Source organism: Mesoplodon mirus (genome assembly GCF_964341445.2).
Source record: "Mesoplodon mirus genome assembly, chromosome: 9".
NCBI classification, from domain to species: domain Eukaryota; kingdom Metazoa; phylum Chordata; class Mammalia; order Artiodactyla; family Ziphiidae; genus Mesoplodon; species Mesoplodon mirus.
This window is the reverse complement of record NC_138985.1, coordinates 60,412,805-61,385,919: the sequence shown is the minus strand read 5'-3', so window position 1 is coordinate 61,385,919 and position 973,115 is coordinate 60,412,805. Positions and strand designations below refer to the sequence as shown.

Here is a 973,115-nt window from a genome sequence, read left to right as displayed (position 1 = left end):
CAACAAGAGAAGCTACTGCAGTGAGAAGCCCGTGCACCGCAACGAAGAGTAACCCCCACTTGCTGCAACTAGAGAAAGCCCCCACACAGCAGCAAAGACCCAACTCAGCCAAAAATAAATAAAAATTTTAAAAAATGAAACAAAGAAGGAACTTGTCTACTGAAAAAAAGGTATGGCTGTATTTTATTTAAAAGAGTTCGTATGAGAGGGGTATAAAGCAGATTTTTTTTTTTTTTTAGGCCAAGCTGTGCTGCATGTGGGATCTTAGGTCCCCAACCAGGGATTGAACCCATGCCCCCTGCATTGGGAGCGCAAAGTCTTAACCACTGGACTTCGAGGGAAGTCCCTAAAGTGGATATTCTTGATCAAAAGAGAAAATGAGCATTTTTTTGGTCCTTAAACAAGCTTATCTATCACTGCATAACAAATTTCTGCCAAATCGACAGCTTAAAACAACTTATTTTCTGTCACAGTTTTGTAAATTGACTGACTTCAGCTTGGTGATTCTCATTTTGGAGACTTTCATGCTTTTGCTCAGGTAGTTGATGGGGCTGAAGTCATCTGAAGGCTTGCCTTGGACATCCAAGATGGCTTCTTCACTCACATGATTTACGCTTTAACTGGGTAGGCTGGTCAGGCATCTGTCCCTTCCTATGGCCTCTCTACGAGCCTGGGTTGAGTTTTCTCACAGCATGGTGGTCTAAGGTAAATTTTAAGTGGCTACTTGTTTCCCCTATAACAAGAGTTCTAAGAGACTGAGGCAGAAGCTACAAGGCTTTTTTGTGATCCAGCCTTAGATATTACAAATCATCACCACTACTGTACTCTATTTGTTAAATGGGGCCAGCCCAGGAATCTTGAACAACAGTATGAATACTAGAAGGTATAATTCAAGGGAGACCATCTTTGGAGACCAGCTACCACAAGTGCTTTCTACAACATTTGACATAGAGCTAGTAAAGGTGCCCAAAAGAGCATCAAAAGAAGATGATGGGTTAAAAAAAGTGGAAAAAAATCAGGAATGATTCTTTAATCCTATGCAGCCAAGTGTGAATTTTCCAGTTAATTTTACGATCTTTAAGTAATCACTATAATTTGTCCTTCTGACTATATTCTCTTCTGCTACTTTGGGGAATTTAACTGTGTATTCAAACTGATACCAGACAATGAGAAAAGGACAGAACAAACACCTAGAAACTCCCAACTGAATGATACCAAAGGAAAGTCTGGCCCGTTGAAAGGCACATTTCTTTTTTAAGTACTAGGTATACATAACAACTTATCATAATATAATAGTAGGTATACTGAAAATGTCATAAAATTTTAGACCTTGAAAGCCAATCATTTTTTTTGGCCACACCATGTGGATTGCAGGATCATAGTTCCCTGACCAGGGATTGAACCCAGGCCATGGCAGTGAAAGCCCCAAGTCCTAACCACTGGACCACCAGGGAATTCCTGAGAGCCAATCTTTATTTCAAAGACACTCTAACTAAGGCCAAGAGTGGTTAAGCAACTTGCTAAAGGTTTACATAAGTCACTGAAGACATTCTAACTCCTAGTCCACAAATTTGCATGCAACATGCTGCCTTTTTCACTTACCCAGTAGTATTTGAACTAAAACCTTACTAACAAGACAACTGGACTTGACTATGGTTGCTCCTTATTAATTTTTAAGACTGCAAAGTGATACCTATGATGTATTAGAGAGTACAAAGTGGTGTACAGAGAGAGAAAAAAAGCCCAAGTTTATTCTAGACCAGCGATTCTCAAATTTGAGTAAAGTATGAACTCCTTTTAAAGAAAAAAGAAGGGGGAAAAACTCTCAATGTCCACATTGTTGACTTAAATTTCTCTTTTAAAAATTACATGATTACTTTCAAATATAAAACTTTGTGTAAATTTCTTATGATTAGAACATGTATGTAACTATGAAACCAAAACAAATGTGCAAGTTTGTTAAATAATATCTAACATATGTACTAGTTAATTGGTAGTAGGCACTTTACATACAGCAACTCATTTAAAACTCACGACAACTCTATTAGGTGGGCACTATTATACGCATTTAGTAGATGGGGAAATCAAGGCACAACTGGTCAGTGGGGATCTGGGTTTCACAAAACGTTCACAGACAACTGAGTATGAAGAATGATATTGTTGGACAGAAATTAAATTGCTGCTTGTAATGTGAGTGTGGTACTGACTGAAACTTTGTAGATCTTCTGGTTTAACATACTTAAAATGAGCTCTCAAAAAGCTACATGGACTTCCGGGGAAGATGGCGGAAGAGGAAGACGCGGAGATCACCTTCCTCCCCACAGATACACCAGAAATACAGCTACACGTGGAACAACTCCTACAGAACACCTACTGAACGGTGGCAGAAGACCTCAGACCTCCCAAAAGGCAAGAAACTCCCCACGTACCTGGGTAGGGCAAAAGAAAAAAGAATAAGCAGAGACAAAAGGATAGGGACGGGACCTGCACCTCTGGGAGGGAGCCGTGAAGGAGGAAAAGTTTCCACACAGTAGGAAGCCCCTTCGCGGGCGGAGACTGCGGGTGGCGGAGGGGGAAAGCTTCCGAGTCTCGGAGGAGAGCGCAGCAACAGGGGTACGGAAGGCAAGGCGGAGAGATTTCCGCACAGAGGATCGGTGCCGACCGGCACTTACCAGCCCGAGAGGCTTGTCTGCTCACCTGCCGGGGCGTGCGGGGCTGCGAGCTGAGGCTCGGGCTTCTGTCGGAGCGCAGGGAGAGGACGGGGGTTGGTGGCGTGAACACAGCCTGCAGGGGGTTAGTGTGCCACGGCGGGCCGGGAGGGAGTCCAGGGAAAAGTCTGGACCTGCCCAACAGGCAAGAGACTTTTTCTTCCCTCTTTGTTTCCTGGTGCGTGAGGAGAAGGGATTAAGAGCGCTGCTTAAAGGAGCTCCAGAGACGGGCGCGAGGCGCGGCTGAAAGCGCGAACCCCCGAGATGGGCGTGGAACGCTGGGGCTGCTGCTGCCGCCGCCAAGAGGCCTGTGTGCAAGCGCAGGTCACTGTCCACGCCCCCGTGCAGCACGTCACTGCTGGGGTCCCGGGAACCAGGGACGGCTTCCCTGAGAGAGCGCACGCCACGCCTCGGGCTGGTGCAACGTCACGCCGGCCTCTGCCACGGCAGGCTCGCCCCGCACTCCGTGCCCGACCCCCCCGCCCCGCGCCTGAGTGAGCCAGAGTCCACGAAGCGGCTGCTCCTTTAACCCTGTCCTGTCTGAGCGAAGAACAGACGCCCTCCGGCGACCTACACGGAGAGGCGCGGCCAAATCCAAAGCTGAGCCCCGGGAGCTGTGAGAACAAAGAAGAGAAAGGGAAATCTCTCCCAGCAGCCTCAGAAGCAGCGGATTAAAGCTCCACAATCAACTTGATGTACCCTGCATCTGTGGAATACATGAATAGACAACAAATCATCCCAAATTGAGGAGCCAGGAGTCAGTGCTATGCCTCTGAGGTGGGAGAGCCAACTTCAGGACACTGGTCCACAAGAGACCTCCCAGCTCCACAAAATATCAAACGGCGAAAATCTTCCAGAGATCTCCATCTCAACACCAGAACCCAGCTTCACTCAACGACCAGCAAGCTACAGTGCTGGACACCCTATGCCAAACAACTAGCAAGACAGGAACACAATGCCACCCATTAGCAGAGAGGCTACCTAAAATCATAAAAAGTCCACAGACACCCCAAAACACACCACCAGATGTGGACCTGCCCACCAGAAAGACAAGATCCAGCCTCATCCACCAGAACACAGGCACTAGTCCCCTCCACCAGGAAGCCTACACAACCCACTAAACCAACCTTAGCCACTGGGGACAGACACCAAAAACAACGGGAACTACGAACCTGCAGCCTGCAAAAAGGAGACCCCAAACACAGTAACATAAGCAAAATGAGAAGACAGAAAAACACACAGCAGGAGAAGGAGCAAGATAAAAACCCACCAGACCTAACAAATGAAGAGGTAATAGGCAGTCTACCTGAAAAAGAATTCAGAATAATGATAGTAAAGATGATCCAAGATTCTATTTCCAAGATACAAAATCTTGGAAATAGAATAGACAAAATGCAAGAAACAGTTAACAAGGACCTAGAAGAACTAAAGATGAATCAAGCATCGATTAAAAACACAATAAATGAAATGAAAAATACTCTAGATGGGATCAATAGCAGAATAACTGAGGCAGAAGAACGGATAAGTGAGGTGGAAGATAAAATAGTGGAAATAACTGATGCAGAGCAAAATAAAGAAAAAAGAATGAAAAGAACAGAGGACAGTCTCAGAGACCTCTGGGACAACATTAAATGCACCAACATTCGAATTATAGGGGTTCCAGAAGAAGAAGAGAAAAAGAAAGGGACTGAGAAAATATTTGAAGAGATTATAGTTGAAAACTTCCCTAATATGGGAAAGGAAATAGTTAATCAAGTCCAGGAGGCACAGAGAGTCCCATACAGAATAAATCCAAGGAGAAATATGCCAAGACACATATTAATCAAACTGTCAAAAATTAAACACAAAGAAATCATATTGAAAGCAGCAAGGCAAAAACAACAAATAACACACAAGGGAATCCCCATCAGGTTAACAGCTGATCTCTCAGCAGAAACTCTACAAGCCAGAAGGGAGTGGCAGGACATAATTAAAGTGATGAAGGAGAAAAACCTGCAACCAAGATTACTCTACCCAGCAAGGATCTCATTCAGATTTGATGGAGAAATTAAAACCTTTACAGACAAGCAAAAGCTGAGAGAGTTCAGCACCACCAAACCAGCTTTACAACAAATGCTAAAGGAACTTCTCTAGGCAAGAAACACAACAGAAGGAAAAGACCTACAATAACGAACCCAAAACAATTAAGAAAATGGGAATAGGAACATACATATCAATAATTACCTTAAATGTAAATGGACTAAATGCTCCCACCAAAAGACACAGATTGGCTGAATGGATACAAAAACAAGACCCATATATATGCTGTCTACAAGACACCCACTTGAGACCTAGAGACACATACAGACTGAAAGTAAGGGGATGAAAAAAGATATTGCATGCAAATGGAAACCAAAAGAAAGCTGGAGTAGCAAGTCTCATATCAGACAAAATAGACTTTAAAATAAAGACTAGTAGAAGAGACAAAGAAGGACACTACATAATGATCAAGGGATCGATCCAAGAAGAAGATATAACAATTGTAAATATTTATGCACCCAACATAGGAGCACCTCAATACATAAGGCAAATACTAACAGCCATATAAGGGGAAATCGACAGTAACACAATCATAGTAGGGGACTTTAACACCCCACTTTCACCAATGGACAGATCATCCAAAATGAAAATAAATAAGGAAACACAAGCTTTAAATGATACATTAAACAAGATGGACTTATTTGGTAACATTAAACAAGATGGACTTATTTGGTATTTATAGGACATTCCATCCAAAAACAACAAAATACACATTTTTCTCAAGTGCTCATGGAACATTCTCCAGGATGGATCATATCTTGGGTCACAAATCAAGCCTTGGTAAATTTAAGAAAATTGAAATTGTATCAAGTATCTTTTCCGACCACAATGCTATGAGACTAGATATCAATTACAGGAAAAGAGCTGTAAAAAATACAAACACATGGAGGCTAAACAATACACTACTTAATAATGAAGTGATCACTGAAGAAATCAAAAAGGAAATTAAAAAATACCTAGAAACAAATGACAATGGAGACACGATGACCCAAAACCTATGGGATGCAGCAAAAGCAGTTCTAAGAGGGAAGTTTATAGCAATACAATGCTACCTTAAGAAACAGGAAACATCTCGAATAAACAACCTAACCTTGCACCTAAGGCAATTAGAGAAAGAAGAACAAAAACATCCCAAAGTTAGCAGAAGGAAAGAAATCATAAAAATCAGATCAGAAATAAATGAAAAAGAAATGAATGAAACGACAGCAAAGATCAATGAAACTAAAAGCTGGTTCTTTGAGAAGATATACAAAATTGGTAAACCATTAGCCAGACTCATCAAGAAAAAAAGGGGGAAGACTCAAATCAACAGAATTAGAAATGAAAAAGGAGAAGCAACAACTGACACTGCAGAAATATAAAAGATCATGAGAGATTACTACAAGCAACTCTATGCCAATAAAATGGACAACCTGGAAGAAATGGACAAATTCTTAGAAATGCACAACCTGCCAAGACTGAATCAGGAAGAAATAGAAAATATGAACAGACCAATCACAAGCACTGAAATTGAAACTGTGATAAAAAAATCTTCCAACAAACAAAAGCCCAGGACCAGATGGCTTCACATGCGAATTCTATCAAGCATTTAGAGAAGAGCTAACACCTATCCTTCTGAAACTCTTCCAAAATATAGCAGAGGGAGGAACACTCCCAAACTCATTCTACGAGGCCACCATCACCTTGATACCAAAACCAGACAAGGATGTCACAAAGAAAGAAAACTACAAGCCAATATCACTGATGAACATAGATGCAAAAATCCTCAACAAAATACTAGCAAGCAGAATCCAACAGCACATTAAAAGGATCATACACCATGATCAAGTGGGGTTTATTCCAGGAATGTAAGAATTCTTCAATATATGCAAATCAATCAACGTGATACACCATATTAACAAATTGAAGGAGAAAAACCATATGATAATCTCAATAGATGCAGAGAAAGCTTTCGATAAAATTCAACACCCATTTATGATAAAAGCCCTGCAGAAAGTAGGCGTAGAGGGAACTTTCCTCAACATAATAAAGGCCATATATGACAAACCCACAGCCAGCATTGTCCTCAATGGTGAAAAACTGAAACCATTTCCACTAAGATCAGGAACAAGACAAGGTTGCCCACTCTCACCACTCTTATTCAACCTAGTTTTGGAAGTTTTAGCCACAGCAATCAGAGAAGAAAAGGAAATAAAAGGAATCCAAATCGGAAAAGAAGAAGTAAAGCTGTCACTGTTTGCAGATGATGTGATACTATACATAGAGAATCCTAAACATGCTACCAGAAAACTACTAGAGCTAATCAATGAATTTGGTAAAGTAGCAGGATACAAAATTAATGCACAGAAATCTCTGGCATTCCTATATACTAATGATGAAAAATCTGAAAGTGAAATCAAGGAAACACTCCCATTTACCACTGCAACAAAAAGAATAAAATATCTAGGAATAAACCTACCTAAGGAGACAAAAGACCTGTATGCAGAAAATTATAACAGACTGATGAAAGAAATTAAAGATGATACAAATAGATGGAGAGATGTACCATGTTCTTGGATTGGAAGAATCAATATTGTGAAAATGACTCTACGACCCAAAGCAATCTACAGATTCAATGCAATCCCTATCAAACTACCACTGGCATTTTTCACAGAACTAGAACAAAAAATTTCACAATTTGTATGGAAACACAAAAGACCCCGAATAGCCAAAGCAATCTTGAGAATGAAAAATGGAGCTGGAAGAATCAGGCTCCCTGACTTCAGACTATACTACAAAGCTACAGTAATCAAGACAGTATGGTACTGGCACAAAAACAGAAAGATAGATCAATGGAACACGATAGAAAGCCCAGAGATAAACCCACGCACATATGGTCACCTTATCTTTGATAAAGGAGGCAGGAATGTACAGTGGAGAAAGGGCAGTCTCTTCAATAAGTGGTGCTGGGAAAACTGGACAGGGACATGTAAAAGTATGAGATTAGATCACTCCCTAACACCATACACAAAAATAAGCTCAAAATGGATTAAAGACCTAAATGTAAGGCCAGACACTATCAAACTCTTAGAGGAAAACATAGGCAGAACACTCTATGACATAAATCACAGCAAGATCCTTTTTGACCCACCTCCTAGAGAAATGGAAATAAAAAAAAAAAATGAGACCTAATGAAACTTAAAAGCTTTTGCACAGCGAAGGAAACCATAAACAAGACCAAAAGACAACCCTCAGAATGGGAGAACATATTTGCAAATGAAGCAACTGACAAAGGATTAATCTCCAAAATTTATAAGCAGCTCATGCAGCTCAATAACAAAAAAACAACCCAATCCAAAAATGGGCAGAAGACCTAAATAGACATTTCTCCACAGAAGATATACAGACCGCCAACAAACACATGAAAGGATGCTCAACATCTTTACTCATTAGAGAAATGCAAATCAAAACTACAATGAGATATCATCTCACACCAGTCAGAATGGCCATCATCAAAAAATCTAGAAACAATAAATGCTGGAGAGGGTGTGGAAAAAAGGGAACACTCTTGCACTGCTGGTGGGAATGTGAATTGGTACAGCCACTATGGAGAACGGTATGGAGGTTCCTTAAAAAACTACAAATAGAACTACCATATGACCCAGCAATCCCACTACTGGGCATATACCCTGAGAAAACCATAATTCAAAAAGAGTCATGTACCAAAATGTTCATAGCAGCCCTATTTACAATAGCCCGGAGATGGAAACAACCTAAGTGTCCATCATCGGATGAATGGATAAAGAAGACGTGGCACATATATACAATGGAATATTACTCAGCCATAAAAAGAAACGAAATTGAGCTATTTGTAATGAGGTGGATAGACCTAGAGTCTGTCATACAGAGTGAAGTAAGTCAGAAAGAGAAAGACAAATACCGTATGCTAACACATATATATGGAATTTAAGAAGAAAAAAAATGTCATGAAGAACCTGGGGGTAAGACAGGAATAAAGACACAGACCTACTAGAGAATGGACTTGAGGATATGGAGAGGGGGAAGGGTAAGCTGGGACAAAGCGAAAGAGAGGCATGGACATATATACACTACCAAATGTAAGGTAGATAGCTAGTGGGAAGCAGCCGCATAGCACAGGGAGATCAGCTCGGTGCTTTGTGACTGCCTGAAGGGGTGGGATAGGGAGGGTGTGAGGGAGACGCAAGAGGGAGGGGATATGGGAACATATGTATATGTATAACTGATTCACTTTGTTATAAAGCAGAAACTAACACACCATTGTTAAGCAATTATACTCCAATAAAGATGTAAAAAAAAAAAAGATACATGCACCCCAATGTGCATAGCAGCATTATTTACAATTGCCAAGATATAGAAGTAACCAAAGTGTCCATTAACAGATGAATGGATAAAGAAGAAGTGGTATACACACACACACACACACACACACACACACACACACACACACACACTGGAATACTACTCAGTTATAAAAAGAATGAAGTTTTGCCATTCACAACAACATGGATGGACTTGGGGGGCATTATGCTAAGCAAAATAAGCCAGACAGAGAAAGACAAATACTGTATGATATCACCTATATGTGGAATCTAAAAAATACACAGACTGTTGAATGTAACAAAAAAGAAGCAGACTCACACATATAGAGAGCAAACTAGTGGTGATCAGTGGGGAGAAGGAAGGAAAGAGGGGCAATATAGGGGTAGGGGATTAAGAGGTACAAAATATTAGGTATAAAATAAGCTACAAGAATATACTGTACAGCACAGGGAATATAGCTGACATTTTATAATAATCACAAATGGAGTATAACCTTTAAAAATAGTGAACCACTATATTGTATACCTGTAATTTATGTAATAAAAAAAGTTTTAATTAAAATGAGCTGGATAGTGACTCATTTCTCCCATCCGTTTTTTTCTCTTCTGTCAACTGCTAAATATACCTTGGAAGAGCACAAATTAATGTTATTTGGTCTTCACTAGAAGCAAATGCCTTGTTAGAAACTAAGTCTATATTTGCTCACTCATTAAATTTTTTTAGACAATTCCTGATACTATTTTTTATTATTGAAATATAATTCACATACTATAAAGTTAACTCTTTTAAAGTGTACAATTCAGTAGTTTTTAGTATATTCACAACGTTGTGCAACCATCACCATTATCTAATTCCAGGATATTTTCATCATATCAAAAAGAAATCCCCTACCCATTAAGGAGTCATTCCCCATTCCCTTTTCCATCAGCCAGTAAATTAACAACTACTAATTTATTTTCTGTCTGTATGGATTTGCCTATTCTGGACATTTTATATAATGGAATCACAAAATATATGGGCTTTTGTGTCTAGCAGCTTTCAACTGAACTAATTTTTCAAGATTCATCTATGTTGTAGTCTGTATCAGTACTTCATTCATTTTTATAATAATATCTGAATAATATCCTATTATATGAATATACTACATTTCATTTGTACATTTATCAATTGATAAGACGTTTAGGTTGTTTCCACTTTTGAGCTATTATAAATAATACTGCAGTGAACATTTGAGTGCAAGATTTCCTAAGAACATGTTTTCAATTCTCTTGGGTATCTACCTAGGAGTGGAATTGTTAAACTATTTCAAAATAGGTGCACCATTTTACATTCCCATCGGCAATGTATGAGGATTCTAATTTCTCTACTTTCTCATCAACTCTTAATATTATAATACTGACTTTGATTATAGCCATATTAGTGGGTGTGAAGTGATACCTCTTGTGATTTTGATTTGCATTTCTCTAAGAACTAATGATGTTGAGCATCTTTCCATGTTCTTGTTGGTCATTTGCATATCTTCTTTGGAGAAATATGTATTCACATCATGTGTCCATTTTATAATTGGGTTATTTGTCTTTTTATTGTTCAGCTGTGAGTTCTCTCATTAGGCTTTGACAGGGTGATAGTGCTAGGTACCAATGCAATGATAAATGCAAAAAACATGGGTTCTGAAATTGCATACTTATACTCAGTTATAAAGTTGTCATCTATGAGATCCAGAATCAAATTTGCTTTTACTGAAATTTTGAAGCTTATCATTAAAAAATATACATTTTAAATGTTTAATAAAATACTGATATCAGAAATATTCCCTCCACTTAATATCACAGAGAGTAAATTTTTCAAAGAAGTTAAGGCAGTGTTAGTTACAATAGCAAAAGAATCAGAAAATGTATTATCCTAAAGCTGAGGGTTAAGAAAACAATTCTACACCAGTATTACGGACTACATAGCAACTAATAATTATAAGCATCTGGACTATGTTGATATATGGACATTCATTCATGAAACAACATTAGCTATGAAATATCTGTCTTATACAGATATACACTCATATACTCTAATAGATTTATAAATGTGTCTACATCATTTTATCTTCAGACAAAATCTATAAAATATATTCTTATAAATCTATTAAAATTTATTAATATATGTATACATGTTTGTATATAATTTTATGTTCAATCTATTTCAAACAGATTATATACATATACATTTATTAAAATCTGTGAATGTGCTTTGGCAACAAATGTAAGGTAATGTTAACAGAATTTTATGTTTATTGGATTCTTTGGTTTCAAAAAGCAGTGTTCCACAAAAATGGTTCTATTTTATTAATAGCATTGCTCACAGAGATTCAGTGCTAAAGAAAATTTGGGAATTTGTTGGGAAGGTGTTAAGTAAATGTATTTAGGTAGAAGTTCTCAGAGCCTTTAATCCACTAATATGCATTGTGAATCTCTAAAAGAAAGAGGTTCTTCATATTATTTACCTCAAAGTCTGTTATTTTCATCATGATTTACATTTATTTTACTTGTATAAACAAATTTGTATAAATCTCATTTGCACTTGTTTACTAATTTATCTTCTCCACCAAACTATAAATTCTAACAGGACAGTTAAGTATATCTCTCTTCTTCACCGTTGTTCCTAGTGCCTCAGCCAGGGCATACAGCAGGAGCTCAATAAATACTTTTCTAATGAATGTAGTACTTGGAGGAGCATCTTGAGGGACAAGGGCTTGAAGTTACACACTTTGGAAACTACGACTCTAAAGTTATTCAATTGTATAATAACTTCAAAGAAAAATTTGTGTTAAAACCTCTAGGCCAGCAGCAGAGTCAAGATGGCGGTGTGGGAAGACACGGAGTTGGCATTTCCCCACAATTAGAGTGCCTGCCGGCCAATGGTGGGAGACTCTGATGCCCAAGGACATGGGAGGAACATCCAGGTGAACCGGTAGGACATGGGGGGACTGAGGGGTGAGGAGTAGTGTAGGTCAGACAGGATCGGTGCCCCTGAGGCAGGGGAGATCAGGAGAGGCAGGCAGAAGGCACTCTCCAGGAAAAGCTGGAGAGGAGTGGAGGGTGATCGCCTGGCCCACTCGGGCCGGGGAGACTGCTGAGCTCCCAGGCTGGTCCCCTGCCCTCCAAAGCCCCCTCCAGGCCGAGTGGGTCCTGGGGGCATAGGAGGGAGGCCGGGGAGATCAGGAAAGGCAGGAGGGAGGAGGCATCTCAGAGGAGCGGGATAGGAGCAGAAGGCGTTTGCCCCGCCCACTCGAGCCCAGGAAGCCTGCTGGGCTCGCAGAGGAGGTCCCCCACCCTCTGAGACCAGGGGTGGGGGTCACGCCTGGGGCCCCTTCTGTTCCTTGAGCCTAAGCCCCACCTCCCACAGCCCAGAGGGCTGTTAAAGTCCTAAGCATAGGACTCGCCCACCGCCCAAACTTCACCCTTGCTTAGGCCCCACCCTCCTCAGCCAAGGCCATCCCCTCCTTTTTTTTCTTCTTTCTATTTTTTTTTTTCTTTTCCCTCCTCCTCTTTTTTACTATTGTGATACTGATGTATCTTCTGGTTGATGATTCATCTATATTTTTATTTTTATATTATTTCTAACATATCTGCCAATTTCCTAGTCTAATTTTATTTTTTACTTTGTTACTGTTCTTTTCTTTTTTTCTTTGCTGCCCCACGTGGCTTGTGGGATCTTGGTTCATCATCTGGGGGTCTGGTCGACGCTCCTGTGGTGGGAGCTCCAAGTCCGAACCACTGGACTAACAGAGAACCTCAGACCCCAGGGAATATTCATCGGAGTGAGGTCTCATGGAGTTCCTCATCTCAGCACCAAGACCCAGCTCTACCCAACAGCCTACAAACTCCAGTGTTGAAAGCCTCAGGCCAAACAACCAGTAAGACAGGAACACAATCCCACTCATTAAAAAAAAAAAAAAAATTAGATGGCAAAAAAAGTCACAAATGAAGGAGCAAGGTAAAAACCTACAAAACCAAATAAATGAAGAGGAAATAGGCAATCTACCTGAAAAAGAATTCAGAGTAATGACAGTAATGATTCAGAATATTGGAAATAGAATGAAGGCACGGATTGAGAAAACACAAGAAATGTTTAACAAATATCTAGAAGAACTAAAGAACAAACAGAGATGAACAACACAATAACTGAAATGAAAAATACACTAGAAGGAATCAATATGAGAATAACTGAGGCAGAAGAATGAATAAGTGAGCTGGGAGACAAAATGGTGGAAACAACTGCTGAGGAGCAGAAAAAAGAACAAAAAGAATTGAAGACAATCTCAGATACCTCTGGGACAACAATAAACGCACCAACATTCAAATTATAGGGGTTCCAGAAGAAGAAGGGAAAAAGAAAGGGACTGAGAAAGTATTTGAAGGGATTATAGTTGAAAACTTCCCTAACATGGAAAAGGAAATAGTCATCCAAGTCCAGGATGCACAGAGAGTCCCATATAGGATAAACCCTAGGAAAAACACACTAAGACACATATTAATCAAACTAACAAAAATTAAATTGAAAGAAAAAATATTAAAAGCAGCAAGGGAACAAAAAATAACATACAAAGGAATACCCATAAGGTTATCAGCTGATTTTTCAGTGGAAACTCTGTAGGCCAGAAGGGAGTGGCAGGATATACCTAAAGTGATGAAAGGGAAAAACCTACAACCAAGATTAGTCTACCCAGCAAGGATCTCATTCAGCTTCAATGCAGAAGTCAAAAGCTTTTCAGACAAGCAAAAGCTAAGAGAATTCAGCACCACCAAACCAGTGTTACAACAAATGCTAAAGAAATTGTCTAAGCGGGAAACACAAGAGAAGAAAAAGGCCCACAAAAACAAACCCAAAACGATTAAGAAAATGGTAATAGGAACATACATATTGATAATAACCTTGAATGTAAATGGATTAAATGCACCAACCAAAAGACACAGACTGGCTGAATGGATACATATGCCCTGAGAAAACCATAATTCAAAAAGAAACATGTACCACAATGTTCATTGCAGCACTATGTACAATAGTCAGGACATGGAAGCAACCTAAGTGTCCATCAACAGATGAATGGATAAAGAAGATGTGGCACACACATACAATGGAATATTACTCAGCCATAAAAAGAAATGAAATTGAGTTATTTGTAGTGAGGTGGATGGACCTAGAGTCTGTCATACAGAGTGAAGTAAGTCAGAAAGAGAAAGACAAATACTGTATACTAACACATATATATGGAATCTAAAAAAAAAAAATGGTACTGATGAACATAGTTGCAGGGCAGGAATAAAGAGGTAGCCATAGAGAATGGACTTGAGGACATGGGGTGGGAGGGGGGAGCTGGGGCAAAGTGAGAGTAGCATCGACATATATACACTACGGAACGTCAAATATTTGGCTGGTGGGAAGCAGCAGCATAGCACAAGGAGATAGGTAGGTGATTTGCGATGACCTAGAGGGGTGGGATAGGGAGGGTGAGAGGGAGGCTGAAGAGGGAGCGGATATGGGGACATGTGTATGCATATGGCTGATTCGCTTTGTTGTGCAACAGAAACTAACACAGTATTGTGAAGCAGTTATACTCCAATAAAGATCTATTTAAAAAAGTTAAAACCTCTAGGCCACTAGAGATCCATTTAATAAATTATTGCTGCACTTCAGTGGAATCCATTACTACTTCAGGGAACTAAAGAGATTTCTCAGAGAGCACGTCATGACCTGGAAAAATCTTGCAAAATCATTTTTATACTCTGAAACTCCAACTGAAAACTGTAGTAAAAATGATAGTAACCATGGAAGAAGTTGAAAGGAATCATGCTTTGCATGAATACTAACAATTTTGTGGAACACATTTGGTGACATGAGATTTTCCATCAAGGATGTCTTATTTTAATAGTTCAAGTAGGAAGAGCAGACATTCCTTCTGGAAATTGCAAATTATTGACTCATTGATTCTCTTTTAGGATAAGTGATTTCACATACAACTTGATTTTTTTTAATAGTCCATGTTTTGACAGTTATTAAAAATATATAAAATATATAGCTTTCCTACCTGTATTATACAATAATTTATAGTTTAGGTTAGTTTAAAAATGCTTTATTTTTTTAATAACCTCTTGTGAAATTGATATAATGCTATTGTATTTTTTAAGAACATGGGAAAGCTACTTTTCATCAACTACTAAGATTCATGAATTTCTTCCACTTGTCCTACAGAAGTGCTATAAAGATGCTAATTTCATTATTTCAGAGTAGTGTTGAAACAAAATAATAAAAATTGACATAAAGTTTAATTATTTTTTTCCACTTAGCAATGTGGAAAGAATTTTACCAGATGCCAATGCTGCCACATCATGACACGCCATTGAAAGGTAGCTTATGTTTAGACTTCAAACCTCGATAATATTTGTAGGGGGGGGAGGGGGCACATGTCAAGTCAAACAAAGAATGTATTTGCAAAGGTTAATCTCTCTATAGACTACAGAGGGGAAAGTGCAGTGTCCAACGATCAATCCAAGACCGACTTCAAGAGTTTTTTTCCTGGTTAATAAACCACAGGGAGAGATTTTTTTTAAACTTAAATTTGCTGAAATGGGGATTCACTAATGCATGCAAACAAATTCCCCAAATTTGAGAATCTTCAGTGAACTGATTTTATATTTGAGAATAAAGATCTCTTGCTTCTGCTTACATCTTCAGCGCAAAAAATAAAGGATACCTGACCATTTGGCAATCTGCAGGGAGAAAATCTACATACTCCCCAAACCAAAGGTGGCCTTACAGCTCAGGAATCCTCTGAACACTCAAGGCCATTGAGGCCCTGGCAGTTAAACTTCTTTCTCAGGAACCCAGGTATCCTGACCGCCAGGCCTAGCTGTCTTTTCTCCAACACCAAAGCTCGAGCGCCACCAGCTAGAGTAAAGGTCAAAGCTAAAAAACTACTATGAAGCCCGCCGGCTTCTCCTATCCCAGGGAGTTTTTAAATGTGGTTCACGAAAGGGCATTTCTGAACATTTTACTCCAAGGACACAGTCCAGCCAAAAGATGATTTGGGTGGGTAGAGGTGAGGGAAAGAACACGTACAGGATAAAAAGCGCAGTTTCTTGTAGACTTGTCAGGAACTGAGTGGGGAAGGGGGTGGGAGTGTAATAAAAAGCATAGAGTGGAAAGGCGACCACACAGCACTCACGCAGTGTTGGAGAAAAGTGGGCTCAACTGTTCTAGAGAGGCTTCAAAAGGAACCCTGGGGGAGCCCTACAGGGAGGCGTAGGCCAAGGGCGGATACGCGGCAGCTCCCAGAAGGTTTGGTGGTGGCGGGAGGCGGGGAGCGCGAAGCTGGAGCCGTGCCGCCCGGACTCCCCGCCCCTCTGCTGGCCCCTCTCGGCGCTCCGCGTCCTGCCGCGCTCGCCCCACGCCTGCCCCTCCCCCGCCCCGAGCTCTCCGACTCCTCCCCGGCTCCTCGGCACTCCCACCTCGCCCGCTAGGCCCTCCACTCGGCGTCCCGGGGCCCGCTCCGCGCTCTGCGCCCTCACTGAGCGCAGCACCTAGCGGCGCGTCCTGCGAGGCCGGCCTCCGCGCGCCGCCCTTCCTCCCGCCCTCTCTCCTCCTCCTCCCCTCCCCGGCCCTGCGCGATCCAGCTTGGGGAGGCGGGGAAGCTGCCCGAGCGCGACCGCCGCGGCAGCCAGTGTGCAGCCGCGGGGCTGGAGGCGCGGTTCCTAGGCCTTAGAGCCCGGCGAGGCCCCTGGAGAGTCGGCGCTGCTCGCGGAGAGCTGCGAGGCCCGCCCCTACGCGGCGCCGAGGGCGCGGAGGTGAGCGGGCTGGGGAGAGCTCTAGACGCGGTGGCGGGGGCGGAGTTGGGGGGCCAGATGCGGTCGGCGCCAAGCGCTGCATCCCTCTTCCCCTGGATTCCGCGCCGTCTGCGGCGTCCGCCTGAGCTGCTGGGGTCCTGGATCGCGGGGTACCTAGAGGCGGGGAGTGGGAAGGGTGTCTGTTCCACGGATCCCGCCCCCTACTTCCCCGAGCTCCCAGAAAGTCCTGAGGTTGGTTGGGCCCAGGAGAAAGGAGGCCAGGAGAGACATTGTCCCAGGTAGGATGTGCCCCAAAGGGAGAGGACGGGCAGGTTACCTTAGCCTCCCTGATAGTCTCCTTACCACTTTGGGTTCATGCGGGGCATTTCATTGAAGATCGGGCAGCGCTGCTTTTCGAAACCTAAGTATTTCTAGTAGTCATTTTGTTTATTACCCAGTGATGTGACCGTGGTGTGTTTAGGCCATTATGTGTTAGAAAGTAATTGGCCTCTTCTTTGAGTGTCCTAAATTATCTGAGCCCCGTATTCAGCCACAGCCAAAACTTGTTGAAAATTATGCCCCAAAAATCTTGCTCTTAAAATAGAGCAGGGAGATAAAGAGAATTTTTGTCGAGAGATTTCCATTTATTATCTTCCCCACCCCTTGGAGAAAGATTGATGTCAGTTTTTACTCCTCAGGCCGTACATTTTTTAGATGGAAAAACTTATTCCAGGCCATGGTTAATTATCACTCATTGCTGTGGGTGAAAATGCAAGTAGAATTCGAACTCCTGCCCGCCCCCCCACCCTCTTGACTTTGATTGGATTCTAGTCCTATTAACAGCCCTGATACTGGGAACCTTTTTAGTTCTCTCCAAACCAGTACCCCATCACACCCCATACACTTTTTTCACCTTTATTATTTCCTCGTCGTGTTGATCTCCATTTATTTTTTTCTTTCTTTAAGGCTGTATTTTTTTTTTTTTTACTCTACAGCTCTCTCTTGTTTCAAAGCTTAAAAGCTATCTACAGAAGAAAAACACCCGTCCTAGAGATTTTGCAGCATATTTAGAAACAATTGGAATGGCTGCAGTTTCTTTCTCTTAGCTTGTCAGTCACTGGGGGGTGGTGGTGGAGGGGTGAGGGAATGAGACAGTATTAATAATGATGAATTGAGCTAACTGTGCAGAAAGGAAATGAAAAACTGTATCCAGGTCACTTTTTATTGTACTAGTGACATGGAAAATAGACTTGAAGTGAATGAGCGTGATTATATTTTAATAGTGCAGTTTCAATAAAGGGCATTCAGGGCATCAGGAGATGCATTTATTCTGTCTGTGCTCAGCCAGTAACCATGACATTGACTTAACCATGACATTGACATATCACCTGCTTTCAGCCCACAAGCCTTCATCAACAAAATGAGGGATCTTATCTAGAGACCTATTACATCTCTTCTGGTCCTGACATTTTTGGATGCATTTGACAACAAAGAATATTTGTTGCATTCTTATGTATATACTATGTGCCAGGCACTGTGGAGGCAATGATGGACAAAACAAACATGGTTCTGCCCTCAAGGAGCTTATTTTCTGGTGGGGGAAATAGTAATGAGTAAAGAACAGTTACATAAGAAAGGAAACCTAACAGGGGCTCAAAACAGAACAAAACTGGCGTGAATCATTGTATTGAAGAGACATGATAGGATGTGCAGTGTTCACAGGATGAGAAAGTGATTGGTCTTTTCTACTTCAAGAAAAGGATGCTGTGGCTGGATCATAGGGAATAACAGTCATACAGGATGACATTGAAGATTTGTGCTGGGGGACTTTGCTGGTGGTCCAGTGGTTAAGACTCCGTGCTCCCAATGCACGGGGCCCAGATTAGATCCCTGGTCAGGGAACTAGATCCCGCATGCACGCCACAACTAAAGAGTCCGCAAGCCGCAACTTAAAAGGTCCCATATGCTGCAACGAAGATCTCCTGTGCCCCAAATAAGACCTGGCACAGCCTAAATAAATAAATAATAAATAAAATATTTTTTAAAAAGAGTTGTGCTAGGACTAGCTAGTTCATTCAGAGCCTTCAGGTCAGGTTCATTTAGGTCAAGAAGGTGACTGCAGTTCAAAATGCAACAGGGAGCCACTGATTTTTAAGGAGGTGAAAGACATCATCTGATTTACAATTTAGGATGATCTTAGCTGCTTCCTAGAGAATGGTTTGGAAAGAGGCAAAGGAGTAAGTAGAGAGACCATTAGAAAATGTTTGCAGAGTTCAGGTGAGAGATGAGAGAGACCTGGATTAAGCTGGTGTCACTGGAGAGGGATTTAAGAAATATTTTGGAAAACAGAAGTTGGTGTTGGATTTTTTTTTTTTTTTTTTTTTTTGCGGTACGCGGGCCTCTCACTGTTGTGGCCTCTCCCGTTGCGGAGCACAGGCTCTGGACGTGCAGGCTCAGCGGCTGTGGCTCACGGGCCCAGCCGCTCTGCAGCATGTGGGATCTTCCCGGACCGGGGCACGAACCCGTGTCCTCTGCATCAGCAGGCGGACTCTCAACCACTGCGCCACCAGGGAAGCCCTACATTTTCTTGATAACACATCCAAATCAGCAGGTTGTGAATGTCATCAGATCTCTGAGGACAGCCCTTTCAGAGTTACTGTTATCCAACAATTAATGCTCTAGATGTTTATATGTGAAACAAATTCTGTTCTGTTTTATAAAATTAATATAGCATAACAGCTGCCATTCAGCCAGAGGAATGTCAAGGAAACTCCTCTAAATTGAAAATCTTAGGATTTCATGTATCTGAGTGTAATGGAATTCTCTTAACTTGATAATATACTTTAAGATTTAAATGCATACATCAAGTCAAATGTCCATTCAAGAAAACTGTGACCTTGAAATTTCAAGGAACCCATATGCTACTTAAATCACACTGTTAGATGGAGCTCATAAAGTAGAAGTGTCACAGTGTTAAATAAAAGCTAGCAATTACCATTATTATATAGCTATAATTCTTGGAAACAAAAGAATTTTAGTGTTGGGAAGGAATGCAGACTCAAGTACAACTTTCTTGTTTTCCATTTAACAAAGGAAACTAAGATTCAGAAAACAAGGTGATTTCAGAAGCCTGGGCCTATTCTTTCTCCTCGACACCACATAAACAAAACTTTCTATAAATGTCATAGTCTTTTCAATTATCTAGTCTGTATTACCTGTGAATAAGATCAAAACAAAAGGTAGAGGAACTCTAGCGCCTTGCTAGTCCAAATGTGGCCCATGAACTAGGACCATGGGTATCACCTGGGGGCTTGGGAGAACTGCACACTCTCAAGCCCCCCCCCCAGACCTGGAGAATTAGAAAGTGCATTGTAGCAAGATCCCTAGATGATCATACCCACATTAAAGCTTGATAGTCTGTCCACCTGGAAATTCTCGTCTGCTCAGGTCAGCAGAACCTCTGATGCCTGGAGAACTGAGGAGAGGAGCCCCTCGTCAAGTGGAAAGAAGAGACACCCTCACTGGAACATTCTGAATTTTGAATGTTATGAACTAACAGGAACAAAGTATGCTGTGTGGTAGGATGACACATTTTAAGGAATGGCACTGCCCTTTCCAAAAAATGAAGAGAGGAAATTGCAAAATAGTGAGTGGACCTTCTGAGATAGCTCGGAGCCTGCGTGAGAAAGGGGAAAGGGCTGCATGCATATTCTACAGCTTCCAGCATTCAAGGGCAGCTGTTAGTCTCTTGCTAGGGTTATTTTTCATTATTACAAACAACAGTGTAAAAAGGAGTGTAACTGAGGATCAAAAAGCCACATCTGTTATCTCCAAATACCAAAATAAGTATGAGGTTGAATCCTAACTCTTTTAGTAGTGTTGTTTTTGATCTTGGCTACATATTAAAACACCTGAGGATCTCTTAAAAAATCCTGATACCCAGGCTGAACTCCAGACCAATTAAATAAAAATCTGGGTGGAGGGGTGGTGGTGACTAGGTATCACTATGTGGTAAAGCTCCTCAGGTCACTCCAGGGTGCAGCTGGGGCTGAGAACTGCTGCTTTAGAAGGTCATTCTCTGCTGTGGGAAGAGGCAGCTCTGAGACTGAGACTCTGCCTCTCCACTTAACCCAAGCACTGAGTGGGACCTTCTGGTACTCCCATAGCATCCAGCACAGTCAGCAAAACTGAAGTCACAATCTGCTGTGCGTATAAAAGCCAGTGGGGCTTTCGGGACGTTGTGGGAAGCAGGATTTTTTTTAAAGAGGCGTATACTCTTGGCAGGTTTTATTAAAATTTGAGTAATAACAGTTACTGCTAGTGGGAATATTCTAAAATTGGATTGTGGAGATGGTTACATAACTGTAAATACTGAAAATCATTAATTTATACATTTAAAATGGGTAAATTTCATGATATGTATATTTCACCTCAATAAAACTTATTTTTTAGTTGTTATATATGCTTCAATATTCATAATTTAATCATGTTGCTTGGATGGCCAGGAAGCCACTGCCTGTTTTGTATCATTGGAGTGTTAACATCTAGCTGCATGCCTGGTGGATAGGGCTCAGTAAGATATTGGATGGGGGAATGGTTGGGGATGGATGGGTGAGTATCATTATGACCTTTGGTTGTGGACTGATTTCTAAATTGATGTCAATCATCAGAGACCCCTAAAGTTCATAGCACCTAGTGGGCATTGGTGCCATTTGTAAACTGTTTATGGTATGGTATTGAAATTAGGGAAAGGGGTTTGTGTAGAGGCTAGAATAGCAGGCCCATCATAGAAGATTATTTGTTTATGAATAAGTTACTGCAATGTAGAAAAACTTGTATTTGCTAGCCAATAAATATAGGTGTCCTTATCTCAGAGTACCATCTGCAACAGGTTATAAGATGGGGAAATTATTTCAGCCATTATAAGACCTGCTACTCCCAGCTTCATTTTAGACATATCCCCTGGTCATGTTAAATTGCAGTGCTATGAAAGCCCAGGCATGCACAGGAGACATGGCTGTGCTTGACTTAGCAGGCTATATATACTATGAGGTGAATGGAAGGACGTGTATAGCTTCTTCTCTGGCCTAAACACAGAAGAAAAGTGGGTTGGTGGGGAGGTCTTGGGATGGTGTTGCTTTAATTTATTGAAGAAGATCCTAAAATTTTTTATTAACTGAAGTCCTTGAGTAATACATTTTAAAAATTGAATTTCTAGACTAACCTAAATTTAACCTTTTTTGTTGAACGCTTTTTTGTTGAAAATCTTCCTACCATGAATTAGACTGCTTTCTTACCCTAGCAATTGCAACATAATAAACATATAAAGTTTTGTTTTGATGATTTAGGACCTAGAAACATCATGAAATCATACCCATATAAACGTATATATTGAATACTTACTAAGCCTAGGAAATATCTTGGAAGTTACTTGTAATTTTGAATATCTCATTAAAATTCTGGTTATTTGAAAAGTCTGGAAGGCTTGGAGTTAGACTTTTGCTTTAATGATATTATATTTCTTTTCTGAAAATCTTTTGGTTCTATAAAACATTAACACAAAAAGACACTCAGATCCAGGTATGAAATATTAATGAATCATTTATAATTACCATAGTTTATAAACAGAATTTCAAAGAATAGGTCTGCATAGTTTTAATAAAATTACTATTTTGTAGTTTTTGGAAAATGATTTTTAAATGAGGATGCATACAGATTACCCAAAAGTTTCAGCTGAGGGAAAGAATTTAATAGTCTGACTTAAGTGGATTTTAATATTCAAATAGCGAATAGTGATTGGACTGCATTATATTAGGACAGTTATTCTCAAACTTTAATGTGCATCAGAATCACCTGGGGGCTTTTTATAATACAGATTGCTGGGCTCCACTCCCAGGGTTTCTGATTTAGGAGGTCTCAGGCGGGGCCTAAGAATTTACATTTCTAACAAGTTCCCAGGTGATTCTGATGCTGCTGTTTCAGGGACCATGTGTTAAGAAATCACATTCTAATTTTTCAAGCAGAATTGCAGCTTTGCTTCTGTCATTGTCTAAAGGACTTAAGAATTTCTTCCAAAAAATAAAAACCTAAAAAAAAAAACCCACCTCTTCCCTCAAAGAAATACTTTATTGTTATAAACAGTTGGGTTTTATATGTTTATTTAAATGCTGAGAATGTAGGGAATATCTTTTTGCAACCCAAAGATCATGATGGTAAGAATCAGAATTTAGTCACAGAAAATTAGATTGGGATATTTGATATTTCATCTGAGGATGAAGGAGACATCTCTAGCAGCAGGGAGTTTGTTCCAAGGTGCTTTTCTCCCCTCCCCAGAAATGTTTTCTCTCCAACAGGCTTAAGGAGCATTTTATGTAGAGAGTTTCCTAATGTCAGACCAGTAAAATAAAAAGGAGAGGGAGAGGATCTATATAGGACTGCCAACTCAAACAGCTGTTATCACTATCCTTTTATGAAAAAAGGACATTTTGACCAATAGTTAAGAGATACTCTCAAAGGACAATTTGTTAAATTGAATCATTTTATGAAAAACTCCCTATTGTATCCATATACTTTTTAATTGCTGTCGACCAATGATAGCTTCATATTTGGGAACCAGTGCCCTAGCACTTTTAAAGTAAGGTCACAGAAAGAGCCAAATTTAATGTTGGATCCTTATGGTTTTAAGCTAGAATGAACCTGTAGTGTACTGTCATGAACCTGGCTTGAAGACATTCTGTGTAATTTAGAGATTATTTCCCAAGTACAATTCATAAATATATAGAATGACTTGAGGTAAGGGAACACCATGTGATATTTTTCTCTCCCTGATTTTCTAGAATAACTATCATACAGTCTAGTTCTTAATTATATGCTGGTATGAGGGGTTTTTTTCTGCTTTTTATTCCAAGTACATACTGTCTCTTCCTAACTGGAATGTAAACTCCTTAAGTGTACGCACCATGCTTCTCTTCTTTATCTCTTATGTGCAAAGCACACAGTGGCCTGGATAAATTCACGCTGGATCACAGCAGAGTAGATCTGCCTTTAGATTATAGTTGCATCACTCCTTGTCAGTGGAAATGTACAATGTAAGGTGCTTATTACTCTTATTTTGTAAATAGGTAAACCTTTTTCAGCTATTGACATAATTCACTTCTTATAACCCCATTTTTTATGGATATCATGATTGTAAACTTCAGCTCAGCTGTTAATCAAGTGATCCAAAATGATGGCTTAGCAAATTGTAAAGTGATTGATGACGTTTTGCTCCAGTGTCTCAGCCCCCATAGTTTGTGGAGATGCATTTCTTTTAAGTCTGTGTACGGATGGGTTCCACAGGATATGGACATACTTCTCGGCGCTTTTTCCCTTCCCTCTTGAAGCAGTACACACCTTCACAGTGTTTGCAGAGCCCCCAAAAGAAAATGAGTTGCTATCTGGGGGTTCTCCAAGAGATACCCATCAACCAATCATGTTTTGTTTTGTAGTATTAATAAATTTAGGTCTTTGGTTGGTTTTGATCTAAAAATTGGATTTATTGTTGATGGATTGATTTGATTGATTGATTGATTGGTAGCTAGAATTCCTAACCTTATAGCTTTGGATTTACCTAAAACTATCCTAAGCTTGAACTATTTAGAGTTAGTATTTCTTTTGGAGAATAAAGTTAATGGGTGACATTTGGTGATCTAGACAGTTTTAAGGTTCCCCATACAATGTTTGCACTGCAATATTAGAATGAGCAGAGGTCAAAAGACTCGTATTTGAAGGCTTGTTGTGTTAACTACCAACTGTACTGTCTTTGATAAATTGCTAAGGTTCTATAAGCCTCTGTTTCCTCATCTTTAAGATGGGCATAATATGTACTTCACAGCCATCTGAGAATTAAATAAGGTAATATATGTGAAAATGTTGTGAACTATGAAATAGCACACAAGCATATGGTATTATTATATGCTTTCAGCAATACACAAATAATCCATCTCTCAGATCCATTAAAGGTTGTTTTTTTTTCCTCTCATGAATGCTTTTACATTCCTTAACACTGATGAAAAGAGTCTCATTTTTTAGGCCAACTTCTATTTGTAGGCACAGTCATACTATTAAAGGGTTCAGTTAGAACTTGCCATTAGAAATACAATGTGAATAAGGCCCAGACATGTTAGGACAGAGTCACTTATTAATATGTATAAAATACAGGGTATAATGAGGTACCCAGAGATGTCATTATTAGGCCCTAATGTATTTTAACCTATCCACATTCTGATGTGCAGAAGGGGTGTGAACTTGCTTTGTAAAATAAGCAGATAAGTGATACTGTTTTGTTTTTGTTTTTCATTTGAAAAGGTCTTGATCATCATGATTCTTATATTTAAAGATTTTGAAATTCTTACGTTTGGGGAGATGCTACAGTCTCTAATCAGAAGAACTTGGGACTGGGATATAGGAAACTTGGTTTCTGGTGTGTGAGTCTAGTTAACTCTTTTTACCCTTAGATAATGTATATGACTAGGGGTAGGTTGGTCAGTTCACCTTGAATTGTTTAATGAAATGAGCATTGATTTAATTACTTCTGATTCCTTTAACTGCTCCTGATTCTCCAAGTAGCCAACAATATCTCCAAGAAGATGTTGACAGTTTTGTACTACCCTGGTGCCTCTGACCCCCGCCTGCCTTTCAGGGTGTATGGGGTCACTCCAAGGGAAAAGAAATAATTATCACCCCTTATATCTTGTAAAGTATGAAATGAAACATGTAATAGTTTAAAAAATAGTGAGTTTTCTCCTTTCCCAAGATCCAAGTTAGACATTAAGATGACTAGGTAATGCTAAGGAGCAATGACATCACCAAAGAAGGAGAACACACTAATATGAACACAACCATCACTCTTCCGCCTTGCCCCCGCCCCCATATCTTTCTTAAATTCCTTACATGCACCCAGATGACACATACCTTAGCTAGACTGCCTGGGTTCTAATCCTGGTTCCTCTAGTTTTCTCTCTTGTGACCTTGTACAAATTATCTTCTGCATGTATCAGTTTTCTCATCTGCAAAATGGGCATGACAGTATTAGTACCTATCATAGGGTAGTTGTGGGGATTCACTCAGTTAATTTGTAAAGCACAGAGCTGGCACATAGTGTATGCTATATGAGTATTAGGTAATATTATTGTTACCTTTTTAAAGATTAATTTACTGATGTATTTGGAGTCATTGAACATCCTCCAGTTCTAGGGTAAAAAGTTGGATTTTCCTTGCTCCAGTAATTTCAAATTTCATTTAGTAAAAACCAAAAAAAATGTTTTTTAAAACATTCCACCTGTTCCTGTAAAATCCATTAAGTTCTCTAAAGTGATCCACATCTGCTGTTAGCATAAAAGAAATTGTGCATTGCAGATAAAATGGAAGAGTATTTTTTATCCAGACCCAACAGTGATGCTGATTCATGGTGATCTGCTTGGTATGCTTGAGCAAGTTACAACAAATATGACCCTGTAAGGTGTTAGTCACTCAGAAAAGAATTTGACAGATTTTTCCAGAAAAAATAACTGCATCATGCTGTATGTAACCAATGGAGGAAAAAAAAAAACGGGAAGAAAAAGATTTCATAAGTACTGTGTCCTTTAAGACCATCAACACATTATTAACCCCCTTTACACAGGGAAGCTATCTTTCTCTATGATAAGTTAATAGGACATAGGGTGAATGATAGAAGTCTATTGTATTTAATTAATTCTTTGTTATATTTTGATGCCTACTTTTCTGAAAATATTATTTAAGTGCAAGATTTCTTTCTTTAGTAGCTGGTTTAGCTTACTCTCATTTAGTAATAAAGTCCCTCACTAGCTACTGAGGTAGACCCCATCACAAATGACTGTAGACAGTTTGGGGTTATAAATAAGTTCTTGGTTTTTATTATTGTTTTTCTGTTTTCTGTTGTCTCGTGAGCTATGATGAACTGTCATAGTCCTTCTCTATCTTTAGTGGCATTTCTGACTTGCTGCCTCTGGTCTGCTGAGAAACTGGATAATCACACTTGTTAGAACTGTGTTTTTTAAAAAGTTCTCCCTTGCTGAAAACTTCAGTCTCTTTCCTTTTGCGCTCTAGAGGCTTGCTGTTCAAAGAGGGGCCCGTAGACCAGCAACATTGGCATCACCTTACTAGAAATGCAGAATCTTGGGCCTCACTCCAGACCTACTGAATCAGAAGCTGCATTATAACAAGATTCTCAGGTAATTTAAGTACGCATTAAAATTTGAGAAGCTCCACTTTAGCACATCAACTTTGTGACAGGTCATTTTTCTATTTCGAGATCCATTTTTAGCTTACAGATTGTGTCTTGCAATGTTCGAGGTTATATAGCTTGCCAAACTATTTTACCTCTAGAAACAAGGGATGTTGTTATAACATCTAGAAGTGTATTCATGTTGGGTAATAGGTAATTGATGAGCATTTTATTTTCTCTCCCCTAGGATATCCCTGGTGATCTTAGAAGAGCCCGTATCATGGAATCGATCTCTATGATGGGAAGCCCCAAGCGCCTTAGCGAAACGTTTTTGCCTAATGGCATAAATGGTATCAAAGATGCAAGGAAGGTCACTGTAGGTGTAATTGGAAGTGGGGATTTTGCTAAATCCCTGACCATTCGACTTATTAGATGTGGCTATCATGTGGTCATAGGAAGTAGAAATCCTAAGTTTGCTTCTGAATTTTTTCCTCATGTAGTAGATGTTACTCACCATGAAGATGCTCTAATAAAAACAAATATAATATTTGTTGCTATACATAGAGAACATTACACCTCCCTGTGGGACCTGAGACATCTGCTTGTGGGTAAAATCCTGATTGATGTGAGCAATAACATGAGGATAAACCAATACCCAGAATCCAATGCAGAATATTTGGCTTCATTATTCCCGGACTCCTTGATTGTGAAAGGATTTAATGTTATCTCAGCTTGGGCACTTCAGTTAGGACCAAAGGATGCCAGCCGACAAGTATGTATTTTTAAATTTTATTCTTAGTTAGACGGTATTTTGTACTTAAATAGTTAAAACAAATATCATATATTTAAAAACTGAATTTTGACACTCTCCAATGATTATCATTTTGAAAACTATGTATGAGCTCCTGAAGATTTGTGTCCTGACCTTGTAAGGGCACATTTCTATTTCCAAAGTGATGTGAAAAGCTGAGAAAATAACTGGAACTTTCCTATCATAATCAGCTAATTCAAGAAAAAGGCAAGGTTGGCAGTTGAATAATGGGCCATCTCCTTGCTTCCTCAAATATTAAAACAATCTCAATCATGTCTTTTTTCTTTCCCTCTCTCCCTCCCACCCATCCTTCCATCCTCCCTTCTTCCTTCCTTGAAGCTATTTGGTAAACAGTATCCCATCTTTGCACGAAATGCTATGTAGTATGATCCTCAAGAAGAATGCTTTAGAAGTACCTTTTATTTTACGTAGATTATTCATAGTATTTTAAATAGTACAGTTTGTTTTATTTTAAGGGTAGATTTTAATTTGTGTGGGGAAGGTAGAAGCAGATTGGATTTCTCAGGTTCTCCTTTAATCTATGAGTTCTGTTTAGTTCAGTTTGAGAATAAAGCAGATGGGGAGCTCCATCAATGCTTTTGTGGAATGGGAGCTTTTATAAGTAAACACATAAAATAGTGCACCGTAAAAATCTTTCAAAAGTGTGGTTATGCATTATAATGAAGCATGATGATAAAATACTTTTATTTTTGTCCATAAAGACAGTTGATTAGATGTCTTAGAAAATAAATTCAAGTATTACATGGCTGTATGCTGCATATCAGAGTCATGATAACCATTCATTTTCAAATGTTTAATTTGGAAGAATGTATACTTTCTTACTTTCCTGGAGAGTATTTCTGAACCCTTTTTTTCTTTTGCATATCAACCAAGGTTTGGCAATGGATACAAATCTAACAAATTAGAGATAAACCTGAATTTAATCCTTTGCCCACATTTGTGATAATTTTAATTATTCAACAAAAGAAATTGTAGAACAAGAGATTAAATTCAATGTGAGCTACAGAAAGAGTTTCATTTGTATTTTGTAGTCCTTGTGGCTTTATGAATGTTTGATTTATTCTTTTAGGTTCATTATAAAATTTTATAATTAGTAGTTTTTTTCCCAGTGAAGTAAAAATAGTTTAATCCACCACTGTCACACCTGTAATAAATTTGAGAATGCTTTTCCTTACTTCTTTGGTATATATTTCTCCACCTTCCCTGCTCCATTTTAGAAGTTCATGAACATTTGTATAATAGTATAGGCTTTGTCATTTATATGGTAAACGTTAGATAAAATTAATAATCCTAAGAGCTCTACATTTTCACCATTATGTAACTAGGTTTAGTAGGCAAGCATTTCAGTGTGGTCTGTTTCAGAGCCTTTATATAAACATCCTCAGGGATACATTTAGGAATTTGTTTTCCCTGAACATAGCTCAGAGATTTTATAGCAAAATTCTTCTAACTCTAATCCTGGCTCACTCCAGCCAGGAACTTGTGAACTTGGTGTTCAACAAATATTTGTGAATTCTCAACTACATTACAACATCTAAGAGGTTTTGGTAGTTTGAGAGCCCACCCTCACCCGCACTGATCACAATCCCATCTTAGAGTTCCTGTAGAGCTAACAGCTCTTAGAAAATGGCAGTTACTTTACTGTTTAAGTTAACTAAGCCTATTAATGCTATTTTTTCCCCACCAAATATATTATCCTCGTTTAAAGATGAAAGAATTTCATAATTCTGACCAATGAAATAATATACCTGAGATTATCCATGGTTTTGGTGAATTGGTTTCTAAGCCAAAAGTTAAATTTTATAAATAGTATAGCATCATGATATCATTTAGAGGTTTTAATTACAAATTCAACCATTCAGAATCCATGCTTATCTTTTCCCTTGCTGAATAGCCATAAAGGGCAATGCTTCAGTCCTAGAACTAAGTACTGTCCACCAAAGCCTGGAGAGCCAGCCCCACCCGGTTCCCTGCAGGAGTGAGAGAGCTGGACAGGGGAGGGGCATGGCCTGCAGCTCAAACTCCACCTAGACTGTTGGAGGGAAGACCTTACCTTGTCTGCTCAGAACCTGGTGATCCAGAAACCTTTCTCTCCTCCTGCCTCTCTTCCCCTGAGGACTTCTATTCCTAGGTTCAAGCTAGATTTTTCTGCATTTTCTTTTCATGTCATTGATGGTAGCAAGGACTTTGTTGTTTTTATGATACTATTTTAACCTATAAATAAATAGATTAATAAATTAATAAATGCTTTATCTCCTTAATTTTTTTGCATCACGCAGGGTCATCATAAGTGATGCTCTGTGGATTAAATGGAGCGTGTGATTGTTACCATTTTTATAAGCAATAATAGTAATGATGAGTCTTCTGTTTTTTCCATAGGTTTATATATGCAGCAACAATATTCAAGCTCGACAACAGGTTATTGAACTTGCCCGTCAGTTGAATTTCATCCCCGTTGACTTGGGATCATTATCATCAGCCAGGGAGATTGAAAATTTACCCCTGCGACTATTTACTCTCTGGAGAGGGCCAGTGGTGGTAGCCATAAGCCTGGCCACATTTTTCTTCCTTTATTCTTTTGTCAGAGATGTGATTTATCCATATATTAGAAACCAGCAGAGTGACTTTTACAAGATTCCTATTGAAATTGTGAATAAAACCTTGCCCATAGTTGCCATTACTTTGCTGTCCCTGGTGTACCTGGCAGGTCTCCTGGCAGCTGCTTATCAGCTTTATTATGGCACCAAGTATAGGAGATTTCCACCTTGGTTGGAGACCTGGTTGCAGTGTAGAAAACAGCTAGGATTACTAAGCTTTTTCTTCGCTTCCGTCCATGTTGCCTACAGCCTCTGCTTACCAATGAGAAGGTCAGAAAGATACTTGTTTCTCAACATGGCTTATCAGCAGGTATGGGACGTGCTTGATATTTATCTGATGCTAGTAAAATATGTGATTATTAGAATTTGTAAAACGTGAGATTTAAAACAGTGTAAAACTTTACATACCTTGTAATAGAAATTTTGGTATATTTAGGGAAGAGAAAGAATTGCTCTTTAAACAATGTTTCTGCACAAGAATTATGTGGCTAATTCAGAATCATTTAGAATAAGAGCTGCTACCATCCCTTTCTTTGCAGAATAAAAACAGAGAAGTGAAGAGTTGTTTTCTTTTTTTAATGTTACAATTGCAGTGATTACTTTCAGCATCAGTTAATTATTTTATAATTGTCCATGTTCCATGAAATAACAAGGCAGCTCTCAGTAAACATACACAATAAAATTAGAACTAGTGAAAATATAAAACAGAATAGGAAGTCAAGATCAGGAGACACACACAAGGTTTTTGTTATCATAAAGCAGGGAAGATACTGCTTCCTCAGGTGAACCTTTTCTAGCACTTAGCTCTTCAAGAAAATCTCTGGGAGAGCTTCACAGAAGGGGCTTGATGATGGAGTAGACTATGATTTTCCTCAGTAATTTCCATTCAGCAAATGTAAGGGCTTTCACTGAAGCTCTTTGATGTAGCATTTCTCAATGAAAGCCGAGGACCGTGTGTGTACTAAACAAATGTGTAAGAGCTTTTGCATTTTATAAGAAATCAAGGCATCATGGTCCAAGTATGTAGCATCCAGTACTTACACTTGTTTCAACAATAAAACCTAAAATAATTTGAAAAAAATTACTAGATTGATGTTCTTTAAGCCATTCTCTCTACAAATAACCACTTAAATGAATACTAAGGCTTTGATATCTACTCCACCAGCTTCCTCACCTCCTTCAAGTCTTCAATTTGTTGACACAAATAATCAATAAACAATCAATAATAAGAATAGAAGAGAGTTTTATTTGCGCCAAGCTGAAGACAACCTCTCAGTAGCTCTGAGGGGACTATTCTGAAGAGGCGGGGAAGGAGCCAGTGTGTATATGAATTTTTTGGCTAGGAAATAAGTGTAGTCAAACATACATCTTTGATAAAGAATTACTGCTAATCACAAAGAACAGATATCTCAAGTTAATGATTTTAGTGCTCTTCTATATATGGGAAGATGCAAGAATCTGGGGTCCTTGAAATTCTTCCTAAGATATGCATCTTAACTACCTAGGAGCCAATATTTCAAAGCACAGAAAGCCTCATCCTGTTTTTTTTCCCCCTGAATTCCCCTCAGGGCCTGCTGTCAACTGACAGTGGGTTGTGACTGAACCCTTTGTATAACTTGATGACGGGCAACATTCTTCTCTTTAATGGTAAAGCTGATATACAATGTATGTTTGACAGGCCGTAAAACAGGCTGTTCTAATTAGCATAAAGTTCAAGCCAAATCATGTATAAGCCAGAATGACTTCTCTGTACCTCAATATGTGAAGATTTCTTCCATCAAGTTCTTACCTCCTCAGCGAGGCCTTCATTTGGACACCAATTTACATTCTGCCACCTGCTTCTGACTCAACCCTGGTACTCTCAGCCCCTCTTACTTTACCTGCTCTTCTTTCTCTTTGTTCAATAGTATTTACCACCTTCTAAGACACTTTGTGTTCTTTGTTTATTTACTGTTCTCTGCCTTCTCTCATCATAATGTAAGTTCACAAGAGGAGGGATCTTTGTTTCGTTCACTGATATATGCCTAATGCCTGGAACTGTGCCTGACACGTTGTAGACACTCAAAAAACATACTCATGGAACAAAGGCATGAATTGGGAGGGCTTGTAGATAGATACAGGTTGTAATCTCCGGGTATACTGGGGTATGCTGTTATTCTGTATTGTTGTATAGACACCAAATGAGATAATAAGAGCCTTTATCCATGGAGAAGCTCTGTGGCTCTTTTCAGGATGTTGGTATGATTGCTTCAGGGAACTAGTGGCTAAGAAATAGCTTTTCTCTCTCTTTTTTTTTTTTCATTTCAAGTATGTTTGGTTACCTGGAATTGGACAAAAAGTTAAGGTGGTGTTAAGTTAGAATGTTTTCCATGAATAGATTACTTAAACCAAAGCTTTAACCCAAGGAATCCAAGCCTTGATTTATACTCTAATTATATTGTTTGCATGTAAATAGACAATTCTAAAAGTAGTCCCTATGCAGAATATGACATATTCAGAGTTAAACTCTGGCTTGATTATATGTGCATTATCAATGTAAGGGAAAGTACTGAATGAGGCAACTGGACAGTTGGAAAGTATATTAATGAGGCCATTCAAGTGGATAAGTATTTGCAATCCTTAGGGCTTTATCCTCAGGGAAATCTCAGCTTCCTGGGGAAAAGAAGGTAAGAAGAGGTAAATCAACATCTAAATAATCTTCATGTGAGAAAGGAAGGCACAGACATAGTTTAGAAATTCCCTGCCTGGATTCTAAATTGAACTAAGGCCAGAATCTACCCAAAATATTCAACCAAGTTTAAACTGACTTGTAAAAGCACCAGAAAACTAAGTCTAACTGTCAGTACTTCTTTTGTGTCCCTCTGGAACCAACCACTCAGTATTTCACGGTCTTGGGACTCCAGAGTCCCTGTCACCATGATGTATTGCAAATGTGATGACAGATTTACCCACCCTTCTCACATGTGGGTGAGGAAGGAGAGAATCTTAGTTCTCTTTTTGTTTAACTCTCCCTCTCTTTCCCTCACACCTGGAACAATACCATCCAGTAATAGGTTCTCCATAACAGTTTGTTAAATTGAATTAGTGCAACTCAAATATTCTATGTCCATATATGACATATTGTTAGGCCAAGAGTGAACTCTGTGCTGAATCAGTTAATATTCTACCAAACAAAGGAAATTCATGTTTGCTTTCTTGTTAGGTTCATGCAAATATTGAAAACTCTTGGAATGAGGAAGAAGTTTGGAGAAATGAAATGTATATTTCCTTTGGTATAATGAGCCTTGGCTTACTTTCCCTCCTGGCGGTCACCTCCATCCCTTCAGTGAGCAATGCTTTAAACTGGAGGGAATTCAGTTTCATTCAGGTATGTGGGGTTTGTTTGGTGAGGGACTGGGTGGCATAGATTTTTAATTCCAGTTAAGTACAGTTGGATTTTAAATATGCTGCTAATAAAAGAGTGCCCCTGGGACTGCTGTTCATGCATCTAGCTCATGGAATGTATGTCGCTAGAGGCCAGCTTAGCACTGTTCTGGTTTAGTAGGTGAAAGACCAGTACAGGACTTTACTGGAAAGCTTTGATAGCACTGCCTACTGTGTTACAGGTAAAGGTTATTTGAAAAAGAAAAAAAAAAAATAGTGGGGGATGAACGAGCTTAGATCAAGTTTAATACCAAAGTCAATTTATTATTGGGAAAATGAATGAAGACTTACTTTATATTTTGAGTCATCTTGATCTGTCTAGAAAAGTCTCATTCATTGTAATTCAAGTGGAGAGAAACTCAGTATGAATATTTTAAAGGAAATGTGTATACACACACAAACACAAGCGGTAGTTAATGGATTATGGCAAGCAACCAGCCTTATCATTCTTGTTAGTATATGTATTTGGTACATCAGTTGTATACATATGTATACGAGTGTCTACAAAGGGGTTTCAAGATAACGTTGTGTTCTTTGACAAGTTAAACATTCACTTACTCCAGTAATAGCTATTTAATACATTTGCATACTTTAAAAATATATAACTCAAACTGAGACCCTACCTAAATTACCATAAAATCAGTATTGGTTGTATCCAAATGGTTTATAGCACAATATGCAGATGAGTGTCATTTGGTGGTACACTAAATTTTGTTTGTTTTTAGTTTTGTTTTTTGCCTATTCACTTGAGTTTTTTTTTAAGTGATCTAAAAATCTCATTCAAATTAAGGGCATATCCCTTGTCTAAATTCATTTTTCCTTTTTGAGGGGAATAAAATGTGAATACTTTCCCAACTGCTGGTTTAATCACACCTGAAAAGAAATAGAAGGCCCACTGATAAAAGGTGCTAGATGGGTGCAAAGTATCATTATAAATTTAGATGAGTAATTGCAAGCAGAACAATTTTTTGCGAGAGTTGATCCTTCCCCAGTGAAGTTAGAAGTTACATTATTATGCCGATGTAGTACTACATTTTGTGTAACATAGACCATTTCTTAAATAAGCAATTAAATATAATGTAGGGAACCCAAAATGCTGAACTTTTTGATTTTAACCTGTGAACTGTTTAACAAAGTGCTCTTAATAATCTTATTTAATATGGTTGATAAAGCCATTTGAAATGCTTTTTATGTTACATATTAATACTGTAAGATTTTTCATATTTATCTTCAACTAGTATGTATGTGTGTGTATACTTATGAGAATGCTCTTCAGCATTTAATTTTATTATATACGTGTGTATATATGTATGTATACATGTATTATATACACACATACACACATTTAAAAAAAATAATATAGACAACTGGTAGAAATCTGGATAACTTTTATAAAGGAGTTTTCCAGTTTTTATCAGTATCCTTAAGGGAAACCCAGATGTTTTGACCAGTAATCCCACTATTAGAAATCAATTCTAAGGAAATAAACCAAAATAAAGAAAAGGGCTTAAAGTGACATTATAGTTGAGGAAAGTAGGAAACAGAGTAAATGATCAACAAAAAGGAATGCTTAGGTAAATTATAGCACATCCATTCAATAGAATATCATATAGCATTAAAGTCATGTTTTCATATTTAGTGACATGAGGCAAAGGTTCTGGATGTGATAAATAATCAGAATATTAGGCTATATGCAATACAGCCTTATTTGTATAAAAAAGTGCATATAAATATATAAGAAATATATGAAAATACTAAAATTGTTTAATGCAGTAGAGAACAAAGAGTAACTCAGTAATTTAAGATAAAATAGTATTATCAAAATATAAACTTGGTATATCTGGATGGGTTAATTTATGAGTTTGAATAATTTGCTTCTTATTTTGTTTCTTTTTCTTCCTCCCCTATCTCAAGTCTACACTTGGCTATGTTGCTCTGCTCATAAGTACTTTCCATGTTTTAATTTATGGATGGAAACGAGCTTTTGAAGAAGAGTACTACAGATTTTATACACCACCAAACTTTGTTCTTGCTCTTGTTTTGCCCTTAATTGTAATTCTGGGTAAGATCATTTTACTCCTTCCATGTGTAAGCCAAAAGCTAAAGAGAATTAAAAAAGGCTGGGAAAAGAGCCAATTTCTAGAAGAAGGTATTGGAGGAGCAGTTCCTCATCTCTCACCAGAGAGGGTTACAGTAATGTGATGATAAATGGTGCTCCCTGATGCCATACAAAGTTCTCCTCATGCCATTATTTTTATGACTTCCTTTATCTTCAGTTGCAAGTGCACTGTCAAACTGCTATGGGCTGATACCTCTTCAGTGAGATCTCAACTGAATTAGTGGTAGAATTTTCTTCAAATTTATTTTCACTAAGTCACATTTTGCCAATATGAGTTTTTATAGTCAACTTATTGTTGAAATGTAGGTATGTTTTGTTTTGTACAATCGTAAGGCTATTGTTATTTTAACAAACTTTATTCCATAATCAGGCAGAAATATTTGTAGTTAATAATATAGATACAACATAATGTTAAAAAACTTTGCACACCAGCAGAACTTTAAGTTTTTTTGTTTTTGTTTTTGTTTTTTTTTGCGGTACGCGGGCCTTTCACTGTTGTGGCCTCTCCTGTTGTGGAGCACAGGCTCCGGACGCGCAGGCTCAGCGGCCATGGCTCACGGGCCCAGCCGCTCCGTGGCATGTGGGATCTTCCCGGACCAGGGCACGAACCCGTGTCCGCTACGTCGGCAGGCGGACTCTCAACCACTGCGCCACCAGGGAAGCCCAGAACTTTAAGTTTTAATATAATTCAATAGATATATTTCTTTTCTGAAGCTTCAGTAAGGTTTTAATTATTATCTAGCTTAAGAAATAGAAATGCATAACCATGCATTATTTTTAAGAAAGGACACATTACATTAGCATCTAGGAAAGGGTGCATGGTTAAAATCCCTATATTTCTTTCATAAGATCGGGTTTGAAGAATGTAATCAGTTGTATGAACCAATGTGATTTATAAACAAACACAAGTTAAAGAGACAAACTGAACTTGAAATTATGTTTAAAATGCACTGGAGACATGAACTATATACTGATAATGTGTACCTCATGAAAGATTTTATTCTTTATCTTGTTACAGAGCAGTTTTATTTGCATATTAATATACTGATCAGGGAGAAGACAGTAACATCTGGCCTCCAAAACTGATATTTCTCACCTAGTACCAATCTTGGGAATCTTATAATTGTTTCTAGTTAGAGGGAGAGTGTTACGTTTACACACGAGGAGTTTTCAGCTGATCTATGCTGTTGCACCTTAGCCAGTCATACTCCAAATGGTACAGGATTTTACTGACATTCATGGATGGATTATAACCTGCCAGGCACTGTTCTAAGCACTTTACTTGTATTTTCCCATTCAGTACTTACAACAACCCCATGACAGAGGTAGTTATTTTCCTCATTTTACATATAAGGATACTGGAGCATAGAAAAGTTAAGTAATTTGTCCAAGGTCATGCAGTTAGTGAGTGGCAGAGCCAGCATTCAAGTCCAGGCAGTCATATTTCAGAGGCTACAGTTTTAGCCGCTAGGCTATATGGCCCCTGCCCCATCCCCATGCATACCAATCTAGATGCTTCCTCTTTGATATAAAGGCACTGACATTCTTTACAGTGTGTTGTGGTGTCAAAAGATATATGAAAGGGCTTCCCTGATGGCGCAGTGGTTGAGAGTCTGCCTGCCAATGCAGGGGACACGGGTTCGTGCCCCGGTCCAGGAAGATCCCACATGCCGCGGAGCGGCTAGGCCCATGAGCCATGGTCGCTGGGCCTGCGCATCTGGATCCTGTGCTCCACAACGGGAAAGGCCACAGCAGTGAGAGACCTGCATACTGCAAAAAAAAAAAAAAAAAAAAAAGATATATGAAAATATTAAAATCATAAATTTATCATTGCCTGTGGGATAATCCACACTTACCCTAGGAGAGGATCTTGCCTGGGACAGGACCCGGGAGATCCATGGCAGTCCATAGGCCTCCCTGTGCAGTGAGGGACTCCAGCAGATAGGACCACAGCAGTTTTAATGAATGGCTGAGGTCTTACGGAATCTTAAAAAGTCCCTGTAGAGTTGGTCATCTCTTTTTCTCTTCTTGAGAAGTCCTCCTGCCTGCTCAACCACTAATTAGGGAGCAGTTTGCAAGCATGAAGGATATTTAGATGAGCAGTTAATTATAAATGTACTCTGGAGACATAGAATCATACAGATTATTCATGAAAGTTTTCAGTGCTGACATTCCACATTAAAATTGCATTTTGTTCATACTTTGGTTAGAAAGCCCTATGTTTTTTTTCCGTTTGCTCTTTCCTTATTAAAATAGAAAGTTGCAGACAGATACAATTATGTGTATTCCTCTTCCTGAAATTATAACATTTTTAAACTTACCCAGTAAGGTTCTACTGAATCCAGCTGCCAAAGATAAATGGACTTTTACTTAGTGGAGGCTACCTTTCCCACCAATGGCTCCTTCCCTAGTACCACATCATGTCAGTTTGGTAAACTACTCATGATTCTCTGATGTCCTCTTCTTGCTGAATTTTAGTAGCTTGTACTTTTTACTTGAGCTTTTCTTTTTTCTTTATTTTAATTATATTCTTTCCCTCTTGGTAATCATTTACTTGTTAGTTCTCAGTAGGGATTCAGTTGGGTGATAACTTAAAGGTAAACACCTATAAACTATATAGTGGACTAGTGAAATTAAAAGCATATTTTTAATATTTTCTCGTTCCTATAGTTCTACACCCTTAAGCCCATACTTGCATCAGTTAACGTGAAAATACAATGAAATATTTTTAAAAGTTAGATGACTACTGAAGTATATTGTTGCATGTATATATTAATTAGCCAATAAGATAAATAAAATTATCACTATTACAGATAAGTGGGGCCTTTGAAAATATGAAAAAACAAAGTCTATGAAAATGTATATAAGATGTAACAGTTGTTTGAAATGGTGATATCTCCTTTTCAGTACTACAAAGAGGAAATAATTTTGAAGTTTTAGAATAAATATAATATATTCATTATAATTCTAAGTGTTTAAAAGCTTTTCTAAAAATGCAAAAAAATATTGACTTTTAACTGCTTTACTTAAATGACTTTTAATTGCTTTATTTTACTATTTCCTACCTGATTATTTTTCTTAATCATTATTTCTCATAATCATTCTTTAAAAATCATTACTCTGGCCTCAGAAGTAGGACTGAATTCTGCTCTTGCTAGATGTGAGAAAGTAGTGGGAACTTTAAAGTAGTGGGATTTTTTTGTTTCCTTAACTGTATTTTGAGAAGCACCCCTGAGAAAATTATAAGAATGTAGAAAATATACCTAGTTTTAATCCTATGAAAAATAATTAAGTAATTTTTTTCCTAAGAGGAAATTAATCATTGACTGAATCATGCTACCTAGCTTTTGTGTGCAGATTCCATGTCTCCTCTATTAAGAATATTTAAAATCATGTTTAAATAAGAATATATTCATGCTAGCATATATTTTTCAAAACATATGGAAATTAGCCTAGACTGTCTACATGTAGAGATTTTTATTTAAATTTTAAAATATTTTAAAGTATGAATAAATTATATTTATAGGTATTTATCAGAGAGAAATATTTTGTGCTACATATGGGATTGGTTAATGAACTCCAGTGTTAAACTACCTGATTAATTTCTTAAAATTAGCATAATCTTGGGTTGATTAAGGAATTTTACTTTTAAAATTAATTTGATAATAGTAACTTAATGTATATTAATCCTTACAGTCAACTTATGAAAATTATTTGTGTAAAAGGGCTTTTAAGAATATATCATATCCAATTTTTTTGTTTATCTCTTATGTGATATGTAAAAATCTTAATTCTTTTTAATTGCCTTTTGCCATTAAACTGTTTCATAATAAATTCTGTACAGAGAGGTTTCCCCTCCAAAAAAGTTTTATTTGTGAAAGTTAAAGATTCTTTTGTGATGTTTTAAATAAAGTACCATCAATGTAACTTATAAATATTTCTTTAGGAGTATTATGAACACTGAAACTGTGTCAGTCTATAAAATCTCTGTTTTTGTTTTTTTTTTTTGCGGTATGCGGGCCTCTCACTGTTGTGGCCTCTCCCGTTGCGGAGCACAGGCTCCGGATGCGCAGGCCCAGCGGCCATGGCTCACGGGCCCAGCCGCTCCGCGGCATATGGGATCCTCCCAGACCGGGGCACGAACCCGTATCCCCTGCATCGGCAGGCGGACTCTCAACCACTGCGCCACCAGGGAGGCCCAAATCTCTGTTTTGAAATAAGTATTTAAACAGCCTAAAATGTCGTGTTGAAATTATTTTGTAAATTCATGACTTAAAGCACACATAGTATAATAACCTGAGTCTAGTGTTAAGATTTATATTTGTGATGTGTTGTCATGAAAATGAGCTGCTCCACCCTCAGTTGTTCATAAGTCAGTAAAGCAAATTCTGGTACATCTTCAATATATGTAATTGCTCTAAATGAGTATATGTAATTGCTCTAAATGACACTGTAATAATTTTAGTGGAAACACAATTTGTTCATACCTTTGAACAGTGAATGTTATAGGGATGAATAGGTTCTTCAATTTTTTTTAAGTGCAAGAAAACTATCAAGTGCTAATATTCAGAGATTCTGTCAATATGATACCAAAAAACATTTAGTTCAGCTTAACACATGTACACACAGTAGTCCCCCCCTTACCATAGTTTCATTTTCTGTGATTTCAGTTACTCACAATCCGCCATGGTTTGAAAATATTAAATGGAAAATTCCAAAAATAAACAGTGAATAAATTTTAAATTGTGTGCCATTCTGAGTAGCTTGGTAAAATCTCGGGCATTCCTGCTCCATCCCGCCCACCCGGGAGGTGAATTATCCCTCTGTTCAGTGTATCCTTTCCCTTAGTCACTTAGTAGCTGTCTTGGTCATCAGATCGACTGTTGTATCACAGTGCTTGTAACCCTTATTTTACTTAATAATGGTCGCAGAGTACAAGAGTAGTGACGCTAGCAATTCAGATATGCCAAAGAGAAGCTGTAAAGTGCTTCCTCTAAATGAAAAGGTGAAAGTTTTTGACTTAATAAGAAAAAAAAATTGTATGCTGAGGTTGCTAAGATTTATGGTAAGAAAGATTCTTCTATCCATGAAATTATGAAGAAGGAAAAAGAAATTCAAGCTAGTTTTGCATTGGACCTCTTGCTGCAAAAGTTACAGCCAGAGTGTGTGACAAGTGCTTAATTAAGATGGAAAAGGCATTAAATCTGTACAATAAGATATTTTGAGAGAGAGCGAGACCACATTCACATAACTTTTACTACAGTATATCGTTATAATTTTTCTATTTTATTGTTAGTTATTGTTGTTAGTCTCTTACTGTGCCTAATTTATAAATTAAACTTTGTCACAGATACGTATGTATAGGAAAAAACTATAGGGTTTGGTACTATCTCTGGTTTCAGGCATCCACTAGGGGGTCTTGAAACATATACCCTGTGGATAAGGGGGGTGCAGACTACTGTACTCAGATTTTGTTAACTTTCCAAATCATTGGATTAACAATGTACAGTCATCCAAAATTAGGGCAGGCTATTTAGATTCTCCTAATGGCTAGATGGGCTAAATTAAATTACAAATGCAGGTTCTTTCTTTATGATTTCCAAATTGCCACCTCCAAGGAAGATTCTCTTAGGATTTTCTTTAAAGCTCTTTCATAGCTTTACAGATATCCAGCCTGAATGGGGACTGGAAGTTGTCTCTCAATGTTTAGTTACCCTACTTTAAATGCTGTTGCCCATCGCATTCCTCAACTGCCCTTGCCATTAGGTGTTCCTGTGTGACTGAGTGTTGGCCAGCGAGATGTAGGGGTACAAATGAGTGACTTCTTGGAAGTCTCTTCAAAGGAAAGCAGCATGTGTTCCTTTATCTTATTCCTCCATCTTCCTGCCGAACTGTGATATAACAGGATCCCTTGCAAATATTCAAGTAGACCAAGGCCTAAGGACGACATGTTAGAAACTAAAAAGATCTTGACTACTTCACTACTTCAACTGCCTTTTCCTGTATTTAAACCATTGTAAATTTGGGTTTCTTTTTATGAAATCAAAACTAATCCATTCTGGCCTTCAGTTCTTTATCACGATGCCGTTTAACACTGTTTGAATAAACTGGATTGCAATAATTCTTACCTTTAAAAGTTTTTAAAGGATAATGTGCAATTCACGTTAGAATTGATTTTCCATTGTTAATTAATTATACTCATTTTCCTGCCTTGACCTTTCATTGGGTATTTTGTATCTGCTTGGAAAATACTGTCTTCTTTATAACTGTGTAATAGATATTTGCTAAAGCTCTGTAATCTCTAAAATATCGTTATCAAATTTTATGCCATGTTTTTATATCATTCTCATAGACCTGCCTTATAAACATCTAAATAAAAAAGTACTGTTTAATGTGATTTAACTTCTTTTTTGAAATGTTATATACAAATGGATTTTTCTTTCTTACTGAATAATAATTCCAGTATTTGGTGGAAGCCATCTAATACTTTTCTGTTTCTTTTCAGAAGCATCCAGAAAGCAATTGCATGTAACAGTTTTGGGTTTGGGGGGAATTTTGTCTGTTTTTGCCAAAGTAGACATTTAGAAAAACATCCATCTAATGAGATGGTATTCTTAAAAGTATTTCATTTCACTAGCATTTATTAAGTGTCTTTTGTTTTTATTTATTTATTTTATTTTAATTTTGGCTGTGTTGGGTCTTCATTGCTGTGTGCGGGCTTTCTCTGGTTGCGGTGCGCAGGCTTCTCATTGTGGCGGCTTCTCTTGTTGTGGAGCACGGGCTCTAGGCGTGCAGGCTTCAGTAGTTGTGGCACACGGGCTCAGTAGTTGTGGCTCGCAGGCTCTAAAGCACAGGCTCAGTAGTTGCGGCGCCGGGCTTCATTGCTCCGCAGCATGTGGAATGTTCCCGGACCAGGGCTTGAACCCGTGTCCCCTGCATTGGCAGGTGGATTCTTAACCACTGCGCCACCAGGGAAGCCATATTAAGTATCTTTAAACCAGAACTGAACACAATATTCAAGCTATGTTCTGTAAGTTCCTGATAGCAGGAACTCTATCTGTCTTACAACTATATTCCTAGTGTCTTGTGCAACATGGTCCTACAGACACTAATGAGATAGTTTAATGAATGTTGCCTCATTTTTACAGAAAATTATGTTATTTATCACCCCACATCTGTGCAGCCATGCCTGCATCTTCCTGCACATGCCTCTCCCCATCACTGTCTCAACTTCTTGCTTTTCCTCCTGGCCAGTGGCCTGGAGCTGCCCTGTGGTCCCAGAGTGGAGCCACTGCTGTTGCTGCCACTGCCGGCGCCACTGCCGCCACCATCACCCCTGCCACACTGCTGTACTGAGGAAAAGAAACTGACCTTTGTGCCTGAGCACAGGATCTGTGGAGGCTATGGCTCCCCCTGCAGCTGCCTGGAAGTGCGTGGGTGTTAATGTCCTGAGAGTAGGGTTCAGGTAAAATACAGGATACTCAATCAAATTTGAATTGCAGAGAAACAGCAAATAACTTTTTTTAGTATAATTCTGTTACAAATATTGCATGGGACTTTTTTTTTCCCCTCTAAATCTGGCAACCCTACTTGGAGGGTGAATTTTGACCAAAGAGATGTGGCACGAGAGGAAGCTGGTAGATAAAGTATTCTCCCTTCATCTCCCCAAGATAGACTGTTCCAAAGTGCAGTGATCCATGAAAATATCCTAAAAGACTGAGCAATTAACCACTCTTGTTGAAAAGCTATGGCAGCTCAGTAACACCTATATTTGTACACCCTCCTCCACTGCCTGCCTCACTTCCATCTTTTCCTCCCTTCTGCTTCCCAGAGATAGTGCCCCCCAATGAACTGGCAGCAGGTGAATGTTTCTTGTTGTTTGTGGCAGGCTCTAGGAAACCTAGGCTAGCATAGTAATTTTGGTAGTGGATTCTTCAACTGGAAAATAAAACATGAAATAAATGATGGTTTTCACAAAGTCAGGCACAGGGCCCTGCAGACTCAAAATCCAGACTGGCTGAGAGGGTTGGGAAAGGGCCTTTAAAGAGGTAATTAAGGTAAAATGGGGTCATAGAGGTGGGCCCTAATCCAACATGACTGGTATCCTTATAAGAAGAGGAGATTAAGACACAGAGGGAAGACCATGTGATGACAAAGGGAGAAGCCAAGGAGAGAGGTCTCAGAATGAAACCAATCTTGGACACCTTGATCTTGGACTTCTAGCTTCCAGACTGTGAGGAAATAAAATTTCTGTTACATAAGCCACCCAGTTTGTGGTATTTGTTCCCACAGCCTTCAAAAACTAAAACACGGTTCATGGAATCAGAACAAGTCAAGTTAATTACATAACTTGAATAATTAATGTCACTGGAATAAGCTTGTCTGATTAGTCCTGCTCCACAATAAAGACTGTTCTCTCCTGGGGGTACTTCACTATAACATCCCACCATGTAAACACAATAAATAGTTTTTAGTTCTAAAAGCTCAAGAATATTTTCAGTTCATGGAACTATGAACTGGAACTATGTTGTGAAACTGAAGCTTTGATCAGATAAAAGCCGCTCTTTTAAAATTAATCTTATTTATTACCATTTATTTAGTTGCTTCACTAAACATGAATAGCTCCTGCAGCTTCCTATTTCAAAATCACTTGCAGAAAGTGACAGAGAGGCATGGACATATATACACTACCAAACGTAGAATAGATAGCTAGTGTGAAGCAGCCGCATAGCACAGGCAGATCAGCTTGGTGCTTTGTGACCACCTAGAGGGGGGGATAGGGAGGGTGGGAGGGAGGGAGACACAAGAGGGAAGAGATATGGGGACATATGTATATGTATAACTGATTCACTTTGTTATAAAGCAGAAATGAACACACCATTGTAAAGCAATTATACCCCAATAAAGATGTTAAAAAAATAATAACTTGCGGGCTTCCCTGGTGGCGCAGTGGTTGAGAGTCCGCCTGCGGATGCAGGGGACACGGGTTCATGCCCCAGTCTGGGAGGATCCCGTATGCCGGGGAGCGGCTGGGCCCGTGGGCCATGGCCGCTGAGCCTGCGCGTCCGGAGCCTGTGCTCCACAACGGGAGAAGCCGCAACGGTGAGAGCCCCGCGTATCGCAAAAACAAAACAAAACAAAACCTTGCAACTTGGATTATTAGTACACTTTTTTATTAGAATGGTTGACTTCAGGGGTGGCTGTTCTTTTGTTTTCTGTTCCAGGTACTAATTATCAAATTTACATTAATAATTCTGTTAGTAAGAGGTAATTATTTTTGTTTCTTTTTTATGCATTGTTTCTGCAACAATCAACCTCAAAGTTGTTTTTTTGTTTGTTTGTTTGTTTGCTGTAAGTGGGCCTCTCACTGCTGTGGCCTCTCCCGTTGCGGAGCACAGGCTCCGGACGCACAGGCTCAGCGGCCGTGGCCCATGGGCCCAGCCGCTCCCCAGCATGCGAGATCCTCCCAGACTGGGGCATGAACCCGTGTCCCCTGCATCGGCAGGCGGACTCTCAACCACTGTGCCACCAGGGAGGCCCTCAAAGATTTTTTAAAACACTAAAGTAGATTAAATTCCAGCTTTTATGTATTTCTTCTGTTACATAATTCCCCTACATCCAACCTAGTAAGACTATACTCTAATTACATTTCACATGTGCTATAAAATTTTTCTGTTTAAAACAAATTACTCTGACTCAGAAAGGAATAACATTTGCTTGAACATTTAGGACACCTAGCATTAGGTTAGCAACTACCAAATTCATATATGATCTAAAATAGTAATTAGAAACACTTTTTTTTTTTTTTTTTTGGCGGTACTTGGGCCTCACTGTTGTGGCCTCTCCCGTTGCAGAGCACAGGCTCCGGACGCGCAGGCTCAGCGGCCATGGCTCACGGGCCCAGCCGCTCCGCAGCATGTGGGATCCTCCCGGACCGGGGCACAAACCCGTGTTCCCTGCATCGGCAGGCGGACTCTCAACCACTGCACCACCAGGGAAGCCCCTAGAAACACTCTTAATTCATGCTACTGAATAATTATAATTGTACTAAATATTGCTAATTAGGCAGGGTGCAAACAAGTATCAGGAAAAAATCAGAAGAAGAATATTATTTCTTAACATTATGTTAAAAATATATTTAGTTTTCTTTGTTACTTTTAAAAGTAACAAAGTGGTGCACAGGTCAATAAATTACTAAAACTTGTAGTTGATCTTTAAGTCTACAGCAGCTTTTAAGAAATTGTAATTTGTAATTTAACAGAAATGTTAAATTCTGCTGAACCATTACCAGTTTGAAGCATTTCTATTCTCTGTGTATAATTCATCTCTCATACATTTCTCTACTATTAATTTATATTTTTGCTGAAATAATTTACCAATTCAATAGTTAGCCATTTTACCCCTACCTCCTTCTGTGTTGTGGTGTCGTAATGTCTCTTGTGCTCTTAACTTATAGCCTTCAAAAATCGATAGCAAAGAAGGATCAATGAATAATGATTAAACCTAAAACCATTAGCTAATTTAAACAGGTAAAGCTTTTAAAAAGCTTAAGCTTGGTGCATTTAACAAGAAGAAAAACAAATAAATACACTCAACATTATCATCAGTAAGAAAACAAAGGACATGGAAAATTCACAAATGGAATATTTAGTAAAAGCCAATTTTACAGTGACTGCCAAAACAATACTAATGAAAATATACAACACACACCAGAACAGTGCTTCTCAACTTTTAACGTGTATACTAATTACCTGGGAATCTTGTTAAAATGGAGATTCTAATTTAGTAGGTCCAGCACAGGGCCAGAACTTCCGTGTTCCTAACAAGTCCCTATGTAATAGCTGTGTAGGTAGTTCAAGGACCTCACTCTGAGTAGCAAGGACTTAGTGTGTACCTTACTCTGGGTAAACTTATGAAATGCTTTAATTTGGTTTCAAGTCAAATAAAAAAGTAATCCTTGAAATCTTTAATGAACGTTTATTGAGTACCTAGTATGATCTAGACCAGGAGGTCCCAGGTTGCCAGACCAGAAGCACCAGCATCACTCAGGAACTCGTTATACAGCTGACCCATGAACAACGTGGGGTTGGGGTGTCGACCCTGACTCCGTCAAAAATCCAGGTGTAACATTACAGTTGGCCCTCTGTATCCAAGGTTCCATATCTATGGATTAAACCCACCAGATTGTGTGGGACTGTAGTCTGTATTTATTGAAAAAAAACTGCGTATAAGTGGACCCCTGCAGTTCAAACCTGTACTCTTCCAGGGTCAACTGTAAATGCAAACCCATGAACCCCACCCGGACTTACTGAAGCAGACTCTGAAGGTGGGGCTCAGGAGTCTTTTAATTAGCTTTCCAGATGATTCTGGTGCATACTAAGTTTTGAGAAACACTACTCTAGACACTATGCTGAGGGCTTGGGATGTAAGCCTGGGTATGTGACTCTTCTTGCTTTAAAAAAATCTCAGTCTAGTAGGAAGTCTGCTGAGCCAGTAAACACCGGTCAAATATGCGGTCAGTACAAAACCAGAATGACAGACAAAGTGGCACCTAACATAGCAGAGCATGTAAAGAAGGTTTCCTAGAAAAGGTCACAGGAGCTGAGTCTTATAAGGAGTTAGACATCAGAAGACAGTCACATGTACAACATATGCAAAGGTAATGCAAGAGGAAGTTTGGCACCTGTGAAAAACTGCAAGTAATTCAGTCCAGACGGCTTGAGTGTGGGGTGTTTGAGGACTTCCATTCTGGCTGCTTTTCACCTGTCAAAAGATAAAACAAAAACCATTAGAGCTGATAAAAATTACAAAGTTAGATCTATTAACTTCCTGGTAAGGGAGCCCATTCTATGAAGAATTTCACTGATGGGGAAAAGTCAAAAGTTTTTAAGTGCTAGAAAGGGGGAGTTCATGGGAGTCATGTTAATTAAGGATGGGAAACTCGTGCTCTGGATATGGGACAGAATGAATCTATAGGTCGGTACACAGTTGGTTAAAATAAAACAAAAATCCTGTTGTTCATTCGTTGGGGAAATGTCTTTAGTCAAGTCCAGTGAGGAGAGTCTGACTTCTCAGGGCCATTGAGATTTATGGACCCTTATCAGCTTCAGTCTACTGCGCTGAATCACAAAAGTCAGTTGATATCTCCTAGGCAAGCTCCACTTTAAGTGGGAAATTTTCCTTGGCAATCCCTCCTCTTTGTCCTTCCTCATCTTGAGATGCCAGATGAGCACACAAAGGATAGCAAATCATCAGATTATCAGCTTTCCCACCACCATCTTAGGCTTGGGTGCTGTTCTCACAGGACTCCACTGTGTTTATCCAAGTGGTTTCAGTCTCCTCTTGATGTAGTATACTTGGAATGTACAACAGCAATTAAGGTTATGTTAATAATACACTTGACACACCCTTTGCACTTTCTCGGGTTAATAGCAACCTTAGACCTACTGAACTACTTCTAGGTGTAAGGCCTGAGAGGAGCTCTAAAAGCACCAATGAGTAGCTGTAAAGATAAAAAAACAAAAACAAAAAGAATGCTGAAGTCCGAGCTAGGGAGTTTCAAGAAAGGGTGAGTGGTCAATAGCGTAAAATACTACAGACAAGTACACCAAAATGAGGACAAGAAAGTGTCCACAAAATTTTACCACAAGTGTTGGTGACCTCAGTTAGGGCAGTTGAGGAAAGCCGAAGAATGAATAGAATTGAATAAATAGGGATTGGAAGTGCTCAGTACTCTTTCAAAGAAACTTGGTTTCTTTGGCTGTGATTCACATCAAGTGCTGCCAAGCCCAATCTAGGTTTTCCATTTCTTTTTATTTGTAGGGCTAGAAATGCCATTCAGATCATCTTGCTTATTATGTGCCAAGTACCACTTTACAAAACTATCATTTCATCGTGTCCTCTCACGGCAATCCTATTGATGAAAAAAGTGAAAAAATTATGAGAAAAATGGGGCTTCCAGGGGTTTACTTGCTCTAGATTCAATAATTTGACTCGAAAGCCTTCTAACATTGTGTACAATGCCTTGGTGGTTATTTAATTGTCTGGGAGAGCCACTAAAGTACATAAGAGATAAAAGGCTGGGGAATGTAGGTGACACTAGTCACTTCTCCGGGGTGAGATAAACTGCTTCAGCTTCCAACATTATCAGTTCATCATCCATCATTCCTGCATCCCACATCCAGCCCTCATCCCTCCACCCGCCCATGCTTGTTTCAAGAAGGCCCAGCGCAAACTACAAAGACTGAGACGCACATGTCGCCAAGGTAACACTCCACTGTTACATACCGAGGTCTTCCCCCGCTTTCCTTTGGTACGCAAGCAAACCCAGCCCCTCCAAGTTTAGAGGTTCAGATAAGAGTTTGGGGTAGTTTGGATCCTCGGGCTTCCGTAGGTGCTGGTACTTCAGCAGCCTCTGGCCCCGCCCCTAGCAACGCATTGGTTTGTTAACAACCTGCCGGCAAGCAGGCTGCTAGGTGCGCTGGTGGGCTGCCTCCGCGGGATGCGGGTGGCGTCGCGGTGGCCGAGTCCACGGCTGGACCCTCGGGACCTTTCGCGACTCTAGTGGCTCTCAGGTGGCTTTCACTTCTCGGTGACAGGGCCTCTTGCAGTCTCGCGGCTGCGGGCACAGTGTAGGACAGGAGGACACCCCCCATCCCTCACTCCGCCTCCACAGCCATGTCTACAGCGGAGGCTACGGCGACGGCCCAGGCCCGGCCACCCGGTAGCAAGATCAAGTCCAGCAGCCCTCGCCAAATCCCTGTAGTCGGGGTGGTGACGGAGGACGAGGAAGCGCAGGTATGGCCAGGTGTCTGTGCTTTGGAGGGTGTGAAGGCGGGGGCGGGGGTTGAGATCTGGGGGCGGAGATGATGCCTGGGGGCAGCAAGGGAGGAAACGGGGGCCCGAGGGGAAACCAAGGGAGCCCGGGGGACTGTGGTTCAAAGCTCAAAGCTGATCCCTTTGACAACTGCGCCGCCTGCGAGGGGAGTTGGCTGTCGTCGACCAACCTGTCTGGGAACTCGTGTCTCGAGGTCCTCCCGGAGCGTCCCAGTAAACTGAGTAGGCAAGGTTTGGCGGCTTTTCTTCGAAAAGTGTGATCCCACGAAGGGCCTGAGAGGGAGGGAAACATTCTTAGCGAAAACTTGGATTTGATAACCCCTTTGTTTGCGCTGGGCTTTTATATGTAGATCGCTGTTATCGTGTGATGTTCTTGATGTAGGGGTAAATCCTCCCGTGTTTAAATTTGCTGCTACCAAAACCTGCACCTGGAGGGGAGGAAAATACTATTAAAATTAGAAATTTAGCAACATTTTTATATGAAATTGGAAGCTGGTTAGGAGTGCGTCGGAGAGAATTGGGATCGAATAGAATTGATTTATTGTGCTTGTATTTGGTTTTTAGTTTACTCTTTGTCATACAAAACTAGTTCTTTCGAATTTCTGTTGAGAAATTTCACTTCAGAACCCTGGCTTGGATCTCCATTCGTAGCGAGGGTGTTTAGAAACTCCAAGGCGTTTGTTTCATACTGGGGTTCCATTGATCTTCCCCAGAGATCCATGATCAAGCCCTAAATTAACGTGAATTCTATGGAGGAAATTTGCTCTACCTCCTCACGCTGATGGCGTGGAGCTACTATGGGAATTCCTGCTGAGGCTTCACAAGTCTCAGGCTGCGTCAGGAACCTCGTCTCCTGCGTCCACATCCTGGAGGCTTGGAGAGTTCCTTAGGAGAGGCTAGTTGACTGGGGACTTCTATGGTGGGAGTAGGGTTGTGCTCTCTGAAGATGGCCAGACATTCAACCCACAGAGAAACAACACTTCTGCATGAGAAGGAGCAGGTGTTAGGGGAATTTACCTAATCGGGTTTGTGGAAGTATTCCAATCCAGGTGCAGATAATTTTGAGGAACAACAGCTGTCCCTTCACTCCCAAGGCTGCAAGGGGGCTCAACACTACTGCTGTTCTCCCAGGCATGGGGCAAAACTGACAAGTAGGTGAATTTGGTATCTGATGGCTGTCATTCTTCCTTTACTTGGTATTTAAAAAAAAGAAGGGATGGGGGTCTCAAGGTTATAGGAGGCAGGCAAGAGTGGGTTAAAAAGAAGAAGAAAAAAGGGGAAATACTTTTAACAGGCCATTGCCAAAGTAGTCTACAATGTATCAAATAATGCAGAACAAGTATACCTGTGTATATGTGTGTTTATTTTCTCCCTTCCCTTTCTTTTCCTCTTTCATTACTGCCTCTTCTTACAGGGCCTAGGTTTCTCCTCCAGGAAGAAATCGGTTTGTATTCATCAAAGTTCCTACCCTGTTAATAACTGCTTCTAGGGATATTAACATTTTTTATAGTACTGAAGAAAAAGGCAGTTTCTACCAAAAGAAATGAAATTGAAAAAAGACATCTTAGAGCTGGGAGAAATGGTCTCTTAGCTTTCCTGGGTTTTGTCTGTGGTTGTTTTTGCAAATGAGGACCCTAAGGCCCTGAGAAGTTAACCGAGAGTTACTCAGTTTCTTTACTGGGAGTGGAGTCTGGTGCTCTTTGCCACTTAAAATGATAACCTTTATAGATCTCTGCCTTGGAACTCTAAATGCTTCCAATCTTTTCAAACCTTTCTATATTTGCAGCCTCCTCCTCTTCCTACAGTGACAGTACAGTATATCCTAGTAGCTAAAAGTGAGACTGTGGAGTCTACCTCAACCCATTAAGCCAGCTTCATCACATGCTTGAGAAATCACAAATTGTTCACCCTTTATCTATTTCCTATTTATTTTAATGTTGTTCCTCTTATTATAAAGAATCAGAAGCCCTTTGGAGCAGTGATTATTCAAAATTTAATGTGCATTTGGAGCACCTGGGGAACTTATTAAACTATATAGATTCTGATTCTGTAGGTCTGGGTGGAGCCCTGGATTCTGCTTTTCTATCAGGTTTTCAGCTGATGCCATTGCTACTGGTTGAAGGACTCCATTTTCCACTCAGAGTAGCAACACTTAGTGTATCATAGCTGCAGTATGGTATGTACAGTGTGACGGTTTCACAGCAGCTAACTCCTGGAAAGCCATAGGAGATGGTTTTACATGGACTCAGATTATAAAACAAAGTAAACAATAACAACAACAATAAAAATTCCAACCCTCCCCCTGCCAGGTCAGATGATATGGTACCAAATGGGGCTTTAAAAGAACTACTTGCTCTCCTTTGCTGTCACCACAGTGCCTCAGTCAGTCCTGGATTACTGTCACATCCTTTGGGTTTCACCTCTTCCTCTCTTCCCACTCCATTCTCCATGAACACCACTTTACCATCCTCCTTGCTACCTCTGAGTCCCACCTGCTCTTTCTTTCAGGCTTCTGCAGTAGCTCCTTATTTTTTTATTATTATTATTTTTTTTGTGGTATGCAGGCCTCTCACTGTTGTGGCCTCTCCCGTTGCGGAGCACAGGCTCTGGACGCGCAGGCTCGGCGGCCATGGCTCACAGGCCCAGCCGCTCCGCGGCATGTGGGATCTTCCTGGACCGGGGCACGAACCTGTGTCCCCTGCATTGGCAGGCGGACTCTCAACCACTGCGCCACCAGGGAAGCCCAGTAGCTCCTTATTGCTTCCCTCACTTAATATCATTACATTGACCAGATCACTCAACTCTCTAAACCTGGTCCCTTTTCTGTAAAACAAGCCTGTACTAGATGAGTGTTCCCCAAACTTGGGTGACCATCACAGTCATCTGAGGAACTTTAAAAAAAAAAAACCTGTACATAGCTGGGTCCTTCCCTAGATTTACTTAATCATAATCCTTTAAGTGATTTTTAGCCTCAGAACCACTGAACTAGATGGTATCTAAGGTGTCTGCCATCCTCAAAGTGCCTCAGGTCCACTTCTTGTCCTGTTTGCAAGATTTCCCAATGTAGAGTCTGTACTTTATCTGTACCATGTACTCTGCTTAGTGCCACCTCCGTGAGGGCAGAAACCTTCTCTGTTGTTTTTCTCTGTAGTGGCCCCTATTATCCCCCAGTAGCACCCAGCACAACACCTGGTACACAGGAGGGGATATTAAATATGTATTGAATGAATGCCCTCCCCTCTTTTCTGAATTTAAATCTTACCCTACCTTCAGATCCTACCTCCAGATCCTACCTCTCCACCATAAAGTAACACCCCAATAGGACACACTTCCCATTCATTTTCACTCTCACAGACCTTCTTCTCATAAATGGGTGTAGTCCTTGGTCTGAGTCTCATAGTTTCTCACCTAATTATCGGTTGTTTTATGTTTGTTACTATTTCATTTGTCTTGTTTTGTCTCTCCCTCTCCTTAAGTGTAGAACATATATCTTAATACTTGCGTGTCCCTCCCCTCTCAACTCTGAGTTCAGAGTAGAAATTTAAGTCCTCATTAGTAGCTGATAAAGCCTTCTGTGTTCCAGCCACACTGGCCTCCTAGCATCTCCTCAACCATGCCAGGTGTACCCTGCCTAAGGGCCTCTGCACTTGCTATGCCCACTGCCTGGACGTTTTCCCCTTCTTATCCATGGCTTGTTCCCTTACCTCCTTCAAGACTTTGCTGAAATTTTACCCACTCTGTGAGTCTTTTGCCGACCACTGCTTAAGCATCCTAGCACTTTCTACTCCCGTTTCTCCAGAGCATTATCTTGCAATACACTATATAACTTATTGTCTCCCCCAAAGCACATCAATTCTTTATAAAAGCAGGAGATTTTGTTTGTTTATTCAATGCCATATCTTCAGCACTTAGAACAGTGACACAACGGAGGCACATAGTAATCTTTGTAGAATAAATATGATTGCGATTAGTTTGGTTTTTTTTTCACTTGCGTAGTATCATGGCTGAGCTTCCTTGCCCAAATTTGCTTTCCCTCTGAGAACCTGCACAATCTGCTAGTTGATGAAATATTCTGCCACTATCTGTAATACTGCCATGGACTATGTCCTTAAATTGCCTACCCCTGCTTTGGAGTAATTGCTGGAAGTAGCCTCTGTGGTCAGCTGAGAAGTCAGGCAGAGAATGAAGGTGCAAAGAACCAGTGTTTCTTCATCAGACAACCCTGCTAGCCCATATACTAGCTATGTGACCTTAACAAGTTAGCTATCAGGGCCTCAGTTTCAACAACAGGGATAATCTATCTTCATATGGTATATTTGAGGATTAATTAAGATATAAAGTACCAGACACATAAATGGACCACAATAAATGTTAGATCCTTTCCCTATAACTAAGTATCAAAGGAGCAGGACTTTCCGCCTTTGAAATGTTCCTTGGTAAAGTGGGAAAATAAGTTCATTCTATAACTTGACGTAAGTGGAGGTCTAGTTTTCTTCAAAGCAGTTTATTAAGCTTTTGATCTTAAAAGGTTTTGTTAAATGTTTTTACAATTTCTCCATAAACATCTTATGATGATAATAACAGCAATTATTTTTATTTTTACATCCGTATGTTCTCTCTTCTACACCCTGCCTGTGTGATCTCATTTGCCCAGACTGTTCCAGTTATTACTTTACGCCTGTGACTTAGAAATCTCTGCCCCAAATTTAACTCATCTCCAGCCTCAACACAAGCTTCTTCCTCCAGCATCCCTGCCTCAGCAAAGGGTGCCAACCACTTATGTAATTCCTCAAGCCTGTCCGTCCTCCTTACCTTTTCCTTCTCTTTCCCACAAAATCAAATCACTCATTAGGTCCTGCTGATTCTGCCTCCTTGATGCTTTTCATTCCATTCATTGTTGTGTATCCCGATTGCCACCTCCTTAGTCAAGGCCTGAAGTCACAGACTGGTCTCCCACCTCCAGTCTAGATCTTTCCAGTTCAGTCTCTACTCAGCAGACAGAATTATCTTTTTTATTGTTACATTCCTGGTTAAAACCTGTGGAAATCAATGAAGACCACCCTAGTGAGAATGAACAGGGGCTTGCTGTTCAGAGCTTGCTATAGAAAGAGAATCTGCCAGCATTGCTTACATTTAGCAGAGACTCCCAAGGCAGGCAGGGGAGCTTTACAGTGAATAAAAGGGAGGCTTCTGATTTGCTCTGGTTGGAGGTTGTTGCCTTGGGGAAGCTGGAAGTGAGCTAGCTAGAAGCAAGGCAACCTGTGTGATTGATTTGGGAAGCATACTTGTCTTTTTCTGGTTGGCTCTGAGTGACAAATTGGGGTAAAAAATAGGGAATCTGGAATCATTGACCAGATACTGACTTTTCTGAGCCAATTGCTCCAGAAGTTGTGGTTTGACTCCCCAGGTTGGCTGCTACAGAGGTTGTAGGACAGAATTCTGTTGCTAGATATAGTCTGGCCTTTGTCTCTTTTTATATCCAGTCTCTCAGACCATTCAATAGCTTCTGATGATCATTAGCATAGTATACAAGGCCCTCTGTAAAATGGGGTTAATAATAGTATCTACCTCATAGAATTCAGTTAGTAAATTCATTTAGTGCTTACAGCTGTACCTAGAAATAGACTTTGTCTAATAAGTTTTAGCTATCACCATTATTGTTATTATCATCATTATTATTATTCATGATTTGACCTCTACTTACCTTATCAGCATCATCTGTAGCTACTATCCTCTGAACTATCTTCTCCAACCTACTGAATGTCTCACCAGTCCTTAAATGCCATGTTTTCTCTCATCTCCGGGACTTCACACGTGCTACTTCCTTTGCTCCATCTCTCAACCCTTCAGTTCACCTCGCAAATCCTACTCAGTCTCACCTCTGCTTGAAGATCACTTCTTTCAGAAGCTGTCCCAGATTCCCATCCCTCCTCCCCATACCATTCTGTCCCCCTCTATATAGTTCCAGAGCACACCTCTCAGCATTCATGAAGCATTTTGTAGCATGTTATCTGTATTACCCACATCTCATGCCAGATTCATAGGTACTTGAAGTCAGGACAATGCGTTCCCCACACCTAGCACAGTTTCTGAAATGTGGAAGCTGCTTATAACTATTTATAGAAGGAGGAAAAGGCTAAGGGAGGGAGGGAGAGAGGGAGAAATCTTAAAAATATAATATGTGCCATGCAAGTAAAACACAGGGTAACATGAAGTAGTAATATAAGATAAATTTAGAGATAATACAAGATAAATCTATGCTTTAATCTTTGTTGTGGCCTCTCCCGCTGCGGAGCACAGGCTCCGAATGCGCAGGCTCGGCCATGGCTCACGGGCCCAGCCACTCCGCGGCATGTGGGATCTTCCCGGACCGGGGCATGAACCCGTGTCCCCTGCATCGGCAGGCGGACTCTCAACCACTGTGCCACCAGGGAAGCCCTATGTTTTAATCTTTATACACTCTTTCTTGGAAAAGTTATACCTGGCCATTTGGAGGAAAAAAATTCTGAAAATACATACAGGTATTAAAAAAAATTTTTTTTTTGCTCTGACATTTCATTTCAATATCTTTTCCAACCCTCAAAGCCAATATTGCAGGAAATCGGGAAATAAAAACTCACTATATATATTTATTTCTCTGAGAACACAGGAAGAAAAAGGACAACTGAGGTAGTGGCAGATGGCACTGTTAAGTCCCAAAACCTTAAAAGGCAAAATTCTAGTTATCAAAAAATTTTGTAACAGTAAATTTAATAATTTAAACAATTTAATAGTAAGATGTAACAATTTTTTTTTTTTTTTTTTTTTTTTTTTTTTTTTTTTTTTGCGGTACGCGGGCCTCTCACTGTTGTGGCCTCTCCCGTTGCGGAGCACAGGCTCCGGACGCGCAGGCTCAGCGGCCATGGCTCACGGGCCCAGCCGCTCCGCGGCATATGGGATCCTCCCGGACCGGGGCACGAACCCGTATCCCCTGCATCGGCAGGCGGACTCTCAACCACTGCGCCACCAGGGAGGCCCAAGATGTAACAATTTTAATGTTAATCATAATACCAAGGGTAAATAAGTATATAGTAAATCCTTTTTTTTTATACGGCAGGTTGTTATTAGTCATCAGTTTTATACAAATCAGTGTATACATGTCAATCCCAATCTCCCAATTCAGCACACCACCAACCCTACCCCACCGCAGTTTTCTCCCCTTGGTGTCCATACGTTTGTTCTCTACATCTGTGTCTAAACTTCTGCCCTGCAAAACAGTTTATCTGTACCATTTTTCTAGGTTCCACATACATGTGTTAATATACGATATTTGTTTTTCTCTTTCTGACTTACTTCACTCTGTATGACAGTCTCTAGATCCATCCATGTCTCAACAAATGACTCAACTTTGCTCCTTTTTATGGCTGAGTAATATTCCATTGTATATATGTACCAATTCTTCTTTATCCATTCGTCTGTCGATGGGCATTTAGGTTGTTTCCATGACCTGGCTATTGTAAATAGTGCTGCAATGAACATCAGGGTGCATGTGTCTTTTTGAATTGTGGTTTTCTCTGGGTATATGCCCAGTAGTGGGATTACTGGATCATATGGTAATTCTATTTTTAGCTTTTTAAGGAACCTCCATACTGTTCTCCATAGTGGCTGTATCGATTTACATTCCCACCAACAGTGCAAGAGGGTTCCCTTTTCTCCACACCCTCTCCAGCATTTGTTGTTTGTAGATTTTCTGATGATGCCCATTCTAACTGGGGTGAGGTGATACCTCATTGTAGTTTTGGTTTGCATTTCTCTAATAATTATTGATGTTGAGCAGCTTTTCATGTGCTTCTGGGCCATCTGTATGTCTTCTTTGGAGAAATGTCTATTTAGGTCTTCTGCCCAGTTTTGGATTGGGTTATTGTTTTTTTAATATCGAGCTGCATGAGCTGTTTATATATTTTGGAGATTAATCCTTTGTCCATTGATTCGTTTGCAAATATTTTCTCCCATTCTGAGGGTTGTCTTTTCGTCTTGTTTATAGTTTCCTTTGCTGTGCAAAAGCTTTGAAGTTTCATTAGGTCCCATTTGTTTATTTTTGTTTTTATTTCCATTACTCTAGGAGGTGGATCAAAGAAGATCTTGCCATGGTTTATGTCAAAGAGTGTTCTTCCTATGTTTGCCTCTAAGAGTTTTATAGTGTCCAGTCTTACATTTAGGTCTCTAATCCATTTTGAGTTTATTTTTGTGTATGGTGTTAAGGAGTGTTCTAATTTCATTCTTTTACATGTAGCTGTCCAGTTTTCCCAGCACCACTTATTGAAGAGACTGTCTTTTCTCCATTGTGTATCTTTGCCTCCTTTGTCATAGATTAGTTGACCATAGGTGTGTGGGTTTATCTCTGGGCTTTCTATCTTGTTCCATTGATCTGTGTTTCTATTTTTGTGCCACTACCATTTTGTCTTGATTATTGTAGCTTTCTAGTATAGTCTGAAGTCAGGGATTCTGATTCCTTCAGCTCCGTTTTTTTCCCTCAAGACTGCTTTGGCTATTCAGGGTCTTTTGTGTTTCCATACAAATTTTAAGATTTTTTGATCTAGTTCCATTAAAAATGCCACTGGTAATTTGATAGGGATTGCATTGAATCTGTAGATTGCTTTGGGGAGTATAGTCATTTTCACAGTATTGATTCTTCCAATCCAAGAACATGGTATATCTCTCCATCTGTTGGTATCCTCTTTAATTTCTTTCATCAGTGTCTTATAGCTTTCTGCATACAGGTCTTTTGTCTCCCTAGGTAGGTTTATTCCTAGGTATTTTATTCTTTTTGTTGTAATGGTAAATGGGAGTGTTTCCTTAATTTCTCTTTCAGATTTTTCATCATTAGTGTATAGGAATGCAAGAGATTTCTGTGCATTAATTTTGTATCCTGCAACTTTACCAAATACATTGATCAGCGCTAGTAGTTTTCTGGTGGCATCTTTAGGATTCTCTATGTATAGTATCATGTCATCTGCAAACAGTGACAGTTTTACTTCTTCTTTTCCAATTTAGATTCCTTTTATTTCTTTTTCTTCTCTGATTGCTGTGGCTAGGACTTCCAAAACTATGTTGAATAAGAGTGGTGAGAGTGGACATCCTTGTCTCGTTTCTGTTCTTAGAAGAAAGGCTTTCAGTTTTTCACCATTGAGAATGATATTTGCTGTGGGTTTGTCATATATGGCCTTTATTATTTTGAGGTAGGTTCCCTCTATGCCCACTTTCTGGAGAGTTTTTATCATAAATGGGTGTTGAATTTTGTCAAAAGCTTTTTCTGCATCTATTGAGATGATCATATGGATTTTATTCTTCAATTTGTTAATATGGTGTATCACATTGATTGATTTGCATATACTGAAGAATTCTTGCATCCCTGGGATCACTCCCACTTGATCATGGTGTATGATCCTTTTAATGTGTTGTTGGATTCTGTTTGCTAGTATTTTGTTGAGGATATTTGCATCTATATTCATCAGAGATATTGGTCTGTAATTTTCTTTTTTTGTAGTATCTTTGTCTGGTTTTGGTATCAGGATGATGGTGGCCTCATAGAATGAGTTTGGGAGTGTTCCTTCCTCTGCAATTTTTTGGAAGAGTTTGAGAAGGATGGGTGTTAGCTCTTCTCTAAATGTTTGATAGAATTCACCTGTGAAGCCGTCTGGTCCTGGACTTTTGTTTGTTGGAAGATTTTTAATCACAGTTTCAATTTCATTACTTGTGATTGGTCTGTTCATATTTTCTGTTTCTTCCTGGTTCAGTCTTGGAAGGTTATACCTTTCTAAGAATTTGTCCATTTCTTCCAAGTTGTCCATTTTATTGGCATAGAGTTGCTTGTAGTAGTCTCTTAGGATGCTTTGTATTTCTGTGGTGTCTGTTGTAACTTCTCCTTTTTCATTTCTAATTTTATTGATTTGAGTCCTCTACTTGTTTTTCTTGATGAGTCTGTCTAATGGTTTATCAAGTTTGTTTATCTTCTCAAAGAACCAGCTTTTAGTTTTATTGATCTTTGCTATTGTTTTCTTTGCTTCTATTTCATTTATTTCTGCTCTGATCTTTATTATTTCTTTCCTTCTGCTAACTTTGGGTTTTGTTTGTTCTTCTTTCTCTATTTCCGTTACGTGTAAGGTTAGATAGTTTATTTGAGATTTTTCTGTTTCTTGAGTTAGGCTTGTATAGCTATAAACTTCCCTCTTAGAACTGCTTTTGCTGCATCCCATAGGTTTTGGATCGTCGTGTTTTCATTGTCATTTGTCTCTAGGTATTTTTTTATTTCCTCTTTGATTTCTTCAGTGATCTCTTGGTTATTTAGTAACGTATTGTTTAGCCTCCATGTGTTTGTGTTTTTTATGTTTTTTTCCCTGTAATTCATTTCTCGTCTCATAGCGTTGTGGTCAGAAAAGATGCTTGATATGATTTCAATTTTCTTAAATTTACTGAGGCTTGATTTGTGACCCAAGATGTGATCTATCCTCTAGAATGTTCCGTGCGCACTTGAGAAGAAACTGTAATCTGCTGCTTTTGGATGGAGTGTCGTATAAATATCAATTAAATCTATCTGGTCTATTGTGTCATTTAAAGCTTCTGTTTCCTTATTTATTTTCATTTTGGTGATCTGTCCATTGGTGTAAGTGAGATGTTAAAGTCCCCCACTATTATTGTGTTACTGTCGATTTCCTCTTTTATAGCTGTTAGCAGTTGTCTTATGTATTGAGCTGCTCCTATGTTGGGTGCATTTATATTTATAATTGTTATATCTTCTTCTTGGATTGATCCCTTGATCATTATGTAGTGTTCTTCCTTGTCTCTTGTAATAATCTTTTTTTTTTTTTTTTTTCTTTTTGCGGTATGTGGGCCTCTCACTGTTGTGGCCTCTCCCGTTGCGGAGCACAGGCTCCGGATGCGCAGGCCCAGCGGCCATGGCTCACGGGCCCAGCCGCTCCGCGGCATATGGGATCCTCCCAGACCGGGGCACGAACCCGTATCCCCTGCATCGGCAAGCAGACTCTCAACCACTGCGCCACCAGGGAGGCCCAATAATCTTTATTTTAAAGTCTATTTTATCTGATATGAGTATAGCTACTCCAGCTTTTTTTAAATTTCCATTTGTATGGAATATCTTGTTCCATCCCCTCACTTTCAGTCTGTATGTGTCCCTAGGTCTGAAGTGGGTCTCTTTTAGATAGCATATATATGGGTCTTGTTTTTTTGGTAGGGTTAATTAATGAATTAATTAATTATTTTCACACACACACACACACACACACACACACACACACTGTATTTTATTTTTACATGAGATAAATAGACTGACACCAAGCATTGTAAATGGATGACCACAACAAAAGCAACAGTGATTGCAATTACCAAACACAAAACACACTCACACTATGTCATAATATTGTCATTCAGTCCAGTAATACTCCACTATAACAGCTCCTTTACTGTGAGTGAAAATTGATTTGTATATTTTTTGCCTCTGAGTCCTTGTGGGATTTTTTTTTATTCAAACAGAAAGTCACAAAAATTATAATCATCCTCATCAGTTCACTCAGTCCCATGTAATTAATTTTTTTTCATCTTGTTCTTTTGTTAGCACTTTTATGAGTTCATCAGTTTTCCATTAGAGTTCTGAAAATGCTTATTCATTCAGTTCAGCAGTACAGTCAGTTACCAGAAACCTGTACTTGTCAGTCTTTTCCATGAACTCCTTGAAGATGAAACCCTTCTATAGGAACATATTTGCAAAAGCATCAGAGTACACCCAGAACTGTCTGTAAATGACAAATGACTTTAAAATGACCACAGTTAAAGATTTGATGAAAGTTCATAATAATTCAATTGACAAGGAAACTTAGTTATTTCTGAGATATACATTTTAAAGTAATAACTAGAATTATGACATATAACATTATACCAGAACATATAAGATATTTAGAAATTTCATGTAATGTCTGAAACATTTATATTAACATATTTCCATGCAAATAACCCAATGAAAGTTTAGTATTAGTTGTTTTATTTGTTTGGTTGTTTGTTTATACTTCAGGTTCTTCTTAGTCATCAGTTTTATACACATCAGTGTATACATGTCAATCCTAATCACCCAATTCAGCACACCACCATCTGCACCCCACTGCAGTTTTCCCCACTTGGTGTCCATAGGTCCGTTCTCTACATCTGTGTCTCAACTTCTGCCCTGCAATGGGTCTTGTTTTTGTATCCACTCAGCAAGCCTGTGTCTCTTGGCTGGAGCATTTAATCCATTCACGTTTAAGGTAATTATCGATATGTATGTTCCTATGACCATTTTCTTAATTGTGTTGGGTTTGTTTTTTTAGGTCATTTTCTTCTCTTGTGTTTCCCACTTAGAGAAGTTCTTTTAGCATTTGTTGTAGAGCTGGTTTGGTGCTGCTGAATTCTCTTAGCTTTTGCTTTTCTGTAAAGCTTTTAATTTCTCCAACGAATCTGAATGAGATCCTTGCCGGGTAGTGTATTGTTGGTTGTAGGTTCTTCCCTTTCATCACTTTAAGTATATCATGCCACTCCCTTGTGGTTTGTAGAGTTTCTGCTGAGAAATCAGCTGTTAACCTTATGGGAGTTCCCTTGTATGTTATTTGTCATTTTTCCCTCGCTGCTTTCAATAATTTTTGTCTTTAATTTTTGCCAGTTTGATTACTATGTGTCTCGGCATATTTCTCCTTGGGTTTATCCTGTATGGGACTCGCTGTGCTTCCTGGACTTAGGTGGCTATTTCCTTTCCCATATTAGGGAAGTTTTCAACTATAATCTCTTCACATATTTTCTCGGGTCCTTTCTCTCTCTCTTCTCCTTCTGGGACCCCTATAATGCAGATGTTGTTGCCATTAATGTTGTCCCAGAGGTCTCCTAGGCTGTCTTCATTTATTTTCATTCTTTTTTCTTTAGTTGTTCTGCAGCAGTAAATTCCACCACTCTGTCTTCCAGGTCACTAATTCATTCTTCTGCCTCAGTTATTCTGCTATTGATTCCTTCTAGTGTAGTTTTCATTTCAGTTATTGTATTGTTCATCTCTGTTTGTTTGTTCTTTAATTCTTCTAGGTCTTTGTTAAACATTTCTTGCATCTTCTCGATCTTTGCCTCCATTCTTTTTCCGAAGTCCTGGATCATCTTCACTATCATTATTCTGAATTCTTTTTCTGGAATATTGCCTATCTCTACTTAATTCAGTTGTTTTTCTGGGGTTTCATCTTGTACCTTCATCTGGTACATAGCCCTCTGCCTTTTCATCTTGTCTATCTTTCTATGAATGTGGTTTTTGTTTCACAGGCTGCAGGATTGTAGTTCTTGCTTCTGCTGTCTGCCCTCTGGTGGATGAGGCTATCTAAGAGGCTTGTGCAAGTTTTCTGATGGGAGGGCCTGGTGGTGGGTAGAGCTGACTGTTGCTCTGGTGGGCAGAGCTCAGTAAAACTTTAATCCACTTGACTGTTGATGGGTGGGGCTGGGTTCCCTCCCTGTTGGTGTTTGGCCTGAGGCAACCCAACACTGGAGCCTACCTGGGCTCTTTTGTGGGGCTAATGACAGACTCTGGGAGGGCTCACGCCAAGGAGTACTTCCCAGAACTTCTGCTGCCTGTGTCCTTGTCCCCACGGTGAGCCACAGCCACCCCCTGCCTCTGTAGGAGACCATCCAACACTAGCAGGTAGGTCTGGGTCAGTCTCCCCTGGGGTCACTGCTCCTTCCCCTGGGTCCCGATGCGCACAATACTTTGTGCCCTCCAAGAGTGGAGTCTCTGTTTCCCCCAGTCCTGTCGAAGTCCTGCAGTCATTTCCCACTAGGCTTCAAAGTCTGATTCTTTAGGAATTCCTCCTCCCATTGCCAGACCCCCAGGTTGGGAAGCCTGACGTGGGGCTCTGAACTTTCACTACAGTGGGTGGACTTCTATGGTATAAGTGTTCTCCAGTCTGCGAGTCACCCACCCAGCAGTTATGGGAGTAAATCCTTTTTGATTGTTAATTTTTGAAGTAAAAATCATAGGGCTTCCCTGGTGGCACAGTGGTTGGGAGTCCACCTGCTGGTGCAGGGGACACAGGTTCCTGCCCCGGTCCAGGAGGATCCCATGTGCCGCGCGGCGGCTGGGCCCGTGGGCCATGGCCACTGAGCCTGCGCATCTGGAGCCTGTGCTCCACGATGGGAGAGGCCACAGTGGTGAGAGGCCCGTGTACCGCAAAAAAAAAAAAAAAAAAAAAAAATCATATTGAGTAAATAAACTCACTCAGATACTTATTCTGCAGACTTAATGTTAGAACGCTTAACTGAAAATTGTTTTTGAAAGACATTTCTTGAGATCAGAACATGTGAGTTTGTAATTGTGAAAGGAAAGAAAATTCTAGCCCTAAGAGGCAATGGAATAATGACTGTGTAGAAAGGTGACTATGTAGAAATATGGAACGGTATGTATTATAGATTTAAAAATCAGAATATACAGTAGTGTTAACACTAAGTGAAATTATGTAAGGTATTTATACATGTAAATAAAAACAAAATAAAATATTAAAATACATATATATAGCAGAAAATAATAAAAATAAAAATGTATTTTGATAAGAATAAGATTTTTTTCTTTTTGAATATTTTTTATATCATCATTACATCATCTTTTCAAACAGTTATTTTAAAGTAGAAATAAGTGTGAAAGCAGGAGAGATGGGAAGAAGGAAACAGAAGAGACTAGGATAGCTTAACCCATCTAATAGGAGTGAGCAGTATTGATATAACATTTGAATTAAAGAAAACGCCATGCAGCAAAGCATTAATCCCCAAGATAAATATAGCCAAAACTGCATTTAGAATTTGGACATTTCTGTACTATCATAAGTACTTAAACTTTGGATAACACCTTCTGTTTCCTTCCCCATTTACCTACAAATAACTTATATATGTTACACCCAGTGTTTGGTGCTGGGGATGCCAGAAAACAAAAGTCTTCCCTCAAAGTAAACTTTGGGATAGGGGATAAGGATGTAAACCATTTTAGAATAAGGTGACGGGAACTGTGATGAATATACATTCAAGGTTTTATGGGAGTACTCAGGAGGGACATTTGTTGTATCCTTTTTCCTCCCTTGGGGAGATGACACCTGAACTGTGTCTTGAAGGATCTGGGGAGGTTAACCAAGGAGACGGATAGGATTGTAACAACATAATCAAAACAGAGAAGGGGGTGAAAGGCATTAGTGGAGAGTCATTGAATGATTTAGATGTGTTGTGTTCAGATTTGAGTTTTACTGTTCTGACCAGAGGGTAGAACCATAAGGGTGCGAGACTAGAGGTGGGGAGAACAAACAGCAGGAAACCTTCAAAACTGAGTGAGAAATGAGAACTGAATAAATCATTAAGATGGAGTGGGCCAGATACTATAAAACTCTTAGAGGAAAACAGGCAGAACACTCTTTGACATAAATCACAGCAAGATCTTTCTCAATCCACTTCATAGAGTAATGAAAATAAAAAGAACAATAAACAAATAGGACCTAATTAAACTTAAAAGCTTTTGCACAGCAAAGGAAACAATAAACAAAATTAAAAAACAACCCTTAGAATGGGAGAAAATATTTGCAAACAAAGCAACTGACAAGGGATTAATCTCCAAAATACACAAACAACACATGCAGCTCAATATCAAAAAAAACAAACAACCCAATCATAAAGTGGGCAGAAGACCTAAATAGACATTTCTCCAAAGAATACCTACAGATGGCCAAAAAAAATATGAAAAGATGCTCAACATCACTAATTATTAGAGAAATGCAAATCAAAACTACAATGAGGTATCGCCTCACACTAGTCAGAATGGCCATCATCAAAAAATCTACAAACAGTAAATGCTGGAGAGGGTGTGGAGAAAAGGGAACCCTCCTACACTGTTGGTGGGAATGTAAATTGATACAGCCACTGTGGAGGGTCTTTAAAAAACTAAAAGTAGAGCTACCATTTGACCCAGCAATCCCACTCCTGGGCATATATCCAGAGAAAATCATAATATGAAAGGATGCATGCACCCCGATGTTCATTGCAGCACTATTTACAATAGCCAGGACATGGAAGCAACCTAAATGTCCATTGACAGAGGAATGGATAAAGAAGAAGTGGTACATATATATACAATGGAATATTACTAAGCCATGAAAGGAATGAAATAATTCCATTTGCAGAGACATGGATGGACCTAGAGATTGTCATACAGGGTGAAGTAAGTCAGAAAGAGAAAGACGAATATCATATGATATCGCTTATACTGTATGTGGAATATAGAAACATGGTGCAGATGAACTTATTTGCCAAGTAGAAATAGAGTCGCAGATGTAGAAAACAAACTTATGGTTACCAAGGGGGGAAGGGGGAGGGTGGGAGGAATTGGGAGATTGGGATTGACATATATACATGACTGTATATAAAATAACTAATGAGAACCTACTGTATAGCACAGGGAACTCTACTCAGTGCTCTGTGGTGACCTAAATGGGAAGGAAATCTAAAAAAGAGTGGATATATGTATATGTATAACTGATTCACTTTGTTGTAGAGCAGCAACTAACACAACATTGTAAAGCAACTATACTCCAATAAAAAGTTAAAAAAAAAAGATGGAGTGGGCTGAAGAAATATTTAAGATGTAAACTCTGTAGAACTTGGTAGTTCCTGTTTACTACTATGGGTGATGTAAGACTGCTGGGAGAGGGGATACCTGGTTCAGGAAGGCGATCGCCTACCTGTAGTTTAGAAGCTAGTCTTATGTATATATGCGTAGGCAAACTCAGTGTAATGTGTATGCATGAGATATGTAATATGTATAAATGAGATCGTTTTATTTTCCAAAGCATGGAAGTGCTATTATTTCAGATGCTCTCTTGGGCCTTTCGAGACTAAGAAATTTAAAGACATTAAGATTGTAAGATATGAGGGTGGGAGGTAGATGCAAGAGGGAGGAGATATGGGGATATATGTACAGCTGATTCACTTTGTTATAAAGCAGCAACTAACACACCATTGTAAAGCAATTATACTCCAATAAAGCTGTTAAAAAAATAATAATAATAAAGAAAAATAAAAAGCAAAAAAAAAGATTATAAGGTAATACTAGAATTCAAGAGGTTTGGGGAGGGGTTCACTCCAAAATTTATTTACTCCTGTAAGTCTCATCTGCTTTTCATTATCCCTTACTATCTTTTTGTCATAAGATATATATATATATATATATATATATATATATATATATATATATATATATATATATATTTTTTTTTTTTTAGATGTTGGGGGTAGGAGTTTATTAATTAATTAATTAATTTTTTGCTGTGTTGGGTCTTCATTTCTGTGCGAGGGCTTTCTCTAGTTGTGGCAAGCGGGGGCCACTCTTCATTGTGGTGCGCGGGCCTCTCACTATCGCGGCCTCTCTTGTTGCGGAGCACAGGCTCCAGACGCGCAGGCTCAGTAGTTGTGGCTCACGGGCCTAGTTGCTCCGCGGCATGTGGGACCGTCCCAGACCAGGGCTCGAACCCGTGTCCCCTGCATTAGCAGGCAGATTCTCAACCACTGCGCCACCAGGGAAGCCCTGTCATAAGATATTTTTAAGTTGCTAAGAGATAATGCCATATAAAAATAGTGTGTTTGATGTGATTTTTTGTTTCTCATGACATAGAATACTATGAGTTGTATTTTTTTTAGGGTGTTTTCAAGCCTATGGACCTAAATCATGTCATCAAACTCCTCGAAGAGACTGGTAAAGTAAGCTTTGAGAGAAAATTTCTCTATTTCACTTAGAAACTGTGATTTCCCTGAAAGGTAACATGTATTCCCCTAAATATGTCTCATTTCTCTCCTTTTGTTGAAAACATTTCAAATAGTATATGTCTCATCTTGAAGAACTATTTAAATTTAGTATGAATATATTTAACCTAGTAGGGAGGCTGGAAAAGAATAGATTTGATTACATGGGATGGACAAATCCATGGTGGATATAAACAGAAGAAATCATAAGAGTAAAGAAAGACTGATGTAGCCTCTGTTCATAGCTTATTACCAAGTAGGTTATGGGCACAAGGGTAGAAGAAGTGTGTCATGATGTAGTACTTAAAAATTTCCTGATAAGAAATCAGGATATGTACATACTCATATCCAGTCATAAGTAATTTATTTTGAGAGAACTCTTATACAGAATGTAATGGAAATAAAGATACAATACTCAAAATTGAGAGTTTAGGCATTGGGAGAAAGGATAATAAATGCATATGCATACATGTTTATATGACACTCTCCTGATGTTACCCAAGAATTGACTGAATGCCTAAAAAGCCAGTATACACTATAAAATTACTACAGGATGAAGATTGCATACTTTCAGTAAGTGGGAAATGGGCTGACCATGGTATAGCAGATCAAAACAATGTCCTGTGATTAGCAGGTGCAAAAATTTAGTCATTGTTTTAACATTTTTTAGTCTCTACATTTTTACATAGAAAGAAGAAAACACATTAAGAATAATGGCTTTATAAGAATAATTTATCTTTTGTTGGCTATGATTATTGTGAAAGTTATTTTTAATTGTGAATATATCTGCAGTTTTTAAAAAAGGAAACCCAACTACGTAGAGCTCCTACTAGCTGTTAAATAAGGGTAGGCAAAATATGTATGTATGTGTGTGTGTGTATGTATATATATGTGTTCATACATATGTATATATACACAGATATACATATATATATATATAATATATATATATATATATATATATATATATATATATATATGTGCCACAGTTTCTCACAAACAATTTAAGACGGTTAAAAGAACAGAAGTGATTCAGTCATGAAATTACATCAGTATACAGAGTTTTGTTTTGCTTTGTTTTGTTTTAATTGGCTGAAGCTGTTTAGTTTGAGCCACTACATTGGGTATATTTTAGAGGTTAAAAATACAATTTCTGGAGTCAGATTGTCAAATTTGACTTCTTACATCACCATTTATTAGCTGTGTGATTTGGGTAATTACGTAGTGTTTCAGCTTGAGTTTCCTATTCCAAAAAAGAAGGATAATAAAAGTACCTCCTAATAGGGTTATTTTGAAGATTAATGAAATGATATGTATGTACCTTGCCTAAATGGTACCTGGCATAGAAAAATGCTCAACATACTTCAGTATTGTTAATATTATTTCTGGAAACAATTACTGCTTTTATATTAACCTAGTTTTGATTCACAATTCCTTATTCAAATATAAATGGTAGTTTATTTTTACCTTCACTGTTTTATGAAACATTTTTAATGCTTACATTATAATATAGTAATTTAAGAATTACTTGATAACATGTCTACTTTCTTTTTACACTAAGGAAAAAATTTTAAATCTCAACAGAATTAATAATACAAAAGAACTAAAATAGATAATTTGTTTTAGGATGATTTAGAAGAAAAACAACTTAAATCTGTCAAGAAAATGGTGCAGTGTTATCAGAATGGACTTGTATCCTTTACTTATATGTGTATGTTTGTTTTGTTTATCCTGAAATAGGAGATTTTTTTTTTTTCGTGGTACGCACGCGCGGGCCTCTCACTGTCGTGGCCTCTCCCGTTGCGGAGCACAGGCTCCGGACGCACAGACTCAGCAGCCATGGCTCACGGGCCTAGCCACTCCACGGCATGTGGGATCTTCCCAGACCAGGGCACGAATCCGTGTCCCCTGCATTGGCAGGCGGACTCTCAACCACTGCGCCACCAGGGAAGCCCGAGAATTTTTCTTAGAAAACGCATTAGCTTCCTATTGTTGCTGTAACAAATTACCACAAACTTAGTGCCTCAAAACCACATAAATTTTTTGTTTTACAGTTCTGGAGGTCTCACTGGGCTAAAGGCAAGGTGTTGTTGGCAGGGCTGGTTCTTTCTGAAGGCTCTAGGGGAGAATCCATTTCCTTGCCTTTGCCAGCTTCTAGAGGCAGCCTGCATTCCTAGGCTTCCTGGGCCCTTCCTTGAAGTAGCATCACTCTCACCTCTACTTCTGTCATCATAGCTCCTTCTCTGACCCTCTCCTGCCTCTCCTTTCCTTATAAAGATCCTGTGATTACATTGGGCCTACTTGTATAACCTCAGATAACTTTCCCATGTCAAGGCTTTTAACGAAAGTCCCTTTGCCATGTAAGGAAGGTAACAGTCACAAGTTCTAGGGATTAGGACAGGCCATTATTCTGTTTAACACAGAAAATATCTAACATTTTGTGCTTTTTACAAAATTATATATATATATATATATTTTTTTTTTTTTTTTTTTTTTTTTTTCCGGTATGTGGGCCTCGCGCTGTTGTGGCCTCTCCCGTTGCGGAGCACAGGCTCCGGATGCGCAGGCTCAACGGCCATGGCTCACGGGCCCAGCCGCTCCGCGCCATGTGGGATCTTCCCAGACCGGGGCACGAACCCGTGTCCCCTGCATCGGCAGGCGGGCTCTCAACCACTGCGCCACCAGGGAAGCCCACAAAATTATATTTTTATCAGAGAATATAAATTTGAAGAAACAGTATAATGCAAAATTAACTGTGCAGATAGTGTCAGTTTTATAGACTCAGAGAGACAGTTTATGTAGTTAGCAGGGCCAAGTCAAAGTCTTGTTTCTACCAATTTACTTGAGTATTTGCACTGTTGATAAGCTTCTTAACTTTTCCACCCTTATAAAATAGGGATAACAGCCCCTCATGAGGTCGCTAGGAAGACTAGACGAGATAATGTATGAACAAGTTCTTGATAATCTGTAAAACATTCTATAAATATGTTATCCCCAATGAAGATACCACCCTGATCACAATATGTAGAAACCAGTGTGTCTCAAAACTATCTGTGATTAAGAACCAGTTTGCTGTTGGGGGCTGTTTCTTTTTTTTATCCTCTGCATATATATGCTATTGTAAAATGCAATGAAATTGTCACAGGAAACTCACTTTCTGCAGTTATTTTTCCACAGACTGGTAACACACAATTCCAGAACTGGAATGGTCCACAGACCACACTTAACAGTAGTATTGATCTAACTAATCTCTAACAGTTGTCCAGTCTGGCCCCAAGAAGACAGCAGTCTCTAATATTAGCTTGTTCCAAGATTTCAAAACGTCTTAAGCCTCCAATTCAGGGAAGTGGTGCCTTATAATTTTATCTCTTTTCTCACCTTATTTTAGCCTTGTTTTATATGGATTTGTTCAGTCAGTTACCTGAGGGCTTGTCGATATCAAGCATTGTTTACTGGTAGCCAAGAAAGTCTACTGGCAAGTGATTTCTTATCTTAACCCAATAACTCAACACCTCCATTATTTTTTCTTCTTCAGGCTACAGAGTTGGTGGCAAATGACTGTTTCTGAATGCCTTTAGTAGGCTGGTTTAGAGGTTATAACCACATAAAGCAAAGATAAGTTACAGAGGTATCTTGATCATTTCTCTAGGAAGTTAACAGGGGTTTGTATTTCTAATACATCCAGTTCTCCTATCTTTTTCTAAGAAGCTCCTAGAGACTAGAAATGATCAGATTCAATCAAGAAGTGCAAGTCACATTTATCATGTCCCCTTAACTGTATTAAAAAACAAAACAAAACAAAAAATGTGAAATTTGTTTATGTACCAACTGGGTTTTTTAAATAGGTAAAATAAAAGGTGCTTTTACCTGAAGATCTAGAGAGGGTATATTTTGCTTTCATAAACTAGTCTTAAATAAAATTTTCAACCAATTTAAACCTTAAAAACAAGACCACACACCTGAGTAATATTAATAAAATAACGCAGAAAAGTAAGGTAGGTTTGGGTTGCTTATTCCCGAGCAATATATGTTTTGTATGTGGGTGGAGATGAAGGATATAATTGAGCCATTAAGTTAGGTTTTTTTCAGTGTTATTACTCATTGCCAATAATAAGTTATTATTCAACTGAATATGTGGTGTAGTAGTTGGTAATCAAATTCTAAAGATGTGGTGAGAAGAGGAAAAAATATTTTGAGTAAGAGGTTACTGAGACAAAAATTAAATAATATTCCTTAAAAAAACATGGTTCTGTTTTCCTCTTTAGATTTCAAAATTGGTATAATTAAACCAGATTTAACAAAATAGATGGAATTCTATAGACTTTTCTTGACAGAAGTGCTGTAAAGAATATTTTAATAAAAATCTTAATTTTATTTCTTAACTAAAAATATTAAAGCCCCTAAGGGATTTAGCACAGATATTTAAAATTCTGAATCTGTGTGCAGGAAAAATTAAAAAACAGCCCCATTTTATAGAACCTGCCTATAATATCCTAAAATTATGTGGGTAAGTTTTTTTTAACTTTGTTTTATATTAGCATGCAGTATTTTCTGTTTTTTGTCTTACAAAAATATTATGCATTATGGTATAGCAAAGTGATACAGAACTCAGGACACTTCACTTGATCACTTGATTCCAGCAGCTGGTATCTCAAAGGTAGTACATTTTATTGTAGTCTGAGATTGCTGACCACAAGAGATTAAACTGTAAGTATATTCAAATGTTTTCTCATAATAAATTGCTCTCAAGTGAATGATAAATGTGAGATAAAAGAAAGAAATTATATTTTCAGAGAATCCTTGAGAAAATTTATGGACAATACTTAATAGTTTCTGCCTAGTTTTTTTTCTATCTCTCTAAGAAATTTGACTCTCAAAGACATGAGAGTCAAAATGTTTTATTTGATCTTCCAAATTTGAATAAAGAATGATTTATCACCAAATTATTTTTGGCATATTTTTTTCAAAATGTAAATTAGAGACCAGAATTATAAAATTTATATATTCCATCCTCTGTACTATTTTTTCTTCAACCATTTGGGGGAACTAGCCACATAGTGGCTAATCAAGATGTATATTAAAATATATGTTTTTGGTTTTCAATATAATATGGTAGAGGAAATTTCTTAAATAAGGAATAAACTTTTCTGACAATTTAACCTTCTAAACATTTCTACCAATTTACTTTTTAAATAGTGAGTTTCTTCTAATATATAAATAATAGTATTAGTAGGACTATGTATATGTGGTAGGTTTATCTCTCACTTTTAGTAGCAATAATATTTGCAATTTTGTAACTAACTACATTTAAGATTTTGTTATAGCAATAATATTTGCAATTTTGTAACTAACTACATTTAAGATTTTGTTATCTGAACAGATGTTCAAAAAAATTTATTGAATGCCCTTACCACACCTTACTTTTTAAGAGACCATGAAAAATAAAGACATAAATTATTGCTCTGATGCTCTCAAGAAACTGTAATGTACTAACTGGAAATTATTGTTATATTGATGTGAGATAATATTATGTAAAACACTTTCAGATTTTGAGGCTATGCAAGTCTTAGAACACCAGATTTGCAAGCATTACTTCAACATCAGTACTCCTACAGAGCTCCACCAAGAATTGGTTCTCTATGAAAGCTGTGACTGAATGTTTCATTGCATACTATGAGAAATCTTTTGAAATGCACTCTTCACTTTCCTTCATATTTCATAATTACTCATCATTTTTTTTTTTTTACTTTCCTAATTTCTATTTTCATCGTGCATTTTTCCACACCACACCCTCACTTGATTCTCTTTTCAGGACATTTTTGGGAGATAAAAACATTGAAAATTAAAAAATAAAATCAAACCCTTCTGTTTTGGCCTCTAAGTAATATGTTTCTCTCAGTGCATCAGAAGTATAATGCTTATTTTTTTTCATAACCTTTTTGGTGGAAAACTCTTCTGATGCTTTATCTTTTAGGTTGTTTCCTTTGGTTAAAAAGGAAAAAATTTGAGGACAAGAACAATTCGTTTTATAGTTCTTCAGTTTAGAGATTCAACAATGAGCTGGATATCAAGTAATTAAGTTATTTATTTCAAATGAAAAATTCTAACAAACACCAGAAATGAACCTCTATGGCATTTATAAAATATTCCTTTTCATAACTTGCCCTTGAAATATCTTTTAATTCTTGTTGACCTATATACATCCACATGTGACAGTTCCAAGTGCTGTTTTTCAACTATTTGGTTAATTTTTCTTGAAAACCATGAATTTAAAGTCCTATATATAAGATATATTAAATATCTTTAAATAGGATACAAAGTTCAAATTTTGAACTCCTGAAATAGTTTATATTTTTTGTTTAGGAAATGACTTTTCTCTCTCCTCTGACACTTAGACTAATGACCTAGGTTCGAGTGCCCTATCTTTTATGATTTGTGAATAAATTATTTTCAGATAACTTTGGTTATATTAGCTGTGAAATGTAATTCTAATATAATTAATATTTGTTAAATTCTTTAGTGTCTCAAAAAGTATATTTGTTATTTCATGGATGGTAACTGATCCAATTAATAAGGAAAAAGTCGCTGACCTTTAAGAACAAATAGAGCATTGATCTATTAACTGGAGTTTCAAAAACTTCAGAAAAAGCCCTTGAACAGCCTTTAAGTTATAGGTGAGACTAGATCTGTGATTTGTATCAGATTTTCCAATGTCTTCCTAATTTTAATAGTACAGGTATAATCTAGTATTATTTTGCCCTCAGAGAGAAAGAAGATTCTTAAGTTTTTTATTTATGTAGTGTTGCAAGATGGCTTTCTTAAACCTTGCCTTGTATGTCCATCTCTCTTCATTTTTATAAACCTATTTTATTTTGTTTTATTTTATTTTGGTCAACTGGTTAGAAACACAGAAATATTTTTGGTAGTTGTTAATTCTCCAGGGCTAAAGAAATAGGATATTTACCCTCATTTTAATCTTTAGAAATTTTCCTCTACTTTGCAAATGATGCTTCAATTAAGGACTTCATTACACATAACTCATATATTCTTCATTCTTATTGAAGCTTGCCATTTTTGAAAAAGAAAGTATCGGATGAAATAACATATGCTGAAGATACTGCTAATTCAATTGCACTTCTGGGTGAGTTGAGATGATAGGCCCTACTGACAAGAAGGAAATATCTCTTGCACAAAGTTTCACTAACGATACTTCTCCAAATCTAGGCTCTTTTCTTGTTGGGAATTAATCACAGTGTGCTTGGTGACGTTTTTTGTATTACCTTCTACTCAGGTGTTTCATGATACCAACAGGATTTTTTGTTCCTTAATTTTAAGGACTGGCAGATACTTCTTTGCACTTATTTGTCTTGATGTTATATATTTAGTTTGATGAAATGTTTGGTAACATTTTTTTTTTTGTAAATCAGAAGTATGTGTTCCTCTCAGTAATCACAAAAATATTTTCATCTTTGAACTCTAATTATTGCTTGAACCTAACTGATTGCTGGAATTGTTAGCAATTCTAACAATTTAGCAAGGGCCAAATTGTTCATTAAATAATTTAAAGTCTTAAATAAACTCATAAAATGGTGGGATATTAGGAGCTTTAGTATAATATACATAACAATGCCTGTGTTTTTGTATACAAAAATATGAAAAATATTATAAGCAGGTTTCATATTTAGGTTATTGCTCAGTTTTCTAGAGAAAGAAAATAATAAATTTTTAGAAATGAGATCAAACACTATAGCTCCTTGAATCAGCCCCTGAGACATAACAGCATGCTCCCAAAACAAATCCCACATTAAATTTATGCTTATTAATTTAGGTCTTTGTACAGGAGAAATAAAAGATACACAAATGGCCTAACAAATTAAAAATAAATATTTACTGAATAGTTATGTTCCCAGCGTTATACTCCATACTGAAAGATGAAAGAAACTAATATAAGTAAAAGGCATTTAAAATTTTTAACATAGATACTAACACTTTTATGTCTAAATAAATTTCATAATCTTCAACTGTAGATACTTTGGGAGGAATTATTATGGCCTAAAGTGGGTGAAGGTGTCAAGGAAATTAGAATAAACATGGAGAGTTAAGTAAGATGACCTTAAGGAGCAGGAAGACTAGAAACTAATGGGAAACTTTAATTCTGTGAATCTCTCATCAATGGAAATTTACAGTGAGAAGCCAACCTAGAAGAGGATATGATAGTATTAACAGATAAAAAGTGTAGGTTTGGTTGATAACATTTAAAAAATCTCTATTGCCCTTATTATTTTTAAATATGCATTTGTACAATAAATACATGGAGCTTTTTTACTGTGTCAGTCTACTCTTTGCTGAATGCCTGCCTACAGAACATATTACTGTCTCATTTGAGGGCAGTATGAACTCTTAGCTTAAAATGAACTCCTTTCACTGATTACTTACCATAAGTACTGCTGCTCTGTCCCTCATTTTTTTAATTGCTGGAACCATGAGTTTAAACTAAAATAATTGTTTGTAGTACAAAGTTTTGAACAAAGGCTATTCATTTTTAGTAACTTCCAGTTTCTACTATGTACTAGTAAATTATATTACTTTTTCTTCTAAATGATAGATATTTCCGACTTAAGAGCAGGATTCTGGAAACATATGAAGGAAAAAGTTGGTACTCTGCCCTGAGATTATAAAACAGGAAACTATGAGAGATGATCTAAACCTACAGGAACTAAAAGGGTGGTGAAGCAGATGAGAAACCTTAGAATTTCCCATAAACTTGAGCGTTTGGATACTTTTGTTGGAAATGTTTAGTTGTTCCTGTTGCCTAATGTTTTTCAAAACATAGTGAGTTTTCAACTTCAAAGGATGGGTCCAAAAAAATTAAGAGAATAATCTTGAACCTATCTTTTTTTTTTAAATGCTAGCTTTTGCTGATAGATTCTTCTCAAGCTAGGGTGAGCCTTTCCTACGTGCTCCCTCCTTCTGTCTGCTTGTTTCCCCACCCACTGGCTACCCCCAGAGATTAACATTATGCAAAGCCTAATGCAAAACACAAGTCTTCAAGGAACACCTAATTATCTCTTTCCCTCAGAGAATCCAAGCAGATCTGCTTCAGTCCTGAAGCTGATATTCCTGACTCCAGTTGTCCTCAGGGCCCCAGAGGACATTCTGGATCATTTCCAGAATCCTACTGATCATTTTCAGATTCTCTTAGGGATCATACTTGTAGGCCTTCACCAGAGCAGATACAATCCAGTTTGAAATGTAGGCTGACGCCAATTCAGAAGTAGTTTAGATATGACTGAAAAGGAATATTCCCTATCCTCCAACCGCACCACAATAACCTGAACATAAAACTATTACCTGCAGGGCAAAGACTGCCTAGAAACTCACTGTCTTCCAGTCTGTCAATAAACTGAGGGAGCAAAGCTCACTTGGAACTTCTCTAAGCAAAGGATGCATTATTAGAGGCAACAGATTACTGACTCTCTAGTTAGGGAGGAAAACTCTCAGCCCTTTTCTCATACTAACGCATTTAATTCTCACAGCAATCTTTAAAGTGGTAACTATTGTTATATCATTTTATAGATGAGAAAACTAAAAGACACAAGTTTATACAGGTAGTAAGTGGCAGAGCCAGGATTTAATCTTAGACAATCTAGTTCTAGCATTTATGCTGCTAATTACCATTCTTTTCTTCCTGGGAAGGAGAGACTGAGTTGATTGAGGGGCCAAGTGTTACAAGGATAGATATTCAGGGTGTTTTGTCCATGCATGCGCACGCACGTGTGTGTGTGTATAAAATTACATGATCCAGTTTGAATCTCTGATGATATTTTTAATCATGTTACTAACACTCTATGCTTAAAACTGCAAATAAACTTATGGCACTGTTATTGAATAGCATTCATTTATCTTTCTGGCAGGTGACTTAATGATAATACCAAGTTCTGAATTGAGGATACAAATTTGTAAGTGTATTATTGACTTTTATCATGCAGAACCACCAAAGAAGCATATTACAGGTAAAGTTTTCAATAGTCTTTCAGTAATAACTTATGTCTTTATAAAACAGAATAGTCTTTCTCATTTCTCTTTGAACTTGGAAAGACAGAGTGGGATCATAAATTCAACACATCGGGCTTCCCTGTTGACACAGTGGTTAAGAATCCACCTGCCTAGACAGGGGACGTGGGTTCGAGCCCTGATCTGGGAAGATCCCAGATCTAGGCCACAGCTACTGAGCCTGCGCTCTAGAGCCCGTGAGCCACAACTACTGAAGCCCACGCGCCTAGAGCCCATGCTCTGCAACAAGAGAAGCCACCACAGTGAGAAACCCATGCACTGCAACGAAGAGTAGCCCCCGCTCGCCACAACTAGAGAAAGCCCGCATGCATCAGTGAAGACCCAATGCAGCCAAAAATAAAAAATTAATTAATTAATTAATTAAATGTAAAAAAATAAATAAATGCAACACATCAAAACAGTTCTTTTGGTAGTCTCAAACTCTTCAGTCATTTTAAACAAAAAAATTTATGTATTTTTTTTCAACTTTAGATTTTTATTCTGATGCTAAATATAACAGAATTTTTAAAGTCATACCCAAGTTAGTTTAATTATAATTATTACTATTAATGTTATTTAATACTGTTGATAATATTATTATTTTCTAACATTTATAATTATTCATATTATCTGTCCCACCCAACTAGATGTTAAATTCCTAATGCTAATAACATTCTCTACCATGTTTGGAAAAAGAGTTCTGCATGTTACAGCTAAGGGATCATAATATATAATGATAAAATGAGTCACACTGAAATGGGTGGTATCAAGATAGAGGGCACTTGCAATGTAGAGGATATAATATTACTTAGGACATACTTCCTACCTTCATAGTTTCTGTAATTCATAATCAATCTAGGAAAGGAGAGAAGATATAAAATACATTTTTAAGTTATATGTTCCTTTAGATGGGTGGCAATAAGACTGGTAGAAAAGAAAGCTAACATGAATAGGGAAAAATGGGAGGACATCTGAAGTAGAGAAATGAGTAAAGAAATTATTAACTGTCAGATTTGAGCTATTGATGAGATAAACAGGAGGAAGTGTTTGGTAGATAGTAGACATTGGATACTAAAAGCAGAGACCAGAAATACAGGTTTGGAATTCACCCAAATAGAGATGAAAATTGAAACCATCTGGGTGCTTGAGTTTTCCAGGAGATAAAGCATGTAAGCAGAAAGGGACCAAGAACAGCAACATGGAGAGTGCCCATACTGAGATCTGGGGAAAAACAAAACAAAACAAAAAACAATCCAAAGAAACTGGCAATGAAGGAAGGTTCAGAGAGGAGGAGGAAAAGCTAAAGACTGCCATGTCTTGTGTGCCAGTGAATGAAATGTTTGATGAAGGAAGTAGTGGTCTCCGTGTCAAATACTGTATTGGCTTCTGTAATTGAGGAATGAAAACGCCAAATGATGTGATATCTGAAAAGTTGTAGTTCATTTCTGGCAGATCTATTGCCATAAAGTGGTCAGGGCAGATACAGGACTAAAGAATGAGAGGATTGTGAGAATAGAGGCAGTGAATGCAGACTTATATATTAAAATCAGATGAGGAAGAAAAAGAAGGAAAATGGAGAACAATTCAACTGGTAGCAAAATCAAAGAAGATATTTGGTTTTGTTATTATTTATAATTTTTAGGATAGGGAAAAATGAAGTTTTCCCCTATAGGCAGAGGAATAAGAAGCTAGTACATGGAAAATTGGAGGGTGAAATTCCCAAAGAAGGCATGAGAGGATGGAATTAAGAGCACAAGCTTAGGGTTAACCTAGGCAATATATACACAGTCTTTTTAAAATAGAAAGGGAGACAAATGATGTATAAGATATGACAGAGGAGTTAAGGTGCAGAGAAGTGAGGTTGATCTTAATTTGACCAGGCTGTGAAAATTGGGAATCTTAGGCAATGCTCTCACTAGCTGTCACACAGTTGATTTCAGGTGATGGGCATGGCTGGATAGCTGGGACTACAGCTGAAAAGTCCTCAGTAGAGGGCTTCCCTGGTGGCGCAGTGGTTGAGAGTCCGCCTGCTGACGTAGGGAACACGGGTTCGTGCCCCGGTCCGGGAGGATCCCACATGCTGCGGAGCGGTTGGGCCCATGAGCCATGGTCGCTGAGCCTGCGCGTCTGGAGCCTGTGCTCTGCAATGGGAAAGGCCACAGCAGTGAGAGGCCCACATACCGCAAAAAAAAAAAAAAAAAGTCCTCAGTAGAGCAATTGTAAGAGACATAGCGCTGGAGACAGGAATCAGGTCCATGAGCCTTAATCTTACTATATATCCTTCTGTAGAAATGTAAACTCAATAAATAAAGATACAGTAAGTATAAAGTACATTTTGGTTGGTCCATGCATATGACAGGCTATTATGCAAATAAAATCATGATTTGGGAAAATATAGAATGAGAAGAGGCTTACAATAAAATGTTTAGTGGCTGCAGTTGAATGTAAAATTCTGCATACCGTATATTGTTAAAGTTATATGCATACATTAAAAATATCAGTAAGAAATATACCAGATTTACAATAATATGTAACATAGTAGCTGCTTAATAGATATCTATTGATCAAAAATATATATATATACCAGAATGTTAAGGTTGTTCTCTCTGGATGGTGAAATTATGCAACTTGTGGTTTTCTCTTTATATTTTTTAAATGCCTAAAGTGAGTAGCTAGGGCCTTACCATAAAGAACCCATCACAGGAATGGACAGGGCCTTGTCCAGTGCTAAAGATCAAATTCAGAAAGACATGACAAACTGACAGACATCTCAGAACTATGGCAAAGTTAAAGAATCTAGTTGGTCTCAAAAGTCAAGAAGTCAGGGAGGTAGATAAGTATGTCACTAAGAGAGAAAATAGCTGTGTCTCACGTGAGCAGGTACCCTCTGCTATGTATTTAATCTCTCTAGTTGAGTGTAGTTGGTCAGGTACCTGTGCAGCTGTATCAAAGGAGAGGTGGTGTTTCTCACAGGCGATACAGCAGAAGGAAATTATTATAAGACATGTTGCCAAGAATCAAACTTCCCTAAAATACCATTATATTCACTAGCATTTATCAGAACAGCATTATATTTTCACCTTTTATTTCATCACCAAATTATGTAATTATGGTCCCTTGAAAGCACTAAAGTAATGTATTGACTTGAATAGTGAAAACATTTAGTATTTGTAATCATGCCATTTTCCTTTATGAAAAGGTATATCTAGAGAAAAGAAATATTGTTCTTTTTTAGAATTTAATATATGCCTCCAACTCTGCAGTTCTATTTCAAATGCTACACCAGGGATCAGCAAACTATGGACCCCAGGCCAAAATTGGCCCTCTGTAAATAAACTTTTATTGGAACACAGCCGTGCCCACTTATTTTTGTATGGTTTATGCCTGCTTTCATGCTATGGTAGCAGAGTTGAGTATTTGAGAGAGAAATCTTATAACCTGCAAAGCCTAAAATACTGATACCTGGCCTTTTATAGAAGTTTGCCAATCCCTATGCTATACCATTTTAACATGCCATACACTTTTTTAAAGTTTTTGTTGTTGCTGTTGTTTAATGTTTACTCATTCTTTTGTTTAATGTAGATGATTACTATGTGAAATAATTGTACATATTTATTCACTAATTGTTGTTAGGTTACCAGCAGGCTAGTTCATCATATAAGATTAAAATGGCTGAAGTTGGAGGATTGGCAAAAACAATGGTCCAGTCATTGGTGTTGGTTGAAAATCAACTTGTTGAGAAACTTTGGGTACTTAAAACTCTACAACATCTCTCAGCTTCTGGTTTGTATATTATTGTACATATTTGAACACTTCATTCTCAACTATTTTTGTTTTTATCTAGTAATGTCAAGACTGTACAGCATAAATAATTTTAAAATTTATTTTCAGAAGTTAATTGTACTTTAATGGTGAAAGCACAAGCAGCCAGTGGAATCTGTGCTCATCTCAATGACCCAGATCCCTCTAGACAGCTTCTATTTCGTTCATCTGAAATACTTTGGAACTTATTGGAAAAATCTTCAAAAGAAGAAATCATACAACAGCTTAGTAACTTGGAATGTTTGCTGTAAGTATATGTGGTTGGATAGGAATTTTTAATCTTAAAACGATAGCCAGTGACATAACTAAATTTTTTTTTAAATTTATGTTCAATTAGGCTTTTGATTCATGTAATGGCTATGTTTCAGGACATTTTTTTGTACCATGGTATAAATGCATCTGCACAATAACAAGTCTTTTTTTTTTTTTCTACGTGGAAGGCTTTTAAAGTAGCTTGTTAACAAAACTAAATTATGTCCTTGAGTATGTATAAAGTAAAATTAGATATTTAAAACAACTATTTCATTTGTTCATTCAGTAAACCTATTTTTGAGTACTTACTGTCTTCCAGATACTACAGTAAGCATTAGCAATAAAATATGAGTGAGCCTTTAAGTTACTTATTCATATATTCATCAAATAATTATTGTCTGCTCTGTGCCAAGTTCAGTACTAGGCTGTGGAAATACAACTGAAAACAATACAGAAATGGCCTCTGCTTTCATGGCACTTGCATTATGTTAAGAGAGAGAGACAAGTAAATAGGCAACTAAAAGAGAGCATACTAAATGTTATGAAAGAGATTACTGCAAGGTCCTTCATGTTCTCCCGAAGATGGTGGATCAGCACAGTTTTGTTTGCAAGCGACTGAACCCCCAACCCAACTGATTTAAACCGAATAGGAAATTTTATGGGCTCGTGTAACTACAAAGTCAAGGATAAAACTGGTTTCATGTGCAGCTGTATTCAAGCCTCAGCAAATATCAGGACTTGGGCCCTCTTCATCCCTCTGCACTATTTTCCACTGTGTTGGCTTTAGTCTCAAGATCCATATGGTAAGACCTACGAAGTCTAGCTTCACGTAATCACAACCCCAAACCAAGCAGAAGATAAGACTTGCTATTCCAAAAGCTCAAAGAAAATTCTTCTAATTGAGTCCCTGTTGACCCTTAGTGGTCTGGTGTTGGCCATATGCCCATTCAGAGTGAGTTACAGTGACAAAAAGAAGGAATGCTCGAACTCGCTTCCTTTTAGTTGAAGGCAGCTTTACAAGACCAAAAAGTGTGTAAAGAGTGAATGCCTAAATAAAAATAAGGGTACTATTATCACAAGAAGGGCAAGTGGCTCCTAGAAGATAAAGCAACAAATGCCCATTGTACAGGGAACCTGACCCAGACTTGGAGAGTTAATCAGCACTTCCTAATAAACCCTAATCTGGTATCTGAATGATAAATGTGACTTAGCAACACAAGAGTTCTGCATGCAGAGAGGATCCTAGACAGGGGAACAGAAGTGAAAGAAGAATTTAGCAAAATCAAAAAATTGAAAGAAATTCAATATAGTGAGAGCAAAAAGTACAGGGTAGAATAGTGAGAGATGAAGCTAACAGTGTTAGCAGGGACTGTAACATGAAAGGCCTGATAATGCTTGGTAGGGAGGTAGGACTTTATCCTAAGAACAAAGAAAAGCCTTTAAGTATCTGTAATTTTAAAAAGGAAAATTACGTCATTGAATCTTTATTTTAGAGCAGTCACTTTGACCACCATGTATAGATTGGACTGAGGGATTCTTATCTAGTCCCTCAGTGAACTAGAGGCAGATTTGTAAAGATAGAAAAGATTAGAAATATTTTGAAATGAGTAGTAAAATGTAAAAAGGGAGATTTTGTAGGTAGACACTTAGGTGGTATTTCCATAGAAATATGGCTTTAAAGATATGACTTCACTTTTTAGGGCTTTGAAGAAAGCATTTAAAAATCTGTTTACAAGAGGTCTTAGTCATTATGATCGTCAGCTTAGAAATGACATATTAGTGATCACAACAATTATATCTCAAAATCCTGGAGCACCAATGATTGTGAGTATGAATCAAATTGCATTTTAATTCTAATTGTGGAAGTGGTGGGTGTGGGGGGAGGAGGGAGTCCTGAACTATGTTGTTGTAATGCCAAGTTATATTGTAATGTCATTATGGTCACCAGTATACTTGCACTCTGCCAGTTCTTCTTTGCATCCCTTTGGAAGGTTGAGATCCTCCTCGCGTATTATAATTTACTCACAAATATAATTTACTCAGCTGGGCATAAGACCTAAATAGACATTTCTCCAAAGAAGACAAACAAACGGCCAATAGGCACATGAAAATATCCTCCTCATTGCTAATTATTAGAGAAATGCAAATCAAAACTACAATGAGGGGGCTTCTCTGGTGGCGCAGTGGTTGAGAGTCCGCCTGCTGATGCAGGGGACACGGGTTCGTGCCCTGGTCTGGGAGGATCCCACATGCCGCGGAGCGGCTGGGCCCGTGAGCCATGGCCGCTGAGCCTGCGCATCCGGAGCCTGTGCTTCGCAATGGGAGAGGCCACAACAGTGAGAGGCCCGCGTACCACAAAAAAAAAAAAAAAAAAAAAAAAAAAACTACAATGAGGTACCACCTCACACTGGTCAGAATGGCCATCATTAAAAAGTCTACAGAAAAACAGGGACTTCCCTGGTGGTCCAGTGGGTAAGGCTCCATGCTTCCAATACAGGGGGCCCAGGTTCAATTCCTGGTCGGGGGTCGGGGAACTAGATCCTGCATGCATGCCATGATGAAGAGTTTGCATGCCGCAACTAAGAGGTCTGCATGTCACAACTAAAAAGATCCCGCATGCCGCAACTAAAGATCCAGCATGCCCCAGTGAAGATCCCATGTACTGCAACTAAGACCCAGTGCAGCCAAGATAAATAAATATTTAAAAAAAAAAAAGTCTACAAAAAACAAATGCTGGAGGGGGTGTGGAGAAAAGGGAACCCTCCTACACTGTTGGTGGGAATGTAAATTGGTGCAGCCACTATGGAAAACAGTATGGAGGTTCCCTCAAAAAACTAAAAATAGAGTTGCCATATGCTCCAGCAATCCCACTTCTGGGCACATATCAGACAAAGCTATAATTTGAAAAGATACATGCACCCCTGTGTTCATAGCAGCACTATTTACAATAGCCAAGACATCGACAGATGAATGAATAAAGAAGATGTACATATATACAATGGAATACTACTCAGCCATAAAAAAGAATGAAATAATGCCATTTGCAGCAACATGGATGGACCTAGAGATTATCATACTAAGTCACACAGAGAAAGACAAATACCATATGATGTCACTTATATGTGGAATCTAAAAACAACACAAATGAGCATATCTATGAAACAGAAACACACTCACAGATATAGAGAACAGACTTATGGTTGCCGAGGGGGTAGGGGAGGGAAGGATTGGGAATTTGGGATTAGCAGATGCAAACTATTATATATAGGATGGATAAACAGCAAGGTCCTACTGTATAGCACAGGGAACGATATTCAGTATCTTATGATAAACCATAATGGAAAAAATATGAAAAAGAATATATATATGTATAACTGAATCACTTTGCTGTACAGCAGAAATTAACACAACATTGTAAATCAACTAGACTTCAATAAAATAAAAAAAAAAAAGTCATGGAATTTATACTGTGCAAATGGGGAAAACATCCTACCTAGCTTCCTAGTCAAGGTTGCAATGTGTAGGTGGGCCTATGTTTCTGTGGAAGCCCCTGGTCAGTCAATAAATTCTCATTAGCATCCTTGCAAACATTCAGGTGAATTCCATGAATGTGAGCCAATAGGAATAACATCTTCACATTTTAAAGAAACCATATGGATCTTAAAGTAATAGGAATATATAGTTGCAAACTCAAAAGCCCAAGGGTTGTCCCTATAAATTCTCCCTAATGTCCGAAGTCCAACTAGGATATCTCTGTCAGGAATGAGTTCCCTCATGCTGAAATGTTTTCTGGTCATTCTTCAGGGCTTTTCATGTTAAGTAGGAATTGTTTGTTGTCTCTTGACCAAACCTTTGACATATTTGAGAGTAGTTGGGGTCAGGGCGGGGAGCCAGGGGGTGTTTAAGAAGAAAAGCTGTTGAAAATAACTGTTTTCTTCCCTTCTTTCGTCCCTTGAAGGTATAGGTAATGAATTACATAAGTTACTTCTAGCAGTACGTTTTGGGTTCTTACCAAATTTTAAACAGTATCTTGTAAAATATTCATAGAATAATGTAATATATTTCTTAGAACCTACAGAAGTAAGTTTAATATTAAATAAATTACAAGTTTATCTGGCTATATGCTTTTATTTTCTTTCTTTCATCCCTTATTATTAGTGCTTTATGAACTCAGATGAATGACAAGGAGAGTCTGATAAAAAAATACCTACATATTAAGTAAATATGGGCATCTGTAACTTAATTTCCATATAATTAATTCATCCTTCTGTTTATTTTGTGTATTTATATTAGGAGTGTGGCTTTACCAGGGATTTGATATTATTTGCAACCTTTAATGAAGGTAAAAACCATAAAACTTTCAACTTATAATTAATGAGTCATACATCATTTCAGCTTTTATTTTACTCTGCCTTTTTTTTCCCCTCTCACAGTTAAAAGCCAAAATCCTTTGGTAAAAGGTCTTAAGTTTTCTAATTCCTACGAAGATTTTGAGTTGAAGAAATTGCTATTCAATATAATTGTGACCTTTTGTAAAGATTTATCTACTATACAGGTAAAAAGTAATCAAAATTAAAATTAAAATTGTCTCACTTTGTAGTATGACTTTTTAAAAGCCACGGCTGCAAATCTTTCATCAGCCCGTATATTTACCATAGAAGGTAACAAACTCGTATTCACTGGAATTTCACTTTTTCAAAATTTCTCTTATCTATTAATGAACAGTGAATTTACCTAAATTTAAACCACATAAACCAAGGAAAAGCAGGAGAACTGTGGTGATTTATTTATATATTTAGAGCTCCTGAATAAGAGAACATAAACTGAAAGAAAATCTATATAGGCCCACCCAGCCTAATAGTCTATCTTTGACCATAGTAATGAGGGATGATTTAATGCTGAAGGAAATTGCTCATCTCTATGCTGCCCATCTCAAACTGTATGAACCTGCTTTTTCTCCACACAAATCTAACCTCCTTATGTACATATTTTTATTACCCATGAATTATCTTAATACTTTATATCCTACATAAAGCATGGTGTAATTTGAAGAGCACTGGAAATGAATTTCACTTCTGTCTTATTGCCTACTAGCTGTATGGCCTTGGCAAAGTCACCTAAACTTTCTGAGGCTCAGTTCCTCCTTCTGTTGTGAGACTGAGATAAAGGCTTTGTAAACTATAAAGCAACAGAAAAAAATATACTACTTACTAACAATTCCATTAGTTTAGTTATTACTGCATTAATTGAAATTTCATTTTAGTCTTAAAACTCTTTCAAGTTCCAAGGGAGGATTCATTCTATCAATTTCATTAGTGATAATATAAACGTGATATAATATGGTGGTTAAGGCTTTAGTCAGGTGGAATCCAGTGCTGTCGCTTTCTAGCAATGTGATCTTGAATACATAGTTTAGTGTCTCTAAATTCCAGTTATCTCAACTTCAAAGTGGGGAAAACACCTATCTCATGGACTTATTATGAGGATTAAAAGAGCTAAAAACAATTTTTTTTGGTAAGGCCACTTTGAAGAATATACTAAAAAATGCTCAGAAAAAAATGTCTTTACAGTTATAACTTTATTATTCATATCAAAAACATATACTCCATAGAAGCTAAATGTATTTTCTGAAATGCAATATAGAAAATCATTCAATAGAATATGGTTTATTATTATAGTGGAGTATTATATAACTATTAAAATGACAGATACAAAGATAATAAAATTTACACTATAGTTTATGAACCAATTTTATTCGACAACAAAGTCAAATGGCACAAAGACTGATAAGCTTCTTGAAGCACTATGTGAGCAGTGGAATCAGCTATTTTTTTTCTGTCATATGTTTGTGTTTGTGGCTCAGTAATGGTAGTGATAATAAATACGTGTACTGTTATTTGCAGTTCACAGAGTATTTCAAAAAAATTATCCACTTACTACTTAGAGCAGTGCTAGAACCAATTGTTGTTCTTGTTTTCTCAGTTCTAAATCTTGTGCACTTTCCATGTGGAATAGTAGAAAATTTAGAAAAATTCATAGATTTATTGTGAAAAAATCTTTGTAGAATAATGCCAGATGAAAAGAAAATTGAATAGAATATAGCAATGGTGTGTTACTATCTTGTGAACCATAAATATACATCAATCAGAATCAGCTATAATATTAACTTGATTGTCATATTATAATAGCTTTGCATTTTTGTTTTATTTTTATTGACATCATGGATTCAGTACAGTTTTAAAATTCTTGGCGTGTAATTAACTATGGCTTGTGACCTGACTGGTATTCACTGGATAGAGTATTTGTATAAGTTCTGTTGCCTGTGCTTAAAAATAGCCATAGTCTATTATCATAACTTCAGACAAAATTGATTTCTTAAAGTATATATACAATTGAGTCTCTGAAATGTTTCCTTTAAGAAACAAAAGTAAGGAAGACAGAAATAACCACCAGTTTATTTGCTCTAAATTTTTGACTCTTGTGGTTTTATCATAAGTGGGAGGTAAATTGCATATATAAGCAGCATAGATTAAAAAAACTAATACTTATTTTATATTATTGTCATCCATAGAGTGTATATCCTAGAAAGGGGGATCATAGTGAAATGTTGTTATTAGTGAGTTTGCTTTTGGGTTTTTTAATTTTTGGTACTTAACATAGCTTGGAATCTTTAGGAAGAAAGTATTTTGAAATGATCATCAATAACACATCAAATTGGAAATCTTTTATTAAATTTTCTTATATTAAATAAAATTGTTTTAATTATGTTTCTAACAGTACTTTTTGCCCTTTCTCATAGCTATTAATTGATGGCAAAGTTATTTTGGCTTTGTTTACCTATGTTAAAAAGCCTGAGAAACACAAAATAGTTGAATGGTCTGCAGCACAGTATGAAGAATTACAACTGCATGCAATTGCCACTTTGTCATCAGTGGCTCCTTTTTTAATAGACGAGTACATGTTGTATCAGGGAAATGCTCACGTCCTTGCATTTTTAGAATGGTGTGACAGTGAAGGTAAGTGGCCTTTCAGATTCCTGTCAAAATTCTAATCTACATATCTCAACTGAATGGCAGTGTAGAAAAAGAAATACAATTAAAAGGAGAACTAACAATGTAGATCTGGCCTTCTGTGACCTTAATATGTTTAAATGGTGTTTTAAGGAAAAAAGCCTGAGATTTCATTTATAGTCAGACATTAGTAAATGTTAGCTATAGTTGATGCATACCTTTCAGCAAAATAAATCATTCATATAAACTGATTTAAATTTTTATATTATTAGGCCTATCCAATAATTATACTGTCCTGTAATATTTTAATTAGTCATTCAACAAATATTTATTGAATGCCTACTAGTAACCATATATTGTTTTAGCTACTAACGAAACATTTATGTTCAAAATAAATGAAGTCCATACCTTCATGGAGCTTCAGATCTAGATCTCTAGCCACATGTAGTCTGCCAAGTTAGAAGAGCCCTAATTTGTATGAATATTTCATTTCAATTCTCATAATTCTTAGAAGGGAAATAAGAAATACATTCTTTTTAAAAAAGAATTATAAGTAAGATACTGTATTCTTCTCTGGTAGTAACTTTGCTCTGGAAATAATTTTGTATGGTACATTTTCATTAGATCAAGAATAGCACTCATCCATGAGGAAGAAAAAATTATAGCTTATTTTTATTCTCTAGTTTTTAATATGCTGAGTTACTAAATTTAGTCATGTTAAATTACTGTGCATTAAATAAAACAATTCTCCTGTCTCTCCTTTATATTATTTATGTTTACAGAAGTCTATAAGGCAAAAAAAAGGAAATGCTGCCTAACAAGAAGAAGCCTGATAGCTAACAGTTATTGAGTACCTACTATGTGATAGGCCTTAACCCCCTCAGCAGTATTAAACCATTTAGGCCTCACAACAAATCTAGGAGTTATAGGTTCTATTATTAGCCCTGTTGGTCAGTGGGTAGAACTCAGTCAGAGAAGTAAAATAACTTGTTCCTTGCCACATAGTAAGTGATTTAATGCAGGCAGTCTAGCTCCAGAATCCACATTTCTAAACCTATACACACTACTGAGAACAGGATTTTGAACTTTTTTTTAGCATTAAACAAAAAGCTACTTCTAAAAGAACCTTTCAAAGAAAGCATATTATAACGAAGAAAGAGAACTTGCCTTGTTATTTATCAAGACTGACCATAAAGCTATTGTAATTAAAATTGTATGGTACTTGACCAGGCATAGACCAGTGGAATGGAATATATGGGAGGTTGGCATCATCAAAGATGATATTGCCAATCTATGAGAGAAGGATGGTGCTCAGGCAGTTCGCCCTCCCTGTGAAAAAATAAAAATTAGATCCTTTCAACTTGTTTAAAAAAGTCAATTGCAAAATGAATTAAAGCCCTAAATGCAAAAAGTTAAACTGTAAAAATCTTAGAAGAAAACATGGGAAATTATCTTTATGAATAACAGGGTAGAAACAGACTTTTTAAATAAGAGGAGCTTAAACTATAAAAAAGATTATTAAATGTATTAACTACTGTAAAACAGAAATATCTGTATGACAAAATCTGAATAAGATAACAATCTATAAATTGAGGGAAGACATTTACTCACCACTCTGACTGATAAATGATTAGAATTCAGCTTCATAAAGAACTCCTACATATCAAAAAGAAAATAACTGAGTAGAGAAGTAGGCAAACAATAGAGATTTCCAAGAAAATTCTTCAAAATTTTTGGAGAAAATCTCAAATTTTCAAAAAAAATTAAAAGACACTCAACCCACTGGTAATCAGAGAAATGTAATTGCTCTGCAAATTAAGATAACAATGAACTACCATTTCACATTTAATAGATTGGGAAAAATCTATTTCTTATAGAATGTATCCATATAACCACTTTGGGGAACAATTTGGCAACTTTAATAAAATTCCATGTGGGTATGTGATTCTGGTGTCACAGGTGAAACACTTCTCAGTGGGAACAAGAGGACATGAACTAGAATGTCCATTGTAGCAATTTGTACTAGTGAATGGATAAACTGTTACTTATAAACTGGATGTGGAAAGCAGTTAAAACTGAGTGATCTAGATCTACTTGTAACAATGTGAATAATTTTAAAAATACAACGAGTAACAGAAACAAGTTACCAAAGATACATACCATAATGATACATTTGAGTAAAATTTAAAAACACATATTTCTGTACTGGAAATAGAAAGAGGAGGGGGATGGAATCATATTTACTCCTCTAAAAAAAAAAACCTAAAGTATGACAAAATTTTAACATCTCTTTAAACTTATATAGATATAAAAGATGTCTAATCTAAATTTCTTGATGTAAACTAACTATTAATATTTCTCTACAGATTCCTTCTTTAGTCATGGGAACAGTTTTCATGGTACAGGTGGCCGTGGAAACAAGTTTGCCCAGATGCGTTACAGTTTAAGACTCTTGAGAGCCATGGTCTACCTTGAGCATGAGACCATAAACAAGGATCTTTGTGAAAAGAGAGCAATTCAGCAACTGATAGGTAAAAACATAACATGTTTGTGTCCTGATGAAAGTAGAATGTTTATAAATTAGAACTTTTGTTTGAAATGTTTTTCTACACATTTATTTTGTCCTATAGCTGACAAACTCCTGAATATTTTCTTGATTTTTGTTTCATACTGTTACTATAAATTAGTTTGTCTTTACTGAAACATCATGATCACTTATCCTTTAAACATTTGTTTACTTAATTCAGATACCGTTTCATTTAGGATTATCTTTATCTTTTTTTTTTTTTTTTAATGGGCTAGTGTTATATTTCACTCTTCTAGGAGTAAGATCACCACTTTTTGGCCAGGCCTTTTGGAGTCATTTTAAAAGAGGTTAACATTACATTTTCCAGTGCATTTGACATTACCAGAACACTGGTACGCTGCTGTATACAGAAATGTACATAGGTTTTCTGATGTGAAATATCAGGATATCCTTAATTTTCAGCTTAAAGTGTTGACTGTGCTAAGTCACTTTATCTCCAATATACATACATGCAAGCTCAGTGTAAAATTCAGAACCCCTAAGCAAAAGCTTTCTACCTTTTGTTATTTAAAAAATAAATAGTTCTCTGGCCCTAACCTTTCCTGACTTTGAGAAGTAAGAGCTATATTTGTCATATCCATGTTCAGTGACTGCCTCATGAGTAGGTGATATAATTTGCTGGATGTCAATTAATTACAAATGCTTACTCAAAAACTCTTCTACCTGTTCAGTGCCTTCTCTTCCATCATTAGTGGATTGGGGTGGTGCCCTCTAATAATAATACTAGTAAGCAAAATGAGGATATTGAAAAGGGGGCTAGGCAAAAACATTCACTCTCTTGATGAGCTTACTGGGGGATGACCAAACCTGAAAGTAGATTTTATCACTTCTGTGCACATTTCATGATACAGAACTCAGTGTGAAGGCCCCAGCCTAACTGGATGAATACAATTTTCCATATATCCAAGAAGAGGTCTTATTTATTTATTTATTTATTTTTTTTGCGGTATGTGGGCCTCTCACTGTTGTGGCCTCTCCCGTTGCGGAGCACAGGCCCTGGACGCGCAGGCTCAGCGGCCATGGCTCACGGGCCCAGCCGCTCCGCGGCATGTGGGACCTTCCCGGACCGGGGCACGAACCCGCATCCCCTGCATCGGCAGGCGGACTCCCAACCACTGCGCCACCAGGGAGGCCCCATATATCCAAGAAGAGGTCTTAATCTTACCTGGGTAGCAAGTGGGGAAGGGAAAGCAAATAGCAAGGGTTCTTTTCTTCTCAGGACCTTTCCCTTTAACTTGAAAGAAGCTGATCTTTATTATGTGAGTTCCTAGGGGCAGGAACCTTCTGTTACAGAGTCTAAGGAGGCTCTATAGTAGTAATAAGCTCAACAAATAGTAATTGCACTGTAAATGTAAATGTTTATACACCTGTTGTGTAGGCACTGGTGTCATAAACATGTATAGAACAGAACTCTCAGGACCTTGCCTTAATGAAAACAAAAGGAAAGATATATGTCATAGAAAGATAGCATGCATTATCCTGCACTGTTAGTAAGGCACCTAGTGAGTAATACAGAGAGTAAATGCCACAGGGTAGTTTTCAATGCTGGGCAATCTTAACAAGAATCTTTATGAGTTAGGGTGTGAGGGTAAGGCTGGTTTCAAGAAGGAAAAAAAGAGAGAGAGAGAGAGAGAGAGAGAGAGAGAGAGATGGTCTTTCAAGCAAGGGGACAGCATAAACAGAGACATGAAGCCAAAATATACATGATGATGTGTTCAGAGCTAGCTTAAGTGGAGTCAAAGTTTTATGAAGACAAATAATATGAGATAAAGTTAATTGTCTAGTCAGAGGCCAAGCTAGAAAGAGTTTTGAATGGCATACCATAATAGAGTTTGAACTTCATTCTCTTTAAGCATGGGGAGCTATTAGTGGTTTGGATTAGGGAAGTTATATGTGCAATGCTATTTTAGAAAGAGGAAATCTGAAAAATATATCCAATGGTTAGAATAGAGCAAGGAGAGGGTAAATGTAGGGAGTTAAAGGATACCGAAATATTAAGAAAATAATTCAGTATTAACATAACATTTATTACAGACAACAGGGAAAGTGACATCCCTGTACACAGGTAGCAAGAAGAGGAGATAATCTAGAAAGGAGAAGCAGATGCAAGGCCAGCCAGGTTGGATTCCTAGAAGGTGTCCTAATAAGGGAGCATAGGCCCTCTGTCCATGGCATGCCTCTGCCCTGGCCTCCAGCATGCTCACCTAACCTTCCTAGCCTCTGATCCTTCACCTACTGTAATTCATCCTAACAGGACCAAGAATTGTCCCTTCAGAGCCAACAGTGTAAATAGGCTGTGATTTCCATGGTCCTTTTACTTTGAAACATAGATCCACACCTTCCTGCTAATGCCAGTGATCCCTTAGTAACTGAGGAAAAATGACTTTTGTTCCTTATACAAAGCTTAAAGGAAAAGTCCTTTTTTTGAGGCAAAATTTTATTGTGAATGACATTCCATCAGTGTAAGTGGCTATTTTCAAGTCTTTTAAAATTTTGATTGGAAGGAGAGCTTTTAAAGAACATGGGAATATTGCTACCTAAGTTGTTGAAGATGCCTTCAAGTGGACATAAGGAGATGATGCAGAAAGAAGTAACAGGAATAGAAAACGTACTTAGGGATGTCTTCCACCTTTGCTTAAGATTTACCCTGTTAACCACAAGGACAAGAAGAGATGAGGCAAGCTATGATCAGGCATTTTGGTCATATATTTGCAAAGGCACGCATCTTTGCCTCATGAAACTGCATATTTACAAACAGTTTTGTTTGCTTGGTGAAGTATCAGGTTGTTAAGGGCTTCTTTTAATGACACGCCATTAATTATGTACTAGAAATTCTATATATATGGGGCTACTGATTGTATTGAGATCCCAATGAATCCATTTATCATCTTCTGTCTACAGCTTCTAGGAAAACATACAATGAAAATAGCCCTTTTTTTTTTCTTTTTTTTTTTTTTTTTTTGCGGTATGCGGGCCTCTCACTGTTGTGGCCTCTCCCGTTGCGGAGCACAGGCTCCGGACGCGCAGGCCCAGCGGCCATGGCTCACGGGCCCAGCCGCTCCACGGTATATGGGATCCTCCCAGACCGGGGCACGAACCCGTATCCCCTGCATCGGCAGGCGGACTCTCAACCACTGCGCCACCAGGGAGGCCCGAAAATAGCCCTTTTAAAAGTAGTTTTTCTAGTTGAAATTTTATAAGAAAGAATTTCAGAACAGTAATTGATCAAAATAGAAATACAGTGTTCAATAACTTTACATTCTTTAACTTTTTTCAAATCAGGAATCTTTAAAAATACAATAAGCAAGTATAATGATAAGGAAGAGGCCATTCTTTTGGAAATTCAATCTGATATTTTACTTATTTTATCTGGTCTCTGTGAACATCATATTCCTAGGAAGGTATGTATGCCTGTGAATCAAAGTTTTGTTCAGATCTCTCAATCACATAACACTATGAACTTTTTCTTAGTAAATGTCCATAAATGTTGGTTTTTTTTAACCTTACGAAGATTTAATATTCTTTTTTTAAGAGTATAATTACATACAGTAAAGTATATAGATCTTAAATATATAGTTTGATAGGTTTTGACAAATGTATACATCCACTTAACCAATATCACAATTAAAATACAGAATTTTTTTTTTTTTGGTACGCAGGGCTCTCACTGTTGTGGCCTCTCCCGTTGCGGAGCACAGGCTCCGGACGCGCAGGCTCAGCGGCCATGGCTTACGGGCCCAGCCGCTCTGCGGCATCCGGGATCTTCCCGGACCGGGGCACAAACCCGCGTCCCCTGCATCGGCAGGCGGACTCTCAACCACTGTGCCACCAGGGAAGCCCCAAATATAGAATATTTTTATCTCCCTGTAAAATTCTTTCATGCCGCTTAGCAGCCATGCCCCCACTTGCCTACGGGCAACCACTTTTCTGATTTCTATTCCCATAAATTAGTTTTGCCTATTTTATAACTTTATATGAATGGAATCACATAATTATTTACTCTATTAGTTCTGGTTTCTATCAGCCAGCACCATATTTCTGAAATATATCCATGTTGTTGCATGTATCAATAATTCATTCCTTTTTATTGCTGAATAGTATTGTATGAATACAACAAAATTTGTTTCTCTATTCCCTTATTGATAAACATTTAGGTTGATTCCATTTGGGACTACTATGTTTAAAGCTTTAATTAACATTCTTGTACTAGTCTTTTCGTGGACATAATGCTTTAACTTCTCTTGGATAAATACCTAGGAGTGCAACTAATGGATCATAAGATAGGTGTATGTTTTGAAGAAACTGGCAAATAGTTTTCCAGAGTGGCTGTACCATTATAAATGATGTTTTGGGTTTGAATTGGGTTCATACCTAAAATTAAAAGTTAGAAAAAGAGATTAATTCCCTTTGATCTTTTTAATGCCGTAGCAAACTCTGAGTCTCAGAGATTAATAACTTAAATAGCAAGACATAGATTATGAAGGTTTCAAGGTTCAATTATGAAGGTTTCAATAGAGTGATTGAGGGAGAGGCAAAAAAGAACAGTAAACACATACTTAGCTCCAAGCTTTGGTGGAACTTCTTATATTCTACCACCCTGCGCCTATGTTCTTCTGGAAAATACTCATAGTCTTGCTTACTGGGAACCAGAACTGAACGACAGGACAATAGGAAAGGTACTTGGTAATAGACAAATATTAATTGGTGAAAACATCACATAAATTATTAAAGGTTTTAACTGCTATTTATAAATTTATTTCTCTCGGGAACATTGGAAAATCTTCCATGATAGAATTTTAACCCCTTAAATTAGTTGTTGCTATCTAGTACTCATCTGACATGGTGTTAGATTACATTCATTACAATGTGGAAGAAAACCATGGGATAAGTCTTATGGTGTTTTTTTTTTAAAGAAAGAGAAAGGGAAAACATAAAGGGGCATTAAGCTGGCATGTTGATTGATATCCTCTCTAAAATGACTAGCTTTACAATAATTTGTCTTAAATTCCTGAGAACAAGTGAGTACAAATTTGAAAATAAAAATTGTATTACGGTACTATTTTCCTAAAAATGTTGTTGTATTTTTCTGGTAGAAAAAGTTTTAGGGGACTGGATGAAACGGGAAAGGAAAGGATTATTTATTTATTTCAAGAAATACTTTTAAATAAATCTCTTAGGAAATTTTTGGAACTGAAGGAGTGGATATAATTCTTCATGTAATGAAAACAGACCCCAAGAAGTTACAGAGTGGATTAGGCTATAATGTACTTCTTTTTAGTACATTGGACAGCATTTGGTGAGTATTACTGTACCCATGTTAGATAGAATCACAGTAAAAGAAACTTACCTCTTTTGGTAGCTATGTATGCCAATTTTCTTCCCTCAAAACTACAGCAGAAAGATAGCCTCTTTCTTTTCAGTAGTCCAGAAATGACACTATCCTTTGGAAAGTAGTCTTGTCCATCACTCAAATATAAAACCATTCTTGTATCTAAACTTAAATCCTTGTTTTTGTGATTTGAATGAGTTCCATTTTGCCGTGGCCTGGGAAAACACAAGCATCTACTATTACTCATACAGTATTCTTATTCTTGAAGACTGCTGAATTCCTCATTCATCTTATCTTAAAAAGTTGAAAACCAGTTGATTAGGTATTTCCTAATCAATATTGTTTCCCAAACATTTTAGCATTCCAAAGGGCAAATATATATAAATACACACACACACACACACACACACACACACACACACACATATACTACTTAACATTAATTTATGAAATTTTGTCTTGGGGAAAATTAGTTGAGTTTCCTATATCATTAACACAACACATTTCTTCTATTTGGGTGGAATTCATGAGAGCCACACTACAACACATTCGTTTAAAAACAAATAAACAAACAAACAAACAAACAAAAAATTCATGACTATAGACCAAATGGGCCTAACAGGTGTATGTAGAGCATTCTACCAATAACAGCAGAAAACATTTTTTTCAATCACTGTGATATTGTGATTTATAATTTAAAAATATGTATTTGGTCCATTTCTAGTACAGAGCTCCTAAAACTCTTATAATTTCTTAATTAATAAGAGCAATGGGAACATCTTTTGTTACAATATTTGGTCTTTTATCCTCAGTTCCTCTAATAGTTTCAGAGTAATAAAGATGAAAGTAGTATCTTTTGTTATTCATAACAAGCCCCTTTCAACTACATCTGAGGTTATGTTAATGACGTGATTTTTGGAAAGCCCCTAGATAACCGCAGGATGGGAGCCTGGTTGCCAGGGGAACTAACTATATGGTTAATTAAAGGGTTGTAACTTTCAGCTACACCCTCAACCTCCAGGGAGGGGAGAGAGGCTGAAAATTGAGTTTAACCATCAATGGCCACTGATTTCATCAATTACACCTACATAATGAAGCCTCCATAAAAATCCTAAACTATGAGATTGAGAGAGCTTCCAGGTTGGTGAACACTTGGAGGTGCTGAGAGAGGGCATGGAAGCTCCACGCCCCTTCCCCATATACCTTGCCTTGATCATCTCTTCCATCAGGCTGTTCCCAAGTTGGATCATTTTACAATAAACTAGTAATCTAGTAAGTAAACTATTTTCCTGAGATCTGTGAGCTACGCTATAGCTGGTTTATCAGAAGCACAGGTGACAACCTGGACTGGAATTTAAGGTTGGGGAAGGAAAGCAACACAGTCTTGTGGGACTGAACCCTTAACCTGTGAGATCTGATGCTAACCTAGGTAGATAGTTTCTGAATTGAACTGAATTGTCAGACACCCAGTTAATGTCCACTGAGAATTGAAGAATTGGTTTGTGTAGGAAAAACCTACACATTTGGTGGCCCTAAGTGAAGTATTTAGAGTAGTTTTGAGAGGAGACAGAGAGTTTTTTTTTCTTTTTTTTTTTTTTACGAACAAAAATGGAGCATTCTCTAGGGTAAATCACATGTAAGTTCATAAAACAAGTCTTGAGAAATTTAAGAAGACTGAAATCATTCCTTTCTGACCTCAACTGAATACAACTAGAAATCAATAACAAAAGGAAACCAGAAAAACTCACAAATGCATGGAAATCAAACAACACACTCTTGAACAACCATTGGGTCAAAGACAAAAATAAAAGGGAAATTAGAAAATTTCTCAAGAAAAACTAAAATGAAAACACAACATACCTAAACTTACGTGATACAGCAAAAGCAGCACTAAGAGGGAAGTTTATAGTGAAAAATCCCTATGTTTAAAAAGAAGAGTCAAACATCCTAACTTTACACCTCAAGGAACTATAAAACAGAACAAACCAAGCCCAAAGTTATCAGAACAAAGGAAATGATAACAATTACAGCAGAAATAAATGAAATAGAGAATAGAAAAACTCAACAAAACCAAGAGTTGCTTCTCTGAAGAGAAAACAAACCTTTTTTGAAAATTGACAAAACTTTAGCTAGACTAAGAGAAAAAGAGAGAAGACTGAAATAAAATTATAAATGAAAGAGAAGACATCACAACAGATAACACAGAAATAAAAAAGATCATAAGGGACCGTTATAAAGCATCTGCCAACAAATTGGAAAACATAGAAGAAATGGATAAATTCCTAGAAATATACAATGTACTGAGACTGAATCAAGAGGAAATAAAAAATCTGAACAGACAATAACAAAAAGGAGATTGAATCAGTAATCAAAAACCTCCCAGGCAAAAAAGCCCACGTCCAGAGAGTTTCACATGTGATTTTTACCAAAAATGTAAAGAAGAATTATTCTGAAAGGTAGGAGAATAGGGAACACTTCCAAACTCATTTTATGAGGCCAGCATCACCATAACACCAAAGCCAGACAAAGACATCATAAAAAAGAATTGGAAGTTCCTTGGTAGTCCAGGGGTTAGGACTCAGCACTTTCACTGCCATGGGCCTGGGTTCGATCCCTGGTCAGGGAACTAAGATCCTGCAAGCCACGCAGTGTGGCAAAAAAAAAAAGAGAGAGAGAGAGAACTACAGACCAATATCCCTGATGAACATGGAAGCAAAAATCCTCTAGAAAATATTAGTAAACTGAATTCAACAGTACATTAAAAGGATTATACACCATGACCAAGTGGAATGTATCCCTGGAAAGTAAGAATAGTTCAAGATATGCATATTAGTCAATGTGATATACCACATTAATGTGGTATATCACAAAAGGACAAAAATCACATAATTATCTCAATGTATACAGAAAAATCATTTGACAATTCAACACCCTTTCATGATAAAAACTCTCAATAAATTAGGTGGAGAAGGAATTTACCTCAACACAATAAAGGCTGTATATGAAAAGGCCACAGCTAATATCACACTGAATGGTGAAAAGCTGAAAGCTTTTTCTCTAAGATCTGTATAAGGCAAGGATGCCCACTCTCACCACTTCTACTCAATATAGTACTATAAGTCCTACCCAGAGCAGTTAGGCAAGAAAAAAAAAAAAGACATCCAAATCAGAAAGAAAAAGGTAAAATTATCTCTGCAGATGACATGATCTTATACGTAAAAAACACTAAAGACTCCACCAAAAAAATGTTAGAACTAATAAATGAATTCAGTAAATTTGCAGGATACAAAATTAACATCTAAAAATCAGTTGCATTTCTATACACCAATAATGAACTACTCCAAAAAAAGGAAATTAGGAAAACAATCACACTTGCAACTTCTAAGAATAAAATACTTAAAAATAAACATAACCAAGGGGTGAAAGACATAGTGGTACAGCCACTGTGGAAAACAGTATGGAGGTTCCTCAGAAAATGAAAGATAGAACTACCATATGATCCAGTAATCTCATTTCTGGGTATATACCCAGAAGAATTGAAATCAGGATCCTGAAGAGATAGCTGCACTCTTATGTTCACTGCAGCATTATTCACAATAGCAAAGATACAGAAACCACCCAAATGTCCATCAACAGATGAATGAATAAAGAAAATGTGGTATATACATACAATGGAATATTACTCAGCTTTAAAAGAGAAGGAAATCCTACCATTTGCAAGAACATGGATGGACTTAGAAGACATTATGCTAAGTGAAATAAGTCATTCACAGAAGGATATCTCTTATACATAATTTCTCTTATAAAAGGTATCTAAGGGCTTCCCTAGTGGCGCAGTGGTTGAGAGTCTGCCTGCTGATGTAGGGGACACGGGTTTGTGCCCCGGTCCGGGGAGATCCCACATGCCACGGAGCGGCTGGGCCCGTGAGCCGTGGCAGCTAAGCCTGTGCGTCTGGAGCCTGTGCTCCCAACGGGAGAGACCACAACAGTGAGAGGCCCGTGTACGACAAGAAAAAGAAAAAAAGCATCTAAAATAGTCAAAAGTGTAGAAGTAGATAACAGTATGTAGACAGTGGAATGATGGAGTGAGGGAGGCATGAGGTGTTATCGTTCACCGGGTATAATGTTATAGTCATACAAGATTAGTAAGTTCCAGAGATCTGCAGTACAACATTGCCCATAGATCTGCTCTATAATTTAGTGGCTATAGTTAAGGTAAGGTATTGTGTACTTAAACATTTGTTAAGTGCATAGATCTAGTATGTTCAGTGGTCTTACTACTAAAAAAAAAAAAAATCACAAAGGGATACAAGGAAACTTTTAGAGGTGATGAATATTTTTATTACCTGGATTGTGGTGATAGTAACACAAATATATACATATGTGCAAACTCACCAAATTATATATAATATATGCAGATTTAAAAATTCCAGTTATACTTCAGTAAACATGGGGTGGGGGGGAAATTCTGATGAATATTACTTTCCATAAGATGAAGTAACTAGATTTATCCCCTGCAAATTCTCTGTTTATATAGAGAGCTGGAATACTCAGCTGTCTTTCAGATACACATAAACAATGGGGCTAATCAACTATCTAGTTTCTTTTTTACTGCAGAGAAGAGAGGGATATAGTGATAAAATGATAACCTGATCTTAGGTTTCAACAGCAAAGTCTTATTGACCAAAGTGCTGTATTAAGCATAGTAAAAAATTTAGAGATGAATATTAATGAGTACCATCCTTACTATCTACCAATACATTGGGATTCAGTGGTTACTGCAGAAAATGACTTGATGTTTTATCCCTTTTTTATTTAATACCTCACAGTTATACTAAGATAAAGATAAATAGTTTTATTTATCTGTGTAAGTCCGATGTTTAATTAGTAACACTGGGCATCAGATCTTTTTCCTTTTCTTAGGAACTTAACTGAGAGGAGTTCTTTTTTTTTTTTTTTTTTTTTTTTTGCGGTACACGGGCCTCTCACTGTTGTGGCCTCTCCCATTGCGGAGCACATGCTCGGGACGCACAGGCTCAGCGGCCATGGCTCATGGGCCCAGCCGCTCCGCGGCATGTGGGATCTTCCCAGACCGGGGCACGAACCCATGTCCCCTGCATCGGCAGGCAGATTCTCAACCACTGTGCCACCAGGGAAGCCCTGAGAGGAGTTCTTGTCTATTCATTTGAATCATGAAAGGACTTTACATTTTGTCAAACACTTTTACTTCTGTTGAGATATCATATAGTATTTCTCCTTTATTCTGTTAATGTGGTCCACCACATTGTATTCCTTGAATAAGTCTGACCTGGTTATGGTGTATTATTTCTTTTTCTATGTTGTTGGATTCAATTAGCTAATATTTTTAGATTTTTTGGGGGGGTACCATGTAATGTGAGCTTAATTTTCCTTTTTATTAATGTTCCATGGATGGTTTTGGTATTTAGTTTATTTTGACCTCAGAAAACAGGAAATATTATTTCTAGAAAGAGTTTGTGTAAGATTGTTTTCATATCTTTCTTAAATAATTTGTGGAATTCACCGATTAAATCATCTGTGCCTGGAGTTCTCTTAGTAGAAATATTCTGAAGTATAGATTTCATTTCTTTAATATGTGTGTGTCTATTAAGGTTTTCTATTCTTGCATAGGTTCTGATGTCTTTTTCTAGGCACTCATTTATTTTGTCTAAATTTTCATATTTACTCTCATAAGGCTGTTTGTAATATCCTCTTAGGACTTTTAATGTCTGTAGGATACAAAGCGATGCTTTCTTTTCCTTTCTTGGTATTAATCATTTCTGCCTTCTCCCTCTAGCTTTTTTCTTGATGGGTTTCACCAGGAGTTGATCAATATTATTAGTCTTCTTAAAGAATCAATTTCTGTGCATTATTATTTCTATTTTATTTTGTTTTATATTTAATTAATTTCTGTGGGTTTTCTTTCTTTCATTCAATTTCACCTTTTCTATTTCTTTTGTTTTTCTGGAATTTAATTTTATTTTTATACACCAGTTCTTATTAGTCATCCATTTTATACACATCAGTGTATACATGTCAATCCCAATATACATCAGTGTATACATGTCAATCCCAATCACACCACCACCCCCAAGACCCCGCCACTGTCCCCCCTAAGTATCCATACATTTGTTCTCTACATCTGTGTCTCAATTTCTGTCCTGCAAACTGGTTCATATGTACCATTTTTCTAGGTTCAACATATATGTGTTAATAAATGATTTTTTTTCTCTTTCTGACTTACTTCACTCTGTATGACAGACTCTAGGTCCATCCACCTCACTACAAATTACTCAACTTTGTTCATTTTTATGGCTGAGTAATATTCCGTTGTCTATATGTACCACATCTTCTCTATCCATTCATCAGTCAATGGGCATTTAGGTTGCTTCCATGACCTGGCTATTGTAAATAGTGCGGCAATGAACATTGGGGTGCATGTGTCTTTTTGAATTATGGTTTTCTCTGGGTATATGCCCAGTAGTGGGATTGCTGAATCATATGGTAATTCTATTTTTAGCTTTTTAAGGAGCCTCCATACTGTTCTCCATAGTGGCTGTATCAACTTACATTCCCACCAACAGTGCAAGAGGGTTCCCTTTTCTCCACACCCTCTCCAGCATTTGTTGCTTGTAGATTTTCTGATGATGCTCATTCTAACTGGGGTGAGGTGATACCTCATTGTAGTTTTGATTTGCATTTCTCTAATAATTAGTGATGTTGAGCAGCTTTTCATGTGCTTCTTGGCCATCTGTATGTCTTCTTTGGAGAAATGTCTATTTAGATCTTCTGCCCAGTTTTGGATTGGGTTGTTTGTTTCTTTAATATTGAGCTGCATGAGCTGTTTATATACTTTGCAGATTAATCCTTTGTCCATTGATTCATTTGGAAATATTTTCTCCCATTCTGAGGGTTGTCTTTTCGTCTTGTTTATGGTTTCCTTTGCTGTGCAAAAGCTTTGAAGTTTCATTAGGTCCCATTTGTTTATTTTTGTTTTTATTTCCATTACTCTAGGAGATGGATCAAAAAAGATCTTGCTGTGATTTATGTCAAAGAGTGTTCTTCCTATGTTTGCCTCTAAGAGTTTTATAGTGTCCAGTCTTACATTTAGGTCTCTAATCCATTTTGAGTTTATTTTTGTGTATGGTGTTAAGGAGTGTTCCAATTTCATTCTTTTACATGTAGCTGTCCAGTTTTCCCAGCACCACTTATTGAAGAGACTGTCTTTTCTGCATTGTATATCCTTGCCTCCTTTGTCATAGATTAGTTGACCATAGGTGCGTGGGTTTACCTCTGGGCTTTCTATCTTGTTCCATTGATCTATGTGTCTGTTTTTGTGCCAGTACCATATTGTCTTGATTACTGTAGCTTTGTAGTACAGTCTGAAGTCAGGGAGTCTGATTCCTCCAGCTCTGTTTTTTCCCTCAAGACTGCTTTGGCTATTCAGGGTCTTTTGTGTTTCCATACAAATTTTAAGATTTTTTGTTCTAGTTCTGTAAAAAATACCATGGGTAATTTGATAGGGATTGCATTGAATCTGTAGATTGCTTTGGGGAGTATAGTGATTTTCACAATATTGATTCTTCCAATCCAAGAACATGGTATATCTCTCCATCTGTTGGTATCCTCTTTAATTTCTTTCATCAGTGTCTTATAGTTTTCTGCATACAGGTCTTTTGTCTCCCTAGGTAGGTTTATTCCTAGGTATTTTATTCTTTTTGTTGTAATGGTAAATGGGAGTGTTTCCTTAATTTCTCTTTCAGATTTTTCATCGTTAGTATATAGGAATGCAAGAGATTTCTGTGCATTAATTTTGTATCCTGCAACTTTACCAAATACATTGATTAGCTCTAGTAGTTTTCTGGTGGCATCTTTAGTATTCTCTATGTATAGAATCACGTCATCTGCAAACAGCAACAGTTTTACTTCTTCTTTTCCAATTTGGATTCCTTTTATTTCCTTTTATTCTCTGATTGCTGTGGCTAGGACTTCCAAAACTATGTTGAATAATAGTGGTGAGAGTGGACATCCTTGTCTTGTTCCTGATCTTAGAGGAAAGGCTTTCAGTTTTTCACCATTGAGAATGATGTTTGCTGTGAGTTTGTCATATATGGCCTTTATTATGTTGAGGTATGTTCCCTCTATGCCCACTTTCTGGAGAGTTTTTGTCATAAATCGATGTTGAATTTTGTCAAAAGCTTTTTCTGCATCTATTGAGATGATCATATGGATTTTATTCTTCAATTTGTTAATATGGTGTATCACATTGATTGATTTGCATATATTGAAGAATTCTTGCATCCCTGGGATAAATCCCACTTGATCATGGTGTATGATCCTTTTAATGTATTGTTGAATTCTGTTTGCTAGTATTTTGTTGAGGATTTTTGCATCTATATTCATCAGTGATATTAGTCTGTAATTTTCTTTTTTTGTAGTATCTTTGTCTGGTTTTGGTATCAGGGTGATGGTGGCCTCATAGAATGAGTTTGGGAGTGTTCCTTCCTCTGCAATTTTTTGGAAGAGTTTGAGAAGGATGGGTGTTAGCTCTTCTCTAAATGTTTGATAGAATTCACCTGTGAAGCCATCTGGTCTTGGACTTTTGTTTGTTGGAAGATTTTTAATCACAGTTTCAATTTCATTACTTGTGATTAGTCCATTCATATTTTCTACTTCTTCCTGGTTCAGTCTTGGAAGGTTATACCTTTCTAAGAATTTGTCCATTTCTTCCAGTTGTCCATTTTATTGGCATAGAGTTGCTTGTAGTAGTCTCTTAGGATGCTTTGTATTTCTGTGGTGTCTGTTGTAGCTTCTCCTTTTTCATTTCTAATTTTATTGATTTGAATCCTCTACCTGTTTTTCTGATGAGTCTAATGGTTTATCAATTTTGCTTATCTTCTCAAAGAACCAGCTTTTAGTTTTATTGATCTTTACTATTGTTTTCTTTGCTTCTATTTCATTTATTTCTGCTCTGATCTTTATGATTTCTTTCCTTCTGCTAACTTTGGGTTTTGTTTATTCTTCTTTCTCTAGTTCCTTTACATGTAAGGTTAGATTGTTTATTTGAGATTTTTCTTGTTTCTCGAGGTAGGCTTGTATAGCTATAAACTTCCTTCTTAGAACTGCTTTTGCTGAATCCCATAGGTTTTGGATCATCCTGTTTTCATTGTCATTTGTCTCTAGGTATTTTTTGATGTCCTCTTTTATTTCTTTAGTGATCTCTTGGTTATTTAGTAATGTGTTGTTTAGCCTCCATGTGTTTGTGTTTTTTACGTTTTTTTCCCTGTAATTGATTTCTAATTGTATAGTGTTGTGGTCAGAAAAGATGCTTGATATGATTTCAACTTCCTTAAATTTACTGAGGCTTGATTTGTGACCCAGGATGTGATCTATCCTGGAGAATGTTCCGTGCGCACTTGAGAAGAAAGTGTATTCTGCTGTTTTTGGATGGAATGTCCTATATCAATTAAATCTATCTGGTCTAATGTGTTATTTAAAGCTTCTGTTTCCTTATTTATTTTCATTTTGGATGATCTGTCCATTGGTGTAAGTGAGGTGTTAAAATCCCCCACTATTATTGTGTTACTGTCAATTTCCTCTTTTATAGCTGTTAGCAGTTGCCTTATGTATTGTGATGCTCCTGTGTTGGATGCATATATATTTATAATTGTTATATCTTCTTTTTGGATTGATCCCTTCACCATTATGTAGTGTCCTTCCTTGTCCCTTGTAACATTCTTTATTTTAAAGTGTATTTTTTCTGATATGAGTATTGCTACTCCAGCTTTCTTTTGATTTCTGTTTGCATGGAATATCTTTTTCCATCCCCTCACTTTCAGTCTGTATGTGTCCCTAAGTCTGAAGTGGGTCTCTTTTAGACAGCATATATATGGGTCTTGTTTTTGTATCCATTCAGCAAGCCTGTGTATTTTTGTTGGAGCATTTAATCCATTCATGTTTAAGGTTATTATTGATATGTATGTTCCTAATACCATTTTCTTAATCGTTTTGGGTGTGTTTTTGTAGGTCCTTTTCTTCTCTTGTGTCTCCCACTTAGAGAAGTTCTTTTAGCATTTGTTTTAGAGCTGGTTTGGTGGTGCTGAATTCTCTTGACTTTTGCTTGTCTGTAAAGCTTTTGATTTCTCCATCCAATCTGAATGAGATCCTTGCTGGGTAGAGTAATCTTGGTTGTAGGTTTTCCCTTTCATCACTTTAAATATGTCATGCCACTCCCTTCTGGCTTGTAGAGTTTCTGCTGAGAAATCAGCTGTTAACCTTATGGGAGTTCCCTTGTATGTTATTTTCATTTTTCCCTTGCTGCTTTCAATATTTTTTCTTTGTCTTTAATTTTTGCCAATTTGATTACTATGTGTCTCAGCGTGTTTCTCTTTGGGTTTATCCTGTATGGGACTCTCTGCACTTCCTGGACTTGGGTGGCTATTTCCTTTCCCATGTTAGGGAAGTTTTTGACTATAATCTCTTCACATATTTTCTCAGGTTCTTTCTCTCTCTCTTCTCCTTCTGGGACCCCTATAATGCGAATGTAGTTTCGTTTAATGTTGTCCCAGAGATCTCTTTCTTAGGCTGTCCTCATTTCTTTTCATTCTTTTTTCTTTATTCTGTTCCACAGCAGTGAATTCCACCATTCTGTCTTCCAGGTTAGTTATCCGTTCTTCTGCCTCAGTTATTCTGCTATTGATTCCTTCTAGTGTAGTCTTCATTTATTGTATTGTTCATCTCTGTTTGTTTGTTCTTTAATTCTTCTAGGTCTTTGTTATACATTTCTTGCATCTTCTCGATCTTTGTCTGTATTCTTTTTCCAAGGTCCTGGATCATCTTCACTATTATTATTCTGATTTCTTTTTCTGGAATGTTGCCTATCTCCACTTCATTTAGTTGTTTTTCTGGGGTTTTATCTTGTACCTTCATCTGGTACATAGCCCTCTGCCTTTTCATCTTGTCTATCTTTCTATGAATGTGGTTTTTGTTTCACAGGCTGCAGGATTGTAGTTCTTGCTTCTGCTGTCTGCCCTCTGGTGGATGAGGCTATCTAAGAGGCTTGTGCAAGTTTTCTGATGGGAGGGACTGGTGGTGGGTAGAGCTGGCTTTTGCTCTGGTGGGCAGAGCTCAGTAAAACTTTAATCTGCTTGTCTGCTGAAAGGGTGGGGCTGGGTCCCCTCCCTGTTCGTTATTTGGCCTGAGGCAACCCAACACTGGAGCCTACCCAGGCTCTTTGGTGGGGCTAGTGTCGGACTATGGGAGGGCTCACACCAAGGAGTACTTCCCAGAACTTCTGCTGCCAGTGTCCTTGTCCTCACGGTGAGACAGACCCACCCCCATCTCTGCAGGAGACCCCCCAGCAGTAGCAGGTAGGTCTGGTTCAGTCTCTATGGAGTCACTGCTCCTTCCCCTGGGTCCCGATGCGCAAACTATTTTGTGTGTGCCCTCCAAGAATGGAGTCTCTGTTTCCCCCAGTCCTGTCAAAGTCCTGCAGTCAAATCCTGCTAGCCTTCAAAGTCTGATTCTCTAGGAATTCATCCTCCCTTTTCTCAACCCCAGTTTCGGAAGCCTGATGTGGGGCTCAAAACCTTCACTCCAGTGGGTGGACTTCTGTGGAATAAGTGTTCTCCACTTTGTGGGTCACCCACCCAGCAGTTATGGGATTTGATTTTATTGTGATTGCACCCCTCCTACCATCTCATTGTGGCTTCTCCTTTGTCTTTGGATGTGGGGTATCTTTTTTGGTGAGTTCCAGTGTCTTCCTGTCAATGACTGTTCAGCAGTTAGTTGTTATTCCAGTGTTCTCACAAGAGGGAGTGAGAGCACATCCTTCTACTCTGCCATCTTGAACCAATCTCACCCTTTTCTATTTCTTGAGATAGATGCCAGGATCATTGATTTTCAACCTTTCTTCTGTTCTAATATATCCATCTAAGGCTGTAAATTCTCCTGTAATAATGGTTTTAGCTCCAGCTGAGCTTCCATATGTTCTATTTGTATTATCATTATGTTCAAACTATTTTCTAATTTTCAGTGTGATTTTCTTTTCAATCTTTGGGAATTTTAGAAGTATATTATTTAATTTCTGAACAGAGAAGGATGTCCTATTTTTTTCCCTTATTGTAATTGTTATGAATTAAAGAGGCAAAAGACAGCCCATGATAGGCATCAGAGAGTACTACTTCAAAAGTGGGAACAAAAAAAGTGTGATTCATACCCAGAGATGGTAAAACCTGGAAGCACCTGAGTGAGAGGGGCCAAGCTGATGGCCTTTATGCACCGACCCTCACACAACCACCGTCACAAAACAGCCAGCAGAAACAGGGTCTCTTTCTTTTTTGAAGAGGGATCCATGCTAAATAATTATCACATTATTACTGAATGATAGATAGATAGATACCCCGTTAAATAGGAAGGGTATACAGTTTGACCCCAGCAGGCTTGCAAGGCCTGGGAGGGCTAGAAGGAGATTAGGCTCTGTTTACCAACACCAACACCACCACCAGCCTGTTCAACCCATATCCATCCCCCACCCAGGAAAACAGTGAAAGTAGCCCTGACAGCAACTTCAGTTCCTCACTCCATATGAGCTGCACAGGCCTAAGCAGCAGGCACTTCAGCAAATAATATCATATGCAAAGAAAGGATGTAATTAAAAACAACAAATGTTTCCGGCATGCCAGCACTGTGAAAGATAGACAGTAAGTGAATAAAGCTTGAAGAAAAAGTTAATAGAGCAACAGAGGAGACCTTTAAGAATAATTAATATCAGGAAAGCAGAGGAGAATATTGCATCTACAGAAAAGAAATAGGCAGTTATGAAAAATAATTAAATGATATTAGTGTTTAAATAGTTGAAATTAAACTACACTGACAAAGTCTCTTCAAAGTTCTTCTTTTTTTTTTTTTTTTTGCGGTACACGGGCCTCTCACTGCTGTGGGCCCTCCCGTTGCGGAGCACAGGCTCCGGACGCGCAGGCTCAGCGGCCATGGCTCACGGGCCCAGCCGCTCCACAGCATGTGGGATCCTCCCCGACCGGGACACGAACCTGTGTCCCCTGCATCGGCAGGCGGACTCTCAACCACTGCGCCACCAGGGAAGCCCCAAAGTTCAATTTTTTAAGCAAAGAAATTAACTACTTGATTTAAGGAAATGACGAAAAAATATTCTTTGAAAAGATTTTTTAATAGGAATAAACTCACAAATTGAATTGAACAATAAAGCCTTGTTAAATGAATAACTTTCTTTTTACTTAAGGTGCTGCATTTGGGGATGTTACCCCTCAGAGGATTACTTTCTTGAAAAGGAAGGCATTTTTCTCCTTTTGGATTTAATGGCAGTAAGTATGATTATAACAATTGTGAAACAAAAAATAAATGTCTTTATTAACTCTTTCCAAACTGAGTATCACAGAACACTACTCTGTGATTAAATGTGCCCTCAAATAGTGTTCAAATGTTTGTTTTAAACAAAAATCCCTCCTGGAGTTTCATAGTATGCATTGGCATAGTAGAGTCTGAAAATTTCTCCAGTGAAGAAACCAGTTTACTTAGGTCAGTGTTCCCAAACACATGACAACAGAGAATTTGTTCTGTCTTGTTTTGTTTTTCCCCATGAAACTTTAAAGAAACAGCTAGATTATTTAAAAATCAGTAATCATTTATTAATAACTTCTCGCTTCTTCTCTTAGTATTAAAAGGGTCACCTTAGACAAAGGAGTTAAGACCAGCATTTTTTAAGAACTGTGTATAATTTGTAGGTAATGTGAAGAATCTAGTGTGTCATACACTGTTTCACAGAATGAGCAGAAGTGAGCATATTAAGCCTTCCAGGAAGGCAGCTGAGAAGAATGGCAAAGATCCTTACAGTAATCCCCTACTAGCCTCAATTCTAAGTGGGTCCATAGTTAAGATGATATGAAAGAAAAAGTATACTTTTGTTTCAGTAAAACTTTGGGAGATATTCTCATGCAGAGTTCTAGCTATGTCACTGCCTATGATTGCCACCATTCTTGATTTTATTAACAATAACAAACCTACTTTGACTTAGCAAAGATACTAAAGTTATCTGTGTCCTTTTAACTCTGAAAGAAAATTAGTTTACACTAGAGATGAGAGTGAACTCATTAGATATAAAACACTACAAGCAAAAAACAAGTAAATAATAATGATAATAATAAAAATAACCCACCTTGAATGAGTCATAACCAGAAACCCTTTGAAAGTTCAGAAAATTGAACATAATACAGAAGGACTTATGTAGTCCTAAATGACATACAGCTCACCGTGTTTCTCTGACTAGCGTACAAGTACGCCCAGAGGCACATGGTCAGTGTCAGGGATTCTCAAAGCTACAACATTAATTTGGCATATCGTCCTGGAATCTAGCTTCTACTTAAGATTTGGAAGCGAGGAATGATATTATGCATGTACATATTAAATAATTATATTTTATTTTAATATTATATGGAAGACATAAAAGACATTTCTTACTTGTGTCCACTCTCCTTCAACATCAGGGTTTCTTGGATGGAAAGGCATGAAGGCTGGTAGGAGAGGCCATATAACACAGTGGTTGTGATCACAGGCTGGAGTCAGTCTGACTGAGGCCTCTAATAGTTGTTAGCTGTGTAACTTTGAAAAATTATTTAACATCTCTGCCACCAATTTCTTCATCTATAAAACAGAGATAACATTATCTACCTTATGCATTGGTGGAAGGATTATGTGAGTGATTATGTGTGTGTGTACACATATACATGCATTAGTTAGAATAGTTCCTGACAGATATTTTTGTTGTGTTTTCTATTGTTATGAATGTAATTATTAGATTGCACTTAACATGGATTAAACCAACCAAGTTAACTACAAATTACAAATCTTCTTTAATGAAGTTCCTGTATAAACTTCAACCCTTGACATTTGCCTCTTTCTCCTGAAAGTGAAGTATCGGAGTAAAAAACTCATTTGATTGAGGATTCTGCTTAATACAATCTGCTAAAATATTTATTCAGTGTGAAATGGTAATTGCTAGTAAAGGTTAAATATCATTGAGAGTTTACTATGTGACAGGCAGTCTCATATAACTCATCATAATAACTCTCTAAAGCAGGTAATATTATTACCCTTTATTTAATGAAAGAGGAAACTGATAATGTTTGCAATTCAGACAACAGGTTACATGTTTCCTTTGCTATATTCTATTAGCAGTATACTGTAGGAGTTAATCAACCAAAAATATTTCACACAGAAACCATTACTGTGTGGAGGCCATTGCTCTGGTTGGACTTCTTTATACCTAAATTTTGGTTTGCTGAAAACTGTTTGTACGAAAACAGAGGAAATATGCTTAATAAGATAATTTTTCTTAAGTGCTTAAATACTCTTTTATGGATGCTGAGTTTCAAAATACAAAATTATACCTCATTTTGATTTATTTTCACATGTGACTGCCACTTGGAGTTACCATCAGTTGGTCTCTTAGTAACAATGAGGTTATAGCTAGGATGAGACAACTTTACAACTTTAATTAAGCAGGTAAACTGGAAAGATCCTATAATTACAGAGTCCTATGCATAGCACCATTTATCTTGCTCCACTTAAAATGAACATTTTCACTTATTTTGACAGTCTCTCTTTGTCCTACTCAGCTAAATCAATTACATTTTTGTTTATGACATATGTTTATGACTACATCAGAATTATATTGAATCTTTTTCCTTCTATTTTTTAAGAATCCCTAATGTTTGAAAATGGACTCATTACAATGGTATTTATTTTAATAGGAGATGGTCACAAATCATACTTAGAGTCTTAATTTTATAAGGCAGTCATTTAGAAGAAACCTACTGATTAATACAAACGTTTCTCCTTTCTTTTTTAAGACAATAATTCTAAATATTAATTGCAACATTTTTCTTTTTCTGTTTCCTTGCAAAAGTTGAACCAAAAAAAATTCTGTAATCTAATACTTGGAATAATGGTTGAATTTTGTGATAATCCCAAAACTGTGGCTCATGTCAATGCTTGGCGAGGGAAGAAGGATCAGACAGCTGCTAGTCTTTTAATTAAATTGTGGAGAAAGGAAGAAAAAGATCTAGGAGTAAAACGTGATAAACATGGGAAGATCGTTGGTAAGTGTATTTATAATTGTTTGTAGAAGCAATTAGATCCATATTTTTAAAAAGCAATCTTAGGAAAGTATGGGGACTTACACCATACTAAGTAAATTAGTAGCAGGTTCATATTTTTATAGAATATTTTCAGGAAATGGTATTTGATTATATTCTTTAAAATGAAAATAAAAAACTTAACAGTACTTCTTAAAGAACTTTCTTTGAGTTACCTGCTTTGGTCAGTATATTCAGTAATATTTCATTTACCAATAAAATTTGGGACATAAGTTGAGAGCTTGAGAACAATTTTTATTGTATTTTGTACATTTCTGTTGATTCATATTTATACAGTTTACTTTTTATATGAAAGAAGAAACTTTTAAATAAAAATAAATCAAATGTTCATAAATTTTAATTACTAGACTAAATTAATGAAGTTAATAGTACCAGAATTTATATTTCATTTATCTATTTTATAATGCTACATTATATTTTCTAAACCTCTTACAATTCTTATTATAGTTTCATCTGTTAGTATTGTTTATTTTTAAGTGAAAATACTTCCCCTTTAACTTCTGATGATTTCTATCTTCAATCCATTTTTATTGTTTCTAACTTTTGATCTATAACATCATAAAATAGTTTTTATATTTATAGCATAATATATAGAAACCAAAAGCAAATAGGAGATTACATCATTGTTAAACTGACAGTGTTCAATTTCTGGATCTCAAAATTAGAAAAGTTTTTTATGTGAAAGTTTCACTTTTAAGAAAGTAATTTTGTGAAATTTTTATATTTTACATAAATAGTTAAAAATGAAAGCTTTACGTTTTGCAACAGAATGGGGAAGAAATTATTGATTATTTATGCTTTTAAAGGAGTAACCATGTATCAGGCAGTATTGTACTCTTACAATATTTTTATATATTTTATGATGTCTAGACTAAAATCTTAAAATTAAGTATTAATTTACTACAGTTTTTATCTGTCCTTTCTATATTTTCATGATATCCAATGATTAGATACAAAGAAACCTCTTTTTACTAGTTTTCAAGAAGAGCAAAAAATCACACCACTGCCTGCTAACTGCCCAACCATTGCAGTTATGGATGTTGCTGAGAATATCAGAGCAAAAATTTATGCTGTGTTGGGCAAACTAGGTAAGAAGTTACTCGTCAAATTTACAAGAGCCTCTCTTTTTTGCTGAGCGTTGTAAATTGATTTCACTTTGGAGTCCATTTTTCATATATGATGAACAAAAGTCCCTTTATACAGATAAATGCATGTTCCATTGTTATCCCAATACACAGGCTACACCCTTAAGCTCTGGGTTTGGGGCCAGGCATCAGTATTTTTTAAGCTCCCCAGGTAATTCCAGAGTGCAGCCAGGATTAAAGGCAGTTAGTTTTAGATGGTTAGGCTTAAACACTAGAATTCTGATTGTGAATATTTCACTCTTCAGATTGTGAAAGTACAATATCATGGTCTGACCACAGCACAGAAAGTATTCCTCTTCTAATGACTAGATAAGGATGACCTGGCAGCTGTTTGTTATAGGAGGAAGCCAGAAGCTCACAGAAGTAACTTTTTCATAAATCAGGATGAAATCAAAAGCAATCATTTGCATTTGTTTTTATGATAAATATATGTCTTTTGGAATCACTTGCTCTGTTAAAGTAAATCTCTCTTTATAAACTTCGTTTAGATTTTGAAAATTTACCTGGCTTATCTGCTGAAGATTTTGTTACCCTCTGTATCATACATAGATACCTTGATTTTAAAGTGAGTACCTTCTTAACCTTGTTATTAAAATCTAGTATGGCAAAACATCAGTTGGGAAAGATCTATTTTTATTTGTGAGCAATCATCCATGTACTGTGTAGTTTTTATTTTTCATTTTACATCTGATACTATTCAAGGAACATACAATTAACTGATTGGGTATTTTCCATGGGATAAGATTTCATCCAACTATTAGTTTATAAAAGAAGATGGAAGTTACTGACATAGAAGCTTAACAGAATCTTTAAAATATAATTTCTTCTCTTTAGAGGGTATTAAGAGCTAGGGTATTAAGAGCTAGAATTGAATGAATTATTACTTATTGAAATAAATGATTTATACTTATTAAAGTATTTTATCATTACATTGTATGATGATCAAATATCAATTAAAGAGTTGCTTACTTTGCTGGTTATATACTTTTTGGTAAATAAATGCCTTTGAAATTTTAGGAAAGTCTTTCCAAGTAAACATTCTCTTCTACTAGTATTAGTACTATGTATTTGAATGCTGTAAATGAATAAACCTCTATAAAAAAGGAAAACAAGGCTGAATTTTATCCGTATTCTGGACGTATGCTTTTTCTCTAAATTTCAACATACTCAAGCACAGTAATTTCCAGATAACCCAGAATATGAGATGGAGCTACAGCATGATGAAACCAACATGTTAAGAGTTTTAGATTCAAGTATTACCTTAGCTGGAAAGTGAGGGACAAGGCCCTATTTCTCAGGGTGGCTGGGTACTAGAGTCCCAGGAATCCCCATATTCATTGTTCTACAAATTCAGCTTGACCTAGCCTTCAAACAGGGCTTTAAGAAGGAAAGCATCTGTACTTCAGGAGGATGAGACTAAAGCAACAACTTGTGCAGCTGTGAAAACAGTGTCTATAAAGGAGAGGGCAGTGATGATAGCAATAAACTATACTTAGGTAGTGGAACCTTACCCGTGAGTACCTATCATTGAAAAACATTAGGTAAATTACTTCTGAATACTCAAATGTAACTGTTGCCCCAAATCATTCTCAATGCACTTAACTTATTCCCAAGGAGTAAGTTAGGAAAAGCTGGTTCCGTTAAGTGTTAACTTTGGAACGATCACCCAAATAAATTTTAGGTTACGTAAAATTATAGTATTTATTTTTGGTTAATTTAACTTTTTAAAACTCTTTTAAACTTTGCTATAACAGATTGGAGAAATATGGAATGAAATATATGAAGAAATAAAATTAGAAAAGTTAAGACCAGTCACTACAGACAAAAAAATTTTGGAATCTATTATAACAGCATCAGAAAACATTGGAAAGATGGTTGCTTCTCTGCAAAGCGAGATGATTGAAAGCCAAGCACGCCAAGATGTGCAAAATGAACAAAAAGTATATACAAAAGTAAGCCACAGATGCCATTGAGGCACAAGAAAATAATTTCAATGTACAAACTAGTTGAAGTTATCCATAAGTTATATTTGCCTTACTTGTGAATGCTTCAGCACTTAGAGTTACCTTGTAATTTTCTTTTATAGTTACTTTCAGTGTCTTTGTATAGTTTTTAAAGAGAACATGGAGTTAATAGCTTGAAATTCAATTGCTATACTCAGTGCTGCTTTATGGCATTATAATTTGATTTCTACAGGCTTACATTTTAAAAGGTAGACACCTGAGACATTTCCACTTTTTGAAAGGTCAGAGTTCCAAAAATTGTGGTCTATTTAAATGTATACACTTAGCAAATTCTGACAAATGGTGTATCTCTGTGACTATATGTGTAACCTCATTGAGAAAGTTGGCCCTTGTCCCTCACTCTGTGATAGGCCCTTACTAGCATGCCAATCATAGGCACACCGACAAGCCTCTCCTCACCTCAGTGCCAAAATATATACTGTGAGCACTCTACAAATCTGGTCTCTGGCTTTAGCTAATCAGAAAAAGCCTGTCAGGAAAACATAAGCCATTTTCCCAAAGCTTAACACAGGTAAGAAACAACACATCAGAAGTTTTTGAGCAAACAGGTTAAGTGACTATTTAAGTGAACTTGTCCACAGATACAAAAATGATGTAGATTCTCCACTTCTGCTTGGTGATCTTTTATGACTAAAATTAAGTACTTAAAACACTTTAAGGTGATTTCCAAAGTGTTTTCTATTGCCTGATCATTTTACATCTACTATTAAATGTCTACATCTTCAGTCTAGTGGAACTTAGCATCCACCTATAAATTCTTAGATAACTCCCTGCTTAAAAGTTTTGTTTAGGAAGAATTTTTATTGCAAGGATGCTGCCCTTTAACCCATTCATTTGCTTTTAAGTGGTGTACCCCGTTAGAAGTTCTGCTCCTCATTAGTTCTATTGAATTGGCAGGATTCTGCTGTGTGGGCTAGCTATTACTGATTTGTTGGTTATCGTTGATTTGTTACCATGGCTCTGACCCAGTTTATTTTTTAGCAGTTGTTTAATTAAATACTCTTAGGTTCATAATTTAAACTTAATAGTCTATTATATACCAACCAAGGGCATGTGTCCTTGGATTATATATATATTTAGTGGAGAGCCTGTTGGGAACCATAGTCTTTGTCCTTTGTCAGTAGTTACCTCCCTAGACTGCATCACCACAACAAACTCAGCACTCTCACAAAATTGCTGTCTTGCTGAAGGTGTAAATTAGAAGCAGTTTTACCAATATAATCTTGCCTAAACTATTATCAGTGGCAGCAGAAAACTCTTTATTTTCTCCTGTGAATTTGCTCTTGGGTCATTTATGTAGCTTGTTCTGGGTTACACTCTGTCTTCACAAGTGATAATCATGTGAAACAATCAGTCTTGCTGAGAAGGATTATTGTTATTTTCATATTTTGTATTTTTATAGCAACAGTTTTGCATTACGTTTCATGGGAAGCAGTTCAAATCTTGGCCACATAGTGAGGGAAGGAGTTTTTTTCCATTTTAAGACTTTGGTTTTTTAAGTTGTTAAACTCTAACCCTTTTGCTAGTTGACCTTAAAATTTACATTGGCAAAAACTAGGTCTTCCTTCAAAATACAAGTATTCAAGCCCTTTGGTATCCTTTCATAGAAACTGGAACTCTTAATTATCTTTCTCATTTCAGGTACAAGCCACACACAAGCAAAGAGAATTGGCTAATAAATCATGGGAAAATTTCTTGGCTAGAACATCAAATGTTAAAACTTTAAAGGTAGGATTTTAAAAATATTACAATATCCGCAACAAACAGTCAACTCTGACAGACTTTTTCAGGGATAACAATTCATTCACCTTTTTCTGTTGATCTTTCTGTGGAATACCAACACTATTGATCCTCATTTGCAGTTTAGGGCGTTAACTGAAACTTTGCATTCTTCACGTTACAGAAGATACCACTCTGAGTTTCATTTGGCTTAGCAGTGGGAGGGAGCGAAGCAAGGATGGTGTTCCTGGTTTGCATAAAAGAGATGAGAGTTAGCCAGGAATAAGCAGGAGAAATGTGCTCCTACTTTCCATTCTAAGCCTTCTTATTTACTGATCCTTTCTGTAAGAAGCAGAGTGAAGGACACAAAAAACAACTGTCCATATTACTCTCTCCTTCAAGGATGCTTCCCCTCTGTGACCACCAAAAGAAACATTATATTAAAGCTTAAGTGGGAATTTGGGATAAACACCCCTTTGGGAAAATGTGATAACCTGCTTCAGCAATAAACTAGAAACTAATCTAAACAGTTTATAATGCTAATTGTTCACTTGAAATATGTAAGAAGCAGCATAGATTTCCAAAATCTCATTACTTTTTTTCCAACTTTTCCATTAATACTTGGGATACATTTTTATATAATGTTACAATTCTTCCTCTAGATATGAAATTGTTAAATGTTATAATAGCCCACGAAAATAGTGGAATCATATTAAAATAGCAAAACCAAAATTAAGAACAAGCTTATTCAAGGTACCATGTCTCCCCTTTGTCACTAAAAGTTCTTCCCAACTTTAAAATCAGCCCCCTCCATGCAGATAATTTGTTACCTTGAATTTAGCCTGTTCTAATGCCTCAACTATTGAGCTTGACTATAACTGCAGCAAATTATATAGTTTGCACTATTCTGAATGCTTGAAACATTTAAGTGTACTGAATTAGTATTTAATTTATGCAAAATAATTTGAAAACATGTATCATCTATTGTAAATTTAGTAGCTTATTCAATTATGCACAAAAAATTGAACCTGATTTCCTTAGGACCTGCTTTACCTTGGTCATATATTACCAGTACCTATGGAAATCTCAGTAACATTTTCAGGTGTTTTCTGCAATGTACAAAGTATATAACTTGTTAATAACTATTTTCTTAGCCTAAATGAGTAAATGAGTAAATGCTAGTGCTAACTAATAAAGCATAAAACAGACACAATTAAATATATTTTGTATACTTCATTGTAAGTACCATAGTAATGCTTTAATAGCAATTAATTTATTTTCTTTCTAATTTAAAAATCTTCAGAAAGCAAAAAGACTTCAAGAGAAAGGTATAGAATCCTCTAGATACAGTGAGCGTCCACCAAATGCAATATTTCACCGGACAGATATTAAAGGCCTTAACACAACAGTAAGATTTTTTTTCTCCATAACTTTTCTTAGTAGATATTAAATTTAATCCCCAAAGAATGTTATTTCTATGGGGTTTTGTCTCATATTTTTTCTTTTTGCTGTTCAAATATCAAATAGTTAAGGCATATTTATATCTACCCTTGCCTAGTTCTGGTTTAGACCAGACCCAGCCCTCCAGGATTCCCAAGAAATTGCTATAAACACTAGTCAAAATATACCTCTACATCTCTTTGACAGAAAGTGTGCAGTTCCTCCTTTCCCTGGCAAATAGATCCATGCCATATTCCAGTGTTCCTGGTGTCCTATTCTGGACATAATTTGGCCCTGATTGCAAAGGCTCCAAAGCCCTTATTTTTCCATTAGTCCATCCTGTCTCCTAGTTACTATGTACATTTTGTGTCTCTTCCAAAGTTAGCTGAAGGATGAATGGGTTTTCCTCTTCGTGAAAAATTTTGTAAGCGGACTCATAAATATTTACTTTTGCTTTTTTTAGGTGCCCTCTGGTGGGGTAGTAACAGTGGAAAGCACTCCTGCCCGATTAGTGGGAGGACCTCTGGCTGATACCGATATTGCTCTTAAAAAACTTCCTATTCGAGGAGGAGCCTTACAGAGGGTAAAAGCAGTAAAAACTGTGAATGAGCCAGAGAAGAGCATTCCCACATAAAATACTCTGGAGACTTTTTGAAATAAATTCTGCTTATAATTTTCTAGTTAAGTATCTGTATATATAAATGTAAAGCAAATATTTTAGAATAAATATTTTAGTAAAATACTATTAAAATAAAAGCACATATAATGTATTTTTATTGAAAATATCAACACATACTGTGAGAAGAGTTGTCATCAATTTCTTTCTAAAGATGACAATTCTCTTAACTGAAAATTGTAAAACATGTTGTATCAGTTGACTCTTTCAATTGATGTGAACTACTCCAACTGGCTTAAGCCAAAAAACAAAACAAAACTAAAACAAAAAAAACCAACTTTTACAGGCTCTGGGGCTATCAAATCTAGGACTAATTAAAACTACAGGCATTGTTGGATCTAGGAACTGAAACTCTGTGAGTAGGATCTTCTCCTTCCCTAACAGCTCCTGAATTATATTCTCCCAGGTTGATATCCAGCAGAAAAGAGTGCATGCCTATCTCTCAACAGTCTCTGCAACTGTCTCTGAATCTTGGGACCCCTGATTGGCCATATGCCCACTCCTGAACCATTCATCATGACTTTGGCCAGATCTGAGAACTGCCTACACTCAGAGACAGAAGGAAGCCAATCCCATCCAAAGCATATGGATGGAGTAGGGAATCAGGATATTATTAATATATGTTATTATAAGTATATATAAATACTGGGCAGCAAAGGCATTTGCAACAAATATGTTGGTCAAAGTAAAATAAGTTCTCTCTCCTATAAAAAGCAAATGTTATTCATAAGCTAAACAATAAAACTAAAATAAACATGTTTTAACTCTTAATATATAAATAAATTCTAATGCTACTTCTCTTCCTTAATGGGGAAGGAAAAGGGGGAGTAGGGAGAAACTCTTTTGGTGGTGGAGGTATCTTGCCAAATAGGAGGTAGATGTCTTAATGCTAGATGTAGAGCAAAGTGTCTGTGTCCCTGTACAGCATTATGCGGTTTCCACAGCCTGTCTCCATTTCCGTCAACCCCCTTCTCCACTCAGGAAGGTGCAAAATTGAGTTCATGTCCAGGGCTGGGAGAGACAAGAATCTGTTTTCTCAGAAAGGAAAATATACTGGAATTTGAGTCTAGATTCTAGGCCCATAGGGTGCACACTGCAGTGTACTGGTTAAATGTATAACAACCAGCTCTGAAAGGGGAAAAAACCCTTATTTTTAGTGTTTGCCAATCCCACTATGACCAATTTCAAGCTACCAACATGGTGCTACTGAATGCAGAGTTGGGAAGACACGCATAGAATCCACTTTCATTATCAGATAAAAGACGGCTCCAACACCCCACTGGGCCCACCTTCTCTTACTTTCTCCTCCCTCTTCCCCTCACTCCTCCTCCCACAATTCACATTCCTCCAGGAATTTTTCATTATTCTGTCTGTGAGGATAGTAGCATCTGCCATGAGAGGAGAAATTGCAATTGTTATTGTTCTAATTAGAATGAGTTACCAGCGGCCTCTCACCCTGGCCCAGCTGCCCATTCTCCTTGTGGCTCACAGGAGTACATAATGTGCATCAGCTTATCAGTGAGCTTTGTGCTCTCCTGAATCCCTTTCTCTATTACCACCACCCCCAAGAAGACAGTAGACAGCATAATTTGTTCCTCTTCTTCACAGGCAGCCCTAAGCACAAAGGTTCCATGTAAAGGGGAGTTACTGAGACACAAGGATGGATGTGGGTAGGAACATGCAACAATGAGATGCCCATACAAAAAGCAGATACACGTTCAGGTACATCTGAGATACACATAGAATCGAGATGAAGTGTCCATGGCTAAAAGCAATGTATGTTTACTCCATTTTGTAGACTATAAGTTCCTTCCTCAGACTCTAAGCTCCCTAAAAGACAAGATAGAAACCACATCTCATTCATTATTGTAACCAACACCTCAGTAAATAAACTATTGAATAAGTGTGATGGAGGCCTCAGCTCCTGGCAACCTTCCCCTCAACTTCTGCAAAGGCAGCAAAGTCCTGAGCTCAAAGGGAAGGTTCAGCCAACAAAATACTATACCAGGAATTCTAAACATGGACATGTTAAAGTAATTCAAATGTATGTGCTTCATAACAGTGATAGACTTTCTCTAAAATGAGGCATAAATACTATTACATTAATATAACCAGTGGGTAGAAATAGAATTGATATTTCTTGGCTGAACATTATTTTTTGTATGTAGTACAACTTGGTATCTCCAGATTGATTAGGACTGACTGCAGTCAAAATAATCTGTGAGTTCTGTAGAACTTCTCCCTGCTGTTGTAGATCTTACCCGTCAGGAAGAGGAAGGGTAAAATAGGGCAGGTTATTACCTAGCAGCCATTTAACAGAGGAAGAAATGTACACAGATGGAGGGTAGTAAGGTTGCTTAATTCAGACACTTGCACTTGGTAGACAGACAATACCCAAGTTCGCATATTACAATTCCAGCCACCCGGCAGTGAGCCAGTGAAATCAGTCCCTCTGTCTGACAGGGTCACTAATTCTAACACGTCTCCATCTCTCCTCACATCCTGGGCTCCCACCATACCACTTCTAAGCCCTAGGGGATTGGTGCCTCTCTCATCCAGCCTGGCTGAAAGGTGGACAGTGTATTTCCTTCCACTTAAATGCTTCAAGCATTCAGAATAATGCAAACTATATAATTTGCTGCAGTTATAGTCAAGCTCAATAGTTGAGGCACTAGAACAGGCTAAATTCGAGGTAACAATGAGTCAACTGATACAAAATTTCAGCTCCCAGACTTCTGCTAATAAACTAAATGAAAAGAAATTCAAGAAAATAAAAATGGAGTAGAGTGAGCACAGATGAAAGTGGCTTCAACACTCTTTGGTAATGAGATTTTTAACACATGAGGGAGGAGTTCATTCCATGATTAGACCCTGTGAGCCAGTGCTTGCTCATATTGGATGAAAACCAGTGAATAATTAGGTGAACAACTTTTGTTCATCTGGTCCTCAGTCTGCCTTCTGGAACACAGGAAAAAACTATAATGTTCACCCTCAGTCTTTCTGGGTCAAATATCCAGTTTATTTAATCATTCCAGACTATGAACCTGGCCAGCCCTTTCTGAAGTGCTACAGTTTGTGATTATTCCTCTATACTGAGACCAGCAGAACCGAGCAACAATTTACAGGTATAACAGGACACATGGAGGGTATAATGAAACTAGTCCCTCTCATTTTTACACACCTTCTGCCAACACAGCCTGAGCTTACATTAGTTTTATTGGCAACCATGTTTCATAATCGCTTGTATTTATTTTAATTTATGTAGATATTTCCTTTTCAAGGAGATGGAACATAACTCCCCATTCCCTAAAGTGTGGGTAATGCTTAGTGCCTCGCTTCCAAAGAATACAACATAGAAAGAGAAGGGAAAGTAACTTTACAGCCAAGAAACCTGGCAGATACTACCTCAGCCAGGGTTAAACGTCATCTGTGTTATGTCATGTTGACAGCATGTACCCTTGATAGGAAGTGCTGAGAACAGTGCTTTACTCCTGTAGTTTTCACCCCAAAAAACCTATAACCCCAGTCTAACCATGAGAAAAACATTAGGCAAAACCAAATTGAGGGACATTCTGCAATACAACTGACCAGCATCGGGAAGTGTCAAGGTCATCAAAAACATCTTCTTAGAGCCTAAGAAGACATGACAACTCATTGTAAGTGGTGTCCTGGATAGGATCCTGGAACAGAAAAAGGACATTAGGGGAAAAACTAGTGAAATTCATATAAAATATGAAGTTTAATTTAAAATGTATCAGTATTGGTTCATTAGTTATGACAAACATATGACTAACGTAAGATGTTAACAATAAGAAAAAATGGGTGAGGCATATACAAGAAGTCTTTGCACTAGCCTTGCAACTTTTCTGCAAACTTAAAAGTATTCTAAAGTAAAAAGTTTATTTAAAGAAAAAAAATTCTATAGGAAGTGCAGAGGAACTTTAAGCATAGATGCTCAATTTTTATCTATTGTATCACCTCATGAAGAAATATTTTGGGAGCAATATTAGATGTTTTGCTGTCTTTTTTCAGCTTTCAGTGCTCTGGAAAATAACTGGTTATAAGTTAAGCTATATGAGTTCAGCATAAACCCAAAGCTGCGAAACTGACTGAGTCTTTACCATAATACCACTGCAAGAATTGGTGGGTTTTGGGGTTTTTGTTTTTTGGATGATCTATCTGATCTAGTCTGATGATTTTGAATAGGGCAAAAGAGAAATACATATTGTTCCCCACTCAATGCTATGTTGGCTACAATTCCTCTTTCTTGGAAAAAAAACATATTTTGACATCATAAAAGTGCTTTTGAATTATATTATTTCCTGCTGCATCTTTGTCCCACAGCAATGACAACTCTGGGAGTCAAGGATTGTGTCTGGATTGCTCAACAGTGTACCTCCAAGCTCAATGAATTTTTTTGAATGAATAAATGATGAAAAAAGAATAAAATTTTCTATATACAAATGACATGATTTGGGCCCAAAACCGGGGGGATTTAACAGAACATTATATCTAAGTACCATCAAAAAAGGTTTAAGATGGGGACTTCCCTGGTGGCTCAGTGGTTAAGAATCCACCTGCCATCGCAGGGGACGTGGGTTCAAGCCTGGTCCACGAAGATCCCACATGCCACGGAGCAACTGAGCCCGTGCGCCACAACTACTGAGCCTGCACTCTAGAGCCCTCGTGCCACCACTAGTGAAGCCCGCGCGCCTAGAGCCTGTGCTCCGCAACAAGAGAAGCCACCGCAATGAGAAGCCCTCGCACTGCAATGAAGAGTAGCCCCCGCTCGCTGCAACTAGAGGAAGCACGCATGCGGCAACGAAGACCCAACACAGCCAAAAATAAATAAATAAATAAATTTATAAATAAATAAAATCAACTGCCTTTCTGCTTGTTATTCCTTTTTTTTAAATGAGGACTATAAAAATGAGAACATAAAACAAAATTTTAGGCCTTAATGCATAGAAAAATAATATATAGCTTGGTGATGAGATACATATATCAGAAGCCACACAGTACACTACATCAAGATTAAATATTACTTTTTAGGATAATACTGGCATTAGTTTTGGCACAGTTTTATAGTCAAAATTATGTATAAGATACCTGATAAAACTGGTTATAATTTTACTGCACTGATTGTTGTATTAAAAAATATGTTGTATTTGCATTTTAAGTGGTTTTTTCTTAAAAAAAAGAGGCTTTACAAAGATGCCTTCTAAATAAAAAATTATTGACAAAATACCCCAAAATATGGAAATGATAATTCAATAGCCCTAAAACAATTACATATCAACAAAAATACAATCTTCATCAATATTAAAGAATTAGAAATAATTTTGATAAATGCTACAGGAAATATTCGAGCTCGTACATACCGACACAGGGTTAAATTTTCAGGTTGGTGTCATCTTGCTTGAGGTATTTTCTGTGTTCTCTTAAATGTAGAACTCATGTTTTGTAAAATCCAGTCCTGCAAGGTTAGAGAGGAAAAATTGTTAACATTTGTTCTAATATGAACTCTTAAGATTCCCTCCCATTAAACAACCCTATTGAAAAAATTAATTTCAAAAGCCTAAATTACATGTTGATGTTTAAAATTTTTTTCAACAAATGTAATATGAATAATTACAGGGCTAAATGGCTTTCTTATGAACTACTCATGGGGAAAAAAATAAGATGATAATTTAATGATCTACAAAAATATATCATTCCAAGATCATTTAGTATCTAGTATTTGCACATCAGAGCTCCTGTGGTTTCTAAATAATATAAAATCAGTAAAAATGAAAATCAAAGCTGGTCATATTAGGAAAAAATATGGCAAATTTGCTAGTTTATTAGATAAACTTTAAAAATCAGAAAGATTAAATATTGAAGTTTTAAGAAAACTAAACTGCTATTCTCTTAATTACACATTTAAATTACCTCCTGTTATCTTCTGTGGAAAATTATACTTGGGAGGCATCACCTGTCTTCTGCCCATTCCATGGGATCTTGAAAGCAAGCAGTCTACATACATGTCCCAGAAATCCTGAGCTATGCTTAAGAAGACATTATAATGTCTAGGCCGCTGGGATTTTTGTAGGAACAACATGAAATTCCAGAAGGAATCCACAGTGTGCTCTATCTTGATTTCCTTGAGATCTATCAGTGTCAAAGAGCAAGCATTCCAGCACTGGAGATCAATGTCTTCCATGATCCCTGGGCTGTTGCTGGCAAGCACCCCCTTTTGTAATTCAAAATCCGCGTTAATCACATTTATCAGCATCATGCAGCCCAGCAGCAGGTAGAACCATCTTCTTGTGGCAAAATCCGTATTCTATACAGAAAAAGAAGACATATTTTTAACTTAAAATTATTCAGTTACTTGATGATCTGTTTAAACCTAAAAAATTATAACTACTTATGTATTTGGTTTTGATCAAACCTAAAAAAGTATAAATACTTATGTATTTGGTTGTGATCAAGCCAAATCTGCCTACTATGTATTTATTGGTTTTCCTCTAAGTTGCTGACTCTCAGACTTTCCTTCAAAAGGATATAATAACAGCTTTACCAACGTTCTGATAAACAGTCTTCAGGAGCCACTGAAATCCAACACATGTTTATGAAGTTGTGATAGATTCATTTCATCAAAGACCTTTGGAGCTGAAAGAAACTCTAAAAAGCATGTGTTCCAAACTTCTACTTTTACAGATTAGAAAAATTCTCAGTGATATGATTCTGCAAGTTCTCAGGTCTCCTGTCTCTCTATCCAAGACTCCTACCACAATACATTTCAACCAAGAGGATCAAAATGCAGCCCTTTCTACAGGTAACCATAAAAAAAGGTGTGTGTGGTTTTCTTTAAATTGACGTTTTCCAATCTATTAAGTGTTGGATGCTCAAGCACCATTTTAGGTTTCAAAGTTACTGATGAAATTTATTCATTGAAAAAATATTTATTATGCACTGATATCTGGTGGATCCCTGGCTTTTCTCAGGTTGTTCAGGAGCTGGTTAGAGAAGAGTAACATACATACACAAAGGAGCACGAAGACAATAAAAGTGATATAAGCCAATATGACATGGTGCCGCACCAAAAACATTCAGCAAAATCTAGGTATTTTCTCACGATTCTTTGCACAAGTTTCCCTGAAAACTGATTGCTCAGTAAATCGGCCTGAAGCATACAGGCGAAGTCAAGGTCTAAATTCGCTTTGAATGGCCCTACCATTCCAGGCTGGCATTGGCAATGTCCCTGACACAACCTTGACAGCCAGGTCGGAGGAGTGGAGCCGTGAGGACAGATCCGGAAGACAGTACTCACCTTCTTCCCCGTAAACCGCCGTCCTCCACTCCCCCCTAACCACCCCCCACCAAAAAAAGAAGTTAGGTTAAAGAGACAAACCCAACGAAACAAATTTAAACTTAGGTTGTTCGGGTCGATTCACGTTGTGGAAAATTGTGCAGGTTTCCCAAACAGAGCTGACAGTGGCCAGTTTACAATACAAAGGACTGAGTGAGACCAGAGAATTTTATTCCCCAAGAATTTCAGGTTACTCTCCGGACCAGTGCTCTCCTCCCGGGTCGGGTCACCTGGACGTAGATAGAGAGCCCGCGGGGAATGGTACCTCTCTCAGGCGGCGGAGGCGAGCGTCCGGGTGCGATGTCCTGCGTGCGCGGCGCTCCCTCGAGGGATGAGGGCGGCTCCTGACTCGAAGGGACAAGAGGTCTCTGAGCGGACTCCCACTCCCTGCCCAGCCGAACCCACCCCTGCAGGCTGGTGACTGGCGGAAGCGGTGCTCTGCGACCTGCCGCCAGCGCACCCCGGGCGCCCTGAACTCGCCCTAGGGAACCGTCTCGGCAGCACCGCGCTCCGGCGCCAAGCGGCTCAGGCTCCCCGGGAGCGGCGCTGCGGAATCTGCTGCCGCCGCTGGGGGCTCGAAGTCAGCCCTGCAGCCCGAACCACGCTCCCCTTCTAGAGACTGAGTGAGGGGGCGGAGTGTGTGGCCGCTCTCAAGGCCCCGCCCTCACCTTGCCCACCTCCCCAGTCCCGAGACCCAGAACAAGGACAGTGTAAAAAAGAGTAAAGTCACAAGAGTATCTCACTAATGAGGATAGATGAAAGATCCTAAACAAAATATTATCAAACCAAATTCAGCAGGATTTAGGAACATACACATCAGTATCAAGCTGGGATTATTCCAGGGATGCAAAGATCAGCATATGAAAATCAATTAGTGGATTCACCACAAAAACAAATTGAAGAGAGAAACCACTTGATTAAATGCAACACCCATTCAAGATAAAAAACAATAAAAAACCTCTTAGTAAACTAAGAATAGAAGGGATTTTTTTTAACCTCTTAAATGTTATCCACCAAAACCCTACAGCAAGCATCTTTCTATGGTAAATCATTAAAAGTATTCTCTTTTAGAGTCATGTACCAAAATGTTCATTGCAGCTCTATTTAGAATAGCCAGGACATGGAAGCAACCTAAGTGTCCATCAACAGATGAAAGATAAAGAAGATGTGGCACATATATACAATGGAATATTACTCAGCCATAAAAGAAACGAAATTGAGTTATTTGTAGTGAGGTGGATGGACCTAGAGTCTGTCATACAGAGTGAAGTCAGTCAGAAAGAGAAAAACAAATACCGTATGTTAACACATATATATGGAATCTAAAAAAAAAAAAAAAAGGTCCTGAAGAACCTAGGGGCAAGACGGGAATAAAGACACAGACCTACTAGAGAATAGACTTGAGGATATGGGGAGGGGAAGGGTAAGCTGTGACAAAGTGAGAGAGTGGCATGGACATATATACACTACCAAACGTAGAATAGATAGCTAGTGGGAAGCAGCCGCATAGCACAGGGAGATCAGCTTGGTGCTTTGTGACCACCCTAGAGGGGTGGGATAGGGAGGGTGGGAGGGAGGGAGACGCAAGAGGGAAGAGATATGGGGACATATGTATATGTATAACTGATTCATTTTGCTGTAAAGCAGAAACTAACACACCATTGTAAAAGCAATTATACTCCAATAAAGGTGTTAAAAATAAATAAATAAATAAATAAATATTCTCTTTTAAATTAATAACAAGGATTATCTTTGTTAACATTCAAAACAATACCCTCAAAGAAAGGTTAAAAAAAAAAAAGGAGGGAAGATAAGGATTAGAAAGGAAGAAACAGAACTTTTCAGTCTAGTGGGGAGGCAGCAAAGCTATTGGTTTGGCATGGAGCTTAGAGATCAACTGCCTGGATTTAAATCCTGCCTTCTAGGTTCAAATGAAAATTTGTGACTTTGGGCAGTTATTTAATCTCTTTGTGACTTAGTTTCCTTATCTGTAAAATGGGAATTAAAAAATAAACCTGGGGCTTCCCTGGTGGCGCAGTGGTTGAGAGTAAGCCTGCCGATGCAGGGGACACGGGTTCGTGCCGCAGTCCGGGAAGATCCCACATGCCGCGGAGTGGCTGGGCCCGTGAGCCGTGGCCACTACGCCTGCGCGTCCAGAGCCTGTGCTCCGCAACGGGAGAGGCTACAACAGTGAGAGGCCCGCGTATGGCACAAAATAAATAAATAAATAAATAATAATCCTGTTTCATAGGGATGTTGAGATAATTAAATAAATATTTGTGAAGTGTTTGGAATAGTGCCTACACATAGTAAGAATGCTATATATGTGTTTGTTTTTTAAAATAATAAATTATATCCACAGGCAAACTATTTAACAAGAGTTTTGTAAGGTTTTGTAAGGTGTCTGGATATAAGCTCAATCTAAAATATCCACTGCATCTCTATACCTGAGAAACAAACAATATAAATTAGAAAAGAGATGTTATTTATAATAACAAAAAATATAAGATATCTAGAAATAAATTCAATGAGGACATTAAATCCTTTATGGAGAATTTTTTTCTTGAAAGGCATTAAAGAAAATTTCAATAAAAAGAATGCTAATATGTGGTCTAAAGATATCTATCTTCCCAAAATAATATACAAATTTTCAACCAAAATCATACCAGGGTTAATGAAAAGTTATTCTAAAAGGTATATGGTAGAGCAAAGATCCAAAATAGCTAAGCTTTTCCTAAAGAACAACAAGGAAAGGAGACTCACTGGTAATTAAACAGGATGTCATTGGCTCAGGAAAAGAGAAATTAACCAACTGAGTAGATTAGAGAGCCTAAAAACAGACCTACACATTTATCGAGACTTATATGTGACAGAACCAGCACTGCAGATCTGTAAGGCAACAGTGTCTTTTTCACTAATTGAGGCTAAGACGATTGGTTATCCATACAGAGAAAAAAAAAAAAAAAAGTGGATTCCTGGGAATCCCCTGGAGGTCCAGTGGTTAGGACTCTGTGCTTTCACTGCCAGGGACTCAGATTCGATCCCTGGCTGGGGAACGAAGAACCTGGAAGTCCTGCAGTGTGGCCCCCAAAAAAGTGGATTCCTACCTCATACAGTCACAAAAATCAATCCCAAGTAGATTAAGAATTTAAATGTGAAAAGCAAAGCATTACAACTTTAAGAAGAAATTCAGAATATCTTTCTGATCTTGAGGTTGGCAAGCATTTCTTACACAAAATACAAGTAATGCTAAGCATAAAAGAAAAATTAATACATTTGACTACATTAAAATTAAATCTGTTAATCACAAGACACCATAAATAAAGAAAAAAGATAAGTATAATCTGGGAGAAGATATTTACAGCACATATAACCACAAATGGATTAGAATTAGGATCCAAGATATAAGAATCTTCCAAGGAGTCAACAAGAAAAAGACAAATACCACAACAGAAAACTAGGCAAAAGGCTTAGAGGGCCATTTCATAAATAAGGAAACATAAATAATGAATGATTGAATAAGTATATTCATAACCTCATTGCAAGCAAGGAAGTTCAAATAGTGAAAGACCATAATAAGATATGAACTCACACCCATCAGGTCGTCAAAAATTAAGAAGTCTAGCAAAATCAAGTGTTGGTGAGCATGTGAAGGGTATTAGTCAGGGTTATCTAGAGAAACATGGGCTAAATAAATAGAGAGAGAGAGAGAGAGAGAGAGAGAGAGAGAGAGAGACTGATTTAGTATAAGGAATTAGCTCACATGATTATGGAGGCTGGGAAGTCCCATGATCTGCTGTCTGCAAGCTGACCCAGGAAATCTGGTGGTGTAGTTCCAGTCTAAGTCCAAAGGCCTGAGAACCAGGAGAGCCAATGATGTAAACCCCAGTCCAAGTTAAAGAGAAGACCAACATCCCAGATCAACAGTCAGGCAGAGAGAGCAATGGGAGGGCCATCTTTGTTCAGTCTGCTAATTCAAATGCTAATCTCATCCAAAAGTACCATCACAGACATACCCAGAAATACTATTTAACCAAATATCTGGGCACTCCATGGCCCAGTCAAGTTGACATATATACTTAACCATCACATGAAACAACAGGGACTCTTACACAGTGCTAGGAGGAATGTAAATTGGTTCAATTAGTCTAGAGCACAAATTGGTACTATCTTGTGAGTCTGAACAAGCACACAATCTGCAATAAATCTTTTTACTCCCAGGAAAGATCTTGAAGAAACTCTTGTACATGGACACCAAGAGACATACACTATAATGGAATGTTCATAGTAGCACTCTTCATAAAAGCCAGAAACATGGAAACAATCATAATGACCTAATGGTTAACAGGAGAATAGATAAATTAACCATGGTACATTCACAAAATGAGATGTAATTCGGCAGTGAAAATGAATAGACTGCAGCTATATGCATTATAGATGAAAAAAGCAAATTGCAGAAGATACAATTTTTAAAATTTCAAAGACAAGCAAAATGAAACCACGTGTTCTGTATAAATACATATATATGATAATGTAATTTTAATGGTAAGGAAGTGATTAACACAAAATTCAGGAGAGTGGTTACGTTTGAGGGAATGAGATGTAGAAGAACGCACAGAGAGCTTCTATGGATGGTAAATTTACTAGTCTTTATGATTACAGTTGCCAACAAATATGTGTTAGGTATATTCTTTTCTACTGTCAAATAATGCATGTTAAAACTTCTAGGATAGTGACAAGACATATTTCAAATACATAAAGACAAAGCTTGGTGACTGGTCAGATTGATATGAGATGGAAAGAAAAGAGAACTAACATTTTTGGCATGCATGCTTATGGGGGTGACAGTGACAATATGAAAAATGGAAAGGAAGATTAGTGGGGAGGATAAATTTGATTCAGGATGTGTTGCATTAGATTTGATTCTGGATCTTCTGGAGTATCTAAAATTTAGCTAGAAATTTAAGTTGAAAGGTCTCTGTTTTGATAGAAAATTACTGCTGCTATGAGAGTATACATTGATAAAAGAAAGTTGAGATGAAGATGGAAGACTATGTCCAAATTTAGGGGTCCATGAACTGCAGATAGAATCAGTGAAGGAAGAAGAGATAGAACAATCAGCCTATACAAGCTCCAGGGCGGTATGATGTCACAGAACCAAAGGGAGGATGCTATGGTCTGAATGTTTGTGTCCTCCAAAAAATTTATATGTTGAAATTCTAATCCCCAAAGGTGAAGGTATTAGGAGGTAGAGCCTGTGGGAAGTGTTGAAGTCATGCAGGTGGAACCCTCCTGAATGCGATCAGTGCTTTATAAAAGAGGTTCCAGAGGGATCCCCAGCCCCTTTTACCATAATCTTAAATGATTATTAGAATGCTTATTATTTTTATTAGAACAACTCGTTTACAACATTTAAAAAAATCAAATTGTACGTATGCCACTGGCTCATTTGAGACTATCATGCTTATTATGCAAAATTCTCTAGTGCCTGAGTTTAATGGTTTGCTTATACTTTAATCTTAGCAGCCATGGGGAAGGCATTCTATCCACTCAGTGGCAGAACTAATAATAGTTTCTGTCAGTAATGACTTATGCATCAGGGTCATTTCACCTCAAGTTCATTTTAGCCGAACATTTAAAGGGGACGATTTACATTTCATGTTTCTTTTAATATCTGGTAACCAGAGCTGTAATAAATATTTCAGGCACTGATGGTGTTTTGTTCAAGAAAAATATTATGTTTTCTTATTTGTTTATAGTACCTAATGTTCCTCAGTATTTTGAGATGTTTTTATATCAACTTCCCATTTATTTTTATCTGCTGTTATCGTGTTCCCATGTAAATATGACAAGGAAAACAATTTGGGCTTGTGTTCACTAATAAAAAAAAATAAACCTTAGAAAATAAATAAACAGATTGGGCTCAGCATAATTCTGAGGTTGTAAAGATAATAATCCAAATGGTAGCAAATGTTATTAAGATTAAACTAAACACCTACTTAGTAACAACCTAATTTCTTCCTTCCTTCCTTCTTTCCTTCCTCCCTCTCCCTCTCCCTCCCGCTCCCTCTCTCCCTTTCTTTCTCTTTCTTTCTTTCCCCTGCCACGTGGCTTGTGGGATCTTAGTTCCCCGACCAGGGGTTGAACCCGGGCCCTTGGCAGAGAAAGCGCCGAGTCCTCCACTGGACCGCCGGGGAATTCCCATCCTAATTTCCTGATTAATTAATCATTACAGGTTAAATGACAATTATAGTTTTATTGATGGGGGTGGGGTAGAGGGAGGTTCAGTAGCAGGAAGGGAAACAAGACTGAAAGGGATAATTCTTACACCGTGTATTTCCTAACAATCACTGTCATAAGTGAGGGGTAGAAATAGGAGAAGGATTCTCAGTTTTGAGTTCAGAAAGATTATTAGGCTGGCAGCGTAGGGCACGGCCGCCTAGCAGGGCTATGTACCTCTGTCCACTGCGCGAGGGCAGGGGGAGACGGGGTGGGTGGGGCGGACGGAGACCCAGTCACTCTGCTGGTCCTGCCCAGCTCGAGAAAAGGGAATCTAATTCTCACAAAGGCGTGCTGCAAATGAGAGTTGAATAATGACCCATAGTATCTACCGGACCCCTAGAAGCTACTATCTGACAAACAGTTGCAAGATTCCTTCCCCACAGAATACAGTGAAATTCTTACAATCTCAGATCCTGACCTTTGGGTCCCAAATTTTAAATTGTCTCTTGGAAGATTTTGCTGGATATTACTCAGCTGGTCAATGAATTAACAGCTTTTTTCCCAGTTGAGTTTCTGAGTCTTTTATGAGTTTGCTTTTATTGTCCGTGGGAGGTGTTTTGTTTTGTTTTTCCACTCTGCTTCGCCGAGAGTATAGATTGAGGTATCTTGTGGTTTCCTTAATTAGCATAAAAACTCCTCCAAGGCAGCAAAGTCTCCAGTGCCATCCTATTCAAAATATTCCTGAGGCACCTACTCCGCACCCGACTGTCCCCTGTCACATTGCCGCTCGACATTTCCTCAGCGTTTCACTCCGCTTGCTTCTCAACAGACACCACCTTCTCCCTCCCCGGGGGGCACAGCAAAACGCATGCGCACGTTTCCGTAAGCGCGCGCGCCTTACGGCCGCTGAGGCTCTCCTGCGGCAGCGTGCGGATACAAAATAGCAGCTGCGGGTGGTGGTGACGTTAGAAGAGCGCGCCGCACTTCGGTGCGAGCAGCTTCCGCGGGAGTGAATGCTTGCCCATCGCGGACATGGTGAACTGCAGTCGGGTGTTGCTCAGAAAGGTCTGTGATTGGTGCCCCTCAGCCTGATGTCCGTCGCCTGGTGCCTCTAGCCCCACCTGAGGGCTCTGGTTCTCCTTCGCCTCCATCCCTCCCCACTGTTTTCTTCCTGGGGGCCTCTTTCCTGCTTCTTTTCTACCATAGTCCTCTCCTTTTCGCCCCTCAGGGAGTCGGGCTTGACCTGTAAGGGGTGAGAAGGGCGTGTCTAGTCTACCGGGCACGGTTAGGACGGTTGTTTGGAACAGAGTTTGAGATTTTTCAAGGGAATTGTGCGTACGTGGGATGAAGAGCTGGGGTAAATGCCTGCTGTTTATACATGCAATCCGGTGTATGTGAAGTGTAGGTTTGACTTTTTCTTTTGGCTCAAATAGTGTATTTTCCTTCTTTTAAGTAATAATATCCCTAACTTGTTTTTACATATTTTTTCATTGAGTGCATTGTTATTAAGAGCTTTCTAAAGACAACTTTTCATCAGTAAACGAAAATAGATAACTGACTTGCCTTCTTGCAAGAAACTAGGTCAGCTTTTGTGCAGTGCGGGTTTTAGAATCGTTTCTGCAAAAAATTTACAGTTGCTTTTCAAATTTAAAAAGCTCTTTAAGATCCTTACTAGCAATGTTTTTTGAAACCTGCCGTCATCAAGTTTGGGCATTACCTTATAACTAAGGACGAGATTGAGATATTACTTTTAAGTTTGAGTTCTAAATCTATGAACCTGATAAATCTAGAGCAGTAAAAAATGTGTCACATATTGAAAGGAACTTCAAAAACAGGAGGTTTCTTTTTGTCGGAGGAAAGGCATGGTTAGTAATACCATGGTTAGTAAAGTTTTATTTTATTCAACTCTCTATTTTCCAGAAAATAGGTGGTCAGAAGAAGAGAGACTTGTGAAGGATAGTACTTGGGCATATAGGATAACTAATCTGTAAGCTAAAAGAATGAACTACTGCATTTTTTGCTGGATATGTTATTAAATGCTAGTTGTGTAACTTTACTGCCATAACAGTCACTTCCAGTCATTGTTGTTTGCAAGGGGAATCTACCTCTTCACTTACCTGTGATGCATTTCTGATCTAGCTCTACCCAGCCAAAGCATAAGTTCGTCAGCCTCCAGAGAAAAATACTCTGGCTAGCCCTTAAGTTCACGTTTTGTATATTCCTTCCATCCTTACAATACTCTGTTTCATGACTATATTTGCATACTCAAATGAAAAGCTGTGCTTTGAATCTTTGCTGTGTAACTATCCACTGCAATCTCAAGTCTAGACCGATTTATCAGAATCAGCAAAGGAGCTTTTGATAAATGTGCTGGCTTACCCTATTCTCATTCCCTCCTCCAGAGTATCAGAATGGTCAGTGGAGTGTATGCATTTTTGAAAAAAGTTCCCAGATGTTTTCGATGCTTAAAACTATTCTAAATGATTAAAGACATGAAGATTATGAATTTAAGAAATTACTTTGTGAGGAATTTTGATAGCCATGGGGTTAAGGCATAGGATCTTACCTGCAAGAAGTTCTTGATTTAGTATGGGAAACAGAAATAAACCCTAAATACAGTGTATGATTTCTAGAGATCTAATAATAGAGATATAATCCAATTACTGAGAGCCCAGGAAAATCAATGGTAAGTGTTGGTTAAAGGAATTAAGAAAGACATCGGAAAATATGACATTCAGGTGGGTTTATGATAGAAAAGAACAAATGACATTGTAAGTAGATGAAAAAGCATGAGCAGAATGCCATGGAGAAGTGACAGTATATTGTGTAGCATAGAGCAAAGAGAGGAAGAGGATATAGGAGGGGTTGAAGGAATGGAAATGAAATGGGAAGGGTAGGTTAAGAGCTTTGAACATAGCACTGAGAATTTTAGACTCTATTTCATAAACAGCAAAAAAACATGAATGGTTTTTGAGTAAGGGAGAGAAACATGTTGAGAGATCAGATCCATTGTCAGAAATATCACTCAGGCAGTGAGACAGAGGATGTTTTGGGGAAGGAATGACTAGACGTTGAAAGACCAGTTGGGAGCTAATGTAATGATAAAGATACTAGGGTAGTTAGTTGTGCCAAAAAAGGAAAGATAGTAGGGCTTCGGGAAGAGAAGCAGGTATAGTCCAAGATCCCCATATGTGGTCTCAGTGAGTAGATAAACTATCGTTTCATTATTTGTGAGAACATTGGAGGAACAGAATTTACCTAGGGAAAAGTTTGGTTTTGTTATATAACATGTATTTAGGTGACTATTATCCTTTCAATACCTAAGAACAAGTTATATATTTGAGGGGTTTCAAATATAAGTTAAATACTGATCTCGTTCTCAGTTGCTTTAGACTATTAAGCTCACATCTGGTGGAGATGTCCAACTAACTGGGATAGAGAATATCTCACCTAGGTGATAGTTACTGGTACAAACTGAGATCACCCAGGGGAGAAAGTCTAGATTGAAAAGTGGGCCAGTGTCAGAGACCTTCAGGATTGGAAGGACAACAATTGATAGTGAAAAACAGGGTCTTAAGAGAGTTAATCTAATGGGAAAGTGAGGTCAGACAGGAGGTAAACTAAGAAAAGACAGTAAGTGTGGCATACGGAAAGCCTTTTTTTTTTTTTTTTAGGAGTTTTAGTGGCAACAAAGAACTAGAAAGGAGTTCAAAATTGGTAAGCACATGTGGTATACAAACGTCCTCTTTTCTTTTTAAGTATGGAGGCTTCATTGATAACCTGAGACTCTTCACCAGGGGAGGAAGTGGTGGAATGGGCTACCCTCGCTTAGGCGGAGAAGGTGGAAGAGGTGGTGACGTCTGGGTTGTAGCCCATAACAAAATGACTTTAAAACAACTTAAAGATAAATATCCTCAGAAACGGTTTGTGGCTGGAGAGGGAGCAAACAGTCGGTAAGTATTTAACTGAATGGCTTTGTATGAAATTAATTCCCTCCGGAAGAAGAAAAAAAAGTTGAGATAAAAATTTAATTGGTAATTTGAAGTAAATAATATCCTGGATTTGTAACTGAGCAAAAATCTACTATTTTTGTCTCTAGTAAATATAAAAGATAGGAACTATGGAATGTTTTGACGTTTTTAAACTTTTTATCCTTTTCTTCTCCCAGTGTCTGTTTATATTCTTTTATACTTCCTTTGTAGAACCAGAAAGTGATCTGAATCCCCACTGTTTTCTTCTAAAATTATCTTTGACAGTCTTTAGGAAACTTTCTGGAATCTTAACTGGCTACTCCACCCCACTACCACCCATAGTTCTGCCAGCATCTTGTAGGCAGTACTTAAAATTTAGAGCCTGTTTGCTGTTACATCTCTTGAATGTTTTCCTTTTGCCTCTGTTTTGATTTTCTCTCTGTGACAGCAAAATCTTCCCTTTATTTTTTGTTAATGTTTGCTATTTTCTGTGGACCGTATTATGTTGGCCTCAAAATATGAGAAGAATTTTTTCTTTCATTGTAAAGAAAACGAAGAAAAAATTCTTAAAGCTTCCATCAAAATGCAGTCTATGGTTCCTCAAGCCTCTGTCATTCTGTTGTTCCTTAGGAGGTGTTGGTATAAAAGTTAGGCTTTCTGTTCCTTTTTTCTTTCCCCTTCCCAAGGAAGTGTTTGGGTATATTTATTTGTCACAATCGTAGAGGGTGGAATGTGGCACTTGCTTGGCGGATGAGTGTAAGCAAAGGCTAGAGCCTGGATATAGGCTAAACACCCTGTAACGCAGGGTGAGGAATGCCCCCAACAGCAACAACAAATTATCCTGCCCCAAATATCCAGCAGCATCCTCTGCTGGTACAGGAATCCTTGGAGAAACCCCTTAAATTTCTTTTGAGCATTTTTGTTTATGAATAGTCTTTACAGGGCAAATTTTGAGAGCCCTATATTAGAATTCAGTAATCAAAGTTTTAAGATCAGAATGTTGTTGTGTTATTTTGATGTTACAGGTAGAAAATAACTGCAGTTTATATCCTAAAGTAAAATTTTTCATCATTTTATAATTTCTTTTGAAAATTAAGGTTGCTGTAATTCCAACCTTATTCTGTGTTTAGATAAGTGGTATGCTAAAGATGGTGTATAACGTTTAAATGTTAAGAAAGATTTAAATAGAACAGTTACTGCGATTGTGTGTTGGAATTTTTAGAGTGTAGAGGCTTAAATCTAAAGGATTAATAGGAGCCAACTGGATGAAGGGGAGGAAAAAGCATTACAGGAAAGATAACAACATGAACAAAGGCCCAGTGATAGAAGACAAATACCAGTATAAAACACTAAAAGAAGGTCAGTGTGGCTGGAATGCAGAAAACACAGAATGTAGAGGAAGATGAGACTAGAAAGATAGGTACAAGCCAGACCTTCATCATTTCTGAAATACTGCAGTATTCTCCAAATTGGTCTCCTTCTCCCATCTCAGTCATCACCTCCAATCCATTCTTTTTCCAATTATGTCTACAGTGCTTTTTCTGTAACACCAATTTATTAATGTCACTTGCATATTTAAAATCCTTCAATGTTCCCCATCAATCTAAAATAAGATTCAAACTCTCTAACATAGCATATCAGGCTCTTCGTGATCTGGACTACAGTGTCTTCCACCCCCCTTCTGCTATGCTTACGCTAGAAATAACTATTATTTCACCAAATACCTTGTTCCCTCCTAATCCAGGATGTGTGTGAGTGTTTTTTTGGTTTGTTTTTCTTTCTCTTTGCCAACACTTTCCTGCCTTGATTATCTGGCAAAATCTTATTCCCCTTCCGAGACTTGTTCTACCTGGAAATAACTACTATTAACCTTTTCATGACTTTTCTAAGACTTTTGTGTGTCTCTACCCAAATGTAATTAAATGTGTCTGTAAAATTGAGGGATACAAAAACAAGAGCACAAAATTTTGCAACCTTCTCTTTTAACTTGTTTTTCCATTCCAGAAAATAGTTACGCATGGCTGCATAGTCTTATAGTATTGGAAATAACATAAATTATTTTGTCATTCATCTATTTAGGTAATTATTGATTTTTTTTACTGTTATTGTCACAATGCAGTACACATCTTTGTGTGTATAATAGTTTACATGGTTGTTCAATTTTTTTTTTTTAGGATAAATTCCCAGAAGTGGAATTACTAGTTAGAAGCTTGTACCACTTTATTCTCTCTTGAATAGTTTAAGAATCGCCATATGAGCCTCCTATAAAGTACTCTCATTTCAGGTCATTTTTTAAAAAGCCTTGTTATTCACTGGATTTTCCAATTTTTTGTAGTTTATTCATGTTGCAACGATCTCTTCCTTTCAAACATACAATATTTTAGTTCATTATGAGTTAAAATGACTTTTGGTAGTTAGCTTGGTAACAAATCATTACTTAATATTATTTTTATTGAGATACAGTAGTCTAAAATGCAAATAAATAAATAGGGATAATTTTATTTTTTCTCCATTATTTGGCCATTTAACATCTACATTATAAGAATTGGTTACTGGTCTTTGTTTACCATTGTATTTGCTTGAAACATCAACCATTTAATCTAGCAGATTTTCTTTATGTTAATTTAGCTTTATTTTTTTATAGAGTTAGTGCACTGAAAGGCTCCAAAGGAAAAGACTGTGAAATTCCTGTACCTTTGGGTATTTCAATAACTGATGAAAATGGTAAAATTATAGGTAAGTGTATTGTAGATTCTAAGGTTGTGAAAAATGTGCACATTTTCTAAAATTGAGATCTGTGGGGAATAGCACCTCTTAAGTTTCAGGATTTTTTTTAAACGTTAAGTATTTTAGCTGCTAGTTTATAAAACAGCTTTTAAAAACATTATATAACAGTTCAGAATTAGCTGCTAGATTTAAAATTATTTTAAAGATGTAAGAGTATTTACTCGGTTTTAAAACAAATAACTAGCATTTTTTTTTTTTTTTTTTTTGCGGTATGCGGGCCTCTCACTGTCGTGGCCTCCCCCGTTGCGGAGCACAGGCTCCGGACGCGCAGGCCCAGCGGCCATGGCTCACGGGCCCAGCCGCTCCGCGGCATATGGGATCCTCCCAGACCGGGGCACGAACCCGTATCCCCTGCATCGGCAGGCGGACTCTCAACCACTGCGCCACCAGGGAGGCCCTAAAACAAATAACTAGCATTTTTTCAACCACTTGCAAAAGTGTTTTCTCAGGGTCAGATTTTTAATAGAAACTTGATGCTATCGTTTAGCCCTTTAGATTTGTAAACTGGAATTTCCTGGCATCTGTTTCTGAAAGAAAAATGTCATTAGTGGTTAGCTCCACTTACTAATCTTTGCTTTAAGTATCTTTATCTCTCTTTTTAAGGAGCACTCAATAAAGAGAAAGACAGAATTTTGGTAGCTGAAGGAGGTCTTGGTGGTAAATTACTTACAAATTTCTTACCATTGAAAGGCCAGAAACGAGTAATTCACCTTGATCTAAAACTTATAGCTGATATAGGCTTGGTGGGGTAAGTATCATTCATATTTTTATTTTTGTACTTTCAGAGAGATAGTTCATGAATAGGAAGTAAATATAAATGGTAATTTGGGGCCAGCATTATTTCTAGTTTATGGAATTTGTGTCTTGTTTGTGTACTTTAAGAATATGCTGCTTAAAAAAAAAGAATATGCTGCTAATATTGCCAACATAGAGTTTCATAGTCACTATTCATTTGTCAAAGATCATAGCAATTGAATAGGGCAGTGGAAATGTTAGAAAATAAATAAACACAGAAAAATCAATCAAATACAAAAGAATGTTACCAAGTGTTAAAGAATAAAATGAGAAATCCAAACAAGCCACATTTTAAAAAGTGTATAGAAGAAAATAAAAAGTAGGGGAAAAATGATCAAGATATTCTTACAAGTCTTTTTTTTGTTTTTTTTTAAATTTTTTAAACATTTGTTTCTCACAGTTGTTTTTTTTTAATAAATTTATTTATTGTATTTATTTATTTTTGGCTGCATTGGGTCTTCATTGCTGTGCTCGGGCTTTCTCTAGTTGCGTTGAGCAGGGGCTACTCTTCGTTGCGGTGCGCGGGGCTTCTCATTGAGGTGGCTTCTCTAGTTGCGGAGCACAGGCTCTAGGCGTGCGGGCTTCAGTAGTAAGATATTCTTACAAGTCTTGATAGAGGTATTGAAGTATCGTTAATCAGATGACTAAAGGCCGGTACAGATGGTCTCAACCATCAACTTTACACACTATTGAGCACTAAGCTGGATCTTGCTATGACCGTTTCCCTATCCTTCACTCTCTGTTTAGGAGCTCTCCATTCTCAGTGCTGCAGACCTTCCAATGTTGGCCTCTTCCACCAGCCTTCATTCTTTCATCAAACAATGCTACTTAGCTGTAGGGTTTGCAGTGCTGGCACATAAATGGAGGGAGATAGATAGCAAGATAGAAAGTAGATAAAGGAAGGGAAAACTTCAGCTTTGCATGTCTCCTCTCCCTCTCTGTCTTCCTCTCCCAAGTCCCACTATAGCATTACACAATAGTCAGATGGAAGGCCTCAGGAAAAGGGAGGGGAAACTGCCGCTGTTCTCCAGCTGCCAGTTCCATGCCTTGCTTTCCCATAACTTCTTTCTAAGCTCTTTTCATCTTCCTCTTCCTGCATCTCACTGCTTCCTTACCACACTCTTCACTCTGAATCCCTCACCTCTTTCCATGCCTGTTTAGGTCTTACCAGCAGTGGCTTAGAGTTCACAGAGGCCTCATTCCTGCTGAAATTGTAACAGAGAAAGGTGTGATCCTGGCATTTCAGCTTGCCATTCTCATTTAATATTTTCAATGAAACATAGTTATGAGGGTTATGAGTCATAGGTTCTGTAATACTATATATTTTTAGGAACATTATGGACTTAATAGGGTTTTGTGGATAAGACTGAGAATCCAGCCATTCCTTTTCTCATTTTGTAGGAAAATATGTTTCAGGTTCCATAGAGACACCTTTACAGCCTAAGAAGAACATAGCAAGGCTGAGTAGTGAATAAAAGTGGGATGGCGATGGGAGACTCAAGTGAGACTGTTTGGGTTAGAATCTCAAATCCTCTGGAGGCTGGCTGGATGGTCTTGGATACAGTCTCTCTAAGCCTTTTTTTTTTTTTTCTCATCTTTAATAGTGGATGGCAGTAGTTCTCACCTTAAAATGTTATTGCTGAGTAAGATATTGCATTTGCAGCATAATACATGCCTTGGATTTATGAATGCTCAATGAATGAATGGTAGCTGCTATTATCATCATTGCCAAGTTATTGGAGACCACATATAGTGATACACTAAGCTTTTCAGAAGTGGACTTGATATTAGTCAATAGCAAGCATTGTGATTCTAGAGCACAATGTTTAACATGTATGCTAGTGCTTTTAAATTAGGTAACTATTCTTAAAAAGTTGCTAATGTGAATACCAGCATAAGCAGATGTCCTTTTAGCCGGTTTCAGGAATGAACTGAACATTAGAAGAAAGGTATCATAAAATTAATACACTTGTACTGCTGTTTTCAAATCTGGTCTTTGCATAGGTTGGATTTCAGCCTCTAAAAAAGTCTCAGGTGTCTGTTCTTCACCTGGTAGCTTCCTTTTTCTTCTTGTATTTTGATCTCTTTGGAAATAGTTGCTTGCATTTTTCTGTGTTTAGTCATTGTTATGAAAATATGAGGATATTAGAAAGAAATAAGCAAGTCCAACTAATGATAATCATGGCAAAAATGATTGCAGTTTGCTTTTCAAAAAGTTACAAGAGCCTGAGTGTAACAGGATATAAGAAAATACTGTATTTCCAGGGGAAACGAGTTATTAAGAAATCTCACATAGTTTTATTCTAAATTTATTACAGAAATATTTTAATGAGAAAAATTGTTTAAAGATCTCCATTAAGAGCATATACATTTTTATAGAATTCCAAATTAATATTTGTAAAATATTACACCATTATTCCAAATGAAAATTTGGCAGAGTTTTGAAAGATCTTGATTTGAATGAAAATTGTGAAGACAAGGATCACGTCTGTCTTATTGATTGCTATATTTCTCCTGCCTAGTATATTGCCTGACCCAAGTCAGTGCTCAATAAATATTTGTTGGATAATTTTTTTTAATTGAGATATAATTGACATATAACATTGTATTAGTTTCAGGTGTACAGTGTAATGATTTGACATTTGTATATGTTGCAGAATGATGACCACCATAAATCTAGTTAACATCTGTCACCATGTATAGTTACAAATTTTTTTTCTTGTGATGAGAACTTTTAAGATTTACTCTCTTAGCAACTCTCAAATATACAATATTGTATTATTAACTATAATCACCATGCTGTACATTATATCCCTATGACATTTTTTTTACAACTAGATTTTTTTGGGGGGGGGGCCACACAATGTGGCTTGCGGGATCTTAGTTCCCCAAACAGGGATCGAACCCAAGCCCTCAGCAGTGGAAGTGCAAAGTCCTAACCACTGGCCTGCCAGGGAATTCCCCACAACTGGATTTTTTTTTTTACCTTTTTACTGCCTTTGCCCATTTTGTAATCCCCCCGCCCCCCACTGACACACACACACACACACACATACACACACATACATTTTCTGTATGCATTCATCCATTGATGGACACTTAGATTGCTTTCACATCTTGGTTATTGTAAATAATGCTGCAGTGAACATGAGGTGCATATATCTTTTTGAGTTAGTGTTTTTGGTTTTTATTTTTTTTGGATAAACATCCAGAAGTGTAATTGCTGGATCATATGGTAGTTCTATTTTCAATTTTTTGTGGAACCTCCATACTGTTTTCCATAGTGGCTGCACCAATTTACATTCCCATTGGTTGAATAAATTTAATGAAAATATCTGAATGAAATTTAGGAAATCATCTCTTAAGTGGCCCCCATTCCTAGTACTTTCTTTCATCCATTGTGGGCCTTTCTTGAGGGATATTTAGCAATAAAATCAAGGCCTTTAAAACAGCGATATAGGGCTTCCCTGGTGGCGCAGTGGTTGAGAGTCCGCCTGCCGATGCAGGGGACACGGGTTCGTGCCCCGGTCCGGGAAGATCCCACATGCCGCAGAGCGGCTGGGCCCATGAGCCATGGCCGCTGAGCCTGCGCGTCCGGAGCCTGTGCTCCGCAACGGGAGAGGCCACAGACAGTGAGAGGCCCGCGTACCGCAAAAAAAAAAAAAAAAAAAAAAAAAAAAAAAGCGATATAGTTTAATCTAGTATTTCCTTATCTAGAAATTTACCTCAGGAAAGAAATTAAAGGTATATGTAAGGTTCACTTCAGCGTTTAAAGTTTTTTTTAAAAAGCTTGACAAATTAGTGCTCATTTGCAGAAAGAAAAAAAGAGTTGAATGTTAATCGCACCATTTGATGTTAAGGTGACTTAACATTGGCGTATGTCTTTCTAGCTGTATGTGTATTTTTTGCAGAGTTATTTATAACAGTAAAAAATTTGAGACCACCTAAATGCCTAACAATAAGAAATTAGTTAAGTAAATTACACTACACCCTTGAAATGCATTCACCTTATATAATTCAGTTTAAAAGGAGACTGACCAACTGTGAATAGTCTTTCAGCAAAAAAAGGAATCAAAGCTGAATCTGATCAAGGCTTCACATCTACCAATTTATAGGAGCATGTTAAATGACGTCATGGGCATCAGCAGAAAAATCCAGACTATGGCAAAGAAACTACAGGACAAATGGCCCAGTTTCTTTAAAAATAAAATTGCAAAGGGGAAACAACCTGGAGAGGGAGCCTGTACCAAAAGAAATTTAAAAGGCACATCAACCAAATGTAACATGCAGACCTTTTTTGGGTCTCTGTTTAAAGAAACCAATTTTAGAAAAATTATTAAGAATGTATTAATATTTGTTTAAGCTAGGTGATGGCTAAATAGGATTCATTACTTTGCTAGTGAAATGTCCATATAAAATGTTTTTTTAAAAAAATCCACAAAATAAGAAATATTTTGTCAGTATTTAGCTAGAGATAGTGAATTGCAGGTATTTTTATTAGTTTCTTTATATTTTTCTATGATTTACAAGCTGTTTTTTTTAACATTATTTGATATACTGTCAATACTGAAGCATCTTTAGTGTTCACCATAAATTTATCTTTACCTTTTCTATAAGTATATTTTGTTCCTCAAGTTTTTCAAGATTATTTTAAATTTATAGTCTACTCTTTTTTTTTTTTTTTTTCTTTTTGCGGTACGCGGGCCTCTCACTGTTGTGGCCTCTCCCGTTGCGGAGCACAGGCTCCGGATGCACAGGCCCAGCGGCCATGGCTCACGGGCCCAGCCGCTCCGCGGCATATGGGATCCTCCCAGACCGGGGCACGAACCCGTATCCCCTGCATCGGCAGGCGGACTCTCAACCACTGCGCCACCAGGGAGGCCCTATAGTCTACTCTTAATCCCAGCAATATTCAAGAAGTCTGCTTCTTGAAATGTTAGGAATTCAGAGATAAGCAAGTATTTATAATGCTGATATTTGTTGTAATGTATAAATTTATTTTCTTGTTTCAGATTCCCAAATGCTGGAAAATCCTCTTTGCTAAGTAAGATTTCTCATGCAAAACCTGCAATTGCAGATTATGCATGTAAGTATAATTTGTTTTGTTTTTTTAATGTGTAGAGGTAAATTTTTAAAGACTAATCTTTCTTCGAATATGAAAAAAATGATAACTGGGTTAGCCTTAGTTTGAAAACTCTTGGCAGACAGAGTACATGTATTTCCCATTAACCTTTGAAACCTTTATAGCTCTCAGCAAAGTTCCTAGTACTGCTTATTAGACACTTTGTTGCATTTATTTGTCTATTGTATAATCATTATTCAGTTTAGTTAATGATTTTATGAACACCTACCCTTTATTAAACACTGTGATAAATGCCACAAAGGCAGAGATCAATTCTTTCATTCATTTAGCAAGTATTTATTTCTAGGAACTATCAATACAATAAGTTCTGGAGTTACAAAGACTGGTAAGCAGAAGTGAATACTTCTTTTGTTTTGATTTTTATTGAACTTACAGACAAGTGGGGGAAGGCACATATCTCACTAATGAATATAAGAGAATATAATATGGTTCTATGAAAGAGTGTAGGTGACTGCTTTAGATTTCTTTGGGGAAGTGTGATGGTGGGGCTGAGATATGAACAATAAATATGAGTTAATTGGTGACAGACAATGGAGGTGAGAGTCTTTCAGTCAAAGGAAATAGCATGTACACAAAGACTCTGTGGTGGCAGGGAGTAGATTTGTTTGTCTAGACAACATGTAGTAAGGGGAAGAGGGAATCAAGATGAGGCTAGAGATGCAGGTGGAGACCGGTGATATAGGCCATATAGGCTGTATTTGATCTCTGTGGCTTAAGAGCAGTTGATAGCTTTTTAACAAGGGAAAACAGCAGTTAGATTTGCTTTTCAAAAAAAGATCTGTTGGCGTGTAATGTAGAAAATGGATTGGTGTGGGATGTAAATGGATCTGGAAAGAACAGTTAGTAGAACTGGCTATTGCAGTAGCTGGATGAGATATAATGGAAGCTTAAGAGTAGTGAATGAATATGATAGGATCTTTGCCATCATTAAACAAAATGGCACAGAATGACATTAACATGGAAAATAAAATTAAACCATTCTAAAATTAATAAAGTAGAGTTAATTTTGTACTAATTGCTATAAATCACATGGCCAATATTTATTGTTACAATACAGGGGATTCTTGAGAAGGAAAGAAGAAAAGCAAAAAGTCCTAGGAAGGAGGCTAGGGCAGGATTGATGAAGCGTGAGGATAACTAAATGAGAAAGGACCATAGAGAGATTTCACCCACAGCCCAAGGGATAGAAACCTAAATTCTGCCTCCACCCTCAGCACCTTTACCATGCTCCTTAAAGTTTGAGACAGGGACTTTGAGGCCCACTAATTAGATTACACCTGTGCTTTCGAAGATTATAAAAATCTATATTTTGTCCTTTTCCAAGTATATCATAAATAGCAAAGATAATTATACCTTTAATTTCAACAGATGAGAACATAATCTGAATTAGGTTGTTCATAGAAACGAAATATTATTTATTTTATACATGGCGCTAAGACAATTTTGAGAGCATAAACCTTTATTCTAGCCTCAATTTATTATTGTTTTTCTTTTAGTTACAACATTAAAGCCTGAACTCGGAAAAATTATGTATAATGATTTCAAACAGGTGGGTATTTTTAAAATAAGACACTTGGTTAGTAATGAAAGTACTTGCCTTAGTGCTTAGATTTTATAATATTTGGCAGTTTCTGTGGTGTTAGGGGGAAAAAGTAGCAGGATTTTGTTTTTGATAAGTGAAATCATGATCAAATCAATTCTGCTGACCACTATCAGAGTAAAAATATTGTATAAGAATATAATTCCTTGTTCTTCTAAAGTTTGAGTCCAGTTTGTCGTTACAACATTGATTGTATCTTAATTGCCTTAATCAGTTTGTCCTCATTGCAAGTCCATATTTTACTGCCATATTTGATTATTGATTTTCATTTCCTAAAAACATTTTCTAAAGTTCATGGATGTACTTTTACTCCAACTTACTGTTTAAAAAAAATTTTTTTTAATTGAATGGGATCCTTGTCTTAACTAGCTATTAAAATGTATTTTTCCTTGCTACAGAAGAACTTTTGAATAATTAGAATAAAAACAAATTAAAAAGGAAAGTAACAAAATTTTACAAATATGTAATGTATGATCAGCAGGTGCATCCCTTGGTATTTACCCAAATAAACTGAAAACTTACGTCCACTCAAGGGCCCGCACACGGATGTTTGCAGCAGCTTTGTTCATAATTGCCAAAACTTGGAAACAACCAGGATGTCCTTCAGTAGGTGAATGGATAAATAAACTGTGTACATCTCAATAATGGAATGTCATTCAACACTAAAAAGAAATGAGCCATCAAGCCATGAAAGGACACAAAGGAACCTCCAATGCGTATTACTAAGTGAAAGAAGCCGATCTGTAAAGGCTACATACTGTATGATTTCAACTATATGTCATTCTGGAAAAAGGCAATACTATGGAAATAGCAGAAAGGTCAACGGTTGCCAAGGATTAGGAGGAAAGAAAGGTTTAATAGGCAGCACACAGGATTTTTAGGGCAGCGAAACTATTCTGTATGATACTAGGTACATGTCATACATTTGTCAAAACCCATGGAATGTGTAAAACCAAGGGTGAACCCTAATGTAAAGTATGGGCTTAAAGTGATGATGTATCAGTATACTTTCATATAATCCATTGACATAATTCAAAAGACATAGAAGATGTATATTTATAATAGTGGTATAACAGTAAAAAATTTTTTAAATTTCGACAATTATATAGAATGTTAAATAATTAAAATTATAAGTGCAGGATAATATGAATTTAGAGAACAATATTTAGAGGAAAAGACAACATTATTGGTAATTTTTAAGGGAAATCAGTAGAAAACCTCTGAAGAGAATTTCAAGACATGAGACCTACATGTACATTGCTTTGTCACATAGCTCCAGCTTTCTTTAAAACTGAAATTTTTAACCACACAGGCAGTATGTGTAGAGCAGTGTTTCTCATCCCTTACTGTACATCAGAATCATCTGGGTAGCTTAAGAACAACAATGATAAATGAAGCCTGGGCCCCAGTGATTTGAAACCAAACCCCTTGGGGATAGGGCTTGAGCATCTGTAGTTTAGAAAAGTTTCTTAGATAATTATGATGTGCAGTGAGGTTTGAAAACCACAAGTGTAGAATAATGGTTAGTAACTCTTATAACCTCTAAAAGGAGTATAGTAACACTATTTCCCTTACTTTTTAAGAGTGGTTAATAGTTCTGGTAGAATATGAACAATAAAGAAACAATGGTACCAAATAACCATTTACATATAGAATAAAAAACTTAAAACTACAGAGCTATACTAAGTCAATGTCTGCTGAATTAATATCCTTGTATACTTTTAAGAATTTAGAAAATTGAAATTCTTTGAAAAGTTCATAGTGAACAATATAATTTATGGAATTCTAAAGAGAATTTATGTGATTAGTAAATGTTAACCTAAGCCATAAAATTCTTAGATTGTTAAAGTAAAAAATGGGACTAATTTCTGATAACAAAGGACTTTGATTCTTAATACATTTATTTTGTTATAAAGGTATCTTGGCTTTATAGAGATGCAGTGGTAATCACAAATTAAGAACTGTTTATAATTGAAATAACATGAAAATTGTTAGATATAATTGTATTTGTGGTTTTCATATTTTTTTTATTATCATACCATTTAATTTTGTGTTAGATATCAATAGCTGATCTTCCTGGTTTAATAGAAGGAGCACACATGAACAAAGGAATGGGCCACAAATTCCTCAAGCATATAGAAAGAACTAAACAACTACTTTTTGTTGTAAGTCATATGCATATCAATGTAATGTTTAAATGAATGTGAGAACCAGTGAATTTAGTTTTCCTAGAATTTTTTTATAATAATATTTAAAGATAAAGTAGCAGCATATATTATTCCACTAAATCTATTTAGATAGGGGTCAGATACAGTTAGTAATCTTTATTTATAATATGGGGATGGAAGTGGCATTGTTTACTATGTCAGATGAAAGTTTGGCCATACTTGTCGGGTTTAATTCATTAAGATTTTCTATATACTACTAAATTATATAGGATCAATTTCCTACTTCATTTCTGGTGTTGAGTTATATATGAGATTGTCTGTATTGGTATAAATTGTTTAATCTGTACTAGTTTCTCATTAATGATTGTGGTTTTATCAGAATAATTATAATTATCTTAAAACATCAATTTCTCTCATTTCAAATTACTAAATTACCAGTAGAGTATAGGTTGAGAAATTATTTTTAGCTTGAGCGAGTAAAACATTTCAAAATAGAATTGTATAGCTGTTGTTCTTATGTTAAAAGCAATCTTTTTCCCTTTTTTTTTTTTTTAGGTTGATGTTTCTGGATTTCAGCTTTCTTCCCAAACTCAGTACAGAACTGCCTTTGAAACCATACTACTGCTTTCAAAAGTAGGTTTTCTGTTTTATATCTGGTCTAATATGTAGGCACATAGGACTGTATGGAATAACGTATTATAATTCGAATAAATATATAGTCTGCCTCTACTTTTTATTTTTATTTTATTTTATTTTTTTTTGCGGTATGCGGGCCTCTCACTGTTGTGGCCTCTCCCGTTGCGGAGCACAGGCTCCGGACGTGCAGGCTCAGCGGCCATGGCTCATGGGCCCAGCCGCTCCGCGGCATGTGGGATCTTCCTGGACTGGGGCACGAACCCGTGTCCCCTGTATCGGCAGGCGGACTCTCAACCACTGTGCCACCAGGGAAGCCCTGCCTCTACTTTTTAAAGCTTTGATGTTAATTAAAGAATTATCTAAACTTGCTGTCTCCAGTTTTGCGATATTCACCTGCTCCTCAAACTGTTGTAATCATTAAAACCTTCCTTGATTCCAAATCCCTGTTACATACTTCTCAGACTGTATCTTGCTTAACTTTTATTCCTACTTCTTAGACTATTTCTCAGTCTACTTTTTAGGTTCTCTGATACTCAGATATTTTGGTTATGTTTTAAATCAGCTGCCTATTGGACATCTTTGATTGGATGTCCCATTAACTTCTCAAATTTAATATGTATAGAACTGAACTTTTTTTTTTTTTTTTTTAATTCTCCAGCCTCCCCCAGAACTTTACTGAATATGTAAGCCAGAAACCTCGGTGGTAGTGATTCTATCTTTCTTACCACCTGTATCAAGCCCTGACTGTTTTATATCCTAAATTTCTCTGAAATGTAGCTACTTGTCTTCACCCACACTGTTATAATCATCAACCCCTCTTACTAGAATGTTCTAAGTCCCTCCAGCTTGTCTCCCTGCTTCCAGTCTTAGTTCTCTCCAGGCCATGTTTTATATGACAGCTACAGTGATCTTTGTTAAAGAACCAAGCAGATGTTTGTTCCCTGCTTAAAACACTTCAATGGGCTCCCATTGCTGTTAGGTTAAAGTCTAACATGGACATGGTTTACGAGGTCTGGCAAGGTTGGGTTCTTACCAAGCACTGTATTTCTATTTTTCTCCGCCCTCCCCCCACCCCTGGCCACGCCCCATACATTCTATATCCAGCCAGTGATTTCTCTCTAACACAACATGATGTTGTTTATCTTCAGGACTTTTATATCCTATTTCATTTGCTACTTTTTGCCTGTTATTGATAACACTGCTGTGAACATTTGTGTACAGGTTTTTGTGTGGATATGTTTTCATTTCTCTTGGGTATATACCTAGGAGTAGAATTGCTGGATAATATGATTATTCTATGTTTAACATTTTGGGGAACTGCCAAACTGTTTTCCAGAGTGACTGTAGCATTACACCATTTTACAATCTTACTAGCAATGTATGAAGGTTCCAATTTTTCCACATTAATGTCAACACTCATTATTGTCTTTTTATTTTAGCCTTCCTAGTAGGGATGAAGTGGTATTTCATTGTGGTTGTGATTTGCATTTCTTCAATGAGAAATGATGTTGAGAAATGTGACTAATGATGTTGAGCATCTTTTTATGTGCTCATTAGCCATTTGTATGTCTTTGGAGAAATATCTGTTCACATTCTTTGCCCATTTTTAAAATGGGTTGTCTTTTAATTGTTAAGTTGTAGGAGATCTTTATAATTTAAATACAAATCCCTTATCAGATATATGATTTGCAAATATTTTCTCCTATTCTTTCAGTTGTCTTTTCACTTTCTTTAGGTTGTCTCTTGAAGTACAGAATTTTAAATTTTAGTGAAGTCCCCTTTGTCTATTTTTTCTTTTGCTCATGCTTTTAGTGTCAAATATACAAAACCACTGCATAATCCATAGTCACAAACATTTACTTCTAAGCATATTTAACTTTTTCCAAGAATAATACAGGTATAGCATTAAGCTGTCACTATCTAGTTCTGAATTTTATTTATGTGCTTACTAGACATCCAGATATCTGTATTTGGCTCTAGGCACAAAATCACAATTGTCTCTAGGATGTCATGTGAGCTAAAATGTATTAACACATGACTTAACTAGTAAGCATTTTCTGCATTTCCTTTGTTAATTAGTTTTGTGGTTATTGGGACTTACTGCATTTCAGAGGTGAGAATGGGCCCTAGATTACCCAGGCCTATAAAGTAAAGAAAGACATTACCAAATAGGTCATTTATATAGATATTTTAATAAAATTATTTGGTTTTTCTCTTTGACTTAAAGGAGTTGGAGTTGTACAGAGAGGAACTTCAGACAAAACCTGCACTCCTGGCAGTTAATAAAATGGACTTGCCAGATGCCCAAGATAAATTCCATGTACTGATGAACCAACTCCAGAATCCTAAAGGTAAACCCATTCATTCATTTAGTGCCAATTTAATGAATACTTGCTATTTGCAGAGAGTGCTAGGTACTATAATCAGTGGAAAAGAAAACTGAAAGTTGCTACTCTTAAAAAAAAAGTATCTTTGAAGAAAGAACACATACCATATGAAACTTCTAAATAACACTGTAAAAAATAATACCCCATTTCAGAATGTGTGATATGGACAATAAGTTAGAGGAGACAGAAGGAAAGAAAGATTAATTTGAGCTGCAAATGTCAGGCCTCATGAAGAAGTAAAGCTTAAAGTGGGCTCTTAAAGAGTTAATGGGATTTGGATCAGAAGAGAATAAACTCAGCATCTACCTGTGAAGTCTGTTAACGTATTTCACCAGTTCTAGAACTTCATTCCCCTAGTACATCGTGAATTTTAAAACAGAGCTAATAGTTCTACAAAGAGGTATGTGTCTTTGCAGCGCCAGGTCTGTAGATCTCTGAGGAGTACGAATCTTCTAAAAAGAACTTGAGTCACTATGTATGTGGGCTACAGAATAATAGATGCTGTTACTCCAAAAGGATTTGTTTGAAATTTGTTCCTAAATGGACCATTATGTGTAAAGACATTTAAAGGGATTCTTCATAGTTTTGAGTATTGACCTTTGCAGAACACTCTGTATCCTACAGTGATGATGCTTTCATTTTTCTGAGTCTAGTAGAGGACCTTTTGCACAAATGAGGAAAGTAGGGTGGAAGGTAAGTAGTTAACATGTTTCTAAATAGACCTAATCTCTCTTTTTATCCTTGTGATAAAAACTGGGGAAACTAAATTATAATGTACTAGGACTATCAGGCAGCACCAGAAGATCCCCTCTCCCCTCTCAAAATCTACCCCACACCCCGTATAATTTACATATTGGGCTGTCCTTGAGTTAATAAGTTACTTTGGGATATAAATATTCTCTGGAATATTTATAAATAAACCTTTATTCCTTAATGTCATTTGCTTTATGAGGTCATTAGATCTATTTGCTGGCTGATCTTGCAGAAAAGCGAATTTTCAGAGGAGGTACCAGAAGGGAGGGTAATTCAGGAGCTTGTGGCTATTTTGGACCATCATAAAACAATGTAGTCCCCTCAGTGATAATTCCCTAGTTAGCCTCTCGGACTTCCTTGGGGGTAAATGGATCTCAGAATCCAAGCTCTGTGTTGGTTTGGCTAACCTCTTTTAGGCAGCCTTTCCAGTTCATGTCAGTGTTGATCCATCCCATCAGTATAGCATCCCTACTTCTGTTGCCTTGGTGGCAGGGAAAAAGGAAAAGTTATATAATGGCTGTCAGCCCCTGTGGGGTGATAGATTGGATTCATCTAAAATGATGAATTGAACTCCTTGAATTCTTTTCAATTTTAGTATGGCTCATAGCACCAGTGATGATAAGCCATTAGGACAATTAAAGGCCACCTGTGTACTGAAGCAAGCTAGAATAGTCCAAATCACAAATGATGTTATGTTATAGGAAAGTTCTTTCAGAAAATCTATGTTGTCTTACTTTATTGAGCTGCCCCAAAACAAAATTTATTGCTTCTGTAAGTAAATCATCTTCTGTGATTCATCTTTTACTTACACTTAATTTTGTTTAAAATATATTCATGCAACAGATATTTATTAAGTACCTGTCACGTGCCAAGAACCTTACCATTGTCACTAGTAAAAACCAAAGCTTCTGAGACATTATTAGAAAGAGAAGGAAAAAAGAAATTTAAAATGCTTAGTTTTCGGTTCACTGGTTCACAAGTCAAACCTCTAGCATAGTTTTGACTTACTTTCAAAGACAGTGAAAATCAGCCTAGTTTTATGTTCTTTGTTTCAGATTTTTTGCATTTATTTGAAAAAAGTATGATTCCAGAGAGGACCGTGGAGTTCCAACACATCATCCCCATCTCTGCAGTTACTGGAGAAGGAATTGATGAACTAAAGAACTGTATAAGGAAATCTCTGGATGAACACACCAACCAGGAAAATGATGCGTATCATAAGAAGCAGTTGCTTAATTTACGTATTTCCAATACAGTATCTTATAGTGAGCTACCATCAAAGAATGCTGTTACTAGTGGCAGAATAGATATAACTTAAATCTGTTAAAAGTGATATCGAAATTGCATTCATTTGGAAGCTTTTCCACAGACATTTTTTAGAAGGTTAGTTGTTACTAACCTGGTGTATATGCCATCATTCAAGAACCATACTTTTTAAAGATGTTTTGTACTTAAATCTATCAACAGTAAAAAAAAAAAGTAACTGAGGGTTAAAAATGACAGTTTATAATTTTATGGCCAATTCACCTATAATAAAATCCTATAATATTCCTGTACATATGTCTCTAGTGAGATCATTTTTTAAATTATATAAAGGATTCCTTATGAGCAGCTAGGTTTTGTTTGTTTGTCTTTAAGTCTGTCATGTACCTGGTTCTACTAAATATATAATAGTTCTCTTTTTTGGAAAACCTCAAACCCTAAATTTGAACATATTCAGTGATAAAGACCATTGATAATCAGTAGATAGATCTTTGCGATTTCAGCTTTTGGAAATTTTTCTTAAGTATAAGAGTATTTTTTTCTTGCTTTGGACACGCTGATGTATGTCTCATTTTATTGTGTCCTAGTCTGTTTCACTGTATACTTTCATATTTTAGTAAGGAGAATAAATAGGAAGTACAATATTAAACAGTATTATCCATCGTCAGTATATTCTCAGGAGATTATAATTTCTAAATTTCTGCCTGACTTTCAAAAATACTTACATATTATACATTTTCTCTTAATGCATTTTATTATAAAATATACATGTTAATTGTAAAATAAAATAAAATTTAAACAGTACAAAAGCATATAAAGTAAAGAAAAGTTCCCATCTTTCTGCATCAGGCTCTCCAGTTCTCACAGAAAACCACATGTTCTTGCAGAATTTTTTAATGCATATATCTTTTTGCCTAAATGAGTTCATTATATAAGACTTTCCAAGGTTTTTTTGTTTTTACAAAATAGTAGCAAGTTAATGAGCTGCTAAAAATTATTCTTCAGTGCTACTTTTAAGCTATTAGGAATTGTTCTGGAATTTAAGGCTAAGTGAAGCCTTAACATGTGGCTATAAGTATTAAATAAAAATGGCACTATCATTCTACTTAAATTTCTTCTGATATGACAATGTGAGTGACTTCTTTTATTTGTTCTGTTTTCTATTCCCCACTCCCACCTCCCATCCCAGTCCCCAGATCACTGGCTTTTCTTGTGTTTCTTTTCATTGCACAGCTATTTATTGAGTGTCTCCCCTGTGCCAGGCACTGTGCGGGGCGCTGCAAGTACAGTATTAAGGGGAATAGACAGGACCTGCTGCCCTCATGGATCTCACGTTCAACATCAGAAGCTGCAGGGGAATAGAGCACTTTACAGCAAAGGAGTAAGAGTGAGGAAAGCGTTTGGAATTTGAACATCTTTACTGATCATAGTGACCATGTTTCGTATTGGGTATGTTTTACATTTATAACTTGAGTGTCATTTTTCTCTTTTTCACTTCTGTTATTTCCTAAGTATGAACAAGTAGCAGTGTGATGACAGTTTGATCAGGCGAATTTCTGAAGTTCTGACATCATAATCTTATTTTTTGCTGTGGCAAAGGATAGTAGATGTGTGTTGAGGGATAAGAGGAATTGTAGCTTATTTGTTGTGTCTGTATTACCCAGGTGACTCCTCCACGACTAACTGAAACATTTTATGTAACTCACTAAAATGTTCCATTATTTGTATTTTCTTACCAAAAGTGTACTCTATGTACCTTTTTCTGATGGTTGATTTTTATTCTAAATGAAAGAAGAAAATCTGAATTCCTTTTTTATTTTATAAAAAATAAATTTTAAATCAAGATTTATTTTGAAATAAATATTTTAACTGCCATTTATTTTGTCCTTAATACTTATTTTTTTTTTATTTTTTTTTTTTTGCGGTACGCGAGCCTCTCACTGTTGTGGCCTCTCCCGTTGCGGAGCACAGGCTCCGGACGTGCAGGCTCAGCAGCCATGGCTCACGGGCCCAGCTGCTCCGCGGCATGTGGGATCTTCCCGGACTGGGGCACAAACCCATGTCCCCTGCATCGGCAGGTGCACTCTTAACCACTGCGCCACCAGGGAAGCCCCTTAATACTTCTTCGTTAAATAGTTTTGTTATAGTACTGAATCCTTAATTTGATCCTTAATTGTTATAGTACTGAATGGCCAGGGTATCAATACACTGTGTTTAACACATTTTTACCAAGTCCCAGTCATTCTTGCAGAGCTTGCTATTTCAGAGTCATTTACCATCATAAATTACAAATTTATGCTACCAGACACTGTCAAGTATTAAGTATACCATACTGTGAGGTTGGATCTGTGCTCTGAATATTTCACCTATGAAAAAAAAATTTCAGAAACCTATTGTTCTTTTTGTAATATATATCCATATTATTTATCATAGTGAAATGACCTTTTTGTAAAATAAATGTTTTCTTTTAAGTGGTAAACATATATTATATAATCAAGGGGAAAAATCTGCTTTCATAATGGGCAAAATTAGGTCAAGGGTATTTTATTTCAGGATTTATCCAGTTAGTCTTCCTGTAAAGTTATGTTTTCTTTTAGCTCAGTGTTCATTTGCTTTGTGAGGATAGAGGTCAGAGAAAGTTAATGAAAGCTACAGATTTGTTTTTCTTGCTAAAAATGTACACAAAGACGTGGAGTATTTTCCAAGTAGTTTCACAGGGTTTTTGCAAAGTTCAGATAAAATATTCAGTTAACAAAGTTAAGTTCCATCAAGAAATTTGTAATACCGTTAAGGTACATTAAAAATAATGTTTCAAAGCAACAGCATAGAAATATACTTACAAGTTATAGCTTAAAAAACAAAATGAAAATGAGGAATAATATAAATTGGTAAACTTTATACAAAAGACAATTTCAAAAATATGGCAACATTTTTTTTGAAGTCCAAATTGTTAAGTTGGATGGTAGGTACGTGAGTGTTTTGGGGTTTTTTTTTTAACCTTTTCGTGATCTAAAATATTTTATAATTACAAAAAAGTATTTGCCTTACAAAAGTTTATATACCTTGGGAATTAAGAGGTAAACATAGTTGACAAATATTGGCAGACAACATGTTACAATCTTTACTGCAGAGTTTAGTAATGAAAAATATCTGTTTTTTTTTCTTAAAGAGATATTTCAGGGAAGCGTTCTATTTATTTTCTGTTTTGTGATCGGAGGTAGCAAGTACAGGGAAAGTATCAGAGGACTCTTTTTAGCTTTGATTGAGTGTCACAAGCCAGCTGAAGGAAAAGCAAAATCAAATAGGTAATAGAAATGAGGAAAGGAGAAAGAAAAGTATGTATGTTGGAAAGTTGGAGTATTTCCTTGTGGATAACTTAGGAGTAAAATGTGGGCTCATTGCCTCAGTTGGATGAGAAGCCAGCGGCAATTTCAACTACCTTTTCTGACTATAACTAACCACTAATTTTAGGGTGTCCTAATTTAAAACAATTTTTTTCTGTTTCTCATTGTAAGACAGTTGCTTAATTAATAGTTGTTGGGTATTTGGAAGACTTCAAAGGAAGTAATCTCCTTTGTGTATATTATTAATGTGTTCATAATAGAAATGAAATCTTTTGGGGTACCCAGATACTAAGCTATGTGAAGCATAGGTGTTATCTGAATCATGTCCTTTCCTTTGAAATACTTGGAATTTGAAGAACAGGATATGCAATTTATATTACAACTAATTCTGGAGCAAATATAGCAAGGCAATTTTTTTCCTATTTATTTTGTAAACTCTGAGTGCATTGAAAGTTGAAAGCAAAGGACAAGAGCTTCCTTTGTTCATGGCACATATTTCAATATATTTTTCTGAAATTGTCAGTATCTTCTGACCAGTGCCTTCATTTTCTTATTTGTTGTTAAACATTGTTATTGGTATTATTTCTATATAAAAGGCTTTAGAAAGGCCATGGTGTAATATTCTTATATTAAGAAAAAGGATATGATTATAAAGCTAAAACATACCTTCAGTTTTATTTGTTTATGGTTTGCTACAAATTGAGGGAGATTGACAATAGCTTAAATCCAGAGCAGACATTGAGTAAAAGCTTATGGCTTTGGATGGATTTGAAGCATGGTTAAATGATAGAGTAAATAAAAGCCCCTGGTCAACCAAATCCTAATGGGGGGAAATAAGAGTACTGCATAATAATTGAGCATCAGCTTCAAAAACAAATCTTTCTGTGAACTGGTACTACTCCCAGGGTCAAGAGAAATAGTAAGAACAATACTGAGCACACATGGCCTTTCCTATAAAAATATGAACCAGAAAACTCACAAACTTAAAAGAGCCATTAATGTCATAATCCCAAATTTGTAACACATTCATCAAATGTTTAACATACAGGTTTCTCTTTAAAAATGGAGTATATGGGCTTCCCATAAAGCAGAAACTAACACACCATTGTAAAGCAATTATACTCCAATAAAGATGTTTAAAAAAAAATCCATACAAAAAATAGTCGTGGTGGGAGGAGGGGTAATAGGCATGGTAAAAGACAAAAGATTTAAAACACCTGCAAGCAATTCCAGGAAAAAGCCTTCAATTATTGTACTTTAAGCCAGTTCTGTTGTACAGTCCCATCCCCTCCCAGCTCCTTCCCCTCTTCACTAGTAACTTTATTAAAGATCAGGAACAAGTGCTGTCGTCCTACCTATGTTACAGTAGACGACACATTCCTAACAGTTTTTATTTTCAAGCAAGGGGGAGCTTGTTCTGTGTGCTGCAGCACGAGGAACTGAAAACAATAAACAGGTGCCCTTGCTCGCTCGCCTAACAGTTTGTTTGTTTGTTTGTTTGTTTGTCTGTTTTGCGGTATGCGGGCCTCTCACTGTTGTGGCCTCTCCCGCTGCGGAGCACAGGCTCCGGACGCGCAGGCCCAGCGGCCATGGCTCACGAGCCCAGCCACTCCGCGGCATGTGGGATCTTCCCAGACTGGTGCACGAACCTGTGTCCCCTGCATCGGCAGACGGACTCTCAACCACTGCGCCACCAGGGAATCCCAGTAGATGAAGTTTTGAGGGACATATTCAACCCACAATGCTTCCCTTCTTTCTTTCCACACTTCCCAACTAATAGTAAAAATTTACTTCCCAACTATACTTGCCAACTTCCCGATTATAATGTTATCTATTATTTTTATTTGACAGTCTCCTCTAAAAACAAGTTTATGGGTTTTTTCATTAATCTAAATTTGCTGAATTTCAGTCATGGAGTTGGAGAAATACTATGGTGAGATATGACTAACACATGGAAAAGGAAGAGTGTGTGCAAGTTAATTTACAATTTGAGGTTGAACTGTGTAGTTTACTATGTAGTTTAGAGGAGATACAAATATTCAGAGCAGCGGGGAGGTAGGTAAGATTTGAGTGAGCAAAGAGGATAGTATGAGGTCATTTCAAGTTCAGGAATAGCTTCAATGAGCAGTTAGATTTAAGTAAGATCTTAGAGGCAGAAATCCAAAAATAGGAAACTGTCCTGAGTCTGGAGAATTCTGAATAGTGACAGCCACCTTTTAGGAAGATCTACCACTTAACCACTTCTTGACTTTGGGCAAATTATTTAACCTTTCTGCATCTCAATTTCTTTGTCATTAATATGAGGTGATGGTGATTAAATTAGAGAGTCCATGAAAAAGTGCTTGGTATACAGTGTTATCTATTATTTTTTTAATTGATAATATATGTAAGGAAACTGTTAAAATATCTTTATGTGAAGAAGTGAAAGCAGCTGGTGGACAGTGAATTAATCAGATAAACTAGAAGAAAGGTAGAAATATTGATGTTTCCATATCCAAGGAAGAAAAGTTTAGGGAAAAAGGTGGTCTGAATTGTGTAATGTGGACCTGAAGCTGGTGGAAGAGAATTAGGACCAAAAAGAAGCCTTTGGATTCAAGCAGAAAGAGGTTATTAGTGACCGTAGTAGGCAGAATAATAGTCCCCTAAAGATATCCTCCTTCTCCTCTCTGGAATCTGAATATGCTCTGTTACAGAATTAAGGTTGCAAGTCAGATGACCATAAAATAGAAAAATTATCCTGGGTAGTACAGATGGGTCAATTTTAATCACAAGGGTTCTTAAAAGCTAGAAGAGGGAGGCAGAAGAATGTAAGATGAAGTGATCTAGATGTTGAAAGACTCAGCCGGTCATTGCTGGGTTTGAAGATGGAAGGGGGCCACAAGCTAAGGAATGAAGGTGTCCTCAGGAACTGGAGAAGTAGAAGGAAAAGGAGATTTCCCTGGAGCTTCCAGAAAAAAACACAGCTCTTGCTTCCAGAAAAAAACACAGCTGATACCTTGATTCTAGCCCAGGGAGACCCTGTCAGACTTCTGACCTCCAGAACTGTAAGATAATAAATTTGTGGTGTTTTAAGCCACTGAGTTTGTGGTAATTTGTTGAAGCAGCAATAGGAAACTAATAGATAACTAAATGAGAATCTTCGTAGAATTTTGGAGATGAACGGTATATTGCAGTGAACTTGGAAGCCAGGATTGTTAATTGCTCAAAGTCTTACGTAAAGTACTTCTGAGAATGGTATTCCAACATTCTAGTCCCACTAGGGCATGTAAGTATTTCATTTAATCTTTTCCGTACCAAAGGCAGGCTAACCATAGAGCTGAACTTGATCAATAAGTCTAAAAATAGGATTGTCTTCCCTTCCTTTTATAGCTTTAAAAAACATATTATCAACTACATATACATCTCAGCTAAAGTCTGCTAAAAAGGTAGTCATCAATGATGGGGAAATAAATTATAAAATGGTTTTGTACACAGTTATTTGATTCAATTCAGTTTTATAGATTAGAGAACTGAAGTTCACAGCAAAGAATCCTGTGTCATATCGTCATCATCCATCTGCTATTGCCAGAGCTGGCCTGGAGCCCAGAGCCTTATTGTACCCAGAAATCCTTTTAACACCCAATGCTGTCCCTCACATTGTTACATCTCTAGGTCTGGCTTTGGGATCGGATTGCTTCTGGCCTTAAATCACCTTACATCCTCTGAAGCAGTATGGAAGATGAGAAAGTGGTAGCAGTGCACAGATAGTAGCCTTTTTCATTACTAACACATAGTCCCGTTACTAGAGCAACACAAAAATGTCAAATGGAAATAGCAAATATGTAAAGTCCTTATTGTGTGATAGACACGTTTACTGTCTATGTATAGTAACTCATTTAATCCTCACCATAGTTTCTGATATAAATACATTATTATTACAGATGAGATCCTGAGCTACAAAGAGGTTATTTAACTTGCCCAAGGTCATACAGCGGCAGAGTGGGATAGGTGCCGGAGTCCAGCTCCAGCGAGTCCAGGGATACCCGAGGGATGGATAGCGTCGGCGAAGGAAATAATTCTATTACACTTGTTAAAGTATCAGCATTGCATGTTTCTCTTTCTCATGTCTTTATTCTTCATTCATCTTCTTCATTCTTCTTTATTGTTTACAATCACAGGTTTATATATTGTAGCTGATTACATTACCAGGTACGTGGCCAAACAATTTTAACACAATCAAACCTCAAAATGTTCTATAAAGATTTTTTAAAACAAATATCCCCTAGTTTCTAGATATCCTATTAAAATATTTCCCCAAGTTCCCATTAATCACAGGTTGTTTCTTAGTAACCAAGTCAAGCAGTTATATGATTATTTTAATTGTAAAAGTTGGAGCTACTTGTTCCTATTTTTCTTCTTGCATGGGCAACCTTTTACAATGGTTCCATGAAAATATTTACAATGTACCTGCATGCTCTTTCTCGTTGTTTCCTTTAACTGAGACAGTGTTTTCTCCCTATCCTGGCAACGAATTCTGCTCTAGTCATTTGTTTTTCTATAATTAATCTTCCTTTATAATAGAACCATAAATCTCCTATGTCGTCATCAGGAACTCTGGCCCATGGCCATAACTCCATACTAGAGGGTGTTTTTCATAAAAACATCCCCTTAGTTCCAGGCTCTTAATTCTTTACCTATTTCCCCGGGGGTTTAGTGGGTACTTCCCATTCTGTGGTAGTTTCAGGAGGGGGAGTCCTAGAGGAATTTTTCTTTCACGTGGAGCAACATCCCCCCAAAATTGCCCCTGTATGTAAGTTTATTATCATAAAACATAACAACGGAGCTGTAGTCCACCTTCCTGGCACGGCGCTGCCTTGCAGTTTCGCCTTCCGTTACTCATGACTTTGTCATGGTGCAATGGCTCCAGGATGGCTTCCGACAGATAGGGATGGATGCCATCCTTTACTTTCATTTAAAACTATGATACTTTTTCTCAAACTTTTTATTTTGAAAATGTTCAAAGGTACAGAGAATTTGAATAGTATAATGAACACTCGTATACTTACTCTCTCTAGATTTAACGATTATCAATATTTGCCACATTTACTTTATCTCCATTTATGTGTATGTATGATCATGACACTTCAGCATCTGCCCAGGGCAGGCCACCTCCAAATATGCCTCAATGGCATATTGATTGTTTTGAATTAAAGTTACTTGAGAAACAGCAGGTGGAAAAAAAATGATATAAAAACAAAAAACACTCTGACCCTCCCTCCCCCTTTCCCACTGAAAGTGGTAAATAAATCATTTAGTGGGAAATATTTACTTGGGTACCCAACTCAAAACTATTTTTAGTTTTGTTTCCTTTAACTGTTTTTTAGACCTATAACTCAAATCTGGACGGAACTGAAGGTGCTAGAGGAATGGTGGAGGTGGGAAGCGGAGCAGAGGGCGGGAGGTGGTCCCAGGATATTGCCTGGGACTGCCGGCCCAGTGGATTTTGGGAATTGTAGTCTTCCAGTCATCCAGGACGTTCTGATTTAGGGAACCTGACTACGAGTCCCAGAAGCCTCCGGTGTGGCTCACTGGGAACGCACTTCCTGGGACGCGGAGAGGGAGACGCTCTAAGAGGTTCCTCAGTGTGGGCGAGTAAAATGCTCTGGATGTGAGAAACAGGTAGGTCTGGTCAAGAATGTTACAATTTCTGGGTCTTTTGCATAAGTAGTTGAGGATTTTGTGTAAGGTTGCTTAAACGACGGGAGTCATTTAGCTTTGAAAAATGCTGACCACATTTGCGGACGTGACCACTGAATGAGGAGGTATTTGGTAGAGCTCTAAAAAATTATTTTGGACTCAGGAGTATGAAAATGTCTAGGTGTCTGGTCGGGGCAGCCAGGGGCTTGGGGCTTGCCTGGCCGGGTGTTCGGTGTGGAGCTGCAGGTTGCTATTTTTGAATCAGCAGCTCATGCTGGTTGTGTAATGATGACCTGCTCACTGTTCAACCCACTAGTGTTTCAGAGATGGGTTTTTCTGAGAGCGTTCATAGTCACTGTTGTGGTCTCTTTCCATTGGTTCTAACCTGGAAAGCTCTTTTTTTTTTTTTTTCCTCCTTTTTTCTGCTCCCTCTGGTGCTCCTGAGGACACAGCTCAAAGGGAGTGAGAGGAGGGTGGGGGGGGGAGGGGAGGCTTCTCTGGAAGCTTGATTTGTTTTCCTCTGAAGCCCAAGTTCTGTGTTACAGGCTTTGCAAGACGCTAGTCACGACATTAGAAAGCCAGACTTGGTGACCCCACTTAAAAATGATTGCTCAGAGGGCTTCCCTGGTGGCGCAGTGGTTGAGAGTCCGCCTGCCGATGTAGGGGACACGGGTTCGTGCCCCGGTCCGGGAAGATCCCACGTGCCGCGGAGCGGCTGGGCCCGCGAGCCATGGCCGCTGAGCCTGCGCGTCCGGAGCCTGTGCTCCACAACGGGAGAGGCCACAACAGTGAGAGGCCCGCGTACCGCAAAAAAAAAAAAAAAAAAAAAAAAAGACTGCTCAGAGGGCTTCCCTGGTGGCGCAGTGGTTGAGGATCTGTCTGCCAATGCAGGGGACACGGGTTCGAGCCCTGGTCTGGGAGGATCCCACATGCCGCGGAGCAACTAGGCCCGTGTGCCACAACTACTGAGCCTGCGCGTCTGGAGCCTGTGCTCCGCAACAAGAGAGGCCACGACAGTGAGAGGCCCGCGCACCGCGATGAAGAGGGGCCCCCGCTCGCCGCAACTAGAGAAAGCCCTCGCACAGAAACGAAGACCCACCACAGCCAAAAATAAATGAATAAATAAATTAATTAATTTTAAAAAAAGATTGCTCAGAGATCCTGTTGTGTATTTTCTATTGTAAAAATGATTTCACTTAACTTTGGAGTGAGCAGTTGTGCTTGAAACCAACCCAGACATACATCTGGAAAAGAGAAAAACAAAAACAAAAGCAAAACACCACCTGATTGAAATCACTTCTGTGCAGACTGTTGGGAACATCATTCTACTTAATGATCGTAGTAGGGCTAGTGATACAGCCTTAACCCAGGAAGTTTTCAGGTGTTTACAAGTTTTCCTTCTCATCCTCCTATTTGAGGTAAATAGTATTTGAAGAGGAAGTTGTTGATGCTTAAGAAAGATACATGGAAACGTTTAAATGGCAGGTTGAGCTATTGGTGGAGCAATAAACTCAAAAAACATTCTAGATGCAAATTTTAGGAGGCATAGTACAAATCAGCTTGGACTAGTTATGTTGTCAGTATCCTTTTAAAAGTATCCTTTTAAAAGGTATAAAAGAAACATCATGAATGTCTTTTATGCCAAGACAACTAATCATAAGTGTTTTATCGGCCCTCCATTCTTTCACTATAGTCATGAAAGGATCTAAAAAATTCATTAAATATTGATCATCTATTTCCAGGACAGTACAGTGACTTTTATCCTTATTTTTCCTATCTTCTCGAATCACAAAATGAGGGTTAATTTTTTCTTCTGTATCTCACATATAGATATTGTGTGAATTTAAGAATAAACTGCCTTTTTTTTTTTTTTTAACCCATTGACCACCTTTTTTTTTTTTTTGCGGTACGTGGGCCTTTGACTGTTGTGGCCTCTCATGTTGCGGAGCACAGGCTCCAGACGCGCAGGCTCAGCGGCCATGGCTCACGGGCCCAGCCGCTCCGCGGCACGTGGGATCTTCTCGGGCCGGGGCACGAACCCGTGTCCCCTGCGTCGGCAGGCGGACTCTCAACCACTGCGCCACCAGGGAAGCCCTGACCACCTTTTTTGGTTTAAGATTTCATTGATTGCAGATGATTGCTAATTATTTCTCCTAATGCCCTGTGAATTCAAATTGAGTTTTTAAACTAGTACCATATTAATCTGAAGTACTTTTCCTATTTCTTTAGGTCCAGATCATCTGTGCTGTGTGTTCAGATGTGCATATATTTCTTCTAAGTTGATTAAAGTTGTTTTAGAACTATCAAGTACCTCAAAGAGTAAGTACATTCCTTGATTATATCTCTTCCTTTTGCTACCATATATCAGATGACACTTTTTTCTCTTGTTTAACAAAATAAAGTTATAGGACAGACCGCCATTGCAAGTGTTATGTTGATGATCTACAGTTTCTAAGAAAACCCAAATTACGGTAGAAGGGACTGCTGGTGTTACTACCAAGGATTAATGTAGCTGCTATTACAGATGTGTTCTTATGTAGCTATTCCTTAGAATTGTTCCTGAGAAAATACAACAGTGGATCTGGTAATTCTTTAAGCTCTTAGCCACTATTCCTGCTCCAAACGTCTTTGAACTCTATTCCAAACCACAGGAAAGATATTCTTTTGAAAATATTTTTATTTGAAATATCTTTGATAACCTTTAATTGTGTACAAAAATTTATCCATCTACTTCTCTGCAAGTCATTGTGGAACAGTTAGATGACAAATGTGCAGTGGGTGTTTTGAACAGAGTTCTTGTCTGATTTGGTCAGTAACTACTCTCAAAGAGAATGCTCTCAGATAAACCTACAATAATCATTACAGACTTAAATTCCTGACCCTATTCTGCTTTACAAAGGGCTTTACTATTTATGATCTCACAGCTACCTTGGGGGACATTTGAGAAATTTGAGATGCAGAGGACATAGGTGACTTTCCCAGTTTGAAAATGGTAGTTTATGACTGGCATATGAGTCTTGAGTTGCCTGGGTTACAATACCAAGCTGCCTCCCAGATGGAAACAGCAAGCCGACACATCTGTATATACAACCCAGCTCAAGACTGTCAGCCAGCTAGTGTTCATGGGTGCTCCTCAGATTGTTAAACTGTGTTCTTAGCCTTGCACATTTGCTGCAGTCGCTAATAAGGGGTTTTCATATGGCAAAAAGATGTTTTTTTCCTCACTGGGAGAAATATTTTAAAGAGGAAATATAAATAAAAATATAATAAATTGTTTAACTTTGATAAGCAAGCATTAATTTGATATATGAACCAGTCTTAATGGCAAGGGGCGAATCCCGTATGTAACATACCTGTTAATTTGAAAACACGAGAATCAACAGAGCCATAATTGATCGAATCTCTAACCACTGTGGAAGTTAACCAGTGTCGCCAAACTTAGATATGTGTTTCTACAAGCATAGGCTGTATATAAATACCTGGGAATGGCCTCATCTTTCTTGGGAAGTTTCTGGGGGAAGAAAATGAACTTAACTTTTAAAAATGAGAGGCTTTGGCCAATAAAGAATGGAAAGCAGGGGCACATTCTAGAAGCAGTTTGAAGGCTTCAAAACAGAGTATGAATGAATGAAATGAGTGGAACTGATCCTAGAGCAAATTATTAACTTTCTGTGTCCTGACCATACTCACATGGACCTTCCATTTGTTTGTTCATTCATTCAACAAATAATTGAGTGCCTTCTGTGTGCCAGTGTTGGACACAGTGAATAAAACAGAAGGCTCTCTGTCCTCCTGAAATTTACAGTCTGGTGAGAAAGATAAACACTGAACAGGGAATATAAGCATAATCACTGCTACCAAAGAAAAAGTGCGAAGGTGCAGCCAGAGCGTGTAACTAGGGGCAGGGGGAAGGTGAAGGGTGGGGGAAGAGAGGGGGGGTTTAGGGTCAGACTCCCTGGAAACCAGAAAGATGAGTACAAGTTAGCTAAGCAAAGAATAGGATGGGATTAAGAAAGTTCTAGGAGGAAAAACAGCATGAGAAAAAGCCCTTAGCCAAATTGAAAAACAAAATTTGAGAAGTTAAAGGAAAAGCAGTATGGCCTCATAGACTGTAATATGTAAGGTGGGAGAATGACACAATAAGGAGATTGAGAATCTGGCAGGAACCAAATGGTGGGATTTAAAACTTTGGAAACTATGGGAAAGATTTAAAACTTTATTCTGAGGAAGCTATTCAATAGGAAGCTATTGAATGGTAAGAAATGTAGTGAAATGATCAGATTTGCATTTGACTTGCATTTGAAAAAATTATACCAGATTCAAAATTAATTGGTATAGCTCTAAGAGTCAGCATTATCTTTCAGTTTTAAATCACTAAACATATTCCTTTTCCCAACTATCCCTATAAAATTGTTACGTCATCCCTCTAGTGAGATATACTACTTACCATCAAATCATACATATGTGGAGTTAAGAACAGGGTATAAAAAGTAAAGCAGCTGGGCTTCCCTGGTGGCGCAGTGGTTGAGAGTCCACCTGCCGATGCAGAGGACATGGGTTCGTGCCCAGGTCCGGGAAGATCCCACATGCCACGGAGCGGCTAGGCCCGTGAGCCATGGCTGCTGAGCCTGCGCGTCCGGAGCCTGTGCTCTGCAACGGGAGAGGCCACAACAGTGAGATGCCCGCGTACCGCAAAAAAAAAAAAAAAAAAAAAAAGCAGCCAAAGAACGTTACAAAGAGCAAGGACATTAATTCCAGCACTGAGACTGAAATTTAGTTAAATAGAGGTTAATAGTATTTCCCTTCTGAAAAATGCCATGGTATACTTGTTGGCTCTCTAAAATAGGACTGTTAGTTAGTCTCTGGGATCTGAGCTAAGAATACTTCAGCAGACACAAATTCAGGGGACTGATATAACACTTGTATTGATTTGATGCAGGATAAATTTGAACATACTTGATAGTGAAATAGATATTGACTATTGACCCACCTCTGTTTATTAGTGTCATTTGATAGTCTGTAGGCTAAGAATACAGAAATTTATTTATCAATAACAAAGTAATTCATACTGATCTTTTTTCTCATTCCATTTGTGTTGTAGGAATCAGGGGTACAGGGCAGCTTGATTGAAGAAATCTCAATTACATTGATACTCCAAGTATTTGTCCTCTACCTCTGAAAGCAGGAAGGAATTGTGATTGGGTTAGGACTTTGCATGGGTTATCTGAAGGAGTTCTGAAGCTTTGAAAGAAACTGGGGGAACCTTTTTCTTACATCTTCACAACATTGATTAAATCTTCATTCTCTTTCATTGCTCAGTTTTTCTCTTAACACTGAATGATACATTTTTATGAACAGGTATCTTATTGGGTCACTTTGCTTAATACCTAACAATAATCACTTGATATGTAATAATCAGACATCTCTTTCATTATCAGCATTTTGAGTTCTTATAAAACAGCATATTCTTTCCCTCAGTCTGACTGTTAACACACTGGGGCAAGGTCCAGATCTTAATGGCCTCAGTGTCCCTCTAGGGCCTAACAGAGTGTTTTGCATGTGCTAGACACTCAGTAAATACCTGTTGAATGAATGATTGCTTAGTAATGGCTACTTCCTTGTCCAGTTCTATGTCATTAATAGCCTACCTTTGTGAGTTGCTGTGGCCTTGGGTCGGTGCCCAGTATTTATTTATTCAAATATTCCTAAAATGACTCTTGTGCCAGGCACTGTGCAAGTTACTTACAGTATACTAGGGGGACAGGCAAATGAGCAGAAACTAACAGGAAGCTGGATTCTAGAGACTGACAACAGTAGTGGCATTTTCCAGGGTAAACATCCTCAAACTTGCACCAGAGTTTCCATTGTTGGACTAAAGTGATTGGTTGGTTGCTAAAATTAAGCATTTAAAATTTGCAGGAAAAAAATAAATTAGGACCATAATTCCTTTGTTTGAAGTATTTTCATCCATAACATTTTCTTAAACAATTACTACTTTTGGTAATATTGATAGAAGACAACATGATAAACAAGTAGTAAACTAAGAACAGAGAAACTTAGAACTAGTTATGCTTAACTTGAGGACTTTAAAAAATGGTCACTTGTGCTTAAACTCTGATTTTTATATTGTACGCTTATATATGTGTGTGTGTGTATAGGTATGTACACATACGTATATGTTTTCTGCTAGTAAAATTATTCCTAGTTCATGTGATTGCATTAAATATATAGTAAAGTAAAATAGTCTGTTCTGTTGTCTCATAGGAGGCATGATGGAAGGCAGAGAAAATACATTTGAGTGGTGTTTGGAGAGTGAGTTTCAAACTCTTGAAGAAATAAAGCTGAATAATATACTGGTTCTTATAATTTGTCATATACAGAAAAAGAACATAGCCTTTTAATTTGAGATGAAAGGCCTGGCTACTTTTTTTCTTTTTTCTCATAATAGCATTAATAGAGATAGGTTGTCATTACTTCAGAAATCTTTGTGTTCATCTTATATGAGCAGTAATAGTAGACTAACCAATCATAGTATATTAGTATAATAACCAATAACCAATAGTTTAATAACCTGAAATGCATGCCCGTCATCTTGAAGTAGTCAGGAAGTAGATGAGTAGAATAATTTCAGGGACCGTTGTTCTCTCTTTTTCGTTTGAGTCTCATTGGAGAGGAGTCTATTTACGTTTTGTGATTTTCTGGTATGCCTGGTATATAGGAATGAGATGTTTGCTTTTTTTTTTATTTAACATTTATTCAACAGATGTTCTTTGAACTGCTCCAGAATGCCAAGCACTGAGCTGATCACTGAGTGCTAAGAAGTAGTTAATGCTTGTATCACACTTAGAAGGCGCCAGATGTAACTTTAAGCATTTGACATTATATTAACTCATTGAATACTTAGAAAACCCTGTGAGGTAGGCACAGTTAATTTTCCCATTTTACAGATGAGGAAAATGAGGCACACTGAAGTATTGTTGTTGACCCAAGGTGACTTTGGTCACTTGGCTAGTAAGTGAGTAATTGGGGATTGGAACCCAAGCAGTCTGGCTCAGAGTCTGCACTCAACCACTCTGCTGCCCTGTAGTGCTTCTTTCCCTACGCCTTTGTCTTTTATGCTGGTCTCATTTTACATTTGCGTGAGCATTTGAAGCCGAAGTTGTGTTGTTTGTAGTTGACGGTTGATGAGTGTTTGACCCTGTATATTTGAGTGTCTGACACATCAAAGTGCTTGATATGTGGTTGTTGAATGAGTGATTTTGGACAACAGAGAGAATTCCTGATGTGATGTTAAGAGAATCTGAAATTATTTTGGTTGTTCCTCTGATTCACTGTGTAGAAAAACACTCATGTGTGAAGACTTTAGTTGCTGTATGACCCAGGCAGTAGTAAGCAATCGTGTGTGTGTGCAGCTGTGCTCTGAGGTCACATGCATGTGTGCTTATATACATTCATATGGTACATGGAGAGGAGACAAGGGACAGAATTTCCCTGTTTGCATTGATGTCATTGGTTTGTGTTTCCCGTCAGCACCATGCTCTCCTATTGTCCCCTCATGATTTGTCCTCTTGTGTGTCACCCCCTAGTCTGACTGGCAGTACTGCACAAGCCTGCCTGCCATGGGCTGTCGGGATGTCCATGCAGCCACGGTCCTCTCCTTCCTGTGTGGAATCGCCTCGGTAGCAGGCCTCTTTGCGGGGACTCTGCTTCCCAACTGGAGAAAATTACGACTGATCACATTCAACAGAAATGAGAAGAACCTGACTGTTTACACAGGCCTGTGGGTGAAGTGTGCCCGGTACGACGGGGGCAATGACTGCCTGATGTATGACACTACTTGGTACTCATCAGTTGACCAGCTGGACCTGCGGGTCCTCCAGTTTGCCCTGCCCCTCAGCATCCTGATTGCAACGGGGGCCCTGCTGCTCTGCCTGATTGGAATGTGTAACACCGCCTTCAGGTCCTCGGTGCCCAACATCAAACTGGCCAAGTGTCTGGTCAATAGTGCCGGCTGCCATCTGGTGGCCGGGCTGCTGTTTTTCCTGGCAGGTACTGTGAGCCTCTCCCCATCCATCTGGGTCATCTTTTATAACATCCATCTGAACAGGAAGTTCGAGCCAGTCTTTATGTTTGACTATGCAGTGTATGTCACTATTGCTAGTGCTGGGGGCTTGTTTACGACTTCCCTTCTACTGCTTATTTGGTACTGTGCATGCAAATCTTTGCCTTCTCCTTTCTGGCAACCGCTGTACTCCCATCCTCCCACTATGCATACATATTCACAGCCCTATTCAGCACGCTCCCGCCTCTCTGCTATAGAAATCGACATTCCAGTAGTTTCACACACCACCTAGTGGGGAAATAGTTGCTAAAGAAAACTTGTAGCCTCACATTTCCCTTGTGCAAGGAGCTATTTTGGACCTATATACCTTTTCCTTTGATCAGTCAGTGAAGCCAAATTAGTATGTCTTAGTAAGATGAAGTGCTGCTAGTTTTTATGAAAAGTACAATATTTAAATATGAATCATTCCTTTTATCTTCTTATGCTAGAAGGATTTTTAACCTCCAGGTTGATATCTGACCAGTTATTTCGGTGGAAAGGACCTGTGTCTCAATTGAGGTGATTTAGAGCAACATAGTAAAAAATGATTGCTAAGAGAAGCTCTTATAAGCGATCCTTATGAGTATTTCAGATTGTGTATTGTCCTTTTGCTATAATACTTTAAATTGGGAAAAAAGGGCAATTTCAAATTCAAAATTTTTTTTCAGGTAAGGGTAATATTTTAACAGTAGCCAGTCTACCAGCTTAGGCTGTAACTTTTCTTACTTCTTTCTCGGGGTGAAATATATTGAATAGAGTTCGGTATTTTGAAGATGACTTTCTTTTGTGAGTTCTTATCTTCTACCTCATGCCTGTGTTTAAAAATAAAATGTATTTTAAGTAATGTCAGAGAGAATAAGCCTAACATTTAAAATATCTATTAGTATGGATAACATTTAACATAATTTTAAAAGTTAATAGTTCTATAAGTTGTATTATTAAAGTCAAAGTGTGCCATGTGATGGATTGGTGCTTCTTCTGAGGCAGAAAAACTTTCCTCCAGATATCATCCACCAAGTGGTACTCATGCCCACATATAATCTCTTAGTGACTAAGAGAAAGAAATAAAGAGGCCCGAGTGGTTACTTCTCCTTTAGACAGTGGTAGGGGACGAGCATCTGTTCTTCAGTGACAACATCAGAGATTCATTCTGGTGACTGCCTTTTGGGTGATGGGTGAAGTGAGGCATGACTTCACCATGACCACATTCACCCTTGATTCAGTTCCTGCCCCCCTCACTAATTATTTCCTTGAGGATATATCTTTGCCCAATACTTTACTAGGTGCTATAGAGGATACATGCAAAGTATGAGGTCTGGTCCCATCTACTAAGAAATTTTAATTAAATAGAGAAGATCAAACTGTTATCTGACAATTAGGGAACAGTCTGACTTCAGTGACAGCTGGTCTTCACTTCTCAATCATTGATCTAGGGATATATTTCATCCAGAGACATGGCTTTCTGGCAGACAGGCTTATTGTACAATACCAGCAATATTTAGAACCCAGAAATTCAGTTTGTTGGATCCTTTAGAGCACCTACATTAGCCTAGACACTGTAATAACATGATATCAGATTCATAAGAATGGATGGGCAAAAGTGGTAAAGATTAAATTGTTCCCTTTTCACCTCTGAAAGTATGATGATGTATTAAAGAGGGAGGAATATTTAAAATCTCTCTTCTAATGGGGTAACATTTAGAGGAAACCATGTTAACACCGAGATGAATGCTTAGAAATTCAGGGATATTGGGTGTTTACCCTTATGAATTTGAGCTGTTTATTTGATGTAATTTGCTACACATTAGTACTGTGTTCATGGGGATTTTGTTCTATTACCCATTACAAAATTCACAGACAGCTAGTTGCATGGTTAACAGATTATTGTGCCTCTTTTGCAAATCTGAGTATGCTTCTGGTACTTCTGTGGATGTAAATGGTACTTTTGTTTCTAATTACAAACACTAGTTTATGTATATAGCAAGTAAATACAGTTGTATAATTTTTAAGTGCCATCCGTTGAAAGCATGCAAAACTATGGTTTCTTAGCTATAGCTTCTGATTTCCTTCAGTTCTTTTAATTCTTCTCAGATATAGCTGAGTCTTGATCATTCCAAGACAGCGGCAGGTAGAATTTTGAGATTAATATTAATTTCCCTCTTTGTTAATTAATTTCTGTCCCCTCTCTCACTGAAATTGTCCAAAAGTGTCAAGAATTCCACCATTCTTTGTATAAACAGTGTTAAAAGCAGACTCAGCCATTAATATTCTAGACAGTTTTTAGTCCATGGGATCATGTATATAAAATTTTAAACTTTTCCTGTAAGAATCTTTTGGATTCTTTTCATAATCTGTAGCCTCTAATTAGTATTTATTATAGATTCACTTGGCAAAAGAAACAGTTGTTTCCCTTACTGTCGTTAATATTTCAGATTTGCTATCAGGAGCTATTCTTCAAAGCCATCAAAGGAAATCAAGTATTTATAATTCTTTTTAATAACTTTTGAGCATTCATCAGTCTATCATTGTGATGGGGGATATCTTTTTGTTGTTGTTACAAGTCTCTTAATGTTAAAGGCCTTTTACAGAAGCTTGGAAAAGCTTAAATGTAGTATGATCCACCAGATCTGGTTTATCCAACCATGGGAGAAAAATAAACCCTGAGCTTACTTTACTTGTAAATAAATATACACTATAATAGATAATATGTTTGCTGTAAACTGCAATGTAAAACCTCGATAAAACTGCACTGTACTTGATGTTTATTAAAAGATGTATTTTTACAAGTTTCTGTTTCCTCATTTCGTCAGTGCTTTAAGTTGAAATATTTCGAGACATGTTTCTCAAATATGTGCAAATTGAAAAAGACACAGCACCACTTAAAGCCCTGTAGAATAGCAATTGGAACAGAATTGGAAAACTTGGCATTACTATCTCAGAAGCATCAGGACCCTTCATTTCTAAGAGTGGTCTTAGGAGTTCACTGGACTATTTCAACATTCCACAAAAAAAAACACCAAATAAAGTCAAATGTGCCAGACTTGCCTCATCAATGGAGTGTTTCGGCGGTCTGTGATCTTGGAGATTGGGATTTCTCAGATGGTTAAGTGGCAGGATCCTTCCTTATTCTTCAGAACTCAAGGTTAACAGGAAAAGCAGTCCTACCAGGTAAGTCACCTCAGAATTTCTGGAGCCTGGAATGAGCTCTTAGTTTTCTGCCTCCTGGTGAGAGCATTCACAAGCACTCCTCACTGAACCCAAGGCTCTCTGGTGAGACTAGATGCCAGAGCCGTACGTTGCGCTGGAAATCCAAAGCTGCTTCAAGCTGGCCATCCCCATAGCTGATTATACTAATGCACCACAGTCCGGAGTCTGCCCCTTGGTTGCACAGTCTCACTGAGGGTGGCTGAAATGCTAGAGAAACTCTTCATGCTAACCAAATTCACAAGAGACTGATTTACCAACCAGAAGTGAGAAATATAGATGCCTTGCAAGCACTATCCAAGACCAGTGTTTTAAAAATACACCCTACACAGAGCTCCTTGGAGAAAAGACTGATTTCACTCCTGGGGTAGGGAAAGTACAAGATGAGCCCAGCACATCGTCTTCCATAAAGGAAATGGTCAAAGAACGATGGGGATTTATCCAATTACACAGAAGCCGGCTTAAAGAGGTTCCCACTGGCCAAATCTGGGACAATCTGAGCATCAAAATAAATAATAGTAATGGGTTATAATCCATTGAATAAAGCAAAAATCCATGCATCCCTACTGATACAAATGGGAAGAAAGAAAAGTTGTTTCTTACAGTAAAATACCAAATAATAAATATGGAAAAATAGATGGAGTTGGGAAAACATCAATAGAATTGAAACTAGTTGATGAAAGTTTGATGAGAAAGGATATTTACGTTGTCTCAAAATACTGCTCCACAAATTACTAATTTCGGAAGGAAAAGTAGTAACTATTAGTGGATGAACTTGACAGACACAGCCTTAACCAAGTGATTAAATTTATCACCAATACAACAAACCAACACCATGCACCTTCTAATATGATGCAACAAGAAGGTCAGATCATTGCTTTTGTGGTGTTTCCATTAAAAATACATAGCTTGAGACTAATCTTGAGGAAACGTGCAGTATGTCAGTTCCACTTTTACTTTTTGCCTCCTTCTCTACCTCTCCTGATCTCACACCTCTTCATTTTAATAGAAAAGCATAAAACCTTACAGTCTAAGTTGTCTCTAAAATATTTCCTATAGTAACTCTTTTAGGAGAGAATTTGAAGAGCTTGTGTCAGGTTTCTCTGGGAAAAATAAAAAGGAAAGGTCCTTGCAGAAGAGATGTAAATCAAAGTGACAGAACCACAGGACTCATGGGATCTTAATTAGCTGTCCCATTTCATTGCTTAGCAGTATCTTCAATCCTGAAGTATACTGATAGGTTAGCCTAAGGGCTATCTCCCCTTCTTTCCCCTCCTCCACACTGGAGTAACCTTTCTAGGAGAAGGTCATTCTCCCTGTCCCTGGTGGATGTCTCACCACCCTCCAGCCCAGGAAGGTTCTCTGTCAGTGACATAGCATGCCAGAGCCCTTTAAAACCTCACTGCAGGACTGTGGAACTCAGAGAGAAAAAGCACAACTATAGCCTGCCTAACAGTCATATCCAAATCTGCTATTAACAGGAAATTTGGGTTTGTTTGTTTTAATTTGTTTGGAAATATGCCAGCTTTCCAGACTGTTATGTGAAACAAATCCTTCAGCAAATTTTGACGAAGAAAATGAGATGGTGAATGAGGACAGAAATTTTTTCTTATTTTGTATGAAAAACCCAGTATGACTGGGTCCTGTTAGCAGGAATGTAGTAATCATGATTTTGCGTGGTCCTTGTTCATTAAAATCCTCTATAGAAAAAAATACAGATTCATGTCTCCAGGGTTTTGCTTTATAGAAAAAAGTTAACAGCTTCTCATTAAGAGAAAAGGCATTATTGATACTTCAACTGCTTTATATATAATGGCCTCGCTCCAAGATTCACTCTTTAACAGTTTGAAAGGGTACTTCTAGTAAATAAATCCAGATAATTCATTTAAATTTTAAAATAATTTTTGCCTCTATCCCCATGTCCCTTTTCTTGTCCTCACTCTCAGGCTAATCTTGTGTTCTGGACAGTCCAGGTGGGGAGTTTAGCACCAGGAGGTTTCTGCAGATAGTGGGGACCCCAGGTCCTGGCAGTCCCCCTCTGGGGTGAGCAGGTGCCTAGGAAGCCTATCTTTCCCCTTGCTGGCCACGTGAATGAGGGCTTTGGCTCATGTTCTGACCTGCTAACTTGCTCCTGGCTGCTTCTGCTTTAACAGCTCGAAGGTAGCAGTGGATGCTGGAGCCCGGTGGTACTGGCCGGTTGTGCACATCTCTTCCCAACTCCTCGCCCAGTGACATCATGTTGGTAGTTTGAAATTGGCCATGGTGGAAGTACTGATGCCACAGAAATTGGCAAATGCTACAAGTTAGGGTTTGGGTTTTTTTTCCTTTTTTTCTTTCCTCCCTCCCTCCCTCCCTCCTCCCCTGGGAAACTGGGAATTATAGCAAGTGCTGAGAGCTGTAAAACCTTATCTGTGATAAAGGGACTCTGAAATAGACTTTTAATGGGCCTCTGTACCTCCAGTATTGCTCTATGTCCCTCCCCACCACCAACCCATCCTGTACACAGACAACAGAAGGAACCTAATGAATGCAAGTATGACCTAGTCTCTCCTCTACTTAAAATAATTCAACAATTACCTCTCAGAACAGTCTAAACTCTTGTTTTAAGTCTGAGTGGTAGGTCTTGTGCAGTAGAACAGGTAAGACTACATCAAAGAATATAGAGCCAGGAAAAACAAAATGCCTGGCATAGCACAGCCACACAAGTTATCTAGAAAGAGATTTTTTTCACTGTGTCCACAGCTGATCAGACTTTTAGCAATTATTGACACAATATCTCACAAGTCTAATGTGTAACAATGCAAATTCAAGAATAAATAATAGGGAATATCCCTTCTCAGGGACCTCTAGATTGGTTACATACCTTACTCAAGGAATTTCTGTTTCCTGTATGGCATGATGAATGTGATAGCTAGCCTTTAAGATGGCCCCCAGTGATCCCTGCTTCCTGGTATTCATATCCTTATGCAGTTCTATCCCACACTGAACAGGGCTGACATGTGTTACCAATAAAATTTTGCAGAAATGATAGCCTGTGACTTCTGAGGTTATAGGTCATAAAAGATGTTGTAGCTTCTGCCTCTCTATCTTGGATCACTTGCTCTGAGGGGAAGCCAGCTGCCATGTTGTGAGGACATACACAGCCGTATGGTTAATTTAGGAAGAACCAAGCCCTCCTACCAACAGCCAGTACCAGTTTTCCAGCCATGTAAGAAAGCCATGTTGGAAGCAGATTTCAGATCACTGCAGCCCTGGCCAACATCTTGATAGCAACCTGATTGAAAGATCCCAAGCCAGAATCACCCAGCCAAGCTGCCCCCAACATCCTGACCCACACACCCTGTGTGAAATAATGCTTATTGTTGTTTTAAGATGCTGTGTTTGGGGGGCAATTTGTTATACAGCAATAGATGACTAATACAAAGAGCATAAAGCAAATGCAGGGGGGCAATCTTGAGGAATATTTGTTTTTATGCTATGAAGAGGTATTGTGAGATTTCCTTGCTCCATATCAGAAAAAAAATCTCTCTCATGATCCCAGATTCCCTTGGAAAGTGCTGAATATTTTTTGCCAAAATGTGGTAAAAGAGCCTAATCTGAAGTGTGTATGTTGGGGGTGGGAGGTGAGAAAAATCTGAGCTTAGGTTGGGAGCAGAGTTCTCTCTAATTCTGGTTAGGTTATAAGTGACTGCCTTTGTTGTCAGGGAAATAAACTGAAGAATAAACATTCATGGAGTTTGGAATAGATGTTAAATGCATTTACAGTCAATCGGATATACATAGTGGTTATGTTGTTCTCTGGTTACCAGGAACAACTAAATTATACCTGTAAAAAAATCATTTGTTTTTATCTAACTGTCCAATTATTTTTGGGGTCAGCCCTTCAGGAAGAAAATACAACTGATAGTTTCCTAGGTAGATGAGGAAATAGCTGATTCTGAGACTCATTAGGCTGTTGAGTTGACAAGTAATACCTCCCTTTGGTAGAACAAATAACAAGATAAAAGCCTGTGGCAGCAATTGTGAGATAAGCGTTGGGAGAGGGAAGCTGAATTGTATTGATATTTCAGTGCAGTAAAGTTAATCTGTTTGCTTTCCTAACACTTGGCCTGTAAAGGGGGCAAGCTAGGTGGCTTAGGATGCCCAGAGGGCAGCAGCCTAAGGGCACTGAGCTCCTTGGTTGGGAAATAAGAGATTCATAGGAGAAAATGAGACCTGGGATGGGGGTGGCCGGCGGCAGTGGATGGCTCAGCAATGGAAAACATCAGAAGCCAACTTTCCCTACTCTTTTTAGGTTGCTTCTCTCTCCACCCAGCCTGTACAAGGTGGAGAAAGCCATTAATGGTAAAGTGGAGTAGGGAGAGACTAGTAATTTCCACCCCCCCTCCCCACCCCCGCCCCCTGGGTGGAACCGCAATGCCAGTGGGATTAAACTAGCTTTGACAGGGAACAGAGCAAGAATTGAGGAAGACCTAACACCTTGTGGTAAATGAGAATTATCTATAGTGCAGCTCAAGTGAAATTCTTGCTTTTAGAAGTGATACCATGAAAGAATGATGAACAGAAATTCAGTTTATTCAGAGAACAAAAGTATGTGATTGTTAAGGAAGTAAAGGAATCGAAGTTTAAGATGTTCCAAAGAGAAAAATGGCAAAGAAAAAAGAAAAATCATCTTTACTTAGAAAGCCTGCTATCATCAGTCACTTATCAAGAGACTGGCAGCCTTTTTTTTCTGTGTTTATATATTTGTTTTTGTTTCTACAGATGCCTCTGAATTTTTTGTTAGAAGCAAAGTCACTCTCACTGCCAAGAGAAATTAGCAATGCTTTTACTGTGGCATAGAGACAAATTATACCAAGAACATATAAGAAGCACCCCCCTGCGCTCCCCCAGCTCCCGCTGGATCTGTGCTTTTGGAAGGCATTGTGTCATGAGGGCAGGACTGGCTTCATGGGACCTCATGCAGTCACGTGAGGCCCTGTGCTCAGCAGGGCTCTACCCTTGGTTTAATAGTCTGGTTGCTGTCTTGAAATTCTTAATTTGTTCCAGTGGGATGTAACAGAGAGAGCACTGGATGTGGAGTCAGGAGCACAGAGATCTCTGTAGTTCCAGGTCTTGTCTGACTAAGTGGGCAACATTGTGCAGGCATGTGAAAATCCCTGCTCCTGTTTCTCAGTTTCTACATCTGTACATTGAGACCAGTAACATCAACCTTACTTCTTTTTTTTTTAAAATAAATTTATGTATGTATGTATGTATTTATTTATTTATTTATTTTTGGCTGTGTTGGGTCTTCGTTTCTGTGCGAGGGCTTTCTCTAGTTGCGGTGAGCCGGGGCCACTCTTCGTCGTGGTGCACAGGCCTCTCACTGTCGCGGCCTCTCTTGTTGTGGAGCACAGGCTCCAGATGCGCAGGCTCAGTAGTTGTGGCTCGCAGACTCTAGAGCACAGGCTCAGTAGTTGTGGTGCATGGGCCTAGTTGCTCTGCGGCATGTGGGATCTTCCCAGACCAGGGCTCGAACCTGTGTCCCCTGCATTGGCAGGCAGATTCTCAACCACTGCACTAACAGGGAAGCCCTAGATAGTAAATTTTATGTTATGTGTATTTTACCTCAATAAAACATTTCGAGAAAAGAAAAGTGGTAGGCTGGACTTGGCTGGGTTGGAATTTGTGGACCACTGCCCTAGTGGATCATCATGGGTGCATCCCACTTAGAAGACCCCTGGTCTATAAGAGAGAAGGGTGTGTATTTGCACAGTTCTCCAATAATATGACATAAAATAAATTAGGTGAAAAAAAAGACCTAGCCCTTAAACAGTATAGAGCTACCACACTGTTCTTCCATCATGTTAGGATAAAGATGCAGCCCTTACCCTTTAGTTCTAGGACAGGAAAAATGGAACATGGCATGGTCCAGGAGAAGGTATTACTATTTCATCAGTTATAAACCATGTCCATCTGAAAGAGACACGTGCCAGAGCTGTGAGTGGGTTCTACTCTGAGCTGGGGGGTAGGTGGCTAGGGGCCTGGGTGCTGATGTCATCTCTAGCTTTAAAAAATTTGTCCACAAACTCAGTAGGCAGACCTATTTTCCTCTTTTTGAAGTGCCTAAGGTTAAAGATATTTAATTTAGTTTGACCTGTAGATTGGATAGAGAAAATTGATAATAGGCTGTTAGTATTTTTTATACCAACCCAAAAAAAGTAATTCTATAGGAGAAAATCACATAAAGTATGTAAACCTGCTTTGAAAATTGTAGAAAGCACCATGGACTGAAGGTATTAGGAACTGACTGGTATCTATAGCTAAATATCCTTACACATATCACTTCGTTAATGTAATTCCTTGCAAATGAAAGATTTTTAAAAAGCAGCTGCATCTTCAGGTTTGATATTCCATATTTTGTTTTGCCAAGGTGAGACCTTCTTAGCCCTTTTCATTACTATGATTGTATTTTATATTTGATATAAAACTAAATTAATGAGCAACTATTTGTAAAAGTTATCACCTAACATTGTTGATTCACTTTCCTGTTTAATTTGCATCTCCTACTGCTTTCTTTGATAAATTCTTATTTTAAAGCCAAACATTTATTTAGCCTTATGTCTACATGCAGTTGCTTATATTTGGAACTTCTTAAATGGAACTAAGTGTGTGTTAGGTTTCAATATCTGCTTTAGCTATTAGTTTATGAGTACAGAAACAAATGATATCTGTTTCCTAATATATTTGTGCTTATTTACTTTAGATCAACATAAAATATGCAGCTCGATATAAGAGCATTAGGAAATACCTGTGACAATACAGATTTTGAAAAGCCAAATGTTATCTAGGGTCATAGGTTCCGCAAAGTATTCACATTTCTCAGAAGTAAGATCACACTGAATTGTGTCGTATTTAGCTTAAAGGACAATAGAGTGGACATGCAGAGCCCAGGCTAAGAGCCACTGCTTTCTAGTGTGCTGTCATCCCACCCCATCTCTTTTTCTAGGCACCCTTTTGATGGTTCTTTCACAGTGGGCCTTGTTCGTGTTTAAACTCAATGAATCTTTAAAACTATTCAGCAATAGTACTTGAAGGGTCACCTCATCCAGAGGTATTTTACAGTTAACACTTTTAAAGATTGGAAAATCTTAAACTCCTCAAAATTAATCTTCAGTGGTGGAATTTAAGTTATTATGCATGTTTATGGTGAGAGTCTTTGAAGCCTGAGTTCCTCCTAGAAGCTCCCAAATCACATCATATAAGCCTACCCCATTTTAGTGCATTTTAGGCTAAAGTTTTGTAAAAACATATAAAAATTCATTGAGACTTCTTTATGAGAAAAACATTTTTTAAAAAGATAATTTGAAGATCACTTTGTGAAATGTTCTGTTTTGCAAAGTACTTTGTGATATATTAAATTGTCCTTGTTGTAGAGTTGCACTGGGTGGCATGTGTACATACCAATTATCTTAAAGTGAAGCACTATATATAGAAAGTTCTTTCTAGCCTTCAAATTTGATTGATCTACCTTGGCTATAGCTATAGCCTTATTTTTGTGGAAAAATTGTGACATCTAGTGGTTATTCTAAGTAATTCTAAGAAATGGTTTCACATATTTTCCTTAAATTCATTTAAATGTGAGAACTTGCTATATAAACCACACTATAACAAATATTCTTATACACACCTTTTACATACTTAATTATATGGGATAAAGACCAAGGAGTGGAATTCCTGAGTGAAAGGATGTGTGTATTTAGAATGTTGATATTATCAATTCACCCTCCAAAGAAGGTTGCACCAATTTATACTCCTACTGTAACTGTGAATACATAGTTCTTCACATCATACCAACAATGACAATTACCAAAAGTTCATTTTTGTTTTAATGTTCATTTCTTTATGAATGGGCAGTTCATCTTTTTATGGCTATTTTTCCTTTTGCTTTCGTTTGTTTTTTATTTTGTTTGGCCTTGTTTTTCTTTATCAGTGAAGTGCCAGCACACATTGAGGAAATTAGTCATTTATCTGTAATTTACATTGAAAATATTTTTCCCAGTTTGTCATTTGTTATTTATACTTTGTGATTTTTTATTTGTTTGTTTTGCTTTGGAAAGGTTTAATATTTATGTAGTCAGGTATATCAGTTTTTTCCTTTATAATTTTTGTTTTATGTCATATTTTAAAAGGCTGTCTCCTCTCCCAGAGGATAAAAATTTTAAATTGTGTATGTTTAGTTATGGAACATACTCATGTATGTTATTTATAGTTTTTTGTTTTGTTTTTTACATTTAGTCTTTTATCTATGTGGTATTTTAGTAAAGTAGGTAACTTTGTTTTCCCCTAACAATGTAAAGGAGATTGGTAAATGTAAATATAGCTCTTAAGATTGAGGTAGGTATCCATACTGATGAGAAGAGGTGTCAAAAATATGCAAAGGGTAGAATAATATTGATAATATGATTCCTTTTATGTAGAAAAATTATTTCCCTGCAAAGGCACAGAAAATATCTGAAAGGATGTATAGTACACACATTTACACATGTGCATACATACAACTATTAGCAGTGGACACTTCTAGGGAGTGCACATGAGATATTGGTGAGATAAGTAGAATTTTACTTTTGTCTCTATGGCACAGTTTTCTACAACTTGAACATATTACCATGAACATGTATTATGTATGTTATAAAAATTATTTTAAAGTAATAGTTAATAACATGGGGAGATATTTTAGGATCTGTAGTTAACTGAAAAAGCAAGTTATAAATGATAAGTAAAACATGATCCCACTTTAGAAAATAGAAGAATGTCTGTGTAAAGAAAAAAGACTGGGTGGATATACACCAAAATGTTAACAGTGATCTCAAAGTTGAAGGATTTGGGTAATTTTTATTGTTTTCTTTTGTACTAATTTCTACTTCCCAAATACTTTACAGTGGACACATTATATTTGTGATTATAAAAAGTAAAAAATATATATGTATACTAGAGTTGATTAATTCCTGTGTACAGATCTCTGTAAGATACATTAATTGTAATTTCATGTAGCTTACGATTTACTTACCCAAAAGCCTAGCGCTGCCCACTCTCTCTTCCCCACTCCAACAACCTATTTTATCATTAAGAAGTTTGATTTGTCAGGTATTTCTTATAAAATAAGATGATATACTCCTTAATAGTTTTAAAAGGAGAAATTTCTGGTTCATGGAGTCAGAAGATAATTGGATACAAAAATATCTGACATGAAGGTTATTTCCTCCACCAAATTTCAGTCATGCAAGACCTCTTAATCCTAGGATTTCTCCTCCGTACGGACTGATTTCATCTATATTTTATGTGGAATAAGTAGCAAATACTTTTGACATTCTTTGAATTATTTTAAAATTATGTATATAATTATGCTCAGCCTTGTCCCAGAAAGGATTTAAAGTCATTACTAAAAACATACAAAGTTTAAAAATAAGTAAAATGTAACCAGATAAAGTAAAATATAAAATAAGTGGATGAAGAAATCAGGACAAAGAACATATGAGAGAAGGAGAAAAAAAAATAAAAATACAAGATGAAATCTATCCCTTAAGAGCCATCACTGTTTTGAGGGTGATCTAACTGCTCTAAATAGCTCCCTCACCCTCCAAGAAAGAGACCAGAGTTGGGAAGGGTCAAGCTATCCTGAGAGTGAGGCCAAAGGGAAACTACTCGGTGCATGAGGTTTATATATATAACAGTGGCCCCAGCTTCTACTGAGGCTTCCTATGGGTCAGGAACAAGGCTAAGCTCTTTAAGTCATGGTTTTATTTCGTCTTCACAATAACCGTATTCTCAGTGGGGGATATTTTTTCCTGTTTGCCATGTTTCTTCTCCACTCTCCGGGTTCTTCCTTTGGGAGTGCCTCTTTGGGCTTCTCAAATGTGCCCCTCATGTAACTCCTTCCTCCTCAGGACGAGTTTGGGAGAGTTGGTAAGTTTGAGAGAAGGAAAAGCAGCAGCAGCTCATTCCCCAGGGAGACCTGTTCCCTAGTCCAGGGGGTTCTCTGCCCCTCTGTACACACTGGAGGACCCTGCCCCTGTACTCCTGGGGTTCCGATGTGTTCCTCAATTCAGCTTTATCTGTAATATGCCTGACACTGTACACAATTCCTTATCTGAAACTCCTGGAACCAGGTGGGTCTCAAATTTGAGAAATTTTCAGATTTTAGAAAGGTTATATGGTACATTTACAGGTTCTGGGACAACTCCTCATTGTCAAACACATTGTTATTTCTGCAATAAAAGGTATGAATATTCACACAGAGTTGGATAAACTAAGACTATATCATATTAAGTCAGATTAGATTTTATTGTCAAATGAGTTCAGATGATGTTGGATTTTGCTGCCAAATGAGTTGCAAAAACACTTTTGGTTTTTAGAACTTTTCGAATTTTGAATTGTAGATAAAGGATTGTTTGGCTGTATTTTGATCTCCAACTGTGTCTACTTTCTCAGTTGGTTCCTGGCTTGAAGGGTAGAGAAAGGTAGAGGTAGATATACCACGAAGGTAATAAAGCTTAAGTTTCAGGACTCCTTCTGTGGCCCTATAACTTTGTATTTATAATTTTATATTCTTTCTCTTAAAGAGATCCCTCAAAAATATAAACTTCAGACCCCACAAAACCTAGGTCCATCCCTGGGGAGAGGTACGATTGCCTTCTCTAAAACCCCAATAGCCTAAAGTTAGGTACCGTCATCATCTCCATTTTACTTAGGAAGAGACTGAGGGGAAAGAGGTTAATAAGTTGGCATCAGTTACAAGTGGCAGAGTCTGGATTCAAACCCAGACAGTGGAGCTACTGAGTTCTTGCTTTTAACCACTGCCTTTCTACGTCTGTAGATAAAAATTTAAAAATAGTTGACATTCTCTTTCCAGTTAAAGTAACTCCCAGAGGATAGCCTTTATCCCAACAAAAATAACCTAAATCATCTTAATTTCTACCAAACATCTCACTCTGATAAGAGAAGAATGAAATTCTTCAAATAGTACCCTCTAGTAACTTAGGGAAAAAAGCACTAAAATAACATCTCTGTACACTTTCTTCTAAAGAGAATCCTTGGGATTAAATCCTCTTTGTACATTATCATTCTCCTGATATCAAGCCTTTGATATTAGGCAGAGTTTACTCTTTTTCCCCCAAAAGTGATTGTCTTTGCACTCCCCCAACATCTTAACTACATGGCTTTTCATAACATTCAGTCTGAGAGTCAGTGAAAACTGTGTACACACGATGCTCTAACATTTTTACAACAGTAAACAGTCTCACATTTGCATTACCTCATTTATTCTGCACAACAAGCCTGTGAGAAGGGTAACCAGGGAGTACCTACATTTTATTGTACAAAAGAAGAAACTGAGGACAAGAGACAGTAACTTCTCCAAGGTCACCAAATAGTGGTAAAATTGGCACCAGGACTCAGGACATTTTTCTCCCTAGTCTAGGGCCATGAAAACCACTTCTGTTTTAAAAAAGCTGGAGAGATAATTTTCTCCATAAGGGGAATTGTAGAAGGTTGTTTGTCTAAAGAGTATCAACTCTGGTCACGTAGGTTCCAACTTGTTGCATGCTTCATCTCTGACTAAATTGCTGGTGAAGTGCCTAAGAAAAACAAAGCCATTCACACCTTCATACTTGGATTCTCCACTTGGCAAAAGAGAACAATAAAAAAAATTTGTACTATTCCTTATAATTACAGTGGCATTTAAAAACATTTTTTATGAAATATAAATAAAGTTATAGTAAATAATGATGATCCCCTGAAGAAAATAATAATGATATTCACCATCCAGCTACAACACACCTATCATTTTACCATATGTTTGCTTCAGATTTTTTCTTAAGTAATAAAGTCCCAGTGAATGTTTCCCCCATCCCATTCTTTTCTTGCACTGCTCAGAGGTAACCAGCAACCTAAAATTTTTACATTAATCCATAAATGTTTATATAGTACTGTAGCATTTAAATTTTTTAATATGTTTTGTATCTATATAAAAAGATAAATTATCATTTATATAAATATCTTGTATCTACCATTCTGCAATTTATTTTTTACATTCAAGGTTGTTTTGGGAATTATGTTGATATTTGAAGCTGATAGATTTATACCTTTAGCTTTTATGATATTGTAGATGGGACCTTCGTTTCAATTACATTTTCCAATTGGTTATGACTAGCATATGAGAACACTATTGATTTGGAATCAAGAAAACTTTTTGAACTCATTTATTCTCATAGCTTGTAGATTCTCTTGGATTTTCCAGGTGGGCAATCATCTGAAAATAAGAACAGGCAGGCATTTTTAGAATGATCATATTTCTCAGTGTGACCTGCTGTTTTGCAGAGTAAAGAGTTCCTAAGGATATCTGATTTCTAAAATAAAATCAGTCTCCAGTATCTACAAGCATATGTTCCAATGCAGATATTCAGGAAGTGCCTCCTAGTCCCCATCCCAAATGTCTTTCTAGAAGTATAGTTATAACCATGTTCTTTTCTTGCTATGTTGCCCAAAGACTTTATTCCTTGGTGTGACTACAAATGGAGCACCAAAAGGCCAAAGAATTGGAAGCAAATGGGTGACTTTTATTTCAAGAAGAGCATAGTATCCCACTTAATATCTGTGATTTTTATAGAACAGTGGACTTTGTGGAGAAATCGTCTTTAGATTTATGAAGCTCCTAATCATATTTCTCTGTAAACAGAATGAAACAAAGCTGTTCTCTTTTTGTTTGTCAGTAAAAAACAAGTTGGAGAAGAGCTGTGAAGTCAACATCATCTGTTCCCATTGAGAAGAAAAATAGTCACATAATGAAAATCAAGGTCAAAGACCCATTATCTTTGTGGCCGTTTATTCTGACCACCTATCAGTGCTGGGCAAAATAATCAGTAGTCTTAATAAAGCAAGAGTCTCATGGGAGAACATAGTATGGTTTCCATGTGAACTGGAAGCCAGAGATTTAACTGTATGTCCTTTCATATTATTTTGAACTGACATTGTTTTTTGTTTGTTTGTTTTTGTTTTTTTAAAATTTATTTTATTTTTGGCTGTTTTGGATCTTCGTTGCTGTGCGCGGGCTTCTTCTAGTTGTGGCGAGCGGGGGCTACTCTTAGTTGCGGTGCGTGGGCTTTTCATTGTAGTGACTTCTCTTGTTGTGGAGCACAGGCTCTAGGTGCGCGGGCTTCAGTAGTTGTGGTGCGCGGGCTCAGTAGTTGTGGCTTGCGGGCTCTAGAGCGCAGACTCAGTAGTTGTAGCACATGGGCTTAGTTGCTCCATGGCATGTGGGATCTTCCCGGACCAGGGCTTGGACCCGTGTCCCCTGCATTGGCAGGCAGATTCTTAACCACTGCACCACCAGGGAAGCCCTGAACTGACTTTGTTAAAGGACATTTCCCCCAAACTTTACTCAATAGAAAATATTATCTAATAAACTCTGTGTGTCAATTAGAATTCTTTGGATGCAAACAATAGGAACTGACTAACTTAAGGAAAAAAGTTATTGGAAATATCCTAGGTAGCTCAGAGAGTCAAAGAAAATGTTGAACAGTTAAGCTTCAGGAAGGAAAGGGATGAAGGCAGCTCTGGGGATCTGGATAACAGGAACGAATGGACAGTCTCTGCAGGTAACTGCCACGTGTCAGCTTTACACATATTCCTGTCTGTGTCGCTCCACTCAAGATCCAGACCCCTGGAAAAGAGAGACTGATTTGCCTGGCTTGTGCCAGGTGGTATGTGTGTTGGTGGCCGAAGGAGAGTAGCAGGGAGGTCACCTTCATTTCCAAGTCCTTCCAGGACTACACGTGCTGGGGAAGTTCCCAGGGGAAATCAGGGTTTTCTTACCCAAGAAAGGAGGAAAATTGCTGTACAGTAGCACACAACAGATGTCCATTTCATTCCTCCTTAGTCTGCTTTTTATGAAAGCTTAATATAGCAGTCTCCCGGCAGAACCTCCTGGCAATTGCAGAAAAGGCATATAGGACCCCAGAAGGAGATGATTCCTGTGGAAAATAGGCTTGAGGATGCTGGGAAGGGATCCTCCATCAAGTCTACTGGGGACATCAGGACATCAGCATGGACCTTAGTCCTTTTGGAGAAAGTAGCCTTATGACACACATGAATAATAGGGCTGAGCTTTCAAAACTGAGAAGAGCCCATTCGGTGAGTACTTATGGTTAGGCTGAACTGTAAGGCTTCCAGGAAAGCAAAAAGGTACCCTAAAGGGACTTAAAAAAAAAAAAAAAAACACTCAGACTATTGTTAGAGCAGTTAGCTACCATAGGAGACTTCTGTGGTGCTCGTCTCCCACTTTGACACTCGGCTTGACTATATAGCCAAGGTTCTTCCTAAAACTTCTCTCCCATCACCCCTGTTTTGCTTCTGCTGCTGCTCCTGTTGCCTTTGGCTGTAGAGCAGGTAATTGTGGAGACTCCAGAGTGGACTGCCTGGGTTCAAATCCAGACTCCTCTACCTATTTTCTGGGTGACCTTCTGTGCCCCTATCTTGGCTAATATGAGTGACTGCTGCTGCTGCTTTACCACTTACAGCTCTCTAATCTCCTCCTTTCTACATAAGATTTATTAAGATACCCAATCATAGAATCATCCCCATTTCCTGATAGCATCCAATCCAGAGAAAAATCCTGCTTCCTTAAGCTCTTCCCAAGACCAGATCCTTTAATAAGTCCTTTTAAACACGCACTCACTGAGATACCCCATGTTTCCCCATACTGTGCATCCTCCCTCTCTGTAATAAGAAATAAACCCAACTTGTTCAACTACAGATGTGTTCCTGGTGGTCTTTAACTGGAGAGTATTGACACACTCATGGGTTTTGAAATTTCAGTGGCCTGGTTTGGCATCCTGGCTCTACCACTTACCAGCCATATGACCTTATAGACATCAACCTATCTGTGCCTGTTTCCTCATTTGTAAAATAGAGATAATTATAACACCTTTCCATCAAACTGTTATGGTTTTAACATGTAAAGAGCTTAGGACAGTGCCTGACACATAATAAATAATCAATAAATATTTGCTATTATTATTGGTTTAGTAATAGTATCATTTTCTTTATCTAATGGACATGCTAATTCTAAGATTTGCATTTCATTTTGCCTTTATAGATTGGTGGAATTATCCTTGATTTTATTCCATGGTTCTTGCCAAGTCACATAACCTTAAATTCCAATGTATGAATGCAAACCTGTGCATGCACACATTTGATGAGAGGATGAGAGGAGGGCCTAACATTTACGGGACATTGCATACCAGATATGCAACGATATGAACAAAAGCTAAGGAGATTTTTTCTGAAAAATTTTTCGAGGCTAGATGCAAAAATTTCCAGCAGAACTGCAAACAATCTGCTGAAAGAAGGGGCCATTCAGCCATCCTCCTGAGGAATCTGAGCCTGATTTAAGTCTGAAGCAAGGATTTAGATTTAATTTTCCTGCTAGGGGTAGGTAAATTCTCTGCCAAAGACATGACCTTCAGGTTTGTTTTTTTTTTTTTCTCAAAAATGTCTTTTAGATCCTGCAAAACAAATTCAACTCACATGAGAACATAAATCAAGTTAGGATATGAAATCACATATGCTTCTTACTGGTTCCATAGAAGTATGACAGCAGAGCTTAGGTTGCAACAAGCTTCGAGGTATCCGAGAAGACCTTTCATTTCAGGGTTTGAAATGATTAAATGATTAAAATTGCTCTTTAATAATTAAATGTGCCATCTGTATAAGGCAGAGTGTGACCTTTCACCCAGGGTCTCTCAGGCTGTTCTAGAATTTCTGCAGTTGGCACATATGGTATCAGAAATCCATTGCTATTCTTCCTTTGAAATATTAGAGGAGCAGACTTAGAGCAGCTGTTTTTGTGCTGCCAGATTTCATTGAAATGTGGGTTTTAAAAGCCCTTGGCTTGTCATTTTGAGTTAGCTTACCTTAATCACAAATTTCACCATAATACAATTCAACTGATGCCTGAAACTCAATATCGCGGAACATTTGCTGAACAATGCACTTAACAACAATGACCAACCAGAATGTACATTTTCCATTGAAATGCCCTTTTCATGTTATACGTGCCCTCAGAAATGTCTAATAGATTATAAACATTCCTTTTTTCTATAACAACAAAGTACCAAGAAATCAATCCCCACCATGCTTTCTTTCCCCTGGTTGGGCACATAAAAAAGAATGTGACATTTGGAGAACTATCTGCTCTATTACTGCAGTACTACTGAAATATTGATGGCAAACCCTGTCATTAAGCCAACTGTAGTAATTAGACAGCAAGTGATGAGTACAGTTGCGTGTTTGTCTTAAACGTCATATCCGACAACGTTTACAGCTCAGTGGTCCGCAGGTAAAATGGCCTGAACAAAAGAACATCAGTCACCAAAACATAATTTCTCTATGTGTTTGGGGGAAAGGGGCATAGACACCAGGTTTAACAGTACTCACTAATTAATCTGTAGTATCCTGGGGACTTTTCATCTGCTTGCCTTCAACAGGATGTTTAGTTATTAAAGTTCAGCTGTTAGATAACATTCAAATGCTATAAATTTTGACTTTAGTGTTTCTATTGGAGATAAACTCAATTCACTTCCATTAATAATCTATATGGGAAAAGTATATGAAAAAAGACTGGATATATGTATAACTGAATCACTTTGCTGTACACCTGAAACTAACACAGCATTGTAAATCAACTATACTCCCATATAAAATAAAAGATTAAATTAAACAAATAAAAAATAAAAGTGTGGACTTTCAAAGCCAAAAGCAAAGATAAGTGAGCTAGTCTTATTTTTTTTAATATTGCAAATTTAATTTTTAAAAGCTAAATTGTGATGGAAAATCTCTTAGATTCTGCTATTTGAATTTGTTTCTCATGTACACTTATAGCCAGCAGCCAGGAAAACTCCTGTTTGTGTTAGTTTTTTTTTAATTCCTAGCATATAGCCATGACTGATTCTTTTTTTAATAAATTTATAAACTTACAAATTTTTATAAATTTAAATGGGACCTAGTGAAACTTCAAAGCTTTTGCACAGCAAAAGAAACCATAAACAAATTGAAAAGACAACCCTCAGAATGGGAGAAAATATTTGCAAACGAATCAATGGACAAAGGATTAATCTCCAAAATATATAAACAGCTCATGCAGCTCAATATTAAAAAAACAAACAATGCAATCCAAAAATGGGCAGAAGACCTAGATAGACATTTCTCCAAAGAAGACATACAGATGGCCAAGAAGCACATGAAAAGCTGCTCAACATCACTAATTATTAGGGAAATGCAAATCAAAACTACAATGAGGTATCACCTCACCCCAGTTAGAATGGGCATCCTCAGAAAATCTACAAGCAACAAATGTTGGAGAGCGTGTGGAGAAAAGGGAACCCTGTTGCACTGTTGGTGGGAATGTAAATTGATACAGCCACTATAGAGAACAGTATGGAGGTTCCTTAAAAAACTAAAAATAGAATTACCATATGATCCAGTAATCCCACTACTGGGCATATACCCAGAGAAAACCATAATTCAAAAAGATATATGCAACCCAATGTTCATTGCAGCACTATTTACAATAGCCAGGTCATGGAAGCAACCTAAATGCCTATCGACAGACAAATGGATAAAGAAGAATTGGTACATATATACAATGGAATATTACTCAGCCATAAAAAGGAATGAAATTGGGTCATTTGTTGAGACATGGATGGATCTACAGACTGTCATACAGAGTGAAGTAAGTCAGAAAGAGAAAAACAAACATAGTATATTAACGCATATATGTGGAACCTAGAAAAATGGTACAGATAAACCAGTTTGCAGGGCAGAAATGGAGACACAGATGTAGAGAACAAACGTATGGACACCGGGTGGGGGAAAGCCATGGAGGGCGTGGGGATGGTGGTGTGATGAATTGGGTGAGTGGGATTGACATGTGTACACTGATGTGTATAAAATGGATGACTAATAAGAACCTGCTGTATAAAAAAATAAAATAAAATTCAAAAATTAAAAATAATAAATAAATAAATTTATTTATTTATTTATATTTGGCTGCACTGGATCTTTGTTGCTGCACGCGGGCTTTCTCTAGTTGCGGCGAGCAGGGGCTACTCTTTGTTGCAGTGCATGGGCTTCTCATTGCAGTGGCTTCTCTTGTTGTGGAGCACAGGCTCTAGGTGCACGGGCTTCAGTAGTTGTGGCACACAGGCTCAGTAGTTGTGGCTCGCAGGCTCTAGAGCACAGGCTCAGTAGTTGTGGTGCACAGGCTTAGTTGCTCCGTGGCATGTGGGATCTTACCGGACCAGGGCTCGAACCTGTGTCCCCTGCATTGGCAGGCGGATTCTTAACCACTGTGCCACCAGGGAAGCCCCTGTTTGTGTTATTGATGTCTTTATTATACTTAGGAGTCAGATGGAATTCACTGGGCATTAAGACATAACATAAAATAGGGTATGTTTGCCCTGTATTCCCCCAGAAAAATTTTAAGCTGTGGGGACAGACAATAAGTATTCAGTCATTTATTTATGAGTTCCTTCTATAATGGAGTACTTAACACCATGAATGAGACACGTAAGAATTCAACCTGGTTTAGTATAGGGAGCCAAACACATAAAATGAGTATCCATGATACAAGGTGATTTTATATACAAATACATATTTGTGTATAAATATATATCAGAGGAGAGGGCTATTTATTTTGTGAAGGAAAGGTATGGATTATTCACCAGCCAACCTTCCAAATCCGTTCTCCACCCTTCTCTGCCCTGCCCTGACCTCTATAGTTTGCATTACCTTAGTTTCTTTACCTCTTTGACTTTGGGAGCCTAGATAGTAGGAGAAAAGAGAGGGTCAGGGTATTTATTCTCACTACTCAGCCAAACTGTATTTTCTCTACCTTATGGCCACAGCTCCTGTCAGGTAGCCTCTCTTCAGTTCTCTCTGGATATCACCCTCTCTGGTAATAGCTTCCCTTTGATGTCCCAGGGTGCTCCACCATCCTTTATTTGTTTTTGTTACTCCTTCATTGAATTCCCTTCAATTAGCCTTCCTGGGCCCTTGATTAAGGGGAACGAAATACAGAAGGTCAAGAAAGATAACGTTCCTTTACCTTCAAACGTTCAGTGTATGCACTTCGATAGATCTGACCAAAGCTATTATCCAGACTATAAACATGTCATTTCTGTTGCCACCAACAGATGGCATTAGCAGTCATGTCAGTCCTTTAGGGCTGTGCATTGTTCTCGAGTCTGTTGGCTCTTGTGATACTGTGATTTATAATAAGAAATATATATTTGGTCTTCATCCCATTTCTGGCACAGATCTCCTAAAACCCTTGGAATTTCCTACAGCCATTATTTTGTGATAAGTTTTAATGGAGTGTAATCTATAAAAATACTCAAGTTTTAATGGAGTATAATCTATAAAAATACTCACTATGCTGTATCCCTGAAACTAACATACTGTTGGAAATCAACTGTACTTCAGTCAATCCCTTGAAATTTCCTAAGTGAGGACAGTCTTTTGTTATGTTGATGAGGTGACTTTTGGAGCCCCCATCTAAGGATGGGGGCTGATTGCCAGTCATCCCCTCCCCCTCCCCCCCCCCCAGAAGAGAGAGGCTGGAGGTTGAATGAGTTGCCCGTGGCCGGTAATTGAATCAAGCACACCTATGTAACGAAGCCTCCATAAAAATGAAAAAGGACTAGGTTTGAAGATCTTCCCAGTTGGTGAACACAAGGAAATGCAGGGAGGGTGGTGCTCCTGGAGAGCACATGGAAGCTCCTCACCCTTTCCCCATATCTTGCCCTATGGACCTCTCCCATCTGGCTGCTCCTGAGTTGTGTCCCTTTATAATAAGCTGGTGATTTTGAAAGTAAAATGTTCCTCTGCATTCTGTGAGCCACTCTAGCAAATTAATTGGACCTGAGGAGAGGGTTGTCAGAACCTCGAGTTTATAGCGGGTTGGTCAGTAACTCAGGTGATAATGTGGACTTTCAGCTGGTGTCTGAAGTGTGTCAGGGGTAGGGGTGCAGTCTTGTGGGACCAAACCCTTACCCTGTAGAATCTAATGCTACCTCTGGGTAGACAGCCTCAGAATTTAGTTGAATTGAGGGACACCCAGCAGTCGTCCAGAGCGTTGTTGTGAGGGGAATCCCCCACCAACACATGTTTTAGGTTGAAAACCTAAAAGAGTTGGGTTTTTTCTTTTACTATTTTTTAAATGTTTTACAAACATTAACTCTCCACCCAATAAACACAAAAGCAGTGAAAGTACTGAAAAAACTATTTTAATAGGCACACACTTGCTTTTGATAAAGGCAAGAATGATGATGATTTGGAAAAAATGCAAAGTAGAGAGAAAACAACAAAGTTTTCATGTGCACAAGGATGAATTTTTTTTAAAGGTTTTGCTTATTTTATTTTTATTTATTTATTTATTTATTTATTTATTTATTTTGCGGTACCCGGGCCTCTCACTGCTGTGGCCTCTCCCGTTGTGGAGCACAGGCTCCGGACGCGCAGGCTCAGCGGCCATGGCTCACGGGCCCAGCCGCTCCACGGCATGTGGGATCTTCCCGGACCAGCGCACGAACCCGTGTCCCCTGCATTGGCAGGAGGACTCTCAACCACTGCGCCACCAGGGAAACCCAGGAATGAATTTTTTTTGACAGGAATAATTCTGAAGGACAAAGAGTGAATCTCGTGATGAGGGAAAAGTGCTATGCCTGACTGTTAGGGACTGAATGTGCCCCCCAGAATTCATATGTTGAAGCCCTAATCCTAATGTGACTGTATTTGGAGATAGGGCCTTTGAGGGGGTAAGTTAGGTTAAATGAGGCCGTAAGGGCGGGGCACTAATCCAGTAGGACTGGTGTCCTTACGGGAAGAGGAATAGACACCAGGTGTGTGCACACATAGAGGCTAGGCCATATGAGGACACAGTATGTAGGTGGCCGTGTACAAGCCAAGGAGAGGGGCCTCAGGAGAGACAAACCCTGCCGGCACCTTGACCTTGGACTTCCAGCTTCCAGAAATGTGAGAAATTAACTGTTGTTTAGGCCACCAGTCTAGTATTTTGTTATGGTAGACCGAGCTTTATACACGGGATTTGTAGACTTACATATTCCCTTTCCTCACTGCAGATATTTACATCAGCACCAGGAAGGAGAACAGGGACTTCGTTTAAGAACGATTATCACAAATATGTTATCACCATTTTTCCTTCCTATGAGGGGTCTTTTTTTTTTTTTAAATAAATGTTGCTGTGCACGGGCTCTTCTCTGGTTGTAGCGAGCGGGGGCTACTCTTCGTTGTGGTGCGCGGGCTTCTATTTTGGTGGCTTCTCTTGTTGCAGAGTACCGGCTCTAGAGCGCAGGCTCAGTAGTTGTGGCGCACGGGCTTAGTTGCTCCGTGGCATATGTGGGATCTTCCCGGACCAGGGCTCGAACCTGTGTCCCCTGCGTTGGCAGGCAGATTCTTAACCACCAGGGAAGTCCCCCTATGAGGAGTCTCGATATGTTGCTGTTGAGGAAGGCTCAAAGAGACAGAAAACGTAACTCAAACTGGCTTAAGCAAAAGGGGAATTATTGACTTAGATGATAGAAGAATTTGATTCCAGGACAGTCTGATACAGTGTCCAAAAGGATCAGCAGGAACATGTTTCTTCTTCTGAAATGACTATTGTTTTTCTTTTTGTCCTTTTGTCAGTTTATAAGAGCACTTTTCATATTATAGCTCTGTCTGTCCTCTGCATTACAAAGAGGCAAGGAAAAGACAGCCTGGGACTCTGTACATTTTCCCCTTCACCATCTTTATTGTCAGTACTGGATCCATAGTCCTCAGGGTCGAGTCTAGATCAATATGTCAAGGGTGCCATGGGACAACTCCAGCATTCAGCCTTAAAAAACAAACCAAGACAGATCCCGGACAAGGACAAACCTCAATGCCCTGTTCCTCCCTACCATACCCCCTCCACGATGAGGCAGTATTGCTCAAATTTCAGTCATTCTGGAACCACCTTCACAATTTTGCCTTACCCTTTAAATTATGCTACTATTTATATTTCTGAAACCTGACATTTTTACATAGATGTACTTTAAAAGCATATATTGTTGCCATTATATCAACTACTAGTTATATTTTTCCCCATACACATTAAAAATAAATTCATAACTATGAAAATAAAAGATACTCACTGCATACCACTTAAAATACACCATACTTTGGGAAACTACATTAGAGCATGCCACAGGGCCACATACTAGTCAAAGACAAGGTCAAGGATTGAGAGAGTTGTGAGTTTCAGGACCTCATCACTTATCAGTAGCACAATAACTCCCATGGGGCGTGGTGGATGGCAGTTCCCTTATATCTGAGGAAAGCGGCACAGAAAGCTGCTACTGGGCTTCCCTGGTGGCGCAGAGGTTGAGAGTCTGCCTGCCGATGCAGGGGACACGGGTTCGTGCCCCAGTCCGGGAGGATCCCGCATGCCGTGGAGCGGCTAGGCCCGTGAGCCATGGCCGCTGAGCCTGCGCGTCCGGAGCCTGTGCTCCGCAACAGGAGAGGCCACAGCAGTGAGAGGCCCGCGTACCGCAAAAAAAAAAAAAAAAAAAAGCTGCTACTGCTTTCCAGCTATTGAGTGGTGGAAATTAGAATCCAGGCCTTCTTCAAAAGCAACGGCCAAGCAGGGAAAAGCTGTGGGCTTTGGAGGGAAATAGACCTCCATCCAGACCAGTGGACAAACTGTAGGCGGTGGTCAGGGCCCTCGCGAGCCCCAGGCCAGCGCGGACCAGGGTTGCATTACAAACATTCCGCGTTCTGGCTGGAACATGAGGGGTACTAAAATTCTTCGAATTATGCTGGGGTCCAGGGCTCGGAAGGGGCTGCCTCAGAAGGGGCTGGGATTGGGACAGGTCACAGTCCATGAGTGGGTCCGCGGGTCCAGCTTGGTACCTGGTGCCCACCGCGGTCCCACTGGCCAGCAACCGGCGGAACCCAGGGCCGAGGAGCCATGTGCCGGCCGCAGTCGTAGAGTCAAATGCTCCTGCCAGTATTCTTCTCCCTCTTTCTCGTCCAACTGTTTATCACCTTCTCAGAGAATAGTTTTTCCCAGGTCTCCAGACACAAGAACAAGCACAGACCAAAATCTATGGATGATGGTAAGCCATCCTGAGCCCAGAAGCTGCTGCCCCAGGCGTGCCACCACCGTTGTATTTCCTACTGGTTGTGCCACGCTGGCAGGCTGAGATTTTCATCTCTAAAGTTGCCTTTTGGTGTTGGCAGGAAGACATTTTTAAAGGATCTTAACGTTTTTGGTGAAATCCAATTAAATTGGACTCAAATTCATTTGCTTTATCTGAAGTGTGAAAAGTGGATTAAAACAGTTTTAAATGTGGAAAGCATGTTCCCCACCCCCGCGTTTTGCATGACCTATAGCACAAAGCTTTGTGCTGTGAATAAGGTGTTGGGTTTTGTTCTAATCAGACCCCACTCAGTGGCCATAGCTAGTCTTTCTTAGTGTTGTACGGTCTTAGTTAATAAAGTACTTAACTTGGGTCTTATCTTAAGAAATAATTACTTGGTTTGGAGACTTTCTTTGGTTCCCCTCCCCAACTGAAGAAATTCTGAAACATTAAAAGTTGTACTGAGTTAAATTCATGAACCTGGAGATAAGGTTTTCAGTATCCTAAACTGGAATTGTATAGATAGAATAAGGACAGGATTTGAACTACTTGGAAAATGCCCTGTAAAGCCAAGAGTGCCATTTTTATGAAGACTATAAGACAGAATAATTACCGCTTTCTGGTTTTCAGAGTCAAAAAGATAGTATCTGTGAGTGTCTTCCTTCCTAAAACCAAACCCAAAGCTCTTAGCTTTGCACTGAAATGAGACTCTCCTTTGAGAGGGTGGAGGATAGGGAGAGGCTGAATCAAAAGATCTGGCTTGTTTCCTTTGGTTTTATCTTTCCCATACATTTTTCTCTCATTTAACCTCTCAATCATTCCCATACATACTTCAAGAGGAACAGTGTTCTCATACCATCCCTGCCATGTTCTTCCCAGGAAAAGTGCCTAAAAACATAGGCCAAACATAGAAACAAATCCCTCCCTTTGTTCCCTAACAAATTGGAGTCATACTAGAGTTTTTCAAAAAACCCTGTTAAAATGTTGAGGAAGAAGAAAAAGGGAGTAAACAAAAATAAATCAAGAATCATGGATAACATAGTCTGTCTTATAGCTAGCTTGGTTCTAGGGCTGACAAACCCAGTCAGTGTTTCTGAGGAAACAGCTCCCCTTTGGGAGGGAAAGCCTGGTCAGCCTGTCCTGGGCCTCCCCTGAGTGTTTGCTTCCTAGCCTGGGGTAATTTCCCCTTTGAACTTGCACTCAACCTTCCTATTTTATAAGGATATGGTTTCTTAGACATTATGACTCTTTCACTTCCAAAACTGGGAAAGGGATTCTAACCTTTCACTGAGATCTCCACCTACATCCCTGCTGGTGGTCTGAGTGATAGACCTTTCCCACAGGCAACCCACAGGACTTTGTTAATGATCCCACATCAAGTGAGATCCCCTCCTAAGCGGGTTGCTTTGATTCCCAGGGCTTTTAACCCTGATGTTTCATTTACATTTGAGAGCTTAGTAAGCAATATCCCAAGAAATTGTAGTTTGCTCTTGGAACTTTGGGTTAAGAATCTTCTTTTCCAGTACCTAATGAATGCATTAAAAAATACTAAAATGTAGAGAAATTCTCTTACTGGGAGCAACCAGAAAACAAAGGGGTATGGCCTAAAAAGCAAGTGGCAAGCTAGGAAAGAAATAGAAGATTCTAGATCAAAATAGAATAGCAAGCATGGTAACACTCCAAATGCCACCATCAGCCCTTAGAAATGACTGAGTCACTAAATTCCAAGAATTTTCATTAGTACTCCCAGATCTAGAGAGATGCATATTGAGTGGGTGTCCTATTCTTCACCTGTTCTGAAGATCTACAGAGAAATGGTTTTGGAGGAGAAATAAGAAAAACGGAGACACTGAACAGTGGATCTCACTCTGATGGAAACACAAGTTCCTGGGCTACAAACTGGATTTAGGGGCAGATCTACAATCCAGAAATATTCCCTGTACAGAAATGGGATATATCTCCAATTAGCTAGAGTGAACCTTGGCAGTGGAAAATGATAAAACCTCAGAAGAGAGTGTAGAGCCCAGATATTATAACAAAGTCTGACACAGACTCACCTGAGTTCTCTCCCTTTGTCAAATACTGAGAACAACCAAGTGAATAGAGCATAAAATACAGTAAAACTGTAGTTTGTCAGAAAAAAAATTTCAAGGACAGTGGTAAGGTGGTCAAAATGTCACTTCTACTGTGTCAACACAAATAGAAGGTCTGAACAGAGCTATCTAATCATTAGTAAGATGAAAATAGACAATATAGAACCTATGCAAACACTGCGTAGCTAACAGAATAAATAATGGAGTATATGCTCCCATGCAGAAAAACAGCTAATCTGTCCTAGAAGAAAACATAACTCAAGGAACAGATGAAAATTTCCCCACAAGTGCTGAGCTAGAGAACCACCAAATGAGAAATAGATTCAGTGAAACATATCTCAAAGTCAAGATATCAGAATGAGATGAAGAGGCAGATTTCTCCAAGGAAATGAAGGCTAAGTAATTTGAACATGAGGCAAAGTTTCCAGGTTTTCTCTTTATTTCTGTAGTACCCATTTGTTTATTTATGTAATGGTGAACACACCAAGAATATTTGTCATGCAGACTCTACATATACTTATTATATTGGACTCTGCTAGCTGCCTCCTTCCTCTGACCTCTAGCCTAGCATGTGCTGATATCTGGGGGGAAGTGGGTCTTCATTGTCTTCCCCCTGGTAGATTTCTCAATCTCTTCTATCACCTGCATACCTGATTCCCAGTACTAAGTTCCCTATGTTATATATAATCAGAGTGATTTCTGTCACTCACAGACCCTTTCTGAGAAAGGTGTACTCATGGATATTATTCAGCAAAACGAATATAAACTAAGGGGAAATGTGGGATTCAAGAAAGAGTAGTAAGCAAAGAAACCAGTAAAACTTTTATAAATGATTGATTACAAGTCAGTAGCAATTTAAATACATTAATAGTCTAATAATAATTGATAAGCATTTAATAATAATTAAAATTCCGGATGATTTCTACCTGGGGAATGGTGTGGGAAGGGAAAGGAAGAAAGTTAAAGCATATTAGGATCCTTATATAGGTAGAGAAGGTAGATCCTGATTAAGCAATGATAGAAAGAAGAATATAAAATATATCTCTCAAAAATTTTTAAGGAACCGCTCATATAGAAACAGAAACAGGTGTGACTTCAGGGTGTGACTAGAGGAAATAAAGCAAGAAAGAATAAATTGATGGAATAATATATACCTTGCAAATGCTAATGAAAAATAAAGCAAGTGTAGCAATATTAATGTTAGATAACATCGAATTTAAATAAAAAATCTTTAAGTAGACGAATAAGCGATATTCCATACTAATGTACAACACAATACATGAAGATGACATATTATGAAACTTTGTTCACCTAACAACATAGTTTTGAAATAGATGCAGTCAAAGGTGATAGAAATAAAAAGAACATTTAACAAATTAAAAGCCATATAGACTTATTTTACATGCCTATATCAGAAATCAACAAAGTAAATGTAAGGATGTAATATAGAGAATAGTAACATATGAAATCTTGTTATCTTCCCCCCCAATTTTTCTCTTAGCTGTTCATCAAAAATTTGTAATTCCAGATAAACTTTAGAATCAGCTTGTCTGATTCAGTTGTTCTATTTTTTTAAATTATTAATTAATTCTTTGCAATTCTTTGCAAAAAAGAAAGTTTTTGTTTTGATATCTGGTATAATATATGTTGATGCCTGGCATCTCTAGGTATTTGAAATTGTGATCCCTCATGGAAGAAGAGAAGAGGAACAAGGATGGAATTTTATGTAATAACAACGTTTTAGACATTGATAGAGGGAATGGAACCAGTCAGGAAACTCAAAAAGGAATGGCCAGAGATGTTCCAAGAGAACTAGGAGAGAATGATGCTGCAGAAATTACGAAAATGTAATCAAGAGGAAGGAAGTGACTAGAGAGAAAAATACACAAAAAAGTTGGGTCTTTAAGAGGGTATAGGAAGAATCTGGTCCTGAGAATGCTGTGGAAATAGCTAGTACCTCTTTCTTCAGGAACAGAGTAAAAGAAGAAAAGAACCTATTGCTTCATGTAGCACATTGTCATGTAAGTTAGCTGTCCCCCATTGATTCTTCAGTAACAGCAAGAAAGACTATAAGAAAGATTGCTGGTTAGTTATACAAATACTCAGTCTAAATCTCTGAGATGGACCCAGATCGGGTCATTCAATGACATGAAGTTCAGGCTAAAGAGAAGGGAATGAGGCCATGAGGGGCAAACAGATTTGGAAAACAATGGAAAGGTCAAGAAAAGTGAAGGTCTGAGTGTGTCAAAAGGCAAACAAGAGAGGAAGGGTAAGAAGATTCTAGTCAGAGACTAGAATATTGGTATTTAAGATTTCATGGTTGCAGTCATTTGGAATGATGGCAAAATCCAAGTTTAGATCATGGAAATAATTTATTTAAAGTAAGATGAAGCATCAGAGTTTCTCTGGATGGTGGAATTTCAGCTGATTTTTATTTTTTTATGTATACTTATTTCTTATATTGAACATGTGTCACTTTTATAACTACATAAAGACAATCCAGTTTAAATTTTTGAAAAGTTGGAGACAGAGGCTCCGCACTACCCCTAACCCTCAAGTTCCAATCTGTAAATCGTGGAAGGAGGATTCTGATTGGACTGACTTGCTCAGATTCCTTCTCCCTGGATCAATGAGTGTGGTGTGGGATTACCCCAATTTGATTCAGGTGCGTAGCTTTAGATGCCTGGTTGGGACCAGGGAGTTAGTTTAGGAGAGGAAAGTTATTTTTTAGAACTTACTTGGCTAATCAAAGTTGGATGATGCTATTTCATATTTTTCTGAGTAAGAGGAGAAAGTAAGGAGTTAGGATTTAACTGGTATCAATGAGAAAGTGTCTAGACATATGAAAATAATAAAGGAAAACGCTCAGGGTATGGATACATTTGCCATGAAACAGGAATGACTTAATAAAATGCATTTTATATAAAGTTGAGCAATAAATAGGCTTTGCATTTATATTTTTGTACTTAATTTTTTTGCAGCATGTACTGTATGGAAAAATTGTCAATTGTGCACAGAAAATAGTAAAGTAAGTTAACTTTTATGTGAGGAAATTGTCTTGGGAATGTTATGAAGTCACACAGTTTACACAGTTTACACAGTCACACAGTTGTAGTCTAAAAGATATGCCAAACTTTGTTTTACACAATTTTTTAATAGTAGGAATGACTAAGAGTGGTTATTAAGAAGTATTTCTGCATTTTAAGCCGTTCCTTGAGAATCTAGAAATAAACAAAGGAAAAATTTAGTGCAAACATGTACTTGCTTCTAGAAAATTATACTTCAAAAACAAAACAATTTTTTGTTTGAAAAAATTATACTTCAATTTAAAAAAAAGAAAAGAAAAAACACTCTTTAGTCTGGTTCCAAACCCATCACAATCTGAGAAAAGTTTACCTTTCCAAATAATTCCACAAAATTTCATGACGACGGATTTCACTCCTGCCACAGTGGAAACCTGTTCTTTATTCTACCATAGCTTCTGTGTCTAAAGCCCTTCCTTCCTGCACAGATTTTACCTTTTCTTCAAAGCTCAGACAAATTCTTCCTATTCTCTGAAAGAAATCTTATCCAATCAACTAGAAGTGAGAACTTTCGCTATGAACTCCTATTACATTTATTATCTGTTCCACTCCTTTTGAAATTCTAATATTCTTCCATTTAGAAACATTTGTTTTTTATAGAGTGGAAATACTGTACCTGCCAGTTAAATTTTCAACCTCTAGAAAACAATGCTTTATATATCAATGTAACCTAACTTCCATTATATCTAGCATTTGCCCATAAATAATTAGTAAATGCTCTTTTTATCCTCTCTATGTCCACTACTTTAAAATCCCTCTTTGCACAATAACACTTATTTAATATTTTTGGCCAGTATAAGTATTAAACCATTTAGTTTATACAATGTTAACAAACCATTAAACATTACTATATACCTTCCCCCTTTCTGCATTTTTTCATTTTAATGATATTAGCCATCATTCTAAAGTCTGTTAGCTGACTTCTCACTTCTCACTCTCTTAAGGGTCTGAGGTTGGCATGGCTTTGTATTTATATGGGTCATCTTCCTTAGCTACAAGAAAAAAATTCATGTAATTTGTCTTAAATTACGCATTACTAATTTAGAGATGTTGAATATATTGTACTGTTCCTCTGGTTAATTTGAAGTTCTCTTTGAAGACTTTTTAGCCTTAGTTAAGGAATTAGTCAAGGACTTTCTTGGCGGTCCAGTGGTTAAGACTTCACCTTCCAGTGCAGGGGGTGCAGGTTCGAACCTTGGATGGGGAGCTAAGATCCCACATGCCTCCAGGCAAAAAAACCCATAAAACAGAAACAATATTGTAAGATTCAATAAGGACTTTAAAGATGGTCCACATAGAAAAAAAAAGGAATTGGTCAAATCTCTTTGAGGTAACTGACAGACACCCAACTCAAACTACTTTATTAAAAAAGAGAATTTATTAACTCACAAAACTGGTAAGTCCAGGGTGGCCTTGACATCATGCACAGCTGAGTCTTAAAGGATGTTGTTCCCATTTCCTCTCTCTCTTTTTATCTCCCAGCTCTGCCTCACTCTGGGTATTGACCTCATTTTCTTCTATGGCAAATGAACATTTTCCATATAGCTGGGGAAGAGGCAGGCTCCCAGCAGACCTCTCCCAATGCCTGTACACAATTCCACAGAAGATTCTGATTGACCCTATTTGGGTCTTATGTCCAGTCCAGCACTAGTTACTGAGCCAGAGGGATGGGCTACTCTGAGTGCCATTGCCTGGGTCAGGTGATTCCAGGAGGAGGAAAGTGGTGGAGCATAGCTGACTGATAGCTGCAGACCCACATAAAGGTGGGGAAGAGGTCCGAAAAGGTAAGAGTGTGTGGGTTACCAGAGGAAGAAGGATGGTGGCACAATCTGGGCAGACAGAGAGGAAAAAAGTAAACTACCTTAGGCTACCGTGTTTCATGCTTTGACCTTTCAGGAAGCACATATTCTATTTTCTCCATCCCTAAATTTAAAAAAATGCTCCTGTTAATTAATGCAACCAACCCTCAAGTAAAATTGTACTTACCCAGAGTCATTGTCAGTTATTGCCCCCCAGCTATAACTTTGGAATGTCAGAGAGATGTACATGGTGTGCAGACGCTCTGTTGAGTTTCCCTGGCCAAGCAATGAGTTATTGGTCACCCATCTGGCTGCCCCAGGCTTACCCTGCGCAGGAGCTCCCTTTTCCGTTGTTCTCTGAGCTCCTATCAGAGAGAGGCACAGGGAAGAATGTCTCTTCTGGGGACTGCACTGCTTTAGGAGCTCATGTGCTGTGAATCTGGTTATCGGGGCCAGGGAATCAGCTTAGCGCTAAGTGACCACAAGCTCCTCTCTGACAGGTTCAGGTTTTTTCTGGCAGTTCATCTCTCTTAAAACCCTGCTAGATGGCATGAACTTGATTCCTAAAAACTCTGAGATCTGGGGCTTCCCTGGTGGCTCAGTGGTTGAGAGTCCGCCTGCTGATGCAGGGGATACGGGTTCGTGCCCCGGTCCGGGAAGATCCCACATGCCGCGGAGTGGCTAGGCCGGTGAGCCATGGACACTGAGCCTGCGCGTCCGGAGCCTGTTGCTCCACAACGGGAGAGGCCACAACAGTGAGAGGCCCGCATACCGCAAAATACAACAACAACAACAACAAAACTCTGAGATCTAATAACCAAGGCCTGAAGTCTCTGGGCTGTAATCCTTGAATGTAGGCTTTGACTTTGAAGTTCCAGTCTTTTTTTTTTTTTTTTTTTTTTTTTTTTGCGGGCCTCTCACTGTTGTGGCCTCCCCCGTTGCGGAGCACAGGCTCCGGACGCGCAGGCTCAGCGGCCATGGCTCACGGGCCCAGCCGCTCCGCGGCACATGGGATCCTCCCAGACCGGGGCACGAACCCGTATCCCCTGCATCGGCAGGCGGACTCTCAACCACTGCGCCACCAGGGAGGCCCTGAAGTTCCAGTCTTTAAGCAACAGTCTAAGAGGACAGGACCCATTTAGCCAAAATGGCTTCAATCTTAAATCTGCCTTCATTTGACCTTTGATCTTGGTTAACATGAAACAAAAGTTGGCCTGTGATATATCTCTTGCTCTCAGGCAGTGTCTAAGGGGTGACTTTTTACAATGGAATGTATACCCTGCTGGTCTCAGGATATAGAGCAAGAAGTGATTGGGAGGGGTCTGGGATCAGTCTTATAGGATTGGTTACCAGCATAGAACCAAATTGATTACATTAGAACCTAAGCTTCCCTGTGTACTAGGTATGTGACCTTATGTGAGTCATTTGACTGCTCTGTGCCTTATTCTCCTCCTCTATAAAGTGGCTATAACAGTACCTGGCTTACAGGGTTGTCATGAGGATGAAATGAGTTAATATATATAAAGGGCTCAGAATGGTGCCTGTCACATGGTAGGCCCTGTGTAAGTGACAGCCATTTTTACCACTCTGTCTGCATTTTTTTTTTAATCTTCCAGGTTCTAGTCTTATCTTCCACGGTGGTTGCCACCATTGTACCTTGCTTTTGCTTACTTCAGCAAGAGACTTAGAATTCAATTTTCCTATTTCCACATGATCATCTGGCCACCAGTGAGCCAAAAGGGGAGAGGGGGTAAAGCAAGGCTGGTTGACAGCACCACCAGGCCCACATGTAACAGAAGAGGAATCCCCAGAGGAAAGTGTGAATGCTGCAGACAAGGGGAATGGGATAGAGTGTTAGAAAGAGAGAGGGAAAAAACAAACAAACACCACCAACGAAAAACACCCCGTCTTCTGAAGTCATTATTACTACTTTGTGAAATAATGTCTTAGATTTAGTTCTCTAACTACAGAGCCTGAAAAAGGGATTCAGGTACATGTGATTTCTTGAGTGACTGCTGTCCAGCAAAAGTCTATGAAGGAGTAAGGGACCCAGAGAACCTAAGGGACAAGAGCCAAGCAAAGATGTGATCTCAGCTAAAGCCTACACTTGGCCTGAACCATGGGCAGCCCTGGGGCAAAAAGTTACATAGCAGAGTTGTGCCTGCCTTGAGGCAAGGATGTCCATTGTTTGGAACCCCATATACCGGCCCATATACCGGTCAATTCCTGACAGAGGTGGAAGTAACCTCACAGGCAAGATGGTCCCTATCCACGAGGACAATGCAAGAAGAAGGGCAGCTTGAGCCGTTGGCAGTCAGCCCTCATTGCAGCTAGGTTTGTGTGCATGGGCCTGGTAAAGTGGATCTGGTAAAGTGGCAGACCCCCAACAGCATCAACTACAAATAATAATAATAAAATGATGATGATGATGATGGCTGTTATATACTGAATACGTATTGAACTAGTACTAGAAACTTACTGGGATTGTGGTTATTATACTTGGACACTGCTTTTATTATTTTTCTTTCCAAATACACTGTTTTTGGTGCAGTGAAGAAAGGGCTTGCAGAAAAATTTGTTTTCCATATTTCGGGTGTCATTTCAGTTCTATATTTTGGTTGAACTGTCACAGTGAGTTGTCCTTATTTGAATTTTATGTACTTTTTACAATTGATTTGCAAACTAGTGATTTGCTACAATTGAAGAATTATAAATTATTATATTTGCTTTATTTAAAATATAGCAAGTCTGTTCATTGGTGTTTCCTCGGATACAGACTGATACTGATTGTTTCCAGTCAGTGTTGGTTCAAACTAGGTCAACATTCATTCTGATTTGTGGGTGCCTTACCATACCAATTGTTAAATACTTTAAATTTCGTCTCTAAAGTACTCTGATGTACAATAACCATAACCCAGTAAAGGGAGGTTTGTGTTCTTAAGTTGTTTTAGGAACTCAAGGAGTTTCTTGTAAGCTAGTCCTGAGGACATATTGAGCCCAATAGCATTATTAATAACATATTTCCTCAGCTAATGTGTTCAATACTGAGAATTGACATTCAGAACAATGACTCCCTGGGACTGAACTCATCTCAATCATCAAAGAATCTTTAATTTTATATCTGTAATGTTGTATTTTTGGTTTTTTTAAAAAATTGAAGTGAAAAGATATAAATTTTGCTCACAAATCCATGTTTTCTTCAGGTACCCTCAGGTAAATTTAAATCATAGTTGTAGCAAAGAACTTATATATAGCAAGTGACACTTCATGTATTTAGTATGAATGGGGAACCCTAGTCTCCTACTTCATCTTCTGCCATTCTAGTTTCATTTTACAGGTACACCAGGCTGATAAGTTAAATAGTATTGAGAGGGGATACAGTTTACAGGTGTGCTGGAAATCTGCTTTCCCAGCAGGCGTTGGCTGCCTTTTTGATAAGGAACTGCTGAAACTCAAACAACAAACCATCCCCTGCTACCTACTATTTTATCTTCATAGAAACAGCAACCTGAGAGATTTATTCTTTCTGTTGAGATATTGCCTGGAATGAGTCCAGAGACAAAATAAAGGAAAAAATAAGCCTGTGGCCTAATAGTTTACCAATCTGGAGATAAAGGACATTAAATGTTTCCTCTTTTTAGCAACCCAGGTTATTTTCAGATGTTAGTGATTATTGTGTTAAGAGTAGTTTTATTGGAGCATATGATGTATGTTACTGTATCATTTTTAATAATGACTGGTGAATTTGTATTTAAGAATCAGACTGCATGATATTAGGAACGATGAAACTATGAGAAATTATTAACCTTCTGTTAGCTTAAAATATATTTATTTTCTTTTCATACATTTCAGTTGACATGTTTGGATTCCTGATGCTTCTACTCATTGCAATATTGATTATAGTGTTCATTTGTCAATGCTTCATCTATCAATATTACCTGCAGATGTATGTTCCTTTTATCCTTAGTAAGAATGCACTTTAGGATAGTATCATTGAAGAGAATGCTAAGCTAGTAATCATGAAATGTTTTACCTTTTTATGTAATAAAAACAGTATATGCATCCATATGAAAAGGAAAAATTTTTCAAAAGATACAGAAAATTGTAAAATAAAAAGGTTATTCCGGGACTTCCCTGGTGGTCCAGTGGTTAAGAATCCACCTTCCAAGGCAGGGAACGCGGGTTCAATCCCTAGTTGGGGAACTAGGATCGCACATGCTGCGGGGCAACTAAGCCTGCGTGCCACAACTAGAGAGCCTGCACCTGTGTGCTCCGGAGCCCACGTGCCACAACTACTGAGACTGTGTGCCACAACTAGAGAGAAGCCTGCATGCCACAACAAAAGGTCCCGCGTGCTGCATATCCCACATGCCTCAACTAAGACCTGACGCAGCCAAAAATAAATAAATAAATATTTAAAAAATAAACTTCTTACCTTATTAAAAAAAAAGTTTATTTTTCCCACTCCCCACTCCACCTCTGACACCTCCTCTCCAAAAATAATCCTTTTAATATGATTCTATTTGTAGTTCTTTTTTTGGCTACCTCCACGTGTTTGAACAATATGGTTTTATCTCCTTTTCATGATTTCTTAACTTTACATGTTTTCTATCAACTCCCCATCATGAAAGCTGAAAAATGTGTCTTGCACTATCCATATTTTTTTGTTATTTTGCTGTTAGGGGATATTATTATTTTGCTTTTTTTTTTTTTGCGGTATGCTGGCCTCTCACTGTTGTGGCCTCTCCTGTTGCAGAGCACAGGCTCCGGACGCGCAGGCTCAGCGGCCATGGCTCACGGGCCTAGCCGCTCCGTGGCATGTGGGATCTTCCCGGACCGGGGCACGAACCCGTGTCCCCTGCATCAGCAGGCGGACTCTCAACCACTGCGCCACCAGGGAGGCCCTATTTTGCTATTTTTGAATTGTAACTATTGTTGTTCATTACTAGCTCTTAAGATGCCTAATCTTTCTTCTGTTGGTTATCTTTTTGACTTTGAGTAATCCATTTAGTCCTCTGTTTCTTTATCCATCAATACTTCTCCCATTATTTAAGATAAGAAAATTTGGAACCCTGTGTTTCCTTCTACCTGTCCTCTTCTCTCTCTAGCTCCTAAATTCTGTAAGCTTTCACACTCATTTGACCTTGTCAAGTGTATAATATTTACATTCTGTTCTGTAACTATATTTATATCTTGAAATGCTTACTCTATAGTTTGAATCTAAAATGTCTTAAACTAGTAAAATAATAAAACATATTATGATTGTGTAAATATTGTTTAGGAAACAACTGAAGTGGAAATAGGAAAGGTAATTCTACATTACTAACCTGCATTGCTTGAAAGGGAATTACCTAGTGTTAAGATCAAATAGAGTCTCTTTCCTTATTCTCCATTTCTCAAAGTCATGATACATTTCAGCTTGTTTCATGTTTACATTGTGACTTTCCTATACAGCTTTTGCATTTCCTAGAGTTTTAGTTACCTTCATTATTTCTTGTCAAGAAGGACACAGGACACCTGTATCTTTATTCCTATCATTGTGATTAATCATCTAGTATTTGGTAAAATATATTCATTGTCTTCTTATAGATATTCTTTTAAAAGTCCTGTGACTTCCTGTTATAATTTACAAAAGTTAGTTTCTTTTCACTACTCTACTGAGAAGAAATTTTTGGATCCCATATCTTCCTTTTTTTTAGGATTCATTTTTTCCCCTTTTGCTGGAGTATATTCTCAAGTCACTTTTTCTTTTTTTTTTTTTTTTTTTTTTTTTTTTTGCTGTACGCGGGCCTCTCACTGTTGTGGCCTCTCCCGTTGCGGAGCACAGGCTCCGGACGCACAGGCTCAGCGGCCATGGCTCACGGGCCCAGCCGCTCCGCGGCATATGGGATCCTCCCAGACCGGGGCACGAACCCGTATCCCCTGCATCGGCAGGCGGACTCTCAACCACTGCGCCACCAGGGAGGCCCTCAAGTCACTTTTTCAAAAGGAGTTCACAGAGGTATGGAAAATATTTTCATAGTCCATACACGTTGAGAAGTTTGTTTTTCTTCATTCTCCTTCAGGCCAACACAGTATTATTTTCTTTCTTTAAATTGTACACTTTTTTCAAGAAGGACCCAGAGACAAGACAGAAAGATCCATAGATAAGGCAGAGGCACTTTAATAGGCCTGTCTGTAAGTAAAATGTGCCTGTATGAAAAGGTAAGTGTTGGCCAAATGTTTGCTTACTTAAGACCACTTCTTTGTCTAAGACTTTGTATTTTTCTGGCTATGAGACCTTATATCCTTTTTTTTTTTTTTTTTCCTGTACGCGGGCCTCTCACTGTTGTGGCCTCTCCCATTGCAGAGCACAGGCTCCAGACGCGCAGGCCCAGCGGCCATGGCTCACGGGCCCAGCCGCTCCGCGGCACGTGGGATCTTCCCGGACCGGGGCATGAACCCGTGTCCCCTGCATCGGCAGACGGACGCTCAACCACTGCGCCACCAGGGAAGCCCTATCCTTTTCTTATTAACATATAAAGATAAAAGAAAGAGTAAGATGGAAGATAATTCCTTATTCTTTACATCTTAGAAAAAAAATATACCCAGAAGGAAGAACCAGTAAGGGTACATTACATATGTGGCAAGAGTCTGTGACAAACATGTTGCTTTATATATATATATATATATATATTCCCCCCCACCCCAGGATCCTGGTCTCTTATAAGTGTCATCACTTTTTTGCACAGTGCTTATCAGTAAAGTGGCTAATTATTCCCAGAAGAGAATAGGGGCCTGAGCAAATATCCATCACTGAAGTTTCTGCAGTTTAGAAGGAAAACTCTGAAGCTTCTCTGCAAATATGGGCCAACAACTGCCCTCAGTTCTGGTTTAGCTCTGCTATTCATTTGCTATCTCTTCTTTTTTTATTTCTTCTAGAGATCTCCTAGACCTTGTTAATTCCATGAGCACTGCATTCTGTTAGAGGAATCTGTCTTATTAAGGACTTCTTGTACTTCATAATCCAAAGATGCTGCTTGGGTTCCAGAAACATCCATCTTTCATTAAAAAAATGAATGACTAATGGGGCATCAAAAGATTGATTACTACATCTGATCTAATAGTCTTGTTATTTAGCAGATATGATTTTAAGTTAAAGCACTTTTTAAAGTTCCAAGTGTTAGAGAACATAAATATTTAACCGCTCATGTACTCACTGCCTCCTTTGACTGTCATCTATTTTAGTAAATATTTACTGAGTATTTATTATGCCTTAAGTAGTGTGGTTGTCACTAGGGACATAATTATACAAGAAAGATAAATCCTTGCCTTCGTGGAGCTTACATCCTACTAAGAGAAGACACAGAAAAGTAAACAAGCAATTGTTAATTCTATTGCTAACTTATTGATATTTCAAATGATATTTCGTTTATTTTAATTGTATTACTGTATTCTTAATCAAACACTTTAATTCTCCTGGTGGATAAATAAAAGGAGAACTTAATGTAATAAAGCAATGGTAATAAAAATTTACATAAATGTAGTCTATCTAATAAGATAATTCCAATTATAACTTTATTCTGAAAATAAGCCTCACTAACTCTAAGTTTACCATCCTTTTGAACAGAACTCAAGTCTATATTGCTGGAAGACCACACACAATTTACATTCCTCATGGGACTGCTCCTGGCAAGTATTATAATTTGTTTGATGAGGTGCCCCAGAGTCTTTCAGTAACTCACAGCTGGAAGTCTTCCTCTTACTTATCCCAGGCATCAAAATTAAAGTATGAGTAGGAAACACTGTTCTCATTTCTAAAACACATTCTTATAACCTCAATAGCTAGTGTAGGTTGGGTAAAAACCATAATATTGATAGAGAAGAGTTTAAAATTTCCAGCCTAAATTGGATATTAATACCTTTCCCAGTTACCCCAACTCCCACTCCACAAAAGCAACTGAACAAAAGTTTCACTTTGCTTTAAGGAATCCTTGAAGACTTTTCCCAAATCAATTCATCCTACCTAGCTGACTGACCCTCTCTCCACTCTTTTCAGCTTGATTCTTTAAACCTTCCCATACTTACAAAGCTCCTGCTTACCCAGAACTCAGATCTTAGCTCCCTTCAGCTCAACATGCACAGCTCTGGGCAGGTCCTCACAGTCCTCCGCCCAGGCCTAGATCCTGGGAACCCAACTGAAGTCAGAACCATAGCCCCCTTGTTCACCTGGGTAATTGAACCATAAAGTATTGACTGATGAAAGGGTACTGCAGGTCCTTTATAATTTCCATTAAAAATAACATCAGGGGACATCCATATTATTGTGCTGCTCTGGACCTCTGGGACATGATACTAAATCTGAATGAGAAGCAGGGTAAACCTTGTAGGGGCAAGAATGAACTGTCAAGCATGTACATACTCCATTGCTAACTTCTAGATCTTGTTACGTAGAAATTGTTTTGATGGTAACGGGATCACGAACTGTTTCAAAAAGCTATTTGAGGAGAGGAGCTGAAGTACAGGGTGATTGCTGCTTCCTAGGACTAAAATCACACCAGAGGGCTGCAGAGGACGATGCAGCATTTCAACTTGTCTCCCTCCATATTCAATTCCACAGCAAAGTGAACCAGGAGAAATGCTTTGAAAAGAGCACAGGGTTGGATATTTATTCATTTCAGATAGAAACCGTTATCTGTTCACAGATTGAGAACAGTTAGTTACACTAGATTCATTGTAGGGAATAAAATGTAATCAAATTCAGAAAGCAGGATTATTTTCCACCCAGGAGAAAAATCTCAAGCCCAAGGGATAGCCTATATTAAAAGGTTGAATAAAGGAAACAAGATTCTTCAAAAGGAATTGAGAAGAAGATGGGAAGTGGAAGCATGGTGTCATAGAGATCAAGAAAGGAGGGTCTGAATGTATGAGTGTCCTTTAGACTTACAAATTGGGAGGTTACTGATACCCTAACTGCATGTGGTAGTCTTACAAGTGTTTATTCGAGACACAGTATAAACAGACTTCTGACTTGTGGAAGAAGAAAATATGGAACCTGAAAAACGTCATACACTATGCACATTTGACCACGATACCTCTCACCCACAGAGTTATTTTCCTGGAGTGATAGTAATATCGCCCCTCTTGGTCCTTGGTCCAAACTTCTCTAGAAAATGAATTCAGAAGATGATTTGAAGGGATTAGGGATTCATTGAGCATCCACAGGTTTTCTGTCAGCAGAGACAACTAGTCTTGTGGTCACCACCAAATGTTTGGCCTTTTCCTCTTTGTTAAACTCATACCCAAGTTGATAATACCTTAAGTCATTTGAGCCCTAAATATTAAAATAGCAGTAATATTGCAGTGTCAGAATAGAAATCATATGATTATTACTAAATATTTTATGTTAAGCATTTTTTTAATTAGATAAGTCATCACTGACTTTTCTTAGAAAGACTTTGAAAAGGTAAATTGATTCTCTCTTCTCATAGTATATAATGAATAGATAACTGAAAAGCTGGATCATCCAGAGAGAGAAGGAAGTTTCTTCAATGGTAAGCTTTCAAATTATATTGCATGAATTTTCTGCATGACTTCCCTCCCTTCTATTATGTAACTTTTCAGAAATGTAATCAGAATCATTAAGAAAGTAAGTGGAAATAAATCTGTAAAATGTAAACTGATATCCGATGCCTGACACATGTAATAGAAGGCAGCAGAAAATGGAGCTATAACAGCTTCTCAGTCAGGCTGCCTTAGTTGAAATCTAGGCTTCATTTACTAAGTATGTCACATGGGACAACTAACTTAACCTGTCTGTGGTCTTAGTTTACTCCTTTGTTAACATTCTCCAGTAATAGTGAATAAATCAGTGGGTAGCTCTGAGGGACAAAATGAGATTTTATGGGCAAAATTTTTAGAATTTCCCTGACACTCAGTAAGTTCTTAATAAATGTTAATCGTTACTGCTGGAGTACAGAATCTCAGCCCTTGGAGGCATATGAAGGTCACCCTGCCCAACCCCTCCTCCAGTGCTAGGACCCTCTTGCCCATATCTCTGGCATGTTTGATGGTGAACAGCTGGAGACTGTCACTTGTATGAAAACAATGACTAATTTCGCTTTGTGTATGTGTGTGAGCGTGTGTATATGAATGTTGTGTGCACGCACAGGTGCTTGACTTTCAACAGGGTAACCACACACGCATACTTTTATTGCCACTTCCTACACCCACCTACACAGAAAGGAAGACCCTAGCTAGAGGCATCCTCTGTAATTGTATGGCTCCTGAAGTTGTCAGTGCAGGTGAAGAAGGAAGAAGAGGAAGGAGAATGCAGGTAACTCCCAGAAGCCTGCAGGCCCCCTAGAGGCCAGAATGATCTCCAGGAGAGAAATTAGAGTTTAAAAGATGAGTGACACTAGGATGACCATCTATCATCCAAACTGGGACCATTTTGAGAGTAAAAGGGGGTACTATTAATAATTATTCTGGGAGAAAAGTTATAAACCAGGAGTATCTTGCGCAAATGAGAACATGTAGTCACGCTGGTTAACACCCACTGTTGTGAGGGAAATGTGTGCATTTATTTGCAGTTGGAGGGATTGGGTATCTATACAAACTTTAAAAAAGGCAATCTGACAGTGTCTATTAAGACATTTTTTGGGTACTCTTTGACCTGGTATTCTGTTATTAAGAGATTTTTTTCCCCTTATGAGTCACCAAATGTGTATTAGTTAAATCAGATGAATTTCTAGATTTGTCCATTTGTGACATACAATTTCATACAGTTCAAACTAATAAAATTGTCAGGAGTTGATTTATGTGTTGTGGGACCTGAAGCTTATGAAATTTTGAGACCCTCGTAAAAATTGTTTTTAAATCTTCTTTTTGTTAATTTTACAAAAATGTTTGACTCTGAGAACACATATTCCCAGAACCTTAAAAGGCCTAGGGCAAATGAGGGCTCCTAAAGTTTAAGCTATACCACACACACACATATTTTATTAAATATTTTTAAAATAGGACACACACATCACACACATTCTTGTCTAGACTTGAATAAGAATGGAACTGTCATACATTTGGGGGTATAAATTAGTACAAGAATTCTAAAAATTAGTTTGCTAATATGAATCAAGAGCATGAACCTTTTTTTGCTCTTTGAATCCCAATAATATCACTTTTAGGAATTTATCCTATGAAAATAATCTGAAATAGTTTCATTTTTAACATGTAGCTCTATGATCCATTAGGAATTAAGCATGATATATGGTGTGAGATTCAGTTCCAATTTTATCTTTTTCCAAATGGCTATCAAGCACAGTTTATTTTAAAAGCCCATTTTTACGCCAGTGGTGAGATGGAATTTTTTTAATAAATTAAATTTCCATACACATTTGAGTATACTTTTATTCTATTCACTGCCATTGGTTTGTCTGGCTAATCATGCCCTAACACCATAATTAATTAAGGAGGATATATAAATTATTTTAATATCTGGAAAAGATATTAAACTTCTCCCCATCTCACATTATTCTTTTTGTTTCCATTTTTTCTTAATTTTAAGTCCAAGCATAATAAAGATGAGTTCTTTATTCTAACTTGTGCCAATGCTGGAAATTTCAGAAAGTTAAACATTTGTTCTCTGGAAAAGATAATCATTCTAGAACTTCACAGGTTCTCCATGTAAAGTAATTCATGAATTTACAGTGATTTTCTCTTGATTTGTTTCAAGTTGGTTGTCCTCCCCTCCCCGTCCTGTCTTTCTTCCTCTTCCTCTTTCTCTTTTTCTTCTTTCTGTCTTTTCTTTTCCCTTACTTCTTTCATCTCTTCCTTCCAGAGCAGACTTACCAAAGAAGGACTTGATGATATTAGTTTTTTTTTTTTTAATTTATGTCTTCTCATGCTGCCTTGCTGTCCAACTTTTGTACCAGAGCATTTTATTTTGAATAAAATGCTACTGCAGGGGGAAAATGTTGCAGAAGAGCTTTTACTATACAGTTGACCATATAATAATCATAGAAAGACTTTCAAATGCATAATGTAAAAGTTATAATTTTTAATGCTTTTTGGTTACATATTCTGTTAAAAATAAAACAGTGAAAGATTTTTTAAAAATAGACCTGATATTCCAGCCCAAAACTGTCTTCTATAAAGCAATATTTTGAAATCTTAGAATAAGACATAAGAATATACTAGGGCAAATTATAGAACCTAGTTTTCTATTCTTGTTCATATCTAATCAGTAAATTTAAAGAAAAGGTAGTGAACTCTGTTGAGAGTTTTCACCCAGGATTGTGAGGAAACAAGGCTGTGAGGAGAGAGGAATAAAGAGCTGGAAAGACTGGGATTCAGGGAAGGCTTTGTTTGAGTGATGAGAATGGAATGAGGGAAAGAGTATTTGAAGGGAGAACTATCTTAAATTGGGAAGTGGGCTTCAAGGCAGAGCTTTGCCTGCAAGAATTTATTGGAGAATGCTCTTAGGAATAACACATATAAGGGAGAGAGAGAGAAGCAGACTTGGGCAGGGGGAATAATTGAATTGTCATATAGTCACAACAGAGCCCTCAGTAAATTTAATGGAGAGTTCTGGAACCTAGATGGCCTCCCTAATTGAGGCAAAGGGGCCCAAACCTTCATATCAACTATCATTAGATGTGGGATGCTCTCCAAAAGCAGACTTAACTTTGAGTGCAGCAGCTCCCTTTGAGGGCAATTATCAAAGAGAGCCTGGCAGCTGGAAGAATGAGTGCCTTCTTCCGGAAAGGGAAGTCCAGGCATCTACCACAGCAGCTGTCATTTATTTGGGGGAATATTGAGAATAGTGATGCTAGGAAGATAGGATTTGAAATGTTCTACTACTCGTTAAGAGCACACTCTTCCCTCTCCACTTTAGCATTTTTTTACAACCGAAGTGAATATTAACATTTCTTTCAATTGTATCTTTCCATTGTTGTTGAAATCATCATTATTATTATTATTATTATTATTATTATTTGATTGACCCTATGAAGAGATTGGGCCATATGTGACTGGCTTTATTTCTGGGTTAAATAAATTTTGGAATAGAATTAATTGTGATGGTGACCAAGAAGGGAAAAATATGCAAACAGAAGATGGTAGATTTATTAAGAAAAGAAGGTAATTGAAAAATGGTTGTCTTGGAGAAGTAGAAAAAAGCAGATCTAATGGGACAGAGAGTGGTGAAGTAGAAGGTTGTCGCCAGAGAATAAAACTTCTCCTAGAACACTAGGAGATGGAACAGCTTTGGTCAGAAATTGGCAGACTTTCTTATAAAGGGCCAGATAGTAAATGTTTTAGGCTTTTGGGGTCTTCTGGTCTACGCAACTTTACTGTCATGTAAAATCAGCCATAGACAATACATAATCGAATATATGTGACTGTGTTCCAATAAAATTTTATTTACAAAAACATGAGAGGGCCAGATATGGTTTGTGAGCCATAGTTTGTGGAACCCTGGTTTAGATGATGAAAAAGACCATTGAATGGCTAACTGGTGTTTGCTTATCTTGTTACACTGACTTGTAACAAATGTGTTTAAAGATTCCAAATAAAATAGCCAAAAGAAGATACAAAGGGAAAGCTAGAATAAAGTAACCATTATGTAACTAATAATCCCATCACTTTTGTCACATGGTTGATCACAGTATGCACAGCCTTTCACTAATTTTTTCATCCTTCACATTTATATTCTTACCTCTAAATACTGAGTTTTTTGAGATGGAAGCAACAATTAATCCAGCCAACATAAGCCATCCTGATAAATCCAAAGGGGTTTTGACAAACACAGCATAAAAAGTAACTAATCTCATAAGAAATGTAGCAGTAATCCAAAAGAAATAGATTAGACTTCTGAAATATACATGTGACAGGGGTCTTTCCACTTAATTTGTGTGGAAATTGGTGTGGATTCTTGACAAATCTTTTACCCTCTATCATTTATTATGCAGCTGTCCAATAAAAACTCCTTTGATACTTTTCCAGAGTTTTGAAATCTACATGACAAATTTTAAACTTTCATTGCCTTTTTGGAGTAAGGCAGTATTTTCCACATCCAAGTTGCTGCCTGGCCAAATCCACAAACAGGGATGTTATTAAGGAAAGTCTTCATTGGACTGTAGGTGAGATGAGATGACCCTAATCATCACGACTGTACAACCAATAGAAATTTACTCCAAAATTTCATTTACTCTTACAAATTGGGTGCCCAAATAATAAAAAGGGAGAATTAAAGAGACGCTTTTATGTTGCTTGTGTTTTTTGGTAAACATACACTGTTGAGTTATCTATTGAGCATGCCAGAGGCTAATGAGGGAATTTGTGACTGAAAATCGTGGAGCCAGACTTAACCTTCTGTTTCTTCCTGGTAGAGGAGAGCAAACAGTTAAAAGGCTGAGGGTGAGTGGCAGAATGACAATAGCTTTGTTAACCTGACTCTACTGTAGATTAGATGATCATTGCCTGAAATGCCAGCTTCTGGTTGGCTGTAAGAAAATGCCTTTTTCTCATTTCACTCACCAGTTTCTCCCTCCATTTAAATGGTAATTACACATTTATAATGCATTGCAAGTATGTCCAGTTTTACTCAGAATCCTCTGGGAGCTCTAGAAACTAGTGCTTTCATAATGAGGGATACTCTTTTGGAGTTATTTCTTTGCTTGGGAAGATCTTGGTTCTATTAATTTTTTTCTACTTTCACTTGTCCTTTTTTTTTGTTTCCCTCAAAACCAATAGGATTTTTCCAATCCAATAGTGAGCCCTGGCAAAATTGAATAATGATATTCAAGTCATGTAACTTTAAATAATATCTTTATTTTAAGTATCTTTTAATTACCTTGGTAGTTGCTGCAAATTAATTTGGTATTATTGTTTTCCCAAAAGTAAATCAGACTAATTTCCAGTAAAACCACCCCCCCCATTTTTCCCTTTTCAAAATTATATTCTTATATTTTTGAAAAATCTAATGGTTAGGGCCTTCCCTGGTGGCACAGTGGTTAAGAATCCACCTGCCAATGCAGGGGACACGGGTTTGAGCCCTGGTCCAGGAAGATCCCACATGCTGTGGAGCAGCTAAACCCATGCACCACACCTACTGAGCCTGTGCTCTAGGGCCCGCAAGCCACAACTGCTGAGCCTGCGTGCCACAACTACTGAAGCCTGTGAGCCTAGAGCCCCTGCTCTGCAGCAAGAGAAGCCACTGCAATGAGAAGCCCTCACACCACAACAAAGAGTAGCCCCCACTCACCGCAACTAGAGAAAGCCCGCGCACAGCAATGAAGACCCAACGCAGCCAAAAATAAAATATAAATTTTTAAAAAATCTATGATTAACTCTGATCCTGCTTCTTTCCTTTTTCCCCTCTTCTCTCTGTGCTTGGTATTTAGTTCAAGATTCATTTTGGTATTCAAATCAGTGCCTACTTATTTCATTAGGTTTAATATTTTATCTTGACCTTCCAAATAACTTGAATGCAATAGAAATACCAGGCAAAACCTAATGATCTGGTGAAATTAATAATGACAAGTACTAAATATGAATCTCTCAACATATTCCTGACCTAGTACTTATTTAAGCAATCATTTTATATCAATAACTTTTATCTTTCTGATATCAAGATTATTTTTATTTAAACCTCCATCAAATTCTTTGAGGAACAAGCATTTTTTGCCAAGTTATTTATAATAGGTAGGATTAATAGTTATACAAAGATAAATGTTGATAAAATATAATGCAGGAATAACTTTTTTTTATAAGTGTATATAGTGATGGTTTCTGTCAAAATGGTGTCTAAATGAAATAGAACCATATAAATGAGACCCTGTAATTCTTAAAAATTAGTGAAGGCAATAACATTTTTCTCAAGGGACTCCTCCTAAAATGTGACAAGTGCTTTTTGGGAGATGGGGGAGTTCTGTGGTCAGCTTTATAAGGTGCCTCTGGAATTTACTCACTGTAAGATCTCAGGTAAATTGCTTAATATCTCTGAGCCTTGATTTCCTCATGCATATAGGAATAATAATAACCACTTTGTAAGGAAGTTGAGGAAAAATGTAGGAAAAGCTCTTGGAATATAATATACAGTCAATATGTGGTAGCTCCTGGGCAAGGGAAGGAGCCAGGCAAGATACTACAATGAAGTAGGAGTCTAGTCCCTGAACCAGCAAGATCCTAGGTTCTAATCTCTGCCTACCACTTTTGAACTGTTTAATGCTAAGCAAATTATTTATATACTAAGTCACCCTATATGAAAGGGAAATAACAATACTATAAAAGTTGTGTGAGAAGTAATTTTTTATAGTGCTTGGCGTATAGTAGGTACTCAATAAATGGTTCTATTATTGCCTGTTATGTCACTGTAGGTCTGTAGGCACTATGGGAACATATAGAGGAACCTTACAGTTACCTTTAGGCACTTAAAATCTTTCAAGGAAGAGAAGACCTTGAGATAAGTATGTTTAGGTAGTACAAAATATAGTATAGTAAGTTCCACAACAGGGGTCCATAGGTGCCTAAGTGTTGAGTTAAAGTCTATATAACTCATATTCATAGGGCTCAAGTAAGACTTCACGGAAGCAATCATGTCAGCTCAGCTGAGTTTGAAGAGTGGTCAGAATTATCAACAGACAGAGATTAAAGCTGTTAGGGGAGGGAGTTTGGGAGAAAGGAAACAGAAGGAGCAATGAAAGTCATGAAGGTGAAAAAGCACAGTTATACATGAGTAAAATAGTAAATAAATTCTACTATTTCTTTAAAGTATAAGGGACAGGGAAGGTGCAGGATTAATGGCTGATACTTACTGGGCACTCATGTGCCTGGCACTATTCTAAGGGCTTTAATTCACTGTATCCTCAAAACAGTCCCATGAGAAATGTCTTAGTACTTCATAGATAAGGGAATAGAGCCCTTATAGTGCTTATATGTGAAATAGAAGATGATGTCCTTTCTTCTGAGCCTGTAGCAGCCCTGTGCTGAGACACAGCTTGGTGAGTGGTGCATGGGCTACACTTCTACCCCCTCTCACCCCTCACTCTCAGCCAGATGCTTCACTCAGGACCCCTCAGCCTACACTAGTGCGTGCAGCAGTCCTGCTTAATGTCTTAAAGCTGGGCAATCTGGGTCCAGGGTCTGAGCTTTTAATCATGATGCTATGTGATGAGAAAGGTACCTGGTCCTTATTTGCGGGTAATCTTGAAATCCCCACTTAGGAATTTGAGCTTTGTTTTAAAAGTAAAAGGAGACATTGACTTTAATTTGAAGAAATGTAGAGGCACTTTTTAGCAAAGGTGAGGAATAACAATCATTTATTTGTAAGGAAATATATCTCGATGGTACTATTGGGGTGGGGACAGGGAAATGGGATGGGCAGGTGATTTAAAGAGGGGAGATTCAGGCAGGAAGACAAGTTAGGAGAGTGCCAGTCATTCAAGTGGGCACAGGTGAAAGCCCAAATGGGAATGGTGGCATGAAATTGGGAGGAGACTTGAATGACATTTTAGATTAGAATTCACAGACCCTCTTGATCATTTAGAAGTAGAGTGTCAAAAGGAGGAGCTGGGGGCTTCCCTGGTGGCGCAGTGGTTGAGAGTCCGCCTGCCGATGCAGGGGACACGGGTTCGTGCCCCGGTCTGGGAAGATCCCACATGCCGCGGAGCGGCTAGGCCCGTGAGCCATGGCTGTTGGGCCTGCGCGTCCAGAGCCTGTGCTCCGCAACGGGAGAGGCCACAGCAGTGAGAAGCCCACGTAATGCAAAAAAAAAAAAAAGGAGGAGCTGAAGGAGATTTCAAGGCTTCCAACTTGGGTAACTGGAAGACAATGATGCTGTTAAGATAAAGAAGGAAAACAGGAGGAAGGGCAAGGACATTTTGGTGAGAAGGATAAAGTTTTCATGTTGAATGGCAAGACATGCATGTAGAAACTCCAACCAAGAGTTAGGACTGTGGGTGTGGAGCTGGGGAAATTTGAGCTGAAGAGCTAAATGAAGAAAGAGTCTACATGAAGCCATGGGTGTGGGTGAGAGCAATTGTGGAGTATGTCAAGAGAACAGAAGGACAAGAAAGGATCCTTCAGGAGAGCCTTAATCTAGAGTGTGGAAAGAAGTTATGGTGTCACCCAAGAAGATGGAGCAGCGGCCCAGAGTAATCAAGTCAGAATAGAGCAGAGCTAAGGTATAGGACAAGGGTGGGCAGGAACACCAAATGTGTGGCACAGGCAAAGTTGCTCATACACATAATCTATTTTGTAAACTGCAACAATGCCTTTAAACAATTAGGATGTTTCAGGATACTAAGGAGCACTTTGGTGCATATTAGGTACTATGGTAGCTGAAAATAGATTGCAGCTTTCTACAGTGCATTTTCTATCCTATGAGAAGGGTCATGTGCAATAAGTGATTTATCTTACAGGACAGAGGTTGCCTGGAGCATCATGTAGAGAAGAAATCTGAGTAATGCCCAGGCTCAGTGGGAAAGAACATTAGAATCTATTAGCAATATTGACCCTCTGTGGTGGGAGTGGGGAATACTGTGTCAAAGTTGGTCTTTTCTGGATTAGATGCTTCCTAAGGTATTGTTAAAGCTCTAAGTTTCTGTGGTCATCAGAGCCTAGTTTATCATACACATCAACCTTTTTAAAAAAGGCAAATGACTCCTCATGATTTTGTAGCACAATTTTCCAGTGAGGCTTGCAAAATAAGACTGAATGTCAGGTACTCTAGAGTGAATGAATGAAGAAAAATTATGTGCATTCAATAGGGTAAATAAAGGAGAGTCACCACACACCTTCAACTCAGCTGGTTCCTAATAAAAGGGTTAGGGATTGTGTGTGTGTGTGTGTGTGTGTGTGTGTGTGTGTGTGTATTCAGTTTGGGACTTCAGATAAATGTTCTAATGGGAGTATAGTGGTAATATGTGAAGGAATTGAAAGTAATTGCTTTTTACAGAAAGAGGAAAAAAGTTATTTAAATTTCTCCAGTCAAGAATTTGATTATAGAAAGCCACAGGCGGGGAACATAAAAAGCCAATGCTGGGCTTCCCTGGTGGCGCAGTGGTTGAGAGTCCGCCTGCCGATGCAGGGGACACGGGTTCGTGCCCCGGTCTGGCAAGATCCCACATGCCGCGAAGTGGCTGGGCCCGTGAGCCATGGCCACTGAGCCTGCGCGTCTGGAGCCTGTGCTCCACAACGGGAGAGGCCACAACAGTGAGAGGCCCGCGTACCGCAAACAAAAAAGAAAAGGCAATGCTGAGCTGGATTATTCACTGAGGAGAATTCATAGTAACCACATTAATAAAGTTTTAGATGAGACTCTTCACTGTTGTATGTAAATAACTATTGCAGAGAAGCTTTTATTTTATAAGTATTCATTATCATAGAAATTTACTGTTCTTAGTCTTGAAAAAGTTGTCCATAAACACTTTTGGAAAATGCCATTGTAATTTAAATAGCTATTGGAATTAATTTTAAAAATAATTTTGCTTTGCAGAATCTAGAGCTGTAGCCCTTTGTGTTTCTTCTAACATATCTACTGTATTATATGAATTTACACAAATCATTTCATCTCTGTGTCAGAATTTAACTCCTTGAGGGCAAGGGCAGTATTTCATCACTATACCATTGACATCGCTATGTGTAGTGCCTCTCCCTAGTCTCCTCTGACTTTTCTTCCTGTCCGCTGACATTTTCAAGAGTCAGCTTTCATAACCCCTCAGATGAAGGTGTGGGACATGGTACCTGCCATCAAAAAACTTAAAATCCGGTTGCTGAGAGAATAGTCACCAGAAATAGATAATGAACAAGGGAGGTAATTAATAACTTAGAGAATAGGTCCACAGTAATTGTTATTTCAAAACCTTGATTTCATTTTCACTCCTTCTTCAGCCACAGATAAATTCTCAATGATGTAGGCAAGGACTTTCAAGAGATATGACAACATATAGTAACTCTACTGTTACTATTTCCTTTGCATACTTACTGTCTCTTTCCCTGTATTTTTGTTCTCACTGTTATTTATTTATTTATTTTTCTGATGAGGAGCTCTTGTACCAATTCCTGATATTCATTTGTCAAAATGCTAACTTTTTTTTTTTTTCGAATCTCATCTTCAATGCCACCTTCAAATACATTTTCCTGATCTCCCTTAAGCAACTGTTATGTCTTGCTTTTTTCAGATCACTTTCCTTTCCGCTCTCTCTTGGTACTTATCTTAAGGTGGAAATTGTGTTTTATTGGATAGAGTACAGAATCTCGGCTATAGCATCGTTTGTGATATCTGGAGCACATATTAAACTCTCTCTGTCTCAGCTTCCTCATCTTTAAAATAGGGATAAAAATAATTGCTTGTGGGCTTCCCTGGTGGCACAGTGGTTGGGGGTCCGCCTGCCGATGCAGGGGGCATGGGTTCGTGCCCCGGTCTGGGAGGATCCCACGTGCTGTGGAGCGGCTGGGCCCGTGAGCCATGGCCGCTGGGCCTGCGCATCCGGAGCCTGTGCTCCGCGGCGGGAGGGGCCATGGTGGTGAGGGGCCCGCGTACCACAAAAAAAAAAAATAATAATAATAATTGTTTACATAGCTGTGGTGATACAATGAGATAACATATGTAAAGTACTTATAACAGTGCCTAACACATAATGAATACTCAGTAAATAATGACTGTTCTGGCAACAGCTTACAGTTCCTGGCATATAGTAGGGTGTATGTTTTGATTTGAATAATAATGATAAAATTGAGTAAATAATGAGTTCATTTTGCTCTGATTCCAATAAGAGCAAAGGGAGTTAGAAAAAGATCAGGGTAGGGTGGATTTGACTGAATAAGCATTTATTGCATTTTGCTTTGTGCCAGGCACTGGGGATACAATGTGAACAAGACAGACAACATCAGGGAAAAGGGGGGATGTTGGTCAAAGGGTACAAACTTCCAGTTAAAAGAGAATAAGTTCTGAGGATCTCATGTGCAGCATGGTGATTATAGCTAGTAAGACCTTATTATATACTGGAAAGTTACTAAGAGAGTAGATCTGCAATGTTCTTACCCCCCCGCCAAAAAAAAAAAAGAAATGGTAATTATGTGAGGTGATGGACATATTAGCTAATGCTATGGTAATCATCATTTTGCAATATATAAGTGTATCAAATCAACACATTGTATACCTTAAACTTACACTATGTTATATGTCAATTATGTCTCAATAATGGGAAAAAAAGACAATGATCCCAGTATAAATACAAAAGAAGTGAGGAGCAAAGGAAAATAATTTAAAAATTGTGACACTGCTGGAAAGAAACAAAAGGACTGAAATTGGGGAAAGGAAGGTGGGGAACGTACTTGAGGTAAATAACAAAGGCATCGAGGGAGTGGAGTTTAAGCAAAGACCCAAATATAATGAGGAGTCAGCCAGCAGCAGAGTGAGGTGAAGGAAATACCAGGTGGAGGCTCCAAGGCGAGCTAGAGCTTGGGGTGTTGGAGAAACTGAAGTTCAGCGTGGCTGGAGTGAGCAAGGGTTGAGCTGGATACATAGGCAGGGGTCAGACTATGGAGGGATTTATAGGCCACTAAAAGCAGTGTGGGTTGCATTAGACTTGACTGAGAGGGTTGGATGTTCAGCTGGGTTTAGGACTGTAAAATGTAGAGAAATATTTGGGAGTAGGCATCTGAGGTGGAAGAGCAAAGCCATGGGGTTGTGAGGAAGAATGGTGTCGGAGGAGACAAGAAGTGGTCTGTGAAGTGGAGGAGTTGCACGGGGGCATATGAGAAACTATTCTCTTTTGGAGGCTATCATTCTACTGAACAGCTGCTGCCTTACAGTAATGGACTTGGACAGATTTTTCTCACAGCAGACGAAAAGTTAAGCTGATGTGACCTTTTGGAATAGATGGTTTCTTTTCTGCCAGGTTGAACCTTTTCTGGGAATATTTGTGCTGAGTGAGCTCTTTGACCTTAGTGCAGGGTGGGTAAATGCTATCCTTCACGAGCATTCAACTCTTTTCCTTTCATGTCAGCAGAAGGAAATAAATCATTTATGTTGGCTCAAGTAATTGTAGCAGCTTTTCATTTCCAATTTACCCCAGTGTGTGTGACTAATTTGAGTTGATAATCACTGTTACCCACGCACAGCTTTTCAAGGGAAGGACCATGAGTTGGAGAACATTACATTTCTATAAAGATTGGTGTAATGGCCTTGAACTTAAGCTTTCTAGTCTAAACGTGAAACCTGAGAGTTAACGCTCTATTACATTTCCAGTAATGACTGTGTCCTTTTTCTTTCAGATTTCCTTCAGGATTTTAACATCCTTACAGCCTCTTTGAGAATGACTGAACTTCCAAATTCCCTTAAGTTAAAATTTTAAATGCTATTGAACATTTTTGTAGAGTATTTCATTACTTTTACATTGTGACTGTGCAGTAATTTGTGATTATAGGGTTAAAAAGCTCTTGAAACAAGATTTTATAGTTAGTTTAAAAGATTTCTTTAAAACTTTTGAATAATCTCCTTCCTAGCTAGCTTTACAATCTTCATATTCTTCCCTTTGAACATAAAGCGGTATAAAAATAGAATGTGCAAGCACCTGACATATAAATTTATATATGGCAGAAGGATTAGAGGCTACACCCCATGATTATGTCTGACGTTGCTGTTTTCTCATCAGTATGACCAGACGATAAACAAATACTCTAATCTTGTTTACATTTATTATTACAAAAATGCTCCACTATTCAGAATCTTCTGTACAATAGTAAATTTTAGGTAATGATCGATATTATTAGAATCTGTGTTGATGAATATATATCAATGATAATATATTTTTAATGCTATAGATAGTTTCAAATAAAAGAAGTAATGACTATTAACAATGTAAGAAAAATATTAGAGGGTTTTTTAATACAGTGAAATTATGCCAGGCTTGTTTCAATACCAAATAATTTCTTCATTAAAATTCAGTAATGTTCTGATATATTCATTAATAGGTATGTTTCATCAGTTTTTTTTTTTAACCTCTCCCTGTTGGGCAAAATTCGGAAAAAGAAGGCATAAACTTACATTTGATATTTTTGTTACTTTTAGTACTTTGATATAAAACTAATATGGCTTCAGTTAAACTGGGGGTGGGAGATGTGATACCAAAAATTGTGAAGAAAGTAATCGATTATCACAATGGGGGGAATAAAACTTGATTCTATATATATTTAGAAGTGTTCTCCCATGCTTGACCTAGAGGGGTGGGATAGGGAGGGTGGGAGGGAGACGCAAGAGGTAGGGGATATGGGGATATACGTGTACATATAGCTGATTCACTTTGTTGTACAGCAGAAACTAACACAACATTGGAAAGCGATTATACTCCAATAAAGATGTAAAAAGAAAAAAAATTGCCAGGAAAGACACATGAAAAAAAAAAGCAAAAAAGAAGTGTTCTCCCATGCTATCAAGGCTGGAATAACTTGAGCTAGGAAAAACCAAATTTGTTTAAGTTGAGGTGGCTGTAACTCTAGCAAGACAGACCTTACACTTGATCAAAGATTGATTTCTATGCCAGGCAGAAAATTTGACTTTGATTAGAGAACTGAAACAGCAATGCAGAAATAAGTAATCGCTTTTGTTCCACCAAAATCTGAGAACTTCCTGTCTTTTTTCCCGTGAAGTAATAAGCCTAAGCTTGCTCCTGTCTGTCTCTTTCTTTGCACTTTAGCTTGTTTCCTGGTGTTTGTCCTCACTTTATTCCCTTCAACCCAGCTTTACTCAGGTATAATTGACAAATAAAATTACATATATAGGGAATTCCCTGGCGGTCCAGTGGTTAGGACTCTGTGCTTTCACTGCCGAGGGCCCAGGTTCAATCCCTTTTTGGGGAACTAAGATCCCACAAGCTGGGTGGGGTGGCCAAAAAAAAAATTATATAAAAGAGTACAGCATGATGATTGATATGCATATATATTGTGAAATGATTACCATAATCAAGTTAATTCATACATCCATTACCTCACATAGTGACGTGTGTATGTGCGTGCGTGTGTGTGTGTGTGTGTGTGATGGGAATGCTTAAGACTACTCTTTTTGCAAATTTCAAGTTAAAATACAGTATTATTAAATAGTCACCATACTGTACATTATATCCACAGAATTTATTCATCTTATGACTGAAGGGTTGTATCCTTTGATGAGGATCTCCCCCCACCCCTAGCCTCTGGTAACCACCATTCTACTCTCTGTTTCTATGAGTTTGACTTTTTTTTTTTTTAAGGTTCCACCTATAAGTGAGATAATACAAGACAGTATTTGTCTTTGTCTGCCTTATTTTATGTAGCATAATATCTTCCAGGTTCATCCATGTTATCACAATGGCAGGATTTCCTTCTTTCTCATGACTGAATAATATTCCATTGTTATATGTACATATGTAATATATACATATCACCTAACATATACACATATAACATATATTGAGTATTTATAAAATTACACTTGCCAGATTTAAATATATCTTTTTCATTAGAGGGATTCATATCTCAATAGCATGCTAAGTTTCAGAATGTTAAAAATATATTCATTTTTTGTTAATACATATGGGCATTTTCACAAATCTTTCAAAATCTCATTAATTCATATTTTGGGGAGAGTTTCTTTTTTTTCTCCTTTCACAAAGGTAAGTTCTAATTTGCTTCTTTGTTCAAAACAATTCAGTATAGACTGTGTTATCTTCTATATGTCATGTCACTGCTACTAAATTGTGAAAAACAAATCATGTTTTAATTATGTAACCTGAGTATGGCTTTTGATTTTCAATCATCCAAAAGAGGGCTTTTATAAATAAATACCAAAAGAAATAATAGGGGCTTCCCTGGTAGCGCAGTGGTTGAGAGTCCGCCTGCTGATGCAGGGGACACGGGTTCGTGCCCCGGTCTGGGAAGATCCCACATGCCGCGGAGCAGCTGGGCCTGCGCATCCGGAGCCTGTGCTCCGCAATGGGAGAGGCCACAACAGTGAGAGGCCCGCGTACCGCAAAAAAAAAAAGAAAAGAAATAATAAAATATTAAGCCATATTTAATTTATTTTATTTTAATTTTAATAGAATGTTTCAATTAATTTCTTCATTACTGGTCCTAATTAATTCATTTTAGAATTTGCCATAATTCTGTATTTACAAAAATTATTTACTGGGCTTCCCTGGTGGCGCAGTGGTTGAGGGTCCGCCTGCTGATGCAGGGGACACGGGTCCGTGCCCCGGTCCGGGAAGATCCCACATGCCACGGAGCAGCTAGGCCCGTGAGCCATGGCCGCTGAGCCTGCGCGTCTGGAGCCTGTGCTCCGCAACGGGAGAGGCCACAACAGTGAGAGGCCCACGTACCGAAAAAAAAAAAAAAATTTACTGACTATTTTTTTTATTAGTTTCTGCTTTATAACAAAGTGAATCAGTCATACATATATATATATATATATATATATATATATATATATATATATACATATACATCTGTTTACTGACTATTTTTTAAAACTTTTTTCTCAATCACTTATTTATATAGTCAGATTGAATAATTATCAATATATCATAATTCCAAAATGAACAATACTATATTTATAGGATTAATGATTTTGGAGTTGTTTGGTGTTAAGTGAAATTATGAATAACCTTGTTCTCTGTGCTCTGTTTGACATTTTCCTTTCATTACCTATCAGGGAATCTAAAAAAGTAAAGTGCAACTCAGCTGGCTGTCTTAGAAGAATAATTATTTGAAATGAGAGTAAGTTGATAGTGTAGTAATGGTCTGGTGATAGCTTTCCCAGGAAACATCTTATGCAAAAATGATGGAGGTCTACCCATCACTGCACACAGAATGCTGACATTCTTGACTTTAATAGGAAAGCATTTATCTTTTGCACCTGCTCCAGTATATGAATAGCTGTCATGTACTCCAACAAAAGAGAGGAGAACTGTCACTGTGATTTAAGAAATATACATTGGTGTAAGAAAAAGCAAAATGTTTTGAGCACTTAGAATTTATTTTTCTTGCTCTATTATGCCTGGTTTCTACAGTGAATTATTTAAGTTATACTTAATAGTATTAGAATTTTCCTACTGAGTCCATCAGTATGACTTCATCATTATAGAAAGCACTTTGAATTATTAAAGAGACCCTGCGTGTGTGCTTCAGGAATAAAAGGTTGTGCATTTATGATTACTGGATTTTCAGTGGTGTGTAACAAAATGAAACACCTAGATAAAGTGTAAATGCAGTTTTTACAAGCATATCAGTAAGACAAAATTTGAGGTTTATAAAGTTAAAACTTATTCTTAAAAATTCACTGATTCAAAGAAAACAAGTAAAATAATGGAGTAAAATGCATATTGAAATTGATTATTGGAAAAACAGAAGGTTTTCTTAAAGGTTTTTAGATTCCTGACAAGTTGACAATGGAACCAGAGCCTTTAAATGTGTTAAAGTATTGAAATGTTACTGCTTTTCCACACATTTTTATTTCTAAATATTACTGCCTTACTGGGTGAAATTATGAAAGAAGCCTGTTAGATCTTTTTTACATTTATGTTTTCCCAGCAGGTGTTTCCTCCCATGGCATTTTACATGCTGATTTTTCTTCTCTTGCGGTCTTTCAATTTTAACTTTCCTTCTAAAACTACACAAGAGATTTCAAGATTATGTACACACACACACGTAGTTTGTGTGTATACATATATAAAGTATAGCTATAATTTAATCTGACTCATCTTTTAACAAACACTAAACCAAAATTAATTTTCTCCCTTGAGAATATTCATCATTTGAAGTTATTCACTTATTTCACTCCTGCTGATATTACTTAAAATGTCTTTGGACCTATTCCTTTGAAATGTCTTTAAAAACCTGCAGAACATATAAAATACATCTTCATTTTTTATGAATGGTTGAGAGATGGCAGACAGGCATTCAGAGCCATATGTGATGAGAACAGGTAACTGATTGTTTCAGATAATCTGTTTTTGGTCCAAGTCAGGGATATGCTATAAAGAACTTGTTGTGTGTTTGGGAGAGGAAAAAATGAAAAGGCAGGGAGGGAAAGGAGGGGCCCAAATTGATTATGATAGGATAGCAATTTGAAAAGAAAAATTCAAAAAGATTTTAGCAGTTGTTGAAAAAAGCTTTGAATTTTCCATGGTGACTGTTTTGAAAGAATGCAAACATTTGGAAGTACTGGCAGCCCCTGAAACACTGAGGTTTTATATGATTTTCATTTGTACTTCTGAGCTCATATCCATATTGGGATTTAAAGTAAACAGCATATAAATCAAAACTGAATCTGATTAATTCTTCCTAAGACTCTTTCACTCATCTGACATCAGTCTGGACAAAAGCCTTACTCTCCACCTTGTACCATCCTGTTTGGTTCTTACTGGGAAGGCAGCTTTGTGGGTTTTTTAAAAAAATATTTATTTATTTTTTTAGGCTGCGCTGCTTGGCTTGTGGGATCTTAGTTCCCCGACCAGGGATCAAACCCCGGGCCCATGGCAGTGAAAGCCCGAGTCCTAACCACTGGACCACTAGGGAATTCCCACATCTTAGCTTTGCTGAGTTTCTGAAAACTCTTGAGTTGTATAGATAATGCTGAATCAAGATGGCTCCAGGAAATGTCAGCTTTGAACAGAGGAAGCAAAGTAAATTTAGCAAAGAGGAAAGGAGCCTAGATTCAGAGAGAGTCTCCATTCTAACCAGAACTTTGGGTGGTTTTCACCTTAGGAAGATACGATCTGGAGAGGGATCAAAAATGAGCAATTTAATACAAGCTGCTAACTGAAATTTCATACTAATTATCGAGTTTCTCTATGTCTTACCTCATGAGATTGAGTGGTATGCTTGGAAGAGGAGATCAAGTTTTAGATTTAGGAAACCTAGTCCTAATTTCAGTTCTGACCCTAAAGTATTTGTGATCGTGACAAATTAAAGAAAATGGTGTTTTTCTGATTTTCTAAATTGATCTTTTGAGTTAGATAAGGAATTTAAACAAGCCAGCCACAGCAAAATGAATTGTCCAAGATCATAATGGGTTTAAGACATGGAGGTAGGCTTGGAAAGATACAGCTTTTGTCTCATAAGAAAGCTGCTTCTCTGTGAGATAATAGCTCAGAAATTTTCTTTCAATTTGTCTAAAATCATACAAGAAAGAGTTACTGTGCTAGAAAAGACATCCCTGTCAGTGAAACTGAACAATTCTGGAGGAAAATGCTTTTTCAGCTGTACCACAATAAACCAGAAAAACTTGGTTTTAAAGTTAAGGATAAAGTATGCTTTTTATTATCCTTTTAGTTGGTTCAAACACTTCCACTGATTTCCAGCTCAAATGTTTACTTTGTTCATCACGGTGAAAATCCCAAATCACATAAGATTATACTAAAGGCAGTCTTCTAGTCATCTGGAAATCAAATACTAAAACCTTAGGGAAACAGTTTCCATTTTTAAGAATAATTTTGTATCCAATGTTTAATCCTAACAACATTTGAGACCCTACTCTCTACAGAGCATTATAGGTTATTCAGAATAATCGCAATAACACTTCATATAAAAATATGACACAATACCCCTGGACATCATTTACTGTAGATACAGATTCTAGCTAATAGGATGTTTCATGTTCTCTTGGATAAACTTCATGCTCTATCCCACAGACAGAGGTTGTTTCATTTGAAAAGATAATTACAATAGAAAAAAAATCAGTGGAGTATATATAAACATTAGCAATTGCCAATATTTTTTCTAATTTTATGTATTTTTAGCCAATAATAAAGATATTTTGTTGCATATAACTCCCTTTTTTTAATTCTGAAATCTTACTGACTTGATTTTTCTTACTTGAAAATTCTTCCAAGATTTTCATAAAAAAACAAACACAACAAATAAGGACTGTGGCTAGTCTCAGTCTTTTCACAACTGGAATGGTTTTTTTTTTCCTAATCTTGTATCAACTTTTATGTTGAGAAATGAGAGTTAAATCAAAATTTTTAAAACGGATACACACGACTATATATTATAAAATAGATAAACAGCAAGGATATACTGTATAGCACTGGAAGCTATATTCAGGATCTTATGATAACCTATAATGGAAAAGAATCTGAAAAAGAATAGATATGTATAAGTATGTATAACTGAATCACTTTGCTGTACAACTGAAACTAACACAACATTGTAAAACAACTATACCTCAATTAAAAAAAAAACTAGAAGGGGAAAAATGATTTTTTTAAAAAGCCAATATTTGTTTTGTTTTTTACAAGAAGAGGGCAGAAAAACAAAGCATCCATAGTTCAAAATGCATAATCAAGAGCTTCCCTGGTGGCACAGTGGTTGAGAGTCCGCCTGCCGGTGCAGGGGACACGGGTTTGTGCCCCGGCCCGGGAAGATCCCACGTGCCGCGGAGTGGCTAGGCCCCTGAGCCATGGCCGCTGAGACTGCGCGTCCGGAGCCTGTGCTCCGCAACGAGAGAGGCCACAACAGTGAGAGGCCCGCGTACCGCAAAAAAAAAAAAAAAAAGAAAAATGCATAATCAAGTGTCTTTCATTCTCTCCCAATTGTCTCAAAGATGACTGGCAAACTTTCTCCAAAAGAGCCCTCAGCATTCTATAATATTACACTTTCTGATTTGTTGCACTAAGGGAAAAAGAAAGGCTAGAATTGTTTTAGGAGGAGGGACCATTTACAATGTTCTATGAAAGTGAGTCATTTTAAGTACAGTGTTATGAGATAGTTACTGTATTATACTATTTCATATATACTATGTATACTACTTGATACATACCGTATGTGTGTGTATGTGTAAATTTTAAACATAGCATTTTGCTAACTTTTATAAAAAGTTTGAACCTCAGATCCCTTAATCAAGAATGTAACTTTTACCATATTTTTTCTTTGGGAAAAATATCAACTTGAATTATTATTATTAGCTTACATAGTAACAAGAATAAAATTTTATGTAACTTTATGTTAACAAAGCATCATCATGACCTATAACCCAATGAAGGGCTATTTTTCTTCTTTCCCCATATCACTCTCCCTTTATCTCCTTCATTCTTCTCCCCCACCAGTATTATTGAGATTTAATTGACATAACATTGTTTTAGATATACAACATAATTATTTGCTATATATATATATATATATATATATATATATATATATATATATATAGCAAAATGACGACCACATAGCATTAGCTAACACCTCCATCACTTCACGTAGTTACAATTTTTTTTTTTTTTCAGTACGCGGGCCTCTCACTGTTGTGGCCTCTCCCGTTGCGGAGCACAGGCTCGGGATGCAAAGGCTCAGCGGCCATGGCTCATGGGCCTAGCTGCTCCACGGCATGTGGGATCTTCCCAGACCGGGGCACGAACCCGTGTCCCCTGCATCAGCAGGCGGACTCTCAACCACTATGCAACCAGGGAAGCCCATAGCTATAATTTTTGTTTGTTTTTTTGCTATTGAGTTGTATGAGTTCTTTATATTTTTTGAGTACTAACCCCTTATTAGATCTATGATTTGCAAATATTTTCTCCCATCCCATAGGTTACCTTTTCATTCTGTTGATGGTTTCTTTTCCTGTGCAGAAGCTTTTAATTCTGATGTAGTTTCACTTGTTTATTTTTGCTTTTTTTGTCTTCGTTTTGGTGTCAAATCCAAAAAGTCATTGCCAAGACTGATGTCAAAGAGCTTCCTGCCTATATTTTCTTCTAGAAGTTTATGGTTCAAGTCTTACATTCAAGTCTTTAATCCATCTTGAGTTGAGTTTTGCATATGGTGTAAGATAGTGGTCCAGTTTCATTCTTTTGCCTGCAGCTGTCCAGTTTTCCCAATACCACTTATTAAAGGGACTGTCCTTTCTCCATTGTATATTCTGGCTTCTTTGTCATAAATTAATTCACCTTATGTGCATGGGTTAATTTCTGGGCTCTGTATTCTGTTTCATTGGTTTATGTGTCTGTTTTTTATGCCAATACCATATGGTTTTGATTACTATAGCTTTGTAATATAATTTGAAATCCAGGAGCATGGTGCCTCCAGCTTTGTCTTCTTTCTCAAGATTGCTTTGACTATTCAGGGTCTTTTGTGGTTCCATACAAATTTTAGGGATGTTTGTTCTACTTCTGTGAAAAATGTCATTGGAATTTTGACAGGGGTTGCACTGAATCTGTAGATTGTTGTGAGTAGTATGGACATTTTAATAATATTAATTCTTCCAGTCAATGAGCACAGAATATCTTTCCACCTATTTGTTTCTTCTTAAGTTTCTTTCATCTATGTCTTATACTTTTCAGTGCATAGGCCTTTCACCTCCATTGTTAAATTTATTCCTAGGTATTTTATTCTTTTTGATGCAATTACAAATGGAATTATTTTCTTAATTTCTCTTTCTGATAGTCTATTATTATTGCATAAAGATGTAACTGATTTTTAAATATTGATTTTGTATCCTGCAATGTTACTGAATGCATTTATTAGTTCTAACAGTTTTTGGTAGAGTCTTTAGGGTTTTCTTTATATAACATCATGTCATCTGCAAATAGAGACAGTTTTACCTCTGTTTTATTTGGATGTATTTTATTTCTTTTTCTTGACTAATTGTATGGCTAGGACTTCTAGTACTATGTTGAATAAAAGTGGCAAGAGTGGACATCCTTTTCTTGTTTCTGATCTTGGTAGAAAAGCTTTCAGTTTTTTAACATTGAGCATTTTAGCTATGGGCTTGTCATATATGGCCTTCATTATGTTTAGGTACGTTTCCTCTATACACAGTTTGCTGAGAGTTTTTATCATGAATGGATGTTGAATTTTGTCAAATGCTTTTTCTGCATCTATTGAGATGACCATATGATTTTTAAATTCATTTTATTAATGTGGTGTATCACATACACCATGTTCAAGTGGGATTTATTCCAGGGGTGCATGGATGTTTCAACATCCACAACTCAAACCTTCATTTGCCTTTGTTTAGGCTACCATATGTCTCAGTTTGCCCAGGACAGTCCTACTTTATGCTGGTTGTCTTAGTGTAATTAAAATAGAGCCCCCTCAGATAAGCACATGAAAACATGTTCACCATCATTAGTTATTAGGAAAATGTAAATTAAAACCAAAATGAGATACTACACACTCACTAGAATGGCTAAAATTATAAACAAGCATTGACCATACCAAATGTTGGTGTGCATGTGGACCAAATATAATTTCAAAACACTGCTATAAAGAATGTTAAATAGGGGGCTTCCCTGGTGGCGCAATGGTTGGGAGTCCGCCTGCCGATGCAGGGGACACGGGTTCGTGCCCCGGTTCGGGAAGATCCCACATGCCGCGGAGCGGCTGGGCCCGTGAGCCATGGTCACTGGGCCTGCGCGTCCGGAGCCTGTGCTCCGCGACAGGAGAGGCCACAACAGTGGGAGGCCCGCATACCACAAAAAGAAAAAAAAAAAAAAAAAGAATGTTAAATAGTTCAATCACTTTGGAAAATATTTAATAGTTTCTTAAAAACTTAAGTGCATCTACCATACCACCCAGCCATTCCACATCTAGATGTTTACATAAGAAAAATGAATGCATATGTCCATACCAAGACTTTTACATGAATGTTCATAGCAGCCTTATTTGGAATAACTCCAAAATGGAAACCCAAATGTCCAATAACAGGAGAATGGATAAACAATTACAGTATAGCTATACAATGGAATATTACTCAGAAATCCATAGGAAGAAATTTTTGATACATACAATCTGTAAGAATCTCTATGTGAAAGAAGTCAAACAACAAAAAAAAACAAAGTGGATAATTCTATTTATATAAAATTCTATAAAATGCAAATGTGACAGAAAGCAGATCTGTGGTTGCCTGAAGATAGGGAAGATGAGGGTGAAAGGAAAGGTTTACAAAGAGGAAACTTTCTGAGATGGTGACTATTTTTATAATCTTGACTGTGGCAATAGTTTCACAGGTGTATGCCAAAACTCATCAAACTATAACTTTTTTTATCATCATTATTTGTTAAATATAGAACACTTCACGAATTTATGTGTCATCCTTGCACAGGGGCCATGCTAATCTCCTCTGTATCGTTCCAATTTGAGTTTATGTGCTGCTGAAGCGAGCACAAACTATAAATTTAAATATGCACAGTTTATCGTATATCAGTATACTTCAATTGGCTGTTAAAAGAAATAATGCCACCTTTCACTCTCAAAAATATTTCAGTTTGAATGTTGGTAATATTCTATTTCTTAGTCTGGATTTTATAGATGTTTTTATAAGATCTTAATTGGAGTATAATTGCTTTACAATGTTGTGTTAGTTTCTGCTATATAACAAAGTGAATCAACTATATGTATACATATATCCCCATATCCCCTCCCTCTTGCACCTCCCTCCCACTCTCCCTATCCCACCTGTCTAGGTGGTCATAGAAAACTGAGCTAATCTCCCTATGCGATGTAGCTGCTTCCCACTAGCTATCTATTTTACATTTCATAGTGTATATATGTCATTGATACTCTCTCACTTCATCCCAGCTTACCCTTCCCCATCCCCATGTCCTCAAGTCCATTCTCTACATCTGCGTCTTTATTCCTGTCCTGCCCCTAGGTTTGTCAGGACTTTTTTTTTAGATTCCATATATATGTGTTAACATATGGTATTTGTTTTTCTCTTTCTGACTTACTTCACTCCATATGACAGACTCTACGTTCATCCACCTCACTACAAATAGTTCAATTTCATTTCTTTTTATGGTTGAGTAACAATCCATTGTATATATGTGCCACATCTTCTGTATCCATTCATCTGTCAGTGGACACTTATGTTGCTTCCATGTCCTGGCTATTTTAAATAGAGCTGCAATGAACATTGTGGTACATGACTTTTTTGAATAATGGTTTTCTCAGGGTATATGCCCAGTACTGGGATTGCTGGGTCATATGGTAGTTCTATTTTTAGTTTTTAAAGGAATCTCCATACTGTTCTCCAAGGTGGCTGTATCAATTTACACTCCCACCAATGGTGCAAGAGAGTTCCTTTTTCTCCACACCTTTTTCGACATTTATTGTTTGTAGATTTTTTGATGATGGCCATTCTGACTGGTGTGAGGTGATACCTCTTTGTAATTTTGATTTGTATTTCTCTAATGATTAGTGATGTTGAGCATCCTTTCATGTGTTTGTTGGCAATGTGTACATCTTCTTTGGAGAAACGTTTATTTAGGTCTTCTGCCCATTTTTGGATTGGGTTGTTTGTTTTTTTGATATTGAGCTCCATGGGCTGTTTGTATATTTTGGAGATTAATCCTTTGTCAGTTGCTTCATTTGCAAATGTTTTCTCCCATTCTGAGGGTTGTCTTTTCATCTTGTTTATGGTTTCCTTTGCTGTGCAAAAGCTTTGAAGTTTCATTAGGTCCCATTTGTTTATTTTTGTTTTTATTTCCATTTCTCTAGGAGGTGGGTCAAAAAGGATCTTGCTTGATTTATGTCACACAGTGTTCTGCCTATGTTTTCCTCTAAGAGTTTGATAGTTTCTGGCCTTACATTTAGGTCTTTAATCCATTTGAGCTTATTTTTGTCTACAGTGTTAGAGAGTATTCTAATTTTATTCCTTCACATGTAGCTGTCCAGTTTTCCCAGCACCACTTATTGAAGAGGCTGTCTTTTCTCCATTGTATATTCTTGCTTCCTTTGTCAAAGATAAGGTGACAATATGTGCGTGGGTTTATCTCTGAGCTTTCTATCCTGTTCCATTGATCTATATTTCTCTTTTTGTGGCAGTACCATACTATCTTGATTACTGTAGCTTTGTAGTATAATCTGAAGTCAGGGAGTCTGATTCCTCCAGCTCCGTTTTTTTCCCTGAAGACTGCTTTGGCTATTCGGGGTCTTTTGTGTCTCCATACAAATTTTAAGACTTTTTGTTCTAGTTCTGTAGAAAATGCCATTGGTAATTTGATAGGGATCGCATTGAATGTGTAGATTGCTTTGGGTAGTATAGTCATTTTCACAATGTTGATTCTTCCAATCCAAGAACATGGTATATCTCTCCATCTGTTTGTATCCTCTTTAATTTCTTTCATCAGTGTCCTATAGTTTTCTGCATACAGGTCTTTTGTCTCCTTAGGCAGGTTTATTCCTAAGTATTTTTTTCTTTTAGTTGCAGTGGTAAATAGGAGTGTTTCCTTAATTTCTCTTTCAGATTTTTCATCAGTAGTGTATAGGAATGGAAGACATTTCTGTACATTAATTTTGTATCCTGCTACTTTACCAAATTCATTGATTAGCTCTAGTAGTTTTCTGGTAGCATCTTTAGGATTCTCCACGTGTAGCATCATGTCATCTGCAAACAGTGACAGTTTTACTTCTTTTCCTATTTGGATTCCTTTTATTTCTTTTTCTTCTCTGATTGCTGTGGCTAAAACTTCCAAAACTATGTTGAATAATAATGGTGAGAGTGGGCAACCTTGTCTTGTTCCTGATCTTAGAGGAAATGGTTTCAGTTTTTCTCCATTGAGAATAATATTGGCGTTGGGTTTGTCATATATGACCTTCATTATGTTGGGGTAGGTTCCCTCTATTCCTACTTCAGGAGAGTTTTTATCATAAATAGGTGTTGAATTTTGTTGAAAGCTTTTTCTGCATCTATTGAGATTATCATATTGTTTTTATCCTTCAATTTGTTAATATGGTGTATCACATTGACTGATTTGCATATATTGAAGAATCCTTGCATCCCTGGGATTAATCCCACTTGATCAGGGTGTATGATCCTTTTAATGTGTTGTTGGATTCTGTTTGCTAGTATTTTTTTTTTTTTTTTTTTTTTTTTTTGCAGTATGCGGGCCTCTCACTGCTGTGGCTTCTCCCGTTGCAGAGCACAGGCTCCGAATGCACAGCCTCAGCGACCATGGCTCACTGGCCTAGCCGCTCTGCGGCATGTGGGATCTTCCCCGACCGGGGCACAAACCCGTGTCCCCTGTGTCGGCAGGCAGACTCTCAACCACTGTGCCACCAGGGAAGCCCTTGATTATGCATTTTGAACTATGGATGCTTTGTTTTTCTGCCCTCTTCTTGTAAAAAACAAAACAAATATTGGCTTTTTAAAAAAGTCTCTGGGGCCTCCCTGGTGGCGCAGTGGTTGAGAGTCCGCCTGCCGATGCAGGGGATACGGGTTCGTGCCCCGGTCTGGGAGGATCCCATATGCCGCGGAGCGGTTGGGCCCGTGAGCCATGGCCGCTGGGCCTGCGCGTCCGGAGCCTGTGCTCCGCAACGGGAGAGGCCACAACAGTGAGAGGCCCGCATACCGCAAAAAGAAAAAAAAATAAAATAAATAAAAAAATAAAATAAAATAAAAAATAAAAAAGTCTCTGCACCACCAGGGAAGCCCTGTTTGCTAGTATTTTGTTGAGGATTTTTGCATCTATGATCATCAGTGACATTGGCCTATAGTTTTCTTTTTTTTTGTGACATCTTTGTCTGCTTTTGGTATCAGGGTGATGGTGGCCTCATAGAATGAGTTTGGGAGTGTTCCTCCCTCTGCTATATTTTGGAAGAGTTTGAGAAGGATAAGTGTTAGCTCTTCTCTAAATGTTTGATAAAATTTGCCTGTGAAGCCATCTGGTCCTGGACTTTTGTTTGTTGGAAGATTTTTAATCACAGTTTCAATTTCAGTGCTTGTGATTGGTCTGTTTATATTTTCTATTTCTTCCTGGTTCAGTCTTGGAAGATTGTGCTTTTCTAAGAATTTGTCCATTTCTTCCAGGTTGTCCATTTTATTGGCATATAGTCACTTGTAGTAATCTCTCATGAACCTTTGTATTTCTGCAGTGTCACTTGTTACTTCTCCTTTTTCATTTCTAATTCCATTGATTTCAGTCTTCTCCCTTTTTTTCTTGATGTGTCTGGCTAATGGTTTATCAATTTTGTTTACCTTCTCAAACAACCAGCTTTTGGTTTTATTGATCTTTGCTATTGTTTCCTTCATTTCTTTTTCATTTATTTCTTTTTTTCCAACATCTTTACTGGAGTATAATTGCTTCTTAATGTTGTGTTAGTTTCTGCTGTAGAACAAAGTGAATCAGCTATACATATACATATATCCCCATATCCCCTCCCTCTAGCATCCCTCCCACCCCTCTAGGTCATCACAAAGCACAGAGCTGATCTCCCTGTGCTATGCAGCTGCTTCCCACTAGCTATCTATTTTACATTTGGCAGTGTATATATGTCAGTGCTACTCTCTCACTTTGTCCCAGCTTACCCTCCCCCCTCCCCATGTCCTCAAGTTTCATTTATTTCTGATCTGATCTTTATGAGTTCTTTCCTTCTGCTAACTTAGGGGTCTTTTTGTTCTTCTTTCTCTAATTGCTTTAGGTATAAGGTTAGGTTGTTTATTTGAGATTTTTCTTGTTTCTTGAGGTAGGATTGTATCGCTATAAACTTCCCTCTTAGAACTTCTTTTGCTGCATCCCATAGGTTTTGGGTCATCATGTTTTCATTGTCATTTGTTTCTAGGTATTTTTTTGATCTCCTCTTTGATTTCTTCAGTTATCTCTTGGTTATTTAGTAGCATATTGTTTAGCCTCAATGTGTTTGTATTTCTTACAGTTTTTTTTCCCTGTAATTGATATCTAGTCTCATAGCATTATGGTTGGAAAAGATACTTGATACGATTTCAGTTTTCTTAAATTTACCAACGCTTGATTTGTGACCCAAGATATGATCTATCCTGGAGAATGTTCCATGAGCACTTGAGAAGAATGTGTATTCTGTTGTTTTTGGATGGAATGTCCTATAAATATCAATTACATCCATCTTGTTTAATATGTCATTTAAAGCTTGTGTTTCTTTATTTATTTTCAGTTTGGATGATCTGTCCATTGGTGAAAGTGGGGTGTTAAAGTCCCCTACTATTATTGTGTTACTGTCAGTTTCCCCTTTTATGGCTGTTAGAATTAGCCTTACGTATTGAGGTGCTCATATGTTGGGTGCATAAATATTTGCAATTGTTATATCTTCTTGGATCGATCCCTTGATCATTATGTAGTGTCCTTCTTTGTCTCTTGTAATAGTCTTTATTTTAAGTCCATTTTGTCTGATATGAGAATTGTTACTCCAGCTTTCTTTTGGTTTCCATTTGTATGGAATATCTTTTTCGATCCCCTCACTTTCAGTCTGTATGTGTCCCTAGGTCTGAAGTGGGTCTCTTGTAGACAGCGTATATACGGGTCTTTTTTTTTGTATCCATTCAGCCAGTCTATGTCTTTTGGTTGGAGCATTTAATCTATTTACATTTAAGGTAATTATTGATATGTATGTTCCTATTACCATTTTCTTAATTGTTTTGGGTTTGCTTTTGGAGGTCTTTTCCTTCTCTTGTGTTTCCTGCCTAGAGAAGTTCCTTTAGCATTTGCTGTAAAGCTGGTTTGGTGATATTGAATTCTCTTAACTTTTGCTTGTCTGTAAAGGTTTTAATTTCTCTGTCAAATCTGAATGAGATCCTTGCTGGATAGAGTAATCTTTGTTGTAGGTTTTTACCTTTCATCACTTTAAATATGTCCTGCCACTCCCTTCTGGCTTGCAGAGTTTCTGCCAAAAGATCAGCTGTTAGCTTTATGAGGATTCCCTTGTATGGTATTTGTTGCTTTTCCCTTGCTGCTTTTAATATTTTTTCTTTATGTTTAATTTTTTTTTTTTTTCGGTAAGTGGGCCTCTCACTGTTGTGGCCTCTCCCGTTGCGGAGCACAGGCTCCAGATGCGCAGGCTCAGCAGCCATGGCTCACGGGCCCAGCCACTCCGCGGCACGTGGGATCTTCCCGGACCGGGGCACAAACCCGTGTCCCCTGCATCGGCAGGCAGACTCTCAACCACTGCGCCACCAGGGAAGCCCCTTTGTGTTTAATTTTTGATAGTTTGATTAATATGTGTCTTGGTGTGTTTCTCCTTGGATTTATCTTGAATGGTACTCTCTGCACTTCCTGGACTTGATTGACTATTTCCTTTCCCATGTTAGGGAAGTTTTCGACTATAATCTCTTCAAATATTTTCTCAGCCCCTTTCTTTTCTTTCTTTTTTTTTTAGATAGTACATGTTTATTCACACATTAAGCTAAGAAAAATCCTTGCATGAAATAACTTACAACACCTCTCACCTTCTCCTTAGATTCTTTTTTTCCACATATTTATTGTAGTATAATTGCTTCACAATGGTGTGTTAGTTTCTGCTGTATAACAAAGTGAATCAGCTATACATATATCCACATATTCCCTCCCTCTTGCATCTCCTAACCCCCGTCCCTATCCCACCTCTCTAGGTGGTCCCAAAGCACCGAGCTGGTCTCCCTGTGCTATGCAGCTGCTTTCCACTAGCTAGCTATTTTACATTTGGTATTATATATAAGTCCATGCCACTCTCTCACTTTGTCCCAGCTTACCCTTCCCCCTCCCCATGTCCTCAAGTCCATTCTCTACGTCAGACCCTTTCTTTTTCTCTTCTTCTTCTGAGACCCTTATAATTCGAATATTGGCACATTTAATATTGTCCCAGAGGTCTCTGAGACTGCCCTCAAGTTTTTCATTCTTTTTTATTTATTCTGCTCTGTGGTAGTTATTTCCACTATTTTATCTTCCAGGTCACTTACCTGTTCTTCTGCCTCAGTTACTCTACTATTGGTTCCTTCTAGAGAATTTTTAATTTCATTTATTGTGTAGTTCATCCTTGTTTGTTTGCATTTAGTTCTTCAAGTTCCTTGTTAAACATTTCTTGTATTTTCTCCATTCTATTTCCAAGATTTTGAATCATCTTTACTATCATTACTCTAAGTTCTTTTTCAGGTAGACTGCCTATTTCTTCTTCATTTGTTTCCTCTAGTGAGTTTTTACCTTGCTCCTTCATCTGTTGCATATTTCTCTGTGTTCTCATTTTCTTTAACTTACTGTATTTGGGGTCTCCTTTTCGCAGGTTCGTAGCTTCTTTTTTTTTTGGTGTCTGCCCCCAGTGGCTGAGGTTGGTTTAGTGGCTTGTGTAAGCTTCCTGGTGGAGGGGACTGGTGCCTGTGTTCTGGTGGGTGGGGCTGGATCTTGTCTTTCTGGTGGGCAGGGCCACATCCGGTGGTGTGTTTTGTGGTGTCTTTGAACTTAGTATGATTTTAGGCAGCCTCTCTGCTAGTGGGTTGGGTTGTGTTCCTGTCTTCCAAGTTATTTGGCACAGGGTGTCCAGCACTGGGGCTTGCTGGCCGTTGGGTGGAGCTGGGTCTTAGTGTTGAGATGGAGATCTTTGGGAGAGCTCTCGCCGATTGATATTATGTGGGGCCGGGAGGTCTCTGGTGGTCCAATGTCCTGAACTCATGTCTCCCACCTCAGAGGCTCAGACCTGACACCAGGCCGGAGCACCAAGACCCTGTCAGCCACATGGCTTTAAACTTCCTTCCTTGTGAGCCCCCGGAGGTGATGTTGATTTGCCAACCAAGTTCCCTCTTCTCCATTCTCTGGCCATTGACTCAGGCATGTGCTGTTAGTATCTCAGCCTAGGTTTCCTTGATGGCAGTGGGAATCCAACAGGGAAAGAACCTTCCCCGCTGAGGCAGGGGGCTTTGGCTGGGCTAGGACCCAAGGGGAGGCGTCCATACAACCAATTCAGGAATGCCACCTCTCACCATGGCTCTCGGCCCTTCTCTGCTCCTTCCCCTCCAATTTTATAGATTTTAAATCTGGTTATTGTTTTCATAGATTTATTCAGTTTTTGAAAATCCATTTATGATATGTACACTTTTCTGTGTATGTGTTAAACTTCAACCAAAACTTCCTCGCAAAGGACCTGAAAGAATTTCTGAGGGCAACATGCAGAAAGTGTCCCAGTTGGACAATAAATTATAGGCTATTCTTTGTGTTTTTATTTTTTCTACTTTAGAGAAAAGAAAACTAAGATTTAGAAATACCTTGTAGAAAGCCACAAAAATAGTAAATATTTCAGTGGAGACTTCAGACAGGTTTTTCTTTCCTGATAAATCTAGGTGCTTTCCTGTGCTTTTCCGCCCAGTGAATGAACTGGCTTATCTTTAACAAAGGTTTGTTATGTTAAAAAATAACAAGCCTTATTCCTTTATACATTTATATCATAATTCATGATTACATTAGATTCCTTCAGAGTTAAAGAATAATATTCATTTCAATATTTATAGCAAATTTTGGAACACAGGGCAACTGACCCCTTCTCAGTTAGTACAACGGTATGGTAGCAATATGGTCTTCGGGAAAATCAACTATAATAAAAAAGGATTTTAAGGAAACAAAAGACCTCCCACTAGTGGAGAATGTAATTCTGATCATAGGATGAAATGACCAGTAGAGAAAATAATATATTCATCAGCCTTTTGAGATACAGTGAACACTTAAGAAAAAACCCCATGCATTGATGTGGATTTTTATGTATTTTGGTGGCAGCAACTCAGTGTATAAATCTTTTCTCTTGGAAGATCTTTGATTACCCCGGTTTAAAAAAAAAAAAAAAGGAAAAAGAAACAAGTCTTTGACGTTAAATAACAATTTAGTTTAGAAATTGATTAATATGATAAAATAATTAAACTGACTTAAGGAATATGGCTTATAGCATTTTAATATACACTCCCCAAAGATTGTTATATTAGTATGATGCTTTGCATACAGTAGGCCCTCAAAGTGGAGAAGACTAATTTTAGTTCATAGCCAGTTTAGGGAAAGGATAGGGAAGGAGGAGGTGGTAAGGCAGACAGGGAAGAGGAGGGAAAATTTAGGTGCAGTAGAGCAAGAGGCAGCAGAAGAAATGCTCTGTAGGTTCTAAGATAAATCATTTCCAGTGATCTCTAGCTGTTACTTGAGGCTTTGGGCTCCTAATTATAGAAGATTTTATTGGTTGCCTACTCAATATCTATTTCTCTGCACACGTGTGCTAAAACCATGACCCTGATTTTGTTCAAATAGCCACTCTCCTCCATGTGGCCACATACTAGTGAGAGGCTGGCCGTATTCCAGCCCCAGAAGGTAAATCCTAATTGCTCTATGGCATTCTTATTTTACTTGCCATTGTTTTAGAAAGGACACATGACCCAGTCAGAAATGAGAAATCTGCTAGAAGCCTCTAGGAAAGGCTTTCTTACTCTTAAACAAGACACAAGAAAGACAGCTTCCTCATCTTTAGTTGGGCAATGTTATATCTAGGTGTGATTCCCAGAGCTGCTTCAGCTACTTTCCTATCATGAGATAAGCATGTAGAAAAAGTTGATACCTTGAAGGAGGCAGAACTGAAAACTGGAAATTACCTAGGTCCTTAAGTGGTGTCATTAAGCCACTAATTTACCCATCCTTGGGGTTGCTACTAACCAGCCAAGTGATCTAGGCCTGAGTCTCCTCAACTATAAAATGAGAAAGATGATTTTTTGATTTGATCCATCTGGGACCCTTCAGCTCCATCATCATTCCATGCTTCTTGCAATCCATAAACCATGGCAGTGAAGTTACTGAGCACTTCTTACTGGTGAAAATATATAACCTGGAAAATGAAAACATCAGTGAGTTCTAATATAATTTTCAGTGTAATTTTTAGGAACACGAGTTTTAAAAGTTGCCTAGGGCCAAGCTATTAAAAGATGTCCAGGCATTTCAAATATCAAAAGCTGATACGTGCCCAGTGTTGATATAATGTGAGAAATAATTGGTAAGAAATTTGAGTAAGTGCTGAGTAGCAGAATCTAGACTGGGACTCCCAACATTCCAGGACCAGTCTATCTCTTTTGCTTTCTGTGGTGTTGCTGCTACTACCTGACTGTTAACTTACATCCATACATTGCTCTTTGTTAATGATGTTGCAGAATTGCCTGAACTTGCAATAATTTATTTATTGTCAAGGCAATAAAAAAGGAGAAAGGATTTTTGCATCAAATGGGGTTTTAAGCTAACTGATCTCCAAGGCCTTGAGTTCCTGAGAAGTAAATATTTTCCCTCAATAGAATTTTTTCTATTTTCACAAACAACTATTAATGTTTCCCAGTTATTGATAGAAAAGGAGGTCTTTTAGTCTTAACCCATCTAAAGCCACTCTTATGTGTAGACAAAGAAGTGGCTGATTTTCAGGTATCTTGGGATGTTCCCATTATCCAGTACCTGCGTTTGAAATGCCTGTGTTAAGGCAAATATTTTTCTAGGTTCAAATTTCTATGAGTCAATATGATATGAATTAAGACATTAGTAAAGGCTATCTTACTTTCTTCCATATAAATCATATATGTGATGAGTCCCTATAATATATGAGGTACTATGTTTTATTTCATGCAACATTTAAAATGTTATAACCAGAAAATTAAGCCAATAGAAATGGAAACATCGTTAGAAACCCTGCAAAGAAAGCGAGTGATAGGGAAGGGGTTGGGAGTAAATCCTGCAATTTGTGGCTTCAATTAAGTTGTGCTTTAGTTCCCCATCTATGTAATGATAGTAAATTGAATATATTTGATTATTAGTAAAAACCACCTGTTTATAAAGGGCTTAGAACTTTATGAATTATGGCAGAGCAAACATAAACATGATTTGGGGATCTTAAAACTAATAATATTCTCATCTAATGCTTTTTTAAAAAGTGTATAAACTGTGTTTTGGTCTTAATGGTTCTAACATTGCAAATATCACACTCAAGAGACCAGCTTTTCTTTGAACAGTTTTCTCTCTGGAAGTAATGTTAGGGAAAGCCAGACTGGTTTCACTTCCCTGCCTCATCTCCTTTCCTTTGTCTTTTCCACAGATGCCCTCTACTCATAGGCACAGTTTCACCCATTTCTGTCCAATCATAGGTTCCTCAGACTATCTGCAAACTTTTCAAAATTAACTCATCATACCAGATCTGGATCCCTGGGCTGCTCTGACAAACCTAGAGTCTCTAGTGTGCCTTGGATGCCTAGGCACTCCTTATCTAGAGCTTTCTTTCTCCCCTTCCTGCTTCTCCATGTGTACAGGGTCTGCCTCAGTTGCCCTGTCTGCCTTCTCACCTTCCTTACCTAATAGTGATGGCCCTCCTCCTAGGATCAAACAGTTCCTGCCAGGCCATCCTGTAAAACAAGTCATCAATATCTTACAACTGAGAACCAGATAAAATTTCCCAGTATCACGGCTGGCCTTCTAGCTTAAACACCCATTCCTCCTTCTAGCGACAGTTCCAACTTTTGCTTGGGATTCAGCCTTCCCCCATTTTAGTTCAAGTAGACTGGGTGGGCCTTTGTTCTAAGCCCTAGGGATGGAGTTTGGGATCCAAGATATCCTATTTCCACAGTGATTGGTTCAAAGGTGGGAATGTGACCTAAAATGACCCAAGCAGAGAAAATGTCAGGACTTCCTCTGGAAGTTGTAGGATAGTTGTTCCCTCTTCTTTGGTTAAACTTAAACCTGTAAGGTTGTAACCTAATCAGATTTGACTCTAATATTTGTAGCTCACAGAGCAAGGAAACAAATGGAAGCCTATGTTCTAAACTTAGAACCATATGCTTAAAAATGTAAAAATTATAAAATCCAACACAATGTCATATACAAATTGTTCTTTTCTCCTACCTGGACAAATATACTTTCATAATGACCCAGAAGGCAATGTTCAAATTCTCAGACTCTTCAGATTTCTGCTCTGGAACATGGCTGGATGAAGAGATCACACACATTTTGGCCCAACCCCTTCTCTTCTCACTCCAGCCTCAATTCTCTGCCAGAAGGGGACTCATAAGATATGTATGAACACCCCAGCCTGCTCATCTAAATTCCATACACATCATCTGCAAACAGCTCACTCTTGGGCCCAAAGGTATGCAGATTGTCAGTTGAGTTCACCTTCAGGGGGATGGGCTCAAAGGAGAGGTCCACTGAGGGCTGAGAACTAGCTTGGAGATTTTTGGCAGGGAATCCTTTGGTCTGTGGTATCCAGAGTGTGATCTAGAGGGATGTAAGAGGGTTCTGGGGGAGTATGTGCCTTTGGCTCCTGAGGCTCTTTGCCCCATGGGGAGGGGCATAGCTGAAGGAGAGCCAGAGAAGAACTCCCTATAGTACAGGGTCCACAGGAGGATCCCTTTTATCTGGACTGAAGGATGGCACTGCTTCAGACAACTATCTCACAACCATGAGGGTAGGACCTGTCTTAGAATAAATCCAATACATCAGAGAAGAACCAAGCCAAGCCAAGAGATAGAGAGACCTGGGTTATGGTTATATCATGTAAGTTTCCACATAAGCCACACCTACAGCCAACACTCTCCTGGGACTGTCCAGTTCTATGAGCTAATTCATTTGGGTTTTGCTCAAGCCAATTTGGGCTGAGGTTTCTGTCACTTGCTGACTGAAAGATTCATGTCTGATAGGCTTCTTGATGGTATTCTGTGAATGACTCATGTCTGGGCTGCTCTGCTTCCTAAGGATGTGGATTAGCTCCCCCATCTCCCTCCCCTGCACCCTGGTGGGGGGGGGGTCCTATGTCAGTGTAAATTCTCTTCTTTGTCAGCCCCATTTTACCTAGGTACCAACCTCCCTCATATCTGCATCCTCCTAGTTTCCAAGGAGAAGGAGCTATAAACTGCCAAACAATAATCCACTCATGAAATTATTGCTAAATTTATAACACCCAACAGTTGGGCCAATTGAAAATATGCTACAATATGATATATGTCAGAGAAAGACTCAAATAATTTAATGAACTCTATTCTTTTTTTTTTTTTTTTTTTTTGTGGTACGCGGGCCTCTCACTGCTGTGGCCGCTGCCGTTGCGGAGCACAGGCTCCGGATGCGCAGGCTCAGCGGCCATGGCTTACGGGCCCAGCCGCTCAGCAGCATATGGGATCTTTGTGAGATCTTCCCAGACCGGGGCACAAACCCATGTCCCCTGCATCGGCAGGCGGACTCTCAACCACTGTGCCACCAAGGACGCCCCAAACTCTGTATTCTTGAAAGCATCAATTCTTCATCATCAGCTTCTTCAGTAAGGACAGTCTAAACATGTGGGAAGGAAATACTCCTACTTTGAAAACTGGTTCTTCTGTTTGTGTCAAAATTTAAGATGTATATATGTGTACAAAGATCTTTGTTTCTCATTCCCCGTCTCCAACGGCCTGATTTTAGTACCAATTAAGAAGGTTCAACTCAGAATTCTAGTCCCCTAGCAGAGACTCTAAATCCCAGAAACTAACTTCTTAAGGTCATATGGAACACTACATGAGAATAGAGCTTTATCAACTTCAATGACTAATCACTATGTTCCCTATAAAATCATGCCCTAATGAAGTGTGTGGCTTTTTTTTAAAGGTAAAATGGCTTTATTGTTTGAAGCATATTAAAAGTGTAAACAAATTGGTATGATATTTCATTAGTCTTCTCGGTGATGTTATAAAAATACAGTGCCACTTAGTCTTTTAACTTCTTGAAACTGTCCAAAAGTTCATATTTAGCATTACATAAAAGACACTTAAAACACACACTGAGATGATAAAAAACAAACAAACAAAAAAAACCACCTCATAAATACAATTGAAATTGCCTTGGGAAAAAGTTCTAAATATAGACTCCTCAGTGAAGTCTTAATAGGACTTCACTTTTTCTTTTCCAAAACATAGTATTTTCCTCATGTTTTGCCTACAGGCATCATAAATGTAGACTGCCTTCTCCTACCTTCTGTTCTTGATATCGGGTAACAGAAATGCAAGCTAAATTCATTTTTCTTCTATTTAATCTCTTATTTGGCTTAAGATAAAATTCTTAATTTGTAAGCAAGATCTTTTAGAATGCCTGGCTCATTTTCATCTTGTTTTAAATCACAATTCATTAAGAAAATAGGAAGACAATGATGTGAATTTTTTAAAGTATTTATATTCAGCTACCAAAAGTGTGTGATTTTTCTAATAAGAAAAATGTCAAGGATGAGAAATCAAGTGGATTTTTTTAAGTGAATATGATAACATATATTAGCCTGAAAACAACTCATCCCTAGTTCTCCAAGAAACAACTTCCCCTGCTCCTGTAGATGAAAGGTATGTCTGCTCTATTTATATAACATGCCTCACCACTACCATTTTCACCTTTGGCCACAGAGAGCAAGAGAGAAGGAAGAGGATAGGAGTGGGAGTAAAGCTGAATAAAGGAACAGAGATGAGAGACCAAGAGGGCCCAGAGAAAGAGACACACACACAAAGTAAGAGTGGTGGCCGAAGATCTTGACTGCTTTCCAGTTCCTGGTTCCACTCTCACCTGAGGCCACCTTCAGTTTCTGCCTACTGGTTCTGAGAGACTCCCTGTAACTTTTGAGTAAAATATATTTTTTGTTTACTCTTTAGGTTTTTACTACTTTAAATGAAAGTTCTTAACAAACACATACTTTATAAAAGTTTGTCTTCTAACTTGAGTGCAGTCATAGATTTTTAGCTCATTAAACTCTAAAGAAAATCTTAAGAATACCTTTTTTTGGTCTGAGCACATCTTGAAATTCTGCTATTACTGTCACTTGAATAAGAATTTGCTCTTCAGCTACATAAGAAATTTCTATTTAAAGCAGTCGTTTTTACTGTGGATAATGTGAGTAGTGCAATTTGCAATGTTCTTGGGAATTTTAAAATACAGAACGATCTTTCCTCTGAATTTCTTAGCAGTAATTAGATTTCTAGTCAATTGCTAAGTCCATAGTGACTCAAATCATCAGCAAACTTGAAAATATTGAACTTTGCCTTTTAGCTTTAATGGTCTCTTTTTACTTTAAGTGATTCTAGCACACATTGAAGTTATCCTTGAGTAAAAGAAGAAAAACATTTTCTATCTACCTATTTTTTTCTAACCTTGATTAATCCTCCAGGTCTTCTTTTATTAAAAAAACAAAACAAAACAAAACTTTTATAAAAAACTTCCCTAGCATTTAAACATTTGTATTAGTTGTCTGGGGCTACCATAACAAAGAACCACAGACGGGATGGCTTAAACAACAGAAATTTATTTTCTCACAATTCTGGAGGCTAGAAGTCTGAAATCAAGGTGTCAGTGGGGTTGGTTTCTTCTGAGGCTTCTCTCCTTGACTTGTAGATGGTGTAGCTGGCTGTTTTCTTGTGTCTTTATATGGTCTTTCCCACGTGCCTGTGTCCAAATGTACTCTTCTAAGGACCATCAGTCATTTTGGATCAGGGCTCACTCTAATGACATCATTTAACCTTAATTATCTCTTTAAACACCTTGTCTCCAAACACAGTCACATTCTGCAGTACTTGAGGGTTAGGGCTTCAACATACTAATTTTGGGAGGACACAATTCAGCTCCTAACAACATTTAACCAACATTTTTTGAGTGCCAAATATGAGCTGTTCTAAAGATTGGGGACAACTATGGAAAAGAAAAATCCTGCCACCCACCCTTGCAGAGGTTCAAATCTTGAAGGGTGTATTCTATCTAGAATGCTGTGTAAGCCTCTGTGACAGAGAGACCCCAGAGTAGAAGTGGAAATTTCTCTCCCATGTTGGAGCCCTGAGATAGACAGCCAGGCGGACAGGATGTCTGTGCCATCTTGACCCGGCTTCCTCTCTGGGCACAGGTCAGCTTCTCTGGCTCTCAACATCTCTACCTCACAACCAACGGGAAGGTGGAAAGGGAAATGTACATTCCTTTTAAGAGTTTGACCTAGAATTTTTACTTATTATTTCTGGTCAAAAGAGAGTCATAAATCCATAAAGTGGCTGCAAGGAAGGTTGAAAAATGTAGTGTATATCTAAGTAGTCATGGGCCTAGCTAAAACATGATTTACTGTAGATAAATCATGCATTGTCTACATTCCCCACCCCACCCAGCAGTCATTCTTCCTCTCATTGTCCTGATCATTTTTTCCTTAACTAAAATATTATGCTTTTTACTTAGCAGTCTCCCTCACTAGGAAGCAGGGCCCATGAAAGCAGGGACCTTATCTGCCATATTTGTTGTTGTATCCCTGTGACACCAACAAAGCCACCAAGGCTCTCTGTGTTTTCACTGAATGAATGGGTAAATGGATGGATCAGTTTCCTAAGTTTTCTACAGCGAGCATTTCCCCTTCAATAGTAAGGAAAAGATATTTAGAAGGAATATGTTGCTTGAAGGGCAATCTTGTACCAGGAAGGATTTTTACCTGTTACATAACTTAATCTCTCTCAGTTGTCATATCTAGTGATTACCCAGGCCTGTTTTGGCTGCTCTATTCCTCCCACAAGATCTAGGTAGGAGTCTCCACTCTACAGAAGAGAGGTGACTAAATCTCTGTAAAAACACTGGAATCTGGAAAGCATTCTCCCATATAAATCATATCATGCATAGCAGTTAGTGGGCAAAAGCCATTATACCATGATAACACTGTAAACCTCCCAGAGGGAGTGAATTCAAAGCCCAGTGTAGGGCTACAACTGCTTCTCCTTCTAGTTCAGTGGTTCAGTCACCCTTGGCACCTCTGGTCTGCTTTATCAACACCACCCACTCATCGACAATACTGCCCTCTTCACATCTCTCAGGCCCTCCGGTCTCCATGTCCTACTCTATCATGGTCAATGTGTCAACCATGCTTATTGGCTAGCCCTAAACTTCCTTGTTTCTCTGCTGTTCAGTCTCTCCTGTCTGAGAAAATCTCAACTATGGAGAAATACAATGCCTATCATCTCAACATGTTTGTGTTCTGGCTTTGAACTGTCTCTGGAGTAGCAAAAGTTTATCTCCTGCCTTACGTTGCTTTTTTTTAATATAAATTTATTTATTTTACTTATTTATTTTTGGCTGTGTTGGGTCTTCATTGCTGCGTGTGGGCTTTCTCTAGTTGCGTGAGCGGGGGCTACTCTTTGATGAGGCACGCGGGCTTTTCATCGTGGTGGCTTCTCCTGTTGCGGAGCACAGGCTCTAGGCGCACGGGCTTCAGTAGTTGTGGCACATGGGCTCAGTAGTTGTGGCTCACAGGCTCTAGAGTGCAGGCTCAGTAGTGTGGTGTACATGCTTAGTTGCTCCGTGGCATGTGGGATCTTCCCGGACCAGAGATCAAACCTGTGTCCCCTGCACTGGCAGGCAGATTCTTAGCCACTGCGCCACCAGGGAAGTCCCATGTTGCCTTTTTATATTCTATTCTTTGGACGTCCTTTCTTCCCTAGGTACTAGAATATAAAGAAAGAGGTGAGGCAAGGCTGAGTGGAGTCAGGCTAGGGAGCCTGAATATCTTCACTTTCATGGTCCAGCAACACATGCACACAAGGGTGGGAGACGGTGCTGTATATGCCTGTTTTTGTCAGGGCCTTCCCTCCACTGTAGTGGCCAAGCATCAGCAAGGCAGCTGACACGTGATTAGCTCACTTGGCAGAGGGCCAACCGTGACAGGTTGATAGCCCCTCCCAGTAACTAGGCAGGTCTCCAGTCTAGGGAAAGGTTCTCATTCTTCTTAGAATAGGACAAGTTTTATATATAAGAAATAGAAGCATCAGAGTAGAGCTTTAATTAGGTTTTGTTCAGAAGGCAGAGTAAACCGGTGAACCTGTTTCTCAAAAATTCATTTTGGGGACTTTTCATTAAAAAAAAAATCTTTTCCAAAATAAGCAATGAAAGACTTGTAACACTCTCCTGTGGTCGATGGGTTTAACTATCTTTAGCAAGCATGAATTCCAGTGAAGGCAGATAATCAACTTTATGGCATATATTGGGTTGGTCAAAAAGTTCGACTGGAGTTTTCCATAAAATGTTATGGAAAAACCCGACGAACTTTTTGGCTAACCCAGTAACTTAGCAACCTGACCTATTTTGTGCTAACCTGACTCTCCATGAATTTTGTGGCAAATGAAACTCTGTGTGACAAGTTCCTTTTTTAGACTCTGACACTGGCAGCTATTTTGTTCAGTTTTATGGTTATATAAATTTGGGTGTCAGCCTCAGCAATTTTTCATGCTTTCGATGTCACCCTAAGGGAAGGTGGGCAATCATCAGAAAGTAGCCATGGAGAACTTCCTCTTGCCTATTACTAAGTGCTGCTGGAGAAAAATCACCCTTCTGGGCAGATTGATTTTACTATAATTTTGTGGATCCCCACTTCAGCTGGGCCCATAATATTCCCAGTCAATCCTCTGTTTCCCAGCTCACTTCTTGCTCTTATACCCAACAGTGATTGTTTCAAAGCTTTTCTACTATCAAAACAACAATTTCCTCTTAACTCTCAAAAAAAGATGGTGTGGGGCTTCCCTGGTGGCGCAGTGGTTAAGAATCCGCCTGCCAGTGCAGGGGACACGGGTTCAAGCCCTGGTCTGGGAAGTTCCCACATGCTGCGGAGCAATGAAGCCCGTGCACCACAACTACTGATCCTGCACTCTAGAGCCCGCGAGCCACAGCTATGGAAGCCTGCGTGCCTAGAGCCCATGCTCCGCAACAAGAAAAGCCAACGCAGTAAGAAGCCCATGCACTGCAACGAAGAGTAGCCCCCACTCACCGCAACTAGAGAAAGCACACACGCAGCAAGGAAGACCAAACGCTGCCAAAACTAAATAAATAAAATAAATAAATAAAAATTTTAAAAAATGGTGTGTCTTACTTGGCATAGAAAATAGAAGCCATCTGAAAAGTACTCTCTCCATTCTCACTGCAATTATCCAAAACTGCCCTGATCTACATCCAACTCTTTCCCCTTCCTTTCTATTACCGGAGAAGAGGTCTCCCTCTTCTGTTGATAGTTTATTACTCTGTGGCAGGCAGTCTGTAAAATGGCTCCCAATGACTCTCACTTAACGATATTCATACCCTGTGAAATTCCCTCCCCCTGAATGAAGGTTGGACGTAGGTGACTTCTCCGCCAAAATAAAATACAATGAAAGTAATAGAATGTAACTTCTGAGGTTAGGTTAACAAGCATATTATGACTTCTGTCTTGGGTACTTTCTAGCTCCCTCTTCCTCTCTCACTTACTGACCCTGAAGGAAGCCAGCTGCTATGTTGTGAGGTGCCCTATGGAGAGGTTCATGGGCTAAGGGAGGCCACTGGCTGACAGCCAACAAGGAACTGAGGCTCTTAGCCCAACAGCCTGTGAGAAGCTGAATGGTGACAATAATACATGAGGAAATATAGAAGCAGATCCTCTTCCCTCCTCTTCCCCCATAGTTGCCATCAGATGAGACCACAGACCCAGCAAATAGCCTGACAGCAACTTCATGAGAGATTTTGAGCCAGAAGTGCCAGTTAAGCTGTGCCCTGGTTTCTGACACACAGGAACTGTGAGATAATAAATATTTACTGTTTTATGCTGCTATTTGGGGATAAGTTCTTATGTAGCAATAGATAACTAATAAACCTTCGTTTATGCTCTGGATCCTTCTCTCTTGCTTCTCTTTTCCACATCTTCAAATCTTCTCTATCTGATCCTTCTAATTAGCAATTACACATGGAAAAACTACTTAAAAGAAAGGAAACCTCCAATTTCAATTTCCCACAGCTACATTTCTCCCCTCCTCTTTATTTTTTTAAAATTTATTTATTTATTTATTTATTTATTGGCTGTGCTGGGTCTTCGTTGCTGTGCGCAGGCTTTCTCTAGCGGTGAGCGGGGCCTACTCTTCGTTGCAGTGTGCGGGCTTCTCATTGCGGTGGCTTCTCTTGTTGTGGAGCACGGGCTCTAGGCATGCGGTCTTCAGGAGTTGTGGCTTGCGAGCTCTAGAACACAGGCTCAGTAGTTGTGGCGCACGGGATTAGTTGCTCCGCGGACCAGGGCTCGAACCCATGTCCCCTGCATTGGCAGGCGGATTCTTAAACACTGCACCACCAGGGAAGGCCCTCCCCTGCTCTTTAAAGCCAAGCTTCTTGAGTTACCTCCACTCGATTTCTTCCCTTCATTTCCCTTCCATTCCATTCACCTCCTATTCATCCCATTGCAATGTAGTCATTAGCCCCATAAAATCCAGAAAAACTTCTCTCACCAATGTGGCCAGTGAATTTTCTGACCTCATTTTACTTGACATTTTTAATCATTCAGCACACCTCATTTCTCTCAAAAACGTTTTCCTTCCTTCTTCCTCTTCTATCATAGCAAATGATATTACTCCCTGCCCAAGCTAGAAAAGCGGTCAACTTGACTCCCACCTGTCCATACACTCAATTGGTATCTTCCTCTTTTCTTAGTAGTTCACAGTTCTGTCCACTCTTCTCCATGCACAATGCCACAACTCCAGGACACTATCGTCTCTTGCCTGTATAATTGTAACAGCCTTCTAACTGGTCTTCAATTCATTGTTCTCTCTGCAGCCAAAGGAATTGTTTCAAAACACTGTAACAATGTCAATTCTCTGCCTAAAATTCATCAATATGTTCCCATTAGGATAAAGTTGAAGTTTTACCTGTAGGAAATATGATCATTTAATTTATCGTCCAAACGGGGCACTTTGGAGAGTGAAAGGGAGTGCTGTTAATAATTATGAAGGAACAGGTGTGTAAGCTGAGACTGTCTGAGAAAATGGGACAACAGTTCACCTTATGTATAAAGCCCTGTGACATCTGGTCCCCAACAACCTCTGCAGCCCATCTCCTGTGTTACCACACACTCCAGTTATTCTGAACTTCATTCAGTTCCTTGAACTCACCATAGAGTCTCTCTTGCTTTCAAGATTTTGGACATATTATTGTTTTTGCCTGGGAAACTTTCTACCCTTCCTATTCTTCTGAAAGATTCCTATTCATCCGTATGGACTCAACTTAAATGTCCCTTGTCTGGGAAGATCCTTCCTGACCCCTAGATTCCTCTGCTGTGCATTCCTAAAGCACATAGTATACCTCATTTCATAACTCTTGTTTCTCTGTATTATTTATAGTTTACTTGAGGACTGACTGCCCAGCTGAATTATAAACTCTTTGAAGGAAGATACTGTCTCTGTTTTGTTCATAGGAAGGAAGTTTATGGAGGTAAAACATTCAAAGTCCCAGTGTGGGATTTTAGAAAAACCCATCTCTCATTCCTTGATACTGCAGTAGATGGGATTATCTACCCAACCTCCTATTCCCACTTCTGCTGCTGGTGATCTTCATAGCTTAGGGCAAGTGCAGAAGGAGTTTTTGAGGATTAAGATCTCACTCCCAGAGATTCTGACTCAGTTGGTCTGGTGTGGGCCCAAGAAATGGTACTTTAAAAAAATCCCACTGTGTGATTCTCATGTGAAGCCAGCATTGCAAATACATAGTACTCTAGAGCAGCACTGTCTCAGAACTTCTTACAATGATGGAAATGTTCATGTCTTCTTTGTCCAATAGGGTAGCCATTACCCCATGTGGCTATTGAGTATTTGAAATGTGGCTAATGATGCTGAAGAAGTGAATTTTTACTTTTATTTAATTTTATACATTTTGAATTTATACATATGACTGACAGTGCAGCTCTAGAGCATTGGCTTTCAACTTGAGTGTGCATCAGAATCACCTGGAGGGCTTGTTCAGTCAGATTGCTGGGTCCCACCTCAAGAGTTGTCAGGACAGCAGTTCTGAAGTGTGGTCTGAGAATTTTCATTCTGACCAGTTCCCAAGTGGTACTGATGCTGCTGGTCTAGGCACAGAACTTGAAGAACTGCCGCTTTAGACTTGTTAAAGATATAGACTCCTAGGTCCCATCCTTGTTCTGAATCAGAATCCACAGATTATTTGTATGAACATTAAAGTTTTTTTTTAAATGTATTGAGGTATAATTGACATATATTAGTTTCAGAATGAACATTAAAATTTGAGAAGCACTCATTTAGATGATTTTGTGTAAGTCAGACAATTCCAAGGTGATCCCATGAATATAACTTTTGTGCTGTAGAATTACACTCAAACCTTCATTTAGCTTTCATCTTTCAAACTGCTTTTTTAAAAAAGAGTCAAGTCGGGCCTCCCTGGTGGCGCAGTGGTTGAGAGTCCGCCTGCCGATGCAGGGGATACGGGTTCGTGCCCCGGTCTGGGAGGATCCCATATGCCGCGGAGCGGCTGGGCCCGTGAGCCATGGCCGCTGAGCCTGTGCGTCCGGAGCCTGTGCTCCGCAACGGGAGAGGCCACAACAGTGAGAGGCCCGCGTACAGCAAAAAAAAAAAAAAAAAAAAGAGTCAAGTCGTGTGTGACCCTACTCTTTGCTTCATTAATTAATCCTTCTCTAAATCTAAATTTCCTACTTGAAAACATAGAAATCCTCACAATAAATACACGGTGCCTCATATAAGTTGGAATATGTTACATCTAAAACAAACACTTGGTATTCTCTCTGTGGTTTATATTCTGGTTGCAAAGCTTTTCTGTTTATTCTTTCAGCTTTTCACAGGTCACTTTTTTGGTTTTTGTTTATTTGTTTGTTTGTTTTGCGGTACGCGGGCCTCTCACTGTTGTGGCCTCTCCCGTTGTGGAGCACAGGCTCTGGACACGCAGGCTCAGCAGCCATGGCTCACGGGCCCAGCCGCTCCACGGTATGTGGAATCTTCCCAGACCGGGGCACGAACTCGTGTCCCCTGCATTGGCAGGCGGACTGTCAACCACTGCGCCATCAGGGAAGCCCCACAGGTCACTTTTTTGAGGTTGCTGCCCCCTACCCTTTCAATTTCACTCCAAGCTGAAGCACAGCCCCTCTCCTAACTTCCCTAAGTAAGATCTAGCTATAACTTTACCAAGAACTTGGGAGTCTATAGAATGGAAAAACATGCAGGAAACCAGCCACTGGAAATGAGTAATTCAGGGGTTCACAGCTAAACCTTTCCCAAGGGGGATTCTGACCTTTGATTTTATTCCTTGACTTGTTGCTAAAATGCTGCTCACCTACCCCACCCTCGACCCCTTCCTTCTACCCCATGTTTATGCCTCCTCCAAATTACCACCTACCCAGAACACAAACCCCCATCTCATCTGAGGACCAAAGAGAGAGAAAAATCCGGTTTTTTTCTCTTGTCCTGGTCTAAAGCCTGCCCCAGCCCATTGTGTGTCATTGTGTGCAGTCTAGCTTCTAGGAGTCCTTAACACTTCTATTTAGAGAGATTTGGGTTTTATTTTTGCACGGTCAAAAGGTCCACTCAAGGTTCCTCCCCACCTCCAAAATATTTAACTGGCTTCAGAGGCACTTAGTGAAATAGAAAGATGCTGCAAGTTTTCAAACAAGTCAGGATTCTCCTACAGATCGAGCACCCTTTCCATATAAAATAGTTTTGTTAGTTCATTCAGGGAATAGAGCTGTCAGAAATTCATATGTGTGGTGGCTGTATTTTTTAAAATATTAACAGCCATTTGTGCATGTTTGCTGTATGAGTTCAAAGAATGACTCAAGTATGAGTCAAGTGCCCTTTTTACTCCTAATTTCCCTTTTTTCAGTAATCTTTTAAAAGTTTCCTGTGTCATGACATAATTTCAGAGAAATTAAACTTAGTAAAGTCATTTCATCAGTGCTGAAACTAGATATTCATGTGGGGAAAAATGGAACTCAACTCATACCTCACACCATACACAAAAATTAATTCAAGATGGATTATAGACCTAAACATAAAATCTAAAATGATAAAGCTTCTAGAAGAAATCATAGGACAATATCTTTGCAATCTTGGGGTAGGCAAAGATTTCCTGAGGAAAACAGGAAACACTGACCATAAAAGGAAAAAAAAATTGGTAAATTGGACTTCATCAATATTAAACTCTTGCAGGGAATTCCCCAGTGGTCCAGTGGTTAAAACTCAGCGCTTTCACTACTGTGGGCCCAGGTTCGATCCCTGGTGAGGGAACTAAGATCCCACAAGCCATGCGGCATGGCCAATAAATAAATAAATAAACACTTTCAAAAAGACAATGTTGAGGCTTCCCTGGTGGCGCAGTGGTTGAGAGTCTGCCTGCCGATGCAGGGGATGCGGGTTCGTGCCCCGGTCCAGGAGGATCCCACATGCCGCGGAGCAGCTGGGCCCGTGAGCCATGGCTGCTGAGCCTGCGCGTCCGGAGCCTGTGCTCCACAATGGGAGAGGCCACAACAGTGAGAGGCCCGCGTACCACAAAAAAAAAAAAAAAAGACAATGTTAAGAGACCAAATAGATAAGCCACAGGCTGGGAGAATACATTTACAACACATGTGTCTGACCAAACACCTGCACCCTAAATATATGAAGAATACCTGCAACTTGATAAGAATATTAAAAAATCCAATCTTAAAAATAGTCACAGGACTTCCCTGGTGGTCCAGTGGTTAAGAACGCTCCTTTCAATTCAGGGGATGCGGGTTTGATCCCTGGTCAGGGAACTAAGATCCCACATGCCACGGGGCAACTAAGCCTGCGCACCGTAACTAATGAGCGCACGGGCCACAACTAGAGAACCTATGTGCCTCAACTACAGAGCCCACGTGCTCTGGAGCCTGCACGCCACAACTAGAGAGAAGCCCGCACAGCGTAGCAAGGAGCCTGTGCGCCGCAACAGAAGATCCCACATGCCACAACTAAGACCCTACGCAGCAAAAAATAAAATAAAAAATATTAAAGAAAAAAACAGTTAAAAACGTTTGAACAGTCATTTCACAAAATAGACACAGAAATGTCCAATAGGCACTTGAAAAATGCTCAACATCATTAAGTCCTTACAAAAATACAATTTTAAACCACAATGAGATACTGTACACCCTCTAGAATGACTGAAACTAAAGAGAATAAAAACTCTATAGACTCATGTTTTTAGGGGAAGTATAAAATGATATAACCACTCTGGGAAATTGTTTGGCAGTTTCTTATAAAGTTAAACATATACTTACCATACAATTCAGCAGTCCCACTCCTAAATATGTACCCTAGTGAAATGAAAAGATGACTACACAAAGATCTATACGTAAGAGTTCGTAGCAGCTTTATTCCTGGTAGCCTTAACTTGGAACCAGCTCAGGTATTCATAAAGAGGACAGTAGATAAACTGTGATATATTCATACAGTTCAATGCAACTCAGCAATAAACAAGGACTAACTACTAATACAACCACAAGGATGACTCTCACAAACATTGTGCTTGAGTAAAAGAACCCAGACTGAAAAGAGTACATACTGTATGATTTCACTTACATGAAGTTCAAGAACAGGCAAAAGTAATCGATGGTTACAGAAACCAGAACAGCAGTTGCTTGCGGGTGGTGGTGGTGGGGATAACTGGGAATGAGCTGAGAGAACTTCCTGCTGTGATAGAACATTCTTTATCTTGATGGGAGTGTGGATGAGCACAGGTGTCAGAACTGAAATCTGTGTGTCAGTTTTGTGAAAACTGACCAAACTGTACACATAAGATCTGTGCGTTTCCCTGTTTAAATGGTATCTCAGTTCTTAAAAACTTGAGCAGCTTAAAATAACATAATAATTGCATTTAGTCTCTGTTATAACCATTGATCCATAGATCCTACTAATTCTACTAATAATGGTCAATTGCTCAATGGTGCTGATGAATAGCAGTTCATATGTATTACCTAATTAGGTAAAACTATTGTTGCTTTGAATCTTCTGAATTTTGCTAAACATAGCTGCAGATTTATTTCTGTATTCAACTATAACACTGTGTAGATTTGTTTTAAAAGATGACTGATGTTCAGCTCAGTTCCCTCAACGTTTTTCACCAACATATGATCCCCTTACATCTTTTTCTTCATCTTTATTTTCTGATCTGAAATGTGCTCAACATTTGATTCTTTACCACCAAAATCCCATCAATCTATCACAGCCCAGTTCAAGTGCCATTTCCTCTAGAGGCTTCTATTCCCCCCTGAAGCTAATATAGCTTTCAATTCTTTCCTGAACCATTGGAGCACTTTTCCTCTCAAGTGCTAATTCCCATGATTTTGCAACAGCTTAAAATGTATTTGGAGCTTCTATTCTGGAATGGACATCTTTTCTAGAGTGCAGGGTTAGGCACACAGAAGGTACTCAAATACCTAAATAAACATTTGAACTTAAAAAATGTTTAATCTCATGTAATGTGGATCTCCTTTCCCTGAACTAAAGAGTATACATGTAAGATAAATAATTTAATGCGTCCAAATAGATCTTGCCTTATCTAAAAAGAATAATAACAGGAAAATTTGAATGATACTCTAATTTTCAAACACTTATGGTTAAAATATATTGTTCTTGTAATCAAGGTCATTTTGTACATTACAATCATTATACTAGAGAAAGTTCAACAAAATAAAACCAAAGTGATTGACAGTTTCCATTTTATTATCAAAAGACAAGAGACTGGTTTGACCAAAAGTATCTTTTCAACAGGTACATCACGTTTATCTTTGGCAGGAAGTTAAAAGACAGCTCTATAAAATTATTTGGGGCAGTGACAAACATTTAGCCAATTCATTAATGAGAATATTCTATACGTTCATTGCCAAGGTTAACTGTATTGTGTGATACGAGAGCCTTTAGTATGTATGAGGGACCATTACTTAATAAACGTATTTTAGTTTTCAGGCATTTTTGATTGTTATATTCTGTGCTTTATGATTGAGGCTCATATCAGTCACTCCTGTACTATAATGATAATAAGAGAAACAATGCTAATAAGTGATGATTCGTTGCACTGGATGTAGAAACTCTGCTTCATGAATTTTCTAATTGTTTTTCCCTGTTCTGGACATTAGCCAGTGTCTACTTTTATTAAATGAAAATTTCAAAGCCTCTGCCAAATAAGTACATTTAGAAAGTAGGAATTAATATGGTATTAAACAAACTACAGTACCTTAAATATACTTCACGTCAGATACTAATGTAGTTAAAGATATATACTAAATTAAAAGCCACCAGAGGGCAGCTTAATACAATAGTGATGGAATACTTTTAAGTATGGTAGCAGTATTTTAAAAATAATTCCAAGAGTTAGATATTATAGATATACAAGGTGAAAAGAGATATATTTAATAAAAATATTTTTAAATTTCAGTTATAATAAATGTTTCTGAGTTGGTGTATATGCAATATATTTTATATGCAGTGTACTTTTTTTTTTTTTTGGCAGTAGGCGGGCCTCTCACTGTTGTGGCCTCTCCCCCCGCGGAGCACAGGCTCCGGACGCGCAGGCCCAGCGGCCATGGCTCACGGGCCCAGCCGCTCCGCGGCACGCGGGATCTTCCCAGACCGGGGCACGAACCCGCGCCCCCTGCATCGGCAGGCGGACTCCCAACCACCGCGCCACCAGGGAAGCCCTGCAGTGTACTTTTTTAGTTGATCTTCAAATACAAATGTGAATTAAATTTATCCCTCTCACTTTTTTTTTTTTTTTTTGGCAGCAGCAAAGTTGGCCCAGAGGTCAAGCAACTTGGCCAATATTCACATTTTTAAAATGTGATCTTAGGTCCCCCTCTCTCTGTGGTGGCCAATGTTCCTCCTGTAAGAAGGAATTGGTACCTCTAACTTGTTTCTAACTTAATGGAATTAAAAATTAGGATGATAATGATAATTCTCTTGAAAGTACTTTTCATAATTTTTAATAATTGATATATTAATTTGCATGCTCTTTGTCTCTGCCTCTAGTTTGAATGCTTCATGAGGTGAAGGACATGTACTTTAGGGACCTTGCCAAATGCACTGTCCAGCAGTTGGCTTTCAATAATTATTTGTTGATTTACTTATGTAATTAACTGTAAATTCTTAAGGGATTAACATTTCTAGAGACTATTCCATGTTTTCATGTAGTCAACAGCTATGCTTTCTATTCGCCCATCCACCCACCTATCCACCCATCCATTCATCATCCATCTGTCCCTGTGTCCGTCCATCTGTCCATCTGTCTATCCCTCCATCCATCCAACTGTCCATCTATCCACTTGTCCATCTGCCCATCCATCCACCTATCAATTCATCCATCCATCCATCCATCCATCCATCCATCCATCCATCCCCACAGACATCTAATCCTCCAAGACAATATTCAGAAAGGGTTCCTTTCTATTTGGTAATTGAAAAAGGAACTTTCTCAGGGAAGGATCCCTAGTTCAAAGACTTCCTTCTAGAACACATAAAATCGCTTGAATAGTTTTTACCGTGGGGGCTGCATCGTTTTAAAAAGACTGACAGCCTTCCTCAGTTCTTCCTGTGGGCCAGTGCCATGGCAAAAGGGTACATAAGGACTTGTTTTGCTTTTTTTCCCTTCTGAAACCTCTGGTTGCTTTTTAGCAACTACTTTTTGACAAAGTGAAAGATGAAGCCTTTCCTCTTTCACAAGATTTATGTCATTTATCTTGTAATATTTCAGAGTTTAAAAAAAATTCATTGCCACTTTTGTGGTCTTTTTTAACTATAAAAGTATTTATTGCTAAGTTGCATAATATTTTAAAAATTAAAATACAATATTACATAGAGAACAAATATAAATAGTTAACTTATATGGTTAATTTCTTTAACTTAGTAATATACATTTAAGGTTCCTCCATGTCTTTTCATGGCTTGATAGCTCATTTCTTTTTATTTCAGAATACTATTCCATTGTCTGGATGTACCACAGTTTATTTATCCATTCACATGCTGAAGGACATCTTGGTAGCTTCCAAGTTTGGGCAATTATGAGTAAAGCTGCTATAAACATCCATGTGCAGGTTTTTGTATGGACATTTACTTTCAACTCCTTTGGATAAACACCAAGGAGCATGATTGATGGATGATATAGTAGGAGTAGGTTTACTTTTGTAAGAAACCACCAAACTGTCTTCCAAGTGGCTGTACCATTTTGCATTCCCACCAGCAATGAATGAGTGTTCCTGTTGCTTCACATTCTTGCCAGCATTTGGTGTTGTAAGTGTTCCACATTCTGGCCACTCTAAATAGATGCGTAGTGCTATCTCGTTGTTGTTTTAATTTGCATTTCCCTAATGACATATGATGTGAAGCATCTTTTCATAGCTTATTTGCCATCTGTATATCTTCTCTGGCAAGGTGTCTGTTAAATTCTTCGGCCCATTTTTTAACTGGGTTGTTTGTTTTCTTATTGTTGTATTTTAAGAATTCTTTGTATATTTTGTATAACAGTTCTTTACCAGATGTGTCTTTCGTAAATATTTTCTCTCGTCTGTGGCTTGTTTCTCATTATCTTGACATCATTTTTCACAGAGAAAATGTTTTTAATTTTAATGAAATCCAGTATTAATTATTTCTTTAATGAATTGTGCCTTTTGTGTATCAAAAAAGTCACCTAGGTTTTCTGCTATGTTATCTTATAGGAGTTTATAATTTTGCATTTTATATTCAGGTCTATGATCTATTTTGAATTATTTTTGTAAAGGGCCTAAAGTCTGTGTCTTGATTCATTTTTTGTGTGTGGATGTCTAGTTGTTCCAGCACCATTTGTCGAAGTGACTGTCTTTGCTCCATTGTATTGCCTTTGCTTCTTTGTCAAAGATCAATTGACTATATTTATGTGGGTCTATTTCTGAACTGTCTATTCTGTTCTGATTATCTATTTGTCTATTCTTTTGCCAATTTCACGCAGTCTTAATTACTGTAGCTTTACTGTAGTAAGTTTTGAAATCTATAGTATTAGTCCTCCAACTTTGTTCTTCAATACTGTGTTGGCTCTTCTGTATCTTTTCCCTCTGCATATAAACTTTAGAATCTGTTTGCCAATATCCACAAATGAACTTGTTGGGATTTTGATTGGGATTGCAATGAATCTATAAATCAAGTTGGGAAGAACAGACATATTGGTGATACTGACTCTTCCTATTCAGGAACACAGACTATCTCTCCATTTATTTGATTTCATTCATTAGAGTTTGGGAGTTTTTCTCATATAGCTCTTGTACATACTTTGTTAGATTTATACCTAAGTATTTCATTTTGCGGGGTGCTACTCTAATTGATGATGTGGTTTTTATTTAAAATCCACTGTTCATCACTGGTCCTCAATATAATTTTTTTTTTTTTTTTTTTTTTTTTGCGGTACGCGGAGCTCTCACTGTTGTGGCCTCTCCCATTGCGGAGCACAGGCTCCGGACACGCAGGCTCAGCAGCCATGGCTCACGGGCCCAGCCGCTCCGCAGCATGTGGGATCTTCCCAGACAGGGCACGAACCCGTGTCCCCTGCATCGGCAGGCGGACTCTCAACCACTGTGCCACCAGGGAAGCCCCTCAATATAGTTTTTAACAGCAGCTTGGTAATTGATCATATGGCTCTTTGGTAAGCTAAGTAACTAACCTCTTTCTCTTAAAGAATATTTAGAATTTTTTCCTGTTTTCTGATATTTTAAATATCAATAAGATAATGAACAACCCTACACACACACACACACATCTTTAAGGGTTCCTAAGATAATTTCCTAATAATAAATTCCTTAAAGTGGAATTTCTGGGTCAAAAAGACACATATGTTAAAGGTTTTTGACACATGTGGCCAAATGGGGCTTGAGAAGTGTTATAAAACTTTAAATTCCAATTGACAGTGTATGAGAGTGCCTCTTTGCTTACATCCTCAGCAATTCTGGGTATTATAGTGTTTAGATTCTCTTTTGGAAGAGGTATTTTTGATTTAAAAATTATCTTGTTTTGGACTTCCCTGGTGGTGCAGTGGTTAAGAATCCGTCTGCCAATGCAGGAGACATGGGTTTGAGCCCTGCTCCCGGAAGATCCCACATGCTGCGTAGCAGCTAAGCCCGTGCACCACAGCTACTGAGCCTGTACTCTAGAGCCCACGAGCCACAACTACTGAGCCCACATGCCACAACTACTGAAGCCCCTGCGCCTAGAGCCCATGCTCCGCAACAAGAGAAGCCACCACAATGAGGAGCCTGCGCACCGCAACAAACAGTAGCCTCCGCTTACTGCAACTAGAGGAAGCCCGCACACAGCAACGAAAGCCCAACACAGCCAAAAATAAATAAATAAATATATTAAAAAAGAAAAATTATCTTGTTTTAGTTTGTAATTATATGATCACTGGAGAGATGAGTAAATCTCTCTATTGAGGATACCAATAATTTGCCATCTGCTGCTTGTATTTTCCCAACTTTGGTATTTTAACAGGTGCTGAGCTCACCTGTGAGTACAACAAAGTGGCATGGAGGTGTGAAAATGTCAGTAGTGAAAAAAACAATAGGTGTGTGTGCGTGTGTATGTGTGAATGCACGTGTGTGTAGCCAAATGATTTATGCTTCAAAGAAGTGGTTAATGGACAATGGTATAAGAATTCTTTTTTACACTTCAGAAAGTTAAACATAGTCCAAAATAGGAAAATCTACAGAGACAGAGAGTAAATTAGTGGTTGCCAGAGGCTAGGGGAAGGGGAGAATGGGGAATGACTGGTAGTGGGTAAAGGGTTTCTTTTTGGCACGATGAAAATGTTCTGCAATTAGTGGTAATGATTGCACAACTTTGTGAATGTACTATAAACCACTAAATTGTACACTTTAAACGTGTGAATTTTATGGTATGTGAATTACATCTCAATAAACCCATTATTTTAGAAAGTCAATGTGCTTATTTTTCAATACCAACTTGAAATTCTGATTTTAATAAAAATGACAATGTGTTTTAAATCATTTTCCCAAGGCAAAAGAAAGAGCAGAGGCATCTAGGCTTACTGATCCAAGGTTAATTCAAGGGTAATGGGTACAGGGTTTCTATTTGTGGTGGTGAAATTTTTCTAGAATTAGATGTTGATGATGGTTGCATAGCCTTGTGTATATACTAAAATCCAGTAAAGTGTACACTTTAAAATGGTGGATTTTGTGGTATGTGAATTGTATCTCAAATTTTTAAAAGTTTATTTAAAAAGTTGGCACAGTGCTGCTATGTGACCCAGCCACTCCACTCTTAGATGTATACTCACAAAAACTTGCACACGAAGGTTCACAGCAGTATTATTCAAAACAGCCTTAAAATGAAAACAACCCAAATGTCTATTGCTTGATGAAAGAATTAATAAAATTTGGTATTTCCACACAATGGAATATTACTCAACAACAAAGAGAAATGAAACACAGATACATCCTGCAACAGAAGGAACCTTGAAAACATTATCTAAGTGAAAGAAGCCAATCACAAAAGACCACATATTGTATGATTCCATCTGTGTGAAATGTCCAGAATAGGCAAATTTATAGAGGTAAGAGAGTAAATTAATGGTTGTCCTGGGGGAAGGGGTGGAAATGGGGAGTGACTGCTAATAGGTAGGGGCTTCTTTAGGGGTGATGAAAATGTTCTGGAATTAAATGGTGGTAGTGGTTGTACAATCTTGTGAATATACTAAAAACCATTGGACTGTACACTCTAAATGGGTGAATTATGTGGTATGTGAGAATGGTATCTCAATAAAACTGTTTAAAGAGAGAAAAATGCTAACAAATAGCAAAATGTTGAGACAAATATTGAAGAAAGACAGATGGTAGAAAGTCTCTGCTAATATGATGTTAAAAAACCAAAGAAACAAAACACAAAGAATCCCTTTTTACTTTCTCAGCCTTCTTTATGAATTACAGACAGCATTTACCAATATCTTGAATCTATAATGACTCCTTTAACCCTTTCTCCCTTCTTCTTCCACTGTTCACATTACAAATGTCCTGCTTATTCACAGAGTTTATGAAATCCATGTGCATTTTTTTTGCCAACGTTATGCTGTAATATGTTTCAATTAAGAGTTTGATACCATTTCAAATTTTTACTTTTACCGTTCACTGTTTTTTTAAACAGAAATACTAAATAAATGTGTTGCTATTACACATTCATGCTGGACAGTCACCACAGTGATCAAGTCGTCCAGAAGAAGAGCATTTACTGCAAGGCTCTGGTTCTTGTTATTATTCAACTCTCTCTACATGAAAATTAGGTCTCCCTAGTAACTAAGTTGTTTTAGCCATTGTTTTTCTTTTTTTTTTTTTTTTTTCCGGTACTCGGGCCTCTCACGGCTCTGGATGCGCAGGCTCAGCGGCCAAGGCTCATGGGCCTAGCCGCTCCACGGCACGTGGAATCTTCCCGGCCTGGGGCACGAACCCGTCTCCCCTACATCGGCAGGTGGACTCTCAACCACTGCACCACCAGGGAAGCCCTAGCCATTGTTTTGACTTTTAACAGCCTTGGGAGTGAAATCATGTCAAATGTTTTAAATTATAGAACTTCTGAATTCATTCAACAAATTTTTATTGAGAACCTGTTATTGACCAGACACCATTTATTTATAATGAACATTAAAGAACACTATTTGGTTAATCGAGTATGATTTTTTTCTTACAGATACTGGTAAGAACACTTCAAAGATGTGAATGGGATTAATTCAGGGCTGTTGCTCCTGACAGATAAGCCAGTCTACCTGCTGTTGAATGATGTGCAAAAAAGAAATTGGGTAAGAAGAAAGTTATTTGAATAAATTTTTTTTGCATTTGTAGAGTGCTTTTGTTTCTCAGGTTTTTTTTAACGAACAAAAAATCTTTTTAAATCCTCACAAGAACCTTAGGAATGGGGCTGGGCAGCACTTTCCACATGATTCTTCTGTGGATGAGGACATGGAAATTAGTGAGGTTGTGTGATGGGCTTGCTTGGATATGCACAGGAATCCAGAAAGTCTGACTCTTACTATTTTATTTCAACTTGACCTCTAGAAGTAAGAAAGACTGATGACCAAACCTCTCTAACATTCTCTAAACTGTTTATTTTATTCAAACTTGATTCTAATCTAAAGTTGCCTTTAAAGAGAAAAGAGCCCCACCTAGCTATTTGCTCAATGGGATCTGGTATTCCATCTAATCTCCTTATGTTAGTGTATAAATTGACCAAGATTAAAGAGAAAAAAAATCTTTCCTCAATGTTTGGAGATGGTGGACTAGGACAATTTATCTGCAAGGTATAAAAAGGTAAGGTGTACCTCTGCTTTTTGGTGAGAAAAGTTCAGAAGTGACTGTGTTTTGTTAATGAAAATTTCACAATACTTATCTTTGGCTAGAGATTAAACATGGAAAAATCCACCCATTCATAATCATAGTTTTTGTAAAATTATACATAGTAAAACAAATGGATCATAGTCTTCATCTGTTGCAGAAATGTTACAACTTTAGTATTGCCCAAATGTGTATAAGTGCTATATTTCGAGCCATTGCATAATAATAATTTCTCACTTTTACCAAGCGCTAATTGTGTACTGTGTAGGAAAAACCTACACTTCTCCTGCATATCTGTTTTGCTCTCACACTACTGCCATACTCACAATGCTTCTGACACCAGACGTGTGGGGTTTTTTCTCACACCAAGCAATTCTGAGACACCAGCTAGGTGTCCTACAGTGCAACTCAATTCTGACACTATCTACCTGGAGATGGCATCAGATGCCACAGGATAAAGACTCAGTCCTACAAGATTGCCCCCCTCCCCACCACTTTAGATGCCAATCACAAGTAGTAGGTCCCCAGGTTACCCACAACTTGTGTTCAACTTGGCTACAAATCAGAGATTCCCCTGACCTCCTTAGATTCGATTATTTGCTCGAATAGCTCACAGAACTCAGGGAAACACTTATGTTTACCAGTTTATTAAAGGGTATGATAAAGGATACAGATGAACATCCAGATGGAAGAGATATGAAAGGCAAAGCATGTGGGAAGGGGAACGGAGCTTCCATGCCCTCTCCCAATGCTCCACTCTCCCAGCATCTCCACGTATTCAACAACTTAAAATAGAAGCTCTCTAGAACCTCATATTTTGGGATTTTTATGCCTACACGATGGACCATTAATTCCATTTCCAGCCCTTCTCCCCTCTCGAGAGAATGGGAGGTGAGCTGAAAATTCCAAGCTTCTAATCATGGCTTGGTCTTTCTGGTGACCAGGCCCCATCCAAGAGCCCACCAAGAGTCACCTTATTAGGGGCTTCCCTGGTGGTGCAGTGGTTAAGAATCCTCCCGCCAACGCTGGAGACACAGGTTCGAGCCGTGGTCCAGGAAGATCCCACATACCGCAGAGCAACTAAGCCTGTGCACCACAACTACTGAGCCTGCACTCTAGAGCCCGCAAGCCACAACTACTGAGCCTGATGCCACAACTACTGAAGCCCGTGCACCTAGAGCCCGTGCTCCGCAACAAGAGAAGCCACCACAATGAGAAGCCCACGCACCGCAACGAAGAGTAGCCCCCGCTCGCCGCAACTTGAGAAGGGCCCGCGCACAGCAACGAAGACCCAATGCAGCCAAAAATAAATAAATAAATTTATTTAAAAAAAATTCAGAGTTGTTTAAAAAAAAAAAAAGAGTCACCTTCTTAGTACAAAGGACATTGCTATCATCCAGGAAATTCCAAAGGATTTAGGAACTGGGGTCAAAGACCGAACTTTAGAACAAAGGATGCTCCTAAGCTCTTATCACTTAGGAAATTAAAGTGTTTTAGGAGCTCTGTACCATGAACTAGGGGGTAGAGACCAATATATGTATATTTTCTGTTATATCTCACATGTACGAAGACCTATTGTAAGTGGTGCACGAGGTGGGAGGACTGAAGGAAAGAACAATAATTCTCCTGGCTTCTTCCTTGCCTGACCATGGGTTGGCACCAGGGCAGCTTTCATGGGTGTGTGACCTCTGCAGTCAATAGGGCCCCATACTCAAAGGGGTCCTGCATTTGATTTAATGCTTTGCTGACACCATTTTTTTTTTTTTTTTGCGGTACGCGGGCCTCTCACTGTTGTGGTCTCTCCCGTTGCGGAGCAACAGGCTCTGGACGCGCAGGCTCAGCGGCCACGGCTCACGGGCCCAGCCGCTCCGCGGCATGTGGGATCTTCCCGGACCGGGGCACGAGCCCGTGTCCCCTGCATCGGCAGGCAGACTCTCAACCACTGCGCCACCAGGGAAGCCCTTCTGACACCATTTTGAAATTCTTAGTTTTATCTTTGAATGTGTGTTTCGTTAGTAAAGTCTGATTACTAAAGAGGAGATACATGTGATACACGTATGCCATTTCTGATTGCCCCATTAGCATACAGCATTTCCAGTGTTCCACGGGCATAGCATTTCTGTGCATCCATGACACTTGGGAGTTCATTGAGACTCAGAGCAAGGTCAAGGTAAACCTCTGCGACTGATTAAGCCCGAAATGCCTCTCCTTCCACTTGAACCAGAACAAACAAACAAACAAAGGGCTGTGGCATACTAAGAAACCCAACTAACCAAGGAGCTCTATCATATCCTTTCTTACTCATGTTACTTCCCTATATTAGCCAACCACTTACACTAAAAATGATGCCATAGAAGGAAAGGGAAGACAGGACAATCCATAGTTCCTTTTCCTTTCAGTTGCTCTTTACTCATTAGTCAGCCAAAGGCAGACAGTGTTGGTACAATGTGTGTGTATAAAGAAGTTAAATGGAATAGTTGAGTTAGTTTTGAGGGGTGTTTCCACTGTTCCAGCAAGAAAAAAATGCATATGTTATGTATGAACTTTGAAATATGAATTGGATAATTTTGGTGATTCTGCATACAAGTTAAATGCTCTTGTATTGCATTTAAAACTGGCATTGCGGGCTTCCCTGGTGGCGCAGTGGTTGAGAGTCTGCCTGCCGATGCAGGGGACACGGGTTCGTGCCCCGGTCCAGGAAGATCCCACATGCCGCGGAGCGGCTGGGCCCGTGAGCCATGGCCGCTGAGCCTCCGTGTCCGGAGCCTGTGCTCCGCAACGGGAGAGGCCACAACAGTGAGAGGCCCACATACTGCAAAAAAAACCCCAAAACCCCCCCAAAACTGACATTGCACAATGTAAGTGGTAAAGTTTGTGCTGATAACTTTTAATTCTTTTCTTTATTTTAAATGGTGTTAAATGGAAAAAATTTAAAACGTGACCAGTCAAGTGAGAGGGAAGGAAAGACTGTGGAAGAAAAGCTGAAGTTTTATATTTCAGGACCTTTAATTACATATTTTTCTTGATTTTTCAGTTTGCACTGGGCTTCACAAATTTATGTACTTGGTTAACGGTGTCTGAGTTCCTCCACCCAAGGCCACAATTCCTGATGGTGGCCCTTTTCTACAGCTACAGGTCTCCCTGGGTGCCCAGAGCTGGTCCCTCTCCCTCGCTCCTTCAAGCCTGAGGCTGGTGGCACCTGCCACTCTTGCCAGTCCTGTGCAGGTGAGGGGAAGGGGTACGGAGGGGAAGGAGGGAGGTATTGCCTTCCCTTGTTTTCCTTTAACCTCTGCCCACACCTTTGTCAATCACTTTCATCAGTCCCTCTTTTTTTTTTTGCGGTACGCGGGCCTCTCACTGTTGTGGCCTCTCCCGTTGTGGAGCACAGGCTCCGGACGAGTGGGCTCAGCGGCCAGGGCTCACGGGCCCAGCCGCTCCACAGCATGTGGGATCCTCCCGGACCAGGGCACGAACCCACGTCCCCTGCATCGGCAGGCGGACTCTCAACCACTGCACCACCAGGGAAGCCCATCATCAGTCCCTCTTTTACACGCCTCCGTTTTCATATATTTTACTATAGACAATTTCAAACATAGACATATATAGAGAAACTAGTATAATAGATGCCCACATAGCCATTATCCGGGTTCAGTGATACTTCTTTCACTCCTTTGGAGTGTGCCATCTGTTTCTTGCTGGGATCCTGGCTGATATAGGGCCTTCCTATGCATTTGGACTACTATTCAGAGGCATTACACCCCTCTCTTCAACAGGGACAGCAACTATTCGGATTATTTCTGAAAAGAACCAAATTGACATTACCCCACAGATTAAAATGGAGGAAGTGGCTTTAGACATATTTCCTGCCTGTTCAGTGAAACTTGGTTCCCTAACTCCCTCCCGGGCATCCTAGCTCATCTTAAACCAGGCTTTGTTTTGTACACAAAGCTGCAAAGAGAGGGCATACTTGGTACCATTCAAAATATGTGAATCACATTAATCAACAGTATTTATTCCCATAGATTAATAAATGCTTTGTTCTTTCACTCATGAGAGAAAAGGAAACACTTGGAAAGAATTTTTTCTTTGTGAGGCGGTCCTCTTTGTGAGAGGATTGATTACATGGTCATAGATCAGCAGTATATTTATCTTCCACAACTTCAGGAAAATAATTTTGTCATTAATGAGATTTGCTAGTAAAACAGAAAGGTCATATCCACAAGGATAGAGTCATTTGTAATATGAGACCCTGGTCTCTTAACAAGAAAGAGAATCATTTCAGTTTTAGTCTTTTTATTAGTAGACACAATAAAAGTAATGTACTATTCTAGAAACAGGTATTTGGTATTAGACTCTTTTTCATGACATCCCATCAGGTGTACCATAGGATTGTCTAAATCAATAGGAAGCTAGAAGGAAGGGGTGTGAAAAGAACTAATATTTATTGAATGCCTTCTTTGTGTTATAAGTGCTCTCAGGTTTATTATCAATTTAATCCTCATAGTAACCCTAGGAGGCTGATGTTATTATTCCTGTGTTACGGAGGAGGAAAGAGAGACTTAAGTAGGATAAGTTGCTCCAAGGCCCACAGCTACATAATAATTAAAATAGCCACTATTTATGTATGGCTATGCTTGACTCTATGCAAAGCACTTTACATTGAAATTTATGAAATTTAACCCTATGTGGTAAATCGCTTTATGCCCATTATACAGATGAGGTGGGTTAAGCATCATGCCATGGTCACATCACTAATACTGGCAGAGTCAGAATTCTGAGTCAGTCCTGGTGGACTCAAATCCTTGCTAGTCTCACCACCTTCTGTTGGCTGTCAAAGAGATGGGTACACTGTTACAATTTCTTTTTCCATCTTGAACTTCTCTTCCTCTTTAACAATGTCCATTCAGTCATTCTCGTTAGATCTTTCTCTTTGATAAAGGACACAAAAGCAAATGTGAGTAGACAGGTCCTTTGTCATCATATTTCATTGTGCAGTCAGTCTCAACAGCTGGCCTGTTCTTTCCTTCATCATTTTCTTGTCTAACACAACTTTCTCCTTTCATTGTCTCCAGACATGTTCATTCAAGTACTCCTAAAATATTTTAAGAAGTAATACATTCCTCACCACATTTTTAAGTTGATGCCTAAAATTTTTATCATGTTAGGTTACATATATATATATATACATATATGTATATATTCCAGTATATTATGAATAATGACATTTAAAAATAAACTGTCACATCTCTATTTGAATCTATCCAGTAGAATCTAAATATTATAGCAATTTGATGCCCCATAATACTTTTAAAATACACATAAATAAGTTCTTCTTTGTTCACTTTTCTTCTTGAAATTGTATTTCCATTCCATTTCCTAATATATATTTTATACTTTAAAGTATTTCATGAATAACATACTTCTCTGCAACAGAAATATGGAAGTAATTTAAAATTTCCTGTGATCATAAGGTTCTAAGTGTTAGAAAATTCTGCACAATTTCTCAAAACATCATAAATATATTGCAAATACTGATGAATAATTATTAAACATAAAATGTAAAATTGTATTGGAATTGCAGATCTTAATGAGATGAGTAAAGCCTTTCTCCCCCATGTATCCAGGGATAAATATACAGGATTTAGTGTCAATGTTGAATGTATGATTTGGCAAATAGAGGTGCTGAGAAGCTCTTCACCTAAATAAGTAAATAGGAATGATGGAGGTTTTTAAAAAAATATATTTATTTATTTATTTGGTTGTGCAGGGTCTTAGTTGTGGCATGCAGGATGTTTTTTTTTTTTTAGTTGCGGGATGTGGGATCTTTAGTTGCAGCATGTGGTGTCCTTAGTTGCGGCATGCGTGTGGGATCTAGTTCCCTGACCAGGGATTGAATCTGGGCCCCCTGCATTGGGAGTGTGGAGTCTTAACTGCTGGACCACCAGGGAAGCCCCTGATGGAGTTTTGTGATAGCAGTGGGACTCAGTTCTTTGAATTCTTCTCAGTTATATACCAAAAATTACATGGTAATATATCATCATTATTATTTTTAGTAATCTCTCATCTTGATGACTTAATTAGGTGTCCTTCCCCTTTATAAATTAATTAATTAATTAATTAATTTTTGGCTGTGTTGGGTCTTCATTGCTGTGCATGGGCTTGCTCTAGTTGCGGCGAGCAAGGGCTACTTTTCATTGCGGTGGCTTCTCTTGCTATGGAGCACGGGCTCTAGGTGTGCGGGCTTCAGTAGTTCTGGCAGGCGGGCTCAGTACTTGTGGCTCGTGGGCTCTAGAATGCAGGCTCAGTAGTTGTGGTGCACGGGCTTAGTTGCTCCGCGGCATGTGGGATCTTCCCGGACCAGGGCTTGAACCCGTGTTCCCTGTATTGGCAGGAGGATTCTTAACCACTGTGCCACCAGGGGAGTCCTAAATAGTACATTCTAATTGACCATATTTAGAATTAAATATAAAAGAGCCAAAGTATTCTATAACTATGATTACAGATATAATCACTGTCATTTGGGATCTGCTTGCTTGCGTAGACCAGATAATTAGAATATCATGTTAAATAAGCTGAGGTTCAAACCTATACAAGACTGAATGCTTCGTGCAGGGAAAAATTTCCATGGCTGAGAACTGCATTCTTAACCTGGGCCAGGTATTCCAAAAACATGCTGTTTCGGTCATAAGAGAGCACAAGGAGGGGGTGGAATGGGTGGGGAGAGAAACATTACAGAAGACTTTGTGTAAACTTATCAGCACTGTTGGAAAAACAACACAAAACCATGATCAAGTCAGTAACATTATCTTTGGCCTATAAAGAACAGTACATTTTTTGGCCAACTATCATCCTTGATAATTTGTCTTGTTATTACATAATATGTTTCCTTAAGAAAACTCAAAGAGCCCTACACAAGTTATGTCATTTGTCTTTATAACATGCTGAAGCCGAAAGCAGAAGGGAAGTTGTCTAGACCAGTGCTATCCAAAAGAAATATAACATGAGCCACATAAATAGTAATTAAAAATTTTCTAGTAGCCACATCTTTTTAAAAAAAGTAAAAAGAAATAGGTGAAATTAATTTGAATATTATATTTTACCCAATATATCTAAAATGTTATCGTATCAACATGTAATGAATGTAAAAAATTGGCCATGAGATCTATACCATTCTTTTGTTGGTACTAAGTCTTTGAAATCTGGTGTGCATTTAACATTTAGAGCACATCTCAGTTTGGACTGGTCACATTTCAAGGGCTCAGTAGCCACATAGCATATCAATTCTAGAGAATATGGAAAGGGTGATGGTCACAGAATCCAAAGTCCAGGCTTTATTGCAAGCTAATATCAATATAATGTGAGTCAGAGTTTGTCGTTATCCTGCTCAAAATCCCCCTGACTTCTTATCACTCCCAAAACAACAGCTAAACTCTTATCTCTGAGGCTGAGCATGATGCAGCCCCACCTTCCCTACCAACTATCTGACCTACCAATTTCCCCCTCACTCATTCTGCGCCCCCCGTCCCCGCCCCCATCTCAGGATTGTGGCACTTCAGCCTCCTTCAGCTTGGAATGTATCTTCTCCTGCCTCAGTCCCTGAATTCATTTAGGTTTTTGCCAAAATGTCATCTAAGGAAGGCCTGTGACCTAAAATAGCTCTCCTCTCTAGCCACTCTCCAGAGTGATCTCTTGGTATTCATTACACTAAACACTGAAAGTACACATGCATTTTTAAATTTGTTTACTATCTATCTCCTCCACTAGAAAGTAAGATCTATGAGGGCAGGAGCGTTGTCTTGTACACTGTTGGATCACCAACATCTGGAGTAGTGCCTGGCACACAGCAGATTGGTTGAATAGAGGAGTGATAATGTTATCTTTGGCAGATCATTTAGAGGGTATAGTGCAGTGTTTAAGAGTGTACAATCTGGGGCTTCCCTGGTGGCGCATTGGTTGAGAGTCAGCCTGCCAATGCAGGGGACACAGGTTCGTGCCCCGGTCTGGGAAGATCCCACATGCCAGCGGAGCGGCTGGGCCCGTGAGCCATGGCCACTGAGCCTCCACGTCCAGAGCCTGTGCTCCGCAACGGGAGAGGCCACAGCAGTGAGAGGCCTGTGTACCGCAAAAAAAAAAGAAAGAGTGTACGATCTGGAGTCAGACTCTTTGAGATCAAATTCCAGCCTGTCTGCTTACTGTCTCTCTCCTTTTGAGTAACTGCTTAACTTCTTTAAACTTTAGGTGCTTCATCTGAAAAATGTGGTTGTCAACAATAGCATCTATTTTGTAGAGATGATGTTGTTTTGAGAATTAAATGAGATAATGTAGGTAAAGTACCTAAGTCAGTATCCCACCCATAAAAGCACTCAAGAAAATTTCCTGTTATTATCTTTTAAACAGTGATTAAAATGAGTGCCTTGGCTGCCATGTATTCTTCAACCTGCCCCACTGCTTCACAAACACTGCTCTTGTCACGGTTACTAACAGTCCCTCCTCTTTGCCTCTCCAGTGTATGTGTTCCCTTTCGGCTCCTTGGATACTGTTGAACATTCTCCTGCCTGACTTCTGTAGTACACAGAACTTTCTACTGCCTCTCTGCCTACTCCCTTTTACTCCCCTTTGCTGACTGCTCTTCCCCTTCCCTTGTTTATATTAGTTCAGTCTCTGTCTTTGATGCTGGTTACTCTACACCCACTCCCTGAACAATCTCACCCACTCCCAGGACTTCCATTGTCATTTCTATGCTGCTGATTCCAAATCTCCATCACCAGCCTGGCTTTCTCTCCTGAGCTCCAGGCTGTATCTGCAATGGCCTTATAGCCATTCAGCTATTGAATATCCAATACTAAAATCATTCTACTTCATCCAAACCTGCTCCTCTTCTGAATTTCCTATTTTAATAAACGGCTCCCCACTCACCCATTGTTCAAACCAGAAAATGCAGTATGTATCAGTCTTGAGTCCTCCCTCTTCCATCCCACAATCCAATCAATCGCAATCTGCATACTTCTACCTACCCCTGTCGCCATACCTGAGTCCAGGCCAACTTCCTGTCTAGATGCCAGGCTAGACTAGCTAAGCTTCCTTATAGGCACCACTGTGTCCATTCTTTCCTTCCTCTACTTCTTCTCCACAAAGTAACAAGAGTAATCTTTTTTTAGTTTTCTGTTTTTGGCTGTGTTGCTGCGTGTGGGCTTTTCTGTGGTTGCGGTGAGCAGGGGCTACTCTTCGTTGTGGTGTGCAGGCTTCTCCTTGAGGTGGCTTCTCTTGTTGTGGAGCACGGGCTCTAGGCGCACGGGCTTCAGTAGTTGTGGCACATGGGCTCAGTAGTTGTGGCTCGTGGGCTCAGTGCAGGCTCAGTAGTTGTGGTGCATGGGCATGTGGGATCTTCCCAGACCAGGACTCGAACCCATGTCCCCTGCATTGGCAGGCGGATTCTTAACCACTGCACCACCAGGGAAGCCCCAAGAGTAATCTTAATAAAATGCAAATCTGATCTCACTATCCTGCTCGGAGCCTCATTGCTTAGAGCTCCAAGGTGACGGGTAGCTCCCTATTGCCTTTAAGATAAAGTCAAATCTGGGGGGCAATTTAATTATATATGTTTGAGAAGTTATACTGGCAGGCTTGTTACAAACAAACAAAACAGGATTCCTCCAACATACCCTCTCCTACAACACTGTTCACTATTTCTTGTGCTTCAGCCTCCCCCGGGGGGGGGGGGGCAACCGCTATCAACTATTTTACCTGATTCTTTTGGGATTATCTCCATATCTCTAAAGAACATGTTTACATTGCTATTTTAAAACAATTTCAGTGACTTCCACTCTAGAAGATGAAGATTTAGCTTATTTTTACTAAACCCTATGATACCCACCACATACATGAACACTTTTTATTCCTCATCTTCTCAACATGGCCATGACTTAACTATGTTGCCTTCAGTAGTTACACTGATATGACTTTGTAAATGTTATTCACATCTGAGCCAAAGAATACTATGCTACAAATACTTTTCCTTTATAACTTTTTTTTTTTGAGTTAATAACTTTTCCCCCCTGTAACTTGGTTTTTGTAATAAAGAGGCCTAACTCCATTTTTTTTTTTTTTTTTTTTCTTTTTGCGGTATGCGGGCCTCTCACTGTTGTGGCCTCTCCCGTTGCGGAGCACAGGCTCCGGATGCGCAGGCCCAGCGGCCATGGCTCACGGGCCCAGCCGCTCCGCGGCATATGGGATCCTCCCAGACCGGGGCACGAACCCGTATCCCCTGCATCGGCAGGCGGACTCTCAACCACTGCGCCACCAGGGAGGCCCACTAACTCCATTTTTGATGTTTGACTATTGGAAGCTTTCAATCTCCATCCCTCTTCCCTATCTTCCCACATCTGGGCAGCCAAGATGAGAAGACTTGTGTAGTAGCCCTTTACCTCTAAGAGCTGATGGGAATTTCAAACAGGGCAGACTTTAGCCCATGTTAGGGTAATTCCCCACCATGCTGGCTCCACCTTTTAACCACAGTGAAAGCCCCAAACCACCCCTCATCCTTTGTCATTTTCTCATCAAACTCCTGCATGAGCCCTTTCCCTGCTGGGAACCCCTAGCTTAGTATTAGTACTAAGTATACTTTATTTCTAGTCATGGGTGGGTGCATTGTTTCATGTGTCTGGACATACAAATAAATTCCTAAGTGGGAGATCATGCTCACCTCTGGGCAGACTGATCTATGTATTGATGTATACTTATCAATACATTCCCAAATTGCCCCACCCCCAGTTTTAAGAAATCTTCCTTCAACATTCTTTAAATGCCAGTCATTCTATCCATGTCATTTTCTTGGTGATCTTTCTCCAGGGCCTCTGCCCTGCTCCAGTCCAGCAGATTGGTTGATCTTTAGGCTTCCTTCTGTGGTCTTAGATTTTCCCTTCACCATCACTCTGACTTTCTCATGTATCAGAATCCCATTCCCTGGATTCCATTTTCTCTTTTCTTATTTTAGTTGAATAAATTCTGTCATAGCTCCCTGAGAAATGGACCTGTCAGATAGTGTTTTTGACCTTTCACGTCTGAAAAAAATCTATATTCTGCCCTCCCACTTAATCAATAATTTGACTGGGGAACTCTACATTAGAAATCATTTCCTTCTACTATTTTCTAGCATCCAGTGCAGCTGCTGAGAAGTCTGAAGCCATTCTGATACCTGATTCTTTTTAGAATCCTGTTTTTCTTTCTTGAAAGTTTCTAGAATATTCTCTTTGTCCACAGGGTTTGCAATTTCATAATGATGTGTCTCAATGTAGGTTTATTTTCATCCATTGTCTTGGGAGCTCAATAGGCTCTTTTAATTTGGACAGTCATGTCCTTTCATTGTAGGAAATTTTCTTGAATTGGTTCTTTAATAGTTTCCCCCCTCCATTTTCTCTCTTCTTTCTTTCCAGAACTCCCTTTATTCAGATATTGCACTTCCTGGACTAGTCTGTACCTTTTTCATCTTTTATCTTTTCTTCTCTTTCTTTTTGTTTTACTTCCTGGGAGATTTCCTCAACTTTATATTTTAAACCTTCACTGGAACTTTTCTTTTATACTGTGATATTTTTAATATCCAAGAGTTCATTTTTGCCCTCTGGCTGCTACTTTTAAAAACACTAATACCATCTGGTTCTTGTTTGATGACTGCACTATCTTATAATATTTCACTATTTTTGAATCTTTGAAGATATTATTGGTAGGTTATTGTTTTCCTCCTGCATAGTCTTTATTTCTTCTTTGTTGCTTTTCTATGTTAGTTTGTTTTGGCCTCTGTCTTGCTTATTAGAATGTTCCATCAACTGTCTATAGAGATTCTTGACTGTCTGCCCATATCTAGAAGAGAGGCACTAGAAAGCTTTGGGCAAGCTCAATTTACATGGTTGGCTTGTCAACTGTGGGTTTCACTGTAGGGCAATCTGTTGGTCAGAAGTATGGGAAGAAAGTGAAGAAAGAAGGTTAGGTGTCTTGACAGTCAGTTATAAACTTTCAGTAGGTTGCCTCCCAGCCTTGCCAACTGCTGGCTTAGGATTCAGCTTTCTTGGGACGGACAGGTGAGTTGCTACTCAACCATAATTTTTCCAGCTTCCAAAATTGTGTTGGTGCTGTTTCTTCTTTTATTATCTATGTGCCTGGGGACTTATACTTTAAAAAAATCCATTCATTATTGTTTTAGTGGGTTTTCAGGAGGAACAGAAACTCCCATGAGTGTTGTCTGACATTTCTAATAGGAATTAAAGCATACAGAGTCTTTACTGTATGATTATTAAAGTGTCTACCTTTTGGCCCTTGTCGAATTCACCAACCTTATCTCATGTCCATTCTATACTCAGACTACCTTTTCAGTTTCTTGAGTGCACCACATTCTGCGTTTGCCATCTGGCCCCCACAAGTGCTGATGCCTCTGCCAGGAGCTCCTGTTTGCCCCCCGACTGCCTCTATGGATCTTTCAGGTCTCAGTTTAGGTGTGATTGCTCAGAGAGGATGTCTATGACCCTCAGATTAGGGTGAAATCTCCCTGCTGTGGGGTATCCATACCACTCAGTCCTTCCCCTATTTTAAAATGGGTCACCTTTTATTTTTCCTCACTAGTCTGTAAGCTCTGTGGAGGTAGGGGTTGTGACCATGCTTCACTTCTTTCACTGCAGTATATCCAGCCATTAGCAGAGTGCCGAGGACATAGTAGGTGCTCAATGTGCATTTGATGAATAAACAAATGAAGACAAGTGAAAGGACTTGCTTATGAAAAGAAAACAGAGATAGTACTGGAAACTGATTCAATCAATCCTTTCTCTTCAACTGTATCGGCCTATCCTGTTTTCTTGGTTTGCAATTAGAAGAAATCAGAATAGTCTTGATTAGGAAAAGGAGGTAATGATCTCTTAAATTTGTAGGTGGGTCATACCAGGATAATTGTCTATCTCTGGTTTATAAGTTAGGAAGCAGAGGATTAGTGATATTATACAACGCATGAGAGAAAGTTCTAGAACTGAGAATTAGTATCTTCTGGCTCCTAATACTGTTTTCTTTTTTACTGTTTGAAACACATCTAGGATGTTACATCTCCAACCTTATTGTCTTTTATGCTTCACGAGTATTTCTGTGTTGTTCTCTATATCTGACTTTCATCAAGTAACTATCATCATGTTGCTATTTAAGGACTAAATCAGCGATTCTCACTTGGTGGGGGGTGTACAACAATCACCTTGGAGGCTTTTCCAATCCATATGTACCCCTTCCTCCTCCTGTCCCTCCAGTCCCTGCCTAAGGTGTTCTATAGTGGTTCTTTGAAAATGCTACCCAAGTGCTATAGACTGAATATTTGTGTCTCCTCCCTGCTTCCGCCACCCAAAATTCATACACTGAAAACTAATTCCCAATGTGACAGTATTTGAAGGGTCTTTGAGAGATGATTTGGTTATGAGAGTGAAGCTGTCATGAATGGGATTAGTGTCCTTATAAAAGAGGCCCTGAAGAGCTCCCTCACCCCTTTTGCCATGCCATGTGAGAACACAGTGAGAAGTCGGCAATCTCCAACCCAGAAGAGGGTTCTCACCAGAACTCAGCCATGCTGGCACCCTGATCTTGGCCTTCCAGCCTTCAGAACTGTGGGAAATTAATTTTTGTTGTTTATAAGCCACCCAGTCTATGGTATTTTGTTATAGCAGCCCAAACAGACTAAGACACCAACTAATTTTGATATGACTCATCTTCATAGGTGAGGAATATTGGATTAAATATTAGTTATGAGTAAAAATGTATTAATCCATTCATGACACATGCTACAGTGGTTCAAGTGATAGTTTTAGAATGTTTAGTTCATTTACAAACACCAATTAGAGTAGAAAGGAGCCTCTTTTTCAAAGTCAATTGTACATCTTTTAAAAATTTTTTATTTATTTTATTTTTGGCTGCATTGGGTCTCTGTTGCTATGCTCGGGCTTTTCTCTGGTTGCGAGGAGCGGGGGCTACTCTTCGTTGTGGTGCGCAGGCTTCTCGTTGTGGTGGCTTCTCTTGTTGCGGAGCACGGGCTCTAGGGCATGCCGGCTTCAGTAGTTGTGGCACGCGGGCTCAGTAGTTGTGGTGCACGGGCTTAGTTGCTCTGCGGCATGTGGGATCTTCCCAGACCAGGGCTCAAACCCATGTCTCCTGCATTGGCAGGTGGATTCTTAACCACTGCACCACGTGGGAAGCCCCAATTGTATGTCTTTTAATTACACACTTCTAATTTCTTCCCATAAGGTTAAAAAAAGGCAAATTACAGTGCTAGAGTTTAGGAGTTTTGACCCATCCATAAACCTGTTTGAGTTTGGCCAGTTCCTTGCACTCTCTCTTCTTCAAAATTGTTCCTTTCTATACAATAAGGACAATCATAATTATACCCAAAATATATCAAAAGAAAAAGAAAATGCCATACATCGTGCTACAAAAATGCTTTATTAAAGAAAAGATTTTGGTAACCAAAGTGTGTCTCAGTCTAAAACTGGAACCTCTTGGGGATAGTCACTTGGCATGTCTATGCCCATTTCCTTTGTGTAACATAGTGATAATGATAATGTCTCTTGGAGTAGTATGGGTTAAAATAAGATGAGATCATCAATTTGTAGCCCATTATAAAGCCACAAGTTATTCTAGTTACATTTTAAAATTATGAATAGTAAGCTATTTTAGCTAGGGAACATGATATATCCAACGACATCATCAATATAGTTATCCTATGGATACTTTTTCTGGCTTGTAAGCACTTTATTAGAATAGGCATGTGGGCGTGGAGCAACTAAGCCCGTGCGCCACAACTACTGAAGCCCACGTGTCTAGAGCCCGTGCTCTGCAACAAGAGAAGCCACCACAATGAGAAGTCTGAGCACTTCTCAGTGAAAAGACAATCCTCAGAATGGGAGAAAATATTTGCAAATGAATCAGCGGACAAAGGATTAATCTCCAAAATATATAAACAGCTCATGCAGCTCAATATTAAAGAAACAAACAACCCAATCCAAAAATGGGCAGAAGACCTAAATAGACATTTCTCCAATGAAGACACACAGATGGCCAAGAAGCACATGAAAAGCTGCTCAACATCACTAATTATTAGAGAAATGCAAATCAAAACTACAATGAGGTATCACCTCACACCAGTTAGAATGGGCATCATCAGAAAATCTACAAACAAGAAATGCTAGAGAGGGTGTGGAGAAAAGGGAACCCTCTTGCACCGTTGGTGGGAATGTAACTTGATACAGCCACTATGGAGAACAGTATGGAGGTTCCTTAAAAAACTAAAAATAGAATTACGATTACCATAGATGACCAGCAATCCCACTACTGGGCACATACCCAGAGAAAACCATAATTCAAAAAAATATATGCACCCCAATGTTCATTGCAGCACTATTTACAATAGCCAGGTCATGGAAGCAACCTAAATGCCCACTGACAGATGAATGGATAAAGAAGATGTGGTACATATATATAATGGAATATTACTCAGCCATAAAAAGGAACGAAATTGGGTCATTTGTTGAGACGTGGATCTAGAGACTGTCATACAGAGTGAAGTAAGTCAGAAAGAGAAAAACAAATATCGTATATTAACACATATATGTGGAACCTAGAAATTGCTACAGATGAACTAGTTTGCAGGGCAGAAATTGAGACACAGATGTAGAGAACAAACGTATGGACACCAAGGGTGGAAAGTGGAGGGTGGTGGTGGTGGTGGTGGTGTGATGAATTGGGCGAGTGGGATTGACATGTATTCACTGATGTGTATTAAATTGATGACTAATAAGAAAAAAAAAAAGAATAGCACAAAGAACGTACATATACCCTTTACCTAGATTTGCCTATTAACATTTTGTACTGTTTGCTTTATCATTTTTGTATGCTTTCTCTATTGATCTTGTCCACTCTACGTATGTCTATTTTTTTCCGAACTGTTTGAAAGTACGTTGCATACATCATGCATCTGTTAATGTTTTTAAATTAATGTAGTTTAATAACTTTCTTCAAAGTAAAAATAATTTTTCTCAGATAGTTCTATCATTTACCAAAATGTAGAGGCCACTTGGAGCATTATATTTTACCTTGCTTTTATCCTGTTTTAACCACCATTCATGAGGTCCTTTTCATGTCTTATATCTGGACTCTACTATTTAGATTGTCCTTTAATAAAATCTGAAGTCTTGACATAAGTACCTGTTGCTACAACATAAAAAGTTATAGCTATGTCATGTGACATGTTACAGAATTTTGTCAAGTGCTAAATTCTTGTTACATAATTTTGATTGATGAGAGCTCATTTTCTAATGTAAATGCTTGCATTTTAGTAATTGGACTAATTAGATTTCTATTTAGTAAAAGAAAATAAAAAAATAAAGTGTTAAAAAATAATTAACTAGGGTAACTGTTTAGAGTTCTAAGAGTATATTTAATTACGTTAGTTTCTACCACTTTAGTAATTACAGTCAACAATATGTCTTAATCTTTAGCTATCTACACTGGCTAAATTCTAAAATTTTACATTAATTAACATATGTTTTCACTTTAACTTCACTTCCCAACTCTAGTCCCCACATCCTTGGCATCCTTTTTTCATAGATTTCTTTTCTCTGATAATATCTTTTGATACTATTTCAGGTCAGTAAATCGGCTTCTGCTTTTGTTGGTACTTTAGATTCTAATCAAATCCTCTGTATTTCATCTAATTTAGATTAGGATTCATTCCCTTAAAATTTACTGCCAGTATATGAGCCTGCTATTTTTCTTATATGGACAAGATCCATTCATAAGAAAAGCATAATTTATGTGTAACATGACTAGAAATAATGTATCTTAAATTTCTCATAATTTTTATCAGTGGATCCTTGTCTCTCCTATTTGTGTATTAATTACTCTTCATTAATATATCACAGTGTTTAAGCTGGGAGAGCAGAAATTTCACCATTCAACTTAGAATTTGGCCGCTATGCATGACCCTAGAGGTCAGCTAGTTCAAGACTCTCATTTTACAGGTAAGAAAGTGTGTAAATCACTTATTTGTCTAAGGCCACACAACACTTTGTGATAGAGTAGGGACGAAAACCCATGAGTCCTGGGTCTCCAGCCACTGCTGCTGTTACTCTAGGTCTAATTAATACACACACATACTTTAATTGATGAACTCGATTCAGTTCAACCCATGCTGGGTTCAGCCCCTCGGTAAGTTTATCTGTTTATAGGCAGACACTGCACCTTTAATTCAGGCCAGCCAAAACTATAACCTTGTGAATGAGAAGTTCAGATGGAGAACTGGCACAGATCCATCCTCCCACTGAAAATACATATGCCACACAGATGCTGAATAGTCATCTTTGTTTCTGAGGACAACACATTACTTCTTAGTGGCAGCAATATATTCTCTAATCATTTGACAAACATTTAATTTACGTCCACTATGAAACAGGCATTATACCTTTTGTATCTAGGGCCCTTGCCCTCAGGGAGCTTACAATCTAAGATGAAGGCAAATGTCAAACAAATAACCATATAAAGAGTTGAATCTGGGAATTTCCTGGTGGTCCAGTGGTTAGGACTCTGGGCTTCCAATGAAGGGGGCACAGGTTCTATCCCTGGTTGGGGAACTAAGATCCCACAAGCTGGACACATGGCCAAAAAAAAAAAAGTTGAATCCTATAACATAAGTGTACATATATTAAAAGCATCCAGTTAAAAATTTCCTTCTTTGTATCAGTTTCTTGCAAAATTAGCCATTTTAATTTATAAACAACAAAGGAAGCAGATAAGCATGTGCTGGGAGTTGGTTATTCATAATTGCCAAGGTTTACTTGGTCCATTACTAACAACTGTTTCTCCTGCAAGGTATACCATTGTAATTAGGTGAAATTTTTTTGGAGTGGGATAGGTAAAAATGAAGTAAATATTATGTTTGTTTTAAATTACTATTTCTATTATTATAAACAATGCATTTTGGGGGGATAAAACATTCAAATTATACTTAAAGGTACAAAGTACAAAGAAAATGTTCTCTCTACAGTAAGTCCCCTACATACGAACCTTCAAGTTCTGAACTTTCAAAGATGCGAACATGGGGCTTCCCTGGTGGCGCAGTGGTTGAGAGTCCGCCTGCCGATGCAGGGGACACGGGTTCGTGCCCCGGTCCGGGAAGATCCCACATGCCGCGGAGCGGCTGGGCCCGTGAGCCATGGCCGCTGAGCCTGCGCGTCCGGAGCCTGTGCTCCACAACGGGAGAGGCCACAACAGTGAGAGGCCCGCGTACAGCAAAAAAAAAAAAAAAAAAAAAAAAAGATGCGAACATGTATTCGCATGTCTCATCACGTAAGTTAGTTCATGTGTCTGGCATACATTGTCACGTGTGTGCATCCTCTACAAGTGGTTGTGCTTTTGTGTACTTTACTGTACAGTACTGTATAGAGTACAGTAGTACAGTGTCTTTATTTCAAGCTAGATCTGTAAGAGGACGATTTCATTGAACTCTTTGCTGTGCAACATGAGGAGCTTACTGATGGAACTGGAGGCCCAGAGAAAGGACAAAGAGAGACAAGAGGAAGAAGAAGTAACTGAAGAACCAAAGAGATTCATGATGCAGGAAATGGCAAGGGGATTTTCTTCATTTGAGGAGGCACTGTTAGTTCTTGAGGCACAGGACCTGAACATAGGAGGATACATGAAGGTTGCAGCAGCTCTTCAGAATGCAATCCAGTGCTACCACGTCATCTATGACGAGAAAAAGAGCTTCTACCCAGACATCACTGGATTATTTTTTCAAGAGGGTAGATAGAATTGAATCCAGCAAGGAACCAAAACCAGTGCCGTCAACATCAGGCATGAGTGAAATTGCATCTTGCCCTCCATCTCCTATTGCAAACGATCCTTCAGCTCTACCATCTCTCACCTCCTCTTCCTCCAAGTCCAAGTTCATTGGACTTACAAACAAGTTGGACTTACAAATGTGGTCTCGGAACGGAACTTGTTCATATGTAGGGGACTTACTGTATTCTGGGTATACACACTTACAGTTTGTTGTTCTCTTCTTTTTCAGAAATTTTCTAAGCACATAGAAACATATACATGTCTAATTTTTTCTTATAAATATGAAAACGGGTTAATGGTAAACTTTTTTTCACTTACTCTAGACATATTTACACAATACATATTGGTCTATCTCATTTTTGAAAACGTTTACCTGTTGTACCATAGTATGCATATACCATAATTTATTCAAACAGAAGTTTATCTTTTAAAAGGTCAATAATACTAAACACTGGGAAGGTAAAACAGAATATGAATATATTATATATATTCTCACATACACACACGTATATATGAAACAGCCATGATCAGAGTGAATAATATGATTAATAGGACAGCCACAGATGTATAGTTGTCAAAGTTCATTCAGTTAATGACTACTTCTTCATCTTTGTTGACAGGTAGAACCCATCAGTATTTTGATTGGTTGCTTTTGTCTTTTCATTCAAAGCTGCTGATACCTTTCTCCCTAACTAACCTGAGTAGGTGGTGAAAGTCAAACTTTTTCCTTTCTGAGGCCATGCTTGGTGCTGTCAGTTATATCTAGTTATAGTCCCCAGGACTCAACATCCATTTTAAGTCATACGGACTTTCTTGAGGAATTCCCCACCCTCCTCTGCCCCCACTTGGCTTGACTTCCTGGCTTTAATCAGCTGCAACTTATCAAGTCCCTATAATGTGCTCAGTGCAGAGCAGAACAAATCAAAGTGTTCTACCTCACAATTTAAGGAAGGCAGGGGGCTAGTTTTTGTTTTCAGATAAAAATCTATTAATAAAACATAAACTCCCCAAAACTTCCTTTAAACCAAACAACATTGTCACACGCTCACAAGCTCTTTTTACTTACACAGCCAGATGACTCAAGATTACTACATTTCTATTCATAAGGAGTTTGCTGGCCCCAAATCAACACATTCAGGCTTTCCCCCATCTTCCTTCTCTCTCCCCTGGGAGACTGACTTTTGGAGGCTTGCTGCATCGTGTTTTAGCAGAATGAAGACGATGTGTGTTTGCTGCCCGAACTGTAGATTCTGGGATTTTATAAAGCCTCCCCCCAGCCCCGCTTTTTTTTTTTTTTTTTTTTTTTTTTGCGGTATGCGGGCCTCTCACTGTTGTGGCCTCCCCCGTTGCGGAGCACAGGCTCCGGATGCGCAGGCCCAGCGGCCATGGCTCACGGGCCCAGCCGCTCCGCGGCATATGGTATCCTCCCAGACCGGGGCACGAACCCGTATCCCCTGCATCGGCAGGCGGACTCTCAACCACTGCGCCACCAGGGAGGCCCCCCAGCCCCGCTTTTTAAAGTTGCTTTTTTGAGGTAGGGGACGAGGAGGTCAGAATGTTTAGAGTCTGAGTCTTCCAGTTTAGAAATATATTCTAAAAATGGTAAATAGACTAAGGCCCTCTGTTTGCTATTTACTACAGAACTGGGTATTCATTTCAGAAATCAGCTACATTACCGTCCGTCACTCAGTGTGACAGAGAGATGAAGGAAACAGAGCACTAGCCCTGCCTTAGGGAGTTACAGTTGACGCTTCTGCTTTTGCACTTGACTCTCCTAAGAAACGGGCCCATCTTTCCCTTTAGTTCTTTCCCTTCAGTTTCCTTGGCAAAACTGAAGAAAAAAAGTCACCGTCAAACCTGAGCGCATCCCCGAGGCCTTTCCACTCCCCTGACCCGGAGGCATTGGTCTCGGCCAACCCCCCACCCCCAATTCCAAGCTCTTTTCACAAGAGATTGCGGCAGGGAGAAAACCACTACGATGAACGATCTAGGCTCAGCCCCTTTCCTTTCGGGGCCTCCCCACAGCGCGAGAACCGTGTCCCCAGTGGCGGCCCGCTCCCAGCCTTGCCCGTTCGCGGCCCTCCGCGGGCCCGGGTCCTCGAGCGCGCGGGCTGGGCTGGCAGCCGAGGGAGCAGCGCGGGGTCGCGAGCAGGCCTGGGAGGGTGGCAGAGGACTCGGGCTCCGAGCGGGGGGCCGAGCTCGCTCCGGGGTCCCGCGCCCGGGGGCCTTGGCCGAGGGGGAGGCGGGGCGGCGGCGGCGGCGGCGGCGGGGGCGGCGGGAGGGGGTTGAGGGCGGGGCGGCTGGCGGTTCCGCGCCGCGGCTTTTTCTCCCGAGCGCCCGAAACTCTCCCCGCCCGCGCCCCGCGCCCTCGGCGACCCCAGGCTCTCGCACCTAGTCCCCGGCCCGCCCCCGCCCCGCCTCCGCCCGCGCCACCCCCACAGCCGGCTGCCGGCCGCGCTTCTCTCGGTTACAAAGGAGGGAAAATGAGTCGGGCGGCGGCGGCTATCGCGGCCGCCCCCGGCACCACGTAGAACGCCCCCGCTCGTCCAGCCGCGGCCCAGGCCAGAGTGCAGCCTGCCTCTCGCCGCTCGCCTCCCCAGCCCTGCGCGTCGCCTCGCGGCCGGAGGAGGAGGAGGTGGAGGAGGAGGAGGAGGAGGAGGCGCCGCCTTCGCCGCGCCGCGCGTCCTCGCCGTTGTCTGCGCTCGCTCTGGACCAGTTTGGGGAAGTTGGTCGAGCCCCGTGTCGCCCAGATGTGCGACCTCATTGAGCCGCAGCCGCCCGAGAAGATCGGCAAGATGAAGAAGTTGCGGAGAACTTTGTCGGATAGTTTCAGCCGCATTGGTGAGTGGCGTGCTGTCCCGGGCACCCGGCCCGGCGCCCCCATGCCCGCGCCCTCGGCCCCGCGCTTCTGGCACTGGCGGTGCAGCGGCCACCCGGGACTGGCGTGGGGGGCGCTGCGCGCGGAGGGTGGAGGGAACAGTGCCCAGGACCTGCGGGAGGGCGACGACAAAAAGGAGAGACACCTCTTTCCCTCAGGACCTGAGGGTTTATTTGTGCATGATCTTAAAGCCTACAATTTGGGTTCCCTCTCCTCGCCACTAGCGCTCCTGCTTTCGCGCCCGCCGGGGACAGGCGGCGCGGCCGCCTGGGTCACCAATTTTTTTGCACGCAGGCTTTGGTATTGGGTGTTTGGTCAATAATTTAGCTTTGTAAATTGGTGAAATGTTGAGTTTGTACCTTGGTATTGTTTAACACATCCAACCTAAAGAGAAGTGGGACAGATACCTTGGGACCTTTTGTTCGGTACTTCGGGTCCTCGAAAGCGAGATTTGGGCGTTCAATCTCGAGTCCTCTGAATCTTTCCATTGCTGCAGAGAAATTCGCGCCGTGAACTTGTCTGAACATTTAGGAATAAGTCCCCCAAACTTCTTCCATTTACTAGACCAAGGCTATTGTCTTTACCGCAGCCAACCAATTGACCGACAGATAACCGACCGAGAAATGTTTAGGACATTTAAGAATAAATCCATGTCACGGACTGTAACAGGGTGACAACAGTGTCACGTGGAATGGGTGGTTAGATTTCTAGGGTTGGCCATGAAAACCCCTTTTAACCTTAAGACGGTAGCTATCTTCTCTAACGTCTTAACTTTCATTTACACAGGTAACTGCTTTCAGCAAGAAAATTGTACAAAATAACCCCTCAGAGTCCCTAAGGAGCCTCTAGCCTTTGTTTCACTTGTTTAGCATGTCATCCATGTTAATGAAGGTGTTAATGGAAATTAAGCATAAGGTGCTTAATTCCTTAAAATAAAACCCTGGAGTGCATATGAGTATTGTCCTTGTCCTTCCATCCATTCATTTAAAAATCATTGTATAAGTGCATCGTGAAATATGCAAACTTTCCTCAAGTCAAAAAAATGTTTAGCCTACTTTTCTTTGTTGTCTTTTAACTGAAAATTCCATATTGGTATACATAATCTTTCCCAAGATGACTGTAAAGTTATGGTGTGAAACCAATATTTAGCCCTGTTTTTACTTATTTTGTGTATGGGATATTTGCAATTTTACTCTTAGGAGTTAGGGATGTGTATGAAGAGCCCCTGCATTCAAATGAAGTTTGAAGCCAAGAAGAGTGTGAGAAAGCAAGGTGTTGAGTAGCTGTGCTTTATTAAGGAGGATGTTTCAGCCCCTGACCCAAACTATCACAGAGGCGGGTTCTGGAGTCCATTAAGCCCTGTTCTATAAGGCATTAACTGTATATTTACTAATGCTAATGACTCTGTTGGAACTCTTCCAGTTTTGTGTTAAATAATTCATTGCAATTGAATCTCAGTAAGAAACCAAGGACATTAATATAAAAATTCCTTATGTTTAGGTAATTTCAAGGTTTTGATCGACAATCAGTAAAATTTAGATTAACTACAATGCTGGCAAATGGAGTATTATAGTTAATTGGATTTTCTAGCTTACAGAGATTTAGTGATGTGAAATTCCTTTTGATTACAGCTCTTGTTAAAATGTCTTCTAAGTTCTAGTAGATTTTACTTCCTCCCTTTCAGAAACAGTACAGTGAAGTGATCATAACTGATTATTTCTTGTATTGATGGAGGGTCATGATTCGAATAGCAGATCTCATTCTGGAATACTGTAAAAGGAGATAAAGAGGTTTTAAGTGATTATGATTGTATCACAAGCTCAAGACATTCATTAGAGTAGCATTACAGAAAGTAAGTCTTTGTTATCTTTGTAGTTTTTGAAGTTTTATTTGTAAAATCAAAAAGCATGCAATCAATCTGATTATTTAAGGATTTTTAAGGTGCTGGAGGCTGTTGAATTGAGGCTTTACTGTGGGATTACGTAGTGCATAGATTTAAAGGTGTGGGCTGTGTGTCAGATGGACTAGGATTTCTGGTGTTGCTGCTTCTAGTGGAGTGACCTTGGACAGGTTCCTCACCTTCTGAGCTTCAGTTTTTCAAGTCAGTTTTGTTATTGGCATTTAGTGAAATCATGCATATAATGTCCTGTGTTGTATGGAATAAAGACTCAATAGATGTTCATAATGTGTTATTATCATTATTGGTGATTACAACATGCTGACGTATGGATCTTCTAGGTGGAAAGCAAGAGAAGTAAGAGAAGTGACCACTGACTTTACAGTGTGGCTAACCTGAAAACAGGATGGGTTTTGGAGTTAGGCTGATCTGGGTTCGAATCCCATTTTCCTTGCCTGCTGTGTGCCTTGGGCAACAACTAGCAGAATTTCCTTAGATCCTAGAGTCCTTATCTGTCAGTTTTCTTAAGGTTGTTGTGAAGATTAGACCAGATAAAATACATAAAATATCTAGTGCAATATCTGTCACATGGTGAAGATCAATATTGGAGGCTGTTATTATTCCTTCTGATTTCTCTGTTTATCTCCTATCTTCCTCATTTCTTCGTTGGTACTTCATGAGGCGATCAAAGAGTGAGTGGTATATTCCTGCTGAGTAATCCAAGATCTCAGTATATTCATTCCCTTTAACCAATCTACTCCGGCTTTTGAGATAAACATACTGCCTTTATTTTGCTTTTTTAGTATGATTCAGAAGTGTAGTTTGTTATATGGTAAAATATACAGTATCATCGTTTAGCCATGAAAAATTAGTGATCATCTATAGAAAATGAGGACAATCTTTGAAAGTCTATGATATTCATTAATTATGGATTAATAATCCATTATTATAAAAGATTAATAAAAATTCTAACTGTACAAAAGCGACAGTGCTAATGTTTAATTTACTCACACATGAAAGATCAGGCCAACTTTGTCACTGCCCACCTCAAATACAGCTGATCTGAGATTACTATATTATAAAAGGTCTAATAAAACACATTGGCTTTCAAGCCATAGCACTCTAATTTACTACATCTGCCAGGGAGTGACTATAACACAGCTATGGTTCTTTTATAAGATGGGTGTAATTGAATTTCAAAGTCATCCATTGATTTCAGGAATGAGTATTTATGGTTTTCTGCTAAATAATATCAGTGTGTTCACTTATTAGGAATTACTATAGTTGTCTCACGCTTTTTTTTAAAATTTAGGTTAGCATAAACAAAGACAAATGGGAACTTAATTGTTTAAAAGATTTATATTAAAATTCATTTCCTCTTTTCTTTCATTGTTTCTTTTTTATTTTTGAATGATTGCCTAGAAGGAGAAAGGCTTTCTGTAATATCTCGTGTAAGATTAAGGTCGAACTGACATTTCTTCATATTCATTTGAATGCATTTCTTCACACTTAGTTGGATGATCTTCTAGAGAAAGGAAGTTTATACTCTGCGATATACGAGATGAACCTTACGTATACCATTTCTTTGAAAGATGCAGTTTGTGAGATAACTGAATAAAAGGAAGAGGCTATGGTTACACTGAATTTGGGGGTTTGTTACCTTGTTCTGTAAGAGTGTAATTTTAGAGTCCAGCTGTCACCTGATAAATCCATTCTGTCAAAAAGAAAAATGTAAGGTTAAAGGTTCAGAGGCAAAATTTAACTATTGTACCATATCCTCTCCCAATGTAGTTTCAAAAGATTTTAATTTGAAAACTGTGAAATGGAATTTATGATTCTTTCATAAGAGAGAATAGTACATGGTTTTCATATGCCAAAACTTTAGTGTATCTCAAAGGGTAAGATGCTATTCTTTTGCCTTTGAAGTGCAACTCATTAATTCTGCCCATAATTATCGAGTACCTCCTATGTGCTAGATATTGTGCTGGCATTCATATTCAGTGACCATTGTTACTGGTCCCTGTCCTCAAGGACTTTAAGAGAAGACAGGCCAGTGAATGAGCATGGACAAATTCTACCATGAAGATTAGCATAATTTGCTGTTGAAGTACATAGGAGGGGATACCATTTTAGTCTTGGTGAGATCATGGAAAAACTTCTGGAGGGAGCAATGTCTGAGCAGAGGACTGAATAGAATATCTGATTATCTTAGATGGCTTAATATATGCCCCTTTGTTAACCCAGAAAAATGTAATATGCTTGTTATTCCATGATATCCTTGAAGACAATTGTGGGTTTGTATTTACATGAATAATTAATGACAATCAGAGAATGTAATCAATAAGATGTTGTGTGCTTGTCTAGGTCAGAGTTTATTCATCAATGACCTGATAAATGTTTGGCAAAGACATCTTTAATTGGTCTTTTTTGTTACCACTGACTGCTGTTCAGGGAAAGGATACAATATTTAAAAGAAACTATGCAAGGTGTCAATCTAGCAATGAAGAGTTCAATGAAAGGGTAGACTTCTTGGTCTTAAAATATTCTCCCCTCTGGTGTCCTGGGCTTGAGAATAGTGTACGGGGGAGATAATCTGGCTTCCTGCTCTTTATATCTTAGGAAATACACCTGCAACAACCCTTCTATTTCCTCCTTTTCTTTCTACCTACAGATACCACCCCTTTATCCAGAATGTTGGAGGAATTGGCAGGACTTAGGTGGCAAGAGAGAAATAGTCCAGTCTGGGTGTTAAAGACATTCTGGTTTCTACTCTCCTAATCTCTCAACTTGAGGGTCTTCGTTCCTTGTTTGCAATTCCCTGAGAGAAGTTATCAACTGTAGTTCTTACTGGTTGCTTTGCTTAGGAAAACCCATGGCTAAATCTCTAGAACTTTTATCATGTCCCAAGTAAAGAAGATATATTTAAATGTCTGTGCTGTGAATGATAAGCTTGCTGCTGTAGCTTTGCACTTTGCATGGCAGCAACATAATGTGTTTTACCTTAATCTTTGTTAAATGAGTGAGGTATGAGGCTGTACAATAATTCACTTTGTATTTGAAATCAATGAGCTAATCATTTCCTATTCCAAAAAATTGGGGTTTTTTAAGATGGAACAACTTGTCTATATTTACGTAGGTCACTAATATTTTATAAAGGAATCACTAGTCAAGTATATTAATTAAAGGACACGCCTTGGGTTGAGAGAGTGAGGGGTATAGTTTAGTAACATTGTTGACTGATATTTAAAGAAAGCCTTCTGGATTAGAAGTTTTATATTGTAAATTTAAAATGTCACCATTAAGAATCACCTAGGATCTTCTACCTTTCTATCCAAGTAGGTTATTTTATTTTATTTATTTATTTGGCCACACCAAGCAGTTTGTGGTATCTTAGTTCCTCCACCAGGGATTGAACCTGTGCCCTTGGCAGTGAAAACGTGGAGTCTTAAACACTGGACCACCAGGGAATTCCCCAAAGTAGGCTATTTTAGATTTAATATAAATTAAGTCAAATACATTATGTAATATGGGTGAGTAATTGAATGCAAGATAAACCATTTGAAACTGGGACAAAGATCTGTCTTCTTATTTTCCATTCGGAAGAAATGGTTCTCTAATAAAGGAAGTAGAGAAAACTATTACAAGATCAGTTTCTTAGGCAAAAGGGGAAGACTAAGAATTAAACTTTGAGAAACATTTTATCTCCCTTGACCTACCCTTTTCTGCCTTAACTCATCACCACAACCACAGACTTCTTGATGTTTTAAAAAGACAAATTTATAGAATGACAGAGAAAACAACCTTTGCAAGATTGCTAGACAGTATAATATAAGCTTTGATGCGATGGCTTCAATTTAGGCACAGGACTTCTCTCAGAGCCTAACTGCCAAAACAATTTGTTTTCCATTGCTTTGGTCAGAACATAGCTTTCCAAGTAAGAGCTACACAAGCACTTCTATCCTGAATAGAACTACCCAGTATAGACCAGTAAGCACTTTTGCACAATTCTGTACCTCTGAAACATTTCTCCAACTTGTGTTTTCAGCTAAATTCACTCCTTTGTGCATTCTCCTTAATCTGAAACATTCTAAATAATTGTAGGGTTTAAGGAACTAGGTGTTTGCCAACTATATATATGAAATACTTCTCTTTCTCTTTAGAGTAATAAAATTTCAATTCTGAAGTCATGAATATTTAAAATAAATTTTAAGTATTTGCTAGTACCTATAAAATATTCCACATGTATTGTTTCCTTTGGTGTGATACTTTGTTAGAATAGTTATCATGTTGAAACTGTTTGAATTACGTTTCTGCAGTGCTTATTTTACACACTTGATCTTTCATCATCAAACTTAAACTTCTCGCAGTATGAAAATCTCATTCTGGGCACTGTGCAGAGTGGATGTCTTCCTGACAACTGGTTTGGGAGGTCCAGCCACCATGCATAATGATAGACCAGCAAACACCAGAAGTTTAAGGGGAAATTTTTTTAAGATTACTTTTTGATTCTTTAATACTTTCATTAAAACATTTTCCTACTAAAGAAGAAATAGAGGAAAGATATGCATACTTCTTTTCCACAGCTGGGAGGATAGTTCCATTTACATATTTATGAAAGTGTCTCACAAAGATGCGTGCTGTGCAATTCTCTCTCTCATTTGCAGTTTTCACATTTATATCATAACATTGTTATTCAGGTTGGGGTATGATTTTACTTTTTGAAATGAAAACACCATACTGCTTTGGGTTTTTTTCTGTTTTTTAGAACTTAGATACTTAGTCTCTGAGATGTTTCACAATAACTGTTTCCTTTCCCCCTTTTTTTTTATAGCTTTGAAGAAAGACGACACCACCTTTGATGAGGTAGGTTAAATTTCTTCATCTAATGTTAGAAGTATTTAATTACAGCCAGGTAAAGTCAGTAGGTGCCAACTTTGCACTTAGAAACAAACAAACAAAAAAATGCCTTAAAACAAAAAACAAGCCATGGCATCTCTTTATTTAGTTACATTATGTTATTTTCCAGCTTTAAACAACCGTTCAAATTGAATTTTGGTATCAGTCAACAGAAATGTGTCTTATGAAATTAATAAACAAAAGGCACCCGCAGGCCTTTGTTTTGTTGCTTTCCTGATGTTGGTAGTGCTGGTGAAGCCCAGTGTGATGTGTGTACTCAGGGCATGTCTGGAGCTGTTGGCAAGTTGGGCTCCACGGCTCCCTTGCAGCCCTCCTCTGAACTAGGGTATGATGCGATGTTGACGCCACATATTGTCTGTCAGACTCCCAAAGGAGGAGCTGACTTTTCCTGTTCCAGTTTTCCTATTCTTTGTATATCAGATCTGTCTTTATCTACTTGCCACAAAGTAGCAAAAAAGCCTGTTCAAGAAAGGCAGAGGGTTCCTGTGTAATTAATAACATTCTGAATGTGATTTTTCAACTATACTCTTTCCTGAGTTTTTGGTAGTATCAGTGGGAATCACCAGAGGAATAATGTGTTTACAGAATGTTCTCAAGAGTGCTGTAGAGTGAAGTGTTTGATTGTCACCATCCAAAGCCACAGTGACTGATCTGTGTTGTAAACTGGGCCATATATATATATATATATATATACATACACACACACACACATATATATATATATATACACACACATATATATATATATATATATTTTGAGTGTTTATGTATGAACACAGATGTATCTACAACACAATGTGCTTATCCTGCAGCCTGATGAAAGCATAGATTAGTTTGGTTGTGGTTTGATTTGTTTTAACAGTTGCAGATTCCATGAAATATGCTACCTGTCCTCCCTCTGCTGCAGTGCTTCAGAGAGGAAAGGACATTTGTGCTCATGGAAAGTCCCCTTGGCCATGTGGCTGGCTGTGGTGCAGGACAAGAGCACTCAGGGGGAACCTGCTCCAGACTGGGATTTCTGGACGGGACCCATGACATTTGGCTCTCATGGTCTGCTGCTTTGTCTGTTGCACCTGTTCTTTTTTTCCCCCGGGTCCAGCTCTACAAAGCTGTGTGTCCCTGGACTCCAAAGCAACTTCCCCTGCCAGCATTCCTGAAACATCCTGTGAAACTTAGTGATTCTAGACCTGAAGCAATAAAGGAGTCTTTTCTTTCCCATCTGTAGTGGGTAATAATGATGTTCCCCTCTAAACCTGTATTTCTGGAATTTCTGCAGTGTTACTGAGATGTTTTTAGGAGAGTATTTTATTTCTTCTCAGAAGAACTCAATGTGAGAATATTGGGCACCTTTTCTCTCTTCATAAGGAAAAGTCTCCCCTTTAATTATGTAGGTAATTTAAGTTTACATTAAAAAAAAAATAAGGAAAAGGAAAAGAAAAAAACTCCCAAATCCTATTATCCAATTACAACCACTGTTGAATGTCCTTCTTGCCTCTTTCCTCCTGTAAAGAACAAACAAAAACAACCCCCCCAAACTATAGCCCATGTATTACATCCTACTTTTTTCTTTTAACCTATAATATATTTTTGCATGTTTTTACAGATGACTCCTAATCATCATTAGGAATTTAAAAAACCTTTTGTCTTGTTTAAACACCACCATTAACGATTGTATGTTATTCTGCCACGTGGCTGTGACATCAGCTTTCAAAAACACCTGAGGCTGGAACCTACTAGATGGAAGTTAAGAATGTATGAGTCAGGGCTTCCCTGGTGGCGCAGTGGTTGATAGTCTGCCTGCCGATGCAGGACACACGGGTTCGTGCCCGGTCCGAGAAGATCCCACATGCCGCGAAGCAGCTGGGCCCGTGAAGCCATGGCCGCTGAGCCTGCGCATCCGGAGCCTGTGCTCCGCAACGGGAGAGGCCAGAACAGTGAGAGGCCCGTGTACCATAAAAAAAAAAAAAAAAAAGAATGTATGAGTCAAACCCGTAACTACGTGCCCTCCCTTACCCCCAAGCTTCTGCAAAGCTGAAGGCCTGGATTTGTAATTTGGGGCAAAATTATCCTTAGCTTTTGTGTGTGTGTGTGTGTGGGGGGTACGCAGGCCTCTCACTGTTGTGGCCTCTCTCGTTGTGGAGCACAGGCTCCAGATGCGCAGGCTCAGTGGCCATGGCTCACGGGCCCAGCCGCTCCGCGGCATGTGGGATCTTCCTGGACCGGGGCACGAACCCGTGTCCCCTGCATCGGCAGGCGGACTCTCAACCACTGCGCCACCAGGGAAGCCCTATCCTTAGCTTTTATAAAGTGTTTTCCTTCCTCGGCTAAAGGAAAGAGATTGGTTAGATACCTTAAGTCAGTAAATCACAGAATGTTCCATCTGGAAGGGACACTGGAAATCATGTGGCCGATTTCAGCATTTCAAAGGTGAAGGCACTGAGGTCCGGGGGCGGGGGGACAGGTAATTTTCAGTTAATCAGGGAAGACCCAGGGCCAGGAGCCTGGGAGACAGTCTTAGTAAAGACATGCTTGAGTGTAAACCCCAACTCAACCACCCTCTCAAGGGCAATCGACTTCCTTTCCCCAGGCCTTTTATAAAATAGAGGTGTAATAGTACCTCCCTTCTGAGGTTACTGAGAGGATTAGATAAGCTAAGTGTATAAAGGTACCAGAATAGTCACTGGCACATAGTAAATGTCTTATATTTGGTCTTGTCATTGTCCTTGTGTTTGTCATTGCCATCATTATTGATGCTCTTACAGTGACATCTGCCTTCTGTAGTTGAAGGGCTGCAAGGAGGATGGAAAGATTAAGTTCAAAATTAAGTATTAGGTCTGTGAGGAGAATTCCTTTCAGATATTCCCCTAAAATTCCATGTAAGACTTTATGTGATGATTTGCATATTAAAACTGTAAAAATATTGTCTAAAACACACCATTTTTTAGATTCCTTGAGAGAATGACTGCCTGCGTTCTGCTTTGTAGTCCCTCCATGTCTTGCACATGGTTAATATTCAATAAATATCTATTGAATATGAGTGAATATCTGTTGCAAATGAAGAGAGAGTGTTGATCCCAGGGTCAGCCAATGTGGATTCTCATTTGCCACTTCCTAGCTATTTGTGCAGGTCATTTACTTTACCCAAGACTCAGTTTTCTCATTTGTAAAACCAATCAGTAAAACTATGATCTTCAAGTTGCTTTCTGTCTTTAAATGCAGCATACAAAACAATCAACATAAAATTACGATTTTACCAAGATCAGAAATGAGTACTAGATCTGTGATTATATCAACAGGAAGTCACTGAGTTCTTCTGTGATCATCTTCAGATTATAATTGTAGATGTTTTCTTGAATTCGTTTCTTGATCTTCCACTTTTCCTGTCAGAGTTGGAGGACCTTACAGTCCATTGGAATGCAGTTAAGATTTGAGTCTTGGAATCTGGAGGCTGGGTCAGCTTCTTAGATATGCATGGAGGTGTGGCAACTCCTTACTCAGTATTTATGAGCTGGAGGGCTCCTTATCTCAAGGAGTGGCTTTCTCCAGAGTGCCTGGAGAGGGAGTGTAGTTGCTATTTCCTGACTCATGTAGAGGATTTCTCTAGGTATATGTAAATGTTTGACTTTGAACAGAGGAGAAAAAGAATTATGGACCTGTTTGAAAAAACTATTTATTTATTTTTCCTTTTCCTTCCCTCCTTCCCTCTCTCTCACGCTTCTTACCTTCCTTCTTTCTTTATTAAAGTATAATACATTATATTAGTTTCAGTAATGATTCGATATTTGTATATACTGCAAAATGATCACCACAATAAGTCTAGTTCATGTCTGTCACTATACATAGTTACAGAATTTTTTTCTTGTGATGAGCACTTTTAAGATCTACTCTCTTAGCAGCTTTCAAATATGCAGAACAGTATTATTAACTACAGTCACAATGCTCTACATTATATCTGTTGGTCATCTTTAGAAAAGTGTTTATTCAGATTCTCTGCACATTTTTAAATAGGATTGATTTTTGCCATTAAGTTGTATAAGATCTTCATATATTTTGGATATTGATCCCTTTTGTATACACGATTTGCGAATATTTTCTCTCATTCAGTGGATTGCCTTTTCATTCCTTTCAACAATCCAGTTGCCTTGATGGTTTCCTTTGCTGGCAAATTCAACAATCCAATTGCCTTGTTGATGTTTTCCTTTGCTGTGCAGAAGCTATTTAGTTTGATGTAGTCCCACTTGTTTATATTTGCTTTTATTCCTTTTGGTGTCAAATCCAAAAATTACTGTAAAGACTAATGTCAAGGAGCTTACTGCCTATGTTTTCATCTAGAAGTTTTATGGTTTCAGGTCTCATATTAAGTCTTTAATCAGTTTGAGTTAGTTTTTGTGTATGGTATAAGATCGAGGTCCAGTTTCATTCTTTTGCATGTAGTTGCCCAGTTTTCCCAACACTATTTATTGAAGAGACTGTCCTTTCCTCACTGTATATTCTTGGCTCCTTTGATGTATATTAATTGACCATATATGTGTGGGTTGATTTCTGGGCTCTCTGTTCTGTTCCATTGATGTATGTGTCTCTTTTTATGCCATACTGTCTTGATTGCTATAGGTTTGTAATATAGTTTGAAATCAGGGGGCATGATACCTCCAGTTTTGTTCTTCTTTCTCAAGATTACTTTGGCTATTCAGGGTCTTTTGTGGTTCCATAAAAATTTTAGAATCGTTCATACTATTTCTATGAGAAATGCCAATGGAATTTGAGTCCATTGATTGCTTTGGGTGATATGGACATTTTAGCAATATTAATTCTTCCAATCATGAGCATAGAATATCTTTCCATTTATTTCTTTCATCAGTGTCTTTTTTTTTTTTTTTTTTTTTTTTTGTGGTACACGGGCCTCTCACTGTTGTGGCCTCTTCCGTTGCAGAGCACAGGCTCCGGACCTGCAGGCTCAGCAGCCATGGCTCACGGGCTCAGCCACTCCATGGCATGTGGGATCTTCCCAGACCAGGGCATGAACCCATGTCCCCTGCATCGGCAGGCGGGCTCTCAACCACTGCGCCACCAGAGAAGCCCTTTCATCAGTGTCTTATAGTTATCAGTGTACAGGTCTTTTCACCTCCTTGGTTAAATTTATTCCTCAGTATTTTTAATTTTTGATGCAATTGTAAATGGGATTGTTTTCTTAATTTCTCTTTATGATAGTTCATTATTTGTATACAGAAACAACAGATTTCTGGACATTGATTTTGTATCCTGCAACATTACTGAATTCATTTATTACTTCTAACAGTTTTTTGGTGGAGTCTTTAGAGTTTTCCATATCTAGCATTATGTCATCTGCAAGTAGTGACAGCTTTACTTCCTTTCCAATTAATGCTTTTTATTTCTTTTTCTTGCCTAATTGCTCTGGTTAGGACTTTCAGTACTGTGTTGAATAAGAGTGATGAAAAGGGCCATCCTTGCCTTTTTTTTTTTAACATCTTTATTGGAGTATAATTGCTTTACAATGGTGTGTTAGTTTCTGCTTTATAACAAAGTGAATCAGCTATACATATACATATATCCCCAATCTCTTCCCTCTTTCATCTCCCTCCCTCCCACCCTCCCTATCCCACCCCTCTAGGTGGTCACAAAGCACCGAGTTGATCTCCCTGTGCTATGCAGCTGCTTCCCACTAGCTATCTATTTTACATTTAGTAGTATATATAAGTCCATGCCACTCTCTCACTTCATCCCAGCTTACCCTTCCCCCTCCCCACCTTTCCTTTTATAACTGCCTTTTCTGCATCACGTAAGTTTTGGTATGTTGTATTTTCTTTTCTGTTAGTCTCAAGGTGTTTTTTTATTTCACTTTTGCTTTTCTCATTGATCCATTGGTTGTTCAGTAGTATGTTGTTTAGTCTCTGCATAAAGTTAACCCTTAAACAATGTGAAGGTGAGGGGCACTGACCCCACACACAGTCAAAAATCCACGCAGAACTTTACAGTTGTCCCTCTATATCTGGGGTTCCACATCTACGGATTCAGCCAACCCAGATTGGGAGATAGACGGGGGCAATGTACATTGAGCTCAGTTTCTAGTCCATGTCCCTCTTTGTTATTTTGTATAAAGAGATATACCCAAGATAATAATACCCAAGATGGTAAATACAGCAGTGATTTTTATGAGAACCAGAGTCTAGGGGTTAGGTACAAATATGATTTGGGGATATTCCTGGTCATTCTTTTCCATCTTTTGAGGGTGGTGGAAGCTGTTGCAGTCTTTTCTCACCCTAACTGTCTTCATCACTGGGGCCTCAGTGTCTTGTGAATGATGTATTTCTTTTTTTTTTTTTTTTTTTCCACTGTTAATTTATTTTTTATTTTTTTATTTTTTTGCTTTATAACAAATTAAATCAGTTATACATATACATATGTTCCCATATCCCCTCCCTTTTGCGTCTCCCTCCCACCCTCCCTATCCCACCCCTCCAGGTGGTCACAAAGCACCGAGCTGATCTCCCTGTGCTATGCGGCTGCTTCCCACTAGCTATCTACCTTACGTTTGGTAGTGTATATACGTCCATGCCGCTCTTTCACTTTGTCACAGCTTACCCTTCCCCCTCCCCATATCCTCAAGTCCATTCTCTAGTAGGTCTGTGTCTTTAGTGAATGATGTATTTCTTGTGTACAGTGTTCCAGCTTCAGACTTCCCTGACTTCCTCATCTAAAATATTAAATCTCAGTAACAGTCATTCCTTAGCCCTCTTGCTCCTGTTACACTCCCTCTATCTCTTCTTTGCTGGCTTCCAGTTTCCAGAGGACCCCTCCTCTGCCTGGCCTGTCCCATTCTTCCGTCCCACAACTCATCCTCCCTCCTTTGTTTCCTTTTCTGTTCACTCATGGTATATCACTTCCTTGACAGTATCCTCAGTGGCCTTATCCCTTTGTGCTTTGCTTGTAATCTACTCTGCCAGCTCTCGATTTTGACCTGGCATCTTTTCCTTTTTTACCCAGTGGCTGGCAAAAGCTGCTTGAGGAAATCACTCTGCAAATAAATTTATCATTTCCAGCCTTCGCTGGAACCCGAGGCAACTGTGCACAGTCTTGCACTGTGTGGCTGGGCTGTTTCCTGCTGAAACATTTCCACTTCCCTCAAACATTCTAGCCACCCTCCTCCACCCCTCCTTCCTTTACTAGATGACTTTTCCTCTCTGTTAATTTGCTAGAGTTGCCATAGAAAAATACCACAGACTAGGTGGCTTAAACAACAGACATTTATTGTCTCACAATTCTGTAGACCAGAAGTCCAAAATCAAAGTGTTGGCAGGTTTGGTTCCTTCTGAGGGCTATGAAGGAAGGATCTATTTCAGGCCTCTTCCCTTAGCTTGTAGATGGCTATCTTCTCCATGTGTTTTCACATCATCTTCACTCAGTAAGTGTCTGTGTATCCAAATTTCCCCTTTTTATAAGGACATCAATCATACTGAATTAGGGGCTTACCCTACTCCAGTATGACCTCATCTTAATTTAACTAATTGTATCTGCAGTGATCCTGTTTCCAAATAAAATCACATTCAGAGGTACTGGGGTAACTTAAGACTTAAACATAGTTATTTTTGGTAGATACAATTCAACTGATAACAGCCTTCACCTTCTTAGAACACAATAGTATTACACATCAGCCCCTTGCCTACATATATACCTTATTTGCTCTAATCATACTTCTTTTTTTTCCCCTGAGAGGAGGGTGTGTCTTTTTTCCTCTGCTGGGCTGGTTCCTCCTCCTATCCTCTTGATTCCTTTCCCTCCTTTCCACTCTAGAAGCTTGTGTAATTGATTCTTTCCTTTCTTATCTACGTTTCCTGTCTCTTCCCGTTTACAGGTATTTCAGCCGAGGTTCTGAGCATGGTTAAGTCTTCCCCGTCTCTTCCATCGTAATGGAAACCCCTGTGCTCTGTGATAATTTTTTCATGCTCTCCTTGAGTAGTTTGTCTGTCCCTTGGTTTTGGCTGCTCTGTTATTATACTCACGGCAGTGTGGATGGCTCAGCTTTCTGTTCTGAACTCCAAACCCAGATATCTAGCTGCCCATTAGATGTTTCTGCCTCTGTATCTTATAGTCACCTTGATTTCAGTGCATACAAAAAACAGTTGACCCTTGGGACTTCCCTGGTGGCACAGTGGTTAACAATCTGCCTGCCAGTGCAGGGGACACAGGTTCGAGCACTGGTCCAGGAAGATCCCACATGCCGTGGAGCAACTAAGCCCGTGGGGCACAACTACTGAGCCTGCACTCTAGAGCCCGTGGGGCACAACTACAGAGGCTGCGCTCCAGAGCCCACGAGCCAGAACTACTGAGCCCATGTGCCACAACTGCTGAAGCCTGTGTGCCTAGAGCCCATGCTCTGCAACAAGAGAAGCCACTGCAATGAGAAGCCTGCGCACTGCAATGAAGAGTAGCCCCTTCTCACCACAACTAGAGAATGCCCGCGTGCAGCAACAAAGACCCTGTGCAACCAAAAATAAATAAATAAATAAATAAATAAATTAATAAAAAATACAGTTGACCCTTGAACAACGTGGGTTTGAACTGTGCAGGTTGGTTCATACGTGGATTTTTTTTCAACAAATGCAGTTGGTTGAATCTGTGGATGCATAACTGTGTATACAGAGGGCCGACTGTAAAGTTATACTCAAATTTTTGACTGCACGGAGGGTTGGCATCCCTAACCACTGAGTTGTTCAAGGGTCATCTGTATTACTAATTCCTATATTCTCTAAACATGCACCTTTTCTCTTTCCTATCTCAGTGATTGGCTTTCACAACCACATGATTTTTCAAGGCAAAAACCTGACACCATCCTAAATGTTCCTCCAAGCCCCACATCCAAGCTTTGGCTTAGTTCTTGTTCCCTCTGTCATGCCCATTCCCACTGCTGAAGTGCACATTCAGCCTCTCTTGTCTGGACTGTGATAGTGTTCTAACTGGTGTCCCTGCCTACAGCTTGCCTCCTGTTCCAACAGAATGACGGATCTGAAATACAAATCGTGCTATTCTCCTGCGTAATACTTTTTTTTTTTTTTAAAATTTTTTTTTTAAGGAATTTTGCCTTTATTTTTTATTTTTTTATTTATGGCTGTGTTGGCTTTTCGTTTCTGTGTGAGCGCTTTCTCTAGTTGCGGCAAGTGGGGGCCACTCCTCATCACGGTGCGCGGGCCTCTCACTATCGCGGCCTTTCTTGTTGTGGAGCACAGGCTCCAAACGCGCAGGCTCAGTAATTGTGGCTCACGGGGCTAGTTGCTCCGCGGCATGTGGGATCTTCCCAGACCAGGGCTCGAACCCATGTCCCCTGCATTGGCAGGCAGATTCTCAACCACTGCGCCACCAGGGAAGCCCCTGCGTAATACTTTAAAAGCTCCCTGTCAGGGAACTCTACTCAATGCTCTACTGTGTGGTGACCTAAATGGGAAGGAAATCCAAAAAAGATGGGATATATGTATACGTATAGCTGATTCACTTTGCTGTACAGCAGAAACTAACACAACATTGTAAAGCAATTATACTCCAATAAAAATTAAAAAAAAAAAACAAAAAAAACAACTCCCTGTCAACTGCAGGTTCAAGTCTAAATTCCTAGCTTGGCTTTCAAGGCCTTTCATCATCATCCATCTCTCGCCTACCTTTCCACCCTTATCAAACAGTAATCTCTTACTTTAACACCTTTATCATCATTCCAGCTGCCACCACTTCAGTTCAGGACTTTATCGCTTTTACCTATTTTATCCCAATAACCTCTTAATTGGTCTTACTGTTCCATCTCTCAGTCCTCCACTCCAGCCTTCCCAAAACATCTTACTTGTCATTATCCTTTCCTAATCAGAGATTTGTACATCAGGTATTTTCAGTCAGCCCTCCCTATCTGTGGCTTTTGTGTCCATGGATTCAACCAACCTTAGATTGAAAATATTTGGGAAAAAAAATTCCAGAAAGTTCCAAAAAGCAAAACTTGAATTTGTTGCATGGTGGCAACTATTTATATAGCATTTCCATTGTATTTACAACTATTTACATAATATTTACATTGTATGTACAACTATTTACATAATATTTACATTGTATTTACAACTATTTACATATCATTTACATTGTATTCGGTATTATAAGTAATCTAGAGATGATTTAAAGGGGAAGGAAGGGGAAGTTGGGGGGGTTAGTGAGAGTAGCATTGACATATATACACTACCAAATGTAAAATAGATAGCTAGTGGGAAGCAGCAGTGTAGCACAGGGAGATCAGCTCGGTGCTTTGTGACGACTCAGAGGGGTGGGATAGGGAGGGTGGGTGGGAGGCTTAAGAGGGAGAGGATATGGGGATATATGTATGCATATGGTTGATTCACTTTGTTGTAAAACAGAAACTAGCACAGCATTGTGAAGCAATTATACTCCAATAAAGATGTATAAAAAATATAAAGTATACGGAAAAATGTGTGTAGGTTATGTGCAAGTACTATGCCATTTTATATAAGGGTCTTGAGCATCCATGCTGATACTGAGGGACAACTGTATTGATGTCTGTTTTATGTTAGTCTCTGGATATGCTCAGAACCTGACTCTCAGTCTAGTCAGTCTCACAAGATTTCATCGCGCTGGCATTCGCAGGTTGACCAGCTCCTATCATCTTGCAGTGTTGGGCCTGGGCACAGATTCAATCTCACTTTCTCTTTATAGTAAGATTTTACATTACTTTGTATTCTATTTTACTCTTACGATGGTCATGTTTGCTAACCCTGGATGATATGAACCTATCGCATGAGAGAGGTCTAGAAATTAACAGACTGTTCTCTGATCATGCCAGTAATCTGGTAAGTCATTATATTTAAAATTCAACATTTTGGATGGCTGAGAAAGAACCTCACTTCCTCCTTAATTCTCTCTTTGGAAATTTAGTTGAAATTTTCTGATTCTTAAAACTTTCTGAGCTTCAGTTTTTCCTTTCTATAAATGTTTGATCACATTTACCCTCTCCCTAATTATGGTAGACATAATTACCATAATTATATCTAGTCCCAGACAGTGGCTAGAATGTCTGGGTAGTGCTGTAAAGATTCAGAGAGGAGGTGCATGTCACAAAATGCAAAATGTATGACATTTGGGAGAATTAGTCACATTTATTTTCTTCATTCCCCAAAGACAGAATGTTACAGAAGTTGAAAGCATTGAGTAGCGTCCTGTCTCTCTTGTGGGCAGTGCATATCCTGACAAGGTAGGCCCATTAGAGTGTAGGAAGTTTCTCCTGTAAGGTGGCTGGTGTTCCCTTCCAGGCAGTGCTTTCATTTGCATGTTTGAATTCATTTGCAGAAAGCCGACCTTTGGCTTAGGAAGTCTCTCTATATAACCGAAGTACTTAGGATTTTCTTCAACAGGTACAAGATGAATCCAGCACATTATACCCATTTTCCTTCTGACTGAAATTGAGCCACTGATTCATAATCCTCAAATCCTTAAATGGCTTGGTTGTGTTTGAGATGGCCCATTTTTCATGGAGCCATAATGACAATTGAAATCAGCTAAGTCGAGGGGTGAGAGTTCTCTGAGGACTGGAATCGTGGTCTCCACTCGATCTGGAGTGTGATGACCTTTAGGGCATTGTGACAGACATTCCTTTCTAAATGATTCTTCTCTGAGGGATACATTTATTAATTTTTTTTTTTTTTTTTTTGCGGTATGCGGGCCTCTCACTGTTGTGGCCTCTCCCGTCGCGGAGCACAGGCTCCGGACGCGCAGGCTCAACGGCCATGGCTCACGGGCCCAGCCGCTCCGCAGCATGTGGGATCTTCCCGGACCGGTGCACGAACCCGTGTCCCCTGCATCGGCAGGCGGACTCTCAACCACTGCGCCACCAGGGAAGCCCTATTAAATATTTTTTTATAGTCCAAAACACACTTAACTCTTCCTATTCTCTGTGTCATAAAATTTACAAAAGGCACAGTTACCAAAAATTGGAACCAGAAAAATGCTCTTAATTTTGCAAGCTTGATTTCTCCAGAATGCATCAATGTCAGGCTTCCTGAAGGAGCTCTTCCCATGGAAAGACAGTAATTGAAGGAATACTCACTTTTTCCTTCTGAGTCTATCTTATTTTCAATGTATAAAGTTGATTCTGCTTATTCTTCAATTCTTTATTTAGTTTCTAAATTTTATTTTCTCTTTTACTTTTTTCTGCCTTCCTCCCTTCTTTCTTTTCCTCCCTCCTTCCTTCGTCTCTCCCTTTCATTCCCTCTCTCCTCCTCTTCTCCTCTCTCTGCCCCTCTCTATCTCCTCTTCCCTCCCTCCCTTTCTCTCCTCTTCCCTTCCCCCCTCCTTCCTCCCTCCCTCCCTCCCTCTGTCCCTCCCTCCCTCCCTCCCTTCCTTCCTTCCTTCCTTCCTTCCCAGCATGTGAGCCTGGGAATTTTCTTAAAAATATGTATTTTTTATGATCTCAAAGTATGACAGTACTCTTTACTACAGTGTTTCACTGTCTTGCACTGCAACATTATATGCTTAATTTTTAATAATGAGGTTAATAGTTTTTTCTTGTGTCTTTTAAATAGCTACTCTAAATTCTAAATTCCATGATATTAAATCTTATATGCATGCTAATGAATGTGTGGGGAAAAACTTTAAGGCTTTCATGGCCATACAGTTAAAGTAGAAAAAACTGCTTCAACATGTAATTGTATACTCAGCCTAAATTGTATCAGGTAGAGTACTTATTTGACTTTCCACTGATAGTTTTTTCCAGCCTGGAAAATCAGACTTTTAAGTATTGAAAGGGACTTGGAATTGGACCGAGAACGTGGGAGGCTCTTGGAGTCGTCAATTCCATGTGTTTTTCAATCTGTTGATTGTGTTTTCTCAATCTATGGATACCCTCATGTGAGATGTCTATAAAGTGTGATGTCTAGAACGTATCTTTATATTCAGTGTAGCCTAGCCTGCGTCAAACACATTGTTACAACTCTGTGTTCCATCAGCTGAAATATTGAAGTATGCAAATCATTTCCTTTAAAAAAATATAGAGCAGATTGATGTCAGTCTCTCAATTGTGTTTTGATATATTTTCTTGAGTGGGAAAGAAAGGGGCTGAGTTGCAGTTAGAGTACCAGGAATTTGGCATATTCCAGAGTTTGCCCATGGTGATGTACCAAGTATGAAATGATCACCCATGACATATGTCTTGGTGGAAACAAAATGAAGTATGTTCCTCTAGTCTGTTCCTTGCCTTAAGGCTGGGTTATGACCATAACTTAGTTACCTCAGAGCATTATTGTATTTTAAACTATTTTCAAAATAGGGAATTGCACCCGCTCTATAAAACAGTGATAGCGTGGAGGGTGGAAGTTTTCTAAATGCTCCCTGAATGAAGACTTTGGTGCAGGTTTCTTCCCTCTACCCCAAATCACACACCTTAAGAATATTGCTGCTGCAGTTAGCTTAGCACAGGTTATTTTTTGACAGTGTGTCATATCCTGCAAGTGGGTTTGATGATAAAAATGATTGAGAACCACTCTTCTAACATATCTATTACTAACTATTAGAAGTGAGTTGAAGATGGATATTGGTACAATCACATGCAGTCTGAATTTTTTTGAACAGCTCTTGATTTCAGATCACGCATCCTCATTTTTGGTTCCGAAAATATAGTCCTAGTTCTGCAATTGTATATTTCTTAATATTACATTTAATTTTTAGGTATTTTAACTAAAAGAAAAACTCAGTGATAAAGAAATGTTTAACAAAGAAGGGGCTAGGTAGATAATATTCTACAACAGATAAAAATGAATAAGAGTAACATGATTATTTTTCAATTTTAATGGAAATTGCATTAATTAAAAACATTATAGTTAAAGAAGAGGTAAGATTGATGAGATAAAATTGTATGTTAGTAATAGTCATTCAGGGCATGAATTACAGCATCTTTTGTGTTATAGTTCCTCATTTATTTTAAATCTTCTTCAGCTCTATAGCTCTTCTTATATTGTCTTCAAATGAATATGGTGGAGAATGTTCTGCAGTGCTTGATTCTCTTCTCCTAAAAGGCAGACTATTTAATTTTATAAATGAGCATCCTTGGGTCATTAGATATTGGGGTTCAGGTGTGCAGAAGGCTTGGTAACATATGGCCTGTCCCCAGGTGCCCTAATTTAGCTCAGAACTTTCCCCCAGAGGTTTGCATTACTTTATCTAAATGGTGTGTTACATGTACAACAAAAAGGTGCTTTGGTCATAAAAGGAAAAAATAAATAAATATGTACTTTGCAAGATACACAAGTCTGCCTTTACATTACTTTCTCTACAGTTATTAGAAAATAAAAATCTTAAAACCCATGTGAATGACATTAATTGGATGACCACAATTTTGGGTGATTCACTTTTAGTATCTACAGCATTCCTTTTCTTTCACTTATGTTATTATATACACACACACGTGTGCACACACACACACACATTTCTCTCCATTTGAATTTTTTTTTTCAGGCAACCCAGCATATTGACATCACCCTGGACTTTTTTTCTGGTTCAAAATTTTCCCTTCCTATCACAATTACATATTTTTCACTGAATAATTTAAATATTTGCTATTAAGAAAAGTAAGTATGCACATTACAGAAAATTTATAAAATATCAAAAAGCAAAAAATAAAAATTACAATGTTAAGTGAAAGCAACCGTAAGTATGATCTCAGCTTTGTAAAGAATATGTTTCCTCTGCGTGGGGGAAACATCTGAAAAAAGGAAAAACAACAGAAGGATAATATGGAAATTGAGGTTCATTGAAGTTGTGACTTGCTCAAAGCCCTTCAGCTAGAAAGACGATTAATCCGCGATTCCAGCCTAGTCACTCTGACTCCAGTGTGTGCTTGGCATTTTACAAGGCTGCTTCCCAGGAGAAGGGAGAAACAATACACGGGTGGTACGGTGTGGTGTATGGCGGGTAGATGGAGAAAGGACCCAGAGTTCTTACAAAGATGCAACTGATGTTTGGTAATAATTCTAACAGATGAACGGTTTTCCTAATAAGGCACAAGAGTGAGTGAACCTAAAAGATTCCTTCAGTGGAGCTATGTCATTTTTGAGCCAAGTTATACTCATTTTACAGAGAGGAAACTGAGGTCCATACAGGCAGATTAAATAAGTTCCCAAAGAGAACGTGGTTGGTTAGTGTGAGATCAAGGAGGTCTCTTCTCTCAATTACTCTTTACATTTTAGATTTCAGTTTCATGCTTATGTTAAAACTGTGCTTGTATTGCCATTTTTATCTGTATATGGATGGGGATTGGATGGAATTGTTTTGAGATACAAGCTTGATCCTTGGTCGTTTAATACAAATTTCCAGTTAGACATTAGGGCACTGCCCATAGTGAAGGTTATGGAAGATTAACTGTTGGATGAGGTACCCTGGATCACCAACCAGCCTGCCTACAGGTTGGTTGGAGCTGGGAGGCGTTATGAGAGTGATGCTGGTATGTGTTTTAAGTGGCATGTTCAGAACATAATGTCAGGACATCTTTCAATGGGTGTACATTGCCTTCCTTAAACAAAGTAAAAAGTTAATATTGAACAGAAAGTGTCAGATGAGAAATTCATTTCTTTACTTCAAAGCCTGGCTATGTATACGCTTGGATTATTAGCTCGTACCTGTGAAGCGACTCTAGCTTCATTTTTATTTCATATTGTGACAACTGAAATGCTTGTGAAGGCTAAAAATACAGAGGAAACAGGCAGATCTTTTCAATAGTTACATCTTAGTAAGAAAAAAAAATAAGCTTGTAGGTGGGCATGGAGAGAGACATTGAATGCTTCTTATTCCTTTTTATTGGTAGGGTGGGTGCTGAGAAAAGAAACAGACCATTTCTTTCTTTCTCCTCTTCCTTATGCTTCCAATATCATTGTGTTTTCTTTTTTTTTTTTTTTTCTTCCTTTTTCTCCTGAAACTGCTTGATCTTGGTGGGGACAGTCATCTCCATCTTCTCTGAAGCAAATGGTCTAGCTGCCAGCCACTGGGCTTTTTTTGCCCTGAGCTTTTTTCACAATCCATGCACTGGGTCCAGTTAATGTAGTGACCTTTGTGGCTGCCTGTGCCATCCTTCCACTGTGACAGACCTGATTCTTTTCTGGTGCGTGACTGGTGCAGGTAAGGGTAGAAGAAGGGCAAAGAGGCAGGCAGGCAAGCAAGGCAGATGCTTTATAATGACTGGCCCTGGTTCTGCAATGGGACAGCAGAATTATAGCCCCTAAAAAAAGACCTGAACTTCCTTATGCTCCCTACTGCGTTTCATGGACTAGTTGTGGCATGTATATTGTTTGATTTACTTTGTCTTTCTGCTTTTACAGCCAGTCGAGTTGGGAAGTTTTGCGGACACAGACATAAAGAGTGATTTTTAGATTCTTCCCTGGACTTGTCAGTGGGCTCAGAAATAGGAGAATGTGTGCCTTCTTAGTATTTTTTTTCTTTTTTGATGAGAAGGAGCAGGGAAGTGAAAATCTCAAGAGAGCAGTATCAGTTTTCCGGTCAGCAAGCTCATTAAGTTAATATTTACTTTTAAAATGAATGTATTTGCCAGCCCTTCCTGCTGTTTGCTTGGGGACCATTTAACTCACATGTGAGAGCCTCTAACTGGTTTCCACTTCCATTGGGCATTTCACCTCTGAGGCCAGTGACTAGTATGATGTGCTGCTCCTTGTTTTAACACCTGTCTTTTTTTTTTTAAACTTCAAATTACATTTATCTTGAGACTAAAGGAAGGGAAAGAAATGAAACTTAGTTCTTCCCTGTTTCTTTGTGCCTGCTGCTCAGTCTTGTTAAACTGATTTCTAATAACTCAATTGACACATATTTAGGGGTTTAAGAAAACTGGAAATTCGATTAAAATACAGCCTCAAAACTCAAAGATTGCATTTGAAAACTTTTGTTATTTTTATTGTTATTAATTCTAACACTGTTATATATTTTTACATTGTAAAATAACACCTGGTCATTAATGAAAAAGTTAAAAAAATACCGATGATATAAAAAATGGAAGTTTAAAAACTTAAGTTGTACATTTAGTAAGAAGTTTTCTTTCAATGCTATTAAAAAATATCCTTGGGCTTCCCTGGTGGCGCAGTGGTTGAGAGTCCGCCTGCCGATGCAGGGGAAGCAGGTTCGTGCCCCGGTCCGGGAGGATCCCACATGCCGCGGAGCGGCTGGGCCCGTGAGCCATGGCCGCTGAGCCTGCATGTCCGGGGCCTGTGCTCCGCAACGGGAGAGGCCACGGCAGTGAGAGGCCCGCGTACCACACACACACACACAAATATATATCCTTTTCATAAGTTTACAGTTTTTTTTTCATTCCGGAATATAGGATATTCTTACTATCGTTTAAGCCTTTTTTTAAAGCCAAAGATCTCTTCGTAAAGTATTGTAGTTTAAAAAATTTTTATGACCTGCTTTCTTTATTCAATAATGCTATTTTGAGACATCTTTTAGAAAATAATTGCTAACTAAGGATGAGAATGAATTTCTCTTGTTTCTGCTTTGCTCCTGTAGATTTTGACATGTTTATTTTGCATTTTGTTATTTTACTCAACTGTATTAGCTCCACTATTTTTCAGAGGTTTCCTTTGGGTTTTCTTGGTATATAATCATGTCATCTGCAAATGATTTTTTTTAGCTCTTCCTTTCCAGTATTACACGGAATGATTTTATCATTTTTTTTTCCTCTTGATGCTTGTAACTTTCTAAATGAAGGCTATCATTTTTATTAGGTCTCAGATGAGTGTTTTTTCAAATTAAAAAATTTAATGAGCATAAGATAGTGATTATTTCTACTTCTCTAGATATTTAATAATCAAAGCGTCCTCAGAGACATGTCATAGTTTTGTTGGTGAGGTTTTTAAGCCTTCTGTGTTAGAGAACTGCCAATTATATTTAATGACTTGAAAGTTGTATTGAGGAATTCTTACATTTATTTTTGAAAGATAGAGAGATGCCTTTCTATTCGTTATCTTCTTGACATTCCTTTGGTCTTAAAAGTCTGTATGTTAAATGTTTCTGTGATGAAAGCCACAAGTGTGTCCTGCAAGACGTTGCCGTTAGCACAGGGTATTTTTAGAAACCTGAAAAATGTTTATGAACTTTTAGTGGGACCTCTACCACCATTTTGGGCATCAGCGAACATCACCAGTTTGGGGATGAGTGTCAGGAACTTTTGATTCAATGGTTGATGCGTTGGGTTTTTTTTTTTTTTTTTCCCGAGATTCCTTTTATTTTCAAGTGGTTGGTGCTGGCTGTCCTGGTTGTTACTCTGTGTGCCCTCCAGGGCTGTGTAGCTGCACATCTCCACCCTGAGCTCTCTCTGAAGCTGGGTGGAGAGCGGGAAAACACAAGAACAGGAGCTTTGGGATCTCACTTCTCCTGTAGTCCAGCTGGGGTTCCCCACTCCCACCCTCCAGACAATCTTTGTGCACCTCCTTTTCCTTATCTGTACATCAAGGATCATGTACCTGGCAATGGTATTATGATTAATCAGATAACGCTTGTAAATCCTATAACAGACTTGGCACATAGCGGGCCAGCGTCCCTCATGCTCAGTGACATTTGTGTCATGCTTCTCTCCATGTGAGCCTTCACACGTCTGTAGGTCACATGATGGCTGACTTTATCGTGGAACACCAGTGATCAAATTTTAGGAACCTCCTCATTTTAAAGATGGGGAAACTATAAAGTCCAAGCTGAGTCTTCCTCCTGCCACTGCTCCCCTTCTCCCCCATCTCAGTGGCCTTGCCATGACCCTGTGTTGACTGGATCTGGCAGAAAGGGAATGTCCACTGATGGGGTTTGTCAGCTCCATGGGTGGATGGGATTTTAGGAGACAGTCAGAGGCTCTGCATTGTGAGCATTATTTTTTTTTAATTAATTAATTTATTTTTGGCTGAGTTGGGTCTTTGTTGCTGCGTGAGGGCTTTCTCTAGTTGCAGTGAGCGGGGGCTGCTCTTCCTTGCGGTACACGGGCTTCTCGTTGTGGTGGCTTCTCTTGTTGCAGAGCATGGGCTCTAGGCATGCAGGCTCAGTAGTTGTGGCACACGGGCTCCAGTAGTTGTGGCTTGTGGGCTCTAGAGCGCAGGCTCAGTAGTTGTGGTGCCCGGGCTTAGTTGCTCTGTGGCATGTGGGATCTTCCCGGACCAGGGCTCGAACCTGTGTCCCCTGCATTGGCAGGCGGATTCTTAACCACTGCACCACCAGGGAAGTCCATTTGTGAGCATTCTTAACTAATGTTTTAGTAGGAAACAGTGCTCACATACATCACATCTACAGTGTGCACCTGTCGACAGAAGTTGCCAGAAAGATCTACGATGATTACCTCTTATACAGAGGGAGGAAAATCATCCCGTGCTTTCTCACTTCTGGGTCGATGCCTCCCCTGTAGGTTCTCCTGATAATGTCTATTTGGTTCTCTTTCTTGGTTACCAACATTTTTCCTGGAACCTTTTCATTGTCTTGGCAGGCGTAGGCCCCTTGTCCCTATCTGTGTGTCCTGTGCCCATGTGTTGAGGAATTGTTTTTTGTTTTTGTTTTTTTCCCCATCAGTATGTTATCCCCTCAAAGGCGCTTCATATCAAGATCTTGGGACCTGTTGTCTGAGCAGATATTCGCGTCCTTAAAATCATCTTTTATTTCCTTAACGGGGGCGTTCGGTTCCTGGGGGCAGAGATCATTTCTTCCTCTCTCTATACTCGTTTGTTCAGCTTAGTGCTTTGCACCTAGTACGTGCTGAATAAATGTTGCTTGAAAGAATAAACAGAGAACATATTTTTGGTCTTTTTGGTGAATTTATTTCCATAATTAAGACATAACATTTCTTTTTTCTTTCTCCCTCTCTTTTTTGGAATTCACCAATCATTTTTTTTTTTTTTTTTGCGGTACGCGGGCCTCTCACTGTTGTGGCCTCTCCCATTGCGGAGCACAGGCTCCGGACACGCAGGCTCAGCGGCCGTGGCTCACGGGCCCAGCCGTTCCATGGCATGTGGGATCTTCCCGGACCGGGGCACAAACCCGCGTCCCCTGCATCGGCAAGCGGACTCTCAACCACTGCGCCACCAGGGAAGCCCACCAATCATTTTTGAAAAAAATTTTTTCAAACTTTTTTTTTTTTTTTAATCCTTTGGCCTTGCTGCGTGGCATGCGGGATCCTAGTTCCCCAACGAGGGATCAAACCCACGCCCCCTGCATTGGAAGCATGGAGTTTTAACCACTGGACTGCCAGGGAAGTCTCACCAGTCATTTATTGATGATGAGACTTGAAAAAATGAATGACAAACCCTTAAATGAGTTTTCTTTGTGCACATTATTTAGTCTTCCCCATAATTGGCATTAGTATTTCTACTTTTACAGACGGGGAAACTAAGGTTTAGAGAAGTTAAGCAACCAGCCCAGGGTTCCAGGGCTGGTGAAGTGGCAGAACTGTGGGCGACCTAGACAGCCCCCTTCCCCACGGCTAAAGTAGCTGCTGGAAGGGACCTGCTGGATTGTTGGCCTTCTGAAAGGAACACTGAAAGTTCCTTGCATTTAAATGACGATTGAATTACATTTACTTGAATTGTGTGACTTTTAAGTAGCAAATGAATGCTAAGAGTGTATTAGGGTAGCCCTTGGCTGTGGGACTAATTGAGAAACAAAATGAAAGTGCTGCAAACAAATGGATTTTCCTACTTAGAGTAGGTGCTTCCTCCAGTCCCATCCATCCTGTGGCATTTGCCTGAAGGATTCTTTCTCATCCAGTTAAACAGTACAGGCCAGATGTTATGTGTTGTCAATAATTTAGTACCCATGTCTTTTCGCCCCTGTGGTTAGTTTGGAGAAAGCAATTTAGAATAACCTGTGCACATATTTTAAAAACAGGTAACGACTGTCCATTTGTGTGGTAGTGTTTTTGCTCATCTAGAGCTTATGGGGTTTCTGTCCATATCTTTTTTTTTTTTTTCTTTTTGCGGTATGCGGGCCTCTCACTGTTGTGGCCTCTCCCGTTGCGGAGCACAGGCTCTGGATGCACAGGCCCAGCGGCCATGGCTCACGGGCCCAGCCGCTCCGCGGCATATGGGATCCTCCCAGACCGGGGCATGAACCCGTATCCCCTGCATCGGCAGGCGGACTCTCAACCACTGCGCCACCAGGGTGGCCCTCTGTCCATATCTTGAAACTGTCCTTTAGAACAACTGTCTGTCCAGTGTGGTAACTTTTCCCAGAAGTCTCTAGCTTGTAATGGGAGAAACACAATCTGTGATTCATGAGCACATGTTTTGGGGTTAATTCTATTTGCATCTTTGGTTTTTCCTCCTTATTCCCAAGATACATACAAATTAAACATTCAAGATTGCACATCAGTGCATTGGATTTTTATCTGGGGTTGTTCCTTCTCTAAGTGGGGAGTTGGAGATGTCAAGGGGTGTGGCAGTACTTACTAACCTTAGTAGTGATTATCCCAAACATCCTAAGCAAAGACTACCCTGAGTGTGTTTTTACTGAAAGCTCTTCCTGTCATTCTGGGTATTTTATACTGTTTATTTATTTACCTTTTTGAAAGGAAATTCCTTCTTTACTGTCCTATCTTATCTTAGATCAAAGTTTCCACCCAGGGACCCTTACTTAAATAGCATTGTCTAAGGCTGTATGTGTTTTCTTTCCTTCTTTCTTCTTCTTTTTTTTTTTTTTCTTTTGAAAGCTTTCTGAGTTTTTGCCCCATCTGCACTCTCTGGTATCCCTTCATTCTATTTATGACTATTGTGCAATGAATATTCATAGTTTCCATCATTAATGTAGTAATGTGCCATTCGTGCACTGGCTTCCTTGTACTATAATTTTTAAAAATTCTGTTTCTTTTCTGTATTTATTTTCAAAATTTTGGCCTCTTTGTCTTAAACATTTTTTTTTTCTAGGGTTTGTAATCATGTGAATTTTCTGCCCTTAACTGAGACATATGTGCAGGTCTAAAACTGTACTGTGCAAGATGTCAAATGGCTTAAAAGGATTTCTGTTGTGGTCTGAAAGAGTGGCTCTGTGTCTTCTGAGGGTATAGTCTGACCACATGAATACCAATAATTAGGCATCTTTTATTTTAAGAGAGGGGCAGCTGTTACTGTAGTTGAATTTGAAGATCTTTAGCTATTTTGCGCCTTTTTAAAAAAAGGGCTATTCTCCATATATGCATCTCTTTGGCAGGTTTGGTAATAGACTTGGATAGGGGCATGTCGATAATGTGACACAAGGAGGGAAAATAAAAACATCTGAAAAGGAATATCTGAAGTGTTCTGAACATTAGATTTTAAGGTATTAGGTTTGTTTTTCTTACTTTTTTTTTCCAGTAGATTAAAAAAAAAAGACACTTAAGCATTATGCATGTCAATTCATTTTTAAGTAATTTTAAGGTTAAAATCTTCACCCATCTTGCACTTGATCAAAGGGTCTAGCAATGAAAGCTCCCCTAGAGCATCCTCAGACATCCCTTGGAGACTTGTTTGAATGAGAGTTGCAGTGGTGGTTGTGCCTTCCAGGAGTTCTCAAGCCTTTTATTTAAATCAGTGCTTATTATCTCTCACTGTTGTTTAAGAACACAGCTCCTGACTCTGAAAATCCAGTGATGATTTCACCTGGAGGGTGAATTATTGGGCATGTGGGATTAGAGGGACAGACTGCTGTCTCCCTCTTTGCCATCATCAGAGGTCGTGAAGCCCCTTCTCCTGCTGGCTAACATCAGGCAAGAACGTCACTGCATATTCATAACAGATTTTGCAGGGCTTCAGAGTTCACAGAACAATTTCACATGTTATCTCAGTCAGTTCTTGCAACAGCCCTGTGAGGTGGTAGGTAAATATTTTCATCCCTCTTTTGTAGAGGGGGAAATTGCCTTCCAAGAAGGTGAGTGCCGTGCCCCAAGCCACAATTTTCTATTCTTACAGTGGAGCTGGGTCTAGAACCAAAGTTTCCTGTCCTCCTACCTTGACCCCATTATTCTGCTTCACCCAAGAAAGTCAGGATTTAAGGACATTGCATTTAGGATCAAATCAGGCAAGGCGTGTGACCTAAAAGCTCTAATAAGGTGGATTTCAAAATGGTACTTAATTTCCTGAATATTATAATATTAATGAGAAATAGTATGAATCACCCACTAATTTCTCCATTCAGACAAATGCATTTGATTTTCCGTATTCCATGACAGATTTATAGACCTGAATACTTAATTTTACATAGCTGTGAAGAGCATAAATCCTATTTTGTATTTTTCAGATGCCTCAAGGGCCAAAAGCTCATCCTATAGTAGGAATATTGGCAGTTTGGCTAAGAGAAGAGAAGGGAGATGACCTGGCTAGCAACCCTCCCTTGGAGAATAGGGATAAATGCCTTCTGACGGTATTGCAAGCTGGGGCAAAGGTTTGGTGAAAACAGGAAGCTGCGTATGAGAAGAATTCAGCGTTAGACGTGGATTCGAGTCCGTGCTCCACCATGCAGTCCCTTTGTTACGATGAACAGATGTCTCCTAATCTCTCTGAGACTCAGTCTCCTCATCTGAGAGTGAAGGCTGTGAGGCAGTTTCATGTGTTAGGTGAGAATCAGGGTGCTGGTGCCCAGCTGCCTGACGTCATAAACCTGCAGTCCTGTCCAGACTCCATCACCTCTTGGTTGTGTGATACTTAACCTCTCCATGTATCTTGAAACGGGGGGATACTAATAATACCTACCTCATAGGGTTGTTAGGGTCACATGAGTTTCAATACATGAATGGCTCACAGTAAATTTCCTATCAGAAGTTAGTCATTCTTAAGTGGGATAAGGTAAGGAAGTACTTGGTGCCTCTATTAAGCTCTCAATATGTTAGTTTCTTTTTCTCCCATATAGGTGTGTTGAGGTTAAGCCTAATGAAAGGAATTTAAAAACCGCTGGAATACAGTGTTTTAATATTTGCATCAGACTCTGTTTATGTAGTTATTGGCCTCTTATACCTTGGACACATATTTTTTTGAATGTGATATTTTTGTACTACTAAACCCTTAAAATATTGTGTTATATCATGTCTAGGAAATTCATTGTAAGCCTTTCAAAGAGAGAAGGCTTTGTGATAAAAGCCAGCTGCCCAGACATTTCCACCCTCCTCCCCCATCCCCCAGCCGACTGCACAAGCAGCATGTTGGCAGAGATCCAGATTTCCTAAGTGATGGGATTGTTCCCGAGACAGGAATGAGAGGAATCTGCCCAGATTGGAGACGGTTTCAGCTCCTTTGCTTGTTTCATATTCGTAGCCTTGTCCCTGAACTAACCGACCAGCACCGTTTTCCAGTTGTTGGGGATGCTGTTTTAACGCAGGTATGTAAGGTCTTCGTGTTAAAAAAAGTAAGGTTTGGATCTACTTTTTAAGCTCATGGAAGTTTTTCTGTTTTTCTTTGTACAACGGAAGAACAAGTGTGAGTTCACTTCCATTTATAGTGTCATCTCTGCAAACCAACTTGGTCAGCCCCTGGCTGTGCTCCACATGTAGCACCTTTCCTGATCTGACTCAAGTACTGAGATTGTGGTTTTACCTTCCCCATGTAGGGGTGGGAAAGTTTAGTGATTTGCGTGTCTCAGGCCAGGAAATTATTGGCTCTTGTCAATGGAATTTGTTTATCTTTTCCACTCCTCTGCATTCCTAGACTCTGAGAGAACTCATCATCACTGGGATTGCGCTTCAGTTTGTATGAACTCCTCCCCTTTCTCTATTTTTATTAAATATTAATACTTTCTCTATTTTTATTAAATATTATTTTTATTTCTCTCTTTTTTGGATGTAAATCCAGGGACCTCCCCCCGCCATTTCAGAAAGGGCTCTCTTGCTCAGCAGTTGTTAAAATAAAAAGATCTGCTGAACACTTTCTGTCCCTTTTAAATTTGGCTACCTCCTAAATACATGTTTTCTGCAGTTATCTCCATACTTTTTTTTAAACTTAAGGTCAATGCATGTGTAAATCTTATGTGCTTCTAGACCTGTACTATCCAGTGGAACTATAATACAAGCCACATTAAAATTTACTAGAAAATGAAAAATTTTTAGTAGTCACATTAAAAATGTAAAAGGAATAGGTAACTTTAATTTTATGTTATTTAACCCAATATATTAAAGTATTATAATTTGGACGTGTCATCAGTATAAAAATTATTATTGTGTTATTTAACTTTTTGGGGGAGTAAGTTTTAAAAATCCACTTATGTATTTTATACTTGCAGCATGTTTCAGTTTGGACTAGCCACATTTCAGGTGGTTAGTAGCCATATGTGACTAGCAGCTAACTTATTGGTTAGCAGAGATCTACACTTAAACTTTTCTTTTGTCTTGAAAAAGCACTGCACTGTACTGGCAATTATTTTCCCAACCAATTGGCTTAGAAAAGAGGCATGAGTCTGTGCCTCATGTCTTTGCCAGTAATTAACATGTATCTAGAGAGATTTTCTTTGTTAGAAAAACCAGTTGTGGGGTAAAATATCCTAAAACATGAATTAAAATGTAGCATGTGTCAACCTACCTAAACAGTTGGTTGACTTGTTGACGGCTAGTGATAAAAATTGCTTTGTCTTATGGCAAGACTTAGCAGTCCTAACAAGACTCAGCATTTAGCACACTCCCTGGATGCGCTCTCTTGCACGGAAGCTGGGGAACTCTGTTTCATGCTACTGAAGTCTAGTGCAAAGCTGTGAATGTTGTTTGTGATTGACCATGCCCCCCACTACTTTTCATCAAGTTTAAAAGGTGAAAGATGTTTGATCCTTAGGATGCCAGCTCATCTGCTTTATATTTCATCCTGTGCCCTCGTTTTTCCAGGATCCTTCAGTTACCTTCTTTGAGAAAAATGGTTCTCGAGTGTTAAAGATCATTTTTGAATCTTCAGTGTAGATGGATACAGCTAATTTTCAGCCATTGGAGGGTCAATATCTATTCTAGGACAGTGTTTCTCAAACTTTAATGTGGATGTGAGTCACCTGGGGGTCTTGTTAACAGATTTTGATGCAGTAGGTCTGAGGTGGGGCCTGAGATTTTGCATTTCTCAAAAATTTTCTGGCGATGCTGATTTTGCTGGTCCACAGACCACACTTGGAGCAGCAAGGATTTTGTGCTATGGTCACAAAAATGCCAATCTTTGATAAGTTTTTACTAGCCTGCAACAAAAAGAGAAAAATAATAATATGTAGTGAGTGAGGCTTTCCACTACACTAAAAGTGTTCTTGTTTTATCCACTTTTTAAAATTCAGAAATAATTTTCCTGCCTTCTTGTTACCACAGTGATTGTAAATGGTAGTTCTTATTTTTTAAAAAATGATCTTTCATGGCAAAATCAAAAAGCTGACAACCCTATTTATGTCTCCAAGTTAATAGAATACTTCCACTGATCCACAGACTTCTGAAGTCAGATGCCACCCCACCATCTAAATTATTAGTTTATTAATTTTCTTTCATAGTACTTAGACTGTTTTGTATTGACATAATTACTTGGGTTTTTTTGAAAAATAAATTTATTTATTTAATTAATTATTTTATTTTTGGCTGCGTTGGGTCTTCGTTGCTGCGTGCGGGCTTTCTCTAGCTGTGGCGAGCTGGGGCTACTCTTCATCGCCGTGCACGGGCTTCTCATTGTGCTGGCTTCTCTTGTTGTGGAGCATGGACTCTAGGCATGTGGGCTTCAGTAGTTGTGGCACACGGGCTCAGTAGTTGTGGCTCATGGGCTCTAGAACACAGGCTTAGTAGTTGTGGCGCATGGGCTTAGTTGCTCCGCGGCATGTGGGATCTTCCTGGACCAGGGCTCGAACCCGTGTCCCCTGCATTGGCAGGTGGATTCTTAACCACTGCGCCACCAGGGAAGCCCTTGGGTGTTGTTTAATGTCACTTTCTCCACTATGCTCTAAGCTCTGTTTTTTTCACCACTTTGTCCCTAGTGCCTCGCACTGGGTCTGGTGCCTGTTAGTCCCCAGCCAGTACTTTTCGAACAGCTTTATTCAGTGGGTCTCAGTGGGAGGGGTACTGCTTCCTCAAGTAGTGTTTTGGAAATTGGTGGGAACTGACTTCAGTTGTCCAAAAGAATGGAGTGCGCTATTGGTGTCTGGTGGGTGGAGGACCAGAGGTGCTAGACATTCTGTAGTATACAGAACAATACCAAACAAGTGAAAGCTTATCCTGTGCATCCTGCAAAATCTTAGAATGTCCCTATTGGAGGTTCGGTTGGTGAAATATCTGTCTATAATTATCTGAGCCAAAAACCTAACCCCATTTAACATACAAAAAAATTCTTTGACCTAGTTTTAATATATTCTGAAATTTTCAGAAATGTGACTGCTGAATACTTCAAAAGTTGTACTTTGATTTATTGGTAACTTTTCAAAGACATGTCCACCATTTTGGCAAATCCCTTCACCTGTAGCAGTGCTGCTTGTGGTATTTGAATTGTACCAGTACACATTGTGGGCAACATATGATTATGAATACATCCCCCCAAACACACTTTGCCTTTATTTTAAAATATCCAATAAAAAGTGTTGAACAGTCCGGTGAATGAATTTTACTTTTTTTAAATTCAAATTTACTCATTAAATATAGTTGCAAGTATCTTACATCATTAAATAATTTAGTGTAGTCATGCCTATTTGCATCTTAAAATATGTATACACATAATTTACACATATGAAAGATGGTAAAAACTACTCTTCTTTATTTGCCTTTATACTACAGTTTTCTCTCTTTCTCTGTGTGTACTGTGTCTATGGATTCCGAAGGTTGCTATCAGAATGTGGCTCTGGTCTGGTAGGGTCAAAAATCCCTATTCTTATGGGAACATCATGGAATCAAGGATTCTTATATTCTGGCTTTGGCTTATTTCTCCAAGCTGCTCATTTAACATCTCTGAATTCACTAGATGCTGTGCATCCTACAAGTTGTGGTAAATGATTTGTGAATTACTGAACATGTGGTAAAATGCCCTAGCTTACTTGGTGACTTCTTGCCTGGAGCTCCTCAGAAAGGCAGAGTGCCTACCTGAGACCCACTGTTTTGTTTCCCTTGCTGTTTTAGTTTGGGAAGACAGACCACCTTGGAGAAAGGGATTAGCAAAGTGCTGAGGTGTGAAGGGGTGGAGAGTGCTGGTAGTGGTGGTAGGGGGGCAGTTTTATGAATTAAAGTTCAAGTATGTCAAGTGAATAAAAGTAGGATATGTTTTATCTTTCCAGGAAGAATTTAAGATTCTTAGACCAGGGTCTGCTGTTGTAAGAATTTTTGACAATTATACATTTGTCTACTCCAGAGTGATTAACAACGGAATCCATGAAGACTCACGGTCTGGGGAGGCTTGTGTGTCTTGTTCAGTGGTTGGGTTGCATGGGCCACCGGGCACAAAGGCCAATGTTGGGGAGGGGAGGAGTACACAGCATACACTTGGTGCCAGGAAGGGCTCCTGGGACTGAATTGGAGAAAGATGGCAGCAGGTTCCACAGCAGAAAACCCCTTTAAGCACAGATAATTGGAGTAGGCTTAGATCTGGCTAGAATGTTGCTCATTAATTGGAACTAGAAAGATATAGGAGGCTCAAGGATGATTGGCACTGGAAAAAGTTTACTGAAGGTGAATCCACTTACAATGAAGAACAACATTTCATGATTACTATGCATATAAGGCTTGATTGGGATTTGGGCTTTTAGGAAATTAACTGATAATCATAAGAATAAGTTCATTCTAGTTTTTATTTGCAACTAATTAGAAAAAATGTGCTAATAATTAGAAAAAAAAGAAACGAATTAAGGTTTTTGGGAATAATCATTTCTGAAATTGTATAACACATATGCTACCTTTTGTTTACGTATAATCATAAAGAGGGTCCTATTTATTTATTTATATTTTTCCAGGGGATTAAAAAATTTGATATTGGGAATTCCCTGGCGGTCCACTGGTTAGGACTCCGAGCTTCCACTGGCAGGGGCCCGGGTTCGATCCCTGGTCGGGGAACTAAGATCCTGCAAGCCGCGTGGTGTGGCCAAAAAAAAAAAAAAAGTTGATAGTCATTTCATTCCTTTTTAAAGCATCTGTAAACTTGTAGATTTAAAAATCTTTGTTAATTATAAAGAGGATCTCGAGATCCTCATTTTCTGTGGTCTTGTGTGTGACAGGCAGTTTTCCAAAGTTACTTTAATTAATCTCATGAAAGATTGTCTATTTGGCAAGATTTGTAGTTGATTTGTTTGAATTTTTGTGTCGCTGCAGGAAAGGTGGATGGGGAGGAATATGACCGTGGAACTGATTTTATGAGTCATCCGTTCCCCAGAGGATAGCTCTGCATTATGATGACCTAAGTTTGGGGATGGATATTTGGATCACACATCCCCTTATAATCCTCACATTCTTTGTGTATTTCATGTTGCCAGTTAGGTGATAGAATCAAGGGCTGAAGTGTGTTTATCTTGCGTATGTTTATCATAGAGTATTATGCAAGGAGAGTTATTATTAAATACTTGTTGAATGGAATTGTTTTGAATATCATGAATTTATATTCTTCTTTGACTTCATATTTGCAGTTTCTCTCAGTTGCCCAAGGTTGCCATGATAAAATTCAGCCTGACACCTTTTTTGTGTTACACTTTATAAGGTAACATTTTCATCTAAAATTTGGATCATGACTGTTAAATGTTTGCCTCAAAGAGAACAGTTTGTTCTTTGAAATTAATAATAATAATAAAAAAACCCCACACACTGGATAGCATCTGTGTAGGGATCTTTCCCCTTAATATTATAAGCAATTATGAATCATGACCAACGAGAGGCCTTGTAAATTATGAATATTCTGAAAACAATTAGGCATATTCTCCTGCTGCAAAGATAACACCAGAGTTAATGGAAGCGCCATATGCCTGGGGGAGATGTCATCAAGACAAACATGTAGTTTGTCAAAGTGACGTTTAGACGAGTGTAAGCAATATTAATCTACTCATAAGCTCTTGTCAACTTAAGCCTGATTTTAAAAGTAGCTATTTTAGGCTTATTATATGTTGCTGTCTAGTGTAGCAACTGATTTGAAGCCATCAAACTTTAGAGTAAAAGAAAATTACATAAAATTAATCAGCATTTGGATCTTTTCTTACCAACTGCTTAACATAAACCTTCTTGATTATTTGAATTATCTTGACTGCTTTGACCCATCGTATTTTATTAAGAAATACTGGAGACAGTAAGCTGCGTTCTCCACCTAAGGTACCACTTCTGTCCTGTATAGAAAGAGGTGTTAGCAAAGAGAGACTTTGTGTATATAATAAGTATTTATTATGCATAGTCATCCGAAGGAGCACAAGACCCTCTAATGCAGCTGTCTCCCAACTGGGTTACGTGTACACTTACGAAAAGACTTTCCAAGAGGTATGTAGGCCTGGATAAAACTATCCAGGTAATCTCTTTCCAGATCCTTAACTTCTGATGTATTCTTTTGGGAAACTCCTCTCCCTGAAAACACACCCATGGTCTGGGCATGATGCAGAATCTTCTTTCTCACCTTTTCTTCTACTATAGCCTTCTATTTTACAAAAAACACTCTCCTCCATCTCTAATCTTACTATTGGCATATTGATCTAAGATTTTCAAAGCCCTGATCATCAAACAAAGGACCAGTTCATAGTTTTGATGTCAGGTGAATCTTAATGCCTTTTAATTTTCCCCAATCCCATTCACCTTATTAAGCAATGCATTACCAATGAAATTTATTCCTTATACTTAATAAGTATTTATCATGGTAAATATTATGCTTACTGTGTCCTATTAATAATTATACAATAATTATAAGTAATTATAATAAAACCACAAAAAATATAAAAATAATTATAATAACTGAATCCAGAAGAAAAACATTAAAGCTTAGAGTTTTGTGGTCACAGGGGATCAAAGGCATTTAAAAATTTTTTAAGTATACATGAAACTCTTTGTTGCAGAGAAGTACAATAGAGAATTAAAAAATCAGAAGACTTTCAAGCATAAATATGTTAGTATGAAATTCTGAGGGAAAAGAGGGATGAAATATCGTTTCAGAGAGAAAAGAGTATGATGTAAAATTTCCTAGTCCTTATTCATGTATGTTTTATATGGATTATAGTGGGAATGAAATCTCAATGATTTTTAGGCAGCCCACAGAATGGGAGAAAGTTTTCGCACATGATATGTCTGATAAGGGGCGAGTATCCAGAAAATATAAAGAACTATTACAACTCAATGATAAAAAGACAAATAATTGTATTAAAAATTGTCAAAGGATCTGAGTAGACATTTCTCCAAAGGAGATATACAAATGGTCAATAAACATATAAAAAGATACTCAACATCTTTAGCTATCAGAGAATTGCAAGTAAAAATCACAGTGAGAGTCCACCTTACACCTACTGTGATGACTAGAATAAAAACTACAGATAATTACAAGTGTTGGCGAAGACGTGTGATTCAGCTGCTTTTGAAAACAGTCTGTAGTTCCTCAAATTGTTAAACATAAAGTTATGGTATGGTCCAGTAATTCCACTCCTCAGTATATACTCAAGAAATGGAAACATGTCCACACACAAACATCTATACAAATGTTCACAGCAGCATTGTTCATAATAGCTAAGAAATGAGAACAATCCAAATGTCCGTCAACTGATTGGATAAATAAAAAGTGATATATCTGTACAATGGAATGTTATTTGTTAATAAAAAGAAGTGAAGTACTGATAGACGCTAAAACATGAATGAACTTTGATAACATTATGCTAAAAGAAAGAAGCCAGTCACAAAGGACTACATATTGTATGTTTCCACTTATACAAAATTTCCAAAATAGGTAAACCTATAGATACAGGAAGTAGATTAATGGTTGCCTAGGCCTGGATAAGAGAGTGATGGGAGGATTGGGGGCTGACAGCTAGGGAGTGTGGGGTTTCTTTTTGAGGCAATGAAAATGTTCTAAAATTTATTATGTTGATGTTTGCACAACTTTGTGAATGTATTTGGAGTTGTATATTTTAAATTAGTAATTTGTATGGCATATGAATTATAACTCAATAGAGCTGCTTAAACAACAATAAAATAGTTCTATTTTTAAAATGTCAATGGTTGCAGTATGCCAGAAATGACATACTTTGTATCCTTTACATAAATTTATGGTGAACTGTTCCAGATGTAACCTTAGACACTGAAAAGAAAAAGCCCCATATTGCTGCAGTCTTACATTATCAGTTTTTTTGTTGCATAATATTTCATTGAGTTGATGAAGGATACTTTGCTCATTCTCCTCTTATGTAAGGATTTTCTCATATTTTGATATTTTAAATAATGAAAATTTCTGTAGAGTTTTTTTTTTTTTTTTTTTTTCCCCTGTTGGCTGTTTCCCTTGGATAAAATTCTAGCTGACTCTCAGGAATGAATAGATTGCTGAGACTTTAAATAAGTAGTGCCATGTTATTTTTCTGAAGAGTTGAACAATTTTTAACATTTAAAATAAAATTTTACTGTTTTGTTAAGTACAGTGTCCCCTACCATAGTCAAAGTTGCTTTAAATGGTATTTCTTTGACTAAATAGTTTTTAAACTTGGGTTTGTTTCCTGCGGTTACCTCATGAATGATGGGCATTTTTATTTTTAAAATTAATTATTAAAAAAAATAAATTTATTCTCTAGTTGCGGTGAGCAGGGGCTACTCTTCATTGCAGTGCGTGGGCTCTCATTGTGGTGGCTTCTCCTGCTGTGGAGCATGGGCTCTATGCATGCAGGCTTCAGTAGTTGTGGCCCATGGGCTTAGTTGCTCTGCAGCATGTGGTATCTTCCTGGACCAGGGATCGAACCTATGTCCCCTGCATTGACAGGCAGATTCTTAACCACTGCGCCACCAGGGAGGTCCCTAAAATGAATTCTATTTATTTATTTATTTGGCCACACGGCACAGCATGTGGGATCTTAGTTCCCCACCAGGGATTGAACCCACACCCCTGCAATGGAAGCACAGAGTCTTTACCACTGGATTGCCTGGGAAGTCCCAGATGTACATTTTTATTTATTCAATGAACATTTACTGAATACCCACTCTCTATCAGGCCTTGTGCCAGATACTAGAGGTACAAAGATGAGAAAGACTTATTTAGCCCGTGCACTCAAAAAATTCCACATCTCATGAGGAGATAATTAATTACGGTAGGTAAAATGAGTGCTTCAATTAAAATATAAAAAGGTGTTTGAGGAGGAACCTGGGGGATGTGGCCAGTATAGGAGCGAGGTTATATATATGTGCAGCTTGAAAGATGAACCAGTCTTTGCCTGGAGGAACGATGAGGGGCAAAGGGAGGGCATCCTAAGGAGAGTGTGAATTATAGACACGGCCATCAAATACTGTGGTGCCGACAAGGAGTTCCCAGAGGTTCCCTCTGGCTGAAGAGTTGTTGGCTCCTTGGTGTTTCCTCTTTGTTCATTAGTACATGCAGTTGTTTTTGTTTTTAATATGCTTCCATTCTCTGTATTCCTTTCAAATGTTAATATTAGTGTTATTGTCGTGCTTAAGACAAACATTTTATTTTAGTCTGTTCTTTGACTTTTAATTTTAGTTACTTTTCATTTTTACATTCTCATCACATAGGATTATGATTACTTGTTTTGATGTACACCATATGGAAATTTCTTAATTCATAAAATTATGGATTTGGCTGACCCAGCAGCTACAACAGCAGCAAAATCTTGTTTCTGAAATTGTTTTCCCCAGTAGGTGATGAGAAGAGTTGTAAAATGTATGTGGAGCTCATGTTTCCCACACCCAACTCTTTCCATGTCTGATCCCTTTATGATAAACAGCCTGACATTCTTCTTTTTTAAAAAAAAGTTTTAATTTTATTGGTGTATAGTTGATTTAATGTACAACTGAATCACTTTGCTGTACAGCCTGATATTCTTCTGATGGCTGAGTCAGGAAGCCAGAGGATACTTTCTCTCTCTCTCTTTTTTCTTCTGTCTTCTCAAGGTCGAGTGGCTTCATTTATTTGACCCAGAGAGTCAAACCAACAACCTTACTCTGTATGGGTCTGTGGCAACAGTAAAGGGACAAACTTGTTCACGCCTCAACAGCCTTAGATTTTTATTTTTTCAGCAATGTAGTAGATGCTAAGGAGTGAAAGAATAGAAATCAAATGGAAGGGGGACTGCTATGGATTGAATTGTGTCCTCCCTAAATTCCTAAATTGAAGCCTCACCTCCAATGTGACTGTATTTGTAGATGGAGCCTTATGGAAGTAATTAAGGTTAAATGAGGGCATAAGGGTAGGCCTTGATCTTGTAGGATTGGTGTCCTTATAGAGACCCCAGAGAGCTTGTTCTCTCTACCATGTGAGGACACAGTGAGAAGGTACAAGCCAGGAAGGGAGCCCACACCAGAAACTGAACCCTGCCTGATCTTGCTCTTGGACTTTCCAGCCTCCAGAACTCTGAGACAATAAATTTCTGTTGTTTAGGCCACCCAGTCTTTGGTATTTTCTTATGGCAGTCCAAGCAGTCTAAAACAGGAATGATGATAATAGTCAAAACAATTATTGATTGATTAATATATTTTAGTTTTTGATTTCCTTACAGCAAAGTATGAGTTAAGTCATATCTTTATTTTCATTTTAGAGGTGGGGAATCTGATGACTAAATGACTTGTCTCAGGTCTCAATGCTGGGAAGGGAATCTGTGGATCCCTGTTGAGCTTAAGTCCAATTTGAGGAAACAGCTCTATAATTCATTTACATATGTTAAGGGGAAAAAAGACCCAACAATAACCACACATAGATTACAAAGTGTTTCCTGTTCAAATCTTGGGAAACTTACCTCCTCTGCTTGATGGATGCACATTTAATGTTCAAATTTCTGAGAAATTCTTCAGTGAGGAAACTGGTTTTAACCTTACCCTCATGTATCTTAGATCACTTCCTAGGGGCACCCCCAGTGATTCAATGTGGAGGAACATTCTATGGGCACCCATTTGGGCAGTGCAGCCCAGAGTGGTCATCAGATTCCTGCAGTGGTCACCAAAGGCCTGTTTAATTTCTAATGTACCTAAATGATGATCATAGACACATTACAACTTACTGAATTTAAACATATAATGAGACTAAAAGTTCATGTTTCTTTGAAAAATTCAGGACTTCCCTGGTGGCGCAGTGGTTGAGAGTCTTCCTGCTGATGCAGGGGACACGGGTTCGAGCCCTGGTCTGGGAGGATCCCGCATGCTGCGGAGCGACTGGGCCCGTGAGCCACAACTACTGAGCCTGTGCGTCTGGAGCCTGTGCTCCGCAACGAGAGAGGCCATGATAGTGAGAGGCCTGCGCATCGCGATGAAGAGTGGCCCCCGCTTGCCACAGTTAGAGAAAGCCCTCGCACAGAAACGAAGACCCAACACAGGAAAAGTTAATTAATTAATTAATTTAAAAAATAAAAAATAAAATAAAAAGAGTGCAATGATAAAATGTATAATTTAAAAAAAAAGAAAAATTCAGTTGAATTTAGCTTTTGTTTTTGCATAAAGATCAGGCAAAACCCACAAGGAACATAGTTATGAACTTTAGAGATCCTAATTCTAAGAAAAGAAAGTAGATACCTTTATAAAAATGAGCTCCTTTGATTTTAGTGAGCACCTGCATGGGCTAGGCATTTTGTAGGAAAGGATGAGGGTCCTGATCTTATGGAATTTACATTGTACAGAGATGTGGTGATTAGGGGTTACATGTGTCCTTTTTAACATGTTTATATACATATCGACAAATTATTATAGTTGGAAAGTTCTCTACTTATTACGACTTTGGGTACTTGGCCTTTTCTGGATAAATAAGTCTTCAGTTCAGGTATTAGTGTTTTGATTATAGAAACTAACTTTGGGCCTATGCTTGGTTGACAGTTTATCATCTACAACCAAAACTTATTTCTAATTATTAAAAGAATGATTTTTCTTTAAACCTTAAAATGATTAAAAATCTCCAGAGAGACTGGTTAAAACTGGTTCTACACCTTTCCCCCCTCTTTTTCTGTAACTCAAAAGTTTTTAAAATTCTAGACATTTGTCAGGTTTGAATTGAAAAAGAATCTGAACATCTGGGTGAAGGCCTTGGTAAAGTTGTTTTTGGGAGGGTTCAGTCTAGTCTCACGATAGCATTGCTTAAATAAGTTTTTAGGAAACTGGGTATTTTCCTCCTTTTTAAATAGGTCATAACATAGGTCATATTTGATAACATTTAAATGAATGTTTCTGGACAGTTACAATTTATTTGTCACGAGTTGAACAAAAGTGCCTCACCTGTTAGCAAATACAAGCCCATTCTAAGACACGAAGGTCTCATCTTTAACATATTGGCCCAAAGAGAAAAAGAATATTCTTTTTGAATGCAGTTTCCCTTCTGTGTCACACACTCTGAGAATAATTAACCGCCACTTACTAGACTTCTTTTAAGCAGATCACTGATCTGGGAAGTGCTCACTTCGTCTCAGGAAGGGTTTGGTCAATGGAGAAGAAAATCACAGCTGACATTTATGGGTAGAGGCAGTCGGCGGGGGCAGCCAGCTTTTTAACAGCAGTTGTGTGCTCTGGATGACTCCCACCAGTTGGTAAAATGAATGCTGACTCCTTTTTATTTCTTTAACCTTGCCACTCTTTGCCTAAACATTCAAAGAAAGGCAATTTTATCACATTTCATGATTTACAAAGCTTAGGGCAGGAAGATGTTCATCTCATGGGTCCCTCCAGTCATTGAGTTAGTGGTTTGCATTATGATGGCTAGAGAGCTCTCATTCCCCAATTAGTGAGAGGCACACTGACAGTGCGAAGGACCTTTCTTCTCTGAGATGATTTTTAACGGTTGAATGTGCATGTGAGTGTCTTAAGCCCAAAGCCAGAGCCTGGCTACTTTGATGAACTGCATTTTAAATTACTTGGAAAGTAGCTATAACGTAACCCTGTATCTTTTTCTTTTGTTCTTTTTTTCTGCATTAAGCTTCCCCCCCCAACACTTTAAAAAAGTTAAAAATAGAGTGTACTCATGCATTACAAATGAGCACACAGCAAAGAGGTTTCCTTCTCCCAAGTCCCTAGTACCCCTTCCTAGTGGCAAATATGAACGGTATTTTAAAAACTCCTTGCAGAAGTTTTATACTAAGACGTATCTTATTTTTCTTTCTAACGATATATCTTGAGAATGTTTCATATCAGCCCATATATAGATAGAACTCATTCTGTTCATAGGTTGCATGCTATTCATTGCATAGTTGCACTAAAATTTATTTACCCATTTTTAAAATTGGTGACCATTTACGTCATTTATACGATTTTGTCCTTACACACAGGAGAATAGATAATTTCAACTGAAAAGTGCTGAGTCACACAGGCTAAGGGGAATTAAAATTTTAATATTGCCCAAATTGCCTTTCAAAGAGCTTGCATTGATTCACCCCCCACCCCCCATGTCTGTTTCTCTACCCTTTACCCTGATGTCTTTTCTGAAACTTGCAGATTTTTCCAATCTGGCACATGTAAATTAATGCTTTACTAGTTCTTTCACATTTGCATTACTTTAATTATTAGTTAGTCTGAGCATCTTTTCTTTTTAAGTTTATAAGCCATTTTAATTCTTTTGTTTTTTTCCCTGTGAACTCCAGGCTACTTTCAATACTTAGTTATACCTGATGAGAATTACTGCACAGTTTTGAGGGGCACACCCAGAGACTTGTGTCTTAGAACCTTCTTAGTGTGATTAGAAACCTTGCCGGTCATCTAGTCCCACCTTCCAGTTGGTATAGGAAGTACTTTATAACCTTTGATCATCTGCTTGAATGCTTCCAGTATTAAAGGGGCTTAAAACCTTATGGTCATCTAATTCCTCTGTTGGCTTAGTTGACAGAAAATTCAAGATATGTTAAAAGACTAGTGTAGAGGGTGGGAGCAGCTGGACTCTTTAAATAAACCACATTAATGAAACTAGAAGATGCTTTCAGGCCCAATCAGGGGACTAGGAGCAATGTATGTGAAGCAAATCTTGTCCACTTGACTAAGGAATGAGAGAATGTGACTAAGGAGAGCTCTTCTTTTAAAAACTTTTATTTATTTATTCTTATTATTATTTTTTGACTGCGTTGGGTCTTTGTTGCTGCCCGCGGGCTTTCTCTAGTTTCTGCAAGCGAGGGCTACTCTTCATCGCGGTGCCCGGCCTTCTCACTGTGGTGGCTTCTCTTGTTGCGGAGCATGGGCTATAGGCATGTGGACTTCAGTAGTTGCAACACGCGGGCTCAGTAGTTGTGGCTCGCGGGCTCTATAGTGCAGGCTCACTAGTTGTGGCACACAGGCTTAGTTGCCCTGTGGCATGTGGGGTTTTCCTGGACCAGGGGTCGAACCCATGTCCCTTGCATTGGCAGGTGGATCCTTTTTTTCTTTTAAATTTTATTTATTTTTTGGCCATGTTGGGTCTTCATTGCTGTATGTGGGCTTTCTCTAGTTGTGGCGAGTGGGGGCTACTCTTCGTTGCGGTGCATGGGCTTCTTATTGTGGTGGCTTCTCTTGTTGTGGAGCACGGGCTCTAGGCACATGGGCTTCAGTAGTTGCAGCATGTGGGCTCAGTAGTTGAGGCTTGTGAGCTCAGTAGTTATGGCTTGTGAGCTCCGTAGTTGTGGCGCATGGGCTTAGTTGCTCTGTAGCATGTGGGATCTTCCCAGACCAGGGCTTGAACCCGTGTCCCCTGCATTGGCAGGTGGATTCTTAACCACTGCACCACCAGGGAAGTCCCAAGGAGGGCTCTTTGAGAGTACGTTAGTCATCTATTGCTCCATAATAGGCTGCCTCTGGTCTTAATGCCTTCAAACAACAACAAACATCTGTTATCTCACAGAGTTTCTGGGGGTCAGGAATTTGCAATCAACCTAGCTGGCTGGTGCTGGCTCTGGGTGTTTCAGAGATTGTAGTCAAGCTGTTGGAACTGTAGTCATCTGAAGGCTTGATTGGGCCTGGAGGGTGTGCTTGTACCATGGCTGTTGGCAGAAAGCCTCAGTTCCTTGCCACTTAAATGTCTTTGTAGAGCTACAGAGAAGGTTCTCACATTCTGGTGGCTGGCTTCTTCCAGAGTGAGTAATCAGAGAGAAAGCAAGATGGAAGCTACAGCGTCTTCTGACTTGGTGGAAATCACACGTGGTTGTTTCTGTAATATCCTTGTGGTTACACAGGTCAGCCCTGTTTAGTATGGCAGGGGCCTCCACAAGTCTGAGCTCTAGGAGACTGGGGTCACTGGAAGCTTTCTCAGAGAGTGACTACTCCTGCTGGGCCCCAAAGATTCACATCTCTCTAACCTGCTAAAGCAAATACACTCGTTCCTGTCAGCGCCCCCAAATCTCATCCCAGTACAGAGGCCAACTCTTTGTGTAGGAGAATTAGGAGACATGCATTTAAACAGATTTTGGAAATGCTAGGAGTCTATTAAGAATTTTTCTGTGTTGGAAGAAATTGTTGTATTTGGCCAGTGTTCTCAATTATAAATCTTTCTTTATGCTCTATCCTATGAAATTTCTGTCCCAAATAGATAGGAAATATTTACAGTCCTGACAGAGGAAAGGAGTTTTAGTGAAATATTTCAACTTATTTTTAATCAGAAAAGCTTCATGACATTCACTGGTTCTCAAGGTTAGGTTCCTGGAAAACCAATATTGGAGAATTTTCAGTCGAGGAACTTGAAACCTAATAGGGAAAATGTGGATATCAAACTGTGCCGGCTGTTTATTTGTGGTTTCAGCTTCAAGCCCACCATTTTCTGCTTTGTTCTGTGAGGCTGGGGCTGGAGCTCTGCGAAATCCATCTCCCAGAAGATTCCCTTGCCAGCTAGATTCCTGTTGGTTTCTGGCCGTAGAAGGCACTGGCAGAAGACTGAAATGTAGGAGCAAGGGGGAGAAAGGGCTGTGCTGTTTTCAGCTCCTGTCAGCGTTTCTCCTGTGGTCGCTACAGCACTAGTCTGTAGTTTGTTTAAGAATTTTTGGCATCAGGTCTGCCATGGCGCCAACCAAGGTCCAAGTATCAGTTATACTGTGTGTGTCCTGTTCTCCCCACCCTGCTTTGAGTCCTGTTATCAGTCCCTCCTTTGAGCGCCCAGGTCCTGGTAACCCCACATCTTCCCTTTTGTTTCTTCAGCCCTAAGGTTGTGGCTGCTTCTTGCAGTGACTAATGTCATGGTCATCTCTGTGTCCCCTTTTTACCTTTTTAGTCTTTCAATACCCATGTAATTTCTTCTATGAACTCTCTGACCTCTAAGATACCTAATGTTCTGGCGTTCTCACTGACAGCAACAGTCCCTTGGGTTGCTAGATACATCCTCCCTCACAGTTGTTGTGATCTGTTCGTAGTTATTTTCTTTCTTGCAAGGTCAGAGCTGGAGGCCGCTGTTTTTCTTCATCTGGTTCTTTGTCCAGATGTTTAGTGTTTTTCTGGTTTTTAGTGTTTATAGCTGTTGACTTCATTTTATGGATCTGCACGCAGGGGCAGGCCTCTGGGATCCTACTTTCCTTGTTTCCATAGTGGTCTTAGAGATGGGGATTATCAGGGATGCCTGAGTAGTTTTGTTTAATCTATTTAACCCCAGTACTTTTCTCTTACACTCCCAATACAAAGGAGTGTCCACTGAATAGCCTTGGCTCTAACGGGTCTTGCCTGAGCACCAGCAGTTTGAGCCTTTTCTGCACACTTCTTAGTGGCCTCCATCCTCGCAGACGCTGCCCACCAGTGGGCACCTGCGGGACCCGCACTTATCTTCCCTCATCTGCCTTAATTTTTCCCAAGACTGTTACTCCTGCTCTGCCGTCTGCTTTGCTTTCTGTTTCTATTCCCAATTCCAGGTCCCTCTTTTTCTTATTATCCCCAATTGGAATGATGCCAAGTTTACATATATTAAAATTTGAAGCACCTGCTGAAAAGATATATCCACTTATGGATCAAGTGAGCACTTTATAGACCAGAGGAGACAGAAAGTGATTTCGTTAGTGATACTTCTGTTCTGCAGGTAAATAAATTAATTAAGCCCTTCTACTTTTGTTGGAGGGGTTATGTGTTTCCTTAGTAAATATTTATTTTGTTGCCCTGTTTACACAGCACTATATCAGGTAGGTGCATTGGGGGGTAGCAAAGGAGTAAAATGACCCAGCTCTTGCCTGTCTTTTTTAAAATAATTAATTAATTATTATTATTTAGTTATTTTATTTTTGGCTGTGTTGGGTCTTCCTTGCTGTGCGCGGGCCTTTCTCTAGTTGTGCTGGGTGGGGGCTACTGTTTGTTGCAGTGCACGGGCTTATTGCGGTGGCTTGTCTCTTGTTGTGGAGCACGGGCTGTGGGCTTCAGTAGTTGTGGCACGTGGGCTCAGTAGTTGTGGCTCGCAGGCTCGAGAGCACAGGCTCAGTAGTTGTGGCGCACGGGCCCACCTGCTCCGTGGCACATGGATCTTCCCAGACCAGAGCCTGAACCCACGTCCCCTGCATTCTTAACCACTGGACCACCAGGGAAGTCCCTTTTGCCTGTCTTGAAAGACTATGCTGTGTACCCGGGGAGATGGAATACATACATTAAACAGCTAAGGGACCAAAATAAGTGTAAGATGATATGCTGGAAACTGTACTTAAGTGTGTGTTGTGGGACACGTAGTAACGGTGCTTCCTGTACACAGCCACTAAGCACTCTTTGATGTCTCATTTAATCCTTATAACCCTCAAGCAGTTCCTCTAGTGAGTCCTGTTTTGCAAGTAGTGAATCTGAGTCTTCGAGGTTAAATCACTTGCCCACAGATACTCATCTACAAAGTGACAGAAGTTAGGATTTGAACCATAGATTGGTCCGAGTCTAAAGACTATAATAGGTAGAAGCGGAGGTTGGGAGCACTTGGGTCATGCTCCTGTGCATGTGTGTTTTGAGATGTGCTGGGTATCTTCTGTTTACTCCCCTAGATTCTGTGTCCATCCTTTCCATCCTGCTCTGTGCCCTGGGTGGCTGACCTGGATTACACTAGTGAACACCCTTGCCTTTCTGCTTCCAGACAGATTCGAACAGTGGGAAGAAATCAGGAGATCTGAGGGCAGGTCGAGAGTGATATTGGGTGTTTATTCCTTCAGCTCTTCTCTACTGGGTCCCAGCCTGTTGGCGCCATACTTCTCTTTCCCTCCGCTGCTTCCTGCCTCCCTCCCCTCTTTGTCTTTCTCTCTCTCTTTCTCTGCATTCCAGGAATCACTCTCACTCCTTGACCCTTCCCTACCCACAGGGTAGGTAACGTAGCGCTAACCCTGCCCTGACTTTAAAAGTTGTCTCTTGATCAAACTCAATTTGAATGTATTATACCTAGTTTGAGTGTGTGTGTGATATGTTTCCTGTTGAGACTGGTATGGGCAAATATTTGCAAAGCATCCCTTCCTTTCTTCCTGCCTTCCTGCTTCTGTCTTTTCTCAGTATGTTCAGCATTGAGGATAAGAAATAGCTTTGCAAGTAAGTTCATCTGTACCATTTTTCTAGATTCCACATATAAGTGATATTATACAATATTTGTTTTTCTCTTTCTGACTACCTCACTCTGTATGACAGTCTCCAGGTCCATCCACATCTCTGCAAATGGCACAATTTTGTTCCTTTTAATGGCTAATATTCCACTGTATATATGTACCACATCTTCTCTATCCATTCCTCTGTTGATGGACATTTAGGTTGCTTCCATGTCCTGGCTATTGTAGATAGTGCTGCAATGAACATTGGGGTACAAAAGCAGAAATAGAGACACAGATGTAGAGAACAAACATGTGGATAACAAGGGGGAAGGTGGGTGGGATGAACTGGGAGACTGGGATTGATATATATACACTACTATGTATAAAATAGATAACTAATGAGAACCTACTGTATAGCACAGGGGACTCTTCTCAGTTCTCTATGGTGACCTAAATTGGAAGGAAATCCAAAAAAAGAGGGGATATATGTACACGTATAGCTGATTCACTTTGCTGTACGGGAGAAACTAACACAATATTGTAAAGCAACTATACACCAATAAAAAAAAAAAAAGAAATAGCTAAGACATGGCCCCTGCCCTTGGGGAACTTATAGTGTAGGTTAAAATTTAATTAATAATAATGGAAAAGAAACTTGTAATGGATTTGAGAAGCTGAGTGACTGAAGAGACAGTCTAGCACACAAAATGAGTTGTTTTACTGAAGGTGAAATGTTGCCAGCAATTCACAAACTGGTCGCTTATTCTTTCTACCTGTATGTTAGCTTTGTCCCTTGCCCAGAATTTTGAAAAACTCATCTTTATTAAGTTTACTAGAAGAACATCAAGGAGGGGACAAAATCTTTTTCAAAAAGTAACTGGAAGTGTGGTTTTTAGAACTCATCATATTCACTAAAAAGCTAAGTTCCCCATAAGAGTTGTCAATCAAATAAAATTCTCTCCTTGTGTCCCTGGATTTAAGATGCATATGAAGTTTGGGAAAGTCTATCAGGCTTTTTTTTTTTTTTTTTTTTTTTTAAGTAATAGACTATTTTTTTGAGCAATGTTAAGTTTATAGAAAATAGTTTTTATATCCCCTCTCTCTCCAGTTTCCCCTTTTGCTAATAACATCTTGCATTCGTGTGGTACATTTATTACAATTGATGAGCCAATATTAACTCATTAACTAAAGTCCATAGTTTACATTAGGGTTCACTGTGTTGTACAGTTTTATGGGTTTTGACAAATGTATAATGACATGTATCCACTGTTACAGCATCATACAGAATAGTTTCACTGCCCTAAATATCCTCTGTGCTCCACCTATTCATTCCTTCTCCTCTTCCCCTGAACCCCTGGCAACCACTGATCTTTTTACTGTCTCCGTACTTTTGCTTTTTCCAGAATGTCATGCAGTTGGAATCATACAGCATGTAGCTTTTCTAGATGGGTTTCTTTCACTAAGCCATATGCACTTAAGGTTCCTCCATGTCTTTGTGTGGCTTGACAGCTCATTTATTTTTATCGCTGAATGATATTCCATTGTCTGGATGTACCACAGTTTGTTTAACCATTTACCTATTGAAAGACATCTTGGTTGCTTCCAAATTTTGGCAACTATGAATAAAGCTGTTGTAAACATTTGTGTGTAGGTTTTTTTGTGGATCTAAGTTTTGAACTGGTGTCCCAGGATTTAAGATGTACGTGGAGTTTGGGAAGGTCTATCAGGTGTTTTGTTGTTTTTTTTTATTAACAGCCAGGAGAAATGCCATTTTTCCTCTGCTAACGTTCAGTTCTTACCCTGTTATAATGCTTTGGCTGATTAAACAAGCACTAAGGCAAAGACATAGCATCAAAAGATAATGCAGGAAAAGGAAGTATACTACCTGTTCTCAGATGTAAAGTCCAGGCAGTAATCCTGAAAATGGGTTTCTTTGAACTAGTCAGAGCCAAGGGCAGATACTGGCTTCTTTGCCAGACACACTGAGTCTTAATTAATCACTTAATCACATGCTTACGCATGACCTGAGAATTAGAGGGGAAATACAAACTGAATATCTGACATAGTAAATCAAGTATAAAATACCTACCTGTTTTATAATTTTATAAGAGCAATTTACCCGATGACTCTTACTTCTAATTGAGGAAAGTAAACACATTACAAATGCGTATCTGATGTATGAACACATCTTTGGGATGTTAATGTGGCTCTCCCTTGCTTTTGAGTAAGCAAAGAGCCATTCTTTCCAGACTTCCTGTGGCCACCAGTAATTCTGCCAAAGGGTCTGACATCCTGGGAATTTGCCAGCCTTTCTTCAGAGACTTTGACTCATTCTGAAACACCCTTCAGAGTTTCTAGTGGTCTGTTTAAATCTTCTGCTTTAGGGTATTCGGGTGCTGAGGCAGCACATACAAATTCCCATCTCGAATCACCTAACTCTGAGTGGTGTAACTTCATAAAAATCACTTGAGCTTTTTTGTGTTTTTGAGAGTACCAAGCCTCTTTCTGCTGCTGCCGGGTATATTATAAAGGTGGATTGGCCCATGTTTTTAAAGCACTTAAAGCTCCCCAGGGGAAAGTGCCTTGCAACTTCCAGGCATAATTACTGGGTGTATTCCAGCTGGAATAAGGCAAGCAAAGTGCAGTCACTTTAAAGCCAAATGCTCAACACTTTTCTTCTGAGGACTCCATTTAGTTCCTTCATAGGGGTAATATATTTTGAATGTGAGAGCATTTGAGTTGCAGTGGGAGAGATTTTAATTATTATTGAATATTTCATCAAAAATTTGGACTCATTATCATTTTGGTATCTGAATGTAAAGGCATCATACACAGTGCCCAGAATCTTCCTTAATCTAAAGTGGACAGGTGTTTTTCCTTCCTGTTTCTGAAGAGCACTAGTAGACTAAGCTTCTTGATCTGGTTTTGCCTGTTTAGGGGAACCATTCCAGTCTGCAGATTCTCCATGTAGTTCAAAGCATCTGGTGTGATAATAAAAGTGAGAAACATTGAGGAATGACTTTGTAATTTCTTTCAATTATTAATAAAAATCATAAACGAGATTTTTATGTCTGTAAATAGTATCTATTTTTTGTTTCATAGAAAATGACTGGGACTTTACTAGTCTTTCTTCAGAGATTTTGACTCATGCCCTTAGAGTTTCTAGTGGTCTGTTTAAAGCTTCTGGTTCAGGGTATGTGGGTGCTGAGCCAGAGCATATAAATTCCCATCTTGAATCACCAAAGTCTGAATGGTATAATGTCAGGGAAATCACTTCAACTTTTTTGTGTTGTCAAGAGTACCAAGCCTCGGGCCTCCCTGGTGGCGCAGTGGTTGAGAGTCCGCCTGCCGATGCAGGGGATACGGGTTTGTGCCCCGGTCTGGGAGGATCCCATATGCCGCGGAGCAGCTGGGCCCGTGAGCCATGGCCGCTGGGCCTGCGCATCCGGAGCCTGTGCTCCGCAACGGGAGAGGCCACAACAGTGAGAGGCCCGCATACCGCAAAAAGAAAAAAAAAAAAAAAAAAAAAAAAAAAAAGAGTACCAAGCCTCTCTGCTGCCTGGGGATATTATAAAGGTGGATGAGCCCATGTTTTTAAAGCATTTTAAAATACTGTTGTATTTAAAAATATGACACAGCATCTCTTGGAGATTTAAGCCTCCTTATGTTGACATCAACTGATAGAATGAATTGGAAATAGTTGCAGAGAAATAGGTATTTAAAATATTTTCTAAAAAATGTAATTTATGTATGAGAAGTTGGTGTCACAAACATTTAGTTGATTTCAGAGATCGCTGTTGCTCATTTACTTTATTCCTTCTCCTTTTCATTTTGTAATAATAGTAGACTGTCGTACTTTCACACTTGGAAAGTGCTTATTTAACAGCCCAGACCATTCAACTGTGATAAGGACTTTGGTTGCAGTTTGATTTATCATTATTTCTTCTAGTTTGAAATATATTTTGTAAATATTTTCTGTGAACATCCCTTAACTTAATTTTCCCTCCATCTTATAATTGTCTTGAGAGAACTTTTTGTAGTTGATGCTTACAGTGTTTTAGGCTAAATGTGAAAGTTTAAAACTGGATGTAAAGTTTGTTTGTTTGTTTATTTATTTATTTTTAAGTTTAACATGTGTGTTCGTTGGAGTGTCTTCAGGTCTCTAGTGCAGTGATGATAATCACGTTCTAGATCTACAGAAATTCATCTTCTGATATTTTTATGGATCTGTGCTGTTACTGTACTTACTAGACTTTTGTGACTATTAAGCACGTGAAAAGTGGCTCCTGGAACTGAGGAATTGAATTTTTTATTTTAATTAATTTAGATTTAAATAACCACATGTGGCTAGTGGCTACTGTATTGGACAGCACAGCTCAAGTGAGTCATTTGGTTGCTAAAGGCTCGTCTTTAATTTATCTTAACGTCCTGGCATACTTAACAACAACAACAAAAATAAAAATTTATTGAGCATCTGTTTACTTTGTGCTGGAGATGTCACTGGGTATTTACTTTTCACAACTTATAACAACCCTGTGAGCTCCTGTTTTACTGTCAGGAAAGCAAGGCCCAGGGAGCATAAGTATTGCGGCAGAAGTCATACAGCTAGTGCACGAAGCATGCTCTCTTTTGTCACAGGATCTAATTTTGGTTCAAACTGTAGCATCAGTTATTTTGTAGAAGTCTCTCGATTTGGGTTTGTATGCTGTTTTCTTATGATTGGATTGAAGTTTTGTAATATTTTCATCACCCTAAAATGAAACCCTGTACCTATTAGCAGAAACTGCCCATCTTCCCCTCCCTCCAGCCCCTTGCAACCAGGGATCTACTTTCTATCTCTATAGATATCCCTATTCTAGAGAGTTCTCATAAATGGAATCATACACTATATGTCTTTGTGACTGGCTTCTTTCATTTAACATGTTTTCAAGGTTCATCCTGTTGAAGTATGTCAGTACCAGTACTTAGTTCCTTTTTATGGTCGAATAATATTCCATTATATGGATATGATGTCTTTTGTTTATTCATTCATCAGTTGGTAGAGATTTCGGTTGTTACCACTTTTTAGTTATGAATAATGCTGCTCTAAGTGTTCATGTACAAGTTTTTGTGGGGACATATGGTTTCATTTTGCTTGGGTGTATACCTAAGAGTAGAATTGCTGGGTCATGTGGTAACTGTGTTTAGCATTTCTGAGGGAGAGGTGGTTCCTTTTTGATAAATGTGTTTGATTCTTTATTGTTTCTTGTGGTTTCTATCCACTAGTGAATTAGGGTTACAGTGGACTTAGATTCAAGACAACAATAATAGTGTATCTCATATTCTCCTTTAGTGCCAGGTAAAATATTTATGAAAATAATTAATACTTATTTTCAGATTTCTGCACATACATTTGAGATTTTTTAAAATGCATGACAGTCTTCCTTCTTATGTCTTTTTTAACATTTGAAAATATATATGTGTGCATATATATGTATATATGTTGGTATTTATATAAGTGTGGTCCTAATGTAATATGGACAACTGGAGTCTACAGATTGTTGGTAGAACACCAGTTGAAATAAGATTCTGCACTTCTGAGTATTAACGATAGCTGGGGATAATCTCTGTTAGTTTATGGCATTTTCTAGGCATTATTATGTTCAGACCCTAAAGGGTTGGACTGCATGCCTCCCTGCTGATCTGTCTGCAAGAAACAGCAGAATTGTAACACAACATAGCTTTTTTTTGGTTCAGTAAATAGACATTTCTTGCTGAGATGACAGAAGTCTGAAACTACTCTTTAAAAATACACGTAGTTTAACTCTGTGAATGTTGCCAGAAATAATCTTATTAAAATAAGGTTATGAAGTACTCTGGCCTGCAAGAATATTGCCCTGCATTACAGTACAGTTGGTTAGAAAAAAAGTCCTGTGATAAGAATCTTCACACTTGTGATATTGCTTCGATTTCCCCTGTTTCATCCAAATATTTTCTACTATATATTTTGGTATGCTAGGTGTTAAGGAGACCATAAAAGTGTATATGTTGTTGTCGTTCTTTTTTTTTTGGCTGCACCTTGTGGCATGTGGGATTTTAGTTCCCCGACCAGGGATCGGACCTGTGCCACCTGCAGTGGAAGCTCGGAGTCTTTAACCACTGGCCCGCCAGGGAAGTCCCTGTATATGTTGTTCTTGTCTTCAAGGAGCTTATGCAAATAATGATATAAAGCAGAAATGAAGAAAAGGCTCCACGAATGTTACAGAGGGCTGTGGGAAAGTTTCAGTAGTTCAGAAAGAGCTCAGCAGTCTGGGGTCCTTGGAGGGGATGGAATCCTGGAGCTGGGGACAGTGTGTGTTTGTAAATCTTTTGGATTGACTCTTTTTCGCCCAAACATTTTTTTTTTTTAGAGTAGTTTTAGATTTACAATAAAATTGAGAGGAAGCTACAGAGATTTCCCACAAACCACTCCCCCTCCCCCCATCCACACATAGCCTCCCTCATTATCAACATCACTCACCAGAATGGTACATTTTTTTTTTTTTTTTTTTTTACCAGAAGGAACACTGAATTGACTCTTTACAGTAAAAGCACAACCTCATTAGTTTGCACTCCACTAATTAGGAAGTTTTTGTGAAATATTGGGTAAGGATTGAACTTTAGATAGGATTTTCCAAGAAATTAATAGCATCAATGACATAAAGTGAATGTTTAACCTATTTAGGAGAAGATAATGGTTTAAAGTACTTCTGTAATGAAGGACCCGTACATAAGCATTCCAGCAACATTTATTGAGTATGTAGAATGTTGAGAAAGAATAGTATGATGACTAAGAGCATAGATTCTAGCATCAGACTCCCTGGATTCAAATATGGCTCTACTATTGACTAGCTCTGTGGCTTGGGCAAATTACTTAACCTCTCTGAGGCTCAGTTTCTTGTTCTGTAAGGTGGGAACAACAGTTTTGCCTACCTCGTAGCATTTCTGTGAGGATTGAATGTAAAATGCTTAGATCTGTGTTTCATGCCTGATAAACACTCATTAAGTATTGACTATTATTAATGTGTTCCTAGCAGTGTGCTAAATGCAGTGGGGAGATATAAGAGAATGTCTGGCGTCAGAGATCTTTCAGACTAGCAGGTAACGTAACACATATTGATATATAATATATATATATCTTCAATACAATACAGACAGGTGCATATTTTCTTTCTAGTTTGCAGTTTAACAATTATAATTAATTCAGTGGACTTTCAAAAACCTAGTTTGAATCCTTCAGACAATGTAAAAGTAATAACTTTTCTTATAACATGTTCTGTGGTTTAGACTTTTCCATAAGTTCTGATGACCTTCTCCTAGCTGGATTGATTTACTGAAATTGGACTATTTGGCCCACTGGGGAAATGCACACTAACTTTTACCCTTATGTCTCTGGTGAATGTACCAATTAGGAGGCAATGCTCATGTTTCTTGAATGTTGTTTTACAGCCCAGCTGCAAAACAGTGGCTCCTGAGTCTAAGGAAGTGGAAACTGGCAAAACCATGGAGTGAAGCCACTGCCTGAGGTGCCCTCAGCCATACCACTTGGCACCTAGAGATGGAACATACATTGGTCATTGAGTCATTTTCCAAGGATTCTGAAACCTTACATGATAGAATGTTGAGACACAGGTAAATTGAATCCTGTGTCTGCTACAGGAATCCTGTGAAAACTCGAGAGGCCAAGATTTGCCTATTGAGGTCTTCTTAAGGTGAAATTAAGAACTGATGTACTTTGCAAAATTTCTGTTGGCCAAAGGTGCTCGTGGCTGCTGCTGCTCTTTTTCTGGCTTTGTTGCTATTTTAGAAGTGTGCTGAACGGGGCCACTGCAGTACACAACTCCAGGGGACAATATTTATTAGATAGTTTATGTAAAGTGCACCCTCTGAAATTGTGCAGAACATAGGCTGCACAGCTGCTAAAGGCGGACCTAGTGCTGAATTTGACTCTTAGTTTTGTTCTTAGAACCTGTTGTGACAAGTTCTTCGGAATGTGTCCTGGTCTTATGGATGAAATTGGACCTTTAACTGGACAGGGTCTTGAACTCCAAATACTCAGATAACCCACGTGCCTTCCACGTCTGGTTTGGCATTAACCCAGACTCTCACTGTTATCACCCAGGTTATTATGACATGTCTTATCACTGTAAGTCATCTGGTGACTGGTTTAAAGGAATTCTAACCCTTATGTGCTAGGACTTCACTAAGCATTCTTCACTTGTAAGCCTGATTTGTGTTGCTACAGCCGTTGTTGCTGGGATCGATCCTTCTCGAAGGTCTGTGAGGTTATAAATGTATTGATGGTTGTGTAAGAGGCTGCTATTTCTCATACAACAAGGCCAGCCCTGCCTCCAGCTGCTCCAGGCGGGGTCTTGAGCAGCTGCAACAGCTGCCCTAGGAGTCTGCAAAGCACTCTCCTGCATTGCACAAGGATTAAATATGCTATCTGCTAGAGCTGTGTCTGGTAAGAGTCTTAGAACACTTCCAGGAAAGAAAAACAAAATTGTATTTCCACAAAGGAGTAAGAAATGTTGGCACTTATCTCCATGAGGTCACTTCACTCGGGACAAAAAGTTTGTGTTCTCTTTATTTTAACCAGTTTTCTAGGTACTTTGAGGAATACTTTAAGTTTGTGATTCTAACTTAGAGAGGTTAGAAAAATAACTCTATTAACTTTGGGGTGATTGGAACCAGGATGATACATTTTGTTCGTATAGGTTATTGTGAATTTGTCTTTACTCATCCACTAATTAGATCACCGTTTATGCCCTGATTCCTCCCTCCCTCCCTCCCTTCCTTCCTTCCTTCCTTCTTTTTTCTTTTTCACATGTTTGGTAGTTAGGAGTGTTGGTATAAAGCAAAGTCTGGTTGATTTAAACCACAAACAAGTTTAGAACTGGAAGAAATTCTGGTATCATTTATCACAAGCTCCTCATTTTACAGGTGTCAAAGCTGAGACCTTGAGAAGCTAAATAACTGTGCAAAAGTGACAGAACTGATGGGTGGTAGAATCTCAACCAGCACTCAGGCCATGCTGTGCCAGGGAAACGCAAGTCCTGCTCATTTCTCTCCTGGGTTAGGTGCCCTTGGAGAAGCCAGAGACCTGCCAGGGGTTATTTATGGAACCCCTCTGTGCAATTGAGGTGATTCTCATTTGAACACTTTATGGGAATGGTGTGGAGTATGCTTATAAAAGGCCCTGTCACTTAATAGAAGAGTGACCTCGGGTGGTTAGTTAAGCTCTTTGTGCTTCAGTTTTCTAATCTGAAAAATCATATTTCCGTCCTCATACAGATGCAAGGATGCTGTGCGTGAATACTTGTCAAGTACTTACTACAAGGTTTGGCATAGAGTAGGTGCTATGCAATCACGAGCTGATAGGCTTATGTGTTGAAAGTTTCCTTTTAATTTTTTTTTTTTTTTTTGCGGTACGCGGGCCTCTCACTCCTGTGGCCTCTCCCGTTGCAGAGCACAGGCTCCGGACGCGCAAGCTCAGCAGCCATGGCTCACGGGCCTCGCCGTTCCGCGGCATGTGGGATCTTCCCGGACGGGGGCACGAATCCGTGTCCCCTGCATCGGCAGGCGGACTCTCAACCACTGTGCCACCAGGGAAGCCCTCTTTTTAATTTTTTAAGACCCATGTGTAAGAGAGGAAGTATCTGTAGAGAAGCTTAAACAGTCATCTTGAGACTTTGTTTGTATTAGGAGGTTGAAGAGGGGAGAGACCTTGGCACCAGATAATTGTAGATTTCAGTCTGGGCTCCTTGACTTTCTAGCCATGCAAACTGATTCATCTCACGCCACCTGTTCAGTTTGTTCATCTGCTAAGGGGATATATGCTTATGAGGTTGTGAAGGTTAGAGGAAATGGATGTGAAACCAGCCTTAGCACACAGGTGGCAGGTGCTTTTTGTTCCCTTTGCATTGAGTGGAATGTCTATACACAGACACCCATACACTCAGGTGGAGTTCTGTTTCTTCTATGATGTCCCCCTTCCCCCATTACTCTCCAACTTTCATAAATCTCTCTTCATATAAGCTATAACACACCTGCCTCGCTTCCTTTCACTTCATGTATATTGCCTTGAATTATTTAAAAAGTTTGTCATGTATCCACTTTCTCTCTCTGAGAAAGAGCATTAAGATTTGTACTTATTTTGGGGACTTCCCTGGTGGCGCAGTGGTTGAGGATCTGTTTGCCAGTGCAGGGGACATGGGTTCGACCCCTGGTCCGGGAAGATCCCACATGCTGCAGAGCAACTAAGCCCGTGTGCCACAACTACTGAGCCTGCATGCCACAACTACTGAAGCCCGCAAGCCTAGAGCCTGAGCTCCGCAACAAGAGAAGCCACCATAATGAGAAGCCCACGCACTGCAATGAAGACCCAACACAGCCAAAAAAAAAAAAAAGATTTGTCCTTATTTTGGATCACACTCACCTTGATACTGAGTGTGTAATAGTTTCTCAGGAAGGAACTGTTGATGTTGATGGAAAAGTTCATCAACGTAAGCAGGGAGTGGGTCTTCTTCTGCCAGCATATTGAGAACCTGCCCTCTTCAGCTTTCTTTTTCTCAGTCACTATTTTTAATCTTAGTACCTCTATGTTAGTGCTTTCTGCTTCTGATCTCTGAGAAGATGTTGTTTCTTTGTCTCTGTTGTTCTAGTGTAAGAAACTAGAGATATTCTCAGTCACTGACTTGTTAATAGCAAAATTTCTGTGTAAGATTTTTGGCCATAGTCTTCTATTCAGAAAGTCCCTCTAAAAATTCATTGCAACCTTTAGTCACCTTTAATAAAACAAAACCAAATTTCTCTCGTTTTCATGGTTCAGGAGCTCCTTGGTAATGCTTGTACTTTATAGAAGCTTTTCTCTGCAGAATAGAAATTGCTTTCTATTGGGTTTTTACAGTTACAGAGTCTGGAGCCAATGGAGAAAGTATTTACATTCTCAATCTGGAGTGCTTTTAAATATAGTATTTTCTAAATTTTTTTTGTAATAAATTTCTACATTTTTACATTTTTACATTTTACATTTTACATTTTTACATTTTATTTCTCATATTTTGCTTAAAAACTTTCTAAATACATCTTTTTCTCTGAATGTTGCTTAAAATTATATTGTTAATAGTATTTAAGGAACATTCATTCATTCAGTATTTATTATGCATTCTATGGCAGGTGCTATGCTGGATTCTGGGAATATAATAATGAATGACACAAACTTGGTTTTAGCCCTTGAGGAGTTTACAGTCTAGCGGAAAGTAGGAAAAAAAATAACTTTCAAATGAAATAATGGGTAAGGAAGGGTTAAAGTCAGCAGAAGTTGCTAAATTGTACTACTACTGAAACTAATGAATACTTTTAAAAAGCGTTCAAGATGTGATGAACTGTGAAAATAGGTCAAGACGAATACATTTTCCCTCCGTGATTGTCTACTTTTGCAAGGACTGTAATAAATTATCTCTAAACTTTATGTGGCAGAGAACCCGAAGGGTTTTAGACATTATCCTGTGGCCATCTGACATCTACAACAAATTTAACCCCTTGGAGCAGAGTGTTTGAGCTTCACTGTGAAGCAAATCAAGGGAAAGGAAAAAGCATCTTTCTATAAAACACAAGACCACAGGGAGAGACCAGGTGACTCTTCTGTTTCCATCAGAAAATGGACAACCCCACATTTAATAAATTTATTTATTTACTTATTTATTTTTGGCTTCATTGGGTCTTCATTGTTGGGTCTTCGTTGCTGCGTATGGGCTTTCTCTAGTTGTGGCAAACGGGGGTTACTCTTCGTTGTGGTGCACAGGCTTCTCATTGCAGTGGCTTCTCTTGTTGCAGAGCTTGGGCTGTAGGCGTGCGGGCTGCAGTAGTTGTGGCTTGTGGGCTCTAGAGGGCAGGCTCAATAGTTGTGGTGCAAGGGCTTAGTTGCTCCATGGCATATGGGATCTTCCCACACCAGGGCTCGAACCCGTGTCCCCTGCATTGGCAGGCAGATTGTCAACCACTGCACCACCAGGGAAGTCCCCAACTCCACATTTAGATGAAATTTTGGATGCCTTTACTCTGTGCTAGATTTATCTGATAATTATAATGCTGAATTATCACAGTCACCCTCCTGAAGGCAAAAAAGCATGAGCAAATAATTTCTCCAAGTTCCCCTGTTGCTTCACAGCTTGATGATATTATGAAAGCTATATACACATCCAGTGTAAAATGTTTTCTTTCACTTTTTTGAAAGCAGTTAGGAGGATTGACTATTAAGACTGAGTTAGCTAAAGGAAGAGCCAACAGAACTTAACACATGTGATAAAGTTTACCAATCATAAATGATTTATGGCCTTTATCTTTTATTAGACATTACCTACATGGTTCAGATTGGTAACCCATGGCAAGATGAAAGAAATATGAAGTCTGCTCTGTGCTTGAGAGAAATTGTAAGGATCTGAAGATTAAAGCTAGTTGAAGGAACTCTAGTCTTGGGGGGAAATTATGGTAAATCTCAGTTGATGATCAGCTCAGCCCTATCTTGGAATCCTAAAATCTTTTACTTGAGGAAAAAGAATCTGAAATCATATTTTACTTAGGCACTAAGATCAGGAACAAGACAAGGTTGTCCACTCTCACCACGATTATTCAACACAATTTTGGAAGTTTTAGCCACAGCAATCAGAGAAGAAAAAGAAATAAAAGGAATCCAAATCAGAAAAGAAGTAAAGCTGTCACTGTTTGCAGATGACATGATACTATACATAGAGAATCCTAAAGATGCTATCAGAAAACTACTAGAGCTAATCAATGAATTTAGTGAAGTAGCAGGATACAAAATTAACGCACAGAAATCTCTTGCATTCGTATACACTAATGATGAAAAATCTGAAAGTGAAATTAAGGAAACACTCCCATTTACCATTGCAACAAAAAGAATAAAATACCTAGGAATAAACCTACCTAAGGAGACAAAAGACCTGTATGCAGAAAACTGTAAGATACTGATGAAAGAAATTAAAGATGATCCAAACAGGTGGAGAGATATACCGTATTCTTGGATTGGAAGAATCAACATTGTGAAAATGACTATACTACCCAAAGCAATCTACACATTCAATGCAATCCCTGTCAAACTACCAATGGCATTTTTCAGAGAACTAGAACAAAAAATTTCACAATTTATATGGAAATGCAAAAGACCTTGAATAGCCAAAGCACTCTTGAGAAAGAAAAATGGAGCTGGAGGAATCAGGCTCCCTGTCTTGGACTATACTACAAAGCTATAGTAATCAAGACAGTATGGTACTGGCACAAAAACAGAAATATAGATCAATGGAATAGGATAGAAAGCCGAGATAAACCCACTCACATATGGTCACCTTATCTTTGATAAAGGAGTCAAGAATATACAGTGGAGAAAAGACAGCCTCTTCAATAAGTGGTGCTGGGAAAACTGGACAGCTACATGTGAAACAATGAAATTAGAACACTCCCTAACACCATATACAAAAATAAACTCAAAATGGATTCGAGATCTAAATGTAAGACCAGACACTCTAAAACTCTTAGAGGAAAACATAGGCAGAACACTCTATGACATAAATCACAGCAAGATCCTTTTTGACCCACTTCCTAGAGAAATGGAAATAAAAACAAAAATAAACAAATGGGACCATATGAAATTTAAAAGCTTTTGCACAGCAAAGGAAACCATAAACAAGACAAAAAGACAACCCTCAGAATGGGAGAAAATATTTGCAAATGAAGCAACTGACAAAGGATTAATCTCCAAAATTTACAAGCAGCTCAATATCAAAACAACAAACAACCCCATCCAAAAATGGGCAGAAGAGCTAAATAGACATTTCTCCAAAGAAGATATCCAGATTGCCAACAAACACATGAAAGAATGCTCAACATCACTAATCATTAGAGAAATGCAAATCAAAACTACAGTGAGGTATCACCTCACACCAGTCAGAATGGCCATCATCCAAACTTCTACAAACAGTAAATGCTAGAGAGGGTGTGGAGAAAAGGAAATCCTCTGGCACTGCTGGTGGGAATGTAAATTGATACAGCCACTATGGAGAACAGTATGGAGGTTCCTTAAAAAACTAAAAATAGAACTACCATATGACCCAGCAATCCCACTACTGGGAATATACCCTGAGAAAACTATAATTCAAAAACAGAAATGTACCACAATGTTCATTGCAGCACTATTTACAATAGCCAGGACATGGAAGCAACCTAAGTGTCCGTCGACAGATGAATGGATAAAGAAGACGTGGCACATATATACAATGGAATATTACTCAGCCATAAAAAGAAATTAAATCGAGTTATTTGTAGTGAGGTGGATGGACCTAGAGACTGTCATACAGAGTGAAGGAAGTCAGAAAGAGAAAAACAAATACTGTATGCTAACACATATTTATGGAATCTAAAAAAAAAAGGTTCTGAAGAACCTAGGGACAGGACAGGAATAAAGACGCAGATGTAGAGAATGGACTTGAGGGCATGGGGAGGGGGAAGGGTAAGCTAGGACAAAGGGAGAGAGTGGCATGGACATATATACACTACGAAATGTAAAACAGATAGCTAGTGGGAAGCAGCCACAGAGCACAGGGAGATCAGCTTGGTGCTTTGTGACCACCTAGAGGGGTGGGATAGGGAGGATGGGAGGGAGATGCAAGAGGGAGGAGATATGGGGATATATGTATATGTATAGCTGATTCACTTTGTTATAAAGCAGAAACTAACACACCATTGTAAAGCAATTATACTCCAATAAAGATGTTAAAAAAATATTTTACTCAGGCAAAGTCAGGATTCAACTGCAGTAATTACTTACTGCATTTTACCTAATTACATTCACCAGATGCCTGGAAAATCTATTTGCTTGTTCCATTTAATTGGTGGGTATTGTTTTTATTGTTAATGATCCTATGTTATGTATTTAATTTGATAAACTGCTTAAATTTTTTTTGCATGAAATGTAGGTCAGTATAAACCTATGTAATAAAAATGAAACTAGGCAGCACAATCCATACTGCATGAATGTGAATGTGCCAAGTGCAGGGTGGGTGGGTGCTTGGTGTATTTGGAAGGCTTATTTAAAGGGTTGCTGTTATGTTCATCTCTAGCTGATTGCATCCTGCAAAAATCCAAGCTCAGTGTTGTCAGGTCTATAAAAATATCAGGGAACTCTCGAAATCCAGACTTTATGTTAAATCACTAGATCTTTAAATACTTTTAATTGATGATGATGGTGATGATGATGATGACTATTTTTAAGAGCACAAAGGATGGCAAACAAACCAGTTAAAAAACAATTCCCAGTCACGCAGTAAGGGGACAGTTTTTTAACCTCAGCTGCAGTCTGGGTCGATAATTGAAAGTGCAACTCGGGAAATGACTGCAGAGTAGCTTTTAAGTAATGAGGGGAAATTCTTTCAAGTTGCAGCATATCCTTGAAGCTTTCTCTTCTTTCTAGAAATACAAGCATCAGAGGAAAAAAAGAGAGATTTTTGGAGACCTGTTTTCCATGTGTGCAATACAGGAGAATCATACATTAAAAAATTTTTGCATTTGCAGCCAATAGTAGGATGAGTTGGAACAGTAGTAGTATTGTGTAAGTGAATCGTGCCTAGGCTGAAGTTTGAATAATTGTCAATGTGGACTGGGGAATTACTTCATTTGGCAAATCAGTTTTAACATAGATACATGACTTATGATTCGGTGGGGGTGCATCTGCATTTGGGGACACTGAAAGGAATTGCATGTTTTACCATATCACTCCTCTGTTTAGTCATTCAGTGGCTTTCCACTGCTCACACGTTAAACTCAGTAGCCTAGCAAAGTCCCTCCCAGCCTGGCCCCTGCCTGCCCCTTCAACCTCATCTTCTGCCAGCCCTCCTGCCCTTGTATATTCCTGTTTCCCAGTAACAAGGGGCTACTCTCAGTTCCCAAATGCTTCTTGCTTTTGCATCCCTATACTTGTTATTCCCTTTGTCTTGAATATAACGTTGCCTGATTAGCTTCTCTGATTTCCAGACTCAGCTCAAATACCTTTTCTTAAGCAAAAACTTTCTTATCTGTAAACCAGCATTTCATAAACTCTGGTTCAAGTGGATCTTAAAAAAACAGAGAAAATTGTATTTATGTCAGGCACTAGAAGTGATTCTGTCTCTCTGCCAGGGTTGCAACATAAGTATTTCATAAGCTTAATAGATGTGCTGTATAAATAAATGGATTTACAGGAGTTTCACAAATGAGGCGTATTATAGCTCCTTTGGGATAACTCACAGTGCATGTGAGCATATTAACAACTCAGAATGTAGCAAATGTGTTAGCTTTGTTTGATTCAATGTTTCTCAAACTTACCTGACAATGGAACACTTTTGTTTGAGAACATCTGTTAAAGTCTTGAGGAAAGTCTGATCTGGGAAGGTAGTTTGGGGAAAATCTTGCCTTACAACATGGTTTTGCTTAGTAAGAGGAAATATCTTAGGAAAGAATGTCTTCAAAGTAATGGAAGTACTGTCCATTTCTTTGAATGGAATTCCCAACTTGGTTTCAGTGTTTCAATATTTACACCATTATTAGTGCAGATCCTTTAAAGTCATGGCTTGCCTAATATTCACATAGTCCAACCTCAAGAAATGCAAATTTGTATCACAATCTCATCTAATAATTTTTTATTTGAAAAATTTCACACACACACAAAAGTAGAGAGGAGGGTATGTTAAACTCTCGTATATTTATTACCCAGATTCAACAGTTATTAAAATTTTGCTTCATTTTTTTCTTTATTGTCTACCCTCCTTTTTTGCTGAACTGTTCTAAAGCATATCCAAGACATCATATCATTTCACTCTTACACCGTTTCAGTGTGTGTCTTCACAAAAGGGGACATTACCTTACATTACTGCAGTAATATTGTTGCACTTATCAAAATTATAATAATTTCTTGGTAATGTCTATTACCCAGTCCATATTCAAACTTTGAAAAATATTGAGATATAATGCACATAACATAAAATTCAGTCTTTTAATGGCCAATTCAGTGGTTTGTAGGATATTCAAAAACCTATGCAACCATCACCCCTAATTCCAGCACCTTTTTATCACCCCCAAAGAAACCCATACTCATTAGCAGTCACTCCCCATTTTCTCCTCCCCCCACTAATCTAATTCCTGTCTCTAGATTTTGCCTATTCTGGGCATTATGTAGTCTTTTATGACAGGCTTCTTTCATTTAGCGTAATGTTTTCAAAGTTTCTTCACATTGTAGCATGTATTGGTACTTTATTCTTTTCTATGGCTGAGTAATGTCCCATGGTATGGATATGTCACAGTTTGTTTATCTATTCACCAATTGGTGGACACTTAGGATGTTTCTGTGTTTTGATTATTACGAGACATGCCGTTATGAACATTCATGTACAAGTTTTTGTTTGACATATGTTTACATTTCTTCTGTGTATATCCCTAAGGGTGGAATTGCTGGGTCATATGGTAACTCTATATATAACTTTTTGAGGAACTGCCAAACTGTTTTCAAAGTGATGGCAACATTTTACATTACCATCAGCAACTTATGAGGGTTCCAATTTCTCCACATCCTCACCAATACCTGTTATTTATTGTCTGTCTGTTAGATTTTAGCCATCTTAGTGGGTGCAAAGTGGTATCTCATTGTGGTTTTGATTTTATATATTTCCCTAATGACAAATATTAAGCAGCTTTTCATTTGGGTATTGGCCATTTGTATTTCTTCTTTGGAAAAAATATCTATTCAAATCCTTCCCTAGCTTTTAAGTGGGTTGTTTGTCTTTTTATTATTGAATTGCAAGGGTTCTTTATATATTCTGAATACTAGTCCCTTATCAGATGTATTAGTTGCAAGTATTTAATCCCATTCTTCGAGTTGTCTTTTCACTTTCTTGATGGTGTCCTTTGAATAGCAAAAATTTCAAATTTTAGTCAAGTCCAATTTACCTATTTTTTTGTTGCTTGTGGTTTTGGTGTTATACCTAAGAAACCATTGTCTAATTCAAGGTCATATAAATTTATGCCTGTTTTTCTCTGAGAGTTTTATAGTTTTAGCTCTTATTTAGTTAGGCCTTTGATACATTTCAAGCTCACTTATGATGTAAGGAAGGGGTCACACTTTTAAAAGTAAAATTTTAGTTTCAACTTTCAGGGTGACCTAGAAAGACAATTGTTTTCCCTCTGCCTGAATGTACTTGTGGACCCCATCCCCCATTCCAACTCCTCCATCCTTAGCTAATCATGACATAATTTATTAGAATCTGTTTGTGTGCTAGGGAGTAGAATAATCAGAGTATATGAGAGGACAAAGTCTTTATTACAAATGTGATTACATTTAATTAAGCAAACAACCAAGTTGTAATAGACATCTGGTGTTTTTGCCTTACTTGCCTACTCTTTCTCTTTTTTTGGAAATGGCACTTGGTTTGTGGAGTCCACTTCCCACAGTCTCTGTCTATAGACTGAACTTACAACACATACTCCTGCTCCAGGAGTGGGCAAATTGTACTGACTTGACAAATGAGAATTTTATCTCTAGAGCCATCATGATTGGTTCAGAGATGGATACAGACCCAAAAAGGGTCAGAGACATACGTGGAATTAGTGGGAGAGTTAACTGGTATAGCCTGGAAATTCTGATATCTTATCACCAGAAGGGGGTGTCTGTCTGTTTATAAAACCAACATGAGGAAAGGTGAGCTGAGAGATTGGATCTTAACTATCCATTGAACAGCAGAATCCAGCTTTGCCTGAAGTTTAGACTATTTCTGGACCTTTCAAATACATGAGATACATGTATATTCCTTTTTAGATTCGCAGCTGAAAGAGTTGTGGTTCTGACACAGATAGAATGATAGAAGCTGAAGACACAATATATATGAGATGCTTTGTGCCTTCGTGGACTTGACAACCTAGAAGGGAAACAGAGAGACAAATAAATAAATATATGGCAAATGCAAGATTAGACACCTGAATAAAATAGGCAAACAGCACAACTATTGGGGAGGGGTTAGGGAACTGGAAAAAGTCTTCAAAAAATAATTACTGATTTGGGGTTGAAAAATGAATTGACATTCGCTAAGTCATTCTGTAGATAACAAAACCGATTTTTCCACTGCGGCTTAAAGAAGTCATTTCCATTTTGCTGTCGAAGAAGGACATGTTGTTACACTCTTATCAGTGGTATGGAACTGACCGTCAGATGGGCCATACCATGGCATTTTTCTAACAGCCACGAAGAGAAGGTGGGAACTAACCTAGCAGGTTTTTAGAAAATTCATAATTTGGGAAGTGGCATTGAGGTTTTCAGAACCTAATTATGTTTTATTTAGTGTATTTTTGAGATAAAGGCCCAGTGTAGGATGTGCTTTATGTTGTTCTAACTCTGTAGACTTAAGATCATTCAGTCCAACTCATTCATTTCACAGAGAAAAAAGTTATAGCCCATATAGACTATAGAATGTATGCAAAGTCACACAGCAGGGAAGGAACTGTAATCTTGGTTTCTTTATTCTTAGTGCAGTCTTTCTTCTATTTCATATCTTCTCCTATTGAGGCTTCTTCTGAAGAAAGAATCACTTCCTTAAGAACAAAAGCTGGTGGGGCTTGCAGTAAAATTCTTGAGGAAAAAGTAAAGAATAGGGGAGGTTTTTATGTGGATGAGCCTTTTGTTTCGCAGATTGCCAGCTGGATGTTTTCATCATTCTGAGTTTGGTACCCAGACTCCGCTGGAATGGCTGGATGGCTGCCACCTTTCATCCAGATGGTGCTCCCTGTGTCTGTTAAATCAGGCGGGAAGCTGTGGTCCTTGTGCAGATTCTCAGCACACCTATTTCCAGCATTCAGGATTTCCAGCATACTGAATTTGAGATCAAGCAATTATTAGAAGTTACATATTCTTTTTTTCTAACTCTCGGGAGATTATTTTTTTGATCTTCTTTACTGAGCCACTGTCTCCTCCCCTCTGCAACTTCTGTAATAAGAAGGTTGTACAGACTCACTGTAGCTTCGAATAAGATTATCAGAGGTAAGTATGAACCTATTAAGATGTAAGCAGAGAAAATAAAGTTAGAGTTTTTTTTTTCTTAAGTTGATGCTAATGTTTGCTCCTTTCTAGTAGGCACTCAAAATCTTTATATAGAATAGGCTCAGAAGGGGAAATCTGTGAGAGAGTGGCATGGACTTATATATACTACAAAATGTAAAATACATAACTAGTGGGAAGCAGCCGTATAGCACAGGGAGATCAGCTCGGTGCTTTGTGACCACCTAGAGGGGTGGGATAGGGAGGGTGGGAGGGAGACGCAAGAGGGAGGAGATATGGGGATATATGTATATGTATAGCTGATTCATTTTGTTATAAAGCAGAAACTAACACACCATTGTAAAGCAATTATACTCCAATAAAGATGTTAAAAAAACAAAGAAAAGAAGGGGAAATCTGTTTGTGTAGCAGTCAAGATGACAAGACTTGAAGTTTCATTGGGATAGCAAGCCCATAATTTCTTATTTTGTATGTTATTTGGGGTGGCTGAATAGGGGGCAACTGATGGAGTCTTGGGAGGAAGGGTGATAATGCTCTTCCCTCCCTCTCCTCCAGCAGACTTTGGTATTTAACACCACTGGTTATTTTTTCATATCTTTCCTGATGCTCAATGGAATTGTTTCTAGTGAATCTGCCGCTATTGTGGTTATGAAACTTGCTCTAAGCCTAACAAACAGGAAGTTCCTTTGGCACATTTACTAGTAGTATGTCAAAAGAAAAATGAAATAACATGACGTACATTCACTAAAAGTTTGCTGTCTAAAACTGAGGATGACACAAAAAGACAACTGTGTTTAAGCTAGCTGCAAATTATTCTGTTCCCTTTGGTGTCCAGGAACCATTTGCCAGAGCTTGGGAAATAGAATACCCTGTCAGTTATACTCACCGTCGAATGTAGTTTATTTTGGGGAATAAGTGAAGTGGGAGGAAAGTACATCTTTTGGAATTACTTGGGCCTAGTATAGAAAGGTGACTGGGAGAGGCGAAATCTGAGTGAAGCTGGGGGAGAAGAATATAGGCATATAGAATATAGAGCAAAAGAATATAGAAAATCCTATATTTTTCTTTAAAGTAATAGCTTTATTGAGATATAATTCACATACCATACAATTCACTCATTTAAAGTGTACAGTTCAGTGGTTTTTAGTATATTCACAGAGTTGTGCAACCACTACCCTAGCCAATTTTAGAATGTTGCATCACCTCAAAAAGAAGCCTTGTATGCTTTACCTATTACCCCTCTATGGCTCTCCCTGCCCTACCCCACAACCCTAAGCAGTCACTAGTATACTTTCTTTGTGTATGGATTTCCCTATTCCAGACACATTTATATATTTCTGGCCTCTTTTTCTTAACGTTTACAAGATTCTTCCATGTTGAAGCAGGCATCAGTATTTTATTCCTTTTTATGGCTGAATAATATTTCATTGTTTAGATATATCATATTTTGTTTACCCATTCATCAGTTGATGCACATTTGTATTGTTTTCACCTTTTGGCTATTAGGAATAATGTTGCTCTAAGCATTTATTTATACATTTTATTTTTACACAGATCTAGTACACAGGTCAGTGGGAAATTATTGTAACAAAGATGTCAGAAACATTTTAGCTTACCATGGTTTAAATTCTGGTTGACCTTTTATAACACAAAAATTGTGTATTTACTTCTAAGGAGTTATAAAAAATTCAGAAGTCTGGTTTTAGTTCAAGTTATGGAGCTGGAACTTTTCAACTGGTTCCCTTTTAAGGAATTATTAAATTTGTTCCTTCAGACACATCACTTTCAAGACAGTGGTTCTCACACTCTTATCATATCACTCTGCCTAAGGGATAGGACCTTCTCCCATCAGACACTGGGGCTGGCTCTATGCTAGTGATGCTCCAGGAGCACAGAGGAGCAGTAAGTAGAGGAAGTGAACACATGGATAGACTTCAGTGTGTTAGATAGCATTGTGGGAAGCCATTATTGGAGAAGGAAGAGGGTTGATGGCTTCATCCTGGAAGGATCAGTGAAGACTGCACTTCACAGATGTGGTCACATTCAAATTTGAATTTTTCAAAAATGAATGAGAATCTGTTTTTGTTTTTTTTATATGTTGTTGGTTTTTTGCCACAATATAAAATAGCTTAGTTTTTGCTCTCTACTTTTTGTTACCATCATAATAATCACTATTGCTTAGCACTCAATGTGTTTTCTTTTTTCTAATACCACCCTTCCCCTTTTTATTAGGGAAACAAAATAAAATAAATCATGTTCACATAAACTACCAAACCTTGTCAGGTGCACAAAATTAAAATTTTTTTCTATGAACTTCTATTATTGCTCCTTTCTTCTGAGCTATTTTATATTTATATTTTGATAAGCTTTTTTGTTTTTTTAATCCATCTATTGAACAGAAAACTTGGATATTAATGGAGTAGAATAGGTGGAGCTTTATGTGGAAAGGTGACTTTTTAGTGTTGAAATCATATATTTTACTAGAGTTTAAAATGTTAGTTCTAGGGTTATAATTAATACAAATTTTTGCATAAGTTTTCTCAGTATATTTTTACTACACAAATGATATTTTGAAGTCTGGGTTAGTTTGTTTTTTTTTGTTTTTTTTCGGTACATGGGCCTCTCACTGCTGTGGCCTCTCCCGCTGTGGAGCACAGGCTCCGGACACGCAGGCCCAGCGGCCATGGCTCACGGGCCCAGCCGCTCCGCGGCACATGGGATCCTCTCGGACCGGGGCACGAACCTGCGTCCCCTGCATTGGCAGGCGGACTCTCAACCACTGCGCCACCAGGGAAGCCCTCTGGACTAGTTTTTAAAGAACAATTAATTATTGTCTTATTTATAGATGCTATGAAAATTGCTTATTTCATTATATTAAAAGCTATGGGATTTGGAAGAAACTCTTAAAATTGATTAATTCATTGCCCAGAGACACAGTAGATGGTGCTTATTAACAAGATTTTCTCTAGAAGTCTTCTGACTTCAGTATGATAATTATTCCAACACGCATCATTGCACTGAGAATAATTTGTATGTGAATAACCACAAATCCATCTTTTATAAATCACAAAACTATAAATACCAGGCCTTATTTGTTATGTAACACATCCTTGCTTTGCTTTCATGGTCACTACTGATTGCACCAGTAAAATGATGGAATACTGTAACTGATGTATTTTTAAGTATTCTGGCATCCACTAAATTTATATCAAAGTTAAGAGTTATTTTTATGTAGATACCAAGAATCTAATAAACTGAATTAACAGCTTGTTTGTCACTCCAAATACATGCCACTTATTGCCTTTATAGAATGTTCAATCACTCTGATTGCATTGGGATAAATGTTTAGTTATGGAAACACTCTTTGACATTTGGGCATTTAACGAAGTTGGCTGTATTGGGCCCTAGTTCCATAGTGAGATGGCCTATCGTTCATAATTAAGGGGAATATAAAACTGTGAGGAAAATTTGAATGAGTCTTATGAAAGGGCTGCTTCCAAAGATGGAACAGTATTTTTAAGAATATGGTTATCTGTAGCAAGAAGAAATATACAGCCTTTGAATCACAATCATGTGTTAATGGGTGATGGGTCCACCAGGGTAGGATCACGAGGGAGACCTCTGGCTAATGGAAGTAGCTGGGGATCACTTGGTGGGATTGTCGGAGTTTGGGTTAGTAGTTTCAGCCTGAACAAATCATGTCAGTATAGAGAGAGCCTAGTCATAGCTAGAGAAGACCAATCAGTTAGGAAAGGTGGGACCACAAATTCCTCTAGAAGAATATGAAAGATGAATTTCTGCAGATGAAGACATGTTCAAGGTGAGAAGAGAAACGAACTATTGACTAACCTCAGCAGCTTAATTTACTTCCATATTTATACTTGGAAATGGGAAGGTAAAACACGTTTAAACCCTTAGATTTAGCTGTTTAAGGGATGGTTCTCTTCTCAGAGGGCTAAGAAAATATCATAAATGCATAATTATGGTTTGTGCAAGGATCTTTTTCCAAATCATTTTGTCTAAGCAGTTTTACAAACGGTAGAAACCACAGTGACACACTTGCCTCCCCTGAGGAAGCACCGCCCACTCCTACCCTGCACACTGGCAGCTCCAGACCTCCTGGGGCAGGCCAAGACCCCTCCCTGCACTCCCAGTCTGGCTGTGCAACCAACCCAGACATTTCTCTTCTCTTACCAATCCTTCCCCACCTGGATGGGGCATGCCACCCCAGTTTGAAGGTAGAGCCCAGCCCTGTCCATCTGGGATTTATTTTGATATATGGTGTAGAAGATTTAAATAGGCTTGTCTCCCCCATCCCTCCACCCCCCCCCGGCAATAGTCAATTTTAGGGCGCCCCATTTATTGAGTATAGTTCATTCTCATTATGTGGTGTTTTTGGCTGTGGTGGGGAAACCTTACTGACTTATCAACAATGTAGATCTTATTAATACTGAGATGGTTTGGGGTTGGGGATGGCTTTGAGGTTCAGAAAGCCTGGAATCCTGTCCATTTAACCTTCTTTTTCCATATATTAACCTTTTATATATATAGTAGGGTTTTTTTCCCCTTGAGATATTATTTTCAATTTATCTGCTTGTATGTTCTTGTCCCAGTACTGTGCTGTTTATTGTAGGCATATAAGACATTCTGATATCTGGTATGGCCAGGCTGGCCTTAATTCATTCTGTTTTCAAACTTCTTTTAACTATTTTCATCTGTTTGAATGCTTTGCTTTTAAGGTCTGAATATAGGCTCCCCCCACCATGCCAAGTGAATGTTGATCTAGACTATTTAGAGCTTTTTTCTTGAAATATAAATTTGGCTATTGCTAACAAAGTAACACTAGCCAATTTGGGGGTATCATGAAGTTGATAGGAAGGGACGTGCTCTATAAAATAACCAGCCAAACTCCCTAACTATCCCAACTGTAACTCTGTTAAAGGGTTTTTACGCTTCACTTTTAATCAGCACCTTCTTGAATTACACTCAGAAATAGAACTCATTCAATGCACCAACGCAATTTATTCTCTTTTCTATATGTGTAAGCATATATACAAATCAGCTGTTTTCTACATCAGTTACGTATCAGCCACCTCTTGGTGAGCTTTTATAAAATGATTCGAAAATTGCAAAAAGGCACAGAGAAAACCTTCCATGCCAACCATGATCTTTCTTCTATTTATTGATTTCTTTATATCCCGCTTTCTTTCACCAACAATTTCAGGTTGCTTACAATGAAAGTTCATTTTCAATAAGACCTAAAACAATGACTGCACCAAAGAAGAAGAAAACTGGAAGAGGAAGGAGTGAGTGGTGAGGCTATCAAGAACTTTTGGCTAGGCAAAGGTCCTGTGAAGTGGAGTTAGCAAACTTTACAGCTTGTCTAGAAGGCAAACTGGTAGACCAATCTAAGGACAATCTTTATGCAGATTTGTTCATTTATTCAAGAAATATCTGTTGAGCACCTGCTATATGCCTGTCACTCATTAGGCACTGGAAGTAGAATAGTGAGCAAATCAGGCACAAATCCCTGCCCTCATAGAGCTTACATTTTAGTGGAGGAGCCATAGTAATCAAAATATATAATCTATGTGGAATGTTAGATATTAATAACTGCTGAGAAGAAAAAATAAAACATGGAAGGGAGGTAGGAGGTTGGGGAGGGTGCTTATCTTTTTGATGGAGTGGTCAGGGAGGGTGTCCCTGAGACACTGACTTTGAAAAAATGGCCAGAAGGCCATGAAGGAGCGGTAGGGATGTCAGGGAAAGGTGCTGGCAGAGGGAGCAGCTAGTGCAAAGGCCCTGGTGTTTTTGAAGGAGCGTGGAGGGAGAAGAGCCTGGGTAGAGGGAGGGAGGGGTCATGGTTAGCACCTGCAACTCCAGGACCAGGCCTGGATGCCTTCAAGGTTCTTTGGGTAGGAAAGGGCAGGGCCACAAATAAAAGCAAGAAATTAGCCTTGACATACTTTCTAATTTTTATTCAGTTATATATCAAGTTTTTTATGTGTTCAGAATTTCTAACTGAAGAATGAAAAGATGTAATGATGTGTACAGGTACAAGTTTACAATTTCTTTTCTATTTACTTCGACATAGACCATTTTGAAATTTTAGCAGACATTTTAGGATGTACTACTAAATTTGGTACATCACTGTTTCTTTTGGAAGCAAATAAGAAAAGACCTTTCTGGATCTAATTGACATTATGAATACCCACTAAGAGAGTATTGTGCTCTAAGTTGGTGAACTCTGTGGTTTGCAATCTTGTTTAAACAGTCAGAATTGCAAATAATGATCCCTGAAATATAATTTCCTGTCATTCACCTACCTGCCAATTTCCCTCTAGATTTATGGGTTCCTATAAAACTTACTGTGAAACTCAAGATGCTTGTAACAGTCAATTTCAGACTAATTTTATACTTTTTTCCAGACAAATTATGTTGTTCAAGTCCTGTAGTCATTTTCACACTGTCTTATTGTGTTGTTGGCTGTTTGTTTTCTGCTTATTTAAAGAAAATTGAGCAAGGTTTATAAAATCATGGTTTTGGTTCCAGAATCTAACCCGGTAGTCATTTTACTGAGGTCTCCTCCATGTATTCACTAAGGAGGAAAACATTAAATTACTTGGCATTTTCGAGGTGATGGGGGAAGAATACATAAGGTAAGAACTGCTTGGAAGCTGTTCTTTCTTCATATGAATAGGAGGAGTTTATCACTTTGTTTATGGAAAGGGGAGATGGGAGCGATTGTTGGAAATGTCAGGTCTCTGTGGTTGATGCATTAGTGCCCCACTCCAGGTCGTGTTGTTGTTTTAGGCTGTCAGGGGAATGGGTTAGGAAGATGCCCAGTGGTGCCAGCTGTGTGGCTGGCAAGCAGCTGGACCACAGAGGCGCCTCTTTGGCGGAGTCAACAGTTGGGCCAGAAAGGCTGTGAATCAGCAATGAGTGTAAACATTCGTTAGTTTGAATGATTAGGAGCAAAGCTTCTGGTCTTCTGTTATTAGCTGATTATAAGAGTGAAGTGGAGGAAAGCTGCAGCCCTTGGAGAACAGTGCTGTTAGAAGCCAGTAACGCAGGGGTTTTAAGGGAAGCCACTTACGTTCAGAATATCAAGCGAAGCCACAGTGTTGGAGGACAGGCTCTTGGTGGGTTCAACAAGGCTGAGTAGAAGGATAGCAGACAGGAGAGAGTGGAAATGGTTTGCCTGGCAATTTTGGCCAGTGCTTGGGCTGAAAGCAGGGTGTCGGTTGCCGAGACCCTTCGCAGTCACACCAGTTGCGCTACATGAATGGATTAACCTGACCCAAAGCTTTAGGGGAGAGGAAGAGTAGCAGGAACTGAGGGTACAGTGACCACATGCATGTATCAGTATTATTATTTGTTTATGTTTATGTCTCCTCCACTGGACTATGGATACCTTCAGAGTGGTGATCGTGCATATTCATCTTATATCAGCATTGTTTACTGAAATGAACTGAAGGGTGGGATGAATTTCTCTTTTTAATGTCGTTTTTTTAACCTCTTCCATTTGAGGATAACTTGTTATTCAGATATGTTCTGAGGAGCCCACAGTGTGTAAATTTACTTTTGTCCCTTTTAAAAGGTATGAGATTTAATGATGAAGGGTTGCACAAGAGCAGAGGATTGCATTTATATAAAGAGCATCTTTGTATAAATGAAGAAATTATCATTGGTTCATTGTACATCAATCCATTCATTCATTCATTCATTCATCAGACATATACTGGATATTACCTATTAAGTGCCAGGTGCTGGGGATACAAAACACAGCCTTATCAGTGGCTTACGAAGGAGCTCACAGATTTCTTTATTTGAAATAAAAAGAGCAAGAGAATAATTACCCACCTAAATTATCTCCAAAGGAATTGTATTATGTAGAGTTGAAGGAGAGTTGGGAACAGTTCTTAAGAAATGTAGCTCAGAGATACTTTGTGTGATCAGCTTAAAATGTATTAACTGATAGCAACTTGAATTAACAAAATAATTTCAGTTACATGTTTAGACATAACATTTTAAAGCTTCTTACTTTAGATAAATTTTTCTGATAATTTTCTCAAAGTACTTCTTTTTGTATAATAAAACTAATGACTTATTAGGGTAGGTAATATATTGTCTCTTTAAAAACCTGTAATGGAAGTTATTCAAAACTGAATAAATGTGTATTTTGTCAAAAAAAATTTTTTTTAATAAATTTATTTTATTTATTTATTTTGGCGACGTTGGGCCTTTGTTGCTGCACACAGGCTTTCTCTAGTTGAGGTGAGCGGGGACTACTCTTAGTTGCGGTGCACGGGCTTCGCACTGTGGTAGCTTCTCTTGTTGCTGAGCACGGGCTCTAGGCACGCGGGCTTCAGTAGTTGTGGCATGCAGGCTCAGTAGTTGTGGCTCGTGGGCTCTAGAGCTCAGGCTCTGTTGTGGCACACGAGCTTAGTTGCTCCGCGGCATGTGGGGTCTTCCCGGACCAGGGCTCGAACCCGTGTCCCCTGCATTAGCAGGCGGATTCCTAACCACTGTGCCACCAGGGAAGCCCTGTCAAATTGTTAATCATTTACTTCTTACAAGGACCTCTAGAAACACCAGTCCCCAGAGCAGTTTCTGTCTTTTTTTTCTCTTCCAGTTTTATTGAGATATAATTGAGATATAGCACAGTATAAGTTTAAGGTGTACAGCGTAATGATTTGACTTACATACATTATGAAATGATTATCACAGTAAGTTTAGTGAATGTCCATCATCTCACATAGATACAGAATTAAAGAAATAGAAGAAAGGTTTTTCCTTGTGATGAGAACTCTTAAGATTTACTTAAAAAAATAAATTTATTTATTTATTTATTTTTGACTGTGTTGGGTCTTCGTTGCTGCACATGGGCTTTCTCTAGTTGCGGCGAGTGGGGTTTACTCTTCGTTGCAGTGTGCGGGTTTCTCATTGCAGTGGCTTCTCTTGTTGTGGAGCGGGCTCTAGGTGCATGGGCTTCTGTAGTTGGGGCTTGCTAGCTTCAGTAGTTGTGGCATGCGGGCTCAGTAGTTGTGGCTCGCGGGATCTAGAGCACAGGCTCAGTAGTTGTGGTGGACGGGCTTAGTTGCTCCGCAGCATGTGGGATCTTTGTGGACCAGGGCTTGAACCCATGTCCCCTGCATTACATCCCTAGTACTTTTTTTTTTAATCTTATAACTGGAAGTTTGTACCTTTTGACTACCTTCATCCAAAGCAGTTTCTTTTAAAAGAGAATTATAGGTAATGTTGCAAAGAATGGTGAGAAATCCAACTGATTAATTTTTTTTAACCTCTTAAAATACTCTGTATATTGTGGATATGTAAGAAATACTCTTAAGTGACCCCAGTAGTTTTACTGGATGAGAGAAGGTAGGTTGTTTTTAAAAAATATTTTATTTTATTATTATTCTTTTAACAAGTCAACCCATTTTTGTTGGCATAGTGCAGCTGTTATATGATTTGCTTTATAAATCATTGAAGCTCTCTTTTTTTAACATCTTTATTGGAGTATAATTGCTTTACAATGGTGTGTTAGTTTCTGCTTTATAACAAAGTGAATCAGCTATACGTATACATATATCCCCATATCCTCTTCCTCTTGCGTCTCCCTCCCATCCTCCCTATCCCACCCCTCTAGGTGGTCACAAAGCGCCGAGCTGATTTCCCTGTGCTATTATGCAGCTGTGAAGTTCTCATTTTTAAGAATGACTCCTTAAAATGATCTTTTGTCATATAGATTCATAGTCACCGCAGACTATTAAAGAGGCTGCCTCAGAGTGAGGATGGATGTCTACAACTCAGAAATGTGTGGTGGCTCTCAGAGGCCATTATCTTCATTATTTTTCTCCTAGTGCTTTAGATGTGATTAAAAATGATTCTGTGTAATTGAGTATGAGGGGTTTAGAACATTAGTATTCCCCTTTTATATATATATATATATATATAAATATATATATAATATCATTTTTATTTATATGTTTAGTTTATATATATTTGTATACATATTTGTTTATGTATATTATATATATATTTGTGTGTATGTACACAAATACACTACATATACATACATATAGAGAGAGAAATTTGAGGACTAAATAGAGTGTCTATATTAAGATAGGAATCTCTTAGCATCTGACTTTATATTGTGAAATATTAGCTCAACTAATGACATTAGAAGGACACCAGTTTATATCAGCTGTGGATTTTATGACAACATCTTAGGGGTGAAATGGAATTTTGTTGTATTGTTAGATATACTTTCTTTTTAAAATTTATTTATTTATTTTATTTTTGGCTGCGTTGGGTCTTTGTTGCTGTGCGCGGGCTTTCTCTAGTTGCGGCAAGTGGGGGCTACTCTTCGTTGTGGTGCGTGGGCTTCTCATTGCGCTGGCTTCTCTTGTTGTGGAGCACAGGCTCTAGGTGCGCGGGCTTCAGTAGTTGTGGCATGTGGGCTCAGTAGTTGTGGCTCGCAGGCTCTAGAGTACAGGCTCAGTAGTTGTGGTGTACCGGCTTAGTTGCTCTGCGGCATGTGGAATCTTCCTGGACCAGGGCTCGAACCCATGTCCCCTGAACTGGCAGGTGGATTCTTAACCACTGCACCTCCAGGGAAGTCCTAGATATATTTTCTGATGTCTGATTTAAAAATAGTTTATTTCGATGTTATCTTAGGTTGTCAAGTATTATTTAATATAATTAAAATTCTCCATCCATGAAATAATGTGGACAGAAGAGCACCAATTTTTCATTGGTTGGAGAAATAAAATATAGAAAGAATAATACATTTAAAATCACAGTATAGGGCTTCCCTGGTGGCGCAGTGGTTGAGAATCTGCCTGCTAATGCAGGGGACACGGGTTCGAGCCCTGGTCTGGGAGGATCCCACATGCCATGGAGCAACTAGGCCCGTGAGCCACAACTACTGAGCCTGCGCGTCTAGAGCCTGTGCTCTGCAACAAGAGAGGCCGCCATAGTGAGAGGCCCGCGCACCGTGATGAAGAGTGGCCCCCACTTGCCACAACTGGAGAAAGCCCTCGCACAGAAACGAAGACACAACACAGCAAAAATAAATAAATTAATTAATAAACTCCTACCCCCAACATCTTCTTTAAAAAAAAAAAAATTACAGTATAGAAGCAGCCAGATGAGACTTGGGGTCAGACAAAATGAGTTTCTATTTGTTTTGCTCGCGGAGACCCTGTTATATGTTATATGGAAATCTGTTGGGTAAATTAATCAAATTCTCTCTGTTGGCTCTTCATAACAAGGCAGTGCATTAACTTGTATGTCTTGTTGTCATCACGTATCAGATATGCATAATATGTAGTGTTTCAGATCAGCTGCTGGAGCATTTGGACACTTTTGTTCCTTTGGGTCCTTGAAGATGGAGAAGAGGTGGGTGTGATAGAAGTTAGCTCCAGTTACTCTGACAGTGATCATTATTTTATTGACACATTTCTAATGGAGTCACAATTGTGATCCCAAATTAGAAGACTAAATAACTTATGTTTAAAGGTTTGAAACTTTGTAGGGCTGACCAGATTTCAGCCATGCCTGGGTATGCTTTAGAATATGACCATGTATGCAAGTAACACGTTTTCTGAAAACCTGTTGGAAAATTAAAGCCTCTTTTATGGATTCTGCAAAGAGATAAATTGCTGCATTTGGAAGTAGTATACATGTCAAAAGTATGGATACTTGGATTTGTTTTGTAAGAGAGTATCAAGGTCAGAGTTTTAACTCTCCTCTTGTCCTATGTTCTTGTTATTCATTTTTGATTTGTATATTTATTTTTAACGAACTGCTTTAAGACTTGGCTAGTTGGGGTGTGAATTTCAAACTGTTGTATATTATCTAGCACCAGACATTTCTGCTCTCTCATATTGCTGGTCTATAAAGAAAACAGGGGGGTCTTAAATTGAACCTACTTGTGTATAAACTTGATCAAATGTCACTTTGATCCCTGTACACTTCTGACAAACTAAGAGCTATTTATGAAGTGCTTAGTTCACTTGTTTGAGACGAGTGTTGTAATTACCTGGTAGAGGTGAGTCCAGTTGGATATTCACCAGCCACTCTCATAACCGAACTCTACCTAGTAGTATTGTGGGATTGATAGATACTGTCTGTTGCTTCTGAGAACATCCTGACTGGCAGTGCTCAGCTACCCTCTAGGATGCCCATGCCCTCTGCTTTTATTGGTTGAGCTGCATATTTTTGCTAATCATACTTGTGTTTGTAATAATACAGTATAAAGGAGTAACAATAAACTGGTAAAATATAAGTGCATAAAGATAGAGTGTGGTTGTTTTATGAAAAGTAAGTTAAACACATTGGAAAGATATGACACAGGCATGTTTTTTCCCCCTGTTGACTCTGGTGTGGGAGAGACTCTAAAGAGAGCTCTAAAGAATGTACCAATTTAGAAGACTTTTGCCCAAGTGTCTTTAAATCTTCCCCTTATGAAACTCAATACTGGCATTTGTAGATGATGCTATATGGTTATGGTTAATGTGGGGGAAAAAAGACTGAATTCTGGATAGTCTTCAAAGAAAATTACTTCACTCTATTTCGAAAAATACTTGGGTGAGTGTGTATTTGTAAGAATTAAGTTAGGTAAAATGTTTAAGCATATATTATACTTTTTTTTCTGGGTGAACTGCTACTTTAAATAACATTTTTGCTTTGTCCCTTTAGTAGCGGCATCCACTAGTGGTAGATTATTGCTTCACATTAATATGCCTCTATCTTTTTAAGCCCTGAGTTTGTATTTGAGTCTCATTCATTTGTTGTTTTTAATAATTCATATAGAGCCCCCAAATACTGAAGTTTACATTTTCACTATCTAGTGAGAAAATATCTAGAAAACAGCAATAACCTAAAAAAATATGTAAAACCTGTAGGGAGAATGTATAAATATCTAAAAGAAGGCTTTTCTTGTATGTGTAGAGGCAAGACAAATACATTTTAAAACTTTTTATTTGGAAATAATTTAAATTTATAGAAAAGTTGTAAGAATAGTACAAAGAATATTTAAATAGCCTTTACCATTTGCTTTGTTATTTCTCCTGCCTGTCTATCTATAAATACATGGATAGATAAATATAGATGCACACAACAATCACTCTCTCTCTCTCTCTCACACACACACTCTGTCTCTTTTTCTGAACTATTTGAGAGTAAGATACATATAAGATAATGTATATTTCCTAAGAATAAAGATATTCTCTTACATCACCCCAGTGCAGTTATCAGCTTCAGCATATTTAACATTGATATAATAGTTTTTATCTAATCTATGGTCTGTTTTCTGATTTTGTCAGTTGATCCAGTAACATCTTCTTATGGTATTTTTCCCCTCCAGTGCAAAACCAAGCCTAGAATCACACATTGCATTTAGTTGCCATATCTTTTTAGTCTCCTTTAATCTGGAACAGTTCTTCAGCTTCTATATTTTATGACAATGACATTTTTAATAATAGGCATTTTCCCCCCTCCAATGGAATATCCCTCACATTATGTCTGTGTGATGTTTCCTCTTGTTTAAATTCAGGTTACGTGTTCTGTTCCCTGATGGAATATTTCATAACTGGTGTGTCCTCAGGGTCTCACACCTGGAGTCATGTGATATCCATCTGCACCTTACTTTGGATGTTAATTTTGATCATCCAGTCCAGGTGTTAGCTGATTTCTGTATACTGTCTTTTCCCCTTCCTACTAATAGGCAATATGTAGGAAGACATTTTAGTTCTATATAAATATCTTTCTCCTTATCAAAATATTCCCCCCTAGATTTAGCATTCATGGATCATCCTTTACTGTGGAGGTTGCAGAATGATGATTTTTCCCTCATACTGACCCATCAGTACTTCACCTTCTCATGTAAGCAAGAACCCTTCTTTTATTTTTCTCTTTTATTTCTTTATCCATTTGTTATTGGTGTGAACTCATAGATTTCCATTTTTCGTCAATGGTTCATAATTCATTCCTATTTTAAAAATTATTTTGGTGCTCCAATTGTCTGAATCAGCAATGGGAGCCTCTTCAAGCATACATATAGAAATCCTGAGTCCATACCAAATCCCAATTCTAATCCATCCCCATGGAGTTTTTCTTTGTCTTCTCCCATTTCCTATTTGTATTTCTCTTCTTCCATGGTGAGAACCCTAGTTCCTAATGACTTCAGTGTACTTACAAATTTGCTAAAATCTGTAATGTATCTGAAATAGTTTCAGAATTGTTTTGCCATAACTCTACAAATCACTCCTAATAAAAGAGTTTAGGGTTGTTTACAGTTCTCTGCAGCTTCCCTCCCTCCAACCAAGAATTCCGTGATCATAAATTATATAGATATTCCTCCTTCTCTTCCTCTTCTTCCTTCTTTTTTGATGTTTGTAGTGTGCTTATATTATTCATTTCAAATACACTTAGGGTTGATTTGTTCTGGTTTGCTTTCAGTTTTACTCCTCCCTCCTCATCCTTGTTAATTTTATCTTTCAAATGTCAGTAACATTAACGTGCTTCCCAAAGTCAAAACTACACAAAAAGGTACACTCAGAAAAGTTCCACCCCCTCTAGCATCCTTTCCATTCTGTTCCTACCCCTCAACCCCCATATAAGCAACCAGCTTCTTGTTTTCTGGTGTGGTCCACACTGAAGGGGATCCACTGTTTGAAGGGAAGCATGTCAAAGAATTGGGGGACATATTTTAAAACCACCGTACTGTATTTATGATTCTTTAAGACCTGTCTATCTAGTACACAGTCTGCTTAATTTCAGATTCCAATCGTACACACATATACCCAAGAAGGTCCTCTACGTCCTGTAACACAAATGAGATTATCTATGTCCTATACCTGCTTTTTAAAATTTATAATGTACTGTGTACATGAGCATATTAAAGTTTCTGAGAAACTTTTTAGAATTAAATCTCAAGTTTTTAAAATGACCTTGACCATAAATTTCTCCCTACTCCACCCTTAACTTCTAAAAATTTTCCTAAGGAACTAGTGTTCCTACAACTAAACTTTGTTCTGCTATCATCTTTAAGTAGGATGTTTGCTATTGTTTTCTTATAAGTCTTTTCATCATGTTAAATAAGTTTCTTTTTATTACTAGTTGACTGATTATTTTTTGAAGTAGCAGGACTGTCTTGAAAGTTTCCAAATGCCTTTTTTACACTTCTGGATGCCCTATGATTTTTCTGATTTGGCCTATTAGTGTAATATATTATTTTGATGTATTACCTAATGTTGGACAGCCGTAAAGTACATCCTATTTCACCTTAATTTGATTTGCCAGTGTTTTTAGGAATTTTGTATTCATATTCATAAATGAGATTGGTTTAGAGTTTTAAAAATTTGCATTACTTTTGTCATGTTTGGATATGAGGGCTCTGGTAGTGACTAAGGGATTATCTGTTCCATGAAGATTAAATAGCACTTGCCCCCAAAGTATCCTTTAGGAAGATAGATATTTGATGACTTTACAATTTCTTATATACCAACTTTTTTACATCTCTTGGATTAATTCTGGCAATTTATATTCTTGCAGTCTCCTCCATTTAATCTATTATTTCTACTTTTCCTCCCCAAAGTTTAGTACTTAGTGTTTCTTGTATTTTTTTTTTCTTTTTCCTTTCAAATCCATTAAATTCTGCTTCTGTTTTTTTCTTTTTTACTCCATTATCCTCCCACCTACTTGTTTGGGCGTAACTTTCATTGTATATAATAGCTAGAGATCTGCTTTTTCATCAGAAATGCCAAGCATATTTTTTAAAGCCAATAAATACTTCATTTTAAAATCACAATTGTGATGCATCATGATTTATTTAGCTAATTCCCAGATCGTGGACAATTAGATTCTTTTTGCTTTTCTTACTATTAAAATCAAGGCTGTAAATATGCATCCATATATGTTTATATATGTTTAATCTCTCAGAATAAAATTTTTAAGTCAACGTGAAATTATATTTTAATGGAAATACCCAAATTGTTCTCCAGAAAGATTGTACCAAGTTAATTGTATGGGAGCCTCATACCATTGCAATTTCTGGATCTTCTTTTTCTTTGCCTAAATTGATGTGATGAAAATATTTAGTTTTTATTTGTATTACCTTGATTTCTACTGAGGTTGAACTTATTTTCAACTGCTTATTGGTCATTTGCTTTTATGTGTGTGAATGTGTGTGTGACTAGTCTGTTCCTAACCTTTGCCAATTTTTCCACTGGGGTAGTACTTTTTCTTATTATTTTAAGAGCTAATTGTTTTTCTAGGGACAGCAATCTTTGCTTTCTGTATTTGTATAGCGAATAATTTTTTACAATTTGTCATCTTGCCTATATATATAATGTTTTTTTAATGTAGTTTAGTTTTGTTTTGAAATTTATTTTTTATTTATTTATTTTTGGCTGTGTTGGGTCTCTGTTGCTGCACGCGGGCTTTCTCTAGTTGCAGCGAGCAGGGCCACTCTTTGTTGCGTGCACAGGCTTCTCATTGCAGTGTTTTCTCTTGTTGTGGAGAACGGGCCCTAGGTGTGCGGGCTTCAGTAGTTGTGGCACGTGGGCTCAGTAGTTGTGACTCACGGGCTCTAGAGCACAGGCTCAGTAGTTGTGGCGCACGGGCTTAGTTGCTCCACGGCATGTGGGATCTTCCCGGACCAGGGCTCGAACCCGTGTCCCCTGCATTGGCAGGAGGATTCTTAACCATTGTGCCACCAGGGAAGTCCTAAATAACGTTTTTTATGTACAAATTTTTTTTCATTTTCAGGGAATCATATCTATCATTCCTATTATGGTTTCTGGTATTGGGATCATGTTTATACTATATGAGAAAAATATTCACTCTTATTTTCTTCTGATAATTTCATTTTTTACATTTATATTTTTTAATTATCTGAAATTTATTTTAGTATAAGGTTTGAGTAGGGAACTCATCTTTTCCTTTCTTTCAAACTGCTTTTCAGTTGCCTCAGTAATTTATTGAGTAATCCATTTTCCCCCCCTGCTTTGAAGTGCCACCATTATCATAAATTAATTTTCAATATATACTTGGGCCTATATCTTGGTGATGATATTACATTGATTTGTCTTTCTCTACCTGTGTGAGTACCACTCTTTTAATTACCGAAGCATGATAATACATTTATCATACATTTAGTCTTCAAGTGAACATTAGAATATTTTTTTCAAAATAGAAAACATTTCCTACTGAGATTTTGATTAGTGTGGCATTGAATTTGGAAACTAACTTAGGAAGAATTAAAAGTATTGAAATCTTTCTGTTCAAAACTAAGTTATCTTTCCAATTATTTGTTTTCTTCTCTGTTTCTTATTTGTATTTTCTAGTTTTCCTCAAGTAGGTACTATGGATTTCTTATTAATATTTACTCCCTGATAGTCCATGCCTCCTTTTCTTGATATTTTGATTGTACTTTTTACTCAATTATCTTTTTTGTCTGTTTTAATATTGAAAGCTGTTTTAGTCTACATATGAATTTTAATAAACAGTAGAGCATAGTGTGTGTCTTTGGGTTACTTGCTCCAACTTTCTCATCTTTAATAGTTGTAACTGCTTAATAAGAATTGTTTAAAGTTTAAATGAGATGATATTTAAAAGGAATTTGCACATGGTCGTTCTCAACGAATGTTAACTGCTGTTATTAGGATTTTTAGTTTCTGACAGGTTTCTCTCTGCATTTTCTTATTGTTTCCAGTAGTTTCTTTCAGTTGATTTTTGGTAATTTCCAAATATTTAGTCACTTACTCCTATATAAATCTTTTGCCTTCTCTTTCCAGTTAGGTAAGATTTCAAAGAACCTTTCTGCAAAGCAGTTTAATTCAGGGAAAAGGTGTCCTGGATCATTACCATTTTCAGTTGTCTTTGACTTACTGATCAAAATGTCAGTCATCTCTTAATGTGAATGAATTTGGGGAATTAACCTGTGAAAAATGAATTATATAATTTGGCTTTGTTTATTTCTTCGAGAAGCTTTTGGAAGAGATGGTCTGTAAGCAAGTGTGCTCTCCAGAATGCCCTAGTTAAAAGCTGAAGGCAACATTATCTTATTAAAAGAGAAGGACTCTGTTTTGTTCCTTTGTTTGTATCTCATTTCCCTTCATGAGTACTGGTAAATCTTATCAACTAAATGGATTAACCAAAAATTATTATATGGGCTGCAAAAGATGATATAAAATTATTTGTTATTATTTTCTAAAAGTAAGATGTGGAAAAGATGATAAATTCAGACTGCTCCTAAACCCATCAATCCTGAGACAGAGATTTGTTGAGAAAGTCAGCGGAATATTATTTTGTCTCCAATTAAAATCTTCCATGTGTTAAACATTCCGTCATGCTTAAAGTGAATTTTAAGTGAGTAATGCAGTTCCACTATATTGTATGAAGAAGAGAAAATGAAAAACTCTAACCAGATACCAAACTGTTCGTGAACTAAAGACAAGGAAGGAAGACTAACTTAAAAATCCATTCCTCACGATTGCCTCTCACGAGTGAATGCATGATCTAATTGTGAATGAATTTTTTTTTTTTTAAAGAAGCAGCTGTGACTTATGCAATTTAGAAACGTTAACTTGCAACTGAATCAGACCATCCACATCAGGGCAGAAGGGATCGTTTATTCAAAAATGGATTTCAGTATTTCTCAATCCATGATCTGGGTGGGCTGCAAACCCCATGTAAACATGAGAAATAGGAAGATTTAAGGGATGGCTAGAGCAGTGAAATGTGTTCCTTTTTTTTTTTTTCCTTTAGACCGAAGAAATCATCTTCAACATGGGTCTGTTATGTTACCCTTTTTTTTTTAAACTATTTATTTTTGGTTGCTCTGGGTCTTTGTTGCGGTGCGTGGGCTTCTCATTGTGGTGGCTTCTCGTTGCAGAGCACAGGCTGTAGGCACCCGGGCTTCAGTAGTTGTGGCACACGGGTTCAGTTGTTGTGGCTTGTGGGCTCTAGAGCGCAGGCTCAGTAGTTGTGGCGCACGGGCTTAGTTGCTCCGCGGCATGTGGGATCTTCCCGGACCAGGGCTCCAACCCGGGTCCCCTGCATTGGCAGGCAGATTCTTAACCATTGCTCCACCAGGGAAGTCCCTCATCCATTGTTAAGGGTTTCAAAGACAGGCTAGGTAAGAAGAAGCTGTGGGATAATAAATTTGGGGGTTGAGGGAGGCTAATTAAACCAAGAACTGTGAGGGAAAAAAAAAAGACTTTATTTAGGAGATGGGATTTAAATTGGGTTCTGAAGGTTGAGCAGGATTTGGGTAGAAGGTGGAAAAGGGGGGCTTTTTGGACAAGGGGAAAAGTTGGGGGTGATGATACTGAAAGTAGAAGGAATAATGGTATATTCCTTGAGCAAGAGTGGATCTATTTGTGTAAACTAAATGTGTAATTGGATGGGGAGATGGGGAAGCAATGTAATAGATTTTTGGAGTGTCTTGATTGCCAGGCAGGTTTTTTACCCATGGTACTTTGTGTAACAGCTCCCCACTCCCAACCCCCAAAGAAGGATTTAGGCAGTTATTTAAGCATAACATTTTACCTTTAAAATTTAATTAACTTATTCCAAAGGAATTTTAAAGAGAAAGACATTATTAGTCACAAACAAACTTAACTTGCTTTAAAAAAGCAATTTCTGAGATACTCTGATAAATAAAATTGTGAAATGGTGGGGTCTTTTTCTGATGATCTAAAACTAGTAGGAACAGTTGCTGCAGCTTAAAGCAATAACTGCTGAAGGACAGAAAAGACAGCCAATTAATACTTGATTTAAGTCACCAGATTTAACAACCGAGAAATATGACTTAGAATTATGATTTCTTTTTTCTCAGTGTCACCTGAATCAATACCAATAATATTAGAATAACAAAGTATAAAGTTAAAGAGTTTAGGCCGCAAGGGAGGTATTAGGAAGGAAGTTCACGAAATCCAGGTTGGATTGTGGTAATCACAGAACAGTCAGAATACACATGTATAACACATTCCTATGGCCCTTTCCTGAATCTAAAATGAACTGAATACAATTACTGCTTCACACATTTCCTGTGGACATCCAATATCTGGTTTTGACACCTGGGATCAGTAATAGACCAGTGAATACAGATTTCTAATGGAAATCAGTAATGACACCTAAGAAAATAAATAAGAAATAGACATATAAGTGGAAATAGCGTCTCTTGTGATCATATTAAAAAAACCTAACAACCTAAAGACTTAATCTTTTTCACTTATGTCATAATTAGCCTTCCCTACATGTCACTACTATTAAATTACTTAATTAAAATCTGTTTAATAATTTGTTTTATAAAAAAATTGTTTTTCATTGTTTATACAGCACATGGAAATGGCGTAACAATCGCGTGTGTTAAAGCATCAAGTGAATAACTCATGGCAATGATAATAACAGCATTAATAAAAACCCCACTGCTAGAATGGCCATGATCAAAACATCTAGAAACAATAAATGCTGGAGAGGGTGTGGAGAAAAGGGAACCCTCTTGCACTGTTGGTGGGAATGTGAATTGATACAGTCACTATGGAGAACAGTATGGAGGTTCCTTAAAAAACTAAAAATAGGGCTTCCCTGGTGGCGCAGTGGTTGAGAGTCCGCCTGCCAATGCAGGGGACACGGGTTCGTGCCCCGGTCCGGGAAGATCCCACATGCCGCGGAGCGGCTAGGCGCGTGAGCTGTGGCCGCTGAGCCTACGTGTCCGGAGCCTGTGCTCCACAACGGGAGAGGCCACAACAGTGAGAGGCCCGCATACCACAAAAAAAAAAAAAAACAAAAAACAAAAAACAAAAAACTAAAAATAGAACTACCATACGACCCAGCAATCCCACTACTGGGCATATACCCTGAGAAAACCATAATTCAAAAAGAGTCATGTACCACAATGTTCACTGCAGCTCTATTTATAATAGCCAGGTCATGGAAGCAACCTAAGTGTCCATCATCAGATGAATGGATAAAGAAGATGTGGCACATATATACAATGGAATATTACTCAGCCATAAAAAGAAATGAAATTGAGATATTTGTAGTGAGGTGGATGGACCTAGAGTCTGTCATACAGAGTGAAGGAAGTCAGAAAGAGAGAAACAAATACCGTATGCTAACACATATATATGGAATCTAAGAAAAAAAAAGAAAAAGGAAAGGTCATGAAGAACCTAGGGGCAAGATGGGAATAAAGACACAGACCTACTAGAGAATGGACTTGAGGATATGGGGAGGGGGAAGGGTAATTAATCTGTGACAAAGTGAGAGAGTGGCATGGACATATATTCACTACCAAACGTAAAATAGATAGCTAGTGGGAAGCAGCCACATAGCACAGGGAGATCAGCTCGGTGGTTTGTGACCACCTAGAGGGGTGGGTTAGGGAGGGTGGGAGGGAGGGAGACGCAAGAGGGAAGAGATGTGGGAACATATGTATATGTATAACTGATTCACGTTGTTATAAAGCAGAAACTAACACACCAGTGTAAAGCAATTATACTCCAATAAAGATGTTAAAAATAAAACCCCACTGCTAACAGATTATTGCAGAAGTAAACTGGAGAATACAATATATTGCAAGTAAACATGATATATTGAAAATGTATTATTATCATGTAGTAAAAAATGCCCTACATAGTGACCTAGTGGAAGAGTGTCCTAACACAGGATTTCTGAGACTGCAGGCATAAATACCTACATTGGTGGAGTCAGTGGTGACTTCAGAGACAGTTTAGAATGGCATTCATGTGTAGGAACAATATTTACATTGTGATTATATTATTATATCAACCTGTATGCCATAGTGAATTGGCAGAGTCCTTCCCTCCCCCCCCCCCCACCCCGTTCCCTCTTTCCTCTGTCCCACCCACCGAAATGACTGGGCATACATCTTAGTAAAAAAAGAATTACTGCTAATCATAAAGAACAGATATCTCAAGTTAACGATGTTAGTGCTTTTCTATGTATGGGCAGATGCAAGAATCTGGGGGTCATTGAAATTCTTCCTGAGATCTACATCTAACTATTTATGGGGCCTGTTTATCCAAAGCACAGGATGCCTCATTCTCTCATGCTGAATTCCTCTCAGGGTGCACTGCCAGTGGGCAGCTGCAGTGGGTTACAACTTAACCCTTCTAGAACTATGTGGTGAGCAACGCTCTTTGTTTTTCTTTGTTCACACTAACATGAATATTGGAGTCTTTTATATAATCATGTTGAATTCTGGCACTCTAGGAGAGGCAAATATGCCTAAATGTGCTTGAAAAGCTAGCAAGAGACTTGTGGAGTTCTTAAAAGGGACCTGTGGATACTTTGGGGGAACCATAGAAGATGATGGTACTGGTTTTAATGACTAATTTAATCTCAACTTTATGATTTTTAAAAATGTTGGTATTGGTACAGATTAAACACTACCTTTATTTTTATCTGTTGTCATCAGGATCATTCATTGTTTTATATATGGCCTGAAGGGGTGTTTAGGGAGGCTGGGCGTGGGTAGAGAAGCTGTTTAGGTTGTTAAGCAAGAAATGACAGAGAATGGAGGAAAGGGATTACAGTAAGAGGGTTCGCAGGAATTAAAATAAAAATGTTTAATTAAGTGGCCTTTGGTCTCTGAGTCCCTGGTCTCCTTTGAGGAGATAGACTGAAGGCATTTTTACTATTCAGATCTTCGCATTCTGGCCCTGAGGGAGAACTGTTAACCCAGAGTCATTTAGTTGCCTTGGGAAAGCATAGCAAGTTCATGGTTGTTGGGGACAGACTGCTTTTGTGTATTCAGTGTTCAGAAACTTGGTTTCCATAACTTAGGGAATTCTTGAAAATCTACAGAATTTGCTTCAATTACTTTGAAGACATGAAATGCGTCTTATCTCAAAATATTTGAAAATCTATGGTATTTGCTTCAGTTACTTTGAAGACATAAAGTATGTCTTACCTAGTTTCGGATTCCTCCCTAGATAGATTCTAGGCACTTACTCATTGTTTGCTGAACGGATGGAAGAATTTGAAAGTTGCTAATAAATTGCAGATCACTTGGAAGTCAGTTTTTGATGATCCAATAAGAAGAGAAACTTTTGGTCTTCTTTAAGAAAATTTTTATAGAATTTTAGAATTCATGATTGATATAGGAGATTATGTAGTATAACTGCTCTCTTGATGCTTGAACCTACAGTTTTGGTTTTTATTTAAAATTTCTGAAGTTAATGTACTTTTTTATGGATACATATGAAACTGCATTAGAAGAATCTGATCGTTTGTTCTGAGCATCTTACTTTTTGATAAAGCGATGTGTCACCAAAATTGAAGGCCCACATCTTTAGACTACAAACCCTCTAAGGTAGATCTCAGCCTATTTTTAATGCTCTGAAGGGCATGCAAGGTGGGTTTGCTTGGTATTTGCTGTCTTAGAAGAGGCAGATGCTGTAACAGTTAAGTCTGTGGGCTCTGGAGCCAAACTCCCTGGCTCCAGATATAGTGTGCTCTAATTTGAATTCTAGCTCTACAAGGATTCCAATTAAGTAGCTTATTTTTTCAGTGCTCTAGTTTCCTCATCTATAAAATGGGAATAACAGTCGTACCTACCTACCTCAGAGGATTGCTGTACAGATTAAGAATGGCAATTCATGTAAAATGCTTAGAACTACCTAATATTATTATTAATACTATTATTAACTTCTTTTGCTATATATCTATGTAATTGTTATTTAGAAATTGTTTATTAAATGAATTAAATAAAATACCACAATGTAATTTATTTCATCTTAGAAGGAAACTCTTTTAGAAACACTAAATACTATACTTATAGCAATCTTCAGTATAATAGTGTGGTTTCTCTCACATTGAGCCAGATGGCGTTCTCTAGCTACAGAATAAAGAATGCTTTAGCTGTGTCATTTTAGGAGCAATCACATACATTATTTTCAAATGAAATTAATATGGAATTAAAAAATTGATAATGGCAACTGTATAGAATTTTCCACTCAGTTGTAAATAATTATTTTTGCATTTTCATATCCTAAGAGCATCAAAAAGATGCATTAAAATAATTACACTTGTAAGGGCTTATTTTGACAAAGATTACTTAGAAAGTAAGCAAATAAAAGCAAAAACAGAAAAAACCTGTAAGTTTGATTATACAGGTGCCCATAATACTCTTGATGCTCAACTCAGATTTAAGTCCTCAGTGTACTCTGTATTATGATTTTTCTATTTTATTTTTATTCATGGTAATAATTACTTGAAAATATTAAAATAACCCTCTAAAATGTACTCACATGCAGTTTGGTGATTTGCAGATAGAAATTACTTCATTCACAGATATTTATTGAACATCTAGTATATGTTTATCTCAGTGCTGAACAAGGAGGGTACAGCAGTGCACAAAGCAGACAAAAATCCCTGCCATCATGGAACTGAATTGTGAAGGGAGGCAGATAATAAATCCATAGGTAAACTTTGTCTGTCTGATGGCGTAAGTACTATGGGGAGAAATAAAGCAAGGGAGTACATAGGAAAGGTGGTAATTTTAATTAGGATGGTCGAAGAAGGGCTTAACAGAAAATGTGACTTTTTTTTTTTTTGCGGTACGCGGGCCTCTCACTGCTGTGGCCTCTCCCGTTGTGGAGCACAGGCTCCGGACGCGCAGGCTCAGCGGCCATGGCTCGTGGGCCCAGCCGCTCCGCAGCATGCGGGATCCTCCCGGACCGGGGCACGAACCCGCATCCCCTGCATCGGCAGGCAGACTCTCAACCACTGTGCCACCAGGGAAGCCCGAAAATGTGACTTGAGCATAGACTTGGAGCCATGAGAGACGCAGCCATGTGGATACATGGGGGAAGAGTATTTCAGGTAGAGAGAACATCAGGGAGGTCGTTGTGGGTGGAACAGCATGAACGAAGGGGAGAGTAGTAGGAATGAGATCAGAAAAATAAGCAACATTGTATAGAGCCTTGTAGGCCGCTGTAAAACTGACTTTTACCCTTAATGAAATGGAAAACGATTGGAAGTTTTTGAGCAGGGTAAAGTGATTTGGCTTCCATTTTAAAAGAATCACTTCATGAGCTATTCTGAGAAAAGACGGTAGGGAGCAACAGGAGCCTGGTTGAGAGGCCCCTGTAGTAATCTTAAAATGATGGTGGATCACATCACCATCCAACTAGGGTGGCTGCTCTGAAGATATTGAGAAGTGGTTGGAGTCTTGATTTTAGATGTAGAGTCAACAGCATTTGCTAACAGATTGGATATCAAATTAGAATTACCAAAGCTTTAGGTCTGAACAGCTTGAACAATGGAATAACTATTAACGGACCTTTTGGAAAACTGTTGGAGGACAGTCTGTTTTAGGATTGTTGTGGGGCAGGGGCTCAGCATTTTAGTGTCAGATGTGTTGAGTTTGATGGGAGAGGTGCAGGTTTCTGTGTATAATCCCATAGCACATGTGTTGTTACACTTACAGGTATTAAAAAATAAAGGAAAGTGTGATACAGTGTGCTCCAGTTGAGAAATATATGCATCTTACATTTGGAATTATTTTAAAGATTTAAAGCTTCACTTGATTGCAGATATTTAGGAAGTCATATTTCTTCTGGTTTGCTTCCTTATATCATTGTTCCAACACTTCCTTTTTTGTAAGCCAAGAGTGTATGTTTTTGTTTGTGTGGTTTTAGACAAATATACCCAAACATTCCACTGCATATTTATCTTTCACGGACTTATCTTTCAAGTATAATCTACATTGGATAGCTGTGTGTTTATCCCCAAACGATGCCACAATTGTTCAAATATTTTTGGAATTCTGTTCTTATATTAATTCACAACTAGCTTATAAACCACTCAGGAAAATTAGTCTTTTAAAGAGAGTTTCAATTTTTGGACATTGACTTTCATTCAACCTCTGCTTTGGCACATTGTACATTGATACTCCTTACGAGCCGACAACTTTTCATGTGCCAAGTTTAGTCTTAAACTCATCAGTAGCCTAATGATGTGCACAGATGAGCCTGCATGAGACTCTGCCTTCTGGAGCCTGTGCTGGGGAAGGTGCTGGGCCCTTCCTGCCCTCTGCCTCATGCCCCAGGACTGCTGGGCACCAGAACTATTCTCATCTCTGGGGCCAAGGATAGAGGGGGTCTGCAGGAACTGTTACTCGGCATTTAGTACCTTCTTATTTCTCTGAAGTGGATATTATATATTAAAAATCTATTTACTCCCAATAGATTCTTTTAAAGTAAATGAGGCATATTGCTACGTTTGTATGATTCTTTAATTATATAGTATCATCTTGGTGGAATCCTTGCCACAAATTTTTTTTGTTTCCTATATCAGGATTTAGTTAACAATTCTCTTGAAAATAATGGCTTTATTTAAAAAATCTTTATGGACACTAAATCATGTCACTTATCATGGCTGCTAAAAAGCCTAGTCAAATTTGTCATCTAGAAAATGTGAAATACTTTTCCTTTGACTTAATTTTCTCATGCACTTATTTTTCAATTTAATTTAATTTTTTAATTGTGGTATAAAAAAACACATAACATAAAACTTAACCATCGTAACTTTTTTTAAGTGTAGTCCAGTTGTGTTATCTCTATTCACATTGCTGTGCAAAGGATCTCTAGAACTTTTTCAAATTGCAAAACAGAAACTCTCATCTGTTGAACAATTTCCATTTCCCCCTTCCTCTCATCCGCTTAGTTTTAAGGATTACTTAAAAAAAAAAATCTAACACATGTACACAGAGCATTAACATGTGTGAAATCATACATACTAAATATTAGATGACTATGAAAAAAGACAGTAATTTCCTATTTTCCATGTATAGGTATATTCCATATATCTATAGCTTCCTGTCTTCCTCTACTAGTTCTTAATCTATGTAGACAATTAAATTCAACACTTTTTATGTTGTTTCTCAAGTATTTTTAGCTTATATCACCATTCTTATTTAAATAATTAGCGTATATTTTCATTATGAAGACTACATTAGTATTTACTATCCAGTGCAATGGTAGACTGTGATATGTTGCCATTCTTGTACAACTCTTTGTTTCAATTTGAGTTAATAATTAAGACTCTGTTGCCCATTTGGTTACTTTTCTAAATCCCTACCCTTCTTTTTTCCCACCAAATGTGATGGCAGTCTTTTAAATGATTAAATGCTTTTGGGGACCTCTGTCTCATAGCTCCCACTTTTCTTGCACCAGGCTAGATGCCTTATCCCTTAGATCAGAAGAATATTCATTATTCTAGGACTTCCTTCAGTGCTCTGTCAGGTTGGATTGCCTGAATCAAGATTCCATGCCTTGTGCTTTCTTGTTTGATAGAACACTAAATCAGTAGTTTCCTAAGGAAAGGAATATCGGATGCTAATTTTTTGTTCCTTAAATGACTAAAGCTACCTTTATTTATGTTCTCACACTTAAATGATAGTTTGGCTGGAAATAGAATTCTACGTTGAAAGTAATTTTTTCCTGTAGAATTTAAAAATCATTGTTCTATATTGTCTTCCAGATTCCATTTTTACTTTCAAAACTCTTTGCCATTGTGATTACTAATTAGATATGTATATATGTATTTTACATTTTCTTTTCTTTGGATGGTCTTGGAGTCTTTTGTATATTATTATTTCTGGTATGGTACAATTTCATAGTAATTTTCCTTATCATAGGTCTCTTTTTGTTTCATTTGTTCTGCTGAACGCTTGGTGAGCTCTCTGAATCTGGAGACTTATAATAACATTTGGTTCTGGGATGAATCTGGAGACTTCTGGGAATTTTTTGGTTTTATTACTTTGCTAATCACCTCTCTTCAATATTCCCTATAATTTCTTTCCTTTTTTTTAGAAATAAAATTATTTATTTATCTGTTTATTTATTTATGGCTGTGTTGGGTCTTCGCTGCTGCGCGAGGGCTTTCTCTAGTTTCGGTGAGCGGGGTCTACTCTTTGTTGCGGGGCGCTGGCTTCTCATTGAGGTAGCTTCTCTTGTTGCAGAGCACGGGCTCTAGGCGCACGGGCTTCAGTAGTTGTGGCTTGTGGGCTCCAGAGCACAGGCTCAGTAGTTGTGGTGCACAGGCTTAGTTGCTCTGCGGCATGTGGGATCTCCCTGGACCAGGGCTCGAACCCATGTCCCCTGCATTGGCAGGTGGATTCTTAACTCCTGCACCACCAGGGAAGTCGCATTTCCGATAATTTCTGAACTCCTGTTAGTTAGAATTTTGGGTCTACTGGATTATAGGATTGGTATTCTAATATTCTTATTTGTTCACTTGCATTTCCCATTCTTTGGTCTTTTGTTTCTATTTTCTAGGAGATTTTCTTGACTTAGTTTTCCAACACCTTGTTTTAAATTTTTTTGTTTTTTTAACATCTTCATTACAATGGTGTGTTAGTTTCTGCTTTATAACAAAGTGAATCAGCTATACATAGACATTTATCCCCATATCTCCTCCCTCTTGCGTCTCCCTCCCACCCTCCCTATCCAACCCCTTTAGGTGGTCACAAAGCACAGAGCTGATTTCCCTGTGTTATGTGACTGCTTCCCACTAGCTATCTGTTTAACCTTTGGTAGTATATATAAGACCATGCCACTCTGTCACTTCGTCTCAGCTTACCCTTCCCCCTCCCCGTGTCCTCAAGTCCATTCTCTACGTCTGAGTCTTTATTCCTGTCCTGTGCCTAGGTTCTTCAGAACCATTTTTTTTTTAGACTCTCTCTCTCTCTCTCTCTCTCTCTCTGTCTATATATATATATATATATATATATATATATATATAGGTTAGCATACAGTATTTGTTTTTCTCTTTTTGACTTACTTCACTCTGTATGACAGACTCTAGGTCCATCCACATCACTACACATAACTCAATTTTGTTTCTTTTTATGGCTGAGTTTTATTCCATTGTATATATGTGCCATATCTTCTTTATCCATTCATCCGATGATGGACACTTAGGTTGCTTCCATATCCTGGCTATTGTAAATAGAGCTGCAGTGAACATTGTGCTACATGACTCTTTCTTTTTTTTTTTTTTTTTTTTTTGCGCTACGTGGGCCTCTCACTGCTGTGGCCTCTCCCGTTGCGGAGCACAGGCTCTGGACGTGCAGGCTCAGCGGCCATGGCCCACGGGCCCAGCCGCTCCGCGGCATGTGGTATCTTCCCGGACCGGGGCACAAACCCGTGTCCCCTGCATCGGCAGGCGGACTCTCAACCACTGCGCCACCAGGGAAGCCCAACATGGCTCTTTCTGAATTATAGTTTTCTCAGGGTATATGCCCAGTAGTGGGATTGCTGGGTCCTATGGTAGTTGTATTTTTAGTGTTTTAAGGAACCTCCATACTGCTCTCCGTAGTGGCTGTATCAATTTACATTCCCACCAGCAGTGCAAGAGGGTTCCCTTTTCTCCACACCCTCTCCAGCATTATTGCTTGTAGATTTTTTTTTTTTTTTTTTTTGCGGTACGCGGGCCTCTCACTGCTGTGGCCTCTCCTGTTGTGGAGCACAGGCTCCGGATGCGCAGGCTCAGCGGCCATGGCTCACGGGCCTAGCCACTCCGTGGCATGTGGGATCTTCCCAGACCGGGGCACTAACCCATGTCCCCTGCATTGGCAGGCAGATTCTCAACCACTGCGCCACCAGGGAAGCCCGCTTGTAGATTTTTTGATGATGGCCATTCTGACTGGTGTGAGGTGATACCTTATTGTAGTTTTGATTTGCATTTCTCTAATGATTAGTGACGTTGAGCATCCTTTCATGCATTTGTTGACAATCTGTATATCTTGTTTGGAGAAATGTCTATTTAGGTCTTCTGCCCATTTTTGGATTGGGTTGTTTGTTGTTTTGATATTGAGCTGCATGGGCTGCTTGTAAATTTTGGAGATTAATCCTTTGTCAGTTGCTTCATTTGCAAATATTTTCTCCCATTCTGAGGGTTGTCTTTTTGTCTTGTTTATGGTTTCCTTTGCTGTGAACAACCTTTTAAGTTTCATTAGGTCCCATTTGTTTATTTTTATTTCCATTTCTCTAGGAGGTGGATCAAAAAGGATCTTGTTTGATTTATGTCATAGAGTGTTCTGCCTATGTTTTCCTCTAGGAGTTTTAGAGTGTCTGGCCTTACATTTAGTTCTTTAATCCATTTTGAGTTTATTTTTGTGTTTGGTGTTGGGGAGTGTTCTAACTTCATTCTTTTACATGTAGCTGTCTAGTTTTCCCAGCACCACTTATTGAAGAGGCTGTCTTTTCTCCATTGTATATTCTTGCCTCCTTTATGAAAATAAGGTGACCATATATGCGTGGGTTTATCTCTGGGCTTGGTATCCTGTTCCATTGATATATATTTCTGTTTTTGTGCTAGTAGCATACTGTCTTGATTACCGTAGCTTTGTAGTGTAGTCTGAAGTCCAGGAGCCTGATTCCTCCAGCTCCATTTTTCTTTCGCAAGATTGCTTTGGCTATTCAGGGTCTTTTGTGTTTCCATTCAAACTGTGAAATTTTTTGTTCTAGTTCTGTGAAAAATGCCAGTGGTAGTTTGATAGGGATTGCATTGAGTCTGTAGATTGCTTTGGGTAGTAGAGTCATTTTCACAATGTGGCTTCTTCCAATCCAAGAACATGGTATATCTCTCCATCTGTTTGTATCATCTTTAATTTCTTTCTTCCGTGTCTTATAGTTTTCTGCATACAGGTCTTTTGTCCCCTTAGGTAGGTTTATTCCTAGGTATTTTATTCTTTTTGTTGCAGTGGTAAATGGGAGTGTTTCCTTAATTTCTCTTTCAGATTTTTCATCATTAGTGTATAGGAATCAAGAGATTTCTGTGCATTAATTTTGTATCCTGCTACTTCACTAAATTCGTTGATTAGGTTCAGTAGTTTTCTGGTAGCATCTTTAGGATTCTCTATGTATAGGATCATGTCATCTGCAAACAGTGACAGTTTTGCTTCTTGTTTTCCAATTTGGATTCCTTTTATTTCTTTTTCTTCTCTGATTGCTGTGGCTAAAACTTCCAAAACTATGTTGAATAATAGTGGTGAATGTGGACAACCAAGTCTTGTTCCTGATCTTAGAGGAAATGGTTTCAGTTTTTCAACATTGAGAAAGATGTTGGCTGTGGGGTAAGTTCCCTCTATGCCTACTCTCTGGAGGGTTTTTATCGTAAATGAGTCTTGAATTTTGTTGAAAGCCTTTTCTGCATGTTTGATATGATCATATGGTTTTTATCCTTCAATTAGTTAATATGGTATATCACACTGATTGATTTGCATATATTGAAGAATCCTTGCATTCCTGGAATAAACCCCACTTGAACATGGTGTATGATCCTTTTAATATGCTGCTGGATTGTGTTTGCTAGGCTTTTGTTGAGCATTTTACACCTATGTTCATCAGTGATAATTGACCTCTAGTTTTCTTTCTTTGTGACAACTTGTCTGGTTTTGGTATCAGGGTGATGTGGCCTCATAGAATGAGTTTGGGAGTGTTCCGCCCTCTCCTATATTTTGGAAGAGTTTGAGAAGCATGGGTGTTATCTCTTCTCTAAAGTTTGATTGAATTCGCTGTGAAGCCATCTGGTCCTGGGCCTTTGTTTGCTGGAAGATTTTTAATCACAGTTTCAATTTCAGTTCTTGTGATTGGTCTGTTTATACTTTTGATTTTTTCCTGGTTCAGTATCAGAAGGTTGTGCTTTTCTAAGAATTTGCCCATTTCTTCCAGGTTGTCCATTTTATTGGCATAGAGTTGCTTGTAGTAATCTCTCACGATCCTTTGTATTTCTGCAGTGTCAGTTGTTACTTCTCCTTTTTCATTTCTAATTCTGTTGATTTGCGAATTCTCCCTTTTTTTCTTGATGAGTCTGGCTAATGGTTTATGAATTTTGTTTATCTTCTCAAAGAACCAGCTTTTAGTTTTATTGATCTTTGCTATTGTTTCTTTGATTTCTTTTTCATTTATTTCTGATCTGATCTTTATGATTTCTTTCCTTCTGCTAACTTTGGGTTTTTTTTTGTTCTTCCTTCTCTAATTGCTTTAGGTGTAAGTTTAGATTGTTTATTTGAGATGTTTCTTGTTTCTTGAGGTATGATTGTATTGCTATAAACTTCCCTCTTAGAACTGCTTTTGCTGCATTCCATAGGTTTTGGGTCATTGTGTTTTCATTGTCATTTGTTTCTAGGTATTTTTTGATTTCCTCTTTGATTTCTTCAGTGATCTCTTGGTTTTTAAATAGTGTAGTGTTTAGACTCCATGTGTTTGTATTTTTTACAGATTTTTTCCTGTAATTGATATGTAGTGTCATAGTGTTGAGGTTGTAAAAGATACGTGATGTGATTTCAGTTTTCTTAAATTTACCAAGGCTTGATTTGTGACCCAAGATATGATCTATCCTGGACAATTTTCCATGAACACTTGAGAAGAAAGTGCATTCTGTCATTTTTGGATGGAATGTCCTATAAATATCAATTAAGTCCATCTTGTTTAACATATCATTTAAAGCTTGTGTTTCCTTATTTATTTTCATTTTGGATGATCTGTCCATTGGTGAAAGTGGGATGTTAAAGTCCCCTCCTATGACTGTGTTACTATTGATTTCCCCTTTTATGGCTGTTAGCATTTGCGTTACGTATTGAGGCGCTCCTATGTTGGGTGCATAAATATTTACAATTGTTATACCTTCTTGGATTGATCCCGTGATCATCATGTAGTGTCCTTCTTTGTCTCTTGTAATAGTCTTTATTTTAACGTCTATTTTGTCTGACATGGGAATTGCTACTGCCGCTTTCTTTTGTCTTACATTTGCTCGGAAAATCTTTTTCCATCCCTCACTTTCAGTCTGTATGTGTCCCTAGGTCTGAAGTGGGTCTCTTGTAGACAGCATATATATGGGTGTTGTTTTTGTATCCATTCAGGCAGTCTGTATCTTTTGGCTGGAGCATTTAATCCATTTACATTTAAGGTAATTATCAATATGTATGTTCCTATTACCATTTTCTTAATTGTTTTGAGCTTGTTATTGTAGGGCTTTTCCTTTTCCTGTGTCTCCTGCCTAGAGAAGTTCAATTAGCATTTGTTGTAAAGCTGGTTTGGTGGTGCTGAATTCTTTTAGCTTTTGCTTGTCTATAAAGGTTTTAATTTCTCCGTCAAATCTGAACGAGATCCTTGGTGGGTAGAGTAATCTTGGTTTTAGGTTTTTCCCTTTCATCACTTTAAGTATGTGCTGCCACTCCCTTCTGGCCTGTAGAGTTTCTGCTGAAAGATCAGCTCTTAACCTTATGGGGATTCCCTTGTAAGTTATTTGTTGTTTTTCCCTTGCTGCTTTTAATATTTTTTTCTTTGTGTTTAATTTTTGATAGCTTGATTAGTATGTACCTTGGCGTGTTTCTCCTTGGATTTATCCTGTATGGGACTCTCTGCACTTCCTGGACTTCATTGAGTATTTCCTTACCCATATTAAGGAAGTTTTCAAGTATAATCTCTTCAAATATTTTCTCAGTCCCTTTCGTTTTCTCTTCTTCTTCTGGGACCCCTATAATTTGAATGTTGGTGTGTTTAATGTTGTCACAGAGGTCTCTACGACTGTCCTCAATTCATTTCATTCTTTTTCCTTTATTCTGCTCTGCAGTAGTTATTTCCACTCTTTTATCTTCCAGGTCACTTATCCGTTCTTCTGCCTCAGTTATTCTGCTATTGATTCCTTCTAGAGAATTTTTCATTTCTTTTATTGTGGTGTTCATCATTGTTTGTTTGCTCTTTAGTTCTTCTAGGTCCTTGTTAAATATTTCTTGTATTTTCTCCTTTCTATTTCCAAGATTTTGGATCATTTTTACTATCATTACTCTGAATTCTTTTTCTGGTAGACTGTCTATTTCCTCTTCATTTGTTTAGTGTGGTGGTTTACCTTGCTCTTTCATCTGCTGTGTGTTTCTCTGTCTTCTCATTTTGCTTAACTTACTGTGTTTGGGATCTCCTTTTTGCAGGCTGCAGTTTCATAGTTCCCGTTGTTTTTGGTGTCTTCCCCCTGTGGGTGAGGTTTGTTCAGTGGCTTGCGTAGGCTTCCTGGTGGAGTGTACTAGTGCCTGCGTTCTGGTGGATCAGGCTGGATCTTGTCTTTCTGGTGGGCAGGACCATGTCCAGTGGTGTGTTTTGGGGTGCCTATGACCTTATTATGATTTTAGGCAGCCTCTCTGGTAATGGATGGAGTTGTGTTCCTGTCTTGCTAGTTGTTTGGTATAGGGTGTCCAGCAGTGCAGCTTGCTGGTCATTGAGTGGAGCTGGGTCTTAGGTTCAGATGGAGATCTCTGGGAGAGCTTTTGCCGTTTGATATTATGTGGGGCCAGGAGGTCAATGGTGGACCAATGTCCTGAACTCGGCTCTCCCACCTCAGAGGCACAGCCCTGACACCCAGCCAGAGCACCGAGACCCTCTCAGCCACACGGCTTGGCGGAGGGAGCCAGCGCCAAGCGAGTGTGAGGCAAACTTCACCGCCACTTCCCCCCTCTTCAGCTTGGAGCCCAGCTCCCAGTTCCCAGGCTGGGCCACCCCCCACCGACATCCCCGCCTAGCACCGCTCCTGCCCCCGGGCCAGCTGGACATACTCTTGCTTTAAATTTTTAATTATTAATTATATTTTTAATGTCAGAGATATCTTTCTTTGTCACTGATGAGTTCTTCTGCATAGCATTGTTCTTATTATGTGATTTCTTCTTTCTCTGAAGATACTAATTTTACGTTCTTTTTTGGGGAGTTTGTGTTTGGATTATTCTCTAGGGGATATTAAATATAATTGTTTATTTTTTTATTTTTATTTTTTTATTTTTATTATTTTTTTAATTTTTTTATTAGTTTCTGCTTTATAACAAAGTGAATCAGTCATACTAAATATAATTGTTTAAATAAAAAGTTTCTCTTTGCTTTTTTTTTGTGGTACGCGGGCCTCTCGCTGTTGTGGCCTCTCCCGTTGTGGAGCACAGGCTCCAGACCTGCAGGCTCAGCGGCCATGGCTCACGGGCCCAGCCGCTCCACGGCATGTGGGATCCTCCCGGACCTGGGCACGAACCCACGTCTCCTGAATCGGCAGGCGGACTCTCAACTGCTGCGCCACCAGGGAAGCCCCTGTCTTTGCTTTTAAAGTATTCTTCTGTCTTTGCAATGTGTTTGTTATATCCACACCCCTTATTTTCTGTTTATTTTTGTATGTTGCCTTTATACATTGGAGGCTGTTCTTAAATGTATAGTTATCATTCTATATCTAGTGTATTTTATTTTATTTTATTTATCTATTTTTGGCTGCATTGAGTCTTCATTGCTGTGCACGGGTTTCCTCTAGGTGTGGCTAGATAGTAATGGGGGCTACTCTTCGTTGCAGTACATGGGCTTCTCATTGTGGTGACTTCCTTTGTTGTAGAGCACAGGCTCTAGGCGCTCAGGCTTCTGTAGTTGTGGCACGTGGGTTCAGTAGTTGTGGCTCGTGGGCTCTAGAGTGCAGGCTCAGTAGTTGTGGCACATGGGCTTAGTTGTTTTGCGGCATGTGGGATATTCCAGGACCAGGGCTTGAACTTGTGTCTCCTGCTTTGGCAGGTGGATTCTTAACCACTGCACCACCAGGGAAGTCCTCAGGTGTTTTTTGTTTTTTTGTTTTTTTTGCGGTACGCGGGCCTCTCACTGTTGTGGCCTCTCCCGTTGCGGAGCACAGGCTCTGGACGCGCAGGCTCAGCGGCCATGGCTCACGGGCCTAGCTGCTCTGTGGCATGTGGGATCTTCCTGGACTGGGGCACAAACCCGTGTCCCCTGCATCGGCAGGCGGACTCTCAACCACTGCGCCACCAGGGAAGCCCCTCAGGTGTTTTTTAAGAGTGAGTCCTGACATGACTAGTGCCCCTCTTTTTGCGTACAGCTTATTGGCAGGTCGTTTTGGCTGGTGATGAAGTGGCAAGCAAGGTGCTTCATCAGAGGACTCATAAATGTCAGTATGTAAAGCCTCTTTTTTCTTAGAAAGGTTTAATTTTTCTAGAGGAGACTCTTAACCTCTTAGATGGGGAAATTGGGCCTTATGTGTTGAAGCAGATCAAGGGAGTTGATCTGAGAGTTCTAGTGTTTTTCCATTTGCAAATTTTCACTCAGTCCCTCTTTGTTCAGTGCTGATTCTCAATCCTCTTTCCCTTGATGATATCTCTGATCTTCAAGCCTGTAAAGGTTATTTTCTCCAGAGAATAAGCTGGCTGCATTGACTAAGGGTGGAGGCCTGGGGTTTCATGTGCTCCATAGGGGGACTTTACCCAGCCCTCCTGCTTACACTTCTGCTCCCCACTCTGTCTTTGGTTAACCTGGCCTGTCAGAGTTTTTTGTGTGAATTGGCTCACATCTCACTCGTATCCCCCTGACAGGCACTTGACCAGCAGCTTTCTAAGCTCTGTCAAACCCGTAATTGCTTCTCTGGCATTTTTGAATGTTTTTGACTTTCTCTTTGTCCTAGTGGGTGTACATACTTTCTCTTCCTTTACTGGCATGTATTTTGAGAGGGAGAGAAGACAGAAGGTCTGGGTGGCTAATCTGCCATGTTTTATCAGATGTCCTACTCAGCTATTAAAATTTTTATTTTATCTTGCTATATCCTAAGTATTTTACTATCTACATTAAAAACCATTTCTGGGGCCTCCCTGGTGGCGCAGTGGTTGAGAGTCCGCCTGCCGATGCAGGGTATACGGGTTCGTGCCCCGGTCTGGGAGGATCCCATATGCCGCGGAGCGGCTGGGCCCGTGAGCCATGGCCGCTGGGCCTGCGCATCCGGAGCCTGTGCTCCGCAACGGGGGAGGCCACAACAGTGAGAGGCCCGCATACCGCAAAAAAAAAAAAACAAAAACAAAAAAACCATTTCTGGAATACAGCTGGGTACAAAATGCTTCAAAAGCTCCTTTTAAAGGATAGTGCTGTGAGTGGGTATGAAACTTCAAGATGCAATAGAACACAGAATTGAGAGTTCCATGAAACCTTAATATAGTGATATATAGTGAATAGAATTTAGTATAATTAAAGACAACCTTTGTAGTTTTAGTTGTCTGAAGTATGTTATCACCATTCCTTCTACCCAGGCTATCTTCAGGAAAAAAAAAAAAAAGGGAAAAAAATGCCAAAGAATAATAGAGTATGCCTCTCAGGCACATTTTGTTTCCATTGCTCCCTCTCTTTCCCTGCTTTGTGAGTACTTTAGAGATGTGGGGCTTTTGACAAATAGCTGTGTGATTTTTTTGCTGACCACTATAATTTTTTCTATTACTAAAAATAGATTGTAAAATAGAAAGAATTCAGGTTTTATAGTTTCTAGGTCTGATGTGTATGTACTTTTCTTTCTGACAGAACTATTCCGTGAAAGTTCACAGTGATGAATTATGACCCTCTTAATTTTCAGAGATAAATTTAATCTTTGGTGTCATGTGACTTAAATTTAGGTAGGCAAGTGAAATTGTACAAGAACTATTTTATATTTGTGTTTTCTCAAATAGGGTAACTGAAGTTATCTACTTATATGGAGTCTAATAATAAATAGACAAATCCTCCTTATATTTGTTTTCTATACATTATGTAGATTTAGTACATTTTTGTCTACATCTCCTAAACAGGGAGTAATGCATTTATTTAAGAGCAGTTTCCTTGCTGGAGTGTATTTCTTATAATGATATCTAGATGTAAAACATTTTATTTGAAGGTTAATTAGCTTTTGAGCACATTGTAATTGGATTTTCCATCTCACTGCATAGTGTATTGGCGAAAGTTCAGTATTTGGCCAGAGGTATTTTTATTTTTATTTTATGTAATAAATACATATATAGTGTTACCAAAGTTCAAGGCATTATTCTAAGTTCTTTACAAAGATCAACTAATTTAATTCTTACAACAGTTGTCTGAAGTTGGTACTGTTATTATCTCCATTTTCTGCTTAGGAAATCTCAGAGAGGTGAAGGAACTTGTTGGAAGTCACACAGCTGGTAAACGAGAGTCATGATGTGAACCCAGGCAGTCTAGTTCCTGAGTCCACGGTCTTGACCACTATTAAATAAAATAGTAACTTATTCCAGAATGATCACTCTGTGTCAACATAAAGCTGTTACGGCTCCCTTTCAAGTCTTTATTTGAACCATGATATTCATTAAGGAACTTGTGGAGTAACCGTAAGATTCCAAGTAAAGTAAAAGTCTACCAAAACAAAACAAAACAAAACAAAAAAACTCCAAACCTATTGACTGTCTTGGTGCTAGTACAACAAAAATGACAAAGAACCATGTCAAACTTTACATTTAATGATCCTGAAAAAGGAAAGCATGAACCTGTCTAAACTATTTATATCTATAAAACCTCTCTGGAGGTAGGAGGAGTATAGAGCAGATACTACTCAGCAGTTCTACTGTGATTTCAACTAGTACTCATGGAGACAGGACTCCTTCTCAGTAATCATTGAGACCCTTTGGATATCTTAAAAGCAGACAGAACCAAATCTGGTTTGGTCGTAACCTGACAGATTTTATTATCCCTCCATAGGCAGTGAACCACACAGAAGGCAGGAGGTGTGACACCTTAAATATCTCAAAGGTACTTATTGTTGACCAAAACCTAATGGGTTTCTTCAGCACAGGGTTACACCTTACTCTCTCTGTAACCATCCGCATTGTCTGACTAGGAGAGAATGGATTGAACAGCACATTTTTCAGAAGTGATAAAAGAAACTTTCATGCCTTCAACTTGGAATAATATTCTTATTTTCTCTTTGTGAGGTCCTAATATGTGCACATAGGCATTAGACTTTGATAGCATGATGGTGGATCCTTCCCGCGTTTGTAGGGCTGCAGTAGATATCAGGATTACTCAGATCTTGTATCAACCTGGAGAAAACTAAAAAACATTCTAGGCAATGAGGGAATGCAGATTATCTGGTCCCTGTGTTAGAAGATAAGAGTATGTTGGATTGAAGACTCTCCACAATTTAATCCCAGAGCAGCTATAGCTACAAGTTCACAGGGCTCAGACAGAAGTACAGAATACCCCTGTTTGTGTCTAAAGCCAGCATGGCGCCCACTATGTGCTGTGTTAAGGAGAGCCTAACATGATCATGAAAGATCGCACCATCAAGATACTCATAGGAAAGAACAGAATATGAAAAATAGTATGAGATTAAGTGTTTTATAATAAAAACTAGGTATGCTTAGGTAAATACTACTTTCCAGTTACCCACAAATTCAGAATCCTGGGAGGTTTGGAGTATAAGGAATGATTTGGCCTGCAGGCTTTGGCATCAGCCGACTCAGGCTTGAATCCTGGCTCCACCACTTAATGTGACCTTGGACATGCTGCTCGAACTCTCTAAGTTTTATTTTTCTCATCTTTAAAATGGGGAGAATAATAGTATTGACCTCCTAGGATGTCAATATAATTAAATGAGATAATATGAATAAGCATTTAGTACAATGACTGACACATTGAAGCACAGTACATTTTAGTGATAATAGTGTTAGCTGCAATCATCATAATCATCAGCAGCAACATCTCCCTCTCCTTCACATACTCACCCTGTTGATTTCGTTTGCAAGTGTTTCTCAAATTTCTTTTCTCCCCTGTCACCTCAGTCTTAGTTTTCATCTCTCACCCATACTGCTGCAATAATGTCTTGTCTGGCTTCAGTGACTCATTCTGTACCTCTGAAATCCATCCTCAAAATTCTAGCTAGTAATCACTTTAAAACTCAAATGTGACATTGCCCCTCACTGCTAAATCCCTTTCAGTGTTTTTTATAGCCTTCAAGATAAAGGTGATCTTTCTCATAGTTGCAGGAGGAGAGTCTCTCCTTAGGTTTAAGCCCCAGGTGGTTATTTTCAGCTATTACAGACTGCCATTCACAGTCTTGGAGAAAGGGACAAAGGGTTCTGCTTCCTTGATACATTTTAGATCATAAAGTCAACCACTGAGCACTCCTCATTGCTACATTTTCCAGTCTTATGAAGGAGAGATAATGATCTTGATACCTCCTCCCTGCTCATGGTCATACAGCTCTTTAGCCAAGTCAATAAGCATTTATGGACTATTGGCCGTGAATTTCACAAATTAGACTAGGCTTGTTCTTTCTGAATCTCAGTCCGATGCCCTTTTCATTTAAATAATTTTGGAATTTACTGTGGGTTGGAAATTTTATTGGAATGTTATAGCACGTACAGTGTATGTACTAGTTATTTTTATCTTATTTTGACTCCACCAGCATTTCTATATATCTCTTTTGACAATATAGGAAATTTGGGATGAAGGCTGGTAATCAGAATTGGCTTCCCAGCAGTACGGGGGTCTCCCTTGAGATCAGGAGGGGCTCCTACATTCATAGGATTATTTTATATTTTCTTTGTTTCACTTGTGTGAACTCTAAAGTTATAGATCTGATATCTTTGTAGACACAAACCCAAGTTTCATTTTCTACCTTATATAATAGCACTGACTTGCATTTTTCATTATATTTTGCATAGAGGTCACTGCACTGTTATGATGTGAAAGAAAAACTGCTTTAAATTCAAGGCCTTTTTTCTATCAAGTTAAAAAAAAATTCTCCCCAGAGAGAAGCATTTTGCTAGCAGGGTTCTACAGCTTGTGGGGTGTACTAGGAAAGGATTCATGAAAATGTGAAGCACGTGAAGGAAAGAATAGTTCATTTAGCCTGTGTGTGAAAAGCCAGATTTCTTTTTCTTGCTATTATAGGAAGTATTTCAGATTTTGTACATATTTGCTCTTTTCCATTTTGAAATGGTTGCTCTGTGTCTTCTTGCCAAAGGTATTTAAAATGTGATGACTTCTGAGGAATGTAAATATTAAGGTTGATGTCTAAAGGTCATTTTTAAAATTTAAAACGTCTACGCCGCTCCTTCATACTTAAATATTTATGGAACAGAAGTTGTATATGTTATGTAAACTGGTGGTGAGTCCTGGAATAGACCCTCGTCTGTGATGCCCACATAGAGTTGGAGGAAATGGGCCAAGATTAACACCTACACTGTGAGTGTTCCCAGCTGGGGACAGACATGTTTAGGGGTTTCCCCATTCTCCTGTAATTTGAATCTTTGTAGTGAATAGCTATGCAGAGCCGTACACTCATGGTTGTATTGTTGGGAACTTCCAGAAAAGGCTTATTAAGAAAGTGGATGGGGAGGGCAGACATTGAGCTAGTTTGCGCTACAGCGTAACTGTGGTGTATTACTTCTTTGTCCCTAGACTCAATTCAGTGAATGTCCTAGGCACACATGAAGAAGTCCCAGTGAGAGAATATCCACTTGCTCACTGACTTTGGGTCCTGTCTTTGTTTATTCTTCCTAATGATTCCCTTTCTAGATTCTCTCTGACTTGGTATTAATCATAAACCTGCTTACTAAGCAGAGAAAAGATATTTAAGCTGGCTCTGATACCATACATTGTTCATTAACTAAGTTATTTTGCTTCCTTGAATATTAAAGTTCTTTTGCTTCTTGAACATTTAAATCAAGGTGCTGTTTTAATCTAAAAAAAAACAGGACTTTTTTTTTTTTTTTTTTTGCGGTATGCAGCCTCTCACTGCTGCGGCCTCTCCCGCTGTGGAGCACAGGCTCCGGACGCGCAGGCCCAGCGGCCATGGCCCACGGGCCCAGCGGCCATGGCCCACGGGCCCAGCCGCTCCGTGGCATGTGGGATCCTCCCGGACTGGGGCACGAACCCACGTCTTCTGCATAGGCAGGCGGACTCCCAACCACTGCGCCACCAGGGAAGCCCAAAACAGGACTTTTTAAATGCCTTTGTCTAGACCAGCGGAGCTCTCTTTTACTTTATTATTTTATTTATTTATTTATTTATTTTTGCAGTACGCGGGCCTCTCACTGTTGTGGCCTCTCCCATTGTGGAGCACAGGCTCCGGACGCGCAGGCTCAGCGGCCATGGCTCACGGGCCCAGCCGCTCCGCGGCATGTGTGATCTTCCCAGACCGGGGCACAAACCCGTGTCCCCTGAATCGGCAGGAGGACTTTCAACCACTGCGCCACCAGGGAAGCCCTCTTTTACTTTAATCTGAAGTTTTGTATTGGATAAACTTTAGACTGTTTTGTTATCTGAATGATCAGATGCCAGTTTTTCACTAATTAAAAAAAAGCCACGACTGAATTTTCTTGTTGAATACCCAATATAGTATTAACATTTAGTGTTGTAAGTTAACTGATTCACTGTGTATACATGAGGCTCTGTGTGCATTAAAGACTGTCGTGTAAGTGTTCTTGAATTGGAGAGCTAATTGATTTAAAGTTGAAAATATTCAAATAGGAACGTGCTGAGAAAATGTTTCATTAGGAAAATTAGTTAAAGGTTTGTGATCAAGAAACTATGAATAGGGCTTCCCTGGTGGCGCAGTGGTTGAGAGTCCGCCTGCCGGTGCAGAGGACGTGGGTTCGTGCCCCGGTCTGGGAGGATCCCACATGCCGCGGAGCGGCTGGACCTGTGGGCCATGGCCGCTGGGCCTGCGCGTCCGGAGCCGGTGCCCCGCAACGGGAGAGGCCACAGCAGTGAGAGGCCCGCGTACCGAAAAAAAAAAAAAAAGAAACTATGAATACCTTTTAGGTATGAAAAGAAGTTAAGTAATTATTTAAGACTTATGTGGCATGTCTTATTTCTGTGTAGACCTCGAGCAGCAAAATTGCTACCTCAACTAAGAACAGACATGATTATGTGGGTTATATAAACTATGTGACCAGAGTAATTTTTTTCAGATGAAATTCTGATTGCTGTTTCCCTGCTTAATGACTCTCTATTGCCTACAAGATAACATTCAAAACTCAGACCAGCACATAAGACCCTTCATGATTGCCCTTTGTCTGCTTTCAGCCTTATTCCAAGCCTCATCTTTTACCTACCTTGCTTTCTTCTCCCCCAACTTCCCCCAGATTTCCTGTAGGGAACTACTTATCTTCCCATAAATATGTTATAATATTTCCTACCTTATTTGTTGCACCCATGCTCTTCTTTCTGTCTAAAAATCCCCTTGCTATCATTATGAGGCTCTAAAAATATAACTTGAAAATATTTAATGGCTCCTTTTGGCATTATACTATATGTATTAAAGTAATAAATAATTGAAATATATATTCTCTACCCCAGTAAGAAATGAGTAAGAGTAAAGAAATGATTCATTCATGTATTCATTCAACAAATATTTTTTGAGCACCTGCTATTTGCCAGGCATTGTTCTTGGCCGTGGACATTTAAGAGTGAGCAAATAGAGAAATCCTTGTCACCATGGAACTTTTACTTTAGTGGGGATGAGAAGCAGACAATAAACACCTATAATATAATGGTCAGGCAGGAGTGCAAGGAATATAAACCAAAGAAAACAAGGCAAGGGGAAAGAGCAACATGGAGGGGAGTGTTGGTAAAATGGTCAGGGAAGGTACTTCTGCGGTGATGTTTGAGTGCAGATATGTAAGAAGGGAGGGAGCAAACTGGGAGTATCTGGAGGAAAAGAGTGCAGGTCTAGAGGGGCTTAATGTTCTTAAGAAACAAGAAGGAGCATAGATACAGAAAACAAGGGGACTGGTGAGAAAGATAGCACCTTACTGGTCATGGTTAGAGTGTAGCATTTTATTCTAAGTCAGAAACTGAGGTTTTCAGCAAGGCAGTGGTATTTTCAGAAACTGATTGCTTTGTGTAGATTGGGGCAGGGGAAAGAGTAGGAGAGTAGCAGCAGAAAGACAAGATAGGAAGCTGTTGTGATCATCCAGAGATACATTGTGGCTTGGACTAGGAGGAAAGCAGTGGAGGTGCTGTGAACTGGTTGGACTTGGAATATGTTCTGAAAGTAGACCCAAGAGAACTGGCCATTGGATTGGATGTAGGATATAGGACAGAGCAATCAAGGATTCTCAAGGTTTGGACTAGAGACATCTAGTGTGTTAATGGTAGAGCCTAATGGAGAATGGTGGGGGGAGGAGGAGGGTTGGGAAGGTATGGAATCAGGAATTTGGTTTTGGACTTGTCAAGTTTGAGCTTCTTATCAGATATCTGTAAGGAATTGTCACATAAGTAGTTGGATATATGAGTCTAAGGATGAAGGAAAGGTAGGGCCTGGAGATACAGCTTTGGGAACCCTCAGTGCATTGATGGCATTCAAACCATTTGAGCCATGGCTTTTGAATCACCTAAGAAAGGAGTGTAGACAGAGATGAAAAGAGGTCCAAGGTCCCATTCCTGGGACAACTCCATCTTTAGAGGTTGGGAAGAGAAGCCTCTAGCAAAGGAGACTGAGAAGGCAGAGCCAGTGAGGTAGGAAGAAAACTAGCCTTGGAGCCTAAGTGAAGAGTCCAAGGATGGAGGGGGTGGTCAGGTGTGTCAGTTGCTGCTGAGAGATCCAGGGAAGCGCTCATGGAATTGGCAGAGTGAGGCCGTTGCTGACCATTGGTGGAGTGAGAGGACAGAGGCCTGATTCAAGTAAGTTTAAGAATGAAATGATCGTGGCATTTACTTTTGGTGTCAAAAATCATTGCCAGTACTGATGTGTGGTAACTGTTTGCCTTACACACACACACACACACATTCTGTTATAAACCTAAAATTAATAAAATGTCATATGTCAATTATATCTCAATTTAAAAAACAAACAAACAAAAAAAGAATGACAGTGAGAAAAGGCCGTGGAGCCAATTAGGATTAACTACTCTTTTTGAGGAATTTTGGTATAAAGGGAACAGAGAAGTGAAAGAGGGAGGGGTTCAGAGATCAAGGGAGATTTAAGGTAGAAGATAACTTTGGGAATAATTACAATTTCATTCCCTCACCTCTTTTGTTAAACAACAAGAAGACATGCGTAGCTGAAGCACTCCTTAGCTTTAATATTTACAGTCCCTATAAACATGACAAAAATTGTCATGGAAAGAGAGAGAGCTTTTTACGTTCTCTATGGTGTTAAAATCTATAATAAAGTATCAGATTTCAGGGCTTTCTTCTGTAACTTTTCAGATGTCAGGTGTTATCTTTGAACTGGTATAAAGCTGAACTGCCCTGTGTGAGATTTTTCTGTGAGCCAGAAGTAATTTCAGAATAAAAATTTTAGGACTTCTATGTCTGAAACGAAATTGGTGGCAGTTATAGTAATATTCTAATTCTTTTAGAATACCTACATGGATTAAAAGAATCAAACATTTTCCCAATAAAAAGAAGTGTTGGATGGATGTGCCAATTGTTTAAAAAAAAATTGAGAAGTACTAAATACTTGAAGATTAGCTGATACATGCTACTTGATATTTGTTCTGATAGGAAGGGTTAGTTTTAGTTAAGATATAATTGTGTGGGCAATTAATTTTATCTCACATTTTCAGTGTTGGGGGGGTGGATCTCTTGGAGAAGAGGTCTTCTTCGGAATCTCTGTGGTGCTGGTATTTTCACCTGTACTTGCATATACTAGTCTACCACTAATTGCTTTTTACTAGTGTTTATATTTTCATTTTAATTTCATGCTAATTGCAGTGATAGCACAGTATTGAATTCTACCTATAAATTTCTTACCTACTATTAAGATACAGTTTCTTAGTTGTACTATCTTATGCTACTTTAGTGCGCATAGAAGGAAAATACTTTCTCAAATGTGAGAAAGAGCAGAATGGTGGTGGGTTCCTCCGACTGAGATTTAGCGCATATGGGTAGACTCTGCTTCTACATAGATATTATCATGGATGGTTTCCCAGATTTTTATAAGAAAGCCAATTATTTGTGTATATTTTTTTTTTTTTTTTTTTTTTTCGGTACGCGGGCCTCTCACTGCTGTGGCCTCTCCCGTTGCGGAGCACAGGCTCCGGACGCGCAGGCCCAGCAGCCATGGCTCATGGGCCCAGCCGCTCCGCGGCATGTGGGATCTTCCCGGACTGGGGCACGAACCTGTGTCCCCTGCATCGGCAGGCAGACTCGCAACCACTACGCCACCAGGGAAGCCCCATTTGTGTATATTTTGAAAGCTGGTGCCTCAGAATTTTATTCCTTCTTTGATCAGATGGAACATTTTGTTTAGTACAGTCTCAGAAGACAGAGTCCTGCTTCCTGATTGGCATCAGTTACCTTAAAACACCCCCAATTTTTTTTGGAATGTGCACCTTCCAATTTAGTACTGTTTATTTGAAAAGTTACCTGGTTGCTACTGGTAAAATTGATTCTTGATGGAGTTTTTTGTTTGTCTCTTTTTTAAAAATCTTCTCTTGTCCAGTTTTTTTTTTTTTTTTTTTTTTTGCGGTACACGGGCCTCTCACTGTTGCGGCCTCTCCCGTTGCGGAGCACAGGCTCCGGACGCGCAGGCCCAGCGGCCATGGCTCACGGGCCCAGCCGCTCCACGGCATGTGGGATCTTCCCGGACCGGGGCACGAACCCATGTCCCCTGCATCAGCAGGCAGACTCTCAACCACTGTGCCACCGGGGAAGCCCTCTTGTCCAGTTTTGAATAGCAGCCAGGTATGGATACATCATGTGGCTGATTATCCTGTTAGTAAATGTAAATTTCTCTTCTAGCATTCGCTGCTTCATAATTTCTCTTGTGTGTCCCTAAGGTAAAATCTTGGTATCATTCTAACCTGTTCAATAACGTCTTTTAACGTCTTATTGGAGTACAATTGCTTTACAGTGTTGTGTTAGTTTCTGCTGTATAACAAAGTGAATCAGCTATATGTAGACATATATCCCCCCACACTCTCCACGTTGCGTCTCCCTCCCACCCTCCCTATCCCACCCCTCTAGGTGATCACAAAGCACAGAGCTGATCTCCCTGTGCCATGCAGCTGCTTCCCACTAGCTATCTATTTTACATTTCGTAGTGTATATATGTCCATGCCACTCTCTCACTTCGTCTCAGCTCACCCTTCCCCCTCCCTGTGTCCTCAAGTCCATTCTCTATGTCTACGTCTTTATTCCTGTCCTGCCCCTAGGTTCTTCATAACCATTTTTTTTAGATTCCATATATATGTGTTAGCATACAGTATTTATTTTTCTCTTTCTGACTTACTTCACTCTGTATGACAGACTCTAGGTCCATCCACCTCACTACAAATAACTCGATTTCGTTTCTTTTTATGGCTGAGTAATATTCCATTGTATATATGTGCCACGTCTTCTTTATCCATTCATCTGTCGACGGACACTTAGGTTGCTTCCATGTTCTGGCTATTGTAAATAGTGCTGCAATGAACATTGTGGTACATTTCTGTTTTTGAATTATAGTTTTCTCAGTAATGGGATTGCTGGGTCATATGGTAGTTCTATTTTTAGTTTTTTAAGAATCCTCCATACTGTTCTCCATAGTGGCTGTATCAATTCACATTCCCACCAACAGTGCCAGAGGATTTCCTTTTCTCCACACCCTCTCCAGCATTTATTGTTTGTAGATTTTTTGATGATGGCCATTCTGACTGGTGTGAGGTGACACCTCGTTGTAGTTTTGATTTGCATTTCTCTAATGATTAGTGATGTTGAGCATCCTTTCATGTGTTAGTTGGCAATCTGTATATCTTCTTTGGAGAAATGTCTGTTTAGGTTTTCTGCCCATTTTTGGATTGGGTTGTTTGTTTTTTTAATGTTGAGCTGCATGAGCTGCTTGTATATTTTGGCGATTACTCCTTTGTCAGTTGCTTCGTTTGCAAATATTTTCTCCCATTCCGAGGGTTGTCTTTTCATCTCGTTTATGGTTTCCTTTGCTGTGCAAAAGCTTTTTAAGTTTCATTAGGTCCCATTTGTTTATTTTTGTTTTTATTTCCATTTCTCTAGGAGGTGGGTCCAAAAGGATCTTGCTGGGATTTATGTCATAGAGTGTTCTGCCTATGTTTTTCTCTAAGAGTTTTATAGTGTCTGGCCTTACATTTAGGTCTTTAATCCATTTTGAGTTTATTTTTGTATACAGAGTTAGAGAGTGTTCTAATTTCATTCTTTTACATGTAGCTGCCCAGTTTTCCCAGCACCACTTATTGAAGAGGCCGTCTTTTCTCCATTGTATATTCTGGCCTCCTTTATCAAAGATAAGGTGACCATATGTGCATGGGTTTATCTCTGGGCTTTCTATCCTATTCCATTGATCTATATTTCTGCTTCTGTGCCAGTACCATACTGTGTTGATTACTGTAGCTTTGTAGTATAGTCTGAAGTCCGGGAGCCTGATTCCTCCAGCTCTGTTTTTTGTTCTCAGGATTGCTTTGGCTATTCAGGGTTTTTGTGTTTCCACACAAATTGCGAAAATTTTTTTTCTAGTTCTGTGAAAAACGCCATTGGTAGTTTGATAGAGATTGCACTGAGTCTATAGATTGCTTTTGGTAGTATAGTCATTTTCACAGTGTTGATTCTTCCAGTCCAATAACATGGTATATCTCTCCATGTGTTTGTATCATCTTTAATCTCTTTATCAATGTCTTATAGTTTTCTGCATACAGGTCTTTTGTCTCCTTAGGTAGGATTATTCCTAGGTATTTTATTCTTTTTGTTGCAATGGTAAATGGGAGTGTTTCCTTAATTTCTCTTTCAGATTTTTCATCATTAGTGTATAGGAATGCAAGAGATTTCTGTACATTAATATTGTATCCTGCTACTTTACCACATTCATTGATTAGCTCTAGTAGTTTTCTGGTAGCATCTTTAGGATTCTCTATGTATAGTATCATGTCATCTGCAAACAGTGACAGTTTTATTTCTTCTTTTCCAATTTGGATTCCTTTTATTTCCTTTTCTTCTCTGATGGCTGTGGCTAAAACTTCCAAAGCTATGTTGAATAATAGCGGTGAGAGTGGACACCTTGTTTTGTTCCTGATCTTAGTGGAAATGGTTTCAGTTTTTCACCATTGAGAATGATGTTGGCTGTGAGTTTGTCATATATGGCCTTTATTATGTTGAGGTAAGTTACCTCTATGCCTACTTGCCGGACGGTTTTTTATCATAACTGGGTGTTGAATTTTGTTGAAAGTTTTTTCTGCATCTATTGAGATGATCCTATGGTTTTTCTCCTTCAATTTGTTAATATGGTTTATCACATTGATTGATTTGTGTATATTGAAGAATCCTTGCATTCCTGGAATAAACCCCACTTGATCATGGTGTATGATCCTTTTAATGTGCTGTTGGATTCTGTTTGCTAGGGTTTTGTTGAGAATTTTTGCATCTATGTTCATCAGTGATATTGGCCTGTAGTTTTCTTTTTTTGTGACATCTTTGTCTGCTTTTGGTATCAGGATGATGGTGGCCTCATAGAATGAGTTTGACAGTGTTCCTCCCTCTGCTATATTTTGGAAGAGTTTGAGAAGGTGTTTGATAGAATTTGCCTGTGAAGCCATCTGGAGATTTTTAATCACAGTTTCAATTTCAGTGCTTGTGATTGGTCTGTTTATATTTTCGATTTCTTCCTGGTTCAGTTTTGGAAGGTTGTGCTTTTCTAAGAATTTGTCCATTTCTTCCAGGTTGTCCATTTTATTGGGATATGGTTGCTTGTAGTAATCTCTCATGATCCTTTGTATTTCTACAGTGTAAGTTGTTAACTTCTCCTTTTTCATTTCTAATTCTATTGATTTGAGTCTTCTCCCTTTTTTTCTTGATGAGTCTGGCTAATGGTTTATCAATTTTGTTTATCTTCTCAAAGAACCAGCTTTTAGTCTTATTGATCTTTGCTATTGTTTTCATCATTTCTTTTTCATTTATTTTGGATCTGATCTTTATGATTTCTCTCCTCCTAATTTTGGGGATTTTTTGTTCTTCTTTCTCTGCTTGCTTTAGGTGTAAGGTTAGGTTGTTTATTTGAGATTTTTCTTGTGTCTTGAGGTAGGATTGTATTGCTATAAACTTCCCTTAGAACTGCTTTTGCTCCATCCCATAGGTTTTGGGTCATTGTGTTTTCATTGTCATTTGTTTCTAGGTATGTTTTGATTTCCTCTTTGATTTCTTCAGTGACCTGTAGCTTATTTAGTAGTGTAGTGTTTAGCGTCCTTGTGTTTGTAATTTTTTCAGATTTTTATCCTGTAATTGATATCTAGTCTCATAGTGTTGTAGTCAGAAAAGGTACTTGATACGATTTCAATTTTCTTAAATTTGCCAAGGCTTGATTTGTGACCCAAGATATGATCTATCCTGGAGAATGTTCCATGAACACTTGAGAAGAAATTGTATTCTGTTTTTTTTGGATGGAATGTCCTATAAATATCAATTAAGTCCATCTTGTTTAATGTATCATGAAAGCTTGTGTTTCCTTATTTATTTTCATTTTGGATGATCTGTCCATTGGTGAAAATGGGGTGTTAATTTCCCATACTATGATTGTGTTACTGTCAATTTCCCCTTTTATGGCTGTTAGTATTTGCCTTATGTATTGAGGTGCTCGTATGTTGGGTGCATAAATATTTACAATTGTTATATCTTCTTCTTAGATTGATCCCTTGATCATTATGTAGTGTCCTTCTTTGTCTCTTGTAGTAGTCTTTATTTTAAAGTCTGTTTTGTCTGATATGAGAAGTGCTACTCCAGCTTTCTTTTGATTTCCATTTGCATGGAATATCTTTTTCCATCCCCTCACTTTCAGTCTATATCTGTCCCTAGGTGTGAAGTGAGTCTTTTGTAGACAGCATATATACGGGTCTTGTTTTTGTATCCATTCAGCCAGTCTATGTCTTTTGGCTAGAGCATTTAATCCATTTACATTTAAGGTAGTTATTGATATGTATGTTCCTATTACCATTTTCTTAATTGTTTTGGGTTTGTTATTGTAGGTCTTTTCCTTCTCTTGTGTTTCCTGCCTAGAGAAGTTCCTTTATCATTTTTGGTAAAGGTGCTTTGGTGGTTTTGAATTGTCTTACCTTTTGCTTGTCTGTAAAGTTTTTACTTTCTCCATCGAATCTGAATGAGATCCTTGCTGGGTTGTAGATTTTTCCCTTTCATCACTTTAAATATGTGCTGCCACTCCCTCTGGCTTGCAGAGTTTCTGCTGAGAGATCAGCTCTTAACCTTATGGGGATTCCCTTGTATATTATTTGTTGCTTTTCCTTTGCTGCTTTTAATATTTTTTCCTTGTATTTAATTTTTGATAGTTGATTAATATGTGTCTTGGCATGTTTTTCCCTGGATTTATCCTGTATGGGGCTCTCTGTTCTTCCTGGATTTGATTGAGTATTTCCTTTCCCATGTTCGGGAAGTTTTCAAATATAATCTCTTCAAATATTTTCTCAGACACTTTCTTTTTTTTCTTTTTCTTTTTTTTTTTTTTTTGCGGTACGTTGGCCTCTCACTGTTGTGGCCTCTCCCGTTGTGGAGCACAGGCTCCGGATGCGCAGGCTCCGCGGCCATGGCTCACGGGCCCAGCTGCTCTGCGGCATGTGGGATCTTCCCGGACTGGGGCATGAACCCGTGTCCCCTGCATTGGCAGGCGGACTCTCAACCACTGCGCCACCAGGGAAGCCCTCAGACACTTTCTTTTTCTCTTCTTCTTCTGGGACCCCGTACTTTGAATCTTGGTGTGCTTAACGTTGTCCCAGAGGTCTCTGAGACTGTCCTCCATTCTTTTCATTCTTTTTTCTTCTTTTTTTTTTAATTTTAATTTTTTTTTTTTTTTGCGGTACGCGGGCCTCTCACTGTTGTGGCCTCTCCTGTTGCGAAGCACAGGCTCTGGACGCACAGGCTTAGCGGCCATGGCTCACGGGCCTAGCTGCTCTGCGGCATGTGGGATCTTCCCAGACCGGGACACGGACCCATGTCCCCTGCATCGGCAGGCGGACTCTCAGCCACTGCGCCACCAGGGAAGCCCCATTCTTTTTTCTTTATTCTGCTCTGCGGTAGTTATTTACATTCTTTTGTCTTCCAGGTCACTTATCCGTTTTTCTGCCTCAGTTATTCTGTTCTTGATTCCTTCTAGAGAATTTGTAATTTCATTTATTGTGTTGTTCATTAGTGTTTGTTTGCTCTTTAGTTCTTCTAGGTCCTTGTTAAACATTTCTTGTATTTTCTCCATTCTATTTCCAAGGTTTGGAACTTTACTATCGTTACTCTGAATTATTTTGGAGGTAGACTGCCTATTTCTGCTTCATTTGTTTGGTCTGGTGGGTTTTTACATTGCTCCTTCATCTGCTGCATATTTCTCTGTCTTCTCATTTTGTTTAACGTACTGTGTTTGCGGTCTCTTCTTTGCAGGCTGCATGTTCGTAGTTCCTGTTGTTTTTGATGTCTGCACCCAGTGGGTGAGGTTGGTTCAGTGGCTTGTGTAGGCTTCTTTGTGGAGGAGACTGGTGCCTGTGTTTTGGTGGGTGGGGTGGATCTTGTCTTTCTGGTGGGCATGGCCTCAGCTGGTTGTGTGTTTTGGGGTGTCTGTGAAGTTACTATGACTTTAGATAGCCTCTCTGCTAATGGTTGGGTTTGTGTTTCTGTCTTGCTAGTTGTTTGGCATAGGGTGTCCAGCACTGAAGCTTGCTGGCCATTGTGTGTAGCTGGGTCTTAGCATTGAGATGGAGATCTCTGGGAGATCTCTTGCCAATTGATATTATGTGGGCCTGGGAGGTCTCTGGTGGATCAGTGTTCTGAACTTGTCTCTCCTACCTCAGAGGCTCAGGCCTGACACCAGACTGGAGCACTAAGACCCTGCTAGCCACACAGCTGCTAGTGTTGGATGGGCTGCTGCAGAGGTGGGGGGTGTCTATGGCTCACCATGGGGTCAAGGACACTTGTTCAATAAACTTTATGTTGAAAGTGTCAGTATGTAACCATGGGCTCTCCGTTCTGATTTGATTCTTTAGAGGCAGCTTTGTAGTTACAATGGAGATATATGATAGATAGTGAGAAAGAGAAGAAAATTGCTATAGATAGATACATAGGTAGATAGAGAATGAGCTAAACATTCTCAGTAACACTCATAAAGAACTGTAAATACATAGCTCCTTTTACTTTAGCCAAAAGAAGTATCAAGAAAGGCTGTAGGGTAGTACCTATAGCTGTTAAAAAAAAAGTGTTTGAATAAGTGGTTGAATTTCATAGAATGGTGCAAAAGCACAGTATAATCCACAACAGAAATAGAAGTACTGGAGAAGAATCAGTAGGAACTGATGGACCTAAGAAGTGAATGAGCAAATGAACCTAACAGCCCACAGCTGATACAGAATGAAATGCCCAGGTTGATCTGAACCAAGAGAACCAAGACCAGTACCAGACCTCAGGCAGAGTTGGAGCCCCAGGATAAAGGATTGTCTGTGTTGCCTAAAGGCTTAGTACCTGGTCCCTCTAAATATACATTATCCTTATCACTGGGTTGTAAAAGCCTTTGTTTTACTGGACACTATTCTAAGCAGTTTATACACGAGTTAGCCTCACAGCCATCCTCTAAAGTATACAAACTATTATCATCCCCATAAGTTTCTTGCCCAAGACCTGGTTTGTCTGCTTCTCCATCTAGCTGTTCTGCAGCTTATGTTGAAATTATGCTTCAGTGTGTCTGTTTATATGGTTTCATCTCTGATGCTGTCTCTTTTGACTTTATCAAACCCGTTTTATCTCTCAGAGGTCTGAATTAAAGGGCCTGTGGTTGATGTGAGAGGAAATATTTGAACCGGGGTAGATAGCCACCTGGTTGTCGTTCCTTAAAGTCAGGTGGTCCTGCCGATGCCATAGTTACTCTGTGCCCATAGAAGGAACTAATTGTGATGGGGTCAGTCAAGAAGTATGAACTGAATTATTATTTTAAAAAAACTTTTATATGGATTGAGTCTTCCTTGAATGATTAGGAGAAACAGTGACTGTTGAGGGAATCAGGTGCTTCAGGGGAGGATTGATAAAGCTAAGTGGATCGATTTGGCCTTTGTGTTTCAATAAGTAAAACCCCACTTTCCCTAAACTAGAATCAGTATTGGAGAGAGGAATGATAAGTAAAGATGATCTCTCAGTTCCCTGTGACTTGCTGTTGCAACAATTCTCAAAGCTCAGTTTTCCTTAAGCAATATGAAGAAAGAGTTTGGTTGTCTGTGTCCAGGGTAACTAGGAGAAAACACATCTTTCAACCGTATGGGCAGGCAGTGTACATGGAGTCCCTGGAGTCCATCCAAATAATCTTCCATCAGAGGGTAGAAAAGAACTATTGTTCATGAGGGTTCAAATCATGGAAATTGTTCAACTCTTATAGGCTGTGCTCCTACAATATTACAAAGGTTCTTTGTTAAATTATCAAATTACATCCAAATATCAATAACAGTTATTATGCTACGAGTGGTCTTTGCTGGTCTTTGGATATACATTTCCCCCCAACATCTTACCTATTGAATTTTTTGTGACTCTAGTATTCAGAATTTGATTATCTAAAATGAAAGTCTTCCAGTTTTGCTTGATCCATCATTCAGAGGCCTCCCTCTTTCTGAGGTCTCCCTCATTCTGAACTCCCATAGTATTTTACTTCTTCTTTGGCAATTATTTCTTGTATTATATTTATTTGTGTAAGTATCTGTGAGAGAATCAGTTGTGTCTCATTCATCTTGATATCCCCCATAATGCTTAATATCAAGTTCAATAAATGGTTGGTAAATGAACTGAACATGAAAAAAAATCCTTTGGTAATGAAATACAGAAAATGTAGTTTACTTTATGTCTTCTTAGCAGTTTCTTTACATACTCCATCAGTCCCTAGTGTATTTTTGTGGCTTTTTCCAAAATCCCCTTGCTGTTAGTTCTTTAATTTTTAATAACCCTCTTTCCCTCATGGCCAGAAGTCTTTAAAGCCAGTGTTGGTGTAACAAACTGATTTTCCTTTCATAATTCCTATGACATTTCTTAGCTACTTATGGGTGCCATCAATTTATAAGTGGTATCTACAAGGCCAAGTCAGTTTATTTCCCTCTAGGTGCTATGCCTAAAATTTGAATACATGCTATCATAGCAACTTGGATGCCAGATTAAAGTAATTGGTCCAAGCATTCAGGCATCCTGCAGGTGCAGATAACTGATTAATAGGTCATGCTCTATGACTTATGGCAGTTATATAAATTCCCCTGTAAATTATAAGAATAAATAAATAATTTTAATATATGATAATTTAGTAAAAATTTATAGAATATTATATATAGTAGGTTTGTGAGGTAGCTCTGTGAAACCTTTAACTACTATTAAACCCTCCTTTCCTGCCATCATATAAGTCAAAATCAACCTTAAATCCTCTTTTCTTAGATTTTAAAACAACACATCTATTGTTACTTAGCTCTAGCTCTGACATTAGTGCCTCACAGTAGCTCTGCATCCTTTTGTACATGTTTTCATGTGTACCAGCACTAGCACTCTGGGTTACAAATAACTGAAAGTCAACTTGAAGTCACTAAGGAAAAAATGGGATTTATTGGGAGGATAATGTGACAGAATAGAAACAAGAACTTGACAGCCACGCTTTAGAAAGTCAGGCAACCAGGCAGTTGGTCCTCAAGGGCAAGGACCAAGGGATCCCATGTTATCTGTGCTGTCTTTCTTACCCTTATCTTTACTCTTAGTACTTGGTAGTTCAGGATCCCTGTCCAGTTTCTCTACAGAGCTAGAGACACTTGCTTCTAAGCTGGTGTTTTCTCTGTTTTGCCACTATCAGGGGTGCAGAGGTGGGGTGCATTTCTGGTTGGAAAAGTCCCAGGGAATGACTGGTCTACGTTGGATCCCTTGTCTGCTCCTAGACAGGGCTCAGCCCTCCTAGACTGTGGTGGATGGCATCAGGGGAGGAGTCATTCCAGGCAAAGAGAAAAGATGTGCTGACCATTCAGAACAATTGGTGCTGCTTCTTTTTAGAAACAGGAACCCATCTTATTTTAATAACCACTCAAGAAAAACATTTCACTAGGAGTAGTAGAAAGGATTCAACCAGTATTTGCGTGCTGCTGTCGTCACTGTTTTACTAGATACAGAATGAGTGCAGGGGGAAGTTAAAGCATTTCAGAGTTGTTAATATCCCTGTTACCTATGCATTTTTGCAGCAAACCTCATCCTCTGTTGCACCAGTGAGATTGGACTAGTTATATGGTCACATGATGATTCTTCCTTAGACAAATGATCACTTTGGTTTGCTTTCTCTTCTTTGAGGGTGGTGTCCATGTGGTTTCAGAATTATCTAAATTATAGCTGTATTGGCTTGAAATGGCAAATACTAAGACATTTTCTACCGGAAAGTTAATTAGATTACATAGGAGCACATATTTTCATTTTAATTGTGAGTTTCTTCAGTTGGTTATCTTTTCATTGTCATGAGTGTTTATTGTTGAGTGTACAGCATTGTTATCCATTCTTTCCCATGGTCCAGCATCCTATTTCATTTTATTTCTTAAGTGTGTAGATGAGACAAAGGGAGCAAATTACTTAATGAATACTTTTTGTTTTAATATTTTAAAGTACTTACTAGATCAGTGGTAGGGTATTTCTAGATTTAAAAATGCCAAACATAATTTTAAAAAAGTATTCATTAAAGTTATTTCTGTATGTCTATTTGGCAAGCTCTTTTAAGAAAGTTTTCTTCCTTTTGGGATTTTTCTGATTTTCTAACCAAGTGAAATTTTAGAAAGCTGGGATAAAGTCCCTAAAAGCAATAAAGCTGACTTATAACCCTGAACTAGAAAACATGTTCTCTTCTTTTTATGGTTAACTAAAAAACTTGGAGAAGTTAAAAAAAAAAAAAGAGAGAGACTTCGCTCCTTAAGAAGCTTCAGATAATCATGGATTTGTAGTCTCTGTCCTTAGTGGAATCTTGACATCATGAAGAGAGAAAACCCTCACATCTTTTCTCAGTGCCTTTGCCTTTCTTCTTGCTGCTACCTGAGGATTTTGTGTCGGCCTCTGAAATCTTGTAATTTAATTCACATTTGTCAGAACATATACGTTGCACATGTTTGGAACTCTCTGATGCTGTCCTTTTGTGAATGCGGTCATGATAAAATCTCGTTCACGTCTGGGTTCCTCTGTTCCATGTCACACCACATCAAAATCCTGTTACGTTTCTGCTTGTATGTTAATAGAAAAAACTAGAGTGGGCCATGTAAATGCCCATGCTTTTTATATATCACCTTAATAATTATTGAGTACATAAATGTGTATGTATATGTATGTAGAAGCCATGTAATATACGTTTTAGTGCAAATACAAGTCTTATGTGACAGGGATTGGAAAAGGAGAAGCAAAGACTGAGATGCAACAGGTTGTTACCCAGGGTAATTCAAGACACACAACCAGGAAACACAACATACAGGAAGGAGGAAAATTGTTCCCTGAAAAGAATTAGGCTGAAACCTTGAACAGAAGCAGAACTGTGATCAGATATCCGATTTTTGGAATATAGGCAAAAATAAGGCCTGTCTTTTAATTATTGTAACCTGCATCTATCTGTTTCTGTTCTTAGATTCATGATTCTCAACCTTCCATGCCACTTTTTAACAAACACAATCTAAAGCTCCCCTGCTCTATTTTTGGACTTTTAATTTCCAACCTAGAATGAAGTTCATAACTGAACTTTTTTCACCTGGACATGTTTTCTGCAATTCACAGGGATCAGCACAGGATTTATCTCTAGCCAAGAAACATTAATAGTGCATCTGTTGTATGCAGGACCTAATATCAGCACTGTAGGGAATGCAGAGATGAAGAGGATATGGCCTGTGTGGGTGTGTTTGTAAGGATTTTTTTTTTTTTTTATTAGTGCTCTGGATGCATGGGTTTTGAATGGTCTGCCCTCAGTCTTATTTTCCCAGTAAATAACCTTGCTTTCAGGGTGCAATTTAATAGAATGCAACATTTTTCAGGAACAAATATATTGGTTGATAGAATTATTCATATTTACTGATAAAATTAGTTCATTTTTTCCCCTCCAGAATCTAGAAAACACTGAAAATTGTGTAATGTTAAGAAGAAAATCCCAAAGTTTCCATGAAATACCATGAATGACATGTGGATGTTTTTGGTATGTGGTTAAGAAATGGCTTTTAAACATTCAATTCAAACTCCTCCAGAATTTCACAGTGTTTTGAGAAATTTGTTTTTTAATTGAAGTATAGTTGGTATACAATGTTGTGTTAGTTTCAGGTGTACAGCAAAGTGATTCAGTTATACATACATATATATCGATTTTTTTCATATTCTTTTCCTTTATAGGTTATTACAAAATATTGAATATAGTTCCCCATGACATGCAGTAGGTCCTTGTTGGTTATCTATTTTATATATAATAGTGTATATATGTTAATCGCAAACTCCTAATTTATCCCTCCCCATCTTCCCCTTTGGTAACCATAAGTTTGTTTTCTATGTCTGTGGGTCTATTTCTGTTTTGTATATAAGTTCATTTGTATCATTTGTTTTTCAGATTCCACACATAAGCAGTATCATATGATATTTGTCTTTGTCTGGCTTACTTCACTTAGTATGATCATCTTGAGGTCCATCAGTGTTACTGCAAATGCATTATTTCATTCTTTTTTATGGCTGAGTAGTATTCCATTATATATATATATATATATATATATATGTATATCACATCTTCTTTATCCATTCATCTGTTGATGGACATTTAGGTTGCTCCCATGTCTTGGCTATTGTAAATAGTGCTGCAGTGAACATTGGAGTGCATGTGTCTTTTTGAATTATGTTTTTCTCTGGATATATGCCCAGGAGTGGGATTGCAGGATCATATGGTAGCTTTGTTTTTAGTTTTTTTAAGGAACCTCCAAACTGTTTTCTATAGTGGCTGTACCAATTTATATTCCCACCAACAATGTAGTAGGGTTCCTTTTTCTCTGCGCCCCCTCCAACATTTATTATTTGTAGACTCTTTGATGTTGGCCATTTTGACTGGTGTGAGGTGATGCCTCATTGTAGTTTTGATTTGCATTTCTCTAATAATTAGTGATGTTGAACATCTTTTCATGTGCCTTTTGGCTATCCATCCATATGTCTTCTTTGGAGAAATGTCTCTTTAGATCTTCTGCCCATTTTTTGATTGGGTTGTTTGGTTTTTTTTGATACTGAGTTGTATGAGCTGTTGTAAATTTTGGATATTAATCCCTTGTCAGTCACATCATTTGAGAAAGCATTTTAAGTGAATAACATTTCTCTGAATATATGGGAATGTAAGTAATGACTGACACCAGCGGAGAAAAATTAAGTCAAAATTTTTAGGGCTTATTAAAAAATTAGGGTTTAGGTTTGCTAAAACATTATGAATATTTAAAAATCAATCATAATGTAAACATATCACTGTAAAAGTTTACAATCAGAAGAAATTGCTAGGGTTACATGGAACTGTTATAATTTGAAATTGAACCTCGGGGAAATTTCAATCTTTATCACTTTCCAAAATAAAATAAAATATATTCCCTCCTTTAGACTTAAAGATTTAATGAAATTAATTCATAACATAGGTGACTTACTGTATTAAATGTATATGTATAAAGTAGCCTTTTCTCTTACCCCTTTCCTAATCTTTGAAAAGTTTTCTTATTTAATGTTTTCATGTCTTTTTTCAGTTAAAAAAAAAAAAAAAGAGCCCTTCTCTATCCCTTTTTCCAAGCACATTTTTCTCCAGGTTTAGTTTTCTTTGGCCCCATCTGTCTGTGAAGGTCAGACATCTGGCAGCCTCATATGTCTGAGATAGCTCCATGTAGGTTGATAGGAAACAAAGGGTTTCTGCACAGATGAGAAGTACCACAAAGCCTGTATGGTAAAGCCGTGGTCATTGGTTGCCTAGGCTAGTATTTCTCCACTCAGAAGAAGGTTCCTAGTTCTGCTTTGAACCCACCATTTGACTCAGACCTTTATTCACACAGTCTTCTAATCAGCCTATTTATCTAGGTCGCCCAGGACAGGGATGGTTGAAGAAGCTGTGGCAAGACTGAGAAGGGTGTGGTGGTGTTAGAAAGAAGTGGCACATTTACAGCCATAAGAAGGAAAGACTGAAGGCAAAGAGAGGCTGGACCATCTCAGTGAAGCGGAGGAACTCACATATGTTGGTTATTGAGATTAGGAGACAGTGGTCCTGTATACCCGCCTTTAGACCCTCATCGTTGTCACTGATATTCGTAATTGACTCCATCATCAATTGAAGATTAGATGTTGTTTATTATAAGCCATTTAAAATGTCAGAGAAGTGCATAATACTTTTTAGAATTAAAAAATTTATAAAAGCAGGCATTTCAAGGGATCAAGTTTTGTTTACTTGCAAAAATGACCGAAGTAGATGTTAGTATCTAGTATTTTTGTCAGTTTCTTTCCCATCTTCTCTATATCCACTGAGATCGTGTTTTTACAAAAGACTTTTTGTCTCTTCTCTTTGAAGATGGACCCCTTATTTTAATCTCTACTATTGTTCTTCTGTGGTGTGGTTTTATATACATCTCAATGTCCCCTAATAAAGATATTCTTTTTTAAAAAAAATTATTTATTTAATTTTTTAATTTTCAGCTGCGTTGGGTCTTTGTTGCTGTGCACGGGCTTCCTCTAGTTGCAGCGAGTGGCAGCTACTCTTTATTGTGGTGTGTGGGCTTCTCATTGTGGTGGCTTCTCTTGTTGCAGAGCATGGGCTCTAGGTGCACGGGCTTCAGTAGTTGTGGCACGCAGGCTCAGTAGTTGTGGTTTGTGGGCTGTAAAGCGCAGGCTCAGTAGTTGTGGCACACATGCCTAATTGCTCCGTGGCATGTGGGATCTTCCCGGACCAGGGCTTGAACCCATATGCCCTGCATTGGCAGGTGGATTCTCAACCACTGTACCACCAGGGAACCCCAAGATATTCTTAATAGCAGTAGATGGCAAAGCTTCTAAGACATGAACATAGTGATTATTTCCCACAGCTTCACCCTCAGCCTCTATCTTTACTTCTGTCCTATGGTCAAACTTCTTGTATAATTCTATACATTTGTAAACACTGTTTTTTACCCACACATTCTTCTCACACATCTCTCAAGCTCCCCATCCACTTCCACTCTAAAGGAGCCCACAGAATTTGTTGGAGCTACTATCATCAGCAGATCCTCCTAATATTTATGTATATAACAAGTACTGAGCTTTTGTGTTGCAGAAAAAAATAAAGTTCAGTATCTTCCCAGTGGCATTCAAAAGGATGAAAGTGAAGATGGTTTGGAAATAGGGGATGTGGGAGATGATTCCCTTAAACCAATTACCATGTGAAAGGAAAGCGCTTTTCCTTGAGATTTCTGATTATAAGTGTGCACCTAGTCCTGGGAGCTAAAGGAATATTTGACACCGTAATTACCTCTCCTTGTACTTAATTTCTTAATTAAATGAATATCTATGAGGTCATATTTCATGCCTGACTTTTTTGATTTCTTGCCTAATGTATTTTTCAGTTGTATCCTTATGTCTTAATCTAATTTGTGTCCTTTTGTGATTCTGTTCTCTAAGGATAGGAAATAACTAAGCAAGGATGAATTGTAGATCAACCACTGTCCTGTAGGGGTCGCTATGAGAGTAGCAATTTGGCATCCTTCCTTGCCACCCAGCACCGTGTGGTATGACTTGACACAATTAGCCTAAGGATTGTGAGTTCTGGTTTGTGTTGATATTTTACTTTTGAGGGTGACATAAGCTCTAACTCGCCCATCAAGAATTCTGCAGGCTCATAACTATGTATGTTATCACTTTGGTTCCGTAAATGCTACACCTGTGCTTTTTTTTTTTTAACCTCACGTGTTTGGTGCATGGTTATTTTAGAGTTCTCATCATGCCCCATTTGCATATGAGAAATCTATGCACATAGACATATTAAACCATTTTAGTGGCTTTGCAGCACGGATGATGGTATCCTAAACTTCGCCTTCTATAGGACCTCAGATTACTGTTTAATGGGGTTGTCACTCAAGACACTTACTGGCTTTCACCAGTGCTTTTAAAAAATTGAATTGAGCATGATGAGGTGCATCCCCTTGATTAAATGTTTTTCCTCCTATGCAATCACCATTAGCTGTTTGGCTCCCATTCTGTATTCTTTGAAGCAGCCCTGCATTACAAATCAATATCTTTCTGAAGGGACAGTGTGTTGTGAATTGCCTGGACAGCATATGCATGGTTACTTTGGCTGCAATGTTGCTGCAGAGCCCAGTTACACTGCCTTCCTGGGAACTCCAGAGGCAAGTCCATCGTGTTTGGAGGAAAAAAAAAAAGATTCTTTTGGGAAAAAATTGAACTGTTAAAGCTATTGATACTGAATGTTAGCATGTCCTTTGTGTTCTTCTGAACCATATTTGGTCTTATTCCATGGAGATTAGCTTCTGTAGGTGGTTTCTGGGTGAATTTTTTTTTTTGCTTTTGCTTCCCCCTTTCTTGGTTGTAGTACGGCCGTACCATTTCAGCTTGCTAGTGCAGAAAGATGTGAATTCAGTTGCTGTATGGGCCTGGTCTGGTGCAAACACATTGCTAGAGACATGTTAAAGAGTTCCAGGTGATTCAAGCCTGAGAGAGACAACAGCAAAACGGTAAGACCGAGCATGCTTAAAATCAGAGCAGGGGTTTTAATTTGGAGCATCTCAGCAAGACTGAATCCTGACTCACTCATTTACAACTTGAAAAGGATTCATTTTGTGCATGTCATTTTACTCACCCCCTTCTATTTAACTGCCCAAAACGTCACAGATTGATCAAGGGGCTATTTAAACTAAAGATATGACAGGAGGTTACCCACGGAAGAGTCTCTTGAGGTTCCCGAGGCTGCTGCTTGTAGTTTGTAAACACCAGTAGCAGCGATAAGATGAAGAAAAGGTTTGCGACTGTGCTTCTTTGCCATAGCTGAATCTTATTTCTTCTGAGATTCGTCTTATTTATTATAGCTTAAAGAGATCTGACAGATTGTTTTGCCTGGCTATGCTTGGCCGAATGCCCTCTGAGTCAAGCCAGTGAAGGACGGGATACGACTTTTCTCATTTGGGTAAACTGATGTCCATGAATTCGCTGGACTGGCTCTGAGTGCAATAAACATCTCTAATATATTAGGGATCTGGGGCTTCCTCCCTGCTTCTCCCGCCCCCTCCCTTCTGGCACAGAAATGCACCTGCTTTAAGTGTGTGCTGCCTGGCAGAGGTCAGTGTGCTGGGATTTTGCATCATTACACCTGAAGTGGTTATGCTTTCATGTACGGAAGTGATAATCCTTGGTGCAGTTCTGCTTGAAGTGCTGACTCTAAGAGTGGACTGTTAGCGTTTTGTATGCTAATGGAGAACTCCTGCATGCATGGAGGACCGGGGCAGCAGACAGGCTCCTCCAAAATGATGCTTACCTGCTCGTGGAGAAGATAACAACTGGAGACAGAAATGTAAACCTTCATATCTGCAGAGGGTGAATTCCTTATTTCCTTTGTTAATGGGCACACTGTGTTGGGGTTGGAGGTGGCTGAAGTTGAAGGACATGTTTTAATACTGTTCAAAGTGAGACTACTACGTTACGTGGTCCTGGTGAGTTTATAAGGATCCATCTATTATATAGATACTGAATGTTAAGGATGTCAGCATTTGATTTCTATTTTTGCTTTAAAAATATTCTTCTTATGTATACTAGAACTGAGTACTTCGTGTAAAATGTAAATGATGTAGCTAGTGAATATTAGTTGAGAAAAGCATCAGTAACTTGATGTGGCATATTGGCCACAAGCCAGTTGTATATAATTTTGTGAAATAAGTGTTTTTAAGAAAGAACACCTGATTACTTGATAGGCTAATTGAGAGAAATATTGATAATGTTTGGGTTCACTAGAATTTTTTTGGAGGAGTGAAGGAGGCTTAAATATTTTTCTGTATTCACTCAACTATTTATTGTAAAGGTTGGACATTGATTTTAGGGAACGAATATTTGGATTTTCTTCCAAAGAGAGTTCAAATTTTCTTTTATTTTGACCATTTATTATTTCCTAAAAAATCAAGATGAACTATAAACTATTCTTTTCTATACTTCAATTGTTCCTTAAAAAAAACAAACTTTTTTTTCTACTCAGAAGATGATGTGCCGTGTGTTTGCTGTTTCTTTTCCTGAGAGTGATGTTTCTGGCTATTTATATTTTTACCTTCACTTTGTGTAAGCTGTGAGGTTTATTTTTTTCACCCTGTGACAAAAGGAGTTATACATTTGCAAAAAGTAAGTAATTTTTAAAAAGGGGTAGTAGAGCGGTAATATGACATTGATTTTACAGTCAGGTTTTTATTCCTCATTCTGTAAACATTTATCACTCATCTACACTAAGACATCATAAGATGTGCTGTGAAGGAAGTATAGATGAAATAGATACACTCCCTTCCCTGAAGGAGCTTAGATGTAGTAGCTTTGGTATTTTTCTCAGGAATATGCCCCATTATACTTTCTCATGAATAAGTAAATTTGATGCTTTTTATATTTTCCTCCTTAGGAGACTCCTTCCTCTATTTTCTTTTAATCATTTATTTATTAAACAAACATTTATGGAGAGGCTACTGTGTAACAGTGTAACTACTGTGTAACAGTAAGTAAAACAGAGCTGGTCCCTGTCCTCATAAAACTTACAATCTACTTATTTTTAAAATATTTCAAGAAGAATTTGGAGGCAAGTTTTTTTCATTTTGGGCAATTGTGAAACAGACACTATATGCTTTCCATTTTAAAAATTGTGGTATAAAATACACATAACACAGAATTTTCCATTTTAACCATTTTTAGGTATATAATTTATTGGCATAAGTACATTCACAGTGTTTGGCTACCATCATCGCTGCCCACTTGCAGAACTTTTCATCATCCCTAATAGAAATTCTGTGTCCATTAAATGATAACTCCCCATTCTCCGTCTCCCCAGCCCCTGGTAATCTCTCCAGTCTACTTTCTGGGTCTAAGAATTTGCCTCTTCTTGGTATCTCATATCTTATCAAGTGGAATTATACAGTATTTGTCCTTTTCTGTTTGGTTTATTTCATTCAGCATGTTTTCAAGGTTCATCCATGTTGTACCATGTATCAGAATTTCATTCCTTTTTAATGTATGCCTTGATTTTTTTATATGGAAAAGACAGCAGTTCCCCACCCCCCCTTATGATTTCACTGAATCAAATTCCCATATGGACCTCTATGGACATCTAATAAATACGGATAATTTAGAGATACTAAAAATAAAAGCCTGGGGGGAAGGGCAAGGAATGAAGAATAGAAATGCACTGAGGGAATGATCTAAGGATGTATTCATTTGGATTCTTTACATGGGCTAGTCATTGAGCATGGTAATTGGGCTAGTTAGATTTTCATGTCAATTCTTTGCTTATAGAAAGCAGCTATCAGCTGAAATATTCAATGGAAGGCTGGACTGTAGCTTTTGTCATCAACATTCAAATTTTACCCACTCTACTTCTAGTCTTTTACTTTATCTAACTTTATAAGCAAAGACTGATCATGTTGAAGTCCTCTTGCAGAATCAGAGACTCTTAGGACTGGGAGGTTTTTCAGCAATTGTGTTATTTAATTGGCTCATCTTCATTTCATTTGGCCAATTGGAGAGCGAGATTCCACTCAGTCTCCTGACGCCCACTGCAAGCCTTCTCTCACTCCCCACTGCTGTTTTCAGTGGACACTCAACCCCCAAATCCCAGGTATCCTCTGACTTAGAGGGGAGTGAGAGAGGGTATTAGCTTGATGCCGTCTTAAGCAGATTTCCATTGGATGAGGTAAGCCTGGCTTCATCAATATAGCATTCTCTTTCTCATATTTCTTCCTGATGCTGCTTTTAGATCCAGATGGTTTTCTGATAGAGATCCTTTTTAGAAAGCCAAGTTAAGGCCCTAGAGCTGTCTGTCTATCTATCAGTGACTGATTTGATGATTCTTAGATGGGATCAATCAGCAGCTTATATCCGTGCCTTTAACATAATATTCAGGAAACACAAACATATATGAGAAGAGGAAGATTCAACATGGCAGTGTCTAATGCCTGAGACTTCCCATCTTCCCCGTCAGCCTGTCCTTCTAAAGAAATCTTTTTGCTTTCTGCCCTTGCTCCACCCCCTAATACTTTGATGTTCAGGCTTGACTTTTGATATGAGGCTGATTGAGAGTCAGATTAGTCAAAAGCATGTTAAATTTACATGCTGGAAGTGGTGAGCAGGCAGGGAGGATGGGTCAGAAAACCTTAAAACACAGAGCAGTGATTTTGCTCAGTTTTAAAAATGCTTTTCTTTTGCATCAGGAGAAGAAAGAATGAGAGAAGTGTTGCAGATCAGGTCTCTGCTTTCCTTATTTCTTGCAGGATGTAAGTCCCAGGGGACATGTAAGGAAGACAGCCTGGTGGTCAAGAGCTTGGGCTTTGTAGTCAGAGTCTTGGAATAAATCCCGTTTCCTGTGCGAATTCTCTGTGTGGTCTTGGACATGTTACTTAACTCTTGTGTGCCTCAATTTAATCATCCGTAAGATTGGGATAATAATAATACCTCATGGGGTTGTTGTAGAGATTAATTGAGAAACTACTTATAAAATATTTTTAATAGTAACTCATATAATAAGAGCTCGATAATAGCTATCATCATCATTGTCATGGTCATCTAGAAATCCTTAATTTCCATCTCTCTTTTCTATCAACTTATATCTTGCCCAAGATTCTTCTCCAGTTTGCTTGTTTATTGAGCATACATGACAATTTCTTAATGTTATTGGGTTTGAGTGGATAAAAGGAGGGTGTGAAAGAATGCTCCAGTATTCTAGTTATCATCTGGCAAGTTTGGGAAGGATTATATGTTCTATAGACTTCCTCTTCGGCCCAACTGATACAAGTTTGCCCCAGTGGCTTATTCCACAGCTAAATGAGATCTTGCTAAAGATACAAAGATGACTGTGAAATGCTCCTGGAAGCACTGGGGTTTGTTTTCAGGTGGCAGACAAACAGCAGGGTATGTGTATCCCACTGTTCTGCTCTGTTCACCTTGGATATCTCAGTTAGGATTCACTATTGAATTTTCTCAGTCATAGGAAAGGTTCACAGAACCAGTCCTCATGGAAGCAGTTAGGACTTTATTATTAATGGATTTCTGTCAAATTTATTATCACTGAAATTTTAGCTCTTTACAATAGGTGGACCAGTTGTTAAAGCTACATTGAAAGATACTGCCATTTTCTCCCCACGTGTTCTTTGTTCCCTGTGTTTCTCTTCATAAGCTCTGTGTGGTTAGTGACCCATATATGATTCTCTGAAAATTTTAAGAGCTTCAAAAGTCAATCCTATATTGAGTGGTGCCCTATATTTTTCTGAATTCTTTGGTGGGGTTTGCATCTAGATTTATTTTATTAGAATAAAACTATTAAAGTTTTAAACTTTCTAACATCACTCTTGACATTAATCACTAAGTTATTTTCCAAGCATTAGTAATGCAGTTAAATGTTATTAAAAAGATGGTTATTATAGGTGAGGAGATATAAGTTGTATTTATTTATATAACCATCTGTTTCAGAGTACGAAGAGAGTACACAATTTTATTTCTCCTTCGGGGAAGGAATTTAAAAATATTTACAATCTTTATTTTTAAATGCTGTTCATGTGGTTACCAGGGGAAAGAAATTCAGGTCTTAACAGATCAGTCAGAACCTCCAGTAGTGTCTTCTTTACAAGTTTCCACTTTTTAATGTTATTTTACCTTCTGGATGCTTTATCTTACATGAGGGACAGAACAGTGAGCTACAGATATTTGAAAGGCATAAACATGAAGGAAGAACTAGGCTACTTTAGTACAAAGAAGCTGTGGGTGGTGCAGTGAAACTAGGAACAGAAAACAGAATTCAGAAGGCACCCGAGACTCTTGTTTGCACAGCCTCTGAGACATATGACAGTTTCTCTTGTCCTCATGATGTTAAAAAAAAAAAAAAAAGCCCTCAAACGCTAAGCATATGTGTACAGAAAGCATTCTGGACCATGTTATTGATTTTAAACATCTGTGAATCTGAGTTCAGCCTGATCTGTTTATTGGTTATTAGTGCTCTGACACAGTCAACGTTTTAAAATTGCCCCAGTTAATATCAGTCAGCTCCCCTCCCAGGTTATTTTGTACCTCTGCATGGTGTGGGGTCCTTTGAAAACACCCTGGTTTCTCCTTCTCAGATAGGACCGATAACAAAACCTAATAAAAAGAAAAGCTATATTTAAACCTGTAAATTCTATGAGAGAGGGGGAAAAGTCCCTATTTGCAGGAACAGACTTGTTCTTTTCTAGAGCAAGAGCTATAAGGGAATGTTGTCTTGATGAAGAAACTAATTAGCCATGCAGTGTGAGCCACTTTCTGTAGCTCGAGTCTTCTTTTGTGTTGAGAATGGGGATTCCAGTTCCCCACTGCAGCTATGGGGATTTCGTAGGTTGGAATAGGCTTTTGCTTTGTGGAATCTCAACAAAGCTACTCCTGTACTGTGTGTGGGGATTCTCATGTCATGAGCCCCATTTCTGAGCCCCCTGGCTCTAAATGAGAGGGGAGGAAGTAATATAGATGTCGATTCTAATATTTCACCTCCCAGTATGTTCATTGGGCTATATGATATGACTGCTATACTGACTCTCATTTTTCCATGATGAAATTTTAACCAGCATATGATTATGGATGTCAAGTGAGAATGAGAAAATTCACACATTGTCTTCTTTTTCCCCTTGACTTCTTGGGGATATTTAGTAAGTTTTTAGTGGAAGCAGTGACTGAAAGAGGCCCAGAATTCCACAGAATTGCCCTGTCCTTCTGTTTGGGAGTAGTGGTTCGGGTCCTTGTCCAGACCAGGGTGGGAAATGTTCAGTTATGCCTCACAGGCAAAGGGCTTTTTCTTTTTTTTTCCGCCCAAGGAAGGACCTGTTTTACAGTACATGGCACTCTTCATGCATGTAAGTTCCTTTTAAAATTTCATTTCTGGATCCTGAAGTGACTTCCTTTGAATTTTGTTTTTTTCAAAGCTACTACATAAACTCTGGTAAATAAAGAGTAAAGCAAAATTCTGGGTTCACTTCGCCTTAGAATAATTTTGTGGTCATTTTTTTAATAGATATGGTGGCCCATGGTAAAACAATGCTTCTGTATTAGAAACAAATAAAAGTTTCTATGCAGGAAGTAATGTTACATATGTTATTATAACCTATGTATAGTCTTCTTTCTCTACTCCTCACACACTCCAATCCCATTGCTTTTTAAAAAGTCCTGAATATATTGGGGGTAGCTTATTGGAAAATTTTATTTCAGAGTTCAAAATTATATTTAAAAATTATCTGAAATTACCGTGATCTTTTGTGGGAAGTTTGAGCAAAAATGCTACCCAAGGAATGTTGAAATGATTATCACTCATGTTGTACCCAGAGACAAACAAATTTTGCCTCTTTCACAATCTCAATTCTTTATTTGACCGTAGTAGCAGAATCTATTATTATTATAAGGTTTAGAGCACTGCACCTCAAACTTCAGTGTGCATACAAATCCCCTGGGATCTTGTTTAAATGCAGGTTCTGACTCAGTAGGACTGAGGTGAGGTGAGGGCTGTGATCCTGGGTGACGACTGTGCTGCCGCTCCAAAAGCAGTCAGGGGTTAAAGAATAATTCCTGATGAAATCCTGATCGCCCAAAATAACTACATTCCAAAAAACCTAAATAGGCCACAACTAACAACAGAGAGAGGGCATTTCAACCCTTACTGTGAGTGTTCATTAAACTTCATGTTAAATTTATCATTATGAAATCATGGAATTTTAATCAGCATATAATTATGGATGTCAAGTGGGAGTGAGAAAATTTCACATATCTTCTTCTTTCTTCCCTTACCTTTTTGGGCTAGTTACTTTTTCTTTTTCTTTTTTATTTTTTGCGGTACGCGGGCCTCTCACCATTGTGGCCTCTCCCGTTGCAGAGCACAGGCTCCGGACGCGCAGGCCCAGTGGCCACGGCTCACGGGCCCCAGCCGCTCTGCGGCCTGTGGGATCTTCCCAGACCGGGGCACGAACCTGTGTCCCCTGCATCGGCAGGCGGACTCTCAACCACTGCGCCACCAGGGAAGCCCTGGGCTAGTTACTTTTTAGTGGAAGTAGTGTGAAATAAAGAACCTAGAGGTCAGTAAATACATGCATCTATCTATGCCAGCCTTTAAGCAAACTGTATCTCTTATATCTAAATCAAGTGTCTCATTATAACAGAAGGGAAAGCAACTAAATAAAATTATTTTAGTAATGCATATTAAAGTTTAAGCTCCTGGGAAGACCACCTAAATATTTCATAATAGAATCAGCAAAACAACCATCAAGTCTCTTGGTGATAAGCACTGAAGCCCAGTAAGGTTGTAACAAAACTACAGTCACTGAAGTGGCATAAAGGAATGTGATGTCCTCAAGAGTTCTCCATTCAGCTGTGTCCATTAGCTGATGGATTCAGGATTGAATGAAATTAGGTCAGACCCCAAAGAAACCAGTCAGTAGAAAAATAAGCATTTTAAAATTAAATCCCAGTAGTGGACATTGAATTCTGGTAAGTGGGAACAGCTGGTGAAGCCTTTTTGTTGACTGGAAAAGATCTCGGCTCAGAAGGTGCCTCATCGTTACATAGTTTCTTAGGAGTCATTTTTGTAATGGCCCATGTTTAGTTAAAGGGGAAGGCTTATAATAAGGAAAACAATCCATCTTTGAGTAAATATTACCAGAGCACCCATTTTTGTGCTGCCACTTGAGCTTTGGGAACGTGAAAGAAATTGAAGACGTGGTTTCTGTGCTCTGGTGTTTACAGTCTGGTTGTGAAAATACAAATACGTGAGAAACAGAGCAAGACAAAGACCTCCTCCCACCCCAGCATATAAACCAAACGTATCAAAACAAACTCCACAATAGCTTATACGAAAGCACATAAGACAGTGTATATTTAAGTGACGGGTTATGAGGTACAGTCTAAAAACGATGTAGTTCTTAGTGAGGGCTTTTTTGGTTGCGACAGTGACAGTGACATAGGGGCATGGCTGGCGTTTAGTAGACAGAACTAGTGTTGCCAGCGTCCCACAGTGTGACTGCTACCCCATGCTGCTCACGAATAATCCCTCAGTCAAAAGGCCCAGGATGCCATCACTGAGAGACAATGCCAGGATTTTAGAGTTAAGGAACACCCGCAGAGGCTGGAGCTCTCAGGAGAGGTGTTTATGGTGTGAACCTGACTGCCTCCTCTCTAAACCCTAAAATCCTAAGGCAAAGGGGAAGTAAAAGGAAGCACAAAGAAGTGAATTTATGTGTCTGGTCTTAGCTCTCTAGATGCTCTATTTAAAATCATTTACCAGCTGTAAGCCGCTGCCTGGAGTTTGTAATAGAACAGTTGAGTTTTGAAAGGCCTGAAGAGCTGTTTACTCCAGCTCTGTCATTTTACAGATGAAAAGACTGAGACCCAGAGAGTGGAAGTGACTTGTTCTGAGTCACTTAGTTCTGGCTTAATATGGGCCGCAGGCTTGCCTGTATATTCGCTGATGTTCTGAAGGTGATTTTAGGCAAGATGTTCGTTCTGATAAAACATAGCTGTAAGTAAAAGTACATTCAGACATATGTCCCTTTATACACATAGGCAACACGTTCTATTTTTTTGTTCCATGTAGCTCTTCACACTGCCACCTCTGTACACACACAGACACACACACACACGGGTGAGAAAAGAGAAGACTACAACCAAAGAGAGGACACCATACTTTTTGATCTTGCAGGTTTAGGTTAGAGATGAAGGCAGCTGTCATGGGTTATGATTCTAGTGGATTAGAAATTTCTCCTACCCTCGCCTCCTTCATTCACCTCTCCTACCAAAACACCTTGTCCACCTACCCCTGAAAGCTGAATTTCTTTTATAAGGTGTGGAGCTTTTTAATGCTATAATGCTTAAAGTTCAGATAACCCAGGGAGAGGTAATGCTCTGATTTAAGTGTTCACAAACTTGTAAATGACTGATGGTGGCTTTTTAATTGGGAGCAGATTTTGAGAGAAGATATTGAGTAAGAGAAAGCTGTCAGGCCCTCATCGGGTAACAGATGAGGGGAAAACAATTGTAAGAGGTTGTTTCAGTGTCAAGCATTTTGCTGATTTCAGTTTTTGCATTGGCCTGTCATGGATATTCCTTTCACGAATGGCAAAAGATCATGACTTAAACCAATTCCTGTTATGGTGTTTGCCTTCATGAAGAGGGTGCAGTGAAGACGTACAGAAGATCACACTCTGAACCCAGTGAAATGCCAATCACCAGAAAATGGTTGATTCAAAGGGACAATTTTCAGCCCTAATGAATTCGCTGGAAATGAGTGCCAACCCTAACTGAATTAAGTTGTGCTCTTTCAAATCCACTGCTGTGAGTTTGGGGGACAGTTGTCTGGATTTTACATAGCTCCAAGCTAAAATTGTAGGTCAAACTGTGACTTTTGGAGCCTCCAACACTGTTTGAATTGCTAACAATTTTTACTGAGTTTTGAGTCTGCCAGCTAATGTACAGACCCCTGTTAACGATGAGTGAACCAAAATAATTGATTCAGATGAACACCTAAATGTGTGGGTGCATCTCTAACCATGTTTGAAATTTTAGGTTCTGTTGAATTTACTGGAAAAAATAAAGGAACAGAAGTTTATGTTGGTATTTGTGATGATTTCCTATTTTTATCTGTTTTCAAGTACCATCAGACATCCCTGCTTTTGTAACTTTTGTCACTTCAGTTTCTAAATGGATCAAGGAAGTGTGACAAAGTGCCATCATAGAGAAAACATACCCTGTTTCCCGTTGATACTGTAATGTCTGTGCTTTTCAGGCAGTACTGCTACTATAGCTGTTTATTGTGACTGGCTTGGTCCATGGCTTGGTGCAGGAGGAAGTCTATGGCTTGTTGTGCCCTGTGCAGAGGGCACTAACAAACTATGTGTAAAGGACAGTGAAAGCTGATGGTGAATGTCATGTCCAAGAGTATTCTGTGCCTGGAACATCCACAGCTAGTGCCCACATCCCTAAAAATATATGTAGCTAACAAATGTAATTTTGGAAAACAATTTGTCTCAGTCTACTTAAGCACTGATGACTGACTTAATTAAATTCCCTTCATTTCAAATACTAATTTAGTGTGACTGATTATTTTAACATATTTCAGATACTTTAAACAAAGAAAACATGTACAAATATGATTATTGCACATAATATTACCACACTTACACTCATCCTATTTTAAAACACCAACACTGTGGGTTTAATTAATTTCATATTATTTCTATATTTCTTTTTATGCCTTCCTAGGGTTATAGATCTAATTAGTAGATTCCTTCCAGGGGTTTCACTAGTAATATTTTTGAATCTTCTTGGAGTTGTGTAATCTTTACAAATCCACAAGTAAAACAATGCCTTCTCCGAATAGCTGGGATTACAGGATCTGAGTTGTAGACTGTTGGGACCTTGGTTGATTTTTCCAAAGTGATTCATTCAGATCTGAGTCATTGGTTAGCAGTCAAGTTGAATTTTCTATTTAAGGGTTAAATTTCACTTAGTTACTAAAATTTAACTTATTTCCAAAAAATGCATTCCACATTGACTTCACAATAAATTTTCTTTACAATCTGGTGTCTCTCCACTAAATGTATTCTTTGTAACATGTTGCTTAGGCAACATCACATACCCTTTGTTTATTACTGTGTTATATTGACCTGGTCTGTTAGTGGAACATCCGTGTTGCTGTTCTTTCTACACTTGTGCTGTGTAGACCCCCTCTCCACAAGCTTTGAGCAATCATTCCTATTCTTGGTGCAATTCCTACTTTTTCTGGCACTACTTGGCTTACTCACAGTTCTATGTGTGAAAACCAACTATATATCCTCTTATATTCATCCTTCCATATAACTGCCATTTGTCGTTTATATTGACTTTTCTTTCTCAAAATCATAATGAACTCAGGGTCTTTCAATAACTCTCTTGTTCCATTTAACCATAATTTTATTTTCCTTTTGATGCTCAAATATGTAATCACAGTTTGGCCAGTAGGAATCCTTATAGCCAGATTCCTTTGTCCTTCTAGCATTGCCACTGACATTTTTGAAAGGATCCTAGTTTTCTGGTAACAGCTGGGTATTTCACAGCTGTTTTGCGCTTCCTGCCCTGTGAACTGGAATCAGGTTACTTCCAAGGATTCCTCTTTTTTCATAGTGGAGAACTGGAACATAGACCAGAATCTAAGCACTGGGGGTACACATGAAAGTTAGCAGTGGATCAAAGGGCTACTATTGGGTGGTTGAAAAAATCTGCCTCTTTGAGGTTATGGGTTCCTACTGATTTTTTTCCAATTTGACATACATGCTTTTGTCCTCTAGTTTTCTTATATTATGAGATTGTATCTGCACCGACCACAAGCATCTTGTTGTAGGAAGAAATATTCTATTTGGGGAGGGGAAATGTTTATTTAGATTGCTGACAGGTTGATGGAAAGATTCAAATGAAGACCTGGGCACTGGGGAGTAGCACCAGTGTATAATCTGTCTTCTAGAACCCTCTTTCATTGCTAGGACTCTAGTCAGCTCACTCTTCTCTTCACGTACCCTGTGCACTTCAATAATTTTATTCTATAGTATGCCAGAGATTGCAGCTAAGGGGAATGAGTGCCATTCGTACTTCACCTTGTCTGGATCCTTCCCCACACCCAACCCCTCCCTCTTCTCTTCAGGGTCTGACAAGCCCATGAGGTCAGTGAGGCTGCTTCCCCATAGCCTTATGAAGGGCCTGGAGTCTGCTTTCTGTGCTTTCTGCACAACCACATGTGCTTGTGGTTAACAGAGATGGCCAGATCATGTTTAAGTTGTTTGTCCCAAATATTGGAAACTTGAAACTTTTCCAGAACAGTCACTTTGCCCTATGTGGAAAACTCAAGATTAGATGACTTTCCTGGATGAAGATGCCTACATAAAGCAGGCCTGATACTGGTTTTATTCACACAAACCCAAGCGAAGTGGTGACCATAAATTGCGTATAAATTTAATTATGTGGAGAATTTGTTCGTGGGCTTTATAGTGCTGATGGAGTTATGTCGTGCAGAAAGCTCTCAATATATGGTCATTTACTGATAGCAGTCCTAAGAATCATTGCTTATCTATCCTGGATCTGATACAGTGTATCAAATACAGAAAGTGGTATCTGCAACATGTTCCTAAGAACATTCTGCTCAAATATCAGAGTGCTTTTAGCCAGTTTCAGTAAAGTGAGTGTATTACTTTTCAATTGGTGTGTAACACATCACCATGTACTTACTAGCTTATTATCTCACAGTTTCTGTAGTTTAAAAGACTAGGCATGGCATAGCTGGTTTCTCTGCCCTAGGTCTCACTGGACTGAAATCAAGGTGTTGGTCTCACCTGGGGCCCAGGATCCTCTTACAAGCTCACTAGCTGTTGGCAGAACTCATTTTCTTGTGGCTGTAGGACAGTGGTCCTATTTTCCTGCGGGTTGTCAGCCAGTGACTACTCTCAGCCTTTAGAGGCTGCCCCCCATTTCTGTGCCATGTGGCCCCCATAGGAAGGTCACAGCATGAAATGTTGGCTTTCTTCCAGGCTAGCCAGATCACACCTCTGACTTTCTCTTCTGCGGTCAACTAGAGAAAATGCTCTGCTTTTAAAGAACTCACCTGATTAGGTCAGGCCCACCCAGGGTAAATCATCCATTTGCCATATCACATAATAGAATCATGGTGTGATATCTCAACATATTTACTCTCAAAGGGGAGGGGATATTCAAAAGCTGGACATTGGGTGTCATTGTAGAATTCTGCCTATCACAATGAACTTGTAGTTTAAAAATACTTTTATGATAGCATTTTATGAATAGATATGTTTATTATTTTTGTGTCAAAAGTGCTGGGTTTTTTAAAATAAATTTATTTTTATTTTATTTATTTTTGGTTGTGTTCAGTCTTCATTGCTGTGCACAAGCTTTCTCTAGTTGCAGCAAGGGGGGCTACTCTTCATTGCAGTGTGTGCGCTTCGCATTGCAGTGGCTTCTCTCAGTAGTTGTGGCTCTTGGGCTCTAGAGCACAGCCTCAGTAGTTGTGGCACACTGGCTTAGTTGCTCCGCGACATGTGGAATCTTCCCGGACCAGGGCTCAAACCCGTGTCCCTTGCGTTGGCAGGCAGAATCTTAACCACTGAGCCACCAGGGAAGTCTCTGATTGGTTCCTTTGTTTTTTTTTTCCTTTTCTCAGCCATACTTTATAGCTTCTGTGTACAAATATTGCACATATTTTGTCAGATTTATCACTAAATATTTTATATGGTTTGAAGCTGTTGTAAATCGTGTTTTTAAAATTTAAATTTCTGATCGTTGTTAGTATCTGGAAATACAAATGCTTTTTGTATATTGATCTTATATCTTGTACCCTTGATAAGCTTATTAATTCTAGTATTTTTGGGGGGGTAGATTTCATTGGATTTTCAACATAGATGATAATGTCTTCTGTGAATAAAGTTGGTTTTATTTCTTCCTTTCCAATGTAGATTTTTTTTTCTTTTTTCTTGCCTTGTGGCATTGTCTAGAACTTGTAATACAATGTTGAGTCTACATAATGAGAGTCGACATCCTTGATTTGTTCCTGTACTTAGGAGAAAGGCATTCAGTTTAACAGTTACTGTGGGTTTAGAATCCAGGGCGCCTTAGCTGGGTGCCTGTGGCTCAGAGTGTTGTACGAGGTTCCAGTCAAGCAGGAGGCTGGGGCTGTGGTTGCATTGAAGGTTCAACTCTTGTGGTTGTTTGCAGTCCTCAGTCCTTCCATAAATGTGCCTCTCCACAGAGCTGCCTCCTAACATGGTAGTTGGCTTTGGCTTGGGATAGTGATCTAAGAGAAAGGGAATAGGACTGAGAGTGTACCAGCACAGAAAACACAGTTTTTTTATAATCTTTTCTCAGAAGTGATAGCCCATGATTTCTGCTATATTCTGTTTATTGGATATAAGTCAACAAATAGAGCCCAAACTCAAGATCTGTGTACTAAGTAAGAATGTGACTATCTGGAAGTGGCTATCACTGGGAGCCATTTTAGAGATTGCCTGACATTGTATACTAAAATGGTGAATTACACATTTTAGAGTGTTAAGCCAACCTTGCATTCCTGGGATTAATACTACTTTTTCATTATTTATTATCCTTTTTATATATTATTGGATTCAATGTTTTAAAAATTGTCAATAATTTTTGCATCTTTATTCATGAGAGAAATTGATCTGTAGTTTTCTTCTAATGCTTTTGTCTGGTTTTGGTGTTGGAATGATGCTGGCTTCATATAGTGAGTGGGGAAGTATCCCCTTCTCTTCAATATTTTGGAAGCATTTCTGTGGAATTGATGTTATTTTTTCCCTTAAATGTTTGGTTTACTTCACCAGTAATGTTGTCTGGCCCTGACATTTTCTTTGTGATAACATTTTTGGTTACACTTTAAATTTCTTTAATAGACATAGGCCTATTCAACTTATCTATTTCTTCTCAAGTGAGCTTGGGTTGTTTTCATCTTTCAAGGAATTTGCTTCATCTAAGTTGCTGAACTTATTGGCATAAAGTTGTTGATGATATCTGTAGAATCTGTAGTGATGTCATCTCTCTCATATCTGTTATTGGCAATATAAGTTCTTTACCTTTCTGCTCTTATCTGTCTGGCTAAAGGTGTATCCAGTTTTTTTTAATCTTCTCTGAAAACTAGCTTTCAGTTTTATTGATTTTCTTTATTGTTTTTCATTTTCTATTTCATTTATTTCCATAATGATACTTTTTCATCATTTTAATTCTCTGCTTATTTTAGGTTTTAATTTCTCTTCTTTTTCTACTAGTATTTTAAGGTGTAATCTTATTGATTTGAATTTTTTTCCACTGTATGCATTTACCATTATAAGTTTTTCTACAGCTAAAGTACTATTTAAGCTGTATCTGCCATTTTGATATTCTGTTTAACTATTTTCATTTAGTTCAAGATACTTTCTAATTCCCCTTTTGTATTGCTTAGTTTCCAAATATTTGCTGTCTTACTTATCTTTTAAAGTACTTTTTTCCCTCTGGCTCCCTTTTAAGATATTCTCTTTATCACTGGTTTTAAGCAACTTGATTTTGATGTACCTACACGTTATTTTCTTTGTATTTCTTGTGTTTAGGGTTCATTGACTCCTCAGGTTCATGTGTTTATATTTTATAGTTATAATTCAGTTGCCTCAGTGGTGTGGGTGGTTCTGTATCCATATCACATCTATTGCCTCTTGCTTTCACATCTGTGAGAGAAACACGTGAACTCTTGAGTGAAAATTGAGTGAAACACATCAGTGCATCTAATCTTGTGATAAATTGTTAGTTTTTGATCATGACTAGAGGACTCTGCCTTAAGTCTTTTAAAGATATCTTCAGCAATTTTGTGGTATGCTAAAAGGTGTGATGATATCCTTCTTATGTGATTTAATTAAAATTCAACCTATGCTTAGTAGTTGAGACACACTAATAGGACAGAGTTGATGCTTAATATTTAATTAAAAGTTTTTTGTTTGTTCCAAAAACTTGAAAGAGCTTAATTTATTATGCATACTTTCCAACTTCAGTATTTTCAAAAATTATGTTATCAGACATGTTTATTATACAATTCAAACAATATAAGGATATGTAAAAAATAAGTGATCTTACCCTTTATCCGTTCAGTTCTACATATCTGGTGGTATCTTATGTTAACACTTTGGTGTGTTTCCTTCTATACCTTTCTATGTGCTCATACATACACATACAAATATCTATATCTATGTCTGTATGTATATTTGTATCTATATCTATTCATACACATACATTTCTTTCCGATATGGAATCATCTTATACATATTACTCAGACACTTCATATGTTTACTTTAACATAACAAAGTGAATCATGGTGTTTTCTTAGATACTTTCTGTTTTCCTGCCTTCTTAAATAAGGATGTGGAAACTTTTCACAAGAAAAAAAACTTTAAAAGCAATTTCAGAGTTGTGTTTTCTCTAAACAGCATAATAAAGTTATCTTGCTTTACAGGCAAGCTAGAGGCCATAAAATTACTTAAAAAGAAAAAGTCTCCAGAATACAGGGAGAATGAAAGAGTTAGAACGTAAAGTGGAAAACAAGGAGCAAAAGTCAGAGAGACTAAAATAAAATGAGAGAGGGGGGCAGACTATGCAGTAAGAGAATGAATGAAGTTGAGAAGGGAATCAGGGTTTAGTGGAGTAATGTAAACAAAATAAAGTGAGAGAGTGGCATGGACATATATACACTACCAAATGTAAAACCGATAGCTAGTGGGAAGCAGCCGCATAGCACAGGGAGATCAGCTCGGTGCTTTGTGACCACCTAGAGGTGTGGGATTGGGGGGTGGGAGGGAGATGCAAGAGGGAGGAGATATGGGGATATATGTATACGTATAGCTGATTCACTTTGTTATAAAGCAGAAACTAACACACCATTGTAAAGCAATGATACTCCAATAAAGGTGTTAAAAAAGAAAAAAACATTGTTTTCAACTTTTACTATCTTTACCTTTTAGCCTTTTCATATGCTGCATTCTAGTTTGGAGATGAAATCAAGATTGGGATAGATTTTAAACATGTATTCAAGCATTAAAGTGTTGAAGAACATGATGACTTTCTCTAGCCGTGTTAGCTGCTTCCGTGGTGGCCCATCAGTTAAAATGCCCATCTGATTTAGTTCAGCTGGGTTTTTTTTTTTAATTAAGGCGTTATCCAACTTTTAATGATTCAGAAATAATCCCAGTTGCAGTCAGATGGTAAAGTATGTGACAGAGTTCAAGAACCACCTTAGGGCACTAGCAGTATAGACCTTAAGCTTTCTGTTTTAGGGATAGCAATTTTAGTGTCAGCCCTAAGTGAGTATAAGCAGAATGATTATGAGGAGTTTTTCATATTGAGGTTTAAGCTAGTGTAGCTTTTAAACTGCGGCCTTTCGGGGTATTTCCTGGAATCAAAATTGGCATGCTTTCTAGGATAACAAATCAGCATGTTTAGTGATATTAAAGTTTCAGTGGAGAGGTTGAGTTTAATTTCTTTTTTTTTCCCCAGATATGTGTCACAAAGATGTCTACACGGAACTGCCCGGGAATGGACTCAGTGATCAAACCCCTGGACACAATTCCTGAGGATAAAAAAGTCAGGGTTCAGAGGACACAGAGCACTTTTGACCCATTTGAGAAACCAACTAATCAAGTTAAGAGGGTGCATTCTGAGAACAATGCTTGCATTAACTTTAAGGCCTCCTCCACTGGCAAAGAGTCTCCTAAAGTTCGGCGGCACTCCAGCCCCAGCTCGGTAAGTGCAGTCCTCTCACTTAGCAGTGGGTGAACAGAACAAGTATCCCTCTTTTAATAGTGGCATGCTGTGCAGGAAGACAGCAGGTGGCTTTATCAGTACATTATTATGCATTGTCTCCTTAGGTGGTTTAATGTTTTTGGAAGAAAGAACGCAGGCATGCGCAAGTGCCAACTATATACAGACTCTTTATTCATAAGCACCCAGCAAGCAAATGAGAAATGATTCAACTTATTTTGGGAAAGATTATTTTCTTTCTAGTTGTTTCTAGCTAGAGGAATTTATAATTAAAAATCCTTCGGTATTTTGAACACCTGGAGAGGATGTTTGAACTTCACTGTGTTTGTGGGCAGTAAGGGTAGTTTTGAATTTGGCAGATTCACAAAGAATTTCATTTCAGGGTACATGTTAGAATGTGTTCACTTGTCTTACTCCAGTTTGTTCTCATTGTCAATATTCTACAAATTACGAGCTAGACCTTGAAACTGACCTTCTTAAAGAGAAATCCTATTCATCACAGTGAAATTTTCTAAACCCAAACTACTATATCAAAGCAAGTCTTGCCTTTGGACCCAAGGAGGTATAAAGTTCTGAGGTGATTGCTGCTTTTTGACTGTAAAAGTTTTACTGAAACTCATATTTCCAAGACTGGCCTACATTTAACATTGTAAAAAAAAAAAACTTATGATCTTTTGAAATTAAGTAATTTTCAAATTTAACCCACACTTAAAAACTTCTTGACATAGATGGTCTAAGAGTTTAAAGGGTAAGTGAAGAATGCTAAGAGAATTTTGATTCTGTCATCTTGCTAAGAAACATATTCCATTTCACAAATTTTAAATATTAAATTCCATGAGGGCCAAAACAGAGCAAGAGATGTCAGCTGCTAGGAGAATATTGACACTTCAGTTTAATTGAAGTGTATGATACCTCACAAATCTTGTGTCACATTTTTTTGTTAATGAATCGACAATAAATTTGTTAATGCAACATTTGTGAGGAGAATTGATTATCTGGCTTTCCCCAAATTGGCCCCTGTAATCTTGTCTATGATTGCAGGGTAGTATCCATTTAGGTCACAGATACAACACTAACTCCTGGGAGAACTTTTAGATTTAGTATCATTTAGGAGAAATGAAAAGAATCATTGAAGAATAATTAAGCTTCTGTAATGGAAAGAGAATTACATATATTTTACTGTATAGTTATCTTAATATTATATGTCAATCTACATGATATATAGAAATTGGCACTTGAGATATTGCAATGAAGCATACTTATACTAAAAAATTATTCACTGTTTATGTGAAAATCAAATTTAGCTAGTTATCCTGTATTGTATCTGCAATCCTAGTTATTATCCAGTGGTACATTATTTCTTTTGTTACTCACATTGTTCCTGCTTTGGTCACTGGGAGCTCTTTTAGCTTGGCCCTTGTGTCCTTTTGAGATGTCTTCATCCCTTTGTTTTTTGAACACTTTCTTACTTTCTTGTCCTACAAGTTGCTCTTGGCTTACACTGTGTTTTTCCAGCCCCAGACCTAGAATCAGGCATTTCTCCAAAGGTCCCTGTTTCCTTTTATTGAAGAATGTTATTTAGAAACTAAGATTGGGTGCTGGGTGTGCTTGCTGCTACTGGGGGTCATCAAGTCAGTGTGTACATCATAGTATAAATAATACCAGTGAGATTTTGATACTTATTTTTAATACTTATTTTTAATGTTTAATAAGGAGTTAATTAAAATACCTGTCAAAGAAAGCTGAGACTTGTCTGATGCCTTCTGTATTTCTCTCTGTATGTGTTCATTTATTTTTACTTTGTATTTTATACTGGAGTATAGGTGATTAACAATGTTGTGTTAGTGTCAGGTGTGCAGCAGAGTGATTCAGTTATACATATACACGTATCTATTCTTTTTCAAGTCCTTTTCCCATTTAGATTGTCAGATAATATTGAGCAGAGTTCCCTGTGCTATACAGGAGGTCCTTGTTGGTTATCCATTTTAAGTATAGCAGTGTGTACGCTTCGGATAGGAGAGGACTCAGGGAGGGCGGCAGTGGCATAGGTTTAGAAACCCCTCATATAATTCGAGAGAGCAACTAGTGCAGTAAAACCAAACCCAGTGGAGAACATCAACAACAAGTATAGGCGACGAGGTTTCTCCAGGAACCTCAAACTCGGAGCGAGGGGAACAAACCGTGAACAAGTTTAAGAACCATGTGGTATCCGAAAGTGAGAGGGAGGAAGCTCAGGGAAGGCCAGGCGACTCAGATCCAGGAAACCCCAAAATTGCCATCAGGTACATATTGGTGGCTCGTTGGGCCATTCTTAGGACAGCAGCAGCACCTGGGTGGGGACTTTGATGGCACCTGTGAGTTGATGAGTGCACGGAGACCATGGGGTGTCTGCTGGTCTTTCTCCTGTGACTTCTCTAGAACATCAAGCTGAAGCACCTTTTCAGGACAAAGCCCTGCACTGAGTAGAAAGTGCTGGAGTAGACTTCTGCGCAGGGCAGGGTCAGTAGGGCAAAGGGAAAGAGAAAGTCCAGAAAGAAGTGTTGAAGTGAAACAAATGGGGAAAGCTCAATGTGTGTGAGATTGTCTTTTTTTTTTTTTTTTTCACTTCATGAAACAGAGAAAAGAATTTCATTCCATAAAGCTAGAAAAGCTATCTTGGCCATATGCCTCTCAAATTACTGAAAAATTCATTTTACTTAAAAATAACCAATAGAAAAATTATTGGTTGAATCCCATACAAAACTATGAAAAAAAGAGAGAGAGAGTAAGGAGTAGCATAACATCTCTACAGATAATGAAAGCAAGCTAGAGGGGGGCAAAATTATCGTTATTGAAGATTTATGATGATATATCTAGAAAAACCAAAAGAATCACTGGAAATACTACAGTGAGAGAAGTTAGCCAAATTGCAGGTTATAACATTAATATACAAAACCCAATAGATACCATTATAAAAACAAATAAGAATTAGTGTTGAAAACTGGCAAATAAATCAAATAGCTAAGCATTTATTTTCAGTGATTTCTATATGAAATTCACCTCATGGTAATCTAGTCATTGATGAAGGGAAATTTCTCTTTTAGGAGTAATCCCACTAATAAATCAAGAAAGAATAATAGATTTAGGAATCACCATTTGGCAATCCCTGAAGAATTAATGCATCTAGGCAAAGATTATCAATACCTGCTAACATCATCAAAAGAGGGACATCCAGAGGTTATGATGTCCTCATGGGAGTATGCAATAACCACCAACAGAATTAAGCCTGAATCTGAGCAAGCCTCTAGATGTAACTACCTGAGTTACAGAGTACAAAGGAACACATCAAGACAGGATTTTCTCTGCTCTATTCCTATCCCCAAGTATGTTTATCCTACTTTTTGGCTTTAATTTGTATACAGTATTTACAGTCTTAAGATGATGTAAATACTGTTCTTAGTGAGACCACATAGTGTACTATGATTAATTTCCTTTCCTTGCAAAACTTTTTGATTTTCCTAGTTATAATTGCCTCTTCTTTTCATTTGTTCATAATTAATACAATTAATTAATAGAATTTTAATCACAAATTGAGGCCTCAAACTATTTGATAAAACTAGAAAACTCCTCTGAAATAAATCAGAATCAGATAATCTGTCAGTTTTTCTTCCCCCTGAAATTTTCCTTGTGGTTCTCCATTGTCCTAATCCAATCTGGACTGGTTGATCTCCAAATTGCTGTCAGGAGACGTCCCTTCATTCCTCCAAAGTTGATTGACCAATCTAGTTTTTAGGATAGGTAAGCCTAGCTGCAGTTTGTTTCCTGAGATGATCAAGATGGGGCTCAGTGCCTTTTCTGTGCTTCATTTTTGTTCAGTCTCACTGTTCATCCTGGTTTTCATTATGCTTGGTGTCCTAATTCTGAGCCTCTCAAATTCAACCTCTTCAGAGAATAAACCTCTGCTGGGATCAGGGACAGGCAGACACCTGACTGGGAGAGTCTAGGGGAAAGGACCAGTTCCTTAAATCCACTCCAACTAATCATGTTGGTTTTAGCCCCTCCTTAAAGTTCAACTTCCAATTCTTGAGTGTTTCTGGGATTCTGAAGTATGAATTGACTTAGTTCTTACTGGTTTCTACCTTTAGTCATCGTCCTTGTCAGTGACCTCCTGTCCATTTGTTTCCCATCTCAAAATTTTTGTTTGTATCTTGTCTTCAGTCTTCTCCTTATTCATTTTATTTGCCCTTCTGAGTTATAACTTAGTACTGTCATTTTAGTACAGATTGGTAAGGGGGAGAGATAAATACTTGTATTCAAGCCACCATGTTGAACTGGAAATGTCCACTGTTTGTCTCCTATTATATTAACTTCCTTTAGATCCTCTTTCCTGAGAGTTTCTTATTGGGTTTACCCTTTTCTGATCCAATCTGGGATGTCTGTCTTATATATCAGGGCGCTTATATTATTTTGTGTGGAAAGTGCTTTGCTTTCTTTTCATTTTGGGAACTTTTGCTTCTATTCAGTACGCCCTGGAAAAAGGTCTTTGCTCTTTCCTGATCAAGCTGGAAATAGTTTCTTTTCTCTTTTAGCACGATGCTACAGTATTCTGTTTTATCTGAGTCCTTTCTGTCTACTGCCTTTTTGTTTTCTCCCCTATTGCAGTGACGGGGGAGGAGGGGGATTTTATTATACTCTTTTTCATGGAAAGACTATTTTCCTTTCGATTCCTCATTGGGCCGAAAATGGACGTGGTTACCCTTCTTGTGCGACACCATTTTACATCCTGTCCAACAGTGTATGGGTTTGATCATTTCATACTCAATGGCATGAGAGTTTTATGACATAGGTTTTGTTATTTTTAAAGATTTTTTAAAGGCTGATAAGCATCAAAGGAAACCCTTTACCTAAGGACAACCAGGATTAATGTTATATCTTTATTTTATTGTCATTTCTTTGAAAGTATTAGTTATCTTGAATAGGCTCCAAGAGTACAGTTGAGAAGGAAGGAGAAAATGAGTAGCAGTGTGGCAATCCAGCCCCCTATTTTGGTGAGGAACTCAGGATAGTCACTCTTGTTTCTTGGAATACTGTGGTAGAAACTATTGTACAATATCACATCTTCCCAACTGTGTATACATCTCTCTGCTGTTCACATACTGGTCATGTCTATGTGAGGAGTCATGCCTGAAATCAAGGAATCAAGAGTGCCTTGGCCTCAGTGACCAACACAATCATCTGGACTTCCTGATTTTGTCCAGACGGTGGCACTTTAAAATTCAGGCAGAATGTAAAGAATGTGATTTTATTTAAATTGGTATATTTCAAGAGGTGTTTGACAGATCCTATTTGTTTTAGATGATTTTCGAGTGCCTACTCTTCCTGGGCCTAGCCCCTGGGTCATAATTAGCACTGTCACTGACAGGACAGACTTTTGCTCCCCTTTTCCTACCATCTCCTCCAACTCAGCTGTGCCCTTCAACAGCGAGAACTATTGGCCGTGCTGTGGGAGACTGCCTGTCTTGCTGGCCCAATTTAGAAGGGATTTCATTGAGCTGTGCTTCAAGAGACCATATTTTCAGAAATTCAGTTTAGATTAAGGTCCTCTATACATTCTGTAAATTTCTCCAAATTTACCTCTCTTCCTTACCAAAAAAAAAGTCTGCATCCCATGACAGTCAGGCTCAATTTGGAGAGAGAGGAGGATGGTGCAGACTTGAAAATGAGAGGCCCGCTTCAGTCCTCAGATGCTCATCCTTGGGGATCTCATTTTGGCATTGCCTCCTTCTTGTGGGGACTAGCCCCTTGTCAGGTTGTTAGCATGTGTGGTGGTTGGGTCTCTCCCTCTGTCTAGATCTAGATCTATTTTGTAACCAAGTTACCCATCAACTATGAGTTATCTCAGTGTGGCTGTGTCTAAAAGGGTTAGAAATCCAGGATGATAGAGCCTGTTGTGAAGATCAAAGGCAGAAGAAAAATTAGCCAAGGAAGGTTTGACTTCAAAAATCCTTGTTGTTTGATGAGGTTAGATAGTTCTGATTGAATCCTTCCCTCCTTACCCTCACACCCACTCTCACAATTATTAGTATAATGTGATAGAGCAGTGGTTCTTACTTGTGGTTTTCCTATAATTCAGGGGGTCATCAACAATCTTAAGTAAGGGGTTATGTATGAAGGGTAAAGTAAATTTTCAATGAATTCAGTGTAAAACTGTTGACATTCTTATAACCATATCATGGTATCATAATAGTGAACACTGAGGTATACTCATGCAGTTTATAAAAATTGACTAAAAAACCCCATCCTTGTTTCTAGGAATGGGGTTTCAGTGGATGACAGACTTAAGCATGACTTAATATCTCCTCCATTTGGGTGGGAGTTAGGTCTCCATGGAAAGAGTCTGCCAGTGTAGTAGTGGTAAGGAAAATATGTTCTCAATTCCAATCAACTTGGTTTGAATTGTGGCTCTGACATTAGCTGTAGGATCTTAGATGAGTAACTTTATTTCTCCAGTCTTAAATTCTTCATGTTCAAATAGGAACACTAGTAGAACCAACCTTAGGGTGGTGTGATAGGGATTAAACTTAGGTGATGTATTTAAAGTGATAAACTCAAAGCATGGAACACAGTAAACACTTGATATTAGCTGGTTGTTTTTGTTGATTGCACAAACAATGAACTGGAGCACGCCAGGAGCATCTCCTTCAGGACAGGGTGACAAACACCATTCAGCTGGAATATTATCTTGACTTTTTCATTATCCATGCCGATGTTCCCCTCCACTGGTCCAGACAATTGACAGTTCTGTGTACCTTTATTCTGTTAAAAAAATGTATTAACATTATCTCATTAAATTCTACATCTCCATGCAGTTAGTGTCTGTTAATAATTGCTGATTAGCCCTCTGTATTTCCATTTCTGTAAGGTGCTGTGTCAAACCTGCAGTCTAAGTAGGGAAGTGGTAAGCAGAGAATAGTGGCTCCATAAAGCTGTTTCCCATCCATGCATGCACCTGACATCAAAGAACCAAAGATAATGTTAGGGTTGACTACCTATTGGCTTGATCTAGCATCTTTAGTTAAATGTGATGATTTAATAAAGTTGCAAGAAAAAAGAAAGGCAAACCAAAGGCCTGAACTTTAATTATCAAGCAAAATAGGACCTCTCCTTCTGAATTATTCTTAGTCATTTGATTGGAAGGATTTTATTATTGGCCTCTTTAAACACTTGGCATTTAGCTTCCTTATTTATATGCATAATAATTACAGATCTGAACATTTCTGTGTATTTAAAATAGGAGATGAACTTTACAAGAATCTAGCTCTTAAAGCGCAGACTATCTCATAGACATGTCCTGTTCCATAGACCCATTCTTTCATTGACTAGAATAACTTTTAGAGAGGCATTACATGTGTGTGATTCTTCTTATTTTACAGATCTGTAACTTACAGTATATTTCCACAGTGTGTACATATCAGTTTCACAAGGCAAATCACATTGACTCTTTTTCCACTAAATGAGGTAAAATATTAATTTTCTGCCATCACATTGTTAATAGGATGTACTTTAACGATGGCAGTTAATGCCTCCAAATCCGTTCAGTTAGATGCCATTAGCATCTCTTACTTTATTTTTCTAGTGGATAAATGGGATATATTCTAAAAAAGAGTATTATCCTTGTTTTTCTAATTTCCTCAATTCAGTTTCTTCAAGTAGTAATTTTAGTATGGTCTGTGTCTTAAAATGATTACATAACTTATATAAGGCAGTTTACGAAGGGTAAAATATATCACTTTTAGAAAATTATTTTTGCCTTTCCAGGAAGAGAAAACAATAACTTCCTAATGTATTACCAATTTTGTGTGACTGTGTCTTGTCCTTGCTCTAAATACGCATTAGCAGTTTATCTTCTAATGAGACTAAACAGGTGACTTTCTGCTGCTGCTTTTTTCTTTAACTTAGATTGGATTTATTCTTAAAGGAGCACAAAAGCAAACATACAGACTTCTCATTATGATTTTAAATAATTTAAAATGGAACTGTGAACACAATATTTTCCCCATTGAAGATCATTTTATACTGAAGTTTAATATAGGTTTAAAAATTTCTATTTAAAACTTGGGCTCAGGAGGGTGATGGTAAAGTGCGACATTCACAAGCTGTTTCTCGGTGATGAAAAATGCATGAGAACATAACCCACACAGGACTAGTCAGGCTCTTTTGAATGTAGTTTTCCATTGAGTTTTACTTGATTCAACTCAACACATGGTTGGTACTTCACAAGTTTCTTGAAGAAAAGAATAGGTAGTCCAGGGCTTCCCTGGTGGTGCAGTGGTTGAGAGTCCACCTGCGGATGCAGGGGACACGGGTTCGTGCCCCGGTCTGGGAAGGTCCCACATGCCGCAGAGCGGCTGGGCCCGTGAGCCATGGCCGCTGAGCCTGCGCGTCCGGAGCCTGTGCTCCGCAATGGGAGAGGCTGCAACAGTGAGAGGCCCGCGTACTGCAAAAAAAAAAAAAAAAAAAAAGAATAGGTAGTCCATTGTCTATTAATTCCTTCCTACAGTGTCCCTTGTTGTTCCTTTTCTAGCTGCAGTTAAATGTCTACAATCATAATACCTTCAACCTTTCTTCTTTTCTAGTGTGTGCACATTTATTTCAATTTTCTTTTATGTATTGATTTAGCTGCACCCCACGGGTCTTAACATGTCATGTCCTCAGTGCCACTTATTTATTTATGAATTTTCAATTTTGATTTTCTTTTTAACCCATATGGCTAGACTATTTAGTTTTCCTTTTATTCTTAATTTTTAATTTATTGCATTGTGTTCAGAAAAAGTAACTTGAAATGTTTCTTCAGTTTTGACTATTGAGTTTTTTTTGGTGGCCTAATCTATGGCCATTTTTTGTGAATGTTTAATGTGTACTTGAAAAGAATATATATTAATATACGTATTAGGTTAAAATATTAAATCTACTATTCGAGCCCATATATCTCACTAACTGGTCATTTGCTTACTCTGTTGATGTCTGAGTGATGTATGTCTGTCTCCCATTATCACTGTGGATTTGACAATTTCTCATTTTATTGCTACCAACAGTTGTTTCATACACCACAAAACTATGTTGTTTGGCTCATACTACTTTGTGATTATTAAATTTCTTGGTGGATTTTAGTGGGCTATACTAATTTAATCTATTTGCTGTTTTGTAAATTCTGTCTTCTCTGCCATCAGTATTGCTGTAATGCATGATTTTGCAAAAATACTTTTTTTTGCTATATTTTCCCTTTTATTTTCAGATCTACTCTTTTGTCTTAATTTTTTTGTCTCTTCTCAATAGCACATTGCTAGATTTTCTTTGTCTTTCCAATCTGAGAACTTTATATTAATAGAGAAATTTTAAAATTTATATTTATTGTAAGCATTGATATATTTGGACTTAACTTCCTTATTTTATGATTTTCTACTTTATATGCTTGCTTACTGAGTATGCCCCTTCTCTAAGTCTCCCATTCCTTACCCTCTTCCCCCTTCTTCCTTGCACTTTTCTCTTCCATTCTTTCCCTCCTTAATTGTTTGGGATTTGTACATCATATTTATTCTAGTAATTACCTTTTAAGTGTTAAGAAATACACTAAAATTTATGCATGTGGAGTTAATCAGTATCTGCAGTCTGTCCTTAACAATCCAATAAATCCCAACATGCTTTTATTCTCTTTTTCTACTGTTATTTGCCTTCCTGCACTTCACCCATCACTCCAACTACATCTTATACTGAGATAAAATGGAATTTTATATCTATTTTTTTTCCTGTAGGTGGTACAATTGCAACGTTTCCATCCCAAATGAGGAACTATCTTGAGTATTAGTGATCCAAAACCATTTTCCCTTTTCATTTTAAAAGTATTGCTTAGTTGTTTTTTTTTCAGCCATTGTTGTGTATAAAAATATTATGCTTGTTGAATAATTTTTCTGTTTAGATGTAACCTCTCCCTAGAGCTTTCTGGGAAAATTCTATTCAAACATTGAACTTTTTCAGCTATGTACATTCTTTTAGTCACTGCCCATACATGTTTTATTTCGCTGATGAAATATTTAATCTCTAAATCTCTGTTTCTTTTCAAAGGATGTAATATCTTCTTAAATCTCTCTTAAGATACTGGTTATTTTTATTCAAAGTTATTATTACTTTTGCAGTGTCAACTTTCTTACCAGGGTTTAACTTATTTGCCCATTGAAATTTTAAAAAAATTAATTAATTTATTTGTTTATTTTGGCTGCTTTGGGTCTTCATTGCTGCATGCTGGCTTTTTCTAGTTGCAGCGAGCGGGAGCTGCTCTTAGTTGCTGTGTGCAGTCTTCTCATTGTGGTGGCTTCTCTTGTTGCGGAGCATGGGCTCTAGTCACACAGGCTTCAGTAGTTGTGGCTCGCGGGCTCTAGAGCACATGCTCAGTTGTTGTGGCTCACGAGCTTAGTTGCTCTGCAGCATGTGGGGTCTTCCCAGACCAGGGCTCAAACTTGTGTCCCCTGCATTGATAGGCAGATTCTTAACGACTGCGCCACCAGGGAAGTCCCTGAATTTTTTTTTTAATGGAGTATGGTTGCTTTACAATGTTGTGTTAGCCTCCACTGCACAACAAAATGAATCAGCCATACACATAAAGATATCCCTTCCCTTTTCGACTTCCCTCCCATTTAGGTTACTTACCACAGTGTGCTATGTGAGTTCCCTGTGCTATACAGCATGTTTCCGTCAGTTGTCCATTTTATACATAGTGTCAATAATGTATATGTGTCAATCCCAGTCTCCCAATGCCTCCCACCCCACCCTTTTCCCCCTTGGTATCCATATATTTGTTCTCTACGTCTCTTCTCAGTCTCTTTGCTTTGCAACTTAGATCATCTATACCATTTTTCTACATTCCACATATACGCGTTATTATATAATACTTGCTTTTCTCTTTCTGACTTACTTCACTCTGTATGACACGCTCTAGGTCCATCCACGTCTCACAAATGACCCAATTTCATGGCCTTTGTTTTTTAGAGTTAGGATATACTTGATATCTTTATTTATTTATTTTTTACAGATCTTTATTGGAGTATAATTACTTTATAATGGTGTGTTAGTTTCTGCTTTATAACAAAGTGAATCAGCTATACATGTATATATATATATATATATATATATATATATATCCCCATATCTCCTCCCTCTTGTGTCTCCCTCCCACCCTCCCTATCCCACCCCTCTAGGTGGACACAAAGCACAGAGCTGATCTCCCTGTGCTATGCGGCTGCTTCCCACTAGCTATCAAGTTTACATTTGGTAGTGTATATATGTCCATGCCACTCTCTCACTTCGTCCCAGCTTACACTTCCGCCTCCCCGTGTCCTCAAGTCCATTCTCTAAGTCTGCATCTTTATTTCTGTCCTGCCCCTAGGTTCTTCAGAACCATTTTCTTTTTTTTTTTTTAGATTCCATATATATGTGTTAGCATACGGTAGTTGTTTTTCTCTTTCTGACTTACTTCACTGTGTATGACAGTCTCCAGGTCCATCTACCTCACTACAAATAACTCAATTTTGTTTCTTTTTATGGCTGAGTAATATTCCATTGTATATATGTGGTACATCTTCTTTATCCATTCATCTGTCAGTGGGCACTTAGGTTGCTTCCATGTCTTGGCTATTGTAAACAGAGCAGCAAAGAACATTATGGCACATGACTCTTTTTGAATTACGGTTTTCTTAGAGTATATGCCCAGTAGTGGGCTTGGTCAAAAAAGGAGGTTGGTCAAAAAAGATGTTGCTGTGGTTTATGTCAAAAAGTGTTTTGCCTACGTTTTCCTCTAAGAGTTTTGTAGTGTCTGGGCTTACATTTAGGTCTGTAATCAATTTTGAGTTTATTTTTGTGTATGGTGTTAGGGAGTGTTCTAATTTCATTCTTTTACATGTAGCTGTCCAGTTTTCCCAGAACCACTCATTGAAGATGCTGTCTTTTTCTCCATTGTATATTTTTGCCTCTTTTGCCATAGATAGGTGCGAGGGTTTACCTCTTTGCCATTGAATTTTATACTTTTCTTTCAAGCTGTTGGTGTTCCTGAAATGATTTGTGATTTTTGGTTGTGTACTCATTTTTGTATTTTAAAATTGCTGTCATCTTATTCTGTTTTCTGTAAATTGTCTCTAGTGATTGTGTGAGAGAGGCAGGGATTGTAGTTTGGGGATGGGAGATGTCATCCTTTCTCTGGGTATTGGCTACTTCAGTCCTTGCTCTGCCCTTCTAGCCTGAATACCCACATTCTCTGCTGTCTCCTCTTCACATGTTCCTGCAGTTTGCTTGGGAGGACATCATGTCTTCCCCTGTGTTGATAAGTCTCATATTTACCTAGAGACTCCTGCTTCTTTTATCTGTATTAGTCTTCCTCTACATGTTAGGGCTTTAAATTCCCCCATTCTTTTCTCTGAAGTTTTCATTCTGATTACTTTTTATCTTTTAGAATTCCTCTAAATATCTGGTTAGATATTGACACTCTTTTTTGTTTCACATTCCTATTCCTAATTTATTATTATTATTTATTTTTTATTTTTTATTTTATTTTTTTGCAGTATGCGGGCCTCTCACTGTTGTGGCCCCTCCCGCCGCGGAGCACAGGCTCCGGACGCGCAGGCCCAGCGGCCACGGCCCACGGACCCAGCCGCTCCGCGGCATGTGGGATCCTCCCGGACTGGGGCACGAACCCGCGTCCCCTGCATCGGCAGGCGGACTCCCAACCACTGCGCCACCAGGGAAGCCCCTAATTTATTATTTTTGAAAAATATCTTTTCATTCACTATGTGGCATGTTGGGGGGAAGGAGGTAAGCAGCATCGCTCAGTTTGCCAAATAGAATCCTTATAAACCATGGGAGTCAGATTCATTGTGAGTATGTTGTGTTTTTTCATAAGTGGTATAAGAGCTCAGGGTCAAGAATAGTGTACTATAAACTTTCTGCAAGAAGTTCTTTCCTTAAGTTTCTAAAATTGGTTTCTCACGGAGTACCACAAGCATTAGTAACTTTTTATAAATATAGTTATAACTGTGATTACATAATCCTTTAAAAATGTTAATTCCTTATATAATTATCATTTTTAATATGTTTTGATATTATCTTTTTATAGTGACATTAAAATAATAGGCAATTTGTCCTCAGTGGAGGACAACACTCCCTTTTTCTTGCTGGTGAATGTTGGGGTGGGAGTTGAGCACAGCAAGAGTGAGGAGACCACTCACTCTTAGCACTTCTGTGGTCATGATGGAGTGTGCAGTTTCTTAAGGAAGAGTGATTTTGTTGCAGCTAAACCTTAAGGATTGGTGTATGTAGACATAATAGAGTTTCTTTTGTATCAATTAGTGTTATCTGAATATTTTGATTATTTATTTGCATTACTGCTAAAAGGTAACAGAGGAGTAACTTTGTATGACTGAATTTTATACAGTCATGATTTACGACAGGGGTCAGGTAAATATTTTCAGCTTTGTTGGCTATATGATCTCTGTTGCAGTATAATTTTGTTGTAGCTTGAAAGTCATAAGACAATATGTAAGTGAATGAGTGTGACTATGTTCCAATAAACTTCAGGACACTAAAACTTGTTTTTCATATAATTTTCACATGCTGTGAAATTTTATTCTTTTTTAGATAACCCCCCATTAAAAAAAATATAAAAACCTTTCTAAGTTTATGGGATATATGGAAATTGGTGGTGGGCTGGTTTCCAGCCCCTAATTTAGACTGTATAATAACATGGAAAATACTTACAATATATTGAGTTAAGAAAAAGCAGGTTACAAAACACTATCTATAGTGTAGTCCCATTTATGTTAAAAAGCAATCATCAGTATACAGATAGCACTAGAAGAAGAGCTATCAAAATATCAACTGTGGGGCTTCCCTGGTGGCGCAGTGGTTGAGAGTCCGCCTGCCGATGCAGGGGACATGGGTTTGTGCCCCGGTCCGGGAGGATCCCACATGCTGCGGAGGGGCTGGGCCCGTGAGCCATGGCCACTGAGCCTGCGTGTCCAGAGCTTGTGCTCCGCAACAGGACAGGCCACAACAGTGAGAGGCCCGTGTACCGCAAAAAAAAAAAAAAAAAAAAAAATTTGTGGCTCTCTGTTGGTGATTAGATTATGGGTAAATTTAGACTTCTACACTGTGTTCATTTGCATTTTCTGAGTTTTGTACCCTGAATATTTATTATGTTGTTTTTAAAAATAAACATTCTTGTATCAGAAAAAAGTTATTTAAAAACTGACAGAATCTACATTTTCAGCAAAATTGGGTTATTCATTGTTAATTAGCCTGATACAATCTGTTTTGTTTACCCTCTGCTTCATTTTTAGCCAACAAGTCCCAAATTTGGAAAAGCTGACTCATATGAAAAACTGGAAAAACTAGGAGAAGGATCTTATGCTACAGTATACAAAGGGAAAAGCAAGTAAGTTCATTAATTTTTGAATATTTCACATGTAAAATATACCTGTTCTCTTAGTATTAAGTAACAGTATATTTAAATAATTTTTATTTAATACACAATAGATTTTCCTCCCTCGGGTTTTTTGTTGTTATTGTCATTGTTTTAACAATTGTAAAAGTCAGTAGAATTGCTTTTCTCCGTGAGCAAACAGTTTTGCAGACCTGTCCAGTTTATCTTTTCCGTCTTTCCTCTCTTCCAACTTTGTTTTCTCTTTCTCTCATTGGAACCCTCAAATGAGAATTCATTTCCAGGTGAATGATGTGATTAATTTCTCGTGGAGTTTTAGCATTTGCTTATTCTTAAGAGTACTGATTTGACAAAGCCAAATATATTGATTATTCTTGACATCTTTTTAACTTGAGCTTTTACTCCATCTTTCAGAAGTCACTTAATTAAACAAACTGCAAACTCTTTCTTTCTTCCTGTCTCCTTTGGCATCATGCTGCATATATTTCCACACAGAGAAACAACTCTTCCCCCCCTTGTCCTCTTCCCCCACATTCTCTCTCAGGGTCAGGGCACAGATTTGGGTTCTTAAAAAGCTTGACGGGGCTTCCCTGGTGGCGCAGTGGTTGAGAGTCCGCCTGCGATGCAGGGGACATGGGTTCGTGCCCTGGTCCGGGAGGATCCCACGTGCCGCGGAGCGGTTGGGCCCGTGAACCATGGCCGCCGAGCCTGCGCGTCCGGAGCCTGTGCTCCGCAACGGGAGAGGCCACAACAGTGAGAGGCCCGCGTACCGCAAAAAAAAAAAAAAAAAAAAAAGCTTGCCGCTATGTGTTTCTGATAGGCCTCCTCCCTCTCCCATATTGGTTAAGAGTACAGATTTGGTGGCATGTAGCTTGTAGAAACTTTTAATACTCTTCCTGAAACAACTACAGGAGACAAAAGCCTCATTTTACCTTAATAACAATACCAAATATTGTTGAAAAATGTTTTTCTAACCTATCCTTGTTATTGTCTCCCTTTTAAGTCATTGTATAAGATAGGAAATTCTAACTAATTACTCAGATGTAATTGAATTACTAAGCTAAGTAATTAAAGAGATAGAGAAGACAGTTCTCTGAAGGATCATTCTAAACACATAATTGGAAATTTTGACTATGTGCTTATTTAGGTACTCTTTGGCTTTTCTGGAATGTAGTCTTATACCTTTGTTCATAGTTTTCAAGTTAAGAAGTTGAAGCAATATTCCTGATAAAGGAAGATATGTAAGTAAGGAAATTCAGAAATGCTGTAGATCAAAATTGAGTATTAATTTTGATTCTTAGACATTTGCCCCCAAAAAGCCTTTAAAAAATCTGAATAGAAAAAAATATGACGGGGAAGGAAAAAAAAATCTAGAGGGCTGTTAATGACTTCACTGTGTCTCTTAAGCATTGTAGAATGTCATGGTAATGGCATAAATGGTTGAGTTAATTTCAATAGTGGTTGTGTCCCAAGTTTTTGTATTTTTTCCTAAGGAAAAATAGTACTCTACTGTGTAAAAATTACTTGCACCTTTCATGTTAATAAGGTGAAGATAACTACACTGGATTAAGCAATTATTTTGTATAAAATATGGTATATTCATTGTCTCATTTATTCTTCACAACACTCTATAAGAAAGATCCCATTTTTATATTATTATTATCTCTGCTGGACCAGACAGCTTGGTGCTTAGAGAAATTTAGTCACTTGTCCAAGTCAGTACAGGTTATTAGTGACAGAACTTGTCTTGGCTCATGTCTTTCTGGTTTGAGGTCATCTTTTCCTAACCATTTTACATACTGCTTCCACAGGATAAGGCCTTCTTGGAAAGACTTGGTCCTTGTTGAGTATTCCAGATGGTTCTCCCAGATGCTCTGATTTGTTTTAATGGTGGATCAAACAGAAGCAAACATACTATTTCATTATAAGGAAATAAACCTATCATTTTGAAGTGCCTTCCCACCAAAGATATGCTCAGCTAATTTCCAAATGCAAGATAATAACTCTATTAAATATTTAACTTTAAGATTTATGACAAAATCTTGAAAGATAGTTGAAACATTCTCCATTTATTATGCCCAAATAAAAGAAAGACTGCCTTTTAAGTACCTGCAATCTTTGAGAAGGATAGTTCTGGACAGTTAATACTTTTCACTCCAGCAGGTCTCAATGTATCTTGTCAGCATTTCTCAAGCAGTTTAAAGCTTGCTGGTCACATGTACTATTTAATTTCCTCCAGCTGGAGATGAAAGCCATTGACCACTCACCTGCTTTAGGAGATGACAGGCTGCTTGTGCTTATTTGCTTTATGGTGGCAAGGTCAGGCCAAAGAACAACAGTTACGTGCCATCTAGCAACATTAAGAGAGCTGAGTTTGGTGTGTCTCCTGAAGCACTACGTAATTGAAAGAGTCAACTGAATGTTAGGATCCCTGTTCCAGTACTCCTCACCACTTTCCCATAGCTGTCTGCATCCCTGCCTCCATCTTTAAACATTATCTTTAGCATCTACCCCAAGAGCAGCTATCGTTATCTTGCAACAAAGCTGCATGGCATTTGTAGAGATACCCCTGATGCTCAGTTGGTGAGCATTTTATATATATGTGTATTGAATTACAGGTGTCAAGTTTGGATTTTGCCATAAACCTCATTGTATTCGTTTGCTAGGACTGCTAAAACAAATACCATAGAGTGGGTGGCTAAAACAACAGAAATTTATCATCTCTTAGTTCTGGAGGCTAGATCTAAGATCAAGGTATTGGCAGAGTTGGTTTCTTTCTGAGGGTTGGTCCTGTAAGGGAGAATCTGTTCCATGCCTCTCTCCTAGCTTCTGCGGTGTGCTGGCAATCTTTGGCATTCCTGGCTCGTAGATGCATCACCCTGATGTCTGCCTTCATGGTCGTATGGTGTTCTCTCTCTCTCTCGGTGTGTTTGTCTCCACATCCAAATTTCCCCTTTTTATAAGACCACTAGTCATTTTGGATTAGGGCCCACTGTAATGACCTCATTTTAGCTTGATTACTTCTGTAAAGACCCTATTTCCAAATAAGGTCACATTCTGAGGTTTTAGGGGTAAGAACTTCAACATATCTTTTTTGGAGGATACAGTTCAATCTATAACACTCATTAATTTCAAACCTCACTAATTTGGCATTGTGTTCATGATAATATTCTTCTTCATCTCCATTTATGATATATGTAAGTCATCTTTTATTTCATGGTTCAAATATATGAGCAAAGGATATCCCCCCCATCAAAAGATTTGTGTAATTGTTGACTTTGATACAGTTGCTGTCAGCCATTGTTTAGAAACCTGAGAAGTACAAAGACTTTTTATTACTCTTGAATTATCTTGAGTTTCTTATTCCTGTAGGGACACATAGGTTGGGGAGAAGTTGACTGAGATTCCTGTACAGTGTAGCCCCCTTGGTGATGAGCTTGCCTGTAAAGAATGTGGCTGGTTAACTGCAACCATATCAACATACATCACTCACAAATAAGTTTTCCTATTACAAAAAAAAAAAAAGCTTTGAACTTCCCACAGTTTTATATTTGAGTAGAGATTTGTTTTGTTTTGTTTTGAAACCAGTGTTCTCCAGCTTCTTAATACTTTCTTTGTGCATGTGTGTGTTTCTGTCTGGGGAAGGGAGGCAGTTTATTATCACTCTTGCTACTAATCTTTATCCTGGTTTGATTTCCTGGTTATGTTCTCTCTTCTAAATCCCTGTAGCATTTAATATAGGATTTTAAAAAATCATGCAGTGTATATATAATGTGCTACATTTTAAAACATGTGGCATTTAAAAATGTCTTTAGTTCAGCCCCTTGAAACCATCTGTTTCCCAAGGACATTTGTATCAATACATTAAGAGACTCGTTAACAGTTTTTTAGCTTATTTAATTAATGATGAGTGTTTGTTATGTTGTTTTTATGCCCCTTCTATGCTGTAGGTGAAAAAGAGGGAATTTAGATACAGATTCTGCCCTCAGGAAACTTAACAGTCTTGACGGGAGATGGTCCATATACATAAAGAACTCTGTATAAGTTAGAACGTAGTGTATTCTATATAAGATAGAATGCAGTAAGAAAGGCCCAGGTAAAATGCTGTGGGGTTTCAAAAGGAAGGAAGAGAGGATGGGGTTGACTAAAGTATTTTAAATGTGTGCTCTCCAGTGGTGATTGAATTCACAGCCTCATGTGCTTTTAAATCAAGCCTCCCGCATCACTGTGTATATTTGTAGGACTCCTTGGGAGAGTTCCCTTTTGGGACTTGGTCCTCTAACCACATGTAATGAAATTTTCACCAGACTCTTCACAAAATCTGTTAAAGCCTGAGGGCCTTAAAGTAAAATTAATTGTTTATTTGAATTATTGTGCAATTTTTATTTTTTTTTTTGCGGTACGCGGGCCTCTCACTATTGTGGTCTCTCCCGTTGCGGAGCACAGGCTCCGGACACACAGGCTTAGCGGCCATGGCTCACGGGCCCAGCTGCTCCGTGGCATGTGGGATCTTCCCGGACCGGGGCACGAACCCGTGTCCCCTGCATCGGCAGGCGGACTCTCAACCACTGCGCCACCAGGGAAGCCCCTATTGTGCAAATTTTGATAAAAGCAAAAGTGTTATGTTTGAGTGTTCGAGTGGGATTGGCATTAGACGATATAATTTGGACAGGTTGGTGGGTTGTTTATATGTGAGCACCCATGAATGCCTGGCTGTTGTAGGTAACAGGTATGAGCACCAGCCACCTCAAGTCCCAAACTTGGAGTATGGTGGGACCTGTGTGTTCCTCAGCGCACTGGGATCTGCGGGTGGAGTGCACCTGAGTTCCCCCCGACCCCATGCCTGAACCCCCAGTTCTCCCGAGTTCCACACCCTGCCCCGAGTGGTGAGAAGCTATAAACCTTTACTCTTGCCTGGGACAGACTCCTCTTTTCCTTCCTACTTTAAAGGAGTGCGAGGCTGTCGCTGCTTGCTTTTGGCTTTCTCATGCTTCTAGTGTCATTTACAGAAAGAAAAAGTTTGCTCTTTGTTCCATCTCTGGAATTAGAGTATTGGACTTACTCAGACTAAGTCCTCCCACAGATGACCCTGATTCCTGGTCATTTTTTTCCTGCTTATCTTCAGTTTCTGTTGAGGTGAAGATGCCAAAGCCTTACTCCTGCGGGAGCCCGCTAAACAGAGGAGCCGGCCCAAACTGGTCTGTACCAGCTGTAAATTGTTATCTCAGAGGTCCATAAGAACAATGGAGGAATTTGGTCACTTTATGTAACAGGAGATTTATGTGATTGAAAATGCCAGTCTTCTTTTAGCATTTCATTCTGCCAATGTGTGCTGAATCATTGAACTTGAATTCAACGACCTCATAAATTGAGAGACTAGGCCAAACCAAGACTGAAATACACTAAATACATTTCAAAGAGCTCTTCAAAGCCGCAGGAGAAATAGGAGGAAGAAACACTGTTAATTAAGACAAGCAGCAGCAAGAAGAAAGGCAGCAGCAGTCAGCCACCTTTTCAGAATATGTAAGATTAAAGAGGTGGCTCTTACTGCTGGCCCTGAAGGTCAGCTCCACTGAAACACCATCAGGAGGAGTTTGAAGAATTCTGAAAGTCAGAAATCCCCAGATGGAAAACACTGGACTCCTGGTTCACTGAAGTTTCAATCTTAAGTGTTGACACCTGGACTGTCATGCTGACTTCCAGCATCCTGAGAGGTTATCTGCCCACAAACGGGAACTCTGTACAAAAGAGAGGCAAATCTGATTATATTTTACGGCTCTGCTGCACTCTCTGTTTCTCATTAGGTCTGCTCTGATTTCTTTTAGACTTTGGGTCCATAGACTTATTATCACAGCTCACTTCAAAGATCAAGCCTGTAACCACACTATTAGTCACAGGATATGAAAATGGCATCATACTATGATAATACAATCAGCGTTAGCTTTGTAATTTAATGCACAAAATACGGCATTACAGTGTGCAAGAGAAACTGGATTTTAAAAAAAAACTAATGAAATGAATGGACTTTGTGTCATGTGATTTTCAGATCTGGTGCTCCTTGTGTACAGATGAAAGTAGAGTTCTTATCCTTACCTACTCCAAGGAGGATAATAGCCCACCCACCAACATCTGCTAATTTTATTTTCAAAAACCTTAAAGCCTATTCAAATTGCAGATTCAGCCCTGACTTCCTTTTCAGGAAGAATGTAAGGCATTAGGAGCTGGTTCATGGGTACAGCTGGTTCCATTTAGCTTGCAGCAGATAAACAAACAATACCTAATCTTTTTGACAAAAGTGACAATGAGTATATTGTTTAAGCAAGAACCATGATTTCAATTATTAGACCAAACTGTACAGGGCTAACTTTTCTATTAGTGTTTTAATGTTGCCTTCTGTTAGCCATTTTTATTATCAGGGTCTTTGATCATTTGATTGGGAGACCCTCAAAACAATCATTGATGTTTTCTGTCTTCAGAGTTGTAGTCCAGCTGGTGAAAATGGAGGCATTCCTTGGATAGTGGAGGAATATTTTGAAAGAGTTAGTGTAGAAATTTCCAATTATCGTAATGTCAGGGCTCCTAGAATCTCTCTCCCACTTAAACCACTTAGTTCAGTTTAAGTGGTTTTTGAGGAGGACTAGAGGAAGGACATGATGATAAGATTGGTTTCAGTTTAAAGCAAACCCACATTCCTGAGTTGCTTCATTGTTATTGTCATCCTTTTATTTTAAACCAGGATATATTTGCTGATATCTGGAGACATTTTTGGTTTCATAACTCAGGGAGCGGTAATGGTGTTACTGGCATCTAGAGGCCAGGGATGTTGTGAAACATGGTACAAATGAACAGGACAGTCTCCCTCAACAAAGAATTGTTTGGTCCAAAGTGTCAATAGTGCCAAAGTTGAGAAGCCCTTGTCTAAACAAGGAATGCAGAGAGGCATTGCCCATTTAAAAGAGCTCTTTCCGTTGGAGACATTTACTGAGCCCATACTGTGTTCGGTGTACTGGGCCAGGCAATGGATATGTAATGGTGGGCAAAACTGAGTTTCTCTTTCCATGGAACCTGTCATCTAGTGGGGAAGGCAAAGATTACTCGAGTCAGCAGATAAATCTGTAATTTTAAATTGAAAAGAGGAAAAGAGAGCTATGAGAAATAACTAAGATAGAGAGCGGTGGGTTATATATGTTTATGTGAGGGAGAGAGGTGGGCAATGAGTATACCTTAGATGGATGGACAGTGGAAGCCTTGCTGATGAGGGGACATTTACACTTAGATCTGAAGGAGGAGATGTGACCAACCAGGTAAAGATCAGGGATAAGAGTGTTTCAGTCCAGACCCTCAAGAAGAGCTTGGTATTTTCTACAGACTTGGAGAGCCCCATGTGACTGGGAGTTCAGGGGAGATTGGTATGAACTGAGTTTTGAAAAGTTGGCAAGGCCTTGAGGACCATCTTAGGAATGTTCTGCTTACATATTACTGCAAGATGAACCACCCCAAAGCTTAGAGAGTTAAAACAACAACTATCATTTATTTTGTTCATGAACCTACTCTTGGGAAAGGGCCAGACAGGAAAAGCTTGTTTTTGCTCCATGTGGTATCATTTTGCACAGCTGGACTGGGATATGAGGGATCCATATATGATTCACTAAAAAGATATAAAATGGAATCATATAAAATGCTCAATTAAAATCAGAGGGGGCAGAAAAAGAAGATGGAAAAGGACATACAATGAATAGAAAACAGTTTACAAACAGGATAGCTATTAATACACTTATATGAAAATCACTTAGAATGTAATTGGTCTAAATACACCAATTAAAAGACAGATATTGTCAAAGTGGTTAAAAAACAAGACCAACTATATGTTGTTTACCAAAAACCCACCTTAAGTATAAAGACTCAGGTTAAAAGTAAAGTGATAGAGAAAAATATACCATGCTAACTCTAATTAAAAGAAAACTGGAGGGCTTCCCTGGTGGCGCAGTGGTTGAGAGTCCGCCTGCCGATGCAGGGGACACAGGTTCGTGCCCCGGTCCGGGAAGATCCCACATACCACGGAGCGGCTGGGCCCGTGAGCCATGGCCACTGAGCCTGCGCGTCCGGAGCCTGTGCTCCGCAGCAGGAGAGGCCACAACAGTGAGGGGCCCACGTACCGCAAAAAACAAACAAACAAACAAAAAACTGGAGTTAGCTATATTAATTTCAGACTAAGCAGACACTTCTGATGATCCAGAAGACCATCAGGGATAAAGAGGAGCATTCCATATGATAGAAAGGGGAGTTTCCTAAGAAGACACAATTCTCAATGTGGATGTACCAAACAGTAAAGTGTCAAAGTACATGGGGCAAAAACTGATACAACTGAAAGGATGAATAGGTAAATCCACTATAGTAGATGGAGACTTTCACACCCCTCTGTCAGTAACTGATAGATCATGCAGGCAGTAAGATCAAGGAGTAGATGACCCGAACAACACCAAGATACAGAAAGTGGAAGCTGCCTATAATTTAAAGCCTGTGCCCAGAACTGGCAGTGTCACTTTCACCTACTTTATTTATCAAGTATTTGAAGAGACCAGATTCAAGGGGAGGGGAACACAGACTGTACCTCTCAGTGAAGAATGTCAAAGAATCTTTGGGCCATGTTTTAATACCTCACAATACAGTTTGGATTTCATTTTAGTCTGGAATTAAATCTTTGCTCTTACCTTTGCACAGAGCTCTTTCACTTATCTTTTCTGACCACATATTCATTGACTACTTCTTGGATTAACCTCACTCTTTTACAAAATATTCCCAAGAAGGATAAAGATCCAGTTTGGTATAAGGTGCTTTGTGTAGAGGGGGACCTTATGTACTGGTTTGCTTGGGACAATCCTGGTTTATGCTTGTTGTCTTTGTGTAATTATTAATAGTGCTCCTTTTTGCTAATTCAGTGTTTTTACTATTCGGTGTCTCCATTTGGATGATAAAATATATGATCACCTTCCTTATGTAGTGCTTTATTTCTCTAGAACTTGCTAAAACATTTTGCCAAAAAACAAAATTTCTTTTTTTTTTTTACATCTTTATGGGAGTATAATTGCTTTACAATGGTGTGTTAGTTTCTGCTGTATAACAAAGTGAATCAGTTATACATATACATATGTTCCCATATCTCTTCCCTCTGCATCTCCCTCCCTCCCACCCTCCCTATCCCACCCCTCCAGGCGGTCACAAAGCACGAGCTGATCTCTCTGTGCTATTCGGCTGCTTCCCACTAGCTATCTACCTTACATTTGGTAGTGTTTATATGCCCGTGCCACTCTCTCGCTTTCTGACTTAACTTCTTAACACCCTCTGTGCCACTCTCCCATACTCACCCTTGACACGGAGTGAGCATGCCCTACACTTTACTTCTCTGTCCATTGTATTTCCTTTTCCTGGAATGCTTTCCTCACTGTTTTCACCTGTTGACATGTACTTCTTTCAAGGCCCAGATTGAATGCCACTTCTCAAAGGCATTTTGATCTCATCCTAGACTGACTAGCCACACCTAGACTGACTAGCCACAATCTGTACATCTCTAAAGGCACTTATATTATGCTCTGGTATTGTTCTTATTTTTTCAGTTGTCTCAACTCTCTGATTAAATTGCAACCTTGAGAGTAACTATTTTTTTTTTTTTGAGCAGCAGGGAATTAGCAGTTTAATGACAAATACAGTTATCAAATGGTATGCTTCCAAAAAAAGAGTCTAATGAACTTATACAAGACCTATGTCTAATTACTCAATAGTATACCTCCCAGACAAAATGTCTAATGGCCATATACAAAGGCCTAGGTATAATTATTTACCAGAATGTACATCTGTAAACTAAATTTTTTTACAACTTTATTGCAGTATAATTGCTTCACAATGGTGTATTAGTTTCTGCTTTATAACAAAGTGAATCAGTTATACATATACATCTGTTCCCATATCCCTTCCCTCTTGCGTCTCCCTCCCTCCCTCCCTCCCTCCCTCCCTATCCCACCCCTCCAGGCGGTCACAAAGCACCAAAGCACTGATCTGATCTCCCTGTGCTATGCGGCTGCTTCCCACTAGCTATCTACCTTATGTTTGGTGGTGTATATATGTCCATGCCTCTCTCTCTCTGTCACAGCTTACCCTTTCCCCCTCCCCATATCATCAAGTCCATTCTCAAGTAGGTCTGTGTCTTTATTCCTGTTTTACCCCTAGGTTCTTCATGACATATTTTTTTCATAAATTCCATATATATGTGTTAGCATACAGTATTTCTCTTTCTCTTTCTGACTTACTTCACTCTGTATGACAGACTCTAGGTCTATCCACCTCATTACAAATAGCTCAATTTCGTTTCTTTTTATGGCTGAGTAATATTCCACTGTATATATGTGCCACATCTTCTTTATCCATTCATCTGTCGATGGACACTTAGGTTGTTTCCATCTCCAGGCTATTGTAAATAGAGCTGCAATGAAAATTTGGTACATGACTCTTTTTGAATTATGGTTTTCTCAGGGTATATGCCCAGTAGTGGGATTGCTGGATCATATGGTAGTTCTATTTGTAGTTTTTTAAGGAACCTCCATACTGTTCTCCATAGTGGCTGTACCAATTCATATTCCAACCAACAGTGCAAGAGTGTTCCCTTTTTTCCACACCCTCTCCAGCATTTATTGTTTCTAGATTTTTTGATGATGGCCATTCTGACTGGTGTGAGATGATATCTCATTGTAGTTTTGATTTGCATTTCTCTAATGATTAATGATGTTGAGCATTCTTTCATGTGTTTGTTGGCAGCCTGTATATCTTCTTTGGGGAAATGCCTATTTAAGTCTTCTGCCCATTTTTGGATTGGGTTGTTTGTTTATTTTTTGATATTGAGCTGCATGAGCTGCTTATAAATTTTGGAGATTAATCCTTTGTCAGTTGCTTCATTTGAAAATATTTCTCCCATTCTGAGGGTGGTCTTTTGGTCTTGTTTATGGTTTCCTTTGCTGTGCAAAAGATTTGAAGTTTCATTAGGTCCCATTTGTTTATTTTTGTTTTTATTTCCATTTCTCTAGGAGGTGGGTCAAAAAGGATCTTGCTGTGATTTATGTCATAGAATGTTCTGCCTATGTTTTCCTCTAAGAGTTTGATAGTGTCTGGCCTTACATTTAGGTCTTTAATCCATTTTGAGCTTATTTTTGTGTATGGTGTCAGGGAGTGATCTAATCTCGTACTTTTACACGTACCTGTCCAGTTTTCCCAGCACCACTTATTGAAGAGACTGTCCTTTCTCCACTGTACATTCCTGCCTCCTTTATCAAAGATAAGGTGACCATATGTGCGTGGGTTTATCTCTGGGCTTTCTATCCTATTCCATTGATCTATCTTCCTGTTTCTGTGCCAGTACCATACTGCCGTGATTACTGTAGCTTTGTAGTATGGTCTGAAGTCAGGGAGCCTGATTCCTCCAGCTCCGTTTTTCATTCTCAAGATTGCTTTTGCTCTTCGGGGTCTTTTGTGTTTCCATACAAATTGTAAAACTTTTTGTTCTAGTTCTGTGAAAAATGCCAGTGGTAGTTTGATAGGGATTGCATTGAATCTGTAGATTGCTTTGGGTCGTAGAGTCGTTTTCACAATGTTGATTCTTCCAATCCAAGAACATGGTATATCTCTCCATCTATTTGTATCATCTTTAATTTCTTTCATCTGTGTCTTATAATTTTCTGCATACAGGTCTTTTGTCTCCTTAGGTAGGTTTATTCCTAGATATTTTATTCTTTTTCTTGCAATGGTAAATGAGAGTGTTTTCATTATTTCACTTTCAGATTTTTCATCATTAGTGTATGGGAATGCAAGAGATTTCTCTGCATTAATTTTGTATCCTGCTACTTTACCAAATTCATTGATTAGCTCTACTAGTTTTCTGGTAGCTTCTTTAGGATTCTCTATGTATAGTATCATGTCATCTGCAAACAGTGACAGCTTTACTTCTTTTCCAATTTGGATTCCTTTTATTTTATTTTCTTCTCTGATTGCTGTGGCTAAAACTTCCAAAACTATGTTGAATAAGAGTGGTGAGAGTGGGCAACCTTGTTTATTCCTGATCTTAGTGGAAATGGTTTCAGTTTTTCACGATTGAGGTCGATGTTGGCTGTGGGTTTGTCATATATGGCCTTTATTATGTTGAGGAAAGTTCCCTCGATGCCTACTTTCTGCAGGGTTTTTATCATAAATGGGTGTTGAATTTTGTCGAAAGCTCTCTCTGCATCTATTGAGATGATCATATGGTTTTTCTCCTTCAGTTTGTTAATATGGTGTATCACGTTGATTGATTTGCGTATATTGAAGAATCCTTGCATTCCTGGAATAAACCCCACTTGATCATGGTGTATGATGCTTTTAATGTGCTGTTGGATTCTGTTTGCTAGTATTTTGTTGAGGATTTTTGCATCTGTGTTCATCAATGATATTGGTCTGTAGTTTTCTTTCTTTGTGACATCCTTGTCTGGCTTTGGTATCAAGGTGATGGTGGCCTCGTAGAGTGAGTTTGGTAGTGTTCCTCCCTCTGCTATATTTTGGAAGAGTTTGAGAAGGATAAGTGTTAGCTGTTCTCTAAATGTTTGATAGAATTCGCCTGTGAAGCCACCTGGTCCTGGGCTTTTTTTTATTGGAAGATTTTTAATCACAGTTTGAATTTCAGTGCTTGTGATTGGTCTGTTTGTATTTTCTCTTTCTTCCTGATTCAGTCTTGACAGGTTGTGCATTTCTAAGAATTTGTCCATTTCTTCCAGGTTGTCCATTTTATTGGCATAGAGTTTCTTGTAGTAATGTCTCATGATCTTTTGTATTTCTGCAGTGTCAGTTGTTACTTCTCCTTTTTCATTTCTAATTCTATTGATTTGGGTCTTCTCCCTTTTTTTCTTGATGAGTCTGGCTAATGGTTTATCAATTTTGTTTTTCTTCTCAAAGAACCAGCTTTTAGTTTTATTGATCTTTGCTGTCGTTTCCTTCATTTCTTTTTCATTTATTTCTGATCTGATTTTTATGATTTCTTTCCTTGTGCTAACTTTGGGGTTTTTTTGTTCTTCTTTCTCTAATTGCTTTAGGTGCAAGGTCAGGTTGTTTATTTGAGATGTTTCCTGTTTCTTAAGGTGGGATTGTATTTGCTATAAACTTCCCTCTTAGAACTGCTTTTGCTGCATCCCATAGGTTTTGGGTCGTCGTGTCTCCATTGTCATTTGTTTCTAGGTATTTTTTGATTTCCTCTTTGATTTCTTCAGTGATCAGTTCGTTATTAAGTAATGTATTGTTTAGCCTCCATGTGTTTGTATTTTTTACAGCTCTTTTCCTGTAATTGATATCTAGTCTCATAGCGTTGTGGTCGGAACAGATACTTGATACAATTTCAATTTTCTTAAATTTACCAAGGCTTGATTTGTGACCCAAGATATGATCTATCCTGGAGAATGTTCCATGAGCACTTGAGAAAAATGTGTATTCTGTTGTTTTTGGATGGAATGTCCTATAAATATAAATTAAGTCCATCTTGTTTAATGTATCATTTAAAGCTTGTGTTCCCTTATTTATTTTCATTTTGGATGATCTATCCATTGGTGAAAGTGGGGTGTTAAAGTCCCCTACTATGAACGTGTTACTGTCGATTTCCCCTTTCATGGCTGTTAGTATTTGCCTTATGTATTGAGGTGCTCCTATGTTGGGTGCATAAATATTTACAATTGTTATATCTTCTTCTTGGATCGATCCCTTGATCATTATGTAGTGTCCTTCTTCGTCTCTTCTAATAGTCTTTATTTTAAAGTCCATTTTGTCTGATATGAGAATTGTTACTCCAGCTTTCTTTTGGTTTCCATTTGCATGGAATATCTTTTTCCATCCCCTCACTTTCAGTCTGTATGTGTCTCTAGGTCTGAAGTGGGTCTCTTGTAGACAGCATATATATGGGTCTTGTTTTTGTATCCATTCAGCCAATCTGTGTCCTTTGGTGGGAGCATTTAATCTATTTACATTTAAGGTAATTATTGATATGTATGTTCCTATTCCCATTTTCTTAATTGTTTTGGGTTCGTTATTGTAGGTGTTTTCCTTCTGTTGTGTTTCTTGCCTAGAGAAGTTCCTTTAGCATTTGTTGTAAAGCTGGTTTGGTGGTGCTGAACTCTCTCAGCTTTTGCTTGTCTGTAAAGGTTTTAATTTCTCCATCATATCTGAATGAGATCCTTGCTGGGTAGAGTAATCTTTTTTTTTTTTTTTTTTTTTTTTGCGGTACGTGGGCGTCTCACTGCTGTGGCCTCTCCCGTTGCGGAGCACAGGCTCCGGACGCACCGGCTCAGCAGCCATGGCTCACAGGCCTAGCCGCTCCACAGCATGTGGGATCTTCCCGGACCGGGACACGAACCCGTGTCCCCTGCATCGGCAGGCGGACTCTCAACCACTGCGCCACCAGGGAAGCCCAGGGTAGAGTAATCTTGGTTGCAGGTTTTTCTCCTTCATCACTTTAAATATGTCCTGCCAGTTCCTTCTGGCTTGCAGAGTTTCTGCTGAAAGATCAGCTGTTAACCTTATGGGGATTCCCTTGTGTGTTATTTGTTGTTTTTCCCTTGCTGCTTTTAATATGTTTTCTTTGTATTTAATTTTTGACAGTTTGATGAATATGTGTCTTGGCATATTTCTCCTTGGATTTATTCTGTATGGGACTCTCTGTGCCTCCTGGAATTGATTAACTATTTCCTTTCCCATATTAGGGAAGTTTTCAACTATAATCTCTTCAAATATTTTCTCAGTCCCTTTCTTTTTCTCTTCTTCTTCTGGAACCCCTATAATTCAAATGTTGGTGCGTTTAGTGTTGTCCCAGAGGTCTCTGAGACTGTCCTCTGTTCTTTTTATTATTTTTTCTTTATTCTGCTCTGCAGCAGTTATTTCCAGTATTTTATCTTCCACGTCACTTATCCGTTCTTCTGCCTCAGTTATTCTGCTATTCATCCCATCTAGAGTATTTTTAATTTCATTTATTGTGTTTCTAATCATTGCTTGATTCATCTTTAGTTCTTCTAGGTCCTTGTTAAATGTTTCTTGCATTTTGTCTATTTTATTTCCAAGATTTTGGATCATGTTTACCATCATTATTCTGAATTCTTTTTCAGGTAGACTGCCTACTTCTTCTTCATTTGTTAGATCTGGTGGGTTTTCATCTTGCTCCTTCACCTGCTGTGTGTTTTTCTGTCTTCTCATTTTGCTTATCTTACTGTGTTTGGGGTCTCCTTTTTGCAGGCTGCAGGTTTGTAGTTCCCGTTGTTTTTGGTGTCTGTCACCAGTGGCTAAGGTTGGTTCAGTGGGTTGTGTAGGCTTCCTGGTGGAGGGGACTAGTGCCTGTGTTCTGGTGGATGAGGCTGGATCTTGTCTTTCTGGTGGGCAGGTCCACATCTGGTGGTGTGTTTTGGGGTGTCTGTGGACGTTTTATGATTTTAGGCAGCCTCTGTGTTAATGGGTGGGGTTGTGTTCCTGTCTTGCTAGTTGTTTGGCATAGGGTGTCCAGCACTGTAGCTTGCTGGTCGTTGAGTGAAGCTGGGTGCTGGTGTGGAGATGGAGATGTTTGGCAGATTTTCGCCGTTTGATATTATGTGGAGCTGGGAGGTCTCTTGTGGACCAGTGTCCTGAAGTTGGCTCTCCCACCTCAGAGGCACAACACTGACTCCTGGCTGCAGCACCAAGAGCCTTTCATCCACCCGGCTCAGAATAAAAGGGAGAAAAAGTAGAAAGAAAGAATTAGTAGAAGAAAGAAAGAACGAAAGGAAGAAAGAGAGGGGGGAAGGAAGGAGGGATGGAAGGACAGAAAGAAAGAAAGAAGATAAAGTAAATAAAATAAAGTAGGATAAAATAAAGTTATTAAAATAAAAAATAATTATGAAGAAAAAAAAACGGACGGATAGAACCCTAGGACAAATGGTGGAAGCAAAGCTGTACAGACAAAATCTCACACAGAAGTATACACATACACACTCACAAAAAAGAGGAAAAGGGGAAAAACTAATCTTGCTCTCAAAGTCCACCTCCTCAATTTGGGATGATTCGTTGTCTATTCACGTATTCCACAGACGGCAGGGTATATCAAGTTGATTGTGGAGCTTTAATCCGCTGCTTCTGAGGCTGCTGGGAGAGATTTCCCTTTCTCTTCTTTGTTCTCACAGCTCCCAGGTCTCAGCTTTGTAAATGGCCCCGCCTCTGTGTGTAGGTCGCCGGAGGGCGTCTGTTCTTTGCTCAGACAGGACGGAGTTAAAAGAGCAGCCGCTTAGAGAACTCTGGCTCACTCAGGCCGGCGGAGGCGGGGTGGAGGGAGGGGCACGGAGGGCGGGGCGAGCCGGCGGCGCCAGAGGCCTGCGGCGTGACGTTGCACCAGCCCGAGGCGCGCCGTGCTTTCTCCCGGGGAAGCCGTTCCTGTATCCCCGGACCCCGGCAGTGGCGGGCTGCAAAGGCTCCCGGGAAGGGGGGCATGGACAGTAACCTGCGCTCGCACACAGGCCTCTTGGCAGCGGCAGCAGCAGCCCCAGCGTCCCACGCCCGTCTCTGGGGTCCTCGCTTTTAGTCGCCGCTTGTGCCTGTCTCTGGAGCTCCTTTAAGCAGCGCTCTTAATCCCCTCTCCTCGCGCACCAGGAAACAAAGAGGCAAGAAAAAGTCTCTTGCCTGTTCAGCAGGTCCAGACTTTTCCCCGGACTCCCTCCCGGCCTGCCGTGGCACACTAACCCCGTGCAGGCTGTGTTCACGCTGCCAACCCCCGTCCTCTCCCTGCGCTCCGACCGAAGCCCGAGCCTCAGCTCCCAGCCCCCGCTCGCCCCGTCGGGTGAGCAGATAAGCCTCTCGGGCTGTTGAGTGCTGGTCGGCACCAATCCTCTGTGCGGGAATCTCTCCGCTTTGCCCTACCCAGGTACGTGGGGAGTTTCTTGCCTTTTGGGAGGTCTGAGGTCTTCTTCCAGCGTTCAGTAGTAGGTGTTCTGTAGGAGTTGTTCCACGTGTAGATGTATTTCTGGTGTATCTCCAAAAAACAAAATTTGATTAAAGTATTGTACTGTGGAGACCAATCGAGAATTTAGAAGCACTAATTGTAGTGAACCTTTGGGAGATTTTTTGAATTGTTTGTGATTATCACTGAACCTCTAGTGAAGATTTGTCAATTAATTTAAAAAGTTTCATAGCCAATTAATGAGTTTTAGGTACAGCAAGGTATGGAGACTAGACTTCAGGAAGTTTTTGAAATAGCAACTGATCAGTCTGAAATGCAGATGACTTACCCAGATCCCTTACTACTCATGACATAAATGATAGGCTCAGAGTAATTCAAGGTAGCAGAAATATTGGAAATTTGAAACATGAATTAATGAGTAAGCTGGGGCTTGGGTGAAACCAGGAGCTTTTAGAGCCCAAAGCTAATGGGTTGTAGTGTCAATGAATTTTAGTCAAATGCTTGCAGTCTATTTAGCACTGATGCATACAAAAGGGTATAGTATACCATTAGGAGCAATTATAATAATGGAGAGATGGCATGTACTTGAAAATTTAGAACTCCAAATTGCTTAGGGTAATCAAGTGCAAAATTGGATTGTAGGTACAGTCGATTTGGTGTGCTTTTTAAGGAATATGAGATCTGGTAGGCCAGGATCAAAAAGGAAGTCTTTGGAAAAAAGGAGTGGGGTTTGATTTGATTCTTTCCCTAAGTATGCTTGGGTTGTCCCCGAAGTTTAACTTCAGGCTCTTGTTTGTTGCCCCATCATAATGAACTGGAGAGTGATATCTTCCTTTGTCACTAAAATCTGACAATGGGAAAGATAATACACGCTCAGTGGTTTTTATTCAGAAAAATATCTGAGCTCAACAAATAGGAAATTATTTTAAAGATCTCAGGCATGAGACATTTTTCATGCTTAATGTTTGATTCCAAGCAAATATGTGCTCCTTTCCTTCTGTGGTTCAAGGAAACATATATTTCCCTGTATAAACAAATTCTTTGAAAATTTAAAAGATAGTTCTGTCTCTAGTTCAAAATGGTCTCCTTGGGATTGCTGTGTTTTTAACTATCTCTGTTTTCAGGGATTTAAATCAATGATCCTACAGATCCACCAGCAGTCACTGAGCCAAGGGAGAATTGTAAACACTAGGAACTTTGGTTAACAGTCGAAAGCCCTGTTGTAACTCAACTGAGAATAAGATAGACGTCATTCCTAGTTGGCCTGATGGGTGAGACAAGAGAGGGAATTCTGACGCAGCTTAGCTCGCAGCACAGGTACTGACAGACAAAAAAGCCCCTGAGGAAGCAGAAAAGGAACCAATGGCTTTTGTTGTGTGTCTGATTAAACCTCTTAGGAGAAAGAAGAGATACTGGGAAACTAAATAAATGTTACAGATGAGGCCTGTTGGGGATCCCAGAGGAAGCTGAATTCCTAATGAGAAGGCAATGGACTGGGTTAAACAGTGACACTTTTTTTTTCCCCCACTTTATGTCCTGGGAAACTTTCATTGTTAAGCTCTGGAGAGTTAAGTGCACCTGGGACACTGCCCAAAGTAAAGCACGGAGGATGATTAAATTAAAATAGAATATATCTCATCTCTGAGTGAAATAGAAGAGATGAAATAATAGAACACCAACAGTTAGAGTTGGACAAAGGAAGAACCAAAGAGTATGAGAGGGATTGCCTAGAGAGAGCGCAAGAAAACCAGCCAAGCACCAAGGAAGGAAGAGAGTTGCTGAAAATGCGGATGATGGTGTCAGATATTCAGCAAAGGCAAATCAGATGAGTCCTGAAAAGGACCCATTAAATTTGCAGTTAGGAAGGTTTTTCTTAAGTATGTGCAGGGAACTGGTGGGGCTGGAGACCTTATTGCTTTGGGTCAAGAGAGAAAGGGGAAAAAAATGGAGGCTGAAATGCAGGCTATTCTTTTGAGGAGTGAGGCAGGGGAGGAAAGGAGAACAAGAAGAAAGGGCAAAAGTGTTTTTGTTGTTTTGGCTTTAAACTAAATGGGCGGGAATTGAGTACGTATATGGATTATAACAAGGGAGTCGGTTTTTACTCTCTTTTTAGGGAGATAGAAATTGATTAAGAAAACACTTGAAATATATTCTGGATGAAGAAATTTGAGGAGCTCTTCTTTCTCTGTCACTTGATCTCTCTCTATTCATATGTCCCTGATAATAGGTCTCCTCCTTTCTTGTTCTGTTAATATATAAATCTGAAATCGTTTTTCTTGCCAGCTTCATCTCATTTAGGACTTAGTCCTACGAGAACATTATCCTTCTTAAATATCTCTTCTCTTTTTATTGGTGTTCTTTAAAACTTCAAATACACCATTAAACTTTCTGTGTAGCACATTGGTTTCTCCTCTTGGCCGATTTTTCTTCACTGATACTAGTTGTAATTTTAAAATAACGTCTATTTATGTGAATCTTCTGTCTCTCTTGGTGCTTTCTCTTGGTAATTAGGGTCATGAAATAAAGCTGGTATTTATTGAACGCTGGGTTAAGCTCAATTTTCTCACCTGTTAAAATAGGGCTGATAATGGAATTGGTTTCACACAGCTGTGAAGAATATTTATGAACGAATACCTTTGGAGCGCTTAGAACCGTGTCTCACATGTTAAGTGAATGTCATCTATTACTTTTTCCTTTGTTTCTTTTAACAGTTCTGGAAAAGCTTTGGGATGAGATTATTTCCCTCATTTTACAGATGTAGAAACTGAGGCCCATAAAGTTTGAGTAACTTGCCCACAATCGCACAGCTAAAGGGCAGAGCCAGGATTTAGATACAGTCAGTCCAACTCCAGAGCTGAGTTCTTAATTTTTATCTCCTTTTATTTTTTGGGGGAAAAATGTTAAAATCTGCTTTCTTAAAAATCTATGCTTACTCTACCCCTTTGTTAATGATAAACTCTAGGGGTACATAGCCATTTTTTCCCTGTGATTCTCATATCTTTCCTCTGTGCCAGTATTGTAATTTCTCTTTAGTTATTTATCATTTGTACTCTCCACTATTCTAAGCAACTTCACAGTGACATCATAGTTATTTTTCCCCTTATTTCACCAAAGTGATTTGTGGCTTTCCATATAGGAGGTGCCTGCATGAAACAGAACACTCACTGCTCCCCTTCCCTTTTCTATTGGATAAATTTATTTTGGACAAGGTTTCCATTCCACTGCTACTTTTTTTTAATTAAAAAAATTTTTTATTGGAGTATAGTTGATTTACAGTGTTGTGTTACTTTCAGCAAAGTGAATCAGTTATACATACACATATATCCACTCTTTTTTAGATTCTTTCCAGGGTCCTAGGTAGCTAATGAAACAACACTGTTGCCATTGCTACCTTTTCATTGCGGACCTCAGCTCAAGATTTGATAGCACCCATTTCTCTTACTACTTTTTTTATTCTATTCATATGGCAAACGTAACTCCTGATCTGCCAGTACATTTACAACCCTTTTATCCTTCTCATAAATAATGGAGGAACTAATATTATAGTAAGAATTGTACCTTAACAAAATAAAATGCTTTCAGATAGGTTTTGGAGTAAATCAGAAACTCGGTACCCTTGAGCCCCCATCCAAAGTATATTCCCGGCACCAGTTGTAAATGTAGTTAAGCATTCAGCGTTGAATTAAGAGAAAATGATTCTCTCTGCCTGTTATGTCCTTTGAAAGTCTTGTCAAATTTTCATGGTCCTTGTTCTTATATTTAGTCACTTCCTTATGGATTTGTATCTAAGGAGGTACCTTTATATTGTTTGTATGTATTTACTCACACAAACTTTCAGATGACTTCGTTAATTTTAAATGATTTTTGTGATGGTTGACATGACCTGAGCTAATTTACTGTTGACCCATCTGTTAAAAAAGGCTTGTTTAATTAATAAGACCTGGAGAGAACAACTGTAGTTAAGGTTATTTTGTCTAATAAGTATGGTTATGTGGATGATGGTTCATCACAAATGCAATTATTGGAGCTGACATGGCCAGATTTCTATGTAGAGACAATGTCGGTAGCTACTTAATAATCAGCCTATATAGTTTTGTGTTTTTTTTTTTTTTTTTTTTTTTTTTTTTGTGGTGCACGGGCCTCTCACCGTTGCGGCCTCTCCCGTTGCGGAGCACAGGCTCCAGACACGCAGGCCCAGCGGCCATGGCCCACGGGCCCAGCTGCTCCGCGGCATGCGGGATCCTCCCGGACCGGGGCACGAACCCGTGTCCCCTGCGTCGGCAGGCGGACTCTCAACCACTGTGCCACCAGGGAAGCCCCAGCCTATATAGTTTTATTTCCCTTTCTACTTTTCAAAACCTTTCCCTTGTATTATATATATTCACATAGCATATGAATATACAGATATTCATATATGTGTGTATATGTGAAAAAGAAAATACAAACAGGTAGCAGGGATTGTCTTTGAAAGTTGGAGAGAGTCGAGCTGACAGATTGAAAGATGGGTGTAAGTTTATACCCCTGAGTAACATGCTGCACTGAAAACTTGGATGTCTCAATTTCTCATCTGTCACTTTCTTACTGTACTTCAGAGTTGGAGTCATTCCATATATCCAAAATGAGTAAACTCCCTGTTTTTTCAAGTCTATAATTTGGTAATATTTTCTCCTTAGTCACTCAAAATGAGTAAGCTATGAGCATAATGATTGAATGCTTACCTGATACATGATTAATTATGTTCTCTCACTTTCTGAAGTTCATAAACTGAGTCCAGCTGACTAATTAGCAGTCTGGATTTTTTTTTTTTTTTTTTTGCGGTACGCGGGCCTCTCACTCTTGTGGCCTCTCCCATTGCGGAGCACAGGCTCCGGACATTCAGGCTCAGCGGCCATGGCTCACAGGCCCACCCGCTCCGCAGCATGTGGGATCTTCCCGGACCAGGGCAAGAACCCGTGTCCCCTGCATCAGCAAGCGGACTCTCAACCACTGCACCACCAGGGAAGCACTAGCAGTCTGGATTTTTAAGATCATGGTTAAAAAGAAGAAAAATTTTTCTTTAATATTTGAGTATTTAAAAACAAAGACAAAAGGAAAGGCAATCCTATATGTTATAACCAGACCAAGTTGTTTATCTACCATGGACACAGGACATTAGTTTTCTAGGGTCCATTTTACTTGCATTTTTTTATATAGCTACATTCTATTTTTTTAAACAAGAAAAGAATATAAATCTTAGAAAAGAGGAAAATGATAGACAGTTACAAGTGAACAAATATCTGCAGATCTTTGACAGAAAGATTTAGGTGTATGTATTTAATTTACCCAATTTACAGACATACTATTTTTTAAACTCAGTTTAAGGTAACATGTTACACTAGCTAAAGTCTCTTTTATGTTCTGGGCTAGGATTTGTAAATAAGGTGCTGTTATGGAAGAGTTCCTCAATTGGATGACTACTGATGATTTCCCATCTGCTTCAGTTGGAAAAGTCATGGCAGTTGAATTCATCCCTCATTTTAGGTGAAAACCCAGCAAATATTTAATTGCTTTTGAGTGTATGTTTCCCCTGAAGTCAGGGACTTTACCCTCTAACACTCACCTTGATCTTAAGTGAAAATCATTTCAGAAGGCTTTCTATAAGGACTGAGAAGATTGATAACACAGAGGAGAGACATTTAGGAAAGCTGAGTTTGGGGATTTCTTAGTTCCAGAAATTGTTCTATCAGGGAGAGCTGATGTAATCTGTCCTATCTCTAGCTGTTACTTGTTTAGTCCTTGTTTGAGATAGTTGACTTCATTCATTCATGCATGTAGTATTATTGAAGACAGACTCCACGAAAGCCATGAAACATGGTTTCTCCCCAAAATGGCTAAATTATGTCATCTCACTGAGTAGAAATTAGATTTCTTGGAACTAGATTTGGTGGCCGAGCCTTAGCATTACCGAATAGCCTTTTAAGACCTTGTCAGTTTTCCTTACTTTGTACCCCTAAACCTAGCAAAACAAATTGCTCTGTAGAAAAAAGGATGCTAATGTCCTGTTTGATGTGATAAACACACATGTTACTGCTTGGAAAGCCCTGGAAGTAGCATAGTTGGATTTAACAAATTGTGTATTCAGCTTTCTTTGTCATTACAGTAAAGATTTGCCACCAAATATTTTATAGTTATATACGCTTATGTAACTATAATATGTAAATCCCGGAAATTTATTAATTTTTAGTGTGTTTTAATTTATATTTATGAATATATTCATTTTATAGTCTGCTTTAATCTGCTTATATCATGGAGGTATAGTTAGTAGACTTATAAGCTCAGTTAATTTACCTTTGTTGGTTAGGAATAAAAATGTATATTTAGCTTCAAAAGAACGTTGTTGACAAATTAGCTTTTGCTTCATTCAAAGCTCTACCTAAAAAAAAATGTAGGTAGGTAATGAAAATATTGGTGTCTAACAAGATGAAATATCTAATTACTTTATTGGATCAATTTTGTAGTGGACCTGGCATCAAAATCCCTCTCAAGTCTACTTTCCTTTCCTTATGTCCTACTGCTTCCCTAGTTTCTACTCTCTGTACTTTAAATGTGCCTCACCCCACCCCTTCTGCATCTCTGTTTATGATAGATCCCTCTATGTAAGTAGCTTGCCTCCCCTTTCTGCATGTCCACATCCTATCCCATCTTCAAGTCCCACTCATATTATGAAACTTTCCTGGCTTCTGACAAGATACTCGCTTTGAATAAACTTCAGTTATACTCCTCTAAGCCCTCTTCTTGACTAGGCCCTGACTTTGCCTCACCCCACCCCCCACCCTTGTCCTTGCCAGGCTTGCATAACCCAGTTTTAGCAAGAATCCTGCTAAGTCAATTTAGAGAAAATCCCCCCATCCTTGATATCTGATGGCTCTGGCCCATATGCAGCAGGAATCTTGTTAGGTGAGTTTAGCAAGAATTCCCTACCTGTGATGTCTCTTCTTAGTAATTTTCCATCCACCAATGATCCCCTAACCTGCTCCTTGGCTGTAAATCCTCACTTGTTCTTGTGGTATTCAGAGTTGAGCCCTATATCTGTTTCCACTGTTGCAATAGTCTTGAATAAAATCTTACTGTTTTAACAAATGTCAGAATATTTTTTTCTTCTTTTTCCTAATTCAGCTACTGCCTTGCTTGATATCTCCTTTACCTCATATGTATGTAACATATTATCTTATGTATATAACTTATTCTTCAGCACCTGTTACAGTGCTGTTAATAGATGCTTAATAAACGTTAACTATGTAATGATTGGGGAAAATGTTTAGGAATGCTCTCATCAGGCCCTTTAAGTATGAGAAGAGACTTTGACATATGGCCCTTGGGAGTAGAGATTTGTAGTCAGGACATATGAAGTTCTTTCTTCAACTACACGTTTGATTATCATGGGTTTCAGTTTTTCTGAGTGTAAGGTTATATATCTGGGTTCATAGAGTAAAATCTGCTAGAATGTCTATCCTGGAGATGATTTGAGTGGTGGTTTCCTGTCACTGGGTTGCAGCACTCCCAGAAGACTGAATTCCAGCCAGGCCAACTCAGAGGACCTGTGCCCCATAGGTCCTGCTGGCCACCCCCTGCCCCCGGCCCCAGCGTGGCTGTCAGCCCCATATACTGTCTCCTCATTCAGGCCTCTATTGCTTGGCTAGCAGGGTTGCTTTCACCAATAAATCAAAATACAAGAGTCATGAGATTTTATGAAATAAAGAAGTCCTGGGGCCATTTTCCTTAAAAGGAAAGTGTGAGCTTGTTTGAACTTGAGGCTTCCTGGGTTCTTTTTTCAGCCCATCCAGTAAAAAGATATATTATTAAACCATAACAAAAAAGTAGATGACCAAATATGGTAGGATACCATTTATAAAAATCTACACATAGGAAAAAAAGTCTAGAAGATACATACATATGTTGAAGAATTTATCACTGAATAGTGGGATTATTGTTGATGTAAAATTTTTTCTGGGACTTCCCTGGTGGCACAGTGGTTAAGAATCCGCCTACCACTGCAGGGGACATGGGTTTGATCCCTGGTCTGGGAAGATCCCACATGCCGCAGAGCAACTAAGCCCATGAGCCACAATTACTGAGCCTGCACTCTAGAGCCTGCAAGCCACAGCTACTGAGCCTGTGTGCTACAACTACTGAAGCCTGCACGCCTAGAGCCGGTGCACCACAGCAAGAGAAGCCAGTGCAATGAGAAACCCGTGCACCACAACAAAGAGTAGCCCCTGCTCGCTGCAACTAGGGAGAGCCCGTACACAGCAACAAAAACCCAATGCAGCCAGAAATAACTAACTAACTAAAAAAAAAAAAAAAAACTTTCTTAAAAAAATTTTTTTTTCCTGTATTTTCCAACTATTCTGCCATAAGCATGCATTACTTTTATAATTAGGGTAAGACTTATTAATGCCATTCTAAAATATATTGATTTATTTTAAGTTTTATAAAACATTATTAGAAAACACAAGACTGACATTGCTTTGAGAGTAAGTAATTTGATCACAAGTGTCTGGTATAAGCAGAGTGCCTCTTTTGAATGAAGGGGAAATAGGAGGGTGTGAACCACACACCTTTCTTCTGTGGTTCACACTTTAATTATTGCTACTCCACAGAGAATTTATGAGTATGGCTGTGAAGCCCAATCTCCTAGGACCAAACTGTGGACCTACTGCTTCTAGCTATGTGATTTAGAACCGTGCCTCAGATTCTTTATAAAGTGGAGATAGCCATAGTATCTACCACACAGAGGTGCTGTAGTGATCAAATTAGTGTAAAGTCCTTGTCCAAGGCCTGCCACACTATAGGTGCTTTAACAATAGGGCTATTTAACATGAGTGCTAGTTTTGAATTAAAGACAACTCTCTTGATCTTAAACTTATTGGCTGTGTATAAAGTCATCTTACTCCAAATCAGACTGACTAATTTGTACTCTGGCTCTATTGCTAGGGTTTGGAAGTAATACTAGCATAGATCTTATCATAACAATTATATATATTTTTTATAAAGGTCTTTATGTAGTCAGCTCTTTACTTATATATGAGTTAATATAAACCCTGCTCTTCAACATGTGTAGGTCGATTGTTTTCAACTTTATAGTTAATCGAATCATTTTTTAGTTTGACACTCTGCTTGCCTTTAAAGCAGTCCACCTTAGTGTGTCACTTTTATTTTTGGGGTACAGTCTTTTAGGTAATTCATGATGCTATAGCATTTTTCTCCAATCCTTTTTGTCATAAAAGACAAATCAAACTAGATACATTTGGCTTTGCTTGATATTATCTTAAAGTTTCATTTAAAAGGTATTTAACAATGACATATTTTCTATAATTATGAAAGCAATATATTTTAATTGGAGCAAATTAAAGTCGCTTATAATCTTTTGACTTGATATAAGTCCCCTAGTCCTTTAGCCAAGCTGCTGTGTATTTATAATAATTTTCTTTGTTGATTATTCATGGGCCATTGCAGCCAAATGAAAAAAGAAAACACTAGCTTGCTGTCCTGTTTGTAACATAAACTGGAGGTGTGCGTGGGGTGTGTGTGTGTGCGCGCGTGTGTGTATGTTTGTGTGTGTGTGTGTACATCTTTATTAGAATGGGAGAATGGGTTGAGAATGGTTTGAACTCTGAATACCCCTGCCTTAATGGCTCTCCTGGGCTGCTTTGTTTTATCATGCTGTTCCAAACTTCACTTGATTTTGTGAGGCTGTGTTTGAATGGAAAATGCAAGGTCTCTGTGGTTAACATTACTTGGCAGCGAGTATTTGGGGACTCTTCAGAGTCTCTTGATGAATCAGTGACATGCTTTTTGGTGCATCGCAATTAACTTATTTGGAGATGCTTTTTTCCTGAGAGTGGAAGCTTGACCTCTCTCTTATGATGCTAAATATGTATGTCTCTACTAGAGGAAGGGGAACATTTACAACTCTGCTAGAGAAATGGGAACATCATGCTTTAAACATACCTTGGAACCAGGAAGCTTGAAATGCTGTAAGGTTGAGAGCATCGGACTTCATCCTCTTTTCTTTAATCCCAGCTCATGTAATGACTCACTGTGATTGTGGTGCTGTAGTTAGACTTTTAAAAAAGAAAATTGTGAATTATTTTTATTTTTGGATGTAGTATAAGATAGAGCATGTAAGAATTACCCAGAAAATAATAGGTAATCCAAGATAGGGAAAAATGATAATATCATCAAGAAGTATATCCATTTCTTTCCTGCTTTTTTGAAGCATTTTCTATGGGAAAAAGGAGCTACTGAAGATAAAAATCTATTTGAAGTGGCAACTTGACCTCAGAAGTAGAAAATTTGATTTCTCTAGAAATATAAAATGCAGCCTTTCTAAAGACCTCAGTAATATGTTTCCCCACACAAGTGTGCTTGAAAACGGGACTAGAGAAAAACAACACAAAAAAACTCTCCTACTTCTTCTTTTTCTTTACCTTTACACTATCCCTTAATTCCTAGTTTTCAGTGCATATGAGTGTATAGAGATGTATGTTTAGGGATATGAATTGTTGTATGTTACAGATGAAAACTTATAGAACTAATTAATACAGGAAGCTTCAAATCTCACTATGTGTGAAAAATCAATCTCTAAAAACTTCTCATAATAAACTACATTTTACTTACTTTTTTTTTTTTTTTTTTGCGGTACGCGGGCCTCTCACTGTTGTGGCCTCTCCTGTTGTGGAGCACAGGCTCCGGACGCGCAGGCTCAGCGGCCATGGCTCACGGCCCCAGCCGCTCCGCGGCATGTGGGATCTTCCCGGACCGGGGCACGAACCCGTGTCCCCTGCATCGGCAGGCGGACTCTCAACCACTGCGCCACCAGGAAGCCCCCTGCTTACTCTTTATGAAACCCTCCCATCTCATCAAATAAATACGGCTCTTCTCTAGTAATTTTAGGGGTAGTATAACCAACCACCTTTACATCTGTGGGTGTCCTGGGCATCTTTTCTATGTTTCCTGCCTTTTCTTGATAAGTTAACAATTCTTCCATTCTTTGTCTTTGACAACTTTGCTTATCTTTTTTTTTTTTTAAAGAAACTTAACCTTTGTTTATCATGCATTTTAGTTGTTTGATACTATCTTATTTCTTCTTTGGCTGGTAATCTCCTCAAGGACTGTATGCATGTGACTTTTTGCTCTCCCCAGAATGGTTCCTTGTAACTGGAGGTATTCCAGAAGAATACCGAGACGTGTACAACCCCTTGCCCTAAAACTCTGGAAGGTTAATGTACGAACATGGATGATAAAAGTCTCTCAAATGCAAACAAATATCGGACCAGATAACCACAGTACAATCCAGCTGAGTGAGGGAAGGAGAGGAAGCATCAGTAACTCAGGAAAAGCTTAGGATGAAGTTTACACACAAAAGATGCTGTTGGGGTAGAAACAAGTGCAAATTACCTTCTGTTTTGCTTACATCATTGCTACCAAGGAGAGTTTGCTTTAAGCACTGAAGTGCAAAGCAAACATAGGAGTGAATTAAATTATCAAATGTCGGGGCTTCCCTGGTGGCGCGGTGGTTGGGGGTCCGCCTGCCGATGCAGGGGATACGGGTTCGTTCCCCGGTCTGGGAGGATCCCGCGTGCCGCGGAGCGGCTGGGCCCGTGGGCCATGGCTGCTGGGCCTGCGCGTCCGGAGCCTGTGCTCCGCAGCGGGAAAGGCCACAGCAGTGAGAGGCCCGCGTACTGCCAAAAAAAAAAAAAAAAAAATTATCAAATGTCTTAGGAAGTCTGACAGTACTATGGTTTTCTAAGGAGTTCTGATTTAAGACCTGAGACGACTGTTTCACAGATTTTAAAGAAATTGGGAGTTGTGATTGTCCCATCATTGTTAGTCATCTTTGAGGAACTATGAAAAATTGGAGAGACATTAGCAGCCTTGAGATGTCCAAATGTTCACAGAAGAAGATGGAAATGGTGTGGCTTCCTCCCTGCATGCCTTTCTCATTTCCCCTCCTCCAGTGGAAAATTTTAGGACGGATTATCACTCAGATTATTTCTGAGTAAATCAAAATAGGAAGAAAAATAATGATTTAGGAGTTCATAAAAAAATTATGTCATACCTAAATAAGCTTAATTCCTCTTTCTAATGAGATTGTTAAGCTAGTGGACTGGAACACTGTAGATGCTGGGTATCTGCTTGTTTTTCAAACATGGGTAAATGTTCTGATTATGTTCTGGTAGGTAAGAGAGCCATAGACAGTTGAGTGATATGCTGTTTCTGGTGGTGGATTTGAAACAGGTTGGTAAGAGTGGTAGGGTTTCTAGTACCTCTGTTACATGGTAAAGGGTTGACTCATTTGTTCACCATGGAGCCCTGACTGTGTGCCAGATGCAGATTTTCCAGCACAGTCCAATGGTAGAGGCAGAAGATCAGTGCAGTGGTTTGGGACAGAGGGTCCTGGAGAGGAAGGGCTGGATTAGAGAGTTTGAAAGTAAGAAGGGAAGGAGGGAGGGGGGAAAAGAGAGAGAGAGAGAAGACAATCAATGAAGCCATGTCCCCCAAAGGTGGATGGGGTATGTGTCAAGAGTGTGGTGTCCAAGAGCACTGCCGTGGACCTCATCCTGTTCCGTGTTTCTATTCTACCTCAGATAAGCACACACAGAAGGATGGGCAGCCAGTGCTTGTCAAAAACAAGATTAGAATTTAGACAGGAGAGGTTTGAGCAGTTGGTTGCTGCTGACAAGTTGGAATCTTATTAGGAATAAATCAAACTCCTGAAATTATGTTCAAAAAGTGAATTATTAGGCCTAGGGCAAGTTAGAGACGGTGTGATTGTGGGGCCCATGAGGAAAACTCAGGGGTTTTAATTGTTGGCAAGATCCATGAGTTAATAGTGTTTTGTGCTGATCACAGGCGAATACATGCTGAGGCCAAATGAGTACCAGCCGAGTTTCTGGAATGGGGCAGGGTAGTCTCCCAGTCCACTCAGCACTTATCAGACCACGTCTGGTAGTGTGTACACCTTGGCAAGCACATTTCCTAAGGGGTTAATCAGCCCTGACTTACCAAAGGCTTGCAACTAGGATTGTGAGGGCACTCAAAGTAGTTGAAAATTTTTGAACGTTTACTGAGAAAAAGGAGACGTCAGTGTTGGAGAGACCAGACGAAGGAAGAAAGACAACGAGCACGTGATGTCGGAACCTGAAGGCTTATTTAACACACTGGTTCTCAACCCTGGTTACACTTTACAGTCACCCAGGATGTTTTAAAAAAATATGGATGCTAGGACCCCACACCGCACCAACTAAATCGGGGTGGAGCCAGGCATTGGTATGTTTTAAAGCTTTCCAGTTGATTTTAAAATGTAGTCAGGGGTGAGAACCTGTACCTTGGTTTCCTGTGCAGCCACAGAGGCTGGTCCCAGCTCCAGGCCTTGCCTGATGCACGCAGGGGGCAGCCAAAACAGCAGTCCCTACTCCACCTGCTTCCAAGAGGCTGTCAGGATGGAATCTCCTCTGCCTCACACCACTGTTTACCACAGGCATGGTATAAACCGCCCTGATGGTTTATTATTTTTCAGACCTCACCCCCATATTTCTCACTATATCTCCTACTCTGTCCGTTCCCCATGTCCTTCAGGCTCTTTTTATGTTGTCTAGATCTAGATCTAGAATACTGTTGTCTGATTTACAAATGCTTCCATATATTCAACTTTCTTCTGAGTGTTTTCTTTACTTCTGCTTTAACAGCAAATTGGCTCTCTCTTGAAGTTATTGCTTCCCTTGAAGTCCTCCAAATGACTCACAAGTTTTTATGTCTGGCCTAGACTTTCATGTCTAGACTAAGATCCTCCCAAATAGGACTCCTGATTCTCTGTCTAAATCTCTTCTTCTTTAGTTTCCCTTGAGTCAGTACACGTGCCTCCATCCACAAAGAAACTAAAGTCAGGATATTTGGAGTCATCCTTTACCACTTGCCCTATGCCCAATTCAGTTTATCCTAACAGTCTCTTGATTCTGTCTTCAGAATATTGTTTTCCTTTTCCCCGTTGCTCTTACCAATACCCTGGTTCTTTGTGACCACCATCTTTCCCCTGGACCACTGTAGTAGCTGCCTGACCGCCCTCCCTGCTCCCACTATTGTGCTCCTTCAGGCTGTTCTCTATACGATAGTGAGGGAGCTGCAGACACACAATTTAATCATATTATCCCCTTTCTTAAGATTCCCCGATGATTTTTTTTAAATCAGTCCTTTCTGTGGCCCTTAAGGACCTGCATGATCTGGCTCTCCTGTCCCTCTCTGCACGTCTCCCTCTCCTACCCGCTGCCGGCCAACAAGCTCCAGCTACTCTTTCTTTCTTATAGCTTTGTTTAACACATTGTGTTCTCTGCCCCTGGGCTTTTATACAGGTTGTTCCATCTGCCTGGAATGTTCTTTGCTTACTCTTCTATATTTCTTGTTTCAGCTTAAGTGTCACATTTTCAGAGACTCCTTCCCTGTCTAATCTAAAATAGGTTCTTTTTTTTTTTTAATTGAAGTATAGTTGACTTACAATGTTTCAGGTGTACAGCAAAGATATTCAGTTGTACACACTTATATATATTCTTTTTCAGATTCTTTTCCATTATAGGTTATTATAAGATATTGAATATAGTTCTCTGTGTTATACAGTAGGTCCTTGTTGGTTATCTATTTTATACATACTAGTGTGTATATGTTAATCCCAAACTCCTAATTTATCCCTGTCCACCCCCGCTTCCCCTTTGGTAACCATGAGTTTGTTTTCTGTGTCTGTGAGTCTACTTCTGTTTTGTAAATAAGTTCATTAGTATCATTAAAATAGGTTCTTTATCTTTTTTATGCCATGCTGTGATTTTCCTTCATCACATTTATCCCAATTTGTATTGGGTATGTGTTTTAATTTTTAAAGAACTTCTTATGGAGTTTTGATAAACCCCCATCAGTTTCCAACACTGACAACCTGTGTCTAATCTTGTTTCATCTGTATTCATTCCTTCCAATTATTTTGAAACAAACCCCAAACATCATATTATTTCATTTTATATTTTTTTCTTTAACAGATAAGGACTCTTTTAAAACACCTAACCATAATGCCATTATCACATGTAAAAAATTTAATGATTTCTTTATCATCGAATATATAGTCAGTGTTAAAATAAACTTTGTTGGAATCAAGATAAAATTGGGTCCATACATTGCAATTAATTGCCGTTAGTTCATCTCTCTCTTTTAATCTATGGGTTCTCCCCTCCTCCTTTTCTTGAAATTCATTTGTTGAAGAAACAGGTTCATTTCCCTATGGTTTCCTGTAGTCTGGAATTTTCTGATTATATCCCAATGGTGTTATTTAACTTGTTCCCTTATCTCCTTGAAATAAGTAGTTAGATTTGGACGTGGTCAGATTCCAGTTGGATTGATTCCATTGAGGGGGATGAGTGCTTCCTTCAGGGGGCACATAATATCTGGTAGCTTCTTTTTGTGACTTTAGCAACTATTAATGGTGATATTCAAATTGTGTCATTCCCTCTTCATTTGTTAGATGCAGTGCATCTATGCAGAGAAACTTCACATATGAACTATCTGTTTACACTGAGGTACAGTGTATGCGAAAGTATATGAAAAGGGAAGGTAAATGCTTGACATATTCTCTTTAACAGTTTTTAAACTAATGAGATGGTTCCGTAGTACTCTCCAAATGTGACTCATGAGTTTCTTTTAAAGTCTCATTATAAACTTATTGATTTAAACATATTTAATTCCTTTCAATCACAGGTATTAGTTTAGTGATGCTTAAATTGTCCCGTTTGAAGAGCGAGCACCTCCTGTCTCCCTTTGGTGTATGTCAGCCGTCTTTGTAGTTACATGTTTTACGTCTGTCTCCTTGGTGAGACTTAAGTGCAGGGACCATGTCTGGATTGTTTATTCTTTATCCCAAGCACAAAATCACAGTCTCTCAATTAGTATTTGTTGCCTAGGAGGCAGGATATTAAAACTTAATTAAGGGCAGGGCTGTCTTGTGGAAGAGCATTTAGTTTAGTCTTGGTGGACTCAGAACTGGAATCAGAGAGTAGAAGTTACAGGAAGCAAATTTTGGCTCAGCATAAAAAAGGACTAAGTAATTTGGGTATTTTAGAGGGGTTGAGTTCCACCAAAGTCTTTTGAGGAGTTACTTTGTTCCAGGGAGTGGGAGGACAAAGACAATCAAGCCAGTCAGGATTTTTTTGTCTGTTCAGGAGCTTGAATGATCACTGAGGTTACTTCTACTTTTAAGGTAATACGACTCTCAAATCCTTTATTGGCAGATTTTATTTTTGGAAAGATGCAAGTTTTAAATTACTGAAATGTAATTATTTTATTTTCTCCCATGAACAATATATGTTCCTCTAATTTTATGTTTCAAAGTATTATGAGTTTTTACATTTAATAAAACATCATTATCAATATTTTGTCAAATGTACAAACTCATAATAATTGTTGGTTGAGCACACCCTTTTTCTCACTGCATTAAATCATTAGACTTTTTGCATTATTAATTACATCCTAATAAGTAGCCATTATACTATTCTCTTATAAATCTTTGGATTTTTTTAAAAGAAATTAATTTAACAGAAATGGCATTAGTCTTTTTCCTCTTCTCTCTGCATTATTTTGATAAAGATTAGGGTGAGGTGTGATTACTGACAACTTACCTTGAAATTCTAAATTTACTTTTCCAGAATAAAGTATTGTAGATAACACTTTTAGAATATTTCAGAATATCAAAGGTTAAATAGTATTGAGATGATTTCTCATTTACACCTGAATATAAATTGAATTTAGGTGGAAATAGCAAGGCCATGAATATTTAGTTGTTTTTAATTTTTGAAGTGTGTATGTGAGACAGTATAGTCAGCGTTCCAACAGTGTCTCAAGAGGGAATTAATAAAAGAAGCACTAATGGTAAAACCTTTAAAATGTTTTTAATGACTTTGCCAAAAATTTATAAGTTCAGCTCAAAATATTGTCCTTGACGTCCTCTGCCTTGCCATTGTCACTCCCTCAGTAGTGACTACATTTCCTTCTATTGCTTCTAAACCAATACAGTAAGGAAACAAAAGCATTTTATCTCCGTGCACTCAGTATTATTTTCCATAGCAGTTTCTCTTGAGACAAAATCATAATGGAAGAGAGAGGCAGAATATATGAAATTTACCAGAGTATATTACATTTCTTTTAGGTGTATTGCCTTGATTTCCTTTATGTCCTCTACACATAATTTCTTCTAGGTGTAAGCACGTGAACACTATTTTCAAAGATGACCTAGATGATATTTGTTATTTTGTTTTATTTTACTAAGTTATCTTATGAGTTTGAGGTAACTAATGTGATAGAAAACCTTTAGGCTTTCCTTTGAGGACTGTCTGTAAGGAAATTCTCTTTGCGCATCGTCTTTTGAGCAGGGCAAGTTTACTCTAAGTGGGGAGTTTTCCTTTATAGGGTTCACAAAATGTTAAAGTAACAAATGCATGAAAAAATGATTAAGCTGTGCTCCTTATTCAAAACTTCTCGATCGTGCGTAACCCACACAAGATCATTTTATTATTTACAAACTTAGGGCACATAGATTTGTGGACAGAATTTCTGAAGTTGGCAGAGATTTGGATCTGTGGTTAGGACCGGTTTGAAAGCTGGATCCACTCTAGCGTGGCTTTGCCAGGACAGCCAGCCTTTCCATGTCTGTGCGTGGATAGCTCTGGGTTCGGACGTTCCCCTGGCTTTTCCTCCTGATGCAGTTGACAGCTGTTCCTGTGTGACAGGCGGACTAAAGCACTGTCACTTGTCCTTGGGCCTGAAGTGAGCTTCACAGTGAGGACACGCTGGGAAAGGCAGTGGTTGGAAGAATTAGAAAATAGCAAAGAATCTCTGAAATTAAAACAGCTCCCTAGATAGCTTAGAATAACTAGACACAAACCTGGCAATATTTCCAATAGAAAGTTCTGTGGTGATATTAACACAACTGAAAGCATTTTTTTTGCTATATTATTTACCTGAATTAATGTTTCCATTGCCAATCAAGTCTTGATTACCTTCTATTCATTAGCCTTTGATTTAATTAATAAAACTTGTTAAAGAGAAATTGTCAGTGTTTTCCTGTAAGCAGCTCTAATTGGATTCAATTAGAATTTTGTAATTATTCTAAAGAACTTCAATGTTTGAAGTATGTGTTTTGAATACTTAATAAAATAGTTTAAACCACACAAGATAATTATTAGATACCATGTTTATTTTGTTTTTCATAGAATAATAGGTATCTTTTGATATCTCTAAAAAAATGACATTTTGTTAGAGTTCGTTACTTAGAATTTCAAGTGTTTCAGTCGGTACTAAAGTTAAAAAAATATGCCCCAAAGGTAGAACATTAGAAAATGTGCAATGTTATTTTTTCAAAAGGTACCTTTTCCAAAAGTGGAGCCAGTGACTTATGTTTTTACTAGACTTTAGAACTGAGGTATTCAGTAGTTGGTGAGTGTCTAGACATGTAGAGAAAAACTAATTAAGAAAAGAGAGAGTCACAATGACTCTTAGGTTAGAGGCTATTTGATAATCAATGTGGTTCTTAATGGGAAACCAATGAAGCAGTTGGAGAAGAGGGAAATACTGGTTACTAGTCTGGGCTCAGATTATTAAAGATAGTGAGGGTTTTGAAACATGTCTGTTGGGTGAAAAAGGTTAATAAAGCATTCTATAAATTCTAAAATCTTAAGGAAATGAAAACTTTCTATATCTTCATGCATCATAAAAAACAAAGAGACTGAACCTTTAATTTGAAAAAAGAAAACAAATAAACATGAAAGAAGAAATTGAAATCTTTTTATAAATTTTATATTTTTGAAATTGTTGAAAATAATAATTTTATACTTTATTCTTGAGATACTTATAGGTATGAGGAAAGAAATATCAGTATATTAACATTATTAATATTCATTCAATAAAGTATTTTGAGAGTCTACTCTTTGCCAGACAGTTTTAGGCATTGGGCATGTAACAGTCAACAAAACAGAAAAAGAGTTTCTTTGCTCCTGGAGCTAATAATCTAGTATAAATTTTAAGGAATTTTTTAGTTTCATATGATGTAATACATAAAATCTCAATGTCTTTAACTGCTGTGATTATCATAACTATAAGAAATTGATAGTTGGAGGTTTTAACTCATGGAGAGTTGTGCTTCAGAATCAGGATCCCATTAACCTGGATCTTATTATTTTATGCAGTTTATCATAGTAAATATGTTCAAAATTTTTTTTCGCCACAATAATAATGCACACTAGGGGCTTCCCTGGTGGCGCAGTGGTTGAGAATCTGCCTGCTAATGCAGGAGACATGCGTTCGAGCCCTGGTCTGGGAAGATCCCACATGCCATGGAGCAACTGGGCCCATGGGTCACAACTACTGAGCCTGCGCATCTGGAGCCTGTGCTCTGCAACAAGAGAGGTTGTGATAGTGAGAGGCCCACGCACCACAATGAGGAGTGGTCCCCGCTTTCCACAACTAGAGAAAGCCCTTGCACAGAAAAGAAGACCCAACACAGCCCAAAATAAATAAATAAATTTAAAAATAAATAAATAAATAAATACTCCTGTTCTCTGTTTAAAAAATAATAATAATAATGCACACTAGCCTATGAGATTGCTTAAAGGTGTTCCTTCTCTAGTTGCATTTAAAGCATGAGTGCTGGTTCAATTAAAGGCTCTTCTCCTTTCAGTGTATTGCAGGGGGCTCATAGTTTCATGGTCTCAGAGTGTGTTTTAAGCAGATAGCCTTCCAAAATCACAAATTCCCTGTATTCCAGAATTCAGTTCATGGTATATGCAAGCCAGCGATCTCAAGGGAAAGGGAAAAGCTTTGTGGGAAGAAGTTTGTATGTATTTTTTACGGGTGAGGAGAGAATATCGATAAATGAAGGCAAAATTCCAAGCAGTTCCTGGAATCAGTTCCTGCCTCCTCAGGGAGCCAGTGAAGAGCTCAGCTGGGCTGAGAAAATCTGTGCAGATGTGAGTACTGACTGCATCCCAGCCCCAAGCCCTGCCAGAGGCCTCCCTTAGTCATAAAGGGCAAAATGGCCAGCACAAGTCACACTCACCAGTTGAACCCCATGTGAATATTAATTTTTTGCTTGCACCTGGGTACCTAGAGCATAATCAGGATTAGAAGAAAATCAAGGTGATGTACTCAGGAGAGGAGAGTTGCAGAGCAGAAAAGCGGCAGGCCTGTCCTCCCAGCTGAGAGACACAAGGGAAAGTAAACATGACTCCTAGCCTTGAGGAGACGGCACAGGCACATTGTGGAGCGTTATAACTGGTGTCCTTTGACTACTGAAACCAATAATATATTTCAACAATCCGTTTGATGAGGGATGCCACTAGGATGGTGGGGCTGTGATGATTGCCTTGACCTTTGTGCCTGTGGCAGGTTTTTTTTTTTTTTTTTGATTGAAAACAGACCAATTGGTTGCAGTTCTTTAAAAAGAGACATTCAAATTCTTTATTTCAGACTCAGGCACTGGATTCTCTGGGCCACACGAGCTCTCCTTTGCTGATTCCATAGCCTCTAAAGATTTTTGGTTACAATTTAAATTGCAGTAAGAAACCATTTTTCACCTATCAGATTGGCAAAATCAATGGTTGATAACATAGTATATACTGGTAAAGGGGAAACAGGAGCTTCTATTTTCTATAGGTTGTATAAATTGGTACAACCTGTACGTAGGATAATTTCTCAATGTCATCGGAGTTAGAATTTAGAAATACATATTATTATTTTTTTTTTGGCTGTCCACACCCTACTTTGGTTTTTTTTTTCCCCAACATCTTTATTGGAATATAATTGCTTAACAATGTTATATAAATATAGCAAAGTGAATCAGCTATACTTATACATATATCCCCATATCTCTTCCCTCTTGCGTCTCCCTCCCTCCTACCATCCCTATCCCACCCCTCTAGGTGGTCACAAAGCAGCGAGCTGATCTCCCTGTGCTATGCGGCTGCTTCCCACTAGCTATCTATTTTACATTTGGTAGTATATATATGTCCATGCCACTCTCTCACTTCGTCCCAGCTTACCCTTCCCCCTCCTCGTGTCCTCAAGTCCATTCTCTAGTAGGTCTGCGTCTTTATTCCTGTCCTGCCCCTAGGTTCTTCATGACCATTTTTTTTTTTTTTAGATTCCATATATATGTGTTAGCGTACGGTATTTGTTTTTCTCTTTCTGACTTACTTCACTCTGTATGACAGACTCTAGGTCCATCCACATTATACTTTTAGGAATTTGTCTTACAGATGTATTTTCACATGGGTGAAATTATGTCCAAGAATATTTATTATATCATTGTTTTATGGCCAAAAATTGGGAACCTGCTAAATGCCTATCAATAGGGGACTGGTGTTAAATTAGGCATACTACACTCATACAGAGGAACACCCTGTGGTCTTTCAAAAGCAAGAGACAATTTTCTATGAATTTATGAGGAAGTCACCAAAATATATCGAGTGATAAAAATAATATACACTGTATCCTGTATGCCATACTACCGTTTGTGTGTGTGTGTGTGTGTGTGTGTGTGTGTTAAGTATATATGTTAAGCTAAGTTACCTCTCTGAGGTAAGTGGTGACCTCAGAGGGTGGGAACTGGATGTGGCAGGGAGATTTACTTTTCATTAAATGCTTTGTGTTTCTTTTACTTATTTTAATTAAGGAAGTATGTTGGTAAGTCTAGTCAAGGTAGAAAGTAGAGCAGTCAACTAGAAGACCAATATAGATAATCATGTCTTTATTTTATTAACAGAATAGATTGGATAAAAAGTTATCTGCCTAGCGTAATCTTACTTTTAATTAGAGCTGATACACATTTAGAATGTGTCTAGAAGAAACATCTGCTTTGGATAGGTCTTGTGTAATTTTGTAATACTAAAAATATTCTTAACTTTTATTTTGATGATATACTGCATTATAAAACACAATCAGACTAATGTAATTTTAGGAGGCTCTAGTAAAAAAAAAATAGTGGAAAAGGGAGGAATGGGTGATGTTGAGAGAGAGACAGAGACAGAGAGACAGAGAAAGAAGAGGGAAGCGAGAAGGAAGAAGAGTGAGTGTCAGGTTTCCGTCCTTGGGGATTGAATGACTTCAACTTAAGACTGAAGATGAAGACATTTCAGCAAAAGAAACAGAGGCGCTATTGGAGAAACAAAGGGAGAGTGTTATTTGATGACTTGAGTTTTAATTAATCTGTGAATAATTGATCGAACGTGGTGTTTTTGTTAAGCACTAGTTTCATTTTGGAAAGAACATAGAGTGAATCACAGAAAACTTCAGTTAAATCTTGGACTATGCAAGTGCGAATATTTAAAACGTGAATATTTAAAGTGTGAATTTTTTTTTCTTTTTTTTTTTTTTTCGGTACGCAGGCCTCTCACTGCTGTGGCCTCTCCCGTTGCGGAGCACAGGCTCCGGACGCGCAGGCTCAGCGGCCATGGCTCATGGGCCCAGCCGCTCCGTAGCATGTGGGATCTTCCCGGACCAGGGCACGAACCCGTGTCCCCTGCATCGGCAGGCGGATTCTCAACCACTGCACCACCAAGGAAGCCCCATAAAGTGTGAATATTTATGATGATGATACAGGATTCCCAGCCTTACTGAAATTAATCTTGTTGTGGTGGCATAATTGAGTCCTGACATTTTCAATGCAAAAATGCATAAAATATAAATTGTAAGGAAGACAATTAGAACCATAACGGGAACATATTTTCACGGATTTGCTTTTCATCTTTTGTTTTGTTTCTCCAGGGTAAATGGGAAGTTGGTAGCCCTGAAGGTGATCAGGCTGCAAGAAGAAGAAGGTACACCTTTCACAGCTATCAGGGAAGGTAGGCATTTTCTCTTGTTATCTTTGCTTTTGTGTTTGCATGATGCCCATAGCTGTTTAACTATTATGCACCTCTGAATATGCTGCGTTTCTAAATTACATGGTTATATTTCTAATTGGAATGTGTAAACTGAAATTTAAAAATCAGTACCTCTTAAGATCATAGCAATTCATGTTAAATAAAATAAAACTATCCTGCTATATACTCAGGTGTGGAGAAAAAAACTGCTGTGCATTGATGGTGAGACTGTCACTAACTGAGGAATCTTACATGTCTGATTTTGTTTGCAGAGCTCCATGCACATATTAATCTAGAGTTCCTCTATATTCATGACTTTTAAGGAAAGTTCTTAAAAATGAGGGGATTATGCTACCTTATTAGTCTTTAGTATTTCTTCTTTCTTGATTTTTGTTCCTATTCTTTAATATATTTTCTATTGGTTTTTCATTGATTTATAGATGCTCTTTATATATCAGCATCATGTATGTTGTAATATTTTCTTCCATTCTGTCATTTTTCTAAAAAGTCTTTTTAACAGTTATTTGATACATATAAATTTTAAATTTTTATGAATGAAATTGCTGTATCTTTTGCTTTATTACTTCCTGCATAGTTTCTCTACTTCAAGAGAAACTATTATTAGTGGGATCTTTTCAGTTCACTTTCAGAAATTTTAGTATTAATAGCTTCACCTCTACTACATTTTTAAAAGTACAAATCTTGAAATAAGACTTCAGTTTATTTTTGCATTGAAGGAACCACAGTTACTTTTCTGCTGATCCACAACAAGATAAATAACAGAGATTTACTTCAATAGCATTGTTAAGATATTGATAAACTAAATGTAGTCTGTCACTGGTCTGATTTGTTTTCCTGACCAGGGATTGAACCTGGGCCACAGCAGTGAAAGCCTGGTATTCTAACCAGTAGGCCACCAGGGAACTCCCAAGAAGTCTACTTTCTGTTTCACTTTCTCACCTTTCATTCTCCTTTTCATACCACTTCAGTTTGGTTTCTATCATTCCTGTTTAGCTAACACCAGATTTTCCAAGTAGGTAGCTTTTCTCTCTCTCTTGTGTTGTCTCCTTCTCTAAATATTATGGAGTTTTAGGACAGGGAAGGGGCCTTCTTTTCTCTAACCAGCACTCTTTCCCATGTGATTTTATTCATGAGTTAAATAGCAACTATTAACATGATGACCTACACATGCCTCTCTTTAGCTAAGACCCTGTCTTTGTTTCCACTCTCACATATCCTTCTGCCTACCTGGCATTTCCTCTTGAGTCCAGTAATATATAAAAATGATAATACATCACTCTCAAGTGAGGTTTATTCCAGGAGTAAAATACTTGTATTTGGTCTGATGGGATTGGAAACCACTGGCTGAGATGGAGCAATGGGTTCCTATTGAGCTGTGAATTTGATTATGGTAGAGCCTCAATGTTAAAGAGTAGGAGAGGGGCAGAGAGTTGCTGGGCCAAGAGAGAAGCAGAAGGAAAATGATCCTGGGCAGCAGGCATGCTCCTTAGCATGTGTGGTGTGCACTAGAATTAACCAGCCTAACCTTGCTAATGGTGCCTTCCCAGATTCAAGGTTAAGAGGAAGTTCCTAAGGATATTAGAGGATCCAGCTTTGACAGTTGGGTCCATCAGTGGGAAGCTCAAGGGAAGAAGCAAGTAGGGCTATATGAAAGTTTTTGATGATCTGTCTTTTCATACCGGCTGGGTATGAGGCAAGGCCCTTGGGCACATGGTAAACCTTGAGATAAGCTTAGGAGATGGCCCTGAGCTGCGGTTGTGTCATAGAATGCAGGGCTCTGTAGGTGGGACCTGGTTCTGTGGGTTAGAGAGCCTCTGAAGTCTTTTGAGCTGAGTGTATTAGGAGGATAAATCTGATATTAGGATGTGATATAGATTAGATAAGGAGGAAGCCAGAAGCTGATAAATCAGTCATTCAGAGCAGTGCAGATTTGAAATCATGAGGATTTATTAGAAAGCAGTGACAAAAAATGATGTTGCAGAGAAAGAAATGCCAAACCTAGGTGAATTATTAGTTATAGGCAATTTGAGAGGGAAATATCAATGGTTTTGAGTTTGAATGAGTAAAAACAATGGTGCCAGAGAGAGAAATAGTTTTTGATTGCATGGAGAATTGCTTTTAACACTTTGCAGTTTGAAAGGGCTGTTATCCAATTTAACCTTGACATTAGCCTTTTGAAGGTTCTTTTTTGGGGGGTGTAGAATTTATATTGTTTGTGAATTCGTATTATGAATATGGAATTGAGGCTCAGAGAGGTTAGATGACTTGTCCAAGGACTTGAATCTTGGACCTAGGCTTTCTTAGATTATAAAACAGTGTCCATACTAACTTTGTGGAGTAGTTGATTGGGGTTTTTTACACATTGGGGCTTGAGTTCATGAGACATCTATACAAAAATGTCTTTTTGTGATGTGGAAGTGTAGCTCACAAGAGGCCAGCATAAACAGTATATATTAACATGGTCTTTAACAAGTTGAACAAGTTGTAAGATTTTTATGGGAGAGAACTTTGAGTGAAAACAGAGAGCTAAATTGCAAGACAGTGTAGTGAGTTGGAAAAGCCTCATATTAGAGTTTGGAAAGCTGGGTTTTGATCCTGACTTTGTTTTTCATCACCATGCTAGTTTGCTAGGGCTGCCATAACACAGTACCACAGACTGAGTGGCTCAAACAGCATCTCATGGTTCTGGAGGCTAGAAGTCTGAGGTCAAGGTGTCAGGGCCCACCTTCTTATTTATTTATTTATTTATATATCTATCTATCTATCTATCTATATATTAGTTTCTGCTTTATAACAATGTGAATCAGTCATACATATACATCTGTTCCCACATCCCTTCCCTCCTGCATCTCCCACCCTCCCACCCTCCCCATCCCACCCCTCCAGGCGGTCACAAAGCACCGAGCCGATCTCCCTGTGCTATGCGGCTGCTTCCCACTATCTTTCTACCTTCCGTTTGGTACTGTATATATGTCCATGCCTCTCTTTCGCTTTGTCACAGCTTACCCTTCCCCCTCCCCATATCCTCAAGTCCATTCTCAAGTAGGTCTGTGTCTTTATTCCTGTTTTACCCCTAGGTTCTTCATGACATTTTTTTTTCTTAAATTCCATATATATGTGTTAGCATACGGTATTTGTCTTTCTCTTTCTGACTTACTTCACTCTGTATGACAGACTCTAGGTCTATCCACCTCATTACAAATAGCTCAGTTTCGTTTCTTTTTATGGCTAAGTAATATTCCATTGTATATATGAGGGCCCACCTTCTGATGGCCATGAAGGAAGGATTTGTTTCAAGCCTTTCTTGGCTAATAGATGGCTGTCTTTTCCCTATGTCTTCACATCATCTTCTCTCTGTGCCTTTGTCCAAATTTCCTTTTCTTATAAGGACACCAGTCATATTGGATTAGGGTCCACTCTAATGACCTCACTTAATTACCTCTGAAAAAAATTCTATTTCAAATAAACCATCATATCCTGAGGTGCTGGAGTTAGGACTTCAACATATGCATTTTGGGGGAGACAATTCAATCTGTAACATCACCTAATGGTGTTGGGCCTCAGTAACCCTACTTGCAGAACACAGGAGTTGGTTTGTGCCATCAGGAACCATCTACCTCTGCATTATGGTTTTGATTTCCCAAGGAGTCTTTAAACTCAGAGTTCTGAATGCTCTGGAGATGAATGGTACAAGAATTGTTGAGGCCTGAAGGAACTGATCACAACAAGACATTGTATTTTCCTTTGAATAAAATATTTTACGTTTTTCCTAATAAAATCTGACTTCCGAGTGATTTTTAATGGAGATAAATGACCATATAGTAAGAAAAAGAAACTCTGGGCAGTTTTGGTTATTTGTTCCTCTCTTGCCTTTCATAAGTCTTATTTTTCTGCTATTTATGTGTGGAAGCAAAAGCTAGCACCATTGCTCACTCTCTTTTGCTATTACTAATACTAGAAATCCATGCACAATAACTCCTCTGTGTATCTAGTGGTAGAACTTGAAATATTTAGGATGAGGGTGGTAGATGCTTGGGATATATTCATTTTTACAGTTTTTACATTGATGAGGGAGTGGCATGGCTTGTTCAATTGAGAGGAAGCACTTTAATTTGAGTTTGCCTTTTTTCTGCTGCTTGGTCAATTTCCTCATTCACAAACCGTCAATAGCAGGACGATTTCAAAGTAGGAAAGCACTGTGCATAGTAAAGTAGTTTTCAAGTGGCTAACCTTACCTGGGAATTTAGATGTTAACACATAATTTCCACCTAAAGTGGAAACACTTGTAAGCAACCCTAATCTTACCTAGATTTATGTCCAAAGATGGACTTTGAATTTTATCTTACAGAGCTAGAGTGCTTAATGGCTTAATTCAGGTTCAGGTGCTTTGAAACTCGTTCTTTTTTTGCGGGGGGGGGGGCACGAACCTGTGTCCCCTGCATCGGCAGGCAGACTCTCGACCACTGCGCCACCAGGGAAGCCCCTCATTCTGTCTTTGATGGGAGCTTAGAGAAATTAAGTAGCCATGCCGAGGCCAGCTTTTCTATTTTAACTTAAAATCTTTATATGATATCGTCATGGTTTTTGATGGTACTGATAAAGAGTCAGGAGATTCAAGAAGGGCTTGAAAGGAGCTAGATGAAATGTCTTAGCATACAAGAAAGGTAGCAGTTACAGGAGGGAAAGATAGTAAGTTCAATCTCAACATGTTAAGTTTGAGGTTGGACGTTCATGTGACAATTGTTCATATGGTGTGCAATACAGATAATAGGCCAGTTGTACGTAAATTGGGGACCTTACTTGGCACTTCCAAGTACATGATCTCATTTAATCTTTCAACATTGTGAGAAAGGTTGATGTTACTATCTTCGTGTTAATAATTAGGAAGCTGGGATCTAAAGAAATTTTTGTCCAAAGTCATGCAAATAATTATGTGGTAGGTATGGAGTTCAGCTTGAGTCTTCTACCTAGTACCCTGACACATGCTAGCCATTCAGTATGTGTTGAATGAATAAGTGAATGAATGAGTGAATAAATTCTAAATCCTTACTTTTTATTCTACTGTACTGCATTACTGTTGACACAGAAACCTGTACGATCAAAATTGTATATAGAGACAGGTGAAGTTGGGAAAGCACCATACAGCAAAGTTCTGAGTCTTGATGAAGACTGTGCAACTAGCTATGTGATGGTGAGCAAGTCAGTTAAGATATTTTGTCTTTAGTTTCTTTCTCTTTGAAATGGAGGGGTTGGACTATATGATCTTATATCTTCATGATTAAAATAATAGTACCATCGTGGATCTTTTCCTGGATAAAGGATCTATAATTGTATCATCAGTATTCCTCATCCACACCTGCTGTAGTGTGATGCACATTATTGTGCTTAGAATATTTCTTTTAAACCTTCTAATAATAACCCTTTATGTCTGTCACTGAAAAAATTAACATGAATTGTTTCAGAGCATTTAACAATTGACAAAAATTTTTTAAGTGGAAGATAAAAATCTATGAGTCTAGACTTTGATTCTAAGTAAGCTTATGTAAATTGCCAAAATTGTTATTCTTTGTAAGTCTGAGTAATTTGATGGGTGTCTGCCAGTTGATATCAACAAAAAATTTCCAAGCTCTCAGATCATTTGACTTTAAAAACTATAAAAATCATGTATTTTCTTTTTATGTCTTTAATTTTAAAGGATAAAGTTTTTTTAATTAAATAACTAATTTCTTGTCTGCTTTGAATTTGAAAAAAATTTTATATTATGTCTTATTTTATTTGGAAATACAGTTTCCAGCTTATATTTGAAAACATAAGTATTTTATTGGAAATATAAATTAAGCTCTGATACATTTATATTTAAAACACATTTAGAAGAACTATGTAACTAGTTCTAATTTGAAGGCATTTATAACTGGCTAAAAATCTTTATAGACTTTTTTGGTACCTGTCATGCTAATAACATTTTAAAGATGCTGCCTCATTCAATTCCCACAATAATCCCGTGTTAAATATAGATATTAGTATCTCCATATTACCTATGAGGTAATTGAGGCCTAGAGATAAGTAAATTATCCTGTGTTCCACAGTTTACTAGGAAACAGCTAAGTTAGGGTTTTAACTGGGGTCTTTTAAGTGAAGAGTTTGTTTCAAAGATAATACCTTCCTCCCTTCAAAATTTCTTGGCTAATTTTTAAAAAGTGATGGGAATCCATAATCTACATATCAACTGCTTGTCATGATAGTAATTATCATAGCTACTATCAGTTGCTTTATAAAAATACAATCCATTGGTATACCTTTGTTACTTCTCAGTATTTGAGAAACTTATACTGTTTTGCTGCTTAAGCTATGTTCTATCTAGTGACTTAGAAATAGTCAAAAGATGGCAAACTTTAAACAGTAATTAATTCATGACCACTGTCATGACCACTGACAGGATTTAGTATTATTTACCTTTGAGCTCTAGTTTAAGATAAATTTCCTGAATGTTGAAGGAACTTTCAAGGATGATAGTAAACAAGGAGACGTTTTTTTCTTTTTTAAAAAAATTTATTTATCTATTATTTTTTTATTTTATTTTTGGCTGCGTCGAGTCTTCGTTGCTGCACACGGGCTTTCTCTAGTTGCGACGAGCAGGGGCTACTCTTCCTTGTGGTGCGTGGGCTTCTCATTGCAGTGGCTTGTTGCAGAACGTGGGCTCTAGGCACGTGGGCTTCAGTAGTTGTGGCACACAGGCTCAGTAGTTGTGACTCGCGGGCTCTAGAGCGCAGGCTCAGTAGCTGTGGCGCACAGGCTTAGTTGCTCCGCGGCATGTGGGATCTTCCCGGACCGCTGCACGAACCCGTGTCCCCTGTATCGGCAGGCGGACTCTCAACCACTGCGCCACCAGGGAAGCCTCTTCCCTGAAACTTTTTTGACTTTCACAGAAATAATCTTTTTCCTTTTGTGCTCTTTTTGCTTGCTCTGCTTTTGTTGTTGTTGTTTTCTCCTTTATAAACTTATCTCTTAGCACTTTCTGCATTATATACTTTATGATGTGCTCAGTTGTGTTCAGCTGTAAACTATTGATAACCTCTGGGGCCTTTGTATTCTGAGGGTTGTGGTATGAAGCTAGCATTGACTAGTCATGTCCCAGCTCTTTCTCTGCTGCCACCAAAATGGAACTAACCAAGAGTCCAGTTAATGTTTTAATGGAATTTAAACAGTAATGAAAAGGACCATAATGGTTTCTGGATTAAAAAGAAAGAGAGCTCTGGTGTGGACATGGAAGAGATTTGGGCTGAGCTTAAATTATAGTGTCTTAGTTGGTTTGGGCCGCTATAACAAAATACAGAGACTGCATAGCTCATAAGCAGCAGAAATTTATTGCTTACATTTCTGGAGGCTCGAAGTCCCAGATCAGGGTGGCAGGGTGGTTGGGTGAAGGCCCTTTTCCAGGTCGAGACTTCTCACTATATCCGCATGTGGTGGAATTGGCTAGAGAGCTCTGTGGGAGCTCTTTTTAAAGAACATTAACCCCAATTCCCTGGTGGTCCAGTGGTTAGGATTCTGGGCTTCCACTGCAGGGGGCATGGGTTTGATCTTTGGTGAACTAAGATCCCGTGTGCCGTGTGGCGCAGCCAAAAAATAAAAACAAAAATTAAAAAAAACATTAAAGAACATTAATCCCATTCATGAGGGCAACACCCTCATGACCTAACCACCTCCCAAAGGCCCCACCTACTAGTACTATCAGCTTTGGGGATTAGGACTACAAAATATGAATCTGTCAGGGGTGGAGGAGGTACAAACATTTAGACCATAGCAGATAGGTAGGATTCATGTAAGGAGCAATGAACAGAGAAAGGCATGCCTGCTAGGGTAGCTGACTAAGGTAAATATCACTTCTTCCCCTCCACCTCAATCCCATCACCAGTTTGACAGCCACTGAGGAAGTAAATCTCTTGACAGTGGGGTGTGTGGATTGTTCCTAAATGTTTTCTTAGAAAAGTCTAGCTGTTCCTGTGTTCTTTGATAGTCTACTAAAAAGATAATTTGGGTATTGTTCTGGAAACTTCTGGGGGTTTTTTTTCCTTAACTTTTTGTTGTTGTTGTTACTCTGATATTTGTTACTATGTGTTTCATTGTTGACCCTGAATCATTAATGTGGCTGGGGCATCAGGGATAATTGGTGAGGAAAAAACCAAGAGACCCAGGGACCTGCAAGAGAATGCCATGAAGCCTGAGAAAGGGGAGCTAGAACAAGACACTGAAAAGGAAGAATGTGTCCAGTTGAGGGGGATTAATAAGGAGCTAAGAACAATTTGAGTGTCTTAGGGTGAGTTTGAGGTTGACAGAACCATTTATAGAAACAGGAAGCCAGAGGTGGCAACAGTTTTATGGTCAGAGGGGTTGAATAGATGTTACATATGCTGAACTTGAGGTGATAGCCATTTATACCAGTTAGAAATCACCAAACCATAGGACTTTAGAGCTGAGAAGAATTTTAGTGACCATGTCTTCTGGTTCCTTCATTTTACAAAAGAACAAACTGAGTCCTAGAGAGTTCAGTAGGTAGTTTGAACTACCAAGATCAGGAGAGCTAGGCCTGGAGTGAAAGTCATGTTGAATCATCATTGTAGAGAAGATGGTCGGAGATCTGGTGGTGAATCACATCTTGAAAATGCAGCCCTCACCACAGATTATAACTGATCTCAGTGGGAAGTGCCAAAAAGATACATCATTTCGGTTTTTCTCTATTTCTCATTTTCTTCTGACATTTTGGAATGTGGTAGAACTCTTCAGAAGACCCATCAAATAATTCCTATTTTAATTTTTTAAAAAGCCGATTAATACCATATGTGGAGAAAATGTACCATACAGTTTATTGTGGGAAAAGTTTAGAAGTAGAAAGTTAAAGGAAATTTTAGTGTAGGACATTTGTATTTTTGGATACATGCCATCTCAGTCAAGTCCCTGAGTATACTCACAAGAATTGAATTGATAATAGCACTTTTTAAAAGTGGTAACAATTTGAACAGGGCCCAAGAAAAAGAATTAAAGGAAATCATAAGCAAGAAATTGGCAGTGGTTCTGTTGTCTGTGAGCTGATACTTCTTCCTTCTGTCCTGAAGTTTAGGGCTAGTATGGGCAGGAACCAGCAGCAGGGGTCAGTTTTAATGATGACAACTTGGTTTCACAGAAGTACTTATAAAATTTTCTTGTTGAAGGCCAGGATTAATTTTTCTGGAGGGGCGTTTTTTTTTTCCCCCGGAGATTTGAGGCAGTTTCCATGATGAGCAGCAGATTGTTGGGTTTGTTTATTTAAGATGACCTGGGTAGTATTTTAAAAATTCTAAATGTGTAATAGGCATTTAATAAACAGTTGTCTATTACATGACTTTCTAAGTGTTTTTAAACTTTTTTTTTTAATTTATTTTTTTGTTGTTGTTGCATTGGGTCTTCGTTGCTGTGCACCGGCTTTCTCTAGTTTCGGCGAGTGGGGGCCACTCTCCATTGCAGCGTGTGGGCCTCTCACTGTGGTGGCTTCTCCTGTTGTGGACCACGGGCTCCAGGCGCACAGGCTCAGTAGTTGTGGCACATGGGCTTAGTTGCTCCGCGGCATATGGGATCTTCCCAGACCAGGGCTCGAACCCATGTCCCCTGCGTTGGCAGGCGGATTCTTAAGCACTGCGCCACCAGGGAAGCCCCTCCAAGTGCCTTTAAATGTATTAAAATAATTGTAAGCCTGTGGGAAACAGTTAAACATTTCTACTTTCCTTGGGACTTCCAGGGTTGATGTGCATCTGGAGTAGTTCTTTCCCTCTGCCCCTGTTATATTAATACATTTGGAATATTACAGATGGTTGATGGTGTTATAGGGAACCAGTAACTTCCACCACTGACCCATTCTAACCAGCAGATTGTAAACCCACAGAGTTGATAACCAGATGGATTCGAATGCATGTGCATCTGACCGTACAGCACAGCTCTTAACACGAGGAAGTACCACTTCCTAGAGGCAGGATCGGAGAGATTAAGACTTAACCCTTAAGTGATTTGTACTTGACTGGCCCAGAGCCATAGATCAGTACCCCAATTCATGCTCCAAATTTCCTTTCTTAGCCTAACACATGCAGCCCTGTCTAGCAGAATCATGAATGTGTTAGAAAACAATCGAAACTTGCCTGGCAGGATTCACCCATAACCAATTAGCTGTTGGAACATAGATTAACCAAATACTAGACATCCTGCTAATTTTAAGGTGATTAATATTGCAGAACTTATTGATACTGCCCATCGTGGAATAATTAGTGCAAAAGAAAATATTTTTAAAATGTTGCTGTATCAGGGGAGCTAAATCAAACTGAAAATGGAAAAACATGAAAACACAGCTGCTTATGATACAATTTTGTTTTCAAATGCAGGCTTGAAAGTTTTCAGAATTAGAGAGCGCTGGTAGCTTAGCTACAGCTTGAAAAACTATACTTTCAGATACTTCTTATGTTTCCAGAAGATTTTTACCTCAGTAGTAGATTATTGAGAATACTTGGCTGATAAGTTCCTGCCTTCTTTAAGTAAAACCTTCTTCAATCTATAATGTTCTGAGTAAAGAAAAATCTTAAAACCCACAAAGAACAAATGGACAATTTTTTTGTGTGTGTGTATATATACATAAAATTTGTGACCCAACTTCTTTATTTGTTGTTGTGTTATTATACATATTGCTGTACTTGCAGCAAAATTATGACCAGAGAAATATATGGGTATATTATTTCAATGACTTGATAAACCCGTGTATTGCTTTTGGGCTTCATAAAGCATCTAGGCAAATCCTTAAGTATGGTGATACATTGCCTTGGTCTCTGCATGGAGTTGTTAGTGGAAGCTTTATGCGTCATTGGAGGGCAGTACATGGCCTTTTGTATTTCAGAGATGGAGTATAATGCAAAAGCAAATTTGAGATGACAGTCAAGAGCTGAGATTTTCAAACCTATAGACTTTTCTTATGAAGAATGTTTATTTTTCTTTGCTTGCAAGTAAGTAACTGAAATGATTTGTTATGCATATGTGGCCCAGAGGATATCTAGGAAGCTTTCTTCAATGCTAATATTTCCAGACTACAGCCCTTTCTGTATACGTGCACATGAAAATATACATCAAAACATCCCTCCAAATTAAAGCTTATTTTAGGTAACTCATGTTGTTTAATAAGTGCAATTCATGTTTTTCATTTCCCTGGTGAGTGTGATTTTTTAAAAGAAGACATAGACATAAACATGTAGGGAACTGTCTTCCTTTTAATTGCTGTGGGCCCCCTGAGTTCATGGAATCACTCTAAGCAACTTGTAGTCTTTAGAGAAGAGAGAGAAGACATTTTTTAAAGGTTTTAAATGGTCATTTAAAATGCATATATTAATGTAGAAAACCAGCCTTTTGAGAGCTGCCAGATTTTTGAGGAATGTTAACCTTCTCTCTCAGTTGGAAGAGGAGGATTTCTAATGCTGAACATTTGTCCTTTCTCTTGAGAAGCAGTGAAATTCCCCCCCCCTTGGAAGCAATTTTGGTAAAATAATTTAACCAGAAATCAAAATGTTAAGAAAGCACACACGGTTGTTCAAACACAGGAATCAAATCTTTTATAGGATTTTTCAAATAAAAACTAGAATGTTTTCCCTTAAAGGTTACGAGTGAATTCCACTTAGCAAAAACTCATGACCTTTTCAAATTCTTGGTTATCTTTAACACTATTTTGTTATTTGACACTGTTTGCTGCTATCACTGAAGAATTGTATGTCCCTTGCAGCATTTCACTGGGCATTCTGTTGTATTTTTATCTGCTAAATCTGGCATCTTGAAGACCCCTTTCTTCTCTGCAGAGGCCTTATCTTTCTGCTTCCTGAGGGCATCCTGAAATCCATGGTTTGACTCTTACGGTACCAGCTGTCACTTCTCTGTGCCGATTTCCCAAACCACATCTCTAGTCTTGACTATTCATACCCCCAAATTCAGGCAACCTAGTATAACTCATTGAATGTGCTGTTACTCTCTCCAGCTCAACTCAACTCAACCAAAGTGTTTTGGATGCCCCAGGACCAATTATCTCATTGTGTTCAGGGATAACATTATTTTCACTGACTGAGAGAAATTCGTTTATCTGTGCTGGGGTCATGTTACGTTACACTCCTCTCTCTCCTCATATGTAATTGGTCTCCATGTTTGCAGAGTTTCATCAAAGTGACTTCCACTTTCATCCTCTTCTTTTCCATCTTCCTTACTGTTTTCCTATCCAGATATAAAGTAGTGAAGGTCTTGAAATAACTTTCATTCTGGGCTCCTCTGATTCATGGGTCCAGCCTTTCAATTTCTTCTACATTCTGCTGCTGGATTCATCCTCTTTAAGCATAGTCTTAGGTCAGGTTCGCTGGAAACAGGCTCAGTGGCAGGGTTGCATGCAGGTTAATGGGAAGTGCAGGTACTTTCACCTGCAAGGAAGTAAGGAAGGCAGGTTGAACAGAGAGAAGTTCACTTGCAATGAATTTGTAACTGATCCTGTAGAGTGCTTCAGAGCTGGGATGGGCCTTCAGAGCTCTCACAAATGGAGGCAAAGGACCAGACCCTTCAACACCCTCAGCTCTACCAAGAGGTGCCTGATGTGACTCATTTCACAGTCTCTGATTTCCTCTCCTGTATGGCTCTCCTTTTCCCTGTAACCATGTGTTATTCTCTCCCTTTCTGCCCCCCCAAGTGCCTGGCTCTGAGCGAGTCACCCCCTGAGAGGAGGCATGAACTGGGGGAGGCTGTTCCTGCAGCCGAGGGCTCTTCCCACTAAAGTACACAGCGGTGGAGCAGTAGCTGAGAGATGGGTGTGTTGGCAATGAGGAGGGCTGTGAGCCGAGCCCCATGGGGTTCGCTCCAACCACATTCAACATCGCCCTTCCCTGTGTAGGAACCTGAAGTGCTTCCCTCCTGTCTGCTTCATCAGGGTCAATGTCTCGGCCTGACTGTGAAGGGCTCTCCATTATCTGGCCCTACCATACCTGTTACTGAACTCGGTTTCTCACCATCCCCTGCCTGCCCTCCAGTGCAGTAAGGATTATCCTCGGTGTAGAGTCAGCTCTGTAGCCTCCTGGAGATCCCTGCCCACAACCTCCACTGCCCACTGTCACCCTCAGGCCTTGGCTTCTGTTGTCCCCCCTCCCCCTGCAATGTCCCTCCCTCCAAGTCTTCTGTTCTTTCATACCCAGTGTATTAGTTCTGCTTATAGTTAGTACTGTACAGTTCTGTACTTCATTGTATATTTTATCACATTTCTTCAGCAGCTTTGTGTGAGCTGTTCTTGTCTTCAATGCTATATTATTTTGGAAGGTGGCACGTAGTATTTCATTTCTTTAGTATTCTTGGCAGAATCCAGCAGAATGCTAGCCTCATAGTAGAGGATCAGAGAGTGGCTCTTTTATTCCTTGATTATTTTTGTAGGTGGGACAGCCAAAAAAATTAATACCAAGAGTGATGAGATGGAAGGAGTTTCCTAGAAAGATTGTATTTGAGCTCAAGGGGTGAAATTTTCTGAATGAAAGTTTCAGAGTTTCAGAGTCACAGGGTTTGTGTGGCTCCTTAGTGGATGAGCTTTAGTACAATATGAATTAATAGCAGTTTCCTTATCTTCTTGTCCCAGTTCAGTTTCTCGCACTGTACTGGGGCCAGCGCAGCCTGGAGTTCCTTCCCTGTGATTCTCTTCCCCTTTTAGGAATTCTGCACAGACTCTGAGCTGGGCACTTGACTACCTACTTTATATGTTATCGAATCCACACAACTACCCTGTGAAGTATAGCTGCTGCCATAACCTCCATTTTACAGGTGAAAAAAACAAAGCTTCAGGAAAAGGGATGCAGCTTGCCCAGAGCCACACAGTTAGTGAGGGAGTGGGACAGGTGTCCAAAACCCTTGTAGCTGTCTGCATCATCCTAAGAGTGAACGCGTATTTGTAGAGGATAGTACCACGATTGTTTTGGAAACAACTGCTCTCAGGGAAGCTACCTTCTCAGTAATTCTACCTCTGCTCTTTTAAATCCCAGTGGAACAGTAGCTAATAAAAGGTAGCATGGTTTCGTGGAAAGGATGTGGATGTGGAGTGAGAAGAACTGGTTTCAAGCCCTTGCCACTGGTTAGCTTTTCTGTAGTCCTGGACAAGTTACTCAGCAAAGCAGGGCATCAGTTTCTTTAAAGTATCTTTAAAAAGGGTTAAGAAATACTGTACTTTTCTGTTTTGCCCTATGGGACTACTGTAACCTTCTCCTGGGTTTATGAATTGTCAAGTGCTACAAAAGAAGTTATTTTTGTTAACAGTGTAAAGAAATACACATGGTGATGATAATAATAATAATATGGTGATGATGATATAATACCAATAATAATAATAATAATTTAAAATAGTAATAAAAATAGACAGTAATAGCTTTGCATCAAATGGCCACAAGGATTGAACTGTCCTTTGCTGGCAATATTTCAAATATTTGCTGATTAAGTTGTTTTGGTGGATTTGCAGTTTATGCCCTTCTTGGCTCAAACAAGCAATTATATTCTCCTCAGGAAATCATGAAAGGTTACCTTTGGTTGTATAGCCTGTGCTGTTGAAATTTTGGCTTCAGTTCACAATTCATGGCCAAATTAATATCTGAATCACTTAAGGCCTATTCATAAAGAATAGGATTATGTACACAACTAAAGTTTATGTACTTAGCTGTTAAGTGTGAGTTTCACAGTGTAACCAGGAGGTAGAGACTACTTCTGTACTTTGTACTACAAGTCACAGGCTGAAATGTAGCCATCTGTGAGTCTGCAGTTGTGTTTATATGTAAGTGAGCATCTGATTTGGGCCGGAGCTTGCTAATTTAATGGGGGATGCCTCCAATTTAGCAATTGAGATTTGTAATGGGTCCCTAGGGCCCTCCAGGAAAAGTTTTGTATAAATGAGAGATAATGGTAACATTTTAGTCATTTGAAAATCATCTCTTTTAAGTAAAATGCCTTATGAAAACCACCAAAACCATATAATTATTTCTAAAAATTAAATTCAAGTACTCTTAGAGGGAATTTTTCAGAGCTAGAAAACATTTTTTCATACTTATTGTTTTGGTTGCCCTTGCCTTTCTTGCTGTGGTATAAGTAGTGGAGACGTGTATAAAGCTGATAACTTAGAAGTGATTATTTTTAGATCAAAAATTTTTGGATGACTTTTTTTTTTAAAAAAAAGATAGCTTGATACGCAAAATATAGCAAATATAGTTCTTACTAACAGAATTTTTCACATAGGATGAACTTTAATATTAGGGACTTGGGAAATAAGTGTGAATTATTTTTAATGAATTTTTTTGCTAATAGGCCTACTTCTGTTTGACTAAATTTCTATATCATAAATTTATTTATCATTGTTTAAAAATTTTATTACTCATGTTTTGGAAAGGACCCCTTAAGGGTAAATTAACATCAGAATGATCACACAGAGTGTGGTAGTTATGTTTCTGTTAGTCAAAACTCTTAACAGTTTTATTTTTTAAATTAAAGACCTGATTAGTCATCTGGATAGAAATTTCAAGAAACTGCTTTTGCAATTATAGCTATCTTAGGAGAATTCCTTTCAGAGAAATTGAGCAAGGATGCCAATTAATTCCAGCTGTTGGAGTGAACTGTATGTAAATGTCTGAGTTCAAGTTCTAGTAACTTAGGGGGAAGCTCTTAAAGGCTATAACTTAGAAACCAAAAAACTTTGTATGCCATTGTCCACTTATTTGATTAAATTCTTAAATGAAGCACTGATTTCTTCATTTCTTTTTTTATGAGCTCAGTATCCCTGGCACTGCTGGCCATCTCTATGGAGAAGTTGGAAGGCAAAATTGGGGAAGGTCAAAGAAAGAAAGAAAGAAGGGAGGGAGGGAGAGAGAGAGAGAAAGAAAGAAAAGAAAGAAAGGCTTAATTTTTAAATTTTTTTATTGTTTTAAAATTTTCTTTTTCTCTAAACTTGAATACTCAGTTACTTATGCGTGTGTTTTTTTAATTAATATACTTTGCTTTTTTAGAATAGTTTTAAGCCTACAGAAAAATTGAGCATAAAATACAGAGAGTTCCCATACAACCTTCTCCCGTGGCACAAAATTTGTTAAATTGATAAATGAGCATTATTAACTAAAGTCCATAGCTTACATTAGACTTTACTCTGTGTTGTACAGGTTTATGGGTTTTGACAAATGCATAATAACATGTATCCACGATTACAGTCTTCTACGGAATGGTTTCACTGCCTTAAAAATCCCCTGTGCTCTATTAATCACCTCACTACCTTCACTCCCATCCAACCCTTGGCAGTAACTGATCTTTTACTGTCCCTATAGTTTTGCCTTTTCCAGAATGTCATATAGTTGGAACCATAGTGTATGTAGCCTTTTCAGATTGGCTTCCTTCATTTACTAATATGCATTTAAATTTCCTCTATGCCTTTTCAGGACTTGATTGCTCATTTCTTTTTAGCACTAAATAATATTCCTTTGTATGGATATAACATATAGTTAACCATTCATTCACCTACTGAAGGACATCTTAGTTGCTTCCAACTTTTGGCAACTATGAATAAAGTTGCTGTAAGCATTCTTGTGCAGGATTTTGTGCAGACATAAGTTTTCAGCTCCTTTGGGTACTTAAATTCTTTTTACCTAGAGAACAAGTAGACACTGAGTATATAGATGAAAGTCAAGATAAACACACCATTCTTATGGGAGTGGGAGGCTGAGAGGGGGGAAGATTGTTCACTTTAAAGTATGAGTCCAGCAAAGTTTGCAAACTCTAGCCTTTCTCCTGCCAGTGGGTAAGCGGACTTCAGGGAGAAGCTGGAAGGATGTTTTCCTGCTTGGTTACAGTTGAAAACAATCGAGAGGCGTACTAATAAACAGCCTTGGTCAGTCCCAATTACAGACCTAGTTAATTAAATTCTCATAAACACGTTTAAACTGCATTTATAAATTTAATGTATTTTGTTCTTTTTAAGCATTCGAGTGCCTTGATCTAATAACCAGAACTTCTCGAAGTACCTAAACTATTCTTGTAAACCCAATAATACAAAATTTATAAAGTTCATCTTAAGAATTCCAATACTAAGGAGAACCTAGTAAAATTCTCTTACACCTTTCAGTTTAAAATCGCAAATTTAAAATAAATTAATTTGAAATTACGAGTATAGTCTGTTAATATATCAAACTGTCTTAAACATAATAAACATTTTATCAACTAAATATTGAACTTTGTCCAGATGATTACACAATGATTCCTAAACTTAACATCAGAGATTTTAATACTACGGGTTCGATTTGATCATTGTGTCTCTATTTATTTATTTTTTAATTAATTAATTAATTGATTGATTTTTGGCTGCATTGGGTCTTCCTTGCTGCGTGAGGGCTTTCTCTAGTTGCGGCGGGCGGGGGCTACTCTTCATTGCAGTGTGCAGGCTTCTCACTGCAGTGGCTTCTCTTGTTGCGGAGCACGGGCTCTAGGAGCACAGACTTCAGTAGTTGTGGCTTGTGGCTCCAGAGTGCAGGCTCAGTAGTTGTGGTGCACGGACTTAGTTGCTCCATGGCATGTGGGATCTTCCCGGACCAGGGATCGAACCCGTGTCCCCTGCATTGGCAGGTGGATTCTTAATCACTGCGCCACCAGGGAAGTCCTGTGTCTCTATTTAAAACTAAACATTCTTGGAGTTCTTCTCACCCAGAGTGATTTAGAGTTGTCATCTCAGGAAGAGCAGGTTCATTATATAAAGCGACTTAGGTTTACCAGCCAGAGGTCTGAGACCTGGTGGAGGGCATGGATGTCACGGGTATTCTTCCCCAGCCACTGGAGGACATGCTACACAATTTTGTATAGTCAGTATCACACCTGGAGGATTCCAGGTCTCTATTCTTAAATAATTCTTTTACCTCATTTGAATCTGCAGTCCTACAAATCAGAGGCACTTAACTTCTTTCAGCTAATTTCTTCTACTTCTTGTGGAATTTTATATTCTTTTCGTACTTTTCTTGTCTGGTTAGGTCAGAACTCTTAAAGCTGTTTTGATCTACTACTACTGAATTCTCTGTATCTCTCATACCTGTGTGTCTCAAGCCACAACACTAGAATCTGGCTCATGACAGCTATGCTGAGTTTCCAGCTATGTCTGACTGAGATACTTATCTGCTTATTGAATGACTCACTGACAAAACAGTGACCATGAATCATAGTAAGGAAAGGTAAAGAAGTAGTATCCTTTTAGAGTTCAGGTATTTGAGGTCTTGTGTGACATTTATATTATATGTAAATGTATTGTTCTGAAAGTGGCAGGGGGCTTCCCTGGTGGCGCAGTGGTTAAGAAACCACCTGCCAATGCAGGGGACACGGGTTCGAGCCCTGGTCAGGGAAGATCCCACATGCCGCGGAGCAGCTAAGCCCGTGCACCACAACTACTGAGCCTGTACTCTAGAGCCCACGAGCCACAACTACTGAACCCGCGTGCCACAGCTACTGAAGCCCGCGTGCCCTAGAGCCTGTGCTCAGCAACAAGAGAAGCCACCACAGCGAGAAGCCCGCACACTGCAACGAAGAATAGACCCCACTCGTCGCTACTAGAGAAAAGCCCGTGTGCAGCAACAAAGACCCAACTCAGCCAAAAATAAATAAATAAACAAACAAACAAATAAATTTATAAAAAATAAAAATAAAAAAATAAAAGTGGCAGGGTGAGTTTCAAATACAACTAAAGGCTTTTCACAAAAGATTCATCGTGAAGGACAATTTTGAGATGAGGTTATTAGGATTGACTTGCCTCTTTCTCTCACCTCCTACATCTAGTCCATTGATAAATTTCATTGGCTCCACTTGCAGATCAGATCTGGAATCTAACAGCTTCTCACCACCGCCTCAGCTGTCATTATATCTAGCTTGAGCTCTATTGTTAAATAGCCTCTTAGTGTTTTTTTTTTCTTGTTTGTTTGTTTTTGCTTCCACAGTTACCCCCACTCCTGTCCATAGTCTGTCTTCCACACAGCAGTTGGCTTGATCTTAAAACATAAATCAGATAGGTACCACTGTCAGCCCTCGTATGGCTTTAATCGTAATAGACTGAAATCCAGATTCTTTACTTATATGTCCTAGATCCTGTCTTCTCTCCAGCCTCGTGTCTGATAAGTGTCCTTAGCCAGACTGGCCTCCTTGTTATTCCTTGACCTGAGGTTCTCCCACAGGACCTTTGAACTTAACTGCGCCTCTTCCTGTGACTCTCTACTCTGTAATATTAATATGTCCCTCACATCAAAAATTACCTCCTCAGAGATGTATTCAGGGAGTAATCTGACCATCTGATCACCCTTTCTGATTTCAACTCCCTCCCTATCCCTCCTCTCTCCCCTCCAACATTGGCACTGTACCCTAGTCCCCATCACTATGGTCTCTTACTGATTAATTTTTATTCATAGTCCTCACCAGCAGTTGGCATTGTCCTGTCTATTTATTCATTTATTGTTACAAGTTCATTACTATAACCCCAGCACCTAGAATAGTTCCTGGCCCCAGTAAGTGCTCAGTAACACTTGTAATACAACATACAGAATGAATGAATGAATGAATGACTTTCTCATTAGAATGAAAGCCCAATAAAAGTAAGGGCCATGCCTGTCTTGAGTAAGAGCTGCATCCCCAGGGCTTGACGCATAGCAAACACTAGATAAATATTTATTGAGTGAATGATGGACTGATTTGGGTTCAAGTCTCTGTGAGGCATTTCAATTCCTGGTCTTAGATTCCCTTGACCATGTCTTACTTATTGACAGTGACCTTCCTCCCCACCTCCCTCACTGCTTGCACCCCTCCCGAATGATGAAGTGGCTGAAGGGAGTCTTTTGTAAGCTACACATAAGAGAGTCTAATTGAAACACTTGTCAATGGGCCCTTAGCTGATTGATTTCATTTTCCTCTTGTGCTGTTTTATGTTATATAAAACCAGAAGTAGGGCTTCCCTGGTGGCGCAGTGGTCAAGAGTCCGCCTGCCGATGCAGGGGACACAGGTTCGTGCCCTGGTCCGGGAAGATCCCACATGCCGCGGAGTGGCTGGGCCCATGAGCCATGGCCGCTGAGCCTGCGCATCCGGAGCCTGTGCTCCGTAACGGGAGAGGCCACAACAGTGAGAGGCCCGCGTACCGCAAAAACCAAAACCAAAAACAAAAAAGAAGTAAAATTAGTGGCATAAGCACAAAGCTGAGAATAAAATGGAATACTTGAAGTTATTTGAGGACTTAGAATTGCTAAAGTAACTTGTCATCCTCAGCATGGAATGTACATTAGACATTGCCGTTTATAGTTTTTTTAAAAAGCCACTTTACATACAGAGTAGTTTATAGTAAAATACCTAGTACTTAAAAAAAGATAACAGTGCTTAAAATATATACCTGAAAATCCCTTAAATAAATTTGAATTTTTAAAATAGCACCTCAGATGAAAAAAAAAGAATGTGTTGCTAAGTATCGAAGTATCATTGAGGATAAAATAAGCTCCTGTGTTTTAATAGTGCTGTACAGTGCATGAAGCACTCTCCTCTACTTTATCTGAGGCAGATATGGGCCTGAGGTCAGGTATGATAAAAATGCTTTCACTTCAGAATGTAGGTCATGAAGAGGAGCTTATATGAAAAACTTGGAAGAAGTTCTTTTAGAGGAAGGTACTCAGAGTAGTGGGCTAGGATCTGGCTAGTATCCCTAGGGTGGTCAGTGGAGATGAGAAAGGTCGCATGGGTTAGGACTCGGTGAACTTTCTAGAGCTGTCAGTGGTGCCTGTACAGTCTCTTCTCGTGCTCTTAGCCATCCGCTTCCCACACCTCCCACCCTCACCTTGTCATCCACCACGTCAGTGCTTAGCTCTCAATGCTGCCCTTGTCTTTTCTCTGGAGAAGTAGCTGAGCAGTGAGATTGTGGGACTCACAGTCACCAGGCCTGGGTATGGCTTCAGCTCTACCACTTACCATTTCACAGGCTTATTTCCGTTTCAGATCTCCTTCATGTTCTATAAAGATGGGATTACCTCCCAACTATTAGTTGACTGATACTGGAAACCACCTCATTTCTAAAATTTGTGAAACTGGCCATGATATGAGCGCGATGTAAGGGCTCTGTGGCTTTGATTCGCCAACGTCCCACACATCAGAATCCCTTGGGGAAATGGGAATATGGCTCTGCACAGATTCCATGGCTCACCCCAGCTATGCTGAACCAGAATCTTTGAGGCTTATGAACAGGGATCTCATTTGTAAAGTTTTGAAGTTTGAAACCACTGTTGGGGACAGAACAAGAATTTTAAGGAATAATCTCGGCATTCAAGATGCTTGTATCTAGTTAGAAAATGCAAACGAACATGAATGGCATAATTAAACCATGTAATGGAGTTGATTTTTTTGTTTATTTGATTGATGTGAATGGAGGGGAGTCTAGATAAGACAGCATGGGTTTGGGTGTCCTTGATTTATCCGTGGAGTAGAGATTTGGGTAAAAATGTACCAGATGGTCTGACTGGTATAGCAAGATTTAGTTTAGTATGTCAATCATTAGTTTGGCTTCCAAGCATGTATATTGTTTAGTAGATTTTTAAGTATTAATATCCCCGCCCCTCCCAAAGCCGGTAAGATTTTTCAAGAAGGACTTAAAAATAGACCCAGTCATTTCGTTAAATTTGTTTTTGTTATGAAAATAAATACCCCTCCCCACATGTTTTATAAATTTAAGTTGCATCTCCTTTCAAATTCCTTAAGAATGTGAACTTTGGATATTGCATAATAGTTCCCATGATCTTAACAGCAATTTAAAACTGTGGAGACTATTTTACCCAATTGCTTTATTATGAACTGTTCAGGCAGTGACTAAAAGACCCCTTGGTGGTAATGAAATCAATTATTAGTTGTTGGTGTTTATCCTGTGATAGTCTTATGGTTAAAAAGATCAGTGATTTTATGAAACTTTAATGTAAGGGCTTTTATAAGCAAATGATATGAAAATGAGATGGAATCAATTAGAGGTCATATTTCTACTTTGTATCTCTTACTTAGCATATATAATTAATGTATCTTCCTAGAAATTACTTTGAAAAATATATTAATCAAAGATGCTAATAGGTGTTCTCTGAGAACAAAACCTTGTTTATCACATAGATTTAGTTTGTTAAAATAATAGGACTATGTCTGAATATGGATTGATTTGTTGGAAGATTAGTAAAAAGCAAGTAGGCTGGAGGTAAAGTGTAGAGGATGAGGCAGAGGGACAGGTTAGGTAAAGTAGGACCTTGTGTGTAAAAAGTTATGACTTTATTATCAGTGCAATGGGAAGCCACTGGAGTAATTGGGAAGAAATTGAAGGATTTGTTTGTTTGTTTACAGGGGAATGGTATAACCAGATTTAAGTTTTAAGAGACTACTTTGCATTTGTATTTTTAGTAGACCAGGAGGTTTAAATATTGGTAAATTTAAATGTTGGTAGTTTAAATTAGGGTGGTAGTGTGGAGAAGGGGAAAAGTGAATGGAGTCTGGATGTATTTTGGTGGTACTAATAGGACTTACCGCGTAGTGTGCCTGTTTCCATAATATAAATTACAGAACATACACTGATCAGAATTCCCTTGGCTGTGACAGATGTGCTGGCAGTCAAGTGAGAAAGTTTGGCAGAAAGTTTGGATGAAAAAAACATTGAGCTCTGGTCCCACCCATTCATATTAAGAAGTGAGGAAATGAATCAAGCCTCAGAGGTGCACTGACTTACCCGAGATTCCATAGCCAATAGTATAGAATGGATACTATAGCTTAGTCTCCAGAGTTCTAGCCCTGTGCTTTTTCCCACTATGCTTATGCCCTTGCCTCCCTACAGCGAAGTTCATTAGTCATAATGAACTTGCTGTTCCAATGTGGTGGAATCCACAGCAGGATAGCTTTCTAGTAACAAAGGTTGTAAGCAGGGAAGCCCATTTGCTTATTTCCTCCCACCCCAACTGTTCATTTCCTTAGAGTGCAGTACCTTAATGGTCTCTACTTGCTGCAATGTATGTCTCAGGATTCAGAAGCGAATGGCAGATTTGTGTTTCAGGAATCTTAGAGAGGTCTTGTACTGATAGAAACCTTATGTATTACATGTAAGAAACAAACACTTGTATTTTCTGGTCATCTTTTAGACTTCTTCCAAATAACATCACTGGATGCTATGCTTTTATGTATCTAATATAAACCATTGGTTTTACTGAAATGTAATTTATGAGAGACAATAGAGTTTTATGCACCGTTTTCATTCAGAATCAAAGTGAAATGTGTTCCTGAATGCTTGTGGATAGTGAATTTTTTCCCCTTTTGAAATTGTTTCCTAGCGTTATGGTGATTCTTCATCCCTCCTTTCTGTACCAACACACAGGTTTGCTTGCTGGGACATTCAGTTCAATGAAGCCAATACTTATTGTGTACCTACTGTAGACATCTGGAAAGATATAAAAAGAATGAAGGGTGAGAGTTAAGCTGTCATTTAAACTTTGGGATAGATGGATGAGAGGCTAGAAATAACTTGTTTCAGAGGACAGGCTACATCTATTTTCCTGCTAAGAAGGACTGACTGTCTTATTACCTTGTTACTGTCACCGGAAGCTGTCAGCCTTTCAAGCTAAGATGTTCTTTTCTCCTGTCTTTTCTAGACTAGCGCCTCCCTGTCTTCCTTTCAAAGCCCTGTTTTATTTTAAATGAGTAAAAAAGATAGCGAGTGCAGTTATCCCCACTGGGTAGATTGGCAGAATGATTTTCAAGAACGAAGGGATGATCGGAACTCAGGTCTTACCTGTCACTTGTACTGTAAAGTTTGGAAAGTTTATGATCCTTAAAAATAAAAATATAAGAAGGCTTTTAGTTTTCTTTAAAGCCTTATAGTGATTTGCCAAAAGTGTCCAGCAGAACTAGAACAGGGCACTCTCCTAAAATTAATTATAAACACCTTTTGATATATTAAGATTTAGGAAGGCAGGAAAGACAGGACTTGAAATAATTCCTTGTCTTTTAACTGAGGTCTGTCTTATCCCTTACTTTGTTGGGGCAGGGCTGGTGGGTTAGGGAATTGGAAACAACATGGAAATTTGTGGCCTGAGATCAAGGTAGGACGATGCAGAAGCTCTGAAGAGTTGTGACTGAGTCAGGCCACTTAACAAATGGATTCTCATATACTGAAGGACTACAGCTGGTCTCCTTTGAGAGATTTAACCAAGACTGTAGAAATTCTGAGGAATTTCCCTTTCCTTTTTTATAGACATTATGTCTGTTTAAATTACAGTGAATAAAGAGAATATATAAGAGAGTACACACACACACACACACCTACATATATATATGGTGGCATATAGGGAAAAAAGGCAGAAAGGCACTTAATTATGGTTATATACCATCTGGGATTATGATGGATCTTTTTGCCTTTTTACCTTCTGAAATTGTTGAAAAAATTTTTTTTGCAGTGACTATATTTTACTTTCATAAGCAGAGTAAAACATATTCTTATTTTAAAAATTAAAGGCACAGGGGATTTTTAGGGTAGTGAAACTATTCTGTGTGATACTGTAATGGTGGACACATTTGTCAAAACCCACAGAATGTGTAACACAAGAGTGAATGTGATCTATGGACCGTAATTAATAATGATACTCAATAGTAGTTCATCAGTTGTAACAAATGTAGCTCACTAATGCAAGATGTTAATAATAGGAGAAATTGTAGGAAGTGGGGGGAGAAGAAGGGGTCTACAGGAAGCCTCTGAACATTCTGCTCAATTTTTCTATAAACTGAAAACTACTCTGAAATATAAAGTCCATTATTTAAAAATGAAAGTATTATAGAATATTGTTACATTTTTGTTGGTAACCGAACATGTTGCTTAGTTGCCTCTGTTACGGAACTTCACCCACAGTAGCACTTATATGTGAAATTTCTGGTGGGGTAATGGTATTTTCATTGTACATAATGAAAATTATGCTATCAGCTTTCCTCAGTGGAACAAAGGGAGCTGGAAGGATTAGAAGCTGGATTGTGGTTAGTTGAGGGTACTTCTTATACCTGTGGTAGTTCCAGACACCTGCTTATAGAAAGGAGGAAACTAATTTTTACAGAGTGCCCACTCCATACTGGGTACTGTGCCAGGTGTTTCCCATGTCTTCAGATAGCCTGTGTAGCAGTCTTGTGATATAGATATTATTATACTCTGTTAGAGGTGAGGAAGAACTTTAGCAAGGTCATAAGCTAGCAGAGACCAGAGCCTAAAATTCAGATATATCCCACCCTAGTTCTTTTGACTTATTATAGTTTTAATTCTTAGTTGTGTACTAGCCAAATTTAGCACCTTTTATTATGTATTTTCTTATGAGATGCCATTTTGATCCTACAAAACTATCATTTGATGTTTTGGCAATAATGTTAGGGCTTTGTGAAGAGTTTGCTGGTTCCTTTTTTTTTTGGCTGCGGGACTTGTGGGATCTCAGTTCCCTGGCCAGGGATTAAACCCAGCCCTCAGCAGTGAAAGCCCAGAATCCTAACCACTAGGCCACCAGCGGACTCTGTGAAGAGTTTGAAAGAAGCCAGCTTAAGGAGAGAAATGCTCACTTAATAGTGAGCTGTGCAAAAGAAGGCATTGAGAGTGGAGGGCCAGCTAATACTTGGTAACACAGCTAAGGAAAATGAAGGCAGAAAGGAAGGGAGTTAGAAACAAGTGACACAAATTAGAGAAAGCAGTAGCTGCTAGAAAAGGCTTTTGGAACAAAAAGAAGTTTTTCACTCGGAAGAATCAGACTATGTTAGACACAATCTGACAGTTAAACACACATATCTGTGTGTGTCTTTACATGTACTCGCACACACACACACACACACACACACAATTGGCACTCTCTAATAAAAGCTGGTATCACAGTTAACAAGTGGCTAACCAGAAGATAACAGTTAGGACCTGAAACCCTACCTTGTAAACTTGTTAATCCTTCTGTTAGTGTCTGCGTTGAATGAGGATCTGAGGGAAGAAGTGTCATGATATTGCTGGGTCGTAGCACAGAACTTTCACAGGAAAACCAAACAGCCTTATCGCTAATGTTGCTTTTATTGGAGAGATTTTTCACAGCGATGGTAATTTTCCCACTTGGTGTTATTGGACCAAGGCATTATTATTGTATTGTAAGGCGTGTTCTGCTGTTCATTACTTAGTTTGCTTGTTTTAAGTAGGTGAGAGAAATTGTAATAGCTCCTTAAACATATATTTTCTTCATCAAGAATGGGAGCTGCTGATACTTGGTTAGAGGTCATAGGCATTTGATATAAACCAAAAAATTGACACCAAATAATGCTATTTCTCTTTCAGCCCTAATATTTCAGCTCAGTGGTCATTAGTCTCAGTCCTTTTTCCCTTCAAAAAGTACATACTTAGTTTAATGTAAGTCATATGTACTCGTCACACAGAGAGATGCAAGTTTCAATTTTAAAAGTAGTGATTTATCTTGATATTTTAAGATTAATTTTGCAGCTTTCTCAGAAAATTGATGAATGATATGATTATTTTATTCTCTAAAGTTAATTGATGGTGACATTCTTAAGCTCCTAGGAATTAACTATCTCCACCTGATTAGATTGACTATATATATATATATATACACACATATATATACATATACATATATATATATATACACACACACACACATATATATATGAGCTATATAGAGAGATATTTGTATGGCTCTGAATTTTAAGCATGATGTTTGTTAGGAAAAGCAGCATATCTAAACATATTCTTGAATGAAAAGCATCTGGATGTAAAAGTGACTGAAACTCTGGCCTCCTTAGTGCTGGGATGGTGACAGGGGATCTGTGTGGACTCAGATGATAGGGGAGGCTGCCTGAAGCAGAATCCCAGTTCCCTGGAGACGAAGAGGTCCCCTGTGCCTGAGAGAGCCAGGAGAGTCTGTCGGGAACTTTCTGGTCTGGAAGTCAAAGCCCACCTCCTGGTCAGAGGGAGAAAAATCCTTGTGAAGGCATGGGATAGGAAGGACCCAATAGCCTGGAATAAATCTGTTTGGCTCCTATATTATTTCTGCCTCAGGTAATGAAGTTTTTGACTGTGACATGTATAGGATAGTGTAATTTTTACAGAACTATATCCCATCATCAATCTTCTATTGTTATGGCATCTTGAAAACTTTTAGTCAAGAAAAGGTAAGAGTTTCCATTCTCTTTTCAAAGAGCTACCAAGTTATGATTGTGGTTTTGTAGTTTAAAATGTAATGGGTTTTTCCCTCTTGCACTGTTGGTGGGAATGTAAATTGATAAAGCCACTATGGAGAACAGTATGGAGGTTCCTTAAAAAACTAAAAATAGAACTACCATACGACCCAGCAATCCCACTACTGGGCATATACCCTGAGAAAACCATAATTCAGAAAGAGGCATGTACCAGAATGTTCATTGCAGCTCTATTTACAATAGCCAGAACATGGAAGCCACCTAAGTGTCCATCGACAGGTGAATGGATAAAGAAGATGTGGCACATATATACAATGGGATACTACTCAGCCATAGAAAGAAATGAAATTGAGTTATTTGTATTGAGGTGGATGGACCTAGAGTCTGTCATACAGTGAAGTAAGTCAGAAAGAGAAAAACAAATACTGTATGTTAACATATATATATGGAATCTAAAAAAAAGAAAAAGGTCATGAAGAACCTAGGGGCAGGACAGGAATAAAGGCACAGACCTTCTAGAGAATGGACTTGAGGACACGGGGAGGGGGAAGGGTAAGCTGGGACGAAGTGAGAGAGTGGCATGGACATATATACACTACCAAATGTAAAATAGATAGCTAGTGGGAAGCAGCCGCATAGCACAGGGAGATCAGCTCAGTGCTTTGTGACCACCTAGAGGGGTAGGATAGGGAGGGTGGGAGGGAGATGCAAGAGGGAGGAGATATGAGAATATATGTATATGTATAGATGATTCACTTTGTTATGCAGCAGAAACTAACACACCATTGTAAAGCAATTATACCCCAGTAAAGATGTTAAAAAAAATTAAGAATAAAAATAAAAACAAAGTGAAAGGAAAAAAAAATGTAATGGGTTTTTCAAAAAAATTCCCATTGAGCCTTGGAGTACCCTCAGCAACTGGCATATAACAGAGCAACAGAGCAATGCCAGGCTCTGCAAGCTCATTCAGAAAGATTTTGAAAAAGTAGAAAAGCACTTTAATTGCTAATCGCACAGGCAATTAATCCTGGAGCCTGGAGGGAGTGGGCCTTTGGAAGCATAGTCAGGAGGTGATGCTAGGAGAAGTGAGTTCAAAATGTGTTTTCAGTAAACCCTGACTTTGGCCAAGGGATTTAACTTCCCAGGATCCAAGTTTTAATCTACAAAATGAAGAGCTTGGTCTAAACCATCCGAAAGCTCCCTTTCAGCTCACGTTGTGTTCATCTAGAACAGTTAGTGAAAAGAGTACAGGTCTTAAAGTTAGGAGGCAAGGATTCTAAATTCCTGTGCTGGGTTTTGGTCTCTCCTTGAAAATGAAGGATGAAGTCAAATTATCTTCTCAGAACTTCTAGATAGGAAATGCTCTATTTTCTGGCCTACGTTTATATTCTATTTGCACAAATTTGCAAAGAGATGTTAGGAATGATGACCAGTTTTCATTTCTGAGCTCTAGATCGTGGTTCATGTGACCTTAGCCCTCTCTGAAGTCAACAAATGATGGCTGAGAAAGTCTCAGAGCCATTTAGGTCCTTTCGTTTTCTCCTTAGTGCTTATCACACTCTAACAAACTACATATTTTACACCTTTCCCCTTTTTCTTGTTCTTTATTCTCTTCGTTTTCTCTCCCCGACAGAATACAAGCATCATGAAGGCAGAAGTTTTGCTCATTTTGTCTTTTGCTCACTGCTGTGTCTCCAGTGCCTCTCATGTAGTAGTCACTCAATAAACATTCATTGAGTGAATGAGTGAATTCGCGTGACATTTTATAAGCAAGTATTGCATTATATCTCTGTGCCTTAAAGCCATGTATTCTATATTTTAAGGTATTTAAATGATAGAAATTAAGTAAATCTAGTTAAACATTTTTTGACATCAGTGTTTTTATCCCACTTATTCTTAAGGCTTCGTTATATTCTTCATCTTTTAAAATCATTAAATGGAAACATTATTTTCTAGGGGAAATTTCCATCCAAAAATTGAGTGAGCTCCTTTTTGAATTCCTTTTGTAATCCATTTTTCTTCAAGAATGAAGTGGTAATTTAAAACTAGCAGGAAATAATACATCCAATTTCAAACGTGCGATGTGTAGGCAAGTGGAGATTGTTTTTGCTAGCTTTCTTTTCTGGTGCCACTCATTTGAATACATTCCCAACAAACCTCGTAAGACTTGTTGTAGTAAATTATGTTATTTATGTGACAAGTAACAGGCACCACTCAGTGCTAACCTTTTATTAGACATGTACATTTTCATTTCAGTTAATATAATACCTATGTGAATTTTTCTGAAAAAATAAAATGAGAATTATTCTTTTCCCCCTTGGTGACACTATTATGTCACTGAGCTAGAATGGCAGTTAGTAATCTAGTTTCTATCCATTAACAGCGGTTCTGTCAAATTGTCACTAGAATAGTACATTCAAGAAGTTAGTTTTATGTGAAAGGATTCCTTCTTTTCAGATGGCAGTTCATTCTATTTCTGAATCTTTTAGAAGTGCAGGTCCTGTTTCACCCTCCCCCCTTTTTTGTATACACTAATATACAAAAGCTGTGAGGACCCAAACCTTTGTCTCTAACCTTGTCTCCATTACTTTTCTTCAGACATCTTCTTTTTCAGCAAAAATAAACTACATAATATTTCCCTATTTATGAGTCTTGTTCTTTCCCTACACTCAAGTTCCTTGAGCTTAGAATGTTCCACCTCCTCATAGCACATCCATAGGCTCTTCTAGAGTGACTCGTATGATACCTATCTTGTGAGATTCCATACTTTGCTCCAGTTGGGAGTTATCTCTCCTTCCTCTTCATTGCCTCAGTATTTCACTTGTTCAGTTATTACTCTTTCATGACACTTATGCAGATCTGTGGTAGTAAAGGTAACTTGTGTGTTTCTTCTTATCCCCTTGCGTGTAGAAGTTTTACTTAAAGTGAGGATCTAGGTAAGATTCTTCTTGGAGGCGCCACTGTCTGTGCTGTTGCTGAACATTCTCTAGAATGTTCCAGGACTGTTGGCAGGAGGCCATCTCAGTGTGCCGAAGGTAGCTTACCACACATTTCCATCAAACTGAGCAGTACTTCCGGTACTAAAAAGGGAAAAAGAAATCTGTTCATTTATTGAGGTAGCAGGAAAGGCTAAAAAGATACAAACGCATCAGTTGCCCAGTCTCCCACACCAGGGTAGCTTAGGACTGTGATCTGGGCAGAGGATAGGGGTGGCTAGATGTGGGTTTGATCAGTCATCACCTGGGTGTAGGCCCATCACTTACCTTGGTTTTTATGAGGTGATTCATTGGGAAAGAAATGAGCATCACGTGAATAACCAAAATGGCACCCAGCAGTCTCACATTGGGACCCCACTTATATATAGACTGATTTCCTGCCATTTCCACCTCTTCCTTCCCCTTCCCCTTTGTCAGGAGCAGTTTGCTTTCTGGTTAGTCCATTTCCCCAGAGTTGTTGTATATGAATGGAGGAAGGGCAAACAGAACCTAATTTCTCATTACCTTCTTTCCTTCCAAGACTCCATCAAAGAATTTTTGGGAAAGGCTGGGGAAGGGCCTGGCAAGGATACTTAATTATTTTTGGTTTAGTTGCTTTATCTTACTTTGAGAAGCAGAGCTAGTAATTGTACTTATCAAAACTTTTCTCTAGGCATGTCATACCAAGCAATATGGAGTTGGTTTTGGATGCTTGTCTTACTGCATAGCTAACCCTCACATAGTATGACTTCCAAGGTTGGATAGTCACAAACAGATCACAGGCATTTACTAAATGTTAGTTGAATGAACGAATAAGTAGTTTGTTAAAGAGATGCCCACCTAAGAAGAGAGTAGAGAGCAAAAGGATTTTGAAAAAAATTTTAATGATTTCTTATTAGCTACAATTATAATATAAAATGCTAGATATCTAGATAAAAAACATTAAACGATAATAAATATATGAGAAAAGTAAACTCCCATTCTGCCCACACTTCATCTGCTGAGCCCAGTGTCTTTTGGCACAGGTAACATAGCTTGTGGAGTATATCCACCCCTCCACTCCCCTTTTAAATACAGACTACTTTCAACTTGATGGTTTTTTTTTTTCCCACTAAGTATATCTTAGGCATTTCAATATTACTACTTATAGTAGAATTATTGCATTCTTTTTAATGGCTATGCAATTCATTTGTTATATGAATGTGCCATATTTTATTTAACAAGAACACAAGGAACGGGCTCTTTGGCTGGTATCAAGTTTTTCACTGTTTATTAAGAACATTGAAGAGAACATTTTTGGTAATGTATCTTGGCTTATTTCTGCATCTGTGTCTGTGGATTCCTAGGAGAGATGTTGGTTCAGGGGCTATGAGAAATATATATATATATATATATATATATATATTTTTAACATCTTTATTAGAGTATAATTGCTTTACAATGGTGTGTCAGTTTCTGCTTTATAACGAAGGGAATCAGTCATACATATACATATGTCCCCATATCTCTTCCCTCTTGCGTTTCCCTCCCTCCCACCCTCCCTATCCCACCACTCTAGGTGGTCACAAAGCACCGAGCTAATCTCCCTGTGCTATGCGGCTGCCTCCCACTAGCTATCTACCTTACGTTTGGTAGTGTATATATGTCCATGCCACTCTCTCACTTTGTCCCAGCTTACCCTTCCCCCTCCCCGTATCCTCAAGTCCGTTCTCTAGTAGGTCTGCATCTTTATTCCCGTCTTGCCCCTAGGTTCCACTGACCTTTTTTTTTTTTTGATTCCATATATATGTGTTAGCATATGGTATTTGTTTTTCTCTTCTGACTGACTTCACTGTGTGATAGACTCTAGGTCCATCTACCTCACTACAAATAACTCAATTTCATTTCTTTTTATGGCTGAGTAGTATTCCATTGTATATATGTGCCACATCTTCTTTATCCATTCATCTGTCGATGGACACTTAGGTTGCTTCCATGTCCTGGCTATGTAAATAGACCTGCAATGAATATTCTAGTACATGCCTCTTTTTGAATTATGGTTTACTCAAGGTATATGCCCAGTAGTGGGATTGCTGGGTCATATGGTAGTTCTATTTTTAATTTTCTAAGGAACCTCCATATTGTTTTCCATAGTGGCTGTATCAATTTACATTCCCACCAACAGTGCAAGAGGGTTCCCTTTTCTCCACACCCTCTCCAGCATTTATTGTTTGTAGATTTTTGATGATGGCCATTCTGACCAGTGTGAGATGGTATCTCATTGTAGTTTTGTTTTGCGTTTCTCTAATGATTAATGATGTTGAGCATTCTTTCATGTGTTTGTGGGTATATCTTCTTTGGAGAAATGTGTACTTAGGTCTTCTGCCCATTTTCGGATTGGGTTGTTTGTTTTTTTGATATTGAGCTGCATGAGTTGCTTGTATGTTTTGGAAATTAATCATTGTCAGTTGCTTCATTTGCAAATATTTTCTCCTATTCTGAGGGTTGTCTTTTCATCTTGCTTATGGTTTCCTTTGCTGTGCAAAAGCTTTTAACTTTCATTAGGACCCATTTGTTTATTTTTATTTCCATTTCTCTAGGAGGTGAGTCAAAAAGTATCTTGTTGTGACTTATGTCATAGAGTGTTCTGCCTATGTTTTCCTCTAAGAGTTTGATGGTATCTGGCCTTACATTTAGGTCTTTAATCCATTTTGAGTTTATTTTTGTATATGGTGTTAGGGAGTGTTTTAATTTCATTCTTTTACATGTAGCTGTCCAGTTTTCCCAGCACCACTTATTGAAGAGGCTGTCTTTTCTCCACTGTATATTCTTGCCTCCTTTATCAAAGATAAGGTGACCATATGTGTGTGGGTTTATCTCTGGGCTTTGTATCCTGTTCCATTGATCTATATTTCTGGGTTTTTTTGCCAGTACCATACTGTCTTGATTACTGCAGCTTTGTAGTATAGTCTGAAGTCAGGGAACCTGATTCCTCGAGCTCTGTTTTTGTTTCTCAAGATTGCTTTGGCTCTTCGGGGTCTCTTGTGTTTCCATACAAATTGTGAAATTTTTTGTTCTAGTTCTGTGAAAAATGCCAGTGGTAGTTTGATAGGGATTGCATTGAATCTGTAGATTGCTTTGAGTAGTAGAGTCATTTTCACAATGTGACTTCTTCCAATCAAAGAACATGGTATATCTCTCCATCTGTTTGTATCATCTTTAATCTCTTTCATCTGTGTCTTATAGTTTTCTGCATACAGGTCTTTTGTCCCCTTAAGTAGGTTTATTCCTAGATATTTTATTCTTTTTGTTGCAGTGGTAAATGGGAGTGTTTTCTTGATTTCACTTTCAGATTTTTCATCATTAGTGTATAGGAATCAAGAGATTTCTGTGCATTAATTTTGTATCCTGCTACTTTACCAAATTCATTGATTAGCTCTGGTAGTTTTCTGGTAGCATTTTTAGGATTCTCTATGTATAGTATCATGTCATCTGCAAACAGTGACAGCTTTACTTCTTTTCTGATTTGGATTCCTTTTATTTCCTTTTCTTCTCTGATTGCTGTGGCTAAAACTTCCAAAACTGTGTTGAATAAGAGTGGTGAGGTGGGCAGCCTTGTCTTGTTCCTGATCTTAGTGGAAATGGTTTCTGTTTTTCACCATTGAGGACGACGTTGTCTGTGGGTTTGTCATATATGGCCTTTATTATGTTGAGGAAAGTTCCCTCTATGCCTACTTTCTGCAGGGTTTTTATCATAAATGGGTGTTGAATTTTTCTGAAAGCTTTCTCTGCATCTATTGAGATGATCATATGGTTTTTCTCCTTCCATTTGTTAATATGGTGTATCACGTTGATTGACTTGTGTATATTGAAGAATCCTTGCATTCCTAGGATAAACCCCACTTGATCATAGTTTATGATGCTTTTAATGTGCTGTTGGATTATGTTTGCTAGTATTTTGTTGAGGATTTTTGCATCTATGTTCATCAGTGATATTGGCCTGTAGTTTTCTTTCTTTGTGACATCTTTGTCTGGTTTTGGTACCAGAGTGATGGTGGCCTCGTTTAATGAATTTGGGAGTGTTCCTCCCTCTGCTGTATTTTGGAAGAGTTTGAGAAGGATAGGTGTTAGCTCTTCTCTAAATGTTTGATAGAATTCGCCTGTGAAGCCATCTGGTTCTGGGCTTTTTTTTGTTGGAAGATTTTTAATCACAGTTTGAATTTCAGTGCTTGTGATTGGTCTGTTTATATTTTCTCTTTCTTCCTGGTTCAGTCTCAGAAGGTTGTACATTTCTAAGAATTTGTCCATTTCTTCCAGGTTGTCCATTTTATTGACATATAGTTGCTTGTAGTAATCTCTCATGATCCTTTGTATTTCTGCAGTGTCAGTTGTTACTTCTCCTTTTTCATTTCTAATTCTATTGAGTCTTCTCCCTTTTTCTCTTGATAAGTCTGGCTAATGGTTTATCAATTTTGTTTACCTTCTCAAAGAACCAACTTTTAGTTTTATTGATCTTTGCTATCATTTCCTTCATTTATTTCTGATCTGATCTTTATGATTTCTTTCCTTCTGCTAACTTTGGGTTTTTTTGTTCGTCTTTCTCTAATTGCTTTAGGTGTAAGGTTAGGTTGTTTATTTGAGATGTTTTTTGTTTCTTAAGGTAGGCTTGTATAGCTATAAACTTCCCTCTTAGAACTGCTTTTGCTGCATCCCATAGGTTTTGGGTCGTTGTGTTTTCATTGTCATTTGTTTCTAGGTATTTTTTGATTTCCTCTTTGATTTCTTCAGTGATCTCTTGGTTATTAAGTAGTGTGTTGTTTAGCCTCCATGTGTTTGTATTTCTTACAGATTTTTTCCTGTAATTGATATCTAGTCTCATAGTGTTGTGGTCGGAAAAGATACTTGATGTGATTTCAGTTTTCTTAAATTTACCAAGGTTTTATTTATGACCCTGCAGAATGTTCCATGGGCACTTGAGAAGAATGTGTATTCTGTTGTTTTGGATGGAATGTCCTATAAATATCAATTAAGTTCATCTTGTTTAATACATCATTTAAAGCTTGTGTTTCCTTATTTATTTTCATTTTGGATGATCTGTCCATTGGTGAAAAATGGGGTGTTAAAGTCCCCTACTATGATTGTGTTACTGTCAATTTCCCCGTTCATGGCTGTTAGCATTTGCCTTATGTATTGAGGTGCTCCTCTGTTGGGTGCATAAATATTTACGATTGTTATATCTTCTTCTTGAATTGATCCCTTGATCATTATGTAGTGTCCTTCTTTGTCTCTTGTAATAGTCTTTGTTTTAAAGTCTATTTTGTCTGATATGAGAATTGCTACTCCAGCTTTCTTTTGACTTCCATTTGCATGGAATATCTTTTTCCATCCCCTCACTTTCAGTCTGTATGGGTCTCTAGGTCTGAAGTGGGTCTCTTGTAGACAGAATATATACGGGTCTTGTTTTTGTATATATTCAGCCAGTCTATGTCTTTTGGTTGGAACATTTAATCCATGTACATTTAAGGTAACTATCGATATGTATGTTCCTATTACCATTTTCTTATTGTTTGGGGTTTATTATTGTAGGTCTTTTCCTTCTCTTGTGTTTCTTGCCTAGAGAAGTTCCTTTAGCATTTGTTGTAAAGCTGGTTTGGTGGTGCTGAATTCTGTTAGCTTTTGCTTGTCTGTAAAGCTTCTAATTTCTCTGTCAAATCTGAATGAGATCCTTGCTGGGTAGAGTAATCTTGGTTGTAGGTTTTTCTCTTTCATCACTTTAAATATGTCCTGCCACTCCTTTCTAGCTTGCCGAGTTTCTGCTGAAAGATCAACTGTTAACCTTATGGGGATTTCCTTTGTGTTTCTTATTGTTTTTCCCTTGCTGCTTTTAATATTTGTTCTTTGTATATAATTTTTGATTGTTTGATTAATATGTATCTTGGCATGTTACTCCTTGGATTTATCCTGTATGGGACTCTCTGTGCTTCCTGGACTTGATTAACTATCTCCTTTCCCATATTAGGGAAGTTTTCAACTATAATCTCTTCAAATATTTTCTCAGTCCCTTTCTTTTTCTCTTCTTCTTCTGGGACCCCTATAATTCGAATGTTGGTGCGTTTAATATTGTCCCAGAGGTCTCTGAAACTGTCCTCAATTCTTTTCATTCTTTTTTCTTTATTCTGCTCTGCAGTAGTTATTTCCAGTATTTTATCTTCCCCGTCACTTATCCATTCTTCTGCCTCAGTTATTCTGCTATTGAACCCTTCTAGAGAATTTATAATTTCACTTATTGTGTTGTTCATCTCTGTTTGTTTGCTCTTTAGTTCTTCTAGGTCCTTGTTAAAAGTTTCTTGTATTTTCTCCATTCTATTTCCAGGATTTTGGATCATCTTTACTATCATTATTTTGAATTCTTTTTCAGGTAGACTGCCTATTTCCTCTTCATTTGTTAGGTCTGGTGGGTTTTTATGTTGCTCCTTTATCTGCTGTGTGTTTCCTTGTCTTCTCATTTTGCTTATCTTACTGTGTTTGTCATCTTCTTTTCTCAGGCTGCAGGTTTGTGTTTTCCATTGTTTTTGGTGTCTGTCCCCAGTGGCTAAGGTTGGTTCAGTGGGTTGTGTAGGCTTCCTGGTGGAGGGGACTAGTGCCTATGTGGTGGTGGATGAGGCTGGATCTTGTCTTTCTGGTGGGCAGGTTCACGTCTGGTGGTGTGTTTTGGGGTGTCTGTGGCCTTATTATGATTTTAGGCAGCCTCTGTGCTAATGGATGGGGTTGTGTTACTGTCTTGCTAATTGTTTGGCATAGGGTGTCCTGCACTGTAGCTTAGTGGTTGTTGAGTGAATCTGGGTCTTGGCATTGAGGTGGAGATCTCTGGGAGATTGTCGCCGTTTGGTATTACGTGGGGCTGGGAAGTCTCTTGTGGACCAGTGTCCTCAACTTGGCTCTCCCACCTCAGTGGCACAGCCCTTACGCCTGTCTGGAGCACCAAGAGCCTGCCATCCACACGGCTCAGAATAAAAGGGAGATAAAAAAGAAAGAAAGAAGAAAATAAAAATAAAGTAAAATAAAATAAAATAAAATAATTAAAATAAAAAATAATTAAGAAAAAAAAATTTTTAAGTAATAAAACAAAACAAAACAAAACAAAAACGGACATACAGAATCCTAGGACAAATGGTAGAAGCAAAGCTATACCGACAGAATCACACACAGAAACGTACACATACACACTCACAGAAAGAGAAAAAGGGAAAAATATATATATATCGTTGCTTCCAAAGTCCGCCCCCTCAATTTGGGATGATTCCTGGTCTATTCGGGTATTCCAGAGATGCAGGGTGCATCAGGTTGATTGTGGAGATTTAATCCGCTGCTCCTGAGGCTGCTGGGAGAGATTTCCCTTTCTCTTCATTGTTCGCACGGCTCCTGTGGTTCAGGTTTGGATCTGGACCCGCCTCTGCGTGTAGATCGCCTGAGGGCGTCTGTTCTTTGCTCAGGCCGGAGTTAAAGGAGCTGCTGATTCGGGGACTCTGGCTCACTCAGGCCGGAGGGAGGGAAGGGTACGGAGGGCGGGGCGAGCCTGCGGCGGCAGAGGCCAGCGTGCGTTCTCCCGGGGAAGTTGTCCCTGGATCACGGGACCCTGGCAGTGGCGGGCTGCACATGCTCCCGGAAAGAGAGGTGTGGATAGTGACCTGTGCTCGCACACAGGCTTCTTGGTGGCGGCAGCGGCAGCGTTAGCATCTCATGCTTGTCTCCGGGGTCCGCGCTGATAGCCGCGGCTCGTGCCCGTCTCTGGAGCTCCTTTAGGTGGCGCTGTTAATCTCCTCTCCTTGGGCACCAGGAAACAAAGAGGCAAGAAAAAGTCTTACCTCTTACCTCTTCCCTCTTCGGGAGGTCCAGACTTTTCCCGGACTCCCTCCCGGCTAGCCGTGGCGCACTTGTCCCTTCAGGCTATGTTCACGCCGCCAACCCCAGTCCTCTCCCTGCGCTCTGACAGAAGCCCGAGCCTCAGCTCCCAGCCCCGTCCGCCCCAACGGGTGAGCAGACAAGCCTCTCGGCCTGGTGAGTGCCGGTCAGCACCGATCTTCTGTGCGGGAATCTCTCCGCTTTGCCCTCTGCACCCCTGTGGCTATGCTCTCCTCCGTGGCTCTGAAGCTTCTCTCCTCCGCGGCTCCGAAGCTTCCCCGCTCCGCCACCCGCAGTCTCCGCCCACGAAGGGGCTTCCTAGTGTGTGGAAACCTTTCCTCCTTCACGGCTCCATCCCAGAGGTGCAGGTCCCGTCCCTATTCTTTTGTCTCTGTTTTTTCTTTTGCCCTACCCAGGTGCGTGGGGAGTTTCTTGCCTTTTGGGAGGTCTGAGGTCTTCTGCCAGCGTTCAGTAGGTGTTCTGTAGGAGTTGTTCCACATGTAGATGTATTTCTGATATATTTGTGGGGAGGAAGGTGATCTCCGCGTCTTACTCTTCCGCCATCTTGAAGCTCCCTGTCATGAGAAATATTTTAACTTTTGATAGATTTTGACCAATCTCTTTTTCCACCCTAATAACATCTGACCTCAAAGAGTATGAGTCTATTTCCTTACAACCTTGTCAATATGAAATATTATTTGGATTAATTTGCTCTGAGATTCATGCTTTAGGTTTTCTCCCTGATAATTGCTCCCCTACCCATTCAGTCCTTTTGTTTGTGCGTTGTGGGTAGGGGCTATCAGGCCATCACGAGCATTGCCTGTAGTTCTGGCGGACGTTAAGCTCTGCAGTTTTATGGGTAGAAGGCTGGCATAATGGTTTAGGAATCAGAGATCTGGCTCTTGGCCCAGCTTGCTACCTTGAATAAGTCCATTTTGTTTCTTTATTTCTCATTTTCCTAGGATATAAATATCAGACGTTTAATGCCTACCTGACATTTTTTTATCAGTCTCTGAGAATGAATGGGAGAAATAGGGGCTAGAGAGGGGAAGTGACGTACCAAATTGTATGGCTTTTGACAGTCTCTCTGGGCCATGAAATTTTACCTGAAAAAAGTGCATCAGTTGGACTAAATGTCCTCCAGAGCCTGTTTAGATCTTTCAGTCAATGAATCTATGTTTGAAACGATATGAAGAAAAAGTCCTGTGCTGGTAACCTTAAGGGGTCCCTATTCCACCTAGTGGGTCTCGTTGGAGCTTTGAGATGAACAATTTGAAATGGATATAATTTCATTTCAGTCTGTTCTTTGGTAGTAATTGTGATTTTCCTGTAGTAACAACTTCTTCCTTGTTCTCCTTCTAGTCCCCTTTCTTACTCTGTTGGTTTGTGGGACTCATAAAACCCTCTTTGAATTGACTGCTTCCAGTTTCCTCATAATTGTACTTTAGCTCATGCAATCAAAGTGATGTTGGATTTTTATTCACAAAATATTAATTCGGAGATCACAAATGTAGAGGCTCATCAAATAACAGGCTGAAAGAGCCTCTATCACTTTGGGGGAAAAAGGAGGATGGGGAACTATAATAGTGATGTCTTGTGTAAGGGGCCAGTTGTGTAGCTCCAGACACACAACTTTTACCCACATCTGTTATTTCTGAAGAGCCAAAGTTGTGCATTTTATATGAAATCCTCCGATTTTTAAATACTTCATAAATATCTAAGACATTGCACAGACCAAACAAACCAAGTCCATGGGTTGGATTTGACTCTGCTGTAAACCCATGTATGGTTGAGAACATCTTCCTTTTCTCATTGCTACCACCTTATTGTTTATGAACTTATTTCATGCTGGGTAAAAGTGTTAGGATGTAATTTTAGTTTCTAATATGAGTTTTTAGAAATAAATTACAGTTTCAAACACATCTTTTACCATCTTTCCATAATCTGAAATATGCGTGGAAATAAATAAAATAATGCCTTTTTACTTATAGCATTGTATATAGCATTTCGCCTACTTATGAAGGGAAAACTCTTAATAACACCCTGTAAGATGTTTCTTTGCTTCTTTATAAAGTCAGTGAAATATATAGCCTCAGTGTGTTTGTCAGTTATTACAAAACTGAGAGTGGATTTATTTTGATCAACATATCCAGGCTGAACTAAACACATTATAATAAGATAACCAGTCCACAGCAGAGTGCAATCCTAAGAACTTGCGTTGCTGACGGCGATTTATGGAAGATCATTTAAGGATTTTATTGTTCTCGTTCATGCATACATTATTCAAGCTGCACTTAAAAGGCATCTTCTATAAACTCAGCACTGCGCTGAGTGCTAGTGCTATGAGCACAGCAGGAGTGAGAGCAAATCATATTGTGAGTGGGGGATACAGACAGGTGGAGATCGGTCATCAGGGAATTATAACACTGGGACAGGACAACTCACGGTGCTCAGGGACTGATAGAAAACACGTCTAACTTGAGCTTGGGGTCAGCAGAGACTTCCAAAGGAAATGATAGCTAAGTTAAAATCTGAAGGGATGGTAGGGATGTCTGAGGCTCAGAGGCTATGGGGGAGGGGGCAGAATTGCCAACATCCCAGAGGTCTGAGAGGAAGTGGTGAATTGGAGATCTCTAAGAAGCACTGTATAGCTGGAGTTCACAGTGTGGAGGGAGTTGGAGCAGCTGGGGGCGTGGGGAGCTCCATCAAGAGCCCTATTGCGTAGGTCCTTGGCAGTCCTGTTAAGCAGCCATTGAAAGATTTCAAGAAGAGAAGTGACTTGATCAGATAAAGGCGATTTTAAAAAGCCAATTTGAACAGCAGTTCTCCCCCAGCTTTCATCTTTACTTATTACTCTCTTTTGAAACCTCTTTAGTCCAGGTGGTATTGCTACAAGTGAAGAGTTGTGCAGATATGTCTGTCATATCTGATGTTCTTGTAGTCTTCTTAGCTTCAGGTTTTTCTGCCCCCAACACCTGGAAAGATACGAAGATAAAGGGAAACCACAATCACAGCAAAACACTAGGAATGAAGAGGAGAAAACCAAGACAATGAGAGTGGATAATGCTTACTTTGACAGAAACAAAATCCTCCTGTATCAGGAGTCAGGGGGCCAGGGTTTGAATCCTATGACCACACTTCTGTGTATTATTATAGTTTCCTCAATTGTCAAATGAAGGGTTGGATTTAGATGCTTTTGAAGATGACACTTACTTTGAAATTCTATGAGGACTGTTTGAATTGTGTGTGATGATTCAGTCACCCTGTGTTAAGTCAAACAGAGATGTCTTTAATGCACTAAGATTTTATATATATGTGTATGTATGTGCTTATGTATGATGTATATGAAACAAGGTGAAGTTTTATTAAAAAGGGAAATATGGGTCAAAGGAGGTAGAATACATTTGAGAAAATGGCAGTCATGCGAATCATGGGCGGATGTTCTCCATAGTCCTCAGGAGTTGCCTTCATGTATGGAAAGGCAGGTTGTATGCGCGGGAGCTATCGTTGGTACCAGTCACAAGTGTACACCTTGAAGAGACACTAAAAAAAACCCTCCACAGTCACAACATTTGAGGCTCAAATGTTGAGCCTACCTTGATAAATGCAGGGCCAAATTATCCCTTCCCCGAGTTCCTCTGGCTGGTGGTGGTGGAGACAGAGATACAAATTTCCTAGAAAATTTGACACCATAGTACTATTTTTCTTTCCCTTTGTCATTTTCTTGCATGGCTTTTTTTTTTTTTTTAACTATAGTGACAGTCTGAAGTTACCTTGCTAATTTAGAAACATAAAATATATCATGTACAACTTACTTGTCTTTTACTTGACTCGTATAGTTATCACAGTGTTTAGTGTTTTATCTTAAGCAACTGTGATACATTGCATGAAATCTAGTACTTCTAAGATGTTGCCAGTTTCTGACAAGTAGATAGTGACTTTAAAAAGATGAGACTCTAATAAAAATTTTAAAAGTTACTGTTTTTGTACTGAAGTGACTTCCCTAGTGTAGAAGAGACTTAGAAAGTTCTTATTTTCAGAAAAGTTTGGGAACTGCTCCCCAAACTCATTAAATACCATTTTGCGTAAACAGTTTTATTATCATCATCATAGGATTCTGAAAACTGAACACTTAAGGTGTCACTCTACCTTTTATAGGTATGTTTGTTTTCCTGTCTTGTTTTCATGTATTTCCAAATATAGAGAAGTCTCCTTCAAATGCTGCCATAGCCGAGGTTATGTGAAACAAGAGAGCAGTGAGAGCTCTCAGAGATGGCATTTGCCAGTCCTGCCTCCATGCAGTTGGAAGGCAATTCCTGAATGAATCCTTAATTGCTTTTCTTAAGTACCTTGTAAAACTCCTGAACGTGTAAGTGGTGCTAGAGCCGGCCAAGTGTTGTGTCATTGGCAGCTGAGCATCATCGGACATTGAGCAGGAGGGAGCACTGGTGGGAGGGAAGCAATCTGGGACTCGTTGTGTTAGCGACCTTCCCAGAAGTGGCAGAGCTCGCTTTGCTGAGTTGAACTTGGGTTCCCACCTGGGCCACCACTGATCACAGGCCGCATGAAGGAATTCAAGGCTTCGTCCAGGCCTAGGGACAGCTGTCTCAGTTCTGTCCTGGGGAGGTAGAAGTGAAGGTGACGTGACTGCCTGAAGGTAAACTAATTCTGTGAGAAACATGGTGCTCTGGGGCTGTGCACTTTCCACTGAGTTATGCTCTCATTTGTCATTTTTATAGCTTTGACTTTGTTATTCAGTCAAATGAAGTGGTATTATGTTTGAAATTTCAAGTCAGGGGATATTCAAGGGTAGGAATTAACCCCAAACAAGATTCATATTCATTTTTTAGTCTTTCACTTCTCTTCCTTCTTTGCTCATAATCTGTTTACAGTATCTCCAGACCTGCTGATTGTATCTGTTTATCAAAGCACTGCTTCTGAGGCAGTACATATTGCAAACATTTTACATAAAACTTTACTCTTTCACAGATATTAGAAATTTTTGTGGGATGGAAAAGATCTTATTACCATGACCTTAACATTTTATTCATGTTGCAAATATGAGCTCACAGTTTTGGGGTTTTTGAAATGCAGGAGAAAATCCACACACATCAAAATACCATCAAATTTTCAGAATAAAGAATTCTGTCTTCTAGCCCAAGACTTTATATTTTTCAGTGGAATCTATCTCACTGGCTGTGTGCGTGTGTGTGTGTGTGTGTGTGTGTGTGTGTGTGTGTGAAAGAGAGAGAGACACAGAGACAGAGACAGAAGTAGATACTAGGTAAATGAAATGATTGATTGAATGGTTGTTTCTATTGATTTGCTTGTGGAACAGTGAGTAAATTGCAATGTAACTAAGTGTGTAAACAGACACACACACTCACTCCGTAAGTATGTTACCCATTCCTATATATCAAAACCATAACATAACAGTGATTTTTAAACTTTAGGATACGTAAGGATTGAATAGAAAGCTTGGTGGAAATACAGCATGTAAGTTTCATGGGAACAAAAGTTTTGTCTGTGTTTCTCCTGTGCTTAGTGATTGGAACATAGTAGATATTAAGTATTTGTTGGATGATTCTTGGGCCCCACCCCCATCGATTTGGCTTTGGTAGGTTTGGGCTAGGACCTGATGCATTGGCGTTGATATTAGGCGCCTCAGTTGACTTTGATGTGGGTGGTTGAAGGACCACACTTTGAGAAACACCTCGTGGTGGGCCTGTGGCTGTGGCTGTGAGGTGGAGGGGGTGGAACCTCCTGTGTCTGCAAAATTACCCTGCTCTGTGGAGGAGCCTGATAGTGACTGACTGGTGTCTTTCAAGGTCAGGCCCTTAGGCATTGGGACTTGCAGCCATGGCAAGGAGTATATTTTCTGATTTTCAACTTACCTTAATTTTTGTAAAAGAATACGGGCTTCCCTGGTGGTGCAGTGGTTGAGAATCTGCCTGCTAATGCAGGGGACATGGGTTCGAACCCTGGTCCGGGAAGATCCCACATGCCCTGGAGCAACTAGGCCTGTGAGCCACAACTACTGAGCCTGCGCGTCTGGAGCCTGTGCTCCACAACAAGTGAGGCCACAACAGTGAGAGGCCTGCGTACCGCGATGAAGAGTGGCCCCTGCTCGCCAGAACTAGAGAAAGCCCTCGCACAGAAACGAAGACCCAACACAGCCAAAAATAAATAAATAAATAAATAATTTATTTTAAAAAAAAGTAACAAATGTTCAAGTACAATTGGTGTCTTAAGAAAAAAAGAATACAATAATAGCTATTCACATAGTTTCATGTAAGGAGAGGTTGTTTAAGTCTAGTCAAACAGAGATAGCTATTATGATATAAATGTTTATTCTTCTTCACCAGAAGACATAAGGGGCTTGGTGCCAAACCACATTATCTTTTTTTAAAAATTATTGCATACTTTGTAGTATTCTTACTGTACATGTAACCCACTGTAACAAAGTGTAAAATAGTTCAAATAAAGTAAATTGCCTAACAGCTTTTCAACCTAGTTTTTACAGCCAGACAAAAAACAACTCTTGTGTTGTCAAGTCTTCCAGTAACCCTCGGCTCCTAAATGGTCTCTTTCCTGCCTAAAGACAGTCCATGGAGCATAACTACCACTATCTCCAACCCTGTTGCTGGGCAAGATGTGTTTCTGCTGAAGTTATTAGTGAGATGTTTACATTTGAGAAGAACCACATCTCGCATTCATGTACTACCTACATATGTGTGGATCTTTCCACTGGCAAATCGGAGCAGGATTAGCTAGAACGTGGAAAGGCAGCTGGTGGCTCATTTAGAGGTTCAACTGGGAGTAATTGGGGACAAAACTAGGAATCTTTTGCAATGAGTAAATTAATCTTAATGTGGGGAAGTAACCATTTAGACAAGAAATGGTTTCAACATTTTTTTTTTTTTTTCTTTTTGCGGTATGCGGGCCTCTCACTGTTGTGGCCTCTCCCGTTGCGGAGCACAGGCTCTGGATGCACAGGCCCAGCGGCCATGGCTCACGGGCCCAGCAGCTCCGCGGCATATGGGATCCTCCCAGACCGGGGCACGAACCCGTATCCCCTGCATCGGCAGGTGGACTCTCAACCACTGCGCCACCAGGGAGGCCCGGTTTCAACATTTTTGATTAACGTGTGACATGAGTGCAAATTAGAGGCTGACACAGGGCGTGTCATGTTCCAGGACAGGAAAATAGACCCTTATAATGCAAGGATTTGCACCAATACCTTCATGAAGAGGGATTAGTGGTGAAGGATCACACTGTAGTTATAATGATTCATTATTGTAGCTGCACATTAATTGTGTAGTTAAACATCAGTGTACTGTTTATAGTGTTATTTCAGTTCTCTTTAGCCATTCCACTCTAATAAAGAACTTTTCCAGGTATCTCTTTTATCATAAAAGGAATATATCTTTATCATAAACAATTCAAATGATATAGAAAGGTACTCATACAAAATTAAATTGTTTCTATATCCCTCCCCTCATCTATAACCATAGTTTGATGAACAGATTCTTCCTTTTTTTTTTCTTTCTATTCAGAGTCAATTCTTGGCTGATTAATTGGCTTGAATATTAACAGTGGGAAGAGTAACCATGCATTTGTGAAGAAGTTAAAATTGCTTTGAACCAGGTAAACTCTATTAGGTTGAACCACTTGAAACTGCTGTGTTAGTTAGGTCAAAGACGTCAAATATTGGCAGTTTTATGTGGTTAAGCTATACTGTTAGAGGAACCTGTTCTTTGAGTGATCTAGCAAGCTGTCAGTGTGGTCCTGTGAGGCTGCAACATGGAAAAAGCCCCCAGCTGACTGCTCTTTGCCAGTAGTCAAGTGGTGGATGCTCAGGGAGTGATGGCAGAGGGGCTGGCTGGGGCTGTAATGCCAATACCACATTTCAGGTCTGTGGTGGGGAAATGAGGAGGGGAGCACAGCAGGGGGGATCTGCAGTGGGACTGAAGTTCTGTCCGTCCTCAAGTAGAAAACCTCAGCTACGGAGCAAGTGAAAACAGTAGACTTTGTGGTGGATAGAAAACAAGTTATGTGATATGTATAAAGTATTCCTAACCTTCTGTATTATCTTTCCACATTTGGATAGCATGTGGTGAACAAAAAACACGTCTCTAAATCCTTAATGTGATGTTAGCTAAGTTAAGTTTATTCGACATCACATGTGTTTTAACCTTGGGTTGTGGATTAGCTGTGACCTCTTTCCCCATAACAAAGAGTTGACTCTTTTGTATGTATGTGTGTAAATGTATAAAAAGTAAATATGGAGTCAAAGATACAATTCCATTTTTTAACCTGATTCTCTTTACCTTTTCATTTATTAGTTTATAGTTGTGTGTGTGTGTGTGTGTGTGTGTGTGTGTGTTTATCAGATCAGATCTCATTTAGGGGAAGGTCCAGAACTGTGTAGAACTACAGCATTTCTCCTAGTATGTAGCCACAGTGGGCAACATACCTTCTGGAACCATGCATAAGTTAACCTGGAGCTTCATACTGGTTTTCAGGGCAGGCACGAGTGCCTTTCTCTGTCTAGATCACCTCCTCATCACAGACACAGTTAAACAAGCACTTTTGTCTTTCTCTGTGTATTTTGTTGTTGTTGTTCACCCTTGTTTTTCCCATTCAGAATATTTTCACTATGAAAATATTCAGAATCCACTGGCAAGTAAGTGAGAAGTAGAACTTATTGAAATAAGTAAAAAGATAAATTTGGAGTTTGGTATTAACATATACACACTACTATATATTATATTGATAGATAAACAACAAGGACCTACTGCATAGCACAGGGAACTATACTCAATATCTTGTAATAACTTATAATGTAAAAGAATATGAAAAAGAATGTATAACACACACATATATGTATAACTAAGTCACTTCACTGTACACTTGAAACTAACACAACATCGTAAATTAACTATACTTCAATTAAAAAAAGAAAGTATACTATTATTTCTAGTGTAAAGTGAATTTCAGCAGCCTTAGAGCTATCTAGCTGTGGGCTTCAAGGAAAGGTTTATGTCTGTTGTGGTTGTAGCTTGAAATATGGTTGGCTTCTTGGGTTTAATAGGTAGTAATCTTTGTCTTCTAGAAAAATCAAGTAGCAGCCCCTCCAGTCCACCCCACTGAAAAAGAACACATAAAAATGATGAGAGGAAAACGTGAATGCACTAGTTCTTTCCAGAGGCTAAAGGGAGAGTGAGCAACGATGGGTTGTGATTATTTGTGATCTCTCCTTTCCTAGTAGCAGGATGTCAGATAATGACCTAGAAGACTATTTGAAATAGTAAAGAAGGGTTTTGTTTGTTTGTCTTTGTTAACATTGCTTTTTAAAATAACCGCTGCAGTGAAAACCTTATAAAATGAACACACTCTGAATTTCTCTATAACTCAAAATGTATTTTAATCATGATGAGATTAGCATTTAGAAGAAATTTAACTCTTCCACCTCAGAGTGGAAACCTAGGATGTTTATTCTGCAAGTGGGAGATCAAGGTTTCTATATGCCTTCAGACAGTGGGTGTCTGAATCCTGCTACTAAACTAAAGGAGGACTCCCTTTGTCCTCCTGTCCTACTGGGACTTTGTCAAAGGCAGTTATCTTTATGAGCAACAGTGTTTTTCTGTTTCTGTATTGTTTCAACATCACAGCCCCAGAATTATTGTTAGCACTTTTACCCTCACCCTTAATTACAAGTCTTTTATGTCATGTACGTTTGTACCTTTTCAAGCCTCAGTGGTGAAATGAATTTAAAATGTTTGCCATATGTTTGCTTAAAACTCGTGGGGAAACGGAGCGTGCTAGAAATACTAACGCCAGTGTTACAGGATTTGTTTTGTATGTAAACGATGAGAAAATAACGTGGTATATTTGAGATATTATTAGGATTACATGGAGTAGTATTTTGACAGTGCTTGTCTTGAAAAGGGAGACATACTGGCTCTAGGACTTGTAGGTGTTAATCACTGGACCGACTTGGCAGCCCAGGAGACTCACTTGCCTTGGTAACAGCAGGAGTGACAGTATCTCGCACCTGGCTTGGAGCAGCGGCTGTTGCCTTGGCAGCCTCCAAGTTAGTCAGGTCTGTCACCTACCCTCATGTTGGTAGATATTGTGGTTGGTTTTCTGCCCTTCAGTGTCATTTTTCTGCCATCAGCTTTGAAATTAGTGGCTTTAGCCTTTTCCAAATACGAATTCGTTATGTTAATCTCAAAAGAAAAAGCGCTTATTTTCAAATATAGTTCTTGGTAGTTATTTAACTGATAGTGTGGTTTTAAAAGTGTATGTAAATATAGTTAGAAGTCTAAAATCTGTAATAATTGAGAGTTAATAGAACGAAATATGGAGGCTTTGAGTCTTCATGTAGAAATGGTCAAAAATGTAATGTAAAAAATGACATGGCTTTTTTGCTATAATATTGGTCACCATCAGGAAGATGTATTTTTTCCCCAGGATAAATGATGGCAGAGATTTGATTTTACTGAAATTGTAGGAAAAACACAATGGGAAATGATGGACGTGAAGATGTTACTTTGAGAAATGAGAAACAGTTTAGGTCTAAATGGTAAGAGAGGAAAGGCGGCAATGGGAGAAAAGCAAAAAAAAAAAAAACAAACAAAGCAACAACAAACGATTTTCTGGGGATGGGATATTCAATGAATTGTAAGCTTCAGTACCTTTTTGGAGTTGCTGCTGATAAGTATCATCACTGAATTTGACAAACTGAAGGGATAACTTGGAAAATGAAATCAGACAGAATTACAAAAGATATTATATCTTTCCAAAACTTGCCTCACAAAGCTAGGTTCCTTTCATAAACGTAATAATCATTAGATCCTTGATTCGTTTTACCTATGCATATTCGTGCACAGGCTAGGTGTGAAGTACTGTACCTGACCATCACTTCCAAATACCCTGTTGTGGTTTGAAATCTTGATCTTTGAGGATGAGTCTGCCTCAGAAGACTAGCGTAGGTCCAAGTGTCCTCTTTAAAATTTGAGCACATGTGCAGTTGGTTCCCCAACGGATTAATGATTAATGCCTGGGGATTAGCTATGTAATAAAGCTTTACTTGTTTGAGGCTGACGGTTGAATAATGAAAATATAATTAAATATTTGAATAATTAAAAGAAGGAAGGTTGTAAATTATTGGAATTAACAGTACCAAACTCTATCGTATGTCTATGTAGTGGTTGTTTCTTCAAAGTTTGTGTGCTGTGATTTTATTGTTATTGTTATTTTTAGTAATTATTTTCTCATGAGTGCTAATTTACAAAGCTCAGATAAAATAAATTTGTAGATATTTTTACTATAAGGTTTTTAGTGTGTAAAACTAACTTGCCCACGGCAGATATATGTGAGGCGGAAGAGAGGGCCTCCCCGTTGTAGTTAGCTTAGACCTCTCTGGCTTTGGACAACACACTGATGCTGCTGATTCAGTTTCAGAGGAAACACACTTCTTGTTGTCTTCTGGTGTTGGAGCCAGCCACACCAAGTATTCTCAGTCTGAATGGCCTTCTCTGGACCAATTAAGTGTTTGTTGAAGTTCATCTTTGGATTAAAGATATATTATATTGTCCTGAAATAGGTTTGCATGGTGAAGACAGTGGAAATTCATAGCAATAATAACTCTAAAAACAGGAGCTCACTTTAATTGGGGTCATACGAGAATGTAACAATCTACAGGCTTTATCTCTGCCTTCTCTGGGGACTGCCCAGTATAGCCTCTTTGCATGATGATTCCATATTTAAAATACCATTTTATTTCAGTAAAATATTAAACAATCTAGACTTGCTTTTTCTTTTAGTATGTTAAAACATAGATATATCTTTTTATTTTTATTTTTTAAAATAGACTTTATTTTTTTAGAGCAGCTTTAAGGTTCACAGCAAAATGGAGTGGAAAGTACAGAGAGTTTTCATCTACTCCCTTCCCTACCCTCCACCCCAATCCTCCCCTACTATCAACATGTCTCATCAGAGCGGTACATCTGTTATAAGCGATGAACGTACCTTGACACATGATTATCACTCAAAGTCCAGAGTTTACAGCAGGGTTCATGCTTTGTGTTATAAATCTCTTTTTAAAGAGGTGGTCTTGCAGTATTATTATCAAGAGTTCGAGGTTTGTCCAGGGCCACCCGTGCAGTTAACTAGGTTCTCAATAAATATTTGATGAATAAATGAGCAGTTACAAGTTCCTGACAGAACACACACACAAAAATGTGTTTTGTGTTTCTTTTTTCTCTTCAGGTTGTATACCAAAAACCAAAATCGAAGACACGGTGCTACTAAAATAATTAACAATGATAGAGGAAGCTTCTGTTCTTTGAGTATTCTACCTGAATGGCCATTGGTGTAGGCCAAAAGAAAAAAATATATATAAAAAGATATATCATATGAACACTAATCAAAATCAAGCTGGAGTGGCTATATTAATATCAGACAGGGCTTCCCTGGTGGCGCAGTGGTTGAGAGTCCGCCTGCTGATGCAGGGGACACGGGTTCGTGCCCCAGTCTGGGAAGATCCCACATGCCGTGGAGCGGCCAGGCCCGTGAGCCATGGCTGCTGAGCCTGCGCGTCCGGAACCTGTGCTCCACTACGGGAGAGGCCACAACAGTGAGAGGCCCGCATACCGCAAAAAAATAAATAAATAAATAAAATATCAGACAAAACACTTCAGAGTAAAGAAAATTACCAGGGACAAAGAGATGCATTATATATTGGTAAAAGGGGCCAATTCACAAAGAAAACATAACAATCTTAAATGTATATATAGTAAACTACAGAGCTTCAAAGCACACAAAGCAAAAACTGGCAGAACTCAAATAAGAAATTGACAAATTGCCAGTTACAGTTGGGGATGTCAGCGTCCCTCTCTCAGTCATTGATAGAACCACTATTCAGAAAATCAGCAAATATATACTGTAGAAGAATTCAATGACACCATCAACCAACAGGCTGTAATTGACATTTATAGAACTCTCCATCCAATATCAGCAGAATATATATTTCATACATATGGAGATAAACCATATCCTAGGTAACAAAACAAACCCAAATTTAAAACAATTGAAATCAAACCAAGTATGTTCTCTGACCATAATGGAATCTAACTAAAGATTAATAACAAATAACAGGTGAATTAATTGGAGGTAACTTAATCTAAATGAAAACCTTGTTCCTCTACCCTTGATTCTGAATTGTTATTGGCATGGAAAATGGGAAAATAGGTATATTTCATCTGATGATGTACCAAAATGATAATGAAACAAATCAGTTGCTTGTTACCCATGATAAATTGTCTCTTTGTCCACTTTATTTTATAGCTTCTCTGTTAAAAGGACTGAAACATGCTAACATAGTGCTGCTTCATGACATCATCCACACCAAGGAGACGCTGACACTTGTGTTTGAGTATGTGGTGAGTAAAATGAGAATTCAGATTTTATAAATATGAATAAAATTCTTATAGTATTATCATAGAGTTTTGTCTTTAGTTAGCTATACTGAAGTGAGTATTTTATCTGAGTACACAAGACTTGTAATCTTGCATAATTTTGAATGATATGTATCTTAAAGAAAAATCCAGAAAAAATGTTCAGTTGAATTTTCATCAGATATATTGTCTATAACCTATTTGTTACTAGTATACACTGTAATTTTTAGGTTTATCAGATAGGATTAAACAACATGACGGTGATCACTCCATCAAGGAAGTTCACAGACAACAAAATTTTTTTCCTTTGGATTTATAACTTGGTTTCTCAAAAGCATCCTTATTTGGATGATTTTTGTGGAGAAAAGCCTGATACTTACAATTTAGACTGCATAGTTTTTCCCCTGAGTTAGTATTTCAGCTATTAATTAAAACTTCCAATTTGCGTAGCACACAATGTAATGATCTTATTGTGTTGAGACTTGGACTTGAACTCATAATTAATCTTTCTCCGTTTCTCTTAGAAAAACATATGGTATTTGTGTAGCACCACTTCTGCATTTAACTGTGGAACCATGAAATGTAACCATGATAATTAACATCCCAATTTTCACAGATGGATCTGAGAACATGTAATTTACAAGATACAAATGACATTGGTAGAGACCTTTATTGAGAAGAATAGCTGTTGGTATTGTGAATGTATTAAGATCCCATTTTGTAATTACCACCCTACTTTTTAAAACATTTGAAATAGTGTCCATTTTTCCTTAAAAATATATAATAGAATGAATATTTACAACATTTTTATCTTGCTAATGTCTGCCTATGTCTGTTTGTCATTTGAAAATTGTTGTCTTATGAAGAAGCCATTCATCTTGTCTATTTACATATAAATGATAGATACATTTGAATAATATGGTAATGTGGCTACAAGGACAGCTAGAGCCAAGCAGTTGCATATATTACATGCTACCAAGAATGGATGCAAATTCACACATCAATGCAAATATAATTTCTTTTGTTTAACTGATGATATGGGGGTCAATAATGTATTCAGCTGATTTAGAATTGGAATTTTTGTTTTGCATTTCGTAGTATGTCTAGTTGCAATATTTCAGTTAAATCCAGATTTTTCTTAGTATACTTGACTAACTTTTCCACAAAACATTACAAAAGAGATTTCAAAAATATACTTGTTCCCTCCCCCAAAATTGGTTAATTAAATTGAGAGGAAGAAAAATTAGTTTGGCCCCTAAAATCAGTAACATTGGTAGAGAAATGAACAAAAATAATGTGAAAACGTGTCTTTCAAATCTTAAAAGAAAATTAAATATATTTGTGAAGCTAAAAATGTGCATATCAGAGCAGATGTCATTTGATCATTTTATATTCTGTGGAAGTTGCCACATAAAAGGAAACAAATTCACTGTCCTGCAGTATTTGTCAACTGATTAAGACTGACTTTTAAAATTATTCTTCTTTGTGTGAGTGAAATTTCCCTTGGTCCCAGTTCTTGTGGAGACATCCCAGGTCCTCTTCAGTAAACCACAATATAGGGTGCATATATGCAGTACTCTGTGGGCATTTCATGCCTAACTTCTCTGGGGGGAGCTAAGGCCTAGATTAACCTGTTCTCTTTTAGAGAATGAGGCACACTGGTGTCATTCATGACTTATGATTGCCCTGCCTTGCCTCTTCTTCCTTTCTCCACTCCACCTTTATTTCTTTACTTTTCCAGTATTTCTTTGCCTTTCACATCTCCGCCTTTCTTTGTCTTTTTCTATTTACTTCATCTCCTATCCTTTTGCTCTCTTTAGTGAAGTGCTTTTTGTTGCTACCACTGAAGTTTGTTTGGCTTATTTTAAGTAAAATGTTCCAGTGAGTCTCTGAAATCAGAGTTGGGGAGGCAGGAGCAGGGGAGCTCTATGCTGTAGAAATTCCTTACGGAGTCTTCCCAGTTAGAGTGGGAAAGGTGTAGACTCCCTGACAGTATTCACCTGCCTCTGTGGCTATTGCCCAGTACAAAAATAACTTCCCTGAATATTTCCTAAAGTTTCTCTCTTTTTTTTTTTTTTTTTTTTTTTTTTTTTGCTGTACGCGGGCCTCTCACTGTTGTGGCCTCTCCCGTTGCGGAGCACAGGCTCCGGACGCACAGGCTCAGCGGCCATGGCTCACGGGCCCAGTCGCTCCGCGGCATATGGGATCCTCCCAGACCGGGGCACGAACCCATATCCCCTGCATCGGCAGGCGGACTCTCAACCACTGCGCCACCAGGGAGGCCCAAGTTTCTCTTTTCTTACACTGCTTTTTCATTGCTTGCCTTTCCCCCCCCCGCACATATGCCAATATCTCAAGGAAAATTAAGATTCCTACATACTTGAATGGATTAATTTAATCAGATTGTTTTCCTCACAGTATCTAGCAGAAATAAATTCTTATCTTTTCTTGCATGTTTCACAGCAGTGGGAAGGTGATAGAAGTTTCAAAGTATGACATGCCACTGGAATTAGAGTAGATCTAGTGGAGGGACACAGGGTAGGAAACAGGAGGGCACTTGTGGATTTGAGATGATGAGTGAGGGATCAGAAAGGGAGCTGAAATAATGTTTAAGACAAGTATGACCACAATACTAAAAACCAACAACTAAAACGTATTGAGTTTTATGCTGGACACTGTGCTGGGGGTTTTACATTCATTTTCACTTTTGATGTTCTCAACAATCTTATGGATCTATGACTGTCACCACCCTACAAAGGAGAAACCTAAGGATTTGGGAGATGAAATGCTTTTTAGTGTCTTATGGCATGAAAGATAGACTCAGATTCATCTTACTTTGAATCCTAATTGCAATGTCTCCTGTTTATGTTCAGCGTTACTTAGGTTGAGCTTTTGGTCAGAAGGGGGAAAGGAAACTTTCTTTTTTCTATCCACAACCTTCCCTATTCTGCACTTAAGATGTAACTGTATTTAAATCCTAAATACAGTTAAACTGCTCTATAGGTTGAATAAGTTTTGTAGACTGGTTGAAAACCCAGCCACTTAAAACTTTATTTTAATTATGAAATGTTTTAAATTTCCATAAAGGAAACTTGTAAGTTAGAGTGTTGCCCCATTTATTTCACTGGGATCTTCTTAAATACACACACACACACACACACACAGAATCTTGTTATTTAGCAAGCCTTAAAATCAGTATCAAACATTTTAATCTACAGTTTCCCAAACTTTTTTTTTTACAACTTTATTGGAGTATGATTGCTTCACAATGGTGTATTAGTTTCTGCTTTATAACAAAGTGAATCAGTTATACATATACATCTGTTCCCATATCCTTTTCCTCTTTCGTCTCCCTCCCTCCCACCCTCCCTATCCCACCCCTCCAGGTGGTCACAAAGCACCTGTCTGATCTCCCTGTGCTATGTGGCTGCTTCCCACTAGCTATCTACCTTACGTTTGGTTGTGTATATATGTCCATGCCTCTCTCTCGCTTTGTCACAGCTTACCCTTTCCCCCTCCCCATATCTTCAAGTCCGTTCTCAAGTAGGTCTGTGTCTTTATTCCTGTTTTACCCCTAGGTTCTTCATGACATTTTTTTTTCTTAAATTCCATATATATATGTGTTAGCATACGGTATTTGTCTTTCTTTTTCTGACTTACTTCACTCTATATGACAGACTCTAGGTCTATCCACCTCATTACAAATAGCTCAATTTCGTTTCTTTTTATGGCTGAGTAATATTCCATTGTATATATGTGCCACATCTTCTTTATCCATTCATCTGTCGATGGACACTTAGGTTGTTTCCATCTCCGGGCTATTGTAAATACAGCTGCAATGAAAATTTGGTACATGACTCTTTGAATTATGGTTCTCTCAGGATATATGCCCAGTAGAGGGATTGCTGGGTCATATGGTAGTTCTATTTGTAGTTTTTTAAGGAACCTCCATACTGTTCTCCATAGTGGCTGTACCAATTCATATTCCAACCAACAGTGCAAGAGTGTTCCCTTTTCTCCACACCCTCTCCAGCATTTATTGTTTCTAGATTTTTTAATGATGGCCATTCTGCCTGGTATGAGATGATATCTCATTGTAGTTTTGATTTGCATTTCTCTAATGATTAATGATGTTGAGCATTCTTTCATGTGTTTGTTGGCAGTCTGTATATCTTCTTTGGAGAAATGTCTGTTTAGGTCTTGTGCCCATTTTTGGATTGGGTTGTTTGTTTTTTTGTTATTGAGCTGCATGAGCTGCTTATAAATTTTGGAGATTAATCCTTTGTCAGTTGCTTCATTTGCAAATATTTTCTGCCATTCTGAGGGTTGTCTTTTCGTCTTGTTTATGGTTTCCTTTGCTGTGCAAAAGCTTTGAAGTTTCATTAGGTCCCATTTGTTTATTTTTATTTCCATTTCTCTAGGACATGGGTCAAGAAGGATCTTGCTGTGATTTATGTCATAGAGTGTTCTGCCTATGTTTTCCTCTAAGACTTTGATAGTTTCTGGCCTTACATTTAGGTCTTTAATCCATTTTGAGCTTATTTTTGTGTATGGTGTTAGGGAGTGATCTAATCTCATACTTTTACATGTCCCTGTCCAGTTTTCCCAGCACCACTTATTGAAGAGGCTGTCCTTTCTCCACTGTACATTCCTGCCTCCTTTATCAAAAATAAGGTGACCATATGTGCATGGGTTTATCTCCGGTCTTTGTATCCTGTTCCATTGATCTATCTTCCTGTTTCTGTGCCAGTACCATACTGCCTTGATTACTGTAGCTTTGTAGTATAGTCTGAAGTCAGGGAGCCTGATTCCTCCAGCTCCATTTTTCGTTCTCAAGATTGCTTTGGCTATTCAGGGTCTTTTGTGTTTCCATACAAATTGTAAAATTTTCTTTTCTAGCTCTGTAAAAAATGCCAGTGGTAGTTTGATAGGGATTGCATTGAATCTGTAGATTGCTTTGGGTCGTAGAGTCATTTTCACAATGTTGATTCTTCCAATCCAAGAACATGGTATATCTCTCCATCTATTTGTATCATCTTTAATTTCTTTCTTCAGTGTCTTATAATTCTCTGCATACAGGTCTTTTGTCTCCTTAGGTAGGTTTATTTCTAGATATTTTATTCTTTTTCTTGCTATGGTAAATGGGAATGTTTTCTTGATTTCGCTTTCAGATTTTTTATCATTAGTGTATAGGAATGCCAGAGATTTCTGTGCATTAACTTTGTATCCTGCTACGTTACCAAATTCATTGATTAGCTCTAGTAGTTTTCTGGTAGCATCTTTAGGATTCTCTATGTACAGTATCAAGTAATCTGCAAACAGTGACAGCTTTACTTCTTCTTTTCTGATTTGGATTCCTTTTATTTCCTTTTCTTCTCTGATTGCTGTGGCTAAAACTTCCAAAACTATGTTGAATAAGAGTGGTGAGCGTGGGCAACCTTGTTTTGTTCCTGATCTTAGTGGAAATGGTTTCAGTTTTTCACCATTGAGGACGATGTTGGCTGTGGGTTTGTCATATATGGCCTTTATTATGTTGAGGAAAGTTCCCACTGTGCCTACTTTCTGCAGGGTTTTTATCATAAATGGGTGTTGAATTTTGTCGAAAGCTCTCTCTGCATCTATTGAGATGATCATATGGTTTTTCTCCTTCAATTTGTTAATATGGTGTATCACGTTGATTGATTTGCATATATTGAAGAATCCTTGCATTCCTGGAATAAACCCCACTTGATCATGGTGTATGATGCTTTTAATGTGCTGTTGGATTCTGTTTGCTAGTATTTTGTTGAGGATTTTTGCATCTGTGTTCATCAATGATATTGGTCTGTAGTTTTCTTTCTTTGTGACATCCTTGTCTGGCTTTGGTATCAAGGTGATGGTGGCCTCGTAGAGTGAGTTTGGTAGTGTTCCTCCCTCTGCTATATTTTGGAAGAGTTTGAGAAGGATAAGTGTTAGCTGTTCTCTAAATGTTTGATAGAATTCGCCTGTGAAGCCACCTGGTCCTGGGCTTTTTTTTGTTGGAAGATTTTTCATCACAGTTTCAATTTCAGTGCTTGTGATTGGTCTGTTTGTATTTTCTCTTTCTTCCTGATTCAGTCTTGGCAGGTTGTGCATTTCTAAGAATTTGTCCATTTCTTCCAGGTTGTCCATTTTATTGGCATAGAGTTGCTTGTAGTAATAATGTCTCATGATCTTTTGTATTTCTGCAGTGTCAGTTGTTACTTCTCCTTTTTCATTTCTAATTCTATTGATTTGAGTCTTCTCCCTTTTTTTCTTGATGAGTCTGGCTAATGGTTTATCAATTTTGTTTATCTTCTCAAAGAACCAGCTTTTAGTTTTATTGATCTTTGCTATCGTTTCCTTCATTTCTTTTTCATTTATTTCTGATCTGATTTTTATGATTTCTTTCCTTGTGCTAACTTTGGGGTTTTTTTGTTCTTCTTTCTCTAATTGCTTTAGGTGCAAGGTCAGGTTGTTTATTCGAGATGTTTCCTATTTCTTAATGTGGGATTGTATTGCTATAAACTTCCCTCTTAGAACTGCTTTTGCTGCATCCCGTAGGTTTTGGGTCATCGTGTCTCCATTGTCATTTGTTTCTAGGTATTTTTTGATTTCCTCTTTGATTTCTTCAGTGATCAGTTCGTTATTAAGTAATGTATTGTTTAGCCTCCATGTGTTTGTATTTTTTACAGCTCTTTTCCTGTAATTGATATCTAGTGTCATAGCGTTGTGGTCGGAAAAGATACTTGATACAATTTCAATTTTCTTAAATTTACCAAGGCTTGATTTGTGACCCAAGATATGATCTATCCTGGAGAATGTTCCATGAGCACTTGAGAAAAATGTGTATTCTGTTGTTTTTGGATGGAATGTCCTATAAATATCAATTAAGTCCATCTTGTTTAATGTATCATTTAAAGCTTGTGTTCCCTTATTTATTTTCATTTTGGATGATCTATCCATTGGTGAAAGTGGGGTGTTAAAAGTCCCCCACAATGAATGTGTTACTGTCGATTTCCCCTTTTATGGCTGTTAGTATTTGCCTTATGTATTGAGGTGCTCCTATGTTGGGTGCATAAATATTTACAATTGTTATATCTTCTTCTTGGATCGATCCCTTGATCATTATGTAGTGTCCTTCTTTGTCTCTTCTAATAGTCTTTATTTTAAAGTCCATTTTGTCTGATATGAGAATTGCTACTCCAGCTTTCTTTTGGTTTCCATTTGCATGGAATATCTTTTTCCATCCCCTTACTTTCAGTCTGTATGTGTCTCTAGGTCTAAAGTGGGTCTCTTGTAGACAGCATATATATGGGTCTTGTTTTTGTATCCATTCAGCCAATCTGTGTCTTTTGGTGAGAGCATTTAGTCCATTTACTTTTAAGGTAATTATCAGTATGTATGTTTTTATTCCCATTTTCTTAATTGTTTTGGGTTCGTTATTGTAGGTCTTTTCCTTCTGTTGTGTTTCTTGCCTAGAGAAGTTCCTTTAGCATTTGTTGTAACGCTGGTTTGGTGGTGCTGAACTCTCTCAGCTTTTGCTTGTCTGTAAACGTTTTAATTTCTCCATCAAATCTGAATGAGATCCTTGCTGGGTAGAGTAATCTTGGTTGCAGGTTTTTCTCCTTCATCACTTTAAAAATGTACTGCCAGTCCCTTCAGGCTTGCAGAGTTTCTGCTGAAAGATCAGCTGTTAACCTTATGGGGACTCTCTTGTGTGTTATTTGTTGTTTTCCCCTTGCTGCTTTTAATATGTTTTCTTTGTGTTTAATTTTTGACAGTTTGATTAATATGTGTCTTGGCGTATTTCTCCTTGGATTTATTCTGTATGGGACTCTCTGTGCCTCTTGGAATTGATTAACTATTTCCTTTCCCATATTAGGGAAGTTTTCAACTATAATCTCTTCAAATATTTTCTCAGTCCCTTTCGTTTTTCTTCTTCTTCTGGAACCCCTATAATTCGAATGTTGGTGTGTTTAATGTTGTCCCAGAGGTCTGAGACTGTCCTCAGTTCTTTTCATTCTTTTTTCTTTATTCTGCTCTGCAGCCGTTATTTCCACTATTTTATCTTCCCCGTCACTTATCCATTCTTCTGCCTCAGTTATTCTGCTATTGTCCCATCTAGAGTATTTTTAATTTCATTTATTGTGTTGCACATCGTTGCTTGATTCATCTTTAGTTCTTCTAGGTCCTTGTTAAATGTTTCTTGTATTTTGTCTATTCTATTTCCAAGATTTTGGATCATATTTACTATCATTATTCTGAATTCTTTTTCAGGTAGACTGCCTATTTCCTCTTCATTTTTTAGGTCTGGTGGGTTTTCATCTTGCCCCTTCACCAGCTGTGTGTTTTTCTGTCTTCCCATTTTGCTTATCTTACTGTGTTTGGGGTCTCCTTTTTGCAGGCTGCAGGTTCGTAGTTCCCGTTTTTTTTGGTGTCTGTCCCCAGCGGCTAAGGTTGCTTCAGTGGGTTGTGTAGGCTTCCTGGTGGAGGGGACTAGTGCCTGTGTTCTGGTGTTCTGAGGCTGGATCTTGTCTTTCTGGTGGGCAGGTCCACGTCTGGTGGTGTGTTTTGGGGTGTCTGTGGACTTATTATGATTTTAGGCAGCCTCTCTGCTAATGGGTGGGGTTGTGTTCCTGTCTTGCTAGTTGTTTGGCATAGGGTGTCCAGTACCGTAGCTTGCTGGTCATTGAGTGAAGCTGGGTGCTGGTGTTGAGATGGAGATCTCTGGGAGATTTTTGCCTTTCGATATTCTGTGGAGCTGGAGGTCTCTTGTGGACCAGTGTCCTGAAGTTGGCTCTCCCACCTCAGAGGCACAGCACTGACTCCTGGGTGCAGCACCAAGAGCCTTTCATCCACATGGCTCAGAATAAAAGGGAGAAAACGTAGAAAGAATGAATTAGTAGAAGTAGAAAAAAAGAAACAAAGAAAGAAAGAAAGAAAGAAAAGAGGGAGGGAGGGCGGAAGGAGGGAAGGAAGGACAAAAAGAAAAGATAAAGTAAAATAAAATAAAGTATGATAAAATATAATAAAGTTATTAAAATAAAAAATAGTTAAGAAGAAAAAAAAAATTTTTTAAATGGACAGATAGAGCCCTAGGACAAATGGTGGAAGCAAAGCTGTACAGACAAAATCTGTCACAGAAGCATACACATACACACTCACAAAAAGAGGAAAAGGGGAAAAATATCATAAATCTTGCTCTCCAAGTCCACCTCCTCAATTTGGGATGATTCGTTGTCTATTCATGTGTTCCACAGATGCAGGGTATATCAAGTTGATTGTGGAGCTTTAATCCGCTGCTTCTGAGGCTGCTGGGAGAGATTTCCCTTTCTCTTCTTTATTCTCACAGCTCCCGGGTCTCAGCTTTGGATTTGGCCCCGCCTCTGCGTGTAGGTCGCCGGAGGGCGGAGGGCGTCTATTCTTCTCTCAGACAGGACAGAGTTAAAAGAGCAGCCCCTTAGGGAACTCTGGCTCACTCACGCTGGGGGGGAGGGAGGGTATGGAGGGCGGGGCGAGCCTGCGGCGGCAGAGGCCGGCATGTCCGGCAAGACGTTGCACCAGCCCGAGGCGCGCCGTGCTTTCTCCCGGGGAAGCCGTCCCTGTATCCCCGGACCCCGGCAGTGGCGGGCTGCACAGGCTCCCCGGAAGGGCGTGGACAGTGACCTGCGCTCGCACACAGGCCTCTTGGCGGCGGCAGCAGCAGCCCCAGCGTCCCACGCCCGTCTCTGGGTTCTGCGCTTTTAGCCGCGGCTTGCGCCTGTCTCTGGAGCTCCTTTAAGCAGCCATCTTAATCCCCCTCTCCTCGCGCACCAGGAAACAAAGAGGGAAGAAAAAGTCTCTTGCCTGTTCAGCAGGTCCAGACTTTTCCCCGGACTCCCTCCCGACCAGCCGTGGCACACTAAGCCCCTGCAGGCTGTGCTCACGCCGCCAACCCTAGTCCTCTCCCTGTGCTCTGGAGCCTCAGCTCCCAGCCCCGCCCGCCCCGGTGGGCCAGCAGACAAGCCTCTCGGGCTGGTGAGTGCTGGTCGGCACCCATCCTCTGTGCCGCAATCTCTCTGCTTTGCCCTACCCAGGTACGTGGGGAGTTTCTTGCCTTTTGGGAGGTCTGAGGTCTTCTGCCAGTGTTCAGTAGGTGTTCTGTAGGAATTGTTTCACGTGTAGACGTATTTCTGGTGTGTCTGTGGGGAGGAAGGTGATCTCCGCGTCTTACTCTTCTGCCATCTTCCCCGGAAGTCCCAGTTTCCCAAACTTGATGATATTGCCATATTTAAAAATTGTTAACATCAAAGTTATTTTCTAAAAAATGTTGATTTTGTAGTTCCATGTAATTAACAGCATATTTTTTGAGGGAGGGGACCAAGTGTGTTAAACAGTATAGGAAAATTCATACCTCATACCCATGAAAACCCTAGATATGCAGGAAAAGTAACATAATTTTTCATTAGGTACTATTGAATTTTTCCTTTGGACTTTAGAATTAATTAAGTATTAAAGCGTTTTTTGAGGTACCTATGTTATTTGGGTTCTACAATGTAAGAGATTCTTATTTATGATAGTGTACACACTGTATAAATATATTTCTGGGTTTTTTTTTTTTTGCTTTAAAAGAGAACTCTAAGCTTGGCTGCTTTATATTATTGCTATGAATGACATTTTAGGTTACATAAAAGCCTTCTGAGGGCCAGAATAATGAAATAAGTGATGAGAAGTTATTGATGTGAAAGAATATTCTAGGAAATGACTTTGGAGGTCACTATTAAAGTGATTCAGTGTATAATAGGATATTGTTAGTGTAGGCTATCTCTTAAGTACTGGGTAAAACTCCTGAAACATCTGAAATTTAGTTTCTTACACACTTTCAAAATGTGTAGATATAGTGGTCTGCAAGCTGCAAGGCTCTCACACACTGGGAAACGTGCCCCCAAGCTGCTCATGGCTCATTGGTGTAACCTGCGGGCCCTCGTGATGGGTGCTCTTTTGGGTACTTCGTTTCTTCAGTTGTTGTCAAATGTGAAGGAGTATCTTTATCCAAGCAGTGGCTCTATTAGCTTGAAAAGGTATGTGGTTTCATAATGGTCTAAAGTATTATTATAGCCATCTTTTTTTCCTGCCTGGGTTTGAGACATGGAAGAGAAATATAAAAAATGTGAAAATGCTAGCAAAATTTTTTTTCTACTTAATCAAAAAGTTAAGCAATTTAGTTTTTATTTTTTGCCAAAGACAAATAAGTGCCACATTACCCTGCTTAACACCATGCTGAAAAATCTAAAACAAATTCTGTAAGTGGAAATAAGACTATTAATAGTAAACATGATTATGTAAATATATATTACCATTAGTTAAAGTGCATAACCATTCTGTTCTGTTTTAAATTGCATGAGAGCAAAGTGTGTGTAGCAGCATTTTTCATTACATATTTAATAATTTGTATCAATATAAGAAGACAAGCAAAAAACTTATAACTGATCATGATTATTTGGAGCAATCATTTTATTTCTTCTACTGTGAAATATTCCAAGCTAATGTGCACTGTTATGTAATACAAAAATCTATATTCCACATGAAAAAAAACTGTGTCACCAGAAGTCATATGAAGGGATTTATGAATCACCAAAAATCACATAAGGTATTTTTTTTCTTTTTTTCACATAATATGTTTTTATAGTGTTTTACATTCTACAAAGCACTCTCATAAATGCTATTCCATTAGATTCCATCTTTAGCCCTATGAAGTACATAAGGCAAGTGTTTTTGTTACCCAGTTTTTTTATACTCGATGAGGAAAAAGAATGCTTAGAGAAATTAAGATTTACTAAATCACTTGGTTAAGTTAAAAGGGTAAAGATAAGAGTTTAGCCCAAGTCTGCTGTGCCTAAAATTCCTCATTACTCCATTTCACCCTGCAGCCTGCTGGTGTTAACCATCTTCGTAGTTTTATTTGATGGCCTGAGGTATGTGTGATGCTGGGTATGGGACTGGCAGCTGAAAGTTATGTTCTGTCTTTTCACCGTGCCACACAATTTACCTAATTATTTGGTTTCTGTGCCTCATACATTTTGATTTCTAAATCTATGAAGAATGCTTTAATTTGCATGATTTTATACCACATCTGTTCTCAAAAACTGTAGTTCTCCATCAGTATTCTGGTTTCCAGATTAAAGTATCCTGAGGCAATTGAAACGTTTTCTGCTTTCCTATGAGATACGATATGTGTGCACATGTGCATGCACGTACAGCTTTAAATGACAGTGATCAGGGAAGGCCTCACTGAGAAGGTGAGAGGTATTTAGGTAACAATCTGAGGGAAGTGTAGGAGGAAGACATATATTCAAGGCAAGAACATTCCAGATAGAAGACTTATGTGAGGAGCAGCGGGGCTCCTGTGCTGGAATGGAGCAGGCAAGGAGGACAGGAGGAGGAGACAAAATCCAAGACACAATGGGGTCCAGATTGTGTCCGGCCTTGTAAAGTTTTATTTTGATGAACTTTTCTTTTGCTCAGAATGAGATGGGAAACCACTAAAGGATGCTGAGCAGAGAAATGATCTGATCTGGCTTATATTTTAATTGAATCTCTCTGGCTGCTTTCTCAAGAATAGATTGAAGATGGGCAAGTTCTGAAACAGAGAGACCACTTAGGAGGCTGTCACAGTTGTCTAAGCGTGGGATGATGTCAGCAGTGGAGGTTGTGAGAAGTGGTTGGATTCTAGATGTATTTCTAAAGTTGAGCTGATGGCATTTGATGTGGCATTTGAGAAATGAAGAAGAGTCGAGGATGATCCCAAGTTGTTTTGGCTGAAACAACTATAACAGTGGAGCTGCTGTGAGGAGAGATGAGGCAGACTGCAGGAATATGCAACTCAGCCTTGAAGGGGTTAACTTTGAGATGCCTATTATATATGCAAGTGAAGATGTCACAAGGCAGTTAGACATATGGGTCTGGGATTTAGGAGAGAGGGCCAACATAGAGATTTGGAAGTTGTCTGGGTCATAGATAATATTTAACAAGGGGATTAGATGAGATCACCAGGTATGGTCATTGTTACCTTGGTGGCTCTAAATGAACCATGCCTTTGGATATTCACACCCTTGTGTAGTCCCTGACCCTTAATTAAGGCTGGGCTTGTGACTTGCTCTAACCAATAAAAGAGCATGGTGGAAGGAACACTCTGCCAGTTGTGGTCCTGACAGCTTTTGTTTTGCACGCTTGATCATCCTGATCAGCCATGTTAGAATTCCAGTTGTCCTGCTGGAGAGACCATGGGGAGAGGCTCTGGATTACATGGAGGAGAACTGAGAACCCAGAAGACAGTGTGAAGTTAGTTAGGCCTGAGATATCGGACCCCAGCCAAGCCATTTGCCCCACCAGGCTAGTGCCAGACATGTGACTGAAGAAGGCTTCTTGGGTGGGGGTAAGGGGCAGATTCCAGTCTCACAGATGTCACATGGAACCAAGATGGATTGTCCCCTGCTATGCCTTTTCTGAGTTTTCGACCCAAGAATTGTCAGAGATCATATAACGGTTGTTGGTTTTTTGTTTTGTTTTTTGCGGTACGCGGGCCTCTCACTGTTGTGGCCTCTCCCGTTGCGGAGCACAGGCTCCGGACGTGCAGGCTCAGCGGCCATGGCTCACAGGCCCAGCCGCTCCATGGTACGTGGATCTTCCCGGACCGGGGCATGAACCCGTGTCCCCTGCATCGGCAGTCCCAACCACTGCGCCACCAGGGAAGCCCCCCATGGTGGTTATTTTAAGCCACGAAGTTTTGGGTTAGTTTCTTGTGCAGCAATCAATAATTAAAACACTGTATGAGCAAATGAACATAGAAATGGAAGAGAGTTTCATGGACTGAACACTGGGGCACTTCAACATTCAGCATAACATTAAGGCACTGCAAAGTGATGAGGAACACCAACAGAGGATACTGAGAAGGAAACACCTGTAAGAAAGGAGATTATTTATGAAACCAGATAAAACTATTTCACCTGAGACTCTGAGCTAGATAGACTGGGGTTTCACAAGAGCAGAGGCTGCCTCTCCAGTGCCTAGCAGAGTGTCTGGCACATAGTAGGTGCTTAGCCAGTAATTTTTACATGAGTGACATTTGAAGCAGGAAGGGCAAGAGACCCTAATAGTTTTACTACTTAATGCGAACAACCTAGGGAAAGCAGAACTACTTAATTCATGTTTAAACTTTTTTTCTTTATTTTTCTTTTTATCTATATTCCATCTTTAGCTTCTATTTATAGTCTTTATTTTTTCTCTCAAAACAATTCTCTTCCAAGCAGAAGATTTAGAGCAAATCTTACTCCATAACGGGTAGAGCAGACCACAGACAGTGGGATAGTCAGAAACCACCTAATTGTGTCAAAGGAATTAAAGTGGCTGGCTGCTCTGAAAAAATGTACCAGTCAGAGTTCTCTCTTTCAAGCAGCAGACATCCTCCTTCAGCTGAATTAATCTGAAAAGTTTATCAAGAGGTTAACGTGTGGCTGACAGACCTGCTGAGAAGACTTTAGAAATGGGCAGCGGGCTTCCCTGGTGGCGCAGTGGTTGAGAGTCCGCCTGCCGATGCAGGGGACACGGGTTTGTGCCCCGGTCCGGGAAGATCCCACATGCCGCGGAGCAGCTGGACCCGTGATCCGTGGCCGCTGAGCCTGCGCCTTGGAGCCTGTGCTCCGCAACGGGAGAGGCCACAACAGTGAGAGGCCCGCGTACTGCCAAAAAAAAAAAAAAGGGGGGCAGGAACAGTGTGAGGCTGGAGAGCCAGACCCAGAACCAATTTCATGTGTGGACCTGCCCACTGCACATCCTGCTGCCCCCAGGACTGCTGGCTGCAGACATTGTCTCTTACTTGACTGGCGTGGCTGCCCTGGGTGACTGGATGTTATTACCTCCACTGATGATGTCAAAATGGTGTCGACATTCTCCCTGCTTCTTTGGGTTGTTAGCTCCTAATGCTAAGTGAGGGTTGGTTGTGTTTGGTTAGCTGACATTAGGTCCCATGCCCATGTTTTGACTGCACAGGCCCCTGAGAAGGTGAGTGTCTGGCCTTTTGACTTTTGTAATGACGGTCTTGCCTCCCACCAAAATTCATAAAGCAGGGGATTTTCCCAATATAGGGAATAATTTCATATATAGGACATGCTTTCCTTAGTTTCCTGCTCTTCCCAACCCCCGCCTCCAAAAAAAACCCACACTCATAAACATCTACTACAATGAGTTCATTATGTAGTTCCAGGTAAATTACATCTAGAATGTGAAAAGAAAACCATTGCATATAATCTTTGAGAAATCATCAAGAATGAAGGTTATATAAGTAATGCTGGGTTTTTTTTGTGGTACACGGGCCTCTCGCTGTTGTGGCCTCTCCTGTTGCGGAGCACAGGCTCCGGACCCGCAGGCTCAGCAGCCATGCCTCATGGGCCCAGCCACTCTTCAGCATGTGGGATCTTCCCAGCTGGGGCACGAACCCATGTCCCCTGCATTGGCAGGCGGACTCTCAACCACTGCACCACCAGGGAAGCCCGTAATGCTGGTTTTTAAAAGGTGGTAGGGAACACACCTCTTAATCTGTAGACGTGTAAGCTTACTGTAGAACATTAGTGAAATGCAAAAAAAGATTTTTAGACATTGAAGTCTAATCATTCCCTTTTAATAAGAAACAGTGTTATTTCTTATTTCAGCAAACGTTGCGACAGGAACTCTCATTAGATCCATATCAACATAAAATTGAAATTCAGTTGTTAGAAGATTATTCTTTCAGTTTATTGCTGGTTGAACAACTTCACCCAAAGCCTATTGATTAATGAATCGGCATTGGGATGGAGAAAAGTCTATTGGTGTATGCTGGAGGGCATTGTCCTTGACCTTGTCCTATTTGATATTTTTATTAATGACTCAGATGAAGACATTGAGATGATGTGCTTGACCTATTTGTGTATGTGTTGTCGCTGGGAGCCATAATTAACACTTGGGGTGATGGAATCGGGTCAAAAAAGATCTGGTGAAATGATGAGCAGAACCTACAAGGTGAATTGCTGTGGGGATAAGTAAAACAGTGTATTTGGTTTAAAAAAAAAAAAAAAGGCAGCCCAACCTAATACAGAAAAACAGGGTGCAGGAACTTCCCTGGCGGTCCAGTGGTTAAAGACTTCGCCTTCCAATGCAGGGGGTGTGGGTTCAATCCCTGGTCAGGGAGCTAAAATCCCACACGCCTCGTGGCCAAAAAACCGAAACATAAAAAAAAAAAAGAAGCAATATTGTAACAAATTCAATAAAGACTTTAAAAATGGTCCACATCAAAAAAAAGGGGGGGTGGGAAACGGGAAAAACAGGTTGGAGGAAAGTTAACTTAAAAACAGTTTATATGAAAAAGACTAGTAATTTTTTTGGCTCAAAGAGCTGAAGCAAACAGGAGAGTGCACCTGGAAGGGCACTTGAACGGATACAACATGGAACCAGTAAAGGTGCCAGGAAGACTTACTCAGGAGAATTGAAGCCATACTGAAGAGCGTAGAGAAAAGGTAACATAAATATTCCAGAGAGGATAAGAAAGCCAAGTGTGAGAGTTCTGGAGAGGCTAGTTTTGGTTTAATCCTGGGAAGAATGTTCAAATGTTTTGTGTTACTCATAAATTAAATTCAGTGCCTTGTGTAATGAACACCTTATCACTAAGAGCATTCAGTAGAGGATAAGTGGATTTCCATCAGAAATATTGTAGAGAGGGTTCCTAACCTGTACTTTATGCAAGGGATTGAAATATGTAATTTAGATGTTATGTCATATAGTGCCAACTGAAACCGTGAAGTGGGTATAAGGTCCCTCCATTTTGCAGATGAGGAAATTCAGGCTTAGATGTTCAGTACTCCATGCATGCCCTTTCCAGTAGCTGCATCATCTCATCTCCTGTGTCGAGTGTGAATCTGGGTAGCTCCAAGTTTACATAGCAAAGGACTGCCCAAATTTTTGCACTATTATTTAAACTCATCCCATTTGACATAATTTTTGGAAGCAGAATCACGACTTGTTATAGTCATTCGCTTAATAATTCATTCATCTTTTTTTTCCTCCAACATATGTGGACTGTCTTCCCTGTGCCAGGGACTATCCTTAAGCTCTAGGGATACAAATATATAGTCTTTACTTTTAACGAGGTTGAAATCTGGTGGAGGACTGTGATCTTAGACTAGATAATCTTCATGTGAGTTATAAGTCGCTGTCATAGATCTTCACGTGTCATGGACTAGAACATATTTGTGTTTTAGTGACAACAGTAGGAAAACTGGATTTGACTCATGGACTTTTCTTTATGGAAGACTTTCAAGGATGTTTTAGTTTGATATATGGAGAACTAGTTATGCAGTGTGATACTATGATCTTATATTCTGAAGGGGTGGGTTGCCATGCAGAACCAAGTACTGCAAGTGAACAGATGTAAACGTTGTGGATGACAGAACGTGCAGGCAGCTAAAGATAAAAGAATTTTGAACCATAAGGAGAAATTAAAGAAATGAAAAAAAAAACAATTCAGCTTTCAATCAGTGCTCTGTTATGAGTGTCTTATTTCTCTAATTGGTAGGGCAAAGTCAATTATCTTCTTTTCTATCCTTTTCCCTAATGGCTTTTTCTCATCTAATAGGGAGTCATGGTCTCCTTTAGTCACTTTAAACTGTGTTTGTTCACTATCATGTTGGGTGCTGAGATTTTAGTGTATTTTTTTCTGTTTACATCATACCTATCTTCTCTGTGTTCTAGTTTTGTTTCATACGGTTGCCATTCCTTATTTGGAGGTCCTGATTACAGTTCAGTATTTTAATCCACATGATTTGAGATGGGAGCGTGTCTGATCTTTAACTGTTGTGATAGTAAATGCCTGCTTATTTACAAAGACACACACACACAGTTTATGAGTACATTCCACTACAGATTAGACTGTTTTTATGACAATACAGTATGCCACTATGGTTTCTTTAAAAATTATTTTTCTTACTTTAATTTCGAATTTAATCATTTAAACTATAGACATTTAATGGTGAAGCTGGTATAATCTGTGATATTTGAAAAGAGTGGACTGAAAAAAAGACTTCATTTGTAGAAGGAAGTCATAGGGAAGGTAACAGTAGTAAAAAAAAGAATTCCTTTAGAAAGGAAAAAACATATTTCGCGTATTAATTGTTTGTTTTTTCTCACAGAAATCATTTCCAAGTTTCCTTAGTTAAGGAAATAATAATCTTAAAAAAAACTGTGCATACTTCAGGGGACAGGTGGAAGCAGGAGAGCGATGCATTAATAAGACTGACAATAATGATCAGCTTGGAGAAATTGGACAAACGTTCCAGCTAAAGTACTAAAGTTGCTGTCTGATGAAAGTGCCCAAGTTCAGGATGAAGATGATCAATAATTCCAATTACCTTCACATTATGTTTGAATAGGCCATGAAGTAATTGGAGAAAAAATCATTAGCAGATTTATCTCTAAGCGAAGTATACATTATTATATATCATACAAAATGGAGTGTCTGTAACTTCTCACCAATTTTCAAAATCAGTAATTTGATAAAGGCATATCATTATAATGACCATTATAATGAATGGTCTTCTTTCTTTTTTTTTTTATTTATTTATTTATTTTTTTTTTTTGCTGTACGCGGGCCTCTCACTGTTGTGGCCTCTCCCGTTGCGGAGCACAGGCTCCGGACGCACAGGCTCAGCGGCCATGGCTCACGGGCCCAGCCGCTCCGCGGCATATGGGATCCTCCCAGACCGGGGCACGAACCCGTATCCCCTGCATCGGCAGGCGGACTCTCAACCACTGCGCCACCAGGGAGGCCCGTGAATGGTCTTCTTTCATATGATTATTATTATTTCTTACATTTATTTATTTCAAATTCATTCAGTTAACATCACATAATATTTTAGTTTAATATGCACTTTATGCATTGGTAAAGGGCAGTTAAACCCACACCAGGGTTAAATCATTTATTTTGTTGCTGTGATTGTTGTTTTTATGCAAGTTGTACATCACACGCATATAAAGAGTCAGTTAATTCTGTGATTTGTTATGAAAAATAGTTGTTTTTACTTTCAACTCTTTTAACTGATTCTTTCGGATTTTCCTCTGAATATTTAATAAGACTTTCTTTTATTGCCACTTCTTGATTATTCGCCTTTTGGCATCATCCATTGATTCCTACAGTGAAAAACGGAAATTTAGTGGTCTTTTAAAAAATTTTTCCGCTTTGAAACAAGTGAACATCCTATCCTGCCACCCTCCCAGCCTTCCATCCTCTAAATATAGGTATATTATAATTTTGATTAGATCAGAAATTCAAAATTTACATTATTATGTCAGTATAAATCTTGTTCATAGCTGAGGCATGTAGTATACTGTGATTGCTTTTTTGGTTTCCCTGAAATTAATAATTTCCCATTTTTCACTTCTACCATTAATTCAAGACCTCCCCAAGCCTCTACCCGGTACATGTCCTGTCACTGGTTTCCTGTGGTGCCCCTCCCCTCGCTACTGGGCTGGAGCTCTTTTTTCCTCCGTCTCATGTTGTTTTGTTTTGGGGTGAACACAATTTCTAATAGCTTTCTAGGAAAGGGTGTGTGGGACATTTTTTTATTTGAGACATTGCATTGCTGAAAATATCTTTATTCTGCACTTATGTTTGATTGACATTTTGGCTAGATATAGGTTTCTTGGTTGGAAATAATTTCATTAGAATTTCAATGAAATTGCTCCATTGTTGTCTAGTTTCCACTGTTTCTGTTAAAATACTTCTCTTTATTTCCAGTGTTTTGAAATTTCATGATGAAGCAAAGAGTTGACCAAGATGTAGCTTTATTTTCATTCACTGCACCTTTTCAATCTGGAAACTCATGTCTTTCCATTCTTTTTTTTTTTTTTAATATAACAATTCACATAACAAAATTCACTCTTTTAAAGTGTATAATTCGGTGGTTTTTCGTATATTCTCAGAGTTTGGGAACCGTCACTGCTACCTGATTTTAGAAAATTTCATCACCCTAAACAGAAGTCCCATACCCATTAGCAGTCACCATGAATTCTCTATCCTTCTAACTGCTAGCAATCACTAATATACTTTTTACCTCTATAGATTTGCCTGGACATTTTATCTAAATGGAATCATTAATATGTGACTTTTTGTGCAGGTTTCTTTCACTTAGTATAATGTTTTTAAAGTTCATGTTGTAGCCTGTATTAGTACTTCATTCTTTTTTGTGGCTGAATAATTGTCCATGGTATGGGTTGATGACAAATTGAAATTATAATGGCATAATCATAGATCAGGCATACAAAAATGGTGTCAGGCAGTCATTGAGGTTCTGGTTTCAGACACATCTCTGCCCCACTGAGGATTTGAATTTGCTTGAACGATATCAAACCCTATGGTACCACCAGCCGTGCTTAGAACAACATCCCTCAGCTGCAACTTTATATAGTCTCAAGGTGCCCCCCTCTTGTAACTATGCAACCAATTCAGACCCCAACCAGTCCTTGCTTAACAAGCACCCTTACTTCTTGCCTGTTCCAATTATAATTCTTGACAAACAATTTAGGTAACTAACTGTGGCCTTGCAATTTCTGCCTTTATAAGCTTCCTCCATTTTGTAGTGCTACAGAACACAATTCAAGTGCTTCTTGAATTTGTGTCTCCTACGTGTAGTCTGACAAACCCCAAATAAAGCCTCTCTATTTCAATTAGATTTCGATTTCTGAAATTTTGGTTAACAAGGCAATATCACATTTGTTTATCCATTCATCAGCTGATGTACATTCGAGTTGTTTTTACCTTTTGGCTCCTGTGAATAGTGCTGCTATGAACATTTGTGTATAGTCATTTGTTTTGAGTCCCTGTTTTCAATTCTTTTGAGTATATATGTAGGAATGGGTGTGCTGAGTCATCTGATAACTATCTTTAAATTTTTGAGGGATTGTCGTAAACTCTGTTCCAACTTGCATGCACCGTTTTACAATCTTCCCAGCAGTGTGTGGGGTTTCCAATTTTTCCACACCCTCTCCAGTACTTGTTATTGTATGCCTTTTTGGTTATAGGGGGTATATAATAGTTTCTCCTTGTCATTTTGTTTTGTATTTTCCTCGTGTCTGGTGACTAATGAGGTCAAGCTCTTTTAATGTGCATATGTCCTTCTGTTCCAGGAAAGTATCTTAAATTATTTTGTTATGAGTTCCTCCCTTCACTTTTTCTTTTCTTTTTGGATCTTTTATTATGTAAATGTTGGACCTCCTGGATTGCTCTTCTAATTTTCTTATCTTTTCTCTCTTATATTCTAATTATTTTTTCCTTTAACTCATCATTAAGGGACATTTTTTCAACTTTGTGTTTCACCCATTCTATTGAAATTAAAAATTTTTAATATTATTAATTTCTAAGAGGCCTTTTTGTTCCCAGAAGATTCCATTTTATAATATCCTTTTCTTGTTTCAAGATTGCAATACCTTTTCTTAACTCACTGAAAATATTAATGATCTTTTTTTGAAGCTTTTTTAATAGTATTTTCTCTGTTTCTACTGAGTTTTTTTTCTTCTAGTTTGTTTTGGTCTCTGTCTTTAATATTAGAGACTGTGGAGGGATAACTGGTGATTCTTAGTTGTCTGGCCATAACTTAAAAGTGGTGCAGTAACAGCCTGATTGGGTGCTCCAAGTGTGCTGGGTAGCTGGTTCACCATGAATTTCACTGTAGGAACTGACTAAGCCATTTTGTTGAGAAACCCTTGATATATCACTATCCATCTTTCCTGCAGTGCTGTAAGATTCCTGGTAAAAATTCTCCTAAACTCCTGCCTAGAAGATAGAGTCCTAGTTGACAATCTTCTGGAAGCAGAGTGGGAGATAGAAATCCACTTAATCCTCCTGTTTCAGGATGGTATCCCTGTTCCTAACTGGTTGGGTTTCCCAGTTCTCTGTTTTACCGTCTCTGGGTTTGGTAGAGGCAGTTACCTATGTAAGCAGAGGGGGATAAGGGATATAAGGATTAAGTATCTACTGAAAAGACTTCCAACCACTCTTTCAAATTTTAGACCTCTATATGTAGACCTTCTGTTCATTCCCACTTCCTGGTGTCAGCCCTGGGCCTTTTGGTTGTTCTGTCATATAAATAAGGCTGCTTCTAGGCTTTCCCTGCTGCCAGTTTAATAATCATTTGTTGTTTGTTTGCATCTTGTATGCTAAACTTGCTACCATCTGTTTTGGAGCTTCTAAAATTTTGCTGAGTGGGGATTCAAGAGAGTACAGGATGGCTACATATGTCCAATTTGCCATCTTTACCTTGGAATTGCATCCATTCTTAATAAGTTTAAACATGAACAAATGCTTGAGCTTGTCATTGTGTAAACCACTGTGTAACTAGATAATTTTTTCACTTTAATGGTTGTGAAGTATATAAATCTTTGCTATTTATCAATTATCAGAGTTTATCAGATGTGACAAGGCTAGTGAGAGTGAAGATATTTGAATGAACTGTTATTAGATTATCATCCCATCAGTAAAATTTTAGGCACACAAGCAGTGTCTAAAGTGTGAGCATGCCTTTATTAGGATGTCCTGTCTTGATGGAAAATATTTATGATTGTTAATTGGTCAGTTAGTCATTTTGTTTATTTTTTCTTATAGTTGTGATGATTGTGGGATGTTGATAGGCTGTATAAACACACACTCATACATTTGAGAGCATTTTAAAGCCAATAAGAAGCTTTTTACAATGCAAGTGTATGTATACGGAATAAAAAATGGTGAAGCATTCTGATTTTAAAACATAATTATTAAGAATGTATAGGTTGCTTATTTTGCAGGGTCATTAGGCTTTTGATTGCTGTGTATGATTAGAAACTTCCTTTTGAAAATATGAACTTTATAGTTCTAAGTTAACCTCCAATTTCAAGTGAGTAATTTACTCCTTTTTCCCTGGCAGATATGAGTCCAGTTACAAATCCCCAACAGATGCTCATGCCTCATATTTATTTCATAATTGAGAAGCTGAAAAACTAATTTGTCATGGCAGCTATTTGCTAAGTAAGAATTTTCCTTCTTCTGGGTTTTTCCTTTTTTCTTGAATATGTGATCTTTGTTTTAAAGCTTTGAATCTCATTTCAGCCATCATCAGGGACATTTGGAAGATTGAATTGGTTCCCTTTTCTCCTCTTTCTATTTCTCTGCCCTTTCTACTTGGATAGGGAAGTTAGAAGCAGCAGGGAAAGCCAAAATGTTGAGTATTTTAGCTAGGATTTTAGGATATGTATTGAGGAACAGTATCTAATTCTAGCAACAAGACAGAAAGTCAGCAATGCTGGGGAGAAAAGGTGTGGGGAGGGATGATTAGTAACGGAATATTTATTAGAAGAAAAGAAAGGATTAAAGTTTTTTTTTTTTTAATCAGATTTTACCTGAGTAAACATACAGTGAACTGAGTGGTATCTTGCAAAAGGGTGAGCAGGGCAACTTGATTATTTTTTTGTCATTGTGACATCTGTGTAAGATGCATGGGCAGCTAGTTTCCTGAGGGCAGGGGCTGATTTCTCATTTGGTGTGTCTCTTAGTACAATTACAGTAGGAACTCTATAAATCTCTGCCAAATTGGTATTTTTTTTTCCATAAAGTGGGTGCACCAGATATGATTGTGTGTGTGTGTATACTATAAATGTAGAGTCATTTTTCAAGGTTTTCATTAAAACACCCTTACAGAGCATAACAGACACAAAAATATGGGTCCATATCCTCTTTAAAGGAGAACTTTCTGCCTAGCTACAGCAAGCATAGCTATATGGTCACCAGAATGCATCTCTGTCAGCAAATAGGGATCTGGCTCAGCTGCAGGGACCCATCTTGAATGAGGTCATGACTTTCCACAGGTATCCTGTATCTGGTGACTATGTGAGGCGGAGGTATAAAGGCTTGGCCATTTCTGCCCAATGCAGGGCAAATCTGGTGCTAGGTTGGCTGAGGCTTTATTGGCCTGCATCACATTTTCATGTCCTTTGTCCAATCCTGCTTTCTTTTCATTCCTTTCACCTAATAAACATCTTTCATTCCTTTTACATAATAAGCATACTGTAGCCCCAAACTCCACCTGGAGAACCCAACCTATAGCATAGTGTCATAAAGATTTATTTTATTAAAGTTTATTTATTTATTTATTTATTTATTTATTTTTGGCTGCATTGGGTCTTTGTTGCTGCGCACGGGCTTTCTCTAGTTGCAGTGAGCAGGGGCTACTCTTTGTTGCAGTGCACGGGCTTCTCATTGCGGTGGCTTCTCTTGTTGTGGAGCACTGGCTCTAGGCGCACAGGCTTCAGCAGTTGTGGCTCTCGGGCTCTAGAGTGCAGGCTCAGTAGCTGTGGCACATGGGCTTAGTTGCTCTGAGGCATGTGGGATCTTCCAGGACCAGGGCCCGAACCTGTGCCCCTGCATTGGCAGGTGGATTCTTAACCACTGTGCCACCAGGGAAGCCCAAGATTAATTTTAAAATGCAATTTAATCCTTTAATTTAATAGGGATTTGTTATCTTTTAGGGAAGTTACTGTTAAAATGTGGGGTTCTGATTTACATATCCAAATATATCAGACATATACCAGAAAATCAAAAGATTTTCAGAGTTCAGAGGGGAGAAAGATAACCTGGTATAGCAAGAATTTCTAGAAAAGTTAACTTTGGATGAGAAATAATTGAGTTCATAAAACTGTAGCATCCTTTTGAAGTTATTAAATCCTTGACAAAAGTTTCTTTTACAGTTCAATGCAAGGGACTTCCCTGGCAGTCCGGTGGTTAAGACTTCACCTTCCAATGCAGGGGGTGTGGGTTCAATCCCTGGTCAGGGAGCTAAGATCCCACATGCCTCAGGGCCAAAAAAACAAACAAAAAAAGCATAAAACACAAGCAATATTGTAACAAATTCAATAACGACTTAAAAAATGGTCCACATCAAAAAAAAGTCTTAAAAATAAAATTCAATGCAAATATATATGTATATGTATTTATTATTCTTACTATAGTAGAGTAAAAAGAAAATTGAGTATAATTTGCTTAATGTAGATGACTGTATTACTGTTATCTGATATTTGGATCCCAACCCCTGTAGGAAGGTTATACCTCCCTTCCCTATTAAACTAGGGCATGGCCTTGTGGATTGCTTTGGCCAATAAATTGTGAACAAGAGTTATTTGTTATCACAGCAGCATAACTTGACCTGTCTTGACGGACATATCCCAGATTACTTAGTATCCACCTACTCTAGAGAAAGCCAGTGCTACCATGTGTTTTTCTTTTGAAGATTCCTTTTATGATTCATACTCACATGCATGTTGTATGCATGTATATATATATGTTTGTTTATGTGTACACTATACTTATGTAGTACATATGCTGTTTTTAAAACCTTTTTAAAACTTACAGAAGTTAATGCTACCATTGTTCCAAATCAATAAATATAGTTATGTACCAAAGTTTATCCACATTTTAAAATTCATGCACCCTTTGCATTAGTATAAAAATCCCGTGCTTTTCTTTGATATCATTTTAAATTTTGAATAAATTTAAAATTCTTAATAAAACAACTTTAAATAATGATTATTTAAAAATATTTTATTAAACACTTGATTCTGATTTTTTAACATTTAAAAACTACATGTTTTATCAATAAGGGCACTAAATCAGCTTGCTTACGACAAGCTTTTGTATCATACATAGCATCAAGGGTCAAGTACAGATGTGGTCACCTTCTATGTCAAGAATGGTGTTTGCTATGTTTTTCTTGATACAAATTATTACAACCAACTATATATGTTGATTATAATAATTACGTGCTAGGCCTACTAATTTATTTTGAAGTAAATATTGAAATGTTTTGCCCAAAATTCTCCACTATGATTTTCTAACAATTTTTTGGTGATTGATTTAAAATTTAAGCTCCAATAACTTTATTAAATTTTTCTAAGACTGACTTTCAAATAGTATTTTCAACCACAGCATCAGGAAAGCACTTCCTGAATTCATCCCAGACAAACTCAGTGAGGCTTTATTCTTTCTCTTGAAATATTTTTCAGTAACCTTTTTATGGCAAATTGTATTGTCAAGAAAATGAAAAGTTAGCTCTGATTCACTGAATGTATAACTAGGTTTTGGTATAAAAGTTTAAAACATATCATGAGGAGCAATAATGTTGGTCTTCACTTCTTGAAGTTTCAGAATTCATATTCAAAATATCAACTATATCTGGCAAATATGTCAAGCTCCTGGGAAAGTTATTATCTTGGCAAGTTTGCAAGTGTCTAATGATGGAGAAAGAAAAATAAAGCAGTTCTTTTTCCAGGGTATCTTTAATTTCATACTCATGCATGGCAAGGAATTAAGCACATTTCCTTTGTACATGGATTGAGCAAAAGCAAGTAGTGAAAGAAAAGAAAAAGAGTGATGATTTACTCTTTGGTAAATTTTTTTTAGGTCAGGTAAGTCAGCAATTGGACTTTTGACTGTAGATCCTAAAAAAAAAGATACTTTGGAATTTCTACTTCATTTTAACTTTTGGCGGTACTCAGAATACAAGAATTCATGTTTTTTTTTTTAACCCCCTCTGTGATCTGAGGTCTTTTTATTCTTTGCTATTAAAAGAGCTACTTCAAACAAAACTTTTACAGTTTTTTGTGGATCCTTAACAATATGTTTCGCTACTCTTCAATTCTCATGCTTCAGAGCATTAGACCCTTCAGAGCATTGCATTAAAAAAAATAATGTTGGTGTGACCCTTTTACTCATAGAGTTTGAGGAAACCTAAACTACCTTTGCCCCTTTATGTACTATATTGAAATAATTTAACTTAATGAAAAAAATAGATCTTACCTAAATGTAAGTACATTACCTTATAATGTACTTATGCTTCAGGTGTGCCACAGGAATAGCAATATAAGTTGTCTCTTTCATCATATATAACAAACATACATTTCGTATACTTCACTGTTTGTCAGGACTTTCCCTAAAAGCTTTATCATTCTAAATTATTTGTATTCCCACCAGCCAGGGATTTAATTGAAGCTATAAATGAGCTTTACATTTGTAGTATAAATATATCTTTCAAACTATTTCGCCCGCTCAAGAGATTTTGATTTGTCCCATTTTGGAGTCTATAGCACACAGCTCTTGTTCCGTAAATAATCAGACATTCATAACCATGTTTAATAACTCTAAGGTATTTTGCATTGTAAAATCTTAATACCATTCCTTCTAATACATCCCTCTGTATTTCCTTGGGGAAAAAAAACATCTAAAGTTGTCACTACTTGGTTAAATGATATGAACAAAGCTATAAATGTTTCATTGAAGGTAAGAGAGAGACTGTTATTGAGTTATCATTCTTATTTCCCCCATGGTCATCAGTAAGCTCTTGAATAGTGAATACTGTTTATCCATCTTTATACATTTGCAATACTTTACCCATTATGAGTTTGAAAATATATTTTGAATATCAGTTGGTATGCCAAAAAAAAGACAGGGTGACAATGTTAACAAGTTATAATTGTTTAATGTTTTCATTGTGATTTTGTGTTCCAGAATTACTATTTTTATTGTTTTGTTTGTTTGTTTTTGTTTTTTTTTTTTGCGTTACGCGGGCCTCTCACTGCTGTGGCCTCTCCTGCCGCGGAGCACAGGCTCCGGACGCGCAGGCTCAGCGGCCATGGCTCACGGGCCTAGCCGCTCCACGGCACGTGGGATCCTCCCAGACCGGGGCATGAACCCGTGTCCCCCGCCCCGGCAGGCGGACCCTCAACCACTACGCCACCAGGGAAGCCCCAGAATTACTATTTTTTAAATGAAGAATAACATGTAACATTGTAAATCAACTATACTGCAATAAAAATTAAAAAAAAAACATGTACCTAAAGCTCATTGTACAGTATATTTCATAAAGTTTTCTGAAACACACATCTGGTATGATCAGTCCGTATGTGGGTTGTTCTTACCCCTTAGAACCCAGATTATAAAAAAGGCTCCTCTTTTCTACTTTGTAGCCAGAAAAAGTTATTCCAGGATAGCCACCTTTGATTCCTCTGTCTTCTCTCCCTCTTTTTCTCCTCCCTCTCTCCTCTTTTCCACTTTAATTCTCTGTTTCTAATCTTTTCACTCATGTTACTTTTAGCTTATAATTTCAGGATCTCTCATATTTCCAGCAGGGCAGCTCCAGAAGGTGTTTTCAGAGTTAATATATTCCTGAGAGCTATTCCAGTTCCTTTTTTTTTTTTTTTTCCATCTCATACTTTGACTCCAAAAATTTTTTTGTGGCCCACTTTGTTAACCTTTTTTTTTTTTTCCAAATTCTTGAGGATGTTGGATGATCAGAGCTTTCCACTTTTTATACCCATTGGCCTTTTATTTTTCCTTTTAAATGTGGCTTCAGAATAGCATGAAAATCTTTTTAAAGTGTCTATTTGACTCTGTTAAAATTTATTATATGTTTTAGGCTTGTGAATGGTGTGCCAGAGGGCATATAAACCATGCTGAGTCGTCTTTCCTTCACTGTTTCAAGAGAGCACGTTTATACAGTCTTCAAATGCAGTAATAGCATTTGGTTCTGTAGAACCAGAGTGTTCTTCTTCTAGAAGATTTCCACCATTTTTGAAACTTCGCAAATCTATACTTTCAATTTATTTAATTTTTAAAAGGACTATCATTTATACCCCCCTATACGTGTTATGAAGTGATATGGACATAGATAGATATATGGATATAGATATGTATTTGGTTTATGAATTAGCCCCTACAATATTGAAACTACTGCAGACACTTGAACTACTGGAAAATAAATGTCTGCATTATCTTTATCTGAGAAAAATAACTCACGACAGTCTTACCGCCTGGGTAGACCTATACAATCTCTCTACCCATAGTGTCATTGCCAGAAGCCAAATAGTAAGTTTTTTGTTTTAATGGAAAAGATCTTTCAGGTTGCTGGTTTTACACAATGGGAATGTGGTTGGAAATGCTTCCTGTTCCAGTCACCAGCCCCAGGCTGCCCATGCATTCAGAAATGACAGCTGAAACCAATTAGGCAGAATTATGGGATCACTAAGTCACATTTAGGTTTGTTATGACCCAAAAGGAGAAAAATACATTATATGATAAAAAAGAAATGACTAATTTAATTAGGAATAAGCCAAGGCAGTGTGATTACTATGAGAGGATTTTTATATAGTATTAACTATTGTGTATGTTAACTACCCTTGCCCTCCCCAGGAAATATGTGTGTGGTTTACTGGCAGAATTTCAAACATTTCCTAAGTGGCGTAAAAACAGGTGAAAATAAAATAACCTAGAAACAGGCTTTGGAATATGTAAAGTAAGTCTTTACAAGAACAGTGGAGTATTTGAGAATATTCCATTTAAGAACACAGTTTTGGGGATATGGAACAGATTGGAAGACCATATTTTCTCTATTGTCATACCATGTCCTATGATGCAACTTAAGGCACAGTAATCGTAATTAGAATTTTTACTTCTGAGGGAAGAGATAGTACTTTTGTACTTGTTCATGAATGTCTTGTTTTTGTCATTAAAGATAAGGGATTTCAATGCATTTGCAAAAAGCCTAAATAACATTTAATAGAATACTTACAAACTTTAAAATAAATTATTTTTTAACCACCGTTTTAAAAGTGGGTCCCTGTGGTATATAGCAGGTACAAACCTTCTCTATAAAGCATCTTGAATGGCTATGATTTTGTTTTATTTTTATTTTTATTTTATTTATTTATTTTTTTTTTGCGGTATGTGGGCCTCTCACTGTTGTGGCCTCTCCCGTTGCGGAGCACAGGCTCCGGACGCGCAGGCTTAACGGCCATGGCTCATGGGCCCAGCCGCTCCGCGGCATGTGGGATCTTCCCAGACCGGGGCACGAACCCGTGTCCCCTGCATTGGCAGGTGGACTCTCAACCACTGCGCCACCAGAGAAGCCCTATGATTTTGTTTTAAAGAGGAAGTTGATTAATGTTTCTTTTCATTTTTTCTCACTAATGAACAGTGCTTATGTATTGGAACTCACAACATTAAAATTTTATTAATTATGATTTGGGAATAAATAAATGAGTACTATAAAGCTTAACGGAAAAAAATGCAAAGTTGGTTTAAGCCTGTGGACTTCGTATAAGAGCAGTTTGAAACTAACTGCTCAGTAATTTGATGTATCAGTTCTTACAGCAATGCAGGCTGATTAAAACAGAGATTATATCCAGAGGAAATGGCATTGACTGCTGTAGAAGAAAGGAGGGCTCAACTTCTATAAGTTTTCTTCAGTTGCCTCTAGCAGCAACTATTCCCCAGTGAATCACACAACTTTAATGAGCTACAGGTGAAACAGATTAAAAACTAAAACGATAGTGAGTTCTACCAAAATGTGCAACTATTCTTAAAGTGTGGTTTTAGTTAGTGCATGTGGTGTGTCCCAGACATGGGACAATGGTAATAAAGGTGACATTAGCCTGTAGTAGATTAAGCATCACAAGTAAGCATCTGCCACACTTGCTGCCTTGGAGACACGAAAGTTTACCATCATTGCCATTAATTTTGGGACCCCGTGTGGTACCACTGAAGAGTGGAAATAATTGCTCTTGTCCTTTAGATATTTGCAGATTTCTTGATTTGCTCTCTTACCAGTCAGAGTACTATTTAAAGGTTTTTTATAATGGGTCACTTACTCACTATAAGGAAGAGATTGGAGTGTAATCAAACTGAGATGAGGACCAGGGAGCTCCTTAAACAATCAAAATGAGTCGGGAAAAGGAGGGCTCTATATTTTTATGCTTTCAAGTTGTACATGTTATCAACTAGTTCTTAACATATCCCATCTTTTTTTTTTTTAAGTCACGTGTTTTCACTTAATGTTTTTGTTTTATAAGTCTTTTCATTAATTTCAAATAAAAGTATAGCTGAGCCTTGGTATTTAAACATAAAATAAGCCTATTCCTTAAGAAGAAAGAAATTTAGAATTAGTTTTATTATCTTCTGGAATCTTTCCATATTCTTATTCTTGTGAAGCAGTTTTGTTTTTAATGTTTTAAAAATTACACTAAGCCTGAATATACTGACTCTTCTCTTGCTGTCAAAATGGAAAACTAAATGAAAAGAAGTAAAGAATGTGGAGGCTGTGTGTAACATAACTTCAAAATGAGGATTTCTGTTGGTTATCCCCATGGAAAGACATCCTTATTTTTAGCCTAGATGCTGGGAAATAGGGCTGTGCTATTTTCAATGTCATATTTTGTCAGTGCTTTTGAAAAACATCAGAATTAGCTGACACATATTGTAGACACCATGCTTAACATAAGAGAGTGGGAAAAATGCATGTTTTAGGGAAGGGGCTCTATTTAGATTCCTGCTTAATGAGAAAAGTCCAGTCTGAAGACCAGTGCTAATACAAAAGCATAATTTCTCTGAGGAACTTGATATCTCTTGAGTAAGAGGTCTGATCATTTGAAGGGCCAAAAATTGGAACACCTCTCTTTATGGATGATACATTGATTAAAAAGAAACATACGCACATACTAAATTATGAAGCCTACTTAATAATTGACTTATACTTGTTTCTGCCCTGGAATTTGGGTAAACCTTAATGTCCAAGAGCTTTTCTGACTCTGTGGTCTTCAGAGAGCCTTTTTACCAGTGGCTTTCAGTGTCAGTATATTGCTGCTTTTCCCTCACCCAGAGTCAGTTTCAAAAAGAGTAAGGAATGGAGAGTGGAAAATATGAAAAGGTGAATGTCATGGTCCAGCTAGTTTCTTATCTTTTTCTTTGGCTGGACTTTCTTTCCTGGTACTCTTCTGAAGGGCTGTTCTCCACTCAGGCCTGTTTTGAAATTGTCATCATATCTATAATTTATCTTTGTAATTTCCTTTTATGTCTTTCTCTTTAAGACTCATGGCTGTGTACTGTTAGTCATGCAGTTCTCAGGTCTACATATGATTGAAATTAACTGAGATTCTACTGTGTGACAGTGCTTATGAGTAAAAAGTCTTCTCGATGTTTTGTGGTCTTTCTGTATCCTGCCTTTTTACGAAGAGAGATCTCTCTCCTGCCTTCTAAATTGATCCAGCCACAGAGTAATGAAATCAACATGGAGAAACCTAAACTGTAAATGTGGCTCCTTTACAGAGAATATTTATGTTTAGGGTGTTATGGTTTCAGATACGTTCTTCAGATTCCTTCCCCTTGAAACACTCCTGCACCTATGTAAATTCTCAAATAAATGCTACTTGATGGGTAATCAACAGTGAGGAAGGAGGAACTTGATTTTGAAAGAAATGTATCCAAGTGTGGGGACTGAACCTTAACAGCTCCTTTCTACTGTCACTCCTCTTCTTGGTCTGCAAATCTAGCCACACTTGATAGCTTCATTTAAAACCACACGCTCCACGGAAGACTGATGAAGTATTCTTAGGGATTCAGGTATAAACCTGTTAGACACAAGTGCTTCTGAAGGCCTTCCCCTGAAGAACAGGAGCAGTGATAGAGTGAATAAGAGGGAGGTGTAGGAAGATGAAGTGAGGCATAACGTAGTGAGGGCAAGAAGCAATGTTAGCCAAGAGCCAAGATAGATACTGGAGGGGGAAGAGTTACTGGGTTTGATCTGTAGTCACCAGACACCTAGTCTAAAGATACTCCTTTTAGTGTTAGAACAAGAAATAGTCAGAGATCAAGCCAGATGGACCTGAGATTATCTGTGTCTCATTAGTGATCTGTTGGTCATGTGCCATAGGGGCCTTCTGTTCAGAACTTGTATGTGTAGGATGACTTTAAAAAATGGAATGACAGAGAAGTACCTGCCAGCATTATTGTTAAGTTTAGTTCTGTATTTTGGGACCAGTGCAAATCATAAGGGTCACATAAGCCAATGAGTTGAACTAAGGAGAGAAGTTAAAAAGAAAGAAGAGATGTGATGAAATTTGTAATTTAGGCACATCTAATGCAGTTCCAGGCATAGTACTGTGTATTAAAAAAGAGAGAGGGAAAAGAAACAGTTTTTAATGCAGGTAGAACAGAAGTTTGCTAGGGTATAAAAATAAGACTTTGTACTACCTCTTGTCTCTTCCTCCATTTGAGATTCTCCAGATTCTTGCCCCTAATCACCCAGAGCAATCTGAGGTTAATGGTGTATTTGCTAGAAGTAGTCTCAGAGGTTGTGTACAGAGAGCTGTGGAGTTTGAATGAGAATGTCTGGGCATGTAGACAGGAAGAACACACATATAAGGATGAAGTGTTACTTCTAAGAGTTCCAGTTTTCTGATGGTATTTATCATTCCATTTTTAATTGCAGTCCTCCCAAATATCCCTTCCTACTCTAAACACACTACAGAACATCATCATTATCATGATCATGATCATCATCATCGTCATCATCATCACCTGTAGCATCTACCACATGCTGGGCAGTGTAGTAAAACCGTAATGGATATTTACTTATTAATTTTCACAATATCCATATGAGATAGGTATACTAGGATTATCTTCATTACATAGTTGAAGATACTGATACACAGAGGCTATGTAACCTAAGGCTACACAGCTAGTGATAGCCATGCGTGTATGCATACACACATTTTCATGCTCTACAGCTAAGGAAATATGAATCCTAAAATTTTAAAGGTTTGGAAAAATCTTTATTAAATTTCCCAAGATCTCATTTCTGGAGAGGCCTCCTTCCTTTAATTCATGTTACACTGTCATTGGGCACGCGTATATACATGGAAGGATGTAATGTGTACCATGAGGATCAGGAGCTTTTTTCCCCATTACTGATATGTTTCCTTCCTCATAGTTTAGTGGGTTTTTTTATTTGTTTGCTTGTTTACTTTTAAACAAAAAGCTTGAATACTTTAATCTTGGAAAAAAATTACAATAACGCACAAGTATGTAAAAATCCGCAAAATGTAAGCTCTATGCGAGCAGAGACTTTTCTTATTTATTTATGCACAATTGGCATTTAATACATATATGTCAAGTATAAAATACAGTGAAAGTTTTGTCCCCAACACCATTCCACTTCTTTAAGCATGTGTAGCGTAAGTTTATTGGGCACAAAATTAAACATGCTTTTTAACTGTGTTACTCATATCCTTTATAGAATTCTTATTTTTTTGTCAATTCCATTTGTTGGTTTTTGAAAGAGGTAAGCTAAACCCTTCAAGATTTTGTGAAATTTTCAGTTTCTTCTTTTATTTTGATCAATATTTGCTTTATAGTGATATGCCATGTTAATAGGTGCATAAATGTTTAGTACTTTTTCCTTGAATTCTAATATGTCTAATATTTACATTGATATGCTGATTTTTTGCTTTTTTATTGATATTTACCAGTATAAACATCTTAAAATGTAAATAACGTAAATGTGTAATATATAATATGATGTATTATTTCTTTATTTTCAGGTTTTCTGTTATTTGTTGTGTATATTTAGCTTGTGTGAGTTTGATTTTGTTTTGTAAACTGAAAATTTATATTTTTAATAGGAATTTTAACATGTGGCTATATGATTATTGTTATGATTGGGCGTACTTTCTATTTACCACTTTATTTGTTGTGTGTGAAACAATGAGCAAATTACAGTTCTTCCCCTCATGGGTCTTATTGTATAATGGGCAGTATCTTAAATACTACCTTATTTTTGTGTATCATGCTATAGATTAAAAACTGCTTTCTCATGTACTATTTTATTTATTTATTTAATATCTATGGAGTATAATTGCTTTACAATGTTTTGTTAGTTTCTGCTGTACAACAAACAAAGTGAATCAGCTATATGTATACGTATATCCCCATACCCTCCCTCTTGAGCCTCCCTCCTACCCTCCCTATCCCACCCCTCTAGGTCATCACAAAGCATCATCATTTTTAATGAGCTATACTGTATGTAAAACTGTTTCCACCTGTATTTATTTAGTTCTTCTTCTCTGTCATTGACTGGACCAGAGAGACAATAATTTCCAAATCAAATATAGTTTCTGTCCTCATGGAACTTGACTTTCATTTGGAAGCTAAACACCTTGGGTGTGGTGCAAGATAAGGGCAATATATTCTCAAAATATATCTAAGAGCATTTCTTCTGTCCCGTCTTCTTTCCCTTTGTTCTTCCATTGGCTGACCTTTTTCATTCTCTATTCAGGTCTTACTTAGAAGTAATGCTTTCTGGAGGCCTTTCTGAAATCTTTAGACCACAATAAGTTCCCCCCTGCTATGTCCTCAAACATTACCCAGTACTGTTCTTAATATACAACATACTCTACTGTAATTACTGACATGCCTGGTTTTTTTCCACCAGCATCTGTTTCATTGAATTCTATGCCCTTAGTGATTAGTGTAGTGCCTGGAAGATAATAAGTGCTCAAGAAATACCTGATGAATAATGAGTGAATGCTAAATTCTGCTCTGTATCCTTGGGAGTTACCACCTGGCATGCAATAAAAACTCAGTAAAGGAACCTGAACTGTTGTCATCATGGCTATAGCCATGGTACAGGTTCTTGAAGGTATCAAAAACTTATGATTCCTGAATAATTGAAGCCTGATAATGGGGCACGAATAATCATGATCACTGGCTTTTACAGAATGATTAAATGTTTCAATGTCACAAATCTTACAGTATCCTCCAATAAGATTAGAAAAATTTATATAGCAACTCTACATGTTTTTTTCCAAGTTTTATGTAACTCATAATATAAACAGAAAAAGCATTAAAAAGAAGATATATAATTGTGTGCAAATTGAGCTTGGGATATTTGAAGGAATAACAGCATAAGTTGCTATCGAGGGATATTCCTTTTAAGTTATATCTGGATGTATTTGTCTTAATTTATAATTTTGAAAGTATTTGTATTGATTTATAAAGTAAATCTTTATAAAGTTGTATAAATATTTTCTCAAATATATTCAAGAGTTCTGAGAATATGAAAATTATTTTTTAATGAATATAGTTATGAAAAACTCAAATAAATCCAATGATTAATTTTACTGGAATGATCTGTTTGTAGTGTTTTCATCTCATATAACATAAATAATCATAACCTGCATTTCCACTTGGAAAATACAAGATAATTGAAATTGTAATTGGATTGGTTAATTGTGTGTGTGTATGTGCTTTAGTTTTTTAAAGTTAAGGCATGTATTTTTAGGTAGGGGTTTTTTTTTCCAGTTAAGAGATGTATGTTCAATGAGGAGAAAATTAGGCATTTAACAAAGTAAAAAATTGTGGATATGAATTCCTTCTAATACACAGATATGTTTAATGTAAGACAGAGCCTAGAGGTAAAGATAATGATTCGATTGTGGTTAAAACAGGGGGCGGAGGAGCATGCAACTGCATACACTAAAAAATCCACCCACTTGTCTTATATTTGCTTTGTTCAGAAAGTAATGATGACTTTGAAGTAAAAAAATATTGATTCACTGTGTTATAGCCAGAGGGATGTTAATACATTTTCCCCTTTTTCTTCTAGCATACTGATTTATGTCAGTACATGGACAAGCACCCTGGGGGGCTGCATCCAGATAATGTGAAGGTAGGAAAAGATCTTTTTAAGTAAAGGGTTAGCATTCTTCATGTGCATGTTTTGAGCAAAAATCTAATCTCTCTACTATAACTTTAAAAAATTGTGTAAAGAGAAGTAATATTGAAGTGAACCGTAGTCATTGCTATGCTTTGACATTGGAAGCCATGCTTTGACATTAAATATTTTCACTGGGGTATTATTATTTAGACCTTATCCTGTTTTTTCTTCATGGAGAAACATTTGCCAGTAATGAGTAAAATCCACTGGAATCCTGTCATAACACTGTTTTCAGTAGAAGGGAATCTCCAGTAGCTCTAGCTTGGAGCTCCATACTGCAGTACCATTGGTTTCAAGATAAAGTATTATTATGATCCAAAACAGTGTTATGGTGACTTCATGGTGCATATTTTTCACTTGCTTGTACAAACAGATAAAAATGTTTATTCCTACTGCTTTTTTTCATTTCTTTTACCAGAAATTGGATTACTGTGTATAAAAAGAACTAAGTTTTTCTAAGATTTGACCTAGCAACCATCTTGGGAAATTGTCCAAAAATTTCAAGCTTGAAACAGGAGATTCTTTCTTGGCATATGTTAGGGAGTTGGAAGATACCAAAGTTTATCTGAAGGCTAAACTTATAAATGTATTTGAAGTAAAATTATTTGTCTCCATTTCGTCCCATTCATTATCTGCACCTTTCTTGCAATGTGGCATATTTTTTCTTCTGTACTTTTCCCTTTGCTAGGAGAGAGATATTTGCACATATGGTGTTACATGTGTTTATTTCTTTTTGCTTTATAAAAATAATATATATTTTTTATATGTTTTTTTCCTCTTAGACTATGTCATAGATATCCTTTAAAATCAATACATGACTATGTAGTTCAGTCTTTCTAATAACTGCATATTATTCCACAGTATGAATAAACCATAATTTGCAACTGTTCTTTATTCATTGATCTTGAGGTTGTTCCCAAAATATTCCTATTAAAAATGATTCTAGAGTAGATATTAGTATAAAACCTTTATACTCATTTCTTTTGAATATCTAGTTAATGGGTTTTCTTTATTAATTAGAGACGTGATGTCAGTTTTAATGAATTTAACTGGAACCTCTGCCCACAAGGTTGTAAATTACAGAAGGACTGTTTTTCTCTACACTCCCTAGGATTGACTAACCAGTCATTTAGATTTTTGCCATTCTGATGAGTAAAAATGAAATATTTTTTATGTTGGCATTTTCTTGACTGCTAGTGACATTGAGCATCTTTTCCTGTCTCCTCACCATTTGTAATTCTGCTATTACAAGTTACCTGTTCTTATATATTGTTCATTTTTCTATTGGATTGGTTTTTATCCTTAATGAATTATAGGTACTTTTTAATATGAAATTAATAATGAGGGTTTTTATGGTGGTCTTCTATGTTGTACAATTTTAAAATGTAGGAACTTGTAGGAAATCTGACAAAACATTGTTTTTAAAATAAGTAATAGAGTCAGTATGGTACTTACAGTATTTGTTGATTTTTTCATATATCTCTTTTTTGTTGTGATTTTTTTTCATTTAGATTTCTTTTAAATTGTTTGACTATTCATTTTTCTTAAAAATCTGTATCCATTGACATAGGTAGTTTTTTAGTGGTTAGATTGGGCAAGAAATTTTAACAGATGAAGAGATTTTTTTAATCTTGTTCATGTTCAAATTTAACTTTAAACATTAATATTATAATTAATACATAATTCTTTTTTTAACATTAAAACATCTCAAATTGTCTCATTTATACATTTAATGTTCTCTTCTTAGGGTTGATTGGGTTCACAATCAACAGTACAGTACATCCTTACTCTTGTTTCTCACTTTATTTTTTTTTTATTTTTTTTTTTTTCTCGTACGCGGGCCTCTCACTGTTGTGGCCTCTCCCGTTGCGGAGCACAGGCTCCGGATGCGCAGGCTCAGCGGCCATGGCTCACGGGCCCAGCCGCTCCGCGGCATATGGGATCCTCCCAGACCGGGGCACGAACCCGTATCCCCTGCATCGGCAGGCGGACTCTCAACCACTGCGCCACCAGGGAGGCCCCTCACTTTATTTTTATTTATCTATTTTTTAAAATAATTTTTATTGGAGTATAGTTGCTTTACAATGTTGTGTTAGGTTCTGTTGTACAGCAAAATAAATCAGCTATACATATATTTATATCCCCTTTTTTTTTGGATTTCCTTCCCATTTAGGTCACCACAGTGCATTAAGTAGAGTTCCCTGTGCTATACAGTATGTTCTCATTAGTTGTCCATTTTATACATAGTATCAATAGTGTATATGTGTCAACCCGAATCTCCAAATTCCTTCCCCCCTCCCTGCCCCCTTTTCCCACGTTAGCCTGGGGAATCTGTAGAGAGTCCAGCTAGTGGAAGCCCAGGGCCTACCAGCCTCAGTGGAAATGAGAGGCTACTCTGAGCTAAATTTGATTTCCAGACTTTAAATTGAGTGACAGGATTAAGATTAAAGAGCTGGCCTGAGCCTTTTCAAAGAACCATGGCATCACTGGATTTCCATTATCCTTGTTTGGTCTTTTCACCAACACTGTGTGTCATTAGTTATGGGCAAGTTTGTTGGTGAAATAAAGAAAGAGAGCTCATTCCACAAAGCATTGCCAGTATCACTGGTGATTTTTGTAGCCTTTGTAAATTCTGCTTCATCCATTACATTTTATTTTTCCTTAATCTCTTAATGGTCATGGAAAGATTGAGCTTCTAGGTTACTGGTTTTCAGTTACTAGGCTGAACTCCTTGAAATTGTGTTTCAACAGCTGTTACCCAAGTTTTGCAAGCTTTTCTTTCACCCTATGATCATTCCTCATACTTAAAATACTTAGTGTTTGCTACCTACTTCAAGTTCAGGTTGTACTGGGGCATTAAACAAGGTTTATTACTGCAGGAGCTCGTACCTCCTAAGGTGTGGTGGAAACTCACTGGTGAATGAGATTGCAGTTAGCATAAATAATGTCCCAGAAATTAGATATGATGCCAACACTGAGTCTAGATATCAGTCATATGGAGCAGGAACTACTCTCACTCAGAAATTGTTTAACATGGTTACAGATTGATACTCTACTACATTTTTGCCTCCAAAAGTGCATGATGTGATTTACCTCTTTTTATACCTTTCTGAATAACTGAAAGGCAGCGATAGGTGTTGGTATATAAGTTTCCATTTCCCCATAGCTATTGACATCTTGGCTTTTTGAGGTTTTGCCAAAATGTACTGGATTGTCTCAGTGCATGGAATATTTAAGGGTGCAAGAAACTTTGGTCATCATCAAAGAGGTCTTCAAACTAGGTTCCACAGCAGAGTCATCTGTAAAACCTTAATATATATATATATATATATATGAGAGACAGGGCCTGGACTGTGGTGCTTCAGAAAACAGGTATCAGACCCACACCTCAAGGTAGAAGGTTGTAAGCGTCTTTGTGGAGAATCTGATCCGTCCAAGAGAACAGACCTAAAGAATCTAGGTGATTCTACAATGAAGACCCCAATTGACAAATAAGTAACTCAGAGGAAGCAAAGTTGCTTGCATTGATTAGACAGAGAAAGAAGGAAAGAAAACTTCAAAAAATTATCAATAATATTCTCCAAGAGGTAAAAGAAAATAGTACATCTATAAAACACAATGCTATGTTTTTTTTTGTTTTTTTGTTTTTTTTTTTTTTGCGGTATGCGGGCCTCTCACTGTTGTGGCCTCCCCCGTTGCGGAGCACAGGCTCCGGATGCGCAGGCCCAGCGGCCATGGCTCACGGGCCCAGCCGCTCTGCGGCATATGGGATCCTCCCAGACCGGGGCACGAACCCGTATCCCCTGCATCGGCAGGCGGACTCTCAACCACTGCGCCACCAGGGAGGCCCTATGTTATTTTTTAAAAGGAGAAATTAGTGGACATGAAGTAGCTTTGGAAATTCAAAATATGATGACAGAAATTAAAAACAACAGTAAAAATGGATGGAAGAAAAAGTTGGAGAACTTTGCCAGAAAATAGAGCATAAAATACAAATCTGAAACACGAGAAAGAAGGTATCAGGAAATTTGGAGTCCAGTCCAGGGGATCAACCATCTGAATGACTGGAGAAAATAGAGAGGAGGGAGTCATTAAAGCAATAAACATTAAACTATACTTTTTCTAGATGTGAAGGATGTCAACTTCAAGATTGAGGGTCCATTAAATGCCCAGAACATTTAATGAAAATAGATGAACAATAACATTTATTATTGCAAAATTTCAGAACACTGATTTCAAAGAAAGATCCTACCAAAAGGAAACAGGTTTACTACTAAAGATCAAGAATTACAGTGGTGTTAAACTTCAACAGCAGCACTGGAATGGAGATGGAAGTGGGACAACTTGAAAATTCCAATGTAAAATTGTTTCCAATCTACAATTCTATAGAAACTATCAATGAAGTGTAAGAGTAGGATGATTATTTTCAGGTGTTCAAGGAGTCGAAAAGTTTGCATACCTTGCATCCTTTCTCAGGAAGCTACTTGAAGATGTACTGCACTATAACTAAGGGAATAAACCAAAGCAGAAAAGAAAAGGAAACCAGGTAATAGAGGCTACCACAAAAGAGAGATGGATATCCTCAAGACAATGATGAAAAGAATCCCAGGATAACAACTGTGCATCGAGCTGAAAGGGTAACCAGTCAGTCTGATTGGCACAGGTCAGAAGTCTCCAGGAGAGATTTCTAAGAAGATGAAAGGATTAGATAGAATACCAAATGTGTTTGAGCAGATTTACAAGATGGAAGAAGAATTTGGTGTTGAATTAGCGATAACCACAAAGAAAATTCAACAAAGGCAAGCAAACCAACCAACAAAAGAACTAGATAGTTACTAACACCAGGAAAAACAATTATTGTGCAGGGGAAGAAAGTAGTCATATAAAACTTAATGCTGGGCTTCCCTGGTGGCGCAGTGGTTGAGAGTCCGCCTGCTGATGCAGGGGACACGGGTTCGTGCCCTGGTCCGGGAAGATACCACATGCTGCAGAGCGGCTAGGCCCATGAGCCATGGCCGCTGAGCCTGTGTGTCCGGAGCCTGTGCTCCACAACGGGAGAGGCCACAACAGTGAGAGGCCTGCGTACCGCAAAAACAAACAAACAAACAAACAAACAAAAAAAAAAAACTTAATGGCTTAGCTGTAAATAACATTTACATGATTATAATACAGTACAATATTACGATCAATATGTAATATTATAAAATGTAATATGTAATCAATATTACATGTTGATGTAGTTAGAAAAACACTTCTTTAAGTGATTCTGCTATAGCCAGGCTCATGCCAGGATTAGCATCCTAAAGCAGTCATCCATTTGAGCTGCCACATTTTATATAAAGATGAGAATCATTGAGATTAAGAGCTTGTCAAAGAGCATTTTGATTCTTTGTCCAATGTTCTTTTCCTTACATTGCATGATTCATATATTAAATTACAGTAATTAGCTTGTTTATCTGACTTTATATGTACTCATTCACATAGGTTTTTCATCATTTTCATGTTGAAGATAATAGTTATACCTTCTCTGAGGGTATGGGAAGTTAAAAAATAGAATGCATCTTGTTAATGCCTCTGTTTTGGCATCTGAATTGTAGTGCATGAAAGCAAACAGCCCTCATTACCGTGTTGGTTTCCATGGGAGGCCACTCAGCTAATCATGCACTGGCTTTTCTTCACAGTTTTGTCTGCTTAGAGACAGTGCACTCCTCCAGGGTTACATTTAGGATCTGCACTGCAGGTGAAATTATTCTCAAAGAAGTCTGACTATGACATAGTGACAGATGTCCCATGGGTATTTCTGTGTGATGGATTAACATATTTTTTTCATGTGGTGATACTTATTGTCACTTAAATCGATGAATGCAAAATGAAGAACATAAGAATAATATTTACTAAATTAACAACTGTTCATAATGCTGTGCTAGATGCTGATTAAAAAAAAAAAACAGTTGAGCTAAAGTAAGACCTTGTAATGGTTCTCTATAAATGTGTGTGAAAGGTGTGAAAGCCAGGTGAGATAAGCAATTATCTCTAAAAGAGCATGTTCTTGTAATAACTCTGAAGCTCTGCATTTGGTTAAATAGTTCACAGATCATTAAAGGATAGGAATGTAATAAATACTGAATATTTATTATGGTGAACAGAAGGAAAACATAGCGATCAAGTCCTTTTGCTTCTAAATTTGACAGTTTTGACTTTTGGTTTCATCACTATGCAGCATGACAGTATATGGAAATATTTTAAACATTTATCTTGGATTATAAAAATGTACATATCTTTGTTTAGATTTCATATATACTTGTTTATTGTGAAAAGGTGGGATGCCACGCATCTGAGAATTGAGGCGATTGTTCTTTACTGTGAATCAGGTAGACTTGCAAGTATTACAAAGGTGATGTATCACTGAAGAATGAGGGGGAAGAAAAGAACAATTGAAAGAGTACATAACTCATGATTTCATAGTAAAGCATAAGCTAGTCTATGGTAATTTTGTATTAAATCCCAGCAAAACATCTGTTAAAGTTTTATCTTTCTTGCTGTATATTCCTTGTAAGCACTGGAGTAAACTCATAAGAAAAATTGTCAATGTTAACTAAATTGCTATAATCACTTTGCTACTTTAATTGCCTACAAAATGTGTCTGTTCTCAGTATGGCCTTCTGAAATAAATATTCACTATTAACTAATGGTCTGTATTATATCAATTTTAGACAAATGGGTAATTTTAGCAGTTAATTACTTAGAGGACAATTTAAAACCTGAATCGAAAGCCTGAGGACATTGGCCTTGTAAATATTTATGATGATTAAAGGTATAACAAGCAATTGCTAGAACATGATAATTGGTATGTAGGAAACTGGTTAGAATTTTGGGCAGAAGGTAGTTCATTTTACCCCCCTTTACAAACCATTCACTATGAATTTTATTGGGTTTTGACTGTCATAGCTGAGTTGAAGGCAGACTTGTATTGAAGTTCTTCATTTTATAATTCTCAGTGACTTACAGATTGGTCAGTTTTTTAAAAAATGACCATAACAGTCTAAATTTCCTCTTTCATTCAGCTTTTCATGTGTTCTTTAAAAAGTGATAAGCGTGAGAGACTGAAAATTAAGGTTCATTAAAGAAAAGAAAGATTAACTGATGCTGTCTCCAGCTCATATCCAGAAATATAGGTGCTTGAATCTTATTACCATGATGACATTGGGTCTTCCTGTGTTTTTATGTAATTACCTTCATTGCCATGTCATCTTAATGACTTTTCTAGAAGATTTTTTTCTAAAAACATTTGCCTTTTTTTTTTAAACAACTGTAATCCAAAATAACCAAAGTAATTCTTAATTATCTGCCTTGTTCTCTGAAGTATCTGAAATTCTTTGGACATAAAGCTGAGTTTTATTTTTTTCTCAATATCTATATTAATTAAAAAGATATGAGGATTATTATGGTTGAAAAATTGCTATTTTTCCAGGAACAAGCAGGTGTATAGCAGTCAGAATAATGTTATGCCAAATTAAGACTGTTTCATACAGATGGCACTGAGAATTGATTCCTGAATGAGACTTTCTAATGTTGAGATAGAAAATCAGATAACACCTGATTTTCTCCATATTTTGCATTAGAACTCTCATTTAGCTGGTAATGATTTCCTACTATGCATTACAGTGAATATTTTAGAGCCTTTCATTATTCTGTATTTTGGGAAATACGATTATTTCATGGAGCCATTCAAGAGTGTTTTAAAAATTTGATACCTAGTCTCAGCACCTGTCCAGTTTTCTTTTGAGCCTTTTCATCCTATTTTTGTTATAACAAAATGATTTTCCATATCTAGACAGTGAAGGATTAACAATAAAAGAAAGTGAAATTCATGTGTCAAATCATATTGTGTTGGATGTTCAGAGGGGGTCTGAGTAGTGAATTTCTGGTTAAGATGTGGGGCGTGCGTTCCGTTGTTTAGAACATGTCTCTTGTATGCTTGGCATCATCTGCTGATGTGCTTGTTAATGATTTGAATCAGACAAAGGAATCAAGGCAGCCAACTGAACAGCCCACTCTTTCCTAGAGCTGCTTTAAAACCCAGATTGAAAAGAAATCACCCCAAAGATTGATGAAATACAGATAGTCTTTAGAAGTATGCCCTGTGATATTTTATTTGTTAGATGGAATTACCCAGCTTGGTGGGGCAGGGGCGGTGGTATCCAGTGGAAATAGGACAGATACCCTCCTGGGTTTCAAGCTTCAAGCCATTCACCTTGCCTCTCTCCCGTTTAAGATGGATCTTGCACTCGACCCCTTTGTTTGCATGTTTTCCAAGACAAACATGAGGACCCAGGGGGGAAATTAGCTGAGTAACAGAGTATGTACACACTTCCAGGGATTTTTCTGAAAGTCCTAGACAAGTTCAGCCTTCATGTGAGTAGCCAGTACATTTCATAGATATTTTCTCATTAATATATAAATCCCTGTTACTTGAGACCTCTCTAAGAAGATGCAGAGAGAGAGAGGTTTATTGATCATACCTATCAAACTCAGAGTCTTTACTGCATTCCATTTGAAACATATTTTTCTCTATTGTATAGCTTGTAGAAGTGATCTTTCTCTAAGACTCTTACACTGAAGATTCATCACCTTTGTCAGTTTTTCAGTCTGCATCTGTCTCTCTCAATTTAAAAAAAGTTACATTGGCCTTATCAACTGATATTAAGACAGTTCATGTTGATAGTGTTTAAGGTGTTACTTTAGGCAGTAAAACCATTTTAAATTCTATTTATTCCTTTTCATTGTGTGTAAAAAGAATGGCCTGTAGTTGAGGGAGTGTTGCATACATTCACAAATGAAGTTGAGCAAAAATTTGTATTTCATGCTATTTCTTTTTGGTTCCAAAAAGTGCCTATCAGTAAGGTCAGTTGTATACTTAATATTATTATATTATTAGAATTCCTTGGAATAAGTGTTTCAGTTTTTCTCTTGGAAAATTATGTTGGGCAACTATTAAAACCAATAGCTTAAATTTTATCATCTTGTTTCTACTCAGCTAAGGAATATTTCTAATACTAATTTTAGGCTGCTGACCAAGTTTATTAAATGGAAGTTTCTTATCCTCAGCCCTCCTCATTTTCTTCATCACACATACAAACCCTAGTAACTTGGAAATATACTTGGTATACTAATATTAAGTATTATAATATATTATATATTATTATATAATATTATATATTATTATAATATATTAACATACTAAAGAAGCTAATGTGCTTCTTTCAAGGAACATGGCAAAACACAGATCTGTCTTACAATCCCCATTTGACTCCTTGTAAGTATCCCAGTTCTGGTTCCCATGGCTCCAGTCAACTTGCTCACTGTGGGCATCTCCGTGCCTAGAGCAACACCTTGTTGATATCCACCATTGTATTGAGGCAGGAGGAGAGGGCGGAATGGGAGGCCAACTTAAGGATCACAGAAAGTGTGCAAGAGCTTTTTCCCAAGAGTTTGCCCAAGTATTTGAAACTCTTATTCTTTGAGTTATTCCCTTCCAGAAAGTTATCATCTTTAAGAATAGAATATTAATGTATAAATAACATAGAGATTGAAAATTAAATTTTTGTTACATTATTTAGAAATGATGGAACATGTTCCATATCTAAGACTTATGAGGGAGTAGAATAAAGAAGCAGAAAGTTAAATGAAAGAATTCAAAAAGGGCAAAACGTGGCAAGACAAACTGTCCTTACTACTCAGATTTTCTAAGACCCAGATCTATCTGTAGTACAGGGCAAAAAAGGACACATCTATGACCTGATGCCCTGGCATGAATGTTTGTGTCTTACACTATCCCAGTAGCACACTTAATACTGTCAAGTATGTCCAAAGTGACAAATAAATTACACCATAATGTTTTACTATCTGGGCTTTTATTTCTGTCTCCCTTATATCTCCATATAACCTTCTTAGTATTCTTTTTAAAAAATTCAACACATAAAATTGCAATGATGTTTTGTAAAATATAAACTATTTGGGAATGTACTATGTACATTGTATTACAAATTATGATTTGATATTTGCATTAGGTATTTGCAAATTTGAAACTCAACTAAGTGGAATGAAGCATTCTTTTGAAAGTTGAAGAAGACCTAGTATTGCAGTAAAATCATTATCTGATGCATATTTTAATGTATTTTCACATTCACTAGATATTTTGAGGACTCAAATTTTCTAATTATTTTTCATTTCTAGAAAGTTTGATGCATGAGTAATGTTTGTGCATCCTGTGGATTTTTAAATGATATGGTGCTAAGTAAACATGGAGCATATTATTTGAAGCATGTATTAGCCATGTACAACTTTGCCAATGTCACATTTTCTAGCCTTGGATTCACACAATGTGTAACTACTTTAATCAAACAGTATACATAGTTTTTGGGTAGCAGTATTTTAAATTGCGGGTGTCAGAGCAAGACAAAAATGGGAACTATCTCTACTACCTCTACTACACTTGCTGTGGGTCCCTTTTCCCAATTCATGTAGCTTCTCTGAGCCTTTATTTCTCTATCTGTGAAATAAAGATAATAGTATCTGCCTAGCAGAAGTGTTGGAAGGATTAATTTACTAGTAAGTATTTAGTAAATGGCAGTTATTACAGCTGCTCAATTTGTAAAGTCCCTTCTATTTCTGTTATTCATAAAATGAAAGGATACAATTTTACAACATGAATGGATATTAAGGGCATCTGAGACAATTAGTCATTTTTAAGATGAAAAACCTAAGATACAAAGATTTAACCTTGGTCCCCAGGTGACAGAAAAGTAGCTTAACTAACTCTCTTTGTAAGAATTGCTGCTGTGCCATAAGGCATAGGGTGCATTGCAAATCACTAATAAGCCCTAAGAGACCCTGGACATCCCTTGAAGATAGTTGACCCAAGCCTGGAAAATCTGCAAGATGTTCACTGTGCTTAGTCTCATATTAAATGGAACCTTATTTATGTATGTATGTATGTATGTATTTATTTAAAAATTTATTTATTTTTAATTTTGGCTGCGTTGGGTCTTGGTTGCTGTGTGCGGACTTTTTCTAGTTGCAGCGAGTGGGGGGCTATTCTTCACTGCAGAGCACGGGCTTCTCATTGTGGTGGCTTCCCTTGTTGTGGAGCATGGGCTCTAGGCACGTGGGCTTCAGTAGTTGTGGCACGCGGGCTCAGTAGTTCTGGCCTACAGGCTCTAGAGCGCAGGCTCAGCAGTTGTGGCACCCAGGCTTAGTTGCTCCGTGACATGTGGGATCTTCCCGGACCAGGGCTCGAACCCGTGTCCCCTGCATTGGCAGGCGGATTCTTAACCACTGCGCCACCAAGGAAGCCCTGGAACCACATTTATTAAATAATGCCTGGATTTCAGACCATTCATGGAATCTAATGACTGTAAGCATTGAGACAAAGAGCATCTGATCACACATCTTTAGACTTTGACGGGGGTGAAGGGGTATAAAATTGTTGCTCACTGCAAGTGGCAATAATTCTTTTGAGTAACAAATATATTAAGTCCAATGATGTGTGTGTGTGCTTTTTACCAACTTGCTCTAAATGTTTTGATAAAAAGCCTTATCTCGTTATTCTTTACCTACTTAAAGTCTAAAGAGTTTCAGAAGGGAAAAGAAGGAGTATTAAAGGATATTCCCGAGAAGTATATGCCATGGCCCTGAGAATATGAGCTGCTTTCTGCAGGGGATGCCAAGACAACGGGGCTATAGATAGATCTGCTGCTGGTAAAAGTGTCCCCATTCATCGTATCATTGCTATTTAAGGCATTTTCCCACGGGGATTCTTATTGCAAAAAGTGAACATATTCGAACTAGAGTATAACTCTTCAGTGATCATACCGTAGGATTTGAAGATATCTCCTTTTATAAAGTTGAATAGAATATCCTGAGGGGACAAGGTATTCTTAGGAAGACCTTATGGCCACTACAGTAGAAAAATAAGAAGATAGAAATGAAAATATGTTAGTTTATCAGCTTCAGGACATAAAGCTGTCTTCTGCCATGTTATTTATTTCTAAGAGGATTTTAAGTAGCAAAAATAGACATTCAAGAATCATATGCTGATTACATAATATGCTAATTGAGGCTTACAAACTTGGGTTCACTTAATCAGAGCACTTTGATTATATTGGGTGTATAACTGTATTCATCCATGCGTTTAGTAAGCATCAACCTTATTTAAGATAATGAAGTATAGTGGAAAGTTCACAAGTGCTGTGTGTTGGTTGGATGACTTTAAGTTTCTCGTGCTTTTAGAACTTTAGTTTTCTCATTTGTTTAAAAGAAAAGGAAAAATACAGGATTATAAAATATATGTAAAATTACTTAAAACAGCCTTTGAATGAGTGTAAGCCTTCAATTAGTATTACTCTCCCTTCCTCTTTTTTCAGTACCTGAGATTGCATTGAATGTTCACCAAGTTTTATTAGCGAGTAGCAAAGCTGATTTTTACTCTTTCTCTGCATGTGGCCCCCTCTTTGGTGGTCCTTCTTGTTTTCACAGTACCCTCTGGTTTTCACAGAGATCAAATATAGCTTGTTATGTGGTGAGTTATACAACAACCAAGTGAAGTGGCTTTCTTAAAAATTTACATGGGCAAGTTAGATACTTGCCTGTTAGCCTAAAGGAAGAAATGCCCGAGACTTGCCTTTCTCAAAACACTCCCAAAGAATATTCCATGGGACATTCTATTAAACTCAGTGCTAATTCCTTGTGGCCTTCCCACCCCTAGCTAGCAGTATATTTTCTGTTAAACACATTAAAATGTTATTTCTAAAAACACCAAGTTTACTAATGGTTTCAGTGAAGTATACTGTTGTCCCCTTGCCACCATTACTATTATGATGGTGCATTGATAATTTTACTGTTTCATATATTGTCTTCTTTTCATTTATTTAAATTTTTCTTCTTAATTTGTCTTCTTAGTGATCTGCTTGCTTGGTCTCCTCAATTTTTTCCCTCAACAGCAAGAGGTTTGTCATATAATACATCACTTCATCTTGTGCATCTAGTGAATGCTTGTTTTCCTATTAAAATGTTATGTGTAATGAATTCTGTTTCCAGAGTGACAAGTTTCCTCCCTCCTCTGTGCCTTCAGTACACTCAGTTCACGTTGCTGTCACAGTGCAGACCTCTTTACGTGGTAGTTATCTGTTGATGTGTCTGTCATACCCAGTGGGCTGTGAGTTCCTCGAGTCCAGGGACTACATCTTATATCCTGTTCATCTTTGCATCCCTCTTACATGACAGCACCTGGCACATGGTTGGCATTTAGTAAATCCTGAATGAATTTATTCTATGGGGATTTGTTCTGACTTTGTGCATTGATCAAAAATTCAAAAATTTGTTTGGGGCTCCAATTTAATGTTTGGGGTTCTACTTGTCTTGTTTGGGGCTTAGTTTGTCATGTATACAACTGTAGTTGGAGTGTGTGGTTGCATCCTTTCTTATCACTGATTTTCTTAATCCTCTTTAATACGCTTCCCTATTTGAATAGCTTCTGGATTAGCATGAGGTTTATATATTTTCACTAATTGGTAAAGGTATTAAAAGAAGAGCCCTTTGGGACTGCTTGATCTACCCACTTCTACCCTAGCTTCTAGAGACTCCCATTCCAGGCGTCTGTTATTTCTATATCTGCTTCATCCAGCTGTGTCTAAATTCTGTTCAGTCATCACATTACTGGTATATGAGTGTCAGTTGTGGACCCAGGTTAGGAAGGTAGTTAAGGCACACAGTCTGAGGGAGATAGGGTAATACCATAACTGCAATAGACAGAGGTAACGGCTGCCCCAGGAGCACAGAGGAGGAACCCCTCACACAGACCTGTAGGGAGAGGGAAGGCCTGGGGTCAGGAAAGCCTCCAGGGAGGAGTGGTTTTTGAGGAGAGACCTAAGAAATACATGGAGGTTAGCAGGCAAAGGTGAGACAGCGCTTTTCTGTCAGAGAAGAGGTAAGAACAAAGGTAAAGGGCTGAAGAGCAGTATGCTCTGTGTATGGGGGTGCGTGAGACTGCTTGGAGTCAGGGAATGTAGAGTGATGATGCCTGGGCACCCAGCTGGAATCAGGGCTCAGCTCAGCAGCCTTGAAGGCCATGCTGTTAGATGCCCAGACTTTATCCTGTTAGTTGGAGGAAGCAGCTTCTGTATCAACACTCCCTACTTGTGTTCTGGCCAAGATTCCTATAGTAGAGTGGTTAAGGGCATGGAGTTTGGAGTCAAACTTGTTGGGTTTGAGTCCTGGCTCTGCAACTTAAACTGATCCCAGTTTCCTCATCACTACTACAGATTTAATAGTGGTACCTTCACCACTAAAATTATTACAGAGATCAAATGAGTTCGTATTCTGTGATGCATAGAACGGCAGCTGGCACTTCGTGTCATTGCTTGTTCAACTAAAATGTGTTGCTGTGGTTAAGTAGATAATCGCAGTCTGGTAAGTCTCTGCTAGCACCTTGCAGAATGCAAACTTTCTCTTCAAAATCAGTTTATTTTTGAAATTAAGTTTGTTATGTGGCCTGCCTTTGTGATTGATTGATTGATTGATTGATGAAAAGCTTTTGAAAACACAAAGCGGCTTTATTTGCTCATCCTTTCTCCCTTCTAAACTGAAGGGATATGGATTTTCTTAGAAATTGTAAGCTTTCCGCCTCAGGATGCAGGGGGTATTAGAAGTGAGGAACGAGGCTGGAAGCTGCTGGTGATGGTGTTAAGTCTTTCCATCTGCTACACAGGAAGGATTGAAAAGAGGAGTCCAGGAGACGTTTGCTTCCCGAGGTTCTTGAGCCAGTAATTTAATCCAGGCTAACACAGAACAGGTTTTTAGTTGCTGGTACTTAGATTCTGGAAATCATGATCCTAGGCCTTCACTGCTCCACAGCATGTTATCACATACAGAGATCTTGAAATGAATTCATCTACTGTTATTTCAAGGTATCCACTCTCTAAAAAATTTACTTGGCTTTCAGAGCCCCTAGTTAGTTGGAAAATATTCCAGAAATGCTAGCTTCCAGGGCCCTCAAGGAGTTGCCAGTCTTTTCCATTTGAAGATCCTGGAATCCTTATACTGCCCACACTTGGCATCTAATCATTTAAAATTTCCCTGAAACTGCATTTTGTTACCAGCTGATTACATAGACTCCGGTATTGATGGCACTTAAAACCTTTTGTTTTTATTTTTGTTTTAGGAGATTGATTTTTAAAAACTATGTCAATTAGGATTGTTTTGGCAAGTAAATTGTTTAAAGATAGTCTCTTTTTTATACATTTTTATAAATATTGGAAAGCTTAGTGAATCACATTTTTTGTTATCAAAATTGGAAACATTTGATAGGATCCAATATGAAACTAAACAGGGAAGGCCATCAGTCACTTCTTAAAATTATTTCTTATAAAACCATTGCTCTTGAATTCTTGATTTCTCTGTTTTCTATGTTTCCTTTCCCTTTAGGATGGGTCTGTTCTGTAATTAGCGAAGGTACATGTCTGTCTTTAGGCAACAGCCTAATCTCTATGGCCATATGTGCAAAAGCAATATAATTACAATCCAGTAATAATTGGACCATGTGACTGTTTTTGTTTTAATTACTTGAAATCATCTTATCTTTCCATTCCTTAAAGCATGTTAATGGGTGAATCCTTGGGTACCATGTTTATGTCATTTCTATGGAATTAAATAAACTTAGTAAAAAATTCTGCTTCTCTTTATAATATTCTGGATAGATTTTTTTCTCTGTCTCAAGCATCAATTTAGACCTGAAGAAATAAAATATTATTTAAACAATGATTCTTTACATTGTGCTTAATTTATAGAACACAGATTGGATTATAGATCTTTCTGGCTGAGGAGGTATCACTCTGGGTTGACATAATAGGTTGTTAGAAATTTTCAGATTTACTTCTTAATGAATTAGGAATTTCCATACCCTTATGCAAATTCTGGTTAAATAGTTTGGTAGGAAATTTAGTGATGGGTACCCATTTTCTCTAAACACAAGTACTTGGCAGACTGTATGTAGAAACTGGCATTTGTCTGTGTTCAGATTTTAACTTTTGTCTCCCTATTTTTTCAGTTGTTTTTATTTCAGTTGCTGCGAGGGCTGTCTTACATCCACCAGCGTTATATTTTGCACAGAGACCTGAAACCACAGAACCTTCTGATCAGTGACACGGGGGAGTTAAAGCTGGCAGATTTCGGTAGGAAAGCAGTTAATTACCAGTCTATTTTGTCACACTGTGAGAATGCCAGGCAGATGGTGGCACTGCATTTGTTTAGGTGCACTTCTTCTATCATTCCAGATCCTGGTAACATTTTTTCAGGAGTGAAAAAAAAAATTTTTTTTATGATCAACATCATGCGTGGTAGATTTTTTAAAAATCCACATTGCTTGTTAAAGCCTTAAATAATCATAAGCACAAATCAGATCTCATATATTTCCAAAGGAAAAGTCAGTAAAATTTTGAATATAAAATACATTGAAAGAAATCTATTTTTTCCATTTTCTATTATGAAAATGTCAAGCACATTCAAAAGTAGAAGGATACGATAAGGAGCCCCATTACCCACCACCTGGCTTCAACAACTACCAATATATTGTCAAACTTGAAGAAACCTGGATTTAAACCTTGGGACGGTTTCAGAGCATCACAAAATATATTCAGTAGTGTATGTTGTCCTGAGATTTTAATAATTTAAAAATCTAGGGGCAGTGTTAACCTTTCTGAAAGTGACTGTTGTTTCAGAAATTCTCAATAACTTTATAAAAGTAGACACTGATGCTGATTTAAAAGTTGAGGTCCTGGCCTGGATCCATTACAAGTCATCCCTTCCTTAAAGGTTTTAAGGTTGGCCTCTTCCAGCTTAGAAGCTTTCATCCCACACTGACTTAAGCACCCAAAGAGGAGCAGAACTGTTGTGTTGTCCTTGCTGGCTCCCCTCACTTCATCATGTCTGATGTGTCTGCACTGCCCTGACTCTCTGTCACACCAGAGTGTGCCAAGTCAATTCCCAGCACCAGAAATGCTGATGGCAGCATGATGTGTTGACATTGCATTGCCTCAATTATTTTTGAATACATATTCTGATTAGAAATTTGTTCCATTAAGAATGGAATGGAAATATTACCCTTGGGACACAAAGACGCCTGAGGTTGAGATATGGGCTTTTACTGAAATATGATTATCTTTTCCCACCCCACCCCCCGAGAAATAAAAGAGAGCAGGAAATGTTTATTTCTTATTTCAAGGTTAGTAGACTGTTCAGTACCTTTGGAATGACTCTACTCTTGGGTTTTGTATATTCTTTTCTTCTAAAATTGAAATGAAACAAAAGTTAGCATGATTGGTGACATATTGCAAAATTCTAGTTGTTCTCATCTTATTTGTGTGTGTGTATATGTTGTTTGCTGTCAGGTTTTAGTATCAGAATAATACTAGGTGGCTAGATGTAAAGTCTTTCTATTACAGTGTAGAAAATAATGGGAGAGTAGGTGGGTGGAGGAGAGAAGATTTGCAGTTCCTCAAATTCAAGGCTGTTGGGTTTGCTGTGAACATATTTTGTAGTTTGTCGGTATTACTATTAAATTAGTAAGAATTTATAATGATTTTTTTTAGTATGTTAATATACTATAAGGTATATGTTGGAATAAATTATTGTATTGAACATTTAATTTTGCTGAACATGGTTTTCTTGTATATTTATAGAATACATTTTTACAAAGTTTATTTTGTCTGTATAACCAAGGAAATAATAGAATTGTATCTAAGTGCTTACTGGGGGATTATTTTTTAGTTTTACGATGATGTTTTTATTATAATAGGTAAGTTCACCGTAAAAGATTCTTACGGATCTTTAAAACTGACATTTTGCAGTAGATTCAGAGATAAATTCAAGTGTAATTTTAAACAACTTAGAAAGATTTTTTTAGAAAATTAGAAAATTTAGAAAGTTTGACCAACTCAGAGATAACAAATGTTAACATTTTTGTCGTATATTTTCCCAGTGTCTTTCTCCTCCTTCTCTCTCTCTTTTCTTGCTTCTTCCACCAATTATATAATCCTGAAAAAAAAAAAAAAGAAACATTGTTTTGTAAGCAGTTTTCACATAAGAATATTTCATGGACATTTTCTCATGTTATTCAATATGAAAAAATCATTTGTAACAACATAGATTTTTCCTTTAATGGCCAAGACCTAGTCTTTTTATTCAGTCCCTCAACAGTGAACATTTTGGTTCTTTCTAATTGTTCATGATTATGCACAGTCCTGTATTGAATGTTCCATATATGCTGCAATTACAGCGTTGCATGTTTTAAAGCATTTGATTCTTTGGACCAGACTGCTCTGCACAAAGGTTGTACCTCAGTGTCATAGACTGAATCTTCTTGCCTGGAACACAGACTTGGCATGCATCCTGTGCACGAAGTGTAATAAGGGAGACTCATTCACCAACTGACAATTTCTCCCAATTGTGCATCATTTTTGTCTTTTAATTTAAGACATGCGATTAACTGTGATTTACTGCGATCGGGCACGTGTTTGTGTCTGAGATGAAGGAAACACAGTCTGAGATGGAGGAGCTAGACAGTCAAAATGGGATGGTTCCAGGCAGCAGAACAATTAGAAACACTAGGTCTTAATTCAGAGTTTGATGTGTAAAGAGCTTTAGCAGCAGTTCCTTTGTCCTACCTATATCTCTTATGTGAAAAATAGCATAAAATTTTGATTAAAAGATACAAATGAAATCTGTATGAGCATAATTCCTGTATCATAAATGCTACTGTTTTTATTAGAGGAAACATATGGGGAGAGGGAGAAGCACTAAAACTTACTGAGTTTATTCTGTGTGCCAGACGCTTAGAAATTCTTGTTTCATTGCCTTTTAAACCTAGTAACGTATAGTAACCTATACTTCTGAGAGAGACATGAGATTCAGAGAGGGTTAGAAATTCTCACAGGCTTGATTATATGACGGTAGCTGCTCACAAAACTGGAATTCAGATGCTTGATCCACATCCTTCAATTTCAGGTGGCCCAGGATCTTTATATTTATATACATAGATATTTTACCTTACAGACCTGCCTAATCTTCCAGTAAATTATTGTTCATTATATATATTTATATATTAATAGTAACAGGAAATTATTAACCATTCTATGTATCTTATACATACGACAAATATGACACTCGTGCTACGAAAATAGATTGCACTAATACCAAAAAAATGCATCACATAATTTAAAGAACATTTTGTCATTTGACTAATTCAGTAGTAATGAGTGATTTCAGCCTTAGTCCTTTGGAGATTTTACCTGCAAACCAGATGATAATGTATCCGTAGACCCATTCGTGTTTAAACGGAATGTAGTTCTGAATTCCAGGTGGTCAAAATGCTGTACTATTTTTTTTTCCTTGTAAACAAAATCATATTTAAGCACTTACCTGAGACTTGTTTTCTATATGCATTTAAAAATAAGTAAATTACACATGATTTAGAATCACTATGGCTTTCCTAATGCAGAAGTTTGTCCCACCTGTGTATAATAAGATAATAAAATTGTGTAGCGTTCAGACTCATTTCTAAAAAAGGTTCGTATTTACATTATTTTTGGGAGAAACTATTTCAAATCCCTTACCCAGCCTATGTCTTCACTACCTTGCTCCTCCTTGCCTACTGTAGTACAACCAAACGCCAAACGCGTTCCCACATCAGAGCCTCTTACTTAGCCTTTCCCTTTGCCTGGAATACTGTTCCTCCTGCTTCTCACGTGGCTGCCTCTTTCTCATCACACAGATCATAAATCATATGTTACCTGTTCAAAAAGGCCACCTTTCCAAAAATAGAATTTTACCACTATGATCACCCAGTTCAACTTCTTCAATGGCACTTATGGTGCGCTGAAATTATTTTGTCATTTGTTTATCAGTTAATTTTTTGCTTCTGCTACTTGATTGTAAATTCCATGAGGGCAGGGACATGGCCTGTCTTGCTCACTCTTATATTTATTTATTTATTTATTTGGCTGTGCTGGGTCTTAGTTGTGGCATGCGGGATCTTCATTGCAGCGTGCGGGATCTTTAGTTGCGGTATGCATGGGGGATCTATTTCCCTGACCAGGGATGGAACCCAGGCCCTCTGCATTGGGAGCGCAGAGTCTCAGCCACTGGGCCGCCAGGGAAGTCCTGTCTTGCTCACTGTTGTCTGTGCTATGTTTAGGTCATAGGAGATGCTCAGTAAATATTGGTTGAATGAAGAAACAATATGCATAACAAAATTGAGTATTAGTATAAAGACTAAGACCCACTAATATACTAATTACTAGTGAATTTACTAATTTCTGCTTGATTCACTTTAGCAAACCAGCAGTTTACAAATTAATTTTCTCTTCATCAGTGCTGTCCTGGCTGGGCACAGTCAAGAGTGCAAATGGAATTAGATGACTTCAGATGGTGTTGGAGATTGCTTTGAGGCTCTTATACATTGGCTCTACATATCTGCTTGGTATTATATTTATAGCCTCAAGCTGCAGAAATAAATATCACTGAGTGAATGTAAACATGTAGAAAAGATGTATAAGATTTGAAGTTCCTAATCTGCAGACCTTAAATGATTGTCTGGTTGTACTATTGTTGAAATCCAAGTGTGTTGAGCCTTGAATTAGGAGACCTGGCTCTGTCTATAACTAGCTTATAACTTTCAGGAAGTCATTTATCCCCTCTGAGCTTACACTCCTCAACTAAAAAATAAGTGCATTGAACAGATACTTTCTAATATTCTTCTCAGAGTTGTTTTTTTATGTTGTACATTTCTGAAATTATTAACTTATTTTCTAATGATCAGATATTCACTGTTGGATAAAAATCAGTCAATTGAATCCATAATCAAGGCTATACCATCCCTTCCTATGGTCTAATTTTTTTATTCTGGCTTCTAGAAATTCAAGAAGATGAGAGCCACACTTTTATGATATGTGTTGAGATCACATTAAAAGAAGATTATCGTAGTGTGACAAGTAAATACATAAATAAGCTCATCAAGAAGTTAATGTTCATTTGCAGCATGATAGTATGAAAACTTAAAGGTATTTTTCCATGTAAATGAGATGAAAACAAAATAGATGAGTCTGTAGAATTGCAGCTTTCTGCAGTTCTTGCAAGATGTTGATGATAGTGTCACCCACATTTTCCAGCCATTCTTCTGCTATTTTTAGGGGTCGGGGCCTTGCTACATGGAAAGACAGCTGGGTTAAATTTGCCCCTGAAAAAAAAGAGACAGTGCAAACTCTGTAATATAAGCATTTAAGGTCTTGGCTTATTTTACTGGCTTTCCTAATGTAGGAACCAAGTTAAACAGCTCTGTGGTTTTAATCAAGTAAAATTCCACAGGTCTCTTTCCCACCAGAGATCTAAAATGTTACCTTCCTAATGTTGGTAGTTTCCTCCTCCAGGCTGTTCCTTGTCTTAATTTGAAAAAGGAAATTATTGTAAATCACATTTTAGATTAATTTGCAGAACACACCAGAGATGTAGTAACTCTGCAGAAGCCATAGTGAGAGCAGGGTTTGTTTGTAATGTGTCTCTCAGAATTCATGTAGGGAATGGTAGAAAACAGAAAGAAATCAACTGCTTTCAGATGCAGAGTAGAGTCTGTCTGTGTGATAAATATAAAGTCTCTGAATAAAAGCCTGTTAGTCCCCAAATTACAAACCTTTAACTATTTTTTATCGTTAGCCTATAAAATTCACCATTGAAGCCATAGTTACAAATTCAAGGATAGATATAACTAACCATGCTTTGACCGGTAGGATTCAATTTTACTGTATCTTTGGTTTAGAATATAATTTCTGTTAGCAAAAATATCTTTATTGTCTAATGTGAGGTATCAATCTACTTTTAGAAAGGTCCTTTGAATTTTAACATAAGAAGTTTTAATGCAAAGTTTAGGCAGTTGCTTTCGTGAAGGTCTGAAAACTAAAGAATATTTTTATAATAATTTGTGCTACAATATGAACCAAAGAAAGGACTGTTTTTCTACCTAATTTTTCTGGGCTTCATTAAAACTCCAAATCAAAACGTACATGTCTTAAAATGTATCAAATACATTATCAACATTCCATGTTAGAAATAATTTGATTAACATGTGAATTAAAGTTAATCCCTATGACTCATTATTTTAAAGATGTGGTAACCCTTTTGAAAAGGAGTGTTGATATTTCAAATTGTCTTCTCTAGGATCATGAAATGTCACTTAGCGTCATTATTTAAATCTTGTTTAATATCCCCACTCATCCATTCAGAAGTTTTCTTGGATTCAAAAGGGATGTTGATGACATTTCATTATATTTTTTCTGTTTTGTGTTATCATAATGTCACTTTTCCCAGGTATATTAACATACCTGTTTTTTTTTCTCCTTTTAAATGTACTTTATTTTTTTAAAATTTATTGAAGTATAGTTGATTTACAATGTTGTGTTAATTTCTACTGTACACAAAGTGATTGTTATACATATATATACATTCTTTTTCATACGCTTTTCCATTATGGTTTAAAAGAGGATATTGAATATAGTTCCCTGTGCTTTACAGTAGGACCTTGTTTATCCATTCTATATATAATAGTTTGGATCTGCTAATCCCAAACTCCCAAACCATCTATCCCCCAACCCCTCCTCCTTGGCAACCAAAAGTCTGTTCTCTATGTCTGTGAGTCTGTTTTCATTTTGTAGATAAGTTCATTTGTGTCATATTTTAGATTTCACATGTAAGTGATATCATAGGATATTTGTCTTTCTCTTTCTAATTTACTTCAATTAGTGTAATCATCTCTAGTTGCATCCATGTTGCTGCAAATGGCATTATTTTATTCTTTATATGGCTGAGTCGTATTCCATTGTATATATGTGCCATATCTTCTTTATCCATTCCTCTGTCAGTGGACATTTAGGTTGTGTCCACGTCTTAGCTACAGTAAATAGTGCTACAATGAACATTGTGGTGCATGTATACTTCCTTTTTTTTTAAAGATGTTTATTGGAGTATAATTGCTTTACAACGGTGTGTTAGTTTCTGCTTTATAACAGTGTGAATCAGCTATACATATCCATATATCCCCATATCTCCTCAGTCTTGCATTTCCCTCCCACCCTCCCTATCCCACCCCTCTAGATGGTCACAAAGCACCGAGCTGATCTCCCTGTGCTATGCGGCTGCTTCCCACTAGCTATCTATTTTACATTTGTAGTATGTATAAGTCCATGCCACTCTCTCACTTCATCCCAGCTTACCCTTCCCCCTCCCCGTGTCCTCAAGACCATTCTCTAGATCTGCGTCTTTATTCCTGTCCTGCCCCTAGGTTCTTTAGAACCATTCTTTTTCTTTTTTTTTTCCTTAGACTCCATATATATGTTAGCATACGATATTTGTTTTTCTCTTTCTGACTTCCTTCACTCTGTATGACAGACTTTAGGTCAATCCACCTCACTACAAATAACTCAATTTCGTTTCTTTTAATTGCTGAGTAATATTCCATTGTATATATATGCCACATCTTCTTTATCCATTCATCTGTCGGTGAACACTTAGGTTGCTTCCATGCCCTTGCTATTGTACATAGAGCTGCAATGAACACTGTGGTACATGACTCTTTCCGAATTATGGTTTTCTCAGGGTATATGCCCAGTAGTGGGATTGCTGGGTCATATGGTAGTTCTATTTGTAGTTTTTTAAGGAACCTCCATACTGTTCTGCATAGTGGCTATATCAATTTATGTTCCCACCAACAGAGCAAGAGTTTTCCCTTTTCTCCACACTTTCTCCAGAATTTATTCTTTGTAGATTTTTTGATGATGGCCATTCTGACTGGTGTTAGGTGATACCTCATTGTAGTTTTTTTTTTTTTTACATCTTTATTGGAGTATAATTGCTTAACAATGGTGTGTTACTTTCTGCTTTATAACAAAGTGAATCAGTTATACATATACATATGTTCCCATATCCCCTCCCTCTTGCGTCTCCCTCCCACCCTCCCTGTCCCACCCCTCCAGGCGGTCACAAACCACTGAGCTGATCTCCCTGTGGTATGCGGCTGCTTCCCACTAGCTATCTACCTTACGTTTGGTAGTGTATATATGTCCATGCCTCTCTTTCGCTTTGTCCCAGCTTACCCTTCCCCCTCCCCATATCCTCAAGTCCATTCTCTAGTAGGTCTGTGTCTTTATTCCTGTCTTACCCCTAGGTTCTTCATGACATTTTTTTTCTCCTTAAATTCCATATGTATGTGTTAGCATATGGTATTTGTCTTTCTCTTTCTGACTTACTTCACTCTGTATGACAGACTCTAGGTCTATCCACCTCATTACAAATAGCTCAATTTCATTTCTTTTTATGGCTGAGTAATATTCCATTGTATATATGTGCCACATCTTCTTTATCCATTCATCCGATAATGGACACTTAGGTTGTTTCCATCTCCGGGCTATTGTAAATAGGGCTACAATGAACAGTTTGGTACATGACTCTTTTTGAATTATGGTTTTCTCAGGGTATATGCCCAGTAGTGGGATTGCTGGGTCATATGGAAGTTTTATTTGTAGTTTTTTAAGGAACCTCCATACTGTTCTCCATAGTGGCTGTATCTATTCACATTCCCACCAGCAGTGCAAGAGTGTTCCCTTTTTTCCACACCCTCTCCAGCACTTATTGTTTCTAGATTTTTGGATGATGGCCATTCTGACTGGTGTGAGATGATATCTCATTGTAGTTTTGATTTGCATTTCTCTAATGATTAAAGATGTTGAGCATTCTTTCATGTGTTTGTTGGCAGTCTGTATATCTTCTGTGGAGAAATGTCTATTTCGGTCTTCTGCCCATTTTTGGATTGGGTTGTTTGTTTTTTTGTTATTGAGCTGCATGAGCTGCTTATAAATTTTGGAGATTAATCCTTTGTCAGTTGCTTCATTTGGAAATATTTTCTCCCATTCTGAGGGTTGTCTTTTGGTCTTGTTTATGGTTTCCTTTGCTGTGCAAAAGCTTTGAAGTTTCATTAGGTCCCATTTGTTTATTTTTGTTTTTATTTCCATTTCTCTAGGAGGTGGGTCCAAAAGGATCTTGCTGTGATTTATGTCATAGAGTGTTCTGCCTATGTTTTCCTCTAAGAGTTTGATAGTGTCTGGCCTTACATTTAGGTCTCTAATCCATTTTGAGTTTATTTTTGTGTATGGTGTTAGGAAGTGTTCTAATATCATTCTTTTACATGTAGCTGTCCAGTTTTCCCAGCACCACTTATTGAAGAGGCTGTCTTTTCTCCATTGTATATTCTTGCCTCCTTTATCAAAAATAAGGTGACCACAGGTGCGTGGGTTTATCTATGGGCTTTCTATCCTGTTCCATTGATCTATATTTCTGTTTTTGTGCCAGTACCATACTGTCTTGATTACTGTAGCTTTGTAGTATAGTCTGAAATCTGGGAGCCTGATTCTTCCAGCTCCGTTTCTCTTTCTCAATATTGCTTTGCTATTTGGGGCCTTTTGTGTTTCCATACAAATTGTGCAGGTTTTTTCTCCTATTTCTGTGAAAAATACTATAGGTAGTTTGATAGGGATTGCATTTAATCTGTAGATCGCTTTGAGTAGTATAGTCATTTTCACAATGTTGATTCTTCCAATCCAAGAACATGGTGTATCTCTCCATCTGTTTGTATCATCTTTAATTTCTTTATCAGTGTCTTACAATTTTCTGCATACAGGTCTTTTGTCTCCTTAGGTAGGTTTATTCCCAGGTATTTTATTCTTTTTGTTGCAATGGTAAATGGGAGTGTTTCCTTACTTTCTCTTTCATATTTTTCATCATTAGTGTGTAGGAATGCAAGAGATTTCTATGCATTAATTTTGAATCCTGCTACTTTACCAGATTCATTGATTAGCTCTAGTAGTTTTCTGGTAGTAGCCTCTTTAGAATTCTCTTTGTATAGTATCATGTCATCTGCAAACAGTGACAGCTTTACTTCTTTTCCGATTTGGATTCCTTTTATTTCTTTTACTTCTCTGATTGCTGTGGCTAAAACTTGCAAAACTATGTTGAATAATAGTGGTGAGAGTGGGCATCCTTGTCTTGTTCCTGATCTTAGAGGAAACGGTTTCAGTTTTTCACCATTGAGAACAATGTTGGCTGTGGGTTTGTCATATGTGGCCTTTATTATGTTGAGGTAAGTTCCCTCTGTGCCTACTTTCTGGAGGATATTTATCATTAAAGGGTGTTGAATTTTGTTGAAAGCTTTTTCTGCATCTATTGAGACGATTATATGGTTTTTCTCCTTCAGTTTGTTAATATGGTTTATCACATTGACTGATTTGCGTATATTGAAGAATCGTTGCATTCCTGGTGTTTGCTAGTATTTTGTTGAGGATTTTTGCATCTATGTTCATCAGTGATATTGGCCTGTAGTTTTCTTTCTTTGTGACATCTTTGTCTGGTTTTGGTATCAGGATGATGGTGGCCTCATAGAATGAGTTTGGGAGTGTTCCTCCCTCTGCTATATTATGGAAGAGTTTGAGAAGGATAGGTGTTAGCTCTTCTCTAAATGTTTGATAGAATTCACCTCTGAAGCCATCTAGTCCTGGGCTTTTGTTTGTTTGAAGACTTTCATCACAGTCTCAATTTCATTGCTTGTGATTGGTCTGCTTATATTTTCTATTTCTTCCTGGTTCAGTGTCAGAAGGTTGTGCTTTTCTAAGAATTTGTCCATTTTTCCAGGTTGTCCATTATATTGGCATATAGTTAGTTGCTTGTAGTAATCTCTTACGATCCTTTCTATTTCTGCAGTGTCGGTTGTTACTTCTCCTTTTTCATTTGTAATTCTATTGATTTGAGTCTTCTCCCCTTTTTTCTTGATGAGCCTGGCTAATGGTTTATCAATTTTTTTTATCTTCTCAAACAACCAGCTTTTAGTTTTACTGATCATTGCTATTGTTTCCTTCATTTCTTTTTCATTTATTTCTGATGAGATCTTTATGATTTCTTTCCTTTTGCTAACTTTGGGGTTTTTTTGTTCTTCTTTCTCTAATTGCTTTAGGTGTAAGTTTAGGATGTTTATTTTAGATTTTTCTTGCTTACTGAGGTAGGCTTGTGTTGGTATAAACTTCCCTCTTAGATGGCTTTTGCTGCATCCCATAAGTTTTGGGTCATTGTGTTTTCATTGTCATTTGTCTCTAGGAATTTTTTATTTCCTCTTTGATTTCTTCAGTGATCTCTTGGTTATTTAGTAGTGTATTGTTTAGCCTCCATGTAGTTGTATTTTTTACAGATTTTTTCCTGTAAATGATATGTAGTCTCACACCACTGTGGTCGGAAAAGACACTTGATGCAATTTCAATTTTCTTAAATTTACTGAAGCTTGATTTGTGACCCAAGATATGGTGTATCCTGGAGAAGGTTCCATGAACAGTTGAGAAGAAAGTGTATTATGTTGTTTTTGCATGGAATGTCCTTTAAATATCATTTAAGTCCATCTTGTTTATTGTATCATTTAAGCGCTTGTTTCCTTATTTATTTTCATTTTTGGATAATCTGTCCATTGGTGAAGGTGGGGTGTTAAAGTCCCCTACTATGCTTGTGTTACTGTTGATTTCCCCTTTTGTGGCTGTTAGCATCTGCCTTATGTATTGAGGTGTTCCTATGTTGGGTGCATAAATATTTACAATTGTTATATCTTCTTGAATTGATCCCTTGATCATTATGTAGTGTCCTTCTTTGTCTCTTGTAATATTCTTTGTTTTAAAGTCTATTTTGTCTGAAATGAGAATTGCTGCTCCAGCTTTCTTTTGATTTCCATTTGCATGGAATATCTTTTTCCATCGTCTCACTTTCAGTCTGTATGTGTCCCTAGATCTGAAGTGGGTCTCTTGTAGACAGCATATATACGTGCCTTGTTTTTGTATCCATTCAGCCAGTCTATATCTTTGGAGCATTTAATCCATTTACATTTAAGGTAATTATCAATATTTATGTTTCTATTACCATTTTCTTAATTGTTTCGGGCTTGTTATTGGTGGTCTTTTCCTTCTCTTGTGTTTCCTACCTGGAGAATTTCCTTTAGCATTTGTTGTAAAGCTGGTTAGGTGGTGCTGAATTTTGTTAGCTTTTGCTTGTCTGTAAAGCTTTTAATTTCTCCATCAAATGTGAATGAGATCCTTGCTGGGTAGAGTAATGTTGGTTGTAGGTTTTTCCCTTTCATCACTTTAAATATGTGCTGCCACTTCCTTCTGCTTGCAGAGTTTCTGCCGAAAGATCAGCTGTTAACTTTATAGGGATTCCCTTGTATGTTATTTGTTGTTTTTCCCTTGCTGCTTATATCTTTTCTTTGTATTTAATTTTTGATAGTTTGATTAACATGTGTCTTGGCGTGTTTCTCCTTGGATTTATCCTGTATGGGACTCTCTGTGCTTCCGGGACTTGACTATTTCCTTTCCCATATTAGGGAAGTTTTCAACTATAATCTCTTCAAATATTTTCTCAGTCCCTTTCTTTTTCTCTTCTTCTTCTGGGACCCCTATAATTCGAATGTTGGTGTGTTTAATGTTCTCCCAGAGATCTCTGAGACTGTCCTCAATTCTTTTCATTCTTTTTCCTTTATTCTGCTCTGCAGTAGTTATTTCCACTGTTTTATCTTCCAGGTCACTTATCCATTCTTCTGCCTCAGTTATTCTGCTATTGATTCCTTCTAGAGAATTTTTAATTTAATTTATTGTGTTGGTCATCATTGTCTGTTTGCTCTTTAGTTCTTCTAGGTCCTTGTTAAACGTGTCTTGTATCTTCTCCGTTCTATTTCCAAGATTATGGATCATCTTTACTATGATTACTCTGAATTCTTTTTCAGGTAGACTGCCTATTTCTTCTTCATTTGTTTGGTCAGGTGGGTTTTTACCTTGCTACTTCATCTGCTCTGTGTTTCTCTGTGTTCTCATTTTGCTTAACTTTGCTGGGGTTTCCTTTTCCTAGGCTGCAGGTTCGTAGTTCCCGTTGTTTTTGGTGTCTTCCCCCAATGGCTAAGGTTGGTTCAGTGGGTTGTGTAGGCTTCCTGGTGGAGGGGACTGGTCCCTGTGTTCTGGTGGATGAGGCTGTATCTTTTCTTTCTGGTGAGCAGGACTGTGTCTGGTGGTGTGTTTTGGGGTGCCTGTGACCTTATTACGATTTTAGGAAGCCTCTCTGCTGTTGGGTGTGTCTGTGTTCCTCTCTTCCTAGTTGTTTGGCATAGGGTTTCCAGCTCTGTAGCTAGCTGGTCATTGGGCGGAGCTGGGTCTTAGTGTTGAGATGGAGATCTCTGGGAGAGCTTTTGCCATTTGATATTACATGGATCTTGGAGGTCTCCGGTGGATCAGTGTCCTGAACTCGGATCTCTGACGTCAGAGGCACAGGCCTGATACCTAGCTGGAGTACCAGGACCCTGTCAGCTACACGGCTCAGAAGAAAATGGAGAAAAAAAGAAATAGAGAGAGAGAGAGAGGGAGAGAGAGAGAGGGAGGGAGGGAAGGAGGGAGGGAGAGAAAGGAGAAAGAAAGAATGAGAGAGAGAGAGAGAGAAAGAAAATAAAGGTATTTAAATAAAAGTAAAAAATTAGTAATGATAAAGAAATTAAAAAGTAATAAAAAAAGAGAAAAAAAGACGGTTGGAAATAACCCTAGGACAAATGGTAAAAGCAAAGCTATACAGACAGAATCACACAAAGAATCATACACATACACGCTCACAAAAAGAGAAAAAGGAAAAAAATATATCTATATAAAAAAAGGGAAGAGAGTAACTAAATCAATAAAGAAATCTACCAATGATAATAAACTCTAAATACTAAACGAAGATAAACCTAAAACCAGAAACAAATTAGATGCAGAAAGCAAATCCCAAGTCTACAGTTGCTCCCAAGCTCCACCGCCTCAATTTTGGGATGATTTGTTATGTATTCAGGTATTCCACAGATGCAGGGTACATCAAGTTGATTGTGGAGATTTAATCCGCTGCTCCTGAGGCTGCTGGGAGAAATATCCCTTTCTATTCTTTTGTTCGCACAGCTCCTGGGGTTCAGCTTTGGATCTGGCCCCGCCTCTGCATGTAGGTCGCCTGAGGGCGTCTGTTCCCCTCCCAGACAGGACAGGGTTAAAGTAGCAGCTGATTAGGGGGCTCTGGCTCACTCAGGCCAGGGGGAGGGAGGGGTACGAAATGCAGGGTGATCCTGCAGTGGCAGAAGCCAGCGTGTTTTTGCAGCAGCCTGAAGCACGTGTTGTGTTCTCCTGGGGAAGTTGTCCCTGGATCACAGGACCCTGGCAGTGGCAGGCTGCACATGCTCCTGGGAGGGAAGGTGTGGATAGTGACTTGTGCTTTCACACAGGCTTCTTGCTGGCTGCAGCAGCAGCCTTAGCATTTCATGCTTGTCTCTGGTGTCTGCACTGATAGCCACGGCTTGCACCCATCTCCGGAGCTCGTTTAGGCAGTGCTCTGAATTCCACTCTCTTTGCGCATCCCGAAACAATGGTCTTTTGCCTCTTCGGCAGCTCCAGACTTTTTCCCAGACTCCCTCCCAGCTAGCTGTGGCGCACTAGCCCCCTTCAGGCAGTGTTCACGCAGCCAACCCCAGTCCCCTCCCTAGGATCTGACCTCCGAAGCCCGAGCCTCAGGTCCCAGCCCCATCCCCCCCACCAAGTGGGCAGACATGCCTCTCAGGCTGGTGTGCTGGTCGGCAGTGATCCTCTGTGCAGGATCTCTCTGCTTTGCCCTCTACACCCCTGTTGCTGTGCTCTCCTCCATGGCTCTGAAGCTTCCCCCCCCCCGCCCACCCCCCATCTCCGCCAATGAGGGGGCTTCCTAGTGTGTGGAAACTTTTCCTCTTTCACAGCTCACTCCCACTGGTACAGGCCCCATCCCTATTCTTTTGTCTCAGGTTTTTCTTTTTCCTTTTACCCTACTCAGGTACGTGGGGAGTTTCTTGCCTTTTGGGGGGTCTGAGGTCTTCTGCCAGCATTCAGTAGGTGTTCTATAGGAGTTGTTCCACATGTAGATATATTTCTGATGTATATGTGGAGAGGAAGGTGATCTCCACGTGTTGCTCCTCCGCCATCTTGAAGGTCTCCCCCTATCTTTTCCAGTTACAGTTTTCTCTGGATATATGCCCAGGTGTGGGATTGATGGATTTTATGGCAACTCTATTTTTAGTTTTTTGAGGAACCTGCATACTGTTTTTCACAGTGGCTGCAGCAACTTACATTCCCACCAACAGCATAGGAGGGCTCCCTTTTCTGCACACCCTCTCCAGCATTTGTTATTTGTAGAGTGTTTAATGATGGCCATTCTGACTGGTGTGAGGTGGTACGTCATTGTAGTTTTGATTTGCATTTCTCTAATAATTAGCAATGTTGAGCAACTTTTCATGTGCCTGTTGACCATCTGTATGTCTTCTTTGGAGAAATGTCTGTTTAGTTCTTCTGCCCATTTTTCCATTAGGTTGTTTGTTTTTTTGTTGTTGAGTTGTATGAGCTGTTTGTATATTTTGGAAATTAACCCCTTGTCAGTCACATCATTTACAAATATTTTCTCCCAGTCTGTAGGTTGTCTTTTTGTTTTGTTTATGGTTTCCTTTGCTGTACAAAAGCTCGTAAGTTTGAATAGGTCACATTTCTTTATTTTTGCTTTTATTTCTATTGCCTTGGGTGACTGATGTAAGAAAACATTGGTGGATTTATGTCAGAGAATGTTTTGCCTATGATCTCCTCTAAGAGTTTTATGGTGTCATGTCTTATATTTAAGTATTTAAGCCTAAATGAACTTTATTTTTAAGAGCAGTTTTAGATTCACAGTAAAATTGAACGGAAAGTACAGAGGATTTCTATACATCCCCTGTACACACACATGCATAGCCTCCTCCATTATCAACATCCCCCACCAGAGTGGTACATTCATTACAATTGCTGAACCTGAATTAACACATCAGTATCACCCAAAGTTCATAGTTTACATTAGGGTGTACTCTTTTAAAAAAGTTTTTACTTTATTTTTTGGCTGCATTGGGTCTTTGTTGCTGCACGTGGGCTTTCTCTAGTTGCGGTGAGTGGGGGCTACTCTTCGTTGCGGTGCACGGGCTTCTCATTGCGGTGGCTTCTCTTGTTGCAGCGCATGGGCCCTAGGTGCACAGGCTTCCATAGTTGTGGCTCACGGGCTCTAGAGCGCAGGCTCAGTAGTTGTGGTGCACGGGCTTAGTTGCTCCGCGACATGTGTGATCCTTCCCAGACCAGGGCTCGAACCTGTGTCCCCTGCATTGGCAGGCGGATTCTTAAACACTGCACCACCAGGGAAGCCCAGGGTTCACTCTTGATGTTGTACATTCTATGGGTTTTGAAAGATTATAATGCCATGTAATGTATTTGCTGTTATTGTATCCTACAGAAGAGTTTCACTGCTCTAAAAATCTTCTAAAAAACATAGCTATATGTTTTTTTCTTTTTTTTTAACATCTTTGTTGGAGTATAATTGCTTTACTGTGGTGTGTTAGTTTCTGCTTTATAACAAACTGAATCAGCTATACATATACAAATATCCCCATTTTTTAAAGTTGTAAATGGGGACAAGAAAGAAATATATGAACTGCAATTAATAAGCATATTCTACTCTATGTGTGAGAAATCTCTTTCAGTCACCATAAAGCAGATTGAAGCAATGTGGTTAGGGGTTGATTGCTAAGAATGGCAGCTTCAAACTCCATGTTAATGAGAAAATGCAAAAGTGTTAGTTCATTTTTAGCCAAATCATGCATGTGAGGTAACGAGACATCTTAAAATGAAGAACAGACTGCTTCAAATAGGGCTGATCATCTCATTCTCTACCCTTGATGGAAACTTTCTGGACAAAAAGATTTCAATATGCAAAATATTTTTTGTTCCATACAATATGAGGGCAAACTTCTAGGCAGCAAATCAGATAAGTAATGCAGATATGAGTTGAAATACACCAATATATCCTTTAAAAATCTGCATATGGGATGACTGGAACCCTAAGTGCTGGCAGTGATGACCAGAGTGGAAGAATAAGTGATGTTGTCAAGAATAACACTGGAATGAAACTTAGAATTATGTAACATTCACATGCTATTTAAGACAACTATGATTACACTTGAACATGAGTTTTCATAACTTTTAGGTAAGCGTAGAAGTGCTTAGAGTTCAGCAATTCACTAATGTCCCTTATTTATGGATCTTCCTTCATCTTCTGCTCTTTACCTTCCAAGAAGCATTTTAAAATGCAGCCAAAACCAGACTCGACTGATACATACATCAATACTCCTGATTTACTCTAATATCATGGATGACAGTGAGTCACTGTAGTCTAAAGCACATGTTTTCTAAAAATTTTACTGGAAGCAAGAAAAACTTACTGGCTACTGTGGAAAATTCGAGATACACTGTAAATTCTGAAGGTTAGACATACTTGAAATATTTGTGATTTTGATTTTTTTCTTACTTTAATACTGTCAGTTCAATATTAGTTTGCTTTTCTCTTTTGTTCTCTAAGGTTTTTTTTTAATGCCGTATGTGCTGGCTTACTACTTTTGAAATAGTGCATATTCATAGTAATATTTTAAAATATCAATATACAATTTACAACTACACACAGTGATACAAAGGAAAGAAGCCAGATATAAAAGAGTGTATGTTGTATGATTCTACTTAAATAAAGAACAAAAAGGGACAAAACTAATCAATACTGTTTGATATCAAGACAGGGATTACCCTTGGGGGTGAGTTAGTGACTGGAAGTCGGGGAGGGCTGGACAAAAGGTGAGTTTCCTGGGGAGGTCACGAATATGTTCTTTAATAATAATTTTTAAAAGAACATTCAGTAAAAGGCATATATATTTGGAAAAAAAATTTCCTTCTCACCTTGAATGGTTTCTTCCGTTGCAATAGATAAACATAGGAAGCTAAGACTTTTTTTCATTTTAATGAAAAAAGAAAGTACTAGAAAATTTAAAAATAAGATACAATTGATAACTAATGATCTGTACTGCTTAGGAAATTTAGATACATGTCTAAAAAAAATCTATGTTTATTTTATCACATACTATAAAATAACCTTGATGTGCATAATCAAGCTTACAGATCTAAAATATAACTTTTTGCAGAAATACACACTTTAAAAATGGAGCATCACTCTAAATATCTGTCAAGTTATTTGACATTCTGATTTTTAATCTGGAAAGATACTGATATCAAAGGCAGATTGAAGTGTTTTTTCCAGTTTTGGAGTAGAGTTGTCAGCTAAAGAAATCTATTGTGTGAAACAACGACCAGCCCATCCTATATGTGGAAAGTGTGCTTAGAACCAGCCTGGAAGTCACAGATTGGAGAGCAGAGGGTGAAAGGGGTCAATGAATTGGCTCAATTAAGTGCCCCCATCAAGAGAATGGGACGATTCTTTTGTACTATAAAGAGAGGTACATGAAAAGTTGGAAGATTTCAGGATAATATATATTTATGATGGTTTCTGAAAAGTTAGCAGTAAGCTCTCAACCTACTTCAAATAAATTGGGAACATCTAATGAGAATCACTAATATTAAGATTACAAGAACAACACAAAATAAACATGATATGCAAGGATTTTGCTCCAAGAATTGGAAGCAGAGTATGATATTATTGTTGAAGTCATCATCTAGCTGTTGATAGAGTCATATCATTGGGAAAGTTTTGTTCTTATTGTTTTTCAGAATAAAGGTAATAACTCTGAGGGGAAAGTTGAAATAAATGTGTTATAGCTGTATAAAAGAAAAGGAAAACCTGTCATTCACAGTTTTAGAATGTTTTATTTTAGATTTTCTCTGGATTTTGAAGGAACCTCACATTATCTAGTCCAAACCCCTCATTTAAAAAATGTATATACTTTGGCCCAGAGATGGAAAATTTAGTGAACATTGTGCCTGTTACTTAGTGTTGTGTTTAATTATTATTAATATTATCACTGGTGTCTCTACAGCCCTAGTGTAGTTCCAACAGACTATTGATAACTTAACACATGCATGGGTGGTCTTAGTTGCCCAAACATGTGAGAAGGTAGAAGTGCTAAACAAATGTCCAGGTCAAAGTAGCCTCTGCTGGCCTGGTGACCTGTGTCAGCTGAACAGTAAGATCACTCAGTCCTAAACACTGGAACTAGAACACGTGTCTTGAGGAAACTGCAAGAAACAACACAAAGAATGTTTCTCACAGTAGACCTGTAGGAAGCCTTGTTGGAAACACAAATTGGAATAAAGCCTTGGTAATTTATGAATTAGAAGGAACCACCCTCTTTCATTACATTCCTGGGATAAATTAAAGCACTGAGAAGCCCTGGGGGCAAATGAAGGCTGAATTGGTTTTAACAATGTTCCCCTTAACAATGCAGCAGTGCTGGGTAGTGGCTGAAAAATACACTTGATGCCTCCCAGTGGGAGGAATCTTCTGTTCAAATCATACCTTTTCCAAAGGTTGGAAAGAAACAGTACACAACTGCAGGGCAGGTGGGGCTGTAACAGAAGTAGTAAGTAAAACACTAAGTCTGAAAGAGAAAACTTTTTATATGGAAGCAGATACAACCACATGAAAAAACAAAATAAAGTAAAATATCCCAGAATGGTTAGAGTGCAGATTCTGGAGTCAGGTGCCTGAGTTTGAATCCTGTCTCTGCTGTTTACAAATTGTGAGTTACTGAAATTCTCTGTCTTAATTTATCTGTTTGAAAATGAGGATGATGATGGTAATACTGGGCACCTCACAAAATTATAAGAAGAATTAATTAAATAAGTTAATACTTACAAATTATTTAAGGACAGTGTCTGGCTTATAGACAGTCCATATAAATGTTATGTTTATTTTTAACCTTTAGAGTTTAGGGGTTTTTTTTAATTAAAAAATTTTTTTAAGCTTTTAATTTGTTTTTCCTCTGTATATATATATATATATATATATATATATATATATTTTTTTTTTTTTTTTTTTTTTTTTTTTTTTTTGCATTACGCGGGCCTCTCACTGTTGTGGCCTCTCCCGTTGCGGAGCACAGGCTCTGGATGCGCAGGCCCAGCGGCCATGGCTCACGGGCCCAGCCGCTCCGCGGCATGTGGGATCCTCCCGGACAGGGGCACGAACCCGTGTCCCCTGCATCGGCAGGCGGACTCTCAACCACTGCGCCACCAGGGAAGCCCTGTATATATTTTTTAAAATACAATTTTTAAAGGTTACACTCCATGTACAGTTATTACAAAATATTTGCTATATTCCTCATGTGATACAATACGTCTTTGTAGCCTGTCTTACATCCAATAGTTTGTATCTCCAACTCTCCTTCCCACCACACACTGGTAACCACTAGTTGGTTCTCTATACCTATGAGTCTGTTTTTTTGTTTTATTCACTAGTTTGCTGTAGTTTTTAGATTTCACATATCACGCATAAGTGATATCATATAGCATTTGTCTTTCTCTGTCTGACTTAATTCACTTAGCATTATACCCTCCGAGTCCATACATGTTGCTGCACAGGGAAAAATTTCGTTCTTTTTTTATGGCTGAGTAATGTTCCATTGTATACATATACCACAGCTTCTTTATGCATTCATCTGCTGATGGACACTTAGGTTGGGTTTAGGGTTTAAGTGTTCGAAATTTATTTATTTTTAATGTGATTTTTTTCCCTAAAATGTATAAGATGCTTTCTTGAACAAGGTTATAATATGGGCTGTTATTCAATAGTCCATTCAACAAGTTTTTACTGAGTGCCTACTGTATACCCAGAGCTGTGCTCATGGCTGAGTATACAGTGGTAAATCAAGGCAACATGGTTCTTACAATCCCACTCTAAGCTTTCCTTACCGTTTTGCAGTCAGCATTTTGAATGTCAATTATTGCATTGTACAGAGATGCCCTGGGGGCTAGTAATCTTTTTTAAAGGATCTGATTTTTAAATCAGTCTCATATATTTTATGGATATTATCATTTGTGTATTTTATTTATTTATTTATTTTAAGGGTTTTTTGGTGGGGGGCTGCGTTGGGTCTTTGTTGCTATACACGGGCTTTCTCTAGTTGTGGCGAGCGGGGGCTACCCTTCATTGCAGTGTGCGGGCTTCTCATTGCAGTGGCTTCTCTTGTTGTGGAGCACAGGCTCTAGGCATGCGGGCTTCAGTAGTTGTGGCACACAGGCTCGGTAGTTGTGACACACGGGCTTAGTTGCTCCAAGGCATATGGAATCTTCCCAGACCAGGGCTCTAATCCGTGTCCCCTGCATTGGCAGGTGGATTCTTAACCACTGTGCCACTAGGGAAGCCCCTCATTTGTCTATTTTAAAGTGTAATTACTGGGCAAGGTAAGTTTCTTTTTTTTTAACATCTTTACTGGAGTATAATTGCTTTACAATGGTATGTTAGTTTCTGCTGTATAATAAAGTGAATCAGCTATACACATACATATAGCCCCATATCTCCTCCCTCTTGCGTCTCCCTCCCACCCTCCCTATCCCACTCCTCTAGGTGGTCACAAAACACTGAGGTGATCTCCCTGTGCTATGTGGCTGCTTCCCACTAGCTATCTATTTTACACTAGGTAGTGTATATATGTCCATGCCACTCTCTGACTTCATTCCAGCTTACCCTTCTCCCTCCCCGTGTCCTCAAGTCCATTCTCTACGTCTTTGTCTTTATTCCTGTCCTGCAGCTACGTTCTCCAGAACCTTTTTTTTTTCAGATTCCATATATATGTGTTAGCATATGGTATTTGTTTTTCTCTTTCTGACTTACTTCACTCTGTATGACAGTCTCTAGGTCCATCCACCTCACTACAAATAACTCAATTTCGTTTCTTCTTATGGCTGAGTAGTATTCCATTGTATATATGTGCTACATCTTCTTTATCCATTCATCTGTCGATGGACACTACATTGCTTCCAAGTCCTGGCTATTGTAAATAGTGCTGCAGTGAACATTGTGGTACATGACTCTTTTTGAATTATGGTTTTCTCAGGGTATATGCCCAGTAGTGGGATTGCTGGGTCATATGGTAGTTCTATTTTTAGTTTTTTAAGGAACCTCCATACTGTTCTCCATAGTGGCTGTACCAATTCACATTCCCACCAACAGTGCAAGAGGGTTCCCTTTTCTCCACACCCTCTCCAGCATTTATTGTTTGTGGATTTTTTGATGATGCCCATTCTAACTGGTGTGAGGTGATACCTCACTGTAGTTTTGACTTGCATTTCTCTAATGGTTAGTGATGTTGAGCATCCTTTCATGTGTTTGTTGGCAATCTGTATATCTGCTTTGGAGGAACGTCTATTTAGGTCTTCTGCCCATTTTTGGATTGGGTTGTTTGTTTTTTTGATATTGAGCTGCATGATTGGCTAAGGTAAGATTTTAAAAATAATTATTTACAAACTAATGTTAAAAACTTCCTGTTGTTTGTAGTTCAGATTTAAAAATATCTCTATCACAGTGCCATTATGTTTAGCTTCCATGGTAAAGGGACTAAGAATAATTTAATAAAAGGGAATCATTCTTGTGATAAAAAATGTTATGATAGATTTGTAGCACTAGTGTCATTCTTTGAGAATAAAATTATACTTCATGTTAATTCCTTTAAGAGGTAGAACAGTTGGTTAACCAACCAAAAATTCACTGGTGTTATACATATTCTCTTCATAAACAACATCTTAATGCTTCTGTCAAATATATCATTAGGAGAGACCTGTGAGATGAGAAAATTTTATGAACCACAAGAAAAATCAGTCCTAATGAAAAATACAATTATACCTTAGCATACAGTTTAGTAAAGAAATGAGGAAACCCTTGAAATTGCTAGAATGAAGACTACTTCTGTCCAGTGTCAATGTTGGTAGTCTCTTAGGAGATGATCTTTCTGCAGGAATTCCTTTTACATTGTTAGGTAATGCAGAAATCTAAAAGAAAAATGGCATTTTGATCTATTAAGGGTCTTCAGAGGTTTTCTGCTCTGTAAAACAGTGAAATTAGTTGATAAGAAAACTGTGTGGGACCATTATAATTTGTCTTCTAAGACTTTTGTGACAGTTTTTTTTTAATTAATTAATTTATTTATTATTTTTTTAAATTAGTTTCTGCTTTATAACAAAGTGAATCAGTCATACATATACATCTGTTCCCACATCCCTTCCCTCATGCATCTCCCTCCCTCCCACCCTCCCCATCCCACCCCTCCATGCGGTCACAAAGCACCGAGCTGATCTTCCTGTGCTCTGCGGCTGCTTCCCACTATCTATCTACCTTACGTTTGGTAGTGTATATATGTCCATGCCTCTCTTTCGCTTTGTTGTGACAGTTTTTTTGAAAATTAGCCTTGATGTCAAAGTTCATTTGATCAGTCTTTTAAATCTCAAGAGGAAATATAGACAACTAGAAATATGCATAAATTAAGGAATATACTTGTAATCGTCAAAAAGGAGTATGTGTAGATTGTCAAAATGAATGATTTATGATAATGGTAGATTGCAGATTCCTTAGCAGATTCATAAATCAGTTGCATTGTAGCATGTATCCTTCATTCCAATAAAAATGTCAATACCTTACATTTTGTCAGCCTTGGCCATGACAGCAAACTCAGTCACTTCTTAAATTTTAAGAATTGGTTGTAACTTGTTTGTGAGTGACATGTCTGTGGTCTGCTTTGGATATGGGCATTTGTGCTCTGCAGTGTTGAAGCAGAGGATGATTATTTTGCCTATTATAAGATGTAGAAGTCATTGCAGACTCCAGTGTCTGAAAGCATTCTTATTTTTGAATAGTAAATTCAACAATTTGAAGCATTCTAGTGGTTGAATCATTGAAACATTTTATCTGAAGCACTTGACATTAGATTGCTCTTAGGAAATGAAATCGATTCAAGCATCTGTTATTTCTAATAATAATAATAGCGCTTTATAGTTCATGAAGTGATTTCATAACTCTTATTTTATTCTTATAACCCTGTGAAGTAGACGGTACAAGTCTCTTTACCCCCTTTTCAATATGAGAATATCGATTTGTGCTTGTAATATTAACTCAGCTTGGGTATCAGAATGACTGACATTGTAACAGTGGCATTTCTGTTGAGTCTGTAGGCTTGAAAATAATTTGTCTTGAAATCATCTTGTAAGATCATATGACTTTTTATATCTTTTAAATGACAAAGTGAAGAGTGTTCAAGTTGTTCTGACTGTTACTATGATCAGTAATCTTCTAAATTTGAAAATTATAGATAAATACATTTTGCTATCCAGCACTTATCAATGGGAATAGGTATAAATAAACTCTTTGATATCCCTCCGAGAAGTAGAGAAATTTTAATGCAAATTTGAAATTGTCTTTGAATCACTAAGTGAATGCCAAAATAATTGTAGCACTTTTGCCCACTGGCTCTAAAGGGTTATCTATAAATTGAAAACACAAACATTAAAGGCAGTAAAACATTCTATTATCTGCCTACTTGCCCTTTCATTGCCAAAGATAAAATTTCTGGAAATCAGAAAGGCATTAAAAAACAAAAACAAAACTCAAAACCTTTTTTTTAACATATGCGACACCAAGCAAGGTGCTCATTAGACTTTCATCTACCACCTCCCTTCCTCTTTCCAAGCTGCCTTGTCCCATTCAGTCTGTCAGTTCACTGACAGACACCGTGGATGCTGGTAACAGGTGATGTACGTCACTGATGTGATGGGGAAACATGAGGAAAGAAAGAATGAGAACTACTGTTTGGTCTTCTTTATAGCTGTGAATTGTTTTATTGAGAAACACAGGTGTATAATTTGTTTTGCTCATAAAAATATCATGCTTGGTATATTTAGAGTGATAAAAGACCAGAAAAGACTATAGAAATATTAGAAGTGAAACTTTTTCATCCTTGTATTATTTCTTGAAGGAGCCAGACAATTATTTCCCCAATTAGTTGATGGCTCATGTCCCCTTTGTACACTTACCTTCTTTTTACTGAGGCAGCCAGAGAGAGCTTTTGATTGCTATTTCTTTAACTGCCTCTGTAAACCTGAAAAGACATTTTAAAAAATTGAGGTCCATTGAACATTCATTAATGAAAAATAATTTTTTAAGTTACAAAAATTTTTCTTGGTCAAATCAGTTTCAGGTGAGCTGCATGTGTGTGTTTTCCCCACTTGCCCCTACCCAGTAGAATCACAGCATATATTAACTAGTGATTAAAGATCCTTGAACTTGCTGCAGTTAAACTGAAGTCTGACATTATATCTCCAAGATTTATTTCATTAAGGACAGATTTTTGACTTATGGAACATACATTGGGGAAATGTTGGTGTCCTAGGTAACTTATTGCCGTGTAACAAGTTATCACAAACTAAGCTTCTTAACGCTGCGCAAGTTTATTATCTCATTGTTTCTGTGGATTTGGAATCCGGGCATGGCTTAGCTAGGTGCCTCTGCTCCAAGGCCTCTCACGAGGCTGCAGTCATAGTGTCTTCTGAAGGTTCTACTGGAAAAGGATCTACCCAGTTCACATAGTTGTGGGCAGAATTCAGTTGCCAGCCATCTATAGGACTGAGGGCCTTAGTTCCAAGCTAGCTGTAGGCCAGAGACCACCCTCAGTTTCTTGCTGTGTGGACCTCTCCAGTGTGGCTACTTGCTTCACCAAAGCATGCAAACCAAGAAGGCAATGAAGAGAGACTACAGCAAGACAGAAATTATAGTCTTATGTAAACCTAATATTAGAAATGATATGCCATTATCTATGCCATGTTCCTTTTTTTTTTTTGGAACAAGTAACAGGTTTCACCAATGCTCAAGGGGAGGAGATTCCACAAGAGCATAAAACTAGGAGTTAGGGGGTCCGGGGAACTACCTTAGGGCCTGCAAACCCCTGCTGATGTAAAAAGTACTATCCAGTTATTTCATGGTGGCTATACTGTTTGATATGATTTTCCATAAAGAGTAGTAACGAACTGAGCATGTAAAGCCTTATGCTAGGGTGTAAAGATGTTTAAAGGATATTGGTGATGGTGATGGTGATGATGATGATGATGATAAATGGTGATGATAAGTAAGCCTTATTGATTGGTGCTTGTGTCAGATACTGGGTGAGCCCTCTGCTTGTAGTATCTTACTTGATCCTCACATAAGCCTCCTGTTTCCAGAAACCAAAATAGAAGATTAGGAAGTTAAGTAAGCAATAGGTCTGTAGGTTGTTCTCAAGCAGCTCACTGAGAAAATAGACAATTTATGCCACTAATTATAATATTTTCCAACAGGTGACTTCTCTATACAGAATGGGAGGCCAGAAAAGGGTGCCACACTTTTTGCTTGGGAGACTTAGAGGGGACAACGTAAAGAAGTCTTTTCAAAGGATGAGTAGGATTTTATGAGGTTTCTGAGACAAGGACAGGGACAGGGCTCAATATAAGTAAAGGTAAGTAGGTTTATATAATGGTAATATTTACAGTCCCTCTACAAGTACCATGACAAAGGACAGAGCTTTGACTGTTTAGCCACGGGCAGAGATGATGGTGGACATGGGCAACAAAGCCAGAGAATAGATTAAATGTCAATTAGGTGGTGGCAACAGCAGCAGATGGCAACTCTTTGGTTATATTTTTTTATTATTTATTTATCCCAGGCTGCTTTCCAAAATGGTGCCTAAACAGCGGCTGATCTGATGGTCCACTTGCTTTATTCTTCTTTAGCCTGCAGGCGGTTCTCGGCAGACTTGTTTCCATCCACTTCCCCCTCTCCAGTTTTGGTCTCCAAGTTTCACCTTCAGTCACATGTATCTGGAAAGGCACTTGGTGCCAGGGCCCGGAGGCCTCCCGGGCTGCAGCATACTCGTTTCTCTGGCGCCTGTCAGCTAGAACCTGCTGCCAGTCAGCCAGGACCTGGGCCAGGCCCCATCCCTGCACAGATAGGCCCCTGGGAGTGTGGCAGGGCAATGAGCCAGTTGCCTGCAACCTTCAGTTTGCCACGCAGAGCCACTTGAAAGATCTGGGGGGGCCCAAGCTGCGAGAGTAAGTCCTGGTCTGGTTTCCCAGTCCTCTGGGCTAGAAGAATAGCAGCCAAGCCCACAGCAAAAACTGAGGGTGAAAAACTATGAAACCTGTGTCTTCTCTGGAAGCCCTCCCTTGGGCAGAGATGGCAGCTCTGCTCATTTAGCAGTGAAATTTAATAAAAAGAACATGGTAGCAGGAGTGAGAAGTCCAAGCACTTGTTCCAACATTTTTACTAACTAGACGTTTGACCTTGGACTAGTCATTTAAACAGGCAGTTTTGTTTTCTGAAAATTAAAAAAAAAAAAAAAGTAAGACTGGATTTAATGATCTTTAAGCTTTAAATTCCCTGTTTTAATATTTTTAAATGCCCCTTAAAAACTATTCTTCTAAGTAGGTTTACTCTGTTCTCTATCATCTATGTACAGTTTGTGGTCATTTTCTTATAAATACCTTTGTCAACTTCAAAGTAAACTGCTTTGCCCATGAAAATGTAAACCCAACATATATAGATTTGACTGCCAGTCTTATCTAGAGTGGAGATTTTATTGCTTTTCTTAGTGTAATCATTCTAATGACTGTAACTAGGAAATAAGGAAAAAGAACAAAACTTCTAATGCTTGTAGAAAGTCTCATTTTTAAAAGTAAAATTCAAGGCAAATCTTTACGCTGCACCAAAAGAGAACGCGCAATCCTTTCCCTCTTTCTCTCTCTATATTTGTTGTTCTGAACATTGAGAATAAGGTAACAATGCCAAAGGAAACAAATCTAAAATCATTAACTTGTAAACCTAGTCACAGTAGCTATTTTTAAATTTTCTAAATACCTTCAATTCTTTGATGACATGCATGCATATCTTCACATAGTAGCAATTATATCACTGATAATATGGATTCTGTTTTTAATCACTAACATAGCAAGATTTTTTTATATTTTGATTTTTTAAAATAAATTTATTTATTTATTATATTTATTTTTGGCTGTGTTGGGTCTTCGTTGCTGCGCGCGGGCTTTCTCTAGTTGCGGTGAGCGGGGGCTGCTCTTCTTTGCAGTGCACAGGCGTCTCACTGCAGTGGCTTCTCTTGTTGCGGAGCGTGGGCTCTAGGTGCGCATGCTCAGTAGTTGTGGTGCACGGGCTTAGTTGCTCCACAGCATGTGGGATCTTCCCAGACCAGGGCTCGAACCCATGTCCCCTGCATTGGCAGGCAGATGCTTAACCACTGTGCTACCAGGGAAGCCCATGTATTTTGATTTTGTGTATTAACTTTTTTTAAAAATAAATTTATTTATTTAATTTATTTATTTTTGGCTGCATTGGGTCTTCGTTGCTGCGTGCAGGCTTTCTCTAGTTAGGGAGAGCAGGGCTACTCTTCGTTGTGGTGAGTGGGCTTCTCATTGCGGTGGCCTCTCTCATTGTGGAGCATGGTCTCTAGGCGTGCGGGCTTCAGTAGTTGCGGCACATGGGCTCACTAGTTGTGGCTCACAGGCTCAGTAGTTGTAGCTTGCGGGCTCTAGAGCACAGGCTCAGTAGTTGTGGCGCACCGGCTTAGCTGCTCTGCAGCATGTGGGATCTTCCCGGACCAGGGATTGAACCCGTGTCCCCTGCATTGGCAGGCGGATTCTCAACCACTGCACCACCAGGAAAGCCCCTGTATATTAATTTTTATAGCTATAAGTCATATATGTTCTTTGTTTTAAAATAGACATTATGGACTGCTTTAAAGAAGAAAAGAAACATTATCTAACATCCTTTTTCGATAATATAGCCCCTGTTAACATAACTCAATGCTTTTTTTGTACACTTAACATAATGACAGTTTTCTTAAAAATACATTGCTTTTTAAGGGCATATGATTTTATTAATTTGTTGAATTTTCTCAACAATCACCAGTTTATTAGTTGTCCAAAATGATGTTTTTGGTAACATGAAGATTTATGTGACATATCAGAAATGTAGTAGACAAATGGACAAATGTTTTTCCATAAAATGGTCACAAACTTTATATTGAAATTCAGTAATATTGTATTCCAACACAAATAGGTCCTTTGCTACCTTATGCATCCATATACATGAAGCATACTACTCAGATTTTTAATGAAAGCTTTTGTGCAGATAACCTGGGTGGTCTCCTATTATTAATGCTATTTCTCTCTTTTTTTCCTTTGAGCTCATCGTAGTCATTAGATTCTCTTAATAGATAATAGATTTGTTCAATCTTGTTAAATGGTCATTATTTTATTTTGAATGTGTATCTCAAGCCAAATAATTCTTTAAACCCTTCAGTTCTGAAACTTTAGCTTGGGTGTCCTCAGGAAGAGAATAGTCTTCATCACAAAATAATTACCACTCCCTGATCTACTTTCTGGTACATGGATGAATACTCATGTTGAGTCTGGCATCTAAATTAAAGTTTTTTGTTTTTGTTTTTGTTTTTTGTGGTACGTGGGCCTCTCACTGTTGTGGCCTCTCCTGTTGCGGAGCACAGGCTCCAGACACGCAGGCCCAGTGGCCATGGCTCACAGGCCCAGCCGCTCCACGGCATGTGGGATCTTCCCAGACCGGGGCACGAACCCGTGTCCCTTGCATTGGCAGACGGACTCCCAACCACTGCACCACCAGGGAAGCCCTAAGTTAAAGTATTTTTAATAATTCAAAGTGTAGGGCATTATAACTAATAGTTAAGAATAAGTTTTCATAATTCTACATTGTTTTGTGTTTAGTAATTCATATCATAAACTGTAGAAACATTCCTATCAGAAATCACAAAAGCAGGGCCTCCCTGGTGGCACAGTGGTTGAGAGTCCGCCTGCCGATGCAGGGGATACGGGTTTGTGCCCCGGTCTGGGAGGATCCCATATGCTGCGGAGCGGCTGGGCCCGTGAGCCATGGCCGCTGGGCCTGCGCGTCCGGAGCCTGTGCTCCGCAACGGGAGAGTCCACAACAGTGAGAGGCCCGCATACCGCAAAAAGAAAAAAAAAAAAAAAAAAAAGAAATCACAAAAGCAAATCGTTAGCTGATTTCCTTTTTATGATCTTCTAATACCTTTCAGTTTTAATATTTTATCCAACTATGACAATGAGGTGAATTTACTTCAAATGTTATCTTTTAGTGTTTTTGTTTGTTGCACGGTATTTTATGTAAATTGAAATCTACCAATTACAATTTGATGAGTTTGATAAAGGTATATAATGGTAAAACCACCCCCCCCAATCAAGTTTTAGAGCACTTTCATCACCTCAGAAAGTCCCCTTGCTATAGCAGTCAAGTAAATATTATTTTTCTTACTATTATTTTTAAATTTTTTCAGACCTTAGTCAGCCTGGAAGAGTGGGACCCCAAATAATAGAACACCGCTTGGAAAACAAAATTTCTGTCTTATGAGATATTCTAGACCAGGGCTCGCAAACTTTCTTTAAAAGGACAGATAATAAATATTTTTGGCCATGAAGTCTCTGTCACAACTACACAAATCTATTGTTTTAGTGAAAAAGCGACTATAGACACTATTTCAACAAATGCGTGTGGCCAGATTTGGTCCACGAGATGTAATTTGCCAACCCATGCTCTAGACCTTTTGAAATTCAGTTTTTCTTATTAATATAACCAATGAGCTGGTAAAACAACATTTTCAAAGGAATATATTAGTTAATAAAATAATTTGTAGCATTTTAATTTAGCACACTTGTCTTTTAGAAGTTATTATTTCTGAAAATGTCCAAGATATGTGTTATTCCAAAAACCTGCCAAGTGTAATTAGAATAAATTAATGTTGTCCAACTTTTTGTGTAGTTAACAAAGAGTTAATGAAAAAAAGAGTAGTTAAAATTAGTATTAGTACCAAAAACTGAAACGTAAATTGTAGATCCTAAATCATGGCACTAACCTACAAAAGTTCTACAAATGTTGACATATGTCATATTGTATTTTCTTGTAATATTGCTGCTCTAAACAGCATAGTTATTTGTTTGTTTTTTAATGAATAATCTACCTGTGTCTTGTGAGTGTTTCATAACCATTTGAAGAGTCTTACTAAATCCTGAGGGTTTGAGAGCTTATCATGGAAGAAGAACACTTTGGGCTAATTGAGCATACCTACAGACTAGGCTGTGATTAGAGCACTTTTACATGTTGGAGTTTTAACCTCTGAACATATGGCCTTTGTCATATGTATCTTTTCTTTCCTACGAAATCCAACTTTATAATGTTATATTGTCTTTACCAAACCATTTTTAAGTTAAAACCTAGTAATACTGTAAAAAAAATCAACCTAAAGTTACTAATTCACACATTGAGGAAGAATGGGTTTATCATAGGAACTAGGTAAAGTCAGTAATTTGTAATAGAAAATAGTCATTTGTGACTTCATGATAGAAACATTGCAAAAACTGGATGTTAACAAGAAAAAGTGTTTTGGGAAAAAAGTGTTACATAAGATGGCTTACCTTTTTACTTAAAAGTGAAAAATGTGTAAAGTTGCCATTTTTTAAGACAAAAAACAAGTTTATAGAAAATGATATAGTGTAAAGGATATGTCTATGGGGCTTTTTTTTTTGTTTTGAAGACTAATTCCCTTGAAATTTATTTTTAGAAATATATACTGCATTTGTTCATAACATTTGATGTAGTGTCATCTTTAATGACATGTTAATACATTTAGAGTCATTTAGTGCCCATGAGGTATTGTCTCATACTTTTGGATTTCAGTATACAATCATGATTTCAAAGATGAATCAATCCATACATGTACTAAATTTTACTTAACCACCAGACATATATTTCAAGTATAGTTACCCCTTTGTGCTCCTTTAATGAACTGTTTAATGAAGGAATGAGAAGGATCAATAAAAGAATGGATAGCAAAATAGAGAGGAATTCATGATTCCGGAACTCACATTTGGTCTGAAGAAAGTTTCTAAATTTAAAATGCCTTCAGTTACATTGTAAGATTTCAAATAAAGCTTCACTGGTGAAGATAAATGCCTTGAAGAACAAGTTATTTGGACTGACAAGATGGGGATATTTAAAGTATATTTAACAGATTCTAAAAAGGACATGTGCTTCAGATGTTAGGTTTCTGTCTTTAATTCTTAAAGGATAAGACAGTTGTCTAGTGGAGCACAAGATGAGTTTACATTTTATTGCTGACAGCTCTTTTAAAACCATGGCAGTCTTCTGGGAACACTCTTGGTCCTCTCAAATTCAGCATGTGTGATGTTTGCTGACAAGTGAGGATAAATAGATTGTCAGGCTGCTGATTCTGAGTTCGAACTTCTCAAAATCTACCTGATAGTCTTACCTCCGTTAGTTCTTAGTTATTTAGAGCAGCATGCCTTCATGTGGTTACACTGGATATAGAAATGAAACCTTTATTGTATGAATTGTAAAAATTTAAAATAAAATCCTAACTGCTTGGGCAGTCTTGACACTTTCATCTGAGGGAACTCTATTCTAAGTATTATACTTGCAAAAGCATGTTTCCCTTCAAGGAAGATTTTTTGTTTTTAACTTCAGAACTGCCTGATGATTCACATTACTCATGCAAGCTTATCCTCTGTCTTAGTAGCTAAACTGGTTATTATGCAGACAAGCGAGGGCTTTAGAAGGCAACTTGGTTGTAGTGGTGAGAATATTTAAATAATAGTTTATTTCAGCCTGCTCTACCCAGTCATTAACTCACTGCTGCCAACCATCAGTTTCCCCGCACCAGGAAAGCCTGTCGTTTACAAACCATGACTATTTTAGGACCCACGCTATAAAGTATAAAGAATATATACTCTGAAATCTTCCAGCGGAGGCGGAAAAGGGGGAGGGGGTGCTAAGACTGCACAGGGCTGGATTAGGGCTTATTTGACCCCTTTTCTTTCTCTCTTTTAAAAATAAGTATTTTTGTTGAGTAGGTAACATGCGCACAACAGTAATAGATATTTCCAAGACTACAAAATGGGAGTATAGTGAAAATTGTATCCTTCGCCTTCCTGTTTCCTTGTTTCTTTCCCCACTGTCAGGTCGCCTTTGCCTGTTTCTTACATCTCTTTTCAGATACATAATATGCATGTATAAGCATGTTTCTTTTTATGCAAATAGTATATATCATGCCCACTGTTCTTTATTTTGCCTTTTCCCTTAGCAGTATATTATAGTTGGTTCCATATTAGTACATACAGATTTAGTGGCCTCATCGGCTGCATTTTGAAGCTGTACCATAATTTATTTAGCTATTTTCCTCCTGGAATTTGTGGCTATTTTTGGTCTTTTGCTATAAACAATGTCACAATAGGTATCCATGCACATAAATCTTTCTGTGTATAAATATAGGATAAAGGTGCCATTGATCACTTTCTGAAACTTCTGAAACACACCCAGTGACTTCCAAGTTCAGTCCAACCAGCCAGCTTGGTGAACATATTACTCATCCTGTCTAGGCTGGTCCTGGGGACTTTCAAGAATCGGACATGGTCCCTGCCTTAAATAAGGTAATATCACTCTCCAGTGACTGTGATGCTTCAAGGTAAAGTGCTGGGTGACAGATCAGAGGTGCAGCAGAATCTTGTGGAAATCCACAGCAGGGCGGAATGACTTCTGATCTTGGGGATCAGGGAAGAATTTGAGGATGGGTTGGAATTAGAATTCCATGTGGGAAGTGGCAGAGGAGGCATGGGGAGAGGGTTCAGGAAGCGTGGGTGCACCAAAGCACATGCTGGATGTACTGCCCTCCACACAGGGCCTCCTCATCATATTTGCCATGTGCCAGGCCCCCTCCTGCCTCAGAATGCAGGCACTTGCTGTGCCTTCTGCCTGTAATACTTCACCAAGATTTTTTGATGGCTTGCTCCCTTTGCAGGGATGCCCACAGGTCATCAGGGCTGCTCACTGTGGGCTCTGGTTATTTGCCCGTGCCCTCCAGGTCTTGTCCTGTCGTGTCAGAACCTGGCGCCTCATGTTCCTGCCCTCTGCTCTTCCTCTCAATGCCACCATGTGAAAGTGCCTCTCATGATGGCCTTTGGCACAGCTGGCTCCTCCCTGGTGACTGGCGCTGCCACAGCCATTCTGGCCTCCTTTGCTATCTGCTCAGGGGCAGAACAGGCCCTTCCCTTAGACTGCTACAATGCAGGCACCATCAAGGTATCATTTCCAACAACACTTGTGAAAGTGGAGAATTTGGGGAAGGGCAAGGTAGTGTGGTACTACTCACTTCTGTTCAAAGTGGTTGGCTCAGAAGAGGATTGCTTAGCATTGGAGAGAGGGTTCTCTCTGTTCATCTCTTGCTCATCCCTCTCTCTGCCTAGGACTGGCTTTTCTCTCCCCCAAGCGAGTGTACCCCAGTGATGCTACCTGGAATTCAGGCCCTAAGGCTTCAGAAAGGAATTTCCCTCCTTGTGAGAATCTGTCTCCTGAGAGGTCTAATTTCAGATCTTGGGGTCCCCCTTGCATCCCCTAGACACAGGACTGGGTGCTCTGACCTGCAGCCCCAATAAACAATCATAGCACTTAATATTTACACCAAAACACAAGCAACAGTCCAATATCAGTAATCTCGGTAGGATTTAGACTTAAAAGTTATTAAGTTGGGCTTAATTGGTCCTGTGCTTTGTAGGGTGAGGAATAGCTCTCACCACCTACCCTTTCTTCAGTCCTTTGGGTTCCTGAAAACCTCTGATCAAGAACTGGGAGAGGCATTGGTGCATTGTCTTTGTGTTCCTTGAGGCCGCAAACGTCTCCCTCAAATAAACTGCAGAGCCTCAGAAACCTATTAGCTCTGCCAAAACAGGCACCCAGTTTACATTAAACCCTTTGGTCTGTTTGAAGCATCCAGATGCAAGTTAATTTCACAGCCTTCCCCAGAACAGTGGGTAGGGACTTGCTTTACATTTATATAACAGAAATTGCCATTAAGTTGCTTTTCTTAGAATAAAGAATCAGTCAGCAGCTAAGGTAAATTCAGGTCTCTTCCTATCAGTAAAACTAAACAGCTGGAAGCTTTGAAATGAGTGTGTTTGTACTTCTGCTCATCAAGGTATTTTTTAAGAAACTCTCAGGTGTGGGCACACCTCTTTCTATGCTTAAGTTAACTCTTGGAGAGGCAGCTAAGGTGCCACGCAGAGTAAGAGACACCTGCTGTTGTTGTAGTTGGGATCTAAGCTGGTTTCACACACATAAGCCCTTCAGTTCAAAGGTAGGGATTCCAGTAAGTAGAGGCAAATTGATCTCTTGTCTGAATGTGCTTTAGACAGTCTTGTCTAAGTCCGACGTTTTACAGAAGACTGTTATATTGGGATGCAGAAGGGGTGGGACGTGATGGTAAGAAATGGGGCAATCATAAGAAATGATCATTGCTCATAGGGAGCTTATAATATAGATGGAGAGATAAACAGAGATAAACAGATGAATAAAACAGTTTTATATACTTCCAAATGAGTTGAATAGAGAATGAGATGTGATATAAAAATTTGGATGAGAGATTGATTAATTCTTGAGGTTTCATTCATCTAAAAATTTTTTTTAAGATTTATTTATTATTTTATTTATTTTTGGCTGCGTTGGGTCTTCGTGGCGGCACGCGGGATCTTTGTTGAGGCACGTGGGATCTTTTTGTTGTGGTGCGCGGGCTCTTCCTTGTGGTGCGTGGGCTTCTCTCTAGTTGTGGTATGCGGGTTTTCTCTTCTCTGGTTGTGGTGCGCAGGCTCCAGGGGGCATGGGCTCTGTAGTTTGCAGCACACGGGCTCTAATTGAGACGCACAAGCTCAGTAGTTGTGGCACATGGGCTTAGTTGCCCTGCGGCATGTGGGATCTTAATCCCCTGACCAGGGATTGAACCAGCGTTCCCTGCATTGTAAGGTGGATTCTTTACCACTGGACCACCAGGGAAATCCCCATCTAAATTTTAAATATCACATTAGATAAAGTTTGAGACATCATGGAGTTTGTTAGGAAAATAAGTTCATCACTTATATTAAGAACCAGTAGCTTGTATATTAATAGCCTTATGGTGTGGTATTATATTTTTATTTAACATATTTATGAACATCATAAAGAGATTAAAGCACTATATATATATATATGTATGTATATGTATATAGGGTTTGCTTCTTACCAAAAAAAAAAAAAAAAAAAAGAATCAGGGGACTTCCCTTGGCGGTACAGTGGTTAAGACTCCACACTTCTACTGCAGGGGGCACGGGTTTGATCCCTGGTTGGAGAACTATGATCCCGCATGCTGTGGCAAAAAAAAAAAAAAAATCATGAGCTTTTAGGTAGTTTAATCTTACTTGCATTAGGTTTTAAAATTTTTTAAACCGAGGAACAGATTTTTCTATTGAAATCTGACACAAAGTCCCAAGCTGTAACACAGGTAAAAGTAGAGGTGCTCTGGATGAGGTGGATTTGGTTATTCATCCTGTTGGCCAGGATGACAAACCCGTGCCACCTGCTATGGGAACACTGTCTCAGGGGTTCATGATAGGTGCTGTTCTCTCTCTCTATGTCAGTCCAACAATAGACTCACTGTGGGCTGACGCCCTGCCAGGAGCTGGAGCTACCAAGGTGGATGACGCATGGTCCTCTTTCAGGGAGACTGCAGTCTTGTGTGGGGCGGGGGGTCGGCAGGGGGCTGATATGTAAATGAATGACTTGGGATGTCCATGCACTCTCAGGGCTGCTGTCGTTCAGAGAACAGAGGAAGGTTCACTGCCTGGACCAGTGGGGGGAGGGCAAATCAGGGAAGTTTCTGGAAGACTTGGCCAGAGTATAGGTGTGAAGGACATACAGGAATCCATCAGCTGAGTAAGGCATTCCAAGGAATGAGACCATGTTGTGCAAAGAAACTGACATGAAATCAGATAATTACAGGTGATTTGATAGGCAGGTAAGAGTTGCCTATGTTCTGTTCGATAACAGAACATAGAAAGGAAGGGGAAGAAAAAAGGCTGGAGTAATAATAGCAGGGGAGGTTATTTCTCAGAATTTGGACTTTCAGAATAAAGCCCAGAGGATCCATTAAGCTCTTTAGCAGAGGAGTGACCTGATCAGATGGTGTTTTAGTTAATGATAATAGCCAATATGTACTGTGTTATTATAGGCCAAGTGTAGTATTCATCTCTTTCCATGCATTTCTCATTTAATTACACAAATGCCCTAGGAGTCAGGTATGGTCATTGTATCAGGGATCCTAGAAGAAAACAAAGGGCAACTCAAACAGGGTGATTGAGGAGAGTTGGATGAAGGGACTATTTATGAAACTGTGGGCAGGTTTCAAGATGTAAAACCCCTCCAGGCTAGCAGTAGTGGGGAGCCTTTACCATTCTGCTCTGCAGGATTACGAGAGAAATAGATTCTGGAACCCACTGAGCAAGAGTGGTATCCTTCCGGGACTTCCCTGGCAGTCCAGTGGCTAAGACTCGGCGCTCCCACTGCAGGGGGCGCGGGTTCCATCCCTGGTCGGGGAGCTAAGATCCCACCCACTTGCTGCACAGCGTGGCCAAAAAAAAAAAAAGAAAGAGTGGTAGCCTTCCAAGGGAGTACTTAGCCACAGCCATTTTCCTGTCCAGCTGGGAAGGAGCAAAGGGTAAAAAAATACACCAACCTCACTTTTGTCCTTCCCTCTGATTTTTGGTCCTTGTGCCTCCCACCGGCCAAACTGCACTTGAGGCCAGGGGACCAACAACTCTGTAATTACAAGCTCATTAATGTCAACAGAGAACAGGAAGGAGGAAGAGTCAAGAATGCATCAGGAGGGCTTCCCTGGTGGCGCAGTGTTTGAGAGTCCGCCTGCCGATGCAGGAGACACGGGTTCATGTCCCGGTCTGGGAAGATCCCACATGCCGCAGAGCGGCTGGGCCTGTGAGCCATGGCCGTGGAGCCTGCATGTCCAGAGCCTGTGCTCCGCAACGGGAGAGGCCACAACAGTGAGAGGCCCACGTACCGCAAAAAAAAAAAAAAAAAAGAATGCATCAGGAGAGGCAAATAGAGAATATCCAGCAAAGTTACCACATGCATTTCACATATGAAGCAACTAAAAGTCAGCTAGGTTAATCACTTGCCCCAAATCACACAGCTTATAAGTGGTGGTCCCACATGAGCGCACAGAGGAAGCTCTTACAGGAAACTACAGGAAACTGTCTCTTCCTCAGACTATGGAAAAGGAATAGGAAGGGCAAACGTGGCAGCTGGGAAACCAGTGAGGAGCTCTTTCTATGGGAAACCAGTGAGGAGCTCTTTCTAAGATTCAAGACCCAGAAGAGTAAGTATGAAGGCCTAAAATGACAGTGCAGTGAGCACAAAAAGAAGGGAATGGATTTGAAACAGTAGAGGCAGAATGGATACAACTGTGGACCTCAACTTCCTTATAAAAATGATAATATAGAAGACAGACTGGCTTAGATTTTTTCCAACACAAAAGCTATATGACTCATCTCTGCAGTGATTGTGATATATGTTTATTTCATGGAATTAATGTATCTTTGAAAATATTCCCCAGATGCTCAATATACCTCCTTTTGGAGATTTAAAGTTTATTTATATATTAGTAATGCCCAACTCCAGTATCAGGACAACCAAGATTGTCACCAGATGTCATAAAACATGTTTTTAAATCATCCAAATAAAGTTTAAAAATCATCAAAATAATGTTCATGTCTTTTAGTAGACATTTTCTTCTCATTATGATGTCTGAAATCCTGTACTGAGTACAGTGTTGAGACCCCAAACTATAACTTGACCTCTGTTCAAATAGTATGAAAAGAGAAAAGAAAAAAAGTAAAAGCATGGGAGAAAATAATTCACAAAAATTGGGCAACAACCATAAAATTTAAAAAATATCATAATGACTTAGCATGACCTAAACCTTTTTTTTCCCTTGAATTGGCTCAATGATTCCCTCATTAATTTGAACTGATTTAGTTGGACATTTACCCTTATAAAAACATAAAAACCTCTTAGTTCAAGTTTGAGCATAGTTGCCTATTTTCATCTCATGGAATATTTAAAAAATTCAGTTCAGTAAGGACACCTCAGAAGAGCTTTTTCTTTAGGTGTTACTATTGTACATATCCTTCAGATTAGCTTTAACCACACCCAAGTTTGAGGTTTCTGGAAAAAAACAATGAGCCTTTGGGGTCCTGTAAGATAAAGAGCATCCCCCCAAAAGAACAATCGAATTCCTAGCAGTTACTCTCCAAGTTACCGCAGGCTTCTGGCTAACTACTCCGTTTCTGGGGCTACTGCTTTCTTCCAGCTTCCACTTTAAAACAGACAGACAAAGCAGCTGATAAGAACTGTTCTTATTTAAGCAACCAAACCCTAATTTGAAGGTTTCTGAGCATTTCTCTTTTCAAACTTCTCTTTTCCTTGAGGGCTTTTTGTCTGAGTGTTCTATGAGGCCCTCTAGACAACATCAGTCATTTTCTCTTGAGTTTACTTATTCTTTTGGAACCTCCTTTCAGTAAAACCAGCTGTGTTTTCTCCTCACTTCTCTTTCCTATGTCCCCTGCCTCCCTGTCCTCACCCCATCCCTCTCCCTCTCTCATAAGACTGACCTGTCACCCTTCTGGGCTTTGGACCCACTCAGTCTATGCCACTGCCCATCTGGAGCCCAGGAGCATGTTTGTTCCCAGATGCCCAGTCTTTCTGGGGAGGCAGTGACACTGCCTGCATTCACATCTGGGCATAGCCACTTATTACTGTAGACCAAGGGGTAAATTAGTTTCCTGTCTGTATAATTGGGATACTAATAATTAGATTACCTTCTAGGTTATTGCAATGATTAAATGACATCACACCTTTAAAACCCTTAGAATACCCAACAGATTGTAACTGCTCAAGAATTTCTCATCAAGTTTGCCTCTGTATTATAATCACTAGCATATTATCCAAAGATTCTCATATTTTTATATTACCTATGGTAAGACTAGGTAAGGGTATTGCCCCTGCCTCCTTTTTACAAAATTTTAGGTGGTTTAGGAAGGAAATGGGAATGATTTTCTCATAAAGTCTCCAAGAGGAACACTCAAGCTGATTTATTATTTTTCTTCAAAGCTAAAAAAATTAATGAGCATAGGTTGTTATTTCGAATGTTATGTATGTATGATAATTTCATCTTTATACATTGGCTTCTTTCATATTAAGCACAAAGCATACCTCTGGCATAAAATCGTAATTATTCTTACTTTATTTGACCTAATTATAGTTACAGTTGTTCAGTAAATAATCTCTCTAACATATACAAATGCATGCTCATAATATTTTTGGTATATAAATACATATTTATAAGCAAATGGCCTAAAAGTTCTGAGTATTATGTCTTGATTTAAAACTTAGATTCTTATGATGAATTTAGTATGTTTTACCTTTAATTTTTAAAAACTGGAAACAAATCATCATGGATATGGAAATTCATAAAAATTTCCAATTTAGTCAGGTTATGAAATTCATTTTCTATATTGTGTTGTCATCTAGCATTGGAATAGTAACTATGAGTTTCATTAACTGAGAAGCAGAAACTAGAAAATTAAATGTAAACCAGTGAACTGTGAAAATGATGATGTATTCATGTATACGCTCTTGAAAATGATTTTGCATTTTTCTGCTAATGCAGATGTGATGTGATGGGATCAGTGAGGTGGAATTATTTACTTAAAAGGGCTTTTTAAGAACTTGAGCATATATGATCTTCATACATTTAATGAACAAGGTTCTTAGTAATATTTTCTTAGGATCACTGAGTTTTAGTACCTAGATGGACTTTAAAGTTTCCTGAGTCTGACCCATGGGTCAACAAACTTTTTCTTAAAGGCCAGATACTAAATTTTGTAGCTTTACATGTTGTACTACTCAACTCTGCTGCTGAGCACAAGAGCAGACATAGACAATACGTGAAAGAACAGACGTAGCTGTGTTCCAGCAAAATTTATTTACAAAGACAGGTAGCCAGCTCATAGGCCGTAGTTTGATGACTCTGATCTTAGCCCCCTTATTTTACACATAACATAAGCAAGAGAGCTTAAGTGACTTAATCAAGGAGACACAACTAACTCGTTAGTGTCAGAACGACTGTCAGGCATTTCATTTTTTTCTTATCACAAGTCTTCCAATATGCAGACTACTGCTCTGGTAGCAAAAGCATGTTTCTTATGTGGTAGTCAGCCAAAGAATTCTAATTGGTCTTACCACCACTCCTATTAATTTCATGTAAAGCAGTATTTCCCAGAGGAATATATTGTTCTTATCTTCTATGCAAAATAGAAAATAAAGTCTTTCTATATAAAAAAATTTAATTCTTTGAAAATTTCCTTTCTTGTTTAGAATGTCTTTATTAAAATATTTTGATCATTTCTGTTATTTCAAATGAAAGATATAAAAAAAGTACCCTTGAGGATAGACAGAAGTTAGGCATAATTTATTAACTTAAAAAATTCAAAGGTCAGAGCATATATATGCTTATATAAAAATATAAGATCAGAACAAAATAAAATATTGCCTTAACATGTTTTAATGTCTTCTGGACTTAATTTCATTTTAATTAGAGTTTGTTTTCAGAGATTACTCTTATTCAGTTGGAAGATTCTGACAAATGCCAGTCATAACATTTTAAAGGGATTTTTATATCCTGTAAAGAGTAGCTTCTGTTAAAGTAGAAGTCTGGACAGAAAAAAAAAAAAAAAAAAGATGTTTCATTTAAAGGAAAGAAAAGGAGATTATAATTGTTATCTCAAAACTTTTTTTCCACTTTAAGAAACACCATGTGATATTAAGTGTATAAAAAACATAGGCCTGTCCCTAAAATGCTCACATTTCCTGCTTTCTATTATGGCAAATATGGGGCAAGAGGTTTGGAGGATGCTAACAGGGGAAGATTGGGCATTCAAGTCTTTTATTATTCACATTGAAGAGTGTTCCAATTAAACTTTAATTTTCAGTAAAATTAATCTCAATAAATGTAGTTCATTTATTGTCTAGGATGTATTTCAAAATTGATAACTTTTTGCTGTGGACAGACCTGAGGCTAGTGTAATACTCTAGCAAGAGATGATGATGAGGAAGAAAAGAGAGCAATTATAAAGTAAAATCCATTGAATTTTTTAATTTTTTAAGTGAAAGTGAAACTGTGCAACTCAGATTGGGACTTGAACCCACGCTCTTTCAACTGAGATCACACACCTGGTCTCAGGACTTAATGAAGTTCAGGTTCTTGATCTCTCATCGCAGAGAGAAGTCAGTGAGAGACAAAGCTGATAGGTAGGAAGTAGATTTATTTAGAGAGAAACACACCCCACAGAGTATGGTCCATCTCAGAAGGGGAGAGTGGCCTAGGGTATGGGGTTGTCAGTTTTTATTGGGGTCGGTAATTTCATAGGCTAATGAGTGGGGGGAGTATTCCAGCTATTTTGGGGAAGGGGTGGGAATTTCCAGGAACTGGGCCACTACCCACTCTGACTTTTAGAGTCAGCCTTGGAACTGTCATGGCACCTGTGGGTGTGTCATTTAGCTTGCTGATGTGTTACAATCAGCGTATACTGAGGCTCAAGGTCTAGTGGAAGTCAACTCGTCTGCCATCTTGGACCTACTTGGTTCTAATCAGTTTATGTCGTGTCCTTGGGCTATGTCATTCTTTTAAAGGGTGTGCCCTGCCCCCTTCCCTCCTGTTTCAAAAGGAGCCTATAATGAAACAAGACTTCCGGCTTTGGTGAAGGGATGGATGGTGATGTTTAGTGGTGAGTTATAGAACACTGGAGGGCATAGTAATGGTTGGAGAATTGGGGACAATAAAAATCTTAAAGATATATATGGAGGATCTAAGTTGACATTTTTTGTTTAGAAATCTAAAGTTTTAGGGGAAGATTGATAGTAGAGATACATATTTGGGATCTTCAGCAGACAGATAGTAACTGAACACATGGTAGTAAATCAGACCCTCCAGGAAAACTTGTCAAGTGCAGAGGCAAAAGGTTAAAGCCAAAACCCTGGACAACATCAGAAGAAAATGCTTTTTTGTCTTGTTTTGATTGATGGTTGTTTATTGATACACTGTAAGAGCAACAATAATGAATTTTTAAAAATAGCTTTAGCACATCATCAGATACTTAATGTAAACCCTCTAGGAGGGAGAGGACACCATTAAAAGTGTCTATTTAAAATAAATTCCAGGCCGGTTCTCAGGACTGCGGAATGGGAAAGAAATATAAAAGCCTTCCTCTGCCCTTACTCCGTGGACTAGCTCACGGAATAGAGAAGTCTTCCCCTTTTCAGCCTGACAGCCTAATGGTAAACTGTTACCCAAGTATGTCATGTCTGTGTGGAATCAAGTTGTGAAGAAAGGAGCCCCTTTCCTAGAAATATTGATTTTGCGATTAAGAGCAAGACACTCTTTTTCTGATCATTCAGTTTGGGGAATGAGGTAAGATGAGAGAGACATGCGGGAGTTGCTCTAATATAAAATACAAAACCACCGACAAGCACAGAACAGTGGCACATCCTCTGGAAAGACTGAAGTGGTGAGAGATATTCCTTTATATTGTATTTTAGTTGGCTTTCGCAAGTCCATCTACCTTTTGCCATTATTCCACTTAATTCAAAAGAAACAAGTCAGTGTTGCCAGTTCTTCCTCAATTCCTTAGTCAAAGCAAAGATATGGGAATTAGTATTCTTGGACCCCAATGCTAGTTTTAGCAATTTTCTCCATAGTGTCAGAGGGATAACTCAAGTCTCCAACCAATGTTACTGCCTGCAAAAAGGATGCATTAGAATTTGAAAGAATAATTAGATATGCATAGAATAGGAATCTAATGAACATGAGTGTACAGCTAAAAGAACTTTTACTGTTTGGGGAACCTAAAACAGTTTATTAGTAAATTGCATTTAACCCTGGACTCACAGCATATTCCCTGTATTAACAATGCAATTGGCCATAGAGACTTGTGATTGGGGTCCAGTGGTTAGTGGTTGTAAGTTGTGGTTAGTGCCTGTAGGACATCCTCATCCCTATGTCTAGAGAGGAATTGGGTAGACCCAGATCTGAAGCCCACAGACAAGTATGAGCTGGAGATAAAATCTTGAGAAGTCACCTAGGGATGACAGTTAAAACATAGCATTAGCCACAGTTACCCACAGAGTGTATACATTTAGAAAGCACTGGTTTAAATATATAACTCTAGACAAGTCCAGCAGTTATGGGGCAGATAGAGGAAGATTCCAGAAGCAGACCAAGTCACTCCTATTATCTCTTCCATAACTAAGAAGTCAAGGGAGTAAATTTAAAAGAATGGGAGTGGTCAACTGTATCCATTGCAGCTGAGAGAACTTTTAAGATAAGGTCTGAAGAATCTCCATTGGTTGGCGCTGAAGGGCTGGTCTTCTGAAGGCAAATGTTGGAAGAACTGTCACATGATTTACTTTGTGTCCCTGCCAGAGGTTAGAACCAGGCTCAGGGTGGCAGCAAAAGTTAGACCATCTTATAGAGATATGAAAAGGAATTCTTTCCTTGGGTAAGAGCTTACCTGTAAAGCTTCTTAACTCTTCTGGAAATCTAAGATTCTACTATGCTAGCTAGAATCAAGGTTGTCCAACTTTGAATAATTGGCAAGAGGGCTTGAATGATAGGATTTTTTACTCTGCTCTTAGGGTCTTTCCTTAGTTAGAAGTGGTAACATCTTCAAGTTGGATAGTCTGAATCGTTAGGCAAGCCATTTTAGGTGCCCTAAGGAACATGCACCCTTTCATATGTACACACTCAGCCAAAGCAGCAGTGTATAAATAACCTATACTTATCTAGTTAGCATTTCACTTTGCTTTTTGACTCTTAATTCAAACTGAACATTAATATAAGAAGTTTTGATAATAACCCATGAACTTCATCCTTTTTAGAAGGTATTGTAGCTCTCTTCCTGTAGTGTAACCATGGCAACTGACAAGGAACAGAGAAAGAAAGCTTTCACACATGCTGTGCTAATTAATCCTGTCCTACAGTTTTCCTTCAGCCAGAGGATGCAGTTTAATAAACTTTGCATAGTGAGCATGTTTTGATGCATGAACTGTATAAATACATAACAATATCTTTACTAAATATATTTATTTTAAAATGCAGTTGTATATTTCTACTTCAAGGTATACTTTTTTTTCTTTTGAGTCATTGTTTTAATAATGTGCTCCCTCCCTGAAAGGTTTTGGGATTTATTTATCTTTTTAACTGAACAGAAATATTTTTAGGGTAAAAACCTTTTGTTTAACAATATACAGGACACTCTACAAGATTATGTTTTAATTGACTCTATTAAAGTGAGATGTGAAAGAGTTTTTCTCAAGTGATACAGAAGAATGTATCTTAAAAATATAATAACATGCTTCAATATGACACATTTACCTGCAAACCACTTTAAGAAACTGTCTTAACACATTGAAGAGTTAGATATTGAAAACTCGTTTTCATTGTTGATTTGGACAGTTGTGTGACCCAAGTGAATGGAGTTTGGGCAGTCCTTGACTGAAACATGAGATGGAGAAAAATAATGTAGATGAAGAGCTTTTTCTATTTATATTTTTCAGAAATATTTAATCAGTTTTACGAACTTATATTCAGAGTGGGCATAACTGACCTGAAGTCACATATCATTATTTAGATTTATACTATTTCTAGGTAATTTTGAGGTCTGGTTCTCCCTTTAAAACTGGGGGTATCACAATTTTCTATAACCAGTCTGGTCCTCTGAGCTGTCAAAGAAAATCTCAGATTCTTAACTTCTCCTATCCCTCTGGCCTAGCTTTCTGTCAACAGGGACTTGGCAAAACCAAGGGAATCCAGCCTGAATGTTTTTGGCATCCCATTTGCCTTGACAACAGCATATGGAACAAGTCCGAACCTACTTCAGGACTTGTTAGCTTATTAGCTCTTTAGTCTATCGAGAAACATGCTCATTTGAGGAACTAAACCTTTTGATGGGATTACTAAACTCTGGAAACACTTTACTGTTTTATCTGTTGTTCAGTTTTGCATGCTTTGAGGTAGGATAAGACCTTGCAGAGAAAAGGAGTAGAGGTTATTATGGAAATCTGTTATCAGAAATAGTTATTCTATTCATATGCAGAAAAGTTAGGGACAGTACATGTGTAGGTATGTTTGTGTGTGTATAATCTGTACATTTTAATATGGAATACTTATAAACATTAGTCAATTTATAATATGCCATTGTGTTGTTATAAAAACTGCATGGTAGGAAGAATTGAGTTATTGTAACCATAGTTGAACTAATTAGAAATTCATCTTCTCACCAGATGCTCTATTAATTTTAACATTTACATATAATACAGTAAAGGGAATACCAAGTGTTTAATAAACTGAGAAAAGTTATGTTCCTTAGTACTACATAAAAATTTAAATAATCAAAACATTAAAATAAATATGTTATGGTAGGTTCACTGTAAAAATGTTTATTCGCTTTGAGCATCACAGTGATAAATAATACTTTACACTTGTCATTAATGAACATACCCAGATAGAAAGCTATCACAGATTTTTTCTCTTAATAAAATAACATCTATAGATTTTGTGTTTTTTAAAGGAATTATGTATTAATTGTAGAAAACTTGGAAAAAGCTCAGAAAAACTTATTGACTTAAAAAACCAGATAATCTTGTATTCCAGAACTAACCACTAAGGTTATTCAAATATATTTTCCACCAGTCTTTTTTCAGTGCATAAATATTTATGGTTGTGAGGTCAAACTGCATGTAATTTATCACTTAACATTTTATTGTGACCACTTTCCCAATTTTTAAACATTCTTAGAAAACAATTTAATTTATTATATGGTATCCCATCATTTCCACATACCAGATTTATTTAACTGTTCCTTTATAATTATTTATTTATGTGGTTTTCAAATGAACCTCCTGAATAAGCATTTCTTAGTGAGTGTTTGACAGAACCCTGAAACCAAAAGAAGTTTTGGAAAAACCCTTTGAGAAAAGAGTCATATTCTCATCTTTCAAATTCACCGTACACATTAGAAAAATTAAGGGCACTGAGAAGTCTCACAGTATGGAAACCTGTTTTACTTTTTAAACCATCTTTTCTCAAAGGTATTTGACCTTGGGACTTTTCCTTATCACACTTATTTGTAACTCTCCGAACTAAAGTACCATGAGACATTCTTTGGAAAGTCCAGGAGATTTCTAAGCTTCTGCATAGTATCAAATGGTTTATGAATCGTTTGTTTACTCTCCTGGGATACTTTTTTTTAGATTCTTGGTGCTATATTAGCAAATATAAATGATTTATTGGTTATTAGCATGTATTTGAAACAGGTAGACCACAATATGCTTTCCCCAACCTTTCTAGTAACCTTGACATTGCATTCGTGATTCTGTATTATAATATAACATGTGACCTTTTAAAACTGTGAACATTCAAATTTAAATTCCCTTGTTTTATTAATGCCTATTAAACTTCTTTATGTTTCCTGTAACCCACAGGTCTTGCAAGAGCAAAATCCGTCCCTAGCCACACATACTCCAATGAAGTGGTTACCTTGTGGTACAGACCTCCAGATGTCCTCCTGGGCTCGACAGAATATTCCACCTGCCTTGACATGTGGTGAGAAATGGAAGCTTTACTCTAGCTAATTTATCTATAGTGCTTGGTCTGGGTCAAGCCTAGACAAACATCCTAACAGTCTGAATGAAGATTAATGGTGCTGGAGTGTTGGCCTGTGTGTGGCAATACCACTGGAGTTTTTGAAAACATAATTGGGAATGTTCCCTAATCAGGGACTCCCTTACAGATGGTGTCTGCTAATGGTTCTTGATGGACAGGGGCAGAGACATTTTTCTAGCTGTCAGTTTGGTGATTTTTCTCCCTAAGGGTCTTAATTGGTAGATTTATTTTATAACAAGGAAGTATATATCTCCAAACAGCAGTATGGGTTGGAAGTTGTAGGAGCATGTTTAAATTCACAACAGAAATCAGATAAGTGGTCTGAAAATTTTGCTGTGACTATAAGGTACTAAATTTGGTACAGTATACCCCTGAAGACTGTTGGTACCAATTATGCAAAATGAAATAAAATGATTACTTTTTAAAAATATCAGAGTAAGTTTAATTTCAATAGAGTCACAGTTTTACACAGTGCTTTAGCAAAACTTAAAAATCTATTATAGGAGGCCCAAAGACTGGCAAGGTTTAATGTGTAATTATTATTATTATTATTATTTTTTTTTTTTTTATTTTTGCCTTATAACAAATTTAATCAGTTATACATATACATATGTTTCCATATCCCCTCCCTTTTGCGTCTCCCTCCCACCCTCCCTATCCCACACCTCAAGGCGGTCACAAAGCACCGAGCTGATCTCCCTGTGCTATGAGGCTGCTTCCCACTAGCTATCTACCTCACATTTGGTAGTGTATATATGTCCATGCCGCTCTTTCACTTTGTCACAGCTTACCCTTCCCCCTCCCCATATCCTCAAGTCCATTCTCTAGTAGGTCTGTGTCTTTATTCCTGTCTTACCCCTATGTTCTTCATGACATTTTTTTTCTTAAATTCCATATATATGTGTCAGCATACAGTATTTGTCTTTCTCTTTCTGACTTACTTCACTCTGTATGACAGACTCTAGGTCTATCCACCTCATTACAAATAGCTCAATTTCATTTCTTTTTATGGCTGAGTAATATTCCATTGTATATATGTGCCACATCTTCTTTATCCATTCATCCGATGATGGACACTTAGGTTGTTTCCATCTCCGGGCTATTGTAAATAGGGCTGCTATGAACATTTTGCTACATGTCTCTTTTTGAATTATGGTTTTCTCAGGGTATATGCCCAGTAGTGGGATTGCTGGGTCATATGGTAGTTCTATTTGTAGTTTTTTAAGGAACCTCCATACCGTTCTCCATAGCGGCTGTACCAATTCACATTCCCACCAGCAGTGCAAGAGTGTTCCCTTTTTTCCACACCCTCTCCAGCATTTATTGTTTCTAGATTTTTTGATGATGGCCATTCTGACTGGTGTGAGATGATATCTCATTGTAGTTTTGATTTGCATTTCTCTAATGAGCAAAGATGTTGAGCATCCTTTCATGTGTTTGTTGGCAGTCTGTATATCTTCTGTGGAGAAATGTCTATTTCGGTCTTCTGCCCATTTTTGGATTGGGTTGTTTGTTTTTTTGTTATTGAGCTGCATGAGCTGCTTATAAATTTTGGAGATTAATCCTTTGTCAGTTGCTTCATTTGCAAATATTTTCTCCCATTCCGAGGGTTGTCTTTTGGTCTTGTTTATGGTTTCCTTTGCTGTGCAGAAGCTTTTCAGTTTCATTAGGTCCCATGTGTTTATTTTTGTCTTTATTTCCATTTCTCTAGGAGGTGGGTCAAAAAGGATCTTGCTGTGATTTATGTCATAGAGTGTTCTGCCTATGTTTTCCTCTAAGAGTTTGATAGTGTCTGGCCTTACATTTAGGTCTTTAATCCATTTTGAGCTTATTTTTGTGTATGGTGTTAGGGAGTGATCTAATCTCATACTTTTACATGTCCCTATCCAGTTTTCCCAGCACCACTTATTGAAGAGACTGTCCTTTCTCCACTGTACATTCCTGCCTCCTTTATCAAAGATAAGGTGACCATATGTCCGTGGGTTTAACTCTGGGCTTTCTATCCTGTTCCATTGATCTATCTTTCTGTTTTTGTGCCAGTACCATACTGTCTTGATTACTGTAGCTTTGTAGTATAGTCTGAAGTCAGGGAGCCTGATTCCTCCAGCTCCATTTTTCGTTCTCAAGAGTGCTTTGGCTATTCGGGGTCTTTTGTGTTTCCATACAAATTGTGAAATTTTTTGTTCTAGTTCTGTGAAAAATGCCAGTGGTAGTTTGATAGGGATTGCATTGAATCTGTAGATTGTTTTGGGTAGTAGAGTCATTTTCACAATGTTGATTCTTCCAATCCAAGAACATGGTACATCTCTCCATCTATTTGTATCATCTTTAATTTCTTTCATCAGTGTCTTATAATTTTCTGCATACAGGTCTTTTGTCTCCTTAGGTAGGTTTATTCCTAGATATTTTATTCTTTTTGTTGCAATGGTAAATGGGAGTGTTTCCTTGATTTCACTTTCAGATTTTTCATCATTAGTATATAGGAATGCCAGAGATTTCTGTGCATTAATTTTGTATCCTGCAACTTGACCAAATTCATTGATTAACTCTAGTAGTTTTCTGGTAGCATCTTTAGGATTCTCTATGCATAGTATCATGTCATCTGCAAACAGTGACAGCTTTACTTCTTCTTTTCCGATTTGGATTCCTTTTATTTCCTTTTCTTCTCTGATTGCTGTGGCTAAAACTTCCAAAACTAGGTTGAATAAGAGTGGTGAGAGTGGGCAACCTTGTCTTGTTCCTGATCTTAGTGGAAATGGTTTCAGTTTTTCACCATTGAGGACGATGCTGGCTGTGGGTTTGTCATATATGGCCTTTATTATGTTGAGGAAAGTTCCCTCTATGCCTACTTTCTGCAGGGTTTTTATCATAAATGGGTGTTGAATTTTGTCGAAAGCTTTCTCTGCATCTATTGAGATGATCATATGGTTTTTCTCCTTCAATTTGTTAATATGGTGTATCACGTTGATTGATTTGCGTATATTGAAGAATCCTTGCATTCCTGGAATAAACCCCACTTGATCATGGTGTATGATCCTTTTAATGTGCTGTTGGATTCTGTTTGCTAGTATTTTGTTGAGGATTTTTGCATCTATGTTCATCAGTGATATTGGCCTGTAGTTTTCTTTCTTTGTGACATCCTTGTCTGGTTTTGGTATCAAGGTGATGGTGGCCTCGTAGAATGAGTTTGGGAGTGTTCCTCCCTCTGCTATATTTTGGAAGAGTTTCAGAAGGATAGGTGTTAGCTCTTCTCTAAATGCTTGATAGAATTCGCCTGTGAAGCCATCTGGTCCTGGGCTTTTGTTTGTTGGAAGATTTTTTATCACAGTTTCAATTTCAGTGCTTGTGATTGGTCTATTCATATTTTCTATTTCTTCCTGATTCAGTCTTGGCAGGTTGTGCATTTCTAAGAATTTGTCCACTTCTTCCAGGTTGTCCATTTTATTGGCATAGAGTTGCTTATAGTAATCTCTCATGATCTTTTGTATTTCTGCAGTGTCAGTTGTTACTTCTCCTTTTTCATTTCTAATTCTATTGATTTGAGTCTTCTCCCTTTTTTTCTTGATGAGTCTGGCTAATGGTTTATCAATTTTGTTTATCTTCTCAAAGAACCAGCTTTTAGTTTTATTGATCTTTGCTATTGTTTCCTTCATTTCTTTTTCATTTATTTCTGATCTGATTTTTATGATTTCTTTCCTTCTGCTAACTTTGGGATGTTTTTGTTCTTCTTTCTCTAATTGCTTTAGGTGCAAGGTTAGGTTGTTTATTCGAGATGTTTCCTGTTTCTTAAGGTGGGATTGTATTGCTATAAACTTCCCTCTTAGAACTGCTTTTGCTGCATCCCATAGGTTTTGGGTCGTCGTGTCTCCATTGTCATTTGTTTCTAGGTATTTTTTAATTTCCTCTTTGATTTCTTCAGTGATCACTTCGTTATTAAGTAGTGTATTGTTTAGCCTCCATGTGTTTGTATTTTTTACAGATCTTTTCCTGTAATTGATATCTAGTCTCATAGCATTGTGGTCGGAAAAGATACTTGATACAATTTCAATTTTCTTAAATTTACCAAGGCTTGATTTGTGGCCCAAGATATGATCTATCCTGGAGAATGTTCCATGAGCACTTGAGAAAAATGTGTATTCTGTTGTTTTTGGATGGAATGTCCTATAAATATCAATTAAGTCCATCTTGTTTAATGTATCATTTAAAGCTTGTGTTTCCTTATTTATTTTCATTTTGGATGATCTGTCCATTGGTGAAAGTGGGGTGTTAAAGTCCCCTACTATGAGTGTGTTACTGTCGATTTCTCCTTTTATGGCTGTTAGTATTTGCCTTATGTATTGAGGTGCTCCTATGTTTGGTGTATAAATATTTACAATTGTTATATCTTCTTCTTGGATCGATCCCTTGATCATTATGTAGTGTCCTTCTTTGTCTCTTCTAGTAGTCTTTACTTTAAAGTCTATTTTGTCTGATATGAGAATTGCTACTCCACCTTTCTTTTGGTTTCCATTTGCATGGAATATCTTTTTCCATCCCCTTACTTTCAGTCTGTATGTGTCTCTAGGTCTGAAGTGGGTCTCTTGTAGACAGCATATATATGGGTCTTGTTTTTGTATCCATTCAGCCAATCCGTGTCTTTTGGTGGGAGCATTTAGTCCATTTACATTTAAGGTAATTATTGATATGTATGTTCCTGTTCCCATTTTCTTAATTGTTTTGGGTTCGTTATTGTAGGTCTTTTACTTCTGTTGTGTTTCTTGCCTAGAGAAGTTCCTTTAGCATTTGTTGTAAAGCTGGTTTGGTGGTGCTGAATTCTCTCAGCTTTTGCTTGTCTGTAAACGTTTTAATTTCTCCATCAAATCTGAATGAGATCCTTGCTGGGTAGAGTAATCTTGGTTGCAGGTTTTTCTCCTTCATCACTTTAATTATGTCCTGCCACTCCCTTCTGGCTTGCAGAGTTTCTGCTGAGAGATCAGCTGTTATCCTGATGGGGATTCCCTTGTGTGTTATTTGTTGTTTTTGCCTTGCTGCTTTTAATATGATTTCTTTGTGTTTAATTTTTGACAGTTTGATTAATATGTGTCTTGGCGTATTTCTCCTTGGATTTATTCTGTATGGGACTCTCTGTGCCTCCTGGACTTGATTAACTATTTCCTTTCCCATATTAGGGAAGTTTTCAACTATAATCTCTTCAAATATTTTCTCAGTCCCTTTCTTTTTCTCTTCTTCTTCTGGAACCCCTATAATTCGAATGTTGGTGCGTTTAATGTTGTCCCAGAGGTCTCTGAGACTGTCCTCTGTTCTTTTCATTCTTTTTTCTTTATTTTGCTCTGCAGCAGTTATTTCCACTATTTTATCTTCCACCTCACTTATCCGTTCTTCTGCCTCAGTTATTCTGCTATTGATCCCATCTAGAGTATTTTTTATTTCATGTATTGTGTTTTTAATCGATGCTTGATTCATCTTTAGTTCTTCTAGGTCCTTGTTAACTGTTTCTTGCATTTTGTCTATTCTATTTCCAAGATTTTGGATCTGGGAAATAGAATCTTGGATCATCTTTACCATCATTATTCTGAATTCTTTTTCAGGTAGACTGCCTATTACCTCTTCATTTGTTAGATCTGGTGGGTTTTTATCTTGCTCCTTCTCCTGCTGTGTGTTTTTCTGTCTTCTCATTTTGCTTATGTTACTGTGTTTGGGGTCTCCTTTTTGCAGGCTGCAGGTTCGTAGTTCCCGTTGTTTTTGGTGTCTGTCCCCAGTGGCTAAGGTTGGTTTAGTGGGTTGTGTAGGCTTCCTGGTGGAGGGGACTAGTGCCTGTGTTCTGGTGGATGAGGCTGGATCTTGTCTTTCTGGTGGGCAGGTCCACGTCTGGTGGTGTGTTTTGGGGTGTCTGCAGACTTTTTATGAGTTTAGGCCACCTCTCTGCTAATGGGTGGTGTTGTGTTCCTGTCTTGCTAGTTGTTTGGCTTAGGGTGTCCAGCACTGTAGCTTGCTGGTCGTTGAGTGAAGCTGGGTGCTGGTGTTGAGATGGAGATCTCTGGAAGATTTTTGCCGTTTGATATTATGTGGAGCTGGGAGGTCTCTTGTGGACCAGTGTCCTGAAGTTGGTTGGCTCTCCCACCTCAGAGGCACAGCACTGACTCCGGGCTCCTCAATTTGGGATGATGTGTTGTCTATTCATGTATTCCACAGATGCAGGGTACATCAAGTTGATTGTGGAGCTTTAATCCGCTGCTTCTGAGGCTGCTGGGAGAGGTTTCCCTTTCTCTTCTTTGTTCTCACAGCTCCTGGGTCTCAGCTTTGGATTTGGCCCCGCCTCTGCGTGTAGGTCGCCGGAGGGCGTCTGTTCTTCGCTCAGGCAGGACAGGGTTAAAGGAGCAGCCTCTTCGGGGACTCTGGCTCACTCAGGCCGGGCGGGAGGGAGGGGCACGGAGTGCGGGGCGAGCCTGCAGCGGCAAAGGTCGGCGTGACGTTGCACCAGCCCGAGGCGCGCCGTGCGTTCTCCCAGGGAAGCCGCCCCTGGATCCCGGGACCCCGGCAGTGGCGGGCTGTACAGGCTCCCGGAAGGGCGGTGTGGGCAGTGACCTGCGCTCGCACACAGGCTTCTTGGCATCGGCAGCAGCAGCCCCAGTGTCCCACGCCCGTCTCTGGGCTCCGCGCTTTCAGTCGCAACTCGCGCCCGTCTGTGGAGCCCCTTTAAGCAGCGCTCTTAATCCCCTCTCCTCGCGCACCAGGAAACCAAGAGGGAAGAAAAAGTCTCTTGCCTCTTCGGCAGCTCCAGAGTTTTCCCGGACTCCCTGCCGGCTAGCTGTGGCACATTAGCCCCCTTCAGGCTGAGTTCTCGCCGCCAGCCCCAGTCCTCTCCCTGCGCTCTGACCGAAGCCCGAGCCTCAGCTTCCAGCGCTGCGCGCCCCGGCGGGCGAGCAGACAAGCCTCTCGGGCTGGTGAGTGCCGCTCGGCACTGATCCTCTGTGCGGGAATCTCTCTGCTTTGCCCTAGCCAGGTATGTGGGGGGTTTCTTGCCTTTTGGGAGGTCTGGGGTCTTCTGCCAGCGTTCAGTAGGTGTTCTGTAGGAGTTGTTCCACGTGTAGCTGTATTTCTGGTGTATCCGTGGGGAGGAAGGTGATCTCCGCGTCTTACTCTTCCGCCATCTTACCCGGAAGTCCCTGTGATTATTATTAATGATAAAGTATGATGAGTTTCCAGTCTAGTGTGATCTAAATCAAATAAGGGAATAACCTTCTTTTTAGCAATCAGAAAGGCTTAATAGTGAATGTTGAAAAGGTCATTTATTAATAGAAAAATCCCTTTTCTAGACACACAGTTGTGTTCAGAGTAAAACAGTTCACATAGCACATGGCTATTTGATAGCATGAATCATCTTCCATGAATGATGATGCCCTACATACAGAATTCAGCTACATGTTCCCATAATGTTTATGACCTCAGTAAAGCTTCAGCATGTGTCATTTATCTTCTTGCCCTGTACTTACTTCACTGCTCTACCCTAAATAATCTTGACTTTTAGTAAATTAGGCTGTGATGAGGCTTGGCTTCTTCCCTGATATTTTTTATCCAAACTTTCTTTCTTCCTTCCTTCCTCCCTCCCTCCCTTTCTTCCTTCGTTCTTTTCTTTCTTTTTGTCTGCGTTGGGTCTTCGTTGCTGTGTGCGGGCTTTCTCTAGTTGCAGCGAGCGGGGGCTACTCTTCATTGTGGTGCGCAGGCTTCTCATTGAGGTGGCTTCTCTTGTTGCAGAGCACAGGCTCTAGGCGTGCAGGCTTCAGTAGCTGTGGCATGTGGGCTCAGTAGTTGTGACTCACGGGCTCTAGAGCGCAGGCTCAGTAGTTGTGGTGCACGGGCTTAGTTGCTCCGTGGCATGTGGGATCTTCTCAGACCAGGGCTTGAACCCATGTTACCTGCATTGGCAGGCGGATTCTTAACCACTGTGCCACCAGGGAAGCCCCGATCCAAACATTTTATGGAGAGAAAATAATCAAGTTCCTTGTGATGTAAGGTCCAGTGTAGATTTACTTAATTTAGATTCCAACAACCCCTTAGGAATGGGATTTGGGCATCTGTAAAGCCACTGAAAATATATGCAACATTTTGTGTACACGTGGATATATTTATTTTTATGTGGTGTAGATCTGTATGAGTTATAGAGTGTTTTTCTCTACGTTTTGAGAATGGAAATTCTAGATTGTTTTTCAGTGAGGTCAGTTAAGGACTCTGCTAATAGAACATAGTTTGGAAAGATTTGTGGCTTGGAGCCAGTTTTGTCTTAGTTGCTTGGCAGTACAGTTAAGACTCTACCCTCAGAATGAGGAGAAGCTATTTTTTATACACTAGTGGCTAATTTTTCCCAAACCTTTGAAAGTGCTCTTTAAAGTACAGAGAACCACATGGATTGGGACTTGCTAATATGTCTGTTTGTGATATATAGTGTTTGACTTCCAGTCTGTGCCTCTCCACTCGCCCTGCCCCCCAACCTTTCTGTGACATGTATGTGCTTGTTGGTGTCCATTCTCTTAAGGAAGAAGGCTTGGTTGCTTTCTGCCAATTTGCTATAAGCAGACACATAATGAAGCATAAGAAGAAGATGGTTATTTAAGTGGAAGGGAGGAAAACTGATATAAAATAATAGACCCCAAATGCCCTTTTGTCTGCATGCCAAGATTATTCACTGCCAAAAGCAAATAGTAAATGTGTTATGTTGGAGCAGTTTCCCATGCTTATTGGCTCTACATTTCTAAGCCCTAAAATCTGAGTTATGTCTATGCTATGCCTGTCACTCTGAATCTGCTTTCATTCCAAGCCATTTTCTAAAAGCCATTTTGTTATTTTCCTATAAGTCAGGTAAAACGTATATATTCTTCCAGTTAGAGAAAAGTTCACAGGGCAATGATTTTTGCATAATTAGTGACCTTGATGCTGGGTATTCAAAGATCTAGAAATGGGACTATAATTGAGTCATGGCTCAGCTGCACCAAAGAGAAGTGCAAATATTAACCCATAGACAATAGCAGGGAGGCAGGTGGCAGTGGTTTCAGGCTATTTTTACAGTTCATTTACCATCCTGGGGCAGTAGGGTAGTAACTAAAAACTAACGATCCCTACACAGTGTTACAATTTCCAGTTTTCTGTTTAAATAGCTTCGGGCAATAAAAATATTAATGAAGACACTTACTCATTAACATTGGCACCAAGTGATGGAAGTCAGAGCTCTCCCTGTTATGATTTACTGCTCTAGGTCTCCAGCACGGTGGTGATGTATGAATATAGTGTGCGATTTGAGAACTCATCAAGAAAGATAGCTTTTGACACCTTTGTCTGCCTCCGTGAAGGAGGGTTTAAGCAGAGGAATCAAATTGGACTTTGTCTCGTGTATAGCTTCCCTTAATTCTTGGATTTTATAACTCTTTGAAAGTCAAGGCATAGGAAATCATCTTTAAGCTTCTAAACCAAAAAGGCTTACCAAGTACTGAAAACCACATTAAGAGAAGTGCAAATGTGAAAAGGAGCTTATTTGTGTAGTTCCTCCCTTGTCAAGGAGTTCTGCTCTAGCTGTCGAGGTCATTGCTCTTAATAAGCCTTATATTCCTTTATAGAAGCTCATAAATATGTTTAGAATGGCATTTGTTTTCTAAAGCAGAAGGTCACTTGGGATTATTTTAAGGGATTAATATTTAGCATCGTGACTAAGTTAATCTGTAGCTAATAAACATCTCATCATCACGGTGCCTTTGGGGGGGCACAATATATAGTGATACCACCTTGTGTCAATTCCAGTGCTCCCCAACATGGTGTGTAAAGAAGGATAGCATGTCAGTCTCTCCCTTTCATCATCTTTTTCAAAGCTAATTAACATATTAACTGTGCTTGTCAAAATGTGGGGCAAATCATTTATAAATAAACCTGTCAAATGTAATGAGATTGCATATTAAATCACCCTTTTCTCTATAGCATCTCTGATTTAAGATTAAAATTAATTTATTTAACATTGTAGCAGCTGGGTGGTTAGAAAAAAATTTCCATACCGATCTTGATATATAGAAAAACGTCTGCATCAAAATTGATTTTGCATATATCAGAGAAGAAATTGCCTGTTTATTGAGTATTATAAGGCCATTTAGCATTGCATTTTATTAAATCAGCCTAATCACCATACATTCTGGCAATGTAGAGTTCTGCCATCATCCGTAATGATCTCTCCTGAACCAAGGAAATTTATGTAATAAAATAAAGTTTCCTAAGGACTCAGGCTTGTTTACCAGTGTTTTAAGAGAAAGAATCATAAATGGTCTTAAGCAATAGTAATAACAATGGTACCAATAACAGATACTTTTACTGAACACAAACTGTATTCTAAGTCCTCTTATGCATTTTAATTACTTACCTACTCTTCTATGATACAGTGAAAGAAAACAAAACCCAGGGAGACTAAATGAGAGAGTAAAGGTCATAGTTAGTAAATAGAGCTGACATCCAAACTCAGAGCTAACCCACTCCAAAGCCCTTGCTCCTTATAACATATTACATAATCTCTTAAGATGATTTATAAGCAGTTGTTTTTTTATTTTACTAGTAAAGTGATTCCAAAACACAAATAAGTAAAATACCTCTTTGAGAATTTAGGTTATGATCTGAGTCATGCTGGATCCTTTGCATATTTCAAACAAAGTGGGTAGCTTTCCCTCACACAACAGCCTTGCAGACTGCTTTCTCTCCTCACATCAATAGTCTACATTATATAATTTTATTCAGGGTGGAGTTTTTTTGAAATAAACTTAAGACATGAATCATTGGATTGAATACATTTTCATGAGACCAGTATCTATACTGGCAAGTATTTTCACAACTTCTAACCATTACTCATTTACCGCTTCTGCTAAAACAAATGTGTCCATTTAAAAAAGAATGCTAATAAAAAATGAGAATTTGAGTTCATGGGCTACATAAAATCATCTATCAACATTATTTAACATATTCTAATTAATCAGGTCATGAGACCAAGGAGGATTCAAATCAGTCACTCTCAAAAGTAACAACTCTTTAAGAGCTCTTGAAAGCTGCTCAAATAATACATGATCCGAATGACTTGCCAGTGTAGCCACTGACAATGCAGTGGAACATGACAAAAGAAGAGGGATAGTCAGAAGGGTGTCTGGGGGACAAAAGCTGAGCTCCTGGTGGCAGCTGTACTTTCTGAGCCACTCCCACTACTGAAGTCCCTTAAAATTGCGATGACCGTAGAGTATATTGTCCATACCAGGATACTTTTTAGAGTTAATAGTAATTCTGCTAGGACAATAGGTGTAAAACAGGGATGTAACTGTGACATGTGGTCATCTTACTCATAAAGCACTGGAGCAATAATTTGCTAAATACTAGTAGTCAGAAGAGACAATGCATTTGAGTGCTTAATTCACACCGAAGGAGTGCTGGCTACAAACTATTCCTGTGGAAAACTTCTGTTACATTGCTTTATAACAAATCATCTCCAAAAGTACAGTTCTCTAATATTAGATTATTATGACATTATGGAGTGGCTGCCACAGTGCTACATTTAGTGATGGCTTTGGAATGCTGAAGGGAACCGGTTCTCTTATCCTATCAGAAGCTTAGTGTGGTTATGGTTATTACATCCCATGTTGTTTATCAGTGTGTGTTTGTGAGAGAGAGTGTATGTGTGTTTTCAATGGATGTGTTTGGTCACTTGTTAATGATGGGCTGGCTGAATCATAACATATAAAATGAGACATTGTATATGTAGTTTTCACTACTAAATATTTTTAAAACAAATAAAAATTCCCCCACTTGTATCAAAGTTGGCGAAGTAATTGGTTACCCACAACTGGTTTTTGGATAATTTTTAAATAGCCAATCACAATGACTAAGTTTCATGATACTAAGATAGCTCTTGGTATACTTAGCTGCCTCACTGCTTCATAGCTGCAAGGGATGGATAAATGCGGAAATTCTTTAAGAAATATATGACTCCATAAATGTTGAAAATAGCGTTCTTATTCGGCTTTTGGAACATCAACCAGCCAAGCTAAATATTTTGTATTTCTATTAAAGTATACAATCCAAGGGTTCTATAGAATATATCAAAGAAATAGAAGCTGTTGTATTTGGTTTTAGGGAGATTCACATACTGTCTATGTCTAGAGAATTAGAGAGAAATTTTGGCCCAGGATGTTCTCATCTTACGTGTGTGTGTGCACATACACATGCATTTAATTCGGAAATATATGTTAGTACTCAAGGTTTGGAGAGCATTGGATATTCACTAGTGCCTTTTATATTTTACAAGTTGTATATTTTTTCATGTAGCTATTGATTCTCTGATCATGGTAACTAACAGTGGTTTGCTGTATAAAGGAGGCCATGTTATTGTAGAAAATACGTCGAAAGCCTAAATTAGGCTCTGCCACTCCTTACCTGTGTGAATTTAGTTGACCAAATCGCTTAACTATCCTTATCTTCAGTTTCCAAATCAGAAAATTTTGATAATTAAACCTATTTCAGATATAACTAGTTACTAATAGCTGCCACAATAATAACAATAACAAAAGTAGTAATCTCCTGCCTCACTCATTCTCATCCTCTAATCCTATTTCTCAGAAGTAACTACTACTTTCAACTCTTTTAGGATCTATCTCCACATGTCTTAAATAATTGTTTATATTGCTATCTCTAAGTTACTATTTTAGACATTGCTACTAAGTAGGTGTGTAGTAGACAAAGATTTAACTTTCTTCCATCAACCTTCCCCCAACTCCACCTTCATCTCATTCTCCCAATATAGAATCTGTATCACATTTTGAAATATTAATATGTAAATATTAATATTATTCATGGTGAAGTCAAGTAGTATTCATGATTATGTATTCTTTCTTGTATAACCTTTGGTTTTTCCTGGACTTTATGATTGTCTCTGCTTTTTATTAGTTGTCCCTACTGTTATTTATAGTCATAAAAGATCTGTCAATTATATATGGAAAATATTTTCCAAATGCTCAAGCACATCAGCAAACCTGTCGATTCCATTTAATTTTGTTGACATCTCCCTCCCTCAGCCTTTTCCTTGAAACTTTCCTCTCTCGGCTCTCTGATTTCTTGCCTTAGCACAGCTGAACATCTGTCATCTTAGGACTTCCGTTTCCCCCCTCTCCTGTTGTTGTAGGTCCTAAGCTAGTTGTTCTCTGTTTCCCTCCAAATCTGTTCTCTACCCTCTTCTTCCCTGCCCCATGTCCTGGATGGCTGACCCCTAGGGAATACATCCTCCAAGCTGCCTTGGCTACTGGTTCCCAGTCGAGTTCAGGCAATGGAAAAGTATGAGGATTGAATATTCATCCCTACTTCTTCCCTGCTTTAACCCATACTTCTTGGAATGGCTAACTACAGCTTCTGTGCGGAAGCACATTTTCATGGCTCTAGCTGTCAATAGATTTCCATAACATTTGGCCTTTATGATCCTAGGGGCAATAATGGCTTTTAGTTTTTTTGTTTTGTTTTGGGGGGGCTTTTTTGGCTGTGCCACATGGCTTGTGGGATCTTAGTTTCCTGACCAGGGATTGAACCTGGGCCCTCGGCAGTGAGAGTATGGAGTCCTATCCACTGGACCTCCAGGGAATTCCCAGCTTTTAGTTCTAAGGCAAGTAATGACTTCCTGCTGTTGCTATGCTAGCCTCTTAGTGTTTCAATATGTCTTATTAGACATACTTACTCTGTAAGTAGTAAATTCATCAGAGTCTGTTCTGGTTGGATTCATTTTCCTTCTGACCTTTACTGATTATAGATTCCTTGTTTCCTGGATTCCTTGTCTTCCTCCTTTAGTTTCCTAAGAAAGAATGTATTAGAAATATAAGGTTCAAATTCTTAGTTTTCTCAAAATATCTTTATTCTGCTCCCACACATGATTGATAAACTTTGGTTGAGTATATAATGAGGGGTTTTTTTCCCCTCAGAATTTTGAATGTATTGCTTACTTCTTTAGAGCTTCTAGTATTGCTACTGAAAAATGATTTGCAATCATTTGTGTGCCTCATCAGACTTTCTCCCTGGAAAGTATTAGGTTCTTATATCTATCCCTGGTATTCTGAAATTGCTTGATAATGAGCTTTGATTGTATCTTTTTCTGTTGGTGCCAATTAGATACACAGACCCATTAAACACATTTTTTACTTAATTTCCCCTTTTTCAGCTCTGTGCCACACTCTGCTCTCACCTTTTATCCTCAATTTGGGGGCTTTTGGATTTAATTTCTCCAGAGGATAAACACTCAGTGTCCTGCTGGTGGGTTGGGGTGAGAGATGGTCAGAGAGGGCCTATGGGTCAATTGCTTTGTACAGACTTTCAATCTTCCGCCCTATTTCCAGTTGTCAGACTCACCTTTACACTTTCTAGAACTTATGTATCCAAGTCGTGCGCCTTTTCTAAGTTGTTGTAGGTAAATACTCTGTCTATAACTTGAGAAGTTGTAGCTGCCTATGGTCTGCCTAGATTGCTACACCTTCATCCACAACTTATGAAAAAAATTCTCTCTCATCTTCTTGTGTGTCCTCATCTCTCTGTTTTATCCTTGTTTAAAATGTTATTCCTTGGGCCTCCCTGGTGGCGCAGTGGTTGAGAGTCCGCCTGCCGATGCAGGGGACATGGGTTCGTGCCACGGTCTGGGAAGATCCCACATGCCGCGGAGCAGCTGGGCCCGTGAGCCATGGCCGCTGAGCCTGCGCGTCCAGAGCCTGTGCTCCGCAACGGGAGAGGCCACAACAGTGAGAGGCCTGCATACCACAAAAAAAAAAGTTATTCCTTAACTGACACTTCAGTCACTTTTGGGAGGGAGGGGGAGTTTGTGTACATTTTACCGAATGTCCTACTCTTGTTGATAATTTAATATTCGTGGCTTTACTTATGGCCAATTGACTGCTAAGGTTCTTGTCCTAGAGAAAATTGTGACTTTGCTTGGCCACAGATTTGAGTTGCAAGTCCTGATGGGTGGGAGGCAATCAAACAGCATGGTGCAGGCAGGAGCATCTTGACTGCCAGCTTCTTAGTGTGGTTGCGGAAATTTATAATCCTTACCATTTAACTGTTAATGTAGTAATGACAACTTTATTTATGAAAACAAATGTGAAAAGAAAGCCAAGCACTTTCTGATAAGCTAGTGATGGAAAGGAATAGAATGTGAAATGATAGTTTTTTAAAAGATAAAAATTTTACATGAATTGAAAGAAGTGATTGCAGAAGGTAGTTCTCTGATCAATGGCAATGTGTGAATCCAACATGAGCTTACTATTAAAACAAGCAAAAGCAATCAGTGAAACTCTTTCAACAAATGTTCCAGTCAATATGAAGTTTCTCATCCAATGAAGGTGAAAAAGTAGATTGTTATCTTACATGCACAGGGAAGATATGATTGAATGACAGTGTGATTGGAGAGAAGCTAGGGGCTTATATAAACATCATTGTTGGTAAAGGGATTTGGGCGTCTACTTCATACTGTTCATTGAAGGACGAAAGTGGGGACCTCTGTGCTATTGTGACGTTTGTGATTTAATTCCTCAGGACACTGCATTATCTAGCATGTACTTTAATTAGGAATCACATTTTCATTTACTGGTAATTTGCTCTGTGAATTAATGTAACTTAAATATACTAGTAGCTTGCTTGATTTTAGACACTATATTATGTAATCAATAAACTTAGATATTTGGGGTTTTTTTTTCCAATTTTGCTCTTCAAATGGAATGTCCTTAGATTCCTATTGGTAAAGATGTCATTGGGCAAAAAAAGAAATAGTACAATAATTGAAAAAGAAAGTCAAACTTAACTAAACTAGCCTATCAGTGGCCAAGAAACAGCCTGCTTTAAATTCCATTAAAATATAAAACAAAACTTAATTATAGTCTGTGACAGGCACTTAGTAATTACTAAGGACAGAATCTGAGTAGCTTCCTGTTTTCCTGTACACGTGTGGATTGTTCATCTTTGGTATGGCGTTTTATATTTCTCTGTATTTGCATGGGAGACAGTAGATTCTAAGAATGAGATGTTCACATAATTGCATTTTCTGTAGAGCTTGGCAAGGCATTTCTCTTCTTTCTCATTGATAATTCAGTGGTTCTTCCTTGACAGCTAGCTTTCACCATGTTTGCTTCTGAAGACAGAATATATTCATAGCCTAATGTAGACTCAGCAAATTGAAAAACTTTATTATATCAACTATAAAAATTTTCATCTGTTTGTCATTTTTATTTTTTATTTTTTTTTTTTTTTTTTTGCGGTATGCGGGCCTCTCACTGTTGTGGCCTCTCCCGTTGCGGAGCACAGGCTCCGGATGCACAGGCCCAGCGGCCATGGCTCACGGGCCCAGCCGCTCCGCGGCATATGGGATCCTCCCAGACCGGGGCACGAACCCGTATCCCCTGCATCGGCAGGCGGACTCTCAACCACTGCGCCACCAGGGAGGCCCTGTTTGTCATTTTTAATCCTAACATGTTTAATTTAGAAACTGTTTCAGAATCTTAGCAACCCAGTGAAATCAATTCATATTTTTGTTTTATTAGGTTTTATGGCCATTTTATACCCCTGCCTCCCAAATCTGAAGATTCTTGGTTACGCTGTTCACACTAGCTGGTTGGTGGTGGCACAGAGGGAAAAAGAACCTCTAGAGTCTCAGGGCCAGCCCCCTTCCCACTAAGATCTCCCTTACACAACATGATTATATTCGGTCATTCATTCATTCATTTAACAAAACCTTACAGAATGTCCAGAGGTTCAAGAGTGAAAAAGACCTAGTCCCTGTCCTTCAGCAGCACCCACTAGTGTTACAGTATCACACAACTCCAGGGGGCGTCATTCACATTGTAGTCTGTATGCAATGTCTAATCTATACAGCCACATTCCAGGGCAAGTCCTTGAGTATATTCCAAGAAGCCCACAGACTGCACCAAAAAACGGACAATGAGGATTTACGGTGGGAAGGTTTTTGCCTTCAGGTCTTCCATGTGTTATCTAAGAGGGTTGTCATAGCAGATGGATGTCAAACATTTCCCTGTCAAATATCATCCATCTAGTTGTACACCTTAGTAGTGCTCATTCAAGCATTCTTAACCACAGACCATCTAAGTACAGCTATGCCATTTGATGACTGGAACTAAATATATCAACTTACCACTCTGTAAACTGAAGTTCAGAATTCTCCTGTCAGGAGAGTAATTTACATGATTTCAGCAGTGATTTGCCTTGTGATATGCTAGATATATAAAAAGATTGCTTGAATGTGTCATTTGCTTTGATCTTTAAGATAATTACCCATGAACAATTTTTTCCTAATTCCCCAAATTATTGCAGGACGATTAATACATTTGCAGGGAGAAATCTTATAATATGACTTCCTTGTTTTGCATCAGCTGTCATATAAACAGAAATTAAAGATGTGCAAAGCTTATTAATTTGTTTTTTCTTGTCCTGCCTGGTCTACAGTTAGTCCTTGGAGAAGTGCTTTCTGTGGTAGCATTTTAAATGACTAATCGAATGGAACCTCTCTCTTCCTTTGTTGTTCCATAGTACAAGAAATAATATTTCTTGGCTATTCAATGCAATATGTTGAGTTTTATATTTTTTTCCTTATTGTAGTCCTCAGTAAGGTCCTTTCCTATTTAAATTTTTGTATCAGTTGTTAATGGTTTCTAGATGTTCCTGTCTGAATATTCCCAGGTATCTATATAATATGTGGCTGTTACTTTTATTTCTTTCTTTCTTTATTTATTTATTTTTGCTGCACTGGGTCTTCGTTGCTGCGCATGAGCTTTCTCTAGTCATGGCAAGCGGGGGCTACTCTTCGTTGTGGTGTGTGGGCTTCTCATTGTGGTGGCTTCTCTTGTTGAGGAGCACGGGCTCTAGAGCGTACGGGCTTCAGTAGTTGCAGCGCATGGGCTCAGTAGTTGTGGTTTGCAGGGTCAGTAGTTGTGGTGCACAGGCTTAGTTGCTCCGCGGCATGTGGGATCTTCCTGGACCAGGGATCGAACCCGAGTCCCCTGTATTGGCAGGCGGATTCTTAACCACTGCGCCACCAGAGAAGTCCTGTGTGGCTGTTATTTTAAGACTTTATCTCTGGGGTTTTCATTATCTGTGGAAGTCTGTTTTCCATTTTAAAACATCTTTAACCACCCATCCTTCTTTCAGTACACTATCAATGGTGATAGACTTCAGTCTTTAGGGATAGTTTTATTGGTTTTTTTCTGCCCAAACCTTAATTATATAGACTTTCTTTTGATATTATCTTTATCCTTGTTAGCATTTGTGTCAACAGGAATGAGAACAAATTCGCCATCTCCGTTTCTTCTTTTTTAATCTGACCAGACTGACCAAATAAAGACCCGTCGTTCTAACTGGGGAAGCGGCATGGCATAACAAAGGCTCACTGGCCCAGGATTCTGAGTCACAGCTTCAGGTTCTGGGGCTGACATTTAAACATGTAATACGGTTTCTTTACACGTGAAAATCAAGGCACTGTCTTAGGCACTCTCTAAAGTCCCTCTATCTCTAAATTTTAACAATCGAGTAAATTGTACTGCTGAACCAGAGGTTTCCATGGAGACCATTGGAATTCCTTCAGAGTGACATAAATGAAGTTAGGGTTTAGATATTTTGGTGTAATGACTGAACTGATTTTTCTAGTGTTTAATTTTATATGATGATATTAGTTCTAAATCAGATTCCTTTCTCTACTTCAGTTTCTTGTGTACACTCCTCAGAATAGTTTGTATAATTCATTCATTCATTCATTCTTTCGTTTATTTGAAAGATATTTATCGAACACCTATTTTGTACCAGGTACCAGGTTAGGTCCTGGGGCTTATAAAGATGAGAAAGATCCTTCCATGCCTTCAAGTTCAGAAGGAAAAACAGTGTAATAAGCTGTAACACAGATATACAGTCAGTACAGTGTTGGCTCAGAGGGGAAGGTGATAAATTTATCCTTGGTGGATAGTTGAGGATAGGTTGGGGGGGCTGGTCCCAGAAGGTGTCACCAAGTGGTAAGTAGTTGGCCCTACTCGTCAGAGCCATCCTTCAAACTTAACAAAGCTAGAGTTGAGGACACATTGGTCAGGCCATGGACAAAAGTACCCCACCAAGGGGTGAAACAGCTGATATTTGTGGGTAGGAAAGAGGGACAGAATTTAAGAACAGGTAGAGAAAAAGGAAGAAATGGAGAGGGGGGGAAAGTAGTTGGAAGCCAGAACGGAGAAATATTTAGGAATAGTTAGGATGTGACAACTCAATTGAATGAGAGTGATAGGGGAAGGGCAAGGGTTTCAGATGATTCCTGGACTTCTGGCTCAGGTAACTGCACCAGAAAGCAAAAATACAGCTTTGCAATGTGATTTAAAAAAAAAAAAAAAAAAAAAAAATATATATATATATATACACACACACACACACACACACACATATATACATATTTTAAGCATACATTTTTATATATAATATATATGATATATTTATGCATAAATATATATGAAGTATATATGTACACATATGCATATACACTAAAATATATATGTACCAAAATATATGTATACTGAAATATATACACTAAAATATATCAACATAGATGTCTGTATATTAAAATGTATGAGCAAGAGTTATCATTGTAACTTAATGAGCATTGTTGCCAGTTGGTACTTTAAGGTGGTTAGGCTTCTAGATCTTTCTGGTCAGTCTTATTTCAGATGTGGACGCTGGTAAGGGGCTCCCTCTCACTGCCTGGTCCCTCCTCTGCAGTCAGCAGTGGGCCACCCTGGGCCTTGGCTTTATTGAACTACGTTAGCTTCTTGTACTTCATTCTTTGCTTTTGTTTAGTTTTTTTTCTGACATGCCTCATTTGTAAGTACAATTCTTAGAGATACAATTCTGTTTCATAGTTTGAAAACTAAATGTTAACGTATCCCCATATATGAAAAGTTTATTGTTTTGAGCTGCATGTTCTCTGAGATGGGCTTTCACCCACAGTCTAGCGTTTGGGTTGGTTTTGTTTTCATTCCTTGAGAGCTGAGTGCTCTGTAGAAGTATCTGACTAAGATACATTGTGCCTATCTGTGCCTGATGAAGCACTAACCACAGTAAATGGTGAGTGACAGTTGAATCAGTTCAGTCCCTTCAGTAGCTACCAAGGACATATGGAATGTAATTTTTTAATCTTTCACTTTTCAAATACTGCAGATGCCAAGATGAAAAGATCACGTTTGTTATGTGCAATACAGTTTCATACAAGTTGAGCAAAAAAACCCACGTTTTAAAAAACTTTGATCTTTTAGAAGCTAAACTCCTAGGGGAAAAAAAACTTCTTTGTTCTATTTTACAAATATATATATTCCAACAGAGAAAAGATAAATAAATGGCCACCTTGTGCATCAAATTGCACTACCTTTAATTACATAATGATACATTTCAGTGAAGCATGCCTAAAAAAAAATTACCTATTAGGTTAACTAACGTGAAACCTTTCTGAGTTAGTATTGCATCCCTATGTGTTAAGTTCAGATTGTGTTTAGCATTTAATCTAACTTATTTTATTAGTCTACTGTTTCTTTGTGGTTCCCTTGGATGGAGCCTGAATACATATTTAGAGAATTAATCTGAGTTATAAAACTCCTTTCAACACTGAATTAGCCTAGATTCCTTTAGATTCTTGCTCTTCAGTTTCTGGTCTTGTGAACAGCAATATCGGCATTGCTGAGAAGCTTGTTAGAAATGCAAGATCTCAGGCTTCAACCCAGACCTAGGTGACTAGAACCTGCATTCTGACAAGATCCCCATGTGATTGGTGTATACATTAAAAGATGAGAAGCACTACTTCAGATGCTTTTTTTTCAATGAACACAAAGGCTTTGAGGAGATTTCTGGTGCCATCATAGTGCTGAAGAAGAGAAAGGCAAAAGTACTGACTCGTGGTGAGTTACGGTTCTGTTCATCTGCTGTCCTCCTGTCAGAAGCAGCCTGACACCGGCTTTATCTGCAGCCCTCTTTCCAAATGTTTTGACAGTGCAGATGGTTCTGAATGGCTCTAAATGATAACTTGATTGAAGCCTCATAATTTTCAATTAATGGCTCTAAATGATAACTTGATTGAAGCCTCATAACTTTCAATTAGGGAAGTCTGTAGGAGAAGGGGCTGGTCTCCCTCATGGTCATACTGTGAGCTGGGTGGGTCGCTGTCCCCTCTGCACCCCCTCCAATGCATGGGCTGTGCTGTGTCATGATCCCTCCCGGTGTCTGTGCTGCCACTTGAGGCTGAAACTGTCACTCTCTGCCTAAAGCTCTCTATCCTAAGGAATCTCAAGCCTTCACTAATAAATGGATGAAATTGGAAGCTAAAATTTAGGAGGGTTTTTTTTCTTTTTGAGATTTTAATTGCACCATATTTTAAACTATTAAAGTCTTTCTACATTATCTATTGAGGTTCAACCAAACTGTTGCCCTGAGACTTAGGGAAGAAGGAGAGCAATGTTTTATTTTTTGATGACCAAAATAAGGTTCATGTCAAGTAGATAAATAATAACCTCTAGGTTCTGTTTTATACTTCTTCATGTGGGTTAATTGCTTATTGGGTTATTTAGCATCTGTAACAATGTTTTTTTGGGAAAATTGAGTATACTCCACTTGCAATGTCATGTGTCAAATGCAGGTATTATTTGAATATGGGAGGTAATGGATCTAATTAATACCTATTTTAGTTGAAAGATGTAAAGTTATCCTGCACCATAATCATCCCAACAGGACTTTAATAATCAGATGCATTACACTGCATCTTAGCTGGGGACTGTAGTGACCAACCCTGTTTGATTCAGGTCTGGGAGGGCTGCTATATTGCAAAAACCTCTCTGATTCATTTAAACTGTATCTTTAAAAGTGAGAGACTAAATTCTTGTTCTGAGAAAGATGATAGTGACTATTACATTTACAAGTAAATAAATTACAGTTGGAGGAAGTCATATGAGAAGTATGGAGATAGGGGACCTAACCTAGTGGTTGATCAGGAAGCCTTCCCAAGGAAGTGACATTGAACTTGATGTTTCTTAGTCTGATGGAGAGAAGTTCTTGCCCCTTCCTTGGGAATTGTTTGTTTGTTTGTTTGTTTGTTTCCTCTGCATTCCACTCTCCTCACCATTGCCCCAAATTTAGTAGTTTACATCAATGTTTTCATTTTGAATTCTTTTGCCATAGAGTATGTACATCAGTTTTCAAATACCTTCATATCTAGCTTACTTAATCTTTAATTAGTTTGCTACCCAAGTTATTTAAGATCGAACTTTGACATTTCGCATTCTAGCCTGCAGTTCTAGACAGCTCATGTTGATTCCAAGAAAACGTTTATAAAAATGTACACAGGTTCTTTTTTTCTCATTTAGGGAAAACTCAAAATGCCATGGCTCTTCCACTTAAAATGACTGATTCTATATATGGTCCCAAGGAGATGCTGCCTTCCTTCATTTCGCCTTTTTTAAAATAAACTTTTAATTTTAGAGGAGTTTTATATTTATAGAAAACTTGCAGAGACAAGAGTTCCTACATACTCCTCACCTGGTTTCCCTATTGATAATATCTTACATTACTATGGTACATTTGTCACAACTAAGAAACCCACAATGGTACATTACTTTTAATCAAACTTTATTTTTATTTCACTAGTTTTTCCCAATTTCCTTTTCCTGCTTTAGGATCCCATTTAGGATACCACATTACATGTAGTTGCCATGTGTCCTTAGCCTCCTCTGGGTTATGATAGTTTCTCAGACTTTCCCTGTTTTTCTTAACCTTGACAGTTCTGAGGTGTATTCGTCAGGTATTTTGTAGAATGTTCCTCAGTTTGGGTTTGTCTCATGTTTTGGGAAAGAAGACCATAGAGGTGAAGTGACATGAGTCTCATCACATCATGTCAAGACTCTATGCTATCAACATGACTTATCATTGATGATGTTAACCTTGATCACATGGTTAAGGTACTGTTTTTCAGTTTCCTCCATTATAATGTTACTCTCCATCCCCCACCTGACTCTGGAAACAGGTCACTAAGCTCAGCTGTTACTCTGGTGGCTTTACAACTAGTGGTTGTAATTGCTTCTGCCCTCAAAGCTAGTAAAACAACTGGGTTCTCCATGGTTATGTCCAACTTTATTCACCATGAATATTGGGATATAGACAAAAATCGAGAACTTCTAGCCTAGGAATAAGACACAAACCTCTTAGAGTAGAATATGGTCTATGGCTCTCTTTTAAACTTTTTCTTCCATTTTCCACGCAGAGCCATAACATTAGCACTTGGCTCTCTCAATATTCCTCAGTTATTGGCTCCTGTTTTCTCCACCTGGAATGCACGGGTCCCATTCCTGGCTCCATCACCTCATTATCCAATATCGTGGGAATTGTGTACAATGTTTTAGAATTATTGTGTTTATAGCATACATACTTGAGAGACACATGATAGACGTTTTGCCCAAATTGACAACAGTCCTAAAGGTTTACATGACTGTACCAATAATAAGTGAAGATGGGAGGAAAAAAACACCCACACACTTTTTCCATACTATCAGGAAAAAAAGTTATCATTATGCTAGAAGAATGACTAAATGATCTCTGTGTTCTCTTTATAGAAAAAGATATTATAGAACTATCATAGAATAGGTAATTGAACATTATACAGCCAAAACTGTAAAAAGAAAAGTATTAAGGAGGTGTGTCAGATAGTTCATAAGTATGTTATATTATTTTTCCAAGTTATGTATTATTGCCATATTTGTTAGCTTTAAAAAATTATGGTTTCTTTTTATTATTTTTTCTCACCCTAAATTCACTTTTGTACCTAATTTTTTATTCATAATGAGAACTCCCAAATTGTATGACCTTCGGGGCTAAAAAAATTATTTGTCTCTGCTCATAATGACAAAGCATTATCAATTCTGCTTAAAATCTTGATATGAATTGTAATGAAAAAAATATTTACACAGCCGTGGCATAAATTAAATTAGGAAATTTTGAGCTCAAAAGAATTAAAGATGTGTGAGTATGGGTGGGTGTTTTATATATTACCTTGCCTGGTAAGTAATCCTAAAATGAGAGTTTGAACACACTGCATCCTGTGACACCTTTAATTGTAAGCTTTTGTGACCAGTTCTTTTTCTTGAAAAATTTAGACTAAGCGCTTGATAATTACACAGTGATTCAAATTCCCAATAGAAGCAAATTAAAGAAAACATTTATTTTATTTATACATAAATTTTATTTCCTGAAATAAAATTATATATCATAAGTATAGAGCTTAAATGGATGAATTCTTTCTCAGTAAACCACTCAGGGCAGTCAACTTAATCCATCGAGAGAGGTAGCAAAAGAAAAAGGGGGGAGAAAAGAAAGGAAAGCAGGCAATACTCCCTCCATATTAAATTGAACGGCTTTTTATTGCTGTTTAGCAATAAAGAAGCTCCAGTAATAAAGTATTCTGCTATGTTAAGATGTTGATATGTTTTATACTCTTACTTTTTTATTTTTTGTGCTTTCTATCTCTTTTTGTAAATCCTTTAAATATAATTCTCTCAGCTTCATTAGTATACCCTCAAGCATCTTTGAAAAATGACAGCATAGGAAACATCCATTAGAAATGAAAGTCCAAATCCCTTAGCCAACTAAGCAGATAAGTGCCTATAGAAATGCTATATCATCTCATTCCAACTGAGTAGAATCGCAGCATAGATTTATCTTTTCTTTTAAGTATCATATTATGGAGATGTTATGGACCAAGCACAAGTAGTGGTAAAAGAATTTCCATAAGTGGTTCTGACAGTGTAAAGGTTACCTCACCAGCCAGCTTAGCAGATACACCATGGGGGTGGATGTGGGTTCTGCTGAGGGTCTTCACACTCAGAGTTGCAGCTTGTGGTGGGAAAGATTAAGGCCGATAGGTGGAGAATAGAGGGTATATTCTGAATAGAGAAAAAGGAAGGTGCCAGTAGCTATTAAAGATTCAAGATATTTTATGTAAACTGAAATAATAAAACAAAGAAATATAGCTCAGTAGTCTTAGAAAAGAATTCTTGGTATAAAAAACGTAAAAACCCATCAAATTGAAATTTTTGATCAATAACTGGATGTCTGAAGCCCCAGTATCTATAAGAATATCATTGCATTTTAATACACAAATAAAATAGTTCTTGTCTCTCAAATCTTTTTAAAGTTTTATTATTATTACTATCATTACTTTTTATACTTTTTATTAAAGTGTACTTGATTTACAATATTGTTTTACAGATGTACAACATAGTGACTTAGTATTTTTATATATTATACTCCATTTAAAGTTACTACAAAATAATGGCTATTATGTCCCTTTGTTGTACAATATATATCTTTGTTTCTAGTTTATTTTATACATAGTAGTTTGTATCTCTTAATCCCATACCATTATCCTGCCTCTCCCCTCTTCCCTCTCCACACTGGAAAACACTAGTTTGTTCTCTGTGTCTGTGAGTCTGTTTCTGTTTTGTTATATACATTTATTTGTTTTATTTTTTAGATTCCACACATAAGTGATAACATAGAGTATTTGTTTTTCTCTGACTTATTTCACTAAGCATAATACCTGTTATGCTTAGTGATCCATCCATGTTGTTGCAAATGGCAGAATTTCATTCTTTATATGGTTATTTCATAGTTTGTTTACATACATACTGTGAAATATATATATATATATATATATATATATATATATATATATATATATATATATATATATATATGTATCCCTTTTATCCATTCATCTGTTGATGGACACTTAGGTTGCTTCCATATCTTGACTATTGTAAATAATGCTGCTATAAACATTGCGTGCATGTATCTTTTCCAATAAGAGTTTTCATTTTCTTCAGATATATACCTGGGAATGGAATTGTTGGATCATAGGGTAGTTCTATTTTTAGTGTTTTGAGGAACCTCCATAACGTTTTCCATAGTGAATGCACCAATTTACATTTTCACCAACAGAGCGCTAGGTTCTCTTTTATCCACATCCTCACCAACATTTGTTGTTTGTAGACTTTTCAATGATAGGCAGTCTGACAGGTGTGAGGTGATATCTCATTGTGGTTTTGATTTGCATTTCTCTGATGATTAGTGATGTTGAACATCTTTTCATGTGCCTGTTGGCCATCTGTATATCTTCGGAAAAATGTCTATTCAGCTCTCTGCCAATTTTTAACCAGGTTGTTTGGGGTTTTTTTGATATTGAGTTGTATGAACTGTTTATGTATTTTGGATATTAACCCCATATCACTCATATCATTTACAAATATTTTCTCCCATTCCATAGTTGCCTTTTTGTTTTGTTGATTTTCTTTGCTGTGCAAAAGCTTTTAACTTTAATTAGGTCCCATTTGTTTATTTTTATTTCTGCTTCCTTTCCCTGAGAAGTCTGATCCAAAAAAATTTGCTATAATTTATGTTAAAGAGTGTTGTGCTTATATTCCCTTCTAGGAGTTTCATGGTTTCAGGTTTTACATTTAGGTCTTTAAACCATTTTGAGGTGTTTTGTTTTGTTTTGGTATACAGTTCTAATTTCCTTCTTTTACATGAAGCTGTCCACTTATTGAAGAGACTGTCTTTTTCTCTATTGTATATTCTTGCCTCCTTTGTCATAGATTATTTCAAACTGAGGCTCCAGTTCTTTAATAACCTTGGTTTCATTCAATTTGGCCAAAAACACTGAAATTAAAGCATGTGATAGATATTCTGGTGAAGATGCAAATGTATTAATATTAGGAAAGATATCTTTAAATATATTTTTAAAGAAAACTGCATTTTTCCTCATTAACCACTCATAAAGATTCAAAATACCAAAAAAAAAAAAAAAAGACCCCACCGTAAGTGCATAGGTTTATTTCTGGACTCTATTCAGTTCCATTGATCTAGTGTCTGTTTTTGTGCCAGTACCATGCTGCTTTGATTACTGTAGCTTTGTAGTATAGTCTGATATCAGGGAGCTTTGTTATTTTTTTTCTCCTCTTCAATTTTTTGGAATAGTTTGAGAAGAATATATATTAGCTCTTCTTTATATGTTTGGTAGAATTCTCCTGTGAAGCTATCCAGTCCTGGAGTTTTGTTTGCTGGGAGTTTGTTTTGTTTTGTTTTTTAATTACAAATTCATTTTCACTACTAGTGATCTGTTCAGATTCTCTCTTTCTTTGGTTCAGTCTTGGAAGGTTGTATGTCCCTAGAAATTTGTTCATTTCTTCTATGTTGTCCAATTTGTTGGCATATGACTGTAGTATTCTCTTATTATTTTTTTGTATCTCTGTGATATCAGTTGTTATTTCTCCTCTTTTATTTTGCATATTTGGATCCTCTCTTTTTTTCTTGATGAGCCTTTCTAAAGGTTTATCAGTTTTATTTATCTTTTCAAAAAACCAGCTCTTGGCTTCATTGATCTTCTCTATTGTGTGTTGTGTTTCTATTTTATTTCCTCTCTGATCTTTATTATTTCCTTCCTTTTGCTGACTTTAGGCTTTGTTTGTTCTTTTCTAATTCTTTAGATGGTAGGTTAGGTGGTTTATTTGAGATTTTTCTTATTTCTTGAGTTAGACCAATATCGCTATAAACTTCCCTCTTAGAACTGCTTTTGCTGAATCCCGTAGATTTTGGAAAGTTGTGTTTTTATTTTCATTTGTCTTGAGGTATTTTCTGATTTCCTCTTTGATTTCTTCATTGACCCATTGGTTTTTAGTACCATGTTATTTAATCTCCACGTGTTTGTGCTTTTTTCACTTTTATCCCTGTTATTGATTTCTAGTTTCATACTGCTGTGGTCAGAAAAAATGTTTTATATAATTCCCTTAAATTTGCTGAGACGTGTTTTATGGCCTAGCATGTGATCTATCCTGGAGAATAGTCATGTGCACTTGAAAATAATGTGTATTCTGCTGGTTTTGGTTGTAATGTCCTGTAGATATCTGTTAAGTTCAACTTGTCTAATGTGTCGCTTAGGACCACTGTTTCCTTATTGATTTTCTGTCTAGATGATGATCTGTCCATTGATGTAAGTGGGGTCTAAAAGTCCCCTACTCATATTGTATTATTGTCAATTTCTCCATTTATGTCTGTTAATATTTGCTTTATATATTTAGGTGCTCCTGTATTAGGTGCATATATGTTAACAAGTGTTACAAACTCTTCTTGTATTGATCCCTTTATCATTATATAATGCCCTTCATTGTATTTCATTTTACCCTTTGTTAAAGGCTAAAGTTTATTTTGTCTCATATGAGTATTACTACTCCTGCTTTCTTGTCATTTCTATTTGTATGAAATATCTTTTTCCATCCCCTTACTTTCAGTCTGTGTGTGTCTTTAGCTCTGAAGTGAGTCTCTTGGAAGCAGCATATAGATGGGTCTTGTTTTTTAATCCAGTCAGCCACTCTATGTCTTTTGATCAAAGCACTTAATCCATTGACGTTTAAAGTGATTATTGATAGATATTTACTTATTGCCATTTTTTTACTTGTTTTTTTGGTTGTTTATGTAGTTCTTCTCTGTTCTTCTTTTCTTCTTTTAGTTTCTTCCTGGTAGTTTGATGATTTTCTTTAGTGGAATGCCTATGTTCCTTTCTCTCTATTTTTCATGTATCTATTGTAGGTTTTGGTTTGTGGTTACCATGGGGTTCATATATGTTGATCTATAACTATATCTGCTTCTTTTTCTTAAAGGATCTTGCCATGGAAATGCAAATGTTATATTTAAAATTAATTTATTTTTATAATTTATTAAAAAAAAAATTTGGTTGCATTGGGTCTTTGTTGCTGTGTGCAGGCTTTATCTAGTTGCACCGAGTGGGAGCTACTCTTTGTTGCAGTGCATGGGCTTCTTATTGTGGTGACTTCTCTTGTTGCGTAGTATGGGCTTTAGGCATGCAGGCTTCAGTAGTTGTGGCGCATGGGCTTAGTTGCTCCATGGCATGTGGATCTTCCCGAACCAGGGCTCGAACCCATGTCCCCTGCATTGGCAGGTGGATTCTTAACCACTGGACCACCAGGGAAGTCCCTATCTGCTTGTTTTAAACTGGTAGTCATTTAAGTTCAAACACATTTCAAAAGATCTACATCTTTTTACCCCACTCCCTCACATTTTGTGTTTTTGATGTCATAATTTTCATCTTCATGTTTATCCCTTTACTGTTTATTGTAGTTATACTTGATTTTACAATTATTTTTGTCTTTTAGTCTTCCTACTAGCTTATTTAAGTGGTTGATCCCCAGTCTTTACTGTATTTGCTTTTACTAGTGGGATTTTTCCTTTCCTGGATACTTACTTGTTGACGTAGCCTTTTATTTTCCTCTTAGAGAAGACCCTTTAACTTTTTTTAAGGATAATTTTAGTATTGATGAACTCTTTTAGTTTTTGCTTGTCTGAGAATTTTTTTTTTAATCTCTCTTTTGATTCGAAATGGTAATCTTGCTGGGTAGAGTTGCAGGTTTTTCTCTTTCATCACTTTAAATATATCATGCCACTCCCTTTTGGCCTGCAAAGTTTCTGCAGAAAAATCACCTGATCACCTTATGAGGGTTCTCTTGTATAGGACTCTTTATTTTTCTCTTGCTGCCTTTAGAATTCTCTCTTTGTCTTTTGCCATTTTAATTATGATATGTCTTGGTGTGGGTCTGTTTGGGTTCATCTTGTTTGTGATTCTCTGTGCTTCCTGTACCTGGATAGCTGTTTTCCTTCTTCAGGTTTGGGAATTTTTCAGCCATAATTTTATCAAATACATTTTCAACCTTTTTTTTTCTCTCTCTACTCCTTCTAGTCCTCCTATAATGTGAATGGTGGTATGTTTGATGTTGTCTCAGAGGTCCCTTAAACTATTCTCATTTAAGAAAAAAAAATTTTTTTTTGCTGTTCTGATTAGTTTATGTCCATTATTCTATATTCCAGATCACTTATGCCTTCTTCCTTATCACCTAGTCTGCTGTTACTTCCTTCTAGTGTTTTTCATTTCAGTTATTATATCCTTCATTTCTGATTGGTTATTTTTATATTTTCTACTTCCTTGTTTAAATGCTCACTGTGTTCATCTATTCTTTTCCCTAATTCTATTATCAGTCTTATTACTAATCTTTGAACTATTTATCTGATAAATCATTTATTTCTATTTCATTATTGTTTTCTTCAGGGGTTTTCTCTTGTTCTTTTAATTAAGACAAATTCCACTGTCTTCTCATTTTGCTTATCTTTCTCCATCTCTTTGAAATTAGGTGAAACCATTACCTATTGTGATCTTGAAGGGGTGTCCTTATGTGGAAGCATCCTTATATAGTCTGTCTGTGCCCATTGGCTTTGGTGGGAGAACTGGATCTGATGTAAGCATGAGTCTTGTCTTTCCCCAGAGCGTGCTGGCAGCTATCACCTTGGTAGGAAGTGGGACTAGAGATGGAGTGGCTAGAGCAAGACTTAGGTGTGAGCTGGGGCTTCCCCTATTCTTAGTGGCAAACTCCAGTCTACGGGGGGCAAGGTCAGGTCCCAAGCTGCTGGAGCAGAAGCCGTGAGGGTCAGGTCTGAGCTGGGTCAACTCCATCTGACTGTGTTCTCCCCTCTTCCAGCACTAGCACCCTTGCCCCAGAAGGGCATAGTGCTAGATCAAGAGGGGCTGGCTAGAGTAGATTCTCGGTGTGGATCTGGATGTGGGTTGTGGCAGAGTACTGAACTGCTTCTGGTGCATTGCCCCCTTAGGTGCCAGAAGTGGCCACTGTTACCCCATTCAGGTGCCATTTGGAATCTGAGCTGACTGGCTCTGAGCTGGCTCCATCCTTCACAACAATGCACTATGCTTGTCCGTAGCAGCCCTCACCTAGTGTGGAGCTGCATTGCAAAGCAAGTGGGACGAGAATGAACACTTAGCTCAGCTGGGTCGCACGCCAGAGTGGTCATGGGAAACTGGCCAGAGTCTGGCATCGTTTCAGTTTGCTTTCTCCACCTTGTTTTGAGAGTAAGGAAGTGTGTGTTCATACTTCACAAGTGGAGTCCAGGTTTCTTACAGCCCCTGTGTGAGTCATACTGGTTTTCTAACCAGATGAGGGGAGTCTTTCTTCCCACTGTTGGACCTCAGGGCTTGGTGGCCCAATATGTGGCTCTAACAGCTCACTCCCCAGGGAAGATCTCCCTCCTCTTCTGAGTCCCCTCCCAAGGGCACAGGTCCTGACCTGACTGCTTCTCTTCCCTTCCTATCTGATTACATAGCTGTCTCTCTTATGGGTTGTATAAGTCTTTCTGCGAGTTTTCAGTTAGTTTTCAGTGAGAATTGCTCCGCGTGTATATATATATTTTTGATGTGTTTGTTGGGTTCCACGTCTTCCTGTTACACCTTCTTGATCTTAATCTCCCTCAAATCTGATGAAAACAATGTGTTAAAACTCATCTGTGGGCTTCCCCGGTGGCGCAGTGGTTGAGAATCCGCCTGCCAATGCAGGGGACATGGGTTCGATCCCTGGTCCGGGAAGATCCCACATGCTGTGGAGCAACTAAGCTCGTGTGCCACAACTACTGAGCCTGTGCTCTAGAGCCCGTGAGCCACAACTACTGAGCCCGTGTGCCGCAACTACTGAAGCCTGCGTGCCTAGAGCCTGTGCTCCACAATGAGAGAAGCCACTGCAATGAGAAGCCCGCGCACCGCAACAAAGAGTAGCCCCCACTTACCGCAACTAGAGAAAGCCCGCATGCAGCAACGAAGACCCAACACAGCCAAAAATAAATAAATAAATAAAATAAATTAAAAAAAAAAACTCATCTGCCAGGGGGGAGCTTCAAGATGGCAGAGGAGTAGGATGTGGAGATCACCTTCCTCCCCACAAATACACCAAATATACATCTACATGTGGAACAACTTCTACAGAACACCTACTGAACACCGGCAGAAGACCTCAGACTTCCCAAAAGGCAAGAAAATCCCCTCGTACCTGGGTAGGGCAAAAGAAAAAAACAGAGACAAAAGAATAGGGATAGAACCTGCACCTCTGGGTGGTAGCTGTGAAGGAGGAAAGGTTTCCACACACTAGGAAGCCCCTTTGCGGTTGGAGACTGCGGGTGGCGGAGGGGGGAAGCTTCGGAGCCACGGAAGAGAGTGCAGCAACAGGGGTACAGAGGGCAAAGCGGAGAGATTCCCGCACAGAGGATCAGTGCTGACCAGCACTCACCAGCCTGAGAGGCTTGTCTCCTCACCCAGTGGGGCGGGTGGGGGCTGGGAGCTGTAGCTCAGGCTTCGGAGGTCAGATCTCAGGGAGAGGACTGGGGTTGGCTGCATGAACACAGCCTGAAGGGGGCTAGTGCACCACAGCTAGCTGAGAGGGAGTCCGGGAAAAACTCTGGAACTGCCTAAGAGGCAAGAGACCATTGATTCAGGGTGTGCAAGGTGAGGGGATTCCTTCCCTGTCTGCCCCCAGAAGGCACAGCACTGCCTTATTGAGCTCCAGAGATGGGCGCGAGCCACGGCTATCAGCTTGGACACCACAGACAGGCATGAAACTCTAATGCTGCAGCTGCAGCCACCAAGAATCCTGTGTGCAAGCACAGGTCACTATCCACAGCCCCCCAGGAGCCTGTGCAGCACGCCACTGCCAGGGTCCCCTGATCCAGAGAGAACTTCCCTGGGAGAACTCATGGCGCACCTCAGGCTGTTGCAATGTCACACCGGCCTCTGCTGTGGCAGGCTTGCCCCGCATTCCAATTATAACTACCGTACCCCTCCCCACCCCCGCATGAGTGAGCCAGAGCCCCCTAATCAGCCGCTGCTTTAACCCCATCCTGTCTGGGTGGGAACATAAGCCTGAGGGCAATCTATATGCAGAGGCGGGGCCAAAACCAAAGCTGAACCCCGGGAGCTGTGCAAACAAGAGAAAGGGAAATTTCTCCATGCAGCCTCAAGAGCAGTGGATTAAATCTCCACAGTCAACTTCATGTACCCTGCATCTGTGGAATACCTGAATAGAAAATGAATCAACCCAAAACTGAGGCAGTAAACGTTGGGAGCAACTGTAGACTTGGGGTTTGCTGTCTGTGACTGACTTGTTTCTGATTTTTATGTTTATCTTAGTATAGTTTTTAGTGCTTGTTATCATTGGAGGACTTGCTTATTGCTTTGGTTGCTCTCTTCTTTTTTTAATTACTTTCGAATTTTTAAAATTTTAATAATTTTTAAATTTTATTTAGTTTTATTTTTTATTTTTTTCTCCCTTTTCTTCTGAGCCGTGTGGCTGACAGGGTCTTGGTGCTCCAGCCTGGTGTCAGGCCTGAGCCTCTGAGATGGGAGAGTAGAGTTAAGGACATCAATCGGTGAAAGCTCTCCCAGACATCTCCCTCTCAACTCTAAGACCCAGCTACACCCAACGGTCAGCAAGCTCCAGTGCTGGACACCCCATGCCAAACAACTAGCAAGACAGGAACACAGACCCACCCATTAGCAGAGAGGCTGCCTAAAATCATACTAAGTTCACAGACACCCCAAAACACACCACCAGATGCAGCCCTGCCCACCAGAAAGACAAGATCCAGCTCCACCCACCAGAACACAGGCACCAGTCCCCTCCACCAGGAAGCCTACACAACCCACTGAACCAACCTGACCCACTGGGGACAGACACCAAAAACAATGGGGACTACAAACCTGTAGTCTGCAAAAAGGAGATCCCCAAACACAGTAAGTTAAGCCAAATAGGAAGACAGAGAAATATGTGGCAGATGAAGAAGCAAGGTAAAAACCCAAAAGACCAAACAAATGAAGAGGAAATAAGCAGTCTACCTGAAAAAGAATTCAGAGTAATAATAGTAAAGAGGTTCCAAAATCTTGGAAATAGAATGGAGAAAATAAAAGAAACGTTTAACAAGGACTTAGAAAAACTAACGAGCAAACAAACAATGATGAACAACACAATAAATGAAATTTAAAATTCTCTAGAAGGAATCAATAGCAGAATAACTGAGGCAGAAGAACGGATAAGTTACCTGAAATATAAAATAGTGGAAATAACTACTGCAGGACAGAATAAAGAAAAAAGAATGAAAAGAACTGAGGACAGTCTCAGAGTCCACTGGGACATCATTAAACACACCAACATTCAAATTATAGGGGTTCCAAAAAAAGAAGAGAAAAACAAAGGGTCTGAGATAATATTTGAAGAGATAGTCAAAAACTTCCCCAATATAGGAAAGGAAATAGTCAAGTCCAGGAAGTGCAGAGAGTCCCATACAGGATTAATCCAAGGAGAAACATGCCAAGACACGTATTAATCAAACTGTCAAAAATTAAATACAAAGGAAAAATATTAAAAGCAGCAGGGAAAAGGAACAAATAAATACAAGGGAATCCCCATAAGGTTAACAGCTGATCTTTCAACAGAAACTCTGCAAGCCAGAAGGGATTGGCAGGACATGTTTAAAGTGATGAAAGGGAAAAACCTATAACCAAGATTATTCTACCAGCAAGGATTTCATTCCGTTTCGATGGAGAAATTAAAACCTTTATAGACAAGCAAAAGTTGAGAGAATTCAGCACCATCAAACCAGCTTTACAACAAATGCTAAGGGAACTTCTCTAGGCAGGAAACACAAGAGAAGGAAAAGACCTCCAAAAACAAACCCAAAACAATTAAGAAAATGGTAATAGGAACATGCATATTGATAATTACCTTAAATGTACATGGATTAAACGCCCCAATCGAAAGACATAGATGGGGTGAATGGATACAAAAACAAGACCCATAAATATGCTGTCTACAAGAGACCCACTTCAGACCTAGGGACACATACAGACTGAAAGTGAGGGGTTGGAAAAAGATATTCCATGCAAATTGAAATCAAAAGAAAGCTGGAGTAACAATTCTCATATCAGACAAAATAGACTTTAAAACAAAGACTATTACAAGAGACAAGAACACTGTATAATAATCAAGGGATCAATCCAACAAGAAGATATAACAATTGTAAATATTTATGCACCAACATAGGAGCACCTCAATACATAAGGCAAATGCTAACAGCCACAAAAGGGGAAAACGACAGTAACACAATCATAGTAGGGGACTTTAACACCCCACTTTCACCAATGGACAGATCATCCAAAATGAAAATAAATAAACACAAGCTCTAAATGACGCATTAAACAAGATAGACTTAATTGATATTTATAGGGCATTCCATCAAAAAACAACAGAATACACTTTCTTCTCAAGTGCTCATGGACCATTCTCCAGGCTAGATCATATCTTGGGTCACAATTGAGCCTGGGAAATTAGAGAAAATTGAAATCATATCAAGTGTCTTTTCTCACCACAACACTATGAGACTAGATAGCAATGACAGGAAAAAAAAAGTGTAAAAAATGCAAACACATGGAGGTTAAACAATATGCTACTAAATAACCAAGAGATGACTGAAGAAATCAAAGAGGAAATCCAATAATACCTAGAAACAAATGACAATGAAAACACGACAACCCAAAACCTATGAGATGCAGCAAAAGCAGTTCTAAGAGGGAAGTTTATAGCAATACAGTCATACCGCAAGAAACAAGAAACATCTCAAATAAACAATCTAAACTTACACCTAAAGCAATTAGAGAAAGAAGAACAAAAAAACCCCCAAAATTAGCAGAAGGAAAGAAATCATAAAAGATCAGATCAGAAATAAATGAAAAAGAAATGAAGGAAATAATAGCAAAGATGAACAAAACTAAAAGCTGGTTCTTTCAGAAGATAAACAAAATTCATAAACCATTAGCCAGACTCATCATGAAAAAAAAAAAGAAGACTCAAATTAATAGAATTAGAAATGAAAAAGGAGAAGTAACAACTGACCCTGCAGAAATACAAAGAATCATGGGTATTACTACAAGCAACTATATGCCAATAAAATGCACAACCTGGAAGAAATGGACAAATTCTTAGAAAAGCACAACCTTCTGAGACTGAACCAGGAAGAAATAGAAAATATAAATAGACCAATCACAAGAACTGAAATTGAGCCTGTGATTAAAAATCTTCCAAAAAACAAGCCCAGGCTTCATAGCAAATTCTGTCAAACACTTTGAGAAGAGCTAACAGCTATCCTTCTCAAACTCTTCCAAAATATAGCAGACGGAGGAACACTCCCAAACTCATTCTACGAGGCCACTATCACCCTGATAATAAAAGCAGAGATGTCACAAGAAAAGAAGACTACAGACCAATATAACTGATGAACATAGATGCAAAAATCCTCAACAAAATACTAGCAAACAGAATCCAACAGCACATTAAAAGGATCATGCACCACAATCAAGTGGGTTTATCGCAGGAATGCAAAAATTCTTCAATACACACAAATCAATCAATGTGATACATCATATTAACAAACTGAAGAATAAAAACCATATGATAATATCAATAGATGCAGAAAAAGCTTTTGACAAAATTCAATACCCATTTATGATAAAAACTCTCCAGAAAGTAGGCACAGAGGGAACTTACCTCAACATAATAAAGGCCATCTATGACAAACCCACAGCCAACATCGTTCTCAAAGGTGAAAAACTGAAGCCATTTTCTCTAAGTTCAGGAACAAGACAAGGATGCCCACTCTCACCACTATTATTTGTCATAGTTTGGAAGTTTTAGCCACAGCAATCAGAGAAGAAAAAAATAAATGGAATCCAAATCAGAAAAGAATTAAAACTGTCACTGTTTGCAAATGACATGATACTATACATAGAGAATCCTAAAGATGCTACGAGAAAACTGCTAGAGCTAATCAATGAATTTGGTAAAGTAGCAGGATACAAAATTAATGCACAGAAATCTCTTACACACTAATTATGAAGAACCTGAAAAGAGTAATTAAGGAAACACTCCCATTTACCATTGCAACAAGAACAAAAAAATACCTAGGAATAAACCTACCAAAGGAGACAAAAGACCTATGTGCAGAAAACTATAAGACACTGATGAAAGAAATTAAAGATGATACAAACAGATGGAGAGATATACCATGTTCTTGGATTGGAAGAATCAACATTGTGAAAATGATTCTACTTCCCAAAGCAATCTACAGATTCAGTGCAATCCCTATCTAACTACCACTGGCGTTTTCACAGAACTAGAACAAAAATTGCACAACTTGTATGGAAATACAAAAGATACCAAATAGCCAAAGGAATCTTGAGAAAGAAAAACAGAGCTGGAGGAATCAGGCTCCCTGACTTCAGAGTATACTACAGAGCTACAGTAATCAGGACAGTATGGTACTGGCACAAAAACAGAAATATAGATCAATGGAACAGGATAGAAAGCCCAGAGATAAACCCACGCACATATGGTCACCTTATCTTTGAAAAAGGAGGCAAGAATATACACGGGAGAAAAGACACCCTCTTCAATAAGTGGTGGTGGGAAAACTGGACAACTACATGTTAAAAAATGAAATTAGAACACTCCCTAACACCATACACAAAAATAAGCTCAAAATGGATTAAAGACCTAAATGTAAGGCCAGACACTCTAAAACTCTTAGAGGAAAACATAGGCAGAACACTCTGTGACATAAATCACAGCAAGATCATTTTTGACCCACCTCCTATAGAAATGGAATTAAAATAAAAAATAAACAAATGGGACCATATGAAACTTAAAAGCTTTTGCACAGCAATGGAAACCATAAACAAGATGAAAAGACAACCCTCTTTGTCTTTTGAATGGGAGAAAATATTTGCAAGCGAAGCAACTGACAAAGGATTAATCTCTAAAATTTACAAGCAGCGCATACAGCTCAATATCAAAAAATCAAACAACCCAATCCAAAAATGGGCAGAAGACCTAAACAGACATTTCTCCAAAGAAGATATACAGACTGCCAACAAACACATGAAAAGATACTCAACATCACTAATCATTAGAGAAATGCAAATCAGAACTACAATGAGCCATCACCTCATACTGGTCAGAATGGCCAATTTCAAAAAATCTACAAACAATGCTGGAGAGGGTGTGGAGAAGAAGGAACCCTCTTGCACTGTTGGTGGGAATGTAAATTGATACAGCCACTATGTAGAACAGTATGGAGGTTCCTTAAAAAACTAAAAATAGAACTACCATATGACCCAGCAATCCCACTACTGGGCATATACCCTGAGAAAACCATATTTCAAAAAGAGTCATGGGGCCTCCCTGGTGGCGCAAGTGGTTGAGAGTCCGCCTGCCGATGCAGGGGATACGGGTTCGTGCCCCGGTCTGGGAGGATCCCATATGCCGCGGAGCGGCTGGGCCCGTGAGCCATGGCCGCTGGGCCTGCGCATCCGGAGCCTGTGCTCCGCAACGGGGGAGGCCACAACAGTGAGAGGCCCGCATACCGCAAAAAGAAAAAAAAAAAAAAAAAAAAAAAGAGTCATGTACCACAATGTTCATTGCAGCTCTATTTACAATAGCCAGGACATGGAAGCAACCTAAGTGCCCGTCAGCAGATGAATGGATAAAGAAAATGTGGCCTGTATATACAATGGAATATTACTCAGCCATAAAAAGAAACGAAATTGAGTTATTTGTAGTGAGGTGGATGGACCTAGAGACTGTCATACAGAATGAAGTATGTCAGAAAGAAAAAAGCAAATACCATATGCTAACATATATATGGAATCTAAAAAAAAAAATGGTTCTGAAGAACCTAGGGGCAGGACAGGAATAACGACACAGGCATAGAGAATGGACTTGAGGACACAGGGAGGGGGGAAGGGTAAGCTGGGACGAAGTGAGAGAGTGGCATGGACATATATACACTGCCAAGTATAAAATTGATAGCTAGTGGGAAGCGACCACATACACAAGGAGATCAGCTCAGTGCTTTGTGACCACCTGGATGGGTGGGGTAGGGAGGGTGGGAGCGAGACCCAAGAGGGAGGGTATATTGGGATATATGTAAATGTATAGCTGATTCACTTTGTTATACAGCAGAAACTAACACAACTTTGTAAAGCAATTATACTCCAATAAAGATGTTAAAATAAATAAAAATAAAAATTCATCTGCCTAGAATACTGATTTTGAAATTAATTCTTTATTATTAAATGGATTTCTTTAATGATATAAAGTACCATTTGTTTTCAGTCATTTTCACTGTATTGGTGTTTAATTTGGATAAAAATTATGTGGTGTAATAGAGAAGAGATTTCTGCTAATGGATTACTTCTTTAATTCAAAGTATTGTTTACATACAACTGGGGCATGTATAGAGAAGTAAGGCATTGTCTTTAACCTCTAGATGATCTGAAATAAATACACAAGGGACTGCTCACTCTAAATTGAATACGAGTGCAGCAATTGAAGAAGTGTCCCAATATGTTTATGATTTTATTAGTATACTTTCAGGAAACATAAACCCATTAAAGGTAGAGCCATTAAAAAAAAAATCCTAGAGAATTGCTAGAAGTTAGAGAGATCTAGCAAAAACGCTGGTTTATCAGAATATCCAGGCCTTAAGAAGGTGGGAACCAGGTCAATTCAGGGAACTTCATCTGCAGGAAGGTGGCCATTCTTGCAAGTTCTCTGCCTTTAATGTGACTTATTTCATCAACATATGCTAGTTTCTTTCCATCCTGTTCCCAGGTGACTTTATCCCCAAACTTTCAGTAGAAGTATCTGATTGGCTGTCTGCCTGTACTGTGGATTCGGTGTTCCTGTTGGGTTCTGTGGTCTGGGAGGCAAGGTCTCCTGATATGTTCGACTGCCTTACCAGATAGGAACTGTGAGCCTGGCAGAAGAATTTGACCATAGTAGACGACTGATAATGAATAAGAGCTTAACAAATAAACTTATAAAGGGAGCTGTCCTGTCTGGCAGAATGTTCATGGAAGGCTTTGTGGAAGAGATTACATTTAAATTAGATTATATAGGTTCTGTTGGATTTACATGTCAAGAGCAAACAAATGAAGAAAAAGGGAGTTCTAGGTATTAGAGTAACTTGAGCCAAGTTGTATAGGTTTATGCTTGGCCTGTGGACAGATCAGTCTGGCTCAGAGATCCTCAGTGTAGCTGCCCTAAATCACCTGAGCAGCCCGAGTCAATGCGTTGCCTCTAACTGACTGAAACAGAGTCTCTGGGGTTTGTGTTCAGATCATTTGCATTTTTAAAAGTTCGCCAGATGATTTTGATGCAGAGAGAGCTTTGAGCCCTGGACAGCTATAGCGGATAATACATTGTGAATTTGTGAAATAGAGTTGGAAAAGGATGTTAGAACAAGACTATAGAGGCTTTCTATATCAAGCTAAGGAGTTTCTTGGCCATATCCTGTGAGTAAGGTAGTCAGTGAGGCTTATATTTTATTGGTGTGCACCATTTTCTGAGCCTATGTAGTTGCATCTACTTGGAGTCCTTTCTGGGCAGTAGACAGAGAAGGGAAAGGAAAGTTAAGGGATCTAGGTACATGTGGCACAGCCCTTTATACTTATTTAGAATATTATTTATTCATTGTTTCTCCTTTGTAGGAGTAGATGTTCTAATTCCAGATTTAGTATTCTTAGCAGAGTATATTGATGTTTTAGTAACAGTTCTTTCTTCTCTCTTTAGGGGAGTTGGCTGCATCTTTGTTGAAATGATCCAAGGAGTTGCTGCTTTTCCAGGAATGAAAGACATTCAGGATCAACTTGAACGAATATTTCTGGTAAGTTCTTTACAGAATACTTCTGAAAAAAATTGGTCTTGAATGCATCCCTCAGTGACAAATCCTACAGTGGTAGTGGAAAATAATTTCAAACAAATTTGTTGGTTGTCACATTTAATTCTAACATATTTTTGGATCTTTGCAAAAGCAGGAAATTAGTGAAGAATTGTGTTTTTAAACTACTGCACATGAATAATATGCCAAAATGGTAAGAAAGGATAGGATGTCAGAGGCAACATAGAAGAGTGGGTTAAAAACAAAGGCTCTGACAAAAATTCCAAATAATTTATATAGATATCCCCCCTTCAAGTAGGTGTATCTTATTCCCTCCCACTCCTACCCACTTAAATGTGGGCTTTGATTGGTAACTTTTTTTCTAAAAAGTAGAGCATGGAAAGAAGGGAAGGGAGGATAGTAACTTCAAAATGGAGAAACCAGGCAAATGGTACCTCAGCCCGGTCTTCAAGGTTAAGATCATCAAAGATAAGTCACATTGGTAGTATGTACCCTTTGTATAATGTATTGAGAATGGCACTTCCCCTCTGTAGTCTTCCTCCGAAAACCATAACCCCAGCCTAATCTGGAAAGCCACATCACACAAACCCAAACTGAGGGACATTTACAAAATACCTGACTAGTACTTTTCAAAACTGTCAAGGTCATGAAAAACAGGAAAAGTCTGAAAAACTGTCACAGCCCAGAGGAGGCTAGGGAGACATGACAGTGTAATGTAATGTGGTATCCTCCATGGAATCCTGAGACAGAAGACGAACATTAGGGAAAAATTAGTTAAATACAAGTGAAGTGTGCAGTTTAGTTAATATCAGCATAGCAGTGTGTGTTCCTTAGGTGTGATGGAGGTTCCCTGTAATGTAAGATTTCATCAATAAGGGAAACTGGTGGAGGAGTATATAGGAACTGTCTGTACTACTCTTCACAACTTTTCTATAAATCTAAAACTATTCTAAAATTTTAAATTAAAAAATTTTTGTAAATCTGTGAAAAATAAAAATAAGATTTGTTCTGTAGCCAGATGAGCTGGTTTTGTCACCTGCTCTGTCACTTTGAGCAAGGGACTTAGTTCTCTGAACTTTAGTTTTCCTGTGGGTAAAATAAGGGATAATGATAACACCTACCTCATAGATTGTTTTGAGGAGTAATTAACTTAATTACATAAAGTGCTTTTAGAACTATGCCTGACACATAATAAATACCCAATAGATGTGTTGTTATTATTTTAATCAAATCATTTTTATACCAGATATTTTCATTCAGTGGAACTTCCACATTAGCTAATATTCATATAAACTTATTATTTAAAACATGGAATAAGAGCTAGACAAATTAATTTTTTTTTGTTAAAAGGAGTCAGACTGTATACATTGTAGCAGTTAACCACATTATCATACTTTTTAAAAATAAATCTCCCATGTGAAATCACTGGGGCACATTTTAGAATGGACCTTGTGAAGACATGCACTTATTGGATTATGCAAGTACACCCTTAAAATGTAGCTTTCATATTAAGTATAAGGACCACAGGAGGGTATAGTGATATGAATTGAGACTCCATCACTGCTGTGTTCACCTTGATGTCAGCATTACATGATAAGAAAAGGAAAATGAAAACTAGAAAATCAAAGCACACGTGATTCCTCCATGCAGTATCCTATACCCCAGGCATCCCTGTGTATTCACAGTGGGTGGGCAAACAGCAGAGTCCCTAATATTATAGAAACTTTCTTCAAAGTCTTATCTTATTAGTTTCTTCTCCCAGAGGCTGTCTGTATCCACTTCCTTTCAGTTTTACTTAATTATTATTATCATCCATAAATTTCCACACGGAGTGTTAAAATAATGTCTTATGATTATAATAATGCAGCCTTATAATGGAAAATTCCCACAATGTCAAAAAGTATAAAAGTTGAAAAACCCCTTTGTCCTACTACCCAGAGAAAATTACATTTAGTATTTTGGTATATATCTTCCATTTCAACACATGTTAAAAAAATTAAATTGTATCTTGTATACTATTTTGTAACTTTCTTTTTTCACTTGACAATAGGTAGTTAACACCTCTCATTGGAAAATAAATCCAGAAACTTATCATCATTCTTAGTGATGAGTATTTCATCATATGGAGGAGAATTATTTGCTTAATCAGCCTGATATTGATGGCTTGTTTATAGTCTTTAACTACTATAAAGCGCTGTCAGAAATATTCTTTGCACAGTTATCCTATTAGTTAAGAAAAATTATTAGAATTGAAAGTCCTGAATTGAATACAGTTTAATTTTCATAAGTCTATTGACCATTCTTACACTTCATTCCCTCCATCTAAACTCATGAAACACTTCCTTCTCTCTGTTGTCAAGAAAGTTGCTTACTGATTTCATTGAGATTGTGTTGAGCCTATAGATTATATTACAAAGAAATGATATAAAATGAGCTTTCCCAGCTAAGAAAAAATAATATCTCTTTATTCATATTTCATGGCCCTTAGCATAAATTTAACATAAACATATTTCTCTTTTCCTTTTTTCTAATCAAGCCTTTATTTTCATTCAGCTATTTTAAGTAACTTTCCACAGTTATTTTCCCCAAAATACAATACACTTGTTCACATATTGTGAAAAACATGACAGGAGAGGGAATTTTAATGGGCTATACTTTGCATCATATAGATCTTTGTGCCAAAACATATCTTTAAATATTTAGCTTTTTAATTTATTTAAAGCTCAAATATAATAATAATAATACCACTTAATTATATTCTGATAATAATTTCCTAAACTTTAGATTCCACTTAACTATTCACTCTCTGATAGCTATTGAACAATACTTAACCTTGTCAAATTACCTATTTTTTATGCTAAAATCATTAATTTACTATATTTGAAATCAGAAAACTTCAAAGGGAAATTATATAGAAAGAAATATCCCTACATACACATTATTTCAGGGTAAATTTAAAAGAAAAAGAAATGGTTATATAAATGAGGTAGATTCTATAGCAGTTGTACCAAAAATTTTGTTTCATGAAAACATAGTTTATTGATATGGCTTAGTCAAAGTTTTAATTTTCAATATTATTTTTATAATGTAAGTCATTTCCAATAGGTACTATCTTGTTGAATTGCTTCTTGTATGGAGATTTTGTTATTTCTTAATTTTATTGACAATTATTTCCTAATTTTATGAGTATTCAGAGACCTTTGAGCCATGACTAGGCTTTTAATAAATCAAAGAAATACATCATTGTAAATTTTCTATGGGAATACTGACACACCAGGCTACTGTTTGCTCTTATTAGACCATAGAGACTCTTAAATGCGGATAAGCATCATGATTTATGGTAATAACTCCTTCATTTACTGTAGTTTTTTTACATGTGTAATGATTTTTACAAGTAAAATGTCCTTTGGTAATTAGGAGATAAAGATCCTTATCTATATAAAATTGCTGCTTTAGAATTAAATAATGTTATGTTTTACCCTGAAGAATTAGACATGACCAAAAAAAAAGAGAGAGAGAAATCTGCAAACTTCTTTTGACAGTAAATGTTATCATCTTAAATATTTTATTTCCTCCCCTGAATTGTTTAAATTTGCAAATGTTAGCCATATGACACATTAAACAAGCAGATTCTCTCAGGACTTGTGCGATCATTGGAAGAAGAAATTTTACCAACCCAATGTGGTTGAATCACTGGGAAATAATGCTTTTTCTTGGTGACCTTTTATGCCTGGTCTGAAGAGGAATGACTTTTAAATGTGATTAAATCCACTTTCACGGGCTTCTCGTGTAAACTGCCAGAGACTCTTTTCTAAAGCAGCAGTTGTGTATCTGGCCTCTCGTAAAGCATTGCCAAGGAGATAATCAACTTTGAAAAGTCATGAAACATGGAATTGTTCGTTTTGTTTTGTGTTTTAGTACATGGATTAAGTCCATTCATTTGCCTGTGAACTGTATATAGAAAGGTGGTTGGTTAATAACTTTGAAGCACAGAATTCAAGCTTATTACCCAAGATAACTAATATAATTAACTCCCACACACTGAGTCTTTATGTGAAAAGCAACAAAGATCAGTCACTAGAGCCTTTATATTTTTCTTTTGAAGGTTTTCTTTTTCTTATTTTTCCTTCCTTTGGTGGGAAGGAGCAGTTCACATTCTTAACAAGTCCAGTGCATTCAATTCCACAACATAGTAACTGTGTTGCTCTATGTAAGGTGAGCTGGCTATACTGCAGCCTGAGATTTCACCATTAAATCATTTTCCTTGAAATTGTGATGCTCATATACAAGAAAGGAAGGAAAGTGATAGAATTTTGACAAATTATATTCAAGACATTTTGAATTGCCAGGTGAACGGGCACCTACTTCTCTAAGCAGTAACTCTGCTATTACAGTAAAAGAGTGATTTATATCATTTCTTCAGCGTTACTCATTTTTTAATGTGTCATGGTGTTTTCTATTCACCTTTGTTAGCTGCGAAAGTAAGCAGTAGATGTATTCACCCAGGTAAATATATATATTCAGAGTGACAAAATCAGAACTAATAAGAAAATTCGTATTCTAATCATATTGTTCTGAATTGAAAAAGAACTCTACTTTCTACTTGATGGAACCCTGGGAACATTCTTCTGCCATTTCAGAACAGCTGGACAAATGGCAGAGAGTGCTTGCACAGCTGTCTGAAACCTTTGGCAGATGCTTCTGGGTTTGTATGGCTCATGGCCCCAGAGTACAGCAGCCACGACAGAGGGGCTGGCATGATTGTGTTCTGGGGGCCTGTTCTAGTTCTCCCTGCCTTTGAATATTGATTAACCCCAAGAGGCTCACTTTTCCTTGTCTCCTGGTCTTCTGGTTTGCAATGGAATTTCATCAACCAGTTATTTGTTAACATATTGTACATTATTTGATTGGTACAGTTGTTAGAATGTTTCTCTTCCGTGTATATATCATTCAGAATTTAAAAGAGAGTGTGTGTGTGTATTTGTGTGTGTGTGAAAAGAGCCTCTGGCAACTTTGAAATCTACTACTCAACCTGGCTTTTGAGTCAGATCCTTCCTTAAGCCTCTGTGTTTTACAATTGAACTGACTGCCGAGACGTAACCTGTAGACCCAGTTCCAGTCCTTGTTTCCCCATCCTGGCTCTCTTTCCAGGATCTTAATGGGAACCATAACCCTCAGGTTTCATGATTGGCTAGAACGGCCATATAGAATGTAAAAGAAAGTTGACACCACCTCCTTTGATGGTCATTACCATCCAATGGATGTAGCAGTCACATTGTTAAGATGGAATATTGCTGTCACAGATTTGTATCTTCACTTCCATCATTGGGTTGCTTGAGGTGATGTCCGCCATACTTCTTCAGCACTCCCTCTGCAACACTAGGCACAACGGAGTTGGAAAGGAATTCTGTGCCAGGGTATCTGCCCTGGAGCAAATGAGGGCAATCAAGATAGGCAGGCAAGACATACCATTAGGAATGGAGTCATGAAAAACTGCTGAGCAATTGATCAGCAGATGGGAGATCCAGTAATGTAGTAGATCCTGTATTAGTTAAAATACTAAACTCTTAAGAGTTCAATATTGAATTCTAATCCTAGATTGTTTTTTTTTCCCCCTGAACAAGCCACCTTTTCTAATTGAATTGTAGTTTCTGCATCTGTAAAGGGAGGAATTGAACTAAATGATTTCAGTAGTGTCTTGCAGCTCTAACCTTTTTTAATTCTAAAAATGCATATTACAGGATTATGCATAAGGACTGTGGGTGTTCAAAGGAAATTTCTAAGAACATTTTTGTTAAGCATGGAAGGAAGTATAAGATTTGAAGTGGAGTAAGGGATATGGGGAACATCAGGCAAGGGTCCAGGAGTGGAGTAGGCACAGTAGGAGTCTGTCCTGTATGCGTGGAAGGTGAGGTTGGATGTTGAAGTTTGGACTTTGATAGATTGAGGACTTTTAATTTTATTTTGTCTATAAGTAATAAGGAGACAGTACAATTTTTAACAAAAGAATAATAAGGTTAAAGTGGCATTTCAGCAAAATTAATGTAATATGATATAATGATAAACTCAACTATATAAAGGCTGACAGAAGGAGAGAACTAAGCAATACATGTTGGAGTGAAGGATACTGAAAATATTAAGCAATGTTTTTTAAAGGTGATTTTAGAAAAAGTCGGGGAGGTGGACTATAATACCACCCACCCTGAAATAAATGCCTCTTTTAATTTGTACACGTTTCTTTCAAGTCTCATCAATAGTCCTGGTTATTTCCATGGTGGCAAATATTTTTCAGAGTCTTAAGCTTATAAAAAATAAGGCAGCTAGAAAAATTTTAAAGCTGTATGGAAAGAAATTAAAACCACCATTTAGAGATAACCAGTGTTAAATATTTTTGTATTTTCTTTTCTAGATTTTCACCATTGGGTTAATAATAGATTTGTGGGTTTTGTATTCAGCTTCTCTTTATTTTCACATTTAATAGGGAGCAATTTCCAAGCCATTAATATATGCTTGAAAATATTATTTTAATTATGCTATAATATCTTATTAATGTTCCCAAGTGTACTAACACGTTACCCTATTACAGTACTAGGTAATTTGCTTACGGCTTTTATGCTACAGCAAATTTTATCCCATTCAGTTATACTTGCAACAAGAATTTTTAGGCATCTGTTCCATGCCAGGCTCTGTGCCTACAGGCAGTGGAAAACCAACAGACACGGTCCCTGCTCACCTCAAATGTACTGTTAGCTGTGCTACATTAGAACAGCTTCCAGACAGTCAGGTTAGGAGGATGTTGTTGCAAAACTGTTGTAATACATCTTGTACATAAATGATTTGGAAGAGAAAGGAGTCAAAGATAACTTCAGAGTTTCAAGCTTGGGGAACTAAGTGCTCCATGAAGTCATGGAAAATAATGGGGACATTGAAAAGGAGTGCCACTGGGACTTCCCTGGTGGTGCAGTGGTTGAGAATCTGCCTGCCAGTGCAGGGGACATGGGTTTGATCCCCGGTCCGGGAAGATCCCACATGCTGCGGAGCAACTAAGCCCGTGTGCCACAACTACTGAGCCTGCACTCTAGAGCCCCTGAGCCACAACTACTGAGCCCGTGTGCCACAACTACTGAGCCTGCGCTCTAGAGCCCACGAGACACAGCGACTGAGCCTGTGCTCTAGAGCCCACGAGCCACAACTACTGAGCCTGTGCGCTACAACTACTGAGCCTGCACTCTAGAGCCCACGAGACACAACTACTGAGCCTGCGCTCTAGAGCCCGTGTGCCACAACTACTGAGCCTGTGCTCTAGAGCCCACGAGACACAACTACTGAACCCCTGTGCCTAGAGCCCGTGCTCTGCAACAAGAAAAGCCACTGCAATGAGAAGCCCGTGCTCTGCAATGAAGAGTAGCCCCCGCTCACGGCAACCAGAGAAAGCCTGCATGCAGCAATGAAGACCCAACATAGCCATAAAATTAATAAAAAAATAAAATTAAGAAAAAGATTAATGGAAGTGATGGCATAATTATCAGAAAGAAAGGAAGGAAGGGAAGGAAGGAAAGGAAGGAAGGAAGAAAGAAAGAAAGGGAAAGGAAAGGAAAGAAAAGAAAAGAAAAAAGAAAGAAAAGGAGTGCCAGTGGAGGGAGAGGAAGAAGAGAGCTCAGGGACTGGACTTTATATGACAGCAGGTGACCCCAGGTGGAGACGTCCAGTACACAACTCTTACTGAACAGAATTGGGAGAAAAATGAGGATCAAGGGATTGTTGACCCAAACCAGACAATGCTGGGACCTAAACTGTACTGGTTCTTAAATAATGAGAAAGTGGGGGAGTAGCAGAGGAGCACTGCCTAGGCTTTAAGGATGCTCATGGTGTGTGGGGGTGGGATGGGGGTAGGGAGGTAAACCAGGAGAGAATCAGGACAGTTACACAAAGGTCAAGGTAAGGGCAGGCAGCAGAGAAGTGAGGATAAAAAAGGAGAAAAATAATCACTCCCTCGAGGGAGGTTATGGATCAGCTCAGGTCTGGTTAGCTGGTGGGTGAGGAATCTTGAGGCCAGTGCCCTTCCTTTCTGCGCTCCCTCAGCGTGTGCCTCCACTGCCTGTATAGTATGTGGCACACATCCTGTACTTTTGCAGCTAATGCTTTTAGCCCAGAGGATGAGAAGGGTTTCCTTCTGGAGAAATGGAAGGGTCGACACAGAACATGCATCTGGGTTTAATTAGGGAAATTTAGACTATCCATGCTTTTCAAAGGATCCTCCTCAGTGTCTGAGGGATGCTGGAGTCAAGGTGAGTGTAGCCTCAAGGGAGGCCAGCTCTGACCCCTCCACTCCTGGCTCTGCTTTCATTAAGATTTTGTGTGTGAGATAGATCTCGCTGCTGAAAGAAAGGTTTGAAACCCCTGGACTAATGCTATCTTAGGGTCTTCCCAGGTCAAGTGTTCTATGAAAAACAGACATCCATGAGGAAGAAAAATGATGCAGAGCCAGTGAAAATGAAGATGTTAGAGAAATAAAAATTGAGTGATTCATATATGGAGACATTAGATATGTATTCTAATAAAGTTCTGTGCCAATAAGCTATCGAAATTTTTGTAGCAAACTTCAGTAAGGTCATTTGTCTTGAGAAGAAAACAAAGACAGAGGGATATTTCACTACAGAATAGGTAATCACATAACTTTCTACAAAGAAACATTTATTTGAAGATTAGCTGGCTGTTGCCTGCAGATTTGAATAGGCTCACATGGTGAAAAAAATATTTTTTTACCTTGAGGATTCTTACATTCACTTTATAGTGTTACAAACTTTCTGTAAATGGAAAATGAGAAGATTTTCATTAAATCATTCACTTTCTCATTGTTACTCATTTTTCAGCAAATATTTATTATGTGGTTACTGTGGGCTCAATACTCTTCCATGTTCTGGGGAGACAGCATTGCACAAAACAAAGTCCCTGCTCTTGTGGAACCTATATTCCTGTGAGGGAAGATAGACAATGAGCAAATAAATATATAATGTATCTCATGAGTGTTGCATAAGGAATGCCACTTTACATATGGCGTACTGGGGGAGTCTCTCTCAAGGATCCTGATACTTGTGCGTTGAGTGAAGTTAGTCAAGGCACAAGACATGCAGATATAGGGCTCAGAGCATTTAGGTGGAGAGAATAGCAACCTGTTTGTGCTTCATGATAAGAGTATTAAAATCAGAGTTCTCAGGCCTGAATTTGTCAAATTAAGGATCACTCTTCCCACTGCATCAAGGAGATTTCTAATACTCATTACTTTGACCTCCTTTATAGAAAGCATTTTCTTATATGAGAAGTCCTTGCTTTGTGTAAAGCATTAAATTCCTGTATAGGTTAATATTCAAACATCAGATTGAGCAAATCAGTAAGAGAGTTTGAAGTACACCTGTGTGCATGTTGCAGTTATGCTGGAGCAAGAGATTTGGGCTTCCTGATTTAGTTAATCAGAAATGTTGGTGTAAATACAAGAAAGGGGGAAATGTTTCTTATTTGGACAGTAGACAGTGCTTTGGAGGAGAGAACAGAGAAAGAATATCTAGAATTCAAGGGGAGGCAGAGAACACTTTTTTTTAAAGTCAAAAGTAGAAGAATTTCAAAAAGGAAAGCTTTATCAACTGCACCAAAGAGTACAGTGAAGTCAGTGGAGGATGGTGCTGAAAAAAGGCCACAGGTGGTAACTTCTGAGGGAATAGTTCCAGTAGGTTTGGATATTTAAAGTCAGGTTACAATGGGTTTAAAGAGTAAGTGCACGGTGAAAAAATGAAAATATTGAGTATAGACAATCTGTTTGAGAATTGGCTGAGTACACAGGATTAGATGTCACCTTAAGGGTATTTTTTAAGTCAAGATTTATAAATTTTATAATGTGTCATAAATATTGTTTTAAATAGTGAAGGCCAGGATGTTTGGAAGGTAAAGGACACCAAAGATACAAGAAAGCATATTTGACAGATCAAGGTATTGGGAGGCAAGAGTGGATGGGTGGAAGAGACAGTGCCTTGAAAATGTGGATGAAAAGATTTTCTCGAAGATAAGAAAGAAGAAAGGAAAGGAAGGAGAGGAAGATTTAAATAAATGTTGTAGAGGAGAAAAAAGGGAATTTGAAGATATCATGATCTGCATGATTCTTAAATGAAAGGGAGGGGATGTGGCTGACAGTAATGTGCATCTGCGGGGGTAGATGTTGAAGGAAATGGATAATATTTGCAAAGCTGCTGTAATACCAAATGGTATTATGATATGTGATATCAAGAGAAGGAGGTCATTGCTGACCACATTTGTTAATCAGCTGTTGATCTGAGACATTATTATAGGAATAGAAATGCTTTGTTTCCAATTTCTATGATGTGTAATAGTTTACTTTCCTATTAACATAAGATTACTTTTAGGCATATCCATCCTAGCTATAAATGTTTCCCAATTGTAATAGTTTTTACGAAGACTTTTCTGGAGGCAGTGGTTCATATCTGTAGTCTAATAGTCTTAAATGTTTTGAGAATGTTTTAACCTATTGTCAGTATGGGATTACTTACTGGCTTTTGCAGTTATCTCTCCTTATGTAACCACCTTAAAACTCTGGGTTAAATCAACAACAGTCATATTTTAAAATTATTTGTCATAGTTTTAGGGTCAAGAATTCAGTAAGGGATGGGCCAGGCAGTTATGGACTTGGGGGTCTCTCACATGGTTGCAGATATATGGTTGAAGACAGATGGTGGCTGGAGCAGAAGCAATCAGAAGCTGGAGCAGTTGGGGACTAGCCAAGTATCTCTCTCTTTGTAGTCTTGAGGCCTTACGTGAGTTTCCTCCGTGTGGGCTAGTTTGAGTTTCCTCATGGGATGGTGCTGTGTTTCAAGAGTGGGTGTCCTAAGAGGACCAGACAGAAGCTGCATGGTTTCTCTTAACTTAGCTTCAGAATTCATACAGTGACTCTGTCAGCCAAAGCAGTCACAAACCCTCACCCAGAGTCAAGAGGAAGGGACATAGACCCCAGTTCTAGATGGAAGGAGTGTCAAGAATGCTGGGGCCATGTTTTAAAACTGCCACATTGATTATGTATTGATACAGTTCCATTAGGGCATATCACCATTTTGAGCTGATAAACAGCTTTGTAGGAAAAAACAGTCTGGGAAACAGTTTTATCAAGCTTCTAGAATTTTTGTTGTTTTTCCCATACTCTTTATAGCCATTACCATACTGCTTCCCATGATAAATATGAAAGTGTGAATTGTCACAGAGTGCTAATTGGTGGGTCATGAGGCCTCTTATTTGCTCACCCTCCTTTTCTTCCTTTTTTGACTAACAAGTTCACAGATGTGTCAGACTGAAAAAAAAAATGGTGAAATACTGCCATAGTGTGACACATCTGAGGTGAGTGAGGTGATGACACTTCTTAGCAAATTCTCAGAATGTTATCCATAAAGTAGACTTCTATAACTCAAATTCTAGCTTAATTTTTTTTCATGTGGAACGTGTTTCCACATATAAGCCTTTCATTCCTCAGAACATCACATGTCAGCTCTTGTGGTAGACAGCATCTAAGATGGCTCCCAGTGACCCTTACCTCCTGGTATTTATGCCCTTGTGTAATCCCCTCCTCTTGAGTGTGGGCTGGACCTAAAGACTTGCTTCTAATGAACAGACTGTGACAAAAGAGATTGGGATATTACTTCCGCAACTAAGTTACAGAAAGGTTGCTACTTCCTTCTTGCTCACCCTCTCTTACAGTCTCACTGGCTCACTCTGAGAGAAGCCAGCTGCCATGTTGTAAGTTGTTCTGTGGAGGGACCTTTGTGTCAAGGAGCTAGTGTTTCTAGCCGGCAGCCGCTGAAGACCTGAGACTTGGCAACAGCAGTGTGAGTGAGCATGGAAGTGGGTCCCTCTCCTAGCTGAACTTTTTATATGTGAGACCACAGCCATAGTTAACACTTTAATTGCTGCCTTATGAGAGACTCTGAACCAGAGGCACACAGTTAAGGTGTTACTGCCAAAATGGCAATTTCCTTGGTCCTTGTCCCCCAAAGGAAAGAATTCAATCAAGAGACAGAGCAGTTTTAAGTAGCAAGAGTTTTATTAAGCAAAGCAAAAGTATGCTTCTGAGAGAGAGAGAAGGGGAGCAAGCTGTCTGGAAACCAGAAGCAGCCCCACAGTGAGGGTCGGGTTGGTGTTTCAGAGTGGTGGAAAGTCCCTCCCTGTGTCCTGCATCATTTGACTGACAAGTTGATTGACAGCTTTAGGTTATATAACTGTTCTCCTAGTGGGCAGGTACTTACCCACAAGCACCAAAATGAAATCCACTGGGGGTGGGGGGCAAAACCCACAGTGCTAATGTATTACAAGTACAGTGTAGTGAACCCTGGGTTACTTTGAGTCACCTTTTAGGTCTTGGTGCGTCTGCGCCAACCTGTGCTGGTGGGTTTTATTTTGTTTGGTCCTGATAAGCCTGGAAACTTTGCGGTCCTTGACTACGAAAAGGGAGGATCTCTGGGCGTGTTCTGATCACCAGTGTCCAGGGGTGGGGCTGGGGAAGAGAAAGAGGACCTGGTCCAGGATGGGGTGGGGATCAGCTTATGTCTGACTAACAACCCAACAAAGGTACACCTGGATTCCTACCAACAGAAAGTATGGAGATAGTAAGTGTTTGTTACTTAAAGGCACTAAGTTCTGGAGTAACTTGTTCCACAGCGATCGATAACTAATACATCTCCTTTGATCCCAGGACCAAGAAAGAGTAGGTGCTATACCTGTTGTTTTATAGCTGAGAAAACTATCTTCAGAGATTATATGAACTTGCCTAAGAAGACATGTTCAATAAGTGCCAGAACTGAGACTATATCCTAAGTCTGCTGACTCTTCCACCAAAATACTCTTGTTTTGTAGTTGTTTGTTTGGTTGTTTTTGCTCTGATTCATAACCATGAGTGTGCAGGAGGTTGACTTGGGAATCATTTCTTTTTTTAATTTTTATTTATGTTTTTAATTTATTTTTTAAACAATATAAAAATTTATTTTTTCCCATGTCATGAGAAATCTGGGGTAGGCAAACGCTGGCATTGGTTTAGTGTCTCAATAATATCACAGCAAAGTCTCCATGTTGGGAATCATTTCTTGAATACACATTCTTAGGCCCCACTCAGGGCCTTTAGAATCAGGTTTCCAGGGATGGGACTTTGTGCGTTCAGACAAACGAGCAGACCCTGGTTGATGAGTCCTTCTGGTGAAGAAACTCTTACTTTAAAAGATGCATGTCATACTTTGAAGTGTTATGCATGTTTTAAATTTTCTGGCCTCACTGGGGCAACCTAAAAACCTAGGTAGTGTGGCCTTACTATCTAGAATATAGAAATCATTATTCAGTCCAACCAAGTCCAGTGTTTCTTACAGGTATACTTTTGATATGATTCTCAAGGGGCATGCCTTATAATGAGTATATTTGGGGGCTTCTTTCACATGGCTTTATATTAATAATGTTATGTAACTATTATTAGAATTGTGTACACAAGCAAAGATCTGTAATTATCACATGTAATCATCATATTCCAGCTGCTATAACTTCTTATCTGGCCTGATTACTTGATTAACATTTGGGTTTCCTCCCTCATTTTGCAGCCTACCTTTTCTTATGCCTCAGAAGACTTTACCCAAAAGGATAAATCTGTCCAGGCTGTTAATCTTTTTGTGAGGTGTGAATTCATTTAAAACCTGACCTTGTATCATCTCCTGCAAAACCCCCTGCAAGGAAAAGGAGCATCCTCAAAACATTCTGTTTTAAATTGATCTCATGTCTCATTATTTTATATCTTGATAGAAAGCTATGGCTGGTTGATTAAAATTTATCGCGTAAAATAATACACCTAAGTCATTGGAGCATGTCCCCTAGAGAATGGTTTTCTCCTAAGTCAGGTTAACAGATTATCTGACCTTGGAGCTGAATTTGTTCTTTATCTCACTCACCTCTTTTGAAAATGACAGGCATACATTTTCCAGGTAGTGTGTAGACTATGGCTTTTTTTTTTTAATTCTTCCTAAAATCTCTTTATCTGTGACTTTAGTTGTACTGGAAAAGGGTTGAGAACTGTCTTTTATTTTGTTTTTTATCCATTTATTTATTTTACGTCCCTAGTTTATTATATAACTAGAAGTTTGTACAGTTTGACCCCCTTCACCCATTTTTCCCACCCCTCCCCCACTACACCCCCCCACACACCATTTCTGGTAACCACTAATCTGTTCTCTGTGTCTGTGAGCTTGGTTTGTTGTTTTGTTTTGTTTTTTAGATTCCACATATAAGTGAGATCATACAGTATTTGTCTTTCTCTGTCTGATTTACTTCACTTAGTATAATGCCCTCAAGGTCCAAGGTTGTCACAAATGGCCAGATTTCATTCTTTTTTATGGCTGAATAATATTTCATTGTATATATTACCACATTATCTTGAGAATTGTCTATTTTAAATGTACCATTCAATGAATTTTATTCTTGTATTGTGTATAATATAAACTCAGGCTTCTGTTAGTTTTGAATAACTTTACATATTAAAATTATCAGTGAACTTGAGTTTCTGCTTGGGAGGATATTATTCTCTGTGACCAGAGCAAATGGCAGTCTTGTCATACTTTGCCTTTCATCTCATCCAATCTTTTGTAAAGATGCAAGAATTGGTAGAAGGATACATCCTATGCTCTCAAACTTCTGTGCCTTTACACCTGCCGGGAATTCCTCCAATCTCCAATGTCTAAATCTAACCCATTCTAAATATTAGAAATGTTTTCCCGTCTAATGAATTTTTCTCTGTTTTCCCAATTACAAATTATCTCTCCTTCTTTTGGACCTCTTGGTTTCTTTACCAGATCCTCTCTGCTGTCTCCCTTCAACTTCAACCTTGCCTTGCAGTTGTTTTTGCTCTTATTCCCCTGATAGAGTTTAGGATTTGGGAGTAGGGATGCGGAAGAAAGGAGTACTTTGTGTGAATCAAGAATTAGTGTGTTCCCTGACGCTGCAGGAATAAACTCATGATGAGAGAACTATTGCATTTTTAAAACTTCACTGAGTTCTTTTTAAAATGCATCTTTTGAGGGAACTCTGTGGAGATGCCATTAAGAACCACTTTAAAAATTAAAGACAATTTCCCTTCCTTCATTTGTTTGTTTGTTTTAAAATAAATCTGAGTTCATATTTTCCTTTAATTTCTTCTTTTGCAGTTCATTGTTCTAATAATATGTAAATCACTCACAGCAGATAACATTTAACATTCAAATGCAGAGTTCATTTTATTGAAGCTCAGTAGAACAAATTACTATCAATTTGCTCTAAGTAAAATTCAATATTAAAAATGTTTCGGGCTTCCCTGGTGGCACAGTGGTTGAGAGTCCGCCTGCCAATGCAGGGGACACGGGTTCGTGCCCCGGTCCAGGAAGACCCCACATGCCGCGGAGCGGCTGGGCCCATGAGCCATGGCCGCTGAGCCTGTGCGTCCGGAGCCTGTGCTCCGCAACGGGAGAGGCCACAACAGTGAGAGGCCCGCATATCGCAAAAAAAAAAAAAAAAAGTTTCATGTTTGCCAAGTGAAAAGTAAATAGCTGAAAGTTGTTAATAAAACCTTTTTTGGAGAGTAATATTAGGCTCATTTTTGGATCCCATCCTATTCCCAATAAAAGGAAATATTGTTTGTCTCTCACACAGAATGGTGATGTCTGCACATTTTAATCTGATTATTGACTCTTGGAATGTGATTCAATTCATTCAGCAGTTGTGAGTGCCTACTATATGCCCGGAAGTGGGCTTCAGTAAATTTCTGTTTTGAAGAAGTTTGACAAAATTTTCATTGAGTCTTCTTTTTAGTACTTTGCACTGGGAGTGCTGCTCTGAGGAAATCAGGAAGCTAAAATCATAAGAGAACTAAATTTGATTGCCAATTCCTTATTAATTTTCTTCCTTATAGTGAAAATTGTTTTTAGACAAATAATCAAGTAGTATGTACAGTGACTCTTCTCGTAACTGTGATCTTCCTGATATACCATGATGTCAAATTGGATGTGAAATGGAAAAGGCATTAACTTTAGTGAAATTATAACCTTCTATCTGCCCCCCCCAAAAAAATTAACAAATGTAGTACAGTGTTTGTTCATCTTTCCAAATATTAAGCTCAATTTTTGCAAATCATAAAAGATGCTATTATAAGGGAAATCTCTGTACCTTCCGCTCAGTTTTGCTGGGAACCTGAAACTGCTCCATAAAATAAAATCTATCAGGAAAAAAAAAAAGATGTTGTAGATGAATCAAAGCAGAATGCTGGGGACTTCCCTGGTGGCGCAGTGGTTAAGCATCTGCCTGCCAATGCAGGGGACACAGGTTTGAGCCCTGGTCCAGGAAGATCCCACATGCCACAGAGCAACTAAGCCCGTGCGCCACAACTACTGAGTCTGTGCTCTAGAGCCCACGAGCCACAACTACTGAAGCCGGTGCGCCACAACTACTGAAGCCAGCGCACCTAGAGCCCGTGCTCTGCAACAAGAGAAGCCACCGCAATGAGAAGCCCGCATACCGCAATGAAGAGTAGCCCCGGCTCACCTCAGTTAGAGAAAGCCCGCATGCAGCAACAAAAACCCAACGCAGCCCAAAATAAATAAATAAATTTATTTTTTTTAAAAAGGCAGGGCTTCCCTGGTGGCACAGTGGTTGAGAGTCCGCCTACCGATGCAGGGGACACGGGTTCGTGCCCCAGTCCGGTAAGATCCCACATGCCGCGGAGCGGCTGGGCCCGTGAGCCATGGCCGCTGAGCCTGCGCGTCCAGAGCCTGTGCTCCGCAACGGGAGAGGCCACAACAGTGAGAGGCCCATGTACTGAAAAAAAAAAAAAAACAAAAAAAAAAACAAAAAAAAAAAACAAAAACGCAGAATACTGTTCTCAAAATCTGTTCTCCTCTTTTGCGTCAATAGTAAGATTCCCCTTCTAGGAATTATACCTTTTTTTCTGTCAATGAACCACTATGTGGAAGGGAGTAGACAGTTAGGCAATAAAAATATTTATTTCCTGGCAATTTAATACAAGCTGTGGTAGGTGGAACAGGGAGATGCAAAGATAAGTAAGTATCAGGTCCTGAAGTAGAGTAGCTAGCAGGATAGTAACAAGGTCAAGGTGAGGCATTAAAAACCTATAATCAGTTTGTTACTAGTTTACACCGGCTAGCTATATGTGTTTAGGCTAAAAAGGAAATAAAAGTTCTTAGTAACATAAAAAAAACAACAACAACCTATAATCAGTACTTTGGGAGTAGAGAGTATGGTTGGGGAACATCGCTGGTGATCACTCCTCATGCTCTGTATGTATGAGTTAGTTACAATGGGAGCATTCATTCATTTGAATAAACCTGTGTCAACATTACTTTTAAAAAAAAAGATAAGAGGTGCTACAGAATATTGTCTAGCACACAAAATGCAGTGACGTTAAAAGCAACTAATGAAACATTTATCTTTGAGCTTTAAGGTAGAGAGTGGCCTCTTGGTTAAAACATACATATTTCTGACTTACAAATATTGAATTATTCCTTACTAGCAAACTATTGTCTCAGCCACCACTTTAGCATTTCTTTGAGAGGAAATAATGACTCAGGCATACGATGCAATGGTTTCATTTTCTGTACTGATATATGTGTTTCTTTGTCTTGGAGTTTCCAAAGTGATGATTTTATTCATGAAAATGCTTCAAGAAGCAAGCTGTGATTTTTAAATAAGCCAACTGCTTGCTATTCCTTTGCTCAGAAAGTTAGGGAACTGAATGAACCACAACAGAACGCTCATTTCCTCCTGGCTTTTGACTTACCATCCACTGGTAGGCCTACAGCCCATGAGTTTGACAGATGTCAAGAATCTAGCCTATAATTTGAATTTAGTGTTCAAAAGCCTATATTAAAGTAAAAAGAACTACAAATATGTCCACTATAGGCTACTTCCATTTCACTGCTCGATATTTTACTGTCCTTTCTCATGCCTGCCTCCAAAGCATCTGTGCTTTCCTTCTTGCTGATGTGCACACTTATTCCAGATTGTTTCCACTGATGTCAGCCAGGCCTGACAAGCCAAGCCTTTTGTTTATCGTGCTGGGATAGGATCCAAGGAAGTCTTAAAAGGACGTGGCTACCCCTGCAGGTACAGAAAGAGATGCTGAGGTTCCCATTGGTGTAAGTAGTTCATTAAGGTGTTGCTCCAGTGACAAAGAAGGATACCCTGACTTTTTTCCTCCCACATACCCCAGGCCTGCTCTTTGATAATTTTTCATGCTTCAGGGCTGCCTATGACAATATTTAGGACAAGTTTTAGAAAGCAGAAAAAGACAAAGATAAGAACTCATTTTAAGAGGCTTTTTCCCAAACCCCTAAAAAAAGGAGATATTCTAAGTGGGAATCTGCACATTTAGTGACAACTTCAAAAGAGCAGCTTGTAAAGGGAAGGATTCAGAATGCTTCTGTGAGCTTCGGGAAACTCTGCAAGACACCAGCATAGTAACTAAGAGGATTATGCATTTTAAAAAGCAAGGCATTTCTAAATCTTTTTATTCATATTTGTTTGGTCTTCCCTGGAATAAAGTTTATGGCAGCAGCAAGGTGGTCATATGGCAGATTAGTTTTCAGAAATATGTAACTAAATGCAGAAATAGCAAGTAAAAATTAGCAGGCGAAAATATTGCTTTTGTTTGTTATTGTTGTTATTGGTTTTGGTTTTTAGTCTTAGAATTCCTAAAAGTTCAGTATTTACCTTTATGCTCTTCAGCAGCTTTTGGTTAGAAATGCTTCCTTTTCTTTTGTTCTGGTTCATCTGTTTATGATAACTTTCTATCCCTAAGAAATAAGCTTTTAAATATTATGAAGGAACAGTGCACTGTCTAAGATGACAGATTAATTACCTTCTTTCCCCGTTAAGGGAGCCTAGTAAGAATTTGAAGACATATCGGCACTGATAGCTTACCCCTAAGGTCTGTGTGTTCTGCCAAAAATAATGAATAAAGGAAATGCAGTCCTGCTACTGACTCTCAGGGTACACAGCTTTGATAATACCAGCCTGTCGTTTCAGATAAGATTAAAAAAAAATCACTCAGAAAAGAAAGAAGAAAGCAAATGAAGAGATTTTATCCACAGTGTGTTGCAGCATAACCTGCTGGAGAAATAATATAGTGATAATGAAAACAAAACATGAAGGTACCTTCAGTAGTACCCTTGCTTTCTGTTTTTTCCTTTCTTGGAAAAGGTAATACCTTTTTCAAATGTAAATATAAAAAGAGATTTTCTTTTTGTCCTGTTGCTTTGTCCTTTACTTCTGATTAGTATTTAATTAATTCCATTGAAACCTCAGGGGGAAAGTTAGGATATGTTGCAGTAATTTGTGTATTCACCTCCTAGTAATGTTTGAGCAACAAAGTTAGTTGACCTGAATGCTCGTACTGCGTCCATTAAAATAACTCGCACATAAGTCTTTCCTGTAACTGTAGCCAGCAGAGCTTAAACCCAGCTGTTGTCCTCAAAGCTCTTTCTCTTTGCATTATACTGTGTTTAAGCCCAGTGTAAGTGATCTAACCATCAGTAATAGATTTATGAAACTTATGACTGTACCAGGCGATAGATAGTAAATATAAAAGTATGTCAAGTATATTCTTAGATGAATTCTGGAATGAAAGCTCGCGGTCTCTGGATTGGTTCTTGGAATACCCAACTTCTAGTCCTGTCTCTATTTGAATTTTGACATGCTTAAAAGTAGGATTCAGTTTCTTCACCTATGGAATGAGGCTAGAGTACTCATACTTTCCAAAAAAATTTTTAGTAAAATAATTTCTTTTTTGAAGTGAAATATCACCTATAATCCTGAAATCCCAAATCCCACCTGCTTGACCTCCTCGCCCTGTCCCCAAGATAGCTGTGGTGTGCCTCCAAGAAATTGTACAACTCCAGGGAACATAGTATGAGAACTACTAGACTAGATGATCTTTATGGTATCGCCACAAATTTTCAGTTTTCTCCACTGTAGTTATTTTTGTTGTATAATATCTCATACATTTTAACATTGATGTCATAAAGGGTCCCTTTATGCCTCAATAGTTTTAAGTGTATTGCCTTCATTAAAATATTTATTCTTGTCTTCTGATTTCCTTTAGTTATTTAGTTAATTATTTTGATCAGTGTGAAGTATAGATAAGTATTATAATCCCATAGCAATTTATTGTATAGCTCATAGTATGAATTGCCTTTCACTAAAGCAAAGGATTCATGGACTAATTTAACCAGTATTTATTGAATATGAACCTTATGAAAGGTACTGTGTTAGAACCCAGGATGTAAAAATAAGTAAGACATTGTCCCCACCTTCAAGGAACTCACAGTCTGGTCAGGGAGAAAAACAAGGAAACAGATCGTTACGATACTGTGTGGTAAGTGCTGAGTGCCAGCCTGTATCCAGTTTCCTGATCAGTCCATGCACTTGGATGACTAATAAGAAAATCAGATACAATCCATCTAAATCATGGCTCTTGATATATCACAAACAAAATCATTCAAATCTTTTCCTCCCGAAGTTTTCCGATGTCAGTAAATGGTAGTATCCCTGATCCAGTGGTTCAAGCCAGCAGTTTAGAAGTCATTCTTAATTTCTACCCTTTCCTCATCCCATGCATCAAATTTATCAGCTAATTTTATTACTTCTGTTCTAAAATAGATCTTCACTTGATCCATGATTCTCTACCATGCTAGTCCAAGTCACCATTATGTTTCACCTGGTCAATGCAGTAGTCTCCATCTGGCCTCTATCTTGCCCCCAACCCTTGACAATACTCCTACAACTTTCAAATGGCAATGAAAGTGTTTTAATTAGCATATTAGTTTGGCTGCTTCAAAAGAGGCAAAAATAGCATGTCTTAGAGAAAAATATATGGTTTTCTTTTTCATGTATATATAGTGTAAGCTGGTGGGTCCATGAGGTCATCATACTAGACAGAGAAAAACAATTAGTCAAAATTCCACACCCATTCATGGTCAAAACTCTCAGAAAACTAGAAATACAAGAAAACCTCCTTAACCTCATTATAGATATCTACAAAAAACTCTTGTACTTAACGGTAACATTCTCAATGTTTTAACTGTAAGGTTCAGAACAAAGCAAGTATGTCATCCACTCCTTCAAGTCCTATTCAGCATGTGACTGGAGGCAAGTTCCATAAGACAAAAAGGAAAGGAGAAGGGAGGAGAGGTGAGAAGGGAAGAGGAGGGGAGGGGAGAGGAATAAATGCCGTAAAGGTTAGAAATAAGTAAAACTCTCCTTATTCACAGACATGATCACCTATGTAGAAAACCCTAAGGAAGCTACAAAAAGCTACTAGAAAAACCAATATACAAAATTAACTGTATTTTTATGTACTAGTAACAAACAATTTGAAATTTTTAAATACCATTTATAATAGCATCCAAATAATGAAATACCTAGATGTGTATATCCAATAAAATGTGTTCAACATTTGTATTCTGCAAATTATAAAATACTACTGAATGAAATTTTAAAAGATTTGCATAGAGAGATATACCATGTTCATCAACTAGTAGACTCAATATTGTTGTGAAGTCTTCCAAAATTGATCTCCAGGTTTCATCTGTTGAGAGAAAGAAAAGATAGGGCAATTAACTGTAAGGAAGGTCCTGACTGATAAAATCTGGAATACAAAACAAACATGTTATATATCAAGTTGGAGGGTATGATATTGGTGAGGGCCAATTTCAACTTTTCCTTTTAAGTGGAAAAGAATGTGAGCAAAATCAATAGGAGGACAATACAGGGATTATAAAGTTTGGATTCTGAAGGAAGCTCCCACTTTTTCTTAAAGAATATTAATTGATGTCATCTTCTACTAGTAATTTATTGGTAAGTTGAATGAATTGGAATCTAAAGAACACAAGAGAAGGTCTGAAATAACCTCGTGAGTGATGTGCCAGACCACCAGTGAGAAATGAATGCTGAAATTAACAAACAGCGTTGAGGCAACTTGAGGTTTAAAGTCGCTGTCTTCTTCAATTGATAGTTATCAATTAGGATCAAGTCTGGAGTCACAAACCACACTGTAATTTGAACAGGAGTGGTTTACTATAGAGAGTTATTAACTATTTACAAGGGATTTGCTTTTAAAAGCGTATAAAAGAGAATTCTAAAGAATGTTCTAAGACTGAGGGAGAGGACTCAAGAAAGAAACAAACTTGAAAAGGGTCTCCTTCCCCAAGTTTGGGGCTCAGACCTCATTGGAAAAGGTGTGTCTGCAACCCATTGGATTGCGGAGAAGCCCAGTGGGTTGCCCCGGGCCAGAGCTGGTCCATGGCCATAGGACAGAGGTTGGTTATATGGAACTGCCAGCCAAGACTAGCTAGTTGGGAGGCCCCCCTCCAGGGTGCCAGCGGGCCTAGGCTGGTGGGCAGGTCATTGTGAGGAGGAGATCCCTCCTGGGTTCTGAGGGGCAAGCAGGGAACTTCTGGCTAGGGCTGGAAAGCTGGAAGGTGAGCACCACTAGGTGGCAGAGAGGGTATATGGCTGGGGGTCAGGTGCCACTGAATCACGCTAAGATCCTTCCTCCTCCAGCACTGTCTACTGACAAAATTTACATTGTGCCAGCTGGCAAGGGAGAAATATTCCAGTATCACAGGTGGGCAATGGAAAGTGCATTTGGAGCTGAGTGGCATTACATTGATAAAGGAAGCAGTTCTTGACTTCTGTACTGAGTACGTATTAACAATTTCAGGGATTTTATATCCTTCTAAGTCACATACGCTAATACATATGCCAATTTTATTATTAAATGGTAGTTTTATTATTAAATACAGGAGAAAAACATCTTGCACATTGTGAGTCAAAGGAAGAACAAGATTATGACTCCAGTCCAGTTATAACTCGTGGTCAACGAGCCTTAGAACATATAAAACTGTGTTTGCTACACTTGGCGAAGATGGCACATTTTGGCAGAATTTTACAGTTTACATTTTCACATTCCAGGGTGTGGCCACTGTACCATTCTGACACAGAATTAGCATCCCTAGTTAATGTTATGTAAAACAGAGACCCGTGAGACATGAGCCCTAGGAGGTGGTTCCTGGTGAAGCAAACAGTATTTTTAGGACCAGACTGGATTTTTCTTTTAGGGTCCACATGGCACTAAGCAGATGGTGCTGTGGGCGGCTGTGGTTTAAGATCTGAGGCAGTTCATGAAGACACTCAGTCTTGTCCTTGTCCCGCCCTAGAGGCAGTGATGGCTACAGGCTGGTCCAGGCAAAAAGGTTGTGTCTGCTGTCCCTGTAGGCAGACACTGCTGAACCCTGCAGACTGGCAGCACCCTAGACTAGACTGCAGGGCAGCTGGGAACTCAGCCTGCTGGTAATGTTCAGAATTAGCATAACCTTGCCTGTTTTAATCTGGAAAGGACCTTGGAACTTTTTTCTCCCCAGAGCGCTCTTTAGTTCTTAAAAGTATAACTTAATGTTGAAACTCCCCTTCCCCAGAGGTCCTCTCTTTTAATTGTTCTTTAATATTCCATGGTCTGCGATTAGACTGCATTTATCCAGAAACTTGGATGCTGGCTAGTTGATGGGGTTAGGGAGGAGAGAGAAAGTCATTTTAACATGTGCTCACTTTTTCCAGAAAAAAGCATTATATATTCTCCTTGATAGAAATGTCTTACTCCCAACATCTGTATTACCAAAATCATTTTCTTAATTTGATCCCATCCCCTTTTTTTTCGATTTATTCTCTATGTCATTCTCCTGTCCCATTTATTTTAAATTTATTTGATCTTGTCATCTTTTTTGATTTATTAAATTATGAAGCACTCCAGATTCCTATATTATGAAAGCATGTACATGTAAAAGTTAAAATTCTCTCCAGCATCACCATAATCCCCTCCTTGGTAAGTTTTATTAAAACTTTCACGTACATTCTTTTTTTCTGTTCCTATGCAGTCATTCACATAAATAGTATGCATTTGTGAGTGATGCGTTTCACCAAAACATGTTACAAACATTGTTTTCAACTTGCTCCATTCTGTTTTAACCACTGCATGATGATCCTCTGTGGCTGATACACGTTTATCTCACCAGTCCTGAAACTTCCCAGTTTTTTACTATCATGGGGGGAAGAACCTGCTGAGGTAGCAACCTGGTTTATTCCCAGAGCTTTATGCACTCAGACGTTATCTCTGCAGAAACGATTCCTAGAAGACGACTCCTGAGTGCCCTTTGAACATTTTTATAGATTTTGACCAACCGTCCTCCAAAGATGTTGAACTAGTTTGCACTCCGTTAGTGAAGGTGCATGTGCTCTCCTGTCCCACCTTTAATGCTGATATCACTGATTCCCCCTCTAGAAGCTGCCCTCCCCTCCACTGGGACTGGTTGGCACTTGAGTCAGTGTCATTGTTCAGCCCATGATTTGCTTTTCTGAGATAGGATTGTACAGGAGGAAAAATAATTTTCTCTCTACCCTTCTGAGTTCTAAGCTGAGACCCCTGCAGTAAAAGACAGATTAACAAGAGAAAAAGAAAAGTTTATTAACATATGTACCTCATGTATACAGGGAGATAACCAGGGGAAAGTGACTAACTCCCTGATATGGCTTTGAATTCAGACCTAAATACCTTCTTAGTAGGAAAAGGGGAGAGGAGATGTAAGGCTCCTAGGGGAGAGTGGATGATTTTTAGGAAAGATGAATGGGCCCTTAGAAGAGTAGGTGGGAGGTACGATAGTTTGTGACAAAGTTTGTCAGTGTTTGGTGTCCACTTCTAATCTCCTCTCCTGTGATAAGAGTCACTCTCCCCTGGTTGATGAAACTTCTTTCTGGGGAAGGGATTTATGACAATTGAGTTCCTTTTAGAAGATCTGTCTTTAGGCCATGAGTTCAGACAAAGCCTCCCCCTGCATTTGCTGTTTTTCAAGTGCCTACAGCTCAAATATAATCCATGTGCCAAAGTGGCATATTTTGGAGCAGCATGTTCTGCACCTTTCTGAATAAACCCAACAAAAGCTTATTTCCTGTCTCAGATAATTGCCACAGTAGCATCCTTCCTTGGAGACAATATTCAGACCAGACCTTCCTGGGAGTTATTATAACATACACTGTGCCTGTAGTGAGGCCTCGGCCATCTCACTAAATTAAGCAGGGTCAGTTTTCTTCATCCTGTGGAATGGGAGATAAAGTTATAATAGTTTTTTTCCTAAACTGTATACATTTCCAGACAGAACACTGCTAGACACATTTATAAAATGTATAACAATCAGATAACTGTTACCAGTAATTGGCAGTCAAGCAAATCCAAGCTATAACCACCCACCACAGGAGCAAAATAAATGTGTTATTTTTCCTTTTTTTCCCAGATGAATAGAAGCCTCAGATTCATTTCAGCTGGATAGAATGAAAAAAGCCTTCAAGCCAGCAGCTGTCAATAAACCATGTTTTTCCTCTATAAGGACAGTATAACATCAGTAAAGATAGTGAAAACAAGAGGGAGGGGACAAAACCCTAACAACTACTTTATTTTCATTTTTACACATGTCCTTCTAATTTTTACCCATCTGTTAAGATTTTTCATGGTTGAAATTCTTTTATATATACAACTTTACATTCTGATTTTGTTTTCACTTTAAACCTGACTTTTTGTTAGATATTCCAATAGCTGCAGCCTTTGTGGTCATTGTGTGTTAGTTCAGGTAAGGGTGATGGTGGCCTCCCCAGAAAAGACCTAGGCTTCTCCACATGTCCTACTACTGAACTAGAATTGCTCATTCTGGGCACAGCAGAGCCTTACAGAGAGTCTGGGAATGTGAGCCAGGGGAGGGAGAAGGCCGGAAAACAGGGCTGGTGGCAGCAGAATTAGTTGCAACAGTTCCACTCAGGAATGTGTTGTCTGACACTTCACAAAGCTCTGCACCTCAAGGGGAAGCCAGCTAGCCACTGAAATTGTAAATTCAGTGTGGCTGGAGGGATAATCAGAGTAATATAGGGTGAGAGAAGGACAGGCGGGTGAGGAAAAATGAACAAACAGCTACCTAAACAAGCATTGCAGCTTTTGATTCAAGTTTAGAATAAAGGCCAAAACGAAATTTTCTTAAATGGAAACTACATTTGAGGTCATCCTTTGAGGTTTCTTGTGTGTTTGGTGTTAGTTGTTAATTTTCTCCTTCCCTCCCTTCCTTGTATCTGCATTATATCTTCCAGTGCCTATTTGGCAGTAATTCTTTTCTCAAAAACTTAAAAATTATAATCTCAGAGGGACTGGATCATATCAAAGTGAGTGAAGGAGAACTTGCAGTTTTTTTTTTTTTTTTTTTTCTTTTTTCTTTTTTTAAAATTATTTATTTATTTATTTATTTATTTATGGCTGTGTTGGGTCTTCATTTCTTTTTTTTTTATAGATTATCATCAACTGATTTTAATTAATTTATTTATTTTTGCTGTGTTGGGTCTTCATCTCTGTGCAAGGGCTTTCTCCAGTTGTGGCAAGTGGGGGCCACTCTTCATTGCGGTGTGCGGGCCTCTCACTGTCGCAGCCTCTCTTGTTGCCGAGCACAGGCTCCAGACGCGCAGGCTCAGTAGCCGTGGCTGACGGGCCAGTTGCTCTGCGGCATGTGGGATCTTCCCATACCAGGGCTCGAACCCGTGTCCCCTGCATCAGCAGGCGGACTCTCAACCACTGCGCCACCAGGGAAGCCCGAACTTGCAGTTTGAAAAAGCATGTTCAGTTACCTATTCTTTGTTCCTGTTAGAATACTTGATTACTTCTGAAATGTTAAATAACATTTATGGAAGGCATGAGGATTTTGTCTTTATAGGAGGATATTGAGTTAACTAAAGTTTTAGAAACACTACCCTAAAACAAAAGTGCAAAGTTTCATTTTATGCTAAATTTTCGCCTTTGAGGCTCTTTTAAAAGAATTTTATTTGCTTTTGAGGGATAATTGACATACTACGTTTAAAGTATACAATATGATAAGCTTTGCCATATGTATACACACATGAAACCATCACCACAATCTAGATAGTGAACAGGGCTTCCCTGGTGGCACAGTGGTTGAGAGTCCGCCTGCCGATGCAGGGGACACGGGTTTGTGCCCCGGTCCAGGAAGATCCCAGATGCCGCGGAGCGGCTGGGTCTGTGAGCCATAGCCACTAAGCCTGCGCGTCCAGAGCCTGTGCTCTGCAACGGGAAAGGCCACAGCAGTGAGAGGCCCACGTACAGCAAAAAAAAAAAAAAAAAAAAAAAAAAAAAAGATAGTGAACATATGCATCATCCCTGCAAGTTTCTTTGTACCTCCTTGTAATTCCTCCATCCCTTTTCTCTTTAACCCCTCCATCTCCAAGCAACCACTGATCTGCTTTTTGTCATTACAGATTAGTTTACATGTTATTACATTTCATAGTGGAAATATAGGTGAGGGGGGGGTCTGGTTTTTTTCAGTGAGCATAACTATTTTTAGAGTCCTCTGTGTTGTTACTGTCAGTAGTTCATTCTTTTATATTGCTGAATGGTATTCCATTGTGTGACTATACCACATTTTGTTATCCATTCACCTGTTGATTGACGTTTTGGTTGTTTCCAATTTTGTTGTTTCTGGTTATTACACGTTAAGCTGCTGTGAATAAATCTTTGTATTGGCAAAGGTTATCTATTCCCTTGTGTTAGAACCTGGGAGTGGAAAGCCTGGATCATATGGTGGGTGCCTGTTTATCTTTTTTTAAAAAGTTGATATATCATTTTACATTGTTATCAGCAGTTTATGAGAGTTCCAGCTTCACATCTTTAATTTTAGACATTTTAGTTGGAGTGTAATGATATCTCACAGTGGTTTTAATTTATGTTTTTCTAATGACTGATTATACTGGACATTTTTTCATGCCATCCGTATGTCTTCTTTGAGAAAGTGTCTGTTCAAATCTTTTGTTCATTTTTTATTGGGTTACTTTTTTTCCCAATCATTGAGATTTGAGAGTTCTTTATATATTCTAGATATGGACTTTATCAAATGTGTGATTTGAAAATATTTCTTAACAGTTTCTTTTGAGGAACAGAAGTACATAATTTTGATGAAGTCCAAAGAAATCTTGATCTATCCTGTGGTCACAAAGATATTTTTCTGTGTTTTCTTCTAGACGTTATAGCTTTAGGTAGGTCTCTGATTCGTTTTTTGTTGTATGTGGTGCCAGGAATAGATCAAATTTCCTTATATAGCTATCCAGTTGTCCCAGCACAATTTGTAGAAAAGTTTATCCGTTCTCCACTGAATTGCCTTTGAAACTTTACTGAAAGTCAACAATCCTTCTGAGTACTCTAAACTTAGTGCCTTATGAATTATGAGGTTTTCCACTCTGGCTATTGGGAATATGCACTATTCTCCCAGTGTGAACTCTGGGCACTGTTCCCTCTAATCATCTGGGTGTTTCTTTCCCTAGCATTGGGTAGTTTTCCTTAACTTTATGCACTGATCACTAATTAACTGAGTCGTCAGTTAGGATCTTTAGAGTTTTCTTTTAGTACGAATTTCTCCTATCTGAGAGTTTGCTCTGCAAACTCTAGCAGCCTGTGCTTCCCCGGACTCCCAGCTGCATATTTTAAACTGTGAGAGGTTACTAAGCTCTCCCTGGTTTTCCTTTCTCTACATTATGACCTAGAAATTTTCTCCAGACAGTAAATTAGAGCAGTCATAGATTTCACCTTGTTTGTTTCCTGTTTCTCAGCCATCACTGTCCTTCATTGCCTGATATTTAAATACCTGAGAGCCATTATTTCATATATTTTCTTTATTCAGCCTTTATTACTTGATCTTGACTGGAAGTTGTGACTGTTTCTTCATGCCCCCGAGCATTCAGCATGCTGCTAGGTACATAGTAAATATTCCTCAAAGACTGACTATAGTCACTTACATAGATCCACATACAAATAACTGGCTGGTGTGTAAGTGAAAAAAAAAATGTAACTTGTTGAAAGGGTATGACAGTAAGTAAAAAATGTCAGATGGCAGAGCATTTCTGATCAGGGCTTTCCTGGGATTTCCTGGACTGAACCATGCCCTGGCCAGTCACTCAGGACACCATTGCCTCTGAACTTTACCTGCTTCCAGCACTGCCAAATAGCAGAAATAACATGGGTATGTAACTACTTAATTTATTGCCTAACCTAATTGATCAAAGCCAACAGGAGAGGCATCAAGTCATCCCACCCCCAGAAAAGTCCCAAATACAGGCTCAGGTTTCCATAGTAAACAAAATTCAAATTCACTGCTACCTTCTTTGTTCCCCTCCTGTCCTCTTCCCAGCTTCCTGTCCAATGCCTCCCTCAGGGAGGTCTTATGACCTTCTGATTTGTTCTTCTGTGAGAGACATCAGCTACTGTTGAATTAATCTATTTTCATTGTCCTCCTACTTTTGAGTTTTGCTTTCAGGCAGTGGATTGTTCTTTGCTTATGTCCACTTGTTTCTACCAATTATTAGAACTTCTTTGTATTTTATTACCTATGCCTCTCAAAATTTTATAAGCCCAGAAACTGAGTCAAGATTTAAGGAAAGACATTCTAGAAATCATCAAAGGAAACTACCAGGTTATTTCCCACATGAGACCTTTCTTCCTCTTTCTTTTAAAATGTCATTGGCATTGAGACTATTTGAACTTTTCTTCATAAATAACTCCAGTCTGGTGAAAGCCTAGGTTCCTATCCTATCAATTTACCAATGTTTTTAAGGAAAGATCTTTCTGTAGACCACACGGTCTCATTATCTTTGTGGTTTTTACGCTTACTTCTTCTCCTTAACTTACCTTAACTTACCTTGAGGTAAGAAAAGGCACTTCTTAGATAGGAGAATCTTTGTGTTTGACTATAATAATCACAAACTTTATGTAACAAGATTAATTTGAGGTAACATGTAATTAAGACAATCTGAAGAGGGTCAGCTCTGCACAGCTGAAAATGCTAGAGAGTGTTTCCAGCCCTGCATGAATCTGTGTGACTAGTGAACTGGTTCTTCACAGTTGGAAAATTGGACTGGAAAATAGGTGACCTAACTTTATTTTCTTTTATAGGTACAGAAACTATAACTGAGATTATCTCACAGAAACTCTTTTAGTGTTTAAGCTGATGACATGTTTGTTAGTTGTCAAGATATTAGAACTTTAAAACATTACATTAATAAACAACATGTCTTTCTGCTGGTTCCATTACCACACTTCATCTTCGGTTTAATTATAATCCAATGCTGACTTTTATGATACACATGGGAAAACTGAAACACAAAGGTCATCCAGAACAGAAGTGGAAGTTACTTTGTGAATTCCTCCTTCTTTTCTTGGAGTGAAAACATGAGATCATGTTTAGAATGATCGGCTAGCCCATGTTTTTTCTTTTTCCCCAAGATTTAAAATAGTTGTTACCAACTCTATGGCATTAAATATGCCATCGTATACAATAATGGTAATTTTTTCCTCATCATTATTAGAATATTGTCACCAGGTTACATGTGATGTAGAGATGGCAGTAGACTACCCAAGCATAGGGATTTTACGAGCACTAAACAAACTAATATTTTAAAGAAACTTGCCAGTGGTTAACTGTCATTAAACTGGATTAGCTGCCAGTAAAGGTTAGTGGTCATTATTGTTACTAATAGAGGCTTGTTTGATATGAGATATCCAATTCCATTATGGTGTGTGCCCCCAAATGTGTGAGGGGACAGTCTAGCTCAGGTTCCACTGCCCGAGTGCCCACTCGCCTGGCTATGCGGACCAGCCCTTTATGAAGATTCACTGTTGACTGGGACAACTGTGAAAGCCCCTTTCAGTTCTCAAAGTCTTTGAGTTTCTTATTCATATTAAAACATCCTTGAAACTAAGTTTTAAAAAGTTCTTTCCACTGTCACTGAGATTTATTCATATGCTTAGTAATTTTCCTTCTAGCGTGTTATCTCCATCTGACAGAGAATGTTCTCTTCATGTGTTCTTTGACTTTGCCTTAGTCTGTTTGTGCTTTTGCTTGTTGTCTCGCTGCATTAGGTGAAGTCCAGATACCTTGATCTCTTCTTATCTGACTCAAGCTCACTTGCCCATTGTTCCTTTACGTCAAATCTGGTCGGTCTCTGTATTGAACCTCCTTATTTACCAAGCTCATTCTTATCTCCTGTTTTCTCCAGCCATCACCCCTTCCTCCAGCCATTCCCTGATTTTACTCCCTTATCCATGTTCTGTATATTCTTCACGGCTGTGCTACCTGCAGCCTCAGGAAGCTCTTCCATTTCTAATTCCTCATTACTCACCATTCAGATCACACAGGTTGTATCTATACCATATGCCATCTGCAGCCAGCATTGCTCACAATAATTACAGATACATCAGCAGCATTTCTGTTCCCAATGAACAGTGTTGCTTTTTTATTTTGTTTTGTTTTATTTTCTTTTATTCCAGTAGAACATGTATTGGTTTTTCATACTCTACTTCCTGGAATATAGGTAAGACTATGTATATGAGCATCTGTAAAACATTTGTTTGCTTTTACAGGAAGTATCCTAAAATGATAGTTGGTGACATATATTAGTAGACTCCAGTGTTGTAATTACATTTGGGGAAATTGGGGGGTTGGGGTTTTGACATGTAACATGTCAAAATTCCTCTCAGTCTCACTTATATTAATGGGAAATAGGCTCTCAATAGCATTTTCATGCAGAAATGGATGCAGAATTTCATGCCGAACTTTTCAGAAATGGATTACCAACCTAGCATGAGCAATTCTTATACTAACCACTACTAAATAGATTCCTACTACTGTTGCCCTGCATGATGCTGTGTGTAACTAGAGAGCTGCCTATGGGAAAAGCAGCCCTCCAGCCAGTCTCCACCTGCAGACCTGTGCCTGCAGGTTAGAGCCTCTGCCCTGGTGAATTTTGATTTGGGGATATTTGAAATCTGACATGTTTTCTCTGCTGGCAAAAACATTATACTCGAGAGCTTCCCTGGTGGCGCAGTGGTTGAGAGTCTGCCTGCCGATGGAGGGGATGTGGGTTCGTGCCCCGGTCCGGGAAGGTCCCACATGCCACGGAGCGGCTGGGCCTGTGAGACATGGCCGCTGAGCCTGCGCGTCCGGAGCCTGTGCTCTGCAACGGGAGAGGCCACAACAGTGAGAGGCCCGCGTACCGCAAAAAAAAAACCCATTATACTTGGCATGTTTCTACCAGCCACCCTCTACACATTACTCTCATTTTACCATGATTTCTGCTGGCCCTTTAGGCCTCAAGGACTGAATTTGGTATATCCCTCAATTTTAAGGAAGACTATTCCAAACATGCTCTCAAGCGATAATGAAAATCCATCAAGCCATTATCATACCTGGTGCAGTCAACTGGGTGGATAGTTTATATGTGTTAATTTGTACTCTTTATAGGTTATACTCTAATTGTTCAGTGTGTGCTCTGTGGCTCCATCTGGACTAACAAGTCCTGCTGAAATGTGAGTTGTGCATTTTTACTGCTCCTCCTCAGCCCACCCAACCCAGTCTCCAATCATATATATTTAGTAAAGACTTCTGGAGAGATTTTCAGTCTAGGTCAGAAGCAGAATTGCAGGGTGCGTTGAAATCTAAGTAGCATATTGTTTATCTCAGGCCTTGCTGTGTTAAATCCAGTGGTACTATATGTAAGATGCCTTTTACATTCATCATTTATGGCAGGTTTTAAGGTTTTGGAGACCGGATTCTATAGGAGGAGTGGAGGGTGGGGAGGGCATGCGTGTGAATGAATTTTTATTCGTCTGTCAAACTTTCAGACAAAACTAACAAAGCCTTGTCTACAGTAACTCCATATGCACCAGTACTGTAGAGGCACAGACCGTGACCTAGAAGGGACCTTTGTTTAAGCCTCCCACAAAGGTCAATATGACTATTGTTCCTGTTGAGAAAAAGAGGAAAAGGAAATAAGAAGCAAAATCCCAATATCGAGAAGGAAGGCAGTCTGAATCCCTACAGGGCTCTTGTTTGTCTACTCGTGGGTCCCGTGATGTTTCCTTTCTTCACTTTATCTGCTGGAATCCATTTGTAATGAGCAAAAATTGTTTAAGGAGACAGGTCTGTTTTCTCTGAAGTTAATGCTTCTTAGTGAGAAACATTTCACTTTCAAAAGAGATTGACCTAAGATTTTATTCCCCACTGTTTTCTCTCATATGGAAAGATTTTCAAGATATGTAAAAGAAAAGTATGAAATAGTTCTAAGTGCCCGTTAGTGGAAGGAAAAGAGAACGTTCTGCTGAAAAGGTGGACATGATATGATGTCCAGGGCGTGCAGGGAGCATTTCCAGATGGTAGTTTCCTACAAGGTTTAGGACTGGGCCTCTGCTAGCACACTCACTTTTTGTCAAATATGGTCCGATACTGTTAATTATTATTATTATTTGGCTATTTGCATATGATTGTTCATAATAATTTTTTTTACAGTTGAAAGTTAAAAACAAAGATTTTAGAGAGGCAGGTCCTTTAAAACAAGGTATCTCCTGGTGAGCTTTCATAGAAACTTTCAGCTCAGCAGTACTGGCTGCATGGTGATGTTCCCTCAAATGCTGGACTTTGGGTGTGTGTTGCTGTTATTGATGACTTCATCTGCCTGAATGGGTGTTCGCGTTTGACGTAAGTGGGGCAAATAGGCAATGCTCTGTGATGGATGAGTGTCAGTGCTTTTGGAAGGGCTCTGCATTCAAAGAGCTCTGGGAGGAAGGGCCAACACTGGTGTGTTCTATTATTCCTTGTGTTCTGTGAGTAGGTGAATCTGTGCACAAAGATAACAGAGCATTTTGAATTACGGGGCCACCAGAGTGCAGAAGCTAGCCAACCTTCCAGATTATTTCCATAAGTAAAGAAGGGTGCTGCTAACCAGCTTCATCCAATTTCAGGGCTTGGATGAAATCAAATTAGATTGGCTTTGCATCAGCCAGGGGTTGTTCTGGCAAACAATAGACAAATAAATGTGGCACTGTTTCCTGAACAGAGGCATGGGGACAGTGGTATTGCTGAGTAAATTTATTCTATAAGTCATGATATTAATGATGAGTAGAAACAAACTGGATAAACTCAAAAGAAGCAAGAAAAAACAGAAAGGAAAGGAAGCCACCTTATTTAGAAACCTGAGGAGCAGGTGATGGTGCAGAAAGGATCTAGGCCTTGAGGTCAGAGCTCTGTTTTCTTTTTCCTCACCTCCACTTACTACCAGTTTGCCCTCTTACAGCGAACTTCACTTCCTGGGCCTTGTCTGTATCATGAACACAAGAGCACCTAACTTGTTGGGATCACTGTGATGATTGAAGATCGTATATATATGATATATATATATCTCATATATATGATAGATATATATCTCATATATATGATAGATATATTCTAGCAGAGGGGTCCTGGCATAGAGTAGGTCCCAATAAGTAAGAATAACTCGGCTGTTCTTATTGGCAGAGATGTAGCAGCCTGGTGCTAAGCCTGCTTCCACTCCTGTCATCTGCATCACCGCCCGTGGGCTAGCTCAGCCCTGTGAAAGGACAACTCCATCCAGCTAACAGCTTCCTTGGACTTCTTCTTTCATGTCTTTTTTTTTTTTTTTGCGGTACGCGGGCCTCTCACTGCTGTGGCCTCTCCTGTTGCGGAGCACAGGCTCCAGACGCGCAGGCTCAGCGGCCATGGCGCACGGGCCCAGCCGCTCCACGGCATGTGGGATCCTCCCGGACCGGGGCACGAACCCGCGTCCCCTGCATTGGCAGGCGGACTCTCAACCACTGCGCCACCAGGGAAGCCCTCATGTCTTTAATATTAAGCTTTGACACTCCTTCTACACCCTTACGCAGGGAAAATTACACCAAATAGACTTATCTTTGATCTATTTTCCATTTTGACTAAATTGTGGACAATAATACTATGTTTTAAAGTATAGGCAGAGACTGCAGGCTACAAAAATTCAAACCCTTTTTAGTCTTTTCAGATCTTGAAACTAGATGATTAACCATTGTCAGCTCTACATTGATTTGGGCTTTCTTAGCTATTGAACTCTTGGCTCCAATTCACACCTTCACTCTCCCTTTAATCTAAAATAACTTTTTTTGTAATGCCTTAATTACAGAAGTGCATTTATGTATTGGTTTTGTTATTTTAGCAGAATTATGATCTTTGGTGTGTTCTAGCCTAAAACTCTGCTTTTAACATAATGGTTACAGAGTATCCTATAGCCAACAAAAGGACTATTAAAGCATCAATTTTGTCTTCCTTTACTGCTAGGGCTTTCTTCCCCAGAATGCCAATGCTGTAAAATTCCACATTAATAAGACCTCAGGTAGGCTAAAAGTGCAAAAGAACTCTTTCTGTCCCATGATAATGCTGCATAACAAACTGCCTAAAAATTCAGCAGCTTAAAACAATTATTCTTGTTCAAATGCTCATGGGTTAGTTAGGTTGGCAGATCCAAGATCCGCTCATCAAAGTCCAGGTTTGCTCCATGTATTTTTTATCCTCCTTGGACCAGTGGGCTCATCAAGGTGTGCTTTTCTCTGGCAGTGGCAGAAGGGCATGGAGGGTGAATGGAAACAGGTGCTACCATCTAAGTTGGCAACTGCCCCTTTCACTTCCAGCCACATCCCATTAACCAGACAAGTTAGAGTGCCATGGAGGAACTGCAGAGTCACATGACAGAGGGTGCAGTTATAGGAAGGGGTGAGGAATCAAGATCAGTAACACAATTGATCACATCTGGCTTTGCTGCTAACCATTGAGGGACTTTGAGCAAGTCTCTAAGCCTCAACTTCTCAATGATTTCATTCATTCATGGAATTCAACAAATGATTCTGCCATATACTTAGTGCTGGGCATTGTTCTAGGTGATGGGAATACAACAGTGAACAAAAAAATCAGAAATCTTGCCCACATGGGTCTCATATTCTAGTCAGAGAAACAGTAAATAAATGTGTATATTTGTGCATGTGTTCATGAGTGTGTTATAGGTCAGAGAGTAAAAAGTGCAATGAAGAAAAATTAAATAGGGTAAGTGAAATAATTCACCTCTCCCTGCCCCCTGCCCCAGAGATGGCCACTGTTAACAGTTTGGTGTTTGTGGTTAAGGGGATGGATAGTGGAGCCTTACCACTGGGGTTTGAATCCTTGCTCTTCCTTTGACTTGCTTTGTGATCTTGGACATGGCTGTTATTTTTCCATTGCTTCCTAATAAATTCCAATAAACTTAGTGTCTGAAAGCAATATGTATTTTTGCCTCATAGCTTGTGTGAGTCAAGAGTCCAGACACAGCATAACTGGATCCTCTGATCAAGGTGTCACAAGGCTGCAGTCTAGGTGTTGACTGCATTTCTTTCTGGAGCTTGGGATCTGTTTTCAATTTCACATGGTGATTGGCAGAATTCAGTTCATTATGGTTGTAGGGATGATGTCCTTGTTTTATTGCTGTCAGTCAGGGGCTTCTCTTGGCTCCTAGAGGCCCCCAGTTCCTTGCCATGTGGCTGTCTTGTAGTACCTCTCACAACATGGCAGCTTGCTTCTTCAAGGCCAGCGGGAGAATCTCTCTCCAGTCTACTGAGTCTACTATGACAGAATCTTATAATCATAGGAGTGACCCTCCTATCACCATTGCCATATACTATTGGCTAGAAGCAAGTCATAGCTTCTTCAGCATTCAGTGGGAGGGGGTTATACAAGGGCATGACTAACTGAAGGTCATTTTAGAATTCTGCCAACATGTTACTTAACCTCTCTGTGTCTCATTTTCCCATCAGTAAAATGGGAATGATAATAATATCTAATTCACCAAGTGGTTTTGAGGACTGAAGGAATTAATAGAAGTAAATCACTGAAAAAAACGCTGGGTACATAAAAATCCCTATATGTGTCAGCTATTTTTGTTATCTATAAAACGTGAGGATTTTGTTAGGTGATTTTTAAGGTCCCTTTCAGCTCAAACATGTGGTTTTGTTACAATATACTGTAATGCAAAACTGAGCAAGGATAGGACATCTCCTGAGAGAGAGAGGGAGGGAAGGCACAATATTAGGATAAGTTGAAATGAACCTAAATAGGCCGTATGTTTCAAGGAGGCAAAAATCATCCATTCCTCTTTTATTTTGCCATCAGTGAAACCTCCATAACTGTTGCCGATTTGAAGTTTTTTGGTTATCTTGTCAAGGGATCTTTTTGGGGATCAGTGTCCCTCTAAGCAAATAGTGCTTTGTAAGAAACTTTCCTCCTTTAGTTACCATACTGTCCCTAAATTAATTGAAGCCTATGAGTCTCAAATAGACCATTGGTTGATGCCACTGGATTATCCTTGAATATAGGTGCTAGTGATATATTTAAGACGTAAAAGTGTGAATGGCTTTTATCCAAACTTGCTTAAACAAGAATAATTGGAGTAGGATACCCCCTAATTGCCTCTCCACCCACACAGGCCCTTGAGGAGAGGACGTTATGGTCATCTCTCCAAGATGTCTTGAGGCAACAGGAAAGGTCCCGATCTCACTGTTAATGCTTCCTCTGCTAAGAGCCACTGACGAAAGCTGTTCCTCCTCAGTCAGGCAGGAAACTGCTTGGGCATGGGGGAAGTGTGCCACCTGTAGGATCAACCCCATTCCCTGTCTCTCTGGTTGATATCCTCTGTCTGGAGTAGTGATGAGCCAAGAGGCAGCTTCAGTAGTTGTTTGTAGAATTCATACTCTGTGTGTTTATGTTCTCTATGTAAAGGTCCATCATTTAGAGAGAGGCTTTCTCAACAGCAGCACTATTAACGTTTTGAGCTGGATATTCTTCATCTTAGCAGACTGTCCTATGCATTGTAGGATGTTTAACAGTGGGCCTGGTCTCTAAAGGCCAGTGGCAATCCCTACCCCTACTTGTGACAACCAAAAATGTCTACAGGTGTTGCCAAATGTCCCGGTACATTTTATATATTTATTTATTTACATAGTTGTTCATGAGTTTCTTTAAAATAATTAAAACATGCATAATTTTAAAAAATTCAAACAGTACAAAATAGTAAACAGTAAAAAACATGTCCCTTACCCCAGGACCACAGTACCAGGTTTCTACTCCAGAGGCAAACATGTCGCCATAATTTAGGTCACAAGAGGTCTCCACTGAAATTTATATAAATGCAGATTGGGTGTCTAGTTATTGTAAGATACACGGGCGAGTGTATTATATTTTTATTAGCAACTTCTTTTTTCATTTGTGTTCAAGATGAAAAGAAAATGACCAGAATGAATCTCTTTTAGTTTGTTTCTGATGTATCTTTTAAAAAGCTTCTCAGCTCTTTCTGGACTGATATATGGCCTCTTAAGAAGAATTATTTCCTGCACAGTGAGAAGCTGCATCCCCTTAACTTATTCCCGTGGCCTCAGGAGCCTCTCACCGTGATCTCGTCTAAGACCAATGCCGTGTGGCAGTAAGGAAGAACTCTTCGGGGCATCGATATTTTAAGCCCTCGAAGTAGACATTTTTCATCTAATGAAACAACTGAATACTTCAAAAGTACTAACCCTGGTTTTTTGTTGCGAGTATGTGAACTGTGCTCTTTATTGATTTCCTCGTCCTGTTGAGGACACAATGTACTTCGTGAGGCTGTATTTTTCATATCACAGCACCACCTTCCCACACAGGGGAAGATGATGTTCTCATCAGGCTTGTTCATTTATCAGCATGTGTGATTTACAGTCTTCATAACAAATGCCTTGTAGCTCCTGCTTCTCCATCATCGATTTTCTGTATTATAGTGACACAAAATTTCAGTTTGATTTTTGTTGGTCCTAGTCATGGTTGTAGAGATCACCACATAAAGTTGACTTCCACAGCTTCAGCAAGATATATAATCCTTCAGGGAAGATTTTTCAAAATAATCCTACTCTTGGCAAGATGTACTCTCGTACTCTCGATGGAATTATAAATTGATGCATGATTCTACAGAATAAGTTAGAAAAAATGTTAAATATTCATATTATTTGGCTTAGAAACGAGACTTCCTGGAGTTGCTAAATAGTCACAAGGACACAAAGATTTCCGAATAGAAAAGTCCGACAGTGAGGAAATAGATAAATATTTTCATCACTATTAATACTACCACTATTACTGTTAGCTAAACAAAGTGACATGGTAAGCATTTTTATGCATTATCTCACTAACTCTCACAATGTTGTGAAATAGTGTTATTATTATCCCATAACCATAAAAGGAGAGTGTGTCTTAAAGAAGCTAATCAACCCATATAAATGATAATGGTGATGATAGTGATGGCAGCTAACATTCACTGAGTGCCAGTGTGTGTCACATGGGACTCTAAGTACTTTACATGGATTACCTTATTTAGTCTTCTTACCAAGAACCCAATGAGGTAGGTACTCTTTGTTATCACCATTTTACCAAACAAGAAACTGAGGCACAGGGAAGTTAACTAACTAGAATAAAAGAAGTTAAGTTACAGCATTCAAAATATTTAAGTAGAGATTTGAGTACAGATAGATTGATTCTGGAGGTCCTAGTACCTACCAAGACCATGTGGTTGGTAAGTAAATGGTACACCAAGACCTAAACTCAGATCTGGTAGACAGTCTCTTAATCACTGAGCAATATAGCTGATTAGTTAAGATAATTCCATTTGATGGATTGTCTGGTAGAATGTGACGTGGTTATGTACTTTCTTCAGAGCTAAATGGGGGAAAATAGAAAACATGCAGAGGTTATCAAGGATAAGGAAGAAATGAGTTCACTCATCCTGTTAGGATTGCCCCCCGACAATTCCCCCAGCCACCTCCAGGATGTGATGGTGGCTTCCCAACCAGAAGAATGACTGAGTGGGGGTGGACAGTTTCATCCCAGAAGGAAGGATACAGCCTGAGCCTAGAACCTCGAAACAGGGTCATATTAAGTAAGGAGTGTAGACTTTGGATCCGGATACCCCTTTTAAATCCTGCCTCTTCTGTCTGCATGGTGAGGCCTTAGTCAAGTCCCTCGGTATCTCTAAGCCTCAGTTTCCTCATCTGTAACATGGAGGAATCTGACCCACGTGGAGGCTTTGTTGAGAGGATTAAATTAGGTGATTTCCAACATGTCCTGCACAAGAGGAGCACTTGACAATGGGACAGAGACCCTCCTTTCCCTCAGCCTTCAGCGGGCACTCTCCAAACACCTCTTCCTAGTAGCAGCCCCTGAATACTTCATGCTCTCATCTTGCATTCATACCCTCTGAAGTCTACAACCATGAACATTCCTTGTACTCAACCAGCTAAGAGTTTTCTACCCTACCCTCACTTTAAAAACAGTCCAGCCTAGCCTAAAATGCAAATACTGTTGGATAATTTTAAAGTAACTTAAGAATTGGGAATATGTGTTTTGAGGTATATTGTTTGTCCACCTGTATCACCACTGGCATCATCTAAAATAAGCGAGGTCTTGGTTGAGTGAGTATTTTCAAAGTGTTTGTTTCTAATCTAGTAATAGAACTTTTCATAGTACATGAGAATAAGAGAATCAAAGTCTGTTTTATGTTATGAATACACCATAACAAAACTGAATTGCTTGGCACTGTTTGGATCTTTTAATTATGAAATCAATGACAGAAGAGCCAATTAAGGAAGAGATGGGTTTCTTCCAGGGGATTGTCTAAAGATGGAAAAGTATATTTTCAAAGGCATCTTGGGGAAACCTAGCTTGTCAGTTCAAGCAGGAGGTAGTTTAAGCCTTAGGCAGTGAATAAGCTAGTAGAGGACAGTGAGTTTTATGACTCAAGTCTCATTAAATTGCACTCATGTAAGCATGGTACATGGAATGAGAAGGTGCTGAAAATGATGGTGATTGTACTTGGATTCAAGTCCGGTGCTTTAAGGGACTGTAGATGACCTTGATCATACGGCTGCTGCCTTCTTTTGTCAAGGCTAGCAGGAGAAAGAAAGGCACAAATGGCTGTGCTTGTAAAGTACAGTGTAGTCTGAAAACGCATGTGCTGAGGACAGTCTTGTGCAACTAAGACTGAGCCAACTGCGTGTGCACTGTCTCTAAAGCAACGTAGGAAAATAAGAGCAGCAGTGAGTGTTTCCTTCCACTTTTAATTTAATTTCACTTATACTAAAAGAATGAGTCCCTAGGACTCAGGCAGCAGCGCCATTGGCCAACATCCTCATTTTTTACCTTTCAAAAATGCCTATCCACCCTCAATCTCTGTTCCTCAGCTTGTTGCGCTGTGAGCCTATTTTAATCATAAGACACAGACAGAGGTGGCTGAATATTAGAAAATCTAGGTGAGCTCTTTGAAAGAACTTAAGTTCCCTGCCTTTTTAGTGACCGTGATCATTAGAAGGCTTTGTGCTTTATTTGGACTGGCCCTTTGCTCCTTTTGTTGACAGGCAGTCTTGCAAGGCTGTCCTTTGTCCCCTGTAACCTGTCATCAGGAGAATGGGGCACAGCAGAGAGGGAATGATGAGAAGCTGCCTTCTTGAGAGAGGAGAGCTAAAGCAGCTGCTGACAGCTTCCCCCGTGTGAGGAGGCCACACATGTCAACATCGAGATCCCAAACTTTGGGGAAACTTTATCCTTTACTGAAAATAATAAACCATGATGGCAATATTTTATGATGTGTTGATCATCCAGAGTGAAAACAACTTCTCAAGAAATAACAAAACAGGATGGTCTTAGAGAAGCGTGGTGGAGGAGAGGAAGAGATACCATTGTTAGCCCAACCCCTGATTTATCTGGGTATCTTTAATCTCCGCTTTGTCCTTCACATGAGGATAAAATTTGTGGTCAGAGGTCATCGTGAGTGTTTAAATTATTTTTACAGCATAATTTAATGGGAGGGAGCCCATTAGGTCTCTAGAGTTCAGAGACCATCCCGTCTCCCCTCCCCACACCTGTCACCATTGGCTGTTCGGCTGTTGCAAGTCACTCAACCTGTTTCAGACACCATTTGTATGTCTTTGTATAAATCAGGGATCCCCATTTAGGGCTTTTATTCATTATACCACATTTCATATTCATAGATTCTGAAGCCCCTCCCCCCACCCCTCTGAACCCTGTAAACTCTTGGCCTACCAACCCCATCCTTTCCTGTTTAACTATGGAGAAAACAGTAAATGTCAGTGTCTTCGTCACTACTGACTGCTGTGACAGAATACCATAGACTGGGGGACCTACACAACAAAGGTTTACTTCTCAGTTCTGGAGGCTGGAGGTCCAAGATCAGGATGCCAGCATGGTCAGGTCTTAGTGAGGGCCCTTTTCCTGTTTATGTCTTTACATGGCCTTCCTTGGAGTGTGCACATGGAGAGATCCTTTGTCTCCTCCTCTTTTTATAAGGACCTTAATCCCATCATGAAGCCCTCATCCTCCTGACCTAATATAATTCTAATTATCTCCCAAAGACTCAATCTCCAAATACCATCACACTGGGGGTTAGAGTTTCAACCTCTGAGTTTTGGGGGACACAAAGATTCAGTCCATAGCAATGAGTATTTGAAAAACACAGATTAAGGGGTGAGGAAGAATTAGGTATATCTGCTTTAGCCTTAGTCTCTTGGCTGATTCATATATAACCCATAATGCACAACTGTCATAATTTCTAGTTATTGGAAAATAATAGGCTACGTACGTCCTTGATGCAGAAATGAGTTAAATGTAATGTGAAGTTAATAAGATAGCTCACAATAATTGGTACTAATGGAGCTAAATTAATACCAGTTTAGAATTTAAAATCAAGAATAACAGCAACTGAAAATTTACAACTAAGTCATTGTAACACTGATGAACCTTTAGCTCAGTGTTGTCCAGAGAATTGCAGAATCCCAGCTCTCTTGATGTGCCAGTGGTTGTCGGGGGCGTCCAGAGTTGTCAGGACTTCATTGGCAGCCATACTTCCTGATAGAATACCTCATTTTCAACTTTAAGTAATTTACTAATTTTAGGTTATGAATACTAAAGTTTAGCATCGGTATTCTTTTTTTTTTTTTTTTTTTTTTTCTTTTTGCTGTATGCGGGCCTCTCACTCTTGTGGCCTCTCCCGTTGCAGAGCACAGGCTCCGGATGCGCAGGCCCAGCGGCCATGGCTCACGGGCCCAGCCGCTCCGCGGCATATGGGATCCTCCCAGACCGGGGCACGAACCCGTATCCCCTGCATCGGCAGGCGGACTCTCAACCACTGCACCACCAGGGAGGCCCCCAGCATCGGTATTCTAAATACCAGTTCTTGACCCACTGAATCTGTTAGGAATAAGTAACCCCTTTTGTAGGGGAAAGTCTGTGGTATTTCATGTCAATTGCCAAGAGAATGTTGCTTTGGGATTGGGAATCTATTTTTTTTTTTTTTTTGAGGAACAATTTCTCTATTTTATTTTACTATTTTTTTTCAGCATCATTGTTTTGTGTGTGTGTGTGTGTGTGTGTGTGTGTGTGTGTGTGTGTTAGTTTCTACTGTATAATGAAGTGAATCTATTCTTGATCAGGAAGGAGCAGGCCCGTGGGGCCCTGGAGGACCTAGAGCTTATCATGAAGATTACCTTTATCAAGCACTATCTTTTCCATAGTTGCATCCTAACTTCTAGCACAGTCCTTGGCAATAACAAGTTCACAATAACTTTTTATGAATAATATGTAATAACATACATATCTGTTGAAACTGTAACTGTATATATCTGAATAGTATATACACAGCTGCCAAAACTATAATAAAATACTGCATGTGTAGGACATTCTATAGAACTATCTTGACCTAAATTTTTTAACAGCCTTTTTTTTTTGCCAGTAAACTTACCGGAGGTTTAGCTGTAACTCATACATTCCTACATAGCCCATTCAAAGCTCTAAACATAATAGCCTCTTTTTTTAGAACAGGTAAATGTATGGATTTCCTCTTGATAGGCAGGCCCTGACCCACATATTCTCGATACAGACACAGCCCTTGCTCCCGCTACAGCCCTGGAGGCTCTTCTGCTCTCCTTCCCCCACTGCCCCAGCACTGCAGACATAACACAGCGGAGGTGGCACCTCCTTTCAGTTTTCTCCACCTCCTCCAGGAGCTCCGCCCCCCCCGCCCAGTTCTGCCTCTCCGAAGCCCCATCCTCAGTGCAAGTAGGTGCCTCTGTGAAAGAAGAGATACAGAGGTTGTGAAGAGGAGAAAGAAAAGCCAAGCCTTTCACCCACTGGAGACACCCTGAGGGCAACCTCTGGACCCCACCTTACTGTTGTGTTGCCCAGCCCCCCCATTAACCAGTACTAAAGACACAGAGAAAACAATTCCCTTTTTGACGACCCCCTCACCCCTTCTGCTAGAGTGCTTGTCACTCCTCCCAAGTCAGAGCTCCCTTCCTCTTCTTGGGTTCAGTCCCCATCCCAGCCTCTCCGTGGGCCTGGAAGCCTCGGGCCAGCCTGGTCTTCCTTCTCTGGGCTGGCCTTGCTGCCCCACGCTAGAGCTTGGTGAATCTTGGGGACAGGAACCCTGTCCTGCTCCCTGGCCACCTCCATAGGAAGTGTTGTGATTTCCACGGTGGCTGCATTTTTATCGGAAGCCCTGTTGTGCAGAGTGGTTTGGCTCCGTAGCGCTTTTTGGTTTGTTATGAATTCAACAGGCTTTTGTGCAGCAGCCAGGGGACTAACCACCATGTAGAGAATTGTTTCTTTGGGGAAATATATTGTGAGTCCCAAACTGTTCTCAAACTGTTGGAACACAACTCCATTGTAGGTGCCAGTGTTTTATTTTTGTATTATGGAATTTTATGGTGGTGAAAGGATAATGAGATCACTGCTGAGCTTTCAACTTGCCATTTGTATGTAATGCAGTTTTCCTTCCTGAATCCTGGGCAGAAACTTATAACAACACAAATGCCTATCAATAAGAGAGTGGATGAATAATATTCTATTCACATAATAGTCACACAAGAGTTTGGATGAATCTTAGCAATATAACGTTAAGTGGAAAAAAAAATCTCAAAAGATTAGCTACAGCCCTATATCTTGTATAGAAATTTTTAAATAATTAAAAATGTTTTATAATCTTTATAAGGACAATAAAATTATATTTAAAAGGAAGGTAGAGTGATGAACATGGTTCAGAATGGAGCTTACGGCAGGTGGGGGGCAGGGGATGCTGGGTGATCGCGTGGGGCCTGAGGATTCGACGTGGTTGTTTTTAAATAATCTAGCTCTTGTCTGGCGCGGTGAGCTCATGGGTGCTTATTATGTTAATATAAACAAAATTCTGTGCACTACATTCAAAGAAAGAAAAAAATAATACATTCTTTTTTCTTTTTGGTTTGAGGGATAAGCACTTCCATTACTATTGTCAGATAGAATCGAATAAGAATAAATGACAATATCCGTTTTCTTAGTAAATAGCTCTATGAGAGAATCATTCCTTGACTTTGCAGCCAATCTCAGTACATCCAGTAGGTCAGCAGAAGCATGGCAGCACCTGCTGTGGGGAGAGGGGTCGTGTAGCTAGTGAGATGGCCTGGCTGACTCTGGGCTTCGGTCTTTGCTGGTCCTGCATACGGAAGTTGCTTTAGGAGTCACCTGAGAGGAATTAACAGTCCTATTAATTGCTCTGGCATCCAAGTGACGAGGTGGGAAGGGCACCAGACACAAATCCGGGTTGTGTCCTGGCTCTGTTCCTCTCTTCAAGGGCACCTAAGCAAGTGCCTTGCTTTGCCAGTATGGTTTTCTCACCTGTAGAGTAGCCAATATTGCCCTATTTTATTGTGTTGATCACAACACGTATGAAATAATAGGTGTAACATTACAAACTGTCAGGCAGCTTATGTGAAGTTATTGCTGCAAGTAGACATGCTTTCACAGTTTTTTTTTTGTTTCCTTAATGTTTTATATGTATAAATATCCACTTTGAGTGTCATTTAGAAATAATATTTTGTAAATGGTCATTTTACTCTGTAGTAGGCTGAATAACAAACATGAAAGATATTAGACCTTAATCCCTGAACCTGTAATTATACCTTATTTAGAAAATGGGTATTTTTTGCAGATGGGATTAAGTTAAGGATCTTGAAATGGGGAGATGATCCTGGAGTATCCAGGAGGACCCTAAATGCAGTCATCAGTGTCCTTATAAGAGTGAGCCAGAAGGAGATTTGATACAGAAGAGGAGAAGACAGCATGAAGACAGAGGCAGAAATGAGAGTGAAAAAAGCCTTTAGCCACCAGAAGCTGGAAGAGGCAAGAAAGGGATTCTCCCCTAGAGCCTCCAGAGGGAGGGTAACCCTGCTGACATCTTAACTTCAACCCAATGAATCTGATTTCTGACTTAAGACTCTCAAAAGGATTAAACTTCTGTTGTTTTAAGCCACCTAGTTTGGGGTTATTTGTTACAGCATCCACAGGAATCTAATACATTCACATTAACATGTTTTTGAAAATTATATAATTTTCTAAAACACTCTCAAGGATGTCAAAGTTTCATAGTATCATGAATCAGTTCAATAGCTTTGTCCTTTTTAATTTTAATGTAATAAAAAAGAATATTTAAAATACTACATTTTTGAGGGCAGAAGTTATAGTTACACATTTTTCTGTCTCCCAATAATCAGCGCACTGCCTTGCACAGAGTCAATGCTCAGTAAATAGGAAAACTACTTTCATGCAAGAAAAAGAAGATGTCAATCAATCTGGGCGTGTGTTATATGTCATATATGACACATATATCTCTCATCGAGTTTTAATTGGCCTCAAGTTTGCAGCCCAAGTAAAGAACATCAGTGGATGAATGGAGTATTTCTTTTATTATTATTATTATTCACATCCTGCCAGTTTTGAGAAATGATTTGAAGCCTCTTGCTGTAAGAGACACCTGGGGTATAAGACTGTAAAAGTAAGGACAGGAAAGCAGGTGCTGGTGGGTGAACTCTGACTTAACAGAATGCTGAGCCAGTCCTCCATGCAAATCATTGTCATCTGTACTAGCTTCCGATATGAGATGCCCACTTCTCTTCCAAATGCTATCTGAACAAATAATCTTCCACAGGTACTCTAAATGAAGGTGTATCTGTAGTGATTACTTCCCACCTACTGCTTGCACTTTTTTGGTTGAAAGATCCAGTTAGAATGACTTCTTTAAAAGCAGTGCTTCTGAAACTTAAGTTTGTGTATGAATCACCCAGGGTTTGTGTTGAATTATAAATTCTGATCCATCAGGTTGGGAGTGGGCCCTGAGCTTCTTTCTGTAGGTGATGCTCATGCTGCTAGTTTATGGACCACACTTTGAACAGCAAGGCTCCATCCAGTATCTAGTGTTCCTACCTCCAAGTGCCTCTCCCTGGGTGTCCTTCTTTTTTTGCTTTTTGTACCACTACTTCAGGCAGCCAGCCTAGTTCTGCTGCATTTGCTTGGCAACATCGCCCCCTCCAGCCTCAGCAGCCTCCACCCTCAGGCTCCTGAACAACGTGCAGGGACATTTCCGTCCCTGTGGCTCCCACAATGGGGAGCTGGCAGTCTGAAGCCCTGTCAGAATAACATCACTCAGTGAAAAGAAGAGAGAAGCCGTTGAGATGCGAGTGAAATCGATAAGGGAGTCAGCGTTTAGAGAGACAGGGAATAGAAACGGTAGGAGGAAAGGGAGAGGGAAAAGAAGGAAAATTTTGTTGGAGGGAAACATTTTAAATGAGCTGCTTTTACTGCAGAATTTTCCGGTTAAGAGCGTTTCCTGGAGTAGTTTCCAATTTAGTTTCTAGGTATCCTCTAATTTCTATAACAGCCAACTGCTTGTTTTGTTCATTCATCTACTGAAAATCTTTTGCAGCCCTCTGGACCCAGGCTGAAGACTTAAAAAAAAAAAATCTATATACCGTCTAACTAAACTGAGGGCCCCTGAGAGATGGCCTAGTTAGATGGGGCCAGTCAGCGAGCCCAACCCTTGCTGTGACATTAAAATCACTGGGAGGTTTGGAAAATTCCGCATACCTAGCCTGCACCTAGAACCAATTAAATCAGAACTTTGAGGTGGGTCCCAGTCTTTAGTATTCTTTTTTATCTGTATTTTTTTCATGCTTCCCAAATGCTTCCCACGTTCAGCCAAGCACCACTCAGCCAGACCTTTATCTTCTAGCCGGTGAACTGAACTCACTTTAAATAAAACTCTTAAGAGCTGTCCTTTATGTATTTAGGTTCCTTCTCATCTAAACCTTTGTCATGTTGAAAACTCTGCCGGATATTTTGGAAACACCATCTTTTTCAATCCAGCAACTTCAGTTGAGCAGCTGATTAAATAGTCAAGCAGCTTTCTGAAGCCCCAGCAGCTTTTCATTTTCTTGGTCCAGTGGCTCCCCCTGCTGACCTGTCCTAGGTAAAGCTCCCTGCTCTGCAGAATCTCACTGCAGGTTATGCTGCTCTAACCCAGAATCACGCAGCATGTTAAAGCAGCTTTTCTAATCGCACATTCAACTTGTATGTCGTTGGCCGTTGCCAAAAATGAAGTCCTAACACACTAACCCCTTATCCGGTGGCACTTTAGGTAAGGCCTAAGGCGTGATGGAGGAAAGGAACTGTATATATATGTGTGTGTGTATACACAGACATACACACACACATTATACATGCATATATTTTGCTTATCTTGCTACTAGAGAATATTCGGGTATCAGCCATTGATTGTGCTGGTTCCCTGCAAAATAACTGCCATTGATATATACTTTGGATAGAAAATGGGGAAGGAAAGCTTTCATCCATACCTTCTCTACCCCCTTTCACATATATACCCTTTTCCGTATCAACTCACTTCTCCCTATCTGCCCCATAAGTTATAATTACGGCCAAATACAAATGAAGGTAGATGTAAATGCATGACCTCATCTTATGGCCCAAACTCTTGGTCATAGTGTTACATCAGACTTTTCTCTGCACACGACCCTCGTGTTTAGGGAGGCAGAAGTTGATTCTTATTATATCTGAATGCAAAATGTTGGTGCAGCCCAACCCTTCGTCTGATGAAGCCTCATGAGGCTGTCTACTCTATTTTATACAGCTCTTGTCATTAGTATGCCCTTCTTTGTCTTTTACTAGTATCTTACCCCATTGGCCCTCAGCACAGCGTAAACCAGCCCCCCTCAGCATTGCAGTTACTTGATCTATGACGCCCCAAACTGTTTCTTTCTCAAGGGTAAACATTTCCAGTCCACCTCATGGGGCATGGGTCCACCACCCCCCGACCTTTCTGGGTTCATCGTTATTTATTTTTGTTCCTCTTCACAGGTAGCACCTGGTGCTGGTGCAACAATCCAGATGGGCTCTGACTAGTGTATAGTATGATTCAAGGGTGAAATTGGTATTCGCTGTGTACTGCTGCTTAACGATATTACCGCAGACTTAGTGACTGAGCGCACACTTACTATCTCACAGTTGCTGTGGGTCAGGAGTCCAGGCCTGGCTTAGCTGGGTTAGCTCTGCTTCAGGGTCTTCCAGGGCTGCAGTCAGGGTGTCAGCTGGGCCTGCAGTCTTATGTGAGGGTCTCCTGGGGAAGGCTTTGCTCCCACGCTCATGTGGTTGTGGACGACATTCAGCTTCTGGCAGGCTGCTGGACAGAGGGCCTCAGGTCCCTGCTGGCTGTTGGCTGAGGCCGCCTTGAGTTCCATGTCCTGCAGCCCTCCTCATGTGACTGCTTGCTTCCTCAAAGCCAGCGAGGGAGAGAGTCTCCTAGCAAAATGGGAGTCAGCATCTCACACAATGTAATCAGAGAAGTGGCATCTCATCGCTTTGTCTGTATTCTGTTGGTGAGAAGCAAGTCACTGGTCCCATCCACACTCAAGGGGAAGGGCATGAACACCAGGAGTCAGGGATTAAGGGGCCACCTTCAAGTCAGCCCACCCCCATCTCCTTTCATTTCCACTGGGTGGTCTCATGGAATTTGTACTCAGCTAAAAGCCTTGGATCTTTTTTTATACAAATTGTTGCCTTCCAGGTCTTCCCATCTTGAACAATTCATTGGTAGAACCTAAATACTGGACTTTATGTTTATTGCTATTGGGTTTCCCTGTTAGGTTCAGCCAGTTGTTCCTACCTGATTAAATATTTTTAATAGAAGAGATATTACATATCACTTCTATTTTGTGTCACCTGAGAATGTAAGATATTTTTCTATGTCTTCCTTTAAGTCCCTGATGAAAATGCCAGAGAGGTTGGAATTGGTACCGTGTATGTGTGTGTGTGTGTGTGTGTGTGTGAGAGAGAGAGAGAGAGAGAGAATGTTGGACTAGAGAGAGAGAATTTTAAAAAACAAAAAGCCTTGCTCCTAATGCTTAGAATCTCTTTCTAGAGACTGGTTAGTTGGCTGTGAATCATTTAACGCCATCTGAGCCACATTCTCTGATCCTCCTGGGAGCATAATAGCACAGCTCTTAAGAACATAGTCTCTCTAATCAAACCAATTCCAGCTCCACCCACTTGATAAATTATTTTTCTAGAGAGCGCACAATCAGGGTAAGAGTTAGGAAGTTCTGCTTTCTCCCTGGCTCATCTTTGAAGTTTACACCAGAGCAGAGTGTGTAACATCCAAGCTGAGTTCCGCTGAGCTTCTTCACAAGTTTCATTTAGGACTTCTCACCGAGGAACCAGAAAAAAATCTTCAGGAACCTAAAGGAGTACAGCTGTGAAGCAATCATGATTTCAGAGACATTGTATGTGTGGACTTTCAGAGTGTCAGTTTCAAAATCATGGAAGTTATGTGGTTGTTCTCCATTTCCTTAGAGCCATTGCTAAGTCAGTTTGAAATCATCAACACTATAGTAGAACTCCCATCTCGGAAAACAGAAAATTCCAAGCTGGGAACCCAGCACTTTCCGTGCCCATCACTTCATTAGTATAGACTTGTGTGAGCTGGGTTTATCCACACTCGATAGGCCAGAATCCCCCTGCGCTAGAGTTTCTGTTAGAGACCTCCCTGACTTCTGGACCCAGGAAAGCTATTAGGATTCCTTGTTCTACTTCAACCACAGGCGTTGTTCAAGGAAACCCCAGGGATTCATTTTTAGCAGCCCTGGGGCCTGTGCAAAAGCAAAGACTAGCGAATGTGAGAATTAGTGGAACTATTAATAATTTGGAAGGGCAAGTCAGTGTTTCTGACAGACACTAATTCTTGAACTCTGAGCTCTGGAAGTTTAGAATTCACTTTTCTTCTGTTATTTGGTGTTTCAGCAGAGAGGCCCTCTTTATCTCAGCATCTTCCTCTGCCCATCATAGGGGCTGACATGATGGGTGGGATTTATGCTGTACCTGTGAGCACATAGGTAAGACCAGAAGAGTAAGTTTGAGGTCATTAAATTATAGTTCCTCAGAGTCAGATAGTATAAACCTCTACTGAGAAGGTGAGATAGTCCCTTGTTTTTCTTTTTCTTTTTCTTTTTTTTTTTTTTTGGTCACACTGTACACTTTATTTTTTATTGTTTTTTAGAGAAACAAAGTGAACAGTTTTATTTACGACACTATTTACAGTCACCTTTCAGCACCTCAATATTCTAAGATAGTATATAATGATTTACATAATTTCTCTCTATAGTATCATAATTTGCTTCAAAAATCTTGATTCCAGAAGAAAATTCTTATAACTTAACATGAATCCCTATAATATTTATTATAAAAATGCCAATTCTACTATTAATAATAGAGTAATAAAGTCAGTAATATGTCTGTGTAATAATATGCAGTGAATAACAGTTTATCTTGTCATCAACTTAATATAAGTCCAAACATTCCCAAAGCAACCAGAATTTTGAGAATTACAGAGTCTGGATATCAATGCTTGCAATTGCCCAGGTGTCCACTAGAAAGCTGGTACAAACTGGCACTAACATTTTTTTTTTTTTTTTTTTTTTTGCTGTACGCGGGCCTCTCACTGCCGTGGCCTCTCCCGTTGCGGAGCACAGGCTCCGGACGCACAGGCCCAGCGGCCACGGCTCACGGGCCCAGCCGCTCCGCGGCATATGGGATCCTCCCAGACCGGGGCACGAACCCGTATCCCCTGCATCGGCAGGCGGACTCTCAACCACTGCGCCACCAGGGAGGCCCGGCACTAACATTTTTAAGTGACTTTGGGAATCACTTTTACATATAAAAAAAATTCAATTAAAAAAATAAAAGAAAAATATATGGTATTCCAAGCATTGTTTCTTATAATATTTCAACTTGCTGCATTGATTAAAATATAACCTGAAACAGAGTAAAACTGTGTTCAGCAATTTCCAGAAATACATATATATCCATACATATGAAAAGGCCCACCTCAATAAAACAAAATAATATTTAATATTTCAAACATTCAGAAGCATATGAATGCATTAGAAAAGGTCTTTAAAAGCTACATAATAAACCAGTAGTTAACTCAGGAGAGGGATCTAGTTTTGATTAAGGTCAAAGGTGAATTTTTAATTTCTGTTGATTTTTTTTTCAAAGATCAAATATATATATATATATATATTTTTAAACAGTAAATATGGTCTATTTTTGCTTCTTTCCAATAGAATACTTTTTTTTTTTTTTTTTTTTTTTTTTTTTTTTTTTTTTTTGCATTACGCGGGCCTCTCACTGTTGTGGCCTCTCCCGCTGCGGAGCAACAGGCTCAAGACGTGCAGGCTCAGTGGCCATGGCCCACGGGCCCAGCCGCTCCGCGGCATGTGGGATCCTCCCGGACTGGGGCACAAACCCGCGTCCCCCACATCGGCAGGCAGACCCTCAACCACTGCACCACCAGGGAAGACCCTCCAATAGAATACATTTGATCACTTTTTTTTTATACAGCAGGTTCTTATTAGTTATCCATTTTATACACATCAGTGTATACATCGCAATCGCCCAATTCATCACACCACGCCCCCCACTCCCCGCCGCTTCCCCACTTGGTGTCCATACGTTTGTTGTCTACATCTGTGTCTCAACTTCTGCCCTGAAAACTGGTTCATCTGTACCATTTTTCTAGGTTCCACATATATGCGTTAATATATGATATTTGCTTTTCTCTTTCTGATTTACTTCACTCTGTATGACAGTCTGTAGATCCATCCACGTCTCAACAAATGACCCAATTTCGTTCCTTTTTATGGCTGAGTAATATTCCATTGTATATATGTACCACAACTTTTTTATCCATTCGTCTGTTGATGGGCATTTAGGTTGCTTCCATGATCTGCCTATTGTAAATAGTGCTGCAATGAACATTGGGGTGCATGTCTTTTGGAATTGTGGTTTTCTCTGGGTATATGCCCAGTAGTGGGATTGCTGGGTCATATGGTAATTCCATTTTTAGTATTTTAAGGAACCTCCATGCTGTTCTCCATAGTGGCTGTATCAGTTTACATTCCCACCAACAGTACAAGAGGGTTCCCTTTTCTCCACACCCTCTCCAGCATTTGTTGTTTGTACATTTTCTGATGAAGCCCATTCTAACTGGTGTGAGGTGATACCTCATTGTAGTCTTGATTTGCATTTCCCTAATAATTAGTGATGTTGAGCAGCTTTTCATGTGCTTCCTGGCCATCTGTATGTCTTCTATGGAGAAATGTCCATTTAGGTCTTCTGCTCATTTTTGGATTGGGTAATTTGTTTTTTTTAATATCGAGCTGCATGAGCTGTTTATATATTTTGGAGACTAATCCTTTGTTCATTGATTCGTTTGGAAATATTTTCTCCCATTCTGAGGGTTGTCTTTTCATCTTCTTTATGGTTTCCTTTGCTGTGAAAAAGCTTTTAAGTTTCATTAAATCCCATTTGTTTATTTTTGTTTTTATTTCCATTACTCTAGGAGGTGGATCAAAAAAGATCTTGCTGTGATTTATGTCAAAGAGTGTTCTTCCTATGTTTTCCTTTAAGAGTTTTATAGTGCCTGGTCTTACATTTAGGTCTTTAATCCATTTTGAGTTTATTTTTGTGTATGGTGTTAGGGAGTGTTCTAATTTCATTTTTTTACATGTAGCTGTCCAGTTTTCCCAGCACCACTTATTGAAGAGACTGTCTTTTCTCCATTGCATATCCTTGCCTCCTTTGTCATAGATTAGTTGACCATAGGTACATGGGTTTACTTCTGGGCTTTCTATCTTGTTCAATTGATCTGTTTCTGTTTTTGTACCAGTACCATATTGTATTGATTACTGTAGCTTTGTAGTATAGTCTGAAGTCAGGGAGTCTGATTCCTCCAGCTCCGTTTTTTTCCCTCAAGACTGCTTTGGCTATTTGGGGTCTTTTGTGTCTCCATACAAATTTTAAGATTTTTTGTTGTAGTTCCATAAAAAATGCCATTGGTAATTTGATAGGGATTGCATTGAATCTGTAGATTGCTTTGGGGAGTATAGTCATTTTCACAATATTGATTCTTCCAATCCAAGAACATGGTATATCTCTCCATCTGTTGGTATCATCTTTAATTTCTTTCATCAATGTCTTATAGTTTTCTACATACAGGTCTTTTGTTTCCCTAGGTAGGTGTATTCCTAGGTATTTTATTCTTTTTGTTGCAATGGTAAATGGGAGTGTTTCCTTAATTTCTCTTTCAGATATTTCCTCATTAGTGTTTAGGAATGCAAGAGATTTCTGTGCATTAATTTTGTATCCTGCAACTTTACCAAATTCATTGATAAGCTCTAGTAGTTTTCTGGTGGCATCTTTAGGATTCTCTATGTATAGTATCATGTCATCTGCAAACAGTGACAGCTTTACTTCTTTTCCAATTTGTATTCCTTTTATTTCTTTTTCTTCTCTGATTGCTGTGGCTAGGACTTCCAAAACTATGTTGAATAATAGTAGTGAGAGTGGACATCCTTGTCTTGTTCCTGATATTAGAGGAAATGGTTTCAGTTTTTCACCATTGAGAATGATGTTTGCTGTGGGTTTGTCGTATATGGCCTTTATTATGTTGAGGTACGTTCCCTCTATGCCTACTTTCTGGAGAGTTTTTTATCATAAATGGGTGTTGAATTTTGTCAAAAGCTCTTTCTGCATCTATTGAGATGATAATGTGGATTTTATTCTTCAATTTGTTAATATGGTGTATCACACTGATTGATTTGCATATATTGAAGAATCCTTGAATCCCTGGGATAAATCCCACATGATCATGGTGTATGACCCTTTTAATGTGTTGTTGGATTCTGTTTGCTAGTATTTTGTTGAGGATTTTTGCATCTATATTCATCAGTGATATTGGTCTGTAATTTTCTTTTTTTGTAGTATCTTTGGTTTTGGTGTCAGGGTGATGGTGGCCTCATAGAATGACTTTAGGAGTGTTCCTTCTTCCGCAATCTTTTGGATGAGTTTGAGAAGGATGGGTGTTAGCTCTTCTCTAAATGTTTGATATAATTCACCTGTGAAGCCATCTGATCCTTGACTTTTGTTGTTGGAAGATTTTTAATCACAGCTTCAATTTCATTACTTGTGATGGGTCTGTTCATATTTTCTATTTCTTCCTGGTTCAGTCTTGAAAGGTTATACCTTTCAATAATTTGTCCATTTCTTCCAGGTTGTCCATTTTATTGGCATAGAGTTACTTGTAGCAGTCTCTTAGGATGCTTTGTATTTCTGCAGTGTCTGTTGTAACTTCTCCTTTTTCATTTCTAATTTTATTGATTTGAGTCCTCTCCCTCTTTTTCTTGATGAGTCTGGCTAATGCTTTATCAATTTTGCTTATCTTCTCAAAGAACCAGCTTTTAGTTTTATTGATCTTTGCTATTGTTTTCTTTGTTTCTATTTCATTTATTTCTGCTCTGATCTTTATGATTTCTTTCCTTCTATTAACTTTGGGTTTTGTTTGTTCTTCTTTCTCTAGTTCCTTTAGGTGTAAGGTTAGATTATTTATTTGAGATTTTTCTTGTTTCTTAAGGTAGGCTTATACAGCTATAAACTTCCCTCTTAGAACTGCTTTTGCTGCATCCCATAGGTTTTAGATCGTCGTGTTTTCATTGTCATTTGTCTCTAGGTATTTTTTGGTTTCCTCTTTGATTTCTTCAGTGATCTCTTGGTTATTCAGTAATGTAGTGTTTAGGCTCCATGTGTTTGTGTTTTTTACATTTTTTCCCCTGTAATTCATTTCTAATCTCATAGTGTTGTGGTCAGAAAAGATGCTTGATCTGATTTCAGTTTTCTTAAATTTGCTGAGGCTTGATTTGTGACCCAAGATGTGATCTATCCTGGAGAATGTTCTGTGCGCACTTGAGAAGAAAGTATAATCTGCTGTTTTTGGATGGAATGTCCTATAAATATCAATTAAATCTATCTGATCTATTGTGTCATTTAAAGCTTCTGTTTCCTTATTTATTTTTATTTTGGATGATCTGTCCATTGGTGTACATGAGGTGTTAAAGTCCCCCACTATTATTGTGTTTTGTCGATTTCGTCTTTTAGAGCTGTTAGCAGTTGCCTTATGTATTGAGGTGCTCCTATGTTGGGTGCATATATATTTATAATTGTTATATCTTCTTGTTGGATTGATCCCTTGATCATTATGTAGTGTCCTTCCTTGTCTCTTGTAACATTCTTTATTTTAAAGTCTGTTTTATCTGATATGAGTATTGCTACTCCAGCTTTCTTTTGATTTCCATTTGCATGGAATATCTTTTTCCATCCCCTCAGTTTCAGTCTGTATGTGTCCCTAGGTCTGAAATGGGTCTCTTGTAAGCAGCATATATATGGGTCTTGTTTTTATATCCATTCAGCAAGCCTGTGTCTTTTGGTTGGAGCATTTAATCCATTCATGTTTAAGGTAATTATCTATATGTATGTTCCTATGACCATTTTCTTAATTGTTTTGGGTTTGTTTTTGTAGGTCCTTTTCTTCTCTTGTGCTTCAACTTAGAGAAGTTCCTTTAGCATTTGTTGTAGAGCTGGTTTGGTGGTGCTGAATTCTCTTAGCTTTTGCTTGTCTGTAAAACTTTTGATTTCTCCATTGAATCTGAATCAGATCCTTGCCTGGTAGAGTAATCTTGGTTGTATGTTCTTCCCTTTCATCACTTTAAGTATATCATGCCACTCCCTTCTGACTTGTAGAGTTTCTGCTGAGAAATCAGCTGTTAACCTTTTGGGAGTTCCCTTGTATGTTATTTTCTGTTTTTCCCTTGTTGCTTTCAATAATTTTTCTTTGTCTTTAATTTTTGCCAATTTGATTACTGTGTGTCTCGGCATATTTCTCCTTGGGTTTATCCTGTATGGGAATCTCTGTGCTTCCTGGACTTGGGTGGCTATTTCCTTTCCCATGTTAGGGAAGTTTTCGACTGTAATCTCTTCAAATATTTTCTCTGGTCCTTTCTCTCTCTCTTTGCCTTCTGGGACCCCTATAATGCGAATGTTGTTGCGTTTAATGTTGTCCCCAAGGTCTCTTAGGCTGTCTTCATTTCTTTTCATTCTTTTTTCTTTATTCTGTTCTGCAGCAGTGAATTCCACCATTCTGTCTTCCAGGTCACTTATCCGTTCTTCTGCGTCAGTTAGTCTGCTATTGATTCCTTCTAATGTAGTTTTCATTTCAGTTATTATATTGTCCATCTCTGTTTGTTTGTTCCTTAATTCTTCTAGGTCTTTGTTAAAAATTTCTTGAATCTTCTCGGTCTTTGCCTCCATTCTTTTTCCAAGGTGCTGGATCATCTTCACTATCATTATTCTGAATTCTTTTTCTGGAAGGTTGCCTATCTCCACTTCATTTAGTTGTTTTTCTGGGGTTTTATCTTGTTCCTTCATCTGGTACATAGCCCTCTGCCTTTTCATTTTGTCTATCTTTCTGTGAATGTGGGTTTTGTTCCACAGGCTGCAGGATTGTAATTCTTCTTGCTTCTGCTGTCTGTCCTCTGGTGGATGAGGCTATCTAAGAGGCTTGTGCAGGTTTCCTGATGGGAGGGACTGGTGGTGGGTAGAGCTGGGTGTTGCTTTGGTGGGCAGAGCTCAGTAAAACTTCAGTCTGCTTGACTGCTGATGAGTGGGGCTGGGTTCTCTTCCTGTTGGTTGTTGGCCTGAGGCAACCCAACACTGGAGCCTATGTGGGCTCTTTTGTGGGTTTACTAATGGTGGACTCTTGGAGGGCTCACACCAAGGAGTACTTCCCAGAACTTCTGCTGCCAGTGTCCTTGTCTCCATGGTGAGCCACAGCCACCCCCCGCCTCTGCAGGAGACCCTCCAACACTAGCAGTTAGGTCTGGTTCAGTCTCCCCTGGGTTCACTGCTCCTTCCTCTGGGTCCCATGCGCACACTACTTTGTGTGTGCCTTCAAGAGTGGAGTCTTTGTTTCCCCCAGTGCTGTCAAAGTCCTGCAGTCAAATCCTTCTAGCCTTCAAAGTCTTGAAATTCCTCCTCCCATTGCTGGACCCCCCAGGTTGGGAAGCCTGATTTGGGGCTCCGAACCTTCACTCCAGTGGGTGGACTTCTGTGGTATAAGTGTTCTCCAGTCTGTGTAGTCACCCACCCAGCAGTTATGGGATTTGATTTTGCTGTGATTGCACCCCTCCTACCGTCTCATTGAGGCTTCTCCTTTGTCTTTGGATGTGGGGTACCTTTTTTGGTGAGTCCCAGTGTCTTCCTGTCGATGATTGTCCAGCAGCTAGTTGTGATTCTGGTGTTCTCACAAGAGGGAGTGAGAGCACGTCCTTCTACTCTGCCATCTTGGTTCAGGCTCCCCTTGTTTTTCTTAACAGATGCTAAAAGTCCAGGAAATCACAGAGACACCCTTTGGGAACTGTATACATGTGAATATAGGGAAGTGAGACCATTTTGTAGCTGCTATATTGGTATTTGCTTTCTACAAATGTATATACGCTAAATGTTTTTCTTGATCTTAAATCCCTCTTCCAGGATCCATATCTGTATTTCCACCTGTCCTTTAAAGGCCCTTTGTCTTGACCTGCAGGCATTTCTAACATTTAATAGGCCCAGAACTAAACTCATTGCCCTCAGCCCCCAAACTTGCATTCTTGATTTCAGCTTTCTTGTTCCCTCTCGACTGGCTCTTAAACAGTAAGAAATGCATTTTACAGCATGACTCACAATGCACACATACATATGTACATGCACAGATATAACATGAATAAAAGTTGAATAAAATGTTGCTTCATAAAAACAACATGCATCTTTACTGTGTCTGTTACCCTCCGACATCTTCTCTTGGATTTCATCTTTTGAAAAATGCTGATATCAACACTCTAAATGAAATTTACAGTCCTCCAGTGGGTCATGTGACCTGCAGTTTGTGACAACTTGAAAGAGAGATAAAATGCAGTCTTCATGCATTCAGTATCTGGCCCTAGCCTCCCATCCCATAACCCAGCCAACAATAAAGCCCACGAAACTTCACGCTGTTACCCAGACACACCATTCATTCGTTCCTTCATTCATTCAACATTTACTATGTGCATGTTTGGTACGAGGCACATGGTAGGCACTAGGGATCCAGAGATAAATGTCATGGTCTCTACTCGGAGGTCCATGGTCTGGTGGAGAGACAGATGAGTGATCTAACGCTTATGAGGCAGTGAGTGGTCCTATAATGGAAGTCTGCACAAAGCCCTCAGAGAACACAGAGATCACAGCAGGTAACTGGGCCCAGAGAGTCCAGGAAGTCTTTCAGGAAAAGGTGACCCATGAAGCTAGAAACAGAGGTAGGAGTTAACCTGGCCAGTGGAGACAGGGCATTCCAGAAGAGGAAACCGCCTTGGGAAGGCATGGGGGCAGGAGCATCATGAGGACTTAAACAATGGAGATTATTTTGATATAGCCTTTCCTTATAACCAGACTACTCAGCTGTCCCTCCCCTCGGCCCCCTCCCCTGCCCACTTTCTTTACTTGGCCAACCATCACTCTGTGTTCCGTCTCCCACTGAAAGATCCTCTCCCTGGCAGCTTTTCCCCGCCCCGCAGGTAGCCTCAAGCACACCCTGCTTTGGACTCTTGCCTCCTTCTCCTCACACTTCTGAGAGAGCTCTTCTTATGTCGAAGGCAGCTCATCACCGTCCCACTCCTCTGTCTCACCAGAGTAGGAGTGAGCGCCTCAAGGCAGAGCCCAGTCTCATCCTTCTGTCTTCTGTCTTCTGTGATGAACACAGTAAATGCTAACTGAGTGCAGAGATGAACCAACAAAGGGACAGGGAGACATACAAGCCACGGGCACAGGTTTAAGGTGAAGCAGCTTAACTGAACACATAGAGGACTTTTTCGCATATCACAGCATGTCATTTCAAGACTGAGGGTGACCTCAGATATTAGAAGCCTGCTTATTTACAGATATGGGGACCACACTTTAAATGTTGAGGCACACATTTTACATGTTGAGATGTAATTATCTTCTGCACTGTTTTTTGGGGGGGTGTTTTGGCAAAAGATTATTTTTGACTTTTAGAGAGTACCTCTTTTTCCTTCTAACTTCAAAGTATCTTGGTAGTGGAATTTCTTACTTATTAATACAAAGGAAAATCTGACATCAGAGGCAATACACACCCACTTTCCCTAGTGCACATGTAGCCTATCATCTCTAACCACACATTTAACCCAAATTGCCTTTCCCAAAAAGTCTTTTACAGGAAGCAACGTTGACTTCTAATTCTTCTTTTCCTTTGCCTACTTTCTATTTCCTGTGCAAATGGCCTAGGAGTTGTTGACAGGAGAATAATTTGAGGTGTGGAATCTCATCAGTCAATGCTATAATAACAAAAAATGTCTTATGTATTTTTTCTTTGCACGTAATTTTTATGGGATGGCCATAATATTTGATAATCACTTTGAAACAGAACACTGGATCTGGATGAGGATAGTGCCTGTGAAAAAGCTTTGTTAACATAAACATTGTAGAAACAAGTACAGTCAGGGCATCAATCATACCTTTACTAGGAGTGAGAGAAAGAGTTTCATGTTCTGGCTGGACTTTCATTGTTTATAAAACCTTAGAGGGTCTGTTTCATATGTGATGGATTGGTCATGATCAAGATGTGATTTTGAGCTGAGTTTCTCCCTTTAGTTGCTAAAGTTTAATACTGTCAAACCCCTTTGTCCTTCATGCAGAATTCAGTGGGAGCTCAAAAGAGGAGCATCCCCCAGATGAGCTGTGTGCTGCCCGCACACCTGACTGTCTCCCTCTCTTGAAATAATGATCAGAATTAGTGGAAAGAAAGGAGGACATGCCTTTTGCAGAGACACTGTTGTCACAGTTGTTTATGTCAGGCTTGTCTTTGTCTCTTTTCCTATCTTACAACTCTTGGAGCCCTCTCTCACCTATGGCCTTCCATCCCCACCCAGCCCATCAGTAGAGTGATCTTGTTTATGTAGATCTGCCTGTTAATGTTAGTGTTAATTAGTGCTTGCAAGAACTGTATTGTCTGATCCCCTGAACACTCTGTTCACACCCACTGTTTCAGTGAATTCCGTGTTTCAGTGAGGAACGTAATACATGTGTTTATTAACCCTGATTCGCCAGAGCAGGAAGCAGTGAATGAGTCTCTTGCTGTATGTGTGCCCCGCCTTGCCTTCACAGCCCTGTACCCGCTAGGAAGTCTATACATAAAGAGCCAGAGCTCTGTATTTCCTTATTGCCTAGTAGTATCTGCTAATCCTCAGAGATGAGTGAATAGGCGTCATTTCTCCCCATGATGTCTGCCATTCCTTCAGTTTTGCCAGCTTCTGGCTTTATCTCTTCCCCTTTCTAACTCATTTGACTGTCATACTGGTCCATCATAGTTTGAGTTACAGCATTTGTCACTGACCCCCAGATCAGGGAATCCCTATGGAAAAAGTGGCTGGGCTGGATTCTCCTCCATTGCTGGCACCTCCTTGACCCCATTTTCTGAGGGTGCTTTGAATAGTATCTAATCCTTAAATAGTGCTTACTGCATACCAGGTAGTATTCTCCCACAGATGAAAAAGGTGCTGTTATCATCACCCCTAGTTTACAGAGGAGGAAATTGAAGCTCGATGAAGTCCCATGGCTAGTAAGTAGGGGATCAGAGGAGTCTGTCTCCATGATCTGGGCTCTTAAACCTTTCATCTCCACTGTTCTCCATCAGTGATTTACCATGATCATTGAGTATAATAGCAATAGATGGTGGAACTGAAAATTCGAATAAAGTATGCTCGTTATACGTGAAACGGAATTGCCTTTTAATTCCTTTGACCAGATCATACATTGTGGGGATAGAAAAGTAGATGCGGAAAGAAGCTGGAAGTGTGGATAGAGAAAGACAGTGTAGGGAGAACAGTATTTGGGGATGAGGAAACTATATATCATGTGACTAAAGATGTTAACTCTAACCAATAGTATGGCCAGTGAAGAATGTGAGCATCCCAAGCTGTCTGTTCTGCTTCTTTGAAACATTCTGATGCCCAGACAGAGGATGTGGGGGAAGAAATGACAGAATTCTTAGAACTGTTAAATGATGACACGTCTGATACTAGAGTGAAGGATAAAAGCTCATGAAAGAATCATGAGGGACACATACATACTTTATTCAGTTCCATGAAGATGACAGCTCATTCTTTGAGTCGTAAGCCTACTTACTAAGTTTGGAGTTGATAAAATGCAGCAGATTTAACTTGTCTTAGCGCATTCAGCTGCATTTGTTAAAACACAGACATTCGACTTGGGTGGCTCTTTAGCTGGGTTTGTTTTACTGAAATAAAATCCCTGGCACACGATAATGGGAAAAAAAATCCAGAGTTTCATCATATGCAGTGTACTGTTTTCTGCACTGGAGAATCTTGAGTGCTTTGGAAATAATAAGTCTGTTTCCACAATTTCCTGCTCTCCACTAGGTCCTTGGAACGCCAAATGAGGACACGTGGCCTGGAGTTCATTCTTTACCACATTTTAAGCCAGGTATGTTTCACTAATTACAAATGACTAAAGTGCTTCCGATATGAAAAGGGTGAATATATAAATACTCCCCCTCAAGCTAATATATTACCTGGGAAAATTCTGGTTACCTTTACCGTTGTGTATTCGACCTCTTATTGGAGTTGTCCTTTGGTTTTCACAGTTTATTTGTTGGCAAAGATAGACTGAATGACATCCCTTGTGAGAGTTTTTCACCCTGTGTTCTTCGTTTGATTTGACTGGCTAATCTCGAAGTAACCTTTCATTTCATCATCAGTTAGACTAGCATCCATGTCTATAAAGACAAACTTTAAATCAAGCTACTATAATCCATCTGTGTGACTTCTAGTAATAATACTAGGGAAAGCATTACATTGTAAAAAGGAAAAATCATATTTTTATTTTTTAAAAATCTAGTAATACATGGTCAATTAATTTGAGTTTAAACATATAAAATGTTCTATATGTTCAACATCCCATCTTTTTTAATGTTAAATATTTAAACCCCTAAACCAGAAAATCTGAGGGAAAATGCAGAACTTTTATATAAAATAAGTTGTCACTTTTTTCTTACCAGTAGGTGGCAGTCAAGAAACTTTCAGTTTTAATAATTACGTTTAACGGAAGAAAAATCTCAAAATGGACTATTTAATTTTTGTAGGAGGGATGAAAGGTTTGGAATTGGAAATTTAATAAAAATTAGTGGAATGAATTATTGTAAAATAATCTTTTTTGTTTTTTCTTCTTTTCTTGTTTACAAAACATGGATTATAAAATGCAGACCTACCATTAAATTACTGAAACGGATTTTATGGAAGATCTAATAGTCCATTATTTGATGAGGGAAAAGAGCTATGAATAATTACTGTTACAGGATCCAAGTATATTCTTTTTCTCCCCTTCCTCTCTTTTGGGGGACCATCAGGAATAAGTTATCAATCCCAAAGAATGACTGAGTTTATTTTTACTCTTAATATTTTTCTTCTGAAAGTACACTGTGTGCTGAGAATTCTTTTATTTTCTTTGGCTGCCCCAAGGACCCTTTGCACTTTCACTGAAAATTCTAAATAACTTCTATGTTATGAAAGACTATAGATACTTAATTTAAGATGGATTTTTTTTCTAACTAAACAAGAAGTATCCTCTAAGTGATCTCACTAATGGATTTTAAGTGAGAACACAGCTCTTTATAAACGTTCCAGGTGTGGATTCATAAAGAAGCCTTGCTTCCTCATGTTAATATCTAAAATCTTAAGTCCTAGGGAAATAAAGCAGAGGAGAATATGAAAAGGGTGTAAATGAGTAAAGTTGATGCAGAAAGGAAAAATTAAGATAGTCATTTGGCCCACCAAGTTTCTAGAGGAGAAAACATGGAGTAATTGGTTTATTTTGGTGTGAATAGAATTTATCTTCATCAACAACACAAAAAAGCATTTTTTAAATGTGTCTGGAAAGTACTATGATGTAATGCAAATTGAACTAACAGATTGGGAACTTCATGAGATCAGAGACTGTGACTAGTACGTATTTTGGCTCAATGAATGTCTGCTGCCCTGAATTTTATTGAATGTTTAAAACAGACATTATTTATGTGACTCTTCTGGTAGGCATATATAAATTAGGGTATATATATATATATATTTAAGTTATTAATATTATGTACAGGTACAACCACAGACACATAATATATAAAAGGTAATGGGGTTCCAAAAGAATAACGTGTTTAGATGAATGTAAGGCATGGGTGCTGACTAGCAAGAAAGATACTCCAGGCAACGCTTGGTGCTTGTGGATGAGAGTAGATGTGATAAATGCTTCCTGAGTTGCCCTGAGAGGAGTCAAGGAGAGACAAGATAATAGACTGGGGCAAAGGGAGCAAATCTACGAGCCTTTTCATGCAGCACTTAAGCAAACCCATCAGGGGAGTCCTGGGGAAGAAGAAACACGTTCCCAGAGGAGAAAATATCAGTGCCAGGGTCCACCTGTCCCACCCCACTTTCCACCTCCTTATTCTACCCCCAAAGTGCCTTAGAAAGTCTGAGAGAAAAGAAGAAAGTCTGAGCCATGAGGACATAACTTTGTTTTGTTTTGCTCGATAGACTTCATTTTTTAAGAGCAGTTTTAGGTTCATAACAAAACTGAGCAGAAGGTGCAGAGATTTCCCATACATCCCCTGCCCTGACACATGTGCAGCCTCCCCCCTTATCAACATCCGCCACCAGAGTGGTACATTCGTTACAGTTTGATGAACTTACGCTGACACATCATTATCACCCAAAGTCCATAGTTTACGTTAGGATTTGTTCTTGGTGTTGCACATTCTGTGGTCTGTACAAAGTATAATGACATTTATCCACCATTACAGTATCACACAGAGTAGCATCACTGCCCTAAAAATCCTCTGTGTTCTGCCTGTTTATCCCTCCCTCTTCCCTAAGCCCTGTCAACCACTAATCTTTTTACTGTCTCCACAGTTTTGCCTTTTCCAGAATGTCATATAATTGGAATCATCTGAAAAGGATGTTGCCTTTTCAGATTGGCTTCCTTCATTTACTAATATGCATTTAAGGTTCCTCCAGGTCTCTTCATGGCTTGATAGCTCATTTCTTTTTACCACTGAATAATATTCCATTGTCTGGATGCACCCCTCTTTATGTATCCATTCATGTACTGAAGAACATGTTGATTGTTCCAAGTTTGGGCATTTATGGATAAAAATGCTCTAAACATCACTGGCACTGGGTTTCAACTCCTTGGGGTAAATACCAAGGAGTACGATTGATAGATTGGAAAAATTATACTTTGTCCAATTTTGAATAGATAATAAATTTAAGCAATTCAAAATATCAAACCATATAAAAAAGGAGCATAGTACAAAGCCTCCCCACCCTGTCTGCCACCTGCCTACTTCCCCAGAATGATTGCCCCAACCACAGGCCCCCACTTATTAGTTTCTGTTATGTTTCTTTCCTTTATGTAAATGTAAAAAATTATGAATATATTTTTTCATATTTCCCATATTAAACACAATTTTGGGTCTTGCTTTTCTCATTAATGCATCCTGTAGGTCCTCTCATGTCATGTCACTGTATAGAGAAGGCCAGTGTGGCTTCCCTCTTTTCCTGCAGCCACATTGTTTTACATTGTGTGGATTTAACCTGTCCCTACTTATGGACATTTGGGTTGTTTCCAGTGTTTTTGCCATTATAAATATTATAACCAGTATATACACACATAAATGTACAGATGCGCATCACATCTGTACAAGTATATCTGAAGGATAAATTACCAGAAGTAGGGTTGAAGAATTAATAAGTATACAGTGACCCTTGACCAGCACGGGTTGAGCTGTATGGATCCATTATACGTGGATTGTTTTCATTAATACCCACTACTGTACTACATGGCGGTTGATTGAATCAGGGATGTGGAACCACAGATACCAAGGGCAGACTATAAATTATAGGCAGATTTTTGACTGCAGGAGAGTCAATGCCCCTATCTCCTGTGTTGTTCAGGGGTCAACTGTATACAATTATAATTTTGAACACTTCTGTCAAATGTTGTCCAAAAGGATGGTACCAGTTGGCTCTGTTACCAGCAATACATGAGAATGCTGCTTCTCCACTCCAAACTTTTCAGTTTTGCCTGTTAGGTGACCAAAAAAATCTTAATATAATTTTAATTTGCATGCTTCTTTTATGACGAGGCTGAGCATCTTTTCATATGTTTCAGGATCACTTGTATTTCCTTTTCTGTGAGCAACTAATATCTTTTGCCAATTTACAGTAGAGTTGCATGTCATTTGCCATATTCTTACTAATTTCTAGGGGTTCTTTATATATTAGAGAAAGTATCATTTTTCTATAAACAGGCTTTGCTTCTCTGGAATTTTTAAAAATGACTCTTTCTAATTTTTGTTTTTGTTTTTGTTTTTTTTTTGCGGTACGCGGGCCTCTCACTGTTGTGGCCTCTCCCGTTGCGGAGCACAGGCTCCGGACACACAGGCTCAGCAGCCATGGCTCACGGGCCCAGCCGCTCCGCGGCATGTGGGATCTTCCCAGACCGGGGCATGAACCCGTGTCCCCTGCATCGGCAGGCGGACTCTCAACCACTGCGCCACCAGGGAAGCCCGACTCTTTCTAATTTTTAAGCAATTTTGAAAATAATCCTCACTCTCATATCTTACTAGTCTTGTTTAACTTGTTTTGCCTCAAGAGAAAAAAATTCTGTGTTGGCTTAGAACAATTGTTAAGATTTTAAAAGAACAACTAGATAACAACTGGGATTGATTCTTTAGAATTTAGCCTGTATGTGTCCTCTTCTGCACTTATATTTATGCTAACACAAAATTCCTTAACTTCAGCTTATTCCCATAGCAGCCAGGCAGCTGGCCACAGCTGCATAAAATAAATAAATATATGTGTAACACACACATGCGCACGTACACACACACGTGTGTGTTACATATAATAAGAAATCTAACCTTGGGAGCTGCCACTTTCCCATCAGTTACTTCTATTTAAATTTCTCTCAAAAGAAGTAGGAAGTGGGTCTGTGTCTTCTTTGAACCTGATTGCCTTCTCACTTCTTTTTCCTCACCCTCAGGTTCTGTGGTTTATGGTCTCAAAATTAGGGGTCTCTCCCTCTCTCCCTCTCCAGTCCCTCTCTGTCCTTCCTTCCCCCCTCTCCCCCTTCTCCCCACCTCTCATACTAGAGTGTCTCCTTCTATCACTATCCTCAGGATGCTTGCTGTGGGCCAGCCTCGGAGGTGAAAGGTGACACCATGGTATTCTTATCACTTCAGTAATTTTGTCACCTTCGATGAGATTCATCACAGGCCAAACCCCATTCTCTCTATCAAAAAGTAAGAGTCTACTGCAAAATTACTATATTTTCCCTTTCACTTGTTTCATAGTGACTCACTACTGGGATGCTTTTGCGTAATGCCCTCTGCTCCGTTTCCTTCTGGGATGGGAAGAACCTTCCCTGTGTGACTCCCAGGACCACTTTGCCCCACCTGCTTTGCCCTCAGCTACTTTATGTCAACAGAGGCCACATGGCTTATACACCTCTGGTGAAGTGATGCTTGAAATTCTTACAAAGACAGACTTAGCATTAATATTTTTTAGAAACACATCTTGGGTATGTATTGGAGGGGTTGTTTGGGATTTGTAGAATTGTGGTAGCCGCAGATCAGGGCAGAATATAGGTAGACATTTGAGGTTCTCCAGACTAGTAGAATCAGAGTGAGAGACTGAGAATTCTGAGAAGATTTTGCAGTTTCCTACTGTCAGGGAAAACCGTTGGCTGCTTCAGCTGGGAGTAAGAACGGTGTTTTGGTTGTGCGGTAACTATTTAAGCAAATTGAACATTAGAGCCGGAAGAAGTTCCAGGGGGCATCTAGCCCTGCTCAGTCCTTTGTAAGGCTAGGAACCTGAGGTCAGAGGTGTTAAAGGACTTCCCCAAAGTCAGTGTCAGAGATGAAAGTAGATCCCAGGAGGTCTCCCTGAGTTTCAGTTCAGTGCCCTTTTTTTGCAGCATGAATCATGGGTGATCATGCTACTGCATCTGTATTACAATTTCTCGTTGACCTTCTTCTAATGAACAGTTTATTGACAATTAGTCTATCAAGAAAGTAGCAAAAAAGTAGGAAGGATCTGATCTCTGTACTTAGTAAAACATGAACCCACAAACATCACTTTGTATGAAATATTTTGGCCCCGAAATAACATGTGGAGTCCATGTATGAAACTTTTTTCATCTCGTAAATGCTTCCAACAAAAGGGGCATTCAACAGCTATTTCATGACCAATTGTTATTCAGGAGTTTAGAAAAGGAAGGCACTGTAAAATGCAGGGAGAGAAAAATGTTGCTAGACAGGAAGCAATTAAAAGTAATGAAATTTAGACTGAAATAATTCTGTTTTTCCCAAATCAAGCAAGGGAACAGAGTATTTCTAAAGTGATCATATTATTCTGAAGAGAAAGTTATCTAATCCAAAAAGCAGTTTGATTAAGGAAAGTTTGTTAAAGTCAGAATTTCTTGCAACGAATTTGCCGTTGGAGGCAAATTGCAAAAAGGGAGTATTTTAAACACTCTATGCCCCAAACTAAGCCCACAGACACACTGACCTTGAAGGCAACATATAAATATGGACTTCGTTGTACTCAGACTCTGTAATGAGGTGAAAAACTTCTCCTCAATTCCACCTATTCACAGGCCTAACTGAGGCCCCCAAACTAAATAGATTCAGACTTCTTAATTCCAGAGGGAAGATGTAAATTTTTTCAGAATACCATGATGGGACTTCCCTGGTGGCACAGTGGTTAAGAATCCACCTGCCAATGCAGGGGACACGGGTTCGAGGCCTGGTCCAGGAAGATCTCACATGCCGCAGAGCAACTAAGCCCGTGCGCCACAACTACTGAGCCTGTGCTCTAGGGCCCGTGAGCGACAACTACTGAACCCGCGTGCCACAGCTACTGAAGCCCGCGTGCCCTAGAGCCCGTGCTCCACAACAAGAGAAGCCACCGCAATGAGAAGCCCACACACCACAACTAAGAGTAGCCCCCGCTCGCCGCAGCTAGAGAAAGTCCACTCACAGCAACAAAGACCCAACGTGGCCAAAAAAGTTTTTTTTTATTTTTTTAAATTAAAAAGAAATAGAATACCGTGATGATAACACCTTACGTTTTATGTTGTATTTTACTATTTACAAAGCATTTCAACATATTATCTCAGTTGGTATTTAGAACAACTCCTGAGTTATTATAATGTTATTGTCCTAATACTGTTATCCCAATTTACAGACAAGGAAACTGGGAGACTGAGGCTTGGAGAGTTTGTGTGGCTTGTCCAAGGCCACATCTGCAGTATGTAGCGGAGCCCAAACGCAAACCCAGGCCTGCAGTCCCTGGCCTGCTATTCTTACGGATGCCTGCCAGTCTCTTTAAGAGAGCTTCCCCATCTGCAAACATAGGAGTATGATGAGGGAGAATTGTCAGCTTCTTCTCAGCCCTGCCTGGTGGCATCTTGGAAAAGATCTCTATATATCTTCTTGTAGGTACCAGAACCCACCCTCCACCTGCTAAATATGAGTATCTTCTTTGAAACTTGTGCTTCCAATAAATTGTCAACTCCAAACACCCTCTGTGAGTGTTTAGTTTTAATGTACAGTCCTTGGTACATATTATGGGAATTGCCCAGTTCCATGATTTGCACACCAGAGGAGATCTGAACCTGTAGCCTTTGTTCACACTCTGGACTTCCCCTAGTCTGTAAGAAGGTGATGGAAAAACTGCGGAAGCAGTAGAAATTGTTTGGTGGGATATTCAGTGCAGGGCGGTTGAGAGGAGGGTGGTTTCGTGCCATGATGTTGCCCTGCACAGACCACGCCTGCTGTCAGGAGACACCTGTGGACATGCAGGGCCACCTTCCTTACTCTTCCAGAAGCATCCCGTCTGCTCCCTCCAGCTCATGGAATTCCTGTGGACGTTAAATGAGATAATCCATTTTTACATCCTCTTCATTACTTTTTACATACTTATACTTTACCTATTTTTAAGAAGATTTGAGCTGGCTGTGTAATTGGTATAAAAGTGCTTTTAAACTGTTAGGGGCATGTAACTACAAAGTAATATTTTGTACCATTTATACTGTGTCCTCTGCCCGGTGTTTTCTTTCCCACTTTATGCTTTACCTCAAGAATCCTTTTTTATGTCCTTTTTTTTTTTTTTTGAGCGATTGATAGCAAATGTAACGGTCATGGGTAACATCTGAATATACAAGGGTGTAACTATGTGATGGTTATAAAAATCGACTTGAAAAATTAATCTGCAAATATATGGCCCTTATCTCAGATTTTATTGCTAAAAACCTTGTGAGTCTGCCTGCCCCAAGGCTCAGGGCATTTAGAGCTCTCTCCCCCAGGCATCAACCACCACCTTCTTCAACTCTGCCGTTCTTCATCCTACCAGTAAATGCCACACCAGTCACACAGTGAAAAAGCCAGTTAATTAGTAAATTTATAAAATAAGTGAACTTTATAGAGCAGAGGAAGTTAAAACAACATTAAGTGTGACAAGAAGGGCAGGCTGTCTTGACTTTCATACCTTCTGATTGTGGCAATCATGCTTTAGTTACTGCTGGCTGAGAGCAGGGGAGAAAATGCTGGAGTTGAGTGGCCACGTTTCAAGCAGCAGGAACCATGCTCCAGACTCTCATGAGCTCAGATTCTTAATAAGTACTCGCTAGGTGCCAGGCAGCATTGTAGATGCTGAAGACACAGTGGTGAACAAAGCAGATAAACCCGTTGCTTATGGGGCTTCCATGCTAGAGGGGAGACAAATAGTAGACAAATTACAAATCAGTGTGGCTGGAGAAGCTGACCACGGACAGAGCAGCAGGGGTGGGTCGCTGAAGGCCAACGTGAAGAGCTAGGATTTTACTTGAAGTGCGAAAGGAATCAATGGAGGGTTTTTGAGCGGGGGAGGAAATTGATGTTTTGTTTGCAAAGGGACCTACTGTCTACAAAAAGTCACAGACCTATTTCAGAGATGGTAAGGGGCTTCACCTCAAGTGTGAACTCCTCTTGATTGGTAGTTTCTGCCCACAGCTCTGGGCTGAGAAGGGTCTGTAATAGCAAGTCCCGGCTCAGGGGAAATTATTCTCACACCAGTTAACAGTGATGCCATAGACATGGGGCATAGGTTTTTCCCAATAGGTCCATAACCGACCAAGGATTTGATATGCAAAAAGTCATACATATAGCCAACGCTATAAAATAAAAATTTTAAATGGCCAAAAATCATGATAATTACTGAAAAATGTAAAATAATAATTCAGCTCTTCATAGGTAGGCAGACCTATGGGGGGAGATATCTTTATAAATTGTAGAAATTCATTTCAGTGTAAAGCAGGGACTATCTGTACTGACTTTCTCTGTATCTGCTTGAAGAATTTCCCATTTATTTTCACTAGAGGGCATCACAAATGATGGAGATGAACAGAGTGTCCAGAAAATGCCAGAGAAAATGTAGTGAGATTAAATTTTCAAAGAGAAATGAAGTTCTTCTGATTGCAGCTTTATTGAAAACAAAAGCAAAAACAAAAAAATCCTTAGGTATACTGGTTTCATTACTTCTACTCTTGGAATTTTGAAAAATTCCGTTTGGGAGTTATCCACACCTCATCTCGCCAAAGTTGATATAGAATGCCAGTCACCAAACAAAGACTTCTTCAGTAATTATGCTCCCTCCCACCCCAAGAGGATTAAAATCCTTGTATAGTGTCCAATTTGTGTGATTTGGTTACAGTCATATCTAAGAAAAGAATTAGAATTTCAGCCTGTGAGTGGAAATCAGAATAAATGAAGACATCATTTTCAAGGTACTGAAAGAACTGTTACCAATGAGCTTGGGTAACCCAGCTTCTTGGTAACAAGTGATAAACCGGGAATAGAGTCCTGATTCAGCCTCTGCCACCAGCCTGTATCATGGGCTCGTCAACTCAACCTTTCTAACCTTAGTTTAGTCATTTGTAGAGTGAAGCTGTCAGACTCCCTGATTGTTCACATTTCCCCTAGAAGGTTCTGAGTGCCGTCTTCCTGATCTCTTTGTCCCTGTGGAGAGTTTGGATGGAGGGATGGGTCAGGATGCATGGAGAGTGAGACACAAAGTCTTTCTTCTCCTTTTCTGGGAGCTGTAAAGATTCAGTCTCATTTGTGAATAGTACACTTTAGACTGTGATAAATGCCTAACTGATTAAACTTTACTCCTCTAAAGAAAAACATCTTACCGAAAGAGAAGTGTTCCATGACTTTTAGGTTGAGAAAGGTGTGGTTGGTTTGAAGACCTCAGCTGGGAATATGTGCTCACAAACCCATGTCTGTTGGAAAAACCAAATGCCATAGGAAGTAAGAACGTTTAACGTACAGAGTAGACGTTTGTTTCTAGAAGTTGCTCAGAGATTGCTCATTTTACAACACACACCGTTGGTAATCGAAGGATGATTTGCTGCAGCCAGGGCAGGGCAGGATGCTGAAGTCTCCTATTTTCAGGACTGAAGATGGCTACTCAGCATTTTAAGGAAACCCCTCTGGGTGACAGCAACAGGGCAGTGAGATTCTGTTCCACGTTAGCATGTCACGTCAGAGCCTCTCACTGGTAACGCTGGAGCTGTGTGAAATCACAGCCATTATATATATGAGGGACAGCAAGAGTTTTAAAGCTGTGAATTACAGTTGTGCAGACATACATCTTATTTCTAAAGTGCCTGTTTGGATCACTGTGCTTTTTTGGAATTGACATATCTAAAATCCCCATATTTTGGAACAAGTCTAGCCCTCTCTGTTTGGGATAAACTGTCGTCTACTGTGCATGAATTCTGCTTTACTTCTGGTCTGAGGACCATAGATGGTTTAAATCCAGCTTTTCTATGTCTTGGTCAGAAAATCAGCTGAAATGTTGACTGCTGGCTTGGTTTTCCTTATAACCATAAGAAAGTCACATTTGCATAAAAATTCTTGTGAATATTTGTAAATAGATTTTCTTCCATTGCTGGTCCCTTAGTATTGGATCCCGTGATTCATTGTAGGCTACAGATGACCTTGTACGTTTTGTGCACTGCTGGGTCCACAGTGCCTGGCAAACAGTAGGCACACAAGAAATATTTGTAGAATGAGTGAGAGAATGAATGAATACTCATGTCTTCTAACCTTAAAAGATTCAAGGCTGTTATCTATTACATAAACAAGTAGTTAAAGTGATTGTTGGAAGCATCACCAGAGTGATTCGTGACTGTGTTTATTGTTCATCCTCATAAAGGACTGGACTCTTTTCCCTCCACTGAAGCAATCCTGAGAAAGGCTTCAGGCTCATCACCTCTGCCAGATGATAGTCTGGTCACAGCTCTTGACTTAAGTCATTACTACTTTCTTACAAACTCAGGAGAAAAGAGTAAATGTGTTTGTTAAAATGCAAAATAATCCTAAAGAATTTAAATAGTGAGTAGTTGAATATATAGTTTAGAGGTGTTCATTATAAAATAATCTAACATTTACTGTGGCATTTTGGACATTACTCTTTTTTTTAATTTATTTTTTGGCTGTGTTGGGTCTTCGTTGCTGTGCACGGGCTTTCTCTAGTTGTGGCAAGCTGGGGCTACTCTTCGCTGCGGTACACACGCTTCTCACTGTGGTGGCTTTTCTTGTTGCAAAGCACAAGATAAGCTCTAGACGCATGGGCTTCAGTAGCTGCGGCACTCAAGCTCAGTAGTTGTGGCTCACAGGCTTAGTTGCTCCACGGCATGTGGGATCTTCCCAGACCAAGGCTGGAACCCACGTCCCCTGCATTGGCAGGTGGATTCTTAACCACTGCACCACCAGGGAAGTCCCTGGACATTACTCATTTTTGTATTGACTTATAGTTATTCCATGATATTATTTAAAAATCAGATGCTATTAAATCCATTTGTAAAAGGTGTACTAAAGTTTGAGACTTAAAAAAAATTTTTTATTAGAGTATAGTTGCTTTACAAGTTTGAGACTTTTAATGATCTTGTCTCTATTGCCACCCCTCCTTTCCATGCACCCCTCCCCCCTAAAAAAAGAAAGAAAAGTGTTTTTACAAATCCTGCTTTAGCCTTTCAAGTCCTTTGAACATATTGGGTTAGGCAAAAAGTTCGTTTGTTTTTTTCCGTAAGATGTTACAGAAAAGCCCGAACGAACTTTTGGGCCAATCCAGTACTTTTTAATTGGTTGATTTGACTACCTACTCATATGTTTTCCTGTTATTGATGTTAAAAACACAGCAGTATCTTATAAGATCCAAAAAACATTGGTGAGAAGGGGATAAGGGTATTAAAAATTAAAGTTACTTTCCTAGAGTATACAGTACATATGTATAAGCAAATGAGTAAATTCCAATTTAGGTTTTATCTGTTTTCACACTGCCTCAAGCCATTTCAGGTTTAGCTCTTTTAAGCTAGGGAACTTTAGAATATATAGCATTGTTCTCCTGTATTTTCCTGTGGAATCTCAACGAATCGCTGTGCATAAGCATGGCAGTTTGAGCGAAACCCTTCCAGCCTCTGTCCCCTACCGCACCGTGTTACAGAGTTAGTGATTTCTTCTTCTCTACCAGCTCTCCTCCCTGGCCGCCCACTGTGTGCGACCATCCTCTGCAGTGTCCCTGCAATAAGAGGAGAAGGTGAAAATCAGCCTGCAGGTTTAAATTAATTGCACTTCTCAGTTATGCTGTGAGTTAGTCTATGCTTTAAATCACGGCATTCTAAACTTCTAGTTTAAACATAATTAGAAAGAGAAAGCTGAAATTAAAATAGTGACAGAATAAACCTAACTGGAGGAGAACAGTATAAAACACTCCTAATCAAATACTCGAATAATCTGTTAAAATTATTCATAAGCAGTTGACTATTTTACTAAATACACCTGTTACTGATTTGGGGCATTAATTTAAGCACCTTTTTGTTTCCAAAACTTACCTAGTGAAATTAGGTTGCTTACATTCTAATGGAACATTGCTTTTACTCATGATGGAAATCGTTTTAAAAATAGAATTTAAAAAATCTAATTATAAACGTTACACACGCTCATCGCAGAAAATGTTAGAAATGGCTCCATTTGAAATTGTGTACTTTGACAGTTAAGATCTGAAAGATGTTGTACACAAGAGGTCAGGTCCTGTGTGTTACCGGAGCCAGCTTCAGGTATTTGAGTTTATCCTGTCTTCATTTAGAAAAGAAAACAGATGGCGTTAGTGGCTCTGCCTCTGTGCTTCCAGGGGACTGCATCCATCTCCACATTGTAGCATTTTCACCCCGTGTTGGTAATTCTGTATTTACATTTCTGGGCCACTGAACTGTAACCAGGACGTCCTCATTTTTGTGTGCCCATCGCCCAGTGCAGTGCCTGGCATACAAGCAGGTGCCCGGGTGACATCTGCTAAAAGAATTAAGAGTTTATGTGAGTAGTGACAGAAGGTAAAGGTAGGAAGACTTTGTTCTTCCTTATTTTTTCTACTTTCATATGGCATGTTTCTCTATCAATTTTGGCTCTTTTATGCGTAGCTAAAACTGACATACTGTATTTCTGAAAAAAAAATTTTTCTATTAGCATATCCTGTCAAGCTCTAAATAGAGGCAATTCTTAGAACTAATATTTATGTGCAGTCATTAATTGCTAAGAATAATAATTTACTTGTAAATCCAAGATTGTATTAATTTTATCTGTAATGGAATCCTTGTTCTTTCCTGAAATCATAGCAAATTATTAAAATTGCTTTGTGGGGAGTACAAAGTTAAGGAGATCAAATTTGTTCTACAAGGACATTTGATGTAATTATTTTTAAAATATATCTTGCTTTTTATACCAGGCTTTTTGATAAAAATAATTTCTTAAACCTCTATAAAAAAACTATTCTTCCCATTTCTCCCTTCTTTGTCAGTTAATTCTCAAACCTAGAATATGCCTTTACATTTCTGTTCTACACCAACTGGCTGAATTATGTTGGGTCTTATATAATGCAGTCTAGTAGAGAATAAATTCAGATGTTAGACATTCTTTTGAAACAAAAAAATACATAATTGTTGGTGAGCACTTTTGCCTGTAGCTTTAGAACAATGGATATTTGTAATCAGTCCTGCTCTTCAACTAATGTACACTATTTCCCCTGGTAGTATACTCTCCAAACAGAAGCCAGAGTGATCCTTAAAAAAAAAATTCTAAATCATATCTTAAAGGCCACAAAGTCCGTGTGAGCCGGTCTTCTGCCCATCTCTCCTGGGCTGTCTGTCTGCTCCAGACACCCCATCCTCCAGGCTCACTCCAGCCCTGCACATGCCCTACTGGAATGAGAGCTCCCTACAGGCAGGAAGGTCTTCTGTTTGGTTCTTTCTCTGTATCTTCAGCTGTAAGAAGTGTACCTGGCACACAGTAGTTGCTCAGTAAATAGTTGAATGAATGAATCATTGCACAGATTTCTTTTGAATAAACTTTGTACTTAGAGATAGGAAGCTGAGTGTGTTCTTAAATTTCTTTTTGTTCTTTTTATCTAATAGTATTCTTATACGTGAAACATACTATAACAAAAGCAATATAAATCACTTTCTTTTCTTTAAAACCTTATAATTCAAAGCAGACAGCACTAACAAAAGGCACCAACTAATACTAAGAAGAATTAAGCCTTTTAAGTATTAAATGATTAAGAAGAAATGAGATCAATATGAAAAGGAGATCATTTAATTTTACTGGAGGATGTACACACAAATCCTTTCTAAATGGAAAGACACAACATATTGTTATGTACAAAGATTTTATATCAACCTTTTCAGATAAATATACATTTTAATGAAACTCCAACCAGATTTCCAGTAGGAACTTTGTTTGTTGTGTTGGTTGACTTTTATTTGCAACTCATTTTCCTTCATCACCCAACCTGAAGTGTCCCTCTCACACTGGTCACTCTACATCATACCTCTGTGTTTTATTTTGCTAGAACACTGTCTTGTCCCTCAGCTTTATTGAGGTATAATTGACATAAAGCACTGTGTAAGTCTAAGATGTACAGCACAGTGATTTTATATGTGTATATATTACAAAATGATTGCCATGATAAGTTTAGTTAACACATCCATTACTTCACATAGTTTCAATTTTTTTTTTTTGAGTGAGAAATTTTAAAATCTGCTCTCTTGGCAACTTGCAAATATTCAGTGCAGTATTGTTAACTATAGTCACCATGCTTTACATTACATCCCCAGAACTTATTCATCTTATAACTGGGAGTTTGTACCCTTTGACTACTTTCACCTATTTCCCCACCTCCAACCCTATGCCCCACCTCTGGCAACCACTTCTGTTGCCTGTTCTCTGCTTCTATGAGTTTGAGTATTCTTTAGATTCCACCTAGAAGAGAGACCATACAGTATCTGTCTTTCTCTGTCTGATTTATTTCTCTTAGCATAATGCCCTCAGGGTCCATCCATGTTGTGGCAAAATTTCCTTCCTTTCTATGGCTGAGTAACATTCCGGTGTGTACATGCGCCACATCTTCTTTATCCATTCATCCATCAGGGGACACTTAGGTTGCTTCCATGTCTTGGCTATTGTAAATAATGCTGCAATGAACATAGGGGTGCAGAAATCTCTTTAGTTCCCTTCAAATATGTACCCAATTGCTGGATCATGTGGTAATTCTATTTTTAATTTTTTTGAGAAAACTCCATACTCTTTTCCATAATGGCTGTACCAGTTTAAATTCCCACCAGCGTGCCCAAGGGTTCCCTTTTCTCCTCATTCTCACAAGCACTTGTTATCTCATCCCTTCAATAACAGCCATTCTAACAGGTGTGAGATGATATCTTATTGTGGTTTTGATTTGAATTTCCCTGATGATTAATGAGATCAAGCACCCTTTCATGTACTTGGCCATGTGAATATCTTCCTTGGAAAAATGTCTCTTCAGGTCCTTTGCCCATTTTTTAATTGGATTATTTGCTCTTTTGCTAATGAGTTATATGAGTCCCTTCTGTATTTTAGATAAGCCATTTTTCAGATATGTAGTTTGCAAATATTTTCTCCCATTCTGTACCTTGCCTGTTCATTTTGTTTATTGTTTCTTTTGCTGTGTAGAAGCTTTTTAGATTGATGTAGTTCCACCTGTTTATTTTTGCTTTTGCTGCCTGTGTTTTGGGTGTTGTATCCATAAAATCATTATGAAGACTAAAGTCAAAGAGATTTTTCCTGGTTTTCTTCTGTGGTTTCAGGTCTTACGTAAGTCTTTAATCCTTTAATCCTTTTCCAGGTGAGTGATAGAGGTCCAGTTTCATTCTTTTGCATGTGAGTATCATTATTTTCCCAGCACCATTTATTAAAGAGTCTGTCTTTTCTCCACTGAGTATTTTGGTTCCCTTGTCAAACATTGACCATATATATGCATGAGTTTATTTCTGGGCTCTCAATTCTGTTCCATTAGACTATGTGTCTGTTTTTATGCCAGTATCATACTGGCATATATATGTACCATAGTTCATATATTACTATAGCATTTTGATATAGTTTGAAATCAGGAAGTGTAATACCTCCAACTTTGGTCTTCTTTCTCAATATTGCCTTGGCTATTCAGGGTCTTTTGTGGTTCCATATGAATTTTATGATTGCTTTTTTCTATTTCTGTAAAAAAAATAAATGCCATTGGAATCTTGATAGGGATTGAGTTAAATCTATAGATGCCTTTGGGTAGTATGAACATTTTACCAATGTATTAATTCTTCCAATGATGAGTATGGACTATCTTTCCACTTATTTGTGTCTTCTTCAATTTCTTTCATCAATGTCTTATAGTTTTCAGTGTACAGATCTTTTACCTACTTTGCTGAATTTATTCCTAGGTATTTTATATTTTTTGATGCTATTGTAAATAGGATTGTTTATTTCCTTTTCCGATTAAGCATTATTAGTATATAGAAATGCAACTGATTTTTGTATATTGAATTTATGTCCTGCAACTGCCCTGAATTTGTTGATTAGTTCTAACAAGTTTTTGGTGGAGTCTTTATTAAGATCTTCTATATATAAAAAAATCATGTCGTCTGCAAACAGCAACAATTTTACTTCTTCATTTCCAATTAAGATGTGGTTTTTTTGTTTGTTTGTTTGGTTGGGTTTTGGGTTTTTTTGTGTGTATTTCTTGTTTGATTGTTCTGACTAGGACTTCCAATAGTGTGTTGAACAGGAATGGTGAGAGTAGCCACCTTGTCTTTTCCTCTAAGAGTTCTGCCTTTCACCATCCAGTATGTTGTTAGCTGTGGGCTTGTCATGTATGGACTTTATTGTGTTGAGTTATGTTCCATCTATACCCAATATATTGAGAGTTTATATCATGAATGGATGTTGAAATTTGTCAAATGTTTTTTCTGCATCTATTGAGAAGATCATGTGATTTTTATCTTTCATTCTGTTAACATAATGTATCACGTTTATTGATTTGCATATATTGAACCATCCTTGCATCCCAGGAATGCATAATATAAAAGAGACATTATTTTTTTATTGCTGGTGGGAAAATGAAAAGTAATCTGTCAGCAGCTATTAAAATGTGAAATATGCATACCATTTGCCAGGCAGTTCTATATTGGGGAATCTATTTGACAGAAAAGAAAGCATCAGTATATAGACATAGATGTGCAAGGATTATTTATTGAAACATTGTTTTTAAGAAAAAAGAGGCTGGAAACTACCTAAATTTTCATCAGTAGGAGAATGGTCCAATAAATTATGTACTTCTACCCTATGGAATATTACACAGATTTAAAACAATTGTTACATATTATTTTATTCAAAGGACTATTCACTATATATTATTAGATGCCTAAAAAATTTCAGAGAATGTTTATTGTACAATGCATTTAAAAATTAAAATAGTATATATATATATATTTGTATATATGGATAGATTTGTATTTATAAACATAAATATGTGGAAAGAGACATACATACCAAGCCATTAACAATTGCTATATCGTCAGGAGTGAAAAATGGGGAGCAGGAGAAGAGATTATTAATATATATTCTGTGCCACTTTATTGTCTAACTTGGTAAAACAAACATGTTGTGTTTTCATTTTAAAAATATAAAGATTGTTCAATGGTAAATGTAAGTATACACTATAGGACATTGGTGGTTTGGCTTTGAGTATGTGTAAAGCAAGGAGAGCCAGCGCTACTGTGTTTGGTCAGAGATGTCTTCATAGAAAAAACAGCAGGTTTCACTGGACCAATGTGGCAATATTCTTCTATAAATCTACCTACAGTTTGCATATTTGGAATTTGCATTTCTTTTTTCAACCCAATTAAAACTTAGTTATTCTAAGAAATAATTACTAGGAAACCAGATTATGAAACAAATCACCCTAGACAAAAGAAAATAATGCTTCATTGTTTAAAATGTTTAGCTTTTCCTGTTTTACTCTTTTGTTTAATCTAAGGTGAAGACCTAGCATGTCTAGCATAACTATGGCTAAATAGTAGCTTTTTTAAAGTTTTTTTTTTTTAACATACTGGCAATATAGACTTTTGAAACAAAGATTGTTTATCATTTTTCTTTTTTATTTCAGAACGCTTTACCCTGTACAGCTCTAAAAACCTTAGACAAGCATGGAATAAGTAAGTTTTTTTATACAGATTATACTTGTTCTCTTTTTCTCCCTCTTAATTTTTAAAACTCTTCTGATAAATTTGTGATGACTTTCTTTCATTTGTTCACCCAATTGTCTATTCATCCATTCGTTTAAGCATTAAACAGTTATTAAGCCCTAACTGTGTACCAGCCCCCATGTTCCACCTGAGCCAACACTCTGTGAATTTGGGTTCCCAGAGCAATATAGTATTGATTCAGAGTTGTTAATCCTGAAATTCACTGTGGTCACTCTTCTTCTAACTAGATTCCAAGAAATGTTTTAGCATCAGCAAAATAGCATTTCTTAAGTACAATATACCAACTGACTTTCTAATCTAAATAATGTTGGTGACAACCTTTGAGCTAGATAAAACTGATCTTTCAAATGTTTTTAGTTTACCTATTTTTCCCCTGAGCTTTATTGGGAAGCTAAGCACACGTATCACTTGAAATACATGGACTCTGTTTATTTAATCTCTCATCTGACCTTGTTGAAATAGCTTTATTTATTGGTTTCGAAATTTGATGACATCTGAAGACCTGGGTGTCTCAAGTTATTCAGGGGTCTTTTATAGCAAGCCAAACTGCTAGTAAATCATTGAAAGTTGGGAAGCAGAGTAATTGAGTCACTCTGTTTGACTGTATCACATTTCAAGCATTATATTAGGGAAAAGGTAACTAGATCTGCTTTGATTAAGTAAACTATAATTTGTCATAACAAAATTTTGTCTATGGGGAATTTAGTGTTATTGTCTCCCTTTTTACCGTTATGACATGTTTAAGTTTAGATGCCATCAATTATGGAAAAAATAAGAAAAACTTTTTATAATAAAAATGCCTTTAATCAATCCTGTCAGTAGATAACAGCAGATAGCTTACTGTGAGGAACTCATGGAATGAATACATTAAAATCTTCAGTGGATTATTTAAAAGATTTGGCAGTTTATTTTGATTAAATTCATACTAAGAAGAACACACCAGTATAATTATTTTTGTCTAACAGAAGACTTCGTATTTTCCATCTGAAGGGTCAGTTCTTAATATCTAGAATCTCCCACAGGAAGCACGCCCTCGGCTGGGAGGGAACGTTCTCTGTGTGTTCCTCACCCTTTTATCCTCCTGCACCCTAACTTCACTGATCAGTGGTAACACATTTTAATTAAGTGCTTTCATATACCAGGTAATATATACATATAACATTTCCTGTCTTCGTTAAATGATCAAACACATTTCTCGCAATTGCTCAAAAAGTCTTGTCCCACCAGGTAACCACTTTATGAAACAATTCTTGACAAAGCCATTGAATCTCTAACACTTTCTCTGAAGTAACAGGAAAATCTGGCAAATCCACGTATAGTGGCGTTTGTGGAGAATAGCCTTCAATTTAGCTAACCCTGTTTCCTTCCTTCAGAGGGACAGAACTAGAATGACATCCAAATCACCCAGAAAAAAATAAATGGCAATTTTTATCCACTTAGAGTAGTCTACAAAAGACAGGACGGGGAAGGGGGAGGTCTGTAGACCATGCTGAGTGATAGTTCATCCACTGTCCCCTTGTGGATGTGACCCCAACAGCATTTACACCTGGCCCACTCCAGCTGTTCATTTTCGCAATTTGTATTCAGCACCTGTCATCTATATGCCCAGACGAATGGCCTTTCTTGTTCAACCATTGGAAGTGAGTAGTGGGATGCCTCTCAGAGAAGATGCTTTTGTCCATTTACATTACGCTATTTCAGGAGAAACTAGGTTATCTCATGTCTTTCAAAAAGAAAAAGACAACTGAAGTAGTATTCAAGCTTTGCGTTGCTTTGCTTCATTCTGACCACCTAAGACCTGATGCTTTCCTTTCTGTGAGAGGTACTGTTCGTGTCACGACAGAAGTAGTTAACTTCATTGACAAAAACCAGGCTGTGTGATCCTCTGGTGTTGCTGCTTTAGAAATTGTAAAAGCTGTGTGCATTGTGCTCAATCTTTGAATTTTCTTAAAAGATGCTAGGTTCAGTAAATACGCTTTTACTTTTGAGGGCAGATAATTCTTCAGACTATGATTTTTCACAAAATAAGAACACGGTTTCTCTTTAAGATATCACTTCAGAGATATTTATTATTTGCATTTTCCGTGAACATAGGATTTATATTTTTTCTACCAAAAACAAGGTCTAAAATACTGAAGGAAATATTACATTTTAATGTAAAGTCTTCTAAATCAGTTGATAGAATTGTAGTTAATATCTTTCCATTAATTTCTATCATCACATATGCTTTTTAAAAACCCGAGAATTAATTCAGAGTCATTTAAGAGAGTCCCACCCTTCGATTTCTTTAAAAATATTTTAGAGAAAATATTAAATGCTGAGCTTGAAGTAAAGTTTTAAAATTATAAACGTGACTTGTTTAGAACCATGCTATTTTCAAGTCCCCATAAGTCTTATTCTTTTGTTGCCTTAAGGATTTATTTTAGAAAAAAACTAAGTAATAAAATCACCACTAAAAATATTATAAAAATATGACTTTCTAGTATCTGTTTTGTACTGAACCCTTAAAGCGAAGCTATAGCCTCCAGCCAGTTCAAACCCAATGCAATTTAGGGAGAAGTGAGAATTCAGACATTAATTATATTATTGATTCTTCCTACAGACCGACTGGTGACCTTGTAACCATCATTGACATTTCAACACCTCTCACTTCAGAGTGGGGTCTAGATTCGGAAGAATTGCATTTAAAGACTATTAAGCAAGTGCTAGCTTTCTTCCTACTGCTAACTAATTTGTTTGTCAACAGCACAATTACGAAACCAAAGTGATTGGTAAATCCTCTTGTACAGCAGTAATAGGTTCAAAATAAAGGGAGCTAATTTGCAAGGACTAATTTGAATTCAATTTAGATAGGTTAATATAAGATGGGCAGGTTAATATACACATGTAAGTTGCTGTTCAAAATTAAGTAACAATGTTAAAAATATGTATTAACACAGCTGTTGAAGCTAGTGGATATATTAACCTGCCTAAGAGAGTAAAAATTCTTTTTTTTTTTTTTTTTTTAATAACTTTATTTATTTATTTTTGGCTGCTTTGGGTCTTCGTTGCTGCGTGCGGGCTTTCTCTAGTTGCGGCAATCAGGGGCTACTCTTCGTTGTGGTGCGCGGCTTCTCATTGCAGTGGCTTCTCTTGTTGCGGAGCATGGGCTCTAGGCGCTCGGGCTTCAGTAGTTGTGGCTCGCGGGCTCTAGAGCGCAGGCTCAGTAGTCGTGGTGCATGGGCTTAGTTGCTCTGCCGCATATGGCATCTTCCCGGACCAGGGCTCGAACCCGTGTCCCCTGCATTGGCAGGCGGATTCTTAACCACTGTGCCACCAGGGAAGCCCGAGAGTAAAATTTCTTGAGAAATGAATCCTCAAGTCTCTTTGAACAGCTGTAACAAGTGACCCAGTTTATTTTGGGACCAAGTCTGCCCTAAGTAACACCCATGCAATTCCCTGCTGACTTCATTTATACCAGTAACCATGGGCATAATTTTATCCTTTGAAGGATGTTTTAGTATTCTGGGGAAGCAAAGCAGTGATAGGAGAAAAATATCAGAAGATCCAGCAGATATCTAAACTCGAAAGGATAATATAAAGAAGTCTTAATTATAGGATTGAGAATAATAAATACATATTCAAAAAGAAAAGAAGGTCCTTTTATTTCCTCCTACTGGAAGTGCATGATCCATGTGGGTTCTCTCCTGCTTGAAGAGGATTTTGGACTAAAGGGAGACAAATCTTAATTTTATAAATACGTGTTCTTTCTGATGGCCTTCAAAACATTCCATTTTACTTCCTTGGAGTTATAAAGACTCTCCCTATTTTTCTTCCTGATCTCTCTATTTATAGTTGCCTGACATTGGCATGCATGTGCAATCAACCAAGTATTTCAGCCAGTTAAAAGATCTTTCATTATTTTGGCTGGAGAAGAAGCCTTAGTGTATGCTCTGCAGCAAAGTTAAGGGTAGGATTCCAGGAATGCATTTGCTTGTTTTGGAACTTTTTAGCAGCTGAACAATTTTGGAGGTTTGAAAGTAGCAAAAAGAGAACTAAGGATAAACCACCAAGTCACAGAAGACAGATTTGGAAAACACAGGTCATAGCTGATAAAGCAAAGCACATCCATAGACTTTGAACAGGTGTAGGCCAGCTTGTCCTGCCCCCTCCACCCAGTGCTGTAGTTCTGCTTATGAGCCTTCTGGTTAGCAAGTCCTAAGAATTAAAAACAGACGATACTTTAAGATGTGCAATAAATTCAGAGACATTATAATGAGGCTACCCTTATGGAAATGCAAAAAGAGAGAAGAAGACATTTGCCTGCACGTATTGGAAGGTACCAGCAGAGTCACAAACCCTAATTTAGGAGCTTTAGAAGTGTTTTCCAGCTTGGTGTACTTGACTTTCCTTGAGTGTTTTTATCTAATTCGATGATTAACTCCCAAAACATATTTTAAAGATATATTAAAACATATTTTAAAGATGACTTGGGCTTCCCTGGTGGCACAGTGGTTGAGAATCTGCCTGCCAATGCAGGGAACATGGGTTCAAGCCCTGGTCTGGGAAGATCCCACATGCCGCGCAGCGACCAAGCCCACGAGGCACAACTACTGAGCCCACGTGCCACAACTACTGAAGCTGTGCACCTAGAGCCCATGCTCCGCAACAAGAGAAACCACCGCAATGAGAAGCCTGCGCACCGCAACGAAGAGTAGCCCCTGCTTGCCGCAAGTAGAGAAAGCCTGTGCGCAGCAACGAAGACTCAACACAGCCAAAAATAAAAACAAATAAATTAATTAATTTTTAAAAAAGATGACTTGCTGGAAAGTCGTACTACATGTACATAAAGCATAATGTATTTAAAATAATATTTAGAGAAATAACATAAATTTCACTCTGTATACTAATATTGGTGGTTCTCTATTGTATTTTTCTTGTCATGTCTGATTGTATTCCATTAAGATTTAAATAGGTGCCTTCTCAAGAAAGAAAAGCTCTGTTTCCTACTCTGCCTTATTGTTCTAAGTTGACCTAAAATTTTGTAAAGTAATAATATATTGCAAAGTAAGTTCAAGCTTTCAGTTTCTCTACAGTTGCTTAGAAATGTTAGAGGACGGTAAGTACAGTTACTGACGCTAGGAGGAGCCGTTGAGTTGAGCCAGATCTTTAAATCCTCTTTCTCCAGTTTCACGTTTTTTTCATTGTTGATCATTTTTGTTATAATTCTGTTTACTTCAAAGTAACAGTTTCAATTTATTTAGTGCCTGAAGATTTCTTCTCACCATATTTTCAAAGAAATTATTCTTTACATCATCCATGCACTTTTTTAGGGGTGGGTTTATGAGGGTGACAAGCTCTAAAGCAGACAGTAAAGCAGACATTTTGGAATTCCTTTCTCTTCACTCAGAGGATGAGCTGGAGCTGCAATTGTCGACTGCCCAGCTCTGGGGACTTGAGTTCAGCATTGGGAGGCTACGTGGGGTGTAGCTCCTTACCACACCCTTGAAAATATAGTTTTCAACACTTGGACAATCAGATCCAAGCAAGTCTCGTGTCGTGACCTTGGACACCCACACACGGTATTGTTTGGAAGCCCCTAAGTCTCACCTGCCTGCTTAAAAGTCGCAGTTCAGAGCAATTTCTTGGGTCATTCAATTTCACAAGAATGAATCATTAGTTCAGTCACTGAAAGCATTAGGTAGGTGTGATGTTTATCTGATCTATTAAACCCCTTGCCACTGAACAGAGAGCAATTCTAGAAATTGAAGAGTGGATTCTTGAAGGGGAAAAAGAGGAGGTCCTCAAACAGGAGATGCTTTCCAGGCTTTGGTGGGAGTCAAAGAAGACAGCATAAAGGTCTGTGCAGAGACACAGGTTGGAGGCAGATGCCAGGAGGACAAAGAGAAAGCTGTCCAAGAGAGAGCTGGACAATCTGCCAAAGCTCTAACCCTGATTAGTAACAGTAGCAACAGCATAAATGTGATAACACGCAAGACGTACCTAGTCAAAGGCCTGACGTATACTTGTTAATCCATAGTCCTGGCTTGACAGGGGTGGTAGTTAACCATTGGACTGCCTTCTGCTCTGTAGGATTCACATATGTTGTCACATCTTCATATCTTTATACCAGTCTTGGGAGGTAGTCTGGGCAGATATTATCGTCTCCATTTTAGAGCTTGAAATAAGAAACCTGCTGAGGTCGAATGATTAGTGCTATTGAGAATTACAACTTGGAGGTATGCCCCAGAGTGAATCTTGTGAAAGAAATATTATCATTTAAAAAACCCTGATCTTCAAATGGGCTTATCATTACCTGACTTTATTTTGTTCTCACTGTGACTTTGGGTCAGGAGATCTCTTCTGGGACCTAATGTCATTCATTGCTGGTCTAGCTTTTTGGCAGTGGGAGAGCTGGGCTAGAGTACAAACCTGATTTCCTCTCTCCTGGGGAACAGTGTTTGCAGCAGGCTGGCCACCCACACCATCAACTAGGGCCTGTCCTAGGTAATTGCTGGGTAATGTGCCATTGGGATAGAGGCAGGTTTGTGACAAGCTAAGTACTGGAGATGACAGGCCTGCCAGCCACCCACGCAGACGCTGCTAGTGGGATCTGTCGCCCATTCCACACAGTTCCCACTGCCCCAGGAAATTAGGATCTATCGTTTTGTGTCATTGCCAGATTTCTTGTCCATGTTTTTCTTTTCGTAGCAAAGAATTCGCTGACATTAATAACCCCTGGTGATGGCCCAGGGCAGGCCCCATGCTGTTTGCTATCTTTCAGGCATGAGTTTTTTGTTCCCCTTCTGATAGGCAGAAACTATCCATTTTCTCGCTTACTAATTGGCAGTACGTGCCAGGCTTGGGAGTTGGCAACAGCCATTGTTTTTCATCCTTTCAGATTTTGTGTTGGACTCCTCATCCAAAAGTACACACTTCTGGTGCAGCTAAAACCTTCCTTCTGCCATCCAGCTTATTAAGGGATAAAACCCAACCATGTTTCTGAAGCGGCACAGAGTTTCCAGGAGCAGCTGGGCTGCTCGTTTCCCTGAAAGAAGGACGATAGAATTAGGTTTTCTCAAACTGTTCCCCAGAACAGATGCTAGACGTGTGAACTGAGGAAGTTCTCTGCTTCTCCACAACATAAAATGGTATGTTTGTATTCTGTGGCTCTCGTAACAAATTGCCACAATTTATCATCTCCTGTTGGGCAGGAGCCTAGATGGGCTCAGCTGGTTTCTTTGATCTGGGTCTGACAAGGCCAGAATCAAGGTATTGGTAGCCTGGGCCCTGTCTGGAGGCTCTTGGGGAGAATCTGCTTCCAGGCTTATTGAGGTAGTTTGCAGAATTCAGTTCCTTACGGTTGTTGGGCTGAGGTCCTGTTTCCTCTCTGGTTGTCGGCTGAGAGCCTCCCCTAGCTCCTGAAGGCCACGTGTATTCCACATCACCCTGCCACCTCCTCTGTTAAAGCAGCATCAGTTCAACAAGTGTTTCTCATGCTTCGAGTCTCTCTCTTCCCCTTCTGCCCCATCTCTTCTGCCTCCAGTAGGAGAAAGTTCTCTGCTTCTAAATTCTGTAATCCAAGTTCACCTTTCTATTTTAAGATCTGTAACCTTAGTTACATCTGCCGAGTCCCTTTTGCCTTGGAAAGTAACATATTCACAGGCTTCAGGGATGGGTGAGAGGACGTCTTTGGGGCCATTCTGCTTTTCACGAGTTGTACCGGGGTTTCCTACTCAGTGAGGAGTCATGGGGTGAGGCAGAGTGGGGGGGGGGGTGAACCCAGCCCTCATCAGGTCAGACACAGCCTGTTTTGCCTGATCTCTGGCCCATCAGGTGACAAGCATAGGCCCCTGATTCTGATGGTTCCACGTTGCCTGGTTCACATTAGCTATGCTCAAAATTATGTATAAGGAAGAAATCATTTTCAACCCCTGCAGAGAGAAAAAAAGAGATTATTCTCAGGAAAGCTCATAGTCTCTGAGATGGTAAAAGTTTGGCCTGATATTTATGTCCTCTCTAGATCAGTGCTGTCCAGCAGAACCTTCTCTGTTGATGAAAATCTGTATCTTCACCACCCAGGGCAGCAGCCACTAGCCCCCTGTGGCTATTGAGCAGTAGAAATGTGGCTTAGGAACTGAATCTTAAATTTCATTTAAATTTAATTAATTTAAATGTAAATAGCCGCCGTGGGTGGCTACCAAATTGGGCAGCACAACTGTAGATCAACAGGTAAACTATCCATTTATTTTAGGTGCCCACCAATGTAATACAAGTGTGGGTGTCTGATGCTTTGGAAATTCTATGCTCAAGAGTCCTTGCATTTTGCATTCAAGTGTCTGGGGATCTTGCTTGATGTGTTTGCTTCTCACCTCTGTCTTTTATTTGTAAACACTCTGAGAAGATAATAGCTCTGGAGGACCCAGTAAGAGATAAATCTGAGGAGGGAATAGTGGAGGTATCAGAGAACACCTAGCAGACATGCCTTCCCCTCCCCCTCGCTTCCAAGAGCCATGGTGTTCCTTCTTGAGGGGCACTGCCTATTTCAGGCGACTCCATTCCTTTCTCCTTCTCCTGTTCTCTCTCTCTCTCTTTTCTGCTGGGAACTGCTGGGGGTTAGACACACAGCTGTCTACCCTTTTTGAACTCCCTGAAGAATTCACCTCTTTGCTGTTGTTCCCGGCCCCCTTGATCTCCCCTAACTCTGCTCAGAAAATACCAAAAGTCTCAGCTTCCCCTTCACCACATACAAGATGCTACCAAGAGGAGCTCCATTTTATAAATAAGCCTCTCATGGGCCCCTGTGGGTACATATATTAACTCTTCAGCTTCCGAACATTGAAATTTTCCACATTTAAAAAAACTGAAGCATGAACAGAAATGCAGAAATTTTTACTGCTCTTTATTTATTAAAAAACACTGGCTGTGAGATCCCTTTCCTCAACATTTATTTATATCATTTCCTTTTGATTAAGAAAATGTTTATGAATCTGGTGAATTGTCAGCCTCAGAATTAAGACAAGCATAAGTTGTCACTGGAGAGAGATGATTTGAACAACAATGTCATCTTTTGTATCCACTGTCACCCACTCCACACTTTACCTTGGTTGATTTTCATGAAAATTAGGATTGGATAAGGGGCCCAATCATTTGTGGGGACAAGGGGTCCCCCTCATACTTTGGGGAGACTTTCTGTAAAACTGGGGCTCAACTTCCACTCATTGTGAAGATACAGTTAATAAACTATTCATGTTGACAAGTGCATCTGACTTCTGCTGTGTAGACACTGGTCCTACTGACCCTGTAAAAATACACGGTCAATAAATATTGTTGATAGAAACCAAGAAGGAATAGAAAAGAGGAAAGATGCCTGAGAAATCTCATTATTAGTGCAAATGGCAAGAAAACACCTGAAAGTAACATAAGCTTTGGTATGATAGGGGCCAAGTTCCAATCACAGATCCAGTACTGAACCATATAATATTCAGGAAGCTCACTAACCAATCTGAGCCCAGATTTTCAGTCTTTAAGACCCTTGGCAGGATTGTTGTGAGGAATGTCAGCTTATCCCCCTTCTGGTTTTCGGCATGCCCTGCCCTCTCCTGCCAGTCCAACTATTTCATTTCGAGATAAGTAATTGTCCTTGAACATGAGTACCGCTACTACACAGGGCCCCCAAACATCTGGAATATTCCTTCTACCTTTCTAGGAGCATGTGCTGAATTTCTCGGTCACCAGATGATTTTTAAAAAATATTTCATGTGTAGAAACAAGATTCCTCTTCCCCAGCAGTTCCTTCCTGAGAGTGATGTGTTAGCAAATAGCATTGTACATAATTCATGTAAAAGTGTGGTTTACCCTAAGTCTTGAAACATATCTATTAGACAGTTTTCCTAATTAAATTGAAAGAAGCCCTTAGACAAACACTGTTACCAAGTTCAAAGCATCTTTTAGACCTTTTCCATACATGTACATGAACTCTGTACCTGAACTGATGGGTAAGTCTAAACCAGGTGCATAGAGCTTGGGTGTCCACTTGACCCCGAGGGTTTCATTCGTGATACTAAAAGTAATTATCCTTGTTGGTTATGGCTCCTAAATGGGGAGGGTAGATGACATCTCTAGAATCACAGAGAATAAAGGCTGGGAGCATAGCCTTACTCTGGTTCACCTATCATCACTGACAAGCAAATGGGTAGGGGACACCAAAGGAAACTGCTTTTTTCTTTCAGACACTGAGCCAAGTCCATACCGTAAGGCACAAGTCCCATGTTACTTTGTATTGTTAAAGTCACTCCCATGTTATATTCGTCATGGGAGTGACTTTAACAATAGATTTTATTTTGTCTTTGACAAAAACAACAAAATACATTCAAATGCCTTAAACACACACATATACAATCCTGCAAATCAGTTATTTTTTGTCTTACCTAAAAGAGCATTTTTAGATCATTTCAACATTTGGGGGATATTAGAAAAATCCGGTGGTGGTTTATAGTTGAAGTCTCATAGTGAGTGTATATGTGTGTGGATGTTATTACCCAGACTAAAAATGAGATATAAATGAATAGAAATATTAACACAAAGAGATCAATATTCTGGCCCTCACTGCATTATTATACAGCACATCTTTGTATATCTGTATGTGAATTCTCTGCTAGTCCTCAGCTGAATTTAATCCCTCAAGACTTGATATACAAACATAATGCCAAATAGAGAACTTCCCTTAAATTATTCAAATTCCCCATAAGTGATTTCCCACTCTTCCTGCAATGGAAAGCATTTGATCATAAATTCAATTAAATCAGCCATCATCTTTGTGATGTTTGTCCAGCTAAATCCTTTAGTGACTAAACCAATAAACATACCAGCTGTGTGTGTGTGTTTATGGCATGACTGTTGGGAAAGAATCGATTTGAAGTAAAGACGAAGGGTAGTTCTCATTTCTTAGGCCAAATTTTGACCACTTTACTGCAGCCAAGGTTTAAAAGATTAAACTCTTAGCAGGGACAAAATCATGTATATTCCTTAAATTCATTGGCTTTTATTCCCCAACTCAGGGCCAAGTTTTAATATATTGTTTCAGATCAAAACTGATAAACTATGGAGATGTTAGTAAAAGCAGTCAAACCACATCAACCATTTTTCTTCCTCTTTCTTTCACACCCTCTCCTCCCTAGTTGAAACAAAGGAAAAATGACTGTTGACATACTTTTAAGTTTCTCCAGGAAAATTCAATTATAGGACTATAGAACTATTTATGATTTCTCATATTTATGTCAGCTGAAGAGGTAAAGCTTATTAGAGGCTTATAAATGTTGATTGTTTCTCATCTTTATCCTAAAGCCTTTCAGACAATAGATATAATCAACCACCTCCCCTCTTTTTCACCATGTCTTTATTAATAGGATCATCATATCCTATTAATTTGGATGTAACTGAGCCTTATTTATACATTATCTTTACATATGTGTATATTCATGTGGCCTCTAGAGGGCAGCATGTTCGGTGGGGGGAAGGTTAGAGGCCAGCTACTTATCTCCATAACACGTGTGAGATAACCAACTGATTTTTTTTTCCCCCCTTTAGCAAAGCAAGTAAGCTATCTCAAGTAGAAAAATCAGTGCTGCCCCCATGGTTGGTTCAGCTGCCCCATCTGCCATTTTGGGCGTCTACTTGGATGGCCAACAATTTTTATGAATTGGCTCAGCTACCTTGGAGGCTACTTAATTAAGGATTATACCAGGTTCCATGCCTTTGCCTCCAAATAGAACTAAGCACATCATTATATTTATAAAGATAAATACAAATGGGATTTTTCCATTTATCTCTCATTTCTTATCACCCTTGACTGAAGGTTGAATTGTACCCACAGTTCTAATTTTATTTGGCAGTCAAATCAGGCTTTACTCTCCTTTCTTAGAATTCAGCTACCTCATGTCCCTTACGTTTAGATTGTAATGCTGAAAGAATTCTATCTAATGTCTCTTATTTTTCCCAAGGAAGTGAAACACATTTCCACAGGGACATCTTCCACCCATCGTGATTTTAGGCTCTTTCTCCTACCAGCCGGCAAACCTTTGGAGTAATCCCTGACCTAGCCCCCTTCTCTATAGCTACATTCACTGATTTTCTCAATCCAATCTCTATTCTTCATCTAAAGAATAAAATCCTCCCAGTGTATAAACTACACAATTCTTTTTCTTTAATTTTAGAAATTTCTGGAAGCTGCAGCAGATCTTTGCAAGATATAGAGCAGTACTGTCCAATAGATCTTTGTGCATTGATAGGAATGTTTTATATCTGCACTGTCTGATATGGGGCCATTGAGTAACTTAAAATTGTGGTTAGTGCAATTGAGGAACTGAAATTTTATCTTACTTAATTTTAATTAATTTAAATAGTCATCTGTGGCTTGTGGCTGCCAAATTGAACAGTGCAGAATAGAGCATAACTTCTGATCAGTTTATAACAAATGTTTTACCAGAATATATTGTGAGGGGGATTAGATTTTGCAGCTAAAAACCTACTGCCCAGGCTTTTATTCTCTCGCTTATTTCTTTCTCATATAGCTATAGGCTTAAATCCAAATCCTCTGACTCTGACCAAGGATTTTCTCTCTCTGAGAACATCTGAGAGATTTTCAATTTTCAAATTCTTCAATTTTGTTGAATATTGAACATATCTCTCCTGGGTATCCAGAATGGAGTTTCAAAGCATGGCATTTGGACAGCACTGATTCTGGGGGCACTGGCCATTTTACCGTCTAAGCTCTGTTACCTCTAGATCTGGTTTTTCCTAAATATAGAAATAAAACTTGAGAACGTGCTAAAATGTGTCAAACTGCATACAAGCTTGGCACAAGTTAGCATATTTCTTAAATTGGAATGTTCCCCCCCATATACATATGCAACAGTTATTTACACTGACTACAAAGAAAGCCTATGTTTGTTCCATCCACTCTAAAGTGACCTCAATATTCTTTTAAAATTTTCTTATAAGTTCCCAAGTAATCATTTTTTAAATGCTTCCATATTTTTACACATGATCTGCAAATGCATGTCTTAGTTTTCCACAGTATGCCGATATTGTTGGTTTTAAGACATGGCATGGTTTGTGTCATGCCACTAGCTTCTACCTCATGTTAGAGACATGACTGAAAACACCCTCCATATACCTGGCACATATAAATAGTTGGACCCCAGATGATAATAAATATGCAGCTTTTTAATTCTATTCCTTTACCTTAGTTTTATTTCAGCTGAAAAGATAGAATTAGTGCTCAAGAAGATAAACACCTCAGCAATTATGCCCATTTGGGGGACCTCTAAGCCCAAATGGATATGGAATGGCACCCTTCATTTTAAATCATTTTCTATAAAGAGGCAAATGTAGAGTTAAAGGCAAGAGTAAAGGAATGTGCAACCCAAAAGCTGTGCTCACTTTCAATAAAGACAGCCTCAGCGTACTGTATGCTCACCATCAAACCACTCTTTATAGCACCCGTGCCCCCAGATCCACAACCTCTTCACATGACGAGAGAGGAAAGCAAGGATGATTGGTAGCCACATTATTCTTTAAGAGACCAGTCTCTGGGAAAAGGCTAGGCAACCCCACACCACAGGGCACAAGAGAGCAAAATAGGAAGGGATCATGAAGTCCTTGTCAACACTCTGTTAGTAATGAGCTTTAAGACTGGACTCCTGTGCACAAAGCCAGTTCCCTGCCATTTTGAGACTTGGTCAGCTTCCTGTTAATGGACATGTGAGTTATCTGCAGGAAAGTCATTAGTCTAAAGTCTCTCTAATGTAGCAACTATGCTGAGAACAGCCATTTGCAACCTCCAGAAGCACTTTAGATTATTTGATAATAGTGATGCAATCATGTGCAGGTTCATATAGGTATATAGAGAGAAAATGAAGGGTAAAAGGCAAAAGCTTGGAACTAGGAGAAGAATGTAAGGTACCAGTTCTTAACTCTTCTCTAGTTGGAATTCACTCTGCAGGTTCATTACTAAAAAATCACTCCTTAAATTGCACATTCTAATGTAGGAGGAAATGCTTTCTTTTGATGGAAATATATGAAATATTTTTTCTAAAAATTTAAAAATCTCTCCTCTGATGGCTCTCATATTTGTAGCACACATTACATCACAGAGTAGTATAAATCATTTTCCAGGTCTTGAACCTCAAAATGAAAACAAACACACCAAAAAAATGTTTTCTTCATACTAACCTTAGCATCAGCCCTGGCCCCGTAAATAATTACAGTAATCCCTCTCCAAACGTGCGTTGCAGTTACTCAGTATTTTAGTACATGTCAGCTTGATGTTCTACAGCTCTGAGGGCCCTGGTTCAGATGTTGGTGAGTCACTCTACTTGGAGATCATTTGAACAGTAGGGTTGGGAAGAGGAAAGGAGGAATGACGATGGTAGAGAAGCAGAAATGTTTTCACTTTGTTGTCTTGATAAATCTGAAATTGAAGTCAGCACCCTAGGGCTGCTAGGCAGAAGGAAATCAAGACATACAAGACAGGCCATATGGTGAGCCATAAAACAAGGAAGACATTGGGCATTTAGAAAGAGGACACATACATAGTCAGAGTAAGGGGGAGACTGGCAAAGAAGGCAGTATGCCTTGGTATGTAACACAGCAAAACACATTTACAAAATCTTAAAATAAGAGGCAGATCCTGCAGCATATCTAACAGGAAAACATTTCCATCTTAAGGTATGTAAAATAATATTGAAAGTATTTTTACTTAAAGTGCTCTTCATTGTTTTATTTTAGTGAGCATTTAAAAATGATGAGATCTTTTTTGTATAAATTTACTCATAACTTTGATTCTCCTCTTTTTTCCATTAGTTGTAAGTCTCTCAATGAGGTGTTTCCTACCAAAGGAGTTTTGGGGATATACTCTGGTGTGGGAAAGAATATTATAGTCTGAAAAGACTCCTTTTACTGCATTTAATAGGGTCAGTTTAATTTTTTACATGCATAGAAGTGGTAGAGCAGCAGCAGTAATATTTATTATAAATATCAACAGCTGCACTTGTTCATGGTAGACATAGATGTGCCTATAGCATGCCAAATGCTCTGTCCGCATTATCTCATTTAATCCTGAAAATAGGTCTCAGATAGTTCTCTACATTTTCTGATAGTAACATTTCAGCTTATTTTAGAAAGTCTATTTCCCTGTCCTCAATTATATTGTAGACTCAAGAGCAAATCTGTAAATACATCCCTCATTTGCCATTTTATTCACAGAAGGACTGAGGCTAGGATGAGGCAACTAAGGTACTCAGCTTGGGTTCAGAATTTAAGGTGATGCCCCCCTCCAAAAAAAAACATAGTAATCAAGATAAATTACATTTTAATGTAATATTTTAAAAAGCCGAAAGATAGCTTCAGTGTTTTCTATGCTGTCCATCAAACAACCCTTCATTAGCACCCATTCCCCCAGATCCATAACCTCCTCCTTCCTAAACCCCAGTGCTGGTCAGGTTATAGAGAAATGGATGCATTTATTTACTGCTAATGGCACTGTAAACTGATAAACAATGTAGAAAACATCATGGAAACATTAAAAGCTGTAAAGATACTCATTTGTGGCACATTCAAGTAATATGATTTACCGTCATCTAAAAGTTCTGGGTGCTTGGGAATGCACAGATGAGGTTCCCATTCTCACGGGCTTTACCTTCTAGAGTATCTAGGACAATAAACAAGTAATAAAATAAGCAATCTCAAAGAGTGATAAATACATGAAGACATGGCAGTATGATTTCTTTTTAAAAAGAGGAATAGCATTGGAAAATTGTAAGCCATATGAAGGCTGGGATTTTGACTATGTTGTTTACCTTTATATCCTTTGTACCTATGACAGAGCCCATCACATAGTAGGTGCTCAAGAAATATGTGTTGAAGAATGAAGGTGGTAAGAGTATAGTGAGTGTAAGGAGAGTGAGAGGAGATGAGATTGGAGACTGGAGGCAAAGGGGGTCAGGAAAGGCCTTGTAGGCTACAGTTGCGATATTACTTCTGATAGGAGGCCTGGGGAATTAAGTTTATGACCTAGTAACCTGACTCTTTAGTGTTTCTCCCAAGAAAACAAATCATTGGAGTAAAAACCTAGTTGCCCAAAGATGCTCATTACTGTGTTGTATATTAAATTATTTTAAAAGACTTGGTACCAACTTAACCAAGATGAAGGGAATGGGGAAATATTTAGTATATCATGGTTCCTGAACCCCAGTGGAATATTACACAATGTTAGGACAGTATTATGAAGACTTTGAAAACATAGGGAATGCTTCATATGTTCTCTGAAAAAAGCAGAATAAAAAATTTTATGCATACTAGCATATTAACTCTAAAATTGTCTGCGAACTGTGATAAAAATGTAATATAAGAGATAAAAATAGTTGTGTTAGGGTAACAGAATTTTGGGTGATTGTTTTTCTACTTTACAAAAATTATCTTTAGTATTATTGTCACATTATTTTAATAAAAATATGTTGCTAAATTAGTATAGAGTTTCTTTTTAGGATTATGAAAGGATTTTGAAATGGATATTGGTGATGGTTGAACAATATTGTAAATGCAATTAATGCCACTGAATTGTACACTTGAAAGTGCTTAAAATGGCAAATTTTAGGTTACATATATTTTGCCACAGTTTAAAAAAAAACCCAGATCTCTTCTATAATCACCATTATGGTTTAGCATCCTCCAAGATGGCCCCCCAGTGGTCCCTGTCTTCTGGTCTTCACACCCTTGGGTAGTCCCTCCCACATTCTACTAGGACTGGTCTTGGTGACCAGTAGTATATGGCAGAAATGATGGCACATTATTTCCAAGGTTAGGTTCTAAAAGACTGAGGTTCCCATCTTAGCTGTGTCCCTCTTTCTTGGTTCACTGACTCTGGGGAAGCTAGCTGCCACGTCATGTGAATAGTTCCTCCATCTGGGAGAGGCCCCCATGGTGAGGAACTAAGGTCTCCTGCCAACAGCCATGTGAGTGAGCCACGTGGGAGTGGATTCACCAGGCCCAGTCAAGTTTCAAATGACTGCAGCTCTGGACGTCACCTTGACTGCAACCCTGTGAGAGACCTTGAGCCAGAACTATCCAGTTCAGCTGTTTCAGGATTCCTGACCCCCAGAAACTAATATGACCTCAGTATGGGCTTAAGTTTGACTTTTGGGAATTTAAAGAGAGCTTTTTAAATGCAGGTTTTGAAAGGAAATTTTATGTGGAAAAAATGTACACCGTGATAAAAATTACAAAGAAATAAAATGATGTGTTTGCTCAGACCTATACACATAGAAGTAAACATCGAGTTGATAAAAAAAAATCATTTATCTGAATTATAGCTTATGAGAAGTTTTTATTTTCTCTTATATGTTTCAGGATTTCTCTTATATGTTTCTAAATTCTCTAGAATGATCATGTCTTACTTTTATAATGAGAGGAAAAAAGATATAAACAGAGCTTTAAGAAGGATGATACAGAGAAGAGAGCATCTGCATCTGAAGCACGTAACATGCTCTACCCTCATTTGCTGTGTGACTCTGGCTGTATGGCTTCTCCTCTCTGGGCCTCAGTTCCCTCATCTATAAGGAGGGATAATTATGTTCATCTCATAGCTGGGGATGCAGAATACGGGAGACGACTTGTGAAAAGTCTCTAGCACACAGTAAATCCTCAATGGATGCTTCATCTCCTTTGTATACCTTCTCATAGTATTTAGAACAAGGGTGTCATTTGCTGGCTGATGATGTCCTTTGTGATAATCAAGGGAAATCAGATAGTTCAACAGGTAGTTGGTTCAGTGTGCGGCCTGCAAGAAAGTCTGTGACGGGGAAGATAGGAGGCTCCTTTGTAGGAGCAGTAAGTATTAAAAGCTATTTGACTTTTCTTCCTAAAGATCATCAGGCCCTTGTAGAGGACACCCAACTCTTCAGTCTTAATCCAAGTCTTGTTTTACACATAAACGCACAGGCCAGTTCTTCTTGTATCATAATGAAATCATATATTTTCAAATTCCAGATGCAATGTCATAAGATAAAGAAGCTGAAATGGGGCCTCCCTGGTGGCGCAGTGGTTGAGAGTCCGCCTGCCGATGCAGGGGATACGGGTTCGTGCCCCGGTCTGGGAGGATCCCATATGCCGCGGAGCGGCTGGGCCCGTGAGCCATGGCCGCTGAGCCTGTGCGTCCGGAGCCTGTGCTCCGCAACGGGAGAGGCCACAACAGTGAGAGGCCCGCGTACAGCAAAAAAAAAAAAAAAAAAAAAAGAAAAAGAAGCTGAAATGATAGTCCACAAAAAATATATTTTTCATCTGCCCAGAACCAAACTTTAATAACCCATCAGCTCTGATCTAACTGAATTTTTGTTCATATTTATTTAAATGGGAGAACTGGCTTTGGTGATTTTCTCCAATCCTAACCATCTAATATCTTTAACCTACAAGACAACAATTCTTTTATTTTTTTTTTAGGGGGTAAGGAAACATTCTCTCTTCTATATCAGCTCAGGATGCTAAACTGTATGTTGTTTGCCTTAAAAAATAAACTTCCCTTTTTAAATTTTTCTTGTTATCTTGGATCATGTCCAGTCTCTAAGGAAATAAACATGTGAAGAAAGAGTTCTGTGGAATGTTAACTGCACTGATATTTTTCTTCCTTTTATCATGCCTCAAGATTTGCCAAAGTTGATATAAATTCACCATGCCTTCTTTAAAAAGCATAACAGCAAGGCATTCTTCCTGTAGGAGTCAGACTGTAAAAGGTGATTTCCTTTTAGTCCATTTGGTTTAAGCCTGTAAAAAGCATTAAGTGAAAAATCTGATATATTTGTTAGGGCATTTATTGCATTACTAAGTTATATTTTCAGTTCTCAGTGAAAGGTTTATTGAGAGGTTTTGAAGAAGTAAACTTTGAAGAGGTTTTGTTCAGGATTAAAGAATATTTTTTCTTCTCTTTTGGTGAAATAATATCACATAAAATGATACCTTTCAGGAGCTATTCTTAGCATTGTTTACAGTCAAAGGACACACCGTTCCATTATGGTGAAGCAGATATCACCTTCCAAAACCAGCCTCTGTTGATGAGATTTGTAACTGCTCTAGGGTTTCAGAGGCATGAAAGGCTGTGAAGTTACCATTTTCCATTAACTCAAGTCACCCTAATATTGATGCACCAGTAAGGTAAACTACTTTGCAGGAGTCTTTTAGAGTGAAAATGTTTTTCATATTGGACTGAATATTTATAACTGATCCATCTTAAATGTAAAAATATAAGCCATTGCTAAACTTAATGTGGATTGATTTCTTTTTTGATAGATGAAGATTTTAATTTAAATTCTTGACGCAATCTTTTATCATCAGAAAATGAGAGTTGTCTTTTTCAGATGAAACAGTGCTATAATCAACCACTTTGAATTCAGGGAAATTGGATAATCGCTATTCTCTAAATAACATAAATATCAAAAACATCACAAGGGTAGAAAACTCATTAACAATTTACTCTGCTTCACTCTTGATTTACTAAAAATGTTTTGAAAACTTGCAAAATTATATGATGCTTTTAATTGATTTAAACAACTTATGGTAAGAAAAGGTCAATCTTTACAGCAGTCCTGTGGAAGAGAGGGCTACTAATTTTATCCTGATCTGTATCCAGAAGTCAGAAAGTTTGAGTTGTTGATGTCCTTCAGTTAACGATGGAATTCCATATGGGGGAAGGTCATGTCATTATGAAGGTCTAGTGTTTATGATTGGATATAACAGTTAACAAAATAACTGGGAAGTTGGAAATCAATTCCGTTGAATGCACATCCTTTGGATTTTGAAGATGTTATACACTGATTTTGTTTTAAATATTCTGTAAGTTTTATCCTTCTGATTACAAGGATTAATTATTATTACTGTATTTTATTTATTTATTTTACTGAAATAAGATACATCATTTTTTACCATGTCCTTCAGTCAGAGGATTGAAAAGTAATTATTTGTGCCTCTTCTGCTGTTAACCACATTGTTAAAGTAAAATACTAAACAAAAATATAGAATCATACGATCACTAGTCAACAAAATATAGGAACCTTTTCCAAAATACAGGTATAATGCCTGATAGGTTTGTGCTATTCCTATATATGAAAAATGTCAGTGGTTGGCAGCCTGTAACAAATCTTAGAGAAATTTTTAAAAATTACATTATATAGTTGTATAGAATTATACGTGATTAGATTTATATAAGCTACTAAAAAACACAATTTTACAACTCAAAAAAATCACTGCTACTAGGTACTGGAGAAGAATTGAAAAGGAGATTAAAGTGGAGTCTCTGCAAAAACAATGCAGTGAACCAGTTAACTGTTTCTTTCCTATAAGCAAGTTGCATGCAAGCATGATCTACCTTTGTGGAAAGTAAAAATAAGTTTAAATACACAGGGCTTTTGTTGAAAAGAATATAACAAGAAGTTCACTTATATTAGTTTTTCCTTGTGAATATTTTATGATAATATCTGCATCTATAGATTTATGAGATGTAAATATGAAAATCTATAGCTCCGTATTAGCACATGGAAAAGGCTAGTATAATTACATAAGTTAGCCAATTTTCTAAAAGCCAGACCACTCTTTATTTGATTTCAGACTGAACTTAAACATTCAAAGACATCTCTTTTTTGGGGGGAGGGTAGAAAATTATAATAAATAAAATCAAAGCTAGGAAATTTGGGGTAAATATTATCTAGCTAAGCTCTAAAATCCAAAGCAAGAAGTTAGTGTTTTCCTTTTTCTGCTCACCTTTTGGCAGTTTATAATACTCTTAAGAGTGTCAGTGCTAGCGTTTTCAAAAGCTCAATTCATTCACACCCTGCTGAGGGCTCTACAGCACTTTCTGTACTTTTCCACCAGATAGAGTTTTCTGCAAGGGCAACTATGTGTTGAGTAAGGGTTAGATCTGAAGGAAAGACCCAGCAGTGCAGATTAGTATGACTGGCTTTGGGGATTATTCATCTTGTTCACATTAAGGCTGGACTCTCCCTGTTGTCTTTATTTAATATAGGGCACTGGAGGTGTTAAAAAGAATATAGAAAGAATCGTCTCTATAGCAATAGAGTTCAGAATTAAAGGAAGAGAGAGAGATACAGAAACACGTAAGGTATCTTTAAAAACAACTTTAAAGTAATCCAATAATCCCTTTACAAACCGAGTAACATACAGCTTTGTGTGTGTGTGTGTAATCTGTGTATATGTATGTACCCATACATACATACAGTGACTCTTTGGCATGACATGTAATGGGCACTAAAGAGTCAGAAAGTTGCATACGTTCCATTTTGTAGGTATGGCCCTTGGATTGTCTGGATCAAGTAAACGAATACGTGTGAAAACACGTGGTAGACGGTAGGGCGCTCTACAGGCAGCACTGCCACAGCATTGTAACAGTCAAGGAAGCTGGCCATTATGGGGATGAGCGTCTTCCAGGGAGATCGTGTCATTAAACACTTTAGCTAGAGTAACTGAATGAGAACTGAACAATTTTCTATGCACAACAAAACACAACCTATTTATGGAAGCCAATATAAAAACGTTACCTGTTTACCTTGAGGGGAGGACTCTCTTTTTTTTTTTTTTTTAAACAGCAGTGTATTGACAAAGAGAGTCTCAGTGTAAAACAACTCTGTTTTCATTATTAACACACCCAAGAGTCTTGCCTCTCATTTCATTGCACAGCCCGGCTCCTGGACTTGAGATTCACTGCACAGACCTAAATCTTTCCTTATATTAGTCTTTATTTTCCCGAGGTGTTTATTCCAGTGTCAGGGATTCCCTTCATCTTCTGCTTGACCAATTACTGGCCCTCTTTGCAAAATGAATAAGTTCAAGCCTGTTTTTTAAAAATAAGTCACTTTTTGAAAAATCAGAGTGGTTTTATGACCGCAGTCTTCCCTCTAAGTTAGAACTTTGACAAGAAGGTGATTAAATGCACATTTAGCTTTTCATATATATATACAAGAGTGCTGTATCCGACAGTTCTAGTCGGTACAGTTGAGGAAACAGACTTGTTTTTATTGGTGGGTGGATTTCTTCACAAATCATTTTCAAGAGATCAATTGTTGTCTAATCCAGTGGCCAGTGCCCATGTTGGCATCTTTGGCACAGAGACAAGATGTGCACTGTCAAATAAAAGGACCCAGTCCACTTGGCTTTGCTCTGTGATGAGTGTGACAGTGAGTAAAGCATGAATATAGAGACCCTCCCCATCATTCACTCCAGGTCGCTCTATTTCCAACTCTGTGAGACAAAGCACACTCTTATGCTTCAGACATAGGCCCACCGTGTATGTCGTTCTTTCTCATCATAAATTGCAAGTGAGGAATATCCTAGAACGTTTTGTTCTTTTTTTTAATTTCCTTTTAAGCCTTTATATGGAAGTTAGTATCTCCATTGAATGCTTTAATAAGTAAATTGAACCTGCTACACCTCTACTCTTTATGTCCAGCTTTCATGAACTAAAATGTTAATAAATCCCAGCAAAGAATTTTATAGACATATTAAGAAGTCAACTCTTAGGAACAAAATGTAACTTGTTTTAGTTGTTCTACAAGCAGATGTATCATCAGTTTTAGAGGGAGTCTTTTGGCACCACAACGTGAAAAAACAAACAAAGAAACCTTGCAGTCCCAGTTTACAAAGTAACTTTAAAAAGACAAGGATGAATTTCCTTCCCACTTCAAAATAAAAAGTCATCCTCTGAGACATGTATACTTTGAAGATGTTCCTTAGGGACCAGAATTTGACCTTAAGATGTTTTTACCCCAAAATGATTGTTTACTTTTAAATTCATGTGTCTCAGGTAAAGTAAAACCTCTTGTAAGTATAAAAATTTACATAGTCAATTCTCAATCAAAAACTCAGTCATTCAACAAATGTCGTGTCCCCACTCTGTACCAGGAACTGTGCCTCATAGGAAAGGCCCTTTTCACCTTGCCATTGCCCAGTTCTTCCTCTTTCTCGTGCCATCATTTTCATGCTCTACTTTCAGTTTTCTCTACCCAACGTTGACAGTCTTCCTTAGTGTGGCAAAAGACTCTGGATTTGCTTTGCTCTTTATTTTCAAGATGGCTTAGAAACTTAGGTGAGCTTTTAAAGCATTTAGTTGACGGGTTGAGTGAAGAGCAGTGAGAGGCACTGTTGGATCACTGCCTTGATGGCAGAGGGGGTTGCTGTGGTGGGTGAGAGATGGCAGGCCAGTATGGCTCTGCTCACCCTCCCTGCCTCCAGTTCACACTCAGGTTCTTCCTAGGTCAGAGGACATGTAATGTTAGAGCTAGACAACCCTTAATGACCATCTGTTCCATCTTCCTCATTTCTGAGGTACAAAAATCTGACCTGCACAAGGAGTAAAGAAAATATCCTGCTCTATAGTCATGGTCTAAAGCTGTTTTCTGCTATTCGTGTTACATTCTTTCATATTTTTTTTTAAAAACTCAGGTAAAGTGTACGTGTGTGTGTGTGTGTGTGTTGCATAGATAAGGACTAGGAAAATGATGAAATTTGTTATGATTAGAATAGCAGAATACTATTATTTTCTACTGTATTAAAAGCATTTGTTTGAAAGTTACTCATAAGATTCTCTCCACAAACATACTCTGAATTCAGTAGAGATTGTTTCTCTTCATTTTCATACAGATTTATAATTTTAAACTTCCTTAAGGTTTTTTCCCAGGGAGTTTCCACAAACGACAAACAACATCTTTTAAAAACAATGAGTATGGAATGAACGTGACAGTTTCTGTCCCACGTACCCTTCCCCGTTTATGTGACCCTCCAGGAATGTAGAGCCGGCTGAGCTCACCCTGTGAGCTGACAGGCACAGTTCTGACCGCCTGAGGCCGACCCCCACCCGGTGACCTGGCATCCAGCACTGAAATCCATAGGAGGGCCTCACCATTAGCAGTTGCATCTCCTCATTTGCTGGGACATCCCTTGAGGCTCCCCTGGGACACAGAAGTCCCAGTGACAGTCACTCACAGAGGGCCAGCCTCCACCCCTGATGTCTGAATGTTCCTTGTGAAAAACCTGCGACACCCCATCTCTCCAAACTGCTCCCTGTGCTGAATTTCCTTGACCAGTCCCCCTGCCCTTTCACATCTCTAGATGGCCTGATCTCCATTCCTCTTGATCAAGATGTAAAGCCATTTGAAAAAATTCTCTGGACCCCTTTCTTAACCTCTCCCACCCCCAGCCTCAGACAATCACTGATCACTTTTCTGTTTCTATAATTTTGTGTTTTTCAGAATGTCATCTAAATGAAAGTATATAGTGTGTAGCCTTTGGCTTCTTTCACTTAGGATAATGCATTTGAGAGTCATCTATAAAGTTGAGTGGTGAAGGAAGGAACATTAGCCGGAAATAACTTCAGTTATCTAGTTTTTGAGGCTTAATAGAGGTAACCTAAAAGAATTAGTTTAAAAAAAAAAGAGGCAAGACAACACCACCAATTTAGTGCTTATTCCAGGGAGAAAGACCTAAAAACTGTAAGTGTGGATGATTTTATAGTAACTAATTAGATTATAGAGATTATAAATATTTATCTGTAGGGGGAAAAACAGTCTCTTCTGCTACCACTAAAAATCACCTAAAATGTTGGATAAAATACAAGCACATCCGTTCAAATGCATATGCATAGCTGAACCAAGAAGAAATTAACTGAAATCTCCAGGGGCCAAGAATGAAAAAAACAGAATGATAAGTAAGTGCTAAAGTTGCAGCTGCCCTTGAGGTATTGCTAAAACAGGAACGTGGAGCCACTTGAGGGTCGGGAAACAAGGCTTTGGGCCTGAGAAAGTTAGGAGGGCATAGGAGTTGAGATTCCCCACAGAGAGTCAAGACCCTCAAAGCACTTCAGCCAGTAATGGGCTGGCTAAAAAAAAAAAAAAAAAAAATCTTCTTCCAGCAAAGAGAGACTGCAAGGACAATTGTTTGTGTTGCCCTTGGCTCTGAATGGGGATGAAAAAGACTCCCCTGAGAATTCTACAAGTTTAGGTTTAAATTTACATAACTCACTTGGTCTCAGAAGCCAACAGAATGAACTTGGAGTACCTGGGTGTTGAGAGAGCTCCAGGGCTCCTAGCAGAAGCAAAAGAAAATCCCTATAGAGAAACATACTCTCAACCCAGGTGCTTCAGGACTCCCACAGATTATCAAAGCCAAGCATGAGCCCAAAATCCAGAATTATAAAACGTGAAAAAGTCATTGTGAGTGAGGGTCAGTAGCAAAAGCGACAAAACTGGACTCCTCCACCTCACCCAAAACTTCAGCTATTGGGAATTATCAGACATAGAACAAAACTATATTTAAAATATTGTAAAGAAATAAAAGATCACATTAAAAACTTGAACAGGAAACCATTAAAGTTGAAAATGAAAATTTGTCAGAGATTTAAACTTATAAGAACAAAATGAATAAGGAAAACAGTGTATTAGATGCACCTTAGATTAGAGAGTTAGTTGAGCTGGAAGATGGCTCTGAAGTAATTACTCAGAATGGAGAACAGAGAGACTAACAGATGGAAAATATGAAAGAACAAGTGACGACATGGAAAATTTAATAAGATGGTATTACATTGGAGTTATAAAACGAGGGAAGAGAGAGAATTGAGCAAAGGCAATATTCGGAAAGTTAATGGCTGAGATCTTCTTCCAGAATTGATGAAAGACATGAAACCTCAAATTCAGGAAATACTATGAATACCAAGCAGGTTAAATCAAAAGAACCCCATACATCGCAAACTGCAGAACTCTGAGGTGGAAGAGGATAGCTAACAGGCAACAAGAAAAGCCTGTGTAATGATATCTTCTGAGTTAAGGGAAAATGCTTTGAACCTAAAATTATTTCTCCAGCTGACTATTATCCTGTATGAAAACAAAGCTGAGAGAATTTGCCACCAAGCTCTTTAGTCATAGAAAGAACTTCTGAAGTTTGTATTTCAGATACAAAAAAAGTTATCTGGGAAGGGATGTCTGAAACATGAAAAGAAAGGTGATTAAATAAATGATAAACATGGGTAAATCTAAATAATAATAACCAAAACAGTGTTTAATGTGTGTCCTTATGTAGAAAGTAGAAACAAAATATTAGACTAGTGTCATCAGAATTCAAGTGTTCCTATGTTTTTTTATTGTTTGGCAGGAGGGTAAAGAGAAAGTGTAACTTTGAACTTTAAATAGTTAAAAAGTTAAGGGCCATACACTTGGAGAACTAAGGGTGAAGGTATATTCAAAGTGTGGAAGTTTCTTCAGATATCCTTGATGGTATTAAAAACACTAAACCAACTTACCCCCAAAGACGACTCCACTGGCTGCAGCTTGGGCAGTCGTGTGGTGTTCTTGGTCTTATATCTATTAAGTTTCTGCAGGGCAGTGGAAGTTATTGCCAGGAACACAGCATGACCTCTAAACAGACAAGTGAACTATACAAATTCATTACTGTTTCACCAAGAAGGTCCATCAGAGGGCTTAGCTAGGCCACAGGAGGATTGAATTAAAACCAGGAAAGCACATTACAAGAGTTCTGACCTAGGTGGGCTAAACCTGGGGGAACTTCCCTTCTGTTGCCTCATTATTGGATTTCAGATTTGCTGAGGCTTGCCAGGAGGATCATTTCACTTCCCATTAATCCCAACCTCATACGCAAAGCACTGAGAATTTCAAATGTAGTGTATTGTAGTAGACTTCAGTTTCCTTACGTCATCCTTTACATCATTTCTGTATTCTATATACAGAAAATTTTATTTTTTTATAATCCTATTGAGTGTTTTTTTTTTTAACCTAAATTAGTATGGCACAAATGAATTGACCAACTTTTGTGAAGTCATGCACAGGACAGTCCAACCAGTGTGACTTTAACAAATTTATAGAGGAACTTTAAAAGTGGGGCGTTACCACAAGGGTAAAAATATGTGAAGCAACTTACAACACTGCTTTTGTGGAGAAAAGGCATTAGGTTCTGGGTTGGCCAAGGGATGGTGATGCACTGCCATCCAACCAGACTGTGAATGACTGGTTACGTCTTGTAAAAAATGAAGTTTCCTGAAAAAACTGTCAGCATGTTGCAGGTCTTGGGAGAGTTCTAATGCTTGTTGTCTTAGCATTAATTGAAAATGGAATGAAATATGAATATGCAGTGAAGTTCATGAGGCAAAAGTGTAGTGGAGATTTTGAAAGCCGGCAACTTTTGTATATGGAGAAATATTGTCCTAAAATCCTGCTGCACTTCATAGATACCAGGAGCCATAGAAATACTGTTGAAGTCAATAAAGCTGGGCTACCTGATGTCTTAAGTTCCTTGGAAATAGAACTTTAGACAGGACCCAATTTATTGTGTATATTAGCCAACATGTAGACTTGGTGAATGATAAGTCTAATGAAGCTTTCACAGGAGCATTGATAAGCAGTTTTATCAGGCCTCAAGCTTAGCAGAATTGAAGCCTCTGTGTTTATATTATGATCAGCCTGTTTGGAAACTTAGCAAAAGATTCTTGCTGTTCAGCATTTAAAACATGCTTATCATTTTGATCAATTGACCTTTCCTGAAACCATGCAGTATTGGGTTATAGGTCTTCTTCAAATCTATTCCCATTCCAGAATCTTATCATTATATAAGAAATTTAAAGAGATTGGGTGCCGAAATAGCCAGCACAATGCTTGTATGTTTTTAATATCATGCAGAATTAAAATCCCAGGACCTATCCTCTGTGGTTTGTCCCCTCAGTCATTTCAAACATTGATAGTAGGGCCTATGTGGCTACTTGCCTGCTGCTTTACATCTGTATCTCCCATATTTAAAACAGTATACATCAGATTTGTGTAACCACAGATTTTGTTGGCTTTTGACCAAGTCTTATGATGATTTTTTCTTAATGTCTTTCTATAAATCTCATTTCGTGCTGTTATGAAAACCTCCATGTTGAAAATCACAAATCTCTGGTTGTAAAGTTCATGGGAAGTCCACATTGTACAGAAGCACGTATCTTTAATGTCGCCAGACAAAAGTGTCTTAAAATTAATTTAATGTTTGCACTTTAGGGTGCAACTTAAAAGAGAAGGCCTGAAAAAAGAGTGGGAGTGAACATTAAGTATTTTTGGCAAAACATTGTGTTTGTCTCATGTTGGACATATGGAATATGCCCTTTAGTTTAGTCAGTATTTTTTTAATTGTAGACATGATTTGTTGTTGTAGCTTAAATAATTCTGAATCAAAATTTCTGAAAATCCCTTAATTTTTTCCAGTTTTTATTGGAAGTTGTTTGCTGACTATTGTTGTTAGAAGTGTGAATTTTTTGCTTCTTTCCCAATCTTTCTTACAAAAAGGGAAATTTGTTTCTGCTGACAAATTGAGCAGACATCTGATATTTTATATTCCTGTTGAAGTGTATATATTCCTGTTGAACTTAATATTTGTATACTTGATAATTTGTCTTATTATGTAATTGATAAATGGTGCTGTATGTTGATGTTTGTTCAATCATATATTTATATATATGATATAAATATCATATATTTATACTATCTGGGTTGTATGATTATAGTTGTTTGGGAGAAATAATTTATAACTGTACACCAGCTTGTAAAAACCTAGTGCTAGAGTTTAAACATCAAAATAAATATTGAAATACAAAAAGAAAAAGAAAAGAGTAACTAGTAAACACATGGAAATAGAATGTATAATTTCTAAAATAGAAGATGGAAAATGTTGAATTTTAAAAGTCAATCCAAAAGAGGGCAGGGAAAGAGGAGAAAGATAAGGCAGGACAGAATAGGATGCAAGATTAAAATGGTAGCAGTAATTCCAAATATTAATATATCAGTAATCATGACAAATATGGATTAAATTTTCTCCTTAGAAGACAAGGATTGTTTAATTGGATAAACATTAAACCCAGCTATGAAATATTTATGAGAGACACCTTAAAATTATGGATATGAAATATTAAAAGACAGTAACAAAAGGTATGCCAGGCAAATACTAAGCAAAAGAAAGCTGAGGTCATTAAATTAATAAGAAAAAAATGAACTTTAACCCAGAAAGCTTTATTAAAGATAAAGAAGTTCACCACGGAAAGATTAAAGACTGAATTTACCAGGAAAAGATAACAGCGCTAGACTGTTAAGCATTTAATTACCCAGCTTTACAATATATAAAACAAAACTTGGGGGAATTGTAATGAAAGATTTTAAAATCTACCATCACAATGGGAGACTGAAGACAACCACAATCATTCTAACATTCTGATAAGGTAAACTTATGGCTTGGGATAAAACTTCCAAATAAGGTATCCCAGAAGTATCATATCTCAGACCACTTAGATGGACTCAAAAAGTGGTTCTGGTAATGATGAAGATTCTGATGTTGAAAATGCATATGGAGAGTTGGAATAAAAATGGTTCTTCAAATACAAGTGAGGATATAGCAAACTTTCTAAATTAAAATTTTGTGTGATAGTTCAGATGTTTATGTATAAACCAGATAGCACAAATAAGCATTTGATTATTTTATTGACTTTATTAACAAGTTTAGTCAGTTTGAGGGAGGGGAAATGTCTTCTTGGTAATTCCTTATATTTAGGTCTATATGCGTTAAATCTAAATGTGATCAACAATCGATTGCAAAAACAAATACAACTTTAAATATTTATAATTCTTCAAAATAGTGAAACCATGCTTCAAGGATGATTTATGGCTTGTTGGAGCTGGAAGGACTGCAGACATAATGTGGTTCATCACTCTTTAACAGAGTCAGGCCTAAAACTCAGACCTAGTCTCGGTCTGGCACTGTCGTTGTGTTTTATCAAAGCTGTATAAAATGGATACCAATGTGTTGTTCACCATGGTTACATACAAACTGTATGTTCAATATAAGTGCAGTTTTTGCCATGAAGTCTACCTATCTCAAACTTTGCATTTGATATTTAGAAACATATTAATGAAAAAATTTTAATAGCAAAAGAGTCTTAGGAAGAGGAAGGAATCATTTGGATGGCCCTGGACCCTATTAAAAGAAAGAAAGAAGAAGAAAAAAAAACCCAGAATTTTAAGAATGCCTCCTTTTCCTGTAGACAAATTTCTCTTTGCCAGGTAGAGACATTTAAAACCAAGATACTGATCAGTTTTTTTAAAAACAGCCATTACAGCAGCCAAACACTGAACCCACGGGTGAGACCTTCAGCTATGAAGATTTAGAGAGAAGGTCTCTTAGAGTGGATCTTTGGAGTAATATTTTTCTTTGCTCTTCTCCCTTTTTCTTCCTCTGCCCAAATTCATGACCTGCTTTCCTCTTCCTCACTCCCAATCCATCCTCCTCCCCCCACACCATAACAGTTTTAAATCAGTGCTAAAGAGCTGCTTGAGGAGGGGAAGGGAGAGAATCGTTGGTCACGAGGAAAGATGTTTATTGGCTCATAGCTTGTTTTGTAGCTTCAAGGCTTTTGAAAGAATACCCACTAGCAGATGCAACTTTTCTTCACATTCTTCTGGCTGCTTAAGAGTCACTGTACTTACTTCATCTTGTAGAAACTCAGGAATCTGTGGGTAAAAGCCTTTAGGAATGATCAGAGAGCTTGGCACAAGCAAAACCACTTTAAGAGTCAACTAGTTCTGGGTGGGTTTGCATCTGCTCAACCTGCTAATTGAGCAAACCATTACCTTCTCTGGCTTCCACTTAGCTCCCCCTGCTGTTAGACGGAAACAGAGTTATCTTGTCCGAATAGTAAATAGGAGAGTGTGTGAAAAGCGCCTAGGAGAGCGCTTGACACATGTTCACCTACTCATAAATGGTAATCATTATTAGGAAGACTTTAATTATCATTTTTATGTTAACTATTTGGGTTTGATTGCCCTGAGCAGTGAAATAGAGATTCCATGGAAAACAAGGCTGGCTGGACAGTGTGGTCTGCTACCCATTTGAAAGTAGCACCACATGGAAGGTTTTACTCCTCTGCTTTTGTGGTAATCTTGAGACACATATTTTCTCTCTCCTGTCGTTTTAAAGGTCATCTTGAATTGATTCAGTCCCATATGGTTTAAGCCTATCCCCTTTGTTAACCTGCATGTTAATATTATGATTGTTAATATTTGAAAGGGTACTTATTCCAATAATTTTTTGTTCAATGTAAGAAAATGTAAATTCTTAAAGGGAAAAGTAACTTTAGCAACTAGAGAATTTAATAGTAGATTTATTTTAATTCTCCTGGTTATTTTGTATTAATTTTCCTGTAAATGTATCCAGATGTGTATGCAGTACCTATATTCTATGAACAAATTCTGGCAACTATTTGATAAATTATCTTCTGAAATTTTCTACCTTGGGACCTAATTCTATCCTGAAAATATCAATCCTTTGCTTATAGTAAAATATGTTACATCAATGAGGAAAGCGAGAGTAAAAGCTGGTTTACAGTAACAGATACTCTAAGAACTAATGTGAATTCTGCTTCTTTTTATTTTCAACAGGCAATTTAACTTGTTTTCTTGGCCAGGAATAAATAAATGCTGAAAAATTAGGTGAGCCTTATGTCTTACTTAGGGGATTTTCTTGTTTGTTCTGATTTCTCTCTTTTTTGCTTGTGTTTTCAGGCTCAGCTATGTGAATCATGCAGAGGATCTGGCCTCCAAACTCCTACAGTGTTCCCCAAAGAACAGACTGTCAGCACAGGCCGCCTTGAGCCACGAGTATTTTAGTGACCTGCCCCCACGGCTATGGGAACTGACTGATAGTGAGTATGACGACTTCAAAACATCCAATCGAAGCAGGGACATGATTTTAGCATCTATGTGTAACACACATGTAGAGAGGTTCACATGTTTATATATGCATCTAATATTACGTATGCTTGTATATGCATTGCCTGTATACGTGTGTGTGTGTGTGTGTGTGTGTGTGTGTGTGGAGAGAGAGAAAGAGAGAATGGGGGGAGGGGGGTAGTGTGTGTATATATTTAGTGGAATCCTGCCATTCAATTGCTAGCTTACCAGACACAGGAAGAAAATGGATTCCTTTTTTGCTATCTCTGCTCTGCAGTCAGCAGCTGCATGTCTTTGTATTTGATTATGTGTGTGTCCAAAAAAATGATATGAGCAGTCATAAAGGAAAAGGAAAATATGATTTACATATTTAGTGCTTATGCATATAGTATTTTTTAGCTGGCTGCAGTACACAGAGTAGAAATGATTCATTTCTGTTTGATTCTCAGAGACAATCTTGGTTGTAACAATAACCTTAAAAAGGGCTGCTATGCAGTGAGCTGACGAACAGAGTTGGCAATTGGCTAATGCGCTGAATTGACATGTAAGAACTGAAGACATGTAATTCATTTCAACTACAAATGCTCTTGGTATTCATAAAGAGCTCTTCTCTGGATCTTTTAAAACAAAACACATTCCTGGGTGGGTTTTTGTTTTGTTTTTACAAAAGTGTTCATATTTACACAGCCTTTTTCAATTACATTTTAAATATTTGGGGGAGGATTTATGACTGGGAGGATCTCATCTTTCTTCCAAAGTGTGAAACAAAATTCTTGTGAAATTTTGCAGAACACTATTTCAGTAAGAACACTTTTGTTCAGTGGTGATACATTCTTTCCAAATGCCAGTGAAAGATATTTCTCTTCATACTCTTTTCTTTTTGTCTTAAAAATTAATATACTGCATATATGGATGGATATTATAATATCATTTTTAATCCTTGTGTACACATCACTTACCATAGACATACATAAAATTTATTTCTTTATTCTCTTAGACTTTTTTCCCCCCATGATAGCATTGGAGTCTCCTCGACAACAATAACCTTTTATTTTGGAACTAAGTCCCAAGTAACAACTCTTGGGTATTCCTACCCTAAATCTTTTCTGATACCTCATATTTAATTCTAATTACTTTTTTTTTACTCTAAAGTAACTATAGATATATTAACCCACTACTCCCCCATGCTTTGAAATCTTCTTCAGTATTTCGTATATTCCAAGCCCATATTTATCCCATATTCTGTCCTACTTCCTTTCTGAAAGTCTACCCACTGACCATTACTACAGCTATCCCCATTTAAAAAAAAATTAAAGACGAAATCCCTATAGAAAGCTAATGAATTGGTAACACATCTTCCCATACTGAAAAAAAAAAAATGATGCCAGTGGACTCATTAGTTTATCGCTCATCAAACTCAAACATATGGTTTGTTTTCCCATTCAGTATAACTTGCAACATGATATCACTCCTCCTTGGTGACATCTCAATCCCATCTGACTTGATGATTGAGTTTAAGCCAGGATTTTGATGGTCTATGAATTCTGAATTCTGTAATAGTACTTTTCTGTTAATATGGACTTATTACCCACTTGGCACTTAGTTTATCAGCCAGTGGTTAAATCCAGTTTCTATCAGTGAGTAAATGCCTACACATTATCACTCGGCAGCAGGCTGCCAATGGAGACAGCCTTGTCCCTGTCATTAACAAGCACAATGTATGCAGAACACCAGAGGGGAATTAAAACCACAAAAAATACCTCAGGGTGGTATTTTTAATATGAGAATTTAATTTGTAATTTCACAGATTAAGAATTTTGGCTGCATTAATCCCTTTATCAGCTCACAGCAGGCTATTTGCAGAAGCATAACCATAAGGCGATATTCATTGGCAGAAACACGTCTTTGCATAACGTTAAACATCAGGAGCAGTGAAACCTTTTGAAGGGGGGAGAATAAAGATGAAAAATCATTATATTTTTAAAGCAAGATTCTGCTAAATGCCTCCGGTAACAATTTTGAGTTACAGAAATGCTATTTCTGTGTCTAGTAGATAATCATTATGAAGCATAAATCCAGTCGCAAGAAAGGACAATCCCAGTATTAAATACCACAGTCATTTCCATTTTGAACAACATGGTAGTCCTTGTAAACATGTTTACACAACAAAGAATTCCTAGGCTTTGGAGACTTTGGGAACTAGTTCTTTTAAGTGAAATGACTGGTTTTGGTGACTCTGTTATCTAGGTTCATATTCTGCAGACTCTATGTAAAAGTTCTTGAAATGTTTAAAATTCAATTTTACATTAGTGTGGAGTCTTGGAAAAGTTCACCACCTGGCAAATGGCAGCAGCAGCAGCAGGGCCAGTATCCTCATACGCTTCCTTTCCAAGGAGATTTGGAAAGAGACCCATCTGAAAAGAAGTGTTGCAGAACCAGTAAATGGATTGTCTTATCAACCAAGTCATGGTTTCTATTAATCAGTTTTAGGAGCCTCACATTAATACATAGTCTATTCAGGATGCAATAACAAAATAACTTAGACCGGAGCTTAAACAACAAACATTTATTTCTCATAGTTCTGAAGGCTGGGAAGTCCAAGATCAAGGTGTCGGCAAAATCAAGTTTCCTGATGAGACAGCCACCTCCCTGTATCTTCACGTGGTAGAGAAAGTGACACCTCTCTCTCCCTCTTTCTCTCTCTCTCTCTCTCTCTCTCTCTTTCATATAAAGCCACTAATCTCATCCTAAGGGCCTCACCTTCATGACTTCATCTAACCCTAAATACTACCCAAAGGCCTCATCTCCAAAAACTATCACATGGGGGGTTAAGGCGTCAGCATATGAATTTTGGAGGGACACAATTAAGTCCATAGCAGTCACATTCTTAAAGATGGGTCATGGCATTTTTTTTTTTTAAAGAATGTCTGCAAAGGGAAAACTCTTATGCAAGCAGAAAGCAAACCCAGGTTAAAAGGAGAAGACTGTAACAAAAGTAAGTTCAAAGTGGGCTCCAGTCTTCTTGGCCTACTTTAATATATCAGACCTTTTGAGAAGAGTATCAAGTGTTATTAGAACCTTGGTTACACAGAGCACTGCAGTCATTCCATGAATTCTTATAAAAATGAAGTTGTATGCTGATGCCAGACTGTTATTTGCTTTGGAAGAACATATAGCAATATAATATCTTTCTTAATTGTACTAGTCCTTAAAACCTCACCAGTTTACAGAATGCCAAAATTTAGAAGCAATGTATTAGTGTGCCACTGAAGCAGGAATTATAAATTCATCAAGCAAGAATTATGGTACAGTTACCTGGAGATCTGGCGGTTAAAGCTGGCTAATTTTAGTGGCACCCTGTCATTCTCCCTCTATCCCAAAACCCGAACAGCCTTGCCCCACTTCTTCACAAAGATTTAATTGCAGGGAAGTAAATGGAGGGCTGATTTAGAAGAAATTCATTACTTTCCCCAAATACACCAAAGAGCATTCTCCTGTGTATACTATCAAGTTACATAAATTATTGAAGCTGAACCACCCTTGTCAAAGTAAATGAACAAAATACACTTCATAGCATAGAGTCCTTGATTTTATTACATTCATTTGCTAATTCACTAAACTCAGGTCTGCAGTGAAAGAAGGCCAACAAATTGGTGTAGTGTGAAGAGCACTGAACTGGGAATCAGACCACCTGGATTCCAGCTTCAGCTCTGCTGTTAACTAGCTGGGCAACTTTGGAGAAGTGCCTTAGTCTCTGTGGGTTCCCAATTTCTCATATAGAGACACAGTGATCCCTAAGGACCTTTCAGCTCTAATGTTGGTAGGGTTTCTTACTTATTCCTATATGTGTCCTATATATTATCCTAAAGCAACATTATGCCATTAATGGAGCTCCATGCCATCTTTTTAAAAAGAAAACACACCCTGTTCAAACATATTTGCTGCTCTAGTTCCTAGACTTCCATTCTCTCTTGAATCCTTTTGAGCCGAGCTTTTATACCCAAGATTCCACAACTGCTGGTTTTAGTCTCTATCCATTGGTCTTTCCCCGGCCCTCATCTTGATCCATCAGCATAATTCAACACAGTTGACCACTGTCTCCTCGTAGTAACATTTCCTTCACTTGGATTCCAGGACAGGACATTTTCCTTTTGCCTCCCTAAACATTCCTTTTCATACTCCTTTGCAGATTTCTCATCTGCCAGACCTCTCACTCTTAGAGTGCCCTGGGGCTTAATCCTCAGATCTTCCTATCTGCATATGCTCCCTAGAGCCTAGATGATCTCATTTAATCTCATGATTTAGATATCATCTGTGTACACTGAGAGCTTCCAAATTTCAATCTCCAGTCCCATCTTCCCTGACTCCAGACTTGCATATACCAGCTGACGACTTAACATCTCCATTTGGATGTCTAGTAGGCGTTTCCAACTTCATATTACCAGAACTGAGCTCCTTATCTTTTCCCTCAGACTTGCTCATTTTGTAGTCTTCACCTTGTTAATAAATGGCAATGTCATTCTTCCAGTTGTTGGAAGTTACCCTTTACCCCTCTTCCTTTGTCATACCCAAACCCAGTTCTTCTGTAGACCCTGTTGGTGCTACCTTCCAAATAGATCAATAGACCATCCTCACTTCTCCACTGCCATCACTGCCCCATGTCACTCACCATCTTCCTTCACCTGTGTTTTTACAATAGCCATCTAACTGTTTTGCCTGCTCCTTCTGTTGCTCCTTAGAGAGGCTTTGCTGTTTCTTCTTTCTTCAGTTCGTCCTTGCTCTTCCTCTAGATATATGCATGACTTGCCCTCTCACCTTTTTGGGTCTCTGCTCAAAGGTACCTTTACCTGGGAAGCCTTCACTGACCTGCTTCCACCCTGGCATTTCCTGTTTCTCTTCCGGCTTTATTATTATTCACAACGTTTACAACTAGTTGATATATTCGTCTGAGTGTTTATCATCTGTCTCCCCTAAGTGGAATCTACAAAAACCAGGGTTTCTTTTCATTCTGATTGATTCACTACAGGTTTCTGAAAACCTAGAACAGTGTGGGGCTCAATAAATATTTCTTCAAAGAATGAATGAAAGAATGCACAAAGAAAGGGCAAAATATGTTGTTTCCAAATTCAAGCTTATTGTTCTAGATCAGAGAAATATGAGAGATCAGCTGAGCTGTGGTTTGGAGGGGAAGACAGACTATCCTGTCATATGTGTGTGTAAATCTGTATGAGTGTGAGTGTGTGTGTGGTGGGGGGGTGGCTGTGACGACTTGACATTTCAAAGACCAACGCATACCATGATGTTTTATGTGCGGGACATCTAGCATTGCATCTCAGCCTCCAATTTTGAAAGAAACGATTCTAAATATACCTATAAATATGTAAATGAAAACTTTTCATTCTGTCCACAGTGTCTTCTATTTTTACCGTCCCAAATGTAAGATTGCAACCAGAAGCTGGAGAAAGTATGCGGGCCTTTGGGAAAAACAATAGTTATGGCAAAAGTCTATCAAATAGCAAGCACTGATGAGCACAGCATTCTCAAGAGAGCACAGGTAAGATGACCTACTTTACTTGGAAAGTAATTGTGAAAAGACATTGAGTCAATCTTTCAAATGAAATATTTCAGACTTATTTTTTCCTGAGTATCTTATGAATCTCTTATGTTTGTTACGGCATGCGTTACAGATTCTAGTGAGGCAGAGAGCTGACAGTCATTTCTGTATTTTTAGGCACTTGCTGGAGTCTAACCAAAATGGTCCTTTATTTATGTAGTCATAAGCAAACCATTTTAGTCATAAGCAAATCATTTCACTACTCACCCATCCTTCATAGAGGCTAGAAAATGGTTAACCTCGGAGGATATTTAAGCCACAGACCTGCTTTGTGTGGCCCACACAATTGTTTTCCTCGGTTGCTCCCATTTTAAAATGAGGAGATCTTACACAAAGTCTGGGTTTCCGGCTTTTCTCGAGAAATCAGCAGCTCTGGCAACACTAAACTCACATTCCTGCCAGAAGTTTGTGTATGTAACGGAACTGTGGCTGCCTCCTTTGGAAAGGACATGGGCTCGCTAGTTTAGTTTAGTGGCCATTTGGGCCACTTCACCCATTTCTGATTCCTGGGTGGCCCCTAGTACAGACCTTATTGTGGTGAAGCAGTTATTTATTTTTTTTCCTATTCGATTCTTTGGCCTCTGCTATTCTGCAGATGAAAAGCAGAACCTAAACGAGATAGTCCCTGAGCCTGTCGGCCCGTCCAGGTCATCACACAGGCTTTACAGAAACAAGCATAAGATGGCAACTTCTGAAAAGGCTGTGTCTTTAGTGCCAGTTGGAAATGTCTGGGTGTTTTGGAAGTTTACGCCTATATATATCTCTTCGTTTACTGCAACATAACTCTGAAGCAAACAGGGAACCAACTTTTTTGTGGGGAAGGCTTTTTATTTGCTAGCCCATATTGTTAGTTGCTTGTGTGGCTGTTCAGGAATTAAATGTTCCAGTGAATTGGAAGATACAGACAGCATCGCAAGGGCTCTTCCTTCCTCTCTCTCTTAATGTGAAATATGTTAACAGGCTGAACTGTCGGCAGATTACATGTCCACATTGTCTTGTGGGTGATTAGTCAATACATTTGGACTTAGCTTTTGTGTATGCTCAATGTGGAGGTCAATTTTAGCCTCTCGGGAGTATGGTGGTGATTTATGAATGATTGGAGAAAAGATTCCCAGAATGATAAAAGATAGTGTATAAATGCCAGTTGGGAAATGTTACTAGTAGACTTTCCATTTTATACGTAAGATTCTTCATTCTTCTGGTTATTTCTCCCTATTGGATAAAAAGTTACCCGGAAGCACCACTTTATTCACCCAGTAGCATTTGTACTCTCACTTCAATTGGTCAGACAAAGAGCGGGGCTGAGATTTTGACCAGTTACCTCCTGGTTCTGAGACTGGTTTTACTTCATGAGGGTTGCAGCAGATGCTGTTGAGGGTATCTGACCTGCATTGCCATCATGAGAGCCCCTGACCGTATCAATCCCTCAGCCAGTTCCGTAGAACGAAACAAAGAGTGGACTGTATCCGTGCTGCTGCTCCATACACACAGACACACAGGCAAGCCTGAATGTCCATCGCAGGGCTCTGTCCTTTCTTCTCTGCTCGTTTGAGATCTCTCTGACCTGAGCCTGGCCGGTCAAAACTGCTAGAATGTGTTTCAGGCCAGCTTTTCCGTGTCAATCAAATCAGGCTCACTGGATAGAAGCATTGCCCGTAAGGTCTCAAAATACTGCTAAGTGAAAAGAGATTTTCAAGAGCTGCTCAGAGCTACAGTCATCAGTATTCAAAAGCCTTTACAAAGATGTTTTTTCTTTGTAGTATGTTTTTAAAACTAGATTCAAGGGTATTATCTAGAACCTCTTCCTCTAGAATTATCTAATAATACTAGAAATATGTTCTCTATGAATTTTGTCTTTTTCATATCAACTTTTAAAGCTTTAATATTATTGCCTTTGTTGTTTTCTTCAGAATCCAGATACCTCAGTTTGATTCAACATTATGTTAAGGAAACATCTAAATTTCTTTTTCTTAGAAAAGCTGCATGGAAGCTGGATTTTAAGAGTTTTCTGTCCGTCAGCAAAAAAGGAAATCATTTTAATTTTTCATCTTTATAGGGTTTTCTTTTAATCAAATGGGTTCATCTTAGAGATTAAATAGCATAGCCTATATATTGGCCTAATACATCCTGCACAGTGGAGCTGATTCTAATCAATAGCTGAATACCAGTGTCTATATTGTAGACATTATAGAGTCAAAAGTCTACATAAATAAGGGTATTCATAAAGAAAATATGTAATTCCCTAGATTTTGATTTTGTTGTTGATGAATTAATTAACAGTTTAGAGCAAGCTGAGGCATCTTAAATTTTCCTCAAATGCTCCAGTTCTTTGTAAAGCCCAGAGAGATTGGGAAGGAGAGGAAGGGGGAAGAGGTTAAGAGCTCAGAGAGGCTAAGACTGTAACCTAGCATTTTAGCCACCTCTCTCTGGGGAGTTACACAGAGGTAAATATGGAAAATGCATTGTATCACTTCTGGTTTTGAAATGATGGAGGACTGAGTAGAGAGGAGCGTTTCAAGTCCTAAGTTTTCTCTTATACTACAATGCCGAATTGTTTCTAAACTTGTATATCCTAAGGTCACTTCAGTTATTTAGTTAATAATCCTGGATTTACATAAACTGGCCTTACTGGAAAAGTTAATGAGAAGCATTTTTCTTTGCAGCAGAAAGCAATTTTGGTTTCAGAGTCTTGTAACCAAATGAAATGAAAAGAAAACCACATGCACCTAAGTTTAAAAATGGAGCTAATGGATGATCAAGATACTGTGCTTCCTACAGTTTGTTATCCTCTAAAGATATGAATAGACTACAGATTGCATAGATTGTCCCCACCCTTTTTATCAGCATTAAAGGATAGGACTTTCCTAAAGTCTGAGAGAGCCTTAAATACGCATAGAAATTTTCCCTAAGGGAAAGACCGGAAACTATATTGAATATCACATCCATTAGTATCACTTATATTTGTGCACAATGATACCGAATACACCCCCAGGCTGCGCTTAATTTTCCAGTTATTCTAAATTGAGCGAGGAAGTGCACAGTCACTCTTGTCTGCTCTCCTTTTGCTGAATACAGGGGATAAGAATGGGCTCTAATCTTTTAGACAGATGTTTTATAATTTTCTTGAAATGGTGTATGCTCATTATGGAACATCTCTTTTCAATGAATCAGTTGGTCTTCAAACCCTATTAAATTCATAATAAATATAGAAATATCTGTCTGGTGCATGAAAAAGCTGTATTTGGTTCAAGTGCAAGAAGTTAACTGCATGCATATTTTGGTGACCCTCTCCTTGCTTTCTAGTATATTATCTTTGCTAATCAATGTTATTTAAGTATCATATGAAAATGAAAAACAAATGTGGTAGACTCTTTCTGTTTGACTCAGTCATCAAGCAATAATTTCCTAAAAGTAGGCTGCCAGGTAAACAGTAGGATGCATAAATTGCTCAAGAATTTTAATTAAATAAGAGAAAGATTTTTTTAAAAACCGAACTCCAGGCAAAATATAATTCATTGGTGCTTAAGACTCCGTGGCATCGCTAACTGAACGTTCATGAGAGAGGTGTTCACACACCCTGGGGAAGTAGGGGGCAGTGCCAAAACCCCTGGTGAGTTTTTAAAAATCCAGGGTCCTGGGGTCTTCTGCATTTTAAAGAACCCCAAAGGATGTTGATGTAGGTAACCTTTGAACCACATATTATGACCTGTTCGGTAACTATTTAAGAATTGTACATTTATGAAGTAAAATAATCAACTTATTTGGGCCAGGACTGGATAAAGACAAAACAGGAAAAGCCATCCCTTCCTTTCCCTTCCCTTTTTTTTTAAGGAAGATTAATATAAAGTTGTGCTGTCCAACAGGGTAACCACTAGCCACGTGTAGCTATTTTAAGTTCATTTTTAATTAATTAAATTAAAATTAATTTAATTAATTAAAATTAAACTAAATTACAACCTTGTTCCCCCAGTAGGAGTAAATGGAATAAGCTGAAGTTAAGGAATTTTGTGTTAGCATAAATATAAGTGCAGAAGAGGACACATACAGGCTAAATTCTAAAGAATCAATCCCAGTTGTTATCTAGTTGTTCTTTTAAAATCTTAACAATTGTTCTAAGCCAACACAGAATTTTTTTCTCTTGAGACAAAACAAGTTAAACAAGACTAGTAAGATATGAGAGTGAGGATTATTTATATTATTAATTTATAATGTGTTCCTGGGGCAGTCTATAGCCGAGCTCTTTTCTTCAGATTCAGACCCTCCTCCAGAGCAGCTCTGATTGGTGTAGCCATCATCATGGAGAGAGAACAAGGCTTTGAGCAAGGCTGTTGGGTGGGTCCAGTCAGCTGAGCTGTGAACTGGGTGGCCAACCTTTCCTTAAGGAACCCCTCAGAAGAGGGCTCTGGGCTTAGCAGTCTCTGAAGCTTCTAGGAAAGCAAGCAGTATAGATGGAAGGCACTTGCCTGGCCTGTACACTACCAAGGGAAAAATCAGACAAGTATAGAGGAAAACTCCAGTTTTCATGGAGTAACAACATCCTCAATGTGTGATATTTTTGACTAACGGTCTTTTTAAGCCATGTTGCGTCTTCTCAACTGTAGACACAAAAGGGGATAACACCCATTAGTACTTATCACAGTATAAGAAATTCAAGTGTTGGATCTAGTTTTCTTTCAGTAGCAGAAAGATTTATGATTTTTCTCCTGCTAGAACTGTTATTTTCTGGATGACTCTGCAAATTTTTTTCCTATCAAACTACAGTTCTATCTCTGTTTATTATCTCTGTTCTCTCATGTAGCTGACAGCAGTAGTTGTGGAAGTAACAACAGGCAGAGGGGGAAACAAACCTTAGTGTTCCTCGCAGGTTTTATTTGAAAGAATCCCTGGTTTTTGTCGTTAACTCTACGTTGCTGCAGATTAAGAAATATATATTATTCAGGAACTTGACAGTGCTTGGAACCATACACATGCAGACTACGTTTGTGAATGCTTGATTGAGAAAAGATTGGAATGTGGTTTAGTTTCTCCACCCCACCTCCACCCCCATTTCCTTAGCTTCCCCTCTGCCCTAGAGAGTCTATTACCTCCTCTAAATCCACTACTTAGCAAAATAATGGGCTAAGGAAGTTTGACTCTTCTCTTCTCCCTGTCCCTTCTCTGCCCCTCTGGCCTTCCCTTCCTTTGGGTCACCTCTGATCTGTACCCCACACCACGTCCACCAGCCCTGTGAATGGATTCGCCAAAGACTAAGTCCTTTACTATCTAATTTGCTTAATTCTGTCCTGGGTTGTCACAAAGCAGAATGAAAAGAAAGTTTAATATATCATGCTTCATTCCTCCAGAGTGCTTTTTTTTTTTCTTTTTTTTGCGGTACGCAGGCCTCTCACTGCTGTGGCTTCTCCCGTTGCGGAGCACAGGCTCCGGATGCGCAGGCTCAGCGGCCGTGGCTCATGGGCCCAGCCGCTCCGTAGCATGTGGGATCTTCCTGGACCGGGGCACGAACCCATGTCCCCTGCATCGGCAGGCGGACTCTCAACCACTGCGCCACCAGGGAAGCCCCAGAGTGCATTTTTTAAAGTATTAATTTTTCTCTATATTGACGTAATTTCAGATTTACAGAAAAGTTGCAGGAGTAGTACAAAGAATGGCTGATACACAACATCCACTTTCCCCAAATGTTAGCATTTTACTACATTTGCTCTATCATATTCTTTCTCCCTCTCTCTCTCTTTCTCACACAGACACACAAATGTGTGCACATACAGTTTTTCCTCACACGATGCGCCATTACCTTTAAATATTTCAGTGTGTTTTTCTTAAAAACAAAGAATTCAGAGTGATATTTTTTACATTAAAAAATAGAGGGGTTTTTGTCCTTGCTTTTCCTTTACCCTTCTCTGACTGAGAGTTTTTAAAAGCAAAACGGCTAAAAGAGAAGAAACTTGTTTGATGCTCCACAAATTGGTTCATCAGCCCACAGATACTCGAAAATTGGCTGTGTTTTTGAGATTCAGTGTTTCCAGGTCAGATGAGCTTTCAAATTGAGGATGGTGGGCCAGTGTGGGGGGGAGGTGAGACTAGCACTGCAACTTGCATCTTCTGTCTTTTTAAAACCGAAATTAATTTCTTAGGGACTATTTAGCCAGCAGCATAACATGAGTGAAGCTTTCTTGTAAGTAGTGGGCATACATGTGATATGGCTACTAGCAAGATATCTATTAGAATGCTTGGCCAAACTATTATGAAGTTAACAATCACATATAACAAGTAGTTATAATCAGTTCAGGTGCTCTATTTTTCCTTTTCACTTAATGTTGATTCTTATGAATTTGGGATACAGAGGGAATCGTCTATGCCCTAAGTGCACTGTATTGTATTATTAATACCAGGATAGCAGCTGAGTCCCACTAGACAGTCTTTGTGGTCTGCGGATACTCTAAGAAGTGTCTGAGCATAAAAGGAGGCTGTTTGAGTTGAAGTGGGCTGATGGTCTGGGATGACATTTGAATGCATAGAGAACAATGTCTAAATGACAATGTCGAGAAGAGAAGGCAAAAAAAAGCTTGAAACTATTGCCATTGTCCCACAAATGCTCATCACTCCTGAGATGCTCCTCACAGACGAGCTTTGTCTGGGTAGAAATGGGGAGTAGGATCGAGCAGGGATAGACACTGGGGCCCTGGGACAAAAGCCAGGGATTCGGTCCTTAGACACATTAAAATTCTAGACAGATAGCAAATGTGATGAAAACCACAACCCGAATGTATTTCAAGTCTACCAAAGTTAAACATTTTAGCTAAATGATTACAAGTATATTTAACAAAATGTTTGCAATGCTCTGAGATGCTTCAATGACTAAAGCCTTTAAGAACATCAAATTGGTTGTGCAAATGAATAATTTAGTGGGTCTCCTTTGGAATTTAGGATAGCTGTTTCCTCTACCCCACACATACACATATACACACACTCTGTACACTCACACAGCCAAATAGAATAATTTTTCAACAGTCCTAGAGTTGTTAGAATAATGTCATAGATTAAACAAAGGATAACTTCTCCAGCTGATGAAATAGTGTACAAGATCTAGAACAGAAACAATACACAAGTTTGAGAAATTGACGGAAATTTATCTCATAAAAAATATTAGCGGGCATGCCAAGCATGGAATCTAATACTGTACTCTTAAATTCCATACTTGGCTGAATTTTTTCCCTTTAAATTACCACCATTCTTTTAATGTAGTTTGCATTATGTATAATGCCCTTGGATTTTTAATTGCTCTGGATTATCATTTTCAATACAATTAGTAAAATGCCCTCAATTACATATAATAATTACTGTAAATGGGGCTATTGGCCTAATTACTATAAATGGGGAAAGATGTGTGATTATCATGTGCAATTAAATCATGTACAGTATTTATTTTACATTATTATATAAATGGTGTAATGATCACATGTAATTATATTGTATCATTCCTTGGTCAACAAATCTACTTCATGTTAAGATATCTAGAATTGTGATCCATTGCCAAAGATCCATGTAGTGGACCTTTTTTCCTAAAGTATTGGGTTATTCTGTGGGCTGGGAACCCACTAAATAAACTGATTGTGCAAAGGTGAGAAAAATCTGGAAGGAACAAAAATGATTTTACCTCCATTAAAATCAAGAATGTCCAGATTATCCTATGTTGTCAGTGTTAAATCCTCCCTGAGCCCAATGCCAATTTGGGCTCACCATACCTATTTGTTTTTATGTAAACATGTGAAAATCAACACCCCCTAAACGGTGGCAACATTTAAAATATGCCTGGGGAAAAAAAAAAAAGAGGTCCTTTCTTCACTGTGGCCAACATGATAATCATCCCTAGTTTACAAATGCACACTTAACAAGCTTACAGCACATAATTAATTCTGCAAAGGATGCTGTTTGACAGAGTGGGATTATGAGAATTGCATATTGATAGTGGCAGGAGAAATAAATCTATTTTCTCTACATAAGGTAGGGTGTTCTTGTGTTCTTTAGAAACTGGCACATCTCAGAGGTGTTGCTCTCAAAATGATCTCAGGATGGAAAGAAGTCAGTAATTACAGAGCCAGGCATTCAGTTGTGTCCTAATTTTCCCACCAGTTTTTCAGTGTTTCCGCTGCCTCAGAGACTTAAAGCATTCTCATTAGGTAGCTGCAGAGGCAGCCGCTTGCCTACTCCCTCATTCTCTCACTCGCATTTCCTTTTTTTTTTCCATTCCTGCCTTGGGAGTGACTGTGAAGATCATTTGCTGGAATGATTGGCAGGTTAGAGGATTCGATCAGATGAGTTCCTCTTAGTGCAGGTCAAAAAGGCTAGTTAGCAGGAGCTGTCGAAAAATGCCAGCAGCATTCGAAATGGGAAATGTCATGACTTCGAGGCAGGGGGTGCCACCTGGAACAGAAAGCCCCCAGCTCATTAGCAAGTTACAGGATGCGGGCTTAACTGGAGGGAGCAGAGAAGGAAAGATAATACCCAATAGGGAAAATGATTGTGAAGTGGAATTGATTTCATGTATAATTTGTTTATCACTAGAGGGGACAAATGCTGTCCTTCTGACATGAGCAGAGGAGTGTGGACTATGAATGAAGCAATTTAGCATAATCTCCAGGTTGCGCTTTGGATTTAAAGAACGCAAACTTCTTTATTCTTAACTGTGGAAATGATCAGGTCATGTTACATTAATTAAAGCTGACATACTCTCAAATGTTTTATCTGGGCAATTGTGGCAACTCGACAAACCGATAGAGATGGGCAACTTTAGAAAATAGCGGGATATTTTTTTTCTTTTTCTTTTTCCTCTGCTGGTGTGGAAGACTAGCTCAGTTGCATACTGAATTATAACAGGCTTGGTGTTTATCTTCAGTGCTTAGCTAGGCTACACAAATCAAACCAGGGTTCCAGATTCTCATGAAATCTCATTTATAGAGGAGAGCGTTTGCCCTTTGGGAGATTTAGATTGAATCCATGTTAAAATATACATGTATATTTTAGAATATGACTATATCATATTTTGGTACAATGTGAAAACTTTAATCTTTTTTTTAAAGGAGCAGCTCTCCAGTAATGAACCTGGAGCCTAGTTGTCAGTTCATCTGGATAGAACTTGGTATTTTATCATAAAGTCAACAACTTACAGTAGCATAGTTACAAACAAAACTAAAATAAAAAAGTGTCCTTACAGGAAGAATTAATCTGCAATTTGTAAAAAGAGAATGTAGTGGCAAAACAGAAAATAATATTGCCTAGCATGTACTCAAACCAAACTCCAAATTTAAAGGTTTCAGTATTTTTACAACGTATTAAATGGGCTTTAGTGTAAAGCTTTTTCCTACATAAATTCCATCAGAAAATGTATTTTCTTTTGATAAGAAACTTTTACGATATCATTTATCTTTTACATGGAGATCTTCATTCTGTTATTTTAAGTCACAGATGCCACAGCTGCAAGTCTTTCTGGCTGAACACTAAAGGATGTTTACTTAGCATCCAGATTTTGATTATAACATATATTTTCAAAATGTTTTTGTCTTGACTTTTCTTTTCTCTTAAATACTGAGACATTTTATGAGGCAGTTAAGAAATAACCAGTGCTTGTTTTATCAAGCGGCCTCAGATTGCTGTCTTAAGTGAATAGGAATCCTAAAATCTCCTAGTGGAAACACTGGTGGAAAATTCATTCTGTTCTGTATTCAGCATGAAAAGCTTAGCATTAAGCTACTGAATATAGCTGTCAAGATATACTGCATTACTTTTGTCAAATCTAAAAATTTAAACATCAGTGTGAATCCACTCATCCCCTTATTTGGGAGCTCTATTGTGTGGTCCAGGAGCTGGCCTTTAAAAAAAAAATTATGAAAGACTTTTGAAATAGCTCATCTAAAGTTAAGATGTTTTATTCTTCCACAGTAACTCAATTTGTTAATAACTGACAGATTTATTAGAAAAAATGAATAAGTCAACTATTTTGAAAGAAAACATTGTCAATAAAATTTTTTAGTGAGAGGATTGGGTCTAGTTGTCTTCCCAAGGACTTCACAGTCTCGGAAGCTTGAAGTAAGATGCCCTTACCTCTCAAGATGGGCCAGATGAAGGAGTCCAGCCATGCAGAGCCGGAGGTGTTCATACCTGGTCTCAGGTCTCACTCCTTCCTCCATGCTCTGCCCTCACCTTGGCTTTCCAAAGTCAGCGCTGCATTCACGGACATCATAGACTCTCCACTATTTCTCAGTTAATCTCCTCTCCATCAACTAAAATAATATCTGATACATACTGACATTATATTTATCATTCCCTTTGTTGAATCTTCCCACAGCTCTATGGATTGAATGACCTTGTTGCTGAAAGTTTCACAGTCAGATTTATCGGTTCCCCTTAGATAAGTTCCCTAGTTCCAAAGAAAAGAAATGGCATCCTTATAATTGTCCTCTTTATCAGTAGTTCTCAACGTGTGGTCCATATACCCTGGGGATCCCCAGAAGTTCCATGGGGGTCAAAACTGTTTCCTTAATAATACTGAACTGGTCTTTGCCTTTTGCACTGTGTTGACATTTGCTAATGGTGCAAAAGCAATGGAAGTAAAACCGCTGGCTCCTTAGCATGAATCAAGGCAGTGGCACCAAACTGTCTTCCTAGGCACTGTTTTCTCTACCGCCACACAATGGAAACTGTTTTTAAAACACAGTTTCACTTAATAATGTTCTTGTTGAAGCAGTTAAGATTATTAATTTTATTAAAGCTCCCCCTTTGAGTAAATGTCTTTTTAATATTCAGTGTGACTAAATGGGAAGTTTGCATAAACCATCTCCACTGTGTACCTAATTACTCTGGTTTTCTCAAGGGAAAGCTGTGGGCAGGTGTTTGAGTTGCAAGGGGAACTGGCTGTTTTTCCCTGAAACATGGTTTTTAATGGATGACTAACTGACAGTGGTTATTGGTTATGGTTTTTCAGACTTGGGTATTTGGCAGACGTTTCTTAACAATGAACAAAAAGTGAGTCTGTCACCCCAGGAAAACAACCAATAGCATTTGCTGCCTAAGATAAAATTAAAGCTTTCAATAGAAAATTAGAATTTGGGGAAACCATAGAAAACTTTTATTTGCCACTGTGGGCTTGACAACTTTCCAAATATTTTTCAAGTGAGATGGGTAGTGACATAAGCAAATGTGATTTTTTTTGAAATTGTATAGTGAAATGTGTCAACATTCAAAAGAGCTGTATAACCCATTGAATCAATACTTTCCAAATGACCAGTGCGTGATTGTAGAAAATCATTGCATGGGTAACATGCTCACTGAAAGTGCAAAATAAACCAATAGATTTTAAAGTAACAGAGTACAAAGAATTCATTGATACAGTTTCAAATTTCCCAGTGCAACTAATCTTTAAGAAACTACCACTTGTTGAGTTTTGTTATAATATAAAAGAATATATATCCACAATTATCTGAAAGGGCTATTAAAATACTTCTTTCTTTTCCAACTACATATCTTGAGAGGGGTATTTTCTTCAGTTGCATCAACTATAATAACATATCGTAGAACAGACTGAATGCAGAAACAGATAGGAGAACCCAGCTGTCTGCTATTCAGCCAGATATTTAAAAGTTTTGCATAATTGTAAAGCAGTGCCACCCCTCTTGCTAATTCTGTTTGGAAAATATGGTTATTTTATTAAAATAGTGCTTTTATGTTAACATGCAATTGGGTTATTTTTAATGAATTAATGAATATTTTAAATTATCAATTTTAATATCAAATATGGTAAACACCAATAGCTATAATACATATAAATGAATGCTCTGGGGGCATCCTTTATAATTTTCAAGTGTATAAAGAGTCCTTAAGACCCAAAAGTGTGAGAGCTGCTGCTCTATACCCGTAGTGTCATGCATTAACTCTAATATGCTAATTTTGCTGGTAACATTTTCCCCCTTGAATAAATTATTCTTCATTGCAATTTTTTTGTTTTGCTCTACAGAGTTATTCCCATTCTATCCATCTAATTGACTATCTCAGTTTTTCTGGGGTACAGTGAACAAAATCCCAATTCTTGTTCACACAGATGTCATCTGAAAATTACAGTTGAGTGCCATTTAAATCTGTGTCCTTGATGATTAGAAGGCTAACTCTTTTTTTTTTTTTTTTCTTTTTGCGGTATGCGGGCCTCTCACTGTTGTGGCCTCTCCCGTTGCGGAGCACAGGCTCTGGACGCGCAGGCCCAGCGGCCATGGCTCACGGGCCCAGCCGCTCCGCGGCATATGGGATCCTCCCAGACCGGGGCACGAACCCGTATCCCCTGCATCGGCAGGCGGACTCTCAACCACTGCGCCACCAGGGAGGCCCAGAAGGCTAACTCTTAAAAGACTTTTGCTGTCTATTACTTTGGGGGGCTGTAACTTTCCCTTTTTTATATGCATTAGGTTTGACCTTACCTAATGCTGAGGCTCTGATCCTACAGTACTGAATCATCAGGCTGTTTTACGTAGCTTGTTTATAGGACTCGGGAGGGCTTTCTGTACAGCGTCCTGAGCAGACTCAGCGTACGTTCGACTTCTTTCAGGAGAATGGACTCAGGTCTTTCCCTCCCTGCCTGCTACCGTGAGATAGTTCATGGAAATCTGAGTGTGTTATGGGGCTCAGAATTGAAAGTAACTACTCAGCATGAGTAGAAGTCAGATTAGGGTTGTATTTTTTTAACTCTTTTTTTTAAATAAATAAATTTATTTATCTATCTATCTATTTATTTATTTTTTGGCTGTGTTGGGTCTTCGTTGCTGTGCACAGGCTTTCTCTAGTTGCGGCGAGCAAGGGCTACTCTTCGTTGCAGTGTGTAGGCTTCTCACTGCGGTGGCTTCTGTTGTTGCAGAGCACAGGCTCTAGGCATGTGGGCTTCAGTAGTTGTGGCTTGTGGGCTCTAGAGTGCAGGCTCAGTAGTCATGGCAGACAGGCTTAGTTGTTCTGCAGCATGTGGGATCTTCCTGAACCAGGAATCAGACCCATGTTCCCTGCACTGGCAGGCAGATTCTTAACCACTGCGCCACCAGGGAAGTCCCTGTTATCTCTTTTTGATGCTAGTCATTCTAACAGGTATGAGGCAATGTCTCATTGTGGTTTTGGTTTGCATTTCCCTGATAATTAGTAATGTCGAGCACATTTTCACATACCTTTATTCCACAAATAAATGTATGGCTATTTTACACAAGTTGAGAACAAAGCTAGAGTTTCAGCCCCTCTGTATTGAAGACCCCTGGTATTTGTCCATCTTACCCATTAGCATCTAAATCTCAGAATATAGGCATTTGTTTACTGATTTATCCTTATTTCCCAATTTTGTCTCCATCACCTAGTATTGCACATAATTTATGTCCCTTAAATATTTTTAAATGGAGTGAATGTCCGCCTTACTCACCATAACATAATCTTCTGTTCTTTCAACAAGTATTTTTTCAGTAGCCATTATCTTGGTGCTGTTCTAAGTAGTAGTAAATAAAACCATTTTTTAGCTTCAAGACAATCACAATTAAGAGACATAGATACAAACATTTAAATTGAAGGGTGATAAAGGCTACAGTATATTTTCATAAAGCTACGTGGGAGGACAAATAAGGTAAAAATTAATTCTAAGAGAGGGGCTTGAGAAAATTTCACAAAATAAGAGATTTGGGGACTTCCCTGGTGGCGCAGTGGTTAAGAATCCGCCTGCCAATGCAGGGGACACGGGTTCGATCCCTGGTCTGGGAAGATCCCACATGCTGCGGAGCAACTACTGAGCCTGCGCTCTAGAGCCCGCGAGCCACAACTACTGAGCCCACGTGCAACAACTACTGAAGTCGGCGTGCCTAGAGCCTGTGCTCCGCAACAAGAGAAGCCACCACAATGAGAAGCCTGCACACTGCAACGAAGAATAGCCCCCACTCACTGCAACCAGAGAAAGCCTGTGCGCAGCAACAAAGACCCAACCCAACCAAAAATAAATAAATGTCCCTTTAAAAAAAAAAGGAAAAAAGGAGGGACTAGAGAAAGCCATGTCACAAAGTGCAGCATCCTAAGGAAGGGTCTGATAAAGCTGAAAGATGTGGGGATGGTGGAGTGAGAAGAGATGGGACTGAAAAGTGATTTGAAGCTAGATTGTGACAGGGCTGGAATGACGTGCTAAAGAGTTTGGATTTTGGGCTTCCCTGGTGGCACAGCGGTTGAGAGTCCGCCTGCCTGTGCAGGGGACATGGGTCCGTGCCTTGGTCTGGGAAGATCCCACATGCCGCGGAGCGGCTGGGCCCGTGAGCCATGGCCGCTGAGCCTGCGCGTCCGGAGCCTGTGCTCCGCAACGGGAGAGGCCACAACAGTGAGAGGCCGGCGTACCGCAAAAAAAAAAAAAAAAAAAAAAAAGAGTTTGGATTTTAATGTGATTGCCCAGGGGGCGGGCGATATATACGACTTCCTGGTTAGACATAGGAGAGTCAAAACATCTTAAAGCTGGTAGATCCTTTAGGGATCATATAATAACCTTGAAAGAAGACGTGGTATTTTTCCTTTTCTTTGAACTTCTTATTATGGTAGATCATATCTTGAAAATAAGTAAAGAAATACGTAAAACTCCATTCACACTTATATTAATTAACATAATATTAGAATATTAGAAATTTTACTAACACTTACCCTTCTCTTTGGCTGAAAACCTGTTCATTCTCCAGCCCTGAAATTCTGTGAATCTATTATGCGTATGGCTCCTTTAGTATACATTTTTCAACATGTACATAAATGTGTTTCCTGAAAAATTATGCATAAATTCATTATTTTATTTGAAAGAATATGCCTTCTTTGTTAGCATATTTTTTGTAAAATGAATAATGACCCTCTTAATTTAACTTCTGTGGATATGTAAAATTCCATATATTAAGACACACTGACAACATTTAGGGGAAATGCAAAAACTAAAGAATGAGATAACAGATTTTCCAAGGATAAAAATTTAAGACAATTTTTGAAGTTGAAAGAAATGTTTAAGAATTTAGTATCTTGGGACTAACCTGGTGGTCCAGTGGTTAAGACTCCGCTCTCCCAATGCAGGGGACCTGGGTTCAATAGCTGGTCAGGGAACTAGATCCCGCATGCCGCAACTGGAAAAAAAAAAAAAAAGATCCCACATGTCACAACTAAAAAGGTCCTGCATGCCGCAACTAAGACCCAGCGCAGCCATAGAAATGAATAAATATTTTTAAAAATTTAGTATCATCATGGTCTAACTTGTAATATGCTTAGCACTCTGTAGGTGTGCAAAAGTGTTTTCATGAATAAATTCATACTGATGTTTATGCACTTTAAGCTCCTATAAGAGTTAACTCTAGTTTTCATGTCCATTTTTGCCTAAATCCAAACAAACTGTTAATTATTTGAAGATCTTAAAGTGAGTCTAACCAAGTTCTTAAAACCACCTAATATTTAGTAATTCAGTAACTTTTTTTGATCATGATGATGATGATGATGATGATAATGGCAAAGAAAAAATGTTAAGACAGCTAAAATAAGACAGATTGAACATAAGTTTTTTAGAATAGACCACTTAAATATTTTTTAAAAGGAATTACTAAGTAGATTAAAGTATACCAAACTGGATGGAATATTATACAGTCTGAATTGGGAGATTGGGATTGACATATATACAGTAATATGTATAAAATAGATAACTAATATGAACCTGCTGTGTAAAAATAAATAAATAAAATAAAATTCAAGAAAAAAAATGATAGTCATAAAGGCAAATAACATGGAGAAATACATGTGATAATGCGATAAAAGTAGACTAATTCTTCTTGTATGTGTAAAATTTATGTGTAAGGGGAAATGACAAAGGAAATACATTAAGCTGATATTCCCCTGGTGTAGCAGAGAAAACATCTCCTGATCACGGTAGCCTTGGTCAGCCTGAAAGAACATAATACAGTCCTCATTGGCCCACTGCCCACTTGCCAGGACTTGAAATGTTTGCAAGAGGTCAGAAATTAAGATTTTTGACCTTCTCTCTCTCTTGTCTGCGGCTTAAAGATAAAGAAGAGAGGCTGGTGAGACAAAATCATTACCTTTTATTTGTACCTTTTATTTGCAACACAGGGTGAAAATCAATTTTGAGAAGAAAATGTATGTGTCCAAAAATGAATTTGTAAGATTTTTATATTTTGTGTGTACACAACATATTTGGGACCTGAAACCAGCTTATTATGTGGTCATTTTACATAAATAATATTCAAATATATGTATTTGCATATATTTATACATTTGTGTCAACGAAAACAATCTTTCATTTTTAGCTCTCTTTCCGTTTCTTTGTGACTTCTCATGTGCTCCTTCACCGTTTAGTCAGCTTTGCTTTTTGAACTGTCTGTTTTCCTGTAGTTTCCAATTTCCACCTTCATTCCATCTCTTTACTTGAAATGTTACCAGGGAGGAGTAGAAAAAAGAAAAGTGTGTGTGTGGCGAGGGGTTTGTGGTGGTGTGAGGTAAAAAGAAGGCAGAGGGAGGGAGACTGCTGAGGGGGGGAAAAGATTTAAATAAGGAGAATGAATGCTTCACTTGTTGGCGTTTAGCACAATTACCATACCTTAGGAAATATGCAGGGAATCGTTGATTATGACTAAATGAGTCCCTTTTAGAGGCAGTGGCAGGCCTAGGGAGCTGGCGGTCAGAGCAGTCAAAGATGTTGAATTGGAAGGCTGGACTCCATGTCAGGGGGTAGATGGTCTGCTGGAGAGCCAGACAGAGAAAAGATAGCCGGTGAGAGTAGCCTTTGACAAGGGAGCCACAGATAGCATTTGCATACTTTTCCTGCCAAGGGGGTTTAATCCAAAGAAAGAAAGAGATTTCAGTATTGTCAGGCAGGCTTTGTTCAGGGTGAAGAGCAGAAGGAAATCTGCTGAAGGGGCCCTTCTCAAAGCCTTGGTCTCAGCCTTGAGGTTGTTCTCGTAAAGTTATGTTCTCCAGCGTTGTTTGCACACTATTGTCTGTTTGAAGATCTTCTAAACCCAAAGGGCTCAAAGTATCCCCCTTCGCCGGCACAAAAGAAGGGAATTTGTGTGGTAAAAACGACTCGTGTTGCAGACTGAACCCAAGCACCCTTTGTTCTTGCACAAAATACTCTGAAGTTCCAAGGGTGTCTTTTCGAGCCACACTGAGTCACACCATAAAAGTGTTTGCATGCTAGCAAAACGAGGTAAAACCAACCCATACTTGTGTCTTTCTTTGCCAACTCAACGAACGCCTTAATGTAATTCCCAGAAAAGCTGGCTCAAAGAAAAAAAAAGTGGCAGATACAATTTGTGATTGCCATGCATCATTTTTGCCCTGTTTCCTTACAAAATGTTCTGAGGTTGAAGTGTTTAACGTTAAGACACGTTATTTAGACCACTAAGCAGACCAAGTTTTCTCACCACCCAACCAACGTTATCTTTTATCTGGCCACATGAGTTTATGATTATGGTCTGTGTCCAGTTTTCAAAAAGATGCCTTCTTTCCTAACCCAAGAAGAACTAGATAGTATGCAATGGTCTACTCTTCACCATAAGTTTTTCTAATAGTCTACACGTCTGTAGTGAGGAGTGTGTATCTGTAATACCTGCTTATATATTAAATCATCACGGTATTCATGGGTCAGAAATCAGGGCTCATTTCAACTTCACTAGTTGGTTTGTAGTTAAATACCCATAATCCTTATAGTTCAGGAAAGTATGTACTCAGAACACAGAATGGGAGTTTTAAAAAATAGCAGTGTATTTGTTTATAAGGATAATGTGGCCAGTTGTGAGTGCCTTTTAAATTTATGGTCTTCTATGTGGAGCTTAAAGCTTCAAAAAATGTGGTATCTTACCACATTATATGTATAATTCAAAACATACAAACTAAACATTGCTTGTAGCTGATCAAGCAGGATATACAGTAAGACTTGACCTTAGAAATTAGGAAAAATATGTGTATTTACACATAGCAACGAATTTAGCTTCAGATTTTTTTAAATTAAGGATATTGCCTTATGGATTTTTTTTTATTGTTGTTGATCCTTTTGCTGGATTTTTGGCTCACTTGGAGACTGCGTAGAAGACCCTGCACAAATTCAAAATAAAAATGAGTAATGAAAAATCTGTTTATCTAAGGGTCTAAAAGACAAGGAAATGTCCATCTGAGTTTCAAAATAAAGGCAAAACCTGTGACGTGCTTACTTTGAAACTAGCATGAGCCAGCTTCTAAGAGAAAATTTGTGCTGTCTTCATGGGTAGAGTAATTAAGAAAACCTTTATCAGGATAATCATATTTGGGAGTTTCCATTGATGTGATAATGCCAGTGAGCTTGGATCACAGGTGAGGTTGAAAGCTAAGACATTGACAGTGGCCAGATAAGAGCTTTCTGAAGTGAGAAATGAGTGAATAAAATGGTGCTTGCTACTTTCCTAAATACGTTATTTTTTGTTGTGGTGAGTTGCTGTTCTCTGATCTAAGTAAATTCTGCTTTGCTGGAAGTGGTGCATTTCTTTCTCCTGCTTTGCATTTTTCCCTGTGAGAAGCGTGTCTGAACTGGGGGGACCTGAATATACCTCTTTGTTGCTGAGCTTGTCAAGCACAGCACTATGTTCTCTTTCCCACCAGGAAGGTCAGGCCGCTGGGGGCCAATCTGTTCTCTGAAATGAACCCTACTGTCTGTCCCTGGTGTCTGACAGATTGAAACAGTTGTCTGTGTTATTGCGCTTTCAATGCTTTTTAAATGCCTCGTTTTCCGAGAAAAAAATAATATATGTACACTCCATTGAAAACATAAAAATTTTTAAAAGGACTGGACTTTGGGTGTTAATATTTATCTAAAAGGAAAATTTAATTAACTTTCTAGAAACATATTTACAGATTCAGGAAGTTAACTGTATGCACTGTGTGGGCACGGGCGCGCGTGCAAACACACATACACTCTTGCACCAAGATAAGCCTTCACTTATGAGTTCTACTTCTAAAGACTTATATTGTGTTTTTTTTTTAATTGGAGTAATAAAATTATGAAGTATGGAACTGTTTCAATAGTAGAATTGTTGAAGTTAGAGTCTTTTGTACACTGAGATTTCAGTTTCATGTATTTTGATCAGAGGTATGTATAAAGCCTGAAGAAATTTGTACTGTGCTGAGCCTCAATTCAATATTCTCCAGATAATTGAGCTAATTAAATCTTTACCAACATTAACACAACTCCAGCGTTCCTTGGACAGTGGATAATTATTGCATGAACATGGCAAGCTTAAACTAAACAGATGAAAATAGAGTTCTATGGAATGGGTATTGAGTTTATTCTTTATTCATCTTTTGATAAGGTTTAATTAAAACTGCCTCTCTCCATTGTGGTGAGAATGAATGTGCTTGTTTTCCTAGTGAAAAGCAAATTATTCACTTCAGCCATGGTTCAGTAATCAAAGCCTTTGCAAACTTTTGGGTTATAGTGTAGCTGTGGGGATATAATTGCTGCAATTCTGTATGAAGGCTTTATCTTTTTTTATTACTTTCTCTTATTTATTTTTGGAGACAGAAACTTATAAAAGCCCATTTTGTGATTTGGTGTAGAGAAGTACATATGTTTGAAGTCTTGTTATAGGTTTACCATGGCTAGATTTTTTCGTAAGGTGTATTTCTTACTACCTCTTGCTAAAATGCAACGTAAAAAGGGGCACACATTTAAATAGAGGGCATTGGAGATTTATCTTTTAAGTTAGTGAAGAAAGTTCAATAAAACCTTTAAATCCTCTGGCTGCCACTGGATTGACATAGTAAGTTGACAATCCTAAGGGTGGAAAAGTAGTAGACATTGGGAATTCTTTCCGTAAATGCATATATTTGTATTCTCTTTCACTTTCTTGAAAACCAACAAAAATATTTTCTGTACTGTTCTTTTGAAGAGTTTTTTTTTCTTATGTTAGTGATACTTTCGTAGCATGAACAGATTTTATTTTCAAACTTATTACCATGACTGTGCTAGATTTCCTTTTTTTTTCTTTTTGATAGGTAAGAAGTAGAATTATTTAGAGAGACACAGATTCCAGAGACAGAATGTGCTCCGTCTCAAAAGGCAAGAGGCTGTGCTACGTTTCTTGTCCTTTCTTTCTTCTTTTTAATAAAATGGGAGAGTAAAAGGATACAAGATGCTTATGGAACCAAGAACAAAAATAACACTGGGCCTGGGGCATAAACTAGAAGCCCATAGAGGGGTTGAAGTACAGACACGCTCTCTCTCCTTCTCCATCTTTTATTTGCCTTGATTCTGACTTTCCCTGCTTCTCTGGTCCATGCAGTGGAAAGGAAGTTGACTTGTCCCTTGGTTTGTCATAAGAAAAAAGACCAGACATCACTCTTGGTCAGCATTCCCAATTCCCTGAAAAGGGAATCTGCCCTTCTTAGATCAAGTGAATCAGCCCGACATGCAAATTTTAGTGTCTCCACTCGCCACTTCTTACCATACTTTTTCTTCATCAGTTTCTTGGAGAGGGAGGAAATTCAGATGTGAGCAAAAGTTTCTTCATCTTTAGAATTCTTTTGAGAATGAAGTCGTTTAATGCAGTGTTTTTCAACTACCCGCATGGGTGGTGACATCAATCTAGAGGACTGAAAAATAGTATTTCTTAAATGGAATAGACTAGATGAGAAAAAATATGTCAGAAATGATCACATGTAGTAAGAATAAATATTATTTCATGAAAGTTTTGTTTCAGCGACGCGTGTGTGTTGGTGTGTGCGCAAGTGCCCCTATACTGAGTCATTTAATAAAATGTGTTCTGACAGTGAGTTGTGCCCAAAACAAGTCTGCAAGCCAGTGACTGCTCCTCGGATCCCCTTCAAGGTTTCTCTTGGGAGGTGGAGGAAGGGAGGGAGGGAGAGAAACACTGGGCAGGGCTCCAAGCCCATCACTCTCCCCATCAAAGCAACTCCACTTTAATCTGCTTTATACTTTATGTTTCCACCTAAGGTATCTTTTAAACAAAGGATGCAGCGGCAAGAAGTCTGAATAAGTGATTTCCCAGGTCCCTTCTTGGGATTTTTAGAGCTAAGTCCAGTAACCGCCAGGACCAGATCAGGAATTATTTTGGTTTTCTGTATGAAGGACGGCCTGGGAAGCCATCCAGCCCTCAGTTGTTTTGCATGTTCTTTTTTTCCTGTCTTTCTAATGTTGAAATGCAGTTTCCCTACTTAATCCCATAGAAGACTTTGAGACTTAGCATATAACCAGGACAACACTAAATCCGAATGGACTTTAAGCAGCCTTATAATTTTAAAAAGGGAAAATCAGCGAGTCCTTCTCCCTGCACTTTTCCCTGTGCAGTTCTTTAGGGAGGGATGAGAGGCAGAAGTGAGCAGTGGTGACACGAGGGAGAAGGAGGTGGCAGCCCCCTCACATGGTCCTCAGAGAACTGAGCAGCCTGGGGAGAGTCAGTCTCTTTAATAGAAATCAGTAGTAAGAGAACAAGGGCTTCCCTGGTGGTGCAGTGGTTGAGAGTCTGCCTGCCGATGCAGGGGACACAGGTTCGTGCCCCGGTCCGGGAGGATCCCACATGCCGCGGAGCGGCTGGGCCCGTGAGCCATGGCCGCTGAGCCTGCGTGTCCGGAGCCTGTGCTCCGCAACAGGAGAGGCCACAACAGTGAGAGGCCCGCGTACCACAAAAAAAAAAATAGTAAGAGAACAAGACTAAATTAGAAAAAAAGCTGACTTCCTTAAAGGGGTGTTTTATAGAACTTCCTTTGGCAAGTTGAAATAGGTTTAGCAATCACTTTTTTTCTGCCCTTGACATTGTTGAGGGGATCTCTATGGTAACACAGACTGTCCTGAAAATTGGGATCTAATGTTGAGCTCTTTTGTTTAATTATGAGTTCTGTTTTGCCTATTTGCATACACACCAAAAATGTGACCTTATGTTGGTGAACATTTTATTAGTCACTCATTGCATTAACACCTGTCCTGTTAGCAGTGGTCTTCACTTGTGGTCTACAGGCAGCACTCTTTAACTCAGGGAAGCTGTGTAGGGTAGGGATGAAGATCTCTGACTTGGACCAGCCACCTGGGCCTTGAGACTGCTCTGCACTACTTACTAGTTCCATGACCTGGGCTAAGTCTTAACCTTTCCAAGCCTCAGTTTTCCCATCTACAAATCCGGACTAGGAATAGTGCCTGTCTTATCAGCCTGTTGTGAAGATTAAATGGGATGATAATGTATTTAGCATAATGGCTTGCTTGGTTCATAACAAGTGCTCAGTAACTGTTATGAAACCCAAATTTCATGAAGTCTGTGATAAACAAAAGACATATTTCCTTGAGCTCTTTTATGATAATTATTTTTTGTTTGTCTTTCCATTTCCTCTACCTAAAATGAAGAAAAGCTAGAAATTCTTACAATGCAACACATGTCTTGGTACAAATCATACATAATCATGACGGAAGAAGGGCAAATTGGGGCATGGTTTGGCATGAGTTTTAAAGAGAAGGAAGAAAGAGGATTGGTGGAAATTGAGAAGAGACATTGAAGAGGTTTTTTTTTAAGTGTAGTTGATTTGCAAAGAGGTTTGTTTTGTTTTTTGTCTTTAAGTCAGTGAAAAAGGACAAAAGTAGAACTGAATGTGTTGCATGCAGGGGATGCAAGATATAAAGGGCATAGTAAAGTGGGGGCAGTCTTTAAGGAAAATTATTTAAGTTTTGTGGTCCCAGTAGGGGTCGTTGAAAACCATTGCAAAGAATTCAGTACTGTGATGTAGTCATGTGGTTGAAGCAGGAGGAGATAGGCCAGAGAAGAGTTAAAATTGCCTTCCACGTTGCGGAACTAACGAATTGGCTGAAAGGCACCTTCCCTGGTGGCCTGGAAGAGCTCTGAAGGGGTAAGCAGTGGGTGAGGAGGGCTAGGCCAAGTCTGGGGTTGCAAAGAAGTGCCCTGTAGTCTAGGTTGCTGTATCAATAGAGGGAGAGTGAGGAATCAAAAGCAGAACTGAAGATTTGGGCTTCTCCAGCCCTATAACACTCTGATGAGATCCACATAAAGGTTCAAAAGCTGGATCACTGTTCCTGAACTGTTGTGGGTAAAGATCAGCACCGACAGCAGAGAGAGAAAGGTCAGAGGAAAGGCAGAAGTAAGCTGGAGGTGCACCCCAGTTACCGTCTTCTCCATGATGCCAAGCCAGCGCTTTCCAGGCTGTGATTGTGTTGCCTTTCTCCGATTTTCCAAAGCACTTGTGGAGGCTGTCACCTGGAAACCTTTAATAGATACTGCTGGTACACATTGTATTTGCCTGAAACAGTGGCTTTAAATCTTGATAAGAGTCAACATTTAAAACTATGCAGATCTTATATAAAAATCCTTATTTTTCTGCATCTCATTAAAAAAATAAATAAAAGGATGATTGAGCCATTCTGAGCGTTCTCTAATCACAGTGATGGGTCAGGGGTGAGTAGAGGTTGCCTTTTTAGAAAAGGCTGTGCTCTGAAATTTGCTACAGTCCCTGCCACTCACAACTTGCCCTCCTGCCACTGAGGCTCAGCAGCAGTTGCTATGTACCTTCACCTTTTGTCTGTTGTTTATCTTATGGTAGAGGGAAAAGAAAAGTGAAATATTTCTTGTAACTGTATCTCTGTCCTAAATGACAAATGTAAAAATAGCCCAAAGGAGGCTTTTGTTGCAAGAAGAATTGGCAAGAACATATTTCTTTATGTAGATAACGTAGCCCACTTCATTCACTTGTTGCCTTCTTGGCCCTTATTGGGCCTTAGAATCTTTTCTAATTGTTTAGCAATTAATCAGGTTTATTACTATATGTGTTTATGTTTGCATATAGTTTCTGGGGAACCAGAAGCAAAATGAAAAGAATATAACAATTTTCCAGGGAAGAAAGATATTCATGGAAATAAATAGCTGAGATGAACGAGAAGACAATTGGCAAACATTTATTAAATGCCAACACATCCCACAGATGGATTTGTGAGAGATATCAGGACATGGTTGTACTAGTCAGCTCAGGCTCCCATAACAAAATACCATGATTGGGTGGGTTTAAGTGACTGATTTGATTCCTCTCTTCCTGGCTTATAGACAGCCACCTCCTCACTGTGTTCTCACATGGCAGAGAGAGAGCAGGGAGAGCTCTGACTCTTCTTATAAGAAGAATCCCACCATGGGGGCCCCACCCCTGTGAATTCTTCTAAACCTAATTATCTCCCAAAGGCTCCAACTCCAAATACCATCACACTGGGGCTGAGGGCCTCAACATGAATTTTGAGGGGACATATTCAGTCCATTACCGTGGTCAGTCTTGTCAAGCAGTTTACAGTGCAATAAATGACATATGATACAGATGATTAACTCAAGGTAAAATGTGAAAAGTACTATTATACAAGCGTAAATAAAATGCAATCAAAACAGAGGAGGGACAGACCTCACTGAGTCACGGGATGCTTCATGGAGAAGATAGCATCTGAGCTAAAGCTTGAAGCCAAGGTGGGATATTTACAGTCAGGAATAGGCTTCCAGAGAGGGGGCATCAAAAGGCACAGAAAGGCTGAGGGCATGTTTGCAGCCAGACAAGAAATGTGATGACCTTGACAGCAGGGTAGATGAGTAGGTACACGAGTGCCTGGGGAAGAGCAGGAAAGAAAATCGAACCGAAGATCATTCACTATAATGTCTGAACAACCACAAACTTATCTTTTCCTTAACATTTTCTCTCTGTCTTTTAATTTCTAGAAAATTCTGCTGTGCCATAAAGCACATTAGTCAGATATATAATAATAATAGTGACAACATCTCACTTATTGAGTTACTGCATGTCAGGCATCGTGTTGAGCACTGTACATGAATACTCTCATTTAGTCCTCATAACAACCCTCTATGTGTTCTTATCCCCATTTTGCAGACCAGGAGACTGAGGCAGCCCCACCATCCCGCAGCTGAGTGGAAGCTGCATTCCTAGCCCAATGCAACAATGTGCTAGAAATGTAAGCAAGTCATGGGTCCTCCCGTTGCACTCACCACTGGTCTTATTCTGATTTCTGACAAGCCTGCTTTACTTTGGATGTTTCAATCACAGTCAGTCCAAGCCTAGGCAAGTATTTAGGTGCTAATGTCTAGAGGAACTTTGACTGCCTCTGGAGATAAAATTAGAGCTGCAAGAACTACAGTGCCCCCAAAACCCTGTCTAAATTGAGTTAATTAATCTGTAACTCGGACACCCTAAAGGCCCTATTTAAATACAGTTTCACTGTTAGTAAGAAGCTCCAGGAACCTTGATTAAAACTGAGTGCAGTCAGAAATAAAAAGTATAAATCTGTCTTTTATCTAAAATTCTCGACATGAAAATGTGCCATAAGTTTCATATTGTTTCAGTTGGCTCTTAAAATACATATCACAATTATTAATAAAATGATAATATTCTGTATAAACTTCATGAAGATACAGTTGGTCTGAAAACGTCTGAGATTTCCACATAAGCACTTGTTTTAAAAAACATATACTTAAGATACTATCATTATGGGCCATATTCAGATGGTATTGTTGTTTCAAAACTATTTCTCTCAGAATTAAAAATGCAGTAGGTACCGTAGAATTCAGCTGCAGCTTTAGTCTCTGACCGGTTTTCATAGATTCAGGCAGCTTTCCCTTATTTATGTCAATACAAGGGAGAAGTGACACAGATAATCCAGAAATCATTTAGTTGGAGGATGCACTGTTCGAAATGCAGCTCTACTATCACAGTAATTTTTGTCATAGCCTGATAGTAAAATTAGTTTGTACTTCTTAAAATGGTAACCATTTTGAAGCAGGAATTCCAGAATGTCTTGTTTCCTGGAACAAGTCCACAAAAGGAATAATCCACTGACAGATATGTGAGGGCTTTTAAAAATGTATAATTGAAAGCAAAGTGCAGTATCAAAGATAAGAAAAGAAGCATAGGAGAGATGACTGAAAGAAAAAACATAAGCTATTTCTAGCTTTTCATTTCTACTCTCAGACTTTCAGGTTATATCCTTATAGTTAGACAGGTGTTGGGTACAAGAGGGCCAAGGAAAAGAGAAAGAAAGGGAGGAATTCCCTGGTGGTCCAATAGTTAGGACTCTGTGCTTCCACTGCAGGGGGCCCGGGATTGATCCCTGGTCAGGGAACTAAGATCCCATCAGCCAAGTGGAGCAACCACAGCAGACAATCCTTCCAACATGGAGATTGAATTTGAGATAGAGTTACTGTCCTTTTGTTTACACCCTTTTTATTCTTAATTAACTAATTGCTGAAGCTTGCCTGAGGAAAGCCATAGGTTTTTGCTGTTCAGATATCAAGTACTCTTAAAAACAAAAAGGAATGGGTCCTAAGAAAAACACTAACTGAATGAGACGGAAGGAGGGGTGACCTCTTCCCTTTAGTGTTTTAAGATTTCCCACTGATGTTAATAACCAATAAATGTGAAGACCCGTTCTGATTGAGCAATCTCACTGCAATCTATATAGTGCTTTATTTCTTTAGACATATCTTTTTAGAGGGCTGAAATTTAAATTAATAAACCAGCGGGGGCTGCACGCCAACATGACTTGAAAGTTAGGTGGAATTTATTGATCTGCAGCCTACAAGATGTTCTGTGCCGCACTGCACATAAGAAAGTCAGTCTTTAAAGTCAGCCAATTGTTTTTTTAATTACCTCAGAAAAGATCATTTACATCTTTAGATAGTACTGCTGTTTGGCTGGTACCGTCTCTCCTCTACCCCTCTTCCCCCCAGATTGGGTCATTAGTGGTTAATGTTGACAACAGCCATAGGTAATGCAGCATTCATAATTCATGCTCCACTTTCTGGTTAATAGAGGGGAAAGGAAGCAATGGCTCAGCAGGCTGGCTACTTTTCAGCCCCTGTCTGTGAGGGGTGTAGGGGAGGGAAAGTCCAAAAGGTGGGGATGCAACAAGAAGCTCCTCATTTCCTTTATTAACGTGTTAAGAATCTAGCCTCCCTGGATGTCCCAAAAGTCTTAAGCCTATTTCAGTTTTTCACTAGATGCTTTCTCTTGAAAAGCCACCTGTTGTGTGAATCTAAGCCCTTCCTATCAGGTGTCCTGAAAGAGCCTTTTAAACTTCAAAGGGGTTTACCTGGCTTTACTGTTCAGACAGTGAGTATAATAGCTACCCCCACTCGTGTCCTTTGTGATTTTATAAACTTTTCCAGTCGCTCCTCTCAACTTCTGTTTTTCCAAGCTGAACAACCGAACAACCTCCATTTTTCTATTGTCTTCTGTCTGCCTCTGTTTTTCTTTGATTCCTCTCTCTCTCTCTCTCTCTCTCTCACACACACACACACATATATACATATATGTATATATATATAATATTGAGATTTTTTTCCCTCCATTTTCCAAGATAATACCTAGAATATTTTATTTCCTCAGTTTCATTGGACTTTCTTAATCAAGTATGTTGCAGGGCATAGTAATCAAACCTGTGCATTTTGGGTAGGTGCCGATAAGCCAGTTTGGTATAAAAAGCATCATTTGCTTATCACTTTTCTGGTCCCCCAACAGGCCCACCTCCACCAGCACCTCTCTATCTCAGCCTCTGTCTCTCTCTCTCTCTCTCTCTCTCTCACACACACACACACAGATCTTCCCAGGGTTTTAAGCATTTTATCACCTGAAAGAGGATAAAATGGATTCTGCAGATTAGCTTTTTTTTCTTTTTTGAGTGCGCTCTCTCTCTCTCCCCAAGATAATTTTTAATATTAAAAAGAAAATGCAGCTGATGCTGGCTGCTAGTTACTTTTAACACTTGTGTGATGGAAAATGTTGGTTCTACTCATTATTTCCCATCTTTAATCAAGTCCTGTCTCCATGAAAAAACACCTTCCCCAATCCCATGTTAACTTCGTTTTTATAAACTGTCTTTGATGTGGAACCTTGTCAAAGGGTTTTGAAAGTTTAGATAAATTATGTGCTCTGCTTATTTACCCTCTCAAATAACTCAAAATGATTGGAGAGACATGCCCCCTCTCTATATAAACCATGTTGCCTTTCCCCTAATGGATTATGTTTGCATATATGATAAATATCTTATACTTTATTGTAGATGTTACCAACTTGCCATATATGAAGTGAGGCTATGAGTCTCAGGCTCCAAACTGAACTCTCTTTTTTCCCCTAAAAATCTGGATAATGGATAAATAATCTAGGAAAACAACCAACTCTGAAATTATTTCTCTTTTGGTATGATAATACTTCATAGAATTCTTTATTCTTCTAATCTACGTTTCTAATTATGTCTAACCTTAAAATGAGCATGTTTAACATTAAAATCAGCATCAGGAAATCAGTCAAGTAAAAAGAGACCTAAGGGTTAAATTTTCTATATCTGTTAAATTTTCTATATCACTCTATCTGTCTACAGATATATATGTGTATACATATGTTCATATATAACTAATAATTGTCTCCAGGTTCTGAATAACTTGTGAATGATAAAATTAAGTTGTATGATACAAAATAATTCATTTCGAAAGAGAATTTGCAAATCAGATAATGATGTGCACCTAATTACATTTTACTCATACAGGAATTCTGCATTTCCAGTCCCTTTACTATGATACGATGGCAGCTTCTTTGGTGAATATGAAGTTTGTGGGGTAATAATTAGCTTTGGTGCCTTAGGGTAGAAAGCAGAGTGCCCCCTATAAGTACAGTCCTGTTCTGGATATTTAGACTACAATGTCAAGTAAGCCTTGGTGCCCATCCTTTGGGCTACTGCAGTTTTGTGGGGAAGACAGACAACAGTCATTGAGTCTGGCCAAGGTCATGAGGACTGTGGTCAGGGACACCTGGGAGTCCCAGAGGAGCAGTGAAGAGGGGAGTGTAAACATGGCTGCTGGTGGGACTCCTGCTTAGAAGTATTATGTTATGTTGTCCATTTCCTTTATAGCAATACCAGTCAACAAATGTTTATTCAATTCTTGCTATTTGCTAGGCATTGTGGGAGACAAGATATAGCTGCTGTCTATAAGGCGTCTGCAGACTAACAGCAAAAGTTGTTGAAATTTTATATAAAGACATAACACACCATACATGAAAATTTACCATTAGGGAGACTGTGCACTATATTAACGGCCTAATGATTTTCAGGTGCTCCGGATGGACCCAATAGTCCTAATTAATGCATTTTTAACAGTAATATTCTTTCAACACTCTGACTTTTGCCATACAACAATTTTGCACTCTTGACAAAGAATCTTCGAGAATATAAGTGAAAGGGATATTAAAGGATATTGAGTAAGTAGCCCTGCAACTAGAGAAGGTAGTACTAGATAAGAGATGTTATTTGGGTGGGATGAAAAGTTGAAAAGAGCTTTATTTCAAAACATTCCTTCCCTCTTCTGAAACCTTCTTTTGAACATGCCCCTTACATTGGGAGCTTCTTCAAGAAAAAAGCACTGCGTTCAGCACACATTACAGCCTATTTCTTCATGTTCACTCCTTTTTGACTTTCCTCCTCTTGTGCCAAGCTTCCTTGCATCTGCAATCCTTGGGCACATGCACACACAGGATTCCAAGCGGGGAGAAGACCTGCTGATGACTGCACATGACGTTCTGATAGTTCTTAACGGTTCAAGGTCTTGTTCCCTCTGGGTTAGCATGTAGCTAATGCATAAAATGTTAAAACTCCTTCAAAAGAACATATGTTACAATCTCAGTGCCTTGTCAAACACACTCTAATCTGTTAGCAATTTTAGACCTGACAAAAGCTTGTTCTTGGCTGCATATCTGTCTCTATACTTTTCTCCATTATATATCCTGTGCAAGTTCTAAGCACAATGATGGCATTTAGTATTAATGACATTAAGTAACCATGTTGACATTAAGTAACCATGTTTTGGTTTTGTTAGCTAGATCTTTTCAAAAAATTATTATTTATTTATTTTATTTATTGTTGGCTGCACTGGGTCTTTGTTGAGGTGTGCGGGATCTTTTGTTGCAGCACGCAGGCTCTTCGTTGTGGTGCACAGGCTTCTCTCTAGTTGTGGCCTGTGTGTTTTCTCTCTCTAGTTGTAGTGTGCAGGCTCCAGAGCACGTGGGCTCTGTAGTTTGCGGTATGCAGGCTCTCAAGTTGAGGCACACGAGCTCAGTAGTTGTGGCGCCCGGGCTTAGTGACCCCGTGGCATGTGGGATCTTAGTTCCCTGACCAGGGATCAAACCCTCATCCCCTGCATTGTAAGGCATTTTCTTTACCACTGGGCCACCAGAGAAGTCCCTTGTTAGCTAGTTTTTAACTGTTTTATATGAATGCACTAACTAATTTCACTATATGTCATTTGAGTGTGTTCCCATTGCCCTGAAACATTCATTTTATTCAACTCCATTTTTCCCCATCTCTTTATTGACCCAATGCATCCAGATCTATAATGGGCAAAAATTTTTTGATTGACTCAGGGAGTAGGGAATTGCAATGTAGTGATTTCACACTCAGTTATTGGCTAACTAGGCACCATAGTCTTTATTTAGTGAGGCCCTGGTGGCAGGAGATGAAGAACTGTGTAGGGCCCAGCTGCCACGGTTACAGAGCAGGCAGCTTAAAGGGCTTCAGGGTTCCAGGTGTGAGGGGAATTGTCTCTTCCCAGCAGGTAAGGTATAGATCTAGACCTGTTGTGTTCAAGATGCTGACTGGCCTGGCCAATTCATAAATCCAAAAAATTACAACACCCTCTGGTTGGGAGGAAGTGGAAGAGACATTTAGTGGAGTGCTTAACCCTCTAATGCCAGGGATGTAAGACCTCCTGATTGCTGGTTGTTTACAAGGGGACAGTTTGTGTTTAAAGCATTTTAAAAAATGTATTTCCCTTTTCCAAGTCTCCTTTTAGATTAAAATATATTAGGTCAGCTAATTAATTATCTATTTAGGTGAAATCTTGTCAGTCATTCCATTTACTTTTGCTGTTGTAGCAAAATAATCTTTTTATATTATTTTTCAGACAACTGGTGATTTTTTTGCATGTTGGTCTAAGATAACTAGAAAGGCCTAAGTTGCTAGCTTTGTTATGTGGGTGCGTTTGTGTGTGTGTACACACACACACACACATATGGAACTACTAAATTTATACAACTTTTTAGACATTTAAACTTTAGTATATAATAATTTTTGGTAAGGCAGACGGCCTGGTGAATTTGGCCTTTCCTCCATCTATGGAAAGTAGTTTGCTAAGGCAATAAAGGTTCTGAAGAGGAACACAAAGGACCGTGTTTATCCTATTAAGAAAACTGTTTTCAAGCACGTTAAAGTTACTGTTAATATGCTAAGTCCAGGTGAGCCCACGAAAGACCCCTACTTGACAAATTTAGCCCTCTTCTAGTTTCTGTGTATATGTAAAGGTAATACAATTGTATCTGTTTAAAGAGTGTTGCAGCTTAGATTTTGATTCAGATATGTCTTTCAAGGCCATTCATCCAAATTAGGTTTTATTATAATGAACACAAGAGTCATATTTCTTGATTTTTTTTGCCTCATTAATACATAAAGTATTTTTATTTTATGTGGAAAGCTCTCCACTAAAGGACACAGGTATCATTATTAATATTTCCTATTCAGTGCCTGAATGCCCTGAGGATCGTATATCCCATGAAGCATAATTTGTTCTTAAGACTGGAGTTCCCTTGTGGAGACTCCTCCATTTGCTTCTGCTATACTGTTCAGCCCTTATTCTCACCCCCATCTTGCTCGTACCCCAATCTTCAGGCTCATAATTTGGGACAGAACTCAAATTCCCAGTTCCAAAGTGAGTCTGATTTGCTAACATAGTAACAGGTCCAGGGGGAGCATCCTCATCCCAGAGTCCATCCACTGCGCATCATATCCTCCATACAGAATGGCCATACTCACAGTGGCTCGTTGTTATTCAAATCCAGGTAACTATGGATCTCATAGTGTTCTCATTCATGCAAAACATAAGTTCACCTGTGAAAAGCCTGAGGGAATGAGGTTAGTCTATAAGGTGGGGGACTGGACCTGAGTTTCCCTAACTCTAGAGTTATGTTATGATAGGGTTTCATTTTAAACTATACCTTTTTAATTTCCTGGGTTTTATTTCTCTGATTGGTTTCTTAGGAGTTGTATTTTAAATAATGTTTGCTATGCTTTTGCCACAGTCTAAATCAAAACTGGTTTGAATGGCTTCTCTCTTGGAGTTACCCATTTGGTTCCAAAAGGGTACTTTTGTTTATTATTCACAGGTGAAGAGGAAAAATGCTTCCCTTTTCTCTCTGCATATTCTCCCTTTGATTCAGGTTCATGTTTAGCTGGGTGATGGAATCCACTGGTAGCTAAATATCTACATTTCATGGTCGTAGCTAAGATGGAAAGAGGAGTCTCAGTTTTGCCCACTTAGGATGTAATGTTAGGACCCATAGAGCTCAAAGAGAGAAGTGAAGTACTCTAAAGAAATGGAAATTAGGGCCAACATGAGATGGAAAAATCCTTGCAGTATGCAGACTCATTGGAGTTATACCCATGCATTATATAAAACCAAGTCTGTGTGTTCGGGGTTACAGTGTTCTTAAATGCAAGCAATGGCTTGACTGGCTATATTAACCAGTCAGACTTTCCTCATGTGGTTACAGCTTCTCCAAAGCCCCACAAGAAAATTATAGCTCCCCATCTAGACCACTTATTCATATAGCGTTGTGTCTTGTGAATCGTGGTATGATCTTTTGGTTTCTACAGATACATAGCAACTTAAGAGTAATTAAGGATATAGTGGGGGGGGGAAGTAGCAACTAGAGTTACCATTTGGGAATTTTCACAACCAGTAAAATTCTTCTTTTCTCTTCCTCCTCCCCTCACCTATTTTATCACTAAATCTCTAGGTAGTAACAATCATGTAATATAAGAAATTAATATGATGGGTACATTTTCAGGTTAACTTTTATGCATCTCTTAGATATCTGGCAAAGCTAAGTAGGCATAGGACATATTTTTAGTTTTAACAGTATCACTCATGGAGATTTTAATCATTTCTGGTGCTTGGTGTTGTATTCTGGTCATCAGTTATGTGAAAGTTGCTTCCCGGATTTTCCTCAAGCAACTTACATTATTTAGATACAGATTCACCCATTTCCTCTAATCTGTAATTCATCCAATAAATATTTATTGAGTAACTACTATGTGCTATGTGCCACGGCTGTAAAGCTTAATTAGATATTATTACTGAACTCAAGGAACTGACGATTGAGCAAGAGAAACATACATGTAAATATATGTTTAATTGAGGTGGGAAGTGTTGTAGCCCAAGTGTGAACAATGTGATGTAGGAGACACTGAAGAGCAACTAAGGCCAGCATGTAAATAATAAAACTGCAGCACATAAATGTGGGAAATGTCATTAATAGCACCAGCCTGGCTTGTATATGGTAATGATGACTTTTTATAATAACTGTATGGCCCCCAGGTTGAGTGCCATTTTCCACACATGGTAAAACTAGAAAGAAGTACCAAATGTTTCTAAATAAATCCAAGTTATACTGTAAGAATCCAACGGAGGAACTGATGCATCTGTAGCAGTGAGGTGTGAGTGATAGAGCAGTGCTATGGCTCGGCCTTACCCATCACGGAGCTGGTGGGTGATGGGTAAGAGAAGAGTACTGAAGAGATCAATTTGGCTGTGGTCTCCTAGAAGGACTTAGAGGTTGGGACTGAAGAACCAACAAGAAGCCTTAGACAAAGGGGCTTCAATTGTAGGTAGAGAAACTTTCAACCTAGGGTAACAGACATTAAGTATTTATTTTCACGTCCTCGAGCAGGGAAATGATACTACAGAAATAGTGGGATTTGAATATTATTTTTAAAATAACGTTTATCGTAAGAGGGGGCTCTGGTAACAAGGTATCATATATTCATTATAAAATTTTGGAAAAGCATGAAAATAACTCCCTTAGGGTCCCAATACCTTAGAAACAATTTTGGTTAACATTTTGGTATATTTTGGATTTTTTAGTTTTGCTTTGGTTTGGGGTTTGGGGCTTTTTCCTTTTTTAACAAAATTGGATCCATACTCTGTATGGCTCTATATAACTTATAATCTGCTTCCCCCTGACCCCCCACTTAGTAAACCTTGAACATTTTCCCATGTCATCAAACACTCTTCTGCAGTCGCACTGTTAATGATGTATAGTCCCTCATGTGACTGTGCCACAGTTCTGTGTAATCAACCATTGGACATTAAAGTTGTCTCCAGTTTTGAACTACTATAAATCATGCTGTAATGAAGATCCCTATATATACATCTTTCCAGATGTTACTAATTATTTTCTTAGGATAAAATTCCAGAAATTTTTACTCAAATTTTGAGCCAACACGTATGGGTAATTGAAGTTGCTAGTGCATACTGTCACATTTAAAACACTATTTTAGAAAAATAAAGTGGCTGTAGTGTGCAGCATGGCTTGGATGAGAGACTCTGTGAGGAGCAATTTAATCTAGTGCTGAAGAACTTTGGTTCATATCCTGGTTCTGCTTGCTGTGTGACCTCAGTCAGATAAATTCACTTCTGTGCCTTGATTTCTTCCTGTGTAATGAGATAATTCATATAAAGCAATTAAAGCAGGGCTTGGCACATAATAGCTGACATTACTGAGCTGTAGTTAATATTATTATGGTAATAACTTAGGTATGATGTGATGAGAGCCTGCATTGAATTGAGAGGAAAAATACAGAGAGAGACAAATCAGTAGGACTCAATGACTGATGGCTATATTGGCCAAAGGAGAGAAAAAAGTTTAAAAAATAGAAAAGAGTCAAAGTTTTTAAGCCTGGAGGAATGGATCTCTCAGTGGTAAGGTGGCTCTGACCATACTGAAGTTGACACAGTGGGAGAGGGACATAGGCTGGTGTCTGTCAGTTACAGTGTGGAGACTGGGGGAAGGACATGTTGATTTGGGAATGATCGGAAGCAACCAGTCAACATAAATGAGAGGGCCCCCGGGAGAGAGCAAAGCTTAGGACCTTGGCCTGCTGGAGGTAAGTGGAGAGAGGGAGTGGGCAGGAAGGAAGACAGGCTAGCCCAGCCAAGGAGAGTGAAAAGATGGCATTGCAGGAGTGGACAGAGAATCAGATTTTGGACACCATAGAAGGGTAACTGTCACCAAGGAACGGGTACTCATCAGTATCAAAATGGCAGAGAGTTCAGAGATTGACAGGAAATAAAAACCATTACTAATTCTAGTTAGTAAATTGAAGGTAAGAAAGTTTGAATTTTCTTGGTGTGTTCTATGATGGTCTTTTTGTTGGTTTTTCTCCTAACATCTTAAAACTTTCTTTGTGAATTTTAGTCACTATGTGTCCTTGGTCATTTTCAAACACTACTTAGAATTCTTTTTTACCCTATAAGTTACATTTCAAGAAAACTTGCAAAGCAGTTAGTCTTCCAACTTGCCCTCTAAGATATCTTTGTTTCTCATTCATAATCATCTTCAGCACAGTTGCCTAAGCATTTGGTTCATGTAACCATTAAAACGGCATGAACAAAAATGCTATAAAATAAACAAGACTGAGTATTTTATGCAGTAATCACTTGCCATGTCTCCCCTTTGAAACTGAAGCCATTTTTATGTCATTGAAGTATAGTAGAATGATCTATAAACAAGATTTCTATTGCGTTTATATATTAAAACAGATGAAATCATTTTAAGTAAAATGCTAAAAGCATTTACTTCCTAATTCAGACCAAGCCTGATCCAAAAAATATTCATCATTCATCCAAAATTTTTAAAAACGAAACAAAACTGAGTTTTGATTCCCAATTCATTTGCTTTGTAAACCTGGAAAGACTTTTCAGATATAAAAACTCAGTCACTAATGTAAATCATTTCTTATTTCTTTCCACTTTGTGCAAGTTGTTTTCTCATGATCATTTCACTCTGCTTCTATTTTAAGGCTTAGCTTATTGGTACTCACTTACCACCTTTTAACTTTATACGTAACTCTTACTAGATGTGGCTACCAGACCACCCCTTACTAGTTACCTGCCTAGTAACAAGACATTTGATTGGTGTTTCCAATCAGCATTAAAGTACACTTTGTTTTGTTTGGGTTTTGAATTTAATTTGAAGTATAATTTTCCTTTAGTCTTGGTCTACCTGACTTTGCATTAAATCATTTCTGAGTTTGATTTTGCCTGAAAACATGTGTTTGGGTAATTTTTAAATCTCTTTGTTAGAGTCAATTTAAACTGTTTTTTCTCCTGTTTTCTATTATTTCGTGGGTGCTCAGCACAGCACTGAGCCCAGATGGATTCTTTATAATGGCTGTTTGACAATGATTTGAAGGAGGGAGTGAGGAGATCCTTTTTATTTTCCTCCTGCCTACAGCTGCTCTCAATATGGCTTATCATGACTGAAAGGAAATGAATAAAGATGAGTTATCTGAACTGAAAATCAGCCACAGAGCAGAAGCAATTCATACTCCCCAACCTGTCCACGAATCCAGTAGAGGAAAGGAAGTTGTTGCCATCGTTTATTTATTCATATATTTTTAATGGTGGCAGGATTATTTTTTAAATCTTGTACCTTTGAGTAGTGGCCATTTGGAGCATTTGTGAAAGGCCATATGGTTTCAAATGAGATTCCTATCACATTCTGTGCATTTGAAACTGTTTATGCCGAGCCTCTTGGCACGACCTGCACTTGGAGCATGAGCAGACGCACGAAAGAGCTGTAGACAAGACGAGAGAACATGCAAATAGCATTTAAGGAAATGTTAGTGGTTTGACTTGCCATTTTTGGATCGCCCTTCATTTGGATGAGACAACCTATATTTTATTTTAAGCAGCTATTATCTCCATATTTTGTGCATTACATGTCTCCAATGATTAATATCTGCCCTCGTGACTTAGGGACCATAAGTGCTCAAAAACATTTCAAACAGGGTAACATGTGGAAAGAGAGTTTTGAATTTGAGTCCACATTAGGATGGAGGATAAGGTTCATCCGGGAACTTGCTGAATCATACGTTTCATGTTTTCTCTGTAAGAAGAAAAGATGTAAGTATGAAAGGCAATGTCTAACTAAAAAAAAAAAAAGATCTCATGTCCCGTGGGATTTGGGGATATGAGCACCTAAACTCTGGCCATGATGAGCTTTTTTTTTTTTTTTTTTTTTTTTTTTTTGTGGTACGCGGGCCTCTCAGTATTGTGGCCTCTCCCGTTGCGGAGCACAGGCTCCGGACGTGCAGGCTCGGCGGCCATGGCTCACGGGCCCAGCCGCTCCACGGCATGTGGGATCTTCCCGGACCGGGGCACAAACCCGTGTCCCCTGCATCGGAAGGCGGACTCTCAACCACTGCGCCACCAGGGAAGCCCCATGATCAGCTTTTATTTGTGACAAGCAGGAGACTCACTGTCAGAAGCCACACAGTGGGTCCGCTTGTACTTCAGATTCACACAGACCAGGTTCAAACCCCAGTAGCGTCATTTCTTGCTTTGTGTCCATGGGCAAGTCCCTAAATCTCTCAGAGGCTTCCAGGTATGCATAGTAACACTGATCCTACAAAACTGTTGGAGAATTAGTTGAGAGAGGACCAATGTCAAGTGCCTCATGTTACCTGAGAAGCATCAGGGCACTGTGCCATGGCCATTAGGAGCTCTGGTTTCAGAGTCAGCCATCTGAGTTCTGACACTTACTAACTCTGTGGCCTTGGAAGCATAGCCTACTAATCACATTCACATATCATAGAGCTGTGATGAGAAGTGACAGAGATGATCCATGTAAGACACTCAGACCAGTACTGGCCCAGTATTTGGAAGGTGCTCAATACTCTCATATGCTGACCTTGCAGAATGGTCAGGTAGATGGGCGTTAATGCCTGTGATTCCTGGCACATCATGAACAAACAGTAAGTAGAGGCTACTGTCCCTGTCATGTAAAAGTAATCCAGCATGAAGTCCCACCTCGCGAGGAGCATGCTTGATTAGACACCTCTGGCTCTCCACTCTGGAGTTCATCGTGGCCACAGAAGCATCTGGTCTGGTACTTAACATCTGTGATGCTACGATCCTTCTCCAAAGCCATTATGAGTTCCACAGCTCCCAGGAAACTTTCTTTTTCTCTTTTGATAGCCATTTGCCAAACACAGAAGTTTTTGACACCCAGTTAGGCTATGGCACTTCCAGACTTGTTACATTGGAGATGTGGAATTGGTCACAATTTACATGTTAATGAAATATGAGATATTCTGTAATCTCTGAGTAGTTTTGTCTGCAAAGTAATGTGTTCTTTCCACGATAGGTTACATTATAATGAACATTGCTTTGGAAAAGGAGGACTGTGAGAGGCCATTCCAGGGCAGATGTATGCATGAGTGATCCTTCTGACCTGACAGAGGGAAAGAACTGATGGCCAAAGGGTTGACTCCTTCTCCAGTTCTGATGTAGTCAGGTCATGGGGCGGGGGGGGGGGGATCGGGGGGGGAGGGAGCATTCAATGTCCTGGTTATCTTGAAGCAACTCAGAAAAATTATGCTTTTATACTTCAGGGCTCCAAAAGAGAATGGAAATTACGTTGCATTTTCAATGATGTGCCTTTCCCAAGGAGGAGAAAAACGTTTAATATCTGTGAACATTTTCTTTAATACCCAACAAATGGGATGTGCTGTTGATAGAAAAAAACAAAAAAAACCCACCTATTTCAATTCTGTGCTTCATGATACTAGAACAATACGGACTTGATGTTGTAGTAACTAGGTTCTAAAAGTACCCTTCTAATGAAAACCAGCACAGTTTGGGCAGATATTTTCTGGCATCTTTATATTTCCTTTAACTGGAAACAGAGAAAATGCTGTCTTGGTGTCATAACTATAGGATACTGCGTTTTCTAATTAAAAACAAATTGTGGAGACAGTTTTGCCAAGAAAAATGAAGGTGGTTAGAAGGTATGGAATGGGGTACTTCTGGTGCTCATATCTATAGGTTGGTTTATTAACTAAAGGACTTAGCATGATAACACTGTGGTCCGCTTACTTAACCCTCCTTTCTGCCTGTTGCCTCAGTGGTGAAAAAGCATTCTGTAGAGATAAATAACTTAGCATCATGAGGATCATGAACACTTGGACATTCAGAAATGATATCTGAACTATTAAGTAGATCTAATTACCCATTACCAATAGGCCAGCTATCCAAATTCCATATCATCTAAAGCACTGTCCCAAGCCCACTGTCTGGACAGATGTGAGCTGAGGCTGTGCTGAGAGCAAAGAGAATGAAACTTGCCCATGGGTGGAAGATCATGGTGGTCTCAAGAAGGGAGGAAAGGAAACAAAACTGGGCATAAGTCCGTGCATCACAATTCAGAGTATTGTGAAAAAAGGGAAGAATCCAGAGACAGGCAATGGGATTGATACTGGGGTTGCCAGCCTGGAACAGAAGTTTCCCAGGGCAGCTTGTTGTGGAGTGTGGAATATGCCCACGGTGGTGTTTATAGGACACGTGCAGCTTCGGTCACGGGTGGTGAGGGAGCTGTCGAGGCAGAGCGGTATGTCAGGTGAGCTCCTGGCTCTCCTCTAGTTTCCAGTTGTTTGACCATATACCGTTTTTTTGTTTGTTTTTTGTTTAATGCATGAGTGTAATGGGAAGACATTTTTACAATATTTAACAGCTGGGATCAGAATTAGTCTCAAGAAGGATACTACTTTTGTCTGAAGAAATAATGATTATAGAGATTACATTTAGAAATGAAATCCATCTAGGTTGGGGAAATGAGATGGGGCCAAGATTTCCTCTAGAAAATCTGAATTACTTTATCCAGGACGGAGAGAATGAAAAGGGGAAAAAGCAGAAGATAATAGGGAGAAAGGAGCCATCTGGCTGGTACAAGGCCATGTGCTCTTGACCCTGCCTTCCTCAAATCTTCAACAAACTCCACTAAGGGCATCTGTCTTGAGCCGAGTTTCAGCGTGCATTTCAGTGCGTGTGTCCTAGTAGGTGGGGAGAGTGCCAGAGCCCAGGGCCTTGAAAGCATACGTATCACCCCCATCCCTGGAATTTGCAGAAATCTTGGAGGCTGTGGACTCCCATGGCCTGAGTAATTGGCAGGATCCCTACCTGTTCTACGCAGACTTAAAGGGCAGAAATGTCCTCAGCCACCATGTGGGTGTTATACAATATAAAGGTTGTGCTATGACAGGGAGTGGGAATAAATCTAAATAATCAACTTGTGCCCTATAAATACTTGTATGGAAATATTTAGTTTAACAGGTGATGGAACCCTATAGCCAGCATTTAGCTTCTCATTATCTATTGATTTTATTTGTCCAGGTTTATAGGTAATCACATCTTCACTATACACAGTATATATTTTTAAAGATTTTCTTTGTCTATTTCAAACTCCTTTTACTATATTCCACTCTTGGTATTTCCTTTTTTCATTTCCGTTATTATATTTATCAACTCCACTTAGGTACAGAGATGCTATGGATTTTACAGAGTAGAAGGTATCACTACACAATAATGCAATTGCTTTTATAGGCCATACATAACATACCCACACTTCTTTATTTCATAATCCTATCATAAGCATGATACACTTATGCCACAGTTCACTTGTCATGTGATTGAGGGCAACTCATAAATGTATATATGATACAAAAGATAAAATAAATTATTGACTGTCTCCGGAGTCCCCCGTCTCCAGGAGTTAACAGTCTAGTTGGGGACAGAGATATGGAGACCCACATAAACCACAGAAAGACAAGTCTAAAAGAAGTAACATGAAGACATACGGACAATCAGTGTCTATATTCTCAGCAGGGAAACACTGCTTCTGGCTTGGGAGGCTCATAGTGGAGGTGGAATTTGATCTGGACAAGTCGGCAGGATTATGGATACTGTGGGTTAAAAGTGGGTGGTGGTATATATAAGTCCAGGCCATTGTACTACCAAATGGAAAATAGTTAGCTAGCGGGAAGCAGCTGCATAGCACAGGGAGATCAGCTCGGTGCTTTGTGACCACCTAGAGGGGTGGGATAGGGAGGGTGGGAGGGAGGGAGACGCAAGAGAGAAGAGATATGGGAACATATGTATATGTATAGCTGATTCACTCTATTATAAAGCAGAAACTAACACACCATTGTAAAGCAATTATACTCCAATAAAGATGTTAAAAAAATTTTTTTAAGTGTCCATCAACAGAGGAATGGATAAAGAAGATGTGGCACATATATACAATGAAATATTCCTCAGCCATAAAAAGAAACGAAATTGAGTTATTTGTAGTGAGGTGGATGGATGGACCTAGAGTCTGTCATACAGAGTGAAGTCAGAAAGAGAAAAATAAATACTGTATGCTAACACGTATATATGGAATCTAAAAAAAAAATGGTTATGAAGAACCTAGGGGCAGGACAGGAATAAAGACGTAGACATAGAGAATGGACTTGAGGACACAGGGAGGGGGAAGGGTGATCTGAGACGAAGTGAGAGAGTGGCATGGACATATACACTACCAAATGTAAAATAGATAGCTAGTGGGAAGCTGCCACATAGTACAGGGAGATCAGCTCGGTGCTTTGTGACCACCTAGAGGGGTGGGATAGGGAGGGTGGGAGAGAGACGCAAGAGGGAGGAGATGTGGGGATATATGTATATGTATAGCTGATTCACTTTATTATACAGCAGAAACTAACACACCATTGTAAAGCAATTATACTCCAATAAAGATGTTCAAAAAAAAAAAAAGTGGGTGGGTGGACAGAGAGGATTCAGCCAGGAGCTGCAGACATAGGATGAGTGGTGGGATGGCCAGGGTGTGATCTGAGGGCAGCACAGGCAGGTGGCTAAGGGGTGGGTTTCTTCGAAAGAGTGGAAGGTAAAACTGAAAACTGAATTAACTTCTTTTAGAAATCAAGACATTCACTGTGTAAGTTACCGTATTTCCTGAGAAAAACCTGACTGGTGAGGTTCCTGAAATGCAAGGTTTCTTGCTCAGAGCAGTGCATTTTTCTTTAATACCAGAGCTGAGTGAGGAATGAGTTTATTTTTTGATTCCAGGTAACAGCACAAGCTATTTCTGTGATAGGCTGATCCTGAAACAGCTAGGGAGTGAAGGTACCAAAATCATGCTTTTACAATTGAGTCGCTCAACCTCTTCATTATTTTAATTATACTCTTGTTAATAAATCCTTACCTTTTCTGTTTCAAAAGAGTTTGAGCAAGACAACTTCTATTTAATAAATAAAACCAAATGAGCCTTAAATGGCTTTTAAAACCTAAGATGTGATTACAAAATAAACAGTTAAGCTGAATATTAAAACAACAAAGCTGTAGATACTGCTAAATTCTTCTTGGCGTTCAGCACTTGGCTAGAACATAATAAATAAAATATTAGTCTTAGTTTTTCCTTCAATTTGTGAGTAATTTCTATTAACAGCTCATAAAGTGCCACATCAACATGAAATGTAAGTACATTTTTTTATAGAACGCTGAAGTAATAAAATCTCCACAGAAGTCGACAAAGCAAATTAGCTATTCTCCCTTCTCCAACCTTGATACTTAAGAAAGATTAACTTTTCTCTTGGTATCGCAAATGTTTGTTATTTTTAAAAAACTCGTGAAAGAGGCACATAAAAGAGAACAGTCACTGCCTTCTTTGGCAGGCGTGTGGCATTAGCATAACAGACTTGTTCGAAAACCCTCAACGGAGGACTTTATAACACGTGGCAACATTAGATTGTACATATTCTGACAAAATGGTCTTTCTTGCAGAAGAGCATCTTCTTAAAGCAATCCAACAGAAACATCCAAGTGTCAGTTTTCAAAAGCCTCTGTTGAAATTCCATAGTCCCAAGTTGACTTCATTCATTCAGTCACTGAATATGTATTTATTTATCACCTCTTGTATGTACGATTGCACTGGGTGCAACAGTCTCCTTAAGCACTGATTTCTCTAAAAATATGTATTTGTATTGATGAGTACTTTTTCATTTTTATATTAACTATTTCTTCTCTGTATTTCTAGTAATCATTTAAGCCTTGTGTTGAAGGGAAGTGATTTTTTTTTTTTTTTGTGGTTGTTTCAGTGATACCTTTGCATTCCTGGGGAAAGCTTCATGGAACAGGTAGAGAGACTTTTGGAAAGGGAGGGAAGAAGTAGGAGGCAGGAGACTGGGGATTCCAAGCTTGAGGGTGGCCCTGTGAAGGTCCCCACTGAGGAGCAAATGGGAGAAATGGGTTGCTGTGAACTGGGCTGGGAGGGCAGAGGGCAAGGGAGCCAAGGACCAAGGACACCTATAGGCATAGGGTAGTGACAAAGAGCAAAGGCCCCAGGATCAGAGGGTCAAATCACAGCCTTACCACTTACTGACTCTGTAACTGGGAGAAGATACTTACCCTCTCTACACCTCTGGTTCCTCATGTATAAAATGGAGAAAATAATGATAATAATAATAATTGTATCTACCTCATAGGGTTGTTGGGAGGATTAAATGGAGTCAGTATACATAAAGTTCTTAGAATAGTGTCAGGCATGTAGTAAGCAATCAATAAATTTTAGCCGTTATTATGGTCATAGGTCCTTAGAGAAGTGGCATGCAGTCAGAGAGGACAGCCTCAGCTGGGATGGTGGTGTTGCCAAAGCCATCTCTAGACCCCTTTCTCTAGGAAATGTACATACAAGGTATGCATTAGTATACCTACATCATTGTTCCTCAGTTATCATCTCTGTCTTCAAAAAAGCAAATTTATCTGTATCAGCAGATACAGAGTTGAGGGCATACATCTCATAATCATGTGCTAACACAGAAACTGGAAGGAATCGGTGTCATTTATCTGTCTTCCTTCACATTTAAGGTGATAGGGTAAATGAGCACCATGTTAGGAGTCCAAAGACATGGGTTTGGGAGTAAATTTAACCTTGTCACCGACTAGCTGTGACCTTGAGCATGTCACTTCATCTCTATGAGGCCTCTGGTTCCCTTTCTGTAGAATAATGATAGAGTTTTCGGCCCACAGAAGCCTTTCAACTCTAGTGTTCTGTGCTAAGGCATCAGTGGCAAATAACAGTTTCAGACAGGAATGGTGTGCATCAAATTCCACTGAGTAAAATCAGAGAGCAGGAAGACCAAGAAAGTGGACATCCTAAAAGTAGCACCTGTGTGCTTCATTCCCAGCGCTCACAGTAGTGAGGACAGGAATTTCACCCCTGACCAACAAGGTGTTTAGTCCCATTTTATGAAATGTGTTGTACAATAAGTCTGTAGCAGGTGAAAGCAGCAAAGAAGATCTTCCTGCTGAAATGTAATTATGTTGTCTCCTTGGGCCCCTGAAATTGCTCTTCATGTCCACTCTGTGTCTTGCTGGCCCAGGCAGTCTGGACTGAATTGGTGCAAGGATGTGTCTGGGGTCCTTTAGAAGCCAGTGCGGTGCTTTGTGAAGCTGCTGGGGGGTTGCAGTGTAACCATTTCTAACAGCAGGTTAAGGGTTTTAAATTGAGGAGTTTGGGCCCAAGTGGAAAATAACACTGCAGTTATTCTGAATTGTTGAAGAATTAGATGGTCCACACTGTAAGAAAAATTTTAGATAAATGGAGTTTGCAGCTTCAGGTGCACAAACTTGTTGTTATTGTATCCATTGTGTAGGGAATAGATTCAGGCTTTGGGATCCAAATCATGGGCTTGAGTCTTGTATGTAACACTTAACTAGTTGTGTGAGCATATTGTATTTATATTGTCTAAGTCTTTCTTTCCCCACTTGGGAAATGGCAATATTAAACACGTCCACCTCACAGGGAAGCTGTAAGGATACATTTCTAGAAATGGCAGATGACATACAGCATTATCTGCATAGCAGAACGTTGGAAACTCACTAAATGTCGAATAATAGGTGAATGGTTGAACCAATTATGGTATAGCCATATGATGTTTATTAGTTTCACAAGCCATTCCTTCACTGATGTAAAAGTAATTACAGCCAGCTGAGGTCCAAAACTAGGAGGAAGTCTTAACTTTGTGGAATGGAAATAATAATTATAATAACTAATTTTTTTTTTTTTTTTTTTTTGCTGTACGCGGGCCTCTCACTGCTGTGGCCTCTCCCGTTGCGGAGCACAGGCTCCGGACACACAGGCTCCGTGGCCATGGCTCGCGGGCCCAGCCGCTCCGCGGCATGTGGGATCTTCCAGGATCGGGGCACGAACCCGTGTCCCCTGCATCGGCAGGCGGACTCTCAACCACTGCGCCACCAGGGAAGCCCATAACTAATATTTATATAGTGCTCGTATGCCAGATCCTATGTAAGTCTTGCACTTATATATATAACTACTCATTAAATCCTCAGAACAACCCATAAGAAAGAGCTACTATTATTATCTATACCCATTTTTTACATGAGGCTCCTGGGGCAAAGTAATATTAAAAAACATATCCGTGGGGCTTCCCTGGTGGCGCAATGGTTGAGAGTCCACCTGCCGATGCAGGGGACACGGGTTCATGCCCCGGTCCAGGAAGATCCCACATACCACGGAGTGGCTGGGCCCGTGAGCCATGGCCGCTGAGCCTGCACGTCAGGAGCCTGTGCTCCGCAACGGGAGAGGCCACAACAGTGAGAGGCCCGCGTACCACAAAAACAAAACAAAAAAAACATATCCGGCCAGTAAGTGGCCAGGTCAGAGTTCGTATAAAGGAATTGGGGAATGTGTGTGCAGTCAGAGTGGATTAAAGATGGCTCATCCACACCTCATTTAGCTCTGCGATTTCCTGGATAAATGTAGAAAGACTTGGCCGTGTTGCAGATGAATGAAACACACCATCATTGCAGTGTTGGCATAGTAGCATATCAGCTGCCCAAAATATAGATGGAAACTGCCATACTCTTGAGTGGAAAACCCTTCAGGTATCAAGATTGGCGGCTAATGATTCTGCAAGCTTAATATCCAACTGCAGACCATTTTTTTTGCCTGCCTGCTCTACACTGCCTGCCTTTATTGAACACAAACTGTGATGTACTGAAGGAATCCAAGATACATTTGTAAAACATCATGTCAGGCCCTTTCTAGCCCCAGTATCCCCTGGTGATCCAAGGTTGGGGTCTAAAAAAATAGAACAGAACAGAGAAAAGGAAGCAAACACCAACTTGCCACAGATACATGTAGAGTGAAGGAGATATTTTTTGTTTAAGAGACAGACAGCTGAGAAACAGTTATTTGATCCCTGCTGCTTGAGGGACAGTAGGGAAAGAAAGGTATTTTTGTGATCACTCTTCTGCGTTCCCTATGCGGCTTGGTTCATACAGTCACAACAAAAACCCGAGCTCTAATAATACATTGCCACCGACCACAGATATGTTGCGAGCATCATGCACAGTAGTAACTAACATTCGGCTTCCTTTTGATTACTTCCAGGCCTGTGACATTTAGATGGCTGCACATTTCTTCTAACCTCAGAAAACTCAGAGTCCACAGCATACATCTCATAATCATGTGCTGACATAGAAACTGTAATGAATCAGTGTCATTTATCTGTCTTTCATCACATTCAGGTGATAGGATGAATGAGCACCGTATTAGGAGTCCAAAGACATGGGTTTGGGAGTAAATCTAACCTTGTCACTGACTAGCTGTGACCTTGAGCGTGTCACTTCATCTCTATGAGGCCTCTGGTTCCCTTTATGTAAAATAATGATAGAGTTTTGGGCCCCCAGAAGCCCTTCAACTCTAATATTCTGTGCTAAGGCATCACTGAGTTCCAGCTAATAACAGTTTCAAACAGGAATGGTGTTCATTCATCACATTCCACTGAGTAAAATCAGAGAACAGGAAGACCAAGAAAGTGGACATCTTAGCCATCAACTGGCGATGGCTCAGATAGTTCTCCAAGTAAGCCATGCATTCCCTTTTCTAAAAGGAGAAATGAGAATGTTAATGTGCATTTGAACATTTTAAATGTCAAATGCCTCTGCATTGTTTTCATTTTTTAAATTCTCTCTAAGGAATCATTCTCAAAGTTAGTTAATCACAGCATTCTTGGGAAATATAAACATGAATTTTTTTTTAATCTCACCTAAATCTTTACTATACTAAATTTTATTCTGTTGCAACATGCTTGAAAATCTGTGGTTTGTAGGTTTGGTCAGCAAGTGCGTACTTTTTGAGCAAACTAATGTTTCGTGAAAGAACAGTTTTCAGTGTTTCCCTCTACTTGTATTTGTGGGTACCCTTTACTGGTAACTACACCAAGCCCCACAAGCCATCCCAAATGGACTGTTTACCAAATGCCTTTTTGCCTAATAAGGAAGCCACGTGTTAATGACAGCCTTATGTGTAGAACGTCTCATGCAGAAAGACTCATGAAAGGCAAATCTGGTTTTATAGATTTTTTTTTCACAAAAGTCTAACGAATTCATGTAGTAAAATCTTAGGAACAGAAGTGTGTTTGGTAGCTTGAGCCTGCTGCCCGGACAGGCTCTGTGTGTCTGCTCTGAAAGACCAAATATCATCCCAACGGACCTGACCTAGTTGAACATAAATACACCATTGAGGAGTGACTGGCTTCAGAATTAATAAAATTTATAAATAAATAGGATGGCCTTGCAAAGAGGCTAAACTTGAAACGCCTCTTAATTTTTTTTAAAGCAGTGCAGCAGGCTTTAGCTGCCCTACTGATGACAAAATCTATGAAATGAAATTGTCTGGTAGAAGGCAGTCGGATTGTTCACATTTTGCCAGATTAGAAAATGAATTTAACCCATAATAGGATCATAATACAGAGCCTTATATTTTTTGGTAAGATGCTGATCCAGCCTAGAAGGTAATGATTTGGGCTGTTTTCACACTTAAGCAATTTGGCATTTTCCCTTTCAATCTGTAAGTTCTCTGAGTAGGTGTGAATGGGTTTGTAAAAGCATCTCGAATTCAGTTTTTGTTATTCATAAAGTATACTCACTGGTTTCTCTAACCTGTCTTAACGACACAGCTCAATCTGCATCTGAATTGATAAGTTATTAAAATTTAGAGAGATGGGCAGCCTCTGTGCTCCTGGGCCTGCCAGTGAAGCCCATTAAAGAATCACCAGAGAAGGCATCCATTATAAGGGCTGGAAAGGAAGCACCAAGATCCCTATTTCACTTGAGGATATTATTCAGAAGAGAGGAATATTTTTCACTTCTTGCCACCTAAGCTGAATTTTGAGAAGTAACCATAAAAGATGAAGCTGAGAATTATAATTGGGTCTTTCGTATAGACAAATTGTACTGTGTCTTTTGAGTTTTGATTTTAAATTCCCCCAAAAAGGTCACTGGATACGAAGACAATCTCTGAATTTATTGAAAGGAAAGCTACAAAGCTGTTATGTGCAGCTCTGTATATGCCTATTTGTATTTCACACTGTCTTTTGTCAGCCAGTAACAAACAGACAAAATGGAATTCAGTCTAAGAATTTCTTTACCGTCTTTTAAAGATTTTCTTCAAGGACTTACTTCCAAACAGTGAGGAAAAATATTTCTAATTTAAAAAAAGAAAAGACAAGGCCCCCCACATTTATCCTATTACATGGTATCTTCTCAGCATTCAGAGTGGCAGATGTTAGGAGTTCACCTGGATGAATGTGGACAGAAGGCCATTAGGTATCTTTTCAGCTCCCTCACCTGGGAGGTGCACTTTTGACCTGGCAGCCATTGCTGCATTTACACTGAAATGACTAACTGCCCAGCCGATTGCTATAATGTAAGCAGGGCCGTGCCTCGAATGTGAACCCAGTCTCAATGCAGTGATGCATTTTGAACTATTTTCTGGGTGACTAATTAGGTCTCAACCTGGTATCTCAGTTTTGGATTCCAAATCGGCCAAGTGGGCATCATGACATTGCCCCCAAGTAACAGGGTCTTTGGGCCCCTCTGATGCAAAGAGGAAGTACAGTGTGGTAGGAGCCAGGCTACTTGGGTGTGAATCCTGGGTCTGATACTTGGTTGCTTTGGAAATCACTTAACTTCTTGGAGCATAGTATTCTCATCTAAAAAAAAAAAAAAATGTCGAAAGAGTAGTATCTATATCATAGGGTATAAAATGAAGTTGTTTTGCAGAAGGTAGTTGACTTGTTCACATTTTACAAGATTAGAAAATAGATTTATCCCAAAAGGATAATGCAGAGCCTGATATTTTTTGTAAGATGGTGATTGAGCCTAAAAACTAATAATTGGGGCCACTTTATATATGGTCATGTGAATTAAATAAATTAACTTATAAAGTGGTTAGAATGTGCCTGGCACATAGTAAATATTTTGTTAGTGTTAGCTATTGTTATTAGTGTAAATTTAGGAGTATGCTTATTACAGTCAAGGAGTCCCTTGCAGAAGTCATAATTGAGAAGTAAAATATTAAACAAAATGTTTAAGCTTTTTAAAATTTCACTTCGGGCTTCCCTGGTGGCGCAGTGGTTGGGAGTCCGCCTGCCGATGCAGGGGACACGGGTTTGTGCCCCCGTCCGGGAGGATCCCACATGCCGCGGAGCGGCTGGGCCCGTGGGCCATGGCCGCTGAGCCTGCGCGTCTGGAGCCTGTGCTCCGCAGCGGGAGAGGCCACAACAGTGAGAGGCCCGCGTACCGAAAAAAAAAAAAAAAAAAAAAAAAAAAAAAAAAATTTCACTTTACTTGTCAGGCATGGTGCTAATCATATTATATCCATTACCTTGTTAAAGACTGCAAGATTCCTTGGGGAACATATATTTTACTCTGTTAAAGAGAAAATTTTAAATATATATGTATTAAAAAAAGAAAAAAATTGAACAATAAGCATTGAAGTAGTATTTTCTATTTTATATGTAGACCAAAAATATCCATTAATAAAACTTACATTTCATTTCTTAAATATTTCTTAAATACCACATATTATACCATCATGCTGCATTCCTTTCAACTTTTTAAAAGTCTTTTCTCAGTTAGGAAATTTTGTTTGTTGACCCGTTTGGGGAGGTAGACAAGGCAGGTCTTATTATTTTAAATTTACAAAAGAGGACACTGAAGTTTTGTATAACCGAGGTGAAGTGACCATCCGAGATCATAAAACAAGTTCATGGTCCAGGGCCACAACCATAACCCAGTTCTGGGTCTTGCTGGGCCTTGATTTCAGCCCCTTGACTGTGCTGGGCCAGAGACTCTATCTGCCTCATCTTCTGTCTGCCCAACAGTCATTTCCAAGAACTGAATAAAACCACCAGCTTTGCATCATTTCCAAAGCTATTGATTGTGCCCCTATTCTTCATTCATCTTGTGGATAATAAATCCATCCATTTAAAGACAAGAAGAATTCAGTGTTCAGCTGTGGTCTGCTACACACATGTCCACTTTCCTTATATTTTCTTTGAACAGAACACAGTAAAATCTATTGTACGGCTCACCGGCGTGATATCGCTTTGATAGACACTGAGTGACCTAATATACACACTCCAGTGTACTCTAATCTGTGGTCTCCCAGCTCCTACTCGGCAGGAATTCTGAGATGTTGATGGAACCCCGTGATTTAACAGAGCAGCCGGGCTGCCCTTTCACCCTTCACACTGGTTCTGACAGCTGCCTGCCATGTGTAGAGAAAACCTCACAGGCTGAAACCCTGTCACAGAGTAAAGGTCCTTGAATAAACATACAAGCATGATCATGCTACTATTCTAAAATTAAACTGCTTTTTTTAAACTGAATTTGCAGTGGGGAAATTTTACAGCTGAATATCCAAGGCATCCCAAAGTGCACCAAGTACCTTCTCCTTTTAAACATAAAACAAAATAATAGACACAGTGAGCCTGGTCCCATCCACACATATTTGAGTTACCTATCTTTTTCAAATGGATTAAGCCAGTTCATCAGTGCCCAGGTTTGTCTACTCTGAGACATTAACAAGCATGCCAGAAATGGTGTGCAGCATCTCCTGGGTTTGTTGGGAAGCTTGATTTGTGTTTAAGCTGTCAATTTAATCCACACTGCCTTTTTATTTTTATCAGGGTATTCTTCAGGTAGAAAGAAATGGAAGGAGCTTTTAGGCATGACTACCATCCTAAATATAAAGTTGGTTAAAAAAAAAAAATCCCTACTCGGCCCAAATAGCATTGTGCTTTTATAATTCATTCTCTTCACATACAGTACCCTGCGTTATCATGGCTAATGTTTTCCTGCTGAGCTGCCATCATCTTTTGTCAAGCTGTCAGGGTATTAAACTGATGTACCTTCCACATTTGGATAGAGGTCATTATCCTGTTGCCTGGTTGCATTGCCTCTGCTGAGCAGGTTAACTGCTTGAGGTCTTTCATCTAGATAAATGTTCGCCAGCACTTTTGCTCTGTGATGACATGAGCTGTTCCTTAGAGGTCAAATAGTGATGCTATGATAAGTTGTTCCCTTTGAGTTCACAGATTCAGAAAGGACCAGAGTCCAAATTTCATCATCGGCCTAAAAATAATGATAAATGCTCATTTTGGTATATTTCTCCCCAAAGTGCTGGACTGGGGACTCTTTAAAAAATACATACTTATGTTTTAATTTTATATAGAGAGAAAAATTTTGCTTTTAAGTATTTTATTGTTTCAGTATCATAAGTGATTCCACTGTCAGAATTGACCCCTTAGTTCTGATGACAGCAGAAATAAATTGTGTGTGTGTGTATGCATGCATAATAGATAAAATACATTGTAAGTTTTCAGGTTTGCTAATCTTAAAATAATATTTTAAGCGTAAAGACTCCAATATTAGACACCTTGGTACCATCCAAATAGGAAGATAGTTTTTAAGTGGGGAGATATAATTAAGTCATTTCACTTTAGTGAAAATTGATTTGTTAACTAAGAAGAATTTTAGTTTGCTTTTATTTCATTTTTTATAATGAAGAGTATACCAAATTAAAAGGAAAAATGATTTTAAGTGATTATATTATAACCAAATATAACTTTTATAAAAAGCTCATTTTTGAATTCTTGTTTTCAACTTTTTTACAAATTTTTTTATTGTGGTAAAATACACATAAAATTTACCTTCTTAACCATTTTTAAGTGTACAGTTCAGTGATATATCACAAGGTCGTACAACCATCACCATCCATCTCCAGAAGTCTTTTGTTTTTTAAAGTGGTTTTTCAACTGAAGCAGGCCTTACCTCTCTATTTACCATGACTATTGTTATATGAGCTAAAAAATGCTTTTACGAGTAAATAGAACACATTTTTTAATAAAATCTTTTTTTAAATGCCACTTTAAACTATAGTCTCTTTTAAAATGTAAACACATGGAATCAACTTTCTTGACATTGTATAATTTTAGGCCAAACTGCTTAATTTTAATATTTGACTGCCTCATTTCCAATTGGATGATATATTTAGTCTTCTAAAAATATATTTAGGTTTTTTTTTAATGTGTACTATTATTTTCAACAACTGGACTAGATTTTAGATTATTGTTTTATTATTAAGGGTCATTTATATGAAGTTCACAAATTTTATCATAAAACAAAATTTAAAACCTGCCTAGAAGTATCATCTTACAGAACTTGGAATTAGTGAGGTCAAATGCACTGATAGTTTTATTCATGTATTCATTAATATCTGTTAGGTGGTGTAGAAACAAACATGAGTGAAACAGTGAGAACTGTCTTCAAAGGAAGATTCTGTATTCCCTTTCCTATCCATTAATTATATCATCATCAGCACAGTTGCCCAAACTATAAAGTTGAGCATCCTCCATGATGTGCCGTTTCTTAACCGGATGTTGAGTGAACGACCAAGACCTGTCAGTTCCTCCTAAATATTCTTAAAATCCATTTTCTCTTCGACACTCCACACTGTCTTCTAGCCTTAGCTGAGACCCTCTTCATCCCTCATCCTAAGCTGTTCCTCTGCCTCTGGTTACTCCCATGCTGTCCCTCACCGCCACCCAGCTTCCTTACTGCCAAGGGAGTTTTCTTTCCGAAAAAACAATCTGATCAGTCACTCCCTGCTTAGAGAGCATCCTCTCATCCATCCCAACCTTACCGCGTAGAACTGTTGTGAGTTGTACAAATCTCCAGGTAACAAACAAAGCGATGGACCCACTTTAGGTACCCAGAAAGCCTCCTCTAATTAAAGCACCCAGACTCATTCTAATAATAAATGCTGTGCTTCTAGGGACGTATCAACTAACTTGGGGAGAAGGGAGGCCACCTTCATCTACCTTATTAAGAGATGCATTTCCAATAAAAAAATTTAGTCTTATGTTTAATACTTATTTTCAATTTTGTAGTATTTTGGCACTTTGATCAATTTGTCTTGGGAAATTTTTTAAATTTAAATTACTGTATATATTTATGCTATGGGGCATTGTACAACGATAAATAAATTCCATGATAAGAATGTATTATATTAGGATAAAATTCTATTTAGGGAAGTGGGATGGAAGTACTAAAGGAGAAAAAAGTATGATATAAAATTTCCAAATGTTAAAGAATAATTTAATCATGTACTTTTAAAAATGGATGATAAGATCAAATATACTTACATTGGACCAAGTTTAAAGAATGATATAAAATATTTCACAATGTCAATATTTTCAATAAGCCAAACATTACATTCTTTGCTACTATTAAATTTATGATCAAAATATCCTATTTCAGCTTTAAAATGTGCAGAAAAGTACATAGTTTAACAAAAACATTTATGGAGTAGTCAAGCAAAAAACATTGAAGACTATACAATTAGACTGATTGGATTCCAGTCCTAGAAACGCTGAGCAAATGTATGGAATGTTTATCCCCTATACCTTTAAAAGGGTTGTTTTTTACCATTATTTTATTTTAGTGTTATTAATAGACAAGTAGGCGAGATAACTTTCCTCCTAATTATGCTAAGCAATAAGTATTATCCAAAGGCTAATCAGTAGCCACCAAGGACCCAGGGCTTCTGCACATCTCTGTAGCTGGGCCTATGCCAGAGGGCCCCGCTAATCTCCAGTGGGTACAGAACTTACTGGATTTCTTCTGTAAGCATATGACTACTCTTCCCAACTTTATTAATTCCTGTCCTTGCTACTGATCTAGCATGAAAGAAGCTGGGGCAAGAATTCAGTGTTCTTATTGGGATTTAGAATTACACAGTTGAGAAGTTAATGACATCCAACATTGTCATTAAACATACAACTTTCTAGCCTTGAATTTTTTTATTGCGCTCACGTACCAGGAGCTCATGGACAGTGGGTTAAATGTGTAATAGGATCATTTTTAATGGATCCACAGTGTCCAGATTCTCCCTGTCAGCTGAGATACCAAAAGCACAGCCCCATGATTACCTCAGAGTTAACATCAACGTTTATCATGAAAGAATCTTTGCTGGATGCTTGGGATGCAAAATGCATCACAAATTCACATCATTCCTGCCTTCAAGGAGTTTACTTACTAGTTCTGATGAAAAGTTTAAATAATAATGCAGTCCATGCCAGGGCTATTAAATAGTCATTAAAGTGATATTTAATGACATATTGAAACATGGTCTATGCCTATCACTAAGTGAAAACAGCAGGTTGCAAAACAGCTGTGCACAGTACAACCCCATTTCAGTAACTGAAGTATATACATATATGCATGAAAAAAAGATGGAAAATTATAAGCAAAATGTTAACAGTGTTTCTTTCTTGATCAAGTAGAACTGTGCGGTAGTTTAACTGCCTTTTGGCGCAGTTTAACTTCTACAATGAGGAGATCCCTTTGGTAATAAAGCTGTTGTCATTGGGCTTGGGGTGACTCTAGGTTTTAGGTATGAGGCTATGGGCTGTGAACAGGACAAGACTATTAAGACAAACAGGAAAACCTGCATCCCTTAAGATCATTTTTGGAGGTCAGAGCGGAGGTAATCGTACCTGAAGAGACGGCCAGCCACCCATCCACTCACTCTCATCAGATCCACTTCCACTCGGTGTTCTCTGGCAACAGGTTCCGTCTTTGCTGGCAAGCCAGGAAAGATTGGAGACAGAAGTGAACCATCCCATGAAGCTCTTACGCGGCATACACTTTAGGCCTTGACCTCTGTAGCCTCCAGGAATAAGTGCCTGAAGGAGGGCGAGTCAGGTTCTACATATATGGTCCTAGTGCCCATTTTCTGGGGCCTCTGTCCCATGTATCTCTCAGCTTTTCCAACTATGGAAAAGTATTTTGACATTCTGCCCTCAGGAGTTTAGGGGGAGGGAGCTTGTGGAGAGAACTCTGTCTTGCCATTGAGGCCTGGCTCCAGCCCTCACAAGCTAGGTCATCTGGAAAGTTCCTTAATGTCTCAGTTATATCAGAAAATATCTTTCAAATGGGGATTGTACCACCTGCCATGCCTCCTTTAAATGACAATTTGACAGAAAAAGAAGGAAGCACTTTTTTTTTTAAGAAAAGACCTATCCAAATACAAGAGATTCATATTAGAAAACCTGACTTTACACTGAGAGGTTATCAGGAGACTTGTTTTTTTGTTTTTTTGGGTTTTTTTTAACATCTTTATTGGAGTATAATTGCTTTACAATGGTGTGTTAGTTTCTGCTTTATACAAAGTGAATCAGTTACACATATACATATATCCCCATATCTCTTCCCTCTTGCGTCTCCCTCCCTCCCACCCTCCCTATCCCACCCCTCTAGGTGGTCACAAAGCACTGAGCTGATCTCCCTGTGCTATGCGGCTGCTTCCCACTAGCTATCTATTTTACATTTGGTAATGTATGTATGTCCATGCCACTCTCTCACTTTGTCCCAGCTTACCCTTCCCCCTCCCCGTGTCCTCAAGTCCATTCTCTAGTAGGTCTGTGTCTTTATTCCCATCTTGCCCCTAGGTTCTTCATGACCTTTTTTTTTTTTTTTTTTTACATTCCATATATATGTGTTAGCATACGGTATTTGTTTTTCTCTTTCTGACTGACTTCACTCTGTATGACAGACTCTAGGTCCATCCACCTCACTACAAATAACTCAATTTCGTTTCTTTTTATGGCTGAGTAATATCATTGTATATATGTGCCACATCTTTATCCATTCATCTGTTGATGGGCACTTCCATGTCCTGGCTATTGTAAATAGAGCTGCAGTGGACATTGTGGTACATGACTCTTTTTGAACTATGGTTTTTTCAGAGTATATGCCCAGTAGTGGGATTGCTGGGTCGTATGGTAGTTGCATTTTTAGTTTTTTAAGGAACCTCCATACTGTTCTCCATAGTGGTTGTATCAATTTACATTCCCACCAACAGTGCAAGGGGGTTCCCTTTTCTCCACACCCTCACCAGCATTTATTGTTTGTAGATTTTTTGATGATGGCCATTCTGACCGGTGTGAGATACCATCTCATTGTAGTTTTGATTTGCATTTCTCTAATGATTAATGATGTGGAGCATTCTTTCATGTGTTTGTTGGCAATCTGTATATCTTCTTTGGAGAAATGTCTGTTTAAGTCTTCTGCCCATTTTTGGATTGGGTTGTTTGTTTTTTGATATTGAGCTGCATGAGCTGCTTGTAAATTTTGGAGATTAATCCTTTGTCAGTTGCTTCATTTGCAAATATTTTCTCCCATTCTGAGGGTTGTCTTTTCGCCTTGTTTATGGTTTCCTTTGCTGTGCAAAAGCTTTTAAATTTCATTAACTCCCATTTGTTTATTTTTGTTTTTATTTCCATTTCTCTAGGAGGTAGGTCAGAAAGGATCTTGCTGTGATTTATGTCATAGAGTGTTCTGCCTATGTTTTCCTCTAAGAGTTTGATAGTGTCTGGCCTTACATTTAGGTCTTTAATCCGTTTTGAGTTTACTTTTGTGTATGGTGTTAGGGAGTGATCTAGTTTCATGCTTTTACATGTAGTTGTCCAGTTTTCCCAGCACCACTTATTGAAGAGGCTGTCTTTTCTCCACTGTGTATTCTTGCCTCCTTTATCAAAGGTAGGTGACCATATGTGTGTGGGTTTATCTCTGGGCTTTCTCTCCTGTCCCATTGATGTATATTTCTGTTTTTGTGCCAGTACCATACTGCAGAGACTTGGTTTTTACTGACATTTTAGCCAGATTATATTTCCTTGAAAATGTTGAAGAATTGGGCCTCCCTGGTGGCACAGTGGTTAGGAATCCGCCTGTCAATGCAGGGGACATGGGTTTGAGCCCTGGTCCGGGAAGATCCCGCATGCTGCAGAGCAACTAAGCCCCTGTGCCACAACTACTGAGCCTGCTCTCTAGAGCCCACGAGCCACAACTACTGAGCCCACATGGCACAACTACTGAAGCCTGAGTGCCTAGAGCCCGTGCTCTGCAACAAGAGAAGCCACCACAATGAGAAGCCTGCAAACCACAACGAAGAGTAGCCCCGCTCACCGCAACTAGATAAAGCCCACGTGCAGCAATGAAGACCCAGTGCAGCCAAAAATAAATTAATTAAATGAATAAAGAATTTAACTAGATGCTGTCTTTAAAAAAAAAAAAAAAGAAAATGTTGAGGAATAAATTTTGCACTAGAGAGGGAAAGCATGCCCTCACATTACCATAGCTGAAGTTCTGCTTTCCAAGGCAGATCTGTTTCCAGGAATTAAGTAAACACCAGCTCGGAGATTCACGTTGCAAACCTCTAATGCCTAGGTGACGTCTAAGGGATTTAAACAAGCTACAGGATATATGATTCAAAGGACAAAAAATAAAGTGATTAAGAAAAATCTTCTCTATGGCAAGGAAACAGCAGATTGTTTCCATTAATCTTATGAGTAATTTTGTTTTTGTTGGCAGAAAGCTAAACCCGGGGCAAGTGTGGTGCACAGTGGGAGGGAGGACTTACTGGAACAGCACAAGGATTGTGTCACAGCCACTGCAACGCAGTACATTCGAAGCTGGGTTCTTCTCCCCATACAAGTCAGCTTCCCCTCCCAGCTTTTCTCTTCTCATCCTTGGTCCCACTGCTCACTGGGGCTCTAGCTCTCCTTTCATCTGCATCTCCTATCGGCCTCCAGGGCCTGCCCATCTTTGCCTTGAACCGTATCTTGAATGTCTGTGCTTTTCTCCATTCTCTCATCTCACACCTGTGTCCCTGTAAGAGATCCTCTGGGCTCAGCCAATCACACGGCAAGCATTTATAGAGTGCTTGCTGTGACTACAAGCTCCCCCTTGTTCCCCTCCACCCAGAATGGTGACATATAATAAGTCGTCCGAAATGTTGTTTTCATCACGTCATTTCCCTTCTCAGAGATCTGAAGGAACTCTTTATTTCTTTCCACCACAAGTCTAGCCTCTTCTGTTTAGATTTCAAGGCTTTTCACAATCTGACTCCATCCTACTAGAATCTACCCCCAAAGTCCCACTTCTCTACTCAGATCGAATGCTGTCTCCATGTTTCACTTATTCATTTTCTCCATACTGATGTGCTGTATACCTGCTATATATATATGCCAGGCACAGCGCTAAGTGCCTAAGAATACGATATGGTTCTTTCTGTGAGAAGCTCCAAAAGTCTAAAGGTGGAAATATGTAAAGAAACAACATAATATGATATGATCAAGGTTCCTTCAGGGGTTGTATAGTGCACTGGTTAAGTTCAAAGAGGAAAGTGCTGATTCCACCTGAGAAATCAGGCTGACGATTTTGTCTAGAGGGACCAGGGAAGTTGTCCAAAGGAAGCCAAGTCAAGACCAAAGGAAGGGAAACCTGAGAGTCAAAAGCTGGTGTCCCTACCTCATACTAAAATCCAGATCTGGGCTTCCCTGGTGGCGCAGTGGTTGAGAGTCCGCCTGCCAATGCAGGGGACACGGGTTTGTGCCCCGGTCCGGGAGGATCCCATGTGCCGCGGAGCAGCTGGGCCCGTGAGCCATGGCCGCTGAGCCTGCACGTCCAGAGCCTGTGCTCCGCAACAGGAGAGGCCACAGCAGTGAGAGGCCCCTGTACCGCAAAAAACAAATAAACTAACAAAAAATATATATATAGTTAAGTACTCTGGTAAGCTCTTTGCCACAATTAGGACATCCCTCTCTTTTTCATATTGCAGTCAAAACACATGAGAATCAATAAACAGCCACTTCAGCATTAGGTTTACATCCATACTTTAGTGAGGGCAAGTATCATCACAGGGAGTACGTGGAAATCTCTTAGGACAGATGGTCAGTAACTTCTTCCAAACATATTTCTGAACATGGTAATGTTCCCTTCCCCATTAATCTGGTAATTTTCTTCCTTTTTACTATGAAGTATTACTTTCATTTGTTGAGGATGGTAATAATTTTCAGATCAGGAAGAGTAAGGGAACCAGCGTCTATTGAGTAATCCCTGAGTACTGAGACTTATTTTGTGATTCATTGTAATTTTTTTAAAAAAGAAATTCGATTTCCAGTAGTTAAATAAATATTTTTAGGAATATCACTTAAACATTCCTCACGTATTTTAACTCATACCCTTTATTACTGATGAACAAACAGTGAGACAAAATGCAAGTGTTGATCAACCCTCAATGGAATTGAGAGGAAAGAAGTAGTAGAGAGAATCTAGTGTTTATCCCCTCCCACACTAAGCAATTGGAACCACTATCCAGGTGAAACAGAGCCCTCAGTGGTAGTGGAATATCTATCTGGGGATAGAGTTGTAATCAGTTGTCAGTTTCTCCCCTTGGATTCTGAGTTCACCAGCTAAGAGCTAGACGCTCAGGACCAAGGTGTAGTATGTGTGCAGATAGATAAATAGGTAGCTTAGATATATATATAAGATAAACAAGTGATAGACAGATGCTGCTGTTAGGTTTAGAGTAAGATTTTCAAAATCTGTAGTTAAAATTTTAGATAAAAATTACCAAGTCCAAATCTTCTGTCTCAGTGCTCAGTATAAAATATGATTGTAAAAAAAAATAGTCATTGGATGAAGAAGGTAATTCCATTGCCTTATTGTCAACATTATATCATACCTTAAAATCAGATGTGACTGTGGAACAACAGTTTATCCATATGTTGTATAACTGTTGATCAATTTGAAATAAGAGATTCAAACCTTGTTTCCTTTCTGTAAATAAGAGGATAAAATTAAAGCATTTTAAATTTGAAGGGTTCATCTTTAATTTAGTAATAACCAAATTTTAGTGCCTAAAAGTGTGTACTTATTTGATTTTTTTCTTCATACATGTGTCTTATGTGTTTGTAGTTAAAGTGGTTGAGCAACATTTGACATTCGTGATTATTTTCTATTTAGATATCATAGCTCTCTTTTTCCTCTTTATCATTTCACTTCATTATTAATGCATTGAAAAGATATTACCAAAAAAATCACAAAATAATTCAATTTCGATATAGAATGTGAAGCAGGAAATATACTTTACTTCTTCCTTCCTTTTCTGAACAATTTTCTCTTAAACACAAGTATATTTAGCAAGGCTTTAAACAGTACTGAGCAAGTTTTTCATTGCAGTTGCCAAATACTAACCATCTCACGAACTCACAGTTATGCAGCAGTTATGGATCACGTTGTGTGTATGTTCATTATACAAATAATTAATAAGTTATGTATTCCAATAATTAAATTTCAATAATAAAACTTTCTTATTGGAAAGTATTCAAATAACACAAAGGAATATCTAGTAAAACTTTAAAATTCCCAACCTGCAGAAAATCTTGATCTCCTTCCAGAGGTATCCACTATTAATAGCTGGTATGTATCATTCTAGATGCTTTTTGATATACATAACATTTCATGCTTATAATTTCAAAGCATACCATTACTTAAATTTTACTCAGGTTCAAATTATATGAAATTCATGTTACCCAACCTGAGAGTGATATTCATGTGAGAATTCCAATTTTTGCACCAGGTATCTGGCAACTTTCCTATTGCTAGCAGGAAGAAATACAAGCAAAAATAGAATACTGTAAAGCTTGACAGACATATCCAGTACTACTATTCATTTTTTAATATAAAAGCATGGATTTTCTTGTATGGCTTGTGGTATTTTTCTCTTTACCTTATCAAATTCTGTTCTATTGCTTTTCAGAATTGAGTCTTCTCTCCTGCCCACATCATTTAAGAGTTACTACCGTTACAATACAGTAGAAAGAGTATGGGATTTGGAGTAATAAAATCTGGTACAAGTTCCAGCTTTGCCACTTACTAGCTGTGAGTCCTTAAGTAAATTACGTGTATTCTCTACCCCTCATTTTCCTCATTGGAATAAGGAATGGTAAACCCAGCTACCTCACTAGGATTGTTTTGAAGAGTAGAGACTTGTAATCCAAACTAGACATGATAAACATTGTGTCATTCAGGATGGACCAAGTTTTGCTGTGGCTTAATATAACAAACGTTTATTTCTTGTTGACACTGTATATCCATATGTGAGTCATGAGAGGCTCTGCTCAGGGATGCAGGGTAACAGAGGCTGCATCTCTATACAGTCTTCCTCAGCCACCTTGGCAGAGGGAAGAAACCTGGCAAGAGGAATACTGGCCCTTAAGGCAACCACATGGATATGTACATCTCCTTGGTCTGAGCAGGTGGAACGGCCATGCCTAACTTCCAAGGGAGACGTAAAGGGCATTCCACCCAGGATCCAGAAGACAGAGAGCTGGAACTTAGTGAAGAGCACTAATGACCACTAATGTTTGCAAACATTAGAGATAATGTAAAGCGTTTCGAGGGAAGGGTGAAAAGTCATTCCTTGTTATTTTCTTTGATCCCAAAGGTATTCAAGAAAGATTTCCAAGGAAGGAAAACAAGTCTGGGGACAAAAATGGGAGCCTTGTGTGGGAGTCAGGCATGGTGGAAAGGAACACAGGGTGAGGAATTCAACAAGAAAAGAAAGTGAAGGAAGGGACAGCGTCAAAGTGAAGCAAGCTGGGTTTCGTGTGACTAGAGACTGAGCCCCATGCTTCTAGATCTGCAGAGGGTTGCAAACTGCAGCCTAGGTGAACTCCTCCTCAGTCCCCTCCATATATCATTAGATGTAGGATGCCTGCCTCACACAGAAGACCTCAAAGCCACTTCACTCCACCTTTGAGCTCAGTTCCTGGTATTGCCTCTGCTATCTGGTCTCACTGTTGGCGTTGTGTTCTTGTTTTGGCCTTTGCACAGCTCCTGGGGCTCTTTATCATGGAAGATCACTACCCAATCCAGGGGTGGCAACACCATGGCCACCAGGCTTCACAAGCCACTAAAACAGTCACAGCAAGGTTTTCTTTCTATCCCCTCAGAACCTCTAAAGAGCATCCTATTTTCTTGGTGCTTTAAAGTAAAGGAAGAAGTCTCCCTTATTGTGTATAAGGAAGGCATGTCAACATAAGTGGAAATAGTTTAGATTTCATTATTCCAAGTCCAGTTTTTCCTAAAATTCCTCTACTTTGGCTTAATTGTAGAAGGGTTACAAATCTATAAGAGGGTTAGGATCCCGTATCTGTATGTTTAGAATTTCTCTGGTCAGAATATTCCTTCAAAAGTATCACCACCAGGCATCAGACGGTGTGGGTGTGTATTTTCATGTGTGTGAGTGCGCTGAGGGAAGGGTGCATGAGGAAAGAGGAAATGTGAAGCTTCAAAAAAGGAAATGGGGAATGGTCTTGTTGCATTTAATCAGTGGAAAACCGTGGTCAAAAAAATGTGTATTTTTTTTGAAACTCTTAGTCTCTTTATCTTATGCTCAAAGGAATAAATTTTATAAAATTAAGCTGTATAAAAGTAAAATTATGTGGATCAGAGAACTAAAGCAATTCTGTGCAGATTCCCTTGATCACCCAAACCAGCAAGCAGATCCGTGGGAGGAGCAAGGTAGAGGGACGGTTAGGTGTGGTTGCTATGGCAACCATGTGCTGATTGGAATAAGACTGAGGAATCATGATTCATCCCTGGCTCCACATTTTCCTTGTCTCTTCTTAACTGGCCCCTAAAGATTTGCAGTCCTTGGGGTCTCGGTGCTACCAAGGCAGGTCACAGAGAGACACTGTGCAGCCAGAGGTAGCTGTCCCCTAGCAATAGCAAGGAAGGCACAAGTTATTCATGTGCCTGGGATAAACAGGGTACAAGTATAAATACGGTTTAACCAGAGAGATGAAAATGAGCAAGAATCATCAGAATGCCAAGCTTCCAGGCCAAGTCCTGGAATGCCACAACTCTGAAATGACAGAACCAAAGTGAGGCCATAGAAGCCAGATCAGCCTCTGAAGTGCAGATATAAAAGACCATGAGTTCGTTTTCTGATGTTAAGAAAAAACACTGGTATTGACAAGAGAGACAAAGGTTTGTCCAGAGGGTTGGAGTGGGATGTACTTTTCCAACACATGTTTCTGAGCTTCAGCTTTCTCATCCATAAGATGAAATGCTGCCTTGAAGGTTGCTGCGGGGACCGGAGGTATAATAAATCCTCTTCAGCTGCTCAAATGAGTTGTCTGTGACCCTTTTCTGAGGGGGAAAATACGGGTGGCCATATTAAGAACAATTGCAAAATCTTGGCTGATATTGTTTTTTACCTCAATAGGGAAGATAGGAGTTCGGTGTCATTGGCAAAGCTGTGAGAAGAGACTCTGAAGAGCATCTCTTTAGATCCCTACTTGGGGATCTAAAGAATGCCCATTTGTGCTTCTCCTTTTGGCTGTTGCCTTCATCAAATAGAATGGGCTAGGTTCTGCCTCTCTTGATGAAACATGATGCATGGACTAGGTGACATTTTTATTTTGTTTTTGTTTGGTTGGTTGTATTCTTATCATCTAGGGAGGGTGTAGGAAATCACATAAGCCTCTAACCAATCTTAACAGGAGTGTCCACAGTCTGTGTCCCTTGTTCAAAAGGAATTACCTTCAAGGACTTAACTTTCAGGGAAGGTTATTTCCTCTGCAGTATGCTCTAGAATTGTGGCTAGATGATGGAAATGCTGCTTAATGCTTCAGCATTCTCACTCTCCAATCCTGAGGTTCTTGACCTGCGGGGTCCATGGGTCTATGAATGGAATTCAGAAGATCTGTGAGCCAACTGAAATTGTATGAAAAAAGCTGCCTGTAGTTATATGTGTAGATGGAGTTTTCTGGAGAGGATTCCTTGGTGTTCATCTGGTTCTCAAATTTGGCAGTGACTCAGTTTAAGAATGATCATAATCTGAGTACTCTGTGTCTGTTCTCTTGTTGGCAGTTGTATTTATCAGTGTTTTGTCCACTGAGGAGTTGGTAAGAGTAGAAAAATAGGGAAGACATTAAAGAAATTTTTTTAGTAAGAAAAATCATAATCTCAGATTCTGACTTAAAACTGATCTCTCCACTACATAGCAATGCAACAGTTCCTATGCAATACCATTAAAAACATTAAATAATGTACGCAAAATGTGTACATTTTACTGTAAGTAAAATTTACCTGAACACCATAAATACATATTGCACTCTAATTAACGATATGCATATTTAGGGGTGAAGTATACTGACATCTGCAACTTACTTTGAAAAGCATCAAAATAATAGGATTGATTAATGGATGAATAGAAATAGGCAGATGAATAGCTATGTTACAAAGCAAACACATCAAAATGTTAATTGTAGAATCTTTGTAGCGGGTATATGGATGTTCACTGTATAATTCTTTTGTTTTTCTGTATATTTGAAAAGTTTAATAAAATGTTGGAAAAATATATGATCATAATACTTAGAGTGCATACAACTGTATATGACACAGAAGACAGAATAAGGATCGAAAGAAATGAATGGACGTTGATTTTATAACTTTGATATTTATCGATTCAATTTAGAGGTAATTCTTTAGTACACAGAAGTAAATCTACAAATGTTCAAATTTCAAGTGCAGAGAATTTATGGTCAAGAGGAATTACTGTGATGTATCTGTGTGCTTAGCAAGACAGCCCTCTGAACAGTGACCATGATTGCATATTTTCCCCAGATTTGGTAGGGTTTGCATAGTTTTATTTGGAGCTTGTTCTAACACAAAGCTCTTCTTGCCTTCAATTATTTTCTAGTCTATTTCTTTGCTTGATTGCACACCATGAATCTTAATAATTTTCCTCTACCTATCTGCTTCAGATACATCTTATCTGAATCACCCATCTCTAGTATGTAGACAGGCTTAACACACTACACCCCAGCGAGTGAAAGAAAGAGTTGCTGTGTTCTTCTTTACATTTTACCAGGCATATATCAGTCTCTAAAAATCAACCTGTTAGAATTTTTCCTAATAAGAGAGTACTAAACGAGATGAGATTTAACTTTACCATGTTAATCCAGGCATGAGTAGTTTTACATCCTGCTTGGACCAACGTGCTTAATAATTGATCATGAGAACCATATAAACTCTGGCACTAAAACCTGGGAGGTTACTAATTAAAAAACAAAAGAGTTTTTCCATTTTAGCATCGCAGGCCCAGCTCATTGTAGGTGACAGCTCATTCGACCCACTGAATCTAAGAGTTGCAAAAGGAGCAAAACCAAAACAGCTTATTGCAGCTGATGAGCTGTTTTGTTTTGTTTTCACACTTGTATACTTCATACAGTATACATTATAGTTAACTATTATGTTTCAAGTAAAACTGTGGTGATTTTTTCCCCCCATGACAATGAAGCAACTAAGTCACTAGATCTGTTTTTTGGTTGTTTTTTTTTTTCTTTCTTTCTAATGACCCCAGTGTTCAAAGTCAGATCTTTTGAAAAGGACTTAACAGAGCATCATGAGACGTGATAGGTGCTTAGGGTGCAGTTCTAATGCCAACAGACTGGAAAACAAACAGCATAATCCAGACAAGACATAACTTTGTTCTTTAGCATCTGTGTGAAGAGGAAATCACATCTTTCTGGGATGTGCTCCCGCTCACAGGTGTGGAAGAGAAGATGTCAGTTCCCGACTCACCACATTGTGGGTGGGATTCTGATTTGGGGCAAGGCGACAGGGTACTGCATTGTCTCTCACAATAAGAGCTCGATTCACTTAACTCCATGCTTTTGTTTCAGTCGGCCACAAGCAGACGTTAAAAAAGCGTGAAGCATCCCTTAATCCCATGAGCCTGGTGTGTGCTGGCTCCTGTCACTGCATTCTCCAGCTCTGTTGCCAATGGAAGTGAGAGATGGACCCCAGGCTTGCAACCACTGTCCTTTGCTCTGCCACCAAACCACTGAGCTGTTGGCACTTTAATCGTTTTATACCAGGAGGAAACCAATTGTGTTGATGTGAATGTCTTATTCATCGGACATTACAGGCTTCACATTTTTAAGGAGCTGAAACTCCAAGTCCCCAATGTGCAGCCGCAGTGAATCAAGACAGGAGTGCCGTGATGACGTTTTCGAATTTATTGCAGTTGCTCTTTAAAAGATTTGACAGTATTTTAGAATTCTAAACGCCACAATTTGAAAGCCTGTCTGAGGTTGTGTGCTAATCAAAAACAGTAAATCATGTTTGACTTATAAAGGTCAGCAGAGTAGTAAAACTCAGAGTTAGTGCATACTTTTTTTCTTTTCCTTTTAAATGTGTAGACAAATATAGAGACTCAAGTGAATAGACAATTTATCAAGGACCTAAGGCATCTTTCTGGTGCATGAAAATGTCCAAATTCTCCCCACGGGCTACGTTTTGAAAATGGCAGTCCTGGGGAAGAAGCTTAGTTTCTGTGTCATCCTGAGTCCAGGACACTCTAGATATTTCTCACAGGCAGAATAAGACCTTTCCACATTAAGTGCTACAAAATCTGGTGCTTTGTGAGCAGTCACAAGACATTTGAAGAACCTGCTGCATTATCTGACTTGATGTCATCCTGAAAAAAACAACTATTTACCCACAGATTTCACAGAGGCAGCTGTGACTTCATCTGTGTGGAAAGCACACAACTGCCCTTGGTTGAGGATTGCCCTGGCGACTCCCCTGCTTAAAAGCCTCTAAGACCTCCTCTCTACATACAGAATAAAGCCCCAAACCCTAAGCAGGGCACATAAGGCCCTCCACTCCACCAGCCTCCCCTACCCTGTCAGCTTCCCCTGCAGTTTGTTTCCTGACCTCCAAATATGTGCCTGCCCCACTGGCCACTCACTGCTTCCCAGAGCCCTAGGCTATTCGAGAATGCCCTCCTTCCTCCTTTCTACACACTAAACTTTTATTTATCTTTCAAAGCCCAGCTCTTCCTCACTGCATTGGTACCTCTAGGATAACGCTTCCATTCTCCATTTTGACTTATAGGTTGCTGTTGTCCTGTCGTCCCCTTCCAAACTCTTGAGGCTCCTGAGGACGGCAGTGGTGTGCTGGTAAATATTTAGCAGCCATCTCTCCAGAAGGAGCAGGAAACCCTGAGTGGTCAATTATCTGTATCCCATGGTGTAAATACACCTCCTTCCATTGCCAATTTCAAGGGTGGCTGTGTTTAATAACAGCTTGCAAAATTCCTGAAAATTTTAGCATCGGGCTCTCACAAGCCAGTTCAAGCCAGCTTCAGAACACCACTGGGACCTTGCTTTAACAGTCTTTGGAATAGTCTCCTCTTCCCCCCTAAACGCTGTGCTTTCCTTAAAAAAGAGATGTTCAGTGTTTCCTGGATTGAAATAGGCAAGCCAGCTGATTGGCTCTGCCACAGCTCATTGAGTGGGGTGTCATTTGCACAGAGATTCGGGGGATATTTGCACCTCTTGTCATTTGAGAGTGGTGGCCTTAACCATCTCCCTCGTGCCACGGTGCGCAGGCATGTGTGAATTTAAACAGATGGATTTATTGGGAGTGCAACTGAGGACTGTGGTGAGGAGCAAGTTGATGGTCTTGAATCCAGCAACCTCATTAGAACAGAATGTGATCCACCATGGCGTCAGTAAAACACAGAGGAAAGACTAAGACACAGATTTGGGAAGATAACTGACAAATTCTTTGAGGGAGGAGAGAATGCTATAGGCTCAGATCTCAACATCTTTTCAACAAATCTTTTGTCATTTTACTTACTTACTTACTAATTTATTTATGCCTGCATTGGGTCTTCGTTGCTGCGCAGGGGCTTTCTCTAGTTGGGGCAAGCGGGAGCTACTCTTCATTGTGGTGCACAGGCTTCTCATTGCGGTGGCTTCTCTTGTTGTGGAGCACCGGCTCTAGGCGCATGGGCTTCAGTAGTTGTGGCACATGGGCTCAGTAGTTGTGGCTCGCGGGCTCTAGAGCACAGGCTCAGTAGCTGTTGCGCATGGGCTTAGTTGCTCCACGGCATATGGGATCTTCCCAGCCCAGGGCTCGAACCCGTGTCCCCTGCACTGGAAGGCAGATTCTTAACCACTGCACCACCAGGGAAGCCCTCTTTTGCCGTTCTTGATGTGAGCCTTTGTCTTACTTTTGTGACTCACAATTTGAGATTGGAACGTCAGCATATTTTAGTTCATGTAGTAAAGTGCCAAGCTGGCTAGCTCTGTTTTTATAATCAACTCGGAAATAACAGCATATCGACCCTGTTGTTCCTGTAAGGGTGACCAACTCCTTCTGGTTTACCCAAGTTTTAAAATTGAAATTCCCACACCCTGGAAACCCCCTCAGTCAAACTGGGACAGTTGGCCACCCCAGTTCCTGTACAGGTGTGGTTCCTGTAGTGAATGCTATGAGTACTTACACTTGGAATATACCTCGCACAGCTGCTATGCCAGGGGACATTGAACCAGTGACTGAAAGGATCAGAACTTTTTTAAAAGCACAGTTTATAAGATCTGTTTTCCTCTTAAGGTTATGGTCCTATCTTTCAGGCACATTCTTTATTTTTTTATTATTTTTGGCCACACCTCTTAGCATGCAGGATCTTAGTTCCCCAGCCAGGGATCGAACCCACGCCCTCTGCAGTGGAAGAGCGGATTCTTAACCACTGGACCCCCAGGGAAGTCCCCCAGGCACATTCTTTAAATGAGAGAGTAGGGCTTCCTTGGTGGCGCAGTGGTTGAGAGTCCGCCTGCCAATGCAGGGGACACGGGTTCATGCCCTGGTCCGGGAGGGTCCCACGTGCCACAGAGCGGCTGGGCCCGTGAGCCATGGCCGCTGAGCTTGCGTGTCTGGAGCCTGTGCTCCGCAATGGGAGAGGCCACAGCGGTGAGAGGCCCGCGTACCGCAAAAAAAAAAAAGAAAAAAATGAGAGGGTAAATGAAAATGTACTCTGGATAGGAGAAAATGCTACATGTGCACAAAAGGTTGCTATTTATTTCTCATAATGATACACGTGTTCCATAACTATCCCATATTTTCATACTCATCTTGGGTATAAGAGAACTACAGCAACTTGCTATGATGGGATAACCAGTATCAAAATACTTTAAAATAGCCTATTAGGATTTTGTGGGGAGTACATTTCAGGTAACTTTACATGCAGATAGAGTCTTAACTTCCATGAATCAGCCCTCAGTGATTTGTTGTTCATTGGCACTGTTCATATTGTGAAGCTGCTACACGGGAAAGAGTTGGTGGGGAGCTTAGCTGGGTGTCCGATGTCTGAATGCCTCAGCATGACCTTGTTGGACCTTCCTCACTGTCAGCAGACATTTTCTGGTGGAAATGATGTGCTATGGTAGTGTCCACAATGTGTCACTTTGTGACAGTGTTAAATTGTGCCCCATAAGAATCAGTGTTTCTGCTATAATATGACATATGTGTTCCTACATGTGTTTGGCAAACTACCACAGTAAAAATTGCAGTTTATGGGAAGAAACAGAGTAAGGGGCAGACCACTCAAATTGTATTCAACATAGTATTTTGGTATGTTTGAGCTGCTCTCACAGAATACCATAGATGGGGTGACTTATAAACAATAGAAATTTATTTCTCACAGTTCTTGAGGCTTGGAAGTCCAAGACCAAGGCACGAGCAGATCTAGTGTCTGGTGAGGACCCTCTTCCTCTTCTTGCTATGTCCTCAACATGAAAGAAGGAGCAAGAGACCTCTCTGGGGTCTCTTACATAAGGGCACTAGTCCCATTCACATGGGCTCCACCCTTATGAACTAATCTTCTCCCAAAGGTTCCACCTCAGAATACCATCACATTAGGTTTAGGTTTCAACATACGAATTTGACAGGGGGACATAAACATTCAGTCTGTAGCACATGGCATCCACAAGGGCAGTGAAAACACTACTAAAAATACTAGCACAGTTTACAGGTGAAGTAAGCTTGGTGGAAGGGTTGAGGCTACTGAAGTGTGGCTGAAACAGCAAAATGTGCAGAGATCTAGGAGAACTGTACGATAAACAATTCCAAGACACAGCATCATGTGGCCCAACTAAGCCAAGATGAAATATGTGAGGTAAGTGGGCAGCATGTACAGTACTGCAGACCCCTTCAGCTTGCACACGACTGTGTTTATGTCTCATGCACATGGCTGCTGTGACTTAGTGGCTCAAAACTAACATTAGCACAGATTCTTTCACGTGAACCAACACAACTCTGGTTTATGCTGACACTGTTCTCTGTTTACGTATCATATGTGATCTAGTTTTCACTACAGAAAGTCATCTTAGCTTTGCAAATTTCTGCTGAATCTTATTAGCTTTGCAAATTTCTGTCTCATGGTTCATGAGACAGATTAAAGTTGTAGATGATCATATATATTGAATTCAAAACCTTAGCATGAAATTTTCTTGTGCTTCAACACTTTGGACAGTAATAACTAGACAACTTTTAATTTGAAAGAAAAAAATCCGCCCAAAATGAAGTCACATCTGTTCTCAGATCTTTTAATTAAAGTCAGACATGAACCCTCGTGTTTCTCTGACTGCTAAATACTTAGAAGTGGTTTTATGAGATTTGTGTGTGTGTGTTTTAAGTTGTAAAAAATGCACACACTGCTGAGTTACATGACTTTGGTTTATTTAAATATAGTTTAGTAGGACTGTAATATATAAGGAAGGTGAAAGGGCAGAATTCTATTTAACTTATACCCACTTGGGAACCAGTCAATTACAAAGGTATGCTGAGCAAATAAAGCTTCACATAAGAAATCCTTGAAAAAAATAAGCCACTTTGGTGAAGGCTTTCCTATTCTTAACTTTGTCATTAAAATTATTTCTATGAGCTATTTCAAACCTTACATTATATGTATGTATGCATATGTGTGTATATGATTATATGTATGATTTTTATATATTAGGTATGATTATATATAAATGATTATATGTGTGATTGAATATATATATACATATGATTTTTTTAAAGATTAAAATATGTCTTGGTGGCTCTTAGAAGACCTAGAAGACCTAGATCAGTACTTTCCCTGCACACTTTTGGCCTTTATTGAGATAGGACATACTCCCAGGATTGCCATCCTTTAATCTACATGTGGATTAAAATACGACCAGTGTTTTATATTTACATAAATCTGATTTAATAAATAGTCACACCATTAAAATAGAAGCTAATTACACATCATATAATGCCTGGTCTTTAACGAGGATTTCAATAAATGTTTGTTGATAACGATGATTATTAAAATGGTATGTTAAGTTGGTCTCCTTGTATAAGAAATGCTTTGTTTTGAAGTGTCAGACTTACAGCTTTGCCTGAACATTTTTAGTTATAATCACCACTTTGGCAAGAAGCTTAAAATGTGCAGAGTCGCTGCAATTAGTGCATTGTGCACCCATATGGATGTTACCAAACAGCTTTCAATTTAAAGGATTTGGGCTATTGGAGTGATGGACCTTCTGTTAAGATTAAAACAAAGCCCGACTATTTCTGCATTCATTTTAATTAATATTCTCTTGCTCGTCTCAAAGATGTATTCTCTTCTCGGGGGGAGAAGCATGATTATCATAAATCAGAAATAAGTTACAGAAGTAGGTTTAACTAATTTTCTACTTCGTTCTGTTTCATCCCATTTCTCCCCACCCCCTGAGGAGCTTCAATGCAATGTCAGAACAACTGGAAAACACTGATTTCAGATGTTCTCAAAGAAAACCTATATTACTCGCCAATTCATAACATAATTAAACTCACAAAAAAATGAAGAAATAAAGCTGTCCCCTGATTTTTGAAAATCATTATGTTTAAAACGTATCATTTTCAGTCCTTCATGTCAAACATACAGTATAAAATTTGATTATATATGTTATATATATACAAATGAGTATATGTGTCATATATGTATATATTTGTATATATACATGATAGTTTTACTTCAGAGAGGTTTGTAGTTGCCTAGGTGCTTGGGGTTTAGCAATCTTATTTGTGGACTTAATTTTCTACAGTAGCAAATTCTGCTTGAAGATTAATTAGGTACAAAAGATTAGTATTTTAAGCAAAATCAAACTCAAACACACACAGCCTGGTAGTTCTTTTTTCCTGGATACTTTTATGTGAAGTCTTATTAATATGATACTTGGGGAAAAGAAGCTTTCTGGACTTTGTCTTTCACCAAATCAGAATAAATTCTGTAAACAGTTATGTGTGTGTGTTAAGGCCCTGATTTTTAAACTATTTTCAAACATCTCCCCTGCAACCACTCTTTATACACCTTCAGAAAGACAATCACTCCAGTAGCCACTGGAATCCTCTGACTACCTGAATGCCCAATTTAGGACAACTATGAATGCTGATTTCAAAAGTAGACAGCTAAAATGATCCCCCCAAATCTTCACCGAGTTCTTAAGAATAAGATAAATATAAAATTACAAAGCAGAATTGTAATTTACCAGAACACGTGGGTAAAATAATTCATCCAATATGGCAGTGGAAACGGATAAAATCATTAAGTCTACTCTAAAACACACCATAGCAGGTCCTATTTTTTTTCTTTTCCAGCATTAAGGAAATTCATTCCTCCTAGCCACTAGATTTGGCACCGAGATACTCTAGTTTTTCCATATTGTCTGGATTTTTTCATTTTTATTTCTTTTTTTTAAAGCATGTGGTTAATTATACACCTGTCTTTAAATTCCTCCTTATATACCGGTCTTTTGGATTCTACATTTGAGAAGAAGGAAATGTGGAGTTAATTTTATTCTAGGTTAGAAACAGGTAAAAGCTAAAGGTGGTCAAATAATATACATTGTTTTTCTTGAAGAGAGGTTAACTATTTTATAATTCTATACTGTCTTTGCTACTGGGAGGTAGCTTTATTTCCATCAAATTGCTTCCCTTTCTGTTAGGCATCTTTACATAGAAGTCCCTCAAACAGAAATGAGCAGATTACCCAACACTACCCTATGTGTAGCTTCACATACATCCTGGTGAATATCCTGTTCACAATTTAGGCGATGAAAGAAAACCTACAGTTGGTTTAATTTGGAAGCAAAATAATCACTTCTCTCCAGTGAGGCTTAGAGAGAGAAAAAAAAGGGGGGGCCAGAGTCTTCCTGTAGAAAAAAGAATACTTTGTGGAGGGGCAGTGCAGCAGGGTTAAAAAAATAAAAAGTAAAACAAACACAAAACCTGAGAATGGGTAAGTAGGCCAGCAAAAGAGAGACCGTCTGATGACATGGAAGCACCCTGAGCTGGGGTACTGGGCTGTGTTGTCCCACTGGCGTGTAAACTGCGTGTGTTTGTGTATGTGTAAGGGTGTGTGTGTGTGTATGTGTACACATAGAGATTTAACAGGGAGCACAGAGGGAATTAGAAAGAGCCTGGCCCATTTTTAATTTGAGTCTGTTTGCTTGCATTTAGCACTTAAGGGCTTCTACATTCAGTTTGCTCAAAAGAGTGATGAAGCACTCCTTGCTTATGCCTCAAATCAGAAATGCATGAAGTGCAGCTGCAGAGATAATACATTTTCCCCAAAGGCTTTGGCTGAGCAAATTAGGTGTCAATGGGGTGCCTGCGCAGGCAGTACTCTCTCTAATTAGTCTCTTGAGCCTAGTTGGTGGCGGGTATGAGATGATCTAATCAATTGGTCTGTGTCTGATGGTTCGTGTAAAAATCCTACCAGGCAGACTCTCTCCCACAGGTCACCCACCTGCACAGCGGGGCTGCTCATTTTCATTTTTCATCTCCTCCATCACATGATGCTGACAGTTGGTTTTAAGAAAATTGAATCCAAAAAATATCTAGTTCATAGGGCACATGGGTCAGAACAAAGTTGCATTATGGGTACCAGCAATCCAATTAATTAATATTTATAGCTGGGAAGCTCTATGTAGATATTTCTGAATAAGGATTTTATCAATAAAAATCCAATTTCTTTAAAACATTAATTTCTAGAGAAAGAATATTGTAAAAACAGAAAGCAAGATATAAATGGCATCCGTTAATCTTATGGTTTATATACCTAGGAGTTGATGTGCACATAGTTTATCACTTATATTCAGTTTCATTTGTATTGTGTGTGTGGTGCATTTTAATAATCAATTAAATGTAAGGAAGGATTTTGCTATTATACTTTGCTTCCCTATGAATGTTGTGTGCCCTCTCCTTCCACCTATATCCCCACCTGTCAAATGCATGATTACATTTAGATTTTAAAGAATTTTTCTAGGAGTAAACTCACCTACCTCATATGCAGTCCTTGAAAACTGAAACAGATGCTGATGCCACCCAAGGAGGAAGAAAGGACATCACATGCTGCCGGTGAACAATATTAGGCAGGGTAGTGGGCACAACTGCTCACAGAGATGGGAAAGGGTCTAGCTCTCATTGGCACCTCCCTTCTTTTCGTATTATTGGCTCCTTTCATTAAAAGTCTGAGCCTAAACCTAAGTAATAGACATCTCATAATCACTCTGTTCACCTTTTATTATCCAATTACTGTTATTTTGTATTATCCTTTATTATCCAACTCTGCTTATGCCCTGGGTTAGGTACATATGATTCTCCTAGAGGTTACACCCAAAGAATCAGAGCAAAGGCAAGGACAAACACCAGAAATGACTAAAAGAAAGTTAAATCAACCCAATAGGAAAGTAACATGCTATGGACGATGGTGCGCACATATGGTTACATAAAATAAGATATATTGAAAATCAAATCATTTTTTTCAAAGAATGTCATGGAGTTTAAAAAAAAAAGTTTGACCTACAGGAAGGTGTTAATCCTACCCACCTTTCTCAGCCTATAGTGTATCTGTGGATGGCCACCTCTGTTCCCAGCACTGTGCTCTTTCAGCAAGAGCATAGGCACAGCATTTGCCCTTGGTCACCATGCCAGGAGGGAATAACATCTGAGAACATATTCCACTCCCAAGTTCTCAGATTCTACCTTTCCCCTTCCTGTTAATTCCACAACTGTCTACTGACCACCTGAGCTAGGTCTGCGCTATGCTCTAGGGACACAATGGCGAACAAAACCAAGCTTAATCAAGAATATAATGATGCCACCTGCCACCCTACATGCTCCCTCACAGCAAATGCCCTCAGACCACAGGGACTACATGAAGTCTGCAGTTCAGAAGGTCAACTTGGGTGCCAGGTCTGCGTCCTGCTGATTAAAGTGGTGGAGTGGAGGAGAGCCAGGCAGTGTCTACTTCATTCGGGTGTGGCTGTAGGAACTCTATGTCTAGGCAAGCAGATGTCAGGACAAACCCTGACTCCTGTTTGGCCAGGATGGGCAGGCTTCCTGGAAAAGCTGGCATCTCTTAGAAGAAAACAATAGGGGAAAATCTTCATAACGTTAGATTTGGCAAACGATTTTTAGATACGACACAAAAACCACAAGCAACAAAAGAAAAATATGGATAAATTGGACGTCATCAAAATTAAAATGTGCGGGCCTCCCTGGTGGCGCAGTGGTTGAGAGTCCGCCTGCCGATGCAGGGGATGCGGGTTCGTGCCCCGGTCTGGGAGGATCCCATGTGCCGCGGAGCGGCTGGGCCCGTGGGCCGTGGCCGCTGGGCCTGTGCGTCCGGAGCCTGTGCTCCGCAACGGGAGGGGCCACAACAGTGAGAGGCCCGCATACCGCAAAAAGAAAAAAAAAAAAAAAAAAATTAAAATGTGCATCAAAGGACACTATCAATACGGTGAAAAGGCAGCCCACAGAATGGGAGTAAATATTTGCAAATCAAGGGATTAATATCCAAAATATATTTTTAAAAAATCTCCTACAACTCAACAACAAACAATCCAATTTAAAAATGGGCAAAGGACTTGGATAGATACTTCTTCAAGTAAAATATACAAATGGGGCTTCCCTGGTGGCGCAGTGGTTGAGAATCTGTCTGCCAATGCAGGAGATGCGGGTTCGAGCCCTGGTCTGGGAAGATCTCACATGCTGCGGAGCAACTAGCCCCGTGAGCCACAATTACTGAGCCTGCGCGTCTGGAGCCTGTGCTCTGCAATAAGAGAGGCCGCGATAGTGAGAGGCCCGCGCACCGCGATGAGGAGTGGCCCCCACTTGCCGCAACTAGAGAAAGCCCTCGCACAGAAACGAAGACCCAACACAGCCATAAATAGATAGATAAATAAATAAATAAATAAATAAAATAAATATAATTTAATATACAAATGGCCAACAAGCTCAAACATCACTAATTATTAGGGGAATGTGAATCAAAATTACAGTGAGATACCAGTTCATACCCACTAGGCTATCTATAATCAAGAAAAAACAAATACAAAAAACCAGAAAATAACAAACGTTTGCAAGGGTGTAGAGAAATTAGAACATTTGTATATTGCTGGGGGGATTATAAAATGGTGCAGCCACTGTGGAAAATGGTTTGGCAGTTCCTCAGAAAGTTAAAACAGAATCACCATATGACCCAGCAATTCCACAACCAAGTGTTACCCAAAAGAATTGAAAACAGGTACTCAGACAAATATTTGTACATTAATGTTCACAGCAGCACTATTCACAATAGCCAAAAGGTGAAAATAACCCAAATGTACATCAACTCATGAATGGATAGACAAAATGTGGTATATTCATACAATGGAATATTATTCAGCAATAAAAAAGTACTGGTGCAAGCTACAACATGGGTGAGCTTTAGGAACATTATGTTAAGTGAAAGAAGCCAGACACAGCATATTGTATGATTCCATTTATATGAAATATCCAGAACAGGTAAATACACAGAGACAGAAAGCAGATTCACTGTTGCCAAGGAGCCTGGAGCAAGAGAAGAATGAGAATGAAGGATATAAGATATGTAAATAAAGGATATAAGGTCTCCTTTAGGGATGACAGAAATGTTTTGGAATTAGATAGAAGTGATGGTTGCACAACATTGTGAATGCACTAAATGCCAGTTAATTATATGCTTTAAAATGGTTAATTTTGTGTTATATGAATTTCGCCTCAATTTTTTAAGAAAGGGTGGAAGGTTAACCTTCCAAAAATCATCATAGTAAGTGGGGGAAATGAGTAGAGGGTGGAGAGGATGCTGTTTTAATGGTTCTTAACTGTAAGATTGGAACTTGTTGCTCCCTTGGTCAAGGTAGTGCCATTCAGGGGTGATGTGCTTGGTACCCTAGCCTGCAAGGGCAGCAGTAAGGCAACTGCACTGCAAAGTCTCGACAAAAGGCCACTGTTCCCTGTCTGCCAGGGAAGATGCCTGTGTGGCAGTGTGGAAGGGGACAAGCAGGCCTGACCAGGCCTCAGTGACCTCAAGCTTCTAAACTGAGATAATGAGTTGGTTCTGGGATTCAGTGGAGCTGATGGATCGAATCTCTGGGCTGTGCGACTTGACCCTGGCAGTGTTTCTTTTCACCCTTCCTGGCAAGACATTATTTTCCCATCCTAGAAACTCAATGAAAATGCTTAAGGGCCAAAACAGAAACGGAGAGAGAAGCAGAGTGAACATTCCTTCTTTCTTCTTGAACCGTTCACATGGAAGTAGTTACCGAGTTTAAGCAGGCATCATTGGAAATGCACAGTTGTATGCAGGATGTTGGGAAGAGGTTGGCAATTCAGGTCACGCGGGCCAATTTTCATTCTGCTGAAACTAGGTCTGATAATCGGCACTGTGGAATGATATACAGCTGGATTTTTTAAAAAACATGTATGTGATCCGTTTTTCTATTTCATGTTCATAAAAATGAACACGATACATCCTTTTAATGGTCTGTATGATGCTACAGGCACTTAATTAAGACCAGTATTAGTGCTAATGATTTGGGGAAGGAAATTTGCTGAATTTCTTTTTCTCTAAATAATCCAAGAGAAGGTTAGACCATTTAAATTCATGGAGTTAAATTAGTTTAACAGTAGAAAATGCAATCACAGCATTTGTTTATCATATTATAAGGACTGTTGGTTAGGAGACTGCTCTGCTTCCAACATGTGTGCTCGAGGCTGCTGTGGGAAGAATGGATAGGCTCACTTTGGCCTGACCAATTCTGATGTCTCATGTAATTTAGGAAAAATGAATGATGTAAGATTTTTTTGGTTGTTTTGTTTTTAACATATAACAATTTTCTCTTTTCCTCCTTCCAGGATTAAATTGTCATCATTCTGGGAAGGAAAAACAAAACATTAATGAAGTGGCCAATAATACGAAGGGAATCATGGATCAGTTTCCTTTCACTCCCTGTGGTGGATTTCACTTACAAGAAAATTGAAGCTGGCAAGACCTGTTTTCTCTGCAATTTATTTAAAACCTTGCACGCATTTGGATACCTTGTGATTTCCAAGAACTACGTGAAGATTAAGTTTTGCTTACTGATACATGGCATGTATTCTTTTCAGTCTTTTGTGTTTGATTTTTTTTGATTTCCCTCTGCACCACAGCGTCTCTGTAAAGGTTTTTATGCTTTTACCAGCCATGTCTTAAATATATTAAGACAACACACTCGGTGTTCACACTTCTTCAGTAATGTCTGTACTTGAAAGCCACATAGTGGCATAAAACAATGTGTGTTTTCTTTGAGAGCAATGCACATTTTGCAACCACCAGGAAGGAAAACTATAGCTTAAAAAACCCCCATGTTCTCTGACTGACTGGCCATGGGACCCCACTTGTCTCTTTAAGGACATAGGCAAATGTGTTTTGGTTTTTTTTTCTTGGAAATAACTGCACACTTATATAGGATATCGGAATCTGCTTAGCATTTTCAAGCCACATAGCATGACTGTTCTCTGAGCAGGTTGGAAGTGAAGAAACAAATATGAAGCATTAAGAACAAAGACAGGGATAAATTGCTTCCTTTTGAACCTCTAGAAATTGAGGTAGCTTTTTAAATGCTTTCTGGGTCTTGTCAACATCTTATTTTTTCCATCCACTTTGTTACGCTTTGTGAGTATTTTCTAAATGGTGAAAAGAGTGAGGAACAGAATGTTTAAAGCACGGGTGCAAAAGACTTATCTGCTAGATGAGCCCTGAATGCTGTCTTTACTAGTCAACATTTAAAAAGCAAATTACAAAGCTATCCAGAGTTTGAAATTTGCTCATTTACACCAAAACACCTTTGAACTACATTTTTCTAAACATTCCAGGCTAATTGGAAGGCATCATTGGGTACCCTAACTTTAAGCAGTCTCCAGGAATAACTGTTCGGATGCAGGTTTTAGAAACAAGGCAGGAGTCTTGCTTTAAAGATGGAACAGGGAAAAAGGAAAGGCCTGGCTTCCCTTGTTTAAGAAGTTGAGAGACCTTGGAGGATGAAGGCGAGTATGTGATATGGAGGGGAAGGTGGATTGGGCATGCGCGTGCTTTGATCCAGAGGGAGAGCTGCCTGGCGCAGGTCTGTTCCCGGTGGGGCAGGCCTCACTGCAGACCCCAAATAACATTGGGGCAGCTAGGAAACTTCATCTCGAGCATGAAACCTAGCTCCTGAGGACACCAGTTCTTATGGAAGTACCTTCGTGTACATTGTTTTACACTTCCTAGTAGAGAGGAGGAGAGACTGAGAACTTGAAACGTGTCGCACTTTTTAGGATCAAGAGTAGGAATTATGAGCCAGTTTGACAAAAACTTTCCCTGAGAGTCAGGTGAAGGAAAAGCTTTTCTATAGTCACCCTGTATACCTAGGAAATTGGACCCAGAATTTCTAAACATTAAAACAGTACTTCCCCTGGAGTGGGGTGTGAGTATAGATGTCAGGTCACAATCCATCTTGTCCAAAGTAGTATTCATTGTAAGCTTCTAAGTGCTAAGCGAGGAATTATTTACTGATTGATTTTAAAGAGAGGAAAAGTTAACCCCAAGGCCAGAATGCTTACTGTTCACTACCTAGAAATACTTCCCATTCTTCTTTCACACATTCCAACTCTTTGGCAGTCTTTAGAGGTATTTTGATTTAACGTATATTTGCATTAGGATTTCTTAAAGTCCATGTGGAGAGAAAACTTTACGTGCAATCAAAAAACGGCCTTTCCTGTGATTTACTTTGAATTATTCATTTGGGGGAGAGGCATAACTTTTGTACTTAATGAAGTTTAAACCAAGGGCTGATGATGATTCAGTCTTGCTATGTAATAAGCTTTCTGACTTGAAATTTTGAAAATATTTAATGTTTAAAGACTTCAATTAGAAATGTTAGAGTAATTCAGAGATATATGCCCCTGTCATTGGCAGCTTCTCTTGGGAAATGAAACGTAATACTTCTCAGTGGGGGGGAGGGGTAAATCTGTTTTATTACAGAGACATATGTCTCAGAAGGGTCTCATTTAGGAGGTTTTCGGTTCCCCATGCTTGCCATTGGTGCAGAACATCAAAGTTTACTTTGTCTCTCTCTTTCCTCTCCCATTTGCGAACACCTTCTCCTTTTTTTTTCCCTCCTCTCGCTGAAGACAGCCATGAAAATTACTACAGACTGTGTTCATGAACAGATTTACTATTCTATTGAGAAAGCACTGGAATGTTTTGTGAGATTATTTTTATATGAAGGAGTAGCTTGAATTCAAACAGCTGGAATAGTTAGAACACGTTAGCATGGTAGCTGTATCCGTGTGACATCACTGCACGCACAGCATTTTGAAAGGCAACTTGGGACTTCATGTCCATTTTCTTAAAGGAAGAGTTTGGTTGACTTAAAAATAAATACAAAATACATAGGACATGAAAAAAAATGTTTGCAGTGCTCAGAAAAAAACCGGGGGCATAAGGCGGGGGTGGCTGTCCGTCCCGACACAAGGATGAGAAGCTATTTCTTCTACCTCCCAAGGGTGACGAGAAGAGTTTCCAGAGGAGCCTCCAGGCTTGTGGAGAAAGCAAGGTCTCTTGGTATCCTTTCCTCAGTGTGTACATGATAGCCAGTGTAATCAATACCCTAGGTAATGCGTCTATACAAGATAATCATCTGTGAATATTACTGGTTTTGTAATCTTTGTTATATAAGAGGATGTTTAGGCTGTACATACTGGGGTAGATTATTGCCTGCCCCTATACATAGGACTATGCTGCATAATTGCATATAACTCCCATCTCCCTTACCAGCTTGTAGGCAGAGGAAACCATATAAGTTACTGCCTTGCAATTTTCTCTTACACCAAAAACCAAACCAAACAAAATTCAAATAAAATAAGCAATCTCCTATTCTCATTCCCTTCCTACAGCAGCCTATTTTAGAGGCACGTACAAAATCTACATTCTCTCTAGTTGGGAGTGGATTTAAAATTTTCTTCTTTTATCTTTTTTTTGTATGATACACTGAGATGTGTACTCTCTAACAGGGGGTTGGTACCTAAGAAATGAGCTAGCATTATTCAGAAAATTATTATACTTCAAAATGACACATAGTAAGGAGAATGGAATAATACATGTTGCATATTTGTTACCAATTGTAATTTGTCTGTATTATGAAAGACGTAATGGTTTGTCAGCTGTCACTGTTTTCTTGTAACATGATATGGAATAAAGTATAGCAGAATCTCTGTACATTTTCTTGGTACATCTTCTTGGTGGGTACCAAATAACACCATACTCCATCAAAGAAACATTATCTTAAAAACTCTTAGACACAAGCATTCTTAAAGAATGCAGGACTTCCCTGGTGGCTCAGTGGTTAAGAATCCGCCTGCCAATGCAGGGGACATGGGTTCGAGCCCTGGTCTGGGAAGATCCCACATGCTGTGGAGCAACTAAGCCCGTGTGCCACAACTACTGGGCCCATGTGCCACAGTTACTGAAGCCGATGTGCCTAGAGCCCATGCTCCGCAACAAAGAAAAGCCATCGCAATGAGAAGCCCGTGCACTACACCGCAGAGTAGCCCCCACTCGCCGCAACTAGAGAAAGCCCGCGCGCAGCAACGAAGACCCAACCCAGCCAAAAATAAAAAAATAATTTAAAAAAATGCAAACAAGAGACCAAACACACAATGCTCTTGGATGTGGGAAGGAGTGAGTTAGCTGGTATGTTCCAGAAATCTGTTAAACCCTCCCTTTGCTTGATTTGCTATGCTGAATGCAGGTAAAGGACTAGAGGTTGTGCAAAACAAATCTTGTGAGCTCCAAGATCTTCACAATTCCCCCAGCTCCTTACTGACATTCACCACATGTTCTGTGCATCTGGAGCCACTCTGGTTTTGTTTAATGACAATCTTACTAGTATCTTTTATTACCTCTTCCTCTCTTTTTTTTTTTTTTGTACATATACTAAGATGAGGTGAGTAGGTTACCCTCCATTGAACACAAATCAAAGCCTGAGCACGCTGACATTCTGCCAAAAGCGTTAGTGTTCTCGGAGCTGAGCACATTTCCCTGAACATGGCCTAGTGGGCGCCTGCACCTGACCCAGCACTGCTGGGAGCCACACTGGGATGGACAGTGCCACTTGGGGAGGCCAGTTTCATTTCTATCATCACCTCTTTCTTGTCGGATCTGTCAGCTTCATAACCCCAAACAAAGCCCCATCAATGGATAATAAAGTTCATACCAGATAACAGTCATCAACGTCTAGATACGCTATTCGGTGATTTTAAAATGTTTCTCCTTGAAGGTAAAAATCAAACTTCATATCTCGTGTTAAGAAGACCTACGACCCCCAGCCTTCCCCTGCACAGACCCTCACCCCAGCAGCACCTACCTCAGGTTTCCCTTCCCTTGCTCCTTTCCTACAACCTCTGATTTCATAGTTTGGAAGCCCTCACAAGCTGACACGCTCACAAACCCGAATGTACGTGTTCTCAGTTGCTGTATGTTGCGTTCCACAACAGCTCGTGAGAGCCACCGCCTCCCCAGCCTCCAGCAGCCCCTGCTGTCTGCCCTAAAGCAGCAAGTCATCTATGCCAAAGGCACGTGCACTGCCACACAGCCCTGCCACCACCAGGAGATGGCGTGGAGGCAGACGTCGTGGTAGCCAAGGTAGAGATAACAGGCACAGTTCTTAGTTAAAGAGGAGCCATAAGTGACCCTGGAAACGGATTAGAAAAGTGTCAAAAGAATAACTTGTCCCTTGGAGCTGTTTCAAGGGAGCAAAATGTATGCTATCGTCCCACTTCAGTGACAGTAACGCAGATGCCCACTGCTGACATCATTCCCAGCAGCCTCCGCAGGGGGCTTGACCGCATCCCCGGGTCGATTTAATCCCACTAGCTCTTGAGAAAAGAGAGGAGGTGGAGGGCTGGTATCTACCAGAGGCCAAAGAAATAGCTTGGAGAAACAGTTCTAACTTTTTTAATGTGGAAGTAGAGATGACAGTCAACTCTCAGCTCCATAATTGCCCAGGGTTGCCTTGCTCTTTTTCAGCAGGGCCGTTGTTCCAGCTCTGCCAGGTTGGAGCATGTGGTGTGTGCTCGCAGAGGCAAGCAGTTAGAGTCAGGAGGGCGGTACTCCCAGCCTTGCCATTGGCCCCCAGAGGAAAGAGAAACCAGAGGGGAAGGTGTCGGAGCAACCCGGTGCCACTAGGTTAACGCGTACCGTCGCTGAAGAATGGCGGGCATTGTAAAGCTCCGCCATGAGGACCCCGCCGTGGCCCAGCAGCCTGCTGCTACCAGTGGGTGGTGGCGTTATGGGCATTAGCTTTGAGAAGCTTATACAGCAGAGGGGGCTAGGATAAAGGACACAAATCAGGAGAAAACTGACAAGATTAAAAAAAAATCCAAGGCTTCGTATTTACTGTTCATCCCCCACGCTCTCGGTGTGCGATATTGTCTGCGTTGAGTCATGCTGAGAGAGAGCCAGGCACAATAATAGCTCGGAGCAGCCTTGCAGCCCCGGAGCCAGCCTCTGCCGATGGTGCTGACTGTGCCGGTGGAGAATGGGATTCTGATAGAGTCGTCTTTTTTCTCCTTCCCTGTGAGACCACCAATAATTACGGAGGGCATGCTGCAAAGATGGGGTAAGGGTTCCCAGTTGGAGTGTATCCTGAGAAGTGACCCAGCAGGGGTCCTGGCGAAGGTGTGCCTGCCTGACAGATGCAGACAATGCTGGGGACATCCAGGGACATATGTTTGAAGCAGCGGTTCAAGGATTTAGGTTCAAATGCAACTTAGCTTATACATCCTACTACAGTGTGAAACAATGACTCTCTTCCCTCTCGCCATCTTCAAACAAATCGAATAACTGGGTACCTTGAGGATCCCTGGGGCAAGCAGGCACAAGTCCCTTATCCTGCCCAACATTGGGGAAATCCAAACCCTCTGGTATCCAATCCCCTTAGCCCAGCGGCTAGCAGCCCCGGCTCTCATTAGAATCATGGGGAAGTTTTGAAAACACCTCCACCCCAGACCAATTCATTCGAGAAATATTGAGGGTGGGTCCCTGGCACCGGTCTGTTTGGGAGCTCAACAGGTGTTTCTCTCGTGCACCTCGCGTGAGAACTGCTAGCCTCTTGCCTTCCTCCTCTCTGTCTGCTCCTCCAAGAGCAGGCAGGCAAACTTGCTGTAATAGCCAGATAGTAAATATATCCTGCTTTCTGAGCCATACAGTCTCTGTCAAAACGACTCACTCTACTGTCAGAGTGTGAAAGCAGCCATGCCCAATATATAAATAAATAAGCATGGCTGTGTTCCAATTAAACAATTTATGGGGCACTGAAGCTTGAATTTCATAATTTTCACATGTCATGAAATATTTTGCTCTTGATTTTTAAAAGCTATTTTAAAAGTAAAACCCATTTGTAGCTTACAGCCTGTATAAAAACAGGCAGTGGGCAGGGATTTGCCCGGGGGCTGTTGTTTGCTTACCTTGGCTTAGAATGCGCCCTGGTAATGGGGTTAGGCCAGGACCACCCCTGACAGTTGCCAGGCCCAGAACAGAGCCAAAATGGAAGCCCATGTACCATATAGCTAAATATTTCAAACTATAAATCCAGCTGACAAAATGTTAAATAAATTCTATTATTTTACCTTGACAATTATGTCTTCAGAATGACCTAGAAAAGCCAGGGTTGCACTTAGAATTCTCAGACTCCTCTAAGTTCACCAAAACTTGGCGACGTGTAGCATACATATGTGTGGGCACCCCGCCCTGCCCCCTGCATCCACACTCTGTACCCGTGGCAAACAGCCCCTCCTTGGCCAGCCCGCAGGCATCAGCTGCATACACTTAAGGAGGGATTTTTTTGGGGAAGACTCCAATTGCAGAGAGGATTCCAGGCATCTGGAGAATATGAATAGAAGTGGGGGAGATTGGCCCCTGTTGGGCATGGCACCATGGATTCCTCATTCTCTGGAGGAGGGCTATGCCTGCAGAGGATCAGAGCCAGGCCCTTTAAACATGGGAACCAAAACAGAGCTCCCTCTTGCCTGGGTCTAAGGACACTGCTGGTGAGCGACAGGAGGCTGAGAATTAGCTACTGTGAGTTTTCAGGTCCGTGGGGCATTTTATCTGCCCACTCTACTCTGATCCTGTGGAAGCAGACATCGTAAGGGGAAGGGCAAAAAATTGTTTCAGCACATCTCTTGGAATTAAAGGATCTGCCTCCTGTTAGTCATGTGCTGGAACTAGCTGATACCAGGCCACCAGAACCAACTGTATACCTAGGAATTTTGTGAGCCAGTTCTTAAATTGTTAATAACTTGAAATCAGATGGGAGTATTTACACCACAGAAATTGGCAAACTCTACATATCAGGATTTTTTTTTTCCTTTGTGGTTTTGATTTTGGTTTTGGTTTGGGGTTTGTTTTGTTTTTTGTTGCTGTTTTTTGTTTTGTTTTTGAAAGAGAGCCTGTTTTCCAGCACAGCATTGCTTCTTGACCTCTTTCTCCCCAGGCTCATCCCGTACCTCTCCACTCACAAGTCCTAAACTTCCCATTGATCCCTGGATATCCCAGACCTCTACGTGCCCCTGTTCTTTTGCACACACTGTTCCATCTGATTGGAATGCCTTTTCCCATTTTTCGAGCAAGCAAGTTCCCATTAATCCTTTTAAAGCCCTGTTCCAAAACTATCTCTGTCGCCAAACATCCCAGAATTCCCCCTCAAAACAGTTTCTCCTTCTTCCATGTTCCCACATCACTTTGGAAATAGTAACAATACAGGCCTTTTTTCAATCTCTATCTCCTCAAGCCTGAAAATGGTGACCGAGGCACAGACGTTTAACAGTGGGTTTTTTTAGATAAATCAATGATTAAAGGATAAATACAGATTAAACAAGTGAGACTGAATACAGTTTACCATCCTAAGAAAGGGTTTAGAAGCCTGCAAACAATGTGAATATACTATATGTATACTAAATGCTATGACATGCAATTATATACAAGGTATGGCCTGGCTCTATGGGAGAAACGGAAACCACGGAGGAAAAGATCTCAAGGAGTTCACTGAAGCAGTTCCTACACTTGGCTGACTACCAAAATCACCTGGGGAGCTTTCTGAACATTTCTCCTGAATCGCAGTCACAGGGGTGGCCGTCCAGGTGTGTGTACTTTTAAAAATCTCCTTAAGTGATTCTGATGGTCATCCATGGTGGTGATTGCTCTAGGGAAGTTTAGATGCATAACCTCTTAACCAGTCTATTTTCCGCCCTCTCAAGTCTCCCCTCCACCCTCTGCTCTGTTTGGTCGGGCAGAGGATTCGTTGGGAAGCCTGGGGTCATGCCCCACCTTCTGAGCCCACACTAGAGAATAGGCAAGAGATGCATAACCTCTTAACCAGTCTATTTTCCGCCCTCTCAAGTCTCCCCTCCACCCTCTGCTCTGTTTGGTCGGGCAGAGGATTCGTTGGGAAGCCTGGGGTCATGCCCCACCTTCTGAGCCCACACTAGAGAATAGGCAAGAGGCAGCTGTTTGCATGGGGTAGAAACGGAGCCTGGATGTCTGTCTCTCATATCCCCACAATGCAGAGACGATCTGGGATGGGAAGGGAAGGGGCCTCTGTTTGCTATCTTGGGCACAAGTGTGCTGAAGTGGACATCGGGGTGATATTTGGGGGAAATCCCAGGGTGAACTAGACCAGAAAGTCCAACCGGTATTAGCAAAGCCAGAGCACCACGTTATTAGGGACTCGTCTTGAAGCTTTAGTGTCAAATGAAGTCAAGACCTGGAGTCAAATGAAAGTAGCAAACCAGGGAAGAGGAGAGAAAAGTGAGACAGAGTGGCCCGGACAAAGCCTGCAGATGTCGACCAACACTGACAACTAGGTTTGCACAACATCCTGGGTTACCATCTTACTGAAAAACTCCAGGGATTCCCATTCACACACAATAAAACGTGACTGGTGACCCCTTGTTCTGATTATCTTCGCTGCTTAAGAAATCACCGGAAAATTTAGTGTCTCTGGGAAGATCCCACATGCCGCGGAGTGGCTGGGCCCGTGAGCCATGGCCGCTGGGCCTGCGCGTCCGGAGCCTGTGCTCCGCAACAGGAGAGGCCACAACAGTGAGAGGCCCGCATACAGCAAAAAAAAAAAAAAAAATCGTCATTTATTATCTCTCATAATTCTATGGGTCAGGAGCTCAGGAGCAGTTCAGCTGGGTGGTTCCAGCTTGAGGTTCTCACGAGACTACAGTCAGATGGTGGCTTAGCTGGGGTCACGTTTAAGGCTCGTCACTCACATACCAGGTGCCAGAGCTGGGAAGACCCAGAGAGCTGGGAGCTAAAAGAGCTAGAGCGGAGCACCTCTAACTGAATGTGGTTTCTCCACAAGGTCTCTGAAGCATGATGGCTCAAGTTAGCTGCACAGTTCACATGGTGGCTCAGGGCTCCAAAGCACATGCACCAAAAGAACAAGAGAACCAGGTAGAAGGTGTATTGTTTTTTATGGCCTTGCATTCCATTGGTTAGAAGTGAGTCATGAAGGCCAGCCTATATTTAAACGGAGGAGAATTAGACTCCACCTTTCGGTGGAAAGAATGTCAAAAAATTGTGGGTATGTTTTAAAACCACAACAATCTGCCCCCTTACCGTAAGTTATATATATTGATCCCGATCCCACATGCAAAATACACTCACCTGCTCCTTGAACTCCCAAGTATCTCAGCTGGATAGCATCCATCTCACACTCAAGGTCACGTATCCCATCATCCAAATCAGGTTCAGGTGCTGCAGACGAGGCTCTGTAGGTGCAGATTAACAATTACAGCTTCCTGAGTATAGTTCTTGATCTGAAGATGTGTGAACTAAAGTGACAGGTTATTTGCTCCCCGCATCCAACATACTTTGGTGGGATAGGCATAGGATAGCCACTACAGACATTTCTGAATCTGTAGCAATCAGGCAATCACTCTGCAGCAATTCTGAAATTGAAATCCAGCCTGGCACCTGTTGCCAGTTCCTTGATTAGAGCTCAGTATGGTTCCCTAGGAATGATTCTCCATGGCTCTTGACTTCATTCTTTGGGCTCTTGTTGCCTCCCTCTGAATTATCCTTCCTGTTCCATAAAATTTTTATAGCTGTGTAGTTTTCTCAGTCTGCTTCTTTCCCATAGAATTTTGGGATTCCAAAAACCTCTGTTCATTTCATACCACCTCTGTCCCTCTTAGTCTGCGCTGGCAATGTTTTCGTTAGTACAAGTCTCCTTAATATTTTGTTTCTCACCAAACTTGTTAGGATTCACTCCATTAAACAAACATCGCATCCATCCAAAGCTTATCTCAAATCTCGGGCTTCCCTGGTGGCGCAGTGGTTGAGAGTCCGCCTGCCAATGCAGGGGATGCGGGTTTGTGCCCCGGTCCGGGAAGATCCCACATGCCGCGGAGCAGCTGGGCCCATGAGCCATGGCCGCTGAGCCTGCGCGTCCGGAGCCTGTGCTCCGCAACGGGAGAGGCCACAACAGTGAGAGGCCCGCGTACCGCAAAAAATAAAAAATAGAAGAGACTTTTTCTTCCCTCTTTGTTTCCTGGTGCGCGAGGAGAGGGGATTAAGAGCGCTGCTTAAAGGAGTTCCAGAGACGGGCGCGAGCCGCGGCTAAAAGCGCGGACGCCAGAGACGGGCGTGGCACGCTGGGGCTGCTGCTGCCGCGGCCAAGAGGCCTGTGTGCGAGCGCAGGCCACTGTCCACGCCCCCTTTCCGGGGAGCAGGCTGCAAGACGGATTCCCCGGGAGAGCGCACGGCGCGCCTCGGGCTGGTGCAACATCACGCCGACCTCCGGCGCCGCAGGCTCGCCCCGCCTCCGTGCCCCTCCCTCCCCGCCCCCACCCGGCCTGAGTGAGCCAGAGTCCCGGAAGCGGCTGCTCCTTTAACCCCATCCTGTCTGAGCGAAGAACAGACGCGCTCCGGCGATCTATGCGCAGAGGCGGGGCCAAATCCAAAACTGACACCTGGGAGCTGTGAGAATAAAGAAGAGAAAGGGAAATCTCTCCCAGCAGCCTCAGAAGCAGCGGATTAAAGCTCCACAATCAACTTGATGTACCCTGCATCTGTGGAATACGTGAATAGACAACGAATCATCCCAAATTGAGGAGGTGGACTTTGAGAACAAGATTTATGATTTTTTCCCCTCTTTTTGTCAGTGTGTATGTTTCTGTGTGAGATTTTGTCTGTACAGCTTTGCTTCCACCATTTGTCCTAGGGTTCTATCCATCCTTTAAAAAAATTTTTTTTAATAATTAATTTTTATTTTAATAACTTTATTTTATTTTATCTTTATTTTATTTTACTTTACCTTCTTTCTTTCTTTCTTTCCTTCCTTCTTTCTTTCTTTCTTTCCTCCTTCCCTCCTTTAGACAACGAATCATCCCAAATTGAGGAGGTGGACTTTGAGAGCAAGATTTATGATTTTTTCCCCTTTTCCTCTTTTTGTGAATGTGTACGTGTATGCTTCTTTGTGAGATTTTGTCTGTATAGCTTTGCTTCCACTATTTGTCCCAGGGTTCTATCTGTCCGGTTTTTGTTTTGTTTTGTTTTCTTTCTTAATAATTATTTTTTATTTTAATAACTTTATTATATTTTATCATACTTTATTCTATTTTACTTTATCTTCTCTTTTTTTGCTACCTTCCCTCCCTCCTTGCTCCCTCCCTCCTTTCTTTCTTTCTTTCTTTCTTTCTTTCTTTCTTTCTTTCTTCTTCTACTAATTCTTTCTTTCTACTTTTTCTCCCTTTTATTATGAGCCATGTGGATGAAAGGCTCTTGGTGCTGCAGCCAGGAGTCAGTGCTGTGCCTCTGAGGTGGGAGAGCCAACTTCAAGGACACTGGTCCACAAGAGACCTCCCAGCTCCACAAAATATCAAATGGCGAAAATCTCCCAGAGATCTCCATCTCAACACCAGCACCCAGCTTCACTCAACGACCAGCAAGCTACAGTGCTGGACACCCTATGCCAAACAACTAGCAAGACAGGAACACAACCCACCCATTGGCAGAGAGGCTGCCTAAAATCATAATAAGTCCACAGACACCCCAAAACACACCACCAGATGTGGACCTGCCCACCAGAAAGACAAGAGCCAGCCTCATCCACCAGAACGCAGGCACCAGTCCCCTCCACCAGGAAGCCTACAAACCCACTGAACCAACCTTAGCCACTGGGGGCAGACACCAAAAACAAAGGGAACTACGAACCGGCAGCCTGCAAAAAGGAGACCCCAAACACAATAAGATAAGCAAAATGAGAAGACAGAAAAACACACAGCAGGTGAAGGAACAAGATGAAAACCCACCAGACCTAACAAATGAAGAGGAAATAGGCAGTCTACCTGAAAAAGAATTCAGAATAATGATAGTAAAGATGATCCAAAATCCTGGAAATAGAATACACAAAATGCAAGAAACATTTAACAAGGACCTAGAAGAACTAAAGATGAATCAAGCAACAATGAGCAGCACAATAAATGAAATTTAAAATACTCTAGATGAGATCAATAGCAGAATAACTGAGGCAGAAGAACGGATAAGTGACGTGGAAGATAAAATAGTGGAAATAACTTCTGCAGAGCAGAATAAAGAAAAAAGAATGAAAAGAACTGAGGACAGTCACAGAGACTTCTGGGACAACACTGAACACACCAACATTCGAATTATAGGGGTTCCAGAGAAGAAGAGAAAAAGAAAGGGACTGAGAAAATATTTGAAGAGATTATATTGAAAACTTCCCTAATATGGGAAAGGAAATAGTTAATCAACTCCAGGAGACACAGAAACTCCCATACAGAATAAATCCAAGGAGAAATACGCCAAGACACATATTAATCAAACTGTCAAAAATTAAACACAAAGAAAACATATTAAAAGCAGCAAGGGAAAAACAACAAATAACACACAAGGGAATCCCCATAAGGTTAACAGCTGATCTTTCAGCAGAAACTCTGCAAGCCAGAAGGGACTGGCAGGACATATTTAAAGTGATGAAGGAGAAAAACCTGCAACCAAGATTACTCTACCCAGCAAGGATCTCATTCAGATTTGATGGAGAAATTAAAACCTTTACAGACAAGCAAAAGCTGAGAGAGTTCAGCACCACCAAACCAGCTTTACAACAAATGCTAAAGGAACTTCTCTAGGCAAGAAACACAACAGAAGGAAAACACCTACAATAACGAACCCAAAACAATTAAGAAAATGGGAATAGGAACATACATATCGATAATTACCTTAAAAGTAAATGGACTAAATGCTCCCACCAAAAGACACAGATTGGCTTTATGGATACAAAAACAAGACCTATATATATGCTGTCTACAAGAGACCCACTTCAGACCTAGAGACACATACAGACTGAAAGTAAGGGGATGGAAAAAGATATTCCATGCAAATGGAAATCAAAAAAAAGCTGGAGTAGCAATTCTCATATCAGACAAAAGAGACTTTAAAATAAAGACTATTAGAAGAGACAAAGAAGGAGACTACATAATGATCAAGGAATTGATCCAAGAAGAAGATACAACAATTGTAAATATTTATGCACCCAACATAGGAGCACCTCAATACATAAGGCAAATACTAACAGCCATAAAAGGGGAAATTGACAGTAACACATTCATAGTAAGGGACTTTAACACCCCACTTTCACCAATGGACAGATCATCCAAGATGAAAATAAATAAGAAAACACAAGCTTTAAATGATACATTAGACAAGACGGACTTCATTGATATTTATAGGACATTCCATCCAAAAACAACAGAATACACATTTTTCTCAAGTGCTCATGGAACATTCTCCAGGATAGATCATATCTTGGGTCACAAATCAAGCCTTGGTAAATTTAAGAAAATTGAATTGTATCAAGTATCTTTTCCGACCACAACGCTATGAGACTAGATATCAATTACAGGAAAAGATCTGTAAAAAATACAAACACATGGAGGCTAATCAATACACTACTTAATAACGAAGTGATCACTGAAGAAATCAAAGAGGAAATAAAAAAACACCTAGAAACAAATGACAACGGAGACATGACAACCCAAAACCTATGGGATGCAGCAAAAGCAGTTCTAAGAGGGAAGTTTATAGCAATACAATCCCACCTTAAGAAACAGGAAACATCTCGAGTAAACAACGTCACCTTGCACCTAAAGCAATTAGAGAAAGAAGAACAAAAACCCCCCAAAGTTAGCAGAAGGAAAGAAATCATAAAAATCAGATCAGAAATAAATGAAAAAGAAATGAAGAAAATGATAGCAAAGATCAATAAAACTAAAAGCTGGTTCTTTGAGAAGATAAAATTGATAAACCATTAGCCAGACTCATCAAGAAAAAAAGGGAGAAGACTCAAATCAATAGAATTAGAAATGAAAAAGGAGAAGTAACAACTGACACTGCAGAAATACAAAAGATCATGAGAGATTACTACAAGCAACTCTATGCCAATAAAATGGACAACCTGGAAGAAATGGACAAATTCTTAGAAATGCACACCTGCCAAGACTGAATCAGGAGGAAATAGAAAATATGAACAGACCAATCACAAGCACTGAAATTGAAACTGTGATTAAAAATCTTCCAACAAACAAAAGCCCAGGACCAGATGGCTTCACAGGCAAATTCTACCAAACATTTAGAGAAGAGCTAACACCTATCCTTCTCAAACTCTTCCAAAATATAGCAGAGGGAGGAACACTCCCAAACTCATTCTACGAGGCCACCATCACCTTGATACCAAAACCAGACAAGGATGTCACAAAGAAAGAAAACTACGGGCCAATATCACTGATGAACATAGATGCAAAAATCCTCAACAAAATGCTAGCAAACAGAATCCAACAGCACATTAAAAGGGTCATACACCATGATCAAGTGGGGTTTATTCCAGGAATGCAAGGATTCTTCAATATATGCAAATCAATCAGCGTGATACACCATATTAACAAATTGAAGGAGAAAAACCATATGATCATCTCAATAGATGCAGAGAAAGCTTTGGACAAAATTCAACACCCATTTATGATAAAAACCCTGCAGAAAGTAGGCATAGAGGGAACTTTCCTCAACATAATAAAGGTCATATATGACAACCCCACAGCCAACATCGTCTTTAATGGTGTAAAACTGAAACCATTTCCACTAAGATCAGGAACAAGACAAGATTGCCCACTCTCACCACTCGTATTCAACATAGTTTTGGAAGTTTTAGCCACAGCAATCAGAGAAGAAAAGGAAATAAAAGGAATCCAAATCGGAAAAGAAGAAGTAAAGCTGTCACTGTTTGCAGATGACATGATACTATACATAGAGCATCCTAAAGATGCTACCAGAAAACTACTAGAGCTAATCAATGAATCTGGTAAAGTAGCAGGATACAAAATTAATGCACAGAAATCTCTGGCATTCCTATACACTAATGATGAAAAATCTGAAAGTGAAATCAAGAAAACACTCCCATTTACCATTGCAACAAAAAGAATAAAATATCTAGGAATAAACCTACCTAAGGAGACAAAAGACCTGTATGCAGAAAACTATAAGACACTGAAGAAAGAAATTAAATAGATGGAGAGATATACCATGTTCCTGGATTGGAAGAATCAATATTGTGAAAATGACTCTACTACCCAAAGCAATCTACAGATTCAATGCAATCCCTATCAAACTACCACTGGCATTTTTCACAGAACTAGAACAAAAAATTTCACAATTTGTATGGAAACACAAAAGACCCCGAATAGCCAAAGCAATCTTGAGAACGAAAAACGGAGCTGGAGGAATCAGGCTCCCTGACTTCAGACTATACTACAAAGCTACAGTAATCAAGACAGTATGGTACTGGCACAAAAACAGAAAGATAGATCAATGGAACACGATAGAAAGCCCAGAGATAAACGCACGCACATATGGTCACCTTATCTTTGATAAAGAGGGCAGGAATGTACAGTGGAGAAAGGACAGCCTCTTCAATAAGTGGTGCTGGGAAAACTGGACAAGGACATGTAAAAGTATGAGATTAGATCACTCCCTAACACCATACACAAAAATAAGCTCAAAATGGATTAAAGACCTAAATGTCAGGCCAGACACTATCAAACTCTTAGAGGTAAACATAGGCAGAACACTCTATGACATAAATCACAGCAAGATCCTTTTGGACCCACCTCCTAGAGAAATGAAAATTAAAACAAAAATAAACAAATGGGACCTAATTAAACTTCAAAGCTTTTGCACAGCAAAGGAAACCAAGAACAAGACCAAAAGACAACCCTCAGAATGGGAGAAAATATTTGCAAATGAAGCAATGGACAAAGGATTAATCTCCAAAATTTATAAGCAGCTCATGCAGCTCAATAGCAAAAAAACAAACAACCCAATCCAAAAATGGGCAGAAGACCTAAATAGACATTTCTCCAAAGAAGATATACAGACTGCCAACAAACACATGAAAGAATGCTCAACATCATTAATCATTAGAGAAACGCAAATCAAAACTACAATGAGATATCATCTCACACCAGTCAGAATGGCCATCATCAAAAAATCTAGAAACAATAAATGCTGGAGACGGTGTGGAGAAAAGGGCACACTCTTGCACTGCTGGTGGGAATGTGAATTGGTACAGCCACTATGGAGAACAGTATGGAGGTTCCTTAAAAAACTAAAAATAGAACTACCATATGACCCAGCAATCCCACTACTGGGCATATACCCTGAGAAAACCATAATTCAAAAAGAGTCATGTACCATAATGTTCATTGCAGCTCTATATACAATAGCCCGGAGATGGAAACAACCTAAGTGTCCATCATCGGATGAATGGATAAAGAAGATGTGGCACAAATATACAATGGAATATTACTCAGCCATAAAAAGAAACGAAATTGAGCTATTTGTAATGAGGTGGATAGACCTGGAGTCTGTCATACAGAGTGAAGTAAGTCAGAAAGAGAAAGACAAATACCGTATGCTAACACATATATATGGAATTCAAGAAAAAAAAAATGTCATGAAGATCCTAGGGGTAAAACAGGAATAAAGACACAGACCTACTTGAGAATGGACTTGAGGATATGGGGAGGGGGAAGGGTAAGCTGTGACAAAGCGAGAGAGAGGCATGGACATATATACACTACCAAATGTAAGGTAGATAGCTAGTGGGAAGCAGCCACATAGCACAGGGAGATCAGCTCGGTGCTTTGTGACCGACTGGAGGGGTGGGATAGGGAGGGTGGGAGGGAGGGAGACGCAAGAGGGAAGGGATATGGGAATAAACAAACAAACAAACAAACAAACAAACAAACACCTCGAATCTCGAGATAAGCTTTTCTCTACCTTAGACTTCCTCTAAGGCTACTGCAGGACTGTTCCCTTAAGATTTTTATAAGCACTTCTGTTTAACGGAGACACCTAAAAGGCATGGCTTTCACATCTTTCGAGGGACTTTTGATGGTTTGAAAGAATCTATGTGGCATTACCTTAAATCTGGCTGAGGTCTTAACAAAGGGTTCTACACCGTTGCCTTCAACTTTAGATAGAAATTACATATTTTAATTTTAGCTGCATTTGCCATTTGGAGAAGATGAAACTGAGGAATAGTTTTATTTTTTGAACACCCAAAGTCTTGGCTCTTTTATAGTTAACAATTCTTTCTTTAGCTCGTCATTCTCCTCTCGTATTCCCTGTGGGCAGCTGGAAGAATCAGGTCACCTTGAACATTCTTCCTGGAAATCCTACTGGATCATGAGTTTATTAGGTACATTTTCTATTTTCCATGTTACCACTGGTGAAAGTATTCCTAGACTTTCCACCATTTCATAACCAGGGAATCCTTTCCTCCAGCTTCCAACACACCTTCCTCGCTTTCCTTTAATTCCTCTCCGACAGCCTCTTCAAAGCTCTTCCAATGTCCAACCTCTACCCAGGCCCTGAACCGCTGCTGCATGGTTTTAAGTTTTGTTATGGCAGTGGCTCACTTCTAGGTACCAAAATATTTCTATTTATCTATTGTGAAACAAATCACCCCCCAAACTGGTAGCCTAAAAACAGTATTCAGTTATGTTCTCTTTCTTGGTTTCTGTGGATCCAGCATTCAGGATCAGCCTGTTTGGGTAGTTCTGGCTCAAGATCTCGGCGGTCGCTGGGCTTGGAGCCAAATCAAGGGCTCCTGCGCTCCTGTAACTGGCTCATGGGCTGGGAAGACCTGAATGGCTGGCGGCCGGAACTGCTGGCTCTCCACAGGAATCTCCTGTTTGTCTCTACATGCTCTCTCTCTGGGGTTTCCCTGGCATGGTGGTTTCCATGCTCCAAAGGAATACACCTCAAGAGAGACAGCCAGGCAGAAGCTGTATCACCTTTGATGAATTAGCCTCGAAAGCCACACAGAATCATTTTTGCTATCTACTCTTACTTAGAAGCAAGTCACTAAGACCAGCCCAATATTTAAAGGGAGGGGAATGAGGCCTCTTGATGGGAGGTGTTTCAAATCATACGCAGCCTTGTGTTAAAACCACCGCACCTCTTACAGGCACTGGCCTAGCATGCGTTTGCTTACTGATCTGGATGAGTTTGGTAGAATGGGAGAAAATCCAAGACTGCAGTCTTCTTGAAATTCTGGGAGTTAGGTCTCTGTTTTAAAAATTATCTCCAACTGCATGTTATCCCCCATAAGCACTTGGGAAACCTTTGCTTTTGAATCTGAAGGTGATAACTGCCTGGCGTCCCACTTTCCTCCCAGGAAACCATGTGTTATACAGAGGAGTTTTGTTCTTTGTCCCTCATTAGTTTCCTGCGTCCCCAAGCCAGATAGCCACTGTCCCAAAGGAAAAAGAATCCTCCTCAAGTAGCCCACAATCAGCATGCCCTCCATCTCTAGTCTCTAAGACTTGTTAATGCGTGGATCTGACTTAACCTGAGTAAGTAGTTATTTAATACTAATTTTTTAAAAAACCTGCTATGCCAAAGAATTAAATAAGCACTTGTCTAGCTTTAAATGTTTTGCAGGGGACTAAAATAACATCTTCTAGGACAGATGTTCTAGTTTTCAACCCCACTCATTCAAGGCAAGAAAATCTCTTTTCTACAAGGTTTTGATTCTGTGGCCATAGCTATAAGATGGTGTGCCATCAATTTTCCAAGTGTAGAGAAATTCTAGGGGTGCAGAGATTTTTCTTTGCAGGATGACAAATGAAAGTGTATTTCAGTGTAGGGGGTGGTGCAAGGGAGTGATGCTCAGCCCTCAGAGATGACTGGATTCTCCGCTTCTATATTTAGACCATGTCTTGCAACTCGTGAAAATGAATTGCTTGTTCTTTTTCCCCTAAGTCATTCTCTCTCTGCCCCCTACTCTCCCCAGGCTTTATTTATTTATTTTTAGAACTAACTGAGTCACATGTGATTCCTTCCTAAAGCTTAAGACTTATTTTTAACAACTTGCTCAAACACAAATACTATTGTTCACATCCTTAGGGAGAGTGAGTTACTCCGGAGGAAAAAAAAGTAGAGATTTCATATGCATTTTTTATTCAGTGAATAATTTATATGAAAAGAAATTGTACAGAAAATGTGAAAAATCTGTGAATAATCCAAAGATTACTGTACTGGGACCAGAAGAGAAATGACTGAAATCCATAAAGTTTTGGAGGGAGCTAAGAGGGGGAGTTTTCATTCAAAGTTTTTCAGTGGTGTCCTTACGTTGTTTTGAACGCTGAGGTTCTATTGTTCCAGGGGGGGGCTCATTCCACACCACCTGGTTCACTTTCTCTTTCCCACAGTTAACAAGTGTTGTTTGGACTCCAGGAAGTTTTGATAGAGACTCAGCTAAGGTAAATCACCGAGATCATTGATTTTGTCTAGATGAGTGGAAAAAAAAGTCAACAGTGGAGCAGAAAGAGAGAGAAAGAAAAGCAGTAAGCTATGATGACAAAATATCATATTGGATCAGATCAACTTCCCGCTCTTAGTCTCTTAATTTTAATCACATCTTCTCTTCTTGGGTATCAATAATATTGCTGCCCAAACCCTATGGCTATGACATAAACATTTAAATCTGCCAGAGACAGATGGTAACATAAATCTCCATTGTTGCTTCCTTAGAGGATTCCCAGCGCTGTTGCCCTCTGCGGTAAATGGGACATCAGAGGTGACTATTTCCCACAAGGGCTTTTTTTTTTTTTTTTTAAGGGCTCCTTCTGGATTCACCTGCAGGAAGTAAAGATGCTTCATTGTTTTAGGGGGAATTTTGTCGGCTGCGATTGTGGGAATTACAACAGCAACAGAATGCTAAGGCTGGTATGAAATTTACCAATTAGCAACTCTACAGCTTCCTTTCTGCTCAGCCTCCCAGGGCAATAGATGTGGTTGTTACATCTGGCCACCTCTATCCAAAAGGTTTGGCTGTGACCATACAGAGTGGCCAGGCTAACAGACAGCCTTAATTACAGCAAGGGAAAGCCCAATGGTCAGCCCTGTTTTTGATCAGAGAATCTCAAAAATCGTATTTGAATTTATGATCCTGCACTTAACCAGAATATGGCCTTTTGCTGAATTGTCTTAATTTTTTTAATGTCCCATTTTTCTGTTCTGTGACAACCTTTGGTTGCTTGAGCTTCACTAAATACATTATAACATTAACACTTTTTTAGATATAGCTAGGATTTAGTCTGTTCTATGTAAAAACATTTTTTGTGGTTGATTTAAAAAAATCCAAATCTGCATATCTTCTGTAATTATTAATAGCTTTTACTGCATTCGACGTGTCAGGAAGAGTTACAGAGCTATGTCAGTACTCTGAATGGGCTTCATGATATTTCCTGGTGCCCGGGATGTTGACATCTGTTTTGAGTGCCAGTGGGGGAGCAAAAGTGACCCATGTCTGTCTCAGGAGATAGAACAGAGGAAACATGAGGCAGTCAATTCAAAAATCATACTGCAAACATTAAGAGCCAGAGCAGAGATTCCTGACACTATTCAAGGAGGTATGTGGGAATGAGAAAAAGATCTAGACTCAGAAGAGATGAAGTTCCATAATCTTTGATTAAAACCTCTTCCTCTGGGACTTCCCTGTTTTCGCAGTGGTTAAGAATCCACCTGCCAGCCTGGAGGGGTGGGATAGGGAGGGTGGGAGGGAGACGCAAAAGGGAGGGGATATGGAAACATATGTATATGTATAACTGATTAAATTTGTTATAAAGCAAAAAAATAAAATAAAATAAAATTACCTCAAAAAAAAAAAAAAAAAGAATCCACCTGCCAATGCAGGGGACACGGGCTCGAGCCCTGATCCGGGTAGATCCCACATGCCGCGGAGCAACTAAGCCCGTGCGCCACAACTACTGAGCCTGCGTTCTAGAGCCTGTGCTCCGCAACAAGAGAAGCCACCTTAGTGAGAAGCCCACGCACCACAATGAAGAGTGGCCCCCGCTCACCACAACTAGAGAAAGCCCATGAGCAGCAACGAAGACCCAACGCAGCCAAAAAAAAATAAATTAAATAAATTTTTTAAAAAAACCCTCTTCCTCCATGAACATAAATGTTAAAACAAGCAACCTCTAACTGCCAAGGACCCCAACTGAATTTAAACATACCCAAAGAGGGATTGTAAGGAGAGAACCTAGCACAAAGAGCCCTCTGGCACGCAGAATCCTTTGTGTAGAAAGATAGTGCAGCCTTTCTAGAGATTTAAACCAATTGAATCAGAACACCTGTGTCTCACAGAATACCTAGAGTAACTGATAATTCTCAGGGTTTACTCAGCTCTAAACTTCACTGGACTTGACCATCCGTATTTCTGCTTCCTCTGTGAGCCTCAGGCTCTCAGTATTTCCACCCAAAGAGCTTTAAGTGCTCTTCCTTCCTCCCATTCATCCCCCTCCAAACACTCCATCATGCTGTAGCCAAGGGAATCTTCTGGAGCCCTCTTCTGGCACACACCCTCCACTGGTTTCTCCTGCGTTCTGTGTCCAGTTCATGCCAGGCATCAGGGCCCTTCCCAATGGCACCCACTTGCCCTCATCTTGCTCCCCAGCCTGGTATGCTTTGCTCCCATGGGTCTCAACCACTACCCTCCTGTTCTTGGTCTCTCTCACATCTGGGCCTTTGTTGTGTATTCTCAGGGCATTTTACTAGAGCATAATAAATACACCCATTTTATTATAACTGTCCTCCCTGCATGACTCCAAGCTCTGCTTCCTCTTTGCATGAGCCCTGGCGCATGGTGAGCCCATAAGGAAGATGGGTTGAGTGAGGGGGTGGGTCAGTACCCACGCTGTGCCCCTCCTTCCACCTAAAACACCAATTCATCCCTGGCCATTCTGCAAGGCTGGCCCCAGGAAGGCACCCCTGACCCCTCCCCTGCTTTGCTTCCCCAGTGCCTTATATATAACCTTTGCTTTATTTTATTTCACTTACTTATATTAGGTTATAAGTACTTATGCTACTTATCTACTTATACATTTGCTATTTCTGTAGGTTAAAAGGACCAAATATCAGCAATTTCATATGGTCCAACCTAATAGAAAAGCAGGAACCCATGGTGGGTATATGTCAGACAGACCAAGGTTGAAGACTGGCTCTGTCACTGCGCTTGCTGTGTGTCCTAGTCAAGCTCCTCGGCTTCTCCACATCTCAGTTTCCTCATGTGTAAAAGGGAAATAATAATAGCAACTACATCCTAGTGGTGTTATGAGGATTAAATGAGGCACTGCATTCTAACATGCAGAACTTAGGGCTTGGTTCCTATGATAAACATTAGCTACGCTTAGTCAATAGTTAAATATTTACTAAGGTCCACTGTGTTCCAGGGATAGTGCCAGTTGCTGGAGGTACAAAGATGGATAAGTTAAAAGGAGGCTTGCCTTTGTGGAGCTCATAGCCACTAAAAGTGCAAAAACGAGTCTGATCAATGCTACAGAGGAGGAAGTACTGAGTGCTAAAGGCATCTGTTTCTCAACTCTCATGCTAGGGTGGAATCATCTTTTTACAGCTCTAGTTCCTCAAGTAAACCATGAGAGGCTTTAACTATCTTTTTTCCTGGTAAAAGGTAGATACCCATAGTTCAGAAACTAGCATATGGTGGATACTCAAGTAAGGTGTGTTGAGTGAATCAATGAAGGAGTCAACTAATAAATGAATAAATGAACTGTAGCTCCAGGTCTAAGCACATATGAAACAGAAACCTCTCAAGTCAGCATTCACAGCCAAAGCAGCCAGGAGTTCTTCCTTAGAACATTGAAGTTGTCCATAACCCATGATCTGGCTGAGTGACCCCCTTTCTGCCATTTCCATCAAAAGTAGACTCTGGCCCATAAACCTCTGTTTTACTACAGGAATGGCCAAAAGGGGTCACTCAGCCAGATCCTGGGTTATTTATTTTTTTAACTATCTTTCCACATGTTTGTGGCACACACAAAAATGTGTTTTTGAACATTGCTATTTATGTAAAATCTAATCATGGAAGCAAACAAACAAAGAAGAGAAAATGAGAGATGGCTTTTCCCAGCTCACAATTCATTCACTCATTCATTTCATTCATCCCAGAAGCATCCTATGTGCAGGGCACTGTGTACATAGCAAATGTTTGGGGGAGAAACAACCAGCCCCCAGCCACACCGTTTAATGGCCCTCTGCCTCAGGATCTTGTTTCTCTTACCTTCAAACTTACTTCATTGTGCACTTTGTTCATAAATTTAAATAATTTATTTATTTAAGAAACATTTGTCAAGAGCCAGCTCTATACCAGCCTCTGTGATGGGCCCTGAGGACTCTGTGATGAGCCCACGCTGCCTCAGCCTCTGCTCCCCTTAAACTTGGAGTCTAACACAGAGAAGCACAGACAGTATCAAACAGTCACATAAATACATAATCAAACTGCAATTACTGCAGGAAAGGAACAAAAGAAGGTACACGAGGGGCTTCCATGGTGGTGCAGTGGTTGAGAGTCCGCCTGCCGATGTAGGGGACACGGGTTCGTGCCCCGGTCCAGGAAGATCCCACATGCCGCGGAGCGGCTGGGCCCGTGAGCCACAGCCGCTGAGCCTGGGCGTCCGGAGCCTGTGCTCCACAATGGGAGAGGCCACAGCAGTGAGAGGCCCGCGTACCGCGCCCGCCCCCCCCCCGCCAAAAAAAGAAGGTACACAAGAAAATATGGCAGGGGGCCTGACCTGGGGAATCAGGAAAACTTCCTTGAAGGAGTGACTTTTGAATTGAGCTCTGAACTTTGACAGGAGGAGATAGGAGCCGGGGAACTGAGGAAGCCGGTGTGGGAGTACAGGGGATGCGGAGCCCACAGAGATGAAGGGGGGCAGTTGCACAGGGCCGGGGAAACTCATGACACATAACGAAGTTTTTAAATCCCTAAGGAGGATTGTGATCGGCTCAGGTTGATGTTTTTCACTCTGATTACCGTCAACTAGATTGTGGGTTCTTTGAGTTATGAGGCTGCATCATACTCCTTTTTACATCTCTGATTGCATCCAGCAGAGGGCTTTGAATGCAATAATCTGGTGCTCAATTAATGGTGATTGAACATGTGAAAAGGATGCCAGTGACATAACCTGGCACTGGGAGGTTAACGATGATCTAGTTAATGGATATTTGTATCCCCAAACCAAGAGACACTCCTAGAATCCCCAGTGTTTTCCCTCAGCTGTGCAGGTGAAAGAGAAGGGGTGGGACACTCTGTTTTGAACTTAAATGTTTCCGTTTATACTATTTCTCTATGAAAGAAAGAGTTCTTAGCGATCCCCTTGCTCGGATTCGCATCATGAGAATTACTAGTTGCCACAGTCTCAGCTGCAAAATTCACTGATCATCATTCTGATGATTGGAGCAAGTAGGGATTTGAAGTGGATTGTCTCTCCCTAGTTCTAGCTCTTCTCTTTCACTCTATCTGGTCAGCAATACGGGATTCCATATTCCCTGACTTGGCTCTTTAATATTCTGAAGGCCTTTGCCACTCACAGGCCCATCCACAGGATTACGAGTGTCCTTTTGGGATTGTGACTTCTGTGGGATTGACTTCTCTTAGATTTGGGAACTGATGCTCAGCTACGGTGAATGCTCTCATCCTCTGCTAGAGAAAACGTTGCCTTTGTGGTCATTAACGATACACTTGCCACCTCCAACTTCAGATACTAAGGGAAAGGCGTTTCGAAATAGGGACAAGAGATGGAGATAAATTTCAGATGCCCTTTTCACACAAAGATGATTTTCTCAAAATGGAACCAGATTTCAAGGATCTTTGTCCCCTTCAGAGAGGCTTTTCCAGTACGTGGATACTATGGGGATATGATTATACAAATGCAGCAGGAAAATGTACTCCTGATCACTCTATAAATCACTTGATGCTAGCAGTGATCTCATTTTTAAAGCCATTAGTAATCACGAATGATAGCTAAATTAGCAACATTGTCTTAAAGAGCTTCCATATTGATTGGCTGTTTTCATCCCTTCTTCTCACTCGTGCTATTCTGTGATATCGCCTCAGCCTCAGAGATTCAGAGCAACAATCTGCCGAACACATGAATACTAAAGAATTGGTTTCCTTAGTGACAATAATCATGAAGCAGCTCTCAGAACTTCCTGCTTTTCTGTCTGTTTTCTGTTGGTCACATACAAAAAGACGGCCAAACCGAGCCTGCCCAGAAAAGATGCACACATATATCATGACCCCTAAGTGGAAGGGAGGCTTGTCTCTGCTGAGATCACATTCCTTTTCTCAACCGGCTGCCTTATTCTGTGTGGTTAGGGCTAAACCAGAGCACCTGCAAAGGTCCATGACCACCTCAGAACTCTTCCTTTCGAGTCAAAATCTGGAACCACAAAACCATAATGCAGGACACATCACCAAAATGGCTCCTTCTCTGTGGGAAACCAACATGGAACTTCCCTAAAAAGAAGACCTTCTGGGCTTCCCTGATGGCGCAGTGGTTGAGAGTCCGTCTGCCGATGCAGGGGACGCGGGTTCGTGCCCCGGTCCGGGAGGATCCCACATGCTGCGGAGCGGCTGGGCCCGTGAGCCATGGCCGCTGAGCCTGCGCATCTGGAGCCTGTGCTCCACAACGGGAGAGGCTACAACAGTGAGAGGCCCGCGTACCGCAAAAAAAAAAAAAAAAAAAAAAAAGACCTTCTTTCTTTCCACAATATTTCTAATAATAAAAAGAAAATGGGGACTTCCCTGGTGGTCTAGTGGTTAAGACTCCAAGCCTCCAATGCAGGGCGCCCGGGTTCGATCCCTGGTCAGGGAACTAGACCCCGCATGAAACAAAAAGAGCTCTCATGCCGCAATGAAGATCCCACACGTGGCAATGAAGATCCCGCGTGCCGCAACTAAGACCCAGCACAGCCAAATAAATAAATATTAGAAAAAAAACACTATAGCTAAAATCTTATTTACAAAAAAAAAAAAAAAAAAAGGAAAAGAAAGAAAGAAAATGGTCATCAAGTAGAGAAAGCTTTGCTAATTTTCCAGGATATCTTTTTTTCCGTGTCTGTTGTGAGAAATTGCCCTGCTTCCTGCCCCTCTTCCTAACTCTAGTCAGGATGAATTCAAGCAACCGCCCTCCATAGGAGCAGAAAGGGATGTGCGTCAGGAAGCCTTGGGCCCACCGTCCTGCCCCTGGGTCCTGAGCCCGTTACCCAGACATTTTTGATGGATTATGCCATCTCACTTCCTGGATGCATACCGGGGTGCCTGACCCTTTGTGGCTCCATCTCCTGGCCTGGATTCCCAGCTGTGGCTACAGAGGCATTGCTCTGCCTGGCAAAGCACATACTTGCTCCTTCCTGCCTCAGTTGTCTCCTTAGGGCTTCCTGATGGGCAAATACAAACAGAGCACCGCTTGGCACTAGGCACGATGTCAAACACTGTGGGTCTGGGAATGACTGTGAAGTGACAGTCCCTGCCCTTATGAGGTTCACAGTCTGGGACAATAATTTGGGTGCAGGACAATAATTATAGTACACTGCAATAGGAGCTACACCCAGGGTAATGAGGACCCCGTAAAAGAAGTGTCTAATACAGCCTGTGAAACCAGAGGCAGAACAGGAAAAAGTTCCTGGAGAAGGTTAAGCCTAACTGTCTTAAAAGTTAAAAAAAAAAAGATAGTAGGAATAATGTAAAGTATTTTGAACACTTACTATGGACTAGGAACTTGACATGTGATATACATTCATTATTTAATTTAATTCCCACAGCAGTGTCCTATGAAGCAGATTCCATCATCAACCCCACTTTACAAACTGAGGGTCATGGGTCAAAATTTCTCACACCTGGTCACAGAGCTAGGCAGCAGCAGAGCCCACAGTCAGACCCAGAGCTGTGTGACAGTAAAATCCAGGATCTTAAGCACAGGCCGAGCGGAAGGAGGGAATCCCAAGTGCTCTAGTGTGACAGGCACACAAGCGGTTGCTTTGCCAGAACATGAGTGTGGGGTGAAGCATGGTCAGAGGCAGGATGGCCAGCTCATGGAGGCCCTTGCTGATGAGCTTGGCCTTGGTCTTCAAGGTGAGGGCAAGATGCTTAAGGGTTGTAAGTAATGCTGGGAAATGGTCTGATATGCATTTGGGGAAGACTTCTGGTAACAGTGAGGAGGCTGGATTTAAGGAGCTAGAACTGGTGGCCGAGATGAGGTAAAAGCCCCTCACAGTGAGTAGTCCTGGTAAGAAGTGATGTTGGCCTGAATTTGGGCACTGACAATAGGGATGGAAAAGAAGGGACCTCCCACTGCTTTCCCCACAAAGTTCCATCTGCTGGATGCCTACTTCCGACATCGCACCTATAGCTCAGGCTCTAGGGCTGCTTGTGACCTGGTATCTTCACATCTGTCTGCAGTTACCTTACCCTCCCCCACCCTACACTGCATCTCATCTTGTTTTCAACTCCCAGAGCCTAGTACCGGGATGGGCGCCTAGCAAAGGAATGTTGAATGGAGGAATGAATGAACTGGAACAGTTTCCAATTTCCTGTTTAATAAAACTCATGGTCCTGACCATTGCAGTCTTGTTGCTGTCTTTATTCAAAGGGATTACAAAAGCTGGATGGATGTTCTGATTAAGCATGAAGTGTGAGTGATCTGGTTGTCACAGTGCAGATGCTCCTTGATTAATATATAGTATCATTTCCTCTGTCTTGGATTTGACTCTGGAAAAAAAGATGTCAAACAGTGTGTACCTCAGACCCCTTAGCAAGAAGAGAAAGAAGTGGAACTCAGTGCAAATTCCTATTTACTTAGATATAGAGGCAGGGATGAGCCCTCTCTTCACATTTTTCCCAATTAAAAGTTGGGCCAAGTTACCAAACGTAAGGTAGATAGCTAGTGTGAAGCAGCCGCATAGCACAGGGAGATCAGCTCGGTGCTTTGTGACTGCCTGGAGGGGTGGGATAGGGAGGGTGGGAGGGAGACGCAAAAGGGAGGGGATATGGGAACATATGTATATGTATAACTGATTAAATTTGTTATAAAGCAAAAAAAAAAAAAAAAAAAGTTGGGCCAAGTCTGGTGGAATGGTGACAAGATGAACTGGGTGCGCGTGCACACATGCACACACACACACAGATGGCTGAGACATTCCAATGAGTTGAGGGCCTACTGTGCAGCATTTTGAAGGCAACACAATTCATAGCTAAAAATTTGAATAGCTTCTCCCATCTGACAGTCTTAATTTGTCCTTGTCCTAGAAGGAGTAAAAAATTGAAAAAGAAAACAACCTGTACATGGATGTTTATAGCAACTTAAATCATAAATGCCAAAACTTGGAAGCAACCAAGATGCCCTCCAGTAGGTAAATGGATAAATACACTCTAGTACATCCAGACAACAGAACAGTATTCACTGTTAAAAAGAAAGGAGTTACCAAGGCATGAAAAGACATGGAGAAAACTCAAACGTATATTACTAAGTAAAAGAAGCCAATCTGAAATGGCTAATTACTGTATGACTTCAGCTATCTAACACTCAGAAAAGGCAAAACTGTGGAGACAGTAAAAAAAAAGAAAAAATCAGTGGTTGTGGAGTCAGGGAGTGAACAGGCAGAACATGGAGGGCTTTTAGGGCAGTAAAAATATTCTGTATGATATCATCATGGTGCATATATGTCATTATACATTTGTCCAACCCATAGAGTGAACTATAATGTAAACTGTGGACTCAGGGTAATTGTGATGTATCCATGTAGCTTCACCCTTATTAAAAACTGTACCAACTGGTGAGTGATGTTGATAATGGGGGAGGCTACGCTTGTGTGGTGTAGGAGCTAGATGGGAAGTCTCTGAACTTCCCTCTCAATTTTTTAATGAATCTAAACTGCTCTAAATAAGTACATCACAATTTAAAAACACAAAATCAGAACAAACAACGGTAGCGTGAACTTGATGACATCAGCTGCAATGGAGGGAAATGCACATAGTATTCTCTGGCCCAGCATTCAAACAAATAACTCAAGGCTTTCTACTTTTTGTACATGTTCCCAAAAAAAGAATTTTGAGAACCTATGTACATCCCATGAACATTTTTAGATAGCTTCACAAGATCAAGCCTGAGATGGACAAAGGATTCAGGCACCCAACTTGTGTGGGACCCTATCCTCTTTTGTATGAAGAGATGTATTGCTGTTAAAGAATGAAAATCTGCAAATAAATGTAAAGGGGGGAATTAAAGTAATTCTCCTATTCTGTGGTAAAGTAGAATCCTATGGCCTCTGACTCACTAGCCGAAGGCAACAAATCAGCAACAACAACTCAAAGAGACATAGGAAAATACAACTAGTTCTTCAAAAACCATAAAATAGCAATTACCATATTTTTGCATATGGTTTTACACTGAATTATTTCACAGTTATAATTAGGTTGCTAATGCAGTGCAGAATTGGACGATACACTAATTTGGTATATATTTTATCTAATCTGATGGAAATGTAACATTTAGAGGGCTTGATTCTTTTTTTCACAAGCAATTAAAAAGGACTTTAATATCACATTTAAAAAAATTGTGTTGGCCTTTATGATGTGATGTGTATGTGTATGTGTGTGTGGTGGATGTGAGAGAGAGAGAGAGAGAGAGAGGGAGAGAGAGAGAGAGAGAGGAATTCCATCCCAACTATAGGCACAAGCCATACCCTTTAGTCTCTGATTTATTTCCATCATGTAAGATTCTTTTCTTGCGTGCTTGCTTGCTTATTTTTTTAATCTGTTTTTCTTTTTTGCCTTTGGTAAATTAAAACTGAATTTTCTTCTCCAGGACAATTCTCTGTTCCAGTCATAGTAAATACCAATTTCATTTCCATCCCATTATTTTTCTAATTAAGCATTTGTCATGCAAAAGGAGATCTGAGGTGCCTGTGCTTTCCATTATGCAAAATATTCAGTTATGATAATAGCTTTGGGATGGCACCTTGAAGGTGTTACGGAAAAAAAATCAGAGAAGAAAAAAAATAAAATAAAATATATTTTACTTCGGACTTTTGCCTTTTTATTTTCTCCCTGATTTGCCACAGTTGTGGGTATTGACAATGTCCCATCAGTTGTGAAGGATGGACACATAATTCACATCCTTTAATAAGGAGAATTCTATTAAATCTTTATCTAAACATTTTAGAGGTTAAAAATGTAACCCTGCATCTCATTTTTTTTCTCTTCTGTTCACACTTAGCAAAACCTACAACTTCTATACTTGATGAAACGTGCTTCTGACTCAAGTTGTTTCAGAACAAAGTACGAATATGCCAGAAGGACAACCTGATATTTCTTGGAAATTCTTTCTTCCTTCTTATGACAAATCCCAAGGGGCTAGGCTCTGTCAAAGGAGAATTTATTTTCTAAACCCTTTGAACACAAAGCTTTTCCATTTTCTGTGGCAAGATATTTTCCCCAAACATTAACCATCACATCTTATAGCTATATTTATATCCATACAAACACTATATATCCATATGCCTATATTCTGTATATGTATATCTATATGTATATTTTAATCTATTGATTTATAAACTCTGAGACTTCATTTTTCAATCATTTCCACAGTTTACACAGAATAAGCTGTGAAATTGGATTTTTTAAAAGTGGGACCCATTTCCTCTCAATTTCTCAAAGAATGTAGACTGAGAACTTTCCGGTTTTGGAAGGAACCCTGGTGTAGTTTCTGAAACACACTGTGCATGGTATGTGTGTGTGTGCACTGCCTGAGTAGATAGTGCTATTAGTTGAACTCACTGTGATTCTGCGTGTTCAGTATTTTCAAAGATGCTGTTGCGGTGCCCCCTCCCAGATCCTGTTTACTGGGGTCCCCAAGGCTCCCCCAGCTGCTCTGAGTGCTGGCTGCTGAAGGTTCACAGGTGCCCCCATTTCTGGGAAGGTTGTCCTGGGCTAAAAAGAGGAGCCACCTCACTCAGGAAGTTGGTGGGGGGAGGTCACAGCCAATGACTGATTGGGAAGTGGTACAAAATGCTGGCACCACGGCCCCAGGAAGGAACAACTCTGTGGGTGGTTAAAGCTCCAGAGCCCTCTCCCACGTTGCAGGTCCTGCTGGTCTTGATCTGAGACCCCATCGCCTCCCTGCCTCTCCTGCTTCACTCCTTCCCCCACAGGATTTTCCTGAAGAGCACTTGCTCAAGAGATCACAGCACCCAAATCCCTGTCTCAGGTTCTGTTTCTGGGAAACTTCTTTCAATTTTAGATATTCAATTTCCTAATCAATAAAATGTGGATAATAATTCCTGCCTAGTCTATTTCTCAAAGTTGGGGTGTGAATGGCAAATTGTGTGGAAGAATTCTGGAAACAGCCAAAGCAGTAAAAATATTTTGCAGGAAGCATGATATATCATTTGTTTTAATATTTAACCTTAGGTTCCATGAAAATATGGCTGATTTCTCCCAACTTGCGTTTTTCACACTTTAGGCTAATGTCCACTGTGCTCATTTTGCTGCTCCCTGGCGAGGGCTGATTTGTTAAGACTTGCTGACTTCTCTGTACCACTCTTTGCGCCTGGGCCCTCCAAGGTAAAGGAGGGAAAGAAACGTGAGTCCAGCAAGTGACTGTGTTGGCCCAGAGAGCACAGAGTCCCCGCCAAAGGCCAACTAAGCAAGAACCCGAGACCTGGTCTTGCCAGATCTTCACATGGTTTTAAGCAACGCCGGGCACCAGATATTTATGTAAAATCTCCAGCTTCTTAAATACTAACAACACATTTTTTAAAAAACTGTAACACTCTACTATTCAAGCAAAACATAACTGGAGGCCCAATTGGGCTAGTAGTGGGTAACCTATGACCAGATTTAAGTCCCTGAAGTAAGAGACCAGGTAATGCCCACTGAGGCCTCAGCTCTAGCACAGCGCTCAGCACATGATCCATGAAAGATCCCAGAAGAACAGGACCACCATTAGCAGTGTCGGTTTCCAAGGAGTTAAATGAATGACCGCTAGTTTTAGTAACTAGTTTTCTACTTTGTAAAAACCATTTAGCGGGCCTCCCTGGTGGCGCAGTGGTTGAGAGTCCGCCTGCCGATGCAGGGGATACGGGTTCGTGCCCCGGTCTGGGAGGATCCCATATGCCGCGGAGCGGCTGGGCCCGTGAGCCATGGCCGCTGGGCCTGCGCATCCGGAGCCTGTGCTCCGCAACGGAAGAGGCCACGACAGTGAGAGGCCCGCATACCGCAAAAAGAAAAAAAAAAAAAAAAAAAAACCATTTAGCATATGATTCTTTTCCCTAAACAGTATTATAACATGTGCAGATTTTTATTCACTCGCCAGCTTGCTCTTGCACTTTTCAAGGACACTGTCTGTTTCCTTGTCTATGAAATAGAAGTAATTATGCCTGATCTGAAAATAAGCAAAAGCATGTAAAAGAACTTTGCAGACAGAGGCCATCAATCCAGAGAAATCACTGTTCTCTAGATTCTGCCCTGAGATCTAAATCCCGCACTCAGAAATCTGAAACGAACAGAGGCTCTCTCATCTTTCTTCTAAGATGGAGTTTCCTTAAGGTTAGTCATGATTTTTGCTATAAAAACTGCATTATTATTTTCTATTACTATTAATTACCTAATCTTTTCCTTTAAGTCAAATATATTTTTTTAGTTACTGCCAACCATCTTTTTCAATTACCAACTTTATCTTTGCCTAAGCAATAATATCCATGAATGCACAGGTTTTATGTCCTAGTATTTAATTTGTATACAGACACACATGTATAAGTGTATATGTATGTGTCTATATATGTGTTTGTGTATATATACATATATATAATATTCATCTGTGTACCACCTAAAATCACCTTGCCTGTTACCAATTATATGTCTCCCATTTTGGAATATTCTGCCCCCAAGGGATAGCAGAATTTTATAGAAAGATTTTCCAGCTCTATCAGTTTTTATTAATTTACTCAATAAGCATTTGTCACCTATCTGTCTATCTCATGTAAACCTGGAACAGGCAGGAGAAGATTAATATCACTGGTTCCACAAAATTTTAAACCACTCTAAAAAGCTTTGTGAGCCCATGTGGCTAATGAATTTCAGGAAGGAAACTCACGCTCCAAATCTTCCCGCTTCAGATTCCTGTGGACTTGGGACCACTCAGGAATGACAGAGGGTAACCCCGAGAGAGCCATATTTGCAAACTGGTGAAGCTCTCAGAGTCTGCCCCAGGGGAATCCAGGTAGCGCTGCTAGTGAGTTTTAACACAGCAAAGCGGTGGTGCCCTCTCAACAGCCTTCATGCAGGAAGCTGTCTGATGCTATGTTCCTAACTATCCAACCACCCAACACTGTAATTTCTAAGACTGGCTTTAGTCATTTAGTAAGATAATGGCATTTAAGCCAGGCACCATTAGGATACCAGATGATGTTAATAATTACAGTCTGCATTTAGGTGGCGCCTCTCCAGACAAGCACTAATAGTTTTACAAACACTATCTCATTTTCATCTTCGTGACACCCTTGTGAAGCAAGCATTTCTTATAGCATTACTACAGAGAGAGCAGCTGAGGCGTGAAGGTTAAACACATTGCCCAATCTGAGAGCACATGTGCGATCACAGTTCTCAAACCTGGTTTGATGTCTTAAGAAAGCCTCTGTAATGTGTTCATGTAAAGGTTTCACACCAAATACGGGGGATGTCTCTGAAAATATTTACATTTAGGTCTGTAAACACTCAGGCTCTTTAAAATTTGTTTTCAGTGTATCTAATTAGCAAACAAACATAGAGGTCTAAGTGGAGTCTGATGTACTAAATACCATCTGCCCCATAACTTATTTAATAAATTGTTATGTAGCACTTGCATGTGGCTGGCATTGTTCCAAGTGTTTTATAAATATTAACTCCTTGACTCCTCCCAATAACCCCATGAAGGAGGTGCCATTACATTCCTCATTGTACAGGGAGGAAAACCAAAGAAGTTAGACAACTTGCTTAAGGTCCCACAGCTTGTAAGTGACAGAGCTGAGATTCAAATGCACATGATCTGGTCACTGAGTTTATGTCTTTAAACCAGAACATTGTGCAGCTATCAAACTTATAATCGTTATTTCTCTGAAAATATACTATTTCTTTCTCATGCCACCCAAAGACTTTTTTCCTATGTCAGTGGTTATCCACTTAACCCTATTCCAGACAGAATCTTCCCATGTAGCCAATCATCCTGCCCCCAACCCCACTGCACTTATAATCTAGGTGGATAACTCGCCGGTACTTTAGTAGAGTGACTGGAAAAGAGGGTTTCAGAAGCTCAGCAAATCACAAATCCGTTCCATGCAGAGTCCAACAAGGAATCGCCTGAAAGTATTAAAAAATCCTTTCTTCATTTGTGCTTTGGGGAAGGAAGAGTAAAATTCTCCTACTATTTTGTCTCAGGATTCGGATGAGTTTCTACAGTAAGCAAAGATATTTTTCACAAGTGACTTATGCAATATACCTTATATTTGGAGAGTGCTTTCAAAGTGTCCTATATATTCATTATCTCATTTGATCCTTACACAACAGCCAGTGAGATAATCGGAGAAGCTATTTTCATAACCACCATTTTACAGATAAGAAAACTGAGGCTCAGCGTCATTAAATAAACTTGTCCAAAGTCACCCAGCTAATGAGCTACAGAAGCAGAATACATCCAGTGTCATGTGTTACTAAACCCTATAAATTATCTCATCTCATATTTAGCTTAATACTTTTGGTGATATCATTGCTAAAATCACACACTATAAAAGAGTGATTCCTCCTCAGGGGTGCAGACAGGACACTTGAGAACATTTAATGATTTCCACGTTCAGCTCCCTTCTCCTTTTTCAAGAGAACATGAAATAGACTTTCCAGGGTCATCAAAACGAGAAGAGCTTCCATGTGGCCACTTCTACCAAACATGGGACTCATACCCACTGGTTTGCTTAGATGCTGCCCACTTCCTGAGTGAGGGGAATCTTTAGGTCTCAGAGGAGCCATCTCCCTTGTTTCAGGAACGTGTCCCTTCTCCCCTGGTTGTGGACACTGTGCTGAGGATTAGTTCCACTAAAGAAGGAATGAAAAGGCAATTCATTCGGATGAGTTACGTATGGGAAAGGCATTGGGCCCTGGAGGTCAAATCTGCCAGCTTTTACTTTCTCTATTAAATGTTTATTTTTCTCTTCCAACTGCTAGAACAACTGCAGTGAATCGCCACCTGTGATTTAAGATTTTTCATACTTAGTCTGCCTACTTATTATTATTTATTTATTCTTGGTATTCTTCCAAACAGGTCATTATTGCAATCATTGGCTTCCCTCCTCCTCTGCATACGAACTTTACCTTTCCTTGACTGGGATCCCATCCTCTGATGTCAGCTTCTTCAGTTTTTCTCCCTGCCACCTCAGGATTTCCTGGATTTTCTTCCCCAGTCAGTCCCACTTTCTTGGGAAGAGGTGACCTCCTCCCTCCCAAGGCTAAATCAACCCCTTCTTCTGCTAGAAACCCCTCCCTTACCACCTTTTGAGAATTTCACTCCATCACTTACAAACATCTCTCCTGACATTCCCATCCTACTGCGTACCTCAGCCTTTCTCTCTTTCCTGGAATACTTGCCTTTATCCACCAAGAGGTTTAAGTCTTTTCAGTTCCTCTAAGGCTGTTCCATTCTTCATGGCACACTCTCTTTGCTGGCTTCTATGACATTAGAGTCATAGAAAAAAATCCACTGCCTCCCGAAAAAATGGAAAAGAAATCCACATGGAACCTCTTCAGTGGCTATTGCTGTGTAACAAACCACCCCAAAGCTGAATGGCTTAAAACACAAAAATTTATGATATCTTAATTCTGTGGGTTGAGCTGGGCAGTTAGTTCTCCAGCTCACAGGGTATAACAGAGATCAACCAGGAGCTGCACTCAGTTGGGAGCATGGCTGGTGCTGGAATCTCAACCTCTGGGACCTGTCTGTGTTCTCTCGCACCATTCAGTAGTCCTGGAGCTTCCTGACAGCATGGCAGCTGGCTTCCAAGAGCACAAGACAGAAACTGCCTGCCTTTTGAAGGCTTAGGCCTGAAGCTAGCACAGTAGCGCTTCCCCTTCATTACACTACTGGTCAAAGCGACTCTCCAGGCCAACCCAGGTTCAGGAGAGGGAAATAGACTCCATCTCTTGATGAGAGGAACGGCAAGGAATTTGTGGTCCCCTTTAACCCACCACAGACCGCCACATTTGCTCAGCTCAAATCACCACTGTGATCACAATAGCTATTTGGAATTATTCCCTAAAGTGTTAATAAATCTTGGTCAGATCATCTTACGTAACTCCTAGGGTTACTACTTCTCCAAAAAAAACAAAACAGCTCAATTTCTGGCCTTAGGTTAATAGGAAAGTAATTTTATAGACTCTTAAAATTCAAGAGCTGCTTTAAGAACTATTTAAAATTCAGCTAGAATTTATATAGGCCTGTTTTATAGATACAAAGATCAGGTAGCATATCTATAAAATCTAGAGAAAGTAGGTGAAGTGAATTTTAATCAGCCTCTTTTTTTTTTCGAAAAAAAAAGCCAATATATTTCTGTTGATGACTAAAAAAATGCACAATGTGAGAGTTGCGAGTTAAGTTTGATCTGGGGCAAAATGAGGACTATAGCCCGGGAGACAGCATTTCAGATACCTCTGAGAAACTGCTCCAAAGAGGTAGGGGGAAACTCAATATATATGTGATTTTGGTGAAGGGGGAGTACATGTAATCAAGCACATATTTTTGCAGGAGGTTTCTGCTAGTCACGAGGAGCAGATGTCACCATGAAGGAATTTAGTGCTTTTCTAGATATGAGGAGATGCAAGAATTGCACTCATAAAATCAGCTCCTAAAAATATCTAACTATCTGAAGACCTGTTCTGCCAGTTTTTCCAGAGCACAGAGTGCCTCATTTCTGCTCTCCACCCTGAATTCCCTTCAGGGGGTGTTGAAGGTCAGCAGCTGCAGAATCACGTGACTTAACCTTGTAGAGGTAGATGGCAACTGCCCATGGCAAGTGCCAATTTGTAGTTGACACTGTAAAGAAGATGAGTATTTTTCTGAAAGGCAAGGATAGTCATAAATGAGAGGTGTCAACTAGGTCTATTACTAAACAGTAGCAAAGAGACTGCTCTGGATGCCCTGTCCAGGTACTCAGCAGTGCCCTTACTGGCCACCCGGTGTCCCACTGGCTTCCTGGGAGGGCTGATCAAACATTTGTGAGGCTGAAGATAAGACCTCCAGTCCACCAGTTCAGATATGCTGTTGGCTATAATCCAGGCTTCTCATGGGTCCTCAGATGTGTCTTACTCCTTCTTACCTGAGTTTTTACAGATACCATTCCTGTTTATCATTATGCCCCACTCTCTCTCCTTCCCACACTTTTCCTTTTGCCTTAGCTAAATCCTCTTCATCCTTTAGATGATGGGATTATATTTGCCATCCACAGTGAAATTTTCTTTGAACCCACCCCCTTCCCAAAATTAGGTCAGATGCTCTTGGGGCAATTCCAACTTCTGTTGTATAAATAATTTTGCAGAGGCTGCCTTACCTCTTCTCTGGGGTCTTAACCCATTATTCAGGGGTGCCCCTCAACAGTGTCTGTACACTAAGACCAGCTTCCCTGGTTCTGATGCATTAGTCCAGGAGCAGACACTAACCTTAAGACGGACCAAAGACATTCCCTTTTGAACTGAAAGACTCGGAGCTTTGATAACTAAGTTACATTAATGAAGCACATCAGAAGGAAGACCCATAAACTCCTGCCAAAGAGGTAGAGCTAATTTGACTCCTGCACTAGTTTATCTCTTCCTTGTATTCTGTTAGACACCTCTATGACTTTCCCATGGATTCTGTTCTTTCCTGAAACTATCCAGAATTGTCTATAACTCCCAACCAAAGACTTAAAATAATTTATACCAACTGGAATGAACTCAGGTATGCATGTATAATGAATGGTGTATTTGTTTTGTGTCCTTTTCAGTGCTAGAATGAAGGCTCTGTGAAGACAGGAAGATGCCTGCCTTGCTTGGTGCTGTATTTTGAACACCAAGTGAAGTAGTTGGCACATGGTAAGTGGTCCATAAATATTTACTAAATGAATGAATAAATGGAAATATAAGACTGATGCAGGCACTCTTTGGGAAGTGCCTGGGAAAGAATGAGACTTTACTATGGTTGGGCGGGAGGGTTAAGGGACCATGGTGGGTTTGGATTCCATGTTGGTGAGAAATGCTTTGAGTGGAGACTCTTGGTTGAATTGCTCAGGTTTTGGAAAACATCCTATATTACCTGATGGTAGAAAGAGTCAAGTACAAAGACCCTGTTTACCTTTGGATGCCAAGATTAGATGAAGGCTCTTTCTTACCATAGTCCAAAAAAATCTCTTTAAACTTGGGCAGTGCCGGAGAGGAGGACAGTGGCTCTGTGAAGCAGTGGACCTTGCAGGGCTATGTGTCCCATCAGAGACTGACTGGTGAGAGGGCAGCCCTGCAGCAGGAACAATGTCGGAAGTCCCTGGTGGTCAGGGGTGGACAGAGCAGCCATGACAGCCATTTGCAGCAGGGAGAGTGGCTGAGGGTGGATGGAAATGAGAAGCTAGAGGAGATCCCATTTCCTGTCTATACCAATTCACTGGAAACAGGGCAGGCAGGGTTGAAATTTCAGTATCCACATTGGTTCTAAAGCCACAGAACTGTGGGGTTGCTCACTACACCCCAAGCTCTTAGCATTTCCAGGCCGGTGTCGCAAGGGTTACACTATCTGACCTGCATGCTGAGGTATTCTAGTAAGAAGCCGGGTTCCTGCAGGACACAGATTTTTAATTCATTACAGAGGTGGGTCTCTCTGCAATTTTACATTTTTTGGAGGACAAGAACCTGCCAGATTACTTGGTCTGATGTGTAAAAACTGAGGTCAAAAAACGGGAGCTTTGTATCTCTGTGCTTTAGCTATCTACTTTCTAATTGCCCTGAAAGATGAAATAACTTTGTGTCAGAATATGTCTTGATAACAGCCAAATTCTGGATGCAAAACTATCTCCGAACTTTGGAATGTTATCCAACTAAGAGTCAAACACGAAAGCCTGATTTCCCAGCAGTCACAATACAGTAACCTTCAAACTCCATGACTCACCTCATTCTTCCTGGGGAAGTTTCCAGCTCTACCAGTTTAAGCTTGTCTAATCCTGCCAGGAAAATACTCTGCCAATGTACAGGTGTCTATGTAGAGGTGAGACATTTTGTCCAATTGCTATTGGTCCAAGACCACCACATCTTAGTAACAATTGTCTTAGTAACAATTGTATGCAAAACATTTCTTAATATTTGGTGAGGGCCCTTAGCTTTAATTTTTTTGTTTAACAGTTCTTAAAAGGCTTTGCTCTAATTAGCTAAGAAGGAATGATATAGCCCAGTGTTGAAGCTCCTATAGTCTATAGCCAGACAATCTCGGTTCAACCTCCATTCTCCTGTTCAGTAGGGTGTGGCCAGTTCCTTATCCTCCCTAAGCCTCATTTTTCTCCTCTGTGAAATGGAGATAATAACAGGACATCCCTCAAAGAATGAATATGAGAATTAACTAGCAAAGAGTAAGCACTCAGCAAATGTTATTATTATAGCTATCTTTAACCTTCATAATATAAAATAAAATTATTTTATAAATTCAGATTTCTTAGTGCGGCAGTTTTAAAAATTGTTATAAATTCTTTGGCACTGCTCCCATTGAAGTGGTGTTTAGGTCTCCTCCACTTGAATCTGATCAGGCTTGTGACTGCTTTGACTCTAGAATACGTTGGAAGTGACCCTATGTGGCTTCCAAAGCTAGGTCATGAAAGAACATGCAGCTTCTGCGTTGTTGGCTGGAACAAGAGTTCCAGTACAGTCTGACTACAGTCTGTACAGTCTGACTACCCCAAGACTTCCATGCTGGAGAGGCCACATCAACAACTGTGGCTGACGGTCCCATCAGAGTCCAGTGTCCCTGCCTAGGGGCCAAGCATTTTGAAAGCGGATCCTCCAGCTCCAACTGTTCCAGCCCTCAACCGCCTGAGTCACCTCTAGCTGCTGGAGTCCTCCCAGCTGAGTTCCCAGACCTCATGCAGACAAGTCATTCTCTCTGTCCATGTCCAAATTTCTGACTCCATGAACATAATAATTCTGACTCGTGAACATAATAAAATGGCTATTATTTTATGCCACTAAATTTGAGGTGGTTTGTTATATAGCAATAAGTATATGGAACATTCAGAAAATAATAGATCTGGGAGGAAACAATGGAGTAAAAGGGAAAATTAACCATATCAAAATCATCAGATCCAACCTTGATCTGTGTGCATAATTTTCAAACATCTATCAGTTTTTAATGATGGCAAAGTTTACTTTCTTCTTTCTAAGCTAAAAGTCTGTGTTAATCTGAAGGGCCTGCAGCAAACAGAACGACATACAAACTCCACACTGCAGAGCCCCAAGGGGTAGCTCATGAGCCCATGTCAACACGGACTTCTCTTACTTCTGTTCTTGAGAGAACTGAGGGAAAATGAAAGCTGAAAAGAAAAGCCCTTGGTTTAAATGGACCCCGATTGCATTCCAACCTATCAGATCAATAATGCAGAGATTCCTAAAATCAATGTGCTAAGGCAGTTTTTACCAAATGCATTTGCCTATTGATTAATACTCTGACTTTTAAATATAAACATGCATACTTCTTTGTTGTGATCAGAATTACAGTATGCAAAAGCCAGCAAGATACCCAACCTAATGGGTATTCATTAGATTATCATCCTAATTTTATAAATGAGGAAACTGAGTCTCGGGAAAGCAAGAAAACTCACCATGATAAAAGAAATGACAGTGCCTTTTGTTGAGCACAAAGAATACCCCAGTGTCCGGGCTTTTCTTCTGATGCAAAATAGATGTAAGAATGGTGAGTATATCCCCTAAAGGTCTACCCATGGATCAGATTAGATCACAGGAAAGCTACATTTTGAATCTATTTTTCTGCCGCCTTACAGACACCTTCCCCCATCTAAAATGCACCATTATTTCTCGAGTTTTATCATAGGTGGCCATCTGACAGTGACCTGTGGCGTTCAATATCCTTTATACTAAAACATCCAAATAACTGTCTTAGAGGTAGATTCTTGGCAGAGTTTTGGATTTTCTAACGAACTTAATTAGGTTACAAAAGCTGTGGGATCTATCTTGTTTCCCTGGGTGTGCTGCCATGGTAATGCATGTAGTAGCTGCATTTGAATTCTAGTTCCCGCCATGGCCAGCTGGGTGAGCAAGGCAACATCTTAGCCTCCATTTCTGCATCCGAACTGCGGGTCATCATCTAACTACCTGCGTCAGCGTTGTTGTGAAGATTATGTCAGGTACATGATATGACGATAACGTTCATGGAAGAAAATGATCTTTTTTTCTTTTTTCACTGTTTTTCAAGTATTAGGATCTCTTTCGCCTTAGATGTCTAGTAAAGTACGAATAGCCCAGTGCTTTTCTTTACTCTGTCCAAAGAGATGTCAGATCTCAATGAAAATGTCTGGTTGCCTGTTCCATTTGTTCTTAATCATAATTCCAAAGATGTTATTTTAAGAAGAATTTTTACTAATACTTTAGACACCATGGATAGACTTACACGTTGTATCTTCAGCCAGAGGATTTCAGGTTAAAGCAAGAAGCAAGTAAACAAACAAAAAAACCCACAATTTGATCAGACTATGATGTTAAAAGATGTATAATATTATCTCTCCCCCACACACACAAAATGTCAAGTCATCCAGAAGGGAGAGCAGACATGCTCACTTCCAGAGGCACAAGTTTTACTTGCACTCTTAAAAACCTCTTTCGGCACCAAAATGACTCCAAACTATGCTCCCCACATCTTAGCCAATCAGAGAGGCCTCTTTAAGAAACATAACATTTTAATTTACAAGGGATCATCTATATTTCTTTCCCAGGGTCTCACAGAAGGACTGCATTTTAAATCGAATACAAATGCATACATGTTTTGCAAAAGTTTTCCCAGATAGTATACACTATTTCCAATTGCATAATGACAACAGAACTCATTAAAGCAGAGTCCTGAGATAGCTCTTTGTATTTTAAACTAAGATTTAAGTAATATATTTAGCAAAATCTTCTTTTATAGTTTAATCTTTGAACTATAAGAAGATTTGGGGGTAATAACTACCCAACCTTACTGATGATAATTCAATGATGGTGATCTCTTCTTCCTTTCATACTTCTATTTTTTTTAAATGTGTTCTGTGAGATTTGTGTATAAGTAATCCATGATTCAAACCTAGACCTACTGAATATACCCATCTATATTCAACCTTTAAGTCTTAACCATGTTTAAAATGTAAATTCTAACAAATTATGGCTGACTCACAAAAGATAAGTTAGTTTAGGATCTTAATATTAATCGGCTATAAGTGCCCTGTAAGATAAAAGTCAGGAGAGTCAACCTGACAGTCTCCTTTGATAAGCTGTTTTAGGGAAAGCAATATATGTCCTCAAAAGATGGACCTTTCAAAGAGAGCCTATAAATTGAGGTTCTGTGTATAAATGAATCCAAGAACAATCTCACCAATGTCAAGATCAGATTTGTGTAAGAGCGAAGAAAAAAATTAAGAAAGAAAAGACATTTAGTTTTAGAGTTTTTGCAAAAGAATATGGATGTTTTGGAAGTTAAGAATTAGCTTCTGCCATAATTCCTGGGTTAGAAATTCAAGAAGAAAGAAGTAGAAATCTATGCTGAAAGCTTAAAGTGTCTCTACAAAGACAATATAACAGACCTCAGGTGATGCCTCCGAGGAAGGTGGGAATAGCATAGCCCAGCTGTTCTTAATCACTACCAGCTCCTGAACCAATCAATATCTCTTCACAAGCAATTCAAAGATAAGCATCAGACACTCAAAGCACAGTAAACCAAGTTCTCACTTTCCGTTCCTAACATACAAAAGTGATACAGAGGCGTGAGTCCAACCTTATAAAGTTGAGCTTTAAAATATCTTAGATCTAATCCAACATTTCTCAAGCTGTTTTATGAAAAGCATAAGTGTCAAGCTGTCGTGTGTGTGTGTGTGTGTGTGTGTGTGTGTGTGTGTGTGTGTATCCCAAAAGTGGGAAATACTAGGTAAGACAAAGTTTAAAAAGGATTCTTTACCTCAGGACTTCTCAGAGATTTTATTAGGCTAACATGAATCCCCAGTAAGGACATAGAGTGTGGCCTTTTCCCAAACTTATTTGATCAAATTTTTTTCACAGACCATCTTTGGGGAAGATATTGTATTTCACAGAAAAAATTTGGAAAATGCTGATATAACTCTTCAGTGAGTCCCAGCATTGATACATTTAGATCCTGGTATAGAGGACTATGTTGAATACTGAGGAATCATCATGATCTACACCCAGAAACCATTATTTTCTTCTATAATTTTTAGAAGAGGACATGTTTGCGTAATGTTACCAATGGAAATTCATGGACTTTGGTCACAAACAAGGCCTACTCTGGCACTTCCTGGCTATGGGACCTTGAATAAATTACTTAACTGCTTTGAGCCTTAGATTCTTGATCTATTAAAAAAAGATAATAATTACTACCTACCTCAAAAAGTAGTAAAGTTTAAGTGTACATAGTGTATATTAAGAAAAACAATGCCAAATACTTATGGTAGGTGCTCAAAAATTTAGTCTTAACCTGTGTTCTCTCTGTTATTCAACAAGGACAATTCAATCCTGCCACCCACAAGCCAGCAACAAATAACTCACCTAAAAGCTCAAGGTCTGGGGGCTTCCCTGGTGGTGCAGTGGTTGAGAGTCCGCCGATGCAGGGGACACGGGTTTGTGCCCCGGTCCGGGAAGATCCCACGTGCCGCGGAGCGGCTGGGCCCGTGAGCCATGGCCGCTGAGCCTGCGCGTCCGGAGCCTGCGCGTCTGGAGCCTGCGCATCCGGAGCCTGTGCTCCGCAACGGGAGAGGCCACAACAGAAGCCCGCATACTGCAAAAAAAAAAAAAAAAGAAAAAGCAGCTCAATATCTGCCAGGTTGCACCTGGAGCAGTCACTTAACTCCAGGTGGGTCTGTGTGCACCCAATTGTATGTAATTGGAACTGGTAATTATCCATATTCAACCTGACATAAGCAGTCTGGAGAAACTTCAGAAGATTTGGGCAAGGGCTGATAAAACAAGATCTTCGATATAAGAAAACTTGACTGATGCTTGAAGAATCAGTATCAAGGAGGAATTGGGTTATGCTTATAGCTTTTACCTAATTGAAATATTTTTATTACCAAGTTCATAATAGTTCATACTTACTTAGTAATTTTTATCTGTGGATCTCAACCCCTTCCACCATATATGAGAGAATAATATATTTTAGATTAATGTCAAAATATGCTACTCATATTTTCCTTCTTACATTTTGTTACCCACTGCTATTATCACCTCCCAAAAAGACCTTCCATAACACTAATTTTTATTGGTTACCACCCTGAACTGTTCCTGATTTTAATATCTTCCTCTGTATCACGTAGGTTTGATAAATGAAATAACGTATTGGTATAAAAAATAGATAAGACAACCTAGGTTTTGTTTTTTTTTTAACTTTGGAAAATAACTCTCAGGAAGCAATTTTTTGACAAGGTCTTTTTTTACACAATCCATTGAGAGAAAACTTCTATAGAAAACTGATTTTTTTAAAAAATAAAAAGAACGATAGCTACTCAAAAGAATATAGAAAGGATTAAAATAAGCATTTAACAAAATTCATGCCAAACAAGGCCATTTAACCTGTATCTCTTCCTTTAACATTTTTGGGTCTACTATTCTTAATTATAAACTGGAGAAAATTAACTAGTCCCTAGATGATATTTTGGGTTCCTTCTGGTTCCATGATCTGGCAAAAATGACTTTCTTTTTTTTTTAAGCTCTGACTACACTTCTGAGCCTCCTCCCTAGTAAACTTCACTGTCCAGTGGAAGATAAAAGAAGCTCACATATTTCAAGAGAACAACTTTTGAAGCAGGACAGACCTACTCTGGGGAACAGAACTGCATTCTGCTAAACTCCCTGTGCCCTACCCCCTTGGGGGAGAAGAGGAAGCATCTGAAGTGATGGTGATGGTGGATGCTTAATACACTGGATGCTTCTTGGTAATTAAAACACTAGAATAAATTGACTTTTCACCAAGCCCAGTCACCAAGAATGACCTTGAGAGAATGGAACACAAGACAGAGTAGTCTTTACACAAGAGGAGTGACAGAAGAAACATGGCTTGGTAAAGTTTCTAAGCATGGGACATTATCAGCAGAAGAAAGAGCATCAGGGTGAGAGGCTAGAGAAAAGGTGTCCCCGGGAGACTGTGGGCCAGGATGCTGGAGGATAAAATGAATAGCTATGAACTGTGAGTGCTCTAAGGACCTCAGAGAACACCTGTGCTTCCCAGCCTCCTTTTCAATACCAAAATCTTTCATGAATTATTGTCAACACACACACACACACACACACATACACACACACTCATTCACATATGATACCTGTTGTACATTCATTATGATACCTGTTGCATTTTCTTTAAAAAAATAGGTATCCAGAAATGCTTTAAAACAAATATGAATTTTATGAATTTACTACATCCATGAATATTTGAAAAATGATAATATATATATCTGAAACAAATAGATGTCATTTCATTTCAACAGGTAAAGATATGACTGCACAATCTTTAGAGACACCAACATGCATGGTGATGAAATTCACAGTGACCTTTTAGTATGTAGGACAAGTGACCCTCACCTAAAGTAGTGACCTTTACATGTAGACTAATGTTTAAGCTTCCCAATGACATTGTGCCCCAGCTTCCCTCTTTCCCAGTCATCCTGAAGCCACCTGCTGAATCACTGCAAAGCTCTGAAAAACTCTGGGGCCCTTAAGAGAGTATCTGCGAATAGTGATAAACTGAACTTTTTTTCGTGGGTACATTATCCAGCTGGTATTGTCTTTTAAAATCCATCCTATGAATTATGTGAGAATGAAGAATTTTACTTCCAGTTGAATTTCCTGTTTCATGATTTAAATGATTTATGAATGAGGGCTCTATGTTCAGTCATTGTGGCCTTAGGCAGTTCGGTGGTCTGATTCATTCTCAGGAATTAGATGATCAATTCAATTTTGTAGATCTGATGACCAGATTGATTAGACAGTAAATGATCAGGCCCAATATAAAATACCATTTGGTATCCACTAATAAGACAATTTCAAGATAGAATTAACCTTAAAATGATTAGTATAGTGCTCAGTGTAGAAAAGGATACAACAGTTATTCTCTAGAGCAATGGTCCTTAAACTTTGAGTGCATCAGACTCACCTGGATGTCTGACTCAGTAGGTATGGATGGGGCTGGAGAATCTGCATTTCTAACAAGTTCCCAGGTGCTGCTGCTGGTTCAGAGATCACAGTTTGAGGAGCATTGCTGTTTAAAAAAAAGACCAAAAAAGCTGCATTTTAGTTGAGTTTAACATATCAAACAGATATATAACAATATTGTTCAGCCACCCCCTGCTTATGTGGGAAAAAGTGACCCTCAACAGCGCCCTGTTGTCTATATAATTTAACCCAGACTTTTTAGCATGGATTAAAATTTTTCTCCTGCCTTCCTCATAATATCTCAGCCACACCCACCCCCCCTCCCCCTGCAGCAATTTAAGCACTTCAGAGCTCCTGTCTTTTGCACCTTTCACCCACTTCTCCCCCAGAACCCTCCCTACCCATTTCCACTGGCTGGCTGCTTTCCTGTGCTCCTCTAGCTTTGGGATGGGCATCAAGAGAACTGATCTACATCTCTGTGCCCCACTGCACTTTGCCTTCCTGTAAGGCCAGCCCATGCCTTGCTTATCTTTGTATTCTACTACCTAACAGTGCTTATAGCATAATATGAGCTTGGTAAGTATTTATTAAACAAATGAATGGATAAACGAAAGATAGAAAATAACTGTAGAAAAGTATAACAAGAGAGAGTCTAATCATAGGTCAACCAATCCTAGGTAGAATTAATAATACAGTGGCATTTTATTGATAAAACTGAGTCACGTAGTCAAAGCATCACTTTAAAAAATCTTACACGAAAACAACAAGAATGTAAGTCGGCTGAGATGAATTGTGTTGTTTTGTTTGTTTTGTGAACCGGCATCCGCAGTTCTGCGTCTGAGTGGAAGACCACTCTGCAGCCCGGCCTGTGGCACCAAGCTGGCCCGGGTCTGACCCTCCCAGGATTTCCCACAGGTCCGTGGGCGTCTCCGGGCTTTGGAAGGCTCCCAGGAGCTCCCCCAGGGCCCAGGCTGCCCCCAGGCGCAGTTCCGGCTCCGAACCACCTCTGGGGTCTCAGGCAGCGCGGGCTTCCTCTGCTCCCTCAGAGGTCGTCGGGTTCTCAAGTTTTTCTCTCTAAATATTTAATGGGCAGTTTCTCTTTGCTTCTGTTTCTGGATTGATAAAGAGGAGAAAAAGGAGTTCGACCACAGAAAAGATAATAATAGCGGACTGTATATCTGACTTTACTTTTTAAATTCCATCAAAGTTTGTGTTTGGTGGTTGTTTTTCTTCCTTTGATAGCGATCCCGTGAACTTCTCCTGGGGGGAAATGGCGCGTCCAAAGCCCGCCAAGCCCAGCCTGAGAGCTCTAGGATTTGAGAGTAATATTTAAAACAAAACCTCGACAGATACAAACTCAAAGGAAGCCTTGCGTTCCTTAAGTCAAAGGTATCTGTTCTGATCGAAGCACTTGGTTTGCTGTTTGTAACCAGCGTTAAGAGCAGAATTTTTAAACACAAAAATGGATAAAAGAAAAGCTAAATCGCGCGGTCCGCCGACTCCTATTCATTATCTCCAGCAGCATATGGGACCATTCTCCTACTTGTCCTCGCCCTTTCTTCCCCAGACGCAAAAGCAACCAAGCCTGTCCCGCTTCACAGCAAACCCACTCTTTGTGCCGAGAGGTGCCTCTGCACCAATACTACTTCCTCCCTCTCCCGCCTCCTCCTTCACCCGCCCGCCTCCGACTTTCGCTCTGGGAACACCGCGGCTGGCGCCCTTTGCGCCGGCAAGTCAGTACAGCGATTGGGCGACGGTCCCTGAGCCTCCAGTTCCGCGTCTGTTTCAAGGCTCCTCCCTCCCGGTGAAAGACAGACTGCGGGGCGCCTGGAAACCGGTCCGAGGGCGCGCGAGGGAGAGGAGAGCTAGCGAGTTGAGGGATTGACACAAATGGTCAGGCGGCGGCGGAGGAGGAGGAGGCGGAGGCGCAGGGGGGAGCCGAGGCTGCTGGGCTGCCGAGAGTTGCGCGCTCTACCCGGCCGCCGCCACTAGCGCGGCGCCGCCAGCCGGGAGCCAGCTAGCCGAGGGCCAGGAAGGCGGGACGCGACCCCGGCGCGCCCAAGCCACCCGGGCTCTCCCCGCAGCCCGCGCTTCATGAATCGCAAGTTTCCGCGGCGGCGGCGGCTGCGGGACGCGGAGCGGGAGCCGGTGGAGCGGGCCGAGCACTGCTCGGGCTCGACGGAGGGCACCGGCGGGGAGGAGATCGCCCCGGCCGCAGGGGGAGCAGCCGCCGGCCGCGCCACAGCTAGCCCCAGCCGAGAGGCGCCAAGAAAGGAGCCAAGAAAGTATGGCTGAGGAGGAGGCGCCTAAGAAGTCCCGGGCCGCCGCCGCCAGCGGCGCAAGCTGGGAACTTTGTGCCGGGGCGCTCCGCACTGGACCGGTGGCGGAGGGGAGTGGGGACGCGGGCAGCCGCCGCCGTCCCCCCCCAGTTGACTCCGGGCGCTTGGCGCGCGGGCTGCTACTACTGCTTTGGCTGCTGGAGGCTCCGCTGCTGCTGGGGGTCCGGGCGCAGGCGGCTGGCCAGGGGCCCGGGCCGGGGCAGCAGCCCCCGCCGCCTCAGCAGCAGCAGAGCGGGCAGCAGTACAACGGCGAGCGGGGCATCTCCATACCGGACCACGGCTACTGCCAGCCCATCTCCATCCCGCTGTGCACGGACATCGCGTACAACCAGACCATCATGCCCAACCTGCTGGGCCACACGAACCAGGAGGATGCGGGCCTCGAGGTGCACCAGTTCTACCCGCTAGTGAAGGTGCAGTGCTCCGCGGAGCTCAAGTTCTTCCTGTGCTCCATGTATGCGCCCGTGTGCACCGTGCTGGAGCAGGCTCTGCCGCCTTGCCGCTCCCTGTGCGAGCGCGCGCGCCAGGGCTGCGAGGCGCTCATGAACAAGTTCGGCTTCCAGTGGCCTGACACGCTCAAGTGCGAGAAGTTCCCGGTGCACGGCGCTGGCGAGCTGTGCGTGGGCCAGAACACGTCGGACAAGGGCACCCCGACGCCCTCGCTGTTGCCTGAGTTCTGGACCAGCAACCCACAGCACGGCGGCGGAGGGTACCGGGGGGGCGGCTTCGCGGGGGGCGCCGGCGCGTCGGAACGAGGCAAGTTCTCGTGCCCGCGCGCCCTCAAGGTGCCCTCCTACCTCAACTACCACTTCCTGGGGGAGAAGGACTGCGGCGCGCCCTGCGAGCCAACCAAGGTGTACGGGCTTATGTATTTTGGGCCGGAGGAGCTGCGCTTCTCGCGCACCTGGATCGGCATCTGGTCAGTGCTGTGCTGCGCCTCCACGCTCTTCACGGTGCTCACGTACCTGGTGGACATGCGGCGCTTCAGCTACCCGGAGCGGCCCATCATCTTCCTGTCGGGCTGCTACACAGCAGTGGCCGTGGCCTACATCGCCGGCTTCCTGCTGGAGGACCGGGTGGTGTGTAACGACAAATTCGCGGAGGACGGGGCGCGCACAGTGGCGCAGGGCACCAAGAAGGAGGGCTGCACCATCCTCTTCATGATGCTCTACTTCTTCAGCATGGCCAGCTCCATCTGGTGGGTGATCCTGTCGCTCACCTGGTTCCTGGCGGCCGGCATGAAGTGGGGCCACGAGGCCATCGAGGCCAACTCGCAGTATTTTCACCTGGCCGCCTGGGCCGTGCCGGCCATCAAGACCATCACCATCCTGGCGCTGGGCCAGGTGGACGGCGATGTGCTGAGTGGGGTGTGCTTCGTGGGGCTCAACAACGTGGACGCACTGCGCGGCTTTGTGCTGGCGCCACTCTTCGTGTACCTGTTCATCGGCACGTCCTTCCTACTGGCCGGCTTCGTGTCCCTCTTCCGCATTCGCACTATCATGAAGCACGACGGCACCAAGACCGAGAAGCTGGAGAAGCTCATGGTGCGCATCGGCGTCTTCAGCGTGCTCTACACGGTGCCAGCCACTATCGTCATTGCCTGCTACTTCTACGAGCAGGCCTTCCGGGACCAGTGGGAGCGCAGCTGGGTGGCCCAGAGCTGCAAGAGCTATGCTATCCCCTGCCCCCACCTCCAGGCGGGCGGCACCCCGCCGCACCCGCCCATGAGCCCTGACTTCACAGTCTTCATGATCAAGTATCTTATGACGCTGATCGTGGGCATCACGTCAGGCTTCTGGATCTGGTCCGGCAAGACCCTCAACTCCTGGAGGAAGTTCTACACTAGGCTCACCAATAGCAAACAGGGGGAGACCACCGTCTGAGACTGGGGACTCAGCCCATTCCCAGCCCTCGGCCTGGTCCCAGCCACCCCAAAAAGCTGGCCCTATGGAATCCTTGCCAAGTCTGGCTACTCGAGGCTTTCTCACTAGCCATTCACTTTCGCGGGCTCCTTTTAACAACAAGGCTCCTGCAAAACCTTCTGTCCCTGGGGGCAGAGGGACTCGAGGGCCCAACTGCCAGAGCAGGATGGACAGACCTCTCTTGCTCTGGTACCGGGACTGTACGCTTTTATGATTGTAAATAGCCTGTGTAAGATTTTTGTAAGTATATTTGTATTTAAATGACGACCGTTCACGGGTTTTTCTTTTACTTTCCTTTTTTTTTTTTTTTGGTTTAAATTGTAATTATTTAGGGCGGTTTAACAGTTTGAGACTTTTTCTTCTTGCCCTTTGCAGAGTACCGCAGAGAGAAAACCAGAGCTCACTGCTCGTTGCTTCTGTTGGTGCTGGCGCGCCCCTCCCTGACGCGGGGTGGGGAGCGCTTGGGGTTTGCATCGCCCGGATCACTTTCCTGCTCCTCTGTCTGCTCCCTCCCTCCCCGTCCTTGCTGGGGTCTGGGCTTTTAAGGTACAGAACTGCACAAAGCTTGCAAGTCCGAGAGTGGAACCCCGCCCATCCCAAGTCAGCCCTTGTCGGGGCCAGATTGCAAAGGCCTGTCCCTTAGACTATCTGAAGCTGAAATTTTCACTGTCCAGAACCTTACCCCTAGCTTCGAGGAGGCCCACGGATGTGGGCACTGGCAGCTGCAGCCTCCCTCGCTCTGGCCTCAAACGCCCAGACACTCTCTTCTTCCACCTAAGTTGGTTAGAGGGTGAGTGGGATAACCAATGCCAAACTTTTTTTAAGTCTAATTTTTGGTGGATGAGCTCATTTCATTCTCCAGCGTCTAAAACCTGGTATGGGTTTGCCCAGCGTCATGGAAAGATGTGGTTACTGAGATTTGGGAAGAAGCATGAATCTTTGTGTGGGTTGGGAGAGACTGAAGATGGGAGTTATAAAATGTTAATTCTAATTGCATACGGATGCCTGGCAACCTGCCTCTAGGATTGAGACAGCCTGCATAAAGGTTTACCGTTCTGTAAAATGGAAATGTTAGGTCACCTGGAAAGCTTTGTTAAGGAGCTGATCTTTGCTTTCCTTAACAGGACAGCAAAACGGTAAACTGAATATGAAAACTTGAAGGAGATTTCAGTGTAATGGACGTGCTCAAAATGAAGTGCTACTTTCTCATTTTCAATCAAATAATAATTAGACATATATCAGAAACTTTAAAATGTAAAACTTGTACACTTTCAACATATTATTACGATTATTATTCAACAACACATTCTGAGGGAGAAACAATCCACATCACTAATAATAACCTGGTAAGATTCCAGGAGGTAAAGGAGGTGGAATAATTGATGGGATTAGCTCCTGAAATAAACAAAATATGGGCATGCATGCTAAAGGGAGAATGTGTGCAGGTCTACTGCACTAAATCCTGTGTGCTCCTTTTTGGATTTACAGAAATGTGTCAAATGTAAATCTTTCAAAGCCATTTAAAAATATTCACTTTAGTTCTCTGTGAAAAAGAGGAGAAAAGCAATCCTCCTGATTGTATTGTTTTAAACTTTAAGAGTTTATCAAAATGCCGGTACTTAGGACCTAAATCTATCTATGTCTGTCATACCCTAAAATGACAATGGTCTTTGAATTTGGTATGCATTTATTCTGTTCATTATCACAAAATCATCTATATTTATAGAGGAATAGAAGTTTATATATATAATACCATATTTTTAATTTCGCAAATAAAAAAATCAAAGTTTTGTACAAAATTATATGGTTTTCGTGCCTGAAAATAATAGAGCTGGAACTGTATGCACTATGAACTACTTTTACATTTTATAGTGTCTATAGCCAATCCCACAGTATATAAATTCAGGAATTTCAACGAAAAAGTCTATCTTTAAACCTTCAGACCAGTCCTTCCAAAGAATTAACCGACTTGCATTGTAGTGATTGATGTTGTGAAGTCCCTAGGGAAGATCTGCTTCCATGACAGTAGCAATATAAAACAGAAGTTTGCAAATTATTTCTTTACTCAAAGAAGATTATTAAAAAGAGAACTCTAATTTTATTACAGCTTTTTTTTAAAGGGTAAATTTATGTAACTTTCTATAATATGGAGGTTTATTTTTAAATCATCAACCATCATCTTTGTCACGATTTTTATGAAGTATTATCTTATACTTCCCATAATCTTGGATATTCCAAAACCATAAATAGGCAATCAATAAATGGTTAACTGACTGTGCGTTTATAAGCATTTTAAGCAGCAGTTGGGTGTATAAGGCTGTTTTGTTGTTTGCTTCTGAAGATCCATTTTTATATTGTTCAAGGAACCTTCCCTAGAGGAATTATCTAGTTGGTCTACTCTTAGTTAGAATTAATGTAAGTGTATAATATGTAGAGTGTATATATACATATATCTATATCTCTATAAAATATATACATAAGTATATACACACTTATTTTTATAAAATATACAAAGTTTACTTATATATTTTACAATATGGAAATAAGGTTATGAGAAAAGGAGAATGCCAGATGGAAAACCTCAAATACCTTTGGAAGACAAGTCTCTTATTCCTTTATACACTAAAAATATCTATATTAAATTTTCCCATGAAAACATTTTGTGATAAAATGACAAGGGGCTAAAATGAAGACCTTTAATACAATAGAGTTAGTTTCATGGTTATAAGGCAGTTGTCTTATAAGTCATCATCATTATTTATTTTAAGGCAAATGAAAAACTTAAATCTAATTGAAAATAGAGCATTCAGTTTTAATTAGCAAGGTGCAACTTTATGTTCTTTTTTCTTTGTTACATTAATCTAATATAATAGATATTGGAGAAGGTTTTATTGTGTAGGCACACAAAAAATTGCAATTCTTAGGCGAAATTAAAACAGGTCTTAATAGATAGATAGTTTTTCCAGATAGTTTCTGGAAAAAAATTTTAAGATTATTAGTCTCTATTCAAAGAATAAATACAAAGCATTCTTATTGTGGGTGTCCTTAAAATGATGTAACTATAAAATTTGATGCAGACAGGTTTTAAAATGCTGGATTTAAGTAATTTGAAAAGACATTTTTAAGCCACCAGCAGGCTTTGTTTTTATAAAACAACTTATTTTAAATTCTGTAGCCTATAGAAAGCCAGTGTATTCTTTTGTTTCTTTCAACAGTGATGGCAAAATAAGACTTGCCTGAAAAACCATAAAGCTACTGGGAATATGGTCCCATTAATATGCTGTTTCCATGACAAACCCTATTTTCAGATTATTTGGTTTGCCTATTTTATTTTTTTAAACCAGCTATCAATTGGAGTCAGTTTTCCCCCTTACTGTGTGTGTGCTTGGTTCAGCTTTTGTAGTAAGTATATACATAGTATGAAAGCTTTCTGATGCTCTTTAAAAAAAAAAAAAAAAAGCCATTTTTTACTTAAACTTTCTGCGGGGGCAGAAAGTCATATTTTTAATCTAAAAGCCAGTTAGTGTCAAACATATGCAAAACAGCTGGACCGGATTTTTCAGTTTGTCTGAGGCACTCACTTGTTAGCCTGAGTTAACTGTCTTGGTTCTTTTGTCTCCACGGAGCACTGAAGCCTTCCGCTGTAGTTGCATCATTCCCAAACTCCAGCATTGAACTAGGAAAGGAGAACACAGTGAAGAGTTGATGGCCAATTAAAAAAAAAAATTGCCTAAACCACAAACCATTTCAGGACTTGGGGGGCTTCAGATCACTTTCCCTGGTATCGTGTTTCGATCATGGTACATACTTATTTTTTTTAAAGATGCCATATTTTCAGTGTGTGTGTTTGTGTTCAACTTCAGCTACTCTTGTTTTTATTGCTTTATAATCCATCTTTTGGCTATAAACCAGATTTTACGCAATGTACATGCAATTAATTGAAACCAGTGTTATGACACTGGACGTCTCTGATACATTTCTGATTATAATGTTCTGTGTAACTGGGGCCTGAGAGATAATCAGAATGTGACCATTACATATGTCTTGAGGTGGACACTAGTAATATCGTCATTAAATACTTCACGGAAAAAAAAAATACTTCACAGAATATACTAACATCAAAGTCTTGCAGGATTAACCTGTAGGCGCCAAACTAAGATGTGGACTACATATAAGAGTTCTCCAGTTACATTACTAAAAAGGAATTGTGATACCACCTTAAATTCAAGACTTTTAAGACCCTTACATTTGAAATGGGGTCTTACAAGGGAAGTACCAAACAAGGTAAAATTAATTTTGGTGACTCCTAAGATTTATATCTATAGTTTTGAACTGTTGGCAGATACCAATAGCCCCTAGAATTTGAGAAACATTACTTGAGTTTCATGACTCAGAATTCCCTAAAACTTTTGGGGCTTAAATATTTCTATTCACTTCGGTCATACTTTTGACAATGGATGTGTTAAACCATAACTATAGTGACAAAATAGCTTATGTGTAACCTGGTGATATAAAGACAGACTCTACACTAATTTTCTTAAGTTTTATCATGATCTGTGGTGACAAGGGTCTCTACTCCATTACAGAACCAAGTTCCTGTTTAAATATAATAACACTTACGTTGGGGATTTTTGTTTATAAGTTGGTTTGGGACCCTAACAACGGATCAAGTAAAAGGATTTATCACAAATCTTTTTGATGTAATGGACAGGATCAAGTATAATCTATAAAGTACATCCTACAATGAACATATATAATAAATGTTCTGAAGGTTATCAGTTTTATAAGTCAAGCAGATTCTAAAAATTGTTCGAAAAAATAGAATAACATTTTCCAATAGCAACTTCTCTAAATAAATCCTTTTAAGATAGTGATATTCTAAAGAGGTATATTTTTGAGTGATAAAATTAAAATAATGCTGCATTTTCTAAAGGAATCATTAATACGCTAGTTGAATGGCATATTTGTATAATTAATAATTCTAAAAGCTAAGTATTAGAATAACATTGATTTGCACATTTTATACACGCATGCTATTTTTTTTAAAGAAATTGACTTGCTGGAAGACAATAACTTTTAGGTTTTAAAATTTGTAATATGCATATTTCATATAGAGACAATCTCGAGAAATTTTATTCACAATATAGACTTTCAAAACATGTTCTCAGGACTAGAGTGATTAACATGAAAACGAAACACTATTGCTGCTTTGAGATAGTTCTCTGTGGCCTGGATTTCTTTTCTTTCCTTTTTAAAATCCGAGTATCCTCTAATTTGTGGATATCTCCATGTTTCAGATCTCAAGACCTGTTTGAATTAAATTTGCAGGGGAATAACTGTAGGATCCCCCCATAGACAAAGTGTGGCCTTTATTTCCTTTCAAGTTGGCAGCGTGTCCTTGCTTAAAGGAAGTACTCAGAAAAAGATTGTTCTTTTGCCCTTGGAAATGCTCGTCTTCACAAACGCAGCAGCAAATACCTGGAAGTCATACAGGCTAGTTAAATGTATATTCCAAATGCCAAGTGCTACTTGATTGTTATAAAACAGAATTTTTTTTCCTTTAAAAGTAGATTTAGAGACTATTCTTGACCTTATCTTTCCAACTCTTGGAAAACACTTTCTAAAAGTTAACTTCAATAAATATTCTGTCAAAAACTCATAACTCAAACAGGGTAACCCACTGTTTAGGTTTGTCCAGGACTGAGGGGTTCCTTGGGATGTGGGATTTTCAGTGGTAAAACCAGGAAAGTCCTGGGCAAACTGGAATGATGGATCATCCTATTCCATGGATTAAATTGAGCTTCCAAGATAGAGTAAAAGCTTCTGTAGTGGTCACTGGTCCAGCACTAAAAATATTCCACTGTAGTTTTAGTCTCGTTCATTACCGGATGAAAAGCCAGTGAACACAGCCCTTTGTAACTGATCTTGACAGTGAGTACCAGTCACCAGAAGCTGAGCGCAACATGAAGGTATAATGGAATAAATCACATTAATATCTTGGCTGTTCTGTCTTCTGCCTCCTGAAGAAATGGGGCATAGATACAGGAACCTAAGTGGCCACTGAGCCCTGTTCTTGCTGCTTATGAAACCAGGTCAAGTAGCTATTTTTATGGAAGACCCTCAAAAGTATTCCTTTGGAATAAAATGCATTCTTTGTTTTAATTGATGTTAAGGTTTATCAGATTGTAAGGAACTGTTAGGTTTTTGCCTATGTTTAGATCTCTTATTTCTCTGTCAGAACAGTCCACAGTAATGAGATTACAAACTCAAGCAGGGTTTATCCCTAATGGCTATATATCAGCACTTAATTGTCATACTTTTTCCCAGAGGTAAGTAGGTTTACCACGCATGTTTTCCCCAAAATGAAAAATTGTATCTACAGGAAGGAAAAAGAAGTAAATAAACTTAAAATTCTACAGTGATTATTGGGAGTTGTAGGATGTAGGGTGTGGACCAAGCAATCCATGGCATTCACATTTCTATTTGCATGAAACTCTTCAATTAGAATTGGTCCACCCCTTTTAATTAATTAATTAATTTTTAAAAAAGATTATCCAATTTTATTGTAAAAAAGTAAACTTCCATTTACAAATTCCAAGCACTTATCAAATGTTACTATTTGAGTTATAGCAGAAGCCAGTTAGTTAAAGATACAGATTCTGGACTCAGTCTCAGACTTTGAAAACAAATGCCCTAGGCCATTTCATTTCCAAAATCTTATCATCGGATAAATTCTGTTGTAATTAATGACTTTTCCATTTTACTTCTTTTTTACTTATAGGTACATTTTAGTGAAGTAAAACATATAAAGAAAAGTATACTCATATAAAGTGTGTATTTGATCAAATTTCACAAAGTAACACAATTTTAAAAACATGACCCACATAAGTAAATTGAACATAACCAGTATCCTTCTCATGTACTTTCCTGAGCACTACTAACCCTCTCCAAAGACAGTCTCTATCCTTATATCATCAAGTAGTTCTGCCTATCTGGAATATCATATACATATATCCCATATCTCCTCCCTCTTGCATCTCCCTCCCATCCTCCCTATTCCCACCCCTCTAGGTGGCCACAAAGCACCAAGCTGATCTCCCTGTGCTATGTGGCTGCTTCCCACTAGCTATCTGTTTTACATTTGGTAGTGTATATATGTCCATATATACACTACCACTCTCTAACTTTGTCCCAGCTTACCCTTCCCCCTCCCCATGTCCTCAAGTCCATTCTCTACTTCTGCATCTTTATTCCTGTCCTGCCCCTAGGTTCTTCAGAACCTTTTTTTTTTTTTTTTTTTTTTTAGATTCCATATAGATGTGTTAGCATATGGTATTTGTTTTTCTCTTTCTGACTTACTTCACTCTGTGTGGAAGACTCTAGGTCCATCCACCTCACTACAAATAACTCAATTTCATTTCCTTTTATGGCTGAGTAATATTCCATTGTATATATGTGCCACATCTTCTTTATCCATTCATCTGTCGATGGACATGTAGGTTGCTTCCACATCTTGGCTATTGTAAATAGAGCTGCAATGAACATTGTGGTACATGACTCTTTTTGAATTATGGTTTTCTCACAGTATATGCCCAGTAGTGGGATTGCTGGGACGTATGGCAGTTCTATTTTTAGTTTTTTTAGGAAACTCCATACTGTTCTCCATAGGGTCCACCCCTTTTTATATTGACTTCATCCTTCTTGTCATCCTTCTGATTCATCCATTCCTCTCAATCTTCTTATAAATGAACATAAAATTTCACTGCCTTTGTTGTTGAAACAAAACACTATTCTTGCTATCTTCTAATTAAACTCGAGGTAAAGAAATAAAAAAGATGGGTAGATAAAGTAGTTATTTCAGGAGATACCTACACATTAGACTCTAAAGCCTTGGTTCTCAATAGGGAGCAATTTTGGCCCCCCAGGAGATATTTGGCAATATCTGGACACATTTTTGGTTGTCATGACTGGGGGTGGGTGGGTTTCTACGGGCATCTAGTGAGCAGAGGCCAGGGAGGCTACAAACCATTTCACAATGCATGCAGGAAAGCCCCTGACAACAAAGAATTATCTGATTCAAAGTGCCAGAGTTGAGAAACGCTGCTCTAAAGGAATGCTTAAAATTGTGAGTACACATTTTTAAATAATGAAACATATTAAATTTATAAAATAGGATTGAGAAAAATATGGATTTACTTATGCCTACAGCATGAACTTTACTTTTGACCCGCAAAGTTTGTTTTACATTGATGAATAGCCTGATGATATTGCATTGTAGTCAATGTCTTCATCTGCTTGGGCTGCTATAACAAAAATACCATGGACTGGGTGGCGTAAACAACAGACATTTATTTCTCATAGTTCTGGGGTCTGGGAAGTCCAAGATCAAGGTGCCAGCAGATTCAGTCGTAAGTATGAGACCCTACCTCCAAATACCTATACATTGGGGATTAGGATTTCAACATATGAATTTGGGGGGGAAGCAAACATTCAGCCCGTAACAGTCAACAAAATAAATCTGCTTTTATTACTTAAATCTAGACAAGGACAGACAGTATCATAATTTCAGTGGAAAAAAATCTGTAAATTACATTAAATAAGCTTATTGAAAAAAACCTCTTTCGAGTGTCAGCACTATGCTGTTACACTTCATATGCCACATTTCCATTTTCTTTACACGTCCCTGTATCATTGAAGGTGTTAAAATACAGAGGAAGAACTTGGCCCGGGAGGCAGAAAACCTGGGCTCCAGTCTGGACTGGGCTAAGAATGTTAAGGTACCTTGGGTGAGTCCAACTCACGAGATTTCATGAGTCAAATGAAGACACTAATGAAATAATAGACATGAAAACCCGTTTGTAAACAGTGAAGCTCTGTACAAACGCGAGGGGTTTTCATTATCACTCACATTGAGCTAATTAAGGAGGAGACTGAGACATCTTGAAGGCTCTTTCTCAGCTTTGACTACTCCCCTCCCCCACTTTTGGAAAAGGACGTTCCAGTCACTGAAGGGACCCAAGGTGATGGGGGCCTTTCTGCAGTTTTCCCAGCCCCTGTCCTCCGGCTTTGTCACTACACTTGGGTTCTCCCGGACATACGTAGGATTTTTCCCAGTTTTTATGAGACTCTGGTTACATTTAGGATAAATCCGTCTGCAGTGCAACAGCTGCGCTATGTGACTGGGCTTGGGTCCTCACAAGGAAAAAGGAGGGTCTTGTTTGAGAAGGCTGGTCTGGGGCAAGAATTCTGCTCCAGGAGTGTTTCAAGTTCAGAAGTCTAAGAGGGCTAAGAATATGTTCTAGGTCCAAATGTGACAAATTCACAGGCAGACACTCGATTGAGAGCCCTCAGAGAGTGACACAAGTGCCTCAGGAACTGTCCATTTGTTCATTAATGAAGCTGGGGTAGATGTGAGAAGCAGCTTGGGATGGGATGCTTTGTGTCCTGAAGGCAGATTGGGGTCATTTGGCACTGGAAGAGGTGAAAAAGAAAGGGATATAATGAAAACCAAAGTCAGCTAATCTTTCTTGGAGCTAGCTCTCATGGGAGTCAGTGAAGTGTTAGCTGAATGGACACATCTCTCAAATAGGGCCATAATCCTGGATTGGAAATATGACCTTTCATCTTCCTCCTTTTCAGAAAAAAAATCAATTTCAAGGTAATAGGGACTTGGACGCAAAGAAGTTTAATGTCATCTTGGAAAGAATTTTGGATGTGCAAGACGTGGTTAGAATCTCAACGAGCTCTTAGCCTCAGATCCATTTATCTAAAATGGTGATACTAACAACTTTTTACTAATTCAAATGGTGGTTGGGAGGATTAAAGAAATAAAGTATATAATGGAATTTTTAGCACTAGAGAGTCATCTACAGATCTTAGTCTTCCTCCCCTCACTGTATATTTCTTTTCTCTCTTCCTCTTCTACCTAATATTCTCCCCTACCCTGCTCCCTCTCCTCGCTCTTCTCACCCATATGCCCTCCCCTTCCCTTCTTCTTTCTACAACTCACCATTATCGCTGATGGAAACTGAAAATGCAAACTAATGCCATATTGTTCCTGCATCCTCTTTTCAGGCTAAGCATGTTTTATAAGACTTATTCAGAAAAAGATTAAGTCAATGGGCAATCTTAAGGTTAAATGACACAAATAATGTTCTGTATCTTAGTGATATTGCTCTTAAAGCATAAGTGCATTTCTATGCATTCATGCTCACCTTAGGATACACTGTTTCAAATTCAATTTCTTTATGGCTGCTAACAATTCTGACCTAACTGGTAGGTTGTACACTTGGGTAACATGGCAGCAGTTCTTCAAGGCTACTCTAAATCATGACCAGGAAGAGAATCATAATTTCCTTTCAGAAATAAACTCTTCTATAGACTGATAACTAACTGAAGAATTGCAGGAGTCCTTTGTTTGTCCTGTTGACTATATTGCCAAAGGGAGCTTGTTCAATAGTGGTTATGAAAATGCTCCTTTGATACTACTGGAACATACTGAATATATTTTCATGCTTGAAGTGTAGCAGGGTTGAGGGCTTATATCAAAGCAGTTGATTGGTCATTTCTTTATTTCCTTGTATAGAAAGAGCAGCTAGCCATTTTGGTGCCTTGGTGACCCCTGAGGGTCTAGTATATCGGTTTTTCTATTGCTGCTGTAACAAATTACCACAAACTTGAAAAACACAAATTTACTGTCTTACAATTCCATAAGTCAGAGTATGACATCGGTGTCACTGGGCTAAAATCAAGGTCTTGCATGGCTATGTTTCCTTCAGTAGGCTCTAGGGGAAAATCATTTTTCCTGCCTTTTCCACTTCTAGAGGCTGCTCCCCATGGCTCTTGGGTCCCTTACCCCATACTCAAACCAGCAACATGGATCAGGTCTTTTTTCTCACTGTCTGATTCTCTCCAGCTGGGACTGGTCCCCTGCTTTCAAGGACGCATATGATTAGATCAATGCAGGACAATGCTCCAAGAATTAGAGCGTGGACATTTTGAGGGGATCATTTTTCTACCTGCCACATTTATGTTTAGCTGTTGGAAATAGCTAGAGGATCTTTTTTTTTTTTTAAGAAGTATTCCCATCACATTCTCATTCTTTACAATTCCATTTTTTAGAAACTGGCTTCCTGAATTTCTTCTGTTCTCCATTTTGTTCTCTCAAAGTATGTTTCTGTCAATGGTCAATTCCTCATTGATTTCCCCCCTCCCTTCACCCCATTTTCTGTTAAGTGGTCTGCACATTGGTCCTAATCCTCTAACTCTACCAGATTTCTTTATATTCCAGATGTCATCTTTCTTCTTCTTTCTGCTACAGATCCTCTTCTTTGCTACCCACCCTATATGTCTTTTCAATACATTTCTCTCTAGATTCATGGTGTGTGTCTGTCTCAGAAATAGGTCAGAAAGAGACAGTGATTGACTAATGTCGAACATTTTCTTCCAAGTGAAGAATAATATAATCCCACTATTTTTTAAATTACAAGTGATATAACTCTATGGTTTCCATCAGAAACACACCTGTCAAGTGACTGTATTTTTGCCCTTTGGTGAAGGGCTGGATGTGAGAAATAGTTTACCGAGTAAACCTCATCTCTGATTTATTCGATCTGTATTTCTAGCTGTGACTATAGATTTTAATTCTTTTTTTTTTTTTTTTTTTTTTTTTGCGTTAACGCAGGCCTCACTGTTGTGGCCTCTCCCGTTGCAGAGCACAGGCTCTGGACACGCAGGCTCAGCAGCCATGGCTCACAGGCCTAGCCGCTCTGCAGCATGTGGGATCTTCCTAGACCGGGGCACGAACCCGTGTCCCCTGCATCAGCAGGCGGACTCTCAACCACTGTGCCACCAGGGAAGCCTTAGATTTTAATTCTTTATGAAGTTATCACCATGTTCATAGAGAAACTTTTTTCTCATCATCTTTAATTTAAACATTTTGTTGAAAAAGAAAAATCTCAATTGCCTGGGTTGCATTTTATACAAATTCAGGTAATGAGTATGCCTGTCCTAGTTTAAAATGTTATGTTGACATTTTTGGAGAAGAAATTTTTCTAGCATTACAAATGCATCCTTAAAAATGTTCTCTAAAATGTAATTTTTAGTCTATGTTAGAAACCAACTGCAAGATTTTTTTTTCTATCTAGACTGTTATGGCTAAAAGTACATATTTTCCTCCCATATATATATGTATATATATACATATATATATGCTAAAAGTACATATTTTCCTCCCATATAAATATGTCTGAAAAAAATATGCCTTTTTCAGCAACTTATTTAAGAAGAAGGATTTCAAATGTTCATAGCTATCCCCAAATATGCATTATTTGCAAGCATCTGAATTTGCAGGGATTATACAGAGATACAGAGAATTTCTAGAAATCAGTAATGAGTTAGCATACACAAAGTTATCATCAAATACCTCTATCATTTATTCTCTTTTAAAATTTACACCATTCATTCTCTTTATAACTTTTTTTTCCCAAGTAGGGATAATTTTCAGTAACAGACCAAAGCTCATTTGAATGCAGTAATGTTTCTATAAATAAAGATGTTTTTAATAATATACAGCTTCATTAGAGTCAAGTTGAAATAATATAGGAGGTATAGGGTGTGTTTGAAGATCTCAGATAAAGCAAGTTACAGTGAAAACTCATTCAATGCTAACTAAAAAAAAAACATATGATCCTCGAAATATATTTATCGGAGGTGGCAATGGATTACTAGGAATTCTTAAAATTGAGTGTAGAGTAGAATCACTTGAGGAGCTTATTAAATATGAGGATTTCTGGCCTCATTTTAAGAGACTCTGATTTTGTTGGCCGGGGCGAGGATGGGGTTCAGAAAGTTACATTCTGGTGTTTCTGACGCTGGTGGTTCTTGAGGCGTTTTTTGAAACATTGGGTTAGGTAAAGTTAAGGAAGTGAGTAAAGGACCAATAGTGCTTAGCCCAGGAAGAGAAATGACTTAGAGAAGGAACACACTAGCAGACCCAAGTAGAGGCAGTGGGAGCTTGGATGGAACCGGTCATCACAAACACGGAAGTGGCAGTGCCAGTCGGACCCTCTCTCTGGTCCATCAGCCTTTCCTCAGTTATTGATAGGGACAACTGCTGTTTCTCAAGCTTGTATGAAGGGTTTAGCAAACACAACTTCAAGACAAGCCTCTAGCCCTTCTTCCTATCTACAAACCTCCTTTTATAAAGACCGTGTTGTAACTTCACTGGATTCAGAGCCTGAAAAGTATAAGAACTAGCTTTTTAGAACCCTCAGTAGGGAGTTGACCTATCCTGCCTGTCTTTATCCCTAAAGATCTAAACTAAGAATAGCCAGGTGTCAGCCTGGTGTGCCCAATGGGCCCTTCGCCAAGGCCAGGTCTAAAATTCTTTTAAGTTTTTGAAAAAGGATAGGGCTCGGGCTTCCCTGGTGGCGCAGTGGTTGAGAGTCCGCCTGCCGATGCAGGGGACACGGGTTCGTGCCCCGGTCCGGGAAGATCTCACATGCCGCGGAGCACCTGGGCCCGTGAGCCATGGCCGCTGAGCCTGCGTGTCCGGAGCCTGTGCTCCTCAACGGGAGAGGCCACAACAGTGAGAGGCCCGCGTACCGCAAAAAAAAAAAAAAGGATAGGGCTCTAATTCCATAACTAGAGGTTAACTTAGAGGTATCCTTATAGTTAGAAGACTTTCAGAGTCCAATCAGTTCACTGATCACGAGGTAGGGAAGGAGAAGTGTATAGATTCTCTCTTGCTTACATACAGCATCTGACAGCGACACAGAGAAGGAAACAGTGCAGCAGGTGGAGGATTGATGGGCATGCAGAGGAGGGATTTCAAAAGGTTCTGGCTCCCCCCAGGCTGGGCCTCTTCGCTTTCAGCAGGGCAGCCATTGGCAGAAGCTGAGCATGGAGGCCTCTCAGGCAACTCAGCTTCCCATCAGTTCTCATTTTGTTTGTTTAGGTTTTTAGTACAACTGACGTCTTAGAAGGCCCTTCCTTTCCAGGGAATTCACTAATCAAGGTAATACTCTTCGTTTCCATAAACAAAGCCTTATGAAAGAGCAATTCATTCATTAACTAAGAAATGTGATCATTTTCACTGTTGTACTCAAGTGCTTCAAAGCACCATTGTTGTTGTTCACATCAATTAATCTGGGTAACTGGGAAATGTGAGTAACACAGGACTAAAATATATCCCAACTGATTTTACAAGATTTAAAAAAAAAAAAAACCCTAAGATATCTAAACTCATGTTGTCTTAAGCATGTTAAGAATTTGCTTCATAGGGAAGAATAATCACAGTTACAGAGGAGAAGACGGTCACTTCATTTTAGAATGAAGTAATTTTATTCCCTAGAACTTACTGGAGCTTGTAAAGTTTCAAGTAGCTTCTTCCTTTGTGCTGGGAATATACTGGGAAGAAATACCTCCTCCAGGAAGGATGAATGCCACATTAGCATCGAGCTAGGGAATATGGAAAACAATTTTTAAATTTTATTTATTTATTTATTTATATTTTCTTTTGGCGTGTTGGGTTTGTGCCCGGACTTTTCTCTAGTTGTGACAAGCGGGGGCTACTCTTTTTTGCGGTGCGTGGGCTTCTCATTGTTGTGGCTTCTCTTGTTGCAGAGCACAGGCTCTAGGCATGTGGGCTTCAGTAGTTGTGGTGCGTGGGCTCCGTAGTTGTGGCTCACAGGCTCTAGAGCGTAGGTTCAGTAGCTGTAGCGTGCAGGCTTAGTTGCTCCGCGGCATATGGGATCTTCCTGGAGCAGGAATTGAACCCATGTCCCCTGCATTGGCAGGCGGATGCTTAACCACTGTGCCACCAGGGAAGCCCCTGGAAACTTTTTGATCAACATTTTTATTATTAAAATGTTTTTATGGTCTAAGATGGATATTAAATTTCAAAAATAAATATTAGATCTAATTAATTACCTATACATAGTCTTAATACTTGATTCAGGGGACAGCTCACGACTAAGAAGGAAAAAAAGTCATTAAACAGCCGTCCTTTCCAAATAACAAATTGTATACATTTCAAGGGTACAGAAAACAAATGTGGTTATGAGGTTTTTAAAGAAATTTACAACAGAAAGTGCCTGAATAAATAGAGATGGTTAAAGTGATAATCGATTAAAGACTTTTACAGGAAAATAAAATTGATCTGTCTCCTACACATTCCACCTGCTCCAACTAATTCTTTCAGTCTTTTTCTATTGAGATGTAATTCACATACCATAAAATTTACCCTTTTAAAAAGTATAAAGTTCAGTGGATTTTGATATTTCTCAAAGTTATACAACCTCAATTTTGCCTCTTTCAATATTTTGAAAGTGATTCAATGGTAAAAAAGGAAGGAAGTTCATGATAGTTTTCATACCTCAGAATAAACTGAAAAAGGAAAGTGACTCTAGAACTAGTTCATAGCTAACTTATTTCTTTATATATAACTCTATTAATAAAACGATGCATATAGCTTATCAAAATGTATATTAAAACATAAATGTAGAAAAATATAAAACATTACTATCCAATAATAGAACTTACTATATTGGGTGAGTAGAAACTTTTAATATGCAATGGGTGTATTATAAGGTTTTGTACACTCACCGGAGGGGGATTAAATTTTTGTCTTTGACCTTCCTAGGAGCCAGAGTAAAGTGATAAACTGTAAAATTCATAATACTCATATAGTTAAAAACAAGATAGAATCCATTAATGACTACCATAGAGTCATTATCTATTCTCGGCATGAGCGCTCCAATGTCAAGGAGATGCTGAATCCTGATGCAGTCCCTCCCGTTGCTGACTACTCCAGATGGTAGAAGAGCTAACACCTGCCTCTAAGTTCCTTCTGCCCGGCAAGGCCTTATCTACACTCCCTCTTTGTCCTGCCCTCCTTTTCCGCTGAGGAAATTCAAGCAGCAGTCTTCAAGGCCAAAGTCATATGTGATTTTTTTCTTGGTAGGTCCTTAATACTCCCAGACAGAATTAATCTTCCTTTCTCCATGCTCCCACGGTACCTTTTAGGCAGCCACTGTGTAGACTTTATGGACGTGATTCGTTTCGGTGTTGGTCTTCCCCGGTGGACAGTGATGGGCTTCACAAGAGGGAAGTGTCTTCATTTTCACATCCCCAGTGCCTGGCACAAAGCAGGTACTCAGCAAAGGGTGGTGTGTCAGGTTGATTTTGTCAGTCACTCCTGACTTCTCACCCTACTGTGGATGCACGTTGGTTTGTCACTGTCCCTCTTTAGAAGTGATCCCAGAATGCAAAAAACGTTTTCCAGATTTTAGCCCTTCAGGGTACAGAGTGCCCATCGGCTCTGGAAACCAGGTTTTCCTCGGCTTTCACTTTCTAATCTAAATGTAAGCCTTTATTTGTATCCCTGATAAATGTAATCTTGTTTCCTGCAGGAAAAGATAACTTCATCTTGCCAGACCAAAATGAAAAATCTCAGTTTTAATTCTGTCATCTGTCACATCTACTCTATCAGCCAGTTTGATGTCATCTGTGTATGGGAGGATAATGTGAAATACGTGCATTAGCCTTTTTAATGCAATTGTGTACTTAGTGCCAAAGAAAAAAATATACAGTATGTCTAATTATTTATTGGGAAATTTTTATTCTTCTAATTCAAGATTCTAAAAAACTACATTCCTCTCTCCCTCTACCCATCACCAAAGCTTTAGATAGCTTTGGAAAAATATGTCATCATTTAATATATATGTCATCATTTAATATATATGTCCTCTGCCTAATATTTCCCTGACTCCTACAGACCCTCTATGTGTCCCAGCTATGCACTCCAATAGCATCCTGTACATTCACTAACATAGAGCTCATCACATCTCACGTCATAGTTTGTATCACTGTCTCTATCCCTTACCAGTCTACAGTCTCAATATTTATATTTTACTCAATATCTCAATTGCTTAGCACACTGACTAAAATTTTATTTGAATCAAATCTACTTTAGATCAATTATATAATATTTACAAATACTATATTCTTTTCTGTGGTTCCATCACTGGGTCAGTCACTAACAAGAGGGGGTATGCTATCTCAAAATAACAAGAGACATTATTTCAGGGAAGGTAAAGCAATCCGCAGATCAGATTATTTCTCTGATAGCAGCATTTCTGGTTGCCATAAGCTAATCAAATAATGACTTACATTCAGCAAAATTTAAAACCTCCTAAAATATGGAATATAATAATTGATCAACAAACAAAATGTCAATTTGGAATTTAAGCATTTCAAAGTTTATTTGTTGCCCTGAAATGTCTACACACCTTGTAGGCTGCAATGCTGAATTTCAAAGTTGGGGCATCTTAGGTACTATTCAAGGGGTTTTAGCTAACTGATGAGAGAAACTTCTGGAACACCAAAGCAGAAAAATGTAAAAAGTGGAAAACTACCCAAACTGAAGTTTTCCAGGTATGATTTACTTCTTAATATAAAGCAGCCCTAATGAAAAGTAAGCTTTCCATTAGCAGATGCTAAAGAGACAAAAATACTGTTCTTGTCTGCTCTCTTTCCCTTTGGTCAGCTATCAGTTGTCATGAAAAAGAAAATACATCTCTATTTCCCAAACCCAATATTTTTAGTATCTTAACATCTATATTCATGTTCTGTTAAAGAGTTAATAATGTGAAGAATTTATCATAAATTCTCAGTTGCGTTTTCAGAACCAGAACCTCAATTATTAAGGATTCATATGCATGTGGTGCTGAGTCTGTGCTATGACATGATCCTGTTCTCTGTAACTTTACAGTTGAGAAGAGATGTCATTTGACAAGAAAGATATTTCCCCGTACTTTCTTCCACCGCCATAAAAAAATAATAAAAAGTATGAGAATTAACAAAATGGAAAAACGTTACACTAATAAAAAACCACAGGGCTTGGAAAACTGTCAAGAAAAGATGGGACAGGGAGGGAAACAAATGAGACAAAAGGTAAAGAGAAAGAGGACCAAGGGTTTAAGTAGATTAAGAAATACTTGCATGTGGCAAATAAGATCACACTGCATAGCTAGGGCACCATCGGGATTTTGTTTTAATGAGAACCAAGGCACCTCCTGGAAAACAGCTCCCCTTAGGCTAAGAGTCAAATCCTCCAGCTTGGTGGAAAACTAGTGCCAGAGTTTTTGGAGTGGGACGTTTAAGTGTACTGCCCTTGGATGGATCACCATGTAATCCTCCCTAAAGCCTACCAAGAAGGAAGCCCGAGAATGAACACTTAAGAGTGCTGTTTTCATTTAAAAGCTGTGAAAGACACTAGTATCACGTTTCCCCACTGCATTGACAGAGCATTACCATGAAGGGGGTGCCCTACGCCACTGGAGATGTTCATCGCAACTTCATGTTGCTGAACGGGTTGGCTCTTTGGCCGCTTGTCAGTTTGGTTCACTTAGAGCTATCATGTTACAGCATCATCAGTGCAGGTGGAACTGACTGGTTTTGACATTAAATGGAAGTGGCCCAGTGCCAATGGGGCAGCGGAGGGGTTGTAGGAAAGCTTCATAGAAGTTCTGTGAATGCTGCAAGATTCAGAAGCACATCTCAGGAAGAGGAAAATGGTGGGCATCTTACAAGAGCAGTGAAGGTCATGGTCTTGAGTACATGTGAGACACCTTTCAGAGCTCTTGAAATTCCTGGGTGAGAGTGAATTTTGAAAATGGACTGAAAGAGTTAACATACGTAAGTCTAGAGTGTGAGTTATGAATAGGTAACAGGTAATTTGTCATCCAAACAGGGATGACTTTGAGAATGAAGGGTATGTTGCTAATTATGCCAAGACAACAGATGTAAAATAAGACCATCCTGGACAAATTGCAATGTAGAGTCACATGTAGTTCCTCCTAGGAACTGCCACTTCCACTCTTTTAGTTTTGTAATGTTTGCAGTTTTACCCTAAACATGTATTTTTTTAAATCAGAAAAATATATAAAATTATATAACTTACACATCTAAATGAAGTAAGGGGAATGAGGTCTCACAAGAGTGACAGGCAAAGATAGAAGCATAATACTTACATTGTTATGTTGACCCCAGTACCCCACTTCCTGATGCCACATTACAGTCTAGAAAATTATGTCTGTAAAATTATTGTCTGTCAATTATTCTTCACCCCATGGCAACCCCAAAGTGGCCTACCTTGCTTAGAATGTCACACTGTCCCAGCAGTCATGGTATGCCTCACATTCGCTATTTTATTTTACTCTCTGCTTTGTCTTCTCTTTGGGATAGTAGTCTTTTAAGGTCCAAAAGGATGTTTTTATGGGGGTCCAGTTTAGAAACACAATGCTTCTGATCATAGCTGGCCCACATCAGTCCTGTCAAGACATTAATGGTAGAAAACTTCTTTAGAGTAGGCAGGAGATCAGGATCCTAATTTACTTTGTTCCTAATTCACAAAGGTGACTTCTTTTTTTTTAAACTAGGTTGACGTTTTTTCTTTCGTGAATTCTAACATGTAGCTAGAAGTTTCCACTGCAAAGTGTACTTGTTTGGTTTAAGCTCTTTTCAAGTGACTTTTATAACTTTTATAAAGTTTTGGCGTTGGAAATTGAACTCTTCCTCCATCCATAGGGCCTGTACGGATAGAACTATGCAGTCTTCTGCCATTGTCCCAGCCTGTTTCCTTGAACAACTGCCTTTATGAGGGAGATGAGATGTGGCGACTTAGCTCCCTACTGCTCCCAGACATGCGAATAAAGCTGGAGTTGATGCTGTATATGAGAGCATGTGGGCTGCCAGTCCACTGACTCTGAGCCTGATGTATTAACCTATCATCAGTAATCGGGATTGGTATCATCTGCCCAGGGATGCTGTTCTCTTGGTAAGGAGATGGCAAAGTTCTGAGAGAAGGGGCCACAGGGCAGGTAAATTTGATAATCAGGCATAGAGAGCATCAGAGCATGGGACAGTGTCCAGGAAGGGGTAGTCCCATCCTGCTAGGGGGAGCATGGTAAGTGGACAGCCACTGGGTGGCTAAGATTGAGGGCTGGGGGAGCAGGATGTGAGCAGAACAGGTAGGGGGCCCCTATTACCAAAATATCTATTGTCTACCTGGGAACAAATCATGTTACTAAGATGAGAAGGTCAGCATTATTCTCAGAAGGTTTTCAATGTAAGGATACTGTTCATGGTAGTCTCTGGTTAGGTTACATGTATGTAAGACTCGGGTCAGCTGTAGAAGGTTAAGTTGGGTTGGAATTTATACTATTTGTGCACTTGATAATAATAATTCTTGTACTTCACATGTGTATAATGCAATGTATATATTATATATATTATGTATATAATCTATTTGGTCACAATAACTCTGTGAGCTATGTAGGGCATGTAATATTAATTCTATTTAATACATGAAGAAACTAAGGCACAAAGCATTAAGATTCAAGGAGAGTGGTAGAAGTCCCCGGAGATGGGGCTTCAAAACATGGTTTTCTGACTTCAGATTCAAAGATAATTTTTAAACCATACTTGGCTGCCTCTCAACCACAAATTAATTGGTAGCATCTGGCAAGCTGAAAAACAAAATTGTTTTGAGTATTTTTTCTTTTTGCCATTAAATAGAAAAACCTTCTGGGTTCTACCAGCTTGTTTTCTATTAAATATACTAATTGAAATGTAAAGTAATTTTATTCTCTAAATCAGCAGTTCTAGAGGATATATACAAGGAAGAAAATATTAGGATTTTTAGTTTTATATTTTTGGATGTGTTTAAATGAACATAATATAGTACCACAGTATACCTTAACACATATATACATAAATATACACACACATATATAGCAATAAGTAAGTGTATTTACAAATATTGAGACAAATGTTCTTAAAGAAAAAACAACACAGAATTGCAGGCTCAGAAAAGCTTGGAAACCATTGTTCCTAACTGGTAACAACTTTCCCTAAAATGCCCGCACAGTTTTTAGCTAAACACACTCCTCCTTTTGTTTCACCTAATGCTTAGTGCAACGGGGTATGGCAACGGCTGCTATACCCAGAATAACAGAAGCTTTGAGTGAGAAGGGCCTGGAGGGATCAATTCTCCTAACTCCTTGATTTGACAGAGGAAGAAACTGAGGCTTACGGGGGTTAAGGGATTTGCCCAAGCTGACAAGTTAAGGTTGAGCCCAACAATATGGGAAACGGATGGAAAATCCAGTTAATGCTTAGCTAGCCATGGTAATGTATCATGGGGCTGGCTTGCAGAAATTAAATCCGTTAATAATCCCCAAGCCTTATTTTAGCCAGAAGTTTTAAATGCCTCACCTATCAAACCTTTTGCTAAAGATGATAATGTAAGGGCTTTGTTTCTCTGGGTGTCCAAAAATGTCACACATATACTGCTCTCTGGGTATCTGGTTACATACAAATACAAACTTGGGGAATACATATAGATATTTAATTACGTACATCAATTGGTAAAAATAATTGTACTGAAACAAATATACTCCCCATCCTGACTGCAGTGAAAACGGAACCAAATTATAATATTCCCCAACAGGCAAATAACTACTCAAAATCTACTGAATTTTGAAATATTTTGTCTGACATCATCTCTTTGGAATTTAAGACCAGACCAATGCTGGACTATTATCAGATGCTAAATTCCAGTGTGTATTTGGTTCTATTTCTAGACTCTTAATTCTCTTCTGTTGATCTGGCCATGTATTTAACTACCAGTGCACAAGGGTTTTATTTACTGTAATATTATGGCAGATAAGACTAGTGTTAATTTTTTTTTTTTTTTTTTTTTGCGGTACGCGGGCCTCTCACTGTTGTGGCCTCTCCCGTTGTGGAGCACAGGCTCTGGACGCGCAGGCTCAGCAGCCATGGCTCTGTGGCCCAGCCGCCCCGCGGCATGTGGGATCCTCCCGGACCGGGGCACAAACCTGTGTCCCCTGCATCGGCAGGCAGACTCTCAACCGCTGCGCCACCAGGGAAGCCCAGTGTTAATTTTTTAATTTAAAAAAATGTCCAGGCTATTGTTGAATGACTTCGCCCCCTCCCATGAACTTTAGAATCACTTTTCCTATTCAAAAGCAAAACAAAACAACACACCCCAAAAACACCAGCACCAACAAAAACCCCATCTTTATTCAGAAACTTGTGAAATTTAGAGATTGGTTTAGGGAGAACTGACTTACGCTGTTGAATCATTTCTTCCCCCTAAATAGGCTACTTAAATTCATTTCAATTAGGATATATCTTTTCATTTATTCAGTCATGTTATGCCCCCTTGACAAATGGGTTTTTAAAATTCTATTATATTTTCTAACATTGCACATTGTATGTAAGAAAGCTGTGAACATTTTTACAAACCTTTAACCTGACATTTTACTGAATTTTCTTGTTATATATAGTAGTTTTTAGTTGATTCTCTTGGAGTTTTCTACATAAACAGCCATCTCATTTGTGAATAATGACTATTTTGCCTCCTCGTTTCCAATTTTTATGCTTCTTATTTTGCTCTCTTGTGTAACTGTATCAACTACTACTTCTAAAGCAATTATATAACTATACCTTGATTATCGATCATTTAGAATTTCTCCCATTATAATAATGCTGAGGTGAACATCTGCAGAGAGTTTGAGTAGCTTGGGTCATTTCCTTAAGATAGATTCCTACAAGTATAATTTGTTGGGTCAAAAGACACAAAAAATTTAAAGACTTTTAAAACACATTGTCATGTTACTTTCCCCAAAGGGTCTATCGGTCGGTGACTCTAAACACCCTTTCTCCTCTGTTCACAATTCTGAGGCTCCCAGCACAGATGCCCCCTTCCCAGCCCTTCCTCTATGTGCCTTCCCTCTGGCACCCACTGAGGAGATACCCAGGAAATTCCAAATCAAGCCCCTCCCCCAAATCAAATAAAAGCAAAACACAAGAACAAAAAACTGCTACCCCAGTAACCCCAAAATCAATTTGGAGATGTAATTCAAATGATTTGGAGATTATTTGCTCACTCCTCCTGCAAATCATCCTAGATGCCTCCTTTCCCTCATCCCTCACATTCTGAAGCCACTGAGTCCAGTGGCCTTAACTTCCCTCCTACCCATTCTTTATTCTCCATGCACACTGTTACCGCTCTAGTTCAGGAACTCGTCCTCTCTCGTCTGGACCACTGTAATCCCATCTGACTGATCTTACAACCTCTGTGCAATCCTTTCTCCACCCCTATGCAGAACACTTCAGTGGCAGGAGACACCTCAGGATGGCCACCATCTATCTGTCTGTCCAGTTTCTCATGTGAACCTCTATCTTACTATACTACCTGCTAGCCAGACCAGACTATTTGCAGTTCCCTGACCAGGTACAGCTCCAAGCCTCTGTTCCTGCCTGTGCCATCCCAACCACAGGAATGCCCTACTCAGCACCCGACACCCCCAGCCCCATTCACCCAGGAAAATCCTTTTTCTGTTTAAGATCCAACTCAAGGGGCTCCTCTCTGGTGCAACATTTCCCATTCCACCCCTCAACCCCTGACCCTAGAACTGTTATAGGAAGGGCTGTCCATTGGATAGAGTATGGCAATATTTCCTGAGGTTCCTTTTATGCCCCATTTCCAGGGTTCTTATATAAGTGGAACAAAGATCCATAGGGACTGGCGTTCCCCCTCTTTATGGTGAATTACATTTGTTTAACATGACTTCAAAGTTATTCGATACAAATCTATTCCTGCCATCAGTATAAACACAAGAATCGGCATTGCAGAAGGGGCCTCCATCGTGAGCCGGGGGAGGGAGGCTTAAAAGGTATGAGCTGCCTCTGCCCCAATCCATTTTCTTGTGCCTCGGGGCACTTGCCTTGCTGACGGTTAATGATCACCTTAGGCCCTGAAGCACAATGATGAGAGACCCCCAGTGACTGTTGCAACTTCAGACAAAGCTTTTGGTTTTTCCCTTTTTTTGGTGGAAGAGACATTCAGAAATCCTGTGAAAGGAAGGTAAAATCTTAGAGCTGGAAAGGGGGGGTCAGCATGACATCTAATTCAGCTCTTTGCTTCCAAGAAAGACCCGAGGAGCTAACCAGTACCTCCCATTTTTAAAGGTCTCTGGAATGAAAAATCCTTTGTTCATCCAAGCCAGCACTTGTCAGTCCTCATTGGCAAGCAATTCCTGGGTCTCACTTCCTATCCTTGCCTGCCGCCCACCTCCTTATCTCCTCTAACTCCATTTCCTACCTCTAGGTGACTGGTTTCATATCTCTAGTTTACTAGGACTGCTAGGAAGCAAGAGTGTTGCCTGAATATGCCAATTACATGCTTCGAGCTTGTGCCAGAGCCTCCCTCTGATTCCTGTTCTCAAAAGTGGGTGGGGGGGGGCACGTGGAAAGCCTCAAGTGTAAACGCAGCTCTCTCGCGCAATTCATTGAGGAGATGGAAGAGGTGTTCCCAGCACACACCTGGGGGATGGATTTTGCTTGGCACAGCACAGCTGCCCTTCTGCAAACTGTTCCAAAGCCGGCCACTTTATTCCAAATTCCACTGCAAGTGTCTGTTAATATCTAGTGAGATGTTCAAAGCCAGTTAACCATCTACGAGTTTTAGGGGTGCTCCTTTTTGTGGATTCATTGAGTAACACAGACAAAAAATGCTAACACATGTTTCTGTTGCTAGGCCTTAGTCTTATCACAGTTTGAAACTGTAGAAAATCAATTACGTGCTTTGAATTACTCCCTTCCCTGGCACAGAAGCATTTCTTCGTTCTTTCCGGACAGTGAACACTTTGCAACATCTACCACTAACAGCCTGTTAGGATTCTCTGCTAAATTAATGTACAAATAAACCGAACAGAAGCCTGGTGGAATGCTAAACATCCCCCCTCTCCTCTGTTGTGGCCTCCTTGCAGCTTGGGACCTTTCTGCCTTGCTGCTGCAACATCTGGACGGCATTCGGGTTGTTTCTCAAGGACACAAGTGTGCACCTCCGGTGAATTTCAACTTTCAACATCTCTCTGGCTCTAATCTATATTTAATGTTTCATGACTGGTAGTCAAAGACGCTTCAGCTAAATATCAGGTTGGAATGAAAATGATCCTTGGGAGAACATTTGCTTCCAGCATGCGTCAGCAAAGTGTCTGTGACAGAGGCTTTCCCCAGAGATGTGTTGCCCACTCTCTTGCAGTAATAATAATTAAGCCTTATGATTGCTGTGCCCACATAATCAAAGATCGCTTCATCAACTGTGATCCCAAGGGGAAGCTGCCTCTGCTCCTAACTGGATGTCAGTCACAGACAGCAGCACCCCTAGGGATCCCCAATTTTTCGCTTGCCCTTTTTAGTCCCGTGTTGTTAGCATTGTGTTTCTTCATATTCTTCTCAATGCAAATGATGTGTAAATCATGCCCTCCAGAAGGCACACGTGGTGAGGGGGAGAGGGTGGGGAGGGAGGTGGGGCTGGTGTATTCTTCTCCCCCGGCCCCCCTCCCCAACCTACCACAGGGATTTCTCGCATGGAACATAATTACATCTGTGCCATATGGGCTCATTTATATTCTATTACAGGTTAAGCTAATACGACTCAGAAACATGCTAAAAATACCTCAAAGTATTCTAGAGCTGCCAAAACACTTGTCATTTCTTGCTCACCCTTTTGATTGTTAGTGTTTTTGTTTTTGTTGGGAGATTCAGAGAGCTAAGAAAGCATGCTGGCGTGCTGGTGTCCAGTCTATAAATATAGTTTAATTTCCTGTATTATGGCAATCTGTGGGCTTGCAAAGAAAAGATCTTTCTTTATAAACCTAGAATGGCCCCAAGACATGGGCAGTGAAGCCCCTACACTTGTAGATTTTAATTTCCCAAGAGGTAGGAAATACAGATTTCAGATGTGTGGTTTTGTCAGCTTTACAATATTTCTTGTCTTTGTTTGATGTAATTATTCACTGTGATAGAGAAACACCTGCAGTGGGCTGACACCAGAAAAGTGTGATGCTAGAGTGAGAAGAGTTGGTTTGAATGTCAGGCAAATCTTGCCAAGATTTTACATGTGGCATGAAAATGAGAAGTACAATCTGTAATGAGTAATGAGTTCAACAATGATTTACAAGGGCATGTTGGGTTGTTTTCATGCAGTGGTTAAAGTCCATCGACCCATTAATTTCTACCATCAGTACAGAAAATTGGTGGGTCATGCCTGTGCAGACTCTTAACCTAATGGTTTGATTATGTTTCATTTTTTTAGTATTACTATCTTAACATGTTAGTGGAAATTAGTAAAATCTGTCTTGGGAACAGAAGAGCAAGCACAAATATTTTACTTTTCCATGCTTGGCAAGCAGCATTTCCAAAGCATATATGGTGCTGATCATGCTATCGGCCATCAAATACACAGACCATTCTACTGAGAACTGAATTCACACAAACGCATACTTTTCCAATTTTCTAATAACTGTTCTATGTTATCTGGTTGAAGGAGTGGTTAAGACTGCCTGGTTCCAATCTCAAATTCTGCTACTCACTAGCTTGTTATCTTGGCAAATTCTATAATTTTCCCAGTTCCCCCATCTATAAAATGAACATAATATTAGCAGATGCAAACTATTATATGTAGAATGGATAAACAAAATGGTCCTACTGTACAGCACAGGGAATTATATTCAATATCCTGTAATAAACATAATGAAAAAGAATATGAAAAAGAATGTATGTAAATATATATATAAACATATAACTGAATCACTTTGCTGTATAGCAGAAATTAACACAACATTGTAAATCAACTATACCTCAATAAAATACATTTTTTAAAAATGAGCATAAGAACAGTAGCTCTCTCCATGGGATCTTTGGAAGTATTAAATGAGAAAATATAAGTAAAATACTAGGCACAGTGTCTTGCATTTAGTAAATATTTGTTACTATTATTATTGATTTTAGCTTTAACATAAACAGCTTCTTTATATAGCTACAGAGCGCTTTTAACAAAAAAAATATGTTTTTGTCAAAATCATGTTAGTTGCTCAAACTTCCATTTATCTTAGATCATGCAGGCCAGAGGTTCTTGGTACTTTTGGACTACACAGCCAAGTTCTTACTTTAGAATCAACAGAAACTTCATAAACTGGCAGGGGAAGAAATAGAAAAAGTCAACATTAATATACTGAAGAAAGTTTCTAGACTTGTATAATTTTGAAATATTTGTACATTTACAATTGTTCAGAATACAAAGTGTCTGAACTCATGCAATTGAAATGTTCCATTTAAATAAGAAGGTATTCCAGTTTATAGTGGGCAGATGGTTGAACCAGTAACTATAACCAAGTTTTTAGTTTTTGCTTCTTTCAATCCTTAATATAGAGCTATTTCAAGATTTCGAAGGTATGTGTGTGTGTGTGTGTGTGTGTGCATGCACGCACGCAGAGAATCTATACTGTAGACACATGCGCACAAAAGAACCTAATTTTGGGGTCTTCATTTACGTGTTCCTATCCAGCCTCACGGCCCTGGGTAAGTCATGTGCCTTCCTAGTCTGTAAGATTGGGCTCTCGATTATTCCTCAGGTCTTTTCTCCTTTCAGGCTGTTTATACTACCATAAAAATGGAATTTTAAAAATTAGAATTATTATAAAAAGGGCTATAAGTTGCCTAGACACCTCAAACTTATATTTTTGAATGAAGGTCTACTATAAACTTGATGTAGAAATAGGAGTCTTCTTTTTCATTAGCCTTGACTTTGTGGTTAGGGATAGAGATAAAGACAAAATAAGATACGGGCAATACTTTACAGGAGGAGCAACCTCATCTCCTTCCCAGGCTACAGGCACTAGGTTTTTGGACAAGGGTGCCAAAGATTTAAAAGGTACAGTAGCCAGGGAAACAGCAGTGTGACGCTAGAGTCTCATGATTTTTGAAATTTCATGTTTAAAACTAGTATTTTTCAGCTTTCAGAAAATGTTTTCTTCCTCTCAAAATTACCCCCAGAGACTTTTCTGAAGAGAAGATTAGACACACAAACTTTTGACGGTTAAAGTTCAGTCGTACTTTCTAGTTTTCTTCTGTCAACTGTATTGTAAATTGCTTTAAAGTAAAAATAAAAGTTTCCCTCTTTAACCTTACATGTTAAAAATAAAATAAATCTTTAAAATGGTAAATGGGATTTGTTTCTCAGGCTGGGTCAGTGTGAGATTAATGTGTTCCAAAATGTCATATGGTTCGACCCTAAATCTTTTCTTAGAATATCTTCCCTAACCTATTCCTCTATTGTCAACATGAGACTACACAGGGTGTTCGAGATAAGGGCTGGTAGAAATCTATTCTACTGAGAGTCAAAAGGAGGTCTTTTTCTTTTCCCATGTAGTTACCCTTAATAGGTCAGGAAAAAAATTCTCTGGGAAAAGCTGGAAGTAAAGGTGAAACAACATAAGACAACCGCTAGGTTCACAAACACTGATATTTATTTGTTCCTGGTAGGGAAGGAGTGTGTATGTGTTAATTACTTAATTACAGATTTTAAATTAACTGCATTCTCTTTAAAAATCCCCAACCACAAGGGACAAAGACCACCCCCCCCATCAGAAGCCTTGTTCTCCCAACTTAGCTTTGAATGGCAGCAGCTCTACAGAAGTGACCTAAGTTATAGCCATTCTGGCTCTCCACGCCAGATCTAGATGCTTAAAGCTTTAGAAATATAGCTATGTGTTCCCATATCCTCTGTAAAAGATATTTGTCCTATCTAGAAGGAAAGATCATTTCAAATGTGAACATCCATTTATAGAACTTTTGGAAGAAAAGCAAATTCCTAGAGTCCCAATTGACTAAAAAAAATCTATTGTATGAAAAAAATCCTCTGAAGATAAAAGAAAATTTAAACTTTAACCACAAAATTGTGTCACATTTCACATAACCTATGTAAACTATCATCCAGAAGACAGTGGAAGATCTGGGAGCTATGACTAAATTTTTTTTTTTGAAAAATACCCAGGAAGTTTAATGCACTGGAATTATAATGTTACTCTCTTTTGTTTATTCTCTTTTTAAAATATGTTTTTTCTTGGCTTTTTTGTAGGAAATTTAGAAAAATCACAAATGATACAAGGAAAAAAATAAATTTCACATCGAGATAAATCCCATTGACATTTTCTCTCCTAGTCTTTTCTCTATGTGTAAAGATATATTTTCAAGTAATTAGATTGTACTGCATATAAAATTATATATCTTAGATTTTCCCCCTTGGCATTCTTTTATCATTTCCTCATATCTTTAAATATATTTCCAAAATTCTGTTTTTAATGATTGCATAATATTTCATTGCAGTTATATCATAACTGTTTACATTAATTTGCCATTTGAGATTTTTACCTTCTTGATGATTTCAATACTGCAATGAATGATCCTTCTAATGTCTTGGGTTCTCAGATCCCTGATCCTTTTTCCCTTGTGGTGGTGCCCTCCCTCCTGCAGTCACCCACTCCCATGGGCAGACCCTGCAAGGGCATGTCATTCCCACTCTCTCAATATCATATATCCCACCCTGACCAATATCTCTTGACTTTTTGGATCTCCCCCTTTAGTATTCTGACTGTAATTCTTTGACCCCCCCCACCACAGGGACCTCCAATTCTAACACCCTTTCACCATCTCTTACTCCTTTCATGTCCAGACTCCTCTTTACCCAGCTGAATTCCATCCACAACAATCACTCTCATTGTGCACACCTTCAAGTTCCTTGCCCCTCTCCTGTTCTGTCATGTTTGTTTGGTGAAACCATAATGCTGCTTAAATCCAACTCTTTGCCTACGCTGTACAGGGACCTGGGTAACTTATCATGGCTGGAGAAGAACATGACTGTGCTGATTGGTCTCACTTCAAATTCAGAAGCACAAACTCAGTGAACCCTTAGTGCTCCCAGTAACCATTCTATACCTCTCTAGTCCATTTGCTCACTATTCACCACCTATGTGACATCATCTCTCTCCTCAAACCTCCCATGTCTTTTCCCCCCATCTTTATCATCTTAGCGGATGATATTGCATCCTACTTTACTGAGAAAACTAAGAGATTAGAAAAGAACTTCCACCAACTCTTACAATCACATCTCCACCCTCACATCTGCCCCTTCATACATTACTGTCCCACCTGCTATCAAAGATGAGGTATCCATGCTCCTAACTAAAGCCAGCCCCTCCATCTGTGCACTAGATCCCATCCTTTCTCACTTACTTGCTTTAGCAGTTGTTTCTCTCTCCTATATTATCAGGATGTTGATTCTCTACTGGATCATATCCAGTAGCACACAAACATGCTGTTCTTCTGCCACCTTCATTTTATAAGCTATCATCTCATTTCTTTGGGTACTTGCAGCAAAATTTGTTGAAAGGGATGTCTTGACTTGCCATTTCTGATTCTTCTCCTTCCATTCTCTCCTGAATCCTCTCTCATCAAATTTTTGCCTCCTTCCACTACTTCACTGAAACTGCTCTTGTCAAGATCATGAATGACCTCCCTGTTGCTAAATCCAACCGTCAGTTCTCACTTCTCACTTTTTTCAACCTTTCTTGGTTTGGCTTCTGGGATACCACACTCTCTTGGATTTCCTCCTACTTTACTAGTTGTTTCTTCTCAGTCTTACTTACTGGTTTTTCCTTTCCTACCTGATCTCTTAATACTGAGATCCCTGGTGTCTCAGTTCTTGGTCCTCTTTTCTTCTCCACCTACACTTACTTCCTTGGTAATCTTATCTAAACTCATGACTTTAAATACCACTTAAGTGCCTAGGACTCCTAAATTCATCTCTTCATCCCAGATCTCTCCCCTGATCTCCAGGCTCACATATAGCTACCCAACATATTGTCATTTTGTTGTCTCAAACTGAACATGCCCAAAACTGAACTCTTGACATGGCCCCTGCCCTTGAATCCTCTGCAGCTGTTCGCATCTCACTTAACGGCAACGCAGTCTTCCTGGGGCTCAGACACAACTTTGGCAGCATCCTTGACTTTTATTTTTCTCACACCCTGTATCCAATTCATCAGAAAATTTCTTCCTCTACCTTTGTCATACATCCAGAACTTGACCATTTCTCAATTCCATCTCTGCCACGACCTTGTTCTGCACCACCATTACCAGCTTCTTAACCTATTTCCCTGTTTCCATCCTCAGACCTTCCACCTTCTATTCTCAGCACAACAGCCAGATTTATATCCAAATCTGATCAGATTACGACTCTGCTCAGAATCTCCTATGACTTCCCCAGTTCAGTCAGAGTGGAAGCCAGAGTCCTTACAATGGTCTTCTGGGTGCTATGTGTTCTGACCCCACTTCCCTAGCTGAGCCTTCTTTTTCTCCTTCTCTCCCCTAAATTCACTCCCCTCCAGCCACACTGGTCTTCTTGCTGTTCCTCAAACATGCCTGGCAAACTCCCACCTCAGGGCCTTTGCCGTGGCTGTGACTTTTGCCTGAAAAACCTTTCTAATCTTTATGCACATGTCACCTTCTCAATAAAGACTGCCCCCCAGCACCCCAATTTTATACTGCACCTTCAACACCTCCTGTTCTCCTGATCCTCTTTACCATGTTTTCTCATTTTTCCCCCCATATCATGTATGGGAAAGTTTCCTGTATCACATGGGAAGCTTCTTAACAAGCTATGTAATTTATTTATTTATTACATTTGTGTTTATTCTCAGCAGTCCCATCTGAAATGTAAGTTCTCACGGTGTCAGGGGCTTCATTTTGTTCACTGAGATATGCTAAGTGCTGAGAAAAATGTCTGGCACATAATAAGTGTTTGATAAATATTTGTTCAAAAACTTTAATAAATAAGCCTACTCATATAGAAAAGGCAAACATTTTAAATGTTAATCTCCTTACTTCAGCCCACATTTGTTTTGAAAAACTTGCTCTCTGAGTTCAAGTGTAATTTCTAACTCTGGTGTAGAACACCTTACTTGAAGCTTCACCTTTACATTCTATGGAGAGGATGACTTTCAAAAATGTTTTGATGATGGATGAAATGAGAAAGAATAGCCAGGCACACTGAAAAGTCAAGTGAAGAATTATGACAACCATCTGGGTATCTCAGCTACATGAACTCCAGCGGGGAACCCCTGTCATCCAGTGGAATATATAACTCCAGGCAGAAACACTTTAATTTGTGAATTGGAGCATGCAGGGTGGTGGGTTAGAATGAGCATGATGGAGGGTTGGTCATGAAAAGGAAGTGGCAAGTAAAATGGAAGGAAAATAGAAGTGTTAGAAAAGGCATCAAGTACCCAACCCTTGTAACTGACCACACATATGGTTACACGCTGGCAATACCTGTGTTTTTCTGACCGATGAGATTGTGATGCGCACTTACTGTACAACATCGAAAGGATAGCATTTCTCTTTTGCTCAGATCTGAACTATTTTGTTGGTTTTGAACTTACAGTGAGAATCAAACTGTACAAAGTTTGCTTAAACTTCTCCCCCACCCCACGAGCTAATGCTACTACAAACCTGTTGGGAAAACAGATTGAAAAGATTTAAAGTGATCCTTTTCAAGTATAAAGGTATTCAAATCCAGTCAGGGGGACAGGCGCGGCGACCACTAAACAAACGTGCATTAGTTCAGGGGCACTCAGAAACAGGGCTCAACCCACCTGGAAGGATTTTGCAAAGGAAAGGCGGTTCCTGCAGAAGAGGGAAGCAAAACTGCTCATGGAAAACCAGCCATGTGTGGGCACACTGCTCTGCAGCCATTTAAAATCTTTTCCTCCTCATCTGCTTTAATCAGTTTCCTATTAGATTTTTTTTCCCAGTTGATTTTCAGTGTTGAGAAAAATTACTTTATCCTTTAGTGGAGGGGCGGAGGTGGAAACGGGCAGGAGTGAGGGATAGGGGAACCGAGCAGAGTAGCCATTCTCTTTCCTGAACAGTACTATGGTACTTGTTTAGGAAAAAATTAAGGAAAAGAAAAGAAATATTTTATCAAGGTCCCAGCAAGGATGCTCGGGCTTCAGAAGGGCAGTAGGCAGCCAGGGGAGCAGAATACAGGTTTTTTCAGGAAAACAGAGAAAACTGACAGATGACGAAAGGAAGGTAGAGAATGCTGAGATGTGTGTATGTTGGGGGAATACTGCAATTTTCAATAGAATGGTCAGACAACGGTTTATTGAGAAGGTAGCATTGAGCCAATACCTAAAGGGAGAGAGGTCTTAAGTTGTAGGAAGGAAGAACATCCCAAGCAGAGGAAAGAGCAATGTCTTTGGAATGGAAACACACATAATGGGTTTGAAGAACATCATGGATGTAGTGTGGCTGCAGCTGAGTGACTCTGCTTTATTTCTCCTTATAACACTCATCACCATCTGCCATGCTACATGTTTTCTTATTGATTTGTTTATTGTTCGTACCCCCAGCATCTAGAATAGTGCCAGGCATATAGTAGGCACTGTGGTAGGTGCTGTGCTTTGCCACTCAGATTCCTCTTCAGGAGTGAAGACTACTGCCAAAAGACAGCTCTCATGGGAGGTTGCCTATAGCTTAGAAAATTGCACGGGGTCACCTCTTCTTCTCATCCTCAAAGATTGATCAGTGCAGGGGTATAAAGGCCTGGATGCCATGCTCCGCCTTGGGACAACTCTGAAGGGCCACCTAAGTTCCAGACCTTTCCATGAGGTTGGCTGAAGCCTTCCTTGAAACTATATCAGAGCTCCGCTTTACCTTCTGCCCAGTTCTGCTTCCTTCCACTCCTTTCCACAGGTGTGGATTTCAGGAACATGCTGTCTGCTAAGCTCTGTCTCATAGTCTGCTTTCTGGGGAACCCCACCTGAGATGGGATCAGGAGTAGCACTGAGAAAACAGATGCCTAAATGGAATTTTGGAGGCAAACCACCTGCCAACCGACAGGGAATGAGGACTCCAACATGGACGGTATGTGGTATGTCTCTCACACTAGGTAGCAGTGCAATTGTTAAAACTTTTATTGATGGTAAATCAGGATGGTATACTAGTGAAAAATAAATGCATTAATTGGCACCATTGTATAGGCATTTGAGAAGTATGGGAGCAAGCATACCTATAAGGACTTTGGGATTGAGTGGTAATTATTGCTAAGCTCAATTAACACTCTGGAAAAGATTTTTTTTTTAAATGCTGAGGGCAATTATTCAGCAATTAAAAGTCAAGTTTGAAAGCCAAGGGGCCTCCTTGGTAGCATATAAAGAATCTCCCATTTCTTGCACTGGAACAGTATAAA

General features: G+C 38.9%; 7 protein-coding genes across 14 annotated transcripts; 6 read left to right on the top strand and 1 right to left on the bottom strand.

Annotated features, from left to right (window-relative positions):
• Positions 1-16,468: 16,468 nt before the first annotated feature.
• On the top strand, positions 16,469-40,132 carry STEAP2 (STEAP2 metalloreductase). 5 transcript variants are annotated; one of them, XM_082632538.1, is made up of 7 exons: positions 16,469-16,963; positions 20,390-20,508; positions 27,050-27,174; positions 27,415-27,939; positions 30,379-30,906; positions 33,799-33,963; positions 35,934-40,132. In XM_082632538.1, exons 4-7 carry the CDS (start codon positions 27,448-27,450, stop codon positions 36,219-36,221), a joined length of 1,473 nt encoding a protein of 490 aa, XP_082488664.1. In that variant the 5' UTR covers positions 16,469-16,963; positions 20,390-20,508; positions 27,050-27,174; positions 27,415-27,447; the 3' UTR covers positions 36,222-40,132. The 5 variants fall into 5 exon arrangements, with proteins under 5 accessions (XP_082488664.1, XP_082488663.1, XP_082488665.1 ...); XM_082632539.1 differs by lacking the exon at positions 16,469-16,963 and adding an exon at positions 17,092-17,241; XM_082632537.1 differs by lacking the exon at positions 20,390-20,508.
• Positions 40,133-49,649: 9,517 nt separating this feature from the next.
• Positions 49,650-120,756, top strand: CFAP69 (cilia and flagella associated protein 69). The gene is made up of 23 exons (XM_082631930.1): positions 49,650-49,935; positions 67,696-67,755; positions 69,424-69,489; positions 72,195-72,304; positions 74,862-74,938; positions 77,712-77,810; positions 81,484-81,633; positions 81,742-81,919; positions 83,625-83,748; positions 86,218-86,266; positions 86,358-86,479; positions 88,724-88,940; positions 91,301-91,465; positions 94,804-94,922; positions 96,699-96,817; positions 110,127-110,208; positions 112,809-113,001; positions 114,009-114,146; positions 114,692-114,768; positions 115,958-116,155; positions 117,869-117,955; positions 119,250-119,354; positions 119,850-120,756. The coding sequence occupies exons 1-23, from the start codon at positions 49,816-49,818 to the stop codon at positions 120,018-120,020; spliced, it is 2,826 nt and encodes a 941-aa protein (XP_082488056.1). The 5' UTR covers positions 49,650-49,815; the 3' UTR covers positions 120,021-120,756.
• Positions 120,757-125,503: 4,747 nt separating this feature from the next.
• FAM237B (family with sequence similarity 237 member B) lies at positions 125,504-134,432 on the bottom strand (the record flags this gene model as incomplete). Its single annotated transcript, XM_082632237.1, has 5 exons — positions 125,504-125,538; positions 125,994-126,387; positions 127,682-127,897; positions 133,873-133,989; positions 134,400-134,432. The coding sequence occupies 5 exons, from the start codon at positions 134,430-134,432 to the stop codon at positions 125,504-125,506; spliced, it is 795 nt and encodes a 264-aa protein (XP_082488363.1).
• Positions 134,433-134,584: 152 nt separating this feature from the next.
• On the top strand, positions 134,585-156,262 carry GTPBP10 (GTP binding protein 10). Its single transcript, XM_082631600.1, has 10 exons — positions 134,585-134,703; positions 137,398-137,591; positions 140,254-140,345; positions 141,000-141,144; positions 146,204-146,277; positions 147,831-147,883; positions 149,992-150,099; positions 150,658-150,735; positions 152,966-153,089; positions 154,934-156,262. Exons 1-10 carry the CDS (start codon positions 134,671-134,673, stop codon positions 155,194-155,196), a joined length of 1,164 nt encoding a protein of 387 aa, XP_082487726.1. The 5' UTR covers positions 134,585-134,670; the 3' UTR covers positions 155,197-156,262.
• Positions 156,263-156,386: 124 nt separating this feature from the next.
• On the top strand, positions 156,387-175,039 carry CLDN12 (claudin 12). Its single transcript, XM_082631601.1, has 4 exons — positions 156,387-156,590; positions 164,012-164,143; positions 166,391-166,480; positions 171,748-175,039. The coding sequence occupies exon 4, from the start codon at positions 171,781-171,783 to the stop codon at positions 172,513-172,515; it is 735 nt and encodes a 244-aa protein (XP_082487727.1). The 5' UTR covers positions 156,387-156,590; positions 164,012-164,143; positions 166,391-166,480; positions 171,748-171,780; the 3' UTR covers positions 172,516-175,039.
• A 118,782-nt stretch (positions 175,040-293,821) lies between these two features.
• CDK14 (cyclin dependent kinase 14) lies at positions 293,822-891,489 on the top strand. 4 transcript variants are annotated; one of them, XM_082631823.1, is made up of 15 exons: positions 293,822-294,163; positions 300,929-300,960; positions 443,668-443,913; positions 458,292-458,386; positions 498,192-498,271; positions 549,800-549,894; positions 586,422-586,484; positions 602,638-602,761; positions 650,037-650,157; positions 690,846-690,939; positions 753,722-753,785; positions 771,917-771,965; positions 803,639-803,778; positions 809,217-809,360; positions 887,663-891,489. In XM_082631823.1, exons 1-14 carry the CDS (start codon positions 294,073-294,075, stop codon positions 809,330-809,332), a joined length of 1,410 nt encoding a protein of 469 aa, XP_082487949.1. In that variant the 5' UTR covers positions 293,822-294,072; the 3' UTR covers positions 809,333-809,360; positions 887,663-891,489. The 4 variants fall into 4 exon arrangements, with proteins under 4 accessions (XP_082487949.1, XP_082487948.1, XP_082487947.1 ...); XM_082631822.1 differs by lacking the exons at positions 293,822-294,163; positions 300,929-300,960; positions 887,663-891,489 and adding exons at positions 325,280-325,380; positions 876,542-879,773; XM_082631821.1 differs by lacking the exons at positions 293,822-294,163; positions 300,929-300,960 and adding an exon at positions 325,282-325,380.
• A 45,409-nt stretch (positions 891,490-936,898) lies between these two features.
• Positions 936,899-939,193, top strand: FZD1 (frizzled class receptor 1). Its single transcript, XM_082632064.1, has one exon. The coding sequence runs from the start codon at positions 936,956-936,958 to the stop codon at positions 938,888-938,890; it is 1,935 nt and encodes a 644-aa protein (XP_082488190.1). The 5' UTR covers positions 936,899-936,955; the 3' UTR covers positions 938,891-939,193.
• The last annotated feature ends 33,922 nt before the right edge of the window (positions 939,194-973,115 follow it).

What these genes read in the sequence shown, in the direction of transcription:
- STEAP2 (XM_082632537.1), top strand. Translation starts at nt 27,448, where the DNA reads ATGGAATCGATCTCTATGATGGGAAGCCCCAAGCGCCTTAGCGAAACG. An exon ending in TCAACATGGCTTATCAGCAG is followed by an intron (nt 30,907 to 33,798) that starts GTATGGGACGTG and finishes CTTTCTTGTTAG; the next exon opens with GTTCATGCAAATATTGAAAA. An exon ending in GGGAATTCAGTTTCATTCAG is followed by an intron (nt 33,964 to 35,933) that starts GTATGTGGGGTT and finishes CCCTATCTCAAG; the next exon opens with TCTACACTTGGCTATGTTGC.
- CFAP69 (XM_082631930.1), top strand. Translation starts at nt 49,816, where the DNA reads ATGTCTACAGCGGAGGCTACGGCGACGGCCCAGGCCCGGCCACCCGGT. An exon ending in ACAACATCTCTCAGCTTCTG is followed by an intron (nt 81,634 to 81,741) that starts GTTTGTATATTA and finishes ATTTATTTTCAG; the next exon opens with AAGTTAATTGTACTTTAATG. An exon ending in AGTACATTGGACAGCATTTG is followed by an intron (nt 96,818 to 110,126) that starts GTGAGTATTACT and finishes TTTTTACTTAAG; the next exon opens with GTGCTGCATTTGGGGATGTT.
- GTPBP10 (XM_082631600.1), top strand. Translation starts at nt 134,671, where the DNA reads ATGGTGAACTGCAGTCGGGTGTTGCTCAGAAAG. An exon ending in TGCAATTGCAGATTATGCAT is followed by an intron (nt 146,278 to 147,830) that starts GTAAGTATAATT and finishes TTTTTCTTTTAG; the next exon opens with TTACAACATTAAAGCCTGAA. An exon ending in CCAACTCCAGAATCCTAAAG is followed by an intron (nt 153,090 to 154,933) that starts GTAAACCCATTC and finishes TCTTTGTTTCAG; the next exon opens with ATTTTTTGCATTTATTTGAA.
- CLDN12 (XM_082631601.1), top strand. Translation starts at nt 171,781, where the DNA reads ATGGGCTGTCGGGATGTCCATGCAGCCACGGTCCTCTCCTTCCTGTGT.
- CDK14 (XM_082631823.1), top strand. Translation starts at nt 294,073, where the DNA reads ATGTGCGACCTCATTGAGCCGCAGCCGCCCGAGAAGATCGGCAAGATG. An exon ending in CACTTGTGTTTGAGTATGTG is followed by an intron (nt 549,895 to 586,421) that starts GTGAGTAAAATG and finishes TTTTTCTTCTAG; the next exon opens with CATACTGATTTATGTCAGTA. An exon ending in TGCATCCAGATAATGTGAAG is followed by an intron (nt 586,485 to 602,637) that starts GTAGGAAAAGAT and finishes CTATTTTTTCAG; the next exon opens with TTGTTTTTATTTCAGTTGCT.
- FZD1 (XM_082632064.1), top strand. Translation starts at nt 936,956, where the DNA reads ATGGCTGAGGAGGAGGCGCCTAAGAAGTCCCGGGCCGCCGCCGCCAGC.